Genomic DNA, 1153433 nt, shown 5'->3' on the forward strand with positions numbered 1-1153433 from the left:
TTGGGAATCAAAAAATATGGGGAATACCAGCCCTTGTTCCTCTCCGGCACAGGCACTAGTTCTATAGTGCCTTTCTCCAGCAGGGTCAAGATTTCCTGCACAAGGAGCGGATCTGGAATCATCAAAGAGTTTCCCCAGTGGATTGCCTTGAGGCTGATTTAGGAAGGGTAGGCGGTAGCCGTGAGCTACTGTTTCCAGAACCCACACATCTGAAGCAATGGCTCACCACTCTTCGAGATACTGAGACAGTCAGCCCCCTATAGAAGGATTCAGCAGGAGTCCCAGGCTCTGGCCTACCAAACTCCATTTCAGGATATGTGTCGAGGCCACTGGCATCATGTAAAGACTGACGCAAGTCCTCCATCTGACTGTCCTCAGAAAATACCTTGTCAGGAGTTTCACCAGGAATATCAAAAGGCTCCAACTCCACATCAGACCTCTCCTTATCCTCATATGTTCTGTAGAGAATGAAAGCACTCCTTCCTAGGAACATGACCAGACATGGAGTCAAGAATAGGGCTCACAGTATTAGAGCCTTTCTTGGGGGATCCACAGGCCTAGGGGCCTGCACTGGCAAATATTGGCCTGTAGGCCCGATGGAGTCAAGGGCGCCGACGGCTTAGACATTGACAAGGGCACCGAAGACTACGAGAGCCTGACTGAGGGCAAGGCCCGACAGCCACACTCAATGGACACAGCGCTGACGCATTCCTCGACACCTTCCCAGACTTTGACTGTTTCGTCAGGGCGATCTACCGGAGCCTTGTCCGAACAGCACCTCAACGGTTCCCGATGTTTATCGTGCTGACTGCCTGGGCCCGAAGGCGCGCAAGCGTCAGACCAAGACGGTTTTCCTGCCGGCTTCAACCGAAGGCGCGGATGGAACAGTGGCCTGAGGTTGAAAAAATCTCCAGCATTTTCTCCCCGAATGCCTTCCATTCCTCCGGAGTAGAGGATTGAGTGGCGCAAGCCACTTTCCTTGCAGAGCCACATCATCTAACGAGGATGGTGAAGGTGACTGGTGACGCCGCTTCCGGGAGTGCCTCGATGAGTGGCGAGAACCACTCCGGGTCCGAGATCCCCTGGACTCCCTCTGACGGGGAGAGTCACCCCTCGAGTCATCGGTGGAAAGACCAGTCTTTTTTGGATTTACAGGGTTTGGATACCCAACCTACCTGCAACTTCCCCTTACGGTCCTGCAAGGCCTTGGCAGTCAACGACTAGCACTCCGAGCAGTCGTCCGTATTTAGTATTTATTTTATTTGGCTCTCACCTAGACACCACAAGCAGGTACGGTGCAGGACTGCGATGGACATCTTGGACTAAAAGTCCCAGCATTTTTTGCAGCCAGACTGCAGGGGCGGCGGGGTAGAAGACGACATTATCGAAATAACATGAGGCGCGCAGAGTTCTTGAAGCAAACCCGTTTGCGGAAAAAACAGAACTGAAGCTACAAGTGCTGTGCAAGCTACTTATAACATCCGATGACGTCACCCTCGACGGAGGCCTTCGAGGGATATCGACCCAACGCAGGACGCCCTCTGCCGAAAAATTTCCAAAGCAGCACAGCTGTGAACATTACAAAGACAATCCATTCAAACGAACATTACCAAGAAGCAAGTAATTTGTTTTTGTTCTTTTAATGGATTCCTTCCTCCCACGGATTCCTCATCTATTATGGACTCCCAAAGCAGTACAAAAATATGGAGGGAGTGAGGACAGCAAGGACACCACCTAAACCAGAAAACTCAGGAGGAACAAGCTACTAAAAACAGGCATTCTGGTTTTAAAGGGAATCCAAGCAGTAATGCTTGGCAAACATGGGCAGAGGCACCTACGTTGCCACCTGGTAGATGTCCAGGGCAGAGGTGGGAGCCACTCCTCTGGTAGAAAGGGCTCCGAGGCCCCCAGCCGCATCCTTTGCAGCAGGTTCATAGCAACCTGAAATGCAGAGAATAACCCACCTTAACGGGGTCTGTTTGGTCACAGCCCTGCCAGCACTAGCACCAGCGTAACCAACAAAAAGCTGGTCATCTTTGCTAGTGTATATTATCTGAGATGTAGTAGCCGAGGGCTTGCACCGTGTACAGCCAATGGAAACAATACTCTGCTTTAGAAGGATGTGGAAGAGGGGAAAAAAAAAAGAAAAAAAAAACACAGGAGGATGGATCTTTTGAAGGATGAAACTTAAAGACTATTGTCTACTATTGGTGCCTTCCTGTTTTGCTACCCTTTTTCCCATACTTAAGCAGTCCTCCAGCCTATTTTCCTTTGCAGTTGGTAAGCAGGTGCACATGGATCTAAGTCCCCTGGCCTAAGCTCCAGCCACCTTTTTAGACCTGCCTCTTTCTTTCTGCTCCTCACTCTTAGATCAAGGGTGTCTCAACTCAAGCATCCAAAGTTAAGGGCAGATGAAGAACAGAGCAATTCCTATTTGGACCGGTTCAGACCCAGGGCCAAACCCCTGCTCAGACAACCGGTAAGCACATGCTAACTTGTGTCCGCCCCTCCCCCCCCATTCCCCCTAGGCAACACCAACAGCTCCCCTCCTCAAAGGCATGGATTCTGCAATGCAGCAACCTCACTCATTAGCCATGAACACCCACTCACCATCCACAATACAGATGTTGATGCTCGCCAACATCCGCTCAGCTGCCACTCATGCAGCAAACAGCCAGCCTCATCACTACTAGACGACCTGGATGCCATCTTCATCAAGACCTGACGACGCCCACCTCCTAGATGTCCTTGTGCCCAACAACTAAAGCATCCAACAGAGAGACTGGCTGAACAAGACAGAGCCATCACAGTCATCCACAAGAGCTTGTGGCTCTGCACCAGACTCAACGTCAACAACATTGGCGCCTTCGTAGTCCTCACCTGCCACTTCCAGCTCTCCCCTACGGACAGTCACCTTCCATCTCATCTACAGACCACCGAAACCCAACACCTCTTTCATCAGAGACTTCACCGACCTGGTCACCACAATGTTCCACACGCACACCAACATCTTCCTAGGCAACGTTAACCTCCCAAGTCTCGGGAGGATAGCTCTTGGGTAACGCGCTCGCCTGGGACACAGAGCAAGGCAGGTTCAATCCCTGGGACCTTGTTTAGAAACCTCTGTGTATTAAGCGTGTTATAAATAACCAATTACAACAAGGCCACCAAACAGATTAAGGAATCTCTCTCCTTGGCCTTCTCAACTCCCTCAGCCTCACATGAAAGACCCAACACACAAGTACAGAAACATCCATGACCAAATCATCACCACACTGCCTTTCCTCTCCCACTTGACTTGTCGGACCTCCTTGCCATGCCTTTCAACATCCTGCACACCACCCTTCCCAAGTCAAGCACTCCCATCAGACAAACCTTCAGGTTTGTCAAGAACTTCCCGGTGGAAGCCCTCATGGATGACCTCACCAACCTCCAACTCGCATGGATCGAACAGCCCCACGAACTGCAACTCTACTGGAAGCACTCAACGCCACCTGTGCAGCCTCCATCAACCAACAAATGCCTCAAACGCCACATCTGTGAACTGAAACAGTCGGCACCCTGGTACACGCAAGAACTCAACCTTAGCAAAAGTCATCAGGAAACAAGAAAAAACCTGGCTCTGCTCCATGACCACATCAGACCTGGCACTCTTCAAGGAACTCTGAGCAACCTGCCGACAATGAATCATCACAGCCAAGTCCAACTACTATCAGAACACCATAGCAGAAGCAGACAACAAAAGCAGAGCCCTCTTCAAAGCATCCAAGCACTGCATCAACCCACTACAAGACACTGTCACAACACTCTGTTGAAAAATCCACCACCATCAACACCTTCGACAAAATCAGTATGATTCGCAAGCACATACACACCAGCTCTGCATCCACAGACCCACCTCACATCCCTCCTCACGAAACCACCACACCCTGGACAACTTTCAAGACTCTACAGAGGACCTGGGAGAAACCCTGGCCGCCCTCAAAGCTACATCATACACAGACTACATCCTCCCAGCATCCATCTTCAAGACCCTTGCCGCATAAGTGCTCCATCCCTACCTGGAGGAGATCAACTCCCTAACTCAAGGCCCCTTCCTGTTGACCCCAAAGACAGGACAAATCCTCCCTCTACTAAAGAAACCCACTCTGGATCCTGTCAACCTAGGTAACCTTGGTAAGATTGAGAAAACAGAGTGCAACTGCAGCAACACATCCACACTAAATCTCCAAACCTAGCAATCCAGGTTCAGACCCAGATTTAGCCCACAGACTGCAACCATACAGGTGGTTGAGGACACCCTCAACACCCTTGATGAAGGTCACCCCTCCAACCTGGTTGTACTCAACCCCTTGGCCGCTTTCGACACCCAAGAGCACCAGGCACGCACAGACACCCTACACCGGCACACAGGGATCAGCGACCTTGTTCCATAGCTGGTTCAAGTCCCACCTCACTAACTACCAACAGTTAGTCCAGATGGACTCTTAGATCGCCAGTGCTACCAGTCACAACTCTGGAAACCTGCAGGGTTCCATCCTCTCCCCAGCGATCTTCGATCTATACATGGTGCTACTTTGAGCACTCCTAGCCACACACATCCACCTATACGCCAATGACAACTATTCCTCAAGATCAACTCCATTCTGGACATCTACAGGCTCAAAACCTGCATCTCGCTGCTCCAGTCATGGATGTCCAGTGCATACTTGAAGCTCAACACCTCCCAAGACCGAATTGCTACTCACCAACACTGAACATCCAGACATACAGACCTGACAATCAACCATGACCCCTGAGGGCTTTGCACCCAGGTTCACCTGCCCAAAGTCCCTTGGGTTCCACATCGACAAACACCTCTCCTTCAACACACACATAGCTAAGAAAACTGAGACAGCCTGGTATTAGTTCTCCCTCCTGCAGAAAGTCAAGCCTTCTTCCCTCCGGACAGCTTTAGATCCACCGTCCAAGCACTAGTCTTATCCCAACTAGATGGGGGCAGTGGCCTCCGTCATTCCTTGTGCCCATGAGAAGTATACTCATCAAGGGTCTACACTGATATGACCACATCACCCCGGCCCTCATCATCCTTCACTGGCTCTCACACTACACACACAAATCACCTTCAAGTTTTGATGTATCATCTATAAGGCAGTCGCCCTCAAATCACCCAGCTACAGTGGAGAAACTCTGCATCTCCGGCGGACAGCACATCACCCGAATCCAGGACATGTGCAGACTTGAAATCCACCAATGCAAAAGGGAAGGTACCAGAAAACAAGCCTTCCCTGCCTATGCCCCAAGACTATGGAACCTCCTCCCAGTCAGCATCAGACTTGTTGCTACAATTCAGAAAAGCACTCAAGACCCACCTCTTCAAGGAGTCTCTCTTCAATACCTAGGCTATCAGGTCACCCCAACACCACCTGACCCTCTTACCTGCCACCATGTACAGCTGAACCCTTCTGTATACTACCCTGCTGTAGATCAGTTGTATTACCTCTGAAAAGCACTCAGTTGATTCTCGAAGCTAGGTCTGTGCTCAATAAATACCATAATAAAACAGGAATGAAGGGCCTCAAATTGAGCTCCCATAAGGAATGTCAAGACTAAATTTAAATCCCACACCGGAACTACAAACTGGAGTGGAGGAAACTGGTTACACAAACCTTGCAAAAATTGCATGACATGGGGATTGTGAAGAAGAGCCCTGTTTCGGGAACCTCTTGAAAATCAGCAGTGAGGTATCCCTTAACAGTGCCAATCTGCAGGCCCGTTTGGGCCAAGGTCAGCAAATAAATCCAGAACAGGGGATAACTGACAGGATTAAGTGTCCAGAGCCCTCTCCTGGCACCAGGCACCAAGCCGTAAATGTACGCCATCTGCAGGCTTAGACTTTGTGGAGTGTCTCCGAGATGAAAGCAGCCCATCAAGGAAGTCGTATGAAAAGTTCTACTCTTTGTAGCTCAGTCTCTCAGTAGACAAGCATGAAGGTTCAGGCTGCTGCGGTTCAGGGGGAGAACCTGTGCCTCGTATTGGGATAGCATGTTGACTCTCCTCAGAAGGCCCCAAGGAGAGCAGATGGGCATGTCCAGCAATAAATACATACTGCGCATATTGACTGTCTCATCTCCTTGTTTTTGTGTGCGCCCTGATGACTTTGGGCATGTGGCACAATAAACAAGAATCCCAATAAACAAACTCTGGATGACACGTCCTACAGGCCCAGTGCAATGCAACAGGATCAACATGGTTCGAAACAGGAGCTGGGAACCAGCAGAATGATCGGTATCCGAGGCATAAAGGAGATCGAAGGTCCACTGTCAGTGCGTCTCCCAGACCATACGGCCATGCATCGGACGTGGTGTGGGAACATTCCGTAGGGAAATTCTCCCTGCCACATGGGACTTGTGGCAGAATTCCAGAAGTTTGACACCACAGGTGGCTGAGGGGATGGTGGGTGCTGCTGCTCACCTCTAGGGGATCTAGAGCTATCCCTCTATTTGGGGTCTAATAAATACATCACGCAAAAAAATCCAAATACTGCAAAACAATGCCCTTAGAGCGGCACAAGGAATCTCCAAGAGAGCTCAGATATCATCGACTAGGAGACAATCTAACTGGCTTTCCACAGTTGACAAAATCAAATTAAAAACTGCTTCTCTAACTTATAAGTGTCTTAACAACCTAGCACCAAGCTACCCAACGGAGATTTAAAAGAAGTTACATCTAGACCCACGAGAGCTGCCTATACAAAATGCCTATCAGTTCCTCTGTTCAAAATGGCCACAACTGGAGGAAACGGCTTCCCCATCAAAGCTGCCCAGAACTCCCTCTCACCCTCATTAAGGATGGACCAATCATACCCACATTTTAGAACAAATGTGATTAAGTGGCTTAAAGAAAATGACTGATAGCCCAGCCACACAACCTAGTTGACCTAGCAAACAAATTGGACTTTTAGACCTTCGTGCGCGACCCACACCTGCACTGCGACTACCTATTGTATTGAATATTCATTTGTAATGCACAAGCATTACCTGCTGTATTCGTACTAATCTGCATTTTTGCCTATGTAACCATAAGCAACTCGTAAGCCTAAAGTATTCTTGTTCCCGCGCCCAGATACCATCGGGTCTGGTGCGGGCTACAAATAAAATAAACAAATCTCTGCCCTGCAGTCTCCCAAGGGTCACATGACATCTTCCCCAGGGGGCGTAGGAAGTAGACTGAGGTGTGAAAGCCCAGACACCTTGCTGTACGGCCAATCCCAAATAATTTGCAATCACCGGGTGTAGTCAGCCTTGTCCCCAAACCGGTTCTGCCTATCGAAGAGCGTACCCAGTAGCTTTGCCGGTACATCCTGCGCAAGGCCGGATGTCCTCATCCATGAGCAGGGCTCCAAATTGCTGGGAGCTATTTAGCTCCTGGTTAAAGCCTAGGAGAGCCTAGTTGGCTTGACACAAACGGCTACTAGGAACTATTTTCGGTTGCCAGCCAAACTGGTGCCATACAAACATCCCTATGTGACATTAACTCTGTTTGGGAATGAGCCTTGGGATACAGCTAGAAAACATTTAAAGCATAATGGGTCATCTAGGACGACCAAAAAAAGTTGGTTTGCATCTCATACAGGAGTTAGATTTGCAGCATCCTATACAATAGCTCCCGCTTAATGGGTAATGCCAGATACTCAAGCTACTTTTAGCTCCTGGTAATCAAACCTATTACAATCCCTGCATGAGCAACAGTCAGCTGTGTTGAGACCCAACTGCATGATCTGGCGGGAAGCCTCCCTGCCATCCTATACCATTGCCAGAAACCCTTCACATCCCTCTTATGAATGTGCTCAGTCACTGCAGACCAAAACCCCAAAGGAAAAAAAAAAAAAAAAAAACTTTACGTTCCCCCAGGCGTCCACTCCCTTACTCTGACAGGTGGGAGAAAAGGAAAGGTGATGTATTTAAGTTAGCGGTCGCAGCCTTAACAACTAAGCTCTCAGGGGAGGCATGGGATGACAAACAGGATGGATCAGAAGGAGCTGGATGTTTTCTTGCCAGCCCTCAATCAACAGCAGGTTTAGAGACCGGCTTTTCCCACATCTCTAAAACCTGTTTGGGGTCCTTCTTATTTCTAAGTGGACTTTCGGTCTGGACGGGGCCGTTAACCCCACAGTATCAGTAACATTTGTCACCAACCTCTGAAAGAATGCCTCAGGTTTACCCCAGAGTTGGAGCTAGAGAATATTCAGCTCAGGGGAGGTGTCAAGCTCGCTGACCTCCTGAAGGTCAGAGGGCAGCATTTTAATATCCTCTACTTCCTCATAGATTTCTTCTGGGAAGTCACTCTCCTCCCTGGAGGCCATGGGTTCCATCCCAAAGGGTAGAGTTTTGCCTTACTAGCTGTGGATTGGTCGCACTTTCTAATTAGCATCTGAGGGGCATAACTCCAGAGGGGCTCTGTCTTCCTCTGCGTCTTTAACAATGAGGGCTGTGCCGAGGCAACAGCGCCAGAAAGCAGTGAGTCGGTGCTGGGAGACAGTCACCATTGGGGTCCCAGCCCATAGGCGTGCGGGAGTGTTCCCATGTGAATACCCTGCGGATTGGGGCACCGTGGTGGGTCCCGTTGGAGCCAGTGGCACCATTGGCACTGGGGCCTTGGTGAAAATGTCATGCATCTTTAATCAGAAGTGCACCCATTCTCCCGGGGTGGAGTATTGGGTGGGAAACTATGCCAGCAGTGCCACTTCCGGGCAGTCTCTGGAACAACGGCTCGAAGACTAAGAATGACGAAAAGAACTGAGGAGAGCGAGACCTCTGCCATTGCCTTTTGTCTTTCTTCACGAGTGACTGGACTTCGGACAGTTGCTCCATGCTGAGCGACCTTGACCGAGACCAAACGCCTTACGGAGGTAGATGAATAGTTTAGCTGTTCTTTCATAGGGCCTTTGGATGCCTGAATTGACATAAGAAATCGGTGACATTGAGCTTCTCCATAAATCGATGCAAACAGATGATAGCGATCAGAGATCAGACCGCCCCAATCCACTCAAGGTTCAAAACCCAAAGTCTTAGAAGGGTTGGGCAGGCATTCTTTTGTCTTTCTTGAATGAGGTAGCATGTTCTCTAAGTATTTTACTGGACCTCAACATATACTGGCCCCGACGTCCTGTCTGGCACTGGGTTTGTAGAGGAGTCAGGCGGAGCAGACATGGACCCACACCCATTGGTGGCAGAAAGGTTGCTGAAGATACACTGCACTGCAAATTGGGTATCCTAGATGAGGAATCCATTAGAAGCATTTTCTAGTGCCGCCTGTGGGACATCCTTTTACAACCAGCTGGAAAAGAAAGACATGGATGATAAAGAAATATACTATTATGTTACAGCAAAACCCAGTTCTGTGGGTCCCAAAACATCCACTTATCAGAGCTCTAGCTGAAATGGGCAAAGGGCAAAATGTAGGTTAGAAGCAGGCAGGAGGGGGACGTTCTCCAACCTGTGACATTTTTAAATACATTACATTGTCACACACCATAAAAACGGACATGAGTGAGTCTGGGAAAACTGCTCTTGAAAAGGTTTATGGAACATGCGAACAATAAGGTCTCAACTTTGCACTGCTTGATTGGAACTCAGGCCCACATTATGTCCGTCTAACACCCCTTATAAGAACATCCTTTGCACCTAAAATGTCTCTAAGCTCGTTCAGTAGACACTGCTTGTTTGTGCATCCCAAACTACACATAGAATTTTCATCCCAACACCCTCAGTATATTTCCTAATCTCCAAATGATTTTCCACCTTGGTCATAGGTGTAAGTAGATCCACACTACTCCGGATAGCATTGTGTGAAAGAGCAGTATTCTGGTGCAAATGCCAAGCAATTGCACCTTAATTTGTGGTTTACTGTCATGAAAGTGAAATTCTTACATATGAGCCAATAGCATAGTGTGCTCTGCACTGCTTGTGGACCGGCCTCAGCTAGCTCTCATTTTGTCAATCAGTCAATATAAATATTTCCCCACTTCTTCCCAGAGTCTTTTCCAAGGATGTACGTGAGCTTTACTTGCAGAGCAATGTGGAGAAACAGACCTTTACTCAGGGGGATTCTGGCACTGCCCTTTAACCAATCATGGTTGGGAATGGAAGGAGAGCAGTATCCAACACAAATCAACAAGATAAATGGACACATTAAAGCCCTTACTTTGGCACCTCTGTTTTATGGTCTACAGAGTCTTGCCTAGATTAGCATGTCGGTGCTTTGGTACTTGGGACAACATGCACCGAGGAATTGGAAACGTTGACAATTTTCTTCTTGAGTGCATCATCAACTTTCACAGTGGACAGAGTGACAAATGTGAATGAAAGGAAATCAGTTTAGCAGTTTACATTTTTTAATGTTATCATTACACAAGAAAAACAAATATATGCAACAGTACAACATGGAAAAGTACAAAGCAAAGTAAAATCTACGTACAGCAAGGGCACGTTAGGTAACAGAAAAGCCACACAATACATCCACTCTAAGCAGGATGCTGAGAGAAACAGGGCAGCAGACCCCTTTAGAGCCTATATTGCACGTCACATAGTGGACGTAAATGACAACTCCTCCCACAAACAGAATGTAGGCCCACAGCTTCACAACACTGACCTACTGTTCAGCACAAGCAAAACAGCACCACATTTCCCATTCAAGCAACAGCACTTCTCCAATCCCACCATACTTCTACTCCACAGTTATGATTGGAAAACGGAATTGTTAAGCTTGGAAACAATATATATATTTTTTTTTTATAAAATTGCACAAATTATGCAAGTAGATTTACTGCATAAAAAATAATGGCCTACAGTCTAATGTTATATACTGGCATTCATATTTAAGAATCCTTTCTGCAGTCGTACACTTCGATATAAATCATAAAAATAAAAAAAAATATAAAACCATCATGTTTATCCTCTTCCCAAATTTACTTTAGCGCACATTGGAAATGCTACAATACAGAATGTTGTCCAGGCGGTGGGACATTGTATTGTGGACTGGCAGCAAAAACTAAGCATCCAGGAAAAGGAACTATTTACAGCACTGGGCAATGCTATTAACAAGGAATTCTCCTGCCAAAGAAGCAATTTGATCGTGCTCCTCCCATTAAACAGCCATGCACAAAGGGAGGAGGCCTTCGCATTCGTACACAAAAATCCACTACCCTCCCATTTATGTTGACAATTGCATTTAGTGAAATACTTATTTTATTCCTCAAATCTTGGGTTTGGTTCCAAAGGAAAGGTTGCACCATCTGGAAAATGGGGCGATTTGGCAACAGACCAAAGCATCGGTCAGGAAAGCAATGCGTCATTTGAATAGGCCTCAAAATGTGCATTCAATCATTGACAAGTGATGGACTCTTGGCGAGTAAGAAATGGTATGTATGCTGTGTGCAGGTAGATAACCGAGGGGCGAGTGCATTTATGCTTGCAATTTGGAAAATGCTAACTCTGATTTTGAAAGGCCTGCCTCATTCTCATTTACCAAGACTCCATGTCAGCCTCCACAGGAACCACACAAACACAATCAAGAACATGTGGAAGGCAGCAGGGAGACCTGCCAGGCCAGTCACAAGAGGGGACCAGGTCTACGGCCAAAAGAACAACCCACAAATTGCATTGCACACTACATTTTCTAAAAAATGTAAATGATTTGAGGGTAAAATGTGGGATAAGATAGTTGCTTGAACGATCATGGATAGCGTTCTACTTTTATTTTACACTGATTTCTTCGGTTAAAAATCTGCCACTTAAATGGCCAGAGATTGATCACAACATGTGTTTGACCACATTTAAAAACACACATTAACTGAACTGCTCTGTTATCTTTGCTATAAAAATGCCCACAAAATCAACCTGGCTGTCCAACTAGCTTTAGAAAACAGCATTAGGTGTCATTGTAAAGGCCAGAAGGCAGAGAGGCAAGCAGCATCTGTACTAATGCTGGTAGTGTCTGCTTTGGATAACTGCAGCTTTACTGGATAAAACATGATCGACATACACATTTGCTTGCACCAGATGACTATTTCGTACATTAGTGAACATGCAGGGAGAGCTTGCATCAATACTAAAAAGTGGGTCCACCTTTAAAGGAAACTAAAGAAGCAGACTTAACATTGTTTGATCTATGTGTTGCTTGGTTTAATGACCACCTAAATCTATTTAGCAAAAGTAATATACCAGAGGGACTATGGTACTTGTAGTCCTTTTCCTTGTACTAATGGGATGTTGCCTCCAGGGCCCGTCGGCAGATTACCCTAGATAAATAAAATACAAATAGAAGTTTGGTGCATGTGCGGCCACACCTATGCCCATTATACCAGACACATGCACCCCAGTTCCAGCTGCCTTTTTTCAGCATGCCTTCTCTCATGTCAATCATCCAGAAAGACACAGGTTTCCACCAATGCGCCATCGGTTACAGGGAGGGAAATCTTGTATTCGATAAGCTTCTGGGTTTAAATATAATGGTGCAGTTCTTTCTTGCCTGGGGCTCAAAGCCTCATAAGCTCAAGAGACCCAGAGCCCTTCGATTGCATTATCTGTAAAAGATCACATTAGTTTGGCTAGGTGGCAACGCCATTACTGGAAGTCATTCATGTAACCTGGTCCATGATTGGCCAACTAAAACCCCATAATAGAGTTGCATAGTCCAGAATAAAGTTATAAATTGCAAAATGCCAGCAAAGTAAGCAACTCTTAGGGTACGCCACTTTTTCAATTATAAAAAGCACTCCGTTTTCAACTTAAATGGATAAATGCATAAACGCCAATAACTTAATTTGGAATATATTGAAAAATAATACTTTGGCATGGTTCAGCAGCTTGTCTGCTACCGGTTCAAAGAGGAAGATAACTGGAATATAATATGGGAAACCTTCAAAATATTTTCTTCAGTTAAATATTGATTATTTAGGAAGTACCCCACACCAAAGTGCATAGATGCTTAAATGGCTGTAGTTGTGACTTACACAATAGCACCCCTTTTAACCACCCCAGAAGGATGAAAGACCGAACATGCTGGGAGTCTAAATTGAGTTGCAGGTTACACCTCTTCTAAAAAGTGCTTAACGGAACTTAACCCAAGACAAATGGTGTGTTGCTGAATGTTTCACCCAGATTCTACACATGGTGTAAATTGCTGGTCATGGGACGCACGGAACAGTAGAGCGCATCCAATGGTTAATGGTTAGGTTATTTATAACACACTTAATACCCAGAGGTTTCTGCAGTGGACAGTAGACCGAAGATTATTTCAGGCAGCTGGATGGCAGGAGATGGCTGCAGGACCCAAGGGAAGGGTGTTGACACACAAGGAATATATGAATGCCCCACCACCTCCCTGCAGCTACCAAAGACTCACTGAACACTTGTTTTGATCTCAGGCCCCCACTAAAACTGGGCTGTTCCTTGTGTGCATAACTGGAGTTTCCGAATGCCATGCAGTCTCTTTGCATTCTGGGTATTTTAGTTGAAACAATGGGAAAGCACAAATCTCAGAAGACAAAGAATAAAACCAGGACTTGGTGACCTGCTCACACGTGGGATGGAGAAACATCAGGGCTCTGCATGCATATTAAGGGATGGGATAGGGTATAAGGTGGGACATTGCCACAACCCCACTCTTCCTCTTGCTCGTTTTGTTGGGAATGCATTGCACATTGTTACCAAGGCCCTGCAATAAGGCAACACTAGAGATAGTAAAGTTCCCCAGTGCCCATGTGCCAGACTGGGCCATCAAATGGTCTTGGGCACCAATGGAAAAGGGGCCCACAGTTGCAAATGGCTATTCATTCCTTTTGTGACACAGTTTGAATAGTAATCAAGAGGGAGGAGTTTGACAACCTGTGATGAAAATTGTGTATTTTAAAGAATATTTATTCAGCAACACTGGTCAAAACTACTAGCCGCAGAGTGAATTAACTCAAACTGGCCAAAGAAGTGGCCCACTTTGACCAATAAAACTGCCCCACTCCAGCATTGTGTGTTTTTGGTTGGGCCATGGGCCTATTGCCCATCAACCACTACAGGCCTGTCCCTACATACAAATTCTGTAATTTGTATTTGTTTAAACTCATTGAATTTTCATCATCTACTCCACTGATATTTCAGGTACAAATCTGGTCGACTCACCCACCAGCTCAGGAAATATTGTAGTGTGTGTTTACCAAACAGGAGGGAAAAAGAAGTTCCGATAGTGACTTTAGTACAAACTTCCAATGCCTCCATGCTTATGGGAGTCTGCCTATGGGGACAGGAACAGATACATTTGCATGGCAAAGTCCTCCAACTTTGAATTTCAGTGCAGAGCCAGTTTACGCACAGGGCATTGCCTCCATGCATGCTGGCAACACCCATCAGTTCTTTTCTCCAGCACCAGTCAGGTGGATTAATATCTTATTGTGGGCAAGGAGGACGTATGTTGTGTGTCTGTGTGTGTAGAAAAAAATGGAACAGTGGACTAGAAGTACAGTAGTCACAACTATGAGTAATGTTTACCCCATCTTCCTTGGTATACTCGTATGGGAGAATAGCAAGCATGACTCCCACTGGGAAGTACTCTAGGTAAAGATGTTTTGAGGGCAGCCTGAGCAAACCTGGCATTAGAGCTTGCACTAGTGTCCATACAGTAATACTTGCACAAGGCAGAGCGAGAAGCCCAGGTGGCCGCTTTGCCATTCACTTCCAAAGGGGATCAATCTCTGGAAAGCCATAGCTGCTGCTGCCTTAGCTGTGACCCCACAGCCGCGTAGATCCTTGGCGAGAGCCATGCCCCACGGCTTGTGGAATTGTGGGATACACCATACAATCCAACAGGAAATAGATAAATCTTCCTGCCTGGGTGTGAATTGTGAAAGCTCATAACCAGTTCGTCCTTTCGAAAGCTTTTAGTCTGTCTAGATGAAGTTTAAGAGCCTGGTAAACTTCTAGTAAGTTTAAAGTCCACTTAGCTACTGACTATGAAAAGTGAAATAAAGTAGTACGACCTTGTGATATGAAAAGGAAGACAACACTTCCGGAAGCTAAAGGATTAACCTCGCTGATTGACCTAGCAGACATAAGAAGGCAGTCTTCCAAGCAATTCGTTTAATGACTGTTGAGTCCGTGGGGTTGAAAGGATGTGGCAAAGCTGGCAATACTATAATTCAGGTCCCATACAAGGTGAAGGACTTGCACTGGTGAAAGTAACTTTGCCAGCCTATGAAAACTATGCGTAATCACTGGATTTGAAGTTGTAAAGGTAAAGAAAATTTATAGATCTCTCAGAACTCCTGGGGCTTCAATGGCCACCAACTATTAAGCACTAAAGGAACGCTAGCATCCCTCCCAGAACCGTGGCCTCCGAGGAAGGAGCTGCTGTGGAGTTTGGGGGGCAGAGGGGAGGGACGGGGCAAACAAATGCCAATTACCCATTTCCCTTTTGACTTGACGAACCACTGCAAGGAGGTGCCATGACGATCTCTTCACCACGGGACAGATTTTGGGGCACGTGCACATGGATCAATGCCCTGAAAACTGAGGGCATGGCCTGCAGGAGGAACAAAATATTTTGCCCCGACAAACAGAAGAACACTAGAAGGCAGCCAAAAAGAAAAAAATAGGGGCAATGAGAAAGTAAAAAAGAAAGAAAGCAAAGTAACTGCTGCATAGGAGTAGTGCCAGAAAGCTGGTCATTGGAGCCCAAACTTGGCCACAACCCATTAAAGAATTGATAGAAAAACAGGTCGTCATGGGACCCCATCACCCTGTAACTGGTGTCTCGTATCAGGAATTTTCTGAATGGTTTGAAAATCCAATAATGAGTTTTGCTGTTTTTCATAGCCTCTGCAAATCACCACTAATGAGGCATCATTTCAGGCATTGATGCCATTTAGTTTGTGGCGCGTTAAAAATCCCTATAAAAATATGTTATAGCCCACATAGCATGGCGAAAGCTAGTACTTATTCTCCGAAAGACTTATTGCGGGCAACTGAAGTTGCTCCAGTCCATGACACTCTAAACAAGGCTATGGAGAAAGCAAGCCTCCTATGGGGAAAACTCAAAGGTTAGTAAAAGCCAAATTGGGAGACTCTAAAATGCTGGACCCCTGTGCTAGTACTTTCAATATTGGAGGATTCTGTAGATCACTTGTATGACTTGGCATGGATGTGTTTCTAGCAAGAGAAAGGATCCTGTGTCACCAAATACAATTATAAAATCTTTAACATGAACAGCAAACATGTAAACTATGAAAAGCTACAGTTATAAACAATGGGCATCTAGCTACAATTACACGAGCCTACGGAAGGATGACCTTCAAAACAAAGCTTAGGCACAAAGGAAACATTCCCAGCCCCACAATGTTCCCCGCTTAATTTCGGTCTTCAGCAAACCTAGTCACCATGCTGGTCAGGTCCTCCCATTGGCTGTTCGGCGTTACAGGCAGCAGCACGCAACATCGCACACTCCTGCTTCCTGCACACTACTGTAAGCCACCAAGACGAGAACCAGGCTCCAGAAAAGGCCCTAAAAATGTGGGAGACGAAATCTTGGAAGGGGTTGGTTTTTCTTGTTATGAAGGCAGTTCCCTCCAAGAGCCCACGCTACCAGCTCAAACACAGTTTGCTGGCAGGATTCAGCTGTGATGATGTGATCAGGTTTTGAGAACCTATAGCTGAGAGGTCCCTTCAACAGGATGCATGTACTCCGGGTGTCCCACACTCAAGTCCCAACGCAGGGGTGGGAAGAGAGGGTGCCACCCAGCCCAGGCCAAGGTTGTGCACAGACAACACTCACATCGATAAGCAGTTTGACTTCTGAGTGCGACTGGCCCACTCTAGATTGCTACAGCAACTGTATAGTGCTATGAATCTTTGCATTCCACATCTCTTTACACTCCCTCCGTTATCAGCACCAAAAGGGGTTGGATTCCCAGTGTGCAAGATATAAATCACACTTGCTAAGGATTTAAGCCTGGGTGAACTGGAAGCTTTATTTCAGCACTGCACTAAATAATCCAGAAAGCCGAGTTGTACAATAATTGGAAAGAATTCGCAGGAAGCATCTAGCGGCCCATACACCTTTACCCAAACTACAGCAGCCTGCCACCCCCAGGAATCTGTTACAACACTAAATAGCAGCAATCTTGTACAGTCGGACATATTTTTACCCCCCCCCGCAACAAAAAATTAAAATACAAAAATGTAAATGTCCACTGGTGTTTGCCCTTGGCTTGGTGAAATGTGACAGTCTTATTTTGTGGCACTCTTTTCAAAAGAAATTTTGGGGATTTTCTTGCTACAGTGGTGCGCGGGTTCCCTTCTCAGCTCTGGATGCATACCAGCGAAGTCTACTGGGTGGGGGGGGGGGAGGGAGAGGCGGGGGTCTAGCACAGGGAAAATCAAAACCCAGGTGTACATTAATGAAGCACGCACCCCCAGAACTGTAGGCAAAGCAGGGAATAGTGCGGAGGACCACAGACGTTACTAAGTGAACCCATCAGACCAAATCAGAGTTTAACTAGGGAGAATCCCCAGTGGGTTTGGGGAGGAGATGGGTCTAGAAGGCGTCCGACAAATTAGAACCTTGTAAAATATTTCAGCGGATGAAACAAACTGGCCTAGGAAATGTGTGCGTGGATGCATTGCATGCACTAACAAAAGGAAAATACATGCGTCAGCGGACCTGCGTGAAGGGCATTTAGGCGCTATAGCAACAGATAAGAGATATACCTGTGGGGAAAGGTGCTGGAAGAACAGTGAGATAAAAGTGCAGTGCTAGCAGCAACAGCAGAGATTGCACTCCAAAACCCCAAACTGTATAAAAGTGCAAACTCCAGCGTCCAAAAGGGGGCGTGAAGGAGCCTGGGTATGTGGAGTCTTAAAAAGGGAAACATCCAAGTGCACCTGATCTTAAAAGTAGCAATATCGCCCAAAAATGTTTTGTTTTTTTTAAAAAAAAAAACAGCCATCCACCCAAACAATGTAAAAAAATTAAATAAAAAAAGACTGCTACCTCTGACTTTCCTCAGTCAGAGGTTTCTTTTGATGAGATTACTTTTCCAGGTGCTTTGGTTGGCGTGTCCATGCGGGGTTCCCAGGGGCTGCTGGTTGAACGAAGACGCCCTGCAGTGATGGTCACTGGAGAGAAGACCTGTCTAGCGAAAAACACTGATTAAAGGCAATTAGCACACAATATAAGCCAGTCTTCAATGGATTAGCAGAAAACATGCAGTCCAGCACAGAACTGGAATGTAGTTCACTAGTGGGGAGGGCTAAACGCTTTTGTATGGGAGAATCCGACAGCACAAAGCAGTCTAAACGAGGATGGGAATGTAGGATTTGCTTAGTCAAATGTTCAAACACAATAGGTGTTGTGACAAATGCAAACTAACAGAAAAGGTGTAAGATTCTTAATTTGGGTTCCAGACCCTCCTAATTAATTTTTTCACACATGCAACAAGAGAGACCGACCAGAGCCCAGGACCACCAGCAGGGGCATTTCAGAAAAAATCTCTTTCTGGATTCCAAGATCATGTGTCCAAAGTTCCTCGCAAATGAGAAATCCTGAAATGTCAGGAGGCTGAAAAGTCACTCCCAGACAAAAGGTAAACCAAAATCCTAAGGCCGGAATCCAAGCGCTCAGCTTCCAAAGATGCCAGCAAGCACATAGTAGTCTTCATTCTTGTTCCGAGCTCTGCGCTCCCCGTACTGCGCGACCCATGCTGTGTTTGAACTCCTCATATGTGCTTACTGTGGGAAGTTCCAAGGAGTTCATGTAGGGACGTCCAATGGCTACATCCCCAGAGTTGAATACAATGGAGGGCTCCGGGTTAAAGCCGATGGGAGGTACAGCGTCCGCACCAGTTGCAAACATCAGTATTTCTTCCAGCGTCACTGTAGTATCACCGTCTACAAATGAAGAAATCAGCTGTTACAATAACAGGCGATAACGCACATGGCAAAATTATATTTTGTACTTATTTGGGCACTGAATCACCAACATCCAAACAGGCACGTTGAAGTCCAAAAAGGCGAGATTTTATGGCAAATCACAAAGTAACATTTAGTCACAGAACTGCTTCAGTGCTCCTAAAGATTAGTAGTATGAAAAGTTCAAAGCTTCACACTGCAATACATCCTGAGCACTCAGTAAAAAAGTGGGAGAAGCCGAATGGACGTAAAGACAGGTCATGAACATTGAAATAAAACCTCTGGAATGTGGGAATGCTGGAGATGTTACTCATTGTAGTGCCTAGTGTATTCCAAGCCAAGACTCAACTTTCTTCCTAACTTCTGGGAAACCAATCCTTGTGGGGACAGTAATGGATCATGTTGGCCAGCAGAGCCCCCCTAGCCCCCTCCCCCCAATATACCAGAGCCCCCCTAACCCCCCCCCTCCCCCGATATCCTCTACCAGTACTTTGCCCCTGTCTAGGGAGTGATAAGACCAATGAACAAGTTACTTACATGTGGTAACAGTCTTTCGACTGGACGCTCCTCCCACATATGCACGCCTACTTGCAGCAGAAAACGTTCATAGGTTCGAGAGTTGTCGAATCATGGCCTTTAACTGCATCTGTAGCCTCCTTAACCATGACGTCAACACTGGTATATGAAGCTCCCCACCCACCCCCTATTCTGCATGCCTGGTCATAGATGGATGTACTTGACCTCTTTTCGCCTACAAAAAAAGCTCTGCATTAAGGAACATGTTGGTTCAGGCAGAATATAAATAGGAAGTAGACCCTATAAAGGCCAAACACATGGCAACGCAACCATGCCATAACTGTTTGCACTGTGGCAATATTAGAAGGGAACTTCATTTTACAACCCCATACAGGCAAGAAAATCTACCTGCAGCATTCAAGTACTTGTGACTCATCCAACGTGGTCTATGGCTTAAAATGCCCCTGTGGATTTTATGACATAGGGATCACAACACGTAAAGCCAAGAAACGTTGGGCGAGCACAAACTGAACATTAGACTAAAAATATCAGAAGTCCCCCCGGGGTGTCGGGTCAATTGATCGACAACAAACTGGTCGACTGCAATTTGGTCGACACCATTTGGTCGAATGCCAAATGGTCGAATTTTTTTTATATATATATATATATATGTGTTTTGTGGGTTTTCGTGTGGGGAAAAAAAAAGGGGGTTGGGAGGACCCCCCCAAAAAAACAAAAAAGGGGTTAAAAAAAAAAAAATTCGACCATTTGGCATTCGACCAAATGGTGTCGACCAATTGACTGGTAACCGTCCCCGGTGGCTAAACATGAAGTGTGGAATTTTGGAAAGGGTGGCGATATCCCCCAAAAGAGTGGGCAATAGACCGAGATTACTTCTGCAAAGAGAAGTAGCACGGATCGCGAGGCTAGAGTGTCTAGCTCCCAAAGGAAATGTGCACGTTGCTTCAGAAAATCAAACAAAACAGCGGTGCCCACCCATACCTCCTTGGCTCCCAAAGGGACACATTCTAAATGGGCCCCCAGGTTTCCTGTAATATGTCAGGCAGGAGTGCTTTGATTTAGGGATGTACAATACAAACTGGATGTAAAATTGGTCACCCATGATGTGACAATGATTAACAATGTAAACTGGAGGTTAACTGGAAAGCCAGATTGTGAACAGATTTATATTCTGGCAGGGGGAGGTCAGCGGATGAGAATTGCCTATGATGGGACATGACCCAAGGATTCACAGTGCAAAATAACCTTGATGTTATTTGTTTATACGTCAGGGATGGTAGATTGTGAACAGATTTGTATTCTGACAGAAGGATGCCAGTAGATACTTGAGGATGTGACTATGAAATGATCAACTTGATAATGTGTTCTATAACCAAACTACAATTTCGAGCTGGGCGACAAGCTGGGAGTTTTCAGAAGCTTCAGGTGTTTACTTCATTTCGTGTTTACTTTGTATGCAATCCATAGAGTGAGGACTTGGAGAACATCCTTCCAATAAAACTCAAGAGTGTGATAACTAAAACGTACAATACATGGTACTTGGGTATGATGTATGTTGTTTCATGTGGGCTATAATTAAACAAGGGGCAATGGGTCCTGCTAACGTTTCACTCACCTTGGTGAAAGCCATGAAGCTTGTTGAAGTATTGGCGACAGTAAGTGAAGTTCCGATTATAGGCAATACTGATCACTGCACTGCCCAAGCGAACGGCTGGATATTCAGCAACAGCCTGGCTGGCAACGGAGTGTTGTCTTGGCTACAGCAGAGGCACACGTCAGACGTAAGAGATTATAGAGTAGGTGAATGGGCCTCAGCCCCCAGGGGCGCTGACCACAAAAATATTCAAAGGCATGACACTCGTGTCACCGTCGGGTCCATTCAGGGCAATAAGGGGAGGTTGATCAATATTTTAGGTTCGAGGCATGTATTTACCCCAAGATCAACATTTGTGAATACGCTAAAAAAGGAAGCAAATGCCACAGGAAAGTGAATACCAAGACTTGCTGAGCAAGTGAGTATAGGTATACATACTGATTCCACCTCGATCAAGAAGGCCGCCACGCGCGAGGTGCGGCAGCCTCCTTTGCTTAGGGCAGTTGCCATGGCAGCGCTGGTGGCGTCTTAACACAGATGCGGGGCACCTGACCGGTTCTCCAGGCTGATGCCCCGCTGTCCGTGTGTTACGACACATCGTAGAAAACAGTAAGTAGCTAAGTATAGGAGCCGCTTGAGGCTCATTCATTTAACATTAATCCATGCGAGGTTAGGCAGCGCTGACGGCTGTGCTGGTTTACACAGGTCAACATATGTGCAGAACCCGGTCTCGTGAGCTCAAAGCCAGACGTAAAGTTGCCTAACCAACAGCAGAGTCAGTTAAGACCAGTTCCATGCTACGTAAGGGCACTCATTTAATCAGAATGAGGACATAGAAAATAACAAACATTTTAATAATTTTATTGTTTGTTTTTAGGAAAAGGGAAATGGACATTTACTAGAGGTCAGTGAGCAGTAACAAATCAGGGATGAAATGATTAATTGAATATTCTCTAAATAATGAGACTAGAAGATGGTTATTTTGTATTGTAGGATATTGTGAAATGGATTAATAACGTGGAATTGAACAGGGATGTAGCTTCTGAAGGATACATTGGTATCTGAAACGCGTCAGGCATCTAAGACTGTTAAAGAACATGCATTACACCGTCCAGCTATAGAATGATGGATACATAGGTGAAAACAATCAAATTTGTTATGATATTTATATGCTACAGATGTTTAAGATTGTATTGACCCCAAACATTCTCCAATTGAGAAATTGATGTTTTCAAAAATAACCTTTCGAGTATCAGTTTGACAACCTTGAATTCTTTTAAATACAAATAGGAAGGGGGATTCCTCCTCCAATGGACTGCACCACTTGGAAACAACTGGTTTATTTGGTTAGGTTGCCCAGTTCTGTACATGATGTACTTCACTGACAAGAGGTTGCCTTTCGCCTCCACTTACACCAATGTTAGGTCTAAGGATTCCAATGGCTCCTGTTCAGTTGGACACTTGTTTTCCAGAACAAGATGTCCTGATGAAGGTCCTGACACTCAGCCTTTTGAGTTTTTTCCAGTTCCTTCCAGAATCTGCCATATCATCTAGATCTGTATTGTGTAGAGCCTTTCTCCCATTCAGAACAGGGTCTAAACCCATTTGACAGGCGTCAGCTACAGCCACCAATTCAGACGTCCATACACTGAAGCAAGGCTCTGAAAAGGCCGAAACTGCCATCTCCTCCTTAGCATAAACAGGCAGGTATATGATTCCATACCCTGCAGAAAGATTAAAAAAAAATGCTACTGCACTTCTCAGCACAGAGCCGATCCAGCAACTTTTCACCTCTTGGTGGGGAGTGGGTTTTTGTCTTGGGGACAGCATAAATAGCTCTAGTGTCCATACAGAATCCCAAACGGGATTTACCTGTAGGTTTCTTCAGATCCTCGGAACTGGTCTCATGGCAGTTCGAGGGCTCATACACCACTTGTCCCAACACATGGTGGATCTCTTACCATCTGTCAGAACTATGTTTGCTCTGAACTACCACCACACCCAAACCTGGTAGGTTCACCAATTCCCATAAAAGTCTGGCTCACACCAATCTGTTATCAGGGGCTTCAGTGACAACAAGGGGCGAGATTGTCTGCAAAATCTCCCTCATCCTGCTGGTGTGGGGTCTGGGGAGCAGACACTAGGTCATCTTCACTGAAGCCATTAAAAGGGCTGCTCTTGAACAGGACAGGGAGACACTCAGATTTCTCTGGCCCCCTTTCTGTAGCCATAAGCAGGGCTCCAATTAGAACTCAAGATCGTATCCTCCACACTTCACAGGAAACTATGGTAACCTTTCTAGGTCCACCAAGGCCATCTGAATAGTTTACCTTGTTAAGTTGTAAAACTTTGCAAAGGCCCAGACCACTCATGTGTTCAGGGATTAAGAAAACCAGTTTGACAGGAGAAGGTCCCACTCCCTACTCTGGGGATCATTTAAGGCTCCAATTAAACAAGAGAGCTTTAACAAGTCTCTCTCTCAGACCACCTTCCTGTGGATGACAGCTACGTGAAACTTGACAGGTCACGCCACCCTCCTTCCACTGGGTCCGACCACTACTGAGCACAGCAGAGGAGCTACCTCTGGGACCGACACTCAGTAAGGCATCAATGACTGACTTGGCTGTCATTCTTTGTGGGTTGGCACCAGGACATCATGATGATTTGATCAGCAATCACCAATTATAAACTATTGCCCGAGGTCACCAGGGGCTAACCAAAGTCTCTGGTACAAATGAGTTTCCTTCAATACGTGAACTCTCGAGTGACTGAACACCTGTCTCGCTCCAGTCAACCTGGTGACGGACTCCTACAGTGGTTTTCTCCTGGGACCCCCATCTTGGGGAAGCAAGAGTACGGCAGGAGCTGTGGGGCCATGACACGCAGAGGCGTAATGTTCTGTGACCTGCACCACACCGTGAAGCTTTTCCACCAATGACCGTAGCACAACTGAGTAGACGCCCTGGCCTTAGCGAGAACTGTTTCACATTCCATAGGAAGATCATAGAGGCCAAACCGGGAGGTTCATTGATGCTGGGTCGTGATGCACAATGGTTCCTCCTCTGGAGAGTAGGTCGGGAAGAGGAGGCAGTCTGAAGGTCGGGGCCACCGACATGCAGAGCAGGTCCAGATACCAGAATTGGCAAGGCCATGCTGGGGCGAGTAGTATCATCCTGCAGCAACATAGCTTCAGTGTGTCGACACAGGAGGAGTGGAATCGGGGGGAAAGGCGTACAGAAACCTACCTTCCCATCTGAGCGAGAAGGCATCCCCCAGCCTCCCAGGTTGGGGGAAACCTGCTGGTGAACTCCTTGCACTGGGAGTTCGCTACCAATGGCGAAAAGATCGATCTGGGGACGGCCACATTGGCTGAACAGGTGGGACACCTGATCTTTCCGCATCTCCCATTCATGGCAAGATCACGGCTCCCTGCTGGGGGCATCCGCTATGGTGCTCTTGATGCCTGCTAGATGAAACAGGAAGAAGAGGTCTTGAAGTATCGCCCAGTGCCACAGGGCCCAGGCCTTCAATGAAAGAGCAGGGGATTGGGTCCTGCCTGGCTTCCTGATGTAGAACATTGTGGTGGTGTTTGAAGATCCTCACTACTAGACCCCTTAGAAGAAGTAGGAATCACTGGAGGACCCAGAACCCGGCCAGCAGTTCCAGCACATTGATGTGCAGACTTTTCTCTTCCGGTAGCCCGAGATCCATGGCGTGGGACTGACCAGTGTGAGCCCCACATGAGTCCAGAGAGGCATCTGTGGCGACTAGCCTGGAAATTACAAGTTACTCACCATAGTGACTAACGTACTCTTAGTCCATAGTCCCCTTTCCTCCATACTGTATGGGTGCCCCTTGCGAGGGATGTGAGACCGAACCTTTTTCACCAGAAAAAGACCTCCCCCTTTAAATTTGGAGGCGCGCGGGGTGCAGCCCTGGGAGCATGGGCTCCCCCGACTCCGCCCACCGGCACCACTCCTCAGTGCCTATTGAGGTGTCAACAATATAATTCCCTAAGTGAAACCATTTTAATTAGGGGAGGGGGAGGATGGTGGGACATATGGAGGAAAGGGGACTATGGACTAAGAGTAGGTTAGTCACTACCGTGGGTAACTTGTAATTACTCTTACGTCCCGTCCCCTTTCCGGGTGATTACAACTGAATGTAACCCCAGGGTGGAGAGGTGACGCTCCTTAAGAAAACAGCAGTGTTAGATAGGATTGATCTGATTTATGATGTGGTTTTGCAGAGGTCGGCAGTGAATATTATACTACTTTCCCGTAAGGACAGGGGTGTTCGGATTAGGAAACATTCTTGTTGGATTGATAGGGCTATAATGGTGGCTATCAAGCTAATACTTAGGGTCTGGAAATCGAGGAAGAAACCTAATGTAGATGAATGGTTGATGGAATTACATGTTTTGGCTCAGTATGATAAGGTTTCATTTCATAACAAAGATAAAGATGATGATTATTTGAATCTTAAGGGTCCCTTTATGGCTTTATATGATTGATGGGAAGGTTTAGGTGGTTGTGGTGGAAAAGGTGGGGTTCCTTTATTTTTTTTGTTGGTTTGTTCGATGTTGACTTGCTGGTTATGCTTCACTAAGATTTGTTTCTGGTTTGAGCTGTATTGTTTATGATGCTCTAGTCTCTTTGTAATTTCATTCTTTAAGCGGATTGTGAAGCATTGTTGCTTTTTAATATCATTGTTTATATGAAAACAATAAAGTGTTGTTGAAGAAAACTAGTCCCTTAATACTGCCTGCCCGAATGCCGCGTCTGACAGAGCTGGCATCCCAACAGTAGTGCTTGCAGAAAGCCGAGTGGCCAAATTGGCCGCCCTGCTGATGACCTGCCACGGTACAAGTCTCTGGAAGGCGGCCGTGGTGGCCTTGACTGACTGCGAGGGCCTACACGTTTACCTGAAGTGGTTTGTGTTGCCCCGTCTGGGCCTCCTTGAGCAGGCCACCATCCACCTTGTTATGTAGCCCTTGGAAGCCTGATATCCTGGCTGTGACCCACCAAAGCTGATCAAGCCTCAGACTTGCAGAAGCTCTCGGTTCTGCTCAGATAGAACTTTGGCACTCGTCTAACATGAAGACAGTGCAGAACCCTCTGAGCAGGGTTCATAGGGTCTGCGAAGCAAGTAGGGAATACCAACTCCTCCTTTAGATGGATGGAACGCAGAGACTACCTCAGGTAAGTATGCGGGAGCGTTACAAGGACGACCCTGTCCCTGTGAAAGGTAGTGTATGGCTCAGATGCCCTCCGAGGTTGGATTTCGCTGCCACAGCATGCAGACGTAAGACCCACCAAGAGAGCTGACCTAATGGTAACTAGCCTGATGTCCACGGATGTCATTGGCCCAAGTGGTTTATGCGCCCAGGCGCCCAATACGAAGTTGGGGTTCCACACGAGGTGTGGCCTATTGTTGTGCGGGTAAAGCCTGGTGAGGCCTGCCAAATATCTTTTAACCAGCGGATTGGCGGAGAGAAAATACTTGCTCCTCCGTGTTCCGGGAGGCCCCGATGGCCGCCATAATGGCTTTGGAGGTCTAACCAGATGGCCATCAACTCGAGACAGTTGACGAGGGCCACCTGCTCCTGACCGAACCTTCACTGTGGACACTGCAGTCCAGGGTGGCTTCCCATCCAGCTAGGGATGATTCTGTGGTGATGGTTACCTGCGGAGCTGGCTGACAAAAGGTCCTGCCTATCGGTAAATTGCTGTCCACACTCTACCCGACTAGGTTGTCGGCAGAATGTTGACCGGCTCCGCCTGGGAGCCCTACCCAACTCCACAAGGCTGTGCAGTGCAACTACAATTTAGGCGTTGGTACCCCTGTGCCGAGGTAACTGCTCTGCTGAGAAAATGCCCCATGGGCCACTGATAGCTGTGATCAGAGCTTGTATCCCAGATGAGGCCCAGGAGCGTTAAGGAGTCTGCTTGGGCTCCAGCTGTGACTTCTTGAGATTGATGGAAAATCCCTACTCATGTAGTGGAAGCCTAAGGGTAGAGGCAGTGTGCAGTAGTGCCTCCGGAGACCTTGTCCTGATGAGCCAGTCTAGGCATGGATAGTCGTGGTGAGGGCCCCAGTAGGGCTGCCATGTGTTGACCCCACCTGTACAGACCCTGGGGTCCAAATTGAGGCCACGGGGTAGACTTTGTATATGAAATGGAAGCACCATTATCCAACCTTACGAAAGGAGCAATGGGGCTGCAGATAGGTACATGAAGGCAAGACTCCTTCAGATCTAGGGAGCACATCCAGACTCCCGTGCACAATGCCTCTGCAATACGTGCTAGGGTAACCAAGTATGGCGAAAATGCCTGCATAGGAGCCCAGACGACGTTGAGAGGCTGTACTTCCTCCACCGCCGGCCTCTCTTCGTGCAAGCGTCTGTCCGCCCACAGAGTTATTGTCCCAAAACTGTGGGAGGGGAGAGGTGGGGTAGGGATCGGTAGGCGGAAGCCCGAGGACACTACGGGGAGGCTCAAAAGATCTGTTAACATTGTGCGCCTGCATGGGCGTGCATCCGGCTATATGCTTTAGGGGTGCCTAGGTGAGCATGGATAAGGATTCAGCAGTCAGGAGACGGTTCCTCCTCCTATCAAGTTCCTAATCCGTAGTGGAACCTAACAGGTTGCCCTCCCCCGAAGGGATGGTCCAGTATGCGTTCCAGGGCGTCCAGGTTGAAATTGGTCGCCTGTAGCCTGGCGGTCTTCCGACCAGTGGCAGTGCTGAGGTGTCAATGTGTGCCACGGTGGACGCCATTACGTCCTGCGCAACTAATTTTGGCCTCTGCCAGACCTACCTTGGAGCGTGCCTGGCGCTGCACCGGAAGTGGCCGAGGAATGTGGCTGTGAGGGTGCCGCCAGCAAAGGGAGTCCCCTCCAGCTGCATAAACTTGGCGTGGAGGTGAATGCTGGTAGGCTGTGCCTCAGCCTGAGGAGGAGGGGGGGGGGAAGGGCAAGAGGAGAAAATAAACAGGAGCTTTTCTTGCTTCTTGGTTTCATTACCCTGCATGGAATTAAATGAGTGTTAAAACATTACATTTCACACTAACATTCTCAACAGAAACCCCTTGCTTTTATTAGCCTTTATCTATGGTTCCTCTGATTTCTGCTTAGAGGAAATAAATCCAAGTCCTAGCTCGGGCAAACAAAATGGAAACTGGACTCTCTGAACCAGTACGACCCTCTTCATTGTTGCTGGCAATGGCTTGTTTATTTCTTTACACCGTACCCCCATTGGAGAAGCTCCAAGTTAGTTATCAAACTCAAACGGTTCTAATACACTTGTGGCTCCCTTGAAGAGTTGAATTTAACGAGTCTCCAAAGTTCAGTAAACTACACCCTGCGTGGTGAAGCCACAAGCGTTCTCACTTTCGTTTGAACTTTCGTCCCTTAGAAGTTCATTTCATTTAGCTGCGCGGGAAGGCCACAGCAATGATCTGTTTGTATTATACAATTACCATGTTATGCCTCCTCCACAAACTGACCTCAACGTGACTCCAAGATGTCACTCCGCCGAAGAACGTCCAGCATCGAAAGCTGAGTGCAGCGTTACTGGTGGGTCCAATTAGTTTGAAGACTACCTGCCTTTAGTGCCATCCCACGGGCTGCAAACTGCTAATACCCTGGGACCTGTGGCTACTGTGCAGTGCATCGACTTCCGAAGATGAAATCCTCCTAAAACTTTGATGGACTTATTCCGGAACTCCAGAGACAAGATTACACTCTTTGAGGTCTCCTCACCAGAGTGCTGGACCAAGAACGCGAGACGAATCGACCAAGTGGTAATCGTTCTTCACTGGTGTCTTGAAAAGGGAGCCAAAATCAAAGAACGCAGAAAAATCCTTTGACTGAAGCCTCTTCACTCTACTGCTGCGGCGAGATCCATTCCAGTATCCCTTCTTTCGTCTATCTGACTAAGAATCCAGTGACCGGGTCTGCAGCTGCATCGTGGGGGCATCGTGCTGCATCTGCTTCTTCACTCCCAAGGTACTGTGAGACTGGAGGTAGAACGTACATAGAGTTGCTTTGCTGCTCCTGCGTTGCTGGAGTGCCCATTTGTGTGTTTGGGAGTTCGCCCGTATAGGTTTGGCAGGGCTTAATGTCTATGAGCCTACAGGGAGCCTTCTCCGAAGTCCCAGACCTGTTCCCAATCAAAAATGTTACTTGCTACAGAAGACGTCTTCCGGAACTTTTGAACTTTCTACAGCTTGTGCCTACCTGCTTTGCCCTCCAAACTGACAGACGCTCACACCTACATAGGAATGGACATCTTAAGTGTTCGGCCTCTGTGAAAATAACCGATGTATTTACATGCTTTGTTGGTTTCGTTTCATCCATTTGTACCCGAAATCGATATTCTGAAAGTTATAAGAAAAATGTAACTTAGCTTTGAACGGCATACTGCCATTCTAAAAGTATTACAAAGTGGTTTACTTACTGTGTATAATGCCTTGTTTTTTCTAATTTAGTGTTATAGTACCTGCCTTTCTGAAGAATTATTTACCTTCGTGTATATATAAAATAAACCATTATTTGTATAGCTTTTAGTGTGTTATTGTTTCTTTGGCCTATGTGTATACTCTAAGTTATTTGTACTGCTTACAGCCACTACCCCCTCAAGATAAGCCTTGCTGTTCAGCCTTTACCAACCAAATTTGTGTGGTTCCTCAAAAATCTTTCATGTCCAGTAATTGTTGTAACAGCGCCTTGATGCGTGAAGGTCGAGCATGCTTTATAAATGTAAAAAATAAATCAAATAAATACTTATGAGTTGGAGCCCTTTGTCCCAAGTGTGAGTCTCAACAAGTTCTACAATTGGCAGACTGTTGTAAAATTCCCTAACACAGTGATTGGTGCAAACAAGACAAAGTGGCAAAGGCTAAGGATCTCGTTGCGTACACCTACCCTCCACTTCTTCTAAGTAGTCCATCCAGAACTCCGTAATTCGAGTCTCCGGCACCAGCATACCCTTATCAGCTTCTGTAAAGCGGATGGTGAAGAGATTTCCCAGTGTGATTGCTGTGAGCTTCTCTGGCCTCTGACAGAGAACATACCAAAACACTTCTGGGAAGGTCTGTATTCTTTCCAGCACACCAAGAGTATTCAAACCATGTCTGAAACTGAAGAGAAATTCAAAGCAAGTTACAAAAAGTAAAACCCACAGTGATTGCAGCAAACAAATCACTTCTGTCTGGTAATATTCCTCAAACACGTTCCTCATATAGGATATACATATCTCCAGCAAATCTGCTCCTCAAACTTTCCAGCCACCAGGGGGCATGCTAGGTCTCGTGCCAGTTTTGCTTATTCTTATGGGGAAACCGATTAGTCCATAATAGTATCAGTACTGAGAGACTGTCTCTCTGGATTCTTGTATTTTTACAATTACACACACATCAACTTGCAGTGAAGTGCAGTTAAGAGACTTAATATCTTTGTATCGTTTTATATAATGGCTTACTGGTTACTTTGGCAATGGGCCTAATACAAGCTTGTGGCAGCTGAGATTCTTTTACAGTTTGTGTTATTTTACTTGTGCACTTTTGCATTTACCGCAAATAGCTACTAAAGTTGGCTAACACCCTATGATAGCTGTGCAACAAAGCATTTTTTTCACCAGTCCTTTGGCAGTCTTCCTGCCATCTAATTTAAGGAAATGCCTTTCATGGAAACCCGTTTCCTAGGGAAAGCTGTTGCATTCAAGGTGTAAGGGGCATTGTGTGTGCCGGAGAAGTGGGCTGGGACTGTCTAGCCCCAATGCACATCTCTGGTGCCATAAAGCCTGTTGCTGGGCAGACATGACCAGTGGCCATCTATGATTGGGTATTCTACTGGAAGCTGTCAGAAACCAATTCCTGTGCACCACATGCAACCAACACAAAATCCAGAAGTGGACAGTGACCTCTGCACCTGCAACTCCCGTGTCCTCGACAGGAACAAGCACAGAAGAGTGTCCGAAGCCCCCTGTCCCCCCCACCCCCCCAGATTTCAGAAAACTAGCAGTGGTCTCTAGAAGAATCAGAGTTGGGGGAGGAGGGGTGTTTGGGGGAGCTTGTGGGGCAGCGGGGGGGGGGGGGGGCTGTAGAATCCATCTTCACAGCACCAATAAAGTCTTGGTGAAGCCCTGCTCCTCTGCCCGATCTCAAGAAGACTATTACAGTGCTTCAACCCCTAGACCAGTGGGAACAACCAGTCTAGACCTTTGCTCAAGGATGCATGCCGTCTAAACCTTTGGCATGTCCCTGCACTAACTGGTGGAGTGATCAACTCTCGTGAGCTACCTCGCTGCAGCTGTCATTCCGAGTGCATCCTTGTAATTGGCAGGATCTTCAGCTTGTACTAAAAGACGTCTGCTCCTGCATTTTCAGACTTCTTACATAAATGGAGGCTGTGCAGGACCAGCTCCTTTGTATACTGTTCACTGCCAGCAACGTATTTTAGGCACATCATAAAAGTCTAAAAAAAAGATGCCAAACAAACATGGAAACAAAGGATACATAGTACCCATGTAGCACTCCACTGTAAAATGGTGTGTACTGCAGAACGGTTCTATGTCATTTCATGGTTGGGCATTTCAAAGCCTGCAATTTAAACGTGTTTGACAGGTCATCGAACATCCTGCACCTATTTTTACCTATCCTCAATCACTTATCTACCCATTCCCACCACCCCCCCAAAGATTTGATGAACTGGCAAACATGTTTAAACTGCAGGCTTTGAAATGCCTGACAAAAGAACGTCGTACCCTGCAGAACACAGGACTGGGGCAAACAGCACTCGTAGCCTTATGGTCTCACCAACAAGTGCATCCAAAATAAATTAGCTGAGCAGGAACGTGAAGCTAAAAAAAGATTGATGTACTTCAAAAATCAGGCAGAACTCTACCTCTCCGACAAACATATCACCGTCCCCAGCTATTGAATCCTAGAACCATGGGCCTACAAGGCTCCTATCTGGTTACAATTGCCTCTAAGCCCATGAAATAAGACATACATAGTAAAAAGGTACTTCTAAAATGTACACAGCAAATCAATCCAGCTTTCTTCCTCTCTTCACACTAACGTAATTCAGCCAACTCTTTCGGATAGGCCAAACTACCTGGAGATAAGTGTAATTGCCAGCTTTGTGTAGAAATTCCATCCACCACCAAGGATTTGGAGCGTGTCAGATGTAAATTATATAAACTGCAAAACTGTGCCAGTTTACAAAGTAGATTGAATTGTCAAGTTCTGCAACAAGCAGTTCAAGCGGCTACCATAAATCAAACGTTGAAATCAATAATTGTTCAATTCCATCGCAGCTTACCTTTCAAAGGGTTTCTGGACCCTCCGGATGACATGATAGATTAGCAAGTCTTTCACTACTTTGTTCTTGTCCCGCAGAGACGTGACGATGCTTAAGCAGCCAACACCACAAAGGTAATCGTACAACTCCTGCATTGTAGACCGCAGCTTCGCTACAGAGGATATGGACTTGATCTAAAAAAAGAAAAAAAGAAATTGTTATTTAGGGGACTTGGAAAAAAGTCTGAACAAAGCCAATTTGGATCCCACAGTTTTGAAAAATTATCGACCGGTAGCAAACCTGTGCCGGCCCAGCAAAATATTAGAAAAAGTAGTTTGTAGTCAATTTCAGGCCTTCGTAGATCGCAAAGGACTTCTGGATACACTGCAATCCGGATTTAGACCCAAGCAAGGGACAGGCGGCATTGCTTGCCGTCCAGGATGACCTGTTGGAGGCCGCGGATAGAGGTAAATCCACAGTATTTTTGATGGACTTATCCGCGGCCTTCGACAGGGTGGACCATCAGATCATGCTGCAGCAAACAGAAGGTCGGGAGGGCATCGAAACCAGTGGTGGATTGGTTTGGGTCTGACTTGAAAGATAGGACACAACAGGTCACCCTGGGGGGAGAGGGGGGAGGTACGGTTTCACTCATATGCGGACACCCAGGTCTATTAGGCAGAATCCTGTGCAGTGCCCTTAGGGACCACTACACACAATTAAGACCACAGGTGGTAATGCAAGTTTTGCCTTTGGTACAAGCCTGTACTACTATGTTAAAGTGGTAGCAGTAGCTGAGCAGCCAGGCTCATCTCAAGAGTATATGAGCAGTAGCGGAGATTACACAAAGGGACCACAATTACTGTGTATCAAGCAAACACTGAATCAAGGTTTCAGGTAAAAAATATAAGTACATTTATTTTTAAACCGATTGTTATAAACAGAACATTTTGATTAATTCAAAACCACACGTAAAATATACTGCAACCAACCAATTCACTTTGTACAGTATCACTTCAAGGTAAGTAGCCTATGTTTTAACGGACCGGTGTTGTGAAACAAAAGACGTTACCGGGAATACATATGCGATCACTTTTTGACAGTAATGACAGTTCGGTCTTACTAAAGAAACTCATATCCACGGCAAGAAATGTTACCGGGGAAAAAACACACTTAGCACCTGAGTTAGACAGAGAGAGTTGGGGCAAAAATCATAGGCAATACTTTTGTCAAGGCAGACAGAATCAGAGAACACTCATGGACAGAAATTCAGGAGTCAATAGGCCGGAGGCAGTCAAGTGGAACCGGGTTCCTGTTGTCGAGGATCACACAGTCGGACAGTTCAAGATTCAACGTAGCCAGGAGTACTTGGATATTGTCAATGGAGGAAGCAAAAGTTAAAAGAAGGATTGAAGATAAGGGCAAGCCTTGTAGGAGGAGAAAAGGGATTCACCCGAATTCCTCAAGCAGAACACAGTACCTTATTCAATGAAGACGCTGGTGCCACGGCAGTTGTTCCTGGTAGTTTCCTTCAGACCCACGGTTCCTGGATCTTCGGCAAGGACAACGTCTGGAGGGGTCTGCACCACACAGGGCTGAAGCCGGAAGCAGCGACGGTGAATAAAAAGGTGCGCTCCTTAAAAACAGGAGAGGCTCTTCAGATGGCTATCCGGACCACTACAGCAGTGTGCAGCGATTTCGACCACGAAGAGGATGCTCTGGCTGTAGAAGATGAGCTGGTTATCCCGACCAGGCTCAAGGGAAGACTACTCCGGACTGGATCTTCTCTGGTCGTCGAAGGGTAGATAGCTTAGGACTGCAGCAGGGCTTCAATGGGACGGGATAGTTGCAGCAGCCAACTTCTTCCCCACTTCTCTTTGGTTCCTTGTAGTTCTAGTGGCGACTGACTTCCAGCCCAAGAGTCCTGCCTTTTATGCGAAAATCCCACACACACAGCCTGGCTGTCAATCACGCAGCGGGGGGGGGTTGTCCAGCCTGGACAACCACCTGAGCCAATCATGACAAAGTGCGACTTGGGTTTCCTAGGATACCCTGTGCAGGGGGTGACTACACCCCTCCTTCACATTCAGCCCACCTAGACACCCAGGCACCTAGAGGAGGGCTTCTTGGCAGAAGCCCGTCAAAAGACAGTGAACAAAGAAGGCAAACCTGGTTTGCCGCGCAAAGTAAAACACAAGAAGGACTAACAAAAAGAAATGCCGAATAAACCCGACCGGAGCCAAAAGAAAAAGTATTTGGTCAAGCGTGTTTAATTTCGAGGCTAATATAATAGCCTAAAGCAATACCAGGTTTAGATAGTATAATCGTGGTAGAAAAGTTATGGAAGATACCACTGCCACCAGCCAAGTCTAAATGTTAAAAGAGCGAAACAATGTTCTACAAGGTACAGATAAAAAGGGCTAAGGATTAACCCTTTCCAGTACTCCATGTAAGATGGGGTGTACTGGATCTGTGGTTAAATGACTTGGTTAAGTTAATGGCAACTTTACCCTTTTCTGGGCGACAGTAGTCAGCTTCAGAAATGGAGTTGGTGGGAAGTCTAAAAGACAACCCTGTGTAACTGCACTGAAGGTGCTGTGTAACACACAAAAGAAGGGGGCTACTGAAGTGGTGTACTCCAGAGTCCACAATCACAAAAATCGAGGAAATGCACATGGCAAAACATGGGTAAGAGTGGGGGGAAAAGCTCACACTCTTACCAAGTGAAAAAAAAAACTCCAGAAATCCAGCAAAGCTGTTGGGGGAATCACTAAGTGAGGGAAATTAGCCATATAATGAGAATTCTCCCTAGCAAGGTCTATGTGGAGGTGGACAATCTAGAAGAGGCATTTGAGAAGGTTAACCAACGCATGGAAGAAAACAAACAATGGATGGCAGTAAACCGAATTTCAACTGAATGCAACGAAATCTGAGCAGGTATTATTCGGGCCAAAGGGAAAGATGACTGGAGAAAGACCAAAGCCGGCACCCCGGATCCTTGATCAGGAATTGCAATCTTCAAGGAAAGTTAATAATCTCAGATGCCTTTGGCAGGAAAAACTGGGCAGTGAAGTCTAAGTGGGTGCCAAAGTGAAGGCTTTACATTACTCTCCACAAACGTTGAGATGTGCTCCCATTTATGCCCAGAATGCAGCGGTCAGGTTGGTTGGTCACTTAGTGAAGAGGGACAGTGTGTCCGCCCTACTTAGATCTTTACACTAGTTGAACGTGGAAGACCGAATAGAGTTTAAAGGTTGCCTGCTTGATGTACAGGTGTGTGAATGGATTGGTACCGGAGTACCTTACCACTAGAGTGCGTGGTTATCACCTCAAAAGAGATCTGCGGTCAGGAGGGGAAATGCTGATGTGTGTACCCCGGGCCAAACGAGTCTCTGGGGGTGAATGGAGGTTTGGGGTGTTTGGCCCCAAACTGTGTAATCCGCTTCTGATGGAGATTCCGACATCTCAGACTATGGAGCTGTTTACAGTATGGCAAAAAGGTTCTTATTTAGATAATCGAGGTGTGTCACAGATCACATGTAACACCTACACATTCTATTCAATGATGTATAGTTAACATCTGCGCCCTAATGCAGTTAAGTCTGTTTGGTGCGCTCAAGACATTTTCAAAATCAAAAGACCAAGTTCTGCTTGCTTCAGTAAAAGCAAGAACAACTTTCTGACCATAATACGATGGCCTAGGGCTGCTGTGCGCTTTAAAAATGTGAATAAATACCCAGAGCTACCAAAGGTTAAGCACAGGGAGATCCAACACCATTGGTCAGAAGCAGAGAAAACCACAGGTAACAGGGCAGATCTGCAACAATATGGCAGAGTGGACCGCAACCCTAAACTATTTGTGCTCTCCACAAAAAACGCCTGTTTCAATGACACTGGTGGCTTCAATAAGCCCAGCAGAGTCCTTTCAGGATAGAGGCATAAAGATAATTTAGAAATCACATTGGGCAAAATAATTATTAAAATTGATTGCACTGAAATACCTTTCGGAAACTAGGAACACAGGAGAGGAAATAGCTACTACAGAATGATTGCTAGTGAAGGCACGCCCCCAAACACACCAGAAAAAAAGTACAACCCGCTAGGGAAAAAGGCCCAAGAAACTCTTGCAAGGATATGTTTTATTTCTAGTAAGCAGCCAAACAGAGCTTGCCTTTGGTGACTCTTACTTAAATTCACTCTAGGGGTGGTTGTCAGCAGAGAAATTTCCCAACGGTGTGTGGCTGCTACAGAATTTATAATCAGAAAAAAGAAGGTAATGGGATTACTTCCCAATGCGTCAGCCTATGAAATCATAGTTAGTAAAGACAGATCCTGGTATCTTGCTAGTGAGACAAGTCTTGGAAAGCAAATAAATGAGATCCAAAAGATAAGCTGGTGTTTATTTTCAGTGGCTCAATATTACAAGCAGTGTTACTTCACACTTATCGTATGTCTGAATTTTCCAATTTCATATCATGTAGTAAAAGGAGTTTCATAATGATACTTCTTAAATTGAAGTGGTTTCAAATTGTAATTTAAAGTCCCTCGGTGTTACATCACATCTATTAGTGCTCTCATTTGTACTCTCTTGAGGTAATTTCAAATTGTAAATAAAGGTCTCTTGTTGGTGTTACATCAGACCTATTAGTACTGTCATTTTTTCTCTCGACACGTGTTCCACCATTCTAATGTGCGAATGGTTCTTCAGGAGAGATTGCGTTAAAGGAAAATGTATAATAGGTAAAAAAAACTCAAAAAGAAAGATTTTTACATTGTTAAAATGATTGACCAAATCAATAGATAGATTTTACAACAACTGATTTCAGTATAAACATATTCCTGTGGGAAATGGTAGAGATAATGGGTTTAACTGTGACTCACCTATTCGTTGTATGTCTGCTGTAAACAAGCGATGGTTGATATCATAAATTGAAATGTTGCAGTCACAATCACAATAATTTTTCAGTCAAAAAAACATATCCTGCTGAAAAGATGCAGATGGTTGTCCTGAGGAAAGAGGGTAGAAGAAATAGAAAAATAGGAAAGAAATAGGAAATAGAATATAGAAAAAATGAAAAAATATATATATGGATAAAAGTAAACACCAGAAAGTTACTGGTTAAATTAAGAACAGACTAAGTGTCTTGACAAATAATTATTTACGTCATGTACTGCTACAGATCTAACTGAGCACATCAAGGTGGGTGCTCTGGTAAATAGTTCAGTCTTGGTGAGCAACAAAGTGTAATGTCCTACCTGAAAACGTGGTGCAAAAAGGCCATGAAAATCCTCTTGTCCTGTTACTTCTGGTTGAAGGCACAGGGAAAGGAAGTTAGTGCTTAAATGTGCGCAAAATTGCATGGCGTACAGTGCGTGATGACGTCACACGTTTATGATATTAACATGATGACGTCATTGCACACGTTTTTGCTTTTGTGAGATGGTTGGGATTTGCAAATAGTTTTTTGGTTTGATACTGTTACTCAACAGTGAATTGAAATCAATAGTGGGAAACGGCTGATAGAAACCTATAAATGGAATTTCTAAAGAAGGTATGTGTGAGGGACAAAGTGTATATTTGGTTGGAACTGGTATTATATTGTGATGTTGAGTGCTATGTGAGATACCGTTGTGAAGGAATAGAAAATGGTAAGTATATGGGATTCAGGTCTGGAATTAACCAGGGAGAAGAACATTTGTTTCAGAATGATGTATATAAAAGGAGAAAAGGAAGAATAAAAAAGAAAGAAAAGCAGATCAGCGATCCAACCAAGCATTTGCTAGCAACGGGCACCTACAATAGCCAATCAAATAAGTCCCAGCTTTCTCAAACTATTCCAAATCGAACACCAAGGGAGACCTTTAATCTTTCACCCATGACAGGAACATTTAAATGTGGTAAATGTCAACTTTGTCCACATATACAACAAGGAAAGACTTCTTATTACCAAATGGCCAAACAAAACAAATTAACCAGTTCATTAACTGTCAATCAAAATTTGTCATCTACTGTATAACATGCAATTGTGGCAAGATTTATATTGGAAGTACCATCAAGACGCTTAAGACCAGGATCTTTGAACACATTCGAGCAATACGCAATAAAGATCTCAGATATCCTCTAACTGCACATATAGTTACAGAACATCAGAACTTTAATATTGAAGATCTTACAGTGTTTGGACTTGAAAAAGTAGAAAAATTACCAAGAGGAGGTAATAAAGAACGGACTCTGTGACAAAAAGAATCCAAATGGATTTGTACCATGGACTCGTGCATATCCGGTTTAAATCAGGATTCTGAAATGTATTCTTGGTTAAAACCAAATCTTCTTGAATGATCTGAAGATATCATTAATGCATGTATTATTACAACATGTCTTTTTGATCTGCACTGTGCAATATTATCTTTCTCTCCTTTACATTCTCATATTCTTTCTTATGTTCTCTTTTCTCTTCTTCCTTTTCTCCTTTATATACATAATTCCGAAACAAATGTTCTTCTCCCTGGTTAATTCCAGACCTGAATGCCATATACGTACCATTTTCTATTCCTTCACAACAGTATCTCACATAGCACTCAACATCACAATATAATACCAGTTCCAACCAAATATACTCTTTGTCCCTCACATATACCTTCTTTAGAAATTCAATTTAAAATTTCCTATCAGCCTTTTCCCGCTATTGATTTCAATTCACTGTTGTGTAACAATAACAAACTATTTGCAAATCCCAACCATCTCACAAAAAAATGGCTGCCGCCGCAAAAAAACATGCGCAATGATGTCATCACGGTAATATAAACGTGTGACGTCATCATGCACTGTACGCCACGCACACGCAATTTCACATGAATTTAAGCGCAATCTTCCTTCCTTTCCTGTGCCTTTGGCCAGAAGTAACAGGACAGCAGGCTTTTCATGGCCTTTTTGCACCACGTTTTCAGGTAAGACATTACACTTTGATGCCTATAATTGCTCACCAAGACTGAACCATTTACCAGAGCACCCACCTTGATGTGCTCTGTTAGATCTATAGCAGTACATGACAAATAATTGTTATTCTTTTGTCAAGACACTTAGTCTGTTCTTAATTTAAGAAGTAACTTTCTGGCATTTACTTTTATCTATATATATATTTTTTCATTTTTTCTATTTTCCTATTTTTTCCTATTTTTCCATTTCTTCTACCCTCTTTCCTCAGGACAACCATCTGCATCTTGTCAGCAGGATATATGTTTGACTGAAAAATGGTGATTGAAAAACCTGCAACATTTCAATTTATGATGTCAACCATCACTTGTTTACAGCAGACATACAAAGGATAGGTGAGTCACAGTTAAACCCATTGTCTCTACCATTTCCCACAGGAATATGTTTATACTGAAATCAGTTGTAAAATCTATTGATTTGGTCAATCATTTTAACAACGTAAAAATCTCTCTTTTTGAGTTTTTTTGGCCTATTACTTATACATGGTTTCCTTTAGTAACGCCATCTCTCCTGAAGGACCATTCACACATTACAATGGTGAAACACGTGTCGAGAGACCAAATAAGTACTAATAGGTGTGATGTAACAGCAACGAGAGACCATTTACAATTTGAAATGACCTCAACAGAGTACAAATGAGAGCATTAATAGATGTGATGTAACACCAACAAGAGACTTTAAATTACAATTTGACACACTTCAATTTAAGTAGTATCATGAAACTCCTTTTACTACAGGATACGAAATTAGAAAATTCAGACATACACTAATTGTGAAGTAACACTGCTTGTAACATTGAACCACTAAAAATAAACTGAACACCAGTTTATCTTTTGGATCTCATTGTTTTGGTTTCCAAGACTTGACTCTATAGCAAGCTACCAGAATCTGTCTTCACTAACAATGATTTCTTAGGCTGGCGCATTGAGAACTAATCTCATTACCTTCTTTTTTACGTTTTATTTCTACAAATAGCAGGTGCGCCAGCAAAGAACTCTGCTGCCAAGAACGTTCCGAGGAAAAAGTTTACATAGACGCTTAAAAAGGGGGCATAGCATCCTCTCTGATGTCACCAGACACAGTAGAACCCTGCGTGGCTGGTTGGTGTGACCTTATACAGGGTCAGCCTACTCCATAGGGGATGCCAGGCCATTGGTCCTGGTCCCCGTCCGTCCGTCCGTCCGTCCGTCATCACGCAGGGTTTGCTGGGCTCATCTCCAGGGAACCAAGGTCGAAGAGACAATTAGCAACATTTGAAAAATAGTGCTCCTCCATCATTACACAGTGCACCTAGCAGTCTCGAAGACTGGCACGGGGAGTCTCTGGGTCACACTAACACACATTTCACCTCATCCCAATCGTGTCGCTTGACTTCCAAGTCTTCCAACCTGTTTAACTATAATTTATCCCTCCCTGTACCTCACATTACAAATCAAGCTATTTAAGAATAAAGGTGCGATAACCATACTCTTAGATCTTTTATGGTTGGTGGTCTGGGGTCAACTAATACCTTGGAATTCAGGGGTTTTAGGATTGGGCAGGGGCTATAACTCGTGGTTGGCTGAGTGGGGGTCGGAGGCCTGCTTTGGCCTGTGTGTGATAACACGTACACCAACACTTTCTCCTGGCCTTGCGGGGCACATTCTTACAGGAACATATTGGCAACACTTTGAGAACAACAGGTGTGGGGGGGAGGGTCTGTGAAAGTTAGCAGCAGCGTGGGCCTCTTATCAGCTCTCTGGCCTATTCAGATTCCCTCTTCAGGCTTGCAGCCTGTGCTTAGCACGCTGAATGCTACTTGGCCATGCAGGCCCTATATTTCGACCAGGACTACAAAATTGCACCTACTTATATGCGCGCCCCAAGTCTAAATCAGATTTTTCTTGCTTCTTACACACCGTTCACCTTTTTTTTCTCTATTGAGCTGGGCTCAACATTGACATTGTTCTGCTGTTGATACGTTAAACAAAACATTAAAAAAAAAGAAATCACAATCTGATTGTGTGGGGATCATTGGGGCTGACCCCCCCCCACTACCCCTGGTATATCACAGGTCTTCCAATGGGACTCTCCTCACACTAAAGCGGCTAGGGGGTGGGATGGGGTCACGCCCTTCCCAACATCCCCCCCTTCGTTACTTAAAAAAAAAACGATTTATTCAAACATACAGGTAGACGGATTGGGCATGGGGCGCACCTGCTCACAACTGTTAGGGAGAATTCTCAGAAATGTGCTAATTCCCCTCTACCTTAGGGACAACCCAGCACATTTGCTGGACTTTTAAATGTTTAACCTGGAGAGAGAGACCTTTTTCCCCACACTCATGTATGTTTCTGTGATTATAACTGTTTCTTTTTGGTTTTGTAGTCTGAAACACCATAGGCATCAACTTTTTACATTGTGACACATAGCACATTCAGTGCAGTGGCCCAGGTAAGTCTTAGATTTCCCAAAGGTTTAAATATCTTCTCTTGGATAAACTACTGTTTCCAAGAGCAGTAAAGTGAAATTGACTTTACTTACATTTGTAACTTTCTAGATCCAGCAAACACCATCTTACAATAGGGTGCTGGAGAGGTAACTTATTATCCCTTAATATATCTTTATGTAACAATTTTATGTGACCCTTTCCTCGATGAATGGCTGGTGGCAGGGGTTTACTTTTAACTACTGTGGTGAGCTTTTACCGCGGGCTGCGTTCACAGCTGCAGTAAAGCACCCACGGGTGCCATTGTTTTCCAAAATGGCCCCAGTCTTTTTTCGAGATTTTTTCTGCGCATCAAACCAGGTTTGGTCCGTTTGTGCATTTTGCCTTTGGCGGGATTCACAAGTGAAGCACGCCTGTGGCTCCAGGGTGTCTGGCGGGGACAGGAAGCGAGGGAGGTGCCGAAACTCCCTGTGCTTAGTCTCCTGGGAGACAGGAATGCACTCTTAGTTGATTGGCCGGCTGGCTGTCCGGCAAGGACAGCCCCCCCTGCTGGGGGACTGACAGCTAGGCTGGAATGAATGGGAGAAACCTGCATAAAAGGCTAGTCTTTTTGGCTTGGAAGGCAAAGTCGACCACTGGACAAAGGAATCCAAAGAAGAACTTGGAAGAGACGCCTGCTGCAACTCTTCGACCGTTGGTTTGCCCGGTGAAGCCCTGCTGCTGTGCTGAAGCTCCAAATATGCCAATACTGGACAAGCCCTGCAAGGAAGACTTCTCCCCTCGAGATGGCGGGACCAATCAACTCCAAAGTAAGCCACTTGGACATCCTCACAGAGCTGGTTGTAATTCCACTGCAGTTGCTGCTGGAACCGAATAGCCAGGGAGAGGAACACCAGATTGTGTGTGTTGCTTTTAAGTTGGCCAGGAGCTCCAGGAAGATCCTCTGTACTCCCAGGAAGCAGGACTGACCGAACCTGAGCCACAACAGAGTGCTGGACCCCAGATGCAAGGAAAGCTCATCACAACAGCCAAGAGTCCGCGGTGGTGCGATATGCTTAGACGCGAGGAACTGAAACCGCAAAGTGCCACTAAATAGAGGTTGGTCCTTTTCGGATTCTGATCGTCCCGTTGCAGTGCAGGAGTCCTCCATATGTCCTCCCTCTTGTCCCCAGGACTGAGGCCCAGGAACACAGGATCTGCAGAGCTGCACAGGTACAGAAGCCAGCCAAAGCCCTTTTCTTCTAAAAAAAAAAAAAAAAAAAAAAAGGTACTGTACAGTTTAAGAGAACTTCCCTCTTGTTTTGTAACCTCACTCGTTCACTGTGGAGACCGGTCTTGGCTGCTCTGTAGAGTTGCTAACAGCTGCTTTACCCAACAAGCCTAAACAGCTTGTGGCCCTACTTGGATTTCTTCTTTTCTGAAAAGACTTCTAAAACATTGTGCAAGACTTTTACCTACCTCTGAGAAGTGCCTCAGCTCACCTAGACTTTTGCCCAATTGACTTTGGCCTAGCCTGGCTCCCTGAACGACTTCTTCCCTCTGACATTGTGTTTGACCTTCCTTCCAGGAAGGGGTAAACTAACTTTGCATTGGGGTTTACAAAAGTACGTACCTGCTTCAGAATATTTGAGAGATCTCGTTTTGTTCTAATAACCTTTTTCTTTGACATGATTCTAAATGCAAACAGTGATATATTAATGTCACGTGTCCTAGTTAATAAAGTCACCCGAGGGTGTAGCAAGCGTCTGTGTGCCACCCAAAAGGGTACTTACTGATTTAGAAATATTAAGAGTATTTTGGAGTGTATATGTGCGTTACTAATATATTGCCCCTTTTGAAGAAAGCTTCCTCTGACTGTTAAATTAATTGTTTAATCAAGAAACCTTGTGTGTAAGTTTATTTGAATACTTGTCACTGAAAATCTCTAACTCCCCTACATCTCACATTGACCCCTCTTGAGAGAAGCCTGGCTGCTCAATCACGCTACCAATCTGTGTAGTACAGACTTACACCAAAGGTTGGGTTCCTATTGCCAGGAAGTCAGGGTTGTTGTAGTGCACCCAAAGGGTACTGCATAAATCTTGCCTAACATGGACCATAGCTTCTCCCTTGAATGTGATCTCCTCACCCAAATTACCCAAGAAGGTCAGGTGAAATGAGGAGTGCAAGGACTTAAGAAAGCCCTTTGTCCTTTAAGATCGACTGGGGTAGTCATTCCATCTGTGAGCAGAAACAATTTGGATTTAGGAGGTGTTGATCTTTTAGCCTGAGTAATTTGTAAATTTAGCCACCTCATACATTATTGGCCCCAGGCTCTCATTAGGGTTCCTTAAGTATAGCAATGTGTCGTCTGCATACAGGGATATGCTCTGTGGGGGTCCCGCTATGCGTATTCCCGTGTGCATGACGGTCCCATATCAGCCAGGCCAGTGGTTCCATCGTTCGTGCAAACAATAATGGGGAGAAGGGACAGCCCTGACGCGTTACACGTACCAATGGAAAAGTCTGAAACAGGGCACCATTATTACGGACCCTGGCTACCGGGTTGCACGGAATCAAAAGCTTTCTCAGCATCTAAAGATGTTGCTACCGCCTGGACCCATGGATGAATTTGTGCCATGATACCGAAGAGGCGCCGTAAATTAAAAGCTGTGGATCTTGTGGGAATGAAGCCCGATTGGTCTGTGTGTACCAGACATTATGTATGGAAGGAGCCCATTTGCAAGTACTTTCGCAAAAATCTTTGCGTCAGCATTAATCAATGACAACGGACAGTAGGAAGCATTCTCGCTTGGTGGTCCATTTGGATTTGGCAACACCAAGATCACGGCCTCAGTGAGTGTGGGTAGGAGACGCCCATATCTCAATGATTCTTCCCAAACCCTAAGTTAGCAGGGTGTTAGGGTTTCTCTATAGGTCTTCTATAATTCAATGCCCGGGCCCGGGGCCTTACCAGACAATATCGAGGCAATAGCCTCAGCTATTTCTTCTACAATAACAGGACCGTCTAGTGCCTTGCGCGCCTCACCGGGGAGACACGGGAGAGCAATCCCACTTAAATAGAGTTCTACATCCTCCTCTGTACAAGTGTCTGCATTGGCGTAAAGTGCTTTATAGAATTGTAGAAACTCCCCAATAATCATCTCATTGGATGTTAGGCACCTCCCTGTTGTCCCTTCAATTTCCGTAATGGACATCGCTCCTCCCTCACCTCTGATCACCCCGGGCAAGAAGGAACAAGTTACTTACCTGTAACTGTTGTTCTCCAGCATGGGTCTGGCATGGATTCACATGCTCATGAATATTCCCCGTCGTCAGGCTGGGAATCCTCGGTAAAGAAAAAACCAGTATCAGTTTCGTTTCTGATCTGTCTTTCGTAGCAATAACCAATCACTGGTCTCTGCGTCATACTGACCACAGCCAATGACTGCCCTCTACCTAAGCACCGCCTCTGGCAGCCATCTTCAGATTTGGAAGCACGTGAAGTGGCAGTATGACCAAGTGAAGAGCCGCAGAGGGGTAGGTGGGAGGGTTCGCATGTGAATCCATGCCAGACCCATGCTGGAGAACAACAGTTACAGGTAAGTAACTTGTTCCTTCTCCAGCATGGGGTCTGGCATGGATTCACATGCTCATGAATAAAGAATACATAGCAGTACACACATGCACAACCACGGGAGGTGGCAAAGGCTCAACATTAAGCATCACATCAACTCAACATTAAGCATCTTACCTCCTCACCAGGCTCACCTCAGGCGAACAGGTTGCGCAGCACTGCTTGGCCGACCCTGGACTCCTCCCTGGAATCCCGGTCGACGCAGTAGAATCTCGTGAAGGTGTGCGTCGACCTCCACGTAGCAGCCCTGCATATGTCCAGCAGGGGCACACCAGATAGGAACGCCGTGGTAGCTGCGATCGCTCTGGTGGAATGGGCTCTCGGACGGCCAGGCAGCGGTCGGTTTGCCAACCGGTGACAGTACATGATACAGCCGGAGAGCCATCTGGAGATGGAAGCCTTCGAGAGAGCCTTCCCCTGATTGACAGGTCCAAAGTTCACAAAGAGTTGTGACGTCTTCCGAAAACCCTTCGTGCGGTCCACGTAGAACTTCAGCGCTCTAGCTACATCCAGCGAGTGCAAAGTCCTCTCAGCCGGCGACGAAGGCGACGGGAAGAACACAGGCAACACCAAGGGTTCGTTGAGATGGAAGTCCGACGGTACCTTGGGCATGAAGGAGGGGTGCGTCCTGAGCACTACCCTCGTGTCGTGGAAAGTCAAGTACGGGGCCTTGCAGGAAAGGGCCTGGACCTCTCCCACTCGTCGTGCGGAGGTGATGGCCACAAGAAAAGCTGTTTTCCACGATAGAAACTTCAACGGGGCCGAGTGCAGAGGCTCGAACGGAGGTCCCATGAGCTTGGTCAGCACCACGTTGAGCTCCCACGCCGGGGCCGGAGCCTTCACCGGCGGGAACGATCTGAATAGTCCCTTCATGAACTCTTTCACCAGACGATGAGACCACAAGGACGTCCGACCCGTGGTTCTGGTGTATCGGGAGATCGCAGCAAGATGAATCTTGATGGACGCGTGTGCCAGTCCAGCTTTGGCCAGCGTCAGCAGGTACGGCAGTACTTGGGGAGCCGTAATCCGAAGAGGGTTAATCTTCTGTGCGTGGCACCAGACAGAGAACCTCTTCCATTTGTGTCCGTAGCATTTAAGAGTCGAGGACGCCCTGGCCTTTGCAAGAACCTCTCTGCAATCGGCCGGTATGTCGTATCCTCCAAACTCTAGCGCTGCAGGAGCCAGGCCTGCAAGTTCAGCGACTTCGGGTCGTGGTGGAGGATGGCGCCTCCTTCCCTGGAGAGTAGATCCGCGTCCGCCGGCAGCTTGATCGGCGGGGACGCTGACAAGTCCAGAAGGTCCGGGAACCATATCTGCCTCGGCCACGCAGGTGCGACGAGGATCATCCTGCACCGTGACCTCTTGAGCTGGTTGACGAGCCGGATTAGCAGAGGCAAGGGAGGGAACGCGTAGAGGAACAGGCCCTCCCAGGGGAACGAGAAAGCATCGCCCATGCTCCTCGTCTGGGGAAACCTGCTGGCAAACCTCCGGCACTTGGTGTTCGTCGCCGTCGCGAACAGGTCGACCTGGGGTGTGCCCCACCGTCGGAAGAGGCGATCCACCAGATCCTGCCGTAGTTCCCACTCGTGGCACGAGCGCAGCTCCCTGCTGAGTGAGTCGGCGATGGTGTTTTTTATCCCTGCCAGATGAAACGGCAGCAGAAAAATCCCTTGGGCGACGGCCCAATGCCACAAGTCCTGCGCCTCCTTGGACAGCGCTGGGGACCTGGTTCCGCCCTGTTTCCTGATGTAAAACATGGTGGTGGTGTTGTCGGTGAAGATCCTCACCACCTTGCCCTTCAGGGACGGAAGGAAGGACCTGAGGGCCCAAAACACTGCACGGAGCTCCAGGACGTTGATATGCAGGGACTTCTCCGTCGGGAGCCAGAGTCCCCTCGCGTGCAGATTTTCGGTGTGCGCTCCCCACCCTTCCAGGGAGGCATCCGTGGTCACAGTCTCCTGGTGGGCTGGGGTCTGGAAGTCCATGCCCGCCGTCAGATGCGCGCGGGTGCCCCACCACCGTATCGCTCGTCGGAAACTCTCGTCGAGCTTGATCCTTTCTTCGAAGCTGCCCGTCGTCTGGATCCAGCGCGCATCCAGGAATTCTTGCAACGGGCGCATCCGGAGCCTGCACATGGGAATGAGGTAGATGCAGGAAGACATCATCCCGAGGAGGGACTTGATGGATCTCACTTTGGCCGCGTCGGCCACCAACATCCGTTGCACCTTGCCCAAGATGGTCCTGGTCCTCTCCTCCGACGGGGAGGCCAGAAGGGACACTGTGTCGAGCCTCGCTCCCAGAAACAGTGCGACTTGCGCGGGCACCAGGTGGGATTTGGCGTAGTTCACGGAGAATCCCAGGTCCGTGAGGAGTTGGACGGTCCTTGCTGTGTGGACCACGGCGAGCTCCTTCGTCTTGGCGCGGATGAGCCAGTCGTCCAGGTAGGGGTAGACGTGGATCCCCTCGCGGCGCAACTGCGCCGCCACCGGTGCGAGGCACTTGGTGAATACCCTGGGTGCCGACCGTAGTCCGAAGGGAAGGGCTTTGAACTGGTAATGACGCCCTTGCACCACGAACCTGAGGAATTTTCGGTGCCCCTTTAGGATTGGAATGTGGAAGTAGGCATCCTCCAAATCCAACGACGATAGGAAGTCTCCTTCCTCCAGTTGACCCAAGACGTGCTGTAGGGTGACCATCCGGAACTTCTGCGCCTTGATGAACTTGTTCAGCCGTCGCAGGTCTAGGATGGGGCGCCATCCTCCCGTCTTCTTCTTGACGAGGAAGTATCGCGAGTAGACTCCGGAGCCCCGAAGCCTCTTTGGGACGAGTTCGATGGCGCCCTTTGAGCATCGCCTTTACCTCCAGGAGAAGTTGAGGGACGTGAAGTTCTTTCCTGGCCACGGGGGGGACGCGCGGGCACCTTCTTTGAAACTCGAGCGCGTGGCCCCGGGCCAGGGCGTCCAGCACCCAACGGTCGGTGGAGATGGACTCCCACACGCTGACGAAGCCCGCCAGCCGGCCTCCCACCGGGGTGCTTCGGTGGGGGCCCGACCCCACGGCCGGTTCAATCCTGCTTGGACGCGGCCTTGCCGCCTTGACCTCCTTGGCGACGACGGCGGGGTCCGCTAGACTTGCCTCGTCCTCTGTAGGCCTCTTGCGATGACGAGCGGGCCGCTTGACGGTAGGAAGAGAAACCGCCGCCGGAACCTTTGGAGGCGCCCTTGCCTCCGCCGCTCCGAAAGGGCGTCCGTCGTTGCTGCAGGACTCCAAGGGCCCGGGCCGTCTCAGTATCCGCCTTGATGGCCTGGAGGGAATCGTCCACCGTCTTCCCAAACAGGTTGTTCCCGTCGAAGGGCATGTCCAGGACTCTGGTCTGGACGTCCTGCCGAAAGTCCGTAGCTTTGAGCCATCCACGACGTCGAAGGCAAACGCCGTTGCCCAGCTGGCGGAACCCCGCGTCGGCGATGTCCGTCGCCACGGTGATGGCGTGGTCCGAAGCCACTTCACCCTCCTGGAGGATCTCAAGGGCCTCCGCCCTCTTGTCGTCCGGCAGAAAATCCAGCAGGGGAGCCATCTTGTACCAGAGCTCCCTGTCGTAGCGGGCCACGATAGCCAAGGCGTTGGCCGCTTTAATCGTCGTCGCTGCCGACGAGATGACTCTACGTCCCATAGTATCCAAATTCTTTCCCTCGCCGTCCGGCGGGGAAGTCGATGTGGAGGCCGCACCCCCCCCCGCTTTCTTCCTGGCTGCCGCGGAGACGACGGAGTCCGGGGTGGGCTGCGCCCGGAGGCACAGGGGGGCCGTGTCCGGGACCCGGTACTTCTTCTCGTACCGGTCTCTTCTAGCTGGCGTCGTGGAAGGGTTCTTGAGGAGGGAAAGGCCCTCATCCCAAATGTCGTCCAACAGAGGCACTGTCCGTACCCGTCGCCGCCGTGTCAGTCCCCGTATCATCCCCTCGGGTGGACGGGGAGGAGGGCTGGACGGGGCGCGACGGTTGAAAAGGAGGTGGAGGATGGATCCTTCTTTTCTTGGTAGGGGGAACACCAGAAGGTCCCGGTTCTGGATCCCCCGACGGGAGAGGTTCCTCCGTCGGTAACGGTAGCCTCGTCCTTATCTCAGTGCATAAGGACTGTATGGCCAACAAAATGGCCGCCGAGTTGTCTCGCGGCGCTGGCAGAGGGGAATCCGACGGGCGAGCAGGGGCCCCGTCGGTATCCTCGACGATGTCGTCGTCACCTGCGTCGGGGCCCATTCCGACGGGCTGGTCTTGTTCCACGCCTAGGCCGTGGCTTAAGACCTCGATCAGCTCCTCTTCTGAGGTTGAGGCCGAATCTACGACGACGCCCTGCCCCCCCTTCTTCTTCCCCACGGAGGGTTTCACGGGGGTCCTATCGATGGGCACAAAAGAAGACTCCCTCCGAGGAGGCAGGGAGATTCTGGGCCCCGAGGTCGCCACCACTGGTGCAGCCTCCACAGGCTGGGCCAGGGCCGCCGCGACCGTTTCGATAGAGGGCTTGGTCGGATGGATCAAGGCCTTCACCACCTTAGGTGCGCTCACCGCCTTATCCTTGAGGGAGGGGGCACTGCCACGCTCCTCCTCTGCCTTAGAGCTCGACCGGGGCCTCTCCAGGAGCTTCGCCGGGTGCTCGGCCTTCCTCTTACCCGACCCAGAGCGTTGGCTCGTGGTTGATGGTGCCGGGGAGGGTGCGCCCTGCCTGGCGCCCGTAGAGCCCGACCGTTCGGCGCTCCCGGTGCCAGCGGACTCGCGGTGCTTGGCCTTATGTTGGGCCCCCGTCGCCGGGGCGCCCTCAAAGGTCTTAGAAGACCGCTCGGATTTCTTCTTCTTCTCGCCAGACGGGCTCTTACCCTCCAGCCAGTTGGCGAGACGTTGATGACGGTCCTTCATGGTCCGTTCCGACATGTTGCAGCAAAACGCACAGTCCTTCTCCACGTGCGTTTTGTCCTCATGAAGGCAGTTAAGGCAGAAAGAGTGTTCGTCCTCCTTAAAGACGTTCTGCAGCTGGCATCCAGGGCAAACCCTGAACAGCTTTCCGGGCGTCGAGCTTCCCTTCTCCTGGGCCATCTCCGAGACCGGGCCTGAGAAGCTTCTGGAAGTCCTCCGAAGTGTAGCTCGACGAATCTTCACCCTTGAGGGGCACAGACGAATCCGACACGGGTCCCCGTTGATCGGATGTAGGATCGGTGGAGCTTGAGGCTCTTTTGACCGAAAGAATCGAAGTTTTGTGAAAAAGCGCGAAAAAATAGCACTAACGCTCGAGAGCAATAGCACGAGGATCCCAACACATGAACGTGCGGTAAAAATCTGAAGATGGCTGCCAGAGGCGGTGCTTAGGTAGAGGGCAGTCATTGGCTGTGGTCAGTATGACGCAGAGACCAGTGATTGGTTATTGCTACGAAAGACAGATCAGAAACGAAACTGATACTGGTTTTTTCTTTACCGAGGATTCCCAGCCTGACGACGGGGAATATTCATGAGCATGTGAATCCATGCCAGACCCCATGCTGGAGAAGTGTCCAAATCGATCCTCCTCCCCGTATCGACGGGCTTGGACTGGTTTTACCATATAACGCATCTCCAAGTCCTCCAATTCGCAGAACTTCAACAAGTTGCCCTTAACCAACCCCAATAGTGCCATGTCTGCAGTGGTGCTGTATTAATTCTCAAATCTACACAGTTCCCGTTCTGACTCTGCTAGTTCCCTCCTAGTGGCCTTAAGTACCCCAGTCGTGACCGAGATCATTGCGACACACAACCAGACCATAAAGGTTTCCCATATCGTGTCATATCTCTGAACCAAACCCTCCTTTATCTCGGAAAACCCATACATTTTCATCTGTAGGTCTTAAACCAGCATGCTATCCATTAGTACGGATTGTGGCATCGTCATAGAAGGCGAGGACGCAGCAAACTGCCAAGTTCCAGCGTCATCACCACCGGCGAGTGATCCGACAGAGTGCGAGGTAGAATTCTACTTCTGTGTCAACGCGCTGCCAATGTCTTCGGGAGTAGCCAGAAGTCAATCTGTGACATAACACCATGGAATAATGTGTGCATTTCGGCTGCCCACAGCTGTCCTCCCTCCACGCATCAATCAGCACCAGCTGTTCAATTATTTGTTTAATCATTTAAGCTATGGCCGTCGGTCCCTGCTGTGTGGTACTAGATCGGTCCCCATGGAGGTCTAAAATTGTACTGAAGTCACCTCTGCCTATAATGGGGGCGTCTGCCATCTTCACCAGTCTCTCAGACATCTGTCTATAAAACACTGGGTTGTTGATGTTTGGACCATAAGTGTTTACCAATATGACATCTCCCCTCTCACTATAATGTATTGGCCCTCTGGATCAGCCGGTCTCTCCTCTGCCCAAAAGAGTCGAGATTGATGCACCAGCGTAAGCACTCCCCTGGCTTGCGAGGAGCAGGTTGTATAATATCTTTGTCCACATTTAGGTGCAAACCCTTCCAGTAATGGTCCTAGTGCGTTTGTTTCCTGCAACATTACAATTTTAGGGGAATGGCGGTCCAGGTACACCTTAATCTTCCTAGCTTTAATAGGATTGTTCAGGCCCCGAATATTTCATGTTAACAGCCGCACCACTTCACATGGCATTTAATAGTAGACAAAAATAATATTCATTCACATATCTCGGAACAGATTAGCAAGTGGTACAACCCACGACCAACAACCCATCCATCACCATCTGCTTTTAAACCCCCTAACCCCCCTTCCTCCCCCCCACACTTTCCCAGGGTGCGCTGTGAGCAGTCACTTGCAGCAGCGGGTCCAACGGGCAAGCGGCCCGGCCTTAATTAATTTTGCATACCAGAGTGTTACGCTAACATTAGGAGTCCATATAGGGGTGTCTAGTTCAATCGTCCATGTCGTTTCAATCAGCGTCTGCCCTCAGTCCATGATTTTTGTCATTCCCACCTTGAGGTGGGAGCGGGATCAACGCCTCTATATATGCTGTGGCATCCAGAGGATTCTCAAAGAAATGCACCCTGCCGCCGCGCTAATGCATAGCTTTGCGGAAAACGTAAGGGCATATGGGACGTGTCTGGCTCTCAATGCCTCTTTACTGGGTCATAAGACCCAAGGACCTGGACCAGAGCTGCAAAATCTGGGTAGATATGTATATTCGCAGGTTCGTAACCGAGTGTCCTTTGTTTCAGGATAACATCACTGTTGCTATAATTGAGCATTCTGACAGAAAAAAGTGCATGGAGGTGCCCCCGGTCTGGGTACTAGGGCAAGAGCGCGATGTGCATGCTCGACCAGGAAATGCATAGAAAATGTTGCTGTTTGTTCCAAAAATGTTCATTAGTAAGCTTTCAACGAACGACTCCAAGGGCCCTCTGCATGCTGATTCGGGCACTCCAAAAATGCACACGTTCCCTCTTGAGCGCGACTCAAGATCATCACACTTGCCTCCGACTTTGAAAAGCTCAGCCCTTAACTCTGCAAGGTCTCATCGTGTTGGACTGTCTTGTCCTCCACCTTGCTAATTCTGGTCTCGCTTCATTAATGCCCACAGTCTCCTTCTCAGGTTTAGATTTCAATGACCCAACAGTTGCCACAGTATCATCCAATTTGACATTCACTGACATGAAGCCACTTTGCATGGCCATTAATTGGCAGCTGATCCTCACGGGCCACCCCAGATGTGATGCACGGGTCCCCTCCCTGTCCCTGGGCCACAGGCCAGCCGCTGGGGTACTGGTAAAGAAATCCATTGGGCCAGGTTTTCCCCGGCCCCCTTTGTCATGCTGTGAAACTGGTCTCAAGCCTCCAACACTCCCTTATGTATGGCAGTGTATCAATACACTGAACCCATGGGACATGTTCTGGTACTTTCCACAGTGCTGCTGTCCTCTGCCTACAGGCCTCAGTGTCACTTTCAAGGTTTGGCCGATGGTGCAATATTTGCCTTATCCTCAGAGGGTCCGCAATCAACCACCTTCCCATGATGCCACCCAATTGTCCTATGGGATCAAGTTCTCTGCCCGCTCCAACTACCCGTTCAGGCCCCTGGGGTCGTGGCCCTCTCCAATCCAGCAGGGGTCTGACTGATATATTAGCCTTCCACCCGTATCTCACTTCCCGGCTTCAAAAAGAGCCACCCCGTCCAGCCCTTTGCACTTCTCATGTGGGAACTCTCACGATTCTCCTGATTCACGGATGCCTGCGGCGGAGTAGGAGATCATGCCAGCTGTTGATTTGGTGGGTAAGTCACTAGCCCTCGTGGTGTTATGCGTAGTCCAGTAAGCTAAATGTGCCAGGTACCTCTTATATTGCAATATCATGGAGCAATACCTGTAGGGATAATTACCAGCAGCCTTGGTGCCTGTTTTTTTTTTTTACTGAGGAGGCCTTCTTGCCTGGGATAGCCCCTAATCAGGTCCAATCTGTGCTGTGAGGGACATCGCGGGCTGCAGGTCGCAAAGCAGCCCAGAAGGAGGGAGGGGGGGGAGCGTGACAGTTATGCACTGCTGTCAGGCAGAAACCTGTGCAGTTCCCTCTGGGACCACTGCAAAAGATTTAAGACTACAGGTGTTTGGCAGTAAACCCACTTGGCAGCAGTCTGTACCACACAGATTCACTTGGTAGCTGTGGCTGAGCAGTCAGACTTCCCTCAAGAAGAGTTAGGCAGTATACAGAGTATTCACAATATGTCAAAAGAACATAGTAGAACAAGCAAACACTGACCAGAGCTTGGTGTAAAAGAGAGAATTATTTATTTAAAACCACATCTAATAAAAACACACAGGCACTAATATTAAGCAGTTCAAAAACACTCACTAAAAGATATACACTCCCTTAAAAGAATATTAGACAAGTCTTAAGTAAAGCTCTGCTTATTTTCAGACAGCAGTGAGCGCTTAACGCAGATTGCACTCTAATAATTAGTTTTACAAGGGAGGGAAAAGCAGGATATAAATTGAAACCGATCCCAACACTTTCACAAGAACACAGCAAGAGAGGAAGGCAGAGTCAAACCGTGAAGTTAGAGTTCAGAAAGCTGGATCCACTTTAAGAGGATCAGAACGAAATGTGTCCAAGGTCACAGTTAAAAAGTGCACAAAAGTCTCGAAAAGGTTCAGAAAGAGTTGGACCAAAAGAAAGGGGACCAGTTAGATGGTCAAGGCAGCCAGCCCAGTGCAGAAGGTTAAGGGATTATTACTACCTTGTAGCAATCTTTAGAAAGGGAGACCTGGCGGACACGGTACCGTAAAGTGGTGAGACTACTCCAGCGGGGGCAGTTGTTCCTGGCAGCGGATGCAAGTCGGTGTTTCGTCCGGGGGGAAGAGAGGATCTCGTCGGGGAGGAAGACAGGAGTCCGTTGCACTGCCAGGGAAGAAACCAGCCGCGGAGTTCTCAGTTAAAAGGAGCGGTCCTTTGGTTCGCAATCCAGTGGTAAGTGGCTATCCGGTTGCCGGGGTGCTTGGCACGGGCAATTCGACCACAAGGCGTCCTGGGATGCGAGGAAGAGAAGGTAAACTAGTTGTGCCCACCAGTCAGGGGAAGAAGACTCTCCAGCAGGGAGATCTTCTCTGTCGTTGGGAAGTGGCGAGTCGGTTCCGCAGGGCTCCACCGGTGGTGTCGTCGTAGCAGGTCGGCTCAGCTTCTCCCTCGTCGGATTCTCAGGTCCTGTGGCGACTTCTGAAGTTCCAGTCCCCAAAGCCCTGCTTTTATGCAGCACACCCCCATTCACTCAGCCTAGCTGTCAATCAAACACGCTAAGTGGTGAGCCAGCTGGCTCACCACTTGGGCCAATCACACAAGAGTGCGACTTGAGTTACCAAGGTAACTCAGTCCAGGGTGCCTAAACCCCCTCCCACATCCCCTGTGGTACCCAGACAGAGTGGCACCACTTTTGGAGGCTTCTGTGGAGAAGCCCGCCAAAAGTGGAACAAAGCGCTCGACTTGGGTTGGAGTCACAGAAGAGAACACAAAGCCATTTTAGAATCGAGTCCTGGCAAAAAATACCAACCGGTGAATTAATATTAAATAAATAAAGCGGCGGTATGTTCGAGGCTATGAGAATTAAATAAAGTTGGTAGCCTCGAACAATGGGAAAATCCCATAGGGATATATTCGCGGTCGAATATAAAAAGTAGTACCCACTGCCACCAGCCAAAACTCGATCAGGGGGGACGGAGACGTGCCCCCTTGACTAACAGAACCAGGGGCAATCGAATTGCCTCGACCAGTACGTCCACAATATGATGGTTTGTACTGGTTTCTGTTCATAATTTGGTTCTAGTAAAGCCAATGGTGACTTTACATGCCCTGGGAGACAGTAGTCAGTCCCAGGGTATGGAGTCTATGGTGAGGTGTCACTATAACACCCCTGTCTCACTGCACGGAGGGTGCTGTGTAACACATAGTAAAAACACACGAGACCCTATGGAGTAAAGGACCCCATAGCCCATAAAACAAAGGAACACCATAAATCATGTCCAAGAGTGGGAGAAAAAGAGTCTCACTCTTGGCAGGAGAAAAAAAACAAACTCCAGAAATCCAGCAAAGCTGCTGGGGGACTCACTAGGTTAGGAAATTCAGCCTAAACAGAGAACTCTCCCTAACAACTGCGTCCGTCCCCCCCTCCTCATGTCTCTCTTCCAGGTCTACCGGAGGTCTCTGATATATTTCAGCGGTTAGCTTGGGAGTCAATCGCTCCCAAGCAGCTACGGGACAGCGCAGGTAGGGTAACTGGATTCCTTTGCTCCTCCCCCGCCTGGGCCAACAGCACCACGGGTTAGGGTAGTTGAGCCTTCATCCAACGCGGAGAACCTAGCCAGATCTATTCAGGACGCCACGGTCCGATTTGCCAATGGTCAGTTCTCCTCTGGGCTCACGTCATTAACTTCCTCAGACTGCTCATCAGCAAGGACTCTGGCACCAACAGGATATTTTTAACATACAGGATGAGGCTGGGGTCAAAACTCCTTTCTCAGACGTCCATTTGTTACTTCCAATTCACATGGTCTGGAATCCTCAGTAAAATAAAAAAGTTCCACTTTCACTTTAAAACTGTATTTCTCCTCTAAACCAATCAATGTCCTCTGGGTCATACTGCCCCCATCCAATGACAGTACTCTTCCCCAAGCTCCACCCCCGGTGGCCATCTTCACATTTGGTAAGCATGTAAAGTGGAAGTATGAACCAAAAAGAACCACAGAGGGGAAGTAGGGAGGGTTTGCATGTGAATCCATGCAAGACCCATGCTGTAGAACAATAGTTCCAGGTAAGTATCTTAAACCTTCTCCAGCATGGGGTCTGGCATTGATTCACGAGCTCATGAACAACAATTACACAGCAGTACACACACAACCACGGGAGGTGGCAAAGCTCAACAGAAGCAATAACTCAGCCCTGGACCAGACAACTCAAGAGAACAGCTTGTGCAGCATAGCTTGGTCGATCCAGGACTCTCCCCTGGAATCCTTGTTGACGCAGGAGAACCTAGTGAACAAGTGAGCGGACCTCCACATAGCAGTCCTGCACATGTTGAACAGGGGCACACAAGAGAAAAGTTGTCATTGCTGCAATGGCTCTGCTGGAATGGGCTCTCGGCCGTCCTGGCAGCGGCCTGCTCGCCAGTCAATGACAATGCAGGATGCAGCCGGAGTGCCACCTGAATATGGAGGCCTTGGATAAGGCCTATCCTTGATTTACGGGTCAAAATTTGACAAACAAATCAGAAGTTTTGGAAAGTTTTAGTACATGCCACGTAGAACTTCAAGGTATGAGCAGCGGATGCAAGGCCCTTTTCACCGGCAACGACTGATTTGGTGTTACCAGTCCTGTTCCCAAAGGTTCATTGAGTTCGAATTCAGAAGGCACCTTCGGCATGAAGGTGAGGTGTGTACGCAGTACCACCCTCGAAGCGTGGTATGACAAGTAAGGCTGCTTGCAAGACAGGGTCTGAATCTCCCTGACCCTCCTGGCCGAGGTGAGCGCCACAAGGAAAACAATCTTCCACGAGACACACCTGAGTGGAATCTGATGCATAGGTTCGAACGGCGGTGCCATGAGCTTAGTTGGCAATACATTGAGCTCTCAAGCCGGGGAGGAGTCTTCACTGGCAGGAAAGTCCTGAAGAGTCCCTTGAGGAACTCCTTGACAAGTCTGAGACCACAGCAAAGGTCTGCCTGCAGACCTGGGGTACCTGGATATGGCGAAAAGATGCACCTTGATAGAGGCATGAGCAAGCCCCACTTTGGCCAAGGAAAGCAAGTATGGTAGAAGCTGAGGGGCCTTGATCCACAGCGGGACAATCAGTCCTGCACCACACAGAGAAACGTTTCCATTTACGCCCGTAGCACTTCAACGTCGATGAAGCCCTGGCCAGGATGTCTTTACAATCGTCGGGAATAGCATAACCCTCAAACTCTAGGGCTGCAGGAGCCATGCCCTCAGGTTCAGGGACTCTGGGTCATGATGCAGAATCGCCGCTCACCCATTTCGCGAGAAGGTCCAGGGACAGGGGTAGCTTGATGCAAGGGGCCACTAACAGACACAGCAGGTCCGGATACCAGATTTGCCACGCTGGGGTGACTAGTATCATCCAGCAGTGGCACTGAGTGTATTGATCACACATAGAAGAGGAAACGCGTACAGGAACGAGAACGCGTCCCCCATGACCTTGGACTGTGGGAACCTGCTTGTGAACCTCTGGCACTTAGTGTTCCCTGCCAAAGAACTCCATCTGGGGTCATCCCCATTTGACGAACAGCAGGTCCACCTGGTCCTGACAAAGTTCCCACTCAAGGCAAGAAGAACAAAGTTACTCTTACCTGGTAACGTTCTTTCGATGGGATGGTCCGACGACGTATTCCATATCTATGACCGTAATCACCACAGCTGTGCTGCTTCGGAAAATCCTTTGACGTCTGCGTCCTGCGTCGATGCCGATACGCTGTCCTCGAGGGCCTCCGTCAAGCCGACGTCACTGGATGTTATAAGTAGGACGCACGACGCCCGTAGACTCAGTTGTAGTTTTTTCCCCAGAACGTGTGGCACCAATCTTCTGCCAGTATGACCACAGAAAGCCTTGCGGAAACGTAAGCTGCAATCGCATAAGAAATTCTGTAGCGGGGCAGGCAGGGAGCGAGCGATATGGATTAAGTCGTCGGTCCATCCAAGAACATTACCAGGTAAGAGAGTAACTTGTTCTTCGGGGGGATTGGGTCCTCCGACGTATTCCATATCTATGACAGACTCCCAAAGCAGTACCAACATATGGAGGAGGGAAAAATTTAGAATGCCCAATCAAATTGCAGAGTAAAGCGCTGCCTTGCCAAAGGCCAGATCCTGCCCATGGATATAATCTAGGGAGTAGTGTCGTACAAAAGTATGGACCGAAGCCCAAGTGGCTGCTTCACAGATGTTACGAATAGGAACACCCCTCTGCAGGGCAGTAGAGGCAGCCATACCCCTAGTAGAATGGGCCCGTAAGCCTACTAGAGGATCCTTACCCGCCAGGCGGTAACATTCAGAAATTGCCACGATAATCCATCTAGACAAAGTCTGCTTAGTAACAGCTTGTCCCAAACGCCTTCCAGCGTAACCTATAAAGATCTGATCATCAACTCTGACACAGGACATGCATGAAATGTAGAAACTTAAAGCTCTCCTAGGATCCAACCTATGGAGCCTCTCCTCTTTCTTACCAGGATGCGGAGGGGGATAAAATTACGGAAGAGTGATCGCTTTGCTTAGATGAAATTCCGACACCACCTTCGGAAGAAAGGAAGGACGAACTCCAAGGACAACCCTGTCCTTTTGAAACACAGTGAAGGGTGGCTTAACTGAAAGTGCCTGTAACTCACTCACTCTGCGAGGGGAAGTGACCGCAACTAAAAACACAGTTTTAAGGGTTAACAGTCTCAAAGGACAAGAATGTAAAGGCTCAAATGGAGCACCCATTAGGAACTTTAGAACAAGGTTCAAATCCCAACCAGGCACCTGGAAAGGTGACGGTGGGAACACATTAGTGAGCCCTTTCAGAAACTGAGAAATTAATTAAAGGAGTTTTGAAATAAGAACCCTCCTCAGACGAGCACTTAAATATGGACAGCGCCGCCAGGTAACCTTTAATGGTACCCACTTGCAGGCCCTTGTGGGCTAACGAAAGCATAAAGGACAGAACCACAGGAATGTCGCATGAAAAAGGATCCACATTCTTAACCCTGCAACAGTCGCAGAACTTCCTCCAACGGCAACGGTACAGGGACTCTGTTGCCGGCCGTCTGGCCGAAAGCAACACCTCCATCACGTCTTCAGGGAGGTCCCAATCCTTATAACTCAACTGTTCAGAAGCCAAGCGTGAAGGTTGAGGGAATTTGACCTCTGGATGGAGAACCTGACACACCCCCCCTCCCGTGAGAGCAGATCGTCTCGGTAGGGAAGACAACGTGGAGGGCAGATGGACAAGTCGAGAAGGTCCAGGTACCACGTCCTCCAGGCCCATGCCAGAGCCATGAGGATCATCCTGGAACCGAACCTCCGTAACACTTGCGGGATGACGGGACTGGAGGAAACGCATACAGCAGTGGGAAGGACCACTCCACCACAAACGCGTCCCCTAAGGCTCCTCTTGGAGGAAATTCCCGCAAGCAGAACCTTTTGCACTTCCGGTTGACACTGGAGGCGAAGAGGTCCACTTGTGGGGTCCCCCAAAGGGCGAAGATCTCCAAGAGAATCTCCTCAGCCAGCTCCCACTCGTGAGAGATCGCGCTCTGCCTGCTCAGAGCATCCGCCGTCTTGTTTTCATCTCTGGCCAGATGAACCGCTAAGATCGAAAATTCCTGCTGGATGGCCCAGAACCAGAGCTGCATCACCTCCCTGCACAGAGGAAGTGACCCTGCCGCCCCCTTTTCTTGAGGTAGTGCATGGCCACTGTGTTGTCCATCAGAATCATGACATTCTTTCCTCGCACGGTCGGCAGAAAAGCCTTCAGGGCTAGCCTGACGGCCCTCAGCTCCAACAGATTGATATGGAGTCTGGACTCCGACGGAGACCAACGACCGCTTACTGTCAAACTCGTTGGCATGAGCTCCCCATCCCGTGAGGGATGCGTCCGTCACAATAGTCCCCTCCGGCGAGGGTAGCCAAAATGGAGCCCCCCCTCATCAGATTGCCTTCGACGGCCCACCACAGGTGGTCCTGGGCGACCGAGGGCAGCACCTGAACGGGGTCTGACATCCTGCCGGAGGACTGTGACCACTGCATCTTGAGAGCCCATTGCAGAGATCTCATCCGCAACCTGGCCTCTGGCACCAAAAGAATGCAGGATGCCATGAGGCTGAGCAACCTCAAGAACTCTAATGCTGGGAGACTCTGGGCATGTTGCAACTTGTGCACCATCTGCTGAATGTGATGAGCCTTCACCTGGGGAGGAAAACACTGCCCCATGGACGTGTCGAGCACTGCTCCGATATACTGGAGCCGCTGAGTTGGCGTCAAGTGGGACTTCAAGTTGAGGGAGAAGCCAAGCTTGTGAACGGAGTGGCAAGTGACGGACAGATGATACAGGACTTGCTCGGGAGAGCGCGCCCTGATCAACCAATCGTCCAGGTAGGGGTAGACGTGAATCCCCCTTTCCTGAGATACGCTGCCACCACCACCACCACCATGAGCTTGGTGAAGACCCTCGGGCGGAGGTCAATCCGAACGGCAGGACCCGAAACTGAAAGTGCGAGTCACCAACCGCGAACCTCCGGTACTTCTTGTGCTTGGGATGGATCGGCACATGAAAGTAAGCGTCCTTCAGGTCGAGAGACACCAACCATTCCTGCAGTTGAAGGGCCTGGAGGACTTGAGAAAGAGTAACCATCTTGAACCCGTCCTTCCTGAGGAGCTTGTACAAACCGCGCAAGTCCATGATGGGTCTCAATCCCCCATCCTTCTTGGAAATCAAAAATAAGGGTAATACCATCCCTAGTTCCTCTCTGCTACAGGCACCAGTTCTATGGCGCGGATCCGGACTCTTCAAAGAGATTCGCTGGTTGATTGTCGTGAGGCCTCTGCCAGAAAGGAAGACAGTAGCCGTGGGCTATGATCTCCAGAACCCACACATCTGAAGTAATGGCACGCCATTCGACAAGATGCTGCGCCAGCCTTCCCCCAACCGGTGAACCATGGGACATGGCCTCATGACTGAGCTGAAGCGGATGCGGCATTGCCTGAGGGTGAAGAGGCAACTGCCCGAGCGGCTTTGGCACCTAGAGTACCTTGTTTTCCACCTCTGGTACTCCTACGGTTGCCCCCTTGACTTGCAGCTCCCCTCGACCTACCAAAAGAGGAGTAATATCGAAAGGAACCTCCCCTCCATTGTCCCCTAGGATGAAAAGGCGGAGGTTGGCGAACTGCAGCGCTCAACGACTTCGCTGCAGCTTTGGAGGTCTGCAACCTCAAGGATCTCGTCAGCCTTGCTGCCAAAAAGATGTTCACCATCAAAGGGCATGTTGAGGAGCCGGGCTTGTACATCAGGGGCAAATCCTGACTTCCAGAACCACGCAAATCTGCGCATTACGGTGCTCGCCGCCATGGACCGGCTGACGCAATCGGCCATGTCCAGACCTGACTGAACGGACTCTCACATTGCATCCTTGCCATCCTGCACAATAGCAAGAAAACCCATACCGTTCCTCCCCTTCGGGAATATGATCAGCCGCCAACGAAATACAGTTCCACAGAGTGTGCGTGAAACGTGACAAGGCACACACAGAGTTGGCTGCCTGTAAAGCCATACCCCCTGAAGAAAACTTTCTTCGCCCAGCCATCAAAACGCTTGTCTCTATCAGGAGGGATGGTAGGGTACGACGCCTGTTTAGCTGGGGCCGTAGCTGCCTGCACCACCAAACTCTCCGGAGTGGTGTGCGTGGTCAAGTAACAGGGGTCGCTACTGGCTGGGTGGTATTTTCGCGGCAAAGGCTTGCTCACTGCCGGGAGACTCTCCGGAGCAGTCCAAGCCGCTGCCACCCTTCTTTGCAACGCCATATGGAATGGCAGTAACGGGTCAGTTGGTGGACCTTGGTCGGGGATATCCGTCAGTTCATCCTGCAGAAAATCCACTGGTGGCGCAGACCACCCCAAGTAATCTGTTAACCTCGACATAAGGCGCCCGTACGAGGACTCGGCATGGGTGCCGGGCTCAGGCCTACAGAACTCCACCTCCGGAGAGGTGTCCAGACCACTGGCGGTGTGCAATGACTGACGCAGTTCTTCAATCTGGCTATGACCAGACAAAATCTCGTCAGGTATCGTATCAGGAACCATCCCTTCCTCAGACCCTTCATACACCTCAGAAATATAATCCAGAGGCTGGAATGAGGGCACAGAAAAAGGGAGAGACATTTTTAGCCTTGCCCAGAGTCTTTCTAGGGGGTGCCACTGTGCGACGGGGTACCTCTGACAAAGCAGCCTCGAAAGGCGTTGGGGGAATCTGTCGACGTTGAGCGTGGCGCCGACAGCTTCAACACAGTCCTCGAGGGCGGAACCCCGAGCGTGTCCTTAGACAGGCTGGGTGCCGATGGCGTCGACGGCTTCCTCGGAGGCGGAGCCTCGAGAGAGTCCCTCGACGACCTTGGCACCGATGTCTTCTTCGAAGACTTCACAGGCTCCAGCGGTCTCGAGGGCGTCCAGGACCGGAACCTTGAACGGGCATGGCTAGAGCGACCATCCTTGTCCGACCGGGGCCTCGAAGGCGCCTGGTGATCGCGACAACCGCTCGAGCCCGAAGGTGTGCGAGTGGTGTCTCTAGCACGGTCACGGCCGGCGTTTTAGGACGCCGCGGACAGAACAGAGCCCTGCGACTGAAAAATCGCCATAATCTCCTGCCGAAATGAATCCCATTCGGCAGGAGTGGAATGCTTGTTGGGACAAGCAACCCACTGACGGGCAGAGTCCTCGGACGAGGAAGGCGATGGGTGATGGTGCTTCCGTGAGTGCCTCAAAGAGGCAGAGGAATGGCGGGACCTACTCCTGGACCAAGACACCCCGGACTTACGCCGACGATGTGGAGAGTCACCCCTTGAATCGTCAGTCGAAAGGCCGGTGGATTTCGACTTCCGGGGCTTGGCCACCTTACCTACAGAAAGCTGCTTCTTACGCTCCCGCAAGACCTTTGAAGTGACAGGTAGTCTACACAGTCATCCGTTTCGTGGTCCTCACCGAGGCACCAGAGGCAAGCGACGTGCGAATCCATCAAAGACCGAGGCGCGCCGAGATCTCCGAAGCGAACACGTTCGCTGAAAAAACAGAACTGAGGCCACGGGTGTCATTCATCCTACTAACAACATCCAGTGACGTCGGCTCGACGGAGGCCCTCAAGTACAGCGTATCGACGCCGAAGATTTTCCGAAGCAGCACAGCTGAGGTGATTACTGTCATAGATATGTAATACGTCAGAAGATACCATCCCCTGGAACAAAGTTCCCTGTTGAGTGAGCCCGCAATGGTTTTCTCGACTCCTGCCAGGTGAAACTGAACGAGGAACATCCCTTGATGTATGGCCCACTGTCACAAGCCCTAGACCTCTTTGGGGAGTGCCGGAGACCGGGTCCCCCCCCCACCCCCTCCCTGTTTCCAGATGTACAACATGGTCATCGTGCTGTCCGTGAAGATCCTCACCACCTTGTCCTTCAATGGCGGCAGAAAAGACTTGAAGGCCCAGAATACGCGCCTAAGTTCCAGAACGTTGATGTGCAGGTCCTTATCCTCTGGTTGCATGAGGCCTCTGGCATGCAACTGTCCGGTGCGGCTCCCAATCCATCTAGAGAGGCATCAGTGGTGACCATCTCCTGGTAAGGAGGAACCTGAATCTGAGCTCCCAGGACGAGATGCTGCCGAAAACCCCATCGTATCGCCCGATGTAACCGTTGAGGGATTTTGTCCGTAAATTCCCCAAATACTTGCATCCACCTCTCAACCAGGAACTCCTGTAGAGTTCTCATGCGCAGTCTGCAGAGGCGCACAAGGTTCATGCAGGAGGACAACATGCCCAGAAGCGACTTGGACTGCACCGTCTCTGCCTGAGCTGACAACTGCTGAATCTTGCAGTGTATGGCTTTCACCTTCTCCTCCGTGTTGTCGTCCGCCTAGGAATAGTGTCTTGAGATGGCTTCAAGCAAGACTTTGGATAGTTTATGGAGAACCCCCAGCTCTGTCAGCAGACATAGGTTCTCGCTGTTTTCTTGCTTGCCAAGGACTGTGAGCAGGCCTGCACCAGTTATCCAGGTAGGAGTATAAGTGGATGCCTTGCAGACAAAGATGCACCGCCATCGGGGCCAGGCACTTCGTAAACACCCCCCGAGCTGACTTCAGGCCGAAAGGCAGAGCCTTAAACTGGTAGTGCTGACCTTGAACTATGAATCACAGTAACTTGGGGTGCTTTCTCTGAATGGGGATGTGGAAGTATGCGTCCTCCACATCCAGCAACGTCAGAAAAGCTTGGTTGCAGCTGGCAGAGCACATGCGGCAACGTGACCAACCAGAACTTTTGGGACTAAGTATTTGTTGAGACGATGTAGATCCAGAATCGGCCTCCAACCCCCTGCCTTTTTTTTAACTAATAAAGTATCTGGAATACACTTCGGAGCCCCAGATTCATTGGGGGACAGGCTCTATTGCTCATTTCAGTAACATGTACCGCACCTCCTGTAGAAGCTGCGGCCCATGTAGTTCTTGTTGCTGAATGGGAGGGATCCGAGGACACCCAAGTTGGATTGCCAAATCGTGCCCCTGTCTGAGAGTTTCCAGCATCCATCTGTCTGGTGATCCCACGTGCTGACAAACTTCACCAGCCGGCCTCCCACTGGTGTGCATAAGGGGGCACCCGGAGCCATGGCAGATTCAGGCCTGTTTGGGGGTTGGAGGGTGTGTTCTGCCTTGCGGACATCGCCATTGCTGACCTCCACTGCTTCGGGAACACCCGTTATACGCCTCTTGAGTAGAAGAGTGCAAGGGCTGCCTGTAGGGGGGCACCATAATCCTTTGAAAATCTTCCTGGCTTTCCCCTGGAGGAGCAAAAGGACAAGGATTGTCGCTGTTGCAAAGTTCCAAGGGAACATTTTCTCTCCGTGTCGGTCTTTATTGCCTGCAAAGACTCGTCGACCGCCTTTCCGATGAGGTTTTCTCCGAATGGCAGATCCAGCACCCTTTGTCTGAACATCCTGGCGGAAGTTTGTAGCCTTCAACAAACCTTGACGGCCCCGAGACAAGTTTCCTATCTGGCGAAAACCTGTGTCTGCGAGGTCTACTGCCACCGTAATGGTGTGATCTGGGGATACTTCCCCTTCCTGAAAGAGTTCCAGTGCCTCAACCTTCTTGTCTTCAGGCAGGAAGTCCAGAATAGGGTCCAGCTTGAATTAGAGTTACCTATCATAACGGGACAAAATGGCTGCGGCGCTTGCTGCTTTGATGGAAGAGGCTACCGTGTAAATTATCCTCTTGCTCATTGCGTCCAGCATAGCTGCAGATGCCCGGTTCGCCGAACATTTCCTAGCTGTGGCCAAGATCACAGAATCGGCGAGGGGTGAGACCTTACACACCTGGGACCTGTAATCGGGCACCCTGTACTTTTTCAACTCGTCCCGCTTGGTCGGGCTGTACTTGGATTCTTCATTAGTACTAGTCACTCCTCCCAGAAGTCCAAGAAGGGAAGAAGCAGAGGGCCAGCGCCCCCCTTTGGTATCCCTCTTACGCGGGGCAGAGTTTGCCCTTGGAGGTTCAGGTGCCTCTTGTGGAGGTCCTGCAGGAGGCATCCTTTGCTGAATTTCAGTGACAGCGTGTGTAGGGTTGACCTAATGTCCAGAGACACGTCCCTAGGCCTAGGGGTAAACTGAGCCAGCAGAGTGGGATCCAGGCTGATGAGTCCTGTCCAGAACAGGGGACGGAGGCCCTCCCTCAGATCCTGCCCCTCTGGTCTGAGCAGCACCCCTAGTGCGATCATTGTCCTCTTTGGTACTGGAGTAGATCTGTTCTCGTCGATCCTCAGTAGCCTGCCGGTCCACATAACTGGGAGTCTCCACAGGTGGGACTGTTTTCCTCTCCCTCTCAGGAGGTTGTTGGGACGGAGTAGTTGCCTGCCCTTTTACCGGCCCGGTTCCTTCGCCGGTGCTTCTGCTGCCGTATCACGCCTTCGGGGCGAGGACACCCGTGGAGCGACCACCCCTTCTTTCCTGGACCCGCTCTCCTCCAGAGCCACTGTGGACGTTGTTGACTTGGACAACAAAGTGCTTGTGGACCCCTTAGTCGACGGTGCTGCCAGCGACTGCGTTGTCTTAGCCAGCTTCGAGAAGTCCTCCCCCGACTTTTCACACAACAGATTCTCTGCGGCCATGCAGAGTTTGGCCGGGTTCAGAGACTTTCTCTTTGAAGGCGCCCCTTTCGCAGGCAGGCTAATCGTGGATGATTGTGAACGCCTTTTGTCCGAATTGGACCTGAATCAGCAGAGCTAGCATCGTAGAGCTTGGCATTCTCTTGGACCCCTGCAAGCGGGGCGTCAAAGGATCTCGACCTCCTCCCGCAGGGAAAACGCTCCTCAGACCGGCCAGTCCTGGATGAGGCTTGGCCCTGCTCAGAGGCTTCGTCAGAGGTCTCTCGACTTGAGCCACGCCGACAGTCTGCTGTATTTTTTTTTTGGTTTTCTTCGAAAACCCATGGCACACCTTGCATCCCTCATAGCAGGCCGGATGAAGAAAGTATACGCATTTGTGGTGTCGATCTTTCACAAAGACGTTTCTTAAACCACACTTCACACAGAGTTTGAAGCGGCTGCGGCCTTACTTCCTCTCGACCATGCTGAAAGGGTGCAAAGTAGGCCAAAGGCCGAGCCTTCCAAAACTTCGATGAGCCGACGGTTGAAGTTTGCTGGTAGTGGAACCCCAACGCTAGTCTTTATCCTTTGTCGAAGATGTTTAAGCAAAAAAAGGTCAAATTCAAACTAGTTTGTGAAATATTTACAAAGAAACCTATCCTTCCATCGCTGTTAGCATGACCAGGACATGCCTGTTCTGCGTCATCAGCATCAGGGCACGCAGCTCAACCTTTATAAAATTGAACCTGTGCACTGTCAATCGTCAACGGGACCAGTTCCCAGCGCACTATGTGCGGCCATTTTGCATTGGCCACAGCCTGTATGCCGTGTAGCAAAAGGAAGGCGATCTCTGCCGAGCTGAACAGATATTCATCAGGAATCACCCTGAGCAATGCAGCTAGCCTCTGGAACGATAGTTGGACGATCTTTTCTTCCTAGGCATTTTCTCATACTACCCATCTTCCAGGCCAACGTGAAATTCTGGCAGTGGTAATGGCTTCTGTTGCTCGATTGCCAGGCAAACGGTCGGGGCTGTGTCAGGGATTGGCCTCCCTTGCAAGTGTTCTTCTGGGATTACTAGTAGCGCAGAGTTCAGCTGGCCAGCGAACAGTAGCCCCTTCATGATGGTGGGAGGTGCAAGTATCCTTGTTGGCCACAGACCCAGTAGTAAACCATCACCGCTGCTGTGCCCTTCAGGTGTGGAATCAGGAGGGTTCAGTTGCTTTTTTCATTGGAGCCAATAAAGCTAGTTCCTTCACTGTGGAAGCAAAATTCATGTTTCTTCTCGGTGCACCTTCACTGGTTTTTCCATTGTTGCAATCCATGTCAGCTTTGTGATGTGCTCTGTGTCCAAATGTGTGCACAGGTTGCTTCCACTTGAGGTAGGAGTTCCTAGTTGTACCCCAAGAGGCCCTCTGACAAACAGCTGAGGCAGGAAGAATTGAAAGCACTTCACTTTTAAAGCGAGGGGCGTGGAAAACACCACTTCGTAGGGATCATGGAACATGGGGTTGTTCCACTTCCTGACAACTCCTTACATAAATGAGGTCACCAGGTAGCAGCGGTTGTGCAAGCGGGGAACCTGCTGCAGATGTGTTTGCAGTGTGTGTCCTCTGGACAAGGCGGGGCGATCTGTCAGGTAATAATTTGATAGCCCTAGTTAATGTTGTCAAGTATTCTTTGAATTCTTCTCCTAAAATCGCTGCTGCCGTATGGGCATCTGATGCCCTCCTGACAGGGCATATGCGCGCGTTTGTGACAGCCAGTCAACTTTTTGGGGCGATAAATGGTGGTCCTTGCTGGGTTCTGCGTGCAAACTGAAGAGGGCCTAGGGCAAACAATGTGCCTAGTTCTTTTTCAAAGTGGTGCAAAGATTAGATAGTTTGCTCTTAAGGAGGGTGATGATACTCTCCACAACGCCTTTGGCCTGGGGTGGTGGTAAATTGAGCACATCCGGTGTTTGATGTGAAGTAGTGCTGTGATCTTTTTGAATAGTTCACTGAAGAAGTGGGTGCCGTTGTCGGACTTTAACACATTGCATACGCCCCATTAGGGGGGGGAACCTCGCGCACTAAAAATGTGGCCGCACATTTGGCATCCGGATGCGCACAAGGTCCTGCCTCAACCCATCGTGAAAAGGGGCAGACCACGACAATAAAATACCAGGATCCATTACATGCCTTTCCCATGTCGGTGTAATCTATGTGTAGCTCACGGAACAGCTCAATAGGGCGGGGCAAAGTGTCTCGTAGTGTTCAGTGCATCATGCCTGTGCTAAAGGTTTGGAACTCGGTGAAGTGTATGATCATGTTTGTGAGGTGTTCCTGAAGATTGGGTGTTAGGCAGAATCCCGTGCAGTTCCCTTAGGGAACACTGCAAAAAGATTAAGACTACAGGAGTAAGCAGTAAACCCAATTGGCAGCAATCTGTACCACCCAGATTTACCTGGTAGCTGTGGCTGAGCAGTCAGACTTCCCTCAAGAAGAGTAGGGCAGTATATAGAGTATACACAAAAGGGCTAAAAACACAGTAGAGCAAACAAACACTGACCAGAGATTTGTATAAAAAGTATACAATTATTTATTTAAAACACACTTTAGGCAATATACTAGCACTCTAAATCAAAAGCAAGTTAAAACACAGTCAGGTAAAGTATACACACCTCCCTTGATAACCATTAGACAAGTTAGAGTTAAAACACCACGATTTGTTAAAACAGATGTGAGCAAAGCGAAATGTGCCCAGGATCACACAGTTTAAAATGCACTAAAAGACTTTGCAGAATGTTCAAAAGAGGTTGGGATGGTTCAAGAAGTTAATGTTAGAAGGTCTGGGGCCAACCCAGTTGGAAAGCCAAGGATTTAAGGGTCACCTTGGGCAAACCGAAGAAAGGGAGGCCAGGCAGGACACAGTATCTTAAAGAGAGGAAGCTCCAGCGGTGGCAGTTGTTCGTGGCAGTAGATGCAGTCGTTTGACCAGAGGAAGAGGATCTTGTCGAGGAGGAAACGTGGAGTCGTTGCACTGCACAGGGATGAAACCAGCCGCGGAGTTAGTCGGTAAAAGGTGCGTTCCTTTTATTTGCGGTCAAAGTGGTGAAGCTTGGCTATCTGGCCGCCGGGGTGCTTGGCACGGGCGATTCGACCAAGAAACGTCTTTGGAAGGCGAAAGGGGCAAACTGGTTGGTCCCACCAGTTCAGAGGAAGACTCGTCCAGCAGGAGATCGTCTCTTGTCGTTGGGAAAGTGGTGAGTTTGTTGCAGCAGGGCTTCACCGGTGGTGTTGTCATTGCAGATGGCTCAGCTTCTTCCCTCTTCGGATTCTTAGGTCCTGTGGCGACTTCTGAATTTCCAGTCCCAAAGGCCCTGCTTTTATGCAGAAAAACCCCCATTCAACAGCCTAGCTGTCACTCACACATGCTAAGTGGTGAGCCGGGCAGCTCACCACTGGGCCAATCAGAATAGAGTGCGACTTGAGATGCTAAGGCAACGCAGTCCAGGGTGCCAATTCCCCTCCCCACCCATCCTGTGGAACCCAGACAGAGTGGCACCATTTGGAGGGCTTCTGTGGAGAAGCCTGCAAAAAAGTGGAACAAAGGACTCGACCTTGGTTAGAGTTACAGAGACAGACACGAACGCCATTTTAGAAGAGAGTTCTGGCAAAAAGACCCAACCGTTGATTTAATATTAAATAAATAAACCAGCGGTATCTTTAACATTGCACCAAAAAGTGGTGCGTTTAAAATCAATGGGAAAATCCCATAGAGAATATTCCGGTGGAATATTTCGCGTGGTAACCACTGCCACCAGCCAGAAACTCGACATGGGGGGACTGGACAGTGCCCCCTTGAAAACAGACCCAGGGGCAATATAATTAACCCCTTCCAGTACTTCCACAATATGATGGTTTGTACTGGTTCTGTTCACAATTTAGGACTAGTAAAGTCAATGGTGACTTTACATGCCCTGGGAGACAGTAGTCAGTCCCAGGGTATGGAGTCTATGTTTGGGGGTCCCTATGACACCCCTGTGTTACTGCACTGAGGGTGCTGTGTAACACATACACCAAAACAGATGATACCCTATGGAGAAAGAAACCCCCATAGCCCATAAGCACATACAAAGTCAAAGACATACCTTAAATCATGCCTAAGAGTGGGAGGAAAAGAGTCACTCTTAGCAGGAGATAAACCCCAAAAATCCAGCAAAGCTGCTGGGGGACTCACTAGGTTTGGGAAATTAGCCTTATAAGAAAATTCTCCTTAACATTGGGTATAAACAAATCTTGTATGTCTGCTGCAATATGTTGCTTTGAACTGTGAGAGGGGTGATAGAGCTGGTCAAAAGCCATTATTAGTTGATATGGCATTACTGCTTTGCCAGTGCATTCTTGCCGCCACAACAAATTGGTTGGAGATTGTTTGCACCCCCTCTTCTACCATATTTCTTTTTCTTCATTTGGCGCTCTGCCTTGCAGTTCGATAAGTTACGCAATAGGTAAGGATGTATTTGGGTTTTTTGATGACTGTTGATGTAGGACGTACTCAGAAATGATCAGGATAGGGAGATATGCCGCAATTTTGGCCACATCATCCGCAGCAGTGTTTCCCAGTAAAATTCTGTCCGTGTTATTGGTGTGGGTAGCACATTTGATGACCACCACCACAGAGGGTTGTGAATGGGGAAATCAATATGTTGGACTGGGGAACCGTCTGCTCTGCAAAAGCCCCTCCTTTTCCACCGTAACAGACCGACCAGCATGCCCTGTTGTAGTAACATACGCCTAATCAGAGTAAATGGTCACGTGGCAACCTTGCGATTCCCAGAGTGCTTCAATTCGTGCTACGAGTTCAGCTGCTTGGGATGAATGCATTGGCAGACTTCATGATTAATATCTCATTCTTCTCCCTCAAGGCGCACTACTGCAGCGCCCATGTGCGTCTTTGGCCTGTCTCCTGGTCAATTGTCGCTGACCCGACAACAAAGAGGACCTCTCCTAATGGGGTATCTCTTGCCCTAGAGATTTCATCATCTTTCCCTTCATGTGTCATGCAGTCACAGTCCTTGTGCGCACAGATCTCGGTCAGAAAGGTAGCAGGGTTTACTTTTTTGCATCGTACAATATGGATGTTTGGACTCAAACGAATAATCTCATGGCAATGATCTGTGTGTGGTCAGGGTAGATTTCGACCTTTCTAGAATAGCAAATACTGAGTGTTTGACATACAAGGTCACGGAGCAGCCCATTACAATAGTTATATTTTTCTATTGCAAACAGCTGCAGAAATGGCTTGTTCACATTTGAACTGTCCCTGCATCACTCAATCCAGTGTGCCGCTGTAATAGGTCAATGACTTGTGGCCCATGGCACTTTTCTGAGTCAATACTGCAGTCATGAGATGGCCATTGGAATGGGAGAATATGTAGAACTCTTGTGTATAATATGGGGTACCAAGCACTGGCGCTGTGGATAGGACCTCTTTCAAATCATTGAAATGTTTAATCTGTCAGCTGTCCAATCGAGGTTGTGATCGTCTTTTTGTGCTTCCTTGCGGGCTTGAAGGAGCGGTCTGGTATATGCTGCGTAATCTAAGCTCCATGACCCGCAGTAGTTGCATAGTTTTAAGAATCTTTGCATGTCTTTCACTGTGGTGGGTCGGCACACACAGATGCTGCTCTGTCTGGTATTTTGCCATTTGCGGAAATTAACTGATGTAGATACAACACTTCCTGCTAGCAATTTTGTAATTTGGCCTTGTCAACCTTGTACCCCTTCCGGCCAATAGTTGTAAGAGTGTGATGGTATCTTTTGCAGTGCTGCTCCTCGTCACTACATACAAGTAAATTTTTCATGTACTGGATGTTCCCTCAATCGGCGTGTAGTACTCTGTTAAAGATGCTCTGGCTCCTGCAGTACCCCTGGGGCAAACAAGTACGTTCGTATCGCTTTCCCCCATGGTTAAAGGCTGTCAGGTATTTTGAGTTGGGGTGCAAGGGTATCAAGGAGAAGACGTGGATACTGCACAAAAGGCGGGTTTACGGAACCACAGGAAACTTTCTGTACAACATCGTTTAGGGGGCGGAAGTCCTGGATCATCCTCCAATTGCCCCCGGTTGCCCTTTTCACAGGATATATAGCCGTGTTACACAGGGATGTGGATGGCACCATTATGCCTTGATTGAGCAGGGCCTTTATGGTGTCTTTAATTCCTTCTTCTGCCTCTCGACAATGGATTTTGTTTTATCAGGGTAGCACTGCACCTGCTCTCAGTGTTGTGTACTAGGGTCACTTCCTGTAAGAGTCCAATATTGTGTGGATTGGTGGTCCATAATTGCTGAGGCACATACCCCAAGTCTGTTTCAATGAAGGATAGAGGGGTCACAACGGCCATCAAGGGGCATTTCACTCTGCGGTACTGCACCATTATTTCGCAAGGAATACAAATCGCTAATATTTCGCCATCATGGTTTTCAAATAATTCTGCATCTTACTTCTTTTAGGGGTACAGTGGGGTCAATGCAAAGTACGGTGCGCCACTCGCACACATGCCGGTCCGTACCAAGTACGACTACTCTTTGCTGATACCAATAAACCTTGTAAATCTAGGGACAGGATGGTGCCTGCAACCAATTCTGGGGACACAACGGGAGGAAGATAAAAGCGGTTGGCACTCTCCAGCACCCCTTAGCAATTTATGGCACTGCCTCGATGAGTAGTTATTCCATAGATGAACATGTCTGGGTCTATGGGTATGCCACGAACCACAACCACTCCTGCCATTGCATCTATTATCGCCCTTACTGCGCACATCCATGGCAAACAATACAATGATCGGTGAATGAGATGGTCATGTTCAGCTTGCCCAACAGGTTGACAGGAGAACTCTCAGAATACAATGGAGGAGTGCGGACCACTTTTCAGTCTAAAACTTTGGTATTGAACCGTAGAAATTGCCACAGAGCAGCCCAGCGTGCCAAGAGTTTTGCCCGATAACTGGAAGTCCACCTCCCTAATGCATGATTTTGCAGCACCCGAGTCGACCATAAAGATAAACGGTTTCCTATCTCTGTCCCCCACCAAGGGTTCCTCATCAGGGTTGACGTGATTTACAGGACCAAACACGCAAGATTCCTCAGTGGGCTGTCCTAGTCTGGTTACGTATTCGTCCCGGGAAACGAAAACGGTTTCCCTCCTACTATGAAAGCACCTAAGAAAAGGGGCAACTGTACCATGTGGCGTTCCGTTACATGGGGTTGTGCCACTTCCTTGTTGGAATGAAGGCTGGGGTGTGATTTGTACTGCTTGCTGCTGTCTATGCTGGGATGTGTACTGTTGTATTGCTTGCTGCTGTACAGGCAGGTATCTGCGGGGGGAGCTGTGCGTAAACTTGGTGCATCTCATAAGGTATAGAAGTTATTCTAGGCATCTGCCCTTGTGAGGGCCCCCGGAGGTGGTGGGCTGCAATTATACCCAGTTTCTACACAATTCCAACTTTGCGAAGACCCCCATCCCCCTCCTCTGGGCCCCAATTCCCCAAAAACCCCTTCCCATGCTCCTCGAAACCCACCTCTCCCTTGCAATTATCCTAGTGGTTGCCAATGTGGGATGGTGTATTGCGGTCCTCAGCCCATTGTCCTTGCCCTCCTGACCACATAGCGGCTATTCTGGCATTGGCAACGTCTTGGGGGTTACAGCCACATCTGTCTGCCGGCATCGATCCAGACGCTTGCACAGTAGCTTTGGCTAATTTCTTTTGCTTCCTCTGCTTGGCGCCTCTGTGCCGTTTCCTCATCACATTCTTATTATTTTGCAGTGTTTTATTATTCTCTGTATTTCGGCCCACCCCACCGCCTCGATGCCTACGATTTTATCTAATGCGTTTTGAACTTCTTTGGGCAAGCCCTTTTTAACGATAAAGTAGAAAAAGGGTATTGATCAAGAGTTACCCGTCCCCGCTCTCCACATCTCCCGAATTCGAAGAATGAACTGGGAGGGGTTTAACTCCATGGTGGACTGCATTATGGACTGTAGGTCAGGTGTGTCTGGGAATGCTCACCACAGCGCACCCCCTACTTTTGCTAGAATTTTATTAAAGCATGCTCCATCATGTACATCGTTCCGCAAAGTAGCCCCTGAGTATCCTGCCTTTACCCACACCTCCCTAGCTTGGTCTCCAATGGACACTACCAATAGGCTTTTAATATCACTGACTGCTAAGAGTACTCCAGCTGTGTATTTCAAATGCATAGAGCCACTTGCCCAGGCCAAGAGGGCTTTTATCAAGTTATTTTTGTCCATCTGCTCCCACCGCACATAGTGCTGCCTGCAGACCCTTTAAGTATGAGGGGCATCTGTATACTTGGCCTGCTCCCATCAGTCCTCTTTCTGCTTGCCTTTTTCCTCGACACTGCCATCCAGCCAAACCTGCTTCTTAACTTTCCCTCTCACAAGCTCTCTACTTGAGGAGTTTGTTCAGGCGCTTGCTCCGCCTCATTTTCATTGTCCTCAAATTCATTGAACATACTCTACCCCATCTTCCTCTCCTCGACAAGTTCCGAAGTTAACGTATCTTAAACTGTCCACCCTGTCGCTCCCTTCAACTTTCTCTATATGCACGTTTCTTATGGCTGTGCTATCTATTCTAAATAGGAAGTCTCCTGCTTTCCACCCTTGGGCTGTTAATGGGTATAACCCCGCAATCTGCTGGCGCCTGCCCTCCTTCACTGGGCAGTTGCCTTTGCTGTCTTTCTGCCCTTCACCCCCTCACCATCTTTTGTGTCTTCAAAAATCTTCCAAAGATCTAGTATTGCTTCCCTTTTCTGCAATTGTTTATCTGTCAGGATTATGGACATATGTTCCAAAATACCCTTATTATGGTAAGCCCACTCTGGCCACGAGTGGGGCACCCCCCCTCGTCTCCACCACCCATTGCTGATATTTCTCAATTCTGTCACGATATAGCGGCAAAGCCTCATACACAGGCCTTCAGATGAGGTTCGTACTAGGCCTTTTTCTTTTACGAGTTAAAATCATTTAAATACCACAGCTTTACCATTTTCCTGTGTACTTTTACACACAAGTTTAGAGCAGAGAGCTGTGTAAAGGTCAGGTTACTTGACAAACCAGAATGCTTCGGATTTTTATCTACATGGATGAATTTGCAAGCCATGGAGAAAAGCCTCTAAAACAGAGCATTTCTCTGAAGCCTTAAAATAAGAAAAAAAAGCAACTGCACACTAATAAAAGGAATGGTTTCCATTCAGCTTCTGCTGTGTTTGTGTTAAGATGCTCAGAGCAAATGGAAGCACTGTGCATATTTACTTTCCTAGCATTTTAGGATTGTATAATTAAGTTGCAATTGAAAATTAATCTTGTGTAACAAATTATGTGTTTTTTCAGTGGAAGCAAACCAGTATTGCACAATTGTATTTTTCAGAGTTCCTGTGCTTTGTGCATAATCATGCGGAGGCAGATCATTTTTACACTTATAATTTAATTTACACTCTAATTTTCTGTATAATGAGTATGCATGGTCTAGTTTACATCCATTCAACCTTGCAGTCAATGGGGTACATTACTATAAATGGTCAGTGGCAGCAGAGTCTGTGCTCAAAGGTGAGTGACTGTCATTACAATAATTACAGGTGTTGTAGCCTCTCAAATCTTCAAGGCTAAAATTAAAACATCCAAAACCTGACTCTCCAGGAAGTGCAAGCGCTGTTAAAAAACAAATGAAATTTACATTCGTAAATGAAATCTAAACTCAAAAAGCTGCCCCTGTGATAATCCAGATAGGTATTTAACTTCATGTACTGCTTCATACATGGTTCGTCCAACAGAGGCAAGGAACAGGTTACTTACCTGTAACTGTTGTTCTCCAGCCTGGGTCTGGCATGGATTCACATGCTCATGAATATTCCCCGTCAGGCTGGGAATCCTCGGTAAAGAAAAAAATCAGTATCAGTTTTGTTTCTGATCTGTCTTTCTTAGTAGTAACCAATCACTGATCTCTGGGTCATACTGCCCCCAGCCAATGACTGCCTTCTCCCTAAGCCCCTCCCCTGGCAGCCATCCTCAGATTTGGTAGCACGTAAAGTGGCAGTATGACCAAGTGAGAAGCCGCAGAGGGGGAGGAGGGAGGGTTCGCATGTGAATCCATGCCAGACCCATGCTGGAGAACAACTGTTACAGGTAAGTAACTTGTTCCTTCTCCAGCATGGGGTCTGGCATGGATTCACATGCTCATGAATATAAGAATACATCGCAGTATACATATGCCCAACCACGGAAGGTGGCAACAGGCTCAACATTAAGCAATACAACAACTCAACATTAAGCATCTCTTACCTCCTCATCAGGCTCAGCTTAAGCGAACAGGTTGCGCAGCACTGCCTGGCCGACCCTGGACTCCTCCCTGGAGTCCCGATTGACGCAGTAGAATCTTGTGAAGGTGTGCGTCGACCTCCACGTAGCAGCCCTGCAGATGTCCAGCAGGGGCACACCAGACAAGAACGCTGTGGTAGCAGCGATCGCTCTGGTCGAATGGACTCTCGGACGGCCGGTTTGCCAACCGGTGATAGTGCATGATGCAGCCGGAGAGCCATCTGGAAATGGAAGCCTTCGAGAGAGCCTTCCCTTGATTCACAGGTCCAAAGTTCACAAACAGCTGTGATGTCTTCGGAAAACTCTTCGTGCGGTCCACGTAGAACTTCAGCGCTATAGCTACGCCCAGCGAGTGCAGAGTCCTCTCGGCCTGCGACGAAGGCGACGGGAAGAAAACTGGCAACACCAAGGGCTCGTTGAGGTGGAAGTCCGACGGCACCTTGGGCATAAAGGAGGGGTGCGTCCTCAGCACCACCCTCGTGTCGTGAAAAGTCAAGTATGGTAGCTTGCAAGATAGGGCCTGGATCTCTCCCACTCGTCGTGCGGAGGTGATGGGCACGAAAAATGCTGCCTTCCACGTCAGGAACTTCAACAGCGCTGAATGCATAGGCTCGAATGGGGCCCCCCCATGAGCCTGGTCAGCACCACTTTGAGCTCCCACACCGGGGCAGGGGCTTTCACCGGCGGGAACGATCGGAATAGTCCCTTCATAAATTCCTTCACCAGGCGATGAGACGACAAGGACGCCCGTCCTGTAGTTTTGGTGTATTGGGAGATGGCAGCCATATGTATCTTGATGGAGAAGTGAGCCAGTCCAGCATTGGCCAGCGACAGTAGGTACGGCAATACTTGAGGGGCCGTAATCCGCAGAGGGTTAATCTTCTGTGCACGGCAGCAGACAGAGAACCTCTTCCCCTTATGTCCATAGCACTTGAGAGTTGAGGACACCCTGGCTTTTGCAAGAACCTCTGTGCAGTCAGCCGGGATATCGTATCCTCCAAACTCTAGTGCTGCAGGAGCCAAGCCTGCAAGTTCAGCGACTCCGGTCGTGATGAAGAATGGCGCCTCCTTCTCTGGAGAGAAGATCTGCGTCCGTCGCCAGCTTGATAGGTGGGGACGCTGACAAGTCCAGAAGGTCCGGGAACCAGATCTGTCTCGGCCATGCCGGTGTGACGAGGATCATCCTGCACCTGGACCTCTTGAGCTGGTTGATGAGACGGAGCAGCAACAGCAACGCGTACAGGAATAGGCCGTCCCAAGGAAACGAGAAAGCATCGCCCATGCTCCTCGGCTGTGTGAACCTGCTGGCGAACCTCTGGCACTTGGAGTTCGTCGCTGTCGCAAACAGGTCGATCTGGGGTTTGCCCCATCGTTGAAAGAGCCGAGCCACCTGGTCCTGGCGTAGTTCCCACTCGTGGCACGTAGCTCCCTGCTGAGTGAGTCGGCGATGGTGTTTTTTATTCCTGCCAGGTGGAAGGGAACCAGAAAAATCCCCTGGGCGACGGCCCAGTGCCACAGATCCTGGGCCTCCTTGGATAGATCTGGTGCTTCCCTGCTTCTGGATGTAGAACATCGTGGTGGTGTCGGTGAAGATCCTCACCACTTTGTCCTTGAGGGACGGAAGGAATGATTTGAGCGCCCAGAACACGGCTCGTAGCTCCAGGATGTTGATGTGGAGAGACCTCTCCTCCTGGAGCCAGAGGCCTCTTGCGTGGAGATCTCCAGTGTGGGCCCCCCCATCCCTCCAGGGAGGCGTCCGTTGTCAGTCTCCTGATACGCTGGGGTCTGAAAGTCCGTGCCTGCTGTGAGGTGCGCATGGGTACCCCACCATAGAATCGCCCGACGGAACTCCTCGTTGAGCGGGATCCTGTCTTCGAAGCTGCCTGCCGCTTGAATCCAGCGGGCGTCGAAGAAATCTTGTAGCGGACGCATCCGAAGTCTGCAAAGGGGCACAAGGTAGATGCACGAGGACATAATCCCGAGGAGGGACTTGATGGACCTCACCCTGGCCACATCCGTGGCTAACAAGCGCTGCACCTTGCCCAAAATGGCCTTCGTCCTTTCTTCCGACGGAGATGCCAATCGCTCCACTGTATCGAGCTTCGCTCCCAGAAACAGTGCCACCTGCGACGGAACCAGGTGGGATTTGGGGTAGTTGATGGCGAATCCCAGTTCCGTGAGCAGGCGGACGGTCCTCGCTGTGTGTTCGACAGAGAGTGCTCTTGACCTTGCACGGATTAGCCAATCGTTCAAGGTAGGGGTAGACGTGGATCCCCTGCAGGCGCAGCCGCGCCATCACTGGTGCGAGGCACTTGGTGAACACCCTGGGTGCTGACTTTAATCCGAACGGCAGGGCTCTGAATTGGTAGTGACGCCCCTGGACCACGAATCTGAGGAACTTTGTGTCCTTGTAGAATGGGGATGTGGAAGTAAGCATCCTCCAGGTCCAACGACGATAGGAAGTTGCCCTCCTCCAGCTGTCCCAGCAGGTGCTGGAGGGTGACCATCCTGAATTTCTGTGCCTTGATGTACTTGTTTAACCGACGCAGGTCCAGGATGGGGCGCCAACCGCCTGTCTTCTTTCTGACGAGGAAGTACCTTGAGTATACTCCGGAGCCCCGGAGCCTCTTGGGGACAAGCTCAATGGCACCTTTCTTGAGCATCGCCCTTACCTCCAACAGCAGTTGAGGGAAGTGATTCTCCTTCTTGGCCACGGGAGGAATGCGAGGACACTTCTTTTGAAATTCTAGCGAGTGTCCGCCGGCCAGGGTGTCCAGCACCCAACGGTCGGTGGAGATTGACTCCCACACGCTGACGAACTTCGTCAGCCGGCCTCCCACCGGGGTGCTTCGGTGTGGACCCGACGGTTCAGTCCTGCTTGGAAGAGGCCTTGCCGCCTTGGCCTCCTTGACGACGGCAGCGAGACCCTCCTTGCTTACCGCGACCTCTGTAGGCCTCCTGGGACGAGGAGCGGTCCACCTGGCGGTACGTAGAAGAGCCACCGCTGGATCCCTTGAGGCTCCCCGTCTGCCTCCGAAGCTCCGAAAGGGCCACCGTTGCTGAAGGACTCCTAGGGCTCGGGCTGTCTCTGTGTTGGTCTTGATGGCCTGGAGGGACTCATCCACCATCTGCCCAAACAGGTTGTTGCTGTCGAACGGCATATCCAACACTCTGGTCTGGACGTCCTGGCGAAAGTCTGTCGCCTTGAGCCATCCTCGTCGTCGAAGGCAAACCCTGTTGCCCAGCTGGCGAAATCCGGTATCGGCAATGTCGGTTGCCACCGTTATGGCGTGATCCAACGCCACCTCACCTTCCTGCAGAATCTGTAGGGTCTCCGCCCTCTTGTCATCCGGTAGGAAGTCTAGCAGGGGAGCTATTTTGAACCAAAGCTCCCTGTTGTAACGGGCCACAATCGCTAAGGCATTGGCCGCCTTAATCGTCGTTGCCGCCGACGAGATGACTCATCGTCCCATTGAGTCCAACTTCTTGCCCTCGCTGTCCGGTGGGGAAGTGGAAGTTGAAGCCGCCGCACCCGCCGCTTTCTTCTTGGCCGCTGCCGAGACGACCGAGTCCGGCGTAGGCTGGGCCCTGAGGCACAAGGGGGCGGCGTCGGGGACCCGGTACTACTTTACGTACCTGTCCCTTTTGGCGGGCGTCATGGAAGGGTTCTTCAGGATAGCCAGCCCTTCGTCCCAGATGTCGTCGAGCAACGGTACCGCGAGGACTGTTTCTCTTGGCCTCCCGTCGTTGGTAAAGAAAGCCTTCCTTTTTCTGTTCCTCAGGGCAGAGCTGGAAGAGCTCGGATGCCCTGGCTATCATGGCGTGGAAAGAGCCAATTTCGTCGGGCGGAGAGGAGGGGGAAGAGGGTTGATGTAGGAATGTCAGTTGTTTCATCACCATCATCGTCCGTCCCCGTCGCTGTATCCGTCGCCGTATCATCCCGAGGGTCCGGCAAGGGGGGGATGAGGGGTCCACAGGCCTTGTGGGCTTGAAGGGCGGTGCAGGGTGGACTCTCCTCCGCTTGTTCGGAGGGCTTCCCGACGGTCCTGGATCCTCCGTCGGGGTCCGTGGTAACCTTGTCCTTATCTCCGTATATAAGGATTGGATCACCAACAAAATGGCCGCCGAGCTATCCTGGGGCTTGGGCAATGGCTGAGACGGGCTGGATGGCCGCTCCATTGGGCCCTCGTCGTCGCTATCTTCGATCACATCAGCAGGATCCTTCCCCTGGGATCGAACCTTCTCGAACCTTTCGTTGAGGCCTTTCACAGTTTCCACCAGATCCTCCTCGGAGGCTGAATCCGAGTCCATAATGACCACCGGCCCCCACCCCTCTTTTTCCACCGGGGTATTCACGGGGGTCTTAACGATGGGCTGGAAAGAGGATTCCCTCTGCGGTGGCAGGGAAACTCTGGGCCCCGAGGCCGCCTCCACTGGCGTAGTCTCTGCCAGCTTCGCCAGGGCTGCTGCGACAACCACGATAGAGGCCTTTGCCAGTTGGATCAAGGCCCTCACCACCTTAGGTGCGTCCTGGGCCTTTACTTTGGGGGGGGGGGGAGAAGGGTCATCGCCTCGCTCCCCCTCGGCTCCTTTCGAGATCGACCGGGGCCTCTCCAGAAGCTTACCCGGGTTCTCAGACTTCCTCTTCCCCGAACCAGAGCGCTGGCTTGTGGTTGATCGTGCCGGGAAGTCGCACCCTGCTTGGCAGCCGAAGAGCCCGATCTTTCGGCGCTCCCGGTGCTTGGCCTTCTGTTGGGCCCCCGTCGCCGGGGCGCCCTCACAGGACTTCTTCGCCTTCTCACCTGCTGTGCCCTTCTTCAGCCAGACGGCGAGGCGGGAACGACGATCTTGCTTGGTCCGTTCCGACAGGTTCTTGGAGAACGCACAGTCCTTCTCCACGTGCTTCTTGTCCTCATGAAAGCAGTAGAGACATCTCGAATGCTCGTCCTCCTTGAAAACATTTTGCAATTTGCATCCCGGGCAGCTACTGAACAGCTTGGATCCGGGAGTCGAGCTTCCCTTGTCCTGGGCCATGTCCGGTGAGGTAGGCCTCAGATGTTCTGGAATCCTCCAAGAAGCATAACTCGACGAAAACTTCACCCTTGAGGGGCACAGAAGAATTCCGAAACGGGTCCCCGTTATCGGAAGCAGAAACGGTGGAGCTTGAGGCTCGATTAAATCTAAAAAATTAGAAAATCTGAAAAAGCGTGAAAATGCAGTAAAAGCTCGAGAGCTAAAGCACGAGGACTCCCAACACTTGAACGTGCGGTATAAATCTGAGGATGGCTGCCAGGGGAGGGGATTAGGGAGAAGGCAGTCATTGGCTGGGGGCAGTATGACCCAGAGATCAGTGATTGGTTACTACTAAGAAAGACAGATCAGAAACGAAACTGATACTGATTTTTTTCTTTACCGAGGATTCCCAGCCTGACGACAGGGGAATATTCATGAGCATGTGAATCCATGCCAGACCCCATGCTGGAGAATGATTATTATTATTTTAAATGGATTGTGTCCTCCCGCATATTCATCTTTTGATATCTCCATATCCACCTTTAGCAGCTTCAGATTTTTTTTTCCCCAGTAGGGAGCGCTGCACATCGATGCCGGTTGACTCGATGTCCCTCGAGGGCCTCCGTCTCAGTGTTGCAAGGAGCTCATGGTGGCAACAAGACAGACACAAGTGATCACAGTTCAAGGGTGTTTAGTGAACAATGAATGCTCCCTCTGAAGCAGGATACTTGTAATGAAAGAGACTTGATCACAGAAGGCCCTGATGTTGGTAAAAGAAACTGACCTTGTGCCTTGTCCCGTGCTAAACAGGTGGGCAAGGGAGGCCAACGGCCTAAACATCCTGACACTGTTATCCCACAATATTTTGTAGCATATCAGTATACATTGGCAATAGAATCTTTTTTAGTATAGGCCTTTTTCATTTGACTAGACTCCACAAGGACTATTCTTTGGTCGTAGCTTGCTCCAATCGTAGTTTTATTTTTAGATAGGCATTTTTCACCCCCCCGATACAGTTCAATAAACACACTTGAACTGTCATCATTTGTGTCAGTTTTACCTTGAGACCATTGTTGGGTAGAGTTGCATGCAGTACCCTCTGGGACGACCACCACATACAATTCGGACTACAGGTGTAAGCAAAACCAACCTTTGGTATAACTCTGTACTACAGAGTTTGTGGTAGCGAGCTGAGCAGCCAGGCTTATCTCAAGAGGGAATGTGAGCAGTAAAAAGAGGTTACACAGAGGTCTTACAATCACAGTGGTTCAAGTAGACACTTGCACGCAAGGTTTCTTGGTAAAACACTTATTAATTTATTACACAGTAATTTCAAAAACATTCACTAGAACAACTTAATATCATACACAAATACACTTCAGTACCAAACCAATAAGTTAAGTAAATTAGGCTCCCCTGAAATAGGAGCAAAAGTGGCATTTCAGTCATTTTAAATAGGAGGACAAAGGCACAAGTTAATATAATAGATCACTAATACTTTCTTAGGCAGTGCAAATAGTTTCAGTTCACTAGAGGACTCGATTCAGTTCAATAGGCCTAGGCCAAAGTCAATGGGCTAGTGTGTTGGATAGGAAAGAGCAGTTCGTGTAGTAAATGGTAAAGTGTTTGCCAAAGTTCTCAGAAGTAGTTTGTACGAAAAAGAATCGTATGTTGGGTCACTAGCTGATTAGGCCTGCACGTTGGGAAAGTTCCACAAACTTTCAACACGAGAGGTAAGTTCTCTATCTGGTTGGCACAGTACCTTAATATGAAGAAAAGATGCAGCTGAAGACGTTGGTTCCTGGCAGTTCCTGCAGATCTCACTGTTCCCGAGCCTCAGTCGTGGGAGACAAGAGGGAGGACGTTGGGAGACTCCTGCACTGCACGGGGACGGATCAAACAAGCTGGCAAAATAGAAGATCTTCGGTTCGAATAGCTGTAGTCAAACACACAAGCTGGTGTCCTTCCCCATGGTTAATCCTAACCAGCTCCGAGAATGGTATCCAGGTGGCTTACGAGTTGATTGGTCCCACCAACTTAAAGGAAGAAGTCGTCCTTAAAGGGGCTTCTCTGTCGAGATGAACTTGGCAATTTGGACCTGCAGCAGGGCTTCACCGGACAAACCAACGGTCCAGGAGTTGAATCAGCCGTCCTCTTCCAGCTAGTCTTCGGTTCTTATGTTCCAGTGGTCGACTGCTTTCCAGTCGAAGAGACTCACCTTTTAAACAGTTCTCCCTTTCATTCCAGTCTAGCTGCCAGTCACCCAGCAGGGTGGCTGTCCTTGCCGGACAGCCAGCCTATCACGCCAGAGTGCATTTGGGTCTCCTAGGAGACTAAGCACAGGGCGTTTCGGCAACCTCCTTTACATCCTGTCCACCCCAGACACTTAGGCGCCGGAGGTGGTCTTCAGTCCTGAAGCTGCCAAATGCATAGAAACAAAGGGACCAAACCTAGTTTGGCGCGCAGACACAAACACTAGAAGGACCTTTCCAAAAAGAAATGGCGAAAAAAGAAGACCGGGAACTGATTAAACAAAGGTGCTTAAGGCGCCATCTTGAAAAACACGGCTCTGCAATTTTTAGCTACCGGTTTTCGCGGTCGGGAAAAAAAAAAAAAACTGTAGTTCGTTGTGAAACCACTGCCACCAGCCATTTCGATAGAAAAGGCTAGCATTTGACTGCTACACGAGTTTCCATACTCAGGGGATACTAGGTAACCACTCCAACACTCTATAGCAATCTACTGTGTGCTGGGTCTAGGAATTTAAAAAAGACTAGTAAAGTCAATTTAACTTTACATTCTCTGGGAAACAGTTTATCCCAGAGAAGGCATTTAAACCTTTTGGAAGTCTAAAATACAACTGTCACTGCACTGAGTGTGCTGTGTAACACACATGAAAAGATGATGCCTATGGAGTTATCTTAAAACTCCATAATCGAAGAACACAAGAGTAAAACACACATCAAAATACATGAAACAGTGGGGGGAAAAAGGCTCACACTCTTTCCAGGTAAAAAATAAATATATAAAGTCCTCAAAATCCAGCAAAGTTCCTAAGTTCAAGGGAATTAGCACATTTATGAGAATTCTCCCCAACAACCATGCCTTCCTTAACAGTCATGCCAATCGATGGTGGCGAAAGCCCCGAAAGAGCGTAGAGCTGCAGGTAGGTCTCAAATCCTCTTTCGACAACCCCGTCGAAAAAGCAATCCGAGTCAAGAGATGACTCCTTGTTGGAAGAAAGCAAAAAAGGTCCCGATCGAGCAGTGGTTCACACTACTCATCCTCAAGGGGGTCGAAGAAAAGGCGCCATAGATCGCAGTCTTCGTCGTCTAGATGACTCCCCTGAAAGGATCTCGTGCCCAACCAAATAGGCCTCACCGGCTGAGTGGGAGAGGTTCAGACTAAAAATGCTCAAAGTATTCAAGAATGCGGCCTCGACCCCTCTCGAAGAAAGATGAGAGCCCAGCTCACGTCGACAAACAACAAAAAAAAGCTAAGGACAAAAATAGTGCACCCTTGGCCCAAATGTCCAAGAGAAAACTCCTCGGGAGCCCTCGAAGGATCCCACGAGTAGAGAAAAGACTAATTCGAAGACAAAATCATATACAACATCAGCGCCGAAAGACTTGATGCCTAAAATAGCCTCAACGCCACAGCCATCAAAGCCTTCGACATCGACACCATTGTCAAAGCAAATAGCTAAACCTTCAAAGGATGTGAAGAAAACTTCACCCCATTGCCTAGGAAAGAGCAAGTTTCTTTCCTCAATTTATGAAGACGATGAGCCATCTTCGGATGAATCGTGTCCATTTGGACTGCAGTATGAGACTATATGTTCCAGAGGCTTCATTTTTAGCAGACTCCAGAATAAAAGACCTTCATGAAACCCTGCAATCTGCAAGTGGGTTGGACACTTCCCCAGAAATAGTTTGTCAGACCAGATCCCTCAGACCATGTCGATTTATTTATTTGCATTTGTAAAGCACAAACTGCCCTGGGGCGTCGTGGAACTGTTGAACAAGTTACTTTCTTACCTGGTAAAGTTCTTTCGATGGGATGGTCCGACGACATATTCCATATCTATGACAGGTAATGTCCATAGCTGTGCTGCTTGGGAAAATCTTTGGAGTCTGTGTCCTGCGTCTATGACGTCGATGCGCTGTTCCCGAGGACCTCCTCCGACAGCCGACGTCACCCGATGTGATAAGTAGGACGCACGACGCCCATAGCCTCAGTTATAGTTTTTTCCTAGAACAGTCTTCTGCCATTCAGACACACAAGGCCTTGCGGAACGCAAGCTGCAATCGCAAAAGAAATTCTGCAGCAGGGAGGGAGCGATATGGAATACGTCGTCGGACCATCCCATCGAAAGAACGTTACCAGGTAAGAGGGGATTGGGTCCTCCGACGTATTCCATATCTATGACAGACTCCCAAAGCAGTACCGAGCAAGGAGGTGGGAAAGAATTTAGAATACAAATTTAGCATGCCCAATCAAATTGCAGAATAGAGAACTGCCTTGCCAAAGGTCAGATCTTGCCCTCTGATGGAATCGAGGGAGTAGTGACGTACAAAAGTATGTACTGAAGCCCAGGTGGCTGCATCACAGATGTGACAAATAGGAACTCCTCTCTGCAGGGCAGTAAACGCAGCCACTCCCCTGGTAGAATGGGCCCGCAAGCCAGCCGGAGGGTCCTTAGCGCCAAGCGGTAACACTCGGAGATAGCTAAAATAATCCAACGAGACAAAGTCTGTTTCGTCACAGCTTGTCCCACACGCTTTCCAGCGTAACCAATGAAAAGTTGATCGTCCACTCTGACCCGGGATGTGGAGGAGGATACAACGCCGGAAGAACAACCTTCTGGCTCAAATGAAATTCCGAAACCACCTTCGGAAGAAAAGAAGGACGAACTCCAAGGACAACCCTGTCCTTCTGAAACACAGTGAAGAGTGGCTTAACTGAAAGTGCCTGTAACTCACTCACTCTGCGAGCGGAAGTAACCGCAACCAAAAACAGTTTTCAGAGTCAACAGCCCCAAAGGGCAAGAATGTAAAGGCTCAAACGGAGTACCCATAAGAAACTTAAGAACAAGGTTCAAATCCCGACGGAGGGAACACGTTAGTGAGCCCTTTCAAAAACTGCGAAATTAAAGGAATCTTAAAATAGGAACACTCCTCAGACGAGCGCTTAAATATGGACAGCGCCGCCAGGTAACCTTTAATGGTCCCCACTTGCAAGCCCCTGTGGGCCAAAGAAAGCAAAAAAGACAGAACCATGGGAATGTCACAAACAAAAGTATCCACATTCTTAACTCTGCACCAGTCGCAGAACTTTCTCTAACAGCAACGGTACAGAGACTTTGTTGACGGCCGCCTGGCCGAGAGCAACACCTCCATCACGTCTTCAGGGAGGTCCCAATCCTTATACCTCAACCTTTCAAAAGCCAAGCGTGAAGGTTGAGGGATCTGACCTCTGGATGGAGCACCTGACCCCCCCCCCCCCTACCGTGAGAGCGGATCGTCTCGGTAGGGAAGACGACGTGGAGGGCAGATGGACAAGTCGAGAAGGTCCGGGTACCACGTCCTCGGGGCCCACGCCTGAGCAACGAGGATCATCCAGGAACCGAACCTTCGTAACCTCCGCAGCACTTGCGGGATGACGGGGACTGGAGGAAACTCTTACAGCAGTGGGAATGACCACTCCACCACAAACGCATTTCCTAAGGCTCCTTTTGAAGGAAATTCCCGCGAGCAAAACCTTTCGCACTTCCGGTTGACACTGGAGGCGAAGAAATCCACTTGACGGGTACCCCAAAGGGCGAAGATCTCCAGGAGAATCTCCTGAACCAGCTCCCACTCATGAGAGATCGTGCTCTGCTTGCTCAGAGCATCCGCCGTCTCGTTGTCGTCTCCGGCCAGATGAACAGCCGAGATCGAAACTTCCTGCTGGATGGCCCAGAACTTGAGCTGCATCGCCTCCCTGCACAGCGGAAGTGACCCTGCCCCCCCCCTTTTTGTTGAGGTAGTGCATGGCCACCGTGTTGTCTGTTAGAATCAGGGCACTCTTTCCGCGCACAGTCGGCAGAAAAGCTTTCAGGGCTAGCCTGATGGCCCTCAGCTCCAATAGATTGATATGGAGTCTGGACTCCGACGGAGACCAACGACCGCTGACTGCCTACTCGTTGGCATGAGCTCCCCATCCCGTGAGGGATGCGTCCGTTACAATCGTAACCTCCGGCCAGGGCTGCCAAAATGGGGCCCCCTTCATCAGATTGCCCTCGACGGCCAACCACAGAAGGTCCCGGGCCACTGAGGGCGGCACCTGAACAGGGTCCGACAGCCTGCCGGAGGACTGAGACCACTGGAGCTTGAGTGCCCACTGCAAAGATCTCATCCGCAGATGAGCCTCTGGCACCAGAAGAATGCAGGATGCCATGAGGCCGAGCAGTCTCAAGAACTCTGACGCTGGGAGATCCTGGGCAAACTGAAACTTGTGCACCATCTGCTGAATGTGAAGAGCCCTCACCTGAGGAGGAAACACTGCCTCAGGGACGTGTCGAACACTGCTCCGATGTACTGGAGCCGCTGCGTTGGTGTCAAATGGGACTTCTTTAAATTGAGGGAGAAGCCCAGTCTGTGAAGGGAGTGGCAGGTGACGGACAGATGATCCAGGACGTGCTCGGGAGAGCTCCCCCTGATCAACCAATCGTCCAGGTAGGGGTAGACGTGAATCCCCCTTTCCTGAGATGTGCTACCACCACCATGAGCTTGGTGAAAACCCTTGGGGCGGAGGTCAATCCGAACGGCAGGACCCGAAACTGAAAGTGCGAGTCGCCAACCGCGAACCTCAGGTACTTCTTGTGCTTGGTGTGGATCGGCACATGGAAGTAAGCATCCTGAAAGTCACCATCTTGAACTTGTCCTTCCTGAGGAGTTTGTTCAAACCGCGCAAGTCCATGATGGGTCTCAATCCCCCGTCTTTCTTTGAAATCAAAAAATAAGGGCAATACCATCCCTTGTTCCTCTCCGCTACAGGCACCAGTTCTATGGCGCCTTTCTCCAGCAGGGCTTGAATTTCCTGCGCAAGGAGCGGATCCGGACACTTCAAAGAGGTTCCCTGGTGGATTGTCGTGAGGCCTCTGCCGAAAAGGAAGACAGTAGCCGTGGGTTATGATCTCCACACATCCGAAGTAATGGCTTGCCACTCTACAAGATGCTGCGCCAGCCTTCCCCCCCAACCAGCGAACCATGGGACCTGGCCTCATGACCAAGTGGTAGCGGCTGCAGCGTTGCCTGAAGGTAAAGAGGCAACTGCCCGAGCGGCCATGGCACCTCGAGTACCTTGTTTTCCACCTCTGGCACTCTTACAATGGCCTCTTTGACTACTAGCTCCTCTCGCTTTACTGAAGGACGAGTAATAGCGAAAGGAACCTCCCCTCCATTGCTGTCCCCAAAGGACGAAAAGGCGGAGGTTGGCGAACTGCAGCGCCCAACAACTTCACTGCAGCTTTGGAGGTCTGCAACCTCTCAAGGCACTCGTCAGCCTTGCTGCCAAAAAGGTGTTCACCGTCAAAGGGCATGTTGAGGAGCCGGGACTGCACATCAGGAGCGAACCCAAACTTCCGCAACCACGCAAACCTGCGCATTACGGTGCTCGCCACCATGGACCGGCTGACACAATCCGCCAAGTCCAAACCCGACTGAACGGCCTCACACATAGCATCCTTGCCAGCCTGAACCATAGCAAGGAAACCATCCCGTTCGTCCCCTTCGAGAATATGTTCAGCCGCTAATGCAACAGTTCCACAGAGTGTGTGAGAAACGAGACAAGGCACATATGGAGTTGGCCGTCTGAAGCGCCATACCCCCAGAAGAAAACACTTTCTTCGCCCAGCCGTCAAAACGTTTGTCGTCCCTATCCGGAGGGATGGTAGGATATGACGCCTGCTTTGCCGGGGCCGTAGCTGCCTGCATCACCAAACTCTCCGGAGTGGGGTGCCTAGACAAGTAGCAGGGGTCGCTACTGGCTGGACGGTATTTTCGCGACAAAGACTTGCCCACTGCCGGGAGACTCTCCGGAGCAGTCCAAGCCGCCGCCACCCTTCTCTGCAGAGCCATATGAAAAAGCAAAACCGGGTCAGTGGGGGGACCGAGATCAAGGATGTCCGTGAGATCATCCTGAACGAACTCCCCTGGGGGAGCTGACCAAACCAAGTACTCTGTGACCCGAGACATAAGGCGCCGATATGAAGAATCGGCATGAGTGCCAGGCTCCGGCTTACAAAACTCCACCTCCGGAGAGGTGTCCAATGAACTGGCATCATGCAGCGACTGCCGCAGATCATCAAACTGGCTATGGCCCGAGATAAGGTCATCTGGAACCGGAACCAAGCCCCCATCAGAGCCTTCATCACCCTCTGAAATGTACTCCAGGCGGGGAGAGGAAGACCTCTGTGGACCAAAGCAGTGCCTGACCTTGGCCATAACTTTTCTAGGGGCAAACCCCGTGCCACGGAGCCCCTCCGACACCACCACCTCAAAAGGCGTGGAGGGTGCCGAACGAGTCGGCGCCGACAGAAAAGGCATCGACGTCTAGCGAATCGGCGTCAGCTGCAGCGCCGCCAGCATCGGCGGCGTCGACACAGGCCTCGAAGCCGGAGCTCTGAGCGTGTCTCGACGACCTAGGCGCTGACGACCCCCTCGGAGGCGGAGCCTCGAGAGAAATAGTCGACGACCTCGGCGCCACAGGCGTCGACGTCTTCTTCAAAGACGGCACAGGATCACGCGGTCTCGAGCGCGTCGAGGACCGGGAACGGGCATGGCGAGAATGGCTACCCTTGTCCGAGCGGGACCTCTTCCGCGAGCCGTACCGACCACTCGAGCGGTGTCTCTTGACCGGTGCCGACCGACCCCACTCGGAGGCGCAGACGGACTGGTGCCCTGCGATTCAAGAATCGCTAGCATCTGCTTCCCGAAGGAAGCCCATTCCTCCGGTGTCGCTTGCATGGAGGGATATGCGACCCGCCGACGGGCGGTGTCCTCGGAAGAGGACGGGGGAGGCGACCTATGCCGGCGCTTCCGGGAATGCCTCGAAGAGGCGGAGGAGTGGCGAGACCGACTCCTAAAAGGAGACCCACTGGACTTCCGACGACGACGTGGAGTCTCACCCCTCGAGTCATCCGTCGAAAGCCTCGCAGACCTCGACTTCCGGGGCTTAGACACCCGGCCTACCGACAGTTTCTTCTTGCGTTCCCGCAAGGCCTTTGCCGTGAGCGACTGCCAGTCGACACAGTCGTCCGTATCGTGGGCCTCCCCGAGGCACCAGAGGCAGGCGTTGTGCGAGTCTGTGACCGACATCTTGGACCCACAGTCCCCGCAGTTCTTGAAGCCCGGACGCAGGGTTGAAGATAAGACATCACCACAAACAGGTCTTCACAACAAACCGAACAGGTTCAACGAACTGAGAATTGAAAACAGCAAACTCCAACGAGTCGAGGCGTACCGAGATTCAAGAAGCGAACACATTCGTGGAAAAAACGGAACTGAGGCTATGGTCGTCGTGCGTCCTACTTATCACATCGGGTGACGTTGGCCGTCGGAGGAGGTCCTCGGGGACGGCGCATCGACGCAGGACGCAGATGCCCAAGATTTTCCGAAGCAGCACAGCTGTGGACATTACCTGTCATAGATATGGAATACGTCGGAGGACCCAATCCCCTCGAAACGAAGGCTTACTTGGTTACATAAGTGCATTTGAGGCATTCCTACATGCTGCTTCATGACAGTATCAGCAGGGCTATGGCGGCCAGCACTGTGATGTGCAGATTTGCCTGGTTGAGAAAGTCTGGATTAGCTGTGCAGTCCAGACTTAACATGCCCTTTGACAGCACATTTATTTGGAAGCAAGGCTGACGAGAGGCTCGAGAAGTTGCAGACCTCCAAAGCAGCAGACCAAATCCCTTGGTGCTGCAATTAGATGACCACAAACATCTCTGCACACTGGTACAGCTTGGAGGGGCAGGTCATTTCGCTATTAGTCTCAAGTTGTGAGAGGACTGTCGAATCAAAAGAGGTCAGAAGATTCCCCCTGGTGGATGGGGAAGAGGTGCTAAAACCACCCAGGAACGGCTGCTTTACCCTCAGCCGCTGCATTAGCCACAATAACCTCTGAGGCCTTACTCCACAAAACCCTGGTGGGAGGTACTCTCACAGCATCTGAAAGAATGGCAGGGGAATTCCTTCCGATGCATGGGTGGAAATAGTTGTCCAGGGCTACTGCTTTCCCTTTAAAATGAAAAAGCCCCAGAACCATCCACCGGGGAACAGCTCTTTCAAAGTTCCAGATCCACTTATGCAGGAAGCTTTGACCCTGCTAGAGAAAGGTGCTAGAGAACCGATATCAGCGGAGAGGAACAAGGGATGATACTCACATTACTTTTTAATCCCCAAGTAGGACAGTGAAGAGACTTGAACAAGTCCCTCAGGAAGGACAAGTTCAAGATTACTACCCTTTCTCAGATCCTTCAGGCCCTGCAGATTCAGGACTGGATGGTATCATTGAACCTGAAGGATGCTTACTTGCATGTGCCAATCCATCACAGGCACAGAAAGTACCCGAGGTTGACCGTTGGTGGTTCTCATAATCAGTTTCGAGTTCTGCCATTTGGGCTGACCAACCTGCCCGAGGGTTTTCACCAAGTTAATGGCGGTGGTGGCAGCGAGTCTCGGGGAGAGGGGGGCATTCACTTCTATCTGGACGATTGGCTGATCAGGGCACGTTCTCCTGAACAGGCCCTGCAACATCTCAACTCCACCTGTCACTCCATTCACAAACTGGGCTTATCCCTCAACTTCAAGAAGTCCCACATGATACCACCTTAAAGGTTCCAATTCATCCGAGCGGTCCTATACATTTTCCTGGGAAAAGCCTTGCCACTTGAGGCGAGCAGATGCTTACCAAATTCCAGAGTGCCCAGCGTCTTCCATTTTTATTTTTTATTTTTAAGGTTGCTCTGCCTCATGGCATCCGGCATTTTCCTGGTGCCAGAGGCCAGCCTGAGCATGAGATCCCTTCAATGGGCCCTCAGGCTTCAAATGTTCCCAATTCTCAGGCAGGATGTCAGAACTCTTTCAGGTTCTGAGCAGAGTCGCACAGGACCTTCTGTGGTGGTTTATATAATAAAGATAAGGGAAGCCTGGTACTATGTCTACAGATATGGAAAACTGTTTCACAGAAATTAATAAGCTAGGCTCGATACAAAAAACTCATCCCTTCGGGTTCTATTCAATCGTAACTCACATAAATTTCTCATACTCGCATACGTTTGGACAATCAGGTAAAATGATGTTACCATCTCAAATTCTAATCAAATAAATGTCACTTTAACACTCTAATATTAAATGATGTGACCCTCTGTGCTCGTAGATGAGGATACTACATGCGGACTACAGCCGGAACTATCCTTGACGCATGATTAGCTCTCCCTAGTACTACCTAGAAACTACATTTCCCACAACTGTGCCCTCCCGTGACACGTTACTCGCAACCAATCGGGTTGCCACACGGGGAAAAGCAGTTGTTACTAACTTCACCCTTACAACGGTACGCGCTGAAGACTTCTCCCGGCCCGCAGATGCGTATCACTGATTGCGGATTTGAGCCACATCTATCCAAATGCCAAGAATCATTTCAGGAGGTAAGTTTGGTGACCAGATCGCTACGACCACATCCCAAAATGGGGCGCCCCACATGAGGAATCATGCATGGTGACCGTGTCCCTTTCAGGACCCCGAATGACATTCCCCTTTCCTGTTTTCACAGTCACTGAGCTACACAGCGCCAGAACCACAGACACTCACGCCTGCCAAGCTGCCATCAGCAGGCCCATGAAAGGTGTTCCACGTAAGTCATGGACTTGAGCTTCTCCAACTACCACCTTCTCTGTGGTAGCTGACCAGGATGAGCGACAGCCACACACTATTTGTTTCTTCCTATGCAGATGCTCAATTTAGCTGGACAGAGATTGCTGCCGCCATTCTAACACCTGGTACCCGACACGACTAATGCCGAGCCGGACAATTTGGTCCAACACTTAGGACCTCCATTATAGGAGTACGTACCATAATATGGGGTTATTCCTTCCTCTTTTTGATTAAAAATAGAGAAGCACAGGGCCCCTAATTATATTTCCGGCGCCTGTTTTTCTCTTCATTCTGCAGATGAGGAACGAAATTGATGTTATTTCCCACTATTGGCAGCACGCACGTTAGGATTTTTTCCATATTGCTGAGCCACCGGCCCCTGGTAGTCCAGAGGAGGTGAGTCGGCCACATGCAACCGATTAAGACAGTTTTACAATACACCATTGATAGGTTTAAATTAAGCGAAGATGACAACACTGTTTGATTAGACTTATGCAGTTAATTTCATTTTTTCTTTGAATTGAGGCTCTCACAATCCACCCCGTTTTTATTTATGAAGAGGCAACCTGCATTTGACGTTTGCACTCTTTCCTGAGGAAGGTTGCTTAAAATTATTGGTTAAAGGGACCTTAACCTTGTTTAAAACTCAACAGACATATGTTGACGATAGTTTTTCAACCCCTGGAAATGCAGAGGGTCCCATCATTTAATATTAGTGTTAAAGTGACATTTATTGGATTAGAACTTGAGTTGGTAACATCATTTTACCTGATTGTCCAAACTTATGAGAGTATGAGAAATGTATGTGTGAGTTACGGTTGAATAGAACCGGGAGGGATGAGTTTTTTTATATCGAGCCCAGCTTATTAATTTCTGTGAAACTGTTTTCCGTATCTGTAAAATAAATATGATGTTTTACTATGAGTAGAGAAACAGTACTCGGTCATCTTTGGTTTAGTTGGTCCAACCCCTCTTTCTCCTTCTGTGGTGGGCCTGCAAGTCCAGCCTTTTGAAAGGAGAACCTTTTTGGCAACCATGGCCGGAGAGAACAGTAGTGACGGCGCCTTACTCACTGGGTGGGGAGGCCACACCAACGATCTGACAATCAGTGGTCATTGGCCTCCATCGGAGTCCAAACTTCACAGCAACCTTTTGGAGCCGAGGGCAATCAGACTTGCGCTTTAAGAATGTCCGGATAATGACGGACACAGTGGCCATCTACTACCTCAACAAGAGCAGATGCCAGGGTCACTAGCACTGTGCAATGCAGCTCTGTTCTGGGCAATTCAAGAAGGATTCCCTCTATCGGCCATTCACCGAGCCGGAGAGGAGAATACAGCAGCAGATGCTCTGGGCAGGCAGAGCAGTCTCCCACGAGTGTGAACTAGCTCATGAAGTCCTTCAAGAGATCACCCTGCTTTGGGGGCAGTCCCCTTAAGTGGATCTGTTTTCGACCAGTGCCAACCGGAAGTGCAAACTGTACTGCTCCAGGGAATTTCCCACCAAGAGGAGCCCTGGGAAATGTGTTCGTAGTGGACTGGGAGTTTCCACTCCTGTACGCATTTGCTCCAGTCCCCGTCATTTCTCAAAGGATCAGGAGGTTGAGAAAGTTTGGGAAATCTATGATCCTGGTACCTAGAACTTCTGGACATGTCCAATTGCCCTCCAATAGGTCTTTCACAAAGAGAGGACCTTCTCTCCCAAGAGGAGGGCCGGGTTCTCAATCCAGAGGTCAAGACACTCAACCTTCACACATGGTTTCTACAAGGTTGAGATATAAGGATTGGGACCTACCGGACTATGTAAGGGAGCTTTTGCTTTCAGCCAGGCCAGCAACGAAATCCTTGTACTGCTGCCGTTGGAACAAATTCTGCAGCCTGTGCAGGGATAACAATATGAACCCTTGTACATGCAGAACACCTATGGTGTTATTCTGGTTGCACCTGGCCAATCTGGGGATCCAGATTGGTACAATTAAAGGGTATCTGGCAGCGCTATCTATTTTCACGCGCTCCTCTGAAAAGGTATTTTTCTTCAAGATTCCACTGGTTCTACAGTATTGGAAAGGATTGACAAATGTTTTTCCTCCAGTCCATTTTCAAATCCCGGTTTGGGACTCCAACCTAGTTCTGAAATTCCTAATGTGCGCTCCATTCGAGCTTATCCACTCCTGTACTTCAAGATTGTCAACCTTAAACACCATCTCTTTTGGTGGCTCTTACATCAGCTCGTAGGGTGAGTGAACTTCAAGCCCTGTCCTGCAAGCCTCCTTATACAGTCTTCTTTAAGAATAGAGTGGGCCTTAAGGTTAAAACTACTTTTCTACCAAAGATTGTGCCCGAGTTTCATTTAACTCAAAAAATAATTCTACCTTCTATGTCCCACCCTCATCCTGGAAAGGAAGAGGCGAGGCTACAGAGGCTTGACCCAAGACGTGCCCTAAGCTTCTACATTTCCAGAATGTCTAAATTAAGACAAGACAATCAACTATTTGTTGGTTACACAGGCCACAAATTGGGTATGGCAGTCTCAAAACAAACGTTATGTAGGTGGATCATCCTAGAAATCTACACATAGGCCAATAAGGAACTCCTAAGTTCCAATTTGAAACTGTAAATTCTGACTCCCTCCTCCAAAAGAACATAATACTGCTTTGGGAGTCAATCAAAATATGAGGATATGTGGCAGGACACAATCCATTTGAAGAAAAAGTTACTGTGATGCTGGAAATGCATGGGAGGGACATGGTCTCCATGGCATTGTCCTGTACTCCCTTATGTGTGCTCTGTGTGGTTTTCTGCACTGAGTCCGGTTGGGACTCCTGGCAGTGCAGCTCTTCCTCTTTTTGGTCATGGTGAACAGAGACCCTTGGGGTACCCTTATGACACCTATAGGTGGGGGTACAACCCTGTACCCCTAGTGTATGTTTTTGGGCACCTGTGTGTTGGTCACGGAGCATGGTATGGGCTGGTGGCAGCTTCATGCTGATGTGACAGTAGCTCCGAGTATCCCCCATTTTGGGATACCCAGGCCCTGCCATAGGAATCAGTGGATTTCTGATAGGAGGTAAGATAGCTCCTGGGGCCTCTTGGTTTCTGTTGCCCGTTACCTTGTTTTCCCAAAGTCCTGGGAAGCCCGGACTGTCTCTTCCCCTGACTTGCTGTTGGGTGGAAGAACCATATATGGTACTGTGGGGAAGTCCAGGCCAGAGTGGCTGGAGCCTTCCCAGTGACTCTTGTGGGTACACCCTTGGAGTGGGACCTGGGTGAATAGTGTGTGTGATCATGCATTCTATGTTATGGGTGTTTGGTTTCGGTGTGTGTGACAATGAAGGAGGCAGCCCTGCCTGAAATGACGTGAATGCGGTGTGGTTTTCTGAAAGGCTGGGTGCTTGCCCCAATCCACATTCCTTGTTATGGGTGTCTGGGTGGAAATGAACGGCCTGAATGCCTGTGCGCCCCATTGGCTGGCTGGCTGCCTGCATGAATATCCTTCTGTGTGATTGGCTGACAACCTGGGGATAGATATGTAAATCTGGGGACCTCTCACTCACCAATTTGTTCAGAAACTGAAGTTGAAACTTTAAGGTCATCCATCCTTGAAGCCCAGCTGGAAGAAGAATTGCTGCTGCATTTCCTTCGATGAAATCTAAAAGCTGTTGAATCTGCCGAGGACTGATCCGAGAGATGACCTGGCTAGGAAACCTCTCCCAAAGCTACGAGGGACCATTGTGCAAAACTTGCTCCTCTTCAACGAGGCACCCTGGAAGCCAGTCCTGAAAGGCTGTCGACCGGAGAAAGGTTCCGCAGACAATCTTGAAGTAAAGCGCCGGGACATAGAGGCCATCCAAGTCCATTGCCATCGACAGGGGTTTGGAGGATTTCCGTAACTGCTGGAAGCCAGTCGAGTCGTGTCGCCCAGAAGCAGGGACAACTTGACGCCATACTGCGCGACCAGAGCCGAAAAGCTCCACCTTGCTTAAGAACATTTGAACTAAGGGCTCTCTTGCCATCACCGCTGACCGCTTTATCTCGCCGGAGAAATTGGAGGTTGTCGGCTACCAAGGAAAGTCTGCCAGTGGGTTTCCCGCCACCTGAAGCCAACAAAGACGATGATGGAGTTAAGATCTGAGGTCCAGCCCGTAGTAGAGTCCCGATCCCCGAAGCTATCCCGAGGTACGTGCTGCGGCTGCATTACCGGCAGGCCAGAGGACCGCCTTAGCACCTCCCAACGCCAGCTGCTGGGCCTACATCCATCAGTCTTTTTTGCAGCATCGAACACTTTGCATTGAGGTGGGCCACATGCCTAATTTTTCCAGGACATCCTGGACCTATTGTCGAAGACCACTGCAAAGATCGAAGCTGCTGTCTCAACACCAGTGTTCCGATTTTCTTGAAGGAATCTCGACGCCCTGTGGCTCCTCCTTTAAAGGGAGTTCTCCCTTGAGGGTTCAAGTCGACGAACAGTCAAAGAAACTCTTCTATCTCAGCTACATTGGGGTAGTTTAACATTTTGACCAGGAAACAAGACCAATTAAACATTTATGGACTGGCTTGTTAATATTTTTATTACAGGTTGCACAGGCCGGAGGGGTGGGGGGGAATTCCACCCGGAATGGTCTTAGTAGCAAAAGAAGCATTCTGCCATTGTTTAACCTAACCTGCCTCTTTGTGATCCATGTTACACATTGCTGCATGATTTGTATGTCATAATTGTCAGCAGATTATGCATTTGAAAGGAATCTAAAGCGAAGTGTGGTACCACATAGACATGGTATTTTTCATATTAGAAGTACAAGGTGGGCTATTAATTGTGTATATATCTCTGAACCTTATTTTTATATAAAGAGCTGTGTTAGCACAGCCCACATCACCGCCTGAGAGCTTCATCCTTGGTTGCTCGTCCATTGCTACCACAATAGAGAACCTTGGCTGGGGTGCTCTGTGACTCTGCTCTGCCATATAGAGGCAAGTAGTACAGATACCCCCCAGTCTTTACAGTTACTTACCCCTTGCAATGTTCTTTTGAATGGATGTTCCTCCCACGTATTCCTCATCGCCCCTCCCAGCCTACCCTGCAGTAGAATGTCCATGTTATTGCAGTTTACGCTCTTTTTACGGCGAGTAGCTGTCAGGAGTAGGATAATCCAATACACGCAAAAACAAAACTGAAGCCAACAGTCGCTGCGCACTCTATATACCATTGATTACGTCAACATCGAGACGGAAGCCCTTGAGGGACATTGAGTCAACAGGCATCGATGCACAGCACCCCCTACTGGAAATGTCCAGTCGAAAGAACATGGGTTAAGTAACTTGTTCACCTCAGTCGATACTGAGTTTACCGACCTCTGATGGATGTTCGCGAATAAGTTAGCTCAGCTGGTTAAGCACTCGTCGCTGCAATCTGCGTGATCTGTAGGTTCATATCCCGGGCAAGGCCAACTCAGCCTTTCATCCTTTCGAAGTTATTAAAGGAGTAGCGACTTCGGAATGGTGATAATTGTGATAAATATGTTTTATTTATAGCACTTTGCCAAAAGCGCTATATAACCATTTGACAATGAGATTAGGTATAGAATTGAGCATGGCGTCATTGCCTCTCTGCACTGTTGTATCATAACATTGGTATACCATTAGGCAGTAACAGCTCCAGGAAATGAGGACTTTCATTAAACATCAAAAGAATTCTGCTATCTAAGGTCAAAACACAAAATACAATTCAGGTTTGCTTTACTATGTAATTGGCTAGGTTTTTGTGTTTTCAACATTTAAATATATACATTAGAGATCAAATGCCCAGACCGTAGAGAAATTAAAGGTGTATTCTGTCACAATGCAGAAAGCTGCCGAGTGGTAATAACTTCCATACAGTTTCTGCACACGTTGGCTGGATGTCCCATACATTTTACTCTTGCGAAGGAGAAAAGAACAAGTTACTTTCTTACCTGGTAACGTTCTTTCGATGGGATGGTCCGACGACGTATTCCATATCTATGACATGTAATCACCACAGCTGTGCTGCTTTCGGAAACTTTTTTCGGCGTCTGCGTCCTGCGTCGATGCGCCGTCGTCGAGGGCCTCCTCTGACGTCATCCAATGTGATAAGTAGGACGCACGACGCCCGTAGCCTCAGTTGTAGTTTTTTCCCCCAGAACGTATGACACTAGTCAACTGCCAGTCAGACACAAAGCCTTGCCGAACGTAAGCTGCAATCGCAAAAGAAATTCTGCAGCGGGGAAGGCAGGGCGGGAGCGATATGGAATACGTCGTCGGACCATCCCATCGAAAGAACGTTACCAGGTAAGAAAGTAACTTGTTCTTCGAGGGGATTGGGTCCTCCGACGTATTCCATATCTATGACAGACTCCCAAAGCAGTACCAGAGCAAGGAGGAGGGAAAGAATTTAGAATCAAAATTTAGAATAGCCAATCAAATAGCAGAGCAAAGGACCGCCTTGCCAAAGGCCAGATCCTGTGCACGGATGGAATCGAGGGAATAGTGACGTACAAATGTATGTACTGAAGCCCAGGTGGCTGCATCACAGATGTTGCGAATAGGAACACCCCTCTGCAGGGCAGTAGACGCAGCCATACCCCTGGTAGAATGGGCCCGCAAGCCAGCCGGTGGGTCCTTACCCGCCAAGCGGTAGCACTCCGAGATGGCCAAAATAATCCAGCGAGACAGTCTGTTTCGTCACAGCTTGCCCCAAACGCTTTCCAGCGTAACCAATAAAGAGTTGATCGTCCACTCTGACCCGGGACATGCGTGAAACATAAAAGCTTAAAGCTCTCCTAGGATCAAGCCTATGGAGCCTCTCCTCTTCCTTACCAGGATGCGGAGGAGGATAGAATGCCGGAAGAAGAACCTTCTGGGCCAAATTAAATTCCGTCACTACCTTCGGAAGAAAAGAAGGACGAACTCTAAGGACAACCCTGTCCTTGTGAAATATAGTGAAGGGTGGTTTAACTGAAAGTGCCTGTAACTCACTCACTCTGCGAGCGGAAGTAACCGCAACTAAAAACACAGTTTTCAGAGTTAACAGCCTCAAAGGGCAAGAATGTAAAGGCTCAAACGGAGCACCCATAAGAAACTTAAGAACAAGGTTCAAATCCCAACCGGGCACCAGGAAAGGTGACGGAGGGAATACATTAGTGAGCCCTTTCAGAAACTGTGAAATTAAAGGGATTTTAAATTAAGAACACTCTTCAGACGAGCGCTTAAAGATGGACAGCGCCGCCAGGTAACCTTTAATGGTACCCACTTGCAAGCCCCTGTGGGCCAAAGAAAGTAAAAAGGACAGAACCATGGGGATGTCACATGCAAAAGGATCCACATTCAGAACTCTGCACCAGTCGCAGAACCGACGCCAACGGTACAGAGACTTTGTTGCTGGCCTTCGGGCCGAAAGCAACACCTCCATCACGTCTTCAGGGAGGTCCCAATCCCTATACCTCAACCTTTCAGAAGCCAAGCGTGAAGGTTGAGGGATCGGACCTCTGGATGGAGAACCTGACCCCCCTCCCGTGAGAGCAGATCGTCTCGGTAGGGAAGACGACGCGGAGGGCAGATGGACAAGTCGAGAAGGTCCGGGTACCACGTCCTCCGAGCCCACGCCGGAGCAATGAGGATCATCGGGGAACCGAACTTCCGTAACCTCCGCAGCACTTGCAGGATGACGGGGACTGGAGGAAACGCATACAGCAGCGGGAATGACCACTCCACCACAAACGCGTCTCCTAAGGCTCCTTTTGGAGGAAATTCCCGCGAGCAAAACCTTTCGCACTTCCGGTTGACACTGGAGGCGAAGAGATCCACTTGAGGGGTACCCCAAAGGGCGAAGATCTCCAGGAGAATCTCCTGAGCCAACTCCCACTCGTGAGAGATCGTGCTCTGCCTGCTCAGAGCGTCCGTCACGTTTTCGTCTCCGGCCAGATGAACTGCTGAGATCGAAACTTCCTGCTGGATGGCCCAGAACTCGAGCTGCATCGCCTCCCTGCACAGAGGAAGTGACCCTGCCCCCCCCCCCCCCTTTTTGTTGAGGTAGTGCATGGCCACTGTGTTGTCCGTTGTTAGGGAGAATTCTCTGTTTAGGCTGAATTTCCCTACCTAGTGAGTCCCCCAGCAGCTTTGCTGGATTGCGGGGGTTTATTTTTTCTCCTGCCAAGAGTGAGACTCTTTTTACCCTCACTCTTGGGCATGTTGAAGTGTGTTTTCTTGGTTAAACCTTGTGTTGAATGGGCTATGGGGTCTTTTACTCCATAGGGCCTCATATTTTTGTGATGTGGGTTACACAGCACCCTCTGTGCCGTAGCCCAGGGGTGTCCTAGGGACTCCCCAACATAGACTCCATACCCTGGGACTGACTACTGTCTCCCAGGGCATGTAAAGTCACCAAAGACTTTACTAGTCTTAAATCCTGAACAGAACCAGTACAAACCATCATATTGTGGACGTACTGGCTGGGGCAATTCGATTGCCCCAGGGTCTGTTAGTCAAGGGGGCACGTCTCCGTCCCCCCTGATCGAGTTTTGGCTGGTGGCAGTGGAAACTACGTTTTATATTCGACCGCGAATATTTTCCTATGGGATTTCCCATTGTTTTAGGCTAACACATTTAATTATTTATTTACGGTAGCCTTAAACATACCGCCGGTATATATATTTATTATTATAACTCCGGTTGGAATTTTTTGCCAAAACTTGATGCAAAAATGGCGTTGGCATTCGCCTCTGTAACTCTGACCCAAAGTGGAGCCCTTTGTCCCACTTTTGGCGGGCTTCTCCACAGAAGCCCTCCAAAGTGGTGCCACTCTGTCTGGGGTACTTAGGAGGGGTGGAGGGGGATTTAGGCACCCTGGACTGAGTTACCTAGGTAACTCAAGTCGCACTCCGTCCTGATTGGCCCAAGTGGTGAGCCGGCCGGCTCACCACTTAGCATGTTTGAGTGACAGCTAGGCTGGATGAATGGGGGTTTGCTGCATAAAAGCAGGGCTTTGGGGACTGGAACTTCAGAAGTCGCCACAGGACCTAAGAATCCAACGAGGGACGAGCTGAGCTGATCTGCTTCGACGACACCGCCGGTGGAGCCCTGCTGAACCATCTCACCACTTTTCCCGACGACCGAGGAGAACTCTTAACGGGGTGGCTCCTTCCCGTGACTGGTGGGGACAACCAGTTTTCACCTTCTTTCCGCTCTTCGAGGTATCTCGTGGCCGCCTTGCCAGTGCCAAGCACCCCGGCAACCGGAATACCCACCACTTTTACCCCAACCGCGAAAGTCGGTACAACCCTTTAACCAGAGAACTCCGCGGCTGGTTTCTTCCCGGGCAGTGCAACGACCTTCTTCTTCTGCTCTTCAGCGAGGAGATCTTCTCCCTTGACCGACGTCGAGCCTTGCTGCCACTGCCTGGAACAACTGCCCCCGCTGGAGGATCCTTTCCGTTAAGGTAGCGTGTTCCGCCTGGCTTCCCTTGCCACCGACTGTACGGGGTAGTTTTAGCCCCCGGCTTTCGATCCTGGGATTGCCTGGGACACTTTGGCTAAACTTTCTAAGCCTCTCTAACTCTTTTCCGAACTCTTTTGCAAGTCTCTGAATCCCTACCAACTGTGTGATCTTGGGCACGTTTTCGCTCTGTCTGCTCTAAGAGTGGGCCCTGCTTAGTGACTTTTGCTCACCTGTGACTTTGTGCTTCTTTGAGCTTACAAAAAGTGTTCTTAACCTTAGAGTGGTGTGTTAATCCTAATTCTGCTCCTTCTCCCTCCCTTCTTTTTACCTACTAGAGTGTCATCTAACGTTAAGCGCTCACCTCTGTTTGAATTATGTGGTGTTAACCTAGAGTTGTCTAGATAGGAATAAGGATTGGGACTGCTTTCCATATAACTGTGTTTAGAGTATTTTACTATATTTTGCTAGAGTGTTTTCAACTTATGTGTTCTTGAAAATAAATAACTATATACTTTTGAAACCAAGCTCTGGTCAGTGTTTGCTTGTGCTATTGTGTATGAGTACATATTGTGTATACTTTGCATACTGCCTAACTCTTCTTGAGGGAAGTCTGACTGCTCAGCCACAGCTACCAGGTAAATCTGGGTGGTGCGGACTGCTACCTGTAGTCTTAAATCTTTTGCAGTGTTCCCCAAGGGAACTGCACAGGTTTCTGCCTAACACTGGTGTACAGCGGTGGGATTTGTATTGAGTATACATTTTATTGTGCTTTAGACACCTTGGTGCAACTAACCACAAAGCTTAGCACTGTAAAAGTAATCTTCTAACATGTCAGTTATAGAAAGCTATAGTCAAGAGTCCCTTGCAGCCAAAACTGCTGATTGTTTAAGAGTGCTCTGTAAACATAAGGATCTCCTGACTAAGGGCAAGAAAATGGAACTGATTGAAAGATTGTTAGCTAACCAAAGTCTGGGTGATGGTTCAGAGGAACCTACCACTCCAGCAACTGTAGATGACAGTATTGAAGTTAACATGGAGCAAAATGTTGATGATTCTGAGGAAGAGTCAGAAGAGGAGGGTGAGGCTGTTGTGACTGTCCCCCCCTAGGCCTCTGCCTGCTCTACCTGCTGTACCTACTGGACCTTTACCAGGTCCCACATTTAGTCCTCAGTACTTTGAACTGGAGAAAATGAAACTAGAATTGGAGTATAAGAAACTTAATGCTCAAACTGACAAAGAACTAAGGCTAAGGGAAATGGAGCTCAAGTATGACTTAGAAATGAAGAAATTATCTGTTGAGAATGCTTCTCTCTCTGGCTCCTCTAGAAGTTCCAGTCCTAAAAGACCCCGGATGCCTAAAGAATTGGTTGGTATGTATGAGCCTAAGTTGGATGTGTTGGATTGGTTGTCTCTGTTTGAATATAATCATGGGCTCCAGAACATCACAGGAAATGACTTACTCCCCTGGTTGTTCTCTAGGCTTCCCCCTGTTGCAACTGATGTGGTAATGGAGATGGGGGAGGAGGATAAGAAGGACTATGAATGTGTGAAGCTAGCTTTAATAGCTAGGTTTGGGAAGACCCCTTCCCAGTATCTTAAGAGGTTTAGGAACCTCAAAAAGCATGATGGTACCCCTTGGGCTACCTGGGTGAGTGAAGGGTTGAAAAACTTAGAGGGATGGATTAAGGGTTACAAGGTGAACACTTATGAAGGTATGAAGAATTTGTTTATGTTGGAGACTATTTATGATGCCTGCTCTCCTGAGCTCAGACAACACTTGGCTGATTCCAGAGAATTAGATTCCCGGAAGCTAGCTAAGGCTGCTGACTTGTGGGTTGCCAACAGGGCCACTCACAAGGATTCTGGGGTAACTCAGAAGAAGGATGGGGAGAAACAGCCTAAAAAGGACTCCAAAGAGAATTCTAATACTACAAATTCCAAAGAGGGCCCCAAACAAAACTATAAGGGTAAGCCACAAGGGAAACCAAATCAGGCTAGTGTACCTTCTGGTCCCAGACCAGAAGGAGGTCAGAACAAGCCTCCATTCCAGCGAGCCTTTGGCTCATGCTTTGTTTGTAAGGCTACTGACCATGTGAAAGGAGATCCCAGATGTAAGGGTAAACCTTCAGGGGTCCAGCTTGCCTCCTTAGCCTTCGCTCCAGAAGAGGAAGTACATATGGCAAGTGGAAACTTTCTACTACTAGCTGATGAACCCACTGGAGTCTCAGCTAGTGTTTCTTTAGTCTCTCTGGGGTTGTGGGAACAACAGAATTTAGATGTCTATAACTCTATCCCAGATAATACTAAAGAGTATTATAAGGACAGTGTCCAGGTGAATGGTCAGGAGACTCCTGCCATTAGGGACACTGGAGCCAGCATAACTGTGGTGGATGAATCATTTTTCAAGGCAGAGGATGTTGCTAAGGCACCCAAATGCCTCACCAAGTTAGCTGGTGGGCCTGTGCAGATGTGTCCCCAGTTACCAGTTCTCATCCAATGTAATGATATGGCTGTAAAAATACCTGTCAGTGTACAATGTGAAGTGCCAGGTAGGGTTCTGTTGGGTAATGACCTCAAAGCTCTTGGAGTTGTGTCACATACCCCCAGACCACCTAGCAAAAGGTTACAGGAGCTCACAAAACCTGCAAGAGAGAAAACCCTGCGAGGGTTATCTCAGGAGATGACAGAAATCACTCCTCTCCCACTGGAGCAACTTACTGCAGTAACTACCAGATCAGGAGCAAAGGGGCAACCCAAGACTCCTAGGAAAAAGCCAGCAGCAAGCACTCCAGTGCTTCCAACAAGGACTTCCCCTAGGTTGTCCAAAGTTACACCTGTAACTCCACCTCCAGCTGAGGCTGAGAGGGAGGTACAACCCTGTACGGTTGAGCTAGACTCTGAGGAAGAGCTAGGAGACCCCAACCTTATTGGAGATTTGGACCCTGAGGACCATCCTGAGCTGCAGTCTTTACTGGCAGAAGGTGGGCCTAGCAGGGCAGCTTTTCGTAAGGGGCAAAGAGAATGTCCAACTCTGGAAGGTCTCCGCCACCAGGCAGCTTCTCAGGCTGATGGGCAAGAGCCTGGGAAGTATAGGTTACACTGGGAAGATGGCCTCTTCTACAGTGAACCGACTGAGTCTGAACCTGGAGACTACAAACGCCTTGTAGTCCCACAAGAGAACAGACAACAGTTCTTACAACTAGCCCATGAGATACCTTTGGCTGGTCACTTGAGTTTCAAGAAGACCAAGGAAAGGCTCTCTCTCTACTTTTATTGGCCAAAGATGGGGGCTGAAGTAGATAGATATTGTAAGAGCTGCCACACCTGCCAGACTTCTGGTAAGGTTGGTTCCAAGAATGTGGCACCTTTAGTGCCTCTCCCAGTTGTGGGAGTCCCATTTGAGAGGATAGGGATTGACATTGTTGGTCCCCTTGATCCCCCAACCTCCTCAGGCAACAGGTTTATCCTTGTTGTAGTAGACCATGCTACTAGGTACCCTGAGGCAATTCCTATGAGGACTGTTACAGCTCCGGCTGTGGCTAAGGCCCTCCTTGGTATTTTTACCAGGGTTGGGTTTCCTAAGGAGGTAATCTCTGACAGGGGGTCAAACTTTATGTCCCACTACATGAAAGCCATGTGGAAAACCTGTGGAGTTACCTACAAGTTCTCAACCGCATACCACCCTCAGACAAACGGGTTGGTTGAAAGGTTTAACAGAACCATGAAGAGCATGATAGGTGCTTTAGAAGAACCCCTTAAGAAAAAGTGGGACCTTCTACTGCCATGCCTTCTCTTTGCTTATAGAGAAGTCCCTCAGGAGGGAGTAGGTTATTCTCCCTTTGAGCTTCTCTATGGCCATCCAGTCAGAGGCCCATTGGCCCTGATTAAGGAGGGATTGGAAGGTGCTCCTCCCCTCAAGCCAGTCAGAGTGACTGACTATGTGATAGGTCTCCGGAGGAGAATGTCACACATGATGGCAGAAGCAAGCGACAACTTGAAAGCTGGTCAAGCTCTGGTCAAACATTGGCACGACCAGAAGGCTAACATGGTTGAGTTTACTCAAGACCAGCTAGTTCTAGTTATGCTCCCAACAAGGCAGAGGGCCTTGCAAGACAAATGGATGGGACCCTTCAAGATTGTGGGAAAACTTGGAGAGGTCAACTATCTGGTGGATCTGGGCAGACCCAGGGAAGCTCCTAGAGTCTTCCACACCAACCGACTAAAAGCATACATCTCCAGACATGATGTAGGAGCCTTGCTTCTAGCTTCAGCTGCAGAGGAAGAAGAGAGTGAATCCCTCCCTGATCTCCTCAGAGGTGTGCCTTTAGATGAAAAAGTTGAAGGAGTCAATCTCTCTTCAGACCTGACACCTGAGCAACAAGAGGAGTGCAAATCTATGTTAAATCAGTTTGCCTCCCTGTTCTCACTGTCACCAGGCTTGACCCCTTGGGGCCAGCATGAGATACTCACTGGTGACTGTCTGCCAGTCAAAAGCAGAGGATACAGAATGTCAGAACATATCAGAACCCACATCAAAGGAGAGGTCAAGAAGATGCTTGATCTCGGGGTGATCGAGCCCTCTACTAGTCCATGGTCTAGCCCAGTTGTGTTAGTACCAAAGGCAGGATCCAAAGACTTGAGATTCTGTGTGGACTATAGAGCTCTAAATGCAGTCACCAAGACTGATGCCCACCCTTTGCCCAGGACAGATGAGTTGGTGGATAAACTTGGTGCAGCCAAGTACCTCAGCACATTTGACCTGACGTCAGGCTATTGGCAAATAGCCCTGACAGACCATGCCAAGGAGAAAACTGCATTTTCAACCCCAGTTGGCTTGTACCAGTTTAAGGTCATGCCTTTTGGACTAAAAAATGCACCTGCCACATTCCAAAGGATGGTGAACCAAGTTCTAGCTGGGATGGAAGACTTCTGCATGGCATACTTGGATGACATTGCAGTCTTCAGCCACTCCTGGGAGGAGCATATGAACCACCTAGGACATGTGTTGCAGGCCCTTGAACAGGCCCATTTGACAATCAAAGCCAGTAAGTGCCAGATTGGTCAAAGTAAGGTGGTCTACCTTGGACATGAGGTAGGAGGTGGAGAAATAAGGCCTTTGCTCAGCAAGATTGAAGCTGTGCAAAATTGGACAACACCAACTACTCAAACCCAAGTGAGAGCTTTCCTAGGCCTCACTGGGTATTACAGGAATTTCATTGAGAACTATGGGACCATAGCTTCTCCACTGAATGTAATCTCCTCTCCCAAATTCCCTAAAAAGGTAAAATGGAATGAGGAGTGCAATCAGGCCTTTGAAAAACTGAAGAGAGCTCTTTGCCAAGCTCCAGTATTAAGAGCTCCTGACTACCACCAAACTTTCATTGTACAAACTGATGCTTCCAATGTAGGTATAGGTGCAGTTCTAAGCCAACTGGATGAGAAGGGTAGGGAGCACCCCATTTGCTTCATCAGTAGGAAACTGAAGGATCCTGAGACAAGGTGGGCAACTATCGAAAGAGAATGCTTTGCTATTGTGTGGGCACTGAAGAAGTTTAGGCCATACTTGTATGGTTCTACTTTTGTTATTCAGACTGACCACCAACCCTTGAGATGGTTAATGCAAATGAAAGGGGAAAATCCAAAACTATTGAGATGGTCAATCTGCCTGCAAGGGTTTGATTTCACCATTGAGCACAGGTCAGGGTGTCACCATCAAAATGCTGATGGACTCTCTAGGATGTATATCATCGACTAGAGGTATGAGGTTCATCCAGGAGTGGATTAAATCCTCCTGTCCCTTAGTCTGGGGGGGGGGGCGAGTGTTAGGGAGAATTCTCTGTTTAGGCTGAATTTCCCTACCTAGTGAGTCCCCCAGCAGCTTTGCTGGATTGCGGGGGTTTATTTTTTCTCCTGCCAAGAGTGAGACTCTTTTTACCCTCACTCTTGGGCATGTTGAAGTGTGTTTTCTTGGTTAAACCTTGTGTTGAATGGGCTATGGGGTCTTTTACTCCATAGGGCCTCCTATTTTTGTGATGTGGGTTACACAGCACCCTCTGTGCCGTAGCCCAGGGGTGTCCTAGGGACTCCCCAACATAGACTCCATACCCTGGGACTGACTACTGTCTCCCAGGGCATGTAAAGTCACCAAAGACTTTACTAGTCTTAAATCCTGAACAGAACCAGTACAAACCATCATATTGTGGACGTACTGGCTGGGGCAATTCGATTGCCCCAGGGTCTGTTAGTCAAGGGGGCACGTCTCCGTCCCCCCTGATCGAGTTTTGGCTGGTGGCAGTGGAAACTACGTTTTATATTCGACCGCGAATATTTTCCTATGGGATTTCCCATTGTTTTAGGCTAACACATTTATTTATTTACGGTAGCCTTAAACATACCGCCGGTTTATATATTTATTATTATAACTCCGGTTGGAATTTTTTGCCAAAACTTGATGCAAAAATGGCGTTGGCATTCGCCTCTGTAACTCTGACCCAAAGTGGAGCCCTTTGTCCCACTTTTGGCGGGCTTCTCCACAGAAGCCCTCCAAAGTGGTGCCACTCTGTCTGTGGTACTTAGGAGGGGTGGAGGGGGATTTAGGCACCCTGGACTGAGTTACCTAGGTAACTCAAGTCGCACTCCGTCCTGATTGGCCCAAGTGGTGAGCCGGCCGGCTCACCACTTAGCATGTTTGAGTGACAGCTAGGCTGGGTGAATGGGGGTTTGCTGCATAAAAGCAGGGCTTTGGGGACTGGAACTTCAGAAGTCGCCACAGGACCTAAGAATCCAACGAGGGACGAGCTGAGCTGATCTGCTTCGACGACACCGCCGGTGGAGCCCTGCTGAACCATCTCACCACTTTTCCCGACGACCGAGGAGAACTCTTAACGGGGTGGCTCCTTCCCGTGACTGGTGGGGACAACCAGTTTTCACCTTCTTTCCGCTCTTCGAGGTATCTCGTGGCCGCCTTGCCAGTGCCAAGCACCCCGGCAACCGGAATACCCACCACTTTTACCCCAACCCCGAAAGTCGGTACAACCCTTTAACCAGAGAACTCCGCGGCTGGTTTCTTCCCGGGCAGTGCAACGACCTTCTTCTTCTGCTCTTCAGCGAGATCTTCTCCCTTGACCGACGTCGAGCCTTGCTGCCACTGCCTGGAACAACTGCCCCCGCTGGAGGATCCTTTCCGTTAAGGTACCGTGTTCCGCCTGGCTTCCCTTGCCACCGACTGTACGGGGTAGTTTTAGCCCCCGGCTTTCGATCCTGGGATTGCCTGGGACACTTTGGCTAAACTTTCTAAGCCTCTCTAACTCTTTTCCGAACTCTTTTGCAAGACTCTGAATCCCTACCAACTGTGTGATCTTGGGCACGTTTTCGCTCTGTCTGCTCTAAGAGTGGGCCCTGCTTAGTGACTTTTGCTCACCTGTGACTTTGTGCTTCTTTGAGCTTACAAAAAGTGTTCTTAACCTTAGAGTGGTGTGTTTATCCTAATTCTGCTCCTTCTCCCTCCCTTCTTTTTACCTACTAGAGTGTCATCTAACGTTAAGCGCTCACCTCTGTTTGAATTATGTGGTGTTAACCTAGAGTTGTCTAGATAGGAATAAGGATTGGGACTGCTTTCCATATAACTGTGTTTAGAGTATTTTACTATATTTTGCTAGAGTGTTTTCAACTTATGTGTTCTTGAAAATAAATAACTATATACTTTTGAAACCAAGCTCTGGTCAGTGTTTGCTTGTGCTATTGTGTATGAGTACATATTGTGTATACTTTGCATACTGCCTAACTCTTCTTGAGGGAAGTCTGACTGCTCAGCCACAGCTACCAGGTAAATCTGGGTGGTGCGGACTGCTACCAACTGGGTTTACTGCTATACCTGTAGTCTTAAATCTTTTGCAGTGTTCCCCAAGGGAACTGCACAGGTTTCTGCCTAACATCCGTCAGGATCAGGACACTTTCCTCACACAGTCGGCAGAAAAGCCTTCAGGGCTAGCCTGACGGCCCTCAGCTCCAACAGATTGATATGGAGTCTGGACTCCGACGGAGACCAACGACCGCTGACTGTCAGCCCGTTGGCATGAGCTCCCCAACCCGTGAGGGATGCATCCGTCACGATCGTCACCTCCGGCCAGGGAAGCCAAAATGGAGCCCCCTTCATCAAGTTGCCTTCGACGGCCCACCACAGAAGGTCCTGGGCGACCGAGGGCGGCACCTAAACCGGGTCCGACATCCTGCCGGAGGACTGCGACCATTGCGTCTTGAGCGCCCACTGCAAAGATCTCATCCGCAGGCGAGCCTCTGGCACCAGAAGAATGCAGGATGCCATGAGGCCGAGCAACCTCAAGAACTCGAACGCTGGAAGCGTCTGGACATGCTGAAACTTGTGCACCATCTGCTGAATGTGAAGAGCCCTCACCTGGGGAGGAACACACTGCCCCAGGGAAGTGTCGCGCACTGCTCCGATGTACTGGAGCCTCTGTGTTGGCGTCAAATGGGACTTCTTTAAATTGAGGGAGAAGCCCAGCCTGTGAAGGGAGTGGCAGGTGACGGACAGATGATCCAGGACTTGCTCGGGAGAGCTCCCCCTGATCAACCAATCGTCCAGGTAGGGGTAGACGTGAATCCCCCCTTGCCTGAGATGCGCTGCCACCACCACCATGAGCTCGGTGAAAACCCTCGGGGCGGAGGTCAATCTGAACGGCAGGACCCGAAACTGAAAGTGTGAGTCGCCAACCGCGAACCTCAGGTACTTCTTGTGCTTGGGATGGATCAGCACATGGAAGTAAGCATCCTTGAGGTCGAGTGATACCAACCAGTCCTGAAGCTGAAGGGCCTGGAGGACTAGAGAGTAACCATCTTGAACTTGTCCTTCCTGAGGAGTTTGTTCAAACCGCGCAAGTCCATGATGGGTCTCAATCCCTCGTCTTTCTTTGAAATCAAAAAATAAGGGGAATACCATCCCTTGTTCCTCTCCGCTACAGGCACCAGTTCTATGGCGCCTTTCTCCAGCAGGGCTTGAAGTTCCTGCGCAAGGAGCGGATCCGGACTCTGCAAAGAGGTTCCCCGGTGGATTGTCGCGAGGCCTGTGCCGAAAGGGAAGACAGTAGCCGTGGGCTATGATCTCCAGAACCCACACATCTGAAGTAATGGCACGCCACTCTACAAGATGCTGCGCCAGCCTTCCCCCAACCGGCGAACCATGGGACATGGCCTCATGACTGCGAGGGAGGTGCCGCGGCGTTACCTGAGGGCAAAGAGGCAACTGCCCGAGTGGCCTTGGCACCACGGGTACCCTGTCGTCCACCTCTGGTACCCCTGCGTTGGCCTTTTTGACTGCCAGCTCCTCTCGCTTTACTGAAGGACGAGTAATAGCGAAAGGAACCACCCCTCCACTGCTGTCCCCTAGGACGAAAAAGCAGAGGTTGGCGAACTGCAGCGCCCAACGACTTCGCTGCAGCTTTCGAGGTCTGCAACCTCTCAAGGCTCTCGTCAGCCTTGCTGCCAAAAAGGTGTTCACCGTCAAAGGGCATGTTGAGGAGCCGAGACTGCACATCAGGAGCAAACCCGACTTCCGCAACCACGCAAACCTGCGTATCACGGTGCTCGCCGCCATGGACCTACCGACGCATTCAGCTAAGTCCAAACCCGACTGAACGGACTCACACATGGCATCCTTACCATCCTGGACCATAGCAAGGAAACCATCCCGTTCGTCCCCTTCGGGAATATGTTCAGCCGCTAACGCAACACAGTTCCACAGAGTGTGTGTGAAACGAGACAAGGCACAAATGGAGTTGGCCGCCTGAAGCGCCATACCACCAGAAGAAAACACTTTCTTCGCCCAGCCATCAAAACGTTTGTCGTCCCTATCAGGAAGGATGGTAGGGTACGACGCCTGCTTTGCCGGGGCCGCCTGCACCACCAAACTCTCCGGAGTGGGGTGCCTGGTCAAGTAGCAGGGGTCGCTACTGGCTGGACGGTATTTTCGCGACAAGGATCTGCCCACTGCCGGGAGACTCTCCGGAGCAGTCCAAGCCGCCGCCACCCTAATCTGTAAAGCCATATGGAACGGCAGTACCGGATCAGTTGGGGGACCAACATCAAGGATGTCTGTCAGACCATCCTGCACAATCTCCCCTGGGGGAGCAGACCAACCCAAGTACTCAAACCCTAGCCATAAGGCGCCGGTACGAGGAATCGTCATGAGAGCCAGGCTCGGGCCTACAAAACTCCACCTCCGGAGAGGTGTCCAGTCCACTGGCATCATGCAGTGACTCTCAAATCGTCAAACTGACTATGGCCCGAGACTGTCATCTGGAACCCGACTAGGAACCAGGCCATCAGAATCCTCATCCGCCTCTGAAATATAGTCCAGGTGGCGAAAAGAAGGCACCCGAGAGTGCTTGATCTTAACCAGAGCCTTCCTAGGGGGTCCACCCGTGCCAAGGGGTACCTCCGACATGAGAGCCGGCATCGGCGCCGAGAGGATCGATGTCGAGGAAATCGGCGCCGGCGTCGAGGAAATCGACGTCGACGTCAGATGCAGCGCCTCCAGCATCGGCGGCGTCGACACAGCCCTCGAGGCCGGAGCCCCGAGCGTGTCCCTCGACGACATGAGCGTCGACGGCTTCGACGACTTCCTCGGAGCCGGAGCCTCAAGAAAGCCTGTCGACGCCTCAGACGTCGATGTCTTCCTCGAAGACCGCACAGGTGCACACGGTCTCGAACGCGTCGAGGACCGGGACCTGGAACGGGTACGTCGAGAACGAGTCCCCTTGTCCGAACGGGACCTCTCCCGTGACTCGTGCCGACCACTCTTGCGAGCGGTGTCTCTCGACCTCTCACGACCGACCCCACTCAGGGGCGCAGACTGCTTAGTACCCTGCGACTCAAGAATCGCCAGCATTTTCTTCCCGAAGGAAGCCCATTCCTCCGGCGTTGCACGGCTGGTGGGGTAAGCGACGTGCCGGGCAGAGTCCTCCGAAGAGGACTTGGAAGACGACCGGTGACGGCGCTTCCGAGAATGCCTCGAAGAGGCTGAGGAGTGGCGAGACCGACTCCTAGAAGGAGACCCACGAGACTTCCAACGATGACGCGGAGAGTCACCCCTCGAATCATCCGTCAAAAGCCCCGCAGACTTCGACTTCCTGGGCTTGGACACCCGACCTACCGACAACAACTTCTTACGTTCGCATAAGGCTTCGGACGTGAGCAACTGGCAGTCGATACAGTCATCCGTGTCGTGGGCCTCCCCGAAGCACCAGAGGCAGGCGTCGTGCGAGTCCGTCACCGACATCTTGGACCCACAGTCCCCGCACTTCTTGAAACCCGGACGCGGGGTCGAAGACGAAGTAGAAGACATCTTCACACGAAGGATTTTCACAAAACGAACAGGTTCGAAGAACCGAGAAGAACAGAACTCCAAAGAGTCGATGCGTGATCCGAGAATCACGAAGCAACACGTTCGCGGAAAAAACAGAACTGAGGCTACGGGCGTCGTGCGTCCTACTTATCACATCGGATGACGTCGGAGGAGGCCCTCGACGACGGCGCATCGACGCAGGACGCAGACGCCGAAAAAAGTTTCCGAAGCAGCACAGCTGTGGTGATTATATGTCATAGATATGGAATACGTCGGAGGACCCAATCCCCTCGAAGTCATTTTTACTCTCAAAGTATAAAAATATGGAGTAAAATACACCCACCTCAAAATCTTATCTGGAGCACTGATTGCACATCTACTCTATGGGTGTTTCTGCTCCCATTATAATGGTCCTTTCACCTCACTGCCTTTATGCCTTAACGCGCTGCACACACTGCCACTGTCAAGTCAAATCAATCCTTTATCCTCTCCCTACTGTCAAAAATACCTTTTGCCACACACCCTTTTTCCCCCCCCCACACACTCCAAAAATACCACTATTATACAGGGCACCTCCTCGGACCTTCACCCTACACAAAAACACAAAGAAAAAAAGCTAAAATAACAAGCCAAAAAAAGTACTACATCCGAGCCCACTAATTATGCAGGTTTCCTATTGGTTTCCTTTTTTCCTCCGTTACACAAGATCTGTGGTACCACCTTCTCCCTTCACTTGGGAAGGCTCCCTGCCATTCCATTTTCCTTAATATTCTCCTCAAAAAATGTATACCAAAATAAATAAAAACAAACGCATCCATGCCACTCTCACAATTTCAATATCCGCTTGGCCTTACCCTCCACATTCTCCCATACACCCATTCCCCTAGTTATCACTTGCATGTGTATACTGACATGCATGTGCTCACCTCAACTCCTCGGTCACGGGGTTCCAACACCATCAGCCTGCATTCTGCGGAACTGCACCCCGCTCCAAAGAGCAGGCAGGAATTCTGCAAAGACTGCTTCTGTAAAACCACTCGGACTATGTTTTTCAGGACTGGTCGCTGTAGGTGGGCGTGGACCCCCAGAAAAGCGGCCTGGACACTTCCGCAGGCACGGGGGAGCGCTGGGATCACGATGGGGGTCACCAAATGAAGGCACACCCCTAAACGCTCACACCAGAAAAAAAATACAACCTGCCAGGGAAAGAGGCCAAAGAAACTCTTGCAAGGGTAACAGGTTTTATTTCTTTAAAAAGGTGCGCCAGCAAATAACTTTGCTGCCGAGAACATTCTGAGGAAAAAGGTAACATACAGACGGTTAAAAAGGGGTCATAGCGCGAGACCATATACAGTAAAAACCCACATGGCTAGCATGACTTTATACAGGGTCTGCCTACTCTATAAGGGATACTAGGCCATTGGTCCCAGTCCGTCCGTCTTCCATCACGGGGCGTCTGCCTGGCTCATCTCCAGGGAACCAAGATCGAAGAGACAATTATTAACATTTGAAAATAGTGCTACTCTATCATTAGATCGTGCACTTGGCAGGCTCGAAGACTGGCACAGGGGGAGTCTCTAGGTCACACTAACCCCCACACACATTTCACTCATCCCGATCGCATCTGTCGACTTCCAAGGCTTCCACCCTCGCTTTTGAACTATAATTTATCCCTCCCTGTACCTCACATTACAAATCATGCCATTGTAGAATAAAGGTGAGACAGCCATATTCTTAGATCTTTTATGGTTGATGGGTGGTCAGTGGTCAAATAAGATCTTGGAGTTCAGGGGTCTTAGGATGCAGGGGCCATAAATTGTGGCCCGTTTGTGATAACACGCACCCCAAGGCGCCCAAACACTGCATCGTGCCCTTGCGGGGCACTTCTTATTGGCAACACTTTGTACAAAGGGGAGTTTCTGTGAAGGTTAGCAGCCACATGGGCTTCATTAGCTCTTCTGCCTATTCAGATTCCCTCTTCAGGCTTGTGGCCTGTGCTTAGCATGCTGAACGCTACTTGGACATGCAGGTCCTATACTTCTACCATAACTCCAAAATGGAGTCTACTTATATGCAAGCCCTATGTCTAAATCACATATGTTCGTGTGGGGATCCATGGGATGCCCTCCTCCCCCCTGGTATGTCACAGGTCTTCCAATGGGGTCGCCTCACCCCAAAGCGCCTAGGGGGTGGGATGGGGCAATTCCCTTCCCAACACTAGGCAGCAATTCAACCCCTTCCCGTTTGACAGCCCGCCATTGCAGGCTCAGTAGTTCAAAATTCAAATTGAAGTAGTTACTGCTCCCCCAGAAAGCCAAGTTTCGTAAAGTTATGGCATCTCAGTTTTGCTAAAAATGTAAATTCAAGAGCTATAAAAAGAAATCATTAACATGTCAACAAAGTGCAAGACAGTAAATTGGATCAAACCAAAGTACACCTGTAAGTTTACAGGAGGAGACTGAGTGGACGCCCTGGCAGAGGCGTAGACAGGGTAGGGCCTGAGCAGGCAAGGCCCACCCAAAATATGTAAATGCCCACTCAGCAGCACTATATGGGCATTTACAAATGTTAATGTCACTGCGTTGGGCCCAACTACATTCGCTTCAGGCCCCACTTGTTAGACAATCCTGGCTACGCCTCTGCGCCCTGGGCAAGCAACCTTAGTTTACCTTCATTATCAAACGCAGCATATCCTCATCAGCTACATCTTCAATGGAAGGCTCCACATTTCCGGGCCCGTGGACAAGGCAATGAAAAAGAGTCTTTGAAAAGAAGCCTGGGGCAGGTCCTCCGTGAACCAGGGAGACTGCAATCATTCTGCCAGCTTCGTAGTACAGATTTTGTTGCAGGGCTGGGGATGAAAGCAGGGACACAATTTGATTTTACATAATCAGGATGTATTGGCATGATGATATCACCCTACCTGAGTAAATATACTCGGTTGAACTTCATTCAGGTCTACAAAAAATAATCTGGTTCACAAACAAGCAATTGCATCACAACACATTGAAATAAAGTTCCGCTATTTGACCCAGAAACAACAAGTTACTCACAATAATTAATTATGTACATTTAGTCCCTTTTACTGAAGCAAAGAATCCCCATGAAAATTGCAGGACCTCTGCTATCGGAAGACTACACTTAAAAAAAAAAATAACACTTGGGCACGCAATAAGACACTTGGAACAAAACACCTACTCTACCGGCTCCAACCCCCAGTCCTCCTTTGCATGGCTTGAAGTATCTTGGTATTCTCCAATCCAGTTTCTCCTTGGATAATCTGCCATTTTAAGCCTACCGCTCGGATGGTCGACCACTAAACTTTGTACCACTTCGATACTGGCACATTTTCACAACTGGTACACTAAACTGACCCACACCACACCCTACTGGTCTAATTTAATCAGATCCCAGGAAACAATTCAGCATCAAAACACTCATGAAATGGACAGGCAACCAAGAGCCTACAAGACACAGCGGGCGGGCTTACACACACCAGCCGAGCACAAAGACCTCGAAATGTCTTGCTCACAGAGACCGCTGGACAAGAACTGTACATAAAAACTCAAATACCGGCAAAGAAATCCAAATGACGCAACCACCTACTTCATAGAACCTCAATACTCTGGAAAACCATGCAAAAACAAAACAAAAACAAAAAAAAGAAACAAAAAAAAGAAAGGCCTTTGGCAAAACATCGACCAAAATCACTTAACTTTACATCTCAAGATACCCATCCACTGACCGAGCTGCAGAAACGACGAACTGAAGGTCACACTGCATCGGAAGAGGAAAAACACCCACTGTTAGGAAAGATTTTCATTTATGGGTAATTCTCTCCAGTTGTGAACCCCAACTTTTTGATTTTGTCGGACCTTCCTAGACTGACTTCCCAGTGGAGCCCAGCCTTCTGCTGTACTCCGCGGGGCTTTTGCTCATCTTAAGGGGAAACTGATATGCCCTTCAGACTGTCTATACTGGGAGACTTTGTTTCCCTTAGTCTTTCACTTTGTTGCTATTTCTTGGCAACATTTTATCAGTGCACAATGTACCTTCTAGTACAGTGCGCTGGGGTCTCATTTTTAAGGCCCTAGACACCCTTTAAGGATTTTAGGTGAATGGGTTTGCCCAGGACAGTGGCCAGTGCCTAAAATGCCCATGCCTTGAGGTCCTTTGTTCTGTGTCGGCCATTTAGTCCCTTTGCCTTCCTCAAGTCAAGTAGACCGGGACTTTCGTGGGCCTCTGCATGCCAGGTGTATGCGCGCCGGGATGTGAGCTGGAGGGGTCTAGTTCCAATACACATCCTGGGTGCCAGGATGTATGGTGTCCCTGGAACCGCCGCTGTCTCGAGTTTCGACTTGGGAACAGTAAGTTCATGGTAGAAAGCACCCCCCGACGAGATTCGTACGCTTAGCGTTCCTAGGTCTGGAATTAGGAGAGTCTGCTTGAACCAGAGCCTACGTGGTACTCATGTCACCCAACTGTGGCGACTAGCTTCGTGGGTGCCTTGCTGCTGTGCCCCCCCCTGTGCCCTAAGACAAGCTCCAGTGGAACTGGCCCGATCACTTCTCAAATTAGTGGAAAAATCGGCACTGTCCGCCACGGACTAAGGTCCCAAAACACAGCCCCCGAAAGCCGGAGTGACGCGCAACTACTGGACTCTGACATGCAAGCGAAGTGGACTTGACAGACGAAGTTCGGTCCGGACTTACCGGTGGCCCCTGGCGCATCCATAGATTGACACACAAGTGTCCCCCTAGGGCAACTCTCCTTTGTTAGGGTAGCCTGTGCTACCATCCCATTCACGATTCCTGGAAATAGATTTGCGCCCTTATGGAGACCCTCCTCAAATAATGGAACTCTATTCTTCATCGCCTTACCCCACCACCTTCCTGCGATAGTACTTGAAGAGACCCCTTGTGTACTTTAATGCACGACTGAGTACTGCCGCACTGAACATACGTTTGAGCACAAGGCTCCACACTTCGCAGGGATTGGACTGCCTATTAGTTGGGGTTGAGAGTCTTGAAGAATTGCCTAAAGTAGATTTGCACTGTCTGACCCTCTTCTGTTACAAGTTGTCGATCTTTACTAGTTGAATATTCCTTTAGGCAAATAGTTACTGTATGTATGTTCCCTAGTAAAGTGTGTTAGTATTGTTAATATTGCTGTGGTTTCTTTGTGTTTGACTTAAAAAGGTCTTTAATAAATGTATGCGTTTTTGATATATACACACGACAGAGTAATTTGTAGTGTCGTTTACTGTCTGTGCTCATTGTGGACTTTCGGTCACCCCCCCCCCCCTCCTGAGACCTAGCCTTGACTGCCGCCAATGCTACCTTGATTGGCCTTGCTTGTCCAGAAAGTTACCCTCTTCCAAGAAACCAGGCTGGCCTGCTGAACCTCTGCCCACCAGGTCAGAGTTCAGAAATGCATCTCAACACCCACCACAAACTAATCAACATACAAAGAGAAGCAACCCTCCTAGGACTGGCGACAAAACAAATCAACTCACAATGTCACAACCATGAGTGAAAACTATCGATCAGAAACTCAATCTGCACCACCTTCTCAGTGAAATGGAAAACAACCAACATTGCCCACCTAGCCATCACATCAAAGTCAACAGTAGGATCAAAGGGAACCAAGAGGCGCATTTGCCCCACCGACCAAACTACCAATGGGAAAATAAACACCAGAAAACAAAAATAATCACTGCAATCTGATCAGTGCAGTCCCTTCCGAAACAGCATAGGGATAGACAAACTCCTCAGCAAAGGAGGAACCAATACAGTGTTCATCACAGAAATGTGGGTAACTGGTAACTTTAAAGTAATGGCACATGAATCCAACCCGACCACTTCAAAATTAAACAGGCCAACTGCATAGGAAAAAGAGGAGGGCTAGCCATAGACTACAAGGAACTTCTAAGAAACAGAGGCACCATCTGTAAACATCCTGGACTGACATTCCTACTCATCTACAGACCATACACATGTAACCCAACCTTCAAAGCAAGGTTTGCAGACACAATAACCAGCATTGCACGAGAACATCAACACTTGACAATACTGAGACCATCTGTTTCAAGGAAGGAAATAGCCATCAAAATCAATTACCTTCAGCCTAACCAGCATGCACCTACAACTAAAATGGCTACCGGACACAGATGCCATCTTCTGCAAAAACAAACCTCAACTACAAGCAGCCCCCAATCCACACACACTGAGGCAATCCATCCATGCAAATTCACTCAACACACAGAATCCTAGTTCCATTTGAGAAAAGAAAATGGAAATTACTGAACCCCAAGGAACTAAACATCATAATTAAATCCACAAAATCATTGAACAGAACTCCCTCCTGGACTCACTGCCATAACTAGTGATCGTATTGCAAAAATTAGACGCACTAGACTCTGTAGCACCAAAGAAACTTCATGCCCTGCCTGAAGAAAACGGTCACACGATGGTTTATCCCCCATGTCCTGTTCTTGAAGAAAGACAACCGTAAAGTAGCACTAACCTGGAGAAAGCACTATAACCAACAGGGCAAAATCACATACGGCTCTAAAAAGCAGAAATCCAGAAAGCAAAAAATTTACACTATGCAGAATTAATCTAAAAAGTAAATTGTGCAGAGAAAGAGGTTTATCATTAATGACAGGAACACTAATGCAATCACGCCATCACCCGCTCACAGAAACCAACATTGCAAACCACTTTAAAAACAAAAGTCCAGCAAGCCATTAACATTTTGCCCATGGACGTAAGCAGCAACACAACCACAGGCAAACCCACAGAAGCAAGCTTTGCACTGATCTAGATGCAAGACTGAACAGGAATAGTAGCCAGGAGCTACACATTTGTCAATGACAACCCCCGCCCCCAAAAAAAAAGAAAATTGCAGAGTAAGCACAGATCATGCCACCAACTACCACCCAATAGCAAACATCCCCATCTGGGCGCTGTCGAAATTTCAAGGTTACAGGTGATAGGACATTCAGGAAAATAGAAAAACAAAAATAGTATATACAAAAGAGTCTACATACTTGTAAAGAATGTTACAGCAAAATATACAGTATTTTACACATATGGAATGAATTTATACAGGATCACGTGAAGACCTAGAGCAACTGGGGTTCCTAGGATAGCAATCATCATTGGTCACAAGAGTATTGCCATTTCTTAACATTCATCTTGAAAGGGTAGAAAGAGGGTAATGCTCTTAAGTTATCGGGATAGAGTTCCAAAGTTGTGTGCCATGACTGGAAGCTAGAACCTCAGTTTTTTTTGTTTTGTTTGAAGTTTGGTATTCTGAGGCCGTTGGATTGTGCCTTTCTGATGGGCCGGGCTGACGTGTATCTGGTGAATCTATCCGTCAAGTATATGGGCACCTTGTTGGTAAGGCCTTTGTGGGTGAAGTTTAGTGATTTGAGCTTAATGCTGTCATTAATGGCAAGCCAGTTAATAGCGCGTCTCTCGTGTGAAAAATGCTGCGATTTTGGGATGCCCAAGCAGATCTTGAAGGCATTGTTTTGAAGTGTCTGGAGTTTGTTAGTGTTATGTTTGCTGGTACCAAGATAAGAGTGCCTTACAGTAATCCAACTTGGATAATATTAGTGCACATGATATAGTGATGCAGCTTTTAATCACTTTATTTTCATTTTGAGATATGCATTCAAGTTGTATGATACATTTAATAACAAGCAAACCCAACCCAAATTTACAACTTCAAAACCTTAACATACTACTACTACAAATCTCTATTCTACAATAGAAAATCAAACATCCCAAAACAAACCAACAAACACGACACACATCACACCAAACATGAATATAATAACCTCCCATCTATTTCTTTCAAAAATAATGCATGCAGCCAATGAACATTAACTGTATAATTCATTGAAAGAGCTCCAAATTCCAAGGTAATGCTCCTCCCTCTTCTGCTTCGTTAGCATTATTTTCTCGCAATCAGAGTACGAACATCACTCAGCCAGTCATCCACAGCTGGCATTTTCCTTGACTTCCAAATGTTCAATATTTGTTTAGCCGCTACTACTAATACCCTGTTAACCCATCCTGTTCTCACACTAACCATGTCCCCTCTCTCACTGTTAGATAATAAAATCATCGAGTAAGGTGTTCGTGGTAGTGGGTCCCCTAACACAATATCCAAACTGTTCAAAACATCCCTCCAAAAAGGTAGATAGCCTTGAGCACGACCATAGCATATGAAGAAAGGTGCCCCTACTAAAACCACAACCCCAACAGATATCGTTATCCAACAATCCTAGCTTGGCCATTCAAGCAGGGGACCAAAACAATCTACACAGAATTTTCTGTCTCATATACCTCCACCCTAAATCCATTTTTGACTGCACCCCTATCCATACCAAGTTCCTCTACCCAAACCCGACGCAATTTTTCTCATGACTCTTTTCTACATGCAAGTTATCCATTGGCATAAGTTTCATGTATGTTGACACTGTACATGGAAGAGAACTGATGACATCACAAACCGCTGGTCTCTCCCTCATTAGTTCCAACATTCTCTGCCGTTCAGTTAAAAGGAAAGTCAGATCCCTATAACGTGCACGTTCCCTACCTCTGAGCCCAAATGATTCTGAGCCGTTCAAAGGATACCACACTTTCACCCCCATACATCACGTACTCTGTACCCAAATGTTTTCCCCTCTAGCAGTCATGAAAGTTTGTAAGACCACCCTAGCATTACCCAAAGTAGGCAATTTCACTGTAGAATCCGGCCACTTAGACAGAGTACATGTCACGTAAAGCATAAGGCGAAAATTGCATACCCTCAATTTGCCAATAGGGCACATCACTACCCACATCAGAAAAATAGAAAGCCGATTTCTTTAGAACAAACCCAGCACAATAATCCATTGAATTTGGATAGCCAAAGCCCCCTATCTTCACAGACTGCATCAAAATGTACCTAGGTATCTTAGGTCTGTTACCTACCCCCAAAGGAACTCTCGAAAAACTATCAATACTACCAATGACCTTCTTAGTGAATTTCAAAGGAATAGATTGGATAATGTAAAGCACCTTTGGCAGAAGAACCATCTTGATAGCATTTATTTTTGCCAAGAGCCCCAGCGGTAAACAACCCCATTTTAATATGTCCCTCTGAATCTTTCCCAAAATTTTTGAGACATTAAACTCAGACATTTTCCTTAAGTCCTTAAGAACCAGGTATATTCCCAAATATTTCATAGCTTTCGTCTCCCACTGACAATCCCATGAACCCATATACCCCCCCCTGGGTTGTGAAACATCTAGAGGAAAAATCACCATCTTCTCTAAGTTGACCTTATGTCCAGAAAATGACCCCACCTCCTTAAACATACGTATTAGCTTTTCACACCCTTCCAGTGGATTAGTCAAGACAATAGTCATATCGTCCGCATAACACAGGATCTTAATTTCACTTTTCCCAAATTTTAGGCCATGGAGACTCTGCTCCTGCTTTATGTATGCAATCAATGGCTCCCTTGCAAGATTAAAAAGGTATGGTGATAATGGACAGCCTTGTCTAGTACCTCTTGACAAGAAGAATGGGGCAGACAAAATGCAATTAACCCAAACTCTAGCACAGAAAAGATTTAAGCATTTTAATAACTCTTAAAAAGGTACCCCCAAAACCAATCTTTCCAAGTGTATGTTGCAAGAAAGACCAATTAACACTGTCGAAGGCCTTCTCCACGTCCATAAAAATTAGGAGTGTATTCTGGACCTGTTCCTTTAGGAGTCCCATTATATCTATTAGTGTCCTAACATGATCATACCCATATCTGCCCCGCATAAAGCCAACCTGAGAGTGGCTAATCAGATCACCAATACACCTATCCAGCCAGTTAGTCAGCTTGTTCTCTCCAATTCATCTTTATCCTCATTACTTCTCGTCATCTGGTACCTCCTCTGACACCCCCCCCCCCCCAATGCACTCTCCAATCTCCTCAGCTCAGGCACTAGCCTTTTCAGTGTACGGGCCGTGATTTTCATCAACTCACACCTATAACTGTTGCTTTGAAACGGTCCCAAACCGTTATATCTGATGCAGAACCCTCATTTAGCTGCAAAATCTTGTAGGGGCCCCAACCACCCTCTTTTCCTGTAAAATATAAGTTTATAGATGCCATTTGGGGGTTCCAATCCTATATCCAACCACTTTTTTAACAAAGAATGGTCCGAAATACCTCTCTCCAAGATGCAGCTTTTAGTGGTCAGGAAGGGTTTGCACACTACAATCATAATACAATAATCAATAATACCTTACACACTAAAATCTTAGCCCGCCAAAAGGCCCTATCTTTTCTAGTAGATCGTGCCGCGGCACCTCCAGCCTTTGACGCACCCAGTCAGGTACCTAAATTTGAATTTTCAGACATGAGTGAATAGGAAGTCATTGCCCTCATAAAATCCATTAAGCCCTCCAATTGCAAGGGCGACACATGCCCTGCCCACATCAAAGACTGCGCACCAGACTTGGCACCCATCATCACTGCCTTCATCAACTCGTCGCATGTACCGACTTCCCTAAAAGAAGCTTGGGTCCGACCACTCCTAAAAAAAAAACCTCTCGACCCATTAATCCCAGGAAACTACCGACCTATCACAGCGGTCCCCTTTCTGTTAAAGATTTTGGATGAAGCAGCCTACGTGCAGGTTCAAAAATGTATTGAAGACAACCACCTACTGGGACTACGCCAGTCCGGCTTCCGCCCCCGTCATGGCACCGAGACGGCACCACTTGACCTAAAAAAATCAAATAGATGACCTAAGAGACATAGGCAAACCGGCACTCCTCCCGCTTCTAGATCCTTCTGCGGCCTGCGATTTGGTAGAGCATAAAACTCTATGCCACCATCTCTCTGCCTCAGCCCACTTCTCCACTAAAGCATGCGAGTGGATTACTTAATTCCTTCAAGATAGAGAAGACCTTCATTACTCTGACACCGCCAACGCCACACCCAGCCCTATCAAATGTGGAGTCCCACAGGGCTCCTGCATAGCCCCCACACTATATAACCTCTTCACGAGACCCCTTTTCAGGATACTTGACTCTATGGGCATCTCATACCAATTATGCAGATGATACACAGGTTCTCATCCCCCTCTCGGGTGATTATACTACGGACCTGAACACCCTTAACAGTATCTACTCCACCATTCAATCCAGGATGGCAGAGAATTGGCTCTGCCTAAACAGTGATAAGACCAAACTCTTCCTGGTCGGCTCTCCATCCACACTGGGCAAACTTGATAAAAAGTACCAATCCTTCACCATTGAAAACATCCCCATCACAGTCTAGCAAACTATTAAAACACTTGGTGTATACCTCGAACCCAGTCTCACCATGGACAGGCAGGTCAATGCAATCGCCTCCTCCGCAGCATACCACTCCAAACTCATCAATGTCGTTAGGCCTTTCCTATCCCAACAGAACTGCATCACCATAGCCAGAGCCATCATCGGATCCAGACTGGACTATTGCAATGCCCTATTCATCGGAACCTCAAAAAATCCTTGCCAAACTCCAGATTGCCCCAAATAATGCCTTAAGGGCTGCTACAGGCATCTCGCGCAACGAACACATCTCTGGGGTCAGGAGGCAGGTCTTCATGATCAGGCTCCTCCCTATCTTGCACAAAGGATCACCAAACAAACAGCGTCCAGACCCTCGAGGTCGGTCTATGTTAACCGCATCACGGTTCCTCACACGCGCAGAGTGCGTGCAAGAGGCACCAGCTTCCCCACTATGGCTGCAACCCTGTGGAACAACCTCCCAGCTCAGATCAGAACAATCGACTCACACACAGCCTTCCACAAGGCCCTAAAAACCAGGCTCTTTATCTAAAGAGCATATCCCCATGAGATCTGTACTACATTTGTCACTGTGTATAAGAAACCCATCTGTATTGCAGTCTGTTACCTGTATAAGAAAAATGTCTTGAACAACTAACGTATCAAATGGTAACAACTGTAACCTAACAAATGTATCTAAGCATTCTTTCTCAGGCCGCTTATTGTAACCCGCAAGCAAGCCTCCTTAAGTTTCCTTAAAGCGCCTCGTTGCCTGTGGGCTGTAGTGCGCTCTACAAATACAAAATAAATAAAAAATAAATAAGTGGATCAGTTTGCAGGTTTAACTAGTGGCTGTGGCGTTTACTTGCCTGTTAAGGTTGAGTGCTGAGTCCAAGTAAAAACCTAAGGTTTTTACTTCTTTAGGGACTTTAATCTTGATACCGTCGATGGTGATCGAGTTATACAGTGGGGAGAGTTTATTCAGTTTGTTAGTGGATTCCCACGATTAAAAGCTGTTTTTTCATCATTGACATAATCCATGGGTGGCCATCCAGGTCTGTATAATTAAGTAGATTTTATTAATTAGATCTACATCTTTGACATAGTCGCCTTGGATAGGGATGAGAATCTGGGCGTCATCAGCATAGTTGGTGTATGAGACACCCAGATTGTCAAGTATTTCGAATAGGGGCTTGGTAAATATATTATACAGAGTATATAGGGGAGACACATGATCCCTGTGGTACTATGCATGTGATAGGTACTGTGTCCGCAGCAGAAGAGGGTGAAAAGACTCTGATCTTTTGTCTAGGAAGGACTTTATCCACAAAGTCACGTCCTTGGAGAAGTGGGCGCTAGTTTCAGATGACTGCACAAAACGTTATGGTCAACCAGGTCGAATGCAGCAGAAAAGTCCAGAAGGAGGAGAATGGAGGCTTTTACTTTGTCTTTCCGGTCATCTGGTTGGTTCTTAGGTCAAGAAGGGCCATCTCAGTCCCATGTTTTGGCCTAAAGCCCGATTGGCGGGTGCTTAGTAAGTTGTTTAACTCCAGGTAGGATTGAATCTGGAGGATTGTATCTAAGGTTACTTAACTTTCGATTGGATGTTCGTCCTACGTATTCCTCATTTTCAGATATCCTCCTCAGCTTAGCTGCTTCAGATCTTTCAGTAGAGGGCGTTGGGCGTCGATGCAGTCAACTCTATGTCCCTCGAGGGCCTCCGTCTCGAGGTAATCACTGGTACATATAGCACACGCAACACCCGTTGGCTTCAGTTCTGTTTTTACACCCTCATGCACAATTAATGGCATTAGCAGGTCCAAGCCAGTCTAAGACCTTGAAAGAGCGTAGGTGTAATGCACTGAAATTCTACTATAGGTTGGGAGGGGCGATGAGAAATAAGTGGGAGGAACATCCAATCGAAATAACGTTACCAGGGGCAAGGAACTTGTTCTTCGAATTAATGGTGTTCTGCCACGTATTCCTCATTTTTAGATAGACTGCCAAAGCACTGTTAGTTTTGGAGGAGGGAGTATGAATTTTAGATGCAAATTTAATCGTCGTTATGAACAGCATGTAGAACTGCCTTACCAAATCCTCCTTCCTGACTGGGGCACTAAAAGCATTTTGGGACAGAAAAAAAAAAAAATAAAATGACCAAGAAAATGGCCGCCATGGAAAGGGAAGTGTTCCCAGCGCGTCTGCTCCCGAAAAAGGATCAAAAAGAAGGTAAGTGGGGTTGGGAGGACGGGAGTGAGACGGGGAAGAGGGACCAAGAAGGTAAGTGGAAGGGGGGGTGCGGGGGCGGGTGGGATCAAAGGGAATTTAAAAAAAATAAAAACTCACAAGAGTCCTCGGCAGGGGGCGAAAGCATCCTCTCAGGGGCGGGGAGGCTCTGAGCGGGGATGGCCCCGCTTCGAGCTTTCCCATTGGCTGAGGGGCTGCCACCCCCCCTGCCGGGGACAAAGGCCGTGGAATCCCGACGGAGGGATTCCCAGCCTGGTAACGACTCGGCGTGGGCCAATCAGAATGGCTTTCATTCTGATTGTGCCCTCACCGGGTACTAATGCTCAATATGATCATCCTGACATAGCTTTTCCATTTCCAGGATGGCTAAGTTAAGTGCTCGTCTTGGATCAAGCCTATGCAATGGCTCATCGTCCTTGCTAGGACGTGGAGGCAGATAGAAATATGGTAATACAATTTACTGGGATAAATGAAAGTCAGATATAACTTTCAGTAGAAAAGTTGGTTGCACTTTAATACCCTGTCCTTAAAAAATAGTATATGGAGGCTTACAAGATAATGCCTGCAGTTCGCTATACCTGCGGGCTGATGTTAATGCAACTAATAGGATGGTTTTAAAGGTCAAGAGCCTTCAAGAACACAATGAAGTGGCTCGAAAGGAGTGCACATAAGGAATTTTATTACACGATGGAGAGAACACATTAGTGAGTCCCTTTAGGAATTGTAGAACTAATGTCATCTTGATGTAGGATACCTCCTCCGACGTGCACTTGAAGATTGAAAGCACCGCCAAGTATTCTTTAATGGTCTTAATCTGGAGCCCCAGATTTGCCAAGTGTAACAAAAAAGATAATAACGTACGTGTACTACATTGGAAAGGGTCCACATCCTTTCCTGCACCAGCTACAGAATTTGTTCAAATGGCAGCTGTACAAGGATTTAGTTGCTGGCCTTCTTGTTGAAAGCAAAGAACAAATTACTTACCCCTGGCAATGTTCTTTCAAATGGATGTTCCTCCCACGTACTCATCTTCGATATACTTCGATATCCAGCTTGCAGCTCGGAACACCCCCCCCCCCCCCCCCCAACAGAGGGCACCGTGTATTGCAGACCTTGTGTCCGCAGCTAGCAGCTGGTAAAGCAGATTCAGGCAGACATTGCGGTTGTGTTGGAAACGCTGCGGTTTTTCTTTCCAAGTTTCTCAGGCTCCTCCGAGCCGGAGGAGCCTGAGAAACTTGGAAAGAAAAACCGCAGCGTTTTCCAACACAATAACGTTGTATTTATGTTTGTGGTCGCTTCAAAAGCGACCGCAAACAAATACGTTTTTAAAGCTGCGGTTTTATTTCTAAGTTTTCCGGGCTCCTCCAGCCCGGAAAACTTAGAAAAAAACCTGCAGCTAGTGCTTATTTTTTGACAAAAAATAAATAGCACTTACCGAGATTCAGCTGCAGCTTTCCTGCTCTGGTCTCCGGTCCGTGTCCTCCGAGTCCCGGCACTAATGAAGGGAAAGCCACCCAGCGGTAGACTTTGTTTACTACAGCTGGCTGGCTTTTCCTTCATTAGTGCCGCAAAAGCCAGCACAGGAGGGCCTCCATTTCACAAAATGGCTGCGCCCCTGTGCTTGCTTTTTCGAATTTTGAGCTTGAATAGCTCAAAATTTTACATAGGAAGTTTTAAAACGGAGGATGCTAGTATTTTTTTATGTGGCCCATCTATTTTTTAAATAAAATTTTTTACTAGACCATCCCTTTAATGTACTGCACTACTCTGTCCAGTATATGAGATGTGCTGTAAATACGTCCGCTGGCTAAACCATTGCTCGTATGATCTTCACTGTTATTTAAATGTTATATAGCAGTTACATTACCAATTCTGCTTGATTGTCATTCTTGCCTTGTCCTCAGCTGCATAGTTATCTGCTCCCAACCTTACTACTGCGCTGTGCTTTATAAGACTGCTGCAATAATAGTCCCGTGACCGTAGCTTGCAAACTTCCCTTTACCTATTCTAAATTCGCGCTTGCGCACATCGCCTAACCTGCGACAATCGCCTAATTTCTGGTTGACTATACTGATTTGCCTTATATCATAATTATGTCCACCTTATTTATGGATCAGAGGGGGCTCACCACTATTTGTACTGCCTTCCGATAACTCAATAACCTATGCCACACCGTCATAATCTACCTCTTGACACATGCATTTGCCTGCATGCCTGCTTCAACTGGCCAGCACTGAATCTGTTCACACTCTGGCTGTCCTATTCTGCCTGCTCCCATTACTAAGTCAACCACCCCGCTGCCTAGATCAACGCTGTGGCTAAGTAACGAACGGCATGATAGGCCTCACAAGAGACCGCGCAATTAGCGTATTGTCACCTTACTAGTTTTGTTATTAATATTCTGCTCTATTAACCTAGCTCACCAAACTAAATCTAGTTGTGCACAAACTCATGGTACACACTACGTACATTCTACTTAGCTTGGTTGCATTAACCATAGGCATTATGGCAACCTTCGCAATGGGCACCACTGTATTGGACTATGAGAATTACACTCTAATGAACTTGCCTCTTTGAAGCGATATACTTTCACCCCACCTATAGCCACTAGATTACCCCAAGCCAATAAAGTCAAACCCACCACCTTCCTACCTCAACTAAACTTAACATTCACTAAACCAGAGTCCCCAACCTCACGACTAATAATGCCCAATCACAAACTCCCGACCAATGGATCAAATTATATACTTCAAAACATGCACCCAATCAACCATGTTCCATTACTACTAGAAACTCTAGACTAGGATAGAGCCTCACTACAGGCCACCATTCAACTACTAAAATCGCCCACAAAACTAGCATTAAAACTGCACTAGCAGAGCAGAAATCACAACCAATAAGTAAGCAGACAAGAGGGCTCACTTATGTAAAAACATTCAGGAAACAATACTGTTGAGGGTAAAATCTCTTCCATCAACGGGGGACTCATTAATGCCAGATCATTAACAGCCCATGCTCTAGACATTAATGACCTCATAGCCACAAATTAACTAGACTTCCTAGCTATTATAGAGACTTGTCTCCAAACTACATCTGGCCCACTGCTCTCACTGGCCATAACAGACAACTAAACCATTATTAGACAAGATCGAATATCTACGAAAGGCGGAGGCGTAGCCTTCATTGCAAGAACGTCACTAGGTCTTAGGCCTGCCCCTACCCAAACCATCTTCTCTGGAGAACTCATCAATTAAACTGCCCATGTTGCCTACATGAACTATAACCGTACACCTGTGTACAGACCACCATGCCCTCTCATCCGTTGAAGATATTACTCTACTCACAGCCAACTCCAAACCAGGTTCACAAGTCATGCTCCTGGGTGACTAACCTAGTTCTACAGGACCTTAAAGACACCAACGCCTCGATCATCGCTAATAGTATCTCAGAACTAGGTTTCTCACGTGTCTCCTAACCTACCCATGATAAAAGTACACTATTAGACTGGGTCACTGACATTAACTGTGACGCAAATGTCCTCTCCATCCACCTTATGCCTGGTCTGACCATCCTACTATTCTCATTAAAAAACAGGATGGCAATCATGCCAACACTGACAAACCGGTAGCACCTCCTAGACTCTAGAAATATGCGTAATATAAAAGCTAAAAAGCTACTCCCATTACCTCAACCCCTTACTAACACTTACCTTGAATAATGACCCAGCATCTTCAGTCGACCTCTACAACGCCACGTTACTTAAATGCCATCAACAAAATTGCACCCCAAAAAAAATGCGAAAAGCCAAACCATGCTCAAACTTGAACACAGAGCTTACCACGCACTTGAGAACCTTGCGTAAGAATAAAAAAGCTACTGAAACCCTATGGAAAAACCTCCCTTTAAACAACTAAAGATAATTTAATCATAGCCCAATACACTTATAAAAAAGCAATCTTCCAATCTAAAAATGATTCTTACAATGACCCGATTACTTAAGCCAAATCCAATACGAAAGAACTATTCTGTATCCTAAAAGAGCTAGAATCCCCTACTGTACCACCTGTCACTTGCACTAAATACTTCACATGGTGCACCAATATTCAGAAAGCTCTGACAAAATAGAGCTTCTTCACTCTAAAATTAAGACTAAAAAAACTAGCTTGGACAAAAACACACACCAACAGGCAATTCAAGCACCCCTACCTGACCAGCATGACCTGTTCAAATTTTCCCCCCTCACCTCTAGCGATGTCGAGGACAATCGCGAGCTTGAAACCATCCAGATGCCTGGGCGACCTATGCAACCAATACAGTACCCACCAACCTGAAGGACGCCTGCCTCTCAAAGAAACCTGCCCTCAACTCAAATACCCCAACGAATTATAGACCTATTAACAGTACTGTCCCTCTTAAAGATTCTAGATAGAGCTGCCTACCTACAGATTCAGCAGCATCTTGAAAGTAAAAACCTACTAGGACTCCGCCAATCAGGCTTCCGACCTAGACATGGCACGGAAACAGCCCAGATAGATCTAGTAACCCAAATGGACAATATAAAAGACAAATGTAACTTAGCACTCTTTCTGTTACCAGACCTATCAGCGGCCTTTGACTTAGTGGACCATAAAACGCTCTGCAACCACCTCATCTGCGGCACATTTTTCCGACAATGCCACCTCGTGGATTCAGTCCTTCCTCAACAGAACCACAAGAGTGTTTGCTCCTACTGCATGGGCTATATCTGCTCCAGTCACCTTTAGAGTCCCTCAGGGATCTTGATTTTCCCCCACGCTCTACAATATATTCACCAAGCCCCTTTGATGACCTAGATCATTTTGGTGTCTCCTATACCAATTACGCGGACAACACCCAAATCCTGACACGCATTACCGGCGACTAGAACACAGACTCTAAACGCCCTAATGACATCTACTTAACTATCCAAGCTTGGATGGCCAAACATGGGACTGTCTGAACGACGATAAGACAGTTGCTCCTTGTGGGAACCAAAGCCATACTCAATAGATTGGACAAGCAATGCAATGCATTTAATATTGATGGTAACAAAATCAAGGTCTCAAAAGATGTAAAAACTCTAGGTATCTACAGCGACTTCACTCATTATCGAGACAAATTAAGGCAACCGCCTCTAATATGGCATACAGCTGTAAGCTTATTAACGCCTCTAAACCATTTCTAACAGACAACTGCATTAATCTAGCCAGGGAATTAGTGCCATCTAAACTAGACTATTGCAATGCCTTGTAACTAGGCACCAACCAACAGAACTTGAAAATGTTACACATTTTCCAGAATAACGCGCTCTGGTCAGCAACCAACTTCCCGAGATCACTACATATCTCAGAATTGGAATTGAGACGCAGGGTACATTGGTGATCTATCAAAGAATTAAACTTAAAACTATCATTTACCTTCAAATGTCTAAATAAACTAGCACCAAAGTACCTGTGCGACAAATTCAAACAAAACTCTTCGAACCAACCAACTAGACCTACCCGCCGCCCCCCCAGCAAACTGCCTCATTGTTCCTAGGTTTAAGCTCCAAAAGGCAGGAGGCAGTAGCTTTCCAGCCCTAGCGGCCAAAACCTGGAACACATTACCTACAACTCTTAGAGCTGAGCCGTCCGTCCACAAATTTACGAACAATGTAAAAACCTGGCTCATCTTGAATTAATGTTAATAACCTGATATCAGCGTTTATCCATGTAAAAGTAGTCCCCTTGCTCTAACATTCTTGTACATGTTTCCAACTCTGTAACATAGGCTGTATTCCTGTGTTTAGCCCATTGTATATTTACTGTAAAGTCCAACTATACCCGTTACTCAATGCCTAATGTAATTACTGTAACTATACAACTGCAAAATATTAATCCATGCAACATTAGTAGCGGCAAAGTCTAAATATACCTGTAAAACTTTTTTTTTTTTTTTTTTTTTTTTTTTTTAAAATCGATGCCAAATGTAACTATTGCCCCTTTGGAAATGTAAATCGAAAGGCTTTGCAATTGTAAATACTGGTCTCCATGTAACTAAGAAATGTGCCCAGATGCCTCAGAGCTTGGTGAGCTACATAAATACAAGAAATACAAAAAAGGCTTCAGCTGAGACTTCGAGGTTGATAGAAAATCCCAGCCCGTGCAGAGTGGTCATAAGAAACGTGGAGGAAGTGTGATGCACTGCCTCTGGAGATCCCGCCCCGACGAGCCAGTTGCCCAGGTAGTCCCGAGTAGGGCTGCCACTGCATTCATTAATCTGGTAAACACCCTGGGGGCTGAGTTGAGGCCGAAGGATAGAACCTTGCATTGGAAATGGCAGCCCATGATCCTGAACTGCAGAAAGGATCGATGAGGCTGCCAAATCGGGACATGTAGGTAAGCGTCCTTCAAATCCAGGGAGCACATTGTCTCCCTTGCAGTGTCTCCGCAATGAGTGCTGGTGTAACCATCTTGAATTTTTTAAGAGTGAGAGTTTGAGGGGGGAGAGGTCCAACACAACTCTCAGGCCAGCATGGTTCTTTTGTATGGTGAAAATCTTGGAGTACAAGCCCAAGCCTCGTTGGGAGGTTGGGACTTCTTCCCCCTGCCTGGCTCTGGACTAGCAACCGAATTTCCGCCAATAGAGTTGCTGTCCCAATCTGTGGGAGTAGAGGGTGGAATCGGTAGGTGGTACCCCATGGACACTACGTACACAATCCAGGGGTCTGCAAACTTCTGATGCCAAAACTGTGCGTGAAGGGCAAGCCTGCCCCCCCCCCCACCGGAGACACGTGGACCCGAAGGGGCACGTCATGCCTTCTTTCACTCCGAGGCTGTTGTGGAGGGGGGGATTGAAAGAAGCCCTTGCTGCCCCCTTTTGTTGTTTGTGCCGGCTCACAGAACGGTCAGGCTGTCTAGACCTCTGTTCTTGGGAGCCCTGGAACCTGCCGAACGCCAGCCCCTTATCGGAGCCTTGATGCGACTGGGTGTACGCCTTGGCTTTCGTAAGGATAAAGACATTGCAGTTTGAGGACTGTTTTTGTTTTCATCTAGCTCATTGGTGGTGGAGGTCACCACCCTCGAATGGAAGGTCCAATATGCGTTCCTGGACGTCTGGGTTGAATTTAGTAGCCCGAAGCCAGACAGTCCTCATGTGCGTGGCGATGCATATGGCCCGGCCAGAGGTGTCAATGTGGGCCACGGAGGACTCCATGATATCCCGTACCAATTTGGCCTCTGTCAGCCCCACCTTGAAGCGTGCCAAGCTCTGCACCGGAAGTTCTGGATGGAAGTTGGCTACTTCCCGCCAAGGCCTCTGGTCAACAGCTGCCAGCATGGCATCTGCGTTGGATTGATGAAGGTGCTGTGAGGTGTTGGACTAAAGCTTTTCCTAAGCCTCCAAGATCTTCTCCTTGCCTAGCAGCACTGACGACGAGGTGGCCAAGGAAGACTGAGGCTTTGGGTAGAGTGACACTGCAGCGCTGATTGACAGGCTGTGCAGTGTGTGGCTTGAGCCACCCCTTCTTGGGCAGGGCAACAAAGTCCTTCTGCATCGGGATCCCAGTTCTAGTTGCGGGACGTAGAGTGAGGGTCTCAGCCAGGACCCCCCGCCTCCGGTTGTTCGACCTCGAGTTGAGGGAGCCCCAAATACTCTGCCAAACCTGCAAGCCGGTAATGGAAAGCCTTGGCTGATGGCGTGTCAGGGTGGTCGTCCTTGTCTGTGTCCACCAGGGTGTCTGGCTGGTCTGGAGGTGTGCTGGGCGCTGAGGGCTACGGTGTTGGAACCGGAGCCGGTGGCTGCTGCGGATGCTGGTTTGGAACCACCTGAACTGTGGGAGGCAGGAGAGCCGGCAAGGGCAGTAAGGGCTACCGCGGGGCCTGCGGCGCTGGAGTGTTAGGCTCACCTGGTCTCCGTGGGGACGTTGGGGCACGGTTGCATCCCTCCCAGGATCCGACTCCCCTGGATCAGGCTTCTTCCCCTGCTCCCGTGTTAACTGCTCTGATGGTTGGCACTGCCCCTGTAAGGATACAAGAGGTCGTGAGGATGCTGCGATATGGCTGTAGTTCTCGAACCCTTCTTCCCAGAACGTGGTGAGCATGCGTTTGCCCATACAGCCTCACCTGTTAAACTAGGAGGATGAGCTCTCCGTCCTGCTTCTCAAGTGCAGGGGCGCTTTAAACGGGCCTTGTTCCTTCACTGGCCCATGTGCGTGGAAGCCAAGACCGGCTGTGACTGATCCACTTCTAAGGTAAGTGTTCTTCAACAAGGATTGTCTGCATTTGTAAGCAATGTCTTTCCCACATGATTAGTGTTCATATCCCTAGTAATGTCTTTCTTTCTCCCCATTAGGTGATGAAGGCCCAGTGGAGTTGCTCTGCTGGTGGTGAGCCCGAATAGAGCCTTGGAGTTTATAGATGCCCCAAATAGATGGTAAGTTTGAGCCCTAAGGTCAGCGCAAGGGTTATGTAGCGTGCGACCTTAGTGAATTGTCTTTATGTGGTTTCTGACCTTAATTATCCTTTTCTCCTGCAGGTATGGCCTGGCGACAGCTAATTAGGAGCAGCAGTCCGAAGATCGGTCGGCAGGTGATGGATGCCTGTAGCCGTGAGGATGCTGGCCGAGAAGAACTCCAGCGTAAGCGTTCAAACTGCGGAACAGGTAAGGAGCGCTGCAGGCAGTAGTATTGCTGGAGTCAGGTAGGTGCGCTCTAGGCAATGGTAGATGGTGTTGCTGGAAACCGGTAACATGCGCTTCAGCGATGGTTTTGCTGGAAACCCGGTAAGATGCGCTTCAGCAATGGTTTTGCTGGAAACCCGGTAAGATGCGCTTCAGCAATGGTTTTGCTGGAAACCCGGTAAGATGCGCTTCAGCGATGGTTTCGCTGGAAACGGGTAAGAGCTTCATGCAGCGGTTAGCGTTATGCTGCATGAGCAGACTAACACGAAGCGCTGGCATGCGGGCGGGACAGGCTTAAATAGCCCAGTCCCAGCCACACCTCTCTGCTCCTGCTTGATGGCTCCACCCTGCCACTCCCAGAAGATGCTGCACGTGTAGGCCAATGCATTCCTCTGGCCACGCTCAGCCTGGGTGCATGTGGGGGCTGAGCAAGAGATGAAATAGCACGGCCACCAGGAAATAAGTGTGCAGAGCACACTTTCTCATGAGCCTGGCACCAAAGGTGCCAGGATTGGGTCCAACTGGACCCTTTAAGTGACGTCAGTTGCGCTTCTTGCCTTGTGGCCATGACATGGAGCCAAAGGAGGAATAACTAGGCGCAAGCGGAGGGGCCGGAGGGAGCATGTCCCTGATCACATCCCACTGGATGGCCCCCATCTGAGGAGATCTCATGACAGTAAGGAACTTCTCAAAGAACCTGTCCTCACAGGCAGGTGGGGTGGCATGTGATGTTGACAGGGTAGCTGGCGGCTGCTGGGGCCTGGGCGTACTCCGTCTAGCCGGTTGCCGGGTAAACCTGCCCTGCGATGCTGATGGATAAGCTGTAGGCCACGTACCTGGTTGATATCAGTCCCACCTTGTAACTCGTTCTCCCACCTGCTCGGTTCCCAGTGGTGGTATCGGACGAGCTGCCATTTTCTGTGCCGAAGTCATGGTGCTTGGCTCACTGGGCCCAGCCTCCTCCAGGACTCTTGGCGGTGGAGCACGAGACCTACCCTGCACCTCAGGACGGGGCCTGGTAGGCGTGTTATCCCCAGCAGTATCTCTGGTAGTGCTGCGTGCAGGTCCCCTCGGACATCTGGCTGGTACTACGGCGTAGCCCCCCCCCCCGGGTGTACACCCAGTAAAAGAACCTTGCGATCCCTCGGCTCTGTCTTCGGAAGGATCTAATGATCCCTCAGCCTGGCGGCCACTAGCTGGAATAGCCTTGGTACCTGTGCAGGTGCGAGAACCAGAAAGGTTCCTCCCGCTCAGGCGTTTCCTTGGGAAGCAGTCGCCCTTTCGGGCCAAGACTTATGACTGACTAAGTCCTTTAAGTCCTCTGGAGGTGACTTCTCGAAGAGCTCCCTCCACCGAGCTAGCCTGTTCAGGGCACACGATGTAAGCGCTTTGCACACTGTACAACCCTCCCAGCTGTGGTTGGGGTCAGGGCAGCAGAGGCAAAGAGCATGGGCATCGGATGCAGGGAAGAGCCCTTTGCAGGCTGGACAACTGCTGAAGCCCACTGACATTGACATGCGCCAGGGAGGAGCGTGGCGACAGAGGACCGAGTACCTGATTGATAAAAAAGACAGAAGAAAGTATCCGGGGAAGAGCGTGTGGAATTACAAGGCCGAAGCCAAACCCCAGAGGGCTGGTGAAATCGGCCTGTTCCCGTTGACGCGGAAAATGGATGGAGGTGTGGCGCTGGTGGGCGGAGTCAGGGTAGCGCATGCTCCCAGGGCTCCATCCCCACGTGCCTCCAAATTTAAAGGGGAAAAAGGTTCTGTCTCCCGTCCCTAGCAAGGGACACCCATGCAGTATAGAGGAAAGGGGACGGGACGCAAGAGTAAACAGCTTTTCCAAATCTGGATTCCCAGCCCGAACGGAAATCTAAACAGTAGTGCTTTGCAAATGTGTGCACGGAAGACCAAGTGGCAGCATTGCAGATTTCTTGCAGTGGTACGCCTCTTTGGAGGGCTGAAGAAGCGGCTACACCTCTAGTTGAGTGTACCCTTATAGACCCTTGGGAATCTCTTTCCCAAACAAGTTGTTACATTCGGAAATACATAGTATGATCCACCGAGACAGCATTTGTTTTGTAACCTCTTGTACATTCTGTGGCCAGCATAATCACCTAAAAATTGGCCGTCAAGTTTCATCTTAGATTCCCTGTTAATATAGAAACTTAGGGCTCTTCTACGGTCAAGTCTGTGTAACCTCCCCCCCTCAGATGGACGAGGAGGGTAGAAAGCTGGTAAAACAATGTTCTGTGTTAAATGCAATACTGAAATTATTCCAAGTATAAAAGAAGGGCAAACCCTCACTACTACCTTGTCTTTGTGGAAGACCGTAAATGGTGGTTTGTAAGATGAGGCCTGAAGCTCGCTCACTCAGCGAGCAGAGGTTATGGCAGTTAAGAATACAGCCTTTAACGACAACACCCTAAGCGGACAAGAATGTAATGTCGAATAGGGAACCCATGAGAACACTTAAAACCATGTTGAGATCTCAGACCAGAACAATGAATGGTACTGGCCGGAAAATATTGGTCAATCGGAAACTTAAAATAGAAACCTTGTTCTGGAGAGCGCTTGCAATTAGACAGCGCAGCCAGATAACCTTATGTGATATTGACCTGTAGCCCCTGATGTGTTGGGTGTAGAAGAAAAGACAAAACCGATGGTGTGTCACAAGAAAATGGGTCAATTCCTTTATCTCTACCCCAGCTGCAGAATTTGTTCCAACGGCAGTGGTATAGAGATTTAGTTGCTGGCCTACTGGCCGAAAGCAACACCTCCGTGACGGCTTCCGGGAGGTCCCAATCTTTGTACCTCAACATCTCAAACCATGCGTGAAGTTAGAGGGTCCTGGGCGGATAGCACAGGGGCACCGCGCTTACACAACGACGCAGAGCAACACCGGTTCCTTGTCTTGGCCGCGCTTAGAAACCTCTGGGTATTAAGAGCATTATAAATCACCAATTACAATCTCTGGATATAGAATGTGACCTCCCTCTTGCGAGAGGAGATCCTCCCTTTGTGGAAGACGAATTGGAGGACAGATGGACATCTCCAGAGGTTCCGGGTACCATGTCCTCTTTGCCCAGTGTGGGGCAATCAGAATCATGGCTTTCTGAAACTTCCTCAGCCTCCTGAGAACATGAGATGAGGAATAACATTGTCGGAAACGCATACAGAAGCCTAAACTCCCAGTCCAATACGAAGGCACCCCCCTAGAGCTCCTCTCTGAGGAACTATCTTTAAGCAGAACCGGTCGCACTTCCTGTTGACACTGGATGCAAACAGATCCACTCGGGGGGGGGGTTCCCCAAAGTGCGACGCTCTATTGAAAGACTGCGCTAGTTCCCACTTGTGGGAGCCTGTGCTCTGCCTGCTCAGAGCGTCCACCGTCAGGTTTTCCTCTCCAGCCAGATGAACTGCTGATAGAGAGGACTTCCTGCAGTGACCACAGCGGCAGCAAAACACCACCTCTTTTTGAGGTAATGCCTGGACACGGATGTCCGTAATTATCAGGAAATTTGTTTTGTTGCCCGTACAGAAGGCAGAAAGTTCATCAGCGCAAGTCTGATTGCCCTCGAATCCAAAAGGTTGATATGTAGTTTGGACTCAGAGAAGCCAGCATCCGCTGATTGTCAATCGGTTTGTGTGACCTCTACAACCTCTGAGGGAGGAGTCTATAACCACTATAATCTCCGGCCATGGTTGCCAAAAAGGTTCCCCCTTCAAAACTTTCTGCTTGATGGCCCACCACAGGCGATCCTGCGTGACCCTGTTCGAACTCTGTGCCATATCCGTCATTCTGTCAGAGACCTGTGACCACTGAGTCCTGAGAGCCCACTGAAGAGACATCATTCTCAGTCGAGCCTCTGGCACCAGAAAAATGCAAGATGCCATGAAGCCAAGCGACCTCAGAAAATCAAAGACCTAAAGACTTGGGGCACTTTGAAATTTGCTTACAATCTGCGAAATGTTGATAGCCTTTACTTCGGGTGGCAAAGCTTTACCGGAAAAAGTGTCCAGGATCACTCCAATGAATTGAAGCTTCTGTGAAAGCGTCATGTGGGACTTCTTGAAGTTGAGTGAGAAGCCCAGCTTGTGGAGAGAGTGACATGTGCTGACCAGATGTTCCAGAGCTTGTTCAGTGAACGAGCTCTGATCAGCTAATCATCCAGATATGGCTAGATGTGAATCTGCCCCCCTCCCTAGATGTGATGTCACCACTGCCGTCAACTTGAAGACCCTTGGGCAGAGGTCAGCCCGAATGGCAGTACTCGAAACTGATAATGAGAACTGCCAAGAGCGAATCTCAGTTATTTCCTGTGCTTGAGATCAATTGGCACATGAAAATAAGCATCCAGAAGATCCAATGACACCATCCAATCCTGGAGTTGAAGGGCCTGGAAGATCTACGAAAGTGTAACCATCTTGAACTAGTCCTTCCTGATTAACTATTTCAAGCATCTCAAGTCCAAGATGGGTCGCACCCCTCCTTCCTTATTTGGGATCAGAAAATAAGGAGAGTACCAGCATAGATTGCTTTCCACAAAAGGTACCTGTGCGATTGCACCCTTCTCCAACAGTGTCAACTTCCTGTAGAAGGAGCAGATCTGGTACTTTCAAGGACTGGGATCGTGGGGGAGAGTTTGGAGATTTATTTAGAAAGGGAAGGCAGTAACCATGGGCAACAGCTTGGAGAGCCCAATCATCCGTCGTAATAATTGGCCATTCCTTCAGATGCTGGGTTAATCTGCCTCCTGCTGCAGACAGATGCTTTAACTCTTCAAAGTTGTTTTGGGGCACTGGTTGGAGCGCAGGGCAGGGAAGCAGCTGCTGTGGCAGCTCCTCTTCCGATACATCCTTGACTGCCCCGCAGTTTCCTTCGCTATTCCTGCTGTGAAAACTGGCCTCTTGTTCTTCCCAGAGAGGAATAGTAGCGAAAAGAACGTTTTTTCCATCCCTGGTTCAAAGACTGAGCGGTCTGACCTTGCTGAGGCTGTCTAATTGCCATCAGATTTTGCTGCAGCCTTAGATGTTTGCAATTTCTCAAGGCTTTCATCTGCCTTCGAACCAAACAAATATGATCCTTCAAAAGGCATATCCAACAGCCTAGATTGTACATTGGGAGCAAATCCAGATTTTCTCAGCCAAGCAAATCGCTGGAGTACAGTTCCTGCAACCAGAGATTGGCTAATGCATTCTGTAGTGTCTAAACTGGACTGCAAAGATTGACACACAGCGTCCCTAACCAGTCTTATGAAACCATCCCTTTCTTCACCCTCTGCGACATGTTCAGATGCCATAGCAATTACCTTCCACAGAGTGAAGGTACACTTTGCCAATGCACAGGTGGTATTGGCTGCCTTCAGCCCCATTCTTTCTGCAGAGAAGACTCTTGCCAATAGCGTCTAGCCTTTTGTCTTCCCTATCCGGAGGAACCATGGGATAGGCCGCTCCCTTAGAAGTAGCTGTGGCTGCTTGTACAACAAGGCTTGAAAGAAATTCAAGGTCCAATGAAGGCGGCCTATATTTATTTGCAAAGTCCTTGTGGACTGCAGTAGTGATGTCTGGTCTTACCCAGTTTTCCAAGACTTTATTGACAGCAGCATGAAAAGCAAGAATTGGGATCTTTAGCTGTCACTGTTTCCCTTTCACAGTTCAGTTCCCCAGCCGCACATGCTCACTGAGCCATGCAAGGCTGGGGGCGTTTTGCTTCGCCAGCCTTGCATAGCTCATTGGAAATGCTGGCTGGGGCACTGCATGTCAGTTTTTGCGAGGGGGAGCTCTAGTGCCTCCTTGCACAGACAGAGCAACCTGGAGCGGGGCATTTCAGCACCCACTTGGCATGCTCCTGCAGAAGGTACGTTTGGATACGTCGGATGAATGGATGCATGCATGCTTGTGTCAGGAGTGAGTGTATGGTGATGGGTGCTCGTATGAATGATCGTGATTGGTGTGTGCTTTTGTTTTGGTGCGTTGAGCTAATTTTGGCAGGGTAGAGGGAGGAAGGAGGGTTGTACAACAAAAGCATTTTAAAAATGACTTACATAATCTCCCTACCCATCTGCCAAAATCAGCTCTCCTGAGGCGCTGTGGAGTCCAGGGGACAGGGATGTTATTTTTTTGACTGGATCTCTATCAGATGTCCAGACAAAAATACCATGCTTTCCTCTCTGGCCCTCCTGCGCCAATTGCAAATGGTTTGGCTTTTTATCCATTTTTGTATTTTTTTAGTACTCTAAAATGCATATTTTAACAGATTTAAGAATAATTCATGGGGGGAAAACCCCCTGGACCCCTCTAGATTGGTTCAAGCTCCCTCGCTACGCTTGGTCGCTATGGCATTTTTGTGGGAAATATTTATGCCCCTCCATTTACAAAATTCGCCAGCTCCCACTGGCCCTCGGACTGTGTTGGGAACGTGGTTTGGGGTAGGGGGAAGCCCAGGGACTGTGGTGGGAGCAGGATGGGCGGGAGCACTGGGATAGTGGTGGGAGCAGGATGGGCGGGAGCACTGGGTCTGTGATGGGGTGGGGAGAGCCCAGCAACTGGGATGGGAGCAGGTGGGGGAGCCCAGGGACTATATAGGGAGTAGGGGGGCGGTGACTGCACGCAATAGTTCATAGCCATTTGTACATAGTGTGCTTTTGGCATTTGAGGGGCTGATGGGGGGCGGCCTGACCACATTTTGCTCAGGAGGGTACAGGCCAAAAAAGTTTGAAGACCATTGCCCTAGGAGAAGATTTTCTCAAGACAAGGAATCAGTTGAAATAAGGCACCCATTAGAAATCATCTTTTCCAGACAAACATCCATTCAGCAGTATGGCAGTAATGAAGCGAAGGGATACCGGCGCTGGTGCACCGGTTTGGAAGTGGTAGAAGGCAACCATTCAGGATTCTGAGCTTGGCTACTAAAGCTGAAAGTGCAAGGTGACTGCATTAGTACTGTGCATACCAAACCTCCCTTCTTAGGATGCAAGCAGAAGAATTATAATAGTCTATACTTTTGTATATGCAACATGAGCGCCTGTCCTTCAGGCTAGCAAAATTAGGACCAAATTTGTAGAGAACAAAACACAGTAAAAGGGTAATGACTTTTTTCACACAGAATTTCACGGAGACACCATTTAAACAACTTCTCAAAATAGTCAGTCCAATACAATGATGCTCACTGTGCAGACAGGTGAATCGCAACTAATCAATATTCCTGCATAAGACCAACATTACCTTGAAGGTCATAGGAGAGATTCTTAAAAGACGGACCACCAAACATGGGGGAGTTCTGTAGACATTCTGTCAGGAGGTGGAAGAACTCCCTGCTTAAGCCCTCCACTTCCTTCATCTCGGGCTGTTGCTGGTGACCAGTGAAGCTGACCTTGATGGTTTTGGTGGGACTGAAGTTACGGTGTCTGAAAGCCTTTAATGCACTGCCCCAAACATCAGTCCGATCAATTACAAGCTTTGAAATACACTCTGCATCAACTTGCAATTTCAAATCACGCAGGATGTCTGCACTGGCCCGCCACTGCCTGCTGTACCTGCAAGAAACCAGTCTAATTAGTACTTAGGATGTAGATCACATGAAATATTAACAAGTACCTTTGACATGCATTACATGGTAGTGCACATTAATATGGCTAAATAAACCGTGTTTTGCTGCTTTATGTAATGGCAACATGCTGCCCTAAAGCGCCTTTGAAGAACTGAAAACAGTCATGTTTCAAACCCAGACAGATGCATGGCTTAGACAGATGTCTACAGACCGAGCATCAATGCATCACTGGGTTGTGCTGCACTCCTTGCTCACTCAATGCTTGGTTCTACAAGCAGGGTAATCTGGGTGGCACAAGTGATATCTCAGTCAACGTCCCAACTGAGTGAACTGTCCTGTGCATACTTGGAAAATCATATCAAACATGTCTTTGGTCACAGTCCTCTGAGGGATGTGGAAAGACCTATACTTTGTGAAGCACGTTGTTTATTAAGTTAGTCCAAACTCTCACAATTCCTAGTGTCTGAGCATTCAGTCTTTACCCGCAGGAGATGGATAGACTGATATCAAAGTACAATTAGGCCCAGACACAGCAAAATGCACCACATAATAAATTGTGGAAATATATATTTTGAATATTACATAAAGGAAGGATGAATAAACACATACTTACATTTTCCATATGCTAGGAGAATTATATTAACAGTAATGTGTTAACATGGATCCCTCCTCCCTATAACTGAAAGAGGGGCCAAAAGCCTAACGAGTATGTATTAGACCTATGTGGATTAGAAAGGAAGGAGGAAAATGTTAAACAATTAGGAAACGGGCCCAAACCAGTAACAAATAGAGAGTAAATAAAGACAGTACTGGGCCTAAGGAGGTCAGTTTTAATCCAATTACACCATTAGAAAACATGTAACCACAATTTGTTACAATAACCCTATGTGTAGGGAACAATGTACAAAGTGAAACACTGCCTCTGTATAGGCGCTTTATAAACGTTACCATTACCATGTATTAAGTCACTGGTACCTTGCAAAACTCTGGGGGACCAGGGAAAGGTTCACTGTACAAGTGAATGTTGGAGTTCCTTTTCAAGAGCTTATACAATGTCCCCTCATAGGGAACGATGGGATAAACCCAATAGGCCTCGCACAGTTCTTGTAAACATTATCCAGAGGTGCAGTAGAAAGGGCAACCAGGTTTAAGTTCTAGGAGGTCAGGGGGAGCTGGTTGCAGAGTGAGCCCTCACAATATAGATTCAGGAGGAGGGTTGGCAGAAACATCTGCACCCAGGGCTATTCGACCACCGAGGGGGCCACAGACCATAGGATCAGGGTCTAATGGCCCAGGAATGGTGGGTGCATAGTAGGCCTGTACAAAATTTCAGCTGTAGTTCAGCTGAAATCTAGCTATTTGGCCGAAAACTTTCTGGAACACTCACCGAAGCAAAAGTCGACTTGCTGGGGTTTGCTATCTTCTCTGTTTGAGATTCTCTTTGCTGCTTTCCCACCATAAGACATCAAGGACTTTGTTATTTTTGCTTTTGTTCTGAATGTTGCTGACTTTTGGTGCCAAGTGCAGTTTTTTGCCTACTTAAATTGCTAAGCTCATCTATTTTGGGTGCACTGGTCAGTCTCTATTGCTAACCATGCAGGAGAACTCTTCTCCTGCACACATTGCCTTCAGTGAAATGAGGCAGGGGCACTGTGTTCCTGTAACTGTTTTTAGTAACCTTGCCATTTTGCATGATGTGTCCAGGATGGGCTGGTGGCAGCGGACACTTTGGGATTTTCTTTGAAACAGTCTTGTGCACTTTTGCATTTAGAGTGCCCAATACTGTGAGAATTCTCAGAAATGTGCTAATTCCTCTCCACCTTAGAGACCCCCAGCGCCTTTGCTGGACTCTAAAAAAAAAAAATTAAAAGTCCTAAACTTCTTTTTATTATTCAGCGTGGCAGCAAAACACAGGCAAAAAGCGACAGGCAGTTACAATGTGAATACAATGTACACAGTGAGGGTGCGCAGAGGTTGCTTCGCATAACAACTCTAACAATAGGCACATTTACAACATGCGGAGGGCAACAGAGATCTAGGATAGGGGTGGAGATCCGAGCTGGTGGAGGGGCGCTGGTGGGGGGGGGGGGAGGCCTCCGCTGTCGTGTTGAGATCGGACATGTAAGAGCGGAACCTGAGCCAGATGTTCCTAGGTCTGGAGTGGGCGGGTTGCATATGGGACCAGGTTTCCTCGGAGTCCGAGGCCCACGTGACCGCTCTTAGCCATTGGGCGTGTGTGGGGGTGACGGGCGAAGCCAGCAGAGCAGGATGGATCGCACCGCGAGAAGCAAGCAGAGGCCAGCTAGTTTTTTGGAGTTCCGGCAGAGGCCTGGGAGGTCATGGAAGAGGCATACCACTGGGGAAGGAACAATGGGGTGGTCGAGCACAGCAGACACCGTTGAGCAAACTGCCTCCCAAAACTGTGAGAGGCGAGGCGAGGGCATGACCAAATCATGTGAATGTAGTTGGCAACATCTTGACGGCAGCTAGAAGGGTGATCACTGAACATGCGGTGCAATCTGATTGGGGTGTAATGGAACCTATGTAATACTTTGAACTGAATAAGTTTAAACCGGGAGTTGAAGGACACGATGCGTACGCTCGCATAGGTGTGCCCAGCGCTCATCCGACATTTCAACACCAAGGTCTACCTCCCATGGGCGCTTCAGTTTAACAAAGTCTGGGACAGATCTGGATTGCAACATAGAGTATAACCTGGAAATCTTGCCCCTCATGGGCAGGGGGGAGGTGAGTTCCTCGATGGCGGGGTCGTCAGGTGGTAATGCGGGGAACGTTTGGTATTTACGCTTAAGGCTCCTGCGGAGGGATGAATATTGGAGCCATACACTCTGGTCACTCCTCAAGGGCAGAGGGAGATCGGACCATTCAACAAATATACCTTGGTCAAACACATCACGCAACAACTCGTAGCCAGCATCAGCCCAGCGGCGAACCGTGCCCGGTGGAACTCGTGGGATCCCCGGGAGGAAATTCCAAAGAGGGAGGTTGCCATGGAAGGCGTGAGCAGTTCCGGTCAGCCTCTGCATCCTCGACAAGGCAAGGGACGTGCAGGCGACCGGGTTCTGTGAGTCCAGCGCCAGGGGAGCGGGTTGTATCACTAAGGAGCGGATGTCGCGATCACAGACCGCAAGTTTCTCAAGTCTGACATGTGGGGGAGGGTCCGCTGTATTAAACCAGTAGGAAGTGTATTGGATCTGGGATACCAGCCAGTATTTAAGAAAGTTGGGGGCACCGAAGCCCCCGTTAGTCATGGGGATAGACAAGGTATCGATTTTTAGGCGGACCGCACCAGAGTGCCAGAGAAAGGAATTAACCGTACGAGTCAGCTCTCGGAAGAAGCCCTCCCTCCCCCGGCCACAAGGGAACATTAGTGAACCTATAGAGCAGCTGGGGCAACACCACCATCTTCAACAGCCCTATTCTGCCTGCGAGGGAGATCGGGAGTTTGTCCCAGACCCGGATCCTAGCTGTCAGGTGTGTAAGATATTTCAGATAGTTCTCCTTGAAGGTCAGCACTTGCTGGCGCGTTACCTCTATCCCCAAGTAGGTAAATGTGGATTGAGCCCATGTGAAACCCAGGGTGTCAGGAGGGGGGGGGGGGGGGGGGGGGGGGAGTGCATTCCGTGAGTGGGAAGAGAGTGGATTTCGAGCAATTCACTTTAAGGCCCGAGATCCGGCCAAACTGAATGATGTCCTCCAGTATTGGGGGTAAGTTGATGGAAGGAGAGCGTACAAACAGTGCGTCATCTGCATACAGGGACACTATGTCCGCCTGGCCCGCGGTACGGAGGCCTCTATGAACGTGGAATTGGCGGAGCATGTCAGCGAAGGGCTCTATTGCTATAGCAAAGATCAGGGGAGAGAAGGGGCACCCCTGGCTCATCCCCCTGGCGATCTCAAAGAGGGGAGCAACGGTTGTCAGTACGGACCCTAGCCACGGGAGCCGAGTAAAGCAATCTGACCTAGGAAAGAAAGGAGGGGCCGAATTTGCAGCTCTCGAGGACCCGCCACAGGTACCGCCATGAGACTGAGTCAAATGCTTTCTGCATGTCGAGTGTGGCGGCCACTGTGTGCGTCTCGGGGCTGATTCTGTTAATTCTGTTAAATAGTCGCCTCAGGTTCAGGGAGGTGGAGCGGCCTGGCATGAAGCCCGCCTGATCTGGATGGATGATAGATGGCAAAAAGGGAGCTAACCGGAGCGCCAGAGCCTTGGCGTATATTTTGACATCACAATTTATGAGTGAGAGCGGGCGATATGAAGCACATTGAGAGGGGGATTTACCAGACTTAAGTAATACCGTGATTGTGGCCTCTCGGGGCGAAGGGGGAAATACACCGGCCTCCACCGACTCCTCCCAAAGGGCAAGCAAGTGAGGGAGCAGCTGTGACTTATGTTTATAGAATTCGACCGGGATACCATCCGAGCCAGGGGCTCTCCCCGAGGATAAGGAGTCAATAGCAGCTGACAGCTCCTCAAGTGTGAGTGGAGAATCAAGGGAACCCGCGGTCTCCGGAGACAGGGTTGACAGGGGGAGGGCATCGAGAAAGGAATCGATCTCCGCCTCTGACACCTCGTCTGAATTAGAGTATAGGCTTTCATAGACTGCAAAAAATTCCCTGTTAATGTCCTGCGAAGAGACAGCCATGGAGCAGTCAGGCCTCTCTATGCCAAGTATGTGTGGGGACCCCGTCTCGTGACGGATCAGTCTCGCCAGAAATCGACCAGGTCGCTCACCCTCCCCGTATCTCCTTGCCATGCCAGGATTATCCAAAAACCTCTGTTCACTATCCGCAAGGGATCGGAAGGTATCCAATTCCCTTCCGATGTCCGCCAGGTTACTCGGGGTGGAGTGAAATGAGCATGTAGCTTCCAGGGTCGATAGCCTGGATTCACTCACGGCAAGATCTCTCCGGATCGACTTAAGGACCCCATTCTCCATGGACAGCGCAATCCCTCTAATATAAGCCTTAAAGAACTCCCATAAAGTGGCTTGAGATGTTACCGAGCCCGTATTTGTCTCGAAGAACTCTTCAAATCGACACCTCGAGCTCGGAGCAGAACTCCGGGTCCAGAAGGGAGAGGGGTTTCAGCCTCCAGCTACGAGCCCGGCTGGGATCAGGACCCCAGCCGACGGCAACGGTAACCGGAGAGTGGTCAGACAGGGTCCTGGGAAGGATCATTAACAGTGTGACGTTCTTAACCAATTCGTTGGAGATCACCCATCTGTCAATGCGGGAAAAGGAATCGTGGACTAAATAGTAGAAAGAGTAAATGCGGGAATCTGGATAAAAGAACCTCCACGCATCTACCATGGCCAGGCGGGGTAGGGATGATAGTGCAGCGTAAGCAGCCCTGGAGAGATGGCGGGGCTTGGAGCTGGATCTATCGAGGGCTAATTGTGTTGAAATCACCCCCCCCCCAGAGGATGGGGACAAGGGGGAAGCCTTCGAGGAGGGACACGACCTGCACATAAAAATCCGGGTCGTCTATGTTAGGACCGTAAATGTTCAGCAGAACCACTCGTGGCATGAAGCAGTACATACCGGCCTTGGGGGTCAATTTGTGAGGAAATGAGGGTGAACTTGAGACTCTTGTGAATGAGGGTCATGACCCCACGGCTTTGAGTAGAGAAATCAGTGGAAAATCTATGGGGGGCCCCAGGTTCTGGCGAACCGCATGCACTGTTCCGTGCGAGCGTGTGTTTCTTGTAAGAAGAGAATCTTGGACCCGTGGCGCTCGGCCTGCAGCTCGGGTGAGTCAAGGAGCGACAGCAATGTGTGCTCAACGAAGTCTCGGGAACCCCGATAATGCGGAGGTTGTTGTGCCGTGAGCGGGATTCCAAGTCCTCGTTCTTCTTTTCCACCTCGAGGACTCGGCTGGAGAGAGCACCAACCTCGGAGCGCAGGGCACCCAGAGCACCCTAGCGGAGCCGACCCGTGTCTCGACTTCCGACACTCGGCTGTCCGTCCTCTCGATGTGGGCCTTAATGGAGGATATGGTGCCGTTCATGTTGTCCAGTTTTGAGTGTAGTGAAGCCCTCCCGGATAAAGTCCATAATATTTTGGGATTCCGGGGCTGCTTCAGATGATGCGGCAGGGGCCTGTCCAGCAGCCTCCTCCGGCAATCTCACCGCTGCCTTCGCAAACATATTGCTGGAGCTCTGTTTCCTCGTGCCCCCCCTGGTCATCCCGGCGGCGTCGGAGGACAGGCGGAGAGAGGGCGGGATCCCCAGCAGCCCAGGGAGAAGGCGAGGGGAACTCTGGTCTTGTACCTCGTGACACAGTGTGCAAAGTATGGTGTGAAAGCAGGAGGTAGCACGTAGAAACCAGAGGCTGTGGGTCAGAGAAAATAAAACGATACGGCTGCCAGAGCAGAATGTGGAGGCTTAGCAAGTCAGAGGGGAGCCGGGGGAGAACGCCAGGGGAGCACAAATGCAGGAGACCCAAGGGGCGGCGATGTCCCAGAGTTAGTGATGTGAGGCCCCAAGTAAATAACAGATCCCGCAGGAAGTGGTGGCTCCAGGAGCACCCAGGCCCACCCAGGAGATAGAAGATCCCCCAGTGCAGAGATGCAGGCGGCCAACAAGGATTGGGGTGCCTCCAGGAGGGTGGTCCGGTGAAGATGCAGGGGGGCCCAAAGCCCAGGCACAGACAGCACAGGAAGGGGCCAGTGTCAGTGGCTGCCCCAGAGTCAGAGTAGAGCGGGGGGCGCGTAGCAGCACCCCCCCTTGACGTACCTTTGTCTCCTTCGCAGGGGGACGCGGCACCCGGCGTCCAAGGGCGCGCCGCGGGTGGGGGGGGGCCACCAGCAGGGTGCGGCCCAAGATCAGAGGCGGCCACGGCAGCGCCGAGGGAGTCCCCCCCCCCCGGGCGACACCCCCACAGCAGCCGGAGGCAGTCCAGGGGCCAGCATGGGGCCGCGGCACCAGGGGGGTCAGCTCACGTAGGATGGGCCCAGGTGGAAGCAGGCAGTGGGGGCCGGGACTACGGGTCACAGCACCGGGCCCCCCCAGAGCGGTCAGCAGTCCATGATGTGCAGGGGGGGCCCCCCCGACAGTCCAGTGGGGACGAGGAGCCGCCCAGCGGCAGCAGCACAGCCGCGGCACCCCCGCAAAGACAGGGGGCAGCCCCGGGGGAAACGAGGGGTCCGCCGCCCCGGTGGGGTACGACCCCGGACGGTGGGGCAGACAGGAACAGGTGATGAGGGCCAGGGGCGTATCGCAGGCCCTCTCCGGAGTGGATCGCAGCCTCAGGAGCTCAGGGAGGCAGACGTGTCTTCCACGGCCGGGCCTGGTATTGGCGCGAAACCGCACCGACGGTGGGGGAAGGGCGAAGGGGCGCCCGAATCTCAGGATCCCCGGCTCCGATCCAGACGGGAGTAGGATCCAGTGGTGCTGGTTCGCCTCAGAAGATGAGTCGTGCCCTCCAGGGCGGGGTGCCAGAACGGGAAAATGCCCAAAAAAAGGATCGTGGGGTCTGCGAGCCACGGAGAGATACGTTCAGGCGGCCATCTTTTTCGGCGCTCAACAGCGCCCCGACTTTTAAATTTTAACCTGGAGAGAGTGAGACCCTTTTTCCCCACTCATGTAGTTTTATGTGATTTGGACTCTGGTTCTTTTGGTTTTGGAGTCTGACAAACTCCATAGGCATCATCTTTTCACATCCTGAAGCACAGCACCTTCAGTGCAGTGGCATAGGTTTAAATACCTTCTCTTGGATAAACGACTTTCCCAGAGCATTGAAGTGACATTTTTTACTTACATTTGTATCTTTTTAGACCCAGCGCACACTATCTTACAATAGAGTGCTGGAGGGGTTACTTAGTATCCCCTTTGTCTAGTTTCTCATGTAACATTTTTATGTTACCCTTTATACAAGTAATGGCTGGTGGCAGTGGTTTACTTTTATCTAGCTTGTGTTAGATCCTCCAAACGCCCAGTAAGCAGGACTGACCAAGCCTGAGTCACCCCAGGGTGCTGGACCCCAGATGCGAGGAAAGTCCAGAGTGGTATCCGAGAGTCTGTAGTAGTGCTATTTGCTAAGACACGAGGAGCTGAAACTGCAAATTGCTGCTGAATAGAAGGTTGTCCTTTTCTAGCGCTGACCGTCCCGTTGCAGTGCAGGAGTCCCCAGAAGTCCTCACTCTTATCCCCACGAATGAGGACAAGGACAAAAGGATCTGCACAGGAACATAAGCCAGCTGGAACCATTTCTTCTAACCAAAGGTACAGTAAAGGCTAAGAGAACTTATCTCTTGTTGTAGCCTTACTTTATCTCAGTTGAGACTTGTCTTGGTTGCTTTTGTAGAGTTGCTTGCATCCTCTACCTCTCAACGTTCCCAGATTGTGGCCCTACATTGATTCTACTTTTTTTTTTAAATTAAACATTGTTCAAGACTTATTCACCTACAAGAAGTGCTTCAGCTCACCTAGACTTTTGCCAAATTGTCATTGGCTGGCCTAGCCCCCTGAATAACTCTTTCCTCTGACATTGTGTTTTACCTTTCCTTCCAGGAAGGGGTTAACTTATTTTGCATTGGGGGTTCAAAAGTACTTACCTGCTTCAGAATGTGTGATATCTTGTTTTATTCTATAACCCTTTTCTTTCGGATGCTTAACAGTATTGCTCTAAATGCAAAAGTGATAGATTAATGTCCACAGTGTCCTAGCTATTTAGGTCACCTGAGGGTGTAGGAAGTTTGTGTGCCATCCCAAATGGGTACTTGCTGATTTAGAGAACTAAGAGTGAATTTTGGAGTGTATTTGTGTGTTACTATTAAATTGCCCCTTCTGAAGGCTTATTCAAACTGACTTAAATTAATAATTGTTTAATCAAGAAACCTTGAGCGCAAGTGTTTATTTGGATACTTGTCCCTGTGAATCTCTGCGTAACTCCCCTACTGCTCACATTGACCCCTCTTGAGATAAGCCTGGCTGCTCAGCCACAATAACAACCTGTGTAGTAAAGACCTATACCAAAGGTTGGGTTCCTATTACCAGGAGGACAGGGTTGTTGTAATGCACCCAAAGGGTACTGCACCAAATCTTGCCCAAAACTCTAAAATAGGCGTACCATAAGATTCAAGTCAGTCCTTTGGTTCTCATGTAGTCTGACCACCTTCCTGCCCTGCAGAGACCAGAATTTGCATATATAGTAAGCCCTTTCCAGGGCAATGTGGCAGTTTGTGTCTGGCTGCATGTCGGGGCTGGGTTTGCCTGGACCCAGTACACGTGTTTATGTGCGTCTGTTGCTGGGCAGATGCATTAGCCAGAGGCTGTCCTGATTGAACAGCCAGACGAGTTTGAATGCTGCAGATCCTTGCCATAGAGTGACTCCTGGTGCTATTCAACAGATAATTGTTGGAGAGCAGCCCGCTAAAGGCATGGAACCCTCTCTTGGAAGATCGCCAGCAGCCCTTTCCTTCACCTGCCCGGTGAAGCCCAGTCTCTGCAGATCTCAAGACTACTTTCATTGGTGCTTCAAGCCCTGGGCTGGTAGAAATAACCAGTGCCCGACTGTTCGAACGATCCAGCCACTAGAAGAGTTAGGAAACAGTCCCAGAAACATCCTGTAGGCTAGGCAGCTGTCCTTCTGGCTACTTCGCCCCAACAGTTGCTGTCCCGAATCAGGCTTTGGGACCCTGCAGATCCTCGGCCTATGGAACAGGAAGCATTTTGCTGAAGTTGCAGCTCTCTAACAGAGGTGCTTTGCAGGATCTGTTTTTGTTTCTGCCACTTTCTTCAAGTGGGCATCGCACAAATCTGTTCGAGTGTCCAACTGTTCAGACCAGTTCAACAGACAAACTATGGACTAGCTGGACCCAAAAACCTGACGCCCGAATTGACCCGTGCGCCCAAGAAACCTAAACTTCCTGCAATGGAACCAAAGCACAAATCCAGATGGTCCAGCAATTGCATTAAAGAGTACACATGGGAGGGGTGGGGTGGAGGGGAACACCTGTTTTGGCCCAACTGCCTGTCGCCATAGGGTTCTGTGGGCGCAAAGTCCCATCCCAGCGTTCCCTCTTGCCTAGCCCTTAACTGTGTCCTGCCCTGGCTCTCCCAAAGAATGGTTGGCTTGGGAGAGGGATTGTCAAAGACTTTCCCATAATTTATGCAACACTTACAACTACATGTTGGCTCAAGACAACACTTGTGCAAGTTCCGAAAACTGTAGTGGTCCTAACTGTATTTGTATCCATACTGCCCAAATGGTATTTCCAAAAGCTCTGTGTGCTTAACTGAAACCTTCACACAATTTTGTTTCCAAAATCAACCGCAAGGGTAGATTCCGAGAGGCCAACCTATTAAAAGTAAACAGGGAAGTCACAGAAGTCCAGTCAACCCCAATCAAGGCAAGGTAGCAGAGCACCAAGGCTTAGTCTCAGCAGGTCAATCAAAGTAGTCTACGGTAACAATGAGTTAACACACCACCAACCAATAATTCCAGTTAGAACAAGTTACTCTCTTACCTGGTAACGTTCTTTCGATGGGATGTTCCTCCGACGTATTCCACAACTATGACAATCACCACAGGTGTGCTGCTTCCTGCGTCGGTTGAGGTCGATACGCTGTCCCTCAAGGGCCTTCGTCGAGCCAACGTCACCAGATGTTATAAGTAAGACGCACGACGCCTCCAGCCTCAGTTGTAGTTTTTTCCCCCAGAACGTGTGGCACCAATCTTCTGCCAGTATGACTACAGAAAGCCTTGCGGAAACGTAGGCTGCAATCGCTAAGAAATTCTGTAGAGGGGCAGGCTGGGAGGGTGCGGTGTGGAATACGTCGCAGGAACATCCCATCGAAAGAACTTTACCAGATAAGAAAGTAACTTGTTCTTTGAGGGGATTGTGTCCTCCGACATATTCCACATCTATGACAGACTCCCAAAGCAGTACAAACGTATTGAGGAGGGAAAATGTAGTATAATTTTTAGAATGCCCAATCAAATTGCAGAATAGAGGACCGCCTTACCAAAGGCCAAATCTTGCCCATGGATAGAATCCAGGGAGTAGTTTTACAAAAGTATGGACAGAGGCCCATGTGGCTGCTTCACAAATAGTACGAATGGGTACACCCCTCTGCAGAGCAGTGGCGGCCACCACACCCCTAGTAGAATGGGCCTGTAAGCCTACCGGAGGGTCCTTACCAGCCAGACGGTAGCATTCAGAGATTGTCAAGATGATCCATTGGAACAAGGTCTGCTTACAAACAGCTTGACCTAAATGCCTTCCAGCGTATCCCACAAATAGCTTATCGTCCAAATTGACTGGGGAAATCCGTGAAAGATAGAAGCTCAAAGCTCTCCTAGGATTCCAGCCTATGGAGCCTCTCCTCTTCCTTACCAGGATGCAGAGGAGGATAGAACGCCGGAAGAATTAGCTTCTGGCTCAAATGAAAATCCGACACAACCTTCGGAAGAAAAGAAGGACGAACCCTAAGGACAACTCTGTCCTTCTGAAACAGTGAAAGGTGGCTTGGCGGAGAGTGCCTGCAACTTACTATGCGAGCGGAAGTAACCGCAACCAAAAATGCAGTTTTAAAGGTCAACAGTCTCAAAGGACAAGAATGTAAGGACTCAAACGGAGCACCCATTAGGAATTTCAGAACTAGGTTCAAACCCTATCACGGTACCTGGAAAGGAGATGATGGGAACACATTTGTCAGCCCTTTAAGAAACTGAGACATCAAAGGAATCTTAAAATAAGAACACCCCTCAGACAAACGCTTAAATATGGACAGCGCCGACAGGTAACCTTTAATGGTACCCACTTGCATGCCCCTGTGGGCCAAAGAAAGCAAAAAAGACAACCACATGAATTGAACAATGAAAAGGATCCACATTCTGCACCCTGCACCAGTCGCAGAACTTTCTCCAACGGCAATGGTACAGAGATTTAGTTGCTGGCCTTCTGGCCGAGAGCAACACCTCCATCATGTCTTCAAGGAGGTCCCAATCCTTGTACCTCAACCTTTCAGAAACCAAGCATGAATGTTGAGAGACTTGATCTCTGGATGGAGAACCCAACCCCTCTCCCGTGACAGCAGATCGTCTCGGTAGGGAAGACGGCGTGGAGGGCAGATGGAAATGTCTAGAAGGTCCAGGTACCACGTTCTTCTGGCCCATGCCGGAGCAATGAGTATCATTCGGGAACGTAACCTCCGCAGCACTTGCAGACGACGGACTGGAGGAAACGCGTACAGCAGTGGGAAGGACCGCTCTACTACGAACGCGTTCCCTAAGGCTCCTCTTGGAGGAAATTCCCGCAAGCAGAATCTTTCGCACTTCCGGGTGACTCTGGTGGTGAAGAGATCCACTTGTGGGGTCCCCCAAAGGGTGAAGATCTCCAAGAGAACCTCCTGAGCCAGCTCCCACTCGTGAGAGACTGTGCTCTGCCTGCTCAGAGCGTACGCTGCCTTGTTTTCGTCTCCGGGCAGATGAACTGCCAAGATCGAAATTTCTTGTTGGATGACCCAGAACCAGAGCTGCATCGCCTCTCTGCACAATGGGAGAGACCCTGCCCACCCCTTTTTGTTGAGGTAGTTCATGGCCACTGTATTGTCCGCCAGAATCAGGACATTCTTCCCCCGCACAGACGACAGAAAAGCCTTCAGAGCTAGCCTGACGGCCCTCAGCTCCAACAGATTGATATGGAGTCTGGACTCCGACGGAGACCAACGACCGCTGTCAACTCGTTGGCATGAGCTACTCATCCTGTGAGGCATGCGTCCGTCATGATTGTTACCTCCGGCCAGGGTAGCCAAAATGGAGCCTCCTTCATCAGATTGCCTTGGACAGCCCACCAAAGAAGATCCTTGGCGACCGAGGCAGCGCCTGAACGGGATCCGACATCCTGCCGGAGGACTGCGACCACTGCATCTTAAGAGCCCATTGCAGAGATCTCATCCGCAACCTGGCCTCTGGCACCAGTAGAATGCAGGATGCCATGAGCCCGAGCAACCTCAAGAACTCGAACGCCGGGAGACTCCAGGCACGTTGAAACTTGTCCACTGTCTGTAGAATGTGATGAGCCCTCACCTGGGGAGGCGAACACTGCCCCAGGGATGTGTCAAGCACTGCTCCGATGTACTGGAGCCACTGGGTAGGTGTCAAGTGGGACTTCTTTAAGTTGAGGGAAAAGCCCAGCCTGTGAAGGGAGTGGCAGGTGACGGACAGATGATCCAGGACTTGCTCGGGAGAGCGCGCCCTGATCAACCAATCGTCCAGGTAGGGGGTAGACGTGAATCCCCCCCTTTGCTGAGATACGCTGCTACCACCACCATGAGCTTGGTGAAGACCCTCGGGCGGAGATCAATCCGAACGGCAGGACCCGAAACTGAAAATGCGAGTCACCTACCGCGAATCTCAGGAACTTCCTGTGCTTGGGATGAATCGACACATGAAAGTAAGCATCCTTGAGATCGAGAGACGCCACCAGTCCTGAAGTCGAAGGGCCTGAGTAACCATCTTGAACTTGTTCTTCCTGAGGAGCTTTTTCAAACCACGCAAGTCCATGATGGGTCTCAATCCCCCGTCTTTTTTCAGGATCAAAAAATATAGGGAATAAAATCCCTTGTTCCTCTCCGCTACAGGCACCAGTTCTATGGCGCCTTTCTCCAGCAGGGATTTAATTTCCTGCGCAAGGAGCGGATCCGGACTCTTCAAAGAGAGCTTCCCCGGTGGATTGTCGTGAGGCCTCTGTTAGGCAGAAACCTGTGCAGTTCCCTTTGGGAACACTGCAAAAGATTTAGGACTACAGGTGTTAGCAGTAAACCCACTTGGTAGCAGTCTGTACCACCCAGATATCCCTGGTAGCTGCGGCTGAGGAGTCAGACTTGCCTCAAGAAGAGTTAGGCAGTATGCAAAGTATACACATTAGGCACTCGGACACAATAGCACAAGCAACCACTGACCAGAGCTTTGGTATCAAAGTATATAATTATTTATTTAAAAACACACTGAAACACTCCAGCACTCTTATTGTAAAACACTCTAAACACAGTTGCTATTATAATATATACAACCCTTATTCCTTATTAGACAAGTCTTAGTTAACACCACTTATTTCCAGACAGAGGTGAGCGCTTAACTATAGATGGCACTCCAATAAGTTCATGAAGAAGGGAGGGAAAAATAGAATATGTGAAGATACACCACTCTAAGATTTAGGAACACTTTTAGCAAGGCAGAAGAGCAAAAGTCACTTGTGAGCCAAAGTCCATAGGCTGGGCCCACTCTTAGAGAGAGCAGAGCACAAATGCGCCCAAGATCACACAGTTACACTAGGCTTTGAAAGTCTTGCAGAGAGTTCGAAAAGAGTTTAGAGGCGCTCAGAAAAGTTTAGCCAGGGTGTCCCAGGCTAACCCAGGTTCGAAAGCCGGGGGCTAAATCTACCCCGTACAGTCGGTGGCAAGGGAAGCCAGGCGGAACACGGTACCTTAAGTGGGAAGGATCCTCCAGCGCGGCAGTTGTTCCTGGCAGCGGTTGCAAGTCTTGGCGTCGTCCAGAGGAAAAGATCTCAACTTGGAGGAAAGATGAAGGTCGTTGCACTGCCAGGTAAGAAACCAGCCTCTGAGTTTTCCGGTTAAAGGTATTACCCTTTATTTCGCAGTCGTGGTAAAACGTGGTATTCCGGTTGCCGAGGTGCTTGGCACAGGCAAGGCGGCCACGAGATGCGTCGGGAAGGCGAAAAGACGGGGAAACTGGTTATCCCCACCAGTCAAAGGAAGAAGACTCTCCGGCGGGAGATCTCCTCTGTCTTTGGGAAAAGTGGTGAGACGGTTCAGCAGGGCTCCACCGGTGGCGTCGTCATAGCAGTTCGGCTCAGCTTCTCCCTCGACGGATTCTTAGGTCCTGTGGCGACTTCTGAAGTTCCAGTCCCCAAAGCCCTGCTTTTATGCAGAAAACCCCCATTCACTCAGCCTAGCTGTCACTCAAACATGCTAAATGGTGCCAATCAGGACGGAGTGCGACTTGAGTTGCCTAGGCAACTCAATCCAGGGTACCTAAATCCCCCTCCACCCCTCCTAAGTACCCCAGACAGAGTGGCACCACTTTGGAGGGCTTCTGTGGAGAAGCCCGCCAAAAAGTGGAAAAAAGGGCTCGACTTGGGTTGGAGTCACAGAAGAGAACACAAACGCCATTTTAGAACAGAGTTTTGGCAAAAAATAACAACCGGAGAATTAATAATTAAATAACCCGGCGGCATGTTCAAGGCTATCGTAATTAAATAAATAAAGATAGTAGCCTCGAACAATGGGAAAATCCCATAGAGAAATATTCGCGGTTGAATATAAAAAGTAGTATCCACTGCCACCAGCCAAAACTCGATCAGGGGGGACGGAGACGTGCCCCCCTCGACTAACAGACCCCGGGGCAATCGAATTGTCGTACATCCACAATATGATGGTTTGTACGGGTTCTGTTCAGAATTCAAGACTAGTAAAGTCAATGGTGACTTTACATGCCCTGGGAGACAGTAGTCAGTCCCAGGGTATGGAGTCTATACTGGGGGGTCACTATGGCACCCTTGTGTTACTGCACTGAGGTGCAGTGTAACACATCACAAAAACACATGAAGCCCTATGGAGTAAAAGACCCCATAGCCCATTAAACACATCTAGAGTCAAAGGAACACACTCAAATCATGTCCAAGAGTGAGGGTAAAAGAGTCTCACTCTTGGCAGGAGAAGAAAAATAAACCCCAAAAATCCAGCAAAGCTGCTGGGGGACTAGGTTAGGAAATTCAGCCTAAACAGAGAATTCTCCCTAACAGCCTCTGCCGGAAAGGAAGACAGTAGCCGTGGGCTACGATCTCTAGAACCCACACATCTGAAGTAATGGCATGCCATTCTACAAGATGCTGCGCCAGCCTCCCCCCCACCTCAAGCAGCGAACCATGGGACATGGCCTCATGACTGAGCTGAAGCGGCTGCGGCAGTGCCTGAGGGCAAAGAGGCAATTGCCCGAGCCGCTTTGGCACCTTGAGTACCTTGTTTTCCACCTCTGGAACCTCTATGTTGGCCCCTTTGACTGGCAGTTCCCCTCAATCTACCAAAGGAAGAGTAGTATCGAAAGGAACCTCCCCTCCATTGCTGTCCCCTGGGACGAAAAGGCAGAGGTTGTCGTTCTGCAGAGTTCAACGACTTCGCTGCAGCTTTGGAGGTCTGCAACCTCTCAAGGCTCTCGTCAGCCTTGCTGCCAAAAGATGGTCACCATCAAAGGGCATGTTGAGAAGCCGGGACTGTACATCAGGAGCAAACCTTGACTTCCGCAAACCACGCAAACCTGCGTATCACGGTGCTCGCCACCATGGACCGGCTGACACAGTCTGCCACGTCCAGACCCGACTGAACGGATATACACATGGCATCCTTGCCATCCTGAACGAGGGCAAGAAAACCATCCAGTTCCTCCCTTTCGGGAATATGTTTAGCCGCCAAAGAAACACAATTCCACAGAGAGTGAATCTTGCCAAGGCACAAACGGAGTTGGCTGCCTTTAAAGCCATACCCCCAGATGAAAATACTTTCTTCGCCCAACCGTCAAAGCGCTTGTCCATATCTGGAGGGATGGTAGGGTACGCAGCCTGCTTTGTGGGGGCCATAGCCACCTGCACCACCACACTCTGGAGTGGGGTGCGTAGACAAGTAGCCGGGGTTGCCACTGGCTGGACAGTATTTTTTCGGTAGCGACTTATTCACTGCCGGGAGATTCTCCAGAGCAGTCCAAACCGCCGCCACCCTTCTTTGTAAGGCCATATGAAATGGCAGCACCGGGTCAGTGGGTGGACCTCCTTCCAAAATATCTATCAGGTCATCCTGTAGAAAATCCACAGATGGAGCAGACCGCCCCAAGTACTCAGTCAACCTCGACATGAGACACCTGTACGACGGCTCCGCGTGTGTACCAGGCTCAGGCCTGCCAAACAACCTACAGAGAGGAGTCCAGATCATTGGCGTCATGTAAAGATTGACGCAGGTCTTCCATCTGGCTATGGCCCGATAACAGGTCATCAGGAACCTCAGGAGGAACAAAACCCTCCACATCTGACCCTTCATCCACCTCTGAGATGTAATCCAAAGGCTGGAATAAATCCCTGGATGAGGGTACAGAAAAAGTCTCAAACCCAGGCCTCACTGACTTACTCAGGGCCTTCCTCTGGGTTTCCACCGGTCTCCGGGGCACCTCCGATAAAGCCTCCTCAAAAGGAGTCGACGGAATCAGCGTCGAGCTGACGGCTTCGACAACGACTTCGAGGCCGGACCCCCGAGCGTGTCCTTCGACAGCCTCAGTACCGATGACTTCCTCGGAGGCAGAGCCTCGAGAGAGCCCCTTGATGGACATGGCGCCAATGCCTTCTTAGAAGGCTTCACAGGCTCCAACGGTCTCGAGGGCGTCGGGGACTGGGACCTGGAACGGGCATGGCTAGAGCGATCTACCTTGTCCGATCAGGACCTCGACGGCTCCCGATCGCGCCGACCGCTCGAGCCCGAAGGCGTACGAGCGGTGGCCCTAGCGAATTCCCTGCCGGCTTCCCTCGAAGGCGCGGACAGAACGGAGACTTGCGATTCGAAAATCACCATCATCTCCTTGCGAAATGCATCCCATTCCGCTGGAGATGAATGCTTGTTGGGACAAGCAACCCGCTGTTTGGCGGAGTCGTCAGACGAGGAAGGCGACCGGTGACTGCGCTTCCTCGAGTGCCTAGAAGAGGCAGAGGAATGGCGGGAACCACTCCGGGACGAGACCCCCTGTAGTTGCGCGGACACGGAGAGTTGCCCCTCGAATTGTTGGTCGAAAGCCCAGCAGATTTCGACTTTCGGGGTTTGGAAACCCTACCTACAGATAACTTCTTCCGCTCCCGCAAGGCCTTCAACGTCAAGCATGGGCATAAGCCTCCTTGATAGCCGAAACCATCCACCTTGCTATAGAGGCCTTGGAGGCCTGATACCCGGGACTTGACCCCACCGAAGGTGGTGGAGCGTCCGACTTGCGGAAGCACTTGGTCCTGTCCAGATAGAATTTCAGAGCGCGTCTCACATCCACACAGTGCAAGACCCTCTGAGCATGGTCCTTAGGATCAGCAAAGAAAGTAGCTAACACTATCTCCTCATTCAGATTGAAAGAGAATACTTTAGGTAGGAATGCGGGGTGCGTTCGAGGACCACCTTATCTCTGAAAAGTAGTGTAGGGTAATGAAGTGACCAGTGCCTGGATCTCACTGACCCTACGCGCACACGTAAGACACACCCAAAAGGGCGGTTTAAATGGTGACAAACCTGATGTCCGGACCCCATTGGTTCGAAAGGTTTGTGCGCCAGGATGCCTATCACTAAATTGAGGTCCCACAAAGGGATGGCTTCTTGATGGGCGGGTAGAGCCTGGTGAGGCCCACTAGATGTCATTTAAGCACTGGGTTGGAGAAGGCCGACTCCTCAGAGTTCCTGTAGGCACCTATGGCGGCCAAGTAGGTGCGGCATGTGTCTATTTGCACTCAAGTGTGCGAGGTGCGCAGAGAAGGAAACCACATCGTCCAAGGTGCAAGTAATGGGGGCAGTGGGGGAATCTATCTTCTTAGAGTCTGCCCAGTGACAGAACCTAGTCCATTTACTTTTGTACTGGCTCCTAGCACCCTGAATGATGTCTAGGTTAGCCTGTGACAGGCTCAGATGCTTCAGTGTGACCTTCTCCGGAACCATGCTGCAAGGGCTAACTTCTTTGGAGCGGGATGGATAACCCTGCCCTCCTGCTGCTATAGAAGGTAAACTGGGCCCAGGGGCAGGTGAATGGGTGGCCTGTCGAGAGGTTGAGGAGCTCCAAGAACCATGGTCTCGCGGGCCACCATAAAGCTAACAGAATTATGTAGAGGTGACAATTCTCTTATCTTGCAGATCGCCCTGTGGACCACGGCCGTGGGAGGAAATGCATATGCTGTCATGCTGTTCCACTGTATCTGGAAGGCGTCGCCCAGTGAGCCGGGGCCCTGTCCCTGCCAGGACACGAACTGCGGGCACTTCCTGTTGGACCAGGTGGAAAAGAGATCCACCTGAGGATGTCCCCATCTGCTGAAGATCCTGAGAAGGACATGAACGTTCAATTGCCAATCATAATTGTCCCCTCTCAGTGTCAGGTTCTCACATGTTGTACCTCAATTTGACAAGGTTCTTAGGAGAATAGGGTATGTCAAATACCATTCCAAGAAAGTTAGAAAGGGAAGGTGGTTGAAATATTAAATAAATTCCGTTTAGTGAATAGAGCATTTCTTTTAGTTTGTTCAATTTCCCTTAACTAACTTTCAATTAGAAAGATGAAATGCCCCCAAGCCAAGATGGTGGAACTTTTTCACAACAATGATTGGTCAATTTCTCAGCATGCAGCATTGTGATGTCATTAGAATGTTAATAACAATTCTCAACTGCCTTTCATTAAAGTATGCATCAGAGTAGGTCATATATTACTTAGCTCCAGTAAAATTCATTTAAAGTTTCAATTTTAAAGGAGAGTTACATCCTTTTAAGAGTTCTAAAAATATAGTAGTAATATTAGTTAAGTAACAGGAGAAGAAGTCTGCAGAAGAAGAAGAATTCCAGTGAGATTCAGTTGCTGAGCCAGAGAAGAGTCCAGTTCCATGAACATTGATAAGATAAGTGGACTTCTGAATTTTTAAGTGAAGATTCAATATTTTGAAATGTTAATAATTCAAAGACTTTAAATTGAGCATTTAATTTTTTTTGGAACAATAGAATCCTAATATTATAAGAAATGGGCAAGGAATTTTTAATGAACAATATATAAAGAAGGTTCAGCAATTCATTTTTGTGTACATTTTAACTTATCTTTAATACTAATAAGGCGCGCGGTTCGAATCGTGTTTTTAAAATTTTAACCTAACATCTAATATATATTTAACTAACTTCAGGTTCGTTTGTTTGAGCCTGCGCCGCGTATTTCTTTGGATTTGTAAGCGCGGTTTAGAGGAAAGGACCTAACGACGTCACGCATGCGTCGCAGCCATTTTGGATTTTCAATGTTTTCCTCATTTTTATTTGTTGTTCGTGACGGAATAGAAAACGATTTAAGGACAGCGTAGTAGCCTGATTACGCAGCGTTTTTGTGAGCAATTGTTTTCCTCCTTGATTAAGAAAGAATTCAGAAGAAATACATGAGTAGCAAGAGACATTATTGAAAAAGCACTCTGTATGTGAAATTGGAGTATATAAGTTTACAGCAGAATATTTTACAAAGGTTCTTCAGAATACAAATGGTAATTACTTACACATATTTATAGAGAGTTAGAGCATCCGGCAAAAGGTATAATAGACAATAGTAACAACTATATTTTATTTTAAAGAAAAAAGATTACCAGATACTAAAGAGATCAAGAGAGCAGAAAGACAAAGAAGAGATATCGCTAGAGTATCTACAGTCAACATAAAACTTTCAGAAGCAGCCTATTGGCAAATCAAGCATAGGCAACAGGTAAATGTAAATGGAGAAAATATAATATAGAGAGTAATCAGTAATGATCAGAAGATTGATTCATTAAAAGTTGTACTTCCTTTTTAGGAACATCCCATCTGAGTCAAAACTTTCCGAGAAGAAAGTCTGAAGTACCTGCAGTGGGAGTTCTTTTCTTTTGTTGTTTTCGCCATTCCCCTTTCCCCTTGGGTATGCCTGGCCAATAGTTTTAAAGAAGCAGGATTGTTGAGCAGGCAGGCTTAGGGGGCTAGGTGGGCTTCACTCCTGCAGGATCCCACTACTTCAGTTCCCTGACACTCAGTCTGCTGAACCTGTCCGCCTCCAGGTTGGACTCCCCCGCGAGGTGTATTGCACTCAGGTAGATGTTCTCCAGGGCCCATTCCCACATGCTGACAGCTAAACTGCACAGCGGAGGGGACCTGGTGCCAGCCTGCTTGTTGATGTAATACATGCTGTTGGAGTTGTCCGTCTGAATGGGGACCACCTTGCCACCAATAAGCAGAAGGAAAGCTTTGAGAGCAAGCCATATAGCTTTCAGCTCCAGCCAGTTGATGCAAGCCTCCTGCAGGGACCAGACTCCATGGACACTAGTTGGCCAGCGTAGCGCTCCAGCCTTCCAGGGAGGAATCCGTGGTGATAGTGACCTGAGGTGCTGTCTGCCGGAAGGGCTTGCCCATCAGCAGGTGGCAGACCCTGGACCACCAGGTGAGGTCCGGGTGGAGAGAGGGTGGGATGCTGACAAGCTCCGATTGGGAGCCCCGCTCCCAATTCTATGAGGCTGCGAAGTGCAGCTGTAATCTCCTCTCGAGACCACCGCCATGATACCCAATAAATGCTGGTATCACCAGGCCGAGGTCACCTCCCGGCTGAGAAAGTGACCCACGGCCCTCTTGATGGCCATGATCTTGTCCTCCAAAGGGAAAACTCAGAGCTTGAGTCCCATATGAGGCCCAGAAAGGTCAAGCTCTGTGTAGGCTGCAGCTGAGACTTCGTGAGGTTGATAGAAAATTCCAGTTCGTGGAGTGTGATCATAAGGGCGGAGGAAGTGTGGTGAACCGCCTCCGGAGATCTTGCCCCGACGAGCCAGTCCAGGTACGGATAGACATGGTGGCCCAAAGGCGGGCCGCCACTGCATTCATAAGTCTGATAAATACCCTGGGGGGCTAAATTGCGGCCGAAGAGTAGAACCTTGTATTGGAAATGGCAGCCCATGATCCTGAACCGTAGAAAGGAGCAACGAGGCTGCCAAATTGGGACGTGTAGATACGCGTCCTTCAGATTCAGGGAGCGCATCCAGTCTCCACTGCACAGTGTCTTCATAACGAGTATCTGGCGTAACCATCTTGAATTTTTGAAGAGGGAGGGAGAGGTTGAGGGTGGAGAGGCGCAACAACTCTCAGGCCAGCCTGGTGGTTCTTTTGTATGACGGAACATCCTGGAGTAGAAGCCCAAGCCTCGCTGGGAGGCTGGGACTTTTCTTCCACTGCCTGGCTCTCGATGAGCGAACGAATTTCCGCCAACCGAGTTGTTGTCCCAATCTGTGGGAGAGAATGAGAAGAGAGCGGAAGGAATCGGTAGACGGTACCTGGTGGACACTACGGATACAATCCAGGGGTCAGCGAAGCTCTAAAGCCAAGACACTGCATGAAGGGCAAGTCTGCCCCCCGACCGGAGACATGTGGATCCGAAGGGGCGTGTCATGCTTTCCTTCCCTCTGATGCTGGAGCGGAGGAGGGGACTGAAAGAAGGCCGTGCCTCCGCCCCCCCCCCCCTGTTCCGTTTGCGCTGGCTTGGAGAACAGTCAGGCTGCCTAGACCTCTGTTCTCGGAAGCCCCGTAACCCGCTGAACGCCCACCCCTTATCAGAGGGTTGATGCGACTGGGTGTATGCCTTGGGTGTGGCCTTTGTGAGGATAAAGACTTCCCAGTTTGGGAACTGTTTTTCTTTTTATCTAGCTCATCAGTGGTGGAATGAAAGAGGTTGCCACCCTCGAATGGAAGGTCCAATATGTGTTCCTGGACGTCCGGGTTGAACTTGGTAGCCCGTAGCCAGGCAGTCCTCCTCATGTCTGTGGCGATGCAGATGGCCCGGCCTGAGGTGTCAATGTGGGCCACGGTGGACTCCATGATGTCCTGCGCCACCGATTTAGCTTCTGCCAGCTATGCCTTCAAACATGCCTGGCTCTGCACCGGAAGTTCTGGAAGGAAGTCCGCTATTTCCCGCCAAAGCCTTTGGTTATGGGCTGCCAGCATGGCATCCGCATTGGATTGATGAAGATGCAGTGAGGCATTGGAAGGGAGTAGTTTCTTACCTGTAACTCCATTTCTCCAGCGTTGGTATCTTTCATGGATTCACATGCTTAGAATATTCCCAGTCGTCAGACTGGGAACCCTCTGTACACATATATAGTCGTTTCCAATAGGAAAAAACTTCCGACACTTGTGTGTCCTATCCCCGTCTACGTCCTCTCCAGGGCCGCCCACGCACGCCCCGTTGGACGCAATGGTATACAAGCCACGCCCCCGCGGGTCCCGTCAGATTTCGGCCCCTCCAAAGAGAAAAAGGGGGGGGGCGGCTTACATACATATCTTGCACATGGGGAGGCCGGTGGGCGCATGTGAATCCATGAAAGATACCAACGCTGGAGAAATGGAGTTACAGGTAAGAAACTACTCCCTTCTCCAGCATTGGATCTTTCATGGATTCACATGCTTAGAATAGATTGTATAGCAGTATCATCGAAGAAGGAGGTGAGAGTGCAGTGTAATTTACATTCACAAAGACAAAAAAAACCCACCCCCAGTTCAAATATGTATGTAAGCCGCAACTTATTTTCTGATATAAGCATTTCCATAAGACAGTTATGCATCTATACACAATTATCCATATATATATATATAAATATATATATATATATATAATAGGCAAAGTAAGCAACAACAGTTTCACCGTATTTGGCTTACCTCATTGAAACAGATGGCTTAGCACTGCCCTTCCCATCTGTACCTCATCCGCGTGCTGCCTTTCCAGGCAGTAATGGCGTGTAAACGTGTGTGGGACAGACCATGCCGCCGCCTGGCAGATGTCTGTCAGAGGAATTCCCGCCCATAGAGCCGCGGAGGAGGCTGTCGATCTCGTGGAATGGGCTCTAGGGTGTCCTTGTAGGGGTCTCCCATCCTTGGAGTGACTAAAAGTAATTGCCGAAGAGACCCAACGAGCCAGGCCTTGCTTGGAGATTGCCCTTCCTCTCGTCGACGGACCGTAGGCAATGAACAACTGTCTGGTAGTTCTGATATCTTGCGTCCTTTGCAGGTAAAATTTTAACGCCCTTTTGACGTCCAGAGTATGAAGGGCTTTTTCCGCTGTCGACGACGGGACGCAAAGAAAGTAGGAAGGACCAGGGTCGAGTGCTTGTGATAGACTGTCGGTACTCAGGATGAAAGTAGGGTTAGTTGATAAAATTACTTTGTCCTTAAAGAATCTCATATATGGAGGATCTATGACCAATGCCTGTAATTCCGACATTCTTCTAGCCGATGTAATGGCAATTAAGAAAGCCAGTTTCCAAGATAGGAACTGCATGGATGAAGAGGACATTGGCTCAAATGGAGGCTTCATTAAGGGAGCCAACACCACATTTAAACTCCACGACGGTGGAAACCGTTTCGTAGGGGGGAAAGTTCTAAAGAGACCCCTCATGAAATGTTTCACCAGTCTGTCACTGAATAATGGTGAAGACTGTCTCCTCCTCGTAAACCTTGAAATGGCTGCCAAGTGCACTTTGATGGACGATGATGATAGCCCACTCTGAGCTAGGTGAAGAAGATACGGAAGAATTTGTTCAGGGGTTACTTCTAAAGGCTGAATTTCGTGCTGTGTTTGACACCACGTACAGAACCTTCGCCATTTGCATATGTATGATTTGTTAGTCGAAGGGGCCCTAGCCGCCTGCAGAATTCTCCGGCAATCCGACGAGACTTTCAAGCTGCCAAACTCTGAAAAGTCAGGAGCCATGCTGTTAAGTTGAGGCTGGCCGGATTGTGGTGCCACACCGTTCTCTTGTCCCTGGACAGTAGGTTCGGCACTTTCTGGAGAGTTATAGGCTGTTCCAACGACAGATGTAGGAGGTCGGAAAACCATGGTTGTCTCGGTCAATACGGTGCCACTAGAATGACCCGGCATTTGTACCTGCGAATCCCCTGGATTGTCCTACGTATAAGGGGGAACGGAGGGAAAGCGTACAGGAATTTGTCCGTCCAAGGAAACGAGAACGCTTCCCCCAGGGATCCTTTTTGAGGCCATCTGCTCGCGAGCTGTTCGCATTTCCTGTTTTCTTTCGTTGCAAAGAGGTCGATTGAGGGGGTCCCCCACCTTTCGAAGATTATTTGTAGCTGACCGGTGTCCAGCTCCCACTCGTGTATTTGAGCCATTGTCCTGCTCAGGGAATCCGCCTGCACATTCTTCACACCCGGGAGATGGTAAGCCACTAAGGATATGTTGTGTTTCAACGCCCAGTGCCAGATCTTTTGAGCTTCCGCCGAAAGGGTCCTGGATCTGGTGCCGCCTTGCTTTATCAAGTAGAACATGGCTGTCGTGTTGTCTGTCAGCACTCTTACTTTTGATCCTTTGATATGTGGAAGGAATGATTTCAAGGCCCATCTCACTGCCCTCAGTTCCAGCACGTTGATGTGTAGGTGCGATTCGGTCGAAGACCATCTGCCCTGGGTTTGATGATCGTTCATGTGTGCTCCCCAGCCCATCAGGGAGGCGTCCGTGATGATGGTGTTCTGAAATTCCGGCTCTTGTAGAGGAACCCCTCTGTCCAGGTTGTGAAAGATTTTCTACCATTGGAGGGATCTGATGACACCCTCATCGTCGACGGTTATCCTGTCTGACCACCGACCCGTGGCCTGCTTCCATCTGTCCGACAGGAACTCCTGTAGAGGCCTCATGAACAATCGGCAGTTTGCTACTAGGTGGATGCACGAAGCCATGGAACCCAGGATTGCCACATATTTTCTCACGGAAAATGTGTTCTGTAGGCGAAGTTGACTCGTCAGTTCGATCTTCAATATTCTGTCTAGGGACGGTTTCACTATTCCCGAGTGGGTTTCGAATTGAGCTCCCAAGAACTTCAAGCTCCTTGAGGGCTTTAGAGAAGACTTTTCGAAGTTCACTGCGAACCCCAGTCGTTGCAGAAGTTGTAAGGTGGCTTGTATGCTGTCGTTGGTCGACGCTGGGGAGGATCCCCTCACAAGCCAGTCGTCGAGGTACGGGTATACATGATGCCCTCCCTTTCGCAGCCAGGCTGCCACAGGTGCCAAACATTTTGTAAACGTTCTTGGGGAGGACTTTAGACCAAATGGGAGCACTGCAAATTGGTAGTGTGTCTGACCTACCATGAACCTCAGAAACTTCCTGTGTTTTTGACACACCGGAATGTGGAAGTACGCGTCCTGTAGATCTAGTGACGCCAAAAAATCGTCCCTTTGGACGGATCTGATCACCTCCTGCAGTGTAAGCATTTTGAATTTTTGACTCTGTAGGGTCTTGTTGAGGTCTCGCAGGTCGAGAATAGGGCGCCGTTTTCCATTTGGCTTCTTTACCACAAAACACCGTGAGTATACCCCTAGGCCTTTCTGCGATGCAGGGACTAATTCGATGGCACCTTTCTGTAACATGAGTGTTACTTCCTGCCGCAAGATGTTTAGATGTGGCTGGGATAGGTGTATTGGTGGACATTTTGGAGGTTTGCATTTGAATAGTAGGGAATGTCCGTACCTCAGTGTCCAAAACCCACTGATCTGTTGTGATGGTCTCCCATTCCTTGATGCAGCTTGACACTCTTCCTCCCAGAACGGTACGCTTCCCGTCATTGCTGGTCTTTCTGTTTGCTCGTCGACGACAAATAAGTTGGTCGTCTCTTGGAAGACTGGAAGTTTCTGCGCCGGCTTGAGGTCTGAGAGGAGTGTCTATATACTTGGGAAGGATACGCTGATCTACCAAAAGATCTATCCCTGGTTGCTGAGAATCTTGAGTTTCCAGATGCTCCTCTAAAGGGACGAAAAGAACGAAAGGGCTTACCACTCTGGAGAGAACCCAACGAGCGTGCTGTATCTGAGTCCACCTTCATGCCCTTCAAGGCCTCGTCCACCTTTTCTCCGAAAAGAAGATCACCTTCGAAGGGCATGTCCAAAACTTTATACTGTACTTCGGGTCTGAAGTTGGTGCACTTAAGCCAAGCCTGGCGTCTTAGAACAACTCCTTTATTTATCTGTTTAAAACCCGAATCTGCCAGGTCCACCGCTATGTTAATAGCATGATTCGATGCTTCTTCGCCTTCTCGAACCAGGGACATCGCCGTTCTTCTATGTTCTTCCGGGAGGTGGTCCAGGATAGGTGCCAGCCTGTGCCACATCTCCCCGTCATATCTGGCCACAATCGCCAGGGAGTTAGCTGCTTTCACCGTTGAGGCCCCCACAGAAAGAACCTCCTTACCAAACACGTCTTGGCGCCTCGCCTCATTATCTGGAGGGGTAGAGCATTTATGTTGGGCCTTTGCTTTTCTCGTCGCCGCCGACGACACCACCGAGTCCGGTGTAGGTTGAGCCGAAAGACACTTCGGTGTAGAGTCTGGTACTTTAAATTTCTTTTCAATGCGGCCTTTGACAGCCGGCTCAGAAAATGGGTGACGCATGGTTTGAACACCTTCTTTCCAGACATGGTCTAAAATGGGTATTGAGAATATGGAGCGTCTACTCTTGCCCATATGGTCAAAAAGAAAACAGTCCTTTTTCTCCTCCTGTTGGACCAGGCCAAACTCCTTGCACGCTTTTTCCATCATAGAATGAAAGGCACCTATATCGTCCGGTGGTGACGGGTGAGTGGGACTCTTTGGTGTTTCCATTTCCATATCCGACACCCAGGATGGATCCCTAGATGGTGAGAGGGATATATCGGACGCTGACCCGTGGTCAGATAGGGAGTCCGAAAGCTCACCTTCCTCCTGGACTGCTGGAGTAGTTGGAACCCCGATCGATCTGGTCGGGCGGTGTGAAGGGCCGGGCTCGTCGACGGGGGATGTCGACGGTACAGGTGGAAGCCTTTCGTCCAGCGATTTCAGCAGCGAGTGTAAGGAGGACAGTACCTCCATGGACAGGGCCGCCTGAGAGCTTGGAGGTTGGGTAAACACCTGAGAGCAGGTTGCTCCTGATGGAAACCTGGCTCTTAGACCGAGGTCCTGCGGGCTCACAATTCTGAAGCCGTCTTCTTTCGAGGCAATTGACGCTACCTGTTCCTGTAGCAATGTGTCAGGCAACCCCATATCAAATACTTCTGGTCTCCAGGCCAGAACTTCCGTCGACAAGGACATTGTCGCCGAGGTCGTCGCTGGGTTGATGACGGGTGAAATCGACTGCGTCAGCGGCAGTGAGGACACCGACTGGTTCGTCGTCGTCGACGTTGGGCCTGCAGGTGGTCTAGGCGGTCCCGCCTTCACCGCGCTCTCCCTGCGTTTATCCGAATCTCTACTCGTGGCTGATCTGTGTTGATCACCCGAGGAGGATTTAGGCATCTCCTTTCCTTTCTTCGACGAAGTTGACGAAGATGTCTTTCTTGCAGAGTCTTTAGAAGAGTCCTTAGAAGAGTGACTTCGTGGAACGTCCTTTTCCGCAGGTCGTGACTTCTTAGCCGGAGGTTCCGACGAAGTTGAGCGTCGAGGGGCTCCTGATGTTTTCGCAGAGGCCACGCTGCGCACAGAGCCCACCTCTGACTGAGGGTACGCTCCCGCACCGTCATTTAACCAGGATACAAGCTGTCGATTTCGATCCTTCAGGGTTTTCTGGGAAAAACCTTTACATATTTCACACTGGTCTGCCGAGTGGTGAGGATGGAGGCAATAAATACAGTCTAAATGGCCGTCCCCCTCGTAAACCTTCAATCCGCACGTGGCACACGGGCGAAATAGAGGTTTTCCCGACATTCCGATAAAATTAACAAACTCACAGGAGTTTGACAATTCGACAAAATCTAGCAGTAGAGACTATGCGAGGAGATCACACTATCTTTGGAGACGGTTGAAATCTGACGGGACCCGCGGGGGCGTGGCTTGTATACCATTGCGTCCAACGGGGCGTGCGTGGGCGGCCCCGGAGAGGACGTAGACGGGGATAGGACACACAAGTGTCGGAAGTTTTTTCCTATTGGAAACGACTATATATGTGTACCGAGGGTTCCCAGTCTGACGACGGGGAATATTCTAAGCATGTGAATCCATGAAAGATCCAATGCTGGAGAATAAACCTTTCCATAAGCCTCCAAGATCTTCTCCTTGCCTAGAAGCGCTGAGGATGAGGTGGCCGAGGACAACTGAGGCTTGGAGTAGATTGACGCTGCAGCAATCACTGAAGAGTGCGGTTGAGGGTGTTCCGACAGCAACCATGGATCCCCTCCAATTGCCTATACTTGGCACTGAGGTGCCGATTGACAGGCTGGGCTGAATGGGGTTTAAGCCATCCTTTTTGGCCAAGGCGACAACGTCCTTCTGCATTGGGAATCGAGTTCTAGCCGCAGGGCGTAGAAAGAGTACCTTCGCCAGGACTCCAACCTCCGGTTGTTCGACCGTGGGTTGTGGAAGCCCCAAATATTCTGCCAAACCTGCGAGCTGTTCATGGAAGGCCTTGCCTGAAGACAGCGTGTCAGAGTCCTCCTCCTCGTCAGTGTCCACCACTCCGGTCCGGAGCAGGTGGAGGAGTGCTGGGTGCCGAGGGGTGCGGTGTAGGAATCAGAGCCGGTGGCTGCAGCAGAGGCTGGTGTGGGACCGCCTGAACTGTGAGAGGCAGGGGAGACAGAATCTAAGGAGGCGGCAAGGGCTTCACAGGGGCATGCAACACCAGAGCCATAGGAGGAATGACTATGGGCGCAGGCGGGAGCATGCCCCTGATCACAATCCGAAGGATGGCCCCCATCCAAGGAGATCTCATGAGTGTGAGTAACTTTTCAAAAAAACCTGTCCTCACAGGCTGGTGGGGTGGCAGGTGATATTGATGGGGTAGTGGGCGGCTGTCTTGCCGGTTGCGGGGTAAATCTGCCCTGCAATACTGATGGATAAGCTGTAGGCCATGTACCTGGTTGAGCCCAGTCCCAGCTGGAAACTCGTTCTTCCACCTGCTCCGCACCAAGGGGCGGTATCGGATGAGCAGCCATTTTGTCTGGCACGGCAGGCAACTTGTCGAGCTACATGCCAAAGTCATGGTGCTTGCTTCGCTGTGCCCGGCCTCCTCCAGGACTCTTGGCGGTGGAGCATGAGACCTACCCTGCATCTCAGGACAGGGCCTGGTAGGTGTGTTGCCCTCGGCCGCATCGCCGTTAGTGCGGTGCATATAGAGGCCACCTCGGACATCTGACCGGTACTAGCACGTACACCCATTAAAAGAACCTTGCGGTCCTTCAGCACTGTCCCCGGAAGGATCCAATGACCCCTTGGCCTGGAGGACGGTACCTGAAGTAGCCTTGGTACCTGTGCTGGTGCAAGAACCTGAAAGGTTCCTCCCGCTCTGGCTTTTCCTTGGGAAGGAGTTGCCCTTGCAGGTGCGATGTAAAAAAAAAAAGCGGCCCCAACTTGGGCTTTGACTTGTGTCTGACTAGTTTCTTCAAGTCCTTTGCAGCGCACGGTGTAAGCGTGTCACACGCAGTACAACCTTCCCAGCGATGATCGGGGCCAAGGCAGCAGAGGCAAAGAGTGTGGGGGTCGGACGTAGGGAAGAGCCCTTCGCAGGCTGGACATCTGCTTAAGGCCGCTGACGTCAACATGCACCGGGGAGGAGCACGGCGCCAGAAGACCAAGTACCTGATTGAACAAAAACAGAAGATGAAAGACAGAAGAACAAAAACAGAAGATGAGACCAAAGAAATTATCCGGGGAAGAGCGCATTGATTTACAAGGCCGAAGCCAAACCCAGGAGCGCTGGTGAAAGCGGCCCATTCCAGTCGACGCGGAAAAGGGTAATGGGGAGTGGCGCCGGTGGGCGGAGTCGGGGAGCGCATGCTCCCAGGGCCACGCACCTCTCAATTTAAAGGTGAAGAACGTTTTTTCTGGTGAAAAAGGTTCCGTCTTCCATCCCTAGTGAGTGACGCCCATGCAGTATGGAGGAAAGGGGAAGGGACGTAGGAGTAGTGATTTTACGGTTTAAAAAATAATAATTGGGGTGGCCCCCCCAAACTCCCCTGTTTTTTACCCTTATAATGCCACACCAAATCATTTTAACCCCTTTTCCCACTACTTCATATACATTTAATATTTTCAGTGTTTTTTCGGTATTGTGTATTTGGTCAAATTACTGGGTACTGGAAGAAGCACTTCTGGATTATCACATTTACTTGGCGCTCTCGTGTTAACTCTTTGTCCAGGATGATTCCAAGGTTTCTTGCAGCTGGTGGGTTTCCCAGTTCTATGAACCATAGGATCCGCTGATGCTTTCCTTTTTCTTCAGGTGTAAACAACATTTCAGTTTTGTCTGGGTTTTTTTTAGTTCATAGATGTTCATCCACTGGTAGAGCTCCTTGAGCCACTCTTGTAGGTCACTATTTCAAGAGGATTTGTGTATAATCTGCGTAGTTGTAGCATGTTAGTCTGTTTTTTGATGAGGTTGATTAGTGGTATCATGTAAATGTTGAAGAGTAGCAGTAGCCTTGGGGTACTCGGCAGGTGGTGGTTCCATGGTGCAGATTTGAAAGGTTAACCATACCATCTGTTCTTTCTGAGATGAAAGATTTGATCCAGAGCACCACTGTGTCAGTGAGACCTATTTCCTCCAGTCTTTATTAGGATGATGTGGTTGACTGTCGAAGGCAGGAGAGATCCAGTAATATCAATGCTGACTTGGTGTTGTAGCCTGCTTGCATCTTTAGGTCGTCCCATATTGAGACCTGTGCTGTCTACGTTCCTCTCAAGGGCCTGAAACCTACTTGTGTTGTGCCTGGTCCAGTAGATAGTTAATTTCAACGTGCTCCAGTAGTTGTTCATAGATGTAGGTTCCTAATAGTTTCGCCGGGTATCTGATGTTTGAGTAGTTTGATAGAACTCTCTCACCTCCAAACCCAATCCCCTGGTGCCTTAACCTCTGCCTCTTTCCCTGGTCTCTTGGCCTTCTACACCGCTCCCTGTTGCTTTGATGACTTACCCTCTTAAATGCCAATTTTTTAGAGGTCTTCCACATCGCCCATTGTGTACTTGAGAGGTTTGATGTAGGCCCTTTTGAATGCTCTTGGTACTCTCTCTGTTGTAAGTAATTGAAGAGGTTTAGGTAGTATTCCGATGAGGTGTCCTGTGCTAGGATGGATTTAGAGATGTCTGGGAGGTCGGGCGGGGGGCACATTAGGGAACCTGCCTGGTTACCCTTTTAACCAGGCTTAGTAGTTTTTCTCGACATCTGTTGGAAGCAGGACATTTTGTTTTGTGGTCCAGGGGTTGGTGGTGGCTGGTGCATAGTTTGGTCAATCAGTCTTTGTGGGACTCAGTTTGTGTTGGTGATTGTGATCTTTAAGTGATCTGTGAGATCGTTGCATAGTTTTTGGGAGGGTACTGATGAGTTTACATCTGGGTGGGTTTCTCACCTCATTTACAATGTTTAATAACTTTGCGTGTCAGTGGCTTTTCTGATCGTCGTTGTATTGCTTCCTTTTTGCATTAAGAATGTCGGATTTGTATGATCGAATTTGTAGTTGCCATTTTACTCTTTTGCCCTGGTCATAATTCTCCCCCCTCTCCGCCCACTCATGTTCTAGTTTGTCGTTACTTCTGTTCATTGCTTTTAGGTGGGGGTTGGGAGGTGAGGGGTGGGGGGGAGAGAACCATCTAGCCACTACTTACTTTCTTGAAGGGATGAGGTGTTTTTCCGGGCAGATGGCATCTATTGTTGCTCCAATTTCTGGAGCAGGTTTGCTTTTCCATCTGTGTCGCATACAATGATATGGCTGCTGGCTTTGCGGTTTCTAGTTCTTCTAGGTTACTGTTCTTAATGGTTTTGCAGTTTCTTTTGCAGATTGGCAGGTATTTTAGCTGATTTTCAGATCAGTTTGATGGTATTTGGACCACAAACAGGATGATGAGGCGGTCACTCCATAGTATTTGGATGGGCAGTGCTGTTGATCAGGTTTCTGTTGGCAAAGATTGCGTCCAGGGTGTGTCTTGCTGTGTGTGTCCCTCCTTTCACCATCGGTCGAAGGTTCATGGTCTCGAGCTGCTTGGTTAAGGTTTTCTTCGAGTTAGGGTTCTCTTCCTCAAACCATATGTTGAAATCCCTAAGAATGATCATATGACCATGTTTGATGGCTAGATTGGTGACTGGTTCCATGAAGGTGTCTGAAGGCAGCGTTATAGGCTGGATGCCTGTAGACTAGTATGAATGTAAGGTTCGATTGTGGGACCCTGGTAAGGTGGAGGATGAGGGATTTGGAGTTCAGGATCTTTAAAGGCTCTGCTGTTTTAAATTATAGGTGCTTTGTATGCTACTGCGAGTCCTACCTCCCTCTTTTTCCTTTCAAATTTGCTGGTTTGCATTTGAAGTTATCCGGTAGGCAGCTGTGTAGTATGACTGTAGTTTTCAGCTAGCCAAGTTTGTTATGAATAGCATGTCAACTCCCCCGTCGCAGAGTAGGTCGTAGATCTCAGTTGCATGTTTGGACATAGATCTGGCGTTGATTAGGTTGCAGCGTAGTTTCCCCTTTGCAGTCAATTGATTTGTTCGGCTTATAACATTTGGGTGGTTTTGTTGGTAGTTTTCCTTATTGTATTTCGGGTGTTGAGTGTGTTCAGTTATATTTGTTTTGTCATTGAAAAGGTTGGTTAAGTTTCAAATTAGAGTTGTGGCTATTAGAGGGTCCTCTTCAAATTCAGGATGGTGTTGGCAATTCTCTTGGGGTTTGGTGATGTATGGAGTGAGCGTGTAGCTTCTCATCCTTCGTTGTTTCTGGCTCTCCCCCCCCCCCCCATCAGATCCCGGTATAATACAGTCGTCTATGTGCATCTGCTCTGTTGATCTGGTTGTTGCAAGGTATGGTGTCAGTGATTTTGTCTCGTTTTCGGGGTGGCTCTTATTCCTGTGATGGTTGTGGCTGTGTTCTCTGGAATTTGTCAGGGTAGTGGTCTGTTGCGGTTCCCTTTTGGATATCTCTTGTTTTCTCGCGTCGGCTGATTCTCTGATGTGACATGGACTGGGCTTCTGATATTGTTCAGGTTGTCCCACAATTGCAAGTGGCTTCCCGTGGGCGTAGGTGATTTGGTTACTGCCTCACAGTTGCGGGTGGCTTCCCGTGACCTGGGGTTACAGAGGTGTAGGCTCCCCTGTGTTCGTTATTCTGCGTTTGTCTGCTTTGCGGTTTTCCGCCTTGTTGGTTTTGGGTTGGGTTTCTCAGTGTGCTGGTTTCCTAATGAGTTTTCTTTCCATGGGTAAAGTAGGGGGTGTTTGAGTGTGGCACAGTCGGGTCAGTGGTCTCACGCTATGTGCAGTCTCGATGAGTTGGGATAAGGTACTAGTGTGGGGAGCTGGTAGTTGATGGGAAGGACTAGGGTGGGGTCCTAGTTGCTCCCTTGTGGGCTGTTTTATCCAATTAGTCTGATTCTGGGTTCAGTCTTACCTACGGTTGTTGTAGTTCCTGGTGGGATTGATACCTCTCTATAATGGCTGAAAGTTTGTTTCCTGCCTTTTGCCTGTGTGAAATATGGCAAACTAACTCAGTTGATCTGAATTAGAGGAGGGCTAAAACACAATTTACTTAAGTGTGGAATATGGTTGATTAACGCAATTTGCCCAAGTGCAAGGTATGAGTAGCTCGCAATCTGCTCAAGTGTGGTCTAAGATCACATCAAATGGGTGAGAACAGGATTCGAGAAAGTGTGAGATATGGCTAGGTAACAGTTGGCCCAAAATCAAATGGGGTTAGCACACAGTTCACCTAAGTGTGAGGTATGGCTGATTGGCACAATTCGCCTAAATGTAGTGAAACCTGGGTTTACAGCACCTGGATAGAAGGAGAATGGCCCAAAATGGGGGCACAACAGTAAATGCAGTAACATGTGCGGTTCAGAAAGCAATCGGCCTAAATGGGAGATATGGCAATTCAGCACAGTCAGGCTAAATGCGAGATATGGCAATTCAACACAATCAGACTAAATGGAATACGATAGGATAAGAAAGTACAAGTATAAGGCTGGGTTCGTCAGTTGGTGGGGAGCAGTAATGGCTGCGCCCCAGACCCTAACCACAAGAACCTTGTCAGTAACTGCTGGTTGACAGCTGCAGGCCGACTGTCTGGAGCCGCTTCTGCTGGAGCTGTCCTTTGCCTCTGGGTCGTTTACCTAGGTGGCTGCAACAAGCAGTGGGCAGCCCTGGTGAGTTGCGTGATAAGGGCACAAGTGGGAGGGGACGGGCACAGGAAGGCTGAGGCAGCAAGATAGATGAGGGAGAGGGAAAAATGTGGATGGCGCTGGGATGCCTTAGCCAAGAGGGAGAGGGAAAATGTGGATGGCGCAAGGATGCCTTTAAAAAAAACAAATTCTGCTCCAAAACAAACAAAACACAGAGCGCTAAGGCCCCTGCAGCTCTTTACCTCAACAAACGCCCAGCACGAGTGGTTGAAAAAGTTAAGTAAAGATCAGGTAGGTAAACTCCACCAACCAAAGTCAGGAAAGAATAGTTTTGGCACTGGATTTTACATCCTATGGAGGAGGGTGGGGAGGTGGGGGTGCGCGGGTAGAAGCGGTATGTAAACTTAACCCTCCCCCAGTCATCTCTAGAGACCACTGCTGTGTTTCTTCTGTACTTGGCCTGGTCAAGGAAGACCCAGGAGTCGCGGTGTAGAGTTCCTTTTGGACAGAGGATTTAGTTTGTCGGTTGCAATGCTTAGGAATCGGTTCCAGACACCTTTCAGCTGAAGACAAACTAAGAAAAGATGGAGATTTCTGCGATGCAGGCGACTTCAAAACCTCTAGGATGCAAAGATGACGGATTGCAACAGGAGTCACCACAGTCTGGGAGCGATCAACCATCTTCCAGGGACGAATTGAGCAGCAGGTCCTGCACGGCTTCAGTTGATGCAAGGCAGCTGAAAGTGCAGGAGCCTGAATCTTGTTGTACAAGTTGTAGATCCTCCAAGTACCAAGGATGCACTCAGAATGGTGGCTGCTGCAGCGAGGAAGCAAAGGGGTCAAGACTGATCGGTCCCACCTGTCCAGGCGTTGAAGCACCAATGAGGGTCTTCTTGAGATCAGGCAGACGAGTTGGTGCTGGTCTGCTGCACGGATCGTCAGGTCATTAAAGGGCAGTACTACGTGGAAGATTTGGCTGCAATGCTGATGTTAAGTGGAAGCTTGGCCAGGTCCATCAATGCAAAGGATCTGCACCATTCTAACTGGCAGTGGCCAATCATGTATAGCCACTGGCCACACAATCTACAAAGCAACAGGCATTCAGGCACCAGGATGTGGACAGGCACTCCAAGCCCCCCATCCAAAACCTATTTGTAAACTATAACTTTGTATCATTTTAGGGCAGCAGCTTTCCCCGTGAAAAGGCTTCCTATTTATGGCAATTGTGGACCCAAAAGGGCAGGAAGAAGGCCAAAGAACAATATGGCCAAAGGATAGGCACTGCCATTTTAGAGTGCTAGCCTCCTTTACTAGCCATTTGCGTTAAATGCCAAGGATTAAGAAGTAAAAAACACATCAGCTGCCAATAGCTCATCTTCGGTACACTGTAAAAGTAACCAAAAAGCCATTATATAAAAATGTATATGGATACCAAGTGTCCTAACTGCAGTTTACTGTAAGATGGGGTGTGCATTTTGAAGAAAAATAAATGTCAGCGAAACACAAGGTCTCAGTATTGATGGTCTTAGTGACTGATCAGTTTCCCCATAAGAATGAGCAAACAGGCGACTACTTGCAACCAAAAAGTCAACAGGATTCAAAACAAACACAAATAAAGGGTGTTCTATAGAAATCTATGGCAGGAAAGCAGCAGAAAGAAGGTCTACTAGAAGTATGTTGTAATGTTACATTGGATCCCTGGAGGTGGCCCCCGGCTGGTTGTTTACCTATGTCCAGGGTTCCAAGTTCTATGGTTGGGCAGTTGAAAAGCTATCTGCTGGATGCAGCGGCTGGGACCGGGGTTTGCTGCCAATAAACATATCAAACCTGAAAGCGCTTCCTCGCCTTATTACAGTGGCGACAAGGATTTGGGGCGGCAAACCCCGTGTACATCCATATGCTTCCTGGTGTCAGCGAGTGAGGGAGGGAGGGAGGAAATCAACCCAGCAGTGCGATCGGCATCAGCAGCTGACGTAGCAGCCGGTGGCGGGCCCTCCGCTGTCTCTGTGCCAGCTGAAGGTGGGACAGCCCGGCAACGTGGAGGCTGCCTGCATACCACCCAGTGCCTGCAGTGGTTAAGCTGCGGGCAAGCTGGCCCTCCGGCGACATCGAGGCTGAACAAGCTTCCGGAGGTAAGAGGCCGTGGATGATCCCCGTGCCTGGGGATAGGAAGTTAGCACTGCCCCCGAGACTCTCCCTGGGTGGAGCCCGGAGCGGCCGAGAGTGAAACTAAAAAAAGCGTTGCCTAGCAACGGTACTCCACTTCCCCACGCCAGTATACCTGGGTGCGGAGTGCAGCGCATTGCTAGATGGCCCAGCACAAGGACAAAAACCTTCGTGTCCAGCGGTGTCTGTCCAAAAGGTGGCGCAGAGGGGCAGACAGTCAATCTTGGACAAGTTGGTGGGAATAATGGCAAAGCAAACAGCAAATGAAGGATGAAGACACTGCCCTACCCTACGCACTGCAAGCAGTATTTGAGTTTCCGCTGTTTGAAAAGAAGGGGGGCTTCCTCAGAACTTTCTCACTTGTTCATCTCCTGCTTTAGGAGAAGATACAAGGCATGCAGCAGAACAATGCTTGCCCACCCCCAGCCTTCCTCCCCAGCCCTGGTGAGCCCCCGAAGGTGCATTGAGGGCATACGAGACTGCCTTAAAGAAACTGGAGGCGCGGGTTGGAAAAAGCAAATAGTGTTGGAGGGATCACTAATTTTCCCAGCCCAGGCTGTGCGAGGGAATCGATGCTTACATAACTGCGTTGCGTACACTAATCTCATCGTGCAAGTTTACCGGCGTCTTGGATGAATATATCTGTGACCAAATAATGATCAAGACCAGTGACTCCAGAGTGAGGGAAATACGGGATTGAAAAGGACCCTACCCTAGACGAGATAGCAAGAGCTATCGAAGAGTCCAAGAGAAGCGTCCAGGAAATGACCGACAAGATTGAGACGGTGCATGCCAAAGTGACTAAGAAAGGACCGGGCGAATACAAGGGAAGAGTCAAGGACAACAGAGGGACGTTCAGTCAAAGAGAAGCATGCAGAAGATGTGGTTTGCGGGGGTATCCCGCAGGGGCAGAGGAGAGTTCTGCTACTAATGGTGAGAGCAGGAAATGCAGACAGAGGGCATTTTCTGCCCGGTTGTGTAGATGCATCATTAAGAACAGACTATCAAGATGGTGGAGCCGGATGATGACAATGCAATGGTTGTGGGTTATGTGAGTGATGAGGCCCATGGTCCAGTGTGTGAGGGAACCCATGAGGGGGTGTGGAGTGCGAGTACGGCACAAAAGAAGAAAGGCCTGTGGCCCATGTTAGCGGTGAACAAATGATGCAAATGATGGTAAACAAAGGGTCCCCCTACAGCATGATTTCCCTGGAGTTGTACACAGCGAGTTACCATGCGCGTATGGTCGCATCACCATCAATGTGTTGGGTTATATGTGGGCCACGGTTGAATTTGAGGGGCACTCCACCCAAGGGAAATTATATGTTGCCCACAAGGGGGACTCTGGTAGGTTGGGATGAGCCGGCAGCCCTCGAAATTGAGATACGCCCACGTAAACCTGTGCCCATTCCAAGTGTGGGTGCTGGGGAGAGCATACCAAAGGAGGGGACGATAACCGCTGAATATCTTAAGGGGGCTTTTCCCACCATTTTCTCAACAGAGCTAGGAAAGTTGAAGGGGTACTCAAGAGGTGCAGTACCGAGTGTGCACAAGGTGAGAGGGTACCCGTGCTGGCCCGGGAGGGGCTCAAGGATGAGCTAGTGATGCTCCAAGCGCCCAGAATAATTGAGGCGGTAGAGAGTTCAGAGTGCCTGGCTCCTGGATTGTTGGCTCACAAAACAGATGGAGGCATGAGGATGTGTGTGGCTTTAAGGGACCTTAATGGCAGCATATGGGCGGACAGACACCCTTTACCCAACATAAATGAATTGTTAGCCTTACGTGGGGAAGGCCACATGCTTCTCCACTTTTGACTTGTCCTCAGCCTACCACCAAATAGAGCTGCATGAGGAATCACAGCCTTTGACATTGTGATGCCTTTTGGTGCTTTTTGTTTCTGTCGGATGCCCTTCGGCCTGGCCTCTGCGGTTTTCCAGAGGTTATGCAGAAACTGTTTGGGGGAATATCTGGTTTCAAGTATTTTCAAGACAGCATCTTAGTCTGGGGAAAGGACCGTAGTGAGCACGACAAGAGGGTGTTGCGGGTGATTGAAATCTTGAAGGAGAGTGGTTTAAAGGTGAAATGGGCCAAGTGTCATGTAGGGGTCCCAAGTGTGAACTATCTGGGACACTTTGGACAAAAAAAGTATACATCCTAAGGAGGGTCTAGTAAAAGTGATGAAGAACAAGGAACAGCTTAGGTCCTTTATGGGTCTGACCGAATATTACAGTCTGTTTATTGCCTCCTGTGCCAAGAAAACTGTAAATATGAGGGCTCTGTTGAAGAAGAGTGTTCGATTTGTGTGGTCTGAGAATCGTCAGGAGGAATTTGAGAAGTAGAAGGAGGTGGACCATGCTCCATCTTTAGGCTCATTTTCACCAAGTAACACAACTGCTGACTGTAGATGCCAGTGAGGTGGGCATAGGGGCGGTAGTTGAACAATGGGCTAATGGAGGTTATCATCCCATAGCATTCGCCGCAAATGCATTGAGGAATGCTGAACAAAGATATGCAGTGATTGAAAGGGAAGCATTGGCCGCGGTATGGGCTTCCAAACATTTCAGAACATTCTTGTGGGGAGTTTCGTACATATTGCAAACTGATCATAAACCCCTAATCTACGTTTTGACCACCGAGGGTTTGTCCAATGCCTCCCCAAGAATTTCGAGATGGATGGCTGATATGCAGGAGTACAACTTTAGGGTGGAGTATATTCTGGGGACCAGGAATGCTGTTGCTGACTGTCGCGTTTGCCAAACTCAGCAAGCGAAGAGTGGACAGATTGATGAAGAGTGTGCGGTGGTAGCGGGTGTGTTTCCAACTATTGACAAACAGGAGTGGGACAAGGAGTGCGCCGCCAAAGTCACTATGGTGAAACTCAGAGACACACTTAAGCGTGTGGGTTTGACAAGGACTTGGACAAAGGATATGGTCATGTATGCAATGAGTTGTCAGAGGTTGGTAATAGCCCTCAAATTTAAGGTGCAGATTAGTAAATCTGGCCCATGAGGGGAATTTGGGTAGATCATTAAAAAGGAGGCTGAGTGAGTCTTACTGGTGGCCCGAAATGGACAGCGATGTGGAGGTGGCGGTAAAAGAATGCATTGCATGTGCGGTTAGCGAGAAGAGTAAGGCACCCAGGGTGCAGCCGGTATGTCCAGTGGAGGTACCTGGAGAGATATGGTCAAAAGTAGTGGTCGACGTTATAGGACCTATGGACATGTTGGGAAATGGCCTTAGGTTCTTAGTGGTCTTTTTGGATTACACCTCAAGGTGGGTGGAGGCAACCGCATTAGAGAACGTGACGGCAGAAAAGGTGGTGGCATTCCTCAGCAAGGTGTTCGACAAGGAAGGCATACCAGCAGGGATTGTGACCGACAACGGGGTGCAATTCGTCTCTGGGTGTATGCAAAATTTAATGAGGGACCTGGGGATACGCCATCATAGAACTGCATTGTACAATCCTGCTGCAAACTGGTGGAGAGGATTAATAGATTTGTGAAAGGTGCTGTGCAGTTAGCTTTATCGAATGGTTTGTGTTGGGACGTTTTGTCAGAGGCCCTCAAGGCTTATAGGTGTACGCCTTCATTGATCACAGGGTGTTCACCATTCGAGCTGAGGAGGGGCAGGAAGCCAGGGTCTAAATTGAGAGTTGCTGCTCTGGGTGGTGGCGTGCGTACTGATGTAGACGTGCAAGGGGTGTTAGAGCTCATCAGAGACAAGAGAAAGCCAATCAAGCATGTGGGGGTAGGAAACCCTGTGGGCGATCATGTGCAGATTAAGAATCCCAGACATGTGCCCAAGGGGGCCAGTGTGTATATGGATCCTGACGCATTGTCAAGGTGGGCCAGGGTTATGTTAATTTGGATGACAGCTCCAGATGGAGCAAAAGGCGTGTTGTGGTAAAATGGGAGATGGGGTGAGGTTGTGACACGCAGGAAACATGGGAAACGTTCTGGACACCTTTGTATGTGGAGGGGTGAGGAGACATGATGGCAGTGAGAGAAGCTGGGCCTGATGGTTTGGTTGGGTTCGAGAGCAGAGTGGAGGTGCAGTCACTGTCCGGGAGTGGTTGAAAGCGAACCCCAACTTACAGGGGCACCCCTTAAATACAGGGGACCCATAATAACACTTAAACCAGAGTAAATGCACCCCTCTAGGAAATTAAAGCCATGAGTATCTTGCAGGAGATAACAGAACTTTAATCTTTACAGATCATGAGGATTGGGGGAAAACGGGCAGGGGACTTTGCCATTTCCAACCAGCATCTGTCCTCCATGGCTGGCTCCAAAGTCCTGAAGACTGGTGCTGGGCTTCGGGCTTTAATACTCTTGACTTGGCTTACTGGATACCAGCAGAGCTCCTCCAAACTTGTCCTTCTTGCCATACAAGGGATGCTGCAGAGTCTCGAGTGTTGCATGGCCAGGTTCTGTTTGCGACAAGCTACATAACATTATGCTGAATATACAGGAATACTTTGTCGCTCTTGTTTAGCATAATTTACTATGTTATAAACATTCATACATAAACACATCTTCCCGCCATTATCTCAACACTTAACTCCATAAAATTATATATTATCTGGTCCAGTATTTCTCATAAAAAACCCTTTTTCCCCTAGTACTCTTTGTCGTGCTGAATCTTTTTTAGTCTCCACTGGCTTGTGATTGACAGGAACAGCTGCTCAGTCACTTTGTGCTCTCTACCAGCCTGTCTGTAGTCTATATTTAGCACAGCCTGAATTTACTGTGTGCTTTGAGCAAAGCTAACTTACAATGTAACAGTTTTACAAATATATATCCATCTAAATAATTGTTTGCACATTATATTTCAATCCTAACTATCTTTATTTAGTGACCCTCCCCCCTGGACTCTTGTAGTGCTTAGAAACGAAGGAAAGAACTAGGCTCCTTCCCAACATGGTGAAGAATTGTCTGTTAGTGGTCGGGGCCATCCCATGCGTAAAAGGATGCTGCCTGTCAAGTTTAAGGATTACATATTGGGGTATGCCAAGATTTGATCTGCTGGGCAGTTACGTGAGCATGTGTGCGCGAGTGTGGACGGGGTGCTGTTACGCTCACCTGGTATCCACGGGGACGCCACCCAGCCGTAGGGACACTGGTATCCTTCTCTGCGGTTCCCAGATGTGGTCAGCGGGGGAGTTCTGCCTGTAATACAGGAGGGCTAGGTTCAAGACTGAAAGAGAACGTGGGATGGCAAACCTGTGGATAGTGTTGGGCGCTGGCGGAATTTGATACTCCGAGAATTCAGCTGATTAGCTTATAGTTTAGGTTCATCATCCGGTCAGAAGAGTCATGTTGGTGTTTGTTAATTGTTGTTTTATTATTATTTTTTTCAACAAAGCGCCAGAGCAATTGAAGAACATTAACATGGCCAATACTGCCAGTTTTTCACATAGGTGAGTGCACACAGCCGACGCACATTTCGACCTAAGTCTTTTTCAGGGCTAATTGGTTAGGAAGGAGGCTCTGGATAGAGCTGGCTACTGGTCCTCCCGGATCAGGGTGTCAAGAGTGGCTGGATAGCCAGTGCTCGAGCCGGTCGGCGTACTGGAGGAGTATGTGTCCCGTTGGGTGGCGTCCCCGCGCAGGTGCACAGTGGACAGGGAGTCCCGACCCAGATAACTCAAACCAACTGTAACCTAGGTTCAAGACTGGCCAACTGGGGTAATCAGCCCCCCACCACCCTGTATGCCTTCAGCCCCTCTGGGGCCTCTCCTCGCCTTATTGTTAATTCAGGGGTGCTCTCCGTCCTGCCTTCTTGGCAGGGGCGCGTTGTCCTTTGTGGGCGGATGCGATCTAGTTACTTCACTGATGCCGGCCCGTTTAGAGTCTTTCAGGTAGGTCTTATTGCTGTTGTATATTGTTATTCTTGCATGGCTTTCTTGGTTTAATACATGTCTCTGCCTTAGATGTGCGGAAGTCCAGTGAGATGCCTAGGCTGAATTGGGTCTCACCGACAAATGATGGTGTGTAATGAGCGCTATGATGCGGTAAGTAGGCGCTATGCGCAGCGCCGTGATGCCTTGCCTTTGCTAACCGGTTGTCTTTTCTTTCCCATAGGTCGCGGTGTTCACCCAGAATGTGGAATTCTGAGGCGATGCTGGTCGAGGGGCGGCTTGCCAGGTAAGCTTTTCAGCACAGTTCCTTATGTTGTAAAGTCTCTAATATCTGTTTGCTTTCCTCTTTTGCAGGTCAGTCGGACCGGGAGACGTGCGATCCTAGGAAGCTGTTTGCAGGAGCTGTGGGCAGCTAACTATGAAATTACAGGTAAGCTGCTGCTGCTAACAAAGTTCCTTTTGTCTCCTTACAGGTGCTGTTTTTCCGAGGTTCGCGGGTATAGCTGGACACTGAATGTCACGTTGCAGGATTGCAAAGTAACGCGAAGCGTGTTATCCAAGTCGGGTGTGGTTTAAATAGCTTCAAGAAAGTAGCCCAGGTAAAGTAGTTCCTAGGCTACCACACCCAAAACACTATACCGCAAAGCTTGGTTCCTAGGAGCCAAGCTATGTGGATGCCTCCATGTTGGCTGGCAACTTCAAATACAGTAGTTCCCTAAACACATGTCTTTATTAAGTATGAGCCTGGCGGCAAAGGCGCCAGGACCGGCTCCAAGAGGGCCTAGGCAATGGATGCCTAAGTTTATTGGAGACCCGAGCCAAGACCTCTCCTGGCCCATGGATTTACCAGAGGGGTTTTTGGATGTGGGTCGTGACAGGTGCATAGTGTGTGTGTGTGGTGTCTGAGCAGAGGATTCAGAAATTCCATTTCTTTTTGGGGTCCTGTTATTGTTCTCTTCATTTGTTATAATTGCTAGAGGGGAAGAAGTGTTGTAATGTTACATTGGAACCCTGGACGTGGCCTCCGGCTGGTTGTTTGCCTATGTCCAGAGTTCCAAGTTCTATGGTCGGGCAGTTGAAAAGCTACCTGCTAGATGCAGCAGCTGGGTCCGGGGTTTACTGCCAATAAACTTTGTATCAACCCCAAACGTGCTTCTTCGCCTTATAACAAAGTACTCATGCAACTAATCTATACTTGGGTTTAACAAACATTTTTCAGTATATCAGTTTGGTGTTTTTTTTCTGGATAAATGTGTGGACTAGTTGTACCTTTGTATCAGCCTACTAGGGTTAAGATTGACTGATCTCTGTTACATTTATTTCCCTTTTGGTCTGGGTGCTCTGCCCCACTTTAAGGTTAGTGGTTGAAGAAAAACACATTAACTGTTACTTTAGCAGAGAGTTTTTCCAACTTCAGGCCTTAAGGGCCAAAAACAAGTCGATTTCCGGGTATCCCTCATTCATACTCATGAGAAGATTTCCAAAAAAATGATTTTAAGTGTATGCATAATTTCTCTCAGTAATATTGAGGAGGAGTATCCTGAAAACAAGGCTGGTTTTCATCCCTCGAGAGCGGGAGTTGGACAGCCCGTCCTTAGCCACTCCATTAATTTGACTTAGGATTTGGTGATGCTAAGGCGTGTAGATGTTTCGGGATCAATGCTGACAAAGATCATGGGATGCTCCGTCTCAGATGTTGAAGCAGATTTTAAACCTAGGCGAGAGGACAAGCGTTGATGAGGCTTGAACCTGGAAGAGGAGTCTCGTGTGGCCATGCGTTCATCTGAGGTTTGGGAAGCTAACTTTATCCTTTTCATGCAAGTATACACATATGTAAGTAAGCACTCATTTACCAGTTTCGAAATCATTAACTGGGTACTGAAAATGCTCAAAATAAGCACAGCTAGACAAAGCATAGTTAAGCCAATGCTGCTTATGTTCAATGTCTGGCAGAAACCTACAGCAAGCAGCCTTTTCATCTTGGTCTGCACAATGGTTGTTGGCACTAGAAATCACTTCCAGCACACAGGGAACACTTAAACAGGGTATTTATAATATAGTACAATCAAGACGTGCACACAAACCCGAAATTGGACCAAGTAGACCTTGTTCTACAAGTTGTGAAAAATGGGATCTATAAAAGCCCTAGTCTTCCACCATCTCCTCAGTTCAAAATGTTTAATTTATTCAGGGATACTTCATTGGAGAAAATCCCCAGACTATGGATTCTGATTTCTTTCCAAAGGATCTACCACCTCCCAACCACCACTTGAGAGCAAAATAAAGTATATAATGTCAATCTATGAAGCTTCAAGCTACAGTTGTTGCATACGCTACGATGTTGGTACTAGGCAGAGGACTGAGGCATGGTATACCATGCTCACAGGATACTTCACATTCCCAGCTACAGACCTCACTGCGCCCAGCGTGCCACATCGAGAGGAAGTGAGAGGTTGTCATTGGAGATGGACCATAAGAGACAGGGAAATTAAATAAAAGCATGGAGCAGGAAGAATTTTTTTTAAAGCATACTCCTATCGCATAGAACTATGAAAAACCTTTTAACAAAGCAAACCTAGCTAGGACAAATACAAGACCCACATTCACAGATATCGCCAAAACAAAAAACAAATTATTGAAAGCCAAGCGCCCTGAAGCAAACACTGAATTTGTCTATTAGAAAGCAAAACCAAGAGAACAGGAAAAAAAAGATCTTCACCAACCTCAGCAGAATCTTGCGGTGTGAGCCACTGGACAGTCGGGAACATTTTGGGGATGCATGTTCTAGACTCCGATCCAGCATCTCTATTCGTTCGGAGGTAGCAAGGGAACCCGATCGTCGCCTTTTCACTGAAAAAAGAACATTGAGGAAAAATAAAGAAATCTCATGACTGATATCTAAACTGCCGGAGTGAGGAAAGACATACAGTTAGGGTGGGGGGGGTTAGGCTACCTGCACAATCGAGGCTATGCAAGTAGCGCTCACGACTAGCATTTGGTATCCCATTGAAGCCACAGGATTCTGATAACTGGAAAGAGTTCTGTAAACAGCATACAAGTCTTGAGCGAGTAGGATTTGCAGAGCATTTGAATCAACCCTAAGATGACTACTCCAAACTACCCTTTCCACAACACAGCTGCGGCCAGCAATTTGTCTAATGGGGCATGTGTCTTAACAGATCCTATAACTGCTCCGACCACAAAAGAGGCAAGGCAACTGAGCCTCAATTAATACACAACCAGCAAAAACCACCATCAGAACACAAGTCACATTAATGCCAAGAGGACTAATTTGTATTAAAATTAGCCCATCAGTCACACACCTATATGGTGATTGTTTTTGTAGCATCCTCTGTTAACAAGGACACCACCACCACTGGCCGTAACAGGGAGCCAATAGAGCAGACAAGAAAAGAAAGACAAACCTCTCTTATGCTAACATGGATAGAGAGACAATGCTTAACCCTCTGGAAGTGGCAGTAGGTCAAAGGCACAACTAAACCCCACACTTCTCTAGAAAATACACCACACAAGTATACTGAAAAATAAATACTTTAATAAAGACTCAGTTAAACTAAGCATTTGTATAACGCACAGTATTAAAAAAGATACAAAGCATATTCACTATGAAAGAAGTAACAAGGACTGTCCTAATCCCAATGTTTATAGGTGGGCCCTCTGCCAGAGGCAAGAACCCAAAGCATCCGACAGGGTGGGAGACCCAGGGAACCTAGAAATTAATAGTTACTCACCATGGTGACTAACGTACTCTTAGTCCATAGTCCCCTTTCCTCCATACTGTAAGGGCGTCCCTTGTGATGGACTGTAGACAACCTTTTTCACCATAAAAATATTCTTCCCCTTTAGATTTAGAGGCGTGCGGCCATGGGAGCATGCGCTCGCCTGACTCCACCCACCAGCGCCACTCAGTCCCCATTGACGCGTCGATAATTTAACATTGCCTAATGACATCAGTATTAAATGGGGGATGGGGAGGGACGCATAGAGGAAAGGTGACTATGGACTAAGTATGTTAGTCACTACAGTGAGTAACTATTAATTACTCTTGCGCCCGTCCCCTTCCCTCCATATTGTATGGGCGATTACAACTGAATGTAGCCCCAGGGTGGAGAGGAGACCCTCCTTAAGCAAACCGGTTTCTTAAAACCGCTTGCCCAAAAGCCGCGTCTGATCTGGAGGCAGCGTCCAAACAGTAGTGCTTACAGAAAGCCGAAGGGGTGGCCCAGGTAGCCGCCCAGCTGATGACTTGCCACAGCACATGCGGTTGAAACGCGATGGCTGTGGCTTTGCTTCTGACCGCATGGACATGCAAATTGGCTGCCACTGGTTTGTGCTGCCCCTCAGAGGCCTCCTTGATGGCCATGACCATCCACCTCGCTATAGAGGCCCGATAGCCGAGCCTTGAACCACCAAAAGTGATAAAGTGGGCATCCGACTTGCGCCAGTCCTTGGTCCTGTCAAGGTAGTATTTTAGCGCGCATCTGACATCCAGACAGTGCAAGACCCTCTGAGGCTCATCCTTAGGTGTCGGCGAAGGTGGGTAAGACTATTTCCTCATTCAGATGGAAGGAGGAGGTCACCTTTGGTAAAAACGCAGGGTGCGTCCGGAGGACCACCATGTCCTTGTAAAAGGTAGTGTAGGACTCTGATGCCACAATAACCTGTATTTCGCTGACTCTGCAAGCGGAGGTGAGGCCTACGAGCAGCGCTGTTTTTAGGGTGACCAGCCCTATGTCTGCGGACAACATTGGCTTGAACGGTTTGTGTGCCAACGTGCCCAGGACTGCATTGAGGTCCCACAAAGGGTGTGGCTTCTTAATAGGCGGGTAGAGCCTGTGGAGGCCCGCCAGATGCCATTTGACCACCAAGTTAGCGGAGGAGAAGAGATCCTCCTCCGAATTTCTGTAGGCTTCTATGGCTGCCAGATAGGTGCGGCATGTGTCCACCTGAACTCCCGAGTGGGCGAGGTGTGCCAAGAAGGAGTGTACATCGTCGAATGTGCACTTAAGGGGGGTCGATCTCCTAAGAGTCGTCCCAATGACAGAATTTGGACCATTTGCTCTTCTATTGGCTCCTGGTAGCTTGCTTCAGGCGCCCTGGATGATCTCCAGGTTAGCCTTAGATAGGCTCAAGTGTTTCAGTGTGACCTGCTCAGTAAACCAACCTGCGAGGAGCGGGGTGGAGTACCCTGCCCCCTGCTGGGTCAGTAGAGGAGCTGGACCCAGCAGTAGGTGAATGGGGGGCCTGACCGGTAGGCTGAGCAGCTTGGAGAAGCACGGTCTCGCCGGTCACCAGGGCGCTATCAGAATGATGCTGAAGTGACAAGATTCCTTTATCCTGCAGATCACCCTGTGTACCAGGGATGTGGGAGGGAAGGCGTATGCCGTCATGTAGTTCCAGGGGGATCGGGTACCCCACTGCATGTTGACATAGTACATGCTGGTTGAGTTGTCCGTCTGGATAAGCACTGTCTTGCCCTCTATCAGAGAGGAAGGCCTTGAGGGCCAGCCATATGGCCTTCAATTCTAGCCAGTTTATGTGGGACGTCTGTTCCTGCCGATTCCAGACTCCATGGACGCTGTGACTGTCCAGCGTGGCTCCCCAGTTTTCTAGGCAGGAGTCTGTAGTGACGGTGACCTGCGGGAGAGGCTTCCGGAAGGGCTTGCCATGCCGTAGGTTGCAATCCGCAGACCACCATGTGAGGTATGGGTGGAGAGATGTAGGAATGTCAAAAGGCTCCACTTGGGAGCTCTTCTCCTGATACAGCTGCACTACGTAGCCTCATGGAATCTCATCTCGAGTCTTGTGTGTGGTATGGCAAAAACAACCGCCGCTGTAATACCCAGCAGGTGTTGGTAGCACCAGGCCAAGGTCACTGTCCTGGAGAGGAAGTGAGTAGTGGCTCTTTTGATAGCCATGATCTTGTCCTCTGAGGGGAAGACTCCCTCGGAGCCGGTGTCCCAGATGAGGCCCAGGAAGGTCAGGCTCTGCATGGGTTGCAGCTGAGACTTCTTGAGATTGATCGTAAACCCCAGGTCGTGGAGTGTGCTCAAAAGTGCAGAGAAGGTGTGGAGAACACCCTCCTGAGTTGAAGACAGGATGAGCCAGTCGAGGTATGGGTACACATGGGGGCCCTGAGGAGGGCTGCCACCACATTCATTAACCCCTGGGGGCTGAGTTGAGGCCAAATGGTAGCACCTTGTATTGGAAATGGCAGCCCATGATCCTGAACCAGGCCAGGGACAACGGAAGATGAATGGCATAAATTAAGCCATTCAAAAAAATTGCTGAAGTGTATCTGCCGGCCCTTGCCATATCAAAGATATCATCGATGTATCAACGCCACAGCTGGATATGGTCCAGAAAAGGGTTGGTATCTGTGAGTACATAATGATGCTTCCACAAAGCCATGTACAGAATAGTAAGGCTTGGAGCAAAGGCTGCGCCCATCGCCGTGCCTCGAGTCTGTAAAAAGAATTGGTCTTTATATTTGAAGTCATTTTTTTCAAGTGCCAGAGTAATTCCAAAATAAATTCAGCCGGACTGTCCCAGGGTGGTGGTTCAGTGACTAAGATCTCACATATACATTGAATCGCCTCCTCCTGCGGGATACTTAGGAGGATAGCTCAGCGGCAACGTGCTCGTCTTGGAAGCAAAACACGAAGCAACACAGGTTCGATCCCCGGGTCCGCGCTTAGAAACCTCTGGATATTAAGCGCGTTATAAATAACCCATCATATCATATAGAGTGCCTGTATGTCAACGTTGACCAAGATTTCATCCTCCACTTTGAAGGATCTACTTTTCAACAAGTAGAATCACCGACGTACTAGCACAAATATAGGTATTGGTTTTTTGGCTGAGGGGCTCCAAAGCCAAGCCACATCCCGCCACATGAGGCGCCCCGTTGGAAGACTGGCGTCCTTGTGGATCTTCGGTATAGCATAAAAGGCAGGTGTGCGTCCATCCGATGTGTTAAAAAAATCCAATTCATCATTAGTGAGCCGTTCTTGTGCTAAGGCGGTTATTGTTTGTATCTCAACAACTTTGAGATCATTGCAGGGATCTTTCCTCAATTTCTTATAGCTATCGCCATCTTTGAGGCGACTCATCACCATCTTGTGATACTGATACTGGTTAAACACCACTATATTCCCTCCCTTGTCTGCAGGCTTAATGACTAGTTTGGGTCATTAGACAATGTGCCAATGGATTGTCTTTCGGCATTAGTGAGGTTATATCCCAGATGTTCTTTTCCAAGTTCCCGACTTCTTTGAAGACACATTTTTCAAAGGTTATAATTTCCATCGGCACCTGGTTGTCATTAGGTGTGAAGATAGAGGGGCACCGAAGACCCGTATTTGCAATTGTTTGCACTGGGTAAGAGCCCCTGAAAAATTACCTCAATCTAATTTTCCTCAAAGATTTGCGAATGTCAGTCTGGACTGAAAACCAGTCTGTGCTAGTTTTTGGAACAAAAGACAGTCCCTTTGACAGAACACTATTTTGTGCCATCGAAAGTGTTTTACCCGAAAGGTTAAACACTGGCAATGTTAGTTGATGTGCCATTAATAATGGGTCCTCCAGCGTTGATGGGGCGCCGTGGTGGACGGTACCAATTGGGGGCCGGATACTGCGGACCCCACCATTGTCCTTGGATATGGCCTTTGCCTAAAAAAAGTCTATATCCTTGTGGTTGCGGCGGTGGTGGAAAATGTGGCGAGGGTATGGGGACGGGGGATAGTTATAACCTTGATTAGACCCCTGTGAGGAGTTACTACTGGTGTCAGAAAAAGTAACCCTCTGATCTTGTCCCCGCTGTGCGTCTCGAGTTTGGTTCCGATTACTATTACGGGTATGTAAATAGTTTGCTACCAAATATGGTAGATGGTTTTTACATTGTTCAATCTTTATATTCGACCACTTCTTGACATGTTGGATGCTTTGGAGGACCGGTATACCAACTACGCCGATGATACCCCGGTTGTCTTTCAGCTTAGTGGGAACTATGAGCAGGACTGGGCTGCCGTTAATAGCATCTATAACGCCACCCAGGCCTGGATGGCTGATAATTCCCTCGCCCTTAATTGCAAAAAGACTGAGCTCTTGATTGTAGCCTACAAAACTCGTCTGGGCAACTTAGATCCTGCCTATGCCACCTTCACTATTGCTGCCAACACCACTCCAGTTTTAAAGAAGGTGAAGACGCTGGGAGGTTCCTTGATGTGTTGTCTATGTGGCCTCATGTTTCTTATATCTGCTCATCTTGCAGCCTTGTCACTAAGTGAATTAATTATATTTGCCCTTTTCTAGCCATCAATAACTGTGCCATGCTTGCCACCGCACTTGTCAATCCAGACTTGACTATTGTAACAGTCTCCTGGCAGGCACCACACAGACATTCAAGCCCTGCAAGTTGCACAGAACGCCGCGGTCTGAGCCATTCAGGGGCTGCCTAAATGCGCCCATGTTTCAGAGGCCAGGGGGCTCTTCATTGATTGCCTGTTCAACACAGGATTACACACAAAATCCTGACCCTGTCCTTCAAGTGTCGAATGAATGCTTGTCCCACTTACCTTATTGGCAGAGTAAAGCCTAAGATAGGCTGAAGGAAGCTTCGTTCTGCTGCTTGTCCGACACTTATTCAACCTAGGTACAAATTGGTACACTTTGGAGTTACATCTTTTGATGTCCAAGCACCACTGCAAAGGACTCTTCTCCCAGGACATATACATATGGTAGAAAACCTGGCTCTTTTTAAAAAAGACAACATTTCTCTTCAACTTGGCTGAAATTAATTAGCTCTCCTTTTTTTCTCACCGCTTTCCCTCTGCTGTTGTCTGTTTTTTGTGCGCTCTGAGGCCCACCGGTGTGTGGCGCTTTATAAACATTGAAATAAACCAATCATTTTGTACATCTTCAGCGTGTTGTTGACGTAGACAGTAGTGCCTGGTGAACGTGTGGGGTACTGCTCATGTTGCTGCCTGGGAACCCCCGACCATAGAGCTGCAGAGTCAGCCGTGGACCTTGTGGAATGAGCCTTGGGAGCTGATTGTAATGGTCTGTTGGCCTTTGCGTGGCAGAAGGATATAGTAGAAGCCAGTCATCGTGAGATACCTTGTTTTGAAATAGACTTCCCTTTATTGGAAGGGCCAAAGGCCACAAAGAGTTGATTTGAGCATCTAAACGATCTTGTGCAGTCCAAGTAGTACTTTAATGCTCTCTTAACATCCAGAGAATGCAGAGCCTTTTCAGCAGGAGTGGAGGCATTAAGAAAAAAGGTTGGTAGAGTGTTGCATTTTTTATAAAATTCTGATGGAATATTAGAATGAAGTGTGGGGGTTTGTAGAAAGAACCACCATGTCCCTCATGAAACAGATATGGTGGGTCAATGACCAAGGCCTGGAGTTCTGATACTTGTCTAGAAGACGTAATGGCCAATAGATAAATCACCGTCCAAGTAAGAAACTTGATCTCAGCTGTTGACATGGGCTCGAAAGGAGGTTTCAGAAGGGCTGTTAGAATTAGTTTCAGACTCCAAACAGGAGGAATCCTCTTCCGTGGGGGAAAGGTTCGAAAGAGGCCCTTCAAGAAATGCTTGATTAATCCATCACTGTAAAGTAGGGTAGATGTTCTTTTTTTGTGTAAACCTGGATATTGCACAGATGTACCTTGATAGAAGCTACCGCCAAACCCTCTTTTGCTAAAGACAAAAGATAAAGGAAGGAGTTGAGGTGCTTATGTTCAATGGCTGTAGATTAGGATGTGTACACCAAGCACAAAATCTCTTCCACTTACGGCCATATGAGATGCTGGTGCATGGGGCTCTTGCGGCCGCCAAGATGCAGCGACAGTCTTGAGGGATATTTAGATTTCCGAACTCTGACTGGTCAGGAACCATGCCGCCAACTTGAGGGAGTCTGGGTTGTGATGCAACTGGCACAGTTTCTTTTTCAGGGCTAGCGAAAAGGTCCAGAGGGGGAAGGCCCAATTTCACAAAGATCTTTGCCACCTGTGTCCTGTCAGTTGCCACTTGTGTGTTTTGGAGGAATCCCTGCTGAGGGCATCTGCCTGTACGTTCCGTATCCCAGGAAGGTGGAAAGCTAAGATTTGAATGTTGTGCTGAATGGCCCAGTGCCAGATTGTTTGTGCTTCTTGGGAAAGGATTTGAGCGTGTCCCTCTCTGCTTCCGCAGGTAGAACATTGTAGTCTTGTCTGTGAAAACCTGCACCACCGTGCCTTTATTGAGGGGGAGAAAAGATTTGAGAGCTCACTGTACTGCCCTCAACTCCGGGACGTTGATGTGCAGTGAGGCCTCTGTGGGTGACTACAGGCCCTTGACTGGCAAGCTGGTCCAAATGAGCACCCCATCCTATTTGTGAGGCGTCAGTCGGTGCTTTGGAAGTCTGGTTCCACCAGAAGCATGCCCTGTGTCATGTTGTAGGGTTGAGTCCACCATTGGAGGTTGTCTGCCAGCCGCTGGGAGATGACTACCCTGTCCGACCAAGAGCCGTGGTTCTGGGGCCATCTGGATGAGAGGAATTAATGTGCTGGGCGGCAGTTTGGTGCAGAGGGATGCATGATGACATGGTACCAAGGAGAGCCATGTAAGAGCGGATTATGATGGATTTGTTCAGTGTAAATGAGCCCGCTAGAGCTAGGAGTTTCTGTACTCTTCCCAATCCTGCCAACCCCCCGCACCCTCCCACCAAGGGTGTCACCTGATTGTTGTCTGTCAGGAATTGTGCTCCCAAGAAAACCAAGTTCTTTGAGGGAGTCTAGCAGGATTTGCTGTAGTTGATGGGGAAGCCCAATAGTTGGAGTAGTATAATAAAGCAAAGGGTTGTGCCAGGGTAGCGAGAACAACTGGTGAAGGAAGGCAGAAGACTATAAGGATCAAATCAATATTTTTATTTGAATGTAAAAAAAAATCATTAAACATTTTTAATTGGTTCTTTAAAAAACACATACTAAACATCATGCATTCATACATTCATTCAACTAATTAAATCCCTAAAACATTTGAATTATTTTAAGAAAATTCCAATTCATTTCCATTGTATTGCTAATAGTTGTTCACTCCAGACAAAATATCTGGAATGAATGTATGATGTTTAGGATGTGTTTTTAAAGAACTGATTAAAAATGATAAAAAATGTTTAATGATTTTTTACATTCAAATCAAAATAAAAATAATTATTTGATCCTTATAGTCTTCTGCCTTCCTTCACCAGTCGTTCTCGCTACCGTGGCACCACCCTTTGCTTTATTATATGTCCTTACCTCAAGGTGCCAGTGATTGTTGAGGTTCCCACCTTGGGTTTTGTGCAATAGTTGGAGTAGAACTTCTGTTCTGTTGAGCAACTCAGTCTGTTGGTAAGTTGACCCCCGAACCAACCAATCATCCAAGTACGGGTAAACGTGATGGCCCTACCTCCGCAGGAAAGCTGCTACAGGGCCAGCCACTTGGTGCATGTTCTGGGTGCTGATTTTAAGCCAAAGGGGAGAACCTGAAACTGGAAATGGCTGTGGCCCACTGCAAACCTGAGAAATTTTCGGTGCTTTGGGTGAATTGCTGTATGAAAATATGAGTCCTTGAGATCTAGGGACGCTAAGAATTCTTGGGGCTGCACTGCTCTTATTACATCTTGCAACGTTATCCTGAATTTTTGTTTTCGTTTCATACCCGAAGGTCTAGAATCGGGCACCACTTTCCATTTGGTTTCTTTACCACAAAGAATCTTGAATACACGCCCCTTCCCCTTGCTGAGAGGGGAACCTTCTCGATGGACCTTTTTTGTAACATGAGAGGTACATCTCTTAATATGTGAAGGTGTGATTGAGATACCTTTATGGGTGGAATGGGAACTTGCAGATGTTTGAACTCAACAAGTGGCCGTACTGGATAGTGTCTAGTACCCATCTGTCCGTGGTTATTGAACCCCACTCGTTGAGGTGGAACGCCACCTTCCATCTTAGACGACTGCCTTTGTGACAGTCCTTGGTGTGTTTTGTTTTGACGGCCTCTTTGGGAGGAGGAAGATCCTTGTTTCCTTTGACCCTCGTAGTCTCTGCTGCGTTGGGTGGCTTGGACGTTATGCTTGTATCCTTGCAAATAGTATATGTATCTATTGTATCCTTTGTTGTCCAGAGAATCTTGAATTTCCTGATACTCCACAAAATTAACAAAAGGGGCAAAAGGATCTTTTGCTTCGCACCGTTGTGTGCACCTGGCTGTGTCCGAATTGGCCTTCAGAGCCTCACCTATCTTTTCACCAAAAAGATTCTCACCCTTGCAAGGCATGTCCACTACCTTGTGCTGTACTTCCTGGCGGAAATCGGTGCAGCGGCCTGCCTGCCATACATGATCCAGGATTGGAACTGAATAGACAGCCTTTCTCCTGTACCCCATGTGATCAAATAAGAAGCAATCCTTTCCCTCCTCTGGAATTAGGCCGAACTTGCAAGCCTTGGCCATCATGAGTGCAACGCTCCTATGTGGGAGATGGTTGAGCCGGACTAGCTGGCGCATCCTGGACTGGGTCTGTATCGCAAGTGGCCGCTCTCCTCGGAGAAGACGAGACGGTGGAGAGCGTGATCTGTGGAAGAGTAACCAGATCAGAACCAACCGTTTCACCTTCTTGTTCTCTTCGTCAAGGGCTAAACACCCTTGCAGACGGGGGAGGAGGTCTGGCCGGGGATTGCCTTCTAGAGCAATCACCCTGATTCCGAAGAGAATAAGACGTGTCCTTTTGTCAAGGTGCTGTGGACTTCCAAACGGCTGGACTGTTGGAGCCTGAGATCGAGGTAGTTTAGCATCCAGTTGCCCAGGAGAGAGACTCAAGAGTGGAGAGAACCTGCATAGATATTAAGGACTGGATTGAGGAGAGGATATTGTGATGGGGTACCTCCCATGTCTACTGATGCGGACGGCAAGGAAGTTGTCTGAGATGTCAGCTGCAGGCCCAACACAGATTGCTCTTGAAAAGGTGGTTCTGAACCCCCTTCCTCAGGATCAGATTCGAACACTGCCTGATTTTCATAAGGATGTGCCTCGAAATCCGATGTAATTTCGTGTTGCAGAATCTCCTCAGGTAATATGGTTGGGGACCTTTCCATGACAGGTTGTTCCAGTAGTGTAGGCCCAGTTGATTGCTTTAATATGCCTTTGGGGGACAGAACTGTCTCCAAAGCAGAACTCTCCTGCCCAGTAGTCTATGTGCGTGTCTGCTTTTTTGCCAGGGATTTTTTTTTCATCGTCGTCGGAAAGGGTGTCAACAGAATGGTCGTCAATGGAGTGGTTGACGTGGCAGTCATTTGCTAGTCATCGATGAAGCCGTTGAGAGAAGTCGAGACTTTGATGGAGCTAATACTGAAATCGTCCTAGTTGAAGTCGATGGTGAAGACGACTGCTTGGATGACGATTTGGCTGTCATGTGGTGTTTTGTGGAGGACTTGTGTCCGGAAGAAGACCTGTGGGACACTGATAAGGAACAAGTTACTTACCTGTAACTGTTGTTCTCCAGCATGGGTCTGGCATGGATTCACATGCTCATGAATATTCCCCGTCGTCAGGCTGGGAATCCTCGGTAAAGAAAAATTCAGTATCAGTTTCGTTTCTGATCTGTCTTTCGTAGTAATAACCAATCACTGGTCTCTGCGTCATACTGACCACAGCCAATGACTGCCCTCTACCTAAGCACCGCCTCTGGCAGCCATCTTCAGATTTGGTAGCACGTGAAGTGGCAGTATGACCAAGTGAAGAGCCGCAGAGGGGTAGGCGGGAGGGTTCGCATGTGAATCCATGCCAGACCCATGCTGGAGAACAACAGTTACAGGTAAGTAACTTGTTCCTTCTCCAGCATGGGGTCTGGCATGGATTCACATGCTCATGAATAAAGAATACATAGCAGTACACACATGCACAACCACGGGAGGTGGCAAAGGCTCAACATTAAGCATTACATCAAACCCAACATTAAGCATCTTACCTCCTCACCAGGCTCACCTCAGGCGAACAGGTTGCGCAGCACTGCTTGGCCAACCCTGGACTCCTCCCTGGAATCCCGATCGACGCAGTAGAATTTCGTGAAGGTGTGCGTCGACCTCCACGTAGCAGCCCTGCATATGTCCAGCAGGGGCACACCAGAAAGGAACGCCGTGGTGGCTGCGATCGCTCTGGTGGAATGGGCTCTCGGACGGCCAGGCAGCGGTCGGTTTGCCAACCGATGACAGTACATGATACAGCCGGAGAGCCATCTGGAAATGGAAGCCTTCGAGAGAGCCTTCCCCTGATTGACAGGTCCAAAATTCACAAAGAGTTGACACGTCTTCCGAAAACACTTCGTGCGGTCCACGTAGAACTTCAGCGCTCTAGCCACATCCAGCGAGTGCAAAGTCCTCTCAGCCGGCGACGAAGGCGACGGGAAGAACACAGGCAACACCAAGGGTTCGTTGAGATGGAAGTCCGACGGTACCTGGGGCATGAAGGAGGGGTGCGTCCTGAGCACTACCCTTGTGTCGTGAAAAGTCAAGTACGGGGCCTTGCAGGAAAGGGCCTGGATCTCTCCCACCCGTCGTGCGGAGGTGATGGCCACAAGAAACGCGGTTTTCCACGACAGAAACTTCAACGGGGCCGAGTGCAGAGGCTCGAACGGAGGTCCCATGAGCTTGGTCAGCACCACGTTGAGCTCCCACGCCGGGGCCGGAGCCTTCACCGGCGGGAACGATCTGAACAGTCCCTTCATGAACTCTTTCACCAGACGATGAGACCACAAGGACGTCCGGCCCGTGGTTCTGGGGTATCGGGAGATCGCAGCAAGATGAATCTTGATGGACGCGTGTGCCAGTCCAGCTTTGGCCAGCGTCAGCAGGTACAGCAGTACCTGGGGAGCCGTAATCCGTATAGGGTTAATCTTCTGTGCGTGGCACCAGACAGAGAACCTCTTCCATTTGTGTCCGTAGCATTTAAGAGTCGAGGACGCCCTGGCCTTTGCAAGAACCTCTCTGCAGTCGGCCGGTATGTCGTATCCTCCAAACTCTAGCGCTGCAGGAGCCAGGCCTGCAAGTTCAGCGATTTCAGGTCGTGGTGGAGGATGGCGCCTCCTTCCCTGGAGAGTAGATCCGCGTCCACCGGCAGCTTGATTGGCGGGGACGCTGATAAGTCCAGAATGTCCGGGAACCATATCTGCCTCGGCCACTCAGGTGCGACGAGGATCATCCTGCACCGTGACCTCTTGAGCTGGTTGACGAGCCGGATTAGCAGTGGCAAAGGAGGGAACGCGTAGAGGAACAGGCCCTCCCAGGGGAACGAGAAAGCATCGCCCATGCTCCTCGCCTGGGGAAACCTGCTGGCGAACCTCCGGCACTTGGAGTTCGTCGCCGTCGCGAACAGGTCGATCTGGGGTGTGCCCCACCGTCGGAAGAGGCGATCCACTAGATCCTGCCGTAGTTCCCACTCGTGGCACGAGCGCAGCTCCCTGCTGAGTGAGTCGGCGATGGTGTTTTTTATCCCTGCAAGATGCAACGGCACCAGAAACATCCTTTGGGCGACGGCCCAATGCCACAGGTCCTGCGCCTCCTTGGACAGTGCTGGGGACCTGGTTCCGCCCTGTTTGCTGATGTAAAACATGGTGGTGGTGTTGTCGGTGAAGATCCTCACCACCTTGCCCTTGAGGGACGGAAGGAAGGACCTGAGGGCCCAGAACACTGCACGGAGCTCCAGGAAGTTGATATGGAGGGACTTCTCCGTCGGGAGCCAAAGGCCTCTCGCGTGCAGATTTTCAGTGTGCGCTCCCCACCCTTCCAGGGAGGCATCCGTGGTCACTGTCTCCTGGTGGTCGGTGGTCTGGAAGTCCATGCCCGCCGTCAGATGCGCGCGGGTGCCCCACCACCGGACCGCTCGGCGGAAACTCTCGTCGAGTGTGATCCTCTCCTCGAAGCCGCCCGTCGTTTGGATCCAGCGCGCGTCCAGGAACTCCTGTAACGGGCGCATCCGGAGCCTGCACATGGGGATGAGGTAGATGCAAGAAGACATCATTCCGAGGAGGGACTTGATGGACCTCACCTTGGCCGCGTCGGAAACCAACATCCGCTGTACCTTGCCCAGGATGGACCTGGTCCTTTCCTCCGACGGGGAGGCCAGAAGGGACACTGTCGAGCTTCGCTCCCAGAAACAGTGCGTTTTGCGCGGGTACCAGGTGGGACTTGGCGTAGTTCACGGAGAATCCCAGGTCCTTGAGAAGTTGGACGGTCCTTACCATGTGCTCCACGGCGAGCTCCCTCGTCTTGGCTCGGATGAGCCAGTCGTCTAGGTAGGGGTAGACGTGGATCCCCTCGCGGCGCAGCTGCGCCGCCACCGGTGCAAGGCACTTGGTAAATACCCTGGGTGCCGACCGTAGTCCGAAGGGGAGGGCTTTGAACTGGTAGTGACGCCCTTGGACCACAAACCTGAGGAATTTTCGGTGCCCCTTTAGGATGGGAATATGGAAGTAGGCATCCTCCAAATCCAACGACGACAGGAAGTCTCCTTCCTCCAGCTGACCCAGGACGTGCTGGAGGGTGACCATCCGGAACTTCTGCGCCTTGATGAACTTGTTCAGACGTCGCAGGTCTAGGATGGGGTGCCATCCTCCCGTCGTCTTCTTCACGAGGAAGTATCTCGAGTAAACTCCGGAGCCCCGAAGCCTCTTTGGGACGAGTTTGATGGCGCCCTTCCTGAGCATCGCCTTTACCTCCAGGAGAAGCTGAGGGACGTGAAGCTCTTTCCTGGCCACGGGGGGGACACGCGGGCACCTTCTTTGAAACTCGAGCGCGTGGCCCCGGGCTAAGGCGTCCAGCACCCAACTGTCGGTGGAGATGGACTCCCACACGCTGACGAAGCTCACCAGCCGGCCTCCCACCGGGGTGCTTCGGTGGGGGTCCGACCCCACAGCCGGTTCAATCCTGTTTCGACGAGGCTTTGCCGCCTTGACCTCCTTGGCGACGACGGCGGGGTCCGCCAGACTTGCCTCGTCCTCTGTAGGCCTCCTGAGACGACGAGCGGGCCGCTTGACGGTAGGTGGAGAAACCGCCGCTGGAACCTTTGGAGGCGCCCTTGCCTCCGCTGCTCCGAAAGGGCGTCCGTCGTTGCTGTAGAACCCCAAGGGCCCGGGCCGTCTCAGTGTCCGCTTTAATGGCCTGGAGGGAATCGTCCACTGTTTTCCCAAACAGGTTGTTCCCATCGAACGGCATGTCCAGGACTCTGGTCTGTACGTCTTGACGGAAGTCCGTAGCCTTGAGCCATCCACGCCGCCTAAGGCACACGCCGTTGCCCAACTGGCGAAACCCAGTGTCGGCGATGTCCGTCGCAATAGTGATGGCGTGGTCCGACGCCACTTCATCTTCCTGTAGGATCTCCAGGGCATCCGCCCTCTTGTCCGGTAGGAAGTCCAGCAGGGGAGCCAGTTTGTACCATAGCTCCCTGTCGTAGCGGGCCACGATAGCCAAGGCGTTGGCCGCTTTAATCGTCGTCGCTGCAGACGAGATGACCCTGCGTCCCATAGCATCCAATTTCTTTCCCTCGCCGTCCGGTGGGGAAGTCGATGTGGAGGCCGCAGCCCCCCCCCCCCCACTTTCTTCCTGGCCGCCGCGGAGACGACGGAGTCCGGGGTAGGCTGCGCCCGGAGGCACAGGGGGGCTGCGTCCGGGACCCGGTACTTCTTCTCATACCGGTCTCTTCTAGCTGGCGTCGTGGAAGGGTTCTTGAGGAGGGTGAGGCCCTCATCCCAAATGTCGTCCAGTAGAGGCACCGCAAGGACCGTCTTCCTCTTGGCCTCGCGCTGTTGATAAAGGAATCCTTCCTTTTTCTTCTCCTCAGGGCAGAGTTGGAAAAGCTCGGATGCCCTGGCGATCATGGAGTGGAACGATCCAATCTCGTCGGGCGGAGAAGCCCTGGTGGGAGGTGACGACGGTAGATCCTCGACGTATACCTCGTCGTCCGTACCCGTCGCTGCCGTGTCAGTCCCCGTATCATCCCCTCGGGTGGACGGAGAGGAGGGCTGGACGGGTCGCGACGGCTGAAAAGGAGGTGGAGGGTGAATCCTTTTCTTGGGCGGGGGAACACCAGAAGGTCCCGGTTCAGGATAACCAGACGGGAGAGGTTCCTCCGTCGGCAACGGTAGTCTCGTCCTTATCTCTGAGCATAAGGACTGTATAGCCAACAAAATGGCCGCCGAGTTGTCTTGCGGCGCTGGCAGAGGGGAATCCGACGGGCGATCAGGGGCCCCGTCGGCACCCTCGACGATGTCGTTGTCACCTGCGTCGGGATCCATCCCGACGGGCCGGTCTTCATCCACGCCAAGGCCGTGGCTTAAGACCTCGATCAGCTCTTCCTCCGAGGTTGAAGCCGAATCTATGACGACGCCCTGCCCCCCTTTTTATTCCCCGCCGGGGATTTCACGGGGGTCCTATCGATGGGCACAAAAGAGGACTCCCTCCGAGGTGGCAGGGAGACTGAGCCCCGAGGTCGCCACCACTGGTGTAGCCTCCACAGGCTGAGCCAGGGCCGCCGCGACAGTATCGATAGAGGGCTTGGCCGGATGGATTAAGGCCTTCACCACCTTAGGTGCGCTCACCGCCTTATCCTTGAGGGGAGGGGGACACTGCCTCGCTCCCCCTCCGATGGGGCCTTTGAGCTCGACCGGGGCCTCTCCAGGAGCTTCGCCGGGTGCTCGCCCTTCCTCTTACCCGACCCAGAGCGTTGGCTCGTGGCTGAAGGTGCCGGGGAGGGTGCGCCCTGCCTGGCGCCCGTAGAGCCCGACCGTTCGGCGCTCCCGGTGCCAGCGGACTCGCGGTGCTTGGCCTTGTGTTGGACCCCCGTCGCCGGGGCGTCCTCAAAGGTCTTAGAAGACCGCTCGGATTTCTTCCTCTTCTCGCCTGACGGGCTCTTCCCTTCCAGCCAGTTGGCGAGGCGTTGGTGGCGGTCCTTCATGGTCCGCTCCGACATATTGCCGCAAAACGCACAGTCCTTCTCCACGTGTAAGCAGTAGAGACAAAAGGAGTGTTCGTCCTCCTTAAAGACGTTCTGCAGCTGGCTTCCAGGGCAGACCCTGAACAGCTTTCCGGGCGTCGAGCTTCCCTTCTCCTGGGCCATGTCCGGGCCTGAGAAGCTTCTGGAGTCCTCCAAAACGTAGCTCGACGAAATCTTCACCCTTGAGGGGCGCAGACGAATCCGACACGGGTCCCCGTTGATCGGATGGAGAGTCGGTGGAGCTTGAGGCTCTTTTGACAGGAAAAAACGAAGTTTTGAGAAAAAAACGTGAAAAAAAATAGCACTAACGCTCGAGAGCAATAGCACGAGGATCCCAACACATGAACGTGCAGTAAAAATCTGAAGATGGCTGCCAGAGGCGGTGCTTAGGTAGAGGGCAGTCATTGGCTGTGGTCAGTATGACGCAGAGACCAGTGATTGGTTATTACTACGAAAGACAGATCAGAAACGAAACCGATACTCGTTTTTTCTTTACCGAGGATTCCCAGCCTGACGGGGAATATTCATGAGCATGTGAATCCATGCCAGACCCCATGCTGGAGAATCAGTGATGTTTCTTGCTAGTCGAGGAGGATTTCTTCAGCAATGAGGTTGAGGAGGATGTAGGCCTCGATTTATACCTCTGTCGACAATGGAGATTTGCAGGACGAGTCCGCGGATTTTGGAGGGTGTGAGCCCTTCTCCCTTCGACTGAGACCTGGTTGTAGTGCTACGAGACGAGTGCTTCGAGAGTACCTGTGACCCTTCACCACTCGAAAGAGGCCATTTCTGAGGTAAAGAATGCTTGGCCTTATGACCGGAAGATGACTTTGTCTCACCTGTCTCCTATGTTTCTTTGTCAGCAGTTGAACTCTGGCGCGACAGTGATTTTTGGTGTGTGAGGGAGTGACTGCCATGCCACTGCGTGATGAGCTGACCTCTGACGCCGGGTAGGCTCCCTCATTAAGCCAGTAAATTAGGCATCTATTTTTGCCACTAGAGTCTTTAGCGAGAACCCTTGGTAGATGTCACATTCTTTGGCCGAGTGATTAGGGTACAGACAGTAAAGGCACTCAGTGTGCCCTTCTCCCTCATACTTTCTTCAGGCTGCAGGTCTCACATGGCCTGAATAAGCTCTTCGTCGGTTCCGAAGATTTCATAGCAAGGTCAGAACCAAGCCTTTTCAGCATCGGAAGACAGGGAAAAGCAAATGTGGAAGAAAAGACATTTTCTCTCAAGAAAAAGTAGAATTCTCTCAGGAGGAAAGCACGAGGAATCCCAACGGTTTGGAAGACGGTTGAAATCTGAGGGGAAGCTGCAGGGTTGGAGCTGTACATTCGACATACCATTGGTGCTTCCAAAAGCACCCATAACGACGTTGATGGGACACTCAAGGTAGCTACGTTTTTTCCATAGGAAAACTACTATAAAGTTACTGGGGTCTCCTAGCCTGACAGGGAATATTCACAGCATGTGAATCCATGAAAGATCCAATGCTGGAGAATCACATACAACTAAAACACAATGCTTTAAAATACACAGACCGAACCATAAACCTTGTTCACAAAGCCAACAGTATTTCTAGGCAAATCAGACCTTTTCAAACACATTTAGTATAGAACACCTATTCATGGGGAGTAAAACCATAAGTTACTCCGATTACCTTCAGCAATACAATGGTAGTAGACCCTAGCAGTTGTGCAGTGACACTCAGTTATGCAATCATTCAGTAAACCAACTTGCAAGCATACTTTTCTGAACAGTGGAACACTCATTCAAGGAACGGTAGATCTGTATAACTACAGTCAGGATAACACAAAGGTATACTAGGCGAGTATGACCTTTTGGTGTAATATACAATTACCGTTGCTTTTCATCTCAGTGGAACAAAGACTGAGGTAAGCAAGAACTTCACACAAATTTAGGATTGCACCAGGCAGACCAAGGTCAGCTACACCTACAGAAAATATTTTAAGAATGGCACACAGCTATTCTAGGCAGGCAAAACCTAATGTTGTAATATACTATTACAGGTGCTTTTCAGGTCAGTGGAACAGACTAAGGTTAGCAATAACGTTCCAACTTATTTCAGGGTGGCCCAACACAGACCAAGGTAAGTCAAACCGATATACCTTTCAAAGCAGCTACCAGCAGCGTAAAGATAGGTATAAACCTAAGACTGTTTTAGCATCTGTATAAAAGACCAGGGAAAGCAAAACCCAATGTTGCACTTTAAGAACGACTCAATGTTTTTCCAGGTAGGTAATCCCAAGGCAGACTTAGTTTAGACAGGCTATAGAACAGGCCTGGGGAAGCAAGACAATTCGTGAAGCCAACAGCCTTAATTTTGGGAAGCGGTACAACCAATTCACAAGTTAGTAAAATAACCTTACATATACTTTTCAGAATGGCACCACACACATTCAAGGCAAGTAAGGAGTTACCAACCAACTCTTCCACAAGTACACCTTTAAACACTATTTCTTAAGGCAGTATCCTTTCCTTATCCAGTCCTTCACTATTCCATTGCACAAGTTCTCTCAGAGGCAGAATATGGACCTGAGTGGTCAAAGTGCCAGCTGCAGGCAGGGTGAGATAGGGTTCAGTTGCAGAATAAGTCAGAGTTCCTGTGGAAGACTGTTCAAACAAGTAGTTCACTTTAGAGTTAGTTAGGGTCCAGGAACTTCTGAGAATACACCCTAGGAGGATTCCAGCAGTGGGCCTGGGAGAACTGGATGGGAAGACACCCAATCACAGAAAACACCCCCAACAGCTTTACAGAAATCACACAGGCTTAAGTTAAGTAAATGCCCCAGCCAACACAGTACCCCAGCACAGAGGAGTTGCAGCAGGAAAACTTCAGGATCTGCAGCCAAAAACCTGATCGATGTATTTCTTTGTCTTGAAGACGGATGACAGGACTTCGGAAGGGATTTTGCAGCAAGGATAAACAGGGAAGGCTCCAGCCAAGTCTCTTCACGGCTGGATGCGGCTGTGTGGTTTTGGTGCCCTTTTCAGAAGCCAGAAGACTTAATATCGCTGGTTGGATTTGCGTCACTTGTAAGATCCAGCACTCTAATGCAGGGACTTTTCAGACTCCATTCAAGTCTGAGCTTGATTCGGTAGATTGTGCACCTTATACAGGCTCACAGCCCCGCAAGGTCACAGCATGACATGGATGGCTCAAAGATGCAGGTTTTCTTGAGTCTAGTGGATCTCACCAGGCTGTGGGTTGTCGTTTTCGGAGTCCCCAGGTCAGTTGGAAGGAAGGGTAACAGCAGGCTCCGGTCACAAAGCAGTCTCTCCGGTTGCTAGATATCATTTCAGCCACAGTTTCTTGATCTTACTCTTTGGATTCAGGTCCAGTGGTCGACTACCTCTTCAGGATCAGAGTTATAAGCAGGAACCCAGCCAATCAAACAGACGAATAACATTAAAACTTGGGAGGTTGTGGGGGTCGGGGGGCTAAGCCAGCCTCCAGTTTGACTGGATTCTTGCAGTCAGGCTGGAAGATAAAGGGTTGCAGAGTTTTGGACCCCTCCCTCCTCTCCTGCCTTCACAGACAGTCTGGAGCCTGGGCGGGCTTGACCGAGGTCTCCCGCCGAAGATCAAATCGACAAAAAGTATTTTACTGCCCTGGAGGGCAGGGGAAAGACCAAGGGTGAAAATGGCTTAAAAAAAAAAAAAGAAAAAAAAGAAGACCAGGGCCATTTTGGTCAAATGTGAGCCTTTACCGCAGCTGTAAAAACAACCCGTGGTAAAGGTGCACCAAATTTGTCAAAAGGCTCACTGCCTCCAGCCATTTAAGGTAAGTTTGTTCCTATAAAATAATTATAACACTGCTAGTGAGAAAGGGGATACATTGCATCTCCCCAGCACTCCACATAAGGTGGGGTGTGCTGGTTTCACCTAACAAAATGTAGAAAGGATAGAAACATACTTTCTACCCTTGAGAACTGTAGTTCTCACAAGGTTAACCATAGAAAGTAAAAGGGGAGCCCCACAGAGCAACCCTGTAACATTAAAAGGGTATATACACCCAAAGTTGTCAAGAGGATAAAATTAAAAAGGACACTATGGAGTCTTAAAAATGACACCATAAAAAGATCTGAGTGTGGAAAAAGGATCCAATTCATTGAGCTATAGGGAAAAATAAACTACTAGTGCAGAAAAAGGTTCTGGAGTTCTCATAAGTGAGGTAGATTACATTCTCAAGTTAAAATCGTACCTAACAGAGGCTGCCATAGAGGGCTTACAGAAAGCCCACAAGGTCAGAATCACCATTTTAGGCATACCTTGTGGTCACCCTGAACAAAGGAAGCCCTAGAAAATAATAGAGAGCAGGATTTTAAAACCCAGTGGTTACCAAAAAGGCACATTGGGCTACCAATGTGGTAAAATGGCTTGCACTCTTGGTGTATCCAAAACGAAAAGCACAGCCAACACCGTTTGGTAGAATTTCATGTTTGTGCAATATTCTCCCCACTTGTTAGTGCCCCAGCACTTTTGCTGGACTTGGCGGTTAGGAATCTTTTTCCACAATCACTCAGTCTTTTACTTTATCTCTGGGAACCTTTTTCAAACCTTTTGGTTGTATCTTTTTGGAGCAATGCTTTCCTCCTCCTTTTAAGGCATCTGCAATGAATTATTTCAGCACAACACTGTTGCTGGGAGCTCTTTGAGCGGCCCCTTAAGGATATGTGGATACTTTCTATCCTGCCCAATTTATTTTGTGGAATCAGGACACCCCACCTTATGTGGAGTGCTGAGGGGGCACAATGTTCTTGTTCCACTTTTCCTGTAACTTTCTAGTCCATCTGAGTGGCTGGTGGCAGTGGATTGTTCTACAGATGTTTGTGAAATGTACACGCAGGCTGCTGCCGCAGCTGCAGTAAAGCATGCATGGGCCACCATTGTACTAAAATGGTGCCAGTCTTTTTTAGCCAATTCTTGATGACATGCCCTTTCTTGAGCTTTCTTATATCTAGCTAGGTGGTAGCGGTCTTGCTAGTTATTTTGTCTTTGGCAGGCTTCCCTGCGAAAGCCCACCAATGCTTAGAGCGCCTGAAAGGAAAGGAAGTGGGATAGGTGAACGAAACTCACCTGGTCTTTGTCCTGCAGCTTTGCTGTCTGATCCAGTTTGAACTGGGAGGCTGGCTGTGCTAGGGAGTTGTACTAAAGTACTCCTATGGTAGGACTAGAGAAGACTGCCTCTTAGGTGTACAGGGCTCCAATTCTTAGGTTTGGCCTGTACTACCCAAAAGTAGTAACAATGGACAAGCAGCCATACTTCGTCTAGCAGGGATAAGGGCTGTAGGTATTTACAAATAAGGAAGTTACTTACCTGTAACTGTTGTTCTCCAGCATGGGTCTGGCATGGATTCACATGCTCATGAATATTCCCCGTCGTCAGGCTGGGAATCCTCGGTAAAGAAAAAATCAGTATCAGTTTCGTTTCTGATCTGTCTTTCGTAGTAGTAACCCATCACTGATCTCTGCAGTATGACCAAGTGAAGAGCCGCAGAGGGGTAGGCGGGAGGGATCGCATGTGAATCCATGCCAGACCCATGCAGGAGAACAACAGTTACAGGTAAGTAACTTGTTACTTCTCCAGCATGGGGTCTGGCATGGATTCACATGCTCATGAATATAAGAATAAATAGCAGTACACACATGCACAACTACGTGGGGTGGCAAAAGGCTCAACATTAAGCAATACAAAAAACTCAACATTAAGCATCTCTTACCTCCTCACCAGGCTCACCTTAAGCGAACAGGTTGCGCAGCACTGCTTGGCCGACCCTGGACTCCTCCCTGGAATCCCGATCGACGCAGTAGAATCTCGCGAAGGTGTGCGTCGACCTCCACGTAGCAGCCCTGCAGATGTCCAGCAGGGGCACACCAGATAAGAAAGCCATAGTAGCAGCGATCGCTCTGGTCGAATGGGCTCTCGGACGGCCTGGCAGCGGTCGGTTAGCCAACCGGTGACAGTGCATGATGCAGCCGGAGAGCCATCTGGAAATAGAAGACTTCGAGAGAGCCTTCCCTTGATTCACAGGTCCAAAGTTCACGAACAGCTGTGATGTCCTCCGGAAACTCTTTGTGCGGTCCACGTAGAACTTCAGCGCTCTAGCCACATCCAGCGAGTGCAAAGTCCTCTCGGCCGGCGACGAAGGAGACGGGAAGAAAACAGGTAACACCAAGGGCTCGTGAAGATGGAAGTCCGACGGCACCTTGGCCATAAGGAGGGGTGCGTCCTAAGCACCACACTCGAGGCATGGAAAGTCAAGTACGGTGCCTTGCAGGATAGGGCCTGGATCTCTCCCACTCGTCGTGCGGAGGTAATGGCCACCAGGAACGCAGTCTTCCACGACACAAACTTCATCGGTGCGGAGTGCATCGGCTCGAATGGGGGCCCCATGAGCCTGGTCAGCACCACGTTAAGTTCCCACGCCGGAGCCGGGGCCTTCACCGGAGGGAACGACCGGAACAGTCCTTTCATAAACTCTTTTACCAGTCGATGGGACCACAGGGACGTCTGTTCTGTGGTTCTGGTATATCTGGAGATCGCCGCCAGATGAATCTTAATGGAGGCATGGGCTAGCCCAGCCTTTGCCAGCGATAGCAGGTACGGCAGCACTTGAGGGGCCGTAATCCGTAGGGGGGTTGATCTTCTGTGCTCGGCACCAGATAGAGAACCTCTTCCACTTGTGACCGTAGCATTTGAGAGTCGAGGACGCGCTGTCCTTTGCAAGAACCTCTCTGCAATCGGCCGGTATATCGTAGCCTCCAAACTCTAGCGCTGCAGGAGCCAAGCCTGCAGGTTCAGCGACGCCGGGTCGTGGTGGAAGATGGCGCCTCCTTCTCTGAAGAGAAGGTCCGCGTCCGCCGACAGCTTGATGGGAGGGGACGTTGACAAGTTCAGAAGGTCTGGGAACCAGATCTGCCTCGGCCACGCCGGTGCGACGAGGATCATCCTTCACCGGGACCTCTTGAGCTGGCTGATGAGTCGAAACGGCAACGGAGGAAATGTATACAGGTATAGGCCGTCCCAGGGGAACGAGAACGCATCGCCCATGCTTCTCGGCTGGGGAAACCTGCTGGCGAAGCTCTTGCACTTCGAGTTCGTCGCTGTTGCGAACAGGTCGATTTGGGGTTTGCCCCATCATCGGAAGAGTTGATCCACCTGATCCTGGCGCAGTTCCCACTCGTGACACGCGCGCAGCTCCCTGCTGAGCGAGTCGGCGATGGTGTTTTTTCTCCTGCCAGGTGGAAGGGAACCAGGAACATCCCCTGGGCGACCGCCCAGTGCCACAGATCCTGTGCCTCCTTGGATAGGGCTGGGGATCTGGTGCCTCCCTGCTTCCGTATGTAAAACATTGTCGTGGTGTTATCCGTGAAGATCCGCACCACCTTGCCCTTGAGCGACGGGAGGAACGATTTGAGAGCCCAGAACACGGCTCGGAGTTCCAGGACGTTGATGTGCAGGAGCCTCTCCTCCGGGAGCCAGAGGCCTCTTGCGTGGAGATCTCCGGTGTGGGCGCCCCAGCCTTCCAGGGAGGCGTCCGTCGTCACCGTCCCCTGGTACACCGGCGTCTGAAAGTCCTTGCCCGCCGTGAGGTGCGCTCGAACGCCCCACCACTGAATCGCCTGCCGGAACACCTCGTTGAGGGGGACCCTGTCTTCGAAGGTGCCCGTCGCCTACCTCCAACATGCGTCGAGAAATTCTTGAAGAGGGCGCATCCGTAGTCTGCAGAGGCGCACCAGGTAGATGCAAGAGGACATCCTCCCCAGGAGGGACTTGAAGGACCTCACCCTGGCCACGTCCGTGGCAAGCAGGCGCTGCACTTTGCCTAGAATGGTCTTCGTCCGTTCTTCCGACGGGGCCGCCAGGCGCCTCACTGTATCGAGCTTCGCTCCCAGAAACAGGGCCACCTGCGACGGCACCAGGTGGGACTTTGGGTAGTATATGGCGAATCCCAGGTCTGTGAGTAGCTGGACGGTCCTCGCAGTGTGTTCGACGGCGAGTTCCCTCGTCCTTGAGCGGATGAGCCAGTCGTCCAGGTAGGGGTAGACGTGAATCCCCTGCAGGCGCAGCCGCGCCACCACTGGTGCTAGGCACTTGGTAAAGACCCTGGGGGCCGAATTCAATCCGAACGGCAGCGCTCTGAATTGGTAGTGGCGTCCCTGGACGACGAACCTGAGGAACTTTCGGTGACTTGAGGATGGGAACGTGGAAGTACGCATCCTCCAGGTCCAACGACGATAGAAAGTCGCCTTCCTCCAGCTGTCCCAGTACATGCTGGAGGGTGACCATCCTGAACTTTTGTGATCTGATGTATTTGTTCAAACGACGAAGGTCCAGGATGGGGCGCCAGCCGCCCGTCTTCTTCCTGACGAGGAAGTACCTTGAGTATACCCCGGAGCCCCTTCGGGACAAGCTCGATGGCGCCTTTCCTGAGCATCGCCCGTACTTCCAAAAGCAGTTGCGGGACGTGATTTTCCTTCCTGGCCACAAGTGGAACGTGAGGGCACTTCTTCAGGAATTCGATAGTGTCCTCTTGCCAGGTTATCCAGCACCCAACGGTCGGTGGAGATGGACTTCCACACGCCGACGAAGTTAGTCAGCCGGCCTCCCACCGGGGTGCTTCGGTGGGGGCCCGAGACCACAGCCGGTTTAGTCCTGCTTGGAGGTGGTTGCCTTGCCGCCCTGGCCACCTTGCCGACGGCAGCGAGGCGCTCCCTGCTTGCCACGACCCCTGTAGGCCTCCTGAGACGAGGAGCGTGCCGCCTGGCGGTAGGACGACGAGCCACCGCTGGATCCCTTGGAGGCACCCTGCCTGCCTCCGGAGCTCTGAAAGGACCGTCGTTGCTGAAGGGCTCCTAGGGCGCGGGCCGTCTCTGTGTCCGTTTTTATGGCTTGGAGGGATTCGTCCACCGCCTTCCCGAACAAGTTGCTGCCGTCGAACGGCATGTCCAAACACCCTGGTCTGGACGTCCTGACGGAAGTCGGCCGCCCGGAGCCAACCCCGTCGTCGTAGGCAAACACCGTTGCCCAGCTGGCGGAACCCGGTATCAGCAATATCGGTTGCCACCGTTATGGCGTGGTCCGACGCCACCTCGCCCTCTTGCAGTATTTCCAGGGCCTCGGACCTCTTGTCGTCCGGCAGGAAGTCCGATATGGGGGCCAGCTTAAACCAGAGCTCCCTGTCGTAACGGGCCACGGTCCTTCTCTACATGAGTCTTGTCCCCATGAAGACAGGAGAGGCATCGCGAATGTTCGTCGTATTAAACACATTCTGCAACCCGCATCCAGGGCAGCTGCGAAACAGCTTGGGCCCGGGCGACAAACTCGCATCCTGGGTCATCTCGAAGTAGGCCGCAAATCTTCTGGAATCCTCCAAGAAGTTGATTCGACGAAATCTTCACCCTTGAGGGGCGTAGGAAAATCCCGCAACGGGTAGCCGTTAACTGGAGTAGAAACGGTGGAGCTTGAGGCTCGATTAACCGAAAAAATGTGCAAATTCACCTGAAAAAGCGCAAAAACACGCAGTAAAAGCTCGAGAGCTAAGCACGAGGACTCCCAACACTTGAACGTGCAGTAAAAATCTGAAGATGGCTGCCAGAGGCGGGGCTTAGGTAGAGGGCAGTCATTGGCTGTGGTCAGTATGACGCAGAGATCAGCGATTGGTTACTACTACGAAAGACAGATCAGAAACGAAACCGATACTGATTTTTTCTTTACCGAGGATTCCCAGCCTGACGACGGGGAATATTCATGAGCATGTGAATCCATGCCAGACCCCATGCTGGAGAACTCAGAGCACACCTATAGTCAAGAATACACTTATATACAGTAGATTTATAGACAATATGGTTATTATAAATACTAAGGCAACAAAATCTGTATCATAGGTAAGTACACATTTATACAGTAAGACAATTAAGCATTACTCAAAGCAATATACTTTAGATGAATACAGGTAAGTAGCCAGAGTATCAAAACAATTCTTGTAATCAACATTTAAGTTGCCCAAAACAGTACTTTTAAGCAGCCTATACATTAAGAAGTCCAAACCTAACTGGGGATTAGAGTCAGACAGAGGAGGCATTGGGGAACCAGGGCCCCAAGACAGCAAAACAAAGGAAGGCAGATGCTTTCAAAGTTGTCCAAAATATCAAGTTTCTTCTGTGTTGCAAGTAAGTCAAATGTTTAGTTAAAATGTGGTTCGCGGAGGTCAGGTAGACCCCCCCCCCCTAAAGGATTGTAGACCAAAGGACCAGTGTCCTTGGGCCTGGGAGTACACAGTTGGGTGGTCCACCACAAGGTGTCTCAAAGCTCAGGGGGAGTCAGATTTCACACAGCATGCACCCAGGGGAGTATCTAGGAGCAGGACAATTACTTTCATTAAAGAAAGAAGATGGTGCCTCTGGCAGGGCCCCAGGTGAGGTAACAGCAGCCCCTTGTTTGGATTCTTGGCATGGAGGCTGAAGGAACTTGTGGCGGTAGCAGACAGTCAGTTTCCTGTAATGGGACGCCCAGCAGACTATCTTTACGATACTGGCTCATTGGGGGTTCAACACAGGCTTTAGTTCAGTGACTGTTGCACGGTGGACTTCTCTCCATAGCTCCGTCCCCGACATGGAAGGGGAGAACTCTCAAAACGGGAGAGTGTCACTGGAGGTCCAGCAAGATTCCCATAAAGTAGCAGCCGAAACAAAGCTTCAGGAGACTCTGCACAGTTCCCAGGGTATTGGGAAGTCGCAGGACAGTCAGAGCTCTTAGTATTCGGTTGGTAGCTGTCATGTTGGGTGTTGTGAAGTGCGCATGGCTTGTGGTGCGGTAGAGGACTGGTTGCGTTTAGGTCAGAATTTGTGGTTGTGCATGCAGAAGAACAAGTTACTTACCCAGGGTAACGTTATTTTGACTGAATATTCCTCATCTTTTGATACTTCCTTTCCAGCTTCAGCCCAACACAAAAAAAAAAAGTTTGCCAGAGGGCGATGTGTGTCAATCCCATCGACTCGATGTCCCTCGAGGGTCTCAGTCTCAAGGTCGAAATCATCACCAATATGTATAGCACATGCAGTGCGTGTTGGCATCAGTTCTGTTTTTCCCTGGTTTTCATTTGCAGAATTATCCGCTTAGCATCATACCGTATCAGACTCTAAAAGCGCGTGAAGTGTAATACCAGGAAATTCTATAGCGGGGTAGGTTGGGAGGGGCAATGAGGAATACGTGGGAGGAACATCCAGTCAAAAGAACGTTATCAAGGGGTAAGTAAATTGTTCTTCGAATGGACGGTGTCCTCCCACATATTCCTCATCTTTTGATAGACTCCCAAAGCAGTATTGGTTTTGGAGGTGGGAGTACACATTTTTCAGAATATTAATCATGGACCGAATGAAGGACTGTCCCAAATCCTCCTCCCTGAGATGAAGGAGTCTAGAAAGTAAATTAATAGTTACTCACCAAAGTGACTAACATACTCTTATTCCATAGTCCCCTTTCCTCCATACTGTATGGGCGTCCCTTGCGAGGGCCGGGAGACAACCTTTTTCACCCGAAAAAAAACTTCCCCCTTAAATTTAAAGGCGCGGGTCTGGGAGCATGTGCTCAACTAACTCTGCCCAACGGCGCCACTCCTCAGTCCCCATTACGCGTCGACAATGATCAGCATTGCCTAATGACGCCAGTATTATTAGGGGGAAGGTGGTAGGATGTATGGCGGAATGGGGACTATGGACTGAGAGTATGTTAGTCTCTACAGAGAGTAACCATTAATTACTTGTCCCGTCCCCTTTCCTCCATACTGTATGGGCTATTAGAACTGAATGTGCCCCAGGGTGGAGAGGAGCCCCTCCTTCAGAAAACAGGTTTCTTAGAACCGCCTGCCCGAATGCCGCTTCTGACCTAGAGGCGGCACCCAAACAGTAGTGTTTACAGAAAGCCGAAGGGGTGGCCCAGGTAGCCGGCCTGCTGATGACCTGCCACGGGACATGCCGTTGGAACGCAATGGCTGTGGCCTTGGCTCGGACTGCATGGGCATGTAAGTTAGCAGGTACTGGTTTGTGCTGCCTCTAGTAGGCCTCCTTGATGGCTGCGACCATCCACCTTGCGATGGAGGCCTGATAACCGGGCCTTGACCCCTCGAAAGTGACAAATAAGACCTCCTACTTGCTCCTGTCCAAGTAGTATTTCAGCGCGCATCTGACATCCAGACGGTGCAAGACCCTCCGAGACTCGTCCTTGGGATCGGCAAAGAAAGTGGGTAAGACATGCATTACTTACCGTAATAGCATTTCTGATGATTTTATCTGCTTAATATTCACATGCTGTGCATATAGTCTGTCATCCAGTGGTAACCGCAGAGTATAGCAACTTGTCTTTCGGGGACCATAATGGGACGTCGGCATAGGCATGTCTAACACTATCCCTATCGTGACGTGTAGTGTACCCAAAATCCCTCAGGCACCGAGGTCCCTCCGATTGTTTTTTGTCTTCCATGAGGGAGCCCAAGGCTATAGTCAGTGAGTACATAAAGAGAGAAAGTACTAAGACATCTGTTCCTTCCACCCCGAGCTGGGAAGTAGGTAGGGCGCATGTGAATCTAAGCAGATACAATCATCAGAAGAACAAGTTACTCTCTTACCTGGTAACGTTCTTTCGATGGGATGGTCCGACGACATATTCCATATCTATGACAGTAATCACCACAGCTGTGCTGCTTTGGAAAATCTTTTGGCGTCTGCGTCCGTCGAAGTCGATACGTTGTCCTCGAGGGCCTCCGTCGAGCTGACGTCACCGGATGTTATAAGGACGCACCACGCCCGTAGCCTCAGTTATAGTATTTTCCCCAGAACGTGTGGCACCAATCTTCGGCCAGTGTGACCATAGAAAGCCTTGCGGAAACGTAAGCTGCAATCGCATAAGAAATTCTGTAGCAGGGCAGGCAGTGAGGGAACGATATGGAATACGTCATCGGACCATCCCATCGAAAGAACGTTAACAGGTAACAGAGTAACTTGTTCGAGGGGGATTGGATCCTCCGACGTATTTCATATCTATGACAGACTCGCAAAGCAGTACCAACGTATGAGGAGGGAAAAAGAATTTAGAATATAAAAATTTAGAATGCCCAATCAAATTGCAGAGAAAAGGACCGCCTTGCCAAAGGCCCGATCCTGCCCATGGATAGAATCTAGGGAGTAGTGTTGTACAAAAGTATGGACCAAAGCCCAAGTGGCTGCTTCACAGATGTTACAAATAGGAACACCCCTCTGCGGGACAGTAGAGGCGGCCATACCCCTAGTAGAATGGGCCCGTAAGCCTACCAGAGGGTCCTTACCCGCCAAGCGGTAACATTCAGAAATCGCCAAGATAATCCATCTAGACAAAGTCTGCTTAGTAACAGCCTGTCCCAAACGCCTTCCAGCGTAACCTATAAAGAGCTGATCATCCACTCTGACCCGGGACATGCGTGAAATGTAGAAACTTAAAGCTCTCCTATGATCCAACCTATGGAGCCTCTCTTCCTTACCAGGATGCGGGAGGAGGATAAAATGCCAGCGGAATGACCTGGCTTGAATGAAATTCCGACACCACTTTCGGAAGAAAGGAAGGACGAACTCCAAGGACAACCCTGTCCTTATGAAACACAGTGAAGGGTGGCTTAACTGAAAGTGCCTGCAACTCGCTCTACGAGCGGAAGTGACCACAACTAAAAATACGGTTTTAAGGGTTAAGAATGTAAAGGCTCAAATGGAGCACCCATTTGGAACTTTAGAACAAGGTTCAAATCGCAGCCGGGCACCTGGAAAGGTGACGAGGGAACACACTGAGCCCTTTCAGAAACTGAGAAATTAAAGGAATTTTGAAATAACACAACTCCTCAGACGAGCGCTTAAATATGGAGCCGCCAGGTAACCTTTAGTGGTACCCACTTACAGGTCCTTGTGGGCTAATGAAAGCAAAAAAAGAGCCACAGGAATCTCGCATGAAAAAGGATCCACATTCTTAACCCTGCACCAGTCGCAGAACTTGCTCCAACGGCAATGGTACAGGGACTTTGTTGCCGGCCGTCTGGCCAAAAGCAACACCTACATCACGTCTTCAGGGAGGTCCCAATCCTTATACCTCAACCTTTCAGAAGCCAAGCGTGAAGGTTGAGGGATCGGACCTCTGGATGGAGAACCCGACACCCCCTCCTGTGAGAGCAGATCGTCTTGGTAGGGAAGACGACATGGAGGGCAGATGGCCAAGTCGAGAAGGTCCGGGTACCACGTCCTCTGGGCCCATGCCGTGACAATGAGGATCATCCGGGAACCGAACCTCTGCAGCACTTGCGGGATGAGGGGGACTGGAGGAAAACTCGTACAGCAGTGGGAAGGACCACTCCACCACGAATGCGTCCCCCAAGGCTCCTCTTGGGAGGAAATTCCTGCGAGCAGAACCTTTCGCACTTCCGGTTGACATTGGAGGCGAAGAGATCCACTTGTGGTGTCCCCCAAAGGGCAAAGATCTCCAGGAGACTCTCCTGAGCCAGCTCCCACTCGTGAGAGATCGCGCTCTGCCTGCTCAGAGGTTCTGCCGTCCCGTTTTCGTCTCCGGCCAGATGAACTGCCGAGATCGAAATTTCCTGCTGGATGGCCCAGAACCAGAGCTGCATCATCTCCCTGCACAGAGGAAGTGACCCCCCCCCACTTTTTGTTGAGGTAGTGCATGGCCACTGTGTTGTCCGTCAGAATCAGGACATTCTTTCCTCGCACAGTTGACAGAAAAGCCTTCAGGGCAAGCCTGACGGCCCTCAGCTCCAGCAGATTGATATGGAGTCTGGACTCCAACGAAGACCTACAACCGCTGACTGTCAACTCGTTGGCATTAGCTCTCCATCCCGTGAGGGATGCGTCCATCACGATCATCACCTCCGGCCAAAGTAGCCAAAATTGAGCCCCTCCCCCTCATCAGATTGCCTTTGACGGCCCACCACAGAAGGTCCTAGGCGACAGAGGGCAGCACCTGAACAGGGTCAGACATCCTGCCAGAGGACTGACCACTGCATCTTGAGAGCCCATTGCAGGGATCTCATCCACAACCTGGCCTCTGGCACCAGAAGAATGCAGGAGGCCATGAGGCCGAGCAACCTCAAGAACTCGAACGCTGGGAGACTCTGGGCCTGTTGAAACATGTGCACCATCTGCTGAATGTGATTAGCCCTCACCTGGGGAGGGAAAAACTACCCAGGGACGTGTCGAGCACTGCTCCGATGTACTGGAGCCGCCGAGTTGGCGTCAAGTGGGACTTCTTTAAGTTGAGGGAGAAGCCAAGCCTGTGGAGGGAGTGGCAGGTGACTGACAGATGATCCAGGACTTGCTCGGGAGAGCGCGCCCTGATCAACCAATCGTCCAGGTAGGGGTAGATGTGAATCCACTTTCCGGAGATACGCTGCCACCACCAACATGAGCTTGGTGAAGACCCCCGGGGCGGAGGTCAATCAGAACGGCAGGACCCGAAACTGAAAGTGCGCGTCGCCAACCGCAAACCTCAGGAACTTCTTGTGCTTGGGATGGATCAGCACATGAAAGTAAGCATCCTTCAGGTCAAGAGACACCAACCAGTCCTGAAGTTGAAGGGCCCGAGGACTTGAGAGAGAGTAACCATCTTGAACTTGTCCTTCCTGAAAAGCTTGTTCAAACCGCGCAAGTCCATGATGGGTCTCAATCCCCCATCCTTCTTTGAATTCAAAAACTAAGGGGCATACTATCCCTTGTTCCCCTCCGCTACAGGCACCAGCTCTATGGCGCCTTTCTCCAGCAGGGATTGCATTTCCTGCTCAAGGAGCGGATCCGGACTCTTCAAAGAGAGATTCCCTGGTGGATTGTCGTTTGGCCTCTGCCGGAAAGGAAGACAGTAGTCCTGGGCTATGATCTCCAGAACCCACACATCTGAAGTAATGGCACGCCACTCTACAAGATGCTGCGCCAGCCAACCCCCAACCGGCGAACCATGGGACATGGCCTCATGACTGAGCTGAAGCGGCAGTGCCTGAGGGCAAAGAGGCAACTGCCCGAGTGGCCTTGGCACCTCGCGTACCCTGTTTGCCACCTCTGGTACTCCTACGATGGCCCCTTTGACTTGCAGCTCCTCTCGATTTACTAAAGGATGAGTAATATCTAAAAGGAACCTCCTCTCCATTGCTGTGCCCTGGGATGAAAAGGCGAAGGTTGCCGAAATGCAGCGTTAAACGACTTCGCTGCAACTCTGGAGTTCTGCAACCTCTCAAGGCTCTCGTCAGCCTTGCTGCCAAAAAGATGTTCACCATCAAAGGGCATGTTGAGGAGCCGGGCTTGCACATCAGGAGCAAACCCTGATTTCAGCAAACACGAAAACCTGCTTATGACGGTGCCCGCCGCCATGGACCGGCTGACACAATCTGCCATGTCCAGACCCGACTGAACAGACTCACATGGCGTCCTTGCCATCCTGCACAACAGCAAGAAAACCATCCCGCCTTCGGGAATATGTTCAGCTGCCAAAGAACTACAGTTCCACAGTGTGCGCATGAAACGTGACAAGGCGCACAGAGTTGGCTGCCTGTAAAGCCATACCCACTGAAGAAAACACTTTCTTCGCCCAGCCATCAAAACGCTTGTCGTCCCTATCAGGAGGGATGGTAGGGTACGACGCCTGCTTTGCTGGGGGCATAGCCGCCTGCACCACCAAACTCTCCGGAGTGGGGTGCGTGGTCAAGTAGCAGGGGTCGCTACTGGCTGGGCGGTATTTTCGCAGCAAAGACTTGCCCACTGCCGGGAGACACTCTGGAGCAGTCAAAGCCGCTGCCACCCTTCTTTGCAACACCATATGGAATGGCAGTACCGTGTCAGTTGGTGGACCTTGGTCGAGGATATCCGTCAGGTCATCCTGCAGAAAATTCCCTGGTGGCGCAGACCACCCCAAGTAATCTGTTACCCTCGACACAAGTACGCGAAGTTGGAGGTGGGTTGTGAGAAGGAACAGTAGAGAAAAGAGGTCTTAGTACTGCTTGTCCCACCTGAGAATCAGACCTAGAATGAGTGTCTAGGCAATAGTGTTTTGTAAAGGTGTGTACAGAACTCCAGGTTGCCGCTTTGCAAATAGACTCGAGGGGAACATTTGCAATTAATGCAATGGATGCCCCAGAATGTGCTCTAGGCTTGAAGGGCAGTTCTCTCTTAGCAAGAGTGTACCATAGTTTGATGCATTTGACAATCCACCTTGAGTTAGCTGATTTAGAGACAGGATCACCTTCTCTACCAGCTGCCACTGAAACGAAAAATTGGTTTGTTTTCCTCAGTGGTTTAGTCTTTCCAGATAAAATGACTGCCCTGCACACATCCAGTGTGTGTGTGTAGGGTTTTTACGGCCATGCTAGTGGAAAAAGGTAAGTAGTTCAAGGGACTGTTCACATGGAACTTCGATATGAATTTAGGCGTAAATCTGGAGTGCGTGCGCAGAACTACCTTATCTTTGTGGATTGTAACAAAAGGGGTCTACAACAGTAAGTGCTTGTAGTTCGATAACTCTTCTGATAGAAGTGATAGCCACTAGGAAGGCTGTTTTATAAGTCAGGTCTTTCAGACTTGCTTTATGCATAGGCTCAAAGGGATCTCCAATGAGCCTGGTCAAAACCACATTTAGGTCCCACCCAGGAGCTGGGTGAGAAATGGGAGGCTAAATCCTCTAAACCCCTTCCATAAAGGCCTTAATCACTGGTATCTTCCACCACAACACTTTTTGTTGTGATGTGGTGTAGGCTGACAGTGCAGCCAGATGAACCTTTACGGAATTTAAGAATAACCCAGTGTCCAACAGATGGGTTAGGTACAGCACAATGTGTGTGGGTGAGCAATCGATGGGATTGACGCCCTTGGAATTACACCAGATGACAAAACGTTTCCATTTGCTGGCATAGCAATAACGTGTTAGGTTTCCTAGATTTCCCGAGTATGTCCATGCACTTCTGAGGGAGCTGTAGGTGTCCAAACGCTATGACCTCAGGAGCCAATCTGCTAAGTTCAGAGTTTGTGGGCATGGGTGTAGAGTTTCCCCCCCGTCCTGAGACAACATGTTGTACGGGCAAGGTAGTTTCACTGGTGGGGAGAGGGTAATTTCCATCAGGGGAGCGAACCAGGGTTGGCGGGCCCACATGGGGGCCACCAGTATCAGGGTAACTGGTTCCTGGTGCATCTTGTGCACTATCTTGTTGAGAAGGGGAGTCGTTGGGAGGGGCGTGTGGGGGGGGGGGGGGGAGAGAAGCATAGACAAATTTCCCTGACCATGTTATCCAGAGACCGTTCCCCCTTGGATCAGTTCTGGGGGTACCTGGAGGCATAGTCTTGGCATTGAGCGTTCTCCCGAGTAGCGAACAGGTCGATCTCTGGGAAGCCCCATTCTGCAAAGACGTTGGACACAATGTCTTCATGTAGACGCCATTCGTATTCTTCGGGCAGAGGAAAATCTCTGCCGAGCACGTCTGCCAGAGGATTGAGGTCCCCTGGAACGTGTTGGGACAACCTAAACATCTTGTGTTTGAGAGCCCATTTCCAAATGTTTTGGGACAGCTTGGATAGCCCTGGAGAGTGAGTGCCCCTCTGTTCAGGTAATACATGGCTATAGTGCTGTATGTTAGAATCAGCACTGTCTTCCCTTGTAGTTGCACCTGAAAGGCCATCAAAGCCTTGAACACAGTTAATAGCTCCAGTAAGTTTATATGGTTGGATGCTACTTGAGGGGACCACACTCCATGCGCTGTCTGCTGAAGCAGCTGAGCCCCCCACCACGTGAGAGATGAGTATCGTGAGAATGGCTTCCACTGCAGGGGTGGTGAAGGTCTTCCCCTTCAAGAGGTTTTCTCTTGACCACCACTGCAGAGAGAGAACGAGGGCTGGCGAGACAACTACCAGATCTTACCATTGCCCACTGGCTTAACACCACTGGCTGTTGAGCCACTCTTGCATGGGACGCATGCGCAGACGCGCGTGTGGAACCAAGTATATGCACAACGCCATCATTCCTAGCAAGCACATGGCTTTGCGTACCGTCACCTCCCGACTGGCCACATATTGAGGGATCTGAAAAAGCATATTCTGAACCCTCTCGTTGGAGGGGGAAGACGAGACAGTCTTCCGTCCGAATTAGAGCTCCCAGAAATTGTTTTGTTTGACTGGGGACTGGACTGGATTTCTTTTCGTTGATTGAGAAACCCAGACTGAAGAGAATATCTACTGTTTTTTGGGTGTTCGAAAAACATGTGTCGAATGAGTCCCCTGTGATGAGCCAGTCGTCGAGGTAAGGGTAAACTGGGACGGACAGTCTGCAGGTGTGCTGCAACCACTGCCAGGACTTTGGTAAACACCCTTGGCACCGAGGCAATGCCGATGGGGAGTACCTTGAATTGGTAATGCCTGTCCTCCATCATGAACCTTAGATATTTCCTGTGCGCTGGCAAAATTGAAATATGAAAGTACGCATCTTTCATGTCCAATGTTGTCATGGTGTCCCCTTGTTTCAGCAGTGGGATCACCTCCTGTAGTGTTACCATGCAAAACCTTTGGGGTTTTATGAACTTGTTCACTGGGCGCAGGTCTAGAACAGGGCACATGGTGAGGTCCTTTTGGGTACAAGGAAGTACACTGAATAAATACCCTAGTTTACCCGAAGAATAGGGACGGCTTCTATGGCGTCCTTTCCCAGCAGTGCTTCCACCTCTTGATTCAGGATCTCCAGATGGTCCGGTGAAAGGCGCCGTGAGCGCGGCGGTCAGAATTGTGGAGGTCAGGCGAATTCCACGAAGTACACGCGGGCGACCGTCTTTATGACCCAATGGTCTGAAGTTATCCTCTCCCATGACATGAGGAAAGATGTTAATCACCACCCGACCGGGGCGACACGGGAGGGGACCTGGATCCGGATGTCATTTCTGACCAGAGGCTGCGGCTCCTCTGGGATTGGGGCCTCTACCTCTGCCGCGTCGCTGAACCCTTGAAAGGTAGTATGCAGGGCTTCCCGAAGTTTGTCCTGTGTTGAAATTCCCTGTGCCATAGTTGTTTTGAACAGCACGGGCCTGCCCTCGAAAGGACCACCGAGACTTATTACCTCTCTTGGGGGGAAGGTTTCTGTGTGATCTGTTGCAGAGACTTAAGAGTCTCATGCTATTTTTTAGCTGTTTCCAAGGCCTCATCCACTGCTTTCCCGAAGAGGTTCCATTCCTCAATAGGCTTATTGATGAGAGAGGCTTGTGTCTCCGGTTTAAAACCTGAAGTACGGAGCCAAGCGTGTCTTAAGTAGGGTCCCTTGGGCCAGAGACCTGCCTGCTGTTTCAGCCGTGTCTAGGGTGTTTTTGATCACATTCTGGTTAACTTGTCTTCCCTCGCCAACAATAGAGAGAAGCTTGGATTTGGTGGGTTCAGGGACCTCCTGGAGGCCTTCTTGGAGCAGGTTCCATTGAGCGTCATCATAGCTTGCCAATAGTGTGCTATTATTAGCAATCTGCGTAGTGTATGCGGCCGCCAAAGTGACTCGTTTGCCTAGAGCATACAGTCTTTTGGATTCCTAGGTGCTTCCAGAAAATGGCAAGGGGTACCCCTGCCCTTTTCGGGATGGTAGTTAGGCAGAAACCTGTGCAGTTCCCTCTGGGACCACTGCAAAAGATTTAAGACTACAGGTGTTTGGCAGTAAACCCACTTGGTAGCAGTCCGTACCACACAGATTCACTTGGTAGCTGTGGCTGAGCAGTCAAACTTCCCTCAAGAAGAGTTAGGCAGTATACAGAGTATTCACAATAGGTCAGAAGAGCACAGTAGAACAAGTAAACACTGACCAGAGTTTAGTGTAAACGAGATATAATTATTTATTTAAAACCACATCTAGAAAAACACACAGGCACTAATAGTAAGCAATTCAAAAATACGGTCACTAAAAGATAAACACTGCCTTAGAAGAATTTTAGACAAGTTTTAAGTAAAGCCCCACTTATTTTCAAACAGCAGTGAGCGCTTAACGCAGATGGCACTCTAATAATTCGTTTTAAAAGGGAGAGAAAAGCAGAGTATAATATGAAACAGATCCCAACCCTTTCATAAGAACAAAACGAGAGGGAGGCAAGTAAAACCGTGAAGTTAGAGTTCAGAAGGCCGGATCCACTTTAAGAGGATCAGAACGAAATGTGTCCAATGTCACACGGTTGAAGTGCACAAGAGTCTTGCAATGGTTCAAAAAAAGAGTTGGACCAAAAGAAAGGGACCCGTTAGAAGGTCAAGGCGGCTAACCCAGTCCAGAAGGTTGAGGGATTATTACCTTGTAGCAATCTTTAGAAAGGGAGGCCTGGCAGACACGGTACCTTAAAGTGGTGAGAATGCTCCAGCAGGGGCAGTTGTTCCTGGCAGCGGATGCAAGTCGGTGCTTCGTCCGGGGGAAGAGAGGATCTCGTTGGGGAGGAAGACAGGAGTCCGTTGCACTGCCAGGGAAGAAACCAGCCGCAGAGTCCTCAGATAAAAGGAGCGGTCCTTTTATTCGCGGTCCAGTGTTAAGTGGCTATCCGGTTGCCGGGGTGCTTGGCGTGGGCAATTCAACCACAAGTCTGCCTGGGTTGCGAAGAGAAGAAGGTAAACTGGTTGTGCCCACCAGTCAGGGGAAGAAGCCTCTCCAGTCGGGAGATCTTCTATGTCGTCGGGAAGTGGCGAGTCGGTTCCGCAGGGCTCCACCGGTGGTGTCGTGGTAGGTCGGCTCAGCTTCTCCCTCGTCGGATTCTCAGGTCCTGTGGCGACTTCTGAAGTTCCAGTCCCCAAAGCCCTGCTTTTATGCAGCACACCCCCATTCACTCAGCCTAGCTGTCAAACCTGCTAAGTGGTGAGCCGGCCGGCTCGCCACTCGGGCCAATCACACAAGAGTGCCACTTGAGTTACCAAGGTAACTCAGTCCAGGGTGCCTAAACCCCCTCCCATACCCCATGTGGTACCCAGACAGAGTGGCACCACTTTTGGAGGCTTCTGTGGAGAAGCCCGCCAAAAAGTGGAACAAAGGGCTTGACTTGGGTTGGAGTCACAGAGAACACAAACGCCATTTTAGAATCGAGTCCTGGCAAAAAATACTAACCGGTGAATTAATATAAATGAAATAAACCGACGGTATGTTCAAGGCTATGAGAATTAAATAATTAAAGTTGGTAGCCTCGAACAATGGGAAATCCCATAGGGATATATTCGCGGTCGAATATAAAAAGTAGTATCCACTGCCACCAGCCAAAACTCGATCAGGGGGACAGAGACGTGCCCCCTCGACTAAGAGACCCCGGGGCAATCGAATTGCCCCGACCAGTACGTCCACAATATGATGGTTTGTACTGGTTTCTGTTAATAATTTGGGACTAGTAAAGCCAATGGTGACTTTACATGCCCTGGGAGACAGTAGTCAGGCCCAGGGTATGGAGTCTATGGTGGGGTGTCACTATGACACCCCTGTGTCACTGCACGGAGGGTGCTGTGTAACACACATAGTAAAAACACATGAGACCCTATGGAGTAAAGGACCACATAAAACACATTAACAGTCGAAGGAACACCCTAAATCATGTCCAAGAGTAGGAGAAAAAGAGTCTCACTCTTGGCAGAAGAAAAAACCTCCAGAAATCCAGCAAAGTTGCTGGGGGACTCACTAGGTTAGGAAATTCAGCCCAAAGAGAATTCTCCCTAACAGTAGTCCCTACCAATGAATCTGGGATGGCATGCCCTCTAATGTATAGAGGGTCGGAAGGAGAAGGGCGAAATAATGTTTTCACTTTTGGGTTCACTGCCTGAGTTTAAGCAGGTGATGCCAATGAGGGTGCCAACCTTCTCTTGATAGAATTGAGGGGGATGGCTTGGCTAGATGGAGGCTTCTCCTTAATATATCCTCTACAAAGTCCTGCTCAGGCATAGCCTCTTGAGTGGAGATTTGAAAGTGTTCAGCTGCTTTTCAACAGGGAGTTGAAGGCCATTTGGTCATCTACAGGTGAGGCCTGGCGAGCCAGAGTGGATGGAGGAGAATCTAGGCACAAAATATCAGTGTCCTGATATTGATGTGTCCATGGGTCTGTTCCTGCCTACTGGGCTTCTCCCCAGTTGTCTCCGGTACCCTGCTGTTCCTCCTCGTAATTCTGCAAAAATGAAGCTTCTTCATTATAAATGTCCCTATGTGTTTCCATAGGGACACTATCTTCCTGCTGGACGAGGACAGAAGGCTGATCTTGAAAATGAGAAGAAAAATGGAGGTTAGGCTCTACCCCGAGACATTTTCGGGGATGGGTGATCAGAAAAGCTGATAATCCTCTTCAGCGATCCACACACCCTTCAGATTTCTCTCTAGTCCATTTAGAGGACCCAGGCGGACCTACGGGTCGAAAAACATTGTTTTCTGCCCTGCGGCGCCGAAAAGAGTCTCTTAGGGTGTCTGAAAGAGGCTCTTGACTATCTTCATATGTATTGTAAGAATCGGGGTCCCAAACTGCATCCGAAGATTTTTCCGCTGCTTGTCCCATGATTTTAGGCGGAACCGGGGGTAAGACCCACCGCCGCCGTAATTCTTTCGATGCAGTCTTCGATAGTTGCCGAATTGGCGTGAGATAGTTGCTCCAATGACCTGTCGGTAGGTGTATTACCTTCTGCGGCGCTGGAGGGCCTAGCGGTCGGTTTTTCAACTAGAGGCCTAGTTGTAGTTTTTGGGCCTATCGCGGCCTTCGGGACCGTTGAAGCGTCGGATTTCCGCACTGCGACGTGTGGAGTTTTAGGAGTAGCACCATTACTTAATTTTGGTTGCCCAGTTGCAAGACACTGCTGCAGATGCGGGGAAGGCTTTCGATCCGAGGAAACCGTCGAAGCTTTTGGTGGCCCTGTTGGCGCTTTCACCTCTTTTGTCGAAAATGGTGTAGGGGTTGTTGTCTTGGTGTGATGCGTTTGTACGCCCCTGTCACCGGGTGTTGTCCCTGAAGCGAGACCAGAGTCAGGCCTTAAAGGGTCGGGGATGGGCGTGGCAGACTTAGAAATGTCTGCCTCGTGGTCTATAACATCCGCAACGGATGTTTGGTCGTCTGAGGTGCCCCCGTCACTCAGCTGGTGTGGCAGTGGGGGAATCCACCTGCGTCATACCATATGCAACCCACCGCTTTACACAGCGCTCCTTAAGGGTTTTAGGCCAAAGGAGTTTGCAGGCCGCACACCGCTTTTTGTCGTGCTCTAGGGGGAAGACAGGAGTTGCACGTCCTGTGTTCGTCCTTCCAAGGATATCGGACCCTACACTTTGGAAAGGACTCCTTTTAGATTCTGCCCCAAGCCAAAGGGGAAGATGATCAGACCAAAAGGTTAAAGAGGGGAAAGGAGGAAAGACGTACCGAAAATATGGCCACCCCGACCCCACTCTCCCTACTGTACAGGTCGGCCAGAGGGCCCGACCACTTGGCAAATCTGGCCTCTGGATCTTAGGTGCCCAAATCCACAGCTGTAGACTAATCCCCTGCAGTCTTCGTCGAAGATGTTCTTGTGACCGAACTGACTTAACGGGGAATAACCTACAAGTTGGTATAGATAATCAATATCTCTTTTGTAAGAGCTCCGCTATAGGGCGGGCAGTTATCTGGGCGGAAAAAAACAATCTGAGGGACCTCAGCTCATGAGGGATTTTGGGTACACTACACGTCACGATAGGAATAGTGTTACAGACACGCCTATGCCGACATCCCCTTTCTGACCCAGAAAGAAAAGATGCAATACTCCGCGGTTACCACTGGATCACAGACTATGTACAGCATGTGATTCTAAGCAGATTAACAAGCATCAGAAGACTATTTCCTCGTTGAGATGGAAGGAGTTCACCTTGGGTAGGAAAGCAGGGTGCGTCCGCAGGATGACCTTGTTCCTGTGAAAGTGGTGTAGGGTTCCGATGCCACGAGAACATGAATCTCGCTGGCTCTGTGAGCTGAGGTGAGGTGAGGCCCACGAGCAGAGCTGTCTTTATGGTGACCAGCCGGATGTCTGCGGACGCCACAGGCTCAAAAGGTTTGCGCGCCAAGGCGCCCAACACAACATTAAGATCACACACAAGGTGCGGCTTCTTCATAGGCGGATAAAGCCTGTGGAGGCCTGCTAGATGTCGCTTGACCACCGGGTTGGAGGAGGAGAAGAGGCCCTCCTCTGAATTCCTGTAAGCCCTTATGTTAATGTTAAAGGCTATTTGTACTGCACACCGTCACCACCGGAGTGGTCCACTGGCGGCTCTGAAAAAGGGAGTGTGGGGGTGGGTGGGGAGGGGAGTTAGTGGGAATGAGCTGGAAAAGTGCAAGATAGCAGTGATGTGCTGTTGGCAGCCTCAGCCGGTGGGTCCGTTGGCTGGGCTTGGGGTTTTACACGGTCGGTAGTCGTGTGCTGTTGTGTAAGTCTATGTGCGGTTTGTTTTGTTGCAGCGTAGTGAAGTGAAGTTTGTGCGGTTTTCTGCGTTTAAGGCTTGTGGTTGTGTTTGGTTAGTGTGAGAGGTGTATGCAGAGGGATGAAATTGTTAGTGGATTGGTTAGTTGGCATAGCTGTGCTTGCAATTATGTCTGGGTGTGGTGCCTGCTATCATTCACTATTCCATCTAAGTGTGGCACATGCTAAGAATCATAATCCTGTCTAGGTGTGACGCAAGCTAAGGTTAAGATTCCAGCTAAGTGTGGCACTTGCTAACATTCACAATCCTGTCTAGATACGGCGCAGGCTAACGATTATTATACCTGTCTAAGGTGACATAGGCTAATATTGACCGTTCGATATAGGTTAGTTAACATTAGCTTTGCAGACCTACCAATGATATATATAAAAGCGCTATACAAATGCCAAGTAACATAACAGTATGTTAGTACGTAGTGCAGTGCAACATTTATAGTCCAGCCAAGAATGTATTCAAGTTTGTGGTCACTAATATCTAAGTATGCGTGTTGTAATTCTATGGCAGTCAACCTTATGGAGAGGCAAGGTAAAGTGGCGAGGGTTTTTTGGAATAGAGCGATTGCTCTACCCCCCCCCCCATCCATGCCACACTTACAGTTTAGTTGGTGTCTGTCGGCTGTCTTCCTTTGCTTCCCCTGTGGACACCTGCAGACACTATTTGGAGCCGCCTCTGTTGGAGCCGCCCTTTGCTTCAGCTATGGCTGCCTTTATCCACCTGCACATCGGAGTGGGCGAGGTGTGCTGAAAAGGAGAGCATGTCGTCCAAAGTGCACTTCAGATGGTCAATCTCCCTAGAGTCGGCCCAATGACAGAATCTAGACCATTTACTCTTATTTGGCTCATAGCCTTGCTTCTAGTGCCCTGGATGATCTGTAGGTCAGCCTGAGATGGGGGTTTTTCAGCATGACCTGCTCAGGAACCACGCTCTGAGGGCTAGTTTGTGAGGAGCAGGGTGGAGTACCTTGCCTCCCCCTGCTGCGCCAGGAGAGGAGCTAGGCCCAGCGGTAGGTGAATGGGTGGTCTGTCTGATAGGCTGAGAAGCTCAGAAAACCACAGTCTGGCCGGCAACCAGGGAGCAATCTGAGGTGCCAGGATGCCTTTATTTTGCAGATCACCCTGTGGACCAGGGGTGTGGGCGGGAATGCCGTCATGTCATTCCATTGTATCTGGAATGCGTCGCCGAGGGAGCCGGAGCCCTACCTCTGCCAGGAGGCGAATTGTTGGATGCCCCCACCCGAGGAATATCTCCTTCAGTACCAGGTTGTTCTATTGCCCCTCGTAATTGTCTGGCCCCAGTCTGCTGAGCCTGTCCGCTTCCAGGTTGGATTCCCCTAGGAGGTGGACAGCCATGAGGTAAAAGTCATTCTCCAGAGCCCATTCCTACATGCCGAATGCTAGATTGCACAGAGGAGGGGGACCTGGTGCCCCCCCCCCCTGCTTGTTGACATAGTACATGCTGGTGGAGTTGCCTGGATAAGAACTCTCTTGCCCACGATAAGAGGGAGAAAGCCTTGAGAGCCAACCATACGGCCTTCAATTCTAGCCAAATGATGCAAGACTCCTGCCGACCCCAGACTCCATGGATGCTGTGGTTGTCCATGGTGGCTCCCCAGCCCTCTAGGGAAGAGTCCGTGGTAACTGACCTGAGGGGCCGGTTGTCGGAAGGGCTTGCCCTGCCTCAGGTTGAAGTCTGCAGACCATCGCTGGAGGTCTGAGAGGAGAAAGGGAGGAATGTTGACTGGCTCCTCTGGGGAGCCCGTCTCCTGATTCCATGAGGCTGCGAAGTGCAGCTGTAATCTCTGCATCCTGAGTCTTGTGTGTGGCACGGCCAAAAAGACCGCTGCCATAAGCCCCAGTAGGTGCTGGAACCACCAGGTCGAGGTCACAGGCCTGGAGAGGAAGTGAGCTGTAGCTCTCCTGATGGCCGCAATCTTGTTCTCTGAGGGAAAGACTCATGGAGCTTGTGTCCCAGATGAGGCCCAAGAAGGTCAGGCTCTGTGTGGGCTGCAGCTGAGACTTCTTGAGATAGATAGAGAACCCCAGGTCGCGGAGTGTGTTCATCAGTGCAGAGGCAGCATGCCGAACCGCCTCCAGAGAGGTGGCCCGGACGAGCCCATCGTCCAGGTATGGTTCGACATGGTGGCCCCGAGGATGGCTCCCACTGCATTAATTAACCTGGTAAATCCCCTGGGTGCCGGGTTGAGGCCGGAGGGTAGCACCTTGTATTGGGAATGGAAGCCCATGATCCTGAAACGCAGTAAGGAACAATGCGGCTGCCAAATCGGGACGTGTAGATAAGCATCCAGTCACCCCTGTCCAGCGTTTTTCCGCAATAAGAGCTGGTGTAACCATCTTAAATTTATGCAGAGGGAGGGAGAGATTGAGGGTGGAAAGGTCCGACAACTCTCAGGCCAGCCTGATTCTTCTGTATGGCGAAAATCCTAGAATAGAAGCCCAATTCTCGCTGGGAGGCTGAGACTTCTTCCACTGCTTGGCTCTCGATGAGCGACCGGATCGTCACCAGCAGAGTTGATGTCCCAATCTGTGGGAGAGGAGGGGGGATGAATGGAAGATACCGGTAGGCGGTACCCCGTGAAGACCATGGAGAGGATCCAGGGGGACAAAAAATTCTGGCGCCAAAATTGCACGTTAAAGGCAAGCCTGCCCCCCAACTGAGACACGTGGACCCAAAGGGGTGTGTCATGCCTTCTTTCCCTCTGAGGCTGTTGCCGAGGAGGGGACTGGAACCCCCCCCAGTTCCCTCATTTGTTGTTTGTTCTGATGCGGACAACAGTCAGGTTTTCTGGACCTCCGTTCTTGGAAGCCTCGGAACCTGTCAAACGCCCGCCCCTTGTCTGAGCATTGCAGCGACTGGGTGTAGGCCTTGGCCTTTGTAAGAATAGATAAAGACTTTGCAGTTTACCAGCTGTTTCTTTTTATCCAATTCCTCATCCGTGGTGGAGTGGAAGAGGTCACGATCCTTCAAGCGAAGGTCCAATATGCGTTCCTGGACATCAGGATTAAACTTAGTAGCCCGGAGCCAGGCCGTCCTTCTCATGTCCATGGCAATGCAGATGGCTGGGGCAGAGGTATCGCTGTGGGCCACAGTGGACTCCATTATGTCCTGCGCTACCAGCCTGGATGCTCCTAGTCTCGCCTTGAAGCGCGCTTGACAGTGCCCATGGCATCTGCATTTGCTTGATGCAGGTGCAAGGAGGCGTTGAGTACAGCTTTTTCCCGTACTCCTCCAAGATCTTCTCCTCCTTGCCTAGCAGCGTTGAGGACGAGGTGGCTGAGGATGAAAGGCTTGGAATAGAGTGACGCTGCAGCGATCACAGAAGAGTGCAGTTGAGGATGCGCCGAACACAAGAGTGTGTCCCCCTCCATCTGCCTGTACTTGGCGTCTAGGCACCGATTGACAGGCTAGGCAGAGTGCGGCTTGAACCACCCCTTCTTGGCCAGGGCCACTACATCATTCTGCATCGGGATCCCCGTTTTGGAAGGAGTCTTAGGGTGAAGACTTACCAAGATCGCCCTCCTCGGGCTGCTCTACCTCGGGCTGATGAAGGCTCAAATACTCTGCCAAACCGACAAGGCGTTTGTGGAAGGCCCTGGCTGAAGATGGCGTGTTGGTATCGCCTTCTCGCCCGTGTCCGCCAGGGTGCTTGGCGGGGTGGGGGGGAGGGGGTGGGTGAAGAGTGCTGGGTGCCGTGGGCTGCGGTGTGGATACGGAGCCAGTGTCTGATGCAGAGGTTGGTGTGGAACCGCCTGTACTGTAGGAGGCAGGGAAGACAATCGGAGGAGCTGGCTGGGGCAGCGGCAGCTGCGCTGGGGCCTGTGGCACCAGAGCTATAGGAGGAATGACTATGGGTGCCAGTGGGGTGACCTGGGGGAGCATGTCCCTGATGGCATCCCGGAGGATGGCCCACATCTGGGGAGTTTGCATCAGCCCTAGGAACCTTTCGAAGAACCTTTCGTCAGAGGCTGTAGAGGTGGCAGACGATCTTGACCGAGTGGCTAAGGGCAACTGGGGCACACTGCAAGGGGTGCAGGGGAAACCTGCTCTGCGCTGCTGATGGATAAACTGTAGGCCACGCACCTGGTTGACACCAGTCCCACCTTGCGACGCTTTCTTCCACCCGCTCCGCTAGAGGGGGCATCTGCCAAGCAGTCATCTTGTCTGGCGCAGCAGGCCTTTTGTCGAGCTGCGTGCCACGTGTCGGAGTCGTGGTGCCAGGCTCACTGGAACCATCCCCGTCCAAGACGCTTGGTGTTGGAACACAAGGCCTATCCCGCACCTCAGGACGTGACCGGGAAGGCACATTGCCCTCAGCAGAGCTGCCGGTAGTGCTGTGTGAAGGCGCCCCATCGGACATGCAAGTACTAGGGCGTTGACCCTCGTGAGTAAACCCGATTAAAGAACCTTGCGGTCCCTCAGCACTGTACCCGGAAGGATCCAGAGACCCCTCGACTGTAAGGCCGGTAGCTGGACTAGACTTGGTACGTGTGCTGGTGCTAGAACCCAAGAGGTTCCTCCCGAGTGGGCGCTTCCTTGGGAAGTAGTCGCCTTTACGGGGTGCGATGGTGAATAGATGCCTTTCCTTTGGCCTCGAGCAATGTTTGACCAAGTCCTTTATGTCTCCAGAGGTGATTTCTGCAAGAGCTCCCCTACCTAGCTCGCCTGTTCTTCAATGCCTGTTGAGTCAGTGCGTCGCACGCAGAACACCCTTCCCAGCCGTGGTCGGGGCCAAGGCAGCAGAGGCAAAGGGCATGGGGGTCGGATGTAGGGAAGAGCCCCTCGGAGGCTGGACAACTGCTGAAGCCTGCTAAGTCGACATGCAACGGGTAGGAGCGTGGCGTCGGAGGAACAAGTACACAATTGAAAAGAAAGACAGATAGAATATCCAGGGAAGAGTGCATGGTATTACATGGCCGAAGCCAAACCCAGGAGCGCTGGCGAATTTGTCCCGTTCCCGTCGACGCGGAAAAGGGCACTTAGGAGTGACGCCAGTGGCCCGTGCCCCCGACTATAAAGGGGAAGATTATTTCTGGTGAAAAAGGTTCCGTCTCCCGTCCCTCGCGAGGGACGACCATACAGTATGGAGAAAAGGAGACGGGACGTAAGAGTATGCTATGGTATGGATGGTAGACAAAGTGGCTGCCACACAGATGTCCCTTATCAGCACCCCTCTGTGTAGGGTAGACCGTTGCATGCTCCTCGTAGAATGGGCCCTTGGGCCTTCTGCAGGGTCTTTTCCAGCCCATCTATAGCATTCTCCAATGCTCAGAATAATCCACCTGGACAGCGTTTATTTCGTTACTGCAGTCCTAATTTGTGGCCCATGTATCCGATTAAGAGCTGATCTTCTTGATGAATCTTTGCCATTCGCGAAATATAGAAACTCAGCTCTTCTTGGGTTAAGTTTACGTAGCCTCCCCTCTTCTTTTCCAGGATCAGGGGGCGGGTAAAAAGTTGGTACATTTTTTTTCAGGTACATGGATTTCAGAGACTATTGTAGGTAGAAACTAAGGTTTTACCTTAACCTATGAAAAGTAGTAAAAGGGTGTTTACAAGATAATGCCTGCAACGTCCTCACCCTGCGGGCTGTTAGCGTTACTAGTAAAATGGTCTTAATGTCAGATTATTATTTGTTGGGCACAAGTGAAACTGCTAAAAAGGAGCACACAAGAAATTTTAGAACAAGATTCAAATCCCAAACCAGGACTTGAAAAGAAGTTGGTGGGAAACCCATTGGTGAGCCCCATGAAAAATGGTATGATTAAATGAATTTAAAAGTATGACACTTCCTCAGAAGAGCGCTTAAAAATTGAAAGCGCTTCCAAATGACCTTTAATGGTCCCAATCTGTAGCCCCAGATTTGTTAAATGTTAAAAGGTATTTGTACCGCGCACCGTCACCAACGGAATTGGTCCCCAGGCGCTCTGGCGGATCTGTAAACGATAAGAGGGGGGATGGGGGGGGGCGGGGTTAGTAAGGTGAAGAGGGAGTAGGATAGTGAGAGGAGTGGTGTTCTGTTGGCAGCTTCAACTCGGTATACACCGGATGCGGAGCTTTTGTCTGGGTATTGGATCGGTGTCAGTCCGCGTGTGCTGTTGCTCCGGCTTGTGTGTTGCAGTGTTGTGAAGTGCGTGCTGCTTGCGGTGCGAGAGATGGTTGTGTGAGTTTTTGAGTGAGATAAGTATGCAGATTTTGAGGTTATATTGTTTAGTGGGTTACCTGACCTTTAGCATGCTAACGTTCATAGTATTGTCTAAGCGTGGCACTTGTTGGCCTTCACAATCCTGCCTAGAAGCGGCGCAGGCCACTGTTCAGAATTCTATCTAGGTGTGGACATGCCAACATTCACAATTCTAAGTGTGGACATGCTAATATTCAGTTCTACGCAAGTGTGGACATGCTAATATTCACAATTCTATCTAGGTGTGGACATGCTAATAAGGGAGGTGAGATAGAGTGGCAGTGGTTTTCTGGAGTAAAGTGATTGCTCTACTCCTCACCCATGCCACACTCACGGTTTTTGTTGGTGTCGGTTAGCTGCTGGCTTCCTTGGCGTCCCCTGCGGACACCTGCAGACACATCTTGAGGCCGTCCTTTGCCTCAGGGTCCTTCGCCGCAGGGCTGCCCTAGGGTGTCCTTGATGTGGGGTATGTGGGCCAATCCGGATGGAGTGGGCGTGTTGGGAGGCGGGCAGAGGGAAACCAGGAAGGTGTGGGAAGGGGGAGAAGGACCAAGCAGCGAGTGCGCTATGGTGCTTTTAAGCACCTTGACAAAATAATATTGCTTTTTTATGGGGGTGGTGGGCTTCAGGAGACTCCTTACTTGGCTCTGGCCTCGATTTGTCAAAAGTAGCAAGAAAGACACCACCACATGTATATTACATTGAAATGGGTCCACATTCTTAACTCTGTGTTGGGTAAGATTTCCACAGAGCTGGTAAATCTTCATTTCCTGGTTCAACCCCAGAACATTCTGCTTTTCTAGTGGGATATTTTTCATGAATACCTCAGTGAGTGGGAACCTTTTTCCACACTCAACTAATTAACTCTTTATGGGTGTCATTTTTAAGACTCCACAGTGTCTTTTTAAAGTAATCATGTTTAACAACTTACTGGCAATAAGTGCCTGATGTTACTGGGTTGCCCTAGGGGATCCCATTTAACTTTCTTGTGCTAACCTTGAGTGAACTACAGTTCCCAAGGGTAGAAAGGATCTTTGAATCCTTTTTACATTTTATTCTGTGAAACCAGCACACCCCACCTTATGTGGAGTTCTGGGGAGATGCAATGTATCCCCTTTCACATTAAAACTAACAATTCTGTTACAGTGACAAGCTAACCTTTAATAGCTGGTGGCAGTGATACCTTTTACTAATTTGGTGCACCTTAACCGCGGGCTGTGATCACAGCTGCAGTAAAGGCACCCAAGGGTGCTCATTTTACCAAAATTGCCCCAGTCTTCTTTTTCTGCCATTTTAGTGTTTGTCGTTTCTTGTTCTTTCCCCTGACATCCAGGGCGGGTAATTCCTTTGTGTGAGTTTTGTCTTCGGCGGGAGTCCCCTGGACACCCCGCCCAGGCGCCAGTCAGTCTGTAAGAAAGAAGTGGGGGAGGAGTCCAAAACTTCCCCCTCCTTTGTCTTATGCCTTGCTTCAACTGGGACAAGTCCCAATGGAGGGCTGGCTGTCCTGATTGGACAACCAGACGCCCCTTTCTTGTAAAATGCAGGGGGAGAATGCAGAGGTTGTGCTGTAATTCCTGATAAATAGTGGAAACCTGGAAGCTGAAGTCATGTCGACCACTGGAACAGAAAACCAAAGAGGAAGAAAAAGCAGCAGAGATGATTTACAGCGACTGGAGAGCCTGCTGTGTAACCGGAGCCTGCTGCAGCCCTTCCTTACAATCGACAAACCGAACCCAGAGCCTGGTGAGACCCACTAGACTCAAGAAGACTTGCATTTTGAGCCATCCCACGGGTTTCTGCACCTTGCGTTCTTGCAATACCCCAATACCCTGGGACCTACAGCCACTGTGCGGTGCATGGTCTTTCGAAATCCGAATCTCGCTGAAACTTCGTGGGCATCTTGGTGTATCTCCAGTGATCCTCGGCTCAGAGTTGGCCATCAAAAAATTGGACCCTAATTATGCCTCATTTAACAGACAATAATATCATTAAAGTGATGCCTGCAGTTAAAACTCTCGGGGTCTATCTTGACTCAGCGCTCAACTTCAAGAAACAAACCAACTCACTAGCATCCTCCACTGCATACACCTGCAAACTGATCCGAGCATGTAGACCATTCCTAACGAAAGCTAGTTGCATTACCCTAGCGAACGCAGTTATCATATCCAAGCTGGATTACTGCAATGCCCTATATGCTGGTTCTAACAAATACATCCATGACAAGCTCCAAACGCTCCAAAACAACGCTATCAAAGTAGCCTTAAACATTCCTAACAGAGTTCATATCTCCACCGCTAGGAAGAATATTCACTGGCTAAAAATCAAAGACAGGATTGCGCTTAAGACCTTATCCCTTACCTCCAAATGCCTTAACAACATAGCGCCCCCCCTCCCTGGCCAACATAATCAACAAGAGAATCTCAAACCGACCCACCAGAACGACGAATGCCTACACATTAGTGGTGCCCAGATATAAAAAGAGCACAGCGGGCGGCTCCAGCTTCCCGGTCATAGCTGCTCAAACCTGGAACAGACTCCCCCTTGACCTCAGAATGGACCAACCCTACACTAGCTTCAGGCGGAAAGTCCTCACCTGGATTCGCTCTTTCGACACTTAGCCTGACCACCTTACCGACACGTATTCTAGAGACTGCGGATGAGCATAACTAGATTACTGGTCGCCAGACAACCTACTCTATCTACATTTCGGTATTTTCTGTACTGCCTGTATATGCTTCCTCTCATCTGTACAACCATTTTTTTTGTATTGTAACTAAGTTCTCAAGTATCCTTGTACTGCCTGCGCCCAGTTACCCCTGCGGGTTTGGTCTTCTGCGCTATACCAAATAAATAAACAAACAACAGAGACACGAATCCAGTCCGAAAAGGCCCCTCACAAGAGTGCTAGACCTTTAAAATGACAAGAATTCAACCGCGATTTTCTGTCTTCTTCTGTGCTCCTTGAAAAGGCACCAAATCCGCAGAACCACATTCAGCCACGAGTGAAATCTTGCCTAGAGCCTTCTTCATCGATCCCTGCTGCAAAGTCCCTTCTGAGGTCTTGTGTTCAGTCTCCAAGAGAAGGAATCCACTGACCGGGTATTTGGCTGCAGTCCCTGAAGTTCTCCTGCTGCAATCTACTTCATTGCTGAGGTACTGTGTTGGCTTGGGTATATACTTACCTTAAGCCTGTTGGGATTTCTGTGTAGCTTTGGGGTGTTTTCTGTGATTGGGAGCTCCCTCATCCAGTGCACCCATTCCCCCTGCTAGAATCCTGCTGGTGAGTCTTCTGTGAAGCCCTAGACCCTCTTCTAACTCTAAAAGTAAAGTACTCACCCGTTTTCCCAGTTTTCCTAAGGAGCTCTGACTTTTGCTACTATAGAACTTATTCTAACACTGCCTGTTGGTCACTAGTCCTAGTGACCCCCCTTCTGCCACTGAGAACACTCACGCTCCAAGAATAAGGGAAAGACTTTGAAGGGATTGGGACTTCTGCCTAGAAAAGAAATCAAGTGTTTTACTTACTTGTAAAGAGTTGGTTGGTAACTAATTCTAAGAGTGAACAGTTACAAAAGTTCTTACCGATCTTGAATGTGTGATGCACTATTCTTAAAAGTATGGTTAACCTCTTTTCTTCCTTAGCCACTGTTTTGCCAGTCTAAGAGAAAGTAGATGTGAAGGTATTTTACTCTCCTGTGATTAGGTTGTGCCTCTTTACAAAAGTAATGTGTTGGTTTCACCAGCTTAGTCCTGTTAGGATAACTGTACGAGTGTCCCCCAACTGGGTCTTGCTTCCCCTGACTTGCTGCTAGCCTGCCCTTAATAAGTCTACATTAGGTTGTTACCTACCTAGAATAACTATTCAGTAAAATGTGACATTGGGTTTTACTTTCCCTTCATTGTGAAGTTTTACTTTGCTTGTGTTAGCTGTGTGCCATCCAATATAAGTTAACAGTTATTGTTTACCTCAACCTGGGGTTCCCTGATTTCAAAAGCATCTGTAATGGTAAATTGCATCCTTAGGTTTTACTCACCTGGTATGACTTATGAGAAAAGTAGTTACAGGTTTTTACTGCACCTAGGATATGTGTTTCACTATTCACCAAAAGTATATTGGCCAGTTGACTGTTAATGCGATTTGTTTCAAGAGTCACTGCACAACTGGAAGGGCCTACTGCCCGTGTATTACTGAATGTAATCTGAAAGTAACCATTGGTCTTTTACTCCAAAGGAATAGGCTTGACCTATACTAAATGTGTATAACAAGGTTTTGACTTTCCTAGAACTACTGTTAGGTGTTCCGAATAAGGTTTATACTTGGGTCTGTGTGCTTTCAAGTATAGTGTGTTTTTATACTGTGATTTCTTATAATGTTTTAGCACTTACTCACCCCTAGATTTATCTGGGCCTACCTGTATTTAAATAAATCCTTTATTTTTTACAATACATAGTGTTCAGTGTTTGTTTGGATCATTTGTATTACAATTTCACTTGAACTGTGTCTACTGCCCTCTCTTCCCTCCTAAGATAAGCCTGGCTGCTCAGTCTACGCTACCCTGAACTCAGGCGATACAGCCTTATACTAAAGTCTTGTACTGCCTCAGTTGAATGGTTTTACTAAGCCCTTAGTTGGACTTCAGAAAAACTGCCCTAACACTCTGCACCAGTTGCAGAACCTGTTCCAACGGCAAATGGTACAACGATTTAGATGCTGGCCTTCTGGCCTAAAGCAAAATCTCCATTGCGTCATCCAAGAGGCCCCAAACCTTCCCTCTCAACCTCTCAGAAACCATGCATGAAGGTTGACTGTCTTGACCTCTGGATGGAGAACCTGAAAATCCTCTCACGAGAGAAGGTCCTCTCTTTGCGGAAGACGCATTTGAAGGCAGATGGACATGTCCGGAAGGTCCGGGTCCACGTCCTCTTGGCCCAATCCAGAGCAATTAGGATCATGGATTTCCTGAACTTTCTCAACCTCCTGTTACTTAAGGAATGACAGGGACTGGAGGAAACAAACACAGTAGTGGAAACTGAGTCCACTACGAACACGCCCCCCTAGAGCTCCTCTTGGGGGAAGTCCCTGGAGCAGTACAGCTTGCACTTCTGTTCATGACTAGTGCCAACCGGATCTACTTGAGGGGTTCTCCAAAGAGGGAAGATCTCCTGAAGGACTTCCTTAGCTAGTTCCCACTCTTGGGAGACTGCACTGCCTGCTCAGAGCGTCCACTGTTGTGTTCTCTCCGGCTAGGTGAACCTTTCTGCACAGTGGCAGTGACACTACGCCTCCTCTTCAGACAGTACATGGCCACCATGTTGTCCCTCATTATCAAGAAATGTCTTCCCCGTACAGAGAGCAGAACGGCCTTCAGCGCTAGTCCGATTGCCATATTATCAGAGCATGTGCTTTCTCCCCCTCCCCCCACCCGTGAGTGAGGTGTCCGTAACTTATCTCTGGCCATGGCTGTCAAAAGCTTCAGAATGTTGTCTTTGCAGGTCCACCACGGAAGGTCCTGCGAAACCCTGCTCGGACCCTGAAAAAGGTCAGACATCTTGCCTGAGAATTGAGACAATTGAGTCCTGAGGGCTCACTGAAGGGATCTCATTCTCATACGAGCCTCTGGCACCTGGAAAATGCAGAATGCCATGAGGACAAGCAGCCTTAGAAACTTGGTCGGAAGACGCTAGGCAATCTGGAATTTGGTGACCCATCTGCAGAATGTGTTGAGCGCTCACCTCGGGTGGCGAGGCTTTGCCAGAGAATGCATCCAAGACTGCTCCGATGAACTAGAGTCTTTGTGATGGTTATCATGTGGGACTTCTTGTAATTTAGGGAGAAGAAAAAGTAGTGTCCAAATTGAAGGACACTAGTCCCATGCAAACAATACTGAGAAATATCAGTCAAAATTTAAAAACGATAAGTAATAACTTCATTGAAATGAATTCTGTTTATGCAATAAACATTTCAAATTGCACTGGTCGGTGTCAGTTTTTAATGTGCAGATTAAATCCAACGTAAATCAAAATTCTCAGTTCATAACGTTAATAACAAAAGAAATTAGACAGAAGTAATTAGAAAAATTAGCTTAACGCGTTTCGGGTTATCAATCCCTTTATCAGGTGCAGTGTTTGTTTCTTGAGGTGCTAGTTGTGCTTCACAATATTACTTTCTAACATCTATAAATAAGTAAATAACACAATCTGATATTGGTTCAAGTGGGCTACTTATGTGTATTGAGATGTCTATTGGTTAACCTACACATTTAGGACGTTATAGGAAGTTGATCCATCACTTTAATTACGCTGAAATGTAAGCTTCTAATGTTCCTTATGCGAAGAAGGCTTACCAAGTTAGGGTCATCTATTGCTCAATGAAGTTTCCACCTATGTTGGAAAATGTAGTTTCATTTTTGTATTGCGCACCAGACCCAAGGGTATGAGGGCGCATGAGCAGCAAGGTGATTCAAAGCTTGGTTACAGGATGGTTATACTTTACATTACATAATTATACTTTACATTACATAATTACAGTGTGACGATGAAGGAACATGTGTACAGTTTGGCAGGAGAGAATGCAGTAGATGTATTTAAAGAATTACAAATATATACAAGTTTAGTATTACAAATTTACAGATTCTCTTAAAGCATGCAACGCGGAGAGCAGCCGTGTGGTGTTAGAGGTGTTAGTGGTTCGTGTTCTTTAACCAATGGATGTAGTTGCGTCTAAAAAGTGAGTAAGGTTGGGGAGTTCTGAGCGATGGTGGTAGGGAGTTCCAGTGTTGGGGTGCTTTCACCTGGAAGCTGTTGCCACCCATTTTAGTGCGTTTAAACCTGGGGACGGTGAGCAGATTAGCATTGGAGGTTCTGGTGGGTCTGATGGGGCTGTGTTTGCATAATCTGTCTGCCAGATAGCGTGGGGCAGCATTATTCAGGCATTTGTGGGTGAGCGATGCTACTTTAAGCAGGATTTTGTCTGTTGTGCTGAGCCAGTTATGGGATTTCCTGATATTGGAAATGTGTTCCCTCCTGGGAATATTGAGTGCTGCCCTAAGGGCGTTGTTTTGTAGTGTCTGAATTTTGTTGGTGATTTGTTTGGTGGCTCCTATGTAGAGGGCGTTACAATAGTCCAGTTTGGATAATACCAATGCTCTGGCAAGTGTAGTGCAGCTGTGGGTGGAGAGGAAGGGTTTGGCTGCTCTTATGAGCTTACATGTGTAGGCCGTAGAGGATGCCATCGAGCTAACCTGTTTGTGGAAGGTTAGGGAGGAGTCGAGGTATATTCCTAGGGTTTTTACTTCTTTCGAAACCTTGATTAGGTTCCCATCTATGATGAAGTTGGCATAATTGTGGTCGAGTTTGGTTAGGTTGGACGTAGAACCAAGGATGATGAGTTCAGTTTTGTCATCATTCAGGCATAGACTGTGCGAAGCCATCCATGCCTGGATGATGAGATACACCCTGTTCACCAAGGCCAAATCCTGGTTGTAATCTCCCGTCAACGGGATGAGGATCTGTGTATCATCGGCGTAGTTAGTGTAGGTGATACCCAGGCCGTCTAGATCATCAAACAGGGGCTTTGTGAACACGTTGTACAGAGTGGGGGAGACGCACGAGCCCTGTGGGACTCCACATGTAATGGGGATGGGTTCGGCGGCGGCAGAGGAGGAGAAGACTCGCATGGATCTGTTGTTGAGGAATGACTCAATCCAACTGATGGCTTCTTGTGAAAAGTGGGCAGCTGAGTCTAAATGATTACATAGGATTTTATGGTCAACTAGGTCAAACGCCGCAGAGAGGTCTAGCAGGAGTAGTAATGCAGTTTTCCCGTTATCTCTAAGGTCGTCTATTTGGGCTTTCAGATCTATCAGGGCTGTTTCAGTTCCATGTTGGGGTCTGAAGCCGGATTGTCTTATTCCTAGAAGGTGGTTTGTTTCAAGATACTTTTGAATTTGTTGGTATGCTGTCTTGTCTAGTATCTTGAGCAGGAATGGGACGGTGGTAATCGGTCTGTAGTTGGTTGGGATGGACGGGTCAAGGGAGGGTTTTTTGAGGAGAGGGAGGACCCAGGACTCTTTAAGGTTACTGGGGACTGTTCCTGAGGAAAAAGAGGCATTGATGAGTCTGGTGATGAATGGCGAGAGGTCTCGTGCCGCGTCTTTAATGATTTGTGGGGGGCAGAGGTCACCTTTGCAGTTGGAGGGTTTAAGGCCAAGAATTATTTTTTCTACTTCGAGGGAAGAGACTTTGGAAAAGCTGAAGCGAGCAGAGTTAGGTGTGTGGTGTGAGGGTGGAGGGCTCGAGTGGGCGGCGTTGATGGGGTTGGTAAGATTGGTGAGGGAGTCTTTCTTATTTTTAATTTTTGTTTGAAGGCCAGTGACTTTGTTGTTTAGTGCATTTTGGACACTGGTGCACCATTGTTTGTTTTTAACGCAAGTATCTGGGATTGTTACCGGGGTTTCCAATTCTTTCAGGATAGTAAATAATTCTCTGGAGCTGGAGTTGGATTGGGAGATTCTCAGGTTATAGGATTCTTGTTTGGCCGCTATGATTTCTTTTTTATAGTTGGCCGTTATTTTGTTAAGCAATAGTTTGTTGTGGTCAGTCGGAGATTGTCTCCAGACTTGTTCCAGTTTACTCTTTTCCAATCTAAGGGTTTTAAGATGGCTGGAGAACCATTGGTTGAGGTGCTTTTTTGGTTTGGATTTTCTAAGTTTCAATGGTGCAATGGCGTCTAAGGCTATGCGCATGGTGTTGTTATAGCCTTCTACGAGGTCATAGGGATTAGAGTCTTGGAGTTGGCTTAGTGTAGGAAGAATGAGTGGGATCAGTTTTTCTACTGTGATATTTCTTTTGCTTCTCGTGTGGATGGCTGGGGCTAGTGCCATGTTGGATGTAGGGCTTGAGGCCTCAAGTGAGAAGGAGAGGAGGTGGTGGTCGGTCCAGGATTGGGGAGTATTGTTAGTGATCGATACGGCACAGTTATAGTCTGCTATCCAATCAAGGGTTCTCCCTAGGGTGATTTTTAGTCTCTAAAGAATGGCAAGTGCAGATAAGAGAAAGGTTTATCAAGCTACGGGATGCCTACCTATTGTTGGCCTTCCCATGCGATAATCATTGAATTACGGTCTCTTCTGCTTGTCACAGTCTAGGTACCAACTATGGAGGAGTTTATGTGTAAAACATATGGAGTCTCTACGTCCACTCTGGTGAATGAAAATGAAACTTGAAAGAGTGTTCCTCGCACTTTAAAGGGGATAATGTTTGTAAATGCAGCACAAATTGAGAATGGATACAAGGTATTCCACCTTAAGGATAGCGATTCTATAAAACAAAGTGAGGAACAATTATCAATGTCCACCTATCAATATGGAGACTGAAAAGTATCTAAGTATGGATTGTACTTCCTGGCAAAGGTCAGGACCGGAAGTGCAAAACAGAGCAAACCACAATCAACAAAGGCTGTACTATTTATGTGTTTGATGCCGTACGTGTGGTGATGTCACAAGCGTGATGCTGAGTAAGCAAAAGCCGTTGCATAGGGCTGAGTATCGTTGAGCTGATAGTTGACGACTTGACTTCATAGACATCTGGGTTAGTTTTATGCTGGTTAGGGCAGGAAAAATTGAAATTATCGAACAAACATGTATGTCTGTTCATGTGCAAATTTGTCTCTATTCTTAAATGTTAATCTGAGACTGTTACAATTCTCGTGATACATATGTTGACATATGTTACATGGCAAGACAACAAACAGAATTCTCATACAATACAATGTCTTCCGGAAATCTATGGAGGCCATATGGAGTGAAACAAATATGCATGTCTGTTCATGTGTACATTTGCCACTATTTCCAAAGAGTTAATCTAGAACAGTTACAATTCTCATGGTAGATCATATATAAACATCTGTTACATGGCAAGGCAACCTAATGTAATAGAATTCTAATACAATGATTATCTTGTGGAAACTTAAGAAGGCTTAGGTGTCAGTCAACAATGGTAATAGTATGTATTCGGAAGTGGGCTCGTAAGTGGCTGTTGGGCTGTAGCTGCCCGTTACTCTGCCACTGCCACGGATTATTGCCATCTGGAAGAGGAAGCATTTCTGCTGGCGTAACACGGCACATTTTGACCCTATTTGGACAGCTTCTAGGATGGATCTTTTACCAATTTCCTCAGCCTCCCACCTCCTGCGTCCTTGGATCTGCATCACTTCCTATATTAAGCCTGATGCACGCGCATCGGAAGTGGGCCCGTAAGTGGCTGTTGGCCTGTAGCTACCGGTTACTCTGCCACTGCCTTGGATTATCGCCGTCTGGAGAGGAAGCATTTCTGCTGGCTTATCACGGCTCATTTTGACCCTGTTTGGACTGCTTCTTGGATCTTTTACCAAGTAATTGTTTTAATGACTCGTTTGCTTTATTGAGCGTAATTGCTCTGTTCCTTTTTCTTAGTTTGCTCCGCCCCTAGGCTTTGCCTCCCACCTCCCACACCCTTGGATCTCCATCACTTCCTATATTTAGCCTGATGCACGTGCATCTGGCGCGTGCATCGGAAGTGGGCTCGTAAGTGGCTGTTGGGTTGTGGGGGAGAGGGCCATTTATATATTATAATAATTAAAAAATATATATATTTTGCTTTTTCAATTGTCCTTTCAAAAGGATGCATTATAAAGAGTCCTGGGCTTTCTTTAATAATAGATATTTACAACGCCCTTTGTTTAAGCCAGCCTCTGTTTACCAGCCCATAGGTTCTCATTTTCTTTGCACCCACTACATAGCCCATTGACCATTGCTAAAGGGTGTAAGCTTACCACCACCAAATTGGTAACTGTTGACTGCTGTTTACCCACCAACTCATCTCTCATGGAGTCGACTGAGGGAATTTTAGTCACTGACCCCATTATCTCAGACTCCTTTTCTTCAACTACTGTAAACGTAATCAGTCCCGATCCTGCCATTCGGGGTACAAATGATGCTCCTATTGAGGCCCCCTTTTGCTTTGGGTCCGACCAACGACTCCATGCCATCGTCGGTCCAGCTTATTTCCCCTGGGACCGACTATGCGTAAAGGGACTGGTGACTTAGAAACTCAGTCTACAGTTTCCCTCTCTGACATTGAGTCTCGTTCCAGGGATAACTGTCCTTTCAATTCATCACTAGAAAAGCCATCTGCCATGGCTGTCACAGTTTCTACTGGACTGTGCAACGAACTGCCCAATCAAGCTTCAGCTTTGGGTTCTTTAACCATTAAAGAGGCGAATTCTATCTCGCCAAGAGAATGGATGAACAATAGCGTTATATGGATGACAGTTTAGTCAGAGATGCAAATAAGAAAAAAATGGGAGTCAAATGTTTCAATCACCATCTTGCTGACTTTTCCATTCTTCCTCCTGCCATTGAATCAGAATTGGGCAGGAGAATTAGACTCTCACATGAACCATCTACTCCAGTCACACAAAGAAAATATGGGGTTGAAAACGTATTTCTTTTCAATAATGCGCCAAACTACTCATATTCTGTACCTTCTCGCTATACTGCTCCTAGGGAGGATTGCAAAATTGGGAACATATTTACCCCAAGATTATCTTGCATAAATGCCCTACCCGCGCAAAATAACAGTTCTCCCATTTCTGAAAAGTCAGATACTTTACTCCCTCAAGCTATTCATTCTAATGAATGCTCTCCTTTGCCCCAATTCGCCACTCTGGGCCACATTGCTGCTGACGTGGATTCAGCAAAAGTTCTCCCTTCCAGTGACCTTCCATTCAATCCTGAGGCCTTCCCAATAATCACTCGTATCTTGAATTTGTTAGACAAAGGTCATGAACAAACGCACGAAGAAGTAAGATTTCTTCATTTACGAATCACAGACCTGTGTGCTAAAATAAGCAAAATTGAAGGGCTGCTCTTCACTTGCAACGCTATCTCCACTCTAACACAGAATCATGTGACGATGCCAACAATTATCAATAAAGCCACTCAGACAAAAACCTTTGCGGAGGCAGTAGTCCCAATATTTTGCCACGAGATCTAGTAGCTCCAGATTTAACGCTCCTGCAATAAGTAGCACGAAATGCGGCAAATATTGCGGAACTGTTAATTGCGGTTAAAGAGGTTAATACTAGATCTATGGTTCAACCTCATCTGAATAATGTTGATGCATCTCCTCTCCAGGATCCTTCCAAACGTGTGACCCCAGAATGCCCCTCTGTCCTAACGGATCTAATTGATTTATCTGGCGATGATACCGAGCTGAAAGCAACTGCTGAAGAGCAGAATGCTGTCACTTGTTCCGATGAGTCTCCTCCTGCTGTTCTTACCAGAAAACAAAAAAGAGCTTATGCTAGAGTGGAGAAACGTAAGGCATTTGACAAAAGAACAAAGCTAAAATAGATTAAAAAAACCAAAAATCAAGCAGCACTCAAACTAGATCGACAATACTAACATTAAAGAAATATGCAACCTATCTAGTGGCAATGCCATTATTGATCCAAAACAATTAAAGAGTCTAAAGCAGTGCTTAATTTATCTGAACGCATTGCTTCAGCTCAATCAACTATTAAGCATGCTAGTGAATCGAAAAACTCTTCTGTACCTGATCGTTTCACGGGAAAATCTTGCCTGAAATCAGGCAAGGATGTGCAAAAACAATTAACTAAAATAAAGAAAGAGGCTCTGGATGCCTCCAAACGAAATTCAACCTTGACTACTTTGCCTTCCATTGACAATTCCATGCATGCCCCCAAACAATCTGCTATCTCTAACTTTTACCCCATGTTAACTCTAAAGGAAACCGACAGAGTAGTAATTGGTCTGGGTAACTATCATTGTCCAAAAGGCCTATGCAAATCTTCAAAATCAAAAGACAATGGGCATATATCCCTTCCCATTGTTGCCTTGGCAAAAAGAGGGGAAATGCATCACAAAAAAGATGTCACTTGCTGGGTCTCCAGCTTATGAGACTGATAATGGCGGTCCTCTGTCTGTCCCTTTAGCGACCGACTGCATCCCCCTTAAAAAAATCCCAACCCACACTACCGCATCTAACTTGGCTAATGAGCTCAAATCGGCTGTTATGGGTTGGGAAAGTGACCCAAATCGCCATGGTAAAAGGCTGAACCGTTCCTATTTTATAACTACTCTGCAAGAGATTCCAGCCCTAAGAATTATAAGATCAAATGATATTGAATGGGTAAAACTGCCATCTGTTAATAACAAAATGATATGTGGATTCAATTCTTCCTTCATTATTAAACTAATCTGGGAACAAAAGGAAGTTCTGAAGTCCATTGGTTTAGTACCCATATTGTTTTGTTCTATTGATGAGGCTGAAGCATATGTTAACACTCCTATTCCAGCAGAACCAAGTTCCTCCAGCCAGAATGCTCAAGGAGGGCTCCCTAAAATTAATGACTCTAAAACAATGGTTGGCCTTTGTGTCTGCACTCAAGGGTATTCAACTGATGGAATCATGTCCTGCTCATTGACAAGGGGGTCCTGGGAGTCTCTCTGCCAGACATTAGTCCTGGTTACAAGAGATTTACCCAGAGTCTTTAGCTCACTATCTTTCACAGAGAAGAAATATCCCAAACATATCAGTCTTTGTCCTGCCCTGGGCCAGTCCAGCACCGACATGCTAGGCAATTCTCCTCTGAACAAGAGTACCAACAGCATCCCCAGACACATGTTTCGGTCTGGTTGGACCTCATCAGTAGGGAGGAGCTGTGCCTCTCTAAGAATAGTGAGCAAGGGGTCCACGTCTGGATTCCCCTAGTAACTTAGGGTGAGACCCAAAGTTACTTAAATATGCAAACTGACAAGGGGGGATATTTCTTCTCTGTGAAAGATAGTGAGATAAAGACTCTGGGTAAGTCTCTCGTAACCAGGACTAATGTCTGGCAGAGGGACTCTCAGGACCCCCATTGGTAATTTGCATATTTAAGTAAGTTTGGGTCTCACCCTAAGTTACTAGGGGAACCCAGATGTGGACCCCTTGCACACTATTCTTAATAAGTTATCCACCCCTCTCCACCTCATTCTAGATGAAATGAATTCCTTATTGGAGTCGCCATTGCAGCCAACCCTTCTGCAAAAATAATTGTTGGAGGTGACTAATGCTTTTTGTGATGTTTTGCTCCATTCTAATTCTCTGACACCAATTCATTCGGTTTCATCGAAAAGAAATGGGCAAATTTGGTTAGAATTTTTTTGGAATGGGACATTCAATCTCCTCCCACTATTCTGACACCCTATAACTATACCTGGCATAGGGGTAACCATGAAGCCTTTGATTTTTTTTTCATATCCTCCAGTCTCTATCCATTTATCGCTCCTGTCAATATCCTTAATCCAGGTCTTGGTGATCACATGATCATTAAATTGGTTTCAAGTCTACCACTTGCCCGTTTCTCTGAGAATCTTAGTTTAACATTGCTTGAACCGGATATACAGCGTTTATCCATACGCTGGAACTTCAAATTGTGTCAAAAGTTCTTGAAAAACATTGCGACTGATTGCAAAATTATTACAAGATTAGATGCAAGCCGTCATTCATGGTTGTCAATTGAAGCCAGCAATGTGTGTCGCATTCATTTTCATTTAACTAAGTTGGCTTTAGAAAATAAGCTGCAAGCTTCCCGGTCCCCCAGTCATGCACATTCATATAAATCTTTATTTGCTGGTTTAAAGAAAGAAACAAATGGTTATATCAAAGAGTTATTAGGATCCAACCTTCATTCTAATATCCTAGAAGGCATAAGGAAAACCAAGCAGATCTACAAAAACAAAATAAAAAAGTTGAAAATTTCATTGTATATAGTGGATAACCAAAAAATATTTCATCACTTGCTAAAGCACGACTCCAGACAAGTGTGGTCGATTTTGCGCTCCCTAAACTCAGACCACACGCCTGAAATACAATCCGTTATTCCTGCAGACGTTTGGACTAGTTACATTAAGCAGAAATACCAGATGCTGGCATGCTTTGCCTTTCTCCAAGGTAGCCAACCTAAACTTGTTCTCAGTATGCAATCGAGATGGTCCATATGTGACATCATTGATGCTATAGGAAAACTAATTAACTCTAAGCCCCCCGGCCCTGACTGGCTGCCTCCATGTGTCTACAAATCGGATCCTTCCTTTTGGGCACATATTTTGAAGATAAGTTTCGACGTGATTTTTCAGACAGGCATCATTCCATAGTCTTGGTGTTCAGCCCACATTATCCCTACAATAAAGGTACCCCTGATCTTCCAAACAACTATCGCCCCATAGCATTAACTAATGCTTCTTCTAAAATCTTTTCTTTATTGCTGTTACATGAGCTAAAAGTCATTATTGACAAACACACCCTATTGTCTATCAGGTGGGCTTCCGTACATTTATTGGCTGCCTGCTTAATGCCACGATTCTAGCTCATCTCCAAGCACAAACATCCAACTCTCACACTGGGCCAGTCTGCATGGCTAGCTTAGACCTTACAGCCGCCATTGACAGCATGATTCGCAAGATTTTATGGACCAAAATGCTACATCTTGGTATTCCCTCCACTCTGGTTGCCCTAATTGTTCTATTTCATCAACGCACTACTTATTGCATACGTTTAAATCACAATGGTGCGCTCAGTACTGCCATTTCTACTGAAATAGGAGTTAAGTAGGGGTGTATCATGGCGGCAGTACTTTTTAATCTTTATTTGCAAGGCATAGATACGCTTTGGCAAGATCAAATAGTTTTCCCTGCTAAATTGGGGCCTATCAAGCTAGACTGGATTGGCTTCGCTGATGACCTGTTATTTTTTGACGCAACCCCTTCCGGTCTGCAAAAAAAAAACTTGATCGGTTTGATGTTTTTGCATCGGCAAATAATTTAACAGTTAATCCTGCAAAGTCATTCATACTAACATTTGCTAATGGTTGATGCAAACCTATTAGATACCAATGGCCTTTACATGGGATTCTCATTACTTATGCACCATTCATTCGGTACTTGGGCTACCCTCTTACAGATACCTACTCTTTAACCATGTGGAAAACTTACCTTAACAATAAAATTCTTACTTCACAGATGAAAAGTATCTACTACAAACACTGTATGTTCTCCTTACTTCCTCTCATTCAGTTCTACCTATTGAAAGTAGAACCAATTCTTCTTTACTCTCTTGACATATGTACCTATGAAATTAACGCATTTCTAGATGCCCTACAAGGCAAATTGTGAAAGATCGTTTTAGGACTAGCCCAATCTATCCCGAATGTCATATGCCATGAGATCAATTTACTGCCATTGTCTGTAAAGAGAAATTGGAGAAATATAAAAAAACATTATAAAAATGATCAATCCACCTAAAAATACTCTATGTAGAGCTTAACAAAACTTTGGATAACCCATGTATTCGCTCATTGAAAAAAGCAATTGACAAATTGAATTCCATTCTTGAATTGATTAATGAAACCCCTGAGAACGGCTATGCACCTTCCTGCACAGAAGAAAAAATATGAAATTTTCCACTGGTGCATTATGTCTGACAATCAGAATTTACATCTTATTCTGAATACAATGCGTTCCGCAGGAAATGGGGGGGACCGACCAAATTATCTAATTCAATTCCCCTCTTCAGCTGGAAGGAAAACATACCTTTGTTTCAGATTAAATCAATTACCAACATTTTCAAGAATTAAACAATGGAATCGTTCGAAAGGAATTATTGGTTCTGGTTGTTGCCGCTTTTGTGCCTCTGATGAGGAATATGAAACTCTTAAACATTTGGTAATTTACTGTTCACATTTCGCAGCACCTCGAACTTTAATTTTTTAGCTACAAATCAGCGTCTGATTTTTAAACTGATTGATCTTCTTACCATCTGTGATGCTGCGCCTCGGCTGATGCCACGGCGTGTAGCGGCAAGGGAAGCGAAAACCGCTGTGGGTAGCCGCGGCTGGGCTGCGGCTAAAACCGCTACGAGTAGCCACGGCAAGGCCGCGGAAGAAGCCGCTGTGTACAGCCACGGCGGGGCCGCCAGGTACTCACCTGATCACCCCGGTCCGGGGGAGGGGGAGCAGTGCCCACGACGGCACCGAGATATGGGAGAACGGCGCCCGGCTCGCCGCCCCCGTGCTACTCCTGACTGTGCCAGAGCGGCACATTGCTGGGGAGGGACGCCCAACATCCGGATGCGTGCCTACACGGCGCGGCCACAACCGCATGGCCGACACAACCGCCCACCACCACAAGGGGAATGGGAATGGCGACAGCCCGGGACGGCAACCCTTAAGAGGGGCGGGACCACGTCCCAGGAACCAATGAGAAGGGGGTTAACCCAGACCCTCAGTGAATGGTGGGGGCTTGAAACCCCCAGGTGTGTTAAAAGCGCGCCAAACGAGACTAATGGGTTGCTCTCATTCCACAGGACACGGAGAAGAGAGCGGAGAGAGAACCAGAGTGGTGGGCCTATCCGGACAGCTGCTCGAGATAGGACCAAGCCAGGACTAACGCCGCTGTACTACAGGAGGCCAAGACACCGGTGAAGCTAACCGGGAGGACTTGATAGTTATTCTTTCAGCATTTGCTGCCTTAAACCAGTGAATAAATATTGTTTTAGCATTGGCCTGTCTCCGACTATAATTCCACCCTTCACACTGGCGACGAAGGTGGGATTTTAGACAGCGCTATGGAGTCTTTGATAAAGACCCTGTCTGAGGGCCAACAACAATTGCAACAGATGGTACAACTGCAGTCACAACAAGCAGCTGCGGATCGGCAAGCCTTTCAACAAGCCATCCTGCTGCAGGGCACTATACTGTCCTCCGCACAGGACAAACAGCATGAGACCATGTCCCGTCTCACCGATGCAGTGACCAGTACTAGAAACCAACCACTGGTGCCCTCGGCCCTCCTACAAAAGTATAGGGACGGAGAGGATCCTGCCTTCTTCTTTACTAGTTTTGAATGCATAGCCAGAAACGCACAGTGGCCTCCGGACCGGTGGGGTCAGTATGTCGCCCCCCTACTGTCTGGGGTGATGCAGGGCGCCTACCAGGCGGTAAACCCCAACGGCAACACGCCGTACGGAGAGATCAAGGCTGCAGTACTAGACCGTTTAGGCCTGGACGAGGAGGCATACCGGATCCAACTGAGGGAAACCAGGCTCAGGGCCGGGGAGAGTCCACGCCAGCTATACTATAGGATAAAGGACCTAGTTGCTGGCTCCAAACCCCGCTAACCAACCCCTGATCGATAAAATTATTCTGGAACAATTTGTCGAAGCCCTGCCCGGGCAGATGCAGAAATGGGTCAGGCAACACCATCGGCCCACCCTAACCGAGGCTGTGGATATTGCATCAGCATACCAGAAGGCCGGCCACTTCCGACTACCACCTACAGGGGTATCAGCCCGCATCGCCATCCCGATATCCGACCCCCATGTGATCAGGGGTAACCGAGCCTTACCCATAAGATGGAGACCCTCCGATGAGAACACCAGGAGACCCGAGGACAAGAGACCAGGAAGCGAGGAGACGGCCCCATCACCGACCCCTGGTTACAAGCAACCGCAGTGCTACGAGTGCAACGAGTGGGGCCATATAGCCCGGTTTTGTCCCAGGAGAAGAACGGTTGAACCCATGGACATCGGCTACCTGAACCCGATAGACGAGGACGGCGTCCCAGGACCATATGTGGTGGACATTCGGGTCGACGGCAGACCATCACGTGCACTTTTGGACAGCGGCAGCAGGCAGACCGCCATATCACCAACCGTGAGTAACACTCCCTGCTTGCCTAACGTAACCGTACCTATCCGATGCATTCACGGGGACACCAAGTGTTACCCGATGAAGGATGTAGTGATTGATTTAAATGAAACCTCCTCTCCCTTGAGGGTTGCCGTCCTACCTGGTCTTCCCACCCCGGTGGTAATTGGGACCGACCTCCCCAGTTTCGATCAGACATTAAGGGATAAAAGGGAAGGACAGTCCCCGCCCAATTCCGATGTTGCAGGGACGGACCCAGTTTCCCGGGAACCCCCACCTGGGCGAAAGAGGCGGACCCGGATGGCATGGTGTCAGGCCAGTTATATGACCCGGCCTATCGACTGGAAGCTCGAAGGTAACGAAGACTCCATAAGGGGGGAGACCCTGACCGACCCCACCCTACGAGTGGCCAGGGAAAGCGCTGCCCGGGAAGGGGAACCCAACCTAGCCAGAGGCCCAGGGTTTCTACTGCGACAAGGTCTTCTATACCGGAGGTATAAGGGTGACGACGACGCCATAAAGGAACAACTTGTACTACCGAAGAGGCACCGTCTTATAGTGCTACAATTGGCCCACAACCATCCCTGTGGGGGTCACATGGCCTCTCTTAAAACCCAACAAAACCTACTAAAGAGGTTTTGCTGGCCAGGCATTTATGGGGAGGTCGCCCAACTTTGCAAGAACTGCCCCACCTGCCAATTGACTAGCGGGGTTCTACCCGCAAGGGCACCGCTACAGAAAATGCCCCTCATTTCAATCCCATTCCAGAGGATCGGCATGGACATAGTAGGACCCCTGGAACCAGCCAGCCGCGGCTATAGATACTTACTGTTCATAGTCGACTACGCCACTCGGTACCCAGAGGCCTTTCCCCTAAAGGGAACATCGGCCCTGGTATTGTGCGACCAGCTAATTCCATTCTTTGCCCGAGTGGGGATACCCTCCGAGATAATCACCGACAAGGGTACTAATTTCATGTCAACCCTCCTAAAATAAGTATGTGGACAGTTCCAGATCAACCAGTTGAGAACCTCAGTATATCATCCCCAAACTGATGGGCTGGTAGAGCGTTATAACCAAACAATCAAGAAAATGCTAAGAAGGGTGACGGGACCAGCCGGGAAAAACTGGGATCGGGTGATCCCCCTGGTGTTAATGGTGTTAAGAGACACCCCCCAGTCGTCCACCGGTTTCTCTCCCTTCGAGCTCTTGTTTGGGAGACAACCTCGAACAATATTAGACCTGGTTAAAGAGGAATGGGAATCCACAGAAGAAATGTCTTTAACCGAGTATACGGAGGAGTTAAAGGAACACCTAACCGCACTACGTACACTGGCCCAAGACAACCTTGGACATGCCCAAACAACTCAAGAAAGGAATTATAACAAGGGGAGCCGAATGAGAACCTTCAACCCAGGGGACCAGGTATTGGTACTCCTGCCTACCAGCACCAACAAACTATTGGCTAGATGGAGAGGGCCGTACAAGATCACTGATGTACTAAGCCCAGTAACCTACCGGGTACACCAACCTGATCGTACCACCCCAGAGAAGGTCTATCACATCAACCTTCTAAAAAAAATGGAACGAGCCTCTTCTGGGTGCCTTTGTATGTATCGAGGAAGCCAAACCGGACGAGATCCTGAACACCTTCCTGATACCCTGGATTCAGTCAATTGGGGAGACGCCCTAACCCTCGAAATGAAGACGGACATCAGGAACAGGCTGTCCCCTTATGCTGACGCCATTTCCGCCTTACCTGGACGAACCGATGTTCTTGAGCATATAATCAAAACAGATCCCGGACCACCTGTGAGGCTTAGACCGTACCGGATACCCGAAGCCAGGCGAACCATCATCAAATCCGAGGTGGATGAGATGTTAAGGATGGATATCATCGAGCCTTCTGTCAGCATTTGGTCGTCCCACGTAGTACTCGTCCCTAAACCGGATGGCTCGGTCCGTTTCTGTATGGACTACAGACAATTGAACGCGGTGTCCCGATACGAAGCCTATCCAATGCCTTGGATGGACGAACTCCTGGAGGGCCTTGGAGCAGCCAGTTTCTTAAGTACTCTAGACTTAACCAAAGGCTATTGGCAAATACCCCTTCACTCCCAGGACAGGGAGAAAACTGCCTTTTCCACCCCACAAGGCTTATATCAGTATAAGGTCCTGCCCTTTGGCCTCCACGGGGCCCCCGCCACGTTCCAGAGATTGATGGACATCTTACTGAGACCGCATGCTGGATACGCTGCTGCCTACCTAGACGACATTGTGGTATACAGCCAATCCTGGGGATCGCATCTGAACCACCTAGAACTAGTAGTGGCCGATTTACAGAAGGCAGGACTACATATCAACCCCAGGAAGACTACGATGGGAACCCACGAAACCAAATATCTGGGCCACATAGTGGGTGGGGGAGTACTGAAACCGCAGTTGTCCAAAACACAGGCTATCCATGATATACCGACTCCCACCAACAGGAAACAAATACGAGCGTTCCTGGGGTTGATCGGGTATTACCGAAGATTTATCCCTGACTTCTCCTCGATAGCCGCTCCCTTGACGGACGCATTGAGGCTCAAGGAGAATCCCAACCTGACCAACGACCCGAGGGCCCTGAACGCCATAGCTCACCTAAAGCAAAGGATCACGTCCAACCCGGTCCTCTGCTGCCCGGACTTCCAAAAACATTTCTTTTTACAAACGGACGCCTCAAACCAGGGCCTGGGAGCTGTATTATCGCAGATGAATGGGGAGGACCTGCAGCCGGTGTGCTTTATCAGTCGGAAATTGTTGCCCCATGAAGCGGCTTACTCAACCATTGAGAAGGAGTGTTTGGCCATCAAGTGGGCCGTTGACTCGCTCCGGTATCTGTTGGGTCGCCGGTTCACTCTATACACCGACCATGCCCCCCTCCAGTGGCTGGCTCAACATAAGGACACGAACCAGAGGGTACTCCGCTGGTTTCTCTCCCTTCAGCCTTTCGACTTCGTCACGTTGCACAGGCCTGCCAGGTTCCAGCTGGTGGCTGACTGTCTAGGTGTTCACCCTGGCCCGAACGGCCTGGGATTGGGGTGGGGATGTGTGATGCTGCGCCTCGGCTGATGCCACGGCGTGTAGCCAGCCCGCACGAGTCGGGAGGCGCTGCCATGCCCGCCCTTTCCCTTGCGGCAAGGGAAGGGAAAACCGCTGTGGGTAGCCGCGGCTGGGCTGTGGCTAAAACCGCTACGAGTAGCCACGGCAAGGCCGCGGAAGAAGCCGCTGTGTACAGCCACGGCGGGGCCGCCAGGTACTCACCTGATTACCCCGGTCCGGGGGAGGGGGAGCAGTGCCCACGACGGCACCGAGATATGGGAGAACGGCGCCCGGCTCGCCGCCCCGTGCTACTCCTGACGGTGCCAGAGCGGCACATTGCTGGGGAGGGACGCCCAACATCCGGATGCATCCCTACACGGCGCGGCCACAACCGCATGGCCGACACAACCGCCCACCACCACAAGGGGAACGGGAATGGCGACACCCCGGGATGGCAACCCTTAAGAGGGGCGGGACCACGTCCCAGGAACCAATGAGAAGGGGGTTAACCCAGACCCTCAGTGATTGGTGGGGGCTTGAAACCCCCAGGTGTGTTAAAAGCGCGCCAAACGAGACTAATGGGTTGCTCTCATTCCACAGGACACGGAGAAGAGAGAGGAGAGAGAACCAGAGTGGTGGGCCTATCCGGACAGCGGCTCGAGATAGGACCAAGCCAGGACTAACGCCGCTGTACTACAGGAGGCCAAGACACCGGTGAAGATAACCGGGAGGACTTGATAGTTATTCTTTCAGCATTTGCTGCCTTAAACCAGTGAATAAATATTGTTTTAGCATTGGCCTGTCTCAGACTATAATTCCACCCTTCACACCATCATTGAACCAAAATTATATGAATTCCTATCGCCATTACAGACTATGTGAATGATCTCATACTTTTAATGTATCTTATGTTTATTGGACTGTAATGTATTGGATCGTCAGTTTTTTCCCCCTTATACTTTCTCCTGCTCTTGTGCGTTCTAAGATGTAGAATTTATTTTTCTTTTTTATAATTTTTTCGTGCCTCCCATAATTTTCATATTTGTTAAGAAAAAAAATTAGAGTCTTTTAGGTTTGAATCAAGGTCTACTTTGATTATTTTATTATATTTATATTGTATCAAAATTCTAATGATGCTCATTTCTGGTAAATGCGAACTAACCAACATTATTTCCTAATATTGTTTCAGGAATTTTTTGTTGCTGGTTGTCTTTTGTCTTAATACTTAAATTAGTTCTATTAAGAATTTTTTTCTATGTTGCTGGTTGTTTTTTGTTTTAATACTTGTCAAATTAGTTTTGTTTTCCATGCATCTTTTCAATTTTGTAAAGGTTTTTAAATTTGTAAATAAACCAAATACAATAAAAAAATAGTATGCATTAATTAGTTTGTTCCGTAAGCATTACGGATGTTTTCGATACATGTCTACAAGGACAGTTGTTGGTTGAACATGTATCAGAGATAATCAAAGTGTCCTCTTGATACACTAGTTTCAAAATGCATTTCTTTAGATGTCATCACCTTTCAATGTCTTTTCTCAGAAGGGAACATTGAGCTATCCAATGTGCTATGCATAATCAAAGTCTTGTACATTGTGAGCATATACTTTAGAATGTCCATGTTATGTTAACAGGATAAATATTCGGGATTGCCATTTGACCAATATCAATCATCTATTTCTCCAATAGGCAAAATGAATGAAGTAAATAGTGCTCATTGTTGCAGTTGAGTCTAAAGCATCCAATTTATGGATCCGTAACATCTCTCTACTGAGGAGTAGGTTGTTGATGTTGCCTCCTCTAGGGGGTTTGGCCACTATTGCCAAGATAACAAATTTTAATTGGGCGATGTGTTTATTTGTGTCAAATTGTCTGGCCACCAGTGATTTCCCATTTTATTTGTCCCAAAATTATATTTATATTCAGAAATTCGTTCTTTCATTTTCCTTGTGGTTTGTCAACATAAAACTTGCTACAAGGGCAGATTATACCATATATTACAATCTTTGAGTCACATGTGGCATATTGTTGCAGCTTTATTTTTTTGTCCTGTGCGTGGGTGTCCAACATATTCAACTTTCTTAACATTGCTGCAATGGCACCAGTGTAGGCAGGGGAAGGTGCTGTATGTGGGTTTATTGAAAAATTGTTGTTGGCCAATCTCTACTCTCCACTTTTACCGAGTTGTTTCTGATGTTCCGTCCTCTTGAAAATGCCACCATTGGTGGTCTAGGAAATAATTTGTTTAGTTGTGTCTGCAATCTCTAATTTAGTCTCAAAAATAGTTCTTTTTGAGACTATTGTTCTGCGTACTTTGTTGTGAGAACTAAGTAAGGTATATCAAAGGTGGGTTTTCTTTTTCTGCTGGTTTTTCAACAGGGTATTTATTGTGTGTGATGCTCTTGGATTTTGCTTCAGATAGGACAGAATCCGGGTAGACTCTGGATTTGAATCGGTCTGCTGTTCGGCAGCCTCAATGTATTCATTATATGAGATCATTCTTCTTATTCTTAAGAGTTAACTCAGGGGAAGGTTATTTTTCAAATGTTGCTAATGGTAACTGGTATAATGTAGGGTATTATTGACACTGGTGGATTGGCGATAGATGTACTCACGGAAATTGTTGGCTGGTATGATCTTAACATCAAGAAAATGAACACTCAGATCCTACTTCAAGAGTGAATTGGATCCTTGCGTTACATTCATTTAGATACTCCAGGAAGACTGATTTCTGCTGGACCCTTACAGATCCTGAAGACATCAATGAATCTCTTCCAGATGCCCAGCTTACCGGCCCATGTGGGATGTTTGAGGATGTGTTGGGATTCAAATGCAAACAAATATGTTGGCATAGACTGGGGCCATCTCAGACCCCATTGATGTTCCCGAAATCTGTAGATATTGATTATTTTATCTAAAGAAGCTGTTGTACAGAATCATCTTGGTCAATTCTAGTGTGAAGATCTTATTGGATTGAAAATGTTCTTTTAACAGCAGGCATTCAAGTGCTTCAAGACCTTCGCTGAGTGGGATTGTCTCCACTGCCGCACACGCGTGAATTCCAACCGCGGCTGGACCCTGCAGAGGTTGCACTGTTGTGATTCACTCCATCGGCAGCATCGCACAAAGTTTCCTATCGCGCTGCGGACTGCAGACTCGCACCATAGCAGCGTGTATTTACTCCTACAGATTCTGGACTGATCCTGGGGGTTCATGAAGACGCATGAACTTTGTGCCCATCCCGATGCCACAAGCGAGATTCCCCACCTTAGTAAATACTTGTGAAGACAAAGCAACCCCGGTTACGATTTTTTCGGACTCATGGGTACCATTAATTAGGTTACCTCATTTACCTTCACCTGTGGCCTGACTCGTGTCCCCACAGTACTCCCTGAACATCCTGACCACAGTTCTCCTCTTGTCCTGATGAAGGCCCTAGGAAGAAATGGCTCACCTAGCCCCTGAATAGGGCTGAAACACCTGGTGTAGACACATTTTTCACCAACACACAGTATCACCACTGCCAACTGTTAATTCTTGTTAAGATAAGCATTATTGACCTGTTTATTTGTTCACCTTTTGTTTGACGCCTGTCGTCTACCTCCAGTAGCAACAGTGATTGTACTACCTTTGTTTATCAATATCGCCATGCAAGAATAGGATCTTGCCTCTGTTTTGTTCGGATTGTGCACATTTTGATTGCTTGTGTTCGTTGTCTTTTACATGATGTTCAGAATGTTAAAAGTAGAAACTTAAATTCTATCCATATATAAACTTTTGGAAACCACCTTATTGTGTTGAAACTTGGAATGAACTAGAAGGGAGGAGGCTCTTCAATTATTTTGTTCTCAACACTTTCTTCTTTGTTCTAGTGTAGAAGCTTTGGACATCTAAAGTGAATAGAGTCCAGTTGCTTTCAAACTGAGTTCTTGTACTATGTTGCGGTGGTGGGTTGTCTCTTAGATACGTAGATCTCTTCTGTACTAGAGGTTATAGTTTGTCTATGTACTTGGATATCAGATCGACGCTGCTGTCAGTGGCAGCGGCAATAGGCCTAAATGACAGATTTTGTAGGTTCTTGTGGATCTTAGGAAGACCGTAAAATACTGGTGTAATGAGGAATTTAAGTCGCGTTTAGTTTTGTGTGTGATCCATTCTTCTGTTAAAGCATTGGTAATGACCTGTTCAATGATGGGTTGAATCTCAAAGTCAGGTCTTTCTCGATTAGCATATAGGTGTCAGTGAGGAGATTTAAACAGCTTGTTAGATAAAAGTCGGAGTCCATAATTACAATGGACCCTCCCTTATCAGCAGGTTTGAGATCGATAACTCTGCAAACTCATCTCAGAACAGGTTATCATGCCATGTTCATTCTGGAGAGTAGCGCCTTCTACCTTTTTTTTTTTTTTTTAAATATGTGGAAGGAACTTTGGGTTGGTCACCCTGAGTTACCTGGGGGCAACCAGACGTGGACTCCCTGCTCACTGTGCTGAGAGGCGCACAGCTTCACCTCAATGATGAGGCCCAACAAGGCTGAAACACGTGTATGGGGTTGCTGTCAGTACTCTTGTTCAGAGAGGAATTGCCATAGCATTTCGGTGCTGGACTGCCCATGTGGGCGGGACAAAGACTGATATGCAAATGGATATTTCCCTTCTGTGAAAGGTACAGTGAGCAAAAAGCGTGTGCTGCAAACTCATCTCAGAACAGGTTATCATGCCATGTTCATTCTGGAGAGGAGCGCCTGCTACCTTTTTTTGAAATATTGATCTCGATAGATCGATCTTCCGACAGTTGAAGTAATTTTAGTTGATGCTTGCGCATTTTCTGTTCTCGTATGTTGAGGAATTTAATAGATTTAAGATCTTAAACCATCTTGGTTTTGAATAATTCTAGTGCTGAGTTCCGTATTGCCTGATTTTATGTGCTTTTGGGTTTCATTTCGAGAAAGTCAAATGTTTGTCATCGTTCTTCAATGGGTGGAATAGACTCAGTTTGTCCCGTCTTCCTGGTATGTTTAACTAGGTTGATTTCGTTCTCGAATAAAGTAGAATTGTTGGTGGGTATAAATGATAGACTGAGGAGATCCATTTGTTGTTTAGAGAAGGTTTTTGTAGATATGTTTATCACTAGTTCGCTGCTTTTTTCTTTCCTCGTAGCTTTCTTATTTCCTCTCCTGGTCGTCGTCCTCCTAAAAAAAAAAAAGGAAATATATTGCTGTTCCTAAGTTCAGCTTGTGTTATCGGTATAAGCTTTGTGATTGAGACAGTGGATGTAGTTGTGCTACTAGTACTGGTGGAAGGTATAGTTGCTCTGAGTTCTCCAGCATGGGGTCTGGCATGGATTCACATGCTCATGAATATTCCCCGTCGTCAGGCTGGGAATCCTCGGTAAAGAAAAAATCAGTTTCGTTTCTGATCCGTCTTTCTCAGTAGTAACCAATCGCTGGTCTCTGGGTCATACTGCCCCAGCCAAGGACTGCCCTCTCCCTAAGCCCCACCCCTGGCAGCCATCCTCAGATTTGGTAGCACGTAAAGTGGCAGTATGACCAAGTGAAGAGACGCAGGGGGGTAGGAGGGAGGGTTCGCATGTGAATCCATGCCAGACGCATGCTGGAGAACAACAGTTACAGGTAAGTAACTTGTTCCTTCTCCAGCATGGGGTCTGGCATGGATTCACATGCTCATGAATAAAATACACAGCAGTACACACATGCAACCACAGGAGGTGGCAAAGGCTCAACATTAAGCATTACATAGACTCAACATTAAGCAACTCTTACCTCCTCAGCAGGCCCACCTTCAGGCGAACAGGTTGCGCAGAACTGCCTGGCCGACTCTGGACTCATCCCTGGAATGCCGGTCGACGCAGTAGAATCTCGTGAAGGTGTGTTGATCGCCATGTAGCAGCCCTGCAGATGTCCAGCAGGGGTAGACCAGACAAGAACGCGTCATGCGGAGGTGATGGCCACAAGGAATGCTGTCTTCCACGACAGGAACTTCAACGGAGCCGAATGCAAAGGCTTGAATGGTGGGCCCCCATGAGCCTGGTCAGCACCACGTTGAGCTCCCACGCCAGGGCTGAGGCCTTCACCGGCGGGAACGATCGGAACAGTCCTTTCATAAACTCCTTCACCAGGCGATGAGACCACAGGGATGACCGTCCTGCAGTTCTGGGGTATCGGGAAATCGCTGCCAGATGTATCTTGATGGAAGCATGAGCTAGTCCAGCTTTGGCCAGTGACAGTAAGTACGGTAGCACTTGAGGGGCTGTAATCCGTAGAGGGTTAATCTTCTGTGCACGGCACCAGAGAGAGAACCTCTTCCACTTGTGTCCGTAGCACTTGAGAGTTGAGGACGCCCTGGCCTTTGCAAGAACCTCTCTGCAGTCCGCCGGGATATCGTACCCTCCAAACTCTAGTGCTGCAGGAGCCAGGCCTGCAAGTTCAGTGACTCCGGGTCGTGATGAAGGATGGCGCCTCCTCTGGAAAGAAGATCTGCATCCCTTGACAGTTTTGACTGGTGTGGAAGTCCAGAAGGTCCGGGAACCAGATCTGCCTCGGCCAAGCCGGTGCGACGAGGATCATCCTGCACCGGGACCTCTTGAGCTGGTTGACGAGTTGCAGTAGAAACGGCAACGGAGGGACCACATACAGGAACAGGCCGTCCCAGGGGAACGAGAAAGCATTGCCCATGCTCCTCGGCTGGGGAAACCTGCTGGCGAACCTCTGGCACTTAAGTTCGTCGCCGTCGCGAACAGGTCGATCTGGGGTTTGCCTCATCGCTGAAAGAGTTCATCCACTTGATCCTGACGCAGTTCCCACTCGGGGCACAAGCACATCTCCCTGATGATCGAGTCAGTGATTGTGTTTGTCCCTGCCAGATGAAAGGGTACCCGAAACATCCCCTGGGCAACGGCCCAGTGCCACAGATCCTGGGCTTCCTTGGACAGGGCTGGGGGATCTTGTTCCTCCCGGCTTCCAGATGTAGAACATTGTGGTGGTGTTGTCGGTGAAGATCCTCACCACCTTGCCCTTGCGGGACGGGAGAAACGAGAACATTGCCCGGAGCTCCAGTATGTTGATGTGGAGTGTCCTCTTCTCCGGGAGCCAGAGGCCTCTCGCGTGAAGATCTCCGGTGTGCGCGCCCCACCCCTCCAGGGAGGCATCCTTCGTCACCGTCATGAGGTGTGCTGGGGTCTGAAAGTCCGTGCCCGCCACGCAATGCGCACGGGTGCCCCACCACCAAATTGCTTGGCGGAATACCTCGTTGAGTGAGATCTTGTCCTCGAAGCTGCCCGTCGCTTTCATCCAACTGGTGTCGAGGAACTCATGTAGAGGGCGCATCCGAAGCCTGCACAGGCGCACCAGGTAGATGCATGAAGACATCATCCAGAGAAAGTACTTGATAGACCTCACCCTGGCCACGTCCGTGGCCAGCAGACGCTGCACCTTGCCCAGGATGGCCTTCGTCCTTTCCTCCGGCGGCGAGGCCAATCGTTCTACTGTATCGAGCCTGGCTCCCAGAAACAGTGTGACCTGCGACAGAGCCAGGTGGGATTTGGGGAAGTTGATGGAGGAGAATCCCAGGTCCCTGAGCAGCCGGACGGTCTTCGACGGCGAGCTCCCTTGTTCTTGCTCGGAAGAGCCAATCATCCAGGTAGAGTTAGACGTGTAATCCCATGCAGGAGCAGCTGCGCTGCCACTGGCGCTAGGCACTTGCTGAACACCCTGGGCGCCGACTTCAATCCGAATGGGAGGGCCTTGAACTGGTAGTGCCGTCCCTCGACCACGAACCTGAGAAACCTTCGGTGTCCTTTTAGTATGGGGATGTTAAAGTACACATCCTCCAAATCCAACGACAATAGGAAGTCGCCTTCCTCCAGCTGGCCCAGCACATGCTGGAGGGCGACCATCCGTAACTTCTGTGCCTTGATGATTCCGTGTAGTCGACGCAGGTCCAGGATGGGACGCCATCCTCCTGTCTCCTATCTGACGAGGAAGTATCTTGATTATACTCCGGAGCCTCTTTGGGACGAGCTTGATGGCTCTCTTGAGCATCGCCCTTACCTCTAACAGCAGTTGAGGGACGTGGTTTTCCTTCCTGGCCACGGGAGGAATTCGGGGGCACTTTAGAAATTCCAGAGTGTGCCCGTGGGCCAGAGCATCCAGCACCCAACGGTCAGTGCCCACACAAACTTCGTCAGCCGGCCTCCCACCGGTGGGGGCCCGACGCAAAGGCCAGTTCAGTCTTGCTTGGAAGCAGCCTTGCCGCCTTGGCCTTCCTGGCGATGACGGCGAGATCCACCTGACTTGCCTCATCCTCTGTAAGCTTCTTGCGACGAGGAGCGGGCCGCCTGATGGTATGTCGAGGAGCTGCCGCCGAACCATTTGGAGGCACCTTGCTTGCCTCCGGAGTTCCTAAAGGGCAGCCACCGTTGCTGCAGAACTCCCAAGGCCCAAGCCATCTGTGTGTCGGTCTTCATGGCCTGCAGTGACTCATCCACTGTCTTTCAAAACAGATTGTTCCTGTCGAAGGACATGTCCAAAACCTTGACTTGCACGTCTTGGCGGAAATCCGTTGCCTTGAGTCACCCCTGCCGTCTAAGGCAAACACTGCTGCCCAACTGGCAGAAAATGGTGTCGGCAATGTCCGTGGCTACCTTTATGGCATGGTCTGACGCCACCTCACCTTCCTGTAAGATCGCCAGGGCCTCTGCCCTCTGGTAGGAAGTCCAACAGGGGGGCGATCTTGTACCACAATTCCCCGTCGTAGCGGGCCACAATCGCTAGGGCGTTGGCAGCTTTAATAGTCGTCGCAGCCGACATGACTTGTCCCATGGCGTCCAGTTTTTTTCCCTCGCCGTTTGGTGGGGAAGCTGAAAATGAAGCCGATGCCGCCCCCGCACTTTCTTCTTGGCCGCTGCTGAGATGACCAAATCCGAGGTCGGCTGTGCCCTAAGGCACAACGGGGCGGCGTCGGGGACCCTGTGCTTCTTCTCGTACTGGTCCCTCTTGGCAGGCACCGTGAGGAGAGCAAGTCCCTCGCCCCAGATGTTATCCAGCAATGGCACTGCAAGGACCGTCTTCCTCTTGGCCTCACGCCGTTGGTAAAGGAAGCCTTCCTTCTCTTCGGCGCTGGATGAATTCTCTCCTTGTTTGGAGGGCTTCACGACGGACCCGGTTCAGCTGGGTCGTCCGTCGGGGGTAGAGGCAGTCTCGTCCTCATCTCTGTGCATAAGGCTTGTATTGCCGTCAAAATGGCTCGGGCTGCGACGGTTGCTCCTCCTCCACGGAACCTCGTCACCACCCTTGCTCTCGTCGGGATTCCTCCCGTGGGACCGGGCCTCTTCCAAATTCTCGGTCCGTTCCTCCTCCGAGGTTGTGTCCGTAACAGCCACCGCCCCACCCTCTTTCCACCGGGGTCTTCACGGGGGTCCTCGATGGGCTTAAAAGAGGACTCCCTCCTCGGAAGCAGGGAAATTCTGGGCCCTGGGGTAGCCTCCAAAGGCTTCGTCAGGGCCGCAGCTACTCCCTCAATCGAGGCCTTGGCCGGGATCAAGGCCTTCACCACCTTGGGTGTGCTTGAGGCCTTCACCTTAGGGGGAGGGTCACCGCCTCACTCCCCTTCGGCCGGTTTCTTCGAGATCGACTGGGGCCTCTCCAGAAGCTTAGCCGGGTTTTCTCTTTTCGCTTCCGCGAGCCAGAGCGTTGGCTCGTGGTTGATGGCGTTGGTGAAGTTGCGCCCTGCCTGGCAGCCGAGGAGCCCGGCCGTTGGTGCCTGCGGACTTGCGGTGCTTTGCCTTCTGTTGGGCCCCCGTTGCCGGGGGGCCCTCAGGACTTAGAAGAGCGCTCGGACGACTTCTTCACCTGCTGGGCTCTTGCCTTCTAGCCAGTTGGAGACGGGTCCGACGATCCCTCATAGTCCGATCTGACATGTTCATGCAAAACGCACAGTCCTTCTCCATGCGAGATTTGTCCTCGTAGAGGCAGTATAGGCATTTCGAATGCTCGTCCTCCTTGAACACATTCTGTAGATTGTATCCAGGGCCGATCCTGAACAGTTTGCCGGGAGTCGAGCTTCCCTTCTCCTGGGCCATGTTCCTCCCGCCCGCGAGGCAGGCCTCAGAAAACTTCTGGAATCCTCCAAGAAGCGTAACTCAACGAAAACTTCACCCTTGAGGGGCGTAGAAAAATCCGAAACGGGTCCCCGTTGATTGGAAGTAGAAACGGTGGAGCTTGAGGCTCAATTGAACCGAAAAATGAGATAAATCTCTTTGAAAAGCCAAAACGCAGTAAAAGCTCGAGAGCTATAGCACGAGGACTCCCAACACTTGAACGTGCGGTAAAAATCTGAGGATGGCTGCCAGAGGCGGGGCTTAAGGAGAGGGCAGTATGACCCAGAGACCAGTGATTGGTTACTACTAAGAAAGATCAGAAACCGATACTGATTTTTTCTTTACCGAGGATTCCCAGCCTGACGACGGGGAATATTCATGAGCATGTGAATCCATGCCAGACCCCATGCTGGAAAAAGGAGGCTTCTGCATAGTCTGAAGGGTCTGGTTTTGCAGATTCCAATTCAGCGATGTATCCACACCACTGGCTATTTGGAGGCGCTCATAGGTCCTTCATCTTGGACTCTTCGGACACCAGGGCCTCTGGTACGTTAGGGGTACCAAATTCCAGGCCAAAGGATAGAGTGTATCCATCAGAAGGCTCATGCTTTTCATAAATTGATAAAGATTTGAAGAAATCTTTTCTCGGTGCAGGTTTGTAAGTTTTCTCCACCTGCTTAGCTAAAAACATTGACAGCTTTGAGCCGGTCGTCGACAGCTGCTTCAAGATGCATGGCGTCAACGTTAAAATACCAGAGACATCGAAGATCGACACCAACAAATTTGATGTCCTCGACACCAATGGTGTCGATTCACTTTTTTGCGGACAATACCCTTGAAGGGCTAGACCCTCAACTCAAAGGAGCGGTCGACGCAATTTCGTCAGGTCGAGGCATCAATGGCTATCCTTGGGTCAATGGCTTACATTCCAGGCTACAGTGTGCGCAGGATTTTGCCCATGCATTCACCTTGTCACCTATATGTCACCTATATGCAGCACCATCTGAGCATGGCTTCCCTCCTTGTCCTTTGAGGGGGCCCGGGCCTCCTCCTCGAATATCTTTAACATCTCTCTCCAAAACTCTTCCCACTTGGCAGGAGTAGAGGATTTGGTCATACATGAAATTCGCTCAGGAGAGGTCGACGGAGATCTGCAATGCCTCTTTTTCAACTTCTTAGACGAAGACTATGAATGGCGACATCCACTGCTGGAGAGAGATTGTTTTTTGGAAGCTTTGCGAAATCCCCCCCCCCCCCCCCCCCCCAAGAGAGTCTCCTCTCGACTAGTCAGAAGATCGAATTTTAGATGGGGATTAAGGGGGATTTCGAGGAGGTCGTACCCGCCGCTAATATCCACTTACGCACTTTGATCCTTACCAGTCATTGCCTGACAGGAGTCGCAATCAACCGTTCGATGCTCTGTGCCCAGACATACCCCATGAGGGTCAGTGATTAACATTTTGGCAATGCAATCGTGGCATTTTTTGAATCGAGTCTTCGGTGTCGATGGAGCATATGAAGACATTTACTCATCGTTTTTATTTTAAGAAACAAAGCGTGCCACAATTCTTTCAAAGCGATAGCTGCACCCGAAAAACAGAACTGGAGCCAACGGGCACTGCGCGTGCTATATATACTGGCGATGACGTCAACCATGAGACAGGGCCTCGAGGGACATTGAGTCGACCGGAACGAAGCACAGCGCCCTCTGCTGAAAAATGTGTTCCGAAGCAGCTGAAGCTGAAAAGGAGATATCAAAAAATGAGGAATAGATGGGAGGACGCAATCCACTTGAAAGGGGAGTTTTTAGTATGGTTGGTTAGTGCCAATACATTTCTTACATCCAACAGTCCATCCACAAGTAATACAATTCCACAACCTCAACAGTTTATACGAGTGCAATGCCCTGTCCACCCCCACCCCCACGATCCATCCAAGTGAGACACATTCCTGTCTCCAACATTCCATCCAAGTTACACAGTTTCCAAGTGCAACACATTTCTCACCCCTGGCAGTCCATTTAGGTGCGATGCATCTCGCACTCCTAACAGTCTATCCAGGTTTGACACTTCCCATCCCGAACACTTTAACCAAGTATGGTACACTTCCTGTCCCAAACTTCCCAACCAAGTGTGATGCATCTCCCACCCCCCTCAATCAATCCCGGTACAACACTAACCATCTCTAAACTAATCCATCTAGGTGCGATACATTTCCTGCCCCAACAGTTTTTAGTAGAGCAACGCATTTCCCACCCCAACAATCTGTCTCGGAGAGCCAAAACCTTGCATGCTACAGTGATTACATAGTGCTGATCTCAGGGCGCAGCAGGGATAATAAGATTTTGTAAAATTTATATAACAGATGCAGAATGTGGCTAACCTGCACATACAGGTTGATCGTAGAATGGGTCTAGTTTACCCAGTTGGGTTTCATGCCGGATAAGGTTAGCCTATGCTAGTAGACCAAGAGCTGGTGGGTGTGTGATATATCAGGTAATTAGATTGGTGGGTTTTCTGGAGTACATTATTGACTGTACTCCCAGCTTTTCTGGTAGGATTCCCTTGCTGGATTTACATGGTTTAGCGTGTTGATGGTGGTAGGTACCTTAGGTTGGTCTCAGTTCATGTTGGGCATGTTTGATTATTCACCGGATTCGTGGGGTTCCTTTCCATGCTTTTGCTCACTGCATGATCCATAGCTGCTGTTCAGGCGTTTTCCACCCCTTCAGAGGTAAAGAGCCACATTTTTTTAATGGTTTGTGAATTTTAGATGGTCCTCCGTAGTTCGTATTTCTTTTTCGGGAGGGAGTTCAAGTTGTACAGCTATGCAAGAGAAGGCTGATTCTCCATATATTTTCCTCACAGTGTTTAGGTTCTAGGCGGATGACGTTGCTGGATCCAAGTGTTCTTTCTGGTTTGTAGATGGCGATTTAATTTTTTTAATTAATTCAGCTCCCTGGCCATGGGTTGCTCTGTGTGTGATGCACATTGTTTTGAAGGCGATTCGTATTTTGACTGGGAGCCAATCTATCATCCTTAGCACTGGTGTGGTGTAGTCTTTTTGGGAGAGTTTGAGGAGAAGTCTGGCAGCTGCATTCATAGTTCCCTCAGCAAGTATTCTGCCATTCCAATGTATATGCTGTTGACAGTCTATTCTGATCATGAGGGAGATGATGGCAAGTGTTCTGTGCGTCATGGAGAAGAGTCATTTTTTTTGTTAAAAACATGTTTTTTATTGATTTTCAGTAGGTGTAGATAAACATTGCAATCAACATTAGCTCTTAAGAAGAAAGAAAACATACCCCCCTACCCCCACCAACCCAGTTCGTTGCCACTGATCCAGGTTTACCCTATTGTGTGCGGACAGAAAATCCTTCGATAGTCATCGTTCAGAAAGGCCATTACATCCTCCCAGTCTATGGCTAATTTTCCCTGCGCCCCTTGTAGTGTATAGGTCATCCACTATAGTGGAGTGAAATGCCATATTTTCAGAAGCCAGTCATGCTCTGTTGGGTGGGGGTCCTTGGCCTTACACTTCTGCGCTATGACCAGGAGTGCCGACAAAATTACTATCACATAGGCCTTCTTGGTGGATTTTGTCCACTGTGTTTGGCCGGCCGTGGGCATGCAAAGAATCCCTTCCGACAGCCCTCTGTGGGTGCCGGTGCCAACGATGTCGTGGAGGTGTTGGTCAATTTGGTTCTAGTAACCTTCCAGTTTGACAGCCCCTCCAGATGTGGAACCAGTCTCCCATCTCGCCACATTCCGCCAAGCACTTCCCGGTCGTGTTGAGATATATTTGTTTCAGCGTTGTGGGGGTTTAGTGCCACTGTGTCATCAACTTGTACCAGAATTCCCTGATCTGTATTGTTAGGCAGAATCACCTGCAGTACCCTTTGGTAACACTACAGGTAATTAGGACTACAAGTGTAAGCACAATTTCACCTTTTGTACAAGCCTGTACTACACAGTAAATTGGTAGCGATGGTTGAGCGGCCAGACCTATCTCAAGAGTTTACGTGAGCAGTAGAACAAGTTACACAACGGACCAACCAATACAGTGATTCAAGTAAACACTTACTCAAGGTTTACTAGTAAAAGAATATACATTTACTCAATCATTTATAAAACATTACACTAGCATAAGCAGCTCAATATTACACACTAATGTACCACAAAAATCCAACCGGTAAGTAACTGAACAAGTTTAGCTCAAAAATGAAGTATGAGCAAAACGATACTTTTTAAAGGGAGGAAAAGACAAGGTTATAAGAATAGACAGCCCAAACACATTCATAGGCAGGGCAAAGGGTTTCAGTTAAATACAACCAGCAATTCTCCTCAATAGGCCTGGGCCAAAGTCCATGGTTCAGAGTCTTTTGTATAGGATAGCACAGTTATGGTATAACGGTTAAGTCTTTACCACGGATTTTTCAAGAATTTGACTAAGCGAAAAGTTTGACAAATGTTTAGGGAAGGACAAGTCTTTGTAGTTGAGGAAAGTTTCACACACTTTCCCAGTTGCCGAAAAGATTTCCGGACCGCGTTTGCACAGTACCTTTTTAAATGAAGAAAGCTCTAGCTGAAGCAGTTCCTGGCAGTTCGAGCAGATCTCGCTGTTCCTGTGCTTCAGTCATGGAGACAAGGAGGATGTTGGGAGGTTCCTGCACTGCGCAGGGAAGAGGCTAAAAGCTGTAGCAAGACATCGGTTTAAGGTGCGAGTGCCTTAAAATCCCCCTGGTTTCCTTCCCTCTGGCTATCCGGTTTTCAACAGCACTCTGAAGGAAATTCGACCAGAATAGGACGGTGTCCAGGAGGCTTGCGAGTTGGTTGTTACCACCAAACTCAAGGGAAGGAGTTAACCTTGAAGGGCTTCTCTGTCGGAGTTTCAGGCAATTCAGACCTGCAGCAGGGCTTCACCGGTCATCCAGGAGTTGCAGCAGTACTCTTCCTTCCTCCTCTCTTCGGTTCTTTCGTTCCAGTGGTTGACTATGCTTTCTAAGTCCCAGAGACCTGCTTTTAAACAGTTTTCCCCCATTCATTCTGCCTGGCTGGCTGTCACTCCCCCAGCAGGGTGGTGTCCTTGTCGGACAGTCAGCCAGCCAATCACACCAGAGTGCATTCAGGTCTCCCAGGAGACTAAGCACAGGGAGTTTTGGGCACCTCCCTCACCATCCTGTCCACCCTGGACACTGGCACCAGAGGGCTTCAGCACAGAAGCCCGCAAAAGGGCACGAATAAAGGGACCAAACCTGGTTTGGCGTGCAGAGTTACACACCTGGTTTGGCGTGCAGAGTTACACACAAGAAGGACTTTTCCTAATAGAAATGGCGAAAAAAGATGACCCAAGTCTGTTTTTTACAGATAGGTCTGGGGCGCCATATTGAAAAACATGGCTACCCCTGATTTTGAGCTACCGTCGTTAGCGGTCGCAAAAAATCACGGTAGTTGATCTACACCACTGCCACCAGCCATTTAAAATAGGCAAAGGTAACAATTTACTGTTACATGAGTGTTTTGACTCAGGGGAAGCTAAGCAACCCCTCCTGCACTCTATAGTGAGATAGGGTGTGCTGGGTCAGTAAATTTAAAGAGACTAGTAAAGCCAATTTAACTTTACATGCCCTGGGAGAAAGTAGTCAGTCTCAGGGAAGCTAGTTAAACCGTGGGGAGTCTACAAGACACCCCTGTGCCACTGCCCTGAAGGTGCTGTGTGACACAAAAAGATGATGCCACTGGAGTTGCTTTAAAAACTCCATAACCAAAGAATACAAAAGTAAAACACATTGCAAATGAAAAGTTCAAAGCCCCAAAATATAGCAAAAGAGCTGGAGGGCTCCAAGGTAGAGGGAATTGAGCACTTGTGTGAGAAATCTCCCAAACATGTATTGCTGGAGTGAGTTTAGGGATATCTTGCCAGAGCCCTCCCCAGTCCTCTTTCGCGATTGGCTCCCCTAGTGTCGTTTCCCATGCCCTAATGTATGTTATTGGGTATGGTTTGGGCCCCGTCTAGGCCTATTTTGTAAATGTTGGATATGAGTAGTTTGTCCACGGGGTCAGTTATGAGGAATTTTTCGAATAGTGTAAGGGGCCTGGTGGCCGCTGCCCATATCATGGGGCCCATTAGCCAGTGGCGCAATTGGAGGCATTGGATTCCATCAGTTTATTCCAGCCCCAGGTCCCTCTTGCATTGCAGGAATGTTTTTATGTCCTGTCCCTGGAACATGTCCCTAATCTTTGTACAACCAGTGCAGCGTCTTTCCACTTCTTGAAGGCACCATAGGGAATGCTCGGGGTGAATTGGGGGTTATTGAATGTCGGGGTGCATTGGGAAGGAAGTGAAGCGCCCGTTTTGAGCCAACCAGTCCCATTGTTGCTCCACTAGGAGTGTGATATCCAATACATACATATTGGGGGGGGGCGGCTTTCTTTGTGTAGCAAGAGAACTCCCCCCCCCCCCCAATGGGGCACCCATTACTGCTTGGTGCATCTGGCGCCACATCTTCCACGAGTCTGCAGCGAGCCAGTCTTTTATGACTGATTTGGGCAACCCTGTAACATAAGCAGAGGTCCGCCAAGCCTAGCCCTCCTGTGGGCTGGGTGTGTGTGTGTGTGTGGGGGGGGGGGGGGGAACTAGGGGGTTCCGTTTCCAAATATATGTGCCTATAAGTTTGTATATTGCTCAGAACAACGATTCTGGCACTGCGATTGGAAGGGCTTGGAAAAGGTATAATAGTCTGGGGAGGATTGTCATTTTGATAGAATTAATTCTGCCGGGCCAGGAGGTGGAAAGAGGGCCCCAAGTATTAAGCTGTTTCCAGAGTCTTTCAATTTGTGGGGGTAGTTGGCTGGAAGGGAGATCATCGGCGTAGGATGTTACCTTATATTCAATCCTCCCGAATGGTATGCCCCCGATGTCCCCGTTCATGCGGATCGTGGCCAAAAATTGTTCTAGGTAAATGGCGAACAACAAGGGCGATAGGGGGCATCCCTGTTTTGTGCCCCTAAACAGTATTATCCGGGGAGATAGTTCCCCATTTATTAAAATACATGCTGTCAGGTTAGCGGAATTAGCTTTGACCATAGCCATGAATTTCGGTCCCAAGACCATTTGCCCCATTGTGTTGAACAGGAAGGTCCACTCCACCCTGTCAGATGCTTTTTCCACATCTAGGGAGAGGACTGCCGTGGTTCCGCTCCTCTGCGTTTTTCCAGGATGTGGCAGACCCTCCTGAGGTGGTCGTGGGTTTGTCTTTGACTTATAAACCCTGAATGGTCAGGGTGGATCAGTTGTGGGAGCAGGCCCTCAAGCCTGCTTGCCAGTATTCTGGTGTACATTTTGGCATCAATGTCTATTAGTGCGATGGGTCTTTAGGAGCCACATTTCGTGGGGTCTTTGTCCGGCTTAGGGATTAGCAGAATGTTGGCCTAGTTAGAGTGATGCTTCGTGACTAGTCAAAGGTGTTGTATAGTGCCGCTAGTTTGGGGGGCCACTAATTACTAGTTACTCACCGTAGTGACTAACATACTCTTAGTATATAGTCCCCCTTTCCTCCATACTGTATGGACGTCCCTCACTAGAGAGGTGAGACAACCTTTTTCACCAGAAATAAACCTTCCCATTTAAATTTAGAAGTGTGCAGGGTGCAGCCCTGGGAGCATGCGCTTGTCTGACTCCACCCACCGGTGTGACTCCTCAGTCCCCATTGACGCATCAACAATTTTACACATTGTCTAATGACACCAGTATTATTGGGGGGGGGGGGATGGTGGGACGTATGGCGGAAAGGTGACTAAGAGTGAGTTAGTCACTACGGTGACTAACTTAATTACCGTTACGTCCTGTCCCCTTTCCAACTGAATGTAGCCCCTGGGTGGAGAGGAGACCCCCCCCCTGTTTGTTATAGTACATGCTGGTGGAGTTGTCCGTCTGGATAAGTACTACCTTGCCCCAAATGAGACGGAGAAAGGCCTTGAGAGCCAGCCAGATGGCCTTCAGCTCTATCCAATTGATGGGGGACTCCAGCCGAGTCCAGACTCCATGGATGCTGTGGCTGCCCAGACTGGCACCTCAGCCCTCTAAGGAGGAGTCCGTAGTAATGGTGACCTGAGGGGCCAGATGCCGGAAGGGCTTGCCCTGGACACAGGTTGCAGTCCACAGACCACCACGTGAGGTCGGAGTGGAGAAAAGGAGAAATGCTGACCGGCTCCGTTTGGGAGCCCTTCTCCCGATCCCATGAGGCTGTGAAGTGCAGCTGTAAATCGCCTCATCCTGAGTCTTGCGTGGGGTACGGCCAGCAGAACCGCTGCCATTATACCCAACAAGGGTTGGTACCACCAGGCCGAGGCCACTGTCCTGGAGAGGAAGTGAGTAGTGGCTCTCTTGAGGGCTGTGATTTTGTCCTCCGAGGGAAAGGCTCTCTGAGCCGATGTCCCAGATGAGGCCCATGAAGGTCAGGCACTACGTAGGCTGCAACTGAGACTTCTTGAGGTTGATGGTAAACCCCAGGTCGTGGAGTGTGTTCATAAGTGCGAAGGCGGTATGGTGAACCATCTCTGGAGATGTGGCCCTGACAAGCCAGTCGTCCAGGTACAGGTACACGTGGTGGCCCTGGGCCCGGAGAAGTGCTGCCACTGCATTCACTAACCTGGTAAATACAGTGGGAGCTGAGTTGAGGCCAAAGGGTAGCACCTTGAATTGGAAATGACAGCCATGATCCTGAACAGCAGAAAAGAACGATGCGGCTGCCAAATCGGGACGTGCAGATACGCATCCTTCAGATCCAGGAAGCACATCTAGTCTCACTTGTCCAGTGTCTCTGCAATGAGTGCTGGCGTAACCATCTTGAATTTTTGCAGAGGAAGGGAGAGGTTGAGGGTGGAAAGGTCCAACACAATTCTCAGGCCAGCCTGGTGGTTCTTCTGTATGGCGAAAATCCTGGAATAAAAGCTCAATCCTATCTGACAGGCTGGGACTTCTTCCACTGCCTGGCTCTCGACGAACAACTGGAACTCCGCCAACAGAGTTGCTGTCCCAATCTGCGGGAGGAGAGGAAGGGACCGGTAGGCGGTACCCTGTGGAGACTACGGATAAGATCCAGGGGGTCCAAAAAGTTCTGGCACCAAAATTGCACGTGAAAGGCAAGCCTGCTCCCCCCCCCCCCCCCACCCCATCAGAGACACGTGGACCCAAAGGGACGCAGCATGCCTTCTTTCCCTCTGATGATTTTGCGGAGAAGGGGGACTGGAAAAAGGCCTTTGCCCCCCCCCCCCCTCCCCTTTGTTGTTTCCATCGGTGCCGACTCAGGGAACGGTCAGGCAGTCTGGACCTCCATTCTTGGAAGCCCCGGAACCCGTCAAACACCTGCTCCTTATTGGAGCATTGATGTGACTGGGTGTATGCCTTGGCCATGGCCTTAGTAAGAATAAAGATGTAGCGGTTTGCGAGCTGTTCTTTTTATCTAATTTCTCATTCGTAGTTGAGTGAAAAAGGTCACTGCCCTCGAATGGAAGTTAGAATATGCATTCCTGGACATCGGGGTTAAACTTAGTAGCCCGCAGCCAGGCTGTCCTTCACATGTCAGTGGCGATGCAGATGGCCCAGCCAGAGGTATCGATGTGGGCCACGGTGGACTCCATGATGTCCTGCTCTCCTAGGCCAGATTTGAAGCGCGCTTGGCTCTGTACCAGAAGTTCCGGGAGGAAGTCCGCCATTTCCCGCCAAAGCCTTTGGTTAACAGCTGCCAGTATGGCATCCACGTTGGATTGACGCAGGTGCAAGTACAGCTTTTTCCTGTACGCCTCCAAGATAATCTCCTCCTTGCCTAGCAGCGCCGAGGACGCTTAGAAAAGAGCGACACCGCAGGGATCACAGAGGAGTGCGGCTGTGGATGAGCCGAAAGCAAGAGTGTATCCAACTCCATCTGCCTATACTTGGCGCCGATTGACAGGTTGGGCCAAGTGTGGCTTCAGCCACCCCTTCTTGGCCAGGGCAACAACGTCTTTCTGCATCGGGATCCCCGTTCAGGGGTTTTAGGGGTGAGGACTTCTGCCAAGACACCCCCTCCTCAGGCTGAGGAAGGCCCAAATATTGTGCCAAACATGCAAGGCGTTCGTGGAAGGCGTGTCGGGGTGGTCTTCCTCATCTGTGTCCACCCAAATGTCCCGAGGGTCCAGAGCTGGATGTGGAGTACTGGGCGCCGTGGGCTGTGGTGTGGAGACAGGAGCCGGTGGCTACTGTGGAGGCTGGTGCGGAACTGCCTGTACTGTGGGAGGCAGGGGAGCTGGAATTGGATGAGCTGGCAGAGGAAGCGGGGGTTTCACTGGGGCCTGAGGCGCCATAGAAGGAAGGACTATAGGCGCTGTGGAGTGACGGGAGAGTGCATGTCCCCGATAGCACCCCGAAGGATGGCCCCCATTTGAGGGGTTCTCATCAGCGTCAGGAACCTTTCGAAGTACCCGTCTTCGAGGCTGAAGAGGTGGCAGGTGATATTGACGGAGTGGCTGCTGGGGCCGGGGCACATTCTGCCCTGTGCTGCAGATGGATAAACTAGGCCACGTACCTGGTGGACACCAGTTCCACCTTGTGACTCGTTCCTCCACCCGCTCTGCCAGAGGGGGCATCGGACGAGCAGTCATCTTGTCTGGCGCAGCAGGCATCTTGTTTAGCTGCGTGCCATGTGCCGAGTCATGGTGCCTGGCTCACTGGGCCCAGCTGCATCCAAGACGCTTGGTGTTGGAGCCGAGGCCTGGAAGGCTTATTGCCCTTGGCAGAAGTGCCGGTAGTGCTGGGTACAGGCACCCACTCGGACAATGCCGGTACTAGGGCGTTGCCGCTCGGGTGTAACCCGGTAAAAACCTTGCGGTCCCTCCGCACTGAATCCGGAGACCCCTCAGCCATGAGCTAGACTAGCCTCGGCATGCGTGCTGTATGAGAACGCGAGAGGTTCCTCCTGCTCAGGCGCTTCCTAGGGAAGGAGTTGCCCTTACGGGGTGCGATGGTAAATAGAGGCCTTGTCTTGGGCCTTGATCAATGTCTGTCTTGGGCCTTGATCAATGTCTGACTAAGTCCTTCAAGTCCAACGGAGACGACCTTTGGAAGAGCTCCCTCCACCGAGCTAGCCTGTTTGTAACGCTCACCTGGTTCCCACAGAGGCGTCTTCGAAGGAGATGTTCAGCACCCTGAAGATGGAGTGGGCTGGGTTCCCAAATCCGGCTTGTCTGGCTCGGATGAATACCCTTCTGTGAGCGAAAAGGAAGGGTTAATACTCTGCGGGTTTTGTGTTGATCTCCCGTTCCCCTTCTCACCCTCCTTGCAACCCTTCTGTAATTCCCTGTGGAGACTCACCTTAGGGATTGAAAAGGCGAGCTCTCCATCCTGCTTCTGATGCAGGGGCGCGTTGGGATACAGTTACCTCACTGGATAGTAAGTTCGAGTTCGCTTGTCTGTTCCGGTAAGTACCGTAAATGTTTATGGCAAGCTTGAGTCTAAACTGTTCCTCTTCTCTTTTGCAGGTAACGGAAGACTCCGGGCTGAGGGCGGTTTCCGTCGAAAACCTGATTTCAGGTGAGTTTTGGTGTAGGCCCACTACTGTCTTTTCCTGTCTCTTTTTCCTTAGGGGCCGGAGTTCGAGAATGCCGAAGAAATGGAGCCGGTACGAAGCAGAAGCTGAGTCCGACCTGTAAGCTGGTGAGTTTAAAATAGTTTGTTTGCTACGGTTCTTGCATTCACTAATGTGATGTTTACTTTTTCCCCATAGGGGCCAGGGTGCTGAAATGCCCAAGGAATGGCATCGACCCGAAGGTAAGAAGAATTAGCTTGGCGGGTAAGTGCTTCTTGGTTATTTTCCCCTTCTCACCTTACTTTCTTCTCTTCGTCTCCCTGTAGGTGCTGGAATGCTGCAGGAGATCCGGATGGGCGTCGCAGAGCCGAAGGCGCCACATGCAGGTAAGATAAGTGCGCCGAGATGTATGCGACGCGGTGAGTATTTAAAATGATATCTTTTTGCAGGAACGTTGGCGCGCTGAATCCGGAAATGCAGCTTTAACAGGTAAGGTTTGTTTTCACCCGTTTCTTCTTCCCTTTTCTATCCTTAGGTGTTTCCAGGATGCTGGCAGGCGTGGTCGAGGACTGGAGCAGGAGCAGGCACGGTGAGCGTCCAGCTGCTATGAGCAGAACAACGCGAAGCGTGGTTTGCTGTCTGGGCGTGGCTTAAATAGCCTTTCAAGTAGTCCCAGGTATGTATCCTTCCACTGAAGGTATGTATCCTGCCACCAGCCACTCCCGTGTGGTTAAGTAGTTCCTTTTTCATCTGGAAGTTGTAGAATGATCTGCCAGGTAAGGAAATTGCAGCATGGTCTGCCAGGTAAGTTTGCACCAAACACTATTCCTTCCATATCTTGTATGAGCCTGGTGCCGATGGTGCCAGGACTGTTATCCCTTATGAGCCTGACGCCAACGGCGCCAGGAATGAGTCCAAAGCGCCCCTATCTGGGGTGGCTGGGACTTCCCTAGTATACATGTTGCCTGCCTCCGAGGGTGCCGGGCCCTGTCTGGCCCCTTGGAGGTAGGCATCATGACACTGTTCTTCAGTGCACATGAAGTCAGTGCGCTGCATGCAGTACAACCTTCCCAGCCGTGGTCGGGGCCAAGGCAGCTGAGGCAAAGAGCATGAGGATCAGACGTAGAGAAAAGCCCCTCGCAGGCTGGACACCTGCTGAAGCCCGCTGAAGTCTACATGCGCCGGGGAGGAGCATGGCGGCAGAGGAGCAAGTACCTGTTTGAAAAGAAAAAAGATAAGATAGAAGAATATCCGGGGAAGAGCGTGCGGAATTACATGGCTGAAGCCAAACCCTGGAGCTGTGAAATCAGCCCGTTCCCGTCGACGCGGACAAGGGACTGAGGGGGGTCAGTGGGCAGAGTCAGGCGAGCGCATGCTCCCAGGGCCACACCCCTGAGCACCTCAATTTAAAGGGGAAGGTTTTTTTTCTGGTGAAAAAGGTTCTGTCTCCCGTCCCTAGCGAGGGACGCCCATACAGAATGGAGGAAAGGGGACGGGACGTAAGAGTATGTGCTGATGGGCTTTATAGAATCTTGGGATAAAACTGTCCAGTCCTGGGGCTTTATCCGATGGGGAGATGCTTTATTGCTAAGTGCACCTCCTCTTGAGAGATATCCATCTCCAGTGCATTGCGTTCTGCTCCCGAAAACTTGGGTAGTGCGATTGCTCTGAGGAAGTCCTGTTGGGCTTCCTCTGCAGGGTTGTCTGAACTATAGAGGTGCTCATAGAAGCCTGCAAATTGGGCCGCAATTTCGGGCGTTGTCTGTACTTTCTACCCCCGGGGTGGGTGATAATCCCCCTGTATCGTTTGGGCGGGCATCTTCTGCTGGGCTGTCTTGCCAGCAATATATTTGCCTTATTGGTGTGGATATAGTATTTGTGTTTGAGTGCTAGTAATCCCCATTCTGCCTTTTTAGTTTGAAGCATCTTCAATTGCCCCCTTATATGTTGATGTTCTTTTCGTAGCGCTTGTGGGGTTCTGCCCTAATCGTTCCATTATGTCCTGAAGTTCTTATTCTAATGGCGTCTTCAGGACGCGCTTCTGGTTTTGCCACCAGCTCCACTCTCAGGGTGGTTTAAAGGCATCCCAAATTATAGGCTCTGCCACTCCTGAGTCCACGTTCAGTTCAAAGTATTCCCTAATTTTGAATTCTATGTCTGCTCACAGGGCCACGTCGGACAGGGCCTCTCTAGGGAATGACCGTCGCCACAGACCCTGGCGGGGTCTGTGGGGTGTTGAAGGTTGCTAGTATTGGTGCGTGATCAGAGAGGGTGATGGGGAGTAGATCTATAGATTGGGTATTGACCAGTAGAGTTGTGGATCCCCAGATATAATCGAGGCGTGAGAAGGTTTGGTGGACACAGGAAAAGTATGTGAATCTCTGGTCCGTCCCCTTCAGTGCTACCCACATGATATGGCATTTTTAACACGCCTATACACAAGTGTTTCACGGCGCAACGAGGCAAGGGAGGGGAACAGAGGGAGGACGAATAACAATCCTACTGTGCCAGGTGTCATTCAGATCGCGCAAGTGCGTGGGAAGAGGGCAGGGACAGTGCAGTACATGGGAGAAAGGTAACAGGTAAGTAACAGCCAGCAAGTGGCAAGTGCATGGGTAAGTGCGGGCAACCGGTATAAAGGGGTGGTAGGGGGACTGTAGGGGTGCAGAAGCAGTCTCCAAGTGCGGGGGTTGCCAGGGGGCAGTGCAGGAGAGCGACGCTGGCGGGGGAAGGACCTGGGCCCGCGATCAAGGGTGTCCATGTAGCCAGTGTAGTTTGGGTTACAGCCAGGTGATCAGCAGAGAAGAGGGGGAGAAAAAGCAGAAGCAAAGAGAAAGGTTTTGAGGTGCTCCCGGAACCGGAGATGGTTCTCCTCAGGTTTAAGGGAGGCTGTTCCAGAGGGAGGCACCAGCAGAAGAAAGATCTACCACCAAATCGTTGCTTGGAGAAGCGACTAAACCTGCGGGAGTTGAAGGCTGATGAGCGAAGAGCTCGAGAAGGAAGATATTTTAGAAGAGAGTTGAAGGTATTGAGGCACCAGGCCCCAGAAGGCCTTGTGCATGATGCAGAGGTTTTTGAACTTAATCCTCACAGCCACTGGGAGCCAGTGTAGAGATTTCGCTCCTAGAGAGATACAATCCCTGGGCTGGAGGCCAAGGACAAGTCTCGCAATCCTATTCTGGATAAGTTGCAGAGGGCGGAGAGTAGAAGCAGGCAGATTTAGAAAGAGGCTGTTACAATAGTCGAGCTTAGAGAGAACCAGCGCACTGGAGACATTGAGCTTCTGGGGGAAGGAGAGGAAAGGAAGAATACCTCTTACGAGGTGCAGCTGGTAGTGTGACTTCTTAGAGATGGCAGAGATGTGAGGAGAGAAGGAGAGTGGCGTCGAAGATGACCCTGAGGTTTTTTGCCTTGCAGGCGGGAGCAGGAAGAGGGCCACGAGATGCCAGCCAGAGAGCTATAGGGAAGAAGGGAGCAGGTGTGATGAGGAGAATCTCAGTCTTACTGGCATTAAGGCAGAGGTCATTGGCGGCACACCACTCCTGGATGGCAGACAGACAATCAGAGATAAGAGAAGGAGAGGAGGAGGCTGAGGGTAGCCTGAAAATTAGCTGGGTGTCATCTGCATAGCACTGAAAGTTGGGGCAGAGAGCGGCGATGCAGTGGGCAAGGAGTGCCAGGTATTGGTTGAACAGCCGGGGAGAGAGGTTAGACCCCTGGGGGACACCACAGGAAGAATAGAAGATAGAGGAGAGGAAGGACCCAAGTTGGACCTGAGAGGGCCGGTCGGCGAGGAAAGAAGTCAGCCACGCCAGAGCCTAACCAGTGATACCCAGGTTATCACGGTGACGGTTGAGCAGGATGGCATGGTTGACAGTGTCAAAGGCAGACGAGAGATCAAGCAGGATGAGGACGCAAGAGGTGTTAGAGTCCAGGTTGGAGAGCAGGTCTTCACAGATGTTCAGGAGAGCAGTTTCCGTACTTCTGGCAGCTCTGAAGGCAGACTGATGGTCATGAAGTGAAGACAACCAACAGATTCAGTGTGGAGATTAAGCTGAGAGATGGCCAGTTTCTACAGGAGCTTGCCCAGGAAGGGAGTGATGGAGATCGGGCGATAATTAGCTGGACGTGAGGGGTCAGCAGAGGGTTTAAGAAGAGGATGCATAAGGGAGTGCTTCAGGGGGGATGGGAATACTCCAGTGGCGAAGGAATGATTGCAGAAATCAGCCATGGTAGGAGCCAGGGAGTCGATGTGGTCCTTGATGGTTTTGGAGGAACAGGGATGAACCTGTTTTGATGAGACTTTCATAGATCGGACTTGTCTAGCAACCTCGTCAGCGGAGAACAGGGGAAGGCAGAGAAGGAGGGAGGAGAGGTGGCTTCAGAAAGGTCAGAGGAAGAGCAGGGAGTAGGGGGAGGAAGGGGATAGGAAGAGAGGACAGGATGTCCTGAGTTTTAGAGATGAAGTGAGAAGCCAGTGCCGTGCAGAGGGCCTGGGAAGGGACAGGAGAGAGATACTGCGGCAGGATTGGCCAGTTCCTTGCAGATTTTAAAGAGTTCAGCCGAGTTATTAGATGCCGCAGTGACGTGGGCTTGGATATGAGCTCTCTTCTTGGTTATGACAGAGAGCCAATATTGCCTTTGGAGCAGGCGACAGGCCAGTTTGTCATAGTATGTACATGAAGTGCACCATTTCCTCTCGGATACCCTGCACTTGCGTTTTAGGGTGACGAGGTCCGAGTCATACCAGGAGTTACACTTGGCTTTGGGCTTCAGGCGGATTCTCATGGCAGGGGCAAGGATAACATAGGTCTAGGAGAGTAAGGTGTTCAATCTTTTTCTGAAGGGCTGGCGTCGGAAAGTGCTGCAGGTGTTGAAGATGCTGCTTCTGTCCCTTTGAGGATCCCACACAAGGTTAAAATCCCTGGTCAGGATAATCTCCCCTGTGCAAACCCCCGAAGCCCCGCTAGTGCCGTTCGGAGAAACACATCCTGACCAGAGTTCGGGGCGTAGACAGTGGTTAATGTGATGGTGGAGATGTCAATTTCCACTGTGTCAAACATTACCAACTTCCCTATCAGATTTAGTGGAGATGATCCGAGCCAACAACCCTGCATTGATTCTGATTAATGCCCACTGACCTTGATTGTTGTGTTTGCTTGTATGGAAGCCCCTTAGCTTCAGTCGGTGGGCATCCGCCTTCTTGATATGGGTTTCTTGTAGTGCAATGATATCCGGCGTGTGGTGCGAAAGGAGCCTCTCTAGTTTTCTTCGCTTTACTGGGGTATTTAAGCCCCGGATGTTCAGCGAGAGGAGTTTAATCATCTATGTGGGTATAAGCGTGTTCTGACCTGTGTGTCTTGGATCGGTGGTTCCTCAGGGTCTCCCCCAACTTGAGCTCTGCGCCCCCCCCCTCAAGCTCCCAACTGTATCCCCCAACCTCTTTCCCCTCCCCCTTCTCCAGTGGCAGGTCCTTTTGCCTGTGCTGCCCCCCACTTTCCGAGAGCAGGGGCTGGACCCACCCAATATCCCAGGGCCTTCCGGCAGGGCATCTGTTAGGGAGAATTCTCTGTTAAGGCTAATTTCCCAAACCTAGCGAGTCCCCCAGCAGCTTTGCTGGATTTTTGGGTTTATTTTTTTCTCCTGCCAAGAGTGAGACTCTTTCTCCCACTCTTAGTCAAAGGACATTCTCAAATCATGCCTATGTAATGTGTTTTATGGGCTATGGGGTCTTTTACTCCATAGGGCATCATGTGTTTTTGATATGCATGTTACACAGCACCCGCAGTAACACAGGGGTGTCATAGTGACCCCCAAACAGACTCCATACCCTGGGACTGACTACTGTCTCCCAGGGCATGCAAAGTCACCATTGGCTTTACTAGTCTCAAATTGTGAACAGAACAAGTAGAAACCATCATATTGTGGAAGTACTGGTAGGGGTAATTCAATTGCCCCTCGGTCGGTTTTCCAAGGGGGCACTGTCCAGCCCCCCCTCCCCCCTTGTCGAGTTTCTGGCTGGTGGCAGTGGATACCACGCGAAATATTCCACCGGAATATTTCCTATGGGATTTTCCCATTCATTTTAAACGCACCACTTTTTGGTGCAATGTTAAAGATACCGCTGGGTTATTTATTTAATATTTATTCCCTGGTTGGATCTTTTTGCCAGGACTCTGTTTTAAAATGGCGTTTGTGTTCGCCTCTGAAACTCTAACCCAAGTCGAGCCCTTTGTTCCACTTTTTGGCGGGCTTCTCCACAGAATCCCTCCAAATGGTGCCACTCTGTCTGGGGTCAACAGGATGTGTGGGAGGGGGATTAGGCACCCGGACTGAGTTGCCTTGGCAACTCAAGTCACACTCATGTGATTGGCCCAGTGGTGAGCCGCCCGGCTCACCACTTAGCATTTTTGAGTGACAGCAAGGCTGATGAATGGGGGTTTTGCTGCATAAAAGCAGGGCTTTGGGGACTGGAACTTCAGAACTCGCCACAGGACCTAAAGAATCCGAAGAGGGGCGAAGCTGAGCCATCTACGACGACTCCACCGGTGGAGCCCTGCTGTACGAACTCACCACTTCCGACGACAGGAGATCTTCCATGAGAGTCTTCTTCCCTTTGAGCTGGTGGGACCAACCAGTTCGCCTTTTTCGCCTTCCTGATCGTCTCGTGGTCGAATCGCCCGTGCCAAGCACCCCGGCAGCCGGATAGCCACGCTTCACCACTACTGCGAATAAAAGGGTCATACCTTTTAACCGGGAAACTCTGCGGCTGGTTTCTTCCCTGGCAGTGCAACGACCTCCAGCTTTCCTCCACGTCGAGATCCTCTCATCCCCTGGACAAAGCCCCGACTTGCACCCGATGCCAGGAAGAACTGCCCCCGCTGGAGCTTTCTCACCATTTCAGGTACTGTGTCCCGCCTGGTCTCCCTTGCAACAGATTGTCCAAGGTGTCCCGTAAATCCTTGACTCTCTATCCTGGAGCAACCTCGGACCTGCTAACTTTACCTTTCTGAACTGATCCAACCTCTTGACTTTTCTGCAAAGACTGAGTGCATTTCCACTGTGTGATCTTGGGCACATTCCGCCTGGCTCTCTCCAAGAGTGGGCCTGGCCTATGAACTTTTCGCTATACAGTAGACCCTGCCTTTCTTGACTTGCTGTGTTTTCCTAAAAGTGTTGGTACTGTGTTATTTTCCTATTCTGCCTTTTCTCTCCCTTTTTAAACAAATTATTGGAGTGCCATTTACGGTTATGCGCTCACCTCTGTTTTGCTAAATAAGTGGTGTCTTAACCTAGACTTGTCGATTAACTAACTAGGGAGGTGTATATACTTATAGTGACTGTGTTTGAACTTGCTTGACATATTAGTGCCAGTGTATTTTTACAAGTGTGTTTTTAAATAAATAATGATATACTTTTATACCAAAGCTCTGGTCAGTGTTTGCTTGTGCTACTGTATTTTTAGCCCTATTTTGTATACTCTATATACTGCCCAACTCTTCTTGAGAGAAGTCTGACTGCTCAGCCACAGCTACCAGGTAAATCTGGGTGGTGCAGAATGCTACCAATTGGGTTTACTGCTTACTCCTGTAGTCTTATACTTATTGCAGTGGTCCCTAAGGGAACTGCACAGGTTTCTGCCTAACAGCATCCTAAAACTGCCATTTGGATCCCAAGAAATCCAAGAGAGCGGCTCATGCGCCCCTGCGCCCTACCTTATATCTGTGCCAGGTCTCAGATTATTTGAGGATGGAATTGGCCCCTAGGTCGTCCTCCTGGGGGTTTGCGGCTTTGGGCCCCCTTAGGTGGGGGTGGTAGCGGTGTGCTAGCACTTGGAGTGGGGCATCGCAGGCGTCTGTGGTAGTGCCTTATTCGCAGCATCCTCCTCGTCCTCTTGGTTGAGTAGTTTGTCCCTCCTGCAGCGTGGTGACCGTATGCGGTTTCTTCTCCCACTGAAACAGTAGCCCAAAGGGAAATGTCCATTGGTATCCGATTTGTTTGTCCTGCAGAAATCTGAGGATGGGTCCCATTTCCTTTAGTTTGAGGAGCATAGCATGGGCCAGTTCCTGGTAGAGGTGGACTTCCGCCCCATTATATCGAATTGGTTCCGCTGAACGTGCTGCCCTGAGGATCGCTTCCTTCTGCAGGAATCTGGCCAGTTCTGAGACCACATCCCGTGGCCTTGCGCCCGGGTCTTGTCTCTTGGGTCCAACCCTATGAACTCGGTCAATCAGGATATCTCCCACAGGATCTTTGTACAGGAAACTTTCAAAGATTAGGGTGACCGTGCTGTTCAGTTCCGGGTCCAGTACAGTTTCCGGCAGGTTCCTTATTCAGATATTAGATCTGCAGGACCTATTCTCTAGATCCTTGCATTGCAGATCGATGTTATGTGCCACTCTCGCCAATTCTTCCAGGGCTATGTCGATATCCAGGTGTCATCCACCTCCTGCAGGGCCCTTTCTGTGGTATCCGTGCGGTCCCCCAGCTCTGTTATGTCCCTCTTCAGCTCGGATATAGATGGCTTCATTTCCCCCATAAGGGGGTAAATTGGGCCTGGAATGTGTGGGTCATTTTGTTGAAGTCCAGAAAGCAGGACTCCATGTCCGCCTTTGCCGCCGCCAGCGACGGGGACCCAGAGCACAGGCCCTCTGTCTGTGGAACTTTGAGTTGCCGGGGGTGGGTCACCTTCGTCAAGCGTCGCTTGACCAGCATCGCTGGATTGAACCCTCCTGTGGTGCGTTGGGGGAGGGGGTTGTTTCTTGGCCTCCGTTGATTTTCCTCTGCTTCCCGACATTGCTGTTTTCCTAGGTCGCTTCCTGTGAGCGTGCCTGTCACCGTCCCTTCCCCATCTTGGCTGTGATAAGAGTCCTGTTGCTGCCGGCTGGGTGCCCAGGCCGGGCCCCGCCACGCTCCCTTTGCTCCACTGTCTACTGAGGCCACGGTGGTTTCATTGAGTCTATCCGGAATGAAGAGCCTACTGCGGGGGTGCAGAGAGCGTATCCATGCCCCGTGGTCTATGCATTCCAGGAGGGGTGGAACCTTTGTCTGCCCTCAGAGCCACTTGGCTGACCGGGTTCCAGCGCTGATCTGTGCGTTGGCTGGCTGGGCCACCAGCAGTCTGCCGCTGGGGGCCGTGGTCAGTGATTAGTGGTACTGGTCCCCCTGTGTCCAGGCCTTCCACTCAGTTTACTTCTGATGCTGGGGAGGATGGGGGTGCGCCTTGATTTGGCACCAGTTTTCCTGTTGGAGGAGGGAGTGGTGGTTGCATGTTTGCCCTGCTCCCCTGAGCTAATTATCGGCTTTCGAGTGCCGCTGCCGATCAGTGGGGGTATGACCATTATGTCCGGGGGCGAGGATCCCCGCGGCTTCTGCTTCTTGTCTCTTCACACCTCTCCTCGCTGGTCTTCTGAGCTGCTCGCTCTAAACTTCCCAGGTCCCGTCCCGAGTCGGGTCAAGTGCGGTGTGCGCCAAAGGGCTGTTCTGCACCCACCCAGTTGCTGGTGTCCGGTGTGGCCCCTGTGATTGCTGTTCGCTGCGGGACACTGGGCGAGTGCTGTTTCATCACCGCTCACCGTTGCCTCCTGCTTCTAATCTTCTCCGTCATACTGGCGATGCGCCTCCCGGCCCCAGCTGACTTTCTCCTTTGCCAGTCTATCCCTGCGCTGCGGGCTCTGCTGCGTCCCGGTGGCTGGGCATCACTGGGCACTTACTGTGGGGAGGGGGGGGCAGCCAGGTCGCCGCAGTTTCTGCTCACGGGAGTTCGTGGTCCAATGCACCTTGCTGCCGCTTGAGTTCTTCCGATGGGGTGTCCGCAGGTGATTGCGGCCTCCTTGCAGCCTGGCTTCCGGCGCTGCACCACAGGCCGGGTCAAGGAGCTCCCTCTGCCGCAGGCTGGGTGTCTTGGTGTTTTCTACTGCCCCCGCTGTGGGTGAACCTCGCCCGCATCACTGCTAGGTGTTCCTGGTGTCACCCTCGTGCTTCGGCTCCGTGGAGACTCTCAGACCAGTGTGTTCCATGCTGCAGGTTGTACTGGCTTCTGGAGGGGGACGGAGCGTGCCGCCACACGGCCGCCGCAGTGAGCTGCCATCTTGGAATCGGGTCATATCTTTATATTGTTCAGATGGAAGATGCATTTCTTAATTATGACGTTAACTTGTGGTTCTAGTGTTGGCTCATCGTCCACTAGGATTCCAAGGTTTTTAACTACTTTGGATGGTTCAGGTGGGGTTTCCAGTTCTGTGGGCCATGGGATGTCCTGGTTTCTTTGGCTGTTGGGTGAAATCATGATTTCCATTTTGTCCGAGTTCATCTTAAGGTTATTAGTGTTCATCCATTGGTAGAGTTGGAGGCAATCTGTTGGTATGTTGTTTTCCTCTTCATTGCAATCGATTGTGCAGATGTGGGTATCATCTCCATAATTGTAGCACGTAAAGCAGTGTCGGCTGATTAGGGGCATCAAGTAGAGGTTGAATAGTGGGGATATTGAGGAGCCCTGTGGCACTCCACAAGCAGTGTTCCGCAGAGCTGATTTGAATGGTTTTAGCAATATTGTTTGTTCTTCCAGACAGGATTTCATCCAAAGGAGTGCTGTACTGTCGATCCCTGGGTCTTCAAGTATTTTGACGAGGGTGTTCTGGTTGCCTGTCGAAAGCTGCGGAGAGAGAGTAGTATCAGAGCAGAGTGTGCATTGGTCTTTAGGTTATCCAATATAGAAAGTAGTGCCGTCTTTGTTCCTCTCTCATGGGTCTAAAGCCTACTTGTGCCTGATCTAATAGCTGGTTGTACATAAGTCTATTTTAGTTTTGCCGGGTATGGAATGTTTGCGATGTGTCTGTAGTTTGAGAAGTCTTCAATATCGCCCGCCCTATCTTTGAGGTGGTTTGACGTAGGCTGATTTGAAAGCTTGCAGTACCTTTCCTGTTGAAATTGACATGTTAAAGAGGTGTAGGTAGTATTTTATGGTGTTCCTTTGCAAGGATCGCTTTGTAGTTGACTGGTGGAATGGCATCAGCTGGGGAGCCTGCCTCGTTGCTTTTGTTTACCAAGCTGATAAAGGTTTCCCTTGAGATTTTGGGGAAGAGGTTCAGCCTGGTCTGTGGGCCGGCGGTTGGTTGAGGTGAATGGTTGTCTACTTTGTATGATCGTTTGTATGTTGGTGATTTTATTCTCAACGTGATCTGCAAGATAGTCACATAGTTTTTGCGAGGGGATTGGTGCTTTATTGCACGTTGGAGGGTTTCTCATCTGATGCATGATGTTGAACAATTCTTTGTGAGTGCTGTTGGCTTTCGTGATCCGTTCATTGTAGTACTTTTTTGCTTTGAGAATTTCTGCCTTGTATGATCAGATCTGTCTTTGATATGTTATTCTTTTGTCTTGTATGTAATTTTTCCTCCAATCTTGTTCTAGTATCAGTTTTTTTTGTCAAAATACAATACATGCTTAAATGAAAAAGGAAGCCTTGAATGCAGGCCAATAAACAGAATATTCACCACTACCCCTCCTCGTCCCCCCCATCGTGTTTAGATGTTTGCCTCTTTTAAACTCGGACAAGACCCGAAAAATTTACAGTTATTTCATCACAGCCTATGGTGCCATCACGGGATCCCTGGTACCCCCCCCAACCCCCACATCACTCCATAGGTCCCCCTTCATTCCACAAACATTAAGGGGAACCTCCAGCATACCCAATGCCCATTTCTCAACCAATGGGTTGACCGGCCGATCACCTCCACTTCTGAAGGCATGAACCTTTCTCAGAATTCCCCCCTTCCGTTTCAAAACTCCCGACCCCTGCATGAATGGCTGCTGTCACTCATTCCATTACATATATATTCTTACCAGTATTAATCCATTCCCTCTTTCCAGGGAGCAGCACATGCTTACAATGCATCGCCAAACATGCCCTGCCCGCCAATAACAGGCAGTGCACCTGATGTGGAAGACTGTTGTAATCCCCCCTCCGTCCCCCTCTAATCTGAATAATACCAGCATTGGAGTTTTATCCCAGGGTACTCAGTCTAATTCCTTAATCCAACCCAACACTTCACCCAAGAAGAATTGCTCTCTCACAGCCCCACCACATGTGCCAGTAGTCTGCCCGGGTCCCACATTCATGGCAACATAGCATGCTAGCTCGCCCCCCCCCCCCCCCGATACATTTTTGAAAGTCAGACAGGGTTGTACTGCCACCGGTGTAATGATTTGATCGCATGGAGATTGTAATGGCATGCAATTGACACATAAAAGGCACAGCAGCATAATTTATGCCATAGTGAGCCGTCACGTCAACCACCAAGCCCAGGGTCCCTTTGCCATGATTTCCATAACTGTCCTGTGTCTCCCTTCCCCAACTACACAAAAGCCCAATATAGGGCGGAAATCGACACTTAATTTCCACAGATGTCTAGGATTCTGTCGGGGTGAGATCCCTCTGAATTCTCTCTCTAGGCCTAAGCAATGATCGCCCCCTTCAACTGTAAATATACAAGAACACAATTTACCTATTCCCAGTGCCTCCTCTAGTGCAACTATGGGACTGAAATGACTGTCTTTCCAGAGTTGATCGACCCTCTACAAACCTGCCTCAAACAATCTTTGAAATGGCGGCACTCACACTTGGTACCCACAGATGGCTCAGTGGAGAGGGCAATGGCGTAACCCCCTTCATCCCTGGACCTTGACGCCGTAGGGTACAGATGACTCCTAGTATAGAATGTTCTCTGATCGTTTGTAGGAGCCTCCGCCTCGGGACTCAAAGCCATTCTCCGACAGTAGTAGGCCTAAGGGGAAAGTTTCACAATTCTATCCACTGGAGGTCCCTTTGCTTAATCAAATGAGGGATCAAAACGGAGTGGGGTGGATTTATAGTACCAGTTCCGAAAGCCTACACCATTCTGTCCCTTCGGAAGCACAAGCGCCTTGTAAGCACTTATCTTTTTTCCCCTGCCAAAGAATCGGAGGAAGCGTCCCTTCGCTTCCGGAAAAAAAAAGAAAAATTCAGGGATCTGAACCGGAAACATATGAAACAGGTAGAGAATCTTGGGGAGGAAAACCATCTTTATGGCCGTAAGGCATCCGAGCCAGGAGACCGCACTTACTCCATTTCTCTAAACTCTCCAACAATTTCAACATTAATGGAGGAATATTTGCCTTGTACAAGTCCTGCATCTCTCCTGTGGGATTAATTCCCAAATAGTGCAGTGTACTTTGACTGATCCTCATCCCCAGGGCTGTGAGGAATCCCACGTTCTTGTCACCCATTTGGTTCAAGAGGACTAGAATGGACTTGCTGCTAGTGATTTTAAACCCTGATCATCTCCCATATTGTTTGATCAATTCAATCACCACCGGCATTGATGGTAATTGGTAATGTACATGCAACATCATGTCATCTGCATATGAGCAGAGCTTATATTCCACCCCACCCACTGCTATCCCCCCACTCGATGCTCACCCCTCAAACTCTTGGCCAGGGGCGCCAAGGAGAGGGAAAATAAAATTGGCGGAAGGAGACAACCCTGTCTCATACCTCTACCTAGATCGACCCACTGAGAAGCCCCTATAGGAATATACTGCCATGATTCCGCATAGGAATTGGACTCCCTCACCATACGCAAAAGGACTGCCTCGGAAAACCCCACCCAGCGCGGTCGATTGCTTTCTCTGTGCCCACCAAGAGGAGAGTGGGGTCCCCATCCAGAGAACTTAATGAAGTATAGGGACTTCCTCAGTGTCTGCTCCAGACTCCCTTTTATAAAAACCGACCTGGTCCGGGTGGACCAGGCGTAGCATGTATACTTCCAATCGTGAGGTCAGGACTCTAGTGAATATCTTTGCGTCTATGTTGAGGAGTGTGATCGGGCACTAAGAGCCACACATTCAGGGGTTTCTACCTTCTTTAGGTATTACCACGATAATGAAAAGAATGCTGTACAGTTTCTCATTAGTATGTCTGTAAATTGAGCTCTAGAGAAGAAAATGTTTGTAAAAAATAAAGATTGCACACCGCTATTCAAGGTAAGTAAAACCCAAGGCAAACATTTTAGACAGTCTATACAGCAGGTCAAGGGAAGCAAGACCCAGTTGATAAACTTGTGATTCTAAGCAGATTAACAAACATCAGAAAACTATATATACTTTTCAGAATGGCAAAACACATTCAAAGGATAGTAACCTTTGCAACGGCTCATATTTCAGAGGGAAAGTTACCAACCAACTCTTTTACAAGTAACTTAAATACTAGTTATACTTTTCAAGGCAGAATCCTTTTCTTATTCAGTCCTTCCATATTATATTGTACCAGTTCTCTCAGAGGCAGAAGCGGGACCCATTTGGTCTAGGTACCAGCTGTAGGCAGGGTAATATCGGGTTCAGTTACAGAAAAAGTCAGTTACAGAGGAAGTCTCTTCAAAACAAAGTAGTTCACTTTCGAGCGAGTTTATTAGGGCCCAGGGACTTCAGAGAAGACACCCTAGGGGATTCCAGCAATGGGCCTGGGCAAACTGGAGAGGACTCCCAATCGCATGAATCACCCCCAAGGCTTCACATGAATCACAAAAGGCTTAAGGCAAGTAATACCTCACCCAACAGTACCTCTGGACAGAAGAAGAGTTTGCAGCAGGATGTCTTCAGGATCTGCAGCCAAAAACCCGGTTGATGAATTCCTGTCGTGAAGACAGGACACTGGAAGGGAATTGGAAGCAGGGATCAACAGGGAAGGCTTCAGGCAAGAGTTTCTTCACGGCTGGATGTGGCTCTGGTTTTGGCAACCTTTTCAGGAGCAAGGAGAAGACTGAATATCGTTGGTTGCAGTCTCATCGCTAATCTGGTCCAGCACTCTGGTGAGGCGACTTTAAGGACACAAATCGTGTCTGAGAGCCAGGAGTAAGTCACCCAAGTTACAGATCGATTTGGACTTCGGAAGATGATGCAACGCACAATGGCTCGAGGTCCCAGGGTATTGCAGCTTGCAAGGTCGCAGCACGATGTGGGATGGCTGAAAATGCAGGTCATCTTGCGTCTAGTGGATTTCTCCAGGCTCTGGCTCGTTTTTGGGACCCCTTGGTCGACTGGAAGGGTTATAGCAGGTTCTGGTTATAGTGCAGGCTCTCCGGTCACTGGAAATCGCTACAGCAGTCTTTTCTTCATCTTCGGCTTCAGCTCCAGTGGTCAACTTGTCAGCAGCTTCCACGTCAGTTTTTATCAGGAACTACATCACAACTTCTGCCTTCTCTACTTGCATCTTACAGCAGGGGGTGGCCCAGCTGTTTAGTCAGGACAGCCGGCCTCCAACTGGGAGTTGGTTCCTTTCAGACAAGGTGAAAAACAAAAGGGCTCCAAAGCTTTGCAGCACTTTTGTTTTTCACCTTGCCTGAAAGGAACCGACTCCTCCCTCGCTTCCTGCCTCAATAGACACCCAGGAGCCTGTGCAGGGAATCAAAAGGATTCCAGCTGAAGACTAAACTTCCACTGAGGTTGTTTCCACCTAGAATGGCAGGGGAAGACCTCAAACAGCAAGCACACAAGAAAAGGCGAAAAAAGAAGGTTGGTATCTTTCATGGATTCACATGCTGTGAATCTTTCCCGTCAGGCTGGGAACACCTCAGTAACTTTAACATAGCGTTTTCCGATGGAAAACTGACGAGTGTCCCATCAACGTCTTTTTTTGGGTGCTTTAGGCTGCACCAGTAGGATATCTAATATAAATAGCCCCGTCCCTGTGGCTTCCCTTCAGATTTTAACATCCCAAAGTAGAGGAAACCTGAAACAAGGTATGCCTGCAGGGACGGCCAGTGGGCGCATGTGAATCCATGAAAGATACCAACACTGGAGAAATGGAGTTACAGGTAAGAAACTACTCCCTTCTCCAGCACTGGATCTTTCATGGATTCACGTGCTGCGAATAGATTACATAGCAGTATGATCACTTGGTGGTACATGACAGGCAAACAAAAACCCATAACCCCCCCCCCCCCAGGCCATAGTAACCACATCATAAAACAATCCACCAATAGGCATGAGAAACAAACTTCATTAGAACTAACCAAACCCCGGAAGCTGGGCGGCTTACCTTATTGGAACAGGTGTTGGAGGACTGCACGTCCCACCTGCACATCCTCCACACATTTCCCCAGACAGTGTCTGGTGAAGGTATGCGGCACTGCCCAGGATGCTGCTTGGCAAATGTCACTGAGCGGTATATCCGCCGCCAACGCCGCCGTGGATCTTGTAGAATGGGCCTTAGGAGTTGCTGCAGAGGCTTGCCAGCCTTCCCGTAGCAAAAGGAAATCGTAGAGGAGACCCAACAGGAAAGGCCTTGCTTAGAGATAGACTGCCCCCTAATGGAGGGACCAAAAGCCACAAACAGCCGCCTTGACTTCCTGAAGACTAGAGTGTGGTCGAGATAAAACTTCAACGCCCTCTTAACGATTAAGGAGTACAGTGCTCTCTGCGCAGGAGTGGTAGCTGTAGCGAAGAAAGTGGGTAAGGCAATTGTAGAGTTTTTGTGAAACTCCGACGGCACTTTATTCCTAAAGTGCGGATTAGTATATCGGAGAACCTTGTCCCTCATGAACCTCAGATACGGCGGGCTGATGACCAGTGCTTGCAGCTTAGAGACCATCCTGGCTGATGTAACAGTCACCAGAAAAGCGACTTTCCACATGCGGAACGTCATTGTCACCATCAGTTCAAACGGTGGCTTCATGAGAGCTGAGAGAACCACAACTTCTCCGGGGCAAATGTTCTGAAAAGACCCTTGAAGTGTTTGACCAACATGTCACTGAACAGAGGCATAGAGATGCTCCGTCTCATGAACCTGGAGAAGGCCGCCAGATGGACCTTGATCGAAGACAACAACCCCCCCCCCCCCTTTGCCAGCAGTAGAGGATACGGCAGAAGCTGAGCTGGTGCCAGCTGTAATGGCTGCACGTCTGTCATGGGGCAGGGCAACAATCATGGTGTACCTGTTGCTGGAAGGGGTCATAGGTTATTGGTAGCCAGTAAATCAAAGAAACATGTGTTTCAGGAAGAATCCTGCCTTACAAAAGGCTATGTCCTTTTTGCAGGCGAAATAGACTGCAGACTACAATTGCCAGGCACCCCCGGGCACATAACTACTTAATGAAGCCCACGTTGGGCGGGGCACATGCGCGCGTGCAAGGTCATCAAGAGCACGGGGCTTGTGCTCTGAAGCTCGATCAGAGAAGATGTGTTCTCCGGAGCTCCGAGCAAGGGGAAATGTGAATGTGCAAATGTTTGATTGTGTTACCCTATGTTCCCTTCCCTGTCCACCTCCCCTACCCTAGTCCTCTCACCGGTTACCGATGCTACGGAACCCATCCAACCAACGAGATCCTAACCATCTTTCCCCGCCAGGGTCTCGGAGGCTTGTGTAAGTTTCAACTTGCAGGCACCTAGACCGTGGAGGGGTTGGTTGGTTCATGCCACTCCTGAGCCTGGAAACTGAAGCCGTGACAACGTCCGGTTGCTCTGCGCACCAGTCACATAATCTGGTCCACTTTCTACTGTACGACACATTGGTAGATGGTGCCCTTGCCACAGCCAAGATCAGACGGCAATCCAGCGGGATTTCTAGATGACCAAATTTGGAGATGTCAGGAGCCACGGGTGTTAGGCAGAATCCTGTGCATGCCCTTAGGGACCACTACACACAATTAAGACTACAGGTGGCAATACAAGTTTTACCTTTGGTAAAAGCCTGCACTACTATGTTAGAGTGGTAGCAGTAGCGGAGTAGCCAGGCTTATCTCAAGAGTATATGAGCAGTAGCAGAGATTACACAAAGGGACCACAATTACTGTGACTCGAGCAAACACTGACTCAAGGTTTTAGGTAAAAAAATATAATTACATTTATTTTTAAACCATTTGTTATAAACACAGCACTTCTATTAATTCAAAAACCACACGTAAAATACGCTACAACTAACCAATTCACTTTGTACAGTATAACTTCAAGATAAGTACCTTGTGTTTGAGCAGACGGTGTTGTGAAACAAAAGACGTTACCGGGAATACACTTGCGATCACTTTTTGACAGAAATGACAGTTCGGTCTTACTAAAGAAACGCGTATCCACGGCTACAAATGTTACCGGGGCAAAAACAAACTTCGCACCTGAGATACCCAGAGAGAGTTGGGGGCAAAAAATCATAGCAATACTTTTGTCAACGCAGACAGAATCAGAGAACACTCTTAGACAGAAATTCAAAAGTCAATAGGCCGGAGCCAGTGTCAAGGGGAACTGGGTTCCTGTTGTCGAGGATCACACAGTCGGATAGTTCACGATTCAACGTAGCCAGGATTACTTAGATATTGTCAACAGAGGAAGCAAAAGTTATAAGAAGGGGGGAAGACAAGGGCAAGCCTTGGAGGGCAAAAAAGGGATTCACCCAAATTTCCTCAAGCAGAACATAGTACCTTATTCAATGAAGAATCCGGTGCCACGGCAGTTGTTCCTGGTAGTTTCCTGGAGACCCACGGTTCCTGGAGCTTCGATCCGAAGGAGGACGTCTGGAGGGGTCTGCACCACACAGGGCTGAAGCCGGCAGCAGCAACGGTTGAATAAAAGGTGCGCTCCTTAAAAACAGGTGAGGCTCTTCAGATGGCTATCCGGACCACTACAGCAGTGTGCAGCGGTTTCGACCACGAAGAGGATCCTCTGGCTGTAGAAGATGAGCTGGTTATCCCCTACCAGCTCAAGGGAAGACGACTCCGGACTGGATCTTCTCTGGTCGTCGAAGGGTAGATAGCTCAGGACTGCAGCAGGGCTTCACCGGGACGGGATAGTTGCAGCAGTTGACTTCTCCGCTTCCTTGTAGTTCCAGTGGCGACTGACCTCTAGCCCAAGAGACCTGCCTTTAATGCGAAAATCCCCCATTCACACAGCCTGGCTGTCAATCACGCAGCAGGAGGGTTGTCCGGCCCGGAAAACCACCTCAGCCAATCATGTTAAAGTGCGACTTGGGTTTCCTAGGATACCCTGTGCTGGGGGTGACTACAGACCTCCCTCACATTCAGCCCCCCTAGACACCCAGGCGCCTAGAGGAGGGCTTCTTGGCAGAAGCCCGCCAAAAGACAGTGAACAAAGAAGGCAAACCTGGTTTGCCGTGCAAAGTAAAACACAAGAAGGACTAACAAAAAGAAATGGCGAATAAACCCGACCGGAGCCAAAAGAACAAGTATTTGGTCAAGCGGGTTTAAGTTCGAGGCTAATATAATAGCCTGAAACAATGCCAGGTTTATATAGTATAGTTGCGGTAGAAAATTTAGGGTAGATACCACTGCCACCAGCCAAGTCTAAATGTTAAAAGAGCAAAACCATGCTCTAGGAGGTACAGATACAAAGGGCTAAGGATTAACCCTTTCCAGTACTTCATGTAAGATTGTAAGATGGGGTGTACTGGATCTGTGGTTGAATGACTAAGTAAAGTTAATTGCAATTTTACCCTTTTCTGGGGGACAGTAGTCAGCCTCAGAAATGGAGTCGGTGGGAAGTCTAAAAGACAACCCTATGTCACTGCACTGAAGGTGTTGTGTAACACACAAAAGGGGGCTACTGAAGTGGTGTACTCCAGAGTCCACAATCACAAAAACAGATGAAATACACATGGCAAAACACAGGTAAGAGTGGGGAAAGAGGTACACTTTTACCAAGTGGAAAAACAAACTCCACAAATCCAGCAAAGCTGCTGGGGGACTCACTAGGTAAGGGAAATTTGCCATAGAATGAGAATTATCCCTAACAACGGCGCAAGCCGGAGAGAACCTGGGTCGTGGTGCCACACCTTTCTGTTGTCCTGTGATAGCAGATCCGGCTCCGACCCCAGATGAAGCGGGTCTTCCACCGCAAGATAAAGCAGATCCGAGAACCACGTTTGCTGGGGCCAAAATGGGGCCACCAAGATCACCTTGGACTGGACCTTGTGGATCATCTGGATCGTTCTCCGGATCAGATGAAACTGAGGAAACACGTATGCGAACAGACCCGTCCGCAGGAATGAGAAAGCGCCCCCCCCTTAAGTCTGGATGTGCCACCCTGCTGGCAAAAGGCGGGCACTGCTTGTTTACCGGGCTGGCAAACAAGTCTAGAGGGGGAGGCCCCCCCATCTCCTGAACATTTTCGCCACCTGGGCGTTCTTCAGCTTGTATTTGTGCAGTTGACCAGTGTCCCTGCTGAGAGCGTCCGCCTGAACATTTTGCACTCCCGGTAGATGGTAAGCAGTGATGTGAATCCCGTGAGCAACAGCCCAATGCCAGACTACCTGAGCCTCCCGGGACAGGAGCCGTGAGTGTGTGCCTCCCTGCACAGGTAAAACATTGTGGTGGTGTTGTCTGTCAGAATGCGGACCACTGTACCCTGAATGAGAGGCAGAAAAGAATTCAGAGCCCAGTGTACTGCTTTCAATTCCAGAACATTGATGTTGCAGGATGCCTCCTTGAGAGTCCACATGCCGTGTAGCTGGTCGAGGTGAGCACCACAACCCACCTGGGACATGTCCGTCACGATCATGTATTGAAATTTCATCTCCACCAGGGGCATGCCCCTCCACATTGTCAAAGCGTGTCCACCACCACAGGGCCTCCTCCAAAGCCCGGGAGACGACCACCTTGTCGGACCAGGAACCGAGACACTGCCACCACCTGGAGGCGAGAATCTCCTGCACCAGTCTCAAACAGAAAACAATTTGGGTTGAGAGGGATGCAGGACGCCATGCATCCGAGAAGAGACATGTAACCTCAGCCCGTGATCGATGTTCCTGGCCCCCCCATGCGGCCGCCCTGGGGAACAGCTGCTGTATACAGTCGACCGAAAGTCACGAGATTGAGCTGCGTGTGAAAATGGGCCCCTACGAAAACCACGTCCCTGGATGGCGTCAGACAAGATTTTGCGAAGTTGACCGCAAAGCTCAGTCGCTGTAACAGGAGAACTGCTGCCTGGAGAGAGACATCCTTTGAGATGATGCACCCCTGACCAACCAATCGTCCAGGTACAGGTAAACATGCCAATCCCTGCAGAGGTAGGCCGGCACCGGAGCCAGGCACTTGGTGAAGGTTCTGGGAGCAGACTTGAGGCCAAACAGGAGAAGCCTAAACTGGTAATGCTCGTCGCCGACCACGAACTTTAGGAACTTGCAATGTTTGGGAATCATCAGGATGTGGCAGTTGGCGTCCTCGAGGTCTAACGCTGCCAAGAATTCCCCTGGCTGAACCGAGTGTATGACATACTGCAACGTCAGCATCTTGAACTTCAGGCGCAACAGATTCTTGCTCAATGGCCGAAGGTCCTGAATAGGGTGCCCCTTTCCATTCAGTTTATTACAAAATACCAGGAGTTCACCCCCCTTGATCCTGTTCTGACAACAGGAGCAGTTTGATAGCCCCTTTTTCCAACATCAGACACCTCCTGCCGCAAGATAGACAGGTGCGGCTGCGCCGCCTTCACTGGTGGGTTAGGGAGTTGCGGGTCCCGAAACAGAGTGGCCATAACATACTGCATCCAGCATCCATTTGTCTGTGGTAATTAAAAGCCACTCGTCGACATGGTGTGTCACCCAGCCCTAGTTGACTGCCTATATGGCAGAAATTGCTGAGGCTTGGACTGGCGGCCTTTACCAGCCGCGGCAGCCTGACCCCTCTTCCGCTGCGCTCTAAAGTCCCTGGTCCTTTGTGCGGACTGGAAATAACGTCAGAACCCATGGGAGGAATAACCGGGGTGACCTTAGCCCCTGAGACGGGAACCTGTAAATCTGGCATTCCCAAGGCTCCTCGAAAGGCACGAAAAGGGTGAAAAAAAAAGTGTCCACTATGCAACGTGCCCAGTGACCTTGTTGTGTCAAGAGTCCTCCTTCATCCCCTTTAACGCCTCATCAATCTTAGCACCAAACAGCTGCTCCCCTTCACATGGCATGTCTACCACTTTGTGTTGCACCTCAGGCCGTAAATCGGTGCAGCGCAGCCAGACCTGTCTAAGGAGCACCACACCATTGTTGATCTGCTTGAAACCAGACTGCCAGGTCCACTGCAATGTTAATCCTGTGGTTGGAGGCTTCCTCCCCCTCTAGAAACAGCAGCATTGCCTCCTTTGTTGCTCCGGCAGATGATCCAAGAGTGGAGCCAACCAGTGCCACATCTCCCCGTCATATCGAGCCATAATGGCCAAATAGTTGCCCACCTTGACAGTCGTGGGCCCCACCATAAGCACCTTCATGCATCCTGCTTTTGGGCCTCGCACACTTGTGCTGACTGCGTGCCCTTCGACCCGCCGTCACCACTGACTCTGCCGTGGGTCGTGAGGCACTTGGGCGAAGACTCCGGCACCTTAAACTTATTTTCCAAGCGGCCCTTGACCGCAGGCTCTGAGAACGGATGGCACATCGTGCTCAGCCCCTCTTGTCACACGTGGTCCAAAATGGCAACAGAGAAAACCGCCTTCCGCCTCTTCCCCATGTGATCGAAAAGAAAAAAGAAAAAAAGTCCTTTTGCTCCTCCTGCAGAGAAAGGCCAAACTCCTGACATGCCCTGGCCAGCATTGCATGAAAAGCGCCAACATCATCTGGTTGAGAGGGCTGAGCTTGGCTGTTCAGGGGATCCACTTTGGGGTCAGTATCCCAGGTATCCGTCCACCTGGGCGATGACGATGCAGTCGACAGTGTCACGTGAAACACTCAGGATCCGAATCCACCAGCGCCCCTTCTTCTGGATGCGTCCCAGGGAGGGGACGAAACCAACTATGGACCGCACCAGCGACCGAACTGTCGGTGACATACATGGGAGGGCCGGGCGAGTGGCACCCGCACCCTCATTGTCATGGCACAACCCATACCACCTCCTCCATGGGAGCCACCGGGATCAGCGGGACTGGGAGCCGCGCATCCAACTGCCCCAACGACTGCAGCGTGGTCAGTGTTAGGGAGAATTCTCTGTTTGGGCTGAATTTCCCTACCTAGTGAGTCCCCCAGCAGCTTTGCTGGATTTCTGGGGTTTCTTTTTTTCTCCTGCCAAGAGTGAGACTCTTTTACCCTCACTCTTGGACCTGTTGAAGTGTGTTTTCTTGGTTAAACCTTGTATTGAATGGGCTATGGGGTCTTTTACTCCATAGGGCCTCATGTATTTTTGTGATGTGGGTTACACAGCACCCTCTGTGCCGTGACCCAGGGGTGTCCTAGGGACTCCCCAACATAGACTCCATACCCTGGGACTGACTACTGTCTCCTAGGGCATGTAAAGTCACCAAAGACTTTGCTAGTCTTGAATCCTGAACAGAACCAGTACAAACCATCATATTGTGGACGTACTGGCTGGGGCAATTCGATTGCCCCAGGGTCTGTTAGTCGAGGGGGCACGTCTCCGTCCCCCCTGATCGAGTTTTGGCTGGTGGCAGTGGAAACTACTTTTTATATTCGACCGCGAATATTTCCCTATGGGATTTCCCATTGTTTTAGGCTAACACATTTAATTATTTATTTACGGTAGCCTTAAACATACCGCCGGTTTATATATTTATTATTATAACTCCGGTTGGGACTTTTTGCCAAAACTTGATTTTAAAATGGCGTTGGCGTTCGCCTCTGTAACTCTGACCCAAAGTGGAGCCCTTTGTTCCACTTTTGGCGGGCTTCTCCACAGAAGCCCTCCAAAGTGGTGCCACTCTGTCTGGGGTACTTAGGAGGGGTGGAGGGGGATTTAGGCACCCTGGACTGAGTTACCTTGGTAACTCAAGTCGCACTCCGTCCTGATTGGCCCAAGTGGTGAGCCGGCCGGCTCACCACTTAGCATGTTTGAGTGACAGCTAGGCTGGGTGAATGGGGGTTTGCTGCATAAAAGCAGGGCTTTGGGGACTGGAACTTCAGAAGTCGCCACAGGACCAAGAATCCGACGAGGGAAGAGCTGAGCCGACCTGCTTCGACGACACCACCCGGTGGAGCCCTGCTGAACCGTCTCACCACTTTTCCCGACGACCGAGGAGAACTCTTAACGGAGTGGCTCCTTCCCTTGACTGGTGGGGACAACCAGTTTTCACCTTCTTTTCGCTCCTCGAGGTATCTCGTGGCCGCCTTGCCCGTGCCAAGCACCCCGGCAACCGGAATACCACACTTTTACCCCTAATCGCGAAAGTCGGTACAACCCTTTAACCGGAGGACTCCGCGGCTGGTTTCTTCCCGGGCAGTGCAACGACCTTCTTCTTCTGCTCTTCAGCGAGAACTTCTTCTCCCCTGACCGACGTCGAGCCTTGCTGCCACTGCCTGGAACAACTGCCACCGCTGGAGGATCCTTTCCGCTTAAGGTACCGTGTTCCGCCTGGCTTCCCTTGCCACCGACTGTACGGGGTAGATTTAGCCCCCGGCTTTCGAACCTGGGAGTGCCTGGGACACCCTGACTAAACTTTCTAAGCCACTCTAAACTCTTTCTAACTCGTTGCAAGACTTTGAATCCCTAATAACAGTGTGATCTTGGGCACATTTTCGCTCCGGCTACTCTAAGAGTGGGCCCTGCCTAGTGACCTTTGCTCACCTGTGACTTTGTACTTCTTTGAGCCTATTGCAAGTGTTCTGGACCTTAGAGTGGTGTGTCTAACCTATTTCTGTTTCTTTTTATCCCTTTCTTGAATCTACTAGAGTGTCATCTAACGTTAAGCACTCAGCTCTGTTCGAATTATGTGGTGTTAACCTAGAGTTGTCTAGATAGGAGTAAGGGTTGAAACTGCTTTCATTATAACTGTGTTTGAAGTGTTTTTACTATATTTTGCTAGAGTGATTTCAACTTAGGTGTGTTTAATAAATAAATAACTATATACTTTTTTTGAAACCAAGCTCTGGTCAGTGTTTGCTTGTGCTATTGTATTTGAGTACCTATTGTGTATACTTTACATACTGCCTAACTCTTCTTGAGGGAAGTCTGACTGCTCAGCCACAGCTACCAGGTAAACCTGGGTGGTGCGGACTGCTACCAAGGGGGTTTACTGCTATACCTGTAGTCTTAAACCTTTTGCAGTGTTCCCTAAGGGAACTGCACAGGTTTCTGCCTAACAGTCAGCACCTGTATGGACAGCAACGAGTGCGGACTCACCAGCAAGTACTGCGATGGGACAGTATTCAGGCGTGCTGACATGGACGGCACTGCCGGCTGTAGATCAAACGCCAAAAGATTAGAAAACTGATGGTTTCCTTCCTTCGGAGTGGAGTCCAAGTCGTACGTCGTGGGGTCCTGCTGCAGAATCTCCAACGGGAGCAATGACCCAAGGCCGGACGCCAACTGCCACAGCACCGCTGAAGGCAACTGCGCACCAGTCACCGCAGTCGTTGAAGAATCCAGCGTGGTCAACGACAGAACAGTCGCAACCACAGTCGAAAGAAGAGAGGGCAGCACCACCACTGTCAAAGGGACTTCCGACAACGAGCCCCTCGGCGAGGGAACCCAGGCCGCCACTGGCCTAGCCTTCTCCTGCGAAGTGATCCGTTTGGACATGGAGCTGCATTGATGTTTGGAAGATTCACGGCCTGAAGAGGAACGGTGCCAGTCCTTCGAAGAAGAGTGCCTAGTCGACGAGGAGGACGTTTGAGACTTTGCCTTCTCTCCATCAGTCGCCGAGGCCTTGAGCGACAGCATCGCTGACTTCTCCGGCCTGGAACGCACCACCTTCGACTGGTGAATCCTGGGGCTTGTCCTGAGAGGGACCACTCTACCCCCCCCCCTACTCTGCTGCACCAACCTGGTGCCCGATTACTCCCCGCCTTTCCTCACCTCCGCCCCTACCGTGGGCTGCTTCTATGATGGGGGTTCTGCCGACTGCACCCTCAGGAGCGAAGGAGACACCTTCTCACCGTAGTAGGACTTGCCGCCGCGGGCAAAACCAACCTTTGACCCCGGGTAAGTCCCCTCGTTGAGCCAGCAAATTAACCCCCGATTGAGGTCCTTCAGCGTCTTCTGTGAGAAGCCTTGACAAACCTCACAGTTGTCAGAGGAATGATTGGGATATAGGCAATAAAGACAGTCTGCATGCCGATCCCCATCGTAGACTTTCTTCAGGCCGCAGGTCGCTCACGGCCTAAACATCGATTTCTTCGGACCCACAGATCACATACTGGGCCTGGAAAGAAACAACTAGCGAAAGCACGTGCAGAACACGAGAGAGAAAACACAAGGCGACCCCAACAGTTGAGACCGTTGAAATCTGAAGGGTAGCCCGACGGTCGGGCTATTTATACTAGATGTCCTATTGGTGCAGCCCAAAGCACCCAAAAAAGATGTTGATAGGACACTCCAGTCGAAGCTTTCCATAGGAAAACGCTATGTTAAAGTTACTGAGGTGTTCCCAGCCTGACGGCAAATATTCACAGCATGTGAATCCATGAAAGATCCAATGCTGGAGAAATCACCTTTTTAGCAAAAAGGTGGCCCTTCTGTGCTTTACCAAGGCTGAATTAACAGCCTGCGAGTAATACAGACTAAAAGTCAAAAGGGAAACCCACTGCCGCCAGCCATTCATGTAAACTCACAATTGTAGCATGTAAGTAAGAAAGGTGATAGGGATACAATGTATCCCCCAGCTCTCCACATAAGGTATGATGTGCTGGCTCACTTATACTAAGTGTAGAGGGGATGAACATCCCTCTTTGCTAGTAGTTCACCCAAATTACAGGAAAGCAAAATTAACAGGGAAGTCCAAAGGGGCAACACAGCCTAAGCCCAAATGTTTGAGGAAACTAACTCCAACCATACACTATGGAGAGACACACAAATGTCACCCATAAAAAGAGTAAAATACTAGGTAAGAGGTAAAAAGGATTCCCACTCACTTAGGGACAAGGTAAAATAGTTACCAAGTCCAAGCAAAACTTTTGGGGTTGACACAGGAAAATGGACCATAAATATGAAAATCTTACCCAACAACTTCACTTAGCTTTGGTTTGGTTTTCTGACAGGACTCTTCTTCCTCCTCCTCCCCTGTGGCTTCTTTAGTTTGCCTGAAATTAACTGGAGCTCTTGATAACTGTAACCTACTCAGTTGGTATCTTAAATGAAAGGCCGTTTAGAATTCCTCTCAACATTCAAAGCTGCTTTTCTTGATTCCAGCCAATCAACTTCTAGATGCATATCCTCCATCTTGGAAAGGGACAATCCCAGTCTCCTGATCAGCCTTCCGTTAAAGAAACATTAACTGCTTCAAGAAACACACTTTCTTCCAAAAACAAATGGAAGAAACATCCCCAACTTTACGTACTACCTTCCCTTTCCTGGAGTATCTTCCCCGTAGGACTCGGACTAGTATGGTGGAAAAAAACAATCTGGGGGTCCTAGATACGTGAGGGATTATGGGTACACTACACGTCATAGTAAGGATAGTGTTACACACCCAGGTAGACTCCCATCTTCGGGAAAAAAAGATGCAATACTCAGATTACCGCTAGATGACGGACTATATGCACATCATGCAATTCTAAGCAACTTCACAAGCATCAAAAACCTGGTTTATTAGTGATGGAGGGACGATATGGGATACATTACTCACCGTAATCGTATTTCTGATGCTTGTATCTGCTTAGATTCACATGCTGTGCATAGGCCGACATCTAGTGGAAGCTGCGGAGTATTACAGTTTGTTTTTCGAAGTCGAAAAATGGGCGTCGACACAGGGCGTGCCAGTAATACTATCCCTAGTGTGACGTCCCCTGTACCCATGATCCCCCACGCGTCTAGGATCCCCAGATTGTGTTTTTCCTGACATGAGGTAGCATGAGGAGTAGCGTGAGTACAGATAGTCCAAGCAGATAGACAGAAAGGTAAGACTACAAGCAACCATGCGCCTTCTCTCGGAGGGGAGGAAGGGTGGGTCGCATGTGAATCTAAGCAGATACAAGCATCAGAAATACGATTACGGTGAGTAATGTATCCCTTCTGAGGCTTGTGGAATCTGCTTAGATCACATGCTGTGCATAGATTAGCGAGCAGTACCAGAAGAAGGAGGTGGGATGTGAGAAGGGTCATGAGCAAACAGGTGTCTTAGAACCGCTTGTCCCACTTGTGTATCTGCCTTGGAATGAGTGTCAATGCAGTAATGCTGAGTAAAAGTGTGAATAGAGCTCCAAGTAGCTGCTTTGCAAATGGTGTCAAGGGGAACGTTTGCAATGAAAGCCAGAGTGGCCCCAATGCCTCTGGTAGAGTGGGCCCTTGGCGTAAAAGGCAGAGTCTTTTCAGAAAGAGAGTAACACAGCTATATACAGTTGATAATCCACTTTGAGATAGCGCCCTTAGAGACGCGATCCCCCTCTCTGCCTGTAGCTACGGAGACAAACAGTTGATCTGTTTTCCTTAGCGGTCTGGTTTTATTTACATAGTATAAGACCGCCCTACGCACATCTAGGGTGTGTAGTTTCACCTCAGCTGAGCTTTGTGGGTTTTGGAAGAAAGCCGGAAGCTCGATGGACTGGTTTACATGGAACTTGGATATGAATTTTGGTGAGAATCTAGGGTGTGTGCGTAAAACCAGTTTGTCCTTGTGGATAGTAAAGAAAGGATCTTGCACTGACAGAGCCTGAATTTCACTGACCCTTCTTATGGAGGTAATGGCTACTAAGAAGGCTGTTTTATAAGTCAGGTGTTTGAGACTACTTTTATGCATGGGTTCGAAGGGGGGCCCCATGAGCTTAGATAGCACCACGTTGAGATCCCATCCTGGCGGTGGGTTCGATATAGGAGGGTGAAGTCTCTTTACTCCTTCCATGAAGGCTTTAACCACTGGTACTTTCCACCACGAAACCTTGTTATGGGATGTGGTGTAGGCTGAGAGGGCTGCCAGGTGTACTTTCAGAGAGTTAAAAACCAACCCTGCATCCAGCAGGTGGAGCATGTATGTTACAACGTTGGAAGGAGTGCAATCAACCGGGTTGATTTGTTTACTCTGGCACCAGATAACGAATCTTTTCCACTTGTCAAAGTAACAGTGCCTTGTATTTGGTTTCCTGGACTCTTTTAGAATGTCCATACACCTCTGTGGTAATTTGAGATGTCCAAACTCTATGACTTCAGGAGCCATGCTGCTAGGTTCATAGAGTTGGGTTCCTGATGCACTGTTTGACCTTGTTGCTGGGACAGAAGGTTGTACCAGGCTGGGAGTCTGATGGGCTCGCATACCGCCATCCTGCGTAGGTGTGGAAACCATGGTTGTCTCGCCCACATGGGAGCAACTAGGATGAGCGTCATCGATTCCTTGTTCATCTTGTACACCACTTTCCTGATGAGAGGAGTTGGTGGGAAAGCGTACGCAAACATCCCTGACCAGTTCATCCACAGGGCATTCCCCTGGGAGTCCGGTTGTGGGAACCTGGATGCAAATCCTGGGCATTGTTTGTTTTCGCTTGTGGCGAATAGGTCTATAGTGGGGAAACCCCACTGAGAGAAGAGATCTTCTACTACGTCTTTGTGAAGGACCCATTCGTGTTCTTCTGGGAGGGAGTCTCTGCTTAGAGCATCCGCTAGGGAATTGAGCTCCCCTGGAACATGTTGCGATGACAGGAAGATGTTCCGTCTGAGTGCCCATATCCATATTTTCTGGGCAAGCTTGGACAGATTTGGCGAACGAGTCCCTCCTTGCTTGTTCAGATAGAACATGGCTGTCGTGCTGTCCGTCCTGATCTGCACCGACAAGTTTAGTAGATGGGGCTCGAACGCCTGCAGCGCTCGGAATACTGCCAGAAGCTCTAGCAGATTGATGTGGTTCTTGGCTACTGAGTGAGACCAGAGACCCTGAGCTGTGTGGTGGAGATGGTGAGCTCCCCACCCCGTCAGGCATGCATCTGTAGTCACCACTGCCTGTACTTCGGGATCGTAAAAGGGTTTCCCCTTTGCGAGATTTTCTCTTGTCCACCAGAGTAGGTTCTGTACGAGTGTTGGCGAAACGACCACTAGATCGTCCCACTGACCACTTGCCTGAGACCACTGTTTCGCCAACCATTCCTGCATGGGACGCATGCGCAGACGCGCGTGGGGGACCAGGTAAATGCATGACGCCATCATGCCCAGTAACCGCATAGCTTTGCGTACTGTTATCTGTTGACCTGACTGATAATGCAGAATTTGCAGAAGTATGTTCCGAATTCTTTCTTCCGAAGAGAAGGTGAATCCTTTCTGAGTATCTAGGATAGCTCCTAGAAACTGTTTTGAGGTGCTTGGCACCAGACTTGACTTTTTCTCGTTGATGGAGAAGCCTAATTCGTGGAGGAGGTCGATGGTCCTCTGAATGTTTGACCTGCAGATTCCTGGGGTTTCCCCCGTTATGAGCCAGTCGTCCAGATAAGGGTACACTGGGATTGCCTCCCTGCGTAGGTGTGCAGCTGCCACCGCCAGTACCTTGGTGAATACCCTTGGTGCTGAAGCTATCCCGAAGGGCAGTACCTTGAATTGGTAGTGGCGACTGTCCACCTTGAAGCGCAAGTATTTCCTGTGCGCCGGGAGCATGGAAATATGAAAATAGGCATCTTTCATATCCAAGGTTGCCATGTAATCCCCCTTTTTTAGGAGTGGGATTACCTCTTGTAGTGTGGTCATACGGAATTTTTGGGGCTTGACATACTTGTTGGCAGGCCGTAAGTCCAAAACTGGGCGCATTGTTAAATCTTTCTTTGGCACAAGGAAGTAAGTTGAATAGATACCCTTGTTTACCTGGTGTCCCAGGACGAGTTCTATCGCGTCCTTTTCTAGCAGAATGGCGATCTCCTCGAGGAGGATCTTCTGATGTTGTAAAGAGTGGACTTTTTGTCTTGGAGGATGGTTTAGGGGACGTTGCAGTAGTTCTATGCAGTACCCATTGGATACTGTTGACAGCACCCATCTGTCGGATGTTATCCCTTCCCATGCCTGGGTGAAACTTGATATTCGTCCCCCTACTGGGGTTGCATGGGAAGGGACCCTGAACTGAGCGTCACTGCTTTGGTGGAGGCGTGCCTCCTCCTTTACTGGGGCTGCCTCTGCCTCTACCACGTCCTCTTTTACTACCCCTACCATACGCCTGGGTAGACTGTTGTGAGCTGGTGTTCCACTGTGTACCCTGGGTGTGGGAGTAGCTATTTCCTCTATTGGAATTTTGGGCGCGGGAGCGACGAAAATTGCCATTCCCTCTTTGGTTAGGTGGTTTGGTAGTTAACTGGCCAAGGGATTTGAGGGTGTCGAATTCTTCCTTAGCGTTTTTTAGAGCGTCCTCGACTGCCTTCCCAAACAGGAGATCACTTTCCACTGGTTTGTCTAAGAGCGCAGCTTGTGTTTCTGCTTTGAATCCCGACTGCCTCAACCAAGCATGCCTTTTGATGACAGTCCCCTCTGCTATAAGTCTACCCGCATTGTCAGCGGCGTCCAGAGTTGCTTTTACAGTGCAGCCTGACACGTTCCTTCCTTCCGCACAAATGCGAGCTAGCTGGCTTTTAAGGGGTTCGGGAGCAGAGTCTATTAGTGCTGCCACTTCTTCCCACTGGTGACAGTTGTAGCTAGCCAACAGTGTGGTGGAATTCGCGATTCTGGCTTGGTAGGCTGCCGTGGAAGCTACTTTCCTGCCAAAACCATAAAGTTTTTTACTTTCTTTGTCGGGGGGAGCCTCAGAGGAAGATAATGGTGTACCAGCTCTTTTGCGGGTGTTGGTTACTACTAGAGAGTCTGGCTTAAGTTGACCTCTAATATATAGGGGGTCCGACTGGGCTGCTTTAAACAGCTTCTCCACTCTCGGATTTACAGGTCTTGTCAGGTTTGGGTTGACAAGGGATGGTGCTATCTGCGTTGAACAGATTTTAGGATGGGAATGGTCTGGGCTACTGGCTTCCTTTCCCCTATTAGTTCTTCCGCAAAGTCCCTTTCTTCCTGGGCACCTTGTGTGTCTATGTGGAAGTGGTTAGCTGCCCGAAAGAGCAGTTCATTCAGGAGGGGCTGATTATCTATCGGGGAATCAGACACTGGGGCTTCCCTTTCGACTGGTGAGTCCATTCTGAAAATATCTGGGCTATTTTCTGGCTCATCCTCGTCTTCGTCTTCGCCGTAATAATCTGATCCTGCAGGATCTTCTGGCGTGTCAATTTCCTGACCTTCTATAAGGGAAGAGTTTCCTTGGTCTGTAGGGAAGAGGTAAGAATAGGGTTGGACCTCGATGGGGTCTAAAGGCCTAAATGGTGTCTCGACCCGGGGTCTTTTATTTGAGGGGATAGGGTCCCTTGACCCTGAGGGAGAATCTTCCTGAGGGTTTAAAGCTATGAGTTGTTCAGGGTGTCTTTCGAAAAAATTCGCCAAGGAAGACATCCTTGACATTACTCTGTCAATGTCCTCGCATGACCAGAGTTTTGAGCTTGGGGTGACCTTGCTGGGACTTTCTATGGATTGGCCCTGAGAAGACTTGGTCAGTTCTTTTGTAGTGGAGGACTGCAAGGGTTGTTTCCTTTGCTGTTTACCCCCTTCCCCGTGGGTGGAAGTGTGTTTCCCCTTTCCCTTATCTTTCGACGCCTGGCGTCGAGGATCGGAGGTGGAATCCCTGTCTTTCGAACTAGCCTTCGAAACTGGGCCCTCTTTACTCCCAAGTGATGTACCCTTTTCCTGGGGTGCAGGCTGGGGGTGGAAGTCGTGTTCGTCTCCGGACGAATGATCTTCCGGGATATTAATGGTCGAGGCACTCTGTGCAAGTGTGGAGGCTTGCCTGACGTCGTGCGGCGACCTCGACCGGGACCGCCCAGAGGACGTCCTTTCGGACCGCTCCTTCTGTGCCTCTTTCCGAGGTTTCGACGACGTCGAATCTCGGGTGGATTTTTTGTGTTTAGCGTGTGTATGTGTAACGCTTTTGTCGCCGGGGGACTTCCCCATAGTCGCCGGGACGGACGACCTTCCGAGGCCGGGGACGTGCGTTCGGCTGTCTTTCGACGCCTTGGTGCCCTCGCCGTCCGAAAGTTCGGCGTCGCTGCCGTCGCTGAAGGTACCCTCCGCCTCCATAGCTGCTAGCTTGGCGTGGTGGGCCCAACGCTTGGTGGAGCGGTCCTTAAGAGTTTTGGTCTTAAACCTACTACAGGCCCTGCAACCCGTCTCGGGGTGGTCTCTGGGTAGGCAAAGGTTGCACGTAGCGTGCTTATCTACCCAAGGGTATTTCTTATTACACTTGGGGCAAAACTGAAAGGGCGTACCCTCCATACGCGCCTGTGGGCAGCGGGCAAGTGTGTGTAGGTAATAAGGTGTCGAGTGTGGAAGTGTACCACCCCCACTCTCCCTACTTGTAGGGCCGAGGCCAGCGGCCCAGGCCCGAGCCGAGGCGGAAGCCTCAAGGCCCAATCCGTCGGGTATTCGACGTTGATCTCCTCCCCGGTTCGGCGTCGAGATGTTGATCGACGAAAGGTTGGTCAAACGGGGCAAATTAGAATTAGTTTAGAGTGAAAATATGGCAAAGCCAGGGAACTCCGATGAAGTGCTTCCGACCAGAATGGTCTGTAATACTCCGCAGCTTCCACTAGATGTCGGCCTATGCACAGCATGTGATCTAAGCAGATTCCACAAGCCTCAGAAATATATATATTTTTTTTTAACTTTGTTGTTTTCCATGACAAACCAATAACCAGACCAGACAAAAACACAACCAAGAACTTGCAGAGGGGACAATATTGAGCTGAACCAGTGGGGATACCATTGGTGCGCCAGGATAATAGGGCCATCAAGCCTGTAATACTTCACTCAGCCTGAAATAACAGCATAGCCACGGCTATCCATTCTTCTTCCCTCGTGTATGTCCCACGTGATACATTTCCAGTCTTGATCATATCTCCCAGTGAGTACACATTCAGCTTCTCAAGGTGGAGCCTGAAAACGCAATTGTCACACCACGCACCCTGTAAATGGAAAAGTCGGAGTGTACAGCAAATCCGACCCCCCCAGCTCCACCCACCATTCGCCTCAAACATTCCCATGCATGTGATGTCCACTGGTTGAATTTACATCCACACCACGCGTGTGCATTTCCCCCACAGTAGTCCCCTCAAATCATTTGCAAGTTATTGCCCTCGTCAATTTAGCATGTAGTAACTTTGGGGAGGGGAACCACCACTAGACTATTTTAGTGGTGTGGCCAGATGACACGCATTACTCACCGCAATAGCATTTCTGATGGTTGTATCTGCTTAGATTCACATGCAGTGCATATGGTCCGACATCCAATGGTAACCGCAGAGTATTGCATCTCGTCTTTCGGGGACCGAAAGGGGACATCGGCATAGGCGTGTCTGTAACACTATCCCTGTGGTGACGTGTAGTGTACCCAAAATCCCCCACGCGCTGGAGGTCCCTCCGATTGTACCTTTTGTGCCATGAGGGAGCACAAGGCTATTGTGAGTGAGCACATAAAGAGAGAAAGTAGTAAGACATCTATGTTCCTTCCACCCGAGCGGGGAGGCAGGGTGGGCACATGTGAATTTAAGCAGATACAGCCATCAGAAATGCTATTACTGTGAGTAATGCATGTCTTCTGATGTTTGTTAATCTGCTTAGAATCGCATGCTGTGCATAGACTAGCGAGCAGTACCTGGAGGTGGGCTATGAGAAGGAACAGTAGTGAAGAGATGTATTAATACTGCTTGTGCCACCTGAGAATCAGACCTAGAATGAGTGTCTAGGCAATAGTGTTTTGTAAAGGTGTGTACAAAACTCCAGGTTGCCGCTTTGCAAATTGACTCAAGGGGAACATTTGCAATGAATGCTATGGATGCCCCAGTGCCTTGAGTAGAATGTGCTCTATGCTTGAAGGGCAGTGCTCGCTTAGCAAGAGCGAAACAGTGTGATGCATTTGACAATCACCTTGAGATAGCCGATTTAGAGACAGGATCCCCTTCTCTACCAGCTGCCAACGAAAAATTGTTTTTTCCTCCTCAGTGGTTTAGTTCTTTCCAGATAGAACACGACTGCCCTGCGCACATCTAATGTGTGTAGGCCTCTTGCAGCGATGCTAGTGGGATTCTGGAAAAAAGTAGGTAGTTCAATCGATTGGTTCACATGGAACTACGAGATGAATTTAGGTGCAAATCTGGGGTGAGTGCGCAGAACTACCTTATCCCTGTGGACTGTAACAAAGGGGTCTGGAACAGAAAGAGCTTGTAGTTCGCTAACCCTTCTAATAGAAGTGATAGCCACTAGGAAGGCAGTTTTATAAGTCAGTCCTTTCACATTTGCTTTATGTATTGACTCAAAGGGAGCTCCCATGAGCCTGGTCAAAACCACATTTAGGTCCCACCCAGGAGCTGGGTGAGAAATGAGAGGATAAATCCTCTTAACTCCTTCCATAAAGGCCTTAATCATCGGTATCTTCAACCGCGACTCCTTTTGTTGTGATTGGTGTAGGCTGAGAGCGCAGCCAGATGAACCTTTAGGGAATTGAAGACCAACCCAGCGTCTAACAGATGGGTAAGGTACAGCACAATGTGTGTGGGTGAGCAATCGATGGGATTGACGCACTTGGAATTACACCAGATGACAAAACATTTCCATTTGCTGGCATAGCAATAACGTGTATTAGATTTTCTAGCTTCCCTGAGTATGTCCATGCACCTCTGAGGGAGCTGTAGGTGTCCAAACTCTGATCTCAGGAGCCAGGCTGCCAAGTTCAGAGTTTGTGGGCATGGGTGTAGGGTCTCTTCCCCCCCCACCCCCCGTCCGGAGACAACATGTTGTACAGGTTGGGTAGTTTTACTGGTGGGAAGAGGGACATTTCGATCAGATGAGCGAACCAGGGTTGGCGGGCCCACATGGGGGGTCATCAGTAGCATGGTAACTGGTTCCTGGTGCATCTTGTGCACTATCTTGTTGAGAAGGGGACTTGGGGGGGGGGGGGGGGGGGGGGGGGAACTCGGAAGACTGGGGTGGAACGTAGACAAATTTCCCTTACCATGTTATCCAGGGACCGTTCCCCTTGGAGCGGTTCTGGGGATACCTAGAGGCGTAGTCTTGGCATTGGGCGCTCTCCCGAGTTGCGAACAGGTTGATCTCTGGGAGGCCCCATTCTGCGAAGACGTTGGACACTGTCTTTGTGCAGACGCCATTCGTATTCTTTGGGCAGAGGAAAATCTCTGCTGAGCACGTCTGCCAGAATATTGAGTTCCCCTGGAACATGTTGGGATAACAAACATCTTGTGTCTGAGAGCCCATATCCAAATGTTTTGGGACAGCTTGGATAGCCGTGGAGAGTGAGTGCCCCCCTGTTTGTTCAGGTAATACATGGCTGTAGTGCTGTCTGTTAGAATCAGCACTGTCTTCCCTTGTAGTTGCATCGGAAAGGCCTTTAATGCCTTGAACATCGTTAATAGCTCCAGTAAATTTACACGGTTGGACGCTACTTGAGGGGATCACACTCCATATGCTGTCTGCTGAAGCATGTGAGCCCCCCACCGATACCTTGGGGTAGTACCTTGAATTGGTAATACTTGTCCCTCCATCACGAACAGATATTTCCTATGCGCTGAGAACATTGAAATATTAAAGTATGCATCTTTCATGTCCAATGTTGCCATGTAATCCCCCGGTTTCAACAGTGGGATCACCTCCTGTAGCGTTACCATGCAAAATTTCTGAGGTTTATGAACTTGTTCGGTGGGCGCAGGTCTAGAACAGGGCGCATGGCGAGGTCCTTTTTGGGTACAAGGAAGTATACTGAATAAATACCCTAGTTTACCTGAAGAATAGGGACGGCTTCTATGGCGTCCTTTCCCAGCAGCGCTTCCACCTCTTGATTCAGGATCTCCAGATGGTCTGGTGAAAGGCACCGTGAGCATGGTGGTCTGAATTGTGGAGGTCTGGTGAATTCCACACAGTACCCGTGGACGACCATCTTTATGACCCACTGGTCTGAAGTTATCCCCTCCCATGCCGTGAAGAAAGATGTTAAGTGCCCCCGACCGGGGTGACATGGGAGGGGACCTGGATCTGATGGTCATTCCTCTAGGATTGGGGCTTCTACCTCTGGCTTTGCCACGTCGCTGACCCCTTGGAGGGTAGTATGCGGGGCTTCCTGATGTTTGTCCGGTATTGAAGTTCCCTGTGACAGTTCTGACTTGCACGGGACTGCCCTGGAAAGGACAGCCGAGAGTTATTTCCACTCTGGGGGGTAGGGAGGGTGAAAGTCTGAGTTATTTGTTCCAGAGACTTAAGAGTCTCATGCTCTATTTTGGCTGTTTCGAAGGCCTTATCGACCGCCTTTCTGAAGAGGTGAGCTTCTTCAATCGGTTTATTGATGAGCAAGGCTGCGTTTCAGGCTTAAACCCTGAGGCGCGCAGCCAAGCGTGCCTTTTGAGTAGTGTCCCTTGGGCCAGAGACCTGCCTGCTGTTTCAGCCGTGTCCAGAGTGTTCTTTATCACATTCTGGGTCACCTTCCTTCCTTCGGCCACAAGAGAAAGAAGCTTGGACTTTACTGGTTCTGGGACCTACTGCAGGCCTTCCTGAAGTAGGTTCCACTGAGCATAACTCGCCAGCAGCGTATTATTTGCTATACGCGTGGTACATGCGGCAGCCAAGGTGACTCGCTTGCCTAAGGCATACAGCCTCTTGGATTCCCTAACTAGAGATGCCTCCCCCGTGGCAAGGGGTACTCCTGCCCTTTTTCAGGTGGTAGTTACTACCAAAGAATCGGGGGTGGCGTGTCCTTTAATGTATTGTGGGTCAGAAGGAGCTGGCCGAAATTACTTTTCAACTCTTGGGTTCACTACCCGGGTTTGAGCTGGTGATAGCAGGGAGGGAGCCAATCTTCTCTTGATGGAATTAAGGAGGTGAATGGCCTGGCTAGAGGGTGGTTTCCCCTTCAGAATATCCTCTACAAACCCCTGCTCAGGCACTGCCTCTTGAGTAGAGATTTGAAAATGCTAAGCTGCCTTCTTTAACATGGAATTGAAGGCCATCTGGTCGTCCACTGGCGAGGCCTGGCGAGCCGGGGTGGGCGGAGGGGAATCCAGGCACAATACATCAGTGTCCTGATCTTTATGGGAAGCGTCCATGGGTCCGTTCCCCCTTGCTAGGTTTCTTCCCAATTGTCCGTGGCATCCGCCTGTTCCTCTTCGTAATTTTGTAGAAAGGAAGGTTCTTCATCGTAAATGTCCCTATAAGTGTCTGGACGATGTCTTCATGTTGGACGGGGACAGAAGGCTGATCTTCTTGGAAATGTGAAGTAGCTTGAAGATTAGGCTCTCCGCAAGACCTTTTTGGGGAAGACTGTTCAGAAAAACTGATAATTATTTCCAGACGGTCTATACACCCTTCACATTTTTCCCTTGTCCATTTAGAGGACCCAGAAGGGCCTACGGGTGGAAAAAGTCCTCTTCCGCCCTACAGCGCCGGAAATTGTCTCTCAGGGTGTTGGAAAAAAGCCCTTGACTGTCCTCATAGGTATCGTGAGAATCGGGGAACCATGGCGTATCCAAAGATTTGTCCGTAGCCTGGCCAGTGTTTTTTGACGTAACAGGAAAAAGGCCAACAAGCCGAAGTAATTCTCTCGATGCCGTCTTCGATTATAGCCTGAGTGAGATAGTGGTTCCGATGGTCTATCGGTAGGTTTGTTGCCTTCCATGGCAATAGAGAGCCGACGGTTGTTTTCTCGACTTGAGGCCTATTCGTGATTTTTGGGCCTATCACAGCCTTCGGGACTGCCGTAGCATCGGATTTCTGCGCTTCGGCGTGTAAACCTAATTTAGGGGTAGCGCCCTTATTTGTTTTTGAATGCCCAGTCGCAACACGTTGCTGCGGATGCGGCGAACGTTTTGGATCTGTACGATCCGAGGAATCCGCCGAAATTTGACGGCCCTGATGGCGCTTTCACCTTCTATGACGTACCCGTCGAAATAGGTGTAGGGGTTGTGCGCTCAGTGAAATGCACTTGTGCGCCCTGTTGTGGGTGTTGTCCCTGAAGTAAGACCGGAGTCAAGCCTTAAAGGGATAGGGACTGGCGTGGCGGACCTAGAAGTGTCCGCATCGAGGTCTATCACATCCGCAACGGATGTTTGGTCATCGGAGGTGCCCCCGTCACTTTCGGCGGGTGTGGCGGTAGGGGAAGGTGATTCTACCCGTGAATACCGTACACTGCCCACCGCTTTACCCGGCGCTCCTTAAGGGTCTTAGGCCCAAGGAGTTTACAAGCCGCACAACGCTTCTCGTCGTGATCTAAGGGGAGCCCGGCGTTGCACGTCCAGTGTTCGTCCTTCCAAGGATATATGACCCTACACTTAGGGCACAACCTAAAAGGAGTCCTTTCCATAGCAAAAGGGGAAGATGACCAGACCTAAAGGGTAAAGAGGGGGAAAGAGGAAAGACATACCGAAAATATGGCCACCCCACCCCACTGTAAAGGTTGGCCAGAGGGCCCGACCACGTGGACGCTCCGGCCACCGGATCTTAGGCGTCGAAATCCACCGCCGTAGACAAATCCCCTGCAGTCTTCGGCAAAGTTGTTCTTGTGACCGAAGTGACTTAACGGGGGAATAAGCGACAAGTCAGTATAAGAAACTATGTTTCTTATGTAAGAGCACCGCTATAGGGCGACCAGTTATCTGGCCGGAAAAAAACAATCTGAGGGACCTCGGCGCGTGAGGGTTTTTGGGTACACTACACATCACAATAGGGATAGTGTTACAGACATGCCTATGCCGACGTCCCCTTTCGGTCCCGAAAGACAAGATGAAATACTCCACGGTTACCACTGGATGTCGGACCATATGCACAGCATGTGATTCTAAGCAGATTAACAAGCATCAGAAATGTTGCTATCCTACCCCTAGCTCACAGCGGCCCTTGGAGGCACGTGCTGGGTAGAGGAAGACCTATCAAAGCCCAATGACAAAGCCATATCAAAATCTCCAGCCCAGATAACCTTGTAAGTCGAGAATTTATGGAGAATTCGCACATGTCTGGAAGAAGTCGGGGGAGTCAATGTTTGGGGCATGCATCCCCAAAACATTCAGCCGCAATTATAATAATGTGCCCCTCTGGGTCATCAATTCGGCCATGAAGTCAGAAGTCAAGAGACCTGTGAATATTTGTGGGGACTCCCCCCCCCCCTGAGAAGGATGAGCCATGCCTATGAACCACCCACTCCCTGGGCCACGGGGAGCCTGCTGCCCCTACCCAGATGAGTCTCCAGCAGAAACAATATATTCACCTGATGTTTTTTCACATGGTTCATGATCAAACTGATTTTTTTTTAATTATTGGTGAACCTGCATATGTTCCAGGTCATCAGTGATTCGTTCACCTGCCAGTCTATCCAACACAGCGATATTTAGCCATAACCCATTTCCACCGGGGACCGATAGAGCAACATTTCTCAGGCGGACTAGGGGACTTCAGTGAAAACAAGTAGAACAAAATAGGTGCCACTGCAGATGCTGTATCCCAATAAATCAGAACAGACCCAATCGCCATAAACGCAAACATACCAGCTATTACCACCACCCTTTTCTCCCAACCAACTCAAACAGAACACAACCACCACTGCAGTTACTGTGGAATCGGGGAGCCATCGGCAGGTGCTCTAGCTCCTTGTGACAGACAACCTTGTCAAAATGTTCACTTTCCTGTGTTAATGTGCCGCTGTTGAAGCTGTAAGCCTCCTGGTCAGGAACTTACAGCTACATATGCGAAGGAGCGCAGTTCATGCACCACTCGGTTTTGCTGGGAACAACGTAGCACATCTACTTCCTGAGGATGTTCTTGACCACCTGGAAAGTTTCTTTGCTCCTGGACCTGTGGGCTAAAGTCCGGGAAAAGAAATAATTGCAGAGCACCCTCCTCTCTGGTGGCATTAAGTAGCACATCTGTCCCGATAAGGCAAGTTAGGCCTTACACCATCCTGACATTTTCTTTAATAAAAGCCTTTTGTTATTTGTGATTCGATTTGAGATTGATAATGCTCATATCCTTCCGGAGCCAAGCAGATACCTGCATCTAAATGCAGATATTAAATCCTTTGCCCACTTCATACAACACCACAAAGAAAAACATGGAAAAAAGGACTTGCAACATGTAAGAATTCACCATACTCTTAAGTCAGATCTCTCACTTTCAATTAACCTCCCGACTCTCAACAAAACTCAACAACCTCCCTGGCTCCATACACCTCTTGCACAATCCCGGAGATTAAAAATGGACCTTTTCCCTCTAACCCCCCCCCCACCTTGGCTTTCTCGCAAAGTGCACTCGCATAAATAGATGTCCTTTGAAGCACTCCGAAGTGGTGCCTCGTCAAATAGCCTGCGCAGCTGGGCAGAGTTGAAAATTCTAGCGGCATGTTCTGGCGACCCTGCGGTGGTCTGGAAACCAGGGAGCAATGCACTCATTCCACTAAAAACATTTGATATTGGCGGGTCCTCCAAGGTCTCCAGAGGCAACTTCTCAACACATTTTTCCATATTGACTAATGCAGTACACTCCAGCAGCCCTAGTATACGCGGATTATTTCTCCTTGATCTACCCTCAAGATTGTCGTTCTCTGCCACGACCACCTTATCCATCTGTTGGAGGAGCACCATTTCCTTCTGCAGGTCCGCCACCATCTTCCCCATCGCTGATTATTTGCTCTGCCTCCGACATGCAGCTGCACAGCTTTTTGATCTGTATCGCTGATTCCTTACAAGTGAGGGCATCTATCTTTGCCGAAAGGCTGTCTGTGCTATTTTTTTTTTAAGACAAATGGAGTATGGTTGAGAGCCTGGGCATTGAACTAATAAGGGCCTGGGATAGGGTCCAACACCTGTTGCGCCTGATCTGCCGGTGCAAACTGTTTCATCTTCGCCTGTTTCTTAGGGTTGTCCATACTGGTGGGGCCCCCAGGTACCCTCTACATGCTGGCGAGCAACCACGCTAAAACATGGTTTGTACTGAGGATCTTCTTTCCAAACTTCTACCTTGCTCGGGTGCATAACCACAAGAATAAATTACCAGCTCAACTTGGGGCCTGATATCACCCCCATGAGGTGCGAGCCAGTAAGCTCTCAGTGCGAGATTCCACACAGGTGGGTCAGCTGAGGTAGTCATCTAGGTAGGTTTGCACAGGAAGGGGGACCAACTTCAGCCCAATCAGTCTCCCCTAGGCCCTGTGTAGACTTGTGCCCTCACCTGTCCACACGGTAGCCCCACTGGTGATGCGAGAACGCAGTCACTGCTGCCCTAGCAGTACTACGAGCGCAGTGACTATGTCCCCCAGGACCTGTTAACCGAGGATCCGTTCCAGACCAAGCAACTGTAGTGTAATTCAGCGCAATGCACATCAGACTCTCAGTACCAACTTGTAGCAGGTGGGGGGCCCACCACTAGCCCCACTTGGAACTAAACCTCACAAGCAGGCTCTCACTCTGGCCCTGCGCCTGAGCAGCCACTGGGGTATACCCCCAAAGCGCACCATGCATCACGGCCTTCATGTGAGTTGGGACACACGGCAGTCCGGATCTTCTTGCTGCCTCAATGAGCTTAGGATGTCCTGATAGGGACTACACCCCACTGCGGTGAGGCTACCAGGCCTCCTTCCCGACAGTCACATCACAGGGGCCACCGCTGTTATGGACACCTCAGAGGTGGAGTCAGAGATATCCTTCAGGTGATGAGGCCGGCTGCTATCTGTGGGATGCCAACACTGTAGTGCACGTCCCTGGTGGGCCACCCTGCCTGGGCCCGGTCGTCAACATGGAGCAGATGAGGCAGCCGGTCTGTACTGCTAGTGCTCCCAATCAATATACTGCTCACCGCCTCAGGATCCTGGGGCAGATATTAACTGGATGCCAGGCGGGACGCAGGCCCTGCCCCATCATGTTGTTTGTGCGCAAGCAGCCTGACCCGCTTCGACAGGGCGCTCAGGGTGTCACAGTGATGCAGCGGTCCCAGAGCGCAAGACCTGGATTTTGAGGTGCGATTGTATAAGCACAAACATTTAGAAAGAAGTATATTAAAACAGGATGAATATGTCATCCGTCGGAGCACTCTCAGGCTGCAACCATTTTGCAGCAGCGCAACAGCTCCCTCCACCCAACACAGCGTGAAGATATTGGACCAGAAGTCTTACTTGCTTAGAGTGCATTTCAAAGGCATAATAAACTATTATATCATTTTATACTTCACCTTTGGCTGGAATTATTGGTGTTAGTCAGTGTGGACTCATTGTAGCCCTAAACCACTTACACCCTTGCTGAGACTAAGCCTTATTGCTCTGCTACCTTACCCTGAATGGGTTGGACTAACGGCTCAGTGTCTCCCCTGTTCATTATAATAGGGTGGCACCCCAATATTCGCCTAACAGAGCGGATTTTGTAAATCCAACTGAACACTGATCAGTAGGGCACTTGCAGGGAGAAGAGTGCTCTCATGGGGCAGAACAGGGTATTCAGTGTATCCTGAGCCACGTAGGCTTAGGAGCGCAGTACCACATCCATTACATTTTCAACTCCGACGAGCCATCCATTGGGGACTCAGGGAACATTCGCTTAACTGGTCAAGGAAAATTAAGGCAGAAGGGAGTTTTGGCAGAATTGCAGTTCAGGACTTTTGACATTGCACACCTTACCTGATCGGCTTATAATACTCCTGCACTCTGCACACTCCCAACTCTGCTCCCAGATCTTCATGGAGGAGCAGGCCAGGTGAGTACCACGTGAGCCACAGCACTGACAGCGCACAATTTCCCATTTGCTGCAAGGAAGAAGAGCAAAGATTTACAAGACAAAAAAACTCTTAAAGAAATCAAAATCAAGTTCATTTTAGCCCTTTACTGAAGTGCCAAGGCTGCTGCTTATGAAACAGGTGCACCATTATGTTAACTATCCCTCTGTCAGGTTTCCATATTATGTTCTTCACATTCTCAGGGGTTCTGGGAAATGTGGGCGTTTCAGGCATTCATTTTGAAGTAGGAGAAACAGAGGTGTGTTTAAGTACTAGGTTTAGCTGAGAGAGTGGAGCTCTGGGTAGTAGTTTAGGTTTGTTATCCTTAACTTTATTATTCATGAAGGCTTAACTTTCCCTGGCCAAGATGGTGGATCGACATTACAGCAGTGATTGGTTCAGACATTGTGTTGTCACTTGGAACCCTCTGTGAAATTCTAAACTGCCTTTCATTTTAGTTTTCATCTGAATAGGTCATAATATTGTTAACTCCAGTTAATAAATAGTTTAAAAGTTTCTAAAAGTCTTAGATCTTTTGTTTTTGCAAGTTTAAGCCCAAATCCTAGTTTAGGAAAATAAAGAAGTCAGCAGCAGACGTTTTCTGAAGAAACTTGAGTGGCAGAGTAAGCAGATCTACAGTGACCTCTGAAGACAGATTAAGCTAAGTGTGCTATGTTTTTTAAAAGAAGATTTACTAAGTCTTGAGAAGAACTGTTTTTTCTACTGAATCATTTCCTTTGTGAGAGACCGTTTTAAATGACCTTTAGAAGAGTTCTCAGTAGTTTGTGGAAGAATCACTATTCAGTGGGAGGAGCAGTAAAAAGTAGAAGCATGTGTTTTACATTTTTGTTGCGCTTGTAATGTTTTCAAGTTAACATTTACTAACTGGGCGAGCAGACGTAAAGTAAATCATCACTTTTTAAAAGTTATTAACAATAAAAAGTCCTAGCATAGCTTCGGGGTTTTGTTCTGGAGGCAGACGCGCGAGCCGAAGGATTCATGTTAATGCGCTATTAGAGAAAATGACGTAGCACGTGCGTTGCAGCCATTTTGGATACTACCTTTTTTTATTTGTTGCGCTTTGCGAAAAGGGTTTTTATAAGACTTCAGACTGTATTCATTGAAAAGCCATTTCACATTTTGGATTTTTGGAAGGAAGCAGAGAAAATTAATTTTTGAAAGATCAGCAGTAATTGAGAATAAGGAAAAGAGACTTCACTGCTGCCATGTGAGGTACATTGAATATCCTAGCAAAGTAATATCTTTTGGGCAATTCAATTGAAGGTCATCTGTGAGGAAGACACAAGGAGATTTCAGCATAGAGCAAGTAGAGAGAAAAAAAAATAATTTTTACAGCAGTTCAGTCAGCTCAAGAGTTTCACCAGAGCAGCCTAAAAGCAATAAAGTTTAGGCTACAGGACATCTACTGACGAGGCCAAATAAGCAGTAGAAGATAGAGTTTATTTTTTTCTCCATTCCCCTTGCCCTTTGGGTTGGTCTGTCCAATAGTTTTAAAGTTTCAGGATATTTGGGCTGGCAGGTTTAAGGGTCTGGTGGGTTAGCTTCACTCCTGCTGGATCCTACAGTTACATCTTGACAGAATGAAAGGCCCACGAATTTGATCCTGCCTGAGTGAAGCTGGATCCAGAGTCTGGGTTGAGTTTGGCCACTTTGGGAAAGATATTATTGGAAGTAAAAGAATAACTGAGGGAGGCTAGGAAGGAAACCTTATCCTTGGGAGTTAAGATGGAGGAACTAAGCAGTCAGGTAAAAAAAGGAGATTCAGCAGGACCCTCTGGTTTGAGTTTGGGCATTGAAGAGGGACTGCCAATGTTGTACCCTTGTTGGGCAGAATCCAGTGCAGTTCCCTTAGGGAGCACTACACCAGATTAGGACTACAGGTGAGAGCAATAAATCCCCTTTGGTATTAGTCTGTACCACAAAGATTTAGTTGGTAGCTGTGGCTGAGCTATCAGACTTATCTCAAGAGGGAGATGAGTATTCAGGGTTTACACAATAGGCCCATTAGGCTATGGTATGGAACAAGGAAGCACTGACCAAAGCTTTGTATTTAAAAAGCAGATACATATTTTATACACTTCTAATAAAACACGTATCACAGTCATGAAGCAAGTTAAGTCAAAGGAAAAATATACACACTCCCAAGTTAAATTGTACACCAAGTGAACCAGAGTGAAAAACTGAGCAAAACGGCACAGTGACAACTACACACAAGAGATCCTCTAACAATTCCTCACAAGGGAGGGAAAGCACAAGTTATATAGGAACTTCTTACACACCCTAGCAACACTTCCAATCATTTTTCTAACCAGTTTAAGCAAGGGAGTGCATCAGTATAATCAATACTTAAATGAAAACTGAGCAAAATGGCATTTCACAAGGTTTAGCAAGGGGAAGAAAAGGGTAGTTAGAAGTAGTAAGTGCACCAACAGTTCACAGTGAGAATCAATCTAAAGAAAGCAGATCTAACAAATGTGATCAGAGTCAGTAGGCCTGTGCCAGAGTCAGTGGTATAGGGCAAGGGCCCAGGAGCAAAATGTTCTTGTAGCTGCAGTCAAGTCTTTGGTTAACGAAATTGAAAATGTGGTTGCAGAAGTTGACGAGACAATGTTAAGAGATAGGGGGCGGCCGACCCAACAGTTAGGTAAAGGATTTAAAACACCTTTAGTGCTACTGTAAAGAAAGGGCGGCCTGGAGGAACAATGTACCTTTAAATGAAGAAGTGGCTCCTGCGGTGGCAGTTGTTCCTGGTAGTTCCTGCAGTTTGGGTGATCCAGCAGAGGAAGAGAGGCTCTCGTCGTGGAGGAAGGTTCGAGTTACTGCACTACCCAGGGAAGAAACCAGCCGCGGTGCTGCCCGACGAATAAAAGGTAAGCTCCTTTAAGTCGCAGTCCGGGTGGACTGGTGTCTGGCTATCTGACCTCCGGGTACAGGGTACGGGAGACTCGACCAAGGCAGGTCTGGGAAGGCAATTGGCAAACTGGTTGGCCCCACCAGCTCAAGGGAAGAAGGCTCTTGCAGGTGAAGATCTTCTCTCGTCATGTGGAGAAAAGTGGCGAGACGTTGCAGCAGGGCTTCACCGGTGGTTCAGTCGTTGCAGATGTCTTTGGCTGCTCTCCTCTTCGGCTTCTTAGTTCCAGTGGCAACTTCTTGCTCTTCCAGTCCTCAGGACCCTGCTTTTATGCAAAATGAGCCCCATTCATACAGCCTAGCTGTCACTCACACAGTGGAGTGGTCATCTTGGCGGTAGATTCTCCAGCCTATCGGGATAGAGTGCGACATGGGTTGCGGAGGCAACCCTGTCCAGGGGTCCTACTACCCCTCCCACACAACGGACCCACCCCAGACTCAGTGTCGCCGAAAGGAGGGCTTCTTGGTGGAAGCCCGCCAAACAAAGGATCCCCGACCTGGGTTAGGAGTTTAGAGAATGGCACGAGAAAGAAGGCACAAGAAAGAAGTTATATTAAAGTTCTGGCAAATAAAACCTACCTGAGTAAAGTTAACATAAGAATAAACCGGCGGTATATTAGAGGCTGTCAGAAAAAGTGGTAGCCTCGAACAATGGGAAAATCCCATAGGGAAAAATTCGTGGTCGAATATTTGTGGTAGTAACCACTGCCACCAGCCAGAAACTTGAGAGGGACTGTATGGTACCCTCTCGAAAATGAGCATAGGGGAAAAACTATTAACCCCTTCCAGTACTTCCATAGTAAGATGGGTTGTACTGGTTTAGTTCATAGGATTTGACTAGTAAAGTCAATCGGGACTTTACATGCCCTGGGAGACAGTAGTCAGTCCCAGGGTATGGAGTCTATGTTTGGGGGTCGCTATGACACCCCCGTCTCTGCACTGAGGGTGCTGTGCAACACATGTGGATAAAGATGGTTCCTATGGGGTTGAGAGAGATCCCATAGGCATCAAACAGAAAAATAGCCTAGAAAACACAGCAAAAATGCCTAAGAGTGGGGAAAGAGAGTCTCACTCTTAGCAGGTAAAAAGAAACAAACCCTTCAAATCCAGCAAAGCTGCCGGGGGACTCTATAGGTAAGGGAAATTGGCCATAAAATGAGAATTCTCCCCAACAACCCTGATGGTAGGGATGTAAAGGAGTCTAGGGGTTTAGCAGACAAAGAGCAGAGAGGTAGGGGAGATCACATTCTTTCAGGTTTAACAATGGTTACTACCCCTTTAGCACCTCCGGAAAGATTTGGAGGGGATTTCAGAAAATTAAAATCTTTAATGCAATGAGAGTTGCACTATATGTGCAGGCCAGACTCGTTTCCCATGGAGACATCCACGGTAGCATTTTTAATTTCTTATCTTACGGGGGAACCTGCAGCTTGGTCAGTACCCTTGGTTGAGGGGGGGGAGGCTACTGAATTACATTGTTGGTTGGATTTTAAGGCAGCATTTGGAAGAATGTTCGACAGAAGAACACTTTCACAAAGTCTTGATGGCAAGTTATTAGAGCTGCGCCAAGGGAGTTGTGAACTGGTGGCTTATATTACCCAGTTTAGGGGGTTGATTTTAGAGAGTGGTTGGCCTGAAGAAAAAAGACCTATCTTTTAAAGGGGTCTGCGTGAGGAGTTAAAGGACGCCTTGTCTACTATTATCGAGAGACCAACCTCTTGTGAAGACTATTTCTTTGGTAACGAAATTGGATGTGAGGTTGAGTGAGAGAACGTCAGAAAAGCGAAGATGTTTTTCTGAGAATAGGGTCTGGTTTAGGAGTGAGCGTCCCAGAACAGATCAATTGGTGAAGGAGGTTAAGGGTTCGGTGCGGGATGGTCAAGTTAGGCCACCTTTGACCAAGGATGAAAAAGACAGGAGACGAAAGGAAAATCTGCCTTTATTGTGGTGACAGTACTCATTTTGTAGGAAGATGCACACGCACCACAGACGTTTTCAACCACTTGCTGGAAGAGGACAACCGGTGGCAAACACAATCCAGAGAGCAATTCCACACATAACATTAAACGTATCCTTTACTTGGGAAGGTAAGCTTAGGTGTGGTGGTCGGTGTGTAATTGACTCGGGGGCAACTGGGAATTTTATCGATATTGGGTTAGCTGGCAGGTTGGGTATTCCAGTAGTTCAAAAAGGCGTCCCTGAGAAGATACGGGAAGTTGATGGAACACAGCTTGTCTCTGGGTTGATGACGCAAATGACAGATCAACCGAAAATGAAGATTGGGGAAGAACATAGTGAGGAAATCGTTTTTGAACTCATTGATGCACCACAGTTAGATAATTTTAGGCATGCTATGGTTATCGTTACATAATCCCATAATTGATTGGGGGAAAAGAACTGTGGAATTTAAATCAGAGTATTGTAGAGAACAATGTTTGGTGGAGGTTTAGGAGGAGGGTCAGGAGGAAATGTAAGTTGCAAAGAGTTTGTTTAGCAGCAGGGGTGGTGAAGGAGCATGTTGTAGGGGCTGTGGCTGGAGTTCTGCCTGAGTGTTATCAGGAGTTTCAGGACATGTTCGATAAAAAAGAAGCAAATGAGTTACCTGATCGGCTATTTGACTGTAAAATAGATCTTAAAGATGGAGCACCAATTCCTTGTGGAAGAATTTATGCTCTTACTGAGAAGGAGTTCTTAAAAGAAGAAGAGAATCTTGCTGAAGGTTTTATTCGACATTTGCAGTCACCAGCAGCTTCATCCTTGTTTCTCGTCCCCAAGAAAGATAAGACTCTTAGGACTAGTATCGACTACAGAGCATTGAATAAGATTACATTCAAGAATCGTTAACCTTTAATATCGCTAATGTTGGATCGGATTCAGGGAGCCAAGATCTTCACAAAGTTGGACCTTAGAGGGGCTTATCTGGTTCGAGTTAGAGAAGGTGATGAGTTGAAGACTGCATTTAGAAATAGTTACTGACTTTTTGAGTATCAAGTTATGCCGTTTGGTCTATGCAACGCTCCAGCCACCTTCCAATTTTTTATCAATCAGGTTCTTCACAAGTTTTTGGATATATTTTTGGTAGGGTATATTGACATCTTGATTTTCTCGAAGGAACAAAAGCAGCATGTGGCGCATGTTAAGAAAGTTTTGGTGAAGTTGCATGAGAACCATCTATTCGCCAAGTTGGAGAAGAGCCAATTTCACATGGATCATGTGGAATTTTTGGGTTTTGTGATGTCTCTTGAAGGTTTTGAGATAGATTCCAGTAAAGTAAAGGCAGTGAGAGATTGGCCACAGCCGGTCTCTGAGAAAGATATACAGAGTTTCATAGGATTTGTGAATTTTTATCGTAGATTTATCCTGAATTTTTCACAAGTGGTTTCCCCAATTACTAAATTGCTGAAGAAAGGAGTGAAGTTTGTTTGGAATGAAGAAGCTGAAGAAGCTTTTCAATTTATGAAGGAAAGGTTTATTACGGGGCCAATTCTGTTAGATCCAGATGTTGATCAACCTTTCTTTGTGGAAGCCGATGCCTTTGATTGTGCAATGGGTGCTGTTTTATCTCAACATCATCCAGTAACGGGACAGATTCATCCAGTGGGGTTCTTTTCAAAGAAGTTTTCACCGGCTGAAAGAAATTATATGATCTCTGATAAAGAACTTTTGGGCATCAAGTCAGCATTTGAGGAATGGAGGCACTCTTAGGTGGACGTCATCGAGTCACGGTTTTGACTGATCACAGGAATTTGATTTTTCTTCGCTCAGCCAAGACTCTAACACCAAGACAGCTTTGTTGGTCATTTTATGCAGAATTCGATTTTGTAATTACGTTTAAGCCTGGACGTCAGAATGGGAAAGCAGATGCCTTATCTCGATCTTTCCCAGGAAGTTTGAAGACAGATGTTAACACTCCTGTATCGTTGTCTGAGAAGAATTTTATTGTGGGTGAGGTGCACAAGGGAATTGATTTTCGGAAACAAATTCAGCAACTATTATCAAAGAAGCAATTGGAGGAATGGGACGCCGAAGATCCTGTGCGAAGAATTAAGGAAGGATTACCTTAAGTGGATGCAAGATTGTTTCTACCTTCTGAAGAGTTATGGGAGGAGACGTTGAAGGCTTGTCATGATTTGCCATTGGCTGGACACCGGGGTGTTAAGAAGACGTTGGAATTGCTACAGAGAGAATTCTGGTGGGAATAGATGCATGAAGACACTGAAAATTATGTCAGAACTTGTGAGATAAGTATTTGAGCCAAGTCGGATCAGAGCTGCAGGTTTACTTGTGCCTCTTATTTTTTAAAAATATTTTTATTGGTTTTAAAAAACAAACCTTTTTGTTACAAGCATCAATTCCTGCACATAATTCATTGATTAAACCCAATCCTGCCAAAACCCAAATTAACCGTTACATCTTTCTAACAACCCAGTAATTAAGATTGAAGTAAGTCCGGTTTCAACAAGTTCTCAATCACGGTTAAGAAAGATGTGAGTGGGACTATCATCTTCATGTCGATCCCGTTTAACATTTTCTCCCACCATTCGTCGGCGCATAGTGAAGGATGGTCCTCGGCCCATGAGCCCAGATGGATTGATCGCACGTCTCTCAATTTACTACAGAACAATACCAAATGTTTGAGGGTCTCCACCTCACGTACACATAGCCTACATGCTGTATCTAAGGATGCATTACGATCCTATACTTTGAGCCGCTCTTTAGTTTTGAAGGCGTTCAGTCTGAACAGCATGAACACTCTCCTTGCGTTTGCACTCGGAAACAGGCCTAGGTATCTTTGTAGAACATTAAATGCTCTCGCTTCAGTCGGTACATCAGCCATCAATGTCTTGTCAGATCTTTGAGCGCATGTCGCCGCCCAGTCAGCATGCCAGATTTTTTACTTTGCAGCATCCGGATTGTCATGCAATGTTTCCATGGTAATATCGAATTCCACGAGGAGGTCTTCACAGCGCTTGGCCCACATTGCAACCATGGTATGACCCTCGGAAGATATGTGATGTAGGATCTGAAACTGCGGAATGTTCTCGCGTTTCTGTGCTTTACGAAATAAAGACAAGAGATTCCAACAAATTCTACCATGCAATGAGGTTAGTGCCAATTCGTATTTTATACATGCCGTGGACAACCCCCTTTGGCAGACTCAATGCTTTGGACCAGAACGTGTTCTCCAGTGTTGCCCATAAGGTATCGGGACATCCCAGCACATTTTCAGCTCCGTACGTTAGGATTGGAGAAACCTTTTGTTGGTAAAAGTTTCGAACTGGAATTAGCGAAAACCTTCCAAATTTTTTTGTTTCAAAGCAACGCTTGGTTGGCAAGTTGATGACATTTCCTCCTGATTTCAATGATCCATGGGCCATCATTTATGTTAGAGCTTAACCGCATGCCTAGATATTTCACATTGCTTGACAAGCCTATCTAATCGTGGCCCAGCTTCCATTTAATTTTGCTTTTGGTTTTGTTTCGAGCTGTTCTCAAGTTGTTGAGCACCACGATCTCGCATTTGGAGGTATTAATCTCCAATTGATTCATGGTCACGTATTTGTGTACTGCCTCTAGCTTTCTCTGTAGGCCAATAGCTGTTATATCTAGTACAATCAAATCATCAGCGTATAACAGCCAGCTAATATGCGCCATATGGAGTTTGGGAGGAAAAGATCGCACAGAGTTTATGGCATCTCCAACGTCAGATATAAAAAGGCTAAATATAGCGGCAGCCAAAGGGCAACCCTGCTTCACTCCTTTATACGTCTTGATTTCTTTGGACAGCGTTCCTGCTTGGTCTAGTCGGATACGAATCGATGCATCTGTGTGTAGAACTTTAATTGCATTTACCAAGCCAGGTGGTCCGCCCCATAGTCGCAGCTTATTCCACAGCATTTCGCGGTTAATGGTGTCAAATGCATGGGAGAAATCGATAAAGGCAAGATTAACTTTAGTGTTGGTACATAAGGCCTCCATCTTCAACAAGTTCAGAATAAGTAAATTCAATGAACATCCAACATATTTGACAAACCCTGCTTGTCTTCTGTCTACCCTATTAGCCTTTTTCGACCATTTAATCAGTTTTCTTTGTAGCACTGTAGCGTAGATTTTACAGAGAACATTAGCAGTGCCACCGGACGGTAGTTTGTAGGGCAGGCTCTGTTTCCCTTCTTAAAAATAGGCACAATTATAGCCGAATTCCAGGACCTAGGAGTCTGCGGTTGTACTCTTATCCTTTCGAACAACTCCAGACACACATCTGCCCAGATTTCAGGATGTTGCTTGATTGTGAAGTTCGTTAGACCATCTGGTCCGGGGGACCTGGAATTGTTTGCTTTTTTTATTATGGCCATAATATCTTCTTTTGAAGATTGTGTGTCCCAAGATAATTCCAATAGGGTAGATAGAGCTGGGGTGACGTTCGGTCTGCTATAAAGAGTTTCATAATGCGTCTGCCATTCAGCTTCCGTCACCATGCAAGCTTGGGGTGCCGTTTGAGGTGCTTCGAGATTGTTAATAATGCGCATAAAATCTCCACTATTTTTGTTTAAGCACATCAGCATCTTCTCTGAGTCTTGTTGTACCAGTAGGTGCCTGTGGCCTTTTAGGCAGTTTTTGTAGTTTTGTTTCGCCAGCTGATTTTCCGCTATTTATTTTATGGCTTGGGAGCATTTTATTTTTACGGATCGTTGAACGCAGATGCTTCCTCTTCATCACCTCTAGGTCGAAGCAATGGGTGTTTTTGAATGACACATTTTTGAGCCCTAGGTTTTCTGCTTTAAACACAGATAGTAGCAGTGTATATTCCACTGTTATGCCATCTCTGAAATTGCTCTGATAAGTGCGCGACTGTTTGTGTTCAGCCGCAATCTGATTCTACTGGATTCCACCAACACCTGTGGTTGCCACTCTAGACCAGGCTTATTACTAGCAGTTGAGAACTCCATTTTTAGCATGTCATGGTCGCTGCTAAGCATGTGGACCACCTTTAAAGATTTGACTTGGGAGTGGAAGGCATCCGATGCAAACATAGTCAATAGTGGATGTTAGCTCACCTCGTTGCCACGTTGAACCAGGTGGAATATCTCCACGAGTACATCCATTTAGCATCGTTAAGTCCCGAGCTTTTAGTTCTTCCAGCCATTCTTTTGCAAGGCTTGCTTTATGTGTTTTTAGCGGTTTAAAGAAGTCTATGTTAATGTCACCACAAATTATTAAGTTTATTGGCCGTGTAGATTCCAGCAAGTCGTCAATAATTGTCGAGATTTGATCTATGAAGGAAGATGAGTCCGCCCTCTCGTGGTTCCAATATATATTTATAATATATATATGCGATCCAAGCAAGCCTTTATTTTATGGTGTTTCCCAATATCAGACACCTGATCTAAGAAGAGTAGTTTGTCGATTTTAAAAGATAGTAGCCCGAGGATCGCCTAATGAGAGTCACCAACCCTGCCATAGGACAAACCTTTTCTAGTGTAATGGCAGGATTGAGGGCCCCTTCGAATTCAGAGACCACAGGTAGGGTACTCATCCATGTCTCTAGAAAGCAAGCTACCTGGATTCCCTGCAGCCAGTTTGAATTAAGCAGATGTACAAATCATCTTGTGTTCCATCATATAAATGTGCATGATGGATTGCGTTCCTCCATCTGGCGTCAACTTAATCTATTTTTGTTTAAGGATTTTGCGAGCCAGTTCCAATTGTCCATTTGATCCTTAATAATCGGGCTGCTTGAAGGAGTGTTCACAGCAGTCTCGCAATTGATTCTTCCATTTATGGTGATTCTAATGATGTCCATTTTACTACTCAAGGCATCGAGATGGGTTTCAGAAAACGAGATCTTCGGCAACCCAAGTTTTAAGATGCCATGTGGTTTCTGAGGAACAAATCTCTGCTCGTCAACTGCCTTCTAATTATCAAAGTGCTCATTCTGAATGATTGAGTCGGACGTTCCTTCCCTCGTGTGAGAGGATCGATCAGGTGACGTAGATCCCATGACGTGTGAGAATAAGGCGTCTGCGGCCTCTAAGATTGCTCCTGCAATTATGTTTGATGCTAGATGCAAAATCACCTTATCGTTCCGTTTTTCATCAGGGAACTCTACAATTTTTACGTCCTGAGAACTCAATGCTCGTAATTGGGGAATGTGGTGTAGAAGTTTTATCACGTTTATGCGGTTCAAGATCAGATTATCCCAAGAGTCAATTCTCTCAATCAAGATCTTTGATACAGGGATATTGATTTCATGAATTTTGTTTTTCTGAGACTTTGTTGTAACAGTGGAATTATCAAATCTCTAGCAGATTTGTCCTTGGTCCCATGTGGTGTACGTTTTAGTGATGGTATTAAATCATTACTATAAGACTACTCATGACCAGCACTTACCCCAACAGATGACAGTTGGTCAGGCTTTGTAATAGGCAAGCTAGATCTCTGTAGATTAGCCCTTAATAGGGCCCTTTTTCTAGGGTGTGATACACGTGGCTTAACGGCAAAGTGTCGTTTGCCACGTCAATAGCGTTTTCAACAATTGCGCATGTTCTTTCGCTGTTAATTACATCTCTGTCATCAATCAGCCCGTCTGAGGAAGTGAGCGCGGTTTTCCTAGGTAGCGCAGCCCCACTGTCAACTGGCAAGGTAAGTGTAACCTTTCTCAGTGGTTCCTGTGGTTTGGGACTGTCTAATGCAGCCTTCACTGCAGACCTGATGGGCTGCTTCTCACTATCCTCGTATTCTGGGTCATTGTACATGGATAGGTCCAATAATGCCTCCAAACTATCCTGCAAGGCATCGATCTGAATGACTTCCTTTTCTATTAGTGTAGGTGATGGAACAATCGTAGTCTTGTTCTCAGGTGCCTTTAAGGTAAGACCGGTATTGGGTGCTTTCCCCATCTCTACATATTGGATCACTTGTTAAATTGTCTTGACTGCGATTCTTCCAGATGTATCAATTTAGAATTCATTAATGCCTCCAGGGTTGTTAGATCCCTAGAACTGTCATAAATGGACTCAGTTTTGTGAACGGCACCATTGAGATAGCCATTGAAGAGGTTAACAGAGCTTGTAATTCATTGAATGGCACGTGGTCACATGTAGATTTTGGAGCCCGTAGACTATGAGTTGAGTCTTTGGTAAATTGTTTTTGTTGAAGCATAGCCATGTTAGACCTCCTTACTTTTGGGAAAGGACGATCCACAAATGAAGCGTCTGATGTTGAAGAATCATCAGAGACTGAAACAGCACTGGGTCTCAAGTCAGATGTGTTTAATGCATCGTTTTGATTTAAAACATGAATGTTCCGATTGCTGGAAAATCTTTGAGAGTCAAGCACAGTTGACGGAGAGGTCTGAGTCACCTCTTGATTAGAATGCCCTTCACTTAGTCTCGGGCGTTTATATGTGACCCATGGCCAGATATCCTCGTTAGAGTTCGAAAGTCTGTTGTTTCTCTTTAAGGACATTCTGGTGCCACCCTCGTTTTCTAAAATTGGTTTCGGTAGGTGGTTTGGAGTACGTGCTTTATTTATTTGGAGCAGGTTCTGTAACACCCCATTTACCACATCCAAAGAATTTCTCCACTCTGAACTGGCTACTGATGTCTGTGCGGGGTTCTGCATCACGGCAGAACAGAGTACTATAGAGGCAGTATTGGGAAAGGCGTGTGCGACTATACACGCAGGAATATGGTCATCCGACAAGGGTGCAGTACCGAACGTTTCCACCTGAGTAAGCTGTTCACTCGAAGCAGCAAGGACTAATGGAACCGGCAATGGCGGCACCACAGCAGCCCCGCTTGAGCAGCCGGAATCCAAGGGGACGTCCCCCAACTGCAAGCACAGCCTCCTCACCAGCTAGGCGAGTCACCTCGAAACTGCAGACCCACGGTGGGACGCAGTCAGTAATCAAACTGCGGAGCTCACGCACGGCTACAAGCGTCGCAGGCCCCCCGGCCGCCTCGCAAACCAGGAAGCACAACTGTCGGGCGAGCCGCATGAGCCACTCCCACCAAGCCGGCCGCCACGGGTACATCGCTCCCGCCGACATGTTCAACAGCCCGTGCAGCCAAGGCGCACAGGCGCTCCGGCACGGCTCCACTCGTCAGGAAGTCACCCCGCCCCTCCTGGAGGCCAGAGTCAAGCCCCGCCAGCCGCTGCGATGCACTCGGTACAAGCACAGCATCAATCCGTGAAGGAAGTGCAATGTTTTCTGCGCATAAGTCAGTATTTGTCTCGTGAAAGACTTGTAAATCAATAGCAATTTCAGGAGCCATTTCACGAACAGCGGTATAATTCGTGCCAGCAGCAGTTATAATGTCATTATAATCAAGTACCTGAGTAGATCTTTCTTCAGATTCCGAGGCACAAGAGTAATAGTGACTAGCCTGGGATTGTCTCGATCTCTCTGCCATAGCGTCCTCGTTCCTGGCACAGCGCTTTGTTTGCGCTCGAGTCCGTGGGGATAGGAGGATTGTGTTGCCGGCGATCATATCGGGCTCTGTAGGAGTTTGTAGTTTGGTGGAAGAACCTCACCTTGCCACTGCCAATCGCCAAACAGCCAAACAGGAATCACCTCGCCCTTTGGCCTCAGGGCTTACGCCGCAAGGGCGTCCAAGGTGGCCTTAAGTAGTCAGTCGCCAGACAATCCTTAAAGGCACACGCACCTTGAGGTGAATAACAGGTAGAAGCAGGGAGACTTCACTCTTCTCCTTCTCCTCTACTGCAGGTCAATTCGCCACAGCTAAACAGGAATCACCTCACCCTTTCGCCTCAGGGCTTACCTCTTCCAATTCTGCACGTCCTTGGCATACTGCATCCATGGATTACATTGTGGAATTACCATCTGACAAGGGATGTTTGACAATTTTGGTAGTGGTAGACGTTTTTCTCCAAGCCTGGGCATTTTATTCCCATTAAGGGGGACGCCACAGCAAAGTCCCTGACTCAGGCTTTTTTGCAGAATTTAGTGAAGCTTCACAGGTTGCAGAGTCAGGTGATTTCAGATTGGGGAGTACAATGTCTCGCAATTTTGGCAAGGCTTTTGTAAGGAGTTGGGAATTGACATTCATTTCGCTACTAGTTATCATCCAGAGGGTAATGGTCAAACAGAAAGAGTGAACCAGGAGTTGGATAAGTACATTCAATGCTATTTGGGTTCAGATCAAGGTTGGGTGGAGTTGCTGTGGTTGGCAGAATTCTGCTATAACAATACTGTAAAGGACTCAACTTCAATGTCTCAATTTTTTGTAAATCAGGGTTTTCATCCACGTTTTCGGAGGGGAGTGGTGCTTGAGGAGGAGGTAGAGGTTCCAGATGTGGAGTGTAGGTTGAGAACCATGGGACAACATTTGGAGAAGGCAATGCGGCCTTTGAAGGCAAGTAAGTTGGTACAAGAAATGTGCTGATAGAAAATGCAGGGAGGCTCCTAGATATCAGGTGGGTGACAAGGTGTGGTTATCTACTAAAAATTTAGCTCTGAAAGCGAAGAACAAATTTAGTCCTCGTTTCATTGGACCATTTGAGATTGAGCAGGTCTATTCTCCAGTTACCGTGAAGCTGAAGATTGCCTCTGGGTTGAAGGTGCATCCTACTTTTCTTGTCAATTTGTTAAAACCATGCAGAAGAGACGAACAAGTTACTCTCTTACCTGCTAACATTCTTTCGATGGGATCGTCCGACGACGTATTCCATATCTATGACAGTAATCACCACAGCTGTGTTGCTTCGGAAAATCTTTCGGCGTCTGCATCCTGCGTCAATGACATCGATACGCCATCCTCGAGGACCTCCGACGGCACCAGATGTTATAAGTAGGACGCACGACGCCCATAGCCTCAGTTGTAGTTTTTTCCCAGAACGTGTGGCACCAATATTCTGCCAGTATGACCACAGAAAGCTTTGCGGAAACGTAAGCTGCAATAGCACAAGACATTCTGTAGCGGGGTAGGGAGTGAGCGATATGGAATACGTCAGACCATCCCATCGAAAGAACGTTACCAGGTAAGAGTAACTTGTTCTTCGAAGGGATTGGGTCCTCCGACGTATTCCATATCTATGAGACTCCCAAAGCAGTACCAACTTAAGGAGGAGGGAAAAGAATTTAGAATATACAAATTTAGAATGCCCAATCAAATTGCAGAGTAAAGGACCGCCTTGCCAAAGGCCAGATCCTGCCCCCGGATAGAATCGAGGGAGTAGTGACGTATAAACGTATGGACCGAAGCCCAGGTGGCTGCATCACAGATGTTACGAATGGGAACACCCCTCTGCAGGGCAGTAGAGGCAGCCATACCCCTGGTAGAATGGGCCCGTAAGCCTACCGGAGGGTCCTTACCTGCCAAGCGGTAACATTCAGAAATTGACAAGATAATCCATCAGACAGTCTGCTTAGTAACAGCTTGTCCCAAACTCCTTCCAGCTTAACCAATAAAGAGTTGATCGTCCACACTGACCCGGGACATGCGTGAAATGTAGAAGCTTAAAGCTCTCCTAGGAGCCAGCCTATGGATCCTCTCCTCTTCCTTACCAGGATGTGGAGGAGGATACAATGTCAGAAGAATAACCTTCTGGCTTAAATGAAATTCCGACACCACCTTCGAAAGCAAGGAAGGACGAACTCTAAGGACAACCCTGTCCTTATGAAACACAGTCAAGGGTGGCTTAACTGAAAGTGCCTGTAACGCACTCACTCTGCGAGCGGAAGTGACCGCAACTATAAACACAGTTTTAAGGGTTAACAGTCTCAAAGGACAAGAATGCAAAGGCTCAAATGGAGCACCCATTAGAAACCTGAGAAGAAGGTTCAGATCCCAACCGGGCACCTGTAAAGGTGACGGAGGGAACACATTAGTGAGCCCTCTCAGAAACTGAGAAATTAAAGGGATTTTAAAATGAGAACACTCCTCAGACGAGCGCTTAAATATAGACAGCGCCGCCAGGTAACCTTTAATGGTACCCACTTGCAGGCCCCTGTGGGCCAAAGAAACCAAAAAAGACAGAACCACAGGAATGTCACATGAAAAAGGATCCACATTCTTAACCCTGCACCAGTCAGAACTTTCTCCATCAACAACGGTATAGGGACTTTGTTGCCGGCAGTCTGGCCGAAAGCAACACCTCCATCACGTCTTCAGGGAGGTCCCAATCCGTATACCTCAACCTTTCAGAAGCCAAGCATGAAGGTTGAGGGATCTGACCTCTGGATGGAAAACCTGACCACCCCCCTCCTGTGAGAGCAGATCGTATCGGTAGGGAAGACTACGTGGAGGGCAGACTGACAAGTCGAGAAGGTCCGGGTACCACGTCCCCCGGGCCCATGCCGGAGCAATGAGGATCACCCAGGAACCGAACCTCCGCAGCACTTGCGGGATGACGGGCACTGGAGGAAACACGTACAGCAGTGGGAAGGACCACTCCACCACATACGCGTCTCCTAAGGCTCCTTTTGGAGGAAATTCCCACGAGCAGAAGCTTTTGCACTTCCGGTTGACACTGGAGGCGAAGAGATCCACTTGAGGGGTCCCCCAAAGGGTGAAGATCTCCAGGAGAATCTCCTGAGCCAACTCCCACTCGTGAGAGATCGCGCTCTGCCTGCTCAGAGCGTCCGTCTCGTTTTCGTCTCTAGCCAGATGAACTGCCAAGATCGAAATTTCCTGTTCGATGGCCCAGAATCAGAGCTGCATCGCCTCCCTCCACAGAGGAGGAAATCCTGCCCCCCCACTTTTTGAGGTAGTGCATGGCCACTGTGTTGTCCGTCAGAATCAGGACATTCTTTCCTTGCACAGTCGGCAGTAAAGCCTTCAGGGCAAGCCTGACGCCCCTCAGCTCCAACAGATTGATATGGTGTGTGGACTCCGACGGAGACCAACGACCGCTGACTGTCAATTTGTTGACATGAGCACCCCATACCCTCCAGCCAGGGTAGCCAAAATGGAGCCCCCTCAGGTGCCTTCGTCGGCCCACCACAAAAGGTCCTGGGCGACCGAGGGCGGCACCTGAACAGGGTCCGACATCCTGCCGGAGGACTGTGACCACTGCATCTTGAGCGCCCACTGCAAAGATCTCATCCGCAGTCGAGCCTCTGGCTCAAGAAGAATGCAGGATGCCATGAGGCCGAGCAGCCTTGAACTCGAACGCCGGGAGACTCTGGGCATGTCGAAACTTGTGTACCATCTGCCGAATGTGAAGAGCCCTCACCTGGGGAGGAAAACACTGCCCCAGGGAAGTGTCGAGCACTGCTCTGATGTACTGGAGCCGCTGAGTTGGCGTCAAGTGGGACTTCTTTAAGTTGAGGGAAAAGCCCAGCTTGTGAAGGGAGTGTCATGCGACAGACAGATGATCCAGGAATTGCTCGGGAGAGCGTGCCCTGATCTACCCCTAACTGGACGATGGGTTGAAGTGAATCCCCCTTTCCTGAGATACGCTACCACCACCATGAGCTTGGTGAAAACCCTCGGGGCGGAGGTCAATCCGAAGGGCAGGACCCAAAACTGAAAGTGCGAGTCGCCAACCACTAACCTCAGGAACTTGTGCTTGGGATGGATCAGCACATGAAAGTAAGCGTCCTTGAGGTTGAGAGACACCAACCAGTCCTGAAGTTGAAGGGCCTGGAGGACTTGAGAGAGAGTAACCATCTTGAACTTGTCCTTTCTGAGGAGCTTGTTCAAACCGCCCAAGTCCATGATGGGTCTCAATCCCCCATCTTTCTTTGAAATCAAAAAATGAGGGGAATACCATTCCTTGTTCCTCTCCTCTACAGGCACCAGTTCTATGGCGCCTTTCTCCAGCAGGGATTGAATTTCCTGCACAAGGAGTGGATCCGGACTCTTCAAAGAGATTCCCTGGTGGATTGTCGTGAGGCCTCTGCCGGAAAGGAAGACAGTAGCCGTGGGCTATGATCTCCAGAACCCACACATTTGAAGTAACGATACGCAATTCTATAGGATACGCCAGTATTCCCCCAACCGGCGAAGCATGGGCCTCACGACTGAGCTGAAGTGGCTGCGGCAGTGCCTGAGGGCAAAGAGGTAACTGCTCGAGCGGCCTTGGCACCTCGAGTACCTTGTTTTCCACCTCTGGCACTCCTACGGTTTCCCCTTTGACTTGCAGCTCCTCCCGATTTACTAAAGGATGAGTAATAGCGAAAGGAACCTCCCCTCCATTGCTGTCCCCAAGGACGAAAAGGCAAAGGTTGGCGAATTGCAGCGCCCAATGACTTCGCTGCAGCTTTGGAGGTCTGCAAGCTCTCGTCAGCCTTGCTGCCAAAAAGATGTTCACCATCAAAGGGCATGTTGAGGAGCCGGGCTTGCACATCAGGACCAAACCCCGACTTACTCAACCACGCAAACCTGCATATTACGGTGCTCGCCGCCATGGACCGGCTGACTCAATCCACCATGTCCAGATCCGACTGAACGGATTCACACATGGCATCCTTGCCATCCTGCACGAAAGCAAGAAACCCATCCCGTTCCTCCCCTTCGGGAATATGATAAGCCGCTAAGGAAATACAGTTCCACAGAGTGTGCGTGAAACAGAGTTGGCAGCCTGAAGCGCCATACCCCCAGAGGAAAACACCTTCGCCCAGCCGTCAAAACGTTTGTAGTCCGCATCAGGAGGGCTGGTAGTTTACAACGCCTGCTTTACGGGGGCCATAGCCACCTGCACCACCAAACTCTCCATAGTGGGGTGCGTGGTCAAGTAGCAGGGGTCACCACTGGCTGGGCAAATCCCCTTGGGGGGCAGACCACCCCAGGTAATCTGTGACCCTCGATATCAGGCACCGGTATGATGACGCAGCATGCGTGCCAGGCTCAGGCCTACCAAACTCCACCTCCGGAGAGGTGTCTAGACCACTGGCGTCGTGCAACGGCTGACGCAGGTCCTCAAGTTGGCTATGACCAGAAAGGTCATCAGGAACCTCTGCAGGAACCTCACCTTCCTCAGACCCCTCATCCACCTCAGAAATATAATCCAGAGGCTGGAAGGAGAGTACAGAAAAAGGAACAAAGACATGTTTAGCCTAGGCAAGAGCCTTTCTAGAGGGTTACCCTGTGCCATGGGGTACCCCCAACAATGCCGCCTCAAAAGGCGTTGACGGCGCCGACAACATCGACGGCTTTGACACAGGCCTCGAGGGTAGAGCCCCGAGCGTGTCTCGGCAGCCTAGGCACCGATGGCGTCTATGACTTCCTCAGAGGCGGAGCCTCGAGAGTCAGTCGACGACCTTGGCGCCGCAGGCGTTGATGTCTTCTTCGAAGACTTCACAGGTTCTCGCGGTCTCGAGGGCGCCGAGGACCGGGAACTGGAAAGGGGCATGTCTAGAGCGACCATCTTTGTCCGACCGGGACCTCGAAGATGCCCGATGGTTGCAACGACCACTCGAGCCCGAAGGCGTACGAGCAGCATCTCTAGAACAGTCACGGCCGGCCTCTTTCGAAGGCGCGGATGGACCAGAGCCCTGCGATTGGAAAATCCTCAACATCTCCTTTCGGAAGGAATCCCATTCCTGAGGAGTGGAATGCTTGTTGGGACAAGCAACCCACCGACGGGCGGAGTCCTGAGACAAGGAAGGCGACCTGTGACGGCGCTTCCTGGAGTGCCTCGACAAGGCAGAGGAATGGCGGGACCAACTCCCAGACCGAGAACCCCCAGACTCAGGACGATGCGGAAAGCCACTCCTCGAATCATCCATCGAAAGACCAGTGGCACGCGACTTCTGGGGCTTGGCCGCCTTACCGACCGACAGCTTCTTCTTACGCTCCCGCAAGGCCTTCGATGTGAACAATTGGCAGTCGATACAGTCATCCGTATCGTGGTCCTCCCCGAGGCACCAGAGGCAAGCGTTGTGCGTGTCAGTCAGCGACATTTTGGACTCACACACCCGACACTTCTTAAACCCGGACCGTGGGGTGGAAGAAACCGAAGACCTACAATATCAAGGAAGAAAATAGGTTCGAAGAACCGAAAGAGAAGGATTCAGTAGAATCGGGGCATGCCGAGATCTCTGAAGCGAACACGTTCGCGGAAAAAACAGAACTGAGGCTACGGGCGTCGTGTGTCCTACTTATAATATTCAGTGACGTCGGCTCCACAGAGATCCTCGAGGACAGCGTATCGACGCAGAAGCCGAAAGATTTTCCGAAGCAGCAGAGCTGTGGTGATTACTGTCATAGATATGGAATGTGTCGGAGGACCCAATCCCCTCGAAACCTTATATTGGAACCTGTGACTTTTGGGCACCAGACCCCACACAGCATAGGGCTGCACTTTGTAAGTGAAGGACATTTTACTTGTGACTTGTTATTTTACCTACACCTACTACCCGTTTCACCTGGTTAGTAGTTTAGTGAAATATTATAAGTGGAACATAATGGTGAAGGTACACATTTGTCTTATATGGTTTTGTGTGAAATTACAACCTGCTAGTTTCATGTCTTGGCATGTTCTTAAAGCCCTAAATAAATCCCTATCTTTATAACGGACTAAGCTGCATTATTGTTTTATTCTGCGAGGACTCATTGGGGATCATGACCATACTCACTGCTGGGACAAAGCATTGACTGCACTCCACACTATGCTGATTGGGTTTTGGCTACATTCTGTATTCCCCGTTAAACATAATAGGGTGGCATCCTAAAATCTGCCCACAACGTTTGATTTTGGAAATTAATAACAGAGTGATCTTACCTTAAATTTAACTTTTCGACTCCAATCATTACCACTGGCATCACCAATGTCTTAATAAACCTACCTGGGAAGTATCTACTTTGGAATTGTTGACCCCTGGGCACAAGACCCCTAATAATCATAGGGTTGAACTTTGAGAGCTAGGAAGCTGATCTATGATTATTCTTAATTATTTCTATTCCTAATGAGGAATACCTATGTGTGTTTCACTGGTCATTGAATCGAATGCTATTCTGTTCCTCCTAAAGGAGAATGTATATATCGTGTTTATAAGTGTGTGTGACAATATTGGAATACAGGTTTTACTTGCTTAGTGTGAATTTTAAAGGCCCAATAAACAAATGCATATTGTTCTCCTTACCCATCTCGCTAGAATTATTGGTGGTGTCCTGTGTGGACCGATCGTGGTCCTAGACCACTCTCACCCCTCCTGAGATTCAGCCTTGCCACTCTGCTATCTACCATGATTGGGATTCGCTAAACTCTGTATTCCCTGTTCACCATAATAGGGTTGACTCCCCCAGGAACGATTTTCAAAATCCATCTCAACAGCAACCATCTTGAAAGCCGGACTACTTTGGTCCAGCAGACTACCTTGCTTGTGCACCTGAAGATTGCAGAGAAGACGGAAGGTGATCTCATGAACAAGGTTCTGCACTGGTCAACTGGCTACCCCCTGAATTCAGGCCCAGGTCTCCTGGCATCCCCTGCACTTGTGGGCTTTATCTGCAACCCTACAGAGTGCCCTTTCCTGCACTTATTGACGCCCATTGTCTGCACTTTCAACACTTGCCACCTGTTGGCTGCACTAATGGTTTGTGATCCCTCGTCTGTCAATTACACAGCACCACCTAACAAACGCTAGCATCCCTGAAACTGCACACTGCATTAGAATCATCCTAAGGCACAGATAACATTGGGCTGTCTGTTGCATCTGCGGTTCGCTCACTCACTGCATTGTAATCTGCTGGTGCAGGTGAGGCTGCAGCCCCCACTGCTGACCCATTTTGGCCCTTTAAAAATATTAACTTGCTTCCCCCAGCCCCATGCGAGCACCGGCTCACTCCCAGTCCATTCCTCTCATTTTCTCCCCTCTGCCCGACTCCCGTCATTCCCACCAACCCTAATTGGCTAACGGGTCCCAGAAGTATCAGTGCTAGGGCCACCCTCAGACTGTTGCATCCCCTGCGGCTAAAGGCTCAAAAGCAAAGGGCAGCCCCCAAGAGGTGTCTGCCGGTGTTAGCAGGGGAAGCGGGCTATCAGCCAATTTAGGTTTGTTCGCTATTCAATGCAAACCAAACCCTAACCCCAAATGCCACCCACAGTGTACGAGAACCCAGTTCTTGACCACCAACCCATCCACTGGAACACCAAACACAGATCAAGTGACAGGTAAAGTGCCAAGCATGCGACACCCAACCGCAGCAGCAAGCACCGCCGCTTGCCAAAGCCGCTGCCCACTAGTCCACTGCCCACACCGAGACACCCATAAGCACCGTCAGACAGTAGTCACACATGCTGAAAGAGTAACAGACAGCCGTCAACCTGCATCAACAGACAAGGTATGAAGAACTATGGGTAGTAACTACCATCACCCCCATACATTAAGTAATCTAACCACTACACCAACACACCTAGGACATCCTTTGGGAATTCAATGTGAACACCTCATATTTACACACTAAAATACCTATTGTAACTATGCCTTTTCCCTGTGTCTTGGAGCCTCAAACCCAGGTGTTTTATTATTGCCTGCCATTTTGTGAAACCTAGGCCTTTCTCCCACTACCTTGGAAACTCAAATCTAGTTGTTTATTAACAGTCATTCTGTGAAATCTAGGTCTAGGAATCTCAAATCTAGGTGTTTTTTTTTATTACCTGCCATTCTGCGAAACCTAGGCCTCTCTCCCACCGACCAGGAATCTCAAATCAAAGTTCTTTTAAATAAAAAAAAAAAATTATGTTTATTGATGCCAGATATTCTGTGAAACTCAGGCCTTTCTCCCATGGACTAGGATCCCAAATTCTAAGGGCACTATCTCGCTGTAAGCCACTCTTAAACCTAGGCATTCCTCTTATTATCTAGATCTCTCACATCTAGATGTATTCCATCACTGCCTGCCATCTTTGAATCCTAGGGTCCTCCTGGTACCCAAAAACAACAAGCAATCACCAAAAGCTAGCAACTACAACCAAATAACCACTAAAGGAGACCAAGAATCAATAGTCCTCCCATACCAAACTGCGCTAGCCACCTGCAACCCATAAGATAAAGGAACACCCAAATGATTCAGTGGAGAGAGCCATCAGAGGGCACCTATTACAACATAAGAAGATAGACCTTAGTAGCAACCAAACGCAAGGCCCGACAGGTGGACTCATGGCCCGGTGAAATCAACACCCAAACCAACCCTACTACCAAGGACACAAAATGCCCAGACACAGAACTGGATGCCGCCAAAGAGAATTGGAAAAAGGACCAACCCCAATGGATCAACAGCTTCACCCACTCCCAGTAGATGCAGCCAAGAGTATAGAATGCACCCCAGCAAACAATACAACCAACAATACAATCTTAAAGAGAAAAATCTCTATACCTTACACAATACCTCACTACAATCGCAGAACCTCAAGACTTTAATGCCAACAACATTTCCTTACATGCTAAGAAACTTCTGGAACCCTGAAAAAAAAAAAAAAAAGATAGCAGCCAAGAAGAGAAAGATAAGATACCAAACCCTGTATTACATACATCACAAGAACACAAGGACACTGCCGAAAATCACAAAAACACGAAAGATGTAGAATTCATCGACCAAACTATCAATATAACAGACCGACTCAACAATGAAGCAGCCTCCATAGAACCCCAACCAACCAGCAACACAGAAGCAATCCAACTTAACATCGAAGTCAAAACTGGAATCCGTAAACAGACCTATCCTTACCAATAGGATCCACTGCAATCTAATCAATGCTAGGTCAATGTCCAAACATGTCACCGAAATCTACAACCTCCTGTCCGATGGAGGCATCGATATCCTATTAATAACCGAAACAAGGCTAGATGACAATTACAAAATCACCCTTCATAACTGCCTCCCTGACAACTTCAAATGCGCTCAAGCAAACATGAAAAACAAAAGAGGACTGGCAATAGCTTACAAGGAACACCTAAAAATAAAAATAGAAGACCTGTTGAGCATAGAAAACTGTGAATCTCTAAACCTCCTCCTATCAAACCTCAAAACAAACCTCAAATTCATTCCGGTATAAAGACCAACTTACGATGCAACCTTCGTGGACGCCTTCACAGAAGCAATCACCAACCTTGCCATTGATGAAGAACATCTGATAATCCTTGGCAACTTCAACATCTGGTCTGACGAAGAAACCACAATCGCACAAAAATCACTAGCCAAACAACTGAAGACAATGAAACTACATCAACTAGTGGAAGGAGCAACTCATACGGCGGGACATACACTAGATGCAATCTTCGCCAACAAAAACCTCATCACCATGGCGTCACCAATTCAGATCCTCTGGAGCGACCACCTCATCCCCTTTGTGATCAGGCTGGCTACACCAACAACCAACCAAACAACCAAACAATATGTCATCTATCATGAAAAGAAACTGGAGGACCATCAAAAATAGTAACTTAATAGAACTATTGAACTTATTGTTCTAATGACCTGTTCATGTTTGTAAATATACTTCTCTCACTTTTGTACCTGTTATATTGTAAAGCACTTTGGCTTCAAGCGCTAAATAAATTCAATAAACAAACTATTGGAAATCAACAAACCATCGGCAACAACTATGGACGAAGCCACCTTGACAGAAAAAAAAAAACTTTCACAATTGGACCACAACAATAGACAAGATCTCCAAGGAATGACTTTTCACCCCATCAGGCGAAAGAGCAACAGCAAAATGGTTTACCCCGCTACTCAGCGCCATGAAAAGAAAAAAACTGGAAATAGAATGGAGGAACAAAAACTACCATGTCAAGAAATTTCAATTCCAACAAATCTGCTCATACAAAAAGGAAATCCAAAAGGCCAAACAGAAATACTTTAACGGAATCACCAAAGCCCCCAACACCCAAAAATGACATGCATTACTTAGCGTAATAGCATTTCTGATGATTTTATCTGCTTAGATTCACATGCTTTGCATATGGTCCGACATCCAGTGGTAACCGCGGAGTATTGCATCTCGTCTTTCGGGAACCAAAAGGGGACGTCGGCATAGGTGTGTCTGTAACACTATCCCCATCATGATGTGTAGTGTACCCAAAATCCCTCACGCGCCGAGATCCCTCCGATTGTATTTTTTCTGCCATGAGGGAGCCCAAGGCTATAGTGAGTGAGTACATAAAGAAAGTAGTAAGACGTCTATGTTCCTTCCACCCCGAGCAGGGAGGGAGGGCACATGTGAATCTAAGCAGATACAATTATCAGAAATGCTATTACGGTAAGTAATGCATGTCTTCTGATGCTTGTTAATCTGCTTCGAATCACATGCTTTGCATAGACTAGCGAGCAGTACCCAGAGTTGGAGGTGGGTTGTGAGAAGGAACAGTAGAGAAAAGATGTCTTAATACTGCTCATCCCACCTGAGAATCAGACCTAGAATGAGTGTCTAGGCAATAGTGTTTTGTAAAGGTGTGTACAGAACTCCAAGTTGCCGCTTTGCAAATTGACTCAAGGGGAACATTTGCAATGAATGCTATGGATGCCCCAGTGCCCAGAGTAGAATGTGCTCTAGGCTTGAAGGGCAGTTCTCTTAGCAAGAGTGTGATGCATTTGACAATCCACCTTGGATTAGCTGATTTAGAGACAGGATCCCCTCCTCTACCAGCTGCCAATGAAATGAATTGTTTTGGTTTCCTCAGTGGTTTAGTTCTTTCCAGGTAGAACATGACTGCCCTGCGCACATCTAGTGTGTGTGTAGGCTTCTTTCGGTCATGCTAGTAGGGTTCTGGAAGAAAGTGGGTAGTTCGATTGGTTCACATGGAACTTTGAGATGAATTTAGGTGCAAATCTGGGATGTGTGCGCAGAACTACCTTATCTTTGTGGACTGTAACAAAGGGGTCTAGAACAGAAGGTGCCTGTAGTTCGCCAACCCTTCTGATAGAAGTGATAGCCGATAGGAAGGCCGTTTTATAAGTCAGGTCTTTCAGACTTGCTTTATGCATAGGCTCAAAGGGAGCTTCCATGAGCCTGGTCAAAACCACATTTAGATCCCATCTAGAGGCCGGGTGAGAAATGGGAGGATAAATCCTCTTAACCCCTTCCGTAAAAAGGCTTTAATCACCAGTATTTTCCACCACAACACTTTTTGTTGTGATGGGGTGTAGGCTGACAGAGCAGCCAGGTGAACCTTTAGGGAATTGAAGAGTAACCCAGTGTCCAACAGATGGGTTAGGTACAGCACAATGTGTGTGGGTGAGCAATTGATGGGACTGACGCCCTTGGAATTGCACCAGATAAAACGTTTCCATTTGCTGGCATTGCAATAACGTGTATTCGGTTTCCGAGCTTCCCCGAGTATGTCCATGCACCTCTGAGGTAGTTGTAGGTGCCCAAACTCTGACCTCAGGAGCCATGCTGCTCAGTTCAGAGTTTGTGGGCATGGGTGTAGGGTCTCCTCCTGTCCTGAGACATGTTGTACAGGCAGGGTAGTTTCACTGGTGGGGAAAGGGACATTTCCATCAGGTGAGCGAACCAGGGTTGGCGGGCCCACATGGGGGCCACCAGTATCATGGTAACTGGTTCCTGGTGCATCTTGTGCACTATCTTGTTGAGAAGGGGAGTCCGGGGGGGGCGGGGGGGGGAGGGCGGGGGGCAGGGGAAGCATAGACAAATTTCCCTGACCATGTTATCCAGAGACTGTTCCCCCTTGGATCAGTTCTGGGTGTACCTGGAGGTGTAGTCTTGGCATTGGGCGTTCTCCCGAGTAGCAAAAAGGTCGATTTCTTGGAAACCCCATTCTGCGAAGACGTTGGACACTGTCTTAGTGTAGCCGCCATTCTGATTCTTCGGGCAGAGGAAAATCTCTGCTCAGCACGTCTGCCAGAAGATTGAGTTCCCCGCGAACATGTTGGGACAACAGAAACATTGTGTTTGATAGCCCATATCCAAATGTTTTGGGACAGCTTGGATATCCCTGGAGAGTGAGTGCCCCCCTGTTTGTTCAGGAAATACTTGGCTGCAGTGCTGTCTGTTAGAATCAGCACGGTCTTCCCTTGCAGTTGCAACTGAAAGGCCTTCAAATCCTTGAACACTGCTAATAGCTCCAGTAGTTTTATATGGTTGGACGCTACTTGAGGGGACCAAACTCTCTGCGCTGTCTGCTGAAGCATGTGACCCCCTCCCCCCACCCTGTGAGAGATGCGCCTGTAGTGAGTGGCTTCCACTGCAGGGGTGGTGAAGGTCTTCCCCTTCAAGAGGTTTTCTCTTCACCACTGCAGAGAGAACGAGGGCTGGCGAGACAACTACCAGATTTTACCATTGTCCGCTGGCCTGACGCCACTGGCTGTTGAGCCACTCTTGCATGGGACGCATGCGCAGCCGCGCATGGAGAACCAAGTATATGCATGACGCCATCATTCCTAGCAAGCGCATGGCCTTGCGCACCGTCGTCTCGCGACTGGCTACATATTGAGGGATCTGAAAACGCATGTTCTGAACCCTCTCATTTGGGAAGACGAGACCGTCCTTCATCCGAATTAGAGCTCTCAGAAATTGTTTTCTTTGACTGGGGACTAGACTGGATTTCTAGTCGTTGATTGGGAAACCGGGCCTGAAGTGGAGATCTACGTTTTTTTTGGGTGTTTGAAAAACATGCATCGAATGAGTCCCCCATGATGAGCTAGTCGAGTCGTCGAGGTAAGGGTAAACTGGGACCAACAGTCTGCGCAGGTGTGCTGCAACCACCGCCAGGACTTTGGTAAACACCCTTGGCGCAGACGCTATGCCGAAGGAACAAGTTACTTACCAGCATGGGTCTGGCATGGATTCACATGCTCATAAATATTCCCCGTCAGGCCGGGAATCCTCGGTATAGAAAAAATCAGTATCAGTTTCGTTTCTGATCGGTCTTTTAGTAGTAACCAATCACTGGTCTCTGGGTCATACTGCCCCCAGCCAAGGACTGCCCTCTCCCTAAGCCCCACCCCTGGCAGCCATCCTCAGATTTGGTAGCACGTGAAGTGGCAGTATGACCAAGTGAAGAGCCACAGAGGGGTAGGCGGGAGGGTCCGCATGTGAATCCATGCCAGACCCATGCTGGAGAACAACAGTTACAGGTAATTAACTGGTTCCTTCTCCAACATGGGTTCTGGCATGGATTCACATGCTCATGAATATATAGTAGTATACACATGCACAACCACGGGAGGTGGCACAAGGCTCAATATCAAGCAATACAACAACTCAACATTAAGCAACTCTTACCTCCTCACCAGGCTCACCTTAGGGGAACAGGTTGCGCAGCACTGCCTGGCCGACTCTGGACTCCTCCCTGGAATCCCGGTCGACGCAGTAGAATCTCATGAAGGTGTGCGTCGACCTCCACGTAGCAGCCCTGCAGATGTCGAGCAGGGGCACACCAGACAGGAATGCCATAGTAGCAGCGATTGCTCTGGTCGAATGGGCTCGGACAGCCGGGCAGCGGTCGGTTTGCCAACCGGTGACAGTGCATGATGCAGCCGGAGAGCCATCTGGAAATGGAAGTCTTTGAGAGAGCCTTCCCTTGATTCACAGGTCCAAAGTTCACAAACAGCTGTGATGTCTTCCGGAGACTCTTCGTGCGGTCCACGTAGAACTTCCGCGCTCTAGCTACATCTAGTGAGTGCAGAGTCCTCTCAGCCGGCGACGGGAAGAAAACTGGCAACACCAGGGGCTCGTTGAGGTGGAAGTCCGACGGCACCTTGGGCATGAAGGAGGGTTGCGTCTTCAGCACCACCCTCGTGTCGTGAAAAGTCAAGTATGGTAGCTTGCAAGATAGGGCCTGGACCTCTCCCACTCGTCGTGCAGAGGTGATGGCCACAAGGAATGCTGTCTTCCACGACAGAAACTTCAACGGCACTGAATGCATAGGCTCGAATGGGGCCCCCATGAGCCTAGTTAGTGCCACGTTGAGCTCCCACGCCAGGACAGGGGCCCTCACCGGCGGGAATGATCGGAACAGTCCTTTCATAAATTCCTTCACCAGAACATGAGACCACAAGGACAGTATTTTGTACATTTTCTCTGGAGGAGGGGTCAGATTTTTTTTTTTTTTTTTTTTTTTTTTTTAATATTTGCCTTTATATGGCAGAATAAAGCACTGCTTTTCCAAAAGTTAGCTCCCTAGACTGGGAAGCAGCCAGGTTATAGAATTTTGAGAAGGTGTGTAGCGAAGACAAAGTTGCTGCTTCGCAAATGGACCTTAATTGGAACACCTCTTTGAAGGGCCGTGGAGGAGGCGATGCCTCTGGTGGAATGAGCCCTTAACCCTTCCGGGGGGTCTTTCTGAGCTAGTCTGTAGCATTCTGAAATGCAAAGGACAATCCAGTGTGAAATTGTCTGTTTTGTTACCGACTGACCCAGTTTCCTTCCTGTGTAACCTATAAACAGCTGGTGGACCATTCCAAGTCTGGAAAGTCTAGAGATGTAAAAGCTTAAAGCTCTTTTCGGATCCAACCTGTGTAATCTTTCCTCCTCCTTCGAAGGATGGGGTGGAGGATAGAATGCGGGTAAAACAATCTTCTGACTTAAATGAAAATCAGATATTACTTTTGATAAAAATTATGGTTTAACCCTCAATACAACTCTGTCCTTATGGAACACAGTATAGGGTGGCCCAGAAAACAGTGCCTGCAATTCGCTCACTCTTCTTGCTGATGTTAGAGCAACCACGAAGGCTGTTTTCCACAGTAGTAATCTTAATGGACATGTGTGCATAAAAAAGGAGCACACTAAGAATTTTAGGACTAAATTTAGATCCCAGATCGGTACTTGAAATGGGTGAGGAGGAAACACATTAGTGAGTCCTTTTAAGAATTGTATTATCAAAGGAATTTTGAAGTAGGAGCATTCTTCCGATGAGTGCTTGAAAATGGAAAGCGCTGCAAGGTAACCTTTTATCGTTCCGCTATTCAGACCTCTGTGCGCTAGGGTCAGAAGGAAAGATAATACTTCCGGAATAGAACATAGAAAAGGATCGACATTCTTTTCTCTGCAACAGTTGCAAAATATTTTCCAACGGCAACGGTATAGAGACTTTGTTGCTGGCCTTCTTGCCGAAAGCAACACCTCCATAACGTCATCTGGAAGGTTCCAATCCCTGTATCTCAGCCTTTCAGATGCCAAACATGAAGGTTGAGCGTTCTGACCTCTGGATGGAGAACCTGACCCTCCATTTGAGAGAGAAGGTTCTCTCTCTGAGGAAGACGTACTGGAGGACAGATGGACATGTCTAGAAGGTCCGGGTACCACGTTCTCCTGGCCCAATCCGGGGCAATTAGGATCATGCGGCTCCGAAACCTTCTCAGCCGCCTGATGACCTGAGGAATGATGGGAATCGGAGGGAACGCGTACAATAGTGGGAAATTCCACTCCACCACAAACGTGTCCCCCACGGCTCCTCTCGGCGGAAATTCCCTTGAGCAATACCTTTCGCATTTTCGGTTGATTCCGGCTGCAAACAGGTCTACTTGAGGGGTTCCCCAAAGGGTGAAGATCTCTTGAATGACTTCCTGAGCCAGTTCCCATTCGTGGGATACCGTGCTCTGCCTTCTCAGAGCATCTGCCGTCATATTCTCTTCCCCGGCTAGATGAATAACCGTTAAAGAGATTCCCTCCTGAATTGCCCAATACCAGAGCTGCATTGCCTCTCTGCACAGAGGTGGTGACCCCCACACCTCTTGTTTAGGTAATGCATGTCCACCGTATTGTCCGTCATTATCAGGACATTCTTTCCCCTGACAGATGTCAGGAAGGCCTTCAGCGCTAGTCTGATCGCCCTCAGCTCTAAAAGGTTGATATGTATTTTGGACTCTGATGGAGACCAACGACCGTTGATCGTCAAATCGTTGGCATGAGCTCCCCACCCATGAGTGAGGCGTCCGTCACTACTGTGATCTCCACCCATGGTTGCCAAAAAGGTTCTCCTTTTAGGATGTTCTCTGTACAGGTCCACCATAAAAGATCTTGTCAGACCCTGTTCGGAATCTGAAGATCCGTCATTTGACCTGAAAGAACAAGTTACTTCTTACCTTGTAACGTTTTTTCGATGGGATGTTCCTCCGACATATTCCTTATCTTTGATAATTCGTCTCCAGCTTGCTAGCCTCGGAATTTTTTTTTCTCTGTAGAGGGCGCTGCGCGTTGACGTCCGCCGAGTCGATGTCCCTCGACAGCCACCGTATCGGCGCCGACGTCACCATGCCCATAAATAGCCACGCGCGGCGACAGTTGCTCTGTTCAGTTTTGTAGCATAAGATAAGTCATGCCTGAATTGGTTATTGACCTTGAAAGAGCGTAAACTGCAACCACAAGGGAAGAATTACTGGGGGGATGGATGGGAGGGGCAATAAGGAATACGGAGGAACATCCCATCAAAAGAACGTTACAAGGTAAGAAGTGACTTGTTCTTCGAAGGGATTGTGTCCTCCGACGTATTCCTTATCTTTGATAGACTCCCATAGCAGTGGCATGTAATTGGAGGTGGGAGTAATAATGTCATGTATCCCTTTTAGGAATGAACCGAATGTAATACGGCTTTGCCAAATCTGGTCTCTTGATTAGTGGAGGAATCCAGGTTGTAAAATCTTGTGAATGTATGTGCGGACGACCATGTGGCAGCCGCACATATGTCTCGGACCATTACCCCTCTTTGGAGGGCCGAAGAGGCTGCGATACCCCTGGTTGAATGAACCCTAAGATTCTGGGGTGGCTCTTTCCCTGCCAGTTTGTAATATTCCAGAATTGCCAAAATAATCCACCTGGAAATGGTCTGTTTTGTTAAGGGTAGTCCCAACTTGTGACCTGAGTATCCTACAAACAGTTGGTCTGCTTTCCTAATCCTAGCCAGTCTGCTGATGTAAAAGCTTAGAGCTCGCCTTGGGTCCAGCCTATGTAGCCTTTCTTCCTCTTTCCCCGGAAGGGGAGGAGGGTAGAACGAAGGTAAGGTAATTTTCTGAGTGATGTGAAATTCAGAAACCACCTTTGGGAGGAAATGAGGCTTCACTGTAGGACAACTTTGTCGTTATGGAAAATTGTATGGGGGGGGGATTTACAAGATAGAGCTTGTAATTCGCTCACACTCCTAGCAGATGTTAGTGCTACTAATAGGACAGTTTTAAAAGTGAGAAATCTCAGCGAACAAGAGTGGAGTGGTTCGAAGGGAGTACCCATTAGGAAATTTAAGACTAAATTTAAGTCCCATAAGGGAACTTGGAATGGTCTTGGAGGATAAACATTAATCCCTTGAGAATTTGTATAACTAGTGGTAGTTTGAAATACGATGGTTCCTCCGCAGTGCGCTTGAAGATTGATAGCGCTGTGAGGTATCCTTTTACAGTGCCAACTTGAAGGCCTGAGTTTGCCAAGTAGAGCAGAAACGATAACAGAGTTGGTGTACCACATGAAAAAGGGTTGATATTCTCTTCACTACACCAGCTGCAAAATTTGTTCCAGCGGCAGCAGTCGAAGGCTGGGAGATACATCACCTGGCATACCTGTACGTGGACCTGAGGTGCACCTGGGTCTCTTTGTATTATAGGAGTCTCCACCAGCTACGTTGTGGTTGTAAGTCCTTTTTTTATTAGTAATGTCTAGTAGTGGATGTGTTGTAATGTTGCAGACAGATGCATTAGTGTTCTGTTCTGCGAGAGATATTTAGAGCTGTTTCTGTTGGTTCCATAGGCTCAACATATACATTGACGCCAATGGAGGATTGATTTCCGCTGTCCTGATTTACCGTCCCGCAAGCCGGAAAGTGGGGGTGAGTAGGGCTTATGTGCTACTTTTTTAAGCATATTGTGACATTGCTTGTCACCTTTTTCAAGAAATAAGGGATGACATTCTGGTTTTTATGTTTTTTACATTTTAAATTTATTACTGGCCCATATACGTTGAGAACAGGGCGGAGCAACTGCTCCTAGCCAGACGTCCTGAAGGTGGTCTCTGACCGAAACACGTGTCGACGTGGTCTCTATGAGGGACATCTGGTGATACTTGAAACCAGTGACATAGCAACACCTGATACTATGGACTGGGTCACTATAGGAAATGTTAACTAAAACATTTGGAAGAATACAAATTGATATTATTACACGAGGGTGTTTTATTTATGGAGTCTTGAATGTATTTTTGAATGTGGATACGTATGAAGGCATGATTTGACTTAAGATTTTTATGATATTTTTATGACAATAAAATGATTGATCATGTGATGAGTTTTCAAATAAATATTTTGATATGAACTTAACTTAACAAGTGTCATTCCATTCCACTGATCCGCCTTTTTTGTTCGCTATATACTTACTTCTTGTAGAGACGGTTGCCAGCGCAATGAGGCCCTCAGACAGTACAGCTCAGGACATGCTCAAGACAGGAGCCAAGCCTCCTTCTTGGCTGTTTCCAAAGCCTCATCCACTGCTTTCCCGAAGGTTAGATTCCTCAATGGGCTTATTGATGAGAGAGGCTTGGGTTTCCGGTTTAAAACCTGAGGTACGCAGCCAAGCGTGTCTTAAGTAGGGTCCCTTGGGCCAGAGACCTGCCTGCTGTTTCCGCAGTGTCCAGGGTGTTTTTGATCACATGCTGGTTAACTTGTCTTCCCTCCATTACAATGGAGAGAAGCTTCGATTTGGCGGGTTAAGGAACCTTTTGGAGGCCTTCCTGGAGCAAGTTCCACTGAGCGTCAGCATAGCTTGCCAATAGTGTGGTATTATTAGCAATCCACGTAGTGTATGCGGCAGCCGAAGTGACATTTGCCTAGAGCATACAGTGGTTTGGATTCCTTGACCGGCGGCGATTCCCCCGTGGCAAGGGGTACCCTTGCCCTTTTCCGATTGGTAGTCACTACCAATGCATCAGGGGCGGTGTGCCCTCTAATGTATAGAGGGTCGGAAGGGGAAGGGGCGAAATAACTTTTCCACTCTTGGGTTCACTGCCAGAGTTTGAGCTTGTGATACCAATTAGGGGGCCAAACTTCTTTTAATTGAATTAAGGAGGGGATGGCCTGGCTAGATGGAGGCTTCTCCTTAGGGATATTCTCTACAAAATCCTGCTCAGGCACAGCCTCAAGTGGAAATTTGTATTCAGCTGCTTTTTTCAACATGGAGTTGAAAGCCATTTGGTCATCTACAGGTGAGGCTTGACGAGCCAGAGTGGACGGAGGAGAATCCAGGCACAAGAAATCAGTGTCCTGATCTTGCTGTGTCCATGGGTCCTGTCCTTCCTGCTGGGTTTCTTCCCAGTTGTCTGTAGTATCCTGCTGTTCCTCCTCATAACTTTGGAGAAATTAAGCTTCTTCCTCTTCATTATAAATGTCTCTATGTGTGTCCATGTGGACAATGTCTTCCTGCTGGACAGGGGCAGAAGGCTGATCTTGAAACTGATAAGGAAATATGAGGTTAGGGTCTACCATAGACCTTTTTGGGGAAGGATGATCAGAAAAACGGATAACCTTCTTCAGCCGATCCATACACCCTTCAAACTTTTTTCTAGTCCATTTAGTGGACCCAAGCGGGCCTACAGGTGGAAGAACGGCGTTCTCCGCCCTACGGTGTCGAAAAGAGTCTAAGGGTGTCGGAAAGAGGCTCCTGACCATCTTCGTAGGTATTGTAAGAATCGGGATCCCAATCCGCATCTGAAATCTTATCCGCGGCTTGTCCCATAACTTTAGGCGGAACCGGGGTAAGACCCACTGCCGCCGTAATTCTTTCGATGCTACCTTCGATAATCGCCGAATCGGCGCGAGACAGTTGCTCCGATGGTCTATCGGTAGGTGTACTACCTTCCGCGGTGCTAGAGGGCCTAGCGGTTGGTTTTCCGGGTAGAGGCCTAGCCGTAATTTTCGGGCCTACCGCGGCCTTTGGGACCGTTGCATCGTCGCATTTCCACGCTTCGACGTGTGAAGTCTTTGGAGTAGCGCCTTTACTTGATTTTGATTGCCCAGTCGCAAAACGCTGATGCGGGGAAGGGTTTGGATGTGAGCGATCCAAGGAAACCAGCGAAATTTTCGGCAGCCTTGTTGGCACCTTCACCTTTTTCGACAAAGACGTTGAAAATGGTGTAGGGGTTGTCTGCTTAGTGTGATGCGTTTGTACGCCCCCGTCGCTGGGTGTTCTCCCTGTAGCGAGACCAGAGTCACGCCTTTAAGGGTCGGGGACGGGCGTGGCAGACCTAGAAGTGTCCGCCTCCAGGTCTATAACATCTGCAACGGATGTTTGGTCATCCGAGGTACCCCCGTCACTCTCAGCGGGTGTGGCAGTGTGTTCCGTACGCGGCCCACCGCTTTACACATCACTCCTTAAGGGTCTTAGGCCGAAGGAGTTTGAAGGCCGCACACTGCTGCTCGTGCTCTAGGGGGAGACAGGCGTTACACGTCCCGTGTTCGTCCTTCCAAGGATATCTGACCCTACACTTAGAGCAGAATCTAAAAAGGAGTCCTTTCCATAGCTAAAGGGAAAGATGACCAGAGCAAAAGGGAAAAGAGGGGAAAGGAGGAAAGACATACCGACAATATGGCCACCCCGACCCCACTCTCCCTACTGTATAGGTCGGCCAGAGGGCCCAAACACGTGGAAAATCCGGCTGCCGGATTTTAGGCGCCGAAATCCAAAGCCGTAGACGAATCCCCCCCGCAGTCTTCGAAGATGTTCTTGTGACCGAAGTGACTTAACGGGGAATAACCGACAAGTCGGTAAAGATAAACAATGTCTCTTGTAAGAGCTCCGCTATAGGGTGACCAGTTATCTGGGCGGAAAAAAACAATCTGAGGGACCTCGGCGCACAAGGGATTTTGGGTACACTGCACGTCACGATAGGGATAGTGTTACAGACACGCCTATGCCGACGTCCCCCTTTTGTCACCGAAAGACAAGATGCAATACTACGCGGTTACCACTGGCAGACCATATGCAAAGCATGTGATTCTAAGCAGATTAACAAGCATCAGAAAACTGTTTAAAATAATAAACAAAATGATAACACCCCCTCCCCCCCCCCAACCCCCGTGCTGCAAAAACACACCGATACCCTCGCTGAAACTATGCAAGGACCTTGCAGACCACTTCAGAAAGAAAAATCAGCACCATTCAACAAAGCATACAAAGCAGACCAAGCAACCTCAACATGCAACCCATGCACCCATCCGAGGACCATCAACTTCCCCCAAGTATCAGTGGAAAAATGTGTGAAGCTGGTAAACAATAGCAACAAAGCAGAATCCCCATGGACCCTTGACCCCCAGACCTACACAAATCAATCCTCACACAAGGAACTCCCATGGAATATTACAGAAACCTTCTCAATCAATCTCAACAGGGAAAGTACCACAATCTTTCAAATCAACATACATCAAGCCGCTCCTCAAGGACACATCAGGCAACGTGGAGGACCTCTCCAACTACAGACCCATTGCCAACATTCCATACCCAGCAAAACTACTCGAAACATACATCTAAAGAATAACACAAGAATTCCTAGAACGCCTACTGCTGGATCAGGCACAAGTAGGCTTCAGACCAATGAGAGGAACGGAAACAGCACTGTTTTCAATCTGGGACGATCTAAAGGCGAATGCAGACTCAGACAAAAGGACAGCTCTTATACTTCTGGATCTCTCTGCAGCTTTTGACAGTCAACCACGACATCTCATCAGGAGATTGGAAGAAATAGGAATAACTGACCTAGCACTACTATGGATTAAATCCTTTGTAACAAACAGAAACCATATGGATTGAACCTTTCTAATCCACTTTAAGAGAATCCTCATTGGAGTACCACAGGGACAATCCTTCTCCCCATTGCTTTTCAACATATACCTGGCTCCACTAATCAAGCTCATTAAAAGACACGCCTCACATGCAACAACTACAAAGACGACACAAATACTCTACAAACTACAAGAAGCACAGGAACAAAACACTGGAGGACTGCCCGTTAGGCAGAATCCTGTGCAGTGCCATTAGGGACCACTACACACAATTGAGACTACAGGTGGTGATACAAGTTTTACCTTTGATACAAGCCTGTACTATGTCAGAGTGGTAGCAGTGGCGGAGCAGCCAGGCTTATCTCAAGAGTATATGAGCAGTAGCAGAGATTATACAAAGGGACCACAATTACTGTGACTCAAGCAAGGTTTCAGGTAGAAAAATATAAGTACATTTATTTTTAAACCATTCGTTATAAAACAACACTTCCATCAAACTTCAATAAAAACCACACGTTAAATATACTACAACTAACTAATTCACTTTGTACAGTAAGTCTTAAGGCAAGTACCCCGTGTTGGAATTAACCGGTGTTAGGCACAAAACATGTTACCGCGAATAAGATTGCGATCACTTTTTGACAGTTCGGTCTACTACACAAACGCTTATACGTGACATGAAATGCTACCGGGGCAAAAACACACTTAGCACCTGAGATACCCAGAGGGAGTTGGAGGCAAAAATCAGAGGCAATATTTTGATTAGGCAGGCAGAATCAAGAAACACTCAGAGACAGGAGTTCAAAAGTCAAAGAGCCGGAGCCAGGGTCGAAAGACACCGGGGCCAGTTGCCGAAGATCACACAGTCCGACAGTTCACGATTCAACGTATCCAAAAGTACTTTGATATTGTCAATGTTCGGAAGCAAAAGTTATAAGGAGGGAAGACAAGGGCAAGCCTTGGAAATTAAGAAAGGGATTCACCCAGTTTCCTCAACAGAACACAGTACCTTGTTCCAATGGTGCAGCTGGTGCCCTGGCAGTTGTTCCTGTATGGTTTCACGCAGACCCACGATTCCTGAAGCTTCGTTGAGGACGCCTGAAGGGGGGTCTGCACCACAGAGATGAAGCCGGCAGCAGCGACACGGAATAAAAGGTGCGCTCCTTAAAACAGGAGAGGCTCTTCAGGTGGCTATCCGGACCACTACAGCAGTGTGCAGCGATTTCGACCACGGAGGAGGATCCTCTGGCTGTAGAAGATGAGCTGGTTATTCCCACCAAGCTCAAGGGAAGACGACTCTGGACTGGATCTTCTCTGAGTCGTTGAAGGGAAGATAGCTCAAGACTGCAGCAGGGCTTCACTGGGACGGGGTAGTTGCAGCAGCCGTTCTCTTCGCTTCCTTGTAGTTCCAGTGGCGACTCTCTGACTTCTAGCCCAAGAGACCTGCCTTTTATGAATAAAAACCCATTCATGCAGCCTGGCTGTCAATCACCCAGCAGTGGGGTTGTCCAGCCTGGACAACTACCCTGGCCAATTATGACAAAGTGCGACTTGGGTTTCCTAGGATACCCTGTGCAGGGGGTGACTACACCCCTCCCTCACATTCAGCCCACCTAGACACCCAGGCACCTTGAGGAGGGCTTCTTGGCAGAAGCCTGCCAAAAGACAGTGAACAAAGAAGGCAAACCTAGTTTGCGCGCAAAGTAAAACACAAGAAGGACTTTAACAAAAAGAAATGGCGAATAAACCCAACCGGAGCCAAGAGAAAGATGATTTGGTCAAGCGGGTTTATGTTCGAAGCTAATATAATAGCCAAGAACAGTACCACGGTTATCTAATATAATCGCGGTAGAAAGGTTAGGGTAGATATCACTGCCACCAGCCAAGTCTAAATCTTAAAAGAGCGAAACAATGCTCTAGGAGGTACAGATAAAAAAAGGATACGAGTTAACCCTTTACAGTACTCCATGGAAGATGGGGTGTACTGGATCTGTGGTAGATTGACTAAGTAAAGTTAATTTTAACTTTACCCTTTTCTGGGGGACAGTAGTCTCAAATGGAGTCGAGGGAAGTCTCAAAGACAACCCTGTGCCATGGCACGGAAGGTGCTGTGTGACAAAAAGAAGGGGGCTACTGAAGTGGTGTACTTCAGAGTCCACAATCACAAAAACAGGTAGAAACACATAGCTAAACCCGGGTAAGATTGGGGGAAAAGCTCTCACTCTTACCAAGTGGAAGAAAATAAACTCCAAAAGTCCAGCAAAGCAGCTGGGGGACTCACTAGGTGAGGGAAATTAGCCATAAATGAGAATTCTCCCTAACACTGCCTCAAAGAACTCTACGACTGGATGGACTCAAACAACCTCAAACTCAACCTGGGCAAAACAGAAATAATGATCATATCCAAAAATTGAGAAAAACAATCACTACATCCCATGGAACTTGGTACAGCAACAGCTCCATCGACGATAGTAAAGAATGTGAGAGTTTTGATGGACAACAAACTATCGCTAGAGCCACAAGTAAACGCTATAATCAAGAAATACTTCTTCCTTCTAAGGATCCTACCATTCCTCGTTTACCCACAAAACGCTCACCATCATCACTCATGTCCAGAGTAGACTACGCCAACAGCCTATACCTAGGAATGCCAGACCGAGACTAAAAAAAAAACGGAACCGCATCCAAATGCTGTGGGCAGACTCCTGCTCAAGTTACCATGAAGAGAACACATTACACTGGCACTAAAGATGCTACATTGGCTACCAATAAAACAATGAATAAAAGTCAAATCAATGTGCATAACGTATAGAGCAATCCACGGCCAAGGAGCAGAGTTCTACCACCCAACAAGACCACTCAGATCAAGCAACGACATCAGACTAGAACCGAAACCATACAACAAAAGAAAACGGAGGATTGTCTCTCTCACCTGGCACCAATAACCTGGAATGAGCTACCAAAAAAACATACATAACACAAGACATCTTCAATTCAAAACTACTTTAAACTTGGCTCTTCACCCCAGAACAAGAAGGAAACTACTAGTAAGCACTTACGTACCGGGAAACAAGAACCCCATTAAGGGAACCCTATCGCCCCTGACTTGACTCCCAAACATATCTTCACCAACCGGAAGGCGGGGGAGAATGCCAATGCATACCATTATGCCATAACGGAAACGTAGTTAGGCAAGGATCTCGCTTGGGAATCAGGAAAGGAGGGAACTTGAGGATGGGTGTGGTACAGCATGTTCACGTGCCACTGGTCTACCATGACACGGAGGTCGGCAGGGGGGAGCTGAATACTATGGACTTTGCCTCCCCAACACCAGAGTGGGGGAGCTTGCTTGCTTCGACCAGGTGCACGGACAATGGGGTGACACAGAGGAAAGCTGCCACACAGTCATGCCTCAGACGAACCAGACTGGCTTACAGTACCTTACTCGCAGGATGATGAATCATTTTAACAAAAAGACAAACAAATAAAACCCCGACTAATCCTAAACTAGAAAAACCTCAACTTTCCCAATACACTTCTCTCACAACCACTTCTCTGCACAACAATCCGCACAAACTTCACCACACCGCAAGACAAACACAACCCGTTTCAACAGCACATGGGAACTCACCGATCTGAGAACCGTTCAGAGCATGGTGAAAACCGAACGGAAGCTGCCAACAGGACATCACAACTCTCCCTTTACTACTACCGCTACACCCTAACACCCCCCTCCCCTCCTCTCCTCTTTCAGATCCGTCAGAGCGCCTGGGGACTACTTCCAGTGGTGACTGCGCATGGTACAAATACCTTTAACATAACTCAGAATACAGACTTTACACACTGCTAAAGTGTCTGAACTCACACATTTTTAAGTCCTACCATTTAGTGAGTTAAGCTACATCAGAACAAGACGGCCCACCAACCCCCCAGTAAAGCGGACGTATGAATGTTAGTTGTGGCCCTCTGCTTGAAGGTTAGTCTATTGAAGGCAGAAGCTGCATAAAATTAAGTTAATTGTGAGCAGTACAAGAAACCAACATAATGGAAACGTGTTAACGCATGCTAGGCTACACCACTACCAATTATTCAATGCACAGAAAACTTCCTAAAATTGAAGTTTGTGAATCCCATTCAATTTGCTCACCTGAATGGCAATCGATCTAGGGACACTAGTTTTGTTTAAAAATGATTTTAAAAAAAGCACCCTGAAATGAATTAAGCAGATTTAAAGTTCCAAAATATACTTTAAGCTGCAACATTTTCAATTAGGGCCCCCTCATACGGAGGTCACTGGGGGGAAAAAAAGGTTACATGTCTTTATGACAAAATATTTTTATAAAAAATGAACGTATATCGAATATTTTATAACATTTTTATAGAGAATGCACTTTTTGTGCAGGTCCCCGCCCTAAAACGGCCATTTCCCACCCCTAAAAACACACGCCCAACTCCCAAAAATAACCCTTTACACCCCCCCCCCCAAAATGCATTCTCTATAAAAACCTTGTTATAAAATATTGGATATATGTTCATTCCTTATAAAATAGTCGATATAAAGACTGCATACCGAAAAAACGGGGCAGGTGCGAGTTAGATGAAGCCAACACACCAACTTGGGGTATTGTGCCCAGCGACTGAGGTCAGGTATCTGACAAAGTAGAGACAGGTGTCCAGTTAAAGTTTCGAATCCTTTTGGTGGAATGCCAAAAGGATCGAATCAATAGGCCCGAAAACAAAAGGGTCGACATTTTTTTTTTTTGGCTTTGGTATACATAAAAAAAGGTGATATGAACAAGAAAAACAGGGGTTTGGGGGGAACCCCCCCCCCCCCCCCCCAACCCAAAAAAATAAAGAATTGACATTTTTTTCCGTCCTATTGACTCGATCCTTTTGGCATTCGACCAAAAGGACTCAAAACTATGACCTATAACCGTAGAGACAATATCATAGACTGCATAAATAGCTTAAGATGTAGAAACCAGGGAAAAAGGTGTTGGATGAAACTGGCATTGAATATTGCAATCCTTTTTAACAGAGCAGCAGGATCAAAAGGACAGATTGAAAATGGAAGTTGTGAAAATAACGGAGAGGATCTAGGGAAGGAACCAGTGTTTCTTTGGTATGATATACGATATGATGCAGCATTTATAATGCGCCTGTACACAAGTGTTTCTAGGCGTGACAAGACAAGGAAGGGGAAACAAGGGAGGACAAAATAACGATCTTACTAGGCCTTGTGTCATTCAGATTGTGCAAGTGCGGCAAAGAGGGAAGGGGAGAAGTGCCAGGGGGAGCGAAAAGGGGGAGTGCAGTTAACTCAAACGTACAGCCAGCGGGTGGCTCATAAGTGCAGAGAGAAGGGACTGGAGGGTTGCAGATAAAGACCCTTAAGTGCTGGGGAGCCAGGAGGCAGTGCGAGGGCAACTGGACATGCAGGAGACTGGTGACCAGTGCGCGGAGCAGTCCGCTGCATCAGCAGGGGAGAGGGAGAGAAATCGGAAGCGAAAAGGAAGGTCTCGAGTTGCTTCCGGAACCAGAGGTTGTTGTGCTCAAGTTTGAGAGAGGCGAGGAGGCTGTTCCAGAGGAAGGCCCCAGCCAAGGAGAGATATGTGCCCCAAACTCTCTGCTTGGAGAAGAGTCTGACCCTCAGAGAGGTGGATGAACAGAGAGCTCTAGAAGGAAGAAGTTTTGGAAGAGAAAGTTGGGTGTAGAGCGGTCCCAGGCTCCAGAAAGCCTTGTGGACAATGCAGAGGGTCTTGAAGTTGATCCTTGCGGCCACAGGGAGCCAGTGAAGAGATTTCAGAGCTGGAGAGATACAATCCCTGGGCTTGAGGCCAAGGACAAGTCTCGCAGTCCTGTTCTGGATAAGTTGTCAAGGCCGAAGAGTAGGAGGCAGGAAGATTTAGAAAGAGGCTGTTGCAATAGTCCAGCCTAGAGAGGACCAGAGCTCTGGAGACAGTGAGCTTCTTTGGGAAAGCGAGAAAAGGAATACCACCTCTGAGGAGATACAGCTAAAGACGTCCGAGATGTGAGAAAAGAAGGAGTGGGTGGAGTCAATGACACCAAGGTTCTTAGCCTCACAGGAATGAGCACTAGAAAAGGAGGGAGTGGGTGTCCCAATGAGGAGGATCTCAGTCTTAATTAAGGCAGAGATCACTGGCAGCACACCATTCCTGAATTGCGGCCAGACAGACTGGTATGAGAGAAGAAGCAGAGGTGGCTGAGGGGAGCTTGAAAGAGCAGAGTGTAATCCGCATAACATTGAAAATTGGAGCAGAAAGTAGCGATGCGGTGGGCAAGAGGTGCCAGGTAGTGGTTGAAGAGCCAGGGAGAGAGGTTTGACCCCTCGGGAACACCACAAGTAGAGAGATAGAATAGAAGTAAGACCCCAGATGGATCAAAGGGTCTGCGAGAAAGGTCAACCAGGCCAGGGCCTGATCAGTAATACCAAGGTTGTCCTAGAGACAATTGAGTAGGATGGCATGGTTGACCGTGTCAAAAGCAGAGGATAGATCAAGCAGAATGAGGACAGAAGGGAGATGGTACGGGTGGGAAGATAGAATACAGCAAGTGGAGACTGTGGATCAATTACAGCGGCAGAAAATGGCAGAATTTTAAGATTTGCTTATACATTTCTGAAACTATTATCTGAGTTTCCCCAAGTAAAAGGCTCATCTTTCCATACCTGTCCGGGTCATCATATTCTCTCCCTTCTTTGCAGAGACACTGTTTTTCATCGCAATGCTGGTAGCGCTGAAGGAGATCCTGATATGCGTTTTCTTCCAGTTCCCAAGATGCATCTCTGCAGAAATTGCACTCTATTAAAATGGAAAGCTTGACAATTCGAGTTTCACAGCTAAAATAGCAGAATGTACAAACTATATAAACTATGAATTTGTTCTCAAAAGGAAAAGCACTACAAGTAGCAGCACTGTTGATAGTTTGAAACAAAATTGGGCTACTCCAGTAAAGATTAGGTTCAAGAGTACCAATGCTGTGTACATCCCAAAGGATTGACATTGGCAGGATGTAGGATTTTCTTAGGCTACTCCATTCTACATTACCGTATACATGCAGAGAAAGACGTAACTGGTAAAAAACAAACTAGCCTGACAAAGTAAAACTATAACTCCAATGCCAATATTCAAGGAGACAAAAAGTCTGCAACTGCACAAGATACTCACTGTGGTTACCAGTGAAGATGGATTTCTAAACTCTGGCCTGGTGGAATAAGTTTAGGAAGCCACCCTCGTTACAGTGAAATGTTTAAACTCTAGGAGCTGTAGCCAAACCAATCAAGGTAGCATAGAGAGTGGACATGTATTTTCAGATTTTGCCATGCGTGGGGCATGTCGTCAGTGATATACCAAGCCATTTAGTCATAAGTCTTAAACAAGAGCATTGTTTGATACACATATGAAATGTGATCAGGCGATATGAAACAATTCACAAATAAGAACCGAGAATTACAACCAAATGTCTGGGCTGCGTGCCATTGTTATGGAACAGTGCGAGCACAAAGTGTAAACCGTATTTCTGGGTCACACTCCAGGACAGTCTGAGCAGCTCTCCAAATGCCTTGGTCTGAAAATGTTGCAGTTATTTAATAACAATTGTTAAAAAAAGTCAGATACAAGGATGGTGGGACGTATAAAGGAAAAGTGACTATGGACTAGGGGTATGTTAGTCACTACGGTGAGTAACTTCTTACTTTCACATCCCGTACCCTTTCCTCCATACAGCATACTGCATGGGTGATTACAACTGAATGTAGCCCCAGGGTGGAGAGGTGACTCCTAAAGAAAACAAGTTCCTTAGAACCGCCTGTCCAAAAGCCGCATCGGAATTAGAGCCAGCGTTCAAATAGTAGTGTTTTCAGAAAGCCGAAGGGGTGGCCCACGTGGCCCCCCTGCAGATGACCTACCACAGAACCTGTCTCTGGAATGAGATGGCCGTGGCTTTGGCTCTGACAGCGTGGGCATGCATGTTAGCTGGAAGAGGTTTGTGCTGCCCCTCAGAGGCCTCCTTGATGGCTGAAACCATCCACCTTGATATAGAGGCCTTGGATGCCTGATACACAGGCCTTGACCGCCATGCAACCCCTGCAGGTGACTTGCGGACGCTCTTGGTCTTGCATCTGACATCCAGACAGTGCAATACCCTTTGAGCATCATCCTTTGGATCAGCAAAACACGTGGGTAACACCATCTCCTCGTTTAGATGGAAGGAACAGGTTACTTATCTGTAACTTGTTCTCCAGCATGGGACTGGCATGGATTCACATGGCTCATGAATATTCCCCATCGTCAGGCTGGGAATCCTCGGTAAAAGAAAAAATCTGTTTCATTTCTGAACTGTCTTTCTCCTAACAACCAATCACCGAGCTCTGGGTCATACTGCCCCCAGCCAATGACTGCTTTCTCCCTAAGCCCCTCCTCCAGCAGCCATCTACAGATTTGGTAGCCCATAAAGTGGCAGTAGGACCAAGAGAAGAGCCGCAGAGGGGTAGGCGGGAGGGTTCGCATGTGAATCCATGCCAGATCCATGCTGGAGAACAAAAGTTACAGGAAAGTAACTTGTTCCTTCTCCAGCATGGGGTCTGGCATGGATGCTCATGAATGAAGAATACATAGCAGTACACACATGCACAACTGCAGGAGGCGGCAAGGCTCAACATAAGCATCTCTTACCTCCTCACCAGGCTCACCTTCAAGCGAATAGGTAATGCAGCACTGCTTGGCCGACTCTGGACTTAACCCTGGAATGCCTGTCTACACAGTAAAATTTTGTGAAGGTGTAAGTTGACCTCCATGTAGCAGCCCTGCAGATGTCCAGCAGGGGCACACCAGAAAGGAAAGCCGTTGTAGCAGCGGTCGCCCCAGTGGAATAGGCTCTCGGACAGCCAGGCAGTGGTCGGTTTTCCAACCAGTGACAGTAGGTGATACAGCCCGAGAGCCATCTGGAAATGGAAGTGGTTAGGGAGAATTCACAGAAATGTCACGCCTCGGCACCGTTCCACACCAAGGCCCCGTGCTTTATACTCACCACAGGTCCGACAGCGGAAAGGGGCATTTGGCAAGACTATTGCGCTTCGCCGTTCCGTTCGGTATTCTGTGGCGCCATTCCTAATGAAGTGGAGAATGCCCTGGAGGCTTACGACTACCGCATCAGCCAGACGGTCTTCGAACTACGGTTCCCATGAAACCTAGGGAATCCGTAGTCCATGACATCACGATTGCCTCCCTCATTATGCTCCACCTCCTCATTGATTTAAGCGGCTGTAACCCGGAGGACGCTGCTTCTGTTTGAAAGTTACAGCCGGCGTTGAAGTTCCGTCTTATCGCCTTGTTCCTGAAACTTAATTGTATCGTATGTTCCTTCATACCACGCTCCGTGTATCGAACCCTTTTTCTGAAACTAAGGACTGCCTGCCTGCTGATTCTGTTCACTTATTGCTCGCCCGTGTACCGACTTGAGGATTGTTGTAAGGACTGCCTACCTGGTTCCACCCTTTAAGTGCACCTTGGGACGCCTTGCAGTTGTGCACCCACCCGGATCTAGTGCGTCCCTCGTTCTGCCCGGGAAAAGCTACCCAACTAACATTTCCCCGTTTATTATTTTACACTGTCGTTGTGTTCTGCAACCTGGAGTATAAGGAAACTTCGACTTCCTAGGGTAAGACCTTCAGTGCCCTTACTTTTGTTCTCCTTGTTATCTACACTTCTTAGGTTGTTTCTAAATCCTTGTCTAGAACTCCAGGGGGGAGGGGTCCCCACCAGGACGTTGTGGGTTCAGGACACAGGGACTGGGTTGTTCCGGTATTACTCTGTCTTATCTCCACTTAGTGGTTTACTGTTATTCCAAGTGATTAATCATGTGTTGTTTCTTGCAGCTGGGTCCGTGGCGGCGTGTTTCTCCCCGCTCTTTCGGGTGATCGGTCCCTCTGTCTGGTACTAATATCAGCAGTGGGTCATATCATCAGGAAGGTCGTTTTTTCCCTCATAGAGAGGAGGCTCGGGTGGAGGCTCCAACCCGAGCTCTTCAATCAAGGTACCGTCTCGCCGGTTTGGCATCCTGTCTTGTCCACTCCCGTTCGGTGAGTAACAGAAACAGGAGCCATGGAAGAGACGGACCCCTTGGTTGCTCTGGTCCGTTTGGTATCCGACTTACGGTCGGACATGACGGCAGCACATGATGCCTTGCACCACCGAATTGATGGTTTGCAACGCTTCCCCCCTCCACATACACTGGGGATAGACACGTCTGGTGCCACTGCTTCTGGTTCCGGTGTCTCTTCGGCCTCCACGACGGGATTCACGGCAGCCCCTGTTCTCATGGCTACACAGTTTCCATTGGCCCCGCCGGAACGCTTCACTGGCGATCCAAAGCATTATCGGACGTTCATTAATCAATGCAAATTGCACTTCCTTTGCCGCCCTGCAGCCTTTCCCAATCCGACCACGAAGGCGGCTTTTGTCCTCTCGCATCTAGGAGGGACGGCTGCAGCCTGGGCCAATCCGTTACTCGAGTCAAATAGCTTTGTCTTGTATGACTGTGATGTTCTCATCACTGCTATGAATAGGGTTTTCGATACCCGTTATAAATCCCAAGCTACAGACTTAGAGTTCCTGAACTTACGTCAGGGTACTTCTTCTCTGTTCACTTATCTTACCAGGTTCAATCAACTCGCAGCCGAGAGTGACTGGCCCGAGGAGAAGAAGTCAGCAGTGTTCTATAAAGGGCTGTCTGAAGAGCTGAAGGACACCCTAGCCACAGTACCAGTAGTCCCTACCGTATTCGGTGAACTTCAGGACTTGGTATTACAGATTGACGCTAGAAAGACTGAACGGAAAGGAGAACGTAAGCCTACCACACCAATGCCCCCTCCCTTGGATTCTGTCAGTCTTTCTTCCTCTGTTCCGGAACCCATGCAGGTGGGGGCCGTCCGAGGTCCTTTAACACCTGCACAACGGGAGCACCGGCGATCACATAATTTATGTATGTGATGTGGATCGGCCGAACACTTGCTAAGCGATTGTCCAAAAAGACCCAACAAAAAGGCGGGAAACGCCAGAACCCGGCGATAGATGGAGTCCCTACGCCGGGGGTACACTCTTTGGACTCTCATGAGGTCGCGTTTGCCCCAGTCAACCTGCCGGTAGTCTTTACCATGACTCCTGGCGCTTCATTTACATCCCTTGCCATTATTGATTCCGGGGCCACCGGTAATTATATGGACTACGATTATGCTGTAAAAAACAACGTACCAGTTTTGCCCAAAACTCAACCCGAAACGGTACATGCAGTTGACGGTACGTCCTTGATTTCCGGTCTGGTTACCCAGAACACGTCCCTGCTCCGGATGCAGACAGAGGAAGGACATGTGGAGACCTTATCGTTTGATTTGATCAAAGCTCCTCAGTTTCGGGTCATATTGGGAATCCCTTGGTTACGACACCATAACCCCGATATCGACTGGGCAAACAGGGCGGTTCAGTTTCCTTCCTCCGTGTGCAATGAAAAATGTTTTCAGAACACAAGTGTGTATCCAGAATCATCCTCTCAGGCGTTGGTAGCGTCCATGTCAGTCATCTGGGCCGTTTCTACCACCACGCATATTCCTTCGGAATACCTCTCCTTTCGGGATGTGTTTGATAAAGGGGGGGCGGATCATTTACCACCTCACAGACCGTATGACTGCCCTATTGATCTGGTTCCGGGATCTAAAATCCCGGTTGGGAGAGTATATTCTCTTACCATACCCGAGGACAAGGTACTGAAGGAATACATCGACAAATCTTTGGTTACAGGGTTTATTAGACCCTCTAAGTCTCCGGCAGCGTCTCCCCTCTTTTTTGTCCCTAAGAAAGAGGGAGACCTTCGTCCTTGTGTTGATTATAGAGCATTGAATGCTATTACAATAAAAAATCAGTACCCCCTTCCACTGATTTCGGTCCTTTTGGATCAACTTGGTTCTTCTGTTATCTTTACCAAATTGGATCTCCGGGGCGCCTATAATCTCGTCAGAATGCGTGAAGGGGACGAGTGGAAGATGGCGTTTAAAACCCGGTATGGACTGTTAGAGTATCTAGTGATGCCCTTCGGACTCTGTAATGCTCCGGCCACTTTTCAGGCCTTTATGAATGACATCTTTCATGACTGTCTGGACCAGTTCGTTGTTGTTTACCTGGACGATATCCTGATATACTCATCCTCCAGCGAACAACACACTGAACATGTACGCCTTGTATTACAACGACTTAGGGAAAACAATCTATTCGTCAAGGCGGAGAAGTGTGTATTCAGCTCTACTGAGGTCGAATTTCTCGGTTATGACCTAACCAATCAGGGCATCAGAATGAGTCATTCCAAAGTTAAGGCGGTACTTGAAGGGCCTGTCCCTGCCTCAACCAAAGCCTTGCAGTCCTTTCTAGGGTTTGCAAACTTCTACAGGCGTTTTATCCACTCGTTTTCGTCCATCTCAGCTCCTCTCACTGCTCTGACAAGCTCTAAGAAGACATATCGATGGAACGAGGAAGCACAGAATGCCTTTGAGGCTTTGAAAGCTGCGTTCTCCACCGCTCCAGTGTTACAACATCCCAATCCTCACTTACCCTTTCTAGTGGAGGCGGATGCTTCTGGTTCCGCCATTGGGGCGATACTGTCTCAGCGTTGTCCTGACTCAGGGGAGGTTCATCCAGTCGCATATTATTCCAGAAAACTGACCCAATATGAACGCAACTACCCCATCACTGAAAGAGAACTCTTGGCCATTAAGGAGGCCTTCTCGGAATGGAGGCACCATTTACTGGGTGCACGTCATTTGGTCACAGTCTTCTCTGACCATCGAAGTCTCCGGGCGTTTAAATCAATGAAATGCCTCACCGCTCGGCAGGCCCGTTGGCATCTCTTCTTTTCCCAGTTCAACTTCACCATCACCTTCCGACCGGCCCGGCTCAACACATGTGCCGACGCATTGTCGCGTCTGGATCACAATCCGGGCAGTTCTGCATCAGACCGTTCTCTATTGTTACCTTGTAGAGTGGTTTGTGGCTGCACACCCCAGCCTTCACTTCGTTCCCTGGTCTCGGAATGGGTTTCCTCACATGTAGAGGAATGCGTGGCCCTCAATCTCGATGTTGTACAGGGATTGCCATACATTCAGGGTCGCTTATACTTGCCACCTGGTGAAGCGCGTCTCCGCGCCCTGGAATGGTCTCATGACTCATTGATAGCGGCCCACCCGGGTCAACAAAAAACTCTGGACTCTTTGCGTCGTTGGGCATGGTGGCCCTCTATGTCCAGGGATGTGGTTGACTATCTGGCCGCTTGTTCTGTGTGCGCCCAATGCAAAATCTCACGGTCCAAACCAGTGGGTTTATCGCAACCGCTTCCGGTGCCGCACAAGCAGTGGTATATGATCTCCATGGACTTCATAGTGGAATTACCTCCGGTGGACGGTTTTGATACGGTCTGGGTCGTCATTGACTATTTCACCAAAATGGCACTCTTTATTCCTTGTAAGGGTCTGCCTTCAGCACCAGCGTTGGCATCTTTGTTCCTCAAGAATATCTTCCGTTTCTTTGTCCTACCATCCATCGTGGTGTCGGATCGCGGCCCGCAGTTTACCTCGCGTTTTTGGAGAGCCTTAACTGCTTCTTTACACATTGACGATCGGTACAGCACTGCCTATCACCCCCAGACAGATGGGCAGACAGAGAGCCAACGCTACTTTGGAACAGTTCCTCCGTTGTCTGTGCCTACGCTTTCAGTCTTCCTGGTTATCAATGTTGTTGCCCGCTGAATTTGCCTATAATAACTCTTTGCACTCGGCTTCTGGGGTGTCACCTTTCTACGCCATGTATGGGCAGCATCCACGATCTTTGCCTTTGGACCCTTCTGTTCCCTTGGACAATCCGGCAGCCCAGGCGTGCGTTCGGGACATCAAGTCCATCCACACGGCAGTTCGTTTACATCTCCTTGCTGCCCAGAATAGGGCCAAGAAATATGCTGACCGGCATCGGAGTCCTGCCCCAACATACAAGGTGGGCATGAAGGTCTGGTTGTCGACACGCAACCTGAAACTCCCTGGTAAACGCATGCTTTTGCCCAAATTTGTGGGTCCCTATTCTATCACTGATAGGATTAGTCCTGTGGCAGTACGGCTTTCTCTACCCGCCTCATGGAAATTACATCCGGTTTTTCATGTATGCCTCCTGAAGCCCTGTCCTCCTGCTACTCGCTTGCCACTCCGTCCTTCTCCCGTCCGGGTACAGGGCGAGGTTGAATACGAAGTGGCGGATATCTTGGACTTTCGACTACGCAGGGGTCGCCCGTTCTACCTAGTTGACTGGAAGGGCTACGGTCCTGAAGACAGGTCTTGGGAACCGCTGCATAGTATGCACGGTCCTAAGCTTCTGCGCTCCTTCCATGCGCGCAGGGGGTTGGTGCCGCCTTTGGGGGTGGATGCTGTCACGCCTCGGCACCGTTCCACACCAAGGCCCCGTGCTTTATACTTACCCCAGGTCCGACAGCGGAAAGGGGCATTTGGCAAGACTATTGCGCTTCGCCGTTCCGTTCGGTATTCTGTGGCGCCATTCCTAATGAAGTGGAGAATGCCCTGGAGGCTTACGACTACCGCATCAGCCAGACGGCCTTCGAACTACGGTTCCCATGAAACCTAGGGAATCCGTAGTCCATGACATCACGATTGCCTCCCTCATTCTGCTCCACCTCCTCATTGATTTAAGCGGCTGTAACCCGGAGGACGCTGCTTCTGTTTGAAAGTTACAGCCGGCGTTGAAGTTCCGTCTTATCGCCTTGTTCCTGAAGCTTAATTGTATCGTATGTTCCTTCATACCACGCTCCGTGTATCGAACCCTTTTTCTGAAACTAAGGACTGCCTGCTGATTCTGTTCACTTATTGCTCGCCCGTGTACCGACTTGAGGATTGCTGTAAGGACTGCCTGCCTGCTGATTCTGTTCACTTATTGCTCGCCCGTGTACCGACTTGAGGATTGTTGTAAGGACTGCCTACCTGGTTCCACCCTTTAAGTGCACCTTGGGACGCCTTGCAGTTGTGCACCCACCCGGATCTTGTGCGTCCCTCGTTCTGCCCGGGAAAAGCTACCCAACTAACATTTCCCCGTTTATTATTTTACACTGTCGTTGTGTTCTGCAACCTGGAGTATAAGGAAACTTCAACTTCCTAGGGTAAGACCTTCAGTGCCCTTACTTTTGTTCTCCTTGTTATCTACACTTCTTAGGTTGTTTCTAAATCCTTGTCTGGAACTCCAGGGGGGAGGGGTCCCCACCAGGACGTTGTGGGTTCAGGACACAGGGACTGGGTTGTTCCGGTATTACTCTGTCTTATCTCCACTTAGTGGTTGACTGTTATTCCAAGTGAATAATCGTGTGTTGTTTCTTGCAGCTGGGTCCGTGGCGGCGTGTTTCTCCCCGATCTTTTGGGTGATCGATCCCTCTGTCTGGTACTAATATCAGCAGTGGGTCATATCATCAGGAAGGTCGTTTTTTCCCTCAGAGAGGAGGCTCCAACCCGAGCTCTTCAATCAAGGTACCGTCTCGCCGGTTTGGCATCCTGTCTTGTCCACTCCCGTTCGGTGAGTAACAGAAATGTGCTAATTCCACTCTACCTTAGAGACCCCCCCAGCGACTTTACTGGATTTTGAGGACTTATTTTTAACCTGCAGAGTGAGACCCTTTTTCCCCACACTCGCATGTATTTTTGATGCGATTTGAACACGGTTTCTTTTGGTTGGGGAGTCTGACAAACTCTATAGGGATCATTTACATTGAGTCACACAGCACCTTCAGTGCAATGGCACAGGGAAGTCTTCCAGATTTCCCCAAGGTTTAAATATCTTCTCTTGGATGAACTACTGTTTCCAAGAGCAGTAAAGTGAAACTGACTTTACTTACGTTTGTAACTTTCTAGACCTAGCACACACCATTTTACAATCGGATGCTGGAGGGGTTACTTCGTATCCCCTTTGTCTAGCTGCTCATGTAACATTTTTATGTTATCCTTTCCTCGATGAATGGCTGGTGGAAGTGGTTTACTTTTAACTACCGTAGTGTGCTTTTACCTCGGGCTGCGTTTGCAGCTGCAGTAAAGCACCCAAGGGTGCAATTTTTGGCAAAATGGTCCCAGTCTTGTTTTGACATTTCTTTGTGGAAAGGTCCTTCGAGATTTACTCTGAGCCAAACCAGGTTTGTTCCCTTTGTTCGTTTGGCAAGATTCATGAGTGAAGCCCGCCTCTGGCTCCAGGTTGTCTGGCAGGGGCAGTCAGCGAGGGAGGTGCCTGAAACTGTGTGCTTAGTCTCGAGACAGGAATGCACTCCTAGGTGATTGGCCAGCTGGCTGTCCTGCAAGGACAGCCACCCTGCTAGGTGACTGACAGCTAGGCTGGAATGAATGGGAGAAACCTGCATAAAAAGGCAAGGCTTTTTGGCTTGGATGGCAGAGTCGACCACTGGCCGAAGGAATCCGAAGAAGAACTTAGAAGAGATGCCTGCTGCAACTCCTGAACCGTTGGTTTGCCCAGTGAAGCCCTGCTGTTGTGCTGAAGCTATGAATTTTGTCTTCACTAGAGAAGGCCTGCAAGGACGACTTCCCCCCTTGAATTGGTGGGACCAATCAACTCCAAAGTAAGCCACGTGGACATCCTCTCAAAGCTGGTTGTATTTCCACTTCAGTTGCTGCTGGAAGCAAAGAGCCAGGGAGAGGAACACCAGATCGTGTGCGTTGCTTTTAAGTTGGCCAAGCGCGCCAGGAAGATCCTATGGACTCCCAGGAAGCAGGACTGACCGAGCCTGAGCCACCTCAACAGAGTGCTGGACCTCAGATGCAAGGAAAGCCCATCTCAACAGCCAATAGTCTGCAGTGGTGCCATTTGCTGAGACGTGAGGAGCTAAAACCACTAAGTGCCACTGAACAGAAGTTGGTCCTTTTCAGTCGCTGACCGTCCCGTTGCAGTACAGGAGTCCTCCAGACGTCCTCCCTCTTGTCCCCACAACTGAGGCCCAGGAACAAAGGATCTGAGAGCTGCACAGGAGCAGAAGCCAGCTCGAACAGTTTTCTTCTAATCAAAGGTACTCTAAAGTCTAAGAGAACTTACCTCTTGCTGTGTAACCTCAATTGTTCTCAGTTGAGACTTGTCTTGGTTGATTCTGTAGAGTTGCTAACAGCTTCGTTACCTCAAAAGACTAATCAGTGGCCCTACTTTGATTTCTTCTTCTCTACAAAGAAAAGAAAACATTGTGTTAGACTTGTACCTACCTGCAAGAATTGCTTTAGCCCACCCTGACTTTTGCCCAATTGACATGGGCCTGGCTTGCCTCCCTGAATGACACTTCTTCCCTCCGACTGTTGTGTCTTCCTTCCAGGAAGGAGTTAACTTACTTTGCACTGGGGGTTACCAAATGTAGGTACCTGCTTCAGAAGATTTGTGAGATCTCTTGTTTTGATATGATGGGTTATTTATAACGTGCTTAATATCCAGAGGTTTCTAAGCACGGACCCGGCGATCGCACCTGTGCTGCTCGAGTCGTCTTGCTTCCAAGACGAGCATGTTGCCGCTGAGCTATCCTCCCGAGACATTTTGTTCCAATAACCTTTTTCTTTGACATACTCCGAAGTATTGCCCTAAATTCAACAGTGATATTAATGTCCACAGTGTTCTAGCTATTCAAGTCGAGGTAGGTTGAGGCTCTAGGAATTGAACCTGCCTGTGCTAAGCTCCATTCGCTTTGTGATTGTGAGTTTTAGCAAGATCACAGGAGTGGTTTTGGGGTTTAGCCTAAGCCCCAGTTTGGTAGGTAGAAGAAAAGGTCTTTTTACTCCCGGGTATCTCGTTTGGATTATCCGAAATAATTATTTCCAACACTGCGGTTAGTACGAGACTATTCGTTTTTTATTGGTGTTTTCTTGTGTGGTTCATTTATAAGAAATATTTGTGTTTTAAGAAGTTTGTCTGAGAGGAAGGAGGGGCTCAGCAAGTTCCTTAGAATTGGTGCACTACTGTTTGACATACTAGGATATGTTTCTAGTTGTGGCTTGATATGTTCATCCATGCGGAGTAGGCCCCGGTGCTTGGTCAAGATTTTTTGGCGTGCATAGCTGTCTTTGTTATATCTTGTTACGAATCTGATCATGGGATTGTCATCTTGTCTTCTGGGTTTGAGTGTGAATAGAGTTGATCTTTCTAGTTGGCAGGCTTGTCTTCTTGCATCTGCCAGGTTTTGGTGAGAGTAGCCCCGACATCTGAATCTTCGATCTAGTAGGTCGCATTCTTCTGTGAAGGATTTATCTGTATTGCAATTTCTTCTTGCCCGAATGTATTCCCCTTTGGGAATGTTGCGTATAACACTCTGACAACTCTGTGCATGTAGGGTGGAGTTCACTTCCGTTGGCTTACGGTAGGTTCTGGTTGTGATTTTGTTCTCTTCTATCTTAATCGTGAGATCCAGGAAGTCAATTTGAACCTTGCTGGTGTGGCTAGTTAGCTCAATACCAATGTCATTGGTGTTGAGGTATTCCATGTACTCTTTCAGCTCGTCTTTGGTTCCTTTCCATATTAGGATAATGTCATCAATGAATCTTGCCCAATTGACGATGAGCTTAGTGTACTTGTCTTCTTTCATTGCATGTTTAAGTTCAAAAGGAGTGCATAAAGCAGTTAGCTAGTGTTTTGATGTTATGTACTTAACATGTCACTATTTTCCACATCACTTAAACACCACAAATGAATGTACTACTACTTGTCACCCAATTGTCACTAACCACTTTCCACTTGGCACTCTTGAACATTGCTCAGCCTTGAGAAAGACCCTTTGGGTCGAAACACGTGTCGGCTGACCAAAACTTGCACAGCAAGTCTCAAACAGTGTTTCTTAAAACACAAATATTTCTTATGAATGAACCACACAAGAAAACACCAATAAAAAACAAATATTCTCGTACTAACCGCAGTGTTGGAAATAATTATTTCGGATAATCCAAACGAGATACCCGGGAGTAAAAAGACCTTTTCTTCTAGCTATTCAAATCACCTGAGGGTGTAGGAAGTGTGTGTGTGCGCCATCTCAAATGGGTACTTGCTGATTTAGAGAAAGTGTATTTGTGTTACTATTATATTGCCCTCTTCTGAAGGTTTACTCAAACTGCCTGTTAAATTAATAATTGTTTAATCAAGAAACTTTGCGTGCAAGTGATTATTTGAATACTGGTCACTGTGAATCTCTAACTCCCCTACTGCTCACATTGACCCCTCTTCAGATAAGCCTGGCTGCTCAACACGCTACCAACCTGTGTTGTTCAAACTTATACCAAACGTTGGGTTCCTATTGCTAGGTGGTCAGGGTTGGTGTAGTGCACCCAAAGGGTACTGCATACAATCTTGCCTAACAGAACCCTTGGACAGGGCCTTCCCAAAGAGCTGAGAAGTTTTCCGGAAACTTTGTGCGGGCCACATAGAACTTCAGCACCCTAGCCACATTCAGCAAGTGCAAAGTCCTTTCTGCCGGCGAAGAAGGCGTTGGAAAAAAACACAGGCAACACCAAGGGCTTGTTTAGATGAAAGTCCAACGGCACCTTGGGCATGGTGGGGTGCGTCCACAGCACCACCCTCATCGCGTGGAAAGTCAAGTAAGGTGGTTTACAGGAGAGGGCCTGGATCTCATCCACTCATCATGCAGAGGTGATGGCCACGAGAAAAGCTGTTTTCCACGATGCAAACTTGAGTGGAACAGAATGCATAGGCTCGAAAGGAGGTCCCATGAGCCTAGTAATTACCACATTGAGCTCCCAGCCGGGGCCGGAGCCTTCACCGGTGGGAACAAACGGAATAGCCCCTTGACGAATTTCTTAACCAAACGGTGCGACCACAAGGTGGGTCGTCCTGGGGATATGATGTAGCGGGAGATAGCCGCCATATGGACCATGGAGGCATGAGCCAGCCCTGATTTGGCCAACAGCAGCAAAAGTACCTGAGGGGCTTTGACCCTCAGAGTCGATTTTCTGGGAACTGCAGCAAATGGCAAATTGCTTCTACCTGAGTGCGTAGCATATCCTATTAGACAATGTTCTAGCCTTGGCTAGAACTTCCTTGGAGTCCGATGGGAGATCGTAGCCACCGAATTCTAGCACTGCAGGAGCCAGGCCTTCAGGTTCAGAGACCCTGGATGGTGGTGAAGAATGGCGCCTCCTTCCCTGGCAAGAAGATCCGCGACCACTTGCAGCTTCACTTGTGGGGACGCCGACATGCCGAGAAGGTCTGGGTACCAGATCTGCATCTGCCACGCCGGTCCGACGAGGGTCATCCGGCAACGGAACCGTTTGAGTTGACTGATGACTCGAACTAACAACGGCAACAGAGGAAACATACAGAAAGAGGCCTTCCCAAGGGAATGAGAATGCGTCCCCCATTCTCCCCGGCTGGGCGAACCTGCTGGCAAAACTCGGGCAGATGATGTTTGTCGCCGTCGCAAACAAGTCGATCTTGGGATTGCCCCATTTGAGGAACACATTCTCCACCAGGTCCTGCCAAAGTTCACACTCGTGGCAAGAGGGAAGCTCCCTGCTAAGAGTCGGCGACCGTGTTCTATACTCCTGCCAGATGAAACGGGATGAGGAACATCCAGTGGGTGACGGCCCAGTGCCATAAATCCTGCACCTCTTTGGAGAGCGCTGGATATCTGGTGCCCCCGTTTCTGTATGCAAAACATTGTGGTGGTATTGTATGAAGAAGACCCGCACCACCTTGCCCTTGAGGGACAGCAGGAACGATTTGAGGGCCCAAAACACTGCCCTTGGCTCCAGAATGTTGATGTGCAACACCTTCTCTGGCAGCCACAGGCCTCCGGCGTGAAGACTTCTTGTGTGAGCTCCCCATCCTTCCAGAGAAGTGTCCGTCGCGACGTCTCCTGGTGCAGTGGGGTCTGGAAATCCACGCTGCAGGTCAGATGCAAGCACATGCCCCACCACCTTATCGCCCGACGGAACCCCTCGTCGAGCGCGATCCTGTCCTGGAAGCTGCTAGACATCTGAATCCAACAGGTGTCGAGGAACTCCTGCAGTGGGCGCATCTCATCGGCACCCTCGTCGTACGGTGCGACTCCAACATTTCCCTCATCGCCACCCTCCTGCTGGATGGTCTGGAGGTAGACTAGTTCTCCTCCTCAGTAGAGTAGCTATCAGTGCCCTGGAGGATTTCAACACCTGCCACCCTTTCTTCGCATCCAGAGGGGACAGTCTCGGGGAGATGACCGGCATCTTCTTCCCAGGGGTCTTCTCAATGGGCTGGAATGCAGTCTCTCTCCTAGGAGGGAGGGACAATCTTGCCTTCGGAAGGGCACCCTGTGGGTCGTCCTCACGGACATCTATGGGACGCTACCACCACTTCGATGGAAGGAGTCACCTTTGTCTGGTGCACCTGGGCTTTCACAGTCATGCCAGGCCCCTTGTCCTGTTTGGCCTTCATGGTCGCCCCAGACACCTTGTCCTGTTTGACCTTGTCATTAGTGGTCGGGTCAGAGGCTTGGTCCCCCCTTTGGCCTTTGCAGAGGGCAGGCTGGATGCCGTATGCGGTTTGGCCTTCCCCTTGCTTGTCTCCGGGCCACCTTCAGCTTGGCCAGGTGATCCGACTTCTTGTATGAAGATCCGGAGCCTTGACTGGAGACCGATGCAGCTGGGGATGTCAAACGCGCCCTGGCCGCTGAGGAGCACGCTGCAACGTTGCTCCCGACAATAGCAGACTCACAGTGCTTAGCCTTTTGTTGGACCCCCGTCGGAGGGGCGCCCTCAAAGGACTTAAAAGCCTGCTCTAAAGAACGGAAGGCCACCAGGGGGCGCACAGACAGGCATGCTCTGCGCGTGAGCTCCGCTGCCACGGCCCCCAAAGTGGATTGAGCCCCCACTAGTGGTCCCCCCGTGACAAAAATTTTAAATGCTGTCGGAAGGTTCCCCCTCCCCCCTCAGGTGGTGAAAATCTGGAACCAAAACGGCGGAGGATTCATATAGAAATCGCCTCGCCGAAACACGGCCAAAACGAAAGTAAAATACGCGGGCGGAGGAGCACGGCGGGCACTCTCGCAGTGACACACAGCGGATAATTAAGAAGCCGGTGGAGAGCCTGCAGCTGGGACCCCGGAAAAAGAAGACACCGAGAACGTGCAGCTCTCCACGACCAGTGAACGTCGCTGTGAGCGGGGAGCATGCGGCGGGATGGACCCGGAGGTAGGAGGCGCGTGGTACAAGGTGGCGCAGCTGGTAGGACCTGGCCTCTGAGCACCGTTGCGGCCCGGGACATCGCGCGAAGACCGAGACCCACTGGCCTCCCAAGCCCCAGTGGAAGTGATGGCACAAACCGACCCGCGGGTCCCTCACAGGTACCCCCCCCTCCTCACCCCACAGACCTTGGAGCCTCCAGCGCACCTGGAGGGCTGCTCGCCCTGCTCCGGTGTGACGGGGGGTGCGGAGAGGACCCTGCCTGTTGCAGCCGCCATTGTACGGAGGAGACCAGTGGCGACTTGCACGCTGCGGCCTGTCGCAGCTCCTGTGCACGGCCCTTGTCCACCACGTATGTAGGAGGTGCACAGTCAACAGGGACTTGACTGCCCCCCGACCCCGGTAGAGACGCGCATACACAACACGTATTGGATTGACACAAAGAGCCCTCAGCCAGGGACCCGCTTCACCTACACAACAAAATTTGTATGAATCAGTACATAATAAACCTGCAATGGGCATCAAAAGGAAGAAACGGCGCTTTCCTTGCCGAACAGAGCGCCCTCAATAAGGTGGAGACCGCCAAACAGGATAATAGCCCCTCTGGACCACAGCCTGCCCTGTAGGCACCCACCGGGCCCGATTGACTCCCAGGTGTCCCATCACCGACGGAGAACTCAGACTCACCATCAGGGATACAGCAGGCTCCACGATACTAGCCCAGTTCTGAACCAACACCATCCCCGAGACCTCCGGGACCCCATGAGCATAAAAGAGAAACTAGCCCCTTTCGCCTACACCGCCTCGCCTTTTGGGGCCAACAAATTCAACATGGCAAACACAGACACTACGACAAGTGAATCAGCAGCTACCAAAGGGCACATTGCTGCCTTACTAGGAGAAATAAAGAACATGGGAGCCAACATTGGATGCAAAATAGACAAGATCACAAATCGACTAGACCGCATGGAAGAAAGGCTTGAAGGGGTGGAGAATAACGAAGCTTCCATAGACGCCTTGGAAGCACAGCTTGACCAGAGGTTGACGGAACTAGGACGGGAAGAAGACTTCAAACTTAAACTCTATGATTTGGAAAACCGGAAAAGACGTAACATATGTATTTTTGGTATCCCGGAACAAGGTGAAATACCGTGCATGACATTATTAAACTCCTGGTTGCCGACGATGCGATTGATGAACCCAAAACTGAAAGCATACATAGAGCCGGGGGCCCCCTGGGAAGACCAAGATAGGTTCTTGCCCGATTCCATCGCTTCCAGGATAAGGCCAGAGTCCTTGAAAAGGCAAGAAACAGCGACTCGATCACTCTGGGGGGTGCACAGATCTCAATATATCAAGACCTATCACCCATGACGCTTGCACTCTGGCGGATGTGCGACCCTTTACAAAGCATCTGAAAGAAAATAACATAAGATACAGATGGGGCTACCCCTTCTCCCTCTCCTTTGAATATGAGGGCAACAAAAAGCTGAGCTCAGAAAAGGAAATCAAAACATATCTCCGAACTTCTCGGACTGCGCTTGGAAGAAGCCAACCGGGAAGGGCCACGATGAGAGGACAGAGAATGGCGCATACAAGGTCCCAGGAGAAGACGTGTGAAGGGCTCGAGGAAATACCAAAGAGGTAACGCCTCCCCGGAGATGGACAAATGATCATCCACGAATACTGGTAAGATGGCATATATTCCAATATAAAAGATAGAGAACTGATTGGACACAAAATGTCCTTGTTGGTTGGCAACAAGGTCAAGACATGAACATGAGAGGGGAGGACACAGGGCTCAACTAAGATTGAGATGTTATATTAAGCAAGGGGTCGTGAAGTAACAGTCCCCCAAAGGTGGTTCGATGCAGAACCAGAGTAATCATCCGTGTTCGATCAAACGCCACCAACTCAGGGAGGGAGGTGAGGGGGAGCGAAGGGGAGACCAACACTGGGAAAAGGTCGCAGCAACATCGGGGTCAATTCACAACGCTAAAGACAATGTGGGACTTGATGAGCAAACAATCAACTGGTCATGGAATATAAACAACTGCCCAACAAAGATCAACAATGGCATCACCGAATGAGCTGAAGGGGAGAGACTCTTAGAGTAGGGACACTCAATGTGAAAGGCCTGAACTCGCCAACCAAGAGGTCGCTGGTAGCTAGAGAATTCCGAAGATCCAAAATTGACATTCTTCTATTGCAGGAGACAAAGTTTGCAAAGGGTGAGGAACAATGCATTCTTGGGAAGCGAGGAGGGCTGGAATTGTGGGGCTCTGAGCCACTCAGGAAGGGAGGCGTGGGAATTCTGCTTAAGAAGGCAATTAACTTTGAGGTAGACAACATGGTCTTATGTGGGAGGACGGGCTCTCCGGATAGTGGGGGAAATTGCAAAGGTAAAGGTAACAATTGCTACGGTATACTCCAACACTGGACAAGCCACATTTCTTGAGAAATCAATCCCCAATATAATGTTGGAAGCCTCAGGTCATCATTCTAGGAGGAAACTTTAACCAGTGGGCAGACCTGGCCAAAGATTGGAAGACAGGTAGCCCTGAAACGAGAAACCAGAATAAAGTCGACCACGCTGAACTGTTAAACATTATGAACATGTACGAAATGAAGGATGTGTGGAGAATCTTGCACCCCAATTATAGTGGATACACTTTAATCTATACACTCACCCGTATTGATTATGTATTCCTCGCAAGAGATCTTCTTGACGCCACAACACACTCAGAAATCACTCCGATAACATGGTCAGATCATGACATGGTCCTGGCAGACATTAACTGGGTAGACCTACCTGTCATGGGAGGGAAATGGAAGTGTAATGAGAGCCTCCGGAAAGATGCTGTTTTCAAAACAGAAATGGAAACTGAACTTAATGAATATTTCAAAATGAACGATAATGGGGAGGTATCCAAGCAAACAATCTGGGAAGCTGGGAAAGCTACATGGAGGGGCATACTGATACGTGGAGGGTCCACTAAGAGGGAGCGAAAGATCATAGAGCATAGACTCAGGACTGAAATATGCCAACTGGAAGAGGACATAAGAATGGACCCTGGGGTAAATCCTGCAAAATGAACACTGCACAACAGAAAAGGGAGGAATTCCGACTGTTGGAGCATGAACAAGAAGTGCGTAAATTACGATTCCTTAAACAGAAACTCTACGAAAAAGGGGACAAGGCCGACGCCCTATTAGCCGCCAGACTCAGAGAACAAAGGGCAGAGCGTAAGGTAGAAGAAATAACTGAAAACACCACCACCACGACTCTCACTCCTGATACCATCCCAGAATGGTTCGCCAATTTTGATGAGACCCTGTATACCTCAGAAACAATACCCGGCCAACAAGAGAGAATCCTACCTATCCCCAATCAATATGCCCAAAATAACATACTCAGAATCCGAGCTCCTAGACTCCCCAATAGTTGAACAGGAAGTCCAAGATGCAATAAAAAGATTAACCTTAGGCAAATCTCCGGGGGAAGACTGATACACGGCCAGCTTTTACAAAACCTTTCAAAAGCAGCTAACGCCATTTATGACAGACCTATTTAATGAGATGCTAGAAACAGGAGCAGCCCCAGATTCCTTCAAAAGAGCACTGATAACAGTAATTCCCAAAGAAGGGAGAAACCCCAAACATTGTGGATCATACCGCCCTATCTCCCTTCTCAACCTTGATAAAATGTATACTAGGGTGTTAGCGGCTAGATTAGAAACACTAATGCCCCATCTAAAACACTGACCAAGTTGGGTTCATATTGGGAAGGCAAGGGGCGGACACTATGCACAAAACACTCTGCCTCGTTCATACATTGCATACCCTAACCGGTGACCCTGCCCATTTATCAATAGATGCAGAGAAAGCTTTTGACAGAGTGGAGTGGGAATTCCTGAGGGCAGTCTTGCGAAAGGTAGGAATAGGACTGAGCTTTAGAAAGGGAATACAGGCAGTATATACATCCCCCAAAGCATCAATATTCGTAAATGGAGAATACTCCAGATAGTTTGAATTGAAACGCGGAACCCGACAGGGTTGTCCCCTCTCCAATTCTTTTCGCACTCTCCCTAGAACCCCTGGCACAAAAAATGAGAACTAACCCCATGGTGGAAGGGATACGACTGGGAGAAACGGAATATAAAGTGGCCCTCTATGCAGATGACATACTACTACACATAACTAACCCTTCTGTATCTCTCCCCCGAGCCCTTCATCTATTGGAAGAGTATGGGCAACTCTCTGGGTTTGTAGTGAATAAGAATAAATCGATCCTGTTTCCCCTTCAGGGATCCAAAGAAGAAAATGAAGATAGATTCCTCCCATTAGGCCTTAAGATTGAACATTCCACATTGAAATATTTAGGCATACAGATCACCAAAACCTTGACTGACCTATATGAGGCCAATTTCTCCACCCCCCCCCCCCCTTCTCCATAGATTCGCCGATCTAAACAAGTGGAACAAACCCACGATTTCCTGGTTAGGACGGATTAATGCCGTCAAAATGGTATGCCTCCTCCGGTTCCTGCATCCCTTCCAAATGCTCCCCATTAAGATACCAAAAGGATTCTTCACTGAGGCCAAAGAGATCAGGTTACGGTTTCTCTGGCAGGGGAAGAAGGCGAGAATCCCATACAACACACTAACTCTCCCCAAAGACAAAGGTGGAGTAGGGCTCCCTGACCTACAAAATGATTATAAGGCCACCCAGCGACGCATTCTAATCCCACACCTACGAGACTACAAAAATCTCCAGTGGATTCAAATGGACAACCATTACTTGTCACCAGCTACCGTATCAGAGTGGCTATGTACCCTCATAAAAAGCTCCAACATAGACTCAAAGGACACCCAATATTAAGCACCCTATGGTGTATATGGCAAAAAGGAAAAAGGCATGCACAAGATTACCACATGGCCATCCCCGCTCAGCCATCTATGGCCCCCTGGCATAAACGACCATATTCCCAATGTAGGAAGATTCCAATCATGGTATGAGGCGGGCCTGGCGAGGGTGGGGCAATTGCAGAAAAAATACTCTTTCATCTCACTCCCAGAACTGACTGAGGCCCTAGGAATAGGCCACTGTCCACCTTCCAATACATACAGATAAAATGTGTTCTAACAAAACCTGAATGGAAAGATACATTCACAAGAGACCTTACCCCATTTGAAACACTCAGACTCTAAATCCGAAATGAAGGGCCTGATATCCGCAATGTACAAGGAACTAATAGAAGCAGGGGAAGGATCCACAGACCCTCTGAGAAGCAGATGGGAAAAAGACATAGGGGACGATCTAAGTCCCGATCAGTGGGATATAATGTGTAAGGCGGCATCTAAAACGTCCATATCTAGCCAATACAAACTTCATGCCATTAAATTATTACACAGGTGGCAGTACGATCCACTTAGGCTCTCTAAAATGTCCCAAACAATGAGTCCAAGATGCTGGACAAATTGTGGAGAAATAGCCGACTATTGGCACATGTGGTGGAGTTGCCCACATATAAAGGTTTTCTGGGATAAGGTCCTGGGTTGGATCAAAGAAATAGATAGTATACAAAGTCGCCGACCCTCACTTGATCCTATTCGGACTGGAGCGGAATGAAGACTATTGGATCAGAATCAAAGGTCTGGCCCCCCCCAATACCAGCGCTCGTGCCTTAATTGTAATGAAATGGAAATCCACGACTGTCCCCGGGAAAAGCGAGTGGATAAATATAGCTTCCAATATCTACACAATGGAAATGATCACAGCCTCCCTGCACAACAAAGCTTTGCAATGCGAGATTCTATGATGGACTTCAAAAATAAACACCTTGCAACAACCTCCAAGTCCCAACCAGACGAAGACCCAGAGATTTAATCCAAGTCGAAGGAATCAATGGATGACCTAGGAAGACAGCGCAGATCTCTCAACTGAGAACTCATCACATCAGTAGAAATATGGCCACCTTTTTCCACACATGTAATATTTGTTAGATGTCTGCTCGACCAAGGAGGGAGTGGGGTGGGCGAGGGTAATGTTTTTGTTAACTGTCACATTCAGAGTATGAAGACACGTTTGACGATGTTAGAAAGTATAACAATGCTATTAGCTCTTCTCTCGTATGTAACCATGAGCTAAAATATATGTACTATGTAATGAGAATGTTTTCTTTGTTAAAATCAAAGTCAAATTTAAAAAATGTTTTTAAAAAAAGCCTGCTCAGCTTTCCTGGATCCGGGAGAGGCATGCTCCTGGGAACCACCCGGTGCAGAGACCTTGGCATGCAGCCACTCCTCAGCCATTTACGCCGATCCTTCAACATGCGTTTCATGAGTTCACGACAAAACACACAATCTTCCTCCTTATGCATTGGGTACAGGCAGTACAGACACTGGGAATGTTTGTCGTCCATTCCGCAAACTGCAGTCGGAGCGAAGCCTGAAAAGGGAAGGGGAATCCTTCTCGTCAAGAACCACGTAGTTTAGGCCTTGAAGAATATTCTGGAAGCTTCCAAGAAGAAACTCCATGAAATCCGCCCGTTAAAAGTGGGGCGCTGAAGAAATCTGAAAACGGGTCCCCATTAATCAGAAGGATGAATCATGAGGCTCGATGGATCGAGAAATAGAATAAAACTGTTCCAAAAAGCAAAAAACGCAGTAAAATCTCGAGAGCCAAGCACAAGGATTCCCAACACTTGAACGTGCAGTAAAAATCTGAAGATGGCTGACAGGAGGGGCTTAGGTAGATGGCAGTCATTGAATGGGGGCAGTATGACCCAGAACTCAGTGATTGGTTGTTAAGAGAAGCAGTTTTACCGAGGCTTCCTAGCCTGACGACGGGGAATATTCATGAGCATGGGAATCCATGCCAGACCCCATGCTGGAAAAGGAAGAAACTACTTTAGGTAGGAATGCAGGATGCGTTCTCAGGACCACCTTATCCTTGTGAAAAGTAGTATAGGGTGCTGAAGCCACCAGTGCTTGGATCTCGCTAACTCTACGAGCGGATGCGAGACCCACCATTAAAGCTGTTTTAATGGTGACCAGTCTGATGTCCGCAGACACCATTGGCTCGAAAAAAGGTTTGTGCGCTAGGGTGTCCAACACTACATTGAGATCCCAGACAGGGTATGGTTTCTTGATGGGCGGGTGGAGCCTGGCGAGGCCCGCCAGATGTCGTTTAACCACCGGGTTAGAGGAGGAGAAGATCTCCTACTCAGTTCCTGTAGGCACCAATGGCTACCAAGTATGTTCTTAGGAATGTGTCGATTTGCACCCCAGAGCGAGATGTACAGAAACAGAGCACATCGTCCAGTGTACAAGTAAGGTGGTCAATCTCCTTAGAGTCCACCCAGTGAGAGAACCTAATCCATTCACTCTTGTACTGGCTCCCAGTAGCTTTGCTCCTTGCTTCCTGAATGATCTCTTAGCTTGAGATGGGCTCAGATGCTTCAGTGTACCCTGCTCAGGAACCACGCAGCCTGGGCTAAATTCTGTGGAGCAGGGTGGATGACCCTGTCCCGCTGCTGCAAGAGGTGGTGAACTGAGCCCAGCGGCAGGTGAATGGGAGGCCGGTCCAAGAGGCTGAGGCGCTCCGAGAACCAGTCTCGCTGGCCACCACAGAGCTATCAGAATGATGAAGAGGTGACATGACTCAACTTGCCGATCACACTGTGGACCAGGGGAGTGGGAGGCAACGCATATACGGTCATGCTGTCCCACTGTATCTGGAAAGCGTTGCCCAGGTAGCAGGGGCCTGGGCCCTGCCAAGAGGCAAACTGCTGACACTTCCTGTTGAAACAGGTGGCAAAGAGGTCCACCTGAGGGTGCCCCCATCTGCTGAAGATCCCCAGCAAAACCTGACTGTTCAGTTGCCATTCAGAATTGTCCGTTCCCAGTCTACTGAGCCTGTCCGCTTCCAGACTGGACTCCCCTGGGAGGTGGATATCGGTCAGGTAGATGTTCCCCAGGGTCCATTCCCACATGTTGATCGCTAGGCTGCACAGCAGGGAGGACCTGTTGCCACCCTGCTTGTTGACATAACACATGCTGGTGGAGTTGTCCGTCTGGATGAGGACGACCTTGCCTCTCCAAGTAGCTGCAAGGAAAGCTTTGAGAGCTAGCCAGATAGCCTTCAGCTCCAGCCAGTTGATACGAGTCTCCTGCAGGGACCAGACCCCATGGACACTGCGATTGTACAGCGTAGCCCCTCAGCCTTCCAGGGAGGAGTCCGGGGTGATGGTGACCTGAGGGGGTGCCTGCCGGAAGGGCCTGCCGGAAGGGCCTGCCAGTCTGCAGTCCCTGGATCACCAGGTGAGGTCCGGGTGGAGAGGAGGAATGCTGATAAGCTCTGCATGGGAGCCACGCTCCCGATTTCAAGAGGCTGCGAAGTGCAGCTGTTATCTCCTCATCTTGAGTCCCGTGTGGAGGACGGCCAGTAGGACTGCTGCAATGATCCCCAGTAAATGCTAGTACCACCAGGACGAGGTGTTCTCTCGGCTGAGGAAGTGGCCGACGGCCCTTCTTGATGGCCATGATCTTGTACTCCGAGGGTAAAACTCAGAGCTTGTGTCCCAGATGAGGCCCACAAAGGGTAGGCTCTGTGTAGGCTGCAGCGAAGACTTCTTGAGGCTGATAAAAAAAAAATCCTAGCTCTTGGAAAGTGGTCATAAGGACGAACAACGTGTGATGCACCACCTACAGAGATCTCACCCTGACGAGCCAGTCGTCCAGGTATGGGTATTCGTGGTGGCTCTGAGCCATGAGGAGGGCCGCCACTGCATTCATTAGTCTGGTAAACACCCTGGGGGCTGAGTTGAGGCCGAAGGGTAGAACGTTGTATTGGAAATGGCAGCCCATGATCCTGAACCGCAGCAAGGATAGATGAAGCTGGTAAAATCAGGACGTGTAGATAAGTGTCCTTCAGATCCAGGAGGCACATCCAGTCTCCCTTGCAGTGTCTCTGCTATGAGTGCTGGCATAACCATCTTGAATTTTTGAACAGGGGGGAGGGGTTGAGGGTGGAGAGGTCCAACACAACTCTCAGGCCATGCTGTTGGTGCTTTTGAATGCCGAAAACTCTGGACCAGAAGCCCAAGCCTCGCTGGGACTTCTTCCACTGCCTGGCTCTCGACGAGCGACTGAATTTCCGCCAACAGCGTTGCTGTCCCAATCCGTGAGAGTGGAGGGGAGAACCGGAGGAGAGGGAGGAATCAGTAGGCGGTACCCCATGGACACTACAGATAGGGGTGAGCGAACTTCTGAGGACAAAACTGTGCGTGAAGGGCAAGCCTGCCCCCCACCGGTGACATGTGGACCCGAAGGGGTGCGTCATGCCTTCTTTCCCTCTGAGGCTGTTAAAGAGGGGGAGCTGAAAGAAGCCCTTGCTACCCACTTTTGTTGTTTGTGCCAGTGCCGACTCTGTGACCAGTCATGCTGTCTAGACCTCTGTTCTTGGAAGCCCTGCAAACAGCCGAAGGCCCGCCCCTTATCAGAGCATTGAGGCGACTGGGTGTACGCCTCAGGCGTGGCCTTCGTAAGGATAAAGACTTCGCAGTTTGTGAACGGTTTCTTTTTATCTAGCTCCTCATCGGTGGTGGAGTGAAAGAGGTCACCACCCTCGAATGGAAAGTGCAATATGTGTTCCTGGACATCTGGGTTGAATTTAGTAGCCCGAAGCCAGGCAGTCCTCATGTCTGTGTCAATGTGGGTCACAGTGGACTCCATGATGTCCTGTGCCACCCGCCTTGAAGCGTGTCCGGCCCTGCACCGGAAATTCTGGAAGGAAGTCGGCTATTTGCCGCCAAAGTCTCTGGTTAACGGTTGCCAGCATGGCATCTGCATTGGATTGACGAAGGAGCAGTGTGGCGCTGGAATAAAGCTTCTTTCCTCCAAGTTCTTCTCCTCCTTGCCTAGCAGCGCCGGGATGATTTCTGGTGGGGGGAGTTGGGGAGGTGTGTGTGTGTGGGGGTGGGTCGTGTGTTAGTATTGGCGTGCGAGGTTTGTGGACCCCTGGATTCTATCCGTAGTGTCCACGGGTTACCGCCTACCGGTTCCTTCCTCTACTCCCACAGTTTGGGACAAAAATTCGATTGTTTGTAGAGAGCCAGTCCAGTGGTGGGACTCCTTCAAAATTCCTAATGAAAGAACAGCACCTTGGAAGATTTGTGTCAGGGTATTGGTTGCTGGTAATTATTATTTGGCAATGGCACTGCCACCATCATATGGGGGATCCACAGCTTACAGGGCAAGTTTAAATGCCCAGGAAAACAAAGGATAACTTTAGGTAAATCGACCAAGAGAGGCTTCAGGTCGAAAAGGTGGACAACTGCCCTAGAAGAAGACTCACTTGGGAAAATATTCTGTTCATTTTTATTTGCTTGCTAAGAGTGCAAAACTAGTTTGAGAGCAGCAGAGCACTTTTCTAAAACATTGCATGCATTGAGCCTGGCATTTTATTAAAAAAAAAAAAAAAAACAGCACTGCTCGGGGAGGGAGGGGATTTTTTTAAAATTCACCCAGCAGATATTGTTGAACGTCATTTCAGAACCAGCAAAGGTTTAGTGTCTCGTGCCAGATCTACAGATCAGCACCTCTACCAGGACTGCTCCAGAAAACCTGACACTTGATGAAATTGCATAAAACCTATGCTCGCTACATTTAAAGCAGTCTTCATGACATTCTTGGAGCCAAGCCAAACGCATGTAGAGTGAAGACATCACCCAAGCTGTATTAAACAAAACTGCTACCAATCAAACATTTACAGATGTCTGGGGTCAGGCTATAGACCAAGAGAAACTAAGCAGAACAATGGTAGTAGTTCCCTTTCTTTGGAGTCCACGAGGATTGTCTAAGGGCCACAACAGTTGGGTGCCTAGTGAGATCTGGATAGAATTGCTGGAAAAAAAACAGAGCAAGTAAAAAGTAGCAGCAATCGCGGACTGACTTTCTAATAGATAAAAAAAAAGAATTCACTTGGAGGAGACATCCAGTGATTAAAGATTGAAGAACAGAAGAGTAGGCGGCCAGGTGGCTGCCTGACATTTCAGGAATAGGCACAGACTTCTGGAAGGTTGTTGATGTTGATTTAGATTTGATGGAATGTAGATGGAATCTATGAAGCATGATGGCCAGGTAAAGGCCATGGTTCTCCCAAGTGAGAAAACAGGAACTGGCGTTTGTGTGGCTGGGGAGCGGTTATCCAGGGGAGCTTGACTTTAAGAATGGTAACTGAGCATTTGTGCACCTGGGTTAAAAGCCCCGACATAACCCGTCAATTACTCTAGTCAGTAGCACTTTATTAACGTGATCTTTTTGTTGGATACAGGTTTTGCCACCAGGAGAATTAGGTTACCAGGGTTGAATGGAGAGATGACCATGAAAGAGAATTTTCAAACAAACCACATGTGGAAATTATAAATAATTGTAGGCACTTTGTAAAATGAACACAGTTCTCCAATTGGTCTGTGCACATGGTTAAAAGAAAATGCTTGCCTAAGCAGCAAGACAATCCTTTTTGCTCTGCATGTGTATTCTTGGAACAGGCTTTCAGAGTACAAATTGCCAGTTAACAGCTGTACCAACGAAAGTCGAGACACTAGCCTGTGTCCACAATTAACCTGTGAGTTAATGACCTGTCACAAAAACTAGGTGTATCAAATGTATAAAAGGTTGTTTTGAGAAGAACTTCAGATGTAGAACGAAGCCAGCAGCTGTCTCTCTGCTTGAAGGGCACTAAAATAGACTAAAAGCTGTGCTGTGCCTTTTAAAAAAACATGTGCTGGTGTTTCATTTATGGAATTTATTATGGACACAGGCAGGTGTCAATGAAATTATAGCCCACAAATTGGCTACCCCAGATAAAAGTTGAGATCCAGCTGGACTATGCTGCCACGGTCGGAGAGCAAGCAGAGGATGGGAGTGGGTCATACTGGTTATTTGGACGAAACATTTTCCTGCAGCCACACCTTCACTCACCAGCTGGTCACTTCGACATGTTGATCTCTGCAACCGAGGATCAACGTGTGTGTGTGTGTGTGTGTGTGTATAGAAGATGTACACTCCTGGTGTTTCCATGGGAGCATACTGTTAATGAACCATAGGGCAATGAACTTTGTGTACACAAATTGAAACCACGGGATGGATGAATCATGAAATAAGTGTGTAGTTTTGCATAGATTGTGGGCGCACTGCTGACATTATCAGAGCAACTTTGTGATCACAAAGAAAATAGGAAATAAATGAGATTGCAATGTTGCAAGTCTCGACCGGAATTAGAAAAACATGTGCCTGCTCCCCCGGAAGGTATGCAAGGATGGGGGTTGATTAAGGCTTGAGGGTAGCGTTTTTGCAAAAATGGCATAAATACACTGCCAACAACCCTAATTTACAATTCCCAGCGCATGGGACCTATATGAACAATGGGAAGATTATGCGAGACAAATCTATGAGGGAAGCACAGAAAAAAAAACAATTTGAAAAATATAAAGCGTGTGCATATGATAAACAAATGAAGGATTGGGAAGAGGGAGATTGTGAACACCGTTTGTAGGAAAAGCTTACCCCTCAGCCCCGACACCCGAATCAAAGGTGACCTTGGAGGATGAGGCAGATCCGTTGTTAGAATGTTTAATCGGGTACATAGTGATAAGGCGCTCTCCTCGCAACCTGGTGCCTGCAGGATAACAGCCTACCACAAGGAAACCGTGGAAAAGGTAGTGTTTGCGTAGATCAAAAATGGGGTTGAAGCGGTGGGTCAAGCTATAGTGTACGTGCCCCACCAATGAGATACCCTTATATTTGCAATAGTACAAAGGTTTTGCAAACAAATGTGGGAGGTTCATGAAAAGGTGAACGCTGAGTATGAAGACTATCCCCTGCCAGATGACTATGAGGACAAAGACCAAGCCATTAAGGATTATAAATTTGATTCAAATATCTGTGCTGCAAGTGCCAACATTTTTATTTTACACCATAAACTCCCCCTCAAAGTTTATGGTCCCTTTCCAATGAGAGAAATGAATGCGTTTGATATTGATAATCCAACACAGAATGTCCATGTCCCCTGAAATAGGATGAGTTACTTACTTTTACTAAAGACTATCCAGCCATTACAGTGGTACACCCAGACAGACCGGGTACTTAAAACAGGTCCGCTAACATTGGGAGATATAGACCAGTTGTTTTCATGCATTCTGCTAGCAGATATAAGGCCAATTGAATTTCAGACTTTTCAATCTAATTAGAAAAACATTAACATTTTTGTAATTAGAAGTAATTAATTTCAAGAATGTACAATTTAGACATTGATCAATAGCTTAATACAAGGCACATAGCTTAATTCCCCATCAATGTGTCAGTCATTAATACAATGGAATAATCATTAAGCCAATCATCCGAATGTCACAGATTGTTGGTAAGAGGTCCACTGAACCATATTGAGTATACAGCAATTTAATTAAAAAAAAATAAAAAAAAATTGAGAACACCTTAGCTTCGTTAAGGAAAGAGGATAATGTCATACTTACCCTAGGGGTATTCATGGGTCTCTTTTAGTGAACGGTAGTCTGTATCCAAGCTAAGAAGTACCAGCTTAGATCTTCAAATCAGGGATGCTAAGTTATATTAAGGTAAAAACATTATGGTAAATGTAGGAAACATACCAACATAAAAGTATGGCTGCTGTTTTCAAACAGTGTGTCCGCGGACAGGTGACAACGGGGTTATTGCTTAGTGCAGGTTGATCGCTGTCAGGGGCGTTAGATGGTCAAACACGCTATCCTGTGGTCTTGTAATGATCCTAGGAACAAGATAAAGTAAAAAATAATATTTGCTAAAAAAAGCTAAAAGGGTGGCAGCTAGTTTAGAGCAGTACCGGGTATTCCAAATGGACAGGAATTAGCAGTCTAGCATAAAGAGACTTACTTGTTGGAGGTAAGAGCGTTCCTGGCAGTAGATAAAAGCATTCCTGGAAATCGGAGGCAAGTCTCCAGCTCCCAGTTGAATGGTGGTTAGGATGGCTAAATGGCCATTTAAAGGCGTTTTGACTACGTTGTGGACCGGAAGTGACGTCATTACGTCAATGACACGGGTGATGTCACTTTTGTAAACAAAGTGTTAAATGACGTGTTTGGTTCGTGAAAAGTATCAATGTAACGATACCCAATCTTCAAAAAAGGGAGAGGAACATTCTCTAGTGTGTGTTCAGATTGTCATTTCTAGGCATTTACCTTCATTGTAGACTGGAAGTGAAGTTATTGCGTTGACGCGAATGACGTCATGCTGGTAAACATGTTTTATCATGTATGTAGTTTGTGGGGAGTACGAATACAATGACACTTAGTCTTACATAAAGGTAAATATATAAAAGATGTCACAATCCGATGTTTAAGAAGGGCACGCGATCTTGTCACAATCTATTAACTGCATTGTCTATTGTCTGATGAGGAAAGTTCTGAGTTTGAAAAAAGGTGTCTGTAGTCATGTTTAAGGACGGAGCGTGAAGCCTCATTGCATTTATCAAAGGATGGCCTAACACTTAGGTGTGCTGGCGTTCCTGTGGGTAGCCTAAAAAATAGAACTTTCCGTGATCATTTTCACCCTAAAATGGGAATGGTGATACGAATTCTACGAGGGTAACTTTCTAATATGATGAAGAATCTACACTTCTGTCTCATTGAGTTCACAATCGGTCGCAATATGAGCAGTATTTTAGGTAATGGAACTAGCAAACACTTCAATATAAAAACTTCATATCAACATAACATATTATCCCATTTGGTGATTTTTTTAAAAAAAAACAAAGTGCATGTTATCTGTCTCCTGTTAGGAGTTCACAATCAATAGGCTAAGAACCCTTTTAATAGTATTCACTTTATGGGGCGATGGGAGAATAGTCGGTGATAACCTTTTTTGTTAGTGGGTTGTTTTTTCTAGTGATGTAATGTAACAGTTGGGGTGTGTTTTGGGGAATGAGGTTAGAGGAAGGGTCCCAGGTAGTAGTCCTCATTCAGACCATATGGTGTTAGTGCGTCCAGTCTGTGCATCCCGTAAAGTTCTCTCTGGGACAATCTTTTGGCCAGGTCTCCTCCTCTTGGCAGGGGGTGAATCACTTCCAGGATGACCCATCTTAGTCGGGTGATGATGTGTCCGTTTGCTTTAAAGTGTCTGTAGACTCGAGTTTTGAGATTACACATTCTAATGTTGGACTTGTGCTCTGTCCAACGCTCTTTGGCTTTGCGGATGGTTTTTCCTATGTAGTATTTGCCGCATTGGCATCTAAGTGCATATACTACATTCTTACTGTCACAAGTTATCAAATCCTTTAATGGAATATTTTTACCAATGTTAGGATGGCGAATGTGGTCCCCTTTGATTATGTTGGCACAGTGTTGGCAGTTTAGACACGGGTGTGTACCATGATTTTGTTTCTACAATATTGATGGATTGGATTTTTTTGCCTTCTCTTCTCTTATTGGACTATCCTTGAAATTCCTAGCCCTCTTATATGCAAGCATTGGGGGTTCAGGGACTAGTTTGTGTAAGTTGGGATCAGATTTTATTAGGTCCCAATGTTTGATGATTTTTTTGATATGATAACTTTGGATTGAAAATTTCAAAGTGTGGATCAATCTTGTAGTTTCCTTTTTTGGCTCAACTTCCAACAGTTTAGTGTGGGTGTATGATTCTGCACGTTTGATGACTTTGTCCAAAGTTTCTTCAGGGAAGCCCCTTTTCTGGAATCTTTACTTCATATTGTCATACTCATCCAGTAGTCTTGTTGTGTCTGAGGTAATCCTTTTAAGTCGCAGCATTGTACAATAATAAGTGTATGAAATTATATATGTGTTCCTACTAATTCTTTTTTCCTTCAAATGTGAGTTCTAGAAATTATCTTCAAAACAACTTTTTGCAATGTACAAAATGATGACTAAAATGTTTGGCTATCCTAGCCTTTGAAAGTGTGCAGGGTACGGGAGTTCCCTAATTGGGAACTTATCTTCTTTCTCTTCATTACACAGCCCATATGCCAGTGTTGTTCCTCTTCTCCCCTGCACCTTAAACCTTTTGGAAAAAAACTAACTTATCCCAAAACATAAACCTTACTTTAGTTGAATTTGGTGTGAAAGTGTTATTTTTCTCATTCTTTTCAGCAGATATATGGCACCAATACAGAATTCAAGACAGTTTAGATCCTGTCTTAAAATGGGATGAGTTGACAGAGGCAGAGAACAAAAGGGGAAAGACAGGAGAATTGTATTTGTATTTATTGAGTTTTATATAGCGCTTTTTTTGTCAGAGAAAAATACTGGCTCTTCCAGCTTTATTGATAACACGCAATCCAGCAAGTGGTTCCCTTCAAGCAAATGAATTTGGATACATTGACCGCTTGCAGGCAGGAAGAAGGGGAGTCAGTTGAAAAATATTTTGCACGAAAGGAAGAAGCTTTTACCTAATTTAGTGGAATGGAAATATACACCAGGGGGACAGAAAGCCTTTTGTTCACACTTTGATGTGAAATTATTGCCTCACCTAAAGAATGATAGACAAACCTACATTGCCAACTCAAGCTGCTGCCCAGCTTCTGATTCTAGCTAGATATGCTAAAGATAAAGTGGATAAGGAAAAATAAATGAAGGAATTAAAAACAAGGGCGCTAATGCAACAGGCTTTTCCAGAAAAAAGCAGAGGTAATATGCGTATACAAAAGCAAAGAGTAATGTATAGAGGAAGAGATGCTAGTGCCCGCCAAATAATGGAGAAGTTTTAATAGCTAGTAGGCCGCTCTTATGGGCAAGGAATGACAAGAAGAACTTTTATAAGGACCAACGTCAGGATCAGTAGAACAGCAAATACTGGAACACTAGGAGAAAAATGTGCAACATTTAGGAATTATGAAGATGACTATAGCACAATAGACTACACAGCATAAGTTTTCCTGTAGATTGAAAAATCTTTTAAAACCTGCAGGTCGAGTAACTTAGTTCATCTACTCTAGCTTGGAGAAATACACTCCACCCACGAACTAAACGGCACTTTATTTTTACTGATAAAACATGGTGCCCACCAGAACAAACATTACTGGTGCAGTCTACTTGCATTTTCATAACCATGATGACTACTGCTGCTTTGATTTTTTAAATATCAAAACTAATCAGTATGAGTCGTCATGTTTTTGGCGAATCATGAAACCTGTTCTAGGCAACAATCCACAAATATTAATAACATGCAAAGATTAGGACCATATAAAGGGCCTGTTGTCATCCGAAACATTGCATAGTTATTAGATCTGTCATTTACCCTTAACAATGCAAGTTGTTACACACTTTGTGCTGAATTATTCCTGCTTGTGATTTATCAACCACAGAATAATCAAATGCTGAATTGGCCCTGCTGGAGACTCGAACAGGAAGTGTGTGCTGGCCTGTGATAGGAGAACTTGGTAGCTGCCGTAAGAACTTGGGGATGTGTGACATATTGAATCTTCTGTTCCCTGCAAAACACAGATATGGGGTAGCCATGTAGCAGAAAGACGCAGCAAAAACAAGGTGCATCCTGTCATGTAGCACACTTTGAATGTATCATTTGCAAGCTGGTATTTGACATAGTAGCTTGCATTGCAAGCATTTTCCACAGATTTTGGATGTTTATATGCCCAAAGCTGATTGTTGGGGTGGTGCCTGCAAACCATGCTTTTTTACCCTTAGGAGGTATTTAGAGAGATTCTTGAGGACTGTCTTGAGGGATTTGGTTGATGGCGACTGGCCTTCTGGGTGTAGTTGTCTCAAGCGCTGCCAGAACGTTTGAGAGACGGCACATATCCAATCCACAAACATAAGCAAAGGGGTCCAGCCGGAGGGGCCTGCAATAACTGAGTCTCTTAAAAAGAGGAACACAGCACACATTTCTTAAGTTATACTGATGCAATGAGTGCAAACGGGTTGGGCATTAGCACCATGCACGATTAATACCTTAACAACTTGGTAGCATGCGCAACACATAAATGAAAAAACAAGCTATTAATATTGACTGCAACAAGTTACATAGATGAAGTACGTTTTAAATTGCAGCACACATGGTTTTAAAGAGGCAGTCCAGCCCGAGCTGCTAGGTTACATCCCTTTTGCACAAGACCAGAAGCATCCCCAGACATGTTTCGACAACAGTGAGGTTTAGCGTGGGTCTCTAGGGCCAGCATGCTTGGAGCCCACGTCTGGGGATTGCTTGCTATCAGTTTGTCTTACTTTGTGATGTTTTTGATCCACGATCCTGCTTGTTGGTGTTCCTTAAATTACCCAATTGGTGAAGGTGTGGTGGCTCACCTGTTTGGGTGTGTGTGTGATGCTAACTAAGGAAGGATGGAGCTGGTAAATTGCACTTTAGGGCCATGGCAGTGCTTTGCATTAGGGTGTGCTGTGACTTCCATTGTGCAGCAGAACCTATTGGGGATGACAATAGGGTTGGAAGGAAGTGGGGGAAGTACTATATCTAATGGGAGGATATGCGGCCTCCCAGAGGCTCCCCTGCACTACTTGCATGTGGAGAGGTAAGAATTGGGAATGGGTCTACTGCGAAAGGCTAAGGGCACAGAAACACTGTTGCCTTGCTTGAGGCGAGATTGAACGCGGTTAAGGTGACCCGCGATGGCTGAAATTCCCTGCACCTTAGAGCATGGCCCCAGTCCTACAGTGCAAAGGGGGGGGGGGAGCATCGTCCCTTGCGCGCGCGCACCTCCACCAGCAGTACAGACTAGTGTCTCTCTGCAGGACTTCCTTCTGTCATTTAAAAGCTGCCCATTTTGAAATTCTTGAGAATAAGTAGCAAAGGATCACTGCAATTAAGCCTTGCTTTTCAGATGAGGACTTATGGGGAGAGGTGTAGGCAGGATGTAGTATAACGGGCTGATGTTTCTGGCCAAAAGCTCCTTGTATCTAAATGGACATTTGCTGTTTAAGTGTTCAAATTTATGAGGGAGTGTGCCCCTGCGAGCTGGCCACCACAACTCCATGCGTTGTCACAGTAGTTTGTCTAACTGCAGACTGGTGCTACAGTTAGTTTGTAGTCAGGAGTGCACTGTCCGGAGGACGCAGCCTTTGGTTTAAATACGTGTGGGAGTCATTTCTGAAACAGCTGGGGGCTCTGTTCACCTTCACACACAATTGTATGGTGTGGATGGGGGCCGTAATCCGCATTAACTACTAACAAACTCCCAGCGACTTTGTATTCAATTGAGTGCCCTCTGAAGGCTGGGAGGGTGTCCACAATTTATTTCAATGGTTGCTGGCAGGAGCTCATCATGCAGACATTCTGGCGCCATACTGCAGCTGCCGTGAGCTACTGGATGTCCATTAATCAGTGCGATCTCAGCCCAATATCCATGATTAGGAATGGGTAGAGAGCACACCACATGAGCCCACATCTTCTCATCCCAACTGCATTCTTACGCGCAAATAGCGAGTGGAAACTGCAAATTTGGGGGCTGGTGCAAGGGAGAAAACTATTGTCGGAAGCTTGCTGACTGAACAGAACGACTGTTGAAAGATCCTAGATAGAATATTGAAATGCTGGTCACAGTGCACTGCTGCCACCTACAGGCTTCAGGGACAGTGCATCATCTTCACTATAAACAAAGATTTCCAGAAGAGGCTCGCAGGCTCGGACTAGTAGAACTAAAATGATACATGACCCGTCAAAAAAGTACTCACCTATGTGATTGGGCAAGTGGGTTGATCGAGGCCTGGGGACCATTTGTAAAAGCTACAGTGCAAGGCAAACAGGCAGCATTCATCCTTGATACAGGTGCGTCCAATAGATCAATGTCCCACAAACTTGCAGACCCGACCCCGGTGAGTGCTTGCTTCAGCCCCAGACTGCTCCGAGACTCCATTTTACCCCATCTAGGTGCCCCCCAGGCCTGCGTGCAGCCCGTGGAGTGGGCTTCCCTGCTTTCGTTACCCCTTCCCTAGTTCCTCTCCCTACTGCCTAGCTCCACCCCTGATTGGTGTCTCCCATTCCACAACACTAGCCCGCCTGGTGCTGGGAATCCTCTCAGCTAAGCCTACGACCCGCATTGGATCCGCTCCAACCCCTCGCTCCACTCACAGCTTCCCCTTCCCTCCCAACCCTCCCTTCTCTCATTGGTCCTCTCAGCCTTCATTACCCGTCTTCCCAGGGCAGCCCTCTGCACGGCAGCCCCCTGCAGCTAAGGGCCGCAAGGCCAAGGGTGGCTCCAACAGAGGCGGCTCCAGGAAGTGTCAGCAGGTGTCCGCAGGGGAAGCCAGTGGCCAGCCGTCAACCATCAACTACAAGGACCAGTAAGGTAGGAGTGGCCTGGGTTAGGGGAGAGCTACAACTCTACCCTAGAATCCTAGCCACTTAGCAAACCAACGTTAAACAGTGTGATTATTCCCCATCGCCCCTCTCCCTCCCACACCCTCAAGTAAGACCAATCAAACTATGCAATAGGGTACCCAACAAACCTGCTGACCGTGGACCACTATACAGGTCTCTCAAATCTAGTAGGGGTTCTGTGTCCAAATTGCATTGTGTGATGTTCAGATTGCATGGATAGGCCTCTATCCCACCATACAGGTTTCTCAGATTTCGCTGACCAACTCACTCTAAAGTGAGACTGAACCCACTAATGAATTACGGTGGAGTCACACTCCGATTAGGGGCCGACGCCTCATAAGGCGCAAGTCCTAGCTGCGTCCCTCAAAGTCACTCTTCAACTAGTAGATTTCCTTAAACCCACATAGCTACCTCATCACAGTGAACCACGTTCAGGGAGACGGATACTAAAGGGAGCCACCAATAACACCCAACTATATAACCCCTAACCACCTCCCCTACTCACCCCCCCAGACAGCATCAGAACGAGTCGGCAACTTCAGCTGAAATACCACCTACAGACAGAGCCCAAACTGGTAGCGGACAGCCCTACACACCCAGTACCACACCACAAGACAACCAGACCAAAGCAGAACCAACTAGACATCAGCAAACAAATAAAGACTAAACTCTCAATCCTATAATGGCGCGCAAACGATGCATTACGATGGAAAGAAAAAGAGAACACACACTCCGGAACAGCAACAACGAACCACAAGTACAGAAAACACACCCACAGACAGGAACAAAAATCGAACCAACACAGAGAACAGACAAATCCCTCTACTTAACTCCATACCTCGTTGACAACTGGTCACCAGAGCAAACCAACCCAACACTAGAAGCTGCAACATCAAACAACTTAACACAAGCGCACAGAAGGATTAACACTAGAAACAAACACACGACTGATGCGATAACACCTTACATCACCAAAGCAAGAGGAACTTCCAAACAACCACCACAACTCCTGGAAGAATAACCAGACTGTTAGGGAGAATTCTCTGTTTAGGCTGAATTTCCTAACCCAGTGAGTCCCCCAGCAGCTTTGCTGGATTTTTTGGTGTTTATTTTTTTCTCCTGCCAAGAGTGAGACTCTTTCACCCTCACTCTTGGGCATGATTTGAGTGTGTTTCTTTGAATCTAGATGTGTTTAATGGGCTATGGGGTCTTTTACTCCATAGGGCTTCATGTGTTTTTGTGATGTGTGTTACACAGCACCCTCAGTGCAGTGACGCAGGGGTGTCATAGTGACCCCCCAGTATAGACTCCATACCCTGGGACTGACTACTGTCTCCCAGGGCATGTAAAGTCACCATTGACTTTACTAGTCTTAAATTCTGAACAGAACCAGTACAAACCATCATATTGTGGACATACTGGCTGGGGCAATTCAATTGCCCCGGGATCTGTTAGTCGAGGGGGCACGTCTCCGTCCCCCCTGATCGAGCTGTGGCAGTGGATACTACTTTTTATATTCAACCGCGAATATTTTCGTATGGGATTTCCCATTGTTTTAGGCTATCTTTATTTAATTATTTACGGTAGCCTCGAACATATCGCTGGTTTATTTAATTAATATTAATTCTCCGGTTGGTATTTTTTGCCAAAACTTGATTCTAAAATGGCGTTTGTGTTCTCTTCTGTGACTCCAACCCAAGTCGAGCCCTTTGTTCCACTTTTTGGCGGGCTTCTCCACAGAAGCCCTCCAAAGTGGTGCCACTCTGTCTGGGGTACTTAGGAGGGGTGGAGGGAAATTTAGGCACCCTGGACTGAGTTGCCTAGGCAACTCAAGTCGCACTCCATCCTGATTGGCCCAAGTGGTGAGCCACTTAGCATGTTTGAGTGACAGCTAAGCTGAGTGAATGGGGGTTTTCTGCATAAAAGCATGGCTTTGGGGACTGGAACTTCAGAAGTCGCCACAGGACCTAAGAATCCGAGGGAGAAGCTGAGCCGACCTGCCACGACCGGTGGAGCCCTGCTGGACCGTCTCACCACTTTTTCTCCAACGACAGAGGAGATCTCCCACCGGAGAGTCTTCTTCCTTTAACTGGTGGGGATAACCAGTTTCACCGTCTTTTCGCTTCCCGACGTATCTTGTGGCCGCCTTGCCCGTACCAAGCACCCCGGCAACCAGGATACCACGTTTTACCACGACTGCAAAACCAAGGTACCACCTCTAACCTGAAAACTCAGCGGCTGGTTTCTGCCCTGGTAGTGCAACGACCTTCATCTTTCCTCCAAGTCGAGATCTTCTCTTCTACTGGACGACGACGCAACTTGCATCCACTACTAGGAACAACTGCCACCGCTGGAGGATCCTTCCCACTTAAGGTACCTTGTCCCGCCTGGCTTCCCTTGCTACCGACTGTACGGGGTAGATTTAGCCCCCGGCTTTTGAACCTGGGTTAGCCTGGGACACCTTGGCTAAACTTTTCTAAGCCTCTCTAAACGCTTTTCTGAACCCTCTGCAAGACTTTCTAAGACTAGTGTAACTGTGTGATCTTGGGCGCATTTGTGCTCTGCTCTCTCTAAGAGTGGGCCCAGCCTTTGGACTTTGGCTCACCAGTGACTTTTTGCTCTCTGCCTTCCTAACAGTGTTCTGGAATCGTAGAGTGGTGTATCTCTTCTTATTCTGTCTTTTTCCCTCCCTTTTTCACAAACTTATTAGAGTGCAATCTAGTTAAGCGCTCACCTCTGTATGAAAATAAGTGGTGTTTTACTGTGATTTTCTAATAGGGAAAAAGGGGTGTATATATCCTAATAGTAACTGTGTTTAGAATATTTTACAATAAGAGTGCTGGAGTGTTTCAACTGTGTGTTTTAAAATAAATAATTATATACTTTGATACCAAAGCTCTGGTCAGTGTTTGTATTATTGTATTTGAGTGCCTATTGAGTATACTTTGCATACTGCCTAACTCTCTTGAGGGAAGTCTGACTGCTCAGCCACAGCTACCCGGTAAATCTGGGTGGTACAGACTGCTACCAAGTGGGTTTACTGCCAACACCTGTAGTCTTAAATCTTTTGCAGTGGTCCCTAAGGGAACTGCACAGGTTTCTGCCTAACACAGATGAAAACAAAAACCCAAGACATAACCTAGAAGAACTCTTCAAAGACGCAGACACCCCGAAACCTACACCTCAACAAGAGATCGACCAGGAAGGAAATCTCAACACTGATCAAAATCCACTGCAATCTAATAAACACAAGATCCATGTCAAAACACTCAGATCTTCGACCTACTTGATGACAACGGCATTGACATCCTGTTCATCACAGAAACAGGCTGGACGACAACTACAAAATCACACTACAAAGCTGCCTTCCAACCAATTTCAAATGCCTTCAAATAAACAGAAAAAACGAAAAAGGAGGAGGCATCGCAATAGCATTAAAAGGACACCTGAAAATAAAAAACGGACAAAACCGCTCAACTGCGAAACCATGGTAATAAACCAAACAGCAAGCCTAAAAACCAACATCACATTCATCCAGGTGTACAGACCACAGACATATGATGTAACGTTCGACAACTTAATAGAAGCCATCACCAACATAGCCATCAACCACTAACACCTAATCATCCTGGAGGACTTCAACATCTGGTTTGAAGATAGTCACACCAACTCCCAAAACTCACTGAACAACTCACTACCATGAAACTACAACTAGTCAAAGGGGCAACACACTTTGCAGGACACAATCGGCGAGATTTTCGCAAAGGAAAAACTCATCACCACTGCACCACCAATACAAATACCGTGGAGCAATCATCTCATCATCCCATTATTGATCACTCTGCCTACTCGACTCTGCATCCAACCTCCTAAACTTACAACCACAAAAAGAAACTGGAAACACGTCAAAGAAAGCAACCTATTCGAACTGAAGTTAACCAAACCCTCAACCACAGAACTAGATCTAGAAGACCTAGACGGGAAAGCAGAGCTACTACAGAAATGGATTGCAGACACAATTGACAAGACCGCCCCAGAAAAAACATTGAGGATTTCTCAGCTCTCAGGGTGTGGCCGGGCAGAGGTTTGGAGGGGGGTCCGGGGGTGATGGGGTGGAGGTTGTCGGGGGTTATTCCAAAGTTTGGCAGCAGTTTAAGGGGAGCTGGAACCTCCAGCTTTGGATCTTTTTATTTTAGGAACAATTAGACTGTTGGGTGCCCTAGTGGGCCTGGTGGAATGAACTTTGATGCTTCTTTGGGAGAGGTATGGCGGAGCTGCGTTTGAGAGGCACTTGTGGGCAATGGAGAGCATTTTGAAAGTGATGCGCTCCTGAATGGGGAGCCAGTGTGCTTCTCTTCTGGCTTTGGAGATATGCTCTTTTCATGATATTGAGGGCTGTTATGAGAGTTGTTTTGTAGGACTTGCAGTTTATGGATATTTCCAGCGGAAGTGCCTGTGAATAAGACGTTGCAATAGTAAATTTATGAGCCAATGATTGAGCGGGCAATGGTTCAGCAGTTATCTTTGGAGAGAAAGCGTCTGGCAGCATTCAGGACCTTGGTGGCGTAAGCTGCTGAGGAGGCAATGGCGCTTACTTGTCTAGTCATACTGAGTGAGGTGTCGAGGTAGACTAGTCTTTACAGAGGTAGAAGCTGCGATAGTGCAGTTATCGATCTGGAAGGAGGTATAATGATTGTTGAGAGCTTTGATGGCATTTGGGGAGCAGACAATTGGGATTTCTGTTTTGTCACTGTTGAGACAAAGACAATTTGCTGCCATCCAGGCCTGAATTGTGGCATAGATCTTGTTGAGGGTGTTGGAGTCATCTGTGTACTTGCCGGAGAGTGGGATCAGGATTTGGGTACCATCCGCATAGTTGGTTTAGGCTATGCCGAGGGAGTCTAGGATGTTAAATAGAGGTCTGGTAAAGAGAGGGAGAATAGTTTGGAGTGTAGAGGGCAGTGGGATGGAGAAGTGGATGATATGGTGGTCTGACCATGGACACTGATAGCACTAGTGGAGACCTCGCAATCCAGTCTAGGGGTGCAACCTTTTCTGTGGGTGGGGTAAGTAATGCACTGACAGCAGCCTAAGATGTCAAGGGTGTCATGAAGCGATGTTGCTTGTTGGTCATTAGGATCATGAAGGCATAGGTTGAGGTCACCTAGCAAAATTGGAGGAAAGTTTTTGTTGTTGTCCTGTAGAATGTGACATATGTTGGACTCAAAGTTGAGAAGGGGACCGGGTGGTCGGTAGATGAGGTGTAGGGTCATGGTGAAGGAGAGAGTTTAAGAGCTAGCAGATCAGTGTTGCCCTCGCTGGAGGTATTGCACCGTGGGAGTGTTTTGCTATCAGTGAGACGCCACCACCTCTAGAGTAGAGTGTCGTTCCGGAAGATGGTGTATCCTGTGGGCAGGGCTAAGGATAGGGCTGGCCCACAGGCCTCATGAAGCTAAGTCTCTGAGATGGCTAAGGTGTCAAGGTTGTGTTTAGTAATTAAGTCGAAGAAGTCTAATGCATGGGCAGGCAAAGAGCGAGTGTTGATGAGGGCGCAGGTCAAGAGGGCTGCGTGACTATAGTAGGGGCGAGAGTGCCAGAGTCTGGCTGGGATGTGGTTGCTCGGTTTGGGGATAGAGCGCTCAGAGGCTGCAGGAGGCTGATTTGTAGTTGACTGACTGTTGGGAATGCAGTTGGGACTTGTGGCAGTCTGCTTCCCTATGTGAGGAGGAAGATAATGGCCATGCAGTTTTAAGGTGTTGAGTGTGGGGCCGGGTGGTGGCGTGGCCTTCTATGCAAGGAGTTACAGAAGGCCTTATGGGAGCCCGTAGGGCAGAGATGTTGGGGAGATGAGGTCACCAGTGGACTGAGACCAGGCCTAGAGTTGGGGTTGAATGCAGTACCTGGCACGCCTAGGGATGCGTGCAGCATTGCAGATTTGTTAAAGTCATAGATCAGTGGTGGTGTAGTGGTATCTACCTTTAGGCGGATGTTGGGATAGGTTGTGAGGGCAATCAGCTTGTAGGTCATTGACGGTAGGGCTGGTACACAGCCCAAGTCTTGCGTCCCTAGACCTCAAGGTTTTGGGGGGGGGGGGTAGTTTGTGGTGGGGTGCACCCTGTATGGGGAAAGTAGTCTTGCGTTTCTGTGCGCTAGTTTGCTGCCAGTGGGGGTCAACAAGTTGTGCAAGGCGTGTGGGAGGGGGTGCTCCTGAGGTTCAAATAGGGTAGGTTGGAGTAGTATGGCTGCTTGGGTCTGGGAGGTGTATCATTTTTGCAGTAACATTAAAGGACAGCCTTGGTTGTTTTTTGTAAAAATGTTTAGTATGTGTGTCTGATAGCATTGGGAAGAGTAAGGGAGCACCCAAAAGGAAATGTTTAGCCACCTGAATTTCATTTGAAGCATTACAGCTAAAGTTTATTAAAATTGCCTCCCTGTCAAGTAACAATGTAGTATGTATATTTAGCAACTAGGTAGAAGCAGTGCGCTGAGAAGACAGCACAGCCATTGTTAAAATACTTGCAAAGGAGTATTTACCCCAATTTGGACTGCCTTACACTGTGGGAAGCAACAGTAATGTGCATACTGTAAAATACTGCAATAGAAATTAGTGCACTCTGGTGTTGGATTGTTTCTTTACAAAGTAGCCATGGGCCACACAGCAAATGTATGGGGTGTGCCAAATACGAAGACCTGTGTCATATCCACTGTTATTAAAAAAAAAAATTGTTTGACTTATTCGCTTGCAAACAGGCAATCACAAAAACAAGGGGAGAAACTTGTGGGGTGCGTGTTGCCATGGTCTCTGCTCTCAGCGATGTATGCTCGGAATGGTGACCAGTAGTCCTTAGGTCTGCCACTGGGTGGAGCATTTGGTTATATCGCGTCTCTCTCGCTTCGCACCTTGACATCGTGGTAAGCCATTCATGGAAACTGGAGGTTCTATTCGCCCCAGGCCTTGGCAATAAGCAACCTCGCCACTATGGAGGCCATTCCCATGAGGAGTTTCTCGTTGTGGGTGCCTGCCTCTATCATGGCGAGCATCCAGAGCTCTGGGGATTGCAGTACCTGTGTACTGCATCAACGATTTTACACCAGAGCGCTTGTACCTGGCGACACAGCCATGCTACGTGGTAGAAATCTGCTTGGGTACGTCCACAGCTTTTACAGTTCGGGGATCTATCCGGGTAAAGCTTATTCAAGAAAAGTGTAGAGTAATATATTTGATGTTGAAATTTAAAGTATCAGGCAAAACCTGTTAATGGATATGGTTCTAGTTTGTGTACATATTGTATCCCACCGGTCTTCAGTCAGTGTATTCCCCAAGTTGTCTTCCCATTTTAAAGAAGTTACTCACCTTAGTGACTACCTTACTCCTAGTCTATAGTCCCCTTGCCTCCATACTCGTGGGACATTCCGTCCTTCCGGACAGGACCGGAGCACTTTTGTAAAAAAGCATCAAAAATGTCTATTTGTGTCCTTTTATTTTTAAGTGGGGCCACCGCATGTGGCTGTAACCCCGCCCCTCCCGAGCTCCACCCCTTGCTGAGCTCCACCCCTCGCATTTCACCCTTCAGTCCTTTCCTATCGTGAGGTCTGAGACCATTTAAGCAATAAGAAAGGATACTTATTAGAGGGGACGACAGGGGGTATAGGGGTGCGTATGGAGGTAAGGGGTCTATGGACTAGGAGTAAGGTAGTCACTACGGTGAGTAACTTATACTCATACTCATACGTCCCGTCCCCTTTCCTCCATACTTGTGAGAGATTCCCAAGCACACACCATAGGTAGTACGGGCGGATGTAAAACCCCTTTACTGGAATAAGTTCTGAAGAACAGCCTGGCCAAATGGGGCCTCAGCCCTGGAGCTCAAGTAAAGCCGATAGGGAGGCCCACAAAGCCGCCTTGACGATGGACTCCCAAGGGACATATTTTGGAAGGCAACAGCAGTAGCTTTGCCACAGACTAGATGTGCATGGATGCTCTTTAGTGGTTTAAGGGCTTGAATGCTATAGGCTTCTGAAAAACATGAGACAATCCAGCGGGGGATAGTTGCTTTGGAAGCTGGTTTCCCCTTCAGGTCTCCGAATGTGAGAACGATGCGAGGAGCTTCTGAGTTCACTCGATCTATAAAGGTAAAACTTCAGGGCTCGCCTGACGTTCAAATTGTGTAAAACTCTGCATCAGATGCCGGGTTAGGAAAGAAGACAACTAAGGAGACCAAGTAGTTCAAATGAAAAATTGGTAACCACCTTAGACAGGAAGGAAGAATGAGTGCAAAGCACAACCTTATCCCTGTGGAAAGTGAGGAACGGATGATCCACGGAAAGAACTTGGATCTTATTAACTCGCCTCAGAAAGGCAACCTTCCAAGAAAGGTACCCAAGATCGGAAGTGGCCATGGGTTCAAATGGCTTATGGCATAACGCCCTGGCGGGAAGAGATTAAGAGACCTGCAAAATGCCTTTTGATGACTGGATTAGTCAATGAAAAGGAACATCTATCCGTGGACAGGAAGGCCGCAATAGCGGATAAGTAAGTTCAGCATAACAGAACATGGATGCCAGAAACAGCCAGATGAGACAAAATATAGAACAGTGTCGACCGAAGCCTGGCTGGGATCGAGCGGTTTAGCTGAACACCAATGGCAAAACCAGAGCCATCGTAGAAGGCTTGCTGGCTGCTTGGATAATGCGCACATTGTCTTCGGACATATCAAACTGTGCTAGCGATCTGAACTCCGGCACCAGGCTGCCAATCTGAAGGATTGTGTGGGGGCGGTGGTGCCACATCTAGTGAAGCAGGTCGGGAATCTGATCGGGAAAGTTCCGACAGATGCTGTAGTTCCGAAAACCAGAATCTGGCAGGCCACCAAGGAGCCTTGAACAGGAGAATGCAGTTTGATGTGCTCCTGAGCTTGTTAAGCGACCGATGGATCAGAGGCAATGAAGAAAAAACATACGTTTTCATGCTGTCCCACGAGATCGAGGGCATCACCCAGGGAGGACGCACCGAGCCCGTCCCTGGACGCATAAAAAGGCAGTTTCTTGTTTGAAGAACAACAAACAGATAACTGTAATTGTACCATTTTACTACTGTAATTCATGTAAATGCACCCAGATACCTCTGTTTGGTGTGCTATAGAAATAAACAAAACAAGAAGTTGCAAAGAGGTGCACCTGTGGATTGCCCCATTGAAGGAAAATGTTGGAGGACATTGATGTTCATCTCCCACTTGCAACTGCTTCCGACTGGCGAATGAGTGAATCTGCCGCCACATGGATGTGACCCGGGATGGGTAAAGCCTGGAGCCAAACACTGCACTCGATGGCCCAGTCCCATATTTGTATGGAAGATCCACAAGGAGAGAGGACTTGGTGCCGCCCTGCTTGTTGATGTAAAAACATTGCCACCGAATTGGCAGTGCGAACACGAACTACACACTTACCTGTAACTGTTCTCCAGCATGGATTCACATGCTCATGAATATTCCCAGTCTGTAAAGAAAAAAATCAGTTTCACTTCTGAACTTTCTCCTAACAACCAATCACTGGTCTCTGGGTCATACCGCCCCCAGCCAATGACTGCCCTCTAAGCCCCTCTTCTCTGGCAGCCAACTTCAGATTTGGTAGCAAGTAAAGTGGCAGTAGGGCAAAGAAGAGCCGCAGAGGGGTAGGCAGGAGGGTTCGCATGTGAATCCATGCCAGACCCATGCAGATCAGTTACAGGTAACTAACTTGTTCCTTCCCCAGCATGGGGTCTGGCATGATTCACATGATCATGAATAAAGAATACATAGCAGTACAAACATGCACAACCACGGGAGGTGGCAAGGCTCAACATTAAGCATTCGAACATCTCAACATTAAGCATTTCTTACCTCCTCACCAGGCTCACATTCAAGAGAACAGGTTGCGCACCACTGCTTGGCCGACTCTGGACTCCTCCCAGGAATCCCAGTCGAAGCAGTAGAATTTCGTGAAGGTGTGCGTCGACCTCCACGTAGCAGCCCTGCAGATGTCCAGCAGGGGCACACTAGACAGGAACGCCGTAGTGGCAGCGATCGCTCTGGTCGAATGGGCTCTCGGACGGCCAGGCAACGTCGGTTTGCCAACCGATGACAATGGGTGAAGCAGCCGGAGAGCCACCTGGAAATGGAAGCCTTGGAGAGGGCCTTCCCTTGGTTCTCAAGGCCAAAGTTCACAAAAAGCCGTGATGTCTTCCGAAAACTTGTGCGGTCCACGTAGAACTTCAGCGCTCTAGCCAGCGAGTGCAAAGTCCTCTCAGCCGGCAACGAAGGTGACGGGAAGAAAACTAACACCAACAGCTCGTTGAGATGGGAGTCCAACGGCACCTTGGGCATGGAGGGGTGCGTCTTCAACACGACCCTCACTGTGTGGAAAGTCAAGTACGGAGGCTTACAGGAGAGGGCCTGGATCTCTCCCACTCGTCGTGCGGAGGTGATGGCCACCAGGAACGCTGTCTTCCACGATAGGAATTTCAGAGGTGCCGAATGCAGAGGCTCGAACGGAGGACCCATGAGCCTAGACAGAACCACATTGAGCTCCCACGCTGGCGCCGGAGCCTTCACCGGCGGAAACGAGCAGAAAAGTCCTTTCATGAACTCCTTAACCAGGCGATGTGACCACAGCGACGATCGCCCCTGAGTTCTGGTGTAGCGGGAGATAGCCGCTATATGGATCTTGATAGAAGCGTGTGCCAGCCCTGCCTTGGCCAGCAACAGCAAGTACAGCAGCACTTGAGGGGCCGTAATCCGTAGAGGGTTTATCTTCTGTGCAGGTCACCAGACTTAAGAGTCGAAGGAGCCCTGGCAAGCACCTCCTTGCAGTCCGCCGGTATCTCGTATCCTCCGAACTCTAGCGCTGCAGGAGCCAGGCCTGCGGGTTCAGCGACCCCGGGTCGTGGTGCAGAATCGCACCTCCTTCCCTGGCGAGAAGTTCTGCGTCCATCAGAAGCTTCACTGGAGGGGACGCGGACATGTCCAGAAGGTCCGCGTACCAAATCTGCCTCAGCCACGCCGGTGCAACGAGTATCATCCTGCACCGGGACCATCTGAGTTGACTGGCAAGTCGCAGAAGCAATGGCGTTGGCGTGAACACGTAGAGAAACAGGCCGTCTCAGGGCAATGAGAATGCATCCCCCATGCTCCCCGGCTGGGGAAACCTGCTTGCGAACCTCTGGCCCTTGGTGTTTGTCGCCGTTGCAAACAGATCGATCTGGGGATTGCCCCATCGTTGGGCGAGTCGGCAACGGTGTTCTTCACTCCTGCCAGATGCAAGGGTACCAGGAACATCCTTTGGGCAACGGTCCAGTGCCATAGGTCCTGCGCTTCCTTTGAGAGAGCCAGGGATCTGGTGCCCCCCCTGCTTCCGAATGTAGAACATCGTCGTGGTGTTGTCAGTGAAGACCTGCACCACCTTGCCCTTGAGGGACAGAAGGAATGACTTGAGGGCCCAAAACACGGCCCAGAGCTCCAGGACGTTGATGTCCAACAACTTCTGCTCCGGGGGCCAAAGGCCTCTTGCGTGTAGATTTCTGGTGTGTGCGCCCATCCCTCCAGGGAGGTGTCCGTTGTCACAGTCTGATGCGCTGGGGTCTGAAAGTCCGTGCCCGCTGCTAGATGCGTGCAGACTCCCCACCACTGGATTGCTCGACAGAATGTCTCGTTCAGGGCGATCTTGTCCACGAAGCTTCCTGTCGCTTGCATCCAACGGGCGTTTAGGAACTCTTGCAGCAGCTGCATCCGCCGTCTGCACAGCCGAACGAGGTAGGTGCATGACGACATCATGCCGAGCAGGGACTTCATGGACCTCACCCTGGCAACCTTCATGGTCAACAGCCATTGTACATTGCCCAGGATGGCCTTTATCCTGTCCTCCGATGGTGCAGCCAGGTGCGCCAGCGTGTTGAGTCTGGCTCCCAGGAACTGAGCGTCCTGAGATGGCTCCAAGCAGGACTTTGCATAGTTTATCGAGAACCCCAGTTCTGTGAGCAGTTGGACGGTCCTCGCTGTGTCCTACGGCGAGTCCCTTTTACTTTGCTCAGAAGAGCCAATCGTCCAGATGGGGGTAAATGTGGATCCCCTGCAGGCGCATGGTGGCAGGCACTTGAAGATCCTTGGGGCCAATTTCAAGCCCAAGGGGCAGGCCTTGAATTGGTAGTGCCGCCCATGAACCACGAAGCACAGAAACATTCAATGTACTTTGTGAATGGGGATGTGGAAGTAGGCATCCTCCAAGTCTAGCGATGACAGGAAGTTGCCTTCCTCCAGCCGTCCCAGCACGTGCTGGAGGGTGACCATCCGGAACTTCTGGGATTTTATGTATTTGTTGAGGCAGCGAAGATCTAGAATGGGTCGCCAACCGCCGGTCTTTCGGATGAGGAAGTAGTGAGTATACTCCGGAGCCCTGGAGCCTCTTTGGGACGAATTCTATTGCACCCTTCTTTAGCATTGCTCGTACCTCCAGCAGAAGCTGCCGAATGTGGTTTTCTTTCCTGGCCACAGGAGGGAAACGGGGACACTTCCCTTGGAACTCCAGAGTGTGTCTGTGGGCCAGGGCATCCAGCATCCAATGGTCGGTGCAGATGGATTTCCACACGCTGAAGTTCGCCAGCCGACCTCCCACCGGGGTGCTCGGTGGGGGCCCGACGTCACAGCCGGTTCAGTCCTGCTTCGCTGAGGCCTTACCACCTTGGGCCCCTTGGTGACGACAATGTCCTCCGGCCTTGCTGAGGCCTCTGTAGGCTTCCTGGGACAAGGAGGGCCACCTGACTGTATGAAGAGCTGCTGTTGAATCCTTTGGAGGCACCTTGTGACTTTCCTCCGGAGGTCTGAAAGGACGGCCGTCGTCAATGGAACGTGCCCAAGGCATGGGCCATATTGGTGTCTGCCTTGATGGCCTGCAGTGACTAGTCTACTGCCTTGCCGAACAAGTTGTTCCTGTCGAAGGGCATGTCCAGTACCCTCGTCTGTACGTCCTGACAGAAGTCGGTGGCCCTGAGCCAACCACGCCGGTGAAGGCAAACGCTGTTGCCCATCTGGCGGAAGCCGGTGTCGGCGATGTCCGTGTTCACCATGATGGCGTCGTCAGAAGCCACCTCGCCTTCTAAGATTTCGAGGGCCTCTGCCCTCCGGGAGGAAGTCCAGGAGGGGGGGCGATCTTAAACCACAGCTCCCTATCGTAGCGGGCCACGAAACCAAGAGCATTGGCCGCCTTAATGGTCGTCACTGCCGACATGACCCAGACGTCCCATGGCGTCCAGCTTCTTCCCCTTGCCGTCCTGCGGGGAAGTGGATGTCGGTGCCGTCGTCGCAGCAGATTTCTTCTTGGCCGCCGCATAGACCACAGGGTCTGGGGACGGCTGTGGTCTGAGACACATTGGTGCCGAGTTTGTAACCCGGTACTTCTTCTCGTACAGGTCTCTCTTCGCCTAGGCCGAGGATGGGTTCTTCATGAGGGCGAGCCTTTCGTCCCAGATGTCGTCCAACAGCGCGACCGAGAGCACGGTCTTCCTCTTGGCCTCTCGTCGCTGATAAAGGAATCCCTCCTCCTACTCTTCGGGGCATAGCTGAATAAGCTCTGAGGCCCTAGCAGGCCCCCGGGGGGGGGGGGGGGGGGACCGGGGGTCAATCGACTGGAGATGAGTTCTGTCGTCGTCCCTCGTCTCTGCCCTCGGAGGAGGGGATGAGGTGAAGGATGGTAGGGCAAGGGTGGATGGACCCACCTCTGCTTGGATGGAAGACTTCCCGACAGTCCAGGCGCCGCAGGCATCCTTGTCCTTATTTCTGAGCACAGGGTGTGCAGGGCAAGTAAGATGTCCTCCGACCTCTCCCTCGGTGGTGGCAGCGGTTGAGACAGGAGCGTTTGCACCGGCGTGGTGTCCTCCTCCGACCTGTCCATCTGTGGTGGCAGCGGTTGAGACAGGAGCGTCTGCATCGGTGTGGTGTCCTGTTCATCGTCGACCTGCCGCTCCTAGTCGGCTCATTTATCGCTCTCCAAGTCCGTCTCGTCGGGGTCCTTCCCGTAGGACCAGACCTCGACAAACTTCTTATCCAGAACTCTTCTTCGGAGGAGCTATCTGAGTCTGCTAGGACTATCGCGTCCCCCCTTTGTCTGCCAAGGGCTTCACGGGGGTCTTTTCAATGGGCAGGAAAGAAGATTCCCTCCGGGTGGGCAGGGAAACTCTTGGCTTGGAGCTCGTCTCCACTGGGGCCACATCTGCGGTCTTAGCCAGGGACACTGCCACTGCCTTAATCGAGGAAGTAGCCTGGTGAATCTGGGCCTTCACAACCTTAGGTGAGTTTGAGGCCTTCACCGTGGAGGAGGGTGGGGGTGGGGGTGGGGGGAGTCGTAGCCTCACTCCCCCTTGGCTTTTTCCATCGGAACAGACTGGGGCTAACCCGGGTTGTCCGACTTCCTTTTCGTTGAGCCAGAGCGTTGGCGCGTGGTTGACTGCATTGGCGATGCTGCTCCCAGCCTGGCAGCCACGGAGTCTGTACCAATGGCGCTCCCAGTGCCCGCGGACTTGCTGTGCTTTGCCTTATGTTGGGTCGCCGGAGCGCCCTCAAAGGTCTTAGAAGACCGCTCAGACTTTTTCTTGGCCGAAGTACATTGCCGGGGCTCACCTGCCGCCGGGCTCTTCGCCTCCAGCCAGTCAGCTAGTCGCTTGTGACGGTCCTTCAAGGTACGGGTGGACATGTCCTTGCAGAACGCACAAGCCTCCTCCACATGCGACTTGTCCGAGTGCAGGCAGTAGAGGCACCGGGAGTGCCCATCTTCCTTGAGGATGTTCTGTAGTCCACATCCTGGCCAGATCCTAAACTGCTTCGATCCAAGATCTTCCGGAATCCTCCAAGAAGTGAAATTCGATGTAAATTCTCCCCCGAGGGGCATAGATATTTCCAAAACTGGTCCAGTTAATCAGAAGATTAATCGGTGGAGCTTGAGGCTCAATTTGACCGAACAAATAGGAGCAAACTCTGAAAAAAAAGCAATACGCAGTAAAAGCTCGAGAGCTAAGCACGAGGACCCCCAACTTTTGTACGTGAAGTAAAAATCTGAAGATGGCTGCCAGGGGAGGGGCTTAGTTAGAGGGCAGTTATTGGCTGGGGGCAGTATGACCCAGAGACCAGCGATTGATTATTAGGAGAATGACAGTTCAGAAACAAAACTGATTTTTTCCTTACCGAGGATTCACAGCCCGACAACGGGGAATATTCATGAGCATGTGAATTCATGCCAGACGCCATGCTGGAGAAGAGGTGGAACCACCGTTGGACGTGTAGGAACAGCTGGGGCGGAACAGGAAGTTCAGGGTAAATTTCCTTGAAAAGACCCTTAATATACTCCTTCATGGGGGTCAGAGTGCATGAGCATCTGAAACTAACCAAAAAACGCATCCTCAGAAGGTTTTGGCGTTGGGAGAGGCCACTCATAAAGGGCATACTCCCAAGAACGCAAGCAGGATGGTTGCCAGGAAGGCCCACCGCCCGCCAGGTCCACAGACCAGTGAAGCAGAAGTAAGCAAGACTGTACGAGGCAGCGGAGCCCAAGTTCGCCAGTCATGAGAAAGGCGGAACAGGTTTGTTATCCACAAGGCGTGGAAACGGCTGCTCAGGCCCAAAAGGAATGCTCTCAGCACCAGACGTGAACATAGGTGTAAGGGAGGTGTCCAAAAAGGCCGTTGTGCACCAAGGCGGTTAAACTGCCATTTTGTCGACACCTGGAGAGAACTGTCACGTGTAGATGAGGCAATTGTCTCCTCAGGCGAGTCAGGGGACTTAAGCAACACCTTAGCCTTGACACAAGGATCCTCGGCAGAGGCAGTACTGGGAGGCCTTGGATGTTTACTAGACATTTTAGAGATCGCCTAGACAATACCTTCAAAGCCCGTCTCTTGGTTCTGTCGGTAGTGACCTTAGCCTCAAGAAGAGGAACCTCTGGTTTCACCACGGTACTAACAGTTCCCTGAAGAAGGGCCTCAAGCCGTGGCTTGGTATGGAAAGCTCCAAAAACTGAGACCTCAGGGCGTACCCCGGTGTCAGCGAGTAAAGCTCCAGAAATGGAGACCTCAGGGCAAACCACAGTATCCAGAGCCGCAGACGAACCGGGCTGAACTTTAGTCCCAAACAGGTGACCCTCAGAACGTCATCCAGTTTTGGCAGGACCAACATGGGAACCCTTGGAGTAAACTCCAGCGTGCCTTTTAAGCCTACGAGGCACCTCAGGGGAATCACTGTTGACAGAGCTACACAAGCCCCTCCCGAACCTGGAAGACCCCAGGAAGGAGTCCCCTGACCGGGCGCCCTAAAAACTGAACTTACCGGGCGTTTCTTCTTTTTGTAAATGAACAGCTTGAGGAATGCGCTGAAACACTTCCTCCCACCGAAGAAGACGGAGTGCCCGGACGGAGAGGGTGTCGCAGTAGAAAAAAAAAAAGAGTCCCAACAATGGTCCGGCCCCAGACACTCCAAGCAGAGAGAATGTGGATCTGCCCTAAAGAAGCGACGTTCGCATGAACAGGAAACGAATCCCAGAAGCTCCGGCATATGCAGATGGATGACCGCAGAACCTGAGCAGGAAGGAAGGAAAAAAGGGAATACAGAAGAAATTCCTGGTGATGCTAGCCTGTGCAGCCCCAAACGCGCAGAGAAGGGAATACAGAAAAAAATTCCTGGTGATGCTAGTGTCCAGTTCCAACCGCACAGAGAAAAGGGCGATGTGCGGGGCAGAGCTCAGGAGGGCGGGGTTACGGCCACGTGCAGTGGCCCCGCGTAAAAATAAAAGGACAAAAATAGACATTTTTGATGCTTTTTAACAAAAGTGCTCCAGTCCCACCCGAAGAACAGAATGTCCCACAAGTATGCAGGAAAGGGGACGGGACGTGGGAGTACTCCATGTAGGCATTTGCTTGAGGGATTCTATGTGACCGTACTATTTTATGTAAAGAGGAGACCAGCTTCCCCGTAGATAACGGTGTGGTGACATACATTATAGAAGTTGTAGGGGCATTTGGGAAATCCGGCCACCTGGATTGTAGTACTTCGCGTAATCGATAATACAAGAACATAGTTATGGGGGTCCACTGTCCCTTGAGATAAATCTACCGTCAGGTGCCACGTCACCCACTGTGTTGATGTGTAGGTTTGTAAAGTGTTGTCAAAAAATGTCCTCATGTGTAAGTAGGATACCTCTAACGTGAAAAATAGCCATAAGGGGGAAGAGTAACACTGTTCCAAACAGGCCCACCACGCCAGGCAGTCTCATGCCTTAAGTGTAACCTCCAGGGGCTGCACCTCTCACTTGACATGCTTCTACCGTGTGTCCCATAGTAGCCCCTTCACGTCATTGGGCCATATTGTCGCTTTCTCCAAGAGCGTATGTGGTAGGTTGCCCGTGGGGGTCCACCACCAGACTGCGTATTGACCCTGCGATATCAGGTAATATAGGGGGCGGTCAGATACGTCTAGACAGCCCTGTGAACAGGGGTGGCAGTGTGTCGATTGAAACCCAGGGCGGCTCCCCCAGCCCATAGCTTATTCATAATGCTCCTGAGTCAAGCCCAGAATCTCGTGGGTGGCAATACCGGCACGTTATTGAAAATATGTAGTAGTTATTATAAGTTACTCACCGTAGTGACTAATGTACTTTTAAGTCCATAGTGCCCTTTCCTTCATACTGCATGGGCATCCCTCGCAAGTGACGGGAGACGGAACCTTTTTCACCAGAAAAATCTTCCCTCTAAATTTAGAGGCGCGGCCCTGGGAGCATGCTCTGTCCTGACTCCGCACTCCGGCGCCACACCTCAGTCCCCAAAGACGCGTCAACAATAGATTCACCATTGCCTAATGACACCAGATTAGAGGGGAGGATGGTGGGACGTATGCAGGAAAGGGGACTAAGGACTAATATGGTGAGTAACTCATAATTACTCTTATGTCCTGTCCCCTTTCCTCCATTCTGCATGGGCGATTACAACTGAATGTAGCCCCCAGGTGGAGAAGAGACCCAGTTTAAGCAAACAGGTTCCATAGAACCGCCTGTCCGAAAGCCGCATCCGACCTGGAGCCGGCATCCAAACAGTAATGCTTGCAGAAAGCAGATGGGTGGCCCATGTGGCCGCCCTGCTTATGATCTGCCAGTGGACAGCGCTGAAAGGCAATGGCCGTTGCCTTGGCCCCGACGCGTGGGCATGCATGTTCGCCGGAAGGGGTCTATGCTGGCCCTCGTAAGCTTCCTTGATGGCAGAGACCATCCAGCGAGAAATGGAGACCGGATGGCCTGGCGCCTCCGAAGGTGATGAACCGGGCATCCGACTTGCGGAAGCCCTTGGTCCTGTCCAGGTAGAATTTCAGGGCACGCCCGACATCTAGGCAGGGCAGAACTTGGAGACTCGTCCTTCGGGTCGGCAAAAAATGTAGGACGGACGATGTCCTCGTTTAAGTGAAAGGCTGATGGCACTTTAGTTAGAAATACCAGATGGGTCCACAGGACCACCTTATCCTTGTGAAAGGTAGTGTCCGCTCTGATGCGACTAGAGCCTGGATCTCGCTGACCCTGCGCGCTGAAATGAGGGCAACTAGAAGGGCCGTCTTGATGGTGACCAGCCTGATGTCTGCGGACGCCATAGGCTCAAACAGCTTGTGTGCGAGGGCGCCCAAGACTAGGATTCAGTCCCACACCGGGTGCGGCTTCCTAATGGGCGGGAAGAGTCTAGCAAGTCCGGCCAAATGTCTCTTGACAACCGGGTTGGAGGAGGAGAAGACCCCCTCCTTGTAGTTCCTGTAAGCCCCAATGCCTGAGGTATGTGCGGCAGGTGTCCACCTGCATGCCGGAGTTGGCGAGGTGCGCCGAGAATGACAGCACGTCCAGTGAACATGCCAGCGGGTAGATTTCCCTGGTGTGTGCCCAGTGGCAGAACCTGGTCCATTTACTCTTATATTGGGCTCTGGTAGCCTTGCTCCTGCCCCCCTGTATGATTTCCAGATTGGCTTGGGATAAGTTGAGGTGGCTGAGCGTCACCTGCTCAGGAACCACGCTCTGAGGGCTAGTTTCTGAGGGGCAGGGTGGACGACTCGGACCCCCCTGATGTGTCAGAAAATGTGCTGGGCCCGTCGCGAGGTGGATTGGATGGACCTCTGAGAGCCTGAGCAGCTCCACGAACCATGGCCTGGCTGGCCACCACGAAGCTAGCAGAATGAGGTTGAGCTGGCGAGACTCCCTGATCTTGCAAAGTACTCTGAATCAGTTGAGTGAGTGGGAAGGCGTATGCTGCCAGGCCGTTCCACTGAACGCCCAGGGAGCCCCAGCCCTGCCAGGAGGTGAACTGGGGGCACTTCCTGTTGTGTCTGGTGGCAAAGAGCTCCACCTGGGGGGAGCCCCATCTGTGGAAGATTTCCTTTGTCACAAGGTCGTTCAGCTGCCACTCGCATTTGTCCGCACCCAACCTGCTGAGCCTGTCCACTTCCTGGTTTGATTCCCCCGGGATGTGGACTGCCAAGAGGAAAATCTTGTTTTCCAAGGCCCATTCCACCATGTTGATCGACAGTCTGCACAGGGAGGGGGACCTGGTCCCTCCCTGCTTGTTGATTTAGTACATACTGGTCGAGTTGTTTGTCTGGATGAGGAAAACCCATCCCCTGAGCCGTGGGAGGAAGGCTCTGAGCGCTAACCAGATGGTGTTCTGTTTCAGCCAATTGATGTGGTACTCTTGTTCTTGACAGGTCCACGTGCCGTAGACCGATAGATCCTCCAGGGTGGCTCCCCATCCCTCAAGGGAGGAGTCCATGGTAATCGTCACCTGTGGGGCAGGGGGCCTGAAGGGCTTCCACGTCCGCAGGTTGCAGCCTTCGGACCACCATGTGAGGTGCGAGCAGAGAAAAGTGGGGATCTCAATGATTTCGGCCTACAATCCCTGCTCCTGGTTCCACGACGTTGAGAAGTGGAGCTGGATCCTCCTCATCCTGAGTCTTGTGTAGGGGACGGCCAACAGTACCATAGCAAAAAGCCCCTGGAGATGTTGGTACAACAAGCCGAAGTAGAGCTTCGGCTGAGAAAGTGGGACATGGCCCCCCTGATGGCAGAGATCTTGTCGCTCGAGGAGAAGACCCTCTCGGTGCACGTGTCCCAGATGAGGCCAAGGAAGGTTAGAGACTGCATGGGTTGGAGCTGTGACTTGAGATTGACCGAAAAGCCCAGGTCATGTAGTGTGTTCATCAGTGCTTGGGAGGAGTGTTGAACTGATTCCAGAGATGTAGCCCTGACGAGCCAGTCGTCTAAGTATGGGTATATGTGGAGGCCCCGAGCCCAAAGGAGGGCTGCCACAGCATTCATGAGTCTGGTAAAGACGCTGGGGGCCGAGTTGAGGCCAAAAGGGAAGACCTTGTACTGAAAATGGCAGCCCATGATCCTAAACCGGAGGAAAGAATGATGGGGTTGCCAGATCGGAACTGGCCTGGCTCAGGACAAGCGTCCAAATCTCTGCCAAAAGATTTGCTGTCCCAACTTTGAGAGGAGGGAGGAGAGGCAGAGAGGCCGGAAGAGGTAGACGGTACCCCAAGGAGACTGACAGGATCCAAGGGTCCGCAAATTTGTCTGCAAAAGTGTGCGTGAAGGGCAAGTCTGCCCCCCACTGGCGACTCGTGGACCCAGAGGGATGTGTCAAGACTTTTTTCCCCTCCGAGGCAGAGGCGGAAGAAGGGGACTGGAAAAATCCCTTGCACTCAGTCACCCCGACCCCTGCCCTTTTTGATGCTTGCGCCGACTAGGCGTCGGCAAGCGTCCCGGCTGCCTAGACCTGCGCTCCTGGAAGCCGTGGAAGCCTCCGGATGAGGGACCCTTATCAGAGCGTTGCTGAGACTGGGAATATGCTTTGGGCGTGGCCTTTGTCAGAATGGATAAAGAATTAGCCGTCTGAGAGCTATTCTTCTTGTCTAGCTCTTCATCTGTGCTGGAGTGGAAGAGGTCGCTACCCTCGAAGGGCAGATCTAGAATACGTTCCTGGACATCCGGGTTGAACTTGGTTGTCCGGAGCCAGGCCATCCTTCTCATGTCCGTGGCAATACAGATGGCACGTCCAGAGGTATCTATGTGTGCTAGCATGGACTCCATGATATCTTGCGCCACCAGCTTGGCCTCGGCTAGACCCGCCTTGAAACGTTATTGGCTATGGGAGGGGAGTTCCGGGAGGAAGTCAGCAATTTCCCGCCATAATCTCTGGTTAGCGGCAGCCAGCATGGCGTCTGCGTTGGCCTGACGCAGTTGCAAGGAAGCGTTGGAATACAGCTTCTTACCGTATGCCTCCAAGGTTTTCTCCTTGCCTAACAGCGCCGTCGATGAAGACGACGAGGACTACTGAGGTTTGGAGTACAGTGATGCCGAAGAGATCACTGAGGACTGTGGCTGAGGATGGGAGGAGCACGAGTGTATCCCCCTCCATCTGCCTGTACTTGGCGTCCAGGCAGCGGTTGACTGGCTGGACGGCGTGTGGTTTGAGCCAACCCTTCTTGGCGAGGGAGACTACATCGGATTGCAGTGGAATTCCCGTTCTGGCGGAAGGGTGCCTTGTGAGGACTTCAGCGAGGACACCCTCCGCTGGCTGATCGACCTGTGGCTGTGGTAGGACCAGGTATTCCGCCAGGCCTGCGATACGTTCGTGGAAAGCCCTGGCTGATGGTGTGTCAGGATCCTCCTACTCATCAGTATCCCGAGAATCTGTGGGATCCTGCGGAGGAGAAGGAGTATCCGGAGCCGGAGGCTGGGGCACGGGGACCACCACCAGAGGCTGAGGAAGGGCCGGAGGCTGATATGGAACTGCCTGTGGAGTAGGCTGAGGAGCCGGAGGTGGCAGCTGCGCCGGGGCCAGAGGCGTCGGCAGAGAAGTCTGTGGTGCTGCTAGCATAGCAGGAATGACTCCTTGATAGTGCGCATATTAGGAGACTTCATGAGGCAGAGGAACTTCTCGAAGATCCGGTCTTCACTTGCCGAAGAGGAGTAGGAGGGCACTGAAGGGGTTACTCAAGGCAACTGAGGCCGCTGCCGACCCTGTACATACGGATGCAAGGTAAAGCAGCCCTGTGCATAAGAAGGGTAGGCCGTAGGCCACGTACTTGGTTGATGCCAATCCCACCTTGATACTCTCTCTTCGCCGAAGTCTTGCAAAGGTGTCGAACGGGTATCCTTTTCTGGCCTGTCGGCCATCATGTTGAGCTTCCTACCAGGTGGCTGCGACGTGTTGCTTGGCTCGTCGCTGCAATTCTCTGCCAAGTCTCTTATGTGTGAGGTGCACAACTTATCCCACTCCTCAAGCACGTGCCGGTAGGTGTATTAACCTCGACCTGGGGGTCGTCAGAGCTTTGTTACTGCACCCCCCTGATAACAGCCTCTTCCCAGACATAACATGACAAATATACAAGTAGGAGAGACGCACACAGGTGGCAACATAACCTTGCTAACATAGAACATACAGGGGTTCAGTAATGGCAAAAAGGCACACTTAATCAAGAACTACGCCAGAAACCACCACGTGAATGTCCTGTGTCTCCAGGAGAGCCACTTGGGAAAGAACAAACTCCCCAACCTCGCCGGATGGGGCATTCACAGATACAGATCACCCTACACGCCCGGGGAGTGGCAATATACATACACAGCCCCATGGAGTTTAAACTCCATGACCCGATAGCGGACACGGAAGGACGGTTTATCCTGGTAGCAGGTAAAAATAACAGTGGCCCGTGCTTTTTATAAACATATGGTCCCAACTATGACTGCCCAGACTTCCAAAAATGCGCAGAACATCTACGCACCTTCCCAGACTACGAGGTAGTATGGGCCGGGGACTTCAATATCGCCCTCTCATTAGACCTGGACAGATCCTCATCCGCCCAGACAACACTTACTCGGGCAGCCCCGAAATGGAAGTCCATCGCAACAGATCACACCCTCATTGATACCTGGCGGCGACTCCACCTCAATAGTCGGGAATTCACCTTCTACTCCGGGGTCCGTGGTATTTTCTCCAGAACTGACTACATCCAAATGTCCCCTGAGTTGTACCGCGTAACCCACAGAGCACTGTCCGATCACTCCCCGGTTTTGGTTCAATTCACGAGCCTGATTTCAACACGCCCCCACCCCGAAACAGCTCTGATCGAAGTTTAGAGACTGTGCACTGGAAGACGACACTTTTCGTGAAGAAATCTGCCAAAATATTATTGAGTTCTGCCAAACAAACACAGGCTCCGTTTCAGACCCTAAGGTGGTTTGGGAAACCTTCAAAGTATCTATCCGGGGCTGGTGTATATCCAAAGGGGGTGGGGGTGGGTGGGGGGTGGGGGGGGGGGGGGGGGGGGGGAGTCCTGAAGTGCATCCACAGGTCCATCTCAGTGCTAGAAAACAAAACAATTAGAGACCCGACAGGCCCAGCAGGACTCAAGTGCAGGCCCTACCGGGGGAAAGGAGGGAAGAAATTCACACCCTGATGGCCAGAGGAGAGCATTTCCTGGGAGACCCAATAGCAACAGCAATGTATAGAGAGGGTTATCGTCCCAGCAGGACACTAGCATGGGAAATCGGACAGGGGAGGCGACTTGATCCCACAGTTGAAATAGAGATGGGTAATGTGGAAGACATTCCGGGAATTTTATGAAAAGTTATACAACACTCCGATCAAAGCAGACCAGGACAGCATCACACACTACCTTGAGAGGATAGCTTTGGGATGGCTGGACACAGCACACTGCTAAATGAGACCCCCCCCTCAGATGAGGGATTTCTTAAAGTAATCCGCTCCCGCCCAAATGGTAAAGCACCTGGCACTGATGGTATTGCAGGCAAACTATATTAGGCCTTCCCTAACCTGCTTATCCCACACCTGTGCTGCATGTTTGAGGCGGCCGGCACTGCAGGAACACTCCCGGAATCCACCAGGGCGGCCCTAGTGACAGTACTGCTTCAACTCAACAAAGACCATAGCACGCGCTGCTCCTAAAGGCCCATGTCCCTGATAAACACAAACAAGATTCTAGCCAAACTCTTAGCCAACGTTTTGCGTTGCTGCGCATTGTCCCCAATGGCGGTAGCCGCCCTAGACGCTGAAGAAGCGTTCGACTCAGTCGAGTGGCCATTCTTGTTTGAGGTCCTCTGCTGGGCCGGCCTGGGCACCACCTTCCTACAATGGATACGCCTACTATACATGGCTCCAAGGGCACTGATGTATACCAACCAAATAAAGTCAGGGCAATTTTCCTAACCCTTGGCACCAGACAAGGCTACCCCTTTACCCCCATTTTGTTCCCCCTAGAAATCGAGCCTGTAGCATGCGCTTTGCCTGAATTTCACACCTAATGAAGGAGTAAGAATTCGCTCGTATAATTCCCTAGTCTTTCTATATGCAGACAACATGTTAATTTACGACAAACCTCCACCACAGGGCTTAAGTTCAGTTTTGGGCGAGTTCACTGAATTCAGGGCACTGTCAGCCCTGCGGATCAGCCGGTCAAAGTCAGAGGTTCTCCCGCTTACCACCTGTGACCCAACAAGAAAGATGCTTTTGCCTGGTGCCCACAGGGAATCAGATATCTGGGCATCTGTGTGTCTACGTCCCCTACTACAATATGTGTAGAGAACTAGGTGGCGGCCCTGGAGCGTCTGGAACACAAAGTAGATACGTGGATAGCTCTCCCAGGCGACCCGGATCTCGCTGTCCAAGATGGTGGTCCTACCTATACTCTGATGTCCTGTCCCCTTCTCTCATACTGCACGGGCGTACCTTGCGAGGGACAGGTGACAGGACCTTTTTCACCAGAAAAATCTTCCCCTATAAATTTAGAGACGCGTGGAGGCACGGCCCTGGGAACATGCGCTGCCCCGACTCCGCCGCACCTCATTCCCTTTTCCGCGCCGACAGAAACGGCCCGAATTCACCAGCGCTCCTTTGTTTGGCTTCGGCCATGTAGTTCCACGCGCGGATTCTTCCTCTAAATCCGCTTGTGTCTTTTTAGTCAATAGGTACTTGGTCCTCAGACGCCACAGCTCCTCCCCGGCGCATGTCGACTTCGACAGGGTTCAGCAGGTGCACATCCTGCAAAGGGCCTTTTCCAACATCAGAACCACCCCCCCCCCCCACACCCCACACCCCCTCTGCCTACGTTGCCTTGGCCCAGACCACGGTTGGTAAGCCTGTTCGGCGTGCGGCTTGCTGTCCACGAAAGCGCTGAAGGACTAGCCAGGTGGAGGGAGCTCTCTCCTGAGGACCTCAAGAGTTTTGTGAAACCTTCCAGGCCAGAGGTAGGGCCTACATTTTCATCTACACCTCGCAAGGGAGACTCCTTCCCAGGGACTCTCCTACGCGGGACGGACCGTTCAAGTCCTGTTCCCAACTCACGCACCGAGGCTGTCACAGCTACCAGCATTCGGGCTGAGGGGTCCTCGGATCCTCCGGGTGCCAGGGTTGAGGGGCCGCTAGGCTCTTTTACCGGACTTGGGCCCAAAGGGCTCTGCCCTTGTACCGGCATCATGGCCGAGGGGCTATGCCCCGTTAACGGCAGTATGTCCGAGGGGGCACCTGAACGTAGCTCACAGTAGTGTATGTAGTACCTGACTAGTTTCAATCATGTATATTACCCTCTACCTTTGGAAGAATAATTCAGCCCGTCTCTCCCCCCTCCCACGCCAGAAACTCCAACCTACAGGCCATTTTATCACACCCCCCTCCCTAAACATACTGAACATTAGTCCCAAACAAGTCTAATGCTGCTGGGTATGGGAGAGCCGGCGGCTGCTGCGCCTCCATGTGTCGGAAGGCTCATTACCATGGTTATTGCTTACTACTACATTTCCAATGATGGGTTTCTCAAGAATTTGGCGGCGTGCAATCTGGTCCGGCAGCCGTATGCGGTCGGTGTATTATGTAGATCAGAGACCTGCAGTTACCGGGTTTGGTTCAGAGGGATCTTTGAGGGGAGGGCATTGGGGTCGGGGATATCCATAGCAAACCTTTCAGCTGCTTAAGGTGATGTGAAGAAAGACCTTGCAGTCCGTGCAATACCCAGAGTTTCACAGGGTACATCATGGAATATCATGTCTTTTTCTCAGGATTTTTTTTGGTGCTTTGAAAGGTCTTTCTTCGATCCTGCACCTGCTGGCTGAAGTTCGGAAACAGGCGTATTGTCGCGGAGCCCCATTGCAGGGTCTTTTTTTCTCTCGCTGCTCGTAGCCAAGTGTCACAGTCTCTGTATTTGAAGATTCGTGCTATGATGGCAACTCAGGGGCACCCGGCGGGGGTTTTCCTGCCAGTGAGCGATGTGCCTGATCCACCATAAACCGGTTTGTGACTGGTGGGTTGTTGAGTACTTCCCTGAAGTTTTTCTACGAAAGCTCCATATTGTCTATAGGGGTACTCTCTGCCACCCCTGTGATGCAGAGGTTATTCCTTCTGGATCTCCCTTCGAGATGGCCTTTTTTGATGACTTTGACTGTTTTAGGGTTTCTGCCTCACGCAGGAGCTCTGCGATTTTATCCTCCCCATTCCCAATCCGCTGTTCCGCCTCTGTCATTCTGCCGCACAGTTTATCTATTTGAAACGCAGAGATGTCCACTTTGCAGGTTAGGACATCCATTTTAGCTCCAAGATTATCAGTGCTATTTTTTAATGCTAATAGGGTTTGATTTGTGGCTGAGATGTCGAGATGGGATGGGCTTGGTGGTTCCACCTGTGGGGGGATTCCGGGTCGGTTCTAGCGAATTGTTCCATCTTTACTTGTTTTTTCGGGTTACCCATTCCAAGGGATTCGCTGCAGGCAGCCGTCTGACTGTGTTGCAAGAACTCCTGGCCTATCGATGTCAGTCCCACAGCTTGTGCACTCAACCCGGATGTTGTGGAGTACTCGGTGTAGGGTCCACTGGCGATGGGTTTGTGCGATGTGTCAGGTCCTGAGATGTGGCACACTTTGCTCTTGGATTCTGGGACCTCCCTGTGGGGCTCTGTTTACAAGGAGATCTTATTAGTCCTAGCCGTCGTTTCCGGGACTTCTGCCAGTGGCTTGTGCACCAAGTCTATGGGGGTCGTGGCGGGTCTGGTCCGGCAGCCCCCAGGCTCTGTCAGATTTAGGTGGGGCAGGATCAACGTGTGGCACCACTCCTGCCTTGCCCTGCTTCAAGGGTCTGGTGGGGGCTTTGAAGTTCGCTCCCAAAAAAGTGACCTGTGGGTGTTGTGCCCAATTATTGCCCCGTTTTCAGTGATCTGCCTCAATATTCGGTAGGTATGTGACCACAGATTCTAGGGCATATGTGCTCCTGGTTCATGGGGAAATTCCCTGCACTCTGTAGTAGACATGTGTTCCTAGCGTTGGATCTGTTGGCTCTGGGTCTCAGTGCATTTTCCCACTCTTGGCTTTGAGGTTGGTGGCCGTTTAGTTGGCCGTTGGGCCCTTGATGTGTGCAGCACCAACGCACGGCAGCCTCCAGGCAACGTGAACGGATGTATTGGGAGCCCTGGGCGAGTTGAGGTTTGGGCCACTGCAGTAGGGGCAGCCGCCCCGCACCTTAAGCGGGGGGCAGGGGCGGATTGAGGGAATGGTGATCGGGGTATCAGGCATCCCCCTCCAGAGGCTCCCCCCCTGCTGTGCTGACTCACCACTTTTTTTGTTTGGCCAGTGCTGACGACTCCACGGGCAGGTCTCTCGCCGGGTTGATGCAGCGCCCTCGTCGGAGACCCCGCCTTCGGGGCACAGTTAGTTTTAGTCCTGTGGGCGTCCCCAGCTGCAGCAGAGTCAGGAATATAATCGCAGCGCAGGAGGGGCTCGGGCGGGCGGCTGTCAGCAAGGAGGCTCCCCTACCTCCTGGTACAGGGGGAGAGGAAATCGCACTCTTGGGGGTGGCCCAATCTCCCTCAGTACAGCCGGTAGTGTCCCGGCTCCCCCTTGGCGGGTCAGCCGTCGATAACGTTACGCACCGTAGTGGCTACCTTACTCCTAGTCCATAGTCCCCTTTCCTCCAAACTTATGGGACATTCCTCTGCCCTGTGGGACGGGACCGGAGCACTTTGTAAAAAGCATCCCATTTTCCCAAAAATGTGTCAGTCCTTTTACGCGGGGTACAGCATGCGGCCGTAACCCCACCCTCCTTAGCTCCGCCCAGCACATCGCCCATCAGTCCTTTCCTATCGCCTTTAAGCAATAACAGATGAACCTTATTAGAGGGGACGGCGGGCGGGCATATGGAGAAAAGGGGAATATGGACTAGGAGTAAGGCAGTCACTACGGTGAGTAACTTTATTATACTCCCATGTCCCTTCCCCTTTCCTCCATACTTATGGGAGATTCCCAAGCACTCCTCACAGGAATTACAGGTGGATGGAAAACTACTTAATGAAAAAGGTTTGAGCACAGCCTGGCCAAACTGAGCAGCAGCTCTGGAGCTCAGATCCAAACAGTAGTGTTTACTAAAAGCCGATGGAGGCCCATGTAGCCGCTTTCGCAATGGTCTCCCAGGGGACATATTTCTGAAAAGCAACCGCAGCTGCTTTGCCCTGTAACAGGTGTGCATGAACCCCTTTAGGAGGTTGGAGGCCCTGAACAGTGTAAGACTCCATAATACATCAGCTAAACAGAGATGTTTTAGGGGCCGTATGGGCGAGGACTACACTATATCAAGCACAACAAATCCCATAAAGACAGCTTCCTCCCTTAAGGCTATGAGTCAGTCTTTGGCATCTGCCAGACACATACACAAACTACCCTTTCAGAATTTAGGTAGGCACCCAAGGTTTTTAAAAAATACACATATTTTAATGTCCATCAATTCATAAAACACAATCATAAAAAGATCATAACACATAAAAATACAAACCTAATGGTTCACAAAAAATTGCATCCTTTTAGAAACACCATTTCATTACAGTGAGTGTTAGGCAGAATCCTGTGCAGTTCCCTTACGGAGCACTACACAAGATTAGGACTACAGGTGAGAGCAATAAATCCCCTTTGGTATCAGTCTGTACCACAAAGATTTAGTTGGTAGCTGTGGCTGAGCAGTCAGACTTATCTCAAGAGGGAGATGAGCAGTATTCAGGGTTTACACAATAGGCCTACTGTACTATGGCACAAGGAAACACTGACCAAAGCTTTGTATTAAAAAGTAGATGTATATTTATTTTATACACTTCTAATAAAACACATGTATCACAGTCATCAAGCAAGTTAAATTAAGTCAAAGGAAACATATACACGCTCCCAAGTTAAATTGTAGACCAAGTGAACCAGAGTGAAAACTGAGCATATCGGCACAGTGACAACTATACACAAGGGACCCTCTAACAATTCCCCACAAGGGAGGGAAAGCACAAGTTATCTAGAAATAGGTTCTTATACACCTTAGCAACACTTCCCATCAGATTGTGAACCAGTTCAGCAAGACAGTGCATCAGTATAGGCAATACTTAAAATGAAAACTGAGCAAAATGGCATTTCACAATGATTAGAAAAGGGAAGGAAGGGGTGGTTGTAAGAATTAGGTGCAACGACACAGGTCAGTGAGAATCAATCTAAAGAAAGCAGGTCTAACAAATGTGACCAGAGTCAGTAGGCCTGTGTCAGTCAGTGGTACAGGGCAAGGGCCCAGGAGCAAAAATGTTCTTGTAGCTGCAGTCAAGTCTTTGGTTAACAATTTGAAAAGGTGGATGCAGAGGGTGAAAGACAATGTTGAGAGAGGGGCTGCCAACCCAACAGGTAGGTAAAGGATTTAAAACACCTTTAGTGCTACCGCAAAGAAAGGGCGGCCTGGCGGAACAATGTACCTTAAAATGAAGAAGTGGCTCCTGCGGTGGCGGTTGTTCCTGGCAGTTCCTGCAGTTCGGGTGATTCAGCAGAGGAAGAGAGGCTCTCGTCGTGGAGGAAGATTCGAGTTACTGCACTACCCAGGGATGAAACCAGCCGCAGTGCTGCCCGACGAATAAAAGGTACACTCCTTTAAATCGCGGTCCGGGTGGACTGGTGCCTGGCTATCCGGCCTCCGAGTACAAGGTACGGGAATGCAAACTGGTTGGCCCCACCAGCTCAAGGGAAGGCTCTTGCAGATGAAGATCTTCTCTCGTCGTGTGGAGAAAAGTGGCGAGACGCTGCAGCAGGGCTTCACCAGTGGTTCAGTTGTTGCAGATGTCTTTGGCTTCTCTCCTCTTCGGCTTCTTAGTTCCATTGGCGACGTCTTGCTCTTCCAGTCCTCAGGACCCTGCTTTTATGCAAAAATGAGCCCCATTCATACAGCCTAGCTGTCACTCACACAGTGGAGTGGTCATCTTGGTGGGAAACCCTCCAGCCTATCAGGATAGAGTGCGACATGGGTTGCTGAGGCAACCCTGTCCAGAGGTCCTACTCCCCCTCCCACACAACGGACCCACCCCGGACTCAGTGTTGCCGAAAGGAGGGCTTCTTGGTGGAAGCCCGCCAAACAGACGAACAAAGGATCCCCGACCTGGGTTAGGAGTTTAGAGAAAGACACGAGAAAGTAGTTATATTAAAGTTCTGGCAAATAAAACCTACTGGAGCAAAGTTTAATATTAAAATGCACCGGCGGTATGTTCGAGGCCGTCAGAAAAAGTGGTAGCCTCAAATAATGGGAAAATCCCATAGGAAAATATTTACGGCCGTATATTTATGTTAGTAACCACTGCCACCAGCCAGAAACTTTAGGGAGAGGGACTTTACGGTACCCGCTCGAAAATGAACCTAAGTGAAAAACTATTAACCCTTTCCAGTACCTCCATAGTAAGATGGGTTGTACTGGTTAAGTTCATAAGAATTGACTAATCAAGTCAATGGGGACTTTACATGCCCTGGGAGACAGTAGTCAGTCCCAGGGTATGGAGTCTATGTTTGGGGGTCGCGACGGCACCCCTGTGTCACTGCACTGAGGGTGCTGTGTAACATGTGAATAAAGATGGTTCCTATGGGGGAGAGAAAATCCCATAGGCATTAAACACAAAAATAGCCTAGAACACACATAGCAAAAGTGCCTAAGAGTGGGAAAAAGTCTCACTCTTAGCAGGTACAAAACAAACCCTTCAAATCCAGCAAAGCTGCTGGGGGACTCTATAGGTAAGGGAAATTAGCTATAGAATGAGAATTCTCCCTAATAGTGAGTATGCATCAAAACACAAAACATGTTTGTAAACCAAAACATAACATGTACCCACAATGTGTTTTCAGTGCAACATTCCTCTTTATTTTATAAAGAGAAAAAGTGTGTCAACACTAAACATCTGCTTCTGGAATCTATATATGATTTTATAATACAATCAAATGAATTTTTCTTTGTATTTTCCATAGATTCTGTTTTCAGGACACTTTCTCTTTTCGTCACGCAGTCATATTATACGTGTTGCATACTAGGAACAGACTAGTGCTCCCCAATAGATCTAAAATATTAAAACAGACATTCATATAAACAACATGTGTGACTTTATTATGCCAACAAAGCAGAAATGCCAAACACATTCTATTTCTTTTCAGCCCAAGGGATATCTTTTAGTCAAACCCGAATCACAACTGAATCAGAGCCGCTTAGCCACCAAACCTCCATGTGTTCGATGTCCATTATCACTATGTCCATATTCATTTAGAACACTATTTTAACTTGCCATCCCACCATTTCTACACAAGTTATTGGTGTATAACAATGTTTGTAGTACTGCCATCATGGTCTATGTAACTACAAACAACAGTGTTCGTCTAAAACTCCTGTATAATGTTCATTGTTTACTGGTGCAGTCATTTATCTAGGCTACCCCAATCTTGCTTACTGACCAGCATCACAGAATACTATCTAGGTACCTCTTATTTTCGTTTCTGGGTACACCCCTCTTGGTCCTCTAGAGCAAAATGGAGCCCTTGTTAAAAAACCAGCTGTTTCTCAAAATTACCTGAGTGGAAAGCTGTCTGCGATATAACAGTAGAAAGAAACATAGGATTACTAACCAATCGTTCTCTACCCTCACTATCCCTTATTTGCTAGATCTTACCAAGGGTTTAGAAAAGGCAAGCATCCAGATCTTCTAACGATATTGAATATACAGAGTGACCTTCTGTTGATCACTTCTTGCAGCCGAAGGACTGCACGTCGTGAAACCTAGAACGTGCCCAGGGTAAATGACACTAGCTGTGTCTATCATCTGCACCTCCCCTCTTTTTTATGGGTCTGCTAAATTTACCTCAAATGGTCCGTGCAGTCCCACCGTCTTGCTCGCCTCAGCGCGGGTGTCCGTTTTTTTCAAAGCGTACTCAAATTCGTATGCTGGTCTCGTGAACCATATGTGCCACGTGTACATGATCACGTCATTACGTTGTCATGTTCTTATTGGTCGGCCGCATGGCGTACTACTACGGCCCAGGTGTTCATGGGTAGTGAAGTATCTGGATACAATTATGTCCCCAGCGCTATACCGAACGACCAGGGTACAAACGATACTTGATTCTTATCAATGGTGTTTTTTCCAACAAAATTGTATTTGTGTTTAATACAGTCAATTTTATTTTTACTGATATCTATAATGCAGAGACTGCGGGCATGAAGTGGAAAAATTGTTAAATGAAAATAGCGCGTTATTGCATCTTCTTATTTTCGATTGCACAAATTCTAAACTAACCACCAATGTGTAACAAAAGTCATACAAATAGTATTGGCTCATCCATGAACAAGGGCACACCATGTACCACCATGGCAAAACAGACTGTCCTCAAGGCGATATAATACTTCAGTGTACAAATAACCCCAACTCTATGGCAATGATCAAGCCATCTTTGACTGCATCAAGGTCAAAAATCCATTTTTGTTCTATTTTTCTTTGTTTTAAGTCCCTGTCCCCCCCTCTTGGATGGGGGGTCCAATTGTCTGAATACTAGACCAATGGATGTCCTCATGAGTGCGTTTGGCTGAATTGAAGTGCGCCACTAAAGGTTTGTCCAGTACATTATTCTTGACACAGGACCTGTGTTCACAGATCCTTTGCCGTATAGGTCTTTTAGTTTTCCCGAAATACAAAAAAACACATTGGCATTTTATCACATGAATGGCTCATTTTGTGTTGCAATTTGAAAAATTCTTTAATGTCCACTTCCTGCCTTTTAAATCAATTTCTTTCATACTCGATGTAAGATTGCATACCGAACATCTACCACATTTAAAGTGGCCGACAACCGGTTGTGTATTCCACAAGGTAGACTGTGTTAAACCCCTTTCAGGATCCACAATTTTATATGTGTGGACCAATCTATCACACAACTTTGTCATGCGTTTAAAAGCAAAACGTGGTTTACTTATTTGTAAAGTCTTCTGTATAAATCATCTCCCAGTTTGAGTACACTGCGCCGTAGTGCATTACTGATGGGCGAAAAAGTTGACACAATTTTATCTTCTTTTATCCTTGGCTGTTTACTAAGGCAAACTTGTCTATTGGTATGCCTGGCTCTTTTAAAAGATCTCCGAATTATATGCAGAGGGTAACCACGTGCTTTCAATCTAGTTGATAGATCTTTTCCATTTCTTTCGAAATCTTCTCCAAGGGTGCAGTTTCTTCTAATGCACAAGAATTGGCCAAATGGCAAATTCTCACGCAAACTTGCTGGATGGTAACTTTTTAAACAGCAATAACGAGTTTTTATCAGTGGGTTTTCTAAAAAGGGTTGTCCCCATAGTGTTATCGTCTCCCTTATAGATTTCTAAATCTAGAAACGCGACTTTGTCAGCACTCGACAACATCGTAAAGTTAATGCATGGTTCTTGTTGGTTTAACCATGTAAAAAACAAACCTAGATCTTGTACACTTCCTGACCAAAGCATAAGTCATCGATATACCCATGCCAGGTTTTCATCAGGTGTTTGAATGGGGTACTTTCTGCATATACTGAATGACTTTCTAAGTCGTCCATAAAAAGATTTGCCAGGTCTAGGGCAAAGGTTGAGCCCATGCTAGTGCCATGTTGCAAATAAAAGGTGCTGTCTACAATAAAGTAGTTATTAGTCAAAGCTAATTTAATACACTCATTGATAAAATTGGAAGGGACCGACTTATCTTCTCTTTTCTCCAAGAATGTGTGCATGATATTAATGCATTTAATCTGTGGGATGCTTGTATATAAAGCCTCCACATCTAGTGTCACAAAAATGTCATCTGCTGTTATAGTGCAATTTTCCAAAATATGAATCATATGCGTTTTATCTTGGATATATGAGCGCATATTGATGACAAAAGGCCTTAAGAAAAAATCAGTGTAAACAGAGCGGTTCTAGAATAGACCCAATTGCTGCCACAATAGGTCGCCCTGGTGGACAGGCTGAGTTTTTATGCATTTTAGGCAAACAGTATAAAGCTGGAGTAATGGGGTTTGGTTGGATCAAAAAGGATTTTTCATCACTATCGATCCAGCCTTCTGATTCAGCATGTGTCATCAGGCTTGTGATCTCTTCACAAATCCTAGATGTTGGGTCTCTGGGTAGGGGTTTATAGAAAACAAGGTTACTCAATTGCTTGTTAATTTCTGCATTGTACCCTTCAGTTCCCCATAAGACCACACCACCCCCCCTTATCCGGCGGTTTGATGACAAAAAGTTTGTCGGCCAAATCCTTCATTGCTTGTCTTTCCGCTTTCAATAGATTCTCTTTATAGGCGTTCTTAGTTTTTACCAATGCCCTCATCTCATGGAGGACTTTGTTCTCAAAACTGATGATTTCTGCCGATACCATAGATATGGGGATGAACCTAGATGGAGGTTTCAAACCAGACGTGCTCTTGTTGATCTTGAGCATCCCGAAAGAAGTATATCAGTCTGATACGGAAAAAATTCCTCATCTCAATCTCGGTTTTGAAAAGATCAGCTTTATTAGCTGGTACAAAAGTTAAACCTTTGCTTAAAACTTATTTAAGGGACAGTTAATACATGGGTGCTTAGATTTGTAATAGAACCTCTACTTTCAACTCCCACTCGTACCTGACCATTGTTCGTCGGCTGAGGGCATTCGCAGTAACATTCAGCTGGCCCGGGATGTGAACAGCCACAAGCCAGATGCCATGCTGCAGCGCCCATTCCCAAATCTGAATGGCAAGATACATAAGAGGGGACTTGGTACCCCCCCCTGCTTGTTGATGTAAAACATGGACAACAAAATGTCCGTGCAGGCACGGACCACTTGGTTGATGACTGGCCTGAACGCCTTGAGCGCCAGGAAGATCGCCAAAAGCTCCAGGTGATTTGTATGAGGGAGCTTGTCTTGGGTCGACCAGAGATTGGAAACTTGAAGGTTCAGAAGGGAAGAGTCCGTTGTGACTCATCAGCGGAACAGGGCCCTGAAAAGCCACGCCCACAGATAGATTGCCAAGAGACCACCACCACAAAAGATCTGCTCTCATGAAAGCTGGAATCAAAATCATTTTGAAGTCTGGATCCACAGCTTGATGCCAAGAACTCTGACAAGCCATTTGCGTCTGCGTCATCTTCAGCCGAGCAAGAGGAAGAGCCAATACACACGAGGCCATGAGGACCAGAAGCCCCTGGAACCACCAGACCGACATGCTCCCAGACTCTGAAAAGATCTGACACGTGACCACCAGATCCGCCATTCTGTCCCCGGTCAGGTATACTCTGCAGTCGATCGTGTTCCAATGAAAACCCAGGAAATTCAGGTCCTGAGAGACCATCATGGAGGATTTCCGCCAGTTCACCAACAGCCCAAGGTGGAAAAGGAGCTGGAGGAGAGACTGAAGGTTGCTCAAGTCTTTCAAGGGACAAGGACTGCGCAGCAGCCAATCATCCAAATACAGATGCACGTGGTTATCCTGAAGCCGAAGATAGGCTGCGATAACAGACATCTTCGTAAAGACGCGCAGTGCCGAGCTGAGGCCAAAAGGGAGCACTCGGAACTGGAAGTGCTCCTCCCCCACAGAAAACCGTAGGTATCTCCGATGGGGATTCCAGATAAGGATATGCATATATGCGTCCTGGAGGTCCACCACGCTGAGCCAATCACCCTTCTGCAAAGAGGACTTTATCTGACAGGGCGTGATCATCTTGAATTTCTCTTGGGGTAGAGAGACGTTGAACTGGGAAAGGTCTAGGATGGTGCGCAGGCCAGCCTGGGTTCGGGCACCGTAAACAGCCGAGAATAGAAGCCCTCCCCTCGCTCCCCTAGGGGAACGGATTCTACCGCCCTGAGATCCAGCAAATTCTGAATCTCGGCTCTGAGGGAGGGCGACCCCGACTGCTGGAAAGGAGGATTGATGGGTGGGGTAAGCGGAAGCCCGCCCGAGCGACTGACCAGACCCACAACGGTCTTCAGTGACGGTCTGCCACGCCTCCCAATGAGACGCAATGCATCCTCCCACTGGGGTCTCGTGCGAGCGCAGCGAAACCTCATTTAGCTGTTTTTTCGGTGGCGGTGCCACCTGAACCCGAGGAGGAGGCTGAGGAACGGGAGAAAAACTGGCTCCGTTGCTGCCTTCGGCGGGAATTTCCCGATGGGGGATCCACCCTGAGGGACTTTCGGCCCAGAAAACCCCTGAAACCAGAGTAAGGTCGAGGCTGCGAGGACGTTCTCTGCGCCCTGAAAGGTGGTTTCACCAGGACAGACAAGGACTTGGCGGTCCGTGTGGTGTCCTTTGTTTTGGTCAGCTCAACGTCCGTTGTGTAATGAAAAAGCTCCTTGCCATCAAAGGGTAGGTCGAAAACCTTATCCTGCACCTCCTTAGAGGACTTGGTGGCGTGCAGCCAACCCTGACGAGAGGTGTCCACACTGAGCATGAGGCTGCGGGCCGAGGTGTCGACTTGAGCCGCTGCCTCCAGCATGTCCTGCGCCAGGACCCTAGCATCTCACAAATCCCCCTGAAATCTTCTAGCTTTTCGGCGGGGACGTATTCCTAAAATTCCGACAGACCTTTCCACATTTTCATATTCTCTCCCGCTAACACCAGCTCTGCGTTCGTTTGCCGTAACTGCAGCGCTGAATTAGCGAACATCCTCCTTCCCAAAGAGTCAAGAAGCTTGTCCTCTTTAGCCAGAACCTGAGTAGCCGTTGCGGAAGAAGATGCTGCAGGTCTGGACTGTAAAGTGGCCGCAGCCACAACCATAGAGGAGGGGGGGCGGACACGACGCTAAAGCCACCTCTTCCGAAGAATGGAGCCTATAACGCGCGCCAAACTTCTTGTTGACAAACAGTCCAGAGTGTGGTTTTTCAAAAAAACTTTACGGACCTCGGCCAAAACGTCCTTCTGCAAGAACAAGCCGGTACGCTCCGAAGGAGACGAGGTGAACGCCCCCGAAAACACCACTTCCTACAGAGCAGGTGCCTCGGTTACTGGAACATCTAATAAACACATGTCCAGCACCCGGTCGTGAAAGGCTCTAACAGAGTGGGGCTGGTCATCGCTATACTGATCCTCTTGTGCGTCGTCCAGCAGATCCGGATCAGGCCGAGTTGCATCAGGCACCACTGTAGATTTGTCCAATGGGGACAACGGAGGCAAGGGAGGAAGAGCCGGGGGAGGTCCAGCCGGTAAAGGCGGTGCCGGCAGGATCACAGTTGCTGCAGCTGGGACCGTCAGAACAGGCGGACAAATCTCCCTAAACAAGCCTCGAAAATACTCTTTCAAGGGGTCGGAATGCATTAGTCTTTGAAACTTGCTGAAAAAGACGTCCTCTGCCGATGATTTAGGCACGACTGGAGGCGGCCTCATGAGCAGAGTAATTCCAGGGACGCAAGGGAGAGGGTTGCCAAGAGGGCCCTTCCCCACGTAAATCAGGGGTGCTGATGCCGCAGGAAGCGAGACATTGCACTGTAGGGGCATCCGAGCGTTCCAGTCAAACTGGACGAAAAGGATGTGCACAAGGAAAACTAGGTTCACCTGAAAAACCACTCCCCACACCTAGGCCCGATGTCGTAGTTGTAAGTGAGGTATCCAAAATGGCCGTCGTAGGTTTGGTGGGAGGCATTTTGTCAGCACCTGAGGAGAACTGCGGCACGTGTGGAAGTGAGACAGGGGTCTCCACAGGTGGGTCAGGGGTCTTCATTTTAGCCTTGATACAAGGAACCTCAGCCGAACTGGTGCTGTGAGGCCAAGAATGTTTTTTTGAGACATGCTAAGAGCCAAAGAAGCCTTCAACGGAAGGACCTCGGTACTGCTGGTAACTGAGGAGTTACGGTCCAAGACCTCACTCCGTGCCCCCTCAACAGGTCTGGTTTCACAGCTTGAACAGGAGCGATGAGGAACACACCTCACCGACAAAACCTTAACCGGCCTCTCAGAACTGTCGGTCACCCTAGCCACCAAACGAAGGACCTCAGACCCGAGCCCGGTTTCTAAAGCCCTACCCCGGGCTTCAAACTTCGGTATTAACAGCCTCAGAGGCTTCAGGGCGTAGCCCAGTGTTTTTACGGGAAGCTCCAACCTGGGAAACCTCAAAGCAAGCTCCGGTACCCGCTGCCACAGTCGAGCTGGGCCCACAAATCACTCCCACAGGAGGGGCCTTGGATAGTAATCCGGCACCTCAGGACAAACCCCGGTAATAGTGCTCTTGACGCTCCTCCAGGACTGGGAAGACACCGGGAAGGAGTCCCCCAGCCGGGGTGCTCTAAAAAGTAAAGAACTCACCGAGCGTTTCTTTCTTTTCTTCAATCAACGTAAGAAAATGCAATGGGGGAGCGCACTGGAACACCTCCCACCGCCCCAAACGACGTTGAAGCGCCCGGACCAAAAGGGAGTCGCAGTAAAAGCACGATTCCCACCGGTGGTCCAGACCCAGACACTAAGCAAAGAGGATGGGGGTCAGCCGTAGTGAAGCATCGCTGACAAGAACAAGTAGGAAAATCGAACTGAAACGGCATAGACAGACTCACAACCGCTAGCGGCAGCAGGAGAGGACACTGGAAGAAAAAAATCTCCCGGAGATGCAAGTGCGTCCAGTCCTGAACGAGCAAAGAAAAGGACTGATGGGCGATGCGCTGGGTGGAGCTAGGTAAGGCAGGGTTACGGCTGCGTGGTGTATCCCGCGTAAAAGAGAGGATGGACACATTTTTGGAAGAATGTGATGCTTTTTACAAAGTGCTTCGGTCCCGTCCCACAGGACGGAGGAATGTCCCATAAGTATGGAGGAAAGGGGACAGGACGTAGGAGTATTCAGTAAGTTATCGGAAGACGGGCAGCTCCAGTTGTGCGCCGTTTGGCTCGTCCCGCTGGAGTAGTCCGATTTTGGCGCCAGTTTCGATGCGTGGGGGGGGGGGGGGGTATGGGAATGGGGGCGGGCCGACCAGTAGGTTGATGGGTCTGCAGCGAGGCAGGCCCCGGAGCGGTACTCTGGATCTGGGTTTTGTAAGGGTCCGGGGAGTCCATGAAGGATCCGAGTTGATTTCCAGATGTTCCTCTGCCCTTATGTCTGCTATCGTGGTTTCACATTGCTGCAATATTCAGCAGGATTTGAGAGCCTCCGGCGGAGCGCTCTCAGGCTGCGGCCATTGCTCAAGCCACGCAACAGCACCCACGTGTCATATCCACTGTTAATAGATTACTGTAAAAGTAGGCTAAAACACCTGCCCATTCTTCGCAAACATGTCACTGACAAATTGCCACAAAACCATTGGAGGGACCACGACACGGCATCCAGGCAGAAGACTGGTTACCTATTGAGTATCAAGACTGCATCCCAGGAGAAAAGGGTTGTCGCAGATATTGCTCATTTTCTTGGTTACCCATACCATTGCCTGCAGTGTCCAGTGCTGGAAACCACTCCTTTTGGTGAGACATTGGACACTTATTGCCAGTCGTCCCAAAGACATTGCTGGACCAACAGAGGTACTGCAACATAACTTGAGACCTAGCAACTGGTGTACCAACAGTGACTGGACTACAAACTATGAAGATGACTCCCTTTCCGTAAGGGACAGCTACCAGGTAGGCAGCCCTCCATCTTTAACAGACTACTTGAAGGGGCCAGGTATCATAAAAGATACCTCAAGGAGTGATTAAGCTCCATGAAACCTGTCCCGATGGAATTTCGTTTTGCTTTGCTTCATAAACAAGCTATGCCAAACCACGTGTACGGCTATTTCATCCAAAAAGAGGATTCATGCATCTTTATGCTCCCATCAAAAAGAAAATAAAACATCCTTGTTTGGTATAGTAATCAGTGTCCCCAATGCCACTCAATCACAGGCAACTTCAAAATCCACCTCAAATGCTTTTATTATGCAAGAGAATGCCATAAGAGAGATGATGGCCATAGAGACAGATTGACTTACTTTTAATTATAGAATTATGTTCAAAGGACAGATTGTGGAAATTATGAATTGTAGGCACTTTGTAAAATGAATGAACACAGTTCTCCAATTGGTCTGTGCACACGGTATTAAACTAAATGCTTGTGTAAGCAGTAAGACAAGCCTTTTTGCTCTGCACGTGTAGTCTTGAACAGGCTCCAGGAATAGAAAGACAGTTAACAGCAGCACAAACGCAAACCGAGACTCTGGCCTATGTCCACGATTAACCAGAAGTTAATGACCTGTCACAAAGCTGTGTATACCAAATGTATATAAAAGGCTCTTGAGAAGAACATCAGATGTAGAACGAGACCAGCAGCGATCTACTTTACGCTTGAAGCACATTAAATTAAACTAAAAGACGTGCCTTTAAAAACACATCCGTGCTGGTATCATTTATGGAAATTATTATGGGCACAGGTGGGTGTCAATGAAATTGTAGCCCACAGACAATACAAGAATTGCACAATTCATAAGAGTGTCCACTTAAAAGGAGTTCCAACACTTACTTTTCTGGGATGTGGATGCCCAATCTAAGCATTTCTGCCTGAAATACATCTTTGTTATTGCACACCGTACACCGAAAGAAAAACAATCCAGCGCTGAGGGCTTGGTACTGTAAAGAGAGAAGAAACATGTGCATGAAGGCATCATCTCGACCTATTCCACCATATGGCATGTCTCAAACACTTCTAAGGTTACCAAAGCAATTCATCCTGAAAACACCAGAATAATTACAAGGTATTGTGGTTAAATGATATTTTGATTAAGTGCTTCCATAACTTCTCTTCATATTATTCAAAAGTTTGAAATTTGTTTTCCCGACCCAGAGCACTCACGCCCAGCCCACTACAAGCAGCCCGTATGCAGATACAAGGCGATGCCGAAGGATCTTTTGACTGGTCCTAGACATTAGGGCCCCTACCCCCCCAGGATAACATTGGATATGCAGACAAATTTGAGCCATTCATCGGATTGAGATATTTGCTCTAAAGTAGAGTGCACCATGAAATGCGCTCCTGGGTCATCTGTACTGCACCCTATCTCCCACCAAAACTGACATTTTGCTAAACCAAAAACAATGACCAGAACCATCAAAAAGTAGAAACTGGACGCACAAACGGATGCAGGTCACAAAGCAAACCTAATCTTTAAGCAATCATACCAACAGACAGGCCACGGAACAAAACCCTGACACTCAAACATACCATTAGAGCCTCAACTATGCACCACAGGGGTACCGTGGCCAGTCATAGGGAGGACGCGAACACCGAGGACATTTCTATTGTTTAATAAATACTAAGTATAAAGCCACTCTCCCCCTTAGTGCTATGTGGGTGTTCCCTGCCCAAGTAAATAAGGAACAAGTTACTTACCTGTAACTGTTGTTCTCCAGCATGGGTCTGGCATGGATTCACATGCTCATGAATATTCCCCGTCAGGCTGGGAATCCTCGGTATAGAAAAAAATCAGTATCAGTTTCGTTTCTGATCTGTCTTTCTTAGTAGTAACCAATCACTGGTGTCTGGGTCATATTGCCCCCAGCCAATGACTGCCCTCTCCCTAAGCCCCGCCTCTGGCAGCCATCCTCAGATTTGGTAGCACGTAAAGTGGCAGTATGACCAAGTGAAGAGCCGCAGAGGGGTAGGCGGGAGGGTTCGCATGTGAATCCATGTCAGACCCATGCTGGAGAACAACAGTTACAGGTAAGTAACTTGTTCCTTCTCCAGCATGGGGTCTGGCATGGATTCACATTCTCATGAATAAGAGAATACATAGCAGTACACACATGCACAACCATGGGAGGTGGCAACAGGCTCAACATTAAGCAATACAACTCAACATTAAGCATCTCTTACCTCCTCACCAGGCTCACCTTAAGTGAACAGGTTGCGCAGCACTGCTTGGCCGACCCTGGACTCCTCCCTGGAGTCTCGATCGACGCATTAGAATCTTGTGAAGGTGTGCGTCGACCTCCACGTCGCAGCCCTGCAGGTATCCAGCAGGGGCACACCAGACAGGAACGCTGTGGTAGCAGCGATCGCTCTGGTCGAATGGGCTAGCCGGAGGGCCATCTGGAAATGGAAGTCTTCGAGAGAGCCTTCCCTTGATTCACAGTCCCAAAGTTCACAAACAGCTGTGATGTCTTCCAAAAACTCTTTGTGCGGTCCACGTAGAACGTCAGCACTCTAGCTACGTCCAGCAAGTGCAGAGTCCTTTCAGCCGGCGACGAAGGAGACGGGAAGAAAACTGGCAACACCAAGGGTTTGTTGAGGTGAAAATCCGACTGCACCTTGGGCATGAAGGAGTGGTGCGTCCTCAGCACTACCCTCGTGTCGTGAAACGTCAAGTATGGCGGTTTGCAAGATAGGGCCTGGATCTCTCCCACCCGTCGTGCAGAGGCGATGGCCACGAGAAACGCTGTCTTCCACGACAGAAACTTCAACGGTGCCGAATGCATAGGCTCAAATGGGGGCCCCACATGAGCCTGGTCAGTACCACGTTGAGCTCCCAGGCAGGGGCAGGGGCCTTCACCGGCAGGAATGATAGGTACAATCCCTTAATAAATTCCTTCACCAGTCGATGAGACCACAAGGACGCCCGTCCCGTAGTTCTGGTGTATCGTGAGATGGCGGCCAGATTTATCTTGATGGCAGCGTGAGCTAGTCCAGCCTTGGCCAATAACAGTAGGTACGGCAATACTTGAGGGGCCGTAATCCGCAGAGGGTTTATCTTCTGTGCACGGCACCAGACAGAGAACCTCTTCCATTTATGTCCATAGCACTTGAGAGTTGATGACGCCCTGGCCTTTGCAAGAACCTCTCTGCAGTCGGCCAGGATGTCGTACCCTCCAAACTCTAGTGCTGCAGGAGCCAGGCCTGCAAGTTCAGCGACTCCGGGTTGTGGTGAAGAATGGTGCCTCCTTCTCTGGAGAGAAGATCTGCGTCCGTCGGCAGCTTGACTGGTGTGGACGTTGACAAGTCCAGAAGGTCCGGGAACCAGATCTGTCTTGGCCACGCCGGTGCAACGAGGATCATCCTGCACCGGGACCTCTTGAGCTGGTCGATGAGCCGGAGCAGCAACGGCAGCGGAGGGAACGCATAAATAGGCCGTCCCAGGGGAACGAGAAAGCATCGCCTATGCTCCTCGGCTGGGGGAACCTGCTGGCGAACCTCCGGCACTTGGAATTCCTCGCCGTCGTGAAGAGATCGATTTGGGGTTCGCCCCATCGTCGGAGTCGAACCACTTGATCCTGGCGTAGTTCCCACTCGTGGCACAAGCGCAGCTCTCTGCTGACTGAGTCGGCGATCGTGTTTTTTATTCCTGCCAGATGAAGAGGCACCAGAAACATCCCTTGGGCGACGGCCCAATGCCACAGATCCTGGGCTTCCTTGGATAGGGCAGGGGATCTGGTTCTGCCCTGCTTCCGGATGTAGAACATCGTGGTGGTGTTGTCGGTGAAGATCCTCACCACCTTGCCCTTGAGGGACGGAAGAAAAGACCTGAGGGCCCAGAACACTGCACGGAGTTCCAAGATGTTGGTGTGGAGTGACTTCTCCTCCGGGAGCCAAAGGCCTCTCGCGTGGAGATCTCCGGAGTGCGCTCCCCAACCTTTCAGGGAGGCGTCCGTCGTCACCTGGTGAGCTGGGGTCTGAAAGTCCGTGCCTGCCGACAGATGAGAGCGGGTACCCCACCACCGGATCGCCTGAACCTCGTTGAGAGGGATCCTGTCCTCTAAACTGCCAGTCGACTGGACCCAGCGGGCGTCGAGGAACTCTTGTAAGGGGCGCATCCGAAGCCTGCAAAGGCGCACCAGATAAATGCAGGAGGACATCATCCCGAGGAGGGACTTGATAGATCTTACCCTGGCCAGCAGACGCTGCACCTTGCCCAGAATGGCCCTGGTCCTTTCCTCCGACGGCGAGGCCAGCCGCGCCACTGTGTCGGGCTTGGCTCCCAGAAACAGGGCGACTTGCGACAGAACCAGGTGGGATTTTGGAAAGTTGATGGAGAATCCCAGGTCCGTGAGCAGCTGGACGGTCTTCGCAGTGTGCTCCAAGGCGAGCTCCCTTGTCCTTGCCCGGATGAGCCAGTCGTCCAGGTAGGGGTAGATCCCCTGTAGGCGCAGCCGCGCCGCCACCGGTGCGAGGCACTTGGTGAACACCCTGGGTGCTGACTTCAATTCGAACGGGAGGGCCTTGAACTGGTAGTGCCGTCCTTGGACCACGAACCTGAGGAACTTTCGGTGTCTTTTTAGAATGGGGATGTGGAAGTACGCATCCTCCAAGTCCAACGACGACAGGAAATCGCCCTCCTCCAGCTGTCCCAGCACGTGCTGGAGGGTGACCATACAGAACTTCTGTGCCTTGATGTACTTGTTCAGTCGTCGCAGGTCCAGGATAGGGCGCCATCCTCCTGTCTTCTTTTTTACGAGGAAGTACCTCGAGTAAACTCCGGAGCCCCGAAGCCTCTTTGGGACGAGCTCGATGGCACCCTTCTTGAGCATCGCCCTTACTTCCAACAGTATTTGAGGGACGTGATTTTCCTTCCTGGCCACAGGTGGAACGCGAGGGCACTTCTTCTGAAACTCGAGGGCGTGCCCTTGGGCCAGGGCGTCCAGCACCCAACGGTCGGTGGAGATGGACTCCCACACGCCGACGAACCTCGCCAGCCGGCCTTCCACCGGGGTGCTTCGTGCTTTGTTTGGAGGCCGCCTTGCCTCCTTGACCTCCCTGTCTACAACGGGCACCACCTGACTTGCCGCGTCCCCTGTAGGCTTCCTGGGACGAAGATCTTGCCACTTGGCGGTACGTGGAGGGGCCACTGCCGGATCCCTTGGAGGCACCTTGTATGCCTCCGGAGCTCTGAAAGGACGGCCGTCGTCGTTGGAACACTCCAAGTGTTCGGGCAGTCAGTATGTCTTGAGGGCCTGAAGGGACTCATCAACCGCCTTCCCAAACAGGTTGTTCCCGTCGAAGGGCATGTCCAAAACCTTGGTTTGTACGTCCTGGCGGAAATCCGTCGCCTTGAGCCATCCTCGTCGTCTCAGGAAAACGCCGTTGCCTAACTGACGGAAACCGGTGTCGGCGATGTCCGTTGCCACCGTGATGGCGTGGTCCGAAGCAATCTCACCTTCCTGTAGGATTTCAATGTCCTCAGCCCTTTTGGCGTCCGGAAGGAAGTCCAACAGAGGGGCGATTTTGAACCACAACTCCCTGTCGTAGCGGGCTACGATAGCCAGGGTGTTGGCCGCCTTGATAGTCGTCGCTGCGGATGAGATGACCCGTCGTCCCATCGTGTCCAGCTTCCTGCCCTCGCCGTCCGGCGGGAAGTTGATGTCGAGGCCGATGCCCCCCCCCCCAGCTTTCTTCTTTGCCGCCGCCGCAACGACGACCGAATCCGGAGTAGGTTGCGTCCGAAGGCACAAGGGGGCAGCTTCGGGGACCCGGTACTTCTTCACGTACCGGTCCCTCTTTGCCGGCGCCGTGGCAGGGTTCTTGAGGAGGGCGAGCCCCTCATCCCAGATGTCATCAAGAAGTGGTACAGCGAGGACTGTCTTCCTTTTAGCCTCCCGCCGTTTGTAAAGGAACCCTTCCTTCTCTTCTGGGCACAGCTGGAAGAGCTCGGATGCCATGTAAATCATGGCATGAAAGAATCCAATCTCGTTGGGCGGGGACGCCCAAGCAGGGGGCGACGGGGGACACGTCCCGTCGTCGCCTCCGTCATCTGTACCTGTCGTTGCCGTGTCTGTGCCTGTATCATCCCCGTGGATAGACCGGGGGCGGGGGGAGAGGCAGAGCAGGCTGCAGAGGTGAGAGGTGGCGTAGGATGAGTCGTCCTCTTATGCGGTGGACTTTCCGAAGGTCCTGGCTCCGGTACCCCCGTCGGGTCTGGCTCAGGTACCTCCGTCGGGGGGAGGGGCAACCTTGTCCTTATCTCCGAGCATAAGGACTGAATCGCTGACAAAATGGCCACCGAAGTGTCCTGCGGCGCCGGAAACGACGGGCGCGATGGCTCTTGAGGAACCTCGTCGGCGACACCGTCGCTCTCGTCGTCGCCCTCGTCGGGATCCTTCCTGATGGATTGGGCCTGTTCCACGACTTCGATGAGCTCTTCTTCAGAGGTCGTGTCTGTATCCACGATGGCCACCTGCCCCTCCCCCACCTTTTCCGAGGACTTCGTGGGGGTCTTCTCAATGGGCCTGAAAGACTCCCCCCTCCGCGGTGGCAGGGAGACTCTGGGTCCTGAGGTCGCCTCCACAGGCTGAGCCAGGGCCGCTGCGACATCCTCAATCGAGGTCTTAGCAGGGTGAATTAAGGCCATCGTCACCTTCTGTATGCCTGGGGCCTTCACCTTGGGGGTAGGGTCCGAGCCTCGCTCCCCCTCTGCCGGAATCTTCGAGATCGACCGGGGCCTCTCCAGAAGCCTTGCCGGGTTCTCGGACTTCCTCTTACCCGAGCCAGAGCGTTGGCTCATGGTTGATGGAGCCAGTGAGGATGCGCCCTGCCTGTCAGCCAAGGAGCCCGGCCGTTCGGCACTCGCGGTGTTTGGCCCTTTGTTGGGCCCCCGTCGCCGGGGCGCCCTCACAGGACTTAGAAGACCGCTCTAACTTCTTTTTCTTCTCGCCTGACGGGCTCTACCCTTCCAGCCAGTTGGCGAGACGGAGGTGGCGATCCTTCATGGTCCGCTCCGACATGTTCCCACAAAACGCACAGTCCTTCTCCGTGTGCGTCTTGTCCTCATGGAGACAGTAGAGGGATAACGAATGCTCGTCCTCCTTTAAAACATTCTGAAGCTGGCATCCAGGGCAGGTCCTGAACAGCTTCCCAGGCGTCGAGCTTCCTTTCTCCTGGGCCATGTCCAGGGTAGGCCTCGGAAGTTCTGGAATCCTCCAAAAGCGCAACTCGACGAAATCTTCACCCTTGAGGGGCGTAGAGAACTCCGAAACGGATCCCCGTTGATCGAATGTAGAAACGGCAGAGCTTGAGGCTCTATTTAACCGAAAAATTAGAAAAATCTCCTGAAAAAACGTGAAAACGCAGCAAAAGCTCGAGAGCTACAGCACGAGGACTCCCAACACTTGAACGTGCGGTAAAAATCTGAGGATGGCTGCCAGAGGCGGGGCTTGGGGAGAGGGCAGTCATTGGCTGGGGGCAGTATGACCCAGAGACCAGTGATTGGTTACTACTAAGAAAGACAGATCAGAAACGAAACTGATACTGATTTTTTTTCCATACCGAGGATTCCCGGCCTGACGACGGGGAATATTCATGAGCATGTGAATCCATGCCAGACCCCATGCTGGAGAAGTGCAGACTACTTGTGAAGGAGAAAGACTGCATGAAAGATGATGTAATGGGTCCCATCCAAAAAGATAAATTTGTCTTCAGACCTGCCCGATAGGAATTAAGCCCATCAGTCCATCAGGACTCTGTTCAATAGTGCTTGCTGGGTATTGGGGATATTTCTGACCGTGTCCAATACACTAGCACAAAATAGACAGTAGCTGTTTTGTTAAAAAATATTTGTACCTAGGTCTAAGTCCCTAATGTTAGCTGGCTTGCCCTGTGTGTGAATAGCTCACACCATGGTGTAGCGCGCCCGTGCCTAGTTAGCGATGGTGTGCCGCCTACAAGGGGTATGGGAATCCTTACCCTCAACTCTCTCACTACTTTCCTCAGTCTAGGTAGTCAGTGCACATATCATGGGGGTCAGTGTCTGAGTTTATTAATACCGCCTCCAGTCTATGTGTCTTATAGTTAAAAAAAATAATAAAATCAATGTTTTGACCAGCCCAGGTCAAAACAATAACTCAGAACAAATGTCAATCAATAAAATAACTTTGTATTGTTATGAAAAGTTAGAAATTAAGAAATTTAATTATTCAAGCCCTTTCCTCAAAATAGTGTAGGGTCTCGGAGTTGTGGTCATCAGCCTAACAACTCCTACAAATAGTCAAACGGTTTCAGCAGTTCTTATGAATAGCCGCCTTCCTCAGGACAGAGAATACTGCATTCTCATTGGCATCATAATTTCTTCACAAATCTCCACATCTTGGAGGGTCTTTGTGAGGTACTTCGGGTTACCCACGGGCATTAAGGCTTTTGTCCCGATCCCTGTTGGGTTACAAAAAGGACAAAGGGGATGATAAGTACGGGAAATGATAAATAGTTGGGGGAACAACCATACATATTAGAGGGTGTTACCTGTGACTCCACTTTGTTATCTGGTCTAGGCAAAAGCGACTCTGTTCTTAGCCTCTTCTTGTGTAGTTAACCTACAGAACAAATAGCTTTATTTATCTAATACTTTGCCAATATGTTGTAAAAGCATGTTCTCAAACTTAAGGTCTACAGGTAATACATATTGTGCTGGAATACCGGTCTAGTAGATTCCACAATTCAGGCTTTGTAGAAGCCGATTGCTGGAAGCGTGAATTATCCAGTCTTCATCATCTGTTCCTAATGGCTCTCTGTGGAGTCAAAATGCCACAGGTAAATGTAAAATCTACAATGCTCCGGGGTCAAGACGCATATGGCATCGGAGGTCTCATCTCTATATACCCACTCATGGTTGTTATAATCACCTAATTTCATCCGTTGTCCCAGCGCCTAAATGTTATATAGCGCTAAACTCCACCGAGTGGTCATAACCGTGTCCAATACACACCAGCTGTAGCCATCCACAGTGTTGATGCTCTAGAAAGAAGCCATGAACAGCACAGATGGCTCAGTTTTGGGCAACATGAGCGGAGTGTAGGTTGGCTCAAGAAGTTCCTATCAGAAGGCAATTAAAGTAGTCTAGCCTTTGCAGATGCCAGGAGAGAATGATTATTGATTGAAAGAAAAGATCTGATACAACAGTTTGGTCACAGTGACAAGAGGAACGAAGATGAGAACCTGAGGTTTCATAGAGTGCATCCAGATAAACAAACTTTACCAGTTTAGCAACGGGTATGGTACAGCCCTTGATCATGAAATGGTTATTATATTTGAAAAGCGCCCAAACCCTGAGGCACCAGGGCGCTGTTGCAACCAGTTACATGACAGGCTTAGATGAAAAAGTACATACTGTGACAAATTAAGTGAAACAAGACTAAGGTAAAGAGGGCTGCACATTGAAAGAAGGGTGAGGGGGAATAGCTTTTGCAATTAGTGACCTAGCAGATACACAGAGCGGAACACAATGTAGATCTTGGCATGGGTAAGAAGGAGAAAGTTGATGCTTGGTTTTAGGTGAAGAGCCAGGTTTTTAGGGCCTTTCGGAAGGTCCAGTAGGAGGTTTCTGCTCGCAAGGAGGTGGGTAAGGTGTTCCGCTGGTGAGCTGCTATCGAGGGAAAGCTTACCCCACCACCCTTGGCTCTGGATTTTGGGCCAGATGAGCCTATGCTGGTAGGTAGATCTGACAGGTCTAGAAGAGATTGTTCTCTGAATCTTGGACTAAGTAGGGTGGGGCAGAGTTATATCTATAATCGCGTTTTTTCAGCCAGGGACAAGGTGCAATAAACAGCTGTGTTTCCCTCATTAGGGGCCATCCAGGATTTAATTGCAGCAAAGACTATTGACATGTTCAGAATCTTGGAGGTAATTACCCGATAACTCAGAAGTGGAGTATCAGCAATATAGTTGGTGTATTTTTTTGTTTCTTGTATTTATAGTTTTACAAACTTTTAGCAATTATATGCCTGAAAGAAATAGGTCCATGCCAAGCACCAGTCCCCGAATCCAGAATACGACAAGATTACACAGACCCAACCATGTTCCTAATCTATTAGTTAATTTATAAAATTAGCTGCTGCCAGAGCCTGGGATCTATTTTCACCCCTAAACAGGTGCGTCCACGATTCTTCAGCGGACATAGTGCTTAGCTTTTCCAAATAATGTCAAAACCGATTTGTTGGAAGCACTGTTAAAGCCTTACAGAACAAAAACATGTGTTGCAGACTTAATTGTTCCCCCTGTCCGATAAAATGTACATGTTATGTCCTCCAGACGGGCCATCGTTCGGGCCACAAGGACTTCCTTAGTTTTGTGTAGATTGTCTAATCTTCCTAAATGGATCTAAAATAAAATCCAGAAATGTCATGTACTCTAGGCAGTTTCCCAGTCCACAGGTTTCTTTGGATAGATTTTCAAACAATCTCAATAAATGCATCTCACCGAGTCTCAATCCAATCTGCTTACATCAGTTTCCGTTTCACCGTAGCAGTGTTATTTGCAAGGTCTTCCAAGGAAACATTAAGTTAGTCTAGCACAGCACTGCGGGGCAGCTTCCCAATGTCCCACTAACGCATCTTTAGCCGTTCCCAGTTCTCTTGATAGTAGAACCTGGATTGGCACCATGGGTTCGTGGGCAGACTTACCAAAGCAAGCTAAGGATTTCCATTAGACCATTGCCTTCATTGATGGAAGACCAAGTTCTCGTCTGAGGACCTGGACTGGAATAGATCTCGGAAGGCACAGCACCTTTTTACAAAAAATGCCTTCCAACTGTCTCCAGATCTTCTTTGGTAAAAGAGCAGAGCCACCGAGCCATAGGTCAGGGTAGACACCACATTTGCCTTATAAAAATAGATTAATGGTAGCAATGAGTATCTGCAGAATTTCCCGTTTAAAATAGCTGCTTGGTTGGCCAGCATTACCTTTTTTCTCTTAAACGTTGGAGTCTTATGAGCCTCAACTTTACTTCGGCTAACCTGAATTCCTAAATACTTAAGAGTCCACCTGTTCAATTATTGCAGTACCGAAGGGCCATTCAAACGTTTGTTCCTACATTTCGAATGTTAAGATCTTCGTTTTTCTTTTGTTAATAACCAGGTCACTTTCAGCAGTGTAATCATTCAGTCCATTTAACAGACGCTGCAGCCCAATTGGAGTGTGGTCTAGCAACACTAGACCATCAGCGTATAGCAGACTGGCTACCTTGACTCCTCCGATCGTTGGTAGAAAAGATCTCAATTCTTCCATGTAAGAGTCAAGGTCTGAGACACCTAGGTTGCAAAGGCTCGGTGCCAGAGGGCAACCTTATTCCCCCATTCCCCTCCACACCCCCCTCCCCACCCCTCCAATCAATGGGAATTTCATCTGTCAACAGGACTCCTTGGTTCAGTCGCACTCAGGTTTCTGAATGCAGGGTTTGTAGTTCAATCAGATCTTCCGGGCAGCCCCATTTTGACAGTTTAAGCCAAATGTTCTGTCTGGTGATACTGTCAAACGAGTTTGCGAAATCCACAAATGCTGGTTACATTAAAAAAAAAAAAATCTACCACTTTATCCTTCAGCACAGACAGAAGAATTGGAGATTGGAGAAGAGGTTCCCAAGCCCCTAACAAAACCTGTTTGGAAGAGTCCTGGCAAGCTTCACACTAAGCCCAGTTATTAAGTCTCTTTACAAGGATAGACGCATAGATTCCCATGACGTCCAAGAGAGTGATAGGGCGATAGTTGTTTCGGATCGTCCCTATCGCCACACTTCAAAATCTGAACTAGAATTGCTCTTTTCTATGATTTCGGTATGCAGCCGGCTACCTTTATATTTTCCAAAATTAGATCAGTGTGGCCCACTTCTCTGGATCTTGTTTTAAGGTTGCATTAGAAAGGCCATCCGGGCCAGAGGCTCTTGAAGAACTGAACTGTTTGATCAATTTTATGATGCTGTGAACCGCTGTGATGATCCACATTGAACTTGGCTCCATGGAACTACCGTCCAATTGCCCTACTCTATGCCCGCAAGAAAATCTTTGGCACATTACTACAGCACTTAAACGCATGGCCGAAAACATCTGGCCAATTGGACCCCAGACAATCTGGATTTGTTAGAGGAATTGGCACAAATCTTAACTTGCTACTGTTCGGGAGAATTCTCTGCTTAGGCTGAATTTCATAACCTATTGAGTCCCCCAGCAGCTTTGCTGGATTTTTGGGGTTTATTTGTTTCTCCTGCCAAGAGTGAGACTCTTTTACCCTCACTCTTGGGCATGATTTGAGTGTGTTTCTTGACTCTAGATGTGTTTAATGGGGTATGGGGTCTTTTACTCGATAGGGCTTCATGTGTTTTTGTGATGTGTGTTGCACAGCACCCTCAGCGCAGTAACACAGGGATGTCATAGTGACCCCCCAGTATAGACGCCATACCCTGGGACTGACTACTGTCTCCCTGGGAATGTAAAGTCACCATTGACTTTACTAGTCTTAAATTCTGAACAGAATCAGTACAAACCATATTGTGGACATACTGGCTGGGGCAATTCGATTGCCCCGGGTTCTGTTAGTCGAGGAGGCACGTCTCCGTCCCCCCGATGATCGAGTTTTGGCTGGTGGCAGTGGATACTACTTTTTATATTCAACCGCGAATATTTCTATGGGATTTTCCCATTGTTCGAGGCTACTATCTTTATTTAATTACGATAGCCTCGAACATACCGCCGGTTTATTTAATTATTAATTCTCCGGTTGGTATTTTTTGCCAAAACTCGGTTCCAAAATGGCGTTTGTTCTCTTCTGTGACTCCAACCCAAGTCAAGCCCTTTGTTCCACTTTTTGGCGGGCTTCTCCACAGAAGCCCTCCAAAGTGGTGCCACTCTGTCTGATGTACTTAGGAGGGGTGGAGGGGGATTAAGGCACCCTGGACTGAGTTGCCTAGGCAACTCAAGGCGCACTCCGTCCTGAATGGCCCAAGTGGTGAGCCGGCTGGCTCACCACTTAGCATGTTTGAGTGACAGCTAGGCTGAGTGAATGGGGGTTTTCTGCATAAAAGCAGGGCTTTGGGGACTGGAACTTCAGAAGTCGCCACAGGACCTAAGAATCCGACGAGGGAGAAGCTGAGCCGACCTGCCACGATTACACCACCGGTGGAGCCCTGCTGGACCGTCTCACCACTTTTTCCAACGACACAGATCTCCCGCCAGAGAGTCTTCTTCCTTTGACTGGTGGCGATAACCAGGTTCCCCGTCTTTTTGCCTTCCCGACGCATCTCGTGGCCGCCTTGCCTGTGCCAAGCACCCCGGCAACCGGGATACCACGTTTTACCATGACCGCGAGACAAAGGTACCACCTTTAACCGGAAAACTCTGCGGCTGGTTTCTGCCCTGGTAGTGCAACGACCTTCATCTTTCCTCCAAGTCGAGATCTTCTCTTCCCCTGGACGACGCCGAGACTTGCACCCGCTGCCAGGAACAACTGCCACCGCTGGAGGATCCTTCCCACTTAAGGTACCTTGTCCTGCCTGGCTTCTCTTGCTACCGACTGTACGGGGTAGATTTGGCCCCCGGCTTTCAAACCTGGGTTAGCCTGGGACACTTTGACTAAACTTTTCTAAGCCTCTCTAAACTCTTTTCTGAACCCTATGCAAGATTTTCTAAGCCTAGTGTAACTGTGATCTTGGGCGCATTTGTGCTCTGCTCTCTCTAAGAGTGGGCCCAGCCTTTGAACTTTGGCTCACAAGTGACTTTTTGCTCTCCGCCTTGATAACAGTGTTCTTGAATCGTAGAGTGGTGTACCTCTTCATATTCTGTCTTTTTCCCTCCCTTTTTCACAAACTTATTAGAATGCAATCTAGTTAAGCACTCATCTCTGTATGAAAATAAGTGGTGTTTTACTGTGATTTTCTAATCGGGAAAAAGGGGTGTATATATCATAATAGTAACTGTGTTTAGAATATTTTACAATAAGAGTGCTGGAGTGTTTCAACTGTGTGTTTTTAAATAAATAATTATATACTTTGATACCAAATCTCTGGTCAGTGTTTGCTTGTATTATTGTATCTGAGTGCCTATTGAGTATACTTTGCATACTGCCCAACTCTTCTTGAGGGAAGTCTGACTGCTCAGCCACAGCTACCAGGTAAATCTGGGTGGTACAGACTGCTGCCAACACCTGTAGTCTTAAATCTTTTGCAGTGGTCCCTAAGGGAACTGCACAGGTTTCTGCCTAACGACGGGGAAGATCCCCTCACCAACCAGTCGTCGAGATACGGGTATACATGGTGGCCCTGCCTCCTCAACCAGGCTGCCACCGGAGCTAGGCATTTGGTGAAAGTTCTGGGGGAAGATTTTAGCCCAAAAGGGAGAACTGAACTGGTAGTGATTGTGTTCCACCACAAACCTGGAGGTATGTGTCGCGGACACACCGGTATGTGAAAGTACGCGTCCTGCAGGTCCAGAGACGCTAGAAAATCCCCTTTTTGAACTGACCTGATTACCTCTTGGAGCGTGAGCATCTTGAACTTTATGTCCTTCAACGACTTGTTCAGTTCTCGCAGATCTAAGATGGGACGCCATTTTCCATTCAGCTTTTTCACCACAAAGTACCGGGAGTAAACCCCTTGACCCCCTTGTGACGACGGGGCGTGTTCTATAGCCCCTTTTTGTAGCATAAATGCTACTTCCTGCAGCAACACGCTCAGATGGGAATGAGCTACACGCACCGGTGGAATATGCGGAGGGTTGCTTTTGAACTGCAGGGAATGTCCGTATTCTACGGTGTCCAACACCCATTGATCTGTGGTTTACAGCTCCCATTCCTTGATGTAACATGATACTCTGCCCCCCCCCCAGAACGTTCCGATGCCCGTCATTGCTGACTCTTAGCTCGCTTATCCCTAGTCGACGAGAAACCTGCCCTTTTCTTAGGGGCTTGGTAGTCCCGGCGCTGTCTAGCTGCCTGTGAAGCTAGTCTGTATCCTTGAGAGGAATATGTTGATCTACTGAAGGACCGGTTCCTGGAAGAGAACCTGGAGTTCCCCGAAGCTCCTCTGAAGGGACGAAAAGACCGGGAACCCCGACCACTCTGGAGAGCTCCCAAAGAACGTGCAGTGTCCGAGTCCTCCTTCATGCCCTTCAGGGCTTCGTCGACCTTCTCGCCAAAAAGGAGGTCCCCTTCGAAAGGCATATCCAGTACCTTGTACTGCAACTCGGGTCGGAAGTTGGTGCATTTCAGCCATGCCTGCCGTCGGAGGACACCGTTCACCTGCTTGAAACCCGACTCTGCAAGATCTACTGCTATGTTAATTGCATGATTTGAAGCTTCCTCACCTTCCCTGACTAGTAGCATAGCCGCTTTTCGATGTTCATCCGGAAGGTGTTCGAGTATGGGTGCCAGCCGGTGCCACATTTCCCTGTCGTATCTAGAGACTATGGCAAGACAATTGGCCGCCTTAACCGTGGTAGCACCTACCGTCAGGACCTTCTTGCCGAACGCATCTTGGCGTCTAGCATCACTTTCCGGGGGGGGGGGGGGGGGGGGGGGGCGGAATTTCTTTTCCAGACGACCTTTAACCGCTGGCTCTGAGAAAGGGTGACGCATGGTCTGCAGACGTTCCTTCCACACGTGTTCTAGGGTGGGCACTGAAAACACTGACTTTCTCCTTTGACCCATGTGGTCGAAAAGAAAGCCATCTTTCTTTTCCTCTTCTTGTGCCAGCCCAAATTCCTTGCAGGCTTTAGCCATCATGTTATGGAATGACCCGATATCGTCTGGAGGAGACGGCTGGGCCGGGCTCCTCGGCGTTTCCAACTCCATATCGGACTCCGAGGTCGGATCCCTGGAGGGGGCAAGTGAGACTATTGACGCCCTGCTGCCTGATTCCGAATCCAACAGCTCCCCTTCCTCGCGGCGTGGAACCGAGAGGCTTGCTTCCGGAGGCCCTGCGGAAGGGGTTGCAGGTGGAGGACGGCGAGACGGGCCCGTGTCGTCGACGACCAACCCGGCCGGGGCTGTTCGAGGCTGTCCATCGTCCAGTGTCCGTAGCAGAGATTGCAGTGTGGATAAGACTTCCAACGATAGAATCGATTGTGGATTCAGCAGGGGGGGTAGAACCCGGACAGCTTTCGGAGACCGGTTTGGTAAGTTGCAACCCCAGGTCTGCCGGGGCAGCTACCCTTTCGACCCCGTCCCCCGAAGACACCGACAAGGCCTCTTGCTGTAGGAGTGTGTCTGGTAAAACTGGGTCGTAGACCTCTGGTTACCAGGCCCTTTGAGGGATATACATCAACGAAGCCATAGTTGTTCCTGTCGGCGTCGACATCTGCAATGCAGGTGCGGTAGATGTTAACTGCGTCAATGGCAGAGAAGTCGTCGACGACCGCCCAACCGTCGACGGTGGTGGTGGTCGTGCAGGTTTATGCGTTGCTCCCGCCTTCTCTGAACTCTACCTGCGTTTCTCCTCGAGGTCGATCCATCACGATCGCCTGAGGAGGATTTGTCTTTATCTTTTCTCGTCAAAGATGAGGACGAAGAGGCACCTTTCGACGCCGAGTGCTTGGAGCGGCCTTCCGACTCCTTGACCACCGGTCTAGGCTTCTTCACCGGGGGCTCCGATGACGATGAGCGGCGCGGGGCCCCTGAAGATTTCTGTGCCGAGGCCACGCTGCGTGTTGAGCCCACCTCTGAAGGGGGTATGCCCCCGCTCCATCGTTCAACCATGCGACAGTCTGCGACTCCGATCCTTAAGGGTTTTCTGGGAGAAGCCCTTACAAATGTCGCAGTCAGCCGAGTGGTGAGGGTGCAGACAGTAAATGCAGTCCATATGCGCATCCCCCCTCGTAGACCTTTAGGCCGCACGTAGCGCACGGGCGGAAAAGTGCTTTTCCTGACATCAGGAGAAGAGTGTAACCTAACCAAGTAGAAAAAACACGGTGTTCCCACTTTGGAGACAGTCGTAATCTGAAAGGCGCCGCGGGGGCAGGGCATTTATACCGCTACGTCTTGGTAGGGCGTGCGTGCGCGGCCCAAAACGACGTAGATAGGACACTAAAGTGTCAAAAGTTTTCCTATAGAAAAAGGCTATATAAGCTTACCGAGAGTTCCCAGTCTGTCGACGGGAAATATTCTAAGCGTGTGAATCCATGAAAGATCCAATGCTGGAGAACAAGTTAGTTACTTACCCGTAACTATTCTCCGGCATGGATTCACATGCTCATGAACATTCCCCTTTGTCAGGCTGTGGAATCCTCCGTAAAAACAGTTTCACTTTCACTTACAAACTGTATTTTTCCTTTAAACCAATCACTGTCTGCTAGGTCATACTGCCCCCATCCAATGACAGCCCTTTCCCCAAGCCCCTCCTCTAGCAGCCATCTTCAGATTTGGTAAGCACCATAAGTGGTAGTATGACCAAGAAGAGCTGCAGAGGGGTCGGAGGGAGGGTATGCATGTGAATCCATGCTGGAGAACAAGTGTTACAAGTAAGTAACTTGTTCCTTCTCCAGCATGTTTTTTTAAAATTTATTTTATTTATTTGTAGAGCGCACGTACAGCCCGGGGGCATTGTGGCACTTGTTACAAGAGATTACAAGGAATTTTCAGTAGGCAGGTTACATATGACCAAACAGGTCTCTTAGTTGCACGTACAGAGTTCATAACCATTTTTCTTAAGGCGGACATATCAAAACAGCTTGTTGGTCAGATGAAAAGTTGTCTTGAGTGCTTTGTGGAAGGCTAGGTGGGACTGAATCATTCTGAGGCTAGGTGGGAGGGCATTCCACTGTGTGGCAGCTATCGTGGGGAAGCTGGAACCTCCTGCACGGGCCTTATTGGTTTTGGGCATTAGGATAAGGTTAGAGTAACCTGCTCTAAGGGGTCTTGTGGCAGTGTGTTTCACAATCCTCTGTACAAGGTACGGAGGGGCAGTATCATGGAGGCATTTGTGCGCTAGTGAGAGTTTTGAAAATGATTCTCTGTTTAACCGGGAGCCAGTGAACTTGTCTCCTGATTGCGGAGATGTGTTCTTTTCTTGAGGTCCTGGTGGGTGCCCTGAGGGCATTGTTTTGCACTACTTGCAGTTTAGAAAGGTTTTTGCTAGACGTCCCAGATAGTATGGCATTGCAATAGTCTAGTCTAGAGCCAATGATGGCTCTGGCTATGGCTATGGCTATGCAGTTCTGTTGTGAAAGGAAGGGTCTGGCTGCATTAATGATTTTGGAGTAGTAAGCTGATGAGGTAGAGATGGCATTTACTTGTCTGTCCATGGTGAGGTTTGAGTCAAGGTAGACGCCCAATGTTTTGACATGATCAGACACCTTGATGGGTGTATTGTCAATAGTGAAGGAGGAGTATTCCTGACTGAGGTTGCCCAAAGTGGTGGGTGAGCCGATGAGTAGGAGTTCTGTTTTTTCGCTGTTTAAACAGAACCAGTTGTCAGCCATCAAGGATTGGATAGTCGAGTATATAGCCGTGAGATTAGACATGTCCGTCTTGTAGTCACCTGTAAGAGGGATTAACACCTTCGTATCATCTGCATATTTGGTGTATGATATGCCCATGGCATCCAGGATGCTAAACAGTGGCCTGGTGAAAAGGTTATAGAGCGTGGGCGCTATGCATGACCCTTGTGGGACTCCAAAATTAAGTAGGCTCGGGGTGGCCGAGGCAGAGTCCGAGAAGATTTTCATGGCCCTATCTTTGAGAAAGGAAGTAATCCAGACGCGTGCTTTGGGAGAAGTTGGCCGCAGAAGCAAGGTGACGGCACAGCGTGTTGTGGTCGACCAAGTCGAAAGCAGCTGATAAGTCAAGGAGTAGGAGAAGTGCAGGCTGCCTGGGTCTCTCAGGTCGTCCATTTGGTTTTTTTAATTCGAGGAGGGCTGATTCCGTGCCATGTCTTGGCCGGAAACCTGATTGGCGTAGGCCTAAGAGTTGGTTCTCCTCCAAGTATTGTTGGACTTGGATATAGGCCGCTTTGTCGAGAATTTTTAGATATAGGCCGCTTTTACTTTACAACATATATGTTGTGCATTTTGGACTCTAGGGAATAAAGGTGCAGACATTACAAGACGAAGTATGACAGATGCTAGGATGCTCTCGCCTTAGGGTTACTGGATGCAGGGTCAAAAGATTAGGCAAAGAGGAATGTTTTCAGGTCCTTCTTAAAAATCTGCAATGAGCTTTGGAGTCTTAATGGGGGAGGGAGTTGGTTCCAAGATTAAGGAGCAGCAAAGGCAAAGGCTCCGTTCTCAGACTTTGCAGTTCTACTCCTGGGAGTTATCAGAAGGTTCTGGCCAGATCATCACAACTCTCTGCCGTACACTTTTTCATTAATAACCTTCTGCAGATAGAGTGGCATGATGCCCTGTCTGCATTTGAAGGTAATTGTTAGAATCCTATGCTTGAAATGTGCTTCAACAGGAAGCCAGTGAAGTGAACGCCTTGCCTCCGTCACATGGTCTCTTCGGGTCAGCCCCAAAGCCACTCTGAAAACCCTGTCTGGCATGGATTCAAATTTGAACCCTCTCCGACCCCTCTGGGGCTCTTCTTGGTCATACTGACACTTTACGTGCTCATGAGTAACGAATACACACCAGTACAACAATACAAAACCACAAGAGGTGGCAAAGCTCTACAGAAAAAAATAGCACTTCGCCCTGGAACAGACTCACCTCAAGCAAACAGATTGCGTAGCACTGCTTGGACTCCTCCCTGTCGACACAATAGCACTTTGTGAATGTGTATGTGGACCTCCAAATAGCAGCCGTGCAGATGTGGAGCTGGGGCACACTAGACCGGAATGCAGTCATCGCAGCGTAGCTCTGGTGGTGTGGGCTCTCGGACGGCCGGGCAGCAGTCGTTTTGTGAACCGATGTGTGTGATTCAGCCAGAGAGCCACCTTGAAATGGAAGCCATGGACAAGGTCTTCTCAAGGTTCATAGGACCAAACTTCACAAACACAGTTGAGAAGTTTTTCGAAAACTCTTCGTGCGTGTCATAGAATTTCAAGTAACAAGCAAGGTCCAGCGAGTTTAAGGCCCTTTCAGCTGGTGACAAAGGCTTCAGGAAAAAAAACAGGCCACTCACGGAGGTGGAACTTTGACAGAACCTCGGCATGAACGAGCGGTGCATCCGTAGAACCACACTATTAGTGGAAAGTCAGGTATGGTTGCTTGCAGAATAGGGCCTGGATCTCACCTACCTTCCTGGCAGAGGCGATGGCCAAAAGGAAAGCTGTTTTTCACGAGGGGTCTGATGCATAGGCTCGAAGGGAGCCCCACTGAACCTGGTCAGTACCATGTTGAGTTCCCACGCCAGGGCAGGAACTTTCACCGGCGGTAAAGATCGAAAAAGTCCTTTGAGGAACTCCTTGACTAGTCGATGAGACCACAGTGTAGACCTTCCTAGAGACTTGGTGTAGCGGGAGATCGCTGCCAAATATACCTTGGAGGCATGCACCAGTCTGGCATTGGCCAAGGAGAGCAAGTACGGAAGAATCTGCAGGGCCATAACCTCAGCAGGGTAATCTTCTGAGACCTGCACCACACTGTGAAACGCTTCTACTTGTGTCTGTAGCATTTCAAAGTCGACACCCTGGCGAGGACCTCCCTGCAGTCCAACAGCAACTCATATGCTCCAAACTCTAGGGAAGCATAAACCAAGCCCTCAGGGTCGAGATGAAAGATGCCGCCTCCTCAGGCGAGAAGATCCAAACCAATGGCAGCTTGACCAGAGGCACCGCTGACAGGCTGAGAAGGTCCCGATACCAAATCGGCCTTAATCACACCAGGGCAATGAGTAGTATCCTGCATTGGCAAGGTCAGTGTGTTTGACGACAAGTAGCAGGAGCGGCAACGGAGGAAACTTGTATAGAAACATCCCTTCCCACAGGAAGAATGCATCTCCCTCGCTCCTGGTGGAATCTGCTGGTGAAGTTCTGGCAATGAGTTGACCGCTGTAGCAAACAGATCCTACTGCAGCCTGTCCCATTTGACAAATAGGTCCACCTGGTCCTGCCAACGTTCCCACTCGTGGCAGGAGCGCTATTCCCTGTGATGGAGTCTGCAATGGTGTTCTTGACTCCCACCAGGTGAAGAGGGCAAGGAACATTGCTTGTCCGACGGCACAGCGCCACAAGTCCTGTGCTTCCTTGGAGAGCGCCACGGATCAAGTGCCCCACCTGCTTCCTGATGTAGAACTTGGTGGTGGTGTTGTCCGTGAAGATACTCATCACCTTGCCCTTCAGAGACGGAAGAAACTATTTGAGGGCCCAGAACACTGCCCTTAGCTCCAGGATATTGATATGGAGCTACTTCTCCTCTGGCAGCCACAGGCCTCTGGCGTGCATTCGGTGTGGGCCCCTCAGCATTCCAGGGAAGCATCTGTGGTTACAGTCTACTGTTATGGAGGGTTTTGAAACCCCATGCCTGGGCCCTGTTGGAGGAGATGCCCCACCACTCCATCGTCCGACAGAACTAATCGTCGAGCAGGAATTTGTCTGCAAAGCTTATGTACACCTGAATCCAGCGAGCGTCCAGGAACACCTAAAGGGGTCGCATGTGCAACCTGCAGAGCCGGATGAGGTAGATGCAGTGTGACATCATGCCGAGCAATGACTTAATGGTCTGCACCATGGCAGTCTTCAACAACAGCCGCTGCACCTTCCCCTGAATGGCCCTACCCTCTCGTCCGAGGGTGACCCCACGCAGGACACCATATTGAGTCTGGCTCCTAGGAATAGTGCTTCTGCGATGAGTTAAGCAAGACTTAGGATAGTTGGAGAATCCCATATCCATCAGCAGCTGGACGGTCGTCTGTGTGTCTGACGACCAACTCCAGCGAGCATGCCCAAATGAGCCAGTCGTCGAGGTACGGGTATAAGAGTATGCCCCCGTAGACAGATGGGTAGCCACTGGCACCAGGCATTTTGTTAACACTCAGGGTGCAGACTTCAATCCAAAAAGGTAGAACCTTGAACTGGTAGTGCTGTCCCTGCACTATGAAACGCAGAAAATGTCAATGTTTCTTATGAATGTGGACGTGGAAACAGGCTTCAAGGTCCAGCAACGCCAAGAAATCACATTTCTCCAGTTGGCCGAGCATGTGCTGCAACGTGACCATCCTGAACTTTTGGGACTTCAGGTACTTGAGATGTCGCAGGTCTAGGATGGGCCTCCAGCCCCTGGTCTTCTTTCTGACCAGAAATTATCTGGAATAGACTCCAGAGCCCCAGAGCCGTTGGGGAACTAGCTCTTTCGCCCCTTTTCGCAGCATGGCCTGTTCCTCTTCCAGGAGCTGAGAGATGTGCTGCTCCTGACTGGTAACCGGAGTGATCCGCGTACACCTGTGTTGAAACTCCAAGGTGTGTCCCCGGGTGAAAGCATCTAGCATCCATCTGTCAGTGGTGATCTTCCAATCGCTGACAAACCTAGTCAGCCGGCCAACCACCGGAGTGTGCGCACGGGAGCCTGACGTCCCTGCCAGTTCAGGCCTGTTTCATAACCGGCATCCTGGCCTGCGGGCAACAGTGCCGCTGTACTCTGCTTCCGTAGGCCTGGGAACGACCCCTGTAGGCTTCCTGAGTCATGGATCTGGAGGGCTGACAGTACGAAGAGGAGAAGCCTTTGCAGGACCCGCTTGACTTTCCCCTGGAGGAGTGAATAGAGGGTTGCTGCTGGAGGGTGCCCAGGAAAAAGGACGTCTCCGCCTTGATGGCCTGTAGGGACTCGAAGACCTGATCAAACAGGTTCTCGCCATCGAAGGGCATATCCAACACTTTCACCTGGACCTCCTGCCGGAAATTCGTGGCCTTCATCCAGCCCTGTCGACAAAGGCAGACACTGCTCCTCCCTACTCCCCCCCCCCCCCCCCGCCCCGCCGGAACCCCGCGTCTGCGACGTACAATAGCACCATAATGGCATGATCAGATGCTACTCCCCCACATCCCCTCCTGGAAGAGAGCGATTGCTTCTATCCTCTTATCGTCGGGGAGGAAATCCAGAAGAGGCCCCTGCTTGTACTACAGTCACTGTCGTACCTGGCTAGGATCACCAGTGTGCTGGCCGCCTTGATAGTGGATGCAGCCGTGTAAATCACTTTCCTTCCCATGGCATTTTCCTTCCCCCCGCTGCCCGGAAGGACTGAAAACGACAAGGATGGGTTAGCCGACAGTTTCCACATGGCAGCCGATACCACCGAATCCTGCGATGGTTGCGACCTCAGGCACTTGGGTGTCGAGTTAGGCACCCAATAATTCTTCTCCAGCCTGGCAACGGATCCCCGCTGTAGGCAAGATGGAGAAAAGAGCACACAGACTCTTAATGAACAAAAATAGAACCCGTTTCCACCGAAAACACAAAAAGGTAGAAGTAGCTCACAGAGCAAACTAGGACTCCAACACAAAGTAAAAATCTGAAGATGCAGTAAAAATCTGAAGATGCAGTAAAAATCTGAAGATGGCTGCTAGAGAAGGGGCTTAGGGAGAGGGCTCTCATTGGACAGGGGCAGTATGACCAAGAGGACAGTGATTGGTTTAAAGGAGGAAGTTTTTAAGTGAAAGTAAAACTTTTCTTTTACTGAGGATCCCCAGGGTGACCACGGGGAATATTCAGGAACATGTGAATCCATGCCAGACCCATATTGGCGAAACTACACATGTTGGGGATAGTGTTACCTCCCGCACAAGTCAACGTCCCTTTTCGATCTTCGAAAAAAAGATAGATACACTATTACCACTAGTTGTCATACCATATGCACAGCATGTGATTCTAAGCCGATTCACAAGCAGCAGACTTATTGTTAAAAACATTTCTAGCGGTTAATGGGTGCCGGTAGTGTGATGCTGGGTGAGAAAGACCTGGCGCTGGTGGCAGTGCGGGCCAGATCAGACTTCAGAAAGGCAAAAGTCATGCAGGACTTTCAGAAACTGATGGACTAAAAGTGAATGAAGTGTGGCCCGCCGAGCTGAAAAGAGAAACCGGCCACACTTCCTAAACACGATTGAGAGTTCGGACCCATCTTTGCCTTTTAAATGTTTGTGAAGAACTTGGGTTTGTTTTACTTTGCATACACTTGTGGTAAAAGCTGTTCAAAAGCTAGAAGAGTACTTTACTCACTCACCAGTAAACTCCTATGAAAGTCTTCTGGACTGATCTTCACATCACTGGAACATTCCCCTAACTTTTTCCCCAACTTACAAAAGCACTTGTTAACCTTTGGCCACAAGGCCCCATTCCACTCAGGGTTGGACTTTACAAGTTGGGGTTTCTATTCTTATGATGGTTGGTGCACTTGTTAACTACTTACCTTCCCTTTCAGTTTTGGGGGGGTTAACTGTATACTTTGCTCTAAATGTGACTGTATAGGTTATATATTAGTATTTATAATCAGTGTGTGGACTCATTGTGGACCCCAAACTCACTCACATCTCCCGAGATTTAGCCTTGACCACTCTGCATGCTACCTTGGTTTGGCTGAACTCCTCGAGTTTCCCCCTGTTCAATATAACTAGGGAGGCCTCCTAAACTCTGTCAGCCGGAGTTTAGAAAACCAATTTAACAAGCACAGAGACCGTCATTACATCAGTCAAGGTAATGCTGTGGATTAGAATGTCTGTACACTAAAAAACAGTCCTCATCACTTCCAAGCAAGCAGCTACCTTCCTAGGCTATCGACCGAGACTGCAAAGAGATATGACCATATATGGTCAATATTTACTCTTGATGGAGGGGGTTCAGGGAATGCACAACTTGGAGCCAACAAAGCCAGTGGCTCGAGCGGCGGGGCTTAAAGAAGTCATTCTATAAGCCAGGCAAAATGTCCAAACAAATACATTCCAGTAAATATAACGGTGTTCTAAGAGCAAACCCACATCTTTTAGCAGTGCTTTTAAAATGGTCCCACCAAAGTGACTACGACAAGAAAGAAATTACATCTCTGGCCATCCTAAACATATACTGGAATCCAGCTAAAATAGAAGCTTCTACTTTTCTCAGAGAAATGGAATCAGAAATCGATGAAATTTTGACAGTCCATCTAGTGACGCACATATTAATTTGCAGTGATTTAAACGCTGCATGTCCACAGCAAAAACTGGAAAAAGCTCAGACTCCAGCCGTTCTCAGAGGGATACAGTGGCTTGACCTAATGAAATACAGACAGTTTCAGAACTTAGACACGGTTTTTCCTGACCAGTCACGTCCACCGACTTGGTCTAATGGGGTCTCCGAGTCATCAATCGATCATATATTTGTCTCACGACCATTCTTGGACCCGATTTCATTCTTCAAGGTGAAACAAATAATGGCCAGTGACCACAATCCCTTAATTGCAGCATGGCAAAGGACCAACGACCCAGTTGAATCATTGATCTATCAGGCTGAACTAAACCCACAAGGAAACAGATTACGCCTATCAGTGAAAGATATTAAAGACCTATTAAATAAGGACAAGAAGGCCAGAACAAGTGAAATGGAGTTTGAGACGGACTATGGCCCCCTGCTAACATACAAGAAGACCGGCATCACGAGATCCGATTCCTCATCGGTAAAGCACTCGTACGACACACGGCTAGTGGAAAAACGACGAGAATACCGCAAAACCATTAGAGCTGCCGCCAAGCTCGATGTTAACCAAGCGAAAAGCGCCAAAGCGAAAGCAAAATCTACTTACCGCTCCTGGCTAAAATCAAATTGAAGAATTCTATACCAACAGGACTCGGAAGCAACACAGAGCCAACTGTACAAAAAAATTCAAAAGAATTTTGGACATTACTAAACTCCAAGTCATCCACCAGAAGTGTAAACATCCAAAATGCTATTGGCGAAGTAACCTGGGAAAAGTATATAAAGGAAACCTTCAGACTACCTTGGGGCCAGAATCCCTCTATGTTAGAGAGCCAAGATTCACCCTGGGCTAAAATTAACGACCAAGAAGAAATCTTCGACTTAATAAACAACTTTAAAAACTCAAGGACTCCTGGACCTGAAGGTATCACAAACATCGACCTGAAGTCCCATCCGGAAGCCTAGTCCTCCTTCATAAGTCAAGTTTTTTCAAGATGCTCAGAATCAAAATCAATTCCTGCTTCTTGGACTACAGCTACGATTGTACCAATATACAAGAAGGGTGGCATTAACGATCCTGCTAATTATCGTCCCATAGCTCTCCTTGATCCGATAGGAAAGCTATTCGGTTCTTTACTAGTGAAAAGGTTCCAACAGTGGGCCATGCACGCCGCGTGCAACAATCCATTCCAATCTGGATTCAAAAAGAACCTGGGAACTACGGTCAACATCCTTTTAATAAGCATATTGAAAACTAAAGTGCTTGAAGGGGGGCCTAGGTTACATCTGGCCTTCATTGACTTTTCCCAAGCATTCGACAGAGTTAACAGGACGCTCTTATGGAGTAAAGAAAAACTGGTCCTGTCGTGAAACCATATTGAACCCCATCAAAGCGTTGCACACAAACACGTCAGTCCGAGTCAGACTGAACTGCCAAGGTTTACTATCAAAACCTATTGCGACTCAAAGAGGAGTGAAGCATGGGTGTCCTTTGGCCCCCCTCACTCTTTCTGGCCTACCTTGGCGACTATCAAGCATCGGAAAGCTCTGATCGTTCCCACCCCGGATGGGTCAACATACTATCAGTAGATTACTCTACGCTGACGATCTCATACGGATTGATCAAACGCCTATATGATTACAGCGTCAACTTGACAACTTGTACAACTACGTAACATCTAACAACCTGGAAGTAAACAAAGGTAAAACAAAAAGAGTTCCTTGGAAAAAACAAAGCAAATGGAAAAACTAAAATGGTTCTTTCAAGCGGCGGAGATCGAAAAAGTCCAAAACTTCAAGTACTTGGGCATCGTGCTGGACAACAGCAAAAAAGAAACAGCCATGCAAGAGCATCTAATAAAAACTAGGAAACTTGCTACGCAAGGAAAAGCAATTGACCAGAAGCTAGACCAATTTTCAACGATCCCAGCGATCGATTTTTACAAAATGGAGGTGGTGCCTGCTTTAACCTACAGTACAGAAGCGATGATACTGCTCCCGCGCGAAATCTGGCCCAAACACGAAGCTTATTACTGGCGAATAGTTCTCGGTCGTTCAACTTTTACGCCCGTAGCTTCTGTTCGCAGAGAACTGAGTCTTTTGTCCCTTCAAGGGACTCTGAATTGCAACTCCCTAAGACTTTATAGAAAAATCCTGCTCCCTGAAAGTCCACTGCTATATGGACTGATCAAAACAGAACTAGCAGTTGAATCAAATAAACTTGTACAAACCTGGAAGTCATACATCTCAGGGCTTTTGAAAGAAATAGAGTGTGACGAAGACGACTTGATCCGAAACCCGGTAAAATCATGAAAAAAAATCAAAGAGTTAGACTGGATCACGACGCTCGCAAAAGCTTCAGAAAATAAACTAACACTTCACTTACCACCAAACACAAAGAAACTGAATTACAGGGATATATCAAACAATTCCCCAACAGAAAAGCAAGAAACTGTATTTTACGAGTGAGACTGAACTTGCTACCTACAAACGAAATCAGAACCATCAGGGGTTTACCAACCTCACCAGATTATGTCGCAAAACAAATGAGACAGTTCGCCATCTCCACTTGGGTTGTCCAGAAACAAAATCAACCAGGAGAGCCTATATGCGGCATTTTTCTTCTGATCCTTCTCTAGACTGTGAATCTTGTTGGTCAAGAATGATTAGCGGGGACAAACGGACCTGGCTAACGGCTACCTCGCAACTTGTGTACCAAATGATGGCAAAATTGGACAGCTTGGCTCCTTTGGAAAAGGTCTCTTCCCAGCCCGAAGAGGACGTAGAAAGCTGAAAAATCCAGTAGTCTTACTTCCTTTTTTAAAACGAAATCTGCACAAAAGACAAAAATGAGACACGGACTATGAAAAGTTTTGTAAAAATCCATTTATTTTTGATAGATATATATATATCTAATACATTACTCACCGTAATCTTATTTCTGATGCTTGTATCGGCTTAGATTCACATGCTGTGCATAGGCCGACATCTAGTGGAAGCTGCGGAGTATTACAGTTTGTTTTTCGAAACTCGAAAATGGGCGTCGACACAGGGCGTGCCAGTAATACTATCCCTAGTGTGACGTCCACTGTACCCAAGATCCCTCACGCATCTAGGATCCTCAGATTGTATTTTTTCTGACATGAGGTAGCATGAGGAGTAGCGCGAGTACAGATAATCCAGCAGATAGACAAAGGTAAGACTACAAGCAATCATGCGCCTTCTCTCAGAGGCGAGGAAGGGTGGGTTGCATGTGAATCTAAGCAGATACAAGCATCAGAAATACGATTACGGTGAGTAATGCATCCCTTCTGAGGCTTGTGCAATCTGCTTAGATCACATGCTGTGCATAGATTAGCGAGCAGTACCTGAAGGAGGTGGGATGTGATGTGAGTAGGGTCATGAGCAAATAAGTGTCTTAGAACAGCTTGTCCCACTTGTGTATCTGCCTTGGAATGGGTGTCAATGCAGTAATGCTGAGTAAAAGTGTGAATAGAGCTCCAAGTAGCTGCCTTGCAAATGGTGTCAAGGGGTACATTTGCAATGAAAGCCAGAGTGGCCCCAATGCCTCTGGTAGAGTGGGCTCTTGGCATGAAAGGCAGAGTTCTTTCAGAGAGTGAGTAACAGCTGGATACAGTTAATAATCCACTTCGAGATGGCACCTTTAGAGACGCGATCCCCCTCTCTGCCTGTAGCTACGGAGACAAACAGTTGATCTGTTTTTCTTAGCGGTCTGGTTTTATTTACATAGTAGAGGACCGCCCTACGCACATCTGGGTGTGTAGTTTCACCTCAGCCGAGCTTTGCGGGTCCTGGAAGAAAGCCGGAAGCTCGATGGACTGGTTTACATGGAATTTAGATATGAACTTAGGTGAGAACCTAGGGTGTGTGCGTAAAACCAGTTTGTCTTTATGGACAGTAAAGAAGAGATCCTGCACTGACAGAGCCTGAATTTCACTGACCCTTCTTATAGAAGTAATAGCTACTAAGAAGGCCGTTTTATAAGTCAGGTGTTTGAGACTGCTTTTATGCATGGGTTCGAAAGGGGGGGCCCCATGAGCTTGGCTAGCACCACATTAAGGTCCCACCCTGGTGGTGGGTTTGAAATAGGAGGGTGAAGTCTCTTTACTCCTTCCATGAAGGCTTTAACTACCAGTACTTTCCACCACAAAACTTTGCTATGGGAAGTGGTGTAAGCCGACAGGGCTGCCAGGTGTACCTTCAGTGAGTTAAAAACCAATCCTGCATCCAGCAGGTGGAGCATCTATGTAACAATAGTGGAAGGAGTGCAATCAACCGGGTTGATTGATCTACTCTGGCACCAGATAACGAACCTCTTCCACTTGTCAAAGTAACAGTGCCTTGTGTTTGGTTTCCTAGATTCCTTTAGGATGTCCATACACCTCTGTGGCAAATTGAGATATCCAAACTCTATGACCTCAGGAGCCATGCTGCCAGGTTCATTGAGTTGGGTTGCTGGTGCACTGTTTGACCTCGGTGCTGGGACAGTAGGTTGTACCAGGCTGGAAGTTTGATCGGCTCACACACCGCCATCCTGCGTAGGTGTGGGAACCACGGTTGTCTTGCCCACATGGGAGCAACTAGGACGAGCGTCATCGACTCTGTTCATCTTGTTCACCACTTTCCTGATGAGGAGTTGGTGGAAAAGCGTACGCAAACATCCCTGACCAGTTCATCCACAGGGCGTTCCCCTGGGAGTCTGGTTGGGGGAGCCTGGATGCAAATCCTGGGCATTGTCCGTTTTCGCTTGTGGCGAATAAGTCTATAGTGGGGAAACCCCACTGAGAGAAGATTTTCTACGACCTCTCTGTGTAGAACCCATTCGTGTTCCTCTGGGAGGGAGTCTCTGCTCAGAGCATCCGCTAGGGAATTGAGCTCCCCTGGAACATGTTGTGATGACAGGAAGATGTTCCGTCTGAGTGCCCATATCCAGATTTTCTGGACAAGCTTGGACAGATTTGGCGAGCGAGTCCCTCCTTGCTTGTTCAGGTAGAACATGGCTGTTGTGCTGTCCGTCCGGATTTGCACTGACAGGTTTAGTAGGTGGGGCTCGAACGCCTGAAGCGCTCTGAATACTGCCAGAAGCTCTAGCAGGTTGATGTGGTTCTTGGCCACTGAGTGAGACCAGAGACCCTGAGCTGTGTGGTGGAGATGGTGAGCTCCCCACCCCGTCAGGCATGCGTCTGTAGTGACTATTGCCTGTACCTCGGGATTGTAAAAGGGTTTCCCCTGTGCGAGATTCTCTCTTGTCCACCATTGAAGGCTTTGTACCAGTGTTGGTGAAGCGACCACTAGATCGTCCCACTTGCCTGAGACCACTGTTTCGCCAACCATTCCTGCATGGGACGCATGCGCAGGCGCGCTTGGAGGACCAGGTAAATACATAACGCCATCATGCCCAGTAAACACATTGCTTTGCGTACCATTTGTTGACCGGACTGATAATACAGAATTTGCAGTGGTATATTCCGAATTCTTTCTTCTGAAGGAAAGGTCAACCCCTCTTGGGCATCTAGGATTGCTCCTAGGAATTGTTTTGAGGTGCTTGGCACTAGGCTTGACTTTTTCTCGTTGATTGAGAAGCCTAACTCGTGAAGGAGGTCGATAGTCCTTTGAATGTTTGTCCTGCAAACCCCTGGGGGTTTCCCCCGTTATGAGCCAGTCGTCCAGATAAGGGTACACTGGGATTGCCTCCCTGCGTAGGTGTGCAGCCGCCACCGCCAGTACCTTGGTGAATACCCTTGGTGCTGAAGCTATCCCGAAGGGCAGTACCTTGAATTGGTAGTGTCAGCTGTCCACCTTGAAGCGCAAATACTTTGTGCGCTGGGAACATGGAAATATGAAAATAAGCATCTTTCATATCCAAGGTTGCCATGTAATCCCCTTTTTTTAGGAGGGGGGGGGGATTACCTCTTGTAGCGTGGTCATACGAAATTTTTGGGGCTTGACATACTTGTTGGCAGGCCGTAAGTCCAATACTGGGCGCATTGTCAAATCTTTCTTTGGCACAAGGAAGTAGGTTGAATAAATTGCCTTGTTTACCTGGTGTCCCGGGACGAGTTCTATCGCGTCCTTTTCTAGCAGAATGGCGATCTCCTCGAGGAGAATCTTCTGATGTTCTAAAGAGTGTACTCTTTGTCGTGGAGGATGGTTCCGGGGACGCTGCAGTAGTTCTATACAATATCCTGTGGATACTGTTGACAGCACCCATCTGTCTGATGTGATCCCTTCCCAAGCCTGGGTGAAGTTGGAAATGCGTCCCCCTACTGGGGTTGCATGAGAAGGGACCCTGAACTGAGCGTCACTGCTTTGGTGGAGGCGTGCCGCCTCCCTTGTTGGGGCTGCCTCTGCCTTTACCACGACCTCTCCTATTACCCCTGCCGTAATCCTGAGTAGACTGTTGGTTGTTCCACTGTGTACCCTGCTCTTGGGAATAGGTAGATCCTATCTGGGAATTTTGGCCGCGTGGGCGACGAAAATTACTATTCCCTCTCTGGTTAGGGGGTTTATTGGTTAACTGGCCAAGGGACTTGAGTGTTTCGTATTCGTTCTTGGCATTCTTCAGTGCGTCTTCGACCGCCTTACCAAACAGATCGGTTTCCACCGGTTTGTCCAACAATGATGCCTGGGTTTCTGCCTTAAAACCAGACTGCCGTAACCACGCATGTCTAGATAACAGGGCCTTCCGCTATCAATCTGCCTGTGTTGTCCGCGGCATCGAAGTTTGCTTTCAAAATGCAACCAGACACGGCTCTACCCTCTGCGGAAATCCGAGCTAACTGGCCCTTTAAAGGTTCAGGAGCAGAGGCTATGAGTGCCGCGACTTCTTCCCACTGATGGCAGTTGTAGCTGGCCAACAGGGTGGAGTTTGCAATCCTTGCTTGATAGGCGGACGTTGAGGCTACTTTCCTGCCGAAACCGTATAGTTTTTTGCTCTCCTTGTCGGGAGGAGCTTCGGACGATGACAAGGGTGTTCCAGCCCTCTTACGAGTGTTGGTGACAACTAGGGAGTCTGGCTTCAGATGTCCTCTTATATAGAGAGGGTCAGAATGGGCCGCCCTAAAAAAGTTTTTCAACCCTGGGATTGACTGCTCTGGTGAGGTTCGGGTTCACCAGGGACGGATCTATTCTCCGTTGAATGGATTTAAGGCTAGGGATGGTCTGGGCAACAGGCCTCCTTTCTCCCACTAACTCTTCTGCAAAGTCCCTTTCCTCCTGGACACCGTGGGTGTCAATGTGGAAATGTTCTGCTGCGCGTGCGAGAACCTCGTTTAGGAGGGATTGGTTATCGACCGGGGAGTCGGTAACCGGGGCTTCGTTCTCTACCGGGGAATCTACTCTATGTTTCCGGGTCCTCCTCTCCCTCTTCCTGGTCCTCATCATCCCCATATTAGCCCGTCCCGGTTTGCTCTTCTATCATACCAAATTCTTGGTCCTCACAAAAGGAAGCCTCTCCTTGATACAGCGAGTATGGTCTTGCATATGGTTGTACCTCAAAAGGTTCTGACATCATCGGAGTTTCCAACCGGGGCTTTTTACTCGGGGGGATAGGATCAGTAGAGCCTGAGGGTGTCGCCCCCTGTGGATCATACGAGAGGAAATGTTCTGGATTTTTATCATAAAAATCTGCCAAAGACGACATTCTTGACATGACTATGTCTTCACTGGACCATTTTTTGGATCTGGGAATGACTCTCTCAGCAAGTCTATGGGATTTATCTTGAGTAGCTTTGCTGGTTTTAGACAGATCAGCAGACCTGGTTTTGTCTGTTTAGGGGGAGTGGCGTGTTTCACAGGTGTGGAAGAGTGCAAAGGTTGTTTCTTCTGCTGTTTTCGCCCCTCCCCGTGAGTGGAAAAATGTTTTCCCTGTCCTTTAGTGGCTCCAGAGTTTTTCGACGCCTGGCGTCGAGGATCGGGGGTGGTGTCCCTGTCCTTCGAGCGTGGGGCCTCGCTGGTTTTAACTGCGGGCTCCGACTCCTGGAGCGCGGCCTGGGGGTGGAAGTCGTCTTCCGACGATCGAACTTCTGTTAGCCTAGGGAGCGAGGCACTCTTGGCAAGAGTGGATGATTGCCTGGAGTCATGCGGCGATCTTGATCGAGAGCGCCCAGAGGACACCGAATCGGACCGTTCTGTTGGTGCCTCTTTCCGAGAACTCGATGTCGTCGAATCTCGGTTGGACTTAGTGTGTTTAGTGTGTGTAGTATGTGAAGCGCTTGTGTCGCCGGGGGTCTTCCCCATAGCCGCCCTGCCGGACGACCTTCCGAGGTCGGGGACCTGCGCTCGGCTGTCTTTCGACGCCGTAATGCCCTCGCCGTCCGAAAGTATGGCGTCGCTGCCATCGCTGAAGGCGCCCTCCGCTGCCATGGCCGCCTGCCTGGCGTGGTGGGCCCAACGCTTCGTCGAACGGTCCTTAAGTGTCTTAGGTTTAAACCTACTACACGCTCTGCAGTTCGCTTCGGGGTGGTCCCTCGGCAAGCAGAGATTGCACGTGGCGTGCCTGTCGACCCAAGGGTATTTGCGATTGCACTTGGGGCAGAATTGAAAAGGGGTACCCTCCATACGCACCTTGAGGCAGCGGGCTGTTAAGTGTAGGAAAAGTATAAGGTGTACCTATATACCAAGAGTGTAGAGTATGTATCACCCCCCACTCTTCCTACTTGCAGGGCCGAGGCCAGAGGCCTTCCACGGCCCGGGCCGAGGCCAGCGGCCTTCCGAGGCCCAAATCCGCCGTGCAGCAGCCGACGGTCGATTTCTTCTCCAGCCGGCGTCGAGTGTCGAAGTTCGACGTTGGGGTGGGGAAGGATGTCAATAGATTATTATTTTTAAATTTTTAGCAAAAGTATGGCTAAGGCCAGGGGACTCCGCAAAATGCTTCCGACCAGTATGGTACAATCTGAGGATTCTAGACGCGTGAGGGATCTTGGGTACAGTGGACGTCACACTAGGGATAGTATTACTGGCACGCCCTGTGTTGACGCCCATTTTCGAGTTTTGAAAAACAAACTGTAATACTCCGCAGCTTCCTCTAGATGTCGGCCTATGCACTGCATGTGATCTAAGCAGATTCCACAAGGCTCATACATATATGACAAGGCATTACTTACCGTAAAAGCATTTCTGATGGTTGTATCTGCTTAGATTCACATGCTGTGCATAGGTCCGACATCCAGTGGTCACTGCGGAGTATTGCATTTTGTTTTTCGTAGTCGAAAAGGGGACGTCGACAAGGCGTGTCTAACACTATCCCTATGGTGACGTGCGTTGTACCCACAATCCCTCACGCGTCAAGGTCCCTCTGTTTGTATTTTTTCTGCCCTGACGGAGCCTTCTATACGTGAGTGAGTACAGAAAAGAGAGATGTAGAAAGATGTCTATGTTCCTTCCATCCGAGCGGGGAGGAAGGGTGGGTGCGCATGTGAATCGAAGCAGATACAACCATCAGAAATGCTTTTACGGTAAGTAATGCAATGTCTTCTGATGTTTGTTAATCTGCTTAGAATCACATGCTGTGCATAGACTAGCGAGCAGTACCTGGAGTTGGCGGTGGGTTATGAGAAGGAACAGTAGAGAAAAGATGTCTTAATACTGCCTGTCCCACCTGGGAGTCAGATCTAGAGTGTGCATCTAGACAGTAGTGTTTTGTAAAGGTGTGCACAGAACTCCAGGTAGCCGCTTTGCAGATGGACTCAAGGGGAACATTTGCAATGAACGCTATGGAAGCCCCAGTGCCTCGAGTGGAATGTGCTCTTGGCTTGAAGGGTAGTTCTCTCTTAGCAAGAGTGTAACAGAGTGATGCATTGAACAATCCATCTAGATATAGTGGACTTTGAGACTGCATCTCCTTCTCTTCCTGCTGCCACCGAGACAAAGAACTGATTAGTCTTTCTCAGTGGTCTGGTTCTTTCCATGTAGAACAGCTGGAAGGGTTTTGAAAGAACGTTGGTAGTTCTATTGACTGGTTTACATGGAATTTCGAGATGAATTTTGGTGCAAACCTTGGGTGTGTGTGTAGAACCACCTTATCCTTGTGAACTGTTACAAAGGGGTCTAGAACAGAAAGAGCCTGTAGCTCACTTACTCTCCTAATGGAGGTGATAGCTATTAGGAAAGCAGTCTTAAGAGTGAGGTCTTTAAGAGTTGCCTTGTGCACTGGTTCAAAAGGAAGGCCCATGAGTCTAGAAAGTACCACATTTAAGTCCCATCCGGGAGCCGGGTTAGCTATCGGAGGGTGTATTCTCTTTACCCCCTCCATTAAGGCCTTGATAACTGGTATTTTCCACCACAACACTAAGTTGGGAAGTGGTGTATGCAGAAAGTGCCGCCAGGTGGACTTTAATGGAATTGAACACTAGACCTGAATCCAGTAAATGGGTCAAGTACAGAACAATGTTCAAGGGAGAGCAGTCAACCGGGTTGATGCTCTTACATCTACACCAGATGACAAATCTTTTCCACTTGCTAGAATAGCAGTGGCGAGTATTAGGTTTTCTGGCTTCCCTGAGGATGTCCATACATCTCTGCCGGAGTTGTAGATGTCCAAATTCTATGATCTCAGGAGCCAGGCTGCTAAGTTCATGGTCTGAGGGCATGGATGCAGAGTCCTGCCCTTGTCCTGTGACAGCATGTTGTACGGGCAGGGAAGTTTCACTGGGGGAGTTCGGGACATCTCCATCAAGTGAGCGAACCATGGCTGCCGGGCCCACATTGGGGCCACTAGTATCATGGTAACCTGCTCCTGGTGCATCTTGTGCACCACCTTGTTGAGAAGGGGAGTCTGGGGAAAGGCGTAAACAAATTTCCCTGACCATTGAATCGACAGACCGTTCCCCTTGGACTGGTTCTGGGGGTACCCGGAGGCGTAACTTTAGCATTGTGAATTTTCCAGAGTTGCGAACAGGTCTATTTCCGGGAATGCCCATTGCGTGAAGATGTCTGCGTGCAATTGCCATTCGTACTCTTCGGGCAGGGGGAAGTCTCTGCTGAGTTCGTCTGCTAGCAGATTGAGTTCCCCTGGTACGTGTTGCGAGAGTAGGAACATGTGTTTGAGAGCCCACTTCCATATATTCTGGGACAGCTTGGACAGTCCTGGAGAGTGGGTCCCCCCCTGCTTGTTGATGTAGTACATGGCTGTGGTGCTGTCTGTAAGGACCATCACTGTCTTCCCTGGAAGGCATTTAGTTCTTTGAACACCGCCAGTAGCTCCAGTATGTTTATGTGCTTGGATGCTACGTTCGGAGTCCACACTCCGTGAGCAGTTTGATGGGATAGGTGAGCCCCCCACACTGTGAGGGATGCGTCCGTGGTTAGAGTGGCCTCCACCGCGGGTGTGGCAAAGGGTTTCCCTATTATCAGGTTTTCCTTTGTCCACCACCGTAGCGAGGGAGCCAAGGCTTGCGAGACCACCACTAGATCGTCCCATTGTCTGCTGGCCTAACACTGTTAGGACAGTTTTTCTGAAGTCCAGTTAAGGGCCTAGTAAAACCATTCAACTGAGGCAGTACAAGACTCCACTCTTAGTATAAGACTGTACCACCTGAGTACATGGTAGCGTAGGCAGAGCAGCCAGGCTTATCTTAGGAGGGAGAGAGGGCAGTAGATACAGTACAAGTGAAAATTGTAATACAAATGATCCAAAGAAACACAAGCACTATGTATTATAAAAATAAAGGATTTATTTAAATACAAGTAGGCCCAGATTAATCTAGGGGTTAAGTAAATACTGAAACATTATATGAAATCACAATATAAAACACAACACTATACTTGAAAGTACACAGACCCAAGTATAGACCTTATTTGGAACACCTAACAGTAGTTCTAGGGAAGTCACAACCTTGTTATACACATTTAGTATAGGCCAAACCTATTCCTTGGGAGTAAAAGACCAATGGTTACTTTTTGATTACTTTTGGTAATACAAGGACAGTAGGCCCTTCCAGTTGTACAGTGACTCTTGGAACAAATCACATAAACAGTCATCTGGACAATATACTTTTGGTGAATAGTGAAACACTTATTCTAGGTGCAGTAAAAACCTATAACTACTTTTGTCATAACACACAGTTATACCAGGTGAGTAATACCTATGGATGTAATGTACAATTACAGATGCTTTGGAAATCAGGGAACCCCAGATTGAGATAAGCAATAACTCTTGTAACTTGTTTTGGATGGCACACAGTTAACACAAGGTAAGTAAAACCCACTTTAACTTCACAATGAAGGGGAAAGTAAAACCCAATGTCACACTTTACTGAATAGATATTCTAGGTAGGCAACAACCTAATGTAGACTTATTAAAGACAGGCTAGCAGCAAGTCAGGGGAAGCAAGACCCAGTTGGGGGACACTCGTACAGTTATCCTAACAGGACTAACCTGGTGATACCAACAGTTGGAGGACACTCATACAATTACCCTTCAGGAATAATCTGGTGAAACCAACACATTACTTTTGTAAAGAGGCACAACCTAATCACAGGAGAGTAAAATACCTTCACATCTACTTTCTTTTAGACTGGCAAAACAGTGGCTAAGGAAGGAAAGATGTTAACCATACTTTTAAGAATAGTGCATCACACATCCAAGATCAGCCAGAACTTTTGTAACTGTTCACTCATAGAATTACAGTTACCAACCAACTCTTTACAAGTAAGTAAAAACACTTGATTTCTTTTCTAGGCAGAAGTCCCAATCCCTTCAAAGTCTTTTCCCTTAGAGCATGAGTGTTCTCGGTGGCAGAAGGGGGGTCACTAGGACTAGTGACTAACAGGCAGTGTTAGAATAAGTTCTTTAGTAGCAAAAGTCATAGTTTCCTTAGGAAAACTGGCAAACGAGTGAGTACTTTTACTTCTAGGGTTAGAAGAGGGTCCAGGGGCTTCACAGAAGACACCCCAGCAGTATTCTAGCAGTGGGACTGGGTGTACTGGACGAAGGACCTCCCAATCACAGAAAACACCCCAGGACTACATAGAAATCCCAACAGGCTTAAGGTAAGTATATACCCAAGCCAACATAGTACCTCAGCAATGAAGAAGAGATTGCACCAGGAGAACTTCAGGGACTGCAGCCAAATACCCGGTCACTGGATTCCTTGTCCTGGAGACTGAACACAAGACCTCAGAAGGGACTTTGCAGCAGGGATCGATGAATAAGGCTCTAGGCAAGATTTCTCTCGCGGCTGAATGCGGTTCTGCGGGTTTGGCGCCTTTTCAAGTTGCACACAAGAAGACAGAAAATTGCGGTTGAATTCTCGTCGTTTAAAAGGTCCAGCACTCTTGTGAGGGTACTTTTTGGACTTGATTCGTGTCTCTGGAGATAGACCAGGATGCCCACGAAGTTTCAGCGAGATTCGGAAGACCGTGCACCGCACAGTGGCAGGAGGTCCCAGGGTATTGCAAGAACGCAAGGTCGCAGCAACCCGTGGGATGGCTCAAAATGCAGGATGTCTCGAGTCTAGTGGGTCTCACCAGGCTCTGGGTTCGGGTCGTCGTTTTCAGAGACCCCAGGTCGATCGAAAGGAAGGGCTGCAGCAGGCTCCGGTTACAAAGCAGGCTCTCCGGCCGCTGGAAATAATTCCCGCCGCTTTTCCTTCGTCATCCTCTTCGGTTTTCTGTTCCAGTGGTCGACATGACTTCAGCTTCCAGGTTTCCAGTATTTATCAGGAACTGCAACACAACCTCTGCATTCTCTCCCCGCATTTTACAAGAAAGGGGCGTTTGGCTGTCCAATCAGGACAACCAACCCCCCACTGGGATTGGCCCAGATGAAGGAAGACCTAAGACAAAGGAGGGGGAAGTTTAGGACCCCTCCCCCACTTCCTGTGCTTACAGACTGACTGGAGCCTGGGCGGGGTGTCCAGGGGACTCCCGCCAAAGACAAAACTCAAAGGATTTTCCCGCCCTAGATGTCAGGGGAAGGAACAAGAAACGACAAGAAACACTAAAATGGCAGAAAAAGAAGACAGGGGCCATTTTGCTAAAAATGAGCACCCTTAGGTGCCTTCACTGCAGCTGTGATTACAGCACGCGGTAAAAGTGCACCAAATTAGTAAAAGGTATCACTGCCACCAGCCATTAAAGGTAAGCTTGTCACTGTAACAGAATTGTTACAGTTTAAGTGTGAAAGGGGATACACTATCTCCCCAGCACTCCACATAAGGTGGGGTGTGCTGGTTTCACAGAATAAAATGTAAAAGGGATCCAAAGATCCTTTCTACCCTTGGGAACTGTAGTTCACTCAAGGTTAGCACAAGAAAGTTAAAGGGGGAGCCCCTAGGGCAACCCAGCAACAACAGGCACTTCTTGCCAATAAGTTGTTAGACATGATAACTTTAAAAAGACACTATGGAGAGTCTTAAAAATGACACCCATAAAAAGAGTTAAAGACAGGTGAGTGTGGAAAAAGGTTCCCACTCACTGAGGTATTAATGGAAAATATCTCACTAGAAAAGCAAAATGTTCTGGAGTTGAACCAGGCAAGGAAGATTTACCAGCCCTGTGGAAATCTTACCTAACAGACACCACTGGCTGTTGAGCCACTCTTGCATTGGGCGCATGCGCAGGCGCGCGTGAGGTACCAAATAAATACACAATGCCATCATATCTAGCAATCGCATCGCTTTGCGCACCGTCACCTCTCGACCTGCCACATATTGGGGGGATCTGAAACAGCATGTTTTGGACCATCTCGTTGGAGGGGAAGACGAGGCCGTCCTTTGTTCGAATTAGAGCCCCTAGGAATTGTTTGACTTGGCTGGGGTCCAAGCTGGACTTCTTCTCGTTGATGGAGAAGCCCAGTTGGAACAAAAGGTCTACAGTCTTTTGGGTTTTTGAGAAGCATGTCTCGTAGGAATCCCCTGTTATGAGCCAGTCGTCGAGGTAAGGGTATACTGGGATGGATAACCTGCGCAGGTGGGCCGCTGCCACTGCCAGCACTTTCGTGAATACCCTTGGTGCAGATGCTATGCCGAAGGGTAGCACTCTGAACTGGTAGTGTTTGCCTTCTGTCATGAACCTGAGGTATTTTCTGTGCGCTGGCAACATTAAAATATGAAAGTATGCATCTTTCATGTCCAGTGTTGTCATGTAATCTCCCTGTGATAGCAGTGGGATCACTTCCTGTAAGGTCACCATACAAAACTTCTGGGGTTTGACAAACTTGTTCACTGGGCGCAGATCTAATACAGGGTGCATGGTTAGATCCTTTTTGGGTACAAGGAAGTACACTGAATAAATACCTTCCATTACCTGAGATAGAGGCACGACCTCTATGGCTCCTTTTTCCAGCAGTTGGTCCACTTCTTGGAGAAGGATGGCGAGGTGTTCTGGTGTCATGCGGCGTCCCCTCGGGGGTCTGTATGTTGGGGAACTGTTGAACTCTATACAGTAGCCGCGGGCTACGGTGGAAAGTACCCAGCGGTCTGATGTTATTCCCTCCCATGCTGGAAGAAAGGATGTTAACCGGCCCCCGACCGGCGTTGCATGGGAGGGGACGCGGATCTTCGCGTCACTTGGTGGTGTTGTTGGCTTGGGAGCCTCTGGGGGTGGAACCCCGGCCTCTTACCTTGCCAGGACGTTGACCCCTCTGATTGTACCGGCCGCTATTACTCTGGTAGTTGCTGGCAGAGTACTGTTGGTTTTGTTGCTGGCGTTGTCCATGAAAAAAGCGCTCATTACCAAATCCCCGCCTATTAGGGGGTTTTGAAATTTGGTCTAAGGTCTTTATTGTATCAAATTCTTTCTTCGCGTTCTCCAGCGCGTCATCCACTGCTCTCCCAAAGAGGTTGGACTCCTCTATGGGTTTATTAATAAGGGACGCTTGTGTTTCCGCCTTAAATCCGGAATTGCGAAGCCAGACGTGACGCTTCAGTAAAATTCCTTGTACCAAAGTGCGGCCAGCCGTCTCTGCTGCATCGAGGGTATTCTTGACGATGCTTTGATTGACCAGAGAGCCCTCGTTAACTGTAGCCAGTAAACGAGTCTTTAGGGGTTCAGGAGCTTCTTCGATGTCCTGTCTGAGCTTAGCCCATTGAGCATCGGCGTAGCTTGCCAATAGGGTATTATTATTGGCGATTCTGGTAGAGAATGCTGCAGAGGTGTTGATTCTCTTGGCTAGGGCATACAGCTTCTTCCCCTCTTTATCTGAGGGTGCCTCGCTAGTAGATCGTGGGACTCCTGCCCTTTTCCTGGTGTTGGTCACGACCAGGGAGTCCGGGATTGAGTGACCCTTAATATATAATGGGTCTGATTGAGAGGGAGAGAACAGTTTCTCAATCCTCGGATTGACCCCTCACACCAATGCAGGAGTGGAAAGAGAAGGTGTAATACGTCTCTTAACTGAGGCGAGGATGGGTATAACCTGGCTAGTGGGGGGTTTTTCTTTGATAATCCTCTCCACAAAAATCGGTGTCTGGGGTGACGTCCCCAGATTTCAAAATGTGCTGCTGCCTTCAGCAGTGCATTGAAGGTGGGTTGATCATCGACAGGCGAAGGGTTCCTGACTGGTGTAGTTTCAGTAGACCTGATGACTATACTGCTACTGCCTGTGTCAGTCGACCAGCTGGTGACTGCCAGGGATTTGGGTCGCCCTCGCCTGCGTCTTCCTGGAATCCTTCCTCACATAGGTTAGTTTCCTCGTGAAAACCTTCCTCTTCTTGTTGGTCCTCAACATAGGTGAACTCATCTTCCTCTTGGAAGAAGGTGTCTTCCCTCAGTGGGATTATAAGAGTTTATGTCCTCCTGTATGGGGTTATAAAACTTCTGGTATTTAGCCCTTGGACTCTCCAGGGGTGCCTCCCTTGGTCTCTTGGGTGCCCAGTCTTCTGGGATGGACATGAACCTATCTAGTTTGTCCATACAGGTCTGGAACCTTTCAAAGGTCCACTGAGGTCGGCGAGGACGGTCTGGGAAAGAAAAGGGGGTTTCTTCCTCCTGTAATTGTCTGGTTCTGTCCCATAACGTCGAATAAAGAGAGCCTTCGCCTTCTGAGTAGCCTTCTTGCTGGCTAGGGCCTTCTGTCTGCGTCGGGAACTGGCCTGATCTGTTTTCCGGCGCCTTCGGCGTATCTTTGGCCTTGTGCGCAGTTTTCAGCGTTTCACTCGCCGTACATCTTTGGCCGTCCTTAGATGCTATGCGCGCAAGGCTTTCGGCGATCATTCTCTCTTCCGAGGGATCGGTCGCCGTCGCGCTATGAAGCGTCGAGCCTTTGCTCGTCGAGTCCTTGCTCGTCGAGTCCTTGGTGGCAATGTGAGCGCTCTTGCGATGCGCGTCGCCGGAAATTTTGGTGTTAGCGCCCTTATTTTTAGAGTGCCCAGTCGCCTGTCGCGGAAGCGGTGGCGGGGAGGGCTGACGACCCTTACGGTCGGTGGAAGACGTCGAAGGGCCCGGCGTCCCCGTTGGCGCTATGGCTGTCTTTGACGAATGTGTGCCTGGGGGTATGTGATTTGGTGTTTTTCTGTGTGCGTCCTTGTCACCGGGGTGTTCATCCCCATAAACTGGGCGTGAGCCAGGCTTGTCGGGGACGGACGACGAGGAGCGTGAACGCTCCTTTGAGAGGTCTACAGCCTCCGTTACGGGGGCCGTGTAGTCACTGTCCTCGTCACACGCGGCGGCAGCGGACGAGGAGTCAGGCCTAGACATGACGTAGGCCGCCCACCTTTTTACGCTGCGGTCCTTTAGAGTTTTGGGCTTTAGTAATTTACAGGCCGCACAGCAGTCGTCCTGGTGATCAAGGGGTAAGCAACGGTTGCACCGTTTGTGCTTATCCTTCCAGGTATATTTAGCCTTGCAAAGCGGGCAAAACCTAAATGGCGTCCTCTCCATAGCTGAGGGTAATAAGTGTGACTACGACCTCGAGAGGGAGGGGAAAGAGAAAGGCATTCTTAAAGAAAAGAAAGAAAGACCACAAAGCCCCACTCTCCCTACTGTGTATGGCCGGCGAGGCCAGGCCACGTGTTCGGCAGCGCCGAAGGATCTCCTCCGCTCGTCCTTCCGTCGAAGATCTTGCTCGGCGGAGAAACAGCTCTGCGTCGAGGGAGGGATCTACGTTATTGATATTAATAACAAACGACCAAAGGTCGAAGAAACTACTTGGCAATGTCTCTCGAGGAGCTCCGCATAAAGGTGACCAGTAGCTGGGCGGAAAAAAACAATCTGAGGGACCTCGACGCGTGAGGGATTGTGGGTACAACGCACGTCACTATAGGGATAGTGTTAGACATGCTTTGTCGACGTCCCCTTTTCGACTACGAAAAACAAAATGCAATACTCCGCAGTGACCACTGGATGTCGGACATATGCACAGCATGTGATTCTAAGCAGATTAACAAACATCAGAAATATATATATAAAAAACGGTGCATGATAGTACACCATGAAAAAGGTCACAGGTTACACTGTCACCACCTTGCCTGACAGCACACTGTAGAAATGGAAAATCCTCTTAAGGGTAAAGAAAATGTGGAACCAGGTCTCCCTGCACTACATGGTGGTCAGTATTGTCATGAAAGGAAAATGGGGCAAGTGGGGTTTAAAATTGCAGATATGTTAAAACAGATTTGGTGTAGCGGTGTTTCACAGAACAAGGCTGAAAAAGCAACAAAAAAGGGCCAATGCAGCTTCATCGCCACCACCTGCAGCACCCAAACCTTGCATGCATGTACCCGGCAGTCTGCAGGACAGCTTTGACAAAATGTGGAAAAAAAGATACTGTAACTGTCAGGAGCGGATGGCTGCGGGGGAACGTATGAGCCTATATAGACATTGAGAAGTCTCGTGAAGTGCAAGCCGGAGTGCGGAGATGGTGGAACCCCCCTGGCGTAGTATAGCCGAGGAAGAGACAGGGCCTCCATCCTGTGAAGCAGTGCACCGGAGAAGGGGAGGACAGAGCACACCAAGAAAGGTGACCAGAGACCCGGGAGTCCCGAGACGGACTGGCCGAGCCAGTCTCCAACGAGCTCCGTCAAAGCAGGAGCCAATCTGGGACGTGGCTGAGCCAAGGCGCTGAAGGAGCAGGGACCGCCAGTGTCCGCAGCGGAGGGAGTCTGAGATAGCAGGTGTGCACGCGGCCTGCAAGCAGAGCGCGGAGGACTGCACACCCAGCACGGAAGGGAAAAGCAACGCTTGAGGGCAGCGAGCGGAGCAGCTTGAATGAGGAGCTCTGTGAAGGAGAAGAGCACCCCAGCCAAAATGTGGCTGTTTCAGGTATGTCTGGTTCCCAGGCTCCCCCCAACCCCCCCATGCCCCATTGGACAAGTATAACAGAGAAACCCCAAAGAAGGCACAGGGGAGAGGGTGACCAGAGCCACAAAGAAACACCCTCCCCCACCCCCCCAAGGCTGCTGGAAAGTGCTCACATTAAATGGGCCACGAGAGATAAAGACTGCAAAGAAAAGGGGATAGGTGGAGACAGAACAGCAGAGGAACGCATACTTCGACCATAACGACGCCAGTGGATGGACATTTTACAATTTTACACCACAGCACAGGCTTGGGAAGAAGGAAAACCCAGGAAAGGAGGGTAGGTACCGTGCGAGGCCCGAAGGCTAACAGTGTGCAGCACGACTACTGGAGTTGTGTGGATCCCACAGCCACCTACAACCAGGCTGCTTGGGAGGTAGCACTCAAAACAGGGACAAAAGACCCCAAGGATAACAGGCTGCAACTGCAGATAAGCACATTCGACCCAAATAACTACAAAAAGCCTCAGAGGGGAGACACAGTGAGAGGGGCCACACGCAGAGATCTATCTGGCCCGAGCAACCCTATCGCTCAATGCAACACCTAAGAAGACCCACAATTGCTCTGGTAACACCTACCCGGTGATGGAGCTGGGAAGATACAAATAGAGGGTGGGGTACACAGTTACAGTGAACATTTAGCACCACCCCCCACACCTCAAAGGGAAGCAAGAAAGCACAGAAAGGGAAAACAACCGTCAAGGCACAGGCCTCATTACCACTGGGTACGGGAAGAACATCAGAGAGCTCCCCCCCCTAAGTACATTGACTGACAGAGGGCACGAATGCACCTCGAGGGGAGGGGAAAGCTAGGTCAAGTGAAAGGAAACGTCCCTTGCATACAAGCCTCCCGAACAGACATAACAGGCAGAATGACCTCGGTTGAAAATGAAGTTGAAAACCTTGAACATAACCAATTGAACGCAGACATGGTTGAAATGAAACTGAACGCAAGGATGTCAGAAAGATCACAGAAGAGGTTATGCTCAAAATGGAAAATAGGGAAAGACGCAACAATCTACGGATACTCAGACTGAAGAAATCAGCGAGGGAAACCCCAAGGCAGGTTGAGGAAAAGGTCCATGCATCAGTGAATCAACTTTTTGAAGCAGAAGGGGGCAAGACAGTACAGATTGAAAAAGCGCACACGGGTGGCAGACCCTATGGGAATGGACCTAGGTTTATAGTGGTCACATTTCTTAGATTATAATCGACAGATTTGAAGTCCTGAACATAGCCAAACAGTTGAGAAGAACAAGTTACTTTCTTACCTGGTAACGTTCTTTCGATGGGATGGTCCGACGACGTATTCCATATCTATGACATGTAATCAGCACAGCTGTGGGGATTACATGTCAGATATGGAATACGTCGGAGGACCCAATCCCCCTCGAAGTTGAACTTAGGCTGCAACGTATCGGGACCTCTCGAACCTCACTCTGGCTAGGCACAGAGCCTGTAGACCCCTCACGACATGGCTGCAAAATAATGGAATTAGATACCAATGGTGCTACCCGTTGCAATTCAAAGTGGAGAGGGTGGAATACCGATTAACATCGGTGGAGACGGCCGAACAGGGCCTGGTCCATCTCTCAGCAGATCTTGGGGCTGAGCCAGGGAGCCCAAGGGGCCCACCGAAAAGCTGGGAGGGGTCAAGACCCGCACAAGGCCCACAAAGGAGAAGGAGGGGGCAAACGGGAATGAAGTACATGTAGCTCAACGGACCTCAGCCCCGCAAGCTGCCGACTATGCAGGACCACAGGCCTGAACAAGAATCAAGTGAACGGACTACATGAACGACGGAATGGAACCACAAGAAGTCGGGCGAACACCGACAGGATAGTTAATGCTTAGCTGAAGGGAGGCAGAACACTCCGCGCCAAGGCGGCCCCCTGTGAGAGAGAGGATGTCTCCAAGACTTTGAACAAATTCAAGTTACGGTTGTTTTTGGTTAAAAAGTTGTTGGGGGGGGATGTTTATATAAGAGCCAGCACTAGTGAGGAACTTTACTGCCATGTAGATGACGAGAGAGAGTTGAGCCAGATGATAGGCACTAGCAAGGGGAAGGGGTGATGTCAGAAAGGGTCCGACGGTGGGGACGCTGAACGTGAAAGGCCTCAACTCCCCGACTAAGATCATTAGTCCCTAGAAAATTCTGCAAAGCACATCTTGACGTATTCTTCCTACAGGAGAAGCATCTAATACACGGAGAGGAGTGAATGATACAAGGGGCAGGGATTGGTCAAGTCCACTGGGCAATAGCGTGGACTATCAAAAAGAGGGGGCAGGGGGGGCGGTATAGTGATACACAAGCAATGTAAACTACGGAACTGCACAACCACACGCCTTCGGAAGGGAGATTATTTATACTGAAGGGCACTCTTGAAGGGGCTAGGGTACTTTTGGTAGCACTATACGCACCCAATCAGGGACAGGCACATTTCATATTGAATGCCCTTAATGTGATGCAGGAACAGAAGGCCAACCTGTACATAATAGGGCAAGATTTTAACTCCTGGGCAGATGAAGTGAGAGATAGAAAGACCATAGAGCGCATAAGGAAGTGGTGCCAAACCCAGACACCTGGGACGTTCATTAGTGGCCTGTGGCCTAATTGATGTCTGGAGAGCGCAAGACCTGGGGAAAGAGGGGTACACATTTTACTCGCACACGCATAACACTTAAACTAGGATTGACTACCTCCTCATGAATAGGGATCAGGGGACGAGACTGACCCATAACGAAAGAAGGACAGTGGGCTGGACCGATCACGACATGGTCCTCCTGTCCCTGGATGTCACCGGACTAGACAATAGCTGGCGTTGCATTGAAACACTTTGGAAGGACACCCTCTTTGCGAACAAATTGGGGGAGGCAAGCACAGAATACTTAAAATTGAATGATAATGTGGAAGTAAAAAATGGGGTGGTTTGTGATGAAGGAAAGGCAACTTCGAGGGGACCACTCATCAGAGAGGGGGGCGAAACATAAGAGGGAGAGGAACCTCAGACAGGAGAAGCTGAGGAGAGAGATAGTGGAGGGGGAGGAGAGGATGCATGCGATGGAAGGGGAAACAGGAGGTGGTCAGGGAACTAATACTTGTTAGGCAGAATCCTGTGCAGTGCCCTTAGGGACCACTACACACAATTAAGAATACAGGTGGCAATACAAGTTTTACCTTTGGTACAAGCCTGTACTACTATGTTAAAGTGGTAGCAGTAGCGGAGCAGCCAGGCTTCAGCTTATCTCAAGAGTATATGAACAGTAGCAGAGATTACACAAAGGGACCACAATTACTGTGACTCAAGCAAACACTGACTCAAGGTTTCAGGTAAAAAAATATAAGTACATTTATTTTTTAAACCATTTGTTATAAACACGACACTTCTATTAATTCAAAAACCACACGTAAAAAATACACTACAACTAACCAATTCACTTTGTACGGTATATTTCAAGGTAAGTACCCTTTGTTTTAGCGGACCAGTGTTATGAAACAAAAGACATTACCGTGAATACATTTGCGATCACCGACAGTAATGACAGTTCGGTTTTACTAAAGAAATGCGTATCCGCGGCAAGAAATGTTACCAGGGCAAAAACACTTAGCACCTGAGATACCCAGAGAGAGTTGGGGGCAAAAATCACAGGCAATACTTTTGTCAAGGCAGACAGAATCAAGGAACAATCTTAGACAAATTCAAAAGTCAATAAGCCGTAGCCAGTGTCAAGTGGAACCAGGTTCCTGTTGTCGAGGATCACACAGTCAGATAGTTCACGATTCAGCGTAGCCAGGAGTACTTGGATATTGTCAACAGAGGAAGCAAAAGTTATAAGGAGGGAGGGAAGACAAGGACAAGCCTTGGAGGCGAAAAACAGGGGTTCACCCCAGATTCCTCGGGCAGAACACAGTACCTTATTCAAGGAAGAAGCTGAGGCCACGGCAGTTGATCCTGGTAGTTTCCTGCAGACCCTCGGTTCCTAGAGCTTCGATCCGAAGGACGTCTGGAGGGGTCTGCACCACACAGGGATGAAGCCAGCGGCAGTGACGGTGACGGTGAATAAAAGGTGCGCTCCTTAAAAACAGTAGAGGCTCTTCAGGTGGCTATCCGGACCATTACAGCAGTGTGCAGCGATTCAGACCACGAAGAGGATGCTCTCGCTGTAGAAGATGAGCTGGTTATCGCCACCAGGCTCAAGGGAAGACTACTCCGGACTGTATCTTCTCTGGTCGTCGAAGGGTCGATAGCTCAGGACTGCAGCAGGGCTTCACTGGGACGGGATAGTTGCAGCAGTCGACTTCTTCTCCGCTTCTCTTCGGTTCCTTGTAGTTCCAGTGGCGAATGACTTCTAGGCCAAGAGACCTGCCTTTTATGCGAAAATCCCCCATTCACACAGCCTGGCTGTCAATCACGCAGCACGGGGGTTGTCCAGCCCGGACACCTACCTCAGCCAATCATGGCAAAGTGTGACTTGGGTTTCCTAGGATACCCTGTGCAGGGGGTGACTACACCCCTCCCTCACATTCAGCCCACCTAGACACCCAGGCGCCTAGAGAAGGGCTTCTTGGCAGATGCCCGCCAAAAGACAGTGAACAAAGAAGGCAAACCTGGTTTGCCGCGCAAAGTAAAACACAAGAAGGACTTCAACAAAAAGAAATGGTGAATAAACCCGACCGGAGCCAAAAGAAAAAGTATTTGGTCAAGCGGGTTTAAGTTCAAGGCTAATATAGTAGCCTGAAACAATACCACGTTTATATAGTATAATCGCGGTAGGAAAGTTAGGGTAGATACCACTGCCACCAGCCAAGTCTAAATGTTAAAAGAGCGAAACAATGCTCTAGGAGGTACAGATAAAACGGGCTAAGGATTAACCCTTTCCAGTACTCCATGTAAGATGTGGTGTACTGGATCTGTGGTTAAATGACTAAGAAAAGTTAATGGCAACTTTACCCTTTTCTGGGGGACAGTAGTCAGCCTCACAAATAGAGTCGGTGGGAAGTCTAAAAGACAACCCAGTGTCACTGCACTGAAGGTGCTGTGTAACACACAAAAGAAGAGTGCTACTGAAGTGGTGTACTCCAGAGTCCACAATCTCAAAAACAGATGAAATGCACATGGCAAAACAAGGTAAGAGTGGGGAAAAGAGGTACACTCTTACCAAGTGGAAAAAAAAAACTCCAGAGATCCAGCAAAGCTGCTGGGAGACTCACTAGGTAAGGGAAATTAGCCATTGAATGAGAATTCTCCCTAACAATACTCTCCAAACGAGCAGAACTGAAGGCACTGGGTATGGGGGGGAAACCGTGTGGAAGCTGAGATACCTCAAACAGAAATACTGTGAGAAGGGGAACAAGGCGGACCCGCTGCTGGCAGCGAGACTCCAAGCACATAGGGCAGAGAGGTGGGTATCATCCCTTACGAGCCCCTGGGGGGGGGGGGGGGGGGGGGGGGGTGGCACACGCCCAAGGAGATAAAGGGTTTTTGCCCAGTACTACGAAACCCTTTACAAATCCAAAGCACCAGTGGGAGAAATAGCAGTGAGGAAATACCAACTTCAAGATGGAACACCTGGAGAGACCAACAATATAAGAGGTACAAGAAGCGATATCCTGTCTCCCCAATGGATACACTATAGGATTCTCAAAAGGTTCTCGAAGAATCCCATCTCGGCACATGGTACGGTTGTACAATCATTTTAGTAACGGGAGGGGACCGGATACCTTCAGCAAAGCACTGATATCAGTGACTCCCAAGGAGGGAAGGGACCCCACACAAGGTTCATCCTACCGCCCTCTCTCACTTCTGAATATGAATGAGAAAATATTCACACGTATCCTAGCAACGCGCTTTGAGAAGTTGCCACGAATAACACATCCAGATCAGATGGGGTTTATAGCGGGAAGACGGGGTCCAGACAGAGTTAGAAAGACTCTAGAACCAGGGAGACCATGCACTTTTAGGCATAGACACGGAAAAAACATTCGACTGGGTAGAATGGGGGTTTCTGTGAACACTTAAGGAAAACAGGAGAGGGAAAAAATGTGTAGAGCCATTTGCGCCATCTACTCCGGTCCGAAGGTAAGGGTAGGAGTGAACGGGGCAAAATCCAGGGAATTTGGTCTTATAGCAGGGGCATTAGGCAGGGCTGCCCACTGTCCCCACTCCTTTCCGCCCTTGTAATGGAACGCCGAGGGGGAGGAGATCTGAAAAGATACACAGATTAGGGGAATAAGGGTAGGAGATGAGCCCCACAAGCTAAGAATGTCATATGATAGTGACGAAGCAGTGCCACGAGTACTCCAGGTAGTAGAAAAGTACGGACGCCTATCGGGTTTTAAGGTAAATTAACAAATCAATCCTCCTTCCACTGGGAGAGACAACGGAAGAGCAAAGAACGGAATGGGTAGAGTTGAGGATACAGGTAGAGAAAGATAGCCTGAATTACGCCGGGTGAGGATTCCTAGAGAACTGGACAAAATGAGAAAAACACCTCCTGCAACGGCTCTTTGGGGAGCTGGACACCTGGTCGAAACTAACCATCTCGTGGCTAGGGCGCCTAAACGTGCTCAAAATGGTCCTCCTTCCCAGATTATTATACCTTTGTCAGGCGCTCCCAAGAGGGCTGCCGGACAAACACTTTGGAGAATTGAAAAAGAATGGTAAGATTTCTCTGGGAGGGGGGAAAAAACAGACCATTGATACAACCCAAGGAAAAGGGAGGCAGTAGGGCTACCAGAAATTCTTACATACTATAGAGCAGCCCAGTTTAGAGCTCTGGTCCCCCACCTGTGGGGAGATCAACAGAAGCAATGGGTGGACATCGAGAACTACTTATTCCGCCCAGTCACGCATGGAGAATGATGGTGGGCACCGCGTCAGGGCGCCCCGAGAAAGGTACGGAAGCATAGGATCCTGGGCCCGCTCTGGTCCCTCTGGAGAGTTAAGAGGGAAATGGCGGGGGTTTCAACCAGGCCCTCAACCCCGGAGTCACATTTGGGCACCGCCCATAAGGGACCGGATTCCCGGACACAAGATTCCAAGACTGGTTCGAGGGAGGGGTGGAAAGAGTGGGGCAGGTCCTGAAAAGAAAAGGTGTTTATAGAGTTAAGTGAGCTGGAAAATATTTTGGGACGGAGGGATATCGGTATTTAAATACTTGCAACTCAAAGGAGTACCGTGTCGGAGGACTGGAAGGAGGACCTGCAAAGGGAACAGACACGTGCAGAGATGGTGTTGGATTCAGGAAAGGGGACGAAGGGACTCATTTCTGGATTATACCAGGCCCTATTGGAGGCACAGGGTGGAGAAAGGTGCACAGAGGAAATGGGAGAGTGATATGGAGAATGAGATGGAGGATGATCAGTGGCGAAGGCTGTGTGAGAATGCCCACCACACATCATTGGCCTGCCAATATAAACTTCATGGATTAAAACTCTTATACAGGTGGCAGTGGGACCCGGCAAGACTATCACTGATGTACCCGGTTGCTGACCCTCACTGCTGGAGGAAATGCAGGCTGAGGGCAGACTATTCGCACATGTGGTGGGCCTGCGAGATGGTACAGAGATATTGGATGGAAATCCTGGGGTGGATAAGGAACCTAGATGGGGTGGAAAGACAATTGGACCCTCTCCTGGTGTTGTTCAGGATAGAGGTGATGGAAGGGGTCTGGGCTAAGCTCCAGCTCATGACGCACTTCCTGCGGTTGGCGACCAGTTTGTATCGCAGGAGGTTGGAAAAGGGCGGAACTTCTCAGCGAAAAGCAACGGGCCGCCAAGGCCCTTGACATATATCGACTGGAAGAGCTAACTAGACAGATACATGGACAAACCCCTACAAGGGAAATGGAATGGGCTCCCTTCCTGGAAACATGATCCGTAGAGGCCCCAGCTAGGAGGAAATCAAGAGTCCCCCGAGCCATGATGGAGAAGCGAAATTTGAAGGAGTGTGTACAGAAGGGGAGTGGAGGAAAGTAGCACGATGGGCAGGAGAGGGGTGAACGGGAGACGAGTAGACAACAGTATACCCTACGGCGGATCCTAGAGTGGGAAGACTGGGAAAAGTCAGCGCCTGTTGTGAATAGCCTCCAAACTAAAGAACGGAGGCGGTGAAATAGGGGCCCGATGGTGGCAGGCTCCAGCGGACAAAATGCTGGTCACAGAGCCAGTTGGTCTAAATGGGAGGGGGAGGGGGAGGCATTTTGTTCCTTTGGTAAAGGGGAGAAGGGGGGGGGGCAACAAAATTCAAAAATTCTGTCATGATGTGCAGTGTAAACAATCAGTAAATGTTTAACTGAATTATTGTAAAATAACAGTGACGGTTCAACAATAAAACTAATATACAAACACACACACATATATATACATACATATATACATACATATATATATACATGCATATATATATACACACACACACATACATACATATTCGAAAAAGGGACGTCGACAAGGCGTGTCTGAAACACTATCCCTATAGTGACGTGCGTTGTACCCACAATCCCTCACGCGTCGAGGTCCCTCTGTATTTTTCTGCCCTGAGGGAGCCTTCTATACGTGAGTGAGTACAGAAAAGAGAGAGAGATATAAAGGAAGTCTATGTTCCTTCCATCCGAGCGGGGAGGAAGGGTGGGCGCATGTGAATCTAAGCAGATACAACCATCAGAAATGCTTTTACGGTAAGTAATGCATTGTCTTCTGATGTTTGTTAATCTGCTTAGAATCACATGCTGTGCATAGACTAGCGAGCAGTACCCGGAGTTGGCGGTGGGTTATTAGAAGGAACAGTAGAGAAAAGGTGTTGTAATACTGCCTGTCCCACCTGGGAGTCAGATCTAGAGTGTGCATCTAGACAGTAGTGTTTTGTAAAGGTGTGCACAGAACTCCAGGTAGCCGCTTTGCAGATGGACTCAAGGGGAACATTTGCAATGAATGCTATGGATGCCCCCGTGCCTCGAGTAGAGTGTGCTCTTGGCCTAAAGTGCAGTTCTCTCTTAGCAAGAGTATAGCAGAGAGTGATGCATTGAACAATCCATCTAGAAATAGTGGACTTTGAAATCGCATCTCCTTCTCTTCCTGCTGCCACCGAGACGAAGAACTGATTAGTCTTCCTCAGTGGTTTGGTTCTTTCCATGTAGAACATGACCGCTCTGCGAACATCTAGTGTGTGCAGAGTCCTTTCTCCCAAATTGGAAGGATTTTGAAAGAATGTTGGTAGTTCTATAGATTGGTTTACGTGGAATTTAGAAATAAATTTCGGGGCAAACCTAGGGTGAGTGCGTAGAACCACCTTATCTCTGTGAACTGTAACAAAGGGGTCTAGAATAGAAAGAGCCTGAAGTTCACTTACTCTCCTGATGGAGTTGATAGCTATTAAAAAAGCAGTCTTAAGAGTGAGGTGTTTAAGAGATGCTTTGTGCATGGGTTCGATGGAGAGCCCATGAGTCTGGTAAGTACCACATTAAGGTCCCATCCGGGAGCTGGGCCAGCTATCGGGGGGTGTATTCTCTTTACTCCCTCCATGAAGGCTTTTATAACAGGGATCCTCCACCACGACACCTTGAGTTGGGAAGTGGTGTATGCAGAAAGTGCCGCTAGGTGGACTTTAATGGAGTTAAACACTAGACCTGAATCCAAAAGGTGGGTCAGGTATAGGACAACATGTGTGGGAGAGCAGTCAATAGGGTTGATGCTTTTACTCCTGCACCAGATGACAAATCTTTTCCACTCTGGCTTCCCTGAGGATGTCCATGCATCTTTGCGGGAGCTGTAGATGTCCGAACTCTATGATTTCAGGAGCCAAGCTGCTAAGTTCATGTTCTGGGGGCATGGATGCAGAGTCCTGCCCTTGTCCTGAGACAGCATGTTGTACGGGCAGGGGAGTCTCACTGGGGGAGATAGAGACATCTCCATCAAGTGAGCGAACCATGGTTGACGGGCCCACATTGGGGCCACTAGTATCATGGTTACTTGTTCCTGGTGCATCTTGTGCACCACCCTGTTGAGAAGGGGAGTCGGGGGGAAAAGCGTAAACAAATTTCCCTGACCATTGCATCGACAGACCGTTCCCCTTGGATTGGTAGGTGTTCCTGGAAGGCTCTTAGCGCCTTGAACACAGCTAGTAGCTCCAGTAGATTTATGTGTTTGGATGCTACGTTCGGAGTCCACACTCCGTGAGCAGTCTGATGGGATAGGTGCGCCCCCCATCCTGTGAGGGATGCGTCTGTGGTTAGAGTGGCTTCCGCCGCGGGTGTGGCAAAGGGTTTCCCTTTTTCCATGTTTTCCTTTGTCCACCACCGTAGCGAGAGAACCAAGGCTTGCGAGACCACCACTAGATCCTCCCATAGTCCGCTGGCCTGACACCACTGGCTGTTGAGCCACTCTTGCATTGGGCGCAGGCGCGCGTGAGGTACCAAATAAATACACGACGCCATCATTCCTAGCAAGCGCATTGCTTTGCGTACCGTCACCTCTCGACCGGTCACATATTGAGGGATCTGAAACAGCATGTTTTGGACCCTCTCTTTGGAGGGGAAGACGAGGCCGTCCTTTGTTTGAATTAGAGCCCCTAGGAATTGCTTGATTTGACTGGGGTCTAAACTTCTTTTGTTGATTGAGAAGCCCAACTGGAACAAAAGGTCTACCGTCTTTTGGGTATTGGAGAAGCATGTTCTGTAAGAATCCCCTGTTATGAGCCAGTCGTCGAGGTAAGGGTAAACTGGGATGGACAACCTGCGCAGGTGGGCCGCTACCACTGCCAGCACCTTCGTGAATACCCTTGGTGCTGATGCTATGCCGAAGGGTAGCACTCTGAACTGGTAGTGTTTGCCCTCTATCATGAACCTGAGGTATTTTCTGTGCGCTGGCAACATTAAAATATGAAAGTATGCATCTTTCATGTCCAATGTTGTCATGTAATCTCCCTGAGAAAGCAGTGGGATCACTTCCTGTAAGGTTACCATACGAAACTTTTGGGGTTTGATAAACTTGTTCGCTGGGCGCAGATCTAATACAGGGCGCATGGTTAGATCCTTTTTGGGTACAAGGAAGTACACTGAATAAATACCTTCCGTTACCCGAGATAGAGGCACGACCTCTATGGCTCCTTTTTCCAGCAGTTGTTGTACTTCTTGGAGAAGGATGGCAAGATGTTCCGGTGTCATGCGACGTCCCCTCGGGGGTCTGTAGGATGGGGAACTATTGAATTCGATACAGTATCCGTGGGCTACGGTGGAAAGTACCCAACGGTCTGACTTTATCTCCTCCCATGCAGGAAGAAAGGATGTTATCCGGCCCCCGACCGGTGTTGCATGGGAGGGGGCGCGAATCTTCGCGTCACTTGGAGTTGTTGGGGGCTTGGGAGCCTCTGGGGGTGGATCCCCGACCTCTCTCTTTACCCCGGTGTTGGCCTCTTTGGCTGTACTGCCCACTATTGGTCTGGTAATTGGTGGCAGGGTATTGTTGATGCTGACTTTGTTGTTGTTGGCTTTGGCCACGAAAAAGGCGTTTGTTGCCATAGCCGCGTCTGGTAGTGGGCTTAGAGATTTGGTCAAGAGTCTTGAAGTATCGAACTCTTTTTTAGCCATCTCTAGAGCTTCATCCACCGCTTTCCCGAAGAGGTTAGAGTCTTCCACAGGTTTATTTATTAAAGACGCCTGTGTCTCCGGTTTAAACCCTGAGTTGCGCAGCCATACATGGCGTTTTAGGAGTATTCCCTGCACCAGGGAACGTCCCGCTGTTTCTGCCGCGTCCAGAGAGTTTTTTTACAATGCTCTGGTTCACCTGGGTTCCTTCGCCAATAGTTGAAAGTAGGCGTGTACGTAAAGGCTCCGGTGCTTCCTCGGCGTCCTTGCGCAGTTTGGCCCACTGCGCGTCTGCATAGCTAGCAAGCAAAGAATTGTTGTTCGCAATTCTTGCTGAGAAGGCAGCCGAGGAAGGTACTCTTTTTGCGAGGGCATATAGCCTTTTGCCCTCCTTGTCAGGGGGTGCCTCACTGGTGGAAAGTGGTACCCCTGCCCTCTTTCTAGTATTAGATACTACTAGGGAATCCGGAATGGAATGTCCCTTAATGTATAGCGGGTCTGAGGGAGAAGGAGTGAAAAGTTTTTCAATTCTCGGATTGACCCCTCTGATCAATGCGGGAGTGGCCAGCGAAGGGATGATTCTTCTCTTCACTGAAGCTAGGAGGGGAATGGTCTGGCTGACCGGGGGTTTCTCTTTAATTACTCTTTCCACAAAGTCTAATTCTGGAGAGAGTTCCCCAGTGTCCAGTTCGAAATGTGCTGCTGCTCTGCGCAACAGTGCATTGAAAGTGGGCTGATCGTCAATTGGAGACGTGTTCCTAACCGGTGAATTGTCAGGAGGATTTAGGTTTAGGACATCAGTGTCGGAATATACTGATGGGGATTGCCAGGGGTGCGAAGGTCCTCCTTCTGTGTTTTCTCCGAAGCCTTCTTCTATAATGTCTGGCCTGTCTTCCAGACATTCCTCCTGGTTCTGTCCTTCATCGTCCATGAAATCATCCTCCTCCTCCAAGTATTGTTCCTCCCCAGTGAGGTCGTATACATTATGGAAGTCTGAGGCTGTGTCCACCTGGGGATCGACTAGCCTCGGATTTTTGGCCCTGGGGTCCTCCTGAGGCCCTTCTCTAGTCCTCTTGGGAGTTTGAGAGGTCTGGGTATTCATAAACCTTTCCATCCTCTCCATACAGAGGTGGAGTCTTTCCATGGTTTCATGGGGTACCCCAGAGCGGTCTGGTGGGGGAAAAATAGAGTCATCTAGCTGGAAACGGCTCAACCTCTCCCAAGGCGTCGAGGAAAGGGTCCCGTCGCCCTCCGAAAAACCTTCAGGTGCGCTGGGTGACCCCCCGACTGAAGGGGGTAGTCCCTGCCTTCCTTCGGGCTTTTTCGGCGTGTCTTTCGACTTGTGCGTAGCGCTCGACGTGACTTTCGGCGTACGCTTCTGGGCGTCGGCTACAACGATCCTCGCCAAGCTCTCGGCGACTTGTTTGTCGGCGGAAGCTTGCGTTTTTGACGCTACGGGTGTCGATCGCTCCACGGCGGTATGCGCCTTTTGTTGATGCGCGCCCGCCGAAGGTTTGGGGGCGGCGCCCTTATTTGCCGAAAGCCCAGTCGCTGGTCGCGGCTGCGAGAGGGGCTTCGAACCCGAACGGTCCGAGAAGGCCGCCGGTGGAACCTGCGTCTCCTTGGGCGCCGAAGCTCTCTTCGTCTTAGACGAAGAAGAGCAGTGGGTTGTGTGCTTAAGTGTGTTTTTGTGTGCGTCAATGTCGCCGGGGTGTTCATCCCCATAAGCAGGGCGTGAGCCGAGCCCGTCGGGGCCGGGGACAGACGACGAAGCGCGCGAGCGCTCCTTAGAGGGGTTTTCGACTTCCGTAGCGGAGGTCATGTTCCTCGTCACTGTCGGTGGTAGCAGCGGTGGGTGAACCTTCGGCCTTCGACATCGCGTAGGCCGCCCACCTTTTAACCCTACGGTCTTTTAGAGTTTTAGGCTTAAGAAGCCGACAAGCCGCGCAACCTTCCTCCTTGTGATCGAGGGGCAAGCAGCGGTTACACCGTGAATGCTTGTCCTTCCAAGTAAATTTGCCTTTGCAAAGCGGGCAAAATCTAAAGGGAGTCCTCTCCATAGCCGAGGTAATAAATCGTGATAACCACCCCAAGGGAAAGGAAGGGGAAAGGGAAAGGCATTCTCAGAAAAGAACCAGAGATATCCCACGGCCCCACTCTCCCTACTGTATATGGCCTGCGAGGCCAGGCCACGTGTTCGGCAACGCCGAAGGATCTCCTCTGCTCGACCCTCCGTCGAAGATCTTGCTCGGCGGACAACAGCTTCACAACTGCGACGAGGGAGGGAGTATGTGTTTAATATTAATGAGAAAACGACCAAAGGTCGAGGAGATGAAATTTGCAATGTCTCTCGAGGAGCTCCGCGTAAAGGCGACCAGTAGCTGGGCGGAAAAAAACAATCTGAGGGACCTCGACGCGTGAGGGATTGTGGGTACAACGCACGTCACTATAGGGATAGTGTTTCAGACACGCCTTGTCGACGTCCCTTTTTCGACTACGAAAAACAAAGTGCAATACTCCGCAGTGACCACTGGATGTCGGACCTATGCACAGCATGTGATTCTAAGCAGATTAACAAACATCAGATATATATATATACACACACACTAAAGATTAGTAAACTTAACTGTCCCAAGTAAGTTATCCTTCGGTCACAAATGTATTGCAAACTTGAAAATCTGAGGTCTTCATGCTTTTTACACTATTATGGTTGATAATTAATGCCAAAGTTGCATTCTTTATCAGGACCTCTCTGAACATCACTCTTGGTGTTATTAATCCTCAATTCAAAATACACTACCAGAATACAATTTCTTACTAGCCAAGAGCCAAATATCACCAGCAGTGATTGCACATTTTGTACCCTGTTCTGAATTAAGATTGTTTCCAAACTAATCCAAGAGGTTGCTTCCATTTGTAATAAAATATTTAACATTCTGTTGTATACAGATTTTTATCCTCCAATAGTCATAAATGAAGTGCTGCTGGCCATGTGAAACTGCAAGCTTTTTACGTTGTGAAAAAAAAGAGTTGTCTTATTAAAGGAATACTTTAAGATCCATTGTCAAATAGATCATTCATATTTGCTCTAGTATGGCCTTGTCTACCAAGAGCTTGCCCTGAAATTATATTAATTAAAAAAATAAAAATAAAAAAAGAACAGCTTGGTCACACCGAGCTGTGACTTGTAGATGGTGTGCCCATTTCTAGAGAGGCCTTTCCATGGGAAGAAAGGAAGCTATTCATTAGGAAATATGCCTTCAATATATGTGGTGTCATCCTCATAAAAGTCCAATTCAAATCTTATCAATCCAAAGAGACAAAATAAAATGACTTCAGTGGTGTGTGTGTGAACACACAAAGTCAGGTGCATTTCTCACCTGTAAGCACTCTCTGTGGAACCAGGCAGTCTTGCAGCAGGGGCTGTTCAGGATGTTATAGGAGGGGCGATGCTGCACCAAGTCCAGGCATATGGTGCAAGCAGAGGACGCTTTGTTCCGGATGCACTTCTGAAACGGGCGATGATCTGGGCAGAACGACCTGAAAGAAAGTCCAAAGCAAAAGTGAACATTTGGATATCAACTTTCCAATGAGCAAGAAGAGGTGGGTCGGTCGATGAAAGATGAACACAACCTGCCCAACCAATCCAGCTCTATGTCCTTATTGAGACCTTGGCATGCCATTTCCAAGTGAATGAATCGCTATCAGAGATGTAAATTATAGGAAATGAAAGCTCCCATCAATATACAGTAGTCTACAGAAATGAAGCGTAGTTTTAAGACAGTATTTTCATAACCATCACAGGAGTGGGGTTCTCAGTCAACATAGTGCACCTGTAAGGGCTTTTCATACTTCAGCCTAACCAAAGACTTACTAGCTGGCTTAGACTGAGCAGTACGGCTTCGACTTGGAAGTTCAGGGGTTTGGTGTAGAGTAACAGTTACCAAACCCTTAGACACTATTGAGTATTAGAGGGTCCGCACAGATGCATGAAAATAGTCTATTAAAAACACATATAGTTAAAAGTCAAGAGTACTACAAGGAGTACTACACAAACAATTATATACAAATCTAAACAGGTAACCCAAAAATAGGAACCTGAAGTCCACACAGTTGAAGGTAATGTGGGAGAAAAGAATTGCATAGACAATAATAAAAAATGCCTTTTTTAATAAGTTTGTTTATTTATTTCGAATGCACGCCAAACCCGAGGGTAACAGGGCGCAACAGTAAGGAGATGCACAGCTTACAAGGTTACAAGTAGTTCATGTTATTACAATAAAAAACATGGTAAACATAATTACAGGTATGAATAAAAACGTAAAATAACGGCATGTGTACATATATACAAAATGGGTCCTAGAAAACTGTATATACACAGGAGAGCTAAGGCTAAGTGACAGGGAGGAGAGCGAGCTAGTGGTCAGTGGAATTGAGCAGGTTGATATAGTTTTTTCTAAAGTGAAAGTAAAGTTGATCTACTCTAAGCTCGTGAGGCAGGGAGTTCCAGAGTTTAGCAGCCTTGACAGGGAAGCTATCACCTCCAACCTTGCTAAGTCTGAATCTCAGCACCACGAGGCAATTGGCATTACCAGTTCTTGTCAGCATGATGGTAATTCTTCCCTTTAATCTGTCTGAGAGGTAGCTTGGGGCAGCATTGTTTAGCGCTTTATGAGTCAAGGAGACAGTTTTTAACAAGATTTATTATGGGTGGAGAGTCATTTGTATTGCCTCGTAGTAGCGGAGATATGTTCCATTTTGTTAATTCCTAGTGCCGATGTTAAAGGAATGGTTCGGTCAAAATGTTTTATTGCCCCTACGGGTCGGCCATGTGTTTAAGCCTAAGTCGCTCGATTTTAGAAAAAATTCCTATGGACCTTACCCATGTTTTCGTCCATTAAACACACACGAAAACAGGCACCAGGGAGCTGCCACTTTGTGATAATCCTATCATTCCCCCCCCCCCCCCCCCCATCTGCTTTTGCGACACTAAATCATATCCCCCGCCCCTGAGCCTGTCATCAGCAGACGCGTACCGCCCATTTCACAATGCCAAAGCACGTCTCGTGTCAACAATCGCTGCACTTCAGCTAATGACGTGTCGCCATGGAAATGGCAGGGCGCCTCTTTCCTCAATAAGTATAAACAGACCGTTTCACAACAGACAGCAGCAGATTTTCGATTCCATTCCTCTCTGTGTTACTTTGAGTATTCTGTGACTCGTTTCTGTGCTCTGGTCAGCTACCTTTGTTGCTTGTAGCCCGTGTGGACAGATACCAGTACCACCGCTAGCAATTATTTTAGTTTGTGCAACACACAATGGATACAATAATGCCCTACATGTACGAGCCCGAGTATACCGATGAGGAACTACTGGAAGGGGAAACACGCGAAAACGATGGGGCTTCGGACAGCAGTTGGCAGGACGAATCAACGGATGAAGACACTGGACCTAGTTGCATGGACGGTGTTTCCACCTGGTGCACATGCAATCGGTGCGAGCTAATGCCGACCGAGGAGGAGAACTGCTGCTGCTGTGAAAACTCGGGATACGTGGCCTACATTTCGGAAGGCGAGCCACGACCACAATGCATCACCGAGCTGCCAGACTTCAGGGCAGCCTGCCTCACACGGTCCGTGTTGAGGATAATGATGGTGCTTCTGCACGAACTTCGCGCAACTGTTCGTCCTTGTAATCAGAGTAACAAGTAAGTATACTCTGCTTGTCATGCCACTCCTATTTCATGGTCTTCTACTATATCCAAAATTACATATACATATCATTGTAATGCATGAAAGTCTCAATAGTGTGCAGTGTCTAGATAGCATTTGTCCAAGCAGAATGCCATTAGTTACAAGAATGGTTATTGACAACAAACGTTTATTAAACTTATCTTGGTCATTTAAAAACAGTTTCATTCCTTTTCACAGGTGGTACAGGCTGGTGGCCCATCGTTCCTTTACATGGTGGCTTCACGGGAGGCTTGGACACCGCGTTCGAAGCGTGATACCCGCCTGTGCAGTTCGTGCCATAAGAGAAACGTTCCCGAGTGACAGCGGTCAGTACAGGGGATCTCTCGCTGTGCTGCAACCTGAACCGTACAATGTGTAAACCTTTGTATTTTTGTGTCATCAAAATAAAACACCACATATATTTTAACAACAGTTGTTTCGATTTTTTAAATCAAGTGCGTCTCCATTCAAGGATGGACGTCAGACACCTATGCTCGGAATGGGTGAAGTTCAGGTCACTGAAGCCGGGTGGTCACTAAGCTAACATAATATATTATCAATAATGCATGCACTAAATAACACTTGTTCAAAGTCTTTCAGTCGGTTATGTCTCTATAAAAGTCACACATATCAATACTATCAATTAACATTGGATTATAAAGGCCTTCGGTCAAGGGTCTTGACTACTATAATAGTGTGGGTTTGTGCTCACAAGAATCTCCGATATGTGGCACTTTATTATTGATAGGATATACTGCAGTAGGGGTCTAATGTTAGTTGGGGATCTGCTAGGTGGCCATCATGGCGTGGTCAGTGGTCTGGCACATGAAGAGAATACCTTGCAGGGACACAGGGTCAGAATGGCAGTAACTTTCCACTGGCGAGGGTGCGTGGGCAAGGACACGTTTGTGGAGATGAACAAGCCATGTGCTTGGTTCAGGCCGGTTGACATGAAGGACCGTGATCTCAGAGAGTGATGTGTTACATTTATTAGCGGTTGAAAATACCTCTGGAGTCTTCCAGTCAGAGTGGGAACGAGGCTGTGGGCCATGTGCTCTGCGCGCTGTACTATCGCAGTGAGGCCTGGTCGCCAAAATGGAGTGGAAAGGGGGTAAAAAAATGGATGACCCGTGTCCTGCTCAGTGTTCCCATCTACGCGAATGTCATGCAAAGTTAACATCACATAAGGGCAAGTGACGGGCGCAAACAGCCAAGGTGCCAAACAGCATGTACACTTCAAAAGGTATCCAAGCCCAGGGGCCATCGCTCACATGGCCTCCTCAGACCCCGTGTCACCAGGCAGGCCTCCCCTGAGGCATGCCGCCCCCCTGCAATCCACATAATACCACGACATACACACTTCATTCATTCACAAACACACCCCTGTTTCTAATACTTTATAAACCACGATATGTCTCATGAGAACATCTTTGTGGTTTGCAAGTCAACTCCTAAACCTTCTACCTGAGAAGCACTGAGATCTATGCTAATCTGCTCGTCGCCGTGCTATCTGTGACCGCTTCGAGCAAACTCGTCAGTGTGCTACCTGTGGCAATCTACCTGTTCTCCTGCAACATACTGCTCGGCCTGCTGAATCCAACTGTTTGTTGGTCAAGGTAAGGCCATGTATCCTAGTCATATTTCGGTAATTTTTACATTTCAATCTATTTGCTATTACAGTACCCAATAGAGCTATTGTCATTGGTCTCATTGGTATTGACTTGAGTTTCAATTATTATGCTATCAATAGATCTATTTATTTTCATCTGTGTCAATTGTTATCGAATTGCAGCCTTCGGGGGTCCAGTCTATAATGTAAGCATGGTTCCTTTTCGTGCAAGACAGAACATCCAAGGGACGAGTCACATGTTCAGAGTTTAGTCACATAATTTAAAACATTTCTGTAACTTATGCAAATAAAAAGCCACACATGATGAACTGTTATAGTTCCGGCGACCAAAACAAACCTTGCATTGAGCATGGTTCATTTACTTTTTTAGGACATTTTTATTCATCAAGGTTTTATAATAATCTTGATATTTACTTTTCAGAATTTTCAACAATGCCTGCCTGTTCGATTAGCGGTTGCCCTTCGAAGACCCATGCTAAATTTGAAGGCACTACAATGGATGTATTCCCGAAAACTGTTGATCGAATAAGAGAATGGGTCAGACATTGTGGATATCCACTGGATGAGCTGGAAAGTAGAGTCCAACAAGTCTTTGAGGGCAAGAGGGGTGATCGATACCGCATCTGCATCCGGCACTTTCCCTCGAACATGTACACCACATCTTGGGTAACAAAGAAGAACAAACGGCAATCGACACGGAAGTTGCTCGCAAACGCTATTCCCACTCTATTCATCCACAATCCGCCACTGGCGAGTCAAGTGTCCGTTTTTAGCTTTAGGCCTTGCGGTAGTGTGTAGGTAGCCGAATGGATTCATTGATGTTTTAGGTGTTTCTAATTTATAATACTTTCGACATTGATATGAGTGTATAGCTATTTGAATGACATTCATCAATATATTATTTTTAGATTTCATAACCCACAAACGAAATCTATATACGGGCACAGGGAACTGTGCAATATTGTGCATTACTCGAGTATTCTGTCAACTTACATGGCAATTTTAAATATTGGCATTTCATTTTCAAACAATAATTTACCTTTACAACTTCTTGACTATCCCTTGAATCTGAAGCAAGAACATTCTACTTCCGTCACGTGCTCGCAGTTATCAACCACTTCTAGTGCGTATCAGGTAATCATACTTGGCTATTCCGCTACAGACTTGTTTTATGCATGTCAAGTAATAGTTTGTATGTATCGTGTGATTATTTTACCAATTGTTTGGTTAGTGCTTTCCAATTTATATATACACCTTAGTTGTCGTCCCCTGGTGTTTGTTTTCAGTTATAATTAGTGTTATCCATACTAATGCAAGTACTGTCTATCAGGGACATGCTGAAGCGTCCACCATATTGACAACAGCCCTAGATGTTCTTCAGCAGCCTGAGGTATGGATACCGACAGCTCAACTGACCGTGAACATCAGGACTGGAACACTTGTCGTTTGATTGTTCTACACCATGTTTCATATGTGGTTAGCCGTTGATATGTACCTGTGCGGTCGACCAAGCGTGTGTTGTGTTTTCAATATTGTAATCCTTACTAATGCAAATACTATGTTTCAGGCAGTTGTTGAATCGTCAACGCACGCACTCGATGCGGAGCCTGACATTCAAGTAATTCCGGTGGAAGCGGGACCATGCGGATACGAATCGGCGCAACAGCTTTCGGAAGTGCGCACCACATTGACAACAGCCCTAGATATTCTTCAGCAGCATGAGGTATGGATACTGACAGCTCCATTGAGCGTGATCATATAACGTGATTCCATTTGCTATACTTTCTTCCCTATTAACGCAAGTACTGTGTTTCAGGGATAGGATGGAGCTTCCACTACAATCACAAGATCCCATTTAGATGATGCAGATGTAAAGAAATCGGAGAAATAAGTCGATTAAATCTGATCATTTTTAAATATTCCTTGATTCTTTTAGACAATGCAACATTTGTGGTTATCTCTGTATATGTACCTGTGCCGTCGACCCCAAGTGTGTGTTATGTTTACGATATTGAAGACCATACTAACTCAAGTACTGTGTTTCAGGGAGTTGCTGATGCCTCTTCAATACAATCATTTGTGGCAGTCCATGTAGAGCCAAAGGTATGGATACTGACATCTCCATCGAACTAGGTCATCAGAGCTCGAATACTTTTCGTCTGATTGTTCCACACAATGTTTAAATCGTGTTTGGTTATTGAGATGTACATGTGTGTTCGTCCTCGCGTGCGTTTTACGCTAATATTTTGATACACAGTAATGAAAATACTATGTTTCAGGGAGTCGATGGAGCCTCATTCCGTGCTGTCTATGCCGATACAGGAAATAGTTGTTGCAGCGCAAGAGGAAGGGAAGACATGCGGATACGTATCGGAGCAACCGCATGCAGATGTTGAAGGTCGAGTCAAAAAAGTTGCAAAGAAAAGAAACCAAAATAAGGTTAGTTACAAACAGTTCATAACTTTAGAATTTATTTTGTGCTGGGGACTATTTTATGTTTTTTTTTCCAGTCAATTGTACTATACTTTATCTTGTGTTTAAACTGAACATCCCTTTTCCAATCTGTCCTCTAGTTACCTGTGGGTCTACGAACTATACATACACAGACAGTGAAGCGAATGAGAGATGTTGCTTGCCAGACCATTTACACTATGGAGGAACTATTAATTCAGACTCGGGATGCTCATGTCCAATGGCCAGAACATGAAATGAATGTGTCCGGAGAATCCAGAAAAGTTTTATTGGACCATTGCTACAGTACGACCGCACCGCCGCAACATGATACTGGATGTATTGAAGATAGCTCTGAAGTAGTCGCAGATCAATTCACACAATCTACACCCGCCCAAAAATTGCCACCAAAAAAGCTGTCGACATTGTTGTGTTCTCACATCAATGTTGAGGTAGCAGATGTTGAAATGACAGAATGAACCAGCAGCAGCATTCACTGATGCATCAGAACTTGATAGCAACAATATTGCTTTCAAATGTGGTAATATGTCCTCAACGTCACAGGCCGAAACAACTTTGACGCAGGATGACAGTCTAATGAAAGACGGCAAATACATAGTATTCAATAGTAGTTTGATGAATATTATAAGTATGCTGAAATGTGGGCATTCCGTCAGAGGGAAAGTATGTGGGAAGCCATTGATTCATGTGACTCGTCAAAAACAAGGCAGTAACGTCACAATACAGCCGCCTGTAGATTACATCATACGTTCTCATGGTCTGCACAACCGATGGTGGGGAAACTGCCAGCAGGCAATCTACTGTGTGCAGCTGCATCACTTTTTAGTGGCTCCAGTTTTAGAAAGTTAGAGTCTTTCTTTCAGTTTGTGGGACTTCATTTCATTTCAAAAATGCAGTACTACAAATACCAACATGATTATCTGTTTCCGGCCATTAGTGATGCTTGAAAAATTGAACAATTGTCTCTAGCAAGTACATTCGAAGGCAGACGATACAGGCTAGCTGGCGATGGACAGTGCGACAGCCCTGGATTTTCTGCCAAGTACTGCACCTACCACTTTCAGGACATGGATAGTAAGAAAATTGTGAGTTTGGTGGTCGTGCAGGTAACACAATGTACATCCTCAGTGGCCATGGAGAAACTAGGATTTATAAAATCAGTGGAATATCTACAATCGAGGGGAATGCACATCGACCTGATAGCCACGGACAGACACGTTTCAATTGCCAAGACAAAGAGAGCAGTTCCCACATATTAATAAATTTGACGTATGGCATCTTGCTAAATCAATCAAGAAAATCTCGGCTGCAGGGGAAAAAAAAGGTTTGGAAAGTATTTCACAGGGGTCCCAGTCTATCAGCAACCATCTTTGGTGGAGCTCCAAAACGTGAAGGGTCAGTGGAAATACCACTTGAAAAATGGCGGTCACTGATGCACCACTGTACCAACGTGCACCGCTGTTCAGAAAACCTACATTTCCACCAATGTGAACATGGGCCTTTATCCCCAGTGGAGGCACGGAAGAAGTAGTGGTTGAATCTGTCTTCACTGACACACAAAGCCATTGAGAAGATTGTTTTCGATAAAACTCCATCAAGGGGACTGATAGAATTCTGTCACACAGGAGGTTTGGAGGTGTTCCACAATATGTGCCTAAAGTACAGGCCAAAGCGCTTGCATTTCAGCATACAGGGCATGAGACATAGGACTCTACTTGCCGTCTTGGCCCATAACGAGAATCTCGGCCGTGAACAATCTAGGACTAGGGATAATGTAAGGATGCCTCGCTACACTAAGGCCTTTTAAAAAAAGTAGTTAGCAATGGGTGATCAAACCAGTCTATGAGGAAATGGAGTTCGACTTTGTCAAAAGCCTTATTGTTGCTGTATTGGAGAAGCACAGATATGGAATTTTGAATGTTTCTGTGCAGAGCACTGATCCATTGCCACTGTGCCATGTCCACCCAAAGGAGAGCTGGTTGTGAAGTACAAATCCCGGTTTAAATAATTGTAATACGATTGTCTTTTTGTAAATAAATTTTATTGTACAGTGTGCATACAAAGTACGTTAACCCTAACCCCTACCTTCACCATCGTGGGTGCCGAACTACCTGGGTGTCATCTTTGAATTCTCTCTATTCACCTCATATTGCTGACCTTGTCTATATGTGTATGTATATATTTTTGTTGATGTAACTAATTTTCGCAATCTCTTATAAATGCTGGGCACTGTTAACCGAGGGGAGGCTTGCGTATTGCAAATAATAAAACAAATAAATCTCACTTTCAACTCCTCGGGTACTTTATACTTTCCCTGACCTTCCCCAAAAAATTAAAAGTCTCAATAGTTATGGTTCTTTGGGGCTTCAAAGCTCGCAGACAACAACGACAAAATTGGGGCCTTAGAACGCGCCAAGTGAGCCGTTGCAGATGGGAGAGAAGGCAGTTCGCATTTGCACATTGAGGCGCACTACATAGATCGATTCGAAACTTCAAGTTCTCACAGATGGCTTTACTACGGGATGTTGCAAAGAAAGAATGTATGCTAATTTCTAGTGAAGGTCAGTGGCTTTGATTTTCAGCTCGCGCCCTGAAGAGGCCCACAACTCTCAACTCGGTCCTATTGTTTTTTGACCTTGAGAGACAGGGACCATGCAGAAAGAACTTAATTTGAAGGAGGGTTTGGGGGGTGCAATAACGTTTGAGACGATAAGGCAGAAAATTCTTAAACTAGACCGAGTTTCATGTTAGTTCAGTATACAAAAAATCGTTGTCAAGAGCACAGTGCGATTTATGGACTGCATTACGCAGAGAAACAATGGAAATTGCAAATATAATGTAAGTAACTCTTTAGACGCTTTTATACCGCAATGAAGAAATTAATGAATGGATGCATGAATAAATGAATGAAGAGCTTTGAAAAGGTTTGTGGGATCGTCCTTGTAGCGGGCACATGGGCATGCAGGTCCACATTCCACACGCATGTAGACAAAAAGTTGTTTCTCATTGTGTACCAACCTCGATTTATTTCGTTAGTTTTCGCATTGATTTTAGAGCCGAAAATAGTCCATTGCGCTATCCTTGAAAGCAAATAGTTTCAGCTCGGCCGTAATAAATAAAATAAATAATATTAATAAAGATCGGCTGGCGAGACCAATTATACATTTTATGTTTTCAAAATAGGTACATCCTTCCATTTTGCCCCTGCCACCAGTTTCAGACACCGGCAGACGGTTTCTTCAGCCGCCAGCTGCAGCTTAATGTAAACAACTGCACCATTCTAATAATCTTATGGGACGAACGCCAAGGGCCCATATGCCCTTACGTGGTACTAGCGGCTAGAAGCAACATATCAACCTTTACGCTGGCCTAGTGCCTACTTGATGGAACAGCCTTGCGGTTCAACGTGCGACAAAAGTGCCTCTTTGAACGAAAACCAACACCCTGTGTACCATAAATGAACAGCGCGTGACTCGCGATAAAATTTTAAGGATTTGCGGATAGAGATAAAAGAAAATAAATTACTTTCGGAGTTCATATGGCAATTGCAGAATATTCTATAAACATTTAATGTCAAATGTACTTTACCAAATTTACCGTGTTGCGGTTTGATTTTAAAGTACAGTTTCATATTCCGAATTGTGGCGAGCTGTGTTGTGAGCTGATCTGTGTTGGTTTCCGGTTTCTGTGTGAAGTCGCGTAGAAGACGACTGGGCGCGTTTGCCTACGCAGCACAGTAACGTCACGGAGAGAGGCGGGGAATATGAATGTTTTGATAATGTCAGGCTCAGGGGCGGGGGATATGATTTAGTGCTGCAAAAGCAGGTCAGCCAGGGCGATGGGGGAAATGATAGGATTATCACAAAATGGCAGCTCCCTGGTGCCTGTTTTCGCGTGCGTTTAATGGACGAAAACTCGGGTAAGGTCCATAGGAAATTTTTCTAAAATCGAGCGACTTAGGCTTAAAAACACATGGCCGACCCGTAGGGGCAATAAACATTTTTGACCGAACCATTCCTTTAAGGCATTATTTTGAAGGGTTTGTAACCTCTGGATGATAGCTTTATTAGCGCCATTGCATAGGGCATTACAATAGTCTAACCTTGATAGTACTAATGCTCTGACCAAGATCATGCAGCCGTTATTTGAAAGGAAGGATTTACCTGCTCTGATAAGCTTACAAGTGTAAGTAGTAGGGGAGGCCAGAGATTTCACTTGTTTGTCAAAGGACATAGTCGAATCAAGGTAAACTCCTAGGGTTTTTACCTCCTTAGTTACTTTAATGACATTTCCATCTATGGTGAGTATTCAAGACCTAATTTGTTGATATTGGAATGGGTACCCAGGATTATCAGCTCCGTCTTCTCATCATTCAGGCATAGTCCATGTGTGGCCATCCATGCCTGGATGAGGATATATCCTATTCACCAGCACCAAATCCTTGCCATAATCCCCAGAAAGAGGGAGGAGAATCTGTGCATCATCTATTAAACAAAAGCTTAAAAAGTGCTTGCCTAGCCAGACATTTCAAAGTACCAGTGTTTCAATGGTTATACATTAGTTGTTTCGACCCTTGGGGTGGAAGGGTGGCACATGTGAATCCATGAAAGATATCAATGCTGGAGAACAGGAGTTAGAGGTAAGCCACATGCGCCTTCTCAGCATTGGATCTTTCATGGATTCACATGATTTGAATAGAATACATAGCAGTAGCAAACATTAACAGGAGGCACAGGGGAGAAACTCAACTCTATAGAAGGTAGAGCCTCTGGAATTCTCAACTTACTGCAATGGGCGCTGTAGCACTCCTTGCCCCACTCTTGCAACACCGTGAATCTGGCCTTCCAGGTAGTAGTACTTCAAAGGTAAGCAGAGCTGCCCTTCAAATGTCCAGCAGCGAGATGCCGGCCCACATGGCCACGGAAGCTCCCATTGCTCTCGTTGAGTGAGCTTTTAAACGCTTCTTCCAGCGGCTTGTTCACATCTGCATGAGAATCTGCAATGGTAGCAGTTATCCATCAGGCGATGCCTTGCTTGGGAATGGCCTCTCCCTTATTTGGGAGGCGGGGGGGCTTATAGAATGCCACCAGTAGCTTTGACGACCTCCTGAAGGTCGTAGTTATGTCAATCTAAAACTTGACCCTGCAAAGGTCTACTGTGTTGAGCACGCTCTGCTGTCCTTGATGGGTTAGAGAACCACACTAGCAGGATTAGGTCGGAATGCATATGTAACTCAGTACTCACCTTTGGGATAAAGTGTGTGTTAGTTCTTAAACAAGACACTGTCCTTTGTGAAGCGCAGGTATGGTTCCTTGCAGCTCCAACTTACTCCTGAACATGCCAGCTAATAGGAACGCTATATTCCAGGATACATGCCAGATATAGGCCATGCCCATAGGGTCAAATAGCTGTCTCATGTGGGCAGCCAATACAACTTTAAGGCTCCATTGGTGGCAATCGCTTTGGTTGGATGCATGCGCAACAGGCCCCTCAAAGCGTTTCATTATCCTTGCACTGTACACTGGATGCCTGTTCTCGCTCCTGTTCCATCTAGAAATTGCAGCTAGGTGCACCTTTATAGATGAATGCAAGAGGCCTTCCTGTGCCAATTTAAGGCAGTAGATCCTGCACTAAAATTCCCACTGGGTCGTGATTTTGCTGTGCACACCAAGCACAGAACATCTCCAATCTTAGTACTGTAGATGTTGCTCTGGCCACATTCTGGATGTCCCTGCATGCCTATGGCATCACATGGCCAAATTCTATGTTATCAGGAGTCATGCACTGAGGTTCAGCGAGCCTGCATTGTGGAAGACCTGCCCCAAGCACTGCGAGAGTAGACCTGGTGCTGACCCCAGCAATATTGGGGGTTAGGGGAGCAGGTGGGGGGACATGGGTTGCCCGTTTTGGATGCAGAAGGTCCAAATACCACGCTTGCCTGGGCCACACAGGGGCTATGAGGATACTCTTGCAGTGCAACCATCTTCAGCCACAGCTTGGTGCCCTGCTGAGCCAGTCTGCTGTCTCTTTCTGGTTGCTGGGCAGGTAAAAGGTTTGCAGTGAGGTTTGCACAGAGCCTGTCCCTGGAGGCATAGCACAGAAGCTTTTTGCAGGCTGAAGTCACAAACCGGTCCACTGTTGGAGTGCCCCACTGAGAAAAGGTGGGGGCAAAAAAAAAAAAAAAAAAAAAAAACCATTTGCTGATCTCCCACTCATGGTTTGCCACAGACAGGCGGCTGAGGGAATCCGCTGCAATATTGTTCTGCCCTTAAGGTGCACTGCCTGTAGCCAGATATTTTTCGGCGCTCCCCGTTCCCAAATTTGGATGGCTAAATTCACAAGAGGGGGAGCCCTGGTGCCACCATGTTTGTTCACAAAGAACATAGCCCTTAACATTGCCAAAAGAGAGCACATCTCAGGCGCCAGGAAAGAGATCCACTGGCTCCCTGCTCGAGAGCAAATCATTTTCAAGACCCTTTCCATCACACACAGATGCCTCTCTGACTCAGCCCCACCCTACCTCTCCCAGAAGATCAGAGCTTAATCCGACAGACCACTCAGAGCGGCATACCCAAACAGGTTGCTTCTTCCTAAACTCAAAAAAATCCAGAGCAGGCAGGGCAAGCTTCCCTACCTTTTGAGATTGACATTGGACCACTCTTGCGCCATCTCTGAGCCAATCGTACTGGGTGTTGGAGAACACTGAAAACATTGCTCTTCAACTAACTTTGCGTTTAAGGGCCTCGCCCCTGCCTTACCGTATATTCCACCCACTTTCCCCCCCAAACCCCCTTATTCTGCATGTCCACTGAAGACTGAAGTGTAACTGGTTGTAACAGCGCCTTGATGCCCAGAGGTTTAGTGTGCTTTATAAATGTAAAAATAAAATAGCCACCGAAATGTGTGCGCGTATTCTCACAATCTTGACGACAATGGAACGCTGAAAAGATCAAGTCCAGAAAACTGCCAAGAGATTGAGGTAATTGATGAGCGACATCCTGTCCTGAGATGTCCATAGGTCGAAAACCTACAGATGGTTCAACGTAGCCCCCCAGCCCAGGAGAGAGGAGTTGATCATTGGGACTTGGGTGAAGGCTCCTGAAAGGAGGCTCCCACAGAGGTTGTGTGAGTTGACCACCATTGGAGATGCGCCAGAATAGATAACAGGATTGCCATCATTTGGGAGTCTGGGTCTGAAGCCTGAGACCAATTGTTCCGTAGCGTTCGTTGTGTGCACCTCATCTTTAGCCTCGCCAGAGGAAGAGCCAGAACACAAGGCCCAGAAGCCTTTGTAACCACCAGACTGACCTGTGGTACGAGTAGAGAAACAGACAGCAAGTCACTGACAAGTCTGTAATCCTGTCCTCTGTTATAAAGATCTTGGCTTTGATGGTAGCCCAGCAAAAACCTACGAAAATCCGGTCTTGAGAAACAAACGACTTGCCAGTTTACCGACAGTCCAAGTCGGAATAGTAGTTGGAGAAGGTACTGAAGATGGTTTGCTGTAGTCTGCCGACAGGGACTCCAAAGTTGACAGTTGTCCAAATATGGATTCCTTTGAGCCTGAAGAAAGCTGCAATGACGCCATCATTTTCGTAAAGACCTGTGGCTGCTGAACCGAGACCAAAGGGGAGGACTCGTTGCTCAGTAGGGGCGAACATTTCCTGTATCAACTGAGAAGCAAAGGAATTTGCGATGTTGAGGCCATATTGGATATGCATGCAGGCATCTGAGAGATCTACCATGCTGAGCCAATCGCCCTTCAGAAGAGGATCTGATTGGGAGTGGTGATCTGGAATTTCTCTTGGGGAAGAGAAAGGTTTAAGTTGGAAAGGTCTAGGATAGAGCGCAGGCCAGCATGGTTGGTTTGGGCACTGAACAGATGGGAATAAAATCACTCTCCACTGCCCTGAGGTCCAGGAGCTTCTGCACCTAGGCCCTGAGAGAAAAGACCAGGTCTGTTGTAAGGGGGGTGAGAAGGTGGAGTATCTGGAAGGGGTGGCCGACGGCCCACTGGAAACGGACAAAACCCACCGGTCTTCTGTAATGGTCCTCCACGCCTCCAGATGAGACTAAATCCGTCCTCCCACTGGAGACTCGTGGGACCGATGAAAAACATTTTGTAGATTTATCGGAGGCAAGGCTCCCTGTAGCTGAAGAGGCTGAGGGCCTGGAGACATGCAGGCCGCCTTGTCTCCTTTTGAGCAGAGGCCCACTGGAGGAACGATCTGCCTGCCGAGCTCTTTAGTCCTCAAACCCTCTGAAACCCAAACAGGATCTTGATCAGGATTCCGATTTCTGAGTATAGGACATTTTAGACGGGGCATGTTTTGCTAAAACTGACAGACCTGGCTGTCAGCGTACTCGCTTTTCTCTTGTTCAGTTTCTCATCAGTGGAGGAGTGGAAAAGATCTTTTCCCTCAAAGAGAAGGTTAAGCACCTTCTCTTGGCCCTCTCAAAAACTTTGTAGCGTGGAGCAACACCTGGCAGGAAACAGCGACTCCAATCATAGGGCCCTAGGTTTAAGTGTCCACATGATGGGCCACAGCCTGGAGCAGATCCTGAACCAAAACCCTGGCATTAGACGGGCTTTCTTTCAAATCCTCCCAGTTTGCCTTGAAGAATACAGTCTTGAAATTACAACTTCCATAACGTGAGGCTGGCTACTGCAAGTATGACATCCGCGTTTGCCTGCCATAGTGAAGCTCTGCATTGGCAAAAACTTACCCCCACCAACCCCCAGATACAGTTGAGGATCTCGTCTTCTTAGACAATACTTGTGAAGCGACAGTGCAGGAGGAAGGCGGCTTAGATTGAAGCGTAGCAACCGCCGCTACCGTAGAGGAAGTGAGTGGCCAAGAAACTAAAGGAATGTCTTCCGATGACTGGAACTTCAAGCAACCTGCAATATTTTTTATGTGATGTCCGGTATGTGGTTTGTACCATATTTTGCAGGATTCTGAGAGCATGTCTTTTTGAAGAAAAAGACGTGAGCGCTATTGTGACTTTAAAGTCATGGCTCCAAGAGAGTTCCATCCTTCAGGGCTGGGGAATCGAGTTGGAAATTCTAGCAACGCCATGGAAATCCAACACCTGATCATTAAATGCTCTGATAGAATGGGCCGGGTCCTCCTTATCTACGCCCACCTGCCCTTCGTCGTTTTTGGCGTAAATGAAGGCTGTTTCCGAAAGGCGTGGTGCATCAGGCCACTTTAGCTGCGGTGGATGCACAACAGGAGTTGGCAGCACCAGAGAAAGTGGAGGCAAGGGAGGCAGGGGAGGCCGGCCTGGAAGCAGAGGAGACAATCCAGGTGCCTGCTGAGGCAATGGAAGAGTGGGCTATGGCTCGGGAGGCTTAGGGTACATATCCTTGAAGAGATCCCTAAAATACGCCTTCATCGAGCAAGAGTGCATGAGGGCTTGGAATTTGCCAAAGAACGCATCCTCTGGGGAAGGACTAAAGTGGGTAATGGCCAATCCAACGGACTGTATCCCCACAACTCCATTGAGGTAGGCTGCCACGATGGTCCGTCCGTGGCTGGATTGACATAATGCAGAGGAGCGAATGTTGGGGGAGCTTAACTGTTTGCAGCAGAGGCAATCACGAGTGCCAGTCGACTGCCGGCCAAAAAGGATTTCTGCTATCCAGGCTGAGCAATGAAAAGGGCAGCTCGGCACCATCACAGGTCCCCCCCGACAGTCGTTAAAACAGTTGATTTGGAGGGACGCGACAAAATGGCTGCTTCCGACCGCATAGGTTGGGCCGCCATTTTGTCACTGATGGAGATCTGCGTCACAGGCTTATGCGAGGCCATTGCTATTGCCCGATCTCCATCACTCCTTTCCTGGGCAGCTGTCCATCGCCCAGCTTAACCTCAACACTGATTCTGTTGGATGTCTCCATGACCATCAGTCTGGTTTCAGATCAGCCAGAAGCACGGAAACCGCTCTCCAGATCATCCGTGAAGACCTGCCCTCCAACCTTGATCCTAATCACCCCTCTGTCCTCATCTTACTCGTTCTCTCTTCTGCCTTTGACACAGTTAGTCATGGCATCCTGCTCAACCGCCTCTGCGATAGCCTAGGTACCATTGGCTGACCTCTTTCCTCTCCAACCGACCCTCCCAGGCCCAACTTGGGTCCTTCCTTTCCTCTCACTCCCTACCTGTGGTGTTCCCCAGGGGTCTAACCGCTCTCCCTGGCTTTTCAACCAATACCTGGCACACTGCATTGCTGCTCTCTCAAGACTACGCTGATGAGACCCTGTTCGTTTTCAGGCTCCCCTCCGCCACCTCTTTTCCTTCATCTCTGTCTGCAATCCAGGAGTGGTGTGCCGCCAACAATCTCTGCCTTAATGCCAGTAAGACAGATCCTCGTGATAGGCACACCTGCACCTTCCTTTCCTGTCACTCTGGCCGGCCTCCCTTGGCCCTCTTCCTGCTCCCAACTGTGAGGCTAAGAACCTCAGGGTCACCTTAGACTCCACATGTTTCTCATCAGATCTCTGACAGCTCTAAGAAGTCAAACTACCAACTCCACCTCCTCAGAGGTATTCCCCCTTTCCTCACCTTCGCCCAGCAGCTCACTGTCTATAGCCCTGGTTCTCTCTAGGCTGTACTACTGCAACAGCCTCTTTCTAAATCTGCCTGCCTCTATACACTACCCTCTGCAACTCCTCCAAAAACAGGACGGCAAGACTTATCCTTTGCCTCAAGCCCAAGGATCGAATCTCTCCAGCCCTGAAATGTCTTTATTGGGTCTGTGTGCATTGTCCACAAGGACTTCTGGGGCCTGGGTCCAAAATAACCAACTCTCCCTTCGGAAATTACTTCTTTTTCTAGCTCTGCGCTCCTCCACCGCCAACTCCCTCAGGGTCAGTCGCTTCTCTAAGCAATGAGTTGGTGGTAGATCTTTTTTCGGCTGGGGCCTCCTGCTGGAACAGCCTCCCTGCAACTTGGAGAACCATGTTCGGTTCCGGAAGCACCTCCAGACCTTCCCCTTTGCTTCTGCCTCCTCTCTTCCTCTCCCCTACTGATCAATGTCTGTTACTGCACTGGGCACCTGGCTACCTTCTGAACCCGGGCCAAGAAGAGCCTTGCCCACCCAGTTGCATACCCGCACTGCCTCTTGGTTAAATTTAACAGATTATATATTTTTACAGCTAGTGATGTTGGGGGTGAAAAATCTCCAGTAGTGTTTTAAAGAGCTGAAGGCCTGGTAGTATTGTAAAATATAAAGTGGACATGGCCACCGACCGGAGACCATGGCTAGTGAGCAGGGAGTGATTAAATCCAATGGGCATGGCCAGAGGCCATGGCGACCATACTCACTGTCCAAGAAATGTTTTTATTCCAAATCCCCTCTACGTGTGTTAGGTAGATTTTTCCTTTCTATGCCAAATCTCCACCTGAGACCACCAGCACATTTTACTGCACTTCTATATTTTGTGATCTGTTCCAAGTGGGAAACTTTTTTCCCCACTCACTCAACTTTTGCTCTGGCTATGGGAACCCTGGAGTCATATTTTCCTCCATATTTTCTAAGGCATCTGCAATTTACTTTTGTAGCACACAGCACCTTTTGTGCAGTGATGGGAGCCCTTTGTGCTTCCCTTTGTATTGTATTTTATATTCCTTGTGTGAACTACAGTTCCCAAGAGTAGAGGGATACTTTGTATCCTTTTACATTTTACATTGTGAGATCAGCACAACTGACCTTATGTGGAGTTGGGGGGCGGTTACGCTGTATCCCCTTTCTCACTGCATTTCTGTTACAGTGACAAGCATACCTGAATGGCTTGTGGCACCAGACGTGTTCTACCAGCTTGTTATTTTTACCCGCTGAATGGTCACCATTGACCCAAAATAGTGGCTGTATTTTCTTTTTGCCATTTCTTGTCTGCTTATCCTTTCATGGTCCGTCTACCATCCGGGGGGGGAGGGGGGGGGGGAGTTCTGGTTTGACTTGTCTTCGGTGGGAATCCTTTGTGAAACCTGCCAAGACTCCAAAGGATGCAAGGGAGGAGTCCTAAACTCAGCAGTCCTTTGTCTTCTGGCCTGCCTGTCTGTAACCAGTTCCAACTGGGAGGCTGGCTGTCCTGAAAGGAGAGCCACCCCAAAGTTTGAATGTAGCACGAGTGCTGATTGGCTGGATTCCTCGAACAAATTGGATCCTGAGGCTCATGGAAAGTCGACCACTGGAAAAGAAGAACCAAAGACAACGACCAGAGATGCCTGCAGCCCCTTCCAGTAACCAGTGAAGCTACACTCACCAACCGTGAGACCCCCACCACCCCAGCATTTTTTGCTGTAATCCTAGATATTTTGGTCTGTTCTCCTGAATGAGTGGGAACCCCCCCCCCCCCCTCAATCATTCTTTTGCACCGACTATGGGAACCCTGGTTTCTTTAGGTTTTAACTTTATTTTATGGAGTCAGGGTTTCCTCTATTTTCTAAGGCATCTTAAGTTCACTTTTGCAGCAACAGCATCTTTTATGTGGTGTTGCTGGGAGCCCTTTGGGTTTTCCTCTTTATATTCTTTTATTTTCCTGGTGAGAACTAATGTTTCCAAGGATAAGGGAATATTTATCCTCAAGTTTTCTTTTGTGAGGTCAGCACACACCACCTTACGTGGAGTGCTGAGGGATTACACTGTATCCCATATCTCACTGCTCCAGTAACATTTGTTACAGTGACAAGCATATCTAAATGGCTGGTGGCAGTGGACATGTTCTACTGATTTGTAGAATTTTAATCTGCAGGCTGTCTTCACAGCTGTGTTAATGCACACAAGGGTCAGCATTGACCCAAACTGGCGTCTATCCCCCCCCCCCCCAACCCCCATTTCTTGTGTGCTTGTCCCCTCTTGGTCCTGCCATCCTGGGTGGGGAGGCCCTGGTTTGACTTTAGTCTTCAGCAGGAATCCTTTGTGAGGCCCACAGAGACCCCAGTGTCTCTGAGGACAGAAAGCAAGTGAAGAGTCCAAAACGTTGCTGTTTTGTCTTCTGGCATGCCTACCTAGAACCAGTTCCAACTGGGAGGCTGGCTGTCTAGAAAGCCACCTCCAAAAGTTTGAATGTAGCATGAGAGTTCATTGGCTGGGTTCTTGATGAAAGGAGAGGATCCAGAGGCTGAAGATAAGTCGACCACTGGAACTGAAGAACCGAAGAAGACCGACACCTGCAACACCTTCCAACGACCGTAGAAGCCTGCTGAAGTACCACTGCTGCACTGACCCAGTTTTCAAGTCAACGGGGAAGCTCCAAAGAGGATGACTTACTCCCTTGGGCTGGTGGCCATAATCAGTCCTAAAACGAACTTCAATTTGGGCCATCCCTCGACATGCTGCGACCTTTCTGGGCTGCAAATCGCCAATACCAGGGTACCCGTGACCACTGCAGTGCATCGCCTTGCCATAAAATAATGCTCACAAAACTCTGGGCAATTATAATAAAAGATCGCCGTCCTCAAAGTCCTCTTGCCAGAGAGCAGGACCGAGCAAGTGGGGAGAATCGATCAGATGAGAACCTTTCTACATTGGTGTCTGTGAGAAGGCACCCAGACCACAGATATACAGTGGAGCAGGAAGACTCCTTTGCTGGGGTCCCCTCTTTAGATTGCTGCTGCAACATCCCTTCAGGAGTCCCTCCTTTCGTCACCATGACCAAGGACCATGTAGGCAGGCTTCCAGCTGCTGCATCGTGAAGACATCCAGATTTATCCTTTTCACCACTCCTAAGGTGATGTGGGACTCTGTAAAACAGACATTGTGTCGCTCCTTTGTTCCTGGAGTGCGGATTCCAGTGTTTAGGTGTTCGCCCAGGCCTTACATTTGTGCGCATTCAGAGAGCCTTTCCAGAGGTCCCTGTGCCCTTTTTACCAACAAAAGCTTGCTATTTACTTGTACCTGAAGAATCATCTGGACCTTTGCCTTTTTACAACTGTGCCGTACCTGCTTTTCCCTCCAATCTGACTTTGAATAATCCTACCTTGATATGGATGGACTGCTAAAGCCATAAGGCTTCTGAAAAGTATTACAAGACTTAAAAAGTGCTTACCTGCTATTGTTGGTGCCGTTCGTCATTTTATTCCTCCAACAGAATATTTTGAGTGACCATTAACAGTGGTTACACTTTCCTTTGAATTGCTTTAATCAATCTTATGAGTTTAACATTGTGGTTTAATTACCTAAATGGTCCATTGAGTTTTTATTGCGTTTTAACTTTTAAATAGTACTTACCCATATGAAGATTTTTGCCTTGTGTATATATACACACAATAAATTAAGTTACTCACCGTAGTGACTAATGTACTCTTAATCCATAGTCCCCTTTCCTCTATACTTTATGGACGTCCCTTCCAAGGAAAGGGAGACAGAACCTATTTCACCAGAAAACCCTTTTTTCCCCCGTTTAAATTTAGAGGCGTGCAGGGGTGCGGCCAAGGGAGCATGCGCTGCCCTGACTCCACCCTCCGGCGCCACACCTCAGTCCCCATTGATGCATCAACAATAGATTTAACATTGCCTAATGACACCACAATTATTAGGGGGGAGGTTGGTGGGACGTATGGAGTAAAGGGGACTATGGACTAAGAGTATGTTAGTCACTACAGTGAGTAACTTATAATTACTCTTACGTCCCGTCCCCTTTCCTCCATATTGTATGGGCGATTACAACTGAATGTAGCCCCTGGGTGGAGAGGAGACCCTCCTTAAGCAAATAGGTTCCTGAGAACAGTGTCCGAAGGCCGCATCAGATCTAGATCTGGCATCCAAACCGTAATGCTTACAGAAAGCCGAGTGAGAGGCCTAAGTGGCCGCACTGCTTATGATTTGCCAAGGGACATAGCGCTGGAACACGATGGCCGTTGCCTTGGCCAGACTGCGTGCGCATGCATGTTGGCCAGAAGTGGCTTGTGCGGACCCTCGTACGTTTCCTTGATGGCAGAGACCATCCAGAGGTATATGTAAGCCTTTAGGCCTAATAGCCTGTCCTCAAGCCTCCGAAAGTGACAAACAGGGCGCCCGAATTGCGGAAGCCCTTGGTCCTGTCCAAGGAGAATTTTAGGGCATGCTTGACATCCAGGCTGTGCAGCATTCTGTGCTTCGTCCTTGGGATCGGGAAAGAACGTAGGAAGGACTATACTCGTTCAAGTGGAACGCAGATGGAACCTTGAGCAAAAATTCTGGGTACGTCCGCATGACAACCATGTGCTTGTGAAAGGTGGTATATGGTTCAGATACGACCAGCGCCTGGATCTCGCCGACTCTGCGAGCCGAGGTAAGACCTACTAGTAAGGCCGTCTTGATGGTGACCAGCGTGATGTGCATGGACGCCATTGGCTTGATGGTTTGTGCGCCCAAGACTATGTTATGGTCCCACACAGGGTGCGGTCTCTTGACTGGGGCGGCTAGAGCCTAGCGAGACCAGTCAGATGTTTGACTATAGGGTTGGGGGAGGAGAAAACGCCCTCGTCAGAGTTCTGTAAGTCCAAATGGCTGCAAGATATGTGCAGCAGGTGTCCACCTGCACGGCAGAATGAGCAAGGTGCACCGAAAAGGAGAGCACGTCGTCCAAAGTGCACGCCAAGGGGTCAAAGCCCTTGGAGTCTGCCCAGTGGCAGAATCTGGTCCATTTGCTTTTGCACTGGTGGCTTTGCTCCTGGCACCCTGTATGATCTCCAGACTGGCCTGTGAGAGGCAAAGGTGCCGAAGCGTTACCTGCTCAGGTACAACGCTGTGAGGGCTAGTTTCTCTGGTGCAGGGTGGATGACTTTGCCCCCCCCCCCCCCTGCTGTGCCAGAAGATGTGCTGGGCCCATCGGAAGGTGAATCAAGGCACCTCCGAGAGGCAGAGTAGCTCCAAAAACCATGGCCTGGCCGGCCACCATGCAGCCATCAGAATGATGAGGAGTCAGACTCCTTGATTTCGCAAATTACACTGTGGATCAGGGTAGTGGGCGGAAAGGCGTAGGCTTTCATGCCGGTCCACTGGAGGTGAAATGCGTCGCCCAGAGAGCCAGGACCCTGCCCATGCCAGGATGCGAACTGGGGACACTTCTTGTTGTGCCATGTGACAAAGATCCACGTGGGGGTGACCCCACGTGTTGAAGATCTCCTGTATAAAGAGGTTTAGCTGCCATTCGTAATTGTCCGTTCCCAGCCTGCTGAGCTTGTCCGCTTCCAGGTTGGATTCCCGTGGGAGGGACTTCCGTGAGGTAGATTTCGTTCTCCAGGGCCCACTTTCACATGCTGATAGTCTGCACAGAGGGGATCTGCTGCCTCCCTGCTTGTTGACGTAGTACATGCAGGTCCAGATGTCTGTCTGGATGAGGACAACCTTGCCCCTGAGAAGTGGTAGGAAGGCTCTGAGAGCTAGCCAGATGGTGTTCAGCTCCAACCAATTGATGTGGTATTCCTGCTCCTGTCGGGTCCAGGTGCCATGGACCGAGAGATCGTCCAGTGTGGCTCCCCAGCCCTCGAGCAAGGAATTTGTGGTGATGGTGGCCTGCAGAGAGGGCGGCTGAAAGGGCTTGCCTTTCCATAGGTTACAGTCCCTGGACCACCATGTTAGGTCCGGGTGGAGAGATGGAGGGACATTGATCGTCTCAGATTGCGAGCCCTGCTCCCGATTCCATGAGGCCGCGAAGTGCAGCTGAATCCTCCTTATCCTTAGTGTTGTTTGCGGCACAGCTAATAGGACCGCTGCCAGTATACCCAGATGATGTTGGTAACACCATGCCGAGGTCACCTCTCTGCTGAGGAAGTGGGCGGTGGCCCTCTTGATGGCCGAGATTTTGTCCTTCGACGGGAAGACCTTCTCGGAGCATGTGTCCCAGATGAGGCCCAGGAAGGTCCGAGTCTGCAGCTGTGACTTCTCGCTCAATCTCAAGAAGCCCAGATTGTGCAGTGCGTTCATAAAGGTATGGGAGAAGTGGTGAACCGCTTCCGGAGATGTACCCCGGCGAGACAGTCGTGGAGGTATGGGTAGATGTGGAGGCCCTGCGCTAGGAGGGCGGCCGCCACGGCATTCATGAGTCTGGTAAAGACCCTAGGAGCAGAGTTGAGGCCAAAAGGAAGGACCTTGTATTGAAAATGGAAGCCCATGATCCTGAACCATAGGAAAGAATGATGGGGCTGCCAAATCAGGACGTGCAGGTACGCATCCTTCAGGTCCAGGGAGCACATCCAGTCTCCCTTGTCCAATGTCTCCGCTATAAAAGCTGGCCTAACTATCTTGAATTTTTGCAGGGGTATGGAAGAGGTTGATGGTGGAAAGGTCCAGCACAACTCCCAGGGCCACCTGTTTCTTCTGAATGACGAACATCCTGGAGTAAAAACCAAAGCCTCGCTGGGAGGCTGGGACTTCCTCCACTGCCTGGCTTTCTATGAACGACCAGATCTCAGCCAAAAGAGTTGCTGTCCCAACCTGTGGGAGAGGAGGGAGGAGAGGCTGGTATAGGAAGGCAGTACCCTGTGGATACTACGGAGAGGATCCAGGGGTCTGCGAAATTCCGGTGCCAGAAATATACATGAGAGCAAGCCTGCGCCCCACCGGAGACACGTAGACCCAAAGGGGTGTGCGTGTCATGCTTTCTTTCCCTTGAAGGCTGGCGCTGAGGGGACTAAAAAAGCCCTTCCTCTTTCCCACCCTTTTTGTTGTTTGCGCCGGCTCCGAGACAGCGAGCAGTCCAGCTGCCTGGATCTGCGTTCATGGATGCCACAGAACCCTCCATATGTACAACCCCTTTCCAAGCGCTGCTGAAATTGGGTGTACGATTTGGGCATGGGCTTTGTAAGAATGGATAAAGACTTGCCGTTCATGAGCTTTTTTTTGTCCAGCTCCTCATCCCTAGAGGAGTGGAAGATGTGTCTACCAAATCCCCCCCCCCCCCACTCCTCTCGAACAGTAGATCTAGAATGTGCTCCTGGACACCCGGGTTGAATTTTTTTGCCCGGAGCCAGCATAGCATCAGCGTTGGCTTGACGTAGATGTAAAGAGGCATTGGAATAGAGTTTCTTGCCATATGCCTCCAAGATCCTCTCCTTGCCTAGCAGCGCCACAGAGGAAGAGGCCGACTACTGGGGCTTGGAGTATAGTGATGCCGCAGCAATCACCGAAGAGTGTGGCTGGAGATGGGCCGAAAGCAAGAGTGTATCCCCCTCCACCTGCCTGTACTTGGCGTCCAGGCATCGATTGACCGGCTGGGCCAAGTGGGGTTTGAGCCAGCCCTTCTTGGCCAGGACGACATTGGACTGCATAGGAATCCCCGATTTGGCAGAGGGGCTTCACGTGAGGACTTTAGCCAGAACGACCTCTGCCGGCTAGTCGACCTCGGGTGGGGGAGGGGGGTGGGGGGGGGGGCAGGTACTCTGTCAAACCAGCAAGACGTTTATGCAAAGCCTTGGCTGATGGTGTGTCCGGATCCTCATCAGTATCCTGCATATCTGGTGGATGAGGAGTAGTTGGTGCCGGAGGCTGGGGTACAGAGACAGCAGCCGAGCAGCCGGAGGCCGAGGGGGCGGCAGAGGTTGCGGAGCTGGCTCTGGAGCCGGAGGTGGCGGCTGCACCAGGGCCTGGGGGTCTGATGGAGGAGTCTGATGCTGCTAACATGGCAGGAATGATTTTTCTGATGGCGTCCTTGATGCCCCCATCTGAGGTGACTTCATGAGGCAGATTAACTTCTCGAAGAGCAGCTCCTCACTGGCCAAAGAGGTGGCAAGGGGTGCAAACGGGGTAGCGGGAACTGCTGGAGCCGCTGCATCCCCTGCCCATATGGATGCCACAGAAAGCCGTCCTGCGCAACTGAGATGTAGGCTGTAGGCCGCGTACCTGGTTGAGGCCAGTCCCACCATGACACTCATTCTTCGCCGAATTCCTGGAATGGCGTTAGACAGGTACCTCGTTCTGGCGCGGCGGCCATTTTGTCGAGCTACCTGCCACATGCTTGCGACGTGGTGCTCAGCCCAATGGGCCCGGCCTCATCCTAGACTTGCGTGTGGATCACGAGGCCTACCCTTCTCCTCGGGCCGGTAGGTGCGACACCTCGACCCTGGGGTCAGTAGAGCTGCGTTTAGGCACCCCCTCAGACGTGTTGTCGGTTATCGGGCATAGCCCCTCGGCCATGGTGCAGGTAAAAGGGTGGAGCCCCTTCGGGTGTAGACCCGGTAAAATAACCTTCCGGTTCTTCAACACTGCGTCCGGGAGTATCCAAGGATCCCTCGACCCGAAGGCCGGTAGCTGAAGCAGCCTCGGTGCACGTGCCGTTAGAAGGACCTGGCCGGTCCCTCCCACGTGGGAGAGTGCCTGGGAAGCAGTCTCCCTTGCGGGGTGCGCTGGAAAATATCAGCCCTACCTTGTGCTTGGTTCGATGCTTCAAAGTTCTTGAGATCCTCTGGAAGCGACTTCTGGAAGAGCTCCCTCCACTTGGCTAGTCTGTTCTTCAGCGCCTTCGAGGACAGCGAGTCACACGCCGAACATGATTACCAACCGTGGTCTGGGCCAAGGCAATGTAGGCAGAGGGCATGGGGGTCTGAAGTTGGGAAGAGCCCATTGCAGGAAGGACACCTGCTGAACGCTGTAGAAGTCGACATGCGCCGGGAAGGAGCATGACGCCCGAGTACCTGAATGGTAAGACAAAAAAGACAAAAGTATCTGCGCGTGGAATTACATGGCTGAAGCCAAACCCAGGAGGCGCTGGTGAATTCGGAACGTTCCAGTCGACGTGGAAAGGGGGGCTGAGGTGTGGCACCGGAGGACGGAGTCAGGGCAGCGCATGCTCCCTGGGCCACACCCCACGTGCCTCTAAATTTAAAGCAGAAGAAGGCTTTCTGGTGAAAAAAGTTCCGTCTCCCGTCCTATGGAAGGGACGACCATACAGTATGGAGGAAAGGGGACTTAAGAGTACTATTTTGATAAAACTCTGAAGGTGTAAGTGTTTCTTTGGGCCTATTTATATTCTTTGTACTCCTAAAATAAGCCTGGCTGCTCTGCCATACTACCACAACCTTGAGTGGTACAGGCCTATACTAGAATTTGGAACTCTGTATACCAAGGGGATAGTTTTATACAGTCCGACTACAGGTATACTCAAGAAAAACTCCCTAGCACCCACTGGCCCTGGCCAAAGGCACCCAAAAATACACAGTGGGCACAGGCAAAGGCTGTGGCCACTTGCGCAGAAAAATACAGTGGGCATGGAAAGAACCTATAGTATAACAAAACCCTTGAAATTCAAGGAAAGAAAATGTTTGAAGTGAAGTTAATGTGAGTAAAAACGCAACAAAATCCTTGAAATTCAGGGCATTGTGAAGACTCAGGACTGGCTTAATTTTGCGCGTTACTGTGGCAAAGCCCAAGAGCATATACATATTCTAAGAGAAGGAATTTACAATGCCATACAAAATGGGCGATATGGCATTATGGGGAGATCAATGGGAACATGTAGAGTTTAGCCGGTCTAGAGTTAAACAATGTGCTACATTTCAAGCGTTTTGTTGCGTCAAGTGTACTCACCTAAACTGCGATTTATGATATGATGGGTTATTTATAACGCGCTTAATACCCAAAGGTTCCTAAGTGTGGACCTAGGGATCGAACTGTCGTCTTGCTTCCAAGGCAAGCACGCTGACCCATCCCTCCAGTGACTAAAGTTTTATCCTTGAATAAGTAATAAATTAAACTATGTCAGTCTAGTCTCAAAAGTTGTTGAAAAATCATGTAAGCCAGCAAAATGTTAAGGGGGCACACAAATTTAAGCACCCAAACAACCGAGAATAAGAACCCGCAATGTACTTAGACTTCCAAACATTGGTTGTCTCATGTTTGAATGGGAACCACTGAAATATGCAGAAAAGTAGGAACCCCCAATAGCTACTAATGCAGTTCCTTTTGACTCTGATAAATGATTGGGATATATAAAGAGCTAATAATAAATAAGGATGGTCAAGCATGAAACATCTAGAGATATGGCCATTTTAAACAAAAGAGCTTCATGTCAGTAGACATAGTGCTAGAAGAGATCTACTTTTACACACTTGAACACACTCCTACAAGAATGAAATAGGAGTGATCCATTGTTTCCAATTCCGCATTGTTTGTCAAACCACTGACATCTGTGGAGTAAACTGGATGAGAATATAAAAAGCACCAAAGAATCAACAAATGAATGTGCCCATTAATTACAGAGACAACTATGAATTAAAAACAACCACCTTCACAAGGTGGCGGATCAACTAGCATAAGAAAAAAATAGAACCACACATTACGAGCCGAACATCGCGGTAATGTGACCGCAATGAGAGGTGACGCGGCTGGGTCACAGGAGATGTAAGCAATCGGACGGACTTCTGCCTCTGTTGCCGGATTGCTCTGTAACAAACGCGGGCAACGGTGGAAAGAAAAATCAGTAAATCTAGCATGGATAATCAAAATGTAAGTAAAATAACTAACGGGTTACAGACCACAAACGAGGTAACACATTAGGCTTTACACCAAGAACAGCCTCAGCATAATGTTCGAATTTGAAAATGATGTCAGGTTCATTTAACATGACATTATGAAATTTGGTAAATAAGCCAGCAGAAAAATGAAGAATAGATACATATGCTGCATATGTGTTAAGTACGATACAGGCGTCACCTATAGGATGCGTAAAACCCAATGGGGCCATATGAATGAGATTATCCAATAAACAGTGAAATTACAAACTTGTGGAGCTAGAGACTAATACCACTTGGTCTATTATAGAGACACCAATGCAAAATGACCATCGGGCGATTACAACCGACTAAGGCTAGTAATATATTCAATACTATGAAAACCGGTTTAGTGTAAAAAATTAAAACTACACAAATTTCAGATGTCACAGATAGGAAGAAAAAGACATCACCTTTGGGAACTAATTAAACCTGCAAATTGAACGAAGCAGTCCTCCACCATACGAAAGGAAGAAATCCACTTCCCCTGATATGAAAAAGCTTGAATCCGACTGAAAATATAGACCAGGTCAATCCTTCACAATACTGGGGCCATATGACCCGCAACAATGCCTTTCCAGTTTTTGTTTTTAAAATACAACTCATAATTTTTTATTGTAGTGACTGCCACGAGAACCAATGGGTTATTTGTGATTACTTCAGCTATTTCAAGAAATACACTTGTCCCGAAGACTGCCAGAACAAAAGGAAAAGACAATAGGGATAGTGTTGAATACATCCCCCTACTCGATACATGTGTAGACATCCTGTGGATATAAAATAATCCTAGTTTATGAGAGACAGTATTAGCTGTCCCTCTGTCTAATACCTGAAATAAAACAATTGACAAATACATAAGATTTTGAAAAATTAAAAAGTCAATTTGTGCACTAACCCGACCATTTGGCGAACTGTTGATGTAACAAGTCAGACAATTTATGTTTTACGTATATGTGCCTTGCGGAAAGTGCACGAGCAATCTTAAATGTTTATCATTTGTGACATTGATTTATGAATACACTGTTTCAAGGTGAAAAAACTGGCATGACATGGTGTTTTGACTAACGCAGCAAATAACACAAATGTGAAGGACTGTTCAGTCATATAGCGGATACAGAGAGGTAATCTGTCCTCATGAATAAAGAATACATAGCAGTACATACATACACGACCACAGGAGGTGGCAAGGCTCAACAGAAGCAATTGCTATAACCTCCTCATCAGGCTCATCTTCAAGCGAACAGGTTGCGCAGCTGTGCTTGGCAGACCATGGACTCCTCTTTGTAATCCTTGTCGACGCAGTAGAATCTTGTGAAGGTGTGTGTAGACCTTCACGTAGCAGCCCTGCCGAGGTCCAGCTGGGGCACACCAGACAGGAACGCCGTTATCGCAGCAATCACTCTGGTAGAATGGGCTCTCGGACGGCCAGGCAGCGGTCGGTTTGCCTACCGGTGACAATGAGCGATACAGTGGGAGAGCCACATGACGATGGAAGCCTTTGACAAGGCCTTCCCATGTTTCACAGGACCAAAGTTAAAAAAAAGCTGAGAAGTCTTCCGGAAAATCTTTGTGCAAGCTACATAGAACTTCAGAGCATGTGCCATATCCAGCGAGTGCAGAGGCCTTTCAGCCGGCAACAAAGGTGCCGGAAAAAACACAGGCAACACCAAAGGTTAGTTGAAATGGAATTCCGATGGAAACTACGGCATGCCCAGATGCGGCAGATTCCGAACTACTCCGTCTTCAAACGCGCCGTAAAAACCCATTTGTTCAATATGGAATAACTCCTTGACCTTTTCCTTCTCTGCTCTATTTAGGCTTCTCTATATGTATGTTTGTCCTGTTAAGTTTCTATGTGCGCCTTGAGGCCTACGGGCATGTTGGCGCTTTATAAGAATTAAAATAAATAAATATAAATAAATGAAGGAGGGGTGCGTCCATAGCACCACCCTTGTATCGTGGAAAGTCAAATAAGGCCGCTTGCAGGACAGGGCCTGGATCTCACCTACCCTCCTGGCAAAGGTGATAGCCACAAGGAAAGCAGTCTTCCAAGAAAGGTACAAGAGGGGCTTGATGCATCGGCTTGCAGGGAGCCTCCCTCACCCAATGAGCTGCGTCAACCACGCTGGGTTCCCACGCCAGGGTAGATGCCTTCACCGGCGGGAATGATCGGAACAGTCCTTTAAGGAACTCCTTTACCAGACGGTGTGACCAAAGCGAAGACCGTCCCAGAGACCTGGTGTAGCAGGAGATACCCGCCAGATGCTCTTTGATGGAGGCGTGAGCCAGTCCCGCCCTGGCCAAGGACAATCGGTATCGAAGGACCTGCGGTGCTGTGACCCTCAGTAGGTTGATATTCTATGTTCGGCAACACGTCGCGAAGCGCTGCCACTTGTGCCGTAGCACTTAGAGTCGACGACCAGGCCCTGGCAAGGACCAGTCTGCAGGAAGCTTTTACCTGCCAAAGTCTAATGCTGCAGGAGCAACGCCTTCAGGTTCAACGACCCTGGGTCGTGGTGTAGGATTGCGCCTCTCCTGGTGAGAAGGTCAATGACCAGTGGCAGCTTGACTGGTGGCGACGTAGACAGGCTGAGAAGGTCCAGGTACCAAATCTGCCTCGGCCACATCGGGGCAACGAGGATCATCTTGCACCGGCACTGTTCGAGTCGATTGATGACACGCAGTAGTAGGGGCAACTTAAGAAACATGTACAGTAACAGGCCTTCCCACGGGAAGGAGAACGCGTCCCCCATGCTCTTTGGCTGCTGGAGAACTTCTGGCACTTTGAAGCTATTGCAAATAGGTCGATCCGGGGCCTGCCCCACTTGAGGAAGAGACTGTCCACTTGTTCCTGCCGAAGCTCCCACTCTTGGCAAGCCCAGTTCCACAATTCCAGCGCCTCTCTGGAGAGCACCGGGGACCTGGTGCCCCCTGCTTCCGGATGTATAATATTGTGGTGGTATGGTCCGTGAAGACCCTCACCACCTTGCCCTTGAGGGACGGGAGGAACGACTTGAGGTCCTAGAACACTGCACGCAGCTGCAGGACATTGATGTGGAGGTACTTCTCTGATCGCCACAGGCCTCTGGCATTGAGACGTCCAGTGAGAGCTGCCCAGCCCTCCAGGGAAGCGTCTGTGGTGATAGTCTCCTGGCAAGAGGGGGAGGGGGGCTTCATCCTCCGGTGAGGTCGGAGCGCACGCCCCACCACCTTATCACTCAACAGAACACCTCATTGAGGACAATCTTTTTGGGGAAGCTTCTGGACACTTGGATCCAACGAGCATCTAGGAACTCCTGGAGGGGTCGCATCTGCAACCTGTAGAGTGATCAGGTAGCAATACGACTACATCATGCCGAGCAGCGACTGGATGGTTCTCACCGTGGCGACCTTGAGTGTCAGTCGTCGCACCTTGCCCAGGATGGATGCTAGCCTGTCTTCCAAGGGAGCCGCCAGGCAGGAGACTGTTGAGCCTGTGTCCCAGGAACAGAGCGTCTTGCGATGGAATCAAGTAGTACTTCGGATAGTTTACCGAGAACCCCAGATTCGTCAGCAGCTGGATGGTCCTCTCCATGTGATCGACTGCGATCTCCCTTGACTTTGCACAGATGAGCCAGTTGTTGAGGTATGGGTACACATGTATACCTTGCAGGTGCAGATGGGCTGCCAGACACTTCGGACTGAAGTCAACTCCCAGAGTCTTTACAAAGGGCAGGGCCTTGAACTGGTAGTGCTTCCCTTGTGCGACGAAGCACAGGAACTTGCAATGTTTTTTCGTGAATGGGGACGTGGAAGTATATGTCCTCTAGATCCAGCGACAACAGGAAGTCCCTCTCCTCCAGTTGGCCCAGCACGTGCTGCAATGTGACCATCCAGAATGTTTGGGACTTGATGTAGTTGAGTCGTCGTAGATTGAGAATGGGTTTCAAGCCCCATGTCTTCATTATTATTAAGTAGTATCTGGAATAAGCCCCGGAGCCGCTTTGGAACCTGCTCCATCGCCCCTTTTTTTAACATGGTTTGCACCTCCAGCCGCAGCTGAGGGATGTGTTCTTCCAGAGCCACCGGTGGCATCCACAGACACTTCGCTGAAACTCCAAAGTGTGGGTGAGAGGGTCCAGCACCCATCGGTCGGTGGAGATGTTTTCCCACATGATGACGGAGTTCACCAGTCGGCCTGCCAACGGGGTGCAGGGGAGGGGGCCAGACGACTTGGCCGGTTCAACCCTGCTTGGTGGTCTATGGGCCGCCTTGGGAGCTTTGACGGCAGCCACCTCCAAAGGCCTTGGAACTACCCCTGTAGGCCTCCTGTGTCGTGGAACGGGGGGGAGGGAGGGCTGGCGGTACGAGGACGATCATCCGCCGAAACCTTTCGATGATCTGCCAGACTTCTCTGCTCAGGAATGAAAGGACGGCCTGTGCTGTTGCAGCGTGCCCAGGGCACAGGCCGTCTGTGGCTGTCTTGATGGCCTGCAGTAATTCATCGACAGCCTTTCCAAACAGATTGTCCCCGAACGGCATGTCCAGGACCCTGGTCTGAACTTCATGCCTAAAGTTGGTGGTCTTCAGCCAGCCATGGCAACCGAGGCAGACCCCATTCCCCATTTGGCGGAACCCTGTGTCCGCAATGTCCTGGACCATGGTGATGGTGTGGTCCTACAGCACCTCGCCCTCCTGAAGAATCTCCAGAAAATGCTACACGTCGATGGCCTTTAAATATTTATGGACCATGTGAAACAAGGACAGGATTTGAAATGGACACGGAGGAGGGATACAAGTCTCTAAGAAATGAAGATTATAGACAATAATAAAAGGCAATTGGTATGTCAAAGTGAAATCTTATAACATTAGACCTACACATTTTAACTAGCCACTGGCGAGTGATAACAGACGTTTTGAGAGTAAGCAATGGTGTGCTGTGTGCATGTGGGTAATGGTGGGGGCGAGTGACTTCCTGTGTCTGCAGCATGAAATATGTACCTCAATTGCCAATTAAAACACTGGACAAAAAATAATCACTTCAAATTACTCAATAAAGAAGGCCTCTATGGACAATGCAAGAACAGAAAAATAGTCTTACGCAAAGGACCCCATGAACTGGAAGATGCACTCCTTCACCAACCCACACGGATAGTGATAGCTTTTCTTGCACCGAATCCCCACGCAGCCGATGGAAGCACCTTTCTTCTTGCAGAAGTTGCAAGTCTGAAAAATGAAAGAACACCAGCTGAGTTATATACAGGCAGGTCATCAAAGGACAGAACATAAGTAAGCAGTGTGCCTCACCACTTCAAACTTGACTGTTACAATGTGTAGGTTCATCATATGTTGCATCTTTCATGAGGTCACTAGTAGATGATTCGAAGAAATCACTCCACTGACCATCTTTTAGGCGACAGAATATGGAATAGCAAAAATGTATTTCTGCCTTTGGACTTTAGCAGGTGCAAAATGTGCTTAAATGCACAATCAAGGAATGGCTATGTGAGCGCTGCACAAAGCTCCACATAGACGGAACGAGTTAGATAACTGCAATCTTACAGGAACAAAGCAAAGTGTTCTCGCTCTGTGGCTGTGAATTTATTTTATGTTCAGTTTGAAATCTATTAATCCATCAAAATAAATGTCCTCAAACAGGTTGTCCCCATGCAAATTATAGGTTTTTGAGTATTCATTAGCACAACCTATGCAATTTGCTTGGCCTCTTGGCCATGTTAAAAAAGGTGGGTACAGACGATACCCGGTACTGAAACGTGTGGAGATAGCCAGATCATGGAGGGGAGGATGCACTGAAATGTGTGGCGATCTATGCAGACTTCCTGTTTGTTTTTTTTTACTGAAATAATTTGTATGCGTTTGGTATATATTGTCTTGTAACATGTGCATATGCTTTTTAGGTTTATAATTGTCATGAATTTGTTGCTTTGAATTTACATTAATAAAATATTGTGATATGTGAGATAGGTTTGGACATACACCTTGTAATTTTTCTTGACGGTGACATTGTCCAGGTACTGACTTCTTCTGTTGGTATATACGAGTGTTTTGAATCTGACCTAGCCTCTAACACAAGTGTAGATTTGCTAACAGACGTGGCTGGCATCGAGCACATCCACTGACAGACTGGCCTGCCGCCTGCTCCAAAGGCAATACAGACTCTGCATCCACTCTAAGAAGCGGGCCCATATCCATGCTCGTATCTCTGGGGCAAAAACACCACAGCTGAACTGTTCAAAATCTGCATGGAACTTGCCAATCCTACTGCAGTCGCCACTTCTCTGCCATCCCAGACCCACTGCATTGGCTTCCCACTTCACAACCAAAACACAGGACATCTTGTCCTCACTCACCTCCACTCCATCACCCACTTTCAGACCCACCCTACCCCCCCTTCGCGCCTTCTCTCCTCCTTTGCGCCCCTAGCACCGGATTAGGTCTCTAAACAAGTTCCCTCTATGGAAGTCTCCTCTAAATAGGTGTGCTCCTGCTAATCCAGAACTATAAAGGACAACTTCCCTTGCTCCAGCCTTGGCTGATTTTTGCAAAACTCCCTTGCCACTGCCTTCTTCCCACTACCCTTCGAGCACTCCACTGGGCACCCTCTCCTTAAAAAACCTTCTGTTGTCCCTACCTGCCCGGCTAACTACCGCTCTATCTCCATCTCCCCCTTCTCCCAACTGATCCACCATACTGAATCTGTTGGTTGTCTCCACAACCAATATGACTTCAGAGCAGCCAGAGGCACCAAAAGGTGAAGACTTGCTCCCAAATCTTGATTCCAACTCTCCCGCCATTCTCAACCTTCTGGATCTTTTCTCTGCCTTTGATAGTCAATCATGTCACCTTGATAAATCGGCTCTGAGATACCCTTGGCATCACGGAAATGGCACTGGACTGGTTGACCTGCATAACTGGCCGCTCCTGCTCAGGTTCAGTTGGGCCCTCTCCTCCACCACACTCCACTTGCAGAATCCCTCTGGGTTCTATCCGCTCGCTGTGGCTCTTCAACATCTAACTTGCCCATCTGACCAACCTGATCACCTTCTCTCCTCACTTCCAGTGCTATGCAGACATGCAGCTCTCCTTCAAGCTTCCCTCTGCTTCCTCCTCTCACATCCCTGACTGTGCTATTCAGGCATGGTGCGCTGCTAATGATCTCTGCCTTAATGCCAATAAGACTGAGATCCTTTCTAATTGGAACACCTGCTCCCTCCTACTCTGGCCAACCTCCATGGGTCCCCTCACCCTCTTGTGATGCTAAAAACCTTGGTCTCCTCTCGCCTCACATTGCAGACCTTGCCAAGGCGGCCCAATTCAGCTCCACCTCCTCAGAGGCATTCTCCCTTTCCTCACCTTCCCCCCAGAAACTCCAGAGCTCTGGTCCTTTCTAAGCTGGACAACTGCAACAACCTCTTCCTCAATCTACCTTTATCCTCTCTTTGCCCCCTTCAACTAATCCAGAACAGGACTGCAAGACTCATCGCTGGACTCAAGTCCAGGGACTGCATCTCTCCAGCCCTAAAATCACTTCACTGGATCCCAGTGGCTACGAGGATCAAGTTCAAGACCATCTGCATCATCCACAGGGCTTTGGGGCCTGCGACCCTGCTATATCCAACTCTCTCCCCAAAGACCTCCCTGCGAGAACCCTTCAGTCTTCTAGCACCAACTCTCTCCAGATCATACTTCTCCAAGCAGAGTGAGGGGTAGATCTCTTCGGCAAGAGCCTCCCTCTGGAACAGCTTTTCTGCTTGCCTCCTCCCCCCCCCTTTCAGGCTTTAGCCAGGTCTCAAGTTCTGGAAGCTTCTCAAGACCTTCCTTTTCTCTTCTTCCTTCCCTGCTAATGCCACCCCTCTGCCGAATTGACTGGCTGCCTGGTCCCTTTTGTGTCCTACAGGGTACCAGGCCTTCCTCGCCCAGTCTACACCAGCACCCCAGCCTCCCTGATTCCCCCCCACCCCCAACATGCACTTGCCCTCTGGAGGCCCCCCCCTTCACCCAACTAGCTTGGCGGGGTGTGCATCCCTACCGAGCATGGTCCACCCCCGTTCTCGCACTTACTGTGTGGTCCTCAATCCCTGCATATCCTGGTACATGCCCACCTGGCCTCCCCTTAGCACTTGCCTAGGCCCAAGGGCCCTCTTCCCATCCTCCCCCTTGCACTAGTTTCCCACCACTCAGCCCTACCTTTTCCTCCCACCCTTGCATTATCCCTTCCACCCCTACTGACACCCCCGCTTCTACACTTGCACGATCCTAATGACAAGGCAAAGGATCACAGTTTTCTTCCCTCACCCCCCACCCCAAAGCAACTAGGTTTGTCTTGTGGCGCCTTGAAACACCATTTGATGTATAGCCGCTTTAAAAATAACCAATAAAATAAGTCTCCTTACGCTGCTATTCACACCTCCCGTTTAATTTCTTAAAAGCTGTTTTGGCATCCCCTCCTATTCTTTACAATCAGTCCTCCTTTTCTTACTTTGTCCACACGCTTCTTGTGCTGAAACACTTCAACTCATTTTCTCTTGCACTAAAATGTAGAAAGCTACAGCCTTCCTTTAGGTTGTCACCACTCTTGCTCTCCTCCATTCTTTACTGAAAGCTCATCTCCTTTATTACCTAGGACCTTGTTGACTCCTGTTAACAGTTACTTAACACAACCGTACAGCACTATGAAGTCAGATAAATACTATGATTGTGGATTCAGTTCAGAGGAAAAAGGTTGGTGCACCAACATAGGAAAAAGCCAAACGTTCAAAGTGATCACTACTGAGCCACAGTTCAAGACATTGGACCCGGCAATGACGTAGTGGAGTCAGGACCTTTTGACAAGGGAAGGAAGAGTCAGGGGCTCTTACAAATCAGATGTTTCCACTGGTATCAAGAATAGGAAATCAACTAATCCAAAAATTGCTATTGTTTTTAATTTAATTTATTTAACATTTATAAAGCGCTCACACAGCCCACAGGCATCGAGGCGCTGTTACAGGAATTGTTTGTTTTTTCTTAGTTGTGTTGTTTTTTTTTGTCTTAGTTACGTATTTATAACGCGCTTAAACACCCAGAGGTTTCTAAGCGCGGACGCGGGGATCGAATCTGTTGCTTCGTGTCGTCTTGCTTCCAAGACGCGCACGCTGCCGCTGAGCTATCCTCCCGGAGGATACTGACTGAGCCACTGCAGACTAGTGCATTGAAAGAAGAGCAGCCCGGGCCTGGATCAACGGAATGGTTCAAAAACTCTATACCAGCAGATGCGAGATATTAACAAGCCTGGATGCTTGAGCTGGATTGTAAAGGGTATAAGGCCCAAAATGGTAGGATTGTGATAGCCAACAAATGAGAAAAGGTGGTTACAAAAAATCTGTTGTAAAACGAAAAAGTGACTTAACATTGTGTTCTACAAAAGGGTGTACATCTTCAAAGTACAAATTGTCACCTAAGAAGGTTTCCCAGAAATAAAGCTTCATTACCTCTGGTCATGTTCTTTCTGATGGATGTTCCTCCAACAAGTCCTCATTTGTGACATTTCATCTCCAGTGAAGCTGCTCTTTGGAAACATTTCCACCACCAGGAAAGCTCAACACATCTATGCACTGGATAAGACAGCTGGCCCAGTACATAAAGGGGCACTGCGCCCTTAGTTGCACCATTCTGCAAGAGGGGCAGGCATGGCGATGAGAAATGCATGGGAGGAACATCCATCAGAAAGAACATTACCGAAAGGCAAATTATTTGTTCTTTTAATGGATTACTTCCCTCGCAGATGCCTCATCTATGATAAGACTACAATAGCAGTACATAGACCGGAAGAGGGCGGAGAGCAAGGACACCACCCCATAACCAAACCCTAAACCACAAAACTAGAGTCCTGCCCAGATTTGGAATCCAAGCAATGTTTGGCAAATGTGGTGAAGCCCATTAAGCAGCCTGGCAAATGCACAGAACTGGGAGCCCCCACCCGCGCAAGACAGAAGTGGAATGAGCCCCAACACCCTCAGGTACATGCCCCAGAGCCAGATCAAAGCATTCAAAGATGCAGGGGAGGATGCATCTTGACAGGGGTGGTTTGGTCAAAGTCCCAGCCAGCATGGGCACCAGCATAACCCACATAAAGATGGTAATCTAGCCAGGCCTCCCTCGTCTGAGCCCCGAAGTAGCTGAAGGCACACGGACAGAGCGGGGGGTGGGTGGAGGGGATTCGAAAAGAAATAAAAGGCAGGACGATCGAACTAAGAGGAAAATCTGAGACTATCTTGGGAAGAAAGGGCAGCCTCCCTTTAAAGGCCACCTCCTTGAGAAAAACAAATGGGTCTAACAGACAATGCCTGGAGCGCACTCACCAGCCTAGTGATGGCAAACAGGAATATCCAAGGCAGACAATATTTAGTGTTGCATAGCAATTTGCTATACAATTGTTGATTTGCTAATCAAGCGGACACTTCTATAGCACCGCTTGCCATTTAAATTACCCTGTTCAATGAAGGCACAGCTAACCCTGAAATCCTCTTGCCCTCAGGGGTCTCTCCACCCTCTTTTCCCTGTTCACTCCATGTTCAAACGGGCAAATGGGGAGAGAGGGGGCAACAGTAATAACCTCGTCCACTCTTTAAAGTGCCAAAGGCCATCAAAAAAGTATCAGTACCACAGATGGTGGCTCAGAGTATTAATGGTGATAAATACCACTTCATGGGTGTACAGGGCGTAAATTATGTGCTTGGGCCTACCTGGCTTGGTGTTGAGGTTATTAGAAGCCCTGCCATACCCCGAAAGTGGTATGTAATGCTATATTGAAAGTCAATGACAGGCAAGGGCCCTCTTGTCCATCTGAAGTTGACAATTAACCTGCCTGCTGCGACACGATACAGCATACTTAATCTCAGGCTATGACTTTCCTATATCATTGTGAACTTTTTGATTTGTGAAACATCTAAACTCCTTGCAGAGCAAATGATGGGTCAAGCATGTGGATCATACAATATGTGACACTGCCCTGTGTTTCACTGACTGGACCCAGCTGCAGAGAGCCTTGCACGGAAAACCTGTTTTCGGGGCCTTTTTCTATCTATTTTTGTCCATTCATGCAGCTAACCTTTGCATTTTACAGACCCTCATCTCACTAATGTCACTCAGCAGTACACAAAAATGCTGTTTTGTTGCCGATTATGTCTCAGGTACACATTACTTCTGGTGACATTAAAAATGTTAGTACAAAATTGTTAATCGAATTTGTTTCCTAATCAGGACATTTTTAATGATCAAACTGCTAACCAACTTTGAAAATGAATGTATGCCTTGCAATCAGCTTAAGAGTGCGTGATCTGAACAGAAATGCAGGGACTCAAACGGAGTGCCCATAGCAATATTTACATTCTAATCACATTTTGAAACCAAAATTCTGGCACGGGGAAACCGATTGCACAATTCCCACAAACAATTTTAGGACCCTGGGTATTGTGAAGAAAGTTTTTAAGGGTCCTTTTGAAAACAAGAGCGAGGTACCACTCCACATTGCCAGCTTCCAGGCCTGTCCTGGGCAAGAAAGTACAAGTGAACTCTGTACAAGTGGCCCCAAGACCTTCAACTGTGCCAGGACAAAGCACAGGGGGCCTCCCCATCGACTTCAGGAGCTGCCAATGTGGTGCCTGAGTAAATCTGAGTGCAAGGGATTACCAAGGATACCTTTTCCTATTGCCCACACCCACATACATACATACATACTGCATCGCTATAGGGTTCAACTGGCACAACATCCTTACACTACCTCTCCTTGCCAGACTACGATCGATCCATTATTCAGCTTTGATACATTAACTGCTGCCTGTTTTTGCCCACGCTTGTTCAGACTCAAACATAGGCTTCCCTTACATAGCTCCTAAGCTATGTAATGCGCTCCCTACAGCCCTCAGAGCCGAAACTTCTCTCCTTGCCTTCCGTAAAAATCTGAAAACTTACCACTTCAACTACCACCCCCCCTTCTCACACGTCCCGACTATCATTCCCCAATCCCTCTCTGCTCACCTCAATGTAAATTGTTTTTGTAAAAATGTATATCTGCTATCACCTGCAAGTAAGTTCTTTTCACCTTCTGTAACAAGCGCCATGATGCCCACGGACTGTTTGAGGTCTAACGAAATGATTGCCACACTACAAAGACAGTTTGTCTCTAGACCATGTCTTTCCCAGTTTACCAGAATAGGGTGGCCTCTCAATCTGTCCACATGGCCGATTGTAAAAAAAATCTTAAAAGATTGGGAAAGCCTTGAGCAGAACATCCATTTGACTGTCAGTACATCTCAAAAGCGCCTGGTCAAGACAATTCCCTATAGCAGAACTCCCGTCCTGTTCACACTGGAATGAAAAGGGCCAACTGAAAAGTCGTCCACCAGGACAAAATTATCCACAGCTTCCCGACAGAGCTACGATTCTCGGGAGGCCAAACTAAGACATCCACAATAACATTCTCCATCAAGCAAGGTGGTAGTTCTCCAAAGCACAGAAAAACAGTTGCATTGCTTTTCTGCATAGAGGCAAAGACACTACTCCACCTCACTTGTTTAGGTAGTGCATGGCTACTGTGTTGTCCATCAGGACCAGCACATTTGTGCGCTGTACTGCAGGAAAGCAACCATGGCCAGTCTGATCATTCTCAATTCTAGAAGATCGATGTGTTCCCGAGACCGATACTGACCAGAGGCGCTTTCCGTCTTGTAGGCGAGCGCCCAAGGATTGTGTGTGCATCTGCAGCTGCCCATTTTTAGCAAGGATGCTGAAGCAACACCCCTTTCAACAGGTTTACGCAGGGAATTCCCTGACCAGTCTTGGGAAACTCACTCAGAAGTGCAAAAGGTCTCAGTGCCCCTCAAACAGAGGCCACTGAAGCAATCTCAAGCGCAGAATGCACATGGCTATGAGAGCAAACACAGAAAGACAGATACTTGAACTTCCACCTGAAATTGGAGGATGTTAGCCGTCCTGAAGATGTTAGCTACTCAGTCCTCAGGTGGGAAAGCCCTGCCTAGACTAGTGTCCAAGACCACTCCAATAAATCAAAGCGATTCGGACGGTGAAACCCGAGACTTGAAGTTCAGAGAAATCCAAGCTGTGCAACAGGCTTGACGTACGTTACAGATGTCAAGAAGCATGGTCTGGAGAGTGAGCTCGACGAGCCAGTTGTTCATGACTATGCATGGATAGTGGCAATGGCCCACAAAGCTCGGGAACTTCATGTGCTTGATGGCGTAAATTGGTATGTAGAAGAACAAATTACTTACCCCTGGTAATATTCTTTAGATTGGATGTTTCTTCCATGGATTTGCCATCTTTCCTATATTCCATCCAGTGTCGGCTGCTTTGGAAACTTTCTCAGCAGAGGGGGCGGTGCGTCATCGACTCGATGCCCCTCGCAGGCTTTCATCCACTCTCGAGCATGGTGTCACAGATTGTACACGTACCACGCCCATTGGTTACATTTCTAGTTGTTCCACCCTCTCGTAAGCACAGATGTTCGTCAGGCCATTTGACAACCAGACATTGAAAGAGGGAGTAATGCACGGAAATTCTCTCCAAGGAAGAGGGGGCGATGAGGAATATGCGTGAGGAACATCCAATCGAAAGAACATTACCAGGGGTAACCAATTTGTTCTTAGAATGGATTGTGTCCTCCCATGTATTCCTCATCTTTGATTTACTCCAATAGCAGCATGATGCAGGAGGTGGGAACAGAAAAAGTATTTTTCAAGGACGCTGTACACACCAGCTTTCCCAAACCTGGCCTCCTGACCAGATGCAGAATCCAGGCAGCAATTTTTTGTGAAGGTATGACGACAGGACCAAGTTGCAGCACTGCAAATGTCCTGCATTGAAACCCCTCTTTGTAGACCCGATGATGTAGCTACACCTCCGGCCGAGTGCTTGTAAACTCAGAGGGTCGTCCTCACCCTCTAAATTGAAGCATTCAGATATGCAAAGGATAATCCATCGGTATAAGGTTTGCTTGCTTACAGCCAAACCTAGCTCGTGACCAGCATATCCAACAAACAGTTGGTAGTTTTGTCCAAGTTTTGCCAATTCTGTTGGTGTAGAAGCTCAAGGCCCTCTTCGATTAAGACTCTCCCTCAGGAGTGTGGTGGCAGATATACAAAAAGGTAGGAAGCACAATCTTTTGCATCAGATGAAAATCTGAAACTACTTTCGGAAGAAGGGAAGGGCAGACCCTCAACACAACATTCTTGTAAAAGGTGGTTAATGGAGGATTACAAGATAGCTTGTAAATCACCAACTCTCAGAGCCGAGGTAATGCCGATATGTTAGTCTTGAGGGTTAGCATCCTTAAAAGGGCACGAGTGAAGATGCTGAAATGGAGCACCCACGAGAAATGTTAGTACAAGGTTCAGATTCCAGCCAGGAACAATGAACAGGAGGCAAAATAGTTAATTGTAACGCTCACCTGATTCCCACGGAGGCGCAGGTCTGGCTTCGAGTGCTGGTGCTTCTTCAATGGTGAAATGCAGGACCCTGAAGATGGACAGGAAGGGCCCCTCTACTCTGGCTTGCAGGAATATTCCCCTGTGCGTGAAAAGGGAGTATTACCTACTGACTGAGTTATGCTCAAGCCTCCCACTCTCCTCCAGCCCTCCACGATACCCTTCCACGATTCCCCGTGAAGTCTCACCTTAGGGTCAAGAAGGATGAGCTCTCCATCCTGCTTCTCATGCAGGGGCGCGTTGAAACCCAGTTACTTAACTGGATTGAGGATTGATGGGAGTTCAGGTAAGCTTGACTATTCAGGTAAGGCGCTGTAAAAGTTCTGCTGCAAGTTCTAAAGTCCAAGCTTAAAAATAATGTTCATTGTCTTGTTGCAGAATGCCGGAGATATGGCGCCGACCCGAAGTGAAACGTGCAGTTCCAGTAAATGACAGGTAAGTTCCGGATGAGCGCTCGGGTAATGTCTTTGCATTCGCTCATTCAATGTCTTTGTCTTTTTTCCCCATAGGGGCCGGGGTCCGGAAAATGCCTGGAAGCGCCAAGACCCGAAATGAAATGGGAATGACCCAACAGAAGTCTTAGAAGGAAACTGAGCTTTTCCTATTCCTTTCCTTCTCTCACCTTGTTCTTGTCTTTTTCTCTCTAGGCTCTGGGAAGTGGCTGTGGATCCGGATGATCGCTGCTGAAGATGGAGGAGTCCAGGATAGGTGAGTGAAATGCAGCGCTGCAGCGATCGTAGCGAAATGCTTTTAAAATGATGTCTTCCTTTTCAGGATCGTCGGTGTGATGTCTCCGTGGTGCTGATTTAGCAGGTAAGGTCTTTTGTCTCCCTTTGCAGGTGACCCAGGATACTGACAGGCGTGGCTGAGGTCCAGATGCAGGAGCTGACACGGTGAGCTTCCAGCTGCGAGGAGCAGAACAACGCGAAGCGTGAGTTGCTGATCGGGTGTGGTTTAAATAGCTTTGGAAGAAGTTCCCAGTGTGTATCCTTCCACCGATCAGTTATGTATCCTTCCCCGACCACACCCGGGTGGAAAGTAGTCCCACAGGTAAAGTAGCTCCATTCAGGCCTCAAGAGGGCCTGGATGTAGCAGCATGGTCTGCATCAGGTAAGTGCACATTAAAACACTTGAACACATGTCTAGCTTTATGAGCCTGGCGCCTAAGGCGCCAGGACAGGGGTCCAACGTGAGCCTGGCGCCTAAGGCGCCAGGACTGCGTCCAAAGGGCCCCAGCTTGGGCCCGCTGGCACTCCCCTGGGGGAAATGATGCCTGCCTCTGGGGTTGCTGGGTCGGACCTGGCTCCCTGGAGGTAGGCATCATGACATTAATCACTTCAGAAATTGGATCAGAACAGGAATCTTAGAACATGCTCTGGTGAGCACAAAAAAACCCCCACATCACTGCCAGGTAACACTTGATGGGCTAAATTAAGCAAAAATGACTGCACCGGTGCACCTAGGATGGTGGCTTTGGTGTGCAGCTCCCGGGTGGTAGGGTCCAGAAGTGGTGAGAGCCACCACTTATTCACCCCCCTATGCTGAAAACTGCTTACCCCCCTGCAAATCTGAGGACATCCAGACCAAATATATGAAAAAAAGAGAATTGGCTCAGCGGGGATGTAGATATCGCCAAACGAACAGATGGTGGGAAAGTGAAAGTAACGCGCTGAGACTGGGGGCCCACGTCTGCTTCCACATGGGCCCATGAGTGCAGACGGGCATGAAAGGAGCTGCAGTGTCCCTGTGGGAGTGAGCAGAGTACAGTCTAGTGCGCCCAGACCCGGAGAGCTCTTGAGGAGGGGTGGGGGGCCGGGGGTGACAGGCTGTCGTTCTGTGTCTGGTCACGTCCTCCCTCACATATCGTGAGTCTACAGTGGTTGCTGTTTGCTGGAGGCTGTTAGTGAGATACGGCCATGCAGCCGGCGGGGATGCGGGCCTGGCCAGAGGTAGGTCTGAACTGGGAACACAGACATACGGTCGATAAGCAACTGGCTGGTGATAACGGCCTGTGTGGTGCGTCAGCCTCCAGAATGAAGGGTTCCCGAGATTATTTAAGAGATCTCTCACGAAGAAGCCCAAGACAAGAATGATCTGATGAAAGAATCTGTGCTCTGTGGTGGAGAAACAGGGTGTGGATCCCAGGCCAAAGCAAAGGCGTGTGCCCGGCTTTTTCCAAGTGCGCTCACTCAGGGGCAGAGAATGCAGGCGCGAGTGGTATCCTGACAACTGTGAGGGGCCCAGAGCAATTTGAGGGCCCCCAGGAGGGGAGTGCTTGGGCGTAAAGGTAAGGGAAGTACTTGTGATGGTGGCCATCTACTGGCGTGCGGGCCCCCTGGCTCTTGCTTGCGGTGTGTGCCCGCCTCCTGCTGTACAGTAGCTGGGGAGGACGGGAGGACCGGGCTGACGAAAGGCAGCTCTCTGCCCCTCAGAGGTGCTTTTTGGATCTGCTGAGCTTTGTGTTCTCTCTACGCCATGCCCACAGGGATCCATCACCACAGGGGGTGCCCAGCTGGTTTGCGGCAAGAAAGGTGCCCAGAACCTAGGGCCAAGCAGAAAGGTGTGGGCCCCTAGGTTGTAGCCACGGTGTGTTCCAGCCCATCATAGCAGGGCCTTGTGAAGGATTAGGGTTTTGGGCTGACGTCGGAGACTGAGGGTCGATAGTCAGGCCTGGATTGTTACACTGCACGAGGACCCGGGTGCCATGACTTGGGGAGTGGGGTCTTGTGGGGTCACCCACGTGAGAGCAGATGAAGTGCACGGGCACTTGCATCGAGCCCGCGCCCAGGAACTGAGGGCTGGAGCTACGGAAGGACAAGAAACTTAAACTGGTAGAGTTCTTTCGACTGGATGTTCCTCCAATGTATTCCTCAACTATGACATGTAATGTCCACAGCTGTGCTGCTTCGAAATTTTTTCGGCAGAGGGCGCCCTTGCTTCGATGGCATTGTGTCAATGTCCTTCGAGGTCTACCTGGAGGGTGACGTCATTGGATGTTTTAAGTAGCATGCACAGCGGCCATAGCCTTAGTTCATGTTTTTCCCCCCTCACGTGTGGCACACATGCCCAGAACACAGCAATGACTGCACTTAGCCTTGTGGGCCGCAAGCTGAAATGGCATGGGAATTCTTTAGAGAGGTAGGCTGAGAGGGCGATGAGGAATACGTTGGATGGTTATTCTTTCTGACACTCTCTCCATGACTAACCAAGAAGCGGCTGTGTGCCAAGCTGGCCACTATCAACTTAAGATCTTGAAGGTGGTCCTTCCTATGATACCTGAACCCCTTCGTCCTCCGGTTGTTGGAGCACTGGTCCCATCTCGTCTGGATTATTTTAACTCTGTACCTGGCCCTGCCAATCTGCCTGATACAATGGTTACAACGAATTCAGAACCTAGCGGCTAGGTTAGCCACAGGCACCCCATATAGAGCTCATATTTCCCGGTATTGCGTTCGCTTCACTGGCTGCAGGTAAACCAGCACATCCTTTTTAAGGCTATGTGCATTGTTCATAGGGATATTCACGCCCAAGGAGCTGAGTTTCTGCAGGCTAAATTTCTTCGTTACCACCACGCATGGGATATTCACGCCTCTTCCGCTGACGACCTGGTTTTCCTGAGGTTTCGGCGAACCAGGATAGGCGGTCGGGCCTTCTCCATAGTCGCAGCTAATCTATGGGACGGCCTGCCCTTCGATATGAGGAAAGTGTCTCATCACCTAGCTTTTAGAAAAGCTCTGAAAATGACCCTCTTAGGCTTTCGTATTGTGGCTCTGTTCTCCCTCTCTAGCACCATGCCGCCTTCGGGCGGCCGCACGCTGTATAAATGCATATAACATAACAGGAACATCCAGTCGAAAGAAAGTTACCAGTTTGGCAAGTAACTTGTTCTTCAAATGGATTGTGTCCTCCAATGTTTTCCTCATCTATGACAGACTCTCAAAGCAGTAATAATCTGAGGGAAAGAATTTAGACATACCCAATCAAATGGCAGAGTAGAGCACTGCCTTACCAAATGCAACATCCTGAGCATGGGCAGTATCCAGGGAGTAATGCTCAACAAACGTGTGAATAGAAGACCACGTTGCAGCGTCAGAATTTTTCACCGGCACACTACTCTGGACGGCTGTCGAAGTAGCAATGCCCTTGGTGGAAGGAGCCCGTAAACCCTCAGGAGGGTCCTTACCAGCCAACCGGTAGCATTGTGAAATAGTGAGGATAATCCACCTAGACAAGGTCTGCTTAGAAACAGCCTGTCCTAAACTGAGTCCAGCATATCACACAAAGAGCTGGTTGTCCACTCTGAGTTTGGCCATTCTGGAGAGAGAAAAGCTCTAGGCTCGTCTAGGATCCAACCCATATAGCCGTTCCTCTCCCTTACTAGGATGCAGAGGATAGAAAGCAGAGAGTACCACCTTCTGACTCAAATGAAATCCAGACACAACCATAGCAAGAAAGGATGGACGTACTCTGAATACAACCCTGTCCTTGTGGAAGTAAAAGGTGGTTTAGAAGAAAGTGCATGCAACTCGTTCACTCCTCTAGCAGATGTAACTAACTAATAAAACTGTTTTAAGCGTCAACAACTTTATAGTGCAAGAGTGCAATGGTTCAAAAGGAGCACCCATCAGAAACTTTAGAACAAATTAAGGTCCCAGACCGGTACCTGCAACTTCGGAAACACATTTGTGAGCCCTTTCAAAAAACAGAGTGATCAGTGGAATTTTACAATAAGCCCATTCCTCTGAAGAGCGCTTAAACATAGACAGCGCTGCCAAATAACCTTTAAGGGTGCCAAGCTGAAGACCCCTGTGGGTCAAAGAAAGCAAGAAGGAGATAACCTCCGGAATCGAACACTGAAAAGGATCCACATTCTTTCTTCTGTACCAGTCGCAAAACGTACGCCAACAGTACAGGGACTTTGTTGCAGACCACCTAGCCCAAAGCAACACCTCCATTACGTCATCCGGGAGGTCCCAATCCCTATATCTCAAACTCTCAGAAACCATGCGTGAAGGTTGATTCTCTTGATCTCTGGATGGACAACCCAACCTTCCTCTCGTGAGAGAAGATATTCCTTGGGGAAGACGCATTGGAGGATAGATTGACATGTCTAGAAGGTCCGGGTACCACGCTCTCCTGGCCCAATCTGGAGCAATGAGGATCATGCTGGTCCCGAACCATTGCAACCCCCTGAGAACTTGAGGGATGACTGGATCGGAGGAAACGCGTACAGAAGGGGGAAGTGCCACTCAACTACGAACGCGTCTCGTAGAGCTCCTCGGAGGAAATTCCCTTGAGCAGTAACTTTCGCACTTCCGGTTGGCACCAGTCGCGAACAGGTCCACCTGCGAGGTTCCCCAAAGGGCGAGGATCTCTTGAAGGACTTCCTCAACTAGCTCCCACTCGTGGGAGACTGCACTCTGCTTGCTCAGAGTGTCTGCCGTCATGTTCTCTGTGCCGGCCAGATCAACTGCTGAAAGGGACATGCCTTCGCCGATTGCCCAGATACAGAGCTGCATTGCCTCCCTGCACAGAGGTAGGGGTCCTACGCCTCTCTTGTTGAGGTAATGCATAGCCACTGTGTTGTCCATCATCAGGACATTCTTCCCCCGTACAGACGGCAGGAAAGCCTTCAGCGCTAGTCTGATGGCTCGCAGCTCAAGATTGATGTGAAGTCTGGACTCCGATGGAGACCAGCAACCGCTGATGGATAGATCGTCAGCATGAGCTCCCCACCCTGTCAGGGGAGCATCTGTCACTACCGTGACATCCGGCAACGACTGCCAAAAAGGCTCACTTTTCATGAGATTATTCTAGTCGGCCCACCACGGAAGGTCCTGTGCGACCGAGAATGGGACATGAAGGAGATCGGACATCTTGCCCGAAAAAATTGGGACCATTGAGTCCGTAGAGCCCACTGAAGGGATCTCATCCTCAAGCGTGCCTCTGGCACCAGATAAACACAGCATGCCATGAGGCCGGGCAACCTTAAGAATTCGAAAGCCAGAAGACTCTGGGTTTGTTGAAATTTTGTGACCATCTGAAGAATGTGATGAGCCCTCACCCTGGGTGGCGAGCACATCCCCAAGAAGTGTCCACCACAGCCCCCCCCCCCCCCCCCCCCCATGTACTGGAGCTGTTGGGATGGTGCCAAATGTGACTTCTTGAAGTTGAGGGAGAAGCCCAGCTTGTGAAGGGAGTGGCAGGTGATGCGGACCGAGGATGCAAGGCTTGTTTGGGAGAACAGGCCCCGATCAACCAATCGTTCATGTAGGGGTTAAACGTGAATCCCCTCTACCAAGATGCGCCGTCACCACCACCATGAGCTTGGTGAAGAACCTCAGGCGGAGGCAAGCCTAAAAGGCAGGACCCGAAACTGATAGTGGGTCCGCCCACTGCGAACCAGAGGTATTTTCTGTGCTTGGGATGGACCGGCACATGAAAATAAGCATTCTGCAGGTCCAATGACAAGCCAATCCTGAAACTGGAGGGCCTGAAGGATCTGAGAAAGTGTGACCATCTTGAACATGTCCTTCCTGAGGAACTTGCACAAGTATCGCAAGTCCAAGATGGGTCTCAATCCTCCATACTTCTTGGGTATAAAAAAATAAGGGGAATATCAACCCTTGTTCCACTCCGCCACAGGCACTGGTTCTATAGCGCCTTTCTCCAGCAGGGTTAAAATCTCCTGCAACAGGAGCAGATCTGGAACGTTCAGAGTGTGTCCCTGGTGGATTGTCGTGAGGCCACTGGAGAAGAGGGAGGCAATAACCGTGGGCGATTGTTTCCAGAGCCCATGCATCCAAAGTAATGGCTCGCCACTTCGACATGCTGCGACAACCTGCCCCCGATCAGAGAATGTATCACCCCTACCTCGTCCACCACGAATGCCTCTACGGAGGCCCCTTTGACTGGGCATCCCCTTCGCCTTTCCAAATGAGTAATAACAAAAAGGAACCACCCCTCCACTGTTGTCCCCTAGGACGAAAAGGCAGAGCTTGTCTGACAGCCGCACCCAAAGATTTGGCGGCTGCATTGGAGGTCTGCAACTTTTAAAGGCTCTCGTCAGCCTTGCTGCCAAAATGATGCGACCCGTCAAAGTGCATGTTGAGAAGACGGGCCTGCACATCTGTGCAAAACCGGACTTCAGCAAACACGCAAATCTGCGCATGGTGGTGCTCGTAGCCATGGACCTTGCGACAATCCGCAGTGTCCAACCCAGATTGGAGGGATTCACACATGACATCCTTGCCATCTTCTAGCTAGAAAGCCATCCCTTTCTTCCCCTTAGGGAATATGCTCAGCCGCAAGCGAAATACTGATTTCAGGGCCATACCCCCAGCAGCAAATACCTTGCGCATCCATCAATGCATTTATCATCCCTATCCAGAGGGATGGTAGGGTACGCTGCCTGCTTCGAGGTGGCTGTAGCCACCTGAACCACCAAACTCTCGGGAGTGGGGTGAGTGGACAGGTAGCCGGGGTCGCTACTGGATGGGCAGTATTTCTACGACAAAGACTTATTAAATGTCGGAATGGACTCCGGGGAAGTTAAAGTAGCAGCCACCCTTTTCTGTAAGGCCACAAGAAAAGGCAATACCGGGTCAGTGGACGAACCCTGATCCAAGATGTCCGTGAGATCATCCTGCTCAAACTGAACCCGAGGCCTGGACCATCCCAGGTACTCAGCAACTCTGAACATCAGTCTCCTATAGGAGGACTTGCATGCTCACCAGGCTCTGTTTTCCCAAACTCCATCTCAGGAGAGGTATCGAGGCCACTGGCATCATGTAAGGATGTCTCAGATGCTCAATCCGACTGTCCTCGTCAATGCAACATTCTGGAGCATTAGGCGTCCCGTAAGGCAGACCAAAAGGAAAAAATTCAGACCTCACCAACATCTTCCTCAAATATTTTTGAGAGACTGGAAAACTCCCTAGGGAGAGTAGTGCACCTCTTATCAGAAACAGGCTTCACAGATTTAGCAGGAGCCTTTCGTGGAGGTTCAACCGCCACAGGTGCTGCCAACGGCAAATTCTACCCAGCAGGTGCGATTGGCTCAGACGGCGTAGACGTTGAGAAAGGTGCTGAAGGTTTCGAAGGTCTGACCCCAAGTAAAGACCCAACAGATTCCCCCGGCGGACATGGTGCTGATGGCGTCGAGACCTTCGACAGCTCGTCAGGCTTCGATGGCTTCGTGGGAGACTGACCACGACCTCGAACAACTCTGGCGATTCCCTGAATCCTTGTCAGAACAGGACCTCGACGGCTCATGATGTTTATCGCGCCGACTGCCTCGGCCCGAGGGCACACGTGCACTGGACTGAGACTGTTCCTTGCCAGCTTCAACCGAAGGAACTGACGGAACTGTGCAGCGAGACTGAAAAATCAGTAACATTTGCTCCCGAAACACCCCCATTCCGCGGGGGTAGAGTATTTAGTGGGGCATGACATCTTTTACGGAGAGCCGTCATCTGACGAGGAAGGCAAATGGTGACGCCGCTTCCGGGACGGGCTCGACGAAGAGGACTAGTGGTGCGAACCACTCCAGGACCTAGACCGTCTGGATGTCTTCCGACAAGGAGACTCAACTCGTCTGTCGACATACCAGTCAATTTGGATTTACGGGGTTTAGAAACATGGCCTACCTTTAAAAACCCCTTATGCTCCCGCAAGGCCTTGGCAGTCAACAAATGGCACTTCAAGCAGTCTGTGGCGTGGTCCTCGCCCAGGCGCCACAAGCAGATACGATGGACATCTTGGACCTCAGTCCCGATATTTCTTAAAGCCAGACCACGGGGTTGTCAGGGTAGAAAACAATCGCACAATACAAAGTAGAAGAACTGGAAAGGCGTGAGGGGGAGATAACCATCAAGATGGCAGACTTAAAATGGCTTAATGAGATGGGCGTGCGCTACAGGTGGGGTTTCCCCTTCTCCATCTCGTTCGAGGTGGACGGATAAAACTACAAGCAGGTCATGGAAGACAACATATGCAGAGTTTTGAGAGAACTGACCGGAGTTGGGGGAAGGGGGAGTGGTGGGGCAGTGGTGGGGGGTGGAGGGGGTAGAGGGGGATTGCGCCTGAAGGTAACCAAGGAGCCTGAAGATAGACAGTGGTGTATAAGGACAAAATAGAGGCAAGATTCCGGGCTCCAGGAAGTTGAAAATCCCCTCCTCTCGTCCCCCCCAGCTGGTGAAACCTGACTGACCTCAGTTCTGGATCGAAGTTGGGGGTGGTGCTCACACTCTGAGGGAGATGTACAGAAATTAACGTCTTGCTGGGAGGGAGTTTAAGGAGAGCTTTGCAGTTTGCAGCCGTCAGCCTCTAGGTTGGCTAACAAGGAGGCGTGGGGGTTCCGGTGGCATTGTGGATACAAGGTATCGAGCAGTAGGGGTGATGGATGGGGGCTCTTAACCGGGTGGAGTAAATGGAAATGGCCTGGGGATTTGGGATTTATTGGTGGTTCAGTGCCCGTCCGGAGATAACTGGGGGGACAAATGGCCTTTGGTGGAACGGTGGCCGGGGTGGGGCAGGGGGTGGAGGGTGTCTGTTGGGGGACCTTTAGTTCAAGCTGTTATGACCCAGGGAGATAAGGTTGTGTCCAGGTGTTGGTTTGATGGGAGCTGCACGCTAAATGTGAAGGGGCTCAACTCGCCGACCAAAATGTCGGTGGTCGCTAGAGAGTTTGAGAATGAGAGTGGATGTTACCTTCCTACGGGAAACTAGATTTGAGGGGTAAGGAAAGGACGATCCCAAGTGGTCTCCTAGGACAGGTGTTCTGGGGGTCTGGGAGGCAAGAAAAGGGGGTGTTGGTATTCTGTTCCATGAAAGGCTTAAAGTGGAGGTGGGCCCTGCAGGGAGAGAATTGATGTTGGTGGGTGCCATAAGGGGAGTTCGATTCACCTTTATGACATTATACGTAACCAACCAAAGACCGTAACACTACCTGGAACCCATGCTGGCCAAAATTTTAAGCGAGGGGAGTTGACACCTGGTTGTGGGAGGAGATTTTGATATGTGGGTAAACAGTTGGACAGGAGGGCAACAGGGCTGAGCGGATAGGGGTCCACAGGGGGAAAGTTTAACAGAACTGTTTAGACCTACTTGGCCTTCGAGAGAGGTGGCGCCTCATCCGCAAGGGGAGGGATACACATTTTACTCTACTCCTCATGGGACCTATACTCGTATAGATTATCCTTGCATCTCGGGGGCGCTTCTGGAGAGGGTGATGGGTTCAGAGATACACCAGATAATCTGGACCAATCATGTGATGGTATCCCTAGATTTATTTTGGACGGATCTGGGCCCCAGTAAAACAATATGGAGAGGTAATGAATCCCTATGTAAAGATTGTGTTCCCTGAAGAGCTTGAGGGAGCAATACGGGACTATATGCGGATGAACAGGGGAGGTAGAACAGGGAACAGCGTGAGATGCGGGGAAGTCAACATGGCAGGGACTGTTTATCAGGGAGCGGGCACATAGGAAGAGAAGACCTTGTTGAAGTATAGGCTGCACTGAGGATAGAGGCCTTGGAGAAACACAAACAGGCACAGGAGGGGCTTGGGGAGTGGATAGAGGAGGTCGGGAGTATGACAGAAGAACTTAGAGGGTAAGATGGTCAGGAAGCTTCAGTTCCTCAAGCGAAAATACTAGGAAAAAGATAAGGGATGCTCTGCTGGTGGTGAGACTACGCTGACAGCAGTCAGACCGATTGACAGCATAAGTGGCGGGATCCGGAGGCATGCTGGAAACAGGGTGAGCGGGGGGTGGGGGAGAATAGTAGCGGCCTTCGCAGGCCTTTACGAAAGCGTATACAAGTGGGAAGACCGACAAGACCAGAAGGGGATAGGAAAATATCTGGCTGGGGTGCCCCTACCATCATTAACCTTAGCAGAAGCCAGTTAAATGGACACCCCCATTACCGGAGACAAGACTTTCTGTGCAATCCACAGGCTACATCTGGGAAGGGCCCCGGGGGAGGGTGGGTATACCGCTAATTTCTACAAGACCTTTTCAGGGGTCCTGGACCCGCATCTGGTCAAGTTATTTAATTACATATTAGAAAGAGGAAGAGCTCCAAAGAAATGTCTGTGTGCTCTCATCTCCGTGATACATAAGAATGACTCACCGTAATAGCATTTCTGAGGATTGTATCTGCTTAGATTCACATACTGTGCATATGGTCGGACATCCAGTGGTAACCGCAGAGTATTGCATCTTGTCTTTCGGGGAACGAAAGAGAACCTCGATATAGGTGTGTCTGTAACACTACCCCTATCGTGGTGTGTAGTACCCAAAATCCCTCACACGCCAAGGTCCCTCCGATTGTAATTCTTCTGCCATGAGAGAGCCTAAGGCTAAAGTGAGTGAGTGCATTAAGAGAGAAAGTAGTAAGACATCTATGTTCCTTCCACCCCGAGTGCAGAGGTAGGGAGGGCGCATGTGAATCTAAGCAGATACAATCATCAGAAATGCTATTACGGTGAGTAATGCTCGTCTTCTGATGCTTGTCAATCTGCTTAGAATCGCATGCTGTGCATAGACTAGCAAGCAGTACTCAGAGTTGGAGGTGGGTTGTGAGAAGGAACAGTAGATAACAGATGTCTTAGTACTGCTTGTCCCACCTGAAAATCAGACCTAGAAGGAGTGTCTAGGAAATCGTGTTTTGTAAAGGTGCGTACAGAACTCCAGGTGGCCGCTTTGCAAATGGACTCAAGAGGAACATTTGCAATGAATGCTATGGATGCCCCAGTGCCTCTAGTAGAGTGCTCTAGGCTTGAAGGGCAGTTCCCACTTACGAAGAGTAACAGTGTGATGCATTTGACAAGCCACCGTGAGATAGCTGATTTAGAGACAGGATCCCCTTCTCTACCAGCTGCCACTGAAACAAAGAATTGTTTAGTCTTCCTTAGTGCTTTAGTTCTTTCCAGATAAAACATGACTGCCCTGCGCACGTCTAGTGTGTGAAGGCTTCTTTCGGCCATGTTAGTAGGGTTCTGGAAGAAAGTGGGTAGTTCAATTGACTGGTTCACATGGAACTTCGAGATGGATTTAGGCACAAACCTGGGATGTGTGTCCAGAACTACCTTATCTTTGTGGACTGTCACAAAGGGGTCTAAAACAGAAAGCCTGTAGTTCGCTAACCCTTCTGATAGAAGTGATAGCCACTAGGAAGGCGGTCTTATAAATCAAGTCTTTCAGACTTGCTTTATGCATAGGCTCGATAGGAGCTCCCATGAGCCTGGTCAAAACCACATTCAGATCCCATCCAGGGGCTGGGTGAGAGATGGGAGGATAAATCCTCTTAACCCCTTCCATAAAGGCTTTAATCACCGGTATTTTCCACCACAATATCTTTTGCTGCGATGTGGTGTCGGATGACAGAGCAGCCAGATGAACCATTAGGGAATTGAAGACTAACCCAGAGTCCAACAGATGGGTTAGATATAACACAATGTGTGAAGGCGAACAATTGGTGGGATTGACGCCTTTGGAACTGCACCAAAATGACAAAACGTTTCCATTTGCTGGCATAGCAATAACGTGTATTAGGCTTCCTTGGTTTCCCAAGTATGTCCATGCATCTGAGGGAGTTGCAGGTGTCCAAACTCTATGATCTCAGGAGCCAGGCTTCTAAGTTCAGAATTTGTGGCCATGGGTGTAGGGTCTCCCCCTGTCCTGAGACATGTTGTACGGGCAGGGCAGCTTGACTGGTGCGGAGAGGGACATTTCCATCAGGTGAGCAAACCAGGGTTGGCGGGCCCACATGGGGACCACCAATATCATAGTAACTGGCTCCTGGTGCATCTTGTGCACTATCTTGTTGAGAAGGGGAGTTGGTGGGGGGGAGGGAGCGTAGACAAATTTCCCTGACCAAGTTATCCAGAGACCGTTCCCCTTGGATCGGTTCTGGCGGTACCTGGATGCAAAGTCTCGGCATTGGGCATTCTCCTGAGTAGCGAACAGGTCGATCTCCGGGAAACCCCATTCTGCGAAGACATTGGACACAATGTCTTCGTGCAGTCGCCATTCGTATACTTCGGGCTGAGGAAAATCTCTGCTGAGTACCTCTACCAGAAGATTGATTTCCCCTGGAACATGGTGGGACAACAAAAACCATCTTGTGTTTGAGAGCCCATATCCAAATGTTTTGGGACAGCTTGGATAGCCCTGGAGAGTGAGTGGTCCCCTGTTTGTTTCGGTAATACATTACTGTAGTACCGTAGGTTAGTATCAGCACTGTTTCCCTTGCAGTTGCACCTGAAAGGCTTTCAATGCTTTGAAAACCGCTAATAGCTCCAGTAAGTTTATATGGTTGGACGCTACTTGAAGGGACCACACTCCGTGTGCTGTCCGCTGAAGCAGGTGAGCCCCCCCCACCCTGTGAGAGATGCGTCTGTCGTGAGAGTGGCTTCCACTGAAGGGGTGGTGAAGGTCTTCCCCTTCAACAGGTTTTCTCTTGACCACCACTGCAGAGACACAACGAGGGCTGGCGAGACAACAGATCTTCCCATTGTCCGCTGGCCTGACACCACTGGCTGTTGAGCAACTCTTGCATGGAACGTATGCTCAGCTGCGCGTGGGGAACCAAGTATATACATGACGCCATCATCCCTAGCAAACGCATGGCTTTGTGTACAGTCACCTCCCAGCTGGCTACAAATTGAGGAATCTGAGAGAGCATGTTCTGAACCCTCTGGCTGGAGGGGAAGACTAGACAGTCTTCCGTCCGAATTAGCGCTCCCAGAAATTGTTTTACTTGGCTGGGGACTGAGCTGGATTTCTTTTCCTTGATTGAAAAACCCAGGCTGAAGGAAATCTACTGTTTTTTTGGGTGTTCGAAAAACAAGCGTTGAACGAGTCCCCCATAATGAGCCAGTCGTCGAGGTAAGGGTAAACTGGGACTGAATCTGCGCGGGTGTGCTGCTGCCACCGCCAGGACTTTGGTAAACACCCTTGGCGCCAAGGAGATGTCGAAGGGTAGTACCTTGAATTGGTAGTGTTTGTCCTGGATCATGAATCTTGGGTATTTTCTGTGCGCTGGCAACAATGAAATATGAATGTATGCATCTTTCATGTCCAATGTCGCTATGAAGTCCCACTGTTTCAGCAATGGGATCACCTCCTGCAGTGTTAGCATGCAAAACTTCTGGGGTTTTATTAACTTATTCGCTGGGCGCAGATCTAGAACAGGACGCATGGCGAGATCCTTTTTGGGTACAAGGAAGTACACTGAATAAATACCCTTGTTTACCTGAATAGGGAAGGCTTCTAGGGCGTCCTTTCCCAGCAGTGCTTCCACCTCTTGGATCAGGATCTCCAGATGGTCCGGTGAAAGGCGCCGCGATCCAGGGTGTTCACCACATTCTGGTTAACAAGTCTTCTCTCCGCGAGAAGCTTTGTCCTGGCGGGTTCAGGAACGTCCTGGAGGCCGCCTTGGAGCAAGTTCCATTGGGCATCAGCATAGCTTGCTAATAGCGTAGTATTAGCAACCCAAATGGTGTATGCAGCTGCTGATGTGGCACGTTTGCCCAGGACATACAACATTTTAGACTCCTTGTCCGGTGGCGATTCTCGCATGCAAGGGGTAGCCCTGCCCTCTTTCGAGTGGTAGTCACTACCAGTGAGTCTGGGATGGCGTGCCCTTTGATGTACAAGTGTCGGAGGGAGAAGGCCGAAATAATTTTTCGACTCTCGGGTTCACAGCCCATGTGAGCAGGTGTGACCAATGAGGGAGCTACCCGTCGCTTAACAGAGTTAAGGAGAGGGATGGATTAACTCGCCGGAGGTTTTTCCTTAATGTCCTGCACGAAATCCTGCTCAGGTACCGCCTCTTGAGTGGCAATTTTGAAGTATTCTTGAAAATGTGGGGAGCCTTTTTTATTGGGTACCTCCTAAGTGGACCTCAGCGCCCTTTTGATAATAGTTTATGATTCACCAATTCCGGTCGCATGCCTGGGTAACAACGGAGTCTTCCTGGCCCCCTTGCTCCGTTCGAAAATATGTATGGGAGTTGTGTTACTCTTACTAATATCATGCGCCCTTGTCGTAACGTTATAAGAAAAGATCAATCAATGCTTCTTATACTCCAAGTCAAGTTATTGATCTTTTATTTCTCCATTAGTTCTTAGAAAAATGCCCTATATGATTACACGTGTTTCGACATACTATGTCTTTTTCAAATCAGGGCTAGTCACACAATACATAACAAGAATAACATTTTTTTAAAAAATTCAAAAATGCACCCAATCAAAAATAAACATCATTGATGAATGGCCATTTTGAGGGAGGGGGGGGTAGGGTGGGATTGTTAGGAATGAGAAAAAAGTTTTCAAAAAAAACCAGAAAAATATGACAAAACACAATGAGAGAAATTTTTTTTATTAGATATTGATTAGTAAAAGATAGCTTCGTGATTGTTTTATATGTACATCATTGAATGTATCGCTCACTTTTATTTCTTACCTAATCTGTTTCTTTCAAAATTCATAAGTTGAATGCTTAACTTGAATAGTCATGGGTTAAATCCCTAAAATATGAACATCATAAGACTCATTAGTAAGTTTATCTACCCCGCGATATGTCAAATCACTGCAGGTAATATGTGGAACTGTCCCTTCCGTTAGTTTAAAGGTGGAGAACGTGAATGTCCATGCCATTATCCGTATTAAGCTTTGTTAACCTTCGCATTGCCTCTTAGCATATCTCACGATTATAACTATGTCCAAAAAGTATCACCACGTGTTCCCCACGTGTAGTTGGACCGTATAAACAAGACCCCCATGTTAGAGCTCCTTCAGCACGTTTACCTGCTCCCAACGAGCATGTTCCGTTTCTAAGAGTCCCCGTGCTTTCAGCATCTAGGTACTATTATTGTTGTGGGCTAAGTTACTGTACGGCTTAATCCTACTACTTTGTTTACTGGTTTCGTCCTATTTCTTACACATTACGATCAAAAAGTCATTTGATATTTTGACGCAAGCTAAAATATTTCTTTTATGTATGTCAATTTTAATTTCCTAATGCAAAACAGAATTTTAACCGAAAAAATGTTGCTCGATAATTTACCAATAAATTACATTTTCTGATAGTCCCTTGTCAAAAACTGATTTAGATTTAACATTAAGGTCAATTTGTCTCTTAGGTAAAAAATACACAACTAAGCTTCAATCGAAGCACTGTTCCGATGGAATCCCTGACAGTCCCTTTTCTGTTTTTAAACTCGCGGCCATATTTTGGGAAGATTTCAATTTTAACTTATGGAAATCACGTTCTCCTTAATTGTTACGCTTAATATTACGTTAATTTCTGTCCTTAAACATCGGTAGGCTTATTTAAAGTTTGTTGTGTACAGTGAGAAGTTACATAAGTGTAACATTGTAAATGGCAAACTGATTCCGGAAAGCTAGGTTTTTAGACAGAGCTGTCCCAATTTCTTAACATGCCATTCCAGCATTGCCCTCTGGTTGTTAATTGAAGTTTCAAAACCTGGTGTACAAAATATTATTTATGCTTAATCGACCCTTTCCAAATAGTGTTATCCTGAAGGAAGAAATATAAAATGTTATGTATACATAAACAAGTACTGGATACAACTGTTTTTGATCACATTATGTTAAGCTTGGTTAACCATTATTTTCCATATTTAGAGAAATGAGGACATCTCATGTTCTGAATTCAAGCCTCTTTCCACTGAACGAAATTTACAAATTAATTTTGCTTCCTCTTGCCTCAATTTTATTTCAAGATTTCCTCCTCTTGGTCCCATAGTCACTCTTTTGAGTCCAATGAATTTTAAATGTTTCTTATCAATTAATTGATGTTTTTGTTGCCAATGTTGAGCTAAGGGTAAGTTGGTATCCTGGCTACCAATACTTGAGATGTGTTCCCTTATTCTTATCCTAAGTTCCCTAAGAGTGCTCCCAAACGGATAACAATTCAAATTGAAGAGGTTAAGAAGGAAATACAAGAAGCGAAAGCACCAGAAGCGACTAAAGAGAAAAATTACCAAAAAATGTTCGAAATTTTGAAGGAATATCAAGATGAAATTAAAGAAAAATGAGAAAATTTTTCGAGATAATAGGGATTATGAAGAGGATAAGGTGTACACTTTCCAAGACAAATACAAACAATTAAGTAAACCTAGCTCAAAAGGGAGCACACCCAATACTTCCCCAGGTAGTTCGGATGCAGATTCAGAAGGAGACCAGGAAAGGGACGCAACGAATACCACGGAGATCCAAGAAAAACAAGGATTTTTGAATCAAATAAGGAGATATAAGAAGGGAAATAGGCTTACCTACCAGAATCAAAAACAAGTATGTTTTTTATTACCACAACAGGCAACCGAAAAACAACCGCCTATAAGAGGAGGGGGAAACGTGGCAGTAGTAGACACAGGAAATCCAGAGGGGTTAGAAGATTACAGGAGATTAACAAGAGCAAGTGCCAGAGAAGCACTGAAAAGGAACAAGTGAAAGACCTGGTGTTAAATATATCCAAACATCAACTTAAGCCAGAAGAGGCATCATTACTTAAGGATTTACGTTTGCACCAACCACAAACTTCAACAATGCAGAAGTTCACATAGATTTATTCAAATTTGTGAGAAAGTTGAAATTAAAAAAATACTTTGACACACAAATTAAGGTGCATCAACCTAAGGAATCACGGATACAGGAAAGTGAGATAACTATTGAAGAATTGGTCAATATAAACTTATTGAGATCTCTACAAGAAACTGAAGAAAGACCGATTCATGAGACACTACATGAACTTCAGATACAACAAACCACCCTTTCCACTAGGGCATTTAAACCTAAATCCAAGTTTTCGCCACAGTTCATGCCAGAAAACTTAGTGGATACTTTCTATAAAACAGTTAAAGGATTTAAATGATTACAATGATGCTCAAATTTCAAACAGATCCAAATTGAAATACCAATTTGATAATTTGACAAAGATGGAAAGAAAAGCACTATACCGACTCAAAAAAGATCATGATCTGGTCATCAAAGGTGCCGATAAAGGAGGGAAAATAGTGGTCATGAACAGAGAAGACTATGTGGAGATGGCAATGACACATTTGAATACACCTAATTGTTACACCAAACTGAACTCAAATCCTAGATTGGAGATACTTACGGAAATACAAGATGCAATCAAAACGTGGCACAGACAAGGATTAGTCACAGATGACGAAAAGTATTTTTTGGAAATAAAACAACCAATACTACCAACAATATACTGTTTACCGAAAATACACAAAGAATACATCAGAATTCCAGAAGGAAGACCCATCCTTAGTGGAATAGGTTGGCTATCGTTTGGCAACTTGGGACGTACGGTCCTTATATACATCAATTAGACATGATACCGCCATAGAAACCATAGACTATACATTTTCAAAGGAAACTGCATCTAATTATCAAGCAGTAAATATGTTGAAAGAAATGCTCCTACTGACACTACAGAATAACATATTCATCTTCAATGGCCAACTTTTCAAACAAACACAAGGAGTGGCAATGGGCATTAAATACGCACCTGCCCTTGCCAACTAAACCATGGCGATGTACGAAGATAAACATATCTACACGGACAAAGAATATGAAGTAAATGTTATACTTTGGACACGGTACATAGATGAGGTACTTATTATCTGGAAAGGGCAGGAGGGATCCCTGGAAGATTTCAGAAAAAGAGCGAATGAGAACACTATGGGGATAGAATTTACAGGAACTGACAGTACTAAGGAAATCAACTTTTTAGACCTGAACATTTATGTAGAAGACGACCATCTTAAAACCAAAACTTTCAGGAAAAATACTGAAGCAAACTCCACCTTATTCTCCACCAGTTGTCATGCTAACTCTGTGATAAAAAATATACCTAAGGGAGAATTTATTAGGCCGAGGAGGAATTGTTCTGAACAGAAGAATTTTGAAGAAGAGTGTAAATTACTCACAATGAGATTCCAATCAAGAGGATACAGGAACAACACCATAGCTCAAGCTAAAGAAAAGGCTTTCAAAATTGATAGAGCAAGTACCTTAAAAACAACAAAAACTACTCAAGATGATCGACAAGAGATAAGTTTTATCACGAACTACTGTGCAAATAATAAAATATTGAGAAAGATCTTAAGGAAGAATTGGCATCTTCTGCAACTTGATGAAAATGTTCGGAAATACATCAATGTCACACCTACGTTGACGTACAGACGGGCCAAAAGTATTAAAAACATTTTAAGCCCTTCACTCCTTCCAGAAAAGAAAGAAACCTCATTGACGTGGCTTCCGCCACCTACAACAGGATTTCGGAAATGTGGAACATGCACAATGTGCAAACATACTCAAAACAACACAGTGATTTTCAAGGACAAATATGGTATATCACATAAGATTTTTGATCAAATTAATTGCAGAAGTAAGTTTGTGGTTTACGCTATTATTTGTCAATGTGAAAACATATACATAGGGAGCACTATTAGGGAACTTAGGATAAGAATAAGGAACACATCTCAAGTATTGGTAGCCAGGATACCAACTTACCCCTTAGCTCAACATTGGCAACAAAAACATCAATTAATTGATAAGAAACATTTAAAATTCATTGGACTCAAAAGAGTGACTATGGGACCAAGAGGAGGAAATCTTGAAATAAAATTGAGGCAAGAGGAAGCAAAACTAATTTGTAAATTTCGTTCAGTGGAAAGATGCTTGAATTCAGAACATGAGATGTCCTCATTTCTCTAAATATGGAAAATAATGGTTAACCAAGCTTAACATAATGTGATCAAAAACAGTTGTATCCAGTACTTGTTTATGTATACATCACATTTTATATTTTTTCCTTCAGGATAACACTATTTGGAAAGGGTCGATTAAGCATAAAGAATATTTTGTACACCAGGTTTTGAAACTTCAATTAACAACCAGAGGGCAATGCTGGAATGGCATGTTAAGAAATTGGGACAGCTCTGTCTAAAAACCTAGCTTTCCGGAATCAGTTTGCCATTTACAATGTTACTTATGTAACTTCTCACTGTACACAACAAACTTTAAATAAGCCTACCGATGTTTAAGGACAGAAATTAACGTAATATTAAGCGTAACAATTAAGGAGAACGTGATTTCCATAAGTTAAAATTGAAAACTTCCCAAAATATGGCCGCGAGTTTAAAAACAGAAAAGGGACTGTCAAGGATTCCATCGGAACAGTGCTTAGATTGAAGCTTAGTTGTGTATTTTTTACCTAAGAGACAAATTGACCTTAATGTTAAATCTAAATCAGTGTATGACAAGGGACTATCAGAAAATGTAATTTATTGGTAAATTATCGAGCAACATTTTTTCGGTTAAAATTCTGTTTTGCATTAGGAAATTAAAATTGACTTACATAAAAGAAATATTTTAGCTTGCGTCAAAATATCAAATGACTTTTTGATCGTAATGTGTAAGAAATAAGACGAAACCAGTAAACACAGTAGTAGGACTAAGCCGTACAGTAACTTAGCCCACAACAATAATAGTACCTAGATGCTGAAAGCACGGGGACTCTTAGAAACGGAACATGCTCGTTGGGAGCAGGTAAGCGTGCTGAAGGAGCTCTAACATGGGGGTCTTGTTTATACGGTCCAACTACACGTGGGGAACATGTGGTGATACTTTTTGGACATAGTTATAATCGTGAGATATGCTAAGAGGCAATGCAAAGGTTAACAAAGCTTAATACGGATAATGGCACGGACATTCACATTCTCCACCTTTAAACTAACGGAAGGGACAGTTCCACATATTACCTGCAGTGATTTGACATATCGCGGGGTAGATAAACTTACTAATGAGTCTTATGATGTTTATATTTTAGGGATTTAACCCATGACTATTCAAGTTAAGCATTCAACTTATGAATTTTGAAAGAAACAGATTAGGTAAGAAATAAAAGTGAGCGATACATTCAATGATGTACATATAAAACAATCACGAAGCTATCTTTTACTAATCAATATCTAACAAAAATTTTTTCTCTCATTGTGTTTTGTCATATTTTTCTGGTTTTTTTTTAAAAAACTTTTTTCTCATTCCTAACAATCCCACCCTACCCCCCCCTCAAAATGGCCATTCATCAATGATGTTTATTTTTGATTGGGTGCATTTTTGAATTTTTAAAAAAAATATGTTATTCTTGTTATGTATTGTGTGACTAGCCCTGATTTGAAAAAGACATAGAATGTCGAAACACGTGTAATCATATAGGGCATTTTTCTAAGAACTAATGGAGAAATAAAAGATCAATAACTTGACTTGGAGTATAAGAAGCATTGATTGATCTTTTCTTATAACGTTACGACAAGGGCGCATGATATTAGTAAGAGTAACTCAATTTTGAAGTATTCAGCTGCTTTTTTCAACATGGAGTTGAAAGCCATTTGGTCGGACGGAGGAGAGTCTAGGCACAAAATATCAGAGTCCTGATCTTGCTGTGTCCAAGGATCTTGACCTTCCTGCTGGGTTTCCTCCAAGGTGTCAGTCGTATCCTGTTGATCTTCATAGTTTGAGAAAAGAAGCTTCTTCATTATAGATGTCTGTGTCCATATGGACCACGTCTTGTTGGAAAACCTGAGACTGAACTTCTTGAATTTGGAGGTTAGGGTCTACCCGAGCCCTTTTCGGGGGAGGATGATCAGAAGAACTGATAATCTGCTCCAGCCGATCCATATAACCCTCAAATTTTTCTTTAGTCCATTTAGAGGACCCAAACGGGCCCAAGCGAGGAGAAAGGACGTTCTCCGCAGTGGCATCGAAAGGAACCTCTCAGGTTGTCAGAGGCTCTTGGCAATCTACGCAAGTGTCATCGGAATAGAGGACCAAATCTGCTGAAATCTTTTCTGCGGCTTGGCCCATAACTTTAGGCGGAACCAGAGTAAGGCCCACCACTGCTGCGATTGTTCAGATGCTACTTTGGATAGTTACCGAATCGTCGTGAAACGAAGGCTCCAATGATTTGTCGGCAGTAGATATACCGTCTGCGGCACAAGGAGGCCTAGCGGTCGGTTTTCCGGGTAGAGGCCTAGCCGTAGTTTTCGGGCCTACTGAGGCCTTGGAAATCGTCTAAGCGTCGGCCTCCCGAACTTCGACGCGTGTAGTGAGTAGCACCCTTGGTTTGTTTTGATTGTCCAGTCGCAATACGCTGCTGCGGATGCAGGGAAGGATTTGGATCTGAACGATCCGAGGGAACCGGCAAAGTTTTCGGCAGCCCTGTTGGTGCTTTTGGCTTTTTTGACAAAGGCCCCAAAATTGGCATAGGGGTTGTGTGCTTAGTTCGATGCGCTTGTACGCCCCTGTCACCGGGTGTAGTCCCTGTAGCAAGACCAGAGTCGAGCCTGGAAGGGTCAGGGACGGGAATGGCAGACCTAGAAGTGTCCGGCACAAGGTCTATAACATCCGCATTTGACGTTTGGTCACCTGAAGTATCCCCCCCACCTGTCACTTCCGGCTGGCGTGGTGGTGAGGGCGGGTGGGGGGGGAGCACCACGCGTGACATGCCGTACGCGCTGCTCCTTAAGGGTCTTGGGTCGAAGGAGTTTGCACGCCGCTTCTCGTCGTGCTCTAGGGGGAGATGGGCGTTACACGTCCTGTGTTCGTCCTTCCAAGGATATCTGACCCTACACTTCGGGCAGAATCTAAAACGAGTGCTTTTCCATAGCAAAAGGTAAGGATGACCAGAACGAAAGGGAAAAGAGGGGAAAGGAGGAAAGGCACACTAAACAATATGGCCACCCCGACCCCACTCTCCCTACTGTATAGGTCGGCCAGAGGGCCCGACCATGTGGAAAATCCGGCCACCGGATCTTGGGCACCGAAATCCACAGCCGTAGACTATTCCCCTGTAGTCTTCGTCGAAGATGTTCTTATTGACGAAGTGACTTAACGGGGAATAAACCGACAATTCGGTAAGAAACAATGTCTCTAGTAAGAGCTCTGCTATAGGCGACCAGCAATCTGGGCGGGAAAAAACAATCTGAGGGACCTCGGCGCATGAGGGATTTTGGGTAGTACACACGTCACGATAGGGATAGTGTTACAGACACGCCTATGCCGACGTCCCCTTTCGGTCCCCGAAAGACAAGATGCAATACTCCGCGGTTACTACTGGATGTCGGACCATAAGCACAGCATGCGATTCTAAGCAGATTAACAAGCATCAGAAATCTACATATAAGGTGGCGCAACTTCAAGTCCTGATCCCACATCTGAGGTAGATTGGGGACTGTCCGTGGGTGGAGCGGGACAACCTACACTTTCGACCAGTGACGGAGGAATGGCTGTGGGTCCCACGGGATCGGCTTCCTAGAAAGATTAGGGATCATCCCATTTTAGGGGTCAAAGGAGCACTGACATGGAGGGGCGTTAAGACTGAACCCTCCCTCTTAAGTCACTTGTGGGCATTGGGAGAAAGGGCCAGGAACGAGAATTTGGATAGGTTTCAAACTTGGCTTGAGGCAGGTCTTGTGAGGGTTGGAAAGCTGTAGCGGGATGGCCAGTTCATCTCACTTCGGTAATTAGATGTGAACCTAAGAACAAGACAATTGTCTGTTCTCATACCTGCAGTTGAAGGGTGTACGCTCTGCCAAATCATGGAAGGACCAAATACAGCAAAGATTGACCCCCATGGAGAAGGTTTTGGACTCCTGTGGGGGCGCTGAAGGGGCTGATTTCATTGCTATACAGGGCACTGGTGGAAGTCGGTAAGAGTATGGATAAGCTTCAGAGCAGTTGCCAAGGGGAGTTTGGTCTCGAACTGGATGAGGTAGTATGGCATAGAATGTGTAGCAGGGCGTACAATGTCTTGATCGCCTGCCAGTACAAACATCACACAAACTATTTCATAGATGGCAGTATGACTCGGTGCGCCACTCCAAGATGTTTCCGGAGGTGAGCCCACTTTGCTGGCATGAATATGGGGGAGACGGCTGATTACTGGCATATCTGGTGGGGCTGCAAGAAGGTTCAGGTTTATTGGGATGAGGTTCTTGAGTGGATTAAGGTGTTGAAGGGGGTCCCTAGAACGAAGACGCTGCCATTGATTCTCTTCAGTTTCCAAGGTGTAGAAAGGAAATATAGGAGCCTTTGCACCTGCCACACACTGTTGCTAGAGGGGAGGGACCGTTTAGCGAGGTATTGGAAGATATTGTTGTTCCTGGGCAAAGGGGAATGGATAAGTAAGGGAAACATGTGACTGAGCGGCTCACGACAGCTATACATGGAAGAGGGGCTGGCCTTGAGGCGGAGTGGGTGGGTTTTCAGTCCAGGTATACGATTTGAGGCCTAAATAGTGTTGGAAGGGCTTCTTAGGAATGTGAGAATATGGAGGACAGGAGCCGTGGAGGGAACTCAAGTTCAGGCGTGCACAGCCGGGCATTCAATTGCAGAGGGGATTGAGGCTGCATCAGAGGTTTTTGAGCTACTGGGGGTGGGGGGGAGGGGATTGCAGGAGGAACAGACCTGAACACTTTTGCTTACCCAGGGTCAAGAGATAATATAAGCATATGTTGGGGGGTGGTGAGGCAGGATATTGGAGACATTGTTTCTCTTTAGGGGCCAGGGTTAAAGTAGATTCATTGCATGTTTGTGTTAATTTAACCTGTTCGTTTTGTGATTTGTAATACTGAGATGCCAATAAACTTGAAATTCATCTTTTTTATTTTTTAAACCCAGACCGCACCAACAGTGTGTCACAGGAAAAGGGTCAGTATTCTGAGCTCAGCCCCACCTGCAAAACCTCTTACAACAGCAGTGGTACAGAGACTTGGTTGCTGGTCTTCCAGCCAAAAGCAACACCTCCATTATGTCTTCTGGGAGATTTCAATCTTTGCATCTCCTCTCAGAAACCAGGCATGGAGGTTCAGAGTCCTGATCTCTGGGTGAAGAACATGACCTCCCTCTTGCAAGAGCAGATCCTCATTGAGGAAGACTAACTGGAGGGCAGACTGAAATTCTCAGAAGGTCTGGGTACCACACCCTCCTGGCCACATCTGGAGCAATGAGTATCATTGTCTTCTCTAACTTCCTCAGCCTCCCGATGACGTGGGGAATGACGGGGACTGGAGGAAACTAACGATCATAGGAAATTCCTGGGAGCAGAACAGGTTACACTTCCTGCTGACACTGGACGCAAATAGATCCACTTGATGGGTTCCCCGAAGGGTGAAGATCTCTAGGACTTCCTGAGCTAGCTCCCATGTGTGAGAACATGCCCTGCCTACTTACACCGTCCGCCGGCAAGTTCTCCTCTCTGGCTAGGTGAATGGCCGAGAGAAAGATTCCTTCCTCTAGTGCCATGAACCAAAGCTGCATTGCCTCTCTGAACAGTGTTAGTGACCCTACACTGTGTTTGTTTAGGTAATGCATGGCCACTGTGTTGTCAGTCATTATCAGGACGTTCTTCCCCATACAGAAGGCAGAAAGGCCATCAGCACTAGTCTGATTCCCATCAGCTCCAAAAGGTTCATGTGTAGTTTGTACTCTGATGGAGACCAACAGCAGATTGTCAGATTATTGGTATAGGCTCCCCAAACTGTGAGCGAAGTGTCCATAACTACAGTCATTTCTGGCCATGTTTGTCAAATAAGTTCTCCTTTCACCATGTTCTTCTCACAGGCCAGCACAGGAGATCTTGTGCGACCCCGTTTGGGACCGGAAGAAGGTCCATCATTTTGCCAGAGAACTGAGACCACTGGGAGCAGAGGGCCGGTTGATAAGACCTCATTCTCATCCAGGCCTCTGACACCAGAAAAATGCAGGATGTCATGATCCCAAGCAACCTCAGAAAATCAAAGGCTGATGGGACATTGGGCTTTTTGAAACCTCATGACCATCTAACCAATGTATTGAGCCCTCACCCAGGTTAGTGAGGCTTTTCCCAAGTACGCATCTAGAATAGCTCCAATGAACTGAATCTTCTGAGAAGGTACCATGTGGGACTTCTTGAATTTCAGGGCGAAGCCCTGTCATTAGAGAGACGGGCAGGTGATGCAGAGATGTTCCAGGACCTCTTCAGGGGAAAGGGCCCAGATCAGACAATCGCCCAGTAAGGGGGTAAATGTGAATCCTTCCCCTCCTGAGACTTGCTGCCACTACTGTCATTAACTTGGTGAAGACCCATGGGACAGAGGCGAGCCCAAATGGCAGAACCCAAAACTGAAAAGGAGAACTGCCAATGGTGAACCGCAGGTACTTCCTGTGCTTGTGATGGATGAGAACATGAAAGTAAGCATCCTGAAGGTCCACTGACATCATCCAATTCTGAGGGCCTGGAGGATTTTAGTGTGACCATCTTGAACTTGTCCTTCCTGAGAAACTTGTTCACGTATCGCAAGTCCAAGATGGGTCTCAATCCTCAGTCCTTCTTGAGAATTAAAAAAATAAGGGGAGCACAACCTCCAGTAACTCTGCCACAGGTACTGATCTATAGAACCTTTCTACAGCAGGATGGAGAACTCCGGCAGAAGCAGAAGATCTGGAACCTTGAGGTAGTGGGTTCCCGGTGGACAATTAGGAGGCCTTTTTGAGAATGGAAGGCAGTAACCCTGGTCTACTGTTTGGAAAGGTCCAAGCATAGGAAATAATGCCCAGTCAATCTTCCAAATGACTGCCCTACCTCCCACCCCCACCATGTTCCTGTGGACCAAGGCCTCAGAGCGGTTTTGGTGTAGCTATGGGAGCAGCTGATGGCAAGGAGGTTGCAGCAGCTTGGGTTGCTTTACCACATCGTCCACCATGAGGAAATCTCCTCTGGCCACTTTGAGGCCTGACCCATTGTCCCTCCGTCTGATGAGCAATATCAAAAGGACCAGACATGTGAACCTTGAGGAGCTAAGTAGCAGCTACCGGACTGCTGCGCCCAGCAAGTTACTTGCATTTGATGACTGCAGTTTTCCAAGCTCTCAACAGCTTTGCTGCCAAACAAATGGGTGCCATCAAAAGGCATAATTAACAATCTTGCCAGTACATCAGGGACAAGAAGTCGAAACCAGGTGTCAAACCTATTATCATCCCTCTCAGTGGGAATAGTAGGGTAGGAAGCAGCCCTCGAAGGTGTGGCAGCCTAGTACTACAAGGCTTTCAGGAGTCTGATGTTTGGACAAAGATTCGATCTACACAAGAGGGTTTATATTTCTCATGAGCTGCATCAGGATTTGTATCCGGAGCCTCCCAGTGTTAGCAATCCCATTACTCTTCAGAGCAGAATGAAATGGAAGACTGAGATTGTTCGTGTTGGGATTGGGACCCCCGGCTTTCTCTTTCCCACTTTCACTCTGGCTGGCCTCCCTTGGCCCTGTGCCAGCACCAACCGGCAAGGCTTAAAACCTTGGGGTCATCTTCGTCCCTTTCTCCTTCTCACATTTCGGACATCTCTAAAAAGTCTATCAGCTACACCTCCTCAGAAGTACTCTACCTTTTCTCACTTTTCCCCCAGCGGCTCGCTGTCTCCAGAGCCCTGGTTCACTGTAGGCTGGACAACTGCAACAGCCTCTTCCTCAACCTCCCTGCTTATGCCCTGCGCCATCTGCAACTCATCCAGAACAGAACTGCAAGACTTATCCTTGGACTCAAGCACTGGGACCGATCACTCTGGCTCTGAAATCCCTTCACTGGCTCCCTGTGGCTGCAAGGATCACGTTCAAGACCGTCTGGATTGTCCACAAGGCTTTGTGGGTCCTGGGTCCTCCCCAACTGCCTGCAACGTGGCCTACCTAAATACTGTCCTTCAAAAGCCCTCCGCTCATCTACCTCCAACCTTCTGCGAGTGAGCCGGTTCTACAAGCAGAGATTTGGCAGGAGATCCTTTTCCTCAGCAGGTGTCTACCTCTGAAATAGCCTCCCTCTGTCTCAAGCCTGATCTTAAGTTCGAGAAACTCTTCAACACTTTCCTCTTCTCTTCCTTCTCTCTCCCCTGCTAACCCAGCTCTGCTCTTTCCCCTGGCGTCGTACTCTCCCTTACAGCTTGCTGACTGGCCACCTGGTGCACCTCAGTCTCACAGGTCCCGGGCATCCCCGCCAGTCCTCTTGCACTTGCCGCAGGGCCCTGCACCCCTTCCACCCTCATTGAACTTGTGAAATACCCTATAGAGTGGCTCTCTGCACTTACCCCAGTCTCTGCCGACTGGGTGCACTTGGAGGTCCCCCTCCCTGAGACCTTCGGTGCACTGGCATGATCCAAATGCACCTTGCCTGAAGATGGTCTGTCAGTTTTCCCTTGCCTTCAGCCCTTAATTGCACTTGGTAAAAGTGCTGAATCTTCAGGCCTATTTGCTGTGTCTCAACTGTTAAATGCATTATATGCACTTACTATACCGGTGCAGACTAGGATCGTCTCAATTTCAAGGGCTCCAAGCTACTTGCTCCCCCCCCCCCAATGTTCCACCTTCCTTGAGTGCTTTGAAACACTTGCCCGTGTATAGGCGCTTTATAAATAAACATTACCATTACCAAGAATAGGGTCTTTAGGAGGGTCCATGTCTAGAATATCCAAGGTCATCCTGCTCACAAGTTGGAGCAGGCCTCCAAAAACGCAAATATTCAGTTACCCCACTGAAATGTGCTCTTTAAGAAGCATCTGCATGGGCTAAAGTTTCTGGACTGGCAATATCTATCTCAGGAGAGGTATCAAGCCCACTTGAATCCCTCAAGTAGTCCAGACTCTTCTGAAATAAAAGCCTCAGGAACATTTGGTGACCCAGACTCCAGGCTAAAAGGAGGGGGTGTCCTTTTCTGAAACCTCCTCACAAATGGAGGATAAAGTATTTTCTTGGTTGAGGCTTATAAACCTTCAAAGATTCTGTCGGTGATTTTGACCAAGACCTTGTTGTGAAAGTACCCGACTAATTCCATTGAAGGAGTTGATGGTTGAGGCCTAGGCTTCCGCTTATATCAAGGCTTCAAGCTTGCAAGGGGTTGAACCTTTGAGGGATGTACTGACAACCTCAGCCTTACGAGACTAGACAGGGTCACAAGCTTTCTTCAGCTCTGTCAAAGGGGCAGGAGCAGCCGCATTCTCTAATATTTTGAACTTTTGGAGGCGAAAATCCTCCTATTTGGCTTTGGAAGCAGACTTATCTGGGCAATGATTGACCGGGCGAGGAGTCTGAGGACGAATAACTATCGATGACATCTTCTTGGCCTCCTTCTGAGGGGCCCAAGATGAAGAGACCCACTCCTGGATTGAAAATGCTTTGTAGAGTGCTTCCGAGGCGGCGACTCACACCTTGAACATTTCTCATCCGAACATCTTCTGGAAGGAGTTGTCGATGGGAATTTTGACGGAGGGGCGGTGGGTCTACCCACTGCGAGCTTCCCTCCCTCAACTCGAGGCCTTTATGGTCATGGACTGACAGGAACCACACTGACAGGAACAGCAGTCAATTTTGTGCTCAATTCCGAGGCACCAGAGGCAGATATGGTGTGGGTCTGATTGACAGCTTCGACCCACAATCCGCACACCCCTTAAAGTCAGTTCTTGGAGTTGACATAAATGCAAAGAACCGCCCTGAGCAGCGGAAAAATCAACTCTACCAACTGGCGCAGTGCATGCTATATATATATATATGCCAATACGATTGTCACGCCCACAACCTGCAAGGTGCGCACTCATGGCTCCAGCTTCCCCACCCAGGCAGCCATGCACTGGAACGTGCTGCCACCCCATTTAAGATAGATCGAGTCACACCAAGCTTTTCGCAAAGCCATCAAAACCAGGCTCTTTGTTTAAATTGCCTCTCGCTCCACTATGAATATAGTTCCTGCATCTGTGCTTGTTCCTGTGCAACTATGAGACCTTCGGTCACCTGTCTGTAAATCATAAGTCCTTCATATTCTGTAACAGCACCTCGATGCCTTATGGGCTGCAAGCGCGCTTTACAAATGCAAATAAATAAAAAGTTGGTGACATGCTAAAGAGCAGGCAGAGGTCGTCGAGGGACATCAAGTCGAGGCACCCCCGGCTGAGAAAAAATGTTCCAAAGCAGCTGAGGCTGGATGAATATATCAATGAGTAATACATGGGAGGAGATGATCCGTTCAAAGTAGGCAAACTGAAGACCCAGTGATACTAGCTAGCCTCTAGATCTGGGCTAGAGTAACCATATTGAAATTGTCCTTACACAGGTATAGATTCAAGAGCCGCAGAGCAAGATCTGGAGGCAAGCCCCAGTCCTTTTTGTAACAATATACCAGCCCCTGTCTGACTCAGAGCGCTGGCATTCGTTTTATAACGCCTTTCACCAGAAACAGTCATAACTTTCCAATAGGGGGAGAGCCCGAAGGCAAGGGAGATGGGATGTTCTGCAGTGAATTGAGCAAAGGGGAAAACCCTGATGAACGACCTACAAGGTCCAGGTGTCAGGTGGTGATACGCCATTCTGGACAGTACAGGGAAGTCCCCTGGCCAGCCACAGGTGAATAGTGGTGGCAATAGTCTTTAAAGGGCTTTACATCTTGGGCTATAGAGGGCACTATTGAGGCATAAATATGTATGGCCTCTGACCCCCGACTGCCTTATGTGGCTGCTGCTTGCTTGGGGTCACCTGCCTATGCGCCCCTGTGGGGAGAGGAGGTGAAGCGTAAAATGACCTCTGATAGAGGTTGCAGGGTGCTGCATCGCTATGCCCAGGGACTTAGTCATTGCTTTTGAGGATTGGAAACTCTGGAGGGAATCTGCTTTAGCCCTGCAATAATACTGCCCAAATGGCATTCCCCAGGAGCTTCGCCTGAACACCCTAGGCAAACGCAGAGGTCCTCAACAACGAATGCCCCGTCGACATTGCCCCCGTCATACAGCTGGCTGTGTCAAGGCTAGAATTAATCTGGCGAAATGCTTTGTTACCACCCCCAAAGCCCTCATCCCCGACTGGCAGATGTTCGGCATTTCCCCAATATCGCCAACCAGAGACCAAAGGAGAATTAAGCTAAAGCACTGGAGGCATTCATTGCCCTCAGGGCTAAACCGCAAGAGGCAATAATCCTCCTGCAAGCATGCAGCCAGCCTCTTGCTCAGTCAGGGGGGGTGGGGGGGGGGGCGTTAGGGAGTTTTCCACAAGTTGCTGTCTGTGACAGAACTTGGAAACTCCAACCTTAGTTGAACGGGATGACATTTCTTAGTTTAGGCCAGCACCACACAACAAGTGTTAGAATGGCTAGCAGCCAAGCTCATTCCAAGTAGGGAAGAAGGCTGTAGGGAAGTACACAAAAAAGAAAACTCTGAGCATACACTTAGTCCAAAAAAACACTAAATAGACATTATATACACTAAGGCAGAAGTGATAATTCACAAGTCCACTAAGTACTTTAAAACAGCAGATTATAAGATCACTTTGTAACACTCTTTGGATAATAAACTACAGTTGTAGACAATGCTGTTCTTAGGTTACTACAAGTTGTAGTAACCTCAGAACAGCATCGGTAGTAAATCAATTCGTAAAACCATCTGAAACATACATGAAAACTGATCCAAACTATTATAACTTTTAATAATTATATTCGTAATGAGTCCGACCCTATCTTATGGGAGTGGCCAGGGGTGGAGCAGGAAAGGCAGCAAAGCAGGGCAAAAGGTTCAATATGGCAGAGTTCAAAATGAGTTTCTTCAGGTAAATGAAGTTAGTTTTACACAGGCAAGCGAATCAGGGAGTTTCCTTGTGGTTTGCCCCAAGGACCATTGTCCTAAGGCAGGGTTATGTTAGGTTCACAACATTTATAAAGCGCCACCTACACCAGCTGGGGCATCATGGCACTGAAGGGAGAGAGCAGAGGTCAAAGAATAATAACAGGAGAAAAGCTCAAACTGAGAACAGAAAAGTGTTCAAAGCATGACTGAACAAAAGGTTGTCAACAATAATCCATAAAGAAAGGGGAAGACTTCCATAAAAGAGCCATTGTCACTGAAAAGTAGCGAAATCCGACTCTAACGTGCGAATCGGGGGAACAAGAATCCGTAAGGCAGATGAGTAACAAAGAGCAGGAGGGAACAATGTATGAATTTCGCCTGCAGATATTCCGGCAGAGTTTTATAGAAGGACCGGTGTACCAAGCAGAGGGCTTTAAACTTCACTAATTTGCAGATAATTTGCAATCTTCTATCTAACATTGTTATCCTTGAAAAAAAAAGGATAAAGAATTAAAAAGGGTCTGAGATGGAATCACCGGATTGAACGAAGATATGACAAGGACTGAGCCAATTTAAATAGGTCTTTTGGGGAGATAACAGCCACTTCGACCCGAATCTGCCAGTAATGCTCTTCTGGTCTACGAGATAAACTAAGACTGCCTATATCAGCAGAAAAACAGGGTTTAGGACGACCCCGGGGTTGTGCGGCTTTAAGAGGGGCCAGGTGATCAGCAGCCATAAGCATAGCAGCCACCGGGTCACAGTATCCACTGGGACAGCATTAGCGATACCCGAGAGGTTACAGTACAATGGGTGGTCCACCCCAATATAACTATGGGAAACATAGGGGTGCGAGATACATCTGCAGCCCCCAGGATCAAGCAAACCACAGGTAAATTGTACTAGGTGTAGGACAGTACCTTCAGCTGAAGAAACGGTTGCTGCAGGAACTTCCAGCCGAGAGGCGACAGACCCGGTCACTGGTTTCTCGGTCTTGACGACAGAAAACAGGGACTTCAGTGGATGGGGAGACAGCTCAGGCAGACGGAGGCAAAGGATCTTCTTGCTTCCGGCTAGTTGGTGCCTTTTTCAGACTCGGATGAAGGACAGTTGTCATGGCAGGAGGCTCTTCTCGGTCCAAGTCTCCAGTAAGGGGACTTGTGGGCGCTGGTTCTAGTCACTGCAGGCTTCAAAAAACGCCAGCAAAGTTTCAGGCAAAATCACACTTTAGGAGACTATGCAGAGCGATACAACAGAGCTCCCAGGGAATTGGTGAGTTGCAGCTCTTCAAGGGATGGCGCAGTTAGTCTTGGGACTGGTTAGGCCCACCAGTCCAAGGGAGGAATTCGGCATTTTAGGATCTTCCCCGTCGCTTAGAAGTTGAGGTCAGGCCAGCAGTGGTTACTCAGCAGGCGCTGGACGTTGCTGCGTCGCCCTTCATTAGTTTTTGGATTCGTCTGTTCCAGTGGTCAAATGGGATTCAGCGCCAGGATCTCTGGATTTATGCAGGAAACCTGGCTGAGTCCACCAATCATATCCCATGTACCATTCAAACTTGGAGAGGGCTGTCCAAGACTGAACTGGTTTCTCAAGCACATTGCAGGGAAAATAATGTTTGGCTAACCTCCCCCACTTCCTGTCCTGCCAGCCACTCAAAGGGTCCTTGCAGGCTTTCTTAGGGAAGCACTGCAAAGACAGGAATGAGAGGATGCTCCCCACCTAGCAGGGCAGAAGACAAGAAAAGAAAGACCATCTTGTTTAGAGCTTTAAAAAGTACAGCCACCATTTTGGAAAAACAGTGTGCCTGATGTGCCCTATTGCAAGTGCTAAAACAGCCTGGGATGAAAGTTCTCAAAAAGCTGTGCAAAAATGACACTGCCACCAGCCTAAACAGATAGATCTGTCACAGTAACCGAAGAGTTACAGGAGAGTCAAGAAAATGGATACACTCGATTGCCTCAGCACTCCAGATAAAGTGGGGTGTGCTGATCACGCAAAATAAAATACAGGTAGGATAAAAAGTATGCCCCTGCCATGGTAACTTTAAGAGTTAGCCAAGTAAAGTAAAAATAAATGGGAAGGCTCTAGGTGCCTCGAGCAACACTGCACAGAAAGTTCTGTGTACTGTTTTAGTAAATTGTGGATGCCTTTAAAATTGGATGAAAGCATGACTCCACAAAGAAATGCCAAATAGCTACAAAGGGGTTCACATGATCAGAGTAAAAGAACAAGTCTGTGGAAAGGTTCCCACTCAGGAGAATCAGTCAAGAATTCAGTAAAAATTGTTGGGGGTCTTGCAGGTGGAGAGAATTTTGTACAAAAATGGCAATCTACTCTAACAAGGGCAATGTGAGAAAGGGAGCTGTTTAAAAGCTTGCTGCGGCAGCCTGAACCACTAGGCTCTCTGGATAAGCATGAGGGAACAAAAAGGATGGGTTAGACTGCACCGGCCTGTGCTTCTTGAGCCAGGTCCTGATCAACTGCTGGAACGGAAGAAGGCTTCTACCAGACATCCACCAGTGGGGCCTGCATTGCCAGGTTGGTGGGCAGTAAGCCTCCCTCTGAGGACCTTAATCAAAAATATCCATAGCTCTGAGCCTCGAGTAGGGGTGGTGTGGACCACCCCAGAGTCTCTACTATCATTTGGTGGATGAAGCAAGCCTGTAGTTTCCTGAGGGTGTGTTGGTAACATGTTCTGCTGCAAGATGTCCAAATCACTGGCCTCCTTCAAGATGAAAGCTAGGTACAACAGTTTATCATCTTCCCCACAAAACCCAGGAAATCACTCACTTCCCTAGGGCATGGTGGTTCCAGCCCAAAAGGAATGGGATCTTTGCATCTAAAGTGGCCTCCTATCGGCACAGTTCTTCTAAACAACCCTGGATCTATGACTCTTTGTAAGAAGGATGGTGCAGAGAAGAGCTCCTGGGTTAGCAGGATCTCTTGAGGTGTTTCTCTGCCTCCTTTCGGGTCTTCCATTCCACAGACTGCAAGCTCCAATGGTCCGTCTTTCTGTAAGGGAAAAAGGTTAACAGTTTAGCAGCACGCTCCTGGAGAGCCTTCAAGTGCCCAAGAGTGGGATGACCCGCAGTCCTAGGGGTCTGTTTCTTTCAACAAACAGCAAAGATATATCCTGCGAGTCCCTGGAAAGGACATCGGAAGCCAGGTGTGTGTACAACGTTTGAAGCGGAGGTCAATAAAGCAGTGTCCCTGAAGCGAGCAGACTGCATGAGAAAACAAATGCCCCAATATATATACTGCCCAGACTTTATCAAGCATGGGGTGCACAGAGTAGTAGAGTGGAGCTACACTGTGACCCCCCCCCCCGGCGGCGGAAAAGTGTCAGAAGAGCAGCAGCACAAGAGATCGAATATTATAGAAGAGGAATCCATTAAAAAGAACTTTAAGGGGTTTGACTCTGGTTGCGCCATCTGCTGCCAACTTCAATAGAATGTTAAAGAGATTGTTAAACATCCATCTGGTGAGCCTGAGGTATAAAAAAAATAAAAGTAAAAGAAAATCTACTCAAAGGGTACAACATAGTTCCAACCAAAAGCAATCCTCAAGGCTGAGTAGCGGTGGTAGAGCATTTAGAAAGAGGAGGAACATGGTAGACTGGTACAGTTTGTCCCAATTCACAACCCAAGAGAATGCAGTACAGATCTTCTGAAATATATATTACAGAATTATGCTTAAAGTTAACTTTCAGTTGAAATAAGTAGTTTGTTAGGCACAGCAAAACCATATGTATTAAAATAAGTGGGCCTGAAGTAAGTGTTACCCACTCCTTTTAATATGAAGTGTATTCCTGCCGTTAGACTAAAATTACAATGGTAAAGGATGGGATGAAAAGTGATTCCCAAGTAGACAGGTACATGCACACATCCGGGAATGACATGCCAGTACATGGGTCGCACAATCATTCCTAACAACTGGCATACAAAAGAAAAGGTGTCGTACAGATTAATTCTTCAAACTGAGGGAGCAAAAGGATTGAACAAAGACAACAATGAGTGAAACCACATAACATGTACTGGGCCAATCTAGGGATCATGCCACCCCTAGTTCTAATCAATCAGGAGCACACATTCTAAGTGTCCAATGATATACAGGAAATATAACTCACCAATAAATCATTACTTCCTAAAGTCAGATTTTCAGAGAACTCCAAGGACACAATTTGTTCCCAGGAAAAAGCCAAAGTCCATGTAAGAACACATTTTCACTAGTTCATAAAAGGTCAATTGTTTTAATGGAAAAAAAAGAAATCAATGGACAAACTTAAGCAAGGCACAAAGTCCAAGCTAGGCAAGTACTAGTTCCACTTTATCGGTGCAGCTAAAGAAACAACCAACCCCAGGGAATAAAAGTAAACTGCCTCGTAGAGCTCAATCTTTAGGTCCAAGAGAGTCATCCAGAAAAGAATGGAAGCAAGACACTTTTCAGGACAATCTAAGCCACTTGCGATTCACAATTGACACAGCCTGCAAAACCACACTAATTACTGGCAGTAGACTACAAATTACAATGCTAAGGAATAGAGTGAAAAGTGACCCCCACTAATGCCAGACCCAAATGACACCTGTAAATAACTGCATAATATCAAGAACCCAGCTACAAGCACTTACAGTGCCAGTTACTGAAGACTTGTTTTGGCGATGGCAGAAGAGACTAATATGTATAGGGCTGGGACAATGATCGGATACCCAGGGATTTAAACCCAGCACTAGCAATGATGTAGAAAGATTAAAGGAACTGTTCCTAGGATGGTGACCCACCAGTCAGAAGCAGCAACAGGGGAGGCCCCAGGAAGACTGAGGAACCTGCCCAGAGAGATCTGAGCAGCTTCAGAGTGGGGGCCAAGACTGGGCAACCAAATATCAAAGAACAATCCCATGATGGGAGCAATGGATGAGGCAACCCAGGGTGTTCCAAGAGTTGAGATTAAGTAGTTGCGAGACACTACTCTTGTAGGCATAAGGAGGCTACCTAAGTAAGGTTTTGGAACAGGAGGAATAAGCAGTGGCAGCACAAAACATTTCTGAGAAACTGGCACAGCGCAGGACAACCAGTCAAACTTTCAAAGACGGGGAAAAGCAAACTAAGGAATTCCAGCTGTCAAAAGAAACCAGGATCAAGGATATAGGAGCCAAGATTCAGCCAGTATGACCAAGCCTGGTCATTGTTGGATGGAAGTTCATCCTGTGTCAATTCCCCAGCAATTCAACCCAAGCACAGCAAGCCCCACACACAACTTTGCAATGCAGCATCACCTGCTTACATACCTTATGCTCCGCACCAGATACTACTTCAACACAACTCTTCTTATAGCATCACATTTTTGGGTCAATGCATCCTAAGCAGAGGAAGGCCCTGCTGTTCCTGCTCGGGACTCAATGCACCTTATTGTTACTGTGTAAAGTGTGGACTTAGTGTGGGCGCAGCACAGTGCTATACAGGGTATGGGCATTCAGCGTATGGGCTGGCCAACTTAACACTAATTGGTTATTTGTACAGCGTTTATACAAAAGTGAAGTGCTTCAAAGCGCTTCAAGGCATGAAGGGAGCATGGGAATACAGTAGTCATTCTTAGGCCTTCAGGTTTCCGAATGATCCAACTAAAAAGTAACTGGCGCACTAGGCTGGACGGCATTTCTTAGTGCAAGTGCATGAAGTGTTTCAGGCGCAACCAAATTAGGGAGGGAAGACAAAGGGGGGACAAGACAGAACTTACTAGACCTAGAAAATTCAGATCATGCACGTGTACAGACGGAAGTGCAAGGGAGGGGGGGGGGAGAACACGTGTGCCCAGTCCAGAAGGGCCCTGGGTTAAGTGCAGAGAGGTTACCACCATCATGGAATGGATGCTGAAAGTGCAGTAGTGTTGAGCATAGTGCAGAGGCCAGAAGGCAAGTGCAAAGACTGGTGGGGGCGCATGGGACATGTGAGGATCTGGATGTGAGCCAGGCGACCAGTCAGCAAAAGCTGAATAGAGTGAGGCGGGGAGAAAGAGTAGGTTAGCAGGGGAGAGAACGAGGAAGAGAAGAGGAAGGTCTTGATGTAGAAGTAATGCAGCATTGGAAGTTGGGATGTACATCTCGAGGAGCCCAGAATGAGACACGAACACAGATTTAGGATTGTGGTCAAACATTTATTTGAAATAATAGAGGGTTGGAAAATGGCTCACAATCCCTAATCTAGAAGGTATTTCCAAAACCTCAACCAAAACAAATTTATCTGTCCTTCAAAATGTCCAAAGCAAAAATATTTCCCATGTCAGAAATCCTATTCTGGCCCTCACACAAGGTGCAAAAGATATTGTTTGTGGATTTCAAGGTGCGTAAATGTTCAAATCCAAAACAGAGGTAAATCCACCCAAAAAATTCCAAGTGGACAAATGTTCACAGTCCAGGAAATGGCTCCCGTCCCGGGATTAAACTACAACAAAAGTTCCAACAAAGAATAATCCAGCCCCTTCTCAGTTCTGGTGAATGACTCCTTTCCCCAGGTTCCCTCAACATTGCAGCTAGTGTAAAAGCCTAAGGGCATGATACTTCCTACGGATTCTCTTCTTTACTGTAGCACTTCACAATCCCAAAGGCAAGTGCCTTCTTGGAGATCATCTTTCCTTCTGTTCCTCTTTCCTTGTGTACACACTTCAGCATTTACACACGTGACTGGTATACTCTCCTGCCAGGACTCACAAAGTTACTTGTAAACAGTTCTATTAACCTGGTGTACTCTCCTGGTAGGACAGTTACTTTCCCTTTTTTTCATGAAATATTAGCCCAAAGTTGCTCTATCGGTCCTTGATTGACAATGTTCGTTTCAATAGCTTTCATGCAATGGGCTTTTGCACGTTTTGCGAAACTATTCGCATTCATTTGACTAACTTTCTCAATTCGGTCTCTCTTGGGATATGGGCTCAAGGACCAGTTCATGGCACAATGTTCCTGTGTTGCTTCTATGAAGCGGTGCACACTTTTAGGCAACCATGTAACCTGTCAAGAAAAGGCATGTAGTTGGTGGCACAATCAAAGCTAAGCCTCAGTGTGATAAAGAAAAAGGCTAAAGTCAGTTATACACAAAGGCTCATTTGTTTTTACTCTAGAATGAGGCTTGGTAGCAAGAGAATCTCTCCCAGACTACATTTCCCAGAAGGCCCGTGTGGGAACGAGCCTCCCAGCACTGCCAGACACATCCTGGAACACATGCTTTGCTCACGCTACGATCTTCCAAGCAAGACAGCCTTGTTTCAGTGGAGCACCTGCAGGCAAGCTACCGCGGGGCCAGATCCCACCTGTAACTGCTGCAGGCTCTGCTCCAAGCAACAGATAAGTGAACGCTTACATGTTTATGCGCTCCAGTGCTTCTGATTTTGTTATAGAACACAAATATGCGTACAGCAGCCCAACCCTTGAGGAAACATTACGGCTGCATTATAAACCAGGGCATCATTACGGCCGCATAGCATGAGCAAGGGCACAGGGAATCACCATAACAGCCGCATTTTTTGAATGACAAGCAGAAAGCGGCTCTACCGCTTGTAAAAAGTTAGGGACAGCTTATGCTGCACACTCATTGATTCCAGACTTTGTTTTCTAGCTGAATTCTCCACGCTGGAGACAGACTACCAGACAGTAGCAGACAGTGGAGAAAACGACCTGCAGCTAAGTGGTGCTCTATTTATAATTGAATACCGTTCTGAGGTGTTGAAAGATCGGCGTAAAGATCGGCGTACACGGCTGGAGGAGTAGTTGCCTGCCCAGGCATCTGCACCGGGTGTTTCCCAAGAGCATGCCTCTCCCGGATCCAGGAAAGCTGATCGGGCTTCTAAGTCCTTTGTGGGCGCTGCCCCCATTGGGGGTCTAACAAAAGGCCAAGCACTGCGAGTCTGCTACTGTCGGTAGCATCACTGCAGAGGGCTCCTCAGCGGCCAGGCTGAGTTCGACATCCCCAGCTACATCGGTCTCCAGTCAACGCTCTGGATCCTTTCTGATTACCCGGGCAAGCTGAAGGTGGCCCCGGAGATGACCAAGGAGAAGGCCAAACAGGGTACGGCGTCCGGCCTTCCCGCTGACGGGGGAACCGCCATCCAAGAAGAGGAAGAGGCACAAATTCTGCACATGAACCTAGGCTAGCATGAGGCAATGCTTAATCTGTTAAATGCTGAATACTGAAGTGTGTAAAACTATTGATTTACTATAAGCAAGTTGGTATGAAGTAACACCAATGTTGATGGCACATACTGTTTGCACACTAGGCCTATTCAGGGTGTTTTAAGAACAGTTTCTGGCTGGGAAGGCCGGGGGGGGTTCTCAGTTTAGGTGTCCATAAATGGTATGAAGGGGCAGAAATATACCTCAGGAGGGGAGAGCGGAGCAGAGGAGCCTAGTTTTCCCTAAATCCCCTTACCCATCCACAACCTCTCCCTAGCAATCTTCTTGGTTACCCTCATCGTCCTACCTATCCACTCAACGGACCCTAAACCTCTTTCCCCAGAGGGTTGCGATGGCCTGTGGCAACTTAAATACCCAAGTGCCAAGACCTAACAGTGAGGCAAGTGTTCGTGCTGCCTCCCCACCAAAGACTGGTCAAGGATCTGACATAACCCTTCCACCTTCCCTATGCTTACCAAGTGCTTGCAGTGCCACTCTCACTTCTAAGCCATGTCCTTCTCTGCAGTTTCTTCTCTGCCTTGCGGTCTCAGGCAGAGCAGACTGCTTTCTGGTTTCCTTTTCAGCAGTTTGGATCAGCCCCGACAGTGTCCTCTTCCACAGCGTACTGATTGGTATCAGTGCAAGTCGCCGTGCAGCCCATTGTCTGCAGCTTTCTCTGCTGGCTGTCAGTGGCAATGATTTTAATCTTCCCAGCAGGATTGAATAATATCCAAAGACTAGACCGCTGTATGGGTTTACCAGTTTCAGTGATATTCATTATTCTGTCCCTCTCCCTCATCTCAGTGGTTACCCTATCATTCTTTATACGCTATTGAGGAAACTGGAATGAGATCTTATTGGGAGTGATCATTACTGATCCCTGCCTCTTCCTTTTCTGAGTAACTGATACACTGACCTTTGTCAGGTTGGGGAACACGAAGTGTGGATCTAGCAAGAGAGGGAGAGTGTTGTGTAAGCCATTAAAGCAGGAGGCATGGAGGAAAATCTACACAAGGGAATGGGAGGTATGCGATTTCCCCCCCGTCATGTCATCCCCCCCCCCCCCAAGGTGGTCCTCCCTCATATCACAGGCCTCAGGATCAGGTAGCAGCTAAAGTCCCCTAGCCACATAGGCAGAGGCTACATCAAGGAGAGGAGTAATGACATCTGATTCATCACAACATCCATTGGAATCAGTCCTTTATCAGGGTGTTGAAAAAGCCAGGTTTTCAGAAATTGGAACATTGTCGGGGCATTCGGAGTCGATACCCGGATCAAGCTTGAAAGGGTAGATGTGTGACAAGAGGATTGTTTGCACTTGAGCCATGATTCAAGTCAGTTGGTGCCACCAGATATGTGGCGCTTGCCACCAGGTAAGCTGCTGTGCTACTCGCGACTGCTTTGTAGATAGTCGTTAATAGTATTCTGGCACGGAAAGGAAGCAGATATAATGTGTGTAGGACAGGGGTGATTCGGTCAAATCATCATGCAACTCAGACAATGTTTATGCATTTGGAGACGACTACGGCGGTGAGCTGGCGTGCAATATAAAAGAAAATGCAAGGTCCACTAGATCCGACTAGCCCTAAAAAAATGCCAAACATTATGGTCCACCCACATAGGAGGTATTGGGCCAGTTTATACTCCACAGAAAAAAAGAATGCCCCAAAAGCAAATGGCTTTGAGCAGGGCTTAAATGCATTAGTACACAAAGCTGCCATACAGGTACATTGGTTTACTGCTGTAAAGGACTATCCATGGTGAAGCAAAAAAAGAAATTCCAGCTCCCACCAACCCACTTTCAGGGTGATGCAAGGAGCCTGGAATCAAAATGTGGTGCTTCGAAAGCACCCCTGTCGTGGTAGCAATACAGACTATGAAGAATCGTATGGATGGATCACTCACTGAAACCCTGCCTAAAGTCTCCTCCCAGGTGTCCAGGGAAAGGTAGACTGTTCCTGATCCTGACCATTGGGATGGTGTACTGTGGGAGGATCACCTGTGGGGAGGCAGAGCCTAGGGTGGTGAGGAGATCACATATGGTGAGACATGGTATGTGTCTTTTGAAAGGGAATCTCTCTCCAAATTGCCAAAAGAGGTAATGGTGTATTGTCATTATGATGTCTCTAAATCACAAAATCTGTGACTCTGGGCACAAATGCCATAAAACCTAAACAAGCCTTACGCACAGAAATACCCTTCAAAGTATTTCAGGATTAACACCCTTCTTCCCAAAGGTATAATGGACAGGAAATTAGAATTGCCTTAAATAGGCTGTCCTCCTCCAACTACAGATCTTTCAACGTGCGTTTCGAGAGTGCATGGCAAAACACAATCTTCGTCCTTGTGCGTTGGGTCCAGGCATTACAGGAACTGGGAATGTCTGTCGTCCATGTAAGCATTCGGCAAACCGCAGTGGGAGCAAAGCTTGAAAAGAGAAGGGGAATCCCTCTCGTCCGACATGATCCATGCAGTGTAGGCCTTGAAGAATCTTCTGGAAGCTTTCACAAAGCAACTACGAAATCTGCCCTTGAGGGGCGCAGAAGAAATCCAAAAAACAGGTCCCGTTAATTGGAATGATCGATGGAGCACAAGGCTCAACTGACCGAAAAAACTCTTCCAAAAAGCGAAAAACGGATTAAAAGCTTGAGAGCCAAGAACGAGGACTCCCAACACTTGAATGTGCGGTAAAAATCTGAAGGCTGCCAGAGGAGGGGCTTAGGTAGAGGGCGGTCATTGGCTGGGGCAGTATGATCCAGAGCCCAGTGATTGGTTGTTAGAAGAAAGACATGAAATTTTCAGAAATGAAACAAACTGATTTTTCTATTACCAAGGATTCCCAGCCCGACGATGGGTGACTGAATGTTTATGTTATTTGAATTGCCATATATTTTGTGTATTTGTTTAGTGTGAGGGCCTGATAGCCTGTCATTGAGTGTTTCCCCTTTAGCTTTGGGTAGGCAGGGAAATCCTCAGCAGAGTAGGGATCATGAGTCATTTCTATTTTCTTTGATCTATAATAAAACTGCCATGTTTGATCAAACAGTTGTCCACCTCGCATTGCTGACCGCTCACAAATACCACAAGACCGCACATTAATAGGAGTTGCAGTGACAGGGGAACTTCACTAGACGTTCCTCTGTGCACAGAATAAGAAAGCCAGAAAACAAACAGAAAAATGCAAAAAAAATTGCATCATTCCAAAAAATGACAAAAAAGCCAGAAAATCGAATTATTGTTAAAACAGTCCAAGGATCAAGGTTTCGAACCTTTAAGGTGGATTCACATTTGGAGCACACCACTCTTACAGGAGGTTATTTACTACAGTCAGTCGAATGGTCCTATGCACCACTATGGGAGGGAAAGGAAAATGATGTCGACAACACAGGGTTTTTGTCCCGATTGCTTAAGAGTCAGTGGGTTGATTTGCAAAGCGTGCACTGCCCAAGATGTTTGTCTGGAATTACACTCTGAGAAACCTAGAGTGCATCAGGGTAGAGGCCCATATTAGACAGGGCTATAGAGTCTGAGCTCTGCATGCACAAAGGCTAGGAAAGGGGCACAACCTATGATGGAACTGCTTTGTCCAGACCCAAAGGCATAGAAGAACTGGTTGGATAATTCCAGAGATGAGGGGCGGAGTCAGGTATTGCCGTGCAAGCACCCCACATTCATAAATCAAGATAAAGATGTAGCACGGTATGCTCCGGTGCCCTCTTAAATATGAAGGAAATGAGACAGGAAGTAGGAGTACCATATAAAATCTAACATGACTATTCAAGTCCAAATGGATTCTTCAGTAGGCATGCATTCAACTGATCTCTCAATATCAATGCACCTAATGCTAGGATGCAGCTACCATCAGGCAATCTCATCAGCTGCTCACATATTGAGTGCACCCAAGCACCCTACTCTCGACTGACCTGGACTGCAGTCCCCAAGGGCGTTCAACCCACAAGCGCTTTGAGATCATACCAACGATATATAGAGCGCTATATAAATGTCAAATAACCACGAATGAGCAAAAACTGGAATTGGGACTGAGGGCAAGAAGTTAATGTTTAAAGTGTCAAAACTAGCATCAATACAGCAATGAGATTGTGCTGCATTTACATCTGGGCCGTTCTGAAATTGCAAAAGTGGGACAATGGGTGCAGGAGAATAAAAGAAAGCTAATTCCCACCAAGTATTTGCACGCTGCGCCTAAGCAAATCAAGGATCCAAAGATATTCATTCTACTTAATGGGGGCAGGGGCAGGGGGGGTGGAGGGAATATATTAAGTATTCAAAATATTTTTTCAGATCAGGCACAAAGGGGATATGCAATGGAAAACACTCATCCAAGTAGACTGAATACTAGAAAGGAAAAATAATATCAGCCAAAGCTACTTTTTTGGACCTTTAAAAGTATTGCTTCATACTTCAAATATAATATCCCCACCACAAATGTAACGTTATCGTAGGGCGGGTGATCTATCTATTTTAAAAGTCTATATAGGATGAGACAATGTCGTTAACATCGAGATATATATTACATATTTTACAATTTTGTATTTACATTTTGAAATTTACACAGTTGTGTTCTCTCAACCAGGAACAACCACCCTGTATTTGTACTGTTAGATCAATGTCTTCTAAAGGTGTCTGACATCTCGCATGTAGTCGGTGGCTTGCAACTGAGCATTTAACCCACAAACACTAGAGATATACCAGAGGCAGGTGAGTGCGGCCGCATCCAGAGAGCCCCCTGGGCCCATAGTATTTTACTTTCTTTGCCCATTCTAGTGCTACAGCGCCGTTGCTTCTCACACACACACAAGAAATACGATACTCAGCTGACCTGCTGGCCGTGGACCCCCTCATCCACTATACAGGTCTTCAAAATTTAGCAGGGTTTCTGTTCCCAAATAGTATTGTATGATATTCAGATTGCATTTATAGGCCCCTCTCCAACTATACGGTCTCCCAAATTTAGAAGGGGTTCTGCTCCCAAAATTTGCATTGCAAGGATTACAACACTCCTTAGAGTACCTCCTACCATACAAGACTCTAGAACATATACTTAGCTTAACCACCTTAACATTCTCCTAGTATCCTAGTAAAGACCAGACTGATAGTATAATTCTACCGCCCTCACCTTTCTGACAGATCTACATAGACAGCACTGATCTTTGAACTACACCCCCGACAACTGTACGCCCAGCACCACAACCCCACCAGACAGGGCTCCAAGGATACACAAAGCAACTCACCCAAAGAACAGACAGCAAAAAAAAAACACCCAAGCCTACCAACACAAGAAGAAATACCAGCACTCCCATCACAAGACACAGCAGCCAAACACTCAACCGGCACCTCCGCACTGAGCACCAAAATGCCCCAGACCAGAAATGGACGCCGAGAAAGGGCACAAGACAAGGCCACACTGGACACAGACAAATCCAACCTACCACCGAAGCAACAACCGCAAATAGAGGCAACAATGACAAAAACCAAAACGACCAGAACAAAATTCCAAAAGGGAAAATTCCTTATATCTCATACCATACCTCGCAACAACCCCAGAACCAGGATACCCCAATGACACACATCAAGACACAAAGAATAGGCCGAGACAACCAGGAAAAAGACAGGAGCACCCAAGAAGAATGTGGCTAGAGTCTGACCCCATCACTCCATACATCACAAGAACAGAAGGACACCCTCAACACCTGCGCCATACCGGACATAACGAAGATCTTATATCCAACAACCCAAACATGAACCTAACTGAAATTCAACGAAGAAGAAGCCTTCACGGACCTTCACCTAACCAACACAAACAGAGCAGCAACACCACTGAACAGCCTAGCTTTCAATCTAGCAGACCGCTTCAATAAAGAAGCAGCCTTCGCTGATCCTCATACGCCATCCTACAATCAAGATGCAGCCTTTGCTGACCCTCATCCACCTAAAATCAACGCCAACAACCATGCACCACAACCAAACCACCACAAACCAAAACAAGGAACCACCAACAAGCAAAACCACACCAAAAAGATCAACTGCAAGCTCATCAATGCAATGTCAATGTCCAAACATGCCACCAAGATATACAATCTGCTCTGCGACGGAGGGATCGACATCCTGTTTGTAATAGAAACTTGGCTAGACAACTACAAGATCACCCTCAACTGCCTGCCTGAATACTTCAAATGCGTCCAAGCAAACAGAAAAACCAAGAGGGGGAGGGCTCGCAATCATTCACAAGGGAGACCTAGATATCAAATTGGAAAGATCCACTAAACATGGATAATGCAAATCCCTAATCCCAAGTCTAGCAGTAAGCCCCATAACAAACCTGAAATTCATAGTAATATATAGACACCAACCTACGAAGCAACCTTCGTAGATGCTGTCACAGGAGCAATCACCGTTCTAGCCATCAAACACAATCACTCGATAGTCCTTGGAGACTTCAACATCTGGTTCGAAAGAGAAACCAGGACCATACAAAAAAATAAATAAATAATCACCAGCCAACTAGCAGCAATTAACCTACAACAACTAGTGAAAGGAGCAACCCACTCGGCAGAGTATACACTTGACGCAATCTTCGCCAACAAACTACTCCTTACCAAGCCACCCCCAATTCAAATACCCTGGAGCGACCACATCATCATCATCCCCTTCGTAATCAAAATGACCACTCCAACAGTCAACCGGACAAAACAACGAACACCATGAAAAGAAATTGGAGAAGCACCAAAAACTCCAACCTGAATGAACTCCTGGAGCTAAGCAAACCACACCCAACATTCATGGAAGATGACCTGGACAAAAAGGTAACCCTGCTGCATTCCTGGATTATAACTACTATAGACAACATCGCCAAAGAAAAACCCTTCGCTTCTTCTAATAAACAGTCAATGGCAAAATGGTTCTCCCCATTACTAAGCACCATGAAAAGGAAAAAGCGAAGACTAGAACTTGATTGGAGAAAACAAAACGATGCAGCAAACAAACTGAAACTCCTACAACACAAGCCAGCATACAAAAAGGAAATACAAAAAGCAAAGAGGAAACACTACGACGACCGAATCTTCGAAGCACCAAACACCCAAAATGAACTCTTCAAAATCATAAACGAAATAAACAACCCTCCGGTATGTAACACACCAACTCCGTCCACGAAACTTTGCAATGACCTTGCAGACCACTTCAAAAACAAAATCACCAACATCCAACAAAGCAGACAGTCTGATCTGACCACAACCAGACCTACACACAGGAGGAGCACCCAAACAAACTACAAAGGTTACCACAAATATCGGTGGAGACATTCGTCAAACTGGTGAATGAAAGCAATAACTTGGGGTCCCCCGAACACCCCTGCCCAGAAGACATACAAATCAATTGAAATAAGGAACGCCCATGGAATATCACAGGAACGTCCTCAACCATTCCATCACAACTGGGAAAGTGCCAAAAGCCTGTTGCCTTGATACTCCTAGACCCATCGGCAGCATTCGACACAGTCGACTATGACACTCTCATAACGAGATTAAAAGTACTTGGAATAACAGACACCGCCCTACTATGGATCAAATCTTTCCTAACAGAACGGAAACCGTATGGATGAAATCCTTCAAATCCAGCCCGAGAGATTCTACCTGTGGAGTACCACAAGGATCATCCTTCTCCTCGCTACTATTCAACATCTGCCTGTATCTACTTATCAGAATCAAAAGCCACAGCCTCATCTGCTACAACTACACTGACGATACACAAATCTTCAAAATACAAGACAACCCGGAAATAAACTCAACGCTAGAAAACTACTTCTGCAATTAATTATTCTGGATGAACTCCAACTCCCTCAAAATCAACCCAGGCAAAAATGAAATGATAGTCACAAAAAAAATGGAGGAGAAAACCTGTTCATCCCTTGGCCAAGGGAACTCGGGACAACCCCAGCACCCTCGCCGATTGTAAAAAACCTGGGGGTTCAGATGGATAATAATCTCACACTAAAGCCACAAGTAAATGCGCTCCTCAAGACAGGCTTCTTACTCCTGCGAGCAGCAAAGAGGATCTTACCGTTCGCCAACAAAACTACCATCATCGCCCTAGTCATGTCCAAAGTAGACTATAAAACAATGCGCATTACGCACAGAGCAGTACACAACGAAGGCACCGAGTTCCTAAGAGACAAACTGCGCCTACATCAACCAACAAGAACGCTCAGAAGAAAACTTCGAGGATCCTCCTTCTCTAACCAAGCCCCAAAAACCTGGAACGACCTTCCAAAGTATATACGTAACACAAGAAACCACCTATTCAGGAAATTACTCAAAACCTGGCTCTTCATGTCATGTTATGTTATTGTAACTTATAAAGCGCGCGGTCGCCCTGAGGCATCATGGCGCTGGAAAGAAAGGCTGCACAGGCGAGGAAACCGATGAAAGGCTAAAAATTAAAACAGGTAGGTTTTGAGAGCTGTTCTAAAGCCGAAATGGTCATCAATGGCTTGCAGTGACGGAGGAAGGCTATTCCACAGTTTGGGGGCGGCAATAGAAAATGCTCTGCCGCCAAGCCTCTCCCGATTGGCTATAGGAACGGTCAGACGATTGGAGGTCATGGAGCGACGGTCCCGACCTGGAATATATCTGCTAAATTTGGACTAAGAATTCGGCGCCCAGGGCATGAATAGCCCGATGGACGATGCACAGGGATTTGCAGTGATTTCGTTTCTTCACCAGCAGCCAGTAAAGTTTGCGCAGCACTGGTGTAATGTGAGCCCCAAAGGGGGAGCCAGTGGCTAACCTGGCTGTGAGGTTCTGCATACGTTGGAGGCGATGGATAAGACCAACTGGTTGTGCCAGGTACAGTGAATTACAGTAATCCAACTGTGAGATCACCAGCGCAGCCACCACGGGGGGGGGGGGGGCGGAGGGCTTCAGGAATCATAGACATGACCCTCTTGAGGACCCGGATCTGGTGACGAGTGGACTGACAGACGGCTGTAACCTGATTCGCCATAGACAGAGAAACCGAGAGGATGACCCCCCCCCCCCAAGTTCTTTGCTTTACTGACTGGGCTAGGTAGAAGGCCCAATGAAAGAGGCCAAAAAGCTGGGGTCCATAATAGAGGGTTCGGAGGACACCCTACCAATAGTACCTCCGTCTTCTCCCCATTCATGCGTCATAACTAGAAAGACCGGCCACAGGGGCGCACACACACACAAACACAACTAAATCATCATTGCACGCAGAGAGACAAGGATACACACTGATCAATGGGGGAAAAGCCAAGTTAAATATCCCACGATACACAAAACGACCAAACGGGAGACAGCCGCAATACGACCAAAGACTGTAAACATCGCAAGACAAACACTAGGACGAATCAGGAGGACCATGACCTTAATTATAACCATCCCCAACAGCCCTAAGGACAAAATATTGAGAGGGAAATAAAGCACTGCACCACGAGCCCCAATCCAGTGGGTGAGAAACACAATATTTCATCACTACACACTGTCCACCAATACACAGCAGGGAGCACAATGCCCCACCTCACAAAAATTACAACTAAACATTAGCTCCAAGGATGTTCACCCCACGGAAACCAAAGAACCTGTCAGGACAGAAGGAAACGAACGACAGGCTCACCAAGACGGATGCACTACACCACCACATCAACACGACTCAGACCCTGACCCATTCAAAGCCTCAACCGACCAGGGTCACACTAGATAACCTGAGAATAGATATTACCTACCCAGTCCCACACCTGATTAGGCTCAGACGCACCTACTAATCCAAACAATACTCAATATGATACAGCTGGATCAGTGCAGCACCACCAAAGCGAGTCGGCCCACGAGGAACTAGCCACAACCCAACCCACAGGCATACAACTCTAACTGAACCATAAGTACCTGAATCAGGATACAGACCCCACTAACCCAACACTCAATCTTCTGCATACTTAAACCCACACAAAGCCACAACCACCTCTCGCCCAGCAATCCGCACGCACTTTACCACACCGCAACACAAACTTTACCCACAGCACTCGAGGCCTCGCGGGATCCGATACTAGCACCAATGCCCAGCACTTTATGTATACTGAGCTGAAGCTGCCAACAGCACACCACTTCTCCCAGTCTCCTTCTCCCCTCCTCCCGACTAACCCTACCGGTCCTTCCTGTTTACAGATCCACCAGAGCGCCTGGGGACCAATTTCGTTGGTGCGGTGCGCTATACAAGTACCTTTAACATAACATATCGTAAATAGCCATTCAGCCCAAAAATATTGAGATATGACTTTGTCCATATAACCAAGCCCAAAGTTATCGTACAATGTATATGGTGTGTGGGTTTGTTGAGAACCACTACTTGTCTAGGGCTCTGTGTGAAGCCAACCCTTGTGGACCTGCAAAGTTGAACACCAAAGTTTGACCCAAATCACTTCATAGGGACTGGCTGAATAGCACAGAAAAAGATCAGGCGCTTGGTTTGACAAATGGTTAAATTGCACAAGAAATTGCCAATTGTCAAGGTGGTAGTTAGCAACAATATTTATACTCTAGGGACCAAAGTTTCAAAACCACTATGATCGGTGCAAATTTGGCGCGCCTAGCTCAGTCTCAACTTGTCCTTATTTCGCTCCATGAAACTCTACCATTACAGTCAGTTTGATATTGGCCCCAAATTGGCATCTATGCATTCATAACCCATGATAAAGTCTACCATACTCACAAATGGCAGTAGAAAACATTACTAAGCATTCTACATTGGAATGATTGATTCAATTAAATCCCTTTATAATAAAAGGGCACAAAAGGATAGGGAGAACTTTTCTTGAAATCGCAAATAATTAAAGTTGCTCAATCATTTTGAAAATAATCCAAAATTCACTTTGCATTATTTAACAAATGGAAAGTTAGCCAATAAGGTTACCAATATTTGAAAACCATGTACCGATCAGAGATGGTCAATATTTGAAAACCATGTACCGATCAGAGATAGTTTGAATTACAAAGGCTTGACCTTTATATGGGCTTTTCCCCCTAAAACAAAAAATGACATTACCAGACCAAAAGAAATTATAATTTCTACAGGCCACAAACTTTGCACTAGCCATTGGCTAGCGAGCATCGTCTCTTCGCTAGCAAGAAATGGTGTAGTGTGTATGTACAGAACTGAGGCGCAAAGTGGCTTTTCCTGGCTAGTAGCTTGGAACTTGAATTCTTAACCAGATTTTTGTGTCTAAACTGTTTGGTGAGAATATCAAGACCGAGCACATACAACATCCACTCACAGGCCAAAAATTAAGATATTTGCTTAGTGAAATTGGTTGTTTATGCAGTGAAGGAGCCATGTGGTGGGCTAGGTAGGGAACAATAAATAGTTAATAATTATCAGGCAGAAATCCGTGCTCAAATTCAAAATCGGGTTTCGTAAACTAGGCAATCTATAAACCAACTGATATTTTGGGTTATTCAACAGATTGACACGTTAGATGTGATGGACTGCAAATTAAAATTACGAGAAATGTGATTAATTTAACACCATAACCCCATTTTGCCATGACAAAAAAAGTTTTTTTTATATATTTTACAGCATAGGGAAGGTCAATTAGCATGCAATTAATTCTACAGTCAATTATGTAATCACTGAAATTTAGATCCTCAAATTATTCATGTCCAAATGGCGAATTCCATATACCATGTTTTATTCATGTGTTGTGAACTTACATTTATCCATGTGTCACATCCATATTTTAATGCTGGTTTTAATTAATTTAAATAAACATTTAACAGATCATTGTTATTAATTTAATAGATGAAAATCATTTAAGTGTTTTTTAATTAGGTTGAAAAAGCATAGAACAATGGTGTAGTCTTCACGTTTATTACATGAGGTGACATAATCGGCTTCCTGGAACCACCCCTGGGCTTGGGGACGGTCAACCCACATGGGAGACAGCCGCCCAAGGCCAGGGATGCCGCCCAAGGCAAGAGATATCACCCCCCTCCCCCCCCACATGGGAGACGGCTGCCCAAGCCCGGGGACATCACCCCCAACCATCCTGGCGCTCTGGCTGGGCTGCGTTACAGAATTTCCATTGAGGAACAGATGGGGACCCTGCCGGGGCTCCCTGGGACTGCCGTTGGACTTGTGGATGGTCAACACTTTCTTTTGCGCCCAGGTAAGTGCACCCACACGTGAGGTACTGTTTTCAACCGGACATCTGTGGGAAGGTAGGACATGTGTTGTTGGCTGCGTGTTTTGATGGTTTGGAGGTGGGAAATGTCTGAAAATTGTGTTTGCCCGCCCCCCCCCCCCTCTAAATTTCAGACTTTGCTGGGGCTTGTGGGTAATACATTCTGGGCCGATTCGCACAAGTCAGACTTCTGTGGATTCCCACAGTTGTCTTTTCGGAAATGCATGGGGATCCCGGTTTTCCTTGGTGCCTGCGACACCCCAGGCCCAAATCTGTAGGTTGTCCACAAGAGCAAATTCCTGCATAATCTGCTCTCCAAAACACTTGGGGGTACCAGTGGTTTAGCCTTTTCCCCTTGCTCCGAGGTAGGTGCACCCACACATGCGAGGTACCGTTTTCATCAGGACACCTGTGGGAAGGTAGGACATGTGTTATTGGCGGCATGTTTTGATGGTTTGGAGGTGGGAAACGTCTCAAAATTGTTTTTTCCCTAAATTTCAGACTTTGCAGGGGCTTGTGGGTAATACATTCTGGGGCGATTTGCACAAGTCAGACCTCTGGATTCCCACAGGTGTCTTTTTTCGGAAATGGATGGGGTCCCCCATTTTCCTTGATGGCTGCAACAGCCCAAGCCCAAATCTGTGTGTTGTCCACAAAGCCAAATCCATTCTTCCCCAGGGCATTTGATGTACCAGCGATTTGGCCTTCTCCCCTTGCCCCCAGGTAGGTGCACCCCCACATGTGAGGCACTGTTTTCGTCGTGAAACCTGTGGGAATGTGGGAAGGTAGGGCATTTGTTTTCTATTTGTTTTCATAACGTTTTCATACATTTGCTGCTGCACTTTGTTACACAAACCTTTCATTTGCCAAATGTGACTTACCTTTAGTCGCTCCCTTAGGCACTGTACGCTTTTGGAACCTGCACAAGTCACCCACCCTTCAAAAAGGTCTGCCTGTGCTCGCCATTCCTCACCACATATGTTTTCCTTATTTATACAAGCCAAGTACGTCTGTTTAGGCCAACACCATACAAATCTGGTGTACCATGCCTCAGTTTTTGCCTTGTGGTATTGCTTATTTTGTGAAACATTACGAACAACGTGTGATTTCATAACTGGAAGCGTCGGGGGAATGTAACGGGGCATTTCTTTTCTCAATGTTCACAGAAGCCATTACCATATAGGCCCAACCATGTCCAGCACATAGCTCTGTCATTTTTCCCTCAACTATGGGAATTTTTCCTACATAGTTGCCTGGCCTGCGCAAATCGCCCCTTCCTAAAATTGAACTGTCTCCTTCTCAAAAATGTATGCCTTTCTGTGCTCCCATTCAGCTTTCCCACCCTGCTCTTCCATTCTGTCCACGCATGTCCTATTGGAAAAAGGGTAAAATCGCCTCACAAAACTGATGGTATCCATATAGAAATATTTTTTGCTTTCCACTCAACCTGTTCTTGAAAGCCTGGAAAATGGCGAATTCAGCACAGCAAACCATTTGTTCATAGCTCTTAAAAGGAAAACACCACAGGCTTTTTATTTAAAAGTTGTTTTTAGTTGTACAAAATCGTCAACTTTAACAAGACACATTAATACAAAAATCAATTATTTTGTTATATGAAGCGACACTATGAAGATGCAATTAAACGTTTGCAACATGTGATTTTGTAAAAACACTTCCCTATGAGATATCAGTTCATTAAGCTTGAATACAACTTTTCGTTACTTAGTAATATTAATTGATGGATTATCTTTCATGTAGTTTTACTCTCTAGGTGAGGAGACATTGCAGCACCCTTTACAATGGCACTTTAATTACAACTCAACACTTCAACTACAATTTAACCATGTCGACGAAAAATAGGTAGTTATATAACCATCTATACTTCGACATTGGAGCACCGTTCACAGTGGCACTTTAGTTACAGCTAAATCAACACTTAAACTACAAATAAGCCATGTCGACGGAATGATAGGTAGTTCTATGAAGCTCTATACTTGGTGTGACTTTTAGGCTACATGAGATTTTTTTCTGTAAGGGTTTGTTCAATCCTAAATAGGAGTCGAGATAGGGCGACTATAAAAGAGATGCTATTACCAACTAAACATCTTTACGAAAAGAAGAATCTAGCAATTTCAGATGCCCGAGGATAATGAATACCCAGTAACTTTGACCTTTTTTCTTCGAAGCAAGAACAATAAACCACAAGATATTTTAACGTTTCTTGTTGACCAGAATTTACACGAAAACGACATTGCATGTTGTCCAGATGTACAGAACTCTTGTGCCAGTTAGAAGTAAGATCCAAAGTTTTAAACTGGTTCAACTTAAAACGCATGTAAATAGTTCTTATTTTATTACAAGGACATAGGGTCAAGTAAGGAGTGTGCAACTCACTTTTTTGTAAATGATGCATATTCAGCATATAGTTTATAGGTTCTATTAATATCTAGAGTATTTGACCAATCCAAATTGTACAAGTTACGCTTAACTTTGGGTAAGCCCAGCTGTAGCTCTTCGTAAGAGGAGTTGATGCCTTTTAGAATTTTGTCCATCTGGTCTTTAAATTTCTCCATGGATGGTAGGGAACCATCCCTCAGAATGATATTTAAATCAGAATAGTGTGAGTTGCGTGGCGGGAACAACATTTTTGCATATCTTTCTAATTTTCGCCATCTCCACCTCACAGACAACGAAGGTATGCCCATTTCTTGGCATACTAATGAGTTAGGAACTGATATAGCTAAGCCCAAGGTCTTCTTCCAAAGGATACCCTGAATCCTGTTTAGAATAGAGTCCACATCCAACAAACAGATATCCAACCCATACAATAATATCGGTTCCACCTCGAGAGTATAAAATTCTATAAGAGGAAGCACTGAGAATTTACAATATTTCCTGAGAATTACCATCATCATTGATGACAAGGATCTTACTTTTGTTTTTAACCACATTTCCCAGGATTTCAGAGTATCTACCTCTCCTAGATGACCAAGATAGCGAATGCTTCTGGCACGCTCTATTTTATCACCCGCAATCTTCCAGATATAGGGTTTTATAAGTTTATTTTTGTGAAATATAATTTGGGACTTCATAGAATTGGCCACCAAGTTTTTTTCCCTCGCATATTCGAAGAATGCATTTAGTTTACTTTGTAACCCATACGGGGTTCTATCAAAGAGGATGATATAGTCTGCAAAACATAACCAAAGTATCTTTAAACCAGCTAATTTGGCAGGGTACATCTTGGGCTCGTCCCATATTCGATCCTTATCACAAAGATATAGATTGAATAGGGTTGCTGCAAGATTGCATCCCTGTTTGACCCCCGTCATGGTAGAAATTGGAGTAGTAAGTGCGCCCGCTTTAGTGATTATTAACTGAAAGGTAGTGTCAGAGCGCAGCAGCGCAAGCAACTGCACCATTTTTGCAGGGATCCCAATGCTTAACATTTTCATCCATACCACTTCTCTAATTATTGAATCAAAAGCACTTGTCAAGTCTAGAGCTGCAACATAGATCGGGCCAATGTTGGTCATTCTATATTTGGCAGAAATATGCGCTATTATAATAGCGTTCAGTGAGGTCCCCATCTCTTTTCGAAAACTGGTTTGATATTTTGAAACGATGTCGTGTTCTTTAATATGTTCTAGAATGTGCTTTAGTAATAAGATTGCAAATACTTTCGCTAAAGAGTCCATTATAGCTATAGGCCGAAAATTGGCTGGGTTATTAGAATCCCCTTTTTTATATATGGGTATAATTATCGCATTGAGCCATGATTTTGGTATCATATTTGTTGATAACATTTGCAAATTTTGTATATAGGATTGCAGCCCAAAAATTGGGGTCATCCTTTAGAATACAGGCCGGGAGACCATCCAGTCCAGCAGCTCTCGAAATTTTAAGCACCTCGATCGCCTGTATAATAACATCTAATGAAAAGGACATTTTATCTACACATCTCAATCCAAGGATTCCTGAATTGAATTCCTGAAAGATAACCGGTAATTTAAACTTGACAATGAAGGTTTCCCAAACCTCCGCAGAAATTGACGTTCCCATCTGTGACTGTTCTAGGTGATCATCATTTAATAAAGACCATATATTGCGGTTGTGTCTCAATTAGTAATCCAAGCATCCTTTGATTTTCCATCAAGTTATAACTGTACCGAATACATTGTCAGGTTTCTGAATTGTAAACAGATCTTGGATTTCATATTTTTATACTCATTTGGCGAAACATTTAGTCTCGTAAGAGCTCTCAAAGCGTGATTTCTTTCCTGTTTATTAGCAATTTTTGAAATTAAAAGTAGATATTTTTGTATTGTCTCGGGGCACGGAACGCTTTAGTAGTGTGAGAATAAGTTTCCTTAACATAGCGTTCCACTCCTCTGTTTTGCCTCTAGTCCAATTGTACATACGCCATCTGTTCGCCATACATCCCTCTGCACCAAGCAAGTCAACTCTCTGCATGTCTTCGGATGCCATCTAATTGAGATGTACATACGATCCACTTCTATCAACGTTAAAACGGGGTCAATACAAAGAGGATCAATCTTCCGTCATAGGGTCATCAGGATAGGTGTATGATCACTAAAGGTTGTATCCATAATAATCGACCGTATCCATTTTTCCCCAAAAACATTGTTGAGACAAAAAATTAATCAATGTAAGAGGTTGCATTTCTTCTGGCCCATGTTCCAGAGTGCCTACCGTTTTTGTATTCTACTCGTTGAATATTCCAGTAGTTAAGATACTCATTCGAAGTACATCCCCTCAGTTACGTTTTCGATAGTCTATTTTTTCCAATAAGCACGCCTATTTGGTCTATACATTGTGAATTAAAATCTCCCCCTATGATAAATAAATTTTCAGGGTTGTTTAGCAAGGTTTCTTCAAGGATCTCGTCCAATAGGTCAAAAAACATTTCCAGCGTGGACTCAGCAGGACTGAAATATAAATTTACCAATATGTAAGAATAAAACAATTTGGTATCGGGTTTATATTCAATTATCAGAAGACCACTAGCAGCTTGAATTGTGCGCCTCGTGGTTGTGGGCATTACTAGAGTGGCAAGCCCACCTGCTGGGCGGCCAGCTAAACCCTGCACCGCAGGCACACAACAGCTCGAGTAACCTTCAACCACCACATTTCTCATACACATGGTTTCCTGCAGAAAATATATATTTCAGTAGTTCTTGCTATATCAGGCTCTGTGAACCAACCTTTAAAAATGTTAATCCCACAACAGTTCCATGACACCAGAGTGCAATCCTTCTGGCTAGGACAGTTTAGTTTTGGATTGCAGTTCTAATATCGAGGTCATCAATGGTGCCAACTACGTAACCTTTGAGGCAGCCCCCACTAAAGCTGAAATTTGATTAATAAATTCAGCAGTCTGCATTGGCATCGGTTGGATATTCGGATCAATTGTCGCCTTCACCTCTGGGTGCTGTAACTGTTAATCAACAAATTGATCTGCCCCCTCAAGAGACCTAAACATTTCCAATGTCAGTACCCGTAATTCAAAATCCTGCCTATGGTCCCATAGCAGTTTTAATATAACCGATTGGGGTGCACATATGTAAATTATGATTTGCCAGTCGTATCCAATCTACGTCATCTGAGTGTAGTGTCCTCAGTTGTGGGCTACCTTTAAACACATTAAACAAGAAAGATCGATTTATTTATATAGCGTGCAAGATGCCCAAGGGCATCGAGGTGCTGTTACTTGCAAAAAAACAGTTACACAGGTACAGGCATAGCGGCGGTCGTTGATACATTGTGAATACGACAGAACATCATACTGTTACAGCCATTGCAATTGGTTCTTGTGTTACAACTTATGCATTGGGTCATGTGGTGAGTATTCATGCTAATGTGCGAGGCCTTATGTGAGTAGGATGGTTTTCATAGCTTTGCGGAAGGTGGTGAATGAGGCCTCACCTCGGATCGTGGGGGTTAGGGCAGTCCAGTGAATGGGTGCAAGATAGGGGAAACTTGATCCGCCCACTCAGGCTTTTTTTTTACAAGTGGCACAGAGAGCATGTTGGTATACAATCATCTAGTTGGCCTGGTAGTGGAGACGGGGTGGATTCTTTTTGAGAAGTAGGCAGGTGCAGTGAGGTGAATGCATTTGTGGGTCAGTGTCAGAGCTTTAAAAAGACGATGCTTTCCTTTATTGGGAGCCAGTGGGCTATTTTCCTGGCCTTAGAAATGTGTTCTCTTTTGGCAATGCCTTGGGCTACCCAGAGAGCATTGTTTTGTATGACTTGTAGTCTCTCTAGGTTTTTATTGGAGGTTCCTAGAAAGTACATTGCAATAGTTTAGCCTAGAGCCTGTGATGGCTCTGGCTATGTTGGTGCAGTTCTCTTTGGAAAGAAAGTGTCTGACTGCGTTGTTAAGTTTAGCATGTTATGCAGCTGCGGAGGCTATTGCATTGACTTGTCTGTCCATGGATAGGCTGGAATCCAGGTAGACTCCAAGAGTTTTGACAGAATCTGAGACAGGGATTTTGATGGTGAAGTGGCTGAATTGAGAGTCTAGGTTTTTTAGCATGTCGGGGGACCCTACCAGGAGAAGTCCAGTCTTGTCGGAGTTGAGGCATAGTCCATTGTCTGCCATCCAGGCTTGGATGGTGTTGTAGAGGTTGTTGAGGGTCAGGGAGTCGGTGTCATAGTTACCAGTGAGGGTTAGGAGGATCTGTGTTTCGTCGGCGTAGTTGGTGTAGGAGATGCCCATAGCGAGGTCCTGTAAAAATGTTGTAGAGGGTGGGGGCGAGGCAAGAGCCTTGGGGCACACCACAGAGTATGATGGTTGGTGAGGCAGAGGCTAAGTCAGAGAATACTTGCATGGTTCTGTCTTGTAAGGAGGTGATCCATGCTGCGGCCTCTGGGGAAAATTTGGCAGTGGCGGAAAGGTAGTGGCATAGGACGTCATGATCTACGAGGTCGAAGGCTGCGGATAAGTCAAGGCGTAGGAGAAGTGCTGGTTTACCTGTGTCTCTAGCATCGTCCATCTGGTTTTTTCAGGTCAAGAAGGGTGGTTTCAGTTCCGTGTCTGGGGCGGAAACCAGATTGGCGGAGTCCAAGGAGTTTGTTTTCTTCAATGAAGTGTTCAACCTGCAAGTAGGCTGCTTTGTCCAGTATTTTGAGGAGGAACGGGACAGTGGTGATAGGTCTATAGTTGTTGGGGGAGGGTGGGGTAGAGTTTTTTTTTTTTTTTTTTTTTTTTTTTTTTAAGGAGAGGGCGAACCCAGGCTTCCTTGAGGGAGGTGGGAATTTTCCCTGTGGTAAAGGAGGCATTAACTAAAGCTGTCAGGAAGGGCGCTAGCGCTTCAGTGCAGTCTTTGATAATGGGGGCCGGGCATGTATCCCCTTTGCAGTTCGAGGGTTTGATGTTCCTCATTATGTTGACAATGTCTTTTTCCTGAATGGGTTTGAAGGAGAAAGGTTCGGGGGGAGGTGGGGGGGGTCCAGGGCAGGTGGTGGGACAGGGATTTAGTCTGTTGCCCATTTATCTTGGGATCACTGCGCCACCCCAGAAAGTATTGTGTATCCCTTGAGAATGAGCAGTCTGTCTAATTCGGTAGCTCTACTCAGAATGTGCCTCATCCTTTATAAACATGAATGTCCAAAGTGCAGGCTTCTTTGTACATAATTATATTGGCATTTTCTGAACAAAAAAAAAACACAAAATGGCCTCCTTTTTGGTTATTTTCGCTCACCCCCAAACAGCAAGCTAGGATTCCTTGGTGGCGTTATGACCGCCTACATGTGGGAAGAAAAGGGGACAAATTTGGCGGAGATATCACATGTAACAAAAAGGTTACAAGGGATTGAATGGCGACATACTGAAAAAAACAAAAAAGGGCTTGGCACTGGGGGGGAGCGCGGGTCATCCATTGGCAGTTAAGGGGTTAAAATCACTGCAAAAAAATTAAGATAAACAAGTGCTTTATAAACAAAAGCTGGAGCACTAGGGATTTGGACAATGGAGATTTCCAGAGTAGCTGCTCCCCTGCTGTGAAAATTATAAGTTACTCACCGTAGTGACGAACGTATTCTTCGTCCATAGTGCCCTTTCCTCCATACTGCATGGGCGTCCCTTGAGGGGACGGGAGACTGAACCCTTTTCACAAGAAAAATGTTCTTCCCCTCTAAATTTAGAGGCGCACGGAGAATGCGCTGCCCCGACTACGCCGCCACACCTCAGTCCACAAAGACGCGTCGACAACAGTTTTTAGGTGTGAGGATGGTGGGACATATGGAGGAAAGGGGACTATGGACCAAGTACGTTAGTCACTACGGTGAGTAACTTATAATTACTCTTACGTCCCGTCCCCTTTCCTCCATACTGCATGGGTGTTTACAACTGAATGTAGCCCCAGGGCGGAGTGGAGACCCTCCTTAAGCAAACAGGTTCCGGTGAACCGCCTGTCCGAAAGCCGCATCTGCTCTGGAGCCGGCATCCAGACAGTAATGCTTGCAGATAGCCGATGGAGTGGCCCATGTGGCTGCCCTGCTTATGACCTGCCAAGGGACATGGCGCTGAAAGGCGATGGCCGTGGCCTTTACCGCGTGGGCATGCATGTTAGACGGAAGGGATCTATGCTGGCCCTCGTATGCTTCCTTGATGGCCGAGACCATCAAGTGGGAGATGGAGGCTTTGGAGGCCCGATAGCCAGACCTGGCACCTCCAAAGGTGATGAATAGGGCATCTGACTTGCGGAAGCCCTTGGTCTTGTCCAGGAGGAATTTCAGGACACGCCTGACATCCAGGCAGTGCAGAACCCTGAGGCTCGTCCTTCGGGTCCGCAAAGAATGTAGGAAGGACGATCTCCTCGTTTAAGTGAAAGGCTGATGGCCCTTTAGGTAGCAATGCTGGATGGGTCCGCAGGAGCACCTTATCCTTGTGAAAGGATATGTACGGCTCCGAAGCGACTAGGGCCTGGATCTCGCTAACCCTGCACGCCGATGTGAGGCAGACTAGAAGGGCCGTCTTGATGGTGACCAGCCTGATGTTTCTCGGACAACATAGGCTCAAATGGCTGGTGTACGAGGGCGCCCAAGAATAGGTACAAATCCCACACGGGGTGTGGCTTCCTGAGGGCAGATAGAATCTAGCGAATCTGGCCAAATGACTCCGGACGATCGGTAGGGCCCGATGGCCGAGAGATGTGCGGCAGGTGTCCACCTGCACGCCAGAGTTGGCGAGGTGCGCTAAGAATGACAGCACGTCATCCAATGAACAAGCCAGCGGGTCAATATCCTTGGAATGCGCTTAGTGGCAGAATCTGGTTCATTTACTCTTATACTGGGCGCTGGTAGCCTTGCTCATAGACCCTGGTGTGATTTCCAGATTGGCTTGAGATTGAGGTGGCCGAGTGTCACCTCCTCAGGAACCATGCTGTGAGGGCCAGCTTCTGAGGGGTGGGGTGGTCAACCCTATCCCCCTGCTATGTCAGGTGATGCGCTGGGCCCTTCGGGATGTGGATTGGAGGGACCGCCGAGAACCATGGCCTGGCTGGCCACCACAGAGCTATCACAATGAGGTTCAGCTGGTGAGACTCCTTGAACTTGCAAAGCAATCTTAATCAGTGGAGTGGGCGGGAAAGCTTATGCTGATATGCCTTTCCACTGGATCCATAAGGCGTCACCCAGGGAGCCTAGGCCCTGCCCCTGCCACTTGGTGACCTGGGAGCACTTCTTGTTATGCCTGGTGGCAAAGAGATCCACCTGGGGGAGGCCCCATCTGTGGAAGATCTCGTTGCACAGGAGGTCGTTCAGCTGCCCCTCAGTTGTCTGCTCACAACCTTTTGAGCCTGTCCGCTTCCAGGTTGGATTCCCCTGGAAGGTACACTGCTGTGAGGAAAATCACGTTCTCCAAGGCCCACTCCCACATGTTGATTGCCAGTCTGCACTGGGAAGAGGACCTGGTCTCCCCTTACTCTTTAATGTAGTACATACTGGTCGAGTTGTCTGTCTGGATGAGGACAACCCTTCCCGTGAGACGTGGGAGGAAGGCTCTGAGCGCCAACAAGATGGCGTTCAGTTCCAGCCAATTGATGTAGTATTCTTGTTCTTGACGAGTCCACGTGCCATGGACCGAGAGGTCCTCCAGGGTGGCTCCCCAGCCCTTTAGGGAGGAGTCTGTGGTAATAGTCACCTGTGGGACGGGGGGCCTGAAGGGCTTGCCCGTCCGCAGGTTGCAGTCCCTGTGAAGTCTGGGTGGAGAGAGAGATGGGATCTTGATCATTTCGGCCTGAGAGCCCCTGTCCTGGTTCCATGACGCTGCGAAGTGGAGCTGAATGCTCCTCATCATGAGTCTTGTGGGGAGGGGAGGGGGGGGGGGGGGCAACAGTACCGCTGCAAAAAAGGCCCAGTAGATGCTGGTACAACCAAGCCGAAGTAGCTTTTCGGCTGAGAAATCGGGACGGGGCACTCCTGATGGCCGCGATCTTGTCCTCCAAGGGAAAGACCCTCTTGGAGCACGTGTCCCAGATGAGGCCCAGGAAGGTCAACAACTGCGTGGGTAGCAGCTGTTACTTCTTGAGATTAGGCAAAAAGCCCAGGTTGTGTAGCGTGTTCATCAGTGCATGGGAGGAGTGGTGAACTGCTTCTTGAGATGTAGCCCTGACGAGCCAGATGTCTAGGTAGGGGTATATATATGGAGGCCCTGAGCCCGAAGGAGGGCTGCCACCGCATTCATGAATCTGGTAAAGACCCTGGGGGCCAAGTGGAGGCCAAAAGGGAGGACCTTGTACTGAAAATAGCAGCCCATGATCCTGAACCGGAAGAACGAACGATGGGTTGCCAAATCGGGACGTGCAGATAGGCGTCCTTCAGATCCAGGGAGCACATCCAGTCTCCCCTGCATAATTTCTCCACAATAAAAGCTGGCCTCACCATCTTGAATCTCTGAAGAGATAAGGAGAGGTTGAGGGTGGACATGTCCAGTACAACTCTCATCCCAGCCTAGTTCTTTTTCTGAATGGTGAAGATCCTGGAGTAAAAGCCTGATCCTCGCTAGGAGGCTGGGACTTCCTCCACGGCCTGGCTCAGGACGAGCAACCGAATCTCCGCCAAAAGAGTTGTTGTCCCAACTTGTGGGAGAGGAGGGAGGAGAGGCAGGAATAGGTAGACGGTACCCCGAAGAGACCGACAGGATCCAGGGGTCTGCAAAGTTCAGTCGCCAAAGGTGTGCATGAAGAGCAAGCCTGCCCCCCACTGGCGACACGTGGACCTGTAGGGGTTTGTCATGACTTCTTACCCTCTGAGGCAGAGGAGGGGGACTGGAAAAAATCCCTTGCCCCCCCACCCTTTTTTTGTTGCTTGCGCTGACTTGGGGTCGGCAAGCGTTCAAGCTGCCTAGACCTCCGTTCCTGGAAGCCGCAGAAGCCTCCAAATGAGCAACCCTTATCCAAGCGTTGCTGAGACTGGGAGTACGCTTTGGGCGTGGTCTTGTCAGAATGGATAAAGACTTCGCCATCTGAGAGCTATTCTTCTTGTCCAGCTCCTTGCCTGTGCTGGAGTGAAAGAGGTCACTACCCTCGAAGGGAAGGTCTAGAATACGTTCCTGGACATCCGGGTTGAACTTGGTTGCCTGGAGCCAGGCCATTCATCTCATGTCTGTGGCAATACAGATGGCACGTCCAGAGGTATCAATGTGTGCCAGAGTGGACTCCATGATATCCCGAGACGCTAGCTAAGCTTCAGCTAGCCCTGCCTTAAAACGCGATTGGCTGTGGGCGGGTAGTTCCGGGAGGAAGTGAGCAATTTCCCACCATAATCTCTGGTTAGCGGCTGCCACCATGGCGTCTGCGTTGGCCTGTCGCAAGTGCAAGGATGCATTGGAATACAACTTCTTACAGTATGCCTCCAAGGTTCTCTCCTTGCCCAACAGCGCCGTAGATGACGAAGACTAGGACGACTGAATCTTGGAGTACAGTAATGCCGCAGCGATCACAGAGGAGTGTGTATGAGGATGAGAGGAGAGCAAGAGTATCTCTCTTCCCCCCTCCGTCTGCCTGTACTAGGCTTCCAGGCGGCGGTTGATGGCTGGACAGAGTGGGGTTTGAGACAACCCTTGGCGAGGGACACCACGTCGGTCTGTAGTGGAATTCCCGTTCTGGCAGAAGGGTGCCTCGTGAGGACTTCAGCAAGGCCGCCCTCCGCCGGCTGTTCTACCTGGGGCTGGGGGAGGCCCAGGTATTCCGCCAGGCCCGAGAGACGTTCGTGGAAGGCCCTGGCTGATGGTGTGTCAGGATCCTCCTCCACATCAGTAGCCGAAGGCTCGGGGGGGATCCTGTGGAGGAATATCTGGAGCATGTGGCATTGAGGCCGAGGAAGAGGAGGCAGCTGGTATGGACCCGCCTGCGGAGTATGCTGAGGAGCCGGAGGATGCGGCCGCGCACAGAGGTGTCGGCAGAGGAGTCTGTGTTGCCGCTAGCATAGCGGAAAGGACGTCCCCTGACTGCGTCCTTAATGATAGCCCCCATATCTGGAAACTTCATGAGGCGGAGGAACCTTTCGAAGATCTGGTCCTTGCTGGCCGAAGAGGAGGAGGCATACGCTCACCTGGTATCCACGGGGACGCCACCCAGCCCTGGTTGGATGATTTCCACTCTCAAACCCTCTCCCGGTCTCTTGGTAAAGCCTCTGGTTAAAGATGGGTCTGCAATATAGGAGAGCTGGATTCAATTCCAGATTGTCTTTATGTTTTCCCACCTCCCTTGATCTCAACGCCTTCTCCTGACCTTAATATTGTAAAAGTTGGATTCTCCGTCTCTGTAGGTTTGCTGCTTTACAGTCTTTATATGCAGTTCTTATGTTCCACTTAGTTTGAATAATGTCTTGCTCCTTTCCTTTTAGGTATGGAAAGGTATTTTGGTGTTGGGCAGTTTGAAGATGAGCATGGGCCAGTAGGCGAAAGAGTGGAGTGCGCGATGCTATCCGGTGAGTAATGCGCGATGCACGGTGCTGTTTCGCCTTTGATATTGCTAACCTGCCTTCTCTCCTTGGAGGTCGCGATGTTCCTCGCCGAACGCCGTGATGTTCCAGCTATGATACTGATCAGGAGAGGACTACCCAGGTAAGAATTGTGTGGCTTTCTTTGTTCGGGAGGAAACGTGAGTAAATGCTTATTGATGCTGTCTTTCTTCCTCCTCCTCTTTCCAGGTTATGGTATGCCAGGATGCATGCGGTGCCGGATGATGGAGTTCGTTCCTTCAGGTGAGTGGAACTGAAGTCAGCGATGAATTGAAGACAGGATACTATGCCAGGTAAGTTTCGTAGTGTTCTTTCTCTCTCTGCAGGTCCTTGGTTTCAGGTAAGCTGGCATCAAAGAACTGGACACGGTGAGCGTTGCGCTGCCCACAGCAGAATAACACAAAGCGTGTTCTGCTGTTTGGGTATGGTTTAAATAGTCTCAGGTAAAGTAGTTCAGGTAAAGTAGTCCAGGTAAAGTAGTCCCAGGCCTGCCACACCCAAAAGACTAGACCGCATAGCTCAGTTGCTTGTAAATGAGCTATGTGTGTGCCTCCATGTTGGCTGAACCCCCCCCCCTCCCAAGTTAAAAAGTCCCAAGTAAATAGTCCCATTCTAATGTTGGTCTTCATGATGGTTATGAGCCTGGCGCCAAAGGCGCCAGGACTGACTCCAAGAGCGTCTTGGATAAGGTTTTAAGGCTTTTGACCTGGCCCTAACTGAAAAGCTGACTTGCCAGTGAGAGCCAGGGGCAAGGGTCATGACAGCAGGAGGGCACTGACGGGGTAGCTAGAGGCAGCAGAGGCCGTTGCCGACCCTGTACATATGGACGCAAGGGAAAACAGTCTTGCGCATAAGAAGGGTAGACTGTAGGCCACGTACCTGGTTGATGCCAGTCCCACCTCGATACTCGTTATTCTCCGAAGTCCTGCAGAGGCGTTGAACGGGTGTCCTTTTCTGGCACGTCGGCCATTTAGTTCAGCTGCCTACCACGTGGCTGCGATGTGTTGCCCGGCTTGCTAGGGCCAGCCTCTACCAAGTCTGATGTGTGAGGCATGTGACTTGGCCTGCTCCTCGGGCACGTGCCCGGTAGGTGTACCAACACCGACCCAGGGTTCGTTAGAGCTGCGTTCAGGCTCCCCCTTGGACGTACTGCCGATAACAGGGCGTAGCCCCTCGGCCATGATGTCGGCACAAGGGTGGAGGCCTCCACCTGGCTAGTCTGTTCTTCAGCGCTTTTGAGGACAGCGGGCCGCACGCCCAACAGGTTTGCCAACCGTGGTCTGAGCCAAGGCAACGTAGGCAGATGGCGTGGGGGTCTGAAGTTGGGAAGAGCCCGTTGCTGGATGGGCACCTGCTGAATCCCGTTAAAGTCGACATGCGCCAGGGTGGAGCTGTGGCGTCTGAGGACCCAGTATCTATTGAAAAAAGACAAAACAAGAAATAGAGGAAGAATCTGTGCGTGGAATTACATGGCTGAAGCCAAACCCAGGAGCGCTGGAAAATTCGGCCTGTTCCCGTCGACGCGGAAAAGGGGACTGAGGTGTGGCGCCGGAGGGTGGAGTCAGGGCAGCGCATGCTCCCAGGGCCGCGACTCCGCACGCCTCTAAATTTAGAGGGGAAGAAGATTTTTCTGGTGAAAAAGGTTCCGTCTACTGTCCCTCGCGAGGGACGCCCATGCTGTATGGAGAAAAGGGGACGGACGTAAAAGTACAATTGGAAATGGATGTCCAGGCTTCGGACCAGTGCAATGGTATTTTGGATCAGAAAACCCCTACTTTCATACATGACTGGGGCTGGAACTGAAATGCAGATAAAATCACAGTTGCAAGGAGACGGAGCTGAAAACAGAGCAGTGACAGTCATAGGGGATGGGGTGATGCCATCAAACCATCCATATGTAACTATCAACTCTTAATTTTGTTTTGACTTCCTTCGTTAATGTATTTGCGTTGTTAACAGAAGTTCAATCTCACTCGAGAATTTTATTAGAATTGACAAGAGATGGAAAATGGCCCAAAATGTCGCCCTCAATTGCGACGGCCGAAAGACACCTTTTACACCACATATATGAGGGGGGTATGGGATATTATAGTAATATGAGGGGTGGAGGGGCTCACTCCCAAATATCTATGTGGTGTAAAGGGGGTTTAATTAAAAAAAAAACACATTTTAAAAAAGTCGTCACTTTCGGCCATCGCAATTATAGGTAGTCGCAGTGATCACAGATCCAGAAATTGTGAACCTGAAGTTGTGGGTTAAGGTTGGCCATCAATAATAAATTAAACAAAATAAAAGTAGTAAAGGGGGGCGGGGGGGACTTTAAACCAGGAATTGAAAAATTAGAAATTGTAGCAAACAATGGCAGACTAATTTACACACATGGAACATCTCCTAAAGGGGTGAAAGCACTTTAGAGAATCAAAATCATTTTGAGTGCACAAGTAAGGGTGGCCAACAGTTCTTGGTTGGATGATGGCACCAATGAACCCTTTGATGATGCACCGCTTTCCGACTGAGTTGGAGCAATTTATGAGATTGACAACCATGGCAGAGAATCTGGATGTGACTTGCAAACAACTGGCTCAGCCCATAAAATGATGTGTAATACATGAATTGGCGGAACCTCTTCCAATTCAACTGAAATGTAAAGGGAAGAAGAAATGCAGGAGGAATCTAAATGTAGATCTAGTGGCCAATCCTCCTATTGTCCAACAGATGGAATCAAAATAAAAAAACAGAAAGGGGCAAAAGAACTTCATAAAAGCAACGTTTGTATGGTCCTTAAGTCCTCCAAACTTGGAGAATGATTCTTACAAAAAACAGACTCGGAACAAAATGAAACGTGTGCAAAGAGATCTGGATCAAGTAACCTCGGTTTCCCTGATCAAAGATTTGGCGGGAAATAAAGGTGTAAGCGATGTAAACATACTCGTAGGTCCTCCGACGAAGACCTCAACTGGTTCAAACAATACTGCAGTCAACGGGTAAACCATTGGAACCCATAATTTACAGACGTAAAAAGTATCAGTACTCAGGAAGCTATCAATGAATAAGATCAGGAAGCCTGCTGTGGGGTGTACTAGCTCTGAGTCCCAGAAAATTGATCTATCAAACAGTCCTGACGTTGGAGAACAAACAGGTGGGGGAGTCCATTTTCAACCAGATTAGAAAACCTGCCATGGAACAGGCTCATCGGAAAATCAGGAAGTCTGTGGCTCTGCCTATGAGTAACAACCTGGGACTGGACATAGAAAAAAGTTTCTTTGGAAAAGCCTGTAGCATCTGGTTGTTAGCCACCAATTGGTGAGGGAAGGTGGGACGAAGGTAATGGGGGAGCACGACGTTGAAAGTGCAGAGAAAAGAAAGGTATTCCTGTCCTCATTGCCACCTTTTGCAATTCCGAGAGCATGGTTGCACAATTTAGAAGGGGGAAGGATTTCGAAGCACTCAAAAGGAGTGGTATCCTAAAAGTTACAAGGCAGATTCCGGACTTGTATCTGTTTTCTTCAAGAGATATGGAGTTGGTTTCCAGCAACACAACTGTGCCCACATTGCTGAGCTGGGCCTCAAAACTAACTTGTGCAGAAGCCTTGCTGTCAACAATCCAGTCTGTAATATAACTCAGTTGTGTTTACATAACAGCAAAAATTGAGTCAAAAAACATTAACAAAATGGCAGGACTCTGAATAAGAAATGGCTGGGAGTTCTTGCGGATATTGCATCAGAGGTGATCGATTGTATAAACCAGATTGTTTCATGCTTTATGGGCAACTGATCAACCTAGTACCAGGAATTCAGGGGTGTCAAAAAAACATGTACATGTTTAGTTTATTATTTGATAATGCGCTCAAAGCCCTGGGGTAGCCGGGCGCAGCAGTAACAAGAGTACTTAAGCTTGGTTACATACAGTGGATGCATTACATATTTTAGCAATATTTACAGTACGAATCAAGATAGTCAAAAAAATGCAGATTTCAAGATAGTACAAGTTTCAGGATATTTACATAAAGAAATCCAGAGTCAAGAGTAAGGGAACAGTTTAGCAGGTGTCATAGGTCCAAAGCCAGTATTTCACTTTTCTGAAGCTAGAGTAGTGCTGATAGTTTCTTAAAGCAGACGGGATTACATTCCAGGCACGCGCAGCTCTAACAAGGAAGCTTGCTCCCCCCGATTTAGTGAGTTTGAATCTGGGTGTTTCTAGTAGAAGGTGGTCAGAAGCTCTGGTGTGGTGCCTGGGGGATTTTGTAACAAGTCTCGCCGAAATATATGGTGGTGCTGTGTTGTTCAATCCTTTGTGATAGTGTCTTGAAGAATTCTGTCACTATTTTTTAACCAGTGGTGGTCTTTCCTGATATTGGAAATGTGCTCTCTACGGGGTACGTCTAAGGCTGCTCCAAGGGCATTGTTCTGTAGTATTCGTAATTTATTTATGACAGTTTTATTAGCACCTGCATATGGAACAAGTTACTTACCTGTAACTGTTGTTCTCCATGAATTCACATGCTCATGAATATTCCACGTCAGGCTGGGAATCCTCGGTAAAGAAAAAATCAGTATCAGTTTCGTTTCTGATCTGTCTTTCGTAGTAGTAACAGATCTCTGCATCATACTGACCACAGCCAATGACTGCCCTCTACCTAAGCCCCGCCTCTGGCAGCCATCTTCAGATTTGGTAGCACGTGAAGTGGCAGTATGACCAAGTGAAGAGCCGCAGAGGTGTAGGCGGGAGGGTTCGCATGTGAATCCATGCCAGACCCATGCTGGAGAACAACAGTTACAGGTAAGTAACTTGTTCCTTCTCCAGCATGGGGTCTGGCATGGATTCACATGCTCATGAATAAAGAATACATAGCAGTACACACATGCACAACCACGGGAGGTGGCAAAGGCTCAACATTAAGCATTACATCAAACTCAACATTAAGCAATTCTTACCTCCTCACCAGGCTCACCTTAGGCGAACAGATTGCGCAGCACTGCTTGGCCGACCCTGGACTCCTCCCTGGAATCCCGATCGACGCAGTAGAATTTCGTGAAGGTGTGCGTCGACCTCCACGTAGCAGCCCTGCAGATGTCCAGCAAGGGCACACCAGATAGGAACGCCGTGGTAGCTGCGATCGCTCTGGTGGAATGGGCTCTCGGACGGCCTGGCAGCGGTCGGTTTGCCAACCGATAACAGTACATGATACAGCCGGAGAGCCATCTGGAAATGGAGGCCTTTGAGAGAGCCTTCCCCCGATTGACAGGTCCAAAGTTCACAAAAAGTTGTGACGTCTTCCGAAAACACTTCGTGCGGTCCACGTAAAACTTCAGCGCTCTAGCCACATCCAGCGAGTGCAAAGTCCTTTCGGCTGGCGACGAAGGAGACGGGAAGAAAACAGGCAACAACAAGGGATCGTTGAGGTGGAAGACCGACGGCACCTTGGGCATGAAGGAGGGGTGCGTCCTGAGCACTACCCTTATGTCGTGAAAAGTCAAGTACGGGGACTTGCAGAAAAGGGCCTGGATCTCTCCCACCCTTCGTGCGGAGGTGATGGCCACAAGAAACGCTGTTTTCCACAACAAGAACTTCAACGGAGCTGAGTGCAGAGGCTCGAACGGAGGTCCCATGAGCTTGGTCAGCACCACATTGAGCTCCCACACCGGGGCCGGAGCCTTCACCGGCGAGACCGATCTGAACAGTCCCTTCATGAATTCTTTCACCAGACTATGAGACCACAAAGACGTCCGCCCCGTGGTTCTGGTGTATCGGGAGATCGCAGCAAGATGAATCTTGATGGATGCGTGCGCCAGTCCAGCGTCAGAAGGTACGGCAGTACCTGGGGAGCCGTAATCCATAGAGGGTTAATCTGTGCGTGGCATCAGACAGAGAACCTCTTCCATTTGTGTCCATAGCATTTAAGAGTTGAGGACGCCCTGGCCTTTGCAAGAAGCTCTCTGCAGTCGGCCGGTATGTCGTATCCTCCAAACTCTAACGCTGCAGGAGCCAGGCCTGCAAGTTCAGCGACTTCGGGTCGTGATGGAGGATGGCGCCTCCTTCACTGGAGAGAAGATCTGCGTCCACTGGCAGCTTGATTGATGGGGACGCTGACAAGTCCAGAAGGTCCGGGAACCATATCTGCCTCGGCCACGCAGGTGCGACGAGGATCATCCTGCACCGTGACCTCTTGAGCTGGTTGATGAGCCGGATCAGCAATGGCAATGGAGGGAACGCGTATAGAAACAGGCCCTCCCAGGGGAACGAGAAAGCATCGCCCATGCTCCTCGGCTGGGGAAACCTGCTGGCGAACCTCCGGCACTTGGAGTTCGTCGCCGTCGCGAACAGATCGATCTGGGGTGTGCCCCACCGTCGGAAGAGGCGGTCCACTAGATCCTGTCGTAGTTCCCACTCGTGGCACGAGCGCAGCTCTCTGCTGAGCGTGTCGGCGATTGTGTTTTTTTATCCCTGCCAGATGAAACGGCACCAGAAACATCCCTTGGGCGACGGCCCAATGCCACAGATCCTGCGCCTCCTTGGACAGGGCTGGGGATCTGGTACCGCCCTGCTTCCTGATGTAGAAAATGGTGGCGGTGTTGTCTGAAGATCCTCACCACCTTGCCCTTGAGGGACGGAAGAAAGGACCTGAGGGCCCAAAACACTGCACGGAGGTCCAGGACGTTGATATGGAGGGACTTCTCCGTCGGAAGCCAAAGGCCTCTCGCGTGCAGATTTTCGGTGTGCGCTCCCCAACCTTCCAGGGAGGCATCCGTGGTCACTGTCTCCTGGTGGCCGGGGGTCTGGAAGTCCATGCCCGCCGTCAGATGCGCGCGGGTGCCCCACCACCGGATCGCTCGTCGGAAACTCTCGTTGAGTGTGATCCTCTCCTCGAAGCCGCCCGTCTGGATCCAGCGCGCGTCCATGAACTCCTGCAAAGGGCGCATCCGGAGCCTGCACAGGCGGATGAGATAAATGCAAGAAGACATCATTCCGAGGAGGGACTTGATGGACCTCACCCTGGCCGCGTCCGCAACCAGCATCCGCTGCACCTTGCCCAAGATGGCCCTCGTCGATTCCTCCGACGGAGAGGCCAGAAGCGACACTGTCGAGCTTCGCTCCCAGAAACAGTGCGTCTTGCGCGGGCACCAGGTGGGACTTGGCGTAGTTTATGGAGAATCCCAGGTCCGTGAGCAGTTGGACGGTCCTTGCCGTGTGCTCCACGGCGAGCTCCTTCGTCTTTGCTCGGATGAGCCAGTCGTCCAGGTAGGGGTAGACGTGGATCCCCTCTTGGCGCAGCTGCGCCGCCACCGGTGCGAGGCACTTGGTGACCACCCTGGGTGCCGACCTCAATCCGAAGGGAAGGGCTCTGAACTGGTAGTGACGCCCTTGGACCACGAACCTGAGAAACCTTCGGTGTCCTTTTAGGATGGGAATATGGAAGTATGCATCCTCCAAATCCAACGACAGGAAATCGCCCTCCTCCAGTTTACCCAGGACGTGTTGGAGGGTGACCATCCGGAACTTCTGTGCCTTGATGAATTTGTTCAGTCGTCGTAGGTCCAGGATGGGACGCCATCCTCCTGTCTTCTTCACGAGGAAGTATCTTGAGTAAACTCTGGAGCCCCGAAGCCTCTTTGGGACGAGCTCGATGGCGCCCTTCTTGAGCATCGCCTTAACCTCCAAGAGAAGTTGAGGAACGTGATGATCTTTCCTGGCCACTGGGGGGACGTGCGGGCACCTCTTTAGAAACTCGAGCGCGTGACCCTGAGCCAGGGCGTCCAGCACCCAACGGTCGGTAGAGATGGACTCCCACACGCTGACGAAGCTCGCCAGCCGGCCTCCCACCGGGGTGCTTCGGTGGGGGCCCGACCCCACAGCCGGCTCAGTCCTGCTTCGACGAGGCTTTGCTGACTTGTCCTCCTTGGCGACGACGGTGGGGTCCGCCTGACTTGCCTCGTCCCCTGTAAGCTTCCTGTGACAACGAACGGGCCGCTTGACGGTAGGTGGAAAATCCACCGCTGGAACCTTTGGAGGCACCCTGTTTGCCTCTGCTGCTCCGAAAGGGCGGCCGCCGTTGCTGGAGAACCCCAAGAGCCCGGGCCGTCTCCGTGTCCGCCTTGATGGCTTGAAGGGAATCGTCCACTGTTTTCCCAAACAGGTTGTTTCCGTCGAACGGCATGTCCAAGACTCTGGTCTGCACGTCCTGACGGAAGTCAGTAGCCTTGAGCCATCAACGCCGCCTAAGGCACACGCCGTTGCCCAACTGGCGAAATCCAGTGTCAGCGATGTCCGTCGCAATCGTAATGGCGTGGTCCGACGCCACCTCTCCTTCCTGCAAGATCTCTAGGGCTTCCGCCCTCTTGTCTGGTAGGAAGTCCAGCAGGGGGCCCAGTTTGTACCACAACTCCCTGTCGTAGCGGGCTACGATAGCCAAGGCGTTGGCCGCCTTAATCATCGTCGCTGCCGACGAGGTGACTGCGTCCCATCGTGTCTAATTTTTTCCCTCGCCGTCCGGCGGGGAGGTTGACGTAGAGGCCGCGCCCCCCCCCCGCTTTCTTCCTGGCCGCCGCGGAGACGACCGAGTCCGGGGTCGGCTGTGCCCGAAGGCACAAGGGGGCCGCGTCCGGGACCCGGTACTTCTTCTCGTACCGATCCCTTCTAGCCAGCGTCGTGGATGGGTTCTTGAGGGCGAGGCCCTCATCCCAAATATTGTCTAGTAGAGATGCAGCGAGGACCGTCTTCCTCTTGGTCTCGCGCCGTTGATAAAGGAAACCTTCCTTCTCTTCCAGGCAGAGCTGGAAAAGCTCGGATGCCCTAGCGATCATGGAGTGAAACGATCCAATCTAGTCGGGCGGGGAAGCCCGGGTGGGAGGTGACGACAGGAGATCCTCGTCGTAAACCTCGTCGTCTGTACCTGTCGCGGCCGTGTCAGTCCCCATATCCTCCCCACGTGTCGTGGACGGGGAGGAGGGCTGAACAGGGCGCGATAGCTGAAAAGGAGGTGGAGGATGAATCCTTCTCTTAGGGGGAGGGCTCCCAGAAGGGCCTGGCTCCGGGTCCCCCGTCGGGAGCGGTTCCTCCGTTGGTGGTAACGGCAGTCTCGTCCTCATCTCCGAGCATAAGGACTGTATAGCCAACAAAATGGCCGCCGAGTTGTCTTGCGGCACTGGTTGAGGGAGATCCGACGGGCGATCAGGAGCCCCGTCGGCATCCTCGACGCCCTCGTCTTCCACGTCGGGGTCCCTCCCGACAGGATGGCCTTCCACGCCAGAGCCGTGGCCTAAGACTTCGATCAGCTCCTCCTCAGAGGTCGAGGCCGAGTCCACGACGACCTCCTGCCCCCCCTTTTTCTTCTCCGTCGGAGGTTTCACGGGGGTCCTGTCGGTGGGCATGAAAGGACTCCCTCCGCGGTGGCAGGGAGATTCTGGGCCCCGGGGTCGCCACCACTGGTGTAGCCTCCACAGGCTGAGCCAGGGCCGCCGCGACTGTCTCGATAGAGGCCTTGGCCGGATGGATCAAGGCTTTCACCACCTTAGGTGCGCTCACCGCCTTCTCCTTGGGGGGAGGGTCACCACCTCGCTCCCCCTCCGATGGGGCCTTAGGGCAAGACCGGGGTCTTTCCAAGAGTTTCGCCGGGTGCTCGGCCTTCCTCTTACCCGAGCCAGAGCGTTGGCTCGTGGTTGATGGCGCCAGGGAGGATGCGCCCTGCCTGGCGCCTGTAGAGCCCGACCGTTCGGCGCTCCCGGTGCCAGCGGACTCGCGGTGCTTGGCCTTCTGTTGGACCCCGGTCGCCAGGGCGCCCTCAAAGGTCTTAGAAGACCGCTCAGACTTCTTCTTCTCGCCCGACGGGCTCTTCCCTTCCAGCCAGTTGCCGAGACGTTGATGGCGGTCCTTCATGGTCCGCTCCGACATATTGCCGCAAAACGCACAGTCCTTCTCTCCACATGCGTCTTGTCCTCATGTAGGCAGTAAAGGCAAAGGGAGTGTTCGTCCTCCTTGAAGACATTCTGAAGCTGGCATCCAGGGCAGACCCTGAACAGCTTTCCGGGCGTCTAGCTTCCCTTCTCCTGGGCCATGTCCGAGATGGGCCTGAGAAACTTCTGGAGTCCTCCAAAAGCGTGGCTCGACGAAATCTTCACCCTTGAGGGGCGTAGACGAATCCGACACGGGTCCCCGTTGATCGGATGATGAAACAGTTGAGCTTGAGGCTCTTTTGACCGAAAAAAAAAGTTTTTCTGAGAAACATGAAAAATAGCACTAACGCTCGAGAGCAATAGCACAAGGATCCCAACACTTGAACGTGCGGTAAAAATCTGAAGATGGCTGCCAGAGGCGGGGCTTAGGTAGAGGGCAGTCATTGGCTGTGGTCAGTATGACGCAGAGATCAGTGATTGGTTACTACTACGAAAGACAGATCAGAAATGAAACTGATTCTGATTTTCTCTTTACCGAGGATTCCCAGCCTGACGGGGAATATTCATAAGCATGTGAATCCATGCCAGACCCCATGTTGGAGAAAGGGCGTTACAGTAATCTAGTTTAGACATCATTAATGCGCTGGCTAGTGTTTTGGAGAGATAGGGTCTGCAGGCCCTGATTAGTTTGCAGGTATAGGCTGTAGATGAAGCCATGGAGTTGACTTGTTTTTTGAGAGATGGTGTGGAATCAAGGTAAAAACCTAGTGTTTTAATCTCAGTTACCACTTTGATTATATTGCCATCTATGTTAAAGGCCGTGTAGCTAGGGCTAAGTTTTGAGGTTAGAGTGGGAGCCCAAAATCAGTATCTCGGTTTTGTCGTCATTCAGGCCGAGGCCATGAGAGGCCATCCATGCCTGAATGAGGAGGTAAATCTTATTTACACCACATGAAGCATCGTGGCTCAATAAGAACTGAGAAAAGCCAGAGATCTTAAATATGCTGACAAGACCAAGGAATCTCAGCTACTAGAACTGAAAGCTCAAAAGAATGGGTAAAATAACTTGGTCAAGGGTGCATAGACATTTGCACTCCCAAAAAGACATGGCTTTGAAGTTAAATATCTTGGTATCGAAAAGTCTTGTATTTTTGGGAAATTACTGAATCATCTGAATTGCTCACAGATTAAATATAAAATGTATGTTATTGCTGATATCACCTGGTGTAATAACTTTAGTGCAACCTTTGTCAGGTGGGAAATGTAAGCTTTAACAACCACTAGTAACATGGCAACTGACCTTGGATAAGGATTTGGTTGATTAGGAAATAGTCTGCTTCAAGGGCAATGGGCCCAAAAGGCCTAACAAATGTAATCTTAAAAGCCAACACTGGCCTGTGGGGAACAAATTTGTCTTCAAGGAGTCTAAGATGCAAGACTACCTGCCTCCTGGAAGACCACAATTGTCATTCCTATAGACAAGGGCGGTCGGGAGGATCCATCGAATTACCACCCGATCGCAGTTTTAGATGGAAAAATCTTTGTATCGGTTGTGTTAAGAAATGTGGAGGATTGGATTAAGAGAGAAAAGACATTGGGAAAATTCCAAACTGGCTTTCGTAAGGGTCTTTCGACTTCCCTTAAAGGGCTGGTAATGTCAGTGATCTCTAGACAGTTAAAAAAAAAAAAAAAAAAAAAGAAAAAAAGAGGGCCGACCACTTTATGGAGCTTGCCTGGATTTGTCCAGAGCGTTTGATAATGTTAGGAGTATGGGATGGATGAGATGGAAGAGGTGTCAGGGACTCAGGAGAACTTAGAAAACTGTATACCAGTAATGAACTACAGTTCCCAGCAGTCCTTGGGACATTTGGTAGTTCTTGCCGTGTGGCCCGCTGACACTAATTAGTAACAGCTTATCAAGGGCCAACGGCGCACGGCAGGTGTGGCTTATTTTGCTTTTGGGACAAAGCCATGCCGGAGGATTCAGGAAGACTGCTCGCGCCTGTATGTATTCTTTTCTAGGCAGGCAACGTGAACTGGCAAAAGCGACAGGACGACACATGGTTTTTTTGCCGGTGTTTATTTTCTATGAGCAGGCACATTAAACGTGCAGTGGCGGAAGGAGGACACGCGCGGCTGCCATGAGCTACACAAGATTACATCCGGGAAGGCTTCTGAGCTTCCCAGACGAAAGATAAGTGCGGGATGGGTTTTTGAACTCTCATTGTTACATGGGCAAACGCTGGATGTTCATTGTATTTTCCATAAGGAGAGGGCAATGACTTTTGATGGGCATTGTTAGTGGGCTCAGAATACATCAGTTACCAGCAATTGTGCTCTGAGAGAAAATGTTGCTCTTGCCACATGGTTTTCAGAGTATTGCTTCTTCAATGCATGTGGCACTCACACTGGGAAGCAGCACAGGTTTCACTCTAGTATCAGTGCTGTAATTAGAGTCAGGTGGTGTTCAGGAAAACAGCACAATGGTTAGGTCTGTTCCATGTCCATGTCACTTTATGTTTTATGTTTGTAAGTGTGCTAATGCTTGCCCATAGGGCCATGTGTTATGTTCTTCATGCTGGGAAAACCTCCCATGTGTATTTTTCATGTTTGCTTGCATCCATGTGATCCCTGAAATTGTATGAAAACCTGTGCCTGTATCAAGGGGTACTAGGGTATAAGTGATCTAGGGAGGTGCATCAGGGACCCGTATTAAGGGGTTCTGTTAGCCATTGAATTGGTGTTGATGGTTTATGGTATTTTTGAAGGTATTAGATATAGTGTAGAGTTTTTTTTTCCCTGTTTCTTCACCGGTCCTATCCAAACTAGGTATTCCCCAACCCTTTATCCGGTGTTCCTAACATTCCCCTCCCCATCCACAACCTCTCCCTAACCCTCTCCCCCCACCCCTATGGCTGCCAGGTGGTATCTTTTTTTTGCATATAAGGTACCTGTGCCAACCATGGGTGGAGGGTCAACTTAATTTGGCTTCTGTGGTTCGGGGGAGGGTGTCGACACATCTCACCCCATTGTGTACTTGATTTCAACAGATACTGCCAACAGAGAACATCTCTGGGCAAAACTGGACTCCTGGGGAATCCTTAAAAGCCTCTTGGTGATCTTGATGAGCTTATAGGAGGGTTCAACTATGCTGTCAGCTTGAAAGCATAGGGAGCTTTATCTGAAGAGATACTTGGATAGAGGTGTGAGACAGGGGTGCATTTTGGCCTTGCTGCTGCCTTAGTATGGCATTCACTGGCAAGCCCGAAGATCGGCGCACTGTCTCTCCAGTGGATCGCTTATGCAAATGACATCGTCCTGCTGAACTATACGCCTAAAGGACTGCAGCAATTACTGAATGCTTTTGGGAAGTATGCCGAGGTAAATTATTCAGTGGGAACCCGGCTAAATCACAATATTTTTAAGAAATATTGCTCACGTAAGAGCAGCTATAAGTGGTCAATGCAGAACCAGGCAGTTCCGTTGGTGACCGAACATATCTGGGCACCAAAGTAAAATGAGCACATTCGAAGGGTGCTCAAGAAGCAGACAGAGCTCAAACTTATCCCACTGATATCACAGATGATAAAAATAAACGCAACAAAGTCCATTATTGAAATTTTGTAAGTCAAGGGCTGTCCCATCATTGCTTTATGGATTTGATCCTATTCCCAACTCCCAGCTGATCAAAACTGGGCGCGCCTGGAGGGCAAAATATAGAAACAGGTTCTCCATTTACCCAATAGTTATCTGATGGATAGCCTCAGATACAAACTGGGGCTAGCCTGCTTGAGAATGAGCTTAGACTGGAAAATGTTAACTACATTTAGATGCATACACATTTCTGACGATTCCTTATATGGAGACATCCAACTAGAATTTAATAGAGGCCGTAATATGTTCTTGGTGCAATTGAAAACTTGTGCGATAGGTATGTGAGGGTTGTGATCGTACGATAGCCGAGTTAATTGAGAATCCAGTGAGTGTTAAGTTAGCTGTATCGAGCAGACTGGGTTACGACTATTACACAAATGAGAGGCTGTAATGTATTTAAATCGTTCAATTTGACAAACCTAAACATTTTGTCCCAAATTACTATAATGGCTTCCAGATCCTAAATTAAGGATGGAAATGTTTAGGGTGCGTCAAAATCTAGTGTAAACTGCAAAGGCTCAGTGTGCTTAAGAGGGGACTTCAGCATTAGTCGAGTGCACTCTTTGTGGTGAATTTAGAGTACAGTCTTTATATCATTCTGATATCTTGTAGTGGGACCAGGCAGCTCCGTGAATCTCGACTGGAGTTTGGTGGAGCACTTGCACTGGAAATGTACAGGCTCATTTTGGGAACGTTTGATAACGGGTCATGAAAGAGCTCCAACTATTGAAATTGTAAAGATTAAGTGTATTAGGATTTATCGTATTGAAATGATTTTTTCTTCAAGTTGTTTCTTTTTTAAATATTTTGAATACTGTATGGGTGGTATTTGTGAAAAGTCTTCAAGTCGGCTGTTACACAATACACATTTATAAAAAAAAATACTGTGAAAGCCATCTTTACACACAAATGTGCAGGTTGTACGACCAGGAAACTACTGGCACATTTAATCAGACTAAAACAAATTGTCAAACATTCTAGCCACCCAGTAAGCCCAGAGACACATAACTAACCAAAAGGAGATGAATGCCACATTAAGAGTATTATAAGTCTTGTGCAACACTGAAGGTTAGATGGACAAGTGTGCTATGGAATGCTAGACTACTGATGAAGCAAATAAAATGAGCCGATCACAGAGGAAGTGAAGGTAGGTTCCAAGAATCTGAAATTTAAAACCCCCAGGTCAAGACAGATTTCCCTGTCCATTTCAAATGAAACATAAAATTACTGTTAACCATTCCCACTAGACCAGTGGTATTCAAACCTTTTCATACCGAGCCCCCCCCCCTTCAGTAAAAATATAACTTCTGTCCCCCTGCCCTAACCCCACCCAATGGTGCCCAAAGGCTCTTTAAAATATAAGCAGAGGTATTGGCCTGCCGTCTCAAAGGGATCCTCTCCAGAAACGGGGGCAATTGCAAGGATGGGGTTATTGCATACAGATGCCTTAAGCTATTTTGGAATTAAATTAGAGAACTCAAAGCTATTGTATAAGAATTGAGAACATTTGGGAAGTTACATACCACACTCAAAAAGCAAAAGATATTGCTTTCATTTATGGGAAGGGCATGTCTGGTTAACAAAATGGTCATAATGCTGCATATAAACCATTTGTTTGATCGATTGTGCCCCCTTATTACAATTGACATGTTGGATTTTAAAATAATCCAAAAGTGGAAACTCATGTGACTGGACAGTAAACATACAATGATGTCCGTGTGTCGCTCTGTTCCCTGCCATCCTCTTTACGTGCCTGGTCTTGGGCACTTTAAATATAACCATCACATCACTACGCTTAATCTCTACTATACACCATCATTCAAATAGAACACAGCTATACCCCCAATTTATTTGGCCTAGCTGTTCACATACGAATACAACACCACGAACATCTCATCCCCCTAATAAAAACGCAGCTAGCCGAGCACATTCGGCCTAGTTGCTCACATATGCGTCCTTCAGGCCTAACGCAGCCACTGCCCAGACTGGGTGTCCACCCACCAGACTGCACACATCCAACTGATATCTCCAGCACCACACCCAACGCTAGGATGCAGCTACCACCCGGCAATTACATCAGCTGTGCACATCTTGTGCACCCACGCACCCTACAACACTATGTTAATGTTAAAGGACATCTGTACCGCGCACCTGGCGGCTCTGAGAGATGAAGGGGGGGGAGCTGGAAAAGTGCAAGAGAGCAGTGATGTGCTGTTGGGGGCCTCAGCCTGGTGGGTCCGTTGGCTGGGCCTGGGGTGTTTGCAGCCGGTAGTCATTGTGTACTGTTGAGTCGGTTTGTTTTGTCGTTGCCATGTAGTGAAATTTGTGCGGTTTGTTGTGCTGTAGGTTTGTGGGCGTTTGGTGTTTGAGAGATGTATGCAAAGGGGGAAATCTGTTAGTGCAATTGGTTAGTTGGCATCTCTATCCTGGCTTGAGGCGGTGGGCATCTGTAATCTCCCAAGATGGGTTTCGGTAGCACCCCTACGGCTGTCCTGACCTGGGTCTCTCTGGCCTTCAAGGTCCCCTTTACATCTGGCCCCCTCCTCCCCCAGCCCGCCCCGCATCCCCACCCATCCTCCCCTCCCACTCATACGGGCCGTGCATTCGCCAACGTCCACAGCTCAACCACTGTGGCGACTGGCAATTTCCCGATAGTTCCATAACACTGTGGTGCCTGGTGGCAACTAAGGGGCGAGTGGGGATGTTGAGTGGGTTTGTTGATTGTCTCCATGGGTGTCGCCTGTGTTGCACTCTACCCAGCGTCACTCATCCAGGAGTTGTGGGAGCTTACCAGTCGGTTCTGGGAGTTGTCCGTGTCTAGTCTAGTTCGGTCATCCCTTTTCCTTTAAGTTTGAGTCTGTGGTGTTGAACAGCCAGGTTTCTAGTAATTTCCTACATTCTAGGTGATCTTTGGTGTTTATTTCTTCTGGGGTGTTGTTCCAGGTTTTTACAGCTAAGTGGTAGAAGGAGGTGCCTCCCAGTTTTTTCTTGAGGTATGGTTTTGGTTCCAGGCGGATTTTGTTGCTTGACCTGAGGAGTCTTGTTGGCTTGTATATTATTTTCTTTTGTAGGAATTCTGCTCCTTGTCCACAGATTGCCCTGTGTGTTATGCACATTGTTTTGAAGGTGATGCAATGTTTTACTGGGAGCCAGTGTAGTGTTTTAAGAGCAGGAGTGATGTGTTCTCTTCTTGATAGTTTGAGGCGTAGTCTGGCTGCTGTATTTTTGGATCTGTTGTAGTTTCTTCAGGTGGTGTTCTGGTATTCTGAGGTAGAGGCTGTTTGCATAGTCAATTTTGACACGAGGGTGACGATCGTGAGTGTTTTGTGCCTGAAGGAAAGGGAAGGTAGGATTCTTCTTGTGTGGAGGAGGAAAAAAAACATTTGACTGTTGCATTTATTTATGGTTCTAAAGTTAGGGTGTTGTCCATCAGGACTCCAAGATTTTTTACTACCTTAGATGGTGATGGTGCGATTCCCTTTTCCATTTCCCATGGGATGGCGGCTTCGTTCTCTTGGTCTTTGGATATGATCATGATTTCTGTCTTTCCTGGGTTGATTTTCAGGTTGTTTACAGTCATCCAGTTGAAGACTTCTTTTAGACACTCGATTAGGGTTGCGCCATCAGCTTGGGTGTCTGATTTTGTAGATGATTTGAGTATCATCTGCGTAGTTGTAGCATGTAATGTTGTACTTTTTGAAGCTTCTGATAACCAGTGTCTGGTAGATGTTAAAGTACAGTGGTGATAGTGAGGATCCTTGTGGCACTCCAGTCGTTAACTCTTGGAGTGGATTTGAATGGCTTGATCCATATGGTTTCTGTTCTGTTAGGAATGATATAGTCCAGAGTAGTGTTGTGTCTATTATGCCTATGTTATGCCTATGTCTTCTAGTCTTTTGGTTAGGGTGGCATGACTGTCGAAGGCAGCGGAGAGGTCGAGTAGGATAAGGGCTGAGGTTGTGTTGGAGTCTGCGTTAGTTTTAAGGTCGTCCCAGATGGATAGTGTGGTTTCCGTTCCTCCTGCAGGTCTGAAACCGTCTTGAGCTTGGTCTAGCAGGTGGTGTTTTTCTACGTGTTCTTGGGTTAATTTCTATACGTAGGTTTCCAGGAGTTTTGCCGGGTCCGGAATGTTTGAGATCGGCCTGTAGTTGGAGAAGTCTTCTACATCGCCACTTGTGTTTTTTTAGAAGTGGTTTGATATATGCTGATTTGAAGGTCCTCGGTACAATTTCTGTTGCTAGTGATCGATTCAAAAGGTTTCTATAGTATTCTGCTGGCGTTCCTCGTGTGAGGATTGATTTGTAGATGTCCGGGGGACAGGGATCCATGGGTGAGCCAGCTTTCTTGCTCTGTTTTACCAGCATTGCGAATGCCTCTGCTGATATTTCGGGGAGTTTGTGCTGAGGTTCTGAGATAGTGCTAATGCATTGTGCCTGCATGCATTGATACCTGCCTGCATTGTGGTATCGATACCTGCCTGCATTGTGCTAATATCTGAGGAGGAGCTGGAGCCCCTCCACACTGCAGGAGCAGTGTTTCCACTGAGGAGGAGAACGGGGACATCACCGGACGAAAGGTAGGCCCCAGGCCCCACTTCAGCCACATCCCTGCATAGGATTCTACTTCTGATGAGATCGCCTTTATAGCCGGATTATTTATCCAGAATTCATACGAAATCCAACTATCCAGCCCCTGCCTCTTTTCTACTGCGAAATCCACCTTTAAACCACCTTTTGAATGCTAGCCGCCTTTGTTTGCCACAAAGTCTAGTCATTCAAAGATGATGGCTCGCCAAATCTCCATGGCCCCCCTGGCCCAATTCAACTTCAGGTGCACTCCTTGCGACCCGTGATGCCCATCTGCTCTTCAACAGCCTATCCGACGCCAGCAGGCGAATGCAGGCACACCCACAAAGGCACACACATTAAGGCTCGGCTCCTGTCTTGAGCCTGTCCCGAGTCATATGGGACGAGGGCCCCGCCGTGCTGTTCCTCCAACCCCAAGACCTCCACGCTTGACTTCGCCCCCGGGTAAGCGAACTGTACTACCTCCTGAACTGTAAGCCCACTACACCTACCATAAACCGAACTGCCACAAATTTAGCCCATGCGACGTCCGCGCATCTCCTGCACCGCCCTGCTAATCAAGCACTGCATGTATTCTAATTACTCGGACCTGTCAGCCACCTGCTTAGCTACTATACCAGATAGAAGTCTACTAAAATAAGTAACTATGTCCAACTACTTCACTATTGTCCAATGCTATTCCTATAACTGCATATATTGTCGTTTGCCTAATGCTGCCCTCTATGTTTGCACACATTGCCCTCGCCTAATGTTGCCATCTATGATTGCATAGATTGCCTTTGCTAATGCTGCCCCGGTGCCGCCTTCTTTGATTCCATACATCGCCCTTGCCCAATGTTGCCTCAAGGTTGCCATCTATGATTGCATATATTGCCTTTGCTAATGCTGCCATCTATGATGCCACACTCATGTTGTCAGTAAATATTAGATATCAGATAGGCATCTCGTGCATACTTCACGCACATGCGCTGGCACCCGGTATTAGAAGCACTATACCTCCCGACTGCCAAGCTCCATCCACTCATTAACTTTACCCCGTTATCCCCCACAAGCAATCATCCCACTAGACCATAGCCTCCACTTTCTGCCACTACCCAGGAGCGCAGCCTCCCTTGATAGCCACCCTAAGAGGAGCCACACTGACCATGGCCACGCTTCTCCCCTTACTCCACAATATCTCACCACAGAACTACACCAACATGACTATCCCACTCGTCCCAGAACCACCATCACCTATAGAATGGATAAACAGATTTGCTTGCCCACCTACACATCTTCTACCATGCCCTATACTTCTCAGTAACACAAGTCTAGGCTCTCGCCTCACTCTACCTACTACCCTCAACCTGAATGCAGCGCCACCCACCAAGTCCAGAAACGCCAGACTCAGCTACCACACTAGCCTGAGCCACAAATCCATTAGAATGACCACCAACCAGACCAGGAACCATATGCAGCAGACACTGTACACCGATTCCACATTTAGCCAAACTACCCTACACTCCGCCACCCACAAAAGTTACCCCCACTTCCATTCCCATTAAGGGGGCTCTCATCAATGCCTGCTCCTTGGTAGCCCACGCCACCGATGTTGCAGCCCTCATCACGGCAAACCACCTTGACTTCATCGCAATCACTGAAATGTGGCTCCATCTAGCAGCTGGTCCTACCTTAGCCATCCCTGTTAAATAGATCATCCGTGCTGACAGAAAAACTGGAATAGGAGGGGGCATGGCCATTATTGCTAAATCCAACTTAAACATCAGAGCAGAAACTAACACAACCCTACAATCAGCCGAACTCCTATCCATCAAACTTCCATTATCCAACACCCAAGCCATTCTCCTACACATTCTATACAGACCGCCTGGAGCCCTGTCCACCTTTGAAGAGGATTTCACTCTCTTACTCACCACTAACACCAAACCTAAAGTCACAAATTATCATGGGTGATTTCAACCTGGGTCTCAATGACCTCAACAGTCACGCCACCTCTCTCAACGACACACTCACTCACTTAGGCCTTACTCAACACATCAACAAACCTACACATACTAAAGGAAGATGCTTAGATTGGCTAGCAGACGCCAACTGTAACCTCTCACTGACAGACATCACACCTTGTGCTTGGACCAACCATCATCTTATCACATTGTCACTACCGAGAACAGTACCCAAAACAGCACTGCCTTCCAGGACACCACAAATAAGTTCCAGAAACAATCATAACATCACTATATAAACACCTTAGACCACTCTTTATGCCCATCACTAAAGCCAACCTTCCCACTCAGAATGACAACCCGTCCACCCTGGTAGATCTTTACACCACCATATTGGAAATAGCCCTCAACCAGATAGCTCCACTCAAACAACGAAAAGCTAAACCCATTGCCTACACCAACAAATGGTTCTCAGCAGAACTAGAGGCTCTCTGCAATATCAAAAGAGCTGCGGAAACCAGCTGGAGAAAAGCCCCATCTCTCTACTAAAGACAAAATCTCATCAGCTGCCTCAACCTACAAATCTGCTATCTTAAACGCCAAAAAGAGATTGATAACATGAGAATACACAACGCCAAATCTGGCACGAAAGAATTATTCTCTATACTAAGAACTTGAATCACCATTGCCAACAACAGAGGACTGCACTAAGGACAAGGCCTGGTGCAACAATATCCAACTGCCCTCTCAAACAAAACTGCCCTCTTATAAGCTAAGATTGAAGCCAAAAAAAAGCCAACCTCGCCACCAAAGACAACAATAGTAAAAAAGACCTTACCATTCCCAACTGCCCCCCATTCCACTTCTCCCCAGTCACTGATGAGGAAGTAGTTAAGATAATCGCTAGCCTCAAACCATCCAATTGTAAAGGTGACTTGTGCCCCGCTTCTGTCATCAAGGGCAGAGCCAAAGATCTAGCTCCTCCTCACCTCATTTGTCAATTCTTCTTTCAAGAACTCATTGGTCCCCAACAACCTCAAAGCAGCGTGGGTCCTCCCCCTTCTCAAAAACACTCTAGACCCCAACATCCCCCATAAATTATAGACCCATCACAATGGTACCTTTTCTCCTCAAAATAATTTACAGAAAAGACTACCTCCAAATACAACAACATTTGGAAGGTCACCTCCTAGGCCTGCGACAATCCGGCTTTAGACCCAGGCATGGGACCGAAACCGCCCTCCTGGATCTAAAAATGCACATGGACGAAGCCAAAGACAATGGCAATCTGGCCAGGTTGCTTTTGTTGGATCTCGCTGCTGCCTTCGATCTGGTTGACCACCAGATCCTCACACAACACCTCTTCAGCTGCTGCATTCTCTCAGAATGCCACCAATTGGATTCAGTCATTTTTGTCTGACAGGTCGACTAGGGTCTTCGCCCTTCAGCAGCTGCTGACCCTATCCCAATCAAATGTGGAGTTCCCCAAGGTTCCTGCATCTCACCCACACTTTACATCTTTACTAAGCTTCTCTTTGACCTTCTGGACGATCTGGGTGTCAGCTACACTAATTACGCAGACGACACCTAGGTCCTCATCACACTCAACTGTTGCTATGAAGATGATGTTGCAAAGCTCAACGAAATCTACCTAGAAATTCAAGCCTGGATGGCCACACAGCCTTTGTCTTAACGACGATAAGACGGAACTGCTTATCGTAGGCTCCCAGGCCTGCCTCAATAAGCTGGATGCCTTCACTATTGATGGCAAAATCATAAAAGTTTCCAAAGAGGTCAAAACATTAGGTGTGTATCTTGACTCCATCCTGTCGCTGAAAAAAAACAAATAAATGCCACCATCTCATCTACCACCTACACTTACAAACTTATCAATGCCTGCAGACCCTTTTTATCCACCTCCAGCTGCCTCACCTTACCCAGAGCGCTGATATTGTCTAAATTAGACTACTGTAACACTATTCCTGGGCACCACGAAAAAAAATCTGAAAAGACTCCAGATTCTACAAAACGATGCGCTCAACCTACTGCGCAAGGCTCACATCTCCACAGCCAGCAAAGAAGTCCAATGGTTCCCCATCCGAGACAGAATTAAGCTAAGAACACTGGTCATTACACACAAGTGCCTGTCACCGACTGCCCCACACTACCCATCTGACAAATTCTCTAGACACAGCACCACCAGAACTACTAGAACACCCTATCTGCACCAACTAAAGATTCCCAAATATTCAATCTAAAAACAGCAGGAGGTACCAGTTTCCCGGTTCTCGCAGCTCAATGCTGGAATACACTCCCTCTAGCAATCAGATCGGAATCTTCCTTCTGGCCTTACAGAGCCATGGTGAAATCCTGGCTCTCTGCCTGACATTATGCTACTTACCTATGCACCAACCATGTATCTACACTCTGCTAATTAGTACCATATGACGCAACCCATATTTTGAACTGGACCACCTTGTAACCCGGTCCATCATTGTCTATTGCATCATGTCACCCTCTGTACCCCTCTTTTGTACTACTGAAAGTATGTACTTTTATTCTCACGCAACGTTATGTAACTATGTTGTACACAAATGTATGCACCCAGCTAGCTGAGGGTTTGGTCGTGCTCCATAAATACAAAAAATAAATTAATAGGATTGCTTGATAGTATGTTATGGTCGGTTGGTATGTTTTGTATGGTTTGTCAGATGTCATTGATTTTTTTTTTTTAAGTGGTCTGCCAGGTCGTTGCATAGTTTCCCTGAGGGGGTTGGGGTGTTGTCACAGCCTGGTGGGTTTCTCATCTCTTTAATTATGTTAAACATTTCTTTTTGTGTGTTGGTGGTATTTGTGATTCTGTCATCATGCCTTTTGTCTTTTGAATTTCCTTCTTGTATGCGCAGATTTGTCTCTGGAACAGTTTTTTTGTCTAGGTTGTATTCTTTCCTCCATTCTAGTTACTTTTGTTTTCCTTTTTCATGGTGCTTAATAGTGGGGTGAACCATTTGCCATTGCTTTTTTTGATGGGGTGAAAGGTTTTTCTGGGGGGGGGGATCTGGTCGATTGTGTCTGCAATCCATTTGTGTAGTAGCTTCGCTTTCCCTTCTAGTTCAGCTAGCTCTAGTTCTGTAGTTTAGGGTTTGGTTAACTCCAGTTGTTCGAATAGGTTGCTTTCTTTGACGCGTTTCCAGTTTCTTTTTGTGATGGTTGTGAATTTAGGAGGTTGGATGTAGACTTGAGTGGGCTGAGTGATCACGAATGGGATGAGGAGATGGTCGCTCCAGAGTATTTGCATCGGCGGTGCCATGGTGATGAATATTTCCTTGGCGAAAATTGCAACGAGGATGTGTCCCGCCGAGTGTGTTGCCCCTTTGACTAGTTGTCAGTTTCATGGCAGTGAGTTGTTCAATCAGTGAGTTTTGGTAGTTGGCATGACTGTCTTCAAACCAGATGTTGAAGTCCCCCAGGATGATTTGGTGTTTGTGGTTGATGGCTATGTTGGTGATGGCTTCTATGAAGTTGACGAAGGTTGTATCATATGTCGATGCTCTGTACACCAGGATGAATGGAACGTTGGTTTTTGGGCTTGTTGGGTGTATTAACATGGTTTCGCAGTTGAGTATGTTGAGCGGGTCATCTGTTTTTATTTTCAGGTGTCCTTTGAATGCCATTGCGATTCCTCCTCTTGTTTTTCCTGTTTATTTGGAGGCATTTGAAGTCATTTGGAAGGCAGCTGTGGAGTGTGATTTTGTAGTGCTCGTCCAGCCATGTCTGATTAACAGGATGTCGATGCCGTTGTCAGTAGGTCGAAGATCTATGTTGAGCGTTTTGACATGGATGGAACAAGTTACTTACCTGTAACTGTTGTTCTCCAGCATGGGTCTGGCATGGATTCACATGCTCATGAATATTCCCCGTCAGGCTGGGAATCCTCGGTAAAGAAAAAACCAGTATCAGTTTCGTTTCTGATCTGTCTTTCGTAGTAATAGCCAATCACTGGTCTCTGCGTCATACTGACCACAGCCAATGACTGCCCTCTACCTAAGCACCGCCTCTGGCAGCCATCTTCAGATTTGGAAGCACGTGAAGTGGCAGTATGACCAAGTGAAGAGCCGCAGAGGTGTAGGCGGGAGGGTTCGCATGTGAATCCATGCCAGACCCATGCTGGAGAACAACAGTTACAGGTAAGTAACTTGTTCCTTCTCCAGCATGGGGTCTGGCATGGATTCACATGCTCATGAATAAAGAATACATAGTAGTACACACATGCACAACCACGTGAGGTGGCAAAGGCTCAACATTAAGCATTACATCAGGCTCAACATTAAGCATCTTACCTCCTCACCAGGCTCACCTCAGGCGAACAGGTTGCGCAGCACTGCTTGGCCGACCCTGGACTCCTGGTCGACGCAGTAGAACTTCGTGAAGGTGTGCGTCGACCTCCACGTAGCAGCCCTACATATGTCCAGCAGGGGCACACCAGATAGGAACGCCGTGGTAGCTGCGATCGCTCTGGTGGAATGGGCTCTCGGACGGCCAGGCAGCGGTCGGTTTGCCAACCGATGACAGTACATGATACAGCCGGAGAGCCATCTGGAAATGGAAGCCTTCGAGAGAGCCTTCCCCTGATTGACAGGTCCAAAGTTCACAAAGAGTTGTGATGTCTTCCGAAAACACTTCGTGCGGTCCACGTAGAACTTCAGCGCTCTAGCCACATCCAGCGAGTGCAAAGTTCTCTCAGCAGGCGACGAAGGCGACGGGAAGAATACAGGCAACACCAAGGGTTCGTTGAGGTGGAAGTCCGACGGTACCTTGGGCATGAAGGAGGGGTGCGTCCTGAGCACTACCCTCGTGTCGTGAAAAGACAAGTACGGGGCCTTGCAGGAAAGGGCCTGGATCTCTCCCACCCGTCGTGCGGAGGTGATGGCCACAAGAAACGCTGTTTTCCACGACAGAAACTTCAACGGGGCCGAGTGCAGAGACTCGAACGGAGGTCCCATGAGCTTGGTCAGCACCACGTTGAGCTCCCACGCCGGGGCCGGAGCCTTCACCGGCAGGAACGATCTGAACAGTCCCTTCATGAACTCTTTCACCAGACGATGAGACCACAAGGACGTCCGCCCCGTGGTTCTGGTGTTTCGGGAGATCGCAGCAAGATGAATCTTGATGGACGCGTGTGCCAGTCCAGCTTTGGCCAGCGTCAGCAGGTACGGCAGTACTTGGGGAGCCGTAATCCGTAGAGGGTTAATCTTCTGTGCGTGGCACCAGACAGAGAACCTCTTCCATTTGTGTCCGTAGCATTTAAGAGTCGAGGACGCCCTGGCCTTTGCAAGAACCTCTCTGCAGTCGGCCGGTATGTCGTATCCTCCAAACTCTAGCGCTGCAGGAGCCAGGCCTGCAAGTTCAGCGATTTCGGGTCGTGGTGGAGGATGGCGCCTCCTTCCCTGGAGAGCAGATCCGCGTCCACCGGCAGCTTGATTGGCGGGGACGCTGACAAGTCCAGAAGGTCCGGGAACCATATCTGCCTCGGCCACGCAGGTGCGACGAGGATCATCCTGCACCGTGACCTCTTGAGCTGGTTGACGAGCCGGATTAGCAGTGGCAAAGGAGGGAACGCGCAGAGGAACAGGCCCTCCCAGGGGAACGAGAAAGCATCGCCCATGCTCCTTGCCTGGGGAAACCTGCTGGCGAACCTCCGGCACTTGGAGTTCGTCGCCGTCGCTAACAGGACGATCTGGGGTGTGCCCCACCGTCGGAAGAGGCGATCCACTAGATCCTGCCGTAGTTCCCACTCGTGGCACGAGCGCAGCTCCCTGCTGAGTGAGTCGGCGATGGTGTTTTTTATCCCTGCCAGATAAAACGGCACCAGAAACATCCCTTGGGCGACTGCCCAATGCCACAGGTCCTGCGCCTCCTTGGACAGTGCTGGGGACCTGGTTCCGCCCTGTTTCCTGATGTAAAACATGGTGGTGGTGTTGTCGGTGAAGATCCTCACCACCTTGCCCTTGAGGGACGGAAGGAAGGACCTGAGGGCCCAAAACACTGCACGGAGCTCCAGGACGTTGATATGTAAGGATTTCTCCGTCGGGAGCCAAAGGCCTCTTGCGTGCAGATTTTCGGTGTGCGCTCCCCACCCTTCCAGGGAGGCATCCGTGGTCACTGTCTCCTGGTGGGCTGGGGTCTGGAAGTCCATGCCCGCCGTCAGATGCGCGCGGGTGCCCCACCACCGGATCGCTCGTCGGAAACTCTCGTCGAGTGTGATCCTTTCCTCGAAGCTGCCTGTCGTTTGGATCCAGCGCGCGTCCAGGAACTCCTGCAACGGGCGCATCCGGAGCCTGCACATGGGAATGAGGTAGATGCAGGAAGACATCATTCCGAGGAGGGACTTGATGGACCTCACCTTGGCCGCGTCGGCCACCAACATCCGCTGCACCTTGCCCAGGATGGTCCTGGTCCTCTCCTCCGACGGGGAGGCCAGAAGGAACACTGTGTTGAGCCTCGCTCCCAGAAACAGAGCGTCTTGCGAGGGTACCAGGTGGGATTTGGCGTAGTTCACGGAGAATCCCAGGTCCGTGAGAAGTTGGACGGTCCTTGCCGTGTGAACCACGGCGAGCTCCCTTGTCTTGGCTCGGATGAGCCAGTCGTCCAGGTAGGGGTAGACGTGGATCCCTTCGCGGCGCAGCTGCGCCGCCACCGGTGCGAGGCACTTGGTGAACACCCTGGGTGCCGTCCGTAGTCCGAAGGGGAGGGCTTTGAACTGGTAATGACGCCCTTGGACCACAAACCTGAGGAATTTTCGGTGCCCCTTCAGGATGGGAATATGGAAGTAGGCATCCTCCAAATCCAATGACGACAGGAAGTCTCCTTCCTCCAGCTGACCCAGGACGTGCTGGAGGGTGACCATCCGGAACTTTTGCGCCTTGATGAACTTGTTCAGACGTCGCAGGTCCAGGATGGGGCGCCATCCCCCCGTCTTCTTCTTCACGAGGAAGTATCTCGAGTAAACTCCGGAGCCCCGAAGCCTCTTTGGGACGAGTTCGATGGCGCCCTTCCTGAGCATCGCCTTTACCTCCAGGAGAAGTTGAGGGATGTGAAGTTCTTTCCTGGCCACGGGGGGGACGCGCGGTCACTTTCTTTGAAACTCGAGCGCGTGGCCCCGGGCCAAGGCGTCCAGCACCCAACGGTCGGTGGAGATGGACTCCCACACGCTGACGAAGCTCGCCAGCCGGCCTCCCACCGGGGTGCTTCGGTGGGGGCCCGACCCCACGGCCGGTTCAATCCTGCTTCGACGAGGCTTTGCCGCCTTGTCCTTGGCGACGACGGCGGGGTCCGCCAGACTTGCCTCGTCCTCTGTAGGCCTCCTGAGACGACGAGCGGGCCGCTTGACGGTAGGAGAAACCGCCGCCGGAACCTTTGGAGGCGCCCTTGCCTCCGCTGCTCCGAAAGGGCGTCCGTCGTTGTTGCAGAACTCCAAGGGCCCGGGCCGTCTCGGTGTCCGCTTTAATGGCCTGAAGGGAATCGTCCACTGTTTTCCCAAACAGGTTGTTCCCATCGAAGGACATGTCCAGGACTCTGGTCTGAACGTCTTGACGGAAGTCCGTAGCCTTGAGCCATTCACGCCGCCTAAGGCAAACGCTGTTGCCCAACTGGCGGAACCCAGTGTCGGCGATGTCCGTCGCAACGGTAATGGCGTGGTCCGAAGCCACCTCACCTTCCTGCAGGATCTCCAGGGCCTCTGCCCTCTTGTCGTCCGGCAAGAAGTCCAGCAGGGGAGCCAGTTTGTACCAGAGCTCCCTGTCGTATCGGGCCACGATAGCCAAGGCGTTGGCAGCTTTAATCGTAGTCTCTGCAGACGAGATGACTCTGCGTCCCATAGCGTCCAATTTCTTTCCCTCGCCGTCCTGTGGGGAAGTCGATGTGGAGGCCGCACCCCCCCCCCCGCTTTTTTCCTGGCCGCCACGGAGACGACGGAGTCCGGGGTAGGCTGCGCCCGGAGGCACAGGGGGGCCGTGTCCGGGACCCGGTACTTTTTCTCGTACCGGTCTCTTCTAGCTGGCGTCGTGGAAGGGTTCTTGAGGAGGGCGAGGCCCTCATCCCAAATGTCGTCCAATAGAGGCACTGCGAGGACCGTCTTCCTCTTGGCCTCGCGCCGCGTATAAAGGAAACCTTCCTTCTTCTCCTCAGTGCGGTAAAAATCTGAAGATGGCTGCCAGAGGCGGTGCTTAGGTAGAGGGCAGTCATTGGCTGTGGTCAGTATGACGCAGAGACCAGTGATTGGTTATTACTACGAAAGACAGTTCAGAAACGAAACTGATACTGTTTTTTTCTTTACCGAGGATTCCCAGCCTGACGACGGGGAATGTTCATGAGCATGTGAATCCATGCCAGACCCCATGCTGGCGAACTTGCGTTTATAAGGTTGCAGTGGAGTTTGAAGGTGTTTGGTTTGGACTTTCTTGCTGAGGTCGTCTTCTGATCGGTGTTGGGGTTTCTTTCCTGGTCCATCTCTTGTTGAGGTGTAGGTTTTGGGGTGTCAGCGCCTTCGAAAAGTTCTTCTAGGTCCTGTTTTGGGTTTGTTTTCATCGGGTTCGTCTTCCATGAGTTGAGGTTGTCTGTTGGAAGTTCTTTGTGCTTTGGTGATGTAAGGTGTTATCGCATTGGTCGTGTGTTTGTGTTGTTCATCCTTCTGCACGTTTGTGTTGGATAGTTTGATGTTGCTGCTTCTAGCATTGGGTTGGTTTGCTCTGGCGACCAGTTGTCAGCGAGGTAAGGAGTTAGGTAGAGGGATTTGTCTCTTCTCTCAGTGTTGGTTCGATTCTTGTTCTTGACTGCGGCGGTGCGTTCTGTAGTTGTGCTATGTTGCTGTTCTGGAGTGTTTGTTCTTTCTTCTCTTTTCCTTTCCCTTGGAATGGATCATTTGCGCTGCATTATAAGATAGAGTTGTTTGGTCTTTATTCGTTTGCTGATGTCCGGTTGATTCTGCTTTGGTCTGGTTGTCTTGTGGTGTAGTAAAGGGTGTGGAGGGCTGTCTGCTAACAGTTAGGGCTCTGTCTGTAGGTGGTATTTCCGGCCATTGTAGCAGACTCGTTCAGTCACTGTCTTGGGGTAGGGGAGGTGGTTAGGGGTTATATAGTTGGGTTTTATCGGTGGCTCTCTTTAGTCTCCGTCAGCCTATAGGTGGTCCACTGCAGTGAACAAGCACTGTGGGTTTAAGAAGAATATCTACTTGTTGAGGGTGATTTTGAGGGGCGCAGCTAGAACTTAAGCCTAAAGAGGTGTGAGGTGTCACTTAACAGTAAATCACTGGTGGGTTCTGTCTCACTTCAGGAGTGTTGGTCAGCGGGATTTGGGAGACCCGTCTAGAGGTCCATCTATGAGATCTGAATATCGTACTGTGCAGCCCGGAAATAGAACCTCTGCTAAACTTGAGACCTATTTAGTGGGAGAGGGGCCTATCAATGCAATCTAAGTATCACAGTGCAATATGGAGGCAGAACCCCCATTACATTTGAGAGACTTGTACAGTGGGAGAGAAGTCTCTCAATGAAATCTGAATCTCACACAATGCAGTTTGGAAGCAGAACCCCTACCAAATTTGAGAGACCTGTATAGTGGGGGAGAGGCCTATCAATGCAATCCCAAAATGCAATATGGACCCAGAACCCCTATAAAAATTTCAGAGATCTGTATAGTGGGAGAGAGGCCTATCAATGCAATGTAAATATCACACAATGCAATATAGTCACGAAACCCTGCTAAACTCGAGAGACCTGTATAGATGGTGAAAGGTCTAATCACCCTGTGTAACGTTGGTTTGCTAAGTGGCTAGAATACTGGGGTAGAGTTGTGGCTCTCCCCTAAACCAGGCCACTCCTACCTTTACTGGTCCTTGTAGTTGATGGTAGACAGCTGGTCACTGGCTTCCCTGGCGGACATTGGCTGACAGTTCCAGGAGCCACCTCTGTTGGAGCCAAAGGGCTCGGGGCCCTTAGCCGATGGGCCGCACGGGCAGAGGGCTGCCCTGGGGGGTTTCTTTGAGACAGGGGAGGAACCAATCACTGGAGGGCTAGGGAGGCAGGGATAAAGAAGTTAGCGTGGGGAAGGGGGAGCGGATTACACTGGCTGGGGGGGCACAGAGGGAGAAATAAAGTAAAAGGCCCAGAGGGTCTCGAAGGGGCCTGCACTCACCTGCCTTGCACAATCTAAGTGCAGGCAGGGAGAGCGACATGGCCGTAGGGACTAGGAGGCTCAGAGAAGCAGGGGTCGGGAGGGCAGGAGCTTCAAAGGGCCTTAGGGCCTACTAGGTAGCAGGAAGAGAGGCTCACCTGGAGGGCCAAGCGTTCACCAGGCTCCACTGGCAATGGAGCTGGCGATTCCTCACGCCGATGCTAGGCTGCCCACAGCAGGTCCAACGGACCAATGAGGGCAGGTGGGGAAGGAAGAGGGCGCGGGGCAGGGGCGGGCTGCTGAGGGCTTCACAGGGCCTTGGGGCCTTCTACGTAGCAGAAAGAGGCTCACATGGAGGGCCAAGCATTCACCAGGCTCCACTGGCAATAGCATTTCTGATTTTATCTGCTTAAATTCACATGCTGTACATATGGTCCGACATCCAGTGGTAACCGCAGAGTATTGCATCTTGTCTTTCGGGGACCGAAAGGGGACGTCAGCATAGGTGTGTCTGTAACACTATCCCCATCGTGACGCTTGGTGTACCCAAAATCCCTCACGCGCCAATGTCCCTCTGATTGTATTGTTTCTGCCATGAGGGAGCCCAAGGCAATTTTGAGTGAGTACATAAAGCAAGAAAGTAGTAAGACATCTATGTTCCTTGCACCCCGAGCGGCGAGGGCGCATGTGAATCTAAGCAGAGCCAATCATCAGAAACGCTATTACGGTGAGTAATGCAGGTCTTCTGATGTTTGTTAATCTGCTTAGAATCACATGCTGTGCATAGACTAGCGAGCAGTACCTGGAGTTGGAAGTGGGTTGTGAAAAGGGACAGTAGTGAAAAGATGTCTTAATACTGCTTGTCCCATCTGGGAATCAGATCTACAATGAGTGTCTAGGCAATAGTGTTTTGGAAAGGTGTGTACAGAACTCCAGGTTGCCGCTCTGCAAATGGACTCAAGGGGAACATTTGCAATGAATGCTATGGAAGCCCTCGTGCCCAGCGTAGTGTGCTCTAGGCTTGAAGGGCAAGAGTAGAACAGTGTGATGCATTTGACAATCCACCTTGAGATAGCTCATTTAGAGACAGGATCCCCTCCTCTACCAGCTCCCACTTAAAACGAAAAGTTTGTCTTCCTCAGCGGTTTTGTTCTTTCCAGGTAAAACATGACTGCCCTACACATCTAGTGTTGGTAGGCTTCTTTCGGCCATGCTAGTCAGATTCTGGAAGAAAGTGGGTAGTTCAATTGATTGGTTCGCATGGAACTTTGAAATGTATTAGGCACAAATCTAGGATGAGTGCGCAGAACCACTTTATCTCTGTGGACTGTAACAAAAGGGTCTGGAACTGAAAGGGCCTGTAGCTCGCTAACCCTTCTGATAGAAGTGATAGCCACTAGGAAGGCAGTTTTGTAAGTAATGTCTTTTAGACTTGCTTTATGCATTGGCTCAAAGGGAGATTCCCATGAGTCTGGTTAAAACCACATTTAGATCCCATCCGGGAGCTGGGTCAGAAACAGGGGATGGATTCTCTTAACCCCTTCCATAAAAGCCTTATTAACTGGTATTTTTCAACACGACACACTGTTGTGAGGTAGTGTAGGCCGAGAGAGCAGCTAGATGAACCTTTAGGGAATTGAAGACCAGTCCTGAGTCTAACAAATGGGTTAGGTATAGCACAATGTGTGTAGGCGAGCAATCGATGGGATCAACGCCCTTGGTATTACACCAGATGACAAAGCGTTTCAATTTATTGGAATAGCAGTAGCGCGTGTTATGTTTCCTAGCCTCCCAGAGTATGTCCATGCATCTGAGGGAGTTGAAGGTGTCCAAACTCTACGACCTCAGGAGCCAGGCCACTAAGTTCAGAGTTTGCGGGCATGGGAGTAGTGTCTGCCCCCTGTCCTGAGACATTTTGTACGGGCAGGGTAGTTTCACATGGGGGCGGGGAGTGAGGGACTTCTCCATTAGATGAGCGAACCAGGGTTGGCGGGCCACCAGCATCATGGTAACTTGTTCCTGGGGGCGTAGACAAATTTCCCTGAACATGCTATCCAGAGTCCGTTCCCCTTGAAGCAGTTCTGGGGATACCTGGAGGCGTAATCTTGGCGTTGGGCGTTCTCCTGAGTAGCAAACAGGTCTATCTCTGGGAAGCCCCATTCTGCAAAGACGTTGAAGACTAGGTCGACGTCTAGGCGCCATTCGTATTTTAAGGGCAGTGGGAAATCTCTGCCGAGCACGTCTGCCAGAAGATTGAGTTCCCCCGGCATGTGTTGGGACAACAGGAACATCTTGTGTTTGAGAGCCCACATTCAAATGTTTTGGGACAGCTTGGATAGTCCTGGAGAGTGTGCCCGTTTGTTTAGGTAGTACATGGCTGTGGTGCTGTCAGGACCAGAACTGTCTTCCCCTGTAGTTGTGTCTGAAAGTCCTTTAGAGCCTTGAATACTGCTAATGGCTCCAGCAGATTTATATGGTTGGATGCTACTTGTGAGGAACACACTCCATGCGCTGTCTGCTGAAGTAGGTGAGGGGGGCCCCCCCAACCCGTGAGAGATGCGTCTGTCGTGAGTGGCTTCCACTGCGGGGGTGGTGAAGGTTTTCTGAAGAGGTTTTTTCCCCCCTCGACCACCACTGCAGAGCGAGGGCTGGATAGACCACTACCAGATCTTGCCATTGTCCGCTGGCCTGACACCACTGGCTGTTGAGCCACTCTTGCATGGGACTCATGCGCAACCGCACGTGGGGAACTAAATAAATGCATGATGCGATCATACCTAGCAAGCACATTGCCTTGCGTACCGTCACTTCCCGACTAGCTACATATTGAGGGATCTGAGAATGCATTTTCTGAACCCTCTCCTTGGAGGGGAAGACGAGACCCTCGTTTGTCTGAATCAGAGCACCTGGGAATTGTTTGGCTTGACTTGGGTCTAAGTTGGATTTCTTCTCGATGGAGAATCCCAGACTGAAAGGTCTATTTTCTGTGCATTTCCTAGGCATGTCTCGTAAGAGTCCCCTGTTATGAGCCAGTCAAAGTAAGGGTAGACAGGGACGGATAGTCTGCGCAGGTGTGCTGTTGCCACTGCCAGGACTTTCGTAAACACCCTTGGCGCCGAGGAAATGCCGAAGGGGAGTACTTTGAACTGATAGTGCTTGTCCTCTAGCATGAATCTTCGGTATTTTCTGTGCGCTGGCAACATTGAAATATGAAAGTATGCATGTTTCATGTCCAATGTTGCCATGTAAGCCCCCTGTTTCAACAGTGGAATTACTTCCTGCAGCGTTACCAACCAAAACTTTTGCGGTTTGACTTCAAGAATGTCCTCCAAGAAATCTTGTTCAGGTATGGCTTCTTGGGTGGCGATCTGAAAGTAAATGGCTGCCTTCCTTAAAATGGCATTAAAAGCCATCTGATAGTCTATTAGTGAAGCCTGGCAGGCCGGGGTGGAAGGAGGGGAGTCCACACACAGGACATCCATGTCCTGATTGCGAGTAGAGTGCTCATGGCTCCGTCTCAGTTTGATGAGTGTCCTAGTTGTCTGTGGCATCCGCCTGGTCATTTGCAGTGTAGTCCTGTAGGAAACTGGAATCTTCACCATAGATGTCTTGATGTGTCCATTTGAATTTCATCTTCATGGTGGATAGAAGTGAAATGGTCCCGAGAAGATTCTACATTTCCAGGAACCCTTAAGGTTGACACAGAAAGAGGATCCTCCCGAGGCCTTTTGGGTGTAGGTTGCTCTGAAAGCGATGGAATCCTTTCCAGGCGGTCCATGACCCCTTCAAATTTTTCCCTGGTCCACTTGGACGAACCAGAAGGTGCAAAAGGTGGAAAATCTTCATTTTCCTGCCTTTGGTCCGGAAAGTATTACAAATCTTGCTAGACAAAGCCTCCTCACTGTCTTCAGTCTTCGCGAACATCGGGGTGCTGTTGTGCGTCTTTAGACTTGTCCGTGGCACGTTCTGTGCGTGTCTTCGAATCATTAGGCATCAGGCCCACCTCCAAAGTAATCCTCGCGATGCTTTTGGCGATGTCCAGCGAATCGGGGCCTGCCGTACGACTAGGCGGCCTTGCGGTAGATTTTTGTCCTACTGGGGCCTTAGGGGCCGTCGGAGCGTCAGTTGAGCGTGCTTCGCTGGCCAAATGCGTTTGGGGTACCGCCCTTAATTTTTGAAGGCCCAGTCGCAAGCCGTTGCTGCAGATGCGGGGAAGGCTGTTGGTCTTCAAGATCAGAGGATTCCGTCGAAATCTTTGTTAGGGAGAATTCTCTGTAAAGGCTAATTTCCCAAACCTAGTGAGTCCCCCAGCAGCTTTGCTGGATTTTTTGGGTTTATTCTTTTCTCCTGCTAAGAGTGAGACTCTTTTACTCCCACTCTTAGACATGATTTGAGGTGTTCCTTTGTCTTTCCATGTGTTTTATGGGCTATGGGGTCTTTTATCCCATAGGGTCTCATGTGTTTGATGTGGGTAACACAGCACCCTCCCTGCCGTAACCCAGGGGTGTCGTAGCGACCCCCAAACAGACTCCATACCCTGGGATTGACTATCTCCCAGGGCATGTAAAGTCACCATTGGCTTTACTAGTCCCAAATTATGAACAGAAACCAGTACAAACCATCATATTGTGGACGTACTGGTCAGGGCAATTCGATTGGCCCGGGGTCTGTTGTTCGAGGGGGCACGTCTCCGTACCCCCTGATCGAGTTTTGGCTGGTGGCAGTGGATACTACTTTTTATATTCGACCGCGAATATATCCCTATGGGATATTCCCATTGTTCGAGGCTACCAACATTATATAATTCCTATAGCCTCGAACATACCGCTGGTTTATTTATTTAATATTAATTCACTGGTTGGTATTGTCAGGTTTTCACATTCTGTACCTCACATTAGCAAGGTTCCTAGGAGAATAGGATATTGCAAACACTATTTCAGGTGGTTAAAATATTAAATAAATTCTGTTTAGAAACTAGAACATGTTCTGTTTTAGTTGGTTCATTTTTTCTTGTTCCTTAACTAACTTTCATTAGAAAGATGAAATGTCCCCAAGCCATGATGGAGGAACACTATCCCAATAGTGATAGGTTTAGTTTGCAGCAGGCAGTATTGTGATGTCACTTAGAATGTTCCTTACAAATCTAAACTGCCTTTCATTAAAGTATTCATCAGAGTAGGTCATACATTTTTTAGCTCCAGTTAAAATAAAACTATATAGTGTACTTTCACTAGGTTTAGAATCTTTTGTTTTAGTTCAATTTCTACCTTACTAATCTCAGTCAAGAAAGAAGTTACTGAAATCTACTATAAGAATATTCCAGTTGAACCAGTTGTTTGAACAGAGGAACCCAATTGAAGAACAAGGACTAAGCTAAGTGCAATTCCGTTGTTTAATGTAGAAAGCTATTAGATATTGCTCAAAAGAAATTTTTACTTAAAAAGTACCATGAATTAACTTGTAAAGTCTTAAGTCAAGTAATTTTTATTTATATTTGGTCAAACAAGAGTAGTTGAAGATTCAAGAAAAAGAATTACATTTTCAATTTTAGATTTTTAAAACCAATACAACTAGGCGTGCAGATCGTTTTCGCTGCGTGTCTAATCTCTATTAACCTTATTTAACCTTTCTAACGTTTAGTAATTTTGTTTCGAGCATTCGTATGGAGCCGCAGCGTATAATTGAATCCTACGTGCGCGGTTAGAGAAAAGGACCCTACAACTTTGCACGTGCGTCGCGGCCATTTTGAGATGAATCATTTTTTCTCTGTGTCTCGCTTCGTAACGGACTCAAAGAAATAAGACACTTGTTTGGACAAATCGCTTCGGATTCAAGGCTAGTCAGTTCTTTTTATGAACAAGAGTTTTGAACTAAAGCCTTTTTCGAAGGAGAAGCTTTAAAGAAAATACACTTTGTAATATTTTCGAAAATCCAGTACTGGCCAGCGGAATTTTAGAATTTCTTCAGGAAGTTATCCAAGGTATTTATATTTAATAAATATACTTGCTTAGAAAATACACTAAAGGAAATATTCAAAGGCTGAGTAACAACTACATAAATGGGTATCACTATTTATTTGTTTTAGAGAGTGATAAGCTGTATGTAGAGAGAAAAGAAAGAAAAAACTTCATATACCGCATCAAAAGCAGCAACATTTCTTACTGAAGCAGCCTAAGGGCAATTCAAGTTTAGGCAACAGGTAATTGGAGACATATTATAGTAATATAGAATAGTCAAAACATAAGTTTAAATATATTTTACTTAAGGCTGTGTTTTCTTTTAGGAACACCACTGATCCAAAAAAACCCTTCCAGCGAAGACAGTGAAGTACCTGCAGTGGGAGTTCTTGTCTTTGTTTTGTTATCCATTCCCCTTGGGTTTGCCTGGCCAATAGTTTTATAGTATCAGAATTGTTGATCAGGCAGGCTTTGGGGGCTAGGTGGGCTAGCTTCACTCCTGCAGGATCCAACTACTTCAGTACCTTGACAGGTATTTTTTGCCAGAACTCGATTCTAAAATGGCGTTTGTGTTCTCTTCTGACACTCCAACCCAAGCCAAGCCCTTTGTTCCACTTTTTGGTGGGCTTCTACACAGAAGCCTCCAAAAGTGGTGCCACTATGTCTGGGTACCACAGGGGGGTGTGGGAGGGGATTTAGGCACCCTGGACTGAGTTGCCTTGGCAACTCAAGTCGCACTCTTGTGTGATTGGCCCACCACTTAGCATGTTTGATTGACAGCTAGGCTGAGTGAATGTGGGTATGCTGCATAACAGCAGGGTTTTGGGGACTGGAACTTGAGAATTCGCCACAGGACCTAAGAATCCGAGGAGGGAGAAGCTGAGCCGACCTGCAGTGACACCACCTGTGGAGCCCTGCTGAACCGTCTCACCACTTTTCCCGACAGAGGAGATCTCCAGTCCGGAGAGTCTTCTTCCTATGACTGGTGGGGATAACCAGTTTTGCCTTCTTTTCACCTTCCTGGATCATCTCGTGGCTGCCTTGCCCGTGCCAAGCACCCCGGCAACCGGAATACCACAGCTTACCACTACCGCGAAGAGAAGGGTATTACCTTTTAACCGAAGAACTCCGCGGCTGGTATCTTCCCTGGCAGTGCAACGACCTTCATCTTTCCTCCACGGCGAGACAACCTCTTCCTCTGGACAAAACACCGACTTGCACCCGCTGCCAGGAACAACTGTCCCCGCTGGAGCTTCCTTCACACTTAAGCTACTGTGTCCCGCCTGGCTTCCCTTGCAACAGATCGTTCGGGGTGACAGTAAAGCCTCAACTTTCTAACCTGGGCTGGCCTGGGACAATCTAGCTAAGTTTTCCTGACTTTAATTTAATTCTTTGTGTGCGAACTATCTACAAGACTCTTTGGGCATAACCTCACTGTGTGAACCTGGACCCCTTCTGCTTGCTCTCTCCAAGAGTGGGCCTTGCAATTGACTTCCTTGCTCTCCAGTAGAACTCTGCCTATCCTGCCTTACTGCGATTCTTTTAAAAGTATTGAAATTTGTGCGCTTCCATAACTCTGCCTTGTTCCCTCCCTTTCTAATAACTTATTAGAGTGCCATCTTATGTTAAATGCTCACCTCTGTCTGAAAATAAGTGGTGTTTCTCATTAAGACTTGTCTAATAAGTAATTAGGGTTGTGTATATATATAATAGTGACTGTGTACTGAATTTAGTTACCTCTTTGTTGCTAGTGTAATTTACAAGTGTGTCTTTAAATAAATAATTATATACTTTTACACCAAAGCTCTGGTCAGTGTTTGCTTGTGCTACTGTATCTCTGTACCTATTGTGTATACTCTACATACTGCCTAACTCTTCTTGAGGGAAGTCTGACTGCTCAGCCACCGCTACCAAGTGAATCTGTGTGGTACAGACTGCTACCAAGTGGGTTTACTGCCAAACACCTGTAGTCTTAAATCTTTTGCAGTGGTCCCCGAGGGAACTGCACAGGTTTCTGCCTAACAATCTTCAGGAGTCCTGTTGGCGCTTTCACCCTTTAACAAAACTATCGAAACCGGGGATGGGGTTGTGTGTTTAGTGTGTGTTTTTTGTACGCCCCCGTCACTGGGTGTTGTCCCCGTAGCGTGACTTCCATCAGGCCTAGGGGGGTCAGGGACAGGCGTGGTGGACCTAGAAGTGTCTGTCGTAAGGTCGATACGGATGCTTGGTCATTAGTGCCCCCGTCACTTTCGGCGGGTGTGGCATGGGGGGCCTATCCATCCCGCGACATGCCGTAGGCGGCCCACCGCTTAACACGGCGCTCCTTAAGTGTTTTAGGTCGAAGGAGTCTACAAGCCGAGCACCACTCTTCGTCGTGGTAAAGGGGCAGACAATTATTGCACTTACCATGCTCATCCTTCCACGGGTATCTGACCCTGCAAGAGGGGCAAAACCTAAATGGTGTCCTTTCCATAGCGAAAGGTAATAACAATGATGACCAGACCTAGAGGGTAAAGAGGTGGAAAAAGCAGAAACATAGCAAAAGATATGACCACCCCGACCCAACTCTCCCTACTGTGTAGGCCGGCAAGAGGGCTCGGCCACGTGGATGACACTGCCACCGGATCTTCGGCGTTGTGGTCCACCGCCGTCAAAAGTTACTGTTGTCTTCGTCGTAGTATCTGAAGCACTGTTGAAGTGACTTTAGAGGAAATAACCTACAAAGTCGGTAAACAAGGATAAACAGTGTCTCTTATGAAGAGCTACGCAATGGTGCAACCAGTTATCTGGGCGGAAAAAAACAATCTGAGGGACCTCGGCACGCAAGGGATTTTGGGTACACTACACGTCACAATAGCAATAGTGTTAGACACGCCTATGCAGACGTCCCCTTTCGGTCCCCGAAAGGCAAGATGCAATACTCTGCAGTTACCACTGGATGTCAGACCATATGCACAGCATGTGATTCTAAGCAGATTAACAAGCATCATAAACAAAATTATTGAATAAATAGCAAAACAATGCAAGGTTTTCTTCATCTGCCACATGACAAACATTGCTCAACGTAATCTTATTTCTGGTGCTTGTATCTGCTTAGATTGACATGCTGTGCATCTAGTCCAACATCTAGTGGTAAAAGTGTTGAATTTTTTTTTTTCGAAGAGGGACATCGACATGGGCATGTAACACTATCCCTAACTTGAAGTGTAGTGTACTCAAGATCCTTCACGCGTCGATGTCCCCCTGGTTGTTTATTTCGGCCATGAGGGAGCCTGGAAAGAAAGAGTACAAAAGAGGAGTAAGACGTCTATATTCCTTCAAATCCAAGAGGGGTTGCGAGGGAGCATGTGAATCTAAGCAGATACAAGCATCAGAAATAAGATTACAGTGAGTAATGTATGTCTTCTAATTGTTGTGAACCTTCTTAGAATCACATGCTGTGCCTAGACTAGTGAGCAGTACCAGGAGATGGTGGTGGGATTTGTGCAGGAACGGTAGCAAAGAGATGTCTTAACACTGCCTGACCCACCGGAGAATCAGTCTTCGAGTGCGTGTCTAAGCAGTAATTGAGTGAAAGTGTGACCAAAACTCAAGGTAGCTGCTTTGCAAATAGAATCAAGAGTAACATTTGCAATAAAGGCTTTAGTAGCTCCACTGACCCAACTAGAATGTGCTCTAGACGTAAAGGGTACATCTTTCAGCCAGAGAGTAACCCATTTGGATGCATTGAACAATCCATCTAGAGTCAGGGTCTTATTTCTACCAGTAGTAGATACAAAGAATTGGTCTGTTTTTCTTAGTAGTTTTGTCTCGTCAAGGTAATACACCACTGCGCTCCTAAAAACGTGTATGGAGGCTTCTTTCAGCTGCGTTAGTGGGGTTCTGAAAGAAAATTTGAAGTTCCATGGATTAGTTCACATGGAACTTAGCAATGAATTTAGGCGCAAAGCGTGGGTGTGTGCGCAAAACCACTTTGTACTTCTGAATAGTAACAAATGGGTCTTTAACAGAGCCTGCAGTTCACCTACTCTCCAAATAGAGGTTTGTTTTATTTAGTATAGCGCTCCAGACCCAGTGGTAAATGGGCGCTTAAGGACAGGTTACATAGTTACAGTACATAAGCAGCTATACAATTGTGAGGTTAATATGCCATATATAATATGTACAGGCAGGAAGGAACAAGATACTTACCTGTAACTGTTCTCCAGCATGGGTCTGACATGGATTCACATGCTCATGAATATTCCCCGTCAGGCCGGGAATCCTCGGTATAGAAAAAAAAAAATCAGTATCAGTTTCGTTTCTGATCTGTCTTTCTCAGTAGTAACCAATCACTGGTCTCTGGGTCATACTGCCCCCAGCCAATGACTGCCCTCTCCCTAAGCCCCGACCCTGGCAGCCATCCTCAGATTTGGTAGCACGTGAAGTGGCAGTATGACCAAGTGAAGAGCCGCAGAGGGGTAGGCGGGAGGGTTCATGTGAATCCATGCCAGACCCATGCTGGAGAACAACAGTTACAGGTAAGTAACTTGTTCCTTCTCCAGCATGGTGTCTGGCATGGATTCACATGCTCATGAATATAAGAATACATAGCAGTATAAACATGCACAACCACGGGAGGTGGCAAAAAGCTCAATATCAAGCAATACAACAACTTAACATTAAGCAACTCTTATCTCCTCATCGGGCTCACCTTAGGCGAACAGGTTGCGCAGCACTGCCTGGCCGACTCTGGACTCCTCCCTGGAATCCCGGTCCACGCAGTAGAAACTCGTGAAGGTGTGCGTCGACCTCCACATAGCAGCCCTGCAGATGTCGAGCAGGGGCACACCAGACAGGAACGCCGTAGTAGCAGCGATCGCTCTGGTCGAATGGGCCCTCGGACGGCCTGGCAACGGTCGGTTTGCCAACCGGTGACAGTGCATGATGCAGCCGGAGAGCCATCTGGAAATGGAAGTCTTCGAGAGAGCCTTCCCTTGATTCACGGGTCCAAAGTTCACAAACAGCTGTGATGTCTTCCGAAAACTCTTTGTGCAGTCCACGTAGAACTTCAGCGATCTAGCTACATCCAGCGAGTGCATAGTCCTCTCAGCCGGCGACAAAGGCGACAGGAAGAAAACTGGCAACACCAAGGGCTCGTTGAGGTGGAAATCCGACGGCACCTTGGGCATGAAGGAGGGGTGCGTCCTCAGCACCACCCTCGTGTCGTGAAAAGTCAAGTATGGAGGCTTGCAAGACAGGGCCTGGATCTCTCCCACTCGTCGTGCAGAGGCGATGGCCACGGGGAATGCCGTCTTCCACAACCGAAACCTCAACAGCACTGAATGCATAGGCTCGAAGGGGGACCCCCATGAGCCTGGTCAGCACCACGTTGAGCTCCCACGCCGGGGCAGGGGCCTTCACCGGCGGGAATGATCGGGACAGTCATTTCATAAATTCCTTCACCAGTCAATAAGACCACAAGGACGCCCGTCCTGTAGTTCTGGTGTAACGTGAGACGGCAGACAGATGTACCTTGATGGAAGCGTGAGACAGGCCAGCTTTGGCCAAGGACAATAGGTACGGCAATACTTGAGGGTCCGTAATCCGCAGAGGGTTAATCTTCTGTGCACGGCACCAGACAGAGAACCTCTTCCATTTCTGTCCGTAGCACTTGAGGATGCCCTGGCCTTCGCATGAACCTCTCTGCAGTCGGCCGGGATGTCATATCCTCCAAACTCTAGTGCTACAGGAGCCAGGCCTGCAAGTTCAGCGACTCTGGCTCGTGATGAAGAATGGCGCCTCCTTCTCTGTAGAGAAGATCCGCGTCCGTCGGCAGCTTGACTGGTGTGGATGCTGACAAGTCCAGAAAGTCCAGGAACCAGGTCTGCCTCGGCCACGCCAGTGCGACGAGGATCATCCTGCACCGGGACCTCTTGAGCTGGTTGACGAGCCGAAGTAGCAACGGCAGGAATGCATAAAGGAACAGGCCGTCCTAAGGGAACGAAAAAGCATCGCCCATGCTCCTCGGTTGGGGAAACCTGCTGGCGAACCTCCGCAACTTGGAGTCCACCGCCGCCGAAGAGATCGATCTGGGGTTCGCCCCATCGTCGGAAGAGTCGGTCCACTTGATCCTGGCGCAGTTCCCACTCGTGGCACGAGCGCAGCTCCCTGCTGAGTGAGTCGGCGATGGTGTTTTTAATCCCTGCCAGATAAAAGGGTACCAGAAACATCCCTTGGGCGATGGCCCAATGACAGATCCTGGGCTTCCTTGGATAGGGCAGGGGATCTGGTTCCACCCTGATTCCGAATGTAAAACATCGTGGTGGTGTTGTCGGTGAAGATCCTCACCACCTTGCCCTTGAGGGGCGGAAGGAAGGACCTGAGGGCCCAGAACACTGCACGGAGCTCCAAGATGTTGATGTGGAGAGTCTTCTCCTCCGGGAGCCAAAGGCCTCTCACGTGGAGACCCCGGTGTGCGCTCCCCAACCTTCCAGGGAGGCATCCGTCGTCACCGTCACCTGGTGGGCCGGGTCTAGAAAACCTGTTCCAGCCGTCAGATGAGAGCAGACACCCCACCATCGAGCGGGATCCTGTCCTCGAAGCTGCCTGTCTGGATCCAGTGGGCATCGAGGAATTCTTGCAAGGGCCGCATCCAAAGTCTGCAGTGGCGCACCAGATAAATGCAGGACGACATCATTCCGAGGAGGGACTTGATAGATCTCACTCTGGCCACGTCCGTGGCCAGCAGACGTTGCACCTTTCCCAGGATGGTCCTTATCCTTTCCTCCGACAGTGAGGCCCGCAGCGCCACTGTTGAGCTGTGCTCCCAGAAACAGGGCGACCCAGCACGTGCTGGAGGGTGACCATCCGGAACTTCTGTGCCTTGATGTATTTGTTCAGTCGTCGCAGGTCCATGATGGGACGCCATCCTCCTGTCTTCTTTAAGAGGAAGTATCTTGAGTAAACTCCGGAGACCCGAAGCCTCTTTGGAACAAGATTGATGGCACCTTTCCTGAGCATCGCCCTTACTTCCAACAGCAGTTGAGGGACGTGATTTTCCTTCCTGGCCACGGGAGAAATGCCGCGTCCCCTGTTGGCCTCTGGATACGAAGATCTTGCCGCTTGACGGTACGTAGAGGAGCTGCTGCCGGCTCCCTTGGAGGCACCCTGTCTGCCTCCGGAGCTCCGAAAGGACGGCCGTCGCTGTTGGAGCACACCCAGTGCACGGGCTGTCTCCGTGTCAGTCTTGATCGCCTGAAGGGACTCATCAACCGCTTTGCCAAAAAGGTTGTTCCCATCGAAGGGCATGTCCAAAACCTTGGTCTGTACGTCCTGGCGGAAATCCGTCGCCTTGAGCCATCCTCGTCTCAGGCAAACGCTGTTGCCCAACTGACGGAAACTGGTGTCGGCGATGTCCGTAGCCACCGTAATGGCATGGTCCGAGGCAATCTCACCTTCCTGTAAGTTTTCCAGGGCCTCAGTCCTCTTGGCGTGCGGAAGGAAGTCCAACAGAGGGGCGATCTTGAACCATAACTCCGTCGTAGCGGGCTACGATGGCCAGGGCGTTGGCCGCCTTGATGATCGTCGCTGCAGATGAGATGACCCGTCGTCCCATCGCATCCAGCTTCCTACCCTCGCCGTACGGCGGGGAGGTTGAAGTAGAGGCCGATGCCCCCCCTGCTTTCTTCTTGGCCGCTGCCGAAACGACCGAGGTAGGTTGCGCCCTAAGGCACAAGGGGGCAGCGTCAGGGATCCAGTACTTCCTCTCGTATCGGTCCCTCTTCGCAGGAGCCGTGGCAGGGTTCTTGAGGGCGAGCCCCTCATCCCAGATGTCATCAAGAAGCGGTACGGCGAGGACCGTCTTCTTTTTAGCCTCGCACCGTTGGTAAAGGAATCCTTCCTTCTTTTCTTCGGGGCAGAGCTGGAAGAGCTCGGATGCCCTGGAAATCATAGCATGGAAGGATCCAATCTCGTTGGGTGGGGATGCCCGGGCAGGGGGCGACGGGGGACACGTCCAGTCGGCGCCTCAGTCGTCATCCGTACTCGCCGTAGTCGTATCCATGCCTGTATCATCCCCATGGGTAGTGGACCGGGGGGAAGGCAGAGAAGGCCGCAGAGGCGGGAGAGGAGGCCTAGGATGCGTCCTCCTCTTAAGTGGTGGGCTCCCCAAAGGTCCTGGCTCCGGATCCCCCGTCGGGTCTGGCTCAGATACCTCCATCTGGGGAAGGGGCAACCTAGTCCTCATCTCCGAGCATAAGGACTGGATGGCTGACAAAATGGCCGCCGAAGTGTCCTGCGGCGCCGGAAACGATGGGAGCGAGGGCTCTTGAGGAGCCTCATCTGCGTCGTCGCCCTCATCGGGATCCCTCCCAATGGGCTGAGCCTCCTCCACGACTTGGATGAGCTCCTCTTCAGAGGTAGTGTCCGTTTCCACGACGGCCACCAACCCCTCCCCCACCCTTTCCAACGAGGACTTCGTGGGGGTCTTCTCGATGGGCCTGAAAGAAGACTCCCTCCGCGGTGGCAGGGAGACTGGTACCTGAGGGCACCTCCACTGGTGTAGCCTCCACAGGCTGAGCCAGGGCCGCGGCGACATCCTCAATCGAGGTCTTAGCAGGGTGAATTAAGGCCAACGTCACCTTCTGTAGGCCTGGGGCCTTCACCTTGAGGGGAGGGTCCGAGCCTCGCTCCCCCTCTGCCGGAATCTTCGAGATCGACCGGGGCCTCTCCAGAAGCTTTGCCGGGTTCTCGGACTTCCTCTTACCCGAGCCAGAGCAATGGCTCGTGGTCGATGGCGCCGGGGAGGATGCGCCCTGCCTGGCAGCCAAGGAGCATGACCGTTTGGCGCTCCCGGACTCGCGGTGCTTAGCCTTTTGTTGGGCCCCCGTCGCCGGAGCACCCTCACAGGACTTAGAAGACCGCTCGGACTTCTTTTTCTTCTTCTCGCATGGCGGGCTCTTACCTTCCAGCCAGTTGGCAAGACGGAGGTGGCGATCCTTCATGGTCCGCTCCGACATGTTCCCACAAAACGCGCAGTCCTTTTCCTTGTGCGTCTTGTCCTCATGGAGACAGACATAACGAATGCTCGTCCTCCTTGAAAACGTTCTGAAGCTGGCATCCAGGGCAGGTCCTGAACAGCTTTCCCGGCGTCGAGCTCCTTTTCTCCTGGGCCATGTCCGGGGTAGGCCTCGGAACTTCTGGAATCCTCCAAATGCGTAACTCGACGAAATCTTCACCCTTAAGGGGCGTAGAAACTCCGAAACGGTTCCCCATTGATCGGAAGTAGAAACGGTGGAGCTTGAGGCTCTATTTAACCGATAAAATGAGAAAATCTCCTGAAAAAGGCGCGAAAACGCAGCAAAAGCTCGAGAGCTACAGCACAAGGACTCCCAACACTTGAACGTGCGGTAAAAATCTGAGGATGGCTGCCAGGGGCGGGGCTTAGGGAGAGGGCAATCATTGGCTGGGGCAGTATGACCCAGAGACCAGTGATTAGTTACTACTGAGAAAGATCAGACACGAAATTGAAACTGATTTTTTCTATACCGAGGATTCCCGGCCTGACGGGGAATATTCATGAGCATGTGAATCCATGCCAGACCCCATGCTGGAGAAGTAGGAAACATTTCAGAGTCTGTACAATATATACAGTTGGTACTGACCTTAGTCTGAGGATTGCCTTCTCCAGAAGCCAACTAGGGACTAGTCTTCTGAACAATTGGAAGGATTTGGTCAGTTTAATACTCAGTGGCAGGGAGTTCCAGAGTTGAGGGGCGAGGACAGTAAAGCTCGAGCCCACCGCTCTTTTGGCAGAGAATCTAGGCACGGTGAGGCAAAGCGTATCGGATGATCTGGTGATTCTTGTGTTTGGCTTAAGGGAGAGTTTGTTGGTGAGGTACTGGGGGGCTAGGTGGTTTAAGGCTTTATAGGTGAGGCAGAGGGTTTTCAGATCGATTTTTTGTTGAATAGATAACCATTTGCAAGATATTCTTATATGGGAGATGTGCTCTCTCGTGGGAATATTTAATGCTGCTCTCAGCGCATTATTATTCTGGAGGATCTGAAGTTTCTTGATTATAGCTTGGTTGGCACCAAGGTAGAGGCTGTTGCAATAGTGAAGCTTCGATTGCATGAGGGCCCTCGCCAGAATGAGGCTGCTGTTTGTAGATAGAAAAGGTCTACAAGCCCCGATTCATTTTCCCGTGTAGGAGGTAGCTGAGGCGGTCATTAACTTGTTTGGAAAGGTTGGTATTGGCGTCAAGGTAGAAGCCTAGGGTTTTCACATTATTCACAACTGGAATGATGTTGCCATCTATGATGAAGTTGGAATAATCAGGGCTGAGTTTCTGTAGGTTATTGGGGGACCCGACCAGGAGGAGCTCGGTCTTCTCATCATTCAGGCAGAGGCCGTGTGTGGCCATCCATGCCTGAATGATGGCGAAGATTTCGTTAATCCTGGTGGCGTCAGTGTTGTGGTTGCCAGTGATGGTGAGGAGTATCTGGGTGTCATCTAAAGAGTTGGTGTAGGTGACACCCAGATGGTCCAGTTTGTCAAAGAGAGGCTTTGTAAAGATGTTACAGGGTAGGGGAGACGCAGGACCCTTGTGGGACACCGCATGTGATGGGGTCTGCTGCAGTCACAGAGGAGAAAACCCTCATGGTTCTGTTGGCTAGGAAGGATTGTATCCACGTGACAGCAGAAGCTGAGAAGTGGGCAGCAGAAGAGAGGTGGTTGCAGAGTATTTTGTGGTCAACCAGGTCAAAAGCTGCTGAGAGGTCTAGGAGGAGTAGGATAGCTGTTTTGTTTTTGTCCTTGATGTCATCAATCTGACTTTTGAGGTCAACAAGGGCAGTTTGTGTTCCGTGTTGAGGACGAATGCTAGATTGACGCAGGCCTAACAGATGATTGGTCTCCAAGTAATCTTGGATTTGCAGATAGGCAACTGTCGAGGATTTTTAGCAGGAAGGGGACCGTGGTGATAGGCCTGTAGTTGGTGGGAATGGCCGGGTCAAGAGATTGTTTTTTAGGAGGGGGAGAACCCAGGACTGTTTGTTTGTTGGGTACAGAATTGGTCGAGAAAGATAGGTTTACTAGTTTGGAGATGAAGGGGGCTAGGTCTCGTGCAGCATCTTTGATGATCTGGGCGGGGCAGCTGTCCCCTTTACCCGAAATCCAAAAAATCATAGCATCCCTTAAACCTTCTAATTGTATAGTGACCGGTTTGAATGTGAAGCCGGATGTGTTGCTGGTTGGGGTGGGTGTGCTAGGTATCAAGGCGTTGCTATTTGAGAGTTTTAATCTTTTGGCGTCAATTTTGTTTTGGAGACCAGTAATTTTGTTGGCCAGGGCATTTTGGATGCTGGTGCACCATGGCGTGTCCTTCACGCAGGTATCGGTTGGAGGGTTCGGGTTTTCTAATTCCTTCAGGAAGGTGAAGAGTTCTTTAGCAGAAGATTAAATAATGGCCAATCTAGTATTGTAGGCTTTTTTTAGTGCAGATTATCTTTCTTATACAAGGAAGAAATGGTTTTGAGATTGGATTTATTTTCTGCAGAGGGGTTGGTTTTCCATAGGGTTTCCATCTTAGCTTTCTTTTTTCTTAGAATTTTGAGTTCCGGTGTGTACCAAGGGTTCAAGTGAGCTATGGGTTTGCCTTTGCGTTTCTTTAGGGTTGTAACGGCATCAATGGCGCTGGTTAGGGCATCATTGTAGGTGTTGACTAGAAGGTTAAGGTCGGCGGTGGCTGGGAGTGTGTTTAGAAGGGGGAGGATCAGAGGTGTGAGGGTCTCCGCAGTGATGTTGCGCTTGTTTCTAGTCAGGCAGGCGCATAGGGGCGCTGCTTGGGGTTAGGATTATTTTGGTTGATGTCGAATAATATGAGGGAGTGGTCAGTCCATACAAGAGGTTGTGGGGCTTTGCAGGTGATATTGCAGTTGTGGGCTGCGACCCAGTCAATGGTTCTACCTTTCTGGTGGGTAGGTAGTGTAACGACTTGAGTGAAGTCGTGCTCAGATAAGGCGTTAGCCAAGGAAGGCAGCTGGAGTCTCGTTAGGGTCATTAAATCCTATGTTAAAGTCTCCTAGAATAATATTTTGGGAGTGGGGCTTGGAATTCTCTGCTATAAGAGTGGTAATGTCTTCCTCGAAGGAGCCAGTGGGGCCTATATATTAGTTGCAAAGTAATGCTACTCTTAGGGGTGGTTTGTACTTTGATGGTGAGGTGCTCGCAGGACTTTATCGGGGGGAGGTGATTAGTCTGAGGTCGAGTGAGGATTTGAAAATGATAGCTACACCTCCGCAAGCATTGGGTCTATCTGCTCTGAGGATAGAGTAGTTGTCGGGGATGGAAAGCGTGAGGTAGGGTCCTGCTGCTTCATGTAACCAAGTTTCTGTAGTAGCAAGGAAGTCGAGGTCTCCTGAGAGGATAATGTCGGCAATTTCGGTAGGGTGGGCTACTAGAGATCTAACATTGAGCAGTGCACCTTTTAGAGAAGTTGCGTTGGTGGCCTTAGCGCTGTCCTTAGTGTTTGTGGACGTGGTCCCAGGTGTGGTAGGCAACTTACTAGATGTGGTAGGGAGTCTAGCGCCGAGTTTGTTATTGCGGTCCTGGAGAGTGGGGTTGATTGTGGGGCAGTGAACTAATGGATTTGGAAGGTGACGGTTGGAGGCAATGTGGTCAACTTTAGTTAAGTTGGTACTGTTAGGTAGGATATTGGCTGGTGTGGCCTTACTTTTAGCAGTGAATTGTTGGTGAGTGGTGTGTGAAAGGTGAAAGGGAGCGGAGGAAGGGTGTGGGGCAGGGGATGGGGTGGTGTCTAGGGCAGCCTAGTTTAGCTAGACCATTGTTGTATGGTACGTAGCTGTTATTGCTACATGGAGTGTTTGTGATGCAAAAAGGGAACAGGGTAAGCATGAGCCAAAGGAACATAGTTGGAATTAAGCAGAGTGGGCAATTTGTTTGTTAGCACAGCAGGGTGGGCAGGAACTAGGTTCGAACTAGCTAATGTGGTAAGGAGGAGGGCAACTTCAATTAGAGTACAGCCTTGGTTACAGATTGAAATTGCTGTTATAGTGCAAGAAGGGCAGTTTCAATAATACAGCAGCAGGTAGGCACAGGCTAAATTCGAAATTGCTGCTAAGGTGCAAAAAGGGCAGTTCTAGTGATACAACAGCGGGTAGGCAGAGGCTAAATTTGAAATTACTTCTAAGGTGCAAAAAGGGCAGTTCTAGTGATACAACAGCAAGTAGGCATAGGCTAAAAATCGAGAATAGCTAATGAGGCAGCAGAAAGGTAGCCCTGCCAGATGAGCGGCATCTGAACCAGGTGATTACAGTTGTGCAACAGTTTCATTTGATCTGCAGTGAGGCAGTTGCATTTATGCAGAGTTCAAGGTTGCTGAAATGGGATGAGGGAGTGCTGGATGCTTCTACTAATGCGGAGCGGGATCCGAGCTCGGTGGGTAATGATAACGGTGCTGGGTCTGGGTAGTGCAAGGTTACGTGTGTGCAAGTTGAGGCGGCATATATTCATGCTAGATACTAAACAGCGGTACAGCGGGGACCTCAAGGGTGATGAACTTAGTTGCTACTTGCAAATAGGTCCGTCGTAGTAGGGGTGCATGCCAGTCCATTGAAAGCACTTTCTTAGAGAGTGCTGTAGAGGAAGAGCGGTGTTCTTACCCTGTGGAATGAGGGCCGGACCGGAGGGCTAGGGGTCGCAGAGGTAATAGCCACCAAAAAAAAGCATTCTTATAGTTGAGCCGTAAGGCTAGCTTTGTGCTTAAAAGGAGGTCCCATAAGTTTAGTAAGGAACAAGTTACTTACCTGTAACTGTTGTTCTCCAGGATGGGTCTGGCATGGATTCACATGCTCATGAATATTCCCCGTCAGGCCGGGAATCCTCGGTAAAGAAAGAAATCAGTATCAGTTTCGTTTCTGATCTGTCTTTCTTAGTAGTAACCAATCACTGATCTCTAGGTCAAACTGCCCCCAGCCAATGACTGCCCTCTCCCTAAGCCCCTCCCCTGGCAGCCATCCTCAGATTTGGTAGCACGTAAAGTGGCAGGATGACCAAGTGAAGAGCCGGAGAGGGGTAGGAGGGAGGGTTTGCATGTGAATACATGCCAGACCCATGCTGGAGAACAAAAGTTACAGGTAAGTAACTTGTTCCTTTTCCAGGATGGGGTCTGGCATGGATTCACATGCTCATGAATATAATACATATCAGTACACACATGTACAACCACGGGAGGTGGCAAAGGCTCAACATTAAGCACTCTTACCTCCTCACCAGGCCAACCTTCAGGCAAACAGGTTGCGCAGCACTGCTTGGCCGACTCTGGACTCCTCCCTGGAATCCCAGTCGACGCAGTAGAATCTTGTGAAGGTGTGCGTCGACTTCCATGTAGCAGCCCTGCAGAGGTCCAGCAGGGGCACACAAGAAAACTGTGGTAGCAGCGATTGCTCTGGTCGAATGGGCTCTCGGACGGCCGGGCAGCGGTCGGTTTGCCAACCGGTGACAGTGCGTGATGCAGTCGGAGAGCCATCTGGAAATGGAAGCCTTCGAGAGAGCCTTCCCTTGGTTCACAGGTCCAAAAGTTCACAAATAGCTGTGACTTCTTCCGAAAACTCTTTGTGCGGTCCACGTAGAAATTCAGTGCTCTAGCCACATCCAGCGAGTGCGAAGTCCTGTCGGCCGGCGACGAAGGTGACGGGAAGAAAACTGGTAACACCAAGGGCTCGTTGAGGTGGAAGTCCGACGGCACCTTCGGCATAAAGGAGGGCTGTCTCCTCAGCACCACCCTTGTGTCGTGAAAAGTCAAGTATGGAGGCTTGCAGGATAGGGCCTGGATCTCTCCCACTCGTGGTGCGGAGTTGATGGCCACAAGAAATGCTGTCTTCTACGACAGGAACTTCAACGGCGCCGAATGCAGAGGCTCGAATGGCGCACCCATGAGCCTAGACAGCACCATGTTGAGTTACCACGCTGGGGCAGGAGCCTTCACCGGCGGGACCGATCGGAACAGTCCCTTCATAAATTCCTTCACCAGGCGATGAGACCACAAGGACACCCGTCCCGTAGTTCTAGTGTATCAGGAGATCGCAGCCAGATGTACCTTGATGGAAGAGTGAGCTAATCCAGCCTTAGCCAGCGACAGTAGGTACGGCAGTACTTGAGGGGCCGTAATCCGCAGAGGGTTAATCTTCTGTGCACGGCACCAGACGGAGAACCTCTTCCACTTATGTCCGTAGCACTTGAGAGTTGAGGACGCCCTGGTCTTTGCAAGAGCCTCTCTGAAGTCAGCTGGGATATCGTACCCTCCAAACTCGTGCTGCAGGAGCCAGGCCTGCAATTTCAGCGACTCCGGGTCGTGATGAAGGATGGCGCCTCCTTTTCTGGAGAGAAGATCTGCGTCCATCGACAGCTTGACTGGTGGGGACGCTGAAAGTCCAGAAGGTCCGGGAACCAGATCTGTCTCAGTCACGCAGGTGCGACGAGGATCATTCTGCACCGGGACCTCTTGAGCTGGTTGAGAGTCGGAGCAGCAATGGCAACGGAGGAATCGCATATAGGAACAGGCCGTCCCAGGGGAACGAGAAAGCATCGCCCATGCTCCTCGGTTGGGGAAACCTGCTGGCGAACCTCGGGCACTTGGAGTTTGTCGCCGTCGCGAACAGTTCGATCTGGGGTTTGCCCCATCGCTGAAAGAGTCGGTCCACTTGTGTCACGAGTGGGAACTACGCCAGGATCGAGCGCAGCTCTCCGCTGAGTGAATCGGCAATGGTGTTTTTTATCCCTGCCAGATGAAACGGCACCAGAAACATCCCTTAAGCAACGGCCCAATGCCACAGGTCCTGGCCTTCCTTGGATAGGGCCGGGGATCTGGTTCCGCCCTGCTTCCGGATGTAGAACATCGTGGTGGTGTTGTCGGTGAAGATCCTCACCACCTTGCCCTTGAGGGACGGAAGAAAGGACCCGAGGGCCCAGAACCCTGCCCGGAGCTCCAGGATGTTGATGTGGAGCGGTTTCTCCAGGAGCCAAAGGCCTCTCGCGTGAAGATCTCCGGTGTGGGCTCCCCACCCCTCCAGGGAGGCGTCCGCCGTCACTTTCGCCTGGTGGGCCGGGGTCTGAAAGTGTCGTTGAGAGGGATCCTGTACTCAAAGCTGCCTGTCGCTTGAATCCAGCGGGCGTCGAGGAACTCCTGTAGAGGGCGCATCCAAAGCCTGCACAGGCGCATGAGAAATGCAAGAGGACATCATCCCAAGGAGGGACTTGATGGACCTCACTCTGGCCACGTCCATGGCCAGCAGACGCTGCACCTTGCCTAGGATGGCCTTTGTCCTTTCCTCCGACGGCGATGCCAGACACGCCACTGTGTCGAGCTTGGCTCCCAGAAACAGTGCCACTTGAGGGGACCAGGTGGGACTTGGGGAAGATGGAGAACCCCAGGTCCGTGAGCAGCTGGACTGTCTTCGCTGCGTGTTCTACGGCGAGCTCCCTTGTCCTTGCGCGGATGAGCCCATCGTCCAGATAGGCGTAGACGTGGATCCCCTGCAGGCGCAGCCGCGCCGCCACTGGAGCGAGGCACTTGGTGAAAACCCTGGGTGCCGACTTCAATCCGAACGGGAGGGCCTTGAACTAGTATTGCCGCCCTTGGACCACAAACCTGAGGAACTTCCGGTGCCCTTTTAGAATGGCAATGTGAAAGTATGCATCCTCAAAATCCAACGACGACGACAGGAAATCGCCCTCCTCCAGCTGTCCCAGCACGTGCTGGAGGATGACCGTCCGGAACCTCTGTGCCTTGATGTACTTGTTCAGTCGTCGCAGGTCTAGGATGGGTCGCCACCCTCCTGTCTTTCACGAGGAAGTGCCTCGAGTATACCCCAGAGCCTCTTTGGGACGAGCTCGATGACACTCTTGAGCATCGCCCTTACCTCCAACAGCAGTTAAGGGACGTGGTTTTCTTTCCTGGCCACGGGAGTAATGCAGGGGCACTTTTAGAAATTCGAGGGCATGCCCCTGAGCCAGGGCATCCAGCAGCCAACGGTCGGTGGAGATGGACTCCCACACGCTGACGAACTTCGCCAGCTGGCCTCCCACCGGGGTGCTTCGGTGGGGGCCCAACGCCACGGTCGGTTCAATCTTGCTTGGAGGACACCTTGCCGCCTTGGCCTCCCTGGCAATGACGGCGGGATCCACCTGAATTGCCTCGTCCTCTATAGGCTTCCTGCGATGAGGAGCAGGCTGCTTGGCGGTACGTAGAGGAGCCACCACCGAATCCCTTGGAGGCACCCTGCTTGCCTCCAGAGCTCCGAAAGGATGGCCTTCATTGCTGGAGAACTCCCAGGGCCTCAGCTGTCTGTCCGCCTTGATGGCTTGCAGGGACTCGGACTGTTTTCCCAAACAAGTTGTTCCCGTCAAACGGCATGTCCAAAACCTTGGCTTGTACGTCCTGGCGGAAATCCATCACCTTGAGCCACCCTCGTCTGAGGCAAACGCCGTTGCCTAGCTGGCGGAAACTGGTGTCAGCAATGTCCGTTGCCATCGTTACGGCTTGGTCCGACGCCACCTCACCTTCTTGCAAGATTCTCCAGGGCCTCCGCCCTCTTGTTGTCCGGTAGGAAGTTCAACAGGGGGGCAATCTTGTACCATAAGTCCCTGTCGTAGCGGGCCGCAAGGGCCTTGGCTGCCTTAATCGTTGTTGCCGCCGACGAGATAACTAGTCGTCCCATTGCATCCAGCTGCTTTCCTTTGCTGTCCGGCGGCAAAGTTGAAGTCGAGGCTGATGGGGGGCCCCTCTCCCCCCTTGCTTTCTTCTTGGCCAACGCTGAGTCGAAAGAGTCAGGGGTCGGTTGCACCCTAAGGCACAAAGGTGCAGCGTCGAGGACCCGGTAATTCTCGTACTGATCCCTCTTGGCAGGGATCATAGACTGGTTCTTGAGAAGGGCGAGACCCTCGTCCCAGATGTCATCCAGCAGAGGCACGGCGAGGACAGTCTTCCTCTTGGCCTCGCGCCGTTGGTAAAGGAAACCTTCCTTCTTTTCGGGGCAGAGCTGAAAAAGCTCAGATGCCCTGGCGATCAGAGTGGAAAGACCCAATCTCGTCGGGCGGGGATGCCCGGGCTAGAGGTGATGGGAGCTCCGTCCCGTCGTCGCCGCCGTCATCCGTACCTGGCGTGGCCGTGTCTGTTACTGTGTCATCCCCAGGTACGGGGACGTGGGCAAAGGCTGAGCAGGCCGTGAGGGCTGGAAAAGGAGGGGCCGCATGGGTCCGTCTTTTGTTTGGGGGACTTTGACGGGCCTGGCTCTGGCTCCTCCGTCGGGCCGGGTTCCGGCTCCTCCGACGGTGGTAGGGGCAATCTCCTCCTTATCTCCTAACATAAGGATTGTGTTGCCAACAAAATGGCCGCAGAGTTGTCCTGCGGCTCCGGAAGCGACAGTTGACTAGGAACCTAGCCGGCACCGCCGTTGCGCTCGTCGTCCCCTTCGTTGGGATCCCTCCCGTGGGACCGGGCCTCTTCGACGCCCTCGTCGAGGTCCTCCAAGACTTCAACCAGTTCCTCCTCAGAGGCTGTGTCCGTGTCCACAATGGCCACCGGCTCCCCCCCCCCTTTTTCCGCCGGGGTCTTCACGGGGGTCCTCGATGGGCCTGAAAGAGGCTTCCCTCCGCGGTGGCAGGGAGACTCTGGGCCCTGAGGTCGCCTCCACTGGTGTAGCCTCCTCAGGCTACGCCAGGGCCGCCGCGACTTCCTCGCTAGAGGCCTTGGCCGGGTGAATCAAGGCCTTCACCACCTTCTGTGGGCCTGGGGCCTTTACCTGGGAGGGGGGGGGGGGTGGTAGGGGGTCACCACCTCGGTCCCCCACGGCTGGATCCTTCGAGATCGACCGGTCCTCTCCAGAAGCTTCGCCGTGTTCTCTGCCTTCCTCTTCCCTGAGCCAGAGCGTTGGCTCGTGGTTGATGGCGCTGGAGAAGATGCGCCCGGCCTGGCAGCCGAGGAGCCTGACCGTTCGGTGCTCCCGGTGCCCGCCGGCTCGCGGTGCTTTGCCTTCTGTTGGGCCCCCGTCGCCAGGGCACCCTCACAGGACTTCGAAGACCGCTCTGACTTCTTCCCACCTGACGGGATCTTTCCTTCCAGCCAGTTGGAGAGACGAAGGTGTCGGTCCCTGATGGTCCATTCCGACATGTTCCCGCAAAACGCACAGTCCTTCTCCACGTGCGTTTTGTCCTCATGAAGGCAGTAGACACATTTTGAGTGCTCGTCCTCCTTGAACACATTCTGCAGTTGGCATCCAGGGCAAACTCTGAACAGCTTTCCGGGCGTTGAGCTTCCTTTCTCCTGGGCCATGTCCGGGTAGGCCGCAGAAACTTCTGGACTCCTCCAAGAAGCGCAACTCGACGAAAACCTCACCCTTGAGGGGCGTAGAAAATCGAAACGGATCCCCGTTGATCAGATGACCGAAAAATGAGAAAATCTTTGAAAAAGCACGAAAACGCAGCAAAAAGCTCGAGAGCTAAACAAGAGGACTCCCAACACTTGAGCGTGCGGTAAAAATCTGAGGATGGCTGCCAGGGGAGGGGCTTAGGGAGAGGGCAGTCATTGGCTGGGGGCAGTATGACCCAAAGATCAGTGATTGGTTACTAAGAAAGAGATCAGAAACGAAACCGATACTGATTTCTTCTTTACCGAGGATTCCCGGCCTGACGGGGAATATTCATGAGCATGTGAATCCATGCCAGACCCCATGCTGGAGAAGGAGAACATTCAAGTCTCACACAGGGTTCGGATTAGAAATAGGAGGATGAAGTAGTTTTACCCCTTCCATGAAAGCCTTACACACTTTCCACCAGGAAACCTTGCTTGAGATGTAGAGTAAGCAGAAAGGGCAGCAAGGTGGACCTTTAGTGAATTAAAAACTAGTCCGGAGTGTAAGAGGTGAGTTAGATAAAAAGGAGTGCAAGAAGTCATTTGGGTTAATGTTACGAGTATTGCAGCAAATGACAAAGCATTTTCATTTACTGGAATAACAGTGTCTAGTATTAGGTTTCTATGCTGCTTTAAGAATGTCCATACACCCTTGGGGTAGCTGGAGATGCCCCAATTCTATGGCCTCAGGAGCCAAGCTGCTAAGTTGAGCATTTGAAGGCAGGGGTGTAGTGTGGTCACCTGGTCCTAGGAAAAGCATGTTGAACGGGCAAGGCAGCTTCACCGGAGGGTACGTGACATTCTCATGAGATGAGAATCGCAGCTGGCAAGGCCAAACTGGTGCCATCAGGATTAGTGTAACTTGTTCCGGGTGTATCTTGAACTATCCTGTCGAGGGGGACTGGGGGAAAAGCTAGGAAAATTGCCCTGACCATGTTAGCCAGAGACCCTTTCTCTTGGACCGTCTTTGTGGATACCTGGAGGCTTAGTCTGGGCATTGTGCGCTCTCCAGATGTCTGGTTGACCCCATTCTGTAAAGACGCTGTGTAAAATGTTTGTGCAAGCACCAATCTTGCTCTACGGGGAGCTGCTTAACATGTCTTCCAGAAAATTGTGTACCCCTTGAACATGTGACTTTAGGAACAGTGTTTGAGGGCCCATTTCCAAATGCTCTGACAGTTTGGACAGCCCTGGAGAGCGAGTACCCCCCGACCCCCCCAGTTGTTCAAGAAATACATGGCTGTTGTGTTGTCTTTAAGGACAAGAATGGTCTTCCTTACAGCTGTTTGTGAAAGGCGTTTAGGGCTTTGAAAACAGCAAGTAGCTCCAACAGGTTGGAGTCTGTTCGCTACGGATTGTGACCATGTGCCTGGTGTAGAAGGTGTGCTTCCCATCCTGACAGGGATGTGTCCTAGTGAGAGTGGCTTTTAATGCGGTGGTGGTGAAGGATTTTCTATTTAGAAGGTTCTACTTCAACCACCACTGCAGAGACTGAATGAGGGTTGGTGAGACAACCACTAGATTGTCCCATTGGCCGCTTGCTGACACGATTGGCTCGAGATTGGCTGCATTGGGCGCATGCGCAGATGAGCTTGTGGAACAAGTAATATTCGGGATGCCATCATCTCCAATAGGCGCATGGTTTTACATACGGTTACCAGACTGGCTACATCCTGAGGGATCTGTAAACATGTTTTGAAACATCTTGTTGGAGGGGGAAGACGAGTCGTCTGTCAGAATTAAGGCCCCTAATTCTGGCTCCCAGAAATTGTCGGACTTGGCTGGGGACAAGAACATTCTCGTTGAACAACCCCAGGCTGAAAAGGTGGTCTATAGTCTTTTGGGTGTTCTCCAGGCAGGCCTGGTGCAAGTCTCCAGTTATGAGCCAGTCGTCGAGATAAGGGTACACTGGAAAGTATTGTCTGCACAGGTGAGCTACCGCCACTGCCAGTAACTTTGTAAACACCCTTTGAACTGATATTGAATGTTCTCCATCTTGAACCTTAGGTACTCTGTGCGCTGGCAACACTGAAATATGAAAGTATGCATCTTTCATATCCAATGTGGGCATGTAATCTCATTGCTTCAGCAATGGGATTACTTCCTGCAGAGTTTTCATGCTGAACTTTTGAGGCTTGACATACCAATAGAGGGTGCATGTTAGATCCTTTTTGGGTACAAGGAAGTATATTGAATACCCTGGTTTACCTGAAGATCTAGGACATGCTCGATCGCTTTCTTTTCCAGCAGGGTCTCTACTTCCTCCAACAGGATCAGGAGATGTTCGAGTCACTCTTCTGTTCTTTGGCAGGTGGCATCGAGGTGGATGAAGAAACACAATACAATAACCGTCGCCTACAGTCTTGTGCACCCACTGGTCTTAGGTTATTCCCTCCCATGCGTGATTGAAGCCTGTTAACCATCCTCCTACTGGAGAGACAGGGGAGGGAACCAGAATCAAAAGTAATTCGCTGGTAGGGACTGGGGAGCATCTGGCTGCTACATTTCTCCTACTTTTGCCCTGCCGAAATCCCAGTTGAGGGGTTTGATAGGAGCCAGATGTTCCTTGGCCAGAATGCCCCTGTCCCATAGACACTGACCTGTGCGTGGAAAGGACTATCCGTGAAAGGACCGACAGGTAATGAAGACCCTGAATTGTACATATGCCTTGGCAGAGATCTGATTGAGATTAATGTCTCGTGCTTCGTCGTGGTCAAGGGGCAGACAATTCTTGCACTTAGGGTGCGTGTCCTTCCACGGGTATCTGACCCTGCAAGAGGGGCAAAACCTAAATGGTGTTCTTTCCATAGCGAAAGGTAATAATATTGATGACCAGACCTAGAGGGTAAAGAGGGGGAAGAGGAGAGACATAGCGAAAGATGTGACCAACCTGACCCCACTCTCCCCCTACTGTGTAGGTTGGCCAGAGGGCCCGGCCACGTGGATGACTGCCATCGGATCTTAGGCGTCAAGGTCCACCGCTGTCGAAAGTTCCCACAGTCTTCGTCGTAGTATTTGAAGCACCGAAGTGAATTAGGTGAAATAACCGACAAAGTCGGCAAACAAGGATAAACAATGTCTCTTATGAAGAGGTATGCAATGGGGCGACCAGTTATGTGAGCAGGAAAAAAATGTCACGATAGGGATAGTGTTACAGACACGCCTATGCAGACGTTCCCTTTCGGTCCCCAAAAGACAAGATGCAATACTCTGCGGTTACCACTGGATGTCGGCCCATATGCATAGCATGTGCTTCTGAGCAGATTAACAAGCATCAGAAATATAATTACAAAATACAGCAAAGCTGTAACAGTATCTTGTTCCTGGGACCCAGTACTGATAATCATGGAAGGAGGTTCACAAGTAATAACATTTAAGTTCTCCTTTCAGAGAGGGAAACTTCATTAAATATTATTGCGTTCAATAGTAAGTGAAACTTATGAGATCTTTCAAAATGGTTTTACACCTTGTGTATGCTTCCAGATTTTTGTCTTCAGTTATTTACCTCAAACAGCGCTGGATGTGTTAGAAAATTTTTACTATGAATAGGTTTTAGACCAGTTGTCGGCGACCTCGTTAAAGTACAGTTATCCATTTATAGGATTATCAGAAGGCTAAGGGATGGATTAGGAACAAGTTACTTACCTGTAACTGTTGTTCTCCAGCATGGGTCTGGCATGGATTCACATGCTCATGAATATTCCCCGTCAGGCTGGGAATCCTCGGTAAAGAAAAAACCAGTATCAGTTTCGTTTCTGATCTGTCTTTCGTAGTAATAACCAATCACTGGTCTCTGCGTCATACTGACCACAGCCAATGACTGCCCTCTACCTAAGCACCGCCTCTGGCAGCCATCTTCAGATTTGGAAGCACGTGAAGTGGCAGTATGACCAAGTGAAGAGCCGCAGAGGGGTAGGCGGGAGGGTTCGCATGTGAATCCATGCCAGACCCATGCTGGAGAACAACAGTTACAGGTAAGTAACTTGTTCCTTCTCCAGCATGGGGTCTGGCATGGATTCACATGCTCATGAATAAAGAATACATAGCAGTACACACATGCACAACCACGGGAGGTGGCAAAGGTTCAACATTAAGCATCACATCAACTCAACATTAAGCATCTTACCTCCTCACCAGGCTCACCTCAGGCGAACAGGTTGCGCAGCACTGCTTGGCCGACCCTGGACTCCTCCCTGGAATCCCGGTCGACGCAGTAGAATTTCGTGAAGGTGTGCGTCGACCTCCACGTAGCAGCCCTGCATATGTCCAGCAGGGGCACACCAGATAGGAATGCCGTGGTAGCTGCGATCGCTCTGGTGGAATGGGCTCTCGGACGGCCAGGCAGCGGTCGGTTTGCCAACCGGTGACAGCACATGATACAGCCGGAGAGCCATCTGGAGATGGAAGCCTTCGAGAGAGCCTTCCCCTGATTGACAGGTCCAAAGTTCACAAAGAGTTGTGACGTCTTCCGAAAACCCTTCGTGCGGTCCACGTAGAACTTAAGCGCTCTAGCTACATCCAGCGAGTGCAAAGTCCTCTCAGCCGGCGACGAAGGCGACGGGAAGAACACAGGTAACACCAAGGGTTCGTTGAGATGGAAGTCCGACGGTACCTTGGGCATGAAGGAGGGGTGCGTCCTGAGCACTACCCTCGTGTCGTGGAAAGTCAAGTACGGGGCCTTGCAGGAAAGGGCCTGGATCTCTCCCACTCGTCGTGCGGAGGTGATGGCCACAAGAAAAGCTGTTTTCCACGATAGAAACTTCAACGGGGCCGAGTGCAGAGGCTCGAACGGAGGTCCCATGAGCTTGGTCAGCACCACGTTGAGCTCCCACGCCGGGGCCGGAGCCTTCACCGGCGGGAACGATCTGAACAGTCCCTTCATGAACTCTTTCACCAGACGATGAGACCACAAGGACGTCCGCCCCGTGGTTCTGGTGTATCGGGAGATCGCAGCAAGATGAATCTTGATGGACGCGTGTGCCAGACCAGCTTTGGCCAGCGTCAGCAGGTACGGCAGTACTTGGGGAGCCGTAATCCGTAGAGGGTTAATCTTCTGTGCGTGGCACCAGACAGAGAACCTCTTCCATTTGTGTCCGTAGCATTTAAGAGTCGAGGACGCCCTGGCCTTTGCAAGAACCTCTCTGCAATCGGCCGGTATGTCGTATCCTCCAAACTCTAGCGCTGCAGGAGCCAGGCCTGCAAGTTCAGCGACTTCGGGTCGTGGTGGAGGATGGCGCCTCCTTCCCTGGAGAGTAGATCCGCGTCCGCCGGCAGCTTGATCGGCGGGGACGCTGACAAGTCCAGAAGGTCCGGGAACCATATCTGCCTCGGCCACGCAGGTGCGACGAGGATCATCCTGCACCGTGACCTCTTGAGCTGGTTGACGAGCCGGATTAGCAGAGGCAAGGGAGGGAACGCGTAGAGGAACAGGCCCTCCCAGGGGAACGAGAAAGCATCGCCCATGCTCCTCGTCTGGGGAAACCTGCTGGCGAACCTCCGGCACTTGGTGTTCGTCGCCGTCGCGAACAGGTCGATCTGGGGTGTGCCCCACCGTCGGAAGAGGCGATCCACCAGATCCTGCCGTAGTTCCCACTCGTGGCACGAGCGCAGCTCCCTGCTGAGTGAGTCGGCGATGGTGTTTTTTATCCCTGCCAGATGAAACGGCACCAGAAAAATCCCTTGGGCGACGGCCCAATGCCACAGGTCCTGCGCCTCCTTGGACAGCGCTGGGGACCTGGTTCCGCCCTGTTTCCTGATGTAAAACATGGTGGTGGTGTTGTCGGTGAAGATCCTCACCACCTTGCCCTTGAGGGACGGAAGGAAGGACCTGAGGGCCCAAAACACTGCACGGAGCTCCAGGACGTTGATATGCAGGGACTTCTCCGTCGGGAGCCAGAGTCCCCTTGCGTGCAGATTTTCGGTGTGCGCTCCCCACCCTTCCAGGGAGGCATCCGTGGTCACAGTCTCCTGGTGGGCTGGGGTCTGGAAGTCCATGCCCGCCGTCAGATGCGCGCGGGTGCCCCACCACCGTATCGCTCGTCGGAAACTCTCGTCGAGCTTGATCCTTTCCTCGAAGCTGCCCGTCGTCTGGATCCAGCGCGCATCCAGGAATTCTTGCAACGGGCGCATCCGGAGCCTGCACATGGGAATGAGGTAGATGCAGGAAGACATCATCCCGAGGAGGGACTTGATGGACCTCACCTTGGCCGCGTCGGCCACCAACATCCGTTGCACCTTGCCCAAGATGGTCCTGGTCCTCTCCTCCGACGGGGAGGCCAGAAGGGACACTGTGTCGAGCCTCGCTCCCAGAAACAGTGCGACTTGCGCGGGCACCAGGTGGGATTTGGTGTAGTTCACGGAGAATCCCAGGTCCGTGAGGAGTTGGACGGTCCTTGCCGTGTGGACCACGGCGAGCTCCCTCGTCTTGGCGCGGATGAGCCAGTCGTCCAGGTAGGGGTAGACGTGAATCCCCTCGCGGCGCAGCTGCGCCGCCACCGGTGCGAGGCACTTGGTGAATACCCTGGGTGCCGACCGTAGTCCGAAGGGAAGGGCTTTGAACTGGTAATGACGCCCTTGGACCACGAATCTGAGGAATTTTCGGTGCCCCTTTAGGATGGGAATGTGGAAGTAGGCATCCTCCAAATCCAACGACGATAGGAAGTCTCCTTCCTCCAGCTGACCCAGGACGTGCTGGAGGGTGACCATCCGGAACTTCTGCGCCTTGATGAACTTGTTCAGACGTCGCAGGTCTAGGATGGGGCGCCATCCTCCCGTCTTCTTCTTCACGAGGAAGTATCGCGAGTAGACTCCGGAGCCCCGAAGCCTCTTTGGGACGAGTTCGATGGCGCCCTTTCTGAGCATCGCCTTTACCTCCAGGAGAAGTTGAGGGACGTGAAGTTCTTTCCTGGCCACGGGGGGGACGCGCGGGCACCTTCTTAGAAACTCGAGCGCGTGGCCCCGGGCCAGGGCGTCCAGCACCCAACGGTCGGTGGAGATGGACTCCCACACGCTGACGAAGCCCGCCAGCCGGCCTCCCACCGGGGTGCTTCGGTGGGGGCCCGACCCCACGGCCGGTTCAATCCTGCTTGGACGCGGCCTTGCCGCCTTGACCTCCTTGGCGACGACGGCGGGGTCCGCTAGACTTGCCTCGTCCTCTGTAGGCCTCTTGCGACGACGAGCGGGCCGCTTGACGGTAGGAAGCGAAACCGCCGCCGGAACCTTTGGAGGCGCCCTTGCCTCCGCCGCTCCGAAAGGGCGTTCGTCGTTGCTGCAGGACTCCAAGGGCCCTGGCCGTCTCAGTATCCGCCTTGATGGCCTGAAGGGAATCGTCCACTGTCTTCCCAAACAGGTTGTTCCCGTCGAAGGGCATGTCCAGGACTCTGGTCTGGACGTCCTGCCGAAAGTCCGTAGCTTTGAGCCATCCACGACGTCGAAGGCAAACGCCGTTGCCCAGCTGGCGGAACCCAGTGTCGGCGATGTCCGTCACCACGGTGATGGCGTGGTCCGACGCCACCTCACCTTCCTGCAGGATCTCAAGGGCCTCCGCCCTCTTGTCGTCCGGCAGAAAATCCAGCAGGGGAGCTATCTTGTACCAGAGCTCCCTGTCGTAGCGGGCCACGATAGCCAAGGCGTTGGCCGCTTTAATCGTCGTCGCTGCCGACGAGATGACTCTACGTCCCATAGCATCCAATTTCTTTCCCTCGCCGTCCGGCGGGGAAGTCGATGTGGAGGCCGCACCCCCCCCCGCTTTCTTCCTGGCTGCCGCGGAGACGACGGAGTCCGGGGTAGGCTGCGCCCGGAGGCATAGGGGGGCCGTGTCCGGGACCCGGTACTTTTTCTCGTACCGGTCTCTTCTAGCTGGCGTCGTGGAAGGGTTCTTGAGGAGGGAAAGGCCCTCATCCCAAATGTCGTCCAACAGAGGCACTGCGAGGACCGTCTTCCTCTTGGCCTCGCGCCGTTGATAAAGGAAACCTTCCTTTTTCTTCTCCTCAGGGCAGAGTTGGAAAAGCTCGGACGCCCTGGAGATCATGGAGTGGAAAGATCCGATCTCGTCGGGCGGAGAAGCCCTGGTGGGAGGCGACGACGGAAAATCCTCGTCGTATGCCTCGTCGTCCGTACCCGTCGCTGCCGTGTCAGTCCCCGTATCATCCCCTCGGGTGGACGGGGAGGAGGGCTGGACGGGGCGCGACGGTTGAAAAGGAGGTGGTGGATGGATCCTTCTTTTCTTGGTAGGGGGAACAGCAGAAGGTCCCGGTTCTGGATCCCCCGACGGGAGAGGTTCCTCCGTCGGTAACGGTAGCCTCGTCCTTATCTCGGAGCATAAGGACTGTATGGCCAACAAAATGGCCGCCGAGTTGTCTTGCGGCGCTGGCAGAGGGGAATCCGACGGGCGAGCAGGGGCCCCGTCGGTATCCTCGACGATGTCGTCGTCGTCACCTGCGTCGGGGTCCATTCCGACGGGCTGGCCTTCTTCCACGCCTAGGCCGTGGCTTAAGACCTCGATCAGCTCCTCTTCTGAGGTTGAGGCCGAATCTACGACGACGCCCTGCCCCCCCTTCTTCCCCACGGAGGGTTTCACGGGGGTCCTATCGATGGGCACAAAGGAAGACTCCCTCCGAGGAGGCAGGGAGATCCTGGGCCCTGAGGTCGCCACCACTGGTGCAGCCACCACAGGCTGAGCCAGGGCCGCCGCGACCGTTTCGATAGAGGGCTTGGTCGGATGGATCAAGGCCTTCACCACCTTAGGTGCGCTCACCGCCTTATCCTTGAGGGAGGGGGCACTGCCACGCTCCTCCTCTGCCTTAGAGCTCGACCGGGGCCTCTCCAGGAGCTTCGCCGGGTGCTCGGCCTTCCTCTTACCCGACCCAGAGCGTTGGCTCGTGGTTGATGGTGCCGGGGAGGGTGCGCCCTGCCTGGCGCCCGTAGAGCCCGACCGTTCGGCGCTCCCGGTGCCAGCGGACTCGCGGTGCTTGGCCTTATGTTGGGCCCCCGTCGCCGGGGCGCCCTCAAAGGTCTTAGAAGACCGCTCGGATTTCTTCTTCTTCTCGCCAGACGGGCTCTTACCCTCCAGCCAGTTGGCGAGACGTTGATGGCGGTCCTTCATGGTCCGTTCCGACATGTCGCCGCAAAACGCACAGTCCTTTTCCACGTGCGTCTTGTCCTCATGAAGGCAGTAAAGGCAGAAAGAGTGTTCGTCCTCCTTGAAGACGTTCTGCAGCTGGCATCCAGGGCAGACCCTGAACAGCTTTCCGGGCGTCGAGCTTCCCTTCTCCTGGGCCATCTCCGAGACCGGGCCTGAGAAGCTTCTGGAGTCCTCCGAAGCGTAGCTCGACGAAATCTTCACCCTTGAGGGGCACAGATGAATCCGACACGGGTCCCCGTTGATCGGATGTAGGATCGGTGGAGCTTGAGGCTCTTTTGACCGAAAGAATCAAAGTTTTTTTGTGAAAAAGCGCGAAAAAAAAGCACTAACGCTCGAGAGCAATAGCACGAGGATCCCAACACATGAACGTGCGGTAAAAATCTGAAGATGGCTGCCAGAGGCGGTGCTTAGGTAGAGGGCAGTCATTGGCTGTGGTCAGTATGACGCAGAGACCAGTGATTGGTTATTACTACGAAAGACAGATCAGAAACGAAACTGATACTGGTTTTTTCTTTACCGAGGATTCCCAGCCTGACGACGGGGAATATTCATGAGCATGTGAATCCATGCCAGACCCCATGCTGGAGAACATCTAAAACCCTGACACACCAATACTCAGAGGGACCAGGCGAAAATTACCAAAAGAGAAGGAAACAAATCAGTAAAGCTAAACCTTGCGGGAGGAGAGGGGTGTAAAATAGGGTACTCCAGCTATTAGAGCAGTAGAACACACAAACATACCAATCTCTTGGATCGGGTCAGTTCTTTCCGAATATCTTCAACCAGGAATCCATAAATACCCTCGTCTTCTTCTCCCCGCTGATAGATTCCACTGGAGAGCAACTAGAGAAATAAAAATGCACTTCAGTTGAGTAAATACATATGGATATTTGGTGACCTAAAAGAAGCAAAGTGTAGCCCCTTGCTGGGGGCTCAAGAGCAGGGCGACCATGGTGAAGCAGCAGGTCCTTGATGACATTACCAGAAACAATGAGACAGAGCAGGCCTGCAGTAACTAATGAACAAGTCCATGCAGTATGTAATCTCCTCCCCCTGCCCCACACCCTTGCCAACCCCCCCCGACCCCTCCTTCCCTCTTCTCAGCCTACAATGCCAGGATTTCTGCACCTTTTATACACTAGTTTCAACCATTGACTTTTGGCATTCACCACTTCTAATAGGAGGATAACTTTCTGCAAGTACAAACATTTACAATCCTCCGTCCACTCACCTCTGGCCTTCCGCCTAGATTAGGCACCAAAGAATTCAAGTGTCTGGCTCATAATCCAGAGTCCCCTGTGTTTTCAGTCTGTGCACATTTAAATATATTAAGATTCAGTCGTTTCAATTTTCAAAACGAGAAGTCATCCCATTGGACAGTATTACATCATGGCTATACTGAAGGAATTGCAGTGCTCACGTCTTCCAGCGCCAGGTTTCTTTAAACGCGTTGCTTTATCTATGAAATGGTTTTAATTTCTAGCACCCTCTAAATTCCTGGATTACTTACAAACTACAATGCATTGAATGCTACCTTTATGAAAGAAATGTTTGTTACAGGTTAGTCCCAAATTCATTGTGCAAAATATGAAAAAATTACCTTCATGGTGATTCAGGTTCTTAGTCCAGGCACTCCCTCCTTCACAACTGGTTGGGTATGCCTGCATCTGCATGCTGGCTGGACAAAACTGGCAAAAAAAAGATAGCTACCCCTTTAAGAAACTTGACGTTGGTGAGACTACTTTGTATATGCATCCCTCTGAACACCAGACCCACACCTCAACCCGACATCACCAACTGCCCACACCCAGTGAACGATTCTGTCACTGGAGGTTGAATTAAAGTATATGCTTAAATGGGGATAGAGGGCTGGGAGTTCTGAAGGAGGGAGTGCCTGGACTGAACCTGAATCATCATGGACATTTTTTCAATTTCTTACACATCCTGGCTCTCCCTCCTTACTAACTGGTTGGGACCAGACTAAAAAGTCTGGCATGAGCAAGGGTGGAGAATACAGCATGTACGCAACTCAAACAAGTTGTGGAGCACCGCTTGTCGAAATTTGGCATCTTTCCGGGAGGATGCATCCATAGCGTAGTGCTTGCAAAAAACGAGTGGAGTAGTCAAAGTAGCAGCTCTACACATTTCTGCAATGGGGACGTGCGTAATAAAGGCTACCGATTCCACCTTAGTTCTTGTGGAATGAGCCCAAAGTTTCGGCAGAAGCACAAGCCCCTTCAGGTCATAAGCCTTTGCAATACAAGAAACAACCCAGAAGCTTTAGCAGCCTTATTACCAGGGGAAGGACCACCATAAGTATCTGAATGGTTTAAGTTCTAACCAACACAAAAATAATATACAAGTTCTTGATACATCCAGATTATGCAAGATTCTCAGCCACGGAAGCATGCGGTCTGGGAGGAAAAACAGGAAGAAAGATTTCTTGATTTGGATGGAAAATCGGAAACCATCTTTGGTTAAAACAAATAAAATAAATTTTAAAAAAAGTACTGTATGATGGACTGCCATTTCTTTGCGAAAAATCAAATAAGGTTACTTTGAGAGTTTGTGAATCCTCCTAGCAGATGTAATGGCCATTAAAATGGCGGTCTTCCATGTCAAAAGCTCCAATTTGCAGGATGCCATTGGCTCAAAAGGTTTGTGCATTAGAGCAGAAAGGACTATATTTAGCTCCCACCAAGGTGGTGGTTCGCGAAAGGGTGGATGCAAACCTCCTTCAAAGTGCCACAGAAAAGCTTCATTTGACAGAAAATTATGGTTTTCTTGTAGAAGATTTCCTAGAAGCCGTCAATCTTCCGATTCTGTTCTGTTAAATGAAGATGGGCAAAGGTCAGTTCTTCAGGAACCAAGCTTTCAAGGTCCAGCATTTGAGGGGAGGGGTGAAGCACCTGCCCCTTCTCTTGAGTTTTTTAGATCCTCGGAGATCAGTAGATCCAACTTTGATGCCCTTGCTAGTTCCAGATCATCTGGGAACCAAATCTGACGTGTCCAGGACGGGCCTTCAAGTATCGCTGTCAGATTCTGAGATATAGGGAAGTGGAGGGAATGCATTAAGTGTTTTGTTCCACCAGTCCAGCTGTAGGACGTCTCCCAAGGAATGAAGACCCAGGGCCTCCCTTGAAGCAAACAGAGGACAAAAGGCATTGTACTGTGTGGCAAAGAGGTCCACTGCTGGATGGTCCCACTTTTGAAATCTTTGCGACTGACATTTATAGTTCCCATTCGTGTGGAACAAATTTTAGCCTGCTGAGCTTATACACCAAGACCTTCTTTCCCTCCAAATGAGAAGCCAGCAGGAAACTGTGGTTCTCCATGGTCCAATACCATACTTTCTCTGTGAGAACACAGGAAGCGAACATGTCCCCCCCCTAAACCCCCAGCCCCCAGTTTGTTGACATAAAACATTGCAGTGGCATTGTCCGCAAGAACATTGACCACCTTTTCCCTCAAGGGCGAGAAGGAATTTACACCGTTAAGAAATAAAACCGGCCTCAGTTCAGCGAGGAGTCAGAAATGAGAGGAGGACACAAAGTGGTAATGTGCTCAACATCAGACAACTTTATTAAAAGAAAAGGGTTGGATCAAGGCCTCCATCACTATCCTATAGAGATTCCCTACCAAGGAAACTACAACTAAAGATCAGTCTGTATCTTGTCATCTAAAGTAAACTGTCCTTGTGTCCAAATATATCTGACCGTCACACTAGAAACAAAACAATTAAGAAGTGTAAGGTAAATTGTCGCCGATCTAGATTTACCCCCATAAAAACAAAAGTGTACAAAAGTAAAACAAATGGGTAAATCCAACAAAATGATTTCCCCCAAGGATAAGTGCTTGGATCCAAAGGAAGTTCCACTCCCGTGGATTACCCTCAGAAAGGATGGTCAAAGTGTTGATGGTGAAAGGGTCTTTCCCAAATAATGTTCTCTTAAGAATAGAAGGAATATTTCAGGTAGGATGGAGACTCTTTTCCAAACAATGTTCCCTCAAGGAGGGTAAGAATGTCTTTTCCATATAACTTCTCAAAGCTGACAGTGTCTTTTATACAGGAAACATTTCAAAGATGACAAAAAGTGTATTTTATATAACAGCTTCTCAAGGTTGGCAAAATGTCTTTTATACAATAAATGCTTCAATGACCTAGTATAGACCTTTGCCAGGAATCCTTCAGCAGATTCTTTAGATCCCCTGGTATACTCTCCTGCCAGATATCTCTTCCACAAAGGCTCACTGCCTGAGGTATTTGGTTTACCAGGAATTCTACCAATGTTCTCCCAATCTTTCAGCACAGCACAGAAGTACTCTTGCACAAGCTATACTTCATTGGCTCTAGATACTGCTTGTTCCAATTTTCCCCACATTGGGGGAAATCTAGGGAGACTTATACAAAAACTTTTTTTTAACTTCATTAACATGTATCTGCTTGTAATCTTTACTACAATTTCCCCATCTTGGCATTTCATGCATGAGGATTTATGCAAATTCAGTCTGCTTTACTTGGGCAGTATTCAAAATTAACTTTCAATTGTTTGTGTGCCTGTCGGTACACCCCGGGGTTCCCACTATCACTGGGACAACTCAAAGGTATTTTCCAACCCGTGGCATACTGCTGCGTCAAAGTCTTTAATCGTGAATGGCTTTGCACGCTTTGTAAACCCGGTTTCAGCTTCCTGATTTGCTCTGCGTTCACTTGCCAGTGAAGTGGTTTTCTGGCATGATCACTCTCTGGACAGCATTGCCGCTGCTGCCGGCTCTGGACCGTCTCTTCCCTGGTGCCCGCCACGCTTCCAAGGGTCTCCCGCCACGCTTCCCTGAGTCTCCCGCCACGCTTCCCTGAGTCTCCCGCCACGCTTCCCTGAGTCTCCCGCCACGCTTCCCTGAGTCTCCCGCCACGCTTCCCTGAGTCTCCCGCCACGCTTCCCTGAGTCTCCCGCCACGCTTCCCTGAGTCTCCCGCCACGCTTCCCTGAGTCTCCCGCCACGCTTCCCTGAGTCTCCCGCCACGCTTCCCTGAGTCTCCCGCCACGCTTCCCTGAGTCTCCCGCCACTCCAGTAAGGAAGGCTGACAAGTGGCAGCTTGAAATCCTCTGCTTTCCGCTGCAGGATTCGTTCCTGTGGACCTGCCTTCACTCTTGGTTCTGCTTCCCCTGTTCAGCTCATCACCGCCGACTTCAGAGTGCAAACAATCTTTAATTTCCGATACAGATGAACTCCACTATAACTAGCCCGTGTATTTGACGAGGTTTCTTTCAATCCCTACCAACTCCTCTGTCTCAGTACTTGAGGCATTGTGGGAGATGTAGTCCATAGGATTGTCAAGAACAAAAAGTTACAAGATGTTAAATGGGTATTTGAGGTGTGACCGTTATTCTGCTCATAGTTATGAGGGGGTCTTAAGGTTTTAGATTTAGAGGGATTTTTATAGTGAAGCAGGCCATCAGGAATTTAGGAATTATAGTGTCTTCCTCTTCTGTAAGGAAGAGAATGGGGTCATCACATCTCTCAGGCAGCCATCTCCTCCCATGTGATCCACCCCATACCACCACACCCTGGGTCAGTATCAGGTAGCAGCAGCTGTCCCCTGGCCACATATGAGATCTTTGACTGGGGCTCTGTGGGAACCCCACAGGACTCAAAGTTCCAAGACATTTATGATATCTCTTTTCTTGGACTGACCATGAGTGTCAGATCCTAACAGTGGGCTCCCCACCTGTAGTCAGTCTGTTGTAAGCACCATCTGATGAGGCGATTTAAAGGGAAACCCGATCAACAGCTCCTCCGGAGTGTTCCACTATATCAGAGAATACAGAATGTGTCTGGGGATTGGAATTTTTATATTCTGAGAATTCAATAGCTGGTTCCAGTTCAAGTTGCTGGTGAGGTGCCACTGAATGGTCTCATTTGAAGCCTTGCGTGGGGGACTAGAATGATGCAAGAAGCCATCTGCCCAAAAAGTCTTTGTAACATCCATGTGTTAGGCAGAAACCTGTGCAGTTCCCTTGGGGAACACTGCAAAAGATTTAAGACTACAGGTAGAGCAGTAAACCCCTTTGGTAGCAGTCTGTACCACCCAGATTTACCTGGTAGCTGTGGCTGAGCAGTCAGACTTCTCTCAAGAAGAGTTAGGCAGTATGTAAAGTATACACAATATGTACCAAAACACAATAGCACAAGCAAACACTGACCAGAGCTTGGTTTCAAAAGTATATAGTTATTTATTTAAAATACACATAAAGTAAAAACACTCTAGCAAAAATATAGTAAAAGCACTTCAACACAGTTATACTGAAAGTAAATTCAATCCTTTCTCTTATCTAGACAACTCTAGGTTAACACCACTTAATTAAAACAGAGGTGAGTGCTTAACGTTAGATGACACTCTAGTAGTTTCCAAGAAAGGGAGAGAAAAAGCAGAAATAGGTTAGACACACCACTCTAAGGTCCAGAACACTTGCAATAGGCTTAAAGAAGAATAAAGTCACAGGTGAGCAAAAAGTCACTGGCAGGGCCCACTCTTAGAGTAGCCGGAGCGAAAATGTGCCCAAGATCACACTGTTAGTTAGAGATTCAAAGTCTTGCAAAGAGTCGAAAAGAGTTTAGAGTGGCTCAGAAAGTTTAGCCAAAGTGTCCCAGGCACTCCCAGGTTCGAAAGCCGGGGACTAAATCTACCCCGTACAGTCGGTAGCAAGGGAAGCCAGGCGGAACACAGTACCTTAAGCGGAAAGGATCCTCCAGCGGGGGCAGTTGTTCCAGGCAGCGACAGCAAGGCTCGACGTCGGTCAGGGGAGAAGAATATCTCGCTGAAGAGCAGAAGAGAAAGGTCGTAGCACTGCCCGGGAAGAAACCAGCCGCGGAGTCCTCCGGTTAAAGGGTTGGTACCGACTTTCGCGGTATGGGGGTAAAGTGTGGTATTCCGGATGCCGGGGTGCTTGGCACAGGCAAGGCGGCCACGAGATACCTCAAAAGAACGGAAAGAAGGCGAAAACTGGTTGTCCCCACCAGTCAAGGGAAGGAGCCACTCCGTTAAGAGTTCTCCTCGGTCGTCGGGAAAAAAAGTGGTGAGACGGTTCAGCAGGGCTCCACCGGGTGGTGTCGTCGAAGCAGGTCGGCTCAGCTCTTCCCTCGTCGGATTCTTGGTCCTGTGGCGACTTCTGAAGTCCCAGTCCCCAAAGCCCTGCTTTTATGCAGCAAACCCCCATTCACCCAGCCTAGCTGTCACTCAAACATGCTAAGTGGTGAGCCGGCCGGCTCACCACTTGGGCCAATCAGGACGGAGTGCGACTTGAGTTACCAAGGTAACTCAGTCCAGGGTGCCTAAATCCCCCTCCACCCCTCCTAAGTACCCCAGACAGAGTGGCACCACTTTGGAGGGCTTCTGTGGAGAAGCCCGCCAAAAGTGGAACAAAGGGCTCCACTTTGGGTCAGAGTTACAGAGGCGAACACCAACGCCATTTTAGAATCAAGTTTTGGCAAAAAGTCCCAACCGGAGTTATAAAAATAAATATATAAACCGGCGGTATGTTTAAGGCTACCGTAAATAAATAATTAAATGTGTTAGCCTAAAACAATGGGAAATCCCATAGGGAAATATTCGCGGTCGAATATAAAAAGTAGTTTCCACTGCCACCAGCCAAAACTCGATCAGGGGGGACGGAGACGTGCCCCCTCGACTAACAGACCCTGGGGCAATCGAATTGCCCCAGCCAGTACGTCCACAATATGATGGTTTGTACTGGTTCTGTTCAGGATTCAAGACTAGCAAAGTCTTTGGTGACTTTACATGCCCTGGGAGACAGTAGTCAGTCCCAGGGTATGGAGTCTATGTTGGGGAGTCCCTAGGACACCCCTGGGTCACGGCACAGAGGGTGCTGTGTGACCCACATCACAAAAATACATGAGGCCCTATGGAGTAAAAGACCCCATAGCCCATTCAACACAAGGTTTAACCAAGAAAACACACTTCAACATGTCCAAGAGTGAGGGTAAAAGAGTCTCACTCTTGGCAGGAGAAAAAAATTAAACCCCAGAAATCCAGCAAAGCTGCTGGGGGACTCACTAGGTAGGGAAATTCAGCCTAAACAGAGAATTCTCCCTAACACTCGCCCCCCCCAGACTAAGGGACAGGAGGATTTAATCCACTCCTGGATGAACCTCATACCTCTAGTCGATGATATACATCCTAGAGAGTCCATCAGCATTTTGATGGTGACACCCTGACCTGTGCTCAATGGTGAAATCAAACCCTTGCAGGCAGATTGACCATCTCAATAGTTTTGGATTTTCCCCTTTCATTTGCATTAACCATCTCAAGGGTTGGTGGTCAGTCTGAATAACAAAAGTAGAACCATACAAGTATGGCCTAAACTTCTTCAGTGCCCACACAATAGCAAAGCATTCTCTTTCGATAGTTGCCCACCTTGTCTCAGGATCCTTCAGTTTCCTACTGATGAAGCAAATGGGGTGCTCCCTACCCTTCTCATCCAGTTGGCTTAGAACTGCACCTATACCTACATTGGAAGCATCAGTTTGTACAATGAAAGGTTGGTGGTAGTCAGGAGCTCTCAATACTGGAGCCTGGCAAAGAGCTCTCTTCAGTTTTTCAAAGGCCTGATTGCACTCCTCATTCCATTTTACCTTCTTAGGGAATTTGGGAGAGGAGATTACATTCAGTGGAGAAGCTATGGTCCCATAGTTCTCAATGAAATTCCTGTAATACCCAGTGAGGCCTAGAAAAGCTCTCACTTGGGTTTGAGTAGTTGGTGTTGTCCAATTTTGCACAGCTTCAATCTTGCTGGGCAAAGGCCTTATTTCTCCACCTCCTACCTCATGTCCAAGGTAGACCACTTTACTTTGACCAATCTGGCACTTACTGGCTTTGATTGTCAAATGGGCCTGTTTCAGAGCCTGCAACACATGTCCTAGGTGGTTCACATGTTCTTCCCAGGAGTGGCTGAAGACTGCAATGTCATCCAAGTATGCCATGCAGAAATCTTCCATCCCAGCCAGAACCTGGTTCACCATCCTTTGGAATGTGGCAGGTGCATTTGTCAGTCCAAAAGGCATGACCTTAAACTGGTACAAGCCAACTGGGGTTGAAAATGCAGTTTTCTCCTTGGCATGGTCTGTCAGGGCTATTTGCCAATAGCCTGACGTCAGGTCAAATGTGCTGAGGTACTTGGCTGCACCAAGTTTATCCACCAACTCATCTGTCCTGGGCAAAGGGTGGGCATCAGTCTTGGTGACTGCATTTAGAGCTCTATAGTCCACACAGAATCTCAAGTCTTTGGATCCTGCCTTTGGTACTAACACAACTGGGCTAGACCATGGACTAGTAGAGGGCTCTATTACCCCGAGATCAAGCATCTTCTTGACCTCTCCTTTGATGTGGGCTCTGATATGTTCTGACATTCTGTATCCTCTGCTTTTGACTGGCAGACAGTCACCAGTGAGTATCTCATGCTGGCCCCAAGGGGTCAAGCCTGGTGACAGTGAGAACAGGGAGGCAAACTGATTTAACATAGATTTGCACTCCTCTTGTTGCTCAGGTGTCAGGTCTGAAGAGAGATTGACTCCTTCAACTTTTTCATCTAAAGGTACACCTCTGAGGAGATCAGGGAGAGATTCACTCTCTTCTTCCTCTGCAGCTGAAGCTAGGAGCAAGGCTCCTACATCAGGTCTGGAGATGTATGCTTTTAGTCGGTTGGTGTGGAAGACTCTAGGAGCTTCCCTGGGTCTGCCCAGATCCACCAGATAGTTGACCTCTCCAAGTTTTCCCACAACCTTGAAGGGTCCCATCCATTTGTCTTGCAAGGCCCTCTGCCTTGTTGGGAGCATAACTAGAACTAGCTGGTCTTGAGTAAACTCAACCATGTTAGCCTTCTGGTCGTGCCAATGTTTGACCAGGGCTTGACCAGCTTTCAAGTTGTCACTTGCTTCTGCCATCATGTGTGACATTCTCCTCCGGAGACCTATCACATAGTCAGTCACTCTGACTGGCTTGAGGGGAGGAGCACCTTCCAACCCCTCCTTAATCAGGGCCAATGGACCTCTGACTGGATGGCCATAGAGAAGCTCAAAGGGAGAATAACCTACTCCCTCCTGAGGGACTTCTCTATAAGCAAAGAGAAGGCATGGCAGTAGAAGGTCCCACTTTTTCTTAAGGGGTTCTTCTAAAGCACCTATCATGCTCTTCATGGTTCTGTTAAACCTTTCAACCAACCCGTTTGTCTGAGGGTGGTAGGCGGTTGAGAACTTGTAGGTAACTCCACAGGTTTTCCACATGGCCTTCATGTAGTGGGACATAAAGTTTGACCCCCTGTCAGAGATTACCTCCTTAGGAAACCCAACCCTGGTAAAAATACCAAGGAGGGCCTTAGCCACAGCCGGAGCTGTAACAGTCCTCATAGGAATGGCCTCAGGGTATCTAGTAGCATGGTCTACTACAACAAGGATAAACCTGTTGCCTGAGGAGGTTGGAGGATCAAGGGGACCAACAATGTCAATCCCTACCCTCTCAAATGGGACTCCCACAACTGGGAGAGGCACTAAAGGTGCCACATTCTTGGAACCAACCTTACCAGAAGTCTGGCAGGTATGGCAGCTCTTACAATATCTATCTACTTCAGCCCCCATCTTTGGCCAATAAAAGTAGAGTGAGAGCCTTTCCTTGGTCTTCTTGAAACTCAAGTGGCCAGCCAAAGGTATCTCATGGGCTAGTTGTAAGAACTGTTGTCTGTTTTCTTGTGGGACTACAAGGCGTTTGTAGTCTCCAGGTTCAGACTCAGTGGGTTCACTGTAGAAGAGGCCATCTTCCCAGTGCAACCTATACTTCCCAGGCTCTTGCCCATCAGCTTGAGAAGCTGCCTGGTGGCGGAGACCCTCCAGAGTTGGACATTCTCTTTGCCCCTTACGAAAAGCTGCCCTGCTAGGCCCACCTTCTGCCAGTAAAGACTGCAGCTCAGGATGGTCCTCAGGGTCCAAATCTCCAATAAGGTTGGGGCCTCCTTCTAGCTCTTCCTCAGAGTCTAGCTCAACCACACAGGGTTGTACCTCCCTCTCAGCCTCAGCTGGAGGGGGAGTTACAGGTGTAACTTTGGACAACCTCGGGGAAGTCCTTGTTGGAAGCACTGGAGTGCTTGCTGCTGGCTTTTTCCTAGGAGTCTTGGGTTGCCCCTTTGCTCCTGATCTGGTAGTTACTGCAGTAAGTTGCTCCAGTGGTAGAGGAGTGATTTCTGTCATCATCTCCTGAGATAACCCTCTCAGGGTTTTCTCCCTTGCAGGTTTTGTGAGTTCCTGAAACCTTTTGCTAGGAGGTCTGGGGGTATGAGATACAACTCCAAGAGCTTTGAGGTCATTACCCAACAGAACCCTACCTGGCACTTCACATTGTACACTGACAGGTATTTTTACAGCCATATCATTACATTGGATGAGAACTGGTAACTGGGGACACATCTGCACAGGCCCACCAGCTAACTTGGTGAGGCATTTGGGTGCCTTAGCAACATCCTCTGCCTTGAAAAATGATTCATCCACCACAGTTATGCTGGCTCCAGTGTCCCTAATGGCAGGAGTCTCCTGACCATTCACCTGGACACTGTCCTTATAATACTCTTTAGTATTATCTGGGATAGAGTTATAGACATCTAAATTCTGTTGCTCCCACAACCCCAGAGAGACTAAAGAAACACTAGCTGAGACTCCAGTGGGTTCATCAGCTAGTAATAGAAAGTTTCCACTTGCCATATGTACTTCCTCTTCTGGAGCGAAGGCTAAGGAGGCAAGCTGGACCCCTGAAGGTTTACCCTTACATCTGGGATCTCCTTTCACATGGTCAGTAGCCTTACAAACAAAGCATGAGCCAAAGGCTCGCTGGAATGGAGGCTTGTTCTGACCTCCTTCTGGTCTGGGACCAGAAGGTACACTAGCCTGATTTGGTTTCCCTTGTGGCTTACCCTTATAGTTTTGTTTGGGGCCCTCTTTGGAATTTGTAGTATTAGAATTCTCTTTGGAGTCCTTCTTAGACTGTTTTTCCCCATCCTTCTTCTGAGTTACCCCAGAATCCTTGTGAGTGGCCCTGTTGGCAACCCACAAGTCAGCAGCCTTAGCTAGCTTCCGGGAATCTAATTCCCTGGAATCAGCCAAGTGTTGTCTGAGCTCAGGAGAGCAGGCATCATAAATAGTCTCCAACATAAACAAATTCTTCATACCTTCATAAGTGTTCACCTTGTAACCCTTAATCCATCCCTCTAAGTTTTTCAAACATTCATTCACCCAGGTAGCCCAAGGGGTACCATCATGCTTTTTGAGGCTCCTAAACCTCTTAAGATACTGGGAAGGGGTCTTCCCAAACCTAGCTATCAAAGCTAGTTTCACACATTCATAGTCCTTCCTATCCTCCTCCCCCATCTCCATTACCACATCAGTTGCAACAGGGGGGAGCCTAGAGAACAACCAGGTAAGTAAGTCATTTCCTGTGATGTTCTGGAGCCCATGATTATATTCAAACAGAGACAACCAATCCAACACATCCAACTTAGGCTCATACATACCAACCAATTCTTTAGGCATCCGGGGTCTTTTAGGACTGGAACTTCTAGAGGAGCCAGAGAGAGAAACATTCTCAACAGATAATTTCTTCATTTCTAAGTCATACTTGAGCTCCATTTCCCTTAGCCTTAGTTCTTTGTCAGTTTGAGCATTAAGTTTCTTATACTCCAATTCTAGCTTCATTTTCTCCAGTTCAAAGTACTGAGGACTAAATGTGGGACCTGGTAAAGGTCCAGTAGGTACAGCAGGTAGAGCAGGCAGAGGCCTAGGGGGGACAGTTACAACAGCCTCACCCTCCTCTCCTGACTCTTCCTCAGAATCATCAACATTTTGCTCCATGTTAACTTCAATACTGTCATCTACAGTTGCTGGAGTGGTAGGCTCCTCTGAACCATCACCCAGACTTTGGTTAGCTAACAATCTTTCAATCAGCTCCATTTTCTTGCCCTTAGTCAGGAGATCCTTATGTTTACAGAGCACTCTTAAACAATCAGCAGTTTTGGCTGCAAGGGACTCTTGACTATAGCTTTCTATAACTGACATGTTAGAGGTTTTACTTTTTCAGTGCTAAGCTTTGTGGTTAGTTGCACTAAGGTATCTAAAGCACAATAAAATGTATACTCAATACAAATCCCACCGCTGTACACCAGTGTTAGGCAGAAACCTGTGCAGTTCCCTTGGGGAACACTGCAAAAGATTTAAGACTACAGGTAGAGCAGTAAACCCCTTTGGTAGCAGTCTGTACCACCCAGATTTACCTGGTAGCTGTGGCTGAGCAGTCAGACTTCTCTCAAGAAGAGTTAGGCAGTATGTAAAGTATACACAATATGTACCAAAACACAATAGCACAAGCAAACACTGACCAGAGCTTGGTTTCAAAAGTATATAGTTATTTATTTAAAATACACATAAAGTAAAAACACTCTAGCAAAAATATAGTAAAAGCACTTCAACACAGTTATACTGAAAGTAAATTCAATCCTTTCTCTTATCTAGACAACTCTAGGTTAACACCACTTAATTAAAACAGAGGTGAGTGCTTAACGTTAGATGACACTCTAGTAGTTTCCAAGAAAGGGAGAGAAAAAGCAGAAATAGGTTAGACACACCACTCTAAGGTCCAGAACACTTGCAATAGGCTTAAAGAAGAATAAAGTCACAGGTGAGCAAAAAGTCACTGGCAGGGCCCACTCTTAGAGTAGCCGGAGCGAAAATGTGCCCAAGATCACACTGTTAGTTAGAGATTCAAAGTCTTGCAAAGAGTCGAAAAGAGTTTAGAGTGGCTCAGAAAGTTTAGCCAAAGTGTCCCAGGCACTCCCAGGTTCGAAAGCCGGGGACTAAATCTACCCCGTACAGTCGGTAGCAAGGGAAGCCAGGCGGAACACAGTACCTTAAGCGGAAAGGATCCTCCAGCGGGGGCAGTTGTTCCAGGCAGCGACAGCAAGGCTCGACGTCGGTCAGGGGAGAAGAATATCTCGCTGAAGAGCAGAAGAGAAAGGTCGTAGCACTGCCCGGGAAGAAACCAGCCGCGGAGTCCTCCGGTTAAAGGGTTGGTACCGACTTTCGCGGTATGGGGGTAAAGTGTGGTATTCCGGATGCCGGGGTGCTTGGCACAGGCAAGGCGGCCACGAGATACCTCAAAAGAACGGAAAGAAGGCGAAAACTGGTTGTCCCCACCAGTCAAGGGAAGGAGCCACTCCGTTAAGAGTTCTCCTCGGTCGTCGGGAAAAAAAGTGGTGAGACGGTTCAGCAGGGCTCCACCGGGTGGTGTCGTCGAAGCAGGTCGGCTCAGCTCTTCCCTCGTCGGATTCTTGGTCCTGTGGCGACTTCTGAAGTCCCAGTCCCCAAAGCCCTGCTTTTATGCAGCAAACCCCCATTCACCCAGCCTAGCTGTCACTCAAACATGCTAAGTGGTGAGCCGGCCGGCTCACCACTTGGGCCAATCAGGACGGAGTGCGACTTGAGTTACCAAGGTAACTCAGTCCAGGGTGCCTAAATCCCCCTCCACCCCTCCTAAGTACCCCAGACAGAGTGGCACCACTTTGGAGGGCTTCTGTGGAGAAGCCCGCCAAAAGTGGAACAAAGGGCTCCACTTTGGGTCAGAGTTACAGAGGCGAACACCAACGCCATTTTAGAATCAAGTTTTGGCAAAAAGTCCCAACCGGAGTTATAAAAATAAATATATAAACCGGCGGTATGTTTAAGGCTACCGTAAATAAATAATTAAATGTGTTAGCCTAAAACAATGGGAAATCCCATAGGGAAATATTCGCGGTCGAATATAAAAAGTAGTTTCCACTGCCACCAGCCAAAACTCGATCAGGGGGGACGGAGACGTGCCCCCTCGACTAACAGACCCTGGGGCAATCGAATTGCCCCAGCCAGTACGTCCACAATATGATGGTTTGTACTGGTTCTGTTCAGGATTCAAGACTAGCAAAGTCTTTGGTGACTTTACATGCCCTGGGAGACAGTAGTCAGTCCCAGGGTATGGAGTCTATGTTGGGGAGTCCCTAGGACACCCCTGGGTCACGGCACAGAGGGTGCTGTGTGACCCACATCACAAAAATACATGAGGCCCTATGGAGTAAAAGACCCCATAGCCCATTCAACACAAGGTTTAACCAAGAAAACACACTTCAACATGTCCAAGAGTGAGGGTAAAAGAGTCTCACTCTTGGCAGGAGAAAAAAATTAAACCCCAGAAATCCAGCAAAGCTGCTGGGGGACTCACTAGGTAGGGAAATTCAGCCTAAACAGAGAATTCTCCCTAACACCATGCCAAAAGAAGTTGATGTGTTTTGAACAGATGACCTGCCGACACCCTTTCGGATGGTGGGAAAGCCTATTCTTGAGCAGCATCCAGTACTGTCCCAAGAAATTGAATCTTGCGATAAGGAATGAGTTGACACGTTTACTGAAAAACCTAGATTGTAAAGCATGTTGCATGTCAGTTGCATCTTATGCAGCAATTCCTCCAACCAATTGGACAGGTATGTATGTAAATGCAGCTTAGGGAAGCTGCAACAGCCCCCAGGATTAGGATTAAGACCCTGGGGGCTGAATTGAGTTTGATAGGGAGGCAAATGTACTGGTAATGTGACTTTCCCATGGTGAACCTCAGATGCTGGCGGTGTTCCTTGTAGATGGAAATATTAAAATAAGCATCTTGAAGATCTATGGATGCCATCCAGTCGTTGAGCTGGAGAGCTGCAAGAATCAGAGGCACAGTGACCATGTGTAAAACACTGAACACAAATTTTCTGTAACCAATTCTATTTCTCCCAAAAAGAGAAAAGTTTTTGAATTTAACATTTCCATAGATTACTTTGGGACTTTCAGAGGAGAAGATGGAAGTGTAGCAGGAAAGGCTAGGGAGTAGCCATGGCGAAACATATTTAAAACCCATTATTCCTACTGGGTGATGTTTTCCCATTGATGAAGAAAACTGGAAATCCTTCCTACTACCAGGGATGTATGCTCATTGACAGTAATTGGAGCAGTTGGAACATACATACCCGGAAGGACATCAAACAGACTTCTGTTCTTGAGAAGAGGCAGTTGAGGGTGAAACCTCCAGACTTCGGCAGGTATCCCCTCTTTTTAAGAGAGAATAGGATTTAGTGGTAGCCAAAGAAACATTAGTTCCCTGAGCACAAGGTTTCAAGGACTTGAAATTCCGTTTCACTGAGATGGAACAGCGTGATTTTGCAGCAGTAATGCTAGCTTTACATTTTCAAAGAGCATTTTACCGTCAAAAGGCAGGTCTAAAACCTTGTCCCGATGTTTTGATGAAGGGAAGTGGCTGCCAAATAAGTATGTCCATGCATGCAGACGGTGCCCGCAATTGCCCATGCCATGGTGTGTTAAATCTTTTACCTGACGTTGTGAAATGGCTGCATCTCTTCCTTTTGAGACACAAGAAAATTCCTCTGCTGCCTCGAGGAAGCAGTTCTGTGAAGTGATCCAGGTTTTTCCAGTTTATAATATTAAAACCTGCCAAGACTATGGCTGTGTTAACTTGTCAGAGAAGCATCAACACTTGAAATCTTTCCTTGTGCCTCCCAGGCTTTAGAATCTTTATCCAAAACGGTAGAAGTTCCAGGTTCTTTCTCCATAGTGCCTACAGCGGCTGAAACCACAGCAGATTGTGCAGACAGATTACCCATGAGCACAAAGGGTTCCTCTTTAGGCACTTTGTATTTAGTGTCCAAGGATTTGGAAAAATAAGGATCAGAGTAGGGCTTACCTCCAATGAGCCTGTTCCATAACGGACCATTCCATAGGAAGCTGGTACTTACACTGTTGAGAAGGAAGTTTTCCAAAGTCTCCTGCAGTTGCAGGTTTGTCGTTAGGTGCAAGTTCTAAGGCCTCCATGATCTTTGTCACAATGTCATTGAACACCTTTGAAGGAGAACTAGGTGAAGTCTCTGTATCTGTGTGCTTCAACACCTTTTTTTTACTTGTTAGGAGGAGTAGCAGTGTCCTTTCCTTCAATTGAAACTGGTATAGGAAAAGGCCCTTTGGGACCCGCTCCCTGAGGAGGCACAGAAGGCGCACACGTTATACTTCATGCATTGTGCTGAAACTTCCAGAAAAGGCTCAGATAACAGTCTCAAGGACTGTTGTAACATCGTTAGCCATATCTGAAGGTTAACTTTGGGTTTCTTCTTTTCTTAAAGGATATGTTGAAGAGTCAATCCTAGAAGTACACAGTAGGATTTAACATATTGCATAATACAGGTCTGGTACCCGTTTATTGGTGAAAACCAATTCTCTAACCGAATTAGCTATTTGCTCCTGAACCGGATCTACCCAAATTTACTCAGTCTTAGAGAAAAATGTGGAAATGTTTCTGGGGTATTTGCCCTTACTGGAGTACTAAAACATTCTTCAGGAGGCACTGAAGTATTTTGAAGACTCAAAATACAGTCTGAAATTAGACCGATTATGCTCATTTTGACTTCACAGACATGCGTCATTAGAAGACTTCCTTTGTTTGTGCTTCTTGAGAGGCAAGTAGCAAGCTGGGTTTCGAACAAGCCTGTTTATGCCTCTTATGTGAGGTGTTCTTTTCTTTTTCAGTATCTAGGAATCGAAAGACTAAACTGCAGTAACCGAAACAAACCTGATTTTTCTTCGGTACCGAGGTAATCGAAGATAGTGTGGTAGGCAACCTGGCACCGATGCAGACAGGGGAATCTGTTGGTACCATATCTATCCTGGGGGCTTCGCCTCCTTTTGGCAACCCTCGCCTGCTCCGATAGCTGAGGCAGATGAGCCCTTTCCCTGTACCATAGTGATGTGACCAGTGAAAAATCTTGCAGTACCGGAAGGATCTTCACATACCCTTTCCAAACTGGAGGTACCAACATTTTCCCAACTTGAAGTGGCAATGTTTTAACACCCAGACGTACTTGAAGGCGTAAGTGCCTGGGGTTTCCCCTAAACAGTCCTAGGAAGGATGTTGGCCTCCTTCCTTGTCCTTACGAAGTCCATGGTCGCCTTCGGTACTGGTCCCAGCTATGAGATGAAAGAAAAGAAAATGACTATGTAGACACTTCGGGTGTATTCCTCAGCCGAAAAAAAACAAACTCACTGGGTGATGGATACCCAGGCATCGGATGCAGGCATGAGGATCGGCTACTGAGAATTGCTTCCTACAACTGATGCATTGCTTGAATCCTGTAGTAAATGGCATACATCAGAGGGAGGCACTGCGTTGTATAAAAGAAAAAATAAGCCAATCACAGCTAGGGGGGGAATGCCCCAGAAAAAGGGATTACGGAGCGCACCAAATCCACCCCCTATCCCCACCGTAGGTGCAAAACAGCAACTCGGTGTGGACAGTTGATAGTCGGGGTTAAGAATGGGACTGGCACGCAGAGAGGCGCAGGCACGACTTAGTCTCACAAACTTCAATTTTATTAAAGAGGAAGCTATCTTTTTTTTGCCAGCTTTTTCCAGCCTGCCTGCGAGTGCAGGCGTACCCAACCAGTTGTGAAGGAGGGAGAGCCAGGATGTAAGAGAAATACGTGAGATTTGCAGAGACAAGTATCGGCTTGCACCCTTCTCCAACCATAAGATTACAAACTGGCTTTTTGAGAAAGGCTTTTGAAAAGTGCTTTAAGTAAACTAAAATGAAGAGATAATCCTTTGGTTCTAATCACTTTGGCAAGTTGCATGCTCTTTTAAAAAAATATTTTATTGTACCACATTAAAGTGATCAGTGTTGCAATGTCATTGAAAAGGAGGCGTGCAGCCCATCAAGGTCCAGAACAAGCCAACATTCGGACTCTAATTAGGTAGTACAGGAACAAGTACAAAGAACAAGTTACTCTCTTACCTGGTAATGTTCTTTCGATAGGATGATCCGATGACGTATTCCATATCTATGACAGTAATCACCACAGCTGTGCTGCCTTGGAAAATATTCGGCGTCAGCGTCGATACACCGCCCTCAAGGACTTCGGCCGACGTCACTGGATGTTATAAGTAGGACGCACGTAGCCTCAGTTATAGTTTTTTCCCCAGAACGTGTGCCACCAGTCTTCTGCCAGTCTGACACACAATGCCATGCGGAAATGTAAATGCAATCGCAAAAGAAATTCTGTAGCGGGGAAGGTAGGGAGGGAGTGATATGGAATACGTCGTCGGACCATCCCATCGAAAGAACGTTACCAGGTAAGAGAGTAACTTGTTCTTCGAGGGGATTGGGTCCTCCGACGTATTCCATATCTATGACAGACTCCCAAAGCAGTACCAATGCAAGGAGGTGGGAAAAAATTTAGAAAACAGAAATTTAGCATGCCCAATCAAATTGCGGAGTAAAGGACCACCTTGCCAAAGGCCAGATCCTGCCCACAGACGGAATCGAGGGAATAGTGACGTACAAAAGTATGTACCGAAGCCCAGGTGGCTGCATCACAGATGTTGCGAATAGGAACTCCCCTCTGCAGGGCAGTAGAGGCAGCCATACCCCTGGTAGAATAGGCCCGTAAGCCGACCGGTGGGTCCTTATCCGCCAAGCGGTAACACTCGGAGATAGCAAAAATAATTTCGTCACAGCCCGTCCCAAACGCTTTCCAGCGTAACCAATAAAGAGCTGATCGTCCACTCTGACCCGGGACATGAGTGAAATATAAAAGCTTAACGCTCTCCTAGGATCAAGCCTATGGAGCCTCTCCTCTTCCTTACCATGTTGTGGAGGAGGATAAAATACCGGAAGAACAACCTTCTGGCCTAAATGAAATTCCTCGAGAGAAAATGGAGTCAAAAGGCTACCCTTGTCAATGACGCTAAGGTGGTTTGTCTAAAAGGGTGCAGTGGAGCTTTGGATACAGTATATCAGTATGCTCTTCCAGAAAGAGAGACAGTTAAGTTCTGCAATTTATTAGTTCACATCAGATAAAAAAAATATTTAAAACAATGACATATGCCGTCCTGGGCACAAAAAGATATTGTATATAGATCACAATACTTTGTACATATTTCAGTGGGTTAGTACAATTCAAGTGACTGATTTTATGTATTGCTAACAAGGTAGTACACAAGCATGGTCGACAAACAATTTAGGTGTGTCTGGTGCGGTGGATAGGTGAAAGGAACCAGCGGTTGGAGTGGTCGTGGCCTGCTGTAATTGCACCGCACTGTCGTCAGGACTGAGGGAAATTGGAGCACAAAGGTGCCGTAAGGAGAATGTCATGCGCCTGTAATTGGTAAAACATAGGATGGGGTATTAGATCTGGAGTTCATTGAAAAAGGATAAGTCAAATTGCACAAAAGGGACACTGCAGGAAGAACAGCTTACCTAAGGTAGTTCAAGCATCATGACTGATTGTTGCTGGAGGTGCCAGCGGTTGAGTGCCTGGCGTGTTGATTGTAGTCCGTAAACTGGATAGGCGATCTCTGTGGTTGCTAAAGAGATTCAAAAGAATTTTTGTAGTTCAAGGGAACTGGCACATTGAATGTGGTATAGAGAAAAGGGACAAAAACAAGGGATTGTATTACCTTGCAGGATCGATTTTAAATTGAAGTCAAAAAAGTGGCGGGAGCCGTTGTTTAATGGCTACGCCTGGTTACTGCACCCTTTTAGACAAACCACCTTAGCGTCATTGACAAGGGTAGCCTTTTGACTCCATTTTCTCTCGATATATTTGCCTAAACCCTCCAGAGTCAGGCCCCCATCAAAAAAAGAGGGTTCTTTTGCGCTGCGCTTACTGCACACTTCCCCTAAATGAAATTCCGACACCACCTTCGGAAGAAAAGAAGGACAAACTCTAAGGACAACCCTGTCCTTATGAAACACAGTGAAGGGTGGCTTAACTGAAAGTGCCTGTAACTCACTCTGCGAGCGGAAGTGACCGCAACTAAAAATACAGTTTTCAGAGTTAACAGTCTCAAAGGGCATGAATGCAAAGGCTCAAACGGAGCACCCATCAGAAACTTGATAACAAGGTTCAAATCCCAGCCGGGCACCTGGAAAGGTGACGGATGGAACACATTAGTGAGCCCTTTCAAAAACTGAAAAATTAAAGTAATCTTAAAATAGGAACACTCCTCAGACGAGCGCTTAAATATGGTCAGCGCCGCCAGGTAACCTTTAATGGTACCCACTTGAAGACCCCTGTGGGCCAAAGAAAGCAAAAAAGACAACCATGGGAATTTCACATGCAAAAGGATCCACATTCTTAACCCTGCACCAGTCGCAGAACTTCCTCCAACGGCAATGGTACAGCGACTTTGTTGCGGGCCTTCTGGCCGAAAGCAACACCTCCATGACGTCTACAGGGAGGTCCCAATCCTTACACCGCAACCTTTCAGAAACCAAGCGTGAAGGTTGAGGGACGCGACCTCTGGATGAGGGACCGGACGTCTGGATGGAGAACCGGACCCCCCTCCCGTGAGAGCAGATAGTCTCGGTAGGGAAGACGATGTGGAGGGCAGATGGACAAGTCGAGAAGGTCCGGGTACCACGTCCTCCGGGCCCACGCCGGAGCAATCGGGATCATCCAGGAACCGAACCTCCGTAACCTCTGCAGTACTTGCGGGATGACGGGGACTGGAGGAAACACGTACAGCAGCAGGAATGATCACTCCACCACGAACGCGTCTCCTAAGGCTCCGTTTGGAGGAAATTCCCGCAAGCAGAACCTCTCGCACTTCCGGTTGACACTGGAGGCGAAGAGATCCACTTGAGGGGTCCCCCAAAGGGCAAAGAAATCCAGGAGAATCTCCTGAGCCAACTCCCACTCGTGAGAGATCACGCTCTGCCTGCTCAGAGTGGCCGCCGTCTCATTTTAGTCTCCTGCCAGATGAACTGCCGAGATCGAAACTTCCTGCTGGATTGCCCAGAACCAGAGCTGCCTCGCCTCCCTGCACAGAGGAAGTGACCCTGCCCCCCCCACCTCTTTTCGTTGAGGTAGTGCATGGCCACTGTGTTGTCCGTCAGAATCAGGACATTCTTTCCTCGCACAGTCAGCAGAAAAGCCTTCATGGCTAGCCTAACGGCCCTCAGCTCCAACAGATTCATATGGAGTCTTGACCAATGACCGCTGACTGTCAACTCGTTGGCATGAGCTCCCCATCCCGTGAGGGATGCATCCGCCGCGATCGTCACCTCCTGCCAGGGCAGCCAAAATGGAGCCCCCCTCATCAGATTGCCTTCGTCGGCCCACCACAGAAGGTCCTGGGCGACCGAAGTCAGCACCTGAACAGGGTTCGACATCCTGCCGGAGGACTGTGACCACTGGAGCTTGAAGGCCCATTGCAAAGATCTCATCCGCAACCGGGCCTCTGGCACCAGAAGAATGCAGGATGCCATGAGGCCGAGCAGTCTCAAGAACTCGTACACTGGGAGAGTCTGGGCAAGTTGAAACTTGTGCACCATCTGCTGAATGTGATGAGCCCTCACCTGGGGAGGAAAACACTGCCCCAGGGACGTGTCGAGCACCGCTCCGATGTACTGGAGCCTCTGAGTTGGTGTCAAATGGGACTTCAAGTTGAGGGAGAAGCCCAGCTTGTGGAGGGAGTGGCAGGTGACTGACAGATGATCCAGGACTTGCTCGGGAGAGCGTGCCCTGATCAACCGATCGTCCAGGTAGGGGTAGATGTGAATCCCCCCTTTCCTGAGGTGCGCTGACACCACTACCATGAGCTTGGTGAAGACCCTCTGGGCGGACGTCAATCCGAAGGGCAGGACCCGAAACTGAAAGTGCAAGTCGCCAACCGCAAACCTCAGTTACTTCTTGTGCTTCGGATGGATCGGCACATGAAAATATGCGTCCTTGAGGTCGAGACACACCAACCAGTCCGGAGGTTGAAGGCCCTGGAGGACCTGAGAAAGAGTAACCATCTTGAACTTGTCCTTCCTGAGGAGTTTGTTCAAACCGCGCAAGTCCATAATGGGTCTCAATCCCCCGTCTTTCTTGGAAATCAAAAAATAAGGGAAATACCATCCCTTGTTCCTCTCCGCTACAGGCACCAGTTCTATGGCGCCTTTCTCAAGCAGGGATTGAATTTCCTGCGCAAGGAGCGGATCCGGACTCTTCAAAGAGAGATTCTCCGGTGGATTGTTTTGAGGCCTCTGCTGGAAAGGAAGACAGTAGCCGTGGGTTATGATCTCCAGAACCCACACATCTGAAGTAATGGCGCGCCACTCTGCAAGATGCTGCGCCAGCCTTCCCACAACCGGCGAATCCATGGGACATGGCCTCATGACTGAGCTGAAGCGGCGTTGCCTGAGGGCAAAGAGGCAACAGCCCGAGCGGCCTTGGCACCACGAGTACCTTTTTTTCCACCTCTGGCACTCCTACAGTGGCCCCTTTGACTGGCAGCGCCTCTCGCTTTACCAAAGCATGAGTAATAACGAAAGGAACCTCCCCCTCCATTGCGGTCCCCTAGGACGAAAAGGCGGAGGTTGTCGAACTGCAGCGCCCAACGACTTCGCTGCAGCTTTTGAGGTCTGCAACCTCAAGGCTCTCGTCAGCCTTGCTGCCAAAAAGATGTTCCCCTTCAAAGGGCATGTTGAGGAGCCGGGCCTGCACATCAGGAGCAAACCCCGACTTCTGCAACCACGCAAACCTGCGTATCATGGTGCTTGCCACCATGGACCGGCTGACGCAATCTGCCATGTCCAAACCCGACTGAACGGCCTCACACACAGCATCCTTGCCATCCTGAACCATGGCAAGGAAACCATCCCATTCATCCGCTTCGGGAATATGTTCAGCCGCCAAGGAAACAGTTCCACAGAGTGTGCGTGAAACGAGACAAGGCACAAATGGAGTTGGCTGCCTGAAGCGCCATACCCCCTGCAGAAAACACTTTCTTCGCCCAGCCGTCAAAACGCTTGACGTCCCTATCAGGAGGGATGGTAGGGTGCGACGCCTGCTTTGCCGGGGCCGTAGCCGCCTGCGCCACCAAACTCTCCAGAGTAGGGCACTTGGATTAGTAGCAGGGGTCACTACTGGCTGGGCAGTATTTTCGCAGCAAAGACTTGCTCACTGCCGGGAGACTCTCCGGAGCAGTCCAAGCCGCTGCCACCCTCCTCTGTAGAGCCATATGAAACGGCAGTACTGGGTCAGTTGGTGGACCAATGTCGAGGATATCCGTAACGTCATCCTGAACAAACTCCTCTGGGGGAGCAGACCATTCTAAGTACTCGGTGACCCGTGACATAAGGCACCGGTACAAAGAATCGGCATGAGTGCCAGGCTCAGGCCTATTAAACTCCACCTCCGGAGGTGTCCAGCCCACTAGCAGCATGCAGGGACTGCCTCAGGTCCTCAAACTGGCTACGGCCCGAGAGAATCTCGTCAGGCACCGTGTCTGGCACCATGCCATCATCAGAACCCTCATCCACCTCTGAAATGAATTCCAGATTGCGGTAAGAAGGCACAGAACTGGAACCAAAGCCATGCTGGACCTTGGCCAGAGCCTTTCTAGGTGGTTCCCCCGAGCCACGGGGTACCCCCGTCGACACAGCCCCCAAAGGCGTACAGTGAATCAGTGCCAGCATCGAGAGAATCAGTGTCGACGACAGTCGCGGTGCCGACAGCATCAACGGCGTCGACACAGGCCTCGAAAGCGGACCCCCCCCCCCCCCCCCCCCCGAGCGTGTCCCTGGAAATCCTGGGCACCGAAGGCGTCGACATCCTCAGAGGCGGGGCCTCGAGAGAGTCCATCGACAACCTCGGCGCCAAAGGCGTCGATGTCTTCCTCGAAAACTTCACAGGTTCACGCGGTCTCGAGCGCGTCGAGGACCGGGACATGGACATGGACCGGGCATGCCGAGAACGATTCCCCTTCTCCGAGCGGGACCTTTCCTGCGAATCGTGACGACCACCCGAGCCCGATGGCGTGCGAGCAGCATCTTTCGGCTGATCACGACCGACCCCACTCGGAGGCGCGGACGGACCAGTGCCCTGCGATTCGAGAATCACCAACATTTTATTCCCGAAGGAAGCCCATTCCTCCGGTGTCGCATGCTTGGTGGGGTAAGCGACCCGCCGACGGGCGGAGTCCTCAGATGAGGACGGGGAAGGCGACCGATGACAGCGCTTCCGGGAGTGCCTCGAAGAGGCAGAGGAGTGGCGAGACCGACTCCGGGACAGAGACCCACTGGACTTCCAACGACTACGCGGAGGGTCGCCCCTCGAGTAGTCCGTAGAAAGTCCCCGCAGACCTCGACTTCCAGGGCTTGGACACCTTACCTACCGATAACATCTTGCGCTCCCGCAGTGACGTCGGCGGTCATCCTTGAGGTCGGCATATCAACGCCATCGACGCAGGACGCAGACACCGAAGATTTTCCGAAGCAGCACAGCTGTGGCGATTACTGTCATAGATATGGAATACGTTGGAGAACCCAATCCACTCGAACGATTGGTTCTATGTGCAGAAGTCATGGGGGGGGGGGGGGGGGGGGGGGGTGTTCGGTTCGGATGGAAGATGTCACCAGGGAGGTGTTTCTTCCCTGCACCGTAAAAAAGTCTTCCGAAATATATTCTAGGACTATTTCCGCTTCCATCCTCCACTCCTAGAATATTTGGGGAAAGTGGTGGAGTTTCCTAAGAGTACAAATTTGGAGAAATGTTGCCCCCCTGGCAAACTTTTCCCCAGCGACCATTTCGGGATACAAACATTTTCTAAGTAAGTTGTCTTCAAACTGTAGGGTTGGCCCCCTAGAGGAGACCAGGTGGAGCCCAAGGCTCTTCAAAAAGAGGGAGTACAGCGACTGCTTTCAATAGAAAATAATCAGAAATGGCATGTGGGAGACTCTGCAACAATAATTGTATTCAAGGTAGGCTCAGCTTTAAAAAAAAAAAAAAGTTTGAATACCACAGTTTTGAGGGGAGAATAGGGCAAACAAAAAGGACAAAAACAGGGCACAAGATGAAACAAATTGCATTATTTAATTATAAAGTTTACTGAAAGCACTCTATATTTAAGTCTGGTTGTACACTGGTATATTCTCCCTTTCCTCCGCTGAGTCACAAGGTGTTGAATGCGGTATAACTTCGTAATTTCAATGTTTTTTTTTTTAACAAGCATTTTTTTCCAAAAAAGCTAATATAAATATATAGGTGGTTGAAAAAATTGTATGCAAGGGGGTCGGGGAAGAGTTAAAAAAATAAAAAATAGGAGATTGGGGCTTGGTGGGGACACTCCTCCCCAAAATAAATTTTGATATCTTTTTTGGTAAAAAAAAAATCATAAAAACCCATTAAAATTACGACCATCAATGAAATGACAACCGTTGGATGCAACCCTTGAATGAGGGTTTAATATGTTTACTTTCAATCTTTCTTGCCCTTAAGTGGAGCTCAGTAACACCATGGATTACAGTATTGAACACAAAGATCTCATGAATGTACTTCAAAGATGGTTGAAAGAGTCATGTTTCATGCTCTATTTAGTGATTAGGTCAATATGTATCAAACGTCAGTCAGCTGGATGCAGGAGTAAAACCAAAGTACATATTTTCTCAGTCATACCCACAGAGCAAGCAGACACCAGTCAGCATTAAAAACATCCATACTGGGGATCACTACAGTTGATGTGACGCAGACTGGCCGAGTGGTGGCCTTAAGGGCCAAGTGAGCAACATGTGCACTGTAACACTCGTTTCCAGCCCATGAATTACACCATGGATCTGCTACACAGTGTCCCACTTGCCAGCAAGACAGTGGCCATTTCTGGCATACGCCTGCACTACCTCTGGCATATTCTGCCACTACATCGTTCCACCATGCATTTGCTGAGAAAGCAGCTGTTTTCATGTGCTAGAGCATGTAATGTGTGTATGAGCTCAGGAAGTGGGCTGGGACAGTCTGGGTCCCAATCCACATACAGGTGCCAGTATGTCAAGTGTGCATGCATGACTCGGCCCCACTGTGGTCCCCGATTGGACCACTGCTGTGTGCATGAGGGGTGAAGATCCTTGCTATTGGAGAGTTGAGTTTGATCACTCAGCTGAATTTAGGATGAGGAGTCCTGCTGCCATTCCAGCAGAAGAGAAGCCAAGTATAGCTGTGCAGACGACAAAGAACCCATGGACGAATCCTGAAGCATGGTAACCATTGTTGCTGCTGTCCTGGTGAAGCCCTTCTGGAGTACCGGATCTCAGAAGACACTTTGGGCTGGTGGGACTAAGCAGTCTTCGGCCTTCTCATGATCCTGCAGCATATGGAAGTGTCCCTGGACCACACAGTGGACTGACCAGCTCAGTTCTGGGCTACTATGCCAGAAGTGTTGTAAATAACCGTTTTTGACTGGAACTTCGGGGGTCTTCAGCTAGTCCTAAATGTCACCTACTAGCCAAGTTGCTCTGTCACAGCATCGACAGATCCTGTTCTGGAATGCCCCCAGCAACTGGTGAGACGCCTGCCGTCGCCCATGTGCGGCGACGGTCACTGGAACCAGCCTTGCCCCGTCTGGTAGATCATCCTGAAGAGTCCTGCATCAGCACTGACGCATTTCTTTGCTGGAAAGGGTTGCATTCAGCTCCTGGACCCCAACCGAAAACCTTGACGCACCCGCATCTTATACTGGATCCAACAGAAGGAAAACCTACCTCCAGCGACTCCCACTCAACTTGCCAAGTCCTTTGGGAAAATCTGAGCAAGGGCAGTGAGTAGTCTCAATTACTGGTACCCCTATCACATCGAACTTTGATTAATATTCCACTACATTGCTTTTTAAACGTTTGGTGAAAAAGCAGCTCTAGAAGCTGGGAAAAGAATTTTACTTTACTGTAAATCCCTTTTAAAAGACTCCTGGAAGAATCTTCACATCCACACAAACATTTCCTAATGTTGTCCCATCTTCGAAAGTTACTTTGTGAACTTTTGGGCACAAGGCCACATTCAACTTAGGATTGGACACAAAGTTATGGCTTCTATTGCTGGAACTAGTTATAGCATTTCCGAACTACATACCCTTCAGGTGTATTGTATTAACCAACAGTGACAGTGTATATATTTTATATTTAGAGCTTTGTGATATTGCCCACTTAATTCATTTTTATATGGCGTTTTTCGCAGGGGATATGATTTAGTGCCACCAGGGCAGTCCACCTTGGGCGATGTGGCAATGGATAAGATCACAAGATGGTCGCGCCCTGCTGCCGGATTTCGCATGTGTACAAAACAGGAAAACTACGGTAAGGTACATAGGAAATGGTTGTACAATCGATCAACGTATGCCTAAAAACACAAATGCCGGAACCCTCGGACTATATTTTTGAGCGCACCTTTCCTTTAAATCTACTTTAAGCCCAGTAAAAAAAGCAGTAGCAAGTAAAGACTGAATTATTTATCGTGTAATGTTCATGGTGTTACCCATTCATGGCAGCCTTGAGGACAGAACGCATTTTTGAATTAGGAACCATTGTGAGTGACCCACACTGACTTTCTTCATTTCCAACAGTCCGTAACACTGCACTCATTATCAGGATCCTAGGGCTCCAATCAGTGGAGCATTGTAGCGCTTGCATCTCCCAGAACGGAGTCGGCCGGGAGACCTAGGACCAGGAAGTAACTAGGGTGCAGAGGGTGAGAGCTACTCTGTCTGGATTCAGCCCTGTGAGTGTTTTGAGGGTGCAGAGGGGGGGGGGGGGGGGAACGACTGGACTCTGTCCTCTCCATTGCCGATTTCTGCAGCAAGCATAGGGTACAGGTTTGGGAGGGCCCACCTCGATCCTTTGCCTCTTGATGTTCCAAAAGTCTGAGTGCTGCAACATGGATGCTGCAGTGCTGAGTGGTTCTGCTTCAATGTGCGAGACTGCCTGGACTTGAAATTGCAGGGCACTGGAAATAGCTGCAAGGTATATAATTAATATGCTCCTCTAGGCCTTACAGGGGCTTTACTGTTTGCCCAACATAGATTGCCCCATGCCTGATGTGTGACCATATAATTCAAAAGAAGCCTGAATTCGGTTTTATCATCTAGAATTCACACCTAAGGAACTGTGCATTTGATAACGACCTGATCTTCAGGTACATTGAAACTCTGGTCTCTAAGCCAGCTGTATTGTCACAGCTAATAATAATTGGTTGGCAGTCCCCAGTATGGTGGTTAGAGGAGATTGTGATCTTGCCCCTTCGGTTAGTCTGTGAGGTTGCAATTTTATTTGCTATAATCAGTCATCAATAGTTCCTTTTAAGCTAAGGAACACTTGCATTATAAATGGTTTTCATTCTGGCAACGTGCTCTTATCACATTACAAGCAGATGGAAAACAATTGCACAAGTTCTCTTGTGAACTCAGGGCAGATCGTAGCTGCCAAGTTTGAAAACCTCATTGAGCGAGACGCTAGTTTGTACTAAGGACCAAAGTTGCTAATGTTTATCTTAGATAGTGAAGCCATGAACCAAAAGATTTATTTCAGCCTTAAGTTATTTTCAGCTTTTGAAATGGGAAGGGCTATTTATGTGTATTTGTGTTTGCAATTGCATTTTTCTCATTGCGGTTTTTAGCTATAGCTTCTTGAACAATAAATTCATTGCACATTATTGTAAAACTGACTGTGTGGGCCATGTTTGTTTGAGCAAAGTATTTGCACCCTTTCGGGCCAGAGTCTACCAATGAATGTCAAATGACCAGTTGGAGGTTTTTGCAATTAGATGGAAGGGATCCTCTTCCCACAGTCTGGAAGTACTTTTCCAAAGGATTGTACACATTAAGTCTGAGTTGGCGAACTCCTGGTTTTGGTTACTATGAACTAGAATACCTTGCGGCCTTGTGGTCCAATTTATTTAGCTGCTCCATATTTACACTCCTTGGAATAGAATTCATATGAAGGGCTGAATCTCCACCTCTGTTCTGCTGTGAATGCGGTTTCCTGGAAAAATCTATGGACAAATTTGCACCAGCTTCACGCGCATATTGTACCTGGGCTCCATAAGCACTGCCTCCGTCTCCAAAGTGTAAATGGCTAACAAAATATATGGAGGCTAACAAAACCTCTTGAAATCTCTTCATGGTCTCCATCTCTTGTTGTGCTGTGAAACACTTGTGTACGGGCGCGATACAAATAAAATGTATCATATCATGGTATGTCAGAGTACTATGCCTCCTCGTATCCCTCCGAATCGAACAGAAAAAGGTTCTGTCTCGCCGTTATCCGGGAGAGACTTCTGCTAGGGGAATAGGGCCTATATTTTAAATAAAAGATTCAGTAAGATTTACAGCTGTGGCTGCAGAAAAAGTAGAATGGCTATGATATTCCACTGTTCACTTCGCCAGATTATCACAGGCACGGAGGGGTGGTCTGTCTTTCTAGATGCAGCAATACATTCCTCATGCTTTGATACTCAAGTGTCTCTTGAATTGGGGAAAGATGCAAGGTTGGATAGATTCCATACAAGGAGGAAATATGCAAAAGGGAAAGAAATTCTCAACCAGAAGCAGGTACCAACTCTAGAAGACCCATAGTGTTTCTTCCTTCTGTGGAAGGACGTTGCCTTCTCAACTCTTCATAAATTTGTTAGTGCCTTTGCCACCGATTACCTCAATGCCGGGGTCCTCTATTGGTGGTATAATTGCCAACCATACAAGCCTCCACTTGGCTCTTGGTCTGTCTAGTGTGTTGAACCTCGGAGGGCTATTCGAGGTCAGAATACAAATGCGTCTTGCAGATGGCAAATTGGTGAAGGGTGTAAGACTTATTTTTGATGAAACTAGTTCAGCGATTGATCTAAACTGCACGGGGCACTTATGTTAACTCATTTTATCTGCCTTGCTTCCAGGTTTGATGGAGACAACCAGGTGACCGAATGTGCCCTGCAGGTTTTGGAATTGCCGGGTGCTATTTAGCTGGTGCGTCTACCCTAGGAAGGCCTTGTTAGCTTGTAACCAGAAGCTACTTTTGTCCCCCCCAGACCAAGTGGTCTCTTACAATGCATGTGTGACATTAACCTTAAGCATTTGAGAATGCTAATATGGAAAAATATGGACACATCTTGTACAAGGCTAAAGTGTGCCTCTCCTGTGGGAATCAGGTTTGTGGTGCCCTGTGTACTTGCTTTTGGCACCCCTGTTGTAGCTTCTGCCTTCTGGGTGATGCCAGACACTCAGGAGCTGGTTTTAGCTCCTCAGTGAATCTTAATTGCGAGCCCTGCCTTGGGACTTGCTGTGAGGGAGGCAGATGCATGGTACATTGCTGACATTCATGGGCCCAAGCTGGCAGCTCTCAGTTAAATATGCAGCAAACAGCTTGCTAGGCTTGTCGTGCGTTCTGAAAGGCTGGTGCCAATGTAGGTAGGCATCTCGCCGATTTTCGGAAAATGCATAGAACTCCAGCTATGAGTTCAATTGTGAATGAACTGGAATGCATCCTTGTGTACAGCAGGGATATTCAATCTGCCTTTCACAACTACTTTTGCAGCCTATGTGTACACTCGTGATCTTTCACTACGAGACATGACCGTCTTCTTTACAGGCCCAACACTTACCATAACTTGTGCTGAATGCAATACAGTATTCGACTCACCATTTTGGTCGAGGAGATTGTGGCTGGTTCTAGCAATACTTGATCTCCTGACCGTAGATAGACGTTGTAGCTTGATGTCTCTTTACTATGAGAATTAATTGGAGTCGAGTTTATTCGTGCTTTCTTTCGGCATAGGCTGTACTCAGACTATACTCGAGTTTTGTTGGACTTTCACCACAATTGCTATGCTATATAAATAGGTTGACTTTACGATCCTTTTATTCCTTTTCTTTCCATTTTCTGGTTCATATAGTGGCTTACTTGTCCTGTCCTGCTCGGCCTTTGGTACTTCGCCGGTACTATATACAGTGCCAGTTGAATTACTTGGAGATTGGTTCACCATACTTTGGCCGGGCCCTGTTGGACCCCATATCATGCGTTTATTGGTTTAGTGACCGAAGCCCGAACTATTGGTAAGAATGTTAACCATATCGTTTAGGTGCCCTTTAATCTTTTTGCCTCTCAGGTTAACCACATAACATCACTCATCAACACATCTTTATTTCCCTTTTATAGGGCATCACCCATTCTATTTGGAATTAGCTAGTATGTGTCATAGCTGGTTTTGGACCTTCTGCAATGATTCAAAATCTCAGATGGTGCAGATGTGAATTTAGCACAATTTTCCATTGGCTTTCAGCTTAACAGGTATATTTTCTTTGGAATTTTTTGGTAATCTAGTGCCCGTTTGAGGCTTTATGTTCTTTCTTGGAGTCACACCTAGGGTTTGTTAGATGGTTATGTCCAAAAATGTTTTTTTTTTTTACTTTAAATCATTGTAATTACACAAATTGTGGACTCCCACGTTTAATGTATTACTCGTTACTTGATTAGACTCTGTACATTTTATGCTTTGGATTTCTCAAGTTCTGTGTACACTATAAATATGTAATTAAGTTCCGTATACTGATTCTTTTTAATGTATATAATTTCAGATTATTTTTGCTCCTGAAGAAGGGGGTGTTCCCCGAAACGCATAGAGCCTCTCATCGCAAGAATATTGTTTTTGGAAATTTGTCATTCAAATTAATATTTTATTTTTGCTCTTTCTAAGATTGTTTTTTTCCCCATGATGGCCTCTTGAGTGTTTGAATGTCTACACATTCAAACATTAACCAGATGTGTTCTGGTCAGCATATTGTTGAAATGGTTTGCTTTGTTGAATGTTCAGTTACTTTTTTGAAGTAAAAACTTTAATTACAATTGCCTGATTTTGTATCAGTTTTAACGCGGTGCAGGGGACGGGAGTGTCTTTAGATTTAGACACTTTTCTGTTGTACCAGGCAAGGTTGCCTGCTTTACCATACCTTTTTAACTCAGCCCTTGAACTACTGACCACCACATTGCTGACCAATCCTAAGAATTAGGCTATTACCATTTAAGGGGACATGCTCAAAGATTGTACTTTATGCAGATGAGCTGCATCTGCAGATTTCCAACCCCAAATCACTTGCCAAGTGCAGTGCTTGTTTCACCAACAGTTCAGCCTTTGGGCAATTTTTCGCATCTTAGTGTTTTTGCAGACCTAGAGATGAAGTGGGCAAGAGAATTATGGATTTACTGGACAATCCAGTTAAGTAACGAGTCTGTTAAGATAGTTAAACCTCAACCGGTCTTTTCGAAGGGAATTGCAAAATATTGGGAGAAGCTGAACTTATTCATGAGGTGGGGTAAACTATTTAAGAGACCCGATTGGCAGTATTTGTTTAGTTTTCAACCACTTCTGCTGTTGCTTAATGATATGATATTTTATTTATATCGCGCCCATACAGAGGTGTCTAAGTATTGATGAATGCTTCTAGAGCTTGTTGTGGGGATCAGGGTGGACATGCAATACTACCCTTTGTATTTCTCAAGGAGGTCACTACGGGAGAATTTTGGGTTACCCGATATGTCTAGATAGCTCAGGGTCTTCTCTTTGCACTGTCTTAATGCTCGACTAGAGGGGAAATGGGAACTGAAACCTCTGGGAAGTGTCAGTTTACCCATCCATGTTTTCCTGCCTATTGGTCCCAGATAAATCAATCCCCTCTGTTACGATTTTTCTGTAGCCCACAATTTGAGAAAATGCACGGAAGCACTAGTGGCAATGAGGGAAAGGGGGGAAATAAATAACGTTTACATTTGGTTATCTTTGTGTAGCAGTTATGTTTTCATGGCTTCAAAAAATACTGGAAGTCGTAGTCCTGTTTGGGAATTTCATTTAGCAATGTTTGGCTTGAGGATGAACTTGCTAGGAAGTAGTAAGCTGCTTCATTATTGTCAGAGAACAGAGAATGCAGGCAGGAAGGCTGCTGCCGGTAAGTGCTTTTATTTCCTTTTTCTTTGAAAACCACAGCAATTATAAATACAACTGTGTCTGGCATCACCCAGAAGGCAGAAGCTACAACAGGGGTGCCAAAAGCAAGTACACATGGCACCACAAACCCGATTCCCACAAAAGAGGCACACTTTAGCCTTGTACAAGATGTGTCCTAATTTTTCCATATTAGCATTCTCAAATTCTTAAGGTTAATGTCACATATGCATTGTAAGAGACCACTTGGTCCTGGGGGGACAAAAGTAGCTTCTGGTTACAAGCTAACGAGGGCTTCCTAGGGTAGAAGCACCAGCTAAATAGCACCCGGCAATTCCAAAACCTGCAGGGTACAATCGGTCACCTGGTTGTCTCCATCAAACCTGGAAGCAAGGCAGATAATACTGCCCTTAAGAGTTACCATAAGTGCCCCACGCAGTGTAGATCAATCACCGAACTAGTTTCATCAAAAATAAGTATTACACCCTTTACCAAATTGCCATCTACAAGACGCATTCGTATTCTGACCTCGAATAGCCCTCCGAGGTTCAACACACTAGACAGACCAAGAGCCAAGTGGATGCTTGCATGGTTGGTAATTATACCACCAATGGTGGACCTCAGCACTGAGGTAATCGGTGGTAAAGGCACTAAAAAAAATGTATGAAGAGTTGAGAAGGCAACGTCCTTCCACTATGGGTCTTCTAGAGTTGGTACCTGCTTCTGGTTGAGAATTTCTCTTACCCTTTTGCATATTCCCTCCTTGTATGGGATCTATCCAACCTTGCATCTTTCCCCAATTCAGGAGGCACTTGAGTATCAAAGCATGAGGAATGTATTGCTGCATTTAGAAACACAGGCCACCCCTCAGTGCCTGTGATAATCTGGCGAAGTGAACAGTGAAATATCATAGCCATTCTACTTTTCTGCAGCCACAGCTGTATATCTTAATTACTTTTATTTAAAATATAGGCCCTATTCCCCTAGCAGACGTCTCTCGCGGATAATGGCGAGACAGAACCTTTTTTCTGTTGGAATCGGAGGGATACGAGGATGCATAGCACTCTGACATACCATGATATATGATATTTAATTTGTATCGCGCCCATACACGTTTTTCAGAGCACAACAAGAGATGGAGACCATGAAGAGATTTCAAGAGGTTTTGTTAGCCTCCATATATTTTGTTAGCCATTTACACTTTGGAGAAGGAGGCAGTGCTTATGGAGCCCAGGTACAATATGCGCCTCAAGCTGGTGCAAATTTGTCCCTAGATTTTTCCAGGAAACCGCATTCCCAGCAGAAGAGAGGTGGAGATTCAGCCCTTCATAGGAATTCTATTCCAAGGAGTATAAATATGGAGCAGCTAAATAAATTGGACCACAAGGCCTCAAGGAAATCTAGTTCATAGTAACCAAAACAAGGAGTTCGCCAACTCAGACTTAATGTGTACAATCCTTTGGAAAAGTACTTCAACTATCGGAAGAGGATCTCTTCCATCTAATTGCAAAAACCTCCAACTGGTCATTTGACATTCCTTGGTAGTCTCTGGCCCGGAGGGACATTTAGGAAAAGGGTGCAAATACTTTGCTCAAACAAACATGGCCCACACAGTCAGTTTTACAATAATGCGCAATGCGTTTATTGTTCAAGAAGCTTTTATAGCTAAAAACCGCAATGAGAAAAATGCAATGGCAAACAAAAATACACATAAATAGCCCTTCACATTTCAAAAACTGAAATTAACTTAAAGGCTGAAATAAATCTTTTGGTTCATGGCTTCAGTATCTAAGAGAAACATTAGCAACTTTGGTCCTTAGTACAAACTAGCGTCTTGCGCAATGAGGTTTTCAATCTTGGCAGCTAGAATCTGCCCCGAGTTCACAAGAGACCTTGTCCAATTGTTTTCCCACTGCTTGTAATGTGATAAGAGCACGTTGCCAGAATGAAAACCATTTATAATGCAAGTGTTCCTTAGCTTAAAAGCAACTCAAGATGACTTAATATAGCAAATAAAATGGCAACCTCACAGACTAACCGAAGGGGCAAGATCACAATCTCCTCTAACCACCATACTAGGGACTGCCAACCAAGTATTAGCTGTAACAATAAAGCTGGCTTAGAGACCACAGAGTTTCAATGTACCCGAAGATCAAGTCGTTATCAAATGCAGTTCCTTAGGTGCGATTTTTAGATGATAAAATAGAATTCGGGATTCTTTTCAATTTCATGCTCACATATCAGGCATGGGGCAATCTATGTTGGGCAAACAGTAAAGCCCCTGGAAGGTCTAGAAGAGCATAGTAATTATGTAACTTGCAACTATTTCCAGTGCCCTGCAATTTCAAGTCCAGGCAGACTCGCACATTGCAGCAGGACCACTCAGCACTGCAGCATCCATGTGGCAGAACTCAGTGTTGGAACATCAAGAGGAGAAGGATCCAGGAGGGCTCTCCCAAACCTGTAGCCTAGGCTTGCTGCAGAAATCAGCAATGGAGAGGACAGAGTCTAGTCGTTCCCCTCGCATCCTCAAAACACTCACAGGGCTGAATCCAGACAGTGAATAGCTCTCTCCCTCCGCACCTCGTTACTTCCTGGTCCTAGGTCTCCCAGCTGACTGTTCTGGGAGATAAAGCGTTACAATGCTCCACAGCTTGGAGCCCTAGGATCCTGATAATGAGTGCAGTGTTGTTACTGACTGTTGCAAATGAAGGAAGTCAGTGTTGGTCACTCACAATGGTTCCAAATTTAAAAATGCGATCTGTCCTCCAGGCTGCCATGAATGGGTAACACGACGAACAGTACGCGATAAGTAATTCAGTCTTTACTCATTACTGCTTTTTTTACTGAGCTTTTTTTTTGTAGATTTAAAGGAATAGTGTGCTCAAAAATATTATTGTCTGAGGGTTCTGGCATGTGTTTAGGCATACGTTGATCGATTGTACAACCATTTCCTATGCACCTTACCGTAGTTTTCCTCTTTTGTACACATGCGAAATCAGGCAGCAGGGTGTGACAATCTTGTGATAATGGTATCCGTTACCGCATCGCCCAAGGTGGACTGCCCTGGCGGCACTAAATCATATCCCCCACCCCTGAGATCACTAGACATGTACCGTCCATTTCACAACACCAATGCACGTCTCATGTCAACATTCTCTGCGCTTCAGCTAATGACGTGTCTCCATGGAAATGGCAGGACGCCCCATTCCACAAGTATAAGCAGACCGATTCTCAACAGACATCAGATTTGCTTTTCCATTCCCTGCACTGTCTTTTTGAGTATTCTTTGCCTCGTTTCTGTGCTCTGGTCAGCTACCTTTGTTGCTTGAAGCATGTGCTAACAGATACTAGTACCATTACTATCCATATTTCTTTTACCCTATAACGGCAACAATACAGCCCTACCAGTACGAGCCGGAGTATTCCGAGGTGGAATTACTCTAAAGAGAAAGATGCACAATGGGGCTTCGGACGACAGTTGGGAGGACAATTCAACAGATCAAGAGCCTGAGCCTAGTCGCATGGACGGCTTTCCCTCTGGTGTACTTGCAATCGGTGCGTGTTAATGGCAATTGAGGAGAACTGGTGCTGCCGAGAAAACTCTGGATACTTGTCCTACATATCGGAATGCGATGCACGGCCACAATGTGTTACCGAGCTGCCAGACTTCAGGGCAGCCTGCCTCACACTGTCCGTGTTGAGGATTATGATGGTGCTTATGCACGAACTTTGAGCAACAGTTCGCCCTCGCAATCCAAGTAAAGAGTAAGTGTACTCTAGTTGTGATGACACATTGTCGTAACTTTGATCAATGCCAAACGAATGGAGTCTTGCAATTCTATACATCACTCGCAATTTGGGGAAATCACAGTGGTCTCCTTATGTTTATTTCATGTACAGCCATGAAGCAATATTTGTGTCCCAAATGTAATGGAATGCATAGTCGTTCAATATTGTACAGTGTCTAGGTAAAATTTGTACTGGCAACCATGCCATTGGATACAAGAATTGTCATTGGCAACTAAGGTATAATACACTTATCTTGTTCATTTAAAAAACTATTTCACAGGTGGTACAGGCTGGTGGCCTATCGTTAGTTTACATGGTGGCTTCATGGGAGGCTTGGACACCGCGTTCGGCGAGTAATACCCGCCTGTGTAGTTGGTGCTATTAGAGAAACTTTCCCCAGTGACAGCGGTCAGTACAGGGGATTTTCCCCTCACTGTGCTGCAACCAGAACTTTATAATGTGTAGTACATTTGTGCCATCAAAATCAGCAACAAAATAAAAGAATTTTCATCAATGGATGTCTACATTTTTCAGTGAATCAAGTGTCTCCATTCAGCAGTGTTCCGGCCCTTTCCTGCATGCCTCATGCCCATCCATCCTCAACCTCCATTATCAAAGGCAGTTCGCACCAGTGGATGTGCGCTGCCAAAGGCGACTGGCAGGGGTGTTAACGGCCAAGGGCCAAACACCATGTAAACTTCAAAAAGTTATCTTACGCGCAGGGGCCATTCTACACATGGCCCAGCCAGACCCAGTGTCTCCAGGCAGGCTCCCCTGAAGCAGGCCGCGCCCCTGCAATCCACATAAGTTTGTCTCCATTCAGCAGTGTTAGTTTCAGTAAGTTGTCCAGTTTCTGTCTATTTGTGGGACTCCATTTCTCTTCTAAAACGCAGTACTACAGATAGCAACGTCAATATCTATTCCCTGTTATTAGTGAAGCTTGGAAAGTTGAACAAATGTCTATTCAAAGTACATTCTCCGAAAAACGTTTCAGGCTAGCTGGCAATGGACAGTGTGACAGCCCCGGATTTTCAGCAAAGTTCTGCACATACCACTTTCAGGGCATGGAAAAAAAAAAAAAAAAAAGAAATGCGAGTTCGGTGGTCGTGCAGGTGTCCGAATGTAAATCCTCAGTGGCCATGTAGAAACTTGGTTTTATAAAATCACTGGAAGTTCTCTAATCGAGGGGAATGCAAATCGACCTCAAAGCCACAGACAGACATTTCGATAGCCAAGACAAAGAGCAGTTTCCAAATATTACGCCATCAATTTGATGTATTGCACGTTGCCAAAATCAATCAAAAAAATCTCAGCTGCAGGGGAAAAGAAACAAGTTACTTACCTGTAACTGTTTTCCAGCATTGGTCTGGCATGGATTCACATGCTCATCAATATTCCCTGTCAGGCCGGGAATCCTCGGTATAGAAAAAAAAAAATCAGTATCAGTTTTGTTTCTGATCTGTCTTTCTTAGTAGTAACCAATCACTGGTCTCTGGGACATACTGCCCCCAGCCAATGACTGCCCTCTCCCTAAGCCCCGCCTCTGGCAGCAATCCTCAGATTTGGTAGCACGTGGAGTGGCAGTATGACCAAGTGAAGAGCCGCAGAGGGGTAGGCGGGAGGGTTCGCATGTGAATCCATGCCAGACCCATGCTGGAGAACAACAGTTACAGGTAACTTTTTCCTTCTCCAGCATGGGGTCTGGCATGGATTCACATGTTCATGAATATAAGAATACATAGCAGTATACATCTGCACAACCACGGAAGGTGGCAACAGGCTCAACATTAAGCAATACAACTCAACATTAAGCATCTCTTACCTCCTCACCAGGCTCACCTTAGGCGAACAGGTTGCGCAGCACTGCTTGGCCGACCCTGGACTCCTCAGTAGAATCTTGTGTAGGTGTGCGTCGACCTCCACGTCGCAGCCCTGCAGATGTCCATCAGGGTCACACCAGACAGGAACGCCGTGGTAGCAGCGATCGTTCTGGTCGAATGGGCTTTCGGATGGCCGGGCAGCGGTCGGTTTGCCAACCGGTGACAGTGCATGATGCAGCCGGAGAGCCATCTGGAAATGGAAGTCTTCGAGAGAGCCTTCCTTTGATTCACAGTCCCAAAGTTCACAAACAGCTGTGACGTCTTCTGAAAACTCTTTGTGCGGTCCACGTAGAACTTCAGCGCTCTAGCTACATCCAGCGAGTGCAAAGTCCTCTCGGCCCACGACGAAGGCGACGGGAAGAAAACTGGCAACACCAAGGGCTCGTTGAGGTGGAAGTCGGACGGTACCTTGGGCATAAAGGAGGGGTGCGTCCTCAGCACCACCCTCGCGTCATGAAAAGTCAAGTATGGAGGCTTGCAAGATTGGGAGAGATCCAGGCCCTCTCGTCGTGCGGAGGTGATGGCCACAAGGAAAGCGGTCTTCCATGACAGAAACTTCAAAGGCGCCGAATGCATAGGCTGGAATGGGGCCCGCCATGAGCCTGGCCAGCACCACATTAAGCTCCCACGCCGGGGCAGGAGCCTTCACCGGCGGGAATGATCGGAATAGTCCCTTCATGAATTCTTTCACCAGGCAATGAGACCACAAGAACGCCCGTCCCGTAGTCCTGGTATATCTGGAGATTGCAGCCAGATGCATTTTGATGGAGGCGTGAGCCAGTCCAGCTTTGGCCAGCGACATTAGGTACGGCAGTACTTGAGGGGCCGTAATCAGCAGAGGGTTAATCTTCTGTGCACGGCACCAGACCGAGAACCCCTTCCATTTATGTCCGTAGCACTTGAGAGTTGAGGACGCCCTGGCCTTTGTAAGAACCTCTCTGCGGTCGGCCGGGATGTCGTACCCTCCAAACTCTAGTGCTGCAGGTGCCAGGCCTGCAAGTTCAGCGACTCCGGGTTGTGGTGAAGAATGGCGCCTCCTTCTCTGGAGAGAAGGTCTGCGTCCGTCGGCAGCTTGACTGGTGTGGATGTTGACAAGTCCAGAAGGTCCGGGAACCAGATCGGTCTCGGCCACGCCGGTGTGACGAGGATCATCCTGCACCGGGACCTCTTGAGCGGGAGCAGCAACGGCAGTGGAGGGAACGCATAAAGAAATAGGCCGTCCCAGGGGAACGAGAAAGCATCGCCCATGCTCCTCGGCTAGGGGAACCTGCTGGCGAACCTCCGGCACTTGGAATTCGTCGCCATTGCGAAGAGATCAATTTGGGGTTCGCCCCATCGTCTGAAGAGTCGATCCACTTGATCCTGGCTTAGTTCCCACTCGTGGCACGAGCGTAGCTCCCTGCTGAGCGAGTCGGCGATTGTGTTTTTTATTCCTACCAGATGAAGAGGCACCAGAAACATCCCTTGGGCGACGGCCCAATGCCACAGATCCTGGGCTTCCTTGGATAGGGCCAGGGACCTGGTTCCGCCCTGCTTCGGATGTAGTGGTGGTGTTGTCGGTGAAGATCCTCACCACCTTGCCCTTGAGGGACGGAAGAAAGGACCTGAGGACCCAGAACACTGCGCGGAGCTCCAAGATGTTGATGTGGAGTGACTTCTCCGGGAGCCAAAGGCCTCTCGCGTGAAGATCTCCGGAGTGCGCTCCACAACCTTCCAGGGAGGAGTCCGTCGTCACCGTCACCTGGTGAGCTGGGGTCTGAAAGTCCGTGCCCGCCGACAGATGGGAGCGGGTACCCCACCACTGGATCGCCTGACGGAACGTCTTGTTGAGGGATCCTGTCCTCGAAGCTGCCCGTCGACTGGACCCAGCGGCCGTCGAGTAACTCTTGTAAGGGGCGCATCCGAAGCCTGCAAAGGCCGATAAGTGCAGGCGGACATCATCCCTAGGAGGGACTTGATAGCTCTTACCCTGGTCATGTCCGTAGCCAGCAGACGCTGCACCTTGCCCAGAATGGTCCTGGTCCTTTCCTTCGACGGCGAGGCCAGCCGCGCCACTGTGTCGAGCTTGGCTCCCAGATACAGGGCGACTTACGACGGAACCAGGTGGGATTTTGGAAAGTTGGAGAATCCCAGGTCCGTGAGCAGCTGGACGGTCTTCGCAGTGTGCTCCACGGCGAGCTCCCTTGTCCGGATGAGCCAGTCGTCCAGGTAGGGGTAAATGTGGATCCCCTGTAGGCGCAGCCACCGGTGCGAGGCACTTGGTGAACACCCTGGGTGCCGACTTCAATCCGAACGGGAGGGCCTTGAACTGGTAGTGCCGCCCTTGGACCACGAACCTGAGGAACTTTCGGTGTCTTTAGAATGGGGATGTGGAAGTACGCATCCTCCAAGTCCAACGACGACAGGAAATCGCCCTCCTCCAGCTGTCCCAGCACGTGCTGGAGGGTGACCATACGGAACTTCTGTGCCTTGATGTACAGTCGTCGCAGGTCCAGGATAGGGTGCCATCCTCCTGTCTTTTTACGAGGAAGTACCTTAAGTAAACTCCGGAGCCCCAAAGCCTTTTTGGGATGAGCTCGATGGCACCCTTCTTGAGCATCACCCTGACTTCCAACAGTAGTTGAGGGACGTGATTTTCCTTCCTGGCCACAGGTGGAACGCGAGGGCACTTCTTCTGAAACTCGAGGGCGTGCCCTTGGGCCAGGGCGTCCAGCACCCAACGGTCGGTGGAGATGGACTCCCACACGCTGACGAACCTCACCAGCCGGCCTCCCACCGGGGTGCTTCGGGGGGGCCCGACCCTACGGTCGGTTCAATCTTGTTTGGAGGCCGCCTTGCCTCCTTGACCTCCCTGTCGACGACAGACACCACCTCACTTGCCGCATCCCCTGTAGGCTTCCTGGGACGTAGATCTTGCCGCTTGGCGGTACGTGGAGGAGCCAGTGCCGGATCCCTTGGAGGCACCTTGTCTGCCTCCAGAGCTCCGAAAGGCCAGCCGTCGTTGGAGCACTCCCAGTGCCCAGGCAGTCTGTCTTGATGGCCTGAAGGGACTCATCAACCGCCTTCCCAAACAGGTTGTTCCCGTCGAAGGGCATGTCCAAAACCTTGGTTTGTACGTCCTGGCGGAAAACCGTGGCCTTGAGCCATCCTTGCCTCTCAAGCAAACGCTGTTGCCCAACTGACAGAAACCAGTGTCGGCGATGTCCGTTGCCACCATGATGGTGTGGTCTGAAGCAATCTCACCTTCCTGTAGGATTTCAAGGGCCTCAGCCCTTTTGGCGTCCGGAAGGAAGTCCAACCGAGGGGCGATTTTGAACCGCAACTCCGTCGTAGCGGGCTACGGTAGCCAGGGCGTTGGCCGCCTTGATAGTCGTCGCTGCGGATGAGATGATCCATCGTCCCATCGTGCCCAGCTTCCTGCCCTCGCCGTCCGGCGGGGAAGTTGATGTCGAGGCCGATGCCTCCCTCCCCCAGCTTTCTTCTTTGCCGCCGCCGAGACGACCGAATCCAGGGTAGGTTGCGCCCGAAGGCACAAGGGGCAGCGTCGGGGACCAGGTACTACTTCTCGTACCTGTCCCTCTTTGCCGGCGGCGTGGCAGGGTTCTTGAGGAGGGCGAGCCCCTCATCCCAGATGTCATCAAGAAGCAGTACGGCGAGGACCGTCTTCCTTTTAGCCTCGCACCGTTGGTAAAGGAAACCTTCCTCCTTCTCTTCTGGGCAGAGCTGGAAGAGCTTGGATGCCCTGGAAATCATGGCATGAAAGGATCCAATCTCGTCGGCCGGGGACGCCCGAGCAGGGGGCGACGGGGGACACATCACGTCGTCGCCTCAGTCGTCATCTGTACCCGTCGTAGCCGTGTCCGTGCCTGTATCATCCCCGTGGGTAGTAGACCGGGGGGTAGGCAGAGCAGGCCGCAGAGGTGGCGTAGGATGCATCCTCTTATGCGGTGGACTTTCCGAAGGTCCTGGCTCCGGTTCCCCAGTCGGGTCTGGTTCAGGTACCTCCGTCGGGGGGAGGGGCAACCTTGTACTTATCTCCGAACATAAGGACTGAATCACTGACAAAATGACCGCCGAAGTGTCCTGCGGAGCCAGAAATGACAGGCGCGAGGGCTCTTGAGGAGCCTCGTCGGCGACACCGTCGCTCTCGTCGGGATCCCTCCCAATGGGCTGGGCCTCTTCCACGACTTCGATGAGCTCTTCTTCAGAGGTCGTGTCTGTATCCACGATGGCCACCAGCCCCTCCCCCACCTTTACCAACGAGGGGGTCTTCTCAATGGGCCTGAAAGACGACTCCCTCTGCAGTGGCAGGGAGAGACTGGGTCCTGAGGTCGCCTCCACTGGTGTAGCCTCCACAGGCTGAGCCAGGGCTGCGGCAACATCCTCAATCGAGGTCTTAGCAGGGTGAATTAAGGCCATAGTCACCTTCTGTACGCCTGGGGCCTTCACCTTGGTGGGGAGGGTCCGAGCCTCGCTCCCCCTCTGCCGGAATCTTCGAGATGGACCGGGGCCTCTCCAGAAGCTTCGCCGGGTTCTCAGACTACTTCTTACCGGAGCCAGAGCGTTGGCTCGTGGTTGATGGCGCCGGGGAGGATGCACCATGCCCGGCAGCCAAGGAGCCCGACCGTTCGGCGCTCCCGGTGCCTTCGGACTCACAGTGCTTAGCCTTTTGTTGGGCCCCTGTCGCCGGGGCGCCCTCACAGGACTTAGAAGACCGCTTGGCCTTCTTTTTCTTCTTCTCGCCTGATGGGCTCTTCCCTTCCAGCCAGTTGGCGAGACGGAGGTGGCGATCATTCATGGTCCGCGCCGACATGTTCCCACAAAACGCACAGTCCTTCTCCGTGTGCGTCTTGTCCTCATGGAGACAGAGGCATAACGAATGCTTGTCCTCCTTGAAAACATTCTGAAGCTGGCATCCAGGGCAGGTCCTGAACAGCTTCCCGGGCGTCGCGCTTGCTTTCTCCTGGGCCATGTCCGGGGTAGGTCTCGGAACTTCTGTAATCCTCCAAAAGCGTAACTCGACAAAATCTTCACCCTTGAGGGGCGTAGAAAACTCCAAAACGGATCCCCGTTGATCGGATGTAGAAACGGTGGAGCTTGAGGCTCTATTTAACCGAAAAATGAGAAAAATCTCCTGAAAAAGTGCAAAAATGCAGCAAAAGCTCGAGAGCTACAGCACGAGGACTCCCAACTCTTGAACGTGCGGTAAAAATCTGAGGATGGCTGCTAGAGGCGGGCCTTAGGCAGAGGGCAGTCATTGGTTGGGGGCAGTATGACCCAGAGACCAGTGATTGGTTACTACTAAGAAAGACAGATCAGAAACAAAACCAATACTGATTTTTTTCTATACCGAGGATTCCCGGCCTGACTGGGAATATTCATGAGCATGTGAATCCATGCCAGAACCCATGCTGGAGAAAAAAAGGTTCTGAAAATATTTTACAGTGGTCCCAGTCTTTCAGCAACCATCTTTGGTGGAGCTCAAAAACTTGTGATGGTCTGTGGAAGTTCTATTAGAAAAATGGCGGTCACTAATGCACCACTGTTCCAAGGTTCACTCTTGGACAGAAAACCAATATTTCCACCAACGTGCACATGGCCCTTTGTAGCCGGAGCAGGAACAGAAGTGGTTGATTCCATCTTCACCTCCACACAAAGCCCTTGAGAAGATTGTGTTTGATACAACTATCAAGAAATCAATCTGAAGGGACTCACAGAATTCTGTCACACGGGAGATTTGGAGGTGTTCCACAATATGTGCCTAAAGTACAGGCCAAAGATTGCATTTCGGCATAGACGGGATGCAATATAGGACATTACTAGCGGTTTAAGCGCATAATGTAGGGAGTGAACAATCGACGACTGTGGGAAACTTTGGGATGCTTCGCTACACAATGGCCTTTACGAAAAGAAGCAAAAAATGGGTGGTCAAGCCAATATATGAGGAAATGGAATTCGATTTTGTGAAAGATCTTATGACCGTCTTGGAGATACATCCTCACGGAATCGCACGCGATTTTGTTCCAAGGACACATTGTCACAAAACATTGCCACCGTGCCCTGTCCACCTAAAGCAGAGCTCGTGGAACAATTCACTTCCAGGTTCAAATTATTACTGTTTTTTGGATCAACAATGTTTTTACGAAGTGTCCAAATAAAGCATCCAATTTGTCTTTTGAAATCTATCCTCTGTCAATTTTTTTAATTTTTTTTTACGAATGCCATACAATGAAACGCTGTGCTTTCACAATTCCCAGTATCGTCGAGCTACTGTGGGACCTTCACTGATCGTGGGGGGGCCAGATGTATAACAGCATGAAAGCAACTTTGGGGTTCTGCAGTTGCCTTACCAAACAGTTCCCCAAATAGCTAAATAACTACTCGTCCCACAAAAGGGATGAGACCTAGGCTAGATAAAATACTCGGCACGCAAGAACTACTGACTGTGCAAAACAGCACATCAAAGTGGGTTGTTGGTAAGAAATAGCTGCACTCTGACCAATATATTCATGGTGCATATGTTGGGGGTCGTTGCTAATGTAAGGAAGGAGTGGGTCGGTTGAGCCCCCCAGCCCCCATACATTATACATGAAAGTAACACCCTGCTATTGCACTCGTGGGGGCGCCTCCTTTGCCCTTCTGCTGCCATGGGAAAGAAGGCCCTGACATAAGCAGAGGTGGGACTATTGCTAGACACACTTGGACTCCATGTTGTGTACCCTCGACTCCAACTTTGGACTAGGCCGCATTCTGTGATTGCAAAGTTTCCCCTACCCCTCAGCAGCGCCACGAACAGCGAGCACCGACAGCCCCCACATTGTTCCTCCTGTGCCTCACAAGTCCCTTTCTCATGGATGCGCCGAGACAAGATCTTGCAAACTAAGAATGTATCTTCATTCTGAGTGAAGGTCACCAGCTTTGAATTTTTGCTTGCGAGCTGAGGAAGCCCATGCATCGCACACTGTATAAGGTTCAGTTCTTTTTCGACCTTGAGAGAAAGGGACCATTCCAAAAGGAATTGAATTAAGGGAGGGCTGTAGTAACGTCAACTATGATAAGGTTCACCATTCCAAAACTGGACAAAGGAACATGTAATTTCAGTTTATGAAAAATCATTGATCTGAGTCTCTGCGTTACGCCAAGAGAATGGAAATGCTGAATATAATGAAAGTTTGACTTTTGATGATTTTATAGACCAACGAGTCAACTTATTAGCCGACCGTTATTGCTGGGTTACATTGTACTGGGTTGTTCTTTGTGGCATATTGCAATGAAAAGCAAGTACAACCTGTATGTGTACTTTTCTTTCTCCCGGGCAGAGGGGCAGTCCAGCATCGAGATGCATGTAGACCACCACTCAGTCCCCCCCCTCCCCCAAGTTCAAGGCTAATATTTAATTAAAATGCCGTCTGTGTTCCTCGAATTATAGCGTCAGCTACCGCTGTCAAGACCCTTGCTCCTGGCCCTCACTGGCAAGTCTGCCTTCTAGTTAGGGCCAGGTCAAAGGCCTTAAAACCTCATCCAAGAAACTCTTGGAGTCAGTCCTGGCGCCTTTGGCGCCAGGGTCATAACCATCATGAAGACCAACATTAGAATGGGACTATTTACTTAGGACTATTTCACTTGGGGGGGTAGGGGTTCAGCCAACATGGAGACACATAGCTCAGTAACAAGGAACTGAACTATGCGGTCTAGTCTTTTGGGTGTGGCAGGCCTGGGACTATTTTACCTGGACTGGTTTACCCGAGACTATTTAAACCGCACCCAAACAGCAGAACATGCTTTGCGTTATTCTGCTGTGGGCAGCGTAACGCTCAATGTTTCCAGTTCTTTGATGCCAGCTTACCTGAAACCAAGGACCTGCAGAGAGAAAGAACACTACGAAACTTACCTGGAACAGTATCCCCGTCTTCAATCCATCGCCGACTTCAATTCCACTCACCTGAAGGTACGAACTCCATCATCTGGCACAGCATGCATCCTGGAATACCATAACCTGGAAAGAAGACAGCATTAGTAAGCGTTTACTCACGTTTTCTCCTGAATGAAGAAAGCCACACAATTCTTACTTGGGTAGTCCTCCCCTGGTCAGCATCATTGCTGGAACATTACGGCGCTCTGAGGAACATCACAGCCTGCAAAGAGAGAAAAGACACAGGTTAGCAATATAAAAGGCGAAACAGCGCTGCTCATTACTCACCGGACAGCATCGCACGCGCTTTCGCCTACCGGCCCATGCTCATCTTCAAACTGCATGACAACACCAAAATACCTTTCCATGCCTAAAAGGAAAGAAACAAGACATTATTGGAAATAAGAGGAACATAAGAACTGCATATAAAGACTATAAAGCAGCAGGCCTGGATTCCCACAGGGGGGCTTGCATCAGTGAAGTAACTTGGTTGCTGCTCGCCCCCCCACATCTACGCGTCCCTGCCACGAGGAACAGGACAGAGAATCCACCTTTTACAATATTAAGGTGAGGAGAAGGCCCAAGGGGGAGGAAGGAGTGGAGGACAAAGGAGGTGGGAAAACAAAGACAATCTGGTATTGAATCCGGCTCTCCTATATTGCAGACCCATCTTTAACCAGAGGCCTTACCAAGGGACCGGGAGAGGGTTCGAGAGTACAAATCATCCAACCAGGGCTGGGTGGCGTCCCCATGGATACCAGGTGAGCTTAACATCCGCATCCCATTTCGAGCTGAACATACTCCATAGCACTAACCTCTGAAGCAAATTGTAGACTACTTTCCACGTTGTTTTCTCGGGGTTCATTAGTTTTAACACAGGGCCGAATTGATGGGTAAAATGATAAATTGTAATAAAGATCGGCTACTGAAACACATCTCTGTTATGTTTTCCAAACAGCTACATCTTGCCTTTCTGCGATTGTCATCGATAAAGATACTAACTGATGGGTTTTTCAACCGGCAGCTACAGATACACGTGAATAGCTGGATAACAAGGACTCTATTTCGGAATATCACCACGGGCAGATATGCCCTTATGTGGTACCAGCGATAAGGAGCAACCCAACAGTTTACGGTGGCCTAGCTCCAAGCTGATGCACAAGCCTTGCGATTCATGGTGCTTCCAAAGCGCTTCTTTTACCCAAAAGGAACACTGCGTGACGCACGATAAATAGAAAAAAATTACCCATTTGATTGAATATGGCAATCACTGGATGTTCTTGGAGCGTTTATTGTGAAATAAAAGTACTTTACAAATTGTACAGTTTTGCTATTTCCTTTTAAAGTATAGTTTTATATTCCGAATTGTGACACGCTGTGTTGCGAGATGTGTGTTGATTTCTGGGTTCTGCATCACGTCACGTAGCTGATGACTGGGCGCGTTTGGCTACGCTGCTCAGTAACATCATGGAGATAGGCGGAGAATATCACCATGTTTGGTGATGTCAGCCTCAGGAAGGATATGATTTAGTGCCGCCAGGGCAGTATACCTTGGGCGATGCGGCAACGGATAAGATTATCACAAGATGGCCACGCCCTGCTGCCCGATTTCACATGTGTACAAAAGAGGAAAACTATGGTAAGGTGCATAGGAAATGGTTGTACGATCGATCAACGTATGCCTAAAAACACCTGCCCGAAACCCTCGGGAAAATAATATTTTTGAGCTCACTATACCTTTAAATACAGGGTAATTACAAATTAAGCATAACCATACAGTAAAAACCAGGATAACCATGCAGGGATAAGAGGACACTGGCCTTTGCATTCGGTATATTACACCATGTGTACATGGTCTTTTATAAAAACATCAGCTGCTTTTCTGTAACAACGGAAGACTTGGGTTGGATATTCTCCCACCAGCTGAAAGGCAGCATGTAGCAGGTTAAACCTTTGTACTTTGGAATTTTCCTCTTACAAGTTTCCTCTGGCCCACCACTGCCTTACTAACATCACTAAAGATTATTATCTTCCGATCGTCACACACTGTTCACATTTTTTCAAGGACCATTTCCTTCAATGGAAATCGCAGAAATGTATTGAAAAGGCAGGGTTTCTGTCTCTATCACTCAGCAGTATCAAGGAACGTCTTCAGAAGTGGTTTAGCAGCTTGCTTGCAGTTGGCCACAATCAAACGTTAATCAACAACTCTGGGAACAAGTGGATAACCTCTTACTGAAGTCGCAACATAGTTTGACCGATCAGGGGAGAGCTTAAAATTACTCTTGTTGATCTGGAAGAAAAAAAAAAAAAAACATTGCTTATGCAAACATGCCCAGTGCATGAGTGGTCGTGCTGCAATGTTTGAGACCGCCTAGACCTGCGCAGTGCACTTTGCCATCAGGATCTTTTTGCAGCATTCCACATCAGCCAAACAATTCTGCAACAGTTTTAGGGACCTCGTATTAAAAAGGAACCATACTATGCTGGGTTACACCATTCCTCAGACATGACTGAGACCACACACCTTAATGGCTACAACCCTTTATACTCACCAGCGTAAGTCCGAGATCCAGTCATTCACCACTTTATCTACATGTCCTCCCTCAATTAAAAAAAAAACCTCCAGCCTCACATGCTTCACTACAGACTAACAAAATCAACTTAACGTCTCCATATTAAAAACACCCCGATTTCTGCACATGCCTTGCAAAAAATGATTACAAATCTACACCAACAAAAAAAAAAAAAGAAATGTTCTGCAGTACCACTACATGCATCTTCACACCAAACTGCTGGTCCGACTCAATGGGAAACTTCCAACAAATAAAACGATTGCCTCATGCTTCATCACATCACCTTCCCACTCTAATGCCAGGTAAAAGCTGTAGAGTCTGCTTTTCCCGCCAGTTCTGAATTACAAAGAGCATCATGCCATACCAGACCTCCCCAACAGAACCATAGCAGCCATTATCCCGATTAGCGCTACTCTGACTTGGCTGCATCAATACACTTTACTTGTGCCTGCTGGCAGGTCTACTGAACAGACAACCAAGGGCCTAAAATGCTGCAGCTAGACTTCTTCCAAGACCCTGAAAGGAGACCGCAACACCCTGGACCTCCGAATTGTTAAATTTGCTTCTGGTCAAAAATAGCAAATTATTCAAAATTCTGTATGGCCCACTGTACCTTCCACAGTAGGGACCCACAATCCACCATAGTAAATTCCTACACTAAAAGCCAGCTAGAATGCTTCAATTCATTAGCAGCCTCAGTAGCAGTGAGGAGTATAAACAGGAACCACCACAAAGGCACTTCAGTTTCCTACTATACACCAGGTCTCTAGAACAAGTTACCAATGCACACAAGAAGCCTACACTCAAGGGACTACCTAAAAACTTCCCCAAATAGGTTCTTGCCCAATAGCCGCACTGCCACGACACACAACCTTACTTTTCTATCCCCCATAGAAACATGGCAACTTTCCATCAGAGCAGCTTCAGCTACCCCAAAGCCCCATCTGTAACTCCTTGGGTTCATACACTTCCTTTGCTTCCCCTCTAGGGTCATATGTTGTGTGGCGAACCAGAAGGAGTCGGATTAAGTTGCGACATTAAGGGCGTTCATTTAAAGAAAAATACCCATTTAGCCCTGCTGCTATTTCGGAAGTTCCCTGCCTAACAAAACTAAAAGTAAGGGTGCTAGTCAAAGTCCAAAAGAAGTGGTCCAAATCCTATTAGCTAATTGGCTCTACCGCTTAAGAAAATAGTACAAAAAGGAGCCCAAAGCAATAGCCGCTTGTCCTTGGGTTTTGCAATGCCCAATTACTTTGATTCCAAGAAGGCTTGTTTTTAAATGTTCACCAATATCTCACAATACAGTCCTCTGTTCCTTTATAGGCTCTGTATACCAATTTTAGTCTTTACATATATTCCATAAACTTCACTTTTCCCCAGGAAGACTAGGTTTTCTTAATTCCACAGTTTTACTTTGTGTCCTTGTTTTGTTTGTAAGCATTGAATCCTGCAGGGTCACTACTGCCAGTTTCCAGGACCCCCCCAAAGTCCTCCGGCCCTCTGACAGGCTTACATTAGCAGGGCCTTGGTGGTGGGAGGATTCGAGGAGGGGTATCTGCCTGTTTGGGTTTTCCAGGCTCCCGTAACCCTTGTGGCTGCCCCAGCCTCGAATATGAAGGACAGTTTTTCATGGCTCTCAAAAGCCCTCTAATAGACTTTTTATTGCAGCTTCGGTAGGGCTTCTGCCCCGTTCGGGTTTTGTCAGCTTTCCCTAACCCATGTACCTTTCCGGCCTCTAATATCACTATCTCCTCTCAACAGCGATCTCTTCGGGAGCGTTCGCTTTCCTTCCAGCTACTCGGCAGCCAATGCACTTTTCATGCAGAGATCGCGGATCTGATCGCTCCACTGCAGTCTGCTTTCAACATGAGTTAGCGGGCCCCACCACGGCTTCAGTGTGGCCATGCCACCAGACGAAATGGCAACTTTGCTGTCTCAGTCGCTCTCTCGACCTTGTAATATTTACCAGTCAGAAAGCCAGCCTTCTGGCGTCTTGTTAGCGGTATCTGGCTATCCACACTGCCGCCGGCTCTGCGGTCTAGCGTGGCCCCAAACCTCGTGGACATCCTCCTGTCAGGCTCACCTCTGCTCAGAATTCTTTCCAAGTTCCTCATGGTTTTACGTACGTCATCACAAACAAAAGGAATTTTCTCAGACTATAGTTCAGGCGAGAACCAGCATTACCGGAAGACAAAACTTGAAGAAATGTCACTACAAGCAGAATCCAAAAATAGAAAAGTATTTCTGATTCTCATGTAGGCAAACTAGGTGTTCTGGATAGAGTTCCTTGGAGGTTACTACTAGTAACCTACAAGGAACTAGAATAGTTCCTTGTAGAAGGGGCAACACAGTGCCCTCACAAGCAGTTCCAAGTTGGGCAGAGTTGATACAGCCAGGAAAAAACAGCTTCAGTAGAATATGTTGGAGGGGATATTCGAACAAAGTTCCAGCAGCAACAAGATAACAGAACACAGGCTAGGCAGGTCAGGGACAGACAGGAATTAGCAACAGTGGGGCGATCAGAGTACAAGAGGATAAATGTAGGCAGGTCAGGGAGATCTTTGCCAACAGCCGGGCAAAACATGAACAAGGGCAAACCAATGGCGAAGTCAAGAAAACAAGTTTGAAGGCCCAGCAATGGAGATAATCCAAAATACTGTTCAATCTTTTGTTTCTCTGCTTCTATCTTGGAGATCACAGGCTTGCAAATTCGGCGTACCAAGTGTGGCCAGGTCACTGCATGTCTCGACGACATGGCATGTTGGGATATGTAGTTTTCTTGCCTTGTTGTTGACCAAGCGCCACTGCAGAAGCCCAGCGAAGGAATGTAAGGTGTATTATGCGACACGGTTGCTGAAAATGCACTAGGACACCGATTGTTCACTTAATTTTCCATCTCTTTCCTAGCTAAAGGCACAGCTGTAGGACTAGCTGAACCTCTGCTGCTTCATCTCTGCCCACTGTTAAAACTCTCCTTGCAGTGCCAAAAGGCAACAATAGAGCAAGATTGACTCCGAAGGTAGACCAAAATCTAAAGTTTCATCAGTGTGCAGTGAAGAGGGAAGTCCGAGCTAGCTGCATACAATTTGCAGACTGGGCATCTTACTTGCACATTTCATCAGTCAAAACCTTATACAGCTAATTCTTGTCAAGGAGGAAGTCAGCGAAGTAGACATGCATGTGTTCACGACAGGTTCATGCCTCTTGTCCCAATACCCACATTGAAATCCAAGTGGAACATGTAAAGCAAACTTGCTTGTCCTCTTGCAGTCCCATCAAAACCTGGCAACCCTGGCAGATGCGACATACTAAGAGTATTAGTGATTCCTTTAGCAAACTATTGTTGCCAGCACAGCTTGCAAATCAGCCTGACAAGGGTGGAGCGAAGTACTGGAATAATTCTTGCTCAGTCAAGAGCTTTAGATTCCTGGTCTAGAGAAAAGAGTCTCACACTCACCTTGCAACACCCTCAAAATGCTCTCCATGTAATTGCTTACCACAATTGTGACGAAAGGCTTTTTCCAGAGATCCTCCCCCACCTGGCCAGAGGGATGCAGAACCCTCTTGTCTCACAGGAAAGAGTGGGGCAAACGCCCACACTCAAACTTAAACTGCATCAAAACGTTCAACCTACCTACTACAGATTATGTAAGGCCTTCGCCCTGCAGAACACATCCTCATATAGGGCCTGGTCTCAAAAAGCAGAACAAAGTCCACCAACCAGGGAAGTAATGGAGTTGCGCTGCCAGAGTGTGATAAACGGGTCAACAGGGAGAACCTAACTCTGCACTGGTAGGGCCAGGAGAAGCACCCGAACCACCAGAATCAGACTAACTTAGGGCAGAGCTGGGGCCACAGGAATCCATGAGTCCATGTCTTAACATGCACTGAAAGAAACTTGTTAGGATCCAAGGTAAACATTTGTTGGAAGCACCAAAGAGTCTCCTGAACTACCAGATGGGGCCCTAGCATGGTTCCCTTTGCATTATGTCCCGGGCTCCCCATGAAATCATGAAAGGCGTACTGAGAAGAGGTGGTGAACAAAGCACCAGGAATAGGAGAACAATCCTCCCACTGAGAATATGCCAACTGTGGCAGTACTTTCAATGGCCTCACATGCTCGAAACGGAGAGCTGGAACATGTGCTCTGGGGGTGGAGCGGGAGGGAGCCTTCATAGCACCTCTTCCGGAATCCCTTGCACTTCAACCATGGCTATTGTGGGTTCTGGGTAGTACTAGTAAGATGCATTTTTTAAATGTGATTTGCTCTTCAGATCAAGCAGTAGTCCCAGCAGATATTCCTGTGGCACTGCCCTGAATACATGCAAGGAACTGGGAGAGTGGAAGCAGGGTGCAGGCTCCCATTTGCGTTTCCTAATTTTTGTATCGAGAATTTGTTAGCTTTGAATTGGTATTTACATGTTTAAAGGAATAATGCTGTCCAGCCACAGCTTATCTGTATAGCCAATTAAAAGATTGTTAGGATCATGCAAAATGGTACTCATTTGAGGGAGTTGCCAATACAAAATTATGAAGTTATCAAACACACCTTAGCTGAAAATAGTGAAAAATCCTTACAATTTAGGGGGAAACCTGAAGTCTGCGTATAGACTAGCCATATACTACTGCTGATTCTTACTACTTGGCCTTCCCCTCTGCAGTCAACCTTTGCTATCTGCACTCTGAAACCTACCCAGAACTTCTCCCACTTCCTCCAACTGACATGCTGGTTGGCTCTCCTGGCATGTATGCTCCCTTTTCAAGTTCAATATCCTAGACAAAGCCTTCCGTGGCCGTGCTCAGTACACCGAGCGGACCACCTCATTCCCTCTGCTGATTTTCTGATTCAACCTCGGTCCGATGCCACCGACCCCAGTGCGCTCCTCCCTCTACTCATCCCTATCCATTGAAAACCACTTGCCATCACAACCAAAGACAGCACAGTTGTGGATCCCTGCAAGGTCAAGCTGATCCTTTACCTACTCACCACATGGAGCAGCCCACCCTTTCTCCTTAGCCAGCCCTAACATTGTCACCAGAGCTTCGCAATAATTTATTTTTGCATCATAGTTTGAAGCACTTGTCCCCTAGGTTAAATATTACCTGTGTACATCGCTTGTTTTGTATCTGTTAACACCTTCATAAATTGACTCACCACTTGTTCTCATCGTTGTGCTATTGTACAGGCCCCCTTTCGGTGATTGGCTCAGCCATTTACAAATGTATTCTAATCATTTGTGATCATAATTGACATCCCTATTCTTCAAATACAATAAAGTGTTAATTGACATTTGTGCAATGAGGTCTTGACATCCGTTAAGCATGTTTTATGGACATTGCCAATGCTATTTTTTTTAATTTTTTCATGGATTAAAAAAAATAATTGCATCAATTTAAAAGAGAATGAGCAATTCTGCATTATGCACATAGTCAACCAAGTTATTTCACTTATTCAAAATTCTAAAAACGCACACAACCAGGGAGTTAGGGGTCCATGCCAAATCAAACTCAGGACATCCCGTCCTCTCTACTCCCCACCTCTGTACCGGCCTCCTTGGACCCCCCTCTCGCCCTCCCCCATACGCTCGTCCAACGGATGAGGTCTTTAGAGTACTAGAGGTACTTAGAGTACTAAAGACCCTCTGCAACTTATCCAGAACAGAACTGCGAGACTTGTCCTTGGCCTCAAGCCCAGGGACCGTATCTCTCCAGGACTGAAATCTCTTCACTGGCTCCCAGTGGCTGCGAGGATTAAGTTCAAAACCCTCTGCATTGTCCACAAGGCCTTCTGGGGCCTGGAGCCTAAATACCTTCAACTCTCTCTTCCTAAATATCTTCCTTCACGAGCCCTTCGCTCATCCGTCTCCAACTCCCTCATGGTCAGCCGCTTCTCGAAGCAACGAGCTGGGGGTAGATCTCTCTCCGCAGCAGGGGCCTCCCTCTGGAACAGCCTTCCTGCCTCCCTGAAACTTGAGGAGAACCATCTCCGGAAGCAGCTCAAAACCTTCCTCTTCGCTTCTGCCTTCTCTCTCCCTCTCCCCTGCTAAACCTGCTTAACTCCCCACTGAAATTCTGCACTAAACCTGCATCTTGGCCACTCTCAGCGACCTCGGTCCAGGGCCCAGCCACTCTCCACTTGCACTGCCTCCCTGGCTCCCCCTGCACTGTGGGATTGTCACTGTATCCCTACAGCCCCCTTCCTAGCACTTGCTCTGCACTTACCTCGCACTTGCCACCAGCTGGCCCTTTTATTTATTATTTATTATTTTATTACGCTACTTACCGTGTACTGCACTTTCCCCCCCACCTCCCCCCCTGCACTTTCTCCTTTTCCCCTTACCTCTGCACTTGCCCGATCTGAATGACACCTGGCCTAGTAGGATCGTTTGACTTCCCCTTGTTTCCCTCCCTCCCTGCCTCGTCGCGCCTTGAAACACTTGTGTATAGGCGCGTTACAAATACCATATCATATCACTATATGACTGTCTCCTCCAAACAGGAGCTTCCCTGCTCCTGCAGAATTATCAAGGACAACATCTCTCTCGGCCCTGCCTTGGCTGACTTCTGTAACCATTCAGTTGCCACTGGCTCTTTCCCACAACCCCTCAAGCACTCCCTTGTGCACCCTCTTCTTAAAGAAGCTGTCTGCTGATCCTTCCTGCCCGGCTAACTATCACCCCATTCTTGGGCAAACTCCCGGAGAAGGTTATCACCAAACCGACCCACCACATCGAATCTGCTGGCTGTCTCCACGACCATCAGTCTGGCTTCAGAGCATCCAGAAGCACGAAAACTGCTCTCCTGGACACCCGTGAAGACCTGCTTGCAAATCTTTATTCTAACTCTACCTCTGTTCTCATCCTTCCCGATCTTTACTCTGCAACGGTCAATCATTCCATAGTCAAATTGCCTCTGATACCCTAGGTATCACGGACCGGGCACTGGCCTGGCTTACCTTCCTTTCTAACCAAATTTTCCAAGTGCAACTGGGTCCTCTCCTCCACCTAACTCTACCTGCAGTGTTCCTCAGTGCTCTATCCTATCGCTGTGGCTTTTCAAAATTTACCTGGCACCTCTGTCCCACTTGATCTCCACCTTCTCGCCTCACTTCGTGTTATTCTGATGACAGCTCTCCTCTAACTCCTCCTCTTCCTCTCATAACAGACTGCTATTCAGGCATGGTGCTCTGCTAATGATCTCTGCCTTAATTCCAGTAAGACTGAGGTCCTTCTCATTGGGACGCCTGCTCCCGGTTAGCCTCCCACTCTCTGGCCACCCTCCTTGGACACCCCTCACGCTCTTGAGGCAAAAACATTGGGGGTCATCTTTGACACCTTCCATCCTCCCCTCACATCACAGACCTTGCCAATAAAGTCCAACTTTCTGCTCCACCGCCTCTGAGGCATTCTACTCTTCCTCACCTTTTTCCAGAAGCTCAATGTCACCAGAGCTCTGGCTCCCTCTAGGCTGGGCCACTGCAACCGCCTCTTCCTCAATCTGCCTCTATCCTCTATTGCCCCTGTTTAACTAATCCAAAATATGGTGCAAGACCGGTCCTTTACCTCAAACCCAGGGACTCCATCTCACCAGCCCTAAAATCTCTCCACTGGCTACCCTTGGCTGCAAGGATCAAATTCAAGACCCACTATTATCCACAAGGCTGTGTGGGGGCCTGGGATCTCGCTATATCCAACTTTTTCTCCCTAAATACCTCCCTGCTAGAGTCCTTCGGTACTCTAGCTCCAACTCTCTGCAGATCAGACATTTCTCCAAGCAGTGTAGGAGGTAGATCCCCTTCGGCAGGAGCTTCTCTCTGGAACTGGCGTCATGCCCCCCTCAGACTTGAGCCAGATCTTGTTAGGGTCCGGAAACTTCAAGACTTACTTTTCTCCTTCTCTCTTCCCCTCCCATGTCAATGTCCCCAGCCGCTGCGGCTGGTGCCTGGTCCCTTATGTGCCTTACTGGTGCCTGGTCCCTTATGTGCCTTACTGGGGCCAGGCCCTTCTCGTCCAGCCCACTCCAAAACCCCTTAACCAGCACCTGCCCTCAGGCAGCCTTCCAGGACTAGCCCGAATCTGGTCCAACCCTTCCTCGCACTAGCTGACCCTTACGCATGGTTTCCCCCCCACCTGGCACTGGCCCGCCTGAGCTCTGTCCTTTGCTGGCACCTGGGGCCCTGCCTTCCTGCACTTCTCCCTCCCCTGTTCCCAGCCATTCTGCCCTGGCGCCCCCCCCTGCACTTATTGTTCACTGCACAGTCCAAATGTCACAAGGCCTAGTAGGACCGTTTACGGTTATTGTTTTTCACCTCTGTCCCTCCTACCTTCTCCCCCCCATTGTCTTGTGCCGCCTGGAAATACTTGTGTATAGGGGCCATAAGGAGTCACTTTCCAAAGTAAACATTAATGGGGAGTGAAGCAGCTGGGGGGAAAACAAAAAAAAAAAAAAAAAAAAAAAAAAAGGGTCCAGGTGTCTAGAAACGTCAATTGCAATGGAGGGGGTTCCTTAGCACAGGGTGAACATGTTAACATGTTCCCCATCATGAGGATGAATAAAAGAAAAAGAATGGAAAGGGACAAATGCAATCCAAGTGAAAAGAGACCAGAAAAGGTGCATGCAGATTAGAGTACCTCACTGCAACACTAACATGTGGAAGGCTGACAAAACTAGACTGAAAATGCAGAGGTACTTTTAATCTACAATTAACAAATAAAAAGCATGTTCTTAAGGTCTGCACAGCACTTCGATTTTTTTTTCAATGTTTGTATTTATTACAGTGTACATTACCCATAGGTATCTAGGCGCTAGTTTCATTGTGAAAGGGTAGGTAATTTATAACGCGCTTTTTTTCCTCCCAAACGCGGGTCTGGAATTTGAACCTGTGTTTGCTCAGCATGGTCTTGCTTCCAAGGCCCGCGCGTTGACAGAGCTATCCTTCCGTCCCAGATTAGTGCAGTGTCTAATACACATCTACAGGCAATGAAGTAACGCAGGGGGAAATTTGTCACATTTTGACAAGGGAGAAGTAGATGGTTCGCTGTGTGGAGGTTTGGAATTATTAGAAACTTAACAGTCCGGGTGATTGAATATTAGGGGTACGCAAGTGAAGCTTCGGAATCAGAGCACAAATGGGACCTTGACATGGCAGGCAACAGAACTGTGGATCAATTGACTAACTAGAGAGGGAAGCAGACTGTCGGACAATTGACTAATGAGGGGACACAGAAAAGAGCTAAGAGCTGCAGCTTCAAGGCGAGGTAGTAGAAGGATGTGGCGATGAGCGGGATGGGAAACCGCTTCATCTTTGCTCATGATAATTATGCTTTACTACTCAGACAACCATTTTTATATTTTTCAGCAGCCTTGCTTGGCTTTTAACCATCCGTAGAATGCATAATGGGTTAGACAACCAAGCGAGGAATAGAAACATGTTCCCAAATACAGGCAGAGCGTGCAAACAACTCAAAACAAAAATGTTAGTGATTGTAAGAGCTCTGCATAGGAGCAACGCACAGAGAAGTCTTACAGATTTTATAATTAATACAGAAAGTATGTACAGGGATAAGCAGGAGCAGCCTGTGCAAGAATACTTCATTCTTACCAAGCAGTAATAATGCAGAGTGAGCTTGTCCTCATGATAGGTTTTCTTTTCTCCATACTTCTCAGGGCAGTCATCTCTCCGGCCACAGAAATCACATGCTGAAACAAACAGCAGATTAAGTTTCATCCATGGAAGACTGCTAACATGGTTAGAAAAGCAATGGGTCCCTATTACAGGAAGGCCACCAGTTCTCTACAGAGTCCCTCCGTAGCTGATTTAGTGCCATGGCTTCATGCATATACTGAGAATGGTAAACTATGGCCATGAATGAAACAGGAGCTGAGAATAACAAAGTTACTCACCGTAGTGACCAACGTACTCCTAGTCCAAAGTCCCCGCTCGTCTATACTTGGGGGACATTGCGTCCTTCGAACAGGACTGGAGCACTTTTTGAACCATCAATAAATGTCTTGTCCTTTTATTTTTATGGTCGGCCATCGTGTGTGGCTGTAGCCCTTGCTTCCTTGTCCCAGCACATCGCCATTCAGTCATTTTTGATCGTCAAGGTTGGAAGACATTAGCAATAAGAGGGAACTTTTAGAAGGCGAAGGCAGACGTATGGAGAAAAGGGGATTATGGAATAGGAGTATGTCAGTCACCACAGTAACTTAGTTTTACTCATACATCCTGTCCCTCTTTCCCCCATGCTTGTGGAAGATGCAAACACACTGATGCTAACAAGGGTGGAAACACTTTCTTTATATAGGTTTTCAGCACATATGGAGGAAAGGGGACTATGGACTAGGAGTACATTAGTCACTATGGTAACTTATAATTAGTCCAACGTCCCGTCCCCTTTCCTCCATACTGTATGGGCGATTACAACCGAATGTAGCCCCAGGGTGGAGAGGTGAACCTCCATAAGAAAATCGGTTCCTTAGTACCGCCTGTCCAAAACCTGCGTCTGATCTGCAGCCGGCATCCAAACAGTAGTCCTTGCAGAAGGACTAAGGGGTGGCCCAGGTGGCTGCCCTGCTGATGACCCGCCATGGGACGCGTCTCTGGAATGCGACCGCTGTGGCCTTGGCTCCGACAGCGTGGGCATGCATGTTCGCTGGAAGTAGTTTGTGCTGCCCCTCATAGGCCTCTTTGATGGCCTAAACCATCCACCTTGCTATAGAGGCCTTGAGGCACGTTAACCCGGCTGTGACTCCCAGAAGGTGACAGAGCACCCAACTTGCAGAGGCTCTTGGTCCTGTCCTGAAAGAATTTCAGAGTGGGCCTGATTTCCAGACAGTGCAAGACCCTTTGAGCATCGTCCTTAGGATCTGCAAAGAAAGTAGCTAACACCATCTCCTCATTTGGATGGAAAGAAGAGACTACTTTAGGTAAGAACGCAGGGTGCATTCTCAGGACCACCTTATCTCTGAAAACGTAGTGTATGGTTCCGCATCCACCAGTGCCTGGATTTCGCTAAACCCTACAGGCAGACAAGACCACCAAGAGAACGGTTTCAATGGTGACCAGCCTGATGTCAGCAGACGCCATTGGTTCGTAAGGTTTGTGCACCAGGGCGCCAAACACTACATTGAGGTCCCATACCGGGTGTGGTTTCTTGATAGGCAGGTAAAGCCTGGTGAGGCCCGCCAGATGTTGCTTAACCACCGGGTTGGTGGAAGAGAAAACGTCCTCAGAGTTCCGGTAGGCTCCTATGGCAGACAGGTCGGTATGGCGTGTGTATTTGCACTCCTGAGTGTGCGAGGTTTGCAGAGAAGGCTGGCACATCGTCCAACGTGCACGTAAGCGGGTCAATCTCCTTAGAATCCACCCAGTGGCAAACCCTAGTCCATTTGCTTTTGTACTTGCTCCTAGTGGCATTGCTTCTAGCGCCCAGATGTCTAGGTTAGCCGGTGACAGCCGCAGATGCTTTAGTGTGACCTGCGCAGGAACCACACTTGTTTGTTCATTTATGATGCGCACCAGACCCGGAAGTATCAGGGTGCAGGAAGATCAGCAAGAATACTTTCAACTTAGTTACATAGGTTACATACATACGTTATATGAGTAATGCAAAACAGTTTACATCGCAGAATACAATATGGCATATGAACATAAACGTGGTTATATAGGTCATATATAACAGTTTAGGTTACATAGGTAATATACAACAGTTTACCACAGGTAATACAATAAGGCATATGTGCAAAATGTGGAGAGGGCGAAATCAAGTGAAAGTACGCCGCGAGGGCTAACTTCTGCAGGGCGGGGTGGATGACCCTGCAGCGATAGGAGAGCTGGGACCAATGGCAAGTGAATGGGAGGCTTCTCTGAGAGGCTGAGTAGTACCGAGAACCATGGTCTCGCAGGCCACCAAGCAGCCATCAGAAAGATGCAGAAGTGATGCGTTTCTCCTATCTTGCAGATCACCCTATGGACCAGGGGAGTGGGAGGAAATGCATATGCTGTCATGCTGTTCCATCGAATCTGCAAGGCGTCGCCCGGGGAGCTGGGGCCCTGTCCCTGCCAAGAGGCGAACAGTGGGCACCTCTTGTTGTACAAGGTGGTGAAAAGATCCACCGAAGGATGGCCCATTCTGCTGAAGATCCACAGCAGGACCTGATGGTTCAAATGCCATTTGTAATTGTCTGCGCCCAGTCTGACCCTGTCCACCTCCAGGTTGGACATTCCCAGGAGGTGGATTGCGCTCAAGTAGATGTTCTCCAGGGCCCACTCACATATGCTGACCGCTAGGCTGCACAGAGGGGGAGGGGGGAGAGCAGGGAAGGGGGGGGGGGAGAGCAGGGAAGGGGGGGGAAGGAGGGGAAGAGAGACCTGGTGCCACCCTGCTGGTTGATCTAATACATGCTGGTGGAACTGTGCTGGGATGAGGATCACCTTGCCACTGATGAGCAGCAGAAAAGCTTTGACAGCGAGCCAGATCGCTTTCAGCTCTAGCCAATTGATATGGGCCTCCTGCTCCTGGAGGGACCAGACTCCATGGATGCTGTGGTTGTCCAGGATAGCGACCCATCCTTCCAGGGAGGAATCCGTGATGATGGTCGCTTGCGGAGCTGCGCACCGGAAGAGCCTGCCTATCTGCAGGTTGTTGACCACCAGACGAGGTCTTAGTGGAGAAGGAACAAGTTCCTTACCTGTAACTGTTGTTCTCCAGCATGGGTCTGGCATGGATTCACATGCTCATGAATATTCCCCGTCAGGCCGGGAATCCTCGGTAAAGAAAACATCAGTATCGGTTTCGTTTCTGATCTGTCTTTCTTAGTAGTAGCCAATCACTGGTCTCTGGGTCATACTGCCCCCAGCCAATGACTGCCCTCTCCCTAAACCCCGCCCCTGGCAGCCATCCTCAGATTTGGTGGCACGTAAAGTGGCAGTATGACCAAGTGAAGAGCCGCAGAGGGGTAGGAGGGAGGGTTCGCATGTGAATCCATGCCAGACCCATGCTGGAGAACAACAGTTACAGCTAAGTAACTTGTTCCTTCTCCAGCATGGGGTCTGATATGGATTCACATGCTCATGAATATAAGAATAGATAGCAGTACACATGCACAACCACGGGAGGTGGCAAAGGCTCAATATTAAGCATCACAAATTCAACATTAAGGAGCTCTTACCTCCTCACCAGGCCCACCTTCAGGCGAACAGGTTCGCAGCACTGCTTGGCCGACTCTGGACTCCTCCCTGGAATCCCGGTCAGCGCAGAATCTTGTGAAGGTGTGCGTCGACCTCCACGTAGCAGCCCTGCAGATGTCCAGCAGGGGCACGCCAGACAAGAACGCTGTGGTAGCAGCGATCGCTCTGGTCGAATGGGCTTTCGGATGGCCGGGCAATGGTCGGTTTGCCAACCGGTGACAGTGCATGATGCAGCCGGAGAGCCATCTGGAAATGGAAGTCTTCGAGAGAGCCTTCCCTTGGTTCACAGGTCCAAAGTTCACAAACAGCTGTGATGTCTTCCGAAAACTCTTTGCGCGGTCCACGCAGAACTTCAGCGCTCTAGCTACATCCAGTGAGTGCAAAGTCCTCTCGGCCAGCGACAAAGGGGACGGGAAGAAAACTGGTAATACCATGGGCTCGTTGAGGTGGAAGTCAGACCGCACCTTGGGCATAAAGGAGGGGTGCGTCCTCAGCACCACCCTCGTCTCGTGAAAAGTCAAGTATGGAGGCTTGCAGGATAGGGCCTGGATCCATCCCACTCGTCGTGCGGAGGTGATGGCCACAAGAAATGTTGCCTTCCAAACAGGAACTTCAACAGTGCCGAATGCAGAGGCTCGAATGGCAGCCCCATGAGCCTGGTCAGCACCACGTTGAGTTCCCACGCCAGGCCGGAGCCTTCACCGGCTGGAACGAACAGTCCTTTCATAAATTCTTTCACCAGGCGATGAGACCACAGGGATGGCTGTCCTGTAGTTCTGGTGCATCGGGAAATCGCTGCCAGGCGTATCTTGATGGAAGCATGCGCTAGTCCCACCTTGGCCAGCGACAGTAGGTACGGTAGAACCTGAGGAGCCGTAATCCGTAGAGGGTTAATCTTCTGTGCACGGCACCAGACAGAGAACCTCTTCCACTCGTGTCCGTAGCACTTGAGAGTTGAGGAAGCCCTGGCCTTTGCAAGAACCTCCTTGTAGTCCGCCGGGATATCGTACCCTGCAAACTCTAGTGCTGCAGGAGCCAGGCCTGCAAGTTCAGCGACTCCGGGTCGTGATGAAGGATGGCGCCTCCCTCTCTGGAGAGAAGATCTGCGTCTGTCGACAGTTTGACTGGTTGGGACGCTGAACAGTCCAGAAACCAGATCTGTCTCGGCCATGCCGGTGCGACGAGGATCATCCTGCACCGGGACCTCTCGAGTTGGTTGACGAGTCGGAGCAGCAACAGAGGGAAGGCATACAGGAACAGGCCGTCCCAGGGGAACGAGAAAGCATCGCCCATGCTCCTCGGCTGGGGAAACCTGCTGGCGAACCTCTGGCACTTGGGAGTTCGTCGCCGTCGCGAACAGATCGATCTGGGGTTTGCCCCCATCGCTGGAAGAGTAGATCCACTTGATCCTGGCGTAGCTCCCACTCGTGGCACGAGCGCAGCTTCCCGCTGAGTGAGTCGCCGATGGTGTTTTTTATCCCTGCTAGATGAAAGGGCACCAGAAACACCCCCTGGGCAACGGCCCCATGCCACAGATGCTGGGCTTCCTTGGACAGGGCTGGGAATCTGGTTCCTCCCTGCTTCTGGATGTAGAACATCATGGTGGTGTTGACTGAAGATCCTCACCACCTTGTCCTTGAGGGACGGGACGACCTGAGGGCCCAGAACACTGCTCGGAGCTCCAGTATGTTGATGTGGAGTGGCCTCTCCTTCGGGAGCCAAAGGCCTCTCACGTGAAGATCTCCGGTGTGCGCTCCCCACCCCTCCAGGGAGGCATCCGTCGTCACAGTCACCCGATGCCTGAAAGTCTGCACGCCACGAGATGCGCGCGGGTGCCCCACCAGCGGATTTCTTGGCGGAAAACCTTGTTGAGCGAGATCCTGTCCTCGAAGCTGCCCGCCGCTTGCATCCAACAGGCGTCGAGGAACTCCTGTAGGGGACGCATCCGAAGCCTGCACAGGCACACCAGATAGATGCACGAGAACATCATTCCGAGAAGGGACTTGATGGACCTCACCCTGGCCATGTCCGTGGCCAGCAGATGCTACATCTTGCCCAGGATGGCCTTTATCCTTTCCTCCGACGGCGAAAACAATCGCGCTACTGTGTCGAGCTTGGCTCCCAGAAACAGTGCGACCTGCGACAGGACCAGGTGGAATTTGGGGAAGTTGGAGAATCCCAGGTCCGTGAGCAGCCGGACGGTCTTCGCTGTGTGTTCGACGGCGAGTTCCCTTGTCCTTGCTCGGATGAGGCAATCGTCCAGGTAGGGGTAGACGTGGATCCTCTGCAGGCGCAGCCGCGCCGCCACCGGTGCTAGGCACTTGGTGCATACCCTGGGCACCGACTTCATTCGGAATAGGAGGGCCTTGAACTGGTAGTGCCGTCATTGGACTACGAACCCAAGAAACTTTAGGTTTCCTTTTAGAATGGGGATGTGAAAGTATACTCCAAATCCAACGACAATAGGAAGTCGCCTTCCTCCAGCTGGCCCAGCACGCCCTGAAGGGTGACCATTCGGAACTTCTGTGCCTTGATGTATTTGTTTAGTCGATGCAGGTCCAGGATGGGACGCCATCCGCCTGTCTTCTTTCTGACAAGGAAGTATCTTGAGTATACTCAAGAGCCCCGGAGCCTCCTTGGGAAGTGCTCGATGGCTCCTTTGAGCATCGCCCTTACCTCTAACAGCAGTTGAGGGATGTAGTTTTCCTTCCTGGCCACAGGAGGAATGCGGGGGCACTTCTTTAGAAATTCAAGTGTGCCCATGGGCCAGGGAATCCAGCACCCAACGGTCGGTGGAGATGGACTCCCAAGCGCTGACGAACTTAGTCAGTCGGCCTCCCACCGGGGTGCTCCGGTGGGGGCCCGACAACGGCAAAGAAAAAAGCAAAAAAGCTCTATGTCAATAACTAAGTATCTATTAATACCGTAAATTAGCAAAACAATGTTATAAAAAGCTTCCCATACCTTAAGTTTCAAATAATTCTCAATTGTTTCTCCATATGTGTGAGAAGCAACAGGTTGAAGTGCGGGCTCCTGTAAAACCCACAGGGAAACTAGTCAATAACATGAAACATTGGTTGGAGACGTAAGTGCGGGGAAAATGGAGTCAACCTTACCTGTCAGCAACGCTGTGTCAGTGACAACGGAATTCGCATGAGCGCGCGCGAATGCCCATTTCCGTATTTAAATGTTTCCATGGTGACCCAAAGGCATCGTGTAGGTGCACGTACGCCTTGGGTCCCACCTTCATGACATCACAGAAGGCAGGACAATCACCATGGAAGCGAGGAAGCTTTGTAATACGTGGAAAACTCAAAATGCGGGCGCTTTCTCAAAAGAGAAAAAGCGGCTGGCGCGCTAACACTTGAGCTTTTTTGCTTTTTACTTTGCATATTTTCTTCGTTGTGGAACACTTGGATCTGGTATGCGTTTAAATTTGTTTATCTAAAACATGATTGTTATATAATGGTTGACAATTATTGAAACATTGGTACATAATTTTCCGAATGTGCAGCCCTCTTTAGGGCCAACTGCGAGCACCAGTTTTTGATAGAGCAGACTTACTCTATCTCTTGGTTCACACTCAAAAGGATCCACATTCTTACTCTGCACCAGTCGCAGAATTTACTCCAACGGCACAGACACTTTGTTGCCGGCCATATGGCCGAGAGCAACACCTCCAACACTTCTTCAGGGAGGTCCCAATCCTTATACCTCAACCTTTCAGAAGCCAAGCGTGAAGGTTGAGGGATCTGACCTCTGGATGGAGAACCGGACCCCCCCTCCCATGAGAGCAGATCGTCTCGGTAGGGAAGACGACGTGGAGGGCAGATGGACAAGTCGAGAAGGTCCGGGTACCACGTCCTCTGGGCCCACGCCGGAGCAATGAGGATCATCCGGGAACCGAACCTCTGCAGTACTTGCGGGATGACGGGACTGGAGGAAATGCATACAGCAGTGGGAATGACCACTCCACCACAAATGCGTCTAAGGCTCCTTTTGGAGGAAATTCCCGCGAGCAGAACCTTTAGCACTTCCGGTTGACACTGGAGGTGAACAGATCCACTTGAGGGGTCCCCCAAAGGGTGAAGATCTCCAGGAGAATCTCCTGAGCCTGCTTCCACTCGTGAGAGATCGCGCTCTGCCTGCTCAGAGCGTCCGCCGTCTCGTTTTCTCCGGCCAGATGAACAGCTGTGATCGAAACTTCCTGCTGGATGGCCCAGAACTCGAGCTGCATCGCCTCCCTGCACAGAGGAAGTGACGCTGCCCCCCCCTCTTTTGTTGAGGTAGTGCATGGCCACCATTTTGTCCGTTGGAATCAGGATACTCTTTCCACGCACAGTCTGCAGAAAAGCCTTCAGGGCTAGCCTGACGGCCCTCAGCTCCAAAAGATTGATATGGAGTCTGGACTCCGACGGAGACCAACGACCGCTGACTGTCAACTCGTTTGCATGAGCTCCCCATCCCGTGAGTGATGCGCCCATGACGATAGTCACCTCCGGCCAGGGCAGCCAAAATGGGGCCCCCTTCATCAGATTGCCTTCGACGGCCCACCACAGAAGGTCCTGGGCAACCGAGGGCAGCACCTGAACAGGGTCCGACATCCTGCCGGAAGAGTGCGACCACTGCATCTTGAGTGCCCACTGCAAAGATCTCATCCGCAGACGAGCCTCTGGCACCAGAAGAATGCAGGATGCCATGAGGCCGAGCAACCTCAAGAACTCGAACGCCGGGAGCGTCTGGGCAAGTTGAAACTTATGCACCATCTGCTGAATGTGAAGAGCCCTCACCTGGGGAGGAAAACAGCCCCAGGGATGTGTCTAGCACTGCTCTGATGTACTGGAGCCGCTGTGTTGGCGTCAAATGGGACTTCTTTAAATTGAGCGAGAAGCCCAGCTTGTGAACGGAGTGGCAGGTGACGGACAGATGATCCAGGACTTGCTCGGGAGAGCTCCCCCTGATCAACCAATCGTCCAGGTAGGGGTAGACATGAATCCCCCTTTCCTGAGATGCGCTGCCACCACCACCATGAGCTTGGTGATCGGGGCGGAGGTCAATCCGAATGGCAGGACCTGAAACTGAAAGTGCAAGTCGCCAACCGCAAACCTCAGGTACTTCTTGTGCTTGGGATGGATTGGCACATGGAAGTAAGCGTCCTTGAGGTCGAGACACCAACCAGTCCTGAAGTTGAGGGGCCTGGAGGACTTGAGAGAGTTACCATCTTGAACTTGTCCTTCCTGAGGAGTATTCTCAAACCACGCAAGTCCACGATGGGTCTCAATCCCCAGTCTTTCTTTGAAATCTTAAAATAAGGGGAATACCATCCCTTATTCCTCTCCGCTACAGGCACCAGTTCTATGGCGCCTTTCTCCAGCAGGGCTTGAATTTCCTGCGCATGGAGCGGATCCGGACTCTTCAAAGAGGTTCCCAAGTGGATTGTCGTGAGGCCTCTGCCGAAAGGGAAGACGGTAGCCGTGGGTTATGATCTCCAGAACCCACACATCTGAAGTAATGGCACGCCACTCTACAAGATGCTGCGCCAGCCAACCCCCAACCGGCGAATCATGGGACCTGGCCTCATGACTGAGTGGTAGCGGCTGTGGCGTTGCTTGAGGGCAAAGAGGCAACTGCCCGAGCGACCTTGGCACCTCGAGTACCCTGTTTTCCACCTCTGGCACTCTTACGGTGGCCTCTTTGACTGACAGCTCCTCTCGCTTTACTGAAGGACGAGTAATAGCGAAAGGAACCTCCCCTCCAGTGTTGTCCCCTAGGGCGAAAAGGCGGAGGCTGTCGAACTGCAGCGCCCAACGACTTCGCTGCAGCTTTGGAGGTCTGCAACCTCTGAAGGCTCTTGTCAGCCTTGCTGCCAAAAAGATGTTCACCGTCAAAGGGCATGTTGAGGAGCCGGGACTGCACATCAGGAGCAAACCCCAACTTCCGCAACCACGCAAACCTGCATATTACGGTGCTCGCCACCATGGACCGGCTGACAATCTGCCATGTCCAAACCCGACTGAACGGCCTCACACATGGCATCCTTGCCAACCTGAACCATAGCAAGGAAACCATCCCGTTCGTCCCCTTCGGGAATATGTTCAGCCGCTAATGCAACAGTTCCACAGAGTGTGTGTGAAACCAGACAAGGCACATACGGAGTTGGCCGCCTGAAGCACCATACCCCCTGAAGAAAACACTTTCTTCGCTCAGCCATCAAACCGTTTGTCGTCCCTATCGGAGTGATGGTAGGATACGACGCCTGCTTTGCCGGGGCCGTAGCTTGCATGGTGGGATAAGCGACCTGCCGACGGGCAGAGTCCTCGGAAGAGGACGGGGAAGGCGACCGATGCCGGTGCTTCCGGGAATGCCTCGAAGAGGCAGAGGAGTGGCGAGACAGACTCCTGGAAGGAGACCCACTGGACCTCTGACGATGATGCGGAGAGTCGCCTCTCGAATCATCCGTCAAAAGCCCTGCAGACCTCGACTTCTGGGGCTTAGACACCCTACCTACCGTCAACTTCTTGCGCTCAAGCAAGGCCTTGGCCATGAGCGACTGACAGTCGACACAGTCGTCCGTGTCGTGGGCCTCCCCGAGGCACCAGAGGCAGGCGTCGTGCGAGTCCGTTACCGAAATCTTCGACGCACAGAGTCCCCGCATTTCTTGAAGCCTGGACGCGGGGTTGAAGACGAGGTAGACATTGTCACGAACAGTCTTTTCACAAAAACCGAACAGGTTCAAAGAACTGAGAAGAATACAACAAACTCCAAAGAGTCGAGGCATACCGAGGTTCACGAAGCCAAAATGTTCGCAGAAATAAATGGAACTGAGGCTATGGGCGTTGTGCGCCCTACTTATCACATCGGGTGACGTCGGCCATCGGAGGAGGTCCTCGGGGACGGTGCATCGATGTCATCGACGCAGGACGCAGAAAACTTTCCGAAGCAGCAAAGCTGTGGTGATTACTGTCAAAGATATGGAATACGTTGGAGGACCTAATCCCCTAGAAACGGGCCCCACTGCAAGGGTTGGCCAGGAGGGTGGCAGGGTGAGCAGGTACCTGGGCCCTAAGGACAGAGGGTGGCCAAGTGGAACAATGCCGATAGAGAAAGCAGCATCAGCAGGGGAGAAGGAGGAAAGCAGAAGAAGTGAGGAAGGACTTTGGAGCTTGCAGAACCGTAGATGCTCCTCCTCAAGTTTCAAGGTGGCAGGGAGGCAGTTCCGAAGGGAGGCACCGGCCGAAGAAAGATCTACCCCCAACTCGTTTTTGAAAAACTACTGACCGAGGGAGCTAGAGGAGCGAAGGGCCAGAGAGTGGAGGTATTTACGGAGGGATAGTGGAAGGTATTTTGGACCCAGGCCCCATAAGGCCTTGTGGACAATGCAAAGGGTTTTAAGTTTAATCCTTGCATCCACTGGGAGCCAATGAAGGGATTTTAGAGCTGGAGAGATATGATCCCAAGGCTTGAGGCCAACGACAAGTCTTGCAGTTCTTTTCTGGATTAGTTGTAAATGGCACAGAGTGATGGCAGGTAGATTTAGAAAGAGGCTGTTACAGTAGTCCAACCTAGAGGTAATCAGAGCTTGCAGGACAGTAAGCTTCTGAGGGAAGGATAGGAAAGGAAAAGTACCTCTAAGGAGGTGAAGGAAGAAGTTGACTTTTTGGAGAAATCAGATGTGTGCAGAGAAGGAAAGTGTGGAGCCAAAGATGACCCTGAGGTTCTTAGCTTCACAGGGAGGCGCAGAAGGAGGGCCAAGGGAGGCCGGCCAGGGAGTGAGGGGAAAGGATGGAGAGGGTGCACCAATGAGGAGGATGTCAGTCTTGTTGGCATTTAAACAAAGGTCATTGGCGTCACACCAATTTTGAATGGTCATTAGACAATCAGATGAAGGAAGGAGAGGAGGTGGCTGAAGGAAGCCTGAAAATGAGTTGGGTGTTGTCAGCATCGCATTGGAAATTTGATCAAAAGATGGGAGAGTTGCCAGGTATTGGTTGAAGAGCCAGGACGAGAGGTTATACCCCTGGGGGACACCACAGGTAGAGAGGGAGATTGAAGATAAGGACCCAAATTGTACCTGGGAGGGTCGATCAGAGAGAAAAGAGGTCAGCCAGGCCAGTGCCCGATTGGTGATGCCCAGGTTGACACAGACAATTGAGCAGGGTGGTATGGTTGACTGTCAAAAGCAGAGGAGAGATAAGTAGGATGAGGACAGAGGGAATGTTAGAGTCAAAGTTGGAGAGCAGGTCGTCGCGGATGTTCAGGAGAGCAGTTTCTGTACTTCTGGCAGCTCTGAGCCAGATTGGTGGTTATGGAGAGAGCCAGAGTGAAAGTTAAGATGAGATTGCAAGCTTTTCAAGGAGCTTACTCAAAAAAGGGAGTAATGGAAATTGGACGATAGTTAGCCGGACAAGAAGGATCCGCTGTGGGTTTCTTGAGGAGAGGATGCACAAGCGAGTGCTTCAGAGGGAAGGGGAAGATCCAGAGGCTAAGGAGAGGTTGCAGAAATCGGCAAGGGCCGGAGTGAGGGTATCCATGTGGTCCTTAATGGTTTTAGAGGAACAGGGATGGACCGGTTTTGATGAGGCTTTCATAGATTGAACTTATCTAGCAACCTCATCAGGGGAGAAAAGAGAAGGCTGAGTAGGAGGGAAAGGGGGGTAGCTGAGGGTAGGTCAACAAGCAGAGAGGGAGAGGGGGAGGGGAGAGGAGCGGAAAGGAGTAGTTTGTGGACAAGATGTCCTTGGTTTTAGAGAAAGTGTGAGGCATGGTCATTGCAAAGAGACTGAGAAGCGAGAGAAGGGGTGGATACTGCAGCAGGGTTGGCCAACTCCTTGCAGATTTTAAAGAGTTTGGCTGAGTTGTTTGATGCCACAGAGACACGGTTTTGAATATGGACTCACTTCTTGGTGTATTCAGAGAGCCGGTATTGCCTTTGGAGCAGGCGGCAAGCCAGTTTGTCGGAGGATGAGCAAGAAGCCCTCCATTTCCTCTTGGCCGCACTACACTTCCATTTAAGTGTAGCTAGGTCAGAGTCATACTAAGAATTGCACATGGCTTTGGGCTTCAAAGGGATCCTCATGACAGGGGCAAGGGCATCAAGAGTAGCAGAGATAGAAGAGTAGAGCAGAGCAGAAACAGGGCTGTGTCAGGGTGTGAGTCAGCCTGGAGTGGAGGATGGAGTGAGAAGGTGGCAGCGAAAGCCTCGACTGACAAGCTTCATGGCCCGGATGTCCGAGAAGGTGGGTGGCAGTCTTGGGGTGGGCTTGGCTAGTGGGGGAGGAGATGGGAAGATGAGGAGAGGAGGCAATGATCACTCCAGGTGAGGGGATTGGAGAGGGGGAGGCCAGAGGAGATCAAGACATCTGTGTGGCCAGCAGAGTGAGTCGGGCCTGAGGGGAGGATAGCGAGGGAGAGTGAATCGCAGAGGTCGTGAAAGAGCACAGATGAAGAGCAGGGAGAGTCGAGATGGATGCTGAGGTCAGCAAGGAGGAGGAATTGAGAGGTAGAGGCCAGGAGGGCAGAGGTGCGGTCTTCCCACTCAGAGAAAAGAGCCGACTTGACCAGGGGGCCGGTAGAATGTAGCAGTAAGGGAGTGGCTAGGAGAGAGAGCCTACAGACAAGGCATTTGAAAGAGGAGTAAGGAGTGAGTGGGGATGACAGAGGCAGGAATCCACTCAGGGAAGATCAGGGCTACACCCCCTCCAGGCCGGGTAGGTCTGTGGGCAGAGGGGATCTTGTAGCCATCAGGGAGGAGAATGTCAAAGCTCCTGAGAGCTGGACGTGAACCAGGTCTCAGTAAAACCAAGGATATTGAGGTCAAGTTCTTCAAGGAGGTGGCAGATGTCAGGAATGTTGGACAGCGGAGCGAGGATTGAGGGTGGCAAGATGAAGGTTGCCAGCCTTAAAGATCTTCCGGGGAGGGGTACAAATCAGAGGTACACCCTGCGGAGGGAGTATGAGATATGGCAGAGGAGGAAGGAGAAAAGGGCAAGGTAGCCAAGGCAGGGGAGTAGGAGGCAGCTGGAGATGAGAGGAAGTTGATGAGGCGAGGGAATCGCCTGTCAAAGAGACGGAGATTGGCCTGAGGGCCTTACACCATGACGGTGCCATTTAGGTAGACATGAATGATGAATCTGAGGAGTCAAAGGAATCCATACGGACTTCCCAGTGGGTGCCACCATTAATGGGAGAGGAGGATACAGAACAGATCCTATGAGGGTTCCAAAGATCTGGCGAAGGAACGACAAAGAGGATATCCGTGAGGGTTTGTCTGGCAGAAGCGCTAGAATAGGTATCAGCAATGGAAGACCTGGGTTGGAGGCCAAGATATCCTTTTTAAATTTCTTCTAACCTGACTTAGTGAGAAGGGCGGGATAGTTGATAGTAAAGCAGTTGGAGTAGATAACAGATCGCGCCATGGGCAGGTAGAGAAATAGAGTAGTGGGAGAAGTGTGCAAGTGCAATGGCAGGGCACAGTCACGGGGCTAGCAGGTTACATTTGAGGGCCAAGGTGAAATGAAAAGCACACCCAAATTTGTTTACAGAACCCCAGATTTGCTTTTCTAAAACGCACCCAAATTTGCTAACAGAAACACACCAGATTTGACAAATTAGTGTAGGAGAGCCATTTGGGGTTTGAAACACGTTATCCGATAGACGTGTTACTGCAGTACTGGCTGTTTTCGCAGATGTCACAGATACCCCACAAATAAAAGTTTATCAATTTAGAGCCAACACATCCTACCTCATTAGTGAGGTCAGTCACTAACTCTTTCACCGCCATATTAGACATTGTGGGTGTAGTTGTAGACATTTGTAGTGTCATTTTCTGATAAAAAGGTCTGCGATTTCTTTACATGCAATTCCCATCTTCTTTGGATGGGAAAAGGGATACAAATGTGTCGACTCTGCAACGACCTATGAAGACTTGGCTCACTCGGCAAGACTTCCAAATTGTCCATGCTTTGATGAACACAGTAGATATATATAGGCAAGCTTTATTGCGATATAGAAAAGAGTTATGCACTTTCAGCTTCAAATATTGAACATGTTAAGACGTCACAATAGGTTCAGAAAACACTAACTGCAAATCACAATTACTCTGCTCTTTGTGGGCGGTTCAGCATCAAGCCTTCACCATCACTAGCAATAGTGAGCAATACAATAGCCTAACAACCCTATCAACTTAATTGCCACGCCATGAGGCGTGGACGATCAGCGCACGTTTAAATAAGAAGTTTACAGATGTGATAGCACTAACAAGCTAAAACACATAAAACGCACGAGAATACTAAAATCTGCTGTGTACCTGTATATAGGATCTCATATAATAAAGATCACAATGACTCAACAGGTTGGCAAGGATACTTACAAGTACGCCTGGTGCTTCAACAGCTATGCAACACAGATTGGATTCATTGGCAATCCCCCCACAACTCGCTGCTTCTCTCCTTCATGCTCTTTCGTCGTGGACCAATTAAACAGCTCCACACTTGTTTTACCAAAAGGAGACTAAGCGGCAGGCAAGAAGGTTCTAACAGTAGTAAATGGGGCTGCGCCGCTGTGGTGCGAGCAGCCACTTACGGAACCACTTGCTAGCAGCGTGCACGGCGCGTCCCTGACCTTGCACCGGACCCCTTTAGAGGATTCTAGGTAAAAGGGTGTGGGGATATGTATAAAAATGAAATAGAATAGTTATTTAGATTCTATAATTGTAGCTGCTACCAGAGACTGCGGAGGTGCTGTTAAATACTCATTACTGCAACCTCTTTGATCTGGTCATCTGCTCTTCAAGGGATAGTAGCCTATGTAAAACTACGGAACTGCATTATGACTCATTTCTATTTAGTGATTTATTTATTTTTAAAACTTGCGGGCCTATATATTATTTTTGGCCCAAGGCTCCGTTATTTCTCCCCCTGTGTTGTTACGGCTATGAGTGAACATTGTAGGTACTTTTATGACCATAGCAGCTTGGGGTGAATCCATAGTGGTTGGAAAACCAATGTCAAAATACATTTGATATGTCCTATTTGTATTTCTGCCTGTTTTAATCATTGCAGTAATCATGAAAGCCTGCTATTTTTAGATTTTCTCTATTGATTGTGTCTTGCAGAAGGGACTCAATTTTAATGCATTTCAAGTATTTTGTTTTTGAATACTGTGATTTGTCACTTGATTTTTGGGCTCTGTGCCCGGAGCTCAGTGTGCTCTGTGTGGACAGTGTGTTTTGAGATAGGTGTGGTTCTGGTCAGTGACACATTAACGTTCTGTTTAAGTCTTTTAACTTTGCATTTGCATTGTTCCCCTTTCTCTTTTTTTGTCCTGTAATTAGATTGACATAGGATTGTATTTGTGCCTGCTAGCTATTGTTGTGTGCCATATTGGTACACAGGAATGGATGACTATGCTAATGAAATTGCTATGCATAAAAATTTGCGCAATAGGCGCGTGTCCAGAAAATTATCAGACGCCCTAAAAAAGGTGTTGCTCAGGGCAACCCTATTACTGATTTTGTAAAAACTCCAACCACCATCCCTACTATAAAGACACAGCATGTGCCCAGTGATAAGGAACTTCGAAATATGGCATCTGTCGATTTAGTATCTGACCTGACAAGCGACCTTGGATGTGTGAGTGCCAAGCTCCTTTGTGATGTCTTTGGTGCCCACTCGAATACCAATTGTGAGGATCTATCTGAGGCCAATTACAACATTAATGCCACTTCTAGTGTTATCCCATGTCACTTGGACCCCAATGCTGATTTTGTGCCCGATATCGCCAGCACCATTAACTCTACTATTTAAACACTTGGGGTTACTAGTATTAGTGGCTTACCGGCCAATAGTAGTACTAATGCTATCGTTCAGAGGGAGCATACTAATAATGGTAAGAGCACTATTGACATATCCATCTCCGAGCTTGATGAACTGGATATTGAGTATATGGGCATTGATCCAGACATTTCCTTAGCGGAGGTCGCTCATAGCCCAATGTCTTTACGCCGCCAACTAAGATGGCTTTATCAATGGGACTTGATAATCTTATTGTTCACAATGGTAACCCTGCATTGAAGAATGGCAGCTTTGATGTTGAGATCCCATCTATATTTTGTTTTAACACTATGTCATCACTTAAGGAAAAACACTGCTCTTCTCACAATGTTATTACTGACCATGGTGAAGGCTCACGTGTAAATGATCTGGATTCAAGTATGAATTCAGATGAAATGTTTAATGCCCTTGAAAATTTGCCCACAATGTTACTTGAAAAATGTGCACACTTGGAAACTAAAATTGACGTCCAATCTCTATTAATTCACTCCTCATTGAAAGAGCATCTTTATAAAGTGTGTGCAAGTAAGCGAAGTACTTCTCCCACAAAAACCCTGTCTGAGGTAAAAGTTAAGAGAACATTTAAAGGTCAAGGCGGGACCGTAGCGAAAAAGACTACCTTGGTTAAAAGGAAACCTAGTACCGTCCACCAGGCCTTTATGTACGGTAAGCGTATTGTTAAAAAGCAAAAACACCAAGCAATCGGATTAGCTGATGGACTATCGAATGCCATTGCTGTGATTGGGTCAGAAGTACCCATTGTAGAAGAAGCAGTGAATATCGGAGACCAAGCAATTGATATCACTTGGGTCAATGAGTCGCCCTCTAATGATATCCAGACTGTTCAAAAATCTACCTGTGAGCTGGTAGAATCCTTGCAGTCTTCGGTAATGGCAATTGACCCATTACTAAGGCCGTCAAAGGCAAAAGGACCTACCAACATGCCTGTGATATCTAATCAATCCACATTACCTGATGCCTGGGTTTTAAAAAACACTGCCAATGCCTCCTCATGCAATGCAAACATTAGCAGTGGTGGAATAGCACTGGAAGGCTATCAGCCCTTCAAATTACGTTAGTTCATATGGAAAAGTGCCCTTCCCCTCTGAACCGTGCTGAACTTATTCAAGACCATTGTTCCACTAAGGGTAATCACCTCCAGTGATATCCGTCTGGTTGATCAACTTGAGCTTCCGAATCAATACATTACTGATGTGTGTTTTGAAGCTGAAGCTACACTGCACTGTATTATGGGTTTCGAAGTCGAGTTATTGCGTCTTGGCTATGCTATTCATAAAGTATTTATACCTACTGTAAAGACGCGTAATCGCACTGTACATCAGGAGCCTAATATTACTATTTCATCTGTTCCTATTCCCAATTCACATGCAAATGCCGTATATGAGAAACGTTTGCCTATTCATGGCACTAATAATGTGATAAATAATACTGATGTAATTCCTGAAGGTTATTGGCAATGGTTACCTTTGAGTTTTAAGCCTCACTTTGCTGAATCTCACCAATGACCAGATTCATTGCAGTTGCTCTATTCCTGGAATACCTGAGGGCACACGCATTTGTTCTAGGACGAGGGCTTGATTGAATGCATGGCACTCTTTAACATCATTGCACTTCAGGAAACATGGTTGACTGTGGAAATACAGATAGATGATAGAAGCACCATTCATCAATTCGCCTCTAAGGGCCCCCTTGGCTGTCCGAAAGGAGGGTTGTTGATATCTGTGCAATCACCATGGACGATAACGAAACTTACATCATCAACCGAGCATGTATTAGTAGCTAAAATAAGTTGGGCTGTCGGTCGCTCTAATTGTCATCAACATATATGATCCTCCTAATATGGCCAATATGGCAATGAACATTATGACGGTTGACACTGTGTTGAAACTGTATAACCATAGTTACCCTTTATGGCTTCTGGGTGATTTGAATGCTAAAATTGGAGATTACTGCCAATCCGCCGAGCTGTGGAGTGTCTCGTCTAAATCAAAAAAAAATCACCGGTGTCCAATAGACAAGGTAAAAAATGGCTAAATGAAATGCAGACTCATAATCTTGTGAAACTTAATGGCCTAACCCCCAGTGATGTGCCTATGAACTTCACTAGGGTGGAGGGCAGATCTGCAGCCACACTTGATTATATTTTTACCAATCAGTATGGTTTTCACTTTGTTATTGATATGGGCGTTGAGAGAGCGACCACCTACCCCTGTATTTATTATTTGCTACTCCAGGAAAAGTAGAGAGCCATGACTATGATGAAAATGGGATGCTTATCATCAATGAAGGCAATAATAGAATAGTCTGGCACAGTCGTAATATCGAGCATGTATCTCAACTTGTATCCACTTTACTACCGGAGTTCATTAAGGAGGGGTGTCTGGCACTAATGCTGGCAATCTAATCTTGCAAAACTTTACTGAGCTTATGCAAAATATACAGAAACAAGTGGGTGAACGTAAAAATATAAATCATCTGGGGAACCCTCAAATATGGCTATTCAACGTAGACCTGGGAATGATAAAAAGATTAATGAAGCAAAAAATAACCTATGTAAGGAAATTCACGATGTAGTAAGAAAAAATGATTCTCTGTTGACAGAGATCGCGGTCACATGCCATATTGAAAAACTTAAAAACTATAAAGTTTGGCTTAAAATGCACAAACGCGAATGTGAAACCAATTTCTGGGGGGAAAAAAAATTGCATTGGTCGACCTGTCTAACAAGCAAGGTATCTGGCACTTGCTCAGGAAACAAAAAACGTGATTTGACAATTGCATCACTGAAGTAGTATGGACCCATTACATAAAAGGCACACTGGGTAAAATTGAATTAGATGCTAATATCTCTCTACCATCCGAAGTTACATGGGATTGTCAATCTTCTGAACTCAATATTGTCAAGATAATTGAAAATCTTAAGAATTCACGGGCGGCTGGACCTGATGGGGTCTGTAATTTAGTTCTAAAAAAGCAGCCCAAGTTGTGGGGTGCTGCGCTTATGTTATTAATCAAACAGATAGGGAAGCTTGGTGCAATACCTCCATCATGTAAGACTAGCCACACATTCTAACGGTGCACAAAAAAGGGTCATGGGACAACCGGGCAAACTTTAGAATGTTGGCAATGTTAGACGTTTCTTCTAAAATCTTTACAAAGGTATTGCTCCAGGAACTTAATGTATGGATTAGTGAACACAATATTCTTCCCTCTAACCAAATTGGTTTTCGTGACAAATCGAGCACCACATAACATCCTCGATTGAGCATGCTTGGAGTAAACGCAACCTTAATGTTTACTGCGCATACATCGACTTCTCTGCGGCATTTGATACTATTCTTAGAAATCGACTTTAGAAAAAATTAAGCTAATGGGGGATCCCACAAGGTCTCCTAAAGATGCTTATGTTGTTACACTCAGGGACCTCTGTACGTATAAGACTTAATGCGGCTGGTAAACTTTCCAAATTCATGGCCACTAGCTGTGGTGTGAAGCAAGGCTGCATGATCGCAGCCATCCTGTTCAACATTTATCTGTCAGATATGATGAAAGCATTTCTTATCCCAGAGGCTAATCCTGTGAGTGAATGGTGTGACTATCGGTTGACTTGCCTATGCTGACGACCTGCTGTTACTGGATTACTCTCCTGCGGGTCTTCAGCATATGCTTGACTCGCTGGTCACTTATTCTTCTGAAAATGGATTGACCATTAATATTGACAAGAGTAAGATCATGGTCTTTTTAAATAAACCTAGAACTAAGAAATACTCCTGGAATCTAGCCCTTAAAAAAGTTGAACAGGTCAAATCCTACAAATATTTGGGAGTTATCATTGATGAAAGGTTGGATTGGGATGAACAGTGGTCTGCAATTAAAAGCCGTTGCACCGTGGCCGCAAATGCTCCGAGTATATTCATTGGTAGAAATTGCTGTTTTTCTGCCATTGCAGTTCTTAATATCTACTTGGCAAAAATCCGATCAATGCTCCTCTATGCTGTTGAAATAATTGTTCATAAGTTTGTCAAACGTGGCGTGGTTTTTGGATCCAAACTTAAGAAAACTTTTGAGTCTACCCAGCAATGTGAGTGTTGAATATTTATACTTGGAATTTAACATCAGAAGTTATTTGTATGCATATATTTGTCAATGCGTTTTGTCGTATGAGAAAATTGTGACACTTTCCACCGATACACTTTTTGTCCCATATGTTAAAGCCTACCTTAGTCTTGAAGGCTGATGGTACTATTGGTACTATCCAAAGGCTCCATCGCACATGGTCTAATGGGCTTATCCCAGGAACGATGTCTTTACTAGCCTTTAAAATGAGACTTAAGAAAAAAGTCCATGACTTCTGCCATGGTAAATTTAGCATCTAAAAGGCACAGTGGCTGGTTTTTAAATGAATACCCGAGTAGAGTTTCGGCTCCTCAATACATTATTGCCTATCCCAGTATAGGTACGTTTCACACTCACCTTATGATGAAATTTAATTCTACTGTTGCACTAGAGACTAATTGTGTCAAAATGGGGTCCCCACATAAGTCAAAGTATTGTCGTCTATGTGGTGTAAATGTTGAGTCCCTTCACCATCTTATGTGTTGTGAAAGCTTAAATGAACTAAGTGTTTTAAATCTTATAATGGCCTTGTGATGACTAATATATCCGACCAATGGATGATTTTTATGAGAGGAAATATTAATCTGATATATTTTATTGTTTTTTATTTGAAGATTGTGGCAATTTTAAAATGTATTGTATAGGATATATTGGAAATGTAATATGTTTTTAGATTGTGTGTATATGTTTTTTTATGTGTTATACAAAGCCTATTGGCTAGATGTATATGGCTCCATCAGTCCATCAGATCTTTCAAAGTCTTTTAGGGGGTACCAGATATTTTACCGAATGCTCCAGTGGTTCGGGGATTCTGTCCAGTCCTTCACAGCCCAACAGCCACTTGCGAGGAGCGCGCGCCTAACCTCTTTAGAGGATTCTGGGTAAAAGCGAGCGGGACTATGCCAGATATTTTTCCAAATGTTCCAGTGATTCAGGGATTCCACAGTCCTTCACAGCCGAACAGCCACTTGCTAGGAGTGCGCGCCTAACAGCAATATAAACTCTTACGAGCTCTGCATTATGTGCGACCAACTAGGCAGGTGGAAAAAAAACTTGGTGGGACCTCGACGCGGGAGGTATTTAGGGTACACTACACGTCACGTTAGGGATAGTGTTAGCGTCATGCCCATGTCGAAGTCGCTTTTCAATCTTTGAAAAAAGGATGCAATACTCTGCGATTACCAGAAGATGTCGGACTATATGCACAGCATGTGATTTTAAGCAGATTCACAACCATCAGAAATAGAACTATGTACAGCTCTGATGTATTTTGCCTGGTTCGCACTTCATAATTTAAATTAAAAAAATAATGCCCATATGCCATAACACCACCTGGAATCGCCCAGTGTTTCAGAACAGTAAGGGAAATACAATAAAAGGTTGGTCTTACAAGGCAGCGCTATTCAACTCCAGAATACAGGCAGCCATACACGCATTTCATCATCGTTGGGGGATCTGAGCCAGATGAACTGATGGTGGGGTAAAAAAACTAGGAAAAAAATGTAAGAGAAAAGCCTTGCTGAAATGTGAGTGTACAATGGGGAGCTACAGCCAACAAGCACAAATGCCACAGCCACGCCTGCAAGTTAATCTGCTCAATTAACTTCTGCAGCACTATTTTGTACCTACAATGTAGACTAGGTTTCCCCACCCTCCCCACCCATGTCGCACAGACTAAGGGCCTTCTCTGCCACTCCTGACCCAACACCTCAACCGCCTGCTTATTCAACTGCCACCCAAGAGTAGATAAGAGTTCTCCAGTGGTAGTTCGCTCCTCATTGACCTCGGTGAAGTCTGGTTTATCTGGGCAACCAGTGGCAAGTTTAAGGGCTGGGATAGTTTTCAACATCCTTTTGTAACAGAAACCAAAATGGAATACCTGCTACCTGCTGCAGAATTAGCAATTACTGCGGAAATGCTTTAAAATATTAAACACTGAATGCATTTATGTAAAAAACTAGGTAACAGTGAGATAGTATTATCACCAAGGAACACTAACAAGGCCCCCCACATGCAAAGCTTCCCTTGCACCCAAAGAGCACGTGCAGAATGGTGCATTTTCGAGGCTGAGGGTTCCATCCAACTTCAAGCACCCACACTCCTCATGGGACTCAGTTTCACTAGTATACACAAATCAGTTCAAGATGAAGAGTACTTACGTAGGCTCTCTAGCGGAGACAGACTGCCATCACCCATGTTCGCTGGCTTGTCTTCAGCGCGAGACTAGAGAGAGAAAAGATAAACTGATTGCTTGGTAACATAGCTGACGCACAGCTAAAGACAGCTCTGAGCAAGTTCCAAACGCAGTGGCACCTCGCCTCAGCATGTTTCTCCGGTAGTGAAACACCACATTTGGATTTAGCAAAACTCACTGATTTTGCTTTGCAGTCTTCGGACACAAAGGTCCGCCCATAACAAAAGGTCATTTCTAAAATTTTACATTTGATTTTTTTTAAAAAATTGCAAATGGAACAACGAGAACCCGTAACAGCCCCCGTGCCCCGCCTCCCCCCCAGATAAATACCTCTCTAGCTTTAATGTAATAAGTAAATGCATTTCGAGACCAGAGGTTCATACTTTGCTCTTCTTTCCTAAAGTTAAATGCAACCACATCCCCATCCTTAAGAGGGAAAATGTTTAGCTCCAGGTCAACATCCCTTCAATCCCGGTTCATTCCATTTCCTTCATGTCACAGCTTCCTCACTCAAAAATTCTTGACTTACCTTGCAATCATTGGGAAGGGTGGTTCAGGGCGCGGTGCCTATCACAATCAAACAGTATATGTCTTGCCCCATTTCCCCGCAGCCAGAAGGAAAAGCTGAAAGCAACGACAGCAGGGGTAGAGGCCAACAGCAGAGCACCACAACAGAGTCACTGTCCACCTTTAACCCCCTCTGGAGCAGATTGGCGGGGAGCTGGGGCGGTTGGAGTTGGTCAGCATGCGCAAACCTTTCCTCAGCAACAGTTCATCTGCGGTACACCCCGCAGGAACTGGAGGGGTAGGATGAGCAACAGAGCAGCGCATTATCAGACTACTTGTTGGACTGTGCACACATCACACAAACTCCGACCTTCTGGATCTGCACCAGCCACTGGTAACATGCAACCCTGAAGAAGCAAGTTCACGAACACCAAGCTGCCCCTCAAAGGGCCAGGCCATGGCTAGCATTGTTGGTAGTGTGCACGCACATTTATTTAGTACCAAGCGCGCTATTTAAGAAAACAACTTGGCCCGAACAAATGAACACTGCCATGGGACACCGGCGGCACAAAGGATGGCTGGACAAAGCTTCAGCAGACTTCGGAGACAATTGGATAAAGATGTAGCAGAGCAGGACAGTCCGCGGGTTGTGTGTGGAAGGTGATGTACACACAGCAGTCTCTGCGAGTATAGAACCGGTACATACATTTTTTTTTAAACATACTACTTCAAATACAAGTTCGGAAAAGTGTACCCATAAAGACAGATTTCTAAAATTACATGCATTCTAGTTTTAAAGATATTTTGGGAAAAGACCATCATGCCTTAAAAAAAAAATCCATTTAAAATTAGGGACAGCGCCTAACGCAGGTCAACGAGCAAATAAAGAAACGCCATGCTACAGAGTAAAAGATGAAACGTTTCAAACTGGAACTAAAGTCTTTGGCCTTTATTTCTTTAAAATGAGGCAAAAGAAAAAAGTGTGCAATGGCATGTCTAACGTTTTGCCACAGGAGCAGAGAGCACGGATTGGTCAATCCTGGCACATGTTGATCTAAAGACTCACGCTCCACTAGCTAGCCAATGCAAACTACAGCAAATCACTTCTATTGGAGGTTAAGCAACATTGCTATTGTTTCAGTCCAGGTTCTGACCTGCAAGTATGCAGTAACCGACAGGCCATTTTAGAAAAACAGCAGGTTCTCATCGCCTTGACTCAAATTAGGATAATGTGCATTTATATAGCGCTCAAGCATCTGAGCGCTGCTCATTAGCCATGGTGTGTGGTGCTCATTTATCGACCTCGGACGGATGAAAGGCTGAGTTTGGCCCGGCCGGGATTCGAGCCTGCGTTAGCAGACTCTGCACAGATAACCAAGCTCTCTACTCGCTGTGTTATTTGACCAGATGTTCTGAGGATTATAGCAACAAATGAATGCCAAGAGGCTCAACTGCAAACAGGCTCGAAAAACAGTCGCTACAATGTAAATACATTTGCTAGAGGAGTGTGGGAGCCCTTCTACTGAGAACATACATGGGTCAAATATCCTGTTCTATGGAATTTCTCAGTCAGGAAAGTCTACAACCACATTTTAGCCCACTGAACCCTTCAGAGGAGAAATATCCATTTGCATATCAGTCTTTGCCCCCCACAAGGGCAGTCCAGCACCGAACTGCTAGGCAAATCTCTTAACAAGAGTACTATCAACAACCCCAGAGAAGAGTGGAGTCATGTTCAAATGTACTTGCAATGCTGGCGCACGCAGTAATACAGATGGGCAAAACAGGGTCTCTTCAAGGGGGCTGTAGCAGCTCAGGTGGGTGAGGTGATGAACAATAGGTTCCCACTACTCGAAGAGGGTCTCCACTTGAGGGCAGAGTCGAATCCAAGAGTTGGGAATAGTTCGCACTAGCAATGGAAAGGAGAGGAGAGGGGCCCTCAGGGTCCACTCGTGCGCAAAAATGGATGAGGCATTTGGGGCCACCGTTAGTGTTGCGATTACTCACCGACCCCCGGCGCACTTCAGATCAAACTTCGGCAGTCGAATCCACTTCGGTTGCAGGTTCAAGGGCGTCTATGCGGCTTTCAGCAACAAAGATACAGCGATGATTCCCAGACATTACAGTGGGGAATTCTCCGCTCCTGGTGGATGGATCAGGTCAGTTTCACTGCTGCAGGATTCAAGGGAAAGAGGGGCACAAATGCAGCGCACCTGCAGAGTTAGTCACCACAGCTGGACGACAGTAACCGCGTATACTCCTGTTCTGGCGCACTCACTTTACTCCAGACCTGGGAACGCCAAGTGTATGAAATTCGGTGCGAGTGCCGTGAACACAGAGCTAGCGACTTACCAAGTTGAGGGCCTCCTCGAAACCGCGGCATTATCAGGGCAAAGAGTCTGCGCAAGATGGTCAGCCCACTGGTTGTCCCAGGGACACTTCAGAGAAGGCTTACTTGCAGGGTTTGATGAAGGTGCAGAGAATAGTTAGTCCCACTATTTGAATGGGTCGAAGCGTCTTTGCAGACCTAGGACGACCAGATTCAGAGGGGTCCCACTGGACGACAGCGGGTTCAGGGTGCCAAACCTTCTAGCGGGTCATCGGCGGTTCCTCAACTCTGCTTCTTAGTTTCAGAATACTTGGATCCTATCCTTCTTTCAGTGAGAACCAGAGATCAACATGGTATGGGAGTTTGGGGCCTTCTCTTATTCAGAATCTCCTTTGCGCCAAAACGAAGAGGATCCAATGGGAGATCTGCTCATATGCAGGCATACCATACATGGACCAATCACGGACCACAGTGGTCCCAGGCATTCACAACACTCCAGACTCTGGCACCCAGGATGTGTATTGGGGACAGACACCCCAGCCCACATCCTGGAGACACACAAGGCATGCAGAAGCCTGCAAAAGCTTGGCGTTTCACGGGAGAATGCATGCCCAAATAAGGACTGACCCGGGTAGGCTCGACCTGGGGAAGGGGGTAAGATGGCCAGAGGACAGGACAAGGAACCTCGTGGCATGGCCATTTTGGAGCCAGGCCACCTATTCGTGCCAAATGTGGTTTACCTGGCAGGAAAGGGTTAAAAATACACGAAATAAGCTGCCACCAGCCCTGTCCAGGGCACATCAGCACTTCTCCTAAAAAAATCCTTCGGGTGTATCTAGGGCATTTGGACATGACTAGACCCAAGTGCACTGTAAGGTACTATGTACACTTGTTACATGTTGCAGAAAAGTTGCAACAGTGGAAAGGACTAAGGAAAACAGTCTCCCAGTACTGACCATCTTAAGGGCATGTCAGTTTCCCCATAAAAAGTGAGCGAAAAGCCCAGGCGGTGTGCAGCAGAAGGCTGGGTTCCTCTGGTAAAATCAGACTATGGTGTTTAACATCGGCAGAAAGTTGGGAGGTACACAAATGGAGGGAAAATTGCACATAATATGGAAATCTTTCCCAACAGGATTACTATGGATGGACTACACCACCCATGGCAAGACATACCTGCCAAGTAGATTTAATGTCCAATGGAGACAGAGGGATTAAGGACCTAGGCACAGAAGCTCCCTACCCCCAAAACTCAAAATGCAAGCAACAAGATGCCAGGCAACAAATGATCACTGGTGACAAGGGGGCTCAATGTAGGATGTGTTGCAGGAGGCTCACTGGTAACAGTGCATGACTTCCGACGGTCAGATCAGACACCAGAACGAAACCCTGGATGGAGTGAAGATTGATCAACTTGACTTCCCATGCTGCAGGAGAACCCCAACAACGGCAGCATATGGGAACAGTTGCAGGGACCCTGATTAGGGTAAACTGGCACCAGTACAGTTGGACTCTAGCTCCAAACAAGCCCCTGGCTGCGGTAAAGAGCAGCAGCAGCAACGTGACGTGGTCCCAATCAAGTAGAGGATGCATGCAGTGTCCAGCCCAAAGGCTAGAATGTATGTGCACAGAGATTCCAGTCCTCAGAGGCGGTTCAGTTGCAGGCCCGAGTTCCAGAGTTCCAGGAGGAGAGGACAGCAGAGCAGACTACAGATTGGTTGTGCCCACCAGTCCAAGGGAAGGAGTCAGCCAGCTTAAGCCTCCCCGGTCATTAGAATGCAGAGCAGTGCAGTGGTTGGATTAGATAACGGTGATCAGAGCAGTAGTCTCAACTCATGCCTATATTGGTCCTTCGGCCTTAGATTCTTGGCCTCAGGGGTTGACATACCAAATGGCTCAAGGCTAGATTATCTCCTGGGCTGGGAGATCCCAGCACACCATTAGGAATTGCAACTTTCAGAGTGGGTGCCCAATGCTGGACAAACAGCAACAATCCACTGACCAGCAACAGTAACTTGATCCTGGCCGGTATGTGTATTGGGACTAGACAGCCCCTCCACCCAGCTCAGACGCGCACTTGACCACGCCCAGCTTCCTGAAAGCAGCTGACGAAGTTGCATGAGCATATATGGTAGTTTCCAGAAGCATGCCCCAAAAAGGCTACTGATCCATGCACAGCGCTTGAATCATAAGTAGAGATTTTGATCACATAGTTACTCAAAAAGGTAGACTTGGGTAAAAAAAAAAAAGTGTACAGTAGTCGTGCATCTTTAAAAAAGCAATACTGCCACTTACCTCTTTAGGATATATTTAAAAGAATACGTTACTTACCCGTGATCACATCCTTTCAAATGGATGTTCCTCCCACGTATTCCTCCTCTTGATATATCCAGCTTTAGCTGCTTCAGAAAAGTTTTCCAGGATGGGGCGCTGCGCGTCGATGTCCCTCGAGGGCCTCAGTCTAGAGTTCAATGTCATCACTGGTGCATAGGGCACGCAGCAACTGTTGGCTTCAGTTCCGTTTGTGTGTACTTCCAATATTCTTTTTGGGTGTACCTTACGTAAAACAGTGTTTCACTGTGAAACACCATAAACTGCAACATCAAGTAACTTCTACTGCGGAGTCGGTTGGGAGGGGCGATGAGCAATACGTGCGAGGAACATCCAATCGAAAGAATGTTATCACAGGTAAGTAACTTGTTCTTCGAATGGATGGATGTGTCCTCCCACATATTCCTCAACTTTTGATAGACTCCCAAAGCAGGGTAGAATTTTTGGAGGAGGGAGTACGAATTTGTAGGGGTTCCTTACTGGCCTGTGTACTGGATGTAACACTGCCTTCCCAAATCCACCTTCCCGGCCCGAGGAGTCGTCCAGACAGTAATGCTTTGTAAATGTGTGAGCAGAGGACCATGTGGCTGCTGAACAAATCTCCTTAATTGAGACTCCTTTCTAAAGCAGACGAAGTAGGCATGCCCCTGGTCGAATGAGCCTTTAGATCATCAGGAGGATCTTTTCCAGCTAATCTATAGCATTCAGAAATGCAGAAAATAATCCAGCTAGATAAGGTTTGTTTTGTGACCGCCATACCAAATTTATGACCTGTGTAACCAACAAAAAGTTGATCGTTCTGTCTTAACTTAGACATCCTGGAAACGTAGAAGCTAAGTTCACACCTTGGGTTAAGCCTGTGTAATTTCTCCTCTTCCTTCCCAGGATGAGGAGGTGCGGGGGGCGAATAAAGACAGTATCATTTTCGGAGTTACATTTTAATCCGACAATTTTTGGTAAAAATGTGGTTTTAACCTTAAAGATCCTTAAAGAAAATGGTGTAAGGAGGCTTGCAGGACAAGGCTTGAAGTTCAACCAAAAGAAAGGTTTTGAGGGTTAGCAACCTTAAAGGACAGGAATGAATATGTTTGAAAGGAGATCACATGAGAATTAAAAAACTAAGTTGAGATCCCAAACCAGGAAATTTCTGAATCCCTTCAGAAATGGTATCAATAGTGGCATTTCGAAGAAAGATACTTCATATGAGCACTTAAAAATAGACACCGCTGCCCGATACCCTTTAACTGTGCCAAGCTGAAGCCCCAGATTATCCAGGTGTAACAAGAAAGATTAAACCATTAGGTGTGCTGCATGTAAAAGGGTCCACATTCTTGTCCCTTAACCAGCTGCAGAACTTGTTCCAACGGCAGCGCTAAATGGATTTTGTTGCTGGCCTTCTGGCTGAAAGCAAAATCTCCATTATGTCGACCGGGAGGTCCCAATCATATCTGAACCTCTCAGAACCCATGCATGAAGGTTGAGTGTCTTAGCCTCTGATGGAGAACCCGACCCCCCTCTCGCGAGAGAAGGGTCTCTTTGTCGAAGACGTATGGGAGGGCAGATGGACAAGGCCAGAAGGTTCAGGTACCACGTCATCATGGCCCAATACGGAGCAATTATGATCATGGATTTTCTGTACATTCTCAATCTGATTACTTGAGGAATGACAGGGACTGGAGGAAACTCATGGGAGTGGAAACTCCCATTCCACTACGAACGCTTCCCTACAGCTCCACTTCAGGGAAATTCCCTCGAGCAGTACAGCTCTGACTTGACAAGTCGCGAACAGATCAACTTGAGGGCTTCCTAAAAAGGCAAAGATCTCTTGAAGGACTTCCTGAGCTAGTTGCCACTCATGGGAGACTGCTCTGCCTACTCAGAGCATCTGCTGCCATGTTCTCTTCTCTGGCTAGGTGAAGGGCAGATAGGGAGATTACTTGAATTGCCCAGAACCAGAGCAGCATTGCCTCTCTGCATAGTGGTAGTGACCCCACGCCTCCTCCGTTGACGTGGCAGTACATGGCCACTGTCCTCCGTCATGGTCAGGACATTCTTTCCCTTACAGAGGGCAGAAAGGCCTTCAGTGCTAGTCATTGCCCTCGGCTCCAAAAGGTTGTGTAGTTAGGATTCTGATGGAGACCAACGATTGCTGATTGTCAGATCGTTGGCGTGGACTCCCCACCCAGTGAGCGAGGTGTCCGTAACCACTGCAATCTCCAGCTATGGTTGCCAAAAAGATTCTCCCTTCAGAATGTTGTCCTAGCAGGGCCACCACCTAAGTTCCTGTGAGACACTGCTCGGAACCTGAAGGTCTGACATCCTGCCTGAGAATTGGGACCATTGAGTCCTGAGATCCCATTGGAAAGATCTCCTTCCTAGGCGAGCCTCTGGCACCAGAAAAACATAGGATGCCATGAGGCTGAGCAACCTCAAAGTCGAAAGCCGGAAGACGCTGGTCACTCTGGAATTTGGTGACCATCTGCAGAATGTGTTGCGCCCTCACCTCGGGCGGTGAGGCTTTTCCTCAAAGATGCATCCAGGACTGTTCCTATGAACTAGATTTGGGATGGTATATGGGAAGTCTTGTAATTGAGGGAGAATCCCAGTCTGAAGAGTGGCAGGTGATGCCGAGATGTTCCAGGGCCTGTTCGGGAGATCGAGCCTTGATCAGCTAATCAGGTAGGGGTAGATGTGAACCCCCCACCCCCCTCTTCTGAGACTAGCTGCCACCACCACGATGAAAACCCTCAGGCAGAGGTTAGCCCAAAAGGTAGAACTCGAAACTGATAAGGATAACCACCAGCAGCGAACCTCAGGTACTCCCTATGCATGTGATGGATAGGCACATGAAAGCAAGCATCCTGAAGGTCCAAAGACATCCAATCCTGGAGCTGGAGGGCTGGAAGGATCTGAGAAAGTAACCATCTTGCACTTGTCCTCCCTCAGAAACTCAAGTCAACTGGGTCTCACTCCTCCGTCCTTTTTTGGGGATTAGAAATGAGGGGAGTACCAACCCTTGTTCCCTCTGCTACAGGCACTGCTTCTATAGCACCTTTCTCCAGTAGGGTCAATTTCCTGCACAAGGAGCGGATCTAGAATTTTGAATAGGTTGCTCCCCGGTGGATGATCCAGAGGCCTTTTTTGAAAGGGAAGGCAGTAACCGTGTGCTACTGCTTCCAATGTAAACGCATCTGAAGAAATAGCCCGCCATTCTTGCAGATACTGTGAGTCTGCCTCCCACCGGGGTCCAGTGGGCCAAGGCCTCAGAGGTTTTGAGGCGGCTGATAAAGCAAGCAACCGTTGCCTGGGTGGTCTTAGCACCTCTACCCAGTCCACCATAGGGAACCTTCTCTGACATCTGACTCGCCAGTCCTCGCACTCTTCCAGCTGAGGAATCAAAGCAAAAGGACCTGCCCTGCCCCTTTGTACTTCCACTGGGGCGAGTTTTCAGTTGTCAGATTGCAACACCAAGGATTTAGCTGCCGCTTTGGAGGTCTGCAGCTTCTCCAGGCTCTCAGCCTTACTGCCAAACAAATATGCACTGTCAAAGGGCATGTTAAAAAGTCTTGATTGTACATCTGGAGCAAACAGACTTTAACGATGCAAATCTGCGCATTACAGTGCTAGCTGCCATAGCTCCGCTGATACTCTAGTCAAGACCATTCTGAAGCACTCGCACATGGCGTCCTTCCCATCCTTAATATTCAAAAAATCATCTTTCTACCCCTTCTGTGATCAGTTCAGCTGCCATTGCTATGCATTTCCATATGTTAAATGTAAAAGTAGCCAGTGCACATGTGGCATTTGCCCATTTAAGAGCCATACTCCCAGCAGAGAAGACTCTTTGTCATGGCATCATAGCGTTCGTCATCTGTCTGGGGGAAATCGGGTATGCAGTTTGTTTTGATGTAGATGGCGGCCTGTACCACCAGACTTACTGGAGTGGGATGTTTGCAGTCCTTGATTTGCTTGTCAATTTTGCATTTAGCGCAGGATTTAATTTTGGCGTCTCACAGTTGGCATTGCCTTTGTAAAGCTACATTGAAGGGAAGAAGGTTCCCCCTGAGGTCCCTCATCTGGAATACCTTTGATCATCCTGCTCAAAATGTGGTGCCGTCTACTCCATCCTAGATATTAAATTACTCTAGCCATTGTCTATACGACCCATCAGCATGGTCTGAGGGATCTGGGTTTCCAAATTCAATTTTGGGAGATGGGTATATATCACTTGCAGTCTGCACAGTCTCAGATCTTTCAACCTGGACTCTGATATCAGAGCCTCAAACACTTTGGGTCCCATATTGCAACCCAAATGCTTGTGCCTCAGATGCAGGCTCATGCTCATATATAGAAGGACGTGACTTAAAACATTCCTTTCTTGGTAGTGGAAGAAAAGAATCTTGTTTTTCCAACCTACTTCGACTGTCACTTGCATCGATCACAGCAAAGTCTCCAACGCTGTCGACGTCGAGGGCTTTGACAATTGGGGGGGGGGGATTTTTTGACAAGGGTGTGTTTCGGCGTCGATGACGGAAGTTTTTTCTTCCGAAGGAGTATCTTCGACCAAACCTTTGAAGGTTTGGCGAGTTTCCTCCTGGACACCTGGCCTACAGGGCGCATGGGGTTTGTCCTTTGAGCTTTGTCTGGTTTTCCCTCGACAGGGGCATAACGCTTACTCTTTGAGGTGAAGGGGGGGGGGGGGGTTTGAGGCCGCCCTCTCCAAGACCTGAAGCATTTTCAGTCCAAATCCCTCCCATTCAGCTGGAGAGGCCGATTTCGTCAGGCAAGTAGCCCGTTCAGGGGAGGAACGGGATGACCAAGATGGTGACCTGTGGCGTCTTCTCTTTGTACGCTGTGAAGATTAAGACGAGTGGTGAGACCCACTTCTAGATCATGATAGTCTTTTAACCTCCTTCTGACGAGAAGAGTCGCCTCTAGACTTAACGGAGGATCGCTTTTTCGACTGAGTTGTCGAATGGTATTTATGTGACCTTCTTGCAGCTAATGTCCCTTTACATTCTTTCAGGGCTTTCACTGCCATCGAAAGGCAGGATCGACACTCCGATGTCTTATGATCAGATCCCAAACACCACACACTCTCGATGGGCGTCCGTAAGGGACATCTTTGCCCCGCAGTCATGGCATTTCTTAAACCTCGATTTGGGAGTCGATGCCAACAAAGATGCCATATTTCGCATAATAACAGAGAGTTTCAAAAAGGAACAGAAGCGCGACGATCTTCTGTAGAGATAGCTCTTGCAGAAGAACTGAACTGAAGCCAAGGGTCGCTGCACCTGCTATATATAGCAGTAATGTTCACATTGCGAGATGTCCTCAAGGGACATGGAGTAGACAGGCATCGACGCGCAGCACCCGCTGCTGGAAAACATTTCAGAAGCAGCTAAAGCTGGATATGGATAAATCAAAAGATGAGAAATACGTGGGAGGACACAATCTATCCGAGAGTTACAGAAAAAGAAATGGGACACAATGTGTTACTGCAGTACACTTAAGGTAATACTGCTGCAAAATGAAAGATCTTAAAGGAAGGCGAGTCGTCTCTACACTGGTAACCATAAGACTGACCAGTGCTCCCCACACTTAGTTGAGAAGATGACAGAGGTTAGAACACACTCACCCAAACAGTCAGAATCCAAATCACAAACATGCTGCCAGTCCCATTGAAGTCAATGGGGAAGAAGCAAAAGGAAAAACCTTCATTAATGGATCTCAAGACAGGTCACACAAGCTCTTCCACATTCAGGAAAAGGCATACTCAACCCCCCGTAAACCATTCCATACACAAGAGCTGTCCAAACAAAAAATAGCCACCAATCCAAAACCATCTCAAATCGAGCTGTTGGGAGAATTATCATTCTATGGCCAATTTCCCTTACCTAGCGAGTCCCCCAGCAGCTTTGCTGGATTTTTGGAGTTTATTTTTTCCACTTGGTAAGCGTGAGCTTTTCTCCCCACTCTTACCTGTGTTTTGCCATGTGTATGTCATCTGTTTTTGTGATTGTGGACTCTGGAGTACACCACTTCAGTAGTCCCACTTGTGTGGGACACAGCACCTTCAGTGCAGCGACAGTCTTTTAGACTCCCCACCGACTCCTTTTCTGGGGCTGACTACTGTCCCCCAGAAACGGGTAAAGTTGCCATTAACTTTACATAGTAATTTAACCACAGATCCAGTACACCCCATCTTACATAGAGTATTGTAAAGGGTTAATTCTTAGCCCTTTTTATCTGTATCTCCTGGAGCATTGTTTCGCTCCCTTAACATTAAAACTAGGCTGGTGGCAGTGGTCTCTACTCTAATTTTCGTACCGTGATTATATTACATAACATGGTATTGTTTTAGGCTGTTAGTAGCCTCGAACTTTAAACCCGCTAGCCCAAATATTTTATTTTGGCGCCGGTTGGGTTTAATTGCCATTTTTTTGTTAACTTCCTTCTTGGGTCTTTCTTTTCGCGGCAAACTAGGTTTGCCTCCTTTGTTCGCTGACCTTTGGCGGGCCTCTGACCAGAAGCCCTCCTTTGGCGTCTGGGTGTCTAGGTGGGCTGAATGTGAGGGATGGGTGTAGTCACCCCCTGCACAGGGTCTCCTTGGAGACCCAAGTCGCACTTTGTGTTGATTGGCTGAGGCGGTTGTCCGGGCTGGACAACCCCCTGCTGAGTGATTGACAGTCAGGCTGTGTGAATGGGGGATTTTGGCATAAAAGGCAGGACTCTTGGGCTAGAAGTCAGAGTCGCCACTGGCACTGCAAGGAACCAAAGAGAAGCGGAGAAGAGTACAGCTGCTGCAACCCCGAGTCCCGGTGAAGCCCTGCTGCAGTCCTGAGCCATCTACCCTTCAACGACAAGAGAAGATCCAGTCCGGAGTCTTCTTCCCTTGAGCCTGGTGGGAATTAACCAGCTCGTCTTTTCTTCAGTCAGAGAATCCTTTCCTGGGTCGAAATCACTGCTGTGCTGTAGTGGTCCGGATAGCAATCAGAAGAGCCCTCTCCTAATTTAAAGGAGCGCACCTTTTATTCATTCTTCTTTTCACTGCTGCTGGCCTCATCCCTGGGTTGTGCAGATCGCTCCAGACGTCGTCCTTGTCCCCACGACTGAAGCCACAGGAACCGTGAGTCTGCAGGAACTACCAGGAACAACTGCCGTGGCACCAGCTTTTCTCCAACGGAATATGATACTGTGCGCACTTGGTCATTCTCTCCGTCTGACCAGCCGGAATCGGGGTGAACCCTTTTCCTCCACAAAGATTTCTTCCTTCTTTCTTATAACTTTTCCTTCCAATTGACAATCTGACGAACTCTTGGCACCTCGAATCTTGAACTGTTCAACGTGTGATCCTCAGCAACTGAGCATATGCTCCATTGACACTGGTGCAGGCCTATTGACTTTAATCTGTATCTTTGAACAAGTCCTCGAGTCTCCTTGTCTTGAAAAAGTATTGCCTTTGATTTTTATTCACTTTTCCCTTGTTGAAAATTCTTAAGTACAAAGTGTGTTTTAACTTCGTGAGCATTTCTATCCGCGGTACGCGTTAGTATCACAACACCGGTCTGTCAAATCCTAATGTACTTAGCTTAAATTTACTGGCACAAGTGGAATTGGTTGTGTGTAGTGTATTTTACGTGTGGTTTCGAATTTATAGAAGTGAAGTGTTTTATAACAAGATGGTTTAAAAATAAATGTACTTATATTTTTTTACCTGAAACCTTGAGTCAGTGTTTGCTTGAGTCACAGTAATTGTGGTCCTTTGTGTAATCTCTGCTACTGCGCATATACTCTTGAGATAAGCCTGGCAGGTCCGCTACTGCTACCAGTATAACCTAGTAGTACAGGCTTGTACCAAAGGTGAACTTGTATTACCACTTTTAGTCTTAAATGTCCCTAAGGGCACTGCACAGGATTCTGCCTAACACGACCTTACGAAATACCCAGAAAATTCATCACTCCTCCAATCACAGCAGAATGCACCATTCATCCTCAAGTATCCCCGTCAGGCCACCTTCCATGGGAGACAGGAAGATCAAATCCCCCACCCCCCAGGCCCCAGGCCCCACCCCCCCCCCCCGTCGCAAAAAGATAAGCAGGCAGTCACTTCAAATTGAGGATAATGGTAGCTTCAATACAGAATTGTTCACACTTTGCGAGTGTGCTTAATAGAATAGTGAACCTTGTTTTCTCAGGTATCGCCCATATATTGAGGCATAGGAATCAAAAAATAAAAAGATTTCTTGCATTAGTTTACCCCAATCTCCAAAATTGGATTCACCATTGATGCAGTGCAAATACAGTTGCATGCAAGAGGTTTCAAATCCATAGTTCATAATCTTATGTATGCAATTTGAATACATAAATTAAGATTCAAGTTATTTTCTTTTAATTATTTTAGAGCAAGCTACTGCACACTCCTGATGAACCACCATATATAGGTGGAGAAACACGTGTTGAGGGACCTTAAATGCCTGAGGAGAGAGAATTTGGCGCAAACCTCTCAGATTCATTTTCTTCATATACAGATTTAACTTTGCAGTGAAGGCACTGGCCAGAATCCTGGAAAGAGCCCTCAGTGGGAAACTTAATTCTAGAATAAAATCTATATAAAATGTTTTAAAAATAAAATGATTAGCTATCTAGGCCAGGAGCTATAAAGGGTAGAGCCGAGATACCAGATTGTTTCTTGATTAGTTAACAGGCACACCAAATAATTTTTATTCAGTAAATTGACAGATCTGCAATATTTTCAGGTGTGCTACCAGCCTTTGCTCAATCTAGCATAACGTACACTTAAACCTGTACTAAAGCAGACTTCCAGTTTTAATTATACAGCTTTTGTAGCAAAGCTTTGCCATATGGTTTCTAACCCAGGAAAGAAGGCAACCGATGGAGGTAGGACGAGCCCCCCCCCCCATTAAGACATAAAAAAGTGGTTTGCTGCACATTAAATATCCCATCAGCTAAGACAGTGTAGCTTGTTTCCAGGCAATAGCAACTTTGTGTCTTTTAAGAGCCCGCTTTTTTGCGTTCACTTAGTGAGCCTTCTCTTGTTTCTGTACCCGTTATCCAAGCACGGCTTTCCGAGTCAGCTCCAGGTCATCTCACATCTTCACTTTAAAGAAATGCTTAAACTTTTGGGATATTCGGGACACCATAGGTCCCTTATACAATTCATCCTCCATGTGGCCTTATTAAAGGTGGTCTTGAAAAATTCTCCTAGTGTTGACTTTTGAAACCAGACCATCAATAAGAGGAGTCAACTTCCACTTGTCGGAGGGGACCCACCAAATGGGCCAAAGGAGTAAGGGTTGGGGGTAAACAATTCTAGAGCTCCCTCTTGAGTACTTGAGGAAAATATGCTTTGTCCCAACAGGGAATGGTGTCCCTTCATACACAAGTTGCACGTATAATGATTGACCGCCATACTAGAATTAACATCTTGGTTTAGAGGAAGTTTAAGGAGACACCTCTCACTTCAGTGCTTGGCTACTCCTGTTCAGAAAGTGACTCAGTTTCTGGTTCCTTGTACATTGCTGGGATTGACTCTTGAGAGCAAGGTGGTACGGATACCCAGTTTTCAGCTCCATAGCAAGACATCCATCCTCTCCGTTACTTGTTGACACTTTCATGGACTCCAATGTTTTCATAAACCATATAACAGGCATTGGTGCAAAATAGCCACTATAGCCATGAACAACTGTTGGCATTAGGCAATTTTGCTAAACTGATCTATATCCACACAAAGTCCATTAGATTGATGCATGGAAGTTTTAGAAAGACATAACACCATTTTCTATCAGTAAGTAGATAGTATGTAATGTGGTATTGTTTTCCTGTTTCTGGAAATATAGTTCATTCATTCATTGAAGCTATGTTTTACACTATGTGGTATGCTAAATTTCATATTTGACTTTTTCCAAGAGTTCATTTTATATGACACCTATGCGAAAAAAACGTTTCACATTTTTCAAGCTCATTTTCTGCATCATTTTTATTTAGACTGAAAGAAACGGAATATTGGAGCTTGGTTAAATATTTAATATAAACATCCAATGAGATTTGAGAAACATTGGGGATGTTTTGCATTTCATGAATACACCTTATAGACTAATCTGATAAATTGCCTTTTTCCTTGGGAGTACCTCCATAAGGATATTTGCATGGTGTATTATATATTACCCCCACTCCCTATTGTGATTATAGCGGTGTGCCCATGTGATTTCAGAGCATGGACTCAAACGGTGCCACTCTCCATATGCTTGAACATTCAGTGCAACATTGGTAGTCCGATATCCTCTCCCATTACCATCATCCAGACATCCCCCAACATCACTTCTTGCCCTGTTCAGAGCTTCTATCAGTTCAGCCATTCTGACGTTTTCCTCAAGCAGTACCCTTGTTCTTAAATGTGCTGCACTGTTTTTGGCATAATTTAATGTAACCAGGCACATTGTCGGGCAAATTAGGGTGTGTGGAACTGCTAGCATCCAGTCCTTAAGGCAATATTTAAACAGTGGTCACGGCCTCGCTGAACACCTTGCTTTTTAACATGAGGCATAAGAACACTTCTCGTTCTCTAAGGTGCCAAAGTGTAATAAGCACTAGTCTTCTGAAAAAGGAAGATAATTCTGCAAGCGCTCCCACTTGCCTTGTGATTAGCAAGCCTGTTTGAAAGGTTTGCATGAGTGTTGCAGACTAGGCAAGTGGGTGCCAGTTTTAAACTCTTGGAAAGTACTCCGTTCAGTTTTTAAATGTGGATAGGATTGTCTCCAAGAGTGGTACCTTCCAACAGTTATCCAAGATCAAGAAACAAACCAAGATCAGCGGGAGGTATTGGAGAAAATAGGCCAAAAGTCAAAATCATTTAATTCCCAAAATGGAATTTGGAAGACGGCATTATTCGGGCCAAGGCCCTGCAGGATCAGTTTTTGGGAACACAATTTGAAAGTAGTAAATAAAGTGACCACGATGCCAGTAAATCATAAAACTTTATTCGGCACAAGCATTAAAAGTACATCTCATTTAAAACACTAACAAATATACAGATAAAATACATTAGAGTTATTGCCACAACACATGTTTAAAAGTAGCTCCACATATTCATGGGGGAGCCGGTGGCCCATCTACGTATAGATTTCTCTGCCTTCGTGCAATACAAATGTAGCTGCTTAAACTGTTGGCTCTGCGGCAGCTAAAAAGTATTGCAAAACCAGCCTAGTTGTTCTTACCCTGTATGCCTAAACAGGGTGAGGGGGTACGGGGGAATGTTCCTTCACCTAATCTTCGTATATAAATTACATAGGAGCATAAAATGCTAAGTGTCGCTCCTTTACTTGAAGCCCGAATGGGCATGCAGACATTTGGAGGGAGGAATGTTTTTCTCCAGTTGTATATACCTTGCCACTTGGCAGAAAGCCGAGCCTGAAACGCGCTGTGCAATTCCTGCCATTGCAGGAAGCAATCTTGTCCAAATAATCCAGCCTTTTGAGATGGTGGCATGCTTCCTGTTGGAGCAGTCCGGTTTTCCTCTATCCCTTTAGAGTTTGTTTCCCACTGATCAGCCCAACATAATTTTTGGAGATACTAACCGGATTCGTTAAGAGGTCTCCTGCATTCAGCTTCAGTAAGGCCTTGAAAAAGTAGTTTAGCGAGGGGATCCCATGTGTATTTTCCTCCTCCTCCTCCTCCTCCTCCTCCACAAGAGCAAAGTAGCGGCGGTGTCATCTTATGTCATCTATGACTGCTACAATGTACCTTCATGCACTTACTATACCAAACGCTGGGATACCCTCTGGTCTGGGCGTTTCAAAAATGCTCAAATAAAATAAGGTTCCCTCAAAATTGCACACAAGATGTTGAAACAGGAATTCTGAAGATACGAGTAAAGACCCTAACAGCATCTCAGGAAACCCGCAAGCAGATCACATGCAAAGGTTGTAACCCCACACGTGGAATGCCAGGGGATTTTACAGTAAATACAGATGACATCGCCCTTTCGTACATGGAAAAGGGAACCAGGCATTCACAGAGCCTATGAAAAATATAGGGAAATGGTAGTAGCTTTAATCATGCAGCCTGAGCAACTTGGCTTCGTACAGGCCAATACTTCTGGTGAAGACCCGGAAACTGAGGTTACCATGGTTTTGGACCGTATCAAAGGTTTACGTTACTTACCTGTAACTATTGTTCTCCATCATGGGTCTGGCATTGACTTGCATTCTCATGAATATTCCCCGTCAGGCTGGGAATCCTCAGTAAAAGAAAAAACCCAAGTTTCACTAACACAGTCGAGCCTCTTGGAGGTGTGCACGGACCTCCATGTAGCAACCCTGCAGCTATCGAGCAGGGGGTACACCAGAGAGAAATGTGGTTGCTGCAATGGCTCTGGTGGAGGGGGCCCGCGGCCGGCCTCGCAGTGACCTGCTCTCCAGTCGATGACTGCACGATGCAGCAGGAGAGCCACCTGGAGATGAATGCCTTCGATAAGGCCTTTCATTGATTTACAGGTCCAAAGTTGACTAAAAATTGAGAAGTCTTCTGAAAATTTAGTACGTGCCACGTAGAAATTCAAGGCACAAGCAACATCCAGCGAATGTAAGGCCCTTTCCGCTGGAGGAGACCGATTTGGGACAAAGACCGATAACACCAAAGGTTTCTTGGAGGAACTCCGAAGGCACCTTTGGCATGAAAGTGGGGTATGTACGCAGCACAACCCTCAAAGTGTGGACAGACAAGTAAGGCTGCTTGCAAGACAGGGCCTGAATCTCCCCAACCCTCCTGGCCGAGGTGATAGCCACGAGGAAAGCAGTCTTCCACGAGAGAAACTCGAGTGCACATGATGCATAGGCTCGATAGGAGCTCCCATGAGCTTAGTTAGCAGGGCTTTGAGCTCCCAAGCCGAGACAGGAGCCTTCAACGGCAGGAAAGTCTTCAAGAGTCCCTTGAGGAACTCCTTGGAGAGTCGCAGACCACAGCAAAGGTCTGGCCAGGGACCTGGTGTACCTGGATATGGCGGTAAGATGCACCTTGATAGAGGCGTGAGCTGGTCCTGCTTTGGTTAAGTAAAGCAAGTATGGTAGAAGTTGTGGGGCCGTAACAGACAGCAGAGTAATCTTCTGAGTCCGGCACCACAAAGAGAAGCATTTCCATTTATGCCCGTAGCACTTCACCACTGACGAGGCTCTGGCCCTGGCCAGGATGTCCTTATATTCTGAGGGTAAAGTATAACCCCCCCACTCTAGGGCTGTAGGAGCCATGCCCTCAGATTCAGAGACTGATGCAGAATTGCCCTCCCCCGTCCCCTCCGATGAGAAGGTCCAGGGACTGTAGCAGCCTGATGGACAGGGCCACTAACAGACATAGCAGGTCTGGATACCATATCAGTCTCGGCCACGCTGGGGTGTCTAATATCTTGCAGTGGTGCCATCAGTGTGTGTTCATCACACGTAAGAGGGGAAACCGAGGGAAAGCGTACAGGAACAAGATCATGCCCCGCATTCACCTCGGTTGAGGGAACCTTCTGGCGAACCTCTGACACTTGGCGTTTGCTGCCATCACAAAGATCGATCTGGGGATTCCCCCACCTGCCTAACAGACGATCCACCTGGTCCTGGTGAAGTTCCCATTCGTGGCAAGAATGCAGTTCCCTGCTGAGCGAGTCTGTAATGGTGTTCTTGACTCCTGCCAGACGAAATGGGACAAGGAACATGCCTTGGCGAATGGCCCATCACCACAAGTCCTGGGCCTTCTTGTATGGGGCCAGTGAGCGGCGCCCTCAAGCCCCCCTGCGTTTCTGGATGTATAATGTGGTGGTCTTGTCTGAAGATCATCACCACCTTGCCCTTCAAAGATAGAAGAAAAGACTTGAGGGCCCAGAATAGGGCCCCAAGTTCCAGGACATTGGTGAACGTCCTTTTCATCTGGTTGCCAGAGGCCTCTGGCATGCAACTGTCCGGTGTGGGTACCCCATTCCTCTAGGTGTCCGTGGTGACCCTCTCCTGGTAAGGAGAGACCTGAAACAAAGTTCCCCAGACGAGATGCTGCTGAACATCCCAACATTGAATCGCCAGACGGAAATCCTCGTTGAGGGAGCTCTTGTCCGTAAAGTGGACAAATGCATCCACCTCGTAACCAGGTACTCCTGAAGAGGTCTCCTGCAAAGTCTGCAGAGGCGAACGAGGCTGATGCAGGAGGACATGCCCAGCAACGACTTGGACCCGTCGCCATCTGAGCCAACAAGCACTGCACTTTGCCTTGTATGGCCCTCACCCTCTCCTCTTGCAGAAGCTGGGGCCTGTGTTCAAGGTGCTGAATGGAGGGAAGACGACACCTGCGTCCAGCACCCATCTGTCCATGGTGATCTTTCCTCACATGCTAACTAACTTCGCCAGCCTCCCACTGCGGTGCATAGTGGGGGGCCCCGCCGAGGCCACGGCCAGTCCAGGCCTGCTTGGGGGTTGGGGCTTTGCCCTGGGGGGGGGGGGGGGGGCTGTCCCTGTCCTCCGCTGCCTTGAGAGCACCCCCTGTACACTTAAGCGTAAGAGCGTGAAGGCTGCTGGTATGGGGTATTATAACCCTTGGAAGATCTTCCCGGCTTTCCTCTGGAAGAGCAAAAGGACGATCATCGCTGGTGTAAAGTTCCCAGGGAGCGTGCCATCTCCGTGTCGCAGGGACGCCCCGTTCCCCATCTGGTGAAAACCTGTGTCTGCGATGTCCATTGTCGCTGTGATGGCGTGATCAGAGGTCACTTCTCCTTCCTGAAAAAGTTCTAGTGCCTCGACCTTGTCTTCAGGCAGGAAGTCCAGGATAGGGGACAGCTTGAACCATAGTTTCCGGTTATATATCTGGACAAAAATGGCTAGGGCTTTGATGATAGAGGCTGCTGTATACATTATCCTCTTGCCCACTACTTTGCTACTTCCCATCGTGGTGCAGAGGTACCATGGCTGCAGATGACTAGTTCGCTGAGCGTTTCCTCACTGCGGCCGAGGCCACTGAATCAGGAGAGGGCGAGACCTTAAGCACCTGGGAGCTGAATCTGGCACCCTGTGCTTCTTTAATCTGTCCCACTTAGACCCGTACTTTGATTTTTCATTATAGCCAGGCCTTCCTCCCATATGTCGTACAGTAAGGGAATGGACACGATGGGTCTTTCTTCTCGACTCGCGGCGATGGTACAGTAAACCCTCTTAGTCTCGTTGGGAATCAACTGAAACAGTTCAGAGGTCCTTGATAAGACAGAATGAAAGGATCCAATTTCGTACGGTGTGTAGGCCCTATGGGGCTCATCCACGTGTTGACTTGCTCAGTCAGCCACAATTAAATAGTCGTCCTCATTGGTGCCCGTAGCCATGTGCGGGTCCAGGGCTCCGAGTGGGGTCTTGTCGCAACAAGGCCGTGGAGTCGGATGATGCAGAGGACGAGCGCCCCCTTTGGACTCTTCTGTGGGGGAAGAGCTCACCCGTGGAGGCTCTGGCGTCTCCCGTAGAGGTGCAGGCATCCTTTCCTGGATTTCGGTGACCAGCATGTGCAGGGCTGTTCGACTGTCCAGCGACACATCCCTAGGTCTAGGGGTGGTCGGAGCCAGCAGAGTGGGGTCTGGGCTGATGAGCCTTCTCTTACAAGCAGAGGACTCTAGTCCACCACCCCCCCAGATCCTCCCCCTTCGTAATCCAAGCAGCACCCGTTGTGTGGATCAGTCTCTCCCTCATCAGTACTTGAGTAGATCAGCTCCAGCCCATCTGGAGCAGCCCACTGGTCCACGTACCAGGGAGGTGTTTCACCAGGGGGTTGGGGGGTGGATTAGATCCCTCCAACCCTATGTCCCACTCTTGTTGGTGCGGTCGCCTGGTCTTTTCGCTGCGGCCTCCACAGCCGTGTCTCGCCCTGGGGGCAAGGACACCCTTTAAGCGGCCGCCACTTCTTTCTGAACCCACTCCTTCAGAGCTGCCATAGTGGACGCTGTTGACTTCGTCGACAAAGTGCTTGTGGCTGCTTTTGTCAATGGTGTGGTCAACACCTCAGTTTACCTGGCACGCTGCGGGTTCTTAGCCTACTTAAAGTCCTTCCCTGACTTGTCCCTCGACTGTTCATCCACGGACACAGTTTGGACGGGGTTAGTGACTCTCTTCGAAGCGGTTCCTTTCATTGGCAGGCTCACCATGGTGGCTGACTGATGGCCATTGCCTTTTGTCCGATTCAGGAACCGCACCTTTGGCGAACCCAGCAGAGCTAGCATCGCAGAGCTTGGCCTTCTCTTGGAACCCTACGAGCGGGCGTACACGACCTCCTCCAGGGGGCCGTTCGCTCCTCGGACCAACTAGTCCTGGATGAGGCTTGACCATGCCCCGAGGCAGAGTCAGTTGACTTGCTTAACTTGACCCATGCCGACAGTCTGCTGTAGCGGTCCTTTGTTTTTTTTTCGAGAAACAGCACCACACCTTGCATCCCTCCTCATAGTGGTCCAGATGCAGGCAACCTAAGCATTTATGGTGCCAATCCTCCATGAAGACGTCTCTTAATCCACACTTTGCGCAGAGTTTGAAGAGGCTTCGACTTTCCTTCTTCTCTTCAGTCATGCTGAAAGGTGCAAAGTAGGCCCATTGCATGGCCCTCTCGAAACATTGTGGCGATCCGACGGTGGCTGAAGATCTTTGCCTATAGTGGATCCCAAAGTCGCTCCAAAAATTTAACTGTTTTGGAAAAACAGTGCCAAAAAAACAAGAAATTAGCTCCGAGAGCAATTGAGGACTCCCAACATTGAAGCATGCAGTACAAATCTTAAGATGACCACCAGTGGTGGAGCTTAGGGAGAGGACCGTCATTGGATGTGTGCAGTATGACCAAGAGGACAGTGATTGGGTAAGAGGAGAAATACAGTTTTGAAGTGAAAGTGAAACCATTTCTTTTACCAGATTCCCAGCCTGACGACAGGGAATATTCATGAGTATGTGAATCCATGCCAGACCCCATGCTGGAGAACCTGTGCACCTCTAGCTATCTCACCCTGCACTTTAGAGGTGGTCACGCTACTGGTTGCGGAGGATGGACATTTGGCAATGATAAAGATTGCAAACATTACCATTGCTCGTCTTAATGGCGTTGTGGAGGACACTTCAGTCAAATCAGCCTAGACCATAAATACATCGTGGAGCAGGGATGCCTAATTCTGGCCGAAATCGCCTTTTCAGAGGATGCCCGCTTTGACTACCTCCCCTCATGTTGTATGCATTCTTAAATACTTGCCTGACTTAAATCACCCCCAACCCCGGCAGCTCTTGTGAAAGAAGGCACAACTTAGTATTGCACTTCTAAACCCTGCACATTTCAAAATGGGACACCCGCGTGTACGGTGGTGAAAACCAGAAGGCCATCACCACTTCCTTACAATGGCCCAGCAGACACCATCCTTAATCGCACAGTTGAAACACTACTCGCACGTTAGTCTGTAGATGGTAGAATGCGTTGGTGAAGTGCTCAATAACATGGAAACTTAGAAACATCCCATAGTCTCGGATTTTAATCTGGACACGAGTCACCAAAAAAACGCTCTTAAAGAGCTAATTTTAAGGAGCAAAACATTAAGCATTGCATGAGTCCATCAATCAAGACATTGCAATACATCCCAGCTCCCCCCACCCTACATACATGTCTATGGTAGCCCATTGCCACTTGGGCCAATACCTTGGACTGGGTGGTCACATGTTGCAAAAGACTCCCAGAGAGGCCTCCATCTGAAGATTTCACCCATACCACCAAAAGACAAAGATGGTTTAGTTATACCTGGATGACCACCATGCCCTATGATAAGCATGAGATTACGAAGGCCTGATGGTGGAATGATCCTGTCCTCCCCATGAGCAAAGCAACCTTCGACGAACAGGCCTTCCAAGCCCAAACCAATTGGAACATGTTCTTGTTGTAGCAGCCATCCTTGAGGCCATCCTTAACTTTACACTGAGCATTATCATAAAGCATGATATCCTCCCATCCCTGTTGCAAACAGTGCACCCTGCAACACCAAATACCCTTCTCCACACCTTTCAACATCTTTTGATCTAATTTTAGGCGTGAAGTTGTTCTGAGAGTGACCCAAGGCACAGTCACCCTTGGATGTCTTTTCCATACAAGAATGTGACCCATTTCAATTTTCTTGAGGATACCTCAGTCTTCGGTTAGCAGAATGTTTGCAAGGAGCTTGCTGGCCAATACAGATCTCAAAATTAAGACCCCATAGGAGAGACCTGCATTTTTCAACTGCCCCTTTTAAGGACAGCACTTTCTCCCTCACTGCATAAGCAAGCTAAACCCTCTTTCGAGGATCAAGATGGAAAGGCTATCAAATGAATAAGTCTCAATCTGTATAACAGCCCGCAGGACCTTGTTGCTGGCACCAATGGCAATAACATTCCTCCTGACAGACATGTAATGAAAGTGAGGGTGCTTGTTCCAAGGCCTGTGACATGCTGTAAATCTTCAGTGCACTCCTTTACCAAGTGTATTGGTTCTCAGTGTCACATTCACAAAGTTCAGTATGAACCATGTGTGATATTCTGCCATACGTAGAAAAGAAATAGTTGCTCGGTACCAGCACCCATTTAACCACACCCATTGTTAGGACAGTTTTCTAAACTCACCCCTCGCCAGAAGCCAGGTAAGGCCCCAGACCGCCCCCCCCACCACCCACCGGACAAGGAAAGGAACACCCGCGACCATGCCCGCTTCCCTCCCCAGCCTGCCACCCCCATCCCAGCTCCCCTTCCGCATCCCAGCCCTCCCGCCTCCCATCCCGCCCCGAGCCCTGATTGGAGCCTAGCTCCGTGTGTGTGCCCAGGCCCCCAGACCCACAGAGCCACTCGGCTCACCCCTCGCCAGAAGCCAGGTAAGGCCCCAAACCCCCCGCCACCCACCAGACAAGGAAAGGAACACCCGCGGCCAGGTCCGCTTCCCTCCCCAGCCTGCCACCCCCATCCCAGCTCCCCTTCCGCATACCAGCCCTCCCATCCTGTCCCCGAGCCCTGATTAGAGCACCAAGGCCAAGGGCGGCTCCAACAGAGGCGGCTCCAAGAAGTGTCAACCAGTGTCTGCAAGGGAAGCAGTGGCCGGCCGTCAACCAGCATCTACAAGGACCAGTAAGGTAGGTGTGGCCTGGGTCAGGAGTAGAGCAACTACTCTGCCCCAGACTCCAAGTCACTTGCCGAACCAAAAATAAAGAAGATTGCATTGTATGACGCTTAGATTCCATTGATAGGCCCCTCTCCCACTACACAGGTCTCAAATTTTGCAAGGGTCCTGTCCCCAATTTGCATTGTATGATGTTCTAGAATTGCACTGATAGGCCTCTCTCCCACTATACAGGTCTCAAATTTAGCTGGGGCTATGTCCCCAAATTGCATTGTATGAGATTCTAGATTGCACTGATAGGTTCCTCTCCCACTATACAGGTTTCTCAAATTCAGTTGGGGTTCCGTCCCTAAATTGCATTGTATGATGTTCTAGACTGCATTGATAGGCCTCTCTCTCACTATACAGGTCTCTCAAAGGTAGCTGAGGTTCTGTACCCAAACTGCATTTTGTGATGTCCAGACTGCACCGATAGGCCTCTCTCCCACTACACAGGCCTCTCAAATTCAGCTGGGGCTCTGTCCCCAAAATTCGCATTGTATAATGTTCTAGATTGCACCGATAGGCCTCTCTCCCACTACACAGGCCTCTCAAATTCAGCTGGGGCTCTGTCCCCAAAATTCGCATTGTATAATGTTCTAGATTGCACCGATCAGCCTCTCTCCCACTATACAGGCCTCTCAAATTTAGCTGGGGCTCTGTCCCCAAAATTCGCATTGTATAATGTTCTAGATTGCACCGATCGGCCACTCTCCCACTATACAGGCCTCTCAAATTTAGCTGGGGCTCTGCCCCCAAACTGCATTGTGTGACGTTTAAATTGCACTAATAGGACCCCCTCCCACTATACAAGTCTCCATAATCTAACTGCGCTTAGCTTAGTACTCCATCAATCCCGTAAACCCCCCCCAAAACCTAACTCAGTCAAGTCTCATTCCAACAGACCGTTAACACCCTAACCCCCCTCTTCCTCTGCCACCGCAACCACCCCCCCTCCCCCGATAGTACAATCTTATGAAACACACCCTACCCACCGACAGGAAAGCAACACTGAGCCAGAGAACACCCCAGCGCATCCAGAGAAGGAAAAACCGAGGGTACTGCGACTGCACTACATAGCATAGAGGACCAACTACCTTACTACGCCTGCATTTAAAATGAAAAATGGCCCGACCCAGAAAAGGACGCCTAGAAAGAGAACAAGACCGTGCAACGAGAGACACGAACACACAACACCGACAGAACCTACAAGAAGCAGCCCCACTGGAAGGAAACACGCCCAGCACAGCCATAACCGGAACAAAATCTACAAGAGAAAAATCCTTATACCTCACACCTTACCTCGCAACAACCACGGTACACCAACACCCCAACATGGAAAACCCGAAACATGCAAAGAATTTCCTGAAACACGTGGGAAAACGATGCGAGCACAAGAGAGTGGGAGGCCTCCTACCACATCACAACTTACATCACAAGAACAGAGGGACAACGTCGTTTTCCACCACATCCCGCACAATATGGCAAAGCACTGACAACCAGCAATGCTACCTCCCACCCAAGAATTGGACTCCATGAAGAAACCACCACTGATCTTCACCCGAACAGCATCACAGCAGAAACACCAAGAATAATCAGCCCTGTTACCAACCTACTGGACCGCTTCAATGAAGCAGCTGTCGCCGTTCTTCATCCTACCGACATCAACGCGGAAACACCACGAACAGACAACTACAAACTTGAACAACAAATAACCTCAAAACAAAATCTCACCCAGAGAATCCACTGCAACCTAACAAGGAACTGGCCATCAAAGTGGAAGATCCTCTAAACATCGAGAAATGCGAATCCTTAATACTACGACTTTCAGTAAACCCCAAAACTAACCTGAAATTCATAATGATATACAGACCACCAACCTACGACGTGACTTTCATAGACGCTTTCATTGAAGCAATCACCACCCTAGTCATTAAGTACAACCATCTGATCATTCTCAGAGATTAACATCTGGTTTGAAGAAACCACAACCACACAAAAATCCCTATCCGCCCAACTAGCAGCCATGAACCTACAACTAGTCAAAGGAGCAACCCACTAAGCAGGGCACACACTTGACGCAATCTTCGCCAACAAGGATCTCATCACCACGGCACCCCCAATTCAAATACTTTGGAGCGACCACCTCATCATTCCATTCATATTCACAACGACCGCTCCAACAAAAAAGCAACTAGAAAAAAAACCCATCATGATGAAAAGAAATTGGAGAACCATAAACTCCAACCTAACTGAACTCCTAGAACTCAGCAAACCACAAGCATCAACCATGGAAGAAGCAGATCTAGACAAAAAAAGTTGCCCTACTTCATACCTGGATCGCAACAACCCTAGACCACATCGCCAAAGAAAAGCCCTTCACCCCATCACGTAAGAAAACCACAGCAAAGTGGTTCACCCAACTACTCAACGCCATGAAAAGAAAAAACTGAAAACTAGAATCTGAATGGAGGACCAACAACACCTCCGCAAACAAGGAACAAGTTACTTACCTGTAACCGTTGCTCTCCAGCATGGGTCTGGCATGGATTCACATGCTCATGAATATTCCCCGTCGTCAGGCTGGGAATCCTCGGTAAAGAAAAAATCAGTATCAGTTTCGTTTCTGATCTGTCTTTCGTAGTAGTAACCAATCACTGATCTCTGCGTCATACTGACCACAGCCAATGACTGCCATCTCCCTAAGCCCCGCCTCTGGCAGCCATCCTCAGATTTGGTAGCACGTGAAGTGGCAGTATGACCAAGTGAAGAGCCGCAGAGGGGTAGGCGGGAGGGTTCGCATGTGAATCCATGCCAGACCCATGCTGGAGAACAACAGTTACAGGTAAGTAACTTGTTCCTTCTCCAGCATGGGGTCTGGCATGGATTCACATGCTCATGAATATAAGAATACATAGCAGTACACACATGCACAACCACGGGAGGTGGCAAAGGCTCAACATTAAGCAATACAACAACTCAACATTAAGCATCTCTTACCTCCTCACCAGGCTCACCTTAAGCGAACAGGTTGCGCAGCACTGCTTGGCCGACCCTGGACTCCTCCCTGGAATCCTGATCGACGCAGTAGAATCTCGTGAAGGTGTGCGTCGACCTCCACGTAGCAGCCCTGCAGATGTCCAGCAGGGGCACACCAGATAGGAACGCCGTAGTAGCAGCGATCGCTCTGGTCGAATGGGCTCTCGGACGGCCTGGCAGCGGTCGGTTAGCCAACCGATTGCAGTGCATGATGCAGCCGGAGAGCCATCTGGAAATAGAAGACTTCGAGATAGCCTTCCCTTGATTCACAGGTCCAAAGTTCACAAACAGCTGTGATGTCCTCCGAAAACTCTTTGTGCGGTCCATGTAGAACTTCAGCGCTCTAGCCACATCCAGCGAGTGCAAAGTCCTCTCGGCCGGCGACGGAGACAGGAAGAAAACAGGTAACACCAGGGGCTCGTTAAGATGGAAGTCCGACGGCACCTTGGGCATAAAGGAGGGGTGCGTCCTAAGCACCACCCTCGATGCATGGAAAGTAAAGTACGGTGCTTTGCAGGATAGGGCCTGGATCTCTCCCACTCGTCGTGCAGAGGTAATGGCCACCAGGAATGCAGTCTTCCACGACACAAACTTCATCGGTGCGGAGTGCATCGGCTCGAATGGGGGCCCCATGAGCCTAGTCAGCACCACGTTAAGTTCCCACGCCGGGGCCGGGGCCTTCACCGGCGGGAACGACCGGAAAAGTCCTTTCATAAACTTTTTCACCAGTCGATGGGACCACAGGGACGTCCGTCCTGTGGTTCTGGTATATCTGGAGATCGCCGCCAGATGAATCTTAATGGAGGCATGGGCTAGCCCAGCCTTTGCAAGCGATAGCAGGTACGGCAGCACCTGAGGGACCGTAATCCGTAGGGGTTGATCTTCTGTGCTCGGCACCAGATAGAGAACCTCTTCCACTTGTGACCGTAGCATTTGAGAGTCGAGGAAACCCTGGCCTTTGCAAGAACCTCTCTGCAGTCGGCTGGTATATCGTACCCTCCAAACTCTAGCGTTGCAGGAGCCAAGCCTGCAGGTTCAGCGACGCCGGGTCGTGGTGCAAGATGGCGCCTCCTTCTCTGGAGAGAAGATCCGCGTCCGCCGACAGCTTGATGGATGGGGACGTTGACAAGTCCAGAAGGTCCGGGAACCAGATCTGCCTCGGCCACGCCGGTGCGACGAGGATCATCCTGCACCGGGACCTCTTGAGCTGGTTGATGAGTCGAAGCAGCAACGGCAACGGAGGGAACGCATACAGGTATAGGCCATCCCAGGGGATGGAGAACGCATCGCCATGCTTCTCGGCTGGGGAAACCTGCTGGCGAACCTCTGGCACTTAGAGTTCGGCGCTGTTGCGAACAGGTCGATTTGGGGTTTTCCCCATCGTCGGAAGAGTTGATCCACCTGATCCTGGCGCAGCTCACACTCGTGACACGCGCGCAGCTCCCTGCTGAGCGAGTCAGCGATGGTGTTTTTCTCCTGCCAGGTGGAAGGGAACCAGGAACATCCCCTGGGCGACCGCCCAGTGCCACAGATCCTGTGCCTCCTTGGATAGGGCTGGGGATCTGGTACCTCCCTGCTTCCGTATGTCCCGAAGCTTACCCGGGGTCTCGGACTTCCTCTTCCCCGAACCGGAGCGCTGGCTCGTGGTTGACGGTGCCGTGGAAGGTGCGCCCTGCCTGGCGACCGAAGAGCCCGACCTTTCGGCGCTCCCGGAGCCAGCGGACTCGCGGCGCTTTGCCTGGTGTTGGGCCCCCGTCGCCGGGGCGCCCGCACAGGACTTAGAAGCCCGCTCTGACCCTTTCTTCTTCTCACCCGTCGAGCCCTTCTCCAACCAGCTGGCGAGACGAGATAGACGGTCCCTCATGGTCCGCTCCGACAAGTTCTTGCAGAACTGGCAGTCCTTCTCTACATGAGTCTTGTCCCCATGAAGACAGTAGAGGCATCGCGAATGTTCGTCCTCCTTAAACACATTCTGCAGCCTGCATCCAGGGCAGCTGCGAAACAGCTTGGGTCCGGGTGACAAACTCGCGTCCTGGGCCATCTCGAAGTAGGCTGCAAATCTTCTGGAATCCTCCAAGAGGTTGATTCGACGAAATCTTCACCCTTGAGGGGCGTAGGAAAATCCTGCAACGGGTAACCGTTAAAGGGAGTAAAAACGGTGGAGCACGAGGCTTGATTAACCAAACAAATGTGAAAATTCACCTGAAAAAGCGCGAAACACGCAGTAAAAGCTTGAGAACTAAGCACGAGGATTCCCAACACTTGAACGGGTGGTAAAAATCTGAAGATGGCTGCCAGAGACGGGGCTTAGGGAGATGGCAGTCATTGGCTGTGATCAGTATGACGCAGAGATCAGTGATTGGTTACTACTACGAAAGACAGATCAGAAACGAAACTGATACTGATTTTTTCTTTACCGAGGATTCCCAGCCTGACGACGGGGAATATTCATGAGCATGTGAATCCATGCCAGACCCCATGCTGGAGAAACTGAAATTCCTACAACAGATCCGCTCATAAAAATGAAATACAAAAAGCGAAGAGGAAACATTACGGCAACCGAATCTTCAGAGCACCAAATGCCCAGAAAGAACTATTCAAAATCATAAACGAAATAAAAAAAAACTCACCGGGCTGCAACAGCTCGCCAATTCCATCCATGAAACTCTGCAAGGACCTTGGAGACCACTTCAAAAACAAAATAACTTCCATCCAACACACCATTCATAACAGACCAAGCGATGACAGCGCAAACCCCACAGACGAGGAACATGCAAACAAGCTACGAAACTTCCCAGAAATATCAGTTGAGGCTTTCGTCAAACTGGTAAACCAAAGCAACAAATCAGGCTCTCCTGAACACCCCTGCCCCCTGGACATATACAAAACAACCCTCAAACAAGGAACCCCATGGAATAGCACAGGAACCTCCTCAACTTCTCAATCTCAACAGGTAAAGTACTACAGGCCTTCAAATCAGCCTACATCAAGCCGCTACTCAAAGACACAACAGGAAATGTAGAGGACTTATCTAACTATAGACCCATCTCCAACATACCCTACATAGCCAAACTGCTAGAAACGTACGTCTACCAAACAACCCAAGAATTCATAGAAGAGCATTGCCTACTAGACCAGGCACAAGTTGGTTTCAGACCCATGACCGGAACAGAATCAGCTCTCCTCTCAATATGGGACGACCTAAAAACAAATGCAGACTCGGACAACAGTACCGCCCTGATTCTCCTTGATCTGTCTGCAGCTTTCAACACGGTCAACCACATCATCCTCATAAAGAGATTAGAAGGACTAGGGATAACAGACACTGCCCTATGATTCTGTTAGGAAGGATTTGATACTATGGATCAAATCCTTCCTAACAGAACAGAAACAGTATGGATGAAACATTTTAAATCCAAACCGAGAATCCACGTGCGGAGTACCACAAGGCTCATCCTTCTCCCAGCTGCTATTCAACATCTACATGCACCTACTTCAAACTCAGCAAAAAAACGGCCTCACATGCTACAACTACACCGACGATACTCAAATAATCTTCAACATACAAGATACCAGAGAAGAAAACACCACACTAGAGAATTGCCTTTGTGACATATTCAACTGGATGAGCCTCAACCATCTCAAAATCAACCCAGGCAAAACAGATGATTGTTTCAAAAAAGGGAGGAGACAAACTACATCCCCTGGCCAAGAGAGCTCGGCGCCACACCAGAACCATCAACTAAAAAACCTAGGGGTCCTGATGGATAACAATCTCACTCTAGAGCCACAAGTAAACACGGTAATCAAGAAATGTTTCTTCCTCCGGCGAGCAGCAAAAAGGATCCTACAGTTCCTGTCGTTCGCCAAAACAAAACACTCCATCATCGCTCTGATCATGTCCAGAGTAGACTATGCCAACAGTTTATACCGGGCATGCCCGAACGACTTCTAAAAAAAACTGTAACGCATACAAAATGCAGCAGCCAGACTCCTCCTCAAGCTACCCCGAAGAGAACACATCACACCCGTGCTAAAAATACTACACTGGCTACCACTAAAACAACAAATAAAGTTCAAGTCCATGTGCATCACGCAGAGCAATACACAAACAAGGCGGAGAATTCCTAAGCGATAAACTACGCCTACATCAACCGACAAGAACACTAAGATCAATCACTGACACACGCCTGGAACCAAAACCCTACAACAGGAAAAAACTCGGGAGGATCCTTTTTCTCCCACCAGCCACCAAAAACCTGGAATGACCTACCTAAGAATATATGGAACACAACAAACCACCTAGCATTCAGGAAACTCCTCAAATCATGGCTCTTCACAGGGTAACTACAACGGAGACGGACCAGAATGCGCAGACATTAAAACAACGATGAAAATTACTCCAATCCCGGCCACTCTCAATCTGGACAAACACTCAAACCAAAGAACTAACCACCCGACAGAGCATAAGATATCATGGAAAATAGCCACAAAAGGAAGGCTCTAGAGACTGAACACATGCTTCGACACAGACGAAAGCCCTCTAGTGACTCGCCCACTCACACCTGCCGGACACACCATATACAGAGCGGCAGACGCATTTAGATAGAATTCAGAATATTAGCATGGCCACACTTGGATGGAGTTGTGAATATTAACATGTCTACATTTGGACAGAATTGAGAATGTCAGCCTGCATCGCATCTAGATAGGACCGTGAGCTTTGGCATGCCCACACCTAGGTGAAAGCAGAATGCCAACATACCCACACCTAGATAGATTAGTGAAATATAAGCATGCGTCGCATCTAGATAGGACTTCGAGCGTTAGCATGCCCGCACCTATGTGAAACCTGAAGACTAGCACAGGCCACACCTAGAATTGTGGACATTGGCCTGCATCGCATCTAGATGGAACTGAAGGATAGCAAGGCCACGCCTAGATGAAACTTGAATATTGGCGTGGGCCACACTTGGAATTGTGAACACCAGCCTGCGCAGCATCCAGATAGGGCGGAGAATGACAGCATGCCCACACCTGGACAGATTTCTAGACACTAGCTTGCGCCGCATCTGGACAGGACTGTGAATGTTGGCTTGCCCACGCACAGATAGAATTCTAGACATTGGCCCACGCCGCATCCAGATAGAGTTGTGGGGGTTAACTGGTGCCACACTGGGACAGAACTGCAAATGCTAGCATGCCAAAGGTCAGGTAACCCACTAACCAATATAAGCTCAAACTCTGCATACTTATCTCACTCACACAACCATCTCTCGCACAAGCCGCACGAACTTCACAACACTGCAACACCACATAAGCCGGACCAACAGCACACGTGGCCTATCACAGACCCGATACCCGCACCAAAGCTCAGCCTCTGGTGTCTACCGAGTTGAAGCTGCCAACAGAACACCACTCCTCTCACTAACCTACTCCCTCTTCACCTTACTAAACCACCCCCACCTTATCATTTACAGATCCACCAGAGCACCTGGGGACCAATTCCGTTGGTGACGGTGCGCGGTACAAATACATTTAACGTCCACAAAAGGGGTTTTATAAAACTATACCTTTAGGCAATATAGCAAACTCCAACTCTTAGCAAAGCCCTGTACTACATAATTTGGTAGCATGAACAGAGCAGTCAGGCTTATCTTAGGAGGGAGAGAGGGCTGTAGGAAGGTACAAAGGTTGTAGCATACATATGGTCCAAAGAAACATACACTGATGTATTGTAAAAAAGTTCATTTTATATTACACCTGCAAAGAGAATTCTTCAGAAAGGTAAGCACCATTAGAAGTCAAACTTTATTAAAAAATAAATACTATGCTTGTGGTAAGTAAAACAAAGCAGAAACCACATTTAGAAGAGCAGTATGCAGTTGAAGGAGAGTAACCCCTAGTGATGAACATTCAGAATGGCATTAAGCTATTAGTGGGGAGTAAAACCACACTAGTAGATGTTTAGAATGGCAGTATGTAATTCAAGGAAAGCAGACCCTATTGGTAACCGTGTTGCTTGTTCAGTTCCAGGAATAGTAGAGTAATACCAACAATGTTACAAGACACCTTGCAACCTATGTAACTTATTCTTTCAGGAATGATACAGTTGCACCGACATTACCTTTCAGAATAATGCAACACAATTCAAAAGTAAGCATTAACTTGTGAATTACTTTTAAGAGAGGCAGTGTGCACTTCGTGGATAAGTAAGAACTCCAGATACAAATTTAGAATGTGCAAAAGCTAGCCAAGACGAGTAAAACCATATTGGTCAGACCTTTACACCATTTGGATTAGAAGAATATGTAGTTATCCCAATATTAAAGAGTGGACCACAATTCTAAGGTAAGCAAGAACACCATTAAGACTGTCCAGAAAGGTAGCAAGCAGTTCAAGGTAAGCAAAGAACAAGTTACTTTCTTACCTGGTAACCTTCTTTCGATGGTATGGTCCGACGACGTATTCCATATCTATGACAGGTAATGTCCACAGCTGTGCTGCTTCAGAAAATCTTTGGTGTCTGCGTCCTGCGTCGATGAGCCATCCCCGAGGACCTCCTCCGACGGCCGACGTCAACCGATGTGATAAGTAGGACGCACAACGCCCATATCCTCAGTTATAGTTTTTGCCCAGAACGTGTGCCACCAGTTTTCTGCCAGTCAGACACACAAGGCCTTGCGGAACGCAAGCTGCAATTGCAAAAGAAATTCTGCAGCGGGGAAGGGGAGCGAGCGATATGGAATACGTCGTCGGACCAGCCTATCGAAAGAACGTTACCAGGTAAGAAAGTAACTTGTTCTTCGAGGGTATTGGGTCCTCCGACGTATTCCATATATATAACAGAGTCCGAAAGCAGTACCAAGCAAGGAGGTGGGAAAGAATTTAGAATACAAATTTAGCATGCCCAATCAAATTGCGGAATAGAGAACTGCCTTGCCAAAGGCCAGATCTTGCCCCCTGATGGAATCGAAGGAAAAGTGACGTACAAAAGTAAGTACTGAAGCCCAGGTGGCTGCATCACAGATGTGACGAATAGGAACTCCCCTCTGCAGGGCAGTAGATGCAGCCAAACCTCTGGTAGAATGGGCCCACAAGCCAGCCGGAGGGTCCTTATCCACCAAGTGTTAACACTCGGAGATAGCTAAAATAATCCAACGAGACAAAGTCTGTTTCGTCACAGCTTGTCCCAAACGCTTTCCGGCGTAACCAATGAAAAGTTGATCGTCCACTCTGACCCGTGACATGCGCGAGATATAAAAGCTCAACGCTCGCCTAGGATCAAGCCTATGGAGTCTCTCCTCTTCCTTACCAGGATGTGGAGGAGGATAGAACGCGGGAAGAACAACCTTCTGGCTCAAATGAAATTCCGAAACCACCAACCCTGTCCTTGTGAAATACAGTGAAGGGTGGCTTAACTGAAAGTGCCTGTAACTCACTCTGCGAGCAGAAGTAACCGCAACTAAAAACACAGTTTTCAGAGTTAACAGCCTCAAAGGGCAAGAATGTAAAGGCTCAAACGGAGCACCCATAAGAAACTTAAGAACAAGGTTCAAATCCCAACCTGGCACCAAAAAAGGTGACGGAGGGAACACATTAGTGAGCCCTTTCAAAAACTGCGAAATTAAAGGAATCTTAAAATAGGAACACTTCAGACGAGCGCTTAAATATGGACAGCGCCGCCAGGTAACCTTTAATGGTCCCCACTTGCAAGCCCCTGTGGGCCAAAGAAAGCAAAAAAGACAAAACCATGGGAATGTCGCATTCAAAAGGATCCACATTCTGAACTCTGCACCAGTCGCAGAACTTCCTCCAACGGCACAGAGACTTAGTTGCCGGCCGCCTGGCCGAGAGCAACACCTCCATCAAGTCTTCAGGGAGGTCCCAATCCTTATACCTCAACCTTTCAGAAGCCAAGCGTGAAGATTGAGGGATCTGACCTCTGGATGGAGAACCTGAACCCCCTCCCGTGAGAGCAGATCATCTCGGTAGGGAAGACGACGTGGAGGGCAGATGGACAAGTCTAGAAGGTCCGGGTACCACGTCCTCCGGGCCCATGCCGGAGCAATGAGGATCATCCGGGAACCGAACCTCCGCAACACTTGCGGGATGACGGGGACTGGAGGAAACGCATACAGCAGTGGGAATGACCACTCCAACACGAACGCGTCGAAGGCTCCTTTCGGAGGAAATTCCCGCAAGCAAAACCTTTAGCACTTCCGGTTGACACTGGAGGCAAAGAGATCCACTTGAGGGGTCCCCCAAAGGGCGAAGATCTCCAGGAGAATCTCCCGAGCCAGCTCCCACTCGAGAGAGATCGTGCTCCGCCGTCTCGTTGTCTCCGGCCAGATGAACTGCAGAGATCGAAACCTCCTGCTGGATGGCCCAGAACTCGAGCTGCATCGCCTCCCTGCACAGCGGAAGTGACCCTGCCCCTCCCCCCAACTTTTTGTTGAGGTAGTGCATGGCCACCGTGTTGTCCGTCAGAATCAGGACACTCTTCCCACGCACAGTCGGCAGAAAAGCCTTCAGGGCTAGCCTGACGGCCCTCAGCTCCAACAGATTGATATGGAGTCTGGACTCCGACAGAGACGAACAACCACCGACTGTCGGCTCGTTGGCAGGAGCTCCCCATCCCGTGAGGGATGCGTCCGTCAAGATCGTCACCTCCAGCCAGGGCAGCCAAAATGGGGCACCCTTCATCAGATTGCCCTCGATGGCCCACCACAGAAGGTCCCGGGCTACCGAGGGCGGCACCTGAACAGGGTCCGACAGCCTGCCGGGGGACTGAGACCACTGGAGCTTGAGTGCCCACTGCAAAGATCTCATCCGCAGACGAGCCTCTGGCACCCGAACAATTCAGGATGCCATGAGGCCGAGCAGTCTCAAGAACTCGGACGCTGGGAGAGTCTGAGCAAACTGAAACTTGTGCACCATGTGCTGAATGTGAAGAGCCCTCACCCGAGTAGGAAAACACTGCCCCAGGGACGTGTCGAGCACTGCTCCGATGTACTGGAGCCGCTGCGTTGTGTCAAATGGGACTTCTTTAAATTGAGGGAGAAGCCCAGCCTGTGAAGGGAGTGGCAGGTGACGGACAGATGATCCAGGACTTGCTCGGGAGAGGGCGCCCTGATCAACCAATCGTCCAGGTAGGGGTAGACGTGAATCCCCCTTTCCTGAGATGCGCTGCCACCACCACCATGAGCTTGGTGAAAACCCACGGGGCGGAGGTCCATCCGAACGGCAGGGCCCGAATGCGAGTCGCCAACCGCGAACCTCAGGTACTTGTGCTTGGGATGGATCGGCACATGGAAGTAAGCATCCTTGAGGTCGAGAGACACCAACCAGTCCTGAAGTTGAAGGGCCTGGAGGACTTGAGAAAGAGTCACCATCTTGAACTTGTCCTTCCTGAGGAGTGAGTTCAAACCGCGCAAGTCCATGATGGGTCTCAATCCCCAGTCTTTCTTTGAAATCAAAAAATAAGGGGAATACCATCCCTTGTTCCTCTCTGCTACATGCACCAGTTCTATGGCGCCTTTCTCCAGCAGGGCTTGAATTTCCTGCGCAAGGAGCGGATCCGGACTCTTCAAAGAGAGGTTCCCTGGTGGATTGTCGCCAGGCCTCTGCTGAAAAGGAAGACAGTAGCCGTTGGTTATGATCGTCAGAACCCACACATCCGAAGTAATGGCTTGCCACTCTACAAGATGCTGCGCCAGCCTTCCCCCAACCGGCGAACCATGGGACCTGGCCTCATGACTGAGTGGTAGCGGCTGCGGCGTTGCCTGAGGGCAACGAGGCAACTGCCCGAGTGGCCTTGGCAGCTAGAGTACCTTTGTTTCCACCTCTGGCACTCTTACGATGGCCTCTTTGACTGCTAGCTCCCCTCGCTTTACTGAAGGACGAGTAATAGCGAAAGGAACCTCCCCTCCATTGCTGTCCCCTAGGACGAAAAGGTGGAGGTTGGCGAACTGCAGCGCCCAACGACTTCGCTGCAGCTTTGGAGGTCTGCAACCTCTCAAGGCTCTCGTCAGCCTTGCTGCCAAAAAGGCGTTCACTGTTGAGGAGCCGGGACTGCACATCAGGAGCAAACCCAGACTTCAACCACGCAAACCTGCGCATTACGGTGCTCGCCGCCATGGACCGGCTGACACAATCCGCCAAGTCCAAACCCGACTGAACGGCCTCACACATGGCATCCTTGCCATCCTGAACCATAGCAAGGAAACCATCCCGTTCGTCCCCTTCGGGAATATGATCAGCCGCTAATGCAACACAGTTCCACAGTGTGTGTGTGAAACGAGACAAGGCACATATGGAGTTGGCCGCCTGAAGCGCCATACCCCCAGAAGAAAACACTTTCTTCGCCCAGCCGTCAAAACGTTTGTCGTCCCTATCCGGAGGGAATGGTAGGATACGACGCCTGCTTTGCCGGGGCCGTAGCCGCCTGCACCACCAAACTCTCCGGGGTGGGGTGCCTAGACCAGTAGCAGGGGTCGCTACTGGCTGGACGGTATTTTCGCGACAAAGACTTGCCCACTGCCGGGAGACTCTCCGGAGCAGTCCAAGCCGCCGCCGCCCTTCTCTGCAAAGCCACATGAAAAGGCAAAACCGGGTCAGTGGGTGGACCGAGATAAAGGATGTCCGTGAGATCGTCCTGAACGAACTCCCCTGGGGGAGCGGACCAACCCAATTACTCGGTAACCCGAGACATAAGGCACCGATATGACGAATCGGCATGAGTGCCAGGCACCGGCTGACAAAACTCCACCTCCGGAGAGGTGTCCAATGAACTGGCATCATGCAGTGACTGCCTCAGGTCAAACTGACTATGGCCCGAGATAAGTTCATCCGGAACCGGAACCAGACCGCCATCAGAGCCTTCATCACCCTCTGAAATGTACTCCAGGCGGTGAGAGGAAGACCTCGGCGGACCAAAGCAGTGCCGGACCTTAACCATAGCCTTTCTAGGGCAAACCCCGTGCCATGGGGCCCCTCCGACACCGCCTCGAAAGGCGTCGAGGGCGCTGAGCGAGTCGGCGCCGACAGAAAAGGTGTAGCGGGCGCCAAGCGAGTCGTCGGCGGCAACAGAAAAGGCGTCGAGGGCGCCGAGCGAGTCGGCGTCGACAGAAAAGGCGCAGAGCGAATCGACATCAGCTGCAACGCCTCCAGCATCGGCGGCGTCGACAGTCCTCGAAGCCGGAGCTCCGAGCGTGTCTCGACAGCCTGGGCGCCGACGACCCCCTCGAAGACGGAACCTCGAGAGCAATAGTCGACGACCTCGGCGCCACAGGAGTCGACGTCTTCTTCGAAGACGTCACAGGATCACGCGGTCTAACGCGCGTGTCCTGGACCGGGCATGGCGAGACAGTCTACCCTTGTCCGAGCGGGACCTCTCCCGCGAGCCGTGCCGACCACCCGAGCCCGAAGGCGTACGGGCGGTGTCTCTCGCCCGGTGCCGACCGACCCCACTCGGTGGCGCAGACGGACCGGTGCCCTGCGATACCAGAATCGCTAGCATCTGCTTCCCGAAGGAAGCCCATTCCTCCGTTGTCGCTTGCATGGAGGCATAAGCGACCCGCCGACGGGCGGAGTACTCGGAAGAGGACGGGGAAGGCGACCTATGCCGGCGTTCCTGGAATGCCTAGAAGAGGCGCAGGAGTGGCAAGACCGACTCCTGGAAGGAGACCCACCGGACTTCCGACGATGAGGCGGAGAGTCACCCCTCGAGTCATCGGTCGAAAGCCCCGCAGACCTCTACTTCCGGGGCTTAGACACCCGACCTACCGACAGTTTCTTCTTGCATTCTCGCAAGGCCTTCGCAGTGAGCGACTAGCAGTCGACACAGTCGTCCGTATTGTGGGCCTCCCCGAGGCAGGCGTCGTGCGAGTCCGTGACCGACATCTTGGACCACAGTCCCCGCAGTTCTTGAAGCCCGGACGCGGGGTAGAGGATGAAAAAGACATCGCCACAAACAAACCGAACAGGTTCAACGAACCGAGAAAGAAACAAACAGTAACTCCAACGAGTCGAGGCGTACCGAGATTCACGAAGCGAACACGTTCGCGGAAAAAACAGAACTGAGGCTATGGGCGTCGTGCGTCCTACTTATCACATCGGGGGACGTCGGCCGTCGGAGGTCGTCCTCGGGGACGGCGCATCGATGCAGGACGCAGACACCAAAGATTTTCCGAAGAAGCACAGCTGTGGACATTACCTGTCATAGATATGGAATACGTCGGAGGACCCAATCCCCTCGAAATCTAATGTTGCACATTAAGAATGGCAGTATGCTATTCAAGGTGAGTAAAACCCTATTGGTAATACATAGTTACACTTATTCTATTTCGGAATTAATACCAACTCTTACTTTCTCGAATAGTTTAACACAATTCAAAAGTTAAGTAAATAACTGTATACTTTTCAGAATGGCAGTAAGCAAATCACAGGTAACAACTTTGTAACTTATTCGATTTCAGAGATACTTGCTAAGGTGTTGGTGCTGTAACTGTAAGTACTTTGCAGCATTTGTTCCATTTTCTAGACGCAGGTCTTATTCTTTGGAAGGCCTTCCCCATTCTAAAGGCATTTGCTGAGACAATTGTAAACAATTACACTGCGCCACATCATATAAATCAAGATGTACAGAGCTTTAATTCTTTCAGTACATCCTGACACGTGTTTCGAGCTCGGCTCTTCCTGTGAGGCAATGCTTCTTGGCTGATCTGTTGCAGGCACACTTCGGTTCAATGAACAATTTAATAAAACTTGATTGTTCAGACCATCCAGCTTATAGCTATTTTGCGATCCCGCAAAAGGACGCGAAAACGGCCGTTTTGTGCATAAAAACACCTTTAAAAAAATAATCTTCAAAAATTACTGTTTGAAAAAAGATCAGGGTGCCAGGTTCTCTTTTTCCTCGCAAGAAATGAAATACACCAACACATCTCATCACTTGCGCCCAAAAAAAAGAGCAGCCCAATCCACAAGGGACACATGAATGGGCCATTTTATATGTGCGCCCTTTCAGATGCCCTTTTTCACCTTCTTGAGCAAATAAAGTGGCGTTACTGCCAATTTAAAAATCGCATCACTCATTTCCAATTAAGATGCACTTTTAAATGTGCAGAAATTGTAGGCAACCCTACCCACACAGGATGTGGGGGTGCCACTGGATGACAGGGTCTTTCCTGACCCTAACATGCACTTCTTTTAAGGTATGAACCACTGCTGTTTCGCTTGCATTTCTGTTACTCAAACAGGATAAAAGAACAAGTTACTCTCTTACCTGGTAACGTTCTTTTGATGGGATGGTCCGACGACGTATTCCATATCTATGACAGACTCCCAAAGCAGTACCAATGCAAGGAGGTGGGAAAAGAATTTAGAATACAAAAATTTTGAATGCCCAATCAAATTGCGGAGCAAAGGACCGCCTTGCCAAAGGCCAGATCCTGCCCACCAATGGAATCGAGGGCGTGACGTACAAAAGTATGGACCGAAGCCCAGGTGGCTGCATCACAGATGTTACGAATAGGAACACTCCTCTGAAGGGCAGTAGAGGCAGCCATACCCATGGTAGAATGGGCCAGCAAACCGACCGGCGAATCCTAACCCGCCAAGCGGTAACATTCGGAAATTGCCAGAATAATCCAGCGAGACAAAGTCTGCTTAGTCACAGCTTGTCCCAAACGCTTTCCAGCGTAACCAATGAAGAGTTGATCGTCCACTCTGACCCGGGACATGCGTGAAATATAAAAGCTTAAAGCACTCCTAGGATCGAGCCTATGGAGCCTCTCCTCTTTCTTACCAGGTTGAGGAGGATAAAATGCCGGATGAATAACCTGGCCCAAATGAAATTCCGACACCACCTTCGGAAGAAAGGAAAGTGGAACTCTAAGGACAACCCTGTCCTTATAAAATACAGTGAAGGGTGGCTTAACTGAAAGTGCCTGTAACTTACTCTGCGAGTGGAAGTGACCGCAACCAAAAGAACAAGTTACTTACCAACTTTAACGTTCTTTCGACTGGATGTTCCTCCCACGTATTCCTCATCTTGTGATAATCGTTATCTCCAGCTTCGCTGCTCGAGGTCGTGGCGTCGATTGTCCCTCGACGTACTCCGTCGACGTCACCGATGGTATAAGTAGCTCGAGCCGCGCCCGTTGCTTCAGTTCTGTTTTTTCGATGAAATATATATATATATATATATATATATATATATATATATATAGGAGGAACACTCAGGCGTGTCCCATGACCGATACATTCTTCGTGAGAGGAAAGTGTCAGAACACGTAAACTGTACTGTGGGGTTGGATGGGAGGGTCGATGAGTAATACGTGGGAGGAACATCCAGTCGAAAGAACGTTAAAGTTGGTAAGTAACTTGTTCTTCGAATGGATTGTGTCCTCCCACGTATTCCTCATCTTGTGATAGGCTCCCATAGCAGTATCAATTTTTGGAGGTGGGAGTACCATTTCAGTTTGTGGACAGAATGCAGAACTGCCTTTGCAAATAAACCCTCGTTAGGGGAGGCATTGTCCAGACAATGTTTAACAAATGTATGTATTGTTTTCCAGGTTGCAGCTGCGCAAATGTCTGCCGCCGGGACTCTTTAGAGCCGCAGAAGTAGCCATTCCCCTTGTAGAATGGGCACAAAGCCCATCTGGTGGTTCTTTTCCAGCTAATCTATAGCATTCAACTATAGCTAATATGATCCAGCGGGAAATGGTCTGTTTCGTTACAGATGAGCCTAATATTTGACCAGTGTAACCCACAAACAGTTGGTCATCTTGTCTCAATTTAGCCATCCTAGATAACTAAAAACTAAGAGCCCTCTTGGGATCTAATCTGTGTAATCTCTCCTCTTCTTTGCCCAGATGAGGAGGAGGATAAAACTTAGGAGGTACTATTTTGTGTGACAAATGGAAGTCCGAGACTATTTTTGGCAAAAATGAAGGTTTAACTTTAAGGACTACCTTATCTTTATAAAAATAGTATATGGTGGTTTGCATGAGAGAGCCTGAAGTTCGCTAACCCTGCGGGCTGATGATAGGGCCACAAGTAGGACAGTTTTTAGAGTCAAAAGCCTCAATAGCCATGAGTGCAGAGGCTCAAAAGGTATGCAAGTCAATTTTAATACTAAATTTAAGTCCCAGGCTGGTACATGAAAAGGGACTGGAGGGTACACATTAGTGAGCCCCTTTAGGAATTGAACTATTAACAGTATTTTGAAATATGAAACCTCTTCCGGGGAGCGCTTAAAAATGGATAGCGCAGCAAGGTATCCTTTTATTGTTCCTATCTGGAGCCCCAGATGAGCTAGATGTAGCAGAAAAAGCACCATTGGGGTGCCACACTGAAAAGGGTCCACATCCTTGTCTTTGCACCAGTTACTAAACCTATTCCAGCGACATCGGTACAAAGACTTTGTTGCTGGTCTTCTGGCCGAAAGCAAGATTTCCATTACGTCATCCGGAAGATCCCAATCCTTGTATCTCAACCTCTCAGAAACCATCCATGAAGGTTGAGTGTTTTGACCTCTGGATGGAGAACCCGACCTTCCTCTTGCGAGAGAAGATCCTCTCTTTGCGGAAGACGTATTGGAGAGCAGATGGACATGTCTAGACGGTCCGGGTACCACGTCCTCCTGGCCCAATCCGGGGCAATTAGGATCGTGGTTTTCCTGAACTTTCTCAACCTCCTAATTACTTGAGGAATCACGAGGACTGGGGGAAACGCGTACAGCAGTGGAAACTTCCACTCCACTACGAATGCGTCTCCCAGAGCTCCTCTTTGCGGAAATTCCCTTGAGCAGTACTGATCGCACTTCTGGTTGATCGCGGTGGCGAACAGATCCCCTTGAGGGGTTCCCCAAAGGGCGAAGATCTCCAGAAGGACTTCCTGAGCCAGCTCCCACTTGTGAGAGACCGTGCTCTGCCTGCTCAGAGCATCTGCCGCCGTGTTCTCTCCGGCTAGGTGAATTGCCGACAGATTCTCTCTCTTATTGCCCAGAACCAGAGCTGCATTGCCTCTCTGCGCAGTGGCAGTGACCCTATTCCTCCTCTCTTGGAGATAGTACATGGCCACTGTGTTGTCCGTCATTATCAGAACATTCTTTCCCTGTACAGAGGGCAGAAAGGCCTTCAGAGCTAGTCTGATTGCCCTCAGCTCTAATAGGTTGATGTGTAGTTTGGACTCCGATGGATACCAACGACCGCTGATTGTCAGATCATTGGTGTGTGCTTCCCAACCCCGTGAGGCGTCTGTCACTACCGTTATCTCCGGCCATGGTTGCCAAAAAGACTCTCCCTTGAGAATGTTGTCGTTGCAAGCCCACCATAGAAGATCCTGAGCAACTGCGCTCGGGACTTGCAGAAGATCCGACATATTCCCTGAGAACTGTGACCACTGAGTTCTGAGTGCCCATTGAAGGGATCTCATTCTCAATCTGGCCTCTGGTACAAGAAAAATGCAGGATGCCATGAGGCCGAGCAACCTGAGAAAATCGAAGGCCGGTAGACGTTGGGCAGTTTGGAATTTTGTTACCATCTGCTGGATGTGGAGAGCTCTCACTTCGGGAGGCAAGGCTTTTCCCGATGAAGTGTTTAAGACCGCTCCGAAAAACTGGAGCTTCTGGGATGGTATCATGTGGGACTTCTTGAAATTGAGGGAGAAGCCCAGTTTGTGGAGGAAGTGGCAGGTGATCGAAAGATGTTCCTGAGCTTGTTCTGGAGAACTTGCTCTGATCAACCAGTCGTCCAGGTAGGGATATATGTGAATACCTACCTTCCTGAGACTTGCTGCCACAACCGCCAACAGTTTGGTGAAAACCCTCGGGCGGAGGTCAAACCGAATGGCAGAACTCGAAACTGATAATGAGAATTGCCAATCGCGAACCTCAGGTACTCTGTGCTTTGGATGGATTGGCACATGAAAGTAAGCATCCTGAAGGTCCAATGATACCAACCAATCTTGGAGTCTGAGAGCCTGAAGGATCTGAGAAAGTCACCATCTTGAACTTGTCCTTCCTGAGGAACTTGTTCAAGTTTCTCAAGTCCAAGATGGGTCTCAGTCCTCTGTCCTTTTTTGGGATGAGAAAATATGGGGAGTACCAACCCCTGTTCCTCTCCGCTACAGGTACCAGTTCTATGGCACCTTTCTCTAGCAGGGTTAAAATTTCCTGCAACAGGAACGGATCCGGAATTTTGACGGAATTGGCTCCCGGTGGATGATTCTTAGGCCTTTTTAGAAAGGGGAGACAGTAACCTTGGGCTACTGTTTCCAGTACCCAAGCATCTGAGGTAATGCCACGCCATTCCTTCAGATGGAGAGATCCTGCCTCCCACTGGTGTTTTGTGCAACAAGGTCTCGGAGGGATTTGGAGGCGGCTGCAGGAGTGGCTGAGGGTACAGATGCCGCTCCTGAGGCTGATTTTGCTCCTCTTCCCCGTGTTCCACGAGGGAAGTTCCTTTTGCCGCTTTGAGAGGCCTGTCCTCTTCCTCTACCAAAAGAGGAGTAGTATCGAAAAGAACGACCCCTCCAGGAAGAGGAGCCGGAATAGGGTTTTAGAGGCTGGTGCAAAGAGGCTCTAAGTGATTTAGGTCTGAAGTTTTTCAAGTCTTTCATCAGCCTTTCTGCCAAAGAACCTCGAGCCATCAAAGGGCATGTTGAGGCGTCTAGCTTGCACATCCGGTGCAAACCCCCGACTTCCTCAACCACGCAAATCTGCGTAGCACAACGCTTGCAGCCATGGATCTGCCGATACCATCAGCAGTATCCAGTCCAGACTGGAGGCATTCCCCCATTGCCTCCTTCCCGTCTTTGACTATATTCAGGAAGCCTTCTCTTTCCTCGCCTTCCGGAATATGATCAGCCGCCGCCGAAATACAGTCCCACAGGGTATGGGTAAACCTGGCTAGGGTACAGGTGACATTTGCCGACTTAAGCGCCATACTGCCTGATGTGAAAACTTTACGTGCCCAGGCGTCAATTTTTTTATCCACTCTATCTGGAGGGATAGTAGGATAAGCAGTTTGTTTCGAAGTGGATGCTGCTTGAATGACTAAACTCAGGAGTCGGGTGTTTATTCAAATATTCTGGATCTGATCCAGCTGGTCTGTATTTTCTTGGAAAAGTGCTGTCTGCAGCAGCAATGGTTTCTGGTTTCTCCCAGTTTTTCTCCACAGTCCTTTGAAGGGCCCTGTGAAAAGCGAGAACAGGATCCTTCTGAGGTCCCTTGCCCATAATATCCGTCATGTCATCTTGTTCAAAAATGGGTGAAGTATTACCCCAACCCATGTATTCAACTACCCTGGTCATAAGACCCCTGTACCCAGCAACTGCATGCTCTGCAGGATCAGATTTGGCGGACTCTAATTCTGGGGATGTGTCAACTCCACTGGCAGAATGTAGAGTATCACTCAGGTCTCATTCTGGATTCCTGGTCAATAAGTTCTTCAGGAACTTGTCTTGTCCCATAAGCAACCCCCAAAGGAGTAACTTTGTCTTCTTCTGAAGCAGACTTCATAAATTGCAGACAGACTTGAAAAAGTCTGATCTGGGCAAAGGAGTGACTCTCCTTCCTCTTCCATCTGCTTCGAAGGAAATGGCAAATCCCTCGAAGTTTTCGGGGGTGTCTTCGAAGTCTTCGAAGTTTTCGAAGATTACTTCAATAATGGCGTCGATGATGTATGTGGTTTTGGTGTCGACATTATCGAGGGCGTCGACGAAGTCGTTGAAGTCTTCGACGATTTGTGTTTTTTGGCCGGCACCGGAGAGATGCTCGACTCTCGAGGTTTCTTCGACAGTTTTACAACGACTCGAGGTTTTTTATATTCCTCGACGCTACTGGTCTTAGCCATAGTAGCTTTGGACTTCCCTTTGTCGTCCAACGGAGCGACCTTAGGGGTATGGCTTTTTCGAGGGGGTCGAGGCCGCATTCTCGAAAACCTCTATCTTTTTACGGAATTCTTCCCACTTACTGGGAGAATCCGATTTAGTCGGACAACGAATTTCGAATGAAGAAGATGAGGGGGGGATCTATGTCTCCTTCATTTTTTTCGATGACGAAGAATGTCTCGATCTACTTCTAGATCGAGATCTCTTCGAGTGTCTATGGCGATCCGATCCCTTAGAATCGGTTGCTTTCTTATGTTTTTTTGACTAAACCTTTTTTGAGGCCTCCCTCCCCACCGACAGTTTACCTCTCCTCTCACGAAGAGCTTTTTCGGTCATCGATTGGCAGGAGCCGCAGTCGTCGGTTCGGTGATTGGAACCGAGACACCAGAGACAAATCCGGTGGGGATCGGTAATCGACATCTTAGATCCACAATCTGCACACTTCTTGAACCCAGTCCTGGGTGTCGAAGGTGTCGAAGATGACATTTTCTTCACAGAAAATAGAAGCGCGCCGTTCGATAGCGAAGCGATCGGAAAAACGGAACTGAAGCAACGGGCGCGGCTCGAGCTACTTATACCATCGGTGACGTCGACAGAATACGGAGTACGTCGAGGGACAATCGACGCCACGACCGAGCACAGCGCCCTCTGCCGAGAATTCTTTTTTCCGAAGCAGCGAAGCTGGAGATAACGATTATCACAAGATGAGGAATACGTGGGAGGACACAATCCATTCGAAATACAGTTTTAAGAGTGAACAGTCTCAAAGGGCATGAATGCAAAGGCTCAAACGGAACACCCATCAGAAACTTGAGGACAAGGTTCAAATCCCAACCAGGCACCGGGAAAGGTGACGGAGGGAACACATTAGTAAGCCCTTTTAGAAACTGAGAAATTAAAGGGATTTTAAAATAAGAACACTCTTCAGACGAGCACTTAAATATGGACAGCGCCGCCAGGTAACCTTTAACGGTACCCACTTGCAAGCCCCTGTGGGCTAATGAAAGCAAAAAAGACCGAACCACAGGAATGTCTGTTAGGCAGAAACTGTACAGTTCCCTTAGGGACCACTGCAAAAGATTTAAGACTACAGATGTTTGGCAGTAAACCCACTTGGTAGCAGTCTGTACCACACAGATTCACTTGGTAGCTGTGGCTGAGCAGTCAGACTTCCCTCAAGAAGAGTTAGGCAGTATATACAGCATACAAAATAGGTACAGAAATACAGTAGCACAAGCAAACACTGACTAGAGCTTGGGTGTAAAAGTATATAATTATTTAACACACTTATAAAAACACACTAGCACCAAATTATTAAGATAACTTCAAAAAACAATCACCATTATCATATGTACATCTCTGATTACTTGTTGGACAAGTCTTAGTTAACACCACTTATTTCCAGACAGAGGTGAGCGCTAAACGTTCGATGGCACTCCACAAGTTGAATAAAAAGGGAGGGAAAAGCAGAATTATGGAAGCATACACACTAAACACTTTTTAAAGAACCACAGCAAGTTAGGAAGGCACAGTCTACTGGTGAGCAAGGAAGTTTAGGTGCCAGGCCCACTTTCCAGGGAGCCAGGCGGAAGATGCCCAAGATCAGACAGTTAGAGTCTGCGAAGTTTGTGGAGGTAGTTCGAAAAAGGTTTAATTCAGTTCAGAAAAGTTAGCTAAGGTGTCCCAAGCTAACCCAGGTTCAAGAGACGAGGATTTAATACACCCCGTTCAATCGGTTGCAAGGGAAGCCAGGCGGAACACAGTACCTTAAATGGGGAGCATCCTCCAGCGGGGGCAGTTGTTCCTGGCAAAGGGTGCAAGTCGCAGCGTCGTCCAGAGGAAGAGAAGATCTCGTCGAGGAGGAAAGATGAAGGTCGTTGCACTGCCAGGCAAGAAACCAGCCGCGGAGTTCTCCAGTACAAAGGTACTATTTCGGTTTGCGGTAGTGGTGAAAACGTGGTATCCTGGTTGCCGGTGGTGTCGGCACAGGCAAGGCAGCCACAGAATGGTCCAGGAAGGCGAAAAGAAGGTAGACTGGTTATCCCCACCAGTCGAAGGAAGAAGACTCTCCGGGCTGGAGATCTCCTGTGTCGTTGGGAAAAGTGGTGGGACGGTTCAGCAGGGCTCCACCGGTGGTGTCATTGCAGGCCGGCTCAGCTTCTCCCTCCTCGGATTCTTAGGTCCTGTGGCGACTTCTGAAGTTCGTCCCCCAAGCCCTGCTTTTATGCAGCACACCCCCATTCACTCAGCCTAGCTGTCAATCAAACCTGCTAAGTGGCACTTGGGCCAATCACACAAAAGTGTGACTTGAGTTACCAAGGTAACTCAGTCCAGGGTGCCTAAACCCCCTCCCGCACCCCCTGTGGTACCCAGACAGAGTGGCACCACTTTTGGAGGCTTCTGTGGAGAAGCCCGCCAAAAAGTGGAACAAAGGGCTCGACTTGGGTTGGAGTCACAGAAGAGAACACAAACGCCATTTTAGAATAGAGTTCTGGCAAAAAATACAAACCGGCGAATTAATATGAAATAAATAAACCGGCGGTATATTCAAGGATATAAGAATTAAATAAAGTTGGTAGCCTCGAACAATGGGAAAATCCCATAGAGATATATTCGCGGTCGAATATAAAAAGTAGTATCCACTGCCACCAGCCAGAACTCGATCCGGGGGGGGGGCGGAGACGTGCCCCCTCGAACAACAGACCCCGGGGCAATCGAATTGCCCTGACCAGTACGTCCACAATATGATGGTTTGTACTGGTTTCTGTTCATAATTTGGGACTAGTAAAGCCAATGGTGACTTTACATGCCCTTGGAGACAGTCAGTCCCAGGGTATAGAGTCTATGTTGGGGGGTCGCTATGACACCCCTGGGTTATGGCACGGAGGGTGCTGTGTAACCCACATCAAAAAACACGAGACCCTATGGAGTAAAAGACCACATAGCACATAAAACACATGGAAAGTTAAAGGAACACCTAAAATCATGCCCAAGAGTGGGAGCAAAAGAACCTCAGCCTTAGCAGGAGAGAAAAAAATAAACCCCAAAAATCCAGCAAAGCTGCTGGGGGACTCACTAGGTTTGGGAAATTAGCCTTACAGAGAATTCTCCCTAACAATGTCACATGAAAATGGATCCACATTGTTAACCCTGCACCAGTCGCAGAACTTTCTGCAACGGCAACGGTACAGGGACTTAGTTGCGGGCCTTCTGGCCCAAAGCAACACCTCATTCACGCCTTCAGGGAGGTCCCAAATCCTTATACCTCAACCTTTCAGAAACCAAGGTTGAGGGATCTGACCTCTGGATGGAGAACCTGACCCCCCCCTCCCGTAAGATCAGATCGTCTCAGTAGTGAAGACGACATGGAGGGCAGATGGACAAGTCGAGAAGGTCCGGGTACCACGTCCTCCGGGCCCATGCCGGAGCAATGAGGATCATCCGGGAACCGAACTTTCGTAACCTCCGCAGCACTTGCGGGATGACGGGGACTGGAGGAAACGCGTACATCAGTGGGAATGACCACTCCACCACGAACGCGTCTAAGGCACCTCTTGGAGGAAATTCCCACGAGCAGAACGTTTCGCACTTTCGGTTGACACTGGAGGCAAAGAGATCCACTTGAGGGGTCCCCCAAAGGGCGAAGTTCTCTAGGATAATCTCCTGAGCCAACTCCCACTCGTGAGATTGTGCTCTGCCTGCTCAGAGCATCCGCTGTCTCGTTTGTCTCCGGCCAGATGAACTGCCGAGATCGAAACTTCCTGCTGGATTGCCCAGAACCAGAGCTGCATCGCCTCACTGCACAGAGGAAGTGGCCCTGCCCCCCCCCCCCCCTTTTTGTTGAGGTAGTGCACGGCCACTGTGTTGTCCGTCAGTATCAGGACATTCTTTCCTCGCACAGTCGGCAGAAAAGCCTTCAGGGCAAGCCTGAAGGCCCTCAGCTCCAGCAGATTGACATGGAGTCTGGACTCCAGAGACCAACGACCATTGACTGTCAACTCGTTGGCATGAGCTCCCGATCCTGTGAGGGATACGTCCGTCACAATAGTCACCTCCGGCCAGGGTAGCCAAAATGGAGCCCCCTTCATCAGATTGCCCTCGATGGTCCACCACAGAAGGTCCTGGGCGACCAAGGACGGCACCTGAATAGGGTCTGACATCCTGCCGGAGGACTGAGACCACTGGAGCTTGAGTGCCCATTGCAAAGATCTCATCCGCAACCTGGCCTCTGGCACCAGAAGAATGCAGGATGCCACGAGGCCGAGTGTTAGGAAAGATTTCATATTGTAGGTAATTTTCCTTCCATGTGGCAACCCCTAAACTTTTTGCTGTTTTACACCCTGATCTAGACTTTGCCAGAGAAGCACAGCCTTCCGCCGCACTCCTCTGGGCTTTCGCTCCATTCTTACAGGGAAACTGACATGCCCTTAAGCCAGTCAGTACCGAGAAACGTCGTTTTCCGTAGTTCTTTTCTCATGTTGCAGCTATCGCGCAACATGGCACAAGAGGGCACTGTAAGCTAAGTTACTGCACTCTTGGGTCTCTAGTCATTCTACAGGCCCTAGAAACTCTCGATGGATTTATAACGAACTGTGCAAGTATGTCACGGACGGGACTGGTGGCAGCGATAGTTTGTGTTTTGAACTCCCTTTTGCCCAGTTAACCACGCTTCTCGCGTTTGGCCAAAATGGGTGGCTTGGCTTCCAAAATGGCCAGACCACGAGGTTCTTTGTCTCGTCTGCTGACCGTCTTGCCCCTTCACCTTGCCCAGGTCGAGCCGACCCGTGGCCATCCTTATTTGGGCATGTACTTTCCCGCGAAACACAGATGCTTTCGCGGGCTCCTACAGGCCTGTTGTGAGCCTCCAGGATGTGGGCTGGGATGTCTGGTTCCCTATACACATCCTGGGTGCCAGAGAGTCTAGTGTGTCTTGAATGCCTGGGACCACTGTGGTCCGTGATAGGTCCACGTATGGTGTGAGTGTTTTGTGAGCAGATCTCTCATTGGGCCCTCTCCGTTTTGGCGCGAAGGAAACCATGGATAAGAGGAGGCTGGAAACACCAGTACATGTCGATCTCCTGAGTTCTCACAAACAAAGGATAAAAGGAGCCAAGTATCCTGCAACCAAGAAGCAAAGTCGAGGAATCGCTGGTGACCTGCTGAAGGTTTGGCACCCTGCACTGCTGTCGTCCTGTGAGACCCCCTCTGATCGTACGAGAAGGCCTGTACTGGCGCTTCAACCCTTTAGAATAGTGGGAACTATTCTCGGCATCTTCAACTCCTGTACGTAAGCCGTTCGGAAGCGTCCATGGGCCATCCAGCGGACGCCTAGCCTACACAGGAACCTTGCTCTGTTACCGCCATCTGGCTGCTGCTGAAATCCGAGCCCTTGACACTCTCACACGCTCGTACACTTGGCGTTCCCAGGTCTGAAGTGAGAAGTGTACATTGGGCCTGGAATACAAGCGGCTGCAGAGTTGCCCTGCTGAGGTAACCATCTGTGCGTGTTCGCTGCGTTTGGGACACCCTCGACCCCGACTTCTGCTGCCGCGGAATCTACACGGCGCCGAGACGTCCCTCTGATCGCATCTGAACCTGCCAGCGAAGAAACTAACTCGGAGAAGCCGGGGTCTGCCTGCATCGGGGACCGGCGAGTAGTCAATACCCTGAACCAGTCTCCCTCCTGCAGGAGCCTGTGGCTTTCCCCCGCTGTTGAAAAGCAGCACCCCTTTCTCCGTACTCACGCCCTGCTTCTGTCCACAAGTAGAGGCTGCGCTTGAGTAGCGGAGGTCTGTTAGCCATCGTTCGTTCACCTCTCTGAACTGCCCGATTTCCCCGAAGAGACACTCCTTGGCCCGTTGGCACCTGCGGGTGCAGGTACTTTTGAGCACAAGGCTCCACTCTTCGAGGGGCTCAGAATTTCTTCTAGTTAAGTGGTCTCTGATGTCGAACTGGGCCTAACGATTACTTGCACTGCCTGTTTTCCTCCCAATCTAGGTGGTCTGCATATTTCGTGCTCCTAACTCGTTAGACCCCTCGGTCTTGTGTATATATATATATATATATATATTGTATTGATTGTGAGGAGTTGGTTTACTTGAGTTTACAGTGATTCTTTACTATGGTCGATGTTACAAAGGCCTTGTAATAAAGGTCTATATTTTTAATATAACACCTGCCTGGAATAATTTGTAAGTGTCCTTGCTTTGTGTGCTCATTGCGGGCTTTGTCACCCTCACCCCTCTTGAGACCTAGTTTTGACCGCCGCCATCGCTACCCTGATTGGCCTGGCTTGTCCAGAGGTTACCCTGTTCCAAGAAACTAGGCTGGCCTTCTGAACCTCTGCCCCTCCAGGACAGAGTTCAGAAATCCATCTCAACACTGAGCAATCTCAAGAACTCGAACGCTGGGAGACTCTGGGCATGCTGAAACTTGTACACCATCTGCTGAATGTGATGAGCCCTCACCTGGGGAGGAAAACGCTGCCCCAAGGACGTGTTGAGCACTGCTCCGATGCACTGGAGCCTTTGAGTTGGTGTCAAGTGGGACTTTAAGTTGAGGGAGAAGCCCAGCTTGTGGAGGGAGTGGCAGGTGACGGACAGATGATCCAGGACTTGCTCGGGAGAGGGCGCCCTGATCAACCAATCGTCCAGGTAGGGGTAGATGTGAATCCCACTTTCCTCAGATGCGCTGCCACCACTACCATGAACTTGGTGAAGACCCTCGGGCGGAGGTCAATCCGAACGGCAGGACCCGAAGCTGAAAGTGTGTGTCGCCAACAGCAAACCTCAGGTACTTCTTGTGCTTTGGATGGATCAGCACATGAAAATAAGCGTCCTTGAGGACGAGACACACTAACCAGTCCTGAAGTTGAAGGGCCTGGAGGACTTGAAAAAGAGTAACCATCTTGAACTTGTCCTTCCTGAGGAGATTGTTCAAACCGCGCAAGTCCATGATGGGTCTCAATCCCCAGTCTTTCTTGGAAATCAAAAAATAAGGGGAATACCATCCCTTGTTCCTCTCCGCTACAGGCACCAGTTCTATGGCGCCTTTCTCCAGCAGGGCTTGAACCTCCTGCCCAAGGAGCTGATCCGGACTCTGCAACGAGATATTCCCCAGTGGATTGTCGTGAGGCTTCTGCCGAAAGGGAAGACAGTAGCCGTGGGCTATGATCTCCAGAACCCACACATCTGAAGTAATGGCACGCCATTCCACAAGATGCTGCGCCAGCCTTCCCCCAACCGGCGAACCATGGGACATGGCCTCATGACTGAGCTGAAGCGGAATTGCCTGAGGGCAAAGAAGCAACTGCCAGAGGGCCTTGGCACCTAGAGTACCTTGCTTTCCACCTCTGGCACTCCTACGGTGGCCCCTTTGACTGGCAGCTCCTCTCGCTTTACCAAAGGATGAGTAATAACGAAAGGAACCTCCCCTCCATTGCTGTCCCCTAGGACGAAAAGGCGGAGGTTGGCGAACTGCAGCGCCTAACGACTTTGCTGCAGCTTTGGAGGTCTGCAACCTCTCAAGGCTCTAGTCAGCCTTGCTGCCAAAAAGATGTTCCCCGTCAGAGGGCATGTTGAGGAGCCGGGCCTGCACATCAGCAAACCCCGACTTCCGCAACCATGCAAACCTGCGCATCACGGTGCTCACCGCCATGGACTGGCTGACGCATTCTGCCATGTCCAAACCTGACTGAACGGCCTCACACATGCCATCCTTGCCATCCTGGACCATAGCAAGAAAACCATCCCGTTCATCCCCTTCGGGAATATGTTCAGCCGCTAAGGAAACCGTTTCACAGAGCGTGTGTGAAACATGACAAGGCACATATGAGTTGGCCACCTGAAGAGCCATACCCCCTGAAGAAAACACTTTCTTTGCCCCAAACATCAAAACGCTTGTCGTCCCTATCAGGAGGGATGGTAGGATACAACGCCTGCTTTGCTGGGGCCGTAGCCGCCTGCACCACCAAACTCTCCGGAGTGGGGTGCTTGGTCAAGTAGCAGGGGTCGCTACTGGCTGGGCGGTATTTTCGCAGCAAAGACTTGCCCACTGCCAGGAAACTCTCCGGAGCAGTCCAAGCTGCCGCCACCCCCCTCTGTAGAGCCATATGGAACGGCAGTACTGGGTCAGTTGGTGGACCTTGGTCGAAGATATCCGTGAAGTCATCCTGAAGAAAATCCCCTCCGGGATCAGACCACCCCAAGTACTCGGTGAGCCTAGACATAAGGCGCCAGTACGAGGAGTCAGCATGGGTGCCAGGCACAGGCCTATAAAACTCCACTTCCGGAGAGGTGTCCAGACCACTGGCGTCGTGCAGGGACTGATGCAGGTCCTCAATCTGGCTATGGCCCGAGAGAATCTCCTCTTGCATCGTATCAAAAACCATGCCATCAGAGCCCTCATCCAACTCCCAAATGTACTCAAGATGGCGGAAAGATGGCACAGAATGGGGAACAAAGCCATGCTTGACCTTGGGTAGAGCCTTTCTAGGGGGTTCTGCCGTGCCCCGGGGTACCCCCATCGAAACAGCCTCGAAAGGCAGAGTGAAATCGGCGTTGACACCGAACGCGGCAACGACAGCATCAATGGCTTCGACACAGGCCTTGAGGGCAGAGCCCCGAGTGTGTCCCTCGACATCCTGGGCGCGGATGGCATCGACGACTTCTTTGGAGGCGGAGCCTCGAGAGAGTCCCTCAACGACCTCGGCGCTACAGGCGTCGACATTTTCCTCGAAGACATCACAGGCTCACACGGTCTCGAGCGCGTCGAGGACCGGGTCGTGACTAGAACGATTCCGCTTGTCCGAGCGGGTCCGCTCCCGCGAATCGTGCCGACCACCCGAGCCCGAAGGCGTACGAGCGGTGTCTCTAGTCGGATCACGACCGAACCCACTCGGAGGCGCGGATGGACCAGTGCCCTGCGATTCGAGAATCGCTAGCATTTTCTTACCGAAGGAAGCCCATTCCTCCGGCGTCGCATGCTTGGTGGGATAAGTGCCCTGCCGACGGGCCGAGTCCTCGGATGATGACAGGGAAGGCGACCGATAACGGCGCTTCTGGGAGAGCCTCGAAGAGGCAGAGGAGTGGCGGGACCCACTCCGGGACCGAGACCCACTGGACTTCCGACGATGCAGAGAGTTGCCCCTCGAATCGTCAGTCGAAAGCCCCACGGACCTCGACTTTCGGGGCTTGGACACCTTACCGACCAACAGTTTCTTCTTGCGCTCCCGCAAGGCTTTGGACGTCGTAAGCGACTGGCAGTCGACAATCATCCGTGTCATGGGCCTCGCCGAGGCACCAGAGGCAGGCGTCGTGCGAGTCCGTCACCGACATCTTGGACCCGCAGTCCCCAAACTTCTTGAAGCCCGGACGCGGGGTGGAAGAAGAGGTAGACATCACATACGACTGAAACTTCACAAACGAACAGGTTCGAAGAATAATTCTGTAACTGAATCGCCCTTAAACAAAAGGTTCAGGACACTGAAGACTGATGATATCAGGAAAAAAAAGTTAGATTGACATTTAACCACAGAGCTAGTCTATTCTGCAGACATCGAAAAAAAAGTACATCTCTTTGCACCGCAGTCACATCTGAAGACCTGAAATCCTAACTTTAAAGATACTACTGGGGGGGTTCCCCATCTCAAAGGGAAAGGTACAGATCCTGAAATCAAATTAGTTGGCAACACACTATAGGGTATGTCAGTTAGGAGCTACTAGATGCTAGTTAAATTCTAGGTTAAAAACACTTTGATTAGCTAAGGTAAAGTATTGCAAAAGAAACTTTGGCCTTTAGAAATTTGGGATATGACACTGTAGCAGTCTTCAGCCCCTTCATGCACTACATATTCGCTCGAGTGAGATCAGAATCTAAAGATTGAAATAGCAAAATGACTGGGACTCAATAGCTTCCAAGCATTTCGAAGGTAGATTGGGAATGAGAAAAAAGGGTGAAGAGATGAAGGTGGCAGATTTCATATGAAGTTTAAATTGTGTGTCCTTTTATTTACAGCAGGCAGAGAAAGTCTTAGCAGGCACTAGAGCTTTTTAATTTTGTCCCATTCTCTTAACAGCCCTTGAGGTGGATTCTTGTGCAGCCTTAAAATGCATGGAAGCCAACCTGGAGGTGTACCATCAGGACCTGGCAACACTCACAGCTTTGAACGTGTGCAAACCTGGAGGCTGACAACTCTCCTCTAAAAGGCATTGCATTAGGGTTTCTCGTTCCTGCAAGTCGGAACATTTTTTTTCTGCATTATGGTTTAGTTGGATTGGGGGGTTTCTGTCGAGATCAGCTCTATAAAATGGTGTTGAACCATCTTTCGTGAAACAGAACATCCTGCTAGGGCCAACTGGTCTTTGAAGAACGTTCAGCACATAAAATATGATTCTAATTGTCGGAAGCGGCCTCCGTGTGATCACTGTTTGAGGTGCGGCTTGATAGTACGTTCGTTGGTACGTTCACGGGTCCTTTCCTCAGAACGCTCGGAGAGAACCGAGTGTCGAGCCGTGTATGCTGAGCAGCTGAGCTGCAAGCTGTGAACGGTGAACTGGGAGCAGTGAAACGTGGGCTGTGGCTCGGGGCCAGTGATCTTCAGTCACCCATTAGTCTAGTGCTTGTGTGGAGGCGTGTGGAGGCGTGTGCAGCGTCGGTGGAGCCCAGACGCGGCTCCGCTGCAACCTATGAGGGCGAGTGCAGTGTGCGCATAATCTACCTGCCTCAGTTGTCCTGCGCTGTGAGCACTAACTGTTTGAAATAGTGTAAAAAATAAATCACTCTCCTATTGGCAGAGCTCTGCGGAAGAGGGTTTAGAAGACGGTATTTCTGTCCTGCCTCGAGTTCCTGTGCTGTGAGCACTAATAGCGTGGAAAACTGTAAAAGCAAAATTACTATATATTGGTAGAGGTTTTTTTGGAAGAGGCCCTAGAGGACGATATTTCAGGCCGACTTGGAGCATCTGTGTTTTCTTCATTAGTATTCTCCCGGCAGTTACAGTATCTGGCAGCCAGTACGCTTACTGCTGGGGGGAATAAGAGGTTTTGCTCTCGGCAGAAGGCGACAGGTCGGGAGACTGCGGGAAGATAATTTTTCCTTTGATCCCGGCCATCAGATTTCTTGCTGTAAGGTGCGGTGCTGGTGTGGACCGTTCCCGAGAGGTTTGTGAGCCCTGCGCAAACCAAGAGTTAAACTCGTGAGTTGGTGGGGAGACTGTGGGAGAGAGGGCATCCTTCAGGTACCCCGACTGTAGCTATTCCCATCTGGTCTACTCTATACAAATACTAGCCCTCTGCTGCTTTTATCTATTCTTGGACAATTCTGGGCGCTTCCAGTTTTTGTAAAGAAAATTATATTATTTAATCACAATGCCACCAGGGGAAAAACTAAATAAATATAACCTACGCAAGACAGACAATTGGAAGTAGACCTACGGAGTGAAGAGATGGGAAGCCCTAAAATAACCAATAAGAAAAAAAAAAAAGCCTACTGCCTTAGGAAAAGGGGCAATAACCGGTTTCTTCCCCCCTCGTCCTATACCAGAAATGAACTCTACAATTATCGAGGAACCTGTACTGTCTGGCGAAGTGAGGGGTGAACTATTGAGCTCTAAAAACTTTGATGATATTGACAACAATTTGTTATTAAATCTGTTTGAACATCAAACGAGAGATGACCCGCCCCCCCCCCCCCCCCAGATCTCCAGATTGCCTGGCGACAAACGCTTGCCACATGACAATAATCCTTTGTCCTCTCCAGTCCTTGCTGTGGACAATTCAGCACCTAAGAGCCGACTGTCAGCATCCCCTAACTTGGTAATGGTTTCAATGGAAGACTCACCTGACCTGGAGGTAGGAGATCTTTCAACTTTGTTCCCGGGGGCAAAGGAGCTGGCAGAAATTCAATCCTCTGTGGCTTCTCTTCAATTTGCCCTTAAAATATTGCTCCAAATGACAGGGCGGATACTTACTAACACTAACCCATTGACCACTACACAGGCAGAAGAAAATCAGGAAACGGACAGAAACTAACATTTCTGAAGCCATTGGTATGGCCGAGGAGATAAATATGTCAGATAATGAAACCTCGGTGAATGTGGATCAGACTAAGGTGGTATTTTACTCCCGCAAGCAACGCAAAATGGCCAAGAAAGCGCTATAGAGCAGAAAAAACCTGATTCAGGATCCTATAGAGGGAGACTCGCCGAACATTGGTGGTCGTTCAAAGAAAGCCAAAAAAGGGCAGCCAGAGCCAAGAAAAAGAGTAGCTCTGGAGTTGGCTGCCTATCCAGCTGGCTGATCACTGATCAAAGAACAGTCGAGTGAGGAAAGCACACCCTGTCTTTTGTGTATTGTTTAAAGAAAGTTTTTCGTGTTTTTTGTTGATTTCAGTCACATCGACTCTTATACCAAACAGTTTTTTCTGGGTGCCGGGGAGAAAAAAAATGACTCTGGTATCAAGAAGTCAAAGAAGAATATGAAGAAAATGTAGTTCCCATTAATAATAGGAACTCCCGTCCCCTGCACACCATTCAAAAGTGGAAAAAGATATTTTCCAAACAGATCTCAGTATTATTTTGTGATTTTCAAATAATCATTCTCACTCTAAGAATTTTTTGACCACAATCAACGTAAAAATACTTCGAAATTAGATTTCAGTCGACAGCTTTACACCTTTTGAATGATTGTTTTTTACTGATGTATATGACATAGATTTGTTATTTACTTTTGAGTTCACTTCACTCTAATAACTCCAGTTATACATATAACAAAAATTAGTTATTTTCAACAACATAACACAATTCAAATTAAAAAATGGCTCAACGCGTTTCGAGAGACTCAACTCTCTTCTTCAGGAGCAGCAATTCACTTTTTTTTATAACCTTAATTACTTGTTTTTATGATTCTAGTAATTCATACTATTATCCAAGAAATGATAACTTCATCACCCTTTAACAAATGAACACTTCTTCAGCATTTTCTTGTGGCAACTATTCCATTGTGAATTGATGGAAACGTCATCCTTCTGTGTTGCCCAATGCGTTTTTGATTATCTATAAATAATATGATATATATATATATATATATATGTTATCCTCAATATAATGAAATGTTAAGTAATTATTTTTAGAAATGTGTAGTGTCTAATCCTACCTGTGTGTTCCTTTCCTCTCAACCTCCGGACGGATTAAGCCTCTTCCCAGTATTCAATTGCCATTCATATTGCAATGCCAAGTTCTGACATAGTATTGTGCTGGATGTCAAGTCACCTTCACGGTATTTAGATCTATCCCTTCGTATGTGTCCGTTTCCTCCCTGTATGTAAACCATAGTCTAAATCAGTACATATTCTCGCTTGCTCATATTTACGTATGTACAAGAAAGGATAAATAACTTCCTCTTTTTACCTGACACAGTAGCTGTGAGCCGCCGTCAACGTTCCTTAGCTCAACGCTGTTATTCTCTGCTGTTGTTGTATCCCCGTGAAAGTCTGTTAAGAATGTTCACTACCAGTATATTATTAAGCCTCCTGCGAACGAGGCGCTCAACATGTCCAAATTTCGATAGCAAATCGTTTTTATTTTACCTGCAATGGCTCTACCCGTTACCGCACTGATTCTTCTTCTTTACACGTTAACCTGGTTGCCTAGTAACTAATTCTTTTGTACTCATGTGATCCAGTCACATGTTTCTTCGGAATTATGGGAGTCGTAGTTTAACTTCTCATTATATAATATGGTGTGAGCATTTACTCCAACACCCGTCGTTTTGGAAGGTGAGTATTATGATAGAAATCAACGTTGTGAAAAACGGTTTTCTGTATGTATCCACTATATCCGTTGGATTTTACACAATAACGGTGAGATCATTCCAATCTGTATCCCCGTTCGTTATTGTCATATGTATTCACGTGATCTAGTCACATGATTCTGCGGAAATATGGGAGTTGTAGTTTTGCTCTTTATCCTTTTTTTCTTTTTTACTTTTTAGCTTTTTTTCTTTTATTTCAGTGAGATGCAATCCTTTCTCTTTAACTAAACGTGTAGAGAGTGATTATTGATGTATTTCTAGTATCTATGGAATGTTACTCTAAACCACGAGAATGGTCATGTTCCTGTGCGATGGTGCATTCTGGAGATCGAAGTCCCTATGAATGGTTGTCTTATCTGACTTATGTACAAAATATCTTAACTATGAACCATTAAGTGTATGTTTGGTTCGTGATATCCTTTATCTCCGGTGTTCTGGATCATCTTTCCATCAAGTCACAATGTAATTTACATTTTTTGTTGCTCCTCACTTCGGTCACATTGTTTTTTTGTATACATGTTCTCTACGGTCGTCCCCGTTCCTCATTATTCATTTTTTAGGGGGGACTAAATGCCTAAATCCTATAGATCTTTTCTTCATAGAAATGAACTTAAGCTGTATTCCTCATTCATTCCTCTTGGTTCAAGAGCATCTAGCTTATGAATCCAAAACATTTCTCTGCGTGTTAATATTTGTTCTAGATTGTAAAGAACAAACTATTATTCACATCTGTAGATTTCCTGAATACCGTTGTGTGTAATTTTCTTTGTTCTAGATATATCTCCACATCTAAGAAGTGGATTGATGGATTGCCTACTTCTAGGGTAAATTTAATGCGGTTATTGCATGTATTTAGATATTCAAAAAATGACTAACTCCTGCTTGGTTCCTTTCCAGATGGCAAATATATCAGCTATATATCGTCTCCACATGGCCAAATGATTCGACCATGTGGGGTGTTCCAGTATGTATTGAGTTTCAAAGTGAAACATGAAGATGTTAGCATATGCTGGGGCCATTGCTGACCCCATTGATGTACCGGATGTCTAAGTAATATTTACCTTGAAATCTGAAATAGTTGTTCAATATTATTTTTGCTAATTCTATGGCAAATACTTTGTTTGCCGGAAAAAACTCTTGTTGCAGTAATATCCATTCCAAGGCTTCCAGTCCTCCTTCATGTGGGATTGATGTATATAACGATTGAACATCTAGTGTAAATAAAATCCAATCGTCTTCAATTAGATTGATGTTGTTTAAGACATTCAAAAAATGTGTCGTGTCTCTCAAGTATGTGGAAGTGGTTTGTACAATTGGCTGGAGTAGTTTGTCCAAATATCTTGATAATGGGTCGAACACGCTCTCTGTGGCTGCTACAATTGGCCTAAAAGGAGGATTTTCAAGATTTTTGTGGACTTTAGGAAGTCCATAAAAAACTGGCAAAATAGGATTTTTATTAATCAAAAAGTCTTTTGTTTTTTCTGTTACCCACTCCTCTGCAGCTGCCTTATTCACTATTTCTTCCACCATCCTTTGAATTTCAGATGTGGGATCATGTATGTATTAATATCCTCAAGAAGAGTTAGACATCCTTGTTTGTATAAATTTTCATCCATTATCACAATTGCTCCGCCTTTATCTGCAGGTTTGATTTCGATTGTCCTGTCATTTGCTAGTTCCCTCAAGATTCTCAATTGATGTTTCTGAAGATGTTGGCCTTTTATGTCCATATATTTAATAGATTTAAGGTCCTTTTTCATCTTCATTTCAAAAAGATCCAAAGTGGTGTTTTTGACATTTGGACTAAATGTACTTTTGGCCTTCATTTTTAGGCTATCAAAAGTTACTGATCTTTCCTGCATTGGTGGTATTGAATCAAAAAACAGCTTCAGTTTCATCTTTCTGACGAACTTAAAAAGATTTACCTCTTCGTTGAAAAGATTTGTTTGATTTGTTGGTACAAAGGATAAACCTAGTCCCAGGAGATCCAGTAGTTGTTTCGTAAATGTTTTGCTTGAAATATTTATGATCAACTTTGGGTTTTCTTTCTGCTTCTTAGGTTTCTTCCTTCCTCTTCGCGTTCGGCGTCTTCTAAAAAAAGGGGGTCCGGCAAGTTTCTCTGAATTTCTGGTATTGGAGTTGTAGATACTGTTGTAATTCCCGATGTCAAGGGTACTCCTGTTGTTGGTTGAGTAGGCCTATTCTCCCCCTTCCTTCACTCGATCCATCACTTGATGGATCTGTGCTCTTACTTCCTCTTCTTGGTTTTTTTTGAAAAGGTGCTCGTTTCTCTTTGTTTTGAAACTGTTGATTCTGTTGATAATATTCCTGCCAAGTATACACTATGTCTCTCGCATAATCCAAAGTATCTCTGCAGTATTTTCGGATCTTTCTTTGTTCGATGTCTTTCTTATAAGAGTCAAGTTTTTGATTGGTTAAGGCTAGAATGTTCGTGAGTTCCTCCACAGATGTTAGTGTCACTAGTTGTTCTTTCAATTCTGCTATTTCCGTGTCTAGTTTTGTTAATGACGCTGCAAGTTCTTCAATTGTTAAAAGAATTAGGTCTAATGAACACTTAAGGATATGTTCCCATCTTGCTACAAAGTCACTATTCTCTTTGCAGAGAGTCGGTTTCAGATATATTCTTAAACCTCTAGGGATTTTCTGGGATTTGTAGTATTCCGTTAAGGTAGTAGCGTGTAATTTTTGGGCAATTTCTCGTCTAATTAATTTCTCTAAATTATTAATTAATTTCTCTGGATTTTCTTGAGTGGATGTTTGCTTGCCTTTTCTTTTGATTAAGCCTAATATTCGGCTTGCTTCTTCCTGTGAGAAAGCTAGCGTCTTTGCATGTTTTGTAGTTAATGCATTAATTTTTTAAAAGGACATATTATCCAAATGTCTTCTAGTCTGTCCTAATTCTGGTTTGGGGTGCTGACCACCAGAATTAGGACAGACTAGAAGACATTTGGATAATATGTCCTTTTCAAAAATTAATGCATTAACTACAAAACATGCAAAGACGCTAGCTTTCTCACAGGAAGAAGCAAGCCGAATATTAGGCTTAATCAAAAGTACAGGCAAGCAAACATCCACTCAAGAAAATCCAGAGAAATTAATTAATAATTTAGAGAAATTAATTAGACGAGAGATTGCCCAAAAATTACACGCTACTACCTTAACGGAATACTACAAATCCCAGAAAATCCCTAGAGGTTTAAGAATATATCTGAAACCGACTCTCTGCAAAGAGAATAGGGACTTTGTAGCAAGATGGGAACATATCCTTAATAAGTGTTCATTAGACCTAATTCTTATAACAATTGAAGAACTTGCAGCGTCATTAACAAAACTAGACACGGAAATAGCAGAATTGAAAGAACAACTAGTGACACTAACATCTGTGGAGGAACTCACGAACATTCTAGCCTTAACCAATCAAAAACTTGACTCTTATAAGAAAGACATCGAACAAAGAAAGATCCGAAAATACCGCAGAGATACTTTGGATTATGCGAGAGACAGTGTATACTTGGCAGGAATATTATCATCAACAGAATCAACAGTTTCAAAACAAAGAGAAACAAGCACCTTTTCAAAAAAAACCAAGAAGAGGAAGTAAGAGCACAGATCCATCAAGTGATGTATCGAGTGAAGGAAGGGAGAATAGGCCTACTCAACCAACAGGAGTACCCTCGACATCGGGAATTACAACAGTTTCTACAACTCCAATACCAGAAATTCAGAGAAGCTTGCCGGACCCCCTTTTTTTAGAAGACGCCGAACGCGAAGAGGAAGGAAGAAACCTAAGAAGCAGAAAGAAAACCCAAAGTTGATCATAAATATTTCAAGCAAAACATTTACGAAACAACTGGATCTCCTGGGACTAGGTTTATCCTTTGTACCAAAAAATCAAACAAATCTTTTCAACGAAGAGGTAAATCTTTTTAAGTTTGTCAGAAAGATGAAACTGAAGCTGTTTTTTGATTCAATACCACCAATGCAGGAAAGATCAGTAACTTTTGATAGCCTAGAAATGAAGGCCAAAAGTACATTTAGTCCAAATGTCAAAAACACCACATTGGATCTTTGAGAAATGAAGATGAAAAAGGACCTTAAATCTATTAAATATATGGACATAAAAGGCCAAAATCTTCAGAAACATCAATTGAGAATCTTGAGGGAACTGCCAAATGACAGGACAATCGAAATCAAACCTGTAGATAAAGGCGGAGCAATTGTGATAATGGATGAAAATTTATACAAACAAGGATGTCTAACTCTTCTTGAGGATATTAATACATACATGATCCCACATCTGAAATTCAAAGGATGGTGGAAGAAATAGTGAATAAGGCAGCTGCAGAGGAGTGGGTAACAGAAAAAACAAGACTTTTTGATTAATAAAAATCCTATTTTGCCAGTTTTTTATGGACTTCCTAAAGTTTACAAAAATCTTGAAAATCCTCCTTTTAGGCCAATTGTAGCAGCCACAGAGAGCGTGTTCGACCCATTATCAAGATATTTGGACAAACTACTCCAGCCAATTGTACAAACCACTTCCACATACGAGAGACACGACACATTTTTTGAATGTCTTAAACAACAATCTAATTGAAGACGATTGGATTTTATTTACACTAGATGCTCAATCGTTATATACATCAATCCCACATGAAGAAGGACTGGAAGCCTTGGAATGGATATTACTGCAACAAGAGTTTTTTCCGGCGAACAAAGTATTTGCCATAGAATTAGCAAAAATAATATTGAACAACAACTATTTCAGATTTCAAGGTAAATATTACTTACAGACATCCGGTACATCAATGGGGTCAGCAATGGCCCCAGCATATGCTAACATCTTCATGTTTCACTTTGAAACTCAATACATACTGGAACACCCCACATGGTCGAATCATTTGGCCATGTGGAGACGATATATAGCTGATATATTTGCCATCTGGAAAGGAACCAAGCAGGAGTTAGTCATTTTTTGAATATCTAAATACATGCAATAACCGCATTAAATTTACCCTAGAAGTAGGCAATCCATCAATCCACTTCTTAGATGTGGAGATATATCTAGAACAAAGAAAATTACACACAACAGTATTCAGGAAATCTACAGATGTGAATAATAGTTTGTTCTTTACAATCTAGAACAAATATTAACACGCAGAGAAATGTTTTGGATTCATAAGCTAGATGCTCTTGAACCGAGAGGAATGAATGAGGAATACAGCTTAAGTTCATTTCTATGAAGAAAAGATCTATAGGATTTAGGCATTTAGTCCCCCCTAAAAAATGAATAATGAGGAACGGGGACGACCGTAGAGAACATGTATACAAAAAAACAATGTGACCGAAGTGAGGAGCAACAAAAAATGTAAATTACATTGTGACTTGATGGAAAGATGATCCAGAACACCGGAGATAAAGGATAATATCACGAACCAAACGTACACTTAATGGTTCATAGTTAAGATATTTCGTACATAAGTCAGATAAGACAACCATTCATAGGGACTTCGATCTCCAGAATGCACCATCGCACAGGAACATGACCATTCTCGTGGTTTAGAGTAACATTCCATAGATACTAGAAATACATCAATAATCACTCTCTACACAACGTTTAGTTGTTAAAGAGAAAGGATTGCATCTCACTGAAATAAAAGAAAAAAAGCTAAAAAGAAAAAAAGGATAAAGAGCAAAACTACAACTCCCATATTTCCGCAGAATCATGTGACTAGATCACGTGAATACATATGACAATGAACGGGGATACAGATTGGAATGATCTCACCGTTATTGTGTAAAATCCAACGGATATAGTGGATACATACAGAAAAACGTTTTTCACAACGTTGATTTCTATCATAATACTCACCTTCCAAAACGACGGGTGTTGGAGTAAATGCTCACACCATATTATATAATGAGAAGTTAAACTACGACTCCCATAATGCCGAAGAAACATGTGACTGGATCACATGAGTACAAAAGAATTAGTTACTAGGCAACCAGGTTAACGTGTAAAGAAGAAGAAGAATCAGTGCGGTAACGGGTAGAGCCATTGCAGGTAAAATAAAAACGATTTGCTATCGAAATTTGGACATGTTGAGCGCCTCGTTCGCAGGAGGCTTAATATACTGATAGTGAACATTCTTAACAGATAGAGACTTTCACAGGGATACAGCAACAGCAGAGAATAACAGCGTTGAGCTAAGGAATGTTGACGGCGGCTCACAGCTACTGTGTCAGGTAAAAAGAGGAAGTTATTTATCCTTTCTTGTACATACGTAAATATGAGCAAGCGAGAATATGTACTGATTTAGACTATTGTTTACATACAGGGAGGAAACGGACACATACAAAGGGATAGATCTAAATACCGTGAAGGTGACTTGACATCCAGCACAATACTATGTCAGAACTTGGCATTGCAATATGAATGGCAATTGAATACTGGGAAGAGGCTTAATCTGTCCGGAGGTTGAGAGGAAAGGAACACAGGTAGGATTAGACACTACACATTTCTAAAAATAATTACTTAACATTTCATTATATTGAGGATAATATATATATATATATATCATATTATTTATAGATAATCAAAAACGCATTGGGCAACACAGAAGGATGACGTTTCCGTCAATTCACAATGGAATAGTTGCCACAAGAAAATGCTGAAGAAGTGTTCATTTGTTAAAGGGTGATTAAGTTATCATTTCTTGGATAATATGAATTACTAGAATCATAAAAACAAGTAATTAAGGTTATAAAAAAAGTGAATTGCTGCTCCTGAAGAAGAGAGTTGAGTCTCTCGAAACGCGTTGAGCCATTTTTTAATTTGAATTGTGTTATGTTGTTGAAAATAACTAATTTTTGTTATATGTATAACTGGAGTTATTAGAGTGAAGTGAACTCAAAAGTAAATAACAAATCTATGTCATATACATCATCAGTAAAAAACAATCATTCAAAAGGTGTAAAGCTGTCGACTGAAATCTAATTTCGAAGTATTTTTACGTTGATTGTGGTAAAAAAATTCTTAAAAAAGAGTGATAGAATGATTATTTGAAAATCACAAAATAATACTGAGATCTGTTTGGAAAATATCTTTTTCCACTTTTGAATGGTGTGCAGGGGACGGGAGTTCCTATTATTAATGGGAACTACATTTTCTTCATGATCACTGATCAAGACAAGAACAAAGATCTGCCGGTAGAGATGGTCCAACCAGTAAGGGTCGATGTGAGTGCAGAGGAAGGCAGAATACCCTCCTTGGATGAATTAGAGGAACAGGCTGACGAATGGGAACGACTTGAGAACTATGTTCAAGAGGTGGTAGACACCCAGCCCAGGAGCCCGGGTACACTACCTGAACTTCAGCCAGTTAGGGCCACTGCCAGTAATAATCCTACCAGATTAGCCAAGGTTGGATGTGACCCTACTGAAACAGGATTTGTTTGATCAAGAACCTATATAAAAATTGCGACCACAGATGGCTACCGCGCTCAGAGTTCTTAATTCATCTGAATTCAGTTCCGGAACTACTTGTGCTGAAGTCTGACAACTTCCAGTTTGTGGAGCCACTTAAGGGCCCCAATTCCTGCATTTCTGCCCTGCATTACAAGTTTTTATCTACCACTCAGTTGATCAGGAAATTTCGTGACGAATTACAGGCTGTGGATGTTGAGATCGATGCAGATCTTGATGAAGTTGACCCCACTGATGAACATGAGGAATTAGGTGGATCGGTCAACCCAGGGGTGTGCCCCTTTATTCCTAAAGGAAAGAAAGTAGAAGTTACAGATGTTCAGTTGGTCCTAAAATGGCTAGCGGAATCCCTCCCGGCGGTGTTACCTAACCACTGAAATGTGTCATTAAGGTCATGGAACTGTAGAGGATTTACACATTTATTGACCCCGGAAGGATCCGTAAAATTTGTGGTGAAACAGCCTTATCTGCTTACAAGAAACTTGGGCAATGGACATCCTTCTACTTGATGGTTATGCGAACTATCAATCCTTTGCTAAAAGGGGCGAAAAAGGCAGACCATTTGGAGGGCTTCTGATAGGAGTGGCTAGCTATTTGACCTTGAGGCAGATCTCCTGTAGTCAAGACAATTTGCTGGCAGTTGAGGTCGAGTATGGTCCAAAGGTTAAAAAGGGGGACATTTTTATTAATAAATTTATATAATCCTCCCCACACCTTGATAAGTGAACCCTTACAAGAAGCCCTTCATGAATTATTAGCCTCTTGGTCAGTCTTCCCTGGAAATGGAGCGGTAATTGTAGTGGGCGACTTTGTCGCATATCAGCTGAGGGAGGGAAGTAAGGAACAAGTTACTTACCTGTAACTGTTGTTCTCCAGCATGGGTCTGGCATGGATTCACATGCTCATGAATATTCCCCGTCGTCAGGCTGGGAATCCTCGGTAAAGAAAAAACCAGTATCAGTTTCGTTTCTGATCGGTCTTTCGTAGTAATAACCAATCACTGGTCTCTGCGTCATACTGACCACAGCCAATGACTGCCCTCTACCTAAGCACCGCCTCCGGCAGCCATCTTCAGATTTGGAAGCACGTGAAGTGGCAGTATGACCAAGTGAAGAGCCGCAGAGGGGTAGGCGGGAGGGTTCGCATGTGAATCCATGCCAGACCCATGCTGGAGAACAACAGTTACAGGTAAGTAACTTGTTCCTTCTCCAGCATGGGGTCTGGCATGGATTCACATGCTCATGAATAAAGAATACATAGCAGTACACACATGCACAACCACGGGAGGTGGCAAAGGCTCAACAATAAGCATCACATTAACTCAACATTAAGCATCTTACCTCCTCACCAGGCTCACCTCAGGCGAACAGGTTGCGCAGCACTGCTTGGCCGACCCTGGACTCCTCCCTGGAATCCCGGTCGACGCAGTAGAATTTCGTGAAGGTGTGCGTCGACCTCCACGTAGCAGCCCTGCATATGTCCAGCAGGGGCACACCAGATAGGAACGCCGTGGTAGCTGCGATCGCTCTGGTGGAATGGGCTCTCGGACGGCCAGGCAGCGGTCGGTTTGCCAACCGGTGACAGTACATGATACAGCCGGAGAGCCATCTGGAGATGGAAGCCTTCGAGAGAGCCTTCCCCTGATTGACAGGTCCAAAGTTCACAAAGAGTTGTGACGTCTTCCGAAAACCCTTCGTGCGGTCCACGTAGAACTTCAGCGCTCTAGCTACATCCAGCGAGTGCAAAGTCCTCTCAGCCGGCGACGAAGGCGACGGGAAGAACACAGGTAACACCAAGGGTTCGTTGAGATGGAAGTCTGACGGTACCTTGGGCATGAAGGAGGGGTGCGTCCTGAGCACTACCCTCGTGTCGTGGAAAGTCAAGTACGGGGCCTTGCAGGAAAGGGCCTGGATCTCTCCCACTCGTCGTGCGGAGGTGATGGCCACGAGAAAAGCTGTTTTCCACGATAGAAACTTCAACGGGGCCGAGTGCAGAGGCTCGAACGGAGGTCCCATGAGCTTGGTCAGCACCACGTTGAGCTCCCACGCCGGGGCCGGAGCCTTCACCGGCGGGAACGATCTGAACAGTCCCTTCATGAACTCTTTCACCAGACGATGAGACCACAAGGACGTCCGGCCCGTGGTTCTGGTGTATCTGGAGATCGCAGCAAGATGAATCTTGATGGACGCGTGCGCCAGACCAGCTTTGGCCAGCGTCAGCAGGTACGGCAGTACTTGGGGAGCCGTAATCCGTAGAGGGTTAATCTTCTGTGCGTGGCACCAGACAGAGAACCTCTTCCATTTGTGTCCGTAGCATTTAAGAGTCGAGGACGCCCTGGCCTTTGCAAGAACCTCTCTGCAATCGGCCGGTATGTCGTATCCTCCAAACTCTAGCGCTGCAGGAGCCAGGCCTGCAAGTTCAGCGACTTCGGGTCGTGGTGGAGGATGGCGCCTCCTTCCCTGGAGAGTAGATCCGCGTCCGCCGGCAGCTTGATCGGCGGGGACGCTGACAAGACCAGAAGGTCCGGGAACCATATCTGCCTCGGTCACGCAGGTGCGACGAGGATCATCCTGCACTGTGACCTCTTGAGCTGGTTGACGAGCCGGATTAGCAGAGGCAAGGGAGGGAACGCGTAGAGGAACAGGCCCTCCCAGGGGAACGAGAAAGCATCGCCCATGCTCCTCGTCTGGGGAAACCTGCTGGCGAACCTCCGGCACTTGGTGTTCGTCGCCGTCGCGAACAGGTCGATCTGGGGTGTGCCCCACCGTCGGAAGAGGCGATCCACCAGATCCTGCCGTAGTTCCCACTCGTGGCACGAGCGCAGCTCCCTGCTGAGTGAGTCGGCGATGGTGTTTTTTATCCCTGCCAGATGAAACGGCACCAGAAGAATCCCTTGGGCGACGGCCCAATGCCACAGGTCCTGCGCCTCCTTGGACAGCACTGGGGACCTGGTTCCGCCCTGTTTTCTGATGTAAAACATGGTGGTGGTGTTGTCGGTGAAGATCCTCACCACCTTGCCCTTGAGGGACGGAAGGAAGGACCTGAGGGCCCAAAACACTGCACGGAGCTCCAGGACGTTGATATGCAGGGACTTCTCCGTCGGGAGCCAGAGTCCCCTTGCGTGCAGATTTTCGGTGTGCGCTCCCCACCCTTCTAGGGAGGCATCCGTGGTCACAGTCACCTGGTGGGCTGGGGTCTGGAAGTCCATGCCCGCCGTCAGATGCGCGCGGGTGCCCCACCACCGTATCGCTCGTCGGAAACTCTCGTCGAGCTTGATCCTTTCCTCGAAGCTGCCCGTCGTCTGGATCCAGCGCGCATCCAGGAATTCTTGCAACGGGCGCATCCGGAGCCTGCACATGGGAATGAGGTAGATGCAGGAAGACATCATCCCGAGGAGGGACTTGATGGACCTCACTTTGGCCGCGTCGGCCACCAACATCCGTTGCACCTTGCCCAAGATGGTCCTGGTCCTCTCCTCCGACGGGGAGGCCAGAAGGGACACTGTGTCGAGCCTCGCTCCCCGAAACAGTGCGACTTGCGCGGGCACCAGGTGGGATTTGGGGTAGTTCACGGAGAATCCCAGGTCCGTGCGGAGTTGGACGGTCCTTGCCGTGTGGACCACGGCGAGCTCCCTCGTCTTGGCGCGGATGAGCCAGTCGTCCAGGTAGGGGTAGACGTGAATCCCCTCGCGGCGCAGCTGCGCCGCCACCGGTGCGAGGCACTTGGTGAATACCCTGGGTGCCGACCGTAGTCCGAAGGGAAGGGCTTTGAACTGGTAATGACGCCCTTGGACCACGAATCTGAGGAATTTTCGGTGCCCCTTTAGGATGGGAATGTGGAAGTAGGCATCCTCCAAATCCAACGACGATAGGAAGTCTCCTTCCTCCAGCTGACCCAGGACGTGCTGGAGGGTGACCATCCGGAACTTCTGCGCCTTGATGAACTTGTTCAGACGTCGCAGGTCCAGGATGGGGCGCCATCCTCCCGTCTTCTTCTTCACGAGGAAGTATCGCGAGTAGACTCCGGAGCCACGAAGCCCCGAAGCCTCTTTGGGACGAGTTCGATGGCGCCCTTTCTGAGCATCGCCTTTACCTCCAGGAGAAGTTGAGGGACGTGAAGTTCTTTCCTGGCCACGGGGGGGACGCGCGGGCACCTTCTTTGAAATTCGAGCGCGTGGCCCCGGGCCAGGGCGTCCAGCACCCAACGGTCGGTGGAGATGGACTCCCACACGCTGACGAAGCCCGCCAGCCGGCCTCCCACCGGGGTGCTTCGGTGGGGGCCCGACCCCACGGCCGGTTCAATCCTGCTTGGACGCGGCCTTGCCGCCTTGACCTCCTTGGCGACGACGGCGGGGTCCGCTAGACTTGCCTCGTCCTCTGTAGGCCTCTTGCGACGACGAGCGGGCCGCTTGACGGTAGGAAGCGAAACCGCCGCCGGAACCTTTGGAGGCGCCCTTGCCTCCGCCGCTCCGAAAGGGCGTTCGTCGTTGCTGCAGGACTCCAAGGGCCCGGGCCGTCTCAGTGTCAGCCTTGATGGCCTGAAGGGAATCGTCCACTGTCTTCCCAAACAGGTTGTTCCCGTCGAAAGGCATGTCCAGGACTCTGGTCTGGACGTCCTGCCGAAAGTCCGTAGCTTTGAGCCATCCACGACGTCGAAGGCAAACGCCGTTGCCCAGCTGGCGGCACCCAGTGTCGGCGATGTCCGTCGCCACGGTGATGGCGTGGTCCGAAGCCACCTCACCTTCCTGCAGGATCTCAAGGGCCTCCGCCCTCTTGTCGTCCGGCAGAAAATCCAGCAGGGGAGCCATCTTGTACCAGAGCTCCCTGTCGTAGCGGGCCACGATAGCCAAGGCGTTGGCCGCTTTAATCGTCGTCGCTGCCGACGAGATGACTCTACGTCCCATAGCATCCAATTTCTTTCCCTCGCCGTCCGGCGGGGAAGTCGACGTGGAGGCCGCACCCCCCCCCGCTTTCTTCCTGGCTGCCGCGGAGACGACGGAGTCCGGGGTAGGCTGCGCCCGGAGGCATAGGGGGGCCGTGTCCGGGACCCGGTACTTTTTCTCGTACCGGTCTCTTCTCGCTGGCGTCGTGGAAGGGTTCTTGAGGAGGGAAAGGCCCTCATCCCAAATGTCGTCCAACAGAGGCACTGCGAGGACCGTCTTCCTCTTTGCCTCGCGCCGCTGATAAAGGAAGCCTTCCTTTTTCTTCTCCTCAGGGCAGAGTTGGAAAAGCTCGGAAGCCCTGGAGATCATGGAGTGGAAAGATCCGATCTCGTCGGGCGGAAAAGCCCTGGTGGGAGGCGACGACGGAAAATCCTCGTCGTATGCCTCGTCGTCCGTACCCGTCGCTGCCGTGTCAGTCCCCGTATCATCCCCTCGGGTGGACGGGGAGGAGGGCTGGACGGGGCGCGACGGTTGAAAAGGAGGTGGTGGATGGATCCTTCTTTTCTTGGTAGGGGGAACACCAGAAGGTCCCGGTTCTGGATCCCCCGACGGGAGAGGTTCCTCCGTCGGTAACGGTAGCCTCGTCCTTATCTCGGAGCATAAGGACTGTATGGCCAACAAAATGGCCGCCGAGTTGTCTTGCGGCGCTGGCAGAGGGGAATCCTACGGGCGAGCAGGGGCCCCGTCGGTATCCTCGACGATGTCGTCGTCGTCACCTGCGTCGGGGTCCATTCCGACGGGCTGGCCTTCTTCCACGCCTAGGCCGTGGCTTAAGACCTCGATCAGTTCCTCTTCTGAGGTTGAGGCCGAATCTACGACGACGCCATGCCCCCCCTTCTTCTTCCCCACGGAGGGTTTCACGGGGGTCCTATCGATGGGCACAAAGGAAGACTCCCTCCGAGGAGGCAGGGAGATTCTGGGCCCTGAGGTCGCCACCACTGGTGCAGCCACCACAGGCTGAGCCAGGGCCGCCGCGACCGTTTCGATAGAGGGCTTGGTCGGATGGATCAAGGCCTTCACCACCTTAGGTGCGCTCACCGCCTTATCCTTGAGGGAGGGGGCACTGCCACGCTCCTCCTCTGCCTTAGAGCTCGACCGGGGCCTCTCCAGGAGCTTCGCCGGGTGCTCGGCCTTCCTCTTACCCGACCCAGAGCGTTGGCTCGTGGTTGATGGTGCCGGGGAGGGTGCGCCCTGCCTGGCGCCCGTAGAGCCCGACCGTTCGGCGCTCCCGGTGCCAGCGGACTCGCGGTGCTTGGCCTTATGCTGGGCCCCCGTCGCCGGGGCGCCCTCAAAGGTCTTAGAAGACCGCTCGGATTTCTTCTTCTCGCCAGACGGGCTCTTACCCTCCAGCCAGTTGGCGAGACGTTGATGGCGGTCCTTCATGGTCCGTTCCGACATGTTGCCGCAAAACGCACAGTCCTTCTCCACGTGCGTCTTGTCCTCATGAAGGCAGTAAAGGCAGAAAGAGTGTTCGTCCTCCTTGAAGACGTTCTGCAGCTGGCATCCAGGGCAGACCCTGAACAGCTTTCCGGGCGTCGAGCTTCCCTTCTCCTGGGCCATCTCCGAGATCGGGCCCGAGAAGCTTCTGGAGTCCTCCGAAGTGTAGCTCGACGAAATCTTCACCCTTGAGGGGCACAGATGAATCCGACACGGGTCCCCGTAGATCGGATGTAGGATCGGTGGAGCTTGAGGCTCTTTTGACCGAAAGAATCGAAGTTTTTTTGTGAAAAAGCGCGAAAAATAGCACTAACGCTCGAGAGCAATAGCACGAGGATCCCAACACATGAACGTGCGGTAAAAATCTGAAGATGGCTGCCGGAGGCGGTGCTTAGGTAGAGGGCAGTCATTGGCTGTGGTCAGTATGACGCAGAGACCAGTGATTGGTTATTACTACGAAAGACAGATCAGAAACGAAACTGATACTGGTTTTTTCTTTACCGAGGATTCCCAGCCTGACGACGGGGAATATTCATGAGCATGTGAATCCATGCCAGACCCCATGCTGGAGAATCTCAAAATCCTAAATTGAGAGAGAAACGTCTTCCGACTCATACTCAATCTGACATGGAGGGGCCACGTTGGCGCTAGCTTTTCGACGAATGGGACCTGGAAATGTTGAATGGTTAAACTATCAGTGAGCACCCAGGGAAACATACCTGGTCAAATGGGTTGTATTGTAGCATACTCGATTACATGTTCATGTGCTCTAAAATGCTGCTTGATGTTGATATGATTGTATCAGCAAACAAATGTAGTGATCATTCTGCTCTTTGTACCACATTAAACATCAAACAAGTAGTGCCTGAAAAGAGCAACATAGGCACAGTACAGGTAAATAAAGTAAGCTCAACCATAAGATGGTCTGCCAGAAACATAAGCTTGGCCTCATTGGCACTCGAGGCTGACAAATGGCCCGATTTCAAATGCATGTCCATTCAATCAATAGAAAACTGGATAAAGGTGTCCTCTTATACACATGCCACGGTTCCAACTATGAGTATGATTAGACCAGTGGGAGGGCGTACCCTTTTCAATAAGATTAGGATGCCAAGAGGGACCTGAGAAGGGAGCTGCACATTGCTAGGAAAAAGCTGGGCCCATCTGAAGAACTAGGTGGTGTGGTGAGGAAAATCAAAAACAAATAGAGAACAAATATCAAAAACATAAGATATGCTGAAAAAACACTGGCTCAACAGAAATTAGTGCAGACCATCTGCTCCAAAAATGACCGTAGTATCTGGTCACTCCTTGGGGAAGCTAGGGAGTCAGTCAAGGGCCAATTGGTTAATCCTATTAAAGCGGAGGATTGGGTACATTTCTTTAAAAAAAAAAAAAGAGAATCGCAATGCTGTCTTACAGAGAGGGTATAATTGCCCCAAATAGCTTTAGCACCCATCAAACCCTTTGATATATCATATGAGGCTATAATTAATAAAATTAAGATTCAAATCCTCTAGAGCACCGGGACCTAATGGTCTAGCCAACAGTCATTAAAAATCAGCCCGAGTTCTGGGCGAGTCTGTTGGCTATATTATTTGAGAAGATAATAGCCCAGGGGTCTATACAGAGCACATGGGAGACTGCCGTATTGATTCCGGTCTTCAAAAAGGATAATCGGCTGGATCCTAATAATTATCGGTTGCTCTCCATGTTGGATACTACAGGTAAAATGTTTGCCTCTTTACTACTTGAGAAGTAGTAGTCTTGGGTGAATGAGGCCGATATTTTATCCAAGTTCCAATGTGGATTCAGGAAAGGGTATTCAACAAGCCATAATCTTGTGGTTATGAACTTAAGATCGAGAGCCCGCACTAGGGGTGAACCTCCGCTCTATGCGCTATATATATCGACTTTAAAGCAGCATTTGATATGGTCCCTAGAGAACGCCTTTGGGCTAAACTTACCGCCCTAGGCTTCCCTGTTGGCATTCTGTACTACCTCAGACTGTTGCACTATAACACCTCAGTCAGGTTGAAATTTAAGAGGGACATCTGACTGAAAGTGCAACAGAAAAGGGGGGTGAAACAGGGCTTTGTGACTGCACCTCTGATATACAATCTTTATGTCCATGACATTCGAGGCCATAGCTGCCGCTCCTAATTGCCCTCCTAAAATTGAGGAGGGGGCTTGTTCTGACTTGGCATACGCAGACGACTTGGTCATTTTTGACCATACGATCAGTGGTCTGCGTAGATCGGCCATGGCTCTGTGGGATTACGCCAAATGTAATGGTCTCATTATTAACCTAGATAAAACTAAGCTTTTGCGATTCGCCAGCAAAAGGACAACTCGCTTTAATCTCACGGTAGATATAATCCCTTACGCGCCACAATATTGATATTTGGGTATTGACTTTGAACCTAAAGGGGAATATGTGGCATGTATACACTCCCGGTGTACGCGCGCAATGCAGGTCACAGCGTTATTTGCTAGCTTTACACACAAGGAAGATTTACGCTTTGGGGCACCCGCCAACTCTATCTGCAGGTATTTGTCCCCATGATGACATATGGGCTAGAAGCGCCATTTGATCTTGATCTTAGCTGGCTCCAGGTCATTGAGGGGAAATTCTGACGGCAGGTATTGGGCCTAGCACCAGGAACCCCCATGGCAATTATCCGGTTGGAATTGGGAATACCTTCATTGAAAGCTATTGTGATGAAAAAGATCTGGGTTATCCCTGAAAATGCGCTGTGGCACAACTAATCCTCTGCTAATAACAATCAACCAAGAACTAAGTAAGAAGCAAAACACCCGCTCACCATCTGTCATAATGACAAAATATCTTGCAGAGATAGGATGGTCCTGGCAAGGAGGGGGCTACTCTAAGCAGGTTCAGAATGCTCTTGATAAACGAGTCAAAATGTGGGATTGGCTGGAGAATTTTGCCCACTTCAACTCATTGAAAAGCTATACATTTGTACAATTTAGGCTCTATTCTTTTATGAAACCGCAAGACTACCTGAACTGGTGCCCCTCCAAAAGGCTGCGACGCTTCATACTCCTATGCAGGATTGACCAGCTCCCGACTCTTGGTCATGGGTAGATGAGAGCAGATTCCTTTGGAACAACGTACCTGCCGATTGTGTAAAGTAGTCAATACGTTGGAGTCAGCCCAACATGTACTGACAGCGTTTTCAGATGAGGGATGTAATTCACTACCACATTGCAAAACACTCATGATCTGGCAACAATCTCAGATTCACTATTTTGGCACCACTGTGTAAACTGAGTATTCGGGTCTTGACTGCCCTATATAACATTTTTTTTAGGATAGAAAAAATATTGGACATTAAGATCTGATCAATATTTCCTCAATTTGTAGTTTCTGCTCAACCAAGGAATTTTGTAGGTTATTACGATGCAATAACTTTAAAGATCAGACACTTTGAATAATGTATTTTACTTTGAACAATGTTTTTACTTTTGTTAATCAAGTTGGCATATTTTAGGATGTGTACTAGGTTTTAGGTAAGATTGATTATTATATTTATTTGTTTTACCAATTTTATTAATTGGATTGTTACAAGTGTAAAGTTTAACTAAATGTATCACATTAAATAAAAAATGTAGGAGTTTATTGAGCTTGCCACCATGACCCGTGGGTTGACATAACTCTACTGGGCAAAGCTAACCCTTCAATCAAACCAGGGGGAAGCACACAAAAGGTTTTGTTGGCCAGCCAATCATCTGGGCATAAACCACCCCAAACACACTGGCCCACCAACACAGAAGGCTGACCCGAAAGTCTAGCGGCCTTCAAACCAGTGTGTGTCACACAGGTGTGTGCCTCTAACTTCATCCAGAGTCCACAACTTCCATATTGGCCGCACTGCGCAAGATCAAAGGAGAGGCCCAAATTAAATAGCCAGGAGCAGGACAAAAAACAACATTACAATAAATTAAAAAGTAGTGACCTAATGAATACCACACCAACATATTGGGCAACTACTGCAGTAAAAAGGGGGCTACACACCCCCAACGATGACAAAAATAAATCCCAGCGGCCACCGCCCTACTCCACAACAGGGTGACCAAATCCTCTTGGGACTAAAATGGGGTGCTTCAAATACACGCCTGCACTGGTAATCAAGGTGCGCACACGAGAAAAAGGGGCATCAGAAGTTCCCATGGCCACAAAAGAAAATGAAAAACCAAGTAAGTCATTGATAGCTTAGGGGACCCAGAAGGTATGGTAGCAAGAAACCCAAACATGGAATCCAGGCCTAAGACCTATAGACCAAGTTTGCAACAAACCAAAACAGCACCAGCATTGGATTGCCAGGTTGTTGGAAGTAGTTTGTGTAGGAGAGAAGGAGTCCGTTAACCTAAACTGGAGCCAGGAGATCTAAGTGGATGAGTGCGTATAGTTTCTCTTAATGCACTGCAAGCGGTGGAGAGTAGAAAATTAGGTTGCCTTTTGGTTGCAGACAGCAGCAGGGGAATGCCCAGCCATAGAAGCACAACTACTTAAAGGGGAATTCTGGTGATCAGGAATGGAATCCCTGGAGGGCAATGACTGGTCGCTCTTCTGAACCAGCCTCGTTATAGTCAAAGATTTTGTTGTAAGGGTTTTTGCCATTTATATTGACGACCATCCATGAAGGGATTGGAAAGGCTGAAGCCATCAATAGGCAACACTCACTTTCCTGCACCTCTTGAAACAGCGTGGGGGCTTCAAACATTCAGTCCTATCTAGCCCGAGATACATGCCTCAGGCAGCTGTGCCTGACATGCCTAGTCGGTGCCACCTGCATAACATGTCACTTCACATGCATCAGATAGCACTGCCAGGACCTGTTTTTTTCATATTTCATACTTCAGCTTACAGAAGACCTCCATCTCCTACTTTTAGATTGCAGACAGACAATGCACTGCCGTTAGTGTGCTGCAAATGTACAGCACTCATCAGGTAGAAATTCTTCCCCAAGATGTCTAGTATCTTCTCTACCCAAAGAGATGACCAGGGCAGCGGAGCAGTAGAGGAAGGAGCTGGCCCTGAGCATAGGCAGTCGACAACAGGTGTAGCCAGTAGCCTGAGTCCCGACAATTTCTTCTCAATTTGGTCATATTTTACCCTCAGTCATCTTGCTCACAGGAGCTACAGCCATCTTCTAGATCTTTAGCTTCCATTATCATGCCACGTGTGAGAATTCCCCATCTTTCAATTTGCATAGAATGCATAGCTGGAAGGACATCCGGTGATAGAGAGTCAACAGGAAACCTGCCTGAGCAGGAAGGCCCTGCTAGTTTACATATAGGCTCCTTAAATCTCTCTGATCAGGCAGCATCCTTTGTGTGATCATGTGCTTAGACTGATACAACACTGCCAAATTGTGGCAAGACCCAGTGACAGGCTTTTCAATCTTTGAGAAGTAATGCAACGGGGAAACTTAATATTTATATCTGAACAGTAAGGAGTGTTCACAGAACTCATCCAGCAGGAACCTGTAGGAAGCTACTCACCCAACCGGGATGCTCAGAAAGGGGGATCAGGACTCCATTTTGATGCAATTAATTCGCTATGCTATACTGGGTTCCTGGCGCATATCCAGTAGAATCAAAAAGATAAACTGCCATGAAAATGGAGTGATCCTAGGGGTGTGTTCTGGCTTGAGACACTCCGATTCGAAAATGGGTGTGAGGCAGAAAAAAATTGCAACAGAAAGCACAATTTTGAACCCGCGGAGTGGGCCATAAGCGGAGGAGATATGAGAAAATGAAGCAACACGTGGTTATGTGCAGCTAGCATGCAGTATGCCAAACCCACTCAATGCGAGGAGAGTTGAAGATGGCTGGAGGAGACTATATGCAAAGTAGTTTATCCGGTGCATGGTTGCACATTCGCCCTGCTTATTTTTTTGTATAAAGTAAGGCTTTTGTGCAACATGCGCTGGACCCAGGCAGGTGACTGTCCATAAGCATGGAGGGGACAGGACAAAGTAGAACCAGCGGCTCCAGGTCATGAGTCATGACAAAGAAGAGTCTGAAAAGGCTACGTAGTGCTAAAAAAGCAGATAAAGTACTTCGTCCTGGGACGAGGCGGAAGCTACATGGCGTCTGTACTCGTGCAGCAGCCTGTATGGCCGCACCACTAGGGGCAGCATGATTGAATGAGAAACGGAACATATATAGCAACTGCCTTTGCACTGCAGGGACAAGGAAGCACTCCTAAGCTCTTCCATACCCAATCGTCAGGCAGATAAAAAGGCTACAGTCTTTTCCAAGAAGAATTTAATCTAAACCACATTAGTACACCTAGTCCGTGCTTTAGAAACACGCAAAACTGGTCAGGAAAACCAGACTGTTTTAATGTACACAAAGATATATATATATGTTTTTAATTTCAAAACCTTGTTTTTAGTTTGATCAACACACTTTTACAACATTAACATCCACAAATTAAAAAAAAATTACAAAAATAAGAATAGTCATCGATATTGCTATCACATGCCCATCAATATATTGCCAACATATCCAATATGACATTTAATTGGAAAAAATACTTACTTCATACAAGCCAAGTTTGAGAAGAAAAAAATAAACCAAATCATATGATGAAATTGCCAGGTGTGCTGCAACATAGTTGTGCAGTAAACTCAGTTCATTTGATCGATGTTACTTTACATGATGGAGACTAAACAGTGCAATATTTATCTCCAGATCGCTAGTATTAAAACTAGTGAACATACCATATTCAACCTTCAGCTCCATTAGATATCTTAGTCTCCAATTCCAGATTTATAATTGGAAGAAACCGGGACAGCAGCAAAATAGTTTACACACAATTGCCCCACATGCAAGATAACCAAAACCATTCCCTTGCAGGCGCTGTGCTGCCAACTCAATTCCAAGATATTAATAAAAGAATTGATTGATAAACATTGTTAAAATACATTACAAGATAAAAAGACTTGGCTATTAACTTCCATCTTTATACATTATATACCATTTTAGCAACCGTTTAGTTCCTACTGCAACAGTTACATCAAATGGCACTGGTCTACAAAGCAGCCTTCAAAAGGGAAGCATTACTTCCTTCTCGATTTACGGCTGGAGAGTTCTATACTGTCTGCACAGCGAGGCACCAATTCTCCCTCCTCACTCTGCACTCGGAAATATTAAAGCTTCTGTGGCTAAAGCTACCCATCAGCATATAACCAGATCAAGCTTCACACCCCAACCCCCGCTTCCTACACCCTCAGTTCAGTCCTACATCACAGAGAGGCTCATATTGGCGCCAATGTATTAGAGTCAGGTGTTCGGAATCGCCTTTATCGAGAATGAATTCATATTCTAGCTCTAAAAAGGATTTCAAATATGCTTTCGACCTTAGAGCATGCCATGTGTTTTACAGGAGCATGGAATCTCCCAAACCAAATAGGCGTTGCGTTCTTGAACTATCCACTGTGCATTCTTACATGCCAGTCAGCCACCGTGCACTTTGTGCGCTGTAACTGCTTCACTCGTGAGGGTGCGTAGTTTTCCATTCATAGCCCGCTCACCTTGATTTACCCACTTTGAGATGCGTCATGTTCCGCTACCTGCAACTGAACACCAACCTACAGGACAAAGCATTCTCCAGCATGCCTCACACCACTTCACCGTCTTCTCAACAATGTTGCCCATCTGTGGAGCCCAACATTCAACCATTTACCATCAAGTTGAAGTCTCAAAGAGCAAGGGTCCACATCGCATTTCGAGTAACACCTTGGTAAGGGTCGTTTGTCTAGACGAGTATTATAATAACTAGTCCGATCAATTTCCTCAGACATCACCAAGAGCTCAATGAACGGATAGGATGTTGGAATGTCACAAAGGGCACCCAACAGAAGAATGTTTTTGGTTGTAGGCACTGAAAACTGGCCATGGATCATTAAGTTACTTGGTACAACTCAAGTGTATATAAGGAACAGTTGTCTAAACACCCACCTGGTTACCACAGGCTGAATAGAACAGTACCTTGGGAGGATTTTCAGGCTATCTCATGTTACACACAGCAGTGCTTCCACCAGCAGAGACCATGTACACTGAAGAACGATTGAGTCGAGCTGCACCAACGACTGCTTTCCTCAGTCACCCTGCACCAAAAAGAGAATATTATATTATCACAACGGACAGTGCAGAATACAAAAGTATTTTAATGGACATCTTGTCAGTGGCATAGTATACCCAGATGAGGTCCCACCAAGGCAAAGGGGGTCAGTAGAATTCAGCACATCAACTCTGAGCCATAATTGCTCATGATCCTTTGTGTTCTGTGTGAAGGGGCAGGCCATTTGTTGCAAGAGTTCAGGTATAACATGGTCACATGATTTTACAATTCGAACTATTTTTAATGCAATTAAAGGTGGTCTTCAGCGTAAGCATTGGAAGCAGGAGCTGGCATTTTTCATAGGTCTTACAGGAGGATTGCATCCAATCTTTAGTTCCGCATGGGTGGGATGGTGACTGGAAAATTAAACATTAACCACCAAAACAGGAATGTGCGTGCACCCCAACACAACAGCAAATATAGGCCCGACTTCAGGTTATACCTAGTAAATCATCCAGGTGCAAAGTGTGGAAACTTAATATTAAAAAGCACACAATGCTATAGCATACACAAATAACCACTAGGAGCCAATCTAGGGAGCATTCAGATTAGAAACTTGGAAACTAGGTGTGTGGCCTGGCGTGTCATCTGAAATGATGGCTCTATAGTGCGTTCAACGAGGAGGAGGAGATGGGGCTGTACATAAACCCCCTTCTAGAGGTAGAAAATGCTGAAAACTAGAACTCATTGTTCCATAACAGTGGGCATTAGCACGACTATTTTTGGCCTTGGATTGCCTGTGGATTCGGAGAGATTTGTAGATCCTGCTGCTGTCGGCGCTCAACTAAAATGTCATCCGTGCACCAAAACTAGTTAGTATGAAGCAATGAGAGCAGGGCAGATGCGATTGGTCGATGCGCTAGCAAAGGGCCAAGGAGAATGCATAGCTGGAATAGGGCCAGCTGAGGTGGCAAAGGAGAGTGCCAACGGTGCAGAGCTCGGGGGAGATCACACAGCGAGCAGGTCCTCAGTTGCAGATAAGGTGCTGGCTCTGGGCCAGAGTGGCCTGTTGGGAGACCCCCTGAGAATGGGCACGAACTGGAGGAAGACGTGGAGGTTCCCTTGCATTGTCGGTGGACACCCAGCCCTGTGAGAATAGGCGACCAAAGACAAGCTACATACTACTGGGCCCAAGGCATTGTTCGATCTCTAGGCACTAGTGTAAGGGTTCTACCAGCATCCTCAAATCTAGCGGGTCTTATGGCCCTCAGAGATGGTATTAGATTGGTGAAAGCAGGAGCCCAGATAATGACACCATAGGGCAAGTTGGATGTGAACAAATTGGAGGCGAACACTCAGAGAAACTATTTCTTGCCTCCCAAAATGCGTTCCAATAGTAGCCATTCGCTACGAATTGGGCTTACAATCACTTGACGAATTGGGCTTACAATCAGAGTATCGTAGAGTGGAAATGTCTATTGCTATTGTGTAATCTTATTGCCCAAACTGAAAATAATCTGTACAACAAATTTGCCGATATGTTAAAACAAGGGGCATCTAAATCGGCACTTCTGATCAAATTAATGGAACTGTGCAAGACTGTTGAGTTCTGCTCGAGTATCCATGAATACTCATATCTAATCCTAAAAAAGTGAAACAGGTTTTGCAAAATAATGATTGGACGAATACAACTCAGAAATTGTTTCAGTTTAGGCTGTATTCACATGTCCTACTATAAATATATGGGCTCCATGGAACCATACATACTCTTTTCCAAATAGAGGGTGGAGATTTGTTTGAGATTCTGATTTAATGTTTTGCTCACCGGAGAAATACTTGCTGTAAGAGCAAAACATCGGCGCCACACAATATAGTGTGTAGACATTGTAAGGATCCAGAAGTAAAAGAAACACTGAGATACTTGTTACTTGAGTGTCCGGCCTTGATCATGAAGAGAGTTACTTCTCTCGCTTTGTCCCCGATGCATCTAATGTGGACTTCGACGAAGTGTGGAAATGTATGCTATTTGTTAAAAAAAAAAATCCCATTTCAATTAGCGGTTGTCAGATTCCTTAAGACTGAGTGTGGTTCTTAAGCCTTGATATAGGCGATTCAGAAAAATGTAAGTTTCTCTTGCTTTATTAATTGAGTATAAAAAGGCTGATGTAATCTATTATGCATTTTAGTATTTGCCTGTTCATTGTCCATCGTAGATTTTTAGATCAATTTTTAGCTTGCTTTTAGATCAAATGTTTTATTGAAATATTTTCTAAATTTTAGGTGTGAAATTTTAGATGTGAAATTGTCTTGTTCTGTCTTTTTTATACATTTTGTAAAGGTTTTCTCAAAACCATATACAAATAAAAAAAAATAATGACACCATAGAGGGGAACATTTGGATTGTGCTTCAAGAAATGCAGCGCTGCGACTGTGGCACAGAGTCTTGATTAAAGCTACATTATGTCCCAGGGATCTGAATTGGGGCAGTGGGCTGCCCAAAGACAAACATTTGGTGTGCAGAGCGCAGTCCGACGACTCCTGGATGCTTGGCGGAGGCATGGTGCAGAGGGTTCCCTGCTCTTCACCCTCCCCACCACCCTTCTGACAGCCTGACCCACCAGAATGTTACCACTGGATTGGCCCCATCTGTTAGTCAGTGGGGCGAATGGTACACTAGCTAGCCCCCCAATCAAGACGAGGGCAAGATGGAGCCCAGTGGATTTTATCTGAAACATGGCTAAAACACTAAGGTAGGGAAGCATGCAGATGTGCCATGAGGATCCGACCTCAAGATAAATCTAAAAAACGACTTAAGTAGTACTGATGACAGTGCATGCAGTGGAGGGTGCCCAGGGTTTACATGCTCAAACATACTCCATGTCTAATCTCCAAATGCTCCTTTGGGATATCAAAAAGAAAATTCTAAATAGCACGGGTGAAATTTCTCAGAAACTAAGCGCATTCGACAAGCAGAAACTAAGCGCATTCCCTAAATGCAGGGTTGGAGAGATAGAAACACTCTCAGAACAAGAGTACAAAATCAGTGATTGGGCACAAACTAGGTGCCGGAAGCTTGCTGTGAAGCCCTGGATGAGAAGTAGGATGGATCCCATTTACAGTCCCTGAGGAGAGAAGAGTTTGTGAGATACCTCTTCAGTCACCTGCTTAAAACATCTGACACAGCAATGGAGTTAAAGGCCCATTGCATCTGCCCTGGAGCACATCCTGTACAAGGTGACCCTTCAGACATTTTAACTAGAGTCCATTTATTTACAGCCAAAGAACAAATAATGGAGGCCAGCGAGGAATGAGTCGTAAATTTGCTTTAGTGATGCCAGGATATCCTTATTTCAGGACCTCTCTGCTTTTCCTCTGATGGAGAGCCCTGCATCCGTTAGGCAGAAACCTGTGCAGTTCCCTTAGGGACCACTGCAAAAAGCTTAAGACTACAGGTGTTAGCCGTAAACCCAAATGGCAGCAGTCTGCCCACCCCGATTTACCTGGTAGTTGTGGCTGAGCAGTCAGACTTCCCTCAAGAAGAGTTAGGCAGTATATAGAGTATACACAAAAGGGCTAAAAATACAGTAGCACAAGCAAACACTGACCAGAGCTTTGGTATAAAAGTATATATTTATTTAAAAACACACTGGCACTAATATGTCAAGCAAGTTCAAACACAGTCACTATAAGTATATACACCTACCTAGTTAAATTATTAGACAAGTCTAAGTTAAGGCACCACTTATTTGTAAAACAGGTGAGCGCGTAACGTTAGATGGCACTCCAATAATTCAGTTAAAAAGGGAGAGAAAAGGCAGAGTAAGGAAATACACAATACCAATACTTTTAAGGAACCACAGCAAGTCAAGAAAGGCAGGGTCTACTGTAGAGCAAAAGGTTCATAGGCCAGGCCCACCCTTGGAGAGCAAGGCGGAATGTGCCCAAGATCACACAGTGGAAATGCACTAAAAGTCTTTGCAGGGAAGTCAAAAGGAGTTGGAACAGTTTAGAAAGGCAAGGTTAACAGGTCTGGGGCCAACCCAGTATGGAGGACAAGGATTTAGGGTACACCTTGAACACTCTGTAGAAAGGGCGGCCAGGCAGGACACAGTACCTTAAATGGAAAGGAAGATCCAGGAGTGGCAGTTGTTCCTGGCAGTGGTTTCAGCTCGGTGTTCCAGTCAGAGGAAGAGAGGATCTCGTCTTAGAGGAAGTTTGGAGTTGTTGCACTGCCCAGGGATGAAACCAGCCGCGGAGTTCCCAATTAAAAGGTGCGATCCTTTTATTCGCGGTCAAAAGTGGTGAGCTTGGCTATCCGGCCGCCGGGGTGCTTGGCACGGGCGATTCGACCAAGTAACGCTTCTGGGAATGAAAGAAGGCGAACTGGTTGTTCCTACCAGCTCAAAGGGGGAAGAGACCCTTCAGCTGAAGATCTTCCCTGTCGATGGAAAGTGGTGAGTTTGTTGGAGCAGGGTTTCACCGGTGGTGTCATCGGGTTGCAGGTGGCTCAGCTTCTTCCTTGTCTGATTCTTAGGTCCTGTGGCGACTTCTGAAGTTCTAGTCCCCAAAGCCCTGCTTTTATGCAGCAAAACCCCCATTCATCAGCCTAGCTGTCAATCAAACATGCTAAGTGGTGAGCCGGACAGCTCAACACTGGGCCAATCATACAAGAGTACAAGAGTATGACTTGAGTTGTCAAGGCAACTCAGTCCAGGGTGCCTATTCCCCCCCCCCCCTCCCACACATCCTGTAGACCCAGACAGAGTGACACCACTTTTGGAGGCTTCTGTGCAGAAGCCCGCCAAAAGTGGAACAAAGGGCTCGACTTGGGCTGGAGTTAGAGGCGAACACAAACGACATTTTAAAACGGAGTCCTGGCAAAAAGACCCAACCGGGGAATAAATATTAAATAAATAACCCGAGTTATCTTTAACATTTCACCAAAAAAAGTGGTGCGTTTAAAATGAATGGGAAATTCCCATAGGAAATATTCTGGTGGATTATTTTGCGTGGTAACCACTGCCACCAGTCAGAAACTCGACAAGGGGGGACTGGACAGTACCCCCTTGAAAAACAGACCCAGGGGCAATCGAATTACCCCTACCAGTACTTACACAGTATGATGCTTTGTACTGGATCTGTTCACAATTTAGGACTAGTAAAGTCAATGGTGACTTTACATGCCCTGGGAGACAGTAGTCAGTCCCAGGGTATAGAGCATGTTTGGGAGTCACTGACACCCCTGTGTTACTGCACTGAGGGTGCTGTGTAACACTTACCAAAAACACATGAAGCCCTATGGAGTAAAAGACCCCATAGCCCATAAAACACATTACAAAGTCAAAGGACATTCTCAAATCATGCCTAAGAGTGGGAGAAAGAGTGTCTCACTCTTAGCAGGAGAAGAAAATAAACCCCAAAAATCCAGCAAAGCTGCTGGGGGACTCACTAGGTTTGGGAAATTAGCCTTAACAGAGAATTCTCCCTAACAGCATCAAAGGACAGAATGGCTGTGAGAACAAGAAGTTACTTGCCCGTAGTAACTTTCAACTGGATGTTCATCCCACAAGTCTGCTTGCAGCTTGCTTCGGATTTATTTTTCCTAGGGTCGATGGTCGTCAAGTCTTGGTCCTTGATGGCCTCTAACATCCGTGACGTTGACGCTGGTATATATAGCATGCGCGCTGACCATTACCTCAGTTCTTCATTTTGTTCCCCTCCTTGAACTTGCGTGCTGTGTTATAAGAGGAGACAATCTTGAACTTGCGAGAAAGTAAGGTGTAATACACAGAAATTTCTAAAATCAGGCAATAAATAGGAGATGGACGGATGGGCGAAGAGTAATACGTGGGAGGACCATCCAGTCCAAAGAACGTTACCAACGGTAAGTAACTTGTTCTTCGAATGGATTGCGTCATCCCACCTATTCCTCATCTTTGATAGACTCCCAAAGCAGTTTGAGTTAGGCGGTGGGTGCCATGAAAGTTCTTGTGTTAATTCTGGAGGACAGCCTTGCCAAATTTCGCTTCCTCTCCTGAAGAATCTACACAGTAAAATGTACTGAATGTGAAGCAACGACCAGTTTGCTTCCCTACAAATATCTTGCACCAGTACTCCTCTTTCCAGAGCTGAGGAAGCAGCCACCGCTCTAGTCGAGTGCGCCCTCAGACCTACAGGCAAATCTTTGCCTGATAGTAAGTAACTTATGCACATTACAATCCATCTAGAGGTTGTTTTGTCACTGCCATGCCCAGTCTTTGGTCAGCATAACCGAGGAAAACTGATCTTGGTGAATATTTGCAGTCCTTGCAATGTAGTAGCATAGTGCCCTTTTTGGTTCGAGATGTAGTCTCTCCTCTTTAGATGGATGAAAAGGAGGGTGAAAAGGAGGGTAAAAAGGCGGCACTCCAGTATGTTTTGCTAGATGAAACTCACTTTTAGAAGGAACGAAGGTACTCTAAAAATTACTTTATCCTTGGAAAAGGATGTTTGGAAGCGAAGGCGTGTAGCTCACTTACCATACAGGCAGACGGAATAGCTACTAGAAAAGCTGTTTTCATAGTGAGCATCATTCAACAAATGCAAGGGCTCAAATGGAGCTCCCATAAGACCGAATACAAGATTTAAATCCCACAATAGCATGATGCAGGGGGTGGGAGGAAACAAATTGGGTAGCTCTTCAGAAATTGTACTTCAATCAGCACTTTGAAGCATGATCCTCTCTCCACCCCCCCCCTCCAGCCCCCTCATCTGGAGATCTTTTGAAAATTGATAGTGCTGCCAAGTAGCCCTTCACTGTGGCCACTTGCAACCCAGAATGGGTCAGGTGGAGCAAGAAAGACAAAACATGTGGCGGTTTACATATGAAAGGATCTAGTCCCTTTTCACTGCACCAGCTGCAAAGCTTACTCCAATGGCAGCGGTACAGTATTTAGTTGCTGGCCTCCTTGCCGAAAGTAACACTTCCATTACGTCTTCCGGGAGGTCCCAATCTTTCCATCTCACCCTTCGAGACACCAGGCGTGAAGATTGAGAGTACTGATTTCTGGGTGAAGAATGAGACTTCCCTCTTGCAAGAGTATGTCCTCTTTGGGGAAGACGAATTGGCGGGCAGATGGCCATTTCCAGACGGTCCGGGTACCACGTTCTCCTGGCTCAATCTGAGCAATGAGGATCATGGTTTTCCCAAACTTCCTCAACCTCCTGATGAGATGAAGAATGACAGACTGGTGGAAACGCATACAGCAGTGGAAACTCCCAGTCCACCACAAACACATCGCCTAGAAATCCTCCATGGGGAAATTCCATGGACCAAAACAGCTCGCACTTCCGGTAGACACTGGTCACAACAGATCCACTTGAGGTGTTCACCAAAGGACAAAGATTTGCTGAAGGACTTCCTGAGCTAGTGCCCACTCGTGGGAGACTGCTCCGCTTGCTCAGAGCATCCGCCTCTGTTTTTTTCCAGCTAGATGAACTGCCATCAGCTCTAGCACGATTGCCCTCAGCTTCAAAAGGTTGATATGGAGTCTGCACTCTGAGACCAGTATCCGCTTATTGAAAGATCTCTCGTGTGCGCGTCCCCACCCTGTGAGGGAGGAGTGTAACACTTGCCGTCTCCGGGCATGGTTGCAAAAGTGATGATCTTGCATCACATTCAGCTAGCCCAGCACAGGAGATCATGGACGACCTTTGTCCGGACCTGGAGAAGGTCTGTCATTCTGCCGGAGAATCAAGACCACTGAGATCTGAGAGCCCACTGAAGGGATCTCATTCTCACAGGCTTCTGGCACCAGAAAAATGCAAGATGCAATGAGGCTGAGCAACCTCAGGAAGGCATAGGTCAGAAAACATTGGGCACTCTGGAATTGTTTGACCATCTGCAAGAGATGTTGAGCCCTTGACACCTTCACAGAAGCCTCAATTCATTGGATCTGTCCTGGATTCAGCCTCAGGGAAAAGCTTTGCCACCAGAGTTAAGTGCGACTGTTCCGGAGAAACTGCCCTGACCAACCAATTGTCTAGGTTGGGGTAGATATGAATTGCCCTCCCTCGAACTTGCTGCCACCACTGCCATACACTTGGTGAAAACCCTCAGGGCTGAGGTGAGCGCGAATGGCAGAACCCGAAACTGATAATGAGAACCGCTAACTGCGAACCTCTAGTCTGTACTTCTGATGTATTGGCACATGAAAGTAAGCATCCTGAAAGTCAAATGACACCAACCAATCCTTGAGTCGAAGGGCCTGTAGGATCTGCAAATTAGTTACCACCTTGAACTTGTCATTCCTGAGGAACTTGTTCAAGCATCTCAAGTCCAAGATGGGTCGCATTCCCATATCCTCCTTGGGTATCAGAAAGTATGGAAGAGTACCAACCCTGGTTTCTCTCCGATGCTAGTACCAATTCTATTGCACCTTTCTCCAACAGGATGAGAATCTCCTGTTAGAGGAGCAGATCTGGAATCAAAGTTGAACGGGATTTTGGGGGGCGATCAGGAGATTTTAGATATGGAAGAAAGTAACTGTCAGCTACGGTTTGTAACACACGCGTCCGAAGTTTTGCTTCGCCAACTCCAGAGATAACATGACGTCTGCCTCTAGAGATGAAGGAATAAATATGAAAAGGACATCCTCTCCATCCTTGATTTGAAGGTTGAGGTTGTCAGATTGCCGCCCTAATGAGTTAGCTGCAGCTCAAGACGCTTGCAGCTTTTGCGGGTTATCAGCCTTCCCACCAAACAGGAAGTCCTGATCAAATGGTATGTCAAGCAAACATGCTCGTGGAGGAAGTGGCAGGTGCGACAGATGATTCAGAGACTGTTCCGGAGAAACAGCCCTGAACAACCAGTCCTCTACGTAGGGGTAGATATGAATCTACCTCTCTCATTAGACGTGCGCACACCACTGCCATATGCTGTTGGAGGAGCAGATCTGGAATCAAAGTTGAACGGGATTTTGGGGGGCGATAAGGAGATTTTAGATATGGAAGACAGTAACTGTCGGCTACGGTTTGTAGCACCTACGTGTCCGAAGTTTTGCTTTGCCAACTCCAGAGATAATAAGATGTATACCTCCTACCACAGACTTGTGGATGAGGGAGTCAGTTTGCTGTACCACCTGCAGCTGAGGGCAATTCTGTGGGTGTTTAACAGGGATTTCTTCCTCTATCTCCACAGGGGGCTCTTTGGCCCATTTGTGAAAATGGGCCTCTTCCTCTAGAGATGAAGGAATAAAAACGAAAAGGAGGTTATCAGCCTTCCTACCAAACAGGAAGTCCCATCAAATGGTATGTCAAGCAAACATGCCTGCACATCTGCAGAAAAACGTGATTTTTCTCAGCAAAGACATGCACCTAAGCACTGTACTGGCAGTCATGGACCTGCTTACTGAATCCAGGCTGGACTGCAACGACTGCCTCATTGAGTCTTTTGCATCCTGTTTTAGGTTTAAGAAACCTTATCGTTCTTCTCCCTCTGGAATGTGTTCTGCTGCAAGAGCAGCTACACCCCAAAAGGTGTGAGTACTTTGCTAAGGCACTGGTAGAATTAAACTTTAAGGCTGTGCTCCTTGCACTAAAGAGTCAATTCTTCTATCCTCATCTGCAGGAGGAAAAGGTTAAGCTGCAGCTTTTGATGAAACTATTGCTGCTTGAACCACCAGGTTCTCAGATGTAGGGTGCCTCTTCCAAAAAAAAAAAAAAAAAAAAAAAAGGAAAATCAAACAACACAAGTCCACACAAGCAGTTCTGTATTTCTTTCAACTGGTGGAACATAACCTGGTTTTAGCCCTTAATCTTAAGGCTGCATGGAATGCTAACAGCCTCCCTAACCGGACCATTGCCTAAAATATCAGTGAGGTCATCAGTCTCCATAGTAGCTGCGGTTTTGGATCACCCCAGATACTGTGCCACTTTCCAAAGTACAGCTCTGTATTGGCAGGGGGGAGTGGAGGGGGCTGTTAACACAGAGCTGGCTGGTTAGGCTATCAACCTCTGTCTCTGGTGATGCTTCCCAGCTACTCATCTCCTTTAGAGTATCCACCAGATTTTACATCTTGGATTCTTCAGAGATAAACTCCACTAGACATTTGGTATCCCATATTCATACCCAAAGGGGGCTGATCTTCCTCAAAGATTAATCCCATTTGCCTGAAGAAATTATGTCGAGGCAGGGGTCTAAAACACTAGGCTTTACAGTTTGGGAGAATTGAATGCTGCAAAGTTTAAGGTGTCGAAGGATTGGGCGGCTTCCTCTAAGCGGTCAGTGAATGGCCCGACAACTTAGTATGCGTTGATAGATTACATGCCTCGAAGTTTGCGGTGATAAGCATAGCGGCTTCGAGGAGCAACACTCAGCGGCACTTTGTGTCGAGGAATCTCTACCCGGCCCTTGAGGCGCGCAAGAAGGAGACACACGAGACTGATAGACGCAGAGGGGTAGCTTTTTTTCCCTCAGACACCTTCAGAGGAACCCAACATCGAGCATTTTCAAACAGAGGTTTTCTAATTCCACCGGAGTCCAGGTCTTTTTTGGAAGAGAGACTGTCGACAGAGTAAGACGAGCAGGTTCTACAATGTTTTTTTCTGCTCTTATGAGAACAGTGTTGTGAACTAGACCACAAACCTCTTCAGTGTTTTGGATGTTTTCCAATGGGAGAAACATCTCTTGGATTGAAGATTTTCTTTCAGATGGGGAAACAGCCGGGGATTTGAGAGAGGACTTGCCTCCATTGAATTTTCCCTTCCGTTCTCGCAAGGCCTTGACATTCATGGATTGACGTGACCCACAGTCGACTTTGTAGCCCGTCCAAACGCCACAGAGATGCATTTAGGGTCAGCAATAGACATTTTCGCTCCAACACCACTTGAAGCCTGTCTTCGGTGTCAATTGCATCATCGAAGAATATAAACGGATCGAAATTTTGCTGAGGCGAGAAGCTCCGAAGCATGCAGCAATGCAGAAAAAACAGAACTGAGGTAATGGTCAGTGTGCATGCTTTATACCCGCGTCAACGTCACGTCAACGTCACGAGGGACGCTACGGAGGCCAATGAGGACCAACACTCCACACAGCATGACCCAAAAATTCCAAAGCAAGCTGCAAGCAAACTTGAATGTCAAAGATGAGGAATACATGGGAGGACACAATCCATTCAAAAGAGATTTCTTAGATGGGAATTTCGAGCACACTGCTCTTTGTTGTTAATGGGGAGGAATGGTCTATATAGAGAAAGGAAAAATAAGGCTGCTGCAGTCAGAGGAGGAAGAAATCGGAGGCGAGGGGGGAGTGTTGAGCCTGGATCAAAATTATCCATGCCTTCTACACCCATGGGTCTGGGTTGGGAAGACCAGGAGAACCAGATGACGTGCTGTTAAGTACAGGAAAGGCAACTATCGATTGAAATGGCTTGAAAGACCCAGAACTGGTCTGGAGTTCTGACCCATCTGAAACCATGCAATGCCGACGACATGCATTTAGAAAGTGGTTTGCTTTTCTTTGAGCATTTGATAGATGGGGTTTAGCAGTGGTTACATCGCCTTGCGAATTTGGAAGTCTGCAAATGTAAAGTATCCTCCATATGTTCAAGATCGCAAGATTTTGTAATGGTTACGAGTTGGGGAGGGGGCATGGGAATGGTAGGTTTGTTGTTGAAGTTACTGATACTTTGAACACCGTACTAAAATAAAAACATTGTACGAGATTAATATTTTGGCATAATGTGGTGTCCTTGTTAAGGGGTACACATGAAAAACATTAATTTTACCTACTTTATTTATATAGAGGAGGAACAATGCCATCAAAATAGAATGTACAATAGATTGATAATCAGATTCGCCGGGAAGCAGTGACCTTCTTACAATGGGGTGAGTTCCAGGGACATTCAGACCAGGTTGTGGGGAGGGAGTAAATTGAACAGTTACCAGGGACAATAAATGGACATGTATAGATTAAGGACAACCAACACTGGACATTTTTTTAAGTGCAGGTAGGTTGTATGGCCAGCTGTGCTCGGGATGTGATCATGTGTTAAAATGGAGGCAGAGGAATTGAGGGACAGAGGGAGGTTAGAGGCGAGAGAAGGCACACGAGCGGTAGGTTAAGAGGGTAACTGAGGCGAGGAGGTAGGCATTTAGTTTGGTTTTGAACAGATCCATGTGGACTGTTTCTCGGATGTATGAGGGAAGGGAATTCCATGCAAGTGGAGCAAGAAGAGAAAGAGCAGAAGCGAGAGGAAGCACTGGGAGGGTCATGCGCCACAAGGTTAGTCAAGGAGGCAGATCGGGAATGTTCAAGAAGGCTTATAGAGTTGGCTAGTGAAGGATAGATCCAGTTGTGCATAACCATGGACAGATTTGTGACCCAGGAGAACACATTTAAATCTGGCTACGTTTTGAATCGGCCGCCATCCAGCCTGGTGACGGTACGAGGAAGTAGACGTGCAGAGTTCAAATAATCCTGGTAACGAAGTTAATGATCTTGTTGAGAGGACAGAAAGCATAGTTGGGGATACCAAAGAGGATGATGGCATAGTAGTCCACAATAGAGAAGACAGGAGTGGTTAAGAGATGCTTGGTGGTGTTGAAAGGAGGTGCCGGACTCCTAATATTTAGGAGGTTGAAGCGAGCTGCTGTTGCAGTTTTGAAGAAAGTAGAAGGGTCATAGATGACGCCAAGGTTTCTAGCTGAAGGGTAGGGCAGTGTGTCAGGTAAGAACAGGATAAAAAGAGGAAGAGATATGAGAGCTTTATGCGGGGAAGAAGAGAAGCTCTGTTTTGGTAGAGTTTAACAGAGTGCAAAGCCATCCAATATTTAATGGCACAGAGACATTTGGAAATTTTGAAAGATCAGAGGCCAGTTCAGGGAGAGAAGATTTGGGTGTGTAAAGAGTTGGTACGAGAACCCAAAGGAGGAAATTAGTGCCCCAAGAGCAGATGTGTAGTGTAAAGAAGAGCAGACCCAAGACAAAGCCCTGTGGAACACAGTTGGAGGAGTGAGTTGAGAAGTGTTACTCCAAGAGACAGAATTGGCGAGGTGCAAGGTGGGATTCAATCCAAGCAAGAGCTTCATCGCGAATCCCAAGAAGAAAGAATATTAGGCAATGAGTGATCGAAAGTGTCAAATGCAGCAGACAGGTAAAGGAAAATTAGGATGGGGATAGGTTTGAGTGCATAGCAGAGGCGATTAAGTTCCACACATTCACTAGAGCAGTTACCGTGGAGTGACGGGAGCAGAAACCGGCTTGTAGGTCGTCTCAAAGGTTGTGGATGTCCAATTGGTAAGGCTGGTGAACACAATCCTTTCGAGCACTTTAGAATAGTGCGGAAGCAGGGACAAGGAGAAAGTTAGCTGGTAGATTCTTGTCAGCCCCTTGCTTATTTAGCAGAGGGATGACACTGGCTTTTTTGAAAACAGAGGGAAAGCAAGTGGAGCCAAAGGACCGGTTGAAGTGTTCAATGAGATGAGAATACCCACTAAAGGGACAGTAGGCTTGACTAGCTGAAGACAGTCTGATGAGGCACAAGAGGGGGTTGGCCTTCATCAATAGAGATCACTTTAGTATTAGCAGGAGACGAGGCAGAGGATGATGGTAAAGTTGGTGGAATGTAACATTTAGGAGTAGAGAGTGTGAGGAAGGTCAGGAGAGTCTCTAATTTTGGAAAATTTTTGCCGCAAAGTTCAGCTAGGTCATTAGCTCTGAAAGTGAAGTTCATAATCGGACTTGGGGGTGAGTTTAGGGTGCCCTGTAGCCAGCAAGGATAGTTTGGGCGAGTCAATGAGGTTTAGGAAGAATTGCCTTTTAGCTTTATCAGGAGTGGTTTGAGAGTTCAGGTCAGAGGTGTAGAGTTGAAGGTCCTCATGCAAGTGGGTATGATGGGGAAGACTAGCGAGATCACGTGGAATGTGCAGGGGTTGTATTCCCCCATGAAAAGAAGATCAGTTCTGCAGAGGCTGGTAGACTTATCCACCGAGATTGTCTTTTTGCAAGAAACGCCCGTTAAAGGCAGATGAGTGCAGGCCGGTCCATAGATGTACACATGCCAGCTCTTCAAGTCTAGCAGGGGGAAGAGATACCAATTACAACAGATGAGGCCATGAAGGGCAAAATCTTGAGTGGCCCTCAAGGAAGATTATGCTTGTGAAGGGCCCACTGTACGGACGCACTGTACGGACGCACTTTTACATTGATGTCACTTTATGCGTCTAACAGCGGGCAAGATCATTATGTGATTGCCAAAGTCCCCCAAGCTGTATACTTTGTGGAAGGGCAAATGATAATAGGGGGCGACATCAATCTGACGTGGATAAAACGACTCCACCCACTAGGCTACATAATAAAACTGCTAGATTATAAAACTGCAATCTCACTTGCTAGGCTGTTGCAGGAGCTGGGGGTGGTAGATGTTAATGTTAAAGATATTTGTACCGCGTACTATCACCACCGGAGTGGTCCCCTGGCGCTCTGGCAGATCTGAAAAGGGAAGGGAGGTGGGTTAGTGGGAAAGAGAAGGAAAAGTGCAAGAGAGCAGTGATTTGCTGTTGGCAGCTTCAGTTGGTTAACACCGTTCACTGAGCTTGGGGTGCTTTCCGGTTGGTATCCATTGTGTGCTGTTGTGCGAGGCTATGTGTGGTTTGTTTTGTTGTTGCGGTATAGTGAAGTTTGTGCGGTTAAGGTTGCGGTTGTGTTTGGTTAGAGTTTGAGAGGTGTATGCAGAGGGGTGAAATGGTTAGTGGGTTGGTTATTGGCATCGTTGTCTAGAAGTGATGTGCTAAATTTCCACATGCTTTCTAGATGTGGTGCGTGAATATCTGCATTATCTAGATCCGGTACTGGCTAATTTTCACAAACCTTTCTATATATGACGGCCACTAATATATGCAACTGTACTCAAATGTGGCACTGGCTCAGCTTTGAAAATCCTGTCTATATGTGAAGCAAGCTAGCATTCACATTCGATCTAAATCTAGCCTCGATAGTATTCCCAATGCTGTCTAGATGTGGCAATGGCCAACAATTGCTATTCTATCTGGATGTGGCACTGGCCCACATTCACAATCCCATCTAGTTGTGACAAACTATTTTTAACAATCTTATCTAAGTGTGGCACATGCTAACATTAGCAATTCTTTTGTCCAAGTGTGGTACTTGCTATAATTCACGATTCTGTCTGGGGCCAGTGCAAGTTAATGTTCACAATTATATCTGAATGTGGTACTTGCTAGCCTTCACAGTCCCATCTAGATGTAATACAGGCCAGTGTTCACAATTCCATCCAAGTCTGGCAAATTCCATCTAGGTGTGGCGCAGGCTAACAATCACAATTTATCTAGATGCGACTCAGCCTAATGTTCACAATTCCATCTAAGTTTGGCACATGCTATCATTCACAATTCCATCTAGGTGTGGCGCAGGCTAACATTCACAATCTGTTCCAGATTTTCAGAATTAAACACACTAAAGGAACTTGCCCTGAAAATTGTGCTGGACAATGAATTGACAAAGAAATTCATCCTTTGTGCAATTAAGGGCCATCGCGCCGTTTGACAGCATCCAAACTTTTTTTACTGTATATTTTGGGATTACTAGGGGGTTCCTCCCTTGCCGTCACTGCTGCAAGTGACCAACTACTAACTTCGGAGAACAGCACACCTACATTTTGGTTACACCCCACTGGCTACTTGCTCCTCTATACACACTGCAAATGCTTTTATGGCAGCAGCTGGTTTAGCGGGTCAAAGGTGGCACCCGAGGATTAGGAAAAAAGGCCTTTTCCACATCTTTACAGGTGAACTGCAGCCACTGAGCTCATACTCCATGCGTGCGCCTTCCTTGCCTACTATAGTCTGCTCTGCAGGAGGCTGCTGTAGCACGGAAAGGTGAACACTGGAACTAGTGGTGAAATGCAGCCAGCTCAATCGCCACGCCCCTACATGTCTGCAGTGAAACTAAAATTGCATCAAGATGTGTACACGAACGTCCGTGTGACAAGTGCGGCAAGCTCTAGAATTTCATACTGCCAGATAAGCAGGACACCCTCCACCCCCAAGCTGCGCCTCAATGCCCCAGCTGTGCAAAGAAGGGCCAGAGTCCTCCAATTCCTAGTAAAATGATCCCAACCAAAAACAATTTGACACACTAGAGGAGCCCAACCTCTTTGCCCAGCCTCAGTGCATGGTGGATATTTGTTTCCAGTGGTGCCAGCATTGAGGAGGGCAAGGGGGTGGTGGGAAATATTACTGCCCAAACTAAAAACCCATAAGTTACTTCACCCTTGGTCCTTATAGCATGGGATAATGACCAGCCAACAAGTCCTAGCGAGGGCTATATTAGCATGTGGTGGTAAAAGCAATAAATGTTTTGGAGTTGTGGAGGTGTAGTAGACATTATTTTCATTTAGTTTATACAAACTTTTGAAAAACTTTATCTTTAGTGTAAGATCAACATTCCATCATAGTCCTTAACTATTTTTGTAGAAACCCCTTGTTGGACTTCTTCTCTTGACTTTTTCTGTCCCTAATTCGTCTACCTTTGCATCCATAGATATTCTGTCTTTTTCCAGTATTTTCGGATAGGTTGGTCTCTTTAGGCAACCACCGGGTTCATTTTTAGGTGTTTCTGCAGAATCTCTAAGAATCGCATTACTGAGATCAACAGTGGCTTGCTTTCGGTCAAGTGTAGTTGTCTCCACCATTCTTCTTCAGATAGCGTCTGGTACTTTTCCCTCATCTTTCCCAAGCAACTGACACGCTGGTTGTTTAGTTCTGTACAGCTTATGATGAGGTGTTTTAAATTTTCATCTTTCTCTCCACAGAATCGACAGAGTGTTTTCCCTTGATATCACATGCCTAATTCCCAGGATTTCTTTGGTCTCTAGGATGTTTAAACGAAACATCAAATAATACTTTCTTAGATGTTTGCACGGAGCTAGTGCCAGATATTTCTGAAGCGTATTTCGTTTCTTTGCTTCTTTTGGTTGATTTATCATCGCCTTTTGGCGATCTCTTCTTTCCCCAATTGTAATCCAATCAAGATCTAGCAATTTTCTTTTTACAAAGTCTGGATTATTCCATAACGCTGACTCGTCCGTCCCTAACTGTTTGAGAATTTCTCCACATTGCTGTTTCCAGTCTCTTAGGGCCGACGTTTTTCCGCCTGTTTTGTTTCCCAGTAGGATTTTGAACGGTGGTAGGTTTGCTTCGTCATGCATTTTCCTAAAAAGCAATAGCTTATTCCAAGCAATCCTTGCGTTCAGTGTGGACATGCCTACTTCATATAGAACACACGCAGTCGGTGTGCTTTTCGGTATTTGAAGAACTTTTTTCCAGAAGAAACCTTCACACCTAGACCATATCTTGTGGTTACAGCCAAACATGTTCTCTGCCCCATAAATCAGGATCGGTGTAATTTTATTTTGGTAGAATTTTCTCACTGGCTCACATGTGAATTTTCCGAATTTCTTCTGCATTACGATCCCTTGAGAGGTTAATTGTTTGCAGCTATTTAGGATTTTCTTTACCATTGGTTCGTCATTTATGCTCGAGTTGATAATTGTGCCCAAATATTTTGTAAAGTGCACTTTCTCTAGCTTCTTTGTTCCCACGAACCAACTCGATCTGTACTTGTCAGATTTTCTTCCTCTTTTGTTCTCTAGGACTAGGATTTCTGACTTGGCTGCATTTATCTCCAGCCCGAGTTTTTCCGAATAGATCTTCAATGCAGACAATTTTCTCTGTAGGCCGACTGGTGCTCGGTCTAAAATTACCATATCATCTGCGTATAAGATGTGATGTAATTGGCATCCATTGATGGTTGGTGGAAATGAAATCACGCTTGACAGTGCTTTCTCTACTTCCGAGATGTAGAAGTTAAACAGGGTGGCCCCTAATGGGCACCCCTGTTTCACTCCTCTTTCTGTAGGAATTGGCTTTGACAGATTTCCTCCTTTGTCTAGCCTTATTTGAATATAGGTGTCAGAGTAAAGTTCTTTGATGGCTGCTATCAGACTCTCATCGCAGCCTCTCTTCTTTAAATTACACCACAGGATTTCTCTATTCTCTCCATCAAACGCGTTTGCCATGTCAATAAATGCCAGATAGATTTTCTGTCCCGATCGAATGGCATCTATTTTTAGTAGGTTTAATATTAGCAGGTTTGTGCTGCAGCCCACTCCCTTTACAAACCCAGACTGTCATCGTAGATTTTTCCTTGATTTATCCACAGTGTGAGTTGTTTGAGGAGCTGAGTTGCAAACACTTTGCCTATGACATCGAGAAGGGCGATGGGGCGGTAGTTTGCTGGCTCCGACCGTTAGCCTTTCTTGAATATCGGAACAATGATTCCTAGTTTCCAGGTCGCAGGGATCCTTCCTTCTTTTATTATTGCTTTGAACAGGATCTCACAGAATTCCGACCATTCATCGATGTTTTCTTTTAAATCGGCGTTCGAGAGGCCATCCGGTCCGGCGGCTCTAGATGTACTGCTATTTGCAATTGAGATTCGGATGTCCTCCCTGTCCATTTGTAAGTTCCAAGGAGTTTTTGCGTGGATCTCCGCTGTACTTGTACCTTCCCTTCTTTTAAACAGGTTTTTGTAATGACACTCCCAGTCTGTTTCCGTTACCATATTTGTTATAATGGCTTTTTCTGAGTTAGATGATTCATTTATTAAGGTCCAAAAACCCCTGGAATTTCTCTGGTTCAACGCTTTCAATATTGTCTCTGCGTCGTTTTTCTCCATTTTAGCTCTATGTAACTTGTGCCAGTTGTTGTACTGGTTTCTCACTTTTTTGGACTGGGTTTGATTTTCTACTCCTTTGGTGGCATTAATCGATATTAATGCTTTCCTCAGTTCCCTCTTTTTTTTTGCCACTTCCGGGTCGTACTTATGTTTATAGAAATTTTGGTTCTTTGGAGCCTTCGTTTTTTTGGATTTATAAATTTCTAGTAAGTGCTGGTATTCAGTTGCCTCAGTCAGGCCTTGCTCCTGGGATTTTTGCATTTGTTCAGATATCTCCGTAATATTCAATTTGTTTATCCTTAGTCTGTTGCGTCCAGGTTCCACTGAGATGTCACATCTCCATCGTTCCTTTTTCTCTGCTTTTCTCCATTTCCATTCCATTGATGTGATATTATGATCGCTTTGGATGTTTTTGGTGACTGTAAAGGAGACTATTTCATGTAGTATATTCTCCGAGACAAAGATGTAATCTAAAATAGATTGCTGAGTACCTCTTTCCCAGGTCGGGGTTGCTGGAATGTCCCCTCTTGTCGCTCCGTTAAGCATTGATAGATTTCTATTTGTCATCTCTTCTAGCCAACAGTCATTTTTAAATCTCATCCCATCGATCTTCGTTGTTTTTTGTTGGTTTAGCTCAATGAATTTCCTGTTGAAATCTCCACATAGGATAATTATTGCCTTTGAATCTTCTATTTTAATTGTATCTATGGCTTCAATGATATCTTCTAGCTTTTGGAAAAACTTTGATGTTGTATTCCAATATTATATATATATATATATATATATATATATATATATATATATATATATATATATATATATATATATATATATATATATATATATATATATATATATATATATATATATATATATATATATATATATATATATATATATATATATTCGGTTCGTCAGCTTCTCTGTGAGTTCTGATTGTTCTACACACACCTCCTGAAGGAAAGGTGACAGGTTGCGGGCGGATTTTATTCTTAGTCCACATGTTCTTTTGATTAAAGTCAATTGTCCTGCCATAGGCCTTCCTTTTTTTTGTTTTATTGCTGGATTTATTGCTACTTCGTAGCCGTCCACACATGGTAGTTTGGATACCCATGTCTCTTGCAAACATATCAAGTCTGCCTTTTGTATTGTTTCCGTTGGAGATCCTAGGAGGTGTGAGAATCCTCTGGTGTTCCACGAGGCTAGTGTCAGTGTCCCTATCTTGTCATAGCATTAGCTCTCCTTTATTGGGTTCAATGATTTTGCCAACCAAGACCACTTTTTTCTTTCATCTTCATCAGCGTTTACTTCCGTAGATTTATAGTTCCCTGTACCTAACTTTCCACGATTATCCACTGTTATTTTGATTTTCTTCGTCTTTATGTCATCGGGAAGACCTGCTACTTCAGTCTCTATTTCTGTGTCTTTGAGCTTGACATTAGACGCGTGTTCCCTTATTGCGTTTTTTTCTATTCTTTCAAATGTCACTAGCTCTTTCTCGTTTGTTCTTTGTGCTTTGGGTTCTTTTGTTTTTGCGTCGTCATTTCCCTTTAAGGTGTTGTCTACTTCATATACTTGGTATCCCGCTTCCAGGAGTTGTCTCTCACTCATCATGATCAATTCAGCATCTTTTTTGTCGTTGATATGTAAAAGTACAGACTTCTGTTTCATCTCAGCCATGATTTCCACCCGATCAATCCGAGCGCTCTTTATTACCCTTAGCACAGGAATCTTTTGGAATATTTGTAAAATGGTGTACCGATTTAGTGGGGTCCCACCTTTTCTTCCGTCAATTTTCTCGACCAGTAATCGATACTGGTGATTTTTCTGTATTGTTTTGTTTCCGACAGTCAAGATAGAGTTTCTTGACTTAGTGGACTCATCGACATTCCCTCTAGGTTCTTCAACTTTTCTTGTGGATTTCTCGTTCAGAATCTCAGTGCTGATTATATTGTTTTTCCGCTCATCTAATGTGGGATTTTTTGTAGCTTTCATAATCTTAGGTACGTTTCCCTGTTTTAGCATACTCTTCAGTCTTTTCTCTTCTAAGGTAAAGAAGATTTGTGGCTCTTGCATCTTTTTGCTACTTTTCTTTGTTGTAAATTGAGATTTTGTAGGAGTTTCTGGCCACGAAATCACTCTTTTGTTTGCCGATCTATCATCTTTCTCTTTCTCGTACCCTTCGATGGGCGATTTCTGCGGGCTTGTCTCTAGCTCACGATTATCTCGTCCAGGATTTCTTCGATTTTCGATTATTTTTACTGCCTCATCGCTGTCATTGTTTTCTTCAGCTTCAGACACACTGTAAGTTGACATGTTCAGCAATTCCTCCTCATCACCATCTGGGTCTTCCATGTCTAGCTCAATTGTTCTTCCAATTAGGGTTATATTGTCTTCAGTCAGATTTGCTGGCTGTGTTTTTTCCTCCACGATTTGGATCTCCTCATCTATTTTTTTTTCTTTTCTCCCTTCAAAGTTGATAATTCAGAATTATTTACAGTTATGTTCAATGCTTTAATTTTTCTGAAGAAATTGGCTGAGCTACGAGTTTTCTTGTTCTTTTTTGCTTGTTGATTCTTCGATTTTTTGTTACAATTATTTGAGTTTGGTTTGATTGTTTTTGAGCTCTTCTCATTACTCGCTCCTGAGCTGGTTTTCGGGTTTTCAAATATATCATACCATTCCCTCTCATTCTTTTTTCCGTGTTCGGTTATAGGCATACTTTCCAGATTATTTGGGTTTGTATCAATGGATTTTGACGTATTGGGTGGATTGGATGGTAGGAGAACTTGCTCTTTATCTGGTTCTTTTTCGATTTGCTGTTTACTTTCCTCAACCGATTTTTCTATAGGTGTCGTGCAATCGATCGAAGAGTAAGTCCTTGTTTTTTGAGCAATCTCCACACTCTTCCTCTCCGTCCTTCCACAATCACTGACATCATGGCTAATTACGAGTTCCTTATCATAGCAGCAGTTCTGTTTAGTTACTCTTATCTCTGTTTCTTTCTTTTTTTTTCGGATGCGTGCTCAGTTGTACCGAATTTCTCAGGTAGCTCAAATGTTTCTAGGTTGATCACTGAAGTCTGGCTCGTTTGTACTGTTTTTGCGACCTGTGTTGTATTTGAATCTCTCCTTCTTTCTCGTTCATTTTGAAGTAGCGTAAGGGCTTGCCTTGTCACTTCTGCTAGAAGTTTCTTATCTTCAGAATTGTTTCTTAGGGATTCCTTTAAAGCCATTAACGAGATATCATTCCCTCGTTTGGCTGCCACAATCTCAGAGGTCATTTCTTTAAGGTCTGTCTCTAGTTTGATCATTTTGGAGTTTAGTAGCGCAATCAAAGTTGTTTGGTCTCTGTAATTCTCATTTAAGTTTTCATATAGCTTCATCAGGGGCGCGACAGCTATTGTTGCGGCCGACATCAGAATTGGGCTTAACTTCGATATTTTTTCGTCGCAGGTTGATGTTTCGTCTATATTACTTATTCCTGTCTGGGGTATCTCCGTGGATCTCCTCCAGTTTTCATTTCTCGAAGTTGTTGTATCATCCTCATCTTCCGAGTCCACAGATGTATTTCTTCTCTTGTTTTCCTCTTCTCTCTGACTTTTGAGTTTTTTCCTCACACTGCAGTCATCATTTTCGGAACTCTCTTCTTCGACATCTCTTTTGGGACACTATAATCTCCTCGTTTCTAGATTCGAATGCTGGTGAGTTTGTTTCTAGAGTCATTACTTCGTGTATACTCCTATGCTTAGGATAGTATAACTCCGCTGATGGTGGTTTTTCCATGTTAACGTTTATTTGAGATGACCTTCTAGTTTGCAGCAATTTTGCATTCATTTTTGCTAGATCTTTTATTACTTGATCCACAATCCCTACTAAATTTCTTCTTTCTCCTAACTTTGGATTATTTTGTGGTATAGTTGTTGGCAGTGTAGAGCTTTCAATCCATTCATTTGATGGTAACCGCAGCTCTCTAGTGCCCTCCGGTTTCTCTGGCGTTGTGAGGTGTTCTTTTGCGTCTTGTTTGGCGTGGAGATCCCTTGTATCTTGTAGTAATTTGATCAAATGCTCATCTCCTTTACTCATGGTTATTGTTGTTTCTATTTTCTCTGACTCTGGATTGTGCATCTCAGCTACCTTTGTCCAAGCCAGTAGTTTTAGCGATGAGCTCAATTTTAAATGCTCTACCCTGGCTGCCGTTCTTTGTATCGTCATTATACTTATGTTATTTTCCTGAGTGTTATGGGTTGGGTCTCGTGTTGGGTCCTCAGGATTGTGCTCGAAATGAGGGGTATTAGGAGATGGTCGATCACTCAGAGTACGGTGTATCATTGCAGTACAGACTTCAACATTCTTTGTTCCTGATTGAGTTTCCTCAGATTCGCTGTTTCTTCCCTGTGTCTCGATCACCTGCGTCTCTTTTTCCATTTCCGTGATTACTTTGGGTTTTTTCCCCTGCAATGTGGGAGAACCAGTGTTTTTTGACCCTTGCCTCTCCCTGTACTTCTCTGATTGCATTTTCTTTTCATTTTCAGGCTCGTCTTTGGTTTCCCTCTCGGTGGTTTCGTCTCGTTCTAGGTCTTCGATACTTTCGGAGTCACTTTCTGAATTGAAAGTATCCATCGAGTCATTCGTTCCTTTCCTTCTCGGCCACGCCATGTCCATGTGTTCGTGTGTATTGGTAGGCCTGGGTGCCTCGGAGCTAGAGTACTGCTGCTGTCTGGTATTGTCATTGAAGGTTGCAGTTCTGGGGCCGTTGACTTGGGGAGTGACGCTCTTGCTAACCATTGTAGCAGTTACATGGACGTTAGAAGAGGCAGAGGACTGATTAGGAACTCTCTCCATGTCAGTGGAGTTTCCTATGGTCGTGGACATAGTGTTCAGCCCTCGCTTAGCTTGAGCTCGTGTGTTGGCTTTATTCGTCATCCCCCTCGTAGCTGCTGACATTTATCGAGTGGTTTGGTTCTTACAACGGCCAATAAGCACCAACTCGAACTTACAGTACTTAGGTTTTTTTTTTTTCCCTTATTGATTTAATTTACCACGCTACTCGTATTTTCATCTAGGACTTTTGACAGTGTTAGTTGGACTTACCTTTTGTTCTAGGTCGGGATCAAAGAGGGAATACCTCCGCAGTCTCCCGTTCTCTTGCCTCTAGACGCGCCGGCAGCGCCTAACAGCCGCACAACAGCCCGCGCCCTCTACCCCTACCGGGCTCAACGCCGCGAGGGTGAAAGCGGATGCTTTTTCCGTGTGTTTTGGGTCACGTGACTCCTCACGTGAGCAGCAACCAGGCTCCGCCCCCTCCTGCAAACGAAGCGACACGCTGACAAAGAAGCAGCTGATGGATTCTGGTAACCCGTGTGCCCTCGATTTCCTGGGTCCTGGGTTCAAGGTCCTCAGCACTAGCAGCACTGGCAGCACCAACAACGCACCGCTCGCCTGAAAGCGGATGCTTTTTCCGTGTGTTTTGGGTCACATGACTCCTCACGTGAGCAGCGACAAGGCTCCGTCCCCTCCTGGGAACGAAGCGACACGCTGACAAAGAAGCAGCTGATGGATTCTGGTAACCCGTGTGCCCTCGATTTCCTGGGTCCTGGGTTCAAGGTCCTCAGCACTAGCAGCACTGGCAGCACCAACAACGTAGACATTAACCAGGTTACTCACCGTATTGACCAACCTACTCCATAGTCCATAGTCCGCTTTCCTCCATACTTATGGGACATTCCTCTGTCCTGTGACGGGACCGGAGCACTTTGTGAAAAGCACCACATTTTTCAGAAATGTGTCCTTCCTCTTTTTACGCAGGGTACCGCACGCGGCCGCAACCCCGCCCTTCTTAACTCCGCCCAGCGCAACGCCCATCAGTCCTTTTCTATGGCTAGGTCAGTGACCTTTAAGCAATAATAGAGTAACCTTATTAGAGGGGACGGCAGGCGGGCGAATGGAGGAAAGGGGACTATGGACTAGGAGTAAGGTGGTCACTACGGTGAGTAACCTGGTTATACTCCTACGTTCCGTCCCCTTTCCTCCATACTTATGGGAGATTCCAAAGCACTCTTCACAGGAACTACGGGTGGATGGAAACCCCCTTACTGAAAAAGGTTTTTCAGCACAGTCTGGCCAAACAGAGCATCAGATCTGGAGCTCAAGTCCAAGCAGTAATGTTTACAAAAAGCAGATGGGGAGGCCCAAGTAGCCGCTTTCGCAATGGTCTCCTAGGGGACATACTTTTGAAAGGCAACAGCAGCTGCCTTGCCCCGTACCAGATGTGCATGAATCCCTTTAGGAGGCTGTAGACCCTGAACAGTGTAAGACTCCATATACAGGCCTCAATCCATCTGGAGATAGTCGCTTTGGAGGCCTGCTTGCCTTGCGGGTTAGCAAAGGTCACCAAAAGTTGAGAACTCCTGAGTTCAGAAGTTCTGTCCAGATAGAACTTAAGAGCTCTAACATCCAGGCAATGCAAGACCCTCTCAGCTTCCGAAGAGCTGGATTTGGAAAGAAGACTGGCAGCGAGATTGACTGATTTCAATGGAAATTCTTTGGTAGGAAAGAAGGATTTGTCCTAAGGACAAACTTATCCTTGTGGAAAACTAAGAAGGGATGCTCCACCGACAAAGCTTGGAGCTCACTCGCCTTGCCGAGGTAACGGCGACCAAGAAAGCCACCTTCCATGAAAGGTGTTTAAGATCTACTGTAGCCATTGGTTCGAAAGACTTACGAGACAGGGCTGTAAGAACCACATTCAGATCCCACGTCGGATGCGGTTTGCAAACAGGTGGATAAAGACGCATAAGACACACAATGTGCCATTTAATGACTGGGTTTGATAGTGAGAAAGCACTAGTCCGTGGTTAGGTAGGCAGCCACAGCCAAAATATAAGTCCTGCATGACAGGACATGAATGCCCAACTCTGCAAGAGGGACTAAGGACAGCACCGTGTCAATCGGAGCCACCCTGGGGACCAACTGTTTGGCTAAGCACCAGTGACAGAACCGAAGACACTTGCTCTTATACTGCGACCTCGTTGAGGGCTTCCTGGCTGCTTGAATTATGCGCATGTTGTCAGCAGACAGGTTGAGATGTTCTAAAGATCTGAACTCAGGCACCATGCTGTCAAGCTGAACGATTGTGGGGGAGGGGTACCACAGCTTTCGATCTCTCTGGTGAAGCAGATCGGGAACTAGCGGAAGCCTGATCGGTGCACACCGACATATGTTGAAGCTCTGAAAACCAGAACCTGGCCGGCCACCACGGAGCTACGAGCAGAAGAGAATAATTAACTGTGTTCATCAGCTTGCAAATCATCCGATGAATCAGAGGCCTAGGCGGGAAAACATAGGCCCTCATGTTGTGCCATGGAATCTCAAAAGCATCTCCCAGAGAGGATGCTCCCAGCCAGTTTCTGGAGGCATACAGAGGAAGTTTGTTTGCCAAAGTTGCGAAGAGGTCCACTTCCAAGTGCCCCAACACAGGAATATCTGCAAGAGGACCTCCGCCTTCAATTCCCACTTGTAGCCGACCATTGTTTGTCGGCTGAGGGCATCTGCTTTGACGTTCAGCTGGCCCAGGATGTGCCCTGCCACCAGCCAGACACCATGCTGAACCGCTCACTCCCAAATCTGAATGGCCAGATCCACAAAAGGAGGGGACTTGGTGCCCCTCTGCTTATTGATGTAAAACATGGACCCCACATTGTCCATGCGGACACGAACCACCTTGTTGGCAATGACTGGCCTGAATGCTGTGAGCGCCAGGAAGATCGCCAGAAGCTCCAGATGATTTATATGAAGGAGTTTGTCTTGGGGCGACCAGAGGTCGGAGACCTGAAGGAGCACTCGGAGCTGGAAGTTCCACTCCCCCACAGAAAACCGTAGGTATCTCCGATGCGGATTCCAGATCAGGATATGCATATACGCCTCCTGGAGGTCCACCATGCTGAGCCAAACGCCCTTCGCTAAGGAGGACTTTATCTGACAGGGCGTGATCTTGAATGTCTCTTGGGGTAGAGAGATTGAACTGGGAAAGGTCTAGGATGGTGCGCAGGTCAGCCTGGTTGGGTTTGGGCACTGTAAACAGCCGGGAATAGAAGCCCTCCCCTCGCTCCCCTAGAGGAACGGGTTCCACTGCCTTGAGCTCCAGTAACTTCTGAATCTCGGCTCTGAGGGAGGGCGACCCTGACTGCTGGAAGGGAGGATTGATGGGTGAGGTAGGGGGAAGGGGTAAGCGGAAGCACGCCCGAGCAACTGACAAGACCCACCAATCCTCGGTGATGGTCTGCCACGCCTCCCAATGAGACGCGATGCGTCCTCCCACCGGGGTCTCGTGCGAGTGCAGAAAACCCTAATTTTGTTGGTCTGTCGGTGGCAGCACCACCTGAACCCGAGGAGGCGGCTGAGGAGCGGGAGAAGAACAAGTTACTTCTTACCTTGCAACGTTCTTTCGACGGGATGTTCCTCCGACGTATTCCTTATCTTTGATAATACGTTTCCAGTTTGCTGGCCTCGGAAATTTTTTCTGTAGAGGGCGCTGCGCGTCGGCGTTCGCCAAGTCGATGTCCCTCGACGGTCACCATATCGGCACCGACGTCACCATGCCCATAAATAGCCACGCGCTGCGTCCGTTGCTCAGTTCCGTTTTGTAGCATAAGAAAAGTCATGCCTGAATTGGTTATTGACCTTGAAGCAGCGTAAGCTGCAACCACAAGGGAAGTATCACTGCGGGGATGGATGGGAGGGGCGATAAGGAATATGTCGCAGGAACATCCCATCGAAAGAACGTTACAAGGTAAGAAGTAACTTGTTCTTCGAAGGGATTGTGTCCTCCGACCTAGTCCTTATCTTTGATAGACTCCCATAGCAGTGGCATGTAATTGGAGGTGGGAGTGAGAATGTTATGTATCCCTTTAGGGATGGACCGAATGTAATACAGCCTTGCCAAATCTGGTCTCTTGACTAGTGGAGGAATCCAGATTGTAAATGTTTGTGAATGTATGTGCGGACGACCATGTGGCAGCCGCACATATGTCTCGGACCGGTACCCCTCTTTGGAGAGCCGAAGAGGCTGCGATACCCCTGGTTGAATGAGCCCTGAGATTTTGGGGTGGCTCTTTCCCTGCCAGTTTATAACATTCAAGAATGGCCAAAATAATCCACCTGGAGATGGTTTGTTTTGTTATGGGTAGTCCCAACTTGTGACCGAAGTATCCTACAAACAGTTGGTCTGCTTGCCTGATCCTAGCCATTCTGCTGAGGTAAAAGCTGAGAGCTCGCCTTGGGTCCAGCCTATGTAGCCTTTCCTCCTCTTTCCCCGGATGGGGAGAAGGGTAGAACGAAGGTAAGGTCATTTTGTGAGTAATATGAAATTCAGAAACCACCTTTGGGAGGAAATTAGGCTTCACCTGTAGGACAACTTTGTCCTTGTGGAAAATTGTATGTGGGGGTTTACAGGAGAGTGCTTGTAGCTCGCTCACCCTCCTAGCAGATGTTAGTGCTACCAATAGGACAGTTTTAAGCGTGAGAAATCTCAGCGAACAAGACTGAAGTGGTTCGAATGGAGTCCCCATTAGGAAGTTTAAGACTAAATTTAAGTCCCATAAGGCAACCTGGAATGGTTTGAGGATAAACATTAGTTAATCCCTTGAGAAATTGTATCACTAGAGGAAGTTTGAAATACGATGGTTCCTCCGCAGTGCGCTTGAAGAAGAATGGAATGTTTTGCTGGGTGCTGCGACTCACAGCGTTTTGATTTTTTGGGTTTTTCACCTGGGGTATCACCCTCCGCTGTCTTCGAGGGGGTCGAGGCCGCATTCTCGAAGACGCTTAACATTTTCTTTCTGAATTCCTTCCACTCAGCCTGAGAGTTGTGTTTTGTGGGACAGGAGACCCTTTCTGGGGAAACAGAAAACGAGGAAGGGGATCATCGACGTCGGAGTGTCTTGATCTCGACAAATGGTGGGAGCTACTTCGAGATCTAGAATGGGAATGTTTGACGGCGAGGAGACGAATGCTTCGACTCAGCCGAAGAAATCTTTGAGGTTTTGACTGACTTACCTCTCTCGAGCTTCCCCTTGCGCTCCTTCAAGGCTTTCGTCGTCATGGACATGCAGTCCTCACACTCCGAACAATGGTGCTCGGGTCCCAAGCACCACAAGCAGATCTTGTGTAGATCCGTCAGACATTTTTTTACCGCAGTCTCGACATTTCTTGAAGCCAGATCGCAGCGGCGTCGGTTCTGATGAAGATGCCATCGAGAACGAGTAGGTATTACTTCGAGTAGAGAGTTATCCTGACTGAAATGAGCAACGACGTTCCGAGGCCCCATGAAGCGCGGAAAAACGGAACTGAGCAACGGACGCAGCGCGTGGCTATTTATGGGCATGGTGACGTCGGCGCCAATACGGTGGCCGTGGAGGGACATCGACTCGGCGGACGTCGACGCGCAGCGCCTTCTACAGAAAAAAATTCCGAGGCCAGCAAGCTGGAAACGTATTATCAAAGATAAGGAATACGTCGGAGGACACAATCCCTTCGAAAAACCGACTGTTGCTGCCTTCGGCGGAAATTTTCCGAAGGGGTGTCAACCCTGCAGGATTTCCGATCTAAAAAAACCCCGACACCAGAGGAAGGCTGAGGGTTTGACAATGATCTCTGTGCCCTGAAAGGAGGTTTAACAGGGACAGACAAGGACTTCGTTTTGGTCAGCTCCACGTCTGTTGTAAAGTGAAAAAGCTCCTTGCCATCAAAAGGCAGGTCCAAAACCTTATCCTGCACCTCCTTGGAGAACTTGGTGGCATGCAGCCAAGCTTGATGAGAGGTATCCACACCAAGCATAAGGCCCTGGGCCGAGGTGTCGACATGGTGTGCCGAAGCCTCCAGGAGATCCTGTGCCGAGACCCTGGCGCCGACGAACCAGCTTTGAAATCTTCCGACTTTTCAGCGGGAATAAACTCCTCAAACTCCGACAGACCTTTCCACATTTTCATATTCGCCCCCGCTAACACCAGTTCTGCATTGGCTTGACACAGCTGCAGAGCTGAATTAGCTAAAATCTTCCTCCCAAGAGAGTCAAGAAGCTGATCCTCTTTGGCCAGAACCTGCGTAGCCGTCGAAGAGGCCGACGCAGGTCTGGATTGCAAAGTGGCTGCCGCCACTACCGTGGAGGAGGGGGGGCGGACACAACGCTAAGGCCACCTCTTCCAAAGAATGGAACCTGTAACGCGCGTCAATCATCTTGTTGACAAACAGTCCAGAGTGTGGCTTCTCCCAAACTTTACGGACCTCGGCCAAAACGTCCTTCTGCAAGAACAAGCCAGTACGCTCCGAAGGAGATTAGGTGAACGCCCCTGAAAGCACACCCTCCTGCGGAGCGGAGAACTCAGGTACTGGAACATCTAACAGACATGTCCAGCATCTGGTCATGAAAAGCTCCGACAGAGCGGGGCTAGTCTTTGCTGTCCTGATCGCCCTTTACATCATTCGATAGGTCCGGATCAGGTTGAGTCACATCCGGCACCACAATAGCCTTGTTCATTGGGGACAATGGAGGCAGGGGTGGAAGAGTTGGGGGAGGCCCAGCCAGTAAAGGCGGCGCCGGCAGAGGCACTGCAGCCAGGACCGTTGGCACAGGCGGGCATATCGCCCTGAACAAGCCTCGAAAGTACTCCTTCATGGGGTCAGAACGCATCCATTTTTGAAACTTGCCGAAAAAGGCATCCTCCGCCAAAGATTTAGGTGCGACAGGAGGAGGCCTCTCATGAGCATAGTAATTCCAGGGGCGTAAGGGGGAGGGTTGGCAAGAGGGCTCTTCCCCAGTGTTGTCCACATAAATCAAGGGCGCCGATGCCGCAGGAAGCAAGACATTGTGCGGTAGTGGCATCCGAGCGTTCCAGTCATAAACTGGATGAAACGGATGTGCACAAGGAAACCGATGTTCACCTGAAAAGGCACCCCCTACACCTAGGGCCGAGGGCGTAGCTGTAAGGGTTGTATCCAAAATGGCTGCCATGGTCTTGCTGGGAACGGCCGCCATTGTGTCGGCATCTGAGGAGAACTGCGACACGTGTGGAAGTGAAGCAGGGGTCCCCACAGGTGGGTCAAGGGTCTTCATTTTTTCCTTAACACAAGATACCTCGGCCAAGCCGGTACTGTGAAGCTTAGAATGTCTGACATCGTAATGGCCAAACTAGCCTTCAAAGGAAGGACCTCGGCAGTGCCGGTGACGGAGGGATTACGGTCCAAAACCTCACTGTGCCCCCTCAACAGAACTGGGGTCTCTGCAAGAGCAGGAACGATGAGGAGCACACCTCACCGACAAGACCTTAACAGGCCTCTCAGAACTGTTAGCCTCTAAATGACAGGCTTCGGACCAGAGTCCAGTAAAAGTCCCCTCACGAGGGGCTTTGAACTTTTGTTCGGTGTCAACAACCTCAACCGAGCTCTCAGGGCGTACCCCAGTGATTTTACAGAAAGCTCCAACCAAGGAGACCTCGAAGCAAGCTCCGGTACCCGATGCCTCTGTAGAACTGGGCCCACTACCAGCCCCCACAGGAGGGGGCCTCGGAATGTAATCTGGTGTCAATAGGCCCCTTACGGATGCCCTCAGAAAACAGAATTTTTAGGCCTGGAAGGCACCTCAGGGCTAGCCCCGGTAATAGAGCTTTTGACGCTCCTCCCAGGCCGGGAAGACCTGGAAAGGAGTCCCTCCTCCCCCCCCCCCCCCCGGCTGGGGTGTCCTAAAGTAAAGAACTCACCAGGCTTTTTTTTTTTCGTCAATGAAAGTTTGAAAATGCGCCCGGGGAGTATGTTGAAACACCAGCTCCCACTGCTCCAAACGACGTTGAAGCGCCCGGACCGAAAGGGAGTCACAATAAAAGCAAGAGTCCCACCGGTCGTCTGGACCAAAACTCTAGGATGGGGATCCGCCCTGCAGAAGCGTCGCTGACAAGAACAACAATTTGGAAAGTCTAGCTGAAACGGCATGGACCGACTACCACACGCCCGCTAAGCCAGAGTAAGACAAGGAACTGGAAGGAAAAAAAATCTTCCGAAGATGCAAGTGCGTCCAGTCCCGAGCAGAGAAAAGGGCGGGTGGGCGATGCGCTGGGCAGAGCTAAGAAGGGCGGGGTTACAGCCGTGTGCGGTACCCCGCGTAAAAAGAGAGGAAAGACATTTCTGAAAAATGTGATGCTTTTTACAAAGTGCTCCGGTCCCGTCCCACAGGATTGAGGAATGTCCCATAAGTATGGAAGAAAGGGACGGGAGGTAGGAGTAGTTAGTTTACTAGCAAGTAGAGCACAAAACATTAAATGAAATGCAGTTGTATTGAGCGCCTGGGGACCACAGAAATGGTAAATTGTGAACTTGGTGGAGCGGAAATAGTTTTGGCTAGAGCTTGCATCAGGTTAAATGTTGAAGGGAACAGGTTTTCGTTAAGAGTGAACAGGTTTAATCTTTCATCTTTGTGTTTTTAAGTTAGGTTGGATTGTCATATTGAAAGAAATCTCCCAGAAATTGCATTGCTTTTTTAATGCAGAGACAGGTTCTATTGAGGACATGGCTGCTTCTGAAATCAGCTTTTGTGAATGCAGTCCATACCAATAGATATGGACTGCATTCCACAAATTCTGGTTGGGTGAGGGGAGGTCAATAACGATTTACATGTGCTAATAGGTCACACCGCCCTATTGGATTAAATGGCATTGTAATCTTAACGTGGTAAACCGATGGGCTCCTCCCATTTGTGATTTTTACAACCTACACAGAAGGGCACCACCCATCGATTAGGCCACCCTATGTTGCAGGGCTTTTCTCAAGTGACTAGGCAGGTCAACTGGTGGTCACCGGAGATGGGTTTTCCTGCTTTTGGATCTAGTAGAAGGTGCCCAGGAGCTACAGGTGCAAGGATTCTCCAAGTCGGTACCAGGCGTGGAGAGCAACACTGAGAATAAGAACTGCACAAGGCACTAATGCCGATCTCTTTAGGACACCTCACCAGACACGGGAAGGAGAGTTTCAGTGACTGTAGCTGCACATAGGCGACAGCAGGCATCTTTCCAGTCATACCTGAAGACCTTCCAGAGCAGGATCCCTTGATACTGGGAAGCTAAAACTTGTTGGAAAGGTGTCGTATTGCACCAGATGGTGACTGCTGAAGTGCAGGCAACTAATGCGGAACAGTGGCTATTCTGAGTTAGCCCACTGCAGAGCTTGTCAGGTCACTGCATGGTCCAGGGACACTTCTGAAGGCTCAGAACGGCTGGATCCTCGAATGTGTGGAGAATGGTTGGTCCCACCAGTTCAAGGGTTGAAGCAGGTAGTCCAGGAGGGGGCGTCACTGGGCCAAACACCAGTAGGGATGCCAGACCTCTACAGAAGTCGTCCATGAATCTCCAGACAGCAGCTCTTCCACACAGGTTACTTGGCCCAAACGCTGATCTGAAGAAATAGCTGCAGGGGTCCTCTTTATCCTAAATCCTGGCTGCAAGTCCAAGCCCACTAATGGCAAGTATCTACATCACTAAACTATTTTGGGCCCACTGTGGGTTTCATTTGTGCCAAACACCCAGACTCCCTGGACCTGCTGATGTGGAGTGGGATCAGACTGTCCCACCCACTACACAAGGCATCAGTAGCCTGTGAAAGCAGCATGGCCGTACATGGGATTTCAAGAGATGGCAGGAAGAAGTCCAGACGACAATATGGGAAAATGGCAAGCAAAATATCCTGTGGCATGCCCATTTTAGGGCACTAGCCACTTTTAGTAGCCATATGGCCTTCCGCAAAGTTCTAAACACATGGCTCTTTCCAGAATGCCGATGATGACCATCTAAGACTGCTGAGACCTTGCAACATGATAAATGTTCAGAAAAATCCCACTGAATGCGGCTATTAAATTAGGAAAACGTTTACTCTGAACGTGGCAAATCGCAAACTCGAAATCCAGAACAGCGAGCTTGTTCGATCAAATCCTCCTCCCAGACACTCGCATCTCTCATCGCTACGCTCACTCTCTACACCAACACACAATTAGAACGCAGCTACACCCCTCAATCAATTTTGGCCTAACTTCTCACATACGAACAATACTTCATGAACACTTCAACACACTGATAAAACGCAGCTATACCTCTCGAATTTGGCCTAGCGGCACACAAGTGTTCTACACAGGCCTAACACAGCCAGAACCAGTCCTGGTGCCCATCCTCCAGACTTCACACAATCAACCGATATCAAATACCTCCACACCCAATGCTAGGATACAGCTACCATCAAGCAATCGCTTCAGCTGCACACAATCGGTGCACCGAAGCACCCAATGACACCTTACTCTCTCAACTGACATGGCCTACAGTCCCCGAGGGCGTTCAAACTACCAGTGCTTTGAGGTCATACCAACGATATATATAGAGCGCTATATAAATCCCAAATAACAGAACCTGCAGTCAACACCGCAGAGTGCCACCCAAGCACGATTTTACCATCTCGTGATGCCAGCTGTAGAGCTCCATTCCATCAAGTTATTGGTCTTTTATACTACACTTGTCCACCCAATTATGATAACACCATTCCACAACTCAGCAGGACTTCCTACCGTTTTGGAATCGCCATCTACACAATAGGCACTGCCAGTCCATCGATGGGGCTGAAGTGCCTTTTATGGCACACTACAGGGGATGTTTTAGTCTTACGATCTTCGTATTACGCCAAGGTGTCCAACTATCCTAGCTGTTGAAGAGGCTCCCCAAATAACTTTCTAGTTCACCTCAAGACCAGTACTATCTGAACATGATCACTACCACAAGATTTGGCCAACAGCCTCACCAAAATCATTAGTACCTGGATTCTGGTCTATCACTAAAATGCAAACAGCAAACCACTAAACCAGCACAAAATTAAGAGACTCACCACCTCTATTCTTTACAACAACGCACATAATGTATTGGTCACCAAGAGTCAATTGTCACTAGTGCAAGTTTTGAGGAGTGCTTCTATCATACTGTGGCATTAGAATCCCACTCCAGCAGCCAGTTAAGAGCCTGAACGAAGTGAGGGCGGTTAACAAAGGCTCTGCGCCATTAAACCATCCTCAGCCACCATTACAGTCCTTGGAACGTTACAACACCATTAGCACCCTGGGTTACCAATGCCGCAAACTTTCAATACTTATCGAAATGGCCACCATGGTTGTAAAAGGCAGGGCTCTGTATGGACCCCCTCTTCCATTACCATGGTGGCTGGGAAAATGGAGGAGCGAAGCTGCTGTGGCGGTGCCTGCAATAATCAGGTAAGTGGGACTGGGGAGAGGGTGCAGGGGAGGGGGGGTGGGGGAGGGAGGTAGGTGGCGGGCATGGCAGCTTGCAGCAGGGAGGCAGTCTGCTGGTACCATGGAACGTGGCCTGAGAATAGCAGTTTCAGCCCACGTTTCATAGAAACTGATCTGCTGCTTAAAATTACGTGATCGGCCATTCCTTTCCTCATCTACCCACATTCGCCTCGCATGGACTCTATTCTGACTTGACCATGCTTGGCCTCTACGCTTAGCAATCCCAGAATTACTGCATGGTTTGCCCCAGGACAAACCTAAGGCAAGCCTAGGCCAAAAAGCCAAACAATATAAAAAAATTAAAACACCAAACACCAAATTTCAAGTGCCCTCTTGAGCACTTTGCAAGCACTTCACACAGCCAAATCAGACTTGTATTCAAGGTTTACTGTGATTTTATTGATGAAATAACAGTGATGTACAAAGTGCAATAAATATTGCAAGAAGAAAAATCTACATGCCTTTTACGTTGCCCATTGGAAAAAGATCTCCCCCAACCCCTTCCCCAGGCAACCCATCTTACCTCTCCTAAACTAGTCTCTCCTCTTAATCACTCAACCCCATCATTACACTTTGCCTTCATTTTGATAATTTTTCTGCAGATCGCTATTTTTTTACCCACTACACAAATTCTAGCAATATTGTTTTCATCTTTGTAAATTCAGTTGCTATTTCCCCCATCATCATCACTGGGTACCGTATTCATTACGGTTTGCCTCATTAACACCGTCCTTTTACTTCCAATCACATTGAAATATACCTTAGTCTCTGCAATCCAGAAAAAAAGTCTGCGGTAGCTGGATCTTCAAGTCATGCCAAAACATCCCCCCCACCCTGTACCAAGTCTTGTTGGGTCGTAGCTGCATCCTTTCATTCCATTCACCCTTTCTACCTTTCCTCTGCAGACATCTGGGCACCCAAGGTAGGGGCACAATATGTCCCCTCCAGACAAAACTTGGCACTCAGACCATTATGGCGGTGATTGAGTGCAGTATAAAGGCTTCCTAAACAGCTGGAAATCTCAAGTTACCCAATCAGCTCGAGGGTCACATGGAATAACACACCAGTCTTGCTTTGGAAGTCCCCCCCCGTACACAAAGTGGCAATCTATAAAGAAAGTACATGAAAATATGGGCAGAGTCTGGAGAATGTTTGAATATCTGAAGAGTTGATCTGTCACGTGGATCAAAGCCTGTGCGTTTATGATTTTCCGTTAAATCCGAGCGAACATTTGATACCAAACGCATACCCATTGGCTTTTGTGGTACTTGCCTCAGCCTTGGGATCTCCCTTGGTCACCCATGCGCTGTAGGACAGCTGAGGCAGGACTTTCATGAGCTCTTAGGGGTACTGGGTAAAGGCCACTAGGGCCTCCATCTTGGATCCAGCCACTTCAGACCTGATAGAACAATGGACAATTTACTACCAAAATACATCAGGATGCAGTGGCCCAACGCCCATCAGATGAGGTGGATGGCGCATATCAGAAAAGAACGACCAAACCAGAAGATAATGTGGGCAGAAGGATCCCAATGGAAATGGAGGACAGACTAAAATCCTCAGTAACAAGAGCAATTGTGATGTCATGGGGAGGGAAAAGTCAACCAAAGATGACTACTTACTGAAAGGGCCAGACAATGTGGCGATATAAGGGGAAGGAAAGTTGAAGGCTGCTTGAGTTGAGTAGCAGGCTAGTGGTATTAACTCAAAGCAATGAAGTGTCTTGCTTTGTCCATGACTATGAATTAATTTTTGGCTTTTTTACTTTGATAGATGGTGACCGCAACTCTGATCTCCGTCATGCAACTTCCGCCTCGTGCGCAACTCCATCCAGACACCCCCCATTGAGCGCTCAAGATAAGGCAGGAGACCTACTTACAAATCTCTATAGGGACTTTCCATAAGAGGATGTTGTGGCTGGCGAGTGCATGCGGGCCGCACGGGAGACCCGGGATTCTGATTGGGACCGGGGAATGGACAACATGGCATGGAATGCTTTTAAGGGGTATGCGGAAATGGCTGTAAATTCAGGGCAAGATATATAGCGTTAGTTTTTGCTTGTTTTATTACTGTGATTTTGGGTGTTTTGTCCTCCTTATCTTGAAATTAATTTGCCAAAATATCAAGGATAGGGGCAGATTGTGTAGCACTGGGGTATCAGGTTGGGGGAATGGGTTAATCATACAATTAACCAGGAAACATTGAGTGGGGGGTCCTTCTCCCCGTCAAGACATCTCTGGGATGTCTATAACCATTCCCTCTCAGGACAGCGAACAAGTGGAGACAAAGTGTGAAAGGAACAGAGGCACGCGTCTGTTGAATGTGAAATTAACCAGGGAAAGAAAATGGGCAACCGGCAGTCGAAATAGGCGAAGAAGCCCCAAAGGGTTCGCCCGCCTATTATATGTTTAGGCAGTTTGTATAGTGATTTAGACTCCTACCACTATTTGGCACGAGACAGACAAATTCAGTTTTCCCACCGAGTGGACGTTTACTAATTAGGAACTCGTAGGGGAGGTGAGGGGGGCTCTAGAGGCAAAAGGGACAAAATCTCACCAGTACAGTGGGGAGTAGTAGCCAAGTGGTTGGAAGAGGTTACAGCTAGAAAATGTGACAGATGGATTAAAGGACAGAGGGGAAATTAATTACAGAGGGGACAGATTACATCTGTAAGGGAGAGGAGCAGATGAAGCTAGATTATGCCCCTCAAAAAGTGGAGGAAGGACGAAGGGAACGGCACAAGAAAGAGAAAAATTGGGAGGATCAGGACAGTGAAACAATGGAGGATATACCTGAATGTTCCACTAGTACGAGACAGTTCATAGGGGCAGCAGTGGCGGAAGCTCAAGAAGGGATGCTCACAATTCACCTACCCTCTTCGGGGGCAACGGCCTCTAGGTCGCAGTGACCAAGCAGGTTGGGATCTGCATGGGTGCAAGCACCCAGGGGACCGCCACCCTCAGATGATTCCCTCTGTAGCAAGGGGGAGGTTCGGTATATGAAAGGGATTCACGCACCTTTCAGGTGCCCCTCAGGCAAGTACCATCATCGGCTGTTCATGAGGATGAGGATGAGGAGCAACAGGGTTTGGTTACAGTCCATGTACTGTGGACACCAGGGGACCTCCAAACATTGGCGAAGGAGTTTCCCCAATATAAGGCAAAACCCCCAATGGTTAGTGGACGAGTTGCAGACAGTAATACAGTGCTATAATCCGTCATGGGCGGATATGTAAGCTTATGAGAATAGTGATGCCACCGGAGAGGATGCAACGATTGGTGGAACGGGTGGCCTGGCCAGCTGCTGATAATGGAACCGGGGATGCCCCCGTGCAAACGAGGGAAAGGATAGTTACAGCAGTTGCGGACGTGTGCCCTAAAACTGATGGGCAAAAATATCAAACTAAGCAGAATAAGGGTGAATCTCCTGCAGAGTTAGAGACTAAAGGTGGTATTCACAGAGCATTATGCCATTACCAACAGCCCAGGAGGCTATAGCAAATTAGTTTATCTGGTTTACTCCCAAAAGGTGTAAATGCAATTTAAGAATGTGTGGGACAACCACGACAAAAACAGACATGGGGACTACAGGTACAGGGAGGCTGGAATAACCAACAGGCTCAGGGAGCCATGGTACAACATTCTTCGATTTTTTTTTACTACCGTTATCAGGAAGGTCATTGGAAAAATGAATGCACATATGACTACAGAGGCCACAATCTCAGGGCATTATTCCAAATATGCTAATGCAACAAAACAATCAGTGTCAGCTGGACCAATGTCCCAGCTCCCAAACCCGAATTCCAATCCTGGCTGAAGGTGGTGGTCTCGTAGTTAGCCTACAGTCCACCTATGGAATCTTGTATGTATCCCTTCCAGTAGGTATCCTCCGTAATCCAACTTGCACACTCCTGAATCATTGACTGACTGTAACCACTAACCAATGTAACTACTTGCCACATGATCTAATATGGAACATATGCAATGAATAACTTATGCAGCTTGAAGCACCGAATTCGTAAATTAATAGCGCCTAGATGCTTCCGGTTTATGTGCACTTTATAAATGACAAATCAAAATAAATACATCCCTGGAGACCTGCTAGGGGCGAGTGGGGACTTGAATGGATTCAGCCAACCAGAAGGGGAGGGGACTCTGGAAGCACTAAATTCCCATAGACCCTATTTGCACTGTAGTGTGCAAGGAATCCCAATGCCATGTCTGGTGGTTACAGGGGCAAATGTATCTGCTTTACAAATACTCGCCTCCCCCACACCCAACACCCCTACGTCCTGATATAATCAGAGAAACGGCGAGAGCAGTAGGTATATCGAACACTAAAGTTATACACCCAGTGACTGACCCCCATGACAATGACTTTGGGACCCATTACTAAGCAAAATTATTTTCTGTTAAGTCCTACATCACCTGTGAAACCTTTAGGGAGAGATGTGTTGGGCAAAACGAGGTGCACCATCTATTGCACGTTGGATGGGGTGTATTTAAGTGTGCCCTATGAAAATGGGGTAACAGTAAAGACTGCATTGAGGAAAGAAACTGGAGGGGGTGTGGCAGAGAAGGACGAACAGTGATCAGAGGATATACAGAAATTGATCAACTATACCAGATGGTCTGTGGGCCACACAAAACAATGAGGTGGGATACATTTACACATCTGAGCCTGTAAAGAGAAGAGTAAACCCGTTAAACAGATCATCCCTGCATACCTCAGTATCCTCCAGAGTCAGATCACCCCAGTCATTTACGTGTTGCAAAGTCAGAGAATTAATGTAAAACCAGTAGTGTATGGAATACTCAAATTTTCCCTGTGAAAAAGCCTGGGATGAAGGTTTATCAATTTGTGCAGGATCTAAGAGCCATCAATGCTGTGGCAACACCTTTTCCTGTGGTGTCAAATCCAGCCACCATATTGTCCGCTGGATGCCACGTATTTCACTGTCGATTTATGTACAGCGTTCTTTTCAGTACCTATATACAAGAATAGTCGGGACCGTTTTGCATTTTCGCATGGGAGGGGTCCAGTACACGTGGACCAGTTTACCCCGAGGGTATACAGAACTCCCCAAACCTTTTACCAACTAAAGAGATTTGCACAATATCAAATTGCCAGGAAAATCAGTGTTTGTTCAGTATGTTGATGACCCATTCACCTTCATGTGAGGCTTACAAGGAAGATACTACTGTTCTGCTGACCGCTTTGGTGGCGAAGGGGCATAAAGCTTAAAAGAAAATTAGTTGTGTTCCCTTAGAGTACATTACCTGAGACACAATATTATGAACGGATGCCTGCTTCTATATAGTTCACAAAAGGAGGTAGTATGTAATATACTGAGACCTCAGACTATAACCCAGGTGCAAGCCTTGATCTGTGCTGTTGGCTATTGCCGGCAGTGGATACCAGGATTTGCAAAAATAATTAAACCACTTAGAATTATACTCTACTAAACACGTTCAAGCCACTGCAACAGCGGATTACAAGAAGGGATTTATTCTGTACTGCCACGAAAGGAATGAGTTTGCTCAGGAGGTCCTAACCAAGAAGCATGGAATCCTAACCAAAAAGCATAGAATCATTCATGGACCTGTGCCTAATATAGCAAAGAGCTAAATCCGGTTGCAGCAGGAATGCCACCCTGTTTGAGATCAGTGTCTCCAGCCACCCTAGTGGTAGAACAATGTGAAAATATAGTTTTGGGATCGCCTTTGAGGTGGCGGTACCAAATGCGGTGGCGTCATTGTTGAAGACCAAAACGCAGCATATATCTGTCTCTAGAGTGAGCAAGTATAAGATTCTCTTTTTAAACTGGTCCAATATCACCCTAACAAGGTTCTGAATCCTGCCTCATTGTTGCCGACTCCCCTGGGAGAGCCACAATATATCACACTGCACGACTGAGGTCGTCTAGTAATGCCACGTACAGATCTTTCAGATGTACCATTGACTGGTCCAGACCTGAAATACTTTGTGGATGGGTAGTTTCAGAATCGGGAGGGGCAGGTGGTATTGGGGTATGCAGTCTGCAACCTCTGAGAAGGTGGTAGAGAGGATTAATTACTTCAAGTCTCATCAGCCCAGTTAGAGTAAGTGCCTGGATGCCCAAGGGCTTTGGCGCTCTATAAATACATAGAAATCGAGTTAGTGGCTCTTACACGAGCGCGCCTGCTGGCGGCTCAGTAGTCTTAACATTTAGACAGATTTGAGATATGCATTTGGCGTAGCCCACGATTTGGTGAACTATGGAAGCAGACACGTTTCATGACATCAACAGGCACTCCTGTGCTCCTGGATGCATTAATGTTAACCAAACAAATTGCTATTATAAAAAGTGTGCCGCCCACCAGGCACTGGATGACCAATCAGTAAATGATGAGCTCGCTCATCAAACAGCCAAGTTAGCAGCTGCCTCAGAGGACCGCAAGGCGTTACTGACGGTTCAGAGTGGTGCAGAAGAGATTCCATATAAAAACACTGGAGGAAATTGCATCTATACAGGAAGGTGCCTAGCAAGAAGGCCAATTGGATAAGGAAAGGTTGCTGGTTACATAAAGACTGAAGAGATGAACAGGGTCGGTTAGTGGCTCCAAACATTTGTGTATCCCATCTGGTTAGTATATATTGCAGAGCAACGCATTTAGGCCGGGATGGAATGGTAATGTTGGTAGGACAGTTGTGATCTGCACCAGTTTACCCCAATGGCCCCAGAGTATTGTCAGAGCTGTGCAATTTGTTTGCAGAATAACGTGAAGAAAAGTGTGCCAGTCGGATCAAGCGCACACCCTCCCCCTTATGGCCATTGTGTGAGAGTTCAGATGGATTTCCTACAATTGCCTGAATGTAATGAATGGGAGTTTTTGTTGGCGATAGTGGATGTGTTTTCTGGATGGGTTGAAGCCTACCTCTGTAGAAAGGCAGTAGCAAAGAGGTGGATACGAGAATGTGCACCTAGATTTGGAATACAAAACACAGGGGGTTCCTCGAGTCACTACACTCCAGGAGAATCCAGACGTCGTCCCCTTGCTCACTGTTCTCAGAGAGGCACAGCTCCACCTCACTGATGATGCCCAACAAGGCCGAAACACTTGTATGGGGTTGCTGTTGGTACTCTTGTTCAGAGAAGAATTGCCTAGCATTTTGGTGCTGGACTGCCCCTGGGCAGGACAAAGACTGATATGCAGGGATATTTCTCCTCTGTGAAAGGGACAGTGAGCTAAAGACTTGTTGGAGACTCTCCCGCTGGCTATCCACCCAAGAGCAGGTCAATGGGCTGTGTTCGTGGCGGTAGAGTCTCCCAGAACCCCCTTTGTTTCGTAGATTTGGAATACACTTGTGTATAAAAATAGTTATCAGGGAACGCATTTTATAAATAACATTATCAAAACCATGTCATCCACATTGGAAATACAGCATAACTTGCATTGCCCTCACCACCCCAGTCAGCAGGGGCAGTAGAGACGGAATGGTATTAAGAATAAATTGGCTAAACTCGGGAGGAAGTCATGAATTGGTCAGAGGCCCTTTCACTGGTTCAGTTCAGAACGTGACATACTCCTGTTAAGAAATCTGGTTTGAGTCCATATGAAATACTTTATGGAAGACCCAGGAGATTGCCTGTTGACCCACTAGTGAAAACTGTGCCCAATGACTTGAAATTGTCAGATGATAGCCTGTTAGAATATGTCAAGACACTAATATCTTCTGTCAGTCTCATTGACAATTCGGTTCAAGCTCCTCTGCCACAGCAATCAGGATCCAGTTGATTCCCTACAGCCCGGCAACAGTGTACTGATAAAGGTTCACCAGAGAAAGATAGCACTGGCCCAGAGATGGAGTGGACCATACAGCGCGCTTGCCTCAAACTCTGCAGTAAAAGTTCAGGGTGCACTCAAATCACTGCAAAAGGGTGGGGGGGAAAAAAAAAACTGTACAGTGTAGGTTTTGTTATTTGTTGATCTGATCATCTGTACTGGCCTGTACTGTTGTGGTCAGAGGGGAATCTGGCTAAACTGTGCAAACTATACTAGCTATGAAAAACTTCACTAACATAATACCCACTAGTGATGTTAAGAGCGTGGCCTTGGCGTAAGAAACATTGGATAGTACACTGGCAAGGGATACCCGTGACTTAAGCGGAGGCTGGGAATGTGGGTTTGGATAGGGTTTATGCCACGGTCTGCAAAGTGTCTAGTGTGGGGTTTGGGGGAGTAGTACCATCTCCCTGTGAACTCCCAATTGGAAGAGCGAACAGCAACACCACAACCTAACACTTCGAGAAACTAGTGATACTAACATAGTTCTAAAGAACTACTAAACCAATTATCCGGAACCCTCACATGTCTCCAATCTATTCTTTTTTCCAGAAGAAGAAATACATAATATCCAAGCTGATTTATTGGAATAGAAAATGGTCCAGGACTACGGTCATGACAATATGAAGAGAACGTGGCAGTAATGTAGAAGTGGTACTGGATTTGGTAAACTTGCCTATGGCTATGCACAAAGTGGTGGTACCAGGGCTGTGTGAATTGGAATAGGTTAGTTGGGGGGTGCAGGTTAAAGAAGGGAACGCTAGATACGTTTTGAATGTTATCTGTTAACAGTAGATGGACATAACAGTACTAGTTGAACTGATGGGCGTGTTGTTTTTCAGACACTATGGATAATAGAACCTGTACTATGATCCAACATTTGCAGTCTCCAGAGATGGAGCTAGACACATTTCTCAAATATATCGACTGTGGTATAATAATTCAGTATCAAATTTGGAAAAAGTTGGTTATAGATGCAGTATTGAATGCGACGGTATCTAAAGTGCTGCTTGATATTCCTTTGTCTGCATTTCAGGTGACTACTCATTATCGTAACTGTACCATGGAGGCTGGAATCCGGACGGTGCAGCAACAAGGAAGAGTTAATGGGGACGACAGAAAATTGAACTATTAGACAAAGTATAAAGTGGGGCAAACAGCACACTTGCAGCATGGGGAGGATTGATTTAAAAAAAAAAAAAAGTACAAATTTAGAGGGTCATGTTGACCGATTAGACAAGGCCAATGAGCTCATATCTGGGGCTGAGTGGACGGAAACTGGTGAGTTACATGCGATTGGCACCCTCAGTCAGCTTACCAAAGGAGCGCTATAAAGATTAATGGAAAGCGCAATGAAGCAGGGAAACATTTGGAATGGGAAAATTACCTGAATGAACAGTTAGTGTCCATCCAAGAAGATGTGCATCATAGTAGCTGGCCCATACGGTTGAAAAGTAACTCTGGAATACCTGAACGAAGCTGTGGGAGGAATTTCTGGAAGTATAATGGCTGGTAATGCAAAGAAATGAACATTCACAGCATATGGGCCAGTCACAGGACAATGGGGACTGGCTAGCAGGATACTGACCAGGTCGTGGGCAAGGTGAAACTGGCAATGGGTGACCAACTACAAAGTATGGGAAATTAAACTGCCTAATAATGGCTCTAGCTACTTGATCTTTGCTCCTGGAATCACACATCTCCCTGTGAACTCCCAATTGGAAGAGCGAACAGCGACACCACAACCTAACACTTCGAGAAACTAGTCTCGGATGGAATTGGAAATTGTGACCTTTACAATTCCCACCAATGCAATGGTGGAGTAAGCTAGGAGAAGGGCAAATAGTACTAGTTGGTAATAGGGTAAACTGGAAAGGTGAAGGGGGTGATGTAATTCAGCAGGAAGAAGGCTGTTTCAGGGGAAAGATCGTTGTGTTGAACTGACCACCCCTACAGTGTCAGAGATACTTATTCACACAGGTACTGAGCAATTTTTTTGGATGGTAAAGATATACATTGAAATTCTGAAGGAGACCTAAATTGGTACAACATAAGTTTGAGGATTTGGGGAAGGTGGCAGGAAATAGTAAGGCATGTAACTGATGTGGCTAAGAGCATAAGGGTTTTAGAAACCGTTTATAGTAAAGGAGAAGCAAGCGTTTGAGGTAGCACATAAATCAGTGAAGATGTGTGGTGCAGGAGATGTTACATGTGCAGTGAATCGGGAGGTAACTGAGCAACCTTACATTACCACCAGTGTGTCTCATAGTATTTTCTCTCATATCGGCAGGATTATTCGTGGTGCTATAGGAGATGTTGCTTTTCAAGATCAGTGGTGATCAACAATGGACCCTCCAGCTCACCTATTCGCTCTGCCCCTGACCTCAGCACCTCCATTGCCCTTCTGGAAACAAAGCAGGAAACTATTGCTGCAAAAGGAATTGAGAGCGCTGCTGGAAAATCGCAATGGGGTTGTACTTATTGCAATTAAATAATGTTCACATAGTGTTAGATGGTTTACCTGCACAAATGAAAAACAGGGTTGGTCCATAGAGTAGAAAAGAACAGAATTCCCTGTGCAAAGGAAAAATAGACGAATTGGGATCAGACTAGGAAATAAAGTTAGTGAAAATCGTGGCAGTAAGTGCAAAAGATGAGGAGGAGGGGGGACATCTGAACGTTGAGGAACCTGGATGGGGTAATATGATTTAGGTTGTGAAACTGACCATAAGGGTGCATGGTAACAAGCCTGAGCGTTTTTATCATTTTCCTATAAATCCTAGAGGACTTTGAATAGGGAAAACCTACCAATTGGCTTTTGTAGTACTTGTCCCAGCTTCGGGAGCTCCCTTGGTCACGCATACACTGTAGAACAGATGAGGCAGCTGTTGAGAGGCAGACTAATACGTCAACCATAGCTTCTGCCCCTCCCCGCATCAATACCCCAAAGGCGATTCCACCCTCATCACCCACAGGTACAGCAGGGTTTGGGGACAATGTGAGCTGAAGATGGCAAAAGCATTCAAAATAACTTCACAGTAAAAAAACATTAGACACAAAGCAAATATGCATGTCACATGAACCCCTACAATAGGCAATTATGCATTTAGACATGAAGAAAATGAACATAGCATCCCCAGACATGAACACCAACAGGACCAATGTATAAAGTGAACGCAACATCAACACGAAAACATAGCCAACTAACATAGAAACAAGTTTAGTTGTGCAGCCATCTTAAAAATGGAAGCCGCAGCACATTTCGAAATTTGTATTTTGTATTTTGTATTCATTAGGTTTATATAGCGCTTTACGCCAAAGCGCTTTACAATCCAACAACAAGAAGCATAAAGTTACAAAGGCATGAAAACCAACCATCAAAAAGAGTATGTAGATCAATTGACCAGTTCTAAAGGAGGAATAGGTAAGAGGAAGAAGAAAGGGAAGTAGAAAGGGAGGTCAGAGCAGGTGAAGAATACAGAGATAACAGGAGGAGGGAAGGAGGGATGAGAAAGGGAAGAAGAGGGGAATGAGTAGAGGCCAGAAAGCCTGTGAAAACTAAAAGCTGATTCCACAGAAGAACAAGTTACTTTCTTACCTGGTAACGTTCTTTCAATGGGATGGTCCGACGACGCATTCCATATCTATGACAGACTCCCAAAGCAGTACCAAGTAAGGAGGTGGGAAAGAATTTAGAATACAAATTTAGCATGCCCAATCAAATTGCGGAATAAAGGACTGCCTTGTCAAAGGCCAGATCCTGCCTTCTGATGGAATCGAGGGAGTAGTGACGTACAAAAGTATGTGCTGAAGCCCGGGTGGCTGCATCACACGTGACAAATAGGAACGCCCCTCTGCAGGGCAGTAGACGCAGCCACTCCCCTGGTAGAATGGGCCCGCAATCCAGCCGCAGGGTCCTTACCCGCCAAGCGGTAACACTCAGAGATAGCTAAAATAATCCAACGAGACAGTCTGTTTCGTCACAGCTTGTCCCAAACGCTTTCCAGCGTAACCAATGAAAAGTTGATCATCCACTCTGACCCGGGACATGCGCGAAATATAAAAGCTCAACGCTCTCCTAGGATCAAGCCTATGGAGCCTCTCCTCTTCCTTACCAGGATGTGGAGGATGAAAGAACGCCGGAAGAACCACCTTCTGGCTCAAATGAAATTTCGAAACCACCTTCGGAAGAAAAGGACGCACTCTACAGACAACCCTGTCCTTATGAAACAGTGAAGGGTGGCTTAACTGAAAGTGCCTGTAACTCACTCTGCGAGCGGAAGTAACCGCAACCAAAAACACAGTTTTCAGAGTGAACAGCCTCAAAGGGCAAGAATGTAAAGGCTCAAACAGAGCACCCATAAGAAACTTAAGACCAAGGTTCAAATCCCAAACGGGCACCAGAAAAGGTGACGGAGGGAACACATTAGTGAGCCCTTTCAAAAACTGCGAAATTAAAGGAATCTTAAAATGGGAACATTCTTCAGACGAGCGCTTAAAGATGGACAGCGCCGCCAGGTAACCTTTAATGATCCCCACTTGCAAGCCCCTGTGGGCCAAAGAAAGCAAAAAAGACAGAACCGTGGGAATGTCACAATCAAAAGGATCCACATTCTTAACTCTGCACCAGTCGCAGAACTTTCTCCAACGGCAACGATACAGAGACTTTGTTGTCGGCCGCCTGGCCGAGAGCAACACCTCCATCACGTCTTCAGGGAGGTCCCAATCCTTATATTCTGACCTCTGGATGGAGAACCTGACCCCCCTCCTGTGACAGCAGATCGTCTCGGTAGGGAAGACGACGTGGAGGGCAGATGGACAAGTCGAGAAGGTCCAGGTACCACGTCCTCCGGGCCCACGCCGGAGCAATGAGGATCATCCGGGCACTGAACCTCCGTAACCTCCGCAGTACTTGCGGGATGACGGGGACTGGAGGAAGCGCATACAGCAGTGGGAATGAGCACTCCACCACAAACATGTCTCCTAAGGCTCCTTTTGGAGGAAATTCCCGCGAGCAAAACCTTTCGCACTTCCGGTTGACACTGGAGGCGAAGAGATCCACTTGAGGGGTCCCCCAAAGGGCGAAGATCTCCACTCGTGAGATCGTGCTCTGCCTGCTCAGAGCTTCCAGCGTCTCGTTGTAATCTCCGGCAAGATGAACAGCCGAGATCGAAACTTCCTGCTGGATGGCCCAGAACTCGAGCTGCATCGCCTCCCTGCACAGAGGAATTGACCCTGCCCCCCCCCCCTTTTTTGTTGAGGTAGTGCATGGCCACCGTGTTGTCTGTTAGAATCAGGACACTCTTCGCACAGTCGGCAGAAAAGCCTTTAGGGCTAGCCTGACGGCCCTCAGCTCCAACAGATTGATATGGAATCTGGACTCCGACGGAGACCAACGACCCCTGTCAACTCGTTGGCATGAGCTCCCCATCCTGTAAGGGATGCGTCCGTCATGATCGTCACCTCCGGCCAGGGCAGCCAAAACAGGGCCCCCTTCATCACATTGCCTTTGACGGCCCACCACAGAAGGTCCTGGGCGACCGAGGGCAGCACCCAAACAGGGTCCAACAGCCTACCGGAGGACAGACCACTGGAGCTTGAGTGCCCACTACAAAGATCTCATCCACAGACGAGCCTCAGGCACCAGAAGAATGCAGGATGCCATGAGGCCGAGCAGTCTCAAGAACTCGGACGCTGGGAGATTCTGGGCAAATTGAAACTTGTGCACCATCTGCTGAATGTGAAGAGCCCTCACCTGGGGAGGAAAACACTGCCCCAGGGATGTGTCAAGCACTGCTCCTATGTACTGGAGCCGCTGCATTTGTGTCAAATGGGACTTGTTTAAATTGAGGGAGCAGCCCAGCTTGTGAAGGGAGTGGCAGGTGACGGACAGATGATCCAGGACTTGCTCAGGAGAGCTCCCCCTGATCAACCAATCGTCCCGGTAGGGGTAGATGTGAATCCCCCCCCCCTTTCCTGAGATGCGCTGCCACCACCACCATGAGCTTGGTGAAAACCCTCGGGGCGGAGGTCAATCCGAACTGCAGGACCCGAAACTGAAAGTGTGAGTCGTAAACCGCAAACCTCAGGTACTTTGTGCTTGGGATGGATCGGCACATGGAAGTAAGCATCCTTGAGGTCGAGAGACACCAACCAGTCCTGAAGTTGAAGGGCCTGGAGGACTTGAGAGAGTAACCATCTTAAACTTGTCCTTCCTGAGGAGCTTGTTCAAACCGTGCAAGTCCATGATGGGTCTCAATCCCCCGTCTTTCTTCGAAATCAAAAAAGGGGAATACCATCCCTTGTTCCGCTCTGCTACAGGCACCAGTTCTATGGCGCCTTTCTCCAGCAGGGCTTGAATTTCCAGCGCAAGGAGCGGATTTGGACTCTTCAAAGAGGTTCCCAGATGGATTGTCGCGAGGCCTCTGCCGAAAAGTAAGACAGTAGCCGTGGGTTATGATCTCCAGAACCCACACATTTGAAGTAATGGCACGCCACTCTACAAGATGCTGCGCCAGCCTTCCCCCAACCGGCGAACCATGGGACCTGGCCTCATGACTGAGTGGTAGCGGCGTTGCCTGAGGGCAACGAGGCAACTGCCCGAGCGGCCTTGGCACCTCAAGTACCCTTGTTTCCACCTCTGGCACTCTTACGGTGGCCTCTTTGACTGCTAGCTCCTCTCGCTTTACTGAAGGACGAGTAATAGCGAAAGGAACCTCCCCTCCATTGCTGTCCCCTAGGACGAAAGGGCAGAGGTTGGCGAACTGCAGCGCCCAAAGACTTTGCTGCAGCTTTAGAGGTCTGCAACCTCTGAAGGCTCTCGTCAGTCTTGCTGCCAAAAAGGTGTTCACCGTCAAAGGGCATGTTGAGGAGCCGGGACTGCACATCAGGAGCGAACCCAGACTTCCGCAACCACGCAAACCTGCGTATTACGGTGCTCGCCGTCATGGACCAGCTGACACAATCTGCCATGTCCAAACCCGACTGAACAGCCTCACACATTGCATCCTTGCCATCCTGAACCATAGCAAGGAAGCCATCCCGTTCGCCCCCTTCGGGAATACATTCAGCCGCTAATGCACCACAGTTCCACAAAGTGCGTGTGAAACGAGACAAGGCACATATGGAGTTGGCCGCCTGAAGCGCCATACCCCCTGAAGAAAACACTTTCTTCGCCCAGCCGTCAAAACATTTTGTCGTCCCTATCCGGAGGGATGGTAGGATACGACGCCTGCTTCCCCGGGGCCATAGCCGCCTGCACCACCAAACTCTCCGGAGTGGGGTGCCTGGGCAAGTAGCAGGGGTCGCTACTGGCTGGACTGTATTTTCGCGACAAAGACTTGCCCACTGCCGGGAAACTCTCCGGAGCAGTCTAAGCCGCCGCCGCCGCCCTTCTCTGCAGATATGAAACGGCAAAACCGGGTCAGTGGGGGGGGGGAACAAGATCAAGGATGTCCGTGAGATCATCCTGAACGAACTCCCCTGGGGGAGCTGACCAACCCAAGCACTCGGTGACCCGAGACATAAGGCGCCGATATGAAGAATCGGCACGAGTGCCAGGCTCCGGCCTACAAAACTCCACCTCCGGAGAGGTGTCCAGTCCACTGGCATCATGCAGTGACTGCCTCAGGTCATCAAACTGGCTATGGCACGAGATAAGCTCATCTGGAACCAGAACAGCTCACCTGGTACCGGAACCAAGCCGTCATCAGAGCCTTCATCACCCTCTGAAATGTTCACGAAGCCCCTGTTTGACTATCTCGACGGCCTGGGTACCACCTACACTAACTATGACGATGATACCCAGATCCTCATCCCGCTGACGGGAGATTACATGCAGGATTTGGCCTTGGTGAACAGTGTGTACCTCATCATCCAGGCATGGATGGCCTCTCATAGTCTATGCCTGAATGATGACAAGACTGAACTCATCATCCTTGGCTCCACTCCCAATGTCACCAAATTGGACCACCAATACACCTCATTCATCGACGGAAACCCGATCAAGGTAGCCAAAAAAGTGAAAACTTTAGGAATATACATCAACTCCTCCCGCTCCTTCCACAAACAAGTCAGTTCAATGGCATCATCCACGGCATACACATGTAAGCTTATAAGAGCAGCCAAACCCTTCCTATCCTCACAGAGCTGCATCACTCTCGCCAGAGCCCTGGTATTATCAAAATTAGACTACTGCAACGCCCTTTACGTGGGAGCAAACAGGTCACCAACAAAATCCAGACGTTGCAAAACAACGCTCTCAGAGCAGCGCTTAGCATTCCTAAACAAGACCATATCTCCAACATCAGAAGAGCACATAACTGGCTCACCATCTCAGACAAAATCATGCTAAAAGTAGCTTCCCTAACTCAAATGCCTCAACAATGCTGCCCCCTGCTACCTAGTCGACAGAATAAATAGATACACCCCGAACAGACCTACCAAGACTTCCAATGCAAACCTGCTCATAGTCCCTAGGTTCAAACGAACCAAAACAGGTGGCAACAGCTTTCAGGTGAAAGCAGCCCAACATTGGAACTCCTTACCGCCCTCCTTAAGGACTCCTCAGTCCTTCACCCACTTCAGACATAACTACATCCAGTGGATAAAACACAACTACTGTTAATTTGACTGCCTGACTTACCATGCCACTAAAATTTGTATATACTAGAAACTTGTGTATTCTTTAATTGTTAAACTGTATATCTTTGCCGCTATTGTAACTGATCCAACTAATGTACTCACTGTAACTACTGTACAGCACTGTAACTAAGCTGAGAATAATCTTGTGTGCTCCTGCGTCCTCTTACCCTCGGGTCTGGCGCGAAATACAAATGAATAAATACAAATACTCCAGGCGAGGAGAGGAAGACAACTGGGGACCAAAGCAGTGCCTGACCTTAGCCCGAGCCTTTCTAGGGGCTAAACCCGTGCCACGGGGCCCCTCTGCCACCACCACCACGAAAGGCAGCGAGGGCGCCGAACGAGTCGGCGTCTAGCAAATCCGCGTTGACGTCCGCTGCAGCGCCGCCAGCATCGGCGGCGGCGACACATGCCTCGAAGCCGGAGCGTGTCTCTCGACGACCTAGGCGCCGACAGCGTCGACGACCCCCTCGGAGGCGGAGCCTCGAGAGAAATCCTAGACGACCTCGGCGCCACAGGCGTCGACGTCTTCTTTGAAGACAGCACAGGCTCACGCAGTCTCGAGCGCATCGAGGACCGGGACCTGGAACGGGCATGGCGAGAACGGCTACCCTTGTCCGAGCGGGACCTCTCCCGTGAGCCGTGCCGACCACCCGAGCCCGAAGGCGTACGAGCGGTGTCTCTTGACCGGTGCCGACCGACCCCACTCGGAGGCGCGGACGGACCGGTGCCCTGCGATTCAAGAATCGCTAGCATCTGCTTCCCGAAGGAAGCCCATTCCTCCGGTGTCGCTTGCATGGAGGGATAAGCGACCCGCCGACGGGCGGAGTCCTCGGAAGAGGACGGGGAAGGCGACCGATGCCGGCGCTTCCGGGAATGCCTCGAAGAGGTGGAGGAGTGGCGAAACAGACTCCTGGAAGGAGACCCACTGGACTTCTGACGATGACATAGAGAGTCGCCCCTCAAGTCATCCGCCGAAAGCCCCGCAGACCTCGACTTCCGGGTCTTAGACACCCGACAGCTTCGTCTTGCGTTCCTGCAAGGCATTTGCCGTGAGCAAATGGCAGTCGACACAGTCGTCCGTATCGTGGGCCTCCCCGAGGCACCAGAGGCAGGCATCGTGCAAGTCCGTGACCGACATCTTGGTCCCACAGTCCCCGCATTTCTTGAAGCCCGGACGCGGGGTTGAAGACGAAGTAGACATCGCCACGAACAGGTCGTCACAAAAAAAACGAACAGGTTGAACAGGTTCAACGAACCGAGAATTGAAAACCGCAAACTCCAAAGAGTCGAGGCGTACCGAGATTCACGAAGCGAACACGTTCGCGGAAAAAATACAACTGAGGCTATCGGCGTTGTGCGTCCTACTTATCACATCGGGTGACGTCCGCTGTCTGAGGAGGTCCTCGGGGACGGCGCATCGACGCAAAAGATTTTCCGAAGCAGCACAGCTGTGGACATTACCCGTCATAGATCTGGAATATGTCGGAGGACCCAATCCCATCGAAATGCATATTCATGCAGAGCTCAGACAGTAGCTGCCAACTAGTACCAACGTTAAAGTAAAATTAGAGGATCGAACGGCGAAACGAAGGCACAAGATTCCCAAGGCGCAGGCAGTATACTTCCAGGTTCAAGTTTTAGAAGAGCACAGCCAGCCTGTGTTAGCCAGGTGCATTACAACAGTAAGCCAAAAGACTCCATGAATACCAACAAGAATATCCCCAGTGGCAACAGGAAAAATGACATTAAAAAATGTGATAAAACCTCAATAAATAGGAGGTAAATATATTCCAAACACGATCCCATTGCACGTGACCCATAATTGGATAACACTGGCCATTCATTAGAAGCAAACACAGATGGGACACCTGCCGTACTTCGTAAACGAACACGTAGACATGAGACGCCACACAAAGCCAAGTACAAAAGGGATTGTGGGGTGTCCGATTGCCCAGTCTCATGGCCCGAGAATGAGGGATGGTAACCTAATTGAGCAGGGCATGAATTTGTTTACAAAAATTGATTGACAGTTTACCAATTAAAATGTTCTTAATTAGCAAACAAACCCATTTGATGAGCAATGTTGTGCTGATATTTATTTGTACCGAATACATAAAATGAGCAACCATACAGCGCTGTGTACCGCTGATATAAGATGAATCTGGCATTGCAAATTCTTTAAACTGTTTGCCTACTCCATCTAAAAGAAATGCACACAACCCATGGCAACTTAAAAATGTAAATGCGCTCTCTAAAATGGTGCATGTCACCACAAACCTACTTACTGTTTGGCACAACTCAGAGGCTAGCCATGCACAGTGAAACCTTTTTGACATTCACTGTAAACAAGGTTAGTGTGAAAAAGTGTCAAACATCCACTGCAAATGGTACTCAAGCTTCATAAAATCTACTCAACTATGCAAGCAGGGGGAATAGAGGTTGCGAGCTGTGGATGCAGCTTTGTAATATGTAAAAGGTTTTCTGCATGAATGGTCACTACTACATAGTAAGATATAAGAATGCGTACTAAACAGCTTGGCCAGCTCTCTTTCTCAGGTGCCAATATATGATGCAATCATAAAACGGTTCAAAATTGCCAGGAGCTGGGAGCTATTTAGCTCCTGGTTATAGCCAAGGTGAGCTTGGTTAGCTTGAAACAAGCAGCTACCAGGAGCTACTTTTGACATGGGGAAAGTGGTGCCATATAAACCGAGCTATGTGATATTAACCGTGTATGTTTGGAACTGTGGGAGTGGCTACAAGGCCATGTAGAAGGACATGTCTCTGATGGAGCTCCTGCTCATCTGGGAAATTTTGGTCCGTAACTGCATTTGAAATTTACTATATACTCCCTCTTTAGCAACGAGGCGCATGAACGTCTACAGCACATAGTGAGCGTGGATCGGGTGGAAGAAGCAAAGAGGTCCGTGACTTATAGATGAAAGAAGATTGGGAGAAACTCGCAACTATTGTAGCCAAGATGGTGCGGGACCAGAGACAAAGAATAGAGCTGGCGTGGAACAAAGGCGAGACTGGTGCGCAGCGGTAATCACGCCCACGGCACACTGATGCTACACTGGAGAACAGTAGATCCAGACTGGGATTCACATTCTCCACGGCTTGGGGCTGCAGTTGGCGACAGGACCCAGTAGTATAACGACCCCAGTACACAGGAACACAGGAAGCGACGGCAACAACGGAAAACATGACCCTGCATCGTGACAAGCTGGAGCTGGCGGGGCGGCCCAGAGCAAGGAGGAGGTTATAACAGTGGCAGGGGCCGCACAGCTGCCCTGGCGTGGAGGGCTCGGAAGAGCCGCATTGACAATACAAACGAAGCGGGATTCGCCCGATTGGATACGGGATAAGAGAACGAATGTTCTAAGCAGAACTCTGACAGTAGGGACAATATTAAGCACGACACATCAGTTACATGCTAATAAAATACTATGGCCACTTAGCAACAAACCACTGAGCGAGCCCCCCTGTTGTGCGGTCCCTCGCAGCTGCTGAATGTATGGACAGCACCAGATGTGCATTACACAGTGATCCGGAGGGTGCAACTGGGTACAGTGGAGCGGGCAAGTCAGGCGGTATGGGTAAGAAATGCTCCTGAAGACTGTAGCCTGAGGCCAATGTGTGCCTGCACTTGCAAGAATGGGGAGAGCGGAAATCGTTGGATGACCCTCGGCAAGGCAAGCGAACACAGACACGGGATTGGGAACGTCAATCGACAGGTGTATAACCTTGTAATCAAGGTTACAAGCAACGACAAAAACAGAAAAAACGCAGCCTCATAGCGAGTGCAGCTGAAGCCAGCTGGCCGACAGCACAAGAACAGGAGGCTGTGGCTGCGGTCGGGACAGCACGGCAGCCCTGGTGGGGAGGGGCTGGTGGAAATCACACATTATCAGGAATGTAATGTGATTCACCCTCACTACAGGCACAGTGAAGGAAGGTATGTTCCAAATGAAACGAGGTCACCGCGGACTGCTTTATATACAACACAACAGAAAGCGTGACTAACACATGGGTGATGTTGCCAAGGAACACCCAGTGAGCTCCCTGTTGTGCTGTCCCTCGCGTAAGTTACACATGCGAACTGTACCAGGTGCATATAAAAAGGGATTCACAGCATTCGTCAGTGTAATGGGCTTGTGATGTGGTTATGAGTGGGGACTGGCTTTGAAGACCGCTGACCAACCCTAATGCACGCCTGCACCCGCTAGTAAGGGAACACCAGAACAGCGATAAGCGGCCAAACCTTGCAAATCTAAAGGGAAACAGCAGCCTATAGACTGGTTTACCAAACCAGCACAAGCAGGAGAACCAGGGAACACTGTGGGGAAGAACATGCAAGGAGAGACAGCCCCAAAACGAGGTGATCAACAGATCCTTGAAGCCATTGCGGAGTTGAAGTCAGCATGGGAATCTAAGCTTGACACCGCCATGGCAGAGCTAAAAACATCCTTGGAGTTCAAGATTGACACCGTGAGTGTGCATGTTAACCTTCTGAGACAGGATGTTAGGGCGCTAGCCGAGCGCACCGAGCATCTAGATAAAGAGGTTAAGACAAATGCTAGTGCCTGCATCACTAATGCCAAGGAAATTTCCACACTGCAACAACAAGTGCGCAACCTGGAGAGCAGGGCGGAGGACGCAGAAGGGCGGGCACGCAGAAACAACTCGCATCATGGGACTTCCGGAAGGAGAGTTCAGACCCAACCAATTGCATTGGAAATATGCTGCTGCAAGAAATAGGCATTGGAACACTCACCCAGGGGTTTGTGGTGGAAAGAGCGCATAGAGCCCTGGCCAGGAGGCTGCCACCAGGCACCCCGCCCCCCCAGCCCATTATTGCCAAGATATTGAACTATAGAGACAAAGATCCTGGAGCACTTTCGTAAAGGGGAGGGGGGGTGAGGTGACAATAAGCAGTGCTTCCGTGACCATCACAGCATACCCGTTCTACACCTTTCTGGTTCAGAAGCAACATTTGAGCTATGTGGCGGTTAAAAGAAGGCTGCGCGAGTCGGACTTTAAATACATGTTGCTGTACCCGGAGAAACTAAAAGGTCATACATAAGAACAAGGCATTTTTCTTCGAGTCTCCCGAGGACGGGATGGCTGGACACGTTGGGCTGCCCGGCAGAAGCGAGGGCCAGTCACAGTGCCAACAGGTAAGTGAATCTGCGTTTCTCCTGTAATGTACTATTGAATAGAACAGTTGATAGATAAGGTGGTACAGTGGACACGGACATTGAGAAGGACTATAATTCAGTGAGAATTACAATATAGGCAAACTGCTGTGGCAGTGAATGTAGATAAACTATTGTGCAGAGTATAGTTTGCTTAGGACAGGAGACGAAGGTGCTGCCTTGCTCTACACAGCATCAGGAGACACGCTACAACGCCAGATAGTGTAGTAAGGATACTGGTAGGGCAATATCCTCCTGCAGGGCTTTAAGTACTGGTTAACCGGGATAGAGGCGAGATGCGGGATCCCTGAGATCCAGGGATGGAGCTGGGCGATGGTTGGGGAAGCGGGAGGGGAGGGAATTGGGGTAAACGGAGGGAGGGGGGGGCAAACAAACATATACAAGGGCTGTGAAAGGGAAAGAGAATAAGGAGGAGGAGTTTGAAACAGTCTACGAAAATGGGTGATCTAATGATTGTAACATGTAATGTTACAGGGTTAAACAGCTATACAAGGAGAAACAGAGTTATGACATATCTCAAGCGGCAGAAAGTAGATATAGCGCTCCTACAAGAGACTCACCTTGCCAGGAGTAAATTGGAAACACTGACCAGGAAATGGAGGGGTGTTATGTTGGGTACAGCATCCTCAACATATGCAAGAGGTGTTTTGATCTGGGTGGCACCAGGGGTTCCATTTAAGGTCCTACAAACTGACATAGATCAGGATGGCAGGATGACTATTGTCAGAGGAATGGTAGAGAATAAGAAGATCTGTATCAAATACATATTCCCCGAATCAGAACACCATGGCTTATTTTAAGACGCTATACTCCAAGGTATGCCTGCATAGGGATTGCAGGTTCTTTTGTATTTGTTTATTTTTAACGCACACCATCAGGCCCGGCGGCATCAGGGCGCAACTTAGAACAAGGTTACATAGCAAACAGATACAGTGCAAAGTAATTAAAAATATACAATATACAACAATATAAATCATTTACAGAGTAGGGATTGGAACAAACGTTTTACTAGGGCAGGCTCTAGGTACATAAGAAATCCGAGTATCACGGCTGGTTAACGAGCCAGGATTTCGGTTTGGACTTGAAGGTACTAAAGCATTCTTCTGATCTGATGGTGAGGGGGAGGGCATTCCAAAGCTTGGGGGCTAGGACAGGGAAGCTAGATCCTCCCGCTTTTTGTAATTTGAACCTAGGGATAGTTAGTGGGTTTGGTTGGTTCTTTGGGGGCGGGTAGGCACGTGGCGGGAAAGCCGGCTGCAAAGATACAGGGGGGCTTGGTTGGCTAGGCATTTGTGGGAAAGGCTTAAGGCTTTCAGTGCAATTCTCTGTTTGACCAGTAACCATTGTAGGTTGGATCTGGATTCTGAAATGTGATGGTTACGCGGGATGTTTAGAGCCGCTCTAATGGCGTTCTGTGAGATTTGCAATTTGTTCAGATTCTCCTGGCTAGTTCCTAGGTAGAGGGCGCTACCATAGTCGATTTTGGCCATGATGAGGGTTCTGGCCAGTGTGACTGTATTGGGGTGGTCAGAAATGGCCTACAGGCTGCAATGATTTTGCAGGTGTATGTCGAGGCAGATCTGACTGCATTTGTTTGTCGGGTGAGAGATACGGTGGCGTCGAGATAGACGCTTAAGGTTTTAGTGTCTTTTCGAAAAACATGGATGGTGTTGCCATCGACGATGAATGATAGGTAGGCTGGCACAAGTTTGCTGAGACGTTGCATAGTACCCAGAATGAGGAGCTCCGTCTTGTCATCATTGAGGCATGACTGATGTTGTGCCATCCAAGCTTGGATGACCAGGTAGATGTCATTCAGGGCCTTGGTGTTAGCCAAGTAGTCACCAGTGATGGGAATGAGTATCTGGGTGTCGTCTGCGCAGTTCGTATAAAAGACACCCAGATCGTCAAGTACATCAAAGAGCGGTTTTGTAAAAACATTGTATAGTGTTGGCAACATGCAAGAGCCCTGGGGGACGCCGCAGTGAATAGGGGAAGGATCTGCAGATTGAGAAAAGACCCGCATAGATCTATTGCTCAAAAATGATTTGATCCAGGCCGTAGCTGACGGAGAGAAATGGGCAGCGGAGTGAAGGTGCTTGCTTAAGATCTGGTGGTTGACCAAATCGAATGCTGCAGAGAGGTCTAGTAGGAGTAACAAGGCAAGTTTGCCTTTTTCCTTTAGCACATCGATTTGAGTTTTTAAATCTAGTAGGGCTGTCTCTGTTCCGTGTTTGGGGCGGAAGCCAGATTGCCTGAGACCTAGAAGATTGTGGACTTCCAGGTACTCTTGGATTTGCAGGTATGCTGCACGGTCTAGAATTTTTAGCAAGAATGGGACGGTAGTAATAGGTCGATAATTGGTAGGTATGCTGTAAAGACTGGTAGGGGGTGGTCTGTGCTTCTGCTCTCTATATGGTAGAGGGGAGGCACAGAGGACCCCAGCCTAGATTCTCTATTCGGTAGCCATGGTCGAGCAATCAAGGCCTAGCTTCTCAGGAGGTGATGCAGGCTGGTTCTTAAGTACAGTGTAGTCCCCAAGCCCCCACAAAGGAATGTCCACACACTGTATTGGTTAGAACACAGTCTTTATATAATCAATATTCAAGGTTATGTACACTTATCATAATATCTCACTTTGTACTTGGGAAAATCAACAATGTCAAATATATACAATTCTAAAGTGGTACCACCCTTCGTATTAGTGCATCAGCAATACTGTAACAATGTCACACAGATCAATAGAGTGAAACCAGCAATAGAGAGGAGAGAAAATAAGATGGTTGAGCAATAGGCAGAATACTGGCCCCTACCACTAGACACAGTTCTGTGTGGAGATTCCCCCCCCCCCACCTGGGCAACCTGTAAAATAAAGATATAGCACAAGCCCAGTCCATATATTGTTCTGCAAGTCTTATTCCCTCCTATAATGTTTTTACCCCCCCCAATGTACCTGGTGGATTCGAGTTCTTCGAAGAGGCGTCGACAGATCCTTCTTGAGCGACCCCCTTTCAAGAGGGAGTCAGGAATCGTCGAGAAGCGTCGAGGAACTCGGTGTTCGGCATCGGGGAATCGACGGCCATTTGAATGACTTCCCTTTCAAGCGGGAGACACGGGGCGAACGTCCGACAACAAACAGGGTAGAACGGCGTCGATGAGGCGACAGCTTCGATCCAAGCGGTGCTCGTCGACGACGGAGCGTTGGCGTCCTGCAAGGCAGAGGCTTGCGGGGCACCTCGATGACAATTGTTCTGGTATGCAAAGATTGTGAAGACGGGGGCCCAGCAAGGGCGTCGAGTCGTTCGAGTCTTTGTGGTCTTCGGGTGGCGGGAAACCCGCCGGCAGGTTTCTCGTCGGCGCGTTGGTCGTCCTCGACTTTCTCTGGCAGGATAAAGCGGTCGACGGTGCGGACGAGGGAGTCCTTCGATTCAAATGTTCTTAGGCAAGGAGCGGACGGCTCCGGTCGTCGGCGGCACGGCGTCAAGTGGTTCCCACGGCTGGGCAACACAACTTCGACGGGCCTCCAGCGGTTACACAGACCTGCGAACCCTGGTCGACAGCAATGGACTTCGACGGCGGCGATGTCCGGGTGCTTCACTTCGATGATCTCGGCGGTCCCGTCTCAGGTCGGCAGCCTTTCGAGGGTCTGACTTCCAGGGCGCTTCGGCGAAGATGTAGCGGTGCTCGATGATCCCTCGGAGCACGGGAAGAGGGCGCCTTACCACGTCCTCTCTCGGGTCAGTCCTCGACGAATTCGGCAGCTTTCAGATCGGTCGAAGCAAGTGCAACAGCAAGTCTTCTTCCAGCTGGGCGTCGAGGATCAGCAGTTCCAGTTACTCTTAGAGTGGAGACTTAGCTTCTGAACGCTTCTGAACAATTACCAGTGGTGAGAGGTCCCCAGATATACTATTCTGTCTCTCATCCACACTGCTGGCACACACTCAGCAGCCAATCATACAGAAGGGCATTCATGCAGTCAGTCAGCCAATCAGGCACACAGTGCATTCAGGCCACACTCCTCCCTTTCAGACACTCGCAACAAGGAATGTGGATTGGGACAAGTACCCAGCCATTAAACACTACACACTGCGTTCAGGCCAGTTTCGGGCAGGGCTGTCTCAGTCTTTGTCTCATGCCAGAAACCAGCCAACCACAACAAGGAGTGTATATTGGTCACACACTCCATTCACCCAGGTCCCACCCACAGGAGGTACCCACAACATACAGTCACGGGGAAGGCTCCAGTCAGTCTAGCTGGGCCTTCACAACAACACCATATATGGAACTTCCACCCAACAGCCAGTCAGGGGAAGGGACAGAGTCAGGGCTTCCCAGGACTTTGGGAAAACAAGGTAACAGGCAATAGAAAGCAAGAGGCCACAGGGGCCATCTTGTTTCCTATCAGGAATCAACTGATCCCAATGGCAGGGCCTGGGTATCCCAAAATGGAGGACACCCAGAGCACCTGTCAAATTCAGCATGGGGCTGCCACCAGCCCATACCCTGCTCTGTGGGCCACCCACAGGTGCCCAAAAACATACACTAGGGGCACATGGCTGTACCCCTATCCATGGGTGCCATAAGGGTATCCCATGGGTCTGTTCACCAAACCAAAAGAGAGCTGCACTGCCAGGAGTCCCACATGGACACCTGGGCAGAAAACACGACAGAACACACGATAAAAAGCAGTAAAGGACAAGGATTCAGAGGCCCTGTCCCTCTGATGCATTTCCAGCATCACATATGCTAGGGTCAAAAGAAGGTTTTTTAAGCAGGGGGGGGGGGGAGGGGAGGGATCACCCATGCGTTCTTAAGGTTGTCGGGGACAATTCCCGTTTTAAAGGAGTCATTAATGAAGGATGTGATAAATGGAGCCAAGGCGTGGGCAGATTCCTTAGTAATTGGGGCAGGGCAGGGGTCGCCCTGGCAGTTGTAAGGTTTGATCCCCAGGATGTTTTCCACCTCTGCAACAGTGAGCGGTAAGAAGGCAAACTGTTTGAGATTGGGCAGGTAAGGGGAGGGGGTGCAAACTGGTGTACGAGGGCGATTGTCCAGTTTCAGACTGTCTTGTTAAGTTATGACCACACACTATGCTTTATGTACTGTACATTCTTGTAATTATTCTTATGCCCCAAGTTTTCTCATCTTGTATAAACTGTATATATTGTTTGTACCTGTACAGCAATGTAACTAAGCTGAACAATCTCTTGATGCCTATTGCGCCCCGATACCCTCTGGTCTGGCGTGCATTACAAATATTAAAACAAGCAAACAAACCAAGCAAGAGTCCTGTTTGACCACGCGCCCCTGGTCATTACATGGCAAATACAGCCTCCCTGTGCGAAGATCCCTACCTGGTGACTCAGTCGAAGCCCTAAAAGATGCAGGGTTCAAAGACCACATGCGATCGGTAGTACAGGAGTATTTTACACATAACACCGGTAGTGTAAACTCGGCTGGTGTGCTGCGGGAAGCTTTCAAAGTGGTGGTGCGAGGGGATGCAATTGCCAAGTCCAAAGGGTTACAAGAGGAAATAGTGAGGGAATTGCAAAAGAGCAGATATTGGAGGACATGAGGAGGACGGGCAGTGGGACACGAGAAGAAGCAAGAGAATCACTACGCCTCCGGTAGGAATGTATAGAGCGCCAACACACAGAGGGGGAGAAGCCTGGCTGCCTACTGGCGTGGCTATATAAAAGTGAGGTTGCTAAGCAACCAATACAGGCGGTGCTAGGGAGAGATGGCCGCTTACGTGAACCTCAAGGAGGTTAACGAGTGCTTCTACGACTTTTACAGGGACCTATATAATGTATCCACAGAGGAGGAAGTAGACATACAAGGGGCTCATCAGAGATATCTCCCCCAACGCACCGCAGAGGATAGACAGGCTGGAAGCCCCCATAACGATTGAGGAACTAGAAAATGTTATTAAAAGCCTTCCCACCAACAAAGCACAGGGGCGGATGGGCTCCCTAGTGAGTTCTACAACGAGCACAGGGCAGACATCCTCCCCCCGCTGCTTACAATGCTAAATGAGGCACTGGAACAGGGCAAGTAGCCCGATTCACTAAGGGAGTTGATAATTGTCCCCCTCCAGATACCGAATAAACTCGACACGACTGTGGGTCATATAGACCCCTGTCACTGCTGAACCAGGACAGGAAGATCCTTACGGTGGTCATGGCCACGAGGCTGAGATCGAGGATTAGCAGGATTATCCACCCAGACCATACAGGGTAGGTCCCGCACAGAACATCACAGGCAACCTGAGGCGGCTACATCATAATAGATTGCACGAATGGGAAGACATTCGATTCAGTTAAGTAGCCCTGGTTGCTGGCGGTCCTGAAGGCTTTCGGTATGGGACCAACATATATAAGAGAGTAGAATTGCTATATTACGCCCTGATGGCCAGAGTCAAGACGGGGTCTGATCTTGGATCGATGGTGTTAAGACGGATTTCTGAACTCTGTCCTGGAGGCGCAGAGGTTCAGAAAGCCAACCTAATTACTTGGAACAGGGTAACCTCTGGACAAGCCAGACCAATCAGGGTAGCGATCGCGGCGGTTAAGACTAGGTCTCAAGAGGGGGAGGGTGACTGAAAGCCCGCAATGACCACACAAAGCAAGGACACTTACAAATTACTCCAAACAGGTGTTATATTAAAAATATATACACATTTATTCCAAGGCCTTTGCAACAATGACCGTAGCGAGAAATCACGATAAAACTCTAGTAAACCAACACATACCAAACCAATACAATATATTTATACAAATACAAACGAGTCTAAGTGTTAGATGCACGAAATGTGTAGTCCACCTAGAAGGGCAGGAAAACAGGCAGTGCGAAATAATGATTAGACCCAGTCCGCCTTCAGAGGCACCTAACTAAAAGGAAGTCCAAGCCCTACGAAGAGCGGAGCCTTGTGCTCAAAAGTACCTGCACACGCTGGTGCCAACGGGCAAAAAGGGGAGTCTCTTCGAGGGAATCAGGCAGTTCAGTTTGGTGCACAAATGAAGAACAGTGTTCCGCGACTCAAGCGCAGCCTCCACTGTGGGCAGATGCAGAGCGCGAGTACGGAAAGGCGTGCTGTTCGACACAGCGGGGAAAGCTATGGGCTCCTGCAGGAGGGCGACCAGTTCCTAGCTATGCTACTCACCGGTCCCCGATGCAAGCAGACCCAGGCTTCTCCGCATCAGTTTCAGTGCTGGCAGGTTCAGGGGAGCAGGGGACGTCTCGTCGTCGTGTAGATTCTGCAGCAGCAGAGTCGAGTTAAAGATGTCCCAAACGAAGCGAACCCGCACAGTTTGTTACCAGAGCAGGGCAACGGAGCGGCCGTGTGTATCTCAGCCAAATGTACACTACTCACTTCAGACCTGGGAATGCCAAGTGTACGAATCGTGTGAGAGTGACAAGGACTCGAAATACAACACAACCTGACGGCGGTTACAGAGCAAGACTCCTGGGTAGGCTGGTCAGTCTGCTGGATGGCCCAGAGACACTTCCGAAGGCTTACGTGCAGGAGATGGTGAAGATGCCGAGAATAGCTGTTCCCGCTATTCCAAGGGTCGAAGTATCGGTACAGGCCTTCTGGTTCGATCAGAGGTAGAAAGGGTTTCACAAAGCGACAGCAGTGCAGAGGCGCAGGCCTTCAGCGGGTCACCAGCGATTCCTCGGTTCAGCCTCGTGGTTGCAGGATACTTGGCTCCTGTATTCCTTTGTTCATGAACCCCCTCTTATCCACGGTCCCCTTTGCGCCAAAACGGAGGGGACCCAATGGGAGATCTGCTCACAAAACACTCACACCATACGTGGACCTATCACGGACCACGGTGGTCCCAGGCATTCACACCCCACTAGACTCTCTGGCACCCAGGATGTGTATTGGGACCAGACATCCCAGCCCACATCCTGGAGGCACACACAAGGCCTGTAGAAGCCCGCAAAAGCATCTGTGTTTCACAGGAAAGTACATGCCCAAATAAGGAAGGTCCCGGGTCGGCTCGACCTGGAGAAGGTGAAGGGGGCAAGACGGTCAGCGGACAGGACAAAGGAGCCTCGTGGTCTGGCCATTTTGGGAGCCAGGCCACCATTTTGGGCTAAGCGTGAGAAACTCGCTTAAAACGCTGAAAGGAGCTAAAAAACGAAACGATTGCTGCCACCATTCCTGTCCGTGATTCACTTGCACCGATCAGTTACAATCCAAAAAGAGTATCTAGGGCCTGTAGAAGGCTAGAGACCCAAGAGAGCAGTAACTTAGCTTACAGTGCCCTCGTGTCATGTTGCACGAAAGCTGCAACATGATAAAGAAACTATGGAAAACAGCGTTTCCCGGTACTGACTGTCTTAAGGGCATGTCAGTTTCCCCGTAAGAATGTAGCGAAAGCCCAGAGGAGTGCGGCAGAAGGCTGCACTTCTCTGGCAAAGTCTAGATCATTGTGAAAACAGCAAAAAGTTTAGGGGTTGCCACATGGAAGGAAAATTACCCACAATTAAGAAATCTTTCCTAACAGATGGCAATTAAGTAAGGGAACGAGACAAGGATGCCCATGGTCTCTTCATACTGGCACTGGAGCCACTGGTGGTTTATTTAAGGGCGGAATTCGGGAAAGTGGGAAGTTAGCACACAAGACGGGAGACACTTGGTCTCGCTGTACGCAGATGACAAGTTGTATAGGAGTTATCCAGAAGAGAATCTGCAATATGTCCTAGAAGTGCTAGCACGGTACACCTTAGTGTCCGGTAGATCGGTGAATCCCCAGAAATCCAGTTTGTACCCCCTGGGAAGTTACAAAGGGAAGCCCATGCATGGTCTGCCAGTGCTGCTTATCAAATGGGAGCTAGCCATGTTCAGATACCTGGGAGTAGACATTCATCATGATCCCAAAGAGGAACACAAGCACAACACTGAGAAAGCAGTGGAGAGGATACAGAAGAGTATAACATTCTGGGGGAGGTTGCCACTAACCATGATGGGTGGGCAGCGCTATTGAAGATGGTGGTACTGCTGAGAATTTTGCATTATTTCGCCAATGTCCCCTTCGAGATCCTGAGGACGTTTTTTGGTCACTTACATGGAGTATGCCGGAGCTTCATCTGGAACAAGTCAAGGAACAGACTGGCGTTATGGAAGCTCCAGAACCCATATGAGCGAGGAGGCATCAAATTGCCCAACTTTGAGGTGTACTTAATGGACAGTCAGCTGCAATGTGTGGCCAGATGGCTGTCAGATGAACCAACCACTAAATGGAGGCTGTTGAAAACCGCAGGCAAGCCGTTCTTGAAATAAGTGATTTGGTTATCGGATGTACACAAAACTAGTAGACATCACCTGCGGAGACTGGGCTGCAACATGTGGCGTAGGGCACAGCGGCTGCTACGTTCCACAGCACTGTATTCCCCGCGGGTGCCGCTGGCAGCACTCGCGGGGGCAGATGAACAGACCAGGAAAAATGTACGGAAGAGTTGGGGACCCATGGGAGTAGCCACAATAGGAGATGTGCCTAAAGAAGGTAAACCTCCGAGATTTAAAGAGCTAGTGCTATATAATGGGATACCTGGAGGTCAGTACATCACACGTCAGACTTCTGAAAGGCTTGAAACAGATGGCCAGATCCTGACACGCATATGCAGCCAGATAGGGTGATCAAATCCTATGATGTGTCATAAGGGGGGACACAAAGTCTCACGTATTTACGAGCTATTATCCGCAGTGGGAGGGGAAATATATCAGAGCAAAGGGAAGTGGGAGGCGGACCTGGGAGCAACACTGTCAGACGAGGAATGGGACAGAGTGAAAATAAATCATAAAAAAGCTATTGAGGAACGCAAGATTCCAGCAGATTCAACTGTATGCGACTCATGGGGCATATCTGACTCCATACAAAATAGTCATGTTTAATCAGGGTGAAGACCACGCATGTCCGAAATGTGGGGAAAGAAATGCAAATTTGGTGCATAGGTTTTGGGCATTTGTGGAAATCAGAAGATGCTGGAGGGAGGTGGCACAGCCGTTGGCGGAACCACATGAATCCGACTGAGTATTAAAGTGTACATTGTTGTGTTTCAATGTTTAAAGTACATAAATAGAACTATGTTTGGAACTGTACATAATGGACAATAAATCAAACACTTGGACTTTTAGAGCATGTTGGATAATATGAAATGGAAAAAAGTCATTTTGCACAGTTAGATTTGCTGCACGTTTGGTACTAGCTCCTACCTAAATGGTTATGCAGCTACCCAGGAACTGCTTTTTGCTGCTGGTCAAAAAATCTCATTTTCGATCCATGCATAATCATGGAGCAAAGAGGCACTGGAGGTTTACTACAGTATGTTATTGCAGTAGATCTGCAGATGTACAGACTGGATTAACTATTGATCACTACTTGGTGTAAACATTAGTTAGCTTTCTGTATTCATTATGTAAGAGGAAAGGAAGTAAGACTAAGCAGAGTGGATCGTGTAGCAGGCAGAGAACTGGACACACTTGGTGGAATATTGTAGTTTGCTGCCATTTCACTTTCAGGATAGCTGGTATAAAGCAACAGGTCAATACAATAGAATGTCAAGGAGCATGCAATTCACTCATTGGTTGAGCACCTGTTGCACAGATGGATGCAACCAGCAGGTCACAGAACTAGGTTTGCAATCAAAAGCATTTGGCTGTGCAATCATGTAGATGTTTAAGTGTGTTCACTCGTCAATATGATTGATCTTCCGAAACAAAGATGCATCTTTCCCAACAAACTGAAACATAGTTGACCCTGAGATTTAGATACGCTTAAACTTTACTCTAGCATCATGCAACAACTTATTTCATGACCATTTAAAAAAAAACACATACTGGTCTTTGTAAGCCAGGATAAAGTTATCTTGATACAAGTATAATCTAAATTACTTCTCGTTTACCATTATTTGAAAAATAAAAACAATTCTTGTCTAGCACTCCCACAAAGGCATTTTGCACTTGAGTGGAGGAGATCATTACTGTTGCACTCCTTCTCCATTAGCCCCTTTAACTTGCAGTGAACAGTGGAAAGCGGGTGGAGAGAGCCCAGGGCGGCTAGGGGGGTACGGGGGAAGAGCAATGCAGAGTGCACTGTGCTTTCAATGAACAGGGTAACTTAAACAGCTAGCTATGCTACACAAGTGTCAATTTAATTAGCAAGCCTACAGAATAGCAAAGCACATTGCTACGCAACACTGCTTATTTTATCCCCAAAAAACGGAGTACCATTTGCAATTCCCCATGTACTACAGATAAGCACACAGGCATATAGAGACATCTTGATATATCCAGTCTCCTTTAGAAATCAAGGGTGCAGTCAAATTATTCAACGCTCCCTTGTAAGCATTCTATAATATATAAATCCTACGGTTGATGATACACCCTAAAGTAGTATTACAAAGAAAAAAAAAATCCTCCGGAAAATTCAACAGTTATAATATGTGGTGAAACACATGTAGAGGTGATTCCAAAGAGAAAATGAAAACACAAATACAATAGTTTGTATAGTAATAGTAGTCTGTGAGCCTCACTTTGCACCTCAAAGCGGAGAGGGCTGGAGCCCTTCTCCTAGCAATCATCCTGATCCTGCACCCAGACCTCAGACCCTGACACCGGACCACAGCCTGGACTAAGCATCAGCAAAAAACCCATCTCCTACACGGTGAGGCCAATCTGCACTTGGGCACCAAAATCTCACCTGTGCCAGCTGTCTTATCCCATCTCTAAAATCGCAGCATTTTCATCTCGGAATGTGCCTGTGCACACAGCATTTCGCCCTGCCTGATTTCGCACTTCCGGCCGGACACCAAAATGGCAGGCGCAACGCGGCACGGAAATGAGGCTGCAACTACTTGCTCAGCAACAAGTACACATATCAGCCTATTAACGACGCTAGTAGGCGGAAGCCGTCCGACGGAAGAAGGCCAAGGAAAAAGGCCTGTTCCTCCCTGGTTCGCCCCGGTGCGCAATGGTCAACGTTCACAGCAATGACCTTAGAACGAAACAAGTATGCTGGTGAGTAGCCCTGCACGCCAAGACCATCCCTGCTGTTCCTGAACTCTCACGGAAGCAGTCCACTCTGCCCCCCACCAGTGGTCGCCAAACTATGCCATCCTCTAACCAGGTCGCACATGTATATTGCGTTTTGCTACGATTGCCCATGCACAAGTAGTAGTCTCCTGACAAGCGTATGCACCCTACCTTTAGGGGTGTCATGGTATTAGTTTTATGATGGTACGATAACCTTCTTGCCAAATGACCGTATATCATGGTTATCGCGGTATAGCAGGTGGAGTTAACCAATCTTAAAAATTGTCGGATTTATCATCACAAACAAAACCAGGCACCCAGGGCCAGAATTGGGCTTTTCAACATACTTTCCACTGAAATGCCACCCATTGCTTCCACCAAACACAAACACGTGTGGAGGGGGGGGGGCGGATGGTGGGGAGTGAGGGCCCTGCTGCGACTGGCAAAGCAAACTGAATAGCTTTTCTTAAGTGGTCATTTAGGCTTTTAGCTCCCTTACTGGCTACTGGTGAAGATGAACATGTTGCCATCTTTATAACCTGCACGCCACAGATCAATGGAGGCTGATGGTAGTATACGCTTGTGCGCATACACACGCACCCTCTTTACGTTACAGCCTTTAGTTTACTTGTGGGCCAAAAGGTGTTCAGTAATCAGACATGTTACCCTTTGGTATGGCAGCAGGGAATACCCACAGAGATTAGTGAATTTTGCAGTGTGACTTATTATATGTAAATTCAATTATAGAACCAGGGAAATCCCCCATTGTTATATGTTTAGGAAACATTATTCATTATAAATATATAAACCCCAAAGCTGCCAACCCAAAGTAAACCCAAAGTAAACCCTTTTTCTTCTTGGCACTGTATTTATTCTTCCTTTTGCTAACATTGACTTTGTGTCAGCCACGTGTGGTTTATGGAATGGCATTAAAAACTGCTCCCACTGAAACTGCTTGGTAGATGGCACATCCAGCAGCGCAAGACCAAGACTTACTGCAGCCTTCCCAAATCAGATTGAGAAGCACACAACGGTATAAACAATGTGACCGTTATTGTTCAATTGAGTGGTTCACAGTATCTTTAACGGTATACCGTTACATCCCTACCTACCTTATTCAGCCCGCTTGTGTCATACGGTCATCCCTAATCACTTACTATCAAATCAAGTGTTTACCTTCCCTGGCTGCACCTAACTTGCCTCCACTATTGATTTGTGTTTGGTTAGCTGCACGCTGGTTTCTATGTATCATGCTATGCTGTGCTTAGCGTGCCCTGCACATTACTGAACTGTACTACCATGCACAGGTCTCACTAATCTCTACCTATTCATTGGTATAGCCCATACACCTCTGCTTCACCGCGCCTAGCCTGCACTGAATATTGGCCAGTCTTACTGCCATTGTCTACTCGTGCTGCACTGTAATTTCTACTTACATATTGTAGATGCTCAAGCACCTCCCTTTGTTACACCAGCTCACCCCTCCCATCTCTGAACCGCAACCCGACTTACAAGTCTTGTGCTGAAAAATTTGCAAACCTTTCACCTATTACACTACCCAAGTGTGACCAACATGTTAATCACCAAACACCTATACCTCTTTGACATTCCTCCTAGCCATTTCCTACCCTCCTTCACTCAATGCAAAACTCCATCTACACATCAGACTCCTGTCATAACTACATGCCCCAGACCTACCATAACAAGAAACCAACTATTGGGTCTCCGCTCCAGGACCCCACGCAATGTGGCGCAAACCCGTGTAGATACCATGCCTCTACGAGTTTCCTTGCCTCCAGCAACCACCACAAAAGGCTGCCCAGATTACAGACACACCAATACCCGCAACCAAACCAGGCCCACCTAGACTACAATTGACACCTCCCAACATCCCCAATAACCAGACCAGCTACAAACAAATGGAAAGAAGCCGACTCCCAAAAACTTGCAATGTGCGCTAATTAACGCTAGGTCTATTCCCGCACAATCTACAGAAATATCACAACCTGATCAACAACTTAGACCTCGACATCCTTGCCATCACCAAGACCTGGCTGCAGAGCGCTGCGGGCCCGCTCTCACACTAGCTATCCCACCAGGGTACTCCATCAGGCAGGACAGGCTCACCTCCGTAGGAGGGGGTGTTGCTCTCATAATCAAAGGACCACCTAGCGGTCAGACAAATACCATCTAATCTAGGAGGCAACACGAATGCCCTCACAATTAAGATTGCCCTTTCTTCCACTCCACGATCACCCTCAATCTCGTCTACCGCCCACCTGGCCCAATACTAGATTCCATGACAACCTCATACGCCTACTAGGGGAAAACCTAAAAACCACCTCAAAAACAATTCTCATAGGGGGATCTCAACCTGGGCCTCAATGATAAGAGTGACAAACCAGCAATAACCCCAACACTAGCTCTACAGGAACTAGGCTTTCACCCAAAAAAATAACCGAGTCGCCCACACACTGCAAAGGGCATACCCTCGACTGGGTTGCTGACCACAACTGTGGTAGGCATTAGCGCCATCACCCCTACACCATGGTCAGCAGACCACCTTCTCATACACTTCATTATTCCCACCCTGGCCTCCAATACGAAAACCTCCAACCCAATGCCCCCAGCCATGGCGAGAAGTGTGAAAAACATCACTAAAGAAAAGCTTCTACCCTATCTCAGCACCCTCGCCACCAACTCCCCGAGTCCTCAGACCCATCGGTACTAGCAGACATTTACAAATTTCATTAGCACCGCTAGAGACATCATCGCTCCCCTGCAGAAGAAAAAAGCTAAAAACATCAAACACTCCACTGAACTTAAAGAACTCTGCACCCAAAAACAAAGCGATGAACAACTGGCAAAAGTCACCAACTGCTGCCACATTATCCTCGTACAAAGAATTTGCCTCTCAATACAAAAAAGCCATCACAGCTAAATCGGCCTCCTATAACGATAGAATCACTAACGCAAGCTCTGAATCTAAAGAACTCTTTGCAATCTTTAAAGAACTCTCCACACCAGCGACTAAATATCTAGACATCAAAGATCAAAATTAGTCTAACAATACAAGCTGCCCTACTAAAAAAAAAATAAAATAAAAAGGCCCACTTCTCGCCAGAAGCCATCTCATGGGTAGCTTCCAAGACTCATGAAAGTCTTCTCAGACACTGCCTGCGCGTCTGACCACCATCCACTGCAGAGTCCCCCAGTGCTCCTGCACTGCCCCCACCCTATACAACATCTTCACCCTCCCACTTTTCAAGGACATGGACCATCGCAACCTAGTGTATACCAACTACGCTGACGATACCCAGCTGCTTCTCCCTCTATCTGGCATATATGAACAAAATGCCACAGCACGAACCAAAATCTACTCTGCTATCCAGACCTGGATGGCCGCAAACGGTCTCTGCCTAAACAGGGACAAAACAGAGATCCTCTTAGTAGGCACCAGCGAGATTCTCCAAACTCGCACCACAATATAAAACCTTCACCATCCACAACTCTACCAACACAGTTTCAAAAGTGGTAAAAACGCTAGGAGTTTACCTCGACCCCTCACTCTCCATGTCCCGCCAGGTCAACGCCATAGCCTCTTCCGCCGCACTCACTATTAAAGTTATCAATGGGGTCAAGTCCTTCCTCTCCACCAAGAACTGCCTATCCATCGCCAGGGCCACAGTCGGTACCAAACTGGATTACTGCAATGCCCTCTTTCTGGGAACATCAGCTAAAAACCTCCATAAACTTCAAGTCACACAAAATAGTGCTCTTAGAGCAGCCCTTGTACAACAAGACCAACCAAGGTACCCACGCTTAAAACAGTCCTGATTTCTGTCAATTATTTCAACTATGTCTCCAAAGTAAATACAAAAGGAATGTGCTTAAAAAAAGTCACATGAAAGAAACCAAAGAAACGTTCAGAGAACAACAATTTAATAAGCTAAATATATATTTTTTATGTCAGATCAATTCTCACAAAAGTTACATAAAAATATTGAAAAACAAAGAAGGACTTGAAAAGAAGGAAGAACAGCATTCAACAAAGCATTCACAATCTATAGATAAATACACAAAACAAAATATATTAATTAAAAGCAGTAAAGTTCTAACAATTTAATTGAGTACATGTCCCAATAGGACCCAAATTGCTCCTACAGGGTTTAGGGATAGCAGGGTGTGTCAAAAATTACCCTGATAGGTACAACAAGACATCATATAATTACGTGTAGGGGGAGATCGTAAATACGTTCCCAAAAGGGTTCCAGGACAGGTAGGGAACAACACAGAACACGTTTCGGGCGTGCCAAAATGGGCATTGGTAGTTAAAGCCTTCCTCAGGGCAGGAGTAGTGTAGTAGGGTTAGTTTCTCCCTAAAGGGAGCAGAAAAAGGTGGAACCAAGTTTGTAACAAAAATACTACAGGATCTAAGGCATAGCTTGGTAAGAGTGGCTGTAGGTCTACAAAAGGAGGCACAGACCACTCACCCTGTGTATACTTTTGAAACGGGGGGCAGGGGGGGGTTTACCGTGGTGCTGTCTTCCAGAAATTATTCGGGTTCTAGCAAAAAGCTAGTGAAGATCTCAGGGGCAATTTTGAGGTCAAACAATTGGCCAGTGCGTTCTACCTTGCTGTTAAAGGGTACAGCAGCTGAGGAAGCAAGAAGGAAAGGGAAAGCAAGAAGTGAGTCAAGAAGGAAAGAAAGGAAATGGCTACAAAGATCACATCAACAAATTAACTTATGGTATGCTGATGGGTGCAGGCTGGAAGTGTGTGCGCCAAGATCAAGCAGGAACACAAACAAGGGTAGCCTCTTTCAACATGAATAAATGAATCATATACTTGAGGAAACCGCGTTAGACGTGCCTGGAAGAACCACAGCCAACACCCACCATGGAAGAAACGGGTGAGTGAAGGTGGGCTAGGGTACACACTCACACCCCGAGTGGGGTCAGAAGGCAAAGCATCATACCTGAATGCGGCTTGGAAATTGCATGTATGCTGGCGGTGAAGCAATCTAAGATGGATCTGGGTTACTTGAGCCAAGGACAGCAGCATATGTTGTCCTGTAGGGAATACATAGTGAAGATGGAGAAAAATATATAAAAAGATTTGTCATGTGATACTGTACATCAAAAAGGTATAGATATACACTGACTGGCCACACCAAAAGTGCAAAAATTTTAATCTAATCGGGGGGGGGGGGGTAGTGGAGAACGTGCGTGAAAATATGCGCTTACCAAAGGAAGCACGAGACGGTGGCTGCTCGACTTGGGTGCAGTCTGGAAGGAATGAGCAGTCAGGGGGAAAGAAGCCGCCGTGGCATGCTGGAGGAGACGTTCCAGGAGAGGCTGCGTGCAGCGGGTAGCTGCAAGTAATTATGTAGTCTGTCGAGACATGAGCGGTTGCCGTGGCAACCCAGCTCTCGGCGGTGTGTCAGAGTCAGATGCCGAATTTTCATTGGAGCGGCTGCCGAAGCTTCTGGCCAATGAGAAAGGAGGCGAGTCACCTTTCAGGAGAGGAATGAACCGATGCCAGTAACAGCAAAATGCTCGTAACCTAAAACTCATGTGGTACCAGCATGTGTTTGCAGCGGAGTATTGGTCGCTGGATGCTCATAAGGAGAACTGTATAGAGTAGCTGTGCCAGAGCAGCCCTTAGCATTCCGAAGAGGGAACATCTCTCAAGCTAGGAAAGACGCCCACTGGCTACCAGTTAAGGAATGCATTCTCTTTAAAACAGTGGCCATTACCCACAAGTGCATCTCCCTTGATGCCCCACCCTACCTGTCAGAAAGAATCACCCTCTGCTCCTCAATAAGACACACCAGGTCACATCTCTCCAACCAGCTAGACGTACCCACTTTCAAAAGAACTAAAGCCGGAGGGTCCAGTTTTCAGTACCTGGCCCCTAAGAATTGGAATGCCCTGCCCACATCACTAAGAAACGAACAATCCTACCCCACCTTCCGCAAACTGCTGAAAACTTAACTGTTCTGTTAGTTCTACATGTATTGTTACGTTGTTTTAAAATCGCATCCTAAGGAATTGTACAATGTATGCCGCTGTCTACAACTATACACCTAATGTACTTGTGCAACCTGTTGTAACCATGTCATGCACGGAACTTAAGCAAAGCCTTCTGTAATAGCGCCACGATGCCCCCGGGCCGCTTGTGCGCTTTATGAATGCAAATAAATAAAAGTGATAAGGGCCACAACTCTCTCTATCCGTAAACAAATAGGACCTTTGACATCTTTATCAAAATAATGTGAACTCATAAAAATGCTTTATAGTATTTAATGAAATCCGGATAACCAAAACCCTCCTTCCTTAACATCTCGCAACAGGATATATTTTGGGATACGCAGTCTTACATATTCCTCACAAAAATGATTGAAATACTTTAGCAATCTTCTGCAACAATTTTTTTAAACTAGTAGAGGTATTGATTGTATAGTATATAGTACCTTATTAACATAACCATTTTTATTGCGTTCATTTTTGCCCATAGATTCAAATGTAGCCTTTCCCACAATCATTATTTTGTCTATTGTTTTATCAATATTATACTGAACCATTTTTTTTTTTTTAAATCTCACCAATTATATCTATACCTAAATATTTTACTCCACCGAGAGGCCATTTGCAGTTCCAGGACTTCAAAACATTCTGATCACATGTCTTGGATAGATGAAAAATGTCAGTTTTGTCCCAATTTACTTATGTCCCGACAATTGTGGGATATATTTACCCACTCAGCTGTACTCCCATCCATAACAAAAGCTGCACTTCAGCAGAAACCGTAAAACGGATGCGCTGGCTCCTGTGAGCACCACTACCTAACACCAAAACTGCATTTTACAGCTACAAATAGATGGCTGCATCATCTTGCCAAGCACCCATTTTGCCTGCCCCGAGCTGCATAATGTGTACTGGCCTACCTTGCCTGCTCTGAGCTGCACACTGTGGCCTAACCTGAGAAACTACTTTGCTTCCCCCTATTACCCATTACGATGTGCCTTAATAAGACCCAGATAACATCTCTACTGTGTCTCACCATATTCAGCATGGCGATCATTATGTCCTCCTATAAACATGTACCCTGCCTCAGTATGGACAGAAATAATAGACTTCGAGCTAGACTACCGCACCTCTATGAGCCTATATGTCAAACCAACAAAGCCTTCAACCCCCAATATAAACTGACTTCACAGTCTACCAAGCGGTACCCCCAACCTAACTACACCTTGCAACAATACTACTCAGCCCAAACTTATCCCAAAGCACACCTAGGGTAACCATTCTATCTAGCGCCTTGATCAATGCCAGGCCCTTAGTGGCTCACGCCACTGAAATAGCAGACACCTTACTATCTGAAAACCTCGACCTCCTGGCAGTCACTGAATCATGGTTACACGAAGCTGCAGGCCCTGCACTCTCCCTAGCTACCCCTGAAAATTACCAATTAATTAGAATGGACAAACCCAACAGTAAAGGTGCGGGTTTAGCTATTATAGCTAAAACTGACCGCTATCAGACTACAAACCTCATCCCCTCTCAAATCATGCGAACTCCTCATAGCCAAACTGCCCATCTCCAACTGCCACACACTAACAATCTACCTAATATACAGGGCACCTGGCCCCATTGGGACCTTCAAAGAGGATCTATCAAGTCTTTTAGCTAATAACACTAAAGGCTCCTCACAAATCCTATTACTGGGCGACCTGAAGCTAGGATTTAACGACCCAGAGGACAGACCAGCCCAATCTATAGCTACTATGTTAGCTGAACACGGCCGAAACCAAAATGTTCTCAACCCAACCCACAACAAAGGACAGACCCTGGATTGGGTCGCCACCCTGAACTGTGATACCGTTAGCACCAAAATTACCCCTCATCATTGGTCAGACCACTACCTTATCAACATTAACGCTTAATAAACTAATAAACAAATCACCAAACAGAAAATTATGGCACCCCCCTCCTACTCACTAGAGCAACAACAAAACAAAAATAACCCCCGACAATCTCCTGCCACCAACTACCTCCTATCAATGCACTTCCAAACAACCAGCACCCTGAGCTCCTGGTAGAAAGCTACAATAATGCTATGAAAATAGCACTAGACACCGTTGCCCCTTTAAAACTTCAAAAAAGTAAAGCTCACCTAAATGCCTGGTTCACCCCACACCTAAAAACTAAGAATGCAAAAAAGGAAATTAGAAACTATATGGCGGCATATCCCATCTGAAGAAAATAAACAAACTCAGACTCTTTGCCAATAAATCCAAAAAAGAAATCCTACTCACAAACAAAAATCTCTTTAATGAAACGCAACCTCCAACACCAGATAATTTTTTATCATCCTAAGGGAGCTGGAATCCCCAGTACCACCACCTGACAACATCGCCAAAGACAAACAATGGTGCACCAGCATCCAAAACGCCGTAGGAAACAAAATTAAAACTCTCCAAACAAAAATTGCTTTAAAAAAAAAATAAAAATAAAATAAAAGGCTCCCCCCAACTCCCATTGAAACATCAACTATATCTACCCCCCCCCCCCCCATCACTACCAACTCACCCAACCCAGTCCCTTTCAAATTAAAAAAAACATCAATTTTGGAAACGGAAAAGATTACATCCCTCAAACCCTCCAACTCTAAGGGTGACAGCAGCCCAGAACAACTAATAAAGGATGCCGCAAGAGACTCTGCCCCATTCATAACCAAACTGATCAATGCCTCCTTTTCCTCCAATACCATCCCAAGCAATCTAGAGGAGTCTTGGGTCCTACCCCTCCTTAAGAAGCAAACTCTAGATCCTGCCATTCCCACTAAGTATAGACCCATCACCACGGTACCATTCCTCCTCAAGATAATAGAGTAGCATACCTACAAATCCAGCACTATCTTGAAACTAACCAACTCCTAGGTACCCGCCAATCAGGTTTCAGACCACAGCGTGGCACAGAAAAAGCCTTAACTGACCTTAAAGTACAGATTGACAAACTCAATGACAAGGGAAACACCGCCATGCTACTCCTCGATCTGTCGGCGGCCTTTGAACTGGTGGATCACGTAGTCATGTGCAAACACCTAGCATCGGCTGCCCACTTCTCTAGGGAGGTTATAGCCTGGATCCAATCATTTTTGGACAACCGCACAATGAGAGTCCTTTCCACATTGGCATCAGCGGACCCCATCAAAATTACCTGTGGTGTACCCCAAGGTTCTTGCGTCTCGCCAACTCTATACAATATCTTTACCAAGCCCCTATTCGACAAATTGGACAGACTGGGTGTCACCTACACTAATTACGCAGATTACACCCAGATCCTCATTCCCCTTTTGTGCAATTTTAATGCGGATACGGCCTTGGTAAACAAAATATATCTCATCATTCAGGCATGGATGGCCACACATGGACTATGCCTGAATGATAAAACCGAATTTCCTACTGCTCGGATCCACTGCCAATCTAAAAAAAAAAAACTCAGCCCCAACTATTCAGCATTTAACATTGATGGCAACATAATCACAGTTTCCAAAACAGTAAAAACATTAGGTTTTCACCTGGATTCAGCCCTAACACTAAAGAAACAAGTTAACTCCCTTGCATCCTCTACAGCCTACACGTGCAAGCTCATTAGGGCACGTAGAGCTTTCCTCACCCAAGCCAACTGCATCATGCCAATGCCCCAATACTCTCCAAACTGGACTATTGCAAAGCTATATTTGGGAGCTAACAAATACATCATTGACAAAATTCAAACATTGCAAAACAACGCCCTCAGAACTGCCCTCAACTTACCCTCCAAAGATCACATCTCTAACACTAGAAGACAATAAAAATGGCTCAACATTTACAACAGAACCTCACTTAAAACAGCATCACTCACCATCAAATGCCTCAAAGCAGCCCCCCCCCCTACCTGGCAGCAAGAATTGAGAGAAACTCCCACTCGCCCTACCAGAACCGCCAATTCCTTCTTCCTTCAGATACCCAAATTCAGACACAAAAAAAAAAAAACAGGTGGCAGCAGCTTCCCAGTTAAGGCAGCCCAATACTGGAATGCTCTCCCACTTGACATCAGAAAAGATCAGTCCTACTACAGCTTTAGACGAAACATTCTCGCATGGCTACACTCCAATGACCCCTCAAGACTAACCATGTACCAATCCACACCTAATACCCTGACTGTACATATGTAGATTATTCAGCCGATTTATCATGTGATGTAATTTTTATGTTCATACTGTGACTGCAACTAAGTTTAAGCATTCTTGTTTTCCTGTTCTCTGTTGCGCCCTGTTACCTTTGGGTTTTGCGCGCCATACAAAATCAATAAACAACAAACATACATATTGGGCAGGATGGAACAAGGGGGCACACTGAAAAAATGCTGCCAGTGTGTTCTTACAAAAGGAGAGAAAAAGCAGCGCTGCTTTGCTGCAAGCCCAAAGTTCCCATTGAAAAAGGGAAATATTTACATTTAAAAATTATGCCACCCTGATGCCCTTTTCCTCCGATTCCTCACCATACTACTTTTATTAATGAGACCCTGACATGCCCATCCACATTCACATTCACATTGTGCTCCAGCAGACAGCAGTCTCCCTGAATGACAGGCTGCTGTTCAGATCTGAAGAAATCAAAAGAAGCTTTCCTTCAGCTACACAGGAAACGCTTTACTTTTAGGCAACATGTCAAGGATCAATGCGTCAAAAAGGTCCTGGCTCTCTGGTCCTATGTCAATTTAAGTGCATCCGTGTTTAAACAAATTACTGCATACAAGAAACAAACTCTGGCTACAAAACAATGTGGAAATGCAGAGGGAAGAGAAAAACCGGATTTGCAAGGGAATTGTCAGCAGCCATCACATGTTTGAATGTACATTTGCAAATAAGAAAAATACTCATTTAAAAGTGTATGTTGGATAAGGCCCTGCCCTTATCTAGCAATGTGAAGGGGTTTTGTGCTGTGAAACATATGGTGGATCTTATTCAACAGGCTTTATTCTGACTTATAACAAAAATAAATAAATGAGAAATTAAATTGCATTGGCTACATGGGGGGAAAATCGGCCCCAAACGGGTTTCTGCTTGGGGTTGCCAGCAACAGAAGGCCCCTCACAGTAGATGTTAGAACACACAAGCTAATTGCTACCTTGGCAATCTTGTCTGGGCGGAGGCCTCTTACAATGGAACTTCTGGGACACCAACCTGTGAAGTGGAGGGGGCCATAAACATTCAAACTGGGAAACCCCCTCCCCACACTGGTCTGAATTGACAGCTGGAGGTAGCTGAAGAGAAAAAATGATCCCAGGGAAGGACAAATGATGCCCATTTGTTTCAAAAGACCTTTATCAAGAAACTTATTGTTGCAACAGAAATTCACAGGAATTTAACAGTTTGAATGTAATTTTGTGGGTTTTAATTTTAGACGTAGAATTCACTGCCACCTTGGGAACAGAAATGGCAGAGAATTGGGTATTCCGAGGAAAGTGTACATGATGCCAATGTAAAATTCAATACCGACATGCCCGATGATAATCCAGACATGTGTAAAGTTAGAATTTTAGGCGAATATTTCACACTAAAAATGACTAAAATTATTAGAAGGGCAAAACAATGTCTCACAAACTGGAGAGTTGGACTGGCATGTTCTGCATTAAATATGTAACCCGCTTATGTAATTTGTTAAGATGCTTCAACTGTACAAATGTGCAATTTATGGCAAAACTGGATTTTAGCTAAAGTAACAGTGGGAGGTTCTAGACATTGTAAAACCAACATAAAAATCGGACATCATGCTCTTGAAACCCAACCAGCTGATAGGAAGGCGGTAACTATCACCCCTGACAAATCCAGTTAGACGTGCTTAGCTAAGCATGCCCTACATATAATTCTGTGTCACCATGCTCTATAAAAAGGGTGGCCGACAGAACTCTGGAAACACTTTCCTGAATTTCCTGCACCTGCGCCTGCGTTCCTGATCTTCTACATTCATCTTGCCAGATTTCAGATCCCACTGCAAAGCCAAAGCATAGCTGATCCTTTCCCAGCAAGGCCAAAGCATTGCCGACCATCCCAGCAAGGCCTCAACCCTGAAATCCCACTAAAAATCCCAATAGCCAAGGGATAAAGCTGTGGTATTCTTTTGGGAAGCATCCTGAGACCAGACTGGCTTTTTCCCTACTAACTGCATGCCCGCTGCAACCCTGCCATCCAGCTGTCCTGATTATCTGGTAACCAGACAGGCCCAGCTGTTCTGCTAGGAGAGTCTGCCGCTACCTGGTGACACGAGCCCTGGAGTCCAGAACCCGGTTGACTGTTCCTAATCCCAATTTTAAGAGCAGACTGAGTATCCCCATCCCATAACAGTCTATCCCATCTTGACTTTGTCTTTGTTCCACCCTCTACACAACTGTATCCATACCCCGATAACTTGTCTAGACTGTTCTAATTCTCTGTGCACCCTGTTCTAGTTTCCTAGTGTTAACGCAATTCTTTCCTTCACCTCATCCTGTAACATTAGTAATATTTGGAGTAATTTAAATTAATTCCCACATAGATCAGAACCCGGCGGGAAAAGGTTGACGTCACAAATCAATCTTTGAACTTAACGTGGTTTTCTTTACAATATTGTCTAAATAATGTAGTTCAAGAAAAGTTTGCCTCATTTGTAAAACCAATTTTCCTTTTTGAACGGCTTTATTTTCCAAAAAACGAACCTTATTCTACCTTCCAAATCTCAGTTCACCAGCTATAGCCCTCCTTCCACTTCTGTATTGTCCCTGAGCTGTGCATCTCTCACCCTGCCAAATTAAACTCATTCTGATTCAGTGTTTTTCACATGTTTTTTGAAAAAAACATTTTGCCATTTAAATCTGCAAACTAGAAGAAAATGCAACTTTTCCATGTGTGAATTCAGCTGCACTGGGTTTTCAATTTTAACTTGCTTTGTGAACTATATGCTTTTGTGATACCTTGCCTGATGGTTGTTAGTGATAGAACATCCCTGATACTGGAATAAAACATATGCATATCACTATTTAAAACACAATTATTTTTCAAAATCATTTTAGGTCTTTGCAAAGGGTTTAAAAACCATGTTTGCCTCTTTTCTGAGGGAAGGTCGGATTATGATTCTGTTTGCCTCTTATTCCCGACTACCTGCTGCTTCTGTCTATCCACTCAGAATTCGATTTGTAGGTTGAGGGGTTGTGGAAAGGTTCTACTAGAAGGCTAACCAAGTGCATTGCTTCAATTTCCATTGTCATTATCACCCCATTGGTGATTGCTGCCAAATATTACATTTGTTGTGAATTTTCAAAATAAATCAATATTGTATTTTCACCAACCGGCCTGTTCATGGTCCATTGTGACCCGGGGTATTGGTAAAAGGGTGTGTGAGACGGGTCGGGTACCAACTCAATTTGAATTCGTTGAAATTAAAGAAAAAGCATTCCTGTCGAGCACCACATCCCAGGCCATGACCAAGTGTGCAGGTCCAGTATGCGACGCCCGATTGGAATTCTTAATAATTCACCAACCGCTTCAAACATTTGTTTCAGCAGGGGTCCACATACTTCAGGGTTTGAAAGAAGGATCATCCTATCATCCACATAAAATTGACCTCAGTATTTCCAATACAAATTCCCTTAACTTCCCCACGCTGCCTTATATATGCCGCTAGTGGTTCCAAAGCTAAATTAAACAAAAATGGCGACAGTGGGCATCCTTTCCTGGTACCTTTAGACAACAGAAAGGATTTGGATATCAACCCATTAATAAACACTTTTGCCGTAATGTCCTTGTGAATACAACCAACCATTGGCATAAATATGTGACCAAACCCTATTTTCGTCCGTGTATATTCCAGAAACCTCCAATTAACTCTGTAAAAGGCCCTTTCAGCATCGAAAAAACCTTTAACTGCATCTGGTCCTCCATCTCTGTGTGCACCTATAACATCTAGCACTGTCCTAATATTATTATATCCAAATCTACCTGGAGTAAAGACTGCCTGTGATTCATCAAGTAAGCCTCCCACACAATCCATCAACCTATTTGACCATATCTCAGTAAAGATTTTCAGGTCCACATTCAATAATGAGATCAGTCTATAGTTTCTGCACTTTATGATCCTTGTCTGGTTTAGGCATTACAACTATTAAGGCTTCTTTCATTGATTCACACATCGTCCCCGACAACAGAAAATCATTAAATAACCCACATAGAATTGGCGATAACTACACAATGTATAAAATTCAGAAATCAGGCCATCTGGCCACGGTGACTTCCCATCATTCAGCTGTTGTATTGCATTATGTATTTCTGTAATGTCAATCTTTGTTTGCAACTTAATATCTCAGAATTAACGACTGAAGGTAAAATAACATTAAATAAGCGGTTTAGATCACCACTAGGAGAAAGATTCTCTATGCAGTCGCAAATAAAAAAATTAAAAACAAATACTCACAAATGTCAAAATGTTTAAATAAGGTGTCCCCTTCATCAGTTTGTATAGAATTAATACATGTTTCAGTTGTTATTCCCTTTAATCTACTGGCTAACATTTTACCATTCTTATCATATTCCCAGAATTTGTTTGGCATAAAACATTCATTTTTCTGCCATTGTATGCACATGGTCCATTTCACCCGCCCCACCCTCCCCCCGCCACCCCCAACTTCCTTAATTTCATCTTATTTGACTCGGTTTCAACATCTGCACAGGTCTTCTGTATCTCTAACCTCATCCATCTGGTTAATAATCTCCAGATTTTTCCCTTTAGCATGGGCCAATCTACTTATTAGCTCTCCTCTTATCACGGCTTTAAAGCAATCCAAAACAATTTTAATATCCGCCGAACCCTAATTTTCAAAGCAATTCTTAATAAAAGTCTCTAGTCCCGTAGTGACTGATGGGCCCTCAAGTACGCCCACCTGCAACCTCCATCTTTTGGATTTCTCCTTCATATTTGCACATCAAGTAATGCATGATCCGTAATTCCTCTCCTTAATGTCCGAGCATACTGTGACTAACCAATCTATTACTAATAAGACAATAATCAATCTTCCAATAGGAGCTACGAACTGGAGGAAAAAAAAAAGTGTACTCCTCTGATGTATTTCCCGCCATGCATCTACTAGCCTATGTTTAGATACAACATCACAAATTCTCTCACTACCATATCGACAATCTGATCTTCAGTCCAATTTACCATCCATAACCACATTAAAATCTCCCCCTAAAACTAGATTTTCTCCCTCCATTTCATTCAGTAGATCTCAACGTAGCAGAAAGCTGTACATTTGGCAAGCACAGAGCATACACAGTTCCTACTGTCACTTTCTTACCATCATTGAACAGGTCAATTAGCAATATATGACCCTCATCATCCTTTATTATTTTTTCTATTTTGATCGGTAGACCCTTTCTAAATATACTTAGCCCTCTCGATTTAGAGTTATAACAATTAGAAACAACTTGTGGATATCTAGAGTTAGTTCAGATTACTCATTTAAGTGAGTTTCCTGTAGAAATATTATATCTCCTCTATTTCTCCAAATCCTTGCCATAGCTTTTCTTCGCTTAAAAGCACAATTTATACCCTTCACATTCCACAAAACAAAATTCTGTGGTTTCAAACCTTAGTGTTCCATACTGACTAGTCTACAAACATAACTGGAGTATACACACCATACCAATTACATTAAACTAATCAATATTGCGGTAAGGAAAGGGAGAGAAAAGAACACCTTCACATAAAGACAATCAATCCAGAACAACAGTTTACACCATGCAAAATCTGATAATCAGACTGTGAATGAGCATATTTATATACAACACACTGTTCCGAACTATACTTATCAGTAGATCTATGCCCAAACAAATACAATTTATCAGTACTTTTTCCAACTTTTAATCCTCACCATCGAACCCCAGTCCCTTTCATCCCCATCAATTATTTTCTAGCATAGCTAAAAAAACAACCTTCATCAACGAGTTCCAACCACTCTTACCCAATACATTTATATAAAGTAATTTCCAATTGAGAATAAATATATATCTGCACATTAGCGATGTAAAAACCATCCATTTTGGAACCATGTTCTCAGCCCACATACGGCCCGCTAATAAAACTCATGTATTATATTTCTTCATCTACAATATAACAAAACTAGTGAAGCTCTATACATCATATACACCAAACTAGTTAAAATGTTATTTCTTCCAATTATCATAACTTCCCAACCCTAGTTAGCTATATCACAGCACATGTAGCTAAATTTACCTCGAACAGTAAGTAACATACCATGAGGTGGCATCGCCTTCATCTCACTCCCTTCCCACCTAACGTAAAATACCCTAGCACCCCAATATATCAATGCACCAATATCTCACTTATTGTGCAACCATTAGACAAGAAGAAAGAATCTTCATCTGTAGCACATGCACTCGCCCTCATAAAGAGTAGGAGTTATGTTCCGTCATAGCCTTCCTAGACATCTGTCTCACAAATGTCTTCACGCTTAGCTGCAGTGCATAAAAAGTGAGTCAGGCAGTATAACAGTCGTATTCAACCTCCCACATCCTTCTCAATATTTTCAAGTGAATCCCAATGGTATATGGTCTCCTCAACTACATACCAATATGGTCTCAATTCCGATACAGTAATACCAATCCTTTATTCTGCACTTAATCCTCCACCAGAGGCCTATCATATTATTAAGCCACAAATTGAAGTATCATTCTTTTCAAAAGAAACCATAACGGTTCAGTGTTATCTGATATCATATATTCCTCATTTTCCCATCTCACACAGTGTCATGGGTCTCAACAGGTGTCTATTTCCCAAATCAACACCTCAGAATCCTTCCATAGCGGTTGTGCTATTCCCGCTTGTAAAAACGTGCAATTCCATATCAAACAGTGCCAGACGCTGTAAGCGGTCAAGTCTGTAGCAAAGATGTAAGAAATGAAAAGCAGCTTGAACAGGATTAATTTGCGTCACAGCTCAAGTGCCTATTAATTTGTCATCTGGAATAACAGACGCATCGAATAGTATTCCATTCTCCATGTTATTCATGAGCTTGCCATAGACGTTGCAGTCTGCATTCATTTAAGAGGTAACAGTACAAAGTAACACTCAAGTCAAACCACTCATTAGTGTCACATTTAATTCTCCCATAAACTATTAAAGCTGAGAGGGCCAATATAGTTCAAGCAGGAACAGGGAGTGAACTGCTAAGTGAGCAGGTGGAGTTACATCTCGGTGACATTTAGAAGCCATAAACTTGGTGGATGATTCATAGCAATTTCTTTCCTCCACTTCAGTTATATTTTCCATTCGTGAGCGCATTTGCTAGCACAGGCGGTCTTTCATTTTGTGCAATAACATACATATGAACAATCAACTACATCCAAGCCAAGTAGTATTGTTCAGCGAGAACACCACAGCACAAACAAAAGCAAACTACTATACATCTTTTTCCTCCATGTTACCATGAACTCGTAAAAAATGGGCAAGTGGCTGTAGTACTGATTCTGATTATGCAGTGTTCCTATCACAGACCTTCATTAAAAAAACCAGGACGCTGATGAATAAAGGAACTCCGGTCAATGGATCATTTGTTAATTGAAAAATGCTACGAGAGCCATAGAGAACGTGCGCAATGCCGGAAGGCAGCCAGGGAAGGCCAAAGTGAGGATGGCAGGGCAGGCAGGCAGGCATGCCCGACTGATAATGGCACCTCAGGAGAGAGAGTGACAGGCTACATGTATCCGCTCTTCCAAAGGAACGGTATGAATCACCGCGGAAGATCGCACAGGGGGCACGGACATTATGACTCACGTGCCGACAGTTTCCAGAGTCATTCTCCGCTACTATGCGCCATATTTCACTGCCTTTTCTCACTGCTCTCCGCACCACAGCAACTCAGTCTCATTATATGGACGCACGGTCATATCACGTGTTACCTATTACCGAACACCATCGGAGATAACGCCATCCCAGAGCACGTTCACAGGTGCTTTCCTCAGTTCAAGGCCCACTTCCACCATAAGCCATAACATGCCAAGTAGTTAAAATAACGGTATTTCCACATCGGCCATTTTAAATGTATTTTTTGAAGTATATATTGAATAATATGTAGATAATTGGAGAAAAACAAAAATATATAAAAACATTTAAAGTTCAGTACCAGTTTCAACCATCACAGAGCAAACACGTAACATCCAAATTCCCATTTAAAGTTGCTCAGACCTCCCTCCCTCCCCCCGATACTTTCGTGAACTCCGTATCTGAAGATGTGCCTTCCATGGAATCTGAAGAAAAAAAAATCTGATAAAAAAAAAGCTTCAGCAGATGTATGCTCAGTGAAGGAGTGCAGACAGCCTTTAATTACAACCCAGAAAATGGCAGGGTAAATCATATTTCAGGTTCCCCCACCCCCGAGCTTTAATCTGAGCTTTGTCAAAAGCACGCTGCCTTTCCAGGACATCTCTACTTAGATACACAAATAATATTTTATTGCCACCCCATGCTAGGTCTTTCAGCTCAATGGCCCTTTTCAAGATACGTTCCTTCACTGGGAATCTCACAAAATTTACAATAAGGTGCCTTGGCTTTTGCCCTATGGATCGCTTTGTCCCAAGGAACCATGAGCTCTATCTCCAGTGAGTCTAAAATCAGTATCTTTGGTAAGGTCCTGTGTAAAAAGTAAATTCCTTTACCGCTCTCCGCATTCTCTGGAGGTCCAGCAATTCAAAGATTATTCCTTTGGGACCTTTTTTCCTGTTCAGACAGTTTCAAAGTAATTTTCTCATTTATAATTTTCAGCTCCCTCACTTGATCAGTCAATCTTTGGGTCCTCTCAACCACTGTAGTCAGATGTGCCTCTGTTGAGTCAACTCTCTTGACCACTTTCTTCCGATTTAAAGAGCGCCGCTTTTATCTCTGCAACATCCAAGGTCACCTTGGGTCAGAAACTCCAGCAGTCTAACCGCTCTACTTTCATCACTTCCTCTCTCTACCCCTTCTAGTCTCTTGGCCGGTTGAATCACCTCAGGGGTACTTGGGGTACTTGGCACAGACATATCATTAAGAGGGAATCAGCTTAGGGCACCGGAGCACAGCTTTTACGCTGCCATCCCTGGAGCCGATAATGAGGCAATTGAGAAGACAACCATTCATGATTGAAAGAATTAAATAATGGACAATGTCTTTCATAGTGATTATCAGGTTTTAAAGCAAGAGTAAGTGTGTAGCTCTTATTCAATAATTTTCCAAAATACAACTACACTCCGTTTTTCTTTGAATCAAACATACTTCAAGCAGGCACAAAAGTTGTAGTGATCAGGAAGTGACTAGACATACAAAAAACTAAGAGAACATGTTATGACATAATTGACGTGTTTGTAGTACTTAAGCAATTGTTTGTTAAGTCGCGAGCAATATTTCAATGTTTGTATGATGTCTCGGCTTTATTTCAATGTGAATAAAGTTGGGTTTGGCCGTGCACTTTGTCTACTCAGTCAATGAGTCCGATTTAGATCGACTCCAATTATCTGGGATGTTGGGGCTACCTTAACAGCACTTTCAGGAGCTCTCGGGCCCTAGGTCAAGGCCACTAGGAACTCCATCTTGGATCCAGCCGGTTCAGACTAGATAGAACAATGGACCCTTATTTACTACCAGAAATAGGTCGGGAGGTGTTGGCCGAACAACCATTGGGTGAGGAGGAGGATGCCAGATATCGTCAGACTCGAGCGACGGAAGATGATCATGTGGGCAGAAGGATCCAGGTGGAAACAGAGGACAGACAAATGCTCAGTAATGAGTAATTGTGATGTTGGCGTAGGAAAGGTCAATCGGAAACGACTTATTAAAGGGGACAGACCACGTGGGGATAAAAGGAGGAGAGTTGGAGGCAGGCTACTGGGGTGCTGTTCATGCATTTGGTTTGCAAACTCAAAGCAATTGCTTTGTCCATTATCTTTAATACTATTGAGTCTCACATTTAGCTTTTAAATTTGAGAAGGGTAAACCAGGGCTCCAGCCACAAGATAGACCAAAAAAGAAAAAAAAAAAGAAAAATTAAATAAAAGCCACTATGGCATAGCAATGGCAGCAATCTTGGCCACACGTGAGAGGGTCTGGGTACAATTAATCCCCACAGTTCCAGCAGATAACCCAAGAAAAATATACACCAGTATAGAATTACACCAAAAGCAACCATGAGTTCAAATAAATACAGTAAGTGACAAGAGAAAAAACAGGATCTATAAAAAAAAAAACAGTAAAGGGCCTTTGTGTAGCCCCTTCCCAAGTCAATACATAACCTATACCCAGTGGCTCACTACGCATTATAATGCCAAGTTATGGGGCAAAACAAGGGATGGATGCATCGACAGTAATATGCATTCACATACATGAACTCACAATGCTGGTATATGGACTGACACAGGATTCCCCTCTAGCTCTAGTACAGAGTAACACTGAGAAACCAGAGGGACATCCTATATGCAAGTTAAGACAATGTCCAGGTGGCTACCAACATTAGACTACAGGCTTACATTATACACACATGGGCTCTATGCTGGTAAAGCCTGTGGGTTCCACACTTGCTGCTGAAATCTGTAGGTTATTTTAGTCTCGTCACTGGCCTGGAGTGCTTGCTATCAGAATATTGATGTATGAATGAGCAGCTCAGTAGAATGTTGTGTGGATCTGTGAGTGAATGTTCTAGGAGTGTCAGTTGGAGCCTGAGCTGGGTATGGTAGGATGGCCGGTGCGTCTACTCCTCTGTATGTACTGTTATTACCCATCCATGCTCCTGTCCTGTTCCATATTTCACTGTATATACTCAAGAGTAACTGGATTATGTACATATTGTATAATAAATCTCTACCTGGACCAATCTGAGACTGTCACGATGCCTCCCCAGACATCAGGAGCAGACACATCTGCCCAGAGTACAGGCACCCATGAGAACTCAGGCAGGCTCAAGGGATCGCCAAGGAGCTTTATGGACTCATATTGCCTTTTTAAAAAACTAAGCAGAACATCCTGTAGAGAAATCATGTACAGGCCACCGTGAGGCCTTGAAGGGATTACTTTCTTCCAGGGACTATTTTTCTTGGGTGTGGACTATTGTACCTGGGAACTACTTTATGGTGGCTATTTAAACCGCGCCCAGAGAGCAGCACATGCTTTGCGTTATTCTGCATCTCTGGAGCGTAACGCTCACCGTGCCTGCAGCTCAGCATCCAGTCTACAGCTACATCCGTCTTGTTCTCCGTGACCCGAACCTGCAAAAGAGAAGAGGAAAAGCAGATTAGAACAGGAGCCACACCATTAGTCGTCACTTTCATCGGGGAGTCGCCGCACCTGTGAAGAAAAGAAAACATCTGTTACATTGCTGCACTGTCAGCAGCAGCGCCGCGGCATACTTACCAATGCTCCTTTCATCCACACGATCCAGTGAGGCACTCTGTTGAAATCGCTGTTCGGAGCATCTGCAAAAAGAAAGAAAAACAGGTGAGCTGCGCTCTGCAAAAGACATTCAAATTCATACCGCAAGATACTTACTTGGTACATTACCGCTCGAGGGGTCGCTAGTCATCATCCTACGTCCCTCATTCCAGAGAAGCGCCACACCTGCAAAATATAGAGGACAATTGGTTAATCTCTTAATGAACAATATCGCTTGCTAGGATTAGTGCTTGGTGCAAAACGGACTTACCTTGGCGCTACCTCAATCCTTTTGGAGCCAGAACATTCACCTTGGGCCATTCTGCAAAGGAAGAAACATAAAAGGAGCAAGAGTGAACTATAAGACAATCAAACTCTAAGACTTGCATTATACTTTGGATTGGCATAAAACTTACCTCGGAGTCATCGTTGTCCGAAAACTCTGCCATACGATTACGGACCTGTTAAGTGGTTTCTACGCACCCCTGCAAGCCGATGCAGGATGGAGAGCCCATCCTTTCTAACAATAAGGTGAGACATGATGAGGGGAACACAAGGTGGTTTCGGAAAAGACAAAGTGAACCCCTTTTACCACGGTCAGCTAATTACCATTTTACTACTTTAGGAAAATCCTCCTACGTGCCAGACAGACGAAACTGAGTGGGCAAGTGCAGTCGCTCTTTACTACACTACGAGTCACATTGGTGGAGACCGCTGCAGTCCAGCTTCGTTCGGCGCCCCTGTGGAACCCAGTTGCGCGTAACAAGAGACTCCACAGCAGGTTTGTGTATGAGTGCTGAGCTGAGTGACTACAAAGATGCTTTACAACACATAATCACAGCAAAGCCAACTAAGCCCTTCATCCTTTCGAGGTTGATAAATGAGTACCAAATTCAGTTGGGTGATACTTGGCATTCATCCCCCCATTCCAGGGGCTTGAACAAGGGATAACGGCCCAGCAGCCCAAGTTATCGGCCCAAGTGAAGCGAGGGCAGATAATTAGGGCTCTGGGCCGTTATCCCCGTTCCAGCCCCTGGAACGGGTGGGGATGAAAGCCATTAGCACCCTGGGTTACCAATGCTTCCTACAGCGGGATGCGCATAGTGTCCCGCTGTAAGAAGGAGCATCCTTTTCCGAGATGGCCACCATGGAACAGGAAGGCGGGTGCTCTGTATGGAGCGCCTCTTCCCTTTCCATGGCAGCCTGTGGGAGGCAAAGGGAAGTAGCAGATGCGGCAGCTGTGGCAAGAAAGGGGGGGGGGTTGGAGGGATTAAAACAAAATAATAATTATGGATCAGAGCCTGGACGGGGTGTTGGCGGCAGGTGGAATCGGCTGTCTGGCAGTTTGGAACGCAGGCTTGTACTGGCAATTCAAGCCCACATTCATAGCCATCTGATTAGCTGTCTCACCCCGCCCGTGTGCTAATGCATGTAAAATGTTCTATGTACAGCGCTATGGTGAAAGGGGCACAAATTACCATGGGCTCAATACACTTAAAATAGGTGGGGAAAAATAAAGATGATTACCAATGTTAGAGACTGGATACTTTCAACTAGCAAACAAAATCAGACTCAGCAGCTAAAAATCCAGTCCTTGGTGTAAAACACCCATGTTCAACTAGAAAGATTTTTTTTTTCATCCCCTTCACTACCAACTATCCTCTTGTTCTGCAGTTAGTCAAGGTTTATTACTTTTCTGTTCATCCCCTTCTATTGTTATCTCAGATCCTGCTGCGTCTCATCTCTCCTCTTAGCTTTAAAATGGTCTTTGTTCCAACTTGCGGAGGGGTTTGGGGGCAGGGGAATAGTCTTCAGACCAACTACACATGGCCAAGTCCCGAGTTCTTCATTTTCACTCTACAACAGGCCTCAAAATGTCCACATGCTACTGGGCATTTCTCGGTGCCAATGGACTCTTGGAGAATATGAAGTGGTGGGGCGGGAGACTATACCTAGCTAGTAGCTTGCCACTTACTGTTATCACCCCTCCTCCAACTCCTCTCAATGATGGAGCCCTTTCTAGGCAGAAGATTCTCAACAGCATGTGTTCCTTCCCTTATCTTCCAAGGCTGCCTTTCTGTTGCCAGGCAGTGGATGCATTGCCACTCACTGAATCCAAAAGAAAAACTTGTTCCATCCCGCTCCCTCCCATGCACATTCAGCTTCCTTCTCCTTGGAACCGTGGTCACACTTTTTTGATCAATACTGGTCTGCCTTTCCAAGCCTCCATCCGCCCCCCCCCCCACCCCCGCTCATATATCCAATGTAGCGCATAACTTGGTTTCAATTCAATTTTGTTAAAATTGGCATTTTTGTACTTCAGGCTACCCAGCCACTTGTTCAGACTGAGTCTCTAATCTCAGATACTGTTCCTCCCTGCTCGAGGGTCTACTCTTACCTACCCCCCCCCCCCTGTTTTTCCCATACAATATTCTTATGTTACTATTTTTCTACTCTGTCCCCCACTGTCCTCATACATCTCTCCTCTTCACTAGCTTCCATTTTCTTCCAGGATTTGCTTTGGACATCACTGCATTGGGTTTAGGCCCAGCTCCAGAAAGAGGGGTGGGGGGGGGGGAGCACCCCCCTTGCCTCCAAAAGCCACCACTTCCCCCTAGAAGGCCATGCACCTGGGCATTAAACACTACTGGTATCCCAGGGAGTGGGAGAGGATTGCACGCTAAATATGCAACATCAACCTCGGAGCCATCATTCTGAGAGGCTGAACTGCAGGAGGCCCAGCCAGGATTGGTTTGCTTTGCCTAGCCAATGATATATGCCCCCTTGAAAGCACAAATGACAAGGGAGATGCAGAGTTGGGAGGGGGCGGGGGGCAATGCATTCACACATCTTTTCAAGATAGGCTGCGAAAAACACTTCTCAAACTAAAGTCGTTTTATTTGTTGTGGGAATAGAACAGGCTTTCACAATATGCTTAATAAAATGGTTAACTATATCAAACAAAGGACAGGTGATGTTGCTTCATAACAGATTTCTGCAGAAGCTGCATAAACAGAATTACATTCAAGTATATATTCTGTTGCATTAAAGGCATGGTCCAGTAAAAAAAAATGTTATTGTCCCTACGGGTCGGCCATGTTTTTTTAAGCCTAAGTGGCTTGATTTTAGAAAACTTTCCTATGGACCTTACCCGAGTTTTCGTCCATTAAACGCAAGCGAAAACATGCACCAGGGAGCCGCCATTTTGTGATAATCCTATCACTTGCCGCATCGCCCTGGCTGACCTGCTTCTGCGGCACTAAATCAAATCCCCCGCCCCTGAGCCTGTCATCAGCAGACTCGTACCGCCCATTTCCCAACGCCAAAGCACGTCTCGTGTCAACAATCGCTGCGCCTCAGCTAATGACGTGTCGCCATGGAAATGGCAGGACGCCTCTATCCTCAATAAGTATAAACAGACCGTTTCCCAACACACAGCAGCAGATTTTCGATTCCATTCCTCTCTCTGTGTTACTTTGAGTATTCTGTGACTCGTTTCTGTGCTCTGGTCAGCTACCTTCGCCGCTTGTAGCCTGTGTGAACACCTGTACCATCTCTGTAAATTATGTTACTTTGTTTACCACACAATGGCTACAATAATGCCCTACATGTACGAGCCCGAGTATACCAAGGAGGAACTACTGGAAAGGGAAGCACGCGAAAACGATGGGGATTCGGATGGCAGTTGGGAGGACGATTCAACAGATGAAGAGCCTGGGCCTAGTCGCATGGACGGCGTCTCCACCTGGTGCACATGCAATCAGTGCGAGCTAATGCCAACCGAGGACAAGAACTGCTGCTGCCGAGAACTCGGGATGCGTGGCCTACATTTCGGAAGGCGAGCCACGACCGCAATGCATCACCGAGCTGCCAGACTTCAGGGCAGCCTGTCTCACACGGGCCGGGTTGAGAATAATGATGGTGCTTATGCACGAACTTTGCGCAACTGTTCGTCCTCGTAATCCGAGTAACGAGTAAGTATACTCGGCTTGTCATGCCACTCCTATTTCATGTTTTTCTACTATATCCAAAATTATATATTTATATCATAGTAACGCATGAAAGTCGTTCAATAGTGTGCATTGTCTAGATAGCATTTGTCCGTGCAGAATGCCATTAGTTACAAGAATTGTCATTGACAACAAACGTTTATTAAACTTATCTTGGTCATTTAAAAACAGTTTCATTCCTTTTCACAGGTGGTACAGGCTGGTGGCCTATCGTTCCCTTTACATGGTGGCTCCACGGGAGGCTTGGACACCGCGTTCGAAGAATGATACCGGCCTGTGCCGTTTGTGCCGTAAGAGAAACGTTCCCGAGTGACAGCGGTCAGTACAGGGGATTTTCTCTCGCTGTGCTGCAACCTGACCTGTATAATCTTCAAAGTCTTGTATTTTTGTGTCATGAAAATAAGATACAAAATAAAACACCACATATATTTTAACAACGGTTGTTTTCGATTTTTTAAATGAATCAAGTGTGTCTCCATTCATGGATGGACGTCAGACATCTGTGCTCCGAATGCGTGAAGGTCTGGTCGCTGTGAAGCAGGGTGGTCACTATCTATCTAAGCTAACATAACATATCGATAATGCATGCACTAAATGACACTTGTTCAAAGTCTTTCAGAAGGTTATGCCTCTATAAAAGTCACATATCTATACTAACAATTACCATTGGATTATACAGGCCTTAGGTTAAGGGTCTTGACCACTATAATACACCGGTTGAAGTGTGGGTCTGTGCTCACAAGAATCTCCGGTATGTGGCATTTGTTATTGATGAGCAACGATATACTATCAAAGGCAGTTCGCACCCGGGGATGAGCGCTGGCATGGGGGGCTGTCACGGGCGCAAACGGCCAAGGTGCCAAACAGCATGTACACTTCAAAAGGTATCCCACGCCCAGGGGCCATCCGTCACATGGCCTCCTCAGACCCCGTGTCTCCAGCCAGGCCTCCCCTTCAAGCAGGCCGCCCCTAAGACCACGACATACATACGTCATTCATTCACAAACACACCCCTGTTTCTAATACTTTATAAACCACTTGATATGTCTCATGAGAACATCTTTGTGCTTTGCAAGTCAACTCCTGAACGTGCAACCTGGCAACCACTGAGATCTATGCTAATCTGCTCGTCGTCGTGCTATCCGTGAACTTCTGTGACCGCTTAGAGCAAATCCATCAGTGTGCTACCTGGGCCCTGGGCCCCCCCACCTATTCTCCTGCAACATACTGCTCTGCTTGCTGAATCCAACTGTTTGTCGGTCAAGGTAAGGCCATGTATCCTAGTCATATTTCGCATATTAATTTATATCTATTTGCGAGTACAGTACACAATAGTGCAATGTTCATTGGTCTCATTGCTATTGACTTGAGTTTCCATTGCTATGCTATCAATAGATCCATTTATTTTCATCTTTGTCTATTGTCATCGAATTGAATCCTTCGGGGGTCCAGTCTATAATGTAAGCATGTTTCCTTCTCGTGCAAGACAGAACATCCAAGGGACGAGTCACATGTTCAGATATTAGTCACATCATTTATACATTTCTGCACATAATGAACTGTTATAGTTCCGCCGACCAAAACAAACCTTGCATGGATCATTGTATGATTCATTTACTTTTGTATCAAATCTTTATTCATGAAGATTGTATAATGTCGATATTTACTTTTCAGATTTATCAACAATGCCTGCCTGTTCGATTAGCGGTTGCCCTACGAAGACCCATGCGAAATCTGAAGGCACTACAATGCATGTATTCCCGAAAACTGTTGATCGAATAAGAGAATGGGTCAGACATTGCGGATATCCACTGGATGAGCTGGAAAGTAGAGTCCAACAAGTCCAACAAGTCTTACAGGACAAGAGGGGTGATAGATACCGCATCTGCAGCCGGCACTTTTCCTTGGACATGTACACAACATCTTGGGTAACAATGAAGAATAAACGGCGAACGACACGGAAATTGCTCGAAAACGCTATTCCCACTCTATTCGTCCACATTCCGCCACCGGTGAGTCAAGTGTCCGGATTTAGCTTTAGGCCTTGCGGTAGTGTGTAGGTCGCCGAATGGATTCATTGATCATTCAATGGATCATTCACATTGTAGGTGTTCTATCCCTTGTAATAATTTCGATATTGATATGTGTGTATATATATATATATATATATATATATATATATATATATATATATATATATATATATATATATATATATATATATATATATATATATATATATATATATATATATATATATAGGAACAGGGAACTGTGCTGTATTGAGCATTTTTCAAGTATTCTGTCTCCTTACATGGCTATTGTTAATATTGGCATTTCATTATCAATCATTAATTTACCTTTACAACTTCTTGACTATCCCTTGAATCTGAAGCAAGAACATTCTACATCCTTGGCGTGGTCGCAGTTATCAAATCAACCACTTCTAGCGCGGATCAGGTAATCTTACTAGGCTAATCTGCTACAGACTTGTTTTATGCATGTCAAGTAATAGTTTTATTCTATCGTTTTATTATTTTACTGAATGTTTGGTTAGTGCTTTCCAATTGATATGCACCTTAGTTATCGTCCACTGGTGTTTGTTTTCAGTTATAATTAGTGTTATCCATACTAATGCAAGTACCGTCTTTCAGGGAGATGTTGAAGCGTCCGCCACATCTACAACATTTCTAGATGTTCTTCACCAGCAGGAGGTATGGATACTGATAGCTCCATCGTTTGATTGTTCTACACAATGTTTCATTCGTGGTTAGAAGTTGATATGTACCTGTGCTGTCGACCCCAGGTGTGTGTTATGTTTTCACTATTGTAATCTTCACTAATGCAAGTACTATGTTTCAGGCAGTTGATGGAGCGTCAACCCCTGCACTTGATGCAGAGCCTGACATTCAATTAATTTCAGGGGAAGTGGAAGCGGGACCATTCGTATACGAATCGGCACAACAGCTTTCGGAAGTGCGCACTACATTTGCAACATCCATAGATATTCTTCAGCAGCAGGAGGTATGGATACTGAAAGCTCCATCACGCGTGATTATATAACGTGATTCCATTTGCTATACTTTCTTCCCTATTAACGCAAGTGCTGTGTTTCAGGGAGACGACGGAACTTCCACTATAATCACAGCATCCCATGTTGATGATGCAGATGTAAAGGAATCGGAGAAATAAGTCGATGAAATCTGCATATTTATATTTTCCTCGATTGTTTTAGACAATGCATCATTTGTAGTTATCTCTTTATATGTACCTGTGCCGTCGACCCCAAGTGTGTGTTATGTTTCCAATATTGAAAACCATACTAATGTAAGTACTGTGTTTCAGGGAGATGCTGATGCCTCCTCTCCAATACAACCATTCATGGCAGTCCATGCAGAGCCAGAGGTATGGATACTGACAGCTCCATCGAAATAGATCATCACTGGTCGAAATAGATCATCACAGGTCGAATACTTGTCGTTTGATTGTTGCACACAATGTTGTGTTTGGCTATTGAGATGTACCTGTGTGTTCGTCCTCACGTGTGTTTTATGCTACCAATATTTTGATACATAGTAATGAAAGTACTATGTTTCAGGGAGACGATGGAGCCTCATTACGTGCTGTCTATGCGGATACAGAAAATATAGTCGTTGCAGCGCAAAGGAAGTGAGGACATGCGGAAACGAATCGGAGCTACAGCGTGCAGATGTTGAAGGTCGAGTCATAAAAGTTGCAAAGAAAAAAACAAAAAAAGGTTAAAAACAGTTCATAACTTTAAATAAATGTTTGTGCTGGGGACTATTTTATGTTTTTTTCCAGTCAATTGGACTACACTTTATCTTGTGTTTAAACTGAACATCCCTTTTCCAATCTCTCCTCTAGTTACCCGTGGGCGTCAGAACTGTACATACACAGACAGTGAAGCGAATGAGAGATGTTGCTTGCCAGACCATGTACACTATGGAGGAACTATTAATTGAGACGAGGCGTGTTCAGGCTCGAGATGCTCATGTCCAATGGCCAGAACATGAATTAACTGTGTTTGGAGAATACAGCAAAGTTGCATTGGACCATTGCTACAGTGCGACCGCACCACCACAAGATGATGATATTGAATGTATTGAAGATAGCTCAAAAGTAGTTGCAGATCAATTCACACAATCTACACCCGCCAAAAAATTGCCACCAAAAACATGTCGACATTTTTGTGTTCTCCCATCAATGTTGAAGTAGCAGATGTCAAAATGACAGAATGAACCAGCCGCAGCATCCATAGACGCATCTGAATTTGTTAGCAGCGATATTACTTTCCAATGTGTTGAAATCTCCGCCACATCACAGGCTGAAACAACGTTGACGCAGGATGACAGTCTAATGAAAGAGAGCAAATACATTATATTCGACAGTTGTTTGACGGATATTATAAGTATGGTGAAATGTGGGCATTCAGTTAGAGGGAAAGTATGTGGCAAGCCATTGATTAATGCGACTCGTCTAATAAAAGGCAGTAACGTCAAAATAAATGCCGCCTGTCGATTAAATCATAGGTTCTCATGGTCTGCACAAACGATGCTGGGGAAAACGCCAGCAGGCAATCTACTGTGTGCAGCTGCATCACTTTTTAGTGGCTCCAGTTTTAGAAAGTTAGAGACTTTTTCAGTTTGTGGGACTCCATTTCATTTCTAAATCGCTGTACTACATATACCAACATGATTATCTGTTTCCGGCCATTAGTGATGCTTGGAAAATTGAACAATTGTCTCTAGCAAGTACATTCGAAGGGAAACGTTTCAGGCTAGCCGGCGATGGACAGTGCGACAGCCCTGGATTTTCTGCCAAGTACTGCACCTACCCCTTTCAGGACATGGATAGTAAGAAAATTGTGTTACCTGCACGACCACGAACTCACAATGTACATCCTCAGTGGCCATGGAGAAACTAGGATTTATAAAATCGGTGGAATATCTACAATCAAGGGGAATGCACATCGACCTCATAGTCACGGACAGACGTTTCAATTGCCAAGACAATGAGAGAGCAGTTCCCGCTTATTAATCATCAATTTGACGTATGGCATCTTGCTAAATCAATTAGTAAGAAAATCACGGCTGCAGGAAAAAAAAAGGTTTTGAAAGTATTTTGCAGTGGTCCCAGTCTATCACCAACCATCTTTGGTGGAGCTCAAAAACTTGTGACGGGTCCGTGGAAATACTACTTGGAAAATGGCAGTCACTGATACACCACTGTACCAACGTTCACCGCTGGTCAGAAAACCTACATTTCCACCAATGTGAACATGACCCTTTGTCCCCAGAGGAGGCAAGGAAGAAGAAGTGATTGATTCCATCTTCACCGACACACAAAGCCATTGAGAAGATTGTTTGACAAAACTATCAAGAGATTTGAGAGGACTGACAGAATTCTGTCACACAGGAGATTTGGAGGTGTTCCACAATATGTGCCTAAAATACAGGCTAAAGCGCTTGCATTTTAGCTTTCGGGGCATGAAACATCGCACTCTACTAGCGGTCTTGGCCCAGAACAGCAATGTCGGACGTGAACAATCTAGGACTGGGGTAAAGTAAGGATGCCTCGCTACACTAAGGTGTTTTCAAAACGAAGTAAGCAATGGGTGATCAAACCAGTCTATGATGAAATGCCGTTCGACTTTGTGAAAGGCCTTATTGTTGCTGTGTTAGAGAAGCAGATATGGAATTTTGGACGTTTCTGTGCAGAGCAGTGATCCATTGCCACCGAACATTGCAACTGTGCCATGTCCACCAGAAGCACAGCTGGTTGTGAAGTACAAATCCCGGATTAAATAATTGCAATATGATTGTCTTTTTGTAAATAAATGTTATTGTACAGTGTACCTGTAACCCTAACCCCTACCTTCACCATCCTGGGTGGCGAACAAGCTGGGTGTCATCTTTGAATTCTCTCCATTCACCTCATGTGTATGTATATATTTTTCTCATGTCTCATCTCATGTAAATGTAAATGCTGCGCACTGTTAACGGAGGGGAGGCTTGCGTATTGCAAATAATAAAACAAGCAATAAATCTCACTTTTAACTCAACTCCTGTGGTACTTTATACTTTCCCTGACCTTCCACCAAAAATTAAATGTCTCCATTTGGGCTGCAAAGCTCGCAGACAACGGGGACAAAATTGGGGGCCTTAGAACGCGCCAAGCGGGCTGTGGCATTTGGGAGAGAAGCCAGTTCGCATTTGCACATTGTGGCGCACTACATAGAGGGATTCTAAACTTCAAGTTCTCACAGATGCCTTTACTATGGGATGTTGCAAATAAAGAATGCGAAGGACAGCGGCTTTGATTTTCAGCTCGCGCCCAGAAGAGGCCCACAAGTCGCACTGGAAGTATAAGGGTCTATTGTTTTTGACCTTGAGACAGGGACCATGCCGAAAGAACTTCATTTGAAGGGGGTGCGCAATAACGTAAGACGATAAGGCAGAAAATTCAGAAACTAGACCGAGTTTCATTTTAGTTCAGTATACGAAAAATCGTTGTCAAGAGCACGGTCCGATTTACAGACTGCATTACGCAGAGACACAATGGAAATTTCAAATATAATGTGAGTAAATCTTTAGACGCTTTTGTACCGGAATGAAGAATTAACGAATGGATGCATGAATAAAATGAATGAAGAGCTAGGAAAAGCAAGGAAAACGTGTTCGTAGTGGGCACATGGGCATGCAGGTCCACTGGTCTCACCGATCTCGATCCTTGGCCCAGCCACTTTTCCCTGCACTGCCTACCTGCACTACGGGACTGTGTCTGTATCCTTCAGCCCCTTCTCCCAGCATTTACCTTGCACTTGCCACCAGCTGGCCCTATTATTTATCTTGTATTCTACTAACCATGTACAGCACTTTTACCCCCCTCTCCCCTTCCCCATGCGCGATCTGAAAGAGACCTGGCCTAGTAGGATCGTTGTCTGTCTGCCCTTGTTTCCCGCCCCCCCGCCTCGTCGCGCCTTGAAACACTTGTGTATAGGCACGTTACAAATGCCTTATCATATATCATTCCACACGCATGTAGACTAACTGTCGTTTCTCATTGTGTGTTGGCCTCAATTCATTTTGTTACTTTTCGCATTGATTTTAGAGCCGAACATACTCCATTGAACTATCCTTGCAAGCAAATAGTTTCTGATCAGCCGTAATAAATAAAATGAGTAATATTAATGAAGATCGGCTGGCGAGACTAATTATATTTTTTTTTGTTTTCATAACAAGTATTTGCTCCCCTTCTGCTACTGTCATCGGTTTGAGACACCGGCAGATGGTTTTTTCAACAGACACCTGCAGCTTCGTTTGAACAACTGGAGCACACTGACAATTTTATGGGACGATCGTCAAGGGCCCACATGCCCTACACTGTACTAGTGGCTAGAAGCAACATATCAACCTTTACGATGGACTAGTGCCTAGTTGATGGAACAGCTTTGCGGTTCACCGTGCTTCCAAAGTGCTTCTTTTAACGAAAAGCAACACCCTGTGTACCATAAAGGAACAGCGCGCGACTCAATATTAACTTAAACGGATTTGCGGATACAGATAAAAGAAAATAAATGGCTGTCGGAGTTCATATGGCAATTGCTGAATATTCTCTAAACATTTAATGTCAAATAAATGTACTTTACCAAATGTACCGTGTTGCGGTTTGATTTTAAAGTACAGTTTCATATTCCGAATTGTGGCGCGCTGTGTTGTGAGATGTCTGTGTTGGTTTCCGGGTTCTGTGTGGAGTCGCGTAGAAGACGACTGGGCGCGTTTGCCTACGCAGCACAGAAATGTCACGGAGAGAGGCAGGGAATATGAATGTTTTGATAATGTCAGGCTCATGGCGGGGGATTTGATTTAGTGCCGCAGAAGCAGGTCAGCCAGGGCGATGCGGCAAGTGATAGGATTATCACAAAATGGCGGCTCCCTGGTGCCCGTTTTCGCTTGCGTTTAATGGACGAAAACTCGGGTAAGGTCCATAGGAAAGTTTTCTAAAATCGAGCCACTTAGGCTTAAAAAAATATGGCCGACCCGTAGGGACAATACAAAATGTTACTGGACCATGCCTTTAAATACTTGAGTTGAAAAGATAAGGTTGTAGTAGCAAAAATATAATCTTGAGGGGAAAGTAGTAAAATCAAAAAGTAAAAGATGCAAGGCTTTGAATTAAACATTACCACTACCGTTGTGCAGCGCAACATTCCATGCCATAATTCTGTAGTAAGTCTGTGCCATTATAATAAGGGGACAAGCCATTCATAAAGGACTCTTCGTGCTGCCACCGAAAGGTGCACTTCAACCTATTACTAGGCCATGTCCCCTCTGCACTGGAACACAAGCAACCACATACGTTGTAGGCGTCTAGCAATTTGGGAGGGACTTCTCATATTAGTGACAGGGCCAAGACTGACTGCAAACAATGGTTTTTTTGATTGATATTTTATTTCTATCACGCTCGTACACAAGTGTTTCAGAGCGTGACAAGGCAAGGAAGGGGAACAGGGGAGAACAAAACAGCGATCTTACTAGGCCTAGTGACATTGAGAACGCGCAAGTGCATGGGAGAGGGCGAGGGGAAAAGTGCATGGAAGAAGGGAGAAGTGGAAAGTGCGAAGCAGAGGAGAAACAAATAAATAACAAATAAAGGCAACAAACAGTGGTAATGCAGCCAGCAATTTGCAAGTGCTAGATTTAAGGCAGAAGACAGTGTAGGAAGGAAATAAAATGGTATGGGAGGCTGGCCAGAGCAATGCCGGTGGTTAGAATTGATTCAGAGACTTTTGCCTATGAGGTACAAGCCAGAACATATGCAATGGTACACAGATAGGATAGAGATGAAATGTGAGGAGAAACCCATCCTATGTGAGTGGGTGTTCATTTTCCACCCAATGACTAGTCATTGCTATGTTAATGCCTATGGCATTACCACCACTACCTGCCCCTCGCCACCACAAGGTAACCTTTCTGGAGCTCTTTGGGCAAGCTCCATCACAAACTAACACTAAACGTGTTGCTGTATAGGGCCGGTCAGTGTTATATCCAAGCATTATTTTTAGTGTTTAATTACTTAATTGCCTCTGTAAATGAGCTCCTGGTGTACTAAAAATCTCAATGCTCGTCTTCAGCCAGTTGATTTTATAAAATCAATATCTTGGTCAGTGCCTCTGTTCCTGAAGTCCTTAAAGACTTTAAGCAACCAATCGTAAAGCCAACAGATTTGGATTGCATATAGGTATTGGACATTTGCCAGGCAATGCCATCACATGCCCAGGTACTTGCACTGTTTGCCAGCTGTTTCCATTTTATGGCCAGGTGGTGCCCTTACAGTAGTGCCTGACAAATGCTTGCAGCCTCAAATCGTCTACTCTTATAATACCACATTGCCCATCAGTTTACTTCTTAAAAACCAGGCCCAACTCATCGTACGGTAAGAAGCTGCATTGGTTCCCTTAGGATTCTTATCCCCAGAACAACTAAAAGAGGCCTTAAGTACCTTCACCTAACCCTGAGTAAACTTGGGCATATCAGCATAAAATAAATTCATCAGCTTGTTTGCAGAGTGGGCATTCCTCAATTATGTGGCCACTCAGGAGCGTACCAAGCAGTGTGCAAGAATCCCAGTCTGAAGCAGACACATAAAGAGCACTCATAGGGTGGATGGATTCCATCCAAATAAGGCTTGCAATTCCCCAGCGAGTTAGATGAAAGGAATTCAGGGCCATTATTCAAGGCCTCCAAATTCTGGAAGCCACTGCACTTAGCAATTGTCTTGAGGTCAACCTTGAGCGAAGGGCAGCACTCACTAGGTTTATCCCAGAAACATCTAGCGCCCAGCCCACATAACGTTTTTACATGGAGAACCCAACCCTGTTTTTTGTACCTTCCAATTGCAAAATGTCCCTCAGGGCAACTCTATGGTGCCAGGCTCGGGAAAGACCACAGTCTTACCCAATACAAGACTGGCTTTAGAGCAATCAAGTCAAGTAAATGCCAAATTTGGAGGTCCAATTGAATAAACGAGGTCAGGGCATTCTTAGGCAAAAGCAGTAACTGAAGTTATTCTCCATGGAAGATAGTATTTTTGTATTTGCATAGCCTCAAATTTCGGCACTGTAAAACAATGCAGGCAATGATTTCTCATCAAATAACGCTATAGCTTGCAAAGAAAGGACCAGATACCCCACTATATTAGTTCAGGTTAGCCTTGGTCTTGACAAGTTGGTCGGACCACCACCTCGTTAAACCAGATCCCCAATTAATCAAAGTGCCTAACTTGGTCCAATACAAGCCCATCAACCTCGATCGTCATCTGCAAGGCTTGGAAAAAGGGGATTTAAAACCATAACTTGGGTTTAAGTGCCATTAAGCACAAGGCAGAGCTCCTTGCATCTCTCCAAGATGTTGTTAAGGGCCGATCTCAGCACAGATGCAGTACTGGCGAGGGTCGCCGCTTTATCGGTGTAAAATAGAGGGGGCCATTTTTTTAACCCAATTTTTGTAGCGTCTAAGGCACCTGCCTCCAGCACGTCCACCGTTTCCTGGATGTATAACAGAAAGTGGAGCGGGGCCAAGACAGATCCCAGGCGAACCCACTTTATCACATCAAATAGGTCGGTCTGGTCGCCTCAAAGGCCATAATGCAGTGTAGCTTGGGTCTGCGCATGGACTAATTTGATTGCATCCATCAGCTCTTTTGGGACTTCCCACCTCTTCAAGATCTGCCACAACAATGCACTTGGGATGGTGTCAAAAGCAGTTTTGAGATCCAGAAATAAGATACTTTCATTTTGAGTTGTTTTGTATTTTTATGGATTAATAAGAATAAGGACAACAGGAAACAATGACCACGGTACCCCATCCAACATGAAACTCCACCTGGGCATTACTAATGATCCCTGTATCATCCAACCATTTTTGCAATTTTGCCAGCAAGACTTTGCCAAAGGTCTTCCCGGCACAATCCAGTAAGGATATCGTGCAGTAGTTTTCGATCTTCAGCCCCTTTATGTATAGGTACTATTATGTCCTCGCTCCAAGTTAGAGGGACTTCCTTAGCACAGATAGCAGCGTTGAATACTCTCACAGGGTCGGGATCCAAATAGACTGTTCATCCCGGAAGAAGTCTACTGGTATAAAAAAATAAAAAATAAAAAATATCAGGCACAGCAGTTTTACCCCCTTTTTGCGAACCCAGGGCTTCTCCCACCTCCTTACATGATATAACCAAGGATACTTCTGGGAGGGGCGAATTTACATCCAGGCTCTCCTCTCTAGGCAACCTGTCTTCATGACTCTCGTACCATGCCTTTGACTCTGTGCCACACCGACTTGCAGTCTTCCTCTGGGATTTTCTGAACCTTGCCACTAACAGGACTTTGTTTCACCCAACTTTGTTACCAGCTTCCTACCTGTCTGCAGCCTTACGTCTCATGTTAGAGTGCTTCGCCCCTGCAGAGCCGCCTTGTAGCACACTAAATTGCTCATCTGCCCTGTGATTGTGCTTAACCTCTGTGCTCCACTTGTGGCTCCTGCATTGCGGTAACTGTACTTGTATTACTTGCTTTCCATTATCCAACGGTTCACTCAATCCATTCCCCCTTCTTACAGTCTGCTCGTTTCCCTTACTTTTGTGGCCACTCACCTTAGGTTGAGGCTGTCCATTGATATTACTTACCTACTTAGTTTTTCCTACCTAACCCCTTACCTGTATTCTGTAGCCTTGCTCTACTCATGGACCCAAGCATTCTTGGTCCCCATCTTCAAGAAAGGAGCTGGGGGTTGTCTAGCTAATTACTGACCCATCTCCCTCCAGGATGCAGGGGTGAAAGTGTTTGCCAAGGCGATCCGTGGCCATTTAATGGCATGGAGCGTGGAGGTGGGGGCTTTGTCATCATCTGCAGGCTGGCTTCCATCGCGGTTTCAGCGCAGTAGATCAAGTATTGAGGCTCTAGCTGATTTTGGACAAGTACATGGCTGACATAAACGCAGTTTTTGTGGATTTGAAGACCGCGTTTGACAGTGTACCCAGAGCAAAACTGTTGTATTTGTGGATTAACAAGGGTCTTCCAGTCACTTTATAGTAATAATGGGGCAACAAGTACTCACCCGACATCCTCCAGAATAAAAAAAAAAAATATTTAAAAAAGGGAGGCAACAGTTAAACAGGGCTGTGCCCCTGCACCAATCCAGTTTAGTCTTTTTGTTAATGGGGTTATTGACTGCCTGGTAGGCGAGCAGAACGATGCCCCTTTCCTTGCATGCGAGCCAATACCTATCCTACTTGTGGATGACGCGGTTCTCCTCTCACTGACTGGTAGCGGAGCTGACATTTTTGAAGTCCATATTAGGGCATCCAGCCAATGCGCCCAATATCCTGGTTTTGTGGGAATTGGGCTTGCAGGGCATTGGCTTTCTTTGTCGAACAAGACAGGATCCTTATGGGCTCCAGTGTGGTCAAATGGTAATCTCAGTAACTATAGTTGGGACATTAGGGATGTTTGTACTCACCAGGGAGGGCGTGATCTTCCCTGGGTGCGAGCCATAAGAAAGGAGCTGGTTGCAATGGGGATGGAAGGCTACTGGTTGCAGCCTGTCAAATTATTATTCAAAAATGTCAATGTAGTTAGATGGGAGAGAGTCCAGAGCGAAACTTATATGCTCAGCTAGTTTCCCCCCCCCCCAATCTATCCAGGAAAATTGGCACGGGCTTTGAAAGTTCTGGATAGCATGCAGGGGAAGTTAATGAAGGCACGAAATTGCATATATTACCCTTGGCTAGTCTAAAGTACATCTGAAACCCAAGTAATCCAGCAGTTTGTCCCAAGGAAGAAGAAAGCACTGTGCACTTTATGCTGTTCTGTCCAGCCTATGCCAACATCAGGAGAAACTGGTTGATACCACTTTTTAAACAATTGCATGTGAGAATGGTTCAAGTGGCCCTGTGTCCGTTTGGCAGCAGAAAGTGAATTATCATATTTGGATCTTTTTGTTGCAGGCTTGGAAAAAGATACGCATTTTTAGCTTGAACAGCGAGAGATCCATTGTACCGGACCCTTACTAGGGCCTTTTTACATTTTAAATTGCACGGTTCCTTTTGTATAGAAACAAATTATATCTTATGCTAATAAAGTAGTTTTTAAACTGACTTATGATCCATTTGGGTAGAAATAAAGGTATTGATTAATCGGTTAGGGTCCCTTTCTTGCCACATTTTTATCTCTATGTGACATTTCTCACCCACGCTCTCTCTCGGCTGCCGAATGTGGCCCCAATACATAGCATGCAACAAATCTAATTTCTAAATGGGAAGCCACTATAACTGCGTCCAGTACATATGACAGGTCATCTAGAGATTTACCAAAGTGCATTTTTATGCACATTTCCAAATACAGCTTTAACATCATACGTATATTCATGTTGCTCCATTTGGCCGGGGGAGCCAAAAGTAGATCCAGCTAGCCGTCAAGCTAACCAGGTTCCTCTACGCACCATCCAGGAGCAAAATAGCTCCCAGCAGTTGCGAACCCTGACTTGACGGAAATTATCTGAATTGTCAGCTTTCTGCCATTACCCCTGGGCCGGGAAACACTTTTGTAAAGGCGCCACACAAATGCCCAATAAATAAAAATAAAAAGAAATGTGCGTTACATCCGACTACTTTTCTTCTCCACCCTGGTCCATGTCAATAGGAACGGTACACCAGCCGTGACCAGTTTGCAGCACTCGCAACACTACCTTATTTTTTTTTTTAATTTTATTTTTAGACTTTAGTTTTGTAAAAGAAAACAAACTGTCGTTCCCATTCCCTAGTCAAAATCCTCATACATTTCGCGCATAGACAAGTGCTGCCATAAGTTCTTCCAGCTGTTTCTCATAGCGCTGAACTATCTGGCAATTTAGATATTTGTGGTATCATCATGTCCATGAAGTTAATCACACCGCAAGTTAACTGCACATTTGTTCCCGTTATTAGATAGTTCCACCATTCAGACATATTTCCATTTTTTGGGGCATATCGTTTCAAGTGCAGTGAGTGTTGACCGGCAATCTTCGGACAACCGATTATCAAATGTTTAATCGATTCCACCTCTCTCTGGCAAAAGCGACAAATGTCATTTTTAGTCGTTGGGTCTTTTATTTTCATCAACCGTTCCTTTGTGTTATAGAGATTGAGGCGTAGCCTTAGAAACTGGTTTCGATGATAACTTGATGGAAATTTGGCAAGATACTTGGCAGTTTACCTACTTTTTGCGTAGTCAGACCCAAGTCTATCGCAGATACTAATGATGCTCGTTTTTCAGCATTCATGATCCACTTCCATTGTTTACATTTTTCTTTTGCCAGTTGTGGAATCATTAGGACCAAAGACATTTCTATGTCAGCATCTTTCAAAATAGCCATTAGTTTCTCTTCCCAACTATTTAGTAGGGTAGCTGATACATCATGACTTGTTATTTAAAATGAGATAAGCTTTTGATACAGAAGATAATCTCATTTTCCTAAGAAATACTATTGATTTCCACAACACAAGGGAGTTTGAGAGCTTTTCGCCAAAAGCTCCCTTCCATTTGTGACCAGAAGCTTGCATTGATATTCCACCCTGTTTCACTGCCAAAACAGGCCACAGGGGTCACTTTTTGCTGATGGAAGGTTACCAATGGTTCAAGTGAGAATTTTCCATATTTTGTATGTAGTTTTTGTCCTTGTAAAGCAAACATCCTCATGCGAGATCACATCATTGGTCCAGCTCCATTCTCTAATCGAGATATTAAAGTAGACACCCAGGTATCGAATTGCGTCTATTCTCGTCAACACTTCATTGTATACATGCCACTTCATTTTGGTTTTGTATCCGAGAACCATGACTGCAATTTTTTTGCATTTATATTTAGCTGATTTGCCGTTCGATAGTTCTGCAGAGCTGACAACAGTCTTTGTAGGCCTATTTCAGTGCTATCAAGCAGTACTACATCAGCGTAGATTAAATGGTTTACGTGATTTCCATTCACTTTGGAGGGAAGGACCGTGTTTGGGCGAGTGCCTCCGGAAGGTCAGCTAAAAAAAGTTTAAACAGCAGGGCTGCTAGAGGGCAACCCTGTTTTACACCTTTTGTTGTTTTTATATGATCTGATAGTTCACCTGCATTTAGACGCACGCGGATGCTGGTATTAGCGTGTAATGCCATCAACGGAGATAATAGCTGGTTTGGGCAGCCGCAGGTCTTCAATTTCTGCCACAAGAGCTGGTGATTGATGCTATCAAAAGCTTGTTTTAGGTCGATAAATGCTAAGAACATCTTTTTTTGTGTTTTATTGCATCTAATTTGACCAAATTTAGTAGCATCAAATTGAGTTCCACCCCGACACCCTTGGTAAACCCAGTTTGTCTCGCATCATAAATCATATTGTCTTCTGCCCATAAAGAGATCTTTCTTTGAAGGAAGGTGGCAAATATCTTCCCCATAGTGTCTAACAACGGTATGGGCCGATAATTAGCCAGATCGTCTCGATTTCCACTTTTAAACACAGGGACTACAATCGCCTTAGTCCAAGAAGCAGGAATCTTTGCTATTTGGGCAATATGGTCAAATAGTTTTTTGATGAATTGTGCCCAATTGTCTTTATTTATCTTAATCATCTTTAGAGATCCCATCTGGGCCGGCTGCTCGCGAGGACTTCAATTTTTGAATTGCGTTCTTAATTTCTTCAACAGATTTGAAGACGTCCCAGTTGCAAACTTCATGTGTGGATTCAGAGAGAGTGTCAGCGTGGTCGTCATTGAATACGGCCGAATAATGTTTCTCCCAGGTGGCGGCATTCACTCCATTCGCTAGAGAATTTGTTTGATTTAACTGGCCAGAGTTCATTATTTTCCATATGTTGGAGCTATCTTTTTGAATCAATAGACGCAACATCAGTTCGGCTTGTTCTTGCTCGCGTACGATGTTAAAGGACTTAAGCCAGTTGCGATAACATTGGCGTCTTAGCCATCAACAGCGTTGGATTGTTTCCACCAGCAGCATTCTTTAACATTTTCAGATCTCTGAATAGTGTTTGTTTTGCTTCACGTAGTTCAGGGCTAAATGGGCGAGTATAACCTCTAGGCGTCAACTTGGTTGGGCTAGTGAATTGTTTTAGTAAGGGCGCATATTCTACGTGTTGCTTATTTGAGCAGGTATAGCTGAAGTCTGTTGTCAATTTATCGATCTGCTTGCTGTTTATTCGCAGACTGTTTTGTGCACCGTTAATATCTAAGTGCGAGGTATAACTGAGATTGGTTCTTTTATGAAAATTCCACCAAGATGATACATCAAGTGCATCATGATCACTTGTTATTGATTTTTATATTGATAGATTTGAAATAGACATTTAGATTCTCAGAAACCCAGATGTAATCTAGGGTTTTCTTTAGATCCCCTCGATGCCACGTGGCGGCTGCAGGAATGTCGCCTCTGGTGCGTCCATTTAACATTAAGCAATTACGTTTTGTTAATTCATAGACCCATTTTGTGCCACGATCTGAGATTTCCGTTGGAATTTGTTGCATGTCATTAAGATGACAATCTTTTGTTTTGTCAAACCAAGTGTAATTTAAATCGCCACATAAAAGGCTCTTCAAACGAAGCATAGCAGCTGTCTATTTGCAATGTTACTGACGCCAAGTATTCTGATTCCGAGATTACAGGATTCCAATAGGTGTTTATTAACAGTAGATATTGTTTATGGAAATTTCCCAGCTGGTCACATGTGGATAATTTGAGGGTAATCGCCTGTACAAATAGATTGGGGTTTTGAATTTCAATAACTTCCCAACCTGAAGAGTTCTTAATCATTGACAATAGGCCAGAGAATGGACGTCCAAATTGATTTTTACCAGCCTCATTTAAATAAATTGTGTAGCCATCGCATGAAGGGATCTTCCGGAGCCACGTTTCTTGCAGGCAGATGAAAACACTGTTTATGTCGTGTGGACCACCTTCTTGAAACAAATGGGCGAAGCCTCGTGTATTCAATGATGTTAACCGTTTGGTCAGACCTCTCGACCCTACATCATTCTATACATGTCTCCTTTGTTTATTTCGGTTGAGTGCACCGACTGTTGTCAGAGTTGTTTCCACAGAACTTCTCTTTTGGCCTCGCTAGACAACACTACCTTATTGTTATAACTGTTCCAAATGGAAAAGCCGTCACTAAGAACCCCTGTACCAAATGCCCTCCCTGTTAAGTTCCCCTTCTCTTGACCTTGCAAACGCCCTGAGGTGAGCCACTGTGAACCATGTATCCAGCTCTGCTAACATGCAACTAACTCCTTTATCACGACCTGCAAAAACAGAAGATGGCCTGCATGACAGACTGGCTACAAGAAAAAAAGCCTGGGACTCCAGCTTGACCCTACTGCCCACTGTGGCATGGTCAGTGTCATCGTCAAAGCATTCTGCGGCTATACTTATAACCATGAAAATCCCTCAAAGTATGCCACAAACAAAACACCACACCCATGGAAGTTCCCTGTGTACACCAAGTCAAAGTCTACTCCAAAACCCCACAACACGTGCGGCCAAAAAGGACGCGGACACGTACATCGTCCATGAAGGCACCAAACAGGGGGCCAACAGCAGCTAATGAAAATCTGGGCACCCACTGCATGATGTAAAAAGTGAATATTAGAGACCTACAAAAAAAGAAACGGTCTTCGCACGCGATCATGTTTACACGTTCGGGATAAAAGCCAATTTTTGGAATACCAATTAAAAACTGCCAGTATGCAACCTGGGACAAGAAAGCGGATTAAGGCCGCAAATACTGTAATTATGGGAGGGACAATAAACCACCCAGCTTTGCAAATGCCAACAAAGAAACGTGAAGTCTAAAGCATTCCATGAAAGACCTCACGGAAAAGCGTACTGCGAGGTAAGCTACCTACACCTCCTCACTACCAATGCCATAGTAAATGCAGTATGAAATACTGTCCAAAAGCAAACGGTCGGCTCCCACTGCCGCTTAAATGAAAAGGGTCCGCTTGTTAGGCACCGACAAAGTGAGCTGCAGCACTCCAGCAGTGGAGGAGGGAAGCGAGGAGTAGCGATGTACCTTGGACACTAGTAGTAAAGCATGTAGGTTTTCTGAATCATTTTTAAATGATTTAATTCCTCTTGTATGCACTTTTGCTCTGATGCAAAGAAGGCTTCCGTACACCGGCAGGCCACCAGTAGGGGTTGCCGCCGCCTACGGGTCACACAGCGGACATGTTAAGGAGGGTGGAGGCAATGACCTGCCGGGAGCTTGGGAGTTCGGGGGGAATACATCCGGAAACTAGGCGCTTCGTGCCAATGAAGGGCTGGAGATGGTGCTGCAACCAGAACCTGGTGAGGCACTGAACAAAGTATCAAGTGGCGGGGAGGGGGTTGTCGGTCGAGTAGGTTTAAACATACAAAGATAAAACAAACGTTATACATTTGATTTTTTTAAAAGGCCAGTTTAACATTCCCCTTTCACAAAAAAAAAAAAAAAAAAAAAAAAAAAAAACACATACACATTCCATTATGGAAACACTTACCAAAAAAAGCAATTGCAACTTATCTTTACCAAGCGATTCCCATCTTAGCAGCCCGTGTAATGAGATTAAGTAGCTGAAACAATATCATTACGTTTTACAGAGCAGATGCCAGATATTCATGGTACAAGCCACGTAACGGCATTCAAATAGTCACTAGTCTCCCCAGTTGCACACGTATGCGAAGCACACCATTTCTTACTCGCCAAGTGCAATTATCACTAGCCAACAACTAGTGCCATTTTGAGGCCATATACAGTTATTTTTGTCAAGTGCCCAACACTTTTTCTACTCCTTTGAGGGACAGCGCGTTTCGTTTCTTATTGGCCTCGCTTGGTGGAGATTGCTTTTCCAATCATATCTTTTTCCAATTGCAGAACGGTCATGTCTTTTAAAGTTTGAACGAGTGGGTCCCCAGATTGGTTTACAAGGCAGTGTATACCAGATGTCTGCAACTTCCTGGCTCTGCAGATGTTTTGCACTACCACTCCCGAAGGACCCTGCAGGCTTAGCCAATGATGCAGGATTATGGGATTTTTGGCCCAACACATCTGGGGAGCCACAAGCTGTAGACCACTGTTATAACTCTTAAGCTAATGCTTTCAATGCTGAGGGGAGACTGTTCAATAACTAACACGTGCACTTAATCCTTCAGCTTTGCCATAGTAGATGCTGGGTCCAATTCCAGAGAGATCCTTGGTAGTGACGATTTACAGAAACACGACACCATCAGGCTTCACTCTCCTTCTCCAAATTCCATACTCCTGAACCGTTTATATCAAAAGTGTTGGCCAGAAACCAAGTAATCGGTTAGATGACCAGTTTATTTACACTGCTGAGCAGATCACCTTGAAATCAAATCTTTTCAACCCACACTCGTGGATAACAAGAACCACCCACTCCCACCCGCCAATCTTACATACATGGCTGATCCCATACCAGAATGTGACATTGTCGTCAACTACTGGAACATTATTTTCACATAATGGACGCAAGGCCGAAGCGATTCTGGGCAAGTCAACGAGGATATTATCTTAAGCACATGTTAATAATACTTCTACCTTGCAAGTACTCAGTCTTGGGGGGAATGTCTTACAAGAGCCAGGGGTTCTGTGAGGTCTAAAAAATATATATAATAAAGTGGAACTAATACAACCCTGTCTGAGACCCCCTTTCTGTATTTATCTGCCTGGTATATCTTCGCTTAACACTTAGTCCAACCATTTACACTGGTAACCTAGTGAAGAATATCGAGAGAACAATGGAGCCTCTACATACAGTCCACTATAGTAGATCTTTAAGTATTGAAGCCAGGCAGGCATCCATTAATAAGTGAGGAGGATGCAATCTGACTAACCAAGCAGAACAGTGCTACTGCTCATATCGAGAGTACAAACACTCAAGAGCTTTTACTTTCGTGCCTTACACCCTTCGTACACTGGGGTGGATTAACAAAGTAACCCTTCCACGACTCCATCACCCATCAGATAAGACTCTTCCACACACACCCTGCTAATATGACAGATCATCAGGTGGGACATTTCATTCCAGCAGCAGTCCTACTATCGTGGCAAGAAGCCAGAGAAGGATTCTGAGTTCTACATAAGATGAACAAGTAGTAAATAACTTTACAGCCGTTTCCATCATGGCTTTTTACCAGTTACCACCAACACCACACAATACAGTAACACCAATACAAACACTGGTATACAGATGCACTAAAGGTTAAACCGCACTCGCCCCCACCCCCACCAACTCCCACAAGCAAAACAATCCCAGATGACAATTCCTCCTGGTTATGAACCTATCCCCTCATCCTATCCTCACTAACCCCCCCTCCCATCTTTTCTTCCAGAGCCACGTGAGTGACTAAGTGCCCCTGGGTGGTAGCGGTACATGGTATAAATCAACATAACATTTAATGGGGCCCCATCACGCAAACGCCAGTGAAGTAACTTACAACTCAGTAATTCTAGTAAATAAAACTCAGGATAAAAATCAGGATTCTGAGCAATCATTACTTTTTCAAAATCACACCTGATCACGACGGAGAGCTGCGATTGTTCCTCTCCAACAACAAGGTTCTCTCATTACCCATATTTTGCAGTTGTTGCGAGAACAAACGTTTGAATCAGGAAAATTAAACATCAATGCTTTTCAACTATTCATCCAAAAAACCCATTTGGGTAATTTGAGGCAAAGTGTCTCCCCGTAGGTCTGTTACAGTTCAATACAGGTCGAAAATAATTCACTAAGACCCATCTCCTTAGTTATACGTTTCAAAGAATGGACAGCAGACTACAATTCTGCATGAAGAGCATGCCATGTGTGCAAAAACATTTCTGGGATCCAGGTGTTCACTAGAAATGGTGGTAGTTATTAGGTACTCCATTAACAGAAAAATCACATGATGCTCGTTAGTCTGTAACACAGCATTTAAAGTTACAGATAAAGCAGTCCCAGTCAACTTCCCTGCCTCTTCCTTTCAAAGCCAAACATTCCAACCCTCTCCACCTGGGGCCTAAAACATTCCATCAAGTGCAAATACCATCTACTTGACCACTACCTAAATCGTGCAAGATACATACATGGGTGCATGTGTAACACTAAGCTCCAATATAACACATATCCTTCCTTACTACTTTTTTGTATTAACGCACTTCAAAATACATTGAAGCTACTTGCAAAACTGCCACTGTCTCCCTACGCCATTGCTCACCATTGCACAACCGCACAGTGTGTCCCAGGTCTTCAACTCTCATGGGAAATTGACACCCCCTTATCCACCCTCCTTCCCAAATGTACTTTAATCATCGTCCCCTTTAGCATTGGTATCTCAGTTCTCATTTCTTTGTCCCTCCTTTGATCCAGCACCATTCTTTCCATCACTTCATCTTCCATCACCACCTCCCCTTTCTCCTTGTACTTATTCATCCAACCCATATGAAACGTCGTATTAGGATGTCTTCTCAACACTACAAAAGGTGACATTCCCATCGTTTAATGTGGAGCCAACCTGTATTGAAAGACTTTCCAGAACAGCACCCAATCTCCAGCTGTTAAATGCAATCCTTATGGCTTCCATCAATGTTATATTAAAACGCTCTACCACTGAATTCCCTTTTGGATTGTACAAATCAGTGGTGGAATGCTGCACACCATGCTCTTTAAAAAAAAAATTGAGGACCATTATCTGACAATCTTTCTTGGAAAGCCTTCGCTCCAGAAAATAGATATCAGAAAATTCTCCATCCTGCACGCACTAAGAGCTTTAACACCACACACCCAGCCACTTTGACAGCATGTCCACCGCCACAATCACATCATTTCCTTGACTTCCCCTCACCACAATCAGACCAAGATAGTCCACTGCCACCACATCCCATACTGATGATGGCGGCTCCACCAAGCATATGGGCGGCACTCTCGTAATCAATGCCATCATCGCTATTTGCTCATTCTTCACAACTTTTCAATAGCTGCTCCACATGGCGGTCCATCCCCAGCTACCCGTACTCCCGACAGATCATCCCCTTCATTTTGCGAACCCAAAAATACCCTTTGTGCGGCGAGATTCTGATAACAGTCTATCAGACCTTCCGGAACTAGTCGTTGGCTGCGCACCAGAATACTTTTTTCCACACAGTTAATTTTTTACTGTACATCTCATATTCATCTTCCAACTCCTCAGCCAACCTTTCCGAACAAACTCCAGCACACTTTTGTACAGGCCAACTTTCTCACATTGACCTCTCCAATTCTCTTCTCCACCAAGTCGAACAGTGAACACTTCTCCCTCCATAGCATCCTTACCACCGCGGTCTAGATCATCAACATCCCCGACAGCACTGCGAGACAAAGGATGCACAACCAAATTTAGTTACCCTGTAATGTACCGAACCTCAAAGTCCAAACCTTCCATCCATGTTATCCACCTTACAATTCTTCTTGACACTCATTCCAATCCTTTTCTATTAAAAATAGCCACTAAGGGCTTATGATCAGTCTCAATAAAGAACTTTCTTCCAGACATGTAGTTCTTACACTTCTCCAATGACCACACACAAACCAAAAAAACAAGCTTCTCGTTCAACAACTGAACACCTGGTTTCTGCATCCTTTAGTACACGCAATGGAAACGATACCGTCTGCAGGTCGCCTATTTTCTTTTGCAAGAAGACAATGCAAACCTTTTTCACAGGCATCAGTATACAAGTGAACCTCTCAATCTTCCTTGAAGCCTTTAAGCATGGGTGCCGCCAGTAAGCTTTGCCTCAAATCCTGCGTGTCACTTCAGTTTTTTTTTTTTAATTCACAAGCTCCCTCATACTCTTTGCATTTTCCGCCAAGTTCTTAATGAATTTTCCATAATACTCTAAAATGATAACTCAGCTTTACTCTTTAGAGCTTTTATACAGGCAACTTTAGGCTTAATCCCCTGTGCAGACAACTTGTGCCCCAAATATTGTACCTTGTCCACCCTAGACTTTTCTCCAAAGAGATTGTTAAACCAGCATCACTTAAATTGTCCAAAAACAGCTCTCAACCTCATTTTCCTGCACACCCTTTCCCCAGACCGGTATGTCATCTTGATAACTGCATACACACTTTAAACCACCTAACAACGTATTCCATTACCCTTTGGAAAACAAAGCCATAATAAAACCAAATGGCATTCACCAGCACCTATGTACGCCAAAAGGTGTAATTAAAAGTAGTCAGGTCCAGGGACGTAAGCAAACTTGATGGTATGCTGCTCTTTGATCAATAGTCGACAACTTACATGCACCAGATAGCTCCATTAAAAGATAATTAATCCGCAGAAGAGGAAATCTCTCTGGTACCACATTTTTGTTGATAGCTCGAAGATCTATACATGGTCCCACACTACCATTAGGTTTCCTCACCGCCATCACCGGGCAAATCCATTCTGCAGCGTCAGCCTCCTCGATAATTCCTTCCTTCATCATGCGGTTATTTCACCTTCAATCTCTGATCTCAAAGCCAGGGTAATTGTCCTTCTTTTAACCCACCCTGGAATCGCAGCTGGCCTAATCTTAATATAGTGCATAAAACCCTTGAGACATCCTGTCCTCTCTTCAAACACCCTATGATACCATTCTTTAATCTTCATCTTGTGACAATCTTCATTTCCCCTTTCTACCAAAAAAAACAGACAGATGTTCAGAATCCAACCCCATCCCCAAGTCTGCCTGTGTTTCTCATAACATGTTTCCCCCCCCTCTCCTCATCACCTTCACCTATGGTGACCCGTTTTAAAAAAAAATATCTGGACAGGCCATAGAATTAGAAGCAGGACTAAAGTAAATACTTTAGTCCTACTTCTATGTTGCTGCCCTGTTGCAGGGAGGGGGTGTGCTCACAGTCAAACTCTTCTCATTGGAGCGCCAGGGAGGGGGGAGAGGGAGGAAATGGGGGCGTGAAAAGCATTTCACGACCCCATACGCACAGGAAGAGTTGCGTTGGGACCCAATTTTGGGATTTCAAAATCTCTCAGAAAAAAACGGGACAGTAGCCACCCACCCTTGGAAACGCAGGACAGGGTTTACACAATTAAAAAAACTCCCAGGACGGAGCGTGATTACACCAGACTCTCCTGGGAAAATCTGGACGTCTAGTCACCCTACTCTCACCACTCTAGGCAATGTGCTCTTTAAATCCGAAACAGGCATCAAATTATCCAACTATGTTAATGGGCATATCCCCATAAGTGTGCACTGCCACCATAGTGACAGCAATCATACTGGTTCTACAAAGAACTCATGGTCATGAAGGTGTAATCTGCGCCACTATCAATCAATTTGATGGGCAGGTGGTTAATCTTAATTTCCACATGAGGGTTGACCCTCTTTGGCCTATCGTCTGCATTCACCCCACACACAATCATTGTGTATGCCAGTGCTGTAGATAAGATTTAGAGGGAGTATTTGACTATTTTTTAAAATAAATAAAATAAATGTGAACTCCCTAAAAAATTAAAGTCCAATTCCCAAATGGAGTATTTTATGAGCAGGTAAAAATATATGTTTTAACTGGTAAACAAATGCTTTTGTAATAATTTCTTTGCACCTAGTTATTCATGTACGCTAAAAGATACAGGTTTACTTCTTCTGATCAGGCAATAAAAATAGTAATTTCTTCCTGTGGCACTACTGTGCTAAACATTTATGGAGCAGTGAGGGTGAAAGTAGGAGGGACCAGCTTCTGTGTGTCAATTTCCTATTTTTTTGTTGGGAGTGTTTCTACTCCCTATTTTTTTTTAAGCATTTGCCTATTATTAGAGTGTAAGTGTCCGATACACTCCTTGTCTGTAGGGCTGCAGATCGCACCATCCGCTCCAAGGAGACACCATCTTGCACACATTTCAGATCAGAACTAGGACCACCGTTTGCAGCAACGTGCCAAATGACATTTTCTTCCACAATCCCTTCAAATTACAGGGTACTACTCATTTGCTTAATGTTTAGTGCTCCTGCATCGAAAGCGGTGTGCCATTAAATCTGCCATAAACGTTTCCTCTCAGCTGCGGTTTCTTCTTGAACTGCTGTTTATTTTCTTCCCTTTGCTTCCCCTCTCTGCCTCTACTTCGCACTCCATGTGATTTGTCCCACATCCCGTTGGCTTCTCTACCTCCAACTCCTTAATGCACTTTTCATTGTGCTCAACCATTTGCCACTTCAATAAATAGCCTTCTCCAGGCTATCGCCTCCTTCTCGCCATAGAGGCTCTATTACCTTTTGACTGCTGCATCCAGCCCTACAGGTGAGGTGTGTATGGTGCACTTTCACTCCATAATAATTGGCAAACACTCCCCAAGGACATGTCTTGACCTCCTGCTTTCGCCCTCACATCTCCATGGATATATTTGGACCAGCAGTGCCGCAGGAAGAAACTATTTTAACCGCCTGATTGGAGGTAAACATGCAAGCCTGGACAGCCCAATACTCCTCAGGGTGCACAGCCCAATACTCCTCAGGGTGCACAGCCCAATACTCCTCAGGGTGCACAGCCCAATACTCCTCAGGGTGCACAGCCCAATACTCCTCAGGGTGCACAGCCCATTACTCCTCAGGGTGCACAGCCCATTACTCCTCAGGGTGCACAGCGCATTACTCCTCAGGGTGCACAGCCCTCCCCGAGCCTAAACCCAGTGCTTCTCATATGGCACCGTCCTCCCGTTTCTCAGTGTACCTAGCTCCGCGCAGCCCAATGCAGCGCTTCGACGTCATAACAAGTGTCGGGAGCCGCTATGCAAATATAAGATGACATGACAGACAGTCCAGTAAGTCGGGAGCGCACAGACTCCCAGTGCCTCCATCCCATAACAGAGCCCTTTACCGGCAGCCCTCGACGTGCACAAGGAAGCTCTCAGGGTGCTCAGCCCCGCACAGTGCAATACTTCCCATGGTGCGTAAGTGCTCTCCTGTCAGCACCCAAGACTCGGCACTCACCGCTTGGTTCCCTAGTTCACTCTCGGGGGCCCATCTCGCTCAGGTCAACAGCTCGCCCTTAATAACGACCGGTGGCGCTTCGGGGCCGGTTTTCGCCCTCTACAGTCCACACAAACGAAGCTAGTTGACAAACAAATCTTTAGCAAGGTTTCGCCACCGCCGAAGATTCAAACCCCAGCTTCCGGTGCATCGCGGATGTGACGGCGCCATTGAGGGAAGACAGGGTCTAGAAAAGGAGCGAAATCCAAGCCTCGTTTTGGCGCGCCGCGAAGTCAAAGTAAATAAAACTTTTCGGGTACGGATTGGTCAAAGAAGCGGAACTGTGATTCGGTGAGAGAGGCTTGAACCGCAAAAGAGCTGACAGTGAGGGCCAGCGTGGTCATAACATACAAAGAAAAGCCCGCGTGATCCTGTCTCGTGAGATTGACAGTTTAAATGGGAAAGGATTCTGTGTGACAGTAAATGACGTAATGTCACTAAACGTGGCACAGCACAACAACACGACCACATTACAACAGAACAGAGACGAAATACGCTCAACACCTGCTTCTCCGAAGGAAGCCGTTTCCTCATTTTTATTTGTCAAAATATTTATTTGTACCACCATTTGATTCGATTTTCCCTACCAGGTTAGCACCTGAGGCAAGGCAAACTCTTATGTATGAAGGGTCACTTTCAATGTTGCATACTTGCCAACCCTACAGATGTAGGCTGTAGGCTGCTGCTTTTGAAACAGTCCTACCACCTACAGATTTCAGTGACAGATCCTACTGCTTTTTACAGTGGCAAGTAATTTATGTGACTCTAAGGCAGGCTCCAGGACAAAACATGCAACACATTAATTAGTCTGTCTATACAGTGGGCTAGTAGGTCGTTACTTTTATTGGACTCAAACCAATCCACTGACCTGACAGCTACTTGACTCTGACCTGCACTCTTGCCATGAGAACCCTTAGGTGAACCACCAGTAAAGAAAAGTGCCAGAGTGTAAGACTATCACACAGCATATGCTGACAATTTGGTGTTAAGTTACCATTCAGAATTATACATTTTTAACATTTCAACATCTTTCAATTTCGTGCTGTTTGTATGTTTTGCATTTTCCTGTGATGTCATTGTAATGGGAATTATTATTTTTGAAACTTGGAAAAAACCTACATCTTTTTGGTCACAGATGTTATGTTGGCAAGTATACTGTTGTATGTCAGCTGGACCTCCTGCTGGGCTAGGGTGCACCCGTGTACCTTGTGTGGATCTGCAGGCCATGGCGCGCATACATGAAACACGTCCACATAGTCTGAGGGTTAGCAGGGAACTGCCCGTGCCTTCTGGCTCTGTAATGACCATGCGTCACATCCTGCATGTGCGGTGATGTGACACGTACACAACACCGAGCAATGCCACCTTCTGATTTTGGCTGCTAATGCAAAGAGTGATACATGGTTTGCCCGGGATCATACACTTTAGTTAATTGACGAAGCAGGAATTTAAGGCCCCTCTGCAATTTAGGCACCTAACCGTGTATTTTCTCAAGCCTATTTTGGCAGAAAACTTCTGAATACACTCTCTAATCTAGAGGTATACATGCCAACCCTCCCGATTTAGGAGGGAGTCTCCCGATTGTTCAGTGAGAAATATTGTTATTTTGATCTTTCCTGAGTGGATTCCTGCCTCTATCATTCCCACTCAGACCTACTCCTCTTTTGAATGCCTTGTCTATAGGCTTTCTCTCTCGCCTACCCATTCTCTTACTGTGGCTGCCATCTATCAGCCTCCTGGTCAAATCACCTAATTTCATACATGCCAACATTCTGAGGCACCTGGGAGGGAGATTTCACGAGAGAATTTGGGAGAAATTAATTTCGCCATAGGAATGCATTGGGGATAGAATTATTTTAGAAAGGAGAACGTGAAAAATTGCAATATTTTTCATTTAAAAATCGGGAGTCTCTCGCCTGAATCGGGAGGGTTGGCATGTCTGTAATTTCTCTCTGAGTGGGCGGAGCTCTCCTCCTCCCTCCTGGCCTCTACCACTCAACTCCTCCTCCTCGGTGACCTCAATATACATTTAGACTCTCCTTGCTCATCCTCTGTACTCTTCCGTGACCTCTGTGACTCCCTCTCCCTGTCCATCCTCCTCTCTGGCCCGACTCACTCTGCAGGGCATACACTCAATGTCTTGATCTCCTCTGACCCCCCCCTCTCCATCCCTCTGACCACTCATCTCTCCTGGAGTGATCACTCCCTCCTCTCCACTCGTCTCTCCCTCTCTTCCCCCCAAGCCAAGCCTACCCCAACACTGTCACCTACCTTCTCGGACATCCGGCCCATGAAGCGTGTGTCAATTGAGGCTTTTGCAGCCACTTTCTCCCCCCCCCTCCACCTTTGGCTGTCTCACATCCTGACACAGCCCTGTCTCTGCTCTACTCTTCCATTTCTGATACTCTTGATGCTCTTGCCCCTGTTATGAGGATCCGTGTGAAGTCCAAAGCCAAGTGCATTTTCTGGTATGACTCTGACCTAGCTACACTTAAACGTAATTGTAGGGTGACTGAGAGGAAATGGAAGACCTCCTGTTCATCCTCTGATAAACGATCCTGTCGCCTGCTACAAAGGCAATACCGACTCTCTGTCCTCACCAAGAATAGAGTCCACATTCAAGTTCGTGTCTCTGCGGCATCTAACAACTCGGCCGAACTCTTTAAAATCTGCAAGGAGCTGGCCAACCCTGCTGCAGTCTCTACCCCTTCTGTTGCCTCTCAGACTCTTTGCAATGCCCTTGCCTCTCACTTCATTAAAAAAAAACAGGACATCCTGTCCACCCTCTCCACCCACATCCCTTCTCTCCCCTCTCCATCTGTGCCTGCAGACCATCCTTTAGCCACCCCCACCACCCTTCTCGTCCTTTCCTCTTTTCTCCCCTGACGAGGTCGCTAGACAAATCCGATCTATGAAAGCCTGGTCAAAACAGGTTCATCCCTGTTCTTCTAAAACCATCAAGGGCCTCATTGACACCCTCGCTCCGGCCCTTGCTGATTTTTGTAACCACTCCTTTGCCTCAGGATCCTTCCCCTCCCCCCTGAAGCACTCCCTTGTGCATTCTCTTCTCAAGAAACCCACAGCTGATCTTTCTTGTCCAGCTAACTATCACCAAAGTTCCATTACTCTCTTTCTGGGCAAACTCCTGGAAAAGTTGGCCATCTCTCAGCTTAACCTTCATTCCAATTCTGTTGGCTGTCTCCATGACCACCAGTCTGGCTTCAGAGCAACCAGAAGCACAGAAACTGCTCTCCTGAACATCCGTGAAGATCTGCTCTCCAACCTTGACTCTAACATTCCCTCTGTCCTCATCCTCCTCGATCTCTCTTCTGCCTTTGACACAGTCAACCATACCATCCTGCTCAACCGTCTCCATGAAAACCTGGGTATCACTGATCAGGCTCTGGCCTGGCTGACCTCTTTCCTCTCAGATCGACCCCTCCCAGGTCCAACTTGGGTCCTTCCTTTCATCTATCTTCCTCTCTACCTGTGGTGTTCCCCAGGGGTCTAACCTCTTGCCCTGGCTTTTCAACCAATACCTGGCAACTCTCGCCCACTGCTTTGCCACTTTCTGCTCAAATTTTCAGTGCTACGCTGATGACACTCAACTCATTTTCAGGCTGCCCGCTGCCACCTCCTCTCCCTCTCTCATCTCTGATTGCCTAACTGCCATTCAAGATTGGTGTGCCGCCAATGATCATTGTCTGAATGCCAGCAAGACAGAGATCCTCCTCATCGGCACACCTTCACCATCCTTTCCCCTCACTCTCTGGCCGGCCTTCCTTGGCCCTCCTCCTACCCCCATCCGCCAGGCTAAGAACCTCAGGGTCATCTTTGACTCCACACTTTCCTTCTCGGACCACATCTCTGAGGTCTCTAAAAAGTCAAATTTCCTACTGCACCTCCTCAGAGGTACTCTGCCTTTCCTCTCCTTTCCCCAGAAGCTCATGGTATCCCAAGCTCTCTCTGGTTCTCTCTAGGTTGTACTATTATAACAGCCTCTTTCTAAATCTACCTGCCTCTACTCTCCGCCCTCTGCAACTAATCCAGAACAGGACTGCAAGGGTTTATAGTCATAATCTCGAATACAAATATGTCGAAAGTCATAATGTCGAAAAAATAAAGTCGAAAACAAAAATGTCGAATTTCTTTTTTTTGTTGATTTTTATTCGAAATGGGGGGGTTCCCCCCCAGCCCCCTTTTTTAATTTTTTTTTATGTTTTACCCCTTTTTTTTACCACCGGAACCCCAAAAAAACATGTAAATTAAAAAAAAAACAATTCGACATTTTTGTTTTCGACATTATTGTTTCGACATTATTGTAATTCGACATTTTGTTTTCGAGATAATGACTGGACACCGACTGCGAGACCTGTCCTTGGCCTCAAGCCCTGGGATCGCATCTCTCCAGCTCTGAAATCTCTCCATTGGCTCCCAGTGGATGCAAGGATTACATTCAAAACCCTCTGCATTGTCCACAAGGCTTTCTGGGGCCTGGGTCCAAAATACCTTCAGCTATCCCTCCTCAAATACCTCCCCTCTTGAGCTCATCACTCCTCTAGCTCCAACTCCCTCAGGGTCAGTCGTTTTTCTAAGAAACAAGCTGGGGGTAGATCTCTGTCTTCGACTGGGGCCTCCCTCTGGAACAGCCTCCCTGCCACTCTAAAACTTGAGGAGAACCATCTCTGGTTCCGGAAGCACTGCAAGACCTTCCTCTTTTCTTCTGCCTTCGCTCCCCCTCTCCCCTGCTGATCTGTTCTCTCTTGGCACCGTGCACCTGGCCACCCTCTGTCCACCGGGCCCAGGTACGTGCTCACCCCGCCACCCTCCCACACTGCCTCCAGGCCACCCCTTGCACTGGGGTCTGTATCTGTACCCATACAGCCCCCCCCTTTTGCTTCCTGCACTTATCAGACCTACCCTGTCTGCTGCACATTTCTGGCTGCACTACCATTTTTTCTTGCCTTTATTATTTATTTATTGTTATTTATCTGTTGCTCCTCTGCTTCACACTTTCCACTTCTCCCCCTTCCATGCACTTTTCCCCTCCCCCTCTCCCATGCACTTGCACATTCTCAATGTCACTGGGCCTAGTAAGATCGCTGTTTTGTTCTCCCCTGTTCCCCTCCCTTGCCCCGCCGCGCTCTGAAACACTTGTGTACGAGCGCGATAGAAATAAAATATCAATATCAATACCTAAAATAATTCTAGCCTCAATGCAGTCCTATGGGAAAATGTATGCCTCCCGATTTCTCTGATGAAATCTCCCTCCCAGGAGCCGCAATGTTGCCATGGATGTAGATGCGGGAGGGCCAAGCGGGACTCGAGCCATCTCGGGTCGAATTCCCCTAGGAGCTCGACCCGAGGTTCAAGCCAATGCGCCCTCGGAGCCGAGCTGAGAGCAGCCACTCACTTGCTTGAAAAAATAATGCACAAAAAAATGTTCTAGAAAACTAGTTAGGTAAAGCGTCTGCACCATTGTTACACATTTTCATTACAGTCAAAAGCAAGATAAAAAAAATAGTTTTTTTATTCAATTGCTTGAATCTATTTAGCATACATGCCAACTCTCCCGATTTAGGCGAGGGACTCCCGATTTTCCTGTAAAAATTTGTGCTATTTTTTTACTATCTCCCGTCTAAAATATCCCTAACCCGAATACAATTCAATGGGGAAATTTCATGCTCCTGATTTCCTTGATCAAATCTCCCTCGAGGGGATCTAAAAGTTGGCATGTATGTATTTAGTCATATTATGTGTTCCCAAGCCAACATCATCTAGTTGGTGGCACGTGCTAATGTTTCTCCCGTAAACAGGCTTTATCAAGGCACAGTGTTAACATAAGGGTAACTATCAAATGGATACTGGGAATCTAACCACAGTATAGGAATTAATGGACAAGAGAGGACTTCTCAATACTTAAGGAATAGAAAATAAAGGAATACCGCAGATGAATACTGTAAGGAACTCATGGTGGCAACAGTAAAGATGGACACAAGTGATCACAGTTCAAGGGTGTTTATTAAACTGGATATGAAGGTTGGAAAAACGCTTGATCTAAACCTAAAGCTAAGATGGGAGCAAGCTACAACCATCAAATGAAAAATAAGGCAGTCCTAGTGGCGTATTGTCAAATAAAAAGACCTTATACTATAAAAAAAATATTGCCAGTCCTTACTACTAAATACAAAAAGAGTGTGGGATAGGATTCACAGAAAAGAAAGAAGTGTTCAGAAATGATAAGTCAGGATGTGGTGGCCGGGGGTCCCCCTTCCCCACGTTTTGAGCACGGGACAATGTGGGACTTCTGAGCACAGCACACTCTCGAGCTTTCCCGGCATTAGACAATAGTTCCGTTCTCAGCTATCAGGACCATCAATGGTCAAATGTCTTTTCTCCTAAAAGTCTCTTGCCTTCGAGGACCTGATGCAAACAAATAAACAAACATTTCCTTTCCAAATAGACTATGGGTGATTACTTTTTTCCCCCTGGATCCCCCTCTTCTGGGTCTCAGATCCTAAACAAGTTCTTGAACATCAACCTCCCTCCGCCAGGAGCCCTATGGCTTTCCATACATTCATGAGTCTTAATGTCTTTTTAAACAGTTCACTGTGGACATCCCTCTGTCGGGTTCACCTTTGTCAACACACTGTTCATCGGTTTTTAGGCTTCCATCCCTTTCTATTTCTTTCCCACCGTTGGGTTCACTTTTGCCAATTAGACAATTTTTTCTACTTTCTTACGATGTGGGATTCACTTCTCTTAGCTTTACAATCTTCTGCCGGTCAAAGACTTTCGACTGTACAGAGGATTTTTCTAGACCCCTGTATGACCACTTTAACCCCTTTCTCTCTCCATTCTCAAGACCTTCTGGTAATGGTAGTTTCAGCAATAGGGCAATCTCCCAGAGTTTCTCGAGTGACCACCCACGTGGTGCCGGACTCCTCTGCAGCTGGGTTTCCCTCAATGTTCACAGTTCTTTGAACTTTCCTTAAACTTGCTACTTTGCTGACTTTCATTCAACACAGTCCTGCTTCTTATCGGTTCTCCCCTCAACTCACCGGCTATGATGAACTGCTTGGTTTCTCTTGTCTCTGGAGTCAAGGCCGGTTCCACGGTGGGAAGCATCTCTTCCCGGCTTGGTTATCAGCAGAGCAGGGCCCCGTGTACCGTTGACGTCTGCTGCAACACGCTGGCTATTGTTTGCGGTCTTATGATTCCTTCCACGGAGGTTTCACAGGCTTGGGTTGGAAAAGGCAAGGTTGCTTCTCTCCTTTCACTCTTTCGGTTCTCGCCGCCTTTATCCTCCTCTTGAACTATCATACTTGGATAGCTGAGTCGTTGTGCAGTCTGCCTTGCTCGTACTGTGCTCTCGTGCTCCACCTTTTATCCCTGTGGGGAAGGGAAAAGGCAGTCAGGTGTGTATGTGATTCTGGTCAATTTCCTGACTTTGTCTGACCCTTGCATTGGGACATGTCAGGTAAACAGCTCTGGTGTTAGTCCGTTGTCTTTCATGGTGTGCGAAAGTGTTTGTGTCGGAAAAGGGAGGGGGGCAGTGTTTTGGAATATCCTACGTGTAGGATGGGGAAAAGGTGTTGAAAGAACGTGGATACTGCATCTCACCCATCAGTGTCCAACTTCCACTCCCGTGGACCCCCCATCCAGTTGATCCCCCCTCACTGGCCCACCCCCAGGAACTGGATCCAATAGCAATGGCCGTGTCATGGCCACCTGGATGACAGATCCCAGGGGACTAGCTAGGGAGACACCTTCAGCTTTCTCACAATACACACAGTTGGAACCAACTCTATCACAACTGACAAGGATCACAAGAGAATTTTTAAAATAAGTTATGGATAATAGCCCTCAATGAGTGTAGCATTGTACCCACCTATTAGACATGCCACCTCAGCTCCATTCACACCCTCTAAAGTACTCTCTGCCAAATTGCCCCTCTCCAATAACCGTACTCTAACCATACACTTGATATATATACCCCCTGGGCCTCTAGGCACCTTCGAAGATGACCTAACCAGTCTGCTAGCCGACAACACTAAAGATCACTCCCAAACACTACTGTTGGGAGATTTCAATCTAGGCTTTAATGATAGTGACAACAAACATGCTGAATCTATTGCAGCCTTACTAAATGACCACAGTCTTACGCAAAAAGTCCTCTCGCCAATGCATATCAAAGGAGGGACCCTCGACTGTGTAGCCGATCTAAACTGCAACATCAACATTACCGATATTGTCACACAATCCTGGACAGATCATCACTTAATAAATTTCTCTGCCTCATTAGACCTCCTCAGCCCCAAGCCTAACAACTTGGCACCGCCTCTCCCTACCAGAAGAAGGATATTACTGCTGAAAAACGTATCCCTCTTCTCCTCCGTGCCATCTCTGAAATGGAAAATAGCAACCCTGACACATTGGTAAATACCTTCAATAATGCTATGACTAAGGCACTGGACATGATTGCTCCTATCAAATTGCGTAAAGCTAGACAAGTAGTGCACCTGAATGCATGGTTCACCCCCCCAACTTAAATCCTTAAGATATCAAAAAAGGAAACTCCAGTCTATTTGGCGCCACTCCCCCTCTGAAAATAACAAAAATAACCTAACGGAATTTGCAAAAATGTACAAAAAAGAAATAACCAAAGCCAAAAAGAACACCTTCAATGACAGGATTGAGAAAGCTAAATCTAACACCAAAGAATTATTCTCTATCCTCCGCGAACTAGAATCCCCAATCCAACCGGTAGACAATGCCCCAAAGGATAAAGCATGGTGTACTAACATACAAAATTCTCTATGGAATAGAATCTTGTCCTCACAATGTAAAATTGCTAAAAAAAAGGCCTCACTACCACTCATTGACCAACAAACGAGTCAACCCTTGGTGTCAAGGACAACCACACCCTTTAGATTCAAGATTATCTCCATAACTGAAACAGAAAAAATAATACTCTCCCTCAAACCCTCTAACTGTAAAGTCGACACGGTCCCAGCACAGATAATAAAGGACGCAGCTAGAGACCTAGCCCCTTTTATCTCCAAGCTGATAAACTCCTCATTTAAAACTAATACAGTACCGGCCAACCTTAAAGAATCCTGGGTCCTACCATTACTCAAAAAACAAACCCTGGACCCCACTATCCCTACCAATTACAGACCCATCACCACTGTGCCATTTCTACTTAAAATTTTAGACAGAGCTGCTTACATACAAATTCAGGACTATCTGGAAGCCAACCACCTACTTGGCTCACGACAATCGGGCTTCCGCCATCTCCGTGGCACTGAAACAGCGCTACTAGACCTTAAGACACAAATTCAAGAACTAAAGGATAATGGAAAAATAGCTTTGCTACACCTACTGGACTTGTCGGCAGCGTTCGAATTGGTGGACCATGTAAAGTTATGCAACCACCTCCAATCTGCCGCCAACTTCACTAAAGATGCCATAGCTTGGGTCCAATCCTTTTTAGCTAACCGGACCATGAGAGTCTTCTCTACCTCAGCCTCTGCCGACCCTATCAAAATAACCTACAGGGTCCCATAAGGCTTCTGCGTCTCCCCTACTATGTATAATATCTTCACCAAGCCTCTGTTCGACAAGTTGGATAGACTGGGTGTCACCTACACTAAATATGCAGATGACACACAGATCCTCATACCCCTTTCGGGCAACTTCGAGGCGGACTCAGCCTTAGTGAACAAAATATACACCCTCATTCAGGCATGGATGGCATCCCCTGGCCTCTGCCTGAATGACGAAAAAACAGAGTTACTAATCTTAGGCTCTGAAGCTAATATCCAAAAACTCAGCCCAAACTACACATCCTTCAACATTGATAATAAACCTATCAAGGTGATGTCTGTAGTTAAAACTCTAGGATTCTACCTGGACTCCTCTCTCACTCTCAAAAAACAAGTCAATTCCCTCGGCTCATCCACAATGTATACTTGCAAACTCATCAGAGCTTCCAGACCATACCTCTCGAGAGCGAGCTGCACCACACTAGCCAATACTCTTATCATGTCAAGACTAGATTACTGTAATTCCCTGTACTCAGGAGCCAACAAATATATTACAGACAAAATTCAAAGACTGCAGAATAACGCCCTGAGGGCAGCATTGAACGTCCCTTACAGAGAGCATATTACCGCATTCAGGAAAGAGGTTAACTGGCTGAAAATAATGGACAGAATTCTCCTCAAAACAGAATCCCTCACCTCCAAATGCCTGAATAACCTAGCACCCCCATACCCAATGGATGAAATTACTAGGAGAACAGCTACCCGCCCTACGAGATCTGCCAACTCATTTATGTTGAAGACTCCCAGGTTCAAACGCTCGACAGCAGGAGGAACCAGTTTCCCTGTTAAAGCTGCACAATGTTGGAACAAACTACCTGTTGACCTTAGACTTGAACAACCCTACACTAAATTCAGACAAAAGATACTCAATTGGCTACACACTAATGACACCTAACTGACGAACTACACCTCAACCTCTCCAGCCCTTACACAACCCTTTGTTTCCGCCAAACTACACTGCAGTTTGGTTAACTGTGCACGCATGGTCGTCCGCTTTGTCATATCTGCATGTACCATGGATATACGATAACGTAGACATGTAAGGTTGCATACACTTATGTGTATATGTATGTGTGCATATATTGATACTTATGATAATGCTTCCTTGACTTACCAAGACCATTGCTTTGTATTTGATGTATCTTATACCTTTGTATTTTGCTCCTATTGCAATCACTGCTTTATGCACCTTTGCACTGTAACTAAGTTTCAAGATTTCTTGTTTCTGTTGAGCCCGTCTATCTAAGGGCTTGGTGCGGATTACCAAACAAATAAACAAACAAACAAACAAACTAATGTATATAACATCAAGTTGTGAACACTAGATTGTTGTGAGGGAACAACGATTAGATGTGTAGAAAACTAACAGAATGATGTGAATATTGTGATGAACAATAACATGATTTGACATTGTAATTTGAAAACACTTTTAGGAAATTTGATGTTGTAATTGCTTGTCTATCACTGTGCCTTGATAACGCCTGGGTACGGGAGAAACATTACCACGTGCCACCAATGGATGATGTTGGCTTGGGAACACATAATATGACTAAATAGATTCAAGCAATTGAATAATAAACCTATTTTTTAATCTTGCTTTTGACTATAATGAAAATGTGTAACTCTGGCGCAGATCCAAAAGCAATGGCCACCTGGATGACAGATCCCCAGGGACTAGTTATGTTATGTTATGTTACTTTGCATTTATATAGCGCCTTATGTACCATTGGTATAGTCTCAAGGTGCTGGTAGGTTGAACCCCCTCGGGAACCGAAGTTCAAGTCAGTAGAGAGAGTAGAGAGAATCAAAGGTGCGTGTGAGCACCGGATATGTGTGCAGCTGGTGTGGTATTCATGCAGCTGGAGTGGGTGAGACACCTTCTGGTTTCTCACATGCCCTTGCCCTATGCAATATAGCTGCATCTGTTTCACAGGGAAACCAAGAAACGAAATTGACTTCCCCTGGTCTTTACCTTTTCGGTGCTCCACAGTGAAACAGTAGGGTTGGGGTGCAGTTCTAGGAACCATCGCATGACTCGAGGGTTAGAGTCCTTTCGTTGGCTTATCCACGCTAGTGGAGAATGCTCTGAGGTCTCTTTTAGTTTTATGCGTGGGGGTATAGACTAGATTTCAAACAAGTTTTATATTCTCTCGCAATCTGGTAGCTGTTTGTGATAGGGAAATAGGTGACTCTTCTCGTTCTTCCCAGGTCTCCTGGAGCATGTCTAGGACATCTCTTGGTTCTCTACCATAAAGTAGTTTGAAAGGAGAGAATCCAGTGGATGCCTGAGAGGTCTTTCTTAATGAAATTGGGCCCACAGAGCAATCCTAATCCTTCCCGTCCTTGTCTACCAACTTTCCTAGGATAATCTTAAGTGTTTTGTTAAATCTTTCTACCAATCTGTCCATTTGGGGGTGGTAAACTGAGGTTCTTAAGGTGGCAATATGTAGAAATTCTTTGACTTCACCTATGATTTTGCTCATAAAATTGGAACCCTGATCCATTAGAATTTCCTTGGGAAAACCAACCCTGGAAAAATATGGCAATAGATGTTTTAAAATCTGTTGGGTTGTGTTGTTCCACATGGGGAATGCCTCTGGGTATCGGGTGGCATAATCAACGACTACGAGGACATACTTGGTGCCCAGTCTAGAGGTTTCCAACGGTCCAATGATAGCCATCCCAATCCGGGAGAAATGGATTTTGATTATTGGTAAAGGGTTCAGAGAGGCAGGTAAGGGAATATATTCGTACTGGTTTTCTGACATATTTCACATGTCTGAATGAAGTTCTTTATACCAGCATGGATACCTGGTTAGTAAAACGCCCCATTGATGTGTGCCTGGGTCTTAGATTGTCCTACGTGTCCCACTGTCAAATGAGAATGTGCAATCTCCAGCACAATCTTCCAATGGGATTTGGGGATTACTAACTGAGTTTTACTTGGGCCTTCTGTGGAGGTTTCCTTTCTGTACAGTAATCCTTGTCTTAGGAAGAAAAAAGGACTTCCCTTCTCTAATCCTTCCTCTTCGTGCATCACCTGTAAGAAAGCCTCTGCGAGTGCTGGATCATTTCGCTGGGCAAAGGCTAGGTCAGGAATGATGGTAGGTTCTTCTTCCCTTTTTCCCTCTGGGATCGATGGTTCATCAGCTTCCCCAAATCCTAAGGGAGCTCTATCAGTTTCTTCTTGTTCACTCTCTATAAAACAGGGAAATAGAGCCCTTTCAAGAATTCCCTGTGCAATTTTGTCCCCACGATGTGCTTCATATGAAATTTTGCCATGGTTCTGTAGGAGAACCTTCATGTCTCCACACGAGTCGGGATCTATGACACCCTCTAGGACATCCAGACCGAACATCCAGGCCAGATTTTGGAGCCAATCTTATGTAACACCCAGGAGGGTGTATCAAGACTAAGGGCCTCATTACGACCCTGGCGGAACGGGTTAAACGGCGCCGTAAAAGGCTGCGGCGCCGTTCAACCCGTTCCGCCACATTACGAGGTCCCCTCGCGGAACACGTTAAGCACGCCTGGGAAAACCAGGCGTGCATACCGGGTCCCGCGAGGGGAAGATGGAGCACACAACGGCCATCTCGTAATGGCCCGTTGTTTACTCCCTCTCCCATTCCCATTCAGCCCTATGGGGGCTGAAATGGGATTGGGGATGAACCGTGTCCTCGAGTGAGGAATTACCGGGCCATCCGAACTCGGAATGGTCCGGTAAGTCCTCATTCCGAGGACACGGATGCGGTTTTGCCGGCAGCCATGCCGCCAATAGCGGCACGGCTACCGGCATACCTCGTAATGAGGCCCTAAGTCTGTGGGAATCATTCCTCTTTTCGCAAGCTTCTCTGCTGCTACAGATATCAAAGCCTATGGATTCGTTTGTGGCGATAAAGGGATCTGAGGCTCTACGACTAAGCTTCTGGAATTTTAGGGTTCCCCAATTTGTCTCAGTTGAGTCGCATCCCACTACTGACACCATATGTAAGGAAGGCATGGTACAAAGCAGTAAGACAGACACAAGTGATCACAGTTCAAGGGTGTTTATTGAACTTCAGTTGTGTTTGAAAACCGCCTATCTAAACTTAAATCTAAAGATTGGAGCAAGCTACGCCATCAAATAATAATAATGCAGTCCTAGTGGTGTCTTGTGAGAATAAAAGGCCTATACTAATAAACCTATTGGCAATCCTTACTTCTAAATACGAATAGGGTGGGAAACAATGTTGTGCAAAATAAAAGTGTTCAAGAAATTATATGTCAGGATAGTCAAGCTGTTGGCTTCCCTTACCCACATTTTCAGCACAGGACAAGGTGGCACATTCGAGCTTAGCACACTGTTTGGCTTCTCTAGCACGAGGATGCAGTTCAAGACTTCAACATCAGGACTTTTTGTGCCAAAGTCTTATTTCAGAGTGCCTGATGCAACACGACAATTGGTCTCCCTCCACTGGGCTCGGACCAAATGTATCTACTGTAATTACTTCTCAGCTGGATATCTTACAGCAGTGGTCTTCAAACGTTTTTGGCCGGGGACCCCCTGAGCAAAATATGGGCAGGTCGGGACCCCCCTGAAATGCCAAATGGACTTTATATATTGCGTGCCATCACCGGCTCCCATCACAGCCGCTGGGCTCCCACATCCCAATCCTACCCAGTCCCTGGTCTCTCCCTCCCCACCCCATCACACACCCTGGGCTGTCCCCACTCTGCTCCCACCACTATCCCATGGTTCCCGCCCATTGTGCTCCCACCAACCATAGTCCCTGGGTTCCCCCCATCCCATTCCCAACACAGTCTGAGGGCCAGTGGCAGCTGGTGATTTTTTTAAGTGGATGGGGCATTACTATTTCCCCCAAAAATGCCATAGCGACCGAGCATAGTGAGTGAGCCTGAACCAATAAATGGGAGTTCGGGGGTGGGTGGGTGGTTCCCTCTGTGATTTTTTTAAAAATAATGGGTGAACATGTTGCATTGTAGAGCATACTTTTAACCAAAAAATGGGTAAATAGCCAAACAGTTTGCAATTGGTGCTGGGGGGCCCAGGGGGCAGGCATGACATTTTTTACTGGACATCTATGATAGATGTCCAGTAAAAAGATACCATCCCTGTCCCCTGGGCCCCACTGGGCCTAACACAATCAACATGATTATATGTGTATGCAAGGCGCTGCACATTCATACAGCAATCACTATCATTCACACGAGCATCCATCACCATACACCCACTCATAACATAAGCATACACGCATCCATACACATGTTTAAATAAAAACAACGAACATAAACGTACCCTCTGCATTGGCCTACGTGTGGTTGCTTAGGCGCCCTGCTCCAGGTTGCTCTGTCCGTATGTGCAAGGAGGCACAGGAGCTCCGCCTCGGACATACAGACATGCAGTGCCCCAGCTAGCATTTCCAATGAGCTATGCAATGCTGGAGAAGCAAAACACCTTCACTTGCATGGCTCAGTGAGCATGAGCGGCTGGGGAACCAAACTGAACTGGCAAAGGGAAACAGTGTTTCCCTTTGACAGTTCAGCCAGCCCAGGAGCACTCCATCAGCTGGAAAAAGCATCTGAGGGAGTGCTCACTGTTTCACCGGGATGGCTCCTTAGCTCCTCCATAATGGGTGAGGGGCCACCGGGTGGGCGCCCCTTCGCCATTATGGATGAGCTGCCAGGCTCGGACTGGCCTATAGGGCAATGCCTGTACCAAAATTTAAAATGCTAGTGTGGGCCAGTCAAAATGGGCCACCATTTTGGCCAATGTAGACCAGTTTGATGAGTTACTTAACTATGCAGTTGGTAATTTTGACCATTGTTGCTGAATATATCATAATTTGCTTACATTTCAACACAAAGCACCCCATTGGGTCCTATTGAAACAGTGGGCCTCATTACAACCCTGGCGGTAGCTGTGCCGGTAAAACCGGCACGTCTGCCACCGGAGTTGCATCCGGGTCTGGCACCCGCAAATGGGCAATTACCGGGTCATGCTGAGTTAGGCGGACCTGATAATTGCCCTTTTGTGGGTGCCGGTACCGGTAGATCCCCATTCCCATTTGAGCCCCATATGTTATTAACGGTGCCGGTGCCTCCGACGAGCAGTGCTCGCGAGTGCCGCATGGCCTGTCAGGTCAGACCTGGCGGACTGTCAGGCACCCGCGAACACAACTCTTACTATGGCGGTACGGTAGCAACGGTGCCGGTAGCTTACCAGCACCATTGTTACCGTACTGCCATAGTTGTGATGAGGCCCAGTCTGTGACTAAAGGAATGACAATCCATTTACAACTGCGGGCCACTTTTTCATTGTTGCCTGAGACAGTTTCATGCTTCAGCCCGACCATGTGAGCCACCCCTGCCCCTTTCTTCCAATCTAATATATATATATATAATTTAAAAAAAAATGTCATGCTGAGCTCTCAGGGGCCCCCAGGGATGCACCCGCAGACCCCTGGGGGATCACGCCCCACAGTTTGAATGTCGCTGCCATACAGAGCCCTTCAATTGAGTACCCACACGGTGCCAGACCTCTCTGTCAAAAGTATTGTAGCTTTAAAGTTCAATCACTCATCAGCAGTTTTACTTCATTCACGTCTCTTATCACACGCGTTTTAACAATGTTTGTTCCAGCACTCACCATACAATGTTGCTGCTTGGAACCTTGGCTTCCACACAGACCAGTCTTGTATCGGTCCCCCCAACTTACCGGCTGTGTTGACTTCACTGGATTCTGCTTTGTTCTTGGAGCCATGGACGGTACCACAGTGGCTGGTAATTCTCCCCGCCTTGATTACTGATGGTGGAGGGCCCCGGGTATCTCCGACACACAATGCAGGATTCCTCAGCCTGGTTTCCTGGTCATATGCTTTCTATTCTTGAGGTCTCTGGAAAATAATGGTTCCTTGTCAAAAAGGTCAAGGGAATTTCCCTCATTGCGATCCCCTTTGGTTTTGCCGTCTTTCCCCTCTTGCTCAGCTGCCGTCTCGAAACAGGTATTTCCTCGTGTGCTTTGCCTCGCTCAGAGTGTGCTCTCATGCTCAGCCTTTTATCCATGTGGGGAAGTGTAATAGAAGTGGTGTGAGTGATTGTCGATAATATTCTGACCTCGCCTGTCCATACTATTGGGACATATCAGGTACATGGCTTGGTTGTTAGTCTGTTTTCCCTTAGAGCGGGTTGTCAGTGAGAAAGTGTTTGTGTTGTAAAAGGAGGGGTAGAGTTCCTAAACATCCTACTGGGTAGTGTTATGATGCTTTCCCTGATGTGTTATGATGCTTTTCCTATTTGATGCAGATGGCCGGCATGCTGGGAGATCTGCATGGAAGTCTATTTGATGCGCTGTGTTCTTTGTGATGTCACAGAACGCTGTTTGCTGTGCTCTTGTTTATGTTCTATGTTGTGGCAGTTGGAGAAGCTACAAAGGGGAAGGGGGCCTCTGCTTTGCTGGGGGTCTTTTACTTATAAGTTAACTCATTAAATCACATATATCTAATCTTAAATGGCTTCCCGCGTCTTCATAACAATGGCGACGAGGATGGGATCTTAAGCCGAAGGCACGGGAGAAAGGGGACCCCCAGCAGTATCGACGTTTGCCCGCTCCGCTTTGCCCCGGCGTTGAAGCGGTGCCCTGCGCTGAGAGGAGCGGCGGTCACGGCGGAGTAAAGTCTTGCCCCCTGCCGACCTCCGCCGGTTGCTCCGCCACTGCCAGGCGTCGAGCGGCCCGAAAGGCACCAACAGCGACTCCCTGAATCCCCTGTGCAGCTGCAGCCACGGGTCTGGAAGAGAAGCGGCGGTCCTTACCTACTTCCCCGGGTTGCTCCGCCTCATCCCGGCGTCGAGCGGTCTGTGGCCAGGAAGTCTTCACTCGCTCCGCCGCGAACTGATCCAGTGTTCGGCAGGCTGCTCCGCTTCCCCACAGCGTCGAGCGGCCGCCGAGTCCTCATCGGAGCTGTCAGCGTTGCCTCAAGTAAGTGTTTGTACGCGCTGCGGCTGGTGACTGATCTGCAGTCACACAAGCGTATCAAGGATCCGATCGATCTTCGGCTACAACTGTTAGAGAAAAGGGGAGCCTAGCGGCGCTGCCTGCCAATTACCGTAAGCCCTCCCATAAAGGCGCAAGACGAACGTAATAAAGAGGGCTGTGCGTCCTGCAGAGCTTGTTTGGTAGAGGGCAAAATCTATACCGCAAGCGACCGCGGAATACATACCGTGGGTGCACACTTCAAGGCGAATGATGACTTTATATTTGGATTTGCAATAGGGGTGCGAGATGAACATGAAGACAAGTGCCTGATTCACGGGCAGCATATTAAGGGGGAAATCTGTGGAGAAGCACAAGACACGTTCTGGTGATTAGTATTTTAGGACTAAAACGTGAACCCCGTCCAAAGCATTTCATTTACTCCTACTGGGTCATACAAGCAGAGAGGAAGATGGCGGCTTTACCAGGCATAGCGGACCCACCTATATTCATGCCCACTCCAGGAGCAGCAAAGATAGCTTGGCCTCAAGGGCGCAAGGGGTTTATGCACTATATGAAGGCTGCCGGAGGAACATCTTATTCCAGTGAGAGAAAGGTGGCATTATTGTTGCACTTCCTAGGATACGAGGGTCAGAGAAATTTTGAAACTCTTCCTCAGCCAACTGGAGATGGTGGTGGTGATGACCTGAATGAATTCGAGTTAGCCCTATTGAAACTCGACAAGCACTTTAATCCCAAGACAAGTACGATCCTGGAGCGATACAATTTTTGCATGCGAGTGCAGACCCAAGGGGAATCTGTTGAAGAGTATGTGACAGCACTCCGGCATCTGGCCTTGACATGTAAGTTTCAAGGAGCATTTGATGAACGCATCCGCGATCAATTCATGACCCACTGTCGATCCAACAAAATACGGGAGGAACTTTGGCTAAGAGATGAGCCAAGCTTGGACGAAGTGTTGGATCTGGCCAAGCGGGTAGAACATTCTTTGGCATGTGTGGCAAAGCTTTCGAAGACCGAAAGTGGAGAGGCCAAAGAAAATAAACCAGAGATACTAAATGTGGGTGAAGCGAAAGGCAAAAGAAGAAGAAGAAACAAACAGACGAATCTGAATAACGCTGAAGAGAGGAAGAGTCAAGAACCAACGCAGAAGAATGAGAAGAGAGACGAGAGACTTTGTTATCGCTGCGCCAGTGCATCACATTTTGCGTCTTCTGTGATATGTCCGGGTCGGAAAACTGTGTGTACCAAGTGCAAGAGAAGAGGACATTTTGCGACATGCTGCAAGAACTTCCAATTCGGCCAGGCAGGGCAAAGAAAGGTCCTCTATGTAAATGAGGAAGAAAACGGAAGATCATCTGAGGACGATACAGTGATGCCATTGCAGAATGTTATCGTCAATACTGTAAATGTGGTTGGCAATGGAGGGAGTTCAGATGAGTGTGAACGTCCCTATGCTGGGGTGACAGTGAATGGCCGTAAAGTATCGATGATGGCTGACTCTGGGTCAAAAATCACTCTGCTGTCTAGGGGTGCGTTTGAGACTGAGATGAAAGGTGTGGTATCAGCATTGTCGGAACCTGACATCAATCCTGGTGGTTATAACCAAGATAAGATTGAGTTACTGGGTTATGTGTGGAGCAAGTTCGAGTTTAAAGGACGCAGGTGTGAGGGCAAGGTGTATGTTACCAAGAAGGGCCACTCGTTGTTGGGATGGAGAGAACAAAAGAATCTTGGCATCAGACTTGATCCCAATCACCCAGAACAGGTTTTGCAAGTGTCAGAGTTGTCTCCATTTTCCAGCAAATATGCCTCAGGGTATGGCGGGGTATTTGATAAAGTGTTGGGAAAGGTGAAAGGTTTTCAACATTAAATAATCCTAAGAAGGGGGAGTACGCCTGTGGTGGCGAAGCTCAGGCCGGTACCTTTTGCCCTAGCCTCATCAGTGTTTCAGAAAATCATGGATCGACTGTCGAGAGGCTTGAAAGGTGTGTTTTGTTTTCAAGATGATGTGTTGGTAAGTGGAGCAACGTTGGAAGAACATGACAGGAATTTGAGCAGGTTGTTGAAAATATTTGAAGAGAGGGGCATTACATTGAGAGAAGAGAAATGTAAGTTTGCTGTGACAAAAGTGGATTATCTAGGTCACGATGTATCGGGTGATGGTATCAGACCCAAGGAAGACATGATGAACTCTATAAAGGACTTTGAGAAATCGAGCAATAAGAGCGAACTCCGTTCTTTTCTTGGTATGACTGAATTTTACCAAAAGTTTGTAGAGAATTATGCGGACAAAGTGCAGGAGATGAGAAAAATTTTGAGGAAAGGTGCCGATTTCGTATGGAGTCAAAAGTGCGACTTGGAATTTACCAGAATAAAGGAAGAGATGAACATGGCTCATCCTTTAGGGTGTTTCGATACAAGGAAATTATCGATCATTACAGTAGATGCTAGTGAATGCGGACTAGGTGCGGTGTTATCTCAGAAACAGGAGGACGGGTCAGAGGAGGTAATAGCACATGCCTCGAGAGGTCTTAAGGGAGCAGAATTGAGGTACTCTGTTCTAAAAAAGGAGGCCCTGGCATGTTTTTGGGCTGTCGAGCGTTTCAGGAATTTTGTGTGGGGAGCGAAGTTTGCGATCCGAACTGATCACATGCCTCTGAAGCTATTTTTGAAAACAAAGGCCTAGACAAGGTTTCACGTAGAGTGGCTGGTTGGGTCACCAGGATGCAGACACATTGTTTTAGGATAGATGTTATACCTGGAAAGGACAATGCACTGGCTGATAGTGTATCCAGGCTGAGAGTAATTGCTCCAGATGTTGTGGATGATGAGGAGATGGAATTAGTGTTTGTGAACACCGATGGAATTGTATCCAAGCAAGAGTGGTTGGAAGAGATGAAACAATTAGCAAAGTAATTCCGTATGTAGTATCCTCATCATGGCCTAGTAAAATGGAAATGGCAGAAGGGGTGAAACCATATTGGGAGGTGAAGGACGAACTATCTGTTGCCAACGACATTTTGTTCAGGTGGGGAAGGGCAGTGGTGCCTATTGGTTTATGGAAAAAGGTGATCAATTTAGCGCATGAAGGCCACATTGGAGTTACCAAAACCAAGGGAGTGTTGAGAGCCAATTATTGGTGGCCAGGTTTTGATAAAGAAATTGAAAAATGTTTGGCTGATTGTCAGTTGTGTATCAAAAGCGGGAAGGGAATTGTGGCTAAGAAACAGCCGTTGGTGGATGTTGGTCTTCCATCGAGAATATGGTGTGATCTTGCTATGGACATATTAGGCCCGGTGGATTTAGGCTATGGACGGGGGAAGTTCATAGTTTTGGTTGTGGATTTGTTCTCCAGGTGGGTTGATTTTAAGATTGTGAGGGATATTACGGGAGAAAGCATGATTAAAGTATTGCAGGAAATATTTGCAAATGAGGGTTTGCCTGAAAGCGTGTTAACTGATAACGGTCCCCAGTTTGTAGGAGGAAGTTTTGCAAATTACTTAACGAAGTGTGGTATTGGTCACAAAAGAACTTCCTTATACCATCCAGAGACAAACGGAGTAGTTGAAAGGATGAATAGATGTATAATGGAGAGCATTCGCATGGTGGAAGAGTGTGGATTCGATAAGCTAGCCACTATACAAAGTAGGATGTGGGCTCTGAGGATGGCGCCACATTCCACTACAGGACTGTGCCCTTTTGAACTTATGAGGGGCCGAAAGCCATATTCCTTGGCGTGTCCGCCATGGCTCGGCAGGAGTAGGGAGACTGATGTGATTATTGATGAAGTAAGAAGATCACTAGTAAAAAAAAAGACCACATGGGTCATGCGTGAAAACAGGAGGGGAGGAAGGAAAGAATTGCATGTGGAGAGTGGAGATTGGGTCAGGATAAAGAAAGGGGTAGTGAAGCGTAAGGGTGATTTCCTTTATTCTGATCCGGTCAGAGTCGTAGCTGTCATGAAAGGGGCTGTGCGAGTGACTGGAGGGCAAGTGTGGAACAAAGATAGAATCGTTACAGTGAGGAGAGGTCATGAGTGAGGTGAATGATCAGGAGAAAGAGTTGTAGAGTTGGGAGAGGAGCCTGATGTGTAAATAAATTGTTGAATTGATTTTAAAAAAAAAAGGGGAAGTTGTGTTATGATGCTTTCCCTGATGTGTTATGATGCTTTTCCTATTTGATGCAGATGGCCGGCATGCTGGGAGATCTGCATGGAAGTCTATTTGATGCGCTGTGTTCTTTGTGATGTCATAGAACACTGTTTGCTGTGCTCTTGTTTATGTTCTATGTTGTGGCAGTTGGAGAAGCTACAAAGGGGAAGGGGGCCTCTGCTTTGCTGGGGGTCTTTTACTTATAAGTTATCTCATTAAATCACATATATCTAATCTTAACTGGCTACTGTGCTCTCATGCTCAGCCTTTTATCCATGTGGGGAAGTGTAATAGAAGTGGTGTAAGTGATTGTCGATAATATTCTGACTTTGCCTGTCCATACTATTGGGACATATCAGGTACATGGCTTGGGTGTTAGTCTGTTTTCCCTTAGAGCGGGTTGTCAGTGAGAAAGTGTTTGTGTTGTAAAAGGAGGGGTAGAGTTCCTAAACATCCTACTGGGTAGGATGGGTAAAGATGTTAAAGGGAAGGGGATACTGCGTCTCACCATCCTTTGGCCCGCTCCCATTCCCCAAAGACCCCTCACCCAGGTGATCCTCCCACACTGGTCAACCCTCAGGAACTGGATCCAAAAGAGATGGCCGTGTGCTGGACACCTGGATGACAGATCCCCGGGGATTAGTGGGTGAGACACCTTATGGTTTCTCACAACATCCACAAATAGGGTTTTCTAAAAACAATGTTTCAACTGTGAATATTAAATGATTTGCCCAGGATCACACACCTTAGTTAAATGGTGAAACAAGATTACCTGCCCTGTCTGCGATGTTGACACTTTTTTGCATGTCTATTCAGCACCAGGTTTAGTTTGTACAAATGTGTGTGTGTGGGATTGGCAAAATATTATGTGCAGTAGCCCTTGGAGCGTTCCAAATGCCAGATGGGATTACCACAATAACTGATCTCAGGCCCAAATAACCGGACAGACTCAAAGAATTTGGCAAAATACTACTTTGTTACCAGTTCAATGAAGTAGAGAAACCTAGCAAGCAAAACAATTTGCAGGTCACATACTCTCAACACATTTCAATTACATAAAAGGCTTTATACCTCGATGTTTGCCAGCTATGATGTCATCCTACATGGCAAACAGTAAAAACCTATCAGGCAGATGGATTGGTTAAGGGAACAAATATACCTATAGGTTATGTAGGTGTTTGCATTATTGGGTGTCCCTTATCAAGTAGGAACACCTTGAACCACCTCTAACTACGTAACTTACAGATAATAGCAGAATAACGGCAGTGGATTGGCTTCTGCAACATTACATAGCCCCTTATGATTGGTTTGCACTGTCTTGCAACCTTGGACATTTGGCTCGTAAGCAGCACATAAGCAAAATGAAACCCTGGTGCGGGGAACAACGTCAGACAGCTGCCCACTTGGATAATTAGCCTACCATCTTCCATCAGTTAGACCCTGAGCCAAGACCTCTTCTTTGTAGTTGACCTTGCTGATTGTTCTCTTCCTCTGAACTTTTAAAGGGAGTGAAGGTACATTCCTAGCTTCGTCTGGAGCTTTATGAATAGGCCATTTCTACGGGGCTTGCAACACGACTGAGGAGACCATGATTTTGCCCATTCTGCCCTTCTATTTAGCGCTATTTAATTCAATTATGCTGGGTGCTATTTCTCTCCTTCGCCTCTGGAGACTTGGTTGCTCCGTCTCAAATGTGCTCTCTGCATCTTTGATTGTAGAATACTTGGCACTTGCAAATGTTCACTCCTTTGCTTAATCTAGGAGAAATATGTCCTGCGTACATGGCTTATCCTCTTTCACACCATTCAAGCATTGCAGTTGCCTCTTACTGCCTACCTATATGACAACCAGATACATAGAACAGGAATTACATGGACTAAGAGTCATATAACCCACTAACCCTATGCTCAAATATCTGCATACCTAACTCACACGAAAATCCACACAACCATCTTCTCACGCAGCAAACTGCACACACTTCACCACACCGCAACAACAAACAACACATAAACTGCACCGACAGCACACAAGGTCTCACATCGGTCTGATATTCCCACCAAAGCTCAGCGCACGGTGAAAACTGAACTGAAGCTGTCAACAGCTCACCACTTTCTCACTTTCCTATTCCCTCTCCACCCGACTAACCCACTCCCGCCTTCTTGTTTGCAGATCCGCTTGAGCGACTGGGGACCAATTCCGTTGGTGATGGTGCACGGTACAAATACCTTTAACATTAACATTAACATATTTGACTGTACAATACATGGCACTTGCAAATGTTCACTCCTTTGCTTAATCTAAGAGAAATATGTCCTGCGTACATGGCTTATCCTCTTCGATCCTGTTCCTGCCTTGCAGTTGCCTCTTGCTGCGGCATCCTTGATCCCGAGCCAAACAAATATTATCCGTTCTTGCATGAAATTTGCATTCCAGTGCCTGTCAGCTCTGCAGCCTTGGTCTCTCTGCTTCAGACTTCTCACTTACTATTATACGAAGCCGACATTTTCTCATCATGCTGATTTACTCGCATTATATTTCCTACGTTTAGCAAGCTTTTATATATCTTATCTACGTTGCATTTCTTCTCACTTATCTTCTCAGTGTATATGATTTCTTCATATTCGCATATATGTTCACTTTGTCACTTCAGTCATGTCTTCATTCTTTAAGTATTCGTATATCGTTTCAGTGCGTCCTCGTGTCTTCCCTTCATGAGGTCACTTTACACCTGTGAGACTTCACTTATAGTTCTTCTATGTACAGTGGTGTCTGCAGACCTCCTTCTACCACTTTAGTTTGAGGGTACATTTGATACAGTTGTCTGAGCGCTTAACATCTCTCATACCTTCGATGCAGTATTTGGATGATACCAGGTTTCATATACAGTGTCTTCTTGCCGTTCTTCCATTATGACTGAGGTGAGGGGCGGGCTCTATAGATGACTTGTACATCTGCCTCTCTACATTCCGCCCTCTGGTCGAGACCTCGACCACCTCCTCAATTTTCTTCACCTTTTCTGCACACAGTGGTTTCTTCAGAATACATATCTTTGTCATCCCCTCTCAGGTCACCTGCATTCTTCATCCACACTCCAGGTCATATGGCAACACTATGTTCCCAATAACAATAGTACTTTGCTTCGTGAGAAAATAGACTTTTTCAAACTAATGAGAAAGTTAAGACTTAAAGTCTTCTTTGACTCACAAGATGAGGATACAATGACTACGGAATCACATAAATATCTTGAATTGAAACCTAAGAGTCACTTCAACCCCCCAGTCCAGAATCATATCCTCTCTACTTTTGAGAAAACTGTATTACAGGATTTGAAGAAGATTCAGTTTAAAAATAATACACAAGGCAATTTCTCTTTGAGAGAACGGCAGACACTTAAAAATCTCCTGGATAATCAAACCATCATTTTTAAACCAGCAGATAAGGGTGGCGCATTAGTGCTTATGAATAAACAGGATTACATCGATGAAATCGAGCGCCAGCTTGATGACCATTACACATATATGGAAGTACCCATTAACCCTACTGAAGCAGTAAGATCCCTCATCAAGAAGATTTTGGATGAGGCAGAAGCCAATGACGTCATCTCAGAAAAGACACGCCTGTTTTTGGAAAACAAACATCCCATCATGCCAGTTATTTACATACTTCCCAAGATACACAAAAGATTGATTAATCCACCTGGACGTCCTATTATAGCAGCCACTTCGAGTCTCCTTGAACCGTTGGCTCAATACTTGGACAAAATCCTGCAACCTCTCATACAGGAATCGAAGACTTATGTTAAGGACACTATGCATTTTTTGCACAAACTTAAAAATGTGCAATTCGTCAGTGGAAGGGATGTGATGTTCACCATGGACGTTACATCTCTCTATACTAACATCACACACGAAGCTGGTCTTGAAGCAACAGAATGGCTCCTACTCCAATCAGAGCAATGTCAAGGTGACATACTGTTGGTACTAACTTTACTTAAATTAGTACTTAAGAATAATTTTTTCAAATTCCAAGATCGTTTCTTCCTTCAGATTTCTGGAACTAGCATGGGGGCAGCAATGGCACCTTGCTACGCTAACACCTACATGTATTACCTGGAGCACGAAAACATTCTCAGTTCACCTAGATGGATGAGGCATTTACCACTATATTTAAGATACATTGACAATATCTTTGGAATCTGGTCTGGTCCGGAAGAAGAACTGCAAAACATTTACGAAATGATGAACTCAATTCATCCTCGAATTAAGTTCACTACAGCAACAAGCGACACTACCATCCACTTTTTGGATGTGGAGGTATATGCCAGTAATAACTCTCTCGAGACAAGAATCTACACTAAGAAGACCGATAGAAACAGCCTGCTGCTTGCTACAAGCTTTCATCCGAAAAGAACTGTCGATAGTGTCCCGTTTAGTCAATTTCTGCGTTACAGAAGGATTATCTCTGAGACCAATGAGTATGAACGTCAATCACGACAATTGGAAACCAAATTCTCATCTAGAGGGTACAACCAGTCAAAAATCACAGAAGTCGCAGACAAAGTGAGGAGCACTGCAAGAGAGACACTATTGACTCCTAAACCCCCCAAGCCGGGAGAAGCACTTGTCTACGTCACTACCTATTCTATGCAGAGTATGAAGATCAAAAGGGTCATTAAAAAGAACTGGAGCATATTTAGAATGGACCCACAGTTACAACAACTGTTTCATGAACCTCCTACTTTTGCTTACAGGAACAGTAGGTCCTTGCGTAAGAGCCTTGTCAAAGCTGAAATTCCATCTCCCAGTCTACAGAAAACATTTAAGGGGACTATTCCATGTCACAATTGCCAGCACTGCGGCAACATCATTAAAGGCAACAGCATATCACACCCCCACTCTGGCAAACCTATTTTTCTCAAGCATTCTTGCACATGTGATGCCCAAAATGTTATTTATGCATTAAAATGTCCTTGTGGGTTATACTACGTAGGCATGACGACCAGAAAAGTCAAAGTTAGATGGTCTGAGCACAAATCTAATATCCGCACTAAGAGTCCCAAGTCACCAGTATCACTACACTTTTCTGAAGCACGTCACACCATTGCTCAATTGAAATGTGTTATCTTGGAACAGATCACAGCAGGAAGCAGGGGTGGAGATGTGCAGCGTAAACTATTGCAACGTGAGATTTTATGGATTGAACTGTTGGACTCTCTAAGCCCACGTGGCATGAATACGGAATTCGACCTTATGTGCTTTGTATAAACCTGTTGTCTCTTTGAAAACTAGTATGCTCTGCATGTATTAATATGCCACTCCAATTAGCATCATTCACACACTCTGCGATCATTATTGTTTGTGTGTTTTAAATTTGACAACATGTACCATCCAGTACGGTACTTACCGCATGATGTATTTTCATTTGTTACCCCATTGCTTTGTTGAGCTCCTCCTCACCTCTCATCGAGGTAGACTGTTGACCTTTTACCTCCCCGATGTTCTCAGTTCTCCTCCGACTTGTGATGTCTCCTTGTCAGCTATTCAAGTTCTGACATGAATCTGACTCTCCCTTCTGCCTTGTTGTTGGCTACTTGCCCGCGCCCAGGGCTTTGAGTTCTCCTCTACGTTTCCATACATCTTGTGGCCTCCTTCAATTGCCCATGGAGATTAGACTCCTCCATTGTTGTCGATTACTGCCTCCGGTCCTTTTTGGGTTTTTTAGACCTTTTCTCTTACCTTTGTGGATGCTGGTTAGCTTCTGCTGACCGATCGCCATGATTAATCACTTGCCGCGCCGTGGGGGCACCCCGTAGTTCCTTTGAACTACGGTTGTTGCCCCCACGTGCGCGTTATTTTAACCCCTTGACTAGGTCTTATGTTGGACACGTACTGCCCTTCTCTTAATGATCATTTGTCATTTAACAGCTGTTATGTGCAGCCCTTTCTCCGGACTGCTCGAGACCGCCCCGTCTCTTTCAGTGTGTCACTCTTGTTTACTGTTACATTACCTTGGCAACGCTGCACTCGTTGGTGCCCACACCAAGATGGACGTCGCTTTTGGTGCTCTCACGCGCATGCGCAGGGTTACCAAGACGACGCTGTAGTTTTGGGAAGCTCAGTTATTTCGCTTGCACTGCAGCGGCGAGATGTTCATTGCGTGTTCGCATTGGAAGGTATGCATTTTTTGTTTCCCTTAAACCAGTTACATGTTGCAATAACCTGGTCCACGTACCTCGCTTGGTTGAGACTTTAGTATTATATTATTGTACTCGCTTTTATTATATACCTTGGACTTCACTGTACAGTTAAACCTTACCGGTATGTGTTGGTGCACTTGTGCAGTGTTCTAAAGCCTCCAATTCCCCTTGTTCATGCAGTTTACTTGCATTTGTTCGCACGGGCTAATGCCTAACGATTTGTCGTAGTCTGTCATTGTTTACTGTCTGTACTTATATTCTAAATCTCTCTTTCTCTTCACTATGGACTGATTGCCCGTTATTGGTGGGCTTAATAGCTTAACTTTTGTCCTTACATCTATAGATACCCCAACATACTGTGGTTTTTGGCTATCCGTTGTTTCTTGTCTGGATTACCTGTCTGTTTCCTGGCACTTATATCAGCAAGGTTAGTGACTCTGACTCGTCTCACTATGTTAATTGACTTCATGTAAATCAGAGAGTTTTTATTGAAATATCTCTTTTCTTTCCTACCCTACAGAGACTGTGTTAGAATCTAATGTTTATGAAAATAAAAATGAAGTCTATCCCCTGAAGATGGTTCCATGAACCGAAACGCATCGGTCTTATTCGGGTCACACCTGAATATGAGACTTCATTTATGAACTGTTGAATGATCAAATCCATACATCTAGAGTTTGTTTGCACTGTAACTCTTATACAGCTTTACAATTGTGTTACTCCTTACAAGCGGTTTTTTGTAAACGCTTGTTGCTCTCACCTTTGTTATATTGAATACCTACAAGTGTCCTTTCCATGTGCAAATAGGGAACACTGATTGTACTACTGTTTGCTTACTAATGTACGACTTGTTGGACTCAGAAGATTAAAATCCATAAGTCAGCTCTAGTGTTTTCGTTCTGATTGTTCTATCGGTTTGACCTCTATGATTGTATATTTTATCCTGAATAATACTGCCAAATGCTCTAAATGACCCTTTCTGTTGCAAATAAGACAAGTTCACACGTTGTTAACACATCGTAAAATGTACGCCTCTTTTGGCACCAAATGTTTAATGAATTTTAATAGAAATAGAGGGATATCTTTTTCCCTATTTGAGTGCATCTGGGCTTGCTGTGTAGCAATACACAGCTTTGGATTCTTTTGCTTTCTTCTGTCCCAAGTGGCCTTGTGACGACAGCCCGATTGCACCATAAGACTGATTGTAATACTGAACACTACCCTTTGTTGATACATTTCTTATTTATAAATCCTACTACTTTCAGACTTTTTACTTAACCTGTCTGTGCACCCCTATACTCCTCTTTCATATGGCAACACTTCCCAGTCGGTGAACAAAACACCCACCGTCCCTCATAATTCTTATGATCCTTAGGATACTGAAACTTCATTCCAGAGGACTTCCTTTCAGGTGCTAATGGGTGGTGTTTTGGGTGTGTGTGTGCTCGTCAGTCATAGCATTCGTGTCAATTATTATCTTCATCCCAATAGCTTTCTTCACTGTCTTCTTACATTGTCCTATGATTATTCTTATAAGACAGCATCCCAGCAACACTAACACTAGTATTGCACGCAGTAGTTTGAAGACATTTGCCATCCAGTTTGGAACCCATGAGAATAAAGATGAAAACCTATCTTCATCTTCGGTCTCATCTACTTCTTGCACCATCTTCATATGCAGAGTTGACAACATAGTTATTGCTTCCGTCAGGGTTCCATTTTCTCCATCATGGGCAGGTAATAGTACAGCAAGAAGGCTCGATTTTTGCACACATGCCTCCTTCCATTGCTGTAATTAAGTCCAAGACATACCTATTCTGGAGGGTCATGAGTCTGATGACCCTCAATTCTTCTTTAATTGCATTAAAAATGTTTATTGTTGTGTTAATTGTTTGTAGTAGCTCACACCTTGTGATTTGTAACCACTTGGTGCTTGCTGCAGCTTGTAGTCCTGGTAGGAATATGGCTGTAAATATCACACATAACCACCTTCTCGTTCAGCAAACTGCACGCACTTCACAACACCGCAACAACAAACAAACACATAAACCGCACCAACAGCACACTAGGTCTCGCATCGGTCTGATATTCTCATCAAAGCTCAGCGCACAGTGAAAAACCAAACTGAAGCTGTCAACAGCTCACCACTTTGTCACTTTCATATTCCCTCTTCACCCAACTAACCCATTCCCACCTTCCTGTTTGCATATCCACCTGAGCGCATGGGGACCAATTCCATTGGTGATGGGGCACGCTACAAATACGTTTAACATTAACATTAACATCTTTGACTGTACAATACTTGGCACCTGCAAATATTTGTATTTGTATTTATTTTATTTATATAGCGCAAACCAGGCCCGGAGGCTACCGGGCGCATATCTTAGAACAGTGGTTACAACAATGTTATGACAATATGACATTGCAGAGTACATTTAGGTTAAGCAGTGAAGAACAATCACAGTACAAAGAATCAGAACAGTACATATTTTAACGTGACAATTGGTCGTCTGAAGTGACTAGCCAAAGTTTGGCTTTGTGTTTGAATAGGTTCAAGGAGGGCAGGTTTCTGATAGTGAGAGGCAGAGAGTTCCACAATTTGGCTGCCTGTACTGGGAAGCTGGCCCCACCAGCTGTTTGGAGTTTGAATCTAGGGATCCGTAGGCTCTGGCTGTGAGCAGATCTTAGCGTCCGAGGAGGGGTGTAATGCGTGAACCGTGAGGATAGATAGTTGGGAGTTTGGTTATTCATATATTTGTAAGTCAGGGCGAGTATTGTTAATGAAATCCTTTGGGAGACTGATAGCCAGTGAAGGTTCTTCCTAATTTCAGAGATGTGAGCTGATCCCGGGATGTTGAGGGCTGCTCTGATGGCGTTATTTTGTATGATCTGGAGTTTGTCAAGATTACTTTGGTTAGTGCCTTGGTACAGTGCATTACAGTAGTCCTGTTTGGACATGACCAGAGTCCTAGCAAGGGTTATGCAACTCTGAGTAGAGAGGAAGGGGCGGCAAGCTGTGATCAGCTTGCAAGTGTAGGCAGAAGCGGCCGCAACTGCATTCGTTTGTCTGTGGAGGGAGATAGAAGAATCAAGGTAGATTCCAAGGGTTTTAGTGTCTTTGGAGACTTTTATGGAATTTCCGTCAATATTGAAGGAGCTGAACATGGGGTTCAGATTGTTGAGTCTTTGCTGTGTCCCTAGGATGAGGAGCTCTGTCTTGTTGTCGTTAAGACAGAGCTCATGTTGTGCCATCCAATTTTGAATGACAAGGTAGATGTCATTTTGAGTTTTCGAGTCTACCGTGTAATCACCTGTGATGGGGATGAGTATCTGGGTGTCATCGGCATAGTTGGTGTAGGTGACACCCAGATAGTGAAGCACGTCAAACAGAGGTTTGGTGAAAACATTGTAGAGGATGGGGGAAACACAAGATCCTTGGGGGACCCCCGCACGGGACAGGCGCAGTGTCGGCCGAGGATGTTGGAGAGAAGACTCTCATATGTCTGTTGTCCAGGAATTATTTAATCCAATTAGTGGCATTATCAGAGAAGTGGGCTGCAGTTTTTAGGTGATGACAAAGGATTTGGTGGTTGACCAAGTCAAAGGCAGCTAGGTCTAAGAGTAGTAGTAGTGCTAGTTTGCCTTTGTCTTTGAGATCCTTCATCTGTGTTTTGAGGTCTAACAGGGCTGTCTCTGTACCATGCTTAGGTCTGAAGCCGGATTTTCTGGAGCCTAGTAGATTGTTGGTTTCCAGATAGTTCTGTATCTGTAAGTATGCTGCCCTGTCTAAGATTCTTAGGAAAAACAGGACCGTGGTGATAGGCCTATAGTTAGTTGGGACCTCAGGATCCAATGTTGTTTTTTTTTATAAGAGGGATGACCCAGGCATCCTTCAAATTGTTCGGGACCACTCCCTTTTGAAATGATGAAGGTTGTTATGAAAGGAGCAAGGTCATGGGCCGCTTCCTTGATGATCGGGGCTGGACAAGAGTCCCCTTGGCAATTAGAAGGTTTTAAGTTGGATATGATTTTTTCGACCACCGGGGTAGTGAGTGGCATAAAGCTGAACGGCACAGGAGGGCCTAGGGTAGTTGTTTTAGGTGGCATGGTTTTACTTGAGGTCGGGGTCTGAAGGGAGTTTTGTTTCGCATTAATTTTGGATTGCAGAGTGGCTATTTTATTGAGAAGTGCATTTTGTATGTTGTTGCACCAGGTGCTGTCTTTAATACATAGGTCAGGGGCAGGCGAAGGGGATTCTAATTCTTTGAGGATTTTGAATAATTCTTTTGTGTTGGATTCTGCTTGAGTTATGCGTAGGTTATATCCCTTTTTTTGCTTGAAGGATGGCTTCCTTATAGTTAAGAGAGGTGATAAGGAGGGAAGCATTATTAGTCGTGCTGCGATGACTTTTCCAAAGAGCTTCAGCCTTACGCTTTTCTTTGCATAAGGCATTGAGCTGCGGGGTGAACCAGGAGTTGAGGTGAGAGCGGGGCTATGGTATCAATTGCTTTGAGCAGAGTGCTATTGAAGGTGTCTACTAGGATTGTGGGGTCCTTTTGCTGCGTGGCGCAGGAGTTCAAGATGGGAAGGATGAGAGGGAGCAATTTCTCCATGGTAATGTCCTTTTTATTTCTCGTAGGTATAGCAGGGGCTATAGTGAGTAAAAGCTGAGGGTTGGTGGCTGGCATGAGGAAGGTAATGACGTGATGGTCAGACTAGGCACAAGCAGTGTTGGAACTGACCGTGGTATTGCAGTTAAGGTCTGCTAACCAGTCTAGCATTCTGCCCTTGTTGTGGGTGGGATTGTGGATCCGCTGCAAGAAACCTAAGTTGGCGAGGGTGGTGGCAGCTTCTGAGGCCATATGGTCTTTAGGATCGGAGAGGCCAAGGTTGAGGTCACCTAATAGCAGTACCTCGGAGTTAGGCTTCGTGTTGGCAGACAGTATAGATTTAACATCATCAATGAATGAACCAAGTGGACCTGGAGGTCTGTATATAAGGTGGAGTGTTGCTGTGCTAGTGGGTGAGAGGGATAGTTTCACTGATAAGGATTCAGCAGAGCTAAATTGGGCATTGGCAATAGTTCTCATAGTGATCTTATCACTATGTATGAAAGCGACTCCTCCTCCTTTGGACAGGTTGGAATGGCGATCATTTCTAATAATGGCGTAGCCCTTGGGTATGGCTAAGGTGAGAAGTGGGCCGGATGCATCATGTAGCCAAGTTTCAGTGATGGCTAGGAAGTCGAGGTTATGAACAGTGATTAGGTCTGCGATGTCAAGGACATGGGCCGTGAGGGATCTGACATTGATAAGGGCACCCTTGAGTGATGAAATAGGTGTGGTGGACGAAGGGAGCTGAGGTGCCGTAGGAGCGAGGGGTTGTGAGAGGGTAGTGTGGCTGCACTGAGTGTTCGGTGGTCGGGGCAATCTAGATCTAAGTCTGGAGTTCCTGGATTGTAATGTGCATGGAAGGTTAGGTGTAGGTTTAGTGGCAAACTGCTTGAGCCACAAAGCTGGGTCATTAAGATAGGGATTCGAGGGATGGTCGGTGCAGAGGAACATGGTAGCGGGATAGGTAAGGTGGAAGTCGTGGGTATAAGTGTGGTCTGTTTTGGAGATGCTGACGAGAGGAGTGCCTACCGTAAAGGAGAAGAATCCTAAGAGAGCTAGGTGGGTGAGGTATAGGCTGGCACAAGGTATCCGCGTGTCATGAGCTGGTGGTTCATGTGATAGGTAGAGTGTGATGCCGAAGTGAGGAGTTGCCATGGATGTCGCAAGATGGCAGGGACACTGTTGAACTAAATGGGATGGATGTTGCAACTGGTTTCGAGGTAATGCAATTGAGCTAAATCAGCGAGTCTGGACACAATTAAACTCCATGCCCTGGAGGTGGCAACCAAGTTCAAAATATCACAATAGGGCAGAAATCAACATTGCCAAGAGGGTAGCTTAGGCTTACTGCAGAGAGGTAACCTCTAAGTTAGAGATATTGCAATTGGCCAAAAATCAACGGTTTCAAAGGCAGGTTGGGCTCAGTGCAACAAGGGTAACAGCTAGATTTGTAATATCACAGAATGACATACATCATCATTTACTAAAGCAGATTGGGCTCAATGCAACACGGGTAACAACTAGATTTGTAATATCACAGAATGACATAAATCGGCATTTACTAAAGCAGATTGGGCTCAGTGCAACAAGGGTAACAGCTAGATTCGTAATATCACAGTTTGGCATAAATCAGCAGTTTCAAAGGTAGATTGGGCTCCGAATCAAAATGCGAGATGTGCAAGAGAGGGTGACATCTAAATTCAAATATTGCAGTTTGACAGAAACAAACAGAAACAGAGGCAAATAGACTCAGTGCCAGAGCAGTACAGGCGATACCTAAAATTGAGTCGGAGCGTCAATACAGGCAGAGACAGAGAGCGCCTCTATATGCGATGTGTATTCGCAGATGAGCAGTCGCACACGCCGGTTAGTTACACACGCAGTGTTACGGCGTGGTTGGTGCTTGTGTGAAGTGGGGACAGAGACTGTGGAACGTCCGAAGGGAGTCTGGGGTCAAGACTGCCAGGGTGCTATGCTTACCATACAGATCATGTGCGTTAGCCGAGTCATGACGTATGACGAACGTGATGCATAGCGATAAGCATTGATAATGAAGTTCAGTTAGGAGTCACATTACCTTTGGGGAGGCCTTCCAGACGGGCGCAGCTTGGTAATTAGAGGCAGCGTTTCTGGCAGATGGCAGATGTCGGCAGGGACAGGCTTGGACAAGAAGTGGCCTGTTCAACGTGGGCCTTACACAAAAGTGGGCCGGCCCGCACCTCCGGTCTCCCGTTGGTGCATTTGTGTGTCACAGCAGCCAATCAGGATAGTGGCTGCAAACTGGATATGCAAACTACGGGCTTGTTGGGCTAAGCGGCCATCTTCGAGTGGCTGAAGCCTCGTGGTGCCCAATGGCGATTATGAGAAACAAACAGTTCTAGGCAGTGGAGAAAGCGCCGCATAAGGACGATGCATCCAGAACGGGGTGCAGGATGTGTGCACGGCCCCGTGCCTGTAATTAGGCGGCACGAAGTTTAAAAATCGGATCGTATTGCTATTGCAGTCGGAGGCTGGTGAAGCCCAATGGCTTACCTCCAGCAGATGCCTGGCCGTGTGGGCAGCATGTCGTGGGTCTACAAGCTGGAAGAGCTCCTGCTCCTGCTTGCAGTGAAGATGAATGAGACGAGCGGGCTTGGACCGGAAGTGGCCTTTCCAACGTGGGCCTTACACAAAAGTGGGCCGGCTCGCGCCTATGGTCTCCCATTGGTGCATTTGTGTGTCGCAGCAGCCAATCAGGATAGTGGCTGCAAACTGGATATGCAGACTACGGGCTCGTTGGGCTAAGCGGCCATCTTCGAGTGGCTGAAGCCTTGTGGTGCCCAATGACGATTATGAGAAACACAGTTCTAGGCAGTGGAGAAAGCGCTGAATCAGGACGATGCATCCAGAAAGGGGTGCAGGAAGTGTGCATGGCCCCGTGCCTGTAAGTAGGCAGCACGAAGTTTAAAAATCGGATCGTATTGCTATTTCAGTCGGAGGCTGGTGAAGCCCTACGGCTTACCTCCAGCAGATGCCTGGCCGTGTGGGCAGCATGTTGTGGGTCTACAAGCTGGAAGAGCTCCTGCTCCTGCTTGCAGTGAAGATGAATTTCGTGTTCACTCCTTTGCTTAATCTAAGAGAAATAGGTCCTGCGTACATAGCTTATCCTCTTCGATTCCGTTCAAGCCTTGCAGTTGCCTCTTGCTGCGGCATCCTTGATCCCGAGCGAAAACAAATATTATTTGCTCGAGCACGAAATTTGCATTCCAGTGCCTGTCAGCTCTGCAGCCTTGGTCTCTCTGCTTCAGCCTTCTTGCTTACTATTATACGAAGCTGATGTTTTTTCATCATTCTGCTTTACTCACCTTATATTTCCTATGTTTAGCAAGCTTTTATATGTCTTATCTAGGTTGCATTTCTGAGTGTATACATCTACTGCATTTCTTCTCACTTATCTTCTCAGTGTATATGATGTCTTCATAATTCGCCTATATGTTCACTTTGTTGCTTCAGTCATATCTTCATTCTTTAAGTATTCATATATTGTTTCATTGCGTCCTTGTGTCTTCTCTTCATGACGTCACTTTACACATGTCAGACGTCACTTATAGTTCTTCTATGTTCAGTGGTGTCTGCAGACTTACTTCTACCACTTTAGTTCGAGGGTACATTCAATACAGTTGTCTGAGCGGATAACGTCTCTCATACCTTCGATGCAGTATTGTGAATTATACCAGGTGTCATGTCATGTAAAGTGTCTTCTTGCTGTTCTTCCAATATGACTGAGGTTAGGGGCGGGCTCTATAGATGATATGTACATCTGCCTCTCTACATTCCACCCTGTGGTCGAGATCTCGACCACCTCCTCAATTTTCTTCACCTTTTCTTCACACTGCGGTTTAATACATATCTTTGTCATCCCCCCTCAGGTCACCAGCATTCTTTATGTCTTCATCCACACGCCAGGTCCTATGACAACACTCCCCAGTCGGTGAAAAAAACACCTACCGTCCTGCATAATTCTTATGATCCTTAGGATATTAAAACCTTTGCTGCAGCTTGTAGTCCTAGTAGGAATATGGCTGTAAATATCACGGCCGCCCTGTCGAACAATTTATGCTCATCTAGAATGTCATGCTAAGCATTTTTGATTTTGCCGAAAAATAGTTCTCTCGCTTCTGTCGGGTGATGTTGGAGGACCGCTTCTTCATCTGGTGTGCATACATTTTCAGAAAGGTGTCTATGTGGAGATCACTTTGCGGAATGCCCAATGCAGGAATATGTATCATCACTATAGAACATATTCCTCCCCATTTTTAAGGCAGTCTACGGAAAGCATGGTAACAATAGTAGACACAGACACAATAGTCGCAAGAAAACATTTATTTTGTAGTTTATCTGGTTTGGTGAATCTCCTAACTGGCCGTATCTCTAAAATGTGAGCAGTCTAGACCATAAAATAAACAATAAACGTGTCCAAGTCAGGCTATTCAAAATAACAAGGCCTATACTAAGAAAATCTAACCTTGCCCTGCTTCACAAATGACAAATGTGTTAAGGGAATACAAAAAGGAAAAATAGTGTCTTAAAAGAAATGTCAGAATGGCTTAGATTACAACTCCCTTCCCCACGTTCAGAAGAACAGGGTCTCAAGAGATTCTTAAAAAGGTTAGATAGATGGCACAATTCTATCAATCTTGCACACTCTGGCTTGCTGGTAAAATTCAACAGTACATAGTTGGGCTTCAAGCTTTTGACAGTCTAATCAATTCTTTAGGCGTTGTCTGCCTTACCACAAATACACAGTTCTGTTTTTGGCTTTCACTTTGTCGCAATTCACCACAGGCTTCCCTCCACCGGGCTAGAGCCTGCCTCTTTTCACATTCAATTCTTCATTACATCACAGTTCAGCACAGGCTTGCCTCTGTCGGGCTCGAACCTGTCTTTCTCTTTGTGGGGGTTCCCTTCCCCACGTTTTGTCTTTCACACTTAACTTTCACTTTACCAAAAATCAGCACAGGCTTCCGTCCGCCTTGCTCGAGCCTTTCTTTCTCTTTGTGGGGGCCCCCTTCCCCACTTTCTATCCTTATCTCTTTTTACTGTCAAAGACTTTCGAAAATGCAAGGATTTTACATTGACCTATGCATGACCACTTCAACCACCTTTTCAACAATTTGACAATCAACAATCTTCACAACACCAATGCTCCTTGGGGCTTAGATTTCCTTATTCTCCTTCCTTGTGCCTTCGTGGCATCGTACAAAGTTCACAGGCAACACCAATACTTCTTGGTACTTATAGTTTTACTTTGCCCTCTTGGCCTCTTTCAAAGTTTACACACAACACAAATGCCTCTTGGTGCTTTCATAGTTCATATAGATTGCTTTTCACTCATCAACTGGAACTTAAAAAAGTTATGCAAAACAACACCATTAGGTTAGCACTGAATATCCCCAGATCACAACACATCTCAGAATATAGACATAACTTGAGCTGGCTATCGGTCAAGTAAAGGATTGCATTCAAAGCCCTTTCTCTAACACATAAATGTCTAGCAAATCTAGAGCCCAAATACTTCACCCACAAGTTCTCACGCAACACCTCCAACCGCCCCACCAGATCTGCACAGGCACATTGCCTCAAAATCCCAAGGTTCAAGTTACAGAAGGCAGGAGGAAGTAGCGTTCCCATCCTAGCAGCGAAATTATGGAATACCCTACCCATATATTTAAGAACAGAACCCTCTTACCCTCTATTCAGGAGAAATGCAAAAATGTGGCTTCTCCCCCAAGAGACTTAGATACTACAAATCAAAACTCGCCCAAGTGACTTAGATACTGTCACAGGTTTCCCCCCTTCTCACCTGTCTGTGTTGTTTGTTCGAGTTCTTCGATGAAGTTTTCTTTCGCACAGTTCGTGTCTTGTATAACCCTGTGCGTGGGTCCTCGGGTTCCAGCGTGCGGTTCGTGTCTCGTCTCCAGGGAGCGTTCAGATGACCAGGAAAAAAGTCCAGGAAATGGCGAGGAGCGCACTCGGAAGGCAAGTGCGAAGGATATCCAGGAATGCAAGGTGAGGATAAAAAGGGGAGGATGAAGGAGGAGGAAAGTTAGGGGACCGGGAACCAGGAATCAGTGGAAATCGCTGTACGAACTACGGCAGCACACATCTGACTACTGCAAGCGGTAGCGTTGAGACGCGCAGGGCCGTGGGGGTGTCTTTGCTTTGTAGAACGCAGAGCATACAACGCAGAGACTGGGAAACAGCGTTTCACGTTCAGCAGCCATGTTGGGAGTACTGCTGAGTTCAGTCACCTATGGGTCAGGGACCACGAAGTCCAGAAGGGACGCGTCCGGTGGTTCATGACAGCATGCCTCCTCCGAAACCCAGTTCCTCTGGGTTTGCCCGGGTGTATAAGGTGGTACCTTCGGAGTAGTCTGGGGGCATTTATGTTTGAGACTGGTTCCCAGGTGCGTTCTCTGGGAGGGTACCCCTTCCACTCGACCAGATACTGTAGCTGACCACGTCTGTACCTGGAGTCACATATTCTGGACACTTTGTATTCTAACTGATCATTGACAACCACAGGGGTAGCTCTTGGAGCAGTCCGGGAGGACTGGACGTATGGAGAGATTCCACCTGTGGAGTACCACAAGGATCATCCTTCTCCCCGCTACTATTCAACATCTACCTGTGTCTACTTATCAGAAGCCACGGCCTCACCTGCTACAACTATGCTGACGATACACAAATAATCTTTGAAATACAAGACAACCCGGAAAGAAACTCAATGCTGGAAAACTGCCTCCACAATGTATTCTTCTGGATGAACTCCAATTCCCTCAAAATCAACCCAGGCAAAACTGAAATAATGATTGTCACAAAAAATGGAGGAGAAAACCAATTCATCCCTTGGCCAAGGGAACTCGGGACTACCCCAGCACCCTCGGCGATTGTAAAAAACCTGGGGGTTCTGATGGACAATAATCTCACGCTAGAGCCACAAGTAAACGCTCTCCTCAAGAAATGCTTCTTCCTCCTGCGAGCGGCAAAGAGAATCTTACGTTCTTATCGTTCGCCAACAAAACGACCACCATCATCGCCCTCGTCATGTCCAAAGTAGACTACGCCAATAGCCTATACCTAGGCATGCCTGAACGACTCCTAAAAAAACTACAACGCATACAAAACGCGGCAGCCAGACTACTTCTGAAACTACCCCGAAGAGAACACACTGCACCAGCGCTGAAAACACTACATTGGCTACCAATAAAACAACAAATAAAATTCAAAACAATGTGCATTACGCACGGAGCAGTTCACAACGAAGGCGCTGAGTTCCTAAGAGTCAAACTGTGCCTACATCAACCAACAAGAACGCTCAGATCAAGCATGGGCATCCGCCTGCAACCGAAGTCCTACAACAAAAGAAAACTTGGAGGATCCTCCTTCTCTCACCAAGCCCCGAAAACCTGGAACGACCTTCCAAAGTACATACGTAACACAAGAAACCACCTATTATTCAGGAAATTACTCAAAACCTGGCTCTTCACGTCATAACTAGAAAGACTGGTCACAGGGGCACTGACATACCAAAAAACATCAACGAACGTAGAGCGACCGCGATATGCACCGATCAATCAATGGGAAAAGCGGAAGTAAATATCCCACGGCACACAAATGACCAAACGGGAGACAGTCGCAATACGACCAAAGACAGTAAACATAGCAAACTAAGACAGAAAGACTAGAACGAATCATCAAGAGGACCAGGGCCGAACTATGACCTTCCCAACAGCCCTTAGAACAAACATAGAGAGGGAAAGGAAGCACTGCATCACGGGCCCAATTCTATGGGTGAGAAACAGAATGTTCCATTACTACACACGGTCCACCAATACAAAGCAGGAAGCACAATGCCCCACCACACAAACTACAACTAAACAACAGTCTCAAGGAGGTTCACCCCACGGAAATCTAAGAATCAGTCATGACAGAAGGATACGAACGTCTGATACACACGCTCACCAAGACTGATCCACTAGGACAACACTTCAACATGACCGCAACCCTGAACCACTTAAAGCCTTAACCGACCAGGGTCACACTAGATCACCTAAGAATAGATATCACCCACCCAGTACCACACCTGAAGATTAGGTTCAGACGCACCCACCGATCCAAACTATACTCAATAGGATACAGTTGGATCAGCGCAACACCACCAAATCGAGTCGGCCACCAGGAACCAGCAACATCCGAACCCACAGGTATACAACTCTAACGGAATCATAAGTACCTGAACCTGGATACAGACCCCACTAATCCAACCCTCAATCTTCTTCATACTTAAACCCACACAAAACCACACAACCATCTCTCTCCCAGCAATCCGCACACACTTTACCACACCGCATCAACACATAAATTTCACCCACAGCACTCAAGGCCTTCAACCGATCCGATACCAGCACCAAAGCCCAGCACTCGGTGTATACCGAGCTGAAGCTGCCAACACCACACCACATCTCCCACTCTCCTTCTCCCCTCCTCCCGACTAACCCTACCCCACCCTTCCTGTTTACAGATCCGCCAGAGTGCCTGGGGACCAATTCCATTGGTGACGGTGCGCTATACAAGTACCGATAACATAACATAACATAACATAACATAACATGGTTTCAACAGAGAAGTGTGAAAAACTGGGTGGATCCTCTTCCAGGATTCTGGTAGTTTGAGTCGGAAGGCCACTGGGTTAATGATTTCCTTTATGGAAATAGGGCCATAGTACTGGGGAGCCAACTTATTTGGTCATAAGTGTCGAGGCAGTAGTTTCGAGGATAGCCAGACCTTATCACCTACTGCGTATGAAGGCCCTGGTCTTCATTTGGAATCCGCATAATGCTTGGTGTTTGTTTGGGCCTTTGCGAGGTGTTCTTTGGCTTCTCTGTGTGTGTTAATGAAGGTTTCAATCCAGGAGTCAACTGTAGGAACTGGGGTAGGATGTGTAAGTATGGATGGTAGAACCGAAGGGTGGAATCCTTGGATACAGAAAAAGGAGCTGGTTTTGACAGCCGAGTGGTCCGAATTATTGTATGCAAATTCAGCCACGGGTATTAGAAGTGACCAATCGTCCTGGACCTTGGTGGCAAAACAGCAAAGATATTGCTCCAGGGTTTGGTTCAAGCGTTCAGTAGCTCCACTGGTCTGTGGATGATAACCTGAAGAGAGGGCACGTTGGATTCCTAGTATACGACATAAGTGTTTCGAGAACTGAGATATGTATTGAGGTCCTCTGTCAGATATGATCTTGGAGGGTAGTCCATGAAGTCAGAATATGTGTTCCAGGAAGATTCCAGCGAGTTCAGAGGTGGATGGTAGTTTATATAGGGGTGTGAAATGACCCATGTGAGTGAATAAATCAATGGTAACCATGATAGTTGTGTATCCCCTGGAAGGTGGTAGTTCCACAATAAAGTATGTAGCGATGAATTTCCAAGGTCTTGTTGGCAGTGCTGGTTAGAGCAGGAGACCCGCTGGTTTCTTGTTATCATGCTTATTTTGAGTGCAGACTGCACAGGTTTGGATGTAATGCTGGACGTCATCTTTCATTTTCGGCCACCAAAACTGTCTCTGTATTAAACGGAGAGTGTTGGTGATGCCACGGTGTCTTGAATGAAGGGTGTCATGACATAGGCTTGTGATTTTGTCGCAGTCTCTGCGTGGGGATGACCAGACCATTATCCTTGAACAAATATCTGTCCTTTGTTTATGAGATTCCATCGATTCTTCCCAGTAAACTCCTTCCAGATCCCAGAGGACTGGGTTTGAATCCGAATGTCTTCCAGGAGACTGATTGCTTGGGCAACAAATATTGTGTGGGGAAACATCTTTGGGAAGGATCGGTCTTCAAGAATTTCGTAGTCAGGACGTCGGGATAAGGCGTCAGCAATCATATTGTGTGTTCCAGGAACATGATGGATTTGAAACTGGTACTGGGCAAAGAAGAAGGCCCAACAGGCTTGACGACTGTTCCTACATTCCAGGGATTGCAGAACTTGAAGATTCCGATGGTCCGTGCAGACCTGAACAGGATGTTTCGCTCCCAGGAGTAGATGACGCAAATCTGTGAAGGCTTGACGGATGGCTAAGAGTTCTTTTTCCAGAACAGAATAGTGGGTTTCGCTAGGAGTCAGGGTGCGTGAAAGATAGGCAATGCGGTGTTCTAATTTGTCATCCCCTTGGCCTTCCAGCTACCATAGCCTGGTTCACATCAGCCCCGAAAGAGCTGCTCCTTCCGTACCCAGCCCCGCTCAGAGTGTGCCTGTGCGCGTCACCTTTTATCCTGATAGGGAGTGGTAACAAGTGGCAGATGTATGTAATTCGTATTACATGCCTGACTCTGCCTTATCTCCTTAGAGGGACAGAGCCATTGCAAGTCAATGGGGGTAATTCTCCTGGCCTCATTCCTCATCTTCCTTGGCTCTGTAGTGTTGTCAATATGAAGTGGAGAGGAATATGGGAGTTGTAGTTTCCCATATAATAAGCCGGGATAGGGGTTATATGGGTTAGGGAAAAAGGGGGATATCATGTCTCACCATTAGGTGCATCACCCCCACTCCCTGAGGACCCCCTGAGGTGAGCCTCTCTTCTTTGTCCACACCCAATGTCGGGATCAAAAAATCGAAGGCCTTTCCCTGATCACCCGAGTACAGGATCCCTGGGGACTGAGCCGTGAAACACCCTTTGGTTTTTCACAGCAGCTTCATAAAAGCTTTGGATCCACAGGTCCAATAGTGGTCCATCAACACGCAGTTGCTCCTGTCATTCCTGGTACATCAATTATTTGCTTGCCGGCAATATGGAAATAGGTCCTGCTTCATCTTCAACCCATGTTAGTAACCTTGCATACTTGGCCCATTCCTTGAGGAATCCATCATTTACTATTTGTACTATCTTTACTGGTGCTGTCATCAATAAGTGTGCACTGCATCCCATCATTCATTCTTCCCATCCTGTACTGTTGGATTTGTGTCCATATACCAATAGCTAAGGTCTCTCCCAGCATCCTGGCAATCCTGGTGTTTCCCATGTGTCTTTTGTTCAACAATCCTCATCTCCCTCCACTCAGACCACTAAATGACTACAGGAGCATTCTGCTCTTCCAATTCAGGTCTTTTATCATCTTGTGTGTCTTTATGTAAGCATCGTCATATGGAATGTCCTCTTTGACAATCATTGCATGGTTGCCTATTTCCCTTCAAATATTTTTTTTAAACCTTTTTATTTGCATTTTCAACACAAAACATTACAAATAACCATTTAAACAACAACACACACAACACATTTCTACTGGCACTTTTATGTTGGAGTCCTTATCATTTTTTATCTGCTCGATTCACGGCAGGGCCCCTTTTTCCTCCGTCCGTGATGCTCCTGCGCCATATTGTGTATTCCACCTGGGTGCGAAAGGGCTGGCCTTCTATCGCTCGACTTATTTCAGTTTGTGATCTCTGACCTTCCTCGGTCATCTGATTAGTTTTCGGCCCGGCCACCTGACCCGCTCATGCTGTCTCTTTCATTGCTTCCAAACAGTTCCTGCACAAGTGTGTTCCATGCTGATATCTTATCCCCACTGTTGCCTTCTCCCCTCTGCGTTGCCCTTGTCCACACTGATGTTTCGGCTATTGGCTATTTGTGCAGGACCGCCCACCACCCCTCTATCGAGAGTCGCATGCTTGTGTTCCAGGCCATTGCTATGCAGCGTTTTGCCAGTATTATCATCAGGTCTTTCATTTTTGCCAAGTGTGTTCTCTGCTTGTCTCCTCTCGGGAACAGGCCCAGCAGATAAGAGGCTGGCAACCATGCCTGCATCTGAATACCTCCCTTCAACGCTCTTTCCTTGATAGTGTCCCAAAAATGTGTTATTCTCAGGCATGACCAGAACATATGCACCATATCTGCCAGCTCCACCGTGAAGCGCGGGCAGCTCCGGGTCTGTCTGCTCCCCATGCTCAACATTCTTTTCGGCATTAAATATGCTCTGTGTATGAGATAGAGCTGCATCTGTCTGAACCTTGCGTTCCTGGACACATTTTTTGCATACCGGAGGGCTCTATACCATTCCTCATCTGTGAAGGGTTTGTGAAGTTCTTCTTCCCATTTTACTCGTGCTTGTAATTCTCTCCTGTTGTTGGTTCCTAGTAGTTGTTCGTAGAGCCTGGACACTGGGTGTCCCTCTTCAGAAACGTCGTACCATGAGTCCAGTGCCTACCCTGTGTCATCATCCTCCGGTAGGGTCTCCCATCTCTCCCTTATCGTTCGGACCATATTATTATACAGTATGAATTGGCCCTTGTGTATGCCCTGTTCTTCTACCAGGGTCTGGAAGTCCACCCAGTGACCATTTTGCCACAGATCTCCTATTTGGGCTACACCCTTGTCCTCCCACTGTGTTCTAAACATTGCCAGGTTTGCGATGCAGACATCAACCAGTCCCGCAAGAGGGATTTGCCAGGAGCATGGGTCTCTTATGTCTTGGATTTTTCATGCTCTTTTCCATAGGGGACCATACTGGGGAGTGTTTTTGCTGAGGCAGTATCTATGCACATGGTAATATTGCTGCAGCGACGATCGAAATAGTATTGAATCTATGGATATGTCCTCACCCAGCCACTGCACCACGAATTGGAGTTGTGCTGCCAAATAATACTGCCCGAAGTCCGGGAGTCTGATTTCCCCCCCATTCATAATCTCTTTGTAGTGTAGTCAGTGCTACCCTGTTTCTCCCTCCGCCCCACAGAAACTCCCTTGCCATTGCATGCAATTGTTTAAAGAATGACCCAGGTATGTAGTAAGGAATATTAGTGAAGTAATATAGGAGGCGGGGTAGGACCGTCATCTTCATCAGGGCCGCCCTCCCTATCATCCCCAAAGGTAGGTTCTTCCAAAACTGCATGGCCTTCCCTATTTTGCCCAGCGCCACCTGTGTATTACCCTTATGTGTCTCTTTAGTGTCGTGATGTAGATTCACTCCTAGATATCTGAAAGTATGTGGGGTCCATATGAGGCCTAAATCTGGTAACAGGTCTGGTGTCTCGCCTCTCAGGCCCACCAAGGGGAACAACTAGGACTTTTCCTTGTTGATGGTAATTCCCGATAGCCTGCCAAATACTCCCAGGGCTTCGGGCAGGTCCGACAAGTGAGTCCGTGGGTTCTGGACATAAAGCAGCATATCGTCTGCATAGATTGTATTTGGTGTACTTTCCCCTCTATCACTATTCCTATGTCCTTGTACTCAGCCCTTAGAAAGGCTGCAAATGGTTACAGGGCCAGGATATACAACATCGGGGACAGCGGGCATCCCTGCTTCGTGTCCTGTGCTATGCTCCACTTCTTTGAAATGTGTCTGTATAAAAGCTGAATCCAACGTAGGAACCCTTCACCTATCCAAAAGTGGACAAGCACTCCCATAAGCCAGTCCCAGTTCATAGAGTTGAATGCCTTTATGGCATCTAACGATGCCACTGCACTTTCCCCCTGTTCCTGGTTCATGTTGTTTATGATGTAGTGGAGTCTACGAAGATTCCACGTTGTATTCCTTGCTGGTACATACCCCATTTGGTCTGGGTGCACCAGTGTGGGTATAACCCTTCTGAGCCGGTTGGCCAGAGCCGCTGTGAGGATCTTGTAATCTTGGTTTATCAAGGAGATTGGTCAATAGGACCCGCACTCCAGAGGCGATTTCCCTGGTTTAAGTATTGGTACTATTACTGATTCCGACATGCTGCTCGGAAGCCTTCCCCTCTCGTATGCCTCCTCCAGTGTCTCCAGCAGTCTCGGGGCCAGGGTGTCCTTGTATTTCTTGTAGAATTCACCTGGTAACCAGTCGGGCCCCAGGGATTTACCGGTCGGGAGCTGGATTATGACCGCCGACAGCTCTTCCACTGTGAGGGGCACATCTAACATCTGAGCCTGCTCTTCCGTTAGTCGGAAGTGTGATTTCCCCCAGAGCATCGGCTATTTCTCCTGCCTCTGCCTCCTGGACCCGGGAATATAGTTTCTCGTCGAATCTCGAGAAGACCGTATTAATGCCTTCCTGGGTCCTAATCACCTCCCCCTGTTTGTCTTTAATTGCGCTAATAGGCTCCCGCTTGCCCTCCTGTTTGGTTAGCCAGGCCAGGAGCCTGCTGGGCTTGTCTCCCTCTGCATGTAGCCTCTGTATATATTTCCCATAATCCAGCTTCCCCATCCTCTCCCAGATCACCATACACTGCTGCCTCAAGGTAGTGAAATCTCCCGGTTCTGTTCCCATCTCGCCCGCTCGTGCTTCTGCCCTTTCAATCTCCCTTTCCACTCCCTCTAGTTCAGCCAAAATCTCTCCCCTGAGGCCTCCCGTCTTTGCTATTGCCTCTCCCCTGACCACCACCTTGAGTGCCTCCCAGACCGTTCCGGTGCTATCCACAATCCCCACATTATGCTCAAAATAGTTGTCTATTGTGCTCTGGATATGCTCCTGGAACTCCCCATCCAACAATGCTTCTGCTCTCAGTCTCCATGTGGGTATGGGGGCTCTCCTGTATATGTGTGCCCATGCTACCCCCAGCAGGGCATGGTCTGATAATGTTTGTGCATCAATGTGTGCCCCAGTGTATTATCCCAGTGTCTCCTTGCCCGTGAACAGATAATCTATTCGAGTAAATGTCCAATGCGGGGCACTATAGTGAGTGTATGCCCTGGTACCTACATGTACCTTTCTCCAGACCTCTTCTAGTTCAAGCTGCTCCAATATCTGCTGTAGTGCTCTGGCCGGCAGCACTGGTTTCTTATGCTTGATGTCTGACCTATCCATCCAGGGGTCCAATGTACAGTTGAAGTCACCAGCCCAGATTATCGATACATCCCTATATGGGGCCAGCCAGGGCGTAAGTGTCCTGAAAAACTCTGTTGCATCATGGTTGGGGGTGTACGTATTCACCAGGCACACCTTCCGGTTTTCCAGCATACCCTGTATGATCAGGACTCAGCCCTACGTGTCTCTTTCTTGTTTTACGAGTTGGAACGGAATCCCCAGAGCAATCCATGTCAACACTCCCCTTGCGTAGTTCGAGTATGTTGAACTGTATACTTGGCCTCCCCACTTCTTGGCTACCTTGGGTTGTTTTTCCGCCATCAGGTGTGTCTCCTGCAGCATTGCTGTGTGGACCGTTGTCATATTTAACCAGGCATAGACTCTCAGCCTTTTGACGTATGCGTTTAATCCCCTGACATTCCATGTGACTACATTTAAAACATCCTGGCCCATGCGTTCGCTGAATCCAGCGGCCCGTTCATTCCAATAGACTCATGTGCTGTTGTTTGTCCTGTGTCTGGTGCTTCCGGGCCTGCCCCCACTTTCCCCAACCCGTTGGGGTGGTGTTGGTCCTTCCCTTCCCCAGTGGCCTCCTCTCGCATCCCTTCTGTACGGGTCCTCGTCCCCGGTGCGTTTCTCTGGTTCTCTGTATTTGGGCACAGCTCTGATCGCTCACTCTTTTCTCCTCTGCCGTGTCTTGGTCGTTTTATGCATCTGCCTCCACTAGTGCCGTCACTTAACCAAACTAACCATACAACTCCTACAACTGTAAACAAAGACCCAGCCTCCCCCCTGCTCGGGCTCCGCCGCTTTCGAGGTGCTCCCCTCCCTCCTGTGGGTGCGCTTGTTGCGATGTGGTGCCTTAAAACTGGCATCACAAATCCTGTTCTTCTGCGTGGTCGCTTCTGTGGGTCTTGGTGGCCTGCTTCAGAGACTGCGGGCTCCCACATCTAACTAACTGCTGGTTCAAGTCTCTGAACTGTTACTCATTTATCCGCTGCTCTTCTTCTTGGGTCATCAGGGGGGTTCCTGTTGTCCCGCTCATCCCTGTCCCTCAGTTGCGGGATCCCTTGCTGGTCCATCCATTCCTGGGCCTCTGTTGTGGTCTCAAAGAAGTATGTCCTGCCGTTGTGTAGTACTTTCAGTTTGGCCGGGTATAGCAGCATAAAACGTACCTTGGTGGCCCTGAGGCGTTGCTTTGTTGTCCAGAATTGTGCTCTGCGCTTTTGCACTTGCGCCGTATAGTGTGGGTACATAGTTATTCTAGCAGCATTCCTTGTTATGACCCCACCCTCTCTCGAAAATGCCAAGATCTTTTCTCTGTCCTTGAAGTTCATGATCTTTTCTATCATGGGTCTTGGGGGCGAGGTTTTCTGGTTAGAGCCCTGTGCGCTCTCTCCACCACGAAACCCTGGGACAGATTCCCTGCTCCCACCTCTTGGAGCAGTAGGTTCTCAACATATTCTGTGGGGTCCCTGCCTTCTTCACCCTCCGGCAGGCCCACTATGGGCACATTATTGCGTCTGGCCCTTCCTTCTGCATGCTCCGCTCTCTGTTCCAGGGTCCGTATTCAGTCTAGCGCCTCTGTCATTTGGCTCTGGGAGGCGGTTATGTTCGCTGTGTTTGTCTGCACCTGCTTTTCTGCATTGCTGACCCTTTCTGACAAGTTCCTTACATCTTGCCATAAGAGGCCCATATCCACTATCACTGCATCCATTTTGAATTCGAGTGAGGTTTTTCACTTGTGTTATGGCCTCCAGAACACGTCCTCTTCTTTCCCCATCTCCGGCTGTGCAGCTTCCGTTGTACTGGGGCCCGCTTCTGGCACTTCCGCCTGGGGCGCATCTGTTTTCCGGGCAAACGCCTCATTGCTTGTTTGTTTCCCTTCCCCCCTTTCTGCTTTTCTGACATGTCTGTGTTGGGGGTGCCTTGCCTCTTGCGTCGGGGCCCCAGTCTTGCCTCCTCCCCGCTGCCACCGGACTTCCCGCGTGGGCCATTCCCTGTTGGTGGCGGGCAGTTGTGGCATGGCTTCCGCAGTTTTGATACACCTCCCTCTTGCCGCCTGCAGGCCTGTCCAGGGTCCAGGCGCCTTCTCCCTTCCTGCATGTGCTATGATACTCTGGTCCGTTAGGGTAGCCCCCAGTTTGTATGAGCCTTTATAAAGGCGTGCCCCTATCCGTGTGATGCCAGGGTCGCCCTTTTCCGGCCAGTCAATGCGTAGCTGGCTCCAGTGGGCTTTGGCCTCTCACTTAGCCTGTATGCCTAGCAGGGCTAGTCCGCCCTATCTGTTGATATGGCCCAAGGTTGCATGCCGAACACTGTGTGACTGCCGTATATGGGTCCCCTTGTTCCTGTTTCGGTATTGTTGCTGTTATCCAGTTGTCCGGCCTCGTCCTTGTCTTCCTTGTTTATTTGCGCCTTTATCTGTGTCTCTGATGCAGGGCTCTCTCTATTCCTGCTTGAGTATTGGTAGTTATGGGCACGTGGACTGTGGGCTCCCACGTAATATTCTTTTAATGCCTTGCACTGCTGATCCACTTTGTCTACTAGTGTGGGCCACTGGTTTCGTGCCCAGCACCGAATAGCCGTAGTCTCTGGGTCCCGGTGTCAGGCCCGCTCTCTCCTTGCAGACAGATTTGTGATGGTGGGCCTGTGGGCCGTGCCCTTTCGCGTAGTGTGCCTTGTGCCTTGCCCCGCTGATCTCGCCTCAGGGGGCCATGTTATTGTGCCCTGTGGGCTGCGGCTTCTCTCCTGTGCGGGGTGTCTCCCCTTTCTCCAGCGGTCTGTCTGCTCCTTGGCAGCCCAGGGTCTGTTAAGTCGCCTGTGTCCGGGCCCTTGCGGATGAGTGATCGTGGGCCATGGACTGTGGCCTCCCACGTAATATGCTTTTGCTGCCTTGCGCTGCTAGTCCACCTTATGTGCTGGTGTGGACCCCTGGCTGTGTACCAAATGTCTAAAGGCTGCTGTATCTGGGTCCTCTTATCTCTGTGTCAGCCTCGTTGCTGTTATATTGATGTTAAGCCTCTTATATTTATCCGCCTTATTGGTCGTCTAGGCCGGTTCAGAGTGGCCACTCCATCATAAGGGGCCGCTTGTTTGTGGTGCGTGGGTTTCCCCCACTCCCATGTGCTGAACACCGCCCTCTGCCCCGGTGTTCGTGTTGCCAGCGTGCAGGGCCTTCCCCCACTCTTCTCACTAGGTTTGGCTGCAGGCTGGTCCCACCCCCAGTCCCCTTCTGGCGAACCACTGCTCCGTCCCTGTACACCAAGGGGCGTCCGCTCACACTTCCCGCGGAGTGCGGTCTTGCGATGGATTCCATCGCACTCCTTGCCCATTGTTCCTCCGATGGCTGCCGCCTGCTGTGTTGGACTCCGTTGGGCTGCACTGGCCCGTGATGGCTGTGTCAGGTTATCTCCCTCCCTCTGACCGCTGGTTGCTCCATGGTCCTCCACCCCTCTGGGCCTCCTATGAAGGCCCTCAGATTGTCTCTGTGCTGTCACCAGGGTCCTCTTCCCATCAATTCGGCTGGGGAGCCTGCCAGCATTGATCTCTGGTGTTCCGGCAGGTACCCTCTCTAGGGCTGGGTCCCCGCTGGCCCGGCTCCCTGGGACTGCTACATGTCCTCCTCCGGCTCTCCTGGTGATGTTGCAGGATCTCCGGGGGTGCCCCAGGGTCTCGTAACTTCTCGATGTTCCGTGATGGCCGTGTCAGGTTATCCGCCTCCCTCTGACCGCTGGTTGCTCCGTGGTCCTCCACCCCTCTGGCCCTCCTCTGAAGGCCCTCGGATCGTCTCTGTGCTGTCACCAGTGTCCTCTTCCATGGGGGGGGCGTCAGCGCAGCCGGTTGTGGTCACATGGCCCGGGGATTCTCTTCTATCCGCCGCTGCACTCTCTGCTCGATTCGGCTGGGGAGCCTGCCCGCATAGATCTCTGGTGTTCAAGCAGGTCCGCTCTCTAGGGCTGGGTCCCCGCTGGCCCGGCTCCCTGGGGCTGCTACATGTCCTCCTCCAGCTCTCCCAGTGATGTTGCAGGGTCTCCGGGGGCACCCCAGTGTCTCGTACCTTCTCGATGTTCCGTGATGGCTGTGTCAGGTTATCGGCCTCCCTCTGACCGCTGGTTGCTCTGTGGTCCCCCACCCATCTGGGCCTCCTCTGAAGGCCCTTGGATCGTCTCTGTGCTGTCACCAGTGTCCTCTTGCACTCTTGCATGGGAGGGGCGTCAGCGAAGCCGGTTGTGGTCACATGGCCTGGGGATTTTCTTCTATCCACCGCTGCACTCTCTGCTCGATTCGGCTGGGGAGCTTGCCCGCACAGATCTCTGGTGTTCCGGCAGGTCCGCTCTCTAGGGCTGGATCCCCGCTGGCCCGGGGCTGCTCCACATCCTCCTCTGGCTCTCCCATGTTGTTGCAGGGTCTCCGGGGGCGCCCCAGGGTCTCGTACCTTCTCAATGTTCTGGCTTGTGAGCCTCTGCTCTCCGCCCTTCGCTCTCCCCTCTTGCTGCTCTGGTGTCGTGGCCTCCGCCTCAGGCATTCCCGCTCTCCGCTCTGCCTCTCTCCTGCTGGTCTCCCTTCGCCCGCTTGTCTGCCACTTCAGGGAGCCAGTCTTTCTGGTGTGCGCCCGGTGCCAACCCGGGCTGTAAGTCTCCCGGTTCCCTCTCTCCACCTGTGTAGGGTGCCCAGTGTTTCCGTCTGTGTGTCCCTCGCCGTCGGTGGCAGACTTCAGGCCTCCTCTGAAGGCCCTCAGATTGTCTGTGCTGTCACCAGTGCCCTCTTCCCATCAATTCGGCTGGGGAGCCTGCCCGCATAGATCTCTGGTGTTCCGGCAGGTCCGCTCTCTAGGGCTGGATCCCCGCTGGCCCGGCTGCCCGGGGCTGCTCCACGTCCTCCTCTGGCTTTCCCAGTGATTTTGCAGGGTCTCCGGGGGCGCCCCAGGATCTCGTACCTTCTCGATGTTCCGGATTGCGAGCCTATGCTCTCTGCCCTTCGCTCTCCCCTCTTACGGCTCTGGTGTCGTGTCCTCCGCCTCAGGCATTCCCGCTCTCCGCTCTGCCTCTCTCCTCGCTGGTCTCCCCTCGTGCCCTTGTCTGCCACTTCAGGGGGCCAGTCTTTCTGGTGTGCTACTGGTGCCAACCCAGGCTGTAAGTCTCCCGGTTCTCTCTCTCCACCTGTGTAGGGGGCCCATTGTTTCCGTCGGTGTGTCCCTCCCCGTCGGTGGCAGACTTCAGGCCTCTGGTCGCTCTCCCCTCCTCCATGGCTTCTGCCAGGGCTCAATGGTCCGCTGTTGCGACCGCCATTTTGTGTGGCGGCACAGGTTTTGCTTCGGGGTCTCCTCTGGTTTCCCTGTCTTCCGGTTCCAGTCCAACGTTACACCAGCGGTGCCTTGGACCTTCAGGCACCTCTCCTTCAAGTTTCTCGGTCTGCCGGCCTGGATTTACCCAGCTTTTCGTATGCGTTTGTCGGATCATGCGGGAGCTCGTAAGCACTGCGTCTCTACAGCATAGCCGCCAAGCCACGCCCCCCATTTCCCTTCAAATTGTCCTCAGATTGTCCTCTTGTTGTGCATGCTCCTAAATGGCTGAGACACTTTGCATCATGGATAGGTATTTGTCTTGCTATAAAGGTTCTGGCTGTGCTCATGGCATAAGCGATGAGAGAACATACATAGCAGCTCTCATCTGACATTCTCCTCCTAACCTCACTCATGTGCTGATGCCGAATGTTATTTTTTAAATGGGCTGAATTATCAAGGTATGTATTTATATCCTGATAGTTTTATCCAGCATCCCTCTTAAGTCGATTAATTTGCTTGGAAATAACAGGGAAAATGTCACTTGTGCTTTTGTTAGGAATAGAAAGAGATGTCTCATTGTTGGGTATTCCTCCTACATTATAGAAATTACCTCACAAAATTCTATAAGGAAATAAAGGCAAGACATTGTACAAAACGTAACTACAAGAAGTATTGCAAAAGTATTCATGTGTGGAATTGTGTTTTGTATAGTAAGCAGCCTTCTCGCTAGCAATGTGTATCTTACATACTGGAAGAGTCCCATTTTCTTTAATTCAATCCTTCCGCTTCTGTCACTTTTGTAAACCGCACTTTTTAATAGAAGAATTTGTAATAATATTGCAATGGTGATCCTGCAAATGATAGAACTGTTTTTAGGATTTCCCAAAAATGTAACGATATAAAAGGGGCCTCTCACCAGAGCTGGATAAGATCAAAGTAGGCACACAAAAACAGCATGCAGAAATGTGTGCAACGTTATAGGCAATATAAAGTGTCATGTGCCATCTTCATGTTCTGTCTTCAAAGCTTTGTCTCTTTAGCCTAACAAGAATAGTTCTGTGAACACTGCAAAGTTCGTTCCTTTCCCTTTAAACTTGGGAGTAATCCACAGTTCAAATTGTTTTTACTTCACCTGTTCTTTGTTGGCTCTTGGTAGCCGATCTAGTTTGCATGCGCAGAACTTCTTCTCTTGCTTCACTGTCAGCGGGTGCAGGAGGGGTAAGGGTCTCTCCTTTTTAAAGCTTTACGTCATACAGGTGCAGCCAAGCTCTTCTTCCTTTGATTTTCACAGCAGTGAGAATGACCCCTTCTGCTTGGTATGGTCCTTCACTTCAGAACGGGGCTTATTCCAAGTGCGAATGAAATTCTTTACAAACACTTGGTTATCAGGGTACAAACTAGGTTCTTCAGCAAGTCTATAGGATCAATTGTTTGGCTGTCTTCTTCAATCTTCTTCACTTCCCTCTAATTTTTGATCGGGTTGGAAATAAAAGAAACACTAGCAGTCATATTTGTCAAATAATCATGCATCTCATCCCCTAATATTTTTGCTACACTGTGGGCATCAGTTTCTATTCGAGAGGGAGGAGCAAGAGGTACTCACATGCGGCGTCCAGTCACCAAATCAGGTGTTGATCTGAGCCAGGCTGGTTTCTCAGTGAAAATAATTGCAAGGGGTAGGCAATGTAGCCATCCCTTCCTCAAAGTCATCCTAATCTTAGCTATGCTTTCTTTGAGGAGTGTGAGAAACCTGAAGGTGTCTCAACCACTAGTCCCCAGGGATCTGTCATTCAGGTGGCCAGGACATGGTCATCTCTTTTGTATCCAGTTCCTTGGGGTGGACCAGTGCGGGAGTATCACCTGGGTGAGGGGTCTTCGGGGAGTGGAAGTGGGACACCAAATAGGGAGACGCAGTATCCCCTTCCCTGTAACACCTTTACCCCATCATACAAAGTAGGATACTTAGGAACTTAACCCCACCCCCCTTTCCCAACATGAACACTTTCGCACAGACAGCTCATTGTGAGAGAAAACAGACTAACACCCGAGCCGTATACCTGACATGTCCCAATACAATGGTCAGACAGGGTCAGGCAATTACTGACCATTGCACATATCTGACTTACATCACACTTCCCCACACAAATAAAAGGTGGAGCACAAAAAGCACACTCTGAGCAAGGCAAAGCACACGAGGAAGCAGCCGTTCCAAGATGGCAGTTTAATACAAGGAGAAAGACAGCAAAACCAAAGAGGATTGCAAGGAGGGAAGTGCCCTTGACTATTTCAGCAAAAGACTGTTACTTTCATGAACTTTCGAGAATAGGAAACGTAAGACCAGGAATCAAGGGTGAAGAAACCTGCATTGTGTGTCGGAGGTATCCGGGGCTCTCCCTCGTCGATAGTCAAGGTGGGGAGAATCGTTTGCTGCTGTGGTACTGTCCTTGGCTCCTACAACAAAGCAGTGCCAGTGAAATCAGCACACCCGGTGAATTGGGGAGACTGATACCAGATCGGTCTGTGTTGAAGCCAAGGTTTCAAGCGGCAACATTGTATAGTGAAAACTGGAGAGAACAATGTTTGAAGCGTATGTGGCAAGCGACGCAAACACAATTAAACAGCAGTGAGTGATTGAACTTTGAAGCCAAGATATGATACCAGAGACAGTATGGTCCGTCACCATGTGGGAGCTCACTCAAAAGTCTCTGTTAGGTATTCAGCTGAAAGGTGGCCAATGTGAAGAGTGATAAAGAATTGTAAAATTGAAGTGGTCCTGCAATGGGTAAAGCAAAACCCTGTGCACATTCGAAAGTCTTCAATAGTTGATGAAAAAGGATATGAAGTTGGTCTGAGCCCAGCGGAGGGGGATCAGGTAAAGGCTTTAGGTTAAAGCAAGTTTGTGTAAAGTAATATTGGAAATTGGGATTAGTCCGAGCCCGTGGGAGGGAGACTAATTGAACATTGTGTTAAAAGGGAGATCGGAGCCCTACTGAGGGGGATCCGGGGTGAACCGTGAGTCACCCGAAAAAGAATATCCTACAAGAAATTGGATGAGTTAATAATGTACGAACATTGTGATGAGAGGATCTGAGCCCGGCTGAGGGGGTTCCGAGGTGAATAGTGATCCCCTGAAGATTGAATACTTGTGAGATCTGAAAGAGGAGAATACTTTTTTGTTTGTTTTTCACCTCAGGCCCTCTGATGAAGAGACTTTGAAAGGCAAAGAGACTTGGGCACAGAAAACCCTGATGCTAATGATTGAACTTTATCCTTGTGCTAGAGAAGCCATAGACCTTGCTAAGCTCGAGTGTAACGCCTTGTCCCGTGCTGAAAACATGAGGAAGGGAGGCCAGCGGCCTGAACATCCTGACATACCATTTTGTGAACACTTCTTTCTTTTTTGTAACACTGTTCCCCACACTATTTGTATTTAGAGGTAAGGATTGGCAATAGGTTTATCAGTATAGGCCCTTTCATTTGGACAAGACACCACTAGGACTGCGTTATTATTTTTTTGATGGTCCTAGCTTGCTTCCATCTGTAGATTTAGGATTAGATAGGCATTTTCCCAACCCTTGTTTTTGAATTTCAATAAACACCCTGAACTGTGGTTACTTGTGTCTGTCTTACTGTTGATACCATGCCTTCCTTACAGGAGTCAGTTTAAATGCTCACAGATAGCATTCAAGTGTCGGTGATAAGCAGATGAAAATGTGTGCTTTATGCCTAATAGAAGAGTGATTTGTTTGAACATCTCATTTACAAAATGCCGCCAATTATCAGACCGCAGGACTTTGCATACACCCCATCTAGGAAACACCTCACGCACAAGAAATTTGGCAGCACATGTGGCATCGGGGTGCACGCATGGACCTGCCTCAATCCATCGGGAAAAAGGAAACACTACTACTAACATATATCTGTAACCATTGCATGTTTGCCACATATCCACATAATCTATATGCAGATGCTGAAAAGGATCATTAGATCTGGGTATTGCTCCTCTCACTGTTCGCAAGGTGTGCCCTGCTGTGAATTTCTGACAATGACATTTACAATAAACTGTGCAACGTGTTCTAACAAATTTGGTGAAAACCAGTTTTCTGCGATCATGGTAGCAAGACTCTCTTTGATTATATGCGCGGGGTAGGAAAGCTGCCCCAACACCGCGTTCAATAATGCTTGAGGCATAACTGGCTTTCCAGTACTATCTTGTCTCCATATAGCCTCCGGGTGATAAAGAACACCCTGTCTCCTGCATAAATCCTGTTCTTCCTGTGGGGCTCGACCTTGCAGCTCAATTAACTGTACAATGGATAACATATTCAAACCTTCCTTCATGATCATACATCGCTCTGACATTTGCTCAACACTGTCCACTTCAAAAAGAGAAATATTGGGAAAATATGCTGCCCTTTTTGCTTCAACATCTGCGGCTTCGCTACAGCGCGAAATCATGTCTGCCCTTTTAGTATGGGCTGTGCATTTCACCACAGCAATATCCAATGGTAGATTTAGTACCTTAATGAGCGTATGCAATAGTGATGCATGTTGCATTAGTGTGCCGTCTGCGTGGAGGAAACCCCTCCTTTTCCAGCATGACAATCCAGCATGTACGGTTGACGTCACATAGGCAGAGTCAGAGTACACTGTCACTTCCTCATCCTCATATCTCTGGAGTGCAGCGAAAAGCACCACTACTTCAAAATTTGCCATCATGTTTTGACTTTAATACTGCTAATCCAGTATGTCTTTCTTCTGTTGTTTGATCAATTTTTGAAGAACCATCAATGAATAGAATTTCCTCGCCCGCCAAGAGCATTTTCTCTAACATGGGGAATATTGTCATAAAACTCAGTATACGTGGTGCAGTCATGTACATAGTCCTCCTTCCCTACTGGTTCTGCTATGAATGTCACTTAATTCACTACTCTACATCTAACAATTTTTATTGCTGTGTTTGAAATAATCACATCGTACCTAATGCTCTATGTGTAGTCAATGTGCTTTCGGATTGCTCCAAAATGGCAAATAAGGAATGCTCAACGAATAATGTCATTGAGCACCCCATTGTAATACTTGCAGCTTTTTCAATTGCGAATGCAGCAGCAGCTAACGCTTGTTCAGAAGGGTAATGCCCTTTCATCACTGGGTATAAAATCCTTCTATAGTATGCTAATGGTTTTGTCAATTTCCTAATGTGGACTTCTGTGTGAGGACTGCTGCCATCACTTCTCCATTTGAAGGTGAGAATAAGTAAAACTCCTCACTGTGGTCTGGAATCCCTAACACAGGGGCTGTTCAGATCGCCCTTTTTAATTCTCTGACTCCTTCAGTCATCTTATCTGTCCATGTGTTTTGTTTTCCAAAAAGTGCACAGATATATTTCTTACATTGTTCTCCCCTGTACACTAAATGAAATGCATTGGACGCTTGAAAGGCAATTATTCCCACATACACAAACTCAGCTAGATTATAAAATGGCTCTTATATGGCCTCTTTATTCACCCATAAAGCATGCATAAATGAATAAATGCAACAAAAATACACATAGTTTAGATAGAATACTTCACCATTGGCACAACTGCACAGCACATCATCATCTCGCCAAGACTTCACTGGAAAGCTCCACACCAGGCTGGCAAAGAGATCTATAAAGCACCATGGGCCGGAAGACTGTGCGTCCACCACTTCCAAGAAGCTTTCTCTGTCTGACTGCGTGGATGCCTTAAATTTTTAAGCTATCTGCAACCGCTGTGATGGCATTTTCCTAGTTTCAACCTGTTGCCAGTTCCCATGGATCATCGGCCGAATGACCCATGGTCACCTGAAGAGGTAAACTATTCCCTTTCTCATGGGAGCGCGAGAGACAGCATAACTTTCTATCGGCTCCACAACATAATCAGGCACTAGCTGGCACCTTAATTCAAAACAATCCTTGAAGCACTGCAAACTAACATAGGCGAGAAAAACATGATATAACATGATAAGTCTTTTATAACGTGCCTGTACACAAGTGTTTCTAGGTGCGACAAGACAAGGGACGGAAGACAGAGGGAGGACAAAACAAAAAATCTTACTAGGCCTTGTTTGTTTGTTTGTTTATTCACTTTTAATGCGCACCAGACCCAGGGGTATCAGGGCGCAGCAAATTGCGACAGATCATGCAAGTGCGATAACACAAAGTGTAGGGAGAGGAGAGAGAGGGGAAAGTGCAGGGGAGAGAGAAGAGGGGTAGTACAATCGGAGCAGCATTGCTTTGAGTAAGTGCAGCCAGGACAGCTCTGCTCTGGGTAGGTACAAGGTGGTGGGGGATTGTTGGGTTACAGTTAAGTGCACGGTAGGCCCAGAGGCAGTGCAGGGGCAACTGGTCATGGAGGGGCCTGGAACCTAAAGAGACTCTGAGGGTAGCCAGGACACCAGTCAGCGCAGCTGACAGGTAGGTCAGCAGGGGAAAGAGAGAGAGAAAGCAGATGTGAAAAGGAAGGTCTTGAGCTGCTTCCAGAACTTCAGGTAATCCGGCTCAAGTTTGAGAGAAGCAGGGAAGCCATTCCAGAGGGAGGCACCTGCAGTGGAGAGATCTCTACCCCCCACTCTTTGCCTGGAGAAGCAACAGACCCTCAGAGAGTTGGAGGTGGCTGAGCGAAGGGCTCAAGAAGAAAGGTGTCTAGGAAGAAAGAGTTGGATGTAGTGCGGCCCTGGCCTCAGAAGGCCTTGTGGATGATGTCGAGGGTCTTGAACTTGATCCTTGCAGCCACCAGGAGCTAGTGTACAGATTTCAGGGCTAAAGAGATATGATCCTTGGGCTTGAGGCCAAGGACAAGTCTTGCAGTCCTGTTCTGGATTAGTTGCAGAGGGAAGAGAGCAAAGGAAGGCAGATTGAGAAAGAGGCTGTTGCAGTAGTCCATCCTAGAGAGAACCAGGGCTCTAGAGACAGTGAGCGTCTGGGGGAAAGTGCGAAATGGAAGAATACCTCGGAGGAGTTGCAGCCGGTAGTGGGCCTTCTTGGCAAGTTCCGTGATGTGCAGAGAGAAGGAGAGAGTGGAGTCGAAGATGACACAAATGATTTTTGCCTAACAGGAAGGTGACAGAAGAGGGCCCAAGGAGGGTAGCCATAGTGAGAGATGGAAAGTGGGAGCAGGAGTCCCAATGAGAAGGATATCAGTCTTACTGGTATTAAGGCTTCGATCACTAGAGGTGCACCACTCCTGAATCACAGATAGACAGTCAGGAATGAGCGAGAGAGGAGAGGAGGCTGAGGGGAGCCTGAAAGAGAGCTGAATGTCATCTGCATAACACTAAAAGTTAGAGGAGAAGGTAGAGATAAGGTGGGCCAAAGGGGCCAGTTAGACATTGAAAAGCCAGGGTGAAAAGATAGAGCCCTGGGGACACCACACGTGGAGAGAGAGGTGGTGGAGAGAAAGGACCCAAGTTGGACCTGGGAGGGTCTGTCTAGGAGGAAGGAGGACAACCACTTCAGGGCCTGATCGGTGATGCCCAGGTTCCCACTGAGTCAATTGATCAGGATAGCGTGATTGACCAGGTCAAAAGCAGTGGAAAGGTCAAGGAGGATGAGGACAGAGGGAAAGCTAGGATCAACATTAGTGAGCAGATCTTCAGGGTTGTTGAGGAGAGCAGTTTCCGTGCCTCTGGCTGCTCTGAAGCCAGATGGATGGTCATGGAGAGAACCAATATGTTTTTTAAAGGAAGAACACAGACAGTGTTCAACCTTCACATCAGAATGCAAATCTCACAGAAGAAGAAAAATGTCCCTTGCTGCTCTGGGTTCACCCAGAATGCATTTCACACAGACTCGATGTATTAGTCAAAAACATTACAACTCAAAAGCATTACATTCCACTCCTGGACATTTGATTTCCATATCTCAGTGGCACTAAAGTCGGCCTCTAAAACTGCCCAAACATTATAACTAAACTAGAAATACATTGAATACAACAGCAAGAAAAAATGTAAATCACAACAATTATAAAAATACAAGCAAAAGCATAGCGTGAAATTCCACCAAAATCTGGAATCCAATAAAACAACCAGTTCCACTAATTCCCAGTGTGGTAAGATGTTACCTGCTTTGTCAAGCCATTCACATTTTAGATGTGATTTTGCATGGAATGGGAATGGTCACTCAAGTTGAAACAACACATTCCTTCAAATGCGTTACAACCTAAATTATGTTTCAATAACGAATAATCAATAGCAGCTCTATTCTGCAAAACGGCTTTTCTAATAGCTTGGCTATGTAGATGCAATTCTTCTAAGGCTTGAGAGGTATAATTTAACCCCTTCACTACTAAACATGATAACTTAATCAAAGATGTAAAGCCCCCAGCAGCTAATCCCCAAACTTCCACAATTAATATGCAAAAGCTAGGACTTCAGATTCTGACAACAAATGCACATTTGAATCACAGCCTGGGGATAGCCCTATAGATACAAAAACTGATCATCCTGTGAGTCTAGATAGTGCTGGCTGCAAAGAAAACATCATTAGGGCAAGTCGTGTTAGTGCACATGGTCCTCCTGAGATGTTAGTATAGGTTATATTTCCACACGAAAAAGTCCATCCTACTGCAGGTTTTACATGGTTCCAATGACTAGCAGCTGCAACTGTATGATTACAGATCATATAGTTATCAACGTTGGTGCATGTGCCTGGAGTGCGTGAACACAACAACTCCTCAAACACAGACCTGGTCATTTCTTTGGTCGTATCCAATTGTTGACATTTGACAATCTCTTCTGGCTGACAAGTCAATATAAAGCAGACATCACATTGGGTGATATTGTAAGTCACTATTTGGTTTGAGTTCCTCCATTTTTGGTTTGTTTCTTGGCAGAATTGGCAATAGTTGTAAACAGAATACGATTGTCGCACATCAGACTCCTCCACTGAAGATTCATTATCTATAATTCCCAAAAAAGCTGAAGCAGTTGTCGGTGCCGCTACCAGACATGTTGTCAGTAGGTCCATTGCATTGTGCACATCCGTCAAACAAAAAAACGATATGTTCAATACTTTTCATGCAAGATATGCCCACATGTTCTCCATTTGGGCATGCACCAGTGAATATATGTGCCGTGCAGCTTGTACTTCGTTTATCCTCAACGCTTTGTGAATCTGTTTCTTTCTGCCTGCTGGGGCTGGTATGTCGGCGTTGGCATCAGGCGACACATGAACATCATTCCTCAGCATCGTCAGACTCATATTGGTAGCGCAAATACGACATCTTGTGTTTGCAGTATGTCATTTGACCCTTCCAAATGGAATCACAATTACACTAGCCAGGCACAGACTCTATAAAGCAACCCAGAAAAACATATCGGTGTTGATAATAACTCTCTTAATAAACATTTGTTTGCGGGTACGTAGTCCCATTTCTCCCTGCCAGGTTACATCACTAAAACTACTTTCTCATTGCCTGATGCTATGACATCTGCAGGTATGGGGGTGCCACTTGGTTTCTCTACCCACACCTTTGCACCCGGTAGCAGTCTGGTGAGCCAAAACCACGGTTCCCAAGAGTAGTTAACATTGTAGGGGGCTCCCCTTTTCTGATCATGGACAATTTTGCAGGTATGACAATCAGCTGGGCTATCCTGTCTCCTACATGGATAGGCAGTATTTGGTCGCCATTGTTCGTGTAAATGTCTTTCATTTCTCCTTGGTAATCAGCATCTACCACTCCTCCTAGTATGTGGATGCCCTTCAATGCTAATCCAGATCTAGGGGCAATCAATCCCATGCGTTCTGGTGGAATCTGTACTCCAATCTCACCATGAGTTGGGCAGTAACCATTAAATGTGGCGGTAACGCTATTATTGCCACATTTAAGGGTTGGCCCAATCACAATTTGGGCCGAAAATTCGATTTTTACCTTCAGCTTTTTGCTGGATGTAAAAATGGCAATTTTCAGGCTCTTTTCGGCGCTATTAGCACAGCACTATTTTCACCAGTGCTAGTAGCGCTACCCCAACCCCATTGGGTCCATGGGGATTTACTGTCTTATCACTACTCATGATCGGCGATAGACCAAGTACTGGTAACACAAATTGCATTGGCGGTATCCCGGTGCAATTAGCACCGGTACCGCCCAACTCGTGATGAGGCCCATAGTCTCTTCAGCGGAATTAGGTTGCATCTGCACAGCAAGTGTTAACAGGCGTGTCAAAGGTGTCTCATTCTCAGCCAATGGACGATTATTTAAGATTTGCACAGCATCAAACACACAATAATGCCAGCCTACCAAACTGCCATTGCCTGAATTGCGCAATTGTTCTTTTAACAAACCATGCATTCTCTCAATCAAATCCACTGCTTCGGAGTGATATGGTACATGGTAAAGCCACTCAATGTTTTTCTCCTGATAGTATTCCTGAATCAACTTGCCTTTGAAATGCATGCCATTGTCACTCTGAACTTGCAAGGGCACGCCATAATGCAATATGATTTGATCTAACAACTCAATAGTGTTCAATTGTGTAGCCCTCTTGCATGGCAGCCCCATCAGATATCCTGAAAAGGTATCCCCACTGGTACAGGCATATTGACAACTTTTACTGATTGGCAGTGGTCTGACATAATCGATCTGCCAGATTTGACCTGGTTACTTGCCTCTTCCCAACGTGCCCTGGACAATTTGAGGGATGGGTCTCTGCTGTTGATGTTGACACACAGACATTGCAAAATGATTGTTTTCACCACCTCTAAAGGATATTAAAGGATATTAATCCCTCAAGATTGTGCCCACCTGCAAGTAGCTTTTTCTCCCATGTGTCCACATTTCTGGTGAGCTCACTTGGCCAAACCCTCCAAATCGCCCTCCTGAGCCTCTGCATCCACAGATGAAATCTTGATGTGGTCATCTGCAACAGAATTGAACCAACGTTCTAATGAGTCTCTAGTACAATGCACATCCACATAATACACTGTTACTTCACTTTGTGATAGCATTTCCCAGGTATCTTGCCACAGTTCCTTTCCCCCCAAATCTTTTGAATGAATTTTCCACCCATTCTTTTGCCAGGTGCTGCCATTGCATTGCTGAATTCCCACCAGGCACAGGTGAGACCAGCCAGGGCTCCGACCCTCTCAGCCACCATTAATTTGTATTTCAGTGCTATACATTTAGAAAACCGTGTACCCTGCGCATTCTGTCCCTCTCCCCTGCCCGCTTCCTGATTCCTCCCCTGCCCGCCTCCCAGGCCTCCCAAGAGACCTGATTGATGCTTTCCCCAGGCACAACAAGGCCCCAACAGTTTGAGGATCGGCGCGCCACCATCGCGCTGCCAAATTCCCAGCAGGCACAGGTGAGAGCAGCCAGGGCTCCGACCCTCTCATCCAACATTCATTTGTATTTCAGTGCTATAAATTTAGAAACAGTATACCCTGAGCATTCTGTCCCTCTCCCCTGCCCCTTTCCTGAGTCCTCCCCTGCCCGCCTCCCGCACCTCCCAAGAGAACTGATTGGTGCTTTCCCCAGGCACAACAAGGCCCCAACAGCCTGAGGATCGGTGTGCCGCCATCGCGCTGCTGAATTCCCACGAGGCAAAGGTGAGAGCAGCCAGGGCTCCGACCCTCTCAGCCACCATTAATTTGTATTTCCGTGCTATAAATCTAGAAAACAGTGTGCCCTGCGCATTCTGTCCCTCTCCCCTGCCCACTTCCTGATTCCTCCCCTGCCCGCCTCTCGGACCTCCCAAGAGACCTGATTGGTTTCCGCCCCCTAATAGACAACCCAACTAGAGGCGGCTCCAGATAGTGTCTGCAGGTGTCAGCAGGACAGGCCAGCGGCCAGCCGTCAACCAGCAACGACTATCAAGGTAGGTGTGGCCTGGGTGGGGAGGAGAGCAATCACTCTACCCCAGAAGCCCTGCCACACAGCAAACCAGGCGACATTGGGATAGTACTGTGAACATTAGCCTGTGTCACACTTGGACAGTACTGTGAATATTAGCCTGTGCCACGTTGAGATAGTACTGTGAATACTAGCCTGCGTCGCACCTTAGAATTGTTTAACACTGCCTTGAGTCACATCTAGAGAGTTCCACTTTGTGATAGTACTGTGAATATTAGCCTGTGCCACATTGGGATAGCACTGTGAATATTAGCCTGCGTCGCACCTTAGAATTGTTAACATTGCCTTACGTCACATCTAGAGAGTGCCACTTTGAGATAGTACTGTGAATATTAGCCTGTGCCACATTGGGATAGCACTGTGAATATTAGCCTGCGTCGCATCTTAGAATTGTTAACATTGCCTTAAGTCACTTCTAGAGAGTTCCACTTTGTGATAGTACTGTGAATATTAGCCTGTGCCACATTGGGATAGCACTGTGAATATTAGCCTGCGTCGCACCTTAGAATTGCTAACACTGCCTTGAGTCACATCTAGAGAGTGCCACTTTGAGATAGTACTGTGAATATTAGCCTGTGCCACTTTGTGATAGTACTGTGAATATTAGCCTGTGTCGCACCTTAGAATTGTTAACATTGCCTTAAGTCACATCTAGAGAGTGCCACTTTGTGATAGTACTGTGAATATTAGCCTGTGCCACATTGGGATAGCACTGTGAATATTAGCCTGCGTCGCACCTTAGAATTGTTAACATTGCCTTACGTCACATCTAGAGAGTGCCACTTTGAGATAGCACTGTGAATATTAGCCTGCGTCGCACCTTAGAATTGTTAACATTGCCTTAAGTCACATCTAGAGAGTTCCACTTTGTGATAGTACTGTGAATATTAGCCTGTGCCACATTGGGATAGCACTGTGAATATTAGCCTGCGTCGCACCTTAGAATTGCTAACACTGCCTTGAGTCACATCTAGAGAGTGCCACTTTGAGATAGTACTGTGAATATTAGCCTGTGCCACTTTGTGATAGTACTGTGAATATTAGCCTGTGTCGCACCTTAGAATTGTTAACATTGCCTTAAGTCACATCTAGAGAGTGCCACTTTGAGATAGTACTGTGAATATTAGCCTGTGCTGTGCCACATTGGGATAGCACTGTGAATATTAGCCTGCGTCGCACCATAAAATTGTTAACATTGCCTGGAGCCACATCTCAAGAATGCCACTTTGAGATAGTACTGTGAACATTAGCCTGTGCCACCTTGAAATAGTACTGTGAATATTAGCCTGTGCCATATTGGGGTAGCACTGTAAATTATTAACATGTGCCACATTGGTATAGGACTGTGACTATTGGCCTGCGACGCACTCTTAGAGAATTGCTTAATGTTGCCATGAGTCACATCTAGAAAGTGCCACATTGGGATAGTACTTCGAATATAGACCTGCATTACACTTGGAGAGAACTGTGCACATCACCTTGAGTCACATCTAGTGAGGACTGTGACCATTGGCCCCAGCCACACTAAGAATAGAATTGTGAATGCTGGTTTAAGTAGCACCTACAGAGAACTGTGACCATTGGCCGGGCCCCATTAAGACAGAATGGGAATACCATCCAACACCACACTGAGACAGACCTCTGACAGAGCCAATGAATAGTTAGAGTTTCCCTGGCTATATAACCCCAAATAGACCATCCCTACTGCCACCAACTGCACATAGTGTGTCTCACCGTAGCCACATATTAAACCAGACACATGTTATGTAGCAATCATACCACCAGACAGCCCCCAAGCCTGTATTTGACAAACCCATCTCACCCAGACTAACGCAGCGAGACAGCCAGACTAAGCATGAAAGACCTAATGAACTGCACATGGGCTACCGCCCCTGCAACCGCAACCTCAAGCCCGAAGGAAACTCAAAGGAAATATAAACAGATCAATTTACAAGGAACGCGACCGCGCCAACCCAAACAAAAATCAAAAGGGAGAAACACTCTGACATCAACCCCACAACCGACCGCCAAATAACACAAAATGCCATGAATAGGACCACAGGAAAGACAATGGGCAGAGAGAACAAACCCAACTGAACGCCACCACAGATCCACACAGTGGAACGCACACCCATCGACAAGAACGAAAACAGAACTAGCGCCGGCAGAAGAGAAAAGTTCCTATACCTAACACCTTAGCTCGCAAATAACAACTCACTGGAATGAATGAACCCAACGAACGAATCAAGAAAGACCGACAACAAAACACAACCATGCAGAAGAAGAACGGACAAAGCTGGGGGGAACAACAACACGATCAACGCCCTAACCCCATATATCACCAAAACAAGAGGACCCACCCTTCAGCAGCCACAAAATCTAGAAGAAGAACCTGATGAATACACAAACCTTAGACTTAACCTAGAAGAAGGATTCGACGACGACACAAACACAACTGTACCAACAGCACAACCAGAGATCTAATGGAAGAAAGCCAAAACACTGACCAAAAGACAACACCGATAATGAAGCACAAACCAAATTATACCATAAAATTCCACTGAAACCTAATCAATGCAAGATCAATGTTAAAACACTCAAAAGAGATCTTCGACCTGCTGTGCGACAATGGTATCGACATCCTATTTATCACAGAAACATGGCTGGACGACAAATACAAAACCACACTCCAAAGCTGCCTCCCCACCAACTTCAAATGCCTACAGTTTAACAGGAAAAAAAGGAGGCCTAGCAATAGCATTCAAAGAACACCTGCAAATAAAAACAGACAAACCTGTAAACTTCATGAACTGCGAATCTATGGTAATACACCTAACAGTGAACCCAAAAACAAACATCAAATTCATACTGGTTTACAGACCACCAACATATGATGCAACCTTCGTCGACAACTTAATTGAAGCCATCACCAACATAGCCATCCAACATGAGCATCTGATAATCCTGGGGGACTTCAACATATGGTTCGAAGAAAAACACGCCAACTCGCAAAGATCAGGAAACACAGGGACCCATTTATCTGTTTGCTTCATACCTGAGGTAACTAGTGAGGTAACCAGGAAAAACCCCTCGATAAAACCAGTTTCAAGTGCAAACTCGGGGCCAGAACCACGGGAACAAACGGATATACACAACCTTGGGACATGGTGGGGTCGAGACTCAGACCCGAAATTTCATTTAAACAATGCGCTAAGATGCGAGGACACAGACGATGGGAGTGAGACAGGGAATACAGCCGTTGGGTCTGAGAAAGGGATCAAGCAGCGCAGAGGAGCAGATGCTTGAGCCGCGGGCCGGATCAAACCTACAGTGAGTGGAATACACCAGAGCAGGGTGACGGGACGGCAGAAATGCCGCGCTCCCATGAGTCGGCAGCCCCGCTGCGGGAAGACAGCCCCTCGCTGCGCTCCCATGAGACGGTAGCCCCGCTGCGGGAAGACAGCGACACGCCGCGCTCCCATGAGATGGTAGCCCCACTGTGAGAGGACAGTCAGCCCGTACCTGTGAACGGGACCCAAGATAAACACCCACAAATAAAAACACATGAGGCCGGCAGCCCCCTAGATACACACACAAACAAACACACTTACCTGGAACTCTGGGTCTCAACAAGGGCCGGACTAGACCCAGAGAATGGGAGTCAAATCCAGACAGCGTTCTCCTCCACGATGTCTCAAGAGGAAGGGGGCAGGGCTTGGAGGGGTATTTATAACCTGGGGAGTAAGACAAGTCATGATTCGTTAATGACAACCTGTGTATATAAACCAGAGTCAATAGAAGGGTTGTGTGTTTATTCTTGGTTTTGTTGCAGAGCCAACCAGATGTGGAGACAAGAGCTGCGGGAGGCTTATGGGCGTACGAGGACTAAAAGCAAAAGGCTATCCAGAGGTCCTTATTGCATTCCCTGCAAAGAACCAGGAAAAAGAAACAGCAGGAGACGGAAGAATTAGAGAGAGAATCCTTCTGTGCAATTTTTCTTTTCTCTTCATTATATTCTACCACATTTTTTTTTTACTTTGATTTGTAAGTCAAATAAAGACAACATTGCCTTTCAATTGAATCACTAATCGGGCAACTAACAACCATGAAACTACAACAACTGGTCAAAGGAGCAACACACTCGGAAGGGCACACACTTGACGCAATCTTCGCCAAGAAAAAGCTTACCACCACCGCACCACCGATACAGATACTTTCGAGTGACCATCTCATCATTCCATTCGTGATCACGCTACCAACTAAAGCTACCAACCAGCCCCTCAAACTCTCAACCACCACAAAATGAAACTGGAAAACCGTCAAAGCAAGCAACCTAATAGAACAACTGGAGCTGACCAAAGCATCCACATCCGAACTGGAGAAGGCAGACTTAGATGAAAAAACACACCTACTACATAAATGGATTGCAGATACAATCGAAAACATCTCCCCGGAAAAATGGTTTGCCCCCGAAAGAAAAAGAGCAATGGCAAAATGATTCACCCCACTACTAAGCACCATGAAAAAGAACAACAAGAAGCTGGAACTAGAACGGAGGAAAGAATATGACCAAGATAAGAAAACCCACTTGCAGAGATAAATCCGATCGTATAAGAAGGAAATTCAAAAGGCAAAGAAAAGGCATTATGATGACAGAATCACCAAAGCCACCAACACACAAAAATAATTGTTCAACATCATAAACGAAATGAGAAACCCACCAGGTTGCGACAACACTCCGATACCTTCACAGAAACTATGCAACGACCTAGCAGACTATTTCAAAAATAAAATCAACACATCTGACAAATCATACAATACAGACCAACCAATCATAACACACAACAAACCGGATCCAACGAGGAGTCAGAGCACAAACTCCAAAACGCCCTGCAAATATCAGTGGAGACATTCGTCAAGCTAGTAAAACATAGCAAGAAAACAGGCTCGCCCATGGATACTTGCCACCCAGACATCTACAAATCAATCATCACACAAGGAACACCATCTGAATATTACAGAAATCTCTTCAATCTGTGACTCGCGACAGGGACCGTACCACAAGCCTTCAAATCAGCACATATTAAACCACTTCTTAAAAACACAAGTGACGACGTGGAAGACCTCTCCAACTACAGACCGATTTCAAACATCCTCTACCCGGGAAAACTCCTAGAAACCTATGTATACAAACTAACCCAAGAACACGTACAAAAACATCAGTTGCTGGACCAGGCACAAGTTGGCTTCAGACCCATAAGAGGAACATAATCGGCCCTCCTATTCATCTGGGACAACCTAAAAACAAACGCCGACTCCAACACATCCTCAACCCTGATTCTGCTCGACCTCTCGGCAGCATTCAACACAGTAAGCCATGACACCCTCATAAAGAGGGTGTCATGGCTTCTCCAAACAAGGAGTTGGTGATAGATCTCTCTCTTCAACTGGGGCCTCCCTCTGGAACAGCCTCCCTACCCCCTTGAAACTTGAGGACAACCATCTCTTGTTCCGGAAGCACCTCAAAACCTTTCTCTTTGCTTCTGCTTTCTCTCCTCCTCTCCCCTGCTGATTTCCCAGCTGAAAAAACTGCATTGGTTACCTGGCCACCCTCTGATCTCGGGCCCAGGTCCCCTGCCTCGCCAGTTGCACACCTGCGCTGCCTTCCTGGCAACCCCTGCACTTGGGGACTGTTTCTGTATCCTTACAGGCCCACTTCCAGCACTTGTCCCCTGATGCCTGCACTTATCCTTCACCCCTGCACTTGCCACCTGTTGGCCGTACTTACTTATTGTTATTTATTCTATTATTCCATGTACTGCACTGTCCCTTCCCCCCTGCACTTTCCCCTTTCCCCCTTTCCTATGCACTTGCAGGATCTGAATGACACCAGGCCTAGTAGGATCGTTGTCTGTCTTCCCTCTGTTCCCCCTCTCTTGCCTTGTCGCGCCTTGAAACGCTTGTGTATAGGCACGTTATAAATGCATTATCATATCATATCAAGAGATTAAAAGATATAGGTATAACGACTTGGCACTACTCTGGATTAAATCATTCCTAGCTAACAGAACGGAAACCGTATAGATAAAGACCTTCAAATCCACTCCACGAGTTAACGACTGTGGAGTACCACAAGGATCCTCACTATCACCACTGTACTTCAACATCTACCAGACTCCACTAATCAAGATCTTCAAAAAATACAATCTTGCGTGCTACAACTACTCATACGACACTCAAATCATCTACAAAATCGAAGACACACAAACAGAACACTAAAATCTAGCAGAATGTCGAAAAGAAATCTATGACTGGATAAATGCCAACAACCTAACAATCAACCCAGGAAAGAAAGAAATCATGATTACATCCAAAAACCAAGAGAACAACACCTACATACCGTGGCCGATAGAACTAGGAACCACACCCACACCATCAAAGGTAGTCAAAAACCTGGCAGTCCTAATGGACAACGCACTAACCTTAGAACCACAAGTAAACGCGATAATTAAGAAATGCTTCTTCTTCCTTCACTCAACAAAAAGAATCCTACCATTCCTGTCCTTCACCCACAAAACACTGACAATTGTCGCCCTCATCATGTCAAGAATCGACTACGCCAACAGCCTCTACCTCGGGATGCCGGAACACCACCTGAAGAAATTACAACGCATCCAAAATGCAGCGTCTAGACTCCTCCTCAAACTATCTAGAAGAGATCACATCACACCAGTGCTAAAAATGCTACATTGGCTTCCGATGAAACAACGTATCGCGTTCAAAACAATGTGCATAACACAGAGGGCAATCACCTGACAGGGAGCAGAATTCCTACAGAAGAAAATAACCATCTACAAGCCAACGATGCTCCTCAGATCAAGCAATGAAATCTGCCTGGAACCAAAGCCATATGCCAGTAAAAAACTAGGAGGCTCCTCTTTCTCCCACCTGGCAGCAAAAACCTGGTACAACCTCTCAAAAGAAATAAGAAACACCAAAGACCACCTAAAATTCAGAAAACTACTAAAAACCTGGCTCTATAACACCTCGAACCAGACGGAAGCAACTGAAACAATAAAACAGAAAATGCAAAAGAACAGGCTGACAGAACCCTTGACGGTACAGACAACACCTAAAACCGACAGAGGGGTGAATATTGCCAGTGCCACATTTAGATAGAATTGTGAATATTAGCTTGCAACACATCTAGACAGGATTGTGAATATTGCCAGTGTCACATTTAGATAGAATGGTGAATATTAGCTTGCGTCACATTTAGACATTATTGTAAATGTTGGCTTGCATTGCTTCTAGACAGGATTATGATTGTTAGCCAGTGCCACATTTAGATATAGTTGTGAATATTGGCTTGCGTCGTATCTAGACAGGATTGTGAATGTTAGCCAGTGCCGCATCTAGATAGAAATTAGGAGATATTCACACGCCACATCTAGAAAGAATTTGGAAATTAGCATGAATTGCATCTAGATAGCGAGACCACCAACAATCTCACCCTTCTGCATACACCTCTCAAACTCTAACCAAACACAACCACACCCCTGAAGCACAGCAAACGGCACAAGCTTCACTACAACGCAACAACAAAACGAATCACACATAGCTTTGCACAACAGAACATGACGGCTAAAAACCGAAAAGCACACCTAAGCTCAGCGAACAGTGCTAATCGAACTGAAGCTGCCAACAGCACATCACTGCTTTCTTGCACTTTTCCCGTTCGGTCCCACTGACTCACCCCACCACCTTTCCTTTTCAGATCCACTAGATTGCCACGGGACCACTCCGGTGGTGATAGTGCACGGTACAAATGTCCTTTAACATTAAAATTAACATGCCGGCAGCCACACAGCTAGCCTATTGGCCACTGACCATGAATCTGTGCACAAGTGACATTGACTGGGTGTTCTTGTTTCAAAGCTTGATATACTGCATAGAGTTCTGCAAATTGACTACTCTTCCCTTTTACCTGACGTTGTTTAGATATTTTTTGTCTTGGGATTATGACACTGCTTTCCAGTAGCACTCAGTTCCTATGTAGCGAGCAGAGCCATCAGTGAACTAAGCTTGCTCTGTTTGCTCCACTTTCAAATCCCCATAAGGTATTCACCATTTTACTGGAGACTCATGTACTTCTGTACCAGATGGACCCCAGCCGGCCCATAGGACTAGGGGTTTCCAAATAGCACTTTAAGATGAGTAGCAGTACCCTTGAGATGGATGGGGGTGCAGATTAATACTCAAGCATCAGATCAATACTGACAACTCAATAGTTTGGCAAAGGGAGTCTGTTTAATGACAAGTGCAAAATCTGGGAGTTCAATGAATATCAGCAATCGCTCGATCTTCCTTCTCAGAAAAAAAATAACACTTATACCAAAAACTCATCATCACTGACGTGTAACTCTTAAAACTTAGCATGCAACTTGATTGGTTCTAGGAAGGTAACTTTAATATAGGTACTATATCTGTATAAGGTAATGGGGAGAGGGGATTGGGTAGACAATGTCAGGTGGGGCAACTAAGCTATTCCTTCAAAATGACTATTGTAAACGTCACTAAAAGTACAACGTCTCATTGGTTCTACTAACTACAGGACCCTAGATTACATGGTCCACTATGATTGGGTTGGCATCAACCCCACTCATACTTTTCCACTTGCGCTTAGCAGCGTGCAGAATAGCTGGCCAGGTGCAGGGAGTTTGTCTGCCCCCCCCCCCCCAGCTTCCCTCCAATTATTGTTACAATCAATCATCAATTCAGTGGTCATGTGTCAATTATTTCTTTGTGGTTGGCCTCAAGTCTGCTTCTTGGTTTGGGAAGGTTAAGGCGTCTGTGCATGGCAACGGTCCATGCATAGGTGGGAAAGTTTCATCCCTTCCTGCTTGTCTGGTCACATGATTCCGACACCGTGAAATCGGCCTTTCCTGCATGTAATTTCATATATTTGATTTAATTCTGCCAGTCATCTGTCATCTGTGGCTTATCTTGACCTTTCTGAACAGGATACTCTGTTCTTCTTCTCTTTAATTGTATCCACTGTTGGCTTATTTCAGACGATGCGACCTTGGCTTCTTGGCATGGTTATCTTCGTCTGAGTTTCTCTCTGTCTTTAATTCTCAATTGGTTTGCTGCGAAACTCTCTTCTTGAGACCTTTAGTAACCTTTGGTTGATTCTGCTCTTGTGCGTAGTGGAAGTATACTTATATAAAGTGCTCTTTTGAGGCAGATATGTACAGGTGGCACTTGCCGCAATCTATCTTACTACTAAGCATAAGCAAGCCTCATGATTTCTGTGCTTCTTGTGGTTACTTTGCATATGTACACGTTTAAACTGACTGAATATCTTCAACGTGCATATGACGTAAGTTTCTGACATCTTGCCATCAATTGTTTCACTTTAGGCTTAGGATGTCACTTGTCCATGGTGTTTCGTCTCGTTTGTCTTTATTCTCAGGTCGTAATATCTTCTATATGTGAGTCAGTCTAGGTTCTTATGACGTCAGCATTCGTCTTCCTTCAGTATCTTCTTAGTTTCTTTGGGTATTACACTTTGACGATAGTCATTCTGTCTCATTTGTCGGTATGGTTTTCTCAATGGGTACCTTACTGTCCAGGTTTTCTTAGGTGTCAGTACTTCAACAGGTGCTGTTATTCTGATAGGTACTGGACAGAGCCCAACTGCGGCTCTCTGCTGGTTTATTTGCTCATCATACTCCACATATTTTGTCGTGAATGTTCCTAGTACTTCAAAATGGGCGTCAGGAGTTCGAATCATGCTTGGCACCTGCTCTACACTCCCTCCTCTAGGCGATTCATCGACCACTCTCACTTTTTCCTTTGTATCCACATTTATTTCATCCTCGGAATCCAAACATCGAGGTCTGAAGAAATATCTCTTTGGGGTCCACATTTTTATGACTCCCTTCAAGCTTCCTGCTGTTCTCACGTGCTCATCTTTGTGCAATGTCATTAGTTGACAATGTCCACTTGGACTGCAATAGATCCATCTTCATGATTTCTGTGTTTCCTTGGATACCAAAACTTTGTTCCTTCTGGTGCATAAATGCCGGCTTCCACAAAGTCTCTTATTTCTTCATCATTCAGGTCCTTGGGCTTCCATCCTGACTCGACATCAATCATGATCTTCACCCCTATGGCCTTTTTTGCAGTTTTCTGGCACTGAGATATTATTATCTTGATAACACAGAATCCAAGCAATATCGTCACTAGCAGGGCTCCTAGGAATTTGAATGCATCTGCCATCCATTGTGGAACCCATGAAAATAGTGATCCAAACCAGCTGTCGTCATCAACTTCGTCAACTTCATCTATCATCTGATTCTGTAGTTTTGTATTCTGCTATCATGTCTGCACGTGATAGTTTTGCAGGACTTGTCCCTTTCATTGCTGGATTGGGGGTGCTTGTCAATGCTGTCTCTGTTTGTTTATTCTCCAACTCCTTTCGTCTCTTTAAAAGTTCAGCTTTCTCCATTTGTCTTTTGGCTTCGCTTGGTGTGGAACGTCTCATCGTTGGTTGTCCAAACTTCTCCCATTTTTTGGACTTGGTTCTGTAGTTATTGACACTAGACCAGGTGTATATGCACTCATCGTTTGTGTGTGTGTGTTTTTCATTAACCCGTTCTCATGCTTGCTCTGCCGACCCTGTCTCCGGTGGTTCAATTTGTTTGTTACTACAAGTGTGTGTGTGTTATTGCTCATCACATCCATCTCAAGTTCACTCATTCTGCTATCAAACCTTCTAGGGACTGGAATGACTATGTAAGGTCTGGGCACCTTCGTGGGTTTCATGCGTACATTATTAGGTGGGTGCACTGGAATCAGAACGCTTTGTGCACCAATAAAAAATGCAGTTCGAATCATCAGTGACAATAAAACAATAATGAACACTGTGCATAGGTACATAATTCCTCTATAGGTTAATCTACAACACTTATTTCCGGGCTGATACAAGAGTCTCTCCTCCTGAGGGAGGACAAGATTACTATTTTGGTTGCCCATCTCGATCATTTAAGGAAGTAAGACTAACTCTTTAATACATTCTAGGTAATGTCATTATATCCAGGTTCTGCTGTTTCTGCTTGTAGGTTGCAGATACTGGAACAATTGTTCTCTTTGCCTGAATAATAGATTGTCTCTTGTCTCTGGAAACAGTTTTTTTTCATATGGGAAAATGTCAAATAAGGTAATAAGTTCAGCATAGGCAGGAGTGAAGTTCTCTGGCAACACTTTCTCGATCTGTCCCTCGATGGAAAGTTTACAATCTTCTTCAGTAATTGTGATGATGATTAGAAAGTTAGTCCTGCATTATAATACCATGCAAGAGCATGCTCATCTGTGTAGAGTTCGCTCGGTCTCTAATGAAAGTGAGGACATCAACACTGGCAAGTCTCCCCACAAGCTCTGGAAAGTCCTCAATTAGGTGAAAAAACACATTGCTTGCTAGTCTGCTATCTTCTGGTGACAGGGACATTTGTCTTGTCCTTGCTGTATTCCGGAAACAAAAGGAACTGCTCAGCAATCACGATGAGAAGCCTCCTTATTGTCTTTTCGTTTTCATGGTCCTGAAGAAATTCAGTGATGTTAGTGAGCCTTCCCACTAGCGACGGGTACGACCTCAATACTAACTCAAAGTAGATCAAAACATCCTTATTGATGTCACTACTGCGTGACACCATAAGTGAGTCAAAATAAGGTTTCTGTGTTAAAATAGTCAGGATACTGTATTCTCTTCCAATTTATGTGTCCTTGATCAAAATTTGGCATATCCTTTCTTATCAAGGATTCAGTATCCCTCAGTTCAATGCTTCAAAGTCAACAGACTATGTTGTGGCTTATACGTGTCATTTTCTTCTTCACCCTACAACTAGGATGCACAGAGTGTCCATGTTTTTATGTCCTTATCCCCTTATTGGCTCAGAGGAAATGTCCAAAATTAAGCCACAACTTTGCGCAAAAGTTCTTTGTCTTTGCCTTGCTAGTCATGCGTCCTTCTTCCTCGTCATGGATCTCATCTGCACGTGCTGTGGTTCTTCCCTGTTGTCTGTAGTCTCTACGCGTTGGGGTGAGGGCAGAGGGTCTTCCCCGATGTATGGCTTGATGTCACCCAAAAAGATCCAGGCTCTTCTTCCCTGTAACTTGACTGCAGAGGGAGTGACTTCCTCCACTCTGAAGGGACCGTTGAACCTTGGCTCATCCCACTTTTTTCTTGTGTGGTTTCTCACCAGGACTGTTTCCCCAGCGAACAATTGTGGTACACGTAAACCCTGAACTGGGTCTGTTGTGGTATCTCCTTCTGTGTTCTGTGCTGCCCTGCACCCTTTTTGTCATCGCTGCAGCTGTCCTGAAATTACTGTAAGACAAGATGTCATGCAATTCAAGTAATTTTGCATTTCTTATCCTAACACTTCCCCTGTTGGCTGAGCATCACATCTAGCTCTATCTCGGGGTGTTAGTGGCTTGTGCATCCTTCTGCCTGTCACAAGTTCACGTGGATTGAGATGGTGGTAAGAACCAGGCTGGTTTCTGAGCGCATACAGTGCCAGTGGAAGGCAGTGTAGCCATCCCTTCTTTAGAGTAAGCTTCAACTTGGCTATCATTTCCTTTAACAAGCCATTGAGCTTCTCGCATATCCAATTTCCTTGAGGATGATACACCGCAGAAAACTTGTGCTTTATACCAAGCAACAAGCTGATCTGTTCAAATACTGCGTTAACAAAGTAATGTCCATTGTCTGACCTCATTACCTCACATATTCCCCATCTGGGAAATACCTCTCTCACCAGAAATTTGGCCGCACAATTAGAGTGTGGGTGTGTGCATGGACCTGATTCTATCCATCTAGAGAATGGACACACCAAAACAGTTAGGTACCTGTACCCGTTACATACTTGAATCATATCGACATTATTGACATGCAAGTGCTGAAAAGGTCCATTGGGCCTTGGGATGACTCCTCTAATTACTCGTAGTGTATGCCCAGCCGTGAACTGTTGGCAGATCATACAGTTCACCATAAAAAATGCAACGTGCTCTGCCAAGTTCGGTATGAACCAGTCTTCGGCAATTGTCACTGATAGATTCTCTTTTGTCATGTGTGCTGGATAGTGTAACTGTTCCAGTGCTATTTTCAATAAGGCTATAGGCATCACCGGTTTACCAGTGCTGTCCTGTTGCCACAAGCTCTCAGAGGGGTTTAAAGAACACCCTTGCTGCTTCCAGAGGCTTTTCTCTTCCTGTGGTGCCTCCCCTTGGAGCTCGATTAACTGGGTTTTCTCCATATTACTGTAACTTTCAGGTTCACTTCGTGCAACAATCATTCTCTCATGCACATCAGTTATTTCCACATTCATTATTATTTCGTCTTTGTCCGCCATACGCTTGGCTTCTGTGTCTGCTGCTTGCTTTCCTCGTGAGATAAAATCTGTCCCTTTCATGTGGGCGGTACATTTCACGACCGCTATGCCCACAGGGAGTTGTAGTGCCTTAATCAACCTGTCCAATAAGGCTGCGTGCTACACTGGCGTGCCATCAGGGCGGAGGTAGTCCCTCCTTTTCCATTGCGCTAATCCTGCATGGACTGTTGATGTCACATAGGCGGAGTCACTGTACACCGTCACTTCCTGCTCTGCGTGATTCACGAGTGTGAGTATCAATGCCAATAATTCTGCAGCTTGCGCTGAATAATGAGATGGTAATCGTGCACTAATGAGTACTCAAAATTTGCCATTTGCTGTGTGCTTCATCACAGCGGTGCCTGTATACCTCTGCCCATCATTTTGATCGATTCTCGAAGAACCGTCAACGAAGACGATTTCTCCTTTTGCCAATGCATTTTCTTTCACTCTGTGAATCTCATCATAAAATTCTTCATAGTTCACGCAGTCATGTATTGGCTCTCCTTCAGTGACTGGCTCTGCTATAAACATAGCAGGGTTTACTATCTTACATCAAATTATTTTAATCAATGGATTTGATATGATCACTTCATAAGCAGAAGCTCTCTGAGATGGCAATGTGCCTTTTGGTTTCTCTAACATAGCAAATAATGCGTGCTCGAGGAACAACGTCATTGAGCATCCCATCACAATGGTTGTAGGCTTCTCTATGACGAACGGTGCGGCAGCTAAACTTTGTTCACATGGGAAATGACCTCTCATTACTGGGTCCAAACTCCCACTGTAGTATGCCAGGGGCTTGTACTCCAACGTGGTTCTCTGTGTGAGTACTGCCGTCATGACACTGCCATTTGTGTGTGAAAACAGGTAGAATTCCTCTGCATAATTGGGAATCCCTAAAACTGGTGCTGTGCAAATGGCCTTTTTTAGTTCGACAAACCCTTCTTCCATGGTCTCGGTCCACTCAACTTTCTCTTTCGTCACCTGTGCCTTCTTTAGGGCTTGTAACAAGGGCTTGGTATAAGAGCTGTAGTCAAAGACCCATGCCCTGACATAATTGCATAGTCCTAGAAAACTCTGCATTTGTTTTATCGTGTGTGGCTTGGCTGTGTTTAGTATGGTTTCAGCCCTTTCAGGGGTAACCCTTTTCCCCTCATGCGAGATCAGCTGGCCTATGTACAGCACTTCTTGTTGACAATACTGTAACTTCTCTTTGTCAACTTTATATCCTTTCACAGCCAATACAGTCAATAGCTGAATAGAATCGTGTCTGCACGTTTCCTCTGTCGTGCTGCAAATTAAGATGTCATCCACATATTGCAAGACAACACTCTCTAATGCAATATTGCTTAAGTCCATCTGCAGGACTCTGTTGAAAATCGAAGGAGACTCACAGTACCCCTAAGGTAACCTTGTACTTTTCAGACGCATTTGTCTGAACGTGAATGATGTTAAATCTTGCAAGTCTTTGTGCAATGGGATTGAGAAAAATGCATTTTTCAAGTCAATCACCGTGAAATATTTCGCCTCAACGGGTATATTACATAGGATTGTGGACGGGTTAGGGACTAGAAGGAACTCAGCCTCTACAATATCATTTATCGGGCGCAGATCTTGGATTAAACGCCAAGACCCTCCCTTCGATTTTTTGATAGGGTAAACTGCAGTGTTACATGATGACTCTGACATCACTAAAATACCCTGCTCCATCATAGCAGATATTGTTTTGAAAATCCCTTCATCTGCTTCCCTAGACATGGGATACTGTTGTGCTTTTGGTAAAATTGCTCCTGGTTTCAATTTAATCTTTACTTTTCCGACTCCTTTCAACAAGCCTACGTCATGAGGGCCTGTAGTCCACACTGAGACAGGCACCTTTGCCATGTCGTCGTCAAAATATTCAGGACATTTTTGTGCCAGCATCATTCTCTGGGGCACTTCTCTTTTGATCATTTTCACCCAATAAATGAGATTAACCTCAACTGTTGTTTAATCTACGCCTGTTTGTTCTTCAAACAGATCGTCATCAGTGACGTCAGTCAGTCTGTATCCTTCCTCAATGGCGATTACTGTGCACCATTGTCTGCCTTCGTCATTACAACCGTCGATCAACGCCATTTGTCCTCGCACTATGGCTGTGTGTATTGTCAAGGGAAACACTTGTCCCTTTTCCTCATGCATAGGTATTCTTGGCCTAAATAGAAACTCATCTGGGGTTCTCATTGGTTTGTTTGTTAGGGCTGGTAGCCATGACATTAATATACGCACTCCATATGCAAATATTTCTGGTTCTAATGGAACAGCTCTCATAGCTGTTTGTCCTGCGTATGCTCTAATTATTTTGCATATGTTCAAATAATGCATTCCTGGAGTTGAACATACTATGCCCTTCTCTGTGAACGAGATTGTCATGTTTAACTTCGTCATTAGGTCTCGTCCCAATATATTTAATAAAGCAGTGGCACCTTCATGTCACATTCTCCTGTGGAAACTGGAAGTTCTTTTGTAAAAGGAACACAACTTGTCGCTCCTGTGAAGCCCTGCGTATTTATGGCATCGCCGGACAAAGAAAACTTGCCTTCACAAGCATGTTGCACCTGTGTCAACTAAGAAAGAATACTCTTTATCTCCTGAAATGACATCTACCCTTGGTTCCTCCTGAGGGTTTGGTGTCACTGATAGGATAGAACACATCAGGTTTCCCAGTGAGCTGTCCTAGTCCATATATAACTTTGTCCCATGTTGAGTGAATGGACTTCCTCCATCACCAGTGTTATTTCTTATTCCAGAATTCAGTACCTGTCCTGTACCTGTTGTTTGTAACAGTTGCATCGGCGACTGTTGAGACAGTCCTTGTGGAAAATTTGTCATAGTCTGAGGTTGCAAGCTCTGCTGTGCTCCCGGTGCTTGCTTTTGCACCGTGTGATTTTGTGCAACTCCATTTCCACCCTGCTGTAAAAACACAGGTGGATTCACCATCCCTACTCTTCTTCCTTGGTCGTTTTGCACCATGCCTTGAGTTCTGCATGTGCGTGCTAGATGCCCTGTCAACCCAAACGTCTGACATATTGGCGGTGGTCTGATTATTTGCCCATTTGACATATCCTGATTGCCGTTTTACATGTTTTGAAAACCTCCCTGATTATCGTGGAAACCTCCCTGATTACTCTGCCATCCTCTTCCTTGAAAGCATCTCCCTCTGGGGTAAAACCCGTTATTGCCTTGATCAACCTGCCTTTGATTATTGACCTGCTGTATGTTTGATCCGTCTGTGCTAGTTATCATTGCCCCTTCAATGGCATATTTTGACAATTTCTTCTGCACTCATTTTGCCTCTTCAGCTTTTCGTGCAGCTTATTTTTTGCGATTTTTCTCTTGCAGCAGCCTGCAATAGTGAGCTATGGTGAACTGTATTTCAGACCACGGTTTGGCCTCAATTCCTACCAATTTCTTGAGCTGCTTCTGTACCTGATCTGGCAGCCCTTGGCATAATATATGGTAAAACACAGGTATGGATTTCCCCCAAGATTTGCGAGTTTCCAGCACCCATGCGTCTTGGAAATTCTGGATGTAAAGCAAAGGATCCTCTGACTCCATCATTTTACGTGTCATTATAGCTCCCATGTCTGAAGTATCCGGGTATAGCAATCGTAATGCTTTCCATACCGCGGCTCTGCAATTGTTAAACAGAGCTCCATCATGCACGGTATTTATTAATTGTAATCATGCCAGGGTAACCTGCATGTGTCGACACTTCGCCATCTCTATCACCAAGTATGGTGATTAAACGACCCTTAATATCCTCGACGTGTTTCCTCCCGTCATTTTTTCGAGCTCGTGTATCCATTTTCCAGCTCCCGATGTCAACATTGGAATCTTATTTTTCTGATTTTCTTGATCCATGTGTGGCCAGGGTATATACTGTAGCCTCGTTCCTCCTTTTTCGAGTAACGGGAATTGTAACACATGGCACTCCTTTTCTTCTCTCATCATTTTCCCATCCACTGCAGGGGTAATATTCCCGCATCGCTGTCTACCTGGCAATGTCCTTAGTCTGCTCACATAGGGTGGTGGAGACACCTCTCTCCGGTCTGATTGTGTGGCTGACTCTGATGTCTTAGGTGCAGATCCACTAGAATCTGAACATCTTATTCCCTTTCCTCTGGAGAAGCATTTTTCGCGTCTTCTCTCATCTTCTCTTTCCTCACATTCCTCTCTTTCTGCGTCTGATATTGTCTGTGCCCAACTCGTGCAACTTCTCTCATCTTCCTCATTCCTGTTTACCATCAACCTAAATGGGGACAGTTCTCGAATTCTACTACTTTAGGAGGCGTCCTCAGTGTCGTACAACTGAGTGCTCTCAAGAGGCTCGTCCTCTCCTTTCCCTTGGGGTACCTGTTATAGCCCCATTTCATCATATATTCTATCTATCGTCTCTGCGATGCTTCTGGTGTCGAAGTCATCTTCCATATTTGCCCTAGACGTGCCTGGTACTAAATCGTACTCAGGAAATAATTCTTCTATGCCTTCCCAGTCTACTACTGGATCAGGTTTTTTAACCTCCCTTTCCAGATATTCAAGATCCCATGCTCTCTGTCTTCGCTTACGTTCTATGTCATCATCGAACTCTCTGCTTCCTCGCTTCCTCTCTGACCCTATTTTCTTCTTGTTTCCTCACATCTCTGCGCTCATTTGGCCTTTGTATATCCTCATCCCATCATCTTTTTGTTCTCTTCTCTCATATCGTTTGTTGTTCTTCTTCTATTCTCCGTTGTTCCTGCCTGTCCTGATCATTAGCCGTTCTTTGCTTATGATCGCGTTTTCTTTCTTGCTCCTCACGATATAACTGCTCTCGTTTCTGCCTATCTATTTTCTTAGTTCCTTTGCCTCTCAATCTTTTTTCCTTTTCCTTCTCTTTCCTTTTTGAATCATCTTGCTCTCCCTTTTGCCTCATCTCCTCAATGCCTTTAACATCGAGTTTCAATAAAATTGGACCTCCCATCCATTTGTTCTGTGTGAATGCCATCTCATCAGTTGTCATGCCCCGTGCTGTCTTGCCTATGACCCGTAGGAAGACTTGGAAGTTGCCCTGGCGCCTTGCTCAACGCCATTACAGAATAAACTACGTCTCCCAGCATTCCGGGAAAAAGAGAGGTCACATGATTTGCCAGCAACGTCTGCGTCCTTCCGCATCATTATATGCAGCTCTAGGACACTGCTCGAGTGCTCCTTAACAAGTGCTTTTCAGGTTGTTAAGTCGCATTCTTGTTACTCTGTTTTCCTGTTAACCGAATCCAGTTTACCGTTTCTTGACTATGTTTTTGTGGATTACCCTTCACTGTTTCCTGACGCTCGGTTCCCTCCCCTTCTACTGCTTACCTGGTCTACTGTCGATACTCATATCTTCGGATAAAGAAGTAATTCAGTAGTGAGTCCTCTACTAGATCATGACAGATTAAGGAGCCTTATTTTTTTTGCCTATCGGAATGGAAACCGGGGCGGATTCCATGGCCACGCTTATGCAAGCATTCGCTGCTTTACGCACCGATATGGCATCTGCACATGTGACACTCCATCAATGGATGGATGTCCGACAGAGCTTTTTTTTAAACATTTTTTTTTATTTGTCGTATAATAGTAAAAAACCACTTATTGCCAATTTAAAATCAACATTGAGTTTGCAAATTCTTTTATCCAATTTTACCAGAGAAGACATGCCTTTAGAGAGGAAAGGAAGAAAACAAATAAAAAAGGAAAGCTTGAATTTCCCCAATGAAAACAATAAAGGAGAAAAAAGAAAAAGAAAAAAACCGTCTCCTCCTCCTCAGTTTTTAAGTTCTACCATTACATTTCACCACTTTCTTTAGGAAACATTTGTCCCAGTCTGCCAAACGCCTGTCTGGGTCAGGCCTAGTTTCAAAAGTACCTGACCCACTGCAATCGTCAAGGCGGTGTTTTGCCCCGAGATCAAGCGATTCCAGAAGTTCTTTGTCTGCAGACATTCCAGGCTATGAACACATTTCCCAAAGTACAGAATTCTTGTTTCCCAAGTTCCTTCTCATTCTAAGAGCAAATGGTGGAGATTTTGTTTATTTTGATTTGCACAGATTTTACAAAACGCTATTAAATTCAGGCTTTGTCTTCTGATGTATAAAATCCCGCCTGTATGAATTAAATTTAGGCGCGCCCTTAGAAAAACAGATCTTGATTCACTGCTTGGATGTTTTAGTAGATATTTAGGCCGATCTCCCAGTTTTTTTTCCATTACTAGGAAACTGATCTTTGGTTTTACAAGCCTCATTTCCGACCCTGTTTTTATCCAGTCCATTATTTCCAGTTCTTTCTTTACTTTCATGGGATTCTCTTTCAAAGTTTCTACAGATGAGTCTGCTCCTGCCAGGTTGTTTTTAGTTTTTGTATCCAACTGCTGGAGAATCTTGGAGCTGTCCATTTGGAGATGACACTTGAAATCTTCATAGAGGGAATTTTTTTGCGGGATTATCATTAGCCTGTATAAAGATATCAATCTCCAGGTTACTTGTTGCTGCAATGATTTCAGGCCAAGTTCGAACCTAAGGACCTGCATAGGAAGACAACTAGGCAGTCCCAGGGACCTCTTCCAAATCGACCTTCCACTTTTAGCCAGTCTATGTCCCAAAGCTTTGGTTGGGCCTCCAGTCCGTACAATATCACTGGTACTACTTTGGCGCTATAGTACCTTATTAATGGTTTCATTGTGAATTTGCACAGCTCAAGAAAGATCTTTTTCATCTGGGGTATTGTTTTCTCAACCTTAGATCTTATTTCTCATTCCACCTTGCTGATTGAAGGTGAAGCAAACAACGTATAGCCCAAGTAGACTAATTCATCTACCCTCGTAATCGCCTCGCCTTCAAAGAACCATTTGCCAAAGTTGATTCGCTTTTTCGGATTTTTCAACACCATAATTTTGGGCTTCCTTAGATTTACTTGTAGTCCGTTAAGTTTGGTGTATTCACTTAAGCCATTCAGTAGGTGCTGCAAGCCTATTGCTGTCCTATCAATCAGGACAATGTCATCTGCATAGGCGAGCCAATAAACCTTGGTGGAGTTGAATTTGGGACTTGCCATGGTCCAATTTTGGAGAAATTCACCCAGATCCGACAGGAAAAGATTAAAGAAAAAAGGGGCTCCCATGCATCCCTGTCGCACTCCTTGCTCTACACTGATTTTGTTCGAGAGATGAACAGCCTCATCTAGTCTAACCATCGGCGAGGTGTTTTTATGAAGCTCGATTAATATGGACAGGAACTTGCTTGGAAGACCCTACTTCCTCAATTTGGCCCATAGTTTCTCCCTATTTACCAGGTCGAAAACTCTGGAGAGGTCTACCCAAGCTCCATATATCAGCCCTCTCCATATTTTTTGGAGTGTTCTGTTAAGAGACTCAGGGTGATGCCATTTAATGTTGTCAACACCCCTCTTCTGAATCCTGTTTGGAACTTAGAGATGGTGTTATTTGATTTGGCCCAGTCCTCTAGCTCTAGTAGGAGGATCTGCATGAAAATCTTACTTTCAAAGTCCAACAACGGAATTGGCCTATAATTTTCAGGCTGGGATCTATCCCCCCTCCCCCCTTGAAAAATGGTATTATCACTGCTTGTTTCCAGGAAGGAGGAAAGCTTTTTTTCTCTAATATTTCCATATAGAGGGAATCAAGAAGGATCGCCAAGGTATTAACATTGTTCTTCAAAACCTGGTAAGTTAACCCATTAGGGCCTACTGCCTTAGATGTTGAGGCACTCATGATCAGTTTTTCTATTAGTTTTAAGTCAAAGTCAAGTTCCCACTTGCCAACATCCCTATGTTCTTCCAAGGTGGTAGACATATTCTTGAAGTTTTTTGTCAAATAGTCTATCCATCTCTTTTCAGGGACCAAATTGCATTGGATGTCGTGGTTGCCTGCTTTCTTTTCTTTACTGTTGATAATCGACCAGAAATTACGAGTGCTGTTGTCACAGATAGCCTCCAACATGTGTTCATTATCTTGTTGGTGACAAAGGACCTTTCTTGCTCGTGACCAATGCTTGTATATTTTAATGAGCTTTTTCTGTTCTGTTTGAAATTCCAAAGGATTCATGAAAGACTTCTTCAACCTTCTAACTTCACGCCTTAAGATCTTTTTTTGGATCCACGTCTTTTCATCAAATGAATATTGATGATGAGTTTCTTTTCTCAGGGCTCCTGCAATTGGGCGGTGCACCGACCAAATGAATGGTTTAAAGTAGTCAGGCTTACAATTCTCTTTTATTTCTTCTAATGTAATGAGATTTAGCTTCTCATTCAGATTTCGTCCCTCTCTTTTGTATTTCACCAAAACCGCTTTACCATTCCTCAGTTGTAAATCATGTGGATATTTTTCGATATGGGTTTCCACTGGGCTCTTTATTTTAACTTTTAGTCGAGCATGATCACTTCCTTCGCCCCAAATTAATTCCATAGATGTTTCCTTCATCTGCAGATTTTCAGAGACAAAGACGTAGTCTAATGTGGAGAACGAGTTTCCATGGGTCCATGTTGGCTTCGAAGGACAATCGCCATCTGTGGCGCCATTTAACATAAAGAGGCCCCATGAGTTCAAATACTCTGATTTTTGCCCATTTTGCCAGATTCTTCGTGTCTTGAGTCGGTATACACTGACTATTTAGGTCACCTCCCAAGATCACGCTGCCGTCTCCATGAAATGATGCAATCTTCTCCAATACCATTGACAGCGAACGATGGAACTGCTCCATACTGCATTGTGCTGGATTCCAATATATGTTCACTAAAACAAAGGAGAGAGGTCCCTGGGTGGATTGTAGCTTGGCTTCACAAGCCAATATACCCTCCCTTCCATTGTGCAAAAGTGTAACATTATTACTGAAGGAGTTGTTAATTCCAAGCAGCAGGCCACCCGACGGTTGTCCTTTGGGTTTCTGACTAGCCGAAGTTGCTGACTTAGCCCTAACTTCAGTAGGACTTGTGTGAGAATCTCTGGGAGTGCTGCTATGGTACTGGCCTTATTGTCTCCAGAATTTTCCCGATAAGATCCTTCTAGATGTTGATTTGAGCTTGCCACAGCTCTTAAGCTTGATCCTTCGGGGGCAAGGCTCTCCCTGTTTTTTTCAATACATACTTCGCATGGAGGCTCCTCAGAAATCAACAAATTGATTTTTTCCAGTTCATTTTTGTTGCTTTTGATAGCTTTCGATGCTTTTTGTGATGAGAAACCCACCTCTGCTATTTTACTCACATTTCTGTTTGGAAACGTTACAAATTCCAAGTCTCCAGTGCCAAACAAGTAGAGGTTGGGGATTCTTTTAGTATAGTCCAAAATAGCACTTCTGCATAATGATGTATGTTTTGGTATTTTATTCAATGCTTTTAGCCAGAGCCTTGGAACAGCATATTCTTGTATTTCTGAGTCTTCCTCCAGAGATTGTTCAAATGAGTCCACTTCCAATTCAACTGTCTCATTCTGATCTTTAACTTTTTCTTTCAAAGCTTCGGTCAGTACCTTCATTTTACCCTGGCCATTTTTAACTTCATCCAGTAGTGGTATATTTATGTTTTTCTTAGTGTCTCGTTTTAGAAGAATTGGTGCAATTTTGATCGTTGCTTCTGTTGTTGCCTGTGATATTTTGGGAAAACTTCTGTTCTTATTTCCCCAAAATATTGGGGCCCAAAGTGGGCCTTCCTGTGATGGACAGCTTGAGGTTGATTTCATCCTTCCCTTCATTTCTCTCCTCCCAGTTGGGTTTATGCTACTCGTAGCTCATGTCGACGAGATGTTTAATGGGGTTCCTTGATGCTATGCAGAATCTGTCTGAAGACCAACACTTACACTCATGATCTTAACTTTTGGCGAACCTTGCGTATCAGTTTCCCCAATGAGTTTCTGAATCCCTTCTGTACTTGAACCTTTTATATTTCCAATTGTTATGTCCGAGCTATTTGGGTCTTTTCCTTGGGGGTCTTTCCAAGAGGTAGTATTCGTTTCTTTAAATGCTAGTAATTCCTCCTCAGAGTTTTTTGCCTTTTGGATATCTAGCAGATCTTTTTGTTTTTTTTGTTTTCGCAAGGTAACTGGGAATGCCGTTGTGCTGTTTTTTTTCTCATTTCTTTTTTCTTTGCTTTCCTTCTTCCTTTGGACAGCTGTTTACCAGGTACCAGCCATTCAGTAGAGCATAATTCTTGCCCGCTGGGCAAGGCCTCCTGGTTGTTTACGTGGGACTCACGTTCTACCACTTCGCCTTCTTCCACAACATGAATTCTTCCAAGACTGACTCCGAAAGGGGGGGTGTCATCAAACTGACTACTTGTCTTCTCCCCCTCTCTAAGAGTTTCCAAGGACCCAGTCGCTGTTTTCTTCTCAGACTTGATTATGTATAGAATTTCTTCAAGCAGACACTTTTGTTTATCTTCCTCCTCTTTTTTTTTAGCAAGTGACCTTTCTATCGCTGAAAGGTCTAGGCCTTGTTTAGCAAGTTCCACTCTCAACTCTCCCAATGATGGTATGATAACTGTGTTAATTGATGTAGTCAGCCCCACTACTATGGAGTCCACATTGGTTAGGTCTTTGGTCATTTCCAACTGGTTGCCTGTTTGTATTTGTACTTCCAATTTCAGTTGCTCAAAGACATTCACCAGTGAGTTTAGGACGAAATTCAATGCTCCAAGAGCAGTAGTACTTGGCTCTTTTGGAATGTCTTCTTCTAATGAGTAATTCGCCTCTTGGGCTGCCTCTAGCATAGAGCCATTATTTTTTCCCTCATGAATTTGTGTTTGTGAGAGAGTTTCCTCCTCATGAACCTTCTCCACATTTGCTGCCTCCCTTTCTGGTACAGCAGTTGCTTGTAAGGGAAATTGCATAGAGGGCTCAAATATAGATGTACATTTGATTACGTCATTATCTAGAAGTTCTACGTTGCCTCTACTGATAGCGTTTTCACTTTTGCTTCGTTTTTTCTTGCCAAAGTGTTCGTCAATCTTCCTTTGTATCTTATTTGTAGTAATGGTATATCCCAACCCTTTTTCTCCATGACTGTATTGTGTCAGACGGAGTGCTACTAGCTGGCAAATAGCCCGAAGGACCAGAATGAATCTGCGCAGAAGTTACATTAGGCTGAGGGTGACTTATTATAGGTGCATTGTTTACTTGCATCTCTTGATTTTGGTTTTGTGGCACATCAGAATAGGAGCCATCCCACTCAGGACACCTAATGTCGTCCTGCAATGCGTTACTTCGCAGTTTCATTTCTCCTTTTTCTGTTATGTTGCTAGGATCGGGATAGGAATTAATTGTGATCAGATATTTCAATTAAATAGCCACTGGCTGTCCTTTCCTTTTATTTCTTGTCCACCAAGCACCTGTGGTGTGTGCTCTTATCCCGTTATAAAGTGTTCAGTGTTACTGACCACACTGATTTTCAAGAGCTGTGAGCAGAATTTTAGTCATAAAATTTCTAAAAATGGTTTCTATCCGATTTTCTGTCTGATTCTATCTGTAGAACGCTGTTGGCGTCCCTCACCTACACTCCACAAAACACTTATGAGCTTTAGGCTATGGGCTTTGTGACAACATTGGCAGCATTTCCTGCTAATGGGAGACAGCCAACAGCACAGCACGCATTTAACGTTTGTGTCAAAGTGTTGAGGTTTTACCTTATTACACTGTTGCACTGTGAACAGCTCATTCACCAGCCTTCAGGCTCCTAGTGCTGCCCTGAGGTGCGGTGTGTTCAGTATGTACCGAGCTGTGGAGCCGTAATGCTGTGATGCTGTTGGGTCTTCCGGATTGTGCCCGGCGGAGGCGCGGCATGGCTCAGCTGCTCCAGTCCCGTCCCGCTCGGCTCAGCCCAGCACAGCTAAGCTAAGCCAACTCGGCTCCAACTCGGCAACTGTGCCCCAGAGCGGAGAGCTGGAAAAGTGCCGAAATCACGCTGCGAAATCTCCGAGTTCCGCAAGCCAGCTAGAGGAAGGGACCTTGCCACGTAACACGTAGCACGTAACAGCAACAGCAACAGTCGGAAGTCAAGAATCAAGCCACACTGACGCTCGTATTGGAAACACTGAGCCCAGCCGTCTCTGATTCCTGAATTTAGATGTGCAGAGCTTTGTGCACCCTCTACCTCCTGATGAAGAGTTTGGAGATGCTGCAGCTGCTGCACCCCCTCCGGTTCAACCTACTCCTCCCCCTGCGCCTGTGGTTCTTCCCAGGCCTTTTCCGTTGGCTCCTCCGGAGCGTTTTTTGGGTGACTCCAAGTCTTACCGGACATTTATCAATCAGTGTCGCCTGCATTTTTTGTGCCGCCCATTGGCCTTTCCTGATGCTACTACGAAGGCTGCTTTTGTTCTATCCCATTTGGGAGGGACAGCAGTAGCCTGGGCCAACCCCTTGTTGGAAGCCGATGACCCTGCATTATATGATTTCGAGGCCCTCCTACAGGCCATGAACTTAGTTTTCGATGCTAGGTATAAGGCCCAGGCTTCGGACTTGGAGTTCTTAGTTATCAGCCAGGGTAAGCAAGGACTCTTACAGTATCTCGCTAGGTTTAATCAGTTGGCTGCAGAAACAACCTAACCCGAACAAAAGAAAGCAGCCGTCTTTTACAAAGGACTCTCTGAGGAACTAAAAGACGCTCTGTCCATTGTGCCCTCTATTCCATCAGGATTTCCAGAGTTGATGGAATTAGTCCTGCAAATCGATGCTAGACTGCGACAACGTAAAGGTGAGTGCAGAATGCCAGAGTTGCATTCTTCCAGACCTGACTCGCCTTCTTCCGCCTCGCCGGGAGATCCGGAACCAATGAAAATCAGGGCTGTGCGAGGTCCGTTGACGAAGTTGGAGCGGGAAAGATGGTTAGTAAACAAGTTATTTTTCTATTGTGGACAGTCCGGGCATTTAATTTGGTTGTGCTCCAAGAGACCCCAGAAAATGGCTGGAAACGCCATGACCCGTCCTTGAACCGAACCAGCAGGATGAGCCTGCCTTTGGATGGTTCGGAAGGGACCTCAATGCATATTTACCTATGTATGCGTTTAACTGTGGCAGATGGGGTATCTTTTTCTTGTCCTGTTATGCTGGACTCTGGCGCAAGCGGCAACTATATGGATATGATATGATATGGCATTTGTAATGCGCCTATGCACAAGTGTTTCAAGGCACGATATCCATTTTGCTAGGGATCACGGATTGCCCACTTTCTCAAAGTCTTCACCGGAGGAGGTCCACGCTATGGATGGATCCTACTTGGTGTCAGGACAGGTGACCGAGATTACTGACTCGATTCTTATGTCCACGGAGGAGGGACATTCGGAATGGATTACTTATTTCAGAATTGTTGGATAGTGTTTTTTCTTCCACTATCTTTCCTAAACTTGATTTAAGAGGTGCATATAATCTGGTAAGGGTTAGGCACGGTGACAAATGGAAGACCACTTTCAAGACCAAGTTCTTAAATATTGTGTAATGCCTTTTGGGCTATGTAACGCCCGGGCTACTTTCCAACACTTTGTCAATGATATTTTTCGGGACATGTTGTATTTATATGTCGTAATCTATCTGGATGACATCCTGATATTTTCTGACACCCTTCAACATCATGTACAACATCTTATCTCTGTCCTACAACGCCTCCGGGAGCACTCACTTTTTGCTAAACTAGAAAAGTGCGTTTTCCATGCTCCTTCAGTGGAATTCCTTGGTTTTCGTATATCCACAGAAGGGATACACATGTGCTCTTCCAAAGTGCAGGCAATACTGGATTGGCCTGTTCCTACTTCAGTAAAGGCATTGCAATCCTTCCTTGGTTTCTCAAACTTTTACAGATGGTTCATCTCCTCCTTTTCGGAAATTGTGGCCCGCCTTACTCGTCTCACTAGCCCCTCTGTTCCTTTCTGTTGGAATCATCGGACCCAAGCGGCTTTTCAAACCTTAAAGGAAGCTTTCACGTCTGCTCCAGTCCTGCAACATCCAAATCCTTCTCTTCCTTTTATTGTGGAAGGCGATGCACCTGCCATTGCGGTGGGGGCCATCCTTTTGCAGATGTGTCCTGCCACGCGACAACTACATCCAGTGGCTTATTATTCTCGATCTTTGTCATCAGCTGAACGCAATTATACCATCATGGAAAGGGAATCATTGGCAATTCGAGACGCTTTCAAAGAATGGAGGCATCATCTTCTGGGTGCCCGGCACCCGGTTATTGTCTATACGGATCATTGCAACCTGCAGGCGTTATCCCATGCTAAGTGTACCAACGCCCGACAGATTCGTTGGCATTTATTTTTCACTTTGTTTGATTTCACTTTCACTGGGTCCATTACATGGTAAGGCTGATGCGCTATCCTGCATTGTGGTTGATCTGGACACACCAAAACCACCTATCCTACCTACGGGGTCAGTGGTGTGTGTTTGTTCCGTTTCCCCTTCACTGTTGGACTGCCTCAAGAAATGGGCCAATGATCATGTTCTTTCTCTTGAAAGTCTAGGGGTCAGGCTTGTTTCGGGTATTCCCTATGTGAAAGATGGACTGTATCTGCCTGATATTCATACCAGAGGTATGGCTTTAAAATGGTCACATGAAGCACAATTAGCTGCACACCCAGGTCAATCAAAAACATACAACCTATTTCATCGCTGGTGTTTGTGGCCAGGTATGAAAAACGATGTTAGCCAGTACATTTCCCAGTGTGCAGTTTGCGTGCAGTGTAAAAAACCACCTGGTAAACCAGTTGGTCTTCTGATGAGAATTCCCCTTCCTCCATACCCATGGCATACCGTGACTCTTGACTTCATAGTTGAGTTACCAGTAGTCAAGAACATGTCAACCATCGTGGTTGTTGTTGATGTCTTTACTAAGATGGCCCGCTTCATCCCCTGTCAAGGTATTTCTTCTGCCACTCGTTTAGCATCCTTATTTTTTGATCATGTGATACGGTTTTTTGGACTCCCTACGGTGATGATCTCTGATCGTGGCGCACAATTCATGTCTCGTTGTTGGCGGGCCCTGACTCGGTCGTTAGGTGTTGATGCACGTCTTTTTTCAGCATATCTTCCTCAAACTGACGGACAAACAGAGCACACCAACGCTACGTTGGAACAATACCTCCGTTGTCTATGCCTGCAACATCAGGCAAATTGGCACTCGGAACTTGGTGCGGCCGAATTCGCCTACAACAATTTGAGGCATTCTTCTATAGATTGTTCACCGTTTTATGCGTTATACGGTCAACATCCTCGCTCTCTTCCGCCTGTATTACCCTCTCTGGAAAGGGTTCCTGCAGCTCACGATATACGGGAGACTCTAGTGTCAGTTCACAAATCGGTCTCTGAACATCTACTCACGGCTCAATCACGGACGAAAGTTCAGGCCAATAGACGCCACTCTCCAGCTCCCTCTTATCACTCTGGCGATTGTGTGTGGCTCGCTACAAAGCACCTTTCCACACATGGTAACCGCAATTTGTTGCCATGTTTTGTAGGCCCTTATAAAATCACACGTTGTCTTAACCCAGTGGCTGTGCAGTTGGATATACCGGCGCGTTGGAGAGTACGCCCTGTATTCCATGTGTCCCTGCTCCGTCCTTATACTCCTGAGATTCGCCTTCCCACCCCCTGCTCCTCTTTCTGTACAGGATGAAGATGAGTACGAGGTTCAGGCTATTTTGGATACTTGTCTTCGCCATTGGCAGGAGGTTCTACCTGGTGGACTGGAAAGGATGCGGCCCACAGGAAAGGTCTTGGAAACCTGCCTCTTATTTGCATACCCCTCGCATATTGCATCAGTTTTGGCAGCTCCATTCTCGGAGTCCACGGGGTGGCCGCTCTTTGCGGGGGGGTACTGTCATGCCCCGTGCCGTCTTGCCTATGACCCATAGGAAAACTTGGAAGTTGCCCTGGCGCTTTGTGCAACGCCATTACAGAATAAACTACGTCTCCCAGCATTCCAGTAAAAAGAGAGGTCACATGATTTGCCGGCAACGTCTGTGCCCTTCTGCATCATTATATGCAGCTCTAGGACACCGCTTGAGTGCTCCTTAACAAGTGCTTTTCAGGTTGTTAAGTCGCATTCTTGTTACTCTGTTTTCCTGTTATCCGAATCCCGTTTACCGTTTCTTGACTACGTTTTTGTGGATTACCCTTCACTGTTTCCAGACACTCGGTTCCCTCCCCTTCTACTGCTTACCTGGTTACCGGACTTCGGCGCTTCCAACGGACTATGTTTTCACCTACTCCTAGTTTGGATTGTCATTGTTTCTTAAACTTGTCATCAGCCGAACACTGCTGGGCTCTGCTGTATTATACCCTTCACTCCAGGCTCTCCGGGAGTACAGCCTGCGGTGTTCGGAGACTCCGGTTTTTGCTACCCGCATGCAGCACCGCTTTCATTTCCTTCACCCCACTAAGCAACTTCTCTACCAAGTGACATTGGGACGCTCTGCTGAATCGTTACTTGGTCACTTCCTAGATTTCACATTACAGGGCTTTTTGAAACACTCTTGGGACACTCTGCTGAGGGTTCCTGACCTTCACATAAGGACACTCCTTTGGGATTTCTTTTGGGACGCTTTCCTGTTTACCTGGGATTTGAACACTGGCTAGTTAGTCGCGCCCTCGTGCCGCCCGGGTAAGCTAGTTTGAGACTTTTGGCTGGCTTTGGGAACTGTGGAACACTTATTCATTTGCTACATCCTTCACTTCTGGAATTCAGTAGGTTTCCCGTCCTTTTCTCTATCATTGCAGATAAGAGTGGGGTTGCTGAGGGTGGTGCGGCTGGGACACACTGGCTGAAACCTTTATTTACGGTATTTATACTTTTGTGTTTTTTCCTTAGCTCTGTTACTGCTCCTGACTTTTCACCCAAAAGCTCGGCCTGTCAGGTGTTTCTAGTCCTGCAAGCTGTGATCTTGGGGGGAAGGTTTATTTTGTCATCGGTCTACTGTCGATACTTATATCTTCGGATAAAGAAGTAATTCAGTAGTGAGTCCTCTACTAGATCACAACATCAGTCCTGTCCTTATCTCCTTTCAATCTCTTTCCCTCTCTACCCATATCTGGAGATGTACTTGCTTGTGCCTGGTCTCCTTTTTCTTTATCGCGTCTCTCCTTGTCCCTTGGGACTTTGGAGGTAATATCTCTGTCTCTGTCTTTCTCTGGGCTTTTGTCACTACTTTGCGTAGGTGACTCATATGCTGGGTTGCTATATCCCGTGGCTGCTTTAATCTCCCTCAATGTGTATAATCCTTCATCTTTACTGGCTTTGCTTTTTGTTTCAGATGGGGTGGGTGGCGCAAAAGGCGTTTCACCCCCCTCTGTGCATATGTTAAGTATCCAATCTAACAGTGGCTCCTCCTCCTTTTCCTCTTTGTACATCTTCCAAAGCTCTAAACTAGCTGTGTGTTTAACCTTTTGCCAGTATACATGGCGTGCAAATATGTTGTCATGTGTTGCAGGACCGTTTTAGATAGCGATCCGCCTTGGGGCCATGGCATAAACATTTTGTGGGCGGTTCCTTTAACCCATTCTGCACTCTGCTTCTTCAGCTTAGGTGCATGTTTTGGCAACTGTTTGCACAAGTGTATTAATGGGGATAATGTCTTCCATGTTTAAATCTGTTTATCCTCTCCTCATATAACACTTTGTTATGCTTTACGTTTCTCAAACAAAATCAACAATATGAGCGCGCACCAATCGTCGCAAGCTGCAACCCTGTTTTTTCACAAAAAACGTACTTTTACTTTTTCAAACAACAACCATCAATTCATGCCATACAACATTTTGTCTATTCAATCGCACAATTTTCATGCTATTTCCCCCAAAAATGTTCTTACCTCATGACGTCAGAAAAAGAAAAACACAAGACAGACACGACAGACTAGACAGACTCTGGCCGGCTACATAAATCTCATGCCATCTGCTTCCTCAGATGCATTTCTGCCCCTATTATTATTCCAACATGGAATGTAAGCCCATTTCTTTCAGATCGCCTTTTTAATCGATTCTGGTTGCCTATATCGTCCTATTCATTCAGGACTTTAAATGCAGGCTTCTTCTAGCACTATATTAAAACCTAGGTATCTGGGCGTATACTCCTCTCTACTCTTGGGTATCCTCCGGTTATCTCTCTCTATTCTCTCGGGTATCCTTGAGTCAATATTTTCCCCTTCTATATACATTATACTCTTACTCTGTCGTTATTTTTGTCCCTCCTCCCTCTGTTACCTTCCCTTTACTTGTTCTACGGCATACAACTTTTTGCCAAAACATTTAGTCTTTTTCACTCACCGCTCGCATTTTTTTTCTCTCCGGAAGCTCACGATCACCGTCGTTGTTACCGCCTCTCCTTGCCGTTCGTCCGATTAGCTGCTCGTAGAAGTGGGAAGGGGTTTATGGGGGAAAGCAAAGGTTCCTTCAGACCTAACCTTCAGGGTTTTTACTTTACTAACCACTATCTACAGGGATCCTCTTGTTCTACTCAGCCAAATGGCAATGGACTTTTGATATTGCTGAGGACCCAGAGTTACTTATGTCGATGGCCAATGGATGTCCTGTCTAATCGATTCTAATCGAACCATCAATCTCTGCTACCAAGTGTACCAGATAGACCCCTGCCGGCCCATAGGACTGGGGTTTCCAAATAGCACTTTAAGATGAGTAGCAGCACCCTTGAGATAGATGGGGATGCAAATACGTACTCTTGCACCAAATCAATATTGACAACTCAATAGTTTGACAAAGGGAGTTAGTTTAATGACAAGTACAAAAAACAGGGAGTTCAATGAATATCAGCAATCGCTTGATCTTCCTTCTCGCTTCAACTCCAATTAATTTCAGAAAAAACATAACATTAATACCAAAAATTCATCATCACTGACGTGTAACTCTTAAAACTTAGCATGGAACTTGATTGGTTTTAGGAAGGTAACTTTAATATAGGTACTGTATCTGTATATGGGAACAGGGAGAGGGGTTTGGATATACAATGTCAGGTGGGGCAACTAAGAACTTCCTTCAAAATGGCTACTGTAACGTCACTAAAAGTACGACGTCTCATTGGTTCTACTAACTATAGGACCCTAGATTACATGGTCCACTATTATTGTGTTGGCATCAACCCCACTCATACTTTTCCACTTGCGCTTAGCAGCGTGCAGAATAGCCAGTGAGGTGCAGGGAGTTCGTCTGCCCCCCCCTCAGCTTCCCTCCAATTATTGTTACAATCAATCATTACTTCAGTGGTCATGTGTCAATTATTTCTTTGTGGTTGGCCTCGAGTCTGCTTCTTGGGCTGGGAAGGTTAAGGCGTCTGTGCATGGCAACGGTCCATGCGTAGGTATGAAAGTTTCATCCCTTCCTGCTTGTCTGGTCACGTGATTTCGACACCGTGAAATCGGCCTTTCCTTCAGGTAATTTTGTATATTTGATTTAATTCTGCCAGTCGTCTGCCATCTGTGGCTTATCTTGACCTTTCTGAACAGGATACTCTTTTCTTCTTCTCTTTAATTGTATCCACTGTTGGCCTATTTCAGACGATACAACCTTGGCTTCTTGGCATGGTTAACTTCGTCTGAGTTTCTCTGTCTTTAATTCTTGATTATTTGCTGCGAAACTCTCTTCTTGATACCTTTAGTAACCTTTGGTTGATTCTGCTCTTGTGCGTAGTGGAAGTATACTTATATAAAGTGCTCTTTTGAGGTAGATGTGTATAGGTGGCGCTTGCCGCAATCTATCTTATTACTAAGCATAAGCACGCCTCACGATTTCTGTGCTTATTGCGGTTACTTTGCAAATGTACACGTTTAAACTGACTGAATATCTTCAACGTGCATATGACGTAAGTTTCTGACATCTTGCCATCAATTGTTTCACTTTAGGCTTAGGATGTCACTTGTCCATGGTGTTTCGTCTCGTTTGTCTTTATTCTCAGGTCGTTATATCTTCTATATCTGAGTCAGTCTAGGTTCTTATGACGTCAGCATTCGTCTTCCTTCAGTATCTTCTTAGTTTCTTCATGTATTTCACTTTGACGATAGTCATTCTGTCTCATTTGTCGGTATGGTTTACTCAATGGGTACCTTACTGTCCAGGTTTTCTTAGGTGTTGGTACTTCAATAGGTGCTGGTATTCTGATAGGTACTAGACAGAGCCCAACTGCGGCTCTCTGCTGGTTTATTTGCTCATCATACATCACATATTTCAGCGTGAATGTTCCTGGTACTTCAAAATGGGAGGTAGGAGTGTGAATCATGCTTGGCACCTCCTCTACACTTCTGTCACTTCTTGTGGTATGTAATATACGGGTAGTATATTAGACACTTGCTCATGTAGTTTTGCAACCCCACCCTTTCCTGATTTGGTGCTGTCTTGAATGTACCATTTCCATTTCATTATACTGACTTCTTGGGCGTGACCTGTCCTGTGTGTTTTAGGAGAGCTCAACACCCACTGCATAATCAGGATTTCGTGCCGGATTAGTACATCCTGACCCACTGTCAGTTTGGTCAGTATCAGTAAGAGCCCAATAACATGCAAGCAATTGCTTCTCAAATGGAGTGTATTTATCACCCGCTTCGGGTAATTTGCCACTCCAAAATCCCAAGGGAACTTGTTATTGGGCCTCATTACGGGTCCGGCAGTAACCGTGCTGGTGCTTACCGGCAGGTTGCCGCCAGACCCGTAATGATTTACTGGCGCCTGACTTCCGGGTAACACCGGGGGATTACAACCCTGGCAGACCGGAAAGTCAAGCACCTGTACAATGTTGGTCTCTCTGGCTGCTTTATGGGTGTCTTGTGTCCTCTGCTGTGTCTCTGACTGCATTATGGGTATCTCAAGTGTTCTGCTGGTCTCTCTGGCTCCATTATGGATGTCTCATGTACTCTGTTGGTCTCTGTGGCTGCATTGTGGGTTTCTTATGCGCTGTAGTGGTCTCTCTGGCTGCATTATGGGTGTCTCATGTCCTCTGTTGGTGTCTCCGGCTGCACTGTGGATGTCTTGTGTGCTGTGTTGGTGTCTCTGGCTGCATTATGACTGTCTTGGGTGCTCTGTTGGTATCTCAGGATGCATTATGGTTGTCTCATGTCCACTGGTGGTGTCTCTGGCTGCATTATGGGTATTGCGTGTGCTCTGTTGGTATCTCTGGCTGCATTGTGGGTGTCTCATGTGTTCTGTTGATATCTCTGGCTGAATTGTGGGTGTCTCGTGTGCTGTGATGGTTTCTCTGGCTGCATTGTGTGTGTCTTGTGTCATCTGCTGGTCTCTCTGGCTGCATCTTGGTTGTCTCGTGTGCTCTGTTGGTTTCTCTGGCTGCATTATGGGTGCCTCGTGTCCTCTGTTGGTGTCTCCGGCTGCACTGTGGATGTCTTGTGTGCTGTGTTGGTGTCTCTGGCTGCAATATGACTGTCTTGGGTGCTCTGTTGGTATCTCTGGATGCATTATGGTTCTCTTGTGTGCTCTGTTGGTCTCTCTGGCTGCATTGTGGGTGTCTCATGTGTTCTGTTGATATCTCTGGCTGCATCTTGGTTGTCTCGTGTGCTCTGTTGGTCTCTCTGGCTGCATTATGGGTGTCTCTTGTCCTCTGTTGGTGTCTCTAGCTGCATTGTGGGTGTCTCGTGTGTTCTGTTGATATCTCTGGCTGCATTATGGGTGTCTAGTGTCCTCTCTTGGTCTCTCTGTCTGCATTATAGGTGTCTCGTGTGCTGTGTTGGTGTCTCTGGATGTATTATGACTGTCTCATGTGTTCGGTTGATATCTCTGGCTGCATTGTGGGTGTCTCGTGTGCTGTGTTGGTCTCTCTGCCTGCATTATGACTGTCTCTGGTGCTCTGTTGGTATCTCTGGATGGTTTATGGGTGTTTCGTGTCCTCCATTTGTGTCTCTGGCTGCATTGTGGGTGTCTCATGTGCTGTGTTGGTCTCTCTGGCTGCATTGTGCGTGTCTCGTGTCCTCTGTGTCTCTGGCTGCATTTTGGGTGTCTCAAGTGTTCTGCTGGTCTCTCTGGCTCCATTATAGATGTCTCATGTACTCTGTTGGTCTCTATGGCTGCATTGTGGGTTTCTCATGTGCTGTAGTGGTCTCTCTGGCTGCATTATGGGTGTCTCGTGTCCTCAGTTGGTGTCTCTGGCTGCAATGTGGATGTCGTGTGTGCTGTGTTGGTGTCTCTGGCTGCATTATGACTGTCTCATGTGTTCTGTTGATATCTCTGGCTGCATTGTGGGTGTCTAGCGTCCTCTGTTGGTCTCTCTGTCTGCATTATGACTGTCTCGGGTGCTCTGTTGGTAACTCTGGATGGTTTATGGGTGTTTCTTGTCCTCTGTTGGTGTCTCTGACTGCATTGTGGGTGTCTCATTTGCTATGTTGATATCTCTGGCTGCATTATGACTGTCTCATGTGCTCTGTTGATATCTCTGGATGCATTGTGGGTGTATCGTGTGCTGTGTTGGTGTCTCTGGCTGCATTATGACTGTCTCATGTGTTCTTATGATATCTCTGGCTGCATTATGACTGTCTCGGGTGCTCTGTTGGTATCTCTGGATGGTTTATGGGTGTTTCTTGTCCTCTGTTGGTCTTTCTGGCTGCATTGTGGGTGTCTCATGTGCTATGTTGATATCTCTGGCTGCATTGTGGGTGTCTCATTTCGTCTGTTGGTCTCTATGGCTGCATGGTGGGTGTCTTGTGTCCTCTGTTTGTGTCACTGGCTGCATTGTGGGTGTCTCGTGTTCTCTGTGTCTCTGGCTGCATTGTGGGTGTCTCGTGTGCTGTGTTGGTCTCTCTGTCTGCATTGTGGGTGTCTCGTGTGCTGTGTTGGTCTCTCTGGCTGCATTGTGGGTGTCTCGTGTCCTTTGTTTATGTCTCTGGCTGCATTGTGGGTGTCTCGTGTGCTGTGTTGGTCTCTCTGGCTGCATTGTGGGTGTCTTGTGTCCTTTGTTTATGTCTCTGGCTGCATTGTGGGTGTCTCGTGCCCTTGTTTGGTCTCTCTGGCTGCATTGTGGGTGTCTTGTGTCCTCTGTTGGTTTCTCTGGCTGCATTGTGAGTGTCTCGTGTCCTCTGTTGGTCTCTCTGGATGCATTGTGGGTGTCTCGTGTCTTCTGTTGGTCTCTCTGGCTGCATTATGAGTGGCTCGTGTCCTCTGTTGGTGTCACTGGCTGCATTGTGGGTGTCTCGCGTGCTCTGTTGGTGTCTCTGGCTGTATTATGGGCGTCTCTGGCTGCATTATGGGTGTCTCCTGTCCTCTGTTGGTCTCTCTGGCTGTATTGTGGGTGTCTCCTGTCCTCTGTTGGTGTCTCTGGCTGGGTGTCTCGTGTCCTCTGTTCGTCTCTCTGGCTGGGTGTCTCGTGCCCACTGTTGGTCTCTCTGGCTGCATTATGAGTGTCTCATGTCCTCTGTTGGTGTCACTGGTTGCATTGTGGGTGTCTTGCGTGCTCTGTTTGTCTCTCTGGCTGTATTGTGGGTGTCTCCTGTCCTCTGTTCGTCTCTCTGGCTCCATTGTGGGTGTCTCATGCCCTCTGTTGGTCTCTCTGGCTGCATTATGAGTGTCTCGTGTCCTCTGTTGGTGTCACTGGCTGGGTGTCTTGTGCCCTCTGTTGGTGTCTCTGGCTGCATTGTGGGTGTTTTGTGTGCTGTGTTGGTCTCTCTGGCTGCATTGTGAGTGTCTCGTGTCCTCTGATGGTCTCTCTGGCTGCATTGTGGGTGTCTCGTGTGCTGTGTTGGTCTCTCTGGCTGCATTGTGGGTGTCTCTGGTGCTCTGTTGGTATCTCTGGATGGTTTATGGGTGTTTCGTGTCCTCCATTTGTGTCTCTGGCTGCATTGTGGGTGTCTCATGTGCTGTGTTGGTCTCTCTGGCTGCATTGTGGGTGTCTTGTGTTAGTGTTGGTCTCTCTGGCTGCATTGTGCGTGTCTCGTGTCCTCTGTGTCTCTGGCTGCATTTTGGGTGTCTCAAGTGTTCTGCTGGTCTCTCTGGCTCCATTATAGATGTCTCATGTACTCTGTTGGTCTCTATGGCTGCATTGTGGGTTTCTCATGTGCTCTAGTGGTCTCTCTGGCTGCATTATGGGTGTCTCGTGTCCTCTGTTGGTGTCTCTGGCTGCAATGTGGATGTTGTGTGTGCTGTGTTGGTGTCTTTGGCTGCATTATGACTGTCTCATGTGTTCTGTTGATATCTCTGGCTGCATTGTGGGTGTCTAGCGTCCTCTGTTGGTCTCTCTGTCTGCATTATGACTGTCTCGGGTGCTCTGTTGGTAACTCTGGATGGTTTATGGGTGTTTCTTGTCCTCTGTTGGTGTCTCTGACTGCATTGTGGGTGTCTCATTTGCTATGTTGATATCTCTGGCTGCATTATGACTGTCTCATGTGTTCTGTTGATATCTCTGGATGCATTGTGGGTGTCTCGTGTGCTGTGTTGGTGTCTCTGGCTGCATTATGACTGTCTCATGTGTTCTTATGATATCTCTGGCTGCATTATGACTGTCTCGGGTGCTCTGTTGGTATCTCTGGATGGTTTATGGGTGTTTCTTGTCCTCTGTTGGTCTTTCTGGCTGCATTGTGGGTGTCTCATGTGCTATGTTGATATCTCTGGCTGCATTGTGGGTATCTCATTTCGTCTGTTGGTCTCTATGGCTGCATTGTGGGTGTCTTGTGTCCTCTGTTTGTGTCACTGGCTGCATTGTGGGTGTCTCGTGTTCTCTGTGTCTCTGGCTGCATTGTGGGTGTCTCGTGTGCTGTGTTGGTCTCTCTGTCTGCATTGTGGGTGTCTCGTGTGCTGTGTTGGTCTCTCTGGCTGCATTGTGGGTGTCTCATGTCCTTTGTTTATGTCTCTGGCTGCATTGTGGGTGTCTCGTGTGCTGTGTTGGGCTCTCTGGCTGCATTGTGGGTGTCTCGTGTCCTTTGTTTATGTCTCTGGCTGCATTGTGGGTGTCTCGTGCCCTCGTTTGGTCTCTCTGGCTGCATTGTGGGTGTCTTGTGTCCTCTGTTGGTTTCTCTGGCTGCATTGTGAGTGTCTAACGTCCTCTGTTGGTCTCTCTGGATGCATTGTGGGTGTCTCGTGTCCTCTGTTGGTCTCTCTGGCTGCATTATGAGTGGCTTGTGTCCTCTGTTGGTGTCACTGGCTGCATTGTGGGTGTCTCGCGTGCTCTGTTGGTGTCTCTGGCTGTATTATGGGTGTCTCTGGCTGCATTATGGGTGTCTCCTGTCCTCTGTTGGTCTCTCTGGCTGTATTGTGGGTGTCTCCTGTCCTCTGTTGGTGTCTCTGGCTGGGTGTCTCGTGTCCTCTGTTCGTCTCTCTGGCTGGGTGTCTCGTGCCCACTGTTGGTCTCTCTGGCTGCATTATGAGTGTCTCATGTCCTCTGTTGGTGTCACTGGTTGCATTGTGGGTGTCTTGCGTGCTCTGTTCGTCTCCCTGGCTGTATTGTGGGTGTCTCCTGTCCTCTGTTCGGCTCTCTGGCTCCATTGTGGGTGTCTCATGCCCTCTGTTGGTCTCTCTGGCTGCATTATGAGTGTCTCGTGTCCTCTGTTGGTGTCACTGGCTGGGTGTCTTGTGCCCTCTGTTGGTGTCTCTGGCTGCATTGTGGGTGTTTTGTGTGCTGTGTTGGTCTCTCTGGCTGCATTGTGAGTGTCTCGTGTCCTCTGATGGTCTCTCTGGCTGCATTGTGGGTGTCTCGTGTGCTGTGTTGGTCTCTCTGGCTGCATTGTGGGTGTCTCGTGCCCTCTATTGGTCTCTCTGGCTGCATTGTGGGTGTCTCGTGTCCTCTGTTGGTCTCTCTGGCTGCATTGTGGGTGTCTCGTGTGCTGTGTTGGTCTCTCTGGCTGCATTTTGAGTGTCTCGTGTCCTCTGTTGGTCTCTCTGGCTGCATTGTGGGTGTCTCCCGTCCACTGTTGGTCTCTCTGGCTGCATTGTGGGTGTCTCGTGCCCTCTGTTGGTCTCTCTGGCTGCATTGTGGGTGTCGCGTGTCCTCTGTTGGTCTCTCTGGCTGCATTGTGGGTCTCGTGTCCTCTGTTGGTCTCTCTGGCTGCATTGTGGGTGTCTTGTGTCCTCTGTTGGTCTCTCTGGCTGCATTGTGGGTCTCGTGTCCTCTGTTAGTCTCTCTGGCTGCATTGTGGGTCTCGTGTCCTCCGCTTGTGTCTCTGGCTGCATTGTGGGTGTCTCATGTGCTGTGCTGGTCCCTCTGGCTGCATTGTGGGTGTTTTGTGTGCTGTGTTGGTCTCTCTGTCTGCATTGTGGGTGTTTTGTGTGCTGTGTTGGTCCCTCTGGCTGCATTGTGGGTGTTTTGTGTGCTGTGTTGGTCTCTCTGGCTGCATTGTGGGTGTCTTGTGTCCTCTGTTGGTCTCTCTGGCTGCATTGTGGGTCTCGTGTCCTCTGTTGGTCTCTCTGGCTGCATTGTGGGTGTCTCGTGTCCTCTGTTGGTCTCTCTGGCTGCATTGTGGGTCTTGTGTCCTCTGTTGGTCTCTCTGGCTGCATTGTGGGTCTCGTGTCCTTCGCTTGTGTCTCTGGCTGCATTGTGGGTGTCTCATGTGCTGTGCTGGTCCTTCTGGCTGAATTGTGGGTGTTTTGTGTGCTGTGTTGGTCTCTCTGGCTGCATTATGGTTGTTTTGTGTGCTGTGCTGGTCCCTCTGGCTGCATTGTGGTTGTTTTGTGTGCTGTGCTGGTCCCTCTGGCTGCATTGTGGGCGTCTCGTGCCCTCTGTTGGTCTCTCTGGCTGCATTATGAGTGTCTCGTGTCCTCTGTTGGTGTCACTGGCTGCATTGTGGGTGTCTCGCGTGCTCTGTTGGTGTCTCTGGCTGGGTGTCTCGTGCCCTCTGTTGGTCTCTCTGGCTGCATTGTGGGTGTTTTGTGTGCTGTGTTGGTCTCTCTGGCGCATTGTGGGTGTCTACCGTCCTCTGTTGGTCTGTCTGGCTGCATTGTGGGTGTCTCGTGCGCTCTGTTGGTCTCTCTGGCTGCATTGTGGGTGTCTCGTGTCCTCTGTTGGTCTCTCTGGCTGCATTGTGGGTGTCTCGTGTCCTCTGTTGGTCTCTCTGGCTGCATTGTGGGTGTCTCGTGTCCTCTGTTGGTCTCTCTGGCTGCATTGTGAGTGTCTCGTGTCCTCTGTTGGTCTCTATGGCTGCATTGTGGGTGTAACGTGTCCTCTGTTGGTCTCTCTGGCTGCATTGTGGGTGTCTCGTGTCCTCTGTTGGTCTCTCTGGCTGCATTGTGGTTGTCTCGTGCCCTCTGTTGGTCTCTCTGGCTGCATTGTGGGTGTCTCTTGTCCTCTGTTGGTCTCTGGCTGCATTGTGGGTGTCTCCCGTCCTCTGTTGGTCTCTCTGGCTGCATTGTGGGTGTCTCCCGCCCTCTGTTGGTCTCTCTGGCTGCATTGTGGGTGTCTCCCGTCCTCTGTTGGTCTCTCTGGCTGCATTGTGGGTGTCTCGTGTCCTCTGTTGGTCTCTCTGGCTGCATTGTGGGTGTCTCCCGTCCTCTGTTGGTCTCTCTGGCTGCATTGTGGGTGTCTCGTGTCCTCTGTTGGTCTCTCTGGCTGCATTGTGGGTGTCGTGTCCTCTGTTGGTCTCTCTGGCTGCATTGTGGGTGTCTCCCATCCTCTGTTGGTCTCTCTGGCTGCATTGTGGTTGTTGTGTCCTCTGTTGGTCTCTCTGGCTGCATTGTGGGTGTCGTGTCCTCTGTTGGTCTCTCTGGCTGCATCGTGGGTGTCTCCCGTCCTCTGTTGGTCTCTCTGGCTGCATTGTGGGTGTCTCGTGCCCTCTGTTGGTCTCTCTGGCTGCATTGTGGTTGTCTCGTGTCTTCTGTTGGTCTTTCTGGCTGCATTGTGGGTGTCTCCCGTCCTCTGTTGGTCTCTCTGGCTGCATTGTGGCGGTCTCCCGTCCTCTGTTGGTCTCTCTGGCTACATTGTGGGTGTCTCGTGCCCTCTGTTGGTCTCTCTGGCTGCATTGTGGGTGTCTCAGGTCCTCTGTTGGTCTCTCTGGCTGCATTGTGAGTGTCTCGTGCCCTCTGTTGGTCTCTCTGGCTGCATTGTGGGTGTCTCGTGTCTTCTGTTGGTCTCTCTGGCTGCATTGTGGGTGTCTCGTGTCTTCTGTTGGTCTCTTTGGCTGCATTGTGAGTGTCTCCCGTCCTCTGTTGGTCTCTCTGTCTGCATTGTGAGTGTCTCGTGTCCTCTGTTGGTCTCTGTGGCTGCATTGTGGGTGTCTCGTGCCCTCTGTTGGTCTCTCTGGCTGCATTGTGGGTGTCTCCCTTCCTCTGTTGGTCTCTCTGGCTGCATTATGGGTGTCTCGTGTCCTCTGTTGGTCTCTCTGGCTGCATTGTGGGTGTCTTGTGTCCTCTGTTGGTTTCTCTGGCTGCATTGTGAGAGTCACGTGTCCTCTGTTGGTCTCTCTGGCTGCATTGTGGGTGTCTTGTGTCCTCTGTTGGTCTCTCTGGCTGCATTGTGGGTGTCTCCCGTCCTCTGTGGGTCTCTCTGGCTGCATTGTGAGTGTCTCCCGTCCTCTGTTGGTCTCTCTGGCTGCATTGTGAGAGTCTCGTGTCCTCTGTTGGTCTCTCTGGCTGCATTGTGGGTGTCTCCCGTCCTCTGTTGGTCTCTCTGGCTGCATTGTGGGTGTCTCGTGTCCTCGGTTTGTCTCTCTGGCTGCATTGTGGGTGTCTCCCGTCCTCTGTTGGTCTCTCTGGCTGCATTGTGGGTGTCTTGTGTCCTCTGTTGGTCTCTCTGGCTGCATTGTGGGTGTCTTGTGTCCTCTGTTGGTCTCTCTGGCTGCTTTGTGGGTGTCTCCCGTCCTCTGTTGGTCTCTCTGGCTGCATTGTGAGTGTCTCCCGTCCTCTGTTGGTCTCTCTGGCTGCATTGTGAGAGTCTGGTGTCCTCTGTTGGTCTCTCTGGCTGCATTGTGGGTGTCTCGTGTCCTCTGTTGTTCTCTCTGGCTGCATTATGGGTGTCTCCCGTCCTCTGTTGGTCTCTCTGGCTGCATTGTGGGTGTCTTCTCGTGTCTTCTGTTGGTCTCTCTGGCTGCATTGTGGGTGTCTCGTGTCCTCTGTTGGTCTCTCTGGCTGCATTGTGGGTGTCTCCCGTCCTCTGTTGGTCTCTCTGGCTGCATTGTGAGTGTCTCGTGTCCTCTGTTGGTCTCTCTGGCAGCATTGTGGGTGTCTCGTGTCCTCTGTTGGTCTCTCTGGCTGCATTGTGGGTGTCTCCCGTTCTCTGTTGGTCTCTCTGGCTGCATTGTGGGTGTCTCGTGTCCTCTGTTGGTCTCTCTGGCTGCATTGTGGGTGTCTCGTGTACTCTGTTGGTCTCTCTGGCTGCATTGTGAGTGTCTCGTGTCCTCTGTTGTCTCTCTGGCTGCATTGTGGGTGTCTGGTGTCCTCTGTTGGTCTCTCTGGCTGCATTGTGAGTGTCTTGTGTCCTCTGTTGGTCTCTCTGGCTGTATTGTGGGTGTCTCCTGTCCTCTGTTGGTGTCTCTGGCTGGGTGTCTCGTGTTCTCTGTTCGTCTCTCTGGCTGGGTGTCTCGTGCCCAATGTTGGTCTCTCTGGCTGCATTATGAGTGTCTCATGTCCTCTGTTGGTGTCACTGGTTGCATTGTGGGTGTCTCGCGTGCTCTGTTCGTCTCTCTGGCTGTATTGTGGGTGTCTCCTGTCCTCTGTTCGTCTCTCTGGCTCTATTGTGGGCGTCTCGTGCCCTCTGTTGGTCTCTCTGGCTGCATTATGAGTGTCTCGTTTCCTCTGTTGGTGTCACTGGCTGGGTGTCTTGTGCCCTCTGTTGGTGTCTCTGGCTGCACTGTGGTTGTTTTGTGTGCTGTGTTGGTCTCTCTGGCTGCATTGTGAGTGTCTCGTGTCCTCTGTTGGTCTCTCTGGCTGCATTGTGGGTGTCTCGTGTGCTGTGTTGGTCTCTCTGGCTGCATTGTGGGTGTCTCGTGCCCTCTGTTGGTCTCTCTGACTGCATTGTGGGTGTCTCGTGTCCTCTGTTGGTCTCTCTGGCTGCATTGTGGGTGTCTCGTGCCCTCTGTTGGTCTCTCTGGCTGCATTGTGGGTGTCTCGTGTCCTCTGTTGGTCTCTCTGGCTTCATTGTGGGTGTCTCGTGCCCTCTGTTGGTCTCTCTGGCTGCATTGTGAATGTCGCGTGTCCTCTGTTGGTCTCTCTGGCTGCATTGTGGGTCTCGTGTCCTCTGTTGGTCTCTCTGGCTGCATTGTGGGTGTCTCGTGTCCTCTGTTGGTCTCTCTCGCTGCATTGTGGGTCTTGTGTCCTCTGTTAGTCTCTCTGGCTGCATTGTGGGTCTTGTGTCCTCCGCTTGTGTCTCTGGCTGCATTGTGGGTGTCTCATGTGCTGTGCTGGTCCCTCTGGCTGCATTGTGGGTGTTTTGTGTGCTGTGTTGGTCTCTCTGGCTGCATTGTGGGTGTTTTGTGTGCTGTGCTGGTCCCTCTGGCTGCATTGTGGGTGTTTTGTGTGCTGTGTTGGTCTCTCTGGCTGCATTGTGGGTGTCTCGTGTCCTCTGTTGGTCTCTCTGGCTGCATTGTGGGTGTCTTGTGTCCTCTGTTGGTCTCTCTGGCTGCATTGTGGGTGTCTCGTGTCCTCTGTTGGTCTCTCTGGCTGCTTTGTGGGTGTCTCCCGTTCTCTGTTGGTCTCTCTGGCTGCATTGTGAGTGTCTCCCGTCCTCTGTTGGTCTCTCTGGCTGCATTGTGAGAGTCTTGTGTCCTCTGTTGGTCTCTCTGGCTGCATTGTGGGTGTCTCGTGTCCTCTGTTGGTCTCTCTGGCTGCATTGTGGGTGTCTCCCGTCCTCTGTTGGTCTCTCTGGCTGCATTGTGAGTGTCTTCTCGTGTCTTCTGTTGGTCTCTCTGGCTGCATTGTGGGTGTCTCGTGTCCTCTGTTGGTCTCTCTGGCTGCATTGTGGGTGTCTCCCGTCCTCTGTTGGTCTCTATGGCTGCATTGTGAGTGTCTCGTGTCCTCTGTTGGTCTCTCTGGCAGCATTGTGGGTGTCTCGTGTCCTCTGTTGGTCTCTCTGGCTGCATTGTGGATGTCTCCCGTTCTCTGTTGGTCTCTCTGGCTGCATTGTGAGTGTCTCGTGTCCGATGTTGGTCTCTCTGGCTGCATTGTGGGTGTCTCGTGTCCTCTGTTGGTCTCTCTGGCTGCATTGTGAGTGTCTCGTGTCCTCTGTTGTCTCTCTGGCTGCATTGTGGGTGTCTCGTGTCCTCTGTTGGTCTCTCTGGCTGCATTGTGAGTGTCTCGTGTCCTCTGTTGGTCTCTCTGGCTGTATTGTGGGTGTCTCCTGTCCTCTGTTGGTGTCTCTGGCTGGGTGTCTCGTGTCCTCTGTTCGTCTCTCTGGCTGGGTGTCTCGTGCCCACTGTTGGTCTCCCTGGCTGCATTATGAGTGTCTCATGTCCTCTGTTGGTGTCACTGGTTGCATTGTGGGTGTCTCGCGTGCTCTGTTCGTCTCTCTGGCTGTATTGTGGGTGTCTCCTGTCCTCTGTTCGTCTCTCTGGCTCCATTGTGGGCGTCTCCTGCCCTCTATTGGTCTCTCTGGCTGCATTATGAGTGTCTCGTGTCCTCTGTTGGTGTCACTGGCTGGGTGTCTTGTGCCCTCTGCTGGTGTCTCTGGCTGCACTGTGGGTGTTTTGTGTGCTGTGTTGGTCTCTCTGGCTGCATTGTGAGTGTCTCGTGTCCTCTGTTGGTCTCTCTGGCTGCATTGTGGGTGTCTCGTGTGCTGTGTTGGTCTCTCTGGCTGCATTGTGGGTGTCTCGTGCCCTCTGTTGGTCTCTCTGGCTGCATTGTGGGTGTCTTGTGTCCTCTGTTGGTCTCTCTGGCTGCATTGTGGGTGTCTCGTGTGCTGTGTTGGTCTCTCTGGCTGCATTATGAGTGTCTCGTGTCCTCTGTTGGTCTTTCTGGCTGCATTGTGGGTGTCTCCCGTCCTCTGTTGGTCTCTCTGGCTGCATTGTGGGTGTCTCGTGCCCTCTGTTGGTCTCTCTGGCTGCATTGTGGATGTCGCGTGTCCTCTGTTGGTCTCTCTGGCTGCATTGTGGGTCTCGTGTCCTCTGTTGGTCTCTCTGGCTGCATTGTGGGTGTCTCGTGTCCTCTGTTGGTCTCTCTGGCTGCATTGTGGGTCTTGTGTCCTCTGTTAGTCTCTCTGGCTGCATTGTGGGTCTTGTGTCCTCCGCTTGTGTCTCTGGCTGCATTGTGGGTGTCTCATGTGCTGTGCTGGTCCCTCTGGCTGCATTGTGGGTGTTTTGTGTGCTGTGTTGGTCTCTCTGGCTGCATTGTGGGTGTTTTGTGTGCTGTGCTGGTCCCTCTGGCTGTATTGTGGGTGTTTTGTGTGCTGTGTTGGTCTCTCTGGCTGCATTGTGGGTGTCTCGTGTCCTCTGTTGGTCTCTCTGGCTGCATTGTGGGTCTCGTGTCCTCTGTTGGTCTCTCTGGCTGCATTGTGGGTGTCTCGTGTCCTCTGTTGGTCTCTCTGGCTGCATTGTGGGTCTCGTGTCCTCTGTTGGTCTCTCTGGCTGCATTGTGGGTCTCGTGTCCTCCGCTTGTGTCTCTGGCTGCATTGTGGGTGTCTCATGTGCTGTGCTGGTCCCTCTGGCTGCATTGTGGGTGTTTTGTGTGCTGTGCTGGTCCCTCTGGCTGCATTGTGGGTGTTTTGTGTGCTGTGCTGGTCCCTCTGGCTGCATTGTGGGCGTCTCGTGCCCTCTGTTGGTCTCTCTGGCTGCATTGTGGGTCTCGTGTCCTCTGTTGGTCTCTCTGGCTGCATTGTGGGTCTCGTGTCCTCCGCTTGTGTCTCTGGCTGCATTGTGGGTGTCTCATGTGCTGTGCTGGTCTCTCTGGCTGCATTGTGGGTGTTTTGTGTGCTGTGCTGGTCCCTCTGGCTGCATTGTGGGTGTTTTGTGTGCTGTGCTGGTCCCTCTGGCTGCATTGTGGGCGTCTCGTGCCCTCTGTTGGTCTCTCTGGCTGCATTATGAGTGTCTCGTGTCCTCTGTTGGTGTCACTGGCTGCATTGTGGGTGTCTTGCGTGCTCTGTTGGTGTCTCTGGCTGGGTGTCTCGTGCCCTCTGTTGGTCTCTCTGGCTGCATTGTGGGTGTTTTGTGTGCTGTGTTGGTCTCTTTGGCTGCATTGTGAGTGTCTCGTGTCCTCTGTTGGTCTCTCTGGCTGCATTGTGGGTGTCTCGTGTGCTGTGTTGGTCTCTCTGGCTGCATTGTGAGTGTCTCGTGTCCTCTGTTGGTCTCTCTGGCTGCATTGTGGGTGTCTCATGTGCTGTGTTGGTCTCTCTGGCTGCATTATGAGTGTCTCGTGCCCTCTGTTGGTCTCTCTGGCTGCATTGTGGGTGTCTCGTGTCCTCTGTTTGCCTCTATAGCTGCATTGTGGGTGTCTCGTGTCCTCTGTTGGTCTCTCTGGCTGCATTGTGGGTGTCTCCCGTCCTCTGTTGGTCTCTCTGGCTGCATTGTGGGTGTCTTGTGTCCTCTGTTGGTTTCTCTGGGTGCATTGTGAGAGTCTTGTGTCCTCTGTTGGTCTCTCTCGCTGCATTGTGGGTGTCTCGTGTCCTCTGTTGGTCTCTCTGGCTGCATTGTGGGTGTCTCCCGTCCTCTGTTGGTCTCTCTGGCTGCACTGTGAGTGTCTCCCGTCCTCTGTTGGTCTCTCTGGCTGCATTGTGAGAGTCTCGTGTCCTCTGTTGGTCTCTCTGGCTGCATTGTGGGTGTCTCGTGTCCTCTGTTGGTCTCTCTGGCTGCATTGTGGGTGTCTCCCGTCCTCTGTTGGTCTCTCTGGCTGCATTGTGGGTGTCTCGTGTCCTCTGTTGGTCTCTCTGGCTGCATTGTGGGTGTCTCCCTTCCTCTGTTGGTCTCTCTGGCTGCATTGTGGGTGTCTCGTGTCCTCTGTTGGTCTCTCTGGCTGCATTGTGGGTGTCTCCCGTCCTCTGTTGGTCTCTCTGGCTGCATTGTGGGTGTCTCGTGTCCTCTGTTGGTCTCTCTGGCTGCATTGTGGGTGTCTCGGGTCCTCTGTTGGTCTCTCTGGCTGCTTTGTGGGTGTCTCCCATCCTCTGTTGGTCTCTCTGGCTGCATTGTGAGTGTCTCCCGTCCTCTGTTGGTCTCTCTGGCTGCATTGTGAGAGTCTTGTGTCCTCTGTTGGTCTCTCTGGCTGCATTGTGGGTATCTTGTGTCCTCTGTTGGTCTCTCTGGCTGCATTGTGGGTGTCTCCCGTCCTCTGTTGGTCTCTCTGGCTGCATTGTGGGTGTCTTGTGTCCTCTGTTGGTTTCTCTGGGTGCATTGTGAGAGTCTCGTGTCCTCTGTTGGTCTCTCTGGCTGCATTGTGGGTGTCTCGTGTCCTCTGTTGGTCTCTCTGGCTGCATTGTGAGTGTCTCGTGTCCTCTGTTGGTCTCTCTGGCTGTATTGTGGGTGTCTCCTGTCCTCTGTTGGTGTCTCTGGCTGGGTGTCTCGTGTCCTCTGTTCGTCTCTCTGGCTGGGTGTCTCGTGCCCACTGTTGGTCTCTCTGGCTGCATTATGAGTGTCTCATGTCCTCTGTTGGTGTCACTGGTTGCATTGTGGGTGTCTCGCGTGCTCTGTTCGTCTCTCTGGCTGTATTGTGGGTGTCTCCTGTCCTCTGTTCGTCTCTCTGGCTCCATTGTGGGCGTCTCGTGCCCTCTGTTGGTCTCTCTGGCTGCATTATGAGTGTCTCGTGTCCTCTGTTGGTGTCACTGGCTGGGTGTCTTGTGCCCTCTGTTGGTGTCTCTGGCTGCACTGTGGGTGTTTTGTGTGCTGTGTTGGTCTCTCTGGCTGCATTGTGAGTGTCTCGTGTCCTCTGTTGGTCGCTCTGGCTGCATTGTGGGTGGGTGTCTCGTGTGCTGTGTTGGTCTCTCTGGCTGCATTGTGGGTGTCTCGTGCCCTCTGTTGGTCTCTCAGGCTGCATTGTGGGTGTCTCGTGTCCTCTATTGGTCTCTCTGGCTGCATTGTGGGTGTCTCGTGTGCTGTGTTGTTCTCTCTGGCTGCATTATGAGTGTCTTGTGTCCTCTGTTGGTCTTTCTGGCTGCATTGTGGGTGTCTCCCGTCCTCTGTTGGTCTCTCTGGCTGCATTGTGGGTGTCTTGTGCCCTCTGTTGGTCTCTCTGGCTGCATTGTGGGTGTCGCGTGTCCTCTGTTGGTCTCTCTGGCTGCATTGTGGGTCTCGTGTCCTCTGTTGGTCTCTCTGGCTGCATTGTGGGTGTCTCGTGTCCTCTGTTGGTCTCTCTGGCTGCATTGTCGGTCTCGTGTCCTCTGTTAGTCTCTCTAGCTGCATTGTGGGTCTCGTGTCCTCCGCTTGTGTCTCTGGCTGCATTGTGGGTGTCTCATGTGCTGTGCTGGTCCCTCTGGCTGCATTGTGGGTGTTTTGTGTGCTGTGTTGGTCTCTCTGGCTGCATTGTGGGTGTTTTGTGTGCTGTGCTGGTCCCTCTGGCTGCATTGTGGGTGTTTTGTGTGCTGTGTTGGTCTCTCTGGCTGCATTGTGGGTGTCTCGTGTCCTCTGTTGGTCTCTCTGGCTGCATTGTGGGTTTCGTGTCCTCTGTTGGTCTCTCTGGCTGCATTGTGGGTGTCTCGTGTCCTCTGTTGGTCTCTCTGGCTGCATTGTGGGTCTTGTGTCCTCTGTTGGTCTCTCTGGCTGTATTGTGGGTCTCGTGTCCTCCGCTTGTGTCTCTGGCTGCATTGTGGGTGTCTCATGTGCTGTGCTGGTCCCTCTGGCTGCATTGTGGGTGTTTTGTGTGCTGTGTTGGTCTCTCTGGCTGCATTGTGGGTGTTTTGTGTGCTGTGCTGGTCCCTCTGGCTGTATTGTGGGTGTTTTGTGTGCTGTGTTGGTCTCTCTGGCTGCATTGTGGGTGTCTCGTGTCCTCTGTTGGTCTCTCTGGCTGCATTGTGGGTCTCGTGTCCTCTGTTGGTCTCTCTGGCTGCATTGTGGGTGTCTCGTGTCCTCTGTTGGTCTCTCTGGCTGCATTGTGGGTCTCGTGTCCTCTGTTGGTCTCTCTGGCTGCATTGTGGGTCTCGTGTCCTCCGCTTGTGTCTCTGGCTGCATTGTGGGTGTCTCATGTGCTGTGCTGATCCCTCTGGCTGCATTGTGGGTGTTTTGTGTGCTGTGCTGGTCCCTCTGGCTGCATTGTGGGTGTTTTGTGTGCTGTGCTGGTCCCTCTGGCTGCATTGTGGGCGTCTTGTGCCCTCTGTTGGTCTCTCTGGCTGCATTGTGGGTCTCGTGTCCTCTGTTGGTCTCTCTGGCTGCATTGTGGGTCTCGTGTCCTCCGCTTGTGTCTCTGGCTGCATTGTGGGTGTCTCATGTGCTGTGCTGGTCTCTCTGGCTGCATTGTGGGTGTTTTGTGTGCTGTGCTGGTCCCTCTGGCTGCATTGTGGGTGTTTTGTGTGCTGTGCTGGTCCCTCTGGCTGCATTGTGGGCGTCTCGTGCCCTCTGTTGGTCTCTCTGGCTGCATTATGAGTGTCTCGTGTCCTCTGTTGGTGTCACTGGCTGCATTGTGGGTGTCTTGCGTGCTCTGTTGGTGTCTCTGGCTGGGTGTCTCGTGCCCTCTGTTGGTCTCTCTGGCTGCATTGTGGGTGTTTTGTGTGCTGTGTTGGTCTCTTTGGCTGCATTGTGAGTGTCTCGTGTCCTCTGTTGGTCTCTCTGGCTGCATTGTGGGTGTCTCGTGTGCTGTGTTGGTCTCTCTGGCTGCATTGTGAGTGTCTCGTGTCCTCTGTTGGTCTCTCTGGCTGCATTGTGGGTGTCTCATGTGCTGTGTTGGTCTCTCTGGCTGCATTATGAGTGTCTCGTGCCCTCTGTTGGTCTCTCTGGCTGCATTGTGGGTGTCTCGTGTCCTCTGTTTGCCTCTATAGCTGCATTGTGGGTGTCTCGTGTCCTCTGTTGGTCTCTCTGGCTGCATTGTGGGTGTCTCCCGTCCTCTGTTGGTCTCTCTGGCTGCATTGTGGGTGTCTTGTGTCCTCTGTTGGTTTCTCTGGGTGCATTGTGAGAGTCTTGTGTCCTCTGTTGGTCTCTCTCGCTGCATTGTGGGTGTCTCGTGTCCTCTGTTGGTCTCTCTGGCTGCATTGTGGGTGTCTCCCGTCCTCTGTTGGTCTCTCTGGCTGCACTGTGAGTGTCTCCCGTCCTCTGTTGGTCTCTCTGGCTGCATTGTGAGAGTCTCGTGTCCTCTGTTGGTCTCTCTGGCTGCATTGTGGGTGTCTCGTGTCCTCTGTTGGTCTCTCTGGCTGCATTGTGGGTGTCTCCCGTCCTCTGTTGGTCTCTCTGGCTGCATTGTGGGTGTCTCGTGTCCTCTGTTGGTCTCTCTGGCTGCATTGTGGGTGTCTCCCTTCCTCTGTTGGTCTCTCTGGCTGCATTGTGGGTGTCTCGTGTCCTCTGTTGGTCTCTCTGGCTGCATTGTGGGTGTCTCCCGTCCTCTGTTGGTCTCTCTGGCTGCATTGTGGGTGTCTCGTGTCCTCTGTTGGTCTCTCTGGCTGCATTGTGGGTGTCTCGGGTCCTCTGTTGGTCTCTCTGGCTGCTTTGTGGGTGTCTCCCATCCTCTGTTGGTCTCTCTGGCTGCATTGTGAGTGTCTCCCGTCCTCTGTTGGTCTCTCTGGCTGCATTGTGAGAGTCTTGTGTCCTCTGTTGGTCTCTCTGGCTGCATTGTGGGTATCTTGTGTCCTCTGTTGGTCTCTCTGGCTGCATTGTGGGTGTCTCCCGTCCTCTGTTGGTCTCTCTGGCTGCATTGTGGGTGTCTTGTGTCCTCTGTTGGTTTCTCTGGGTGCATTGTGAGAGTCTCGTGTCCTCTGTTGGTCTCTCTGGCTGCATTGTGGGTGTCTCGTGTCCTCTGTTGGTCTCTCTGGCTGCATTGTGAGTGTCTCGTGTCCTCTGTTGGTCTCTCTGGCTGTATTGTGGGTGTCTCCTGTCCTCTGTTGGTGTCTCTGGCTGGGTGTCTCGTGTCCTCTGTTCGTCTCTCTGGCTGGGTGTCTCGTGCCCACTGTTGGTCTCTCTGGCTGCATTATGAGTGTCTCATGTCCTCTGTTGGTGTCACTGGTTGCATTGTGGGTGTCTCGCGTGCTCTGTTCGTCTCTCTGGCTGTATTGTGGGTGTCTCCTGTCCTCTGTTCGTCTCTCTGGCTCCATTGTGGGCGTCTCGTGCCCTCTGTTGGTCTCTCTGGCTGCATTATGAGTGTCTCGTGTCCTCTGTTGGTGTCACTGGCTGGGTGTCTTGTGCCCTCTGTTGGTGTCTCTGGCTGCACTGTGGGTGTTTTGTGTGCTGTGTTGGTCTCTCTGGCTGCATTGTGAGTGTCTCGTGTCCTCTGTTGGTCGCTCTGGCTGCATTGTGGGTGGGTGTCTCGTGTGCTGTGTTGGTCTCTCTGGCTGCATTGTGGGTGTCTCGTGCCCTCTGTTGGTCTCTCAGGCTGCATTGTGGGTGTCTCGTGTCCTCTATTGGTCTCTCTGGCTGCATTGTGGGTGTCTCGTGTGCTGTGTTGTTCTCTCTGGCTGCATTATGAGTGTCTCGTGTCCTCTGTTGGTCTTTCTGGCTGCATTGTGGGTGTCTCCCGTCCTCTGTTGGTCTCTCTGGCTGCATTGTGGGTGTCTCGTGCCCTCTGTTGGTCTCTCTGGCTGCATTGTGGGTGTCGCGTGTCCTCTGTTGGTCTCTCTGGCTGCATTGTGGGTCTCGTGTCCTCTGTTGGTCTCTCTGGCTGCATTGTGGGTGTCTCGTGTCCTCTGTTGGTCTCTCTGGCTGCATTGTCGGTCTCGTGTCCTCTGTTAGTCTCTCTAGCTGCATTGTGGGTCTCGTGTCCTCCGCTTGTGTCTCTGGCTGCATTGTGGGTGTCTCATGTGCTGTGCTGGTCCCTCTGGCTGCATTGTGGGTGTTTTGTGTGCTGTGTTGGTCTCTCTGGCTGCATTGTGGGTGTTTTGTGTGCTGTGCTGGTCCCTCTGGCTGCATTGTGGGTGTTTTGTGTGCTGTGTTGGTCTCTCTGGCTGCATTGTGGGTGTCTCGTGTCCTCTGTTGGTCTCTCTGGCTGCATTGTGGGTCTCGTGTCCTCTGTTGGTCTCTCTGGCTGCATTGTGGGTGTCTCGTGTCCTCTGTTGGTCTCTCTGGCTGCATTGTGGGTCTCGTGTCCTCTGTTGGTCTCTCTGGCTGCATTGTGGGTCTCGTGTCCTCCGCTTGTGTCTCTGGCTGCATTGTGGGTGTCTCATGTGCTGTGCTGGTCCCTCTGGCTGCATTGTGGGTGTTTTGTGTGCTGTGCTGGTCCCTCTGGCTGCATTGTGGGTGTTTTGTGTGCTGTGCTGGTCCCCCTGGCTGCATTGTGGGCGTCTCGTGCCCTCTGTTGGTCTCTCTGGCTGCATTGTGGGTCTCGTGTCCTCTGTTGGTCTCTCTGGCTGCATTGTGGGTCTCGTGTCCTCCGCTTGTGTCTCTGGCTGCATTGTGGGTGTCTCATGTGCTGTGCTGGTCTCTCTGGCTGCATTGTGGGTGTTTTGTGTGCTGTGCTGGTCCCTCTGGCTGCATTGTGGGTGTTTTGTGTGCTGTGCTGGTCCCTCTGGCTGCATTGTGGGCGTCTCGTGCCCTCTGTTCGTCTCTCTGGCTGCATTATGAGTGTCTCGTGTCCTCTGTTGGTGTCACTGGCTGCATTGTGGGTGTCTTGCGTGCTCTGTTGGTGTCTCTGGCTGGGTGTCTCGTGCCCTCTGTTGGTCTCTCTGGCTGCATTGTGGGTGTTTTGTGTGCTGTGTTGGTCTCTTTGGCTGCATTGTGAGTGTCTCGTGTCCTCTGTTGGTCTCTCTGGCTGCATTGTGGGTGTCTCGTGTGCTGTGTTGGTCTCTCTGGCTGCATTGTGAGTGTCTCGTGTCCTCTGTTGGTCTCTCTGGCTGCATTGTGGGTGTCTCATGTGCTGTGTTGGTCTCTCTGGCTGCATTATGAGTGTCTCGTGCCCTCTGTTGTTCTCTCTGGCTGCATTGTGGGTGTCTCGTGTCCTCTGTTTGCCTCTATAGCTGCATTGTGGGTGTCTCGTGTCCTCTGTTGGTCTCTCTGGCTGCATTGTGGGTGTCTCCCGTCCTCTGTTGGTCTCTCTGGCTGCATTGTGGGTGTCTTGTGTCATCTGTTGGTTTCTCTGGGTGCATTGTGAGAGTCTTGTGTCCTCTGTTGGTCTCTCTCGCTGCATTGTGGGTGTCTCGTGTCCTCTGTTGGTCTCTCTGGCTGCATTGTGGGTGTCTCCCGTCCTCTGTTGGTCTCTCTGGCTGCACTGTGAGTGTCTCCCGTCCTCTGTTGGTCTCTCTGGCTGCATTGTGAGAGTCTCGTGTCCTCTGTTGGTCTCTCTGGCTGCATTGTGGGTGTCTCGTGTCCTCTGTTGGTCTCTCTGGCTGCATTGTGGGTGTCTCCCGTCCTCTGTTGGTCTCTCTGGCTGCATTGTGGGTGTCTCGTGTCCTCTGTTGGTCTCTCTGGCTGCATTGTGGGTGTCTCCCTTCCTCTGTTGGTCTCTCTGGCTGCATTGTGGGTGTCTCGTGTCCTCTGTTGGTCTCTCTGGCTGCATTGTGGGTGTCTCCCGTCCTCTGTTGGTCTCTCTGGCTGCATTGTGGGTGTCTCGTGTCCTCTGTTGGTCTCTCTGGCTGCATTGTGGGTGTCTCGGGTCCTCTGTTGGTCTCTCTGGCTGCTTTGTGGGTGTCTCCCATCCTCTGTTGGTCTCTCTGGCTGCATTGTGAGTGTCTCCCGTCCTCTGTTGGTCTCTCTGGCTGCATTGTGAGAGTCTTGTGTCCTCTGTTGGTCTCTCTGGCTGCATTGTGGGTATCTTGTGTCCTCTGTTGGTCTCTCTGGCTGCATTGTGGGTGTCTCCCGTCCTCTGTTGGTCTCTCTGGCTGCATTGTGGGTGTCTTGTGTCCTCTGTTGGTTTCTCTGGGTGCATTGTGAGAGTCTCGTGTCCTCTGTTGGTCTCTCTGGCTGCATTGTGGGTGTCTCGTGTCCTCTGTTGGTCTCTCTGGCTGCATTGTGAGTGTCTCGTGTCCTCTGTTGGTCTCTCTGGCTGTATTGTGGGTGTCTCCTGTCCTCTGTTGGTGTCTCTGGCTGGGTGTCTCGTGTCCTCTGTTCGTCTCTCTGGCTGGGTGTCTCGTGCCCACTGTTGGTCTCTCTGGCTGCATTATGAGTGTCTCATGTCCTCTGTTGGTGTCACTGGTTGCATTGTGGGTGTCTCGCGTGCTCTGTTCGTCTCTCTGGCTGTATTGTGGGTGTCTCCTGTCCTCTGTTCGTCTCTCTGGCTCCATTGTGGGCGTCTCGTGCCCTCTGTTGGTCTCTCTGGCTGCATTATGAGTGTCTCGTGTCCTCTGTTGGTGTCACTGGCTGGGTGTCTTGTGCCCTCTGTTGGTGTCTCTGGCTGCACTGTGGGTGTTTTGTGTGCTGTGTTGGTCTCTCTGGCTGCATTGTGAGTGTCTCGTGTCCTCTGTTGGTCGCTCTGGCTGCATTGTGGGTGGGTGTCTCGTGTGCTGTGTTGGTCTCTCTGGCTGCATTGTGGGTGTCTCGTGCCCTCTGTTGGTCTCTCAGGCTGCATTGTGGGTGTCTCGTGTCCTCTATTGGTCTCTCTGGCTGCATTGTGGGTGTCTCGTGTGCTGTGTTGTTCTCTCTGGCTGCATTATGAGTGTCTCGTGTCCTCTGTTGGTCTTTCTGGCTGCATTGTGGGTGTCTCCCGTCCTCTGTTGGTCTCTCTGGCTGCATTGTGGGTGTCTCGTGCCCTCTGTTGGTCTCTCTGGCTGCATTGTGGGTGTCGCGTGTCCTCTGTTGGTCTCTCTGGCTGCATTGTGGGTCTCGTGTCCTCTGTTGGTCTCTCTGGCTGCATTGTGGGTGTCTCGTGTCCTCTGTTGGTCTCTCTGGCTGCATTGTCGGTCTCGTGTCCTCTGTTAGTCTCTCTAGCTGCATTGTGGGTCTCGTGTCCTCCGCTTGTGTCTCTGGCTGCATTGTGGGTGTCTCATGTGCTGTGCTGGTCCCTCTGGCTGCATTGTGGGTGTTTTGTGTGCTGTGTTGGTCTCTCTGGCTGCATTGTGGGTGTTTTGTGTGCTGTGCTGGTCCCTCTGGCTGCATTGTGGGTGTTTTGTGTGCTGTGTTGGTCTCTCTGGCTGCATTGTGGGTGTCTCGTGTCCTCTGTTGGTCTCTCTGGCTGCATTGTGGGTCTCGTGTCCTCTGTTGGTCTCTCTGGCTGCATTGTGGGTGTCTCGTGTCCTCTGTTGGTCTCTCTGGCTGCATTGTGGGTCTCGTGTCCTCTGTTGGTCTCTCTGGCTGCATTGTGGGTCTCGTGTCCTCCGCTTGTGTCTCTGGCTGCATTGTGGGTGTCTCATGTACTGTGCTGGTCCCTCTGGCTGCATTGTGGGTGTTTTGTGTGCTGTGTTGGTCTCTCTGGCTGCATTGTGGGTGTTTTGTGTGCAGTGCTGGTCCCTCTGGCTGCATTGTGGGTGTTTTGTGTGCTGTGCTGGTCCCTCTGGCTGCATTGTGGGCGTCTCGTGCCCTCTGTTGGTCTCTCTGGCTGCATTATGAGTGTCTCGTGTCCTCTGTTGGTGTCACTGGCTGCATTGTGGGTGTCTCGCGTGCTCTGTTGGTGTCTCTGGCTGGGTGTCTCGTGCCCTCTCTTGGTCTCTCTGGCTGCATTGTGGGTGTTTTGTGTGCTGTGTTGGTCTCTTTGGCTGCATTGTGAGTGTCTCGTGTCCTCTGTTGGTCTCTCTGGCTGCATTGTGGGTGTCTCGTGTGCTGTGTTGGTCTCTCTGGCTGCATTGTGAGTGTCTCGTGTCCTCTGTTGGTCTCTCTGGCTGCATTGTGGGTGTCTCGTGTGCTGTGTTGGTCTCTCTGGCTGCATTATGAGTGTCTCGTGCCCTCTGTTGGTCTCTCTGGCTGCATTGTGGGTGTCTCGTGTCCTCTGTTGGTCTCTCTGGCTGCATTGTGGGTGTCTCGTGTCCTCTGTTGGTCTCTCTGGCTGCATTGTGGGTGTCTTCCGTCCTCTGTTGGTTTCTCTGGCTGCATTGTGGGTGTCTTGTGTCCTCTGTTGGTTTCTCTGGGTGCATTGTGAGAGTCTCGTGTCCTCTTTTAATCTCTCTGACTGCATTGTGGGTGTCTCATGTCCTCTGTTGGTCTCTCTGGCTGCATTGTGGGTGTCTCCCGTCCTCTGTTGGTCTCTCTGGCTGCATTGTGGGTGTCTCCCTTCCTCTGTTGGTCTCTCTGGCTGCATTGTGGGTGTCTCGTGTCCTCTGTTGTTCTCTCTGGTTGCATTGTGGGTGTCTCCCGTCCTCTGTTGGTCTCTCTGGCTGCATTGTGGGTGTCTCGTGTCCTCTGTTGGTCTCTCTGGCTGCATTGTGGGTGTCTCGTGTCCTCTGTTGGTCTCTCTGGCTGCATTGTGGGTCTTGTGTCCTCTGTTAGTCTCTCTGGCTGCTTTGTGGGTCTTGTGTCCTCCGCTTGTGTCTCTGGCTGCATTGTGAGAGTCTCGTGTCCTCTGTTGGTCTCTCTGGCTGCATTGTGGGTGTTTCGTGTCCTCTGTTGGTCTCTCTGGCTACATTGTGGGTGTCTCCCGTCCTCTGTTGGTCTCTCTGGCTGCATTGTGGGTGTCTTGTGTCCTCTGTTGGTTTCTTTGGGTGCATTGTGAGAGTCTCGTGTCCTCTGTTGGTCTCTCTGACTGCATTGTGGGTGTCTCGTGTCCTCTGTTGGTCTCTCTGGCTGCATTGTGGGTGTCTTCTGTCCTCTGTTGGTCTCTCTGGCTGCATTGTGAGTGTCTCCCGTACTCTGTTGGTCTCTCTGGCTGCATTGTGAGAGTCTCGTGTCCTCTGTTGGTCTCTCTGGCTGCATTGTGGGTGTCTCGTGTCCTATGTTGGTCTCTCTGGCTGCATTGTGGGTGTCTCCTGTCCTCTGTTGGTCTCTCTGGCTGCATTGTGGGTGTCTCATGTCCTCTGTTGGTCTCTCTGACTGCATTGTGGGTGTCTCCCATCCTCTGTTGGTCTCTCTGGCTGCATTGTGAGAGTCTCGTGTCCTCTGTTGGTCTCTCTGGCTGCATTGTGGGTGTCTCGTGTCCTATGTTGGTCTCTCTGGCTGCATTGTGGGTGCCTCCCGTCCTCTGTTGGTCTCTCTGGCTGCATTGTGGGTGTCGTGTCCTCTGTTGGTCTCTCTGGCTGCATCGTGGGTGTCTCCCGTACTCTGTTGGTATCTCTGGCTGCATTGTGGGTGTCTCGTGCCCTCTGTTGGTCTCTCTGGCTGCATTGTGGGTGTCTCGTGTCTTCTGTTGGTCTCTCTGGCTGCATCGTGGGTGTCTCCCATCCTCTGTTGGTCTCTCTGGCTGCATCGTGGGTGTCTCCCGTCCTCTGTTGGTCTCTCTGGCTGCATTGTGGGTGTCTCGTGCCCTCTGTTGGTCTCTGTGGCTGCATTGTGGGTGTCTCGTGCCCTCTGTTGGTCTCTCTGGCTGCATTGTGGGTGTCTCGTGTCTTCTGTTGGTCTCTCTGGCTGCATTGTGGATGTCTCATGTCTTCTGTTGGTCTCTTTGGCTCCATTGTGAGTGTCTCCCGTCCTCTGTTGGTCTCTCTGGCTGCATTGTGGGTGTCTCCCGTCCTCTGTTGGTCTCTCTGGCTGCATTGTGGGTGTCTCCCGTCCTCTGTTGGTCTCTCTAGCTGCATTGTGGGTGTCTCGTGCCCTCTGTTGGTCTCTCTGGCTGCATTGTGGGTGTCTTGTGTCCTCTGTTGGTCTCTCTGGCTGCATTTTGAGTGTCTCGTGCCCTCTGTTGGTCTCTCTGGCTGCATTGTGAGTGTCTCCCGTCCTCTGTTGGTCTCTCTGTCTGCATTGTGAGTGTCTCGTGTCCTCTGTTGGTCTCTCTGGCTGCATTGTGGGTGTCTCATGCCCTCTGTTGGTCTCTCTGGCTGCATTGTGGGTGTCTCGTGTCCTCTGTTGGTCTCTCTGGCTGCATTGTGGGTGTCTCCCGTCCTCTGTTGGTCTCTCTGGCTGCATTGTGGGTGTCTCCCGTCCTCTGTTTGTCTCTCTGGCTGCATTGTGGGTGTCTTGTGTCCTCTGTTGGTTTCCCTGGGTGCATTGTGAGAGTCTCGTGTCCTCTGTTGGTCTCTCTGGCTGCATTGTGGGTGTCTCGTGTCCTCTGTTGGTCTCTCTGGCTGCATTGTGGGTGTCTCGTGTCCTCTGTTATCTCTCTGGCTGCATTGTGAGTTTCTCCCGTCCTCTGTTGGTCTCTCTGGCTGCATTGTGAGAGTCTCGTGTCTTCTGTTGGTCTCTCTGGCTGCATTGTGGGTGTCTTGTGTCCTCTATTGGTCTCTCTGGCTGCATTGTGGGTGTCTCCCGTCCTCTGTTGGTCTCTCTGGCTGCATTGTGGGTGTCTCGTGTCCTCTGTTGGTCTCTCTGGCTGCATTGTGGGTGTGTCCCGTCCTCTGTTGGTCTCTCTGGCTGCATTGTGGGTGTCTCGTGTCCTCTGTTGGTCTCTCTGGCTGCATTGTGGGTGTCTCGTGTCCTCTGTTGGTCTCTCTGGCTGCTTTGTGGGTGTCTCCCGTCTTCTGTTGGTCTCTCTGGCTGCATCGTGGGTGTCTCCCGTCCTCTGTTGGTCTCTCTGGCTGCATCGTGGGTGTCTCCCGTCCTCTGTTGGTCTCTCTGGCTGCATTGTGGGTGTCTCGTGCCCTCTGTTGGTCTCTGTGGCTGCATTGTGGGTGTCTTGTGTCCTCTGTTGGTCTCTCTGGCTGCATTGTGGGTGTCTCGTGCCCTCTGTTGGTCTCTCTGGCTGCATTGTGGGTGTCTCGTGTCTTCTGTTGGTCTCTCTGGCTGCATTGTGGATGTCTCATGTCTTCTGTTGGTCTCTTTGGCTCCATTGTGAGTGTCTCCCGTCCTCTGTTGGTCTCTCTGTCTGCATTGTGAGTGTCTCGTGTCCTCTGTTGGTCTCTCTGGCTGCATTGTGGGTGTCTCGTGTCCTCTGTTGGTCTCTCTGGCTGCATTGTGGGTGTCTCTCGTCCTCTGTTGGTCTCTCTGGCTGCATTGTGGGTGTCTCCCGTCCTCTGTTGGTCTCTCTGGCTGCATTGTGGGTGTCTTTGGTCCTCTGTTGGTCTCTCTGGCTGCATTGTGGGTGTCTCGTGCCCTCTGTTGGTCTCTCTGGCTGCATTATGGGTGTCTCGTGTCCTCTGTTGGTCTCTCTGGCTGCATTGTGAGTGTCTCGTGCCCTCTGTTGGTCTCTCTGGCTGCATTGTGGGTGTCTCGTGTCTTCTGTTGGTCTCTCTGGCTGCATTGTGGGTGTCTCGTGTCTTCTGTTGGTCTCTTTGGCTGCATTGTGAGTGTCTCCCGTCCTCTGTTGGTCTCTCTGTCTGCATTGTGAGTGTCTCGTGTCCTCTGTTGGTCTCTCTGGCTGCATTGTGGGTGTCTCGTGCCCTCTGTTGGTCTCTCTGGCTGCATTGTGGGTGTCTCGTGTCCTCTGTTGGTCTCTCTGGCTGCATTGTGGGTGTCTCCCGTCCTCTGTTGGTCTCTCTGGCTGCATTGTGGGTGTCTCCCGTCCTCAGTTTGTCTCTCTGGCTGCATTGTGGGTGTCTTTTGTCCTCTGTTGGTTTCTCTGGGTGCATTGTGAGAGTCTCGTGTCCTCTGTTGGTCTCTCTGGCTGCATTGTGGGTGTCTCGTGTCCTCTGTTGGTCTCTCTGGCTGCATTGTGGGTGTCTCGTGTCCTCTGTTATCTCTCTGGCTGCATTGTGAGTGTCTCCCGTCCTCTGTTGGTCTCTCTGGCTGCATTGTGAGAGTCTCGTGTCTTCTGTTGGTCTCTCTGGCTGCATTGTGGGTGTCTTGTGTCTTCTGTTGGTCTCTCTGGCTGCATTGTGGATGTCTCATGTCTTCTGTTGGTCTCTTTGGCTCCATTGTGAGTGTCTCCCGTCCTCTGTTGGTCTCTCTGGCTGCATTGTGGGTGTCTCCCGTCCTCTGTTGGTCTCTCTGGCTGCATTGTGGGTGTCTCCCGTCCTCTGTTGGTCTCTCTAGCTGCATTGTGGGTGTCTCGTGCCCTCTGTTGGTCTCTCTGGCTGCATTGTGGGTGTCTCGTGTCCTCTGTTGGTCTCTCTGGCTGCATTTTGAGTGTCTCGTGCCCTCTGTTGGTCTCTCTGGCTGCATTGTGAGTGTCTCCCGTCCTCTGTTGGTCTCTCTGTCTGCATTGTGAGTGTCTCGTGTCCTCTGTTGGTCTCTCTGGCTGCATTGTGGGTGTCTCATGCCCTCTGTTGGTCTCTCTGGCTGCATTGTGGGTGTCTCGTGTCCTCTGTTGGTCTCTCTGGCTGCATTGTGGGTGTCTCCCGTCCTCTGTTGGTCTCTCTGGCTGCATTGTGGGTGTCTCCCGTCCTCTGTTTGTCTCTCTGGCTGCATTGTGGGTGTCTTGTGTCCTCTGTTGGTTTCTCTGGGTGCATTGTGAGAGTCTCGTGTCCTCTGTTGGTCTCTCTGGCTGCATTGTGGGTGTCTCGTGTCCTCTGTTGGTCTCTCTGGCTGCATTGTGGGTGTCTCGTGTCCTCTGTTATCTCTCTGGCTGCATTGTGAGTTTCTCCCGTCCTCTGTTGGTCTCTCTGGCTGCATTGTGAGAGTCTCGTGTCTTCTGTTGGTCTCTCTGGCTGCATTGTGGGTGTCTTGTGTCCTCTATTGGTCTCTCTGGCTGCATTGTGGGTGTCTCCCGTCCTCTGTTGGTCTCTCTGGCTGCATTGTGGGTGTCTCGTGTCCTCTGTTGGTCTCTCTGGCTGCATTGTGGGTGTGTCCCGTCCTCTGTTGGTCTCTCTGGCTGCATTGTGGGTGTCTCGTGTCCTCTGTTGGTCTCTCTGGCTGCATTGTGGGTGTCTCGTGTCCTCTGTTGGTCTCTCTGGCTGCTTTGTGGGTGTCTCCCGTCTTCTGTTGGTCTCTCTGGCTGCATCGTGGGTGTCTCCCGTCCTCTGTTGGTCTCTCTGGCTGCATCGTGGGTGTCTCCCGTCCTCTGTTGGTCTCTCTGGCTGCATTGTGGGTGTCTCGTGCCCTCTGTTGGTCTCTGTGGCTGCATTGTGGGTGTCTTGTGTCCTCTGTTGGTCTCTCTGGCTGCATTGTGGGTGTCTCGTGCCCTCTGTTGGTCTCTCTGGCTGCATTGTGGGTGTCTCGTGTCTTCTGTTGGTCTCTCTGGCTGCATTGTGGATGTCTCATGTCTTCTGTTGGTCTCTTTGGCTCCATTGTGAGTGTCTCCCGTCCTCTGTTGGTCTCTCTGTCTGCATTGTGAGTGTCTCGTGTCCTCTGTTGGTCTCTCTGGCTGCATTGTGGGTGTCTCGTGTCCTCTGTTGGTCTCTCTGGCTGCATTGTGGGTGTCTCTCGTCCTCTGTTGGTCTCTCTGGCTGCATTGTGGGTGTCTCCCGTCCTCTGTTGGTCTCTCTGGCTGCATTGTGGGTGTCTTTGGTCCTCTGTTGGTCTCTCTGGCTGCATTGTGGGTGTCTCGTGCCCTCTGTTGGTCTCTCTGGCTGCATTATGGGTGTCTCGTGTCCTCTGTTGGTCTCTCTGGCTGCATTGTGAGTGTCTCGTGCCCTCTGTTGGTCTCTCTGGCTGCATTGTGGGTGTCTCGTGTCTTCTGTTGGTCTCTCTGGCTGCATTGTGGGTGTCTCGTGTCTTCTGTTGGTCTCTTTGGCTGCATTGTGAGTGTCTCCCGTCCTCTGTTGGTCTCTCTGTCTGCATTGTGAGTGTCTCGTGTCCTCTGTTGGTCTCTCTGGCTGCATTGTGGGTGTCTCGTGCCCTCTGTTGGTCTCTCTGGCTGCATTGTGGGTGTCTCGTGTCCTCTGTTGGTCTCTCTGGCTGCATTGTGGGTGTCTCCCGTCCTCTGTTGGTCTCTCTGGCTGCATTGTGGGTGTCTCCCGTCCTCAGTTTGTCTCTCTGGCTGCATTGTGGGTGTCTTTTGTCCTCTGTTGGTTTCTCTGGGTGCATTGTGAGAGTCTCGTGTCCTCTGTTGGTCTCTCTGGCTGCATTGTGGGTGTCTCGTGTCCTCTGTTGGTCTCTCTGGCTGCATTGTGGGTGTCTCGTGTCCTCTGTTATCTCTCTGGCTGCATTGTGAGTGTCTCCCGTCCTCTGTTGGTCTCTCTGGCTGCATTGTGAGAGTCTCGTGTCTTCTGTTGGTCTCTCTGGCTGCATTGTGGGTGTCTTGTGTCCTCTATTGGTCTCTCTGGCTGCATTGTGGGTGTCTCCCGTCCTCTGTTGGTCTCTCTGGCTGCATTGTGGGTGTCTCGTGTCCTCTGTTAGTCTCTCTGGCTGCATTGTGGGTGTCACCCGTCCTCTGTTGGTCTCTCTGGCTGCATTGTGGGTGTCTCGTGTCCTCTGTTGGTCTCTCTGGCTGCATTGTGGGTGTCTCGTGTCCTCTGTTGGTCTCTCTGGCTGCTTTGTGGGTGTCTCCCGTCCTCTGTTGGTCTCTCTGGCTGCATTGTGAGTATCTCCCGTCCTCTGTTGGTCTCTCTGGCTGCATTGTGAGAGTCTCGTGTCCTCTGTTGGTCTCTCTGGCTGCATTGTGGGTGTCTCCCATCCTCTGTTGGTCTCTCTGGCTGCATTGTGGGTGTCTTCTCGTGTCTTCTGTTGGTCTCTCTGGCTGCATTGTGGGTGTCTCGTGTCCTCTGTTGGTCTCTCTGGCTGCATTGTGGGTGTCTCCTGTCCTCTGTTGGTCTCTCTGGCTGCATTGTGGGTGTCTCGTGTCCTCTGTTGGTCTCTCTGGCTGCATTGTGGGTGTCTCGTGTCTCGTGTCCTCTGTTGGTTTCTCTGGCTGTATTGTGGGTGTCTCCCGTCCTCTGTTCGTCTCTCTGGCTGCATTGTGGGTGTCTCGTGTCCTCTGTTGGTCTCTCTGGCTGCATTGTGGGTGTCTTGTGTCCTCTGTTGGTCTCTCTGGTTGTATTGTGGGTGTCGCGTGTCCTCTGTTGGTCTCTCTGGCTGCATTATGAGTGTCTCGTGTCCTCTATTGGTCTCTCTGGCTGCTTTGTGGGTGTCTCGTGTCCTTTGTTGGTCTCTCTGGCTGCATTGTGGGTGTCTCGTGTGCTGTGTTGGTCTCTCTGGCTGCATTATGAGTGTCAGTGTCCTCTGTTGGTCTCTCTGGCTGCATTGTGGGTGTCTCCCGTTCACTGTTGGTCTCCCTGGCTGCATTGTGGGTGTCTCGTGCCCTCTGTTGGTCTCTCTGGCTGCATTGTGGGTGTCGCGTGTCCTCTGTTGGTCTCTCTGGCTGCATTGTGGGTCTCGTGTCCTCTGTTGGTCTCTCTGGCTGCATTGTGGGTGTCTCGTGTCCTCTGTTGGTCTCTCTGGCTGCATTGTGGGTCTTGTGTCCTCTGTTAGTCTCTCTGGCTGCATTGTGGGTCTCGTGTCCTCCGCTTGTGTCTCTGGCTGCATTGTGGGTGTCTCATGTGCTGTGCTGGTCCCTCTGGCTGCATTGTGGGTGTTTTGTGTGCTGTGTTGGTCTCTCTGTCTGCATTGTGGGTGTTTTGTGTGCTGTGTTGGTCCCTCTGGCTGCATTGTGGGTGTTTTGTGTGCTGTGTTGGTCTCTCTGGCTGCATTGTGGGTGTCTCGTGTCCTCTGTTGGTCTCTCTGACTGCATTGTGGGTCTCGTGTCCTCTGTTGGTCTCTCTGGCTGCATTGTGGGTGTCTCGTGTCCTCTGTTGGTCTCTCTGGCTGCATTGTGGGTCTTGTGTCCTCTGTTGGTCTCTCTGGCTGTATTGTGGGTCTCGTGTCCTCCGCTTGTGTCTCTGGCTGCATTGTGGGTGTCTCATGTGCTGTGCTGGTCCTCTGGCTGCATTGTGGGTGTTTTGTGTGCTGTGTTGGTCTCTCTGGCTGCATTGTGGGTGTCTCGTGTCCTCTGTTGGTCTCTCTGGCTGCTTTGTGGGTGTCTCCCGTCCTCTGTTGGTCTCTCTGGCTGCATTGTGAGTGTCTCCCGTCCTCTGTTGGTCTCTCTGGCTGCATTGTGAGAGTCTCGTGTCCTCTGTTGGTCTCTCTGGCTGCATTGTGGGTGTCTCCAATCCTCTGTTGGTCTCTCTGGCTGCATTGTGGGTGTCTTCTCGTGTCTTCTGTTGGTCTCTCTGGCTGCATTGTGGGTGTCACCCGTCCTCTGTTGGTCTCTCTGGCTGCATTGTGGGTGTCTCGTGTCCTCTGTTGGTCTCTCTGGCTGCTTTGTGGGTGTCTCCCGTCCTCTGTTGGTCTCTCTGGCTGCATTGTGAGTGTCTCCCGTCCTCTGTTGGTCTCTCTGGCTGCATTGTGAGAGTCTCGTGTCCTCTGTTGGTCTCTCTGGCTGCATTGTGAGTGTCTCCCGTCCTCTGTTGGTCTCTCTGGCTGCATTGTGAGAGTCTCGTGTCTTCTGTTGGTCTCTCTGGCTGCATTGTGGGTGTCTCGTGTCCTCTGTTGGTCTCTCTGGCTGCATTGTGGGTGTCTCCTGTCCTCTGTTGGTCTCTCTGGCTGCATTGTGGGTGTCTCGTGTCCTCTGTTGGTCTCTCTGGCTGCATTGTGGGTGTCTCGTGTCTCGTGTCCTCTGTTGGTTTCTCTGGCTGTATTGTGGGTGTCTCCCGTCCTCTGTTGGTCTCTCTGGCTGCATTGTGGGTGTCTCGTGTCCTCTGTTGGTCTCTCTGGCTGCATTGTGGGTGTCTCGTGTCCTCTGTTGGTCTCTCTGGTTGTATTGTGGGTGTCTCGTGTCCTCTGTTGGTCTCTCTGGCTGCATTGTGAGTGTCTCGTGTCCTCTATTGGTCTCTCTGGCTGCTTTGTGGGTGTCTCGTGTCCTTTGTTGGTCTCTCTGGCTGCATTGTGGGTGTCTCGTGTGCTGTGTTGGTCTCTCTGGCTGCATTATGAGTGTCGGTGTCCTCTGTTGGTCTCTCTGGCTGCATTGTGGGTGTCTCCCGTCCACTGTTGGTCTCCCTGGCTGCATTGTGGGTGTCTCGTGCCCTCTGTTGGTCTCTCTGGCTGCATTGTGGGTGTCGCGTGTCCTCTGTTGGTCTCTCTGGCTGCATTGTGGGTCTCGTGTCCTCTGTTGGTCTCACTGGCTGCATTGTGGGTGTCTGGTGTCCTCTGTTGGTCTCTCTGGCTGCATTGTGGGTCTTGTGTCCTCTTTTAGTCTCTCTGGCTGCATTGTGGGTCTCGTGTCCTCCGCTTGTGTCTCTGGCTGCATTGTGGGTGTCTCATGTGCTGTGCTGGTCCCTCTGGCTGCATTGTGGGTGTTTTGTGTGCTGTGTTGGTCTCTCTGTCTGCATTGTGGGTGTTTTGTGTGCTGTGTTGGTCCCTCTGGCTGCATTGTGGGTGTTTTGTGTGCTGTGTTGGTCTCTCTGGCTGCATTGTGGGTGTCTCGTGTCCTCTGTTGGTCTCTCTGACTGCATTGTGGGTCTCGTGTCCTCTGTTGGTCTCTCTGGCTGCATTGTGGGTGTCTCGTGTCCTCTGTTGGTCTCTCTGGCTGCATTGTGGGTCTTGTGTCCTCTGTTGGTCTCTCTGGCTGTATTGTGGGTCTCGTGTCCTCCGCTTGTGTCTCTGGCTGCATTGTGGGTGTCTCATGTGCTGTGCTGGTCCCTCTGGCTGCATTGTGGGTGTTTTGTGTGCTGTGTTGGTCTCTCTGGCTGCATTGTGGTTGTTTTGTGTGCTGTGCTGGTCCCTCTGGCTGCATTGTGTGTGTTTTGTGTGCTGTGCTGGTCCCTCTGGCTGCATTGTGGGCGTCTCGTGCCCTCTGTTGGCGTCTCTGGCTGCATTATGAGTGTCTCGTGTCCTCTGTTGGTGTCACTGGCTGCATTGTGGGTGTTTTGTGTGCTGTGTTAGTCTCTCTGGCTGCATTGTGGGTGTCTCCCGTCCTCTGTTGGTCTGTCTGGCTGCATTGTGGGTGTCTTGTGCCCTCTGTTGGTCTCTCTGGCTGCATTGTGGGTGTCTCGTGTCCTCTGTTGGTCTCTCTGGCTGCATTGTGAGTGTCTCGTGTCCTCTGTTGGTCTCTATGGCTGCATTGTGGGTGTCACGTGTCCTCTGTTGGTCTCTCTGGCTGCATTGTGGGTGTCTTGTGTCCTCTGTTGGTCTCTCTGGCTGCATTGTGGTTGTCTCGTGCCCTCTGTTGGTCTCTCTGGCTGCATTGTGGGTGTCTCTTGTCCTCTGTTGGTCTCTCTGGCTGCATTGTGGGTGTCTCCCGTCCTCTGTTGGTCTCTCTGGCTGCATTGTGGGTGTCTCCCGTCCTCTGTTGGTCTCTCTGGCTGCATTGTGGGTGTCTCCCGTCCTCTGTTGGTCTCTCTGGCTGCATTGTGGGTGTCTCGTGTGGTCTGTTGGTCTCTCTGGCTGCATTGTGGGTGTTGTGTCCTCTGTTGGTCTCTCTGGCTGCATTGTGGTTGTTGTGTCCTCTGTTGGTCTCTCTGGCTGCATTGTGGGTGTCGTGTCCTCTGTTGGTCTCTCTGGCTGCATCGTGGGTGTCTCCCGTCCTCTGTTGGTCTCTCTGGCTGCATTGTGGGTGTCTCGTGCCCTCTGTTGGTCTCTCTGGCTGCATTGTGGGTGTCTTGTGTCTTCTGTTGGTCTCTCTGGCTGCATTGTGGGTGTCTCCCGTCCTCTGTTGGTCTCTCTGGCTGCATCGTGGGTGTCTCCCGTCCTCTGTTGGTCTCTCTGGCTACATTGTGGGTGTCTCGTGCCCTCTGTTGGTCTCTTTGGCTGCATTGTGGGTGTCTCGTGTCCTCTGTTGGTCTCTCTGGCTGCGTTGTGACTGTCTTTTGCCCTCTGTTGGTCTCTCTGGCTGCATTGTGGGTGTCTCGTGTCTTCTGTTGGTCTCTCTGGCTGCATTGTGGGTGTCTCATGTCTTCTGTTGTTCTCTCTGGCTGCATTGTGGGTGTCTCGTGTCCTCTGTTGGTTTCTCTGGCTGCATTGTGGGTGTCTCCCGTCCTCTGTTGGTCTCTCTGGCTGCATTGTGGGTGTCTCCCGTCCTCTGTTGGTCTCTCTGGCTGCATTGTGGGTGTCTCCGTCCTCTGTTGGTCTCTCTGGCTGCATTGTGGGTGTCTCGTGCCCTCTGTTGGTCTCTCTGGCTGCATTGTGGGTGTCTCGTGTCCTCTGTTGGTCTCTCTGTCTGCATTGTGAGTGTCTCGTGTCCTCTGTTGGTCTCTCTGGCTGCATTGTGGGTGTCTGCCGTCCTCTGTTGGTCTCTCTGGCTGCATTGTGGGTGTCTCCCGTCCCCTGTTGGTCTCTCTGGCTGCATTGTGGGTGTCTCTTGTCCTCTGTTGGTCTCTCTGGCTGCATTGTGAGTGTCTCGTGTCCTCTGTTGGTCTCTCTGGCTGCATTGTGGGTGTCTCGTGTCCTCTGTTGGTCTCTCTGGCTGCATTGTGGGTGTCTCGTGTCCTCTGTTGGTCTCTCTGGCTGCATTGTGAGTGTCTCGTGTCCTCTGTTGGTCTCTATGACTGCATTGTGGGTGTCACGTGTCCTCTGTTGGTCTCTCTGGCTGCATTGTGGGTGTCTTGTGTCCTCTGTTGGTCTCTCTGGCTGCATTGTGGTTGTCTCGTGCCCTCTGTTGGTCTCTCTGGCTGCATTGTGGGTGTCTCTTGTCCTCTGTTGGTCTCTCTGGCTGCATTGTGGGTGTCTCCCGTCCTCTGTTGGTCTCTCTGGCTGCATTGTGGGTGTCTCCCGTCCTCTGTTGGTCTCTCTGGCTGCATTGTGGGTGTCTCCCGTCCTCTGTTGGTGTCTCTGGCTGCATTGTGGGTGTCTCGTGTGGTCTGTTGGTCTCTCTGGCTGCATTGTGGGTGTTGTGTCCTCTGTTGGTCTCTCTGGCTGCATTGTGGGTGTCTCCCGTCCTCTGTTGGTCTCTCTGGCTGCATTGTGGTTGTTGTGTCCTCTGTTGGTCTCTCTGGCTGCATTGTGGGTGTCGTGTCCTCTGTTGGTCTCTCTGGCTGCATCGTGGGTGTCTCCCGTCCTCTGTTGGTCTCTCTGGCTGCATTGTGGGTGTCTCGTGCCCTCTGTTGGTCTCTCTGGCTGCATTGTGGGTGTCTTGTGTCTTCTGTTGGTCTCTCTGGCTGCATTGTGGGTGTCTCCCGTCCTCTGTTGGTCTCTCTGGCTGCATTGTGGGTGTCTCCCGTCCTCTGTTGGTCTCTCTGGCTACATTGTGGGTGTCTCGTGCCCTCTGTTGGTCTCTTTGGCTGCATTGTGGGTGTCTCGTGTCCTCTGTTGGTCTCTCTGGCTGCGTTGTGAGTGTCTTTTGCCCTCTGTTGGTCTCTCTGGCTGCATTGTGGGTGTCTCGTGTCTTCTGTTGGTCTCTCTGGCTGCATTGTGGGTGTCTCATGTCTTCTGTTGTTCTCTTTGGCTGCATTGTGGGTGTCTCGTGTCCTCTGTTGGTCTCTCTGGCTGCATTGTGGGTGTCTTGTGTCCTCTGTTGGTTTCTCTGGCTGCATTGTGGGTGTCTCCCGTCCTCTGTTGGTCTCTCTGGCTGCATTGTGGGTGTCTCCCGTCCTCTGTTGGTCTTTCTGGCTGCATTGTGGGTGTCTCCCGTCCTCTGTTGGTCTCTCTGGCTGCATTGTGGGTGTCTCGTGCCCTCTGTTGGTCTCTCTGGCTGCATTGTGGGTGTCTCGTGTCCTCTGTTGGTCTCTCTGTCTGCATTGTGAGTGTCTTGTGTCCACTGTTGGTCTCTCTGGCTGCATTGTGGGTGTCTGCCGTCCTCTGTTGGTCTCTCTGGCTGCATTGTGGGTGTCTCCCGTCCCCTGTTGGTCTCTCTGGCTGCATTGTGGGTGTCTTGTGTCCTCTGTTGGTTTCTCTGGCTGCATTGTGAGAGTCTCGTGTCCTCTGTTGGTCTCTCTGGCTGCATTGTGGGTGTCTCGTGTCCTCTGTTGGTCTCTCTGGCTGCATTGTGGGTGTCTCGTGTCCTCTGTTGGTCTCTCTGGCTGCATTGTGGGTGTCTCCCGTCCTCTGTTGTTCTCTCTGGCTGCATTGTGGGTGTCTTGTGTCCTCTGTTGGTCTCTCTGGCTGCATTGTGGGTGTTTTGTGTCCTCTGTTTGTCTCTCTGGCTGCTTTGTGGGTGTCTCCCGTCCTCTGTTGGTCTCTCTGGCTGCATTGTGTGTCTCCCGTCCTCTGTTGGTCTCTCTGGCTGCTTTGTGAGAGTCTCGTGTACTCTGTCGGTCTCTCTGGCTGCATTGTGGGTGTCTCGTGTCCTCTGTTGGTCTCTCTGGCTGCATTGTGGGTGTCTCCCGTCCTCTGTTGGTCTCTCTGGCTGCATTGTGGGTGTCTTCTCGTGTCTTATGTTGGTCTCTCTGGCTGCATTGTGGGTGTCTCGTGTCCTCTGTTGGTCTCTCTGGCTGCATTGTGGGTGTCTCGTGTCCTCTGTTGGTCTCTCTGGCTGCATTATGGGTGTGTCCGGTTCTCTGTTGGTCTCTCTGGCTGCATTGTGGGTGTCTCGTGTCTTCTGTTGATCTCTCTGGCTGCATTGTGGGTGTCTTGTGTCTTCTGTTGGTCTCTTTGGCTGCATTGTGAGTGTCTCCCGTCCTCTGTTGGTCTCTCTGGCTGCATTGTGGGTGTCTCGTGCCCTCTGTTGGTCTCTCTGGCTGCATTGTGGGTGTCTCGTGTCCTCTGTTGGTCTCTCTGGCTGCATTGTGAGTGTCTTGTGCCCTCTGTTGGTCTCTCTGGCTGCATTGTGGGTGTCTCGTGTCTTCTGTTGGTCTCTCTGGCTGCATTGCGGGTGTCTCGTGTCTTCTGTTGGTCTCTCTGGCTGCATTGTGAGTGTGTCCCGTCCTCTGTTGGTCTCTCTGTCCGCATTGTGAGTGTCTCGTGTCCTCTGTTGGTCTCTCTGGCTGCATTGTGGGTGTCTCGTGCCCTCTGTTGGTCTCTGTGGCTGCATTGTGGGTGTCTCGTGTCCTCTGTTGGTCTCTCTGGCTGCATTGTGGGTGTCTCCCGTCCTCTTTTGGTCTCTCTGGCTGCATTGTGGGTGTCTTGTGTCCTCTGTTGGTTTCTCTGGCTGCATTGTGAGAGTCTTGTGTCCTCTGTTGGTCTCTCTGGCTGCATTGTGGGTGTCTCGTGTCCTCTGTTGGTCTCTCTGGCTGCATTGTGGGTGTCTCCCGTCCTCTGTTGGTCTCTCTGGCTGCATTGTGAGTGTCTCCCGTCCTCTGTTGGTCTCTCTGGCTGCATTGTGAGAGTCTTGTGTCCTCTGTTGGTCTCTCTGGCTGCATTGTGGGTGTCTCGTGTCCTCTGTTGGTCTCTCTGGCTGCATTGTGGGTGTCTCCCGTCCTCTGTTGGTCTCTCTGGCTGCATTGTGGGTGTCTCGTGTCCTCTGTTGGTCTCTCTGGCTGCATTGTGGGTGTCTCCCGTCCTCTGTTGGTCTCTCTGGCTGCATTGTGGGTGTCTTGTGTCTTCTGTTGGTCTCTCTGGCTGCATTGTGGGTGTCTCGTGTCCTCTGTTGGTCTCTCTGGCTGCTTTGTGGGTGTCTCGTGTCCTCTGTTGGTCTCTCTGGCTGCATTGTGAGTGTCTCCCGTCCTCTGTTGGTCTCTCTGGCTGCATTGTGAGAGTCTAATGTCCTCTGTTGGTCTCTCTGGCTGCATTGTGGGTGTCTCGTGTCCTCTGTTGGTCTCTCTGGCTGCATTGTGGGTGTCTCCCGTCCTCTGTTGGTCTCTCTGGCTGCATTGTGGGTGTCTTCTCGTGTCTTCTGTTGGTCTCTCTGGCTGCATTGTGGGTGTCTCGTGTCCTCTGTTGGTCTCTCTGGCTGCATTATGGGTGTTCCCCGTCCTCTGTTGGTCTCTCTGGCTGCATTGTGAGTGTCTTGTGTCCTCTGTTGGTCTCTCTGGCAGCATTGTGGGTGTCTCATGTCCTCTGTTGGTCTCTCTGGCTGCATTGTGGGTGTCTCCCGTTCTCTGTTGGTCTCTCTGGCTGCATTGTGAGTGTCTCGTGTCCTCTGTTGGTCTCTCTGGCTGCATTGTGGGTGTCTCGTGTCCTCTGTTGGTCTCTCTGGCTGCATTGTGAGTGTCTCGTGTCCTCTGTTGGTCTTTCTGGCTGCATTGTGGGTGTCTCGTGTCCTCTGTTGGTCTCTCTGGCTGCATTGTGAGTTTCTCGTGTCCTCTGTTGGTCTCTCTGGCTGTATTGTGGGTGTCTCCTGTACTCTGTTGGTGTCTCTGGCTGGGTGTCTCGTGTCCTCTGTTCGTCTCTCTGGCTGGGTGTCTCGTGCCCACTTTTGGTCTCTCTGGCTGCATTATGAGTGTCTCATGTCCTTTGTTGGTGTCACTGGTTGCATTGTGGGTGTCTTGCGTGCTCTGTTCGTCTCTCTGGCTGTATTGTGGGTGTCTCCTGTCCTCTGTTCGTCTCTCTGGCTCCATTGTGGGCGTCTCGTGCCCTCTGTTGGTCTCTCTGGCTGCATTATGAGTGTCTCGTGTCCTCTGTTGGTGTCACTGGCTGGGTGCCTTGTGCCCTCTGTTGGTGTCTCTGGCTGCATTGTGGGTGTTTTGTGTGCTGTGTTGGTCTCTCTGGCTGGATTGTGAGTGTCTCGTGTCCTCTGTTGGTCTCTCTGGCTGCATTGTGGGCGTCTCGTGTCTTCTGTTGGTCTCTCTGGCTGCATTGTGGGTGTCTCCCGTCCTCTGTTGGTCTCTCTGGCTGCATTGTGGGTGTCTCCCGTCCTCTGTTGGTCTCTCTGGCTACATTGTGGGTGTCTCGTGCCCTCTGTTGGTCTCTCCGGCTGCATTGTGGGTGTCTCGTGTCCTCTGTTGGTCTCTCTGGCTGCGTTGTGAGTGTCTCGTGCCCTCTGTTGGTCTCTCTGGCTGCATTGTGGGTGTCTCGTGTCTTCTGTTGGTCTCTCTGGCTGCATCGTGGGTGTCTCGTGTCTTCTGTTGTTCTCTTTGGCTGCATTGTGAGTGTCTCCCGTCCTCTGTTGGTCTCTCTGTCTGCATCGTGAGTGTCTCGTGCCCTCTGTTGGTCTCTCTGGCTGCATTGTGGGTGTCTCGTGTCCTCTGTTGGTCTCTCTGGCTGCATTGTGGGTGTCTCCCGTCCTCTGTTGGTCTCTCTGGCTGCATTGTGGGTGTCTCGTGTCCTCTGTTGGTCTCTCTGGCTGCATTGTGGGTGTCTCCCGTTCTCTGTTGGTCTCTCTGGCTGCATTGTGAGTGTCTCGTGTCCTCTGTTGGTCTCTCTGGCTGCATTGTGGGTGTCTCGTGTCCTCTGTTGGTCTCTCTGGCTGCATTGTGAGTGTCTCGTGTCCTCTGTTGGTCTTTCTGGCTGCATTGTGGGTGTCTCGTGTCCTCTGTTGGTCTCTCTGGCTGCATTGTGAGTGTCTCGTGTCCTCTGTTGGTCTCTCTGGCTGTATTGTGGGTGTCTCCTGTACTCTGTTGGTGTCTCTGGCTGGGTGTCTCGTGTCCTCTGTTCGTCTCTCTGGCTGGGTGTCTCGTGCCCACTTTTGGTCTCTCTGGCTGCATTATGAGTGTCTCATGTCCTTTGTTGGTGTCACTGGTTGCATTGTGGGTGTCTCGTGCCCTCTGTTGGTCTCTCTGGCTGCATTGTGGGTGTCTTGTGTCCTCTGTTGGTCTCTCTGGCTGCATTGTGAGTGTCTCGTGCCCTCTGTTGGTCTCTCTGGCTGCATTGTGGGTGTCTCGTGTCTTCTGTTGGTCTCTCTGGCTGCATTGTGGGTGTCTCGTGTCTTCTGTTGGTCTCTTTGGCTGCATTGTGAGTGTCTCCCGTCCTCTGTTGGTCTCTCTGTCAGCATTGTGAGTGTCTCGTGTCCTCTGTTGGTCTCTCTGGCTGCATTGTGGGTGTCTCGTGCCCTCTGTTGGTCTCTCTGGCTGCATTGTGGGTGTCTCGTGTCCTCTGTTGGTCTCTCTGGCTGCATTGTGGGTGTCTCCCGTCCTCTGTTGGTCTCTCTGGCTGCATTGTGGGTGTCTCCCATCCTCTGTTGGTCTCTCTGGCTGCATTGTGGGTGTCTTGTGTCCTCTGTTGGTTTCTCTGGCTGCATTGTGAGAGTCTCGTGTCCTCTGTTGGTCTCTCTGGCTGCATTGTGGGTGTCTTGTGTCCTCTGTTGGTCTCTCTGGCTGCATTGTGGGTGTCTCCCGTCCTCTGTTGGTCTCTCTGGCTGCATTGTGAGTGTCTCCCGTCCTCTGTTGGTCTCTCTGGCTGCATTGTGAGAGTCTCGTGTCCTCTCATGGTCTCTCTGGCTGCATTGTGGGTGTCTCGTGTCCTCTGTTGGTCTCTCTGGCTGCATTGTGGGTGTCTCCCGTCCTCTGTTGGTCTCTCTGGCTGCATTGTGGGTGTCTTGTGTCCTCTGTTGGTCTCTCTGGCTGCATTGTGGGTGTCTCCCGTCCTCTGTTGGTCTCTCTGGCTGCATTGTGGGTGTCTTGTGTCCTCTGTTGGTCTCTCTGGCTGCATTGTGGGTGTCTCGTGTCCTCTGTTGGTCTCTCTGGCTGCTTTGTGGGTGTCTCCCGTCCTCTGTTGGTCTCTCTGGCTGCATTGTGAGTGTCTCCCGTCCTCTGTTGGTCTCTCTGGCTGCATTGTGAGAGTCTCGTGTCCTCTGTTGGTCTCTCTGGCTGCATTGTGGGTGTCTCGTGTCCTCTGTTGGTCTCTCTGGCTGCATTGTGGGTGTCTCCCGTCCTCTGTTGGTCTCTCTGGCTGCATTGTGGGTGTCTTCTCGTGTCTTCTGTTGGTCTCTCTGGCTGCATTGTGGGTGTCTTGTGTCCTCTATTGGTCTCTTTGGCTGCATTGTGGGTGTCTTGTGTCCTCTGTTGGTCTCTCTGGCTGCATTGTGGGTGTCTCCCGTCCTCTGTTGGTCTCTCTGGCTGCATTGTGGGTGTCTTGTGCCCTCTGTTGGTCTCTCTGGCTGCATTGTGGGTGTCTCGTGTCCTCTGTTGGTCTCTCTGGCTGCATTGTGGGTGTCTCCCGTCCTCTGTTGGTCTCTCTGGCTGCATTGTGGGTGTCTCGTGTCCTCTGCTGGTCTCTCTGGCTGCATTGTGGGTGTCTCCCGTCCTCTGTTGGTCTCTCTGGCTGCATTGTGGGTGTCTTGTGTCCTCTGTTGGTCTCTCTGGCTGCATTGTGGGTGTCTCGTGTCCTCTGTTGGTCTCTCTGGCTGCTTTGTGGGTGTCTCCCGTCCTCTGTTGGTCTCTCTGGCTGCATTGTGGGTGTCTCGTGCCCTCTGTTGGTCTCTCTGGCTGCATTGTGGGTGTCGCGTGTCCTCTGTTGGCCTCTCTGGCTGCATTGTGGGTGTCTCGTGCCCTCTGTTGGCCTCTCTGGCTGCATTGTGGGTGTCTCGTGTCTTCTGTTGGTCTCTTTGGCTGCATTGTGAGTGTCTCCCGTCCTCTGTTGGTCTCTCTGTCAGCATTGTGAGTGTCTCGTGTCCTCTGTTGGTCTCTCTGGCTGCATTGTGGGTGTCTCGTGCCCTCTGTTGGTCTCTCTGGCTGCATTGTGGGTGTCTCGTGTCCTCTGTTGGTCTCTCTGGCTGCATTGTGGGTGTCTCCCGTCCTCTGTTGGTCTCTCTGGCTGCATTGTGGGTGTCTCCCATCCTCTGTTGGTCTCTCTGGCTGCATTGTGGGTGTCTTGTGTCCTCTGTTGGTTTCTCTGGCTGCATTGTGAGAGTCTCGTGTCCTCTGTTGGTCTCTCTGGCTGCATTGTGGGTGTCTTGTGTCCTCTGTTGGTCTCTCTGGCTGCATTGTGAGTGTCTCGTGTCCTCTGTTGGTCTTTCTGGCTGCATTGTGGGTGTCTCTCTGGCTGCCCTCTGTTGGTCTCTCTGGCTGCATTGTGGGTGTCTCGTGTCCTCTGTTGGTCTCTCTGGCTGCATTGTGGGTGTCTCCCGTCCTCTGTTGGTCTCTCTGGCTGCATTGTGGGTGTCTCCCGTCCTCTGTTGGTCTCTCTGGCTGCATTGTGAGTGTCTCGTGTCCTCTATTGGTCTCTCTGGCTGCTTTGTGGGTGTCTCGTGTCCTTTGTTGGTCTCTCTGGCTGCATTGTGGGTGTCTCGTGTCCTCTGTTGGTCTCTCTGGCTGCATTGTGGGTGTCTCGTGTCCTCTGTTGGTCTCTCTGGCTGCATTGTGGGTGTCTTGTGCCCTCTGTTGGCCTCTCTGGCTGCATTGTGGGTGTCTCGTGTCCTCCGTTGGTCTCTCTGGCTGCATTGTGGCTGTCGTGTGTCGTCTGTTGGTCTCTCTGGCTGCATTGTGGGTGTCTCGTGCCCTCTGTTGGTCTCTCTGGCTGCATTGTGGGTGTCGTGTGTCCTCTGTTGGTCTCTCTGGCTGCATTGTGGGTGTCTCCAGTCCTCTGTTGGTCTCTCTGGCTGCATTGAGGGTGTCTCGTGTCCTCTGTTGGTCTCTCTGGCTGCATTGTGGGTGTCGTGTGTGTTCGCTGTTGCACTGTGCCCCGGTTCCTCGGGCGGGTATGTGCTGTGCCACAGTGCCAGGGTGTAGTGCCCCCTACTGTTCAACCTGTTGAGATCCTAACCCAAGGAGGGTGAATGCAGATTTTGGGGGTGTGTTACGGCAATGAGGGGGACATGTACTTGGTGGGTGAATATCGTTTGCGGGGGTGTTGAGTCCTTTGAAGTCTATGGGAGGCGTGCTGGTCACAGCTGCCACGACCTGACTGCACCCACTGCACATGACCAGAAGATGTCGCCAGACTCCACGATAAAGTGGCGCTCGATTTAACCCGCTCGGCGCCGGTCGGGCTCCTCAATCTTGCCACGGCTGTGTACCCTGACCCTCTGCCCCTGCGGCCCCTCAGAGGATGTGAAGCTGCCATCCGTGGGGGGAGAGAGTCGTGCCCCCACTGCCGCGCATGCTCCTTTTCTGTGAGTGCAGTGAAAGTAGATTACTTAAAGCCTGCCCGGACCCCCTCTGTTACCCCCTCCCCCCACACACAGCCGCCCACGCAACCCCATGGCCCCTCACCCCCCTCGTGTGGCTCGAAGCTGAGGTAGGAGATTAGTTTCGCCGCCCCAGCAGAGGACGCATTTAGTGCTATACATCGCCCCACCCATTGCCGTAGTGCCTTCAGGCTTTGAGACGGAGATTGGGAGGGGGGGTCGTACTGCCCCCCTCACGCGGCGCCGCCATCCGCGTGCAGGGACGCCGGCTGCATCCTTATACAAACGGTAGGGACTAACGCGGGCACCCGGCGCCCAACTGCAGCCTCTGCATGGATCGGCAAAGGGTGCATTACTGCAGCGCCTGTATGGACCGGTAGAAGGTCGCTAAAGCGCTTGCGTGGCTCGGGTGAAGCTGCACCATTATAGCGCCTGCATGGCTCGGCAGAAGGTGCACCGCTACAGCGCCTGCATGGCTCGGCAGAAGGTGCACCATTATAGCGCCTGTTTGGATCGGGTGAAGGTGCATTGCTCCAGTGCCTGCCTGGATCGGCAGAAGGTGCACGGCTACAGCGCCTGCATGGATGGGAAGAAGGTGCACAGCTACAGCGCCTGCATGGCTCGGCAGAAGGTGCACCGCTACAGCGCCTGCATGGCTCGGCAGAAGGTGCACCATTATAGCGCCTGTTTGGATCGCCAGAAGGTGCACAGCTACAGTGCCTGCATGGGTCGGAAGAAGGTGCACCGCTACCGCGCCTGCATGGATCGCCAGAAGGTGCACAGCTACAGCGCCTGCATGGATGGGAAGAAGGTGCACAGCTACAGTAAAGAAGGTGCACAGCTAGAGAGACTGCATGGGTCAGCAGATGGTGCACTGCTACAGCGCCTGCATGGATCGGAAGAAGGTGCACAGCTACAGTAAAGAAGGTGCACAGCTACAGCGCCTGCATGGATCGCCAGAAGGTGCACAGCTACAGCGCCTGCATGGATCGCCAGAAGGTGCACAGCTACAGCGCCTGCATGGATCGGCAGAAGGTGTACAGCTACAGCGCCTGCATGGATGGGAAGAAGGTGCACAGCTACAGCGCCTGCATGGATCGGGTGAAGGTACACAGCTACAGCGCCTGCATGGATCGGCAGAAGGTGCACAGCTACAGCGCCTGCATGGATGGGAAGAAGGTGCACAGCTACAGCGCCTGCATGGGTCGGAAGAAGGTGCACCACTATAGCGCCTGTTTGGATCGGGTGAAGGTGCACCGCTACAGCGCCTGCATGGATCGCCAGAAGGTGCATACCTTACACCTTCACTGTAGATGATCGTTAAGGCAAGGAACAGCATGTCGCCTATAGATGAGTAATGATTGAAGTTGTGCAGACCCCCAGCGATGGAAGCAGCGCCACGACGCTCTGGTGCACATTCTGTAGGGAGCGGCCTGGGCTTAAGGGGTGCACCTGCGCCGCCAGTACACATCAAAGATGACACAAGGTGCACCGACCAGTACCTCATACCACAGACCAATGTGCAAGGGTACTTGTAAACATCGGTGCAGACCAAGCGGGCACGGGGTCCTATTTACTCCAGCAGCACAGAGCCCCTATAGAGGGAGTGAAGAAGACACATCTCAGCCTGTATAGAGAACAGCGAGGAGTCACAAAGCGCAGCCTGTATAGAGGGAGCACAGATGACACAACGCTCGGCCCCTATAGAGGGATAACTGAGGACACAACGCTCAGCCCTATAGAGGGTGCAAAGAGGGCACAACGGTCGCCCCTATAGAGGGAGCAAAGATGACGCAACGCTCGGCCCTATAGAGGTAGCAAAGAGGAAACAACGCTCGTCCATATAGAGGGAGCACTGAGGACACAACGCTCGGCCCTATAGAGGGAGCAACGAGGGCACAACGGTCGCCCCTATAGAGGGAGCAAAGAGGACGCAACGCTCGGGCCCTATAGAGGGAGCAAAGAGGACACAACGCTCGGCCCCTATATAGGGAGCACCGAGGACACAACGCTCAGCCCTATAGAGGGTGCAAAGAGGGCACAACGGTCGCCCCTATAGAGGGAGCAAAGAGGACGCAACGCTCGGCCCTATAGAGGGAGCAAAGAGGGCACAACGCTCGCCCCAATAGAGGGAGCAAAGAAGACGCAACGCTTGGCCCCTGTAGAGGGAGCAAAGAGGGCTCAGCCCCTATAGAGGGAGCAGCAAGGACACATCTCAGCCTGTATAGAGAACAGCGAGGAGTCACAAAGCACAGCCTGTATAGAAGAAGCAAAGAGGACACAACGCTCAATCCCTATAGAGGGAGCAACGAGGGCACAATGCTCGCCCCTATAAAGGGATCAAAGAGGACACAAATCTTGGCCCCTACAGAGGGAACACAGAGGACACATCGCTCAGCCCCTATAGGGGGAGCAAAGAGTACACAGAGCTTAGCCCTATAGAGGGAGCACAGAGAACAAAACACCCGGTCCCTATAGAGGGCTCAAAGAGGACGCAATGCTCGGCACCTATAGGGAAAGCAAAGAGGACACAAAGATCGGCCCCTATAGAGGGAGCAAAGAGGACACAAAGATCGGCCCCTATAGAGGGAGCAAAGAGGACACACTGCTTGGCCCCTATAGAGGGAGCGAAGAGGACACACCGCTCAGTCCCTATAGAGGGAGCAAAGAGGACACACAACTCGCCCCTATAGAGGGAGTGAAGAGGGCGTATACAAAGCTTAAGAACTAGTTGAATATCAGCATATATAGAGAGCACAAATGACATAAAATGCTGCCCCTATAGACAGAGCGAAGGCGACTCACATCTCAACCCGTCCTACGGAATTAAACAAAAAACATATTAGAAGAAATGTTCGTGCCTTGCCCACGAAAACCGCAACTACACGTATCCAACGGCAGGGTACTCCTTTCCTCCATCTTAGAAATGTGAAGGGTTGAGCTGCCTCCGTCCGCTGTGACCCGCTGGAGAAAAATAACAAAAGAGCGGGACTAGTGCCTGCGGCTTCATGCGCCTGTTCCAGAGGTCACTTATGTTTCTTCTAAACTTGAACCCACTTGGAACAGAACCGTGATGGCAAGACCTGTTTTTACTTGATGTTACTTACAGTGATTTCTATTTGGAATGAGAAGTTATTCATGTTTTTGGGCAGCTGAATACTGCATAGAACACCAAACAGTACAGGATCGTGTGCACTTGCAATGTTATCAGCATGTGAGAATGAACATGCAACTAACTTAAGGTTTTGGTTTTCTTTTTCTTTGGTTTTTCTCTTTTTCCTAATAATCCCACCTTTACCTCTCCCTAATCTCTGTCAAACCTATGAATTGAAATCACATTGTGGTGAAAACAGTGATTAAATGACCAATATATGTGCCCTGTTTTGAGAAAGGCTCGGTATGAGCCGAAACACGTGTCAAAATAAAAAGGGCCTCTTACGGGAGACATGCGACATGCAATTGGCCTTAGCACATTATTTCAGTGGTTCAAACTTTTCAATATTTCTATAAATATATGTGGTGCAGTCGCAGTGTGAAATTTTCATCAACTTGTCTACATCCTCGGAAGAGGGGTAGTGGTTCTTCCGAAAAACTCTCACACAGACCCGACATGATCAATTTTGTTTTGATATTACAAGGGGCCCAAGGCCTAAGAGGTTGACCTCGAAATAACCTACCCAATCACAGTACCTTCTTTTAAGCGCATGCACCTCTTTGTGCCTTTATGGTCCCCTGTGCACTGTTGCAGCCATGCAGCTTCTTGTAGGTGCATGTACTTCTGTGTACCTTTCTGCACCCCTCTGCACCACTAGAGAGCACTGCGCCTTCTTGTAGGTGCATGTATCGCTTTGTACCTTTCTTTTCCCCTGTGCACTCTTGGAGAGCCATGCACCTTCTTGTAGGTGCATGTATCGCTTTGTACCTTTCTTTTCCCCTGTGCCCTCTTGGATAGCCCTGCACCTTCTTGTAGGTGCATGTACCTCTGGGTACCTTTCTGGTCCCCTGTGCACTCTTGCAGCTCTGCACCTCCCTGCAGGTGCATGCACCTCTTTGCACCTTTCGGGTCCCAAGTGCATTATTGCCACCCATCCGCCTTCTTGTGGGTCCATGCTCCTCTTTGTACTTTTTTGGACCCTTGTACTTGCTTGCTGCCATGTGCCCTCTTGCAGGTGCATGAACCTCTTTGCACCTTTCGGGTCCCAAGTGCATTATTGCCACCCATCCGCCTTCTTGTGGGTCCATGCACCTCTTTGTACTTTTTTGGACCCTTGTACTTGCTTGCTGCCATGTGCCCTCTTGCAGGTGCATGCACCTCTTTGCACCTTTCTGGACCCTGTGCTGTGCATTCTTTCAGCCTCACACTTCTTGTAGGTGCATTTACCACTTTGTACCTTTCTGGTCCTCTGTACACTCTTGCAGCCCTGCACCTTCTTGCTAATGCATTTACCTCTCTGTGCCTTTCTGACCCCCCTGTGCACACTTGGAGATCAGTGTGCCTTCTTGTAGGTGCATGTACTTCTTTTTACCTTTCTCGTCCCATGTGCACTCCTGCAGCTCTGCCCCGTCTTGTATTTGCATGCACCTCTTTCTGCACTTCTGGTCTCCCGTGCACTCTTGGAGAGCCCCGCACCTTCTTGTAGGTGCATCTGCCCCCTTTCTACATTTCTGCTCCCTATGCGCTTTTGGAACCCTGTGCCTTCTTCAAGCTGCATGTACCTCTTTGTACCTTTCTGTTCCCATGTGCAGTCTTCCAGCTGGCACCTTCTCTTTGGTCCCCTGTGCACTCTGTGAGAGCCCTGCACTTTCCATATGTTTTCTTGTGGGTGCATGTACCTCTTTGTACCTTTCTGGCCACTTGTGTACGCTTGCTGCCCTGTGCCTCCTTTTAAGTGCCCAGGCCTCTCTGTACCTTTCTGGCCCCCTGTGCATGCTTGCAGCTCTGTGCCTTCTTGTAGGTGCATGTACCCGTTCCTACCTTTCTGGACTGTGTGCTGCACACTATTGCAGCACTGTGCTCCTTGTAGGTGCATGCACCACTTTGCACCTTTCTGGTCCCCTGTGCACTCTTGCAGCAATGCACCTTCTTGTATTTGCATGTACCTTTGTACACTTCTTCTCGTCTCCTGTGCACCCTTGGGGAGCCCTGCAGCTTCTTGTAGGTGCATGCACCCCTTTGTACCTTTCTGTTTCCCTGTGCACTCTTGGAGAGCCCTGTACCTTCTTGTAGGTGCATGTACTGCTTTGCACCTTTCTGCACCCCTCTGCAGTATTGCAGCCCTGCACCTTCTTGTATTTGCATGCACCTCTGTACACTTCTCGTTTCCTGTGCACCCTTGGGGAGCCCTGCAGCTTCTTGTAGGTGCATGCACCCCTTTGTACCTTTCTTTTCCCCTGTGCACTCTTGGAGAGCCCTGTGCTTTGTTTTAGGCGCATGTACTGCTTTCTACCCTTCTGACCCCTGTTCACTCTTGGAGAGCCATGCACCTTCTTGTAGGTGCATGTGCTGCTTTGTACCTTACTATTCCCCCGTGCACTCTTGGAGAGCCCAGCGTCTTCTTGTAGGTGCATGTACTGCTTTGTACCCTTCTGGCCCCCGTTCACTCTTGGAGAGCCCTGTGCTTTGTTGTAGGTGCATGCACTGCTTTGTACGTTACTATTCCCCCGTGCACTCTTGGAGAGCCCAGCGTCTTCTTGTAGGTGCATGTACTGCTTTGTACCTTACTATTCCCCGTGCACTCTTGGAGAGCCCAGCGTCTTCTTGTAGGTGCATGTGCCGCTTTGTACCTTACTATTCCCCTGTGCACTCTTGGAGAGCCCAGCGTCTTCTTGTAGGTGCATGTGCCGCTTTGTACCTTACTATTCCCCTGTGCACTCTTGGAGGGCCCAGCGTCTTCTTGTAGGTGCATGTGCCGCTTTGTACCTTACTATTCCCCCGTGCACTCTTGGAGAGCCCAGCGTCTTCTTGTAGGTGCATGTGTCACTTTGTACCTTACTATTCCCCCGTGCACTCTTGGAGAGCCCAGCGTCTTCTTGTAGGTGCATGTACTGCTTTGTACCCTTCTGGCCCCCGTTCACTCTTGGAGAGCCTTGTGCTTTGTTGTAGGTGCATGCACTGCTTTGTACGTTACTATTCCCCTGTGCACTCTTGGAGAGCCCAGCGTCTTCTTGTAGGTGCATGTACTGCTTTGTACCTTACTATTCCCCGTGCACTCTTGGAGAGCCCAGCGTCTTCTTGTAGGTGCATGTGCCGCTTTGTACCTTACTATTCCCCTGTGCACTCTTGGAGAGCCCAGCGTCTTCTTGTAGGTGCATGTGCCGCTTTGTACCTTACTATTCCCCCGTGCACTCTTGGAGAGCCCAGCGTCTTCTTGTAGGTGCATGTGCCGCTTTGTACCTTACTATTCCCCCGTGCACTCTTGGAGAGCCCAGCGTCTTCTTGTAGGTGCATGTACCGCTTTGTACCTTACTATTCCCCCGTGCACTCTTGGAGAGCCCAGCGTCTTCTTGTAGGTGCATGTGCCGCTTTGTACCTTACTATTCCCCCGTGCACTCTTGGAGAGCCCAGCGTCTTCTTGTAGGTGCATGTACTGCTTTGTACCTTTCTGTAAACCCTCGCTGCCCTGCATTTACTTGCCTTGGTAACTTTCACAGGAAAGACATGTTGGTGCTAAACATATATTACACCTAAAACTCGACACATGTATGTTTTACATATACCAAAAAAAATATCAATTTTATTATAAAATTGCAAAATAGCAAAGAATAGGAGCATGTATGCACACATTATACAATACAATTCCACCGTTCTATGCACTCTGAATTTTGCTAGCGTGGCTGCATTGATCACGCTCTCTCACGCTCTGCAGGGCTCACGCTCGCTCACGCTGTGCTCAGAGGGCGCGTGATCAATGTATCCTCTTTGTATGTTTCTGTGCCTCCCAATGCACCCTCAGAGCCCTGCACCTCCCTGTAGAATTGTAGACTTCTTGGCACCTTCTAGTGCATCCTTGTACACTCCTGGAGCTCTGCACCACCTTGCTGCTCCATGTATCACTTTGTGTTTTTTGTGCCCCTCACTCCACTCTTGTAGCCCTGCACCTTTTTGTAGCCCCATGGCCCTACACTGCCTTGCAGAGCCATGTACCTTGTTTCTCTTTTCACCATGCAGATTTGTTCCTGGCCCTTTCTGTGCCCCCTGTACACTGTGGGAGCTCTGCACCACCTTGCAGATCGGTGGTTGCACCTTTCCGTGCCCCCTGTACACCCTGGGAGCTATGCACCATCTTGCAGGCCAGTGGGTCACACCTTTCTGTGCACCTTGTACACTCTGGGTGCCCTGCATCAGCTGCAAGTCCATGGTTGCCCCTTTCTGTGGATCCTGTACACTCTGGGAGCTCTGCACCACCTTGCAGGCCAGTGGTTGTACCTTTCTGTACCCCTTGTACTCTCGGGGAGCTCTGTACCCCCTTACAGGTCTGTGGTTGGCACTTTCGTGCTCCTGGTAAACTCTAGGACCTCTCTACTGCCGTGTAGATCCAAGGTTGCACCTGTCTGTGCCTCCTGTACACTGGGACCTCTGTACCACCTTTCAGGCCAGTGGCTGCCCCTTTCTGTGCCCCCTGTACACTCTATGAGCCCTGCACCACCTTTCAGGCCAGTGGTTGCCCCTTTCCGTGCCCCCTGTAAACTCTGTGAGCCCTGCACCACCTTTCAGGCCAGTGGTTGCCCCTTTCCGTGCCCCTGTACACTCTGTGAGCCCTGCACCTCCTTTCAGCCCAGTGGCTGCCCCTTTCTGTGCCCCCTGTACACTCTGTGAGCCCTGCACCACCTTTCAGGCCAGTGGTTTCCCCTTTCTGTGCCCCCTGTACACTCTGGGAGCCCTGCACCACCTTTCAGGCCAGTGGTTGCCCCTTTCCGTGCGCCTGTACACTCTGTGAGCCCTGCACCACTTTTCAGGTCTGTGATGATTGCCCCTTTCCGTGCCCCCTGTTCACTCTGGGAGCTGGGACACGTGCAGATCCAGGGTTATACTCTTTTGTGCCCCCTGTACACCCTGCAAGCTCTGTACCAACTTGCAGGTCAGTGGTTGCCCCTTTTTGTTCCCCTCTACACTCTGGGAGCTCTGTGCCACCTTGCAGGTTCGTGGTTGCCCCTTTCTGTGCCCCTGGCACACTCTATGACCTCTGTACCACTTTACCGATCCGTGGTTGCACATTTCTGTGCTCCCTGTACACTCTGTGAGCCCTGCACCACCTTTCAGCCCAGTGGCCGCCCCTTTCTGTGCCCCCTGTACACTCTGTGAGCCCTGCACCACCTTTCAGGCCAGTAGTTACCCCTTTCCGTGCCCCCTGTAAATTATGGGAGCCCTGCACCACCTTTCAGGCCAGTGGTTTCCCCTTTCTGTGCCCCCTGTACACTCTGGGAGCCCTGCACCACTTTTCAGGTCTGTGATGATTGCCCCTTTCCGTGCCCCCTGTTCACTCTGGGAGCTGGGACACGTGCAGATCCAGGGTTATGGAGCTGACGACGGAAGAACGTCCTCAAAAATGGAGGAGGCAGCAGGGTAACCCCTGCGGGGTCATGCCGCCGGGAGCGGGGACCCTCACCCGGAAGGGCAAAGGACAAAGGGGCAGAACGGCGCCAAAAGCCGAATGGCCCAAAAGCCCGCGAAGGGGAAACAAAGGGAAAGGGGCGGGGCTTGCAGGATATAAGCAGGCGGGACCAGGGTCCAGGCATCTCGCTCTTGCACTGGGACCCGGTCGCCGCCACCTGACAAGTGCAAGGAATTTCGTGGAGGAGCAGCCCAGCTGATCGGGAGCCGCGGCAGGTGAAGGCGCGCTCAGCCCGGGACCAGGAGCGAGGCAACAAAGGCGGAGCGGAGCTGCAGGGACCGCAAGGATCCAGCGAGCGGGACCGCACAGCCGGTGGAGGACAGCCGGCGGGCGTGGTGGAGCAGCCCAGCTGATCGGGAGCCGCGGCGGGAGAAGGCGCGCTCAGCCCGGGACCAGGAACGAGGCAACGAAGGCGGAGCGGAGCGGCGGGGACCGCAAGGAACCAGCAGGCGGGATCGCATAGCCGGTGGAGGACAGCCAGCGGGCGCGGAGGAGCAGCCCAGCTGATCGGGAGCCGCGGCTGGAGAAGGCGCGCTCAGCCCGGGAACAGGAGCGAGGCGACGAAGGCGGAGCAGAGCTGCGGGTGAACCCGCCCAGCAGCAGCCGGAGGACAGGCGGGAGGGCAAGGGGCCAGGGGCGAGGAAAGGCGGCTAGGACACACGGGGCGGCAACCCGGTCAAAGACCCAGCCGGAACAGGACAGGGGGAACACCATTCGCCCAGCGCCAGCCCAACCCCCCCCCCTTTTTTCTCACACGCAGACGCCCACGCCCTCCCTCCAAAGGAGAGAAATCAAACAATGGATCTGGCGTCATTTATGGAGATGGCCAGGATGGCAGCAGCAACCCATGGCCCAGACTGGATGTCCAGGATGGTGGCCCAACCTAGCCAAGAAGGGCGCAGCCAGAGGGTGGAGAATTCTCCTCTGATGTTTCAGGACAGTGGCAGCGAGGCCACCGTGGTCGAGGCCGAGATCCACAGCCTGGGGGAGGAAGAAGAAGAAGAGGAGACCCAGGGGAGCAAAAGGAAAAGGACAATGACGGCCAGGGCTAAAGCGAGCAAGGAGCAGGCCAGCAGCACCAAGAGACCACGGCAGAGGGGGAGGGCGCAGGAGGATGCGGCCTTAATGGCTCCTACACCTGCTGAGGCTCCAGGGAATGGAGTGAGCCCACCCAACACTCCTGCGACCAGAACGGTGGATGTCGCGGGTGGAGGAACAACATCCCTGGAGGCGGTAAAAGGTATGATGATGGAATGCATGCAAGCATGGGGAAAAATGGGGCAAATGCCGAATGTTGTGTCCAGTACTGGTTTTGTGGTAGGGGGAGTGTCTCAGGGAGGTATTGCCACGCAATCGGGGGCGTCGCAAGGGCTGGGAGGGCCTTGGTGCAGCGGTAGCACTCAAGGCTGGGCACAGTCGGGTGGACTAAGTCAATTGCCTCAGAAGAAGGGGATACCGCCCGGGGGTTTCTTATCTGTCGGGCTGCCTAGTGTGGGCCCACCTATGGTAGGCGGGCATCAGGTGCAGATGGCGGGGCTCCCTTGGGGTCAGGGATGGGCAAACCAAGGGCCAGGGGCGTCAGTAAGCATGGGGGGGGCCCAGCAGTTGGCTTCGGGGTTACCTGCAGGGGCTCAGGGGATGCAGAATGAGGCAGGGCCTGGAGCGGTCTTGACAGGGGGGCTGGGCGCGGCTCAGCCGTCAACAGCAGGCCCGATCAGCGGGGAAACAGGGGGTTTGTGGGGCCAGACAACCCAGTATGGGAGGCCAATGCCAGGGTTCGCACCTATGCGGGCTACGGTGAATTCTTTGGTGTGGCACATTCCATGGGGGGTCAAGGAGAGGTTGTGGAGGAAGGAATTCATTGACATCTTTGACTTGTTGGGGATTGTTCCCAGGGGGGAGGCCTAAAGGAACTGTCAGAAAAGGAAAAGGAGAAAAGGGACAGGGAGGCCACCAAGGCGGAGCATTCCATTAACAACTGGCTGAAAGCTTACAGGATGTATATGTCAGTAATGTTGGAGAGGTACCCGCAGGATGCACTGGCGATGATAGCATATGAGCAATACGTGCATGATTTGTGTCAGAAATATGGCGGCGAGGGATGGCTAGAGTATGACCGGGGCTTTAGATTAAAGATGCAGATATGGCCAGCAATGTCATGGGACGAGATGGATGTCGGGGGGTACATGGACAAAGTGGTCCCCTGCAGGGAACCCCAAGACGAGCCACTAGGAGAGAAGTCTCGGGGTGGGAGAGGCAGAGGCGGGTTCTCGCAACGGGGGAGAGGGTCCTTTCGCGGGCCCTCCTCCTGGGTGTACCGGGCAGCAGCCCACCAGGGGGAGCAAGAAGTCTGCTGGAGGTTTGCAGAAGGGTATTGCTCATACGGGAAGACATGCAGGTACAAGCACCAGAGGGGCGGTGGTACAGGCCCCCGCAAGGCCACCCCGGGAGAGGCTAAACCCAGGGAGGGTGGGAAACAGAAAAATAAAGGAAACGTTGAGTGATGCGCCGACAAAACAAGGCAATGATGGGGAAACAATGAATGACGAAGGTATGATTAAAGGGGCATTGCCTACACCAGTTAGCCTTCTTGCCATGACTCCCTTTCTAAATGAGTACCACAACAAGGCCGATGCAAAATTGCTATGGCAAGGGTTCAGGTGGGGCTTTAGGATCCCGGGGGCGGATACGCAAAAGGGAAGGGAGGCGCCCAACCTGCGATCTGCTCTGGAGAAACCCGAGGTAGTGGAAAGGAAGGTCGACAAGGAGGTGGGGCTGGGGAGAGTGGCCGGCCCATTTACTAGGCCGCCTATGAGCAATCTGGTGGTATCTCCGCTAGGATTGGTGCCAAAGAAGGAAGAGGGTCAATTCCGCCTGATACACCACCTATCCTTCCCCGAGGGTCAATCAGTGAACGATGGCATCCCGGAGGAACAGTGCAGGGTGCAGTACGCCTCCCTGGAGGATGCGATACTAATGGTAAAAGCGGCAGGAGAAGGGGCATTGTTGGGGAAAGCAGACATAGAATCAGCCTTCCGCCTATTACCAATCCACGAGGATAGTCACCACTTGCTGGGTTTTAAGTTAGGGGACAAGTACTACTATGACAAATGCCTCCCCATGGGGTGCGCCATTTCCTGCTCATATTTTGAGGCATTCAGCTCCTTTCTGGAGTTTACAGTAAAACGGGAGGGAAAAGGTGGGGGAATGTTGCACTACTTAGATGATTTTCTCTTCGTGGGGAGGGAGGGGAAGGAGGAGTGCAGAGCCCTGATGGAGGTATTTCAAAATAGAATGAACCAGCTAGGGGTCCCCCTAGCGCCAGGAAAGACCGTGGGTCCAGCAACGACATTGACATTTCTGGGGATAGAGATCGATTCAGTTAAAGGGGAATGTAGGCTCCCGCAGGACAAGGTACAAAAACTGAGGGGATTGATTCAGGAGCTGATGGGAAAAAACAAAGCGACCTTGCGGGAGTTGCAAGCACTGGTGGGAAACCTCAATTTTGCGGGCAGAGTGATACCAGCAGGGAGGGCATTTGCCAGAAGTGTGGAGCTGAAAACTGTGGGTTTACAACATGCCGCACAGCACGTCCGATTGGGTTCAGAGGTAAGGGAGGATCTCAGGATGTGGGATAGCTTCTTGACAAACTCCAGCGGGGTGGCAATCTGGAGGGCGGACTGGGCAAGCAGTCAGAGGCTCAAATTGTTCACGGATTCATCTGGGTGCCTGGGTTTTGGGGCTATCCTGGGTGACAGATGGTGCGGCATGGTGTGGCCGGAGGAATAGCACAAGGAAGGGGTCACGAAAGATATCACACTACTAGAGCTGTTCCCCATAGTGGTTGCATTTAAGTTGTGGGGCGGGCAGCTGCAAAATTCTAAGGTCACGCTATGGTCGGACAACTTGGCGGTGGTACAGATCATTAACACAGGGTCGTCCAGTAACCCGAGGGTGCTGAGGCTCCTCAGGGAACTCACCAGAAGTCTGTTAGAGTTAAACATTGAGGTTAGAGCACGGCACATTCCAGGGGTGAAAAACACGGCCGCTGATTGTCTGTCTCGTTTACAGTGGGACCGGTTCCGGGAGAGCTGTCCCGAAGCAAGGGAGGAGATGACCCCATTCGAGGTACAATGGTGGGGGATGATTGGGGCGATCTGACCGCATTGGTGGAAACCGCCCTGGCACCCGGTACAACCAAGAGGTACAGGGCTTGTTGGAATCGGTTTTCACAGTTCCAGGAGGAGGTATTAGCAGGGGACCCCGGGGAGAACCCGGTGAGAGCATTCATAGGCTGGTGCTGGAAAACAGGGAAGACCCGGGCGTGGGTAGGCTATCACCTGGCGGCCATAGCACATCATGCAAAAGTACACGGGGAGAAGGACCCCACTAAGGAGCATTACGTCATGCTGGCCATGAAAGGCTGGGCGAGGCAAAGCATAACAAAACCAGATGAAAGGCGGCCAATCGATATTGGGAAATTGCACGGATTAATTAAATGTCTGGGGGAAGTATGTAAGGAGGAATCAGAGCGTGTGCTCTTATCGGCTACTTTTACGGTGGCATTTTTTGGGGCGCTCAGAATCAGTGAACTGGTGCCGGAAAACAAGAACGGCAAAGGGAATGGGTTCTTGCGCGTCAGGGACATCCAAGTGGGGAGCGCTCAGGTCATCATTTATGTGAGGAGGTCAAAGACGGATCAGAAAGGAAAGGGGGCGGCGCTGACCGTACATGCCATTCAGGCGAGCAGGGTTTGCCCGGTGGCGGCAACGGCAAACTTTATGCGACAGAGGCGGCCATCAGGGGCAGAGGCGCCATGGCTCACGCACAAGGATGGGTCCGCTCTAAGCCGTTTTCAGTTCAAGAAAGTGATGTCGCTAGGTCTGGAAAAGATGGGTCTGGCAGGGGGCCAGTTTGGGACACATTCTTTCCGGATTGGGGCCGCCACCTCAGCATCAGTCGGGGGACTGGGGGCGGAGGACATTAAGAGATTGGGGAGATGGTCGTCAGGATGTTTTAAACGTTATGTCAGGCCACAGAAAGTGTAAAGATAACCATGCCGTTCCCTCCATGTCATTTACCAGCAGTGCACCAAAGGAAACTACGCACAGTATGGGTGGTGGGGCACTCATTCATCTCAAGGGCAAAGGCGAGCTGGAACCAGCAGCAAGAGATCTTGACGGCGGGAGAATTCAAGATCGAGTGGCACGGGGTGCCAGGGATGAAATGGGCCCAGCTGAAAGGGCAATTGCATAAACTGCTAAATAGGCAGCGGAAGCCGGATGTGTTGGTGATACACTTGGGAGGGAATGACCTGACCAGCCTAGGGAGGGGGGTCTTGCTGAGAGACATCACAAACTCACTACAGGAAATATCGGCACAGGTGGGGGAGACAGAGATCATCTGGTCCGAGGTGATCCCTCGGGTGCAATGGAGAGGGGCAGAGAACCATTCAGCGGTAGAGAAATCGAGGAGGAAGCTGAACGGGGCAGTTGCCAAATTCTGCAGGGGCAGAGGTTTCCATCAGATCAGGCATGGCCTGATTGAGGGGAAGAACCCCGAATATTTCTTAGCCGATGGGGTGCACTTGTCCCCAAAGGGAATGGAGCTCTTTTTCTGGAACATTTGCACCAAATTACTGGAGTTGTGAGAAGGAAGGTGGAAGGAGGGAGCCAACGGTGGGCGGGAACCCACCGGTTGGCGTGGCGGTGTTTGGGCAACCAAGCACAAATGATAGACTCCGGACGAGCCAGAAGGAAACGGAATGGGTCTTCGCCCTTCTGGACCAGCGCCTCTTGGGGGCCTAAACGGCGGGGGCGTCTGGTAGGAACAAATAAGGCTCAGCTTCCCCCCCAAAACAAACGGCGCTCTCCCCACCCACGGACCCCTGCACGGGCAGGATAGGAACAGGTACAATGGGTCGGGGGAGTTGGGGGCCTACTATACCAAGTATAGGGGGAAGCAAAGGAAATCCGGCAAGCAAGCGCCACACGTACAGAATGAGGTCACTATTGTGTACAGATACTTCTGTTGTCATGGAAATAAAACTGCGGCCAATTTTGCCAATTGAAATCTTGTGTCATGCCAATTCATGGGGGATAATAAACTGTGTGCATGCGCAAAGATAATTGGGAGTAAAGGCAAATGGACGGCTGCAGGGGTTATGGAGCTGACGACGGAAAAACGTCCTCAAAAATGGAGGAGGCAGCAGGGTAACCCCTGCGGGGTCATGCCGCCGGGAGCGGGGACCCTCACCCGGAAGGGCAAAGGACAAAGGGGCAGAACGGCGCCAAAAGCCGAATGGCCCAAAAGCCCGCGAAGGGGAAACAAAGGGAAAGGGGCGGGGCTTGCAGGATATAAGCAGGCGGGACCAGGGTCCAGGCATCTCGCTCTTGCACTGGGACCCGGTCGCCGCCACCTGACAAGTGCAAGGAATTTCGTTTTCCGCCCACCCACCCACGAAATACAAGGAGGAGGACACTTGGGCATTGCTGTCGCAGGGCGCCCAGGTCAGGGGATGACAAGTTGGCGGTGTTTGGGCAACCAAGCACAAATGATAGACTCCGGATGAGCCAGAAGGAAACGGAATGGGTCTTCGCCCTTCTGGACCAGCGCCTCTTGGGGGCCTAAACGGCGGGGGCGTCTGGTAGGAACAAATAAGGCTCAGCTTCCCCCCCAAAACAAACGGCGCTCTCCCCACCCACGGACCCCTGCACGGGCAGGATAGGAACAGGTACAATGGGTCGGGGGAGTTGGGGGCCTACTATACCAAGTATAGGGGGAAGCAAAGGAAATCCGGCAAGCAAGCGCCACACGTACAGAATGAGGTCACTATTGTGTACAGATACTTCTGTTGTCATGGAAATAAAACTGCGGCCAATTTTGCCAATTGAAATCTTGTGTCATGCCAATTCATGGGGGATAATAAACTGTGTGCATGCGCAAAGATAATTGGGAGTAAAGGCAAATGGACGGCTGCAGGGGTTATGCTCTTTTGTGCCCCCTGTACACCCTGCAAGCTCTGTACCAACTTGCAGGTCAGTGGTTGCCCCTTTTTGTTCCCCTCTACACTCTGGGAGCTCTGTGCCACCTTGCAGGTTCGTGGTTGCCCCTTTCTGTGCCCCTGGCACACTCTATGACCTCTGTACCACTTTACCGATCCGTGGTTGCACATTTCTGTGCTCCCTGTACACCTTGGGAGCTCTGCACCACCTTGCAGGTCTGTGGTTGCCACATTCATTGCCCCCTGTACACTCTTGGAGTTGGGCATTTCTTGCAGTTTCCTGCACGTGCCGTATGCCTCCATTTTCCGCGTGTGCCACCACGCGAAGACCTGCCCCTCCCCTACTGTGCCAACCTCCTTTTGAGCTGCCCAGGCAGTTAGGCGCTCGCCTCTGTCATGTGCATGTGACCTGCAGTAAGAGGATCGAATTCTGGCAAATGCTGCATTTTAAAGAATATTTGCTCAATAACATGTGAATTAAATCAAACGGGCCCACGTTCAGCAACAACACAGTCCATACTGGCAGGTGGTGCTGGCACTACATTACCCTACAGGCCGGCCCAAGCCTGCTTGGTGGCCTCTCTATGTAAAGTAGTGTGATCCAAAGTAACTGCCACCTAATAAAACACATACATGAAAATATTGGCCAAAAAGGGCGGGTGGAGTGAAGGGGGAGGGTAGGGGGAAAGTGCTGATGGGGGGCATACAGGTGGGTTTCCTGAAAGTGGCTTCCCAGGCCAATGGCTGTGAACTGGGAGTCCTGGTCTTGGTTCGCTGGAAATGGATTCAGGTGCAAGCTATGTTTCAGCAGCCGGCTGCACCTGGGCTATGTTATGCGCAGTCTAGCATAGCCAGTTCCACGGCTACCCGGCCCCCAACCCCCCACACTGGCCCTCTCCTCCTCCACCACTGACCCCGACTCCCAATGCTGTCCTCTTATTTGGGGGGGGGCAGGTAAGTGCTGGAGTGCCCATGCTCGTGAGTGAGCAGCGGATGTAAGTGCCCATTGTAGGAAGTGCTAGGGATTGTTCAGTTGCAATAAATGGGTAAGTGCAGGCCTACAGTGGTATAGGCGGGTGGGTGCCAAGGCAAGGGCTAAGGGCGGGCGGAGGCTGAAGGCGATTGGGTGTGGGAGGCCAGGACACATAAGGGCCCTGGTCACCAATCTCAGCAACTGTGGGGTTAGCAGGGGAGGGAAGAAGGGAAGGAGGAGGTGAAAAGAAAAGTCTTGAGGCGCTTCCGGAATCTGAGGCGGTCCAGCTCAAGACAAAGAGGAAGGGGGAGGCTGTTCCATACGAGGAAGCCTGCCGAGGAAAGAGATCGGCCACCAGCTCACTGTTTGGCAAAACGCTTGACACACAGAAAATTGGTGCCGGGGAAACGTAAAGGTCTAGAGGGCGAGTATTTAGTAAGAGCAAGTTGCAGATAGCGTGGTCCGCGGCCCCAGACAGCCTTATGGATGATGCAGAGGGATTTGAACTTGATCCTTGCAGCTACCGGGAGCCAGTGGAGAGATTTTAGGGCTGGAGAGATGTGGTCCCTGGGCTTGAGGCCATGGATAAGTCTTGCTGCCCTATTCTGGATTAGCTGGAGGGGGTCGCAGGGAGGAACACGGTATATTCAAGAGAAGGCCATTGCAGTAATCTAGCCTAGAAAGAACCAGGGTTATGGTAACATTGAGCGTCTGGGGGAAAGTGAGAAACGGGAGAATTCCTTTGAGAAGGAAGAGTTGAAAGTGGGATTTCTTGGAAATGTCCTGAATGCGAGGGAGGAAGGAGAGAGAGGAATCGAAGATGACTCGAACGTTTCTGGCTTCAGATGGAGCAGAAGGCGGAGGGCCAATAGAAGATGGCAAGAGTGAGGGGAAGGAGGGAGAAGGGGTCCCAATAGAAAGGATCTCAGTCTTGCTGGCATTGAGGCAAAGATTTTTGGAAGTGCACCAGGACTGAATGGCAGATAGGCAGTCCGAGATGACGGAAGAAGTAAGAGGGTCGGCGGGAAGTTTGAAGAAGAGTTGTGTGTCATCTGCATAGCACTGGAGGTCGGTGGAGAAGGAGGACATGATCAGTGCCATGGAGCAAGGTATGTGTTAAAGAGCCAGGAGAAAGGTTGGAGCCCTGTGGGACACCACAGGTGGGGGAGGAGAAGGTGCCCTGAATAACCTGGGATGGACGGTCACTGAGGAAGGAGGTCAGCCAGTCCAGTGCCCGCTCTGAGATACCTAGGGTATCGTGGATCCGTTTTTATGAGGATGGAGTGGTTGACCATATCAAATGCAGAGGAGAGATCAAGTAGAATGAGAACCACTGGAGAGTTGGAGTCAAGAGATGTGAGCAGTTCCTCACGGGCGTTCAGAAGAGCAGTTTCTGTGCCTCTAGATGCTCGTAATCCAGATTGATGGTCATGGAGACCGGCAACATGTTCAGCGTGTGTAGTAAGTTCGGGGAAGGCCAGCTTCTCCAGCAGTTTCCCGGGGAGGGGGGTGATAGAAATAGGGCGGTAGTTGACTGGACAAGTGCGGTCTGCAGAGGGTTTTGTCAGGAGGGGGCGCACAAAGGAGTGCTTGAGGCAGGAGGGGAAAGATCCAGTGGCAAAAGAGTGGTTGCAGAAATCAGCATGTGCAGGGGGAAAGGGAGCCAATATTGTCCTTAATGGTTCTGGAGGAACAGGGGGAGACCAGTTTGGAGGAAACCTTCGTAGAGCGGACAACTCTGGTGACCACATCAGGTGTGACGGGGAGAAGGAGGGGAGAGAGGAAGAAGGAGGGTAGGAGGCCATAGGAGGCAAGGGAGTGGGGGAGGGTGGGGAGAAAGGGACACAAGGATGCTCTGGATGTCTTGAGTTTTAGTAGTAAAGTGTGTGTCCAATGCCTTGCAGAAGGCTTGGGAGGGGAGGGGTGAGGAGGAGACTCCGGAAGGGTTGGTTAGGGTCTGGAAAAGATCCGGGGCTACGCTAATGTCGGGGCTGTCGGGGCTAGCTAGCCTTTTGTTTGTAGCCCCTGAGCTTCTATCCGGGGCTACAACCAAAAAGACCTGGGCTATAGCCCCGTCAGCCCCCCACTAGCAACGCCTCTGCCAGTGCTTTTACAAGCTGAACAGCCATCTTCCGTTATGGATGAGACACCAGACTCCGACTCGGAGCAAACATTTATCAGTACTATAGAGATGGCTGGCATCACCAAGGTTCCTGCTTTGCTGCATGCGTAAACATTGTGCAACTGTCGTCTCCAGAGGGACTGGCCGTTGTTCTTATTACTAATGACTGTTCATCTAGTGGTATCACTGGAGTTAATGCAGAAACCCGGTTTCTTCTGGTGGCAGAGTTTGTGTGGAGGCCCCTGTAGCAGTGGGCAATGCAGATTACTGGGCAGTACAATTGGTCAAATTCGATTTGGTCGCAGTTTTATTAACGAAATTGACTGCAAATATATGGGGGAGGGGAAATCTTGAATATCAATTTAGAGGGCGGTTGAGGTAGGAAGGTCTGCGAGGTCTCCCCCCTCATATTGGTGGCGAAATCGAGTTAGAAAAAAAATACTCAACCAAATCAGATTCGACAAAATAGATTGGATGGAATCACCCTGAACTGTAACGGTGGGTTTCTCCCCAGTCACACTGCCAATACATGGTGGAAGGGTCTTTGTTGTACGCAAACAAGAGAGGCGCTTACATAGTCTTATTTTAACATCTCTTGAAGTCATGAGACCGTCGAGGTGGGACGATACCGCTGTGATTGAGGAGGATACACCTCAAAAACCCACCAGTAAGAAACTAATGTTGGACGATTTCAAGACCGTTGGGCCCTCTACTAGTACAGATCTAAGGCCACTGACTATTGCTGGGACAGGGAGTGATGTGACCACTCCATACCAGAATTTCTTCAGCGATCAGGGCCTATTGGAACTAGGATTGCAGGTGGATCGGATCTCGAGTGAGGCCAGTGACACCAAGAGGGCAGCAGATTTTAATGCTGCAGTTGAGATAGAGGACCCTCCTTTTCTAGCGGAACACTCAAACAGCTCCATTTGCTTCCCTTCAGAAGCCTTGGTGGCTAGCCCAATAGAACCGCAGCAGACCTTGCGTCACACACTCAGAGAACTGGATAACCAGGTCAGAATAACCGCCCCAGATATTTCGGCCTTGAATATGGTCCTGAGCTCTTTTTCGGCTCTCTACGATAACATCCATTTAGAATTGGCCACACACACTCTCCAATTCAGTGACGTGAAAGTTAACCTCGAAATGATTCATAACTTGGTGTGTGAATTGTTAGGTGCTTTGGGAGCTTTGGGGAAACTACATAAGAACACAACATTTGCTAGAACATCGGATCAAGCACAGGCTGCTGTCTCCACTGTCATGTCATTAGCAATACCCGGCCCCCTCTCCATGAAGATGGGAAGAGGAGGCAAGAAAGGCAGGAAAACCAACAAAGCGAACTCAAGGAAATTCCTCAGAAATTGTTACATCTTCCACGTCCTCTACTTTACGAACTACTATGATTCCCACAGGCTCACGTTTCCACACACCCACAACTCCCACATTACGTAGCCCCCAATGCTTACCTCCGGGCGCGCAGACGAGGCGGCACCATTGCGCCCGTCATGTCAGGGGGGGCCATGGCAGGCTTGGTGTCTATCGCCCTTCTCTCAGTTGGCAATGTAATTGGAGGTTCCCATTTGGGCGCAATCACCGTTGCTCGTGTGGACCTGATCGTCACGTGAGGAGACCAAACGCAATCGGTATCACGTGACGACCCCCACGCCCCAACGTTTCCCTGTTGAACATCACGTGACTTCTCCATTGGTTAAAATGCATTCGGAAACACAGAAACGTTGCTTCACAGCTGGTTTTTCTCTCGGACATTGCAACGCTTTGTACTTACCAGGATTTTGGTCACTCAACAACGGTCTGCCTAACGGATTGCTCTCTCTACGCCCTGAACTTGCCTTGAATATTATCAGACCTCTTGGTCACTCGACAACGTTCTGCCTAACGGATTGCTCTCTCTACGCCCTGAACTTGCCTTGAATATCATCGGAACACTTGGTCGCTCGACAACGGTCTGCCTAATGGATTGCTCTCTCGAAACCCTGAACTTGCCTTGATTAGTTCTGAATCTCATGGTTACTCGACCACTGCCTGACTAACGGATTGCTCCACGAACCACGATTTTTGAATCCTGGGCCTATGGCCTCTCACTAGGCGTTCGCCTGGTCAAGCACTCTAAACTCCAGTGCTTACCATCACCATACCAGAGGTTGTGGGAAGCCCATCTGAACCCGGGCTCAGGTCCAGTCACTCTCCTTCCTTTCTGGGTGGGTCTACAGTACACATAGGTAAGAACGTTTAGTTTTCTATTCCTGATATACCCTGTAATATTGCATTTCGCCCTGTACTTAATCCCTCTTTGCCTTACAGCGCTCAAAGGGTCCTTCCGGCAGTTCCTGACTCCAGACTCGACGAACTACCACACCTGTGGCCTCAAGGATTGCACAGGCAGTGTTCATAAAATTGCCTGTTTGGTACTTGGGGACGGAGGTATTCATATCTGCACGACCGGCAACTTTGTAACAGACTGTGAAGCCTTCCCGGTTCGTCCAGACTATGAATCCCTCCGCTGGGGACCCTGTGACCTCGTTAATGCAGGCCCTAGAGGCCCTTAGGACCAACATGGCCACTGCCACGACCGCCATTCCCCACCGTCTTGATGCCCTCCAGAGTACACGTTTTCCCTTGCCCGGTGATGATGACGAAACCGTTCCTGCCTCTCCAGCCCAGCCTGCCCCGACTTCAGCCCCCGTTCCTACTCCAGTACTGCTCCCGATGACTCCCCCTCTTGCTGCTCCAGAACGCTTCCAGGGTGAACCCCGTAAATATCGCACCTTCATAAATCAGTGTAAATTACATTTCTTATGCAAACCCCAGGCTTTTCCCGACTCTGTCACTAAGGCCGCCTTCCTTCTGTCTCATTTGTCCGGGGTAGCTGCCACTTGGGCGAATCCATTGTTGGAAAACGATCACCCTGCCTTATACGATTTTGATCTGCTGGTCGCAGAAATGGCAAAGGTAGATAGAAAGATAGAATATATCACCCGTTTCAACCAATTGGCCGCAGAAACTTCCTGGGCAGAGGAGGAAAAGGCGATCGTTTTCTACCGAGGCCTGTCTAATGCCATGAAAGACGCTCTGTTGGTGGTTCCTGCTCTGCCTTCTGTTTTTTCGGATCTAGTCGATCTCACGTTACAGTTAGATGCCCGCAGATCCGAGCGGAAGGCAGAAGCAGCATTCACTAGTCACTCTTCCCCGGCACCTCCATCTACCAGTCCCGAACCCATGCAAATAGGCGGGATCCGCAGTCCAATAACACCGACTGAACGGGAACGTCGGAGGACTGATAACGCCTGCTTTTATTGCGGACTCAACGGGCACTACGTAAAAGAATGCCCTCGACGTCCCAGAAACAAGACTCAGTTTTTTCAGAAGGCTCGCCCATGAGAGAGGGGCACCGGCGAGCCCTTCATTGACCCCCGCTGAACCCGCCTTTGGTCCAATCAGCCCCATAGTAGTGCAGGCCTTATTAAAACCAAGCAGGGAGATCACACACACTGTCTATCCTGTGATCGATTCAGGGGCCACTGGCTGCTTCATGGACATTGCTTTAGCCCATAGTCTTAACTTGCTGCTAATCAAAAAGGAACATCATGAGCCCGTACAAGCAGTCGATGGCACGTCCCTGACTTCTGGCCCGATCAAACATCAAACTGCCCCTCTTGAGGTGGTGATACAAGGCACACATAAAGAGATCCTGTCATTCGATCTCATCACTACACCGCAGTTCGGTATCATTCTGGGTATTCCCTGGTTGAGGCAACATAACCCTTTGATCAATTGGGGAACAGGACACGTATCGTTTGAGTCAGAGTTATGTCAACATTTTTTCCTGATAGAATCAGACTCCCTTGTTTCTCCTGCCACGATTCTTGGCGCCATGGCCTCCTCCCGACTCACTGATGACACAGCAGAGGCTGCCACGCTACATACCGTAGGGGCCATCACGGTTAGCATCCCTGTTGAGTACCAAGATTTCCACATGGTTTTCGATAAGGCATCCGCAGAGGGTTTGCCTCCGCATAGGGCCTACGATTGTCCTATTGATCTCATTCCGGATGCCCCCATACCAAAGGGTAGGATCTACTCGTTGTCACCTTCCGAGGAACAAGCCTTGAAGGATTACATACAGCAGGCTCTGCGTCTAGGTCATATCTGTCCCTCCTGTTCCCCGGCTGCTAGCCCTATATTCTTTGTGCCAAAGAAGGAAGGCGATCTACGCCCGTGCGTGGACTATAGACGATTGAATGCCATCACCATTAAAAACAGGTATCCTATTCCACTCATTTCTACGTTGTTAGATAAGTTAATGAGCGCCTCTATCTTTACCAAGTTGGACCTGAGAGGGGCGTACACTCTGATCCGCATGCGGCGTGGGGACGATTGGAAAACAGCCTTTTGTTCTGGACAGGGGCTATTTGAGTACACCGTGATGCCCTTTGGGCTCTGTAACGCTCTTGCAACATTCCAACGCTTCATCAATGATGTATTCTCTGACATCCTTGATGTATTCGTGGTGGTCTATTTAGACGACATCCTGATCTTCTCATCCTCTCTGGAAGACCATATCGGGCATGTAAGAGAAGTCCTCTCTCGCCTCAAAAGAAACGCCTTGTTCGCCAAACCCGAAAAGTGTTTGTTTCATTCTTAAGAAGTAAAGTTCCTGGGTTTTCACATTACACCCGGTGGGTTGTCCATGAATCAGACGAAAGTACGTGCAATCACGGAATGGCCTACCCCCGTCAACCTCAAACAACTCCAATCGTTTCTCGGCTTTGCCAACTTCTACAGGCGATTCATCGCCGGTTTTTCTGCCATCGTTTCCCCCCTGACCGCCCTCACCAGTCCTCAAGTCCCCTTCATCTGGACGCCTGACCATCAAAGGGTGTTCGAGGCACTCAAGTCCAGGTTTGTTTCTGCCCCTGTGCTACAACATCCTGACCCGGAAATCCCATTTGTTTTAGAGGCGGTTGCCTCCTCTTTCGTGCTAGGTGCTATGCTTTCTCAACCTTGTTCTGCTACTGGGCTCTTGCATCCAATAGCTTATCATTCACGGAAATTCTCGGCAGCCGAGTCCCATTATACCGTAACAGAAAAGGAACTATTAGCCATTAAGGATGCACTTCAAACCTGGCGTCACCATCTCATGGGGGCAAAGCATCAAACAGTGGTGTACACAGATCATAAAAACCTGCAGGATCTTGCCTCTCTGAAATGTGTGAACAGCAGGCAGGTGCGTTGGCATTTATTCTTCGCTGCATTCGATTTTGTGGTGAAGCATAGGCCAGCTCTCGCTCATGGTAAAGTGGATGCGCTTTGACATTCTCCTGGCGGGGTATCACTTTCCACATTCCCGGACACATTATTGGGAAGGGGCCATGTCATCTGCCTATGTACACCGTCCCCAACCATGCTTACTACTACAAAAAAGTGGGCCTGTCAACACCCGCATGTACTCACTGAATGGGACATTACACTTCAGGAGGGACTGCCATTCATTCAAGGGAAATTATTCCTCCCCACTAGCGATGTACGCAATCAGGCACTTGCCTGGTCTCATGATGCTGCCATCAACGGACATCCAGGGCAACAACGTACCTTGGAGTTACTACGACGTTGGTGTTGGTGGCCATCAATGAGAAGGGATGTAGCGAACTATGTAAATACCTGTGCGATCTGTGCCCAATGTAAATCACACAGGGGACGTCCTTTGGGTTTGCTCCAACCTCTACCCGTTCCCCCTAAACCATGGCACACGGTCTCTATGGACCTTATCACAGACTTACCCCGCAGACGGGGGTATGATACCATCTGGGTCATCGTTGATTCTTATACTAAAATGGCTTGTTTCATTCCCTGCACTGGCATACCATCAGCCCCGACCTTGGCCCGTTTGTTTTTTAGGTCTGTCTTTTGTCTTTTCAGCCTCCCACAAGTCATCATATCAGACCGTGGATCGCAATTCACGTCCTGTTTTTGGCGCTCTCTGACCAAACTCCTGGGTATCGATGCCCGCTTCTCCTCAGCCTATCACCCGGAAAGCGATGGACAGACGGAAAGGGTGAATCAGGCTCTAGAACAGTTTTTGCGCTGCCTGACCCTTCAGTATCAAGACTCCTGGTTCGATCTGCTCCATCTCGCTGAATTTGCCTACAATAATGCATGGCACTCGGCCACCGGCTTTTCTCCTTTCTTTTCCATGTATAGCCAACACCCACGCACCCTTCCAATTTTGGACTTTCCTTCTGCCACTCCTGCTACTAATGCTTGTGCCTGCGATCTAACTGAAGTTCATGCCCAAACCCTCATCCATCTCCGTGAGGCACAGACAGCTATGAAGAGGAAGGCGGACAGGAAGCGAGCGGTAGCACCTGTGTATCATGTAGGGGACCGTGTTTGGTTGTGAACTCGCCATTTACACATCCCGGGCTGTCGCAAACTTCTGCCCCGCTTTGTCGGCCCCTACAGAATTACTAAAGTCCTGAACCCTGTAGCTTTGCGCCTTTCTATTCCATCAGCTTGGCGTATACACCCGGTTTTTCATACTTCCCTCCTCAAACCCTACATTGCCGCTACCCGTGTCCATACCCCACCTGCTCCTGTCTCGGTCTCCACACCTGATGTCTTTGAGGTCAGTGCCATTTTGGGTTCCCGTCTACACAGAGGTCGGCTCCAATACCTCGTGGACTGGCTGGGCTACGGTCCGGAGGAGCGCTTTTGGGTTTCCTCTCGGGACGTCCAGGCCCTGCTTCTTGTTGCGCGCTTCCATAAGGACCATCCCTCCTGCCCACGAGGTCGTGGGCCTTTGAGGGGGGACTCTGTTACATCTTCCACGTCCTCTACTTTACGAACTACTATGATTCCCGCAGGCTCACGTTTCCACACACCCACAACTCCCACATTACGTAGCCCCCAATGCTTACCTCCGGGCGCGCAGACGAGGCGGCACCATTGCGCCCGTCATGTCAGGGGGGCCATGGCAGGCTTGGTGTCTATCGCCCTTCTCTCCGTTGGCAATGTAATTGGAGGTTCCCATTTGGCCGCAATCACCGTTGCTCGTGTGGACCTGATCGTCACGTGAGGAGACCAAACGCAATCGGTATCACGTGACGACCCCCACGCCTCAACGTTTCCCTGTTGAACATCACGTGACTTCTCCATTGGTTAAAATGCATTCGGAAACACAGAAACGTTGCTTCACAGCTGGTTTTTCTCTCGGACACTGCAACGCTTTGTACTTACCAGGATTTTGGTCACTCGACAACGGTCTGCCTAACGGATTGCTCTCTCTACGCCCTGAACTTGCCTTGAATATCATCGGAACACTTGGTCACTCGACAACGGTCTGCCTAACGGATTGCTCTCTCTAAACCCTGAACTTGCCTTGATTAGTTCTGAATCTCATGGTTACTCGACCACGGCCTGACTAACGGATTGCTCCACGAACCACAATTTTTGAATCCTGGTCCTATGGCCTCTCACTAGGCATTCACCTGGTCAAGCACTCTATACTCCAGTGCTTACCATCACCCTACCAGAGGTTGTGGGAAGCCCATCTGAACCCGGGCTCAGGTCCAGTCACTCTCCTTCCTTTCTGGGTGGGTCTACAGTACACATAGGTAAGAACGTTTAGTTTTCTATTCCTGATATACCCTGTAATATTGCATTTCGCCCTGTACTTAATCCCTCCTTGCCTTACTGAGCTCAAAGGGTCCTTCCGGAAATTCCTGACTCCAGACTCGACGAACTACCACACCTCTGGCCTCCAGGATTGCACAGGCAGTGTTCATAAAATTTTTCTGTGTGGTACTTGGGGACGGAGGTATTCATATCTGCACGACCGGCAACTTTGTAACAGAAATCTCCACTTAACGGAAGACGTTGCGTTAGCTGCACGGAAAGTAGAAGTGCCTGGGCGTGTTTCAAAGGGGACCACCAGTATGGACACAGCTTTGCACCTGTTGGATCACAATCTGTGGAGGTAGTTACTACAATAGTGGATCAGAGTCTGGGAGTGGAGTCTCTTCAGCCACTTCCCCCACACTTCAACCTTCAGAGGGAGCTGTCAGTACACCTTTAGTTGTGATGAACCCGGTCACAAGGTTAAAGAAGATCAAGATTCTACATGAGTTGTACGTTGAACTCAACCAAATGGTTGTGCTCGGAGCCATCATATGCCAACAATTGGCTGCCAAAAACCTAAGTCTTTATTAACGCAATCTGAAGGTAACAACGAATGGTTGAAAAGAGACATAGGGCTACAATGTCATATTGTTGTTGATATGATGTGGCATTTGTAACGCGCCTGTACACAAGTGTTTCTAGTCGCGATGACGATCAGACAGGATATAAAGGGAGAAATTCATTCTTGACAAGATATACCCAACCAATGAAGAACATCAAAGATCTTCAAAGTAAGGAGATTGGTTTACAATGCTGTCTGGGGGTAGAGACCAATCCAGTGACATGATCGGGAACAACCATTTGCTTTCAATGCGTGCACATTAGGAAGAGCCTTAATTGTCAGGTGTGGAGCAGGGCGAGCTCCAGCATGAGATCCAGCGAGCCATTTTCTCGCATGATCATGAGTGGAAAGGCCCTTTGAAGGTTTCTCGTCATCTAAATAATGACAGGTGTGGTGATCCACGGCTTGGTGATCTAATGCAGCAATCTTTGTCGACTGGCCCCGTAACAAGTGGGGTGCCTCTTCTTCCTCAATGACATTGTCAGTAGCTACACCTACGCAGCTTTGTTTTTAGAAAGGCTGTAAAAGGCTGAACAGATCTACATGAGATGCCCCAGCCGCGACTCCTTGAAATGAGAGATGTCAAGAGGGTTTATTTCCCCTATGATGACTGGACTGACTTTGTCCAGTTGGACTTTAAATCTCACACTGTCGTTCAAAAGACCGTGATGGAAATTGACTCTCTTAGAGTACTGGGCTATGATCTGTCATTTAATAGTTCCGTTGATCCGGAAACGTTAAATGATAGGGCACTGATGGGATCTGGGCTTCGTTATTTGGAGCCTCGTGCCTCCATGAAAGTAACCTGCATTATGGGTCAGCAGAAAAAGAGGGTGGTGGAATCTGTGAGGCCGAAAACAGCAACCTTGAATAATGACCACCATGACTGGCAAAGGGTACCTGAATCACTGTCTAGACCCTTTAAGAAACTGGGTGATTATGAGGCAGGGCTTTAGTCTCAACCATAAGTTCTAAGAAATTGGCTATATTGAGTTGGAATTCCCGGGGGTTTGACAGTTTTTTGGGTTCGGCTGAGGGATCTAAAATTCTGTATAACGACGATTTAATACATTTTACAGGAGGTCTGGTTGACTCAACAGATTGTGTTGGACAGTTATACCGTCATCCAACAAATGGCGATGAAAGCCACAGATCGTCGTGCTGTTACGATTTCCCATCGGCACAGGATTTTCCAGCGCTTTTCTCTGTGGCGCCGCTGGCGTCATGTTGCTAATCTCCAAGTAGCTACTCCCAAGATGGCCGCTGTTTTTCAGAGCGTTGGTCCAGAGGATCGGGAGACGGGAGAACCGACTCCGCCCATCCTCGAACCGAAAGTACTTCTGGCGCCCGACACAGAACGGCTTTGTGTTGCTTCTGCTATCAGAGACTGCACTCCGTGAGTATCGCTCCTAGGGACCTTCAATCCTTACGAACTCGCTATCCTCACAGACACACCTACTTACTTCCTTTTTCTCTCTACCCCTCAGGGTTACATCCCGTGCGATCGTGAATCTCTCCCCTCTCTCCCAGGATCTACGTTATCCAGCCCATTCACCTGATTCCGCTCTACTAGGTAAACACGGTACAACCCTCGTTCCCTTCCAACTGTCTGCCAATCCTTGCACTCATCAATCTGCATTCCCTGTCTCTCAGCACTCGCCACGTCGAGTCAATATCGAACTACAACACCCAGGCAACCCTTCTTCCTGGACGCGGATTCCTCTTTCCTTCACGTCTCTCCCGTTGGACATTGAGAAAACCTGTTCGGCCTCCTACTAGCCTTCCTGGGTAGAACCTCCCTCTTATTTTCGCATTTAACCTTTCTTGTGATTTCTGTCCCCATTACTAACTGTTACTTCTTGTTCTAACTACAGACTTCTGACACCCCACGGACAACTTAACAGAGAACATCACATCTCATTAGAAGTCCACAGAAGACAGCACGATTCCGATTCTTCATCACCTCCATTTCGGGTTTCTTTTCCCCTAGAGGGTTTCCCTGGCATTTACACACAGTGTCGAATTTTACCGACACTGTGAGAGAGCGCCGGGTGGATTACTCATATCACTTGAAAGCGAGAGTTGAAAAACAGGTAGGATTTCGCTCTTTATACCTGTGTGCATACTGAGGGGGTGATTGAGACGTATCTTATTCACCAGGGGAATAGTTTTAACAGCAAGCAACACCTGAAAGAAAGGATACGCATCACTCACCTCCCTACATAGGTATCAGAGACATGAAATGGAACAACAGGTTCAACAACTGGTTGCCGCCATGCAGAATTTGTCTGCAGAAGTGCAATTTCTCAAACAAGAAAACCAGTCTTTAAAGAACCAAGTGGGACGGTCTGCTCAGAGTTCAGAAGTCCCACCAGGTCCTCTCCCCTCCGGCAGATTTGATGGTAATCCCCATCAAGTAAAGGAGTTTCTCGAATCCTGTACCATCCAATTCGCATTTAAGGCAGCCTTTTTTCCAACGGACAGGGACAAGATCGGTCACATGATATCTCAAATGACCGGAGCAGCCTTAGCATGGGCCACCCCCTTGGTGACCAACAATAATCCAATACTGGATTCTTACCCCGCCTTCTGTAGCAGCATAAGGAATATGTTCGGAAGGCAAGAAGTCACCATAGCCGCCCAAGAGCATCTCTTGGATCTCAAACAGGGTTCTCAGAATCTTCTTTCATACATAACCCGTTTCAAACAGATGGCAGCAGATACCACCTGGGCGGATGACGCTCAGATGACCATATTTCGAAGGGGTTTGTCCGAGGAATTAAAGGACGAAGTCTCACGAGTTCCTTGCCCACCTAATATGAGCGAATTTATTTCCTTGGTAATGCAATTAGACTATCGGCCTCAGGAGAGAAACCGGGAGAAAAGGAAGGGTAGACACAGTCGACTATGTCCTGAAGGCAGTACCACTGCCAGTAAGGTTATGATATCAGAGGAACCTATGCAGTTAGGAGCCGCGTGTGGCCCCCTTTCCTCAGAGGAACGCTTTAGGAGAAAGTCTCTCGGACTCTGTACGTATTGTGGCTCAAATACTCATACAGTCAAGGAGTGCCATCTGATTCCCACTAAGAAGCTGGGAAACGCCAGTGCCTGGCCATAAGGGGAACAACGGTGCAGGGTACGACATCCCCAAAAAGTTCCCCCCTTACTACTTGCACGGAAACGACTACCCAGATGACAGACAACAGAATGGTAGTGCTAGCGATATTCCTCGCCTGGGACAATCTTCGCTTAGAGAACGTGCCCGTGCTGGTAGACAGTGGAGCTGCCGGTAATTTCATCGACGATTCTTGGGCCCAGAGTCACAGCATACCCAGAAACCCCAAAACTTTGTCTGTCCCGGTGGAAAGCGTAGATGGCAGCCCGCTAGTTTCCGGACCCATTAAGGAACAAACAGACATCCTGATCATGACCATCGCTTCCCACCAAGAGTCCCTAGAATTGGACATAATAAAGACAGCCCATTACCATGTCATTCTGGGACTCCCCTGGCTAAGATTACATAACCCCTACATTAATTGGACAGCAGGCACTCTATTCCTAGGTTCCGAGAATGCGTCCGAAGATGTCTAAAGGCAACTCCTCCGCAATCCACTGGAGAGCGAGATACCCGCCCGGGCCTTTAGAAAACGTTGTTAAACCAAATATCAACCCTACCTCTAGAATACCAACAATTTCGCTCTGTGTTCACACAAGACGAGTATTCCGAACTACCTCCGCATAGAAGAGACGATTGTGCCATAGATCTGGTACCCAAAAATCCCCTTCCATTTGGACGCATGTACATATTATCAGCTAAGGAAAAGGAGGTATTGAGGGAATACTTACGAACACATCTCCAAAACGGGGTTATTACCGAATCCACCTCCCCAGCAGCTGCCTCTCTTTTCTTTATACCGAAGAAAAATACCACAGAACTCCATCCGTGCATAGATTATCGGGGGTTAAACAAGATCACAGTGCCCGATAAATACCCAATGCCCCTCATTCCGGATATCCTGGAAGCAGTTCGAGGCTCCAACATCTATACCAAACTCGATCTACGTGGAGCGTATCATTTAATACGCATAAAGAATGGAGATGAGTGGAAAATGACCTTCCGTACTCCCTTTGGTCATTTCCAGTACAGAGTCATGCCCTTCGGGCTGTCTAACGCTCCAGCCGTTTTCCAACGGTTTATGGACCATATCTTCACTGATATATCCTTACACTTTGTAATCATCTATCTCGATGATATATTGATCTTTTTTTCCTCATTAGTAGAACACATTTCCCATGTACAAGAAGTGCTTTCCCGTCTCCAGCGAAACCATCTCTTTTGCAAAATCGAGAAATGCAAATTCCATAAACCCTCGGTTGCATACCTTGGGTACATATTGTCTGGGAAAGGCATTGCTATGGATCCAACCAAGGTTTCAGCCATTATTGAATGGCCTACTCCTAAATCCGTCAAGGACATTCAGAGATTCCTGGGATTCGCCAATTTTTATAAGAGATTCATCCCCCGTTTTTCTTATCTAACGCATCCCTTGACATATCTCCTCATGAAGGGAGTACAGTTTCTGTGGAACTCAGAGACACAACACTCTTTCGATCAGCTAAAGACATTGTTCACCAAGGCACCAATCCTAATCATGCCCGACCAACAAATGAGATTCATTGTTGAAACGGATGCCTCTCATCAGGCATTAGGAGCCATTCTCCTACAACCAGGAATCGATGACATTGAACAACCCGTAGCCTATCTATCTAAAACTTTGACACCAGCTGAGATCAATTATACCGTACTGGAAAAGGAACTTTTGGCGATAAAACGCGCCTTTGAAGAATGGAGACATCTGCTATTAGGAGCTCGATTCCCCATAGAAGTCCGGAGCGATCACCACAATTTACGCATATTGCAGTATGCTCAGACGCGCAACAGCCGTCAGGCCCGATGGGCTCCGTTTTTTCCCCCTTTCGTATCTCTTTTTCATTTATACCTGGCAGAACCAATCTAAAGGCTGACGCCTTGTCTCAGAGAGATCCTGTGGAAGAGACACTATTCCACTCTGAACCTATTTTTCCCCAGACGGTCTGCGTCCTAGTCGTACGGGACTTTCTGCAAAAGATCGAAGCAGCAACGAGGCAGTGGGAATCGTCTCATCTGGAACTGGTAATTAGATATCATCTAACACCTCATCAGGGACTATTGTGCAGAAATAAAAGGGTCTTTGTACCAGACAAGAACCTCCACAAAGAAGTCTTACAACTTTGTCATGATTCCAAGACGGCCGGACATCGAGGATACACTGGCACTTTAGACTTGATTCTCAGGCATTACTGGTGGCCAAAAGTTAGGACGGACGTTCGGGATTATGTCTCCTCATGCACCGTATGTTTACAAACCAAGAGTCCCTGGCAAGCTCCCTCAGGGAAACTGGTGAACACAAGAATACCAACAAAACCGTGGCAGATCATCTCCACAGATTTTATAGTGGATCTACCAGTTTCGGAAGGTTGTAACACCATCATGGTTACCGTGGACTCCCTCACCAAAATGGCTCATTTCGTTCCTCTAGCAGCAATTCCTTCTGCACCCCTGATGGCGCAGGTGTTTCTTGATCGTATATTTTCTCTTCACGGACTCCCCGAAGTGATCATATCAGACCGAGGACAACAGTACATCTCCAAGTATTGGAAACACATCTGCCATACCCTAGGAATTTCCAGAGCCTTGAGTTCCGGGTTTCACCCACAAATCAACGGACAGACGGAACGGCTCAATCAGACTCTTGAGGGATATCTTCGGTGTTACATTTCAGCTGCACAAGATAACTGGAAAGGGCTTTTGTCTTTAGCAGAGTTTGCTTATAACAACAGTACCCATTCAGCTACACAGCGCAGCCCTTTTTTTTGTACCTTCGGGTTTCACCCTGTTTTATTTCCTACTCATGGGTTCTCTTCCTCACCTGTTCCTAGCATTGATAGTATGGTCAACACCATACAAGATGGACAGGAACAAGCCAAGAAAGCCCTGTTAGAGACACAACTCCGAAGTAAGGAACAAGCGGACAGACATCGCACCTCGGCTCCACCGATTCATGTAGGAGATCGGGTGTGGTTGTCTAGCCGATTCCTCCCCAGAAGACTAATCTCTTCAAAGCTTTCACCTAAATTCTTTGGCCCTTTTCGAGTACTCAAGCAGAAAGGCCCTGCTGCCTTTCAACTTCAACTGCCAGACTCGTGGAAACGCATTCATTCTACTTTTCATGTCTCTCAACTTAAACCAGACCTCCGGAATGAATTCCATCCACTGACTACCAGTACCCCTCTACCCATCCTTACAGATGATGGTCCAGAATACGAAGTGTCGGGGATCTGCGGCTCACGCTATAGACGGGGTACCTTACAATTCTTAGTGGATTGGAAGGGATACTCACCTGCGGAAAGATCTTGGGAACCCGCCTTGGCGGTACATGCTCCTCGTCTAATTAGGGCGTTTTATCATTTTCATCCTGGCAAACCAGGGTTTCTCTCCCATAAGAGGGGGCATACCGTTACGATTTCCTGTCGGCATGGGATTTTCCAGCGCTTTTCTCTGTGGCGCCGCTGGCGTCACGTTGCTAATCTCCAAGTAGCTACTCCCAAGATGGCCGCTGTTTCTCAGAGCGTTGGTCCAGAGGATCGGGAGACGGGAGAACCGACTCCGCCCATCCTCGAACCGAAAGTACTTCTGGTGCCCGACACAGAACAGCTTCGCGTTGTTTCTGCTATCAGAGACTGCGCTCCGTGAGTATCGCTTCTAGGGACCTTCAATCCTTACGAACTCGCTATCCTCACAGACACACCTACTTACTTCCTTTTTCTCTCTACCCCTCAGGGTTACATCCCGTGCGATCGTGAATCTCTCCCCTCTCTCCCAGGATCTACGTTATCCAGCCCATTCACCTGATTCCGCTCTACTAGGTAAACACGGTACAACCCTTGTTCCCTTCCAACTGTCTGCCAATCCTTGCACTCATCAATCTGCTTTCCCTGTCTCTCAGCACTCGCCATGTCGAGTCAATATCGAACTACAACACCCAGGCAACCCTTCTTCCTGGACGCGGATTCCTCTTTTCTTCACGTTTCTCCCGTTGGACATTGAGCAAACCTGTTTGGCCTCCTACCAGCCTTCCTAGGTAGAACCTCCCTCTTATTTTCGCATTTAACCTTTCTTGTGATTTCTGTACCCATTACTAACTGTTACTTCTTGTTCTAACTACAGACTTCTGACACCCCACGGACAACTTAACAGAGAACATCAAATCTCATTAGAAGTCCACAGAAGACAGCATGCTTCCGATTCTTCATCACCTCCATTTCGGGTTTTTTTCCCCCTAGAGGGTTTCCCTGGCATTTTCACACAGTGTCGAATTTTACCGACGCTGTGAGAGAGCGCCGGGTGGATTACTCATATCACTTGAAAGCGAGAGTTGAAGAACAGGTAGGATTTCGCTCTTTATACCTGTGTGCATATTGAGGGGGTGATTGAGACGTATCTTATCCACCAGGGGAATAGTTTTAACACGTGCGTCTGGAGGCATAATAACAGCCATTAAGAACTCCATTTTAGAAAGTTTAAAAGTCCTTTCTGACACCATACACGGCTAGTTGACAGTTAAAGTTGTGTTGTCAATGTTATTCAAGCCAATTCTTGTTGTTAATATCTATCCTTGGTGTAGTAACCTGAGAGCCTTTTTGGAATAATTGGCCAACATATGTGTTACCTATTTGGGTGACAAGAATGGTATCTACATATTGATATTGAGCGATTTTAATGCTGATTGTATCTCTATATTACACAATGACGGCCGAGACATATCTAAAAACAGAATGATTCTAGAAGGTAAACACTGGGTTGAATTATTTGATTCTCTGAACTTAAAGGTTGCTAATGGAGCTATTTGTGAGGATGTGCCGCCTAACCGTACTGCGTCTACGGTCAAATCATCGTTTCTGGATTATTTGGTCCTAACACCATTATTATTGGTCCTGTGTGAAGAAATTAAGGTTTGTGACACCGCCCTGATTGATCATAGTGAAAATGAATTGTGAGATAATGCCACTAATGATGTATTCAGCAACCTTTTTGTTAATGTGGGTGGCAATCGAATCGCTAGGCGGATAGGAAGTATTATGAAATATAACACGTGAATCTGTACATTTCTCACTGCAACATCTTTAGAACAAACAAGGGATGTGATTACACCTAATTTCTTTCAGGTTTTTGTGGATAGATTTGACTGCAAACATTCCAGCAATGGGCCTTCCTCTCGACCAATAGCACACCCTTATGATCCCGCAATTCCAGATAGAAAGAAGAAGTGAAGGAGGGAGATCAAGGGCTTGGTGGGAAGGGGGCTATCTGCCGTGGATAACATAGCGAGTGTCAGAGAGTTAAAACCAAGGTATGTAGAGAAGCAGATGTACACATCACTCATGGAGCACACCCCTCACCCCCATTATAATGGAGGAACAGCAAGAAAGCACTGTCGATAACACCAGGTATCGTCCCAATACGGCACCGAAGATATGAAAGACGTTATGCACTCAGACAACCATATTGAATGCACCCTCGAAGTGATGTGGTAGAAGGAAGTCTGCAGACACCACTGGACATATAAAAACTATGGGCCTCATTCCGAGGCGGGCGCAAAGGGATACCGGGCACCGTTAAGGACACCGGTGCCGGTAATCCCTTTGCGCCCTACTCCGAGGTCCCTTTGCGGGTCCCGCTATGGGCGCCTGGTTTTACCATGCGCCCTTAGCGGGAGCCGCAAAGAGACCAGGGAGCAAATAACGGTACCGCAAATTGCGGTACCGTTATTAGCTCCCTCCCCATTCCCATTAAGCCCTATGGGGGCTCAAATGGGAATGGGGATTTGCAAAGATGATAACAAGTCACACCATCGATGTATCATGTCAGCTTTATTTTAAGCAGGAAAGTAAGAGACCCCCAGCACAGCAATGTCCAGGGTCCAACTGACCACAATCAAAGAACAACATTCCAATGCACTAGCATCTCATAGGCGATGACATAGATAGGTTCTAACATGGAATGGTGCAGTCCTATGGCGCGCCAAGGTGGCACTAACATGAAGATAACAACAGGCTTTCACAGATATATATTTAAAAGCACAACCTATATACAACAGGATTGCCTTTTTCAATGGGGACTTACCGGTGCCGCAAAGGTCGGACTACACCGGTAAGTCCCCATTGAACCAGGTCGGAGTCGGTACCGGTATTGGAGGCAGCCATGGTGCTAGCAGCACCATGGCTACCTCCAATCTCGGAATGAGGCCCTATAAATTCTGACAGGTGTAAAGTGATATCATGAAGAGAAGAGACAAGGACGCACTGAAACAATATATGAATACTTAAAGAATGAAGATGTGATGAAGTAAAAAAGCAAATATACATGCAAAGGGGAAGAAAACATACGCTGAGAAGATATGTGAGAAGAGATGCAGTAGATGTATATACGCAGAAACGCAAGGTAGATGAGACATATAGAAGCTTGCTAGATGTAGGAAATATAACGGGAAATATAACGGGAGTAAAGAAACCATGATGAAAAGATGGACGTCGGTTTTGTATAATAGTAAGCTAAAAAGTCTCAAGGAGAGAGACCAAGGCTGCAGAGCTGATAGTCACTAAAATACAAATTTGTGCAAGAACAAAGAATATTTGTTTGGCTCAGGATCAAGGATTCTGCAGCAAGAAGCAACTACACGGTACAAAAGGAGTTGAAGAGGATAAACTACATACGCACAAAATATTTCTCTTAGATTGAGCAAAGGAGTGAACATTTGCGAGTGCCAAGTATTGTACAATTAAAGACATGGAAAGCACATGCAAGACGGAGCAACCAAGTCTCCAGAGCCCAAGGAGAGTAATAGCATGCGGTATAATTAAATCGAATAGCACTAAATGGAAGGACAGAATGGACAAATTCATGGACTCCTCACAAGTGGTGCAAGACCAGAAAATAAGGCCTATTCATAAGGCGCCAGGAAAAGATAGCATTCTACCTTCACTCCCTTTAAAGTTCAGAAGAAGAGAACAGTCAGCAAGGTCAGCTGATTGGCCAATTGGGCAGGTGTCTGAGATTGTTGCCTGCACCCAGGTTTTGATTTGCTTAAGTGCTGCCAACGAGCTCAATGTCCAAGTTTGGCGGAGAGTGCCAACCAATCAGGATGGCATATGTGATGATGAACCATACATTGTTGTAGAAGCCAATCCCCTGCTATAATTCTACTATTAGCTGCATTATACGTAGTTAGAGGTAGTTCAAGGTGTGCCTACTCGATAAGGGGCAGCCAATGATGTTATTAACACCTAAATAAACTATAGGTATATAAGTTCCCTTAACCTATCCCTCGGCCTGACTATTTGCCATGTAGGATGACGTAACTTCATAGCTGACGTACATTGAGGTATAAAGCCTTTGTGTAACTGAAATATATTTGAGACTGTGTGAGCTGCGATTTGTTAGGCTTTCCAGATTTCCTTACTTTATTGAACTGATAATAAAGTAGTACTTGGCCATATTCTTGGTGTCTGTCTGTCTATTTGGGCCTGAATCAGTTCCTGTGGTAATCCCACCTTGCACCTGATACGCTCTACATTCTACTCACATTTTGGAAGCAGAGGATGGTTCAAGATCCAGACCCTCCGATTTTTGACGTCTTCCACCATCAGCTGGAAGACCTCAGAGTTTCCTGTGGAGAGCGGGAGAAAAAACACATATAACCAGAGATGGTCGGCAGGTGCCCCTTTGAAGAAGACGAAGTGGTCGATTGGGGAAGAGTCGATACCGAAGGGCTCGAACTGAACAACGGACATAATTTGAAGCATCGAAAGTGGCAAATAAAAGGGGAGGGATTGTATTGTTTGTATAGTGGGGGAACGATGGGATTTGGTTAAGGAGTGATACTTCGTTTCCTAATCTCAAGGAGACTAGAAGGGACTGCATCAAACTCCAGAACAGAGTATATTTTAAGGGATTCTTGTGGTTAAGCCAAAGAAGGATGCATGACTGTAATGCTTATATGAGATGTGAGCTAAAACAACATGGCGCTGGTGCGCAGCCATCTTGGACATTATTATTGATTTTTTGTATTTGTAAAGTGCGCTACTGTCACTCGCAGTCGCGGTCATCACCACGACTGGCGATTTCTTCCGCGTTGGAGTTCGAGAGGATGTAGAGGAGGATTACTTTAGTCCTTTTTCTGTGTTTCGCTCCGCAGCTCCGAACGCGGGACGCGACGCTGCCGGGAGTATTTAAATCCCCGCCTCCCGGCAGGTCGTTGCGTTGCAACCCTCCTCTGTTGTTTACTTTTCGACTCTGGGTCCTTCGCTCTTCCTCTGCACCTCGCTTTGGAATTTCTCAGGGGATTTTCCCCTTGGATACTTTACTCCGGGGTTCCGGCATTTCAGAACACCGTACTTGTTTCCTTTTCTTCTTCGCCGCCGTCCCTCGGCGGCCCTTGCTGTGCTTTTCTCCGACGGGCTCTCGTGCTCGCTCTCTCTCTCTCTCTCTCTCTCTCTCTCTCTCTCTCTCTCTCTCTCTCTCTCTCTCCCTCTCTCTCCCTCTCTCTCCCTCTCTCTCTCTCTCTCTCTCTCTCTCTCTCTCTCCCTCTTTTTCTCCTGTTCCCTCACCTTGCCAGCGTGAGGGTTCCTTCCGTGCTCCTCCGTAGTGCCTTTCTGGAACATTCTCGACCTTCACTGCAGCCTCCTCAGCCGCTGCCTTCTCCGCCTGCGCTTCAGGCCCACAGCTATTGTTTGGACTTGGACATTTATTGCCCCCGTCAGTTGTTGGAGATCCTTCGCTTCCTTCGTTTCACCTGGGAACAACTGGCCCTCACCGACAAGCCTTGGCACCTCTTATCAGGGTTTTTTCCCCTTTGCGGGTTTTTCCCTGCATTTTCTGGCTTGGTCCCGGAAAGGAGGTCACTGTGCCGCTGTTCTCACCCAGCGGCCACAGTGGCTTCTCCCCGTGACAAGCACACGCACCAGAGAAAGGAGAGAGACTACCTGGCACATCGAGGACTGCAAGGAACCATTGACTCGGAAAGCTCAGGTGAGGAGAACGTGGGTACAGGGGAAACTCAGCCAAGGGTACTTGTCAAGTCACAGATTGCAACGCCAAAGAGTATCACGATGTCAGCTGAGGAACAGGTCCAAGAGCTGTGGAAGGCTTTTCAAGCTATGTCCCAGGAGCTACAAGGGGTCAAGACTGAGAACGCTTTGCTTAAACAAATGGTTACGGCTAGGGAACCGACTCCCTCGGAATTGCCACCCATGGCGCTGTCCTCTGGGAAGTTTGATGGCTCCCCCAAGAAGGTGAAGGAGTTTCTTGAAGCAAGCCTGGTTCATTTCACGTTCAGACCTCGTACCTTTGCTACGGATCAGGCCCGGGTAGGTTTCCTGATATCCAACATGACTGGAAACGCTCTGTCCTGGGCCACCCCATTGGTGACTAGTGGAAACGCCATTTTGCAAGACTATTCGGGGTTTCAGAATCTTCTCAAACAGGCCTTTGAACGACCCGAGCTCTCCTTCACAGCCTGCGAAGATCTGTTGGATGTCCGGCAAGGCTCGTTAGATGTTTTATCATATATTTCCTCTTTCAAGACATTAGCAGCCGGAGCAGGATGGCCCGAGACAGCACAATATGCCATTTTCAGAAGAGGACTGAAGGAGGAAATTAAAGACGAACTGGCCAGATCTCCTCGTTCTCCTACTTTCTCAGATCTACTTTCTGCTGCACTTCATATAGAGTATCGCCTTCAAGAGAGAAGAGTTGAACGTCGGAAGCAAAGGATTCCTGGCCATATCACAGACCCCTCTGTACCCGTTCTCCCTAGTCGCTCTACTAACATCGTTACTGAAGAACCCATGCAGATCGGTGCCACCAGGGCGCCCTTGTCTGCAGCTGAAAGACGTCGCAGAAGAGAGAAAGGACTGTGTGCCTACTGCGGATCAGATCAACATTTTCTCAGAGACTGTTCAGAGCTGTCCAATAAGAGGTCGGGAAACGACTACCCTCGGCGTCAGTAGGGACAAGCGACCGAGGGTCTTTGAGCAATCTTCATCGTCCCTATGTCTCTCTGTCAGTGACCTCCTCTGAAACCAAGGAGGACTCCAGACTGATGGTCATTCCAGTACAGCTCAACCTCGGAAAACATCAGGTGGAGACACTGGCCCTATTAGACTGTGGCGCGGCAGGAAACTTCGTTGACACCCTGTGGGCAGACAAGGTGGGTCTCCGTAGGATTCCCCGGGCAGAAGGTCAGAAGGTGGAAGGTGTGGACGGTTCACCTTTGTCCTCAGGTCCCATCACCCATACCACCGAAGATCTCTCCTTGACGATTAACCAACATAAGGAAGTCATGAGTTTTGATATTATCAGGGCCGCCCATTTCCCCATCATATTGGGTATTACTTGACTCCGTCGACACAATCCTCTGATCAACTGGACGGAAAATCAAATAAGTTTCAGTTCCCCGTATTGCGCAACCAACTGTTTTATACTGGAAGGTCGAGCTGATCTGCAGCCAGTCAAGGTGTTTTCCAACAACCATGTTGGTATCCATGCTTTACCCAATTTCTGCTCTGGCTTCTCTGAGGTATTTCAGGAGTGCCTCCATGCCAGACTTCCACCCCATCGGCCAGAGGACTGCACTATTGATCTGGAGCCCAATGCCTTGGTTCCGTTTGGAAGGATGTTCGCCCTCACCCAAACCGAAAGACAAGTCCTACGGAGATACTTGGATACCAACATGGAAAACGGTCTCATTCAACCTTCAAAGTCTCCAGCAGGAGCCCCTTTGTTTTTCATTAAAAAGAGAGATTCCACCGATCTTAGACCCTGCATTGACTACAGGGGCCTGAATACAGTGACGGTCCGCGACCGGTATCCGATGCCCCTTATTACGGACATTATTGAGGCGGTGCAAGGTGCTCGAGTATATACCAAACTGGATCTTCGCAACGCATACCATCTGTTGCGGATTGCCAAGGGTGACGAATGGAAAACCGCGTTTCGTACTCCCCTGGGCCTATTTGAGTATAAGGTTATGCCGTTCGGTTTGGTGAACGCCCCAGCGGTGTTTCAGAGGTTTATGGATCGGATGTTCTCTGACATGCTTTCTATCTCGGTTATCATCTATTTAGATGATATCTTGGTTTTTTCCCCTAACATGAGAGAACACATCACACAAGTACGACGAGTTTTGGAGCGTCTTAAGGTGAACAATCTACTGGTCAAAGAGGAGAAATGCAGATTCGCTGTACCATCGGTACATTATCTGGGATATGTTCTATCAGAAGGAGGGATAGCCATGGATCCTGACAAGGTGAACGTTATTCTTGACTGGCCGGCCCCGACCTCCGTCCGGGAGATCCAGAGGTTCCTGGGTCTTTCGAATTACTACAGGAGATTCATTCCTAACTTTTCGGAGGTGGTATACCCCATCACCCGCCTACTCAAGAAGACGGCCTATCCTTTTTCCTGGTCTACTGAGGCGGAAAAGAGTTTCTGTTATCTAAAAACCCTCTTCTGCTCTGCCCCGATTCTGCAACATCCCAACCAATCTCTTCCATTTATTCTGGAGACAGACGCCTCAGCCATAGCTGTCGGAGCAGTGTTGCTTCAGTCCTTTAACAATGTGGAGCATCCGGTTGCCTATCTCTCCAAGACTCTTTCCCCCAGCCAACTCAACTACTCGGTTCTGGAGAAAGAATTGTTAGCAATGAAACTGGCTTGTGAAGAATGGAGGCACCTTCTCATGGGTGCCCGCCATCGGTTCCTCATTCGCACCGATCACAAGAACCTAAAGGCTTTACAGGACATGGAATGTTCAAACTCCAGACAAGCCAGATGGGCCTACCTGTTTTCACAGTACGACTTCCAGATCACGAACATCCCTGGGTCTCTCAACCGTCTGGCTGATGCTTTGTCTCGCAAGGATTCCCACTTGGAAACGGTAGCTGTCAAGTCTGAGCCAATATTCCACAGAAATCGGATCCTAGCCATGGTGAGTTCTTTTCTTCAGGAGGCCAAGGCAGCTGTTGCGCAAGAGGCTCCTCATATCTCTTTTTCAGCTGATTCCCCTTTCCAAATCAAGGACGGTTGGGTCTTCTACAAGAAGAGGTGGTATATCCCTGAAGGGTCGTTGCGCCAGAAGATCCTTAAATGGTGTCACGATTCTCGTCTAGGCGGACACAGAAGCGGAAATGGTACGATGGAACTTATCTCGAGGTCATTCCTTTGGCCCAACATCAGGAGGGACGTGTTCAACTACGTAAAGACCTGCCCAACTTCTGCCAGAGTCAAATATGCCTCGGGGAAGCCCCTAGGACTTCTCACCCAAGTGGAGATACCAACTCGCCCATGGGGACTCATCTCCACGGACTTCATAGTGGAGCTTCCTGAGTCTGAGTCATGCAGATGTATCATGGTTACGGTGGACTCTCTAAGCAAGTTAGCCCATTTTTCTCCTCTTCCTGGACTTCCCTCTGCCACCAAGATGGCAGAGACGTTTGCCCGAGATATCTTCAAGCTTCATGGCCTCCCCGACAAAATAATATCCGATCGAGGAAGCCAGTACATTTCCAAATTCTGGACAGCTTTGTGTTCTCGTTTGGAAGTGGAAAGGGCCCTTTCCTCTGGGTTTCACCCACAGACGAATGGCCAAACAGAGCGACTCAATGCAACCTTAGAGCAGTACTTGCGATGCTTTATATCCCAGCGTCAAGATAATTGGGTTTCTCTACTCCCTACTGCAGAATTCGTCTACAACAACTCCAGGCACACTGCCACAGGTCTATCCCCTTTTTTTTGTACCTACGGTGTTCACCCGCGTTATCTAATGCCCGAGGTGCCCAGGTTCTCTAACTCTCCGACTGCAGAAGAGGTGCTAAGAGATGTCAAGGAGGCCAGGGACAGTGCATTGCTAAGCTTGAAGGTTTGTAGACAGCGGAATAAGACTGAAGCCGACAAACACCGCAGGGAAGCACCTTCATGGAAACCCGGGGACAAGGTGTGGTTGTCTACCAGATTCCTTCCCAGATGGACAAGACCTTCTAAACTGTCTCCGCGATTCTTGGGACCTTTCCCCATCCTCTCCAAGGTCAATCCTGTTGCCTACCGTCTAATACTCTCTCCATCTCTCAGACGCATACACCCTGTCTTTCACACCTCTCTTCTTAAGCCCTACTACTCTGATCCACATCACCGGCCTCTCAACCGGAATCTTCCTGTCACTGCTGCCAACCAGGAGGAATACGAAGTTTCTGCCATCCGCGATTCTAGATTTCGTCGTGGCCGGTTGGAATACCTCCTGTCATGGAAGGGCTACCCGGTATCGGAGGATTCCTGGGAGCCTGCTTCTCAAATCCATGCCCCTCAGCTGTTGGCTAGGTTCCATCGCTTGCACCCGGGTAAGCCCGGGTGGTTGCACTCTAAGGGGGGGCATACTGTCACTCGCAGTCGCGGTCATCACCACGACTGGCGATTTCTTCCGCGTTGGAGTTCGAGAGGATGTAGAGGAGGATTACTTTAGTCCTTTTTCTGTGTTTCGCTCCGCAGCTCCGAACGCGGGTCGCGACGCTGCCGGGAGTATTTAAATCCCCGCCTCCCGGCAGGTCGTTGCGTTGCAACCCTCCTCTGTTGTTTACTTTTCGACTCTGGGTCCTTCGCTCTTCCTCTGCACCTCGCTTTGGAATTTCTCAGGGGATTTTCCCCTTGGATACTTTACTCCGGGGTTCCGGCATTTCAGAACACCGTACTTGTTTCCTTTTCTTCTTCGCCGCCGTCCCTCGGCGGCCCTTGCTGTGCTTTTCTCCGACGGGCTCTCGTGCTCTCTCTCTCTCTCTCTCTCTCTCTCTCTCTCTCTCTCTCTCTCTCTCTCTCTCTCTCTCTCTCTCTCTCTCTCTCTCTCTCTCTCTCTCCCTCTTTTTCTCATGTTCCCTCACCTTGTCAGCGTGAGGGTTCCTTCCGTGCTCCTCCGCAGTGCCTTTCTGGAACATTCTCGACCTTCACTGCAGCCTCCTCAGCCTCTGCCTTCTCCGCCTGTGCTTCAGGCCCACAGCTATTGTTTGGACTTGGACATTTATTGCCCCCGTCAGTTGTTGGAGATCCTTCGCTTCCTTCGTTTCACCTGGGAACAACTGGCCCTCACCGACAAGCCTTGGCACCTCTTATCAGGGTTTTTTCCCCTTTGCGGGTTTTTCCCTGCATTTTCTGGCTTGGTCCCGGAAAGGAGGTCACTGTGCCGCTGTTCTCACCCAGCGGCCACAGTGGCTTCTCCCCGTGACAAGCACACGCACCAGAGAAAGGAGAGAGACTACCTGGCACATCGAGGACTGCAAGGAACCATTGACTCGGAAAGCTCAGGTGAGGAGAACGTGGGTACAGGGGAAACTCAGCCAAGGGTACTTGTCAAGTCACAGCTACAGCCTATGGCCATCGAGGCGCTGTTGCAAGCAAATGTCTTATTTACAGGAGAAAATCGGCATGCTCGTGGGTTACAAGAAGCATGATTTACGCATAGTTCTACCAAACAACAGAAGCAGGTTTAAGGTTACATAGGTGTTGGTATACAAAAAGTGGAGAGGAACACGGTTGTCCGAAGGGCCAGCTTATACAAATAGCCATGTTTTAATGGCTTTCCTGAAAGCAGTGTGTGAATCATTTTTTCTTAGGTGGGTTGGTAGGGAGTTCCATTGTGATGCAGTGATAAAGGGGAAGCTGGAGCCTCCGGCTCGTGCCCTCAAGGTTTTAGGAACAATAACCCGGTTGGAGTAGGCAGCTCTTGTAGGTCTATCTGAGTGAGATTTAACCAATCTCTGGGAGAGATACCTCGGAGCTGTGTTGTTGAGACACTTGTGAGTGATGGCAAGGGTTTTGAAGGTTATGCGCTCCTTCACTTGGAGCCAATGGACTAGTCATCTGGTTGCAGAGATGTGTTCCTTCTTTGAGATGCCCGGAGGGTATTGTTTTGAATGGTTTGAAGTTTTGTTGATATTCCTAGCTGCAGTGCCAGCTAGGAGGGCGTAACAGTAGTCTAATCGGGAGCCGATTATCGCCCTGGCGATGGTGAGGCAATTCTGTCCGGACAAAAAGGGCCTGGCTGCGTTGATTAACTTTGACTGGTATGCTGCGGCCGATACAATCGCATTTACTTGTCTGCTCTTGGTGAGGTTGGAGTCAAGGAAGACTCCTAAGGTTTTTATTGCGTGAGAAACTGGAATAGGCGTATTATCGATGGTGAATGATTTGTAGTTCTCGTTGAGTTTTTTTAAGGTAGGCGGGGAGCCTATGAGAAGCAGTTCTGTTTTCTCCCCGTTCAGACAAAGCCAGTTGTCCGCCATCCAAGTTAGAATTTTAGTGTATATGGAGCTTAGGTTTTCATTGTGAGTGTCATAGTCTCCTGTGAGGGGGATGAGCACCTGCATGTCATCCTCATGATTGGTGTATGTTACGCCTAGCTAATCCAAGTACAGCATTCTGTGCTTATCCATCAGGGGCTTCATGAGGATGTTGTACAGGGTCGTAGAAATGCAGTAGTCTTGTGGGACCCCGCATTTTATAGTATCTGGGTTGGCGCATGCTTGTTCCAATAACACCTTCATGATTCTGCCTTGGAGGAATGAGGCAATCCATGCTGTAGCCTTAATGGAGAAGTTGGCTGATGATGACAAAAAGTGGCAAAGGGTGTTGTGGTCCACCAGATCAAATGGCACTGATAGGTTGAGAAGTAGGAGGAGTGCTGGTTTTTCCAGCATCCCTTAGGTCATCAATTTGATTTTTCAGATCTAGGAGGGCGGTTTTAGTCCTGTGGCCTGGACGGAAATCTGATTGCTGCATACCTAGAAGTTGGTTTGCCTCCAGGAAGTTTTGAACCTGTTGGAAGGCTGCTTTGTTCAAGAGTTTTAAAAGGAGGGGCACTGTAGTAATGGGCCTGTAGTTCCCTGCAACATTTGGGTCCAATGTAGGTTTCTTCAAAAGCGGACGTACCCAGGCTTCTTTGAGGCATGACGGGACAATGCCAGATGTGAAAGATGCATTGATGAACGCCATCAGGAAAGGGGCTAGAGTGGATGCACAGTCCTTGATGATCTGTGCCGGGCAGCCGTGCCCTTTACAGTTTGATTGTTTAATGGATTTTAGGAGAGCAATTACCTCTTCTTCACCAAGGAAAGGGAACAAGAAAGGGTATACAAAGAGGAGAAGGAAAAAGAGAGGAAACAGAAGGAAGAACGAAAAAGGTATGAAAAGCAGAAAAAAGAGAAAGAGAGAATGGATGAGAAGAAGCACAAAAAAAAGAAGCCCAGAGATTGAAAGAACATAGTTTGCAAAGAAGGCGAGGCGAGAGAAAGAAGGGAAAAGGGAGATGAGAAGAAGGGAAGAAGAAATGAGAAGGAGTAGGAGACAAAGGGATGAGGAAGGAGATCACATTGTTAATAGATGTATAATACCAATCGAAGCACGAAAACAATGGGAAGAAGGGAGAGGGTCACAACAGCCCCAGAGGGAGCTGCAAGGAATACCGAGAATACAGACATGGGCTGATGAGCATGAGTCAGAAGGCCTAGGGAAAAGGATTGGGGATCTATATAGGCAAATGCAGGAGAAAGATGGTTATGAAACCATAGGGAGTATTGAAGGATCTCCAACGAAAGAAACAGGAGGTCAATCAGATGACGTTATGATGGACAAGCACAGAACGCTGTCCTTAAGCAAACTAGATCTTGATAATGAGGAAAGGGACAATAGTCATACCAGTTGGTGCATAATGATGTCAGATGAAAGAGGGTTAAAGTGGGCAAACCTAGAGGACCCAAAAGAAAAAAACACCGGAACCGACACCATATTCTGAATGACCACCAGCACGGTTGCACAATGCACAGGATATATCCCTGCCCTATGTAAGTAGATTGAGGTCATTAAAAGGACGAAGACAAACAGGTGAAACTAGCCCCACCTGGAAGACAAGGAGTTTAGGTGGCTACGCTTGTGGACCAGGACTTACACAATTCTTGTTATGGGAGAAAAGGGAAGGACAACCACAATATATCCCATGTCAACAAATGAAAAAAGAAAATTTGAAATGTAAATTACCTAACTTGACAGCAGGAATTCCATTAGCAGTATCTGATGTAAAAGGCCTACTAGAAGCCATTCTAGGGGAGAGAACTGGCAACATTTGGAGAAGAGCAGGATATGTGAGTGTGACAGCGCAAAACATGACACATGAAGGAGCGCCATTTAATAATTGTAGAGCAGACATATGGAAAGCACTTACAGTACAATATCCTGACACATCAGACATGGGTGCGATTATGACACGGAAAATGGGAGGGAACGACAATCCTGTTGCTTTTATTCAGGAGATTCAAGAATGTTGGCATCTTGAGATGAGGGAACCGTGGGATAAAACCATAGCATTATTAGATCATATTTTATGTCAGGGACTGCCTGATTCAGTGCAGCAACAGATGAGAAAAGAGGTAGGGATGGAAGGGAAGCCATGGGCAGCAATACATGACTATTGGACATCATTGTTGATTGTTACAAAAGAAGAATAAGAAACAAGCTGAGAATAAAAAGCAGGGAGAAGCAAGTTATTTCTGAAAAAGTTATCGAAGTTTGCTACGGAAGGAGCAGTATTGACGAGCAGAGAAGGCGTGGCCACACAAGAGGTACAGCCAGCGCAGCCAAACAATGCATGGCACCCTATGGATCCGGGTGGGTACAATTTTTGGCCATGAGGTAGAGGGAATGGACCTAGAGGATGAGGCAGATTTCGAAACCCTCAAGGGGGAGTACATTTTAATGCAGGACAGGCCATATGGCCCACACGTGTAGCAGTAGAGGAAGCATACAACAGAACCGGCAAACGGCAACAGGGGGGGTGGGCTATGTAAGGAAGGCATGGTAGCAAGAATAGACAGACACAAGGGATCACAGTTCAAGGGTGTTTATTAAACTGTATAGGTTGGTTGGAAAAATGCCTAATCTAAACCTAAATGTACAGTTCTTTGACTTTCCTCAATGTGCCACTTTGTGACTTTCATTCAACACAATTTGGTTTCTTTATCGGTTCCCCTTCGACTCGACTGTTGACATCTGTTACAACACACTTGGGCTATTTCTTGTTCGCGGTCTTACGTTTCCTTCCACAGCGGTCTTGCGGCTCTGGGTCGGGAAGGGCAAAGTCACTTCTCTCCTTGTCAGCCTCACGCCACTTGGCGCCTTTCTCCTCCTCTTGAAATGCCATGCTTGGATAGCAGTCTCATTGTGCGGTATGCCTTGCTCATCCTGTGCTCTCGTACTTCACCTTTTATCCGTGTGGGGAAGGTAAAGGGCTGTCAGGTGTGTGTGATTGTGGTCAATTGCCTGACGCTGCCTGGCCCTTGTATTGGGACATGTCAGGTAAACAGCTTTAGTGTTAGTCCATTGTCTTTTGTGGAATGCAAAAGTGTTCGTATGGAAAAGGGGGGACAGTGTTTCTGAATGTCCTATGCAGTAGGATGGGGAAAAGCTGTTGGAAGAAGGGGGATACCGCGTCTCAGCCGTCAGTGTCCCACTTCCACTCCCAGAGGACCCCCATCCAGGTGATCCTCCCTCATTGGTCCACCCCCAGGTACTGGATCTGATAGCGATGGCCATGTCCTGGCCACCTGGATGACAGATCCTCAGGGACTAGTAAGTGAGGCACCTTCAGGTTTCTCACAGCTATTCTCCACCGTATAATACAGAACTGCAGGAGTATTGTGCCCAAGATCACACACAGTATCAGACACGTGCGCCGCAAATACAGCAAAGGCAGCAGATCCTGCTGCAGCCACAGATGCCACAAGGGCCACCACAGCAAGCGCCTAGGCAAAGACACGTACAGACCCAGCAAGCACAGACACAACCGGCAATGGTGCCTCAATGGAATGCGAATAAAAGAGCCCCACAAGCATCCACACCCAGGATAGGGAGTGTGAAAGTAGTGGGAGGGAATCTTTTTACTGGTACAGGGATGAATTTATATCCACAATAGGAAAGCCCCCAGAGCGACTTGATGTGTTCAGTACTATCTGTGACACCAGACCCACAAAAGGAACCAAGGGTCAGGGGAACAATAGGAAGCAAGACATTTTTGTTCCTTGTAAACATGGGAGCAACTCGTTCCTGTGTTCGAGAGGGGAATTACCCAATGTCTGGTATTTACATGAATGTGCAGGGATTCTCTGGGGCTATGAATTTGGTTCCAGTTACTGATGATTTACCAATTTCAATAGGAGAACATGATGTGTCTATGCCATTATTGCAATGTCACGGCAGACACCAGTTAATATATTAGGATGTGATTTGATGACAAAACTTAATATGACAATATCTTTCACTGACAAAGGGATAGTGTGTTCTACTCCAGAGATACACTACATAAATGTAAGATAATTCATAATGACATTTACAGCCCAAAAGGCATTACAAGGGGTCCCTTTATACCCAGAAGTAGTTTTGTATGGAGTAAATATTCTGTTAACATGGCTTCCTAGACTGGTAGGTAAATTGTTGAGAACACCTGACAATTTTTTGTTTTGACCAGACAAGGACAGATAGGTTATCCCCTTAGAATTAGAAGCAGCAGTGGTAAGAGAGGAAGTAGTGGTTGTTCATGGGACAGATGATGACGGTAGAGGATGGAGAGCAGTAATAGCTCTTGGCAAAGGATACAGATTAACAGCTTGACAAATGAAGAATTCTTTAGAGATGATTATTCATATGATAAATTTTTACTTTTCATAAGTATCACTTATTGGATTAAAGTTGAGAATAGGGAGATACCGCAGAGAATGGCATTGGTGACAAAGAAACCGTCATTTTCCCAGGAAGATTTAGAAAAGGTGGTAAGCATCTTATGGACCTGCAGTGCATTTGACGTGGGTCTATTGACTGGAGCAGGAGCAGTTAAAATAAAACTCAGACCAGGAGCAATTTTGTCACGAGCAAAGCAGTACCCCATATCCAGAGAAGCAGAAGAAGGTATATTTGAAAACATTTTCGCTTTAATACAGCTGGGAATATTGGTGCCATCAGAATCCCCATGTAACACGGCTTTGTACCCGGTGAAGAAAGCAACAGGGGGTTGTGGACATTTATTTAGGATCTACACCCTCTAAACAATGTTGTTGAAGCAGAGTTTCTGTTGGTTCTAAATACAGCAACACTATAATGTAACATCCCAGCTAAAGCCAAATATTTTACCGTCATAGATTTAAAAACCACTTTCTTTTCAATTCCCCTTCATGAAGACTCACAAGATTTGACTTTGTTTTCATATAGCTATCAGCGCTAGAAACATACAAGATTACCTCAGGGATACTGTGAGTCCCCATCGATCTTTAATAGGGTTCTTCAGATGGACCTAGGTAGTGTACAACTTGAGAGCACAATAATTCAGTATGTAAATGATATATAAGTGTGCAACGAGACAGAGGAAATGTGCTGGGAAGAGTTGGTTTGACTAATGACAATACTAGTAGAGAAAAGATACAAGGTAGACAAAGAGAAACTACAATATTGCCAGGAGGAGGTTCTATATGTAGGACAGTTAATCTCTCAAGAGGGGAGAAAGGTGTTACCTAAGAGAGCAGAAGCGATCATAAAAACTGCAACACATGAGACAGTAAGGGAAATGCAACAATTGTTAGGCTTACGTAATTATTGCAGGGCCTGGGTTTTTGATTACAGTACATACATTCAACCACTTTTAAAAGGACTCAAGAAAGCACAGATAGGTAAAAGTAAAATGACATGGATATATGAGATGACTGAAGGATTTGAAGAATTAAAAAAGGCGATTAGTACAACCCCTGTGTTAGGAATTCCAGACTATGATGAGGAGTCTTACTTATTTTCACATTCAAATAGAGAATTGATGACAGCAGTACTCACACAGAAAACAACATTAGGAAATGGGCACAAACGATTAGCTTACTATAGTGGAATTTTAGACCCAGTAATGAAAGGGTATTACCCTTGTGAACAAACCTTAGCTGCTGCTGCTTTTACGATGGAAAAAGCTGCAAGTATTACAATGGGGTGTCCAATGACACTACTTGTCGCGCATTCCTTTTTCGCCATTTTGGAGAAACCTAAAAGTGCATTGACTACACAAAGAGTGTCAGGCTACAAAGTAATTATTTTGAACCCAGTAATCAACATTGTTATATGTAGAGTAGTTAATCCAGCAACATTCATAGCAGAGCTAGTAGAAAAGTAGGATTATATATATGACTGCACAACATATACTGAGTTCTATGACGATATTCCCCATGTTAGAGAAAATGCTCTCAGATGGGGGGAAATCCTATTCATTGATGGTTCTTCAAAAATTGATCAAACAGGAGAAAGGCATACTGGATCAGCAGTAGTGAAGTTAAAAAACAATGGTGAATTTGAAGTAGTGACCAGTGCAAGATTGCCTTTACATTGCTCAGCAAAGGCTGCGGAATTAGTGGCGCTTATCGCCACACTACAAAGATATGACGAAGTGACAGTGTACTCTGACTCGGCCTATGTGATGTCAACCATACACGCAGGATTGCCACGCTGGAAAAGGAGGGGTTTCCTCTGTGCAGACGGCACATCAGTGCAACATGCACCATAATTGGACAAACTCATTAAGGTACTAAAGCTCCTCTTGGCTATCACTGTGATGAAGTGCGCAGTCCATACTAGGAGAGCATCCATGATTTCTTGTGGTAACAAAGACGCAGATGTTGAAACGAAAAGAGCAGCATATGTTCCAAATATTTCTCATTTTGAAGTAGACGATGTTAAGCAAATGACAGACATTGCATGCTACTAGAAGAAGGTTTTA

General features: G+C 48.4%; 1 protein-coding gene across 2 annotated transcripts; it reads right to left on the bottom strand.

The window, feature by feature from the left end:
* Window positions 1–10378: 10378 nt before the first annotated feature.
* G2E3 (G2/M-phase specific E3 ubiquitin protein ligase) lies at window positions 10379–961149 on the bottom strand. Of its 2 annotated transcripts, none has more exons than XM_069638501.1 (16): window positions 960937–961149; window positions 840509–840627; window positions 758480–758543; window positions 735763–735860; window positions 676884–676985; window positions 536953–537077; window positions 503942–504101; window positions 445472–445578; window positions 368730–368846; window positions 325385–325509; window positions 190320–190446; window positions 144382–144692; window positions 117568–117749; window positions 32412–32584; window positions 30012–30226; window positions 10379–18935 (listed from the first exon to the last, which is right to left on the bottom strand). In XM_069638501.1, the coding sequence occupies exons 3-16, from the start codon at window positions 758514–758516 to the stop codon at window positions 18703–18705; spliced, it is 2112 nt and encodes a 703-aa protein (XP_069494602.1). In that variant the 5' UTR covers window positions 758517–758543; window positions 840509–840627; window positions 960937–961149; the 3' UTR covers window positions 10379–18702. The 2 variants fall into 2 exon arrangements, with proteins under 2 accessions (XP_069494602.1, XP_069494603.1); XM_069638502.1 differs by having other exon boundaries at window positions 840479–840627.
* Window positions 961150–1153433: the final 192284 nt, after the last annotated feature.

Source organism: Ambystoma mexicanum, chromosome 14, assembly GCF_040938575.1.
Source record: "Ambystoma mexicanum isolate Mex_15411 chromosome 14, UKY_AmexF1_1, whole genome shotgun sequence".
Taxonomy (NCBI): Eukaryota; Metazoa; Chordata; class Amphibia; order Caudata; family Ambystomatidae; genus Ambystoma; species Ambystoma mexicanum.

What these genes read in the sequence shown, in the direction of transcription:
- G2E3 (XM_069638501.1), bottom strand. Translation starts at nt 758,516, where the DNA reads ATGGGTGATGGCAGTCTGTCTCCGCTAGAGAGCCTAC. An exon ending in GTCTCCGCTAGAGAGCCTAC is followed by an intron (nt 735,861 to 758,479) that starts GTAAGTACTCTT and finishes TGTTTGTTTCAG; the next exon opens with CATGTGATTTCTGTGGCCGG. An exon ending in GTCCAGAAACCCTTTGAAAG is followed by an intron (nt 30,227 to 32,411) that starts GTAAGCTGCGAT and finishes ATTTCTCTTCAG; the next exon opens with TTTCAGACATGGTTTGAATA.